The sequence below is a fragment of the Podarcis tiliguerta genome (genome assembly GCF_965153285.1).
Source record: "Podarcis tiliguerta genome assembly, chromosome: 14".
Taxonomy (NCBI): Eukaryota; Metazoa; Chordata; class Lepidosauria; order Squamata; family Lacertidae; genus Podarcis; species Podarcis tiliguerta.
Genome location: NC_139547.1, coordinates 4,407,480 through 5,512,398, shown reverse-complemented (window position 1 = coordinate 5,512,398; position 1,104,919 = coordinate 4,407,480). Strand labels below are relative to the sequence as shown.

At 45.0% G+C, this 1,104,919-nt stretch overlaps 22 protein-coding genes and 8 long non-coding RNA genes across 131 annotated transcripts; 16 read left to right on the top strand and 14 right to left on the bottom strand.

Moving 5' to 3' along the window:
- Nucleotides 1–42,034: 42,034 nt before the first annotated feature.
- On the bottom strand, nt 42,035–112,807 carry ALDH1A2 (aldehyde dehydrogenase 1 family member A2). Its single transcript, XM_083413104.1, has 14 exons — nt 112,699–112,807; nt 112,027–112,201; nt 85,909–86,013; nt 84,447–84,587; nt 80,865–80,994; nt 69,752–69,813; nt 66,793–66,921; nt 66,434–66,547; nt 51,156–51,258; nt 49,028–49,212; nt 47,912–48,076; nt 47,344–47,501; nt 47,144–47,218; nt 42,035–46,400 (listed from the first exon to the last, which is right to left on the bottom strand). Exons 2-14 carry the CDS (start codon nt 112,141–112,143, stop codon nt 46,328–46,330), a joined length of 1,557 nt encoding a protein of 518 aa, XP_083269230.1. The 5' UTR covers nt 112,144–112,201; nt 112,699–112,807; the 3' UTR covers nt 42,035–46,327.
- LOC310664288 lies at nt 73,461–85,328 on the top strand. Its single transcript, XR_014504868.1, has 2 exons — nt 73,461–73,828; nt 84,802–85,328. It is a non-coding gene; the product is annotated as an uncharacterized lncRNA (long non-coding RNA).
- A 21,517-nt stretch (nt 112,808–134,324) lies between the features above and the next one.
- Nucleotides 134,325–162,630, top strand: AQP9 (aquaporin 9). Its single transcript, XM_083413195.1, has 7 exons — nt 134,325–134,528; nt 135,102–135,228; nt 147,534–147,660; nt 153,362–153,499; nt 155,174–155,292; nt 157,310–157,527; nt 160,145–162,630. Exons 2-7 carry the CDS (start codon nt 135,127–135,129, stop codon nt 160,332–160,334), a joined length of 894 nt encoding a protein of 297 aa, XP_083269321.1. The 5' UTR covers nt 134,325–134,528; nt 135,102–135,126; the 3' UTR covers nt 160,335–162,630.
- Nucleotides 162,631–164,855: 2,225 nt separating this feature from the next.
- On the top strand, nt 164,856–198,904 carry LOC310664236 (tetratricopeptide repeat protein 24-like). 4 transcript variants are annotated; one of them, XM_083413128.1, is made up of 7 exons: nt 164,856–165,340; nt 169,084–169,778; nt 172,335–172,550; nt 175,229–175,357; nt 177,776–177,897; nt 180,823–180,927; nt 198,560–198,904. In XM_083413128.1, exons 2-7 carry the CDS (start codon nt 169,112–169,114, stop codon nt 198,659–198,661), a joined length of 1,341 nt encoding a protein of 446 aa, XP_083269254.1. In that variant the 5' UTR covers nt 164,856–165,340; nt 169,084–169,111; the 3' UTR covers nt 198,662–198,904. The 4 variants fall into 4 exon arrangements, with proteins under 4 accessions (XP_083269254.1, XP_083269255.1, XP_083269252.1 ...); XM_083413129.1 differs by lacking the exon at nt 198,560–198,904 and adding an exon at nt 184,680–185,505 and having other exon boundaries at nt 164,864–165,340; XM_083413126.1 differs by lacking the exon at nt 164,856–165,340 and adding an exon at nt 166,504–166,986.
- A 6,778-nt stretch (nt 198,905–205,682) lies between these two features.
- LIPC (lipase C, hepatic type) lies at nt 205,683–252,683 on the top strand. Its single transcript, XM_083413121.1, has 9 exons — nt 205,683–205,843; nt 234,444–234,619; nt 236,815–236,994; nt 240,026–240,143; nt 243,066–243,299; nt 244,560–244,802; nt 249,589–249,709; nt 250,835–251,053; nt 252,258–252,683. The coding sequence occupies exons 1-9, from the start codon at nt 205,759–205,761 to the stop codon at nt 252,355–252,357; spliced, it is 1,476 nt and encodes a 491-aa protein (XP_083269247.1). The 5' UTR covers nt 205,683–205,758; the 3' UTR covers nt 252,358–252,683.
- A 4,285-nt stretch (nt 252,684–256,968) lies between these two features.
- Nucleotides 256,969–303,788, bottom strand: ADAM10 (ADAM metallopeptidase domain 10). The gene is made up of 16 exons (XM_083413034.1): nt 303,290–303,788; nt 290,380–290,530; nt 288,367–288,485; nt 286,225–286,383; nt 280,325–280,428; nt 279,045–279,194; nt 278,405–278,497; nt 276,834–277,017; nt 273,148–273,311; nt 271,476–271,659; nt 270,226–270,376; nt 266,870–267,053; nt 266,370–266,478; nt 264,579–264,799; nt 260,394–260,520; nt 256,969–259,321 (listed from the first exon to the last, which is right to left on the bottom strand). Exons 1-16 carry the CDS (start codon nt 303,342–303,344, stop codon nt 259,227–259,229), a joined length of 2,250 nt encoding a protein of 749 aa, XP_083269160.1. The 5' UTR covers nt 303,345–303,788; the 3' UTR covers nt 256,969–259,226.
- A 7,720-nt stretch (nt 303,789–311,508) lies between these two features.
- MINDY2 (MINDY lysine 48 deubiquitinase 2) lies at nt 311,509–331,640 on the top strand. 6 transcript variants are annotated; one of them, XR_014504812.1, is made up of 10 exons: nt 311,509–312,520; nt 317,909–317,966; nt 320,910–320,974; nt 321,784–321,942; nt 322,472–322,574; nt 323,633–323,775; nt 324,640–324,813; nt 325,609–325,809; nt 326,795–326,914; nt 328,070–331,640. XR_014504812.1 is itself a non-coding variant. In XM_083413077.1 (10 exons), the coding sequence occupies exons 1-10, from the start codon at nt 311,687–311,689 to the stop codon at nt 328,193–328,195; spliced, it is 1,497 nt and encodes a 498-aa protein (XP_083269203.1). In that variant the 5' UTR covers nt 311,521–311,686; the 3' UTR covers nt 328,196–331,640. The 6 variants fall into 6 exon arrangements, 4 of the variants coding, with proteins under 4 accessions (XP_083269201.1, XP_083269200.1, XP_083269203.1 ...); XR_014504813.1 differs by having other exon boundaries at nt 311,515–312,520; nt 320,910–321,001; XM_083413077.1 differs by lacking the exon at nt 326,795–326,914 and having other exon boundaries at nt 311,521–311,839; nt 312,206–312,520.
- Nucleotides 331,641–335,182: 3,542 nt separating this feature from the next.
- Nucleotides 335,183–372,737, bottom strand: SLTM (SAFB like transcription modulator). The gene is made up of 21 exons (XM_083413005.1): nt 372,277–372,737; nt 365,865–365,952; nt 360,813–360,877; nt 360,227–360,397; nt 358,079–358,126; nt 357,037–357,061; nt 355,237–355,705; nt 354,614–354,663; nt 352,515–352,627; nt 348,490–348,639; nt 347,701–347,810; nt 346,843–347,000; nt 345,337–345,428; nt 344,612–344,775; nt 343,737–343,917; nt 342,889–343,013; nt 342,589–342,756; nt 340,730–341,044; nt 339,707–339,827; nt 337,161–337,318; nt 335,183–335,799 (listed from the first exon to the last, which is right to left on the bottom strand). The coding sequence occupies exons 1-21, from the start codon at nt 372,517–372,519 to the stop codon at nt 335,691–335,693; spliced, it is 3,123 nt and encodes a 1,040-aa protein (XP_083269131.1). The 5' UTR covers nt 372,520–372,737; the 3' UTR covers nt 335,183–335,690.
- Nucleotides 372,738–382,454: 9,717 nt separating this feature from the next.
- RNF111 (ring finger protein 111) lies at nt 382,455–432,204 on the top strand. Of its 8 annotated transcripts, none has more exons than XM_083413007.1 (14): nt 382,456–382,733; nt 397,355–398,260; nt 403,392–403,518; nt 416,926–417,089; nt 417,704–417,901; nt 418,788–419,101; nt 420,071–420,320; nt 420,612–420,978; nt 422,959–423,084; nt 423,870–423,996; nt 426,754–426,846; nt 428,181–428,276; nt 429,357–429,460; nt 430,830–432,204. In XM_083413007.1, exons 1-14 carry the CDS (start codon nt 382,688–382,690, stop codon nt 430,945–430,947), a joined length of 3,036 nt encoding a protein of 1,011 aa, XP_083269133.1. In that variant the 5' UTR covers nt 382,456–382,687; the 3' UTR covers nt 430,948–432,204. The 8 variants fall into 8 exon arrangements, with proteins under 8 accessions (XP_083269136.1, XP_083269135.1, XP_083269133.1 ...); XM_083413006.1 differs by having other exon boundaries at nt 429,333–429,460; XM_083413011.1 differs by lacking the exon at nt 382,456–382,733 and adding an exon at nt 384,091–384,403.
- A 3,232-nt stretch (nt 432,205–435,436) lies between these two features.
- CCNB2 (cyclin B2) lies at nt 435,437–455,709 on the top strand. 10 transcript variants are annotated; one of them, XM_083413165.1, is made up of 9 exons: nt 435,438–435,680; nt 437,857–437,920; nt 438,833–438,961; nt 440,589–440,744; nt 441,404–441,562; nt 442,417–442,653; nt 443,438–443,578; nt 444,006–444,116; nt 445,069–445,335. In XM_083413165.1, the coding sequence occupies exons 3-9, from the start codon at nt 438,833–438,835 to the stop codon at nt 445,189–445,191; spliced, it is 1,056 nt and encodes a 351-aa protein (XP_083269291.1). In that variant the 5' UTR covers nt 435,438–435,680; nt 437,857–437,920; the 3' UTR covers nt 445,192–445,335. The 10 variants fall into 10 exon arrangements, 3 of the variants coding, with proteins under 3 accessions (XP_083269290.1, XP_083269291.1, XP_083269292.1); XR_014504830.1 differs by lacking the exons at nt 437,857–437,920; nt 440,589–440,744 and adding exons at nt 436,345–436,990; nt 446,606–446,965 and having other exon boundaries at nt 435,490–435,742; nt 445,069–445,261; XR_014504828.1 differs by lacking the exons at nt 435,438–435,680; nt 440,589–440,744 and adding exons at nt 436,347–436,990; nt 454,680–455,709 and having other exon boundaries at nt 445,069–445,261.
- Nucleotides 446,968–550,168, bottom strand: MYO1E (myosin IE). Its single transcript, XM_083413004.1, has 28 exons — nt 549,816–550,168; nt 516,004–516,147; nt 512,459–512,548; nt 511,468–511,562; nt 502,804–502,891; nt 499,855–499,944; nt 496,598–496,729; nt 495,855–495,989; nt 493,697–493,829; nt 491,939–492,135; nt 484,138–484,218; nt 483,002–483,088; nt 477,039–477,125; nt 476,053–476,220; nt 475,450–475,535; nt 473,809–473,890; nt 472,736–472,842; nt 468,767–468,865; nt 465,658–465,802; nt 458,971–459,085; nt 458,013–458,182; nt 457,602–457,747; nt 455,854–456,000; nt 453,871–454,028; nt 453,669–453,764; nt 450,975–451,176; nt 449,162–449,331; nt 446,968–448,101 (listed from the first exon to the last, which is right to left on the bottom strand). Exons 1-28 carry the CDS (start codon nt 549,816–549,818, stop codon nt 448,025–448,027), a joined length of 3,330 nt encoding a protein of 1,109 aa, XP_083269130.1. The 5' UTR covers nt 549,819–550,168; the 3' UTR covers nt 446,968–448,024.
- A 3,775-nt stretch (nt 550,169–553,943) lies between these two features.
- LOC310664263 (uncharacterized protein) lies at nt 553,944–560,140 on the top strand. Of its 2 annotated transcripts, XM_083413217.1 has the most exons (3): nt 553,944–554,876; nt 555,772–556,392; nt 558,233–560,140. In XM_083413217.1, the coding sequence occupies exons 2-3, from the start codon at nt 556,330–556,332 to the stop codon at nt 558,785–558,787; spliced, it is 618 nt and encodes a 205-aa protein (XP_083269343.1). In that variant the 5' UTR covers nt 553,944–554,876; nt 555,772–556,329; the 3' UTR covers nt 558,788–560,140. The 2 variants fall into 2 exon arrangements, with proteins under 2 accessions (XP_083269343.1, XP_083269344.1); XM_083413218.1 differs by lacking the exons at nt 553,944–554,876; nt 555,772–556,392 and adding an exon at nt 556,563–556,607.
- Nucleotides 560,141–569,716: 9,576 nt separating this feature from the next.
- Nucleotides 569,717–617,211, top strand: FAM81A (family with sequence similarity 81 member A). Of its 7 annotated transcripts, XM_083413149.1 has the most exons (10): nt 569,717–570,395; nt 570,656–570,764; nt 586,776–586,845; nt 588,976–589,249; nt 591,141–591,259; nt 603,472–603,601; nt 607,977–608,083; nt 609,213–609,348; nt 611,156–611,351; nt 612,771–617,211. In XM_083413149.1, exons 1-10 carry the CDS (start codon nt 570,342–570,344, stop codon nt 612,875–612,877), a joined length of 1,302 nt encoding a protein of 433 aa, XP_083269275.1. In that variant the 5' UTR covers nt 569,717–570,341; the 3' UTR covers nt 612,878–617,211. The 7 variants fall into 7 exon arrangements, with proteins under 7 accessions (XP_083269275.1, XP_083269277.1, XP_083269279.1 ...); XM_083413151.1 differs by lacking the exon at nt 570,656–570,764 and having other exon boundaries at nt 569,724–570,395; XM_083413153.1 differs by lacking the exons at nt 569,717–570,395; nt 570,656–570,764 and adding an exon at nt 570,502–570,525.
- Nucleotides 609,490–635,515, bottom strand: LOC310664292. The gene is made up of 3 exons (XR_014504872.1): nt 635,259–635,515; nt 629,900–629,912; nt 609,490–609,527 (listed from the first exon to the last, which is right to left on the bottom strand). It is a non-coding gene; the product is annotated as an uncharacterized lncRNA (long non-coding RNA).
- Nucleotides 623,211–625,225, bottom strand: LOC310664282. Its single transcript, XR_014504860.1, has 2 exons — nt 624,731–625,225; nt 623,211–623,848 (listed from the first exon to the last, which is right to left on the bottom strand). It is a non-coding gene; the product is annotated as an uncharacterized lncRNA (long non-coding RNA).
- A 91-nt stretch (nt 635,516–635,606) lies between the features above and the next one.
- On the top strand, nt 635,607–675,513 carry TBC1D2B (TBC1 domain family member 2B). The gene is made up of 13 exons (XM_083413014.1): nt 635,607–636,180; nt 640,564–640,717; nt 646,475–646,640; nt 651,514–651,665; nt 652,804–653,021; nt 655,001–655,396; nt 656,397–656,507; nt 657,146–657,339; nt 659,857–660,351; nt 663,197–663,314; nt 663,914–664,099; nt 665,291–665,412; nt 671,547–675,513. The coding sequence occupies exons 1-13, from the start codon at nt 635,710–635,712 to the stop codon at nt 671,740–671,742; spliced, it is 2,979 nt and encodes a 992-aa protein (XP_083269140.1). The 5' UTR covers nt 635,607–635,709; the 3' UTR covers nt 671,743–675,513.
- On the bottom strand, nt 673,708–932,231 carry LOC310664289. Its single transcript, XR_014504869.1, has 2 exons — nt 931,877–932,231; nt 673,708–674,188 (listed from the first exon to the last, which is right to left on the bottom strand). It is a non-coding gene; the product is annotated as an uncharacterized lncRNA (long non-coding RNA).
- Nucleotides 678,412–741,554, top strand: DAPK2 (death associated protein kinase 2). 3 transcript variants are annotated; one of them, XR_014504826.1, is made up of 14 exons: nt 678,412–678,455; nt 682,090–682,402; nt 698,988–699,086; nt 718,520–718,741; nt 720,878–721,016; nt 723,150–723,279; nt 723,920–723,968; nt 724,632–724,658; nt 727,847–727,999; nt 730,053–730,098; nt 734,403–734,492; nt 735,798–735,881; nt 737,248–739,090; nt 739,254–741,554. XR_014504826.1 is itself a non-coding variant. In XM_083413120.1 (11 exons), the coding sequence occupies exons 3-11, from the start codon at nt 699,010–699,012 to the stop codon at nt 732,391–732,393; spliced, it is 1,494 nt and encodes a 497-aa protein (XP_083269246.1). In that variant the 5' UTR covers nt 682,126–682,402; nt 693,236–693,412; nt 698,988–699,009; the 3' UTR covers nt 732,394–733,334. The 3 variants fall into 3 exon arrangements, 2 of the variants coding, with proteins under 2 accessions (XP_083269246.1, XP_083269245.1); XM_083413120.1 differs by lacking the exons at nt 678,412–678,455; nt 734,403–734,492; nt 735,798–735,881; nt 737,248–739,090; nt 739,254–741,554 and adding exons at nt 693,236–693,412; nt 731,743–733,334 and having other exon boundaries at nt 682,126–682,402; XM_083413119.1 differs by lacking the exons at nt 678,412–678,455; nt 734,403–734,492; nt 735,798–735,881; nt 737,248–739,090; nt 739,254–741,554 and adding an exon at nt 731,743–733,334 and having other exon boundaries at nt 682,233–682,402.
- HERC1 (HECT and RLD domain containing E3 ubiquitin protein ligase family member 1) lies at nt 750,635–862,384 on the top strand. Of its 50 annotated transcripts, XM_083412870.1 has the most exons (80): nt 750,676–750,796; nt 754,838–754,922; nt 767,230–768,185; nt 770,669–770,764; nt 771,571–771,765; nt 772,001–772,312; nt 773,208–773,304; nt 774,484–774,627; nt 775,885–776,012; nt 777,927–778,071; nt 778,179–778,350; nt 778,584–778,718; nt 779,489–779,654; nt 780,358–780,483; nt 781,381–781,602; nt 782,514–782,666; nt 783,180–783,312; nt 784,154–784,345; nt 785,126–785,347; nt 787,058–787,231; nt 788,096–788,210; nt 788,303–788,423; nt 790,174–790,345; nt 790,523–790,829; nt 791,598–791,718; nt 792,904–792,955; nt 793,979–794,044; nt 798,093–798,361; nt 798,920–799,135; nt 799,895–800,015; nt 800,170–800,407; nt 801,072–801,259; nt 808,965–809,120; nt 809,384–809,490; nt 811,303–811,413; nt 812,679–812,855; nt 813,648–813,887; nt 814,465–814,548; nt 815,603–816,126; nt 816,936–817,711; nt 820,418–820,616; nt 821,120–821,280; nt 821,710–821,826; nt 822,313–822,544; nt 824,279–824,403; nt 825,017–825,237; nt 827,562–827,830; nt 829,056–829,108; nt 829,208–829,408; nt 830,212–830,386; nt 831,361–831,631; nt 832,850–833,063; nt 834,346–834,605; nt 834,923–835,050; nt 836,824–836,951; nt 837,942–838,142; nt 838,898–839,028; nt 839,883–840,082; nt 840,826–840,940; nt 841,354–841,500; nt 841,724–841,825; nt 842,956–843,129; nt 844,444–844,737; nt 845,716–845,781; nt 846,849–846,974; nt 847,501–847,639; nt 848,264–848,445; nt 849,262–849,417; nt 850,148–850,270; nt 851,403–851,505; nt 852,789–852,958; nt 853,501–853,639; nt 854,030–854,199; nt 854,991–855,181; nt 855,450–855,615; nt 857,265–857,341; nt 858,251–858,503; nt 858,769–858,921; nt 859,958–860,263; nt 861,749–862,384. In XM_083412870.1, exons 3-80 carry the CDS (start codon nt 767,256–767,258, stop codon nt 861,932–861,934), a joined length of 14,727 nt encoding a protein of 4,908 aa, XP_083268996.1. In that variant the 5' UTR covers nt 750,676–750,796; nt 754,838–754,922; nt 767,230–767,255; the 3' UTR covers nt 861,935–862,384. The 50 variants fall into 50 exon arrangements, with proteins under 50 accessions (XP_083268986.1, XP_083268991.1, XP_083269012.1 ...); XM_083412860.1 differs by lacking the exon at nt 754,838–754,922 and having other exon boundaries at nt 750,635–750,796; nt 790,547–790,829; XM_083412865.1 differs by lacking the exon at nt 754,838–754,922 and having other exon boundaries at nt 750,635–750,796; nt 812,685–812,855; nt 816,960–817,711; nt 825,017–825,216.
- On the bottom strand, nt 862,288–869,924 carry FBXL22 (F-box and leucine rich repeat protein 22). Its single transcript, XM_083413207.1, has 2 exons — nt 868,545–869,924; nt 862,288–863,671 (listed from the first exon to the last, which is right to left on the bottom strand). The coding sequence occupies exons 1-2, from the start codon at nt 868,877–868,879 to the stop codon at nt 863,326–863,328; spliced, it is 681 nt and encodes a 226-aa protein (XP_083269333.1). The 5' UTR covers nt 868,880–869,924; the 3' UTR covers nt 862,288–863,325.
- USP3 (ubiquitin specific peptidase 3) lies at nt 873,228–918,970 on the bottom strand. Of its 3 annotated transcripts, none has more exons than XM_083413088.1 (15): nt 918,455–918,970; nt 897,887–897,947; nt 897,348–897,479; nt 892,518–892,601; nt 891,564–891,645; nt 889,956–890,038; nt 889,366–889,479; nt 884,363–884,476; nt 880,473–880,619; nt 878,583–878,689; nt 878,416–878,493; nt 878,149–878,267; nt 877,070–877,183; nt 876,890–876,957; nt 873,228–875,998 (listed from the first exon to the last, which is right to left on the bottom strand). In XM_083413088.1, exons 1-15 carry the CDS (start codon nt 918,573–918,575, stop codon nt 875,833–875,835), a joined length of 1,590 nt encoding a protein of 529 aa, XP_083269214.1. In that variant the 5' UTR covers nt 918,576–918,970; the 3' UTR covers nt 873,228–875,832. The 3 variants fall into 3 exon arrangements, with proteins under 3 accessions (XP_083269214.1, XP_083269213.1, XP_083269215.1); XM_083413087.1 differs by lacking the exon at nt 918,455–918,970 and adding an exon at nt 913,245–913,850; XM_083413089.1 differs by lacking the exon at nt 918,455–918,970 and adding an exon at nt 913,245–913,826 and having other exon boundaries at nt 877,122–877,183.
- On the top strand, nt 914,009–918,404 carry LOC310664284. Of its 2 annotated transcripts, none has more exons than XR_014504862.1 (3): nt 914,009–914,134; nt 914,746–916,364; nt 918,128–918,404. It is a non-coding gene; the product is annotated as an uncharacterized lncRNA (long non-coding RNA). The 2 variants fall into 2 exon arrangements; XR_014504863.1 differs by lacking the exon at nt 918,128–918,404 and adding an exon at nt 916,924–917,538.
- Nucleotides 927,483–962,375, top strand: CA12 (carbonic anhydrase 12). Of its 3 annotated transcripts, none has more exons than XM_083413171.1 (11): nt 927,483–927,561; nt 934,468–934,500; nt 939,405–939,425; nt 943,261–943,443; nt 944,634–944,776; nt 947,157–947,252; nt 948,202–948,265; nt 949,256–949,413; nt 951,939–952,065; nt 958,870–958,957; nt 961,291–961,727. In XM_083413171.1, exons 3-11 carry the CDS (start codon nt 939,422–939,424, stop codon nt 961,367–961,369), a joined length of 942 nt encoding a protein of 313 aa, XP_083269297.1. In that variant the 5' UTR covers nt 927,483–927,561; nt 934,468–934,500; nt 939,405–939,421; the 3' UTR covers nt 961,370–961,727. The 3 variants fall into 3 exon arrangements, 2 of the variants coding, with proteins under 2 accessions (XP_083269297.1, XP_083269296.1); XR_014504835.1 differs by lacking the exon at nt 927,483–927,561 and adding an exon at nt 961,798–962,375 and having other exon boundaries at nt 933,871–934,500; nt 961,291–961,490; XM_083413170.1 differs by lacking the exon at nt 927,483–927,561 and having other exon boundaries at nt 933,871–934,500.
- A 7,042-nt stretch (nt 962,376–969,417) lies between these two features.
- On the top strand, nt 969,418–1,068,863 carry LOC310664293. Its single transcript, XR_014504873.1, has 3 exons — nt 969,418–969,455; nt 1,044,215–1,044,263; nt 1,068,850–1,068,863. It is a non-coding gene; the product is annotated as an uncharacterized lncRNA (long non-coding RNA).
- RAB8B (RAB8B, member RAS oncogene family) lies at nt 971,589–1,009,454 on the bottom strand. Its single transcript, XM_083412620.1, has 8 exons — nt 1,009,217–1,009,454; nt 984,537–984,597; nt 983,317–983,377; nt 980,861–980,938; nt 979,998–980,087; nt 978,081–978,146; nt 977,360–977,410; nt 971,589–975,521 (listed from the first exon to the last, which is right to left on the bottom strand). Exons 1-8 carry the CDS (start codon nt 1,009,338–1,009,340, stop codon nt 975,429–975,431), a joined length of 624 nt encoding a protein of 207 aa, XP_083268746.1. The 5' UTR covers nt 1,009,341–1,009,454; the 3' UTR covers nt 971,589–975,428.
- LOC310664074 lies at nt 992,248–1,001,742 on the bottom strand. The gene is made up of 2 exons (XR_014504771.1): nt 998,980–1,001,742; nt 992,248–996,602 (listed from the first exon to the last, which is right to left on the bottom strand). It is a non-coding gene; the product is annotated as an uncharacterized lncRNA (long non-coding RNA).
- On the top strand, nt 1,015,454–1,023,742 carry RPS27L (ribosomal protein S27 like). Its single transcript, XM_083413219.1, has 4 exons — nt 1,015,454–1,015,624; nt 1,018,345–1,018,453; nt 1,020,379–1,020,489; nt 1,021,828–1,023,742. Exons 1-4 carry the CDS (start codon nt 1,015,469–1,015,471, stop codon nt 1,021,854–1,021,856), a joined length of 405 nt encoding a protein of 134 aa, XP_083269345.1. The 5' UTR covers nt 1,015,454–1,015,468; the 3' UTR covers nt 1,021,857–1,023,742.
- On the bottom strand, nt 1,026,217–1,036,951 carry LACTB (lactamase beta). 2 transcript variants are annotated; one of them, XM_083413095.1, is made up of 6 exons: nt 1,036,688–1,036,951; nt 1,035,531–1,035,597; nt 1,032,261–1,032,451; nt 1,031,597–1,031,927; nt 1,029,168–1,029,333; nt 1,026,217–1,026,973 (listed from the first exon to the last, which is right to left on the bottom strand). In XM_083413095.1, exons 1-6 carry the CDS (start codon nt 1,036,934–1,036,936, stop codon nt 1,026,409–1,026,411), a joined length of 1,569 nt encoding a protein of 522 aa, XP_083269221.1. In that variant the 5' UTR covers nt 1,036,937–1,036,951; the 3' UTR covers nt 1,026,217–1,026,408. The 2 variants fall into 2 exon arrangements, with proteins under 2 accessions (XP_083269221.1, XP_083269222.1); XM_083413096.1 differs by lacking the exons at nt 1,035,531–1,035,597; nt 1,036,688–1,036,951 and adding an exon at nt 1,035,172–1,035,196.
- TPM1 (tropomyosin 1) lies at nt 1,042,503–1,094,445 on the bottom strand (the record flags this gene model as incomplete). Of its 14 annotated transcripts, XM_083413178.1 has the most annotated exons (11): nt 1,094,212–1,094,333; nt 1,074,197–1,076,409; nt 1,072,499–1,072,624; nt 1,059,822–1,059,955; nt 1,058,522–1,058,639; nt 1,057,967–1,058,037; nt 1,056,647–1,056,722; nt 1,055,121–1,055,183; nt 1,054,544–1,054,613; nt 1,052,550–1,052,628; nt 1,049,813–1,050,080 (listed from the first exon to the last, which is right to left on the bottom strand). In XM_083413178.1, exons 2-11 carry the CDS (start codon nt 1,074,308–1,074,310, stop codon nt 1,050,077–1,050,079), a joined length of 855 nt encoding a protein of 284 aa, XP_083269304.1. In that variant the 5' UTR covers nt 1,074,311–1,076,409; nt 1,094,212–1,094,333. The 14 variants fall into 14 exon arrangements, 12 of the variants coding, with proteins under 12 accessions (XP_083269306.1, XP_083269301.1, XP_083269307.1 ...); XR_014504836.1 differs by lacking the exons at nt 1,049,813–1,050,080; nt 1,052,550–1,052,628 and adding an exon at nt 1,042,503–1,043,532 and having other exon boundaries at nt 1,056,647–1,057,647; nt 1,094,212–1,094,445; XR_014504837.1 differs by lacking the exons at nt 1,049,813–1,050,080; nt 1,052,550–1,052,628 and adding an exon at nt 1,042,503–1,043,532 and having other exon boundaries at nt 1,056,647–1,057,647; nt 1,074,197–1,076,438; nt 1,094,128–1,094,336.
- Nucleotides 1,068,447–1,072,492, bottom strand: LOC310664290. Its single transcript, XR_014504870.1, has 3 exons — nt 1,072,197–1,072,492; nt 1,068,948–1,072,137; nt 1,068,447–1,068,681 (listed from the first exon to the last, which is right to left on the bottom strand). It is a non-coding gene; the product is annotated as an uncharacterized lncRNA (long non-coding RNA).
- Nucleotides 1,094,446–1,104,919: the final 10,474 nt, after the last annotated feature.

Genomic DNA, 1,104,919 nt, shown 5'->3' with positions numbered 1-1,104,919 from the left:
AGTTCGAAAACACACCAGTGCTAGTAGATAAATAGGTACCATTGTGGTGGGAAGGTAAATGGCGTTTCTGTGTACTCTGGCTTCCATCACAGTGTCCTGTTGCAACAGAAGTGATTTAGTCCTGCTGGCCACATGACCCAAAAAGCTGTGGACAAACGCCGGCACCCTTGGCCTGAAAAGCAAGATGAGTGACGCAACCCCATAGTCGCCTTTGACTGGACTTAACAGTCCAAGGGTCCTTTACCTTTACCTTTTATATATAACATGCTGTTGGATCAGACCAAAGGGCTAGCTAGCCGCACATTCTTCTTGCAGTGACTAAGCGCTATTGTGGTTCGTGGTCCTGTGATTTGTGAAAGGGCCTTCCTGGGGGTGGCTCCCTGGCCTCTCCTCCTTGAGCTCCATCTAAGCTGACACTGACATCTAAAATGATGTAAGTTGTTAGTCAGCCAAAGGCCTGGTTGAAGAGGATATTTTTACCTGGCGCCTAAAGGTGTGTAATGAAGAGCATTCCACAAACAGGGAGCCGCTGCAGAAAAGGGCTGTTCTCATGTTGCCAGACTTCTCACAGAGGAGGCACACAAAGAAGGGCCTCACGTGATGACTGCAGGGTCTAGGTCTTTGAGGTATTGCAGTCCTGAGCTATTCAAGGCTTTCTAGGTCAAAACCAGCACTTTGAATTGGGTCTGGAAGCCAGTGCAGCCAGGCCAGGATAGGTGTAATATGCTCAACCTCTCTCGCTCCAGTGAGCACCAGGCTGCTGAATTCTTCACTAGCTGCATGTGGTGGGAATGTAAGAAAGTGAAAGGCTTCTGGGAAATGATATATAATGAATTGAAAAAGATTTTAAAATATACATTTACAAAGAAGCCAGAGTTAGGCATTCTAGGAAAAGAGATAAAAAGGAAGGATAGTAAGTTCTTTCAATATGCAGTGACAGCTGCAAGGGTGTTACTGGCTCAGAAATGGAAACAACAGGAAATACCGACAATGGAAGAATGGAGAAGGAAGCTGCTAGACTATGCTGAGTTGGATAAGATGACCGGAAAGATTAGATACTTAAGAGACCAAAAGTTCACAGAAGACTGGGGAAAATTTGTTGAATATCTGGAGAGTATAAGTGAGGGCCAAATAACGCTAGAGGGATTTAAAAAAGCACTGTGAAGCGTGAGAGGTATTGTTTAAAGGGAATAGGGGGGAAAAAGAGGTTTAAATAATGACAATACAAATACAAGAAATGCGTAAACCAATAATGATCACGAAAGATTTACGGAAAAGCTGAAGGAAGTCCAGAAAAGAAAGATTTTGTGAAAATTTGGATGTGAAAATAATGTATGATTTGTTTTTGTTGTAAATTAATAAAAATTATTTAAAAAAAAAGAATTCTTCACTAGCTGAAGTTTCTGAACCATCCTCAGAGGCAGCCCTAAGTACAGCGGTGCCTCGCAAGACGAAAAGAATCCGTTCCGCGAGTCTCTTCGTCTTGCGGTTTTTTCGTCTTGCGAAGCAAGCCCATTAGCGGATTAGCGCTATTAGCGCTATTAGCAGTTTAAGGGCTATTAACGGCTATTAAAGGCTTAAGGGATTAGCGGATTAGCTGCTAAAAGGCTATTAGCAGCTTAGCGCTTTAGAAAAAGGGGTTGGGGAGCGAAAAAACCCCTCAAGAATCGCAAGACATTTTCGTCTTGCGAAGCAAGCCCATAGAGAAATTCGTCCTGCGAAGCACCTCCAAAACAGAAAACCCTTTCGTCTTGCGGGTTTTCCGTCTTGCGAGGCATTCGTCTTGCGGGGCACCACTGTATAACATATTACTGTTATCTAACCTTGAGGTTACCAGAGCACAGACAACAGAAGTTAGGCTATCCCTGTCCCATCCAGAGCAGGCAACCTCCTGGCCATCTGGTCCAGGGATCCGCTCGACAACAATGCCGCCCTACTACTTAGGAAAAGCTCCTCTGCCCCACCTTCAGTGCAGTGTGCATGATGTTCAGACTTGCTAAGCGCTTGGGTATTTCCTGCAATATATTTGACATCTGTTCTTAATAGGCAGGCATCGCTCTTCTGCGTACAACTGACGAATCACATACCGGTATTTGTAGCAGTCTCCTGTTAGTAAGTTCTCTCACTGTTCATATTACTCAAGAGTAGCACCCATGTGCAGTGACCGAAATGGACCCAAATTACCACCCTTGCCTTTGCAACACAAGCAGTTGCTGCTGTTGTTTTTAAACTCCCATAAAATGTGTAGCAGCTTTTAAGGACAATGTGATACTGCAGATTAAAAGCACAGAACAGAGGAACAAATTCTTTGGTGCATCTTGATAGACTGTAACAACCGAGCTAAAATCCCGTCATTGATTAAGCAAGCCAGCTTCCTTCCAGTTGCACTTACAGTATATTGATTCTTATTTGCTTTAATCAAATGTTATCGCCTTAAGTCCAAGTTCAGCCATTTAACTGTCCCCTGACCCCCTGAACTACACCTATGTGCTTACCACCCTTAGAAACACAATTAACATTTCACTTTCAACTTTGTTTTCCTCTGATAATTAATATTTTAAATGTTTGCAACTGGATGCAATGAAAACACACACACACACACACACACTCCCTTGCATGTGTTACCTTCAAATTAAAATAAAAAGAGCCCAGTGGCTACGAGACCTGGAAGCTTGCATCCATCCCTGGCAGATGAATAACTGGTGATCCTTAGAGCCAAGGGCACCTCATCTTGGACACCTTCAGGAGTACACAGGTGGCTGATATGTTTGTGAGATTAGAGGGGCAGAGAAGGGCACTATTATGACAAAATTACTATGACCCACAAACTGGGAGCAGGGATATTTTCCCCAAGTGCCTAAAGCCATGTGATTTAAATTAAAAATCTAATAATCCAAAGAACTCTTTGAGCGGCCCTTGCATTTTAATGTGCAGTTTTGCCCACAGGGGCAGCCTTACTTCTGGTGCAAGAGATGGGCCAATTCTGGAGCTTTCTACGAGCACCCGAAGCCTAATTAGCCAAGCTAATTAACATGCGGCACAGCAATAAGAAGCTCTCCTGCTCAAGTCTGTCGAAGTCCGTTTTGCAGCTAACTGGTCCAAACATAACACAAGCAAACTTGGCTCCAGAAGTCTGCCGCGAAGAGCAGGGCCAGCCTGTCCTTCCCCTATTCAGCCAGAAGATGGCAGCAAAGGTATGAGTTTGCAATGTGGTCCCATCAACGCACTTTTCCCGCATTTGATACTTGATGGGATCGTGTAGGAATAAAGTGGTGTGCTTCGCTTGCAGCGCCCGTTCATCTCTGAGCATAAGAAAATCGGGGTTTGAAGCAAACATGGACTTGAATGTCTCCTCTCACTACATCTCTCTTCATTTCCCTCCCGTCAAGTCTGCCTCCAGGCTAGTATGAAGTAATGCAACACGACTATGGCCTACATCTTGCTTATTTCTTTTTAGTAAGTCAAAACCGTGGGAATGTTTTCACATCATTGGATTTAATCCTTGTCTCCTACAATATACTTGAATGTATTTAGAATTGCACCCAATTAACCCTTCAAAAAGTCAGCGGCAGAGAAACTCTGGTGGGATTCAAAGGACGGATCCATTGCAAAGGCAGGCTGGGGGGGGGGGGGAGGAAGAGCTGGGGGGGTCAAGGGGGGGGGCTTCCTCCATCTTTGCAGCACAACTCACCCTTCTCCCTACAATGACCGAATCTCACTGAAGGACCCCTGAGAATGGCTAGACCTTCCTCTGCCTGTGAGATTGTTGACTCCAAGGACTGAATCTCATTCACTTCCATTGATGGGGCTCATATACTGCACCTCAACATTCAGCAGACGCCTGGCTACTTTAAAATCTCACCGTGCAGCTTCCCCTCATTGTGTGTGTGTGGAAATATAGAGAAGCAAAGTGTGTGTCTTTTCCACAGGTATGTACCCACAGCCACACGCGTTGGACAAAGCAGACTCTTGCCCGTAAAGGCTCCTTCTAGGACAATGACTGCTAACTTTCCAGGTGTCACAATGCATTTTGTTGGCTCTCCTTGAGAGAGACTTTAGGGGAAGGGCCATCGTAGCTGCTCCATCGTTAGAGCACCTCCTTTGAAAGCAAAAGCTCCAAGTTCAATCTACAGCAACATCCACAGGTAGGGCTGGGAGAGTTACCTGCCCCGAAACTCCATAGCAACTGCTGCCCACAGTAGTTGACAATCTTGAGCCAGGTAGACACAAGGGTCTCACTCAGCTTCCTATTATCCTATGTGATACTGCTGCACTTTTGGACCACGCAACATCACCTTCTTTTTAAGTGACGTAGCTTTAATTCCCACTGATACTAGAGAGTATGAGAAGGAGGCCATGCAGCATTTGAATCATAGAGCAAAGTCAGTGCCATAGAGGTAGAAATCCAGCTGTCCGTCCTCAGACCTTCCCGCTTGAGGGACCAGCTCAGAGTCCTTTATGGCAGCTCGCTTGCTTTGTGGCAGGACCAGGGACTCAAGGCCCCAGGTGTGGGGCTCCCTCAGCAGGTGCATAACAACGCTGAACCCTGGACCAGCTGGCAGCGCCCCCTCCTTCTGTCTCTTCCTACCACATTGCCAGAGGCAAAGCAAGGAGGCCATTGCCTCAGGGGAGTTTTATCCCGTGGGCATGTGGTGCTGTCTTGGATACACTCTGCCCTCATGGTCATTGTGTAAAGATCTGCCGGGAAGAGGGAGTCCTTTAACACCTTAACCTGGGAGAGACAGTACAGGAAGTCTGCTGTTAAAATGGCAGAATGACACGCAGCACCCCACTCTCGGAGACAGAGTACTAGGTGATGGGAAAGGCTGTAACTCAGGGACGGAGCATCTCCTTTGAGCTCAGTTGATCCCCAGTTCAGTCCCTAACAACCTGGAAAAGATTCCCACTGCCAGACAGTCCAGACAATACGGAATGACATGGTCTATCTTGGCATAAGGCCTTTCTGTGTCCCTGAAGCCAGGGCCACATCCAACCAGCCGCAGGATGGAGCCGGCGCAGTCAAACCAGCAGGCTTTGCTGGCACATGCACAGTTTCTGGAGTCTGCCTGGCCTGCCTTGCGGGGCGCAGCAAGGCGGTGCGGAGCCTGCCAAAAGTTCCTTGCACAGCTGCTGGCTGGAGGAAGTTCCCTCAGCCCCACTGGGCTCTGCAGCTGTGGAGCCGCCCCTCCCCCAGTTGAAGGGGAAGGTTCCTCTTTGCTTGTGGCTGCAGGAAGCTGGTTCCAAGGTGCTTTTTCTGGGCTCCTCTTGGCTCCCCCCTTCAAGAAGAGCCTTGGGTGCTCTTCTTGTGTAGCTGCCAGGTTCCAGCTGTCTGCTAAAGCAGGCTGGTGCTTTTAAGGAGCCTTGTGACCCAAAGATTCTTCTGCCTGCATTGTTACAGGGAGAGCAAACAGGTGAGGAATCTGGTGCAGAATCCTTTGGCAAGGAAGCAGACGGAGACTCCCAGGCAACGGAGGGGGTGGGGGTGGAAGTAAAGTCAACACTTTGCCAAAAACTGATTGTGGAGGAGGAGGAGGAGGAGGAGGAGGAGGAGGAGGAGGAGGAGGAGGTGGGGAGAGTGCAAAAAAGTTGCCTTCAGAAGAACTCCTGCAATCTCCTCATCCCAGACTTGGTTCTTTACAGCTTTAAGTCAGGAGCAGTGTCCACAACAAGGCACAACCTGCTGCTTGTTGAGATGGAGGGCAACTTTGCAATTCACTCACTAGACTGCTCTGAGACTTTTTGGAGCTTGCGGTGGAAAACCCAAACGATGCCCCCCTCTTCCTTCTAATTGACATTGGGGCACTCTCCACTGAGATTTCTCAGGAGAACTTCCCAGCAGATTGTCCCATTCCACCCCCTCCCCGTGGCTGAGATGCTATGGCTCTACCCCCACTCCCCCCAGATCTCGTGGCAGGGGGCACCTCTGTTTCCATGTTTTGGTGTTTGCCAAAGAGAAGACTCACATCAGGGAATGTGTGTTGCCTTTCCTCCCATGGGGTTGTGTCCACTGCTACTCCTGCTCAGAGGAGCCCCATATAAATGAGTGAACTCAAGTTAGTCATGTTCATTAACTTCAATCAGTCTATCCTTAGCAGGACTTTTGCCACATCCCAGAGCATGTGGCCAATATTTCACATAGGGCACTCAAAGTCAACATTTGCTGTCATGTCACTGTATATACAAATCGTGCCTCAAATGCCACCTCCTCCATCAAACCCCCGTCTCCTTTGCCTTTTACGTGTCACCCCAAACTGAACAGGAAAGCCAGTAGGCAGGTCCAACTGCATCTGTTCATGTTCCCTCTCTCTCTGTCCCTCTCCCATTTCCCTCCACCAGATTTCAGTTGTTAAGATCTCTCAAGTGACTGGTTTTTGGTACCCTTAAGGGAGGTATTGTATAAGACACAACAGACAAATCTGATTGGCTTGGGGGAAGGCACAACACATCAGAAGAGCCTCTCAACGTGCTTGTGTGGTTCATTTCTATTATTATTATTTCACAACCTTCTGCATCGCCTGCTTGCAATAAAACCTCAGAGTGGTTCAGAATGTCTGCCTCTCCTTCTCCCATTATGGGACCTACGGCAGCATGCAGGTGCTTCGCAGGAGGTCTTCCATCCAGCTAGCTGCTCATCTTCAGAAAGGAGGTGGCCTCCTGTTCCTTCAGAACCTCTCTTGGGATATGGGTTGTGTCTTCCAGGCTAATTTTCTCCCTAAGGCCCTAAAACAGGAGCAGGGGGTGGGAATTGGTCAGTGGGTGAGCAAGACCATTCTCTCCCCTGCCCCTACTGGTCAAGGTTTGAGAGGCTGCTCATTGGCCAATCGCTGGTGACCTGTTTTTGCCCACAGGGTTTGATTTCCAGCTGTGGGGGTCAAGGGAAAGGAGAATGTTAGCCGCTTTGAGACTCCTTAAAGGGAGTGAAAGGCGGGATATCAAATCCAAACTCTTCTTCTTCTTCTTCTTCTTGAAGGCAAACGTGCACCCACATGGCACCTGCTCATCGCTGGGTCTTGTGCTGAGCTGGGAGTAGGTGCTCCGAAAGCTCTGGTGACCAGCTGGTTGTCAGGTGGTACAGCAGGCAAGAGTGATTGTCACATGTCCGCATTGTGGCGGTGGGCACCCACAATCCTGAGGGTGAGATGGCACCGCTGCCCTTCATTCTACAATCTCTTTGGCCTTCCTTTCCTGCCTCCTCCGCCCAGAGAAGCTTCTGTGCTGAATATCGGGGGAAGGGGAGGGAGATGGGAGCAGGGAGCGGGGAAAGGGCCAAGGTGGGTTGCCTGTGCCCCCAGCCTGGGTTCCTTTCGGCAGGGAATGGGGGTGAAGCGGTCGCACCAAAGGCTTCATGAGGCCTAAGGAGGGAGACGGGTGATGATTTGGAAGGCAGTTGCTGGCACAAGACAGTTAAATCCTAGAACCCATTTACTGCTGCTGCTGTGAAATTGTTTTCTTTATAAAAAGAATGTCAACACATAATTAGTCTAAACAGAAAGAAATATTGTGCTCCCCTGCAAAAATAAAGGAAATGGGGTATGCGGAGGCTTGGGCATGGATAATAATGAGGATGGGCAGTTTGTAAAATCAAATAAGCTCAGCGGAAGTGTTTGTGTGTCCATCAAAGTTTTCCTCATCCTTGGTGTGGATTAGCAGTAAAGTGGACCTTGGCTGCAAGAGCTTTCTTCCCCTTGGCGGTGTTGGGGAAGTGGGCGGGATTACAGGAGTGACAGCTTCGTGTCTTTTGATGCGAGGCATTCAGTACCAAGCAAGCTTGGGACTGTATATACCTCCAACCTTTTAGGATGTCAGCAAAGATCTATATTCATGTGCCAGAAGAGCAAATGGTCCTGGAGGGGAAAGGCCAACCGGCCTACAATTCAAAATGTCCCCCCCCCCCTTCTCTAAAACAAACTCAAAAGAATGCCAAGGAGACGTTTTCAAAGCAGGGAAGTGTGCTAATTGTTTTAAATCCCCTGGCTTAAAACAGAGGTTTAAAAAGAGAGAGAGAGAGAAGAAGCTAACATTTATGCAGCTGTGTTTATATAATTGCCTGAAGATTTTAAGGTGCCTTATGGAATTTATTTCCACCCTTCTTGTGGTTTCGGGACAACCGGTCCCCTTGGAATGGAAGGCTTGTTTTATGCAGGAGTTGGCAATATTGATGGTTTAGAGGAAGAAAAGCAAAACGGTTTTCAAAACAGCGTGGCCTCTGCAGTGCTTCTGTGGATGCTGATATTTACTCGCCAGATGAAAAATGTCATGTCTCTTGATAGGATTGACTCTGTGGGGCTGAAGATCAGTGGTAGAACCCACACTTTAAAGGCATACAGAAGCTCCCAGGTGAAGCTCTCAGGGTCTCTGGTGGGGCCCAAGACAGCCAGACGGACCAATGCTCTGGCTCTGTAGAGGGCAGTCTATAGTGAGGCCACAGATTTGTGGGACGTCCTATTTCACAAAGCACAGCCATCTCTTTGAAGGCCTGTCTCTCCCAGACCTAAAAGTAAAGAACCCAAAGAAGCAGGGCCAGCCTTAGGGGGCACCAGCACTGTGTGTGTCTTGGCCCAGTGCAAGCACAACCCAATGTGGAAGATTCTAGCTTTCTGATAATATCAGCTTTCTGGTTTTGAGAAAGGCAAAGTGCTTAAATATGTGGGCCACACCAGCAAAATCTCTGAAGCCAAAAGGGCTGCAGGGCGGAGATATGATTTCCGGATGTCAGAGGCGGAAGGTGGCCTTGGAATGCCTTCTACTAGCCCCTCCCATGTCTTGCACCAAAGTAAAATACAGTCACACCTTGGTTCTTGAACGGAATCCGATCCGGAAGTCTGTTTCCGAAAATGTTCAAAAACCAAGGTGCGACTTCCGATCGGCTGCAGGAGCTTCCTGCACTCAATTGGAAGCCGTGGAAGCCCTGTCGGACATTCGGCTTCCAAAAAAAGTTCTTACTTCCAGGTTTGCGGTGTTCAGGAGCCGAAACATTCAAGTCACAAGGCGTTTGAGAACCAAGGTATGCAGAACACAAGTGATCTTATGAAGGACATGAATCCTGCAGGTTTCAGAGTGCAGGTTCTTTGGGCCTGGAGTACACACACCTCCAGTATTTGGCCAAGGCTCTTTGCTGTCACCATTAGACAGCAAGGGAGACAATGCACAGAGCTTGTTGGCACCTGGTGGGGAGTTTGCTTTCCCTGTCCCAAGAGGCCCGTCATGTGCAGCCACTGGCAGCTTCTCTGTCTGTCAGCAAGGCAATATGGAGGCTGCAGGGACCGTGTGGGCAGGCTCAAGGAGACAACCCTTCCCCTGGAACACAGCCCAGGGTGGCTGGTAATGGCTGAACGAGGGAATGCCATGGGCAGAGCCAAGAAAGCCCTTCTGTCAAAAGGGCTCTTATGGCAAAGCCCAGCACCAGCCTGGCTTTCCATGGCATAAAGGTAAAGGTACCCCTGCCCATACGGGCCAGTCTTGCCAGACTCTAGGGTTGTGTGCTCATCTCGCTCAAGAGGCCGTGAGCCGGCGCCGTCCGCAGACACTTCTGGGTCACGTGGCCAGCGTGACAAGCTGCATCTGGTGAGCCAGCGCAGCACACGGAACGCCGTTTACCTCCCCGCTAGTAAGCGGTCCCTATTTATCTACCTGCACCCGGGGGTGCTTTCGAACTGCTAGGTTGGCAGGCGCTGGGACCGAACGACAGGAGCGCACCCCGCCGCGGGGATTCGAACCGCCGACCATGCGATCGGCAACTCCTAGGCACTGAGGTGGCATGCAGGGGTGCAATTCAGATGCATGTTGGACAACACAGTGGAGAACACAAGTAGTTGTCGAGGTTAGTGCTGCTCTGAACGTGCTCTACACTTTGTTTAGCATTGTCCATCAATTAATGTGAACATCGGTCCATCAGAAAATTAAAGGATTCGTAGAAGGAGGATCAGATTTTTTTAAAAAAATATTAATATCTAAATTATATATAATTTTATTAAAGTGGGAAACCAATAGACATTGGACATAACATTGAAATCTCAGAATGGGAAAAGCAATGGGACAAAACTATGAACTTTTCGGCTTGTTATTTGATAAAGGAAAACATGCAAAAGATGCTCTATATGTGGTACTTTATGCCCAGTAAACTTGTCAAAATGTATAAGAGAGGGTCCAAATTGTGCTGGAAGTGTTCAGAGGTGGAGGGATCTTTTATACACATGTGGTGGTTCTGTAAATATGCCAAAGATTATTGGGAGATGGTCTACATTGAGTTAAAAAAAGATTTTCAAGTTTACATTCCCCCCCCCCAAAAAAAAACCCTGAAGCCTGCTTATTGGCTATAACTGGTGATGAGATACCAAAGAAGACACGCAACTTTTTTTCTTTATACAACAGCAGCAGCCAAAATAGTGTATGCTAGAAACTGGAAAGAAAGATGCCTGGTGCTCCTGACAGAAGGGCTGCTGATCTGGTGGCCTTGTATGGCCTTGTCCCCTTGCAAAAGGGGCCTCCAGTCGCCTGCCTTCTGCCTCCGAGGCCCCTGGCTTAACACTTCCCATTTTCACCATCACTCTCCTGCCTGAGCCGGTCCTTTAGAACCTGGCATATATGGAAAGTAAGGATAACACCCTGCCAAGTGTCCCTTGCCAAAATCAAAGCAGTCCACACCTGATGTTGCTTGCAGTGATTGCAGATGTGTGATCTCAGCAGATGCAAATTATTTTAAGAAACAATATGGGCGTGTGAGCAAAATGCAGAAGAAGAAGAAGAAGAAGAAGAAGAAGAAGAAGAAGAAGAAGAAGAAGAAGGCGGCAAGTGGGGAGGGGGGAGAGAGAAAGGTCTTCATGTCTGCAGAACCAAAGGGGCCACATCAGAAAGGGGAGATATTCTAGATGAGAGGACACTGATGCTGGAGGAAGCTGTAATCATTGGGGGGGGGGGGGCAACTTCTTCACTCGTGGTGTGAACCCCACTCTGCAAAGGGTGTTAGAAACGTATGTGGCAGCAAGTTAAATGCTGGCTCAATGGCACATTTTGAAAGTCAGGGAGGGATGCCAACTCACCTATTTGAAAGTGCTGTTGTTTCTGAAAAAGGAAGCAAATAATAATAATAATAATAATAATAATAATAATAATAATAATAATTTATTTATACCCCGCCCTCCCCGGCCAGAGCTGGGCTCAGAGTGGCTAAAACCAATAAAATTACAATAAAACATAATGGGGGCGGGGGGCGGGGAAAGCGGTTTATTAAAATACATGTTAAAATACAATTTAAAATGCAGCCTCATTTTAAAAGTAGCCATAAGTCAAAACCATAAGGGGAGGGAAACATAAGGGTCAGACTGAGTCCAAACCAAAGGCCAGGCGGAATAGCTCTGTCTTGCAAGCCCTGCGGAAAAATGTCAGGTCCTACAGGGCCCTAGTTTCTTGTGACGGAGCATTCCACCAAGTTGGGGCCAGTACTCAAAAGGCCCTGGCCCTAGTTGAGACCAATCTAACCACCTTGCGGCTTGGGACCTCCAAAGTGTTGTTATTTGTGGACCTTAAGGTCCTCCGCGGGGCATACCAGGAGAGGCGGTTCCGTAGGTACGAGGGTCCTAGGCCACATAATTGTGTTGTTTTCATGCTGCAGGTAACAAAAAAAAAAGAGGGTAAGGAACATTCAGAAACATTTTAAGGAACTGCTCCAGGGGCTCTGAGAAGAGGGAATGAAGGCAATCTGGAGTGTAGGCTGGGAGGCAGCCGTCACCACAGTGGATTCTGCTGGATGGGCACTGAAAGCCTGCAGAAACTGTAGAAAAGAGGGCACTGATTTGCATAACATTTGCATATGGTAAATTTGCTAAACTTGCATTTACCATAGTGGGGAAGACACCAGGTGCCCCAGCTTCGAGCGTTCTCCTCATCTGCGCCCTTTGAAACCCAGCTTGGACTTTGCAGTCAGGGTTTCCCAAACTTGGGTCTTCAGCTGTTCTGGACTACAATTCCCATAATCCCTGGACACTTGTCCTACTAGTTAGGGTTGATGGGAGTCGCAGTCCAAAAACAGCTGCAGTTTGAGAAACCTTGCTCTAAGTAGAGGACTATCCTCTGACAGCTTTTCAGAAGAGAGGACTGTCCTCTGTCAAGTAGAGCTCATGGCCACCCTGTTTCCTGCTCTCAAACATGACATATGCTTAACCACCCCCTCCAAGATTTCCTAAGTCCTGTCATGATTTGGGCTACTGGAATTTTCTGAGGAGTATTAGAGTGGTACCTCAGGTTAAGAACTTAATTCGTTCTGGAGGTTCGTTCTTAACCTGAAACTGTTCTTAGCCTGAGGTACCACTTTAGCTAATGGGGCCTCTGTTCTCATCCTGAAGCAAAGTTCTTAACCCAAGGTACTATTTCTGGGTTAGTGGAGTCTGTAACCTGAAGCGTCTGTAAACTGAAGCGTCTGTAACCTGAGGTACCACTGTATTATTTTTCATTTTTGAATTACCTCAGAAAGAGACATGGAACAGCCGCATCCCAGTCAGTGGTACCGAAAGGGGCTTTTGGGAAATGGGATGTATTCAAATCTACCCGCCTGAATTCCAACAAAATGAGTGTAAGGAATTCCCTGACCCCAGTGCTCCACTCCTACACTGCACTTTGAATTCCTGGATCTATGAAATGCAAGTTCAATCTGTCATGAGCAAGTGAATACTCACCACTGTGCAAATAAATTTGGGACCATTTGGCAGGATCTTTTCTAGCCCAATACAGATGTCTAAAACATCCTCTTCTTTGGCCTGAGCTTTTCTTGCACTGAATATCTGGGATCCACAAGATACCCTTTTTTGTTTAATTTCTGTCTTGTCTATTTTTAATAAGAAGGTGAAAAGGGGCCACAGTGAAACAAAAGGCTTGTCCACACTTTCGCTTGACCCATATGTTGATTGTCTTGTGTGTTGACTAATTCCCCTGGGTCTGAGAGTGTTTCTTGTTCCGCCACCGTGCCTTGTGAAAATTCGATCTTACCTGGAGTATCAGAGCTTATCAAACAGACAGAAAATCTGAAGAGAGATTTTGCTTTACCAAGCTTCAGTTCAGTGAGTAAGAATGCCACAGGCATGATAAAAGAGCTGGCAATCAGGACATACCTTGGAATGATGATGGTGAAACAACAGGTTTAGTCCAGGGAGGAGAAAAATAAGAGGGAGACAGGCTCCGGCTGTGATTTTGCCTTTGAAAATTCCTGCCCCTATTCAAATATTTGAATACATGATGGAGCAAATGGGTTTTCTGTTGATCCAGAGGGCAAGAGGACCCAAACCACTGGGTTGAAATGACAAGAAAAAGGATTTAGACTCAAGGAAGAACTTATTGAAGGGATGAGCTGTTTGACTGTGGAGAAGACTGGCTCGGAAGTGGTTAACTCTCCTTCATTGGAGGTTTTTAAGCAGAGGCTGGACGGCCCACCTATCAGGGAGGCGGCAGCAGTGGATTTCTTCCATCAGCATGGGGTTGGGCCAGAGGACCTTGGAGGACCCTTCCAAGTGTCCAACTGTCCACCCATTATCTCAACACCTCAACACCCTACAGTGAGCCTGTGATAGAGATTAGGATGAGCACTTCCATCACTGTGTCTTAAGAAGGAGGAAGCCTCCTAGTTCTTCATTCAGAAGGAGAATGAAGCTGCATTGGTCTTCTGGAGGTCAAAGAGGCTCATGGAGCAGGACCATTCTGCCTTCCACAAGTGCACCATCATTGTGAACCCTCAAAGGGCACATGAAATGGTCACAAAAAGAGAGAAAGCATAAAGATCCACATTGTGGGAAGGATGGGCGAATCTGTCCAAGCTGGTTTCTTTCAGGTTCTCATTTTTCCAGTTGTAAGTTCAGTTCTTCACATTTCCAAATCAGTTAGTGTTTTGTTTTGTTTTTTTAAAAAATAAAAATAAAAAAGTTTATGCAAATTCATCAACATTTTAGTGCAGGTTTCTTCTAATAATTTTTTATATACAACTTTCCCTAATATAAAAATTTTTACAACACAGTTTTCCCTAATATAATTATTGTATGCCATTTTCGTTGTGTGCTTATAATGCAGACTTTATCCTAGTATATATGTTTTTTATACAGGTTACCAGGCCAACAACATTGCACAATTTAGAAAAGTGCAAATTTTGAAGGGCATCTGTGTTTCAGCTTGCATATTTTTTCGGGAAGAGTGAATTAGGCAGGTTCACCTTTAAATGCAAACTGAATCTATTTTCTTCCCCATTCCTGCCTGCATACCTCTGTAATCCCATGAGGGTACCACGTTGCTGTAGCCATGCCAGTCTGAGTGTGCTGAGTACCTGCGTGGAAGACTTCCTGGAAACCCCAGTAGCATTTCCACATGCTGATTCTTCTTTACACCTCATAAAAAAGTAAAGGGACCCCTGACCATTACGTCCAGTTGTGACTGACTCTGGGGTTGCGGCGCTCATCTCGCTTTATTGGCCAAGGGAGCCGGCATACAGCTTCTGGGTCATGTGGCCAGCATGACTAAGCTGCTTCTGGCGAACCAGAGCAGCGCACGGAAACACCGTTTACCTTCCTGCAGGAGCGGTGCCTATTTATCTACTTGCACTTTGACGTGCTTTCAAATTGCTAGGTTGGCAGAAGCTGGGACCGAACAACAGGAGCTCACCCCATTGCGGGGATTCGAACCGCTGACCTTCTGATCGGCAAGTCCTAGGCCCTGTGGTTTGACCCACAGCACCTAATAGCCACCACCATGGAAGGCTTTGAAAGGCAATGAGATCTGTAAGTGGAGAAAAAGGCGGCTGTCAGTGGCTACTGGCCGCAATAGCTATGAACCACCTCCATAGTCAGAGGTGGTGTGCTTCTGAATACAAGTTGCAGGGAATCACTGCAAATAAAATTTTAAGAAGCATTATTATCTGCCGGGAGCATTTAAGGATAGGGTTACGTCAGTGCTATTTTTGTAGGGGAAAAAGGTGCCGGAACACCTCCCTCGCTCTCTTAAAATGGCAATGTTGCCCAACTGAGAGATGCTGGAGCTGAGTTCCTGTGAGTTTTCCCTGAAAAAAGCCCTGGTTAGGGTTATTATAGAGGTTGAGATAAGAGGTCAAGTGTGAGCATGTCTCTCCCCTCCAAAAATACTCTTAGCCCCTTCCCTCAGTGTACAGCACCATTTCCTTAACAGCTTGTGCAGACACATCAGAGCTGGCCCCACATCCCTGAACTTGCTCCATCGTCTCTTCCCCAATATTTTATCTATTGCTACTGGTGCTGGTTGCAAACCCCAGAAGTATGAAACCTGGAGGGAGGGAGACCCAAAGAACTGCAAGCAGGATATTGATGTGCCAGATACTGATGAAGTGTTGACATCAATATCTCTGGTAGCTTGTACACAAAAGGTGCGGTTAACTGACAATCCAGATTTCCTTGGCCCAAAACATAAAGACTAGCCAGTTGGCAAATGCAGACCCTATCAAGTCCTGCCAAACCTCATTTCTGGAGCCTGAGCTCTTTATTGTAGTCCCAGACGCCAAACGCAGAATGGGGTGGAATACACAGAATGCAAGTTGTATTGTGGCAGTGGTGGAGAATTACTATAAATCAAGAAACACAGGTATGTTTAATGGGGAGGGGGGTGGAAAAGGGGAGGAGGAGGAAGACTCACCAGCTGTTTGGTTACTCATCCCTCTTGTTATTTAACTCTGTCTCTACCCAAAGGAATACTTGCAGTTGTCCCGTCAACAGTCTCTAAACAAAGCAGCAAGCCCAGCTCCCAAACGAGGAATCCAGCTGCTGAGATGTTTCGTTTCCCAATGAATATTTTCTAATCCCGACACCTGTAAGCCATTTTGCTGGGATTTACAATTGAACAAGAAGGATGAGGGTCCAGAGGGCTGCGTTCTCGGTGTTTTGATTGTAAATGATGGAAGAAGAAAAAACTTTGTTATCGGATGTTGTAGTTATTTGAAGTTTGGTGCCCTCTAACCCAAGAGGGGCGAGGAATCATTTATCACTTCACAGTAAAAGCTTCAGCGGGGGTGTGTGTGTGTGTCGAGGGGGGCGGTTATAGAAGGGACTGCCGAAGCCTCTGATGCCAGCAATCGCCTCCTGTCACTTCTCCTGTTTTCTAGAATAAACAAGCTCTGGATTAACAAATGAGAAAGGAAACCCGTTCAGGGCTACACATAACCAGGGACGGTTCTGTGTGAAAACTCTGTATTCCCAGGCCAGCTTTATACTGAACAGACACAGCTGCCAGTGCTAACACACAGCAAGGAAGGGGATCTGTCCCGGAGAAAGGAGGGGTGCCATTTTTACGTGAAGACCCCGCCCCTAGCAGCCTCAGGTTACAAAGATATGAAAGTAAAGCATATAATATCACACAGAGAAACCAGAATTACAATCTGTACTTTAAAAATAAACAAACAGAAGGACCCGTATTTCAAGTCTTCCACAAATGTACAAAACCAAGCACTTTTTAAAAAAAGACTCACCTGGACTACTTCCACACAAGGGTCTCTTTGCTGCTAGTGAGAGCTTAAAAGGACCCCTGACAGTTAAGTCCAGTCATGAACGACTCTGGGGTTGTGGCGCTCATCTTGCTTTACTGGCTGAGAGAGCAGGCATTTGTCCGCTCCGCAGACAGTTTTTCCAGGGCATGTGGCCAGCGTGACTAAGCCACTTCTGGTGCAACGGAACACCGACACCAGAGCAGCGCACAGAAATGCTGTTTACCTTCCTGCCAGAGCAGTACCTATTTATCTACTTGCACTGGTGTGCTTTTGAACTGCTAGGTTGGCAGAAGCTGGGACCGAGCAACGGGAGCTCACCCCGTTGTGGGGATTTGAACAGCTGACCTTTTGATCAGCAAGCCCAAAGGCTCAGTGGTTTAGACCACAGCCCCACCCACATGCTTCCATAACCAGCTTTTCTACAACCAGTGGAATTTTTCACGCAGCACTTAATATAGCTCTAATATAACACGGCCAATGCTCTTCTCTGTGGCCATGCTCCTTCATATATTCTGCAAAGCTCCTTTCCCCTATTAATTAAAAGCAAGTTGTGCAGGTTTTCGTTCTTCCTGTTTGGCGTTGACTAGTGATTAATGAAGAATTGTCGCTTAATTTTCTGTTATTTTGTCAGTTTCTGTTCCTTGTGTGTTAAACGATAATTTTACACACAGACCTCCCTGGGGGAACAGAAGCTAACTAAACAATTATTCAGTCACATTGAACAGAAAGCAATGAAATGGACTGAATCTGCAAACAGGAAGCCTCTGATTTGGACACAGAATTCCTTAAAAAGGTAAAGGTACCCCTGCCCGTACGGGCCAGTCTTGACAGACTCAAGGGTTGTGCGCTCATCTCACTCTATAGGCTGGGAGCCAGCGCTGTCCGGAGACACTTCCGGGTCACGTGGCCAGCGTGACGAAGCTGCATCTGGCAAGCCAGCACACGGAACGCCGTTTACCTTCCCGCTAGTAAGCGGTCCCTATTTATCTACTTGCACCCGAGAGTGCTTTCGAACTGCTAGGTTGGCAGGCGCTGAGACCGAACAACGGGAGCGCACCCCGCCGCGGGGATTCGAACCGCTGACCTCTTGATCGGCAAGCCCTAGGCGCTGAGGCTTTAACCCACAGCGCCACCCGCGTCCTTAAAGAATTCCTTAAAAGCCTCAATAAGAATTGCATGACTGCAGTGGAAAGGCTGGTACTTCAGTTGTGTTTAAAAATCACCAGAAATCAGGTCTAGAAAAAAGCAAACAAGGTCCACAGAGAAGAAATTGGAATGCCACGATCTGACAGCAACATTGTGTGGAGTCCCTTAATTAATTTCCACCCTGTCTTTTGATCCAAAACGATCTTGAAGGTGGCTTACCTAAAGCGCAATACAAAGAAACAACTGCTCAAAACCATCCAGCTAAAACGCTCCAAACCCAGTAATCCCAGGCTAGTTGATTCTCCCAAATTGGGCCAGCAATACATATTTGGAAATGGGAATGTTTTTGCCAACCTCCCAGCAAACAGACAGGTTTAGCTTCCTTTGACTAGGACAGCATTGCTTTGCCTCATGCGAGGGCAATGAGAACTCTGCTGACAGGGGCAGAATAGTTTTAATAGTCTTATTAAAATGGCAGCTGCATCACTTTCATCACCTTTCTGTCTGGGATGCCTCTTCTAAGATTTTAACTGGCCAGACTACTGTGCTCTTTCTTACTGATCAGATAGGAGCCTTCCTAGAGAAGTTGGGCACGTTGATTTTGCAGCTGCAATGTTCAGTTACTTCACCCGGTTAAAATGTTGTCTCCTCCTCCTCCTCCTCCTTCAAAGAGATTAGTTTATTTATTTGCAGTTTAGTGCAGAGTCAATGCAGTAATCAAGCAATTAATCCTCTCACAATCATTTTCAAAGAACTTTTTGATCAGGCGGTTGCCTTACTGCTTTCTAAGGTGAGAAATTTTAAGCATGTAGTTAACTCTCCTATCAAAACCAGGATCAGGAATTCATCCATAGAACATGAAAGGGTTTACTTTAGGATGGATTCTGATGAGCTGAAGAGATAGGTTAATATGACTTACTTGCTTCTCTTTGATATTTCTGAAGTGCCTGACTTTGCTGGCACTAGAGAGACTGTGCAAATGAAGAACAAAACCAAGCCTTTGCCAACAGCTTACAATCTCCCTGTTCATTTTGACAGTAAGTTGCCCTGTGAGCTTTTGGCGCAGCAATACATTTCCAGCACAACCCTATACATCTCTACTAAACATGGGACGTAATTCTGAGTGGGCATGTGCAAGATTGCAATGTTCTACGTTCATGAAGGACATGGAGCTGAGCCGTCTTCTAGGGATCAAATGGTTAAAGCCCCTGCTGTGCTTTGGGCACCAAAATAGGGACCCCTCAGGCCACTTTGACGTTGAGGGCCCAGGATCCTGCCTTGAATGGTGCCAAACTCAACACTCTGTGGGCATCAGGCAAACAGCCATGTTCATACCAAAACCTTCCCCTCAGTGGTGCCTAATGAGGGATTGATATCTGGTGTCTCTTTTAACAACTTCTGGTGGGTTTCTTTTGAACTCTGCCTCCACTTTTCAGGGCAGGCATGTACAGGAGGCTGTGAATTGCCCCCTCCCCCCAGTTACCCCTTCACAACATTTGCACCTTGTTAAGACAGCAAATGGCCTTGACTGTAATCCAGAGACGGTTTTTCTTCCCACACTGGCAGCTATCAGATGGTTATGGAAGAAGGTGTGAGGCCTCCATCCATCTCCACCGTGTGAAAATGAGTGACTTGTCTCCTGAGGATTCCATTTTGACACAGGAACACAGGCGACACAGATGCCTGGGAGGCGTCAAACATGGGTGGAAAATATGTGGCTGCTGGTGCCTCTGACCAAATTGGGAACAACAAACCACTTTTGACAGGCTGGTGGGGGAGGAGGACAAGGTGATCTTCTGGAGCAGAAGTCTTCAACTTCTTCAGGCCTGCGTCTCACCTTTAACCCAATCATGCACTTGGGGGACCAATTCTTGACTTTTTTTTAACCCTAGATGTCTGTATAGTGGTAGCACTGTTGTTGAACTCACCTTAGATCAAGCCATGACCTGGGGGTGCACCCCAAACCTCCCATTGAAAGCGGATGTCATAGATGGTTAAGCCTTTGAAGTGGAAGATCAGGGTTTGGGGGGCGGACTTGGGTCATCTCCTAATGCCAACAGGCCCTGGCAGGAGGGAGGACTAGGCCCTCTTTTAAACCAAGGACCCCACTTTGGCCTTTTGAGGATACCTTTTGCTAAACGTCTCCTGGGACTGACTCCATCTGCAGCAGGGTCTCTGGATCTTACCTCTCAGGTGCCTTGCCACCCCATGGCCAGAGACTTGTTCACCCTGCGACCCCTTTGCAAAAGCAGCACAAGTGGCCCAGACTCACTGCCCAGAAGGGGGAGCAGAATCTGTCCTGACCCAAAGAAAAAAAGATCGCCCACACATCCCCCACCCCGCTCAGCCCCAAGCCTTGGCAATCAGCAATAATTTCATAGGAACACACCAAAAGACTTGCCGCATTCCTCTGTGTCTCTCACACTTCACTATTCACGAAAGGTCACGGTGCAGCTTCATTGCCAAGAATGTCTTTATCACATTTGCTGCTAAAATGTTTTTAAAGCAGTTTTTTAAATGGTTCAGTTCTTTGGGCTTTAATGCTCAGATTTTGGCCCCAGAAATTTATTTGTGCTTTCCAGGTAAGGAGTCTGGGACTATCTGCCTTTTGCTTCATACAATGACAGTTCCTTAAGTTGCTCACAAGCAAACGGTGTGTTAAGAAATGTTAGGGGGGGGGGCCTTAGCAGAGGCCTCATGAGTTTCTCCTCAATATGTCAAGCCCACCATCTTCCAGCATCAGTCATGGTTAACCTGGTGCCCTCCAGAGGTTTTGGACTACCATTCCCCCCAGTCCCAGCCAGCAAAGCCATATGCTCTGAGAATGATGGGCATTGTAGTCCAACTGAAGCAACAGGGGGGCACCAGGCAAGAAAAGGCACTTTGGCTCAGCCTTGGCCCTTTCCTTCTCTCCTTCCTGGAGCCCATCTCCACCAGGGACTTTTCAGACAGGGTTTCCTCCTCCTCCCCCCCCCCCTGCGGCTTGTGGGAGGGTTTCCCCATCCAAACTGGCTGTGAGCATTTCCCCTTGAAAAGGCTCGTTCTTTCATTGCTCAGAATGCTAATCCATGACCTCTTAGTATCTCAGCCAATCAGGAAAGAGGGAAGGGGCCGGCCTCTGAATGATCTGCCTGCCACAACAGGCTGCCTTATTCTGAGCCAGCGCATGAGTGTTTTCAGGGCTATGTCTCAAAGTGCGTCTTTGTTATGTACTGAGTTGAATAGGATCCAAAATGCAGCAGTCTGATTGGTCCTAGAATGATAGGATCCAAAATGCAGCAGTCTGATTGGTCCTAGGACAATGCAGCAGTATGATTGGTCTGCAGGAGATGGAAGTGAATCCACAACCTGATTGGCCTACAGGAGAATTCCGGAATTAGCCTATCACGTGCAGCCCATTGTGTAAATAATGTATATAAAGCAGATACTTTGGGGAAACTTCCATTCCTCCTCACCACTATGAGCTGAATAAAGAGCCTGAAATCCACTCTCGACTCTGAGTATATTTCAGTCTTCATGTGAGAGGGCACAAACTGGCTTTTTGGCAACAGGGTGCAGAGGTCTGTCCTGTCCTGGGCTCTTGCTTCTCTCTCTTTTTAAAATGAAAATAATTTTCCTCACCACGAGCCCCTCCAAGTCCAAGACAGCAACAGAGGAAAGGAGAAAGAGCTAATCTGGTGCAGCTGGGGATTTTGCCCCCTGACAGTCTTTAAAAAATATTATTGCACTCTTTCACTCCCCTCACATCTGCACAGCATCTCCTTGGCTTCACCCACCTCCAGTCCTCCTCCCCCTCACAGCCGACAGCTGCTGCTAACAGGGGGGCGTGGGGGGGGGCTTGCCCTGGAGTCGGCAACAGCCTGCACCAACACACTGCACAGCACCCCCTCCCCAAGATCACACCCACTTCTTCCATCTCACGTTCCTCCTGGGAGGGTGCTCCCAGACTCCACTGAGCTGTGCAGAAGGACTGGAAACCACCCATCTCCTACTTGCTTCCCAATTTGCACCCAAAATGTCTGAAGTGAAAAGGGAGAAGCGGGCGGCTTCCAGGTGGGCAGGTTTTTGGCAGTGTCCACATGACAACACGGGTACCAAAATGCCAGTCTCTTTCCTCACCTCCTACGCAATCTAGAATTTCCCCTTCTGGGGGAAATTGCATTTACAAAAACCAAAATTCTTGCCAACCCTGGAAGCATCTCCGCTTAATAAAATTAGCTCATGACGGCAGACCCTTCTTTCTGCAGGAGACAACCCCCTGCTCCGGAAGAGCTGCTGCCTGTTGGCCTTCTAGGTGGACAATAATCTGACCAAATATACAGCAGCATGAAATGTCCATTGAGTCTTCTTTCCTCACTCATTTTCCATCACCTTTCCATGTCTGGGGACTTGCCTAAGATATTTGCTGCCTCAAGGAGCTGCAGCACTTAGGACTAACACAGCCCTTGTGAACCTGGCATCCTCCCAATGTATTGGATTACAACTCCCATCAGCCCCGCCATGATACAGCCTTGCTGTCTCGGGCTGATGGGAGTTGTAGTCCAATGACTTCTGGAGGGCACCAGGTTGGAGAAGACTGAGCCAAGAGGTGTGCTCAAGTTTCCTGTGGAGGATGCTGGGATGTTTCTATCACTGCTGATGCCTCTAAAATCACCATCCTGCCTTGTGCAGCCTGCCTTGTCCTCTTTGCTCCTCTTGCTGTCTGGAGGCCAAGGGAGGCACCATCCCTTTTGCCCTGTCCACCTTGACTTGGGCGTTGCCTCTTTGTAAAAATCCATTTGCCCCTCTCCTCCAGTTTGCTGCAGGCTGCCCTGGCAGCGATTCCCCACCTGTTGTAGGTCCATGTGCAGCCTGTGGCTCTCATCACCTGCATTTATGTGACGGAGAAACATCTGGAAAGCATCCGGAGTGCAAGAGGGGCAGAGTTGGTCCCCCATCCAAGCCCGGAATCCGATTTCACAACCGTCTGATGAGAGTGACGTGCAAGGAAACAGGCTCCACGTCCCCTTCACAATCAAGGGAAGGCTTGACGTTCATAAAACACAATAGACTGTGTTGTCACTTGACTTGTCCTTGCCCCGGGGCTGTCCATGAAGGGAGCTTGCCAGGAAGGCGAGGAGGAGGAGGCATCATGAAACCCACCTCAGGGCAGGGGTGGTGGAAACAACCAGACCAAAATGACGGCCATCCTTTCCTCCATAAGAAGAAGAGAAGAAGAGGAGTTTGGATTTGATATCCCACTTTATCACTACCCGAAGGAGTCTCAAAGTGGCTAACATTCTCCTTTCCCTTCCTCCCCACAACAAACACTCTGTGAGGTGAGTGAGGCTGAGAGACTTCAAGAATTGTGACTAGCCCAAGGTCACCCAGCAGCTGCATGTGGAGGAGCGGAGACGCGAACCCTGTTCACCAGATTACGAGTCCACCGCTCTTAACCACTATACCACACTGGTTTCTCTCTTCCCAGTCCTCATGCTGGGTGGTACAGGACAGGTGCTTCCTCTGAATGCTTTGCCTAATGGTACAGTTGGCCCTAGATAAAATCTTCAACCCAGTTTTTCTTTTCTTTTTTGGCATCCTTAATCATCTGCTTGCCTTTCTTTGGTTAACGTGTGCATTGCTTTTTGTTTTCTCACTTTGGCAAGGTCGTACTGCAAATCGGAGCAGGGCAGCTTGACACTTTCATTTGAACCCATAATGCTCTTGGCACAGTGTTGCTGTAGGACTTGCCAATCAGAAGGTCGGTGATTCAAATCCTCGCAATGGGGTGAGCTCCCGTTGCTCGGTCCCAGCTCCTGCCAACCTAGCAGTTCGAAAGCACGTCAAAGTGCAAGTAGATAAATAGGTACCGTTCTGGTGGGAAGGTAAACAGCATTTCCGTGCGCTGCTCTGGTTCTCCAGAAGTGGCTTAGTCATGCTGGCCACATGACCCGGAAGCTGTCTGTGGACAAATGCGGGCTCCTCGGCCTATAGAGCGAGATGAGCGCTGCAACCCCAGAGTCGTCTGTGACTGGACCTAACGGTCAGGGGTACCTTTACCTTTAAGCAGAAGGATGTTGCATGGGAATTAAAATGGCAGCTTCCACACCCAGATGCTTGACATGGGGGGTAGGGCAGGTGTCAACTCAGCGGGATCCCTGTTGTGGCCCTGCCAGCCATTCAAAGGTGCTGTGTGCCAAAGTTGGGCCTGGATGGCAGCCCATTGAGGGACTTCCATGAACCACTTACTTTTGCCATCACTCTATGGCAGCAGAAACTGCTGGCAGGACCTGGCTGGAGAGTCATCAGTCGTATGGGTGGCTCCACAGCAACATTTATTATCTGTCAGCAGTAGACGTCCAGCAACAGCATCTCTGACTGATTTTTCTTCTGTATCTTCTTGGATGTCTAGTGGGCAGGCAAGGCTGGGCATCCCAAAAAGTGACTGGCAGAATGCACCCTCAGCCAAAAAGACAGAGATAATTGTCAGGAAAAGACCCTGATGTTGGGAAAGATTGAGGGCACAAGGAGAAGGGGACGACAGAGGATGAGATGGCGGGACAGTGTTCTCGAAGCTACGAACATGAGTTTGACCCAGCTGTGGGAGGCAGTGGAAGACAGGAGTGCCTGGCGTGCTCTGGTCCAGGGGGTCACGAAGAGTCAGACACGACTGAATGACTAAACAACAAATTGTCAGGAGGGGAGTAGCGGGCACTGAATCTGCATCAGAGCTCCAAACTGGGAGCACGGCAAGAGGGCGGGCTGGAGCCACACACATGGCACAAGCTTCCTGCCTCTTTATGAGGGCGCTTTGGAAATGCGAGAGGCCTTCCTGTTGCCAAAAGACAGAGTTGCGACGCAAAGGCTTGCAGGCCCCGCAGCTCAGTTGCAGCCGTGTTCACACCATTTTATCAGCCAAGCATGGCTGAGGGAGCAGGTGGCGCCATTTCCTCCCACAATCTGCTTCTCTGCTTTCCCATTCAGGGACATACTGGGATCCCTTTATATCTTTCCTTTCCCTCTCCTACTTCTGGGGGCTGTTTCAAAGCAGCCCCCCCCCCCACGAGGAGACCCACGGAAGGCTGATAGTCAGAAGTTATTTGTCGCATGCTGGGCATTGTTACGGCACTGCCATGAGGAAGCCACAACCGCGGATTATGCAGATTCGAGGAGGATATCAGACTATCATTGGAGATTAACTAGGACAGCCTTCCCCAACATGGTGCCCGCCAGATGTTCTGGGTTACAACTCCCATCAGTGACACCCAGCACAGCCATATGATGTTGGGGCTCATGGGGGGCACCTGGTTGGTGAAGGCTGATATACATGGGAAAACTGGTACAGACTCCTGGAAGGCACTACCATGTTGGGAAAATGCTAGTTCAAAAAGCAGTATGAATGAACAAGGAGGCTTGTTCGCTGTTGCTGCTGCTGCTGCTACAGTACACCCATAGCAGGGCTAGCAGTTTCCAGCGGTGGGGAAGATTTTGGTAGAACATTAGGAAAGGTTTATTGATAGTAAGCACTGTTTAGCAACCAATGGCACCGATTCCTGAAGCCCTTCCTCTCTGACTGCCTGAATTAAAAAAAGCACTAGGTTTGATTCACTCGCTAGCCAAAAGAGCCCCCAGCAGTGTTTAAAACTGAAATATATGCAGCATTTTCAAAATGTGCAAGATATAGGTTGCTAGACTTTTAAATATCCCAGGATTAACAACTCACAATGTGCTCCCCCGCCTTCACCCCTCTCATAGTAAATAGCCCACAAATTTAAGTAAGTTTAAATGCTTTACTTACAACAATCAGAGGTCTCACTCATGTATTGCTCAATGCTACAGCAAAAGCAACACAGGTAAAAACTTATTCAGTACAAAATACAAAAGTATCTTCAAATATGAAGTCTGGGCATGGAGTTGATCTGGACATGCATCTGGTCAGTTACATGGTTCAGAAAGGAGAGAGAGAGAGAGAGAGAGAGAGAGAGAGAGAGAGAGAGAGAGGAACAGGAAACAAGCCTTACTTCCTCCCTACATTTGCCCTGTGGAGCAGCTTGGCAGGTTCCGCTCAGAGCCTACCTACCCTTGAGGCAAGGTGAGACAACTGCCTCAGGCAGCAGGATCCACAGGCGCAGCAGATCCTGATGTAGATATTCACACACACCCCTTCCTGATGTAGGTTTTCATTCACCCCCTCTTCCATGGTGGGGACAGAGCACAATTTTGTGGTTCACCTCAGGTGCCAAAATGCCAAGAGCCAGCCCTGTTTCCTCTCAAATCTACATGTCTGCATGTGCAATTTGGGGATCCCATATGGGCCACCCCCCCATAAGCCCCAGCATTTCTTCCCCAGCATCACCTCTTCCTTCCCCACAACATCAGCATCTCTTGTGGGGAGCATTTGGTGACGTGCCTTTTGATTCATTCCTTTTTGGGGAATTATGCTGAAATAACTCATGGGAGGATGTTTGGATATTCCATTGTTTTTCAATATGGCGCCCTGCCCATATCTGCGTGGAGGTTTTTCAGCAGGATCTTAACACTTCCGAACAGATGTATTTTTAGGGGGAGGGAGCGCTGACTTGGAGAAAAATAATAATAATATGGAGAGGGCTGACTGTTTTTAATTGCAGCTGTCAAACGTGTCAACATGGAGATTGAAGAAGATAATCTTTGCGACCCCAGAACACTCAGAGGCAAGAATGTTACCCATCAGCCTTCAGTGAATTCTGTATTATCTGCTCAAAGCAAAATGCATGTTTTTATGAATTGGGCCACAGGGATGTGGAGTGGGAAGAGATTCGGGCCAGGGGGGTTTAGGAATATGGGGACTGGGGTGAACGGGGTAGCATGCTGCCTGGAGCCCACCTCCCCCCCTTTATTTCTTGCTGGCATCCATTTGTCTCAAGAGACAATGAAGTGTGCCTCCAGGAATGAAGTCAATCTGCTGCATTAGCAGCATTGAAGTAGCCTCCCCTGGGCGCAAACCTGGGCAGTGTGTATGGAGGTCCTGGGCAAGACCCTCCCTGGCCTCACTGATGTGGCCCAAAGGAAAGCAGAGCAATGTGTTTGGCGCCAGATTGACTGTAGGAGTTGCCAGAAGGAGGCACAAGGTGTCATTCAACCACATTAGGGAATCCACTTGGATTTATGTAGGGTTTGCTCCTTAGACTTTTCTTCTCCTGAAGATATCTTACACGGCAGCAGAGGTTTCGGATCAGAGTTTTCCTTCTCTTTGATGGGCTACCTTGCCATGTGGATGTGTCCCATCTGCCCCTCACTTCCCTCTACACGCAGCAGTTCTCAACCTGTGGGTCCCCAGATGTTGTTGGACTACAACTCCCATCATCCCTGAGCTCTGGCCTTGCTAGCTAGGGGTGATTGGAGTTGTAGTTCAACAACATCTGGGGACCCACAGGTTGAGAAAGGCTGCTCTACAGCACATGCAGAAACCTTCTTCTTGACCATTGAACCCACTCTTGGTCTCATTCGCTCAATCCACCAGAGCCCATCTTCACATGCAGAGGAGGTCCCTAACGCACCAAGGGTTTGAGACTCATCAGGCGCTGTTGCCTGCTGACAGCTTCCAGGAGCCACAGGTGAGAACTGAGTGCAGGGGGGGGACCAAAGGTGAACAAGCTACCCCAGAAGGAGCATAACGTGTCCCCCTTTCATTATTCAGGTAGGTAGCTGTGTTGGTCTGACGCAGTTGAAATCAATAAAAAAAATGTCCAGTAGCATCTTAGAGACCAACTAAGTATGTTCTGGATATAAGCTTTTGTGTGTATGCACAGTTATTGTCTCCTGAGTGGTATCTGAAGGAGAGTGCATACCCAGAACATACTTAGTTGGTCTCCAAGGTGCTACTGGACAATTGTTTTATTTATTTCCCCTTTCATTGGTTAACAATAATAGCCAGGTGTAGCTTATTGGAGAACGCAAGCATGAAACAGATACAGTACTGCCGAGAAAACTTATTAGGGAAGATACAATCAAGTTTCTTGTAGCACCTTAAAGGCTGAGAAATGAATTCTAGCAGAAGCAACTGATGATGATGATGATATCACCAACTACGTGAGATACTTAAACTTGATAAAAGAAATGGCTTTGCAACGGAACCCTCCAGACTGGAAAAAGAACAGATCAACTCCAAAGGGAAAACTCTCTCTAAAATGTACCAACTCCTCCTTGACTGGGAAGTCAAGGAGGAGGAGGTAAAATCAGTAATGGTTAAATGGGCTCAAGACTTTGGTTACAACATTGCCATGGATGCCTGGGAAAAACTATGGAAGGTAGATATGAAGTTCACCGCATGTTATGCTTTGAAAGAAAATTTTATGAAGATGCAATTCCGCTGGTACCTAATGCCATTAAAACTATCTAAAACGTATTAAAAATACCTCTAGTAAATGTTGGAGATATGGGGTAGCAGAAGGTTCAGTGCTACATATGTGGTGGAACTGTAAGAAAACAAAGGAATTTTGGGAGGTAATCTATAACAAGCTTTCAAAGATGGAAGCCTTCCTCCTGGGGATACTAGGTACAGACATACCTAAAAAAACGAGAGAAATATTCTTGTACACTACAGTAGCTGCAAGAATATTAATCGCTACAAATTGGAAAGGGAAAAAAAATCCCAACTAAACTGAAGTGGCAAAGTAAATTATTGGAATACGCCGAGTTGGCCAAAATGACAGGGAAACTGAGAGGTCATAGTGAAAAAACATTTATTAAAGAATGGGACATGTACAAAAAATACCTTAAGGAACATTGTAATAATATGATGTCAATGGCAGGCCTTGAATGACTTCTGTGATATCGTGGATGTTTATAGGAGAATAAGTCATTAATGAAAATTAATTAAGGAAATGGATAGTGCGTTAGATGAAATAAGTGGTAGATGCATGGTGGGGTGACGGGAAGTCGTTATTAATGCAAGAAGAATTTACTGTGATTTGATGTATCATTTACTACTGTTTTTTCCCCCGGGATGAATTTCTGTTCACTGTTTCTTTTAATTTCAATAAAGCTTTAAGAAAAATAAAAAAGAAACAACTGATGCATTCAGTGTTATCCTGAGATGCTGTTTGTGTGTGGTTTGGGAGAGGAGAATACAAATAGTCAGCGCAGGAGGACATGAAATTCTGAAAATTGCAGATGGTGATAGTCTTTGGCTCCACAATTGTGGGGCCACCACCGAAAAGGCCCCATTGCAGGCAGACACAACTGCAGAAGGACTGGGATCCCAAGCAGGCTCACTAGGGTGCAATGTCCTTGCCATACTCCAAACTGATGCACTGAGGCAGCCTTCCCCAACCCGGTGCCCTTCAAATGTGTTGGATTACAGCTCCTGTCTGTCCTAGCTGACACTGCCGCTAGGAGTGGCAGTTACAGTCACGGGAACACAGGAAGCTGCCTTCTGTGGAGTCAGACCATTGAGCCAATTAGCTCAGTATATGGTCTACACTGACTGGCAGCAGCACTCTAGGGCAGGATTGCCAACTTGAATAAAATATTGAGGGGGGAGGTAAGCCCCATCCTGCATAATCAATCACATGACACGGTGCGCACAGACCATTTGAATGGCAATGCCCCTCAACTTTGGGGGGGGGGGGGCTGGCCCCCTAGGAGTTGGCTGCTATGCTCCAAGGTTTCAAGCAGGAGACTCTCAACTATACAGTGGTACCTTAGGCTACATATGCTTCAGGTTACATATGCTTCAGGTTACAGACTCCGCTAACCCAGAAATACTACCTCAGGTTAAGAACTTTGCTCCAGGATGAGAACATAAATCGTGCTCCGGCAGCAGGAGGGCCCATTAGCTAAAGTGGTCTTCAGGTTAAGAACAGTTTCAGGTTAAGAACAGACCTCCGGAACGAATTAAGTACTTAACCCGAGGTACCACTGTATATGGAGATGCCAGGGAATGAGACTGGAGTCTTCTCCATGAAAAACAGGTGCTCTGCTACCACAGTGCTATGGTCCTTCCGCTGAGGGAGGCCGTTTTGTGTTGTGGGCTGTCAGATGTTCACACACCAAAGCAACATTCAAAGTAAACAAACCATGCTGCTCTCCTCTGCAGACCAAATTGCTGCACAACTCTAGATGCTGATTCTAGACCAGATCTAGCCTATGTCGGACATGCTTTTTACTATGTTATTACAATGTTTTATCATCAATGTTTTGTAATGTGTTTCTAATGTTGTACACCACCCTGAGGTCTTTTGATAAAGGGTGGTATATAAATTGAAGCAGAGACATCACCTTGCCAACAAAGGTCTGTAGAGTAAAAGCTATGGTTTTCCCAGTAGTGATGTATGGAAGTGAAAGCTGGACCATAAAGAAGGCTGATCACCGAAGAATTGGTGCTTTTGAATTATGGTGCTGGAGGAGACTCTTGAGAGTCCCATGGACTGCAAGAAGATCAAACCTCTCCATTCTTAAGCAAATCAGCCCTGAGTGCTCACTGGAAGGACAGATCCTGAAGCTGAGGCTCCAATACTTTGGCCACCTCATGAGAAGAGAAGACTCCCTGGAAAAGACCCTGATGTTGCGAAAATGGAGGGCACAAGGAGAAGGGGACGACAGAGGATGAGATGGTTGGATAGTGTTCTCGAAGAGACCAGCATGAGTTTGGCCAAACTGCGGGAGGCAGTGGGAGACAGAAGTGCGTGGTGTGCTCTGGTCCATGGGGTCACGAAGAGTTGGACACGACTAAACGACTAAACAACAACAAATAAATTGAAACAGCAACAACAATGCTGCTTTCTGTTTAGGATGCCACAAGTGTCCTAGCTAAGGAAGTCCCTCTGTTGACACCTGCAGGGAGTGTTTAGAAGGAAAAGCAGGTTAGCACGTGCACACACACAAGAATAGCCTTCCAGTCACAAATCACATATTTTACCATTGTAACTGAATTAATAACAGCAAACTCTGAAGGTCCCAAAGAGGGAATTTGGGAGTGGGGACTGCTCTAACAATATTTAAGTAAGTAAGTAAGGTAAGGCTGCTTGGGTTGCAGCCCTTCTGCCTTCCTCCTCAGCCACCCAGCGAGTTTCTTCATCCACGCAGGCGAGGCGCTTCCCTGCTTGACCCCTAGAGGGCTTTCTGGGATGCGTTCCTCGAGGTCTCCAGCCATGGTTGGGCTGAGTATTGACGATGGCCAGGAGTGAGCTTCGCCTGCGACTTTGCAAAATTGAGGGCACAGAGGCTCTTCCAGGCAACCTGCTTAACCATCCTGATTACCCCACCCCCCAAAAAAAAGTTCCACGGAGTTATAGGACATTGGCTGACTTTTCAGTAAGACCACTTTTATTTTCTTTTTTAAATGCAGTTAATAAAAACTTTAAAAAGAAGAACCCATGGAATAAAGTTTGGTCTAGTGTTGTTTGTAGAGCAATATATTTACCCAGCAATTTAAAAACACCTCCTATTTTGTGTTGATTGATTAATCATAGAACTGTAAAGTTGGAAGTCATCTGGTTCATGCAGGAATCTCAACTAGATCATACATGACAAATGGACATCCAACATCTGCTTAAAACCCCCCAAGGAAGGAGAGCCCACCAACTCTTGTGGGAGTCTGTTCCACTGTCAAACAGCTCTTACTCTCAGAACGTTATTTCTGATGTTCAGTCAGAATCTGCTTTCTTGTAACTTCAAGCCATTGGTTTGACTCCTATCCTCCAGAGCAGGAGAAAACAAGCTTGCTCCATCCTTTAGCTATTTGAATATGGCTATCCTAACGGTCAGGGGTCCCTTTACCTTTTTATCCTATCTCCTCTCAGTCGCCTCTATACTTTTTCTTTTTGAGTTATGTTTTGAACTCAACTCTAGAGGCCAGCTATTTCCCTCTTACTGGGGTCCATAGGAAGGGAAAGTAATGTTACTGGGAAATTAGGAGGGGGGGGGTGAGAGACAAATTTCAAAAGGAGAAAAACAGAGAAAAAGCTGCCCCTCCTAGGAATGGAATGCAAGCAAGTCTATTTAGTCCAGTGGCCAGCAAGATGCCCCAAACAAGAAACCAACAAGCTGCATAATGATGATGATGATGATGATGATGATAATGATAATGATAATGATAATAATAATAATAATAATAATAATAATTTTATTTATACCCTGCCCTTCCCGGTTCAAAAACCGGGCTCAGGGCGGCTAACAACAAAATTAAAACACTTTAAAACACTTAATTTTAAAAGCAGCATAAAATACAGTATAAAAACATGAATAATAATAAAATTCAAAAATCAATTAGATAATCCCCAGGGCTAGCTGGCTGAATTGGTCCTACTTGGGCCAACAGGAGGCCAGGGGAGAATTCTGCAAGAGTACTGTGCCTAGCTATGATTTCCTAGCAACTGGTGTCCAGAGGTAAACTGTCTTCAAAAGTGGAAGCAGAACAGAGCCACTGTGGCTGGGAGCTGATAGCTCTTCCTGCATGAATTTGTCTCATCGTCTTCTAAAGCCATTCAAGCTGGCAGCTGCCATTGCCTCCTCTAGGAGCAAGTCCCATCGTTTAACAGCCCAGCTTAGAGTGTGGCAAGGCCTGAGTTTGACTCCCACTCAAGCCATGAAACTTACCTTGGGCCAGTTGATATCCCTTCACCCAGCCTACCTCACAGGGGTATTGTGAGGATAAAATGGGTGATGAAGTATCAGCGCAAAATAGAATTCATAAAATGCTAGTGTTACTTGGTGACCGTGGGCAATGGCAGTTCCGTGGGTGAAGAGAAGAAGGGCACACACATTTACCTGGAGAGTAAGTCCCACAAATTGTAATGGGGCTTTGTCCTAAGTAAACATGCACAGGATTGTGCTGTTAGGGTTAGGGCTTTTTTATTTTTATTTTTAAAGATGCTTTGTGCAAACCATCCTTGTGGGGACAGATGTCTGCATTGCGTTTGTACACACTTGTGAACTGCACTTGTTTGCCCAGCACCTATCCATGTTCCAGCCGTGGTTTTGCTGGAATTAACCTGCCTCCCATGTGGGGCTCTGAGAGCCTGGCGTGTTGGCCGTGTTACTTGTTTCTAAATCTCTGACGGGGGAAGGACAAGCGAGCAAGCGAGAGTCAGCACACTCCCAACCGTTTGGCCAAAGGTGACCTGAATCCTGGCCTCCTCCCAGTGAGGCCTGGGGTCTGGATCCTACCACATCTCGGCTCTCTCGCCTTCTCTGTTTCCTCCTTGAGGGTTTTCCTGTTGAAAGTTGATTTACCGATATAAATCAAATGGCAATATTTACTGCAAAATACATGACTGGGGGAAAAAAGAATATTATTTCCTAGAGGTGCTTTCTAATCGCTCTTCATCTTGGGAAGAAACACATTAACATGGTGATATGCCTCTTCCTTCTATCGCACAATTTAATTTCTTTTTTTTAAAAAAAAAAATCTACATCCTGCCAAGGGGCGAGGGGAATTCTCCTCCGACACCTGCTCTTCAGCGTTACTCTCTCGCGCTGACACTAAGCTCCAGGGCGGGGATTTGCACCACCACTCGAGTGCTTAATTAGTTGTCTATGAACTTTCGCCTTAATTAGTTGTCATTGCAAAGTTCAGGCTTCTCAGACCTTGCACTGCAACATGAACCAGGGATTCAAGCTTCTGAGTTTACAGGTAACCAGAATCAACATTTTGGACTGTATCCAATGAGGGGCTGAAAGTGCTCCTGCAATGTAGGCAACCCAATTTTTCAGATCCCCAACAACCCGCTTCAGCTTTCTGCAAATATTCTGTGCTGTACTAGATTGTCTCCCAAATCTCAGGGTCAGATTTTGGAAGGGTACAGTGGAGCAAGAGAACCAGTGAAAATTGGGTGCTGTGAATTGTGCAAGAGTAAAAGCTTTCCACTAGTGCAGTTGTTATTGGTCAAAGCTTTAAAACAACACAACATTTACAAACTGTTCAGAGTCCCACCAAAATTATAAAAATAATAATGGTGGCTTTTCTGAGCCCCTGCCCATCCAAAGCAGCTGACAATCAAGAACTACGAGAGATGGAAAGTCCTACTACAGTCATGCCTCTTGTTACGTTCGGTTCAGGTTACATCTTTTCAGGTTGCGTCCCGCGGCAACCTGGAAGTACCAGAAAGGGTTACTTCCGGGTTTCGTCGCTTGCGCATGCGCAGACATACAAAATAACATCACGCGCGTGCGCAGACGCGGGTTGATTTCCTTTCAGGTTGCGAACGAGGCTCCGGAATGGATCCTGTTCGCAACCAGAGGTACCACTGTAATGCAATAAAAACCCAAAACATTAAACTACAGAAAACAGGAACACTGACTGCACCTTAAAAAGAAAAAAGAGCCAGAAACACAACAGCAAACCCATAATTCACCCACCAGCCAGCTAATAGACATCCTACCTAGAAGATCAATGGAAAAAGAGAGGGGTCTTCTTCAGGGCCTTCCAAAAAGCCAGCAGTGTAGAAATTTGATGCCAGTTCAGTGGAAAGGAATTCCATACATGGGGGGTCATCATGGAGATTTTTATTTTGCAATGCCCTCATAAAGGAGGACAGATTACAGATTGGAAACAGGGAATGACAAAGAGGTGGGGGAGGGGGGCTATGGCTAGCTGGGGAGTTCATGGCAGAAGTCATAGCTGGACTGGAGACTCCTTGGTTCATGGAGCAGCCCAAGAACTCCTCTGGAATGTCTGAGAACAAACCAGTCCTGATGCAGAGGCGCATGTGATGTCAAGACCTTGTGTGGTCCTTCAGCTGAGTTCAGACACACAGTTCTGTTATCATGGGGAAGGAAGGCAACCCCTTAGAGGTGTGTATTTTGGGTGCCATTGAAGGTTTCAGAGGGAGAGGGAGCTGGACCGCTCTGAGCGACAAAGAGCGCGATCTGGCGGGCTGGTCTTCTGCACATCCTCCTGGTGGAAATGAGGCTTGTGCAGGAGAACCTCCCTGTGGCTTATGTCCAACATGAAGCTGTGAGGGCTGGGCAGATGCATTTCAATGTTCCATCTCAGGCATCAAAATGTTTTAGGCCAGCCCTGCCCACCTGGCCTGTGCCCGTTTTGCCGATGGACACGGCGCAACCCTCGAAAGAAGAGAGGCAGTGTGCTGTGTGGGGCTGTTTCCGTCCGGTGTGAATGTTATTCCTGCTGGACTCAGCTTGAATCCCCACGCCACTCTTTTAACTTCTCGCTCTCCCATGCAAGGTAGTCAAGAAGATTTATGGCACTGCCTTCCATGAGAGATATTTTTTTCCTTAAAAGAGGCATTTCCCTGCAATGCACATCTATTCATCTTCTAGCTATAACTGGCCGCCTCTTGATAACCATCGCTTAACCCATGAGTGGAGTCTCCGGGGATGAATTTGTATCTGTCGAATTAGACCAAATGTTTCAATAAAGCTCATGTAGACTTTATGCGTGCAGCATGCTATAAAATAAAACCCAAGAAGACCCGTCCAAAGAGGAGGCCTAAGGACATCAGAAGAGCCCAGCAACCTCCCCCTCCTTCTCACAATGGCCACCCGATGCAACCAGGAAGCCAACGAGCAGCAGGGAATCCAGGAAGCAGGAGGCTTCTCCTGCTGTTGCCCCCAGAAAATAGTATTCAGGGGTACACTGCCTCGGTTCATGGAGGGTCCATGTAGCCATCATGGCTAATAGACATTGATAGACCCATCCGTTGTCGATTTATCTGGGCCCCTTAGCTCCTCCACAACATAAGATTCACGCCAGTTAATAGCAGTCTGGGTGGGGAGGTTGTAAGGGATAAGGGCAGGGAGTAAATGTGACCTGGGACATAATACAGCTGATGATCGCTTTGTTTTGCATCAGTTCAATACTTAAAGGAAGACCATTTATTCTGCACTGAGTAGGAAGACAATCTGCTTTGATCCAGAGTGGTGAACATGTGGCTCTCCAGATGTTTCTGAGCTCCAGCTCTCTTCATCCCACATCGCTGGCCTTCCTGGCTGGGACTGATGAGAGTTCGAATCCAATGACACCTACAGCGCACTGGGTTTGCCAGCCTTAACTTGAATGGCTTGATCTCAACCAATTCAAACTTTATTTGTTTGATAGGGCAGGGGTGGATCTTAATTGGCCGGGATGAGCATTGAGGATATACTTCTGCTTGGAGCCATTCTCTTTGTCATTTGATGACCAGGGCAGCTTGCTTAAGAGAAACAGGATCAGGCCCGAGCAGCCCAGTATCACCATTCAGACAGAGGTCAGTCAGCTGCCTGGTGGGAAAGCAAGAGCCTTTCTGACTACTGCTGTTGCTGCCCCCAGCAACTGGAACTTAAGAGATAGACTGCGGCTGAGCATAGCAGCTCCATTCAGCCTCCCCTTCTGTCAAAGAGTGACAGCTTTTGCTAATTAATCTGTAAGTCATTTTACAATTTCAGCATCTCCGAAAAGGTGCTGCCTTGACACTTCCGTAATGCGCCAATGTACTTAACGGGGAGGAAATGTTTCACCAGCTGAAATGTTTAATCAAGCTTAATAAAAATGGGAGGTCCCGTGTTATCAACCACAAGCTTAAAAGAGAAGAAGGAGATTCTGGCATCTCTTGTGACACTCGCCCCGCCCCCGGTGTGCCTCCCAGGACAGCCTTCCCCAACTTGGCGCCCTTCGGATGTTGTTGGACTACAACTCCCAAGTTCCCTGGCCATGGACCATGCTGCCGTCTGCAGGGAATGAGTCCGACAGTCTCCACATTGCATCTATCTACCCCTGTTCTAGAGAGCAGCAAGCAACCTCTGCCCTCTCCACATCCACCTCCCGCCCGAAAAACAACATTTTAAAATCCTGTGTTGTTTTGAAGTCAGGGTGGGGTGCGCACACCCTTCCTGTTGACGGGTGCTGCTGCCTCAGGAACATGGCCTGCTCTCCAAGAAACTCTCCCATGGCCAGCCAAGGCCGCCAGAGGGGCGTCCGCCTGTCCGATGGGAGGGATCCAGCAGCCGAGCCCTTGCACAATGTGCTGCTGCCAAGTGAGATCACACACAGGCCATTAGCACATCAAATGCCGCAGGGCTGGCAGGGGAGCCTGGGAAAGGCTGGCCCGGAGCGGCATGGGTCCCCCGTCCAGAGTCGGGATCGGCTTACAGTTTTCGCCAGGCGATTGGACAGAGTCAAAGCTCTGCAAGTTTGCAGTCAAGCCTTTGAAGCGGATAATGTTTGGATAACGTTTCCTTTGGCCATTTATCTATGTTGCCGTCGCTGAGCAGGAACTGCAAACCATGTCCAAGCCAGACAGCCTTTCAAAGGTATCCAGGTGCTCCAAGGAAATATCTCCAAGCCTGGGCTCAACCTGGTTCCAATCCTGCATGCACTGTTGCACTCAGGGGAGAGGAATGGTCTTCTCTGCTTCTCTTTGATGACCAGCGCTTGCTGGACTAAGGGGGCTTGTTGCAATTCAAACATGGTGGCCTGGCAAGAATCCAGGGCCGGCTCTGCCATTCTACCAAGGAAGACAGTTGCTTCAGGCTGCAGGTGCTGGGGCTGGCCCTGAGGGCAGAGGAGGTGTGCTGCAGGAGGAGGGTGGAATCCAGATTCTGCTGCCACTCCCATTGTATGTGGTGGAACAAGGGGGCACTATTTTGTCCTTGGCCTCAAGGGGCAAAATACTGGTGGGGGCAGCCCTGAAAGAACCGGGGCAGAGTGGTGGATTCCCCCTCTGCTGCTTCCATATTTGATCATTTGTCCTTGGGCTGGTGGGGGGCGGGGCGGTGGCACATAAGTCCTAGTGAAAGTGCAGTAAAAAAGTAAAGGGACCCCGGACCATTAGGTCCAGTTGTGGCCGACTCTGGGGTTGCGGCGCTCATCTCACTTTATTGGCCGAGGGAGCTGGCGTACAGCTTCCGGGTCATGTGGGCAGCATGACTAAGCCGCTTCTGGCAAACCAGAGCAGTGCACGGAAACGCCATTTACCTTCCTGCCAGAGCAGTACCTATTTATCTACTTGCACTTTGATGTGCTTTTGAATTGCTAGGTTGGCAGGAGCAGGGACCGAGCAATGGGAGCTCACCTCGTCAGGGGGATTCGAACCTCCGACCTTCTGATCGGCAAGTCCTAGGCTCTGGGGTTTGTACTCCTTAGCCTAGTGGGAGATGCTTCCTTCTGAGCAGGGGTGCTCTGAGCAGGTTTAGGCTCTGGACCTCATGGTCCTCTTCAAATGGCTTACTTCAAAATGTGGCATATCAGCCCTGCTGCGCTTGGGGACCCTCCTGCTCCTGAATGGGGCCCTGGACCTTTTCTCCAAAGTGCAGTCCCTGAAAGGGGAACCATTCATGGGATAGCTGTGCTGATGACCTCTAGAATCTAGATCCTCTAAGATTCTAGAGTGAGGGAGATCTGTGCCCTCCAGATCTTGCTGGACTCTCAACATCCACCCTCTCCAACTGCTGGGGCTGCAGGCAGTTGGAGTCCACCAACAACTGGTGGGGGGGGAGGTCCCCCACTTTGCTTTCAAGCCACTGTCAAGTCAGCAAACCAAAAGGTGCCTTTGCCTGCCACAAAGGGCCAAGAGGCAGCTGGGACAACACTATTGATGGAGGGGGCATGGAGCTGCCAGACCCAGAGAGGCCTCTTCTACACCTTGGCCTGATTTCATGCAGGTGACAAAGGGGGAGGGGAAGAGAGACAAAGCCCCCCCCCTGCCTCTGGTCCCCAGCAGATTACCCATGGGGAAATGCAGCCCCGGGTGCAGGGCTGGAATTAGGTTTGATGAGGCCCTGAGCTCCTGAAGGTAATGGGGCCCTTTATATGTCCAGCTGTCCTTTGTCAACAACAAATTGTCACTGTTTTTGTGTGTTTAATATATGCTATATGGTAATTTATGGACCTAATAGGTATCTAAAGCCATTTGCAAATAATAATAATAATAATAATAATAATAATAATAATAATAATAATTTTTATTTATACCCTGCCCTCCCCGGCCAGAGCCAACACCAATCAAATCACAGTAAAAACATAATAGGGGGGAAAGAGAAAGGGGGGGGGGTCAGGAAAAGAAAAAAACCCAATTTAAAATACAGGTTAAAATGCAATTTTAAATGCAGCCTCATTTTAAGGTAGCTGATAACAAAATATGTATTTTATCAAAGTAATTGTTGGACTGAAAAACAATTAAGGAGAAATATATTAATGGTAATTTTTTTTTGGGGGGGGGGCAAGAGAGTGGGGCCCTAAGCTACTGCTTGTTTAGCTTATACATAAATCCGGCACTGCCCAGTTCTCCCTTGCCACTTCAGCCTGCTCCTTCCAACTTCAGATGCCAGGGATGGGGGGAAAGTGATGCCTTCTGCAGGCACAGCAGGTTTTCCGCTGCCAAGCGGTGCCCCTCTCCCCAACGCAGCAACAATAAGACAAAAGCAGCACTGGAAGGGGGAGGCACAGACCCTTTAATTCTCAACCCAAGGAAGCCTGCCAGGCACCCTTTTCCTTGAAAGCCCACAAGGTGCTCCCAGGGATGCTGCCAGCAGCAGGGGCAGCTGCTTCCGGTGCAGACGCTGCACAGCAAGGGTGGCGTCAAGGCGCCCACGGACAAGAACCTCCCTGGACCTGTTCCTCCTCTTCTTCACCATGGCCCCCTGCTCTGCTAGTTTGTACATCTGTGCTTCCCTCTGGCTCAGCCAACAGTGGGGTAGGAGGAGAAGCCAGAGAAGCAACTGCCCTGGCCTCACCTGCTTGCCCAGTTGGATTTCTGCCTGGCAAGTGATCAGCTGGCAGCCATGAGGGAGCGTGTGTGGCAGGGAGGAAGGAGGCACAAGATTTTTGTATTAAGAGATATACAGTGGTACCTCGGGTTAAGTACTTAATTCGTTCCAGAGGTCTGTTCATAACCTGAAATTGTTCTTAACCTGAAGCACCACTTTAGCTAATGGGGCCTCTTGCTGCCACCGCGCCTCCGGAGCACGATTTCTGTTCTCATCCTGAAGCAAAGTTCTTAACCTGAAGCACTATTTCTGGGTTAGCGGAGTCTGTAACCTGAAGCGTCTGTAACCCGAGGTACCACTGTACTATAAAGTGTTATGTAGGGAGATATTTCTAAGATATAAGGTAAGGAATAGGAATAGAGTTATAAGCACATGTTTTGAAATGCAAAGCTATGCAAACACTGTTATTGAAAACAAACACTGTAAGAACTTGGTAATAGTCAGCATTTCCTATTATAAGAAATATTAGTTTGTTTGAACCATGTCTCATAGCTGGCCAATCTATCAAGTCTGTGATAAAACCAGCCAGAGATCGAAGTGTCTCTTGGGCAGCAGCTGAAAGCCCAGAGTTGGAGGAGGTCACCTGAGGTATTGAGAGCTCAGAGCTTGGAACCCAAGAAGGCCAACAGGAACCCTGGTGGTGTTGCAAGACGCCTTTAACAAGCAAAAGGGAATTGGCAATTTGAAATAAAGGACCCTCTTGCTCCTAACTGGTGGGGTTGGGCAGGGGGAGGGATGGCAGGTCCGGAGGATCCAGACCAGTCTGCTGGGCCCCTCTCTGTCACCACTTCTCCTTCCAAGAGGGAGAGGCTGTCCTCTTTGCCACCAGCGCCGCTCTTGTTTTGAAACAGGCTGGCCAGTGACCAGCTATGATAAAATGTGGGTGGGATGGGGTTTAAAAACACTCACAGCACATCTTGAACGCTCTCTCATGGGTGTTTGGCTCTCTCAGCTGCCTTCCTAGGTGGAACGCCAACAAATGCCCAGGGCTTTGTTTTCAAAGTGTTCGCTTTGGGAAGACTAATCACGCCTCAGGCTTCGCAACGTGCCTTTTCAAACGCACCAGGGGCCTTGGCTGCCCTCCCCCCCCCCATATGAGAAGAGCAATCCCTGCAGACTGGTGTCCAAAAAAACCCACCCCACCTTCCCCTTTTATTTCAGCCAATCAAAGAAAAACTTCAGCCACAACACCACCTCCCTCCCTCAACTTGGTGGCCTCCCAAGTCAACAGAGGACGGCAGGTAGGACCAGAATGCTTTTCAGTCATAAGAACATGAGCCTTGCAGTTGGATCAGCCCCAAGGGGGCCCTTCTAGTCCAAAGTCCCGTTCCTGCAATGCCCTACCAGATGCCCGCCATTATAGGAAGTCTGCAAGAAGGACCTGAGTGCAACAGCAGCGCTCTCCTCACTCCTGATAGCCAGAAGCTGATGTGCAGAGGCCCTCTGCCACTGATTCTGGAGGTAGCACATACAGCGATCGTAATTAGCCTTCTCCTCCCTGAACGTGCCCAAGAGGTGCAAGACATGCACAGCAGCCCAAGAAGCTGAGCAACTGCAATTCCACAGTCAGAGGCAGAAAGATGGTGTGTCGAGGAGAGTAGGCAGGATTCTTTGTGCCAGGTGCTTCACTTTATGAAGCCATTCCTAGCAGTGGAAATGGGGGGATATTGCATTCTCCCAACTACAAATAAGGGGTAGGAATAGGCAAGAGCCACATAAGGGGACTGCACCCTTGAGGGGAGACTCAAATAAACACTCCCCACCACTTTTTTTTCTTTTGCTTTGCTGTTTCTCCAGGAAAACCCGATATTTACTGCTAAATCAGAGCAGATGGCTGTTCGGGTTTTTTCCAGAGATTGCTGTTTGTTCTGATTCAGTGGTAAATAGCAGGTTTTTGCTGGGGAAAACAAAACAAAAAAGCTGTCAGACATGGTTCTGGAAATGTGGAGCAAAGATGGATGAGCCCTACGTCACATCTGTGGCATTGTGGCCTTAGAAGCTGATCAGCCGGCTATAGGCTTGGAAAACCAAGCCCAGGACTTGAAGTCCATGGCCACTTTTCTGGGAAGCAGCTGCCAGTTGATTTTAAGGAGTCCTTCCGGCAACCATGCTTAGAATCTGTGGCTCAAAAGAGCTGGCGGGTGTCTCTTCTGCAAGCGACCTGGGTGTTAACTTCATCGTATCTGTGTGACTCATCTAGAGAGGAAATAAAAATCATCACTTCTTAAAACTTTATCCAGGACTCCCTCCAAGAAGCAAGAGTTTGCCTGAGCACCCTGCAGAGGCCGATGATTTCAGACTTTCGCTGATAGCTAAACTTTATGGCCACAGTGGGTGAGGATGAACTTTGCCTCTGACCTGGATCCACAATTCAGAGTTTTCTTTTTAAAAAGAAAGAAATGCAGCTGCAATAATATTCAAGGGGGGGGGGGGAATCAGACTCGTTTCTCCCACTCTCTATTCATTTTGCAAAGGAAAATAAAGCTACTGAGGAGGAGGCCTTGCCTCTGTGCAGAGCAGAGTCCCACCAATGAGACGGGATGGCCGAGTTTCACCTCGGAAGCCCTTTAAGGGAAACTTAAAAGTATAGACTTCAATAACCTGTTTTCATTTGTCGTCTCTAACCATACACAGGATTAAAACTGATAACAGGAAACTTCGAAGACTGTCAGGGGTGCCCTTGAGCAGCACATGATGTATCTGGCAAATGAAAAGACAAATTTCACCGACTCATGCGCATTGAGGGTGGTGGGAAAAATGGCAACTTCAGTTGTTACCTGAATTTATTTGAAATAACACACAAACAATAGACAAGACACATATAATACAGAGGAGTATACAGTATAAATGCTTATTGCTAGCACGAGTTTCTTCCAAAGGCATGTAACAGAAAAAGAAATGAAAATTACCCCTTCACAATGAATATTGGAGATAATAAGAAAACTAATTTCTTAAAGCATATTTCTTTCAAAAAAGAAAACAAAACTCTGACATAACTCTACAATAGGAGTATATGACATTCATGTTGCACAGCTCTGGTATAGCTTGCAGTTGCATCTCCACGTTCAGAAAAGAACAGCTTGAATTATGCATCTAGCAAAAAATATATATCTATATTTGGAGACAAACAAGGATGGCATAAATATCAAACATGGGGGGCAGGTTGCAGAGAGTGCTGGGCTGGGAAGGGAGGGGAGAGGGGAGATGGAGAGAGCCTGAAGGGGGTGGCAGAGAGGGAGACAAAGAGCCACACCATTCCAGGGGGACGTTCTCCTGGGCAAGCCCATTTGACACGAGTGTGCAGTGTGCAAGAGCACATTTCTGCAACTCATACTTGTGCCACTGGAGCTTGTGCGGGGGAACTTCCTGGCAGAGGGTGCTCCATGTGATGTTGTGGGAAGAGGAGCCTTTTGCATTAAATGTTTCAGGTTCTAGGCAGCTTTGGGCCAGCCAGTGAAGTACTTTGCTGAGCTTGCACGCTTGAACTGGACCCTTGAGTGGAGCAAGAGGCTGCCTTGGTCTTCTTTTATGCCAAGCTCTCACCCTTTCTCACGACAACTTTCCAATGGCCAGGTTCCTTATTGACTAACTCTCAACCCTTCAGCTTAGAGGGGATGAACCTTTCCAGTGTCCAGAGTTTCTGTCTGAGTTTTTGACCCAGAGTGATTCATTTTGGGAGATCCATTTTTTGTAAAGATGCTGTAGCAAACATGGACAGCTGAGTACACACAGCTGTCTTTCAAAAGTCCAGAAAAAACCCTCAATCGACCAGTCAAAAATGCAACTTTCGCACTGGCGTTTCAACCGCCTCTGAATACCACCCTTGGGGACGTTCTGTGCTTTGGCCCAATTCCTGGTAAATTGTGTCCAAAAACTGCTGATATTTCTGTTTCATGATTGGCCACTACATTTCACATTTGTTCTATGTCTCATCCAGACATGATTTTGTCAGATGTGGGATGTTCCCACGGGGATAACATGCAAACGAATGTCTTTGAATTTGTTTTCTCCTTTATAAAGAACATGAGGCCTCCATCTTTGATCTGGAACAAAGGACTCCCTTTGAAATCAACCCTGGCTGAATGAGGGTGTAAATCAGGAGACACCATTCCATGGGCCCAGTTGTGCCCTTTAGGTCTTTCCCTGGTGCCCATGAAGCCTCTGAATTCCCCACTTTCTGGAAAGGGTGGTTAACTTCTTCTCCATTGAAAAGTACATAGAGCTGAAGGAGGAAGATGGAAGAGTGACACTCTTTCTCACTTCCTGTTTCAGCTCTATGTGCTTTTCAAGGTTCACATTAACTCGCCTAGATCTGTGACCAGAAGGGGTGACAATCACATCACTCACTGAAAAATCCAGATGTGCCCAGAGTTCTAAATGGTTTTGCGGCCACTTGTGTAAATTAGAGCCACGTGTTTAAACCACACAGTGAACCCGGATCCACCTTGATGTATCAGTAGAGTTCTGGGTTTGAATTAGAGAAAACCACATTCAAATCTCCATTACACCATAGAGCTTACTGAGTGACCGTGGGCAACTCACTGTTTCTCACCCTAACCTACCTCACAGGGCTATTGTGAGGTTCACACAGAAAGGGGAAACAAAATTTAAAAAATTCCTTCCAGTAGCACCTTAGAGACCAACTAAGTTTGTTATTGGTATGCGCTTTTGTGTGCATGCACACTGCTTCAGATACGCTGAAACAGATGTCACCAGACCCTTATATATAGTGAGAGGGTGGGGAGGGGTATTGCTCAGAAGGGTGGTGGGAATGGGTGATTGGCTGATAGGTGAGGTAAACCTGTTGACGACTGTTAACGGCTGCAATTGGTCTTACAGGAAAAAGCAACAGATGAGATGGCTAAATATAGCTTTATCATGTATAATGAGATAAGAATCCAATGTCTCTATTCAGACCAGGTCTCTCCATGGTTTTAAGTTTGGTGATAAGTTGCAATTCAGCAACAGAGAGGGGAGTGAGTTAATGAGTGGAGCCAACATTGCTCTCTGCCTCTTGGTTCAGCCCTTGTTCTGCAGTTGGCAGCACAAACCGATGAACTGAGTGGAACCATTAGAAAAAGTGGTAAAGTGATGATGTTGTGGGCCTCTGTATGTGGATCCGGCCTCCTTGAGGGAAACCACGCTGTTGCAGCGCCCACCCCCTTGGCTGGTGCCATTGATGCTCACCTGGCAGCATCACTCAGCAGTCCCCTTCTGCATGCATTTATATCCTTATGCAACAGGAGCAATGATGGTTTTGGGGAATAAAAAACAAGTAGATTTCTATTCAATTAGCACTGAGAGGCTGTGGCTGCAAAGGTGGTGGCAATCAAAACAGGGGCAGACTTTAGTCATCTTTCGTAATAGGGCACCCTGTGGGAGCCCAAAATTCGGCACCCCCAAATGGATCTTCTCAATTTTGTGCCCCCTTGGCCCTAAATCTAGTGCTTCTCAAAGGCCGGCCACAAACTGCTGAATACCTTTGTTGAAACCATAATGGAAGGAGCAGCAGCAGAGCATGTCCTTCCTTCACAAGAGGAGGGCTGGCAAGTGTACTTGGAATTGGTATGGTTAAGAGTAGCCATGACAAAACTAGGGCTTGCCTCTTCCTTACTCAGCTTTTCTTTTTGGCAAGTTGCAGAACCACGGCCAAAGGATCATTTTTATTTTTATTTTTTGCAAGGCTTCAGTCAAGAGTGAAAGTCACAGAAAGCCCAGGTCACTTGCCACTGTTCCACCTTCCTAAGTGAAATGAGGACCTGCCTGCAAAGAAGTCAGAAAAAGGCAGACGAACTGCAGAGGGAGGTTCCTCCTTGCTCCAGGGGCCAAATCAGCAACAGCCATTTTGGATGCAATGGGGCTCCTTTCCCCACACATTAACATATCATATGGTGTGATGTCACCATGTTGTTTGTCTCCCAGCTGCTGCCACTGATTTGGGGGTGCTAGGCAGAGCATGATGAAGAAGGGCAAAAATGATGCAAAACTAAAGCCATTTAGCGCTGCTCTGAATGGAGGGAGCTATGAGGTTGCAGTTAACCTGCTGATTTGAACATCAAAACCTCAAATTCTGCTCAGGATTTGGAGCTGCCCCCAGGGATGCAATGGGCTCATTTCCATTTCCCACAGCTCCATTTGTGCAGATTCTGCCATGGGGTTCCAGGCATGCTCCTCCTCCTCACGCTCGCTGCCCGTCATCAGCTGCAACACTGATGGTAGAAATCCAGCTTGCAGCTGAAGAGGGCCCAGTTCCAGGACTCTGCTCCCTCATAGCTCCACCTGGGAGCAGGTGGCTGAAGTGGCCCCTTTCCTCTCACCCAGCTCCTCCCTTTCAGTCAAGAAGAGCATGTGTAAACACAACCAGCCTTTTTTTGGGGGGGGGGGGGAGGTTATACTGCAAGTGCGCTTTATGTCAGATCCAAAGGGGAAATGGTTTTCTTATGAAGAAAGACACACCTGCAGCTACAGAGAGAATCCAAAACTCCATCATCGTTTTCTCTGTTGGAGCACTGTGTTTCTGCAAGCTTCCCTGAAATGAGGAGGAATACAAACTCACTTCAGGAGAAAAGGATTATGCTTTCAAGAACGTACATTACAATCTCCAGTTAAGTTGCCCACCTCCAGCCTTGGGGCTTATGTTTCTGGTAAGTGGCTGCTTGCTGAGTTTTGGGTCCCCCAATGAATCCAGTTGCAGCGCCAACGTCATACAAGAATGGAGCAAATCAAGGACATGATGGTTGGGAAGGGCAGTTTAAAACAGGTTTTCTTTTCAGGAACACGATAGCGTGTGTTTACTTGCAATTTGTATAGTGGGAACATTTCTGAATGTTTTCTAACTGTACTATATTAAACGAGTGGTTTGTGGGCAACAGTGGGGTGAAAACCCATCCAGCTTAATGGCAAGCCTGGTTGCCATGCTATTTAAAAAAGAAATCTGTGTCGTTGTTTTTTTAAAAATTCCTGAGTGCTAGTCCCCATAAAAGGAATACAGAGGGTCACTTGATGTACTGCAGTGATCGGCACATTGTCTTCTTACGAGTTCTTCTGAGAAACCTTTATCGTCACAGTCTTCACTTCAGAATATTCTCGCAGTCCACACTCTCCCCTAGAAAACAAATTAAATGTGCAAGATTTGTGACTAAACACCATTCCTCTCTACAAGTACCACACAGAGATGCTTATCAGAGTCTGGGTGATGCACCAACCAACAGGGATGGCCAACCCTCCCACACGATAAGGTAAGGAGGCAGATCCTGCGTGCCACTAAAGGAGGGAGAGTGAAAGACAAGAGATTTGACCTGAGAAATCCCTGTGTGTGATCCCCATTGAAATGAACGGGAGAGGCACATGTAGTGCATCATAAGCCTCCATTCACTTCAGTGGTGCTTGTAGAGGAGAATATCTCTCTGCTCAACAAAGGAAGTGCCCTCCATCCCCTTTTCTCCCCCACCCCAATTCCCCTCTAGGGATACTGGCAGTGGTTTCCTTGGAGGAAGAATAGAGGCAGTTCATTAAGCTTTTGCTTGGGGAGAAAAAGAACTGCTTCCACCACTGCTACAACCCTGTTTCCACTGGACTATAATAAAGTGGTTCAAGGTCAAACACTGAACATAGCAATCTCCCTGCCCCCCCATATACTTTTGCCAAATTGAGGGCCATTTTGGTTGAGCTCTATCGGGCATTAAAATGCCCAGGGTCAGGTGCTGAAAGGTCAGTGTGAATCCAGATGAAGGGCTTGTTTGCATGCTTGCCTCGCATCACCTGGAGAGCCACCATTTCCCCCTTTCTGGTGGAGGCACCCCTTGGACAGGAATGAGCCCCAAAGCCCTCATTGGAAGTGTTGCTTACATCTCTCTCCCATTGCCAGACATCTTGAATCCTCCAAAAGGACTCTGGGCATTTAAGGCGTTGTAGCAATTTATCCTGTCAGAGGAAGAAAGAAAACACCTTGATTACAAAGTCTCCATATTATCCCTCACCCCAGAAACAGACACCCCATTTTCCGGAGCAGGCACCCCCTGCCCCCAGCCCTCCTCCCTCCTCCTCACCAGACAGTTCCTGCTTGCATTGCGGAGGAAACGGTCAAGGCCTTGTTGATGTCATTGGTGAAGACGGCAGCAACCAGTCCAAAGTCTGAATTGTTGGCTCTTTCAATAACTTCATCCATGGTTTTAAACCGCAGGATTTCTTGAACAGGCCCAAAGATCTGCAACAGAAATGGAGTGGGCATCTGGGGTAAATTAAAATGGCAGGCAGTCACCGTGGATGGGAGTCAAGTATGGATCTTGTTTAGATGCGCCCAGAAATGTTTGGCTCTTGTTCAGAAAAAAATGGATCTTGTTTAGAAATGGCACCACACACACACCCCCCACCCCCCACTGAGATGCCTTCCTGGGCATCCAGCAAAGAGAATGGTAAGCTGGCACAGCTGGGTGAGGCAAACAAGGGGTGCTTCTGGGCGGTTGGGACTCTTGACCAGTGCTCATCCTGGCTGACCGCTGGTGCCCTGCCAGGGGGAAACTTCCGGAGCCTCTGTGAATGGGGTTTTTCCCTGGCAACATCCGACAAGGTCTTTGACCCAGAGTGTGGGGAAAAGAGGGTGAGAGGAACCAATACCTCTTCCTTGGCAATGCGCATATCATCCGTCACATTGGAGAAGACGGTGGGTTCAATGAAGAATCCCTTCCTTCCCAGTCCTTTGCCTCCACATTCCAGCCGTGCGCCTTCAGCAATGCCGCTCTGAATCAGTTCCAGGATCTTATTGTATTGTTTCTTATCAATCTTGAAAAAGAAGAAGAAGGAAGGAAAGAGAAGATGAGCGTAAGCAGGGCCCTGCAGAAACTGGGTGTGCCCAACACAAGACCATCTTTTCCAGTGTCCTTTTTTTTCACAGCGGCCAACAAGATGTGCCTGGAATCACAGGATCATTGGCTGTGGACATAGACTGATCTGCAAAGCACAAACCGTCTTTATCAATTCCCCCTCTTCATTTCTTTGGCGTGACTGCCTGGCACCTGGAGATCTGCTCTCTTGGAATACTACACACTGAAGTTTACATGCATTGCATTGCTGTTATAGTGTTTTCGCCTGATCTCTTCCTCCCCTCCCTCCCGCTAGTTTCTAGAGTAGTTTAACAATCAATCTCTCTTCACAAGGCAGTGGCGTAGCGTGGGGGGTGCAGGGGGGGCCGGCCGCACCGGGCGCAACATCTGGGGGGGGGGGCGCTCGCACTCGCTGCTCTTTGCCCCTACCTGGCTCACTCACTCTCTCTCACTGCAGTGCTGGCTGTGCGAATCCGATCCGAGCCGCCGGGTCGCCGCCCACTGTGGAGGGGAGGGTGCCAGGCGTGCGGTGCGGAGCGGAGAGAGAGCGAGGGACTATCTGGGGGAGGGACAGTGCAGCGGGGGGGGGGGGCGCAAATTACTTGCCTTGCCCCGGGTTAGGGGGCGCAAATTACTTGCCTTGCCCCGGGTGCTGACAACCCACGCTACGCCACTGTCACAAGGAACTCTGGGAATTGTAGCTCTTCAGTGAGAACAAAGGTCCCCTAAGAACTCTCAGCACCCTTAACAAATGACAGCTTCCAGAATTCTTTGGGGGAAGCTATGAGTGTTTAAAGTGGGATCATAGCACTTTAAATGTATGGTGCTAATGTGGCCAGTGTTTTTCCAGGACTTGGCATGCACCCTAGAAATGCATTTAGTACCTGGGCCCTGGATACCTTCCCTTTACCTGTGGTCCTTGTTCTGTGGTGGGGTCAAAAGGACTCCCCACCACCCTCCTCTTGGCACGCTCAACGCTCCTTCGAACAAACTCCTCGTAGATGGGCTCCTCCACGTAGATCCGGGAGCCGGCGGTGCAGCACTGGCCTTGGTTGAAAAAGACCCCTTGATGTGCCTGCTCCACTGCGTAATCCACTGCAAAAGCAAGAGAGCCACATGCTGAGGGACCGTTCCCCACATCTGTGGCTCCTGAGCCCACGTCACACACATCACTCCAAGCTCCAAATAATGCTGCTCAACTTCAAAGCAACAGAACAAAACTCCATTGCTGGGGTGGTGGGCAGACGTTTGAAAAGATCAAAACATCCACACACATGTTATTTGTGTATGCTGCCGTTACTGCAGATGATTCATTCTGTTTTACGTAGGGATTCCTGTAAGAGCAGGGCAGAGATCAAAAAGGTTTTGAGGGCCGTAAGAAAAAACCCACGGCGCTCTGCAGGAGGTCCTGGATGCTAGTTACGACAACAACGGATTAATTAATATTTTGGCCTGCATATTTCAGACTGTGTCAGATCATAAAAGCACTGGCAGACAACTCAGAACTCAGCCTGCTGTTGAAATGAAAACCCAGTAACTGGGAACCGGCAGCTTTTGTCCAAATATCATAAGAACGTAAAGACAGTCTGCTGGATAATACCAGAGGTCCATCTAGTCTAGCATCCTCTTCTCACAGTGGCCAAACTGATGCCTAGAGGAAGGACCTGTGAGCACAACAGCAACACTCTACCCATTTCTGATTCCCAGGATCTAGCACTCAGAAGCATTCCTGCCTCTGACTGGGGAGGAAGAGCACAGATAAACACTGGGGTGTGTATGTGTATTGTTTTTGTTTGTTACTATCTGATGTATTTTTGTGTTTAAATATTGTAAACCACCGTGTGATCCAAGAATTTAATCTAATAAAGTTAACAATCCAGCCAGATGGGTGGGGTAAAGGACCATTAGGTCCAGTCATGGCCAACTTTGGGGTTGAGGTGCTAATCTCACTTTACTGGTCGAGGGAGCCGGCGTACAGCTTCCGGGTCATGTGGCCAGCATGACTAAGCCACTTCTGGTGAACCAGAGCAGTGCATGGAAAGGCCATTTACCTTCCTGCCGGAGTGGTACCTATTTATCTACTTGCACTTTGACATGCTTTCGAACTGCTAGGTTGGCAGGAGCTGGGACTGAGCAATGGGAGCTCACCCCGTCGCGGGGATACGAACTGCCGACCTTCTGATCGGCAAGTCCTAGGCTCTGTGGTTTAACCCACAGCACCACCCGTGTCCCTGATGGGCAGGGTATAAATAATAAAAGTATTATTATTATTATTATTATTATTATTATTATTATTATTATTATTAAAAATAAATTTGATAAACAAACAAAATAGCCATCATAGCTAGTTGCTATTGATATCCTTCTTCTCCCCAAATTCTAATCTGCCCTTAAAGCCATCCGGGTTGATGGCTATCCTTCTCTCTTGTAGGAGTGAGTTCCACAGTTTAACTATGCGCTGTGTGAAGAACTGTTTATCTGTCCTGAATTTCCCAGTGTTCAGCTTTGTTGGGTGTCCTCAAGTGCCCTCATTATGAGAGAGGCAGAAAAATCTTCCCTCTGTCCTCTTTATTTGTGCCGCTGAATTGCTTGAGATGGCCATGCTGCAAGATCTGGACTCCCTCCATGCAGACTGAAGGTGTGGATATGTGAATAAATCGTATTTCTTAAAGCTATGGCCGTCTTCTATTTTCCAAAGGAGCATAGATCTTGGGTGAATGACTGGAACCCCCTGGAATCTCACTACCACTCAGCAAAGAGTGGCAATGGTGCCCAACTTTTACAACAATATATACACTTTTGGGGGGGATTCCCTGATATAATGTGTTTTTTAAAGTAGTATACACTTTCCCTGACATATACATTTCTGTACATCTTAATTGGTTGGAGGACTGCATCACGAAACTCAGAGAAGAGTTAATTTTGAAGGATAGCAGTGTTTTGGTTTGCGGGCTGTTTCAGAAAGTGAGAGTTATTTACATTACATTATTTGCATTAAAATGTGAACCTTACAAAACTCCTCCCTCGTCCTTACTTACAGTCGGCATCTGCAAAGATAATATTGGGGCTCTTCCCCCCAAGTTCCAGCGTCACCCTCTTTAAGTTACTCCTCCCAGCTGCTTCTTGGATCAACTTGCCAACCTGAAAAGATGAAGGAGAAAAGGCTTGAGAGATGGGCTCAGAGCAACAGGCAGCTCAAGGCACGAGTGAAATGTCAGGAGCTGGCTGGACAATGAGGAGAGGCGGGGAGCTCCAGCCAGAGAACCCTGAGAAGAGGAAGGCTCCAGGCCAGGGGAATGCTGGTGGGACACGGAAGAGAGGGGGGGGGGGAATGGCTGAATACAGTGGTACCTTGGGTTACATATGCTTCAGGTTACATATGCTTCAGGCTACAGACTTCTGCTAACCCAGAAATAGTACCTTGGGTTAAGAACTTTGCTTCAGGATGAGAACAGAAATTATGCTCCGGCGGTGCAGCAGCAGCAGAAGGCCCCATTAGCTAAAGTGGTGCTTCAGGTTAAGAACAGTTTCAGGTTAAGAACGGACCTCCGGAACGAATTAAGTACTTAACCCGAGGTACCACTGTACTGGACAAGCAACAGTTCTTAGTGAGAGAGAGGAAGAAGAGTGAAATAGTCGAGTGGATTTCATGCTCTTTATTCAGCATATAGTGTTGAGGAGGAATGGAAGTTCCCCCAGAATGTCTGCTTTATGTACATTATTTACACAATGGGCCCCATGTGATTGGCTAATTCTGGGATTCACCTGTAGACCAATCAGGTTGCGGATTCACTTCCACCTGGAGCTGGATTGGGTGGCTCCTGTGGACCAATCAGACTGTTGCATTCTGAATCCTATTGTTCTAGGACCAATCAAACTGCTGCCTTGTGGATCCTATTCAACTCAGTACATAACAAAGAGGATGGAAACACTGCAGACATAGGACAGACAGTTGGAGGTGGGGGCTGAGACTGCAACAGATCCATAGGAGCCTGCTGGTCCTACTGTATTCAGCTCCTGTCTAGTCTCCAAGGTCCCAGAGACTTTTGCATGTGGCCGAACGATGGGCCCAGAGGTTTCAAGGGGCCCCTCCCTGGTGGACTGCAGGGAAAACAGCCGGATGGAGAGGAGGCCTAGGGGGAAGTGGGAGGCCCACATTGCCAGTTCTGGCTACTGCTTCACCGGGGCCAGTCTCACCTTAGGTTTTTCTGTTTGTATTCTGTTTCCTTGAATAAAGAATCAACTTTACTGCTATTCTCTGAGTCTCTGGGCTGACCTGCAGCTGAACCAGCCCTGACATGAGATGCAGGTGAAGATGCATAATTATGCTGACATAAGAAACAAAACATTTTGATTCCCAGAAGCAATGGACAGATAAGAGTAGAGGCGGACATATCAACAACGGGTCTAAGAAGGGACTGAAGTCATCCTGGTCTCTTTGCTCCATACAAGTTCATAGAGATTCCCAGCCTGCCCACACAGTCTAGACACTGGTTAGTCTTTTGACTGCAGTCCATGCGGGGAGATGGGCGTACTGCAAGCAGTCAGAATCAGTGCTCTGTGCTCTCCAATTTTTACTCAATTGTAGAACTGTGGGCTTATACACACTTACCTTTTGCCCCACTCTTTCCAGGCAAACATCTGTGCTTAAAACTCCAGGTATGAGCATTTTGTTTTGTTTTTACCAGGAGCTTTCCCCACAAAAACTTGCTCTTTAGTGCTCAGTCAGAGCAAATGTCAATTTGAGTTTCCGGCAGTGGGTTTTCATGAGGAAAGCTCCAGAGCAAAAGAAAAGGGTGCTTAGACATTGTGCTTTTAAGTGTGGGCCATGCCGAGAAAAAGCAGGGGGAAATGAAGAGTGGATAAACCCTGAGGCAGGCATTTTATATGGCAGCCAGCTGCCACACAATAATGGCAGGCAGCAAAAAGCCTCAGCAAAACCAAGCAGAGCTTGCAAGAGCCCTGTGCGCCTATGCAACATCTGCTGCATTGCACTGGAGCCTTTTCTAGGAGAGTTGGCCATATCTGCCTGTTGTCCACTCAGTCATCCTTAATCATACACAAACCTGAGGTAACCACAACAACAACCTTGGCTGTAGGCTCAGCTGGGCATATAATGGAAGTCAAGAGTGCCAGCTTGGCCCTGCGACCATGGGTGCCTGAGGCCGTGGTGGCCCTGGTGCCAAATTTTGTGGGTGCCCAGCCCCTTCATGAGGAATTTTGTGGGTGCTCAGGCACTCAAGGCCCCAGGGAGCCAGCACCTAAGATGGCGGTTAATATTGTTAACAACACACACAGAGGTGGGTGGTAGCATGACAGAGAATTAATGAGCCACTTCTAAGGGATCAGGTGGCATCTGCCAGCATATCAAAAAAAGGCATTCCACTACAAGCCAATGCTCACGGATAGATGACAGACCTCAACACTGCTTTGTTGCTGTCCACACCCTTGAACATGTTCAGATTTTTGCCAAAAGCACACATGCAAAATCAACAAGAGTGGACAACAGAGCTGAACATAAGAAGTGCCTGCTGGGTCAAGCCATTGGCCAATCTAGTCCAGCATCCTGTTCTCACAGTGTCCAACCAGATGCCTACACTCAGGCCATGAGCAGGACTTGAGCACAGCAGCCCTCTCCCCTCCTGTGAAATGGTCAAGCTTACCAACAATTGTTTCTTCTTTCCCATCATCACTTGACAATGGAAAATGTGGTAAAAATGACAGCATAAGATGGAGCAAATGCAAAGCAGAGGCAATCTAGCCAAACAGGGCAGCTGGGAGGACAGAGAAGCCCAGTCCCTGGGAAGATCTCCTGTGCAAGCCCTGTTGACCTCAGCAAAGTTTCAAGAAGACCCATATGATGCTTCATTTTAGAGAAAAGGTTACGCCTTCAGACCTTTCCTTCAGAACTGACTCCATTCAGATGCTTTTGGCCTGAGACATTCTGATGGTTGGATGCAACATATCCCAAGAAGACCAAATCATTGTGGGATACAGTGGTACCTCGGGTTACATACACTTCAGGTTACATACGCTTCAGGTTACATACGCTTCAGGTTACAGACTCCGCTAACCCAGAAATAGTACCTCAGGTTAAGTACTTTGCTTCAGGATAAGAACAGAAATCGTGCTCCAGCAGCGCGGCGGCAGCAGGAGGCCCCATTAGCTAAAGTGGTGCTTCAGGTTAAGAACAGTTTCAGGTTAAGAATGGACCTCCGGAACGAATTAAGTACTTAACCTGAGGTACCACTGTATTTACAATGCAGTCAAACCGACAATGCATGTTTGCTAGACAGGCACATGATAGGAGCTGAAGCTTGCAGAGTTTTCCTGTAAGTTTGCTAGAGAGAGCTCTGTGAGAGACATTCCCACTATGCCCAGCCAGAAGTAGGGCAAAGCCATATATCATCTACTTACTTGACTGGGCAGTTCGTCTTTGCTCTCTGCTCTTTTGCCTCTCTTCACTTTTACTCTTTATCTCAAGCTATAAATGTGAAAAACAATCTGCCATGTCTGACCTCCAATGATCAGACTCCATCTTAAGCTAGACTTAAGCATGCCTATGTAACAGAATTACCATTTTAAGCCTGCCTGAACAAAGCTGCTGTATCTGTTACTTCTCAACAAGTATTCTGAGTGAGCAAAATGTTTTTTACCTTTTACAAGACTGTTTATGTGATTGTTGTTTTAAGGGAGAGAAAAGGAGAAACCAGTCTGCCTTAAAGCATAGATAAAGGTAAAGGGACCCCTGACCATTAGGTCCGGTCGTGACTGACTCTGGGGTTGCGGCGCTCATCTCGCTTTATTGGCCGAGGGAGCCGGCGTACAGCTTCCGGGTCATGTGGCCAGCATGACTAAGCCGCTTCTGGTGAACCAGAGCAGCGCATGGAAACGCCGTTTACCTTCCCACCGGAGCGGTACCTATTTATCTACTTGCACTTTGACGTGCTTTTGAACTGCTAAGTTGGCAGGAGCAGGGACCGAGCAATGGGAGCTCACCCCGACCTTCTGATCGGCAAGTCCTAGGCTCTGTGGTTTAACCCACAGTGCCACCCGCATCCCGCCTTAAAGCATACTGGTTACTTAAACTAAAAGGCTAAAACTGGTCAATCTAAGCTTCCCTTTTAATTTGCAAAGAGATGCACTCTGCTAAAACGTGAGGAAGGAAGGATAACATCTAATAAATACATCCTATCCTAACATCTATACACATCCCTACAATCATCACAGTGGCAAACACCAAGCAATAAATCAAAGAACTAGCAATCTGTTGCTCCTTTGGTCTGCAACCTCATCCTGTCAACTGTTTCTATTTTTATTTATAAAATACCTCAGTTTCTTTCCCTGCCGTTCAAAACCACTAAACGCTCAAAGTGACACACAACAAAATCTAAAACAATCACATTTTCAGATCACAGCTAAAAACTCAATGAATGAAAAGCCAGCCAAGAGCAGTTGTGCAGCAAAACAATCCAGAGATGCTGCAAAGCCAACAAGAGGAAGCCCCAAACAGCTTCGCAAAGAGGGACGTTTCCACTTGTCCGGGAAGGGAGTTGGATGAAGAGGGAGGCAACTTTGTTTTCCCAGGGAAGGAGCTCCTCAGAGTGGCTGCCACAGCAGATTGAGAGTGGGGATCTGATATCACTTGAATTATGGGACTACGTAACAGAGCTAGCTCACTAAAGGAAAGTGCGCAGATCAAAGCCTCTCTAGATATAAGCTTAATGAGTGTTGCAGTTCATCTGGGAGAATACTAAGTGCTCTAACTACAATGCTACTCCTCTCCTCTCTTGAATGGCTACTCACTAATTATTTGATTATTCCGTATTTTTACCCTGGGTAGGGGTGAGGGAAGCTTTGCAGAGATAAAAGGCAGTTCTTTCCAGTTTTCAATTTGGAAAGGGTTGCAAAGGGAGGTGTGTGATGGCTTTTATGTCTTCTGCACTGCTCACTTGCTTCCTCCTTCCCATCTCTTGGCTCCCGCAATGAACTCCCCGCAGACAGCCGGTGCAGCCCAGGAAGGGAATGCCAGGGGAAAGGTTTCTCCCCCATAGACAGTGGAGCCAAGACGTTTCATCAACAGGAATGTTGGCACCAGCATCCTCCACTCCTCAATCCCCACTTGGAATAGGTTGTGAGACTGGCTGGAGGGGAGGATCAGTCTCTGCATAACCCAGGAGGAACCAGAACTCTGTGTGCCACAAGGACCTGCATCAATATAATCTCTGTTGGTAGCAAGGAAAAAATAGGTATATATACATTTATAGGTATAGGGAAATGATTTAAAATTCGGATGGTATGCATGTCTTTGGTATGGGAAGGCGAAAATCTATAAGAGTTTTATGAATCACATTCTTAGGAAAAATCTGTATAGAGTTTGGGAGAAACATAAAAATCTGTTGGAAAGAAAAACACCTTTATTTATGGCTATCTCCCATCGGAGCAATTACAATTAAGAGAGTTAATATGGATATACAGTGGTACCTCGGGTTAAGAACTTAATTCGTTCTGGAGGTCCGTTCTTAACTTGAAACTGTTCTTAACCTGAGGTACCATTTTAGCTAATGGGGCCTCCTGCTGCTGCCGCCACACGATTTCTGTTCTCATCCTGAAACAAAGTTCTTAACCTGAGGTACCTTTTCTGGGTTATCGGAATCTATAACCCGAAGCGTCTGTAACCTGAAGTGTCTGTAACCCAGGGTACCACTGTACAATGGGCAACCGTAACTGTAGACAATGGGCGACTGTTCCCTGTAACTGCTGGAATTTACATTGGGGAACCCAAACTGAAATCAATGGAAAACCTAAGGAACCAAGTTATTGCTTGCTTGCAATATCACCAGTTACATGATATGTTTAAATTAGATAGAAAGAATGGATTTTTGGACCAAAGCTCACAATTTGAAAAGGAACTGTTGCAAAATAAGGACAAACCTTTGTCTAAAATTTATAATCTTCTATTAGAACGGGAAACAAAAGATGAGCTTGTTAAAACTTCAATAACACACTGGGCAAATGATATAGGACACAAAATAGAACTCAACCTCTGGGAGAAACTCTGGAAAAGCGACCTGAAATTTACAGCATGCTATTCATTGAAAGAGAACTACTTGAAAATGATTCATAGATGGTATTTAACTCTGAGTAGGTTGGCTAAGATTTATAAGACAGAATCAGATAAGTGTTGGAAGTGTAAAGAACTGGAGGGAACGTTCTTCCACATGTGGTGGACATGTAAAAAGGTAAAAGGGTATTGGGAAATGATTTACAATGAATTGGAAAAAAAGTTCAAAATTACATCCCTCCCCCCAAAAACATAGTTCTTTTTGCTGGGGATAACCCAGAGTGAAATTCCCAGATGTCAGAAAAGGTTATTTACGTATGCAAGAACTGTGGCCTGTGTTTTGTTAGCCCCAAAATGGAAAGTGAGCGAGGTCCCAACTAAAGTGGATTGGCAACTTAAGTCTAAAGCATATGCACAACTTGCAGGTTTAACATATAGAATAAGAAAGCAAGGAGAACATACATTTCAAGAAGATTGGAAAACGCTTATTGAATATCTGGAAAATAACTGTACAGCTGAAAACACTGACAGCATTAACATAAATTCAACAGAGTAAATAATTTTTGATGGATGGAAAATTTATTTGAATGGTTATAGTAATATATGCAAGGATGTATGATATGTAAAATGAACCATGGAAAGAGAGGAAAGGAAGCCACTGGATATTTTAGAGTTTGCAAAATGTTTATTTGAAATTGTAAAACAGAAAATGTAATAAAAGTTATTACAAAAAAGGAGGAAAATGGGTATAAAAAGAGACTTTCTGTATGCCGGGATACAAGTTTGGGGCGAGTACTCTTTGGCATGAGAACCCCATTAGAGATTTTAAAATCACAAATTATGCTGCAAAGTGAAGCGTGGAAATATAGGCTATTCGACTTTTAAAATATGCCCTTGTGAGTTTCAAAACTTCTCTTTTTGCATAGAAAAGACCACACATTTGGTAAGTTAAAAATTGTTTACTTACAAACTTTCCAAAGGTCAGATTCATGTGCTTTTTCATACATCAATCAATAAAATGTGGGCTAGCTACAATGGTGAAAGTTCCTAAATTATTGGTATAGGAACTCAGGCTTGTTAGAGCCACGTGGTCTGAGCTTGGTGCAACCAGCTCAGACCTCTTTACACACTGAGCTTCTCAGGTAGACGGAGGTTTACCTTTCTCTCAAGGTGTTGGGGAGTGACCTAGTTAAGCCTAGCAGGACAGCTTACTCTATAGTATTAACCCCTTAATGCATTAATTAGACTTAAAATATAGGACAAATTTTGCTTAAAATAGATTTATAGATATAAAAATGTGATTTTTTTAAAGCTCTGCTTGGGTCACTCACAAGGGGCAAATGTCTTGCTTTTTTTTTGGCAGGGGTGGGGAAAGGAAGTCAAAGGGGATTTTGTGTTTATGTTTTTATTTCACTTGTATATGTAAAATAGAAAATGCAAAAATAAAATTTAAAAAATGACTTTCATTTTTCTTTTGTCTTCTCAATTACTAAATAATAATCCAGTTAATTTAAAGTACATTGAAAGGGTCAAATAGCTCAGACTTGTTCTCTGTGATTATTCATGTTCTGCTCTTCACTGGATGTAATTTGTTTTTAATTTGCTTTCTGGTGTGTGTATTTTATTTTAAGTAGTCTGTTTTGGAGCTGCTTAAGGGGTTGTTTTGTGGCTGAAAGGAAGGTTAAATATCAAAACAAACATAAACTGCAAACAAGGATCTTGCAGGTATGAGAATATTCTCAGGCTCCTCTGTCAAAGCCTAACTCCCCATGCAAAGTACACACACACACACACACCGATTCTGCAGATGTGGGGTTGTTTGCTGCACAAACACAGCACCTGGCTGCAGATTGGCATGGAGAAGAGTAAGCTGTGCTTGTCAGTCCTTGGCACACCCCAGAAGAACCTCCTTGGCCCAGATGAGCCAACCCAGCAGCACACAGAGATGCACACAGAGATTCACGGGTCTGGCAGGTCCTCTCAGCTCAGTCCATATCACAGTTGCATTTCAGGGCAGGGACAGATGTTGGTCATCTTTGATAGCATGGCGCCCTGAGTGAGGCCAAAATTTGGTGCCCCCAAATGGATCTTCTCAGGGTTGGATCTTCTCAATTTTTGCCTCGTTGGCTCCGTGTTTTATGTGGGGTGCACCATCCTAAAACCAGCACTGTTTCAGGGATCAGCTTTCAGGACTCCCCCAAGCTACCAGGGCTTACAAATGGCACAGAAGGCCTGTGTGAAGAAGACCTTGCATTGCTTTATGACTGGGTCACATTCACTCCATTTTTTATTTTTGTGTCGTCTTCCCACATTGCTGGTGACCCAAAACATTTCAGTGCCCAGAGTGACAAGTCCAAATGGCACCTCTTGCCTTCATCAGGAAAGTCCTCCATAAATCCCAGTGGTGCTGGTACAGCAGGGCCGGCCTATCCATGAGGCAGACTGAGGCAGCCGCCTCAGAGGGCAGAATCCAAGGGGCACCTCTGTGGGCACCCCACCGTCGCCGCCACCAGAGATGCAAGGAGAAGCATCTGGAGTGACTTCTGACTTCCGGTGAGCTCTTGCCAGAACCTGGAAGTTGCATCAGGGGTGGCAAGGAGAGGTGACACACAGTGTGTGCACATAGCGGTACCCTCCCACTTCACTTCAGGTGGTGAAGAAGAGAAGAAGAAGAAGAAGAAGAAGAAGAAGAAGAAGAAGAAGAAGAAGAAGAAGAAGAGTAGTTTGGATTTGATATCCCGCCTTTCACTCCCTTTAAGGAGTCTCAAAGCGGCCAACATTCTCCTTTCCCTTCCTCCCCCACAACAAACACTCTGTGAGGTGAGTGGGGCTGAGAGACTTCAAGGAAGTATGACTTGCCCAAGGTCACCCAGCAGCTGCAGGTGGAGGAGCGGAGACGCGAACCTGGTTCCCCAGATTACAAGACTACCGCTCTCAACCACTACACCACACTGGCTCTCCTTGTTGTGTAGAAGGACAGGCCACCTTGTTGTGTAGAATTCCTGGTGGACTCTTTGCCCTATGGCTCTATTTGGCCTGTTTCCTCTTAATGCAGAGGTAGCCAGCCTTGGTGCCGTCTGGATTTTGTTGGCTCACAGCTCCCATTGCCCCGACCATTGGCCATGCTGGCTGCTGGGGCTGCTGGGAGTTGTAGTCCAGCAACATGCCAAGGGCACCTGGGGGAAAGTTGGTCTAGACTATGAGCAATGATACCAGTGACCATTTTAATCTGAAATGTAGCATTTATTCAGCACAGAACAGAGGTGGGGAAGATTTGTGGGCTCTGTGCCACTTCTGCTTTCAACAGGGCCAGTCCAATTTGCCCTGCCCCTCCACAAGTTTTGGAATCTGAGTGTTCTTCTGAGAACTTTTGAGAGAAACCAAAGAAGTTCAGTAAAAATGAGCGAAATGTCTCACAGGGTTGATCTGGAAGGTCCTTGCAGGCCTTTAGTGCAAAATCCTCTTGGATGAGAAGGGAGAGCTGACAAAACAGGGTCTGGATCCTGGAGCATGAAATCCATCTCACTTGGGGGGGGGGGGTCACCTGCTGAGCAAGACAGGATCAGTGGTAATACAGCTGTTAGCTGCAAACATTTGCTTGGCATGACTCAATCCTGGACTCTCCTGTAGTTTGCTTTGATGGCCTCGCCCGGTATCTTGTTGACTAATGATGAGCTCATGCTTTGTTAAACTCATAGCATAAAGAAAACACCCGAGTTGCAAGCAAATCAGGCAAGATGCTTCCTTGGGCTTTTGACTGAAGTTGTTCAACCTAAAGGTCTTTGAGCCCAAAGCGCTCCCTCTCTCCCTTTCCCCCACTGATCTCCCTCTCTCATTAAACTGGGGATCTAATTTGTTTGCTTGGGTGTGTTTGTTGCATCAACCAAATCTTCATCTTTCCTCTCACTCATACAGACTTCAGTATGTTGGAACAAATGTCAGATGTTTCATTATCTTCAGTTTCTGCCTGAGAGACTCTATCTGGAGACAACAATGTGGTCAGCTTGAATCAGAAGTAACCACTATGGCTGATTTTACCTAGAATGCAGCACAAAGCAAATCTGCATCCCACTTCACACCCAAGGAAAAAGGCTTGTGAGCTTCCCTAAACATCATCCAGCGACTGACCGCTGTCTCAGGTTATTCATGCTTTGCCCCAGGCCGCTTTCAGTGTATAAGAATAGTCATGGTGGAGGAGATCAAGGTTAGTCTAATCCAGCAGAGTCTAATCCTGATATACGCACAAACAAGGCATGGGAAGGAGGCCCCATCCACTGGTTTTGTGCCTGGTGTCAGGTATAATCTGAGGAGCACTGCCTTGGCACATGGAGGTTCTGCTTAGCTACCGTGACTTAAAGCAGCCTTTACTGCCAAATGTTTGGACTGCAACTCCCATCAGCCGCAGCTATTGATAGACCATTAATGTCTCCAATTTGTTTCTACAGCCATCTAGGCTTGGAACAGGACAAACACTGAAGGAGCAAAGAGAAGGAAGGGAGGATCCAGAGTCGAAAGCAACGTGATGCTAGGATGCTGGTAAAAGACTCCCCTGCTCCACATATTCCCCAGAGGACTTTGAGGTATCTGGCTATTGGGACTGGCACAGAGCCCCACCCAGACACTTCTAAAGTTGTTCCCAGACCTGAGATTCCATTTGGTTTGTTGCCTGAAGGCTCACTGACATTACATTGCCTGTATTCTGCTTTCTCTTCATCCTTGATAACTGGATGCTCATTTAACAAGGGGCAGAGAGGTAGGGAGGCAAGTGAAGCCATACAGGGGATGAAAACACTCAAGCAGCCACAGGAATACAAATCCCTGTTCACTTCCCAAGGCCGATGCAACAGCACCCCAGAGCTAAGTGTTTGCTCGGAAGTAGGGGAAAGAGATTTTTGGAGATGCTGACGAAGCAGTAAAGATCTCCAAGGACGTGCTCTGTGGGGAGCCGGCTTCAGGCACCAGGCCCATTGGCAGACCAATTTTGCATTACAAAGATGTCTGCAAACATGACATGAAGGATAGCAACATTGATCGTGCCATGTGGAAATCCCTTGCAGATAATCGCAGCACCTGGAGATAATCAGTCTGCTTGTGTATCCACAGCAGTGACCAAAGGAGAAATGACCTCTGGGAGGAGCACAGAAAGAAAAAAATCCCATGGTGCATCTGCACAGGCACAACCGGACGCCTTCATCTGCCCCAGTTGCAAAAAAACATGTCTCTCCCACATCGGTCTCTACAGCCACAGCAGGCCATACTAGCCATTTGGGCTAGTAGCCACTGAGAGCGTTATGCTCCATGGATTGGTCCAATTCCCTTTTAGAAAAAAAGTCCAAGTTGGTAGCCATTGTACACCTTGCAAGAGTGAATGTCATCATTTAACTCTGAGATGTGCAGAGAAGTCCCTCCTTTAGACTGTTCCGAATCTTCCACCATTCAGCTTCATGGAACGATCCCATTTAGTTCTTGCACTATGGAGAGAAGGAGAAAAACGTCCTTCTTTCTCCACACCCGTTTCTTCTACTTCTGAGGGCTCTGTGACTGATCTGAGGCTCAGCGGGGGGGGGGGGGGGGCATGGAAAGTGGAGCACACATTTTGCTTTGCTTTCTCCCACAGGCAGCATTTGGGCCTCAGCCTTGGTGCTCACAGAAACCCAGCGTTTTTGCAGAGCTGTCCCTAATGAGCCATGGCAGCATGAAACACAAGCGATGGGGGATTGTGCAGAGAAGCGATCCATGACGGGCGGGTTCGTGTAAGAAGTTGCCTGCCTGCAGGCTGGGGGGGGACCTTCGCCCCGCTGCATCCCCACCTGGGAGAGGTGAGCCGTGAATGGGAAAAGAGGCGGGGTGCTGGGATGGGGAGAGCACATCAAAGGCTCCACAAAGATCTGACATATGGTCCATCTCCCAATCTCCCCCCCCCCAAACAGTCATTATTCAGGAGTTGTAGGATGACCAAAAAAAGTTAGCTGGCAATGGCCATGTTGTTTTACAAGCAGCAGGGTTGAAAACTCTTCTTCCTAAATGCATGTGATTTATCAGCAAAGACTGAGATCCTACAGGCACTTGTGAGCTGGTCTGTGTTTACCAGAAACTTCTTCCAAGTAACAGGTATAGAATTGGGTGGCACAGATGAAAGACTTCCATGGGCCTCAAGTCCCCACTTTTCTGTATGTTTCTCCCTGCAAACTCCAGTACTCAGATGGGCCCCTGCTCCTAATCCCTCCATCTTAGGTGGTGAAGCTAGTGTTCACTAAGGACGGGGCCTTCCTTGTTGTGGCACCTCCTCTATGAAACAGTTTGCAGAGCAAGTTCCTTCAGTTTCAGGCAGTTGGCAAAGACCTGGCTTTTCAAAAGGGTCTTTAGTTGTGTACTTTTTGCTATTTTTGTGTTGCTTGAAATTGTCAAAGAGGGCTGGATTAGTTGCTTGTCCTATTAATTTTAATGTATTTTTTTACATCTTTTAAAAGTCAATAGTGCATACATTAGTGTTACTCTGTTTTATTGCTAATTGTTAGCTGTAGTCAGTCCCTTTGGAGAAACAGTTAGGAGGTTTAAAAAGAAATAAGTAGATTTAAAAAAAAACAATTATATATACAAGAATCCCATTAGAGCACATGGGTCTCTGTATTGTTCATCTGAATGGGTATTGCACAGATGCGCACAAATTATATTAGACAGCTGAGATCAGGGATGTCCAACAGGTTGATTGCGATCTAACGATCAATTGTGGGGCGTCCTTGGTCAATCCTGTTCGTTTACATGATCCTGATCGCCCCCGCTCCCAAAAAAAAGCTCAGCAACTTTGGTCAATCCAATCCACTGTCATTTTTTTATAGAGGGAGTAGATTGCAGTCTCTTAGGTGTTGGACATGCCTGGCTTAGATATCACAAAAGGTGACAGGCTTGATATCCCCCACTCAGTGACCCTGACCTCCAGCTCTAGCCCCAACTATCATCCTGCTCTGAGGACTTGTTGTTAAACAGTCATACCTCTGTATTTGTGGTCAAAGGCCTGGAAATGGTCAAAGGCCTGGAAACGATGCCTTATGAGGAACGGCTAAGGGAGCTGGGCATGTTTAGCCTGGAGAAGAGGAGGTTAAGGGGTGATATGATAGCCATGTTCAAATATATAAAAGGATGTCACATAGAGGAGGGAGAAAGGTTGTTTTCTGCTGCTCCAGAGAAGCGGACACGGAGCAATGGATCCAAACTACAAGAAAGAAGATTCCACCTCAACATTAGGAAGAACTTCCTGACAGTAAGAGCTGTTCAACAGTGGAATTTGCTGCCAAGGAGTGTGGTGGAGTCTCCTTCTTTGGAGGTCTTTAAGCAGAGGCTTGACAACCATATGTCAGGAGTGCTCTGATGGTGTTTCCTGCTTGGCAGGGGGTTGGACTCGATGGCCCTTGTGGTCTCTTCCAACTCTATGATTCTATGATTCTCTGGTTGCGAAAGTGATCTGTGTGGGAGGCACATTCACAACCCGCAGCACCGCGTCTGCGCACGCGCGTGACGCGATTCGTGCTTCTGCACATGCGTGTGATGTCATTTTGCACTTCTGTGCGAGTGCGAAAACCCAGAAGTAACCCATTCCAGTATTTCTGGGTTCAGCACGGTCCACAACCCGAAAACACATAACCCGCAGCATTCGTAACCCGAGGTATAACTGTACTGGAAACAAATAAATCTGTCTGCATTCATGAAAAGAAGTAGTGACTGGCAACTGGGAGCCCAAGCTGCAAACCCTGTGGTTCCACACTAAGGTCTTCAGTGGCAGAGTGTTGTTTGCCCCCACCAGCCGTTTGGGGGCTGAGATGTCTTCCCCAGTGTGGATGAAAAGCCAAGCCAGAAAAGATTTCAGAAGTTTGAGGCAGACCTTACCAGGAAGCTTGTCTATGGGCCTGAATCTGGCAAACTTCGCCAACCTTTCTATTGCCTGTTAACAAGACCTCTTTTAATTTTCCTAAACTATCCCTCACTGCTCCCAGTTCCTGGAAGTGGTGGCATATAAATTTTGAAAGCAGGAGCAAACCCAGTCTTCAGGTTGTGCGAGGGATATTCAATGGATACAAGCAGGAGAAAACAAACCATTTCCACCTTTATGTTAACAAAGCCAGGCAGCCTTCATTAGTTCTGAGAAGCCCAATGCTCTGCAGAACAGCTGATCTTACAAGACTGGTTTCAAAGTGTTACTACATTGACTTGCTGTTACAATAATTCCACAGAACAGGAAATAAAAAACAATATGGAACAGTTTACACTCGCGTTACATTAAAATGTTCCAGCTGTTCCCACTTTAGGTTCTTAGAGAATTGCTTTTTTTCATCTCTGTAACGCTTTTCACTTCCTATTAGTAAGGCTCTTAAAGGCAGGTATTGAGTTAGGACAAAATCCACAGCATTTTGAGTTTAAACGCCTATTAGAAATGAAAGCCTGCTGGAATGACGCTAAAAATTTATTTTGGCTACAAGAGACAATTCTGAAACCAAATCCATCTGTATTTTTCCTCCCGCAATCAGGAGTGCATCCTGCAATGAGAGTCTCTTTAACTGAAATATAGGCCACATACAGCTACAAAATCTGTCAATGGAACCTGGCTCTGTCTTTACCAGACTCTCCAGAATGCTCCAATATTGGTGTCAACAGGTAGTAGCCATCTGAGGGAGCCTTTGCAGGATCTATAGTGAGGGGGCCCCACCTTGGGCACAATCCAGGGACAAGCTTATCTTCATTCTTTTTATTTTTATTTTACTTTTGTATGCTGCCTTTCCAAGGAGCACTCTTTCGAGGTGGCCGATGTATTAAAGTTCAAAACACAACAGCAACACTAAACAAAGGAAACACCTGAAATCCTCTCTAGCAAAGCTCATGGCCTGCAGCCACATTTATCTGTCTCTTCAAACCAAACAGGAGTTCCATTAAAAACCACAGCAACCAAGAGAAGCTCCACCTCTGTAAAGACCCTCTTGGGCAAAGGACTCTTCTTCAGGGCCTTTGGGAAAAGTGTAGCGTGCCAGACCTCCAGAGGCTGATGGGTAAGGACTTCTGCAAAGCCCCACTGAAATGGGCAGGCGATGGGCAGGCCTGTGACACATCTCCCAGGCAGTTCAGCGAGGACTTCCTGGAGGTGATGCTCTGCCCTGGCCTTAACTGGGAAAGCGATTCTCCACCGCAGGCACCAGCATGCCTTGTTGGGTGTACCCTTTCCACCTGAGGTGAAGCCAAACAGCCTCTAGAGTACCCACTTACCTCGGTGGATCCAGTGAAGGCAATCTTATCAATCCCCACGTGAGAAGCAATTGCTGCGCCAGTGGTGGGTCCAAATCCTGGCACGATATTGACCACTCCGGGTGGAAACCCAGCCTGTTGCAACAACAAAGAGAGAGAAGGGGGAGGGGCAAGCTGTTTAGGGCGAATGGACCACACACAAGCCAAGCTCGGCAGGTCCCTGGATGCATCCTCTGACTCAGTGCTATTTATCTAGAAAAAGAGGTGCCAGAACTCACCATGAACACCTCCCTTGCTCTCTTAAAACTGAGTTGCAGAACTGAGTTCCGGCAAGGCCTGGCTCAAAAAAAGCCCAGCTCTGACCCCGCTGCTCTGCTCACCTCCTTGATGAGGGCTCCCATGTGGAGCGCGGTCAGCGGCGTTTGCTCTGCCGGCTTGATGACGATGGTGTTGCCGCAGCAGAGAGCAGGTGCAATCTTCCACGCAAACATCAGCAGGGGGAAATTCCACTGTAGGAAAGAATGCAGCCATTATTACTAAGGCAGCCACATGACCCAAGAAATCCTGGCTGCTCGAGTCCTCTGGAGGGCAAAAGGGTTGCCAAAGGCGGTTTTAGCTTATCAATCCACCAGTGATATTTATTTAAAGAACAAGGTGGAGAACATTAGAGCAACATCAACCTGCTCCAAGGTTTGTGTTCCTCTTCCCTCCCTGGTCCTTTTTTCCTTTTGTATCATGTCTGTTAGATTGTGCTTAGAAAAACTGTAAGTGCTCTGTAGGTGAACTGCACTCATATTAAGCACAGTAATCATGCAGTGCCAATGTGTCGTTCCAATTCTGCAGCCTGGAATGCCTCTGGTTTGACCAGAATACAAAAGCAGCAGCATCATAATCATTGTTTAAAGAATGAAAAGCAATCTTCCTAAAACTGGGCTTGGCCAACTGATGTCCTTGGATATTTTACATCTACTGTAACTATTGTGTGCTCCACATACAACATCCCACAATTAAATGTACACAGAAAAATCAAAGCCAAACTTCCATAAGTGAGGCTTTGCAGGTGTAGACCACGTTCCTCTAGCCTAGTTCTGTGTTTCCAATAGTGGCCAACTGTGCAAGGCATGAGGGCAACAAAGCCCCCCACCCTGCTGCCTCTGAACATGGGGGCTGCCTTTAGCACTCATGACCAACAGCCACTGATCTCCTTCTTGCTCGTGGCTCATGGCTCTGTGGCAAGGGGTCCATAATCACTCTTGTGACAGCAAATTCCATCAGTTGGTTCTTCTGCTCTTTTCAAACAGGCACTAAAATACACGAGGCTCTGATATTCGTCAGAACTACTACCGGGGATATTTTGGCTAACTATTTGAATGATAACTTATTTAAACACCACTGGTAGGGGGTGTCACTAGGACCCCTATTGCTGTGCAGTCCTGTACAAACACAGATTAGAAGGCTTAGCTGTGCTGATTTTAATCGGAGCTGGCACTGGGCTTCAGGACTCTGGGTTGACCTTGGCAGTTTCCGAGCAACTTGCAAACGTTTGTTTTAAAATGCTCATTAAGTCTGTGGGGTTTTGTAGCAGCAGATTACAGTTTGAATGCTTTTCCAGGGACTCTCTGGTTTTAACAGTGAGAAGCCATTCCAAATCAAGAGGTGCAGTTACTGGTACCCCTTTAATGGGGGACATGATGGACTTCTTGTAGGGATGCAGACCTTGGCTTGAGTAGCACAATCTCCCCAGCCAGCCCTTTGAACTCTGTGGGGCCCTGAAGCTGGTGGATATAGCAGAGATGCCCTCGGCAACATGAAGTTATACAGTGGTACCTCAGGTTACAGACTCTGCTAACCCAGAAATATTACCTCGGGTTAAGTACTTTGCTTCAGGATGAGAACAGAAATCGTGCTCCAGCAGCATGGCAGCAGCAGGAGGCCCCATTAGCTAAAGTGGTGCTTCAGGTTAAGAACAGTTTCAGGTTAAGAACGGACCTCCGGAATGAATTAAGTACTTAACCCGAGGTACCACTGTACTGGATTATGCACTTTCCAATTACAGGGAACCAGGCAGAGGGCCTTCTCGGTAGTGGCACCCGCCCTGTGGAAAACCCTCCCACCAGATGTCAAAGAGAAAAACTAGCAAACTTTTAGAAGACATCTGAAAGTAGCCCTCTTTAGGGAAGCTTTTAATGTTTAATAGGTTATTTTATTTTAGTGTTCTGTTGGAAGCCACCCAGAGTGGCTGGAGAAACCCAGCCAGATGGGCGGGGTATAAATAAATTATTATTATTATTATTATTATTATTATTATTATTATTATTATTACTACTATTATTATTATTATTTCCCCACCTCCCCAATCATGCAATAGATGTGATGGAAGTCTGTGGCCTTTGCGTTTCCTCTTTTCCTGCTCTGAGTCTGAAGCTTAGAATCCAATTTTCCCTGGGAGACCAGCTAGATGTCTCTGCATCAGGAGCAGGCACATCAACCAGGGGCATCAGATGCAAAACTGCCCGGGGGGAAGCTGCTCTTTCTGTCACACAATGGAAGCTACTCTGTGTTAGTCAGGGACATATGCATCTTTGCACCTGCCCTTCCAGACCTACAACAAATCTGACGGACTAGGTGGTGGAGGTCTGGTTGGAAAGACAAGCTTGCCCTACCCCTGCCTAGCAAAACGGCTGGACTGAGCCGGCTCTAGCAGTGGAAGGCTAATCCAGATGGGGGAGAAGATGTTATAGCCACCTCCTGCTGGAAGGGGGACACCAGGGGTCCTCTCTGGTGGGGGGCACACCTCAATAGCCCCTTTTGCCCAATGGAAGGGACCAGTTCTAGGGAAGTATATTCTATTGTGGAGTTTTCTGCCCTGCTTAGGGCAAGAAGGAAAAAGATGAAGAACCTGAAAAGTATCCTCCCTGGATCCCAGTTACGCTGCAGTTTGGAACAGGAGAGATAAAAAGATCCTGCTGGATTGAAAGGGGGGGGGGGGGCTCCACTTCCTCCCCATTGTGCAAACATCTCAATTGGCTGACAGCCGCCTGATGCTAATGCCGTGTTTTGCTTTGCTCTCTCCAGTCCTGGGAATTCTGTGACTGGAGGCCTCACCTCCCTAATAATGCAGCTCTAAAACTCTATTAGGATGTGCAAATAAGCACTGGTAGGGCGGCTGTTAAAGATATGTCAACAATGTGCGCTCAGTTCCGCCTGCCTCCCCACTCACCCCATTGCCCGCTCTCCCATAATGAAAAACACGCCTTGCTGAAGCCTGGGGCTTATGGGCCTTTTCAAGGGAGCTCATTCCAGTGAAAATAAATATGAGGTGCGAGCACAGATACTCACAGGGATGATCTGTCCACACACACCGATGGGCTCATGTCTTGTAAAGGTGAAATAATCTCCGTCTGAAAGAGAGGAGCCTGGTTACTCTCAAAAGCACTTGGGCCAGGCAAGCCACACAAAAAGAAAAGAAAATCCAAGGGGGAAGAGGTTGAGACAGCTTTGATGGGTGGGACTATATATTTTTTAAAGCTACCAAAGCATTACTGGAGAACATTCAACCCGGGAACTTTGGAAGCACCAATTCATTTGCTGTGTTCTAAATGAATGGATCACAGAATCATAGAACTGTGGGGTTGAGAGGGATCCAAGGGCCATTAGTCCACCCTCTGCAATGCAGGATTTACAGCTAAGGCTTCCGTGAGAGATGGCCATTCAACTTCTGTTCAAAAACCTCCAAAGAAGGAGAATCCACCATCTTCCCAGGTAGCCTTTCCCACTGTTGAGCAATGCCTACTGTCAGAAAGTTCTTTCTTCAGCAGTGCCGCTTTGATCCCACAGTGTGGGAGGTGCCTTGAAGTGCCCTGCATGTGCATGTTCCAATGCCACATCGGCAAATGAGCTGGGCCTGCAGCACAGACACACCCCAGAAGCATGTCCATGGCCACAGCAGAAGCCCAGTTGCTGCTGTGGTGCCAGAGCGCCAGAGGTAAGACAGCAAAGTGCAGGGGCAGCATGCGAGGGGGGGGCAGAGGCAGGGCACCCACAGCAAAAGTTTTGAGGGTGCCCAGGCCCACAGGGCCCCCTGGAGGTGGCACCAGTGTTCCTAATGTTTAGTCAGAGCCCCCTTTCTTGTAATTTGAATCCATTGGTTCGGGTCCTACCCTCTGGAACAGGAGAAAACAAACTTGCTCCACCTGGGCTCGCAGAATTCTTTTGGGTTCTTATCATTCTGCATCAACTCCCTAGCTAAAAGGTCCACGTTCATCTACCACCAAGTTCAAGTGTTGCAGAAGAGGCTCTGGGGAGCTTCTTCCAGGGTTCACAGTCAGATTGCAATGCATGCCAGGGTGACCCTGCTGGCTTTCATTGTTGCCTCATCCGAACTTAGAGTGCCCCACAGAACAGACCCTATTGCCTCTCCCCTCTGCGTGGTGATGCATTTCAGCAGTGGTGAGAGGGACATAAGGGGAGCCTGGGACTGCCCTACCATTAGATGCTGTGAGACAGCTGCCTCAGGTGGCAGATGCTGAGGGGTGTGTGTGGAGCAGACAGAGCTGTGGCTGGCACAACACCTGTCCTGCACCCTCTAAGCTAGCCTTCTCTACCTCCCTATGGTGCAGTGCAGGATACAATCCCATCTCGGTACTTAGATGCACCCCAACTGGCAGCTTCTCTACACTGAATTTTTTTTTTTTTTGGGGGGGGGGACCTCCCCAGAGCCAGAACCCAGCCAAATCAGACCAAGGATCCATCTAGTTTTCTTTTGCCCACAGTGACTAGTCAAACACTTCCAGGAAGTCCACAGACAGGGCTTGAAGGCAATAGCTTGCCATAGGTAGACTTCCTCTGAATGTGGAGGTTCCAGGTAGCCCTTGTGACTAATAGCTATGGGTAGCCTTATCCTCTTCCATGAATTTATTTAATTCCCTTTAACTCCTACAAGGGAACACACTGGGCAGGATCAAGTGGATCAAAAACTGAGTCTCCCACCTCTTTACATTTTTGGCAAATGCTAACTATAATGTGAGTGGGCCCTGATCCTCATTGGTCTCCCCTGCTTCACCAACCACGGCTCCCAATGTGTACAGAGAACTCGAGGGGGGGGGGTGCTTACATGAATTTAGCTCCAGTTTAGGCTCAGTTCCCACTGCTAAATGAAAGCTCTTTGTGGCCGAGTGCCCACAACTGATTCACTAACTTTGCAACAGCTGACAGCGGAAGCAGTTTTGTGTTAGCAAATTAGCCATAACAGCTTCCTTTCATCATATAATATATAAAACTTATGAAAGTTTAATAAGCTGTTTAATCTCACACTGAATCAGGACATGCACGAATCAGGACAGCTGCCAGATTCAGCAACATTTGCACTCTGGATAGGCAGATTTTAGAGGGGCTGAAGGAAGACAGGCAGGAAAAGGGGGGATTTGGTGTCCGGGTCTGGGCCCTAGAGGCAAAGGGCACCCTCTTCCTTACTCTTAACCTGCAAAGGCTGGAGGGTGGGTGTGCTGAAACGTGACAAACAACAATGTACAATACATATATATGCACACTTAACAACATTTTGAGAAACCCCCTTCCCTCCAGTCTCCCCGAAAAGCAAAACTGGGTCAGGGATTTTCCAGGAAACCCCAAAAGAGCAGCAGGGTGTAGAATCACCAGGGCTAAGTCCATCAGAAGAAACTGCTGGATCAGTGCCAAGGGGGCTGGGCAGGCACAGTGGACTCCATTTGTCTTCCGCCCCTCAGCCCACCCCCAGCAAGGGCACGAGCGTGCACCCAGCCACACACACACGGGCGGCATGGAGACGCTCCGCTGCTGTTGTGACCAGAAGCGGGAAACACATACAGAGTTGCAACAGGCAACCTCCTTCTCAGTGAGCAAGTCTCTTGTCCCCATTGGGAAAAATGAGTGATCCAATCAGACCCAATGCAACATCACCTCCGCCAGCAAAGACTAGTTGGAGGGAGAGCAAGGCGCAAACAATGAATTTCATGGAGAGCTATAGCAGGCAGCCTCCTCCTCTCTCTGTTTGGGCACACAGGAGCCCTTGATTCTTTCTTTCCTTGCTGCCTTGTAGTTCCACACTAGTACCTCTCACGGCAGCTTTTAGGGGTTCCTGGAGTTCCCCACGGGCTTTGAATGTGTCACTCGCCCATTACGCCAGGAGTCTGCAGCTAAGGCTGGCAAGGGACACATCAAGATTTACTGGGGCTGGTTGCATTTTGGGGAGGCATCTGTGCAAACATCTGGTCATAATAAAGGGATGAATCCAGAAAGCATCCTGGTTTCTAAACATAGTTTTCAACTTGACTTTGATTAGAAACAAGCCCCTTCTCTAGCTTGCTGAATTTCTTCACCCTGTTCCGTTTGCTCCACAAAAGGGGGTGGGGTGAGTGGGAGAAAGACAGATCAGTGCAGAGCTCCAGACTGACCAGCTGGGGATTTGCTTTTGCTCCGTGTGATGTTTCCAAGGCCCTGGAAGGAGACTAATAAAGATAGGCCCGTTATCAGTGAAGTGGGAGCAAGGAGGAGCCCGATAAGAAGCAGTAGGGACAGGAAAGAGGAGAAGGAGAGAGAGGAAAAGATTGGCTAATTAGTAAAAGGCACAGACGATGAGACAGAAAGAAAACATTCTAGCTAGACAGAGGGGGCTGGCTTTTTGTGCGTGCAATAAACCCCCGCTTGTGCAACTTGGAAGCCCTAATTCTGCAGAAACCAGGGAGATCCCTTTTAACACATCTGCTCAGATCACACATCATTATCAGGTTTTGAGCAGTGGGCACACAGAACCTATTCTGCTCAGATAATCTCATCTGGGAACTGGGCAAGCTGAAGTCTCTTCCTGGAACAGCACAAAGGCCTCCCAAATTACAAGAAACAACGATTTGGGGATTATTTTCACTTCCTTTCCTGTTCCTGAGACAACAGGAAAGATGGTCGATGTGTCAGCCAGCCACCTTCTTATTTTGCAATGTTGAGAACTGAACCCCCCCCCCTCCTGAAAAAGAAAGGAAACTTGGATTTTTTTAGAAGTCAACAGAAGGGCCAGTCCTGCGAAAAAGAAAACATTCTGAAAAAGGGGAGAATCTCAGGAGCTCCTTTCGAAATGTGACTTTAAAAAACAACCAGCTGAATCCAGCTCAAAAAATACACCTCTGTTGTGAGATCCCCAATGAAATGACTTGCATTAGACCCTGTCTGGTCTTAGCCCATGGCTGTCTCCATCCTGGTGTGTCCTCCATACCTTCTGCAGCTTGCAGCATGGCAGTGCTGTCTAGGGCTGATGGGAGCTGGAGTCCAAGAACACTGAGAGGTCACCAACTATGGCCTTCCGCATGAAGCATGGCGGTTCTGCTGCCACTGAAGCAAGGCCCATCTCCCGACACGCCAAGGGGGACCCGAGGGTGCTGCTTGCAGGTGAGTGGTTCCCAGCATTAGTTAATCATGACTCTTCCACTGTATTATCAACATTGCAGATGACCTTCCACACTACCAGGAAGAGAGGATTCTGGGCTTCCTGCCCGCCTATATGCCCATATGGCTGTTTGCCAGCCACATGAGTGGGTGCGATGCAGCTGGTGTGGGTGTTGTTCATAGTGCAGCACACACTCACTATAAACCTTGTGGTGGGTGCAGTGCCATAGCTATTGGGGGGGGGGGGGGCAGCCAGGGTTTTTGCCACAGGTGAAGACTCCAGAAGGGCGCCATTGAGGCTCCCAGCCTGTATGTGTTTGTGCGCAAATGCACATAGCGGGGGATACCAAACTGGGTCTTTGACCCGGGGGAAATAACACCTAGTTTCGTCCCTGGGTGGGTGCCATTTTATAATCTCATCAGTTTTTTTTAAATGATCTTTTAATTAGTGCTAGAACATTTTTCTGGCTTTGCCCCAAACCCCCATGACAGAAAGAGTTAGTGCTATAGGACTTTAAGGGCAGGGGAACCAGAGACCAAATTGCAAACATGCGCTGGATTATGGAGAAAGCTAGAGAGTTCCAGAAAGACATCTACTTCTGCTTCATTGACTATGCAAAAGCCTTTGACTGTGTCGACCACAGCAAACTATGGCAAGTTCTTAAAGAAATGGGAGTGCCTGATCACCTCATCTGCCTCCTGAGAAATCTCTATGTGGGACAAGAAGCTACAGTTAGAACGGGATGTGGAACAACTAATTGGTTCAAAATTGGGAAAGGAGTACGACAAGGCTGTATATTGTCTCTCTGCTTATTTAACTTATATGCAGACTTCATCATGCGAAAGGCTGGTCTGGATGAATCCCAAGCCAGAATTAAAATCGCCGGAAGAAATATCAACAACCTCAGATATGCAGATGACACAACCTTGATGGAAAAAAGGGAGGAGGAATTAAAGAACCTTTTAATGAGGGTGAAAGAAGAGAGAGCAAAATATGGTCTGAAGCTCAGCATCAAAAAAACTAAGATCATGGCCACTGGGCCCATCACCTCCTGGCAAACAGAAGGGGAAGAAATGGAGGCAGTGAGAGATTTTACTTTCTTGGGCTCCATGATCACTGCAGATGGTGACAGCAGTCATGAAATTAAAAGACGCCTGCTTCTTGGGAGAAAAGCAATGACAAACCTAGACAGCATCTTAAAAAGCAGAGACATCACCTTGCCAACAAAGGTCCGTATAGTTAAAGCCATGGTTTTCCCAGTCGTGATGTATGGAAGTGAGAGCTGGAGCATAAAGAAGGCTGATTGCTGAAGAATTGATGCTTTTGAATTATGGTGCTGGAGGAGACTCTTGAGAGTCCCATGGACTGCAAGAAGATCAAACGAATCCATTCTTAAGGAAATCAGCCCTGAGTGCTCACTGGAAGGACAGATCCTGAAGCTGAGGCTCCAATACTTTGGCTACCTCATGAGAAGAGAAGACTCCCTGGAAAAGACCCTGATGTTGGGAAAGATGGAGGGCACAAGGAGAAGGGGACGACAGAGGACGAGATGGTTGGACAGTGTTCTTGAAGCTACAAACATGAGTCTGACTAAACTGCGGGAGGCAGTGGAAGACAAGGGTGCCTGGTGTGCTCTGGTCCATGGGGTCACGAAGAGTCAGACACGACTAAACAACTAAACAACAACAATATTTCATTTTGTTTTGTTTTTAAGTGAAGTTTTTGAGATAATTGAAAATATTGATTTTTTTAAAAATGGGGTCATCAGATTGTGCCCACCCCGACAAAGGCTATATTTGATGTGTGCTGAGCTGTTCCCCCCACGCTTTTAAAAAGACAGGATAGGAGAATGGTGCAAAAGGCATCTGTCGGACTTTCTGCGATCTGGGGGCTTTTCCAGAGAACCTCTTTAGTGAGCATCCACCCTGATTTGTTTTCACAAAACCTTCAGGGAGATCCTGCGAGGTCAGCATTAGTTCTTAACTTGTTTGCAAGAAGGTTGCACAATATTGCATTGCGCAATTGTGACCCCCTGCTTTCCTAGGCATTTCCTCCTTCACTTTATTTACCACAAAGAGTTCCGATTTGGGCTGGTTGCACAAGAAAGCCCAACCCACTTTTATTGCGCAACCTGAATTTGCCAGTATACAACTGAATCCTGAGGGGGAAACAGAGCCGCCACGGAGGAAATGCAGGATGTAAAAAGAGCGAGTGAACGAGGCTTGGCAGTGCCACCTGAAATGCCCAGCATGGTGGAAGCACCCTAGCAAATGAGCCAAAAAATCAGTCCATATTTGGCAGGGCCATTTGCCTGTGACTTTTGTCGCCCTCAGTGGCCTCTGTTCACTGTTGGTTCGTTTTCCTTTCAGGCAGCCTGTCAACATTTCCACCCCATTTCCATGGTGGTTCCACCAGGTTTGGCTCAAGTCCACACATCTTGGCCTCTTAGCGTCCCTGCCCTGCCTTGCGCCTGAGGATGAGAGGCCAAAACTGTGAGGGGAAACCCAGTTTCTAAATCAGGACCTGCGAAGGCACTAATTAATTTGATCAGACACAAACGGCCAGGTCTTCCCTCCTCACCTAAGAGTTTTCTTTTGCGCACAGGCTTTCCAAACTGCGACTGGACTCTGAAAGAGCTGCCCTTTTTCAACACCTTCCTGTATTCAGCATTTGCAATCACGGCGGAATTTTACAGACCTGTTTATTAGACCCTCCTTTTGGCAAATGTTTTACACAGAGGATGGAGATTAAAGTCGGAATGTGGAGAGTCACATCCCAGAGTTTCCCGCCCGCCCAACGCCTGCTATAAAACCAGCGTTTGTGATACCAGAATAACGAAGTTTGACAAAAATGGCCCACTTTGCCTAAACATTGATCTTTCCGGAGCTGGGGGCCTCCTGTGCTCGGAAACTGAGCAGGCAACGTTGAAAGTTTTACTGTTTCCATATAAACCTCAGAAAGCCCCGGCAGTGAAAATGATCCGACTTTAACATGTTGTAGAAAAGCATCAATAACATTTGTGGCTCTCATTTGGATTCTCCTTGGCATTTTTAGAGTGGGCTTTCACATGTGCTCAGTGAAATATGGTTGCAGCCGGGAGGGATTAACAGGGATGCTAAGTAAGCCACAGAATGGTCCTAACGAAAGGGATCGGCATCGCATCAGAGGGTCCCTATGCAGGGCGGGTGTGCCTTACTCCCCGAAAGCCCCTTTCAGCAGAACAGCATCAGAGCACAAGAAGCTACCTCTCAGTGAGGAAGACCATAAGTTCATCAAGCTCCCTCCTGTGCACAGAACAGCTCTCTGAGGTTTCTGACAGGCCTATCTGGAAGGGGGGCAAGGCAAATGCATGCTCTCCCACTGTCCTCCCCCCAAAAGCAAAGCACTCAAGCCAGGGTATCATCTCCAGAACACATTCATGCTTGACATGTGCAAACAATGGGAGAGTAAGACCTAATATAAGGTCCCATGGATCAGAACACCCCTTTCTTCTCAAGTCCAGGATTTCACTTTCAAAAATTGCAAGGCTTCTGTTGAAGCATGAGGCTCTTAATCTCAGGGTTGAGAGGCAAAAGATTCCTGCATTATAAGGAACTGGACCCTCGTGGGTCTACAATTTTATGATTCTCTACAATTTTATGATTCTCTGAATTTCTGACCCCAGGCAAAGTGCCCCACTAACTAGCCAACCCATGGAGATTGGGTGAGTGGGCTTTTGGGGAGCAGTAAACCCCAGGTCCAACAAAGGTCCGTATAGTTAAAGCCATGATTTTCCCAGTAGTGATGTATGGAAGTGAGAGCTGGACCATAAAGAAGGCTGATTGCTGAAGAATTGACGCTTTTGAATTATGGTCTGGAGGAGACTCTTGAGAGTCCCATGGACTGCAAGAAGATCAAACCTCTCCATTCTGAAGGAAATCAGCCCTGAGTGCTCACTGGAAGGACAGATCCTGAAGCTGAGGCTCCAATACTTTGGCCACCTCATGAGAAGAGAAGACCCTGATGTTGGGAAAGATGGAGGGCACAAGGAGAAGGGGACGACAGAGGATGAGATGGTTGGACAGTGTCTTCGAAGCTACAGACATGAGTCTGACCAAACTGCGGGAGACAGTGGAAGACAGGAGTGCCTGGCGTGCTCTGGTCCAGGGGGTCACGAAGCAACAACAAATCCCAGGATCTGTCTGTTTAGATAAATACTCCCTGTTGCTCCCTCGTAGCTGATAGGGAGCAGTGAATGAGGGTTGCCACCTTTTTTCATGGGTCCTGCTCCTGCACCTTCAGTCTGACTGAAAGAGAAATGGAGCAGATGAACCTTCTCCCAGCATGGAGATTCAGTTTGTGTTGGGAAAGGATGGGCATCGTCCCTCTGCACAGTCACTTGTCACAAGGATGGGAGCCATCATGTGGCCTGTTTCCCATCCTCCACCAGCCAGCAGGCAACCAGCAACACACAGTGGAGGAGCCCCAATCCATGTGGCAGCAAGTGCTTCCGAAAAGGGGACACATTTGTCAGGCAGGCAATGCCTTGGGGAGACCAGTGAGTCCAAAGAGGAGAAGCTGTGCTCTCGTTGAAACCTAGCTGAAGCTACGCCCTCAGATGACAGAGGATGGTGCCAGGAGCAGGTCAGCAATAACTCACATGGCTTCTGTGAACTTAACTTTCAAAGCAACAAGACAGCCCAGGAGGCCAGGCCTAGTGAGCACAGCAACTCTTCCTGGTAGAACTTGCCCCTATGAGGCAGTTGCGAGGACTGAAGATCTCTGCCTTCCCACCGCTCTCTAAATCTCCTCCACCCCAGGTTCCTTCTCAAGCAAGCTGTATCACCTTGCCTGTCTTTACTCTGCCCTCTTCATACCTTCTCAGGTTCTGGGGGACCAGGGGGAAGAGGAGTTGGTTGCAGCAGGAGGGGGAGACCCCCTGGGTTCCTCAACAGCCTACCTGATCTCTACCTCTTGGCCTCTCTCCTCTTCTGCTTCCACTTCTGCTTCTGCACTTCTTTCTGCCGCAGCCTCTCCCTGCTCATTAAACCCTGTTGCCTCTTCAGCTTCCGACACCTCCTCCCCCCAGTCTTCTCCCTCTGACCACTCATGGTCGTCCCACCACCACTCCCCGGGCTCTGAGCCTTCTTCTATTGGGGGTTCCCCCCCTGGTGCCTCCCACCATTCCTCTGCATCCAGCCAGCCCATCACAGTGGATGACTTGGAAGCGCAATTACTCAGACACTCTGCACATGCTTGGTGAGAATTTACTCTTATTTCATGCATTCCAAAGCTATGGCTCTGTGTGCAAATGTGGGCAGGGGTGTTAATAATCCCCTGAAGATTTTGGGGTCAGTTTGGGGGTGTCCAATTACATCCAGTGCAACCATCTGGACATTGGCTTCTTCTGCAGAGAGTTCCTCCTGGGTGGGTGCCGGGTTTAACTCTGCCTGCAGTGACTTTGTGCTCCTATTCCAGGCTAAGCCGTCTGCCTCTTAAAGTCTCTCCCCCTCCCGGGACAAACTTTCCCACCCACCAAGCCCCTTTTAAATCAACTAAATTAGCTGCTAGAGGAACGAAGAAAAGCCCTGTGTCATGTTTCACGCTGGCCTTTGTTGTCTTCACCTTTGTGTGCAATATTAGACTATTACTCAGCGCTGCCGCCAAGGGGAGGAAAGGCCATCTCTGCCTTTGGTGAGACAACAGAAACCCAAGAGAGCTGTAAAGTCATCCTCCCTCCTTGCCGAAAAAAGAATCACCACCATGAAACAAATTTTCCTTGGTGCAGTGCGTGGAAGGAAAGCCGCTGCAGTGGGCACTGAACAGGCCAAATTCTGTCAATAGCACAGAAACTCTGGAATAGGGTCCAAATGCTCTCCCGCTGGAGGGGCAGGAGCCAGCTCCCAAGCCTCTGTGGCGAAGCTTGAGCCAGCAGTGGAAGAAGGGAGGGCATAGAGACTCTACGCTTGAAGGCTCCCAACACAGACTGGTTCAGATGCCTGTTGTTACTGGGGGTTCAGGGCAGCTGCATTCTCCAAGAGATGGCAAGCCAGGCACCCTTTGCAGTTGCTTTCACTCCCACTGACCCCACTGGAACAAAATGGAGGGGCCTGAGAGCACCAGACATTCAGAGACTCACAGTTACCTGGCAGGGGTTCTTTTGCACATTTTCGGACACAGTGTCCCTAGCAAGCAGCAATTGATGTTCAGGTTCTCTGGCTGAGTGGCAAAGCCTCCACAATGCATCTGAGCAGAGCTGCTAAAAAGAGGTGTGGGAGCCAAAGGCCATGGAATGAGAAGCGGGGGCAGGATGGACAGCTGTTCTCTGCTCTTGCCCCCCCCAACTGTGTGTGTGGTGCAGTGACGGACTTTGGGCTTCCAAATTTCAGTGGCACCTGGCGCAACACTAAAATGGGGCACCCACCTGCCTCCCGCACTCTGCTCTGCATCATTGTTGCAGTGCCCTTTGCAGCCCCAGCACCCAGTGCAGCTGAACCGGTCGCTCTACCTTCAAACGCCTCTGGGAATGGTTAGTGTCAGAATTGGACTGGGAGGGCAGAGTTCAGCCCCCTCCCTTTGGCCATGCAGAGGCTCAGTGGGTGACCTTGGGCTGGTCACTGCATCTCAGCCTGACCAACCTTACAGGGTTGTTGTGGGGATTAAATGAGGAGAGGAAGAACTGTGCACACCACTTTGACCTCCTTAGAGAAGAAAAAGATGGGATGTAAATGCAATAAATAAATAATACATTCTGAGTCACACTCTTTCCCCAAACAGGGAGCCATCTGGTCCACGGTCCATTTCACTCCGCATCCTGCTTCCTGCCACGCCAGCCCAAATGCCCCCAGGAGGCCCAGAGCCTGGAGTGGGAGGCGGCAGCATCCCTCTCTCAGTGGCAGATGTCACACACACGGCCTGTGAACATGAAACATCTCTCTATAGCTGCCATCCTGGCTAAGAGCTACAGAGATGCCCTTGGTCTACTCGTGACACAAATAAAACCCCAGGAGAGCCTTGTCCTCGTAGGCAGGAGCTGTTGCTTCAAAGGACTTGACTTACCCACAGGAATGGTCGCTCCATGGATTTTGTCTGCCCAGCCAGCATAATAGCGCAAAGTCTTGATGACGCCCTGAAGGTCAACATAGAAAGCCTGCAGGAAGGGCTTCCCACTGTTCAGTGACTCCATGGTCTGGAGGAGAAAGAAGACAAAAGAAAAGGCATGTAGAGCCAGCGATCACAACCATTTCCTATTCAGAGACAGGACAGTAGAAAAAGGCTATTACTGGTGAGTTTTCACTGGATTTTGACCCTTAAAGGCCTGAGGAAGTTGGCTGGGCATACACCAGGGACTGCCTCTTTAACATCGGTCTTTTCAGAGTGCATTCCTGACTGTACCTCTCATGTGCCTAGTCCATATGCCAAGGGAAGTCACAGGGCCCCTTGGGACAGCTGCTCCTGTCTCCGTATCTGCAGAAGCTCATCAAAGTGCCACTGTGAGCTAGGGCTGGTCCAGCTGTACAAAGGGGCTGGAGTGGTAAGATTTTTTGGGGTGTGGATGAACAGCACATAATCTGAGAGGTACGCTCCCAAATTGCTCATGGCATCTCAGCTGCTGTGTCAGCAACTTCCGAGCCGCTGTGGGGGATCCTGGTGATTAAACTGGAGTGGGCGAAAAAGCCCGGAAGAAATGGGCATAGCTGGATGGTAGTTGCCAAAGTTCAGTGCTATAAATGGGGGCACAGGATGTATCCCAGAAAGAGGTCTGTTCCCATCAGCACAGAATGAGTGCATCTTAGGAGGAAGTTCTCCTGTACAAGTCACACTGACATGATTGGGAGATGTGCAATGCTCTTGCATAGCTCCTGTTCATCTGCAGGTGACAAGCTACAGGAAAACTTCCCAGAAGACCATGTGTGCTCCATAGATCCACCTTTCTCCACCATTCAAGCTGACAATACCCAATACCCTTGAGTTGTCTGCCTCCCTTTTGCCACTGGGCTCAGGTCAGCCAGATAAACCTGAAGTTCCTATGGACAGGGGCCAAGCTGAAAAACGAAAGCCTTGGGCTTTGCTATATTAATGACAGCAGCTGGGAGAGAGTTTGCCAGAACCCTCTCCTAATAAGAAACATATTGAAACCGAAGGGTCAGCTTGTCCTTCTGAAACAGCGGTATCATAGTAAATTTTGAAGAACAGGAGTACATCGTGATAACCCCCAACTAGAGCTCAAAATCTCAGGCAGCAGCCTTGATCTATTCGTTTACATGCACCAAAGAGCAGCAGGAAGTAGCATCCTGCTCAGTTTTTAAGGATCAGCGTGACTGCAACCCCAGGCATCATTTCCTGGGAGAAGCTCCATGGAACTCAGTGGCGCCTGCATCTAACTGCACAGATTCAGTTTGGAAAACACATCAAGCTTTAACCAAATATCTTCAGATGAAATGCAAACTTTAGCTTTTCATTAAAAATGCAAAACTTTGTGCAGAGAAGACATGTGTCATTTAAACTGCTTGTGTGAAGTGGGAACCGTGTTAAAGGAAAAGAAAGATGTATCCAGCCTGCCCTTGATTATTTTCTTCATCCTCTGACTTCCCTCTAATCTGTCACAAACAAATGTGAAAGCCTCCTTGTCACCTCATGCATCTACCAGAGCATGGAAGGGTCTGCCAATTACCGGTATCCTAGCACTTTGGCAGGTGATGCCATCACACCTGCTCTGAAAAAGCCACACTCCTCTGTGTTCCTCGCTTTGCTTTGCCACAGCACTGTTCCTTGGAACAAGTCTCCAAGGAATTCTGCCGTGGCTGCCAAGACCCCTGCTGAGCGATGTGATATCTACAGCGTCCAGCCCGTCATCAAATAAGCCTGCTCTTCTCTAGGAAGGCTCCGAGCCCCAATGAAACAAGCCACGGGCCCTTCTTTAAGGGGATATTCCCATTTTAAAAAGAAGACCTTAAAGATCCTCTTACGGAACCCCATAAAATTTCCACCCAGATCGCTTAAATCACTTTTAAGAGGCACCATTATCTCCCCACGATAGTTCCAAGCTGGGGGAAATGTATCCGTGAAAGCAGGTATAACACACAAATGGATGTGAGCCATAAATCCCATTGATATACGGAAGGGCAATAGCCATATTTTCCCCCCTGCCTCCCACCCTGCAATTGAAGTCAGTGGCATGGTAGGCGGTGGGCTCCGCTCAATAAAGAATTTGGCTCGGGAACCGCAAATCCAGCGACAGGCAGGGAGCTGACTTGATTTGCTGGGCCCCTCCCCTTCTCCCCGTGGCGATTTTACAGCATACACTGGTGGTAAGATGATTTAAGTGTTGACAAAGCTGGAATTAAGATGTTTGCCGGCTTAGTTCAAAGCACTTGACATGTGGAAAATAACATTAAGAGTGCCACCATGTCGGGGCCGACCACATGTGCTCCTCCGCGTCGTGCCTGAACTGTGCAGCTCAGCGTTCTCTCTTTGGCGTGCGGGGGGGGTGTGTGGTTTGCTTTGCACAGGCTCAGAAATTATTATTCTAGCAGGGGACTGGCAACCTCCAGCCTTCAGGCTGCGAGCAACCCACTGAGCACCCAATCCACCAAAGGCATCTCTCACAAAAGCCCCAGTGAAGGGGGTTGGAGAGCAGGGGTTTACATGCACAGAGAGGTTGTTTGGACCCCAGAGCCTGAAGGTTTGAGGGATCCACAGCCCAAACAGACACAGACACAGTCACAGTTGCTCCTGGCACAAGCCTCTGACACAACATTCTCCCCAAAGAGCTAGAGTGGGAGAAGCGACTGCTAGAGGGTCTGCCCACCTGTTTCTGCAGTGCTGCCCTTGGAGACTGTATAGAAGCCTCTCCTGATGCAGAATTCAGCGGCCTGCATTCAGCAAGAGGATGCTTTGCTGAGAGACCTTCTTCTCAGGACTCCTGCCCAGTGGCAGATGCCATCTAGGAGCCATGTCACGGGGGCTGTTTTGATATGGAAGGCTTCAAGAACTGACCCTTGCCATAAACATACATGGACCTCAATTGCCCAGATGTGGAGCAAGGGCTTTCTCTTAGGGCTTTCTGGGAAGAGAAGAGTTAAGCTAGGGGGCCTTCTCGGTAGTGGCGCCCACCCTGTGGAATGCCCTCCCATCAGATGTCAAGAAGGTGAGCAATTGTATTTATTTTAGGAAGTCAGCCCTGTATAGGGAAGCTCTTTAAGGTTTAATGTTTTACTATGTTTTTATATATGCTAGAAGCTAACCCAGACTGGCTGGGGCAACCCTGACAGATGGGTAGGGTACAAATATGTTGTTGTTGTTGCTGCTGCTGCTGCTGTTGTTGTTATTCAACCTTCAGATATTTTGGACTCCAACTCCCATCAGCTTCAGCCAATCTGACAATATGATGCTGGGGCTAATGGGAGTTGGAGTCCAGCAACATATGGAGGGTTCTAGGTTGACCATGGCTGAACTACCAAATCAACAAAAATCATACTTTTTTTTAATTGGGTGGCAGCTCTAATAAAACGTTTTTAAAAGCACATCAAACAAGCTTATTTGCATGTCATATTCTGATGCCCAAAGCATTTTTAACAGTACTCTCAGCGGGCAGAAAAAACAGTGCCCCGCTCCCACCAGTCCCATTGCAAAACTTACAGCCAGTAAGGCTCTGTCTCTTTCCACCAGGTCAGCCAGCTTGTCCAAAAGGCGCCCCCTTTCCGAGGCATCGAGCCTCCTCCACACGGAGCCCAGAGAGAAGGCGAGGCGAGCGGCCCTCACGGCTTTGTCTGTGTCAGGCTGTCAAAGGGGGGGGGGAGAAACCTTAGTGAATACAAAGTACAAACACGGCACCAGAAACAATCCTTGTTGGGAAGAAAAGGTGTCGGTGGATTGACGGACTGACTGATAGGTGTCTTTGGAAAATGCACGAAAGACATTTAGGATTTGTTCCCACGCATTTCATTAGTGCAGTTTTTAAAAATTCCTTACACACTTTTTCTCTCTCAAAAAGACTCAAAGCGTCTTTCGTCGGATTAAAACATGCACAGGTGAAAAGAAGACATGATCTGGTGTTAAAGCAGAGAGCTGTAGTCTGAAGCACCTGGAATGGACCAGGGCTGAGATGAGGCTGACTTCCGACGAAAGAAGAATGGCAGACGAAATTAATGGACTATGCAGAATTGAACAAGATGACAGGAAGGATTCGAAACCTGCAGGACCAGAGATTTACAGAAGATTGGAAGGAGTATATGAATTATTTGAGAGCAACTGTAACCAACATATTATGCTAGTAGGACTACAAGAAGTTTTGTAAGGAGAAATATACAAAGTGTTACAAAGTAGAAAAAGATAGAGATATTGGTTATGAGTTTGAAATGTAATAGGGAAGATAAGAAATGCATACTGAGAGATTAGATTGGGAAATTTTCAGACAGGACTGATGGAAGTCAAAAAAATTGAATAAGATGTAAAAGTATGTTTAATTACTGTTGAAAATGATATCTTAAAAAACTAATAAAAATTATATTTTTTAAAAAAGATGAGGCTGACTTAGACAACCATGAACTGGAATCAGGTAACCTGGGTTGCTGCTCAGGGAGGGTCGCAAGGCCGCCTGGCTGGAGAGGGCAGATGGATGCTTCTCATGACACACTTTGGGCAGTGAGGGCAAGCCTCAGAGTGCCCCTTCCTCAAGCACAGAAGACCCTCCCAGGGGACTGTGGCTGCAGTTCCATTCCAGAGGCCAGAGAGATTGGGGCACTGAGGTTTGGAGGTAGCCTAAGAGCCCTTCTCCATTTGCCCACAGCCTGCCATTTCCCAGGTAATCGGGAGAAGGCGACCCTGATTGTGCCGGGTGGGGGTGGGGGGGCTTTGAGAAGTTACCAGATAAATGTTTCCGCTTCTTCATCACACAGGAAACCTCTTAATCCCTTGCCCATCGCCAATGGCTGGCAGTGGCTCAGATGGGCAGAGAGGGCCCTTGGGTGGGCAGAGTGCCCACTTGCCAGCTGAACTGTTGTCACGTGGAGGGTGAGAAGGAATCTGTTTCTCTGCCTGAGCCGAGGAATAGGGCAGGCCAGGTGTCATGAGGAGCAGACAAATTCCGAGGATACATTACCTTCTCAGCCTCTTGCACCTCACAGATCTGCTCTCCTGTTGCAGGGTTGGACACAGGGAATACCTTCCCACTCTCTGAGTTTTGCCATTCATTGTTGATAAAAATCTGAATGAGGGAAAAATGGATATTAAACAAAGACAAAGGTAACTTTTTAAAGCTATACGTGCTTCCTCACATTTGCTTTCATCAAAGAGGGTGGGAGGCTCACTGACATCCTTGACCCCAGCCTTTGCCATGGTGGTTTCTGCTGGAAGTTTTGGGTTGACTGTTGTTGTAGTCCAGAATGTCTGGAGGGCATCAGGTTAGCAAAGGATGCTCTGGCTGATTTAAGGATGATCTCTAGGGTAGGGCATTCTTGGTGGTGGCACTCAGTCTGCAAGGTGCTCCTGAGATACATGCACTCAGCTACTTTGCTGCTTCTTTTCCATGGCCAGGTACTAAGTCTGGTATTCAGAAATGAGGCCACAGAGGGTTTTTGGTTTTTTTAAAAAACTTGCAGCTACTAAGATGGTGGTACTGTTCTCATCTGTGCTGTTAAGGTGTCTTGGCACATCTTATTTTGGGGAGCGGCTCTTGTTTGTAATGAAGAGTGTGTGTGTGTGTGTGTGTGTGTGTGTGATGCGTTGCCACACACGCCATGGGCAGGATCTGCTGCAGCAAGTTTGGCTAGCTCACCAGCTCCTGCAAATTAACATGAAAGCCTGGATCCATCTGTCACTCCAAATCAACAGTCCTTTTGCAAGAGAGATAGGATTTAAAGCCTTAAGTGGATTGCCTGAAATTGAAATTGGGATTCTCGGAGCACAAAGAGAAACTGCAAAACCCCAAATTGTTAAAATCACACAACTATCCAGAATGAAGGCAAATCCGCCCAGAGCTCAGCCATCCAAATACCCCATCTCAAAACATAAACCTTTTTGTCATGGGAATCACCCAGATAATGTGAAATCATCTCCAACTTTACTCTTCTTCAAGGAAACAGGCCGTTGATTGAGATGAAAACACATTGTGTGGAATTAACGGAGCCTTGATCCAAGATGCAGGACTGGCTCAAAATATTTCAGTGCCGAAGGCGGAAAATCCAAATGGCACATACTCCCCTCCCCCTTGCAAACATGAAGACATCTATCATCTTTCTATCTATATCTATCTATATCTATCATCTATATCTATCTATCTATCATCTATCTATCTATCTATCTATCTATCATCTATCTATCTATCTATCTATCTATATCATCTATCGATCGATCGATCAATCTATCTATATCTATCATCTATCTATCTATCTATCTATCTATCATCTATCATCTATATCTATCTATCATCTATCTATCTATCTATCTATCTATCTATCTATCTACCATCTATCTATATCTATCTATCTATATCTATCTATCATCTATCTATCTATCATCTATCTATCTATCATCTATCTATATCTATCATCTATATCTATCTATCTATCTATCTATCTATCATCTATCTATCTATCTATCATCTATATCTATCTATCATCTATCTATCATCTATATCTATCTATCATCTATCTATCATCTATCTATCTATCATCTATCAATCTATCTATCATCTATCTATCTATCTATCATCTATCATCTATCATCCATATCTATCTATCATCTATCTATCATCTATCTATCTATCTATCTATCTATCTATCTATCTATCATCATCTATCCATCCACCTGGACATTTTCTGGTGCACCCCTTCTCAAAACCCATCTCTAGCTGCCATTCAGTCCATTGAGTCTGTGCAAGTTTTCCCTCTCTGCTTCTCCATTTGCTACACCACCACCACTCAAAACTCCTTGACGCCTTTTGAGTAGGGGACAGAATACCTTCCTAACAGGATTCCAGGCACCCAAAGTTCTTTACAGTATACAAGACGCATCACAAAGAAGACCAACTCTTAAAACAGATGCCTGACTTCACAGGTTATCACAAAAACAAGCAGAGATCCAACCTTCAGAGATGGGAGCAACTGAGACATTCAACAGACAACAACAGCACAACACTTGGCGGCCTTCCCCACATGACCCGGAAGCTGTAACCCCAGAGTTGGCCACGACTGGACCTAATGGTCCCTTTACATTTACCTATGTCCAGCCATTGTGCTGCCATCTCTGGCTGAGGGAAGGACCTACAGAGCCATGAAATAACATTACCACCCAAGGAATCACACCGATAGGCCGGAGTGAGTCAGGTGATATTCCTTAACCAGGGTTGCCCTATTTCAAGTGAAAATCTGGACACACACAACGGGCAAATCCCATATATACCTGGGAAATATGGACGTATGGCAGCCCTACCTTAACCCCTTCCAGATCTGAACAACGAAGAGATATCAGCCTTCAGCATCACCACTGTCCAGACCTCAGCAAAGTTTGCCCAAGAGATTTTGCTGCCTGAGGCAAAGAAGGCCAAGATGACCTCATTCCATGTGCAGGATCCAACTGGACCACCCACTGAATCTGACTCCCACATAAGGAATTAGGCAACATTTCCCCACCCAGGTCTGTGAGGGCAGCATGCTAGCTGAGGAGATTCGGGGGTGTGTGAGGGGGTGATGGAAGGTGGCTGAAGCTAACCCTGGCCACGTCCCACCTGAAGCAGATGCTTCCCTCTGCCTAATGGAAGGGCTGATCCTGACAAGCTGCTGGTGCAAGTAGTCAATCCAACATCCTGTAACAATGAGTTCCACAGACAGCGTTTGGAGAATGCTGTTGGAAGGCCGCTTTTTGAGCAACCCTGCATCCACTCCAATAGTTTTATTTTCTACATGACCAGTTGCGGTTGAGAAGGTGTCCAGCCAGCCTTCCAATAAGAGCAAGGCGTCAGCCTGGCATGGAGCAGAGAGAGAAGGAGAGGCTTGAGGGATTGCTACTGTTAATGGTTAACGTTCATTTCTTCCTGTTCCACTTTCTATAAACAAAGGACGGTCAAGGCAAGCTCATTACTGTAAACCGAGCGCCTCTAAATTGGCAGTAAAATTGGAGTATTTACTCTCCTGCCCATATAAAGTACCTCGTCCAAACTCTTGGAAGGGTTTCAAATCTTGAAATCCAGCAGCTGGCGGCTTTACAAGCACAACCTTATGTTTAAATAACTCACGTTTTGAAAGTTTTAGGCGTTTGGTGTCAGGTAGTGCCATTCCTCCACCGGCTTCCCTCCCCACCAAGACCGAGGTTCTTAGACAATAAATTTGAGCTTGCTGGGGCTTTTAAAGAACTTGTCCGGTTCCAGTGGTTGTTGATTAAATGTTTAGAGCCTGTACATTTGATCTGACTTTCATTACGGCCAGTTCGTAAAAACGCCACGGGCCTGGACAAGCGATGACACATTGCCCAAACAAGGAATCCCTGCAAAGCCTCAAATTGGGTTTTCGTTTCCCTCTTTTATTTCCTTCTTATTTATAGTGACCATTGTAGTGGGTAACTTTAAATCAAGGGGACTATTTGACAGCAAATGTTGCTATCAGTGGATTATATATAACTCATCCCAAGGACCAGATGAAAAAGGGATAACCCCAGGAATGGAAGGGCTCGCCTCCATGTAAATCATGCTACAAATTGAACAACACCCAGAGAGGGCATTGTTCAGCTTCAATTGTGAACCCTATTCAACGTTTACTGTTCCCCTGGAATCAATGTTAATTAAGGCTGACTGCGGCCATAAATCAGCCATTGGGTTTTACAACTTAATTCTGCTTTAAGTGTGTGTGTGTGTGTGTGTGTGTGTGTGTAAATATGTATGTGTGTGTGTGTATAATCTCCCAAGAGTTGCTGAGGTCATTTGTTTTGGTTTGAACCCCAGAGTTACATTCCGTGGTTTGCTAAAAGGGGTGTCATGTGTTTGCTATGTGGCACTGTAAGCAGTTAAGTAATTTAGCTCATGGGGGCATGGTTCATGGAACTGAGCCAAATTGGAAGGGGGGCAGTAGGATGGAGAGAAACACTTGATATATTTTGCAAGTAACACGGAAAGCACATAAACATTTGCTGCTATCGCCTCACAGCTCAGAAACTAACTGCAGCCCAGAGCTGAACTCCCAAGGTCCCTGCTCTCCCCTGGCATCTGAATTCCGGGATCTCACCCCGTTCTTGGGAGAGGGAGAGCCTCCCACCGCCACCTCACCCTGTGAATGCTATTTTTACTGGTGTTTCATAGTTAGGACATTAAAATGCTGAAATGCTGTAAGCCACTTCAGCCTTCAGAAAAATAGAGGGATAAATATCCAGAAAAGGCATGTGATTGGCCCAGTTCTTAGACTGGAGCCATGAAATGTGCCCCCCCCCCCAAGGATGCTGGGGCATGGCTCTGGCAGAGTGCACCCCCTCAAGGCAGCCTTCCTCATGTCCTACCTCTGGGTTTCCCACTGGCATCTGGAAACAGGATGCAGGGCTAAGGAAACCACCCTTGGTCCAATTCCATAGGGCTTTCCTTGTGGATCCTACCTCGTCCTCTGTGGAGGAGGTGCTCTGGATCACTTTGCCCAGAGAGGGAAGAACATCTCCTTCTTTCCTTCCCTCCCTTCCTTCCTCTGCAGGGCAAGGAGGCCTTGAGGCAGTGCAGACTATTTTTCTAGAAGGTGCTTGGAGGAAAGAGGCCTTCTTGCTACTCGTCCCCTTTCTAGACTCCTTTCAACAGGATTAGTAGCACTTCAAAAGCCCTTCTCCAGTGGCCACAGGCAGGGGAAAGAAAACAAGTCAGCACATATCCGTGGTGGGTAAAGCATGCTATCCTCCTGCCGGTCCAGTTTCCCCTCAAAAGGACTGTCAATCTCCTGCAAGGAATCAGAGGCCTCTGCATGGTTTGCCAGATGTGCAAACTGCATCAGAATGGGAAGAGGTGCACCTGTCCTGGTCACTTGTGGACCACAGCTCTGCTCTGCCTGTTCCATCTTCTGGTCTTTGTTTCCCCCTGCCAGCCCAATTCTAGGATATCACCAGTCAATGGTGCTGGCTCCTCACACCCCAAATCCAAAGAACAGGGGCCTCACAGCCTCAGGCTGACAGAGGCAACCTCTGCTTAGGAGCAGGCACAGAACCCCAGGATATCACACAGATCCTTCTACCCTGCAAGGGGCCAAACCCCCCTGATGGCTCCTACCTTTAAATTGTGTAGCAACAATACTATTTATAACCTCTCCCGTAGTGGGTTGTCATAGAGGCACCTACAGCCTTCGGGATCATGGCCTGGGAATTGGGAAACTGCCAGCAGACTGTCTCCAGTTGCAGCTGGGAGGAAGAGTCAGCCAATTCTCTCCCGATTTCCTGCCTGCCCAAACCATGGAGTGTCGTTGGAACAGCCTGCCTTATGAAAGAGAAAGACCGGCCAGCCTCCACTGTTCCAAAATAATAAGGAAATGGGAGACAGCTAAGCAGAGTATAAAATACTCTGCCACCCATGACAACACCTAAATCGCCCCTTGCCTCGTGTTATGAAACTAAATTGAATAATGGCCCTGTGGACACATCCTGGTCGTGTTGAACACAAAACTGAGAATGAATGTGTCTCATCCATTTCTTAGCGACAAGTAAAATGAAGTTCATTCACATTTATGGAAAGAGAAATTTCCTAGTGCCCAGGGGATTCACTTCAGATAGAAAACATAAATCCCACACCAGGCTTTCTATTCTTTGCAGCTAAGAAATTATTGTATAAAACCTACCCACCCATCCCAGTTTCAAATTTGACAATTTTCTGCTCTATTCTGTATAGAACCGAAGTGGTTTGGGGGTTTGAATACAAATTCCTTCTAACATCCACCCAGTTTGGACAGGACAATGTTTAGAACTCATGAACAGTAATACATCCACTGAGTCTCTTTTTTCTAATATCTCCTTTTAAACTCTGCAATTAAAAGCAACCAAATCACAATCACCACTGGCCAACGAATCAACGTGGATGGCATGCAGTGTAACCTTTCATTTCCTCTCTTGAAATATGTCCTGGAACGACGTGCGAGTGAATAATTTTCATTCCTCCTTCAATATTGATTCGTGATGATGTCATCAGGCATCTGCGGCGACCTCCCTGGAGCACCAGCAAGAACCTCAGCCAGTGGACAGAAATTAAGCCTGAGCCCTCGGGTCCTCCAAGGTGGAATTATTTTCCCATGGATTTAATAAACCATGTTCTTGTAGTTCTGCAATTCCATAATGTTTTTTTCCTCTCCCCCATACAGGAAGAGGATTTTAACATCCACATAATAACAGCTTCCCATAGGAGAGAAGCATGTTTTTGGATGAATTGGAATTTCCTAGCTCTCTTGATTTAGTAGCTGGTTATAGTTTCAATTCCATCAAAGTGATCCCTTTTTCATATGAGGCTCGTTCCTCCAAGAGGGTTTTTTTTTGGCGGGGGGGGGGGGGGGAGGCATCGGATGCCAAAGAAGCTTAAGGGAGGAATCTCAGCTGTTTGGCCCCAAGCGACCATCTCGTGGCTGCAGGAGCTGAGTGCATAATGACACTTTTTGGGGATAATTTTGGAGGCATGCAAAAAATCCAGCAGCCCCCGCTTCCCTTGGTAAATATTTCATAACACTGAAGATACCTGGCACCTGTGCCTCCGGAAATTTCATATCCTTCATTTCCTCTCTGTTTGGAAACTTTTCAAAAGCTCCAGCGTTGAGCCTGGCAAAGGAAAATCTTCCCCAACCCAAGGTGTGGTGCGTGATGTGTCTTGATTTCTCAGGGCTCATTTGCTCTCAAGCACATGGCTGTCCTGATCCGACACAAGCCCAAACCTTCCCGCCAGGGAATGACGATGCATTCCTGGGATCAGCTACCCACCAGCAGCTGGCTGAAGAATCCTTCCCAATGAACATTTCGCTTTGGAGGAATTTGGCTTTAGGGACTCATCACCAGCGGAACTTTGTCCTTCTGCAAAGGCCATCACAGATTCCGGCAAAGGTGGAAGATGGTCACTCGGACCCTGTCTGTCTCTGCCACCCACACTCTGTCCCCAAAGTGCCTGGCTCCTGCAGTTTTCCAAATATGAGGTACAGGGAATAGAGACCCAGAGCTTATTGGCAGGGCACAGATTTGGCAGAAAGGAAGGTCTCAGGTCAGCCAGAAGAAGAGAAACTTGAGGGGGGGATCTGAAAGGCTGTTGGTCCCACAGAGGGGTGCAGAGGAGGCCCCAGAGGGCACGCCTAGGGCGAAGGGGCTTAAGAGACAGGAGGGGAGATCTTGGAGAAAGGTCTTGAGGACAGGGAGTTTGACTAGGCTCTGTGGTTCAACCTCTGATTAAAAAGGATCCCAGGAAGTTGGAGATGGGAATAGCCTCTGTGGCAAGAGCCCTGGGAAGCAGCTGCAATACTGGGCCAGGTGGGTGCTAGGGATGAGCAACTATAAAGGCAGCTTTGGGTGCTTTCTGTACCTGTTGCCTCCTAGAAACACACACACACACACACACACACACACACACACACGTTGGCCTTGAGGTCCAGGAATGCTTACTCCTCTACCACTTTTTGCTGGGCTCAGTCTGCAACAGTCTCTCTCTCTCTCTCTCTCTCTCTCTCTCTCACACACACACACACACACACACACACACAGTGTAGATACTTCTACATAGACAGATGAAGCTACCTTGGATGATTTCTTAAAATCCCATTTGTATTCTACCCTTCTTCATCCTCACAACAAACCTGTGAGGCAGGTGGGGGGGGGTGAGGTGAAGTGAAGGTCTCACACTCATGGCTATGGAGGAATCTGAGTATCCTAGTCACCGTCCCCCCCTGCCCATCACTTAGCTGCGCTGACCCAGATGAGAGCCCTGATCTCTCTCTGCTGCTTTAGAGTCAGGGGGTGGATCCTGAAACCTTCTGCATTCAAAGTAGGTGCTCCGTCCCTCAACCAAGGCCTCTTTTTGGTAAAAGGAGACAAGCACACAGCTGCACATTTTTGCTCATGGACACAACTATCATGTCGGGACCATTGGTCCGCCTGGGCCAGTATTAGATGCTCAGACTGAAAGAGCAGCTTGGCAGGGACTTGGGCAGACAGGTATTTCCTGCCACCTGCTGCCAATTCCTTTGGAGATACGAGAGATTTGACCTCGGAACCTAATCCATGCCAAGTCTGGGTCTGCTGCTAAAGGAAGTCCTGCAGTGACCAAGTCAGAAGTTAAGGAACCAGAGCAGGTTCCAAGATGCTGGAGATCAGAGGACAGCTGGACCAGAGGTTGCCAGAGGAGCCCACTGAAGCACAACCCACAACACCAGGGTCTATAGGACCAGAGCCAGAACCTTCACAGGCACCTGCCTTTGGTATACCTCCCATGCTATCTCACCAGTCCAATGGCATAGGGACCACACTAGGACAGAGGGCTTCTCCAGGTCAGTGGACTGGCCCTTCCAGAGGCTCTTGTTCTCCAAAAAGGGGGCAGAACCTAGGAGGGAGAGTTTCAAAAGGCCTCAGGTCACTTCCAGCCCTCCTTAGAGCAAGCAGCTCCCTATGAGCTCTCCATGGTGCTGCTTTCCTCCTCTCCCCCCCCCCCACTACCACTTGGGCTCTGCAGGACAAGAGCAGCGGAGATCCACAAGAGAGGTGCCACACATAAGAAGGCCCTGGCTCTCAGTGCCTCATCTGAGAAGACAAAGTTGACAATACATGGCAGGATTGAGAGCTTTTTAGTTTAGAGAAAATGATACATAAGGAAAGGCTTGATAGAGATGTATAAAATTATGAATGGAATGGGAGGTGTGGAGAGAGAACGCTTTCTCCCTCTTCTATAATACAGGAACTCTGGGACATTCCTCAGCAACAGATTCAGAACAAACAAAAGAGAGCCCTTCTTTGCACAATATGTAACTAAATGATAGAATTCACTATAACACTGTTTTATTTGTTTTACAAATGATATATTTTATTGTTGTGACGTACCTTAGACCCCACAGTATAGTGCAGGCAAACAAACAAGCAAATAAAATGCCATTAAAACAGAGTGCTTGACTAGATCAGTAGAGCTTGGGGTCTGGTTCAGAAGGATGGTGTCTTTTTGACTTCTTAATAAAACATAAAAGGTAGGTGCTGAATCTTTCTGCAAGTACTGCTCTTCTACACTTGGTAGAATGTGCCCCTTTTGCAGTAGCACTGAGATTGTCTGTGTATCTCTGTTATTTTTAGGTGAAGACCTTCCTGTTAATCATCAGCTTTGGAAAATGCTGTCCTTGGGAAGACATTTGTAGTTAAACACAATCTCTCAATATTTATTCCTGAAAAAGCAAAAAGAGAGGGGGGAGGGCCTCCTTCTGTTTAACTTGGAAGTCCCTCTTCTAAGCACATATGAGAAACGGCTGGAATGTCAGCTTCATCCTCAGTGGCCCCTTCTGGCCTGATCGCTCTCCGTGGCATGATAAATCACTGGCCAAATCCTTTACCTTTGCCTGTTTGATCTCAGCTCAGCAAGACCTGGTTTTGATGTGAAGAACACTCCAGATCTCTTAGGTCAGAGACAAATAGCAGAGCCTGTGACCTGCAAAGAGTGGTTGTTCGATTAGGCCCAAGTGAACCATCAGGAGGCAGCTATGGGATGAGGGTTCACTCCAGCAAGCCTCCCGCCAGCCTCCTTAATGTTCCCCAATTCTCCTGTTAGAGCATTTCAAAGCCAGCTCTGCGGAGAGCCTGCGCAGGACATGTCTCTTTGTGTCTGGTGGCTCTAAAACAAAGTTTTAAAAACTCCATGGGAAGAGCTCAGGAAGGATTAGCTAGTCTAAATGACTTCTGGCATTTCAGTGCAAGCAGCAGAATACATATCAACACTGATTGTGGTGCCTATAATGGAGTATTTCTAATGTTAAGTTTGCACATGTGGTTCCAATTAGCCTCCCCCCACCAGCACTACCACCGTCAAGATGCGCACACAGCACACTCTCTCTCTCTCGCTCTCTTTTGGTTGGCAAAAGCATCTTTCTGATGTTCACAAATTCATCTGCTCAGAAGGATGTTGGTGATTATTATTACAGTCTATAATTAGAGATGGGCCAAAGCAGCAAAGAGCAGGAGGGGCTCAACTGAGGATCATCTGTGGGTAGACCTTTTCTTATAATTTAGCACAAGCATTCAACAACTTCAGTGAAATGGGAGAACGTGAACAGGGAGTTCAGAAAAAGGACAGTTTTGGATCCATCAGGATTAGGTTACATCATATTAAAGAACATTTACTCGCTGCCTTTTGCCACCTATGACATCTTTGGTGAAAGGCATTAAGCAAACTTTGGGTGATGGCAGCAGAAGCTGGAAAAGCCACATCCCCCCCCCAAAAAAAAACCCTTCCAGAGTCAAATGGAAGGTCCATTGACTCTGACTTGCCTGCCAAAGAATCAAAAGGGAGTTTGGACCCTTTCTCCTACATGAAACCAATAAAGAAACATTTAAACATTATGTTCCCAGTCCAGCTGGATCAGACCAAAGGTCCACAGCACCCTTCTACCTACCAAGAGCTACCCAGATGCCTCCAGGAAACTCGCCACCAGGACAGAAAGACAGCACCCAGCACCTGGTATTAAGTGATAGGTGTCTTCTGGAGTGTTCATTGTCAGCTGTCATGACTAACAGCCCTTGGATAAACCTTTCCTCTTTTATGAATGCCTCTAAACCTTATTTAAATGCTTCTAAGCCAATGGTCATCTTCCCTTGTGGCAGTGAATTCAGTAAGGCAGCTCCTGGTTGTGCAAAGAAGCAATTCCTATTGCTGGCCCCCTTTTCTTTAGGCTCCGATAGCTGGCAGGGCATTGATGTCCTACACTGTTATTTCCTGGTGGTGATCTGCTGGACACAGATCCCCTCCACACCCCCTACTGTGCAATTGCAGTTATGATTCCTTCCTTTGACAGTACAAGAATTGGAGGTTGCTAAGCCAAGAGCATAGACTCCAGGGCACCTTTCTGACTCTTCATGGCTACATTAAGGGTGGGGGGTGTCAAGCGCCTCCTCTGTTTTTGCAGGCATGACAAACTTTGCTGCACAGCTCCCCATCCGCACTATACGTTTAAAGCAGAATCATGCCACTTTTAAGAGCCATGGCTTCCCTCAAATCACCCCAGGGATTGAAGTTAGTTAAGGGCCCTGGGAATTATTAGGAGACCCCAAGGTAAGGTCGGGCCTCACTTTTGCCCAGTCTGCATCAGGCCACTAAGGCTGGGGGCATCCTCTTCCCAGGCCCCTGTGGGGCAGTATGAGGACAGCTCAGATGAGGGGTAGTGGTGGCTGCTGCCTGGAGGACTCCCAAGGAAAGGGGAGAAGAGAGGAGGCTGAGGACACACTCCACAAGGGAGGGTGTCTGAAAAGGGGTGAGGGGCTGCTGGCTCTGCAGGCAAGGAGTGACATAACTGGGCTGCTGAGGCTCACGGTGTGTTTCCTCACAGGGGAGCCACAGAAAGAATGGAGTTGGTCAAGGGAGCCATGGACTCAAAAAGGTTGAAAATCTCTTTTCTAATCTATTGTGAGATTTTGGAGCGGGGGAATAGTAATGACTTGTTCCCCAATAAAGGCCATTGTGAACAAGACATTTGCCACTAAATTCAAAGGGGGCGACAGTGCTCAAGGTGTAAATAAAAAATGTAAGTTTAATTCTTTGCCAAGTGCCTAATATTAAAAGGTAGGAGAACATCCCTCCCCCCTCCAGCAATTTCTGTATTTAAAAAACCCAAATGCACCAAAACAGAAAGGGTTTTGAAATCCCACCAATGAAATTAAGGCTGGGCTGATATTCAGTCCCCAGATTCCTGAAAATATGCTGTCCCTGTGAGAACAGGGCCTGGTTTTCTGTAACTTTCTTGCCTCCCCCTTGTCTTGGCAGAAATCAAGGCAGAGTCACTACCAACATCATCATGGCTCTGCCTGAGGTGAGATAACGTAGAGCTGGAAAGGATGCAGAAAGAGACAACCAAAATGGTCAAAGGGATGAATCGTCCTACAAAGGGAAGGTGCAACATTTGGAGTGTTTTAGTTGGGGGGGGGACTGTTCTAGAACTATGCAAAGTGCTAATGCAAACATGATCTACTCAAAAGGGTTGAAAATCCAGTCTGAGTGGGTGCGAGTCTCTCTTGACTGGTAATGAATTGGCAAAGGAAGTTGTACATAAACACTCGAAGAGGAAACGTTCCTCTCTGTAACGATGAGTGAGCCACTCCCAATCTCTATTGAGCCCTCATCTGATAGTGTCAAATCTGCAACTGAAGCTTCACAGCACAGCCCTGTCATAACTTGGCAGCCATCACTGGCAATGTTTTGGTGAAGCATACTGTAACTATTTACTAATAGGTGGCCAAACATCAGACCGCAAGAGTTTCTTCCTTTCATTCACCCCAAAGCCAACATGGAAAGCGATACTGAGGCACTTTTTGAACCACAACACCTCCCCCATGAAGATGATGCTTTGCTTCGTTTTGTAGGAACACAGGAAGCTGCTTTAGACTGGGATGGATCTAGCCCTGTGTTCTCTACAGCAGGAGTGGGCAACCTCAGGCCTGTGGGCCAAACTTGGACACATACGCTACACACAGCCCAAAACATTTGCCCACAAAGGAACGGACTGGAAAGGGTTGCCCTTCTGCCTGGGCTGAAATCACTTGGCTCTGATCCTGTCCTCCACAGCTTGGCCTATCGAGCTGCATCAGAGTTCAAGAGTTGTATGGGGAAAGGCTTCCCAACACCCCAAAACACCACTCATGAAGCTTGTTTGCAGGACATGCCGCCCAAACTGAAAAGCCCCTTTCTTAAAACATGTGGCAGCCTTTCCTTGGGGCTGATGCAAAAGCACTTGACGCATGCCCAGAGTGCCTTTACTGTCCCTTGCCGCTTTAGATGTCCAGCAGCTGAGCCCCAGAGGATCAAGGCCCGCTTCCAATTAAGCTGTGCACCTGGGCCCTGCTGTGTTTCCTGAGAGTAGCAGGCTATATCGGCCTCTGGAGCTCCAGCCAGAGGGGAAAAGCTCACACTTCCCCGCCCTGAGAAAGAATGCAGCAGACATCCAGATGGGGGCGGGATGAGCCGAGGGGGCTCAAACGCCTGCCTTTCCTCACTGCTTCCCCTCCGCAGCTGCCTCCCCCTGTCCAAGAGGCTGGGCCCAGGATCTTGCCATGGCTGGCCTCTGCCGGCAGGAGCGTCCTCCCCGGGGGTAGCAGCTGCACAGCAGGGTGGCCCCCAGCAGAAACAACCTTTTGGCTTCTCTCTCGGAGATGCTTTTGCTCCCTTCCATGAGGCAGCCTCTCCAAGAGCTTGCAATTGTCTGGGGTGCCTCAAAAAGCCCTGGACCCCCCAACTGGAAAAGCTGAGCTGTGCTCTTTGGTAGCAACCAGGAGCTTGGAAACATGGCACCAAAAGGTCACACAAAGGCTTCAATTCAGCAGGAGGGTTTGGAAGGCCCAGGAAGTGGAGCCAGGCCACTGCCCCAAGTTTCTGGGCATCAGGCCACTGAAAAAGCACCCTTCCCCTCCCCCCGCCCACATTGGGACTCCACCAGACCTCTTCCTCCTTTTCCCCGGCCTCCTCCCTTCATTATCAAATTTTAGGTTGTGAGCTTAATGGGGCAGGCAGGGAACTGTTCTCTTGACCACCATGTGTCACCAGTCATGATCCACACCCAAGTCTTCTGCTTGGCAGAACTGGGTCCTCCTTGCGCTGTGATTAGGTGGCCCTCGAGACTTGTGCCTTATTGCAGTGCAAGCATTCTGCACCGTGTTCTTGACACAGCAATACTGCACAGTTGGTGGATTTACCCTGCTTTATTAGTTGCACTGCAATGCTTCCCCAATGCCTATGCACTACTGCTAATGTTGTAAAGACCTCCTTTGAAGCCACTGGCTCAGCCCTGGCAGGGGACGTAGGGAAGCTCTGGACAGCAGCATCTTAAAAGCATGGGGCCTGTGAGCTGGTTCTTTGATGCCCCCTACAGGCCAGGGCCTTCCTGGCAAAAAGCTTCAGAAAAGGGCAACCCACGTGATCAAGGGAAAGGAGCGACACCCCCCCCCCCCGCCATGAAGAAAGGTTGCGTCACTTGGGACTTTTTCATTTAGAGAAAAGGTGAGTAAGAGGCAACATGATAGAGGTTTATAAACTTCTGCATGGGATGGAGAAAGAGGATAGAGAATTTGGGGACTAGAATTTGGGGACATTCAATAGAGCTGAATGTCGGAAGATTCAGGACAGTTAAAAGACAGGACTTTCCACATAAGGTAAAGGTAAAGGGACCCCTGACCATTAGGTCCAGTCATGACCGACTCTTGGGTTGTGGCACTCATCTCGCTTTACTGGCCGAGGGGGCCGGTGTACAGCTTCTGGGTCATGTGGCCAGCATGACTAAGCCGCTTCTGGAGAACCAGAAGTGTTTACCTTCCCGCTGGAGCGGTACCTATTTATCTACTTGCACTTTTTGGGGTGCTTTTGAACTGCTAGGTTGGCAGGAGCAGGGACCGAGCAACAGGAGCTCACCCCGTTGCGGAGATTCGAACTGCCGACCTTCTGATCAGCAAGTCCTAGGCTCTGTGGTTTAACCCACAGCACCACCCGTGTCCCATTCTTTCCACATACTGCATGGTTAAACTATGGCACTTGCTGGGTGATGGCTGGCAACTGGGATGGCTTTAAAAACACATTGGACCCATTCATGGTGGTTAAGGCTATCAATGTTTACTAGTCGTGATGGCTCTGCTCTGCCTCCATGGTCCCAGGCAGTAATGCTTCTGAATGCCAGTTGCTGGAACCCACAGGAGGAGAGGGTGCTGTTGTGCTCAGATCCTGCTCCCAGGGGGCTCCCAGAATGGACAGGCATGCAGCTGGACTCATCCAGGAGGCTCTTCTTATCTTATTTTCTTCAGACGGGGCGACCAAAACTGTGCTGCTATTCAAAATGCAGCAGCACCAGAGATTTACTTTTTTAAGAAGGCATTGTGAGACAATGCTGTTTTATTCTCAGTTCCTTTCCTAATTGTTCCCCATATGATCACCTCTTCCATGATTAGAATTTCAACCTTCATTACAAAAAGAGAAAAGAAAAGAAATAAGAGCAAGCGCCCACAAACGAATGAGGGGAGCTTGAAAGCACGGAAAAGAGTGATCTGGATTGTTTCACACAAGAAAAAAACAGAAAGAGAGAGAGGGGGGAAGAGGGAGAGAAAGGAAGAGGGAGAGAGATCTCCTGAAATGCAGTGGATGGAGACAATTCCGTGGCATCCCATTACGCCTGGCAATAAACTATGTAGGGAGGACAGGAATGGTTGGGGGAGGAATTCCGCCATTTCTCTCCATCAGGAATGTCCGCATCAAAAACTCCCTGCAAAGCAAACAGGCTTCTGGCTGTCCAATCTGAACCCTTTCCTGGATGGCTATAGGCTTCCAGATCTGCCCTGGTGGCATCTGAAATGTGGAGCCCTTAGAGGAGAAGCCACCACAAGGGAGTCAGACAGGTAATTGCGGAAGGGAACCCCTCCCTCTGAAGGCTTTTTTATTTATTTAGAGCAGCCTTCCCCAACCTGGGGCCCTCCAGAGATTTTGGACTCCCATCAGCCAGTTATTCAAAACATCTGGAGAGCACCAACAGGATGCAGAAAGCTGATGTACAGAATATCTCAAGGAACCACTGGCCATGGGAGAAGAGATTGCTAAAGTCAAGGTTTTCCCCACTCCAAAAAACGAAACAAAAAAAGTCAGTAGCAGCTGCAGAGATACAATTCTGTCCCCAGAATTGGATCAAGGCACTGGTGTGGTAGCAGCAAAGTCTGTATGTTAACCCTTCCTCTCTTCCTGTTTCATTTTCCTAATAAAAATATTTGTCCCCCTGCTGCTACTCTGTTCTCCACAAGACAAAATATGCAGGTTCCCTCCTAGGCCAAGAAAGGATGAAGCAAAGCAGAGAGCAGGGGGTGGCAGAGGACAAGAACTTGTTCCTGTGCCCTTACCTCGTGAAGAATTAAAGAACCGATAAACACCATCATTTGAAAATACAGTGGAAACTCAGTTTTCAAGCGTCTCAGAAGCCGAACATTTCAGAAGCCAAACGCCGAAAACGCAGAAGTGAATGCTTCCATTTTCAAACGTGCCTCAGAAGTCGAACGGCTTCCGAGGCGCATTTCTCAATTTTCACCATTGAAATTGCCAACAACCCTTTGCGCCTCGGTTGTCAAACGTTTTGGAAGTCAAACGGTCTTCCGGAAAGGATTACGTTTGACAACCGAGGTTCCACTGTATTGTGGAATTGTACCAAAAAAGAATAACAAACAAGATGCAAGGTTAAAAACCGACCAGCAGGAACAATATCCCACAATGCTACCCTGGAAAAGGCCTGGCCTATGATCCTGGGAGGGACGTGGGTGGCGCTGTGGGTTAAACCACAGAGCCCAGGACTTGCCAATGAGAAGGTCGGCGGTTCAAATCCCCGCGACGGGGTGAGCTCCCGTTGCTCGGTCCCTGCCAACCTAGCAGTTCGAAAGAATGTCAAAGTGCATGTAGATAAATGGGTACCACTCCGGCGGGAAGGTAAACGGCGTTTCCGTGCGCTGCTCTGGTTCACCAGACGCGGCTTAGTCATGCTGGCCACATGACCCGGAAGCTGTACACCGGCTCCTACGGCCAATAAAGCAAGATGAGCACCGCAACCCCAGAGTCGGCTACGACTGGACCTAATGGTCAGGGGTCCCTTTACCTTTTTATGATCCTGGGGAGAAGGGAGGTATAGAAAGGCAATAAATAAAAAAACTATTGAAAAACCCCAAATAGCTGGTGCCACCCTTGTTCCCAGGGGGAGGGGACTTTCCTCACCCTTGCAGCTACCTCCCTTCAAAAAAAGTCCCCTCTGCTGTAGAACCACTGGTGGGACACTGAGGAGCCACAGCTCTCCAGTTGCTGGAGGTGAGGAACAGGGTTCAAGGTGCAGTACAGGCCTGAAAGGCTGAAGATGGATTTGGGGGATCAGGGCCTCTGGGAAGGGAACTTGGCGGTGGCCCTGGAAACCCTCTTTCAACCCCCAGGCCTCACAACCCCTGCCTCCAATGATTGCATACAAATGGAAGGAAGGGAGACGAGATTCCTTGCAAGGTCTAGGCGCATGGAAGTCATTAATATCCTGAGGAAACTATAAATGTAAGCACATGCCTGATATTTATTGCTCATGAGAAAAATAAGCTTAGTAGTAATTCCACGCGCCTCCCCCCCCCCCCATGTTAATTTGCTGGAAATAAAGGCAATTAAAAGGCATCCTGTGTGATGCAAAACATTCTTGTCAAAGGCTGGTGATTCAAGCAGCTATCGCAGGCGTGTATTTGTGTGTGTGAGTTAACTGCCAACATGTTAGAATGTCAGCCTTCTTGCAGCGGAGCTGGGCAGAATACAATGCGCTTGACTTACTGCACCCTGGGGTGCCGTGCGACGATGCAAGAGGGTGGATTTAATTTAAAAAGGAAGTACATTTGAAACTCCCTGCAAGGAGTTCGGAAATTGGAGTCCATAGAATCAGCAGGAAAGCGGGAGGGAACGGAGGCGTCTCTCCCCACTCCCCACCTCCAGGGCCCTTTCAGGGGGCATTTCTGAAGCCAAATATAGGACAGAAACGGTGGGGTTGTGTAGGGAGATGCAAGAATCTCAAATGGGCTCTTTGAACAAAAGCTGATACCCCCAACCGCACTCAGAGAGAGAAAGAAAAAGGAAGAGAGGAAGAGATTGCGGTGGTGAGCCAGAACTAACACAGCTTAAAGGATGCTTAAAGGCAGAGGGTAGGGCTGGGCTTTTTAAAACAAAAACAACGTAAAACACACTTCATATTAACTTTAAAAGCCACCTTGAATGGCCAAAGACATTCAGCTGCAAAGTGTTGTGTCAAGAGCAGCCCTACAGTTTTCTGGCATCGCTCAGAGCATCGTTTGTGTGGGGGCTCACCGGGACTCACCCTCAGCAGTGGTTTTGCACACCAAGGGCAAGTCTGGGTTTTTGAGATGGGACTCAGGCCCCTGCTGGCAAATTCAGGTGGTACAACTAGAGTGAGTTTGGAGTTCTGCCACAACAGATCTGCTTCCGAAACAACAACCACACACCCTCCATAGACTACTTGCGGTAAGGAAAGTGATGGGGAAATGCACTGGAAAGTGTGTGGGATAACAACTGTTTGATGCAGCACTGTACAACCATCTCACAAACAAACCAGAACAAATGCCAACCTTTGTGAAAACAAACCTTTGTGAAAACAAACCTGACTCCCATCAGGCCCCGTCAGCACAGCCAGTCAGCAGAGAGGAAGGGAACCTTGCTTATGTTTGGCATAAATGGACTTTTTTTGGAAGAGCACCAGAAGAACCAATGCTGGATCAGATCAAAGGTTCATCCACTCCACCACCCAACAGTAAGAAGCCTCCAGGAAGTCCACCGGCAGGGCATGAAGACAAATGGCTCTCCTTCCATGGCTCTCTCCTCCCAGTAATACACACACAGTATTTTGTAGCATGTGGCCTCTGATAGCAGCCGCTGATGGCCTTCTCCCCTTCTTCTGTGAATTTGTCTAAGTTCACAGTGAGATCCATCAATGAATGATACATTGTCTTGTGTGAAGAACTTCTTTCTCCATGAATCTGCTCCCCATCAGTGGCACTGGGGGACTATGAATTGTGGGGGATAAAAATCCCTCTCTACCCATTCTTTCCTCATTCTGTGAGCCTCAACCACCCCTACCCCCATGGGATGCAACCCTCATTCACTCAGCCGCCCTTAAGAGCACCCAGGCTTTGTCTTCAGGTAGGACTGCCTCAGCCCAGCATTCACCATTACGAGAAGCAGAGGCAGAAGACACAGGTTCATGCAAGAATTGTCTTTCGGATCATGTTGGTGCCCCATCTAGCCCAGTGTCCTGTTCTCACAGTGGCCAGTCAATGGCCATACATAGCCCACCAGGATCAGAGCACCACCACAACAACAACTCCTTCCTGCAGTTTTCAGCAAGTAACATTCAGAAGCATTACAGCCTCCAGCAGTGGAAGTAGAATGTAGTTCTGGGTCCAAAACATCTGAAGGGACACCATAGTGGAGAAAGCTGACCTGTCACTTCTGAACTGTCACTTCTCCCGTGCCTGTTTTCTTGGAAGAAAGTCCCATTGTGTTCAATGGGGCTTACTCCCAGGTAAATGTAGGATTGCAGCCTAGGAGTAATTGCATCTCAGGGGTACCTTGAGCTTGGGCAAAGCCATCAAGACCTTGACATTGCAACTTAGCACACACACACTTTGACAGGGGAGGGGAGAAGGGGACACCCCGCACTCCCATCTCCCCCCTCCCCTCAGACTTTCTGCCTACACTGCAGACCACACCAGCCCATTTGACCACTGGTTTGTGCTTACAATCCTGCCAGCTCCCCGCAAAGTGTTTATATGGAGTTTATACAGCTGGAAGCAAGACAGAAAGGAGGAGATTGTGGCTGGTGCATCTCCCTTCCTGCACAGAGGCCGACGGGTGTATCAACAGCCTTGTCTTCCATTCATAACACCACTTTGTCTTCCCACCGAGCTGTTTATCTGAGGGTTTCATCACAGAGCTCTCCCAGGCCCAACAAGCAGGGGGACACAACTCTAAACAGAGGCAAAAAAGGGTGCAGTCACCACACCTCTCAGGTCTTGCTTCTCCATCCCAGGGACTTAGCCAATTGGCAGGACAATGTGATGGTTCTTTATTTCACTTTTCAGAATACATGTGCTAAGTCTCCTGAGAGATAAGCCACTTCTAAAAGGCTGCCTAAAGCTGGGCCTGCAAAATCTGTGTCAAACAGAATTAATTTCCTGCAGAAATAAAAATATTTTTTAAAAATTCTATTCATTTTAATTTTAAATTCCTCCAAAGCGCATGGTTATCATTTTACATGCTTTGGGAGGATCACAAGAACATCAGAGGAGCCTGGCTGGTGCTGGGTGTCACTGAAGGTCCATCTAGTTCAAGGCCCTTGCTTCCCCCAAGGGGGCCAACCAGATACCTCCAGAAGCAGGATGTGAGGACAAGTCACTTCTCTCAATGTCATTCTCCCAAAACCCATATTCAGTGTTAGACTGCCTTTGAACATGGAGCTTGCACAGAACAATCCTGGATAGTCACCACTTAGATGAATGTCTCAACATTTAAAGAAACAGCTTGCTCTTTAGGATGATTAAAATGAGGCTGGCTTCTATTCAAAAGTGGAGTTCAAAGTAAGCGAAGGGAATCTCCTGGGACAGGTAGGTAGGCTTCTTTCCTCCTCAGTCATCTTCATGGTCCAGTAGGGATGAACCACCCAGCCTTGGGGAAAACCCCAAATCAGTCCCAGGAATACTTTGGAACTCCTGGTTCATGCACAACTGCAAGGAATCGCAGAGTTGTGCCCCTTCAGCAGCACTGCAAAAGACCTCAAGGTGCAGAAGAGATGGTGCAGCCCCAATTCCCCACAACTTTACACAGGGGTGCCAACTTGAATAAAATAGGGGGGGCAGGTAAGCCCCGCCCCACATAATTGATCACGAGGCGCAGCGTGCACACACCATTTGAAGAGCAATGGCCATCAACTGGGGGGGGGAAGCCCCCTCAAATATTTTATGGGTAGGTAAAGGGACCTTGACCCCTAGGAGTTGGTTCCCATGATCCTACACCTGAATCTCTTTCTGCTGGTATCATAAGCTTCAAGGCATTACTTGGAAGTAACTCATTCTTTCTTATTTCTTTGAATGTGAGCACACACACGTCCTAGTATCCTAACCTTAAGCACACCTGCAGGGAAGCGAGATCCTTGGGATTTGCTTCTAAGGAAATGTGTCCAGTTACAAGCCCCCAGGTGAAGCAAGTAAGAATATTGGAAAGGAGCACAATGGGGTGCAGTGTTGCCCCCCCCCCCAGCTAACACCAGGGAGTCCAAGAAGATTCCCCCAACATCCCTTAGCTGCCCCTTAAGGAACAGAGCAGGGGTCAGCAAACTTTTTCAGCAGGGGGCTGGTCCACTGTCCCTCAGACCTTGTGGGGGGGGGCAAACTATATTGGGGGGGGGAATGATGCAAGACCACCATGAGCCCTGGTGGCTGCTTACCTGTGTCTTGCATGCGGCAGGGGCTGGTGGTGGAGGGACAATGAGCAGCCAGCGGAAGGGCTCCGGAGAGGGGCTGCTTAAAATGGCGTCCGCTTGAGTACTGCTGCTGATGGCACCAACAAAGGCCAGTCCCCTTCCTCCTCTAGGCAGGGCAAGGAGAAGCCAGGAGGAGGGAGGGAAGAGGCACAGGCACCACAGTGTAAGGGAGAGGGAAAGAACACGTGCGCTGGCAATCCATGCAGCGATTCGCAGACCATCCGCGGGCCGGATCCAGAAGGCAATTGGGCCTGATCCGGCCCACGGACCTTAGTTTGCCGACCCATGGAATAGAGTGATGCACACAAGCCCCTGGAGTAGGCAATCAACCCGCTCACTGTCAACATCTCTGCATTACTTGGATTGAGCTTCTGTTAAACTGCCCTTGTCCAGGTAAATTTCATTTTTCATTATGGTATTTCCCCTAAAGGATAACGGTTCAAGCTACACACAAGAGGAAGAATGTGCAGCTGTGATACACAAGCAATCAGCCTTTGCAATACATCCTGGTGCTTCCGAGCCTCCAGCATCAGCCAACAATTCTCCCAACAAACTGGTCCACCTCCTGATGTTTGAAAGATTTATGAGTCACTCAGTGAATATTGCTGTCTTTCACTGCACAATTTAACATGCTGGATTTATTTAAGGCAGACCTCTCAGCAATGTAAACAGCTTGTAGATCTAGCAAAATATTTCCTGAACCTTTCCCTACACCCCGCACCCCATCTCAGACTCCGCAGGGTGGCTTCGGATGTTACAAGGAAACACACAAAGGCAAGCTGCCTCCACATTCAGTTCCTGAGCATCTGGAGGCGAATTCGTGCATCTCCTCTGATGGCCAGATGCGCCAGCCTTCCCTGTATTTTTAACAGATGAAAGAAGAAGTGCCTCTTCATCACACACAATGCAGAATTAGCACATGAAGCTTGCTGCCACAAGAAGCAGCGAAGGTTGCTAGTACAGGTGGCTGCTGCACAGATGGAGAACCTGTGGCCCTCCAGATGTGACTGGACTCCAACTCCCATCAGCCAGGCCAATGACCAGGGATGGTGATGGGACTATAGTCCAGCAACATCTGGAGGGCCATTGACAGCTGTTGTTGGACTACAACTCCCATCATCCCTGATCACTGTTCCTGCTAGCTTGGGATGATGGAAGTTGTAGTCAAGGTACAGCTTGACACCCAGATTTGAGAAACATTGAGGAGCTCTGTTCCTGGTGGAGGCTGGTCCAGCGCAGCTAGTGGGGGACAGCCCTACCAATTTTAGTCTGTCCTTGGCCAGTCCCCACCTGACTGGAATTGCTTCTTTGCCAGTCACCCTCAGAACTCAAGAGATTCCTCAACATACTCAGCCACCATCTGATTCCAACCTTCAACTCTTATTTTCTGATTCCAATCAGGCTCTGTTTTTAAAGAAGTCTTATGTCTGGACGCGGGTGGCGCTGTGGGTTAAACCACAGAGCCTAGGACTTGCCAATCGGTAGGTCGGCAGTTCGATTCCCCACGACGGGGTGAGCTCCCGTTGCTCGGTCCCTGCTCCTGCCAAGTTCAAAAGCACATCAAAGTGCAAGTAGATAAATAGGTACAGGTCCGGCGGGAAGGTAAATGGCATTTCCGTGCGCTGCTCTGGCTCGCCAGAAGCGACTTAGTCATACTGGCCACATGTCCCAGAAGCTGTACACCAGCTCCCTTGGCCAATAAAGCGAGATGAGCATCGCAACCCCAGAGTCAGCCACGACTGGACCTAATGGTCAGGGGTCCCTTTTCCTTTACCTATGTCTGGTAGGGTATAGAAGTCTTACTACTCTGGGAGAAGGAATGTCTCTGGTGAAGGACACATCATGCTCTTTCTGTGGTTGTTGGTCCACCTTTGGCCCCCACCCTGCACTCAGCTCTCATCTGAGCATGCTTGCAATAGTTTAATGTGTTTAAGGGCTTCCATTGAGCAACATCACCCCATTCAGTGATGCATCTATAATGCATCTGGGTGCCCCAGGTGCAAAACAAACAAACAACCAGCCCCCCCCCACTAATGAACCCAGAATGCTTTCTGCCAACCCCTTTCTCCCGGGCAAGCCCCCCCCCCCCTGAAATGACAGAGGTGCGCGGGAGCACAGCACCACTCTTGCGCAACTCTCACTCATTTGCGCGCAGGAGAACTTCCCGGTGGATTGTGCGCCCCAGGGGGACAGGTCTCCGCAACTCCTAAACGAGGCTCGAAATTTCACGCCTAAAGTGTCCCCCCTCGTCCCGCCTCTGCATGAAAGTCACAGACACAACCGCGACGGGCTTTCCACCGAGACTCAGGATTGCAAGAGCCGCGCAGCATCCACAAACTGGAACGGTTGCGCCGAATTCCAGGCAAGAGAAGGAAACCCCGCTGGGCGCTCAAGGAACAGCCCAGAAGAAAAGGGAGGCGGAGCAGCCAGAGAGAATGGGCGCTGCTATAACTTTTGAGATGCTCGAGGTTACAAGTGATTCCCGCCCCCCCCCCGCTCCCCTTCCCCTTCTGGAGGCGATTTGTTCCCTTTTGTTTACAGGAGTTGTCACTTGAGAGAGACATAAAAGTGACCCCACCGGCTGAGAGAATCCAGCGCAGGGCCGTCATTTTCTATCTCCTTGTTTTTCTTTGCAATAAGTGGGAAAGTGGATCCTGGATAAAAGTCTGGCCAGAGCGACGACACCCAATTAAAGGCTTCAATTAGCAATAAATCACTTGCCTGGCCTGCCGAGAAAGAGGGCGGCAGTGGGGGAGAGAGACCGGAGAAAAACGGAGCGAGAAAAACAGAGACGGGTGTACGAAACTAAGATCCCCCCCGCTCTCTCTCTCTCTCTCACACCCACACCATGTTTTCTCTTGCAAAGGCAACCTTTTATTTCCATTTCTCGATGCACTGTAATTTTTATAGAAATATGGGATAAAAAACGACAAGGACTTACTACTGATATATACCATCATTGTGCGTGGATTTTTGCAGAGTAACACAGTTCCACGCAGGTAAAGTATTTTCACGAGTGCCACAGCCACTCATTATTTCAGATCAACCTTAATTTTGGGACGTGTGTGGGAGGTTCCTGTCCCATCCTTGTGACTCCTTAATCCCAGCCCGTCGTCGCCCCCGCTTCTACTTGGGGCGCAAGTTTCTGGTCCTCAAGAATCTGCTCTGGTCTCTCCCGCGTTCGGTGCATACCAAGGCGACGGTGTGACCCAAAAATATTTTGGGACTAATTGTATGCTACTGAAACAAGCTGCCGTGAGACAGATTCTTTTTTTCATATTTCTACATATCCATATTTAATCTAGATCACTTTTCTTTCTCTTTTTATAAATAATATCAAGACTGTGGTAGGATCCAGCCCAAGTTATGCGCTATTAGATCTCACTGATTTCAGCTGGAGAGAACTAACCAAGATGATGAGACATCAGAATAGATGTAAAGATGCTTAGCTATAGATTGTTACAGCAAAATTCATACAGTATTTTTTTTTACTCAGAAGTAAGTTCCATTGAGCTCAATGGGGCTTACCCCGTACTAGGAAGTGTGTGTAGGATTGCAGCCTCTGCGCATAAAACCACGAGTATTGTGATTACGAACCAGCTACGCTTCTGCACATTCCTTTGATTTCAACGGGAAGAGTCAGCACCGGCTTCATTATCTCCCACTGAAATCAATGAGGCTTGAAAGTGCTTAATTTGACTGGATCGCACCCCCAGTAATCCTAGCACTATAGATAAATAATCCTTACATTGTTAAGAGCAGTTAAGTGCCAGGTAAGTGAACCGGCGCAAGGCATTCGAGACTCATATTTATTTTATTTTTTTATTTTAATTTGAAAATAGGTGGTTTGTTCGAATGATCAGCAAGTCCTTATGTGGTTATTGTATTTCGGATTTAAGAAAAAAAACAGGGAGCAGCAGCAAATTCATGATGAAATTTGGGAATAGAACACATTCGTGATGAAACATTCTGGGAACAGAATGAATCTTTAACAAACATTTGTCATGTATGTTTGCATCAATGAGGTTTCTTGTTAATCGGCATTGCGTGACCTTCAGGTCTATATTGGCTTCAAATAGAAGTGCCGCCTTTTTTACAAGCCTGAAGCGTCTAATATCCCTTTCAAAGGATGAAGAATGTCCGCGCTTGGGACCTGATCCATGCCCAAATTCTCCTGCAATGACTGCTCACTGAGTTGCACGCTCTCGCGCAATTCCCCTTTAACCTCAGTGGGGCTTGTGCAAATGGTCTTGCATCCCACGGGATCATGCCCAGTGTGCTTAATAATGCAAACAGGCATTCGCAACCAGAAGACGGACCAAAGGCATCACACTTCCTGTCGAAATTGCGTTTTGGAATAACTGTCTTGCAACACACATAAGCTAAAAACCTTGCAGATCTGTATCAACTGTAAATATAGGAAAGCTCTGCACACCTTAGCCCGCAGAATAAGCCATCAACCCTGGGCACTTGGTGATGTGGATAAGCAAATAATTTTCTTGCCAAGTTGCCTGTATTCGAGATGGTTATTTGTCTAGGAAGGAAATCAGCAAACGATTCCCTCCTTCCAAAGTTACAACAACTTGGCTCGGTGACATCTGCGGCAGGAATTGTTAAGGAAGAGTCCCAGGAGCGAAAGACACCAGTATTTAGAACAGCAAAACAGAACATGATTCTCATCATCTTTCAATAGGCTAAAACAAGATTTGTACAATCGCGCCCTCCAACAATCTTCAGGAGCTCAAGTCTGTGCGGAGAAACCCTTTTCCCAGAAAGAAAGAAAAACTGATCCAAAGAGTTAAAATGATGCCAGGCACACTGGAAAGGGCAATATATTTTTTCTTATCCTATGGACTTTCTTTCACCTATAGCCACCCATCTACTGGCACCCAGCACCTGAAAACGCACCTCTTTCTGGCTTTTGTGTTTGTGTGTTTTTGAAGAGAAGTCCGAGTGAAGCGGTTTTGGGTCAGCTCAGAAAAAGAGAAGCCCGCGCTCCTCTGGCAGGGAAGAGCAGACAGGTGACTTACCTTGGTGTACTTGATCTCCAGGTTGAGGGTGGGAGACGGGAGCAAATGCAGAGAAGCCATCAGAGCCGCCGGGTCCGCCTTCAGCCCACCTGGCATCTCAATTTTGCTGGAGGTCATCGTCTCGGGAGCCTTCTCCTCCTTGCCCGACGGGGCGACTGTCTCCCTAAGTCTGTGGCTTGAAATAGGTATGGAGAGAGGGGAGTGTGGGTGTGTTTATGTGTGTATTTTCTCCCCTCTTCCCCCAACCCAGCGCTGGAGATTTGGAGGCTGCTGCCGTCTTCGGTATATAAGCAGGTGTCAAGGCAACCTCTCCTTATTGGACGGGAGGGCAGGGCCAAGGAGGCAGGACGACCTCCAAGGAGGATGGGAGCATCCAGAGCCTCTCCACCCCGAGCCCTGCAGAGGCGTCGAGGAGAGGCAACAGGTCCTCCCGGGCTGGCCGTCAAGTCCAGCCAGCCGCTCCCCCCTTGAGCTTCATCCCATCAACTGGGCACCAGCAGGAACTGATAACGCCCTTTGCTCACCAGGGAAAGAGGCTTTGCCCGAATCCTTCTTCCCCTTTTGCTGATAAGCAGAGGCGGGAGAAGAGGGTCCAAGGCGAGGCTGGCGGGCCGGGTGGAAGAGAAGCAATTACGGAGGGTTTCCCTGGGATAATTAAAGAGGAATTAGCACCTTGGTCTTAGATGCAGCCCAGCGGAAATCCGACGAGGGGGCTTTCTGGGCAGAGGCTCCAGGAGGGAAGAAGGGGACTCACTCCTCCAGCAGCCCAGAAGGAATTTGGGAATCTAATTAGAAACTCGCTGCCAAGGGAGGGAGGAAAAGGAGCCATAAACATGTCAGACCCAGAAACGCGCTCCGCCCCCCTCTCTCTTGGGGGCGCAGGCACGGAGCCTCAGCCCAGGTGGGAGCGATGCGAGGGTCTGGGGAAGCCAGGGTGTCCCCAAACCACTTCAGCCATGGATGGCAGAGGGGCGGGTTAGAGAAGCATCCGCAGGCAGCATCCGCACTATTCATTTAAAGCGCTGTGATACCACATTTAACAGTCAAGGATCGTGAGAACTGTAGCTTGCTAAGGGTGTTGAGAGACCCCTGTTCCCCTCACAGCAGGCGTGCCAACTTGAATAAAATATTGGGGGGCCCAGGTAAGCCCCACCCCACGTAACTGATCAGTTGGCGTGGCGCACACCCACACCATTTGAATGGCAATACCCATAAACTTTGGGGGGCCTGCCCCCACAAATATTTTATTGGGGGCGCCGAAATGACCTTGGCTCTTATGCCTCACAGAGGGGACCGGGCTGAGGCATGACTGACAGCACCTGCTTTGAAGACCAGTTCAGGGATTGCAGAAGAAGATCCAAAGAGGGGCAGAACGCCCCCTCCCCCCAAAAAACACACACACACCCCCTTTGTTGTTGAGGGGCTGTTTTATTCCTCGTGGGCAGATCGGTTTTTTGTTCTTGTTTTAATTGGAAACTTATTTCAGTTTCAAAAGTGAGAAACGTCACGGAGAACGGGGGGAAAAACCCAACCTTCGCATTCAATCTGGCTTTTGATCGCCAGCGAGGAGTCGGAGGGACTCATCCTGACACATACTTGGAAGGAAGGGGGTTTGAAGTTCTTCTGCAGGAGTCTCGCTTGTAGAGCTCATTGGCCGATACCCGGCGCAGATCATAGACTGATAGAATTGGAAGGGGTCGCAGGGGTCATCTAATGCCACCCCTGTCGTTAAGCCCCATCCGCAGACCCGCGACTCTAAGCCTTGGCCCAAGTGAGCCACCCGAGGACCACCAGCACCCTTCCATTGCTGGGTGATTTTCACAAAGGGACCAAAAGGCTCAGGGGCCCCAGATGCCCACTCTATCGCACCTGCACCATCCATGGAAAACTGGTAGGCATGGGCGTGCTGGCCCCTAAATCAAGTAAATCAATTTAAAAAACCTTAACTGAGGACGTGACCACCCCCAGCATAAAGCCTGACCTCGCAACCTACGCCCAGGCTTGCAGGCCACTTTAAGAGTCTTGCCTCCCTGCCCCCAGAGAACCCTGGGAACTGTGGTTTATGAAGGGCGCGTCATTAAATCTTCGACGAACTACAGTTCCCAGAGTTCTTTGAGAGGGGAGCCAAGACTCTTAAAGAGGCGCGAGAGGGCTTTAAATGGATGGCGTGACTGTGAGAAACTCTCCACTAAGAAGAGAAGTCAGGAGCTCAGTTAGCCACAAAAGACAGGGGTCGTCAGTTCAGCTCCCCTCACCCAATGGATCCGTGCAAGGCCCTGGTCGGGCACCGAGGGAGGATCTCGCTTCCTCGGGGCAAGGCCCATTGATCAGGCATGGCCAAACTTGGCCCGCCAGATGTTTTGGGACTACAATTCCCACGACCCCTAGCTAACAGGCCCAGTGGTCAGGGATGATGGGAATTGTAGTCCCGAAACATCTGGAGTCCTTCCTCTGAGTAGGCCTGGCAAGGAATAGGCTTGCAAGGAAAACTCGCTCGGTATGAAATGCCGGAGAGACGTTCCCAGGGAGAAGCCCTTTTGCCGCCTCTGCTCGGGCGGCCAGGCGGGGCTGGGGCAAGCACAGCGCTCGGCATTTGGGCCACGATCCGGAGGGAAGCAGCACCCCCCACCCCCGCCGGATCCTCCGGCCCAAGGGAAGAGTTTGTTGGTCGAGGGGAGAGAATTAGGACTTGAAATCCACCGGACTTGGAAGGGCGGCCCTCTCCATCCCGCCTTGGACAGCTCTGTGCGTTTCAGGCGCTGCTGGACCCCGGCGCTCGTCACCCCGAGACCCCTGGCCGTGCGCGTGACCTCTGCGGGTCCCCAAGGAAGCAAGCCCCGTTGCGATCCTCGAAGGCAGCGCGGGGACCCGAGGAGGGGGGGCTCCGGCCGATGCTTTAGATCTCTGTCTGTGTCTCTCTCTTTCTCAGTGTGTCCATAAATCCATTCTAGATGCAGATAAAGTTTCATGATCCGCGCAAGAGTCACCGCTAAGCTTTCTTGAAACCAGTGACAGCCAATGTGCGTGGGACCAGCCTCCCAACTTGATGTCCGGGGAAGGAGACCCGGAGCGGGCTGCCTCCACCACGCCTAGCACCTCCGACCACTGGGCCTGCTGGCTGAGCTCAGGGCGACCCCAGAAGCGCAGGGAAGGGAAGGCTCCGCTCTGCGGGCAGCTTGCTGGCCAGGCAGGAGCCCCTGAAGCCACTTCTGCCGGGTGGGGGCGCAGGGGCCACAGGGACTCCCGCCCGGCCCCTCTTTGCTCGCGCTACTTTGACAGCCCCAACTCCGCCTGGACTTAACTCCCTGCTCCGCACCTGTCCGGAGCCTTGGTCTCGCCTGCAGCGTCTGATTTCATAGCTCCGGGGCTCGTGCAGAAGGCCGCCTTGGCTGGGCGCAGCAGGGCACTCCCGCGGCTGCTTTTTGTGCAGCTTGGATGGCGACAGGAGGGCAGCCCACTGCCTCCCCGTCACCCGCGCCCGTCAAGATGGGCCCGGAGGGCGCCGCGCAGGGGTGATGCCCAGAACAAGATCAAATTCCCCAGCAGAGGCAGCATCTCCCGTGAGTTTGCTTCCATCTGCTGGGCCAAGCGGGGAACTGCCACAGCCAGCCCCGCTCCTTCCGCACTGGCTCTCCCGGTGGAGTACAGGATCAAGTTTAAGGTGCTGGTTTTAACCTTGAAAGCCCTATAAGGCCTAGGACCGCCTCTCCTGGTATGTCCCACAGAGGACCTAAAAGGTAAAGGTAAAGGGACCCCTGACCATTAGGTCCAGTCGTGGCCGACTCTGGGGTTGCGGCACTCATCTCGCTTTATTGGCCAAGGGGGCCGGTGTACAGCTTCTGGGTCATGTGGCCAGCAGGACTAAGCCGCTTCCGGCTAACCAGAGCAGCACACGGAAACGCCGTTTAACCTTCCCGCTATTTATCTACTTGCACTTTGACTTACTTTCAAACTGCTAGGTGGGCAGGAGCAGGGACCAAGCAATGGGAGCTCACCCCGTCGCAGGGGTTCAAACCACCAACCTTCTGATCAGCAAGTCCTAGGCTCTGTGGTTTAACCCACAGCGCTACCCGTGTCCCATAACAGAGGACCTTACAGTCTTCAAATAAAAGCATCTTGGAGATCCCAGGCCACAGGGAGGTTAGGCTGGCCTCAACCAGAGCCAGGGCTTTTTCGGCCGTGGCCCCAGTCTGGTGGAACGCTCTGTCACAAAAGACTAGGGCCCTGCGGGACTTGACATCTTTCCGCAGGGCCTGCAAGACAGAGCTGTTCCACCAGGCCTTTGGCCAAGGCACAGTCTGACCCCCTCCTTCTGTAATCCTCATAGCACTCTAGCTCAATGGTTGCCATTAATTTGATTCTGCATTGATTTTAGAATGAATTGATTTTAGAATGTATTTCAATTAATTGATTGTGATTTTATGTAAACTGTGTTATTTTTACTGTTGTTAGCTGCTCTGAGGCCGGCTTCGGCTGGGAAGGGCGGGATATAAATAAAATTTATAATTATTATTATTATTCCACTGGGAATAGTAATAGTAATAGTATCCTTTCTTTTTTAACATTTTGAAAGGAAAGTAATCAAGCTCGGTTAGACTTCAGGGTAGTCCCTGGATTTTTTGGGGGAAGTTTAAAAGCAAAACAAAAACCGAGCTGCAATTCCCAGCCCTCTAAGCAAACGACAGTTCCCAGGCTGCCCACCGCACCATGCTTCAAATTAATACTTCTGTGGTTGGCTTGCAAACTTAAGCAGTAGCTTATTGCATTGTAGCCAAAGCACAAAGGTTGCAAGATCTCAGAGCTAGACTAAAAAATCACTTTTCATTCTTTTAGGTCCCTCCGCAGAGATTTTGCAAGAAGTGATCCATGCCCTGTGCATGCTTACTCAGAAGTAAGGGCTGTAGCTCAGTGGCAGAGCATCTGCTTTGACAGCAGAAGGTCCCAGGTTCAATCCCAGCTGGGAGAGAGACCCCGCCTGAAACCTCAACAACTGCTGCCAGTCCGTGTAGGCAATACTGAACTAGATGGCTCAATGTTCTGACAGTTTCCCATATTCGTGTCCTGTTTCCCTTAGTAACTCCTACTGAGTTCATCACTGCTCTTAAATCTGCCTGCTTCAGCATGTAGCCCCAAAGAGAAGGAAGAAATCGGTGCAGAAAGTAATTGTGATTAGGCCAAAGAGTCTATGTTTGAACACGTTTTGGGGCATTTGTAAGCAACCTTTTGCGAACGGAAACATTCCTTCCAAGAATTCATGTTTTCTTGTTCCAAAGGGAGCTGCAGCTCCGGCGTTGTAAGAAGGGCCAGCTGTCAGCAGCAGGAGCACATTAAATCTGCTCAATTAAACTTCATGAGCCTCCATGCTGTTAGGAGGGAGGCTGTTGATGCCTTCCTTCACTCGAGACAGCACACACGCTCATAGGCAGCGGAGGACGAGGCTGCTCTGAACCCTGCAGAGATTGGCCTCAGCCGCGGGAAGAGGAGGTGACCTCAAATCCGGCCAGTTTCACCTTTTGCAGAGGAGGTGTGAGAATCGCTTTGCAGCACAAATCTTGACAAATCAAATCACTGTTCGAACTTCTGAATCTTTGCAGGGCCTTCTCCAAGGAAACCCAAAGAGAAGGTACCAGACGTGTCAGCAAGAGGCATTAAACTTTCTTAATCACCAGTCCAAGAAGTACGGGAGGGGGGTAATAGGTGCACCCTAGATTATTATTAGTAAATCTATATCCCACCCTTCCTCCCAAAGGAGCCCAGGGTGGCAACCAATTGATAAAAAAAACACAAATGCCATTAAAACAACTTAGAAATAATTCTAGCACAGATGCAGACTGGGAAAGATCTCAGCTTGAAAGGCTTGCTGGAAGAGGAAGGTATTCAGTAGGTACTGAAAAGAGACCAGGGTTGTCTAATATTCAGGGGGTGGTAATTCCAGAAGGCAGGTGCCACAGCACTAAAGGGCCAATTCCTAGATTGTGCAGAATGGACCTCCTGAGAAGATGTTCTCTGCAGGACACAGTGATCAACTGCATATTTAAGGGGTGAGACAAACTTTCAGGTATCCTGGACCCAAGATGTATGGGCCTTTATACACCAAAACCAACGCCTTGAACTTAGCCCAGTAGCTAATGTCAGCCTCCAGATTATCACAAGATTACACACTGCTCCACACCCACCCACACTCCTTTCGGTGCTTGAACAAACATGTTGACGCCGGCCTAGGGCCAATCTCTCTAGAATCTAGGGGGTTAAAATGTGTGCCAAAGGGAGACAGCTATCCCTCGGGGGGGGGGGGGCACATGCAACCCAGACTTGAGTCCTACAGTGCCCCACATATGGGAGTGCCACTGAAAGGTTTTAAGAAACTTGAGTTGGTTCAAAAGACAGCAGGAAGGCTGTGAATGGGAGCCTGCAATGGTGATCACGTCTTGGCAGGATGGAAAGATCAGCTTTGGCTCCTTCCAGCTTGTTTGAGGGTGCCTTCTAAAGCCCTAAATGGACTGGGAAGGGCTAAGGCCCCAAGCACCACCCCATTTCTTAGATAATGAAACACACAGACACCAGTATTTTGGGTTCATGAGATAAATAAGGCCACAACTTTATTGGTTGCAGATGTGAGCGGTATTGGCTTAGGCATTGGAACTGAACCGACTATAACTGACTCCTGCCCATCATGCAGGTAGTCTCATAAGGGTCAACAACCAGTAGGGGGAGCCCTGTTGATATACTTCAGTAGAAAAGAAAGGTTTTATTCACACAATGCATATTTAACTTAGGAACTCATGGCCACAAGATGGAGAGATGAATGTAGGTTTAGATAGCTTCCTTTAAAAACAAATATTTATTAATTAAACCATTTTAACAAAACAAATTATCAATTAATATAACCAATTACATAGGGATGCGGGTGGCGCTGTGGGTTAAACCTCAGCGCCTAGGACTTGCCGATCGCATGGTCGGCGGTTCGAATCCCCGCGGCGGGGTGCGCTCCCGTTGCTCGGTCCCAGCACCTGCCAAACTAGCAGTTCGAAAGCACCCCCAGGTGCAAGTAGATAAATAGGGACCGCTTACTAGCAGGAAGGTAAACGCTGTTTCCGTGTGTGGCTCTAGCTTGCCAGAGCAGCTTCATCACGCTAGCCACGTGACCCGGAAGTGTCTGCGGACAGCACTGGCTCCCGGCCTCTAGAGTGAGATGAGCGCACAACCCTAGAGTCTGTCAAGACTGGCCCGTACGGGCAGGGGTACCTTTACCTTTACCTTTTATAACCAATTACATCCCCCCTTTTTTGTTCCCTCCCATCCCTCCCTCTCCCACCCACCAAGGACCTCCCTCAGCTCCCCTCTCTGGTTTGTTTACACATTTTAATCTCTGCCTATTGTAAAATGGTACATATCATTGCCTTATCCGTCATATACCATATTCTAGATAGCTTCCAAAGGGGAATTAGACAAAAAGAGAACAGAGAGAGAGAGAAGGTCTGTCAGTGGCTGTTACATGTAATAACAATACAGAACCTCCAGGTTTAGATGCAGTTTACCTTTTTGAAGCAAGCAGTGGGGACCAAACCCAAGCCAGGGAATTGTCACCTTGGGAACTCCTGCTGCAAACAAAATGTTAAACTAATGGAGCTTCAGTCCGGTCCAGAAAGGCAGCCCTTACGATGTACTGATGGTTTTATGCGCTATTATATCTCAAGTGCTTTAGCCTTAGCTTTCTCTCATTAATTACTTGGCACTTTCATTAGTCATCACATTGGCAGCAAATGTTCTTCAACAGATACTTGTGTTTTAATTTTAGTGCAAGAATAAATCATGCCTTATAGCATCTCCCCCATCCAAGACTCACCACCTGGGTTAATTGAATCAATTCTTTAAATGCCTCCAAGCCTGATGATGATTTGAGAGGAGGTCACCATTTGAAAGCCCCTGCAAATTTATTGCCTTTGGGGCTGGCTGCAAAATGATCCTGCTGCTTTGTGCAGGGAGAAGTGTTCCCACCAAATGGTTCATCTGTCAAAATATTGCTTCTCCTCTTCTAGACCTTTTACAGCGAAGGACGGGGCCTGATAGCCGTTCCTGAATTGAGGATGGGACAACCCTTTGCACATGATGACACAAGGCTGCCACCCCAAACAGCCTCCCCCCACCTGGCATCCCATGAAAATATGAAGCTGCCTTGTTGACCCCTGAGTCCAGTCCTTTGGCTCATCCCTTGTCCTGGGTACTCAGACATGCAAGGTGCCTGGGAAGAGACCATCACTCAGTCATGGTGGGAGACAGGCCTTGCATGCAGAAGACCACTGCTCTAAGCTCTGACTTCTCCCATTTAAAGGCAGGCAAGTGGGACGTGGGTGGCACTGTGGGTAAAACCTCAGCGCCTAGGACTTGCCGATCGCATGGTTGGCGGTTCGAATCCCCGCGGCGGGGTGCGCTCCCGTTGTTCGGTCCCAGCGCCTGCCAACCTAGCAGTTCGAAAGCACCCTCGGGTGCAAGTAGATAAATAGGGACCGCTTACCAGCGGGAAGGTAAACGGCGTTCCGTGTGCTGCGCTGGCTCGCCAGATGCAGCTTGTCACGCTGGCCACGTGACCCGGAAGTGTCTGCGGACAGCGCTGGCTCCCGGCCTATAGAGTGAGATGAGCGCACAACCCTAGAGTCTGTCAAGACTGGCCCGTACGGGCAGGGGTACCTTTACCTTTACCTTTAAGTGGCTGCCAGTTGGACTGAAAAATATTGGGCAAGATGGACCAAGCTCCCTGGCAGAGGACATGCTTTGCATTCCAGTGTCTCAAGGAGCTCAGCCCATGGAATCTCCAGGTAGGGTTGGGAAAGAGCATAGAATTGCCAAGTTGGAGGGAAACCCAAGGGCCATTTAGTCCAACCTCCTGCAAAGCAAGAATCCCAGCTGAAGCATCCATGACAAATGGCCACCCAACCTCTGCTTGTCTGAGACCCCATAGAACCACAGCCAGACACTGGAGACAATCCTCAGCTGGATGGTCTTTCAGCGTAAAGCCGTCTTCTGCATTCCAGAGTGAAATATACTTGGAGTCGAGAGTGGATTTCATGCTCTTTATTCCGCTCATAGTGGTGAGGAGGAATGCAAGTTTCCCCAAAGTATCTGCTTTATATACATTATTTACACAATGGGCTGCACGTGATTGGCTAATTCCGGAATTCTCCTGTAGGCCAATCAGGTTGTGGATTCACTTCCATCTGGAGCTGGATTGGGTGGCTCCTGCAGACCAATCATACTGCTGCATTGTTCTAGGACCAATCAGACTGCTGCATTTTGGATCCTATTCAACTCAGTACATAACACAGAGTCTAGGGGGCTTCTCTAGAGCAGGCCTCCTTGTGTTCCTCAGAAGAGTTAGGGCAAAGCGAGCAGCAGATTGCAGAAATGGAAAATACTATAACAGTTTGAGAAAACAGCCATCAAAATGGCAAAACCGCCACAAAATACCAGCCTATACATGATGCAGTAAACTGGCCAAACTAGCCAAGGGCCAGCTTCTCCCCACTCCACCCAGTTGCAGCCTTACACCTCTGCAGATGTTTTGGAGACAAGTCTTTGGCTGCCAAGAGGAGGAGGTTGGGGCCAAGTGGCCTGAACCTGGAACAAGGTGAGGTGTGGGCTACCTGACCCCAAGCACCACATTTTGGGTGTCCATAAGTGGGATAAAGTGGGAGAGAAACAGAGGTGAGCCAGGAGGTACCACCCAGTGGGAAATTCTGTTGCACAAGCCACACTGAGATGAGCAGGGGCCATGCAAGAGGAGAGCAGGGGAGCTCACACTTGGGTCCCCATTCATTTCAATGGTCCTGCACAAGAAAGCTTCCTGCAAACATCTTAACTAGTTGGAAGAGGAAAAGTGACACTTGGAGGAATTGTGAAAAAGACAAGAGGAGGCCTGCAACAGGATCAGACCAAAGGCAAATGTGTCAATTTCAGGTGTTCTCAGCTTCTCATTTTCCCCATCTTAAATTCAATTAACCACATTTCCCCATCAGTTTGCGATTTCTCTTTAAAGTCCTCGTGAAAACTTATCAAAACTTAGTGGATATTTCATTTTTGCAGAGCAATTTCCCCTAACGGAATGCATTTCCATATGCTGTTTTCACCAAGATTTGCAATTTTGTACTCCTTTTCGCCGAGTAAATGCCCTTTTGTGAACATTACCTGGCTGGAGAATTTTGAATTTCAAAGGATGACTGTGTTCCAGTTCCAATATTGCTTTAGGAAGTGCAAATGAGGCAGGTTGGTGTTATGTACTGAGTTGAATAGGATCCAAAAGGCAGCAGTCTGATTGGTCCTAGAACAATAGGATTCAGAATGCAGCAGCCTGATTGGTCCTAGAACAGGGTCCAGAATGCAGCAGTCTGATTGGTCCACAGAAGCCACCCAATCCAGCTCCAGGTGGAAGTGAATCCGCAACCTGATTGGCCTACAGGTGAATCCCGGAATTAGCCAATCACATGCGGCCCATTGTGTAAATAATGTATATAAAGCAGACATTCTGGGGGAACTTCCATTCCTCCTCAACACTATAAGCTGAATAAAGAGCATTAAATCCACTTTCGACTGTGTATATTTCAGTTGGCCTTTAAATTCAAACTGGATCAACTCCCCCCACCGTGCCCCCTGTGCGGGGGTCAAGCAGGCAGAAGAAGAAGAAGAAGAAGAAGAAGAAGAAGAAGAAGAAGAAGAAGAAGAAGAAGAAGAAGAAGAAGCGGCGTTTGGATTTGATATCCCACCTTTCACTCCCTTTAAGGAGTCTCAAAGCGGCTAACATTCTCCTTTCCCTTCCTCCCCCACAACAAACACTCTGTGAGGTGAGTGGGGCTGAGAGACTTCAGAGAAGTGTGACTGGCCCAAGGTCACCCAGCAGCTGCATGTGGAGGAGCGGAGACGCAAACCCGGTTCCCCAGATTACGAGTCCACCGCTCTTAACCACCACACCACACTGGCTCTCCAGTGCAGTTCTTCCAATCAGCTGCTCCAAAGGGAAGCTGAGAAATGGAGGCTCAAGGGCCCTCCCTCAAGCACAAGGTCTTAGCTTGGCCTGAGATGGGGATCCTGACGGCACAACATATCCGGTGCTGTGATGGTAAAATACTTTGCCCAAGGCGATTAAAATACAATGCAATAAAGTGAAACAGGAAGCCAGAGTAGAGCCCCCCAGTGGGGAGAATTCAGCTCATAGCCGAGGAAGAACCATAAGAAGCTGGCCTAGTGGGTCAGACCACTGGTCCATCTAGCTCAGTACTGCTTACACTTACTGGCAGCCACTCCACAGGGCTGCAGGCTGGGTTCTCTCCAAGCCCTACCTGAAGGTGCCAGGAACTGAACCTGGGACCGTCTGTATTCAAGACAGATGCTTAATAATAATAATAATAATAATAATAATAATAATAATAATTTATTATTTATACCCCACCCATCTGGCTGAGTTTCTTCAGCCACTCTGGGCGGCTCCCAATCAAGTGTTAAAAACAGTACAGCGTTAAGTATTAAAAACTTCCCTGAACAGGGCTGCCTTCAGATGTCTTTTAAAGATAGGATAGCTGCTTATTTCCTTCACGCTACATAAAAAGGCCCTCTGTCTGGTTCCCTGTAACCTCACTTCTCGCAGTGAGGGAACTGCCAGAAGGCCCTCAGTGCTGGACCTCAGTGTCTGGGTAGAATGATGGGGGTGGAGACGCTCCTTCAGGTATACAGGACCTTGGCCATTTAGGGCTTTAAAGGTCAGCACCAACACTTTGAATGTTCTCGGAAACGTACTGGGAGCCAATGCAGATCTCTCAGAACCGGTGTTATGTGGTCCTGGCGGCCAGTCCCAGTCACCAGTCTAGCTGCTGCATTCCGGATTAATTGCAGTTTCCAGGTCACCTTCAAAGGTAGCCCCACGTAGAGCGCGTTGCAGTAGTCCATGCGGGAGATAACTAGAGCATGCACCACTCCGGTGAGACAGCTCTGTCTCTGAGCTATGACCCCCTCCGACACACTGTTGCCAAAGGCCAGCTTCTCTTTTTCTAACTAGGCTCCCTCAGAACAGGTTTTGAGGGCAGGATTGAGACAGCGCTCATGAGGCAGGGAGTTCCAGAGGCCCAATGTGGGGATACGGAGCCCAAAAGAGCCACACACCCATACAGATCTTCCCCAATAGTGAAATGCCAAGCTTTCCACCCATGTGAAGTAATCTGGTCCCAGCGCTGCTTCTGAAAACCACTGTGCTCCCCCTGGGATCCAATGGCACCCACCCCCCATTTCCAGCTGTTCCTCAGTGTACCTTCCCCTTCCCACCCACCCCTGCTTAAAATTTACTATCTGAGAAACGCATCAAGCCCTAAAATGGACTGACCTTTCTGCTAATGTACATCGCCTAATGAGCGGGTGCCATTAACCACCTCCATCTTGGGATATTGCACTTTCCCAGTTCCCATCCATCATCGCTAAATGCTCGATCTCGTCCGCCTGCTTAAATTTTTTATTTTTACCCTTTAAACTGAAGAAATAAGTCTTGTGTCTAATTAAGCAAACTTACATATTCAATTAATAGAGTCATTATGGCTTAATGAATATGGAGCCTGGGTTAAGGGGATGGAGATTTTTCTGCTGGCGATGAAAAGGGCTCTGGAATTAATCCGGGAGTAATCCTTCTTTTACACACACACACACACACACACACACACACACACACACAAATCCCCCCTGGAAAGGAGGGAAGGGTTGAGGTCAGCAAACACCTGGACCCAAATCCTTGTCTGGAGGTGCAAACAATAGCGGTCAGCGGGAGAGGTGGGCTCTATCTGGCCTTGGCAAGGTTTAGACACCGGACAAGGCGTTTGACAGGGCTGTCAGACAGCCCATCCCAGTGTCCCAGAAGACTGCAACACACAGTCAACATCAAGCAGAGGGCAAGGTCCAGACTGGCCTGGCCATTGAGTCCAGGGGTGCAGGCAGAAACTGTCCTTGCGCAGGGTCAAGGTGCTTAGACTGTACAGAAAGCCAAATTGCTCAAGCGTTATCGGTTGCCTTAATTGGTGCTGGCTGGGGCTGGTGGGAGATGTAGTCCAAACATACCTTAAAACAGTGGTTCTGAAAGGCTGTGGCACCCCAAACTGGTGTGGCAGGAGAGGGTGGCAAGTGTGACAGGAAGATTCAAAGACCATCAAAGAAGCATTTAAACCTTTCAGTGTGGTTTACTGCACGGCACTGGACTCTTTTTGGATATACAACCAGAAACGGTCTCCACGCTTCTTTTCAACAGCATTGGCTGTGCTATAGTTCTTCACGACATATTGTTGTGAGCGGGGATTTCCAACTCTGGCAAATATGGGAGATCAGAAAAGAGAAAGGCTTCTTTGTGCTGATGAGGCAATGAGAGAATGTTTGTCTCAAATTAGACATAATCTAAACGAGATTACCTGGCAAGCTCACACCTCTTATTAAGTTCGCATACATACTTATGGTACATATGTTTATAATTACATTTTGGGAATGATTCATTTTTTAAAATGGCACATGTTCTTTGTTTTATACTGTCTGGATGTCCCATGATCATTTTATAAAGTAGTTGTGTTCTATGTTATAAATCAAGCACGGCTAGGAGTTGTCTCTTTGTTTTCCATTGTATTTCTTATCAATAAAAATGTTGTGTGGCGCAAAGAATTTTTATTCTGAAAGTGTGGCTTAGAGAAAAAGGTCTGAGAACCACTGCCTTAAAAGCTGGCCAGAATTAGCAAAAGCTTTACCAGCTGTTTCGAACTGGGAAGGAAGGAACCGGCCAGACTGTCACCAAGAGAGGAAGTTCTAAGTCCCAGCACCACCAAGAAGGCCGTCTGCCTGGTGGAGCCCAGCAGTCTGGTCTCATGTGTGGGCAGAATAGCAAGCTGAGCCTCCAAAGCTGGCTTGGCACATGTAGGGCAGGGTAGCCAACAAGGTGCCCTGTGGATGTTGTTCAGCTCCAGCTCTCACCAGCCTCAGCCAGCATGCTCACCAACCAGGGATGGTGGGAGCTGGAGCCCAGCAACATCCAGAGAGCACCAAGTTGGCTAGCACTAGCAGCAGGTTTTGTTACAGGGCCTGATGGGCCAGGATAGGGCCTGGTGAAGGGGGAGCTCAGCTGATGAAATGTGCACACTGGCTGGTACTGCAGCCTAGATGGTACCACCAAGCTCAGTTTTCCAGGCCTGGAGGAGAAACAGTAGCAGCGGGTTAAGGAGGAAGACCAGAGTCTCCAACGGGGGATGACCCCAAAGAGTAGGACGGCATGAAATCTGAGGCAGCATGAAATGATGATGCCAGCACTTGATGTCAAAGTCAGGTGGTGGACTTGGAGGCAAAGGAGGTCCTAGCCCTGGAGTCCCTCAGAACCAAGCCTGGAATAATCTGGCATCTGAGAGCTGAGCAGGATGGGAACCCAGAGCCCAAGGAGGAGCTCTGGGTTCAGGGCAAAAGTTGGCATTGCTTGAGCCTGGTTTTCAGGTCCTTATCCTGGACGCTGATGATAAAAAGAAAATCTGAATGGTCAGATGCTTGGGTCCTCTGGCTCTTAAAGAATATGGCTTAAATAGCACTCCCAGCATGCAGGGCCACAGGAAGATCCCCACGCCCTTTAACACACTGCACAGTGACCATAAATCACCTTTCCTTTATTTAAGTTAGCAGCCCTAAGAAGAAAAGCAGCAGTAAAAGGAAACAGGCCCAGCATAAAAGGGTAATTACGGTCTTAAAGGATTATGACTCTCTCACTCCTCCCTGTGTACCTTGCCTGCATCTCCCTTTGTGACACCGGGTGATTCCCAGGAGCTCATAAAATGTTACACAGAAGGGGAATCATTATTGCCTTGGATAGCCTTTTGGGTACTTGCCACGACCCCTCCCTCTAAGATTTTGCCTCCTGTAAAGGCCTCACCCAGAGACATTCCCTAATCCAAAAATAAGTCTGCTTATTACCCAGTAATTGCAAACTGCTGCCACCCACTCCTGCTGCCTTATCGTGAGAAACCTGGCCCCAAAGGGCCCTGAAGATTTTTCTGAAACAAAGGGATCTACCCCCTTGGTATCAAAGCCCAATACACACAGTAACCAAGGCAAGGAGTCCCAGGCATGAGGGCTGGCCCAACCAACTGAGTTCATGGTGACCTTCAGAGCCACCTTGAGTGTCAGGTTGATGTCTGCATCTGCTACCAGTGTTGAAGGGCCCTTTATCAGTTGTGCAGACTCAGGCATGTTGTGACTCTGTTAAGTTGTGGGTGAACATATCAGAAGACACAGCGATTCTTCAAACAGCTCTTGTTTATTCACAGGCCAGGACAGAACTGAACTGAAGGGTTCAGCCAGCCTGCTTATATAGAGCTCCAGTACAACGTAACTGTAACAATTTTCTAAAACTATCCAATCACTGAACGTCACTTTCGATCCCTTATTTGCGTAACTATCTACAGTATCCCCCTGCTGGCCCAGGGTGAGAACTTCAGTACATAACAGACTCTGTAGCTGCAAATGAGTGGATGGAAGGAGTTCAACATCCTCCAGGCTAAGAGCTTGCTCCGGTATCAATCTGGCCCCTTCTCAGGTGAGGGATGGGGAGGAGTATTAGATGGCCAGTGACCAGTGTGGCTGGGACATGAGTCCATTGCTCCTTCAGATATTAGCTGCCATTAAAAAACAATTAGACACCAAGGGGGGACGGGACTCCACACTCACTCTCTATTAAGGTAAAGGTAAAGGGACCCCTGACCGTTAGGTTCAGTCATGGCTGACTCTGGGGTTGCGGTGCTCATCTCGCTTTATTGGCCGAGGGAGCTTCTGGGTTATGTGGCCAGCATGACTAAGCCGCTTCTGGCGAACCAGAGCAGCGCACAAAAACGCCGTTTACCTTCCCACCAGAGCGGTACCTATTTATCTACTTGCACTTTGAAGTGCTTTTGAACTGCTAGGTTGGCAGGAGCAGGGACCAAGCTCACCCCGTCACGGGGATTCGAACCACCGACCTTCTAATCAGCAAGCCCTAGGCTCTGTGGTTTAACCCACAGTGCCACCCGCGTCCCTACTCTCTATTAAAACATACCAATTGTTACAATAGAAACATCACAGTGCAAGCCCTTTCTGTACAGTCAGTCAGTTCCCAAAAGCCTGTTGGAACAAGAAGGTCTTTGCCTGCCAGCGAAAAGACAGCCACCAAAGTTCTCTAGGAAGGGAGTTCCTAGGCCTGGGAGCAGCCACCAAGAAGACCCTCTCCTGTGCCCCTGCTGTGTGTACCTCTGATACACCCTTATGTGTTTATCTAGTGTAATTTGCCTTGAGATATTTCAGACAGTAATCAGTTTACAATGAAATGAGTAAAGTAACTGCTTCAGGTAGCAGATGCCATGGGAGGGGCAGTGGCAGTAAGGTGCTGGAGGGCAGGTGAGTAGAATATGGTTACCAGATTTTTTTCAATGAATGCGGGACACTTTTTTTTTTTTTTAAGCTGAGTAGCAACAGGGAGTCAGTAGTGGGGATGATGAGGCAAAAGACCCTGGGCCCAAGCACACATGCATATTGTATAAAGGTGCAAAGCCCTTCTTTCGCACCCTGTGAAACATAAATGTGCAGAGTTTTTTTAAAAACTGGGCAACAGGTGCCCACCCGCAACCTGAGCCTCCCCCGATCAGTCAAAACAAAGGGGGAAGGGGGCAGGGGATCTGTACTGCCAGGTACCCCCGGTTCCCTTTTGGCAGTGGCGGCAGATTTGCAAATCTGTCCCCGGGAAATGTGGCAGCGGCAGCCTCAGCAGCCCGGAGCCAGCCTGGTAGCGCAGTTGGCTCTGGCTGGCTTCAGGAGCTGCTCATGGTCGTGGCACCCACCATTTTTCCTTTCCGGAAGTCCCCATATGATGTGTTGTGCACAAGACACATCATATGGGGACTTCTGGAGAGGATAAATGGCGGGCGCCATGGCAGCAAGCAGCTCCTGAAGGCAGCCAGGGCCAACTGCGCTACCAGGCTGGCTCTGGGCTGCTGAGGCTGCCGCTGCCACATTTCCTGGGGACAGATTTGCAAATCTGGGGACTGTCCCCGGGAACCGGGGATGTCTGGTAACCCTAGAGTAGAAGTGTCCCTCTAAACTAGCTTGATGAGGTGTAGGATGGAAGTAACATTCAAATCTCTGCCAGTGAGTGGTGTGGGGAGGTCAAGGCAGCAAATGTTGTCCTTTGCTCCAGACAGCAAAATGTTGTTGTGGGCCATCCGGATGGATGCAGCTGCCTTGTTGAAGAGAAGCAGATCTGGATTGGAGACAGCTTGGGAAGCCCCCCTGCACATCACTTGATGGAAGAAAGGAGGGATCTGAAATTTAAAGGGCTGGGCTGATGGAATGAACAAACGTACATAGGAAGCTTATACTGAGTCAGACAATATGGTCCATCTCGCTTTCTATTTCCTACACTGACTGGCAGCAGCTCTCCAGCGTTTCAGGCAGGAGACCTTCTCAACCCCACCTGGAGATGCCAAGGATTGAACCTGGGACCTTCAGCATGTGAGTCGGACGCTCTGCCATTAAGCTACAGCACTTCCCCATGTAGATTATAGGTTTACATGGGGTGTTGTTCCACCACACCTTGCAGCCCTGAATAAGAGACCTGGAACAAAGGACAGCTAGATCACATTGCCTATTGAATATATGGTCAAGCGCCCTGCATGTTGCTGCCTGGTGGGCAAGGGCACGCCTCACAGGACTTAGGCTGCACCTGAAGCCTCCAGGGGACTCTCACAAGCCCCAGCAGGTATGCCACAGCTAACTAAACAAAAACTGCTCTGGGTAAATGTTAATGCCTGAACTTCACGCCCTTTTTATAATCTCATGTTGACTAACTGGGCAAGGGAACTGTCAGGGGCATGCTGTGGCAGCAGCAATGGCTCATTTCCTGCCAGGGATTAAATAACATTGTGTGAAAGAGAAAGGGTGTGTGTTTGTGTCCATGCACGTGTGCACACACACACTCACATGTGGGGCTTGTGTTGAACATAGGGGCTGGCTCTACCATTAGGCAGAGTGAGGCAAAATCCTCATAACAGCAGGCCCCTCGTAGAATCCCCAGCCATTCCTCTCTAGGCCACGTGACCTGCCCTGCACCCTTAAGGTAGCCTCCTGCCTCAGTCATGTTAGAAGACACAGCCCTTCACCAGCGCTGAAACAAGATTCAGCTGCTGCTCCAGTCAGCTTTTGTACGTAGGGTGTGGGTGGGTGTGGGTGTACACAAACTTCTCCAGGCAGAAAAATGCATTGGTCTAGACTGGTGACTGGGAGCAGCCGCCAAGACCACATAACACTGGTCTTGAAAGACCTACATTGGCTCCCAGTACATTTACATGCACAATTCAAAGTGTTGGTGCTGACCTTTAAAGCCCTAAATGGCCTTGGCCCAGTATACCTGAAGGGGCATCTCCACCCCCATCATTCTACCCAGACACTGAGGTCCAGCTCCGAGGGCCTTCTGGCAGTTCCCTCACTGCGAGAAGTGAGGTTACAGGGAACCAGGCAGAGGGACTTCTCGGTAGTGGCGCCCACCCTGTGGAGCACCCTCCCATCAGATGTCAAGGAAATAAACAGCTATCTGACTTTTAGAAGACATCTGAAGGCAGCCCTGTTTAGGGAAGTTTTTGATGACTGGTGTTTTAATGTATTTTTAATATTTTGTTGGAAGCCGCCCAGAGTGCCTGGGGAAACCCAGCCAGATGGGCGGGATATAAATAATAAATTATTATTATTATTATTATTATTAATCATTATTATTCTACCATGCTCCTCACTCCCTCTGCAAACCCAGCAGACTGGAGCTTCTAGGCTACAGTGCCAACTTTCCAGAGCATCCCATCAGCTGCTCCCAACCAGTCAGTCCCAGCACACCAGGCCCTATAAAGCCCTGGGCCTCAGTGCTTGCTCCTCATACTGAGAAACCTGCCTCTGCTGAGAGACTTGCTGCCTATTCTTCTGATATTGGGAGAAAGATATCAGAGCAAAGTGGTTGAGCCCATGCTTTGCCCACACAAGGTCACAGGCTCAGTTCCCACTGGCATCTCCAAATAGGGCTGGGAATGTCCCCTGTGTGACATCCGCACCACCACCTTTTAGATTACTGATCTTCCTATATCCTCCCCTTTGTTTAGACTTAAGACTCTCACAGAAAGAAGCTTCAGTGTCAATTATCCATGGGGCTACAGTACCCAGTTTGCTGATGGTAGCTCCCATGGTGGGCCTTCTCCACAGATCAGGGCTGAACATAGAGTGTGCAAAAGAACTGGGCTTCCCTATTAGAAGCCCCGAATGTCTTGCAAAACATGCTCATTCTGGCACAGGTCAGCAGGGTCATACCAGAGCTCTGGCGCAACCCAGCTGACAAGCGCCAGAGCACTGGACTGGAAGGTGCACCCCTTTTGACGCCCCAATTTTGGGGGCAAAAATGTTGGAGGGTATGGGAGCGGTGCTGGAATAAATGAGATCTGAAAGAGCAGGGGAAGCGGGGGGGGGGAGGAGGAAGGCTGGAAACAGCTTCTGGTGTCTATACAGCTTTTCCAACTCTGTGTTACAAAGACGTCTGCAAATGTGACATGAAGGCTGGCAACATCAAACCCACCCCACCCACCCATGTGGGACTCCCTTGCAGACGAGCACAGCGCCTGGAGACAGACAGTCAGGTCTATCCATAGCAGTGACCAGAGGAAGAATGACTGCTAGGAGGAGCACAGACAGAAGAAACAACATGGTGCATCTGCAGCAGCACAACCAGACTCCTCCATCTGCCCCAGCTGCAACAAAACATGCCTCTCCTGTATCGGTTTCTACAGCCACAGCAGGCGCTGCAACCTTCCAACAGTTTTACTTCACTCCCAAAGCTGCACTCCTCCATTGTCTCCAGAGACAGACAGATGCCAACAACTGCTTCACCCGCCCTTCTGACCAAGACATTTTGCAAAGCAGAAGTTGGTTTTCTGATGAAAGTGGCTTATAGCTCCTTCCAAGTTTCTAAGAAAACCCCAAATCAGATTATGTGCAAGTTGACGTATACTTTCCCTGTTATGTCCTTGATGAACCTACTCCTGCAGTCATTGCACAACGCCTTGACAAAGCCCTGTGTTGGTCCTGATGCAAGACCCTGATTAAATTCTGCCAGAAAGTAGCTGTGTCCAAGTGCTTTTCTTTCTTTCTTTTTGCCCTGGTTCTTTCCCTGGTGGCAAAGTGGGTGATAAGTCTCCATGGAGAGGAAAGCGTGACTCCACGCGAGGTGAGGGCCATGCTGTGTGAGATGCTACAGGGGGTTGAAAGTGAGCCAGGAACCTGCTGCAAGGCACCCAGACGGAAGGAGCGGGCAGAGAGATCCAGAGTGTGAATGGGCAGCAGAGGGGCTGGGACTGCAAGCAGAGGCAGTCAGTAGCTGAAAGCAAGGGGGGGGGAGACGACGCCTCTGCGAAGGACAGGGGTGCGAACTTGAATAAAACGTTGTGGGGGACCCAGGTAAGCCCTGCCCCACATAACTGATCACATGACACAGTGCATGCACACCATTTGAATGCATCAACTTTGGGGGGCCCAGCCCCCTCAAATATTTTATTGTGGGGGCCCGCAGCCCCGCTGAGTTGTCTCTTATGGAGAAGGGCAAGCTGGTTGGAGCTGAGGAGCTGCTTCTGATAGATGTCTCAACCCCCTGGGAAAAAGGGATGTAGGAGGAAAGTGACTGAGCGGACAGCAAACTGCAGGATGGAGGCGAAGAGCTGCTACTTATCGACCTCTTCACTCCATGTGTGCCAGCGGTGCAGGAGGAGATGGAAGAGGTGGGCATGCATGAGCAAGAGGAACTAGTGCCTGCAGAATGCCAGAAGAAGGGGAGCAGCAGAAGGAATGGGAGGCATGTGTGAGCATGCAGGAAGAGCAGCTGGTACCTGAGGAAGTGGCGGTGGAGAAAGTTGGAGATCCGTGGGCATGCACCAGGGTAGTGCCTGCTGAACTGGGTGAGACTAAACCCTCCCATGACTTTGCCTTCTGGGTGCCCCAAGATGGCCTTGTGGGATGGGGACCCGTCCCTATACTGAGTGCAGGCCTTAAGCAGGCCCCAGCCGCCAGGGTCCTGTGAGTTTGGGGAGCAAGAGATGCTGTGTTACCTGCCTTTATTTGGGCCCATGAGGGGCGCGAGAGAGATTGGGAATAAGCAGAGAGGGGAATACGTGGCTGTCAGCTTGGGTGACTGGGCCAGCTGTTCCTGAAGAAGGGGCCCCCAGATCAAGACTTGTGGCAGCACTTTGATTTTCAGTTTGGAGCAGGGGGTGAGGTGATCCAGGGGCAGCAAGAGAAAAAAAGATGGAGGGGACTCCCAGGGTACCAGTGGGCAGTGGCGTAGCGTGGGGGGGTGCAGGGGGGCCAGCCGCACCGGGCGCAACATCTGGGGGGGGGGGGCGCTCGCACTCACAGCTCTCTGCCCCTACCTGGCTCACTCACTCACTCTCTCTCACTGCAGTGCTGGCTGTGTGAATCCGATCCGAGCCACTGGGTCGCCGCCCACTGTGGAGGGGAGGGTGCCAGGCGTGCGGTGCGGTGTGGAGAGAGAGCGAGGGACTATCTGGGGGAGGGACAGTGCAGCGGGGGGGGGGGCCGCAAATTACTTGCCTTGCCCCGGGTTAGGGGGCGCAAATTACTTGCCTTACCCCAGGTGCTGACAACCTACGCTATGCCACTGCCAGTGGGAAATCAGATTTGATTGCAGAGTTGTGCCTTAAGGCCCTGGGTGCAACTACAGAGACCGCTTGGGGACCGGGGTCCAAGTTTGGAGCCTCTGATCCACAGCCAGAGGGGAAAACAAAGAGAAATTGAAGGGCTCCACAAGGAATGAACCTGTGATCTGAGACCCGAAGTGGCTGTTGATCTACTTGAACTGAGACCCTTTAAAGTCTAAAAAAAGCTTGAGACCATACTCCTTGAAGGGCGGTCTCCTCTTATGTGACTCTGTCCAAAATCCTTCAAGATTGGCTGTTGCCCCTGCCCCCATGATGCGACACATGGCAGGGCTTTCTCTGTGGTGGCCCTGCCTGTGGAACTCCCTGCCTCAAGAGGCTAGGGGTCCTCTTCTTCTCTATCTTTGTTCTACCAGGAATTGAAAACCTTTCATTTTTAGGCAAGTTTTTGATTCCGTTCCTGCTTATTATGTTGATAGCTAGTGCTGCTCTTTGCTCCTCTTTTTTGTAATAATTTGTTTTGTAATAATTGGACCGTTGTGGTTTTTATCTTTGCTTACTTGTAAACTGCCTCGAGAAGCTCCTTGGCGGAGGAGTCTGAATGATCCAGCAGGGCTCTCCTGGTGTTTTTAACACCCAGAAGGTTATCTGGTGGGATGCCAGAGCAATGCCATTGATTCACCTTGCCTGAAATGCTCCCTGTTCACCTGGGCAGGTGGAGACAGAATGCATTCCACAAATGCAAGCAGCAATCTGACTCTCACCTTTTCAGTATGGACACACCTCCTGGTAAGCATCCAAAGGAAAAATCTTTTGAGGGTTGTTGTGTTGTTGTTTTTTAAAAACCAGCCAATTGCTGCAGTGCTTTTGCATTTGGCAGGTGATATAAGAGATCATTTGCCTGCCTTTCTGTCCTGTCCCCCACCCTGCCCTCAGCTTGTTTAATTGCATGGGTGTTTATTTTGGAGGCGGGGGGGGGGGTCATGATTAGCAGGTAATGATTAATCCAGAGAGCCAGAAATTAGGAGGGAATTAGGAGGGAAAGTGTGGGCTAGCTCCTGGAAGTGCGCTGACGTGTGTTATTATCTAGTCAGGCCTGATATAAATAGTGCTTGCAGGACCAGGAAGGAAAAGCACATGATGGAAACTCTCAATGAACGAGCAGGGAATGTGAAGTGGTCTCTGTAAAGCTCTGGAACGATCAGATGATTCCAAGGACTGTGTCGAGGCACTCCACAGCTCGTATTTCAACATATGAGGAGGAGTGCCAAAGTTAAGAAGAAGAAAAGGGGGGGAAGAAGAAAGTGACAATTGCAGAGAAGATTGTAAAGCTACTACCGTTCTTCTGTTGCCTGGCTCCAGAAGCACCAAGCAGGAAGGAGCCAAAATGAGCAAGAACATGAAGAGGAGCTTCAAGGAAAAATTGGCCCTGAAGAACCACTTGGTGAAGGAAGCCCTCTCAGAATTCCTGGGAACGTTCATTCTTGTAGTAAGTGAGCAGCTTCCTGCCTGCCTCCCTCCCTCTTTTCCTTCCTAACAGGGTTGACCCAAAGCAGAGCAACTGGTGAGTGATATCTTCTGCCACAGCAGTTCAGCAAGGAAGGCTGAGGTGTGCTGCCCACTCAGCTGTTGTCCTGCCTTATAAAACATAGCACTCCCAGATTGAGGGATGAGGGGCACATTCAAGGCTGTTTTCATTTAAAGGCAAAGTCACCAAATTAGCAGTTTCCAAAAGTGTGCAGAGCAAAATGAGGCCATCCTTTGAAATTCACACTTCTCCAAATTTCGCATTTCCCCAGCCCAAATGATGTGTACAGAAATGTATCTACTAGGGTAGCGTGCAAATAAATGCATGCATTGGTGAAAATGACGTACGAAAAAACATCATGTTAGAGAAAATTGCTTTGCAAAAATATTATTGCTTGACTTTATTTGGCAAGTTAAATATATAACTTGATTGTAATAAAACTTTTATGCCATTTACAAGAAATGTGATGTATTGTATTAGGTATAAAATGCACGTTAAAATGCTGAAGAATTTTCAGGACCTAAAAAAAAAGTTTGCTAGCTGATGTGGAAATGTGGAGAAACTGAATTTAGGACTGGAAAAATAATAAACTGAGGGAAAGTGAAATTCTCAGATTTGCTCCCCAGTTTATTCATCCCCAGTGCTTACTGGCTAAACTGGTGTTGGGCAGGCTGTGCAAAGGGTGGCTGGGTGCATGCTTTTTTTCACATAATGCACAAGCTGCCCTTTCTATGCCCAGCACATTGCGATTATTTCTATGGTGCTCTCAGTGTGCCTGATGATTTAGAAAGGTTCAAGAGGACAGCTCCCTGCCCCAAGAGTCTTACACTCCAAAATTCAACACGGGGAAAGACAACAAAGGGTGGGAAGGGAAGTTCAGGCAGAAATGCATCACTAACACAGCCCAGCCTTCCTTCAACCCAGCGGCCTCCTGATGTTTTGGACTTCAACTTCCACCAGTCCCAGCTGGCATTCAGACCATCTGGAGGGCGCCAGTTGGAGAAGGCTGACTTAATCCAAAACATGTTGGGTTTTTGGGTTTCAGTTAACAACTATAGCTACCTATTTCTATGGCAACGTGCTAAATAATACAAATGCTGCTTGTCCTTGCAACAACCCAGGGTCTGTGTGTTTAGAGTGGTTTGCCAGTGAAACTGTAGCTCATGATTATTTCCAGCCATGGTTAGAACTTCCATTTTACAGACTGAGAAACCGAGCCTGTGAGATAATAAGGTGCCTGAGGCCAGTGGCAGATTTTGAGCTTTCAAATCTCAGCTACGCCCTGTGAGACACCCAAATTCTGCCCACACCCTGGCTCTCGCCTTCTGTTCCAAGTCATACTTGCAGCACCCCCTGAGGCGCCCTCTCAGCTTGGCGCCCAGTGTGGGCGAACCAGCCGTGCTCCCCTAAATCTGCCCCTGCTGAGGGCTTCCAAATAGGAAGTAAGCACAGGTTTTTGCAAGTTTGTACTGGCCTGGCACATTTTGGTGCCGGAGGTGAGGAATTTCTATGAATTACCATGGGGTGTAATCCACAAGAGTGTTCTCCCTGCAAGCCCCATTGAAATGAATGGAAGCTGCAGAATACATTGAAAGAGACCATGCCTTCTTATCGATAATTTTTTTGTTTTATCTTTTTTGTAAACCACTCTGAGGGTTTTTTTTGACAAGCTTTTATGAAATCAATATATGGTAAATTGCACTACATAATCGGAGTCACATTCAGCATACACCATGCATGCTGTTTTAGTGTTTATCTAACAAGTCCCCCCATATTTTGATCACACAATTTGTTGTGTTTCATTTTATTTAGTGATGAACCAGGAATGAACAGCTGGAATAAAAATAGATCTCAGATAAAGTAGATCTTTGATATGAGATAAATGATGGGACACCTGTTGATTTTCATGGAACAAGTAACAGAAAATGCATTGTTCAGGGGCTTATAAACACTTTAAAAAAGTTTCTATATGATCCTGCAATTGGTGGTACCAGCACAAGATGCCCCTAAGAGTGTTGCCACTTTGAAGTCTAAGAACAGAACTTTTAAGTCCAGAATGCATTCCGCTCTACCCAAACTCTTGATTGGAACATTGTGGAATGCAGATTCCCTCGATCTGTTCAAGAAACCAGCCCCCTGCCAACTGGAACCTGGGCTACTGCCCCAACTGGAAACTAAATTCAAACTGGGCTTGAGAATTAATCTCTATCCTTATAAAAGCAAACACAAAATGGACGCTTGCATAATTTTAGTTATTTTCAAAGTCCAGGTGCTGGCTCTCAGCTTAGGCCCATATTGTCCTGAGCATCCTAGCAGACCCTCCAAGAGCCCCTATTTCCCAGGGATGTCCTAGATCTACAGACGCCGTCTCGGTTTCTGATTTGATCCCAGAATGTCCTGCTTTTCCTTGAGACGTCCCTATTTTCATTGCAGAAATATTCAAGGGTATGGAGTTATCTGACCCTTGAGCCATCTGAGCAGCCCTGTATAGTGAAGTTTTTACATGATGTTTCTATATATGTTAAAGCTGTGCTTTATATATGTTATATATATATGTTACAAACCGCCCAGAATGGCAACCCAGTCAGATGGGTGGAGTATAAATAGTAGAATTATCATTTTGGTATGGGACGCCCCTATTTTCATCAAAGAAATGTCGGAGGGTATGTCCTAGGAGCAATTGGGGTTTTTTCCTACATTATTCCAGCTGGTTTCCAGAACAAATGACCTGCAATGACGCACAACATCAAACAGACACCAGAAGACAACAAACTGCACAGACAAAGGTCAAAGGTTAGGAAAGCAGTGAGGGGGGGCTTTGTTAGCACAGCTAGTGGACATTTATTTGCCTACGCAGGGAGGGAACATCACAGTGTCCATGACTGATACACTACAGGGCTAAAGGAGGGTAAACTGAGAGCTGAAAGCAAGGGGTGGCAAGAGCCAGGATGGAGGTGGCTGATGCTTGGCCCAGATAGCGAGAGAACCCTAGAATGCAGAAGTAATCATAGGGAAGAAGAATAGTCTGGCATGGCTTTGCTGCCCGTGATTTGCAGCCTGCCAGCCCCTGTGATCCTCTGCTGTGGGGTAGCCAGCAATCTAGGCAGCAGCTGCCTGGAGCAGGAGAAACCTGGGGGTCTCCCTCCCCACCCAATCTGAGACCTGCAGCATGGGAATTGTGTCACAGATGGCCACCACCACCACCTCTGGAGGGAACACAATTCCTCTTCCCTTGGCATACAACAAATGCTGGGAGGTCCTCTTCTCCTATCTGACCATGTCTGAGAATCAGAATTTTCAGCACAGGCCCTTCTCCAGCTCCTTCCCATGATGGCTGCTTCTTGGGGGTCCTATGCCATGGACTGGCTGGATGCAGAGGAATGGTGGGGAACCCTCAAGGGAACCCCCAGGGGAAGAAGACTCAGAGCCAGGGAATTGGTGGTGGGACAACGATGAGTGGTCAGAGGGAGAAGACTGGGAGGAGAAGGTGTCAGAAACTGAAGATGTAACAGGGTTCAATGAGCAAGAAGAGGCTGGGGCAGAGAGCAGTTCTGACTCAAAAGCAGAAGCAGAGGCTGGAGAGGAAGGGGGCCAAGAGTAGGTCAGGCAGGCTGCTGAAGAAGCCAGGAAGTCTTCCCCTCCTGCTGTGACCAGCTCCCCTCCCACCTTGTCTCCCAGAACACAAAAAGGAGTGAAGAGGGTGGAGCAAAGAAAGACGATATGGAGGAGCCTCAGGTTGCTGGGGAAGGACCTGGGAGAGAGTCTTAGAGGGCGGTGGGGAGTCGGGGACCTTCAGTCCTCACAACTGCCTTCTTGGGGCAAGACCTACTAGGAAGAGTTGCTGTGATCACTAGGCCTGCACTGTTTTTGTTTTCTTTGAATAGAGTTAACTGACACTGGGTGTTTTACTACTGACCTGCTCCTGATTCCAGCTCCTGACATTGTATAAAGGTCTGACTGGTGGTGCTTCTTATTGCACTGCAATCTGGCGAGTTGGTATTCTGCTTGACTTCCTTTGATTCCTCAAATTATTGCAACTCATTTTGGGAACTTTATTTGAAATGGAAACGCAAGCTGCAGGTATTTTAAATGAATCAGATGCTCAAGGCGGGGGTGGGAGAGAAAACGAGTGTTTGCCAAGGCAGAAATACAGGATCCGGCCAAGGAGAAGGACATCCCTCAGATCTGGTTGGCTGGACCCAGAGGCAGCACCAAGCAAGGGACAGCACCCTTTGCTCTCCCTTTTCTGTTCAAGCTCCCCAGTCCTGGTCAGAGCAGGTCACTCTTGCCCAAGCGCCTACCTTTCTTGTGTCTCTGGCGTGCCAGCAACAGGCAGCTCCACTATGGCCCAGTTTCAGTCCCCGAGGGGTCCAGTCAAGATGAGCCAGGAATTGTAGATGCAGAACAGTGGCAACTTGCATTGCAGATGTGTTGGCTGAGGGCTGTTGAAAAGGGGGGCCGCCACTTTCCGGCACTTGGAGAGGCTGGAGATAAGGCTGGACAAGAGGCGAGGGTGGCACGTTTTCCAGGGAAGCACATCCAGACTAAAATAACCACCCTGACAGTCCCCTGGAGGCCAGAAAATGCGGTCTGTGTGAGTGCCTGTCTGGAGGTTAAATAGGAAGGACAGCCCTGGACAATGACACGATCAAGCGCCCTCCTTAGTGTGATTTATTTTATAAAGAAACAAAAAAAACCGTGTGATAGCTGGGAAAGATCTCTAGAGGCTATCAATGGGTGTGGCTCTAAAGCTGCTGGTACTTTCACCCCATTGTAACAAGCTGTCCAGTGTTTCCATTTTACCCAGCAGATGTAGAGCACAGTGGCTGAAGGCAGACAATCCTTTCAATTCAGAGAGCTGAAAGTGGTCCAGCCTTCAGCAACCTGGCGCCCTCCTTCTGTTTCTGCCTATCAGTCCCATCTGGGGCTGATGGGAGTTGTAGTCCAAAACATCTGGAGGGCACGAAGTTGGTGAAGGCTCCTGCTGTGGATGTTTACTTTTCCCATTTCGTACTCTCAGCTGAGGGACATTCTCTACTACCCAGAATATTGAGAAGTTCCTGCAATGCCTGAGTTTGGCTTCCTTAGGATGCAATTTAGAGCACTGCAAATGGCATGGGGCACTTTTGAAATACTTTAATTACAAATTTGCAGGCAGAGCGTAAATGGAGGCCCACGGGAGGCACGCCTGAAAAGCAGCAGATCTGTGAGCCCAGATCAGATCCTCAGCCAGATCACAGCCTTCTCTCCCTCTCTTCTTTCCCTCTCTCTCCCTCAGACAACCCAAACTGCTGTTTTCCTCTTCACACTCACCCAGCTTAAATCAGCCACCCTCCTCTTAGCAGGGGAGGCCAGCTGTTGCCTACTCCAGTATCCTGTGACTCATTACTATTAGGCCACCTCTGAATTTTTGGGTGCCAGTAGAATAATAGAATCATAGAACTGGAGAGTTGGAAGGGATCCCAAGGGTGATTCTAGTCCAACCGCCTGCAAAGCAAGAATCTTTTGCCCAACATGGGGCTTGAACCCATGACCTTGAGTCTCATGCTCTACCAACTCAGCTATCCTTTCAACATACCAGAGAGCTTGGGTTGGGTTGGTTTCCCAGCTGCTCTTGCCAAGTGCTTTTGTTGTTTGGTGAGATGGGGTGGTCAAAGAAACCATGGTTAAGGAAGGGTGCTGGGTCCATGCATAACACCAGGCCACAGTTAAAACATGCTTGGAGGCAGCATGCTTCTGAATACCAGTTGCCAGAGGCTGCAGGAGGGGAGAGTGGTCTTGTGTTCAGGTTCTGCTTACAGGTGTCCCACAGGCATCTCGGAAGCCACTGTGAGAACAGGATACTGCACTAGATGAGCCACAGGCCTAATCTAGCAGGCTCTTCCTGTGTTCTTTAGCAAAAGCCAAAGTTTGTAAGCCAAGAGCAAACCATGACTTTAGATCACAGTTTGTTACCAGTAAACAAACCATAGTTCAGCTGCTGAGCAGGGTTCAAACAAGTGAACAATTAAGAAACCATAGTTTAATCAACCCTGATTTGGCACCTGTGAATCAGGCCTCTTTCCCTCCCAGCCCAATTTATCTCACCTGATTGTTGTGATGGTAAACGGCAGGTAACCACTTCCACCTTTTTTTCGGAGGAAGGATGAGACTTTAATCTGGGATATAATGCCAAGACAATATATAACAAAGCTTCCTTGATGTTCTGATTGTGGGATTCACGGCCACCATAGTGCACAGTGGTCATTTTCCAACTCTTTTTAATGCTTGTCTAAAATAAAATAAAAAAGGGTTTTAGCACCCAGGCACAAACCATCAGAACTCATCCACATGAGAAAATACAGCCAGTTCCTTTTCTATTTACTATTTTAACACTTCTCTTCCTACTTAATGTTTTTACATGTAAAAACTATCTTTCTTTTTTACAAAAACACAGTCATAATGTTTTGAGTGTACAGGTTTCGTTTTCCATGTGCAATTAGAACCAGATCTTTATGAGTTTTAAAAGCTTTAAAATGTATAGAGTTTGGCTATCGCCTTATGGAACATACATTTTGTGATTGAGCAATAATCTCACATTCTGCCATTTGAATGGAAGCGGTCTTTGAAAAAGCAATCTTGGTATGGCTTACATCCACAGTTTTTGAGTACTTAAATGGCCATGTTTAATTCCAAACTGCTTTTTTAATATATAAATTAAACTTGGGCCTGAAACCAAATGAAGGGAAATCCATTTGAACCTGAAAGGGTATTGATTGTGTTCCTTGGAGACCTATGGAATAATGGATCTGGCCCATTTTATTACTGCAAGTTTGATTACCTTCTAATATGCAGCAGAGAAACGATAAATATATAACTAATTATCAAGGAAGAGCCACTTAGTTGTCCAGCCAATTCAGTACTTTACCAGAGAGTTATGTGTCACCTGCACCAAGAGAAATGGGTCAAATCTCACCACGTATCAGTCATTGTTAATGTCCGCACAGCCAGCTGCAGGCCGTGCTCCCCAGTCCCCTGGCAATGTTGCAGAGGATATTTCTCAGATTGCTCTCTTGCTAGGCTGCAGATGGATGGCAGGTTTGAAAGAGCTGAAGGTGAAAAGAGAGCACAGTTGTTGCCTATGGTGTGTACATCGTCATCCCACCATCATGTTCACTCATTCAGGCATTTCTGCACTGCTGAATCAATTGTGTCCTCTATTATTAGGCTAAGAGGCTGTGAGTGACGTTCACACCCAGTGAGTTTCATGGCTAAGCAGGGATTGAAGCCCCGTCTCCCAGGTCCTTGTCCAGCACTCTAACCACTGTGCCACACTGGCTCTCCCATCATTCCTGGCCAGGAGCATCCTTGACCAATGGCCATGCCAGAAGGAGCTGATGGGAGCTGGAGTCCAAGAACACCCATAGAATAGGGCTGCCATATTTAAAAAGGTGAAAATCCATAGAATAGGGCTGCCATATATCCGGATTTTCCCGGACATTAAAGCAATTTCTGCCCAAACGCTCCTAGCAAGAGCAGAATATCATCTATGTCTGAGAAATTCTAGATGTATAGCAATCCTACCATAAAATGGAAGGGGCCATAAGGGAAACCCCTCTATGGTGAGATATATTGTATCTCTTTTTCATTTATATTGTTATTTCAAAATTTGCATCTATGCACATGCGAATGTATGCAAATCGTTGTCCTTTTCTTGCAATGCTTACTTACTTCGCCAAACCTTTATTATCATTACAAATATAGGCCATCATAAAACATACATATAATTTTTTAAAAAATATATACAAATAAACAGTCATGTAAAAATACATAATAACGAGGATTCTCATTTTTTTGCAATGCACTCTACTAAGTGGCTTACAAGGCCAACTCTGTGATTCTATGATCTCTGGTTAAATAGGTTTTGAGTATTTCTGTGGTTCTCCAAAAAACCTACCACACCTGTTAGACCAAAGTTGATAATGGGATAAAATGAATGTACACTATGAGCCTTTCCTTGTCATAAGACAATTTATCCAGGACTCTAAATCACCCTGAGCTTATTCATTAATCCAGCCCCAAATGCCTTTCTTAAGAAAGGATGAGAAGGTGACTTTATTTATTATCAGACATTTCTGCCTCAGTTTCTAGTCAGCTTCGCTAACATCAAACGTCCTCTGGCAAAGGCGGATCCCAACCGTAGGGTAGCTGTCTCTCTAATCCCCATTTAACGAAGTGAGAATGGGGGCCAAAGGAATTACCAGCCTGGCCGAGGCCACCCAAGGAGGCCCTGTTCTTCCAAAAGAAAGCTGAGGGCCCAGACCTCTTAGAAAAACCCTATTTATACTGGAAAGTCATATTTATGTATCTTGGAAACACTAATACATACTTCCTGAAAGCAGCCGAAAGAAAAGGACACCGGTCTTTAATCTCCCGTATGAGTGGGCTGCCGATGAAACACGGCTCCTTCCTAGGGGATAAGGGAGCTGCTCCCTCCTCCGGGGAAGAACTGTTTTCCTCCATGTGAGGTTCGCCACCTTCCAGACAAAAACACGGATCCGGTGTCTTGTGAGGCAAGGGCTTTTTGGCAGAGGCAGCCCAGGCGGCCATCCTCACAGGCTGCCAAGCTAAGCTTTCGCTTAATAGCTACCATCTTTCTTATTTATCGCTGGGCGGAAAAACAAACGGCAAGGATAATGAGAACTGGGAAGTGAGGGCAAAAAGGTGCAGATTTGCCTGCCATAGCTCCTGCCAAGCATAGAGGAGAGCCCAGGCCCAGGCAGCCCCAGGAACAAGCCTGGCCCAGAAACCTTGGAGAGCCACATGCGCCAATCTGTTGTTTTGAACTGCAGTGTCCCTGCAGCTTGGGGCTGATGGGAGTTGTAGTCCAAAACATTTAGAGGGCACCAGGTTGACAAACGCTGTTTTATAGGCGACAGGGAGAACCACAACAATGTAGTGACTTCTGTCATGCCTTGGTTAGTTTCTCTATTGTCCTCCCTGCCTTTGGGCAGAGCAGAGTTGTGACAGGCTGGCCATCTTCTGATGTAGCCAGTGCAAGACAGGCTAGTAAAGCTAAAGGGCCCCTGACCATTAGGTCCAGTTGTGGCCGACTCTGGGCTTATCTCGCTTTATGGGTCATGTGGCCAGCATGACTAAGCCGCTTCTGGCGAACCAGAGCTGCGCACGGAAACGCCGTTTACCTTCCTGCCGGAGCGGTACCTATTTATCTACTTGCACTTTGAAATGCTTTCGAACTGCTAGGTTGGCAGGAGCAGGGACCGAGCAACGGGAGCGCACCCCGTCGCGGGGATTCAAACCGCCGACCTTCTGATCAGCAAGTCCTAGGCTTTGTGGTTTAACCCACAGCGCCACCTGCGTCCCTTGTTGCAAGACAGGCTACTCTAGAGTAAATGACTGCAGGAGACAAAGGAGGAAATTGCCTTTTTTCCTTCTTTCGTGAAGAGGGAAAGTAAGTGTTATACAAGCACAATCCAAACCACCTGAGAAGAGATTATCTGCATATCGGGTTGCCACTTGTGTAACGTCACATAATACAAGGAAATGGAGCTGGGGGGAATTGTGTGGGGCATAACTGCCAGGCCAGCGTCTGACAAAGTCAGCAAAGAGGTGCTGGTTTATTCAGATTATGCCAATTTCACTGTGCCTGAGTGGGAGAATCCATGTTGATCCATGTTGAGTGTGGTGGAGTCTCCTTCTTTGGAGGTCTTTAAGCAGAGGCTTGACAACCATATGTCAGGAGTGCTCTGATGGTGTTTCCTGCTTGGCAGGGGGTTGGACTCGATGGCCCTTGTGGTCTCTTCCAACTCTATGATTCTATGATTCTATGTGGTACTGCATCTCCTCACCTCTCGCCACCTGCTATTTCTCTTGCACAACCATCAGTGAAATGAATGGGAGCTCTCTTGCAATGTCACAAAGGATTCTGGGGTGCAGCTTCAGAAAGGTTTCTGGAAGTGTGGATCTCAGGCCATATGCCATGCCAGTAGCACCCCTGAAAACAGGGCTGCCTCAAATTATAGCATGGAATTGCTTGGGCATGTAGGGTGGTTTTGTGTCCACGGCAACAACTATGGATTCTCTTCAGTTTCTCATTTCCCCAAACTTAAAAATTCAATTGATTACATTTCCGTGTGTGGGTGTTTGCAAAAAATCCTATGAAAAATTGTCAGTGTTTTAGTGGGCATTACTCTCAATAAACTCATCTTGTGTGCATTTTTTAAAAATACATTTTATGTCATTTTCACCAATATATACATTTTATACAGTTTTGTATGCATTCATTTTTGTCAGAAATCTAAACTGCAAAATTCAGAGAAGTGTAAATTTCAAATGGTATCTGTGTTGTGATTTGTGTATTGTTTAGGGAAGTGTAAATTTGGTAGCTGAAACAAACTAAATCCCTTGTTGCCATCCCTAATAGCAGCCCCATTCCCACCCCTCTGGACTCAACATTTGCCACAAAGAGAAGCTCTGCTGTTGTTTTTACGGAGGGAAAAAAGTCTGAATCACTGCTTGTAATTAGGGAAGGAAATGTCAAATTCACCCTTGTTTTCACAACATTTAAGGAAGTGAAATGCAGCCCAGTTTTACAGAGAGTTCCATGCTTTGGAGCTGCTCTGAACTGGGCAGAAGTTTGAACGTGAGAAGGGACATTTTTATAGCGGAGTCCATTAATAATACCCTGAATGTGGGTCGTGAGGAGACCCCAAAGAGGAATGGGTTCCACTGACATCTAATAAAACAGACTAAATTCTCATGAAATGTTTAGTGTCAGGGTGGGGCTGGGGGAAGATAAATTATCAGAGAAACCAAATGGTTTATAGAGGATCTCTCATTTTAAACTGTATTTTTCTCGGTTGACCTTGGCATCAGGATTTCCTGGCCTCTCCACTTCCCCTTTCATTTCCCAAGGAAGCTTTTAAGCTGGCTAAAAGGGTCAGGTTTCACTTTTATTTGCTTCATATAGCTTTTTCTAAGGCTTGACAATAGATTAAACAATTCGAGGTAGATTAAAATGCAGTCTTTTGATCAATCAATTGACTACAGCTGAAATATATTTGCATACCACCAAAACGTAAATATAGGTGACTTTTTGAGATGCCGGAACCAAAATCTCCCCCCAAAAACCCTGTGTCCTACTTCCCCTGTGGACTCACCAATTAAAATATGCCAGTTAATCAAGTAATGCTTAAGTTAAAGTTTGCATTTGCAAAATAACGAGTAGCCCTTTCCGAAAATTCTCCACCCTGTCAAGAGGAACAAGGTATTCACAAACACAGCAGGGGCCCCACAGTGGGCAAATTGCTTCAAAGAACTGACTTCATTTTTTTGTTTTAATGACAAAGGATGTATGCGATATGCACAACATTCCTTTGATGGGAAAAGAGGTTTTAAAAAAAGATCCATGCAGAAGTACACTTGCAGGTGATGTGCCCATTTTTTAGCATCTTGGCAAGAGGATGAAATTCTGGCTGCCCGGCCTTCCAGAAGCAGTGCTGCAGATTGCAACCAGCATGCTTTTCTCTCCCTCTGACTGGGTCTACACTGACCTACCGTATTTTTCACTCCATAGGACGCACTTTTTTCTTCCTAAAAAGTAAGGGGAAATGTCTGTGCGTCTTATGGAGCAAATGCGTGGACCCTGGAGCCTCAGGATTTTTGCATTGGGTCACCCCAAATTTACCATCAGATCACATAGCATGTCCATGGCTACAGCCTGCACCCAAAAAACCACACACCCACTGTTTCGTGGGGCTGCAATGGCGCAAAAACGTGGTTACAAGGCGTGGATCCACATGGATTCTCAGGATTTTTGCATTGGGCTACCCCAAACTCACTGTCAAATCACATGTCTGTGGCCACAGCATGAACCACAAAAATCATACATCCACTGTTTTGTTCAGACTATATTTTTTCTTGTTTTACTCCTCAAAAAACTAGGTGCATCTTATGGTCACGTGCGTCTTATAGAGCGAAAAATACGGTATTTCATGCTATTAGAACAATATTAGATATATCCTTATAAAACTTCACAGGGCCTACTTGTAAAAGAAAAGCATTTCTTACCTGTTTTAATCGTCAAAACACACTTTGCCTACTGCTGGTTCCTGATTACTCTGCAGCACCCTCTAGTGTCACATTTTAATAATGCTTTATGACCATTCAAAGTAGAACGAAAACCATTCCTTAACCCTTCCTTAACATTATAAACCATGAGCGTACACCCACCCTCTCTCTCTTTCTCTCTCTCTCCCAAACTGCAGGCCCTGGGATGTGGCGCGGTTGCGCAGTCTGTCCTTAGCAGAGGTGCATTGGGTGGAGCACCAATGATATCCCTTGGCTTTGCCATGGCTGTCACTATCGCCATCTACATCGCCGGAGGTGTTTCTGGTAAGCTGACATTTTCACCGTGTTGCTAAAGAAGTTGGAGGAGAGCTGGTGGAATGGTGTGGTGGCTAAGAAACCAGACTACAGATCAGGAGGTTCACAGCTTTCATCTTATCTCTGCCATAAGAAAACTCAGTGGTCTTAGCCAAAGCCCCCTTTCTCCGCTCAGCCCCCCCCCCTTTTGTAATAAAGAGGGTGGGATAATGATCCTGATTTACCTTACAGGGTTGTTGTGAGGTCTATTTCAGAGCTTCTGTAAGTAACAGTGAATGACGCACTTTGAGCACTTGAAAATGTTATACAGTACAAATCTTATGGCTATTTTCATAGTGTCAACAACAGTGAAAATATTTAGTAAGGCTGCACTGTGTGATCAGTAAACTGGCTACATCAATCCATTGAAAATGAGTGGATTGATTTAAATTAAAGACAGCAGGCAAGTGTTGCCCCTTGGGAACAAACAAAACAAACAAAAAACACCCCTGTTGCATAAGAAATAAATGCAGGAATAATACCAAGAAAGGCACCCACATTATAATGGGTGACTCACTGGAAAATAATCTGCAATATGATGCTGTGGGGGTGGATGTGGAAACCATCCATGAGGAATTCACAAAAAGAATCCATGGGTGGGGGAGGGAGGAAGAAGTGCTTTCGTTGGTCCTGGTTGAACCTATAGTTGGAGTTATCAAAGGAGAAGTAACTCAGAAGAGAGCTGGTGGTAAACTGTGTTGCAGGAACAGAAAGAAAGAAAGAAAGAAAGAAAGAAAGAAAGAAAGAAAGAAAGAAAGAAAGAAAGAAAGAAAGAAAGAGTGAGTTGTGGATTTAAAAGGTCATCCAAAATGTTCAGAGACAGCCAAGATTTGTAAGAAATTGTATTTGCAAAATTCGGGGGGGGGGGCAGGGCTTCTGTTTTGATGGCATTTTTAACGGCTTTTGTACTAAATATTTGCAACTTAGATGTTGCCTTTCCAAAGCCATTTTTTTCATGCACATATGCGCAGATTGTATGGTGATCTCCATTTCCCCCTACTCCTAATTAAATGTTGACACACACCCCAAACCAACAAGAGTATTTGGTGCAAAGCTGCAACACTTCAGTTGATTAGTCAACTTATCACACACTGATGCAGATTTTTAAAACACTGTTTTAATGCAAGTATTTATAATAACTGCACACAGCAAATTCTTCCAATATGCAATAACAGCAGCGCGAATTTTAGTGGCCCAAAAATGGAAACAAGAAGATCTACCGACTGTAGAGGAGTGGAGATTGAAGTTAACGGATTACGCAGAACTGGACAAGTTAACAGGGAAAATCAGACATCAGAAAGATCACAAATTCATTGAGGACTGGGAAAAATTTTCGGAATATTTGAAGAGCGTATGTGATGAACAAACAACGCTAGTGGGCTTTAAAGAAGCTTTGTGAAAAAAATTAAGGAATATTGCAAAAATGTAAACAAATTAGCTAAGATATCTATTTATTTATTTATTTTTATTATTTATTTAGCTACTTACTTTCTTATATATTTGCTTATTTAAAGGTGATATGATAATTGAGGAATGCGTAAGAAAATTTTAAAAACGGATGATTGTCAGAGAAGCTGAGGGAAGTCCGTAAAATTGTAAATATGTTAATCGGAAATATGCAAGATTGTTAATATTTATGAAAAAATGGAATAAAAATATATTGGGGGGAAAAAAACTGCACACAGCAAATACCAATATTGGAAGAGTCGTTTTCTCCTGGGTGCCTCTTCTAAGATAATGATTGGGACAACAAATTTGCACATCATTTAACAGGAAGCATCACAGAAGTCTTATCAACAGTTTGTGAAGAAGGAAGAGCCACTGTGTAAGCCATAATTTCTAACATGCCACAAATGAAAACAGCTACCTAATGACACCTGCTTGTCAAAGTGTCATTTTTCAAAATATTTGCCTCATCTGTTTTCTTGCTGCTTTGCAAAGGTCACATGCAGATAATGGGCCAGGGTGAGGTTCATGGACTCACTAGACTGGGAGTGAGAGTGTGGCATGAGCAATTTTTTATTCTGAAAGTGTGGCCCAGAGAAAAAAGTGTGAGAAGCACTGTTCTAACTCTACAATTCTATGTTTTGATGCTCATGTTTGATGTCCACATTCAGCAAGGGCTATTTTGCATGTTAGGTAAAGGTAAAGGGACCCCCTGACCATTAGGTCCAATCGTGGCCGACTCTGGGGTTGCGGCACTCATCTCGCTTTTTTGGCCCAGGGAGCCGGCATACAGCTTCCGGGTCATGTGGCCAGCATGACTAAGCCGCTTCTGGCGAACCAGAGCAGCGCATGGAAACGCCGTTTACCTTCCCGCCGGAGCGGTACCTATTGATCTACTTGCACTTTGAGGTGTTTTTGAACTGCTGGGTTGGCAGGAGCAGGGACTAAGCAACAGGAGCTCACCCTGTCGCGGGGATTCGAACTGCCGACCTTCTGATTGGCAAGTCCTAGGCTCTGTGGTTTAACCCACAGGAGCACACTGCAAAAGGAGGAGAAGACAGCAATCCTCATCCTCTTCCCATGTAGGGCTCCAAGGCCCAGAGAGAGTGGACAGCCTTATACTGAGTCAGGACACTGGTCCAACCATCTCTCCCACGGTTGCCTAAGCTGACTAGCCATGGTTCTTCCAGCCACTCTCCCAAGTGGAAATCGTTCCCAGCCGCAGGAGCTTCTTTTTACAAAATGAGGGCCTCTGCCCCTGAGCTACAGCCCTTCCCCTTCTCCATTCTGCAAATGGTTTGACACTACAGTGGTGCCTCGCAAGACGAAATTAATTCGTTCTGCGAGTTTTTTCGTCTTGTGAATTTTTTCGTCTTGCGATGCACCACTGTGCATTGACGGTTTCCCATAGGAATGCATTGGCGGTTTAAAAAAAAAGGTGCAAGACGTTTCGTCTTGCGAAGCAAGCCCATAGGGAAATCCGTCTTGCGAAGCAACTCAGAAAACGAAAAACTCTTTCGTCTTGCGAGTTTTTCGTCTTCCGAGGCATTCGTCTTGCGAGGTACCACTGTATCAGGATGTTTCAGACTGACTGAGCTAGGGGTGGAGAACAGCAAACTCAGGATATCAAGACAGCCCTGGAAGTCTTTCTCTGAGCTTCCAGACCAAGTGCCTCATCTGTTCTCTTCTCTGCCCCCTTCAACTGCTTTTGCATGGTTGGAATGCCTCCTTGGAATTACCGTATTTTTTGCTCTATAAGATGCACCAGACCGCAAGACGCACCTAGTTTTTGGAGGAGGAAAACAAGAAAAAAATATTCTGAATCTCAGAAGCCAGAACAACAAGAGGGATCGCTGTGCAGTGAAAGCAGCAATCCCTCTTGCTGTTCTGGCTTCTGGGATAGCTGCGCAGCCTGCATTCGCTCCATAAGACGCACACACATTTACCTTTACTTTTTAGGAGGGAAAAAGTGAGTCTTATAGAGCAAAAAATACAGTAATGGCCAGCGCCTCCTGCTTGCCTGGGTGCAGGATGGAGAGAATGCGAACAGGTCCAGCATGGACGCCTCTGCCTTGTGTGTGGTTGGAATGCAGCCTACTGTATAAAGTCAGCTTGCCCTTGGCCCTGCTCTTCCTTGCCTGTGGCCCTGCCCACCATTGGCATGTGGCCCCTCCCTCATTTCACTCACATACCAGTCAATCATTTCACATCAGTGCTGCTCAGTGGCTGAATCCAAGCAAGAGACACAATCATTCTTTTGACAGGAACGGTCAGTGATGGACAAGGCCTCATGACAAAGTAAATGAATTCCTTACTCCAAACCTTACCATGTGCTGCCCATATTTGCAATTGCTGAAAGAGAAGAAAATTGTTCATTCAGATTAAAAGAAAACCAAAAGGCAAGGAAATTTGAAAAGCCACCTCTTCGGCACATAGAACCAGCAGACATCAATCCTTAGATGAAGAATGTGAAAGAAGAAATAATCCAAAGTTCAGAATTAACTCCCCCGTGGCTCGTCGCAGGTCACACCATTTTGGAGACATTACAATGCTGGCCTTCATCCAACTTTTGTTATCTGTGTTTGCTGCTCATGATACATCAGAGGTGCTCTCGGGTGCCTGAGATAACACCCTGACCCCCCAGTGCAAGCAAACAGAGGAATCACGTAGAGGGGGCCCCTTCTTCCCAGCTCCCCTTTGACAGGCAAAGGTCACGGTTATCAGAAACATTTCATTAAAGTCAGGGGCCGTATACCACCTCAGTTATGGTTGCTTTGCATGTATCTATCTATCAGAGGCATTTCTAGGCTGCTCTTCATTAAATCCAATCCTGGAGCAGGATATCATGTAAAAAATATAACGCCCAGTGCTTTTTTCTGGGGGTCCTCAAGGGTACACAGTCCCAGCACCTTCATCCCCCCCCCCAATGTTAAAAATGTGGCACTTACTATAACAACTTCGTGGTGAGTACTGGCACCATTTTTTTCTAGGTAAAAAAAAGCACTGATAATGCCTAGAATGTAATAAAACCAAATTATAAATAAAACAGAACAGAACCTTAAAAGAGCAGTAGCACCAGCAAACCAACAAGTTCAACAGATTTTTATCTGGGGCAATCAGAACAAGACCCACTATTTGACTATTGATTCAAAACCCTAAAATGTATTTTATATAATTGACTTTTTATTTCTATTCTTTGTGTATCGTATTGTTGTTTTATTGCTATGGCCGACGGCAACGATGCAAATAAAGATTCATTCATTCATTAAGTTCAACAAGGGCGCAGCCCTCCTCCAGCAGTGCCAATTTAGACAAAGGCAGGTGAGAAGATAAATTTGCTTTTAACTTGTGCTGACAAGCCATGCAGAGTTGGCGCCAGTCGAACCTGAGACTAAGGGGGAAGGGCCTTCTGCAATCCGGGTGCCAGGGTGGCCTCAAAGCAAGAGCTCAGCAGATGTGGCACAGTTAAAAGGGTGTTCCCCATGCCCAAAGCCATCACCATGTCTGGGCAGGTGCTCAGGGCAACCCATCAAATGCCTTGGTTCCAAGCTGTCTGTGGCTTTCTGTGTCAGAACAATCACCAAGGACTGGGCTTGGAATGGAACCAGGAAAAGGATCATCCCCCCGGCCACCCAAAATGAAGCTGGTACTATGATTTGTTCTTGTTGTTTAGTCGTGTCCGACTCTTCGTGACCCCCTGGACCAGAGCACGCCAGGCACTCCTGTCTTCCACTGCCTCCCGCAGTTTGGTCAAGCTCATGCTGGTAGCTTCGAGAACACTGTCCCACCATCTCATCCTCTGTCGTCCCCTTCTCCTTGTGCCCTCCATCTTTCCCAACATCAGGGTCTTTTCCAGGGAGTCTTCTCTTCTCATGAGGTGGCCAAAGTCTTGGTACTATGATAGGCTGTACTATTTCACCAAACCTCCAGTTGTAGTAGTCGTGTGGTGATTAGAGTGTCAGGATAGGACATGAAACCACTGGGTGACCTTGAGCCCGTCACTCTCCCTCTCAGCCTGACCTACCTCACAGGGTCACTGTGAGGATGAAACAAAGATAGGGAGTACCATGTACGCCACCTTGAGCTTCATGGGGGGAAAGGTGAGATATAAATGCAATGAATAAGTAAGAAATAAATCTACTGAAGGGAAATATCTGATTCATAAAAACTTGCATATAAAAATTATTCCCAACCCTTGTTCTTCTCCCTACCTTCCTTCTTTCAGGTGGTCACATAAACCCAGCCGTTACCTTTGCCATGTGCCTGTCGGGGAAGATAAGATGGATTAAATTCCCTGTTTACGTCATAGCACAGTTTCTTGGCGCATTTGTTGGAGCAGCTGCTGTCTATTGGATCAACTACGGTGAGTGGAAGAGACCAGTCTCCTCCTCAGGAAACTTCCCAACAAAGACCAAAGTTACGCTTAGGTTGAAACTGTTAAGTTGTGGGTTGACATAGCAGACGACACAGCGATTTCTCCAAAGCAGCTCTTTATTTTGTAAGCTGGAACAGAACTGAACAGCAAACAGCCAGCCGGCCTGCTTTTATAGGCAGCCGGCTGTCAACATTGTAGCAACAACAACCCAGGGTTTCCCGCCTAAAATAACTGACGTGGACCTGAGTGAAAACTACATACACAATATGTATGAGAAAGAAGGGAGGGAAAGGCCAAGCCCTCCAAGTATCCCTATTTTCCAGGGACATCCTGGATTTGGAGAAGCCATCCCAGTTTCTGATTTGATCCTGGAATGTCCCACTTTTCCTTAGGATGTCCCTATTTTCATTGGAGAAATGTTTGAGGATATGGCATTATCCTGCCCCCAACCTGTCTGAAGGGAATCCTGTACAGTGGTACCTCGGGTTAGAACTTAATTTGTTCCAGAGGTCCGTTCTTAACCTGAAACTGTTCTTAACTTGAAGCACCACTTTAGCTAATGGGGCCTCCTGCTGCTGCCACGCCGCCGGAGCCCGATTTCTGTTCTCATCCTGAAGCAAAGTTCTTAACCCGAGGTACTATTTCTGGGTTAGTAGAGTCTTTAACCTGAAGCGTATGTAACCTGAAGTGTATGTAACCCGAGGTACCACTGTATAGGGAAGGTTTTTTTAATGTTAAGTGTATTATGTTTTTAAATATGTTGGAAGCTGTCCAGAGTAGCTGGGGAAAGCCAGTAAGATGTGTGGGGTATAATTAGTAAAATTATCATTATGGAATGAGATGTCCCTATTTTCATCGGAGAAATGTTGGAGGGTATGAGAGGGCGGTCCAAGTTTGCAGACTGGGGTTTGCTTCCACTGAAGCAATTTTCTCCAGTATTAACTTCACTCGTTGTTCACTCTCATTTGTTTTATTCCCAGAAAATCTATAAAAGGTTTCTGCCAAAGTGTGTGAATTCTTCCTGCCTTTCTTCAGATGTGACAGATTAATTACTTAATTAGTTAATTTTTGCCTCCACTTGTCCCATGTGGACTAGCAACAAACTCCTCTTTTCAGAGGATCTGTCTCTTTCATTAGAAGGCTCCTCCTTGCCCTTTTCTTTTAAAGAGACTTTTGCCCCTGCTTGTCTCCTGTCCTCTGCCATGGCCAACATTCCTGGGTTGACCCTTGGTTAGTCAGCCCCTGTTCCCTGCTGCGGGTGGCGGAAGGCTTCAATTCTGGGTCTCCTCCTTTCAGTCATAAAAAAATAATTCTGATCATTATTTATAATAAACAAAAACATTAAAAATGCTCAGCAATTGCTCTGGCTGCAAAGAGGAAATGAGTAATTAAATCTCCCCTCTCCCGCAAGGAGAGAACAGTGGTTAGTTCAGGAATGTGCCCCACCTGAAGGGTTTTAATGGGGGGGATGTGTGTGTGTGTGTGTGTGTGTGTGTGTGTGTATGTGTGTGTGTACCAAGCAGACTTTTTAATTTCACTTCATGCTAGTTGCAAGAAAGCAATGCCTCAAGAGCACAAAAGGGCCTGCAGTACCCTTCTATGAGGTGCTCTGAAATGTGCTATTTAAATGCTTAATATTTATTGACCATCATTTCCCCTTAGATTTATTGATGTTCTACACTGGGGGAAAGCTCACCGTCACAGGAGAAAATAAAACGGCACATATTTTTGCGACTTACCCAGAGGAGTATCTGTCTGTGGCAAATGGATTTTCAGATCAGGTAATTTCACCCATTTAAGCCTGTCTCCTGTGTGGCTCAGCCTGGCATCTAGCAGGCAGGATTAAGGGAGCTGGAGTGACTGAGCTGAGGGTTCCGCTATTAAGTGCTTTCGTGTGTTTATTTAACAAAACTGATACACCACTTGATTGTAAAACAAGAAGTCTACATAAAATTAAAATAAAATATTAAGATTCTCTGAGGGGCGGGGAAAACACAGTCAAAATCAAGTATAGTAAAGGTAAAGGGACCCCTGACCATTAGGTCCAGTCGTGACCGACTCTGGGGTTGCGGCACTCATCTCACTTTATTAGCCAAGGGAGCCGGCGTACAGCTTCCGGGTCATGTGGCCAGCATGACTAAGCCGCTTCTGGCGAGCCAGAGCAGCGCACGGAAACGCCGTTTACCTTCCCACCAGAGCAGTACCTGTTTATCTACTTGCACTTTGACGTGCTTTCGAACTGCTAGGTTGGCAGGAGCAGGGACCGAGCAACGGGAGCTCACCCCGTCGCGGGGATTCGAACCGCTGACCTTCTGATCGGCAAGTCCTAGGCTCTGTGGTTTAACCCACAGCGCCACCCGCATCCCATAAAATCAAGTATATAAAAGCATTAAACAGACGAATTGAAATCTACAGTGGCTAAAGAGAGGTAAAACACATGTCACTTCTACCTGACTGGAGAGACTTGCCTAAACAAAAACATTTTATATAGGCACCAAAAAGAGTAAAGCAAAGCACCTGCCTGGGGTCAATAGGCAGGGAGTTCCGAGGTGCAGGCTCTGCCACACTAAATGATGAGCTATGTATATGTGTGAAATGGATATGATGTGGCACCTGTAACAGTGCCAGTTCTGCAGGCTGAAGCAGTTGAGCGGGCATATATGGGGTAAGGTGACTCCCTATTGCCATTACACACCTGAGCCACTGGGAAGGCATGGGGTGGAAACAGGACTTTAGGGCTGGAGTAACATTTCCATTGCCCAGGAAATGTTATTCCAGCCCTAAAGTCCTGTTCCAGCCCTAAAGTCCCTGCAAAATGGATTTGGAAGCTGGTCAGCACAAAGTGGAGCAAGAGAGCAAAAATGTGAGAGTCTGCCCACAAAAGACCTTTACCTTTGGGTAAAACTGGGTATGAGGAAGCTGGAATCTTCACCACCTTTGGGGGCTCCAAGTCTCTGTAGGACCTCCCCACACCCCAAGTCTTGGGCCAGGGATATTCCGACCTTGTGTACTGGAAACTGGGCACAGGGGTAGTCCCGTATCAAGGGCTCATTGGGGGCCAGCTCTGCTCATGCAACCTTTCTACCACCATTTGGGGGCAGGGGGGAGGGCTGAAGCCACTGGTGCTGTGCTGAAATTTTCTTCTACGTTCTTGTCAAACATTTCACATCAATTAATAAGTTTTATTCAAAAATTATAGCGTGTGGGCATTTTGTTCTGCTTACCTTACTTTTGAGGTAGATGAGGATCCTCTCTTTAATTCTGCAAACCATCTCTCTGGTGGTCTGCAGCCTCCCCAGGTGCCTGCAGTTCCTGAGGACCCCACAATGTCCTTAGCTGGCCTTTCCTATATGCATAGGCAGCTGGCGAGGCTGCCTACAGTGCCCCTGGCAGCTGCTAACTGTGGTGGCTTTATAAAGGGAAGTCTTCTAAAAGTTTTGTGGGAGCGGCTGAGCAGTCCCTCAATAATAAAAATTACTTCTTCCAGGCAGGGCCAGCCCACCCATGAGGCCAAGTAAAGCAACTGACTCAGGCGATAGAATCCACTGAGACAATGGATCCAGATGTAAATCTTCATCCAGGGCCAGCCAATCCGTGAAGCAACTGCTTCAGGTGGCAGGATCCACAGGGGCAGCAGATCCCATTGTCAAAATCCCCCCCAGCCCCTTGTTCCTGTTGTCGATCTTCACTCACCCCTTCTTCCCTGGCCAGGGTGGGGGAGGCACCCTTTTCTGGTACCCAAATGTCTTGGGCTGGTCCTACCTCCTGAGCTGAATCCGCCTGCTTTTCACTGACCAGGTGATGTCGACAGCCATCCTTCTACTGGGTATTTTTGCCGTTTTTGACCCGTGCAACCTTCCTGTGCCGAAGGGGCTGGAGCCCATTGCCATCGGCCTGGTCATCATACTGCTGACGTCTTCCATGGCCAGGAACAGCGGCTGTGCCATGAACCCTGCCAGAGACCTCTCCCCACGCCTCTTCACCTACTTTGCTGGATGGGGGCCTGAAGTCTTCACGTAAGTCCGCTCGCCTTGGCAGAAGGATAAAGTGCATTTGTGGAACCATTTAAAAGCTAGGATGGCTTTAAAAGAGGATTAGACAAATTAACGGAGGATGTGGCTATCAAGGGCCATGATCCATGATGGCTTTGCTCATAGGTGGGGTCTGTGGGGAGGGTGGATGTTTCCCTCATATCTGGCCAGCAAGCTTCCCACGGTCATCTGGTCAACCACTGTGACCACAGGATACTGGCCTGATCCAGCAGGTTGTCTTATATTCTTATCATTGTTTTCACGTGAATTACCTTGCTGTAATCCTTAGAGCAATCCTGTAAATCATCATTATTACCCTCAGTCGGAGCCAGAGTGACTAGTTTAAAGTCACTTCATGAGATCTGTGTTCATGGCAGGGGTGAGATTCTGACTCATAGCTCAGTCTCTTGGCTGCTACTCTGCAGTAACTCCTTACCCTGCCAACAAAAGCAGAGATGGGCAGAACCACCACTCTGCCCCATAGATACCAACATATGGATATCTATCTATATCTATCTATCTATTATTCTGCCTGGCCTTTAATTTGAATTCAGCCTGATCTTTTATTTCCCTTTTCTTCCTTCCCCCTCCCCTTTTATGAAGATCACCCACTCTGAGACCCCACAGCTAATTCTCCCCTGGCCTCCTCGCTGGCCCAAGTAGGACCAATTCAGCCAGCTAGCCCTGGGGATTATCTAATTGATTTTTGAATTTTATTGTTATTCATGTTTTTATATTGTATTTTATGCTGCTTTTATAATTTAGTGTTTTAGAGTTTGTTGTTAGCTGCCCTGAGCCTGGTTTTTGAACCGTCTTGTCTTTTGAATTGGCTTCACTCCAAACCAACCCTGAGCAATTTCCAAGGTTTGTTCTTGGCTTGTGGGAGGAGTCCAGGTTTACAGAATACCAGAAGCCGGACTCTGGTATTCTGGTGCAGCAGCAGCAGCAGCAGCAGTTCAGTGGGGGCCCCTTCCCAGGAACTTCCATGTTAAAACACAGTTGCATGTTACCTGGCTGTCGTGTTTCCCTAACCTGCTACTTTTTACCTGAAGAGACTGAGATCTGAACCTGGGGCAGGGATTTAGTGCTCTAAACACAAAGCTGAAGCTCTTTCACCTGGCTGTGGAAGCAGGAGCGGTTCTTAAAAGCTCACTGAAATAAGAGGCGCATCCCCTGAGTGCCCTGGCTCAGGAAAGACAGAGGAAGGTGGAGGAGTTCAGGGTGGTGGAGAATTATACCTCTGCCTTCGCCTCCATCGTGTTGCAAGGCTGACCTCTAGTGGACACACACAAGCAGCTCTTTCTAATCGCAGCAGAGGAAACAGTCAATTGTTCTTGGGAGACTCTAATAAGAATATGAGTTTCTTTCCAACAGTGCTCCTGGTGCTGTCGTTCCCGCAGCTTCCAGTGTGGCTGGCATCAGTGCCAGATTTAGGGAAGTGTGGGTGGTTCCCTCCCCCCCCCCCCCGCCGGGTGCTGAGCCAAGGGTGTGCAAAACAATAATAAGCAACTGTACCAAAAGGAATTATTGTGAAAATAAGAACTATTGGGGGGGGTGTAGATTTTGTCCTTGCTCAGGGCACCCTATTACCCAATTCCACCCCTGCTAGCATCATTGCACTGTGACTTCTGTTCCATTTCAAAATGAGGATAAACTTCCAATTCAAGAGTTTTTGTCTGCAGACTCTCAGGCCTGGTCCTGAAAATGTAAGAAGTTGCAGTGCTTCAGCTGCAAGGTGCCATGTTAAAGGGGTTTCCACCCCTCCTGCTCTAATCAGCAATGGTAGCCTGCAAACAGAACAGGGAACAGGATGCCCCTCAAAACAAGCTCTGCCTGTTGCCAAACCAGCCCCCAAGTAGCTGCACCCAAAGCGTGACAGTAGCCGAGGTGGGTCCCTTGCAGATCCATTTACTGGCTCTGCTCCTTTGCCTTTAACAACCTAGCAAGGAGAAATAATAATAATAATAATAATAATAATAATAATAATAATAATAATATTTTATTTATATCCCGCCCTCCCCAGCTGAAGCTGGGCTCAGAGCGGCTAACAACAATAAAAGTAACACAGCATTCTAGAATCAATTCATTTTAAAATCGATTCAAAATCAAATTAATGGCAACCATTGGGCTAGAGTTCTGTGAGGATTACCAAAGGAGGGGGTCAGACTGTGCCTTGGCCAAAGGCCTGGTGGAACAGCTCCGTCTTGCAGGCCCTGCGGAAACATGTCAAGTCCCGCAGGGCCCTAGTCTCTTGTGACAGAGCGTTCCACCAGATTGGGGCCACGACCAAAAAAGCCCTGGCTCTGATTGAGGCTAGCCTAACCTCCCTGTGGCCTGGGATCTCCAAGATGTTTTTGTTTGAAGACCGTAAGGTCCTCCGTGGGACATACCAGGAGAGGCTCTACCAGAGGCAGCTTTTCCCACGGATAGGAAGCTTTTAACTGAAAGCACAGTGGCCCATTCAAAGCTTCAGTACCACGTTGTCTCACCACACCGGAGAGGCAGTTGATAGTGGAAGTGGGGAGCCACCACAAATCAGGTCTACAAAAATGTAGGCACTGAAAACACTGGAATGTTAATCTCTCTCTCTCTCTTCCCCCAGGGCTGGCCACCACTTTTGGTGGGTCCCTATCGTCGGCCCGATGGTTGGGGCCGCTATCGGAACAGCTATCTACATGCTCTTCATTGAACTTCACCACGCCCCTCGGGAGCCACCCCAGCGCAGCGCAGAACATGAGAAATACACCCTCACAAACATGGAGGAAGAGAAGTCGCTCCACACTTCCATTTAAAAAGGGACAATGGACCTGCCCCCCCAAGAGCAGCCCTTGGCAGGTGGTCCACGTGAAAAAAAGAGGGTCTTGAGAGTTGGGCCAGGTAGCTGAACCTCCCTCTCCTTTGCATTGCAGGACAAGTGGAAAGGGAACCGGGAGATGGCTGCATCGCCTGGGGAAAGATGTTTGCCATCCTCTCTGCGCAGCTAAAGTCCAGTTCCCACCCCCCACCCCCCACGAATCTAAAAGGGGGAGCAGTCACCTGACCTGCTAATGCAACCTATGCAATTTAAATAATGTCGCCTAATTAACCACTAATGAGTGAGGTTCATGTCAACAAGCTGCAGACAGAGGCTGTTAATTGTTCCATGGTGCCACTAGCAGAGACTCATTACTGCCGAAAGCATCTGTTGGAAAAGGCTATATTTTACAGGGTGGAGGTTTTTTAAAAAAGAAAATACACCCTTGAATGAGATAACCTTAAATGAGGCTGGCCTGGCTGTGTTTTAAAGGCATTAACAGCACAGCTATCAAACAGCAATTAACTTAGATGGTTTTCATGGAAGATTAGACCAATGATGGCAGACAAGTATAACAATGCTTGTGAAGGCTGATGGGGGGACGCCATGTTCAAGGGCAGTCTACCTCTACATAACTGAATGCTGGGAACAAACAATAGGAAAGACTCAATCCCTTCCTGCCATATTTGCCAGTTTCGCCAGAGGCTCCTGGCTGGCTTCTGGATCCCATTTCCCCGGATAGAATGCATTTTTGCATTTTGCATATTGTTTTCACTAATATATTCTTTCTTATACACTTTCTCAAAATATATGGAAAAGAACTTTTCTAACTTTTGTTAGGCAATCCTTCAACCAAAAGAGTAAACACACACACACACATTATGTGTATAAAAATGCAAATATGTGAAAATATACAAAATGCATTCTGTTGGGAGGAAATATTTTTTAAATTAGGCAAATTGGATGCAAAAATGTGTACTTTAGAAGAAATGCACACTAAAATCCTGGCAGTCTTTGTGGAGAGACATAAATATATATATGGATGTGGGAAACCAAATATTGGAAAAACCAAATTTAAAATTGTAAGTCTCTAACTTTTTGGGACACAAAAGTTTGGGACACCAAAGGCTTTGTTCCAGGCACTTCCAAGTGCTCAGATTTACTTCCCGTGCCAGATATCTTAATCTTAACGAGATCTTCCTAAACTAGAAGAGTTCCCTGTGTTTCTTGGTTTGGGTCTCCAGCCCCATCTAATTTCACTGTCGTGTGTTTAAATACACACATCACTAATCATAACTTTGCTGTTCCTATGACATCTGTTCATCAGTATCCATCCACGAAATACACTTTTTCTGATTTTATGCACCCCCACCTTTGGGGGCAAATGCTCTGGAGGGGGAAAAACATTTTACAAATGTACCCCTCTCATTCCACCCACATCTTCCACCTGTAACAGTTTAATCAAGCAATTCAGCCGTTTCTGAACGAAGTGGGCATTTAGGCTGGTTTTTAGGCTCAAACGAAGTGGTTGTTAGGCTCAAAGGCCAAAGCAGCAACTCCAATGCAGGGGTGACCCCCCCCATGGCCCTCCAGATGTTGCTAGACTCCCAACTCCCATCAGCCTCAGCCCAAGGCATAGCTAATGTTCAAGAGTGACGGGAGTTGTAGTCTGACAACATCAGGGAAAGGCGGCTACACTTTAGCCATCTCTGCACAAAAGAGTGGGAAGAACACGTTGGACAGGGCGCCCTGTGCACAGAGGACTTTTAAAGATGCTGTGCAGGAGACAGGCAGGTCTGACCCACAGGGCCCAATCCACCTGGACACTCTCCTTCCTACACAAGTTCCACTAACACCTACAAGAACAACTTCCCAGCAGACTGTGCCCCATGTTTATTAATGGTAAATGTGCGTCTTTCAGTAATGCTAAATTTGTCAGGGAAGTTCTGCAATGTTCCATATTTTCTCCTACTCACTCTTGCCTCTTTTCCCTGGCATGTCACCCAAGGACTAGCCTTTCAACGGAAAGTATTTATACCTACTTAAGAGGTTCCAAAACTCTTTGCAGGACCCAACCAGCAACCAGCCAACTTTTTCTCCACCACAGAATGGTCAGGAGGCGCTTGGGCCTTAGTCTTTGGTGGCAGAATTGTGCTCTCTCTCTCTCTCTCTCTCTCTCTCTCTCTCTCTCTCTCTCCTGGTTTCCAGCAGTGGAAAGAGAGAGCCTTCTCTGATTTTTATATATACACTGATAATGACCACAAATAAAGTGATTTTTTTTGGTCTTCTGGTAACTCAAAGGTTTATCTGGGGCAAAACAAGTTGTGTGTCTGTCTCTCTCTCTGTGTGTGTGTGTGTGTGTGTGTGTGTGTGCTTGGCAGAACTCCCTCTTAGCTGCATGCCAGGATGGTCACTGCATCACCTGTGCAGGTAATAGGGGTGTCTCTCCACTACTACAACAGTGCAGCTAATGAGATCAAAAAGCAAAATTGGCCTGTGTAGGAGGCCAAGACCTGCTGAAATATTTATAAGCCGCACTTTCCTATATCACAAGGCAGCATACAGATTAAAAACACAGTGTTACGACAGAAACTTCAAAGAGCCGGTTGGAAGACCATCGCAGGTTTGAAAGGCCTGCCTGGATAATACAGTTTTTAGAAGCAGTGGTGTAGTGTTAGGGGGGCATGGCTCCAGGTGCAGAATCGGGGGCACAAACTGGGTGCCCCGGCCCCACAGAGATCCCTGTGCCCTGCCTGACTCCAGCAGCGGGGGCTTGGTGAGAGCAGAGGGTGAAGAGAGAACCCACCTGGCGGCAAGAGATGGGCAAGGGTGCTCACCTGCTCCAGGCACCGACGAGCAGCGCTACACCCCTGTTCAGAAGCTGAGTAAAAGCTCTGGTCAGACCTCACCTGGAGTACTGTATCCAGTTCTGGGCACCACAGTTCAAGAAGGACATTGACAAACTGGAACGTGTCCAGAGGAGGGCAACCAAAATGGTCAAAGGCCTGGAAACGATGCCTTATGAGGAACGGCTAAGGGAGCTGGGCATGTTTAGCCTGGAGAAGAGGAGGTTAAGGGGTGATATGATAGCCATGTTCAAATATATAAAAGGATGTCACATAGAGGAGGGAGAAAGGTTGTTTTCTGCTGCTCCAGAGAAGCGGACATGGAGCAATGGATCCAAACTACAAGAAAGAAGATTCCACCTAAACATTAGGAAGAACTTCCTGACAGTAAGAGCTGTTCGACAGTGGAATTTGCTGCCAAGGAGTGTGGTGGAGTCTCCTTCTTTGGAGGTCTTTAAGCAGAGGCTTGACAACCATATATCAGGAGTGCTCTGATGGTGTTTCCTGCTTGGCAGGGGGTTGGACTCGATGACCCTTGTGGTCTCTTCCAACTCTATGATTCTATGATTCTATGATTCTATGATTCTATAAAAGCAAGCAGGGAATGGGCTCCTGCCGAACCTCTGCTGGCACAGGACCAGGCTCAGCACCTCATAAAGGCCTGGTGAAACCTCAGGGGCAGGTTGGACCACCAAAAGTGCCCCATCAGAAGATCAGAGCATAAGGAATCAGGTGGACTTTGAGCCCAAGTTGCTTAGAACTTTGTGAACCAACGCAAGAATCTAAACAAGAACCATGAGACCGGCCTGGTTGCAAATTGGTAGCCAACACAGGTTCGTTGCATCTTTAGAGTTCAGATTTATGATTGGCCATCTGTTTCGTTTTTTTAATAACTTGTTACATTTGTCTTCCAATTTTCCTTCAGAAAGGCCAGAACTGCATGCATCAGTCCTCCCCAAACTGATGCACTCCAGATGTTGTTAGACTCCCAACAGCCATGCAGGTGGTGGAAGTTATTGCCCAGCAGACGAGTGTCCATGATTCACTCTATTTTATCCTCACAACCACCCTTCAAGATAAGCTAGGTTGAGAAAGCATGGCTGAGCCAACCGGGTCGCCCAAATGAACTTCCATGGCTGAGAAGGAATTTGAGCTCAGCTCCCTCTGACCCTCCCTGGCTCTCCATCCATGATACCAGAACAATCTAGTGCCTCCAGACATTTAGGACTACAGCTTCTATCTGCCTTAACCTGAAAGGACCAAACCTTGGCAAAGAGGGTAACTTCCTGGACTAAGGAGTGTTGCAACTTGTCAAGGTTCACCAGGTAGGCAGGAAGTAGCCCACAGTGCTCCAGAGGAACCCAACCATTGAACCCAGGAAAGCCAGCCAGCCCCTTTCTGGTGGTGCCGTGCTGGCTGTCCTCAGATTGATGGCTTGCTTTGCAGTTGCATGAAAGGCAGGCTTTAAACAGAGGCGGCCAAGTAGGTGCATCTGGGATCACAGTCTTTGGCTGCATACACACCATATGTTTAAAGTGCGCGCAAGCACACACACAAACACACAGAATCCTGGGAACTGTAGTTTGCTCCTTAAAGGTAAAGGGACCCCTGACCGTTAGGTCCAGTTGTGACCGACTCTGGGGTTGCGGCGCTCATCTCGCTTTATTGGATGAGGGAGCCAGCGTACAGCTTCCGGGTCATGTGGCCAGCATGACTAAGCCGCTTCTGGCGAACCAGAGCAGTGCACGGAAATGCCGTTTACCTTCCCACCGGAGCGGTACCTATTTATCTACTTGCACTTTGATGTGCTTTTGGGCTGCTAGGTGGGCAGGAGCAGGGACTGAGCAACCGGAGCTCACCCCGTCGCGGGGATTCGAACCGCCGACCTTCCTCACACAGCCGCAATTCCCAGCACCCTTAACAAACTAGAGTTCCAAGAATTGTTCTTTTTTAGGGGAGTGGCTTCAATGAATGACATGTGCACAGCCATAGTAAGTTTGTTGATGACAACCAGGCATTGTTGCTAAGCCTGTCTGATGCCTCCACAAGCATTTCCCTAACAGAGTTTTGCAGAAAGGCTGAACTGCCCCTTCTCCTCTGGGCTTGCCTGTAGTTGCCATTTCTGGTACAATTCAGAACTTTCCAAAACTTTGCACAGGTAAGTGACGAGCAGCTCTGCGAACCCCACAGGATTGTGCTTTCTCTCTCTCTCTCTCTCTCTCTCTCTCTCTCTCTCTCTCTCTCTCTCCCTCCCCCCCCCCCCCGTTTCTCCTTCCCTGTCAGCCATTCCAGACTAAAGCACCTCAAGATTCCTGGCCTGTGTATGGCACACACCCCATAATGCAACATTTCAACTAGAGATGCCCACACAATAGATTAGGTTATTGGGAAGCAAAAAAATAGAGATATTGGGGCAGCAAACATAGCAGCAACAACCTAAAACCCAACAACAGGTCAACTGAAGCTGAGGGAAAATGCTCATAAATGTGTCGAAGTTAATTTAAATGGACAGGTTATTTGACAGTCCAAGATAAATACCTCACACGATTTCCCTTTGAAAGCCTCTCTCTCTCTCTCTCTCTCTCTCTCTCTCTCTCTCTCTCAAAAATGACCAAATTTACAGGCTGTTACTTGGTTGCGTTTTGCCACAGGCCACTGCTAAATTGTCCATGTCTGGAAGCATCCTTGAAGGCAGATGTTCCAGCCTCAGCCAGCTGCTGTTGGGACCAGCCTTGTCTCCTTCTACAGCTGCTTGCTGTGGCTTTCCTGGTCCACCCCAATAGGTCTTCCCCAGAGAGAAGCCATTGCTTTGTGTTTACAGCAGGATGCCATCCAGCCTAGACCCTAGAGAGACCTCTTTCGCTTAGGGCCCTGCAGAGAATCTCGCTCCAAACTGAAGACCTGGAGAAACCAGACTGGATTCAGAGCCCCCTTTTAGGGATTCCTCAGGAACCCCACTTATCCAATTCCAAGCCCTGCCTTGATCTCCACCCTCACCCATGTACCCCTCCCCCTGACAGGCCTCAGGAGTGCAGGCAGCAGAAGCCCAGAGTAGTGCTCATTTGACTGCCGTGGGTCTACCTAGGAGGAGAGACGCCCAGCAAAAGAGCAGGTAGCCATGCAGCTGGCAATGGCTAGCAACCTCCCTGTCTCCTCTCCCTCTTCATCCCTGTGGCTTTAGCCTCCACACCATGTCCTGGTCATGTACATGTAGTACATGTGAAAAAGATGTAGGGGTCTTAGTGGACCACAAGCTTAACACGAGTCAACAGTGTGATGCAGCAGCAAAAAAAAGCTAACGCTATTCCAGGCTGGATCAACAGAAGAGTTTCCAGCTCAAGGGAAGTAAGAGAACCACTCTATTCTGCCTTGGTCAGACCACACCTGGAATACTGTGTCCAATTCGGAGCACCACAATTTAAGAAGGATGTTGACAAGCTGGAGCATGTACAGAGGAGGGCAACCAAGATGATCAAGGGTTTTTAAACCAAGAGGAATGGTTGGAGCTAGATATGTTTAGCCTGGAAAAGAGGAGACTGAGAGGAGATATGGTAGCCATCTTCAAATATCTCAAGGGCTGTCACATGGAAGACAGAGAAAGCTTGTTTTCTCCTGCTCTGGAGGGCAGGACTCGAACCTATGGCTTCAAGTTACAAGAAAGGAGATTCCGACTAAACATCAAGAAGAACTTTCTGACAGTAAGAGCTGTTCAACCGCAGAATGGACTCCCTCGGGAGGTGGTGGACTGTCCTTCCTTGGAGGTTTTTAAGCAGTTTGGATGGCCATCTGTCATGGATGCTTTAGGTGAGATTACCTGCATTGCAGGGGGCTGGACTAGATGACCTTTGGGGTGCCCTCCAACTCTACCATTCTATGCACAGTTTACTATCTTTGCATCCCTAAACTTATGAGGTGTGCCACTGAGCATGAAGGATTAATGTTCACCCCACACCTTCCAGACCATGTGTGGCCATTCAGCTCCTGCTCTCCCAAGACAGACTTGGCCATTCTCGGTGTCCTTCCTGTAGGGTCTGCCATGGACTTTTCCACCAACACTGAGGTTTCAGAGTCCCATTCCTGTGCCATAGTGACCACAGCAACATTGTTATAGCCAACTTGAGTTATCAAGAGGAATTGCAACTCGTCCTCCTTGATATATGCTGCTTTCCCCCGCCCCTTTTGCAGAGAATTTTGCCTCCTCTCCCAGAATCTCTCTCTCTCTCTTACACACACACACATGCAGATACAGACCAAAATAGCTCCCTGGAAAGGCATTGAAGCGGCCAAACATAATCCACCAGAGCCAGGAAATCGAGAGGATTCCCACTGCACAGATCATAAATGGTGCTGCTTCCTTTATTGACCACCCCCCATCAATTAACTATTTTTAATCAAAGTCTAGTTTGCACAACAGCCATGCAAGCTGGAAAGCATGATGATGGGAAATGAGGCTCTCCAGCTCATTACATAATTATCAATCAAAACGTATGTTTATAGCAAACATTTAATGAGGAACTAATGAGCTCCCTGGATAGCTGAAGCTAATATTATACCAAAATCTGCATCTCTCTCTTCAAAAGCTCCTTTTTTCTTTCTGCTGACTTGTTTGCATTACCTGTCAGTAATGTTCTCATGGAAGACACGTGTTAGTTCATAATATCCCCCCCCCTTTTCTGCTCCCTTTTGCCTGTTAGAAATCATTGTGGTTGTGGGGAGGGGACAAGCGAAACAAGTATGGGATAATAAAATGCATGTAGGCGCAGACACCAGCTGGACAGCTCAGTTGGTTAGAGCTCAGTTGGTACTGATAACGCCAAGGCTGCAGGTTCGATCCCCGTATGAGACAGCTGCATATTCCTGCCTCACAGGGGGTTAGATTAGAGATCCTCAGGGTCACTACCAACTCTACAACTCTATGATTTTATGACCTCTTGACACATATCGTTTGAAACGGCAACATACAAATATAGCTACACTGCAAGATCAGTGGGAAACTGAGGCATTAGACAAGATGGTGAGATCTCTGTGTAACATCATAATGACCTTTGGAATTCTCTGCCACAAGGTGTAGTGATGGTTTGGGAGCTATAAAAGGGGGAGTGGGGCAAATCATAAAGCTGGGGGGGGGACCGTGAAGGTCATCTTGCCTGACCACATGGAGGAAGAGAGGAAAGTGGCACCTCCATCTTCTGAGAAGGGTGGCTTACTTGGACAACTTGCACCCTGGAAGAGCTCAGTACTGATGCCAGCCATGGGTCTCCCTTACATTTGTTTTTCTGACTCATCACTGGGAGGTGGGAGGTGGTTACCTAGAGCCAGGGTCTGTGCCTTGAAAAGCAGTCTAGATACCTTCACCCAGTATGGCTCCCCCTTATCACATACACAGCCCAACAAGACAATGACAAAAACCCATCAACAACATACAAATTAACATGGCTAACCTGATCCAAAACACCCACCCACCTCACTCACACATGAAAACAAAGACCACCACAGCCAATCACAAAGGAACAACCACACCCTAGACCAACCCCAACCTCTCTCACCACCAAAGGAACACAAGCAAACAACAAAGAACCTACACAAACATCGCTGACACCAAACGCTGACACCCACCCATCTTTCCCCGCCCCCCCCCACTTTCCCCCTTTTCTTCCCAATGTCTCAACAAATGAAACTGATTTGTAAAAATGGTACATGGGGGGGAAAATACGAGAGAGACATTGCAAACACTTTTGTAAAACAAGAAAATCTTTAATAAAAAAAGAATTTGAAATTAACAACAACAACCAAAAAGAAAAGAAAAGAAAAGCAGTCTAGATCTTTTTTAAAATAACTAAATATGCAGATAAACTGTCCTTCAAAGTGCAGATGGTTGTGATGCTCTGCTTCCTTTTGCAGCTCCCCTTCCATTGCCCCTTCGGAAGAGATGGCCTCTGCTCCTCCGATCTCTGGCTCTGTCGGAGACCAGCCTGTGAGCCAGCTGGGCTCTGTCCAAACTGAAATGCAAAGGCTGCTGAAGGCTGGTATATGTCTTTTCAGCAGCAATGAGGAAGGGCAGGCTTTGGCCGCCTTCAAGAAGGCATACAGGCTCTCGGGTAGCCTCCCAGAGCCTCGCTCCAAAGCCAAGTGTCTCTTCAACCTCGGGGCGGCTTACGTTGCCACCGGCAAGCCCCAGAAGGGCCTCAAGTGCCTGTTGAAGGCCAAGGAGCTTGGAGCTGAGGAGAAGGACGGCGACCTCTCCTTCAACATGGGCGCTGCTTACGACGACATGAGAGAATACGCAAAAGCCGCAGAGTTCTACGGAAAGGCCATCCAGGAATACAGCACAAATCAAACGCAAAGCGCAGCCGATGCCCTGATCAAGCTGGCCTATTGCCTGGTGAGCACAGGTGACGTGGAGTCAGCCGCACAGTCTTTTCGCCTGGCCGGCCAGGCCTACCAAAGTGTGCAACTCCCAGAAGACGCAGCCATGGCTATGAGGGAGGCAGCAAATTACTTCCTGCGAAGCCCAGCGTACTCCCCAGATGACGTCTTGGAGAGCTTGCAGGCCTGCAGCCAGTTGTGCACCAAGATAAGGAACCAGGAACTGCTGGGTACAGCTAAGCACCTCCGTAGTCCCCACTGGGTCTCCTTAAGGAAAAATCCTGCCACCCCAGAAATCTTTGGGGGCTGCCAGAGTGCCCTCTAGCCAGATGAGCTACTCTGCCTTTGGGACCCAGTTCCCACCCTTGATCTCAGCAGGAATGGGGATTCCCAAACGCAGGTTTTTTGATAGACAAGTATTAAGATGAAGTAGAAGAAGAAATCTGATACCCAGGGACAGTGTGTGTGACAGATGTACTAACACATTCTTCAGCTAGAAAGGCTCCAAGGGCAACTTACATATGATCATTAAAAACAAGATTGTTTCTGTTCACATGTTTACAATGGGCACATCACAAAGGGAAAGGAGGGGGAGGGAAGAGGGAAACAGGCAAATAGGCTAGGGTTACCAGACGTCCCCGGATTCACCAATCTGTCCCCAGACAAAATCTGTCCCCGGAATGTCCCCGGATTTTAATTAATGTCCCCTGATTTATGCCTGGGGGCTTCCGGCGAGGCAACATGGCGGGTGCCATGGCAGCAAGCCGCACTGGAGGTCCCGGCCATGTCAAAGTTCCAGCCAGCCAATCCGCTGGCTGGGGGGGGCACTATTTAAACCGAGGCGCGAGCCAGAGAGCTTCCTTCTGACTCGCTTCCTCGATCAACGCTTGCCCCGAAATTGCGCAGAGCCGCCTGCAGCAGAAGAGCCCTTGACACTCTTCTGCTGCAGGCTCTGCACACCCAAGTTGGGGGGGGGGGCAAGCAAGGTGCTGAGGCCATGAAGAAGAAGAGGAGAAGCCTAGAAAAGAGCTCTGTTGCATTGCAAGACAGAGAGAGAGAGAGAGATGGAGCCTTCTGTGTGTGTTTTAATGCGTGTTTTCCCAAGACCAGCGAGCACCTTTACTCGATCTCTCCCCCCGCAAACCTCTTTTTGGGGAGCGTTTGTGTGTTTGTGTGTTGGGAGATGGGCTTCTCCGCCTGCCTTGTGTCGAGGTGCACACCCCCTAAAAAAGGTCAAGAACTCTGGGCAACCCTTTCCTAAAATAACGAAGCATGATTTTTTTTTTTTAAAGTGCCCCCGGATTCCTTGAAAAAAATCTGGTAACCATAAAATAGGCACCAATCACAAAAGCTACATATTTTCCAGAGGGGTATCCCTTGGGTTAGTCTCTAGCAGCAAAAACAACAAAGAGCCTTGTGGTACCTTAAAAACTAACACATTTGTTATGGCATGAGCTTTTGTGAATTACAGCCCACCTCTGCAGATGCATGAAGTGTTATTCTGAGTTGCAGTTATATTATATTCCTGGCTGTGTTGAGGGAAGGAGGGGTAGTTCTTCTAATGACCAGCTTGAATGGGAACAGGGAGAGGAAGGTCTTGCAGCAGAGAGGATGGAGCGGCCCTTCCTGTCTCTTCCTGTGCACTGCAAGGAAATTCTTGGCTTGACTTCCTGCAACCTGGTGCCCTGTAGATGTTTTGGACCATTACTCCCATCAACCCCGGCCTGCACAGCTAGGGCTGATAGGAGCACAGCTGGTCAGGCTGGGGGCAGATGGAAGTTGTGGTCCAAAACATTTGGAGGGCACTTGGTTGGGAAAACCTGGCCTAGCAGGAGGCTACTTCAATTGCCTCTCATTCTCCAATAGGGGTGCCAACTTGAATAAAATATTAGGGTGGCCCAGGTAAGCCCCTCACAAAATGATGCAGCTCATGCACGCCTTTTGAATGGCAATGTCCATGAGCTTCTGGGGGGGCATGCCCTCTCAAATATTTTATTGGGGTGCAAAGGGGCCTTGGCCCCTAGGAGTTGACTCCTATGTTCCAGTCATAGCTGGAACTCACACTAACGCCACAATGCTAAGAGTACTTCTGCAAGAAGAGGAAGCTGAAGGTTCTTTTAAGTGCTGTATTTTTCGCTCCATAAGATGCACCTAGTTTTTAGAGGGGGGGATGCCAGGAAAAAAATATTCTTTAAAGCGAGCGCTGAGCAGAGCCTGTATGCATCCCAGGCTCTGCTCAGCGCTCCCTTTCACAAAACGTGTGGAGCGTGTGTGCAGCACTTGCAGGCTTTTCCCCGAGGAGGGAGAAGGGCAGCCCATAACTGACGGGCTGCCCTTCTCCCTCCTCGGGGAAAAGCCCCCAAGAGCCGCACACACACTCAATGCGGCTCTTTAAAGGGAGCACTGAGCAGAGCCTCCCGTCTGCATTTGCGCCGTAAGACACACACACATTTCCCCTTACTTTTTAGGAGGGAAAACGTGCGTCTTATGGAGTGAAAAATACGGTAACTGAAGATGGCCTGTCCCAAGTAGGGACGGGGGCTTTGTCACTTTTTGAGTAGGAGGGGCATCCCCTGAGCCTTTTCTACACCCAGGGGGCCTTTAAGTCTAGGGGCGAGGGGGATGCTCCATCCCAGTGGAAAGACCCAGTCTTTGGGGAACACATTTCCTCTGAGTCTTGCTCCCTTCAACTGTGCAATGCCTACAAGGTCCTGCTTGGTCAGTTGGAAAGATCCCAAGCTCCCTCCAGCTAATGGTGGGTTTTCTCCCCCTACTCTGGCTCTCAGGCAAGCTCTACAATCACCTGGGGCTGCACTATGCGGAAATGAGGTGCTTCCAGCAGGCAGAGCAACACTTTGAGGCAGCTCTCCGCCTTTGCAGCGGAAAGGGCTTTTCGGTGCGGAAGAAAGCTGTCCTGTTGCAGAACCTGGGGGCTGCCTGCAACGCCCTGGAGTGCTTCGAAAGGGCCCTGCGGTACCACAGCGAAGCAGCTGACATGTACGGTGAGTTGCATTGGGTTAGGTTTTTTTAAGCCAATTTATTCAAGTCTTAAAAACACATGGCTGTACCAATAGATAGAGAATGATGTGACATAAACAAAAAAAACTTAAATTATTGTCCCTATTCATATTACTTTTAAAGATAAACAAAATACCTCCTTCTTAATACAAACTTTTGTAATATTTGGTTGTTTTGATCACATCAGATAATTAATTGCAATCTTTATTTTGTTCACATACCTATCTTTGCATGTCATTTGCTTTGTTTGCCAATTGGTCCTCTGTCTGTCAGCTAACAAAGCTTGTGGGTCCCTGGTCTCATCTGTGTGGCGCTGTGCTTGTTCAATTCATTTGCACCCTTTCTTACCTAGAATGTTACAATCCCTGTTTGAAAACATGTCCTCCTGGAGTTTCTAGGCTGGGGTATGCATTGGCTAAGCGGCTTAGCAGAGATTTGAAAGACTTAGAAGCTGGAAGTACCTGGTCCCACCACCACACCACCCATTGTGCCTCATACTGCTGGAAAGAGCCATGGGAGGCTACACAGGGCTCCGTGGTAAAGGGGGGGGGGTCTCTTTGCTTTCTGTTCTGTCCTATTTGCAAGGAGAGCTTCAGATTCCAAGCTCACGTCGTGGGAACCAGTTTCTCATGGCTGCCTCTTGCAGGAGATAGATGGGAAGAGGTGGAGCTTGGGCGACACCATAAAGCAGTGGTGGCCAAACTTGGCCCGCCATCTGTTTTGGGACTACAATTCCCATCATCCCTGACCACTAGTCCTGTTAGCTAGGGGTGTTGGGTGTTGTAGTCCAAAAACAGCTGGAGGGCCAAGTTTGGCCACCACTGCTATAAAGCAAGCACTGGTTGAGTGACAAAACAAATGTCCTTATTTCTGCCAGGCTGCCTCCTTAGGCTAAATTAATCCCACAGCCCCCCTCCACTGGCTGGCAGCCACACTCTTCAAGGCCTCAGGAAGACAGCACTCAGTCCCACCACAGGCTCCCTGGGATTCTCCTCCTCCACCAAGTGCTGCCCTCCAAACTGCAGGGTTGCTGCACCCTACTAAAGCACTTCCAGCCACCCAAAGCTCCTCTTCCCTTCTCCACCCTCTCTGTGCCTGTGTTAAGCCGCAACAGGTAAATGGAACCTTCAGGTTCAGAGGGAGTCTACCTCAGAATATTGGGGGCAAGGAACAGGGAAATGTTCTTGCTCTTGTGGGCTTCCCAGAGGCATTTAGCTGGCCTAGGTGGAAAACAGGATCCTGGGCCAGACAGGGACAAATGACCGAAGTTAGAAACTGAGATATGAAAGCTAGGAGCTAAATGGCACCTTAAACCTAGGTTATGGGCACAACAATGGAATGTCTAGGCACGCTTTTTTAATAACAAGAATACAAAGCTGAAAATGAATGAACTGCAACTAAAATTTTATGTTCATGATCTAGTCTATCCCCTGCCCACCCCCCACCCCCCTAATATTCATAAGAGGGTCTCTTCTCCAGTCTTCAGAGTGGTGGCTTTCTAAAAAAAAAAAGAGCTCAACAACTTTGCGGGTGTCAGGATTTTACTTTTTGAAATATGGCAACCTTAAGAAATTGCTCTGGCTAATGAAATTCCCTGTTGCAAAATGTGCCTAGAACAATGGGAGTTTCGAACACTGCAAATGACTATACCCATGAAGCAAACAGACTGTAAGGCAGAGACAGGATTAAAACACCAAAAAACAAAACATTCTTTTGTCCTATTTCTGGCTGCAATACAATGCCCATTTTAAGGAAAGGCACAAGTGAGGAAATGCAACCAACCACACCAACCGACTAGAGGCAGAGGTCAAGTCTGATACTTACTTTTCCTCCACACTTGAAAACTCTGTGTCTGAGGGGTACTTTTCCCCCTCTGGAGTTTTTTCCCAGTGAAGACACACTCTTTAAAGCCAAGGACTCATCTATACTTACGTTTTGCCCTGTGCTTTCCCAGTCTGTGTCCAAGAGATTTATTTATTTATTTGTCCTGCTGCTTTCCCCAGAAAAACCTGATCTTCACTGCTGAATCACAGCAAATCACAATTTGGGTTTTCTGAACTTGCTGCTTGTTGCACTTCGGCTTTAAAGAGTGGGTTTTGGTGGGGAAAGCTCTGGGGCAAAAAAGAGCACTCGGACCTGGAGCTTTAAAGTGCAGACCTGTGTCTGGAAATAGTGGGGCAAAGGTAAGTGGGGATCAGCCATGAGCCTCAATCATGAACCCACCCACCCCCCGCAAATTGGTTCCCTTTCCGCTTCTTTACCCTATCGGAAATGTCAGGAGCCAGAGCAGATGGCTGTATAAGGCTTCCAGTGAAGCATGTAGATCTCTTTGCCTCAATTCTCAGCAAAACAGTCAAATAAGAGACAGTATGGTGATTTGTATAATATATGCAGATTGCAGACCGTAGCTTTCATTGGTTCATAATTTTGGTCACTCTGATGCAGAATTCCAAGCCTGCAGGACTCAGGAGCCCTCACTGCCGCTGTGGCAGATTCGCTCTCACCCTACAGGATTGCATAAGGCTAAAATGTCCCCTGCTAGGGATGTTTTCAGAACAATATCCATTCGGGGGAAGTTTCTAGAGTTCTGGGAAGGGGCTGGATCCATTTGCCAAGCTGCTGACATCATCTGTGCTGGATCTTTTTTCTTTTTTTTTGCCAGGGGCACTGGGGGAGACGGCTGCTCAGGCTCAATGCCACTACAATTTGGCCACTGCTCACGGCCAACTGAAAAACTACGACATGGCCGGATTTTACTCCCAGCAGGCACTGAAAGCTTTTGTGGATGCAGGTAAGCGACTGTGGTGAAGTCCACCTTATATACAGTGGTACCTCAGGTTACAGACACTTCAGGTTACCGACTCCGCTAACCCATAAATAGTGCTTCGGGTTAAGAACTTTGCTTCAGGATGAGAACAGAAATCGTGCTCCGGCGGCGCAGCAGCAGCAGGAGGCCCCATTAGCTAAATTGGTGCTTCAGGTTAAGAAAAGTTTCAGGTTAAGAACGGACCTCCAGAACGAATTAAGTACTTAACCTGAGGTACCACTGTATCAGGTCAGTCCTTTGGCGCCTCTGGTCCAGTATGACCCATTCCAGCCATCTCCAACCAGGTGCTGTTCCAGTGACTGGATGATAACTCCCCTTGGCCCAAGCCTGAGTCAGGGGTGATGGGAGTTGCGGTCCAAAACATGTAAAGAGTGCCCAGTTGGGGAAGGCAGGTCCACTCTGATTGGCAGGGGCTCTCCAGGAACACCTACTGATCCTACTGTATTAGCTAGCGTGGGGAGAAGGCTGGGGTCCTTCTGTATGCAAAGCAGAGAGCCACTGGTGGTGTGGTTGGAGGGCAGACTAGGTGCTGGGAGACCCAGAGAGAGAAGATTAGGAGGAGGAGCCCAGTGCTGAAGGGGCAGCAGGCTTTAAGGAGCAGTTCAAACTCTGAGGTCTCCCAAGAATGTGCAGAGTAATGAGAAGAGAAGACCAGAGAGCAGAGGTGCACAGATGCAATTTTAGGCTGCTTGGGAAACACCCAGGAGAGGAGGAGGCTTAGAAAGGATGACTGGCAGGGACCTTCAGTCCTGACCCCTGCTCCATAGGGGCAGGACCTACTGGAGAGTGTTGCTGGGACCACTAGGCTGAGTTGTATGAGTGTTTCCTTGAATAAAGAGTTAACTTCGCTGACAACGGAGATCTGCTTCCTTCATTGCTGACTCCAGCCCTGACACTGCAGGCTAAGATCATGAACTACAAGTGGGGTTTGGGACAGAGTCACGTTAACCTCCAGGAGAGCTCATAGTAAGCAATTTGAGAGACAGAACAGGCAGGCGGGACCAGCGGCAAACTGTTGCAATGTTACATGCATGCCACCTCACCTGTTTTCAGAACACTCTACCAGTGGCGTAGCGTGGGTTGTCAGCACCCGGGGCAAGGCAAGTAATTTGCGCCCCCTAACCCGGGGCAAGGCAAGTAATTTGCGCCCCCCCCCCGCTGCACTGTCCCTCCCCCAGATAGTCCCTCGCTCTCTCTCCGCACCGCACCGCATGCCTGGCACCCTCCCCTCCACAGTGGGCGGCGACCCGGCGGCTCGGATCGGATTCGCACAGCCAGCCAGTGGCGTAGCATGGGGGGTGCAGGGGGGGCCGGCCGCACAGGGCGCAACATCTGGGGGTTAGGGTTAGGGGGCGCAAATCCACGGGTTAGGGAGCGCAAATTACTTGCCTTGCCCCGGGTGCTGACAACCCACGCTACGCCACTGCAGCCAGCACTGCAGTGAGAGAGAGTGAGTGAGCCAGGTAGGGGCAGAGAGCTGTGAGTGCGAGTGCGCCCCCCCCCCAGATGTTGCGCCCGGTGCGGACGGCCCCCCCCTGCACTCCCCACGCTATGCCACTGCACTCTACAGTATTCCATTTTGCCTTCTCCCTGGTTTTCCATCCTCCTAGGCCCCCAATTGACCTGTTCTGTAGGTATTGTTCATTGAGCTGTGAGTCCCCTGCGCCCCAAAAGCCTTTTTGTACTTCTGCACACCTTGTCATTCCCTCCATGCCTGTTAGTATCTCCTCCTCCCTCTTGGGTTTGGGTACTGCTGCTGCTTAGGCTACACAAGAATCCACACACAGGCAATGAGTTCTCTGTAAGTGTATAAGATGCAGCTGTTAGTGTTGTTGAGACATTTTGGAGTGTGAGTGAAGGAAAGTTTTGGAGTGCAAAATGCCTCTGAATTTGCGCAGCCAGGGGGGAAGAAGGAACTCTCACTGTCCCTTGGAGGCCTCCGGGGCCAGCTGCCTTATTTCTGCTTGCAAAATGCAAATGGAACAATAAAACCTGTTTTATACAAGGTAATCAAAGGGTAATTGAAAGTCCTCTTAAATGTGGAGCAATGGGCTATTAAGAACTTCCAGCAACTCACCAATGCAAACCTTGTTTTTGCACTGATGTCTCCAGAAACCTACAATGCCTGCCGCCTGACAAGGAGGTGAAACTAAAAAAGGAGTAGTTTTGTATATTCCCGCTTGTAACTGGGCAGACTGACACTGTTTCACTTTGAAAAGTAGCTCAGCTCATATGCCAGCCAAAGACCTGAGCTAGTTGCAGATCAAAGTGTCCCCAATTCCAGGCAAGAAACTACAAGCCATTGACCCTGCGCTCCTCCTCATTCCATCCTGGACTTCCTGGCCCCTGTCCTGCAACTTTTGGCTCTGTTTCTTCCTCCAGGTGACTCCTATGGTGAGGCGCAGGCCTGTGAACAGCTGGGCATGACTCACCTCTGCCAGGGCCACTTTGGTCCAGCCATCCGTTACTACAAACAAGCTCTGGCTCTGTTTGAAAAGTCAAAGGTACATCTGTGTTTGTCTGCCTTGTTTGCTTTGTACTGCATACAGAGGAGGAGGAGGAGGAGGAGGAGAAAGGCCTTCGAGACAACATCAGGAAACTGCCCTGGTTCTCCCTCCCCTCTCAGAGGGGCTTCTAAATCTAGCAACCATGGAAGATGGTGTGGCACTGCCCATGCTTCAGAGTTTCTGCCTTCGTGTCCTACTGAAATTCAGACCTCTTGAGCTTGCTATGGGGGGCATATTCCTCTTCCCCTCTACTTGTGGGGACATAAGGACATCAAAAGAGTCCGGCTGCAGCTGGATCAATCCAAAGGGGACCTATCTAGTTCAGCATCGTGTTCTCACAGTGGGCAATCAGATGCCCATTGTGGGATGCCCACATGCAGGATATGAAGGCGGCAACAGTGCTTGTCCCTTTTTGCAATTGTTGGTCACCTGGTGATCAGAGCACGGAAGTGCAAACAGATGAAAGGAAGAGTGAAATTTCCTTTCTACCCTGCTGCTGCCTATGGCACTGCTGCTGCTGCTGACTTTGGAGAGTCTGCAACTGGGAGCACAAAAGAGACTTTCCCTCCTCGTTTTGATGTTAATCATTCCCTGCCCTACCTTCCGGTGTACCGGCACAAGAGGACCCAGAAATAAACCGCAGCAAGACTGGCCCAGTTCCAAGGCCAGGTGCCGCTCTGAAGTTGAAAGAACAGCAGATAGGAGGCCTGGCCTGTAGGGAGGGCAGAAACTCAGTTGCCGTTCTCAGTTCCTTATTCTTAGGCCCTGGCTCTTTAATCACTTGAGAGGTGCAGAGACAGCCTGAATATAGCCCTGTACCCTGAAAGCAGCACCCAGATCACACCATCCAATCCCATCTAGAGACTGCACTCTTTGAGGAATTACAAATAAGGAAGAGAGGGAGCCAGAATTGCCTTTCTCCTGGAGAGAAAGAATCAACACCAAACTCTTATTGAATTCATTTTTATAGCTAGATTTACAGCATTTTTATAAAAAAAAGATTTAAGAGGGATCAGTGTCACACACACTCCACAATTGCCATTATAGCTGACAAAGCAGAGATATATACACAAGTAGTTAAAACCGTTTAAATGCCCAGGAGAACAACCAACCTTCTAATGACAAGAGGATCATTAAATAAAATAAAAACCCAAAGAACAAAACTGTAGCTTAATGAGCACAGACCAAAGCAGCTGGTGCAGTTGGGCCATTTATCAAGGGCTGGATTCTGCTGTCCATTGGGCGGATAGGCCCTGCCCCACATCTGATAGTGCCTATCGCTGCCAACCCCTCCAGAAGCAGACAGCATCACTGGGCAGGTGAGCAAGGAGGAAGAAATTCTTGCATGGCCCAGGAAAGCTGCTGTCCCAGAGTCCATTGGGGGAGGGAAAGATGGCTGGCCTTAGACACCAGAACTTCCTTACAGAAACAGAGCCCAGGATAATCCAGCACCCAAATTCCCAGAGTAGGCAAAGAGATGCTTCTGGGAGCTTTAGAAACAGAAGATAGGAAAGGGGCCTATATCAGGAGCAGGACATAGGAGCATAAGAAGTGTGCCTTATAGTGAGTCAGACCTTTGGGTCCATCTGGCTCAGTAGTTCCCACACTGACTGGCAGCAGCTCTCCAGGATTTCAGACAGAGAGCTCTCCATGCCCAACCTGGGGATTGAACCCGGATCTTTCTGCATGCAAAGCAGATACTTTCCCACTAGGCTTCATCCCTTCGTTTCAGCATTACGTACAGAAGGGCCCATGCTCTATTCTCAGTATCTCCAGATAGACCTTAGGAGAATTCCTATCTGAAACCCCCACTGAAGCACTGCCAATCAGTGTTCACCAGGGAGAGGGAACCAGTGGCCTTCCAGATGCTGCTGGACTCCAACTCCCATCATCCCCCTGACCATGGTGACTGGGGCTAGTGGGAGCTGGAGAAGACCTACAGCAGCTGTGAGGCTCCCTGTTCCTGGTGTAGATGATTCTGAGCTTGATGGACCAAGGATTTGACCTGGTGCAAGGCGGTTTTCTATGCCCCTAAGCAGCGCAAAAAGTCACTTCCTGGCATACCACTGAACATGGAGGTTCCATTTAGCCATCTCAGTTAATAGAGGCTGTTGGGCATCTCCTCACATTAAGCCAGGGTGACTAGCGTGGTGCCCTCCATATGCTGCTGGGCTCTATTTTCCATCAAGCCCAGCCAGCATGGTCAAGGATGATGGGAGTTGCAGACCAACAACATCAGGAATGCTCCACATTGATTACCCTGGGAGTAGCTGCTTCCACTGGCAACTAAACACATTGCTTGGGTTGCTTGTTCAGGTGGGTTGGCCCTGAATAGGATTGGGGCCGTGGGGATGGGCTAACGACACAGTTGCAGGAGTATAGAGCTAGACCCTGCAGAGATGTTTTTCGCGAGGGAGCCATCAGTTACAGGTTCTCTAGCCTAGCCATCTCCAATGCCATTTTCAGATTTGATCTGTGGCTATTTGGAGTCACACTGAAATAACTGCCCAACCCAGCCTGGCCAGGGTAGAAAAAGGAGGAAGGCTGAATGGAGACTGAGTTGACTGCAGAGTGCAGGAGACAAGCCACTCAGGGCAGCCTTGGAAAAGGAAGAGGGGAAAGATTTGTGTTTCTTAGGAAAGTGGAAGCCTCCAGAACCAGGATCCTCCGGTTAGAGGGGAAATGGCTGCCCTCCCCACTGTGGACAGTAGGAAGATGAACTCGGCTCATCTATCTCAATACTGTCGACACTGACTGGCAGCAGCTCTTCTGAGTGAACCTGTGACCTTCTGCATGCAACACAGGGGCTCTGCCATGGACCCACGGCCACTTTTCCATGGTCGCTCTCGTGTTTGTCTCCCACAATGACACATGCTGCATCTCTTTGGATCTTATTTCCTTCTCTTCTTCCCTCATCAACAGGAAGCATCTGAAATCCCTCGAAAACGGATTCGGGAGAAATTGGCTGCTGTCGCTAACTGTCAAGCGAATGCCGAGGATGAGTTTGCGGATTCAGCAATAACAGATGTAAGAGTCGCTGAGGGGGGGGGGAAACATTTGCACAAATGCTGCTGCCGTGCTGGGCCCACCTTAGCTCTTCAGGCTCCTCCTGCTTGTCCCAGTATGCTTGGCCATTGGCTCAAAAGGGCAGCTGGCCCAGGGTGCCCCGGCTGAGCTCACCCCCACCTTCCATCCATGGAAGACACTTGCTCCAGCTGTTCCTGTGCGGCTCACTCTAGGACAGTGGTTCTCAACCTGTGGATCCCCAGGTGTTGTTGAGCTACAACTCCCATCATCCCTGAGCTCTGGCCTTGCTAGCTAGGGGTGATGGGAGTTGTAGTTCAACAACATCTGGGGACCCACAGGTTGAGAAAGGCTGTTCTAGGACATGGGTAGGCAAACTAAGGCCCAGGGGCTGGATCCGGCCCAATCGCCTTCTAAATCCAGCCCACAGATAGTCTGGGAATCAGCATGTTTTTACATGAGTAGAATGCGTCCTTTTATTTAAAATGTATCTCTGCATTATTTGTGGGGCCTGCCTGGTATTTTTACATGAGTATTTTTACATGTGCTTTTATTTAAAATGCATCTCTGGGTTATTTTTGGTGCATAGGAATTCATTCCCCACCCCCACCCCAAAAAATATAGTCCTCCCCCCCCCCAAGGTCTGAGGGACAGTGGACTGGCCCCCTGCTGGAAAAGTTTGCTGACCCCTGCTCTAAGAAGTCATTGTCCCCTTTTTTGGCCTTTTGCCTCAGTAATGTTTTGTGAGTGGTATTTAGGATCAAAGCGAGCTGCCTTAACAAATATGGTATTGCCAGCCTTATCAAATTCAGCTCCCTCCCCACAGGCCTGGGAATATTTTTCAGTTCAAGGACCACATTTCCCCGTGGGGGACCTTCTAGGAGCCACATGCAAATGGTGGGCAGGGCAGGAGGCAAATGTGGGCGGAGCAATGGCTAGTCTCTTACCATTGCTCAGTAGGCTACATCCCAGTCATGCAAAGACAGGCAAAAGGTGTCATCAAACACCAGGGACACATTCCAGCCAGGCCAAAGGACTCAAGGAGATGCCATAAGGGGAGACATCAGAGGGCCGGAGAAAAAGGACTGGAGGGCCACATTCATTGCCAGGGCCTAGGGGTCCCCACCACTGCTCTCAGAATCAAATCTCTGACTGAGGTTTAGGTTCATCTTTCCTGCAATCTTCACACATCTAAACGTGACCACCAAGCTAAGTCTGGGGTGGGGGAGGCAATTGCCAAAGAAAGGAATTTAGCACGAGCAGCCATTGTTGGAATGAGTATAATGATGCTAAAATGTCTCTCCATTTTTATCTGTTGGGGGGATAATGGAGGCCAGGGTGGGTCAGGTGCAACCCTCCTGACCCCTATAAAAGCTGTTGATGGACCAGAAAATGTCAAAGAAAGATAGAACTTTGTTTATGTACGCTAGCACAGCAGCAAGAATACTCATTGCAAAGAGTTGGAAGACACAAGATTTGCCCACGCTGGAGGACTGGCAGACGCAGTTGATGGACTACATGGAGATAGCTGAACTGACCGGCAGAATCCGAGATTTGGATAAAGAAACAATTGAGGAGGACTGGGGAAAATTTAAAGATTATCTGAAAAAATATTATAAGCTGTATGAATCCTAAGAAAGTGCATGATTAGGAAACGTTAAGCTTCTGCGAATATGATTAAGTAAATGGTAAAATTAGTGACAAAAGAGAAAAGGAGACAATTTAAATTGAATATGTTATGTTTATTTTAAAGGTATTGAAATTGAGATATAATATATTGTATTTGGATACATAACATTCGAAAGTTACAACAAGGTATGAAATAAGGTAACAAAATGCTGACATTGTTAATGCAAAGAACGCAGAATCGGAAGGGGTGGGGAAGTCCAAGTTTTATTTTGTTTTTGTTGTTAAAAAAGAGAAAATTTGTTTCTTGTAACTACTTTATTTGTTTATAAACCTATAAAATTATGGAAAGAAACGCAATAAAAAAATTTATAAAAAAAAAAAAAAATAAAAGCTGTTGAGTTACCATATTCTTTTGCTGTATAAGACGCACTTTTTCCCTCCTAAAAAGTAAGGGGAAATGTGTGTGCGTCTGTGTGCCTGGAAGAGGCTGCGCAGCGCTCCCTCTCGCTGTTCTAGCTTCTGGCTTAGCTGTGCAAAGCCTCCGCAGGGCAGCGGGATGAAGGCACCCCACTGCCCTGCGGAGGCTTCACAGGCTGCCCCAGAAGCCTCCACAGAACACAGAGATGAAGGCTCCCCATGCCCTGAGGAGGCTTCGCACGAAGCTAGAACAGCTAGAGGGAGCGCTGCACAGTGCTCCCTCTAGCTATTCTGGCTTTTGGATAGCCCCGCGAAGCCTCCGTAGGGCAGCAGGACAAAGGCTCCCCGCTGCCCTGCGGAGGCTTCGCGCTGCTCTTGTAGGAAGTGAGGGGAAGGGACATAGGGCAGCTTACCCGTGTGCAGCCTCTTCCAGGCAGGGGGAGCCTTCATCCCGCTGCCCGGGAGAGGCTTCAGCGGCTATCCCAGAAGCCAGAACAGCAAGAGGCTATACCAGAAGCCAGATCCCTCTTACTGTTCTGGCTTCTGGGATTCAGAATTTTTTTCCCCTTGTTTCCTCCCCCCCCAAAACTTGGTGCGTCTTATCGTCTGGTGCTTCCTATAGAGCAAAAAATACGGTAGTCTTGCTTGCTGGCCAGAGCATGCAGGCAGGGAGAATGTGCTCTTGCGAGCTGAGGGTGGAGGGCAATTTGGGGCAGGACATGCTCAGTTACTCCAAGGAAAACAGTACAAAGCTAGCATATCAGGGATAAGGGCTGTGCTCCTCAGCACTGCTTCCCTTTCATACCTTGCATGCTGATTGCAGCACCTGAACTGCATGACGCAGGTGACATTCACCTGTCCCGAGCCAGCTGAGGAATCACACCTCGTCACAGCTAATGATCTGGGTTAGGGGGCCGAGCCTGCCATAGCCTCCTCTACCGCACCTCCTGCTGCTCCTTACACCTCAGAGCCTGCTGTGTTTGGGGAAACAGGGCCCCTCTGGCTCTGGTGATGGGTCCTGCTGCTCTGGTTCATGTCCACTGACCTCCATCCCTTCGCCATCCTCTGCCGCCCAGTGAGTGCTTTCTACACCAACCTCTCCCTTCTCCACCCCCAGCTTGCTCTGGTGTGTCCCAGTCCCTTGCTGGGATCCTCTTCCTCCTCCCCGTTGTCCTGCCAGTTCATGACAGCAGCCCTCATTGAAAGAGCCACAGAGAGAGGCACGTTCAGGTTTCTTTGCATTGCCCGACTGCAATGAAGAGATGGAAACCTGGAGATTTGTGCTCTACACAGACCATGGATTTTTCATCCTGTGGACGTGGGTCTGTGAGAATCGGCCCAGCAAAAGAAGGCCCATTTCTCTACCGTGCTCTGTGTGTGCTGCCCATGAACCCTGTTAGGCTGAATAGCCAAAGGCATCAGGGGCTGCTGATTGTAGTTCTCTTTTATTCCCAGCGATGACCTCATATTCCACAAAGCCACTTTATCTCTGTTGTTGCAAGCGGGTGTGGCGTCCAGCTCATACTGTGATGATGGCTCATGAAATGGGCACACAGGAAGCAGCTATTTTTAATTCAAAGGCTCAACCCTAGAAATATGGCAATTAAATTCAGTGCATTTTGTGTGTTCTTATGAAACATGCAACAAATTTATGCGCCACCTTCTTCTTCAAAAAAACCGAATTGAGCTCCTGTCCTACCTTTTTTCAGAGCCTTCTCCACCATCCAGAATGTGGGGCTTGTTCTCCAGGTATCCCATTGCAAAGAGCAGGAGCTGACAGAGCTGTTTGACAGTGGAATGGTCCCTCTCAGGACGTTATGGACTCTCCTTCCTTGGAGGTTTTTATGCAGAGGTTGGATGTCCATCTGTCATGGATGCTTTAGCTGAGATTCCTACATTGTACCATTCTATGATTCTGTGAGCACTGTGGTGCAGTTGTAGACCACTCCCCATTCACTCCAATGGAGCATGCATATAAGAACCTCTTGGATGATTGCACCTGATTCTGAGTGTGTTTGTGTGTGAGCCATTTTGTGCCTTGAGCACCAAAACATCTCATTTTTAGAGATTCCTTAACAGCGTCATAGAACTGTTCGATCAGTTTGGGGAGGAGGGTGGTTTGTTTATACAAAGAGTTCTCCAGAATATTCTTCATTTTTTCAGTTTGTTATTTATCTCCGCTCTTTAAGATGGATGTTCATTTTGAGAAGGAGAAGGGGGGAAACTCAAGATAATTGCCTGCCTGATTCAGTTCAACTGGCTATCCTAGTTTCTAAGTAATTAAGATTGCATTTCGTGATCCTCAGCCATATCAAATTAATGTTTACAGTTCTGTACAGTACAGGGAAAAAATAATGTGTTGCCATTTTAATTAAATTATTAATAAATGGCATTGGTTCCACTTCAGATGCCAATGTAATGAGAAGGCTACCGAGCTGCCTGCGTCATTCATCAGAATTTCTTATGTATCCTTTGTCTCTAATTGGTGTACATGGAAATCCTCAGATTAAAATGCAAATGTCCCCCAATTTCCAACTGTCTCCTTGCTTCTTAAATGAACTTCCCTCCACACGTCAAAAGTCATAAATTATTTCCCATCAACCTTCAATTTCCTCATGAGAACCAGTGAGAATTGGCTGGCTGCAGCTTTTGAGAGGCTCCCCCTTGGACAACTTGGCCCTGGGGAGATTCTGAAGCAGCTTTCACCATCCTGGGCCCCTCCAGGTATTTGGGACTACAACTCCCATCAGCCTCAGCATCATATGGTCAACCTGACTGAGGCTGATGGGAGTTGTAGTTGAAAACACCTGGAGGGTTCCAGGTTGGGAGGGGCTGTCCTAAATTAAACTGAAGAGGGGAGAGAATAAATGTTTTCACAGTATTAGGAAATTTTTATTGCTTAAAAAAAATATGTTATTTTACTTGCATACGCATTGTGAAACCTGGGCTTCTCTTGAAAATTAGAGAATAAGTACCTAATTATTTGTTTATCAACAGCACTGACAGGCCACCTTATAATTGAAACTCTCCTGCAAAATAAACACTGAAACACTACCACAGTAAAATAATAATAATAATAAAAATAATAAAAATAAAAGCATCACAGCAGAGACTAAGCAATAAAATTAAACTCACGCAAAGCTGAAAAACCAAAGCTTCAAATTTTGTTGAAAAGCCTTGGAGAATTAAAAAGAAAGCTCTCTCTCTGTGTGTGCATACAATGAAGCAAACACATCAAAGCCACACCTTGTGTCTTTGAGGCAGAACCTGGAGGCAGCTGTCCCAGGTCCCTTCTTTGTGGTTTCAGGGCTTGCGTAGTCAAGAGACAGGGCCTAAGAACATCACAAGAACTCTCCTGGCTCTGTCCAAAGGTCCTAGAATCAGAGGAAGATGCCTTACCCCAAGTCAACCCATTGATCCATCTAGCTGAGTATTGCCTGCCAACGTGACTGATAGTGGCTCTCCAGAGTTGCAGGCAGAGATCCCATGGATACCTGGAGATGCTGTCGATTGAACCCGGGGCCTTCTGCATGCAAAACAGTTGCTCTTCCACCAGAGATGGAAGAAGGCACCATCTTCCATTAGCCCCTATGCTCATCACATCCAGCACTGCTTCTGTTCCACTGCAGTTCACTTCCTGCCCAAAAACCATGTTGTTTATCCTGCTGTCCACTGTGGCAAAACTACCTAGCTCACATAACCTAGATAATTAATTACATGTTACATTTTCATTACATTATTCCACCCCATTTATTTCAGTGCAAAGGAAACCTAATGCGGATGGGGAAGGGAGGACATAGTTACGTTTTGTTTGCAGGTAGAAAGCAGAACACCGATTGTATTCACTGGATCATTTTCTGTTACAGAATACTGTAAGTGAGTGTCGGCCGTTTCTGCACCTGTTTCTGTTTCCATTGGAGTTTTCCAGTATCCCATACATCCAGTGAGCTACAGGCTTCCCCCTTAAAGAAGCAGGGAACCCGGGAAGCTTCCTTAGACTGAGTCAGACCATTGGTCCATCTAGCGTAATAGTGTCAACACTGACTGGCAACGGCACTCCTGGGATTCAGCCTGCCGCACACCATAGCACCAGGGAAAGGAAAAGTGTGGGGGATCCAATAGGTTTACACTCTGGGGTCCCAATCCAGAGGAAGGCTCAAGATAGCCATGGCAGAAGTTGCAGTAGTTTTCCTGAAACTTACGCAGGAGTAGCCTTCTCTTTGTAGAGTGTCTAAATTGCCAGGAAAAGAGCTTAATTCTGCAACACAGAGATCCTTTTGTTCCTTCCTTAGAAAAATAAAAACGCAAACTTGCCTAACCTCTTCCTCTCTTCCTTCCACACAACCGTCCTTATCAGCATTTCCACAAACAGTAGTAATGCCATTTTTTACTCCTGTTCAACATGCACCCTCTTCTGCTGTGCCGGCTTCTGCTGCTGCTGTGCAGGGTTTTCGCAGGGAGAAATCGCAACTCGTAGCTTAAAGGGGTCGGTCGTTTCCCACACTCTGCTAACAATGTCACAGAGCGCTGCTTTGAAGCTTTCCGTCAACGCTTTTTAGCTGTTGCTGCAGTATAACGAGGACTGCAGAAAGAGAATGGATGCCTTTTCTAGGCACACATCCAGAAGAAAACTGGTCCATTTCAAAGGCCTCATTGTCCGGGGCTGGTGCAGATTGTTAGCTCAGTTGTTCCCCGGATGCCCCACTGACCCACCTGATCTTTAATGTGCCGCAAACCCCACGTCCTGAAAACATTTACCCAGAGACAGTTCTGATAGAATCTGTGGCACTGTCTAAAACTGGTTTTTAAAATATTTTCTTTTATTCTTTTGTGGGGCAGGACTGTCGCCCAGTTAAACAAATCTAAGTTGATTAATCAAGTAAGTTTTAAGCTTCTGGAGAAAGCAGCGTGGGGTAGATACGTGATAATTCAAGGATCAAGCTGCAACAGGGCAACTGTTTCTTGCTTCCTGGAGGAACTGCAACCAGGAACCAGGCTTAGGGCAATAGCCCTACAAATCAGAAGCCTCTCCTCTGTGATCTGGGGTTGCAGAACCAAAGGGAAGCCAGAGCTGGCACCAGTCACCTGTCAGAGAATTAAGGGCTACTGACCGACGGGGAGAGAGAGAGAGAGAGAGATCAGATTTCTTTGTAAAAACAATTTCGTTGCAATTTGTATTTGATTTGAAATTGATTGTGCTGATCAAAAGGTGAGGTATAATCAGAGCTTTTTTTCTAAAAAAAAAGAGGAGATACAGTGGTACCTCAGGTTACATACGCTTCAGGTTACAGACTCCACTAACCCAGAAATAGTACCTCAGGTTAAGAACTTTGCTTCAGGATGAGAACAGAAATTGTGCGGCGGCGGCAGGAGGCCCCATTAGCTAAAGTGGTGCTTTAGGTTAAGAACAGTTTCAGGTTAAGAATGGACCTCCTGAATGAATTGTTCTTAACCTGAGGTACCACTGTACTGGAACTTACCGTATTTTTCGCTCTATTAGACTCACTTTTTCCCTCCTAAAAAGTAAGGGGAAATGTGTGTGCGTCTTATGGAGTGAATGCAGGCTGCGCAGCTATCCCAGAAGCCAGAATAGCAAGAGGGATCGCTTCGCAGCGAAAGCAGTGATCCCTCTTGCTGTTCTGACTTCACTTTGCTGGAGAGGCGCTGTGCAGAGAGGGAGAGAATATTTTTTTTCTTGTTCTCCTCCTCTGAAACTAGGTGTGTCTTATAGAGCAAAAAATACGGTACTTTTTTTGGGGGGGGGGAGCAACCAGCCAAAGTTGGTGAGCTTTTTTAAAAATAGGCCATAATGTGCCTAAAAAGGGGTGCCAGAACTCAGCCCTGGGTATAAATCTTCAAAATAAGCAGAGAAATGGATGTATTGTGTGACCTGTGCGTAGTACTCAACAGGGCCAGCCCATGCTGCCGGGTTGCTTGAGGCAAAATAGAAAATGCAATCTCTGCCAGTGACTCCACCCCTGTTGCCTATGACAACACCAAGAAAAATGGGAGGCAAAGGAAGGGGGGAAGGGGGGTGAGTGGCACATTCCTCATGGGCCCAGATCTGCTGCCCCTCCCGGCTTTTCTGATCTTGCTGCCCTGAGGCAACTGCTTTGCCAGGTCTCATGGGCCAGGGGCATAGCCAAGGGGGGCAACTTCTCCCCTAAATCAATCTACATCAATACAAATCAACACAAATCTGCCCCCCCAACAAAAATCCTGGCCCACATCATGGGCAGGTTGACCTGGCACCTAAAGCTGTTTCCAAGGCTGTGTGAGGGAAGGAAACCAACAACATTTGATGCCCTTGTACGAAGCAGCTTGTACAGTGGTACCTCGGGTTAAGAACTTAATTCGATCTGGAGGTCTGTTCTTAACCTGAAACTGTTCTTAACCTGAAGCACCACTTTAGCTAATGGGGCCTCCTGCTGCCGCTACGCTGCTGGAGCACAATTTCCGTTCTCATCCTGAAGCAAAGTTCTTAACCCGAGGTAATATTTCTGGTTAGCGGAGTCTGTAACCTGAAGCGTATGTAACCTGAAGTGTATGTAACCCGAGGTACCACTGTACCTCTTCCTCATTCCTTTCTCCCTAGCTGGCAGGTAACTTCCAAGTCTGCTTTCTGAGATATCTGTTACCATTTATTCCAGCCTGTAGAACTACGGGGTGCAAACCACAGAAATTTCTTGAACAGCTTATTGGCCTCTGCCATACAGAAGATTAACCACCTCCCTCCCCTAGTTTTTTCTCCCCAAAAGAGACGCTCTGCTCTTCCCAGAGTCCTGACTCAATCTCTCTGCCTGGGACAGCAGCCCTTTTGTCACAGCAGATGTCTCCCAGGACCGTGAGCACTGGGCTTTTCTGAGAGATCGGCCACCTCCCACTTCTCAACATCTGCCTTCCCTTGTATTTTATGCCTGAGAACATCTCCAGTTTTTTCTCAAGGCCGACATTATCCATGATTATCTTAGCAAGTAGTTCTTGAGTGCAGCAAGCAGGGGCAACAGCCCCTGGTAAGAAACAAATATAATAACCAAAAAGGCAGGAGGCCAAAGTTAGAGCAGGAAGCTACAAGCCCAAGATTCTCATTCAAATTACTTGAATTGATTGCTCTGTTGATGTAATTACAATGCTGTTCTTATTCCATTCTTAATCTTCGTAATATATTGCTATCTTACATTTCTTTTTCTTGCTATGTTTGCCTTCCAAGTGCAGAATGTCATTATCTTCCATATGAAGATAATAATATGCCTTGCATGAAGCATTGTGCATCTTTAAATGGATTGATTTGGTTCAGTTCTAATCTTGAGTCTGTGGTCTGAACTTCCCAACCCTCTGCTAATGTACAATGTTGAAGTCCGGTTAGATAACCAGTCTGACACTATTCTTACTCTGGTAGAGACTCACCAAAATATTGCACACAAATGAGCAGTACACCCTTCATGTGATTCCTTTCCTTTGGGGCTGGAGAAGCAAAGAATTAAATATAATTATAAGCTACGATGATCTGCTCTGAACCAAGAGGCATCTCTTTTAATTGTTGAGGTGTGTGGAAAGGATGATATTAAGAATAACGTACTGCTTATATTTGCATCTTACTGTCATACAGTCTCTCGTCTCTCTTTCTCCCTCTCTCCTTCTCCCTCTCTCTTTTATCATTGCATTTCATTTTATGCACACACCATTGTCTGCCCTTCCTACCCACTTGAAAAGGTTGTACCACATACAGTGGTACCTCGGGTTACATACTGTCAGGGAACTGCCATCGGAGCCAGAGGGAGAGGGAGGGCTCCAGAGGGATTCCGGAGAGCGTCCCGGGAGGGAGAGAAGCAGCACATCTTCTGGGGAAGAAGATCAGCGTAGCACCAGTGGAGAAGGGGGGCAGATGGGGGAATCGGCGAGGTGGCTCCAAGACTCCTCGCCGGGGACCAGCGGGGAGAGCACGGGTCCTCCGGTGCCCACACCCTCCCTGCGCAGAAGGCTTCCGCGCAGGAGAGAAGGCGAAGACTAGGCGTCAAAGAACTTCTATGCTGGAAGAAGTTCAAGAAATGCCCACTGACGGATTCTGCCAGTGATTGAGACAGCCACGGGCGAGTGGCTGTCCAGACAGAAAGGGTTCACTCAGGCAACCGACCCAGGTGTGGCGCCGATTTACGCACGAGCAACCCCTAGAACCATTACACATACACTTCAGGTTACAGACGCTTCAGGTTACAGACGCTTCAGGTTACAAATTCTGCTAACCCAGAAATAGTGCTTCAGGTTAAGAACTTTGCTTCAGGATGAGAACAGAAATCATACTCTGGTGGTGCGGCAGCAGCAGGAGGCCCCATTAGCTAAAGTGGTGCTTCAGGTTAAGAACAGTTTCAGGTTAAGAACGGACCTCCGGAACGATTTAAGTACTTAACCCGAGGTACCACATACTAGAGAAAGCAGCTTTGGTGGCTAATGAGAAAGCGCTGCACTGTGGCCAGGGCAGGCCTCAGCTTCCTTTTCCTTTCCCAAGCGCCTTTGATGTGAGCCAAGACCTTGGAATCCCCCTTGCAAAGCCACAGTGGAGATGGGGAGGAAGACAGTTCCTCTGCTCCCTGTTGCCTCAGCAGGATTTCGGTATTGGGAATTTCTCAGAGCACCGGACAGGAATTGTAGAGTTGAAAGGGACCCTGAGGGTCATCTAATTCAACCCCCTGCAATGCAGTCTTTTCTCCTGGAGCTGACATATTATTCCATCTGTTGCACTGGATGCATAAAATAATGCTATAAAAATAAATCAGCGGTAATAAAAAAAATTTACTTTTTTTATTAAAAAATGTATTTATATTCAGTATTCCAGACTGGGTTCAGTGCGGCTTATGGCATATGAAAACATCTTTTTAAATACACAGTAATACAGCATTTCTTAACTGTTCTTAAAAACAATAGTTAAAATATATTGAAACACATTTAAAATCAGCATTGCATTATAGCAGGGGTCAGCAAACTTTTTCAGCAGGGGGCCGGTCCACTGTCCCTCATACCTTGTGGGGGGGCTGGACTATATGGGGGGGGGGGGAAATAATGAACAAATTCCTATGCCCCACAAATAATCCAAAGATGCATTTTAAATAAAAGCACACATTCTACTCATGTAAAAACACCAGGAGGCCCCACAAATAACCCAGAGATGCATTTTAAATAAAAGAACACATTCTATTCATGTAAAATCATGCTGATTCCCAGACCGTCCATGGGCCGGATATAGAAGGCGATTGGGCCAGATCCGGCCCCCAGGCCTTAGGTTGCCTACCCATGCATTATAGCACAGTGCCCAGCATTGGCTGTATTTTTCAAAGGCCTGTCTGCCAGCAGAAGAATAACAAAGAGGAAGCCAGTCTAACCTTTGGGGGGGGGGGATTCCACAACCTGGGAGCAGCCCCACAGAAAATGCTCTCTCTCTCCTGTGTCACCACCAACTGGGCCATTGATGTTGATGGGGCAAAGAGGCGGTGCTCACCTGAAGATTTAAACTCCATGTTAAACTCTCCAGAAGATACAACACAGCCTATCAGTAGATATTTCATGTCCCACAACTTCTATGGTGCTTTGTTGCAAACATAGGCAACTTCTTCAGTGATAACTTCATTCTTTACTTTCCTACGGAAAACCGTTTTTCCTATTTTTTCTGGGGAGGCCAGAATCCCACCCTAACTAGCCACGAGTTCTGCAACATTTCCAGAATTGAATCACATAAGCCACACTTGAGCAGTTGTGTTGCTTCTCTCCAGCTGCCTGTGTAGAGTCCGGCATCAGAGTAAAGGTAAAGGTAAAGGGACCCCTGATCATTAGGTCCAGACGTGGACGACTCTGGGGTTGTGGCGCTCATCTCACTTTACTGGCCAAGGGAGCAGCTTCCAGGTCACGTGGCCAGCATGACTAAGCCACTTCTGGCGAACCAGAGCAGCGCACGGAAATGCCGTTTACCTTCCCGCTGGAGTGGCACCTATTTATCTACTTGCACTTCGTGCTTTTGAACTGCTAGGTTGGCAGGAGCAGGGACCAAGCAACGGGAGCTCACCCCATCACTGGGATTTGAACCACCAACCTTCTGATCAGCAAGCCCTAAGCTCTGTGGTTTAACCCACAGTGCCACCTGCATCAGACTGCAAGGCATGAAAATGCTCTTCTAAGAAAATGCTCTTCTGCATTTTAACACAAATCTACCTGGTTTCCACTTCCTGAAAAAATATTAAATTTGCACTTCCCTGAATTTTGCAATGCAGTTCTCCAGCCAAGTAATGTGTACATAAATGCAAACCCAGGGGAAAGTTGTGCATAAATGTGCATATTAGTGATCATGACATCGAAAACTGCATTGCTATAGGAAAAATTGCTTTGCAAAACTGTGCATGTTAGGTTAGATTTCATACAAGCATCTCTGCTAGTTGAAATGCTGATGAGTTTTCATGAGGAATGCTTAAAAAAAAAAAAGACCCACTGATGGAGAACTTCTGTGTTTGAAGCATCTCTGAAAATATACCCCAACATCCCTGTGTGCCGCCAGATCACATGCAATGTTTTTAATGTGGTTGTGTTGGGGCCCCAAGTTGTTTGAAATCTGCCTTCTAAAGGAAAGCAGGGTGCACGAGGGAACTGATCAGGAAGACCTCCAGTCTAGTGAAGATGGGAAGAGAGACAGCACTTCTGAGTCAAGGCACTGGGAAGAGGGTGCCCTGGAGACAGCCAAAAGCCATGTGCCGAAATCTGCTGCTTTTTAGTTTTTCAAATAGGCAGGCATGCTATTTCTGTAACTTACCATCCAAAATAGTATACTTTTGTGAAACGAAGCAGGTCTGATGCTTTAGTATTTACAGCCGGGACTATAATTAAGCAGAGAATTGGTTCACCATCACAGGATGAATTCAACATGACTAAAATACATTCTTTCCCCAGACCTGACTGCTGGACTTCACCCCCAAAGGTAAATTCCCACCCCAGGGTTCCTCCACTGCACTGATGATATATGTACACTGAAAAAGTCCATGCGGCCTACAGAGCAGGTTGCAGGAACACCTGGGCCCAGGCAAAAAAGTCCTTTCTTACTGAAGGCGCAACACACGCTCAGAGATACAGCACGGCTATTTCTTTCGTCAGACATAATGAAGCTGTAGCAAAAAGCCACATGAAGGCTTCAAACGGCGATGACTTGCCACCCTGGGAGGCCAGCCTGAAGCAGGGAGCTCTTTTTCAAGTGAGCTCGCCATACAGATGAGTGACTGATGTGCATGCCAAAAACATTAAAGGCACCTTAGACCACATTTGCATACCTTTGATCTGCAAGAACAGCCAAGGCAATAACTTTTTACTTTATGCCAGCTTATCTATATTGTATGGTGCTGGTGGCAATGAACCTACTGATGTGGAGCAGCTGAGCTAGTGCAATGGCAAAGAATGTGCATCAACATTCCACCTGTTCAGGCAATTAAACACCAATGGTGTTTGCTGTTCTTTTCCTGTGAGAGAAGGGGAGCCGTCTGTTTGGATGAGATTAAAGAGGTCCTAAAAACAGGAATAGCTTTGTATGGCAGGCTGAGACATGGGAAGAGGACCCAGGAGAGAGATGCTTTGGGAGATAGAGAACCCAGGAATCCCCGTGCGGGGATTGGAGTGAAGTGTCATCAGTATGCTGAGGCTGATGGGAGATGTAGTCCAACAACATCAGAAGGGCCACAAGTTGCTCACCTGATTTAGTTCTTTGCCTCACTGCCAGAAATGTCCACATTTGGCCCATTTATATAACAACAATATCCCACCAGGGGCGGACTTTGATAATCTTTCGTAACATTGCACCCCATGTCAGACCAAAATTCAGCGCCCCCAAATGGATCTTCTCAATTATGAATCTTCACAATTTTTCACCCCTTTGGCTTGGTGCCCTGTGCAAGGGAACCGTCCTTAGCACCCTACATCTGGCACTATATCCAAGAAAGATTGTTTCGCCAGAGCCACACACCAATTTTTCAAGTGACAAAATGATTCAAGAAGCCCTTAAGATCTCATTAGGCCTAAAACAGGCTTCATGTCAAAGGCAAATGTGCTATGAAATTTCTGCCTGTTTCTTCCCCAAATCAGGAACACTTGCAAGGGAAGAGCTGACACTAAATCTGCATTCTGCATGTGGAGAGGAACTTCACATTCCCCAAGTCTCAAGTGTATAGAACCTTTTATCTAAATAGTTGTTGTTGTTGTTGTTTAGTCGTTCAGTCGTGTCCGACTCTTGGTGACCCCCTGGACCAGAGCACGCCAGGCACTCCTGTCTTCCACTGCCTCCCGCAGTTTGAGCAAACTCATGCTGGTAGCTTCAAGAACACTGTCCAACCATCTCATCTTCTGTCGTCCCCTTCTCCTTGTGCCCTCCATCTTTCCCAACATCAGGGTCTTTTCCAGGGAGTCTTCTCTTCTCATGAGGTGGCCAAAGTATTGGAGCCTCACCTTCACGATCTAAATAGTAGCCACCATAATAAAATTGTAATAGAGCTTGCACAGAAACACACAAAGAGACAGAGAGAGAGAGAGGGAGGGAGGGAGGGAGGGAGAGAGATACGGGAGGAAAAGGAGGCAAAAGCTTGAAAATGTTAAACTATGAAGACTGGGATATTTTGCCATGCAAAATTATCTTCATATAGAATCATAGAATCTTATAGTTGGAAGGGACTAGATGGGAATCTCAGCTAAAGCATCCATGACGGATGGCCATCCAGCCTCTGCTTACAAACATCCAACGAAGGAGAGTCCACAACCTCTTGTGGGAGTCTGTTCCACTGTCAAACAGCTCTTACTGTCAGAAGGTTTTTCTGTATGTTTGGTCGGAATCTCCTTTCTTGTAACTTAAAGCCGTTGGTTTGAGTCCTACCCTCTAGAGCGGGAGAAAACAAGCATGTTTCCTCTTCCACGTGACAGCCCTTGAGATATTTGAAGATGGCTCTCATTTCTCCCTCTCAGTCTCCTCTTTTCCAGGCTAAACATACCCAGCTCTACTCCCCTCTCTCGTGAATGCTTCAGTCACCCACACAATATTCCCAATGCCCCACTTCAGCTGCCCACCTCTCTCCCAGCAGCCCTTGCCCCTGAAAGATGGTTGCCCTTCCCACTTTCCTCGCTCCACGTTCTGGCTCCAACATCTGCCTGCTGCCCTCCTACATTCTCAGGCTTCTTCCCAAGCTTTCCTGAGTGTAAAGGCTCCTCCGCCATCCCCCTCACAGCCGCTATCGCTGCCCACCTCAACCACATACCTGCTGCCATCACCGCGACCCAGCTCCCCGCCCACAGACCTCCCTAGCAGCCATAGAGAGGGAAAGTGGAATGGGGAACAGCATGCCAGCTTCAGGCGCCACCATGTTCACCAGAGGTGAGGAGAAGAAAATCTTTGTTCCTATTGGCAATGTTGTGATGGCCTGGGACTGGAGCTCGGACTTGGAACAAGAGGAGTCTCAGTCTGCACTGGATCCTTTGCCTCAGGCATCATCTGAACCAAGTCTGGGGCCTGATCCTGAAGAGTTCCAGTCTGCACAGGTTTCCCTGCAACAAGCACCAGCTGGGCTGAGTCAGGGGCCTGAGCCTGCCCTGGCTCCAGATGCAGGGATTACCTCGTTGCCTCCAGCTGGTCCATCACTTACAGCTGCTCCACTACCGGTGGTCTAGTAACCCACCGACGTCTCCTGAACTGCAGAGACTGAGGTCTGAGAGAAGGAGAGACCTGAGTACTCGCAGGAGGAGTGTTCGCCTTAGGGCGAGACAGGGAGGTGAGTGGCCGGGGGATCAGGACCGGCCGCTACCCTGGCAAAGATAAAAGGCTGTCGGACCCCGCCCCAGGTTGCGGGAGCAACATTGCTATAGGCTAGATCCTGTGCCTGTCCTTGCCTGATTTCCTGCCTCGTGCCCTGCCTTGGCCCTGTCGGACTGACTCTTAGCAGAACCTCTGGATTCTGGTCCAGTCCTGAACCGTGTTTCCCAGGTTACCCCCGGGCCCAGCACAAATGTCCAGGACATTCCAGGATGCAATTAGAAGCCAGGAATGGCTTCTGTCAATTTGGAATGTTCCACTCAAAATGGGGCAGTTGTGAGGTATGGCGAAGCTGATAGAGACAGCAATTCTTTTAGGGGCATCTGATATGTGTGTGACTGCGCATGTGTGATTTGCGCTGAACCGGAAGTGACCCAAAAAGTTGATTCCCACGTGCAGGGACCACAGCATGGTTTGAAGTGTAACAAAGCAGCAGGGTATATTAAGAAAGATGTTAGAAAGGATGACATTAGATAAGACAAAACCTTAAAATGCAATTGTATGTAATTTGAGTTATAAACATGGATGGTGGGTGAGCAGGAAATCACTAGTTTTGTTGAACCAGAAAATAATTGTAACAAATATAACTTTCTATATGAAAAAAAGAATAAAATGTTATTACAAGAAACCCCCAAAAAGGGGCAGGGTGGGGGCAGAACATGGTGTTTGCTGGCTTTTTCAATGGTTTTTAAAATATACACAATTTTAATGTGCGGTGCCTTCGAACATAAACCCCGTGTAAATTGGGAGTTGCCTGTACAGTTTTGTGACACACAGGGTTTTTCTTTTTGGCTTGGCAGTCCTGAGAATCTGGGGTGAGGGGGAAGTATTTTAGACTTTGTCAATTAATTGCTGTGGCAATGTTTAAATTTGACATAAGGGTTGGCACCCCCCAAAGAATCCTGGGAGGTGTAATTTGGTAAGAGTGCTGAGAGTTCTCTGGAGACTTTGCAGAACTATAATTCTGCCACAACCCTAACCCTTAACAAACTACAGTTCCAAACATTCTGTGAGGAAAGCCATGAAGTTTTTGAAGTGTTGTGATGCTGCTTTAAATGTGTAGTGCGGATGGGTCCATTTTTTCTGTCACAGAATATTTGCTGTCTGTGCACAGTGCATTTTTTGTCACAAATTATGTATGCTGTAGCAAGCTATGTCCCCCCTGCCCCCGCATCTAAGCAGTGGCGTAGCGTGGGGGGTGCAGGGTGGGCCGGCCGCACTGGGCGCGACATCTGGGGGTTAGGGTTAGGGGGCACAAATCCACGGGTTAGGGGGTGCAAATTACTTGCCTTGCCCCGGGTGCTGACAACCCACGCTACGCCACTGCACCTAAGCATTCACTGATGCCCTTGAACCATGAAACCCAACCAGACATGATGTGCTCCCTCCTGGATTTTTGTAGAAGCCCCTTTTCATTGCTTGGCTCCAGCTTCTCCAGCCGCTTTGCACATTTTACAAATTCCAACTTCATTTCAAATTTGCTTTTCAGACTTGGGCTTTGTTTCAGGGCTTTGTCCTCAGATGCCTTTATCCTTCCTCCTCTCTGGGCTGAGATTTGGGGTTTGCTCTCCTAAATGTTTTGCCTCTGAAGTGGCACCATCAAAACAGCCCTCAAACACGGATCGCTTTTCAAGCTTTTTCCTGCCTCTTTATTTATCTTCTTTGAAAGCCACTTTCAAACACCTCATCTGCAAAGACGTCACTGTTGCAGCCAGCCCTGCCTGGCTTGTACTTGCTGTACAAACTGTTATTAATCTCTTCCTGAAACAGAACGCCTGTTATCAGAAAAAAGGGAGCCCTGCCTTTCCACCTGGAGCGAGTGGAGCAAGGGCCCTTGTCTCTCGTAGGCCTCTCAGTTCTTTTCCTGTTTGAAGAAAGAGAGGTGAGCAAGCAAGGCAGCTTCAAAAGGAAACGGTCCCTGACGTCGCAGGTTTCACTTCAGTCCTCTTCCTGGAACAGAGAAGAAAAAACACACAAACCTGAAGAATCCCAGATCTGACAAGTTGGGGCTCAGCAGGGCAGACAGCCTGAGCAGTTCCTTTTTTACATTTTACTTATAAAAATATCTACAGTATATACCCCATTCATTGAAGAAGAAAAAACAGTTTACAACAATTGCACATAAAACCATTAAATGAAAACTATATTAAAAAGTTAAAATAGGAAATAAGCTAATATTGTAAGATGTACAGTGGTACCGGCGGGTTACAGATGCTTCAGGTTACAGACTCTGCTAACCCAGAAATAGTACCTCGGGTTAAGAACTTTGCTTCAGGGTGAGAACAGAAATCGTGCGGTGGCGGCGGCAGCGGGAGTCCCGTTAGCTAAAGTGGTACCTCAGGTTAAGAACAGTTTCAGGTTAAGAACGGACCTCCAGAATGAATTAAGTTCTTAACCCGAGGTACCACAGTAATTCTGAATTGTGTGTATAAGCCTGATGGAACAGAAATGTTTTCAGCACAGGGTTGCGATACGTCCGGAATTTCCCAGACATAGCCAAGATTCGGTCATTGGAAACAGTGTCCAGGTGGAAATTGCTTAAATGTCTGGGAAAATGCGGATGCATGGCAATTTTTGTGTCTTGATTTTCACTTTTTGATATATGGTGACCCTACTTCAGCAGGTGTTTAAAAGTTGCCACAGAAGGCGCCTGCTGCATATCTGTTCCCCAGGACTTGCCCAAGGACACTAAAGGCTCGGCTCCCTGTTGTTGTCAAATGAGCCTTGCTACCACGGACAACAGCCAATGATGCTCCTGCAGATGATATTGGAGACTGAGCTGGGATATAAGGGTTTGGGTGGTTCCTGAGGCACCCTGGACCTAAGTTGTTCTGGGCTTTGTAAATAAATGCAAAGCAGCCGACTCCAGCAGTGGAAACACAAGAGGTGTTGCCTTGCCCTTCCCACCACATCCACCACTGGTGGAACGCCCGCCTCTCACCAAGTTTCAGCAAGAGGGAGGCGTTCCAGCACATGATGCCACTGCTCATCTTCCCCACCGCCGGGGTAGAGAAGACAAGTGGCAAGGCCTTACAGAATGCCCCCTTCTCCTGCCAAGCTCAGCAAGAGCGAGGGGCATTCAGCCAGGGGCAGAAGTGGTGGGGCAAGCGGGGGCAGTGGCGTAGCATGGGTTGTCAGCACCCGGGGCAAGGCAAGTAATTTGCGCCCCCCCCCCCCCCCGCTGCACTGTCCCTCCCCCAGATAGTCCCTCGCTCTCTCTCCGCACCGCACTGCACGCCTGGCACCCTCCCCTCCACAGTGGGCGGCGACCGGCGGCTCGGATCAGATTCGCACAGCCAGCACTGCAGTGAGAGAGAGTGAGTGAGCCAGGTAGGGGCAGAGAGCTGCAAGTGCGAGCGAGCGCCCCCCAGATGTTGCGCCCGGAGTGGCCGGCCCCCCCTGCACCCCCCACGCTACGCCACTGAGCGGGGGGCAGAAGGCAGCACATCTCCATTTTGCCTCAGGTGGTGAAATGGGATGGGCCAACCCTGACCTTGAACCTAGCTCAGTAGTAGATAGGCAGCCAGTGCAGATGCTTTAACAATGGTGTCACTTGTTGTCAACCAGGTAATGGTGCAGGAGAACTTTCTCCACCCACAGCCAGCCCCAGATTTGAGGGGGTCCTGGACAGAATGCCTCCAGGTGGGCCCTGCGGATGGGCAGCAGCTGTAACCTGGACAGTGCTGGTTGGCTGAGGGGGGGCATTTAATTACCCCCAAATTCCACTTATTGAAGAGGCAAATTTCCCCTGGGCATATTCAGTGCCCCCCCCAGCCTCTCCCCAAGCTCCTCAGATGACTTCAGAACAGAGTTCAGAGGTAACCAGCCAATTTTCTCCCTCCCTTTTTAGTTCTCCTTTAGCAAATGTTAACGTCCGTGGCGCCAAACTGAGAGTACTGCTCTCCCTTAGGGCACCATCTGTTGCCATCTGAGAGGTGAAGAGGAGAGCGCTGGGCTTCCCCAGCTAGTTCTTTTGTATTTTCACCCAACTTCAATATATTTTAAGTGGTGCCTTGGGCAGGATAGAATCCACCTTCCAGCCATGCTCTTTCCGCTAATCACGAATGTGCACCTTTCATTTTGGACGCGCAGGTCCGCCTCTAATTGGCACACTAGCCTGGGAGCAGATGGAGGGCCTGATTAAGAGCAGCCCTTCTGGCAATCACAGATTCTCACAACTCAGACAGTGGCGTCAGTGGGCGAAGGGGGGTGCCACTGGGGAAAGGCCAGGAGAGGAAGAGAGCTTGAAATGTATGCAGTCTCCATCTCTGGGGAGAGTGATCCAGGGACTCAAATTTGCAAGCTAGGCTTTAAATGAAACCAAATTTGTTACCTTTAAAACTTGACTTTGGTGTGTGAAGAAGAGGAACTCTTCTAATTGGTCCCCACCTGGTGCTGAATAAAATACATTTTGCATTCTTTCATATGCCTCTAAGTAAGGACTTAAAAAACACTTGCTCTTTTCAAGAGGTATGTTAGAAAAATGTCCATTGTTTGGGCAGGCAAGAAACACAGTGCTTGTTTTACGAGAAAGATGTTTTGGTGGCGTCAAGTGAATGCCTAAACCACCCCAAGCTCTGTAGCTACAGTGGTGCCTCGGGTTACAAACGCTCCAGGTTACATACGCTTCAGGTTACAGACTCCACTAACCCAGAAATATTACCTCGGGTTAAGATCTTTGCTTCAGGATGAGAACAGAAATTGTGCGGCACAGTGGCAGCAGGAGGCCCCATTAGCTAAAGTTGTGCTTCAGGCTAAGAACAGTTTCAGGTTAAGAACGGACCTCCAGAACGAATTAAGTACTTAACCCGAGCTACCACTGTATACACTTTTTCAATGGCTTTTGATGACTGGTGGCTACTAGTTAGAAAGGACACCCTGCTTGCTCTGGTGGGGGTTTTATGGGAGGGGCTAGTTGAAGGACATTTGTGCAGTCAAACCAACAATTCCTGCTTTGGCAGATGGGCAGATGAAAAGACTGAGATTCATAGAACTTTCTTGTAAAATTTGCTAGCGAGAACTCTGTGAGATCATTTCCTTTGTCTGCCTTGGCAGGAAGCTGTAACACTACAGACATCCTGATTGCATCTTTCTTCATAATGTTGGCAAGCTGACCACATGTGCACGTCTGAGCTCTGCAGCTCGGACACCATTTTTGAACTTACATCTTGTACTTTTGTAACTTAGATAGTAGTTTTAAACCTGCCTTCATTTTGCTGCTGTAAACTGCTACTTCAAGACCTGCAATATGTATTTTAAAACTTTTTATTTTTTTATATAACCATGTTTGTGTCATTATTGTTTTTAAGGGGGAGAAAGGATGCAATACCAGGAAAATCCAGTCTGTCTGGATTGTTGTGGTAGAAGGTTAAATAAACCTCGTCTTAGCTTCCAAGTTTAAACTTCAAAGGATGGCACCCTGTTGATCTCACAAACATGAGCATGGAAGGACAATACCTAAACAATATATCCTCTCCTAGTGTCTGAATCCTAGAAATGACATTTTTATTATTGCTTCCCATATTCCAAAGCTAAAAGATGAACATCCAGGCACCCAAAAATCAAAATCCTGGTTCCAGGAGTTGTTGGTTCAATCACAATTTGGATCCATGATGCAAAGGACATGGGCAGAAACCCAATTCCATCGAGCAACAGTGTTTTGCTGTAGGCTGGTCATTCTTCACTTGATGAGTGCACATTAAAATTAATTGGAATTACTCATGTACATCAAATAGAGAAGAGGGTCATTTTTTATTTTACTTTAAAGGGAAAGAAGAAGCAGACCCTCAAAAACACAGACGCCTCGACAAGCCAACAACCAAGGCAGGAGGGGGCAGAACACGGCCTTGTCAAAAGCAGCAGCAACGGAGGGAGACTTATGCGTTTGTGGCTTGCAATGTGGAGATACATAAATTCTCTCTGGAGCACAGTCGTGAATCTTGCAAGCCTGGCTGCTGATGTGCCTCCAAACGTCACAAGTGACTACAAAATATGTGGATGTTTGCCCATAGACCCCAACAGTGCCATCCCCACAGTCCTGTGATGTGCTTGGCTATGGAATTCCACAAGGATGAAGGGAAAATGGGAACCAGGACACCATCAGAATGGTAACCCAGCTGAAATCCATAGAAGTGTGTGTGTGTGTGTGTGTGTGTGTTGTGTGCAGAGGAAGGAGCTGAGCAGATCCCAAGGCAGCAGAAGGAGGATGGCTCAAGGAGCTCAAAGAATCTCAGAGTTAGCCCAAAACATTAGGGTCATCTACAGGTTTGAGGGGGGGCTTGGCAGAGTGCCATCTGTGAGCTGCAACCTTCATCAACCATCCACAATTTCATCAATCATCCATAGCGATTCCTTTACACCTCACACCCATAGCAGGATGTACACACACACTTGCAAATACCCCCAATAACCTGGGAAAGGTAAATTGCATAAGAACCTAAAAAGAGCTTTGCTGGATCAGGCCAATGGCCCATCGAATGCAACATCCTGTTCTCACAGTGGCCAACCAGATGCCTCAATGGGAAGCTCCAAAGAGGACCTGATCACAACAGCAGCACTCCCCACCCCACACGATTCCCATCAACTCACATTCAGAGGCACATTGCCTCCAACACTGGAGACAGAGCATGGCCTCATTATCCTCTGTGGATTTGTCTAATCCTCTTTTAAAGCAACCCAAACTGATGGACATTATTACCTCTTGTGGGAGCGGATTCCACATTCCCCCTTGTAACTAATAAAATTACTTTCAGGATATCCTTAGGCTAATTTGCACTTTGCAGCTGGAAGCGGAGAGGGCAGAGGGTGAAGCAAGAGCTGTGTGTGGAGCGGGGCCCTTTCCCCATCCTTTGGACCCCCAAGGAAACTCAGCAAACCTGCTGCACCTGGACCTGGGTGTGGAGAGTGCCCATAAAAAGCAAGTTTAGAGCAGGAGACCAGGGTGGTGTCTGCTGTTTCCAGGAACTCTTCTTGTCGTGAGATTTTTGTGGGTGAGCTGAGAGATTGTTTGGACCCTTGGTGAGAAACCAGAGACTGAGAGGGAGGGTGTGTCAGAATGAAAATGAGTGTGTGTGTGTGTGTGTAACTTTGTAATAATGTAACATTTTCATATGCAACTGTGTTTTTGTAATTTTTTTAACTTAGCTGTTGCTGCTTCAGTTTTTTTGTACACCACTTAAAGAGATTTTAAATGCATTCAGCAGTATAGAAATTAAATAATCAATCAATCCATCTTCATACCGGATGAAGAACAGCCGCAAAATTTTATCTTATCTTTTTGCACAAAGACCTGGGTGTGACTGTTCTGCAGCATCATGGAATTATGCCAGAAAGCATTAGGCTTTTGTTGCAGAGAATGCTAGATAAGCAAGGGCAGCAGGGCACGGCCCCTTTCTCTAGAGCAGGCTGGTCTCTATGGGTGTCAGGCTGGGACCTGATGGCATTCCCTCCCTCACCCCTTGTGCAGGATTGTTTCCTTCTGACCTGGTTATACATTTTCCTGTTGTTAAGGTGTGCAAAGATCTTATCTGGAATTGTCCTTGGTGTCTGTCCTAGCCTACAGCTTTTCCCTGCTCCGTAATCTCCGTAATACATCTTCAGAAAAACCACTTTTCCCCACCCAGATCCCTGTTTTGGTCAGTCTGGGAGGTCTTGGTCAATCTAGGAGGGCAGCTGCCCCCCGCCCCTTAGCTACACCCATGTCCACCACTCTGCTTAGCTTTGTGGGCACACATGCTAAACCCTGTCTGTGGTGCCTACCCTTTTCCCCAAAGAATGAGACAAGAGACCAGAGTATGGGTTCAAATTGGCCACAACTTTATTGAGCTTCAGAAGTGGGAAACTTCGCATAGGCCTTGGCAGGTAAACCTCACAGTCCGTCTGGCTGAGGATACGCAGGCAGATGAGATCCAGTGAGAGGGGACTGTAAAGCACAAACTTACACAGCATGCACTTCCACCGACCTCGTCCCAGGAGTTTGACCTACATGCCACCGCTCTAGGGCCAGGAACTCCCAGTTTTTTGCCCCTTGAAGGCATCCCCCCCCCCCATCTTGATCCTGGAAGGAAGAAAACCAAAAGAGGCTTGGACAAAAGGGGTCAGCCTCTTTTCTTTGGCCTTTGCCCCACCCCCGGCCAGCCGTCCATTGTCCTCCCTGACTGAGGGCGGGTCAAAGGCCAGCCCAAGCAGGTGGGAGGCACCCGCCCAGGTGAGCCCTCGCTTGGTGCCGCAAACCCCCTGTTATGTACTGAAGTTCTCACTCTGGGCCAGCAGGGGGATGCTGTAGATAGTTTTCACTCAAGTCCACATATGCAAATAAGGGATTGAAAGTGACGTTCAGTGATTGGATAGTTACAGAAAATGGTTACAGTTGCGTTGTAGCTCTATATAAGCAGGCTGGCTGAACCCTTCAGTTCAGTTCTGTTCTGGCCTGTGAATAAGCAAGAGCTGTTTGAAGAATCGCTGTGTCGTCTGATATGTTCACCCCCAACTTAACACTGCCCATCTGTGGGGAAGAGAGGGCATAAATTATCACAATATAGTTCAGAGAAATGGGGAGAAACGGGTTTCATTTCCTGTACCCATTTTGCAATATGTTTGGACTAAGATCAACCAAAACTGAGTGAACTACCACAGTATTTCATAAAACAAAACACACAACCTCACATTTTGATCTGTGCAAAATTGATCAAAGTTAAAAAAACCATAAAAGGTTAGTTCTGTTATGGTCTGGGGTTAGGCTAGGGGTTGGTTCTGTGCTGTTAGGCCTAAAAGAAAAGACCAACTCAGATTAAGGTGATGTTTCTTTGGGGCCAAAGAGGAGGAGACACTGAACTCCATTTTAAAGGTTAATCATTAATGAGCTGCTGATCCTCACTATGTATTGATGAGCAGGGGGGGCTATTCTTTTCCTTCCTGTGCCCACATCACGCAGGAAAGCAGCCTCTCTTGTTGTGTAAAAAGGCAAAGAGATGAGAAGCTTCCTGATCTTTTCACTTCTGTTCCTTTCCTGCCTTGCTGTTAGTCCTGAGATTCCAAAGAACAGGAAGAAGAAAGGTGAGTTGCCAACTTTCCAGATTTTTAACATGCATTTGTGGAAACTGCGCTGTGGCCGTGCTGAGTAAATGGTAGGTGCTGTTCGAGGACAGATAATGGGAAAATTCGAAAAAATGTGGGTCTGCTTTGAGCACAAGGTGGGCAGGACTGGGCTTTGCAAAAGAAAAAGAAGAAAGATTAGCACCCATAAGTATCTGCTCATTGGGAAACTGAGTATTCTGTTACTAAGACTGAAAAACTCGTGAAAATCTAGGCGACCTCAAGGTAGCTGAGCAAAGCCAGGCACGGCTGGATCGACCAAGGCGCATCTGCTTGCAATAGTTTAATTGTGTGTGTGTGTGTGTGTGTGTGTGTGTGTGTAATATTTGTGGTCTCAAGGAAAATCCCACATCTGGGCTCTTATTCTCGGCTCCCTTTTTTCATCTGAGTTGCCTGAAGTAGCACAGCATCCTGTTCCTTTGAATCAAAGAGACCCTGGCAAAACATCCGTTTGTGTAAGATCATTGTAAAGTGAGAGGGACGGCTGCAAGCTCTGCTGGTTTAACCAATAGGTTTATAAAGTGATGTTTTTGTTGGTCTCCAAGTGGACGGAGGCCAACTTCAACATGCTGGGAGCAAATTTTGGATCACTGGGCCTGAGAGCACAATCTGAGCAGTGGCGATGGAGGAGGAAACAGCACAGGTGGCAATTTGTAGCATGGTGGGGGAAGCGCAGTTGGGAGGGGGGGTCAGGTTAAGCACGTCTTCACCATCACTTCTCAAAACAGCCCCCTCTGAAGACTATGTTTCCTTTTTAAAAACATTGGGACTGTATGACCCTCCTTGCATTGCCTCCCCTTATAACAACATGGGTGCTTACACACAGGTGAATATACCTACTGCAAGGATGGAATGGTGCTTTTTTATTATTTTACCAGGATTTTTTAAATTAAAAAAACCACAAAATATTGTTAGCTACTTTGAAGGCTTATTGGTGGAACAGCAGTCTAGAAATATTAGTAAAAAATTAATAGCATGGGAAAAAATTGGTAGGAGAATTTTTTTAAATATAGCATGTAAGTGACCCTATCGGCAGCTCCAGAAAGGCTGCTTTTTGGTTTTGAACTCACTCCTGCACCAACAATTGCCTGCTCTCTTTTGCCCTCACTCTCCTGCTCTTATAGGAGGCTGCAGTAATAGCTCTGCAGGCTCACACTTATAATAACAATAATTTTATTATTTATACCCCACCCATCTGGCTGGGTTTCCCCAGCCACTCTGGGCGGCTCCCAATAGAGGACTAAAAATGGAATAAAACTTCAAACATTTAAAACTTCCCTAAACACTTAAGTTGGAAGGAGTCTGAAACCTGAATTTAGCAGAGTTTAGGAGCAGCCTTTTAGAGTGGGGGCCTCCACCTGCCCTGGTATTTTGTATCTCTTCCTTGTAGCTAAAGTTTTGATAATTTCTATTGCTGCTCATAACCCATCTTACCTGTTCAAATCTGCCAGTGGTTGTGATGTAATTGTCACAGCAATCAGTTCTGCCTAAACCATTTCTCAAGGGAAAAGGTCCCCCCTTTACAAACAAGTCATCGACCTGTACTGGGTTTGGGGGTTTTCATGAAAACCATATGTACAACCCTCTAGCAAACAGAGGAGCCCCTTCGCTTCTGTCCTTTAACAGCAGTCCTGCTGAACCATGTGTTGAAATGGTCCCATTGCAAAAGGCATTATTGCAAAATATTATTTTTTTAAAAATGCACCCACTTGCAAAGGGGATACCTACTTATAAGAGCACACGTAAATAGAACATCAACTTGTGTGCTGAATACACTATAGAGGCCAAGTCTAGTTTTGGTGAGGGTTGATTTAGTCTTGTTGATTTTCTGCAATTTGCAGGAAGCACAATCAAAATGGAGACTGCATACAGCACATAATGTAAGGTTATGCCACCCTGCAAGTAGGTTTGTATCCAAATGGGAACCAAATCAACCTCTTAGGGACATGGGTCTCTTCATTGCGTCATGCTTGCCATTTCCACGAAGAACTGCATGTTCCAGGAGTGGCTTGTAACCACGTCAGTAAAAAAAGACACACTGTAAGCCTTTAATAAAGTACAAGCTGCTTATTTGCAAATAGACAAGCTGAGCCGCAGAAAGTAGTCGCTAGGCCTAGGAATGCCAACCTTTCTTTCTTTTGTAAATATTTTTTATTTTATTTTACAAGTGTAAAATTATAATAATATCAAATACATACTCAGATTTAGAGATTTCTCTGAATCTCAAGACTTCCCACCATCCCCTCGATGGGTCCTATTGTCATCAATTTCAGCTGCATATTATTTCATCATCCAGATTTTAAGTCTATCCATTATCATCCAAAGTATTTGTTACATTACCAGTGTTGTTAAAATCCTGCTATTGTTTTCATTTGCTTACAGTGGTCTCTTAAATAACTTATAAATCTTTCCCATTCTTTCTTGAAAGTTTTGTCTTGGTTCCTGAGCCTTCTGGTCAGTTTTGCCATTTTGGCGTAGTCCAACAGCTTAATTTGCCATTCTTCTCTGGCAGGGACTTTGTCTTCTTCCCATCTCTGGGCTAGTAGCATTCATGTGGCCATCATAGCACACATGAAAAGTCTTTTCTGCTCCTTTGGAATCTTGGTACCTGTTGTTGTTGTTGTTTAGTCGTTTAGTCGTGTCCGACTCTTTGTGACCCCGTGGACCAGAGCACGCCAGGCACTCCTATCTTCCACTGCCTCCCACAGCATGGTCAAACTCATGCTGGTAGCTTCGAGAACACTGTCCAACCATCTCGTCCTCTGTCATCCTTCTCCTTGTGCCCTCCATCTTTCCCAACATCAGGGTCTTTGCCAGGGAGTCTTCTCTTCTCATGAGGTGGCCAAAGTATTGGAGCCTTAGCTTCAGGATCTGTCCTTCCAGTGAGCACTCAGGGCAGATTTCCTTAAGAATGGACAGGTTTGATCTTCCTGCTGTCCATGGAACTCTCAAGAGTCTCCTCCAGCACCATAATTCAAAAGCATCAATTCTTCGGCGACCAGCCTTCTTTATGGTCCAGCTCTCACTTTCATATATCACTACTGGGAAAACCATAGCTTTTACTATACAGATCTTTGTTGGCAAGGTTATGTCTCTGCTTTTTAAGATGCTGTCTAGGTTTGTCTACAATTCCTTTTAAAAATGCTTCTGGTTTCTTTATAAAGGTTATTTAAAACATTTTTTTCATTTCATTATATATCATTTCCCAGAGTGCTTTTACTACCTTACACGTCCATTAGGAATGCCGACCTTTCAAACAGCACTGACCCCTGCAAAAGCACACACTCTTGCAGTTTCCACCGAGACTGCTTTTTTCCAGCCAATAGCGGAATTCAGTGCTTTTCTCACTGCTAGCATCAAGCTCTTTCTCCGGTCTCCAGCTACAAATGCACACAAGCAGAACACTCATTTCCAGTCCTAGCTCTGCCAGTGACGTGTAAGCTGCAGATACCAGTTGCTCAGAGTAGCCACCGGTCATCACAAGCCATTAAGCAAGCGACTGAGCTGTCCAAAAGCCAAGAGAGGTGGGCACCTCTCCACAGCAGCATCCCGTAATGCTCTTTTAATGAGAACTTTGGACCCAGCCCTCTCAGCCAGCTTTTATCTCTGACAGGCATAGCTGAACAGTGTTTGCTTAGCAACGGCAGCCATTCTTCCGTCAAATACCACACTCACTTTCACTATGGTTAATTGGAATGATGTTGCCCGGTGCCACAGTCATCAAGATGCTGAATTCTTTTTCCGATGGGTGGAGAAATGCAAAGAAAAACAAGAGCAGGAGCAGGAGGAGAATGCTGGCTCCACGACAACATCTGAGAAATTGATTTTAGCATCAATTAAAGATTTGTGGCTTCAGGAAAGTTAGGGGATTTTGCTTCCACCTTGCTTTTGTATACTGAAATGGATTAAATAGAATACAACTAGCTTCAAAATATTATTTCCCAAGGCCTGGAAAACACCCACACCTGCTTCTTAACAATTGTAGGGTGACTTTTGAAATTCTAAGCATTTGCCATTCCTCCATATTGCTGGTGGCTAAATAGATAGCATTACCCACAGGCATTTCACAGGTGGAAATAGAAAGGATTACTGCCTCCCTCCTTGCACATTTGAGGTGGGGAAAGCTCATTTACATTGGATGTGTTGTTGTTGTTTTAATTCTGTAGTAGCATGTCCTCAACTGGTTTCAAAGTCAAGAGTGTTGAATATATACTAGAACAGGGGATGAGGAATCTAGAATTGGGTTCCAACTCCCATCAGTCCCTGTCAGTACAGCAAAAGGTCAGGGATTGTGGGAATTTCAGTCCTGCAGCATCAGGAGGTCCACAGCTTTCCCATCCCTGATCTGGAGGCTGCGGACAGAAGAGGCCACATGTTCACATGGCAACAGTTGCTTGCAAATCCCTCACCTTGACACTCTCAACTACAAGGTTTGTTCAGAAGACATTGGGGGTGCAATAAGATTGCACCCAAATTTTCACTGACTTTGTTTTAAAAACATGCACGCGTTTTCGGGTTTCTTTGTCGCTTTTGCCAAACTGCTTTCACTTGGGCTGTTTACCAGATAACACTTATCTAAAAAGCACCTCCAGGCGACAGAAAACAAATGAGAAATGCCAGCCAGAAGGAAAGACAAGACTGGAATTCTGCTTTCTCTGCCCTGTATATTGCGAGATGATTTTGCAGCTTGGTCTTCTGGTGCTGAATGTGCAAAATGAATAAATGGTTGACACGACATGGCTTCTCCAAGGGGGTCCTCTCCCCTTCCTTAGCATTTCAGAAAGAGAGAAACCACGCCTTTGGCAAAGGTTAGGCTGGGCCTCGGGGAAAACACTTGGCACCAGGCAGTTCTGCCTGCAACCATTTCCGATCAGCATAAGTACGTTTTTCATGGCAGTCACTGGCAAGAGTGACAGAAGGGCCCCGCTCCAGGCATTTGCCAAGGCTGCCTCGTGAAGGCCACCCATTTGCCAGCGGCACTGAGTAAACTATTTCCTGACGGGGCCTGATGTGGATAAGCAACTAATCAGTGTTTTCCTACTCCAAGCTGGAAGAAGAATAGGGCCACAGCAACAGTCCACCCAATGGACTGGTGGGACATTTGGCCCCAGAAGTGGCTCAGCCATAGGACAGTGTTGCTTTGGGTACAGAAAGAGCAGCACTTGGAGAAATGAATGCTGGAAGCAAACAGCCTAAGAAACTAAAAAAAGAATCTTTTGCTTAGTGCCAGGCGTGAGTCCTGTGAAGCAAAAGGAACTGTTTCTTTGCCATCTTCCATCCCTTTTTTCAAAATGTGCCAAAGGCTGGAGGTTTTCTGCAGACCCAAGGCCCAGGTACAGTTACCAGTTACTTGAACAGCATTAGGGTGCAATGAAGGGCATTGCATGTCTTTAAAACAACAACAGGTGCAGCTGTTTTTTACATTATGTATCTCTCGCTAAAAAAAAGAAACCCCTTTGGAACAGTAGCTGAATAGTGCACTGTGGGAGTACCAGGAAACAGCAGACAGAGAGAACCCCTCTGGGCAGTAGCCTAAGCAGACTTTTGTGATTAATGTAACCCTTGAACATGCCATACTGTAAAGGACTTTTCAATATGAACGCATTCTGGTCATAACTCCAGGGACTCCGTTTATGGCCAGATGAGGACTGGTTTGTTTTCATTAAACATTTTGTAGCAGGAGAATGTGCTGAGATTGGAAGGATGAGATTTCCCAGAACCTGACGTCCTGTCCTTCCCTTCTCCTCTTCCTCTTTCACAAACAAGGTGGACACATGGATTGAATTAAGCGGAGCTGAATTTGCCATTCACCTCCACCACATCCCTCCCAGGGCCTCAGACTCTCTCCATTCAATTATTCCAAACTCTGCCAACAAGAAATACTAGCTAGAATGTGTGAAATATTCCCCCCTAGTTAATTATGAATGGAGGGACTTAATTTCTCCCTTGGTCTTCAGGCTCTAAATTCAATTATTCCAAAACCTGCAAATAAGAAATACTCACTAGAAATGCGTGTGTGAAGTTTTCACCCTAGTTAATTATGAATAGAGGGATTTAATAGCAACCCAGCAGTAAATAAGTACTGTACACTCCTTGAATTAATATCTTCCCCAGGCCGGAGAGTGTCTCTTTCTAGTCAGGAACAGTCTTCCCAGAGTACAAGCTGAGCAACAGGAACCAAAAACTGGGCACTATTAAAGACAACAGAGAGCGAGACATCTGCATCATATGAACAAAGGCTGTACTACTGGGCACTGAACCGAGGGGGTGTCCTCTCAAAGCCTAATAAGCGAGGCACTGGGCTTTGGAAGGAGACATGAGCTTCTGACTGGGTCCTCCGGTCCTGGAGTCCTCCTTCCCAAAGCCTAGTTAGTGCTTTTCCAGCTTTGGGAAGGAGGCACAAGGACTGGGGTGGGGCTGCCAAATTTTGGCCTCTCACAGGGCACCATAGTATCCAATTCCACCGCTGCCAATGCACATTTGCTCCAATATAAATTAAATGGAGTTCAATGAGGCACAGGTAACTGGGTTCAGGGTTTCAGCATAGTTCTACAGACTTTAGGTGAGGTATGTTACTTTTATGCTCATTTAACAGATGGGGAAGTAAGCCTGAGAAAGAGGGATAGCTGATGCAAGTAGTCCCAGGCCCCAGTTAACTCATGAAGGCATTCCACTCCAAACAGGGACGGGCAGCCTTTTCCTGCTGAAGGTGCCATTCCCTTGAAGGTAATCATAAAATAAGTGGAGAATGTGCTGTGTGTGCAGAACCAATGAGTGTGTGGCAGTTAGGGGTGGGCACAATTCTGCCCCCCTTCTTTGTGCCCATTACACAATTTCGACCTCTTCACGGCCATTTTAGACAGTCAGAGGAGCTGGGTGCCAATGTCTTCTTGGAAGGCCTACTGTGGGCTGGTGGGGCTGAGATGTTTGATGCCCCACAAGCGCAAGAAAACAGCATGTATGGAAGACAATGAGCCCAGAGCTCTTCTCCTTCACATGCTAAATTTCTATGCATCAGGGACGTCTTTCCTTTCTTCACATATACAACACTGTCAGCAAGCCTGAAGTGGTTGAGTCCATGCATCATTCTAACACTTACTTCAGCTGACTGCATAAACTGGAATTAACCTTTGGGTAAGGAGAGGTGATGGGGACCACCAAAGGTCATACATTAATGTTTAACTAAGTGTTTGCTATGCTTCCTTTCCAAAGGTTGTGCTATTAAGAGCCCCAGGAGGAGATACATTTTTCCACCTCTCTTTTTTAAAAGGCTCGGATACATATAAAGTGGACGCTCCGTGCGGGATGCATGTTCTCAACCTGCAGCGGCTCGTCTGCGCACACATGAGTTGCAGTTCGACACTTCTGTGCATGCACAAAGCTCGATTTAGTGCTTCTGCGCATATAAGCCGGCCAAAACCTGGAAGTAACCCGTTCCGGTACTTCTGGGTTTTGGCGGTCCATAACCCGAAAAAACGCAACCTGAAGCGTCTGTAACCTGAGGTATGATTGTAGATTCCAAATCCTTTAAAATTCATACATAATAGTTACACTTTGCCTTCAAACAGCTCTTTAACATAGTTACGCTCTGTCACATTATTTCACAGTAATCCTCATAACAACCCTCTAAGGTGGGTGAGCACCATGAGCGTACAGGATCAGGCCAGTGAAACCATCTAGTCCAGCATCCTGTTCTCACAACAGCCAGCCAGGTACCAACAAAAATAGAGTGGCTTGCCAAATTATTGGAGTACTACAATATATCCAAAACAATGGGAGAAATTGGAAGGATCTCAAAAGAGAAGATAAACAGGGACTGGAAGAAAAATCTCTTTGACCCATGCCTGCCAATCACAAGACAAACAGAAGTGTAGATGACCCTTGACTCTGTAGAAGGCAACTTCCTACGTCCAACAATCAACACACCAGCAGTGAGGCCCCAGGCTCAGGTGCCTCAAACTCTGCTTAAAAAAACCCCAAAACTGCCCCCTCTGCAAAAAAAAGGAACGAAGATACCCCAGTACAAGCAGCATTTCCACTCTACAGCTCCCATGTCTTGCCTTGATGAAATAATACATTTTTTAATGAACATTGTGTGCCCATTTCCTAGAATGATTGACAGCACAGAAAGCTGGAGGATATTTTCATTCTCCAGGCTAACAACACACAGTTTATATCAAGAAAAACACAGGAGAGAGAAATATAAATATGTACCAATGGGAATTATGGGACCAATTCACGCTTACCCACAGTGGCATGAAGCACTTTCCCAAGGTGTGATCACACCCTGCTCTGACAATCTGTGTGTGAAGGAGCCATGACTGGAGATTGGGGGGGAGGGGTTCATATGCATGGGGGTGGGGAAGCCTTGTCCTCAGCTGCTCTTGTCCCAGTGGGCTGGGCTCAATCTGAAGGGCTCAAGTGACAAAAGGGGAGATTTTGGTTGCTGAGTGCATTTTGGAAATGGAACCAATGATTTCCCAATTCTATTAAATTTTGTATTTAAAACATTTTGAAACCTCTCTTCCGACACGTTTTAAAAATAAAATTGCTTGGTTGTCATACCTTGGTTGTCGAACAGAATCCTTTCCGGAAATCCGTTCGAATTCCAAAATGTTCACAAACCAAGGTGCAGCTTCCGATTGGCTGATTGGCCCCGGAAACAATGCCAACAGCCGAAACAGACGTTCAGCTTCCCAAAAACGTTTGCAAACCAGAACACTTACTTCTGGGTTTGTGGCGTTCTGGAGCCAAAACGTCTGAGTACCAAGGCGACTGTATATCATACCCTCCAACAGGCTCCAGAGGAAAATCAGGACACACATCTTTTGAAGCCATGTCCTCACTGAAGCCAAAACATGACATCCCAGAATCTAATCAGAAGCTAGGATGGCTTCTGTAATTCCAGGATGTCCCAGTCAAATCAGGAAATTTAATTAACAACAACAACAACACACATACACACACACACAGAGAGAGAGAGAGAGCGTAGTTCTTGATCTTGTTTGCTTTTTGAGGCATGCCAAGGTCAACCCCCAAAAGCCAGCAATGCCTTTTGAGTCAAAGATATTCATCGTTCAAACTCTGTGGCTTTCCCTAAGTGGGGCAGCCTTGCCCATTTGTCCCAGGCTTGCTCAACTGCTTCCCAAATTTTTTTAAAAAGTGGCTTAGACCTCAAGATCAATTAGGAATGGGCAAGTTTACCTCCTCCTCCCAGCAGCGGCCCCCACCCCACTCAAGGGCAGTGAGTTCAAGTCTGCTGAGTGGGCTCAATGCACCAACCTTCTGGCCAATGGCAGCTGATGTCCCCCAGACCTGGTGGGGCTGCTAGAAGGTCCCAAGGGCATGGCCAGGTTGCTCTGGTTTTCTCTCCATCCTCAGTACTCTTGATTCTGACTTGAGGCTCCCCTGGTTTCAAATGGAAATCTTTCCCAGCCTTACCTGCAGATGCCAAAAGTTGCACTTGAGCATTTCTGCATGCAGAGCAAGTGTTCTACCACTGAGGTATTGGCCTTTCCTCTAAAAAGTAAGGTTCTAGTCCTCATGGTTCTACATAAATAGGAAGCAGCCATATGCTGAGTCAGACCGTTGGCCCACCTGACTCAATAATGTCAGCACTAACGGGCAGCATCTCCCCCAGGGTTTCAGCCTTATTTGGAGATGCTATGCCAGGAATTAAGGGACGCAGATGGCGCTTGTGGGTTAAACCACAGAGCCTAGGACTTGCCGATCAGAAGGTTGGTGGTTTGAATCCCCGTGACGGGGTGAGCTCCCGTTGCTCGGTCCCAGCTCCTGCCAACCTAGCAGTTTGAAAGCACATCAAAGTGCAAGTAGATAAATAGGTACCGCTCCGGCGGGAAGGTAAACAGCGATTCTGCATGCTGCTCTGGTTCGCCAGAAGCGGCTTAGTTATGCTGGCCACATGACCCAGAAGCTGTATGCTGGCTCCCTTGGCCAATAAAGCGAGATGAGGGCCGCAACCCCAGAGTTGGTCACGACTGAACCTAATGGTTAGGGGTCCCTTTACCTTTACCTTTATGCCAGGAATTGAACTTGAGACCTTCTGCCTGCAGAGCATATGCTCTCCCATGAATCTATAGGCCCTTCCCATGAGGGACTTGGCAGCGCCCCCTCTGCACCCCCCCCCCCAAATGATGCTGTCGTAAGAATTCTGGTGCTATGCATGAGGCATCCGAAACAACCGAGAGTATTGCATAAATGCTAATTATTAATACCTCTGTGGTCAATTAAAGTGAAACTTTCACCCATGTTTTTTATCTTGTCCATTTGCAGCTTTCATTTGGCAATGAAAATGTTCAGGAAAGCACTAAAAAAAAAAATTCCCATTACGCTGCAAAATATTTTAAGAGAGTTTGTTGGCTCAGGCATTTCAAGATGGTGCTGAGCTGTCAATTATATGTTTCCAGTTTAGAGAAATACTGTGGTTCTCTGACCTAGATTTCAGGGATTTTTACTGATTTGTGTTTGTGGTTCCCTGCTGTATTTATTGTACTGTATTCCCTATCTGACCCTGTGGCTGGCACACCTAGTGACCTTAGGGGGCAAGGACGAGGGGGGAGGGGGAGCCCTTTCTTCAAAGAGACGCCACTAATCAGATTGTACCCTGTACACTCACAGTATGCTATGAATGTTTTAAAATTTACCTCAGTGTCCTTCCTGGAACAGTTGCTGAAATGAATTTCCTGCCCGGTTCAATGACTATTCATTCCAGCTGATTGAAAGCACATACAGAAAGCTTTAGGTGGAAGTGTTTTAGTTGCAGAAGATCCTTCTCCCTGTGCATCTAGGCAAAGCAATGTGGAGACACAGACCAGCCTTTTGGAATGCATTGTCTTTAAGGCAATGCTGTGATTAAAGACCATTTTTGTCCCTGATTTGTACAGTTCTTGGGCATGTAGGGTGACGTGCTCCACCCCATCAGACCAGCCCAGAAGGGCTGACATCCGGCTGCAAAAAAAAGCATTTGTGTGCCAAGGCAGGTCATGGGAGTTATTATTAGCTCTAATTAGCACACCCACGAGCATCTCCACCTGCAGAGCAGTGGCACTCAAGGTGAGGGAACGGCAGAGATGCACTCAGATCTTGGAAGGCAACTCGGAAGCAGCTCACAAATGTCTAACGCAGGTCTCACCAGTATATAACTTGGGGCATTTAACTCAAAGGACCTCAGCAGCAGAAAGGGATCCAAGTGAGCATTCAGATGATGGCTATTTAAACCTGTCCCAATCCTTTCTCCAGCTCAGCCAAGGAGAGACAGAGAACCACTGAGTTTTGCCCTTCACGGTGAAAATTTGTTCAACTGTACATTTACAGGTTGAGTGGCAGGGCTTTTTTTCAGCCGGAACTCACCAGAAACTTAGTTGCAGCACCTCCCAGCTGGGCGCCATTGCCATTATAAGAGAACAAGGGAGGCGTTCATGGTGAGTTCCAGCAACTCCTTTTCTAGAAAAATAGTGCTGTTGAATGGGAATAGGAAGTCCCCAAGGTCAAGATAATGGAATTCCGCTCACGTAACTCTATAACTCTATAAGGGACGCGGGTGGCGCTGTGGGTTAAACCACTGAGCCTAGGGCTTGCCGATAAGAAGGTCAACGGTTCGAATCCCCACGACAGAGTGAGCTCCCATTGCTCAGTCCCTACTCCTGCCAACCTAGCAGTTCGAAAGCACGTCAAAGTGCAAGTAGATAAATAGGTACCGCTCTGGCGGGAAGATAAACGGCGTTTCCGTGCGCTGCTCTGGTTTTCCAGAAGCGGCTTAGTCATGCTGGCCACATGACCCGGAAGCTGTACACCGGCTCCCTCAGCCAATAAAGCGAGATGAGCGCCGCAACCCCAGAGTCGGCCACGACTGGACCTAATGGTCAGGGGTCCCTTTACCTTTAACTCTTTAACAGGAAGGTGGAGTCCAACATTTTGGAACCCACAGGTCCCCCCCAATCCCTGCATGGAGCAGGGGCCTCTGAAGGAGGCATTTGTCACCTTGACAATTATCAAAATGACCAGGATGTAAAAGGCATGTCTTGTTACCAGCTAATAAAGGTTTTTGGGTTTTTCAAAAACATTTCTAAAAATTTGAAGAGACAGCAAAAGAGGATAACATATTAAGGAATACTTAGGTTGTTACCTGGCACCAGAATATGTGTGTTGAAGAATGCTTATCAGGTGATATTTGGCTACAGCTTTGGCGCATGAACTTTGCTATGCCTCACTGTGTCGTGTTAAAAGAAAAGCAGGATTAAATGATGTTTTGATGGTGTCCTATCCTAGCCAAAATTCAGAACTTTTACAGTACTAATTCAGATAAGCTCTGGAGATGGTGACAAGATAAATACATTTGTTCTGAAAGTGCAGAGTGATTTATAGACTGGAGTAAAGTCAGAAGGGTGATATCAATCATGTCTGGAGTAGATAGACCAACTGTCTCCCGAACTGTTACTCTAAATAATAACAAAATGCCTTGTCCACAAAGGAATGGCATTCCTTTGTGTTGAATTTAATTGTGGCAGAGAGGTTGGTAATCATGATTCATAAACATTTGTCACTGGGTGAGGAATGTAGAGTCAGTCAGTCAAGTTTATTGCTTATAGCCAAAGGCTGCTGGAATATATACAATGTCATTCAATAAAATATATACTAATTTGATACAAAAACTTAAAACATTTATATTGGATGGATGTAGAGGGAACACCATGAGTATCCTGATATTATTAAAATTAACACGTTCTCTAAAATTGAGGGAAGGGTTTAGTAAGAAACATGCTTTGTCTTCAGAATTGGTTTCCTTTTCTTTTGCTTTTGGGAACTGTAGATACGGTGATACTCATTGTGTTGGTTCTTTACTCTGTTTTTGATCAACAATTGTATTATTACAACTGCATAATGGCTTTATCATTGAGCAACTTTGTCACTGTCTGGCTTTAAAAAAATGAGAAGCAAATACAGATATGCAATGATCTGTGAATATCTGTGAACACAGCATCTAATTGAGAGACTTTGCTGCCACAAGATCTGGTGAGATGGCTCAGATGGCTCTTTTTAAGGCTAAACAAAGTGATGGAGTACAATAAGGCTATAAATGGCTATTGGCCATGATGACGATGTACTACGTCCAGTACTGAAGGCAGGAGACCTCTGAATAGAAACTTTCTCAGGCGGCTAGTCCTAGTCTTTATTAACCCTGTACCTTCTTCCAGAAGGCAGAAGCTGAAAGAGATCATTTCCGGGGTGCGCACTATCCTGCGCTATCTCTGCAGCTTTCTTATGGCACCTGGAAGCATAAATTTGATCCAAGGTGGGAAGAGTGCACCCAATTATTCTCTCTGCAGTCTTTACAACCCTGGACAGTGTTATGTACTGAAGTTCTCACCCTGGGCCAGCAGGGGGATACTGTAGATAGTTATGCAAATGAAGGATAGAAAGTGACGTACAGTGATTGGATAGTTTTAGAAAGTTGTTACAGTAACGTGGTACTGGAGTGCTATATAAGCAGGCTGACTGAGCCCTTCAGTTCAGTTCTGTCCTGGCCTGTGAATAAACAAGAGCTGTTTGAAGAATCGCTGTGTCATCTGATATGTTCACCCACAACTTAACAGACAGCATTGTTTTTTCCTCTCAGTGTTTTAACTAACTAAAGGGAAAGGGGGGGAATGTTTTGGGTATCAAGCAGTAAGAACATATGAAGAGTCTGCTGGATCAGGCCAGTGGCCCACCGAGTCCAGCATCCTGTTCTCACAGCAGCCAAAAAGATGGTTGTGGCAAACCCACAAGCAGGATTCAAGCACAAGAGCCCTCTTCCCTCCTGCGGCTTCCAACAACTGGTCTTTAGAGGCATTGCCATCATGACTAGTAGCCATTGATAGCCTTGACTTCCAGAAGTCTGCCCAATTCTCTTCTAAAACGAATGTTGCTTGTGGCACAGTCCGCATTGCAGACTGCAGATCCAGAAATGCGCCTTCCATGCCTTCCCCATCTTGTGCAACTTCCAAGCTTTCAACAAGTGCCAATGGAGCGAAAGTGTTTGCCAGGTCAGCAAGCATAAAAGCCAGCATGGCCAGTGAAAGTGGGCAGCAGAGCTAAGAGTAAGAAGGACCTACGAAAATCAGGCACTGAGAAGAAGTGGGTGCCCTCAAGTGCTGCAGAGGTTAGTTGATTAATTGCCTTGATTAATAGTAATTGTTCCAGGTCCTTTTGGAGCACTATTCCCTCCTCCTCACCTCTGTAGTAAATTTAAAGCTTTCAGTTATTAATTGCCCCTATACATCAAGAAAGGTTGCAGTTGTCTTCCTGGGCTGTGACTGAACTTTACTTATAGGCCTCAGGACCCCTTTGGGGCATGGAACAGAACAGGAGTATGCAACATCAGGGCCTCTGATTGGCAGGAGTATGAAGACTCTGGATTGGCCAGGCCTGGTATGGATCCTCTGTTGCTTGATCCAGACCATTACTTCCATCAAACAGCAATAACAGACAGTGTCTCTCCTGTTTGGGAAGGATTTGGCCATGACTGCCCACCACCCTTTCTTGGCCTCAAGAACCATTTTTTATTTTATTTTATTTGGTATTGTAATTTTATGTTGTGAACCATCCTGAGATCTACAGGTATAGGGCAGTATACAAATTTAACAAATACTACTACTACTACTACTACTAATAATAATAATAATAATAATAACAACAACAACAATGCTAAAAGCAAGCCCCTGTGCATCTGTCACAGGATAACTTGGGGAGAGGGTAGGACCCCATTTCAAACCCAAACGAGGTGAGCTTCAAAAGGTGCTGGAAAAAATGTATGTTTTATGCATAAACAAATTGCAATTTAGCCCGATTCCAGATGACAAAATAACTCATTCAGGAGACAACGGAGACAATTGCCTCAGATGAAGAGGGGTTACAATCAAAGCACATCCCATTCTCTTGGGCACCTTCTCAGGTTGGGCATCCTTGCCTTTTTGCTACTCCAGGATCCCCGTAGGGTTGCCATATGTCCCCTTTTTGCAGGACACATCCTCTTTTTCATGGGTATGTAAAACGAGAGTCGTTATAGCGATCTATAGTTAAAAGTCAAAGTCGGCAAACGTCTCCTCTTTTTTGCTCTTCAAAATATGGCAACCCTAGCACCTCTCTCTGCCTCCTTCCCTCCCTCTCAAAGTGGCCCCTGCTCTCCTTAAACCCTTTGGGTCTCTGTTCAGTAAATAGGCACCTGCCTGTGCATTGATAACAGTTTCCAGAGAGGTGGCAGCTGTTGCTGCAAAAACAAGAAAGGAGTCTTGAGGCACTTTAAAAGGCCAGCAGTTTATAACAGATTTTGGCTATAATCCACTTCTTCAAAGGCCCGGTACTTTCCAAAAAGAACCCCAGAGATAGTTGCATTCCATCGGGGATGCATTTAGGCTCTGGACTTCAAGCCCTCTTCTTGAGACCGGGAATGGGGGATCTATGGGGCGCTCCCCTCACTCCCCTCAGCCCCAGCCAGCATGTCCAGAGGTCAGGAATGATGGAAGTCAGAGCCCAACAACACCTGGAGGGATCCTACAGCTTCCCTAGGTGTCTTGGAGTGGCTGGATACAGAGGAATGGTGGAAGAAACCAGCTGGGGAACCCCTAAGGGAAGAAGGCTCAGAGCACGGGGAGTGGTGGTGGGAAAACAATGAGGGAGAAGAGGGAGAAGACTGAGAAGAGGTGGCGTTGAAAGCTGAAGAGGCAGCAGGGCTTTGTGAACTGGGAGCATCTGTGGCAGAGAGAAGTTCACAATCAGGACTAAATCAGGCGAGTGGGAGGAGGGAGACCCAGAGGCAGAGGTGAGTCCAGCTGGCGAAGAGTCACAGGTGTCTCCCTCTCCTGCTGCAAGAAGCTCCCTTCCCTCCCTAGTCTCTCAGAACCAGAAAAGGCATGAAAAGAGCAGAGAAGAGGTTGGCTTCATGCAGGCACAGCCTTCGATTGCTTGGGGACAGCCCTGGAGAGGAGGGGACTTAGATGGCTGTGCGGAGGCGCCAAGGCGGGGACTTTCTATCTCAACAGCTGATTCATGGAGTAAGCTGTGCTTGTTAGGTTGGACACGCAGACAAGTCTGTGAAGATCATGTTTTTGCTAATAGTTGACTCCAACTTTCAATGGTGCAATTTACTGCCAGCTCGCTCTGTGACACCACTGCTGCTTCAGATAGGAATGTAATTATTTCACTAACTTTTGCATTTAGTAAGACACCCCTGCTGCATTTGGGGGCCCTCTGATACCTGTGCTGGTGAGGGCCCTTGGTGTCTTCCCCAAAACCCTATCCCATGAGTAGGCAAACTAAGGCCCAGGGGCCGGATCCAGCCCAATCGCCTTCTAAATCTGGCCCACAGACAGTCCGTGAATCAGCGTGTTTTTACATGAGTAGAATGTGTCCTTTTATTTAAATGCATCTCTGGGTTATTTGTGGGGCATAGGAATTCATTTTTTCCCCAAAATATAGTCCGGCTCCCCACAAGGTCTGGGGGACAGTGGACCGGCCCCCTGCTGAAAAAGTTTGCTGACCCCTGCCCTGTCCTGATGGCGCCATAGTACTTCATTTCCCTCTGATCTCACGCCATTTACTTTCCCCACCTCCATTCTGCACCCAGGAACAGACCTTCACACATCTGACTGTAGTAGAATTAATAACAAAAACAACAGTAAATTCATTTAATTTTAAGATATCACGAAATCCTGCACATTTGTACTGTTTTCCAAAGTAATGGCACCCTTGCAGTTTGTTGCTGAGGTCTCAACATGTTCAGGAGCCCAAGCTGAGCATCTTTCTCTGTTTTGCATTCTCCTCAAAACCTTGGATCATGAAAAAGGGTTGCCTCGACATTTTTGCCGCAACCTTCTGGCTGCCTAGATTGGAGGCTGCATTGCAATGGAGCCCAATGAAATATGCATGCAGTGTGCTTATTCCAAAGACCTAATAAAAATACTTCTGCTTTATTACATTAAAGACAGGCTGTCAGAGCAGTTCACAATATTGCAGCAGAATGAGAAAGAAAGGGGTGAAAAAAGGGGGATGCGGTAAACGAACTGCATTGCTTCTTAGTTTTATGACGCCAGAATCGGCCACTGTTGAGAATGTGATGCTAAAAATAAAGGCCGTTGATCCTGAAAGCAGCCAACTTTCAATCTGCAGAAATGGCAGTGCCTGCATTGCTTGTTTGGCCCATATTTCAGGGCATTTAGTAGCAAATCGTGTGGCTTCACAATATATTAGGTTAACAAAACTGGAATAAGAAAGTTCCAACTGGCCTGGGAGCCAAATATACACAAAAAAATAAAAAGAGAATCTGAGAGAGAGCCCCGAACTTCCAGATCTAATAAACTGTGTGGGCGAGACTGTATGAGAGCTTGGATATACAAGGCACTTCACACTTCCTTCTGCACAGCAAGGAAGTATTTAAATCCCCCTTAATTCGGGGGCTAAACTGAAAGTGCTTACTGGGGTGGTCCTACCAAGCAGAGTGACATATGCTGAGAGGCAGGGCTGCCTCAAGACATTTTGAGGTGAACCACAAAATTGGGAATCAAAGGCCATCACAGAAGTTGAGGGCTTGTGGTGACTCCACCTGGCCGGGTGCAGAGCCCAGGAGACCCCCCAGAGGGCAGCCCCCACCTAGGGAAGGGGGGGAGAGCGGCAGCACCTCCTATTTGCCAAAAGGCTAGTTGGAGAGGTGGCAACTGAGAGGCTAGCAGATCCAGTCTTCAAGGAGCACAGCTCTTGCTGCTACTACGGCCGTGGCAGCAGACGAAGATCTGCTGCCCCTGTGGATCCTGCCACCTGAGGCAATCACCTCACCTTGCCTCATTGGTGAGCTGGCCCTGCTGGGCGGCAATCGGGGAAGGTTTTTGGTCTCTCAATTCCTATACAACGTCCCTGATTAAAAACCATACCAAAAGGTTTGCTGGACATCTATCACTACACATAACGCCTTACAGAATTCAGACCCTGCTACTTCTCTCCATGACCCGGTTGTCTATACAGTCATACCTCGGGTTACAGACGCTTCAGGTTGCGTTTTTTCGGGTTACGGACCCGCCAAAACCCAGAAGTACTGCAACGGGTTACTTCCGGGTTTTGGGGGTTGTGCATGCGCTAAATCATGCTTTGCGCATGCGCAGAAGCGGCGAATTGCAACCCACACATGGGCAGACGTGCCGCTGCGGGTTGTGAACGCTACAGGTTGCAAACATGCATCCCGCATGAATCATGTTCACAACCCGAGTGTCTACTGTATCTTCAAAGTACTTTCAAAGTACATTTCCCCCCTCAAAGAATTCTGGGTGCTGAAGTTCACCCCTCAGCATAGTTTCAATTCCCAGCAGCCCTTAACAAACTACAGAATTCTTGGGTGGGTGGGTGGGGGAGGTGCTTTGAATGTGCTTTAAATGAATAGTGGACACACAGCCTTATAGTTCAATTATTGCTGTTGCTTTACTGTATGCTATTTTACTATATGTTGGCGGTTTTATTGTTCTAAGTTGATTTTATTTGCATGGGCTCCTTTGGGAGGAAGGGATACAAGAAATAATAATAATAATAATAATAATAATAATAATAATAATAATACAGTTGTACCTCAGCTCCTGAACGCTTGGGAGTTGAACATTCCAGCTCCTGAACAATCAAAAACCGAAAGTGAGTGCTCCAGTTTCCAAATGTTCTTTTCGAAGCCGAACGTCCGACAGGCTTCCATGGCTTCTGATTGGCTTTGGAAGTGAAACATTTCGGAAGTTGACTGGACTTCTGGAACGGATTCTGTTCGACTTCTGAGGTACAACTGTAATAATACAGATGAATTTTTTGAGAACAGTGAATGGATTGTGAAGCAGGCAACAATTCACTCAACGAAGATAAAAGCTGGGGGGTTTTAGGCAGGGGGAAATGTCCTGGGCAATGCCCATCGTAGCTCCATGAACCCTCCCATTAATTAGAAATGGAGACCTAAGCTATAACAGCAAATAAAATGCTCCCCCCCCCCCGAAATGAGTTTTTTTCACATACAAATGGCAGCAATACTTGCCCAGCCAAAATGAAGGTCTCACATTGTAAGGCTTTCATGAATCATCAGAGCAGAAGTTTTGCTGATCATTATTACTGAGCACAGCTCTCCGTAAGTTCTCTTTACTTGAAAGGGCCTTTACATTTTGAGCTCAGCAAAATGGGCCAAATGGTTTCTGTCAAATATTGGTTTAATGTAGAACTTGCCTAGGATTGTCACACCACAGGACAACCCAGGACAACAATAACAACCCAGCACTGACCTCAGAGCATCTTCCCTCTCTGATTCACTGCTGATTCTTTTTGCAAATTAATGTAGCACATCTAATCTAGAGCAGGCCATACACTCAGATGGCACCATAATGGGCTTGTGAATAAATGGGACAATTTATGGAAGACATTCCAAATGAGGTACCTCAGAGCAGGCCTTAAACACAATACATTTTTCAGCAGTAATTGAGGAAATTGGCATAAGGAGCGTTTGTGGCACCTTGTGCCTCTAGCTGTTGTGGAACTGGGCAAGTGGGAAGGGGCCTTATCAGAGGCAAAACACCCACCAACTGACTCAGAGGGGCCTGCCATGGTGCTGCCTGTGCCTGCCCCACAGGCAAGAGAGTTCTTTGCTGCAATCCCCATCCCCAGTGTGGATGTGCTCAAGTGGTACCATTGCATCCTGTGTTTCACACCCAGCCTGGCAAGGACCCCATGGCATAGTACCTGTGCCTTTTTAAATGGAGATGCTTCCAGAGATTGCACTTGCCGCCTTTTGCATGTAAAAGTGGTGCTCTGCCCCTGCCCAAAACTCTGGTGTGTTTCATATGAACATGTGAACCTGCCTCCTGGGGCCCCTTCTGTCCTGAACTACAGGATACCTGGTGGCAAGTCCAGTGGGAGTGCACGATCCCATGACAAATGCTAGTACACAGTCTGGCAGGCCAACAAGACCAAAGTCCAATGTCCAAGTTCCCACCAAAGAGCTCCCTGGAACACCCAAGCTGTGGTCCAACCAACGTGGGAAAGTTGAGCAGACACAGCACCTCTGCTCTGGTGATGGGTGCTACTGCTCTGGTTCCTGTGCACTGACCTCCATGCCCTTGCCAGCCTCCATTGCCCTTGAGTACTTTCTACGCCAGCCTCTCCTTCTCCATCCCCAGCCTGCCCTGGTGTGTCCCAGGCATGGCTAGACCCCTCTCCAGGATCCTCTTCCTCCTCCCCGCTGTTTTGCAATTCATGACACCTCAACTGCATCAGCTGCACTAGCTCCTAGTCTGTTTCCAAGGGTAATTCTGGTTGCCCTTCGTAGTTTGGGAAAGCACTCCTGGAACGGCCATCTCCTCTCATGTGAAATCTGCCCGGCATATTTAGTGTTTCACTCCGTTTTCAAAGGCAGGGTTGGTGTCAACATGCAGGAAGGTTTTCTTTGTGGAACTCCCTGCTCCTAGAGCTATGGGGAGCTCCCCCTCTTTTATCTTTGTTCAACTGGCAATTGAGGGGTTTGGAGTAGATGAGCCTGTCAGTTCAGCCTACACTCGTGTAGGACCCTGGTAGAGACACATGCCCGACTGGCATGTTTTCTCCCTCCTGGTCAACCGTTCGGGAGCTTCAAAAGCTTTCTTCAGCCCGAACATCACAGCAACCGATGCCAACCGACACCGGCACACTTAGGGATTGCAGAGTCTTCACAGCTTGCGTGACAGAACCCTAGCAACTCAGCATTTTGGCTAATCTACTTTATTTACATATAAACACACACAGAGCACTGCAGCATGGCTCCCTCTTTCTCTAGCATCAGGCAAAGAGAGGGGGGAAAAGGACAATAGTCCCACTTCACGGAACACAGTAACACGAACATCCTGTCTCCGTCACTTCCCACTCTGTGGAGTCAAAACATACACTGTCATGTGATAGACAAAAATCCCATGACTGCAATCATCTAGCAGGAATTCTAACAGAGCCTTGGCATCCCTTCCAACTCTGCAATCAATGCACTAAGAAGCAGCAGACTCAAAAGCTTGTTTAAAAAGGGACAGTTTTCACAGAATCGTAGTTCTATGCAAACTGTCCCTTTTTAAACAAGCTTTTGAGTCTGCTGCTTCTTAGTGCATTGATTTCTCGTACTGCTGTTTTTAGTATTAATTTGTGTTGTAATAATTAGACCGCTGTGGCTTTTATGTTGGCTGTTTGCTTGTAAGCTGCTTTGAGCAGCTCCTTTGCTGAGGGGAGAAGTGGGCCATACATGTTTTAAACAGATGCACTATCCTGAGTCAGACCATGAGCCCATCTAGTTCACTGTTGTCTACCCAGAGTGCCAGTGGCTCTCCAGGATTTCAGATAGGGTTCTCTCCCAGCCCTACCTGGAGATGCCCCTGGGGACTGATCCTGGGATCTTCTCCATGTAAAGCAGTTGCTCTGCCATGGAGCTCCAGGCCCTATAACTGGGCAGGGGGCACCAGGTTGATGGGCTATATAGAACTGGTAGAAAGGACTGACAGAATCCGAGACCAGGGAGAAGAGATGGTGGAAGAAGATTGGAAAAATAATAATTTTAAAATCTATTTAGAGAAATATTGTAAAATTAATGAATGTTAGGAAATGTTGGAATGAAATTACATGACTTTAGTAGAAATATTATAAGGAGTTAAGTATAAATAAACTTTAAGGTTTTGATGGTAAGATAAGGTTAAAATAAATTAAGATAACTAAATGATAGAAAGCAGTGAAAGATGGAAAGGATTTGCTGATATAGTTAATAACTGGAATACAAAAAAGGGAGGTGTGAGGACATCGAGGAATTAAGTTAATGAAAGATAAGGGTAAATATTGGATGTGTCTTTAATTGTTTTTGTGTTTATTTGTGTTTTGATGTATTGTGTTTTGTTTTGTTTTTGCTCTCTTTTTATGTAATTTTTTATTTTATTTTTTCTCTTTTCTTTTCTTTTTTTCCTTTTTTGTGCTCTTTTTCTGTAACTTTTAAACTTCTAAGAAATATTATTTAAAAATAAATAAATAACTGGGCAGGGGGTTAATGTTGCCAAAACCTAGGACTGGATGCCCCCTGCTCAGGATGTGGGGATTTGAAGTGCCGGATGTCCATAGTGAACAAGAAGCCCTGGCCCAGGAAGGGTACAATGAGCCAGCATATCTCTGGTCCCTTCTAACTGCAAGGTCTTCCACTCGGTAAAGGGTAAAGGGGACCCCTGACCATTAGGACCAGTCATGGCCAACTCTGGGGTTGCGGCGCTCATCTCGCTTTATTGGCCGAGGGAGCTGGCGTACAGCTTCCAGGTCATGTGGCCAGCATGACTAAGCCGCTTCTGGTGAACAAGAGCAGCACACGGAAACGCCGTTTACCTTCCCACTGGAGCTGTACTTATTTATCTACTTGCACTTTGACGTGCTTTCGAACTTCTAGGTTGGCAGGTGCTGGGACCGAGCAATGGGAGCTCACACCGTCACGGGGATTCGAACCGTCGACCTTCTGATCGGCAAGCCCATGAGGCTCAGTAGTTTAACCCACAGAACCACCCGCGTCCTTTCCACTCAGTAGCTCTACTCAAATCAAAACCACTCTGTCTCAGCCAACCCCATCTCCACAGAAATGAATGACCACTAAAGCAGGAAAGGAGAGGGGAAAGTGGATTCTGACAGACCTGGGACAGAAAGAGGCACGTAACTCACAACAGTTCATGGTCATTCGCTCATTAATTCAACAAATTCACTGTTGCCAAGGCACCAGCAGTGGGCTGGGTTGGGCTATGGAGTGGAATGTTTGCTTTGCGTATTTGCTGCTACAATTGTCCATTGATTTGTTCCACATTAATCGTTCCTAAGCTTACAATGCAAAGAAATGCTGTTGCATCTCTTGGACTCTGGAGAGGAATCACCAGCCTGACTGGCATTTGCAGGGCCCTCTCTGCACAACCCACTCCAGGGCAGGTGAGACAGAAGGCAGAGAGGGAAGTGCTGAGGATGGCACAGGAAACCCCTTTGCAAGAGGGCAGTTGATCCCAAAGATGGGCACCATGGCAGGGACCTTTAGGCTCCTGAGCTCTCAGAAGGGTTTCCCTCCACTTGGCTGCATCCCTCCAGCGGCTTGGCTGAGACCAGCTGGCATTGGGCCCCTCCCTTCTCTGAACTATCTTGAGCAGTGGCCATGAGACCTCTTTCCTCCCTGTCACTTTCTCCTTTTGTGTTGCATTTCTTACATAGTAAACCATTGTTTTAAGACTAGTTATCAAACTCTTTGCCCCCCCCCCAAAAAAAGCTCCGGAACGGCTCTGTAAGCAAGACAGTCCCTGCCCTCAGACTTACAGTTTAAAGAGACATGATATAAAAAGGAAACGAATCAGGTGGGAGAAGGAGATAAGCAAATACATGTACAGCGGTACCTCAGGTTATGTACTTAATTCGTTCCGGAGGTCCGTTCTTAACCTGAAACTGTTCTTAACCTGATGCACCACTTTAGCTAATGGGGCCTCCTGCTGCCGCTGCACCACTGGAGCACGATTTCTGTTCTCATCCTGAGGCAAAGTTCTTAACCTGAGGTACTAATTCTGGGTTAGCGGAGTCTGTAACCTGAAGCGTATGTAACCTGAAGCGTATGTGACCCGAGGTACCACTGTATAAATTCTTAGTTGCAGTTTCTTCTAATGACCAGCTGAGGTAACGGCTGCTGTCTAGGGATGGATGATGGAGGCAGGAGCCTGGCTTCTCACCAGAGCTGGTAGGGGGTTGCCTTGAGTTGCCTTGAGTTCTTTGGAAGGAAACTGGCATATGTATAGAATTATGGTGTGTGAGACAACACCGTCCATTGCCCAGGAGTGTGCATTGGGAAGGGTCCACAGACCCATGACAGAGCAGCTGCATTGCAGGCAGAAGCTCCCAGGTTCAATCCCTGATGGGCCATTTACAGAGAAGGCTAAGAAAGACTCCCTGGAGAACCACTGCCAGTCATAGAGAGTCCTGACCTAGAGAACCAGTGGCCTGGCCTGGGATAATAATGTCCAATGTTCCTCTTGTGGAAGAGGCTTCTTGTCCTCTTCTGCAAGTAAACTCCAAGTTTACTCTCACCTCTTCAGGGGATAGATATGGGCCAATGGACACATCACAAAACTGGAGTCTTTCCCAGCCACACGCTGCCCGGCTTCCTCTCAGACAAATCCCAGCCCATTTCTGGGGGCTGCTTTGTGCTCCTCTGCAGCCCCATTCCCTTTTAAAAAATATATTTTTATTGATTTTTACAAATAATTTCCAAAAATCACATAACATACTTTATTATCTTATACAATGTTTTGGACTTCTATCAACGGCATCTGAAGATTTTTCAGTCTTTATCACTTAATCTGCATTTCATTATTTTCAGTATTACATTTAATACTCCTTCACTAATAATTCTTATCATAGTTTTCTCAGCAATATTTTGCATAAACCTCCTTACAAAACTTCTTGAAATCCTACTAGCATAATTTGTTGATTACAATTGCTATTCAAATAGTTCAAATATTTACTCTGATCCCGCAGGTTTCGAATCCTTCCTGTCATCTTATCCAATTTTGCATAGTCCATTAATTTCATCTGCCATTTTTCTTTCGTCGGTAGTTCTTCTTGTTTCCATTTCTGTGCCAACAATACTCTTGCTGCCATTGTTGCGTATAAAAACAGTTTCTTGTCCTGTCTATTAATATCCTCACTACAATGCCAAGTAGAAAACTATGGAGAGACCTGGTCTTAATAGAGATATTGGATTCCTGTCTCATTACATATGCTAATCATCTGCATACTATCCCTTGCTTTTTCCTGTAGTACTAATTGCAGTCTTTAACATTCATCAACAGGTTTACCATACCCATTGAGTCAATCACCCATCTCCTACTACCCTCCTGAGAAAAAACCCCACCCCACACTCCCACATAAGGGTCTGGTGACTTCTGTTTCAGTGTATCTGAAGAAGTGTGCATACCTACAACAAACTTAGTTGGTCCCTAAGGTGCTACTGGACAATGTTTTTATTTTTTAACATATTTCTAGCAGCTGAATTAGCCACGGCCCAGTCTTTCTGAAAGTCACCCACACTCACCTGTGGGGTCCTTCCAGACCCAGCCTGCACGGCCAGCTGTAAGGAAAGGTGGGAGTTGGAATCCATTCCTGTCAGCCCACCCCTCAACTTCCCCAGCCCTGCTTTACAGGTTCCTTCTTCAGAATCTGGAGTCTCCTGTGCTCAGCCCCAACAGAAAAGAGTAGAGGAAAGTAGCAGGAAAGGCCTGCTCTTCACCTGTGCTCTGATGGACACGTGGAACTCTTGTGTGAGGAGGAGTCTCCTTCCTCTGGAATGTGAAGTTGGAAGGCTTTGCACATATGGAGCTGAGAGAGGGAAAGGGAGCTTTTGCAGGGGTGGGGCTGGTTCTGTCTGGGTATGGAGAGCCTGCACCAGCAAGAGGTTGCTGGGTGAAAGTGGTTCTTCTTGAATAAGTGATACTTAATGTTATGTACTGAAGATCTCACCCTGGGCCAGCAGGGGGATACTGTAGATAGTTATGCAAATGAAGGATCGAAAGTGACGTTCAGTGATTGGATAGTTTGTATGCAAATGAAGGATCGAAAGTGACGTTCAGTGATTGGATAGTTTTAGAAAGTTGCTACAGTTACGTTGTTCTGGAGCTCTATATAAGCAGGCTGACTGAGCTCTTCAGTTCAGTTCTGTTCTGGCCTCAGAATAAACGAGCTGTTTGAAGAATCGCTGTGTCGTCTGATATGTTCACCCACAACTTACCCCTTAACATTAATAAGTGTAATCCTAGCTAAGAATTTCTTTTTTAATTAAAGTGATGAAAAGAATGGCTTTGTTCTGACATTTACGGCTCACAGCTTGCCTTTTTGCTTAATGTGATTAGTTAGTGTTGTGGTGCTTGGTGGCAGATAAAGTCTTGTTAAAGTTATATCAGGATGCAAGTCACATTAATGCTGTAGAAATTAACAGGGATGAACAGAGGAAGTAAGCAGTTCAGGAAAACCAGTTCAAGCTCCAGCAAATGAATAGATGTTTGAATCTGGTTCTGAGACTAGATATCAGTGACACTATGGATTTGGGTTTTCTCTCTCTCTGTATCAGCTTCCAATTTATTTTTTTAAGTTAGCATTTTTGGGTACATTTATGCTAATAGACACATTTTATATGCAGTTTTGCCTACCATAAATATTTCTACAAGCCAATTCCCCAAAGGCAATGCCTTTTTATGTTCCCAAATACATGTACACTTTTATGCATGCTTCCCTTTAAGATACACATTCTTGGTTGGATAATTGCACGGCAAATTCTGCAGGGTAGCTGCCACTTGGCAGAGCACCATTTGGTTGTTTTGGGAAGTGTGGCGGGGGGTGGGGGTTCACGTTAAAATGCACACAAAACCAAATTTCTCCCCCATATTTGAATTGTGGCAAAATTGCCAAACGGAAAGAAAATGGTTAGTGTCACCAGAGGTTCTGTTTCTTGTCCTTCACAGATGATGCAGCAACATGCTTAGTAGAAGGCACTCATAACGGACTTGCATGGCCAATGAAGGCAACTAAAGGGGTTCTCATCCTCTGTCACTGCCCCAAGTGTGTGTGTTTTTTGACCCACTGAATGAGAGATCCAGCATAAGCAACAATGTTCTCTCTTGATGAGCTTCACTGCACCAGCCTTTTTTCCTGGCCACCAGGAATCTTTTCACACTGTCAGCCAGTTCCCCATTCTCTTTGTCCCCTTGTTGAGGAAAAGTGCCTTTAAGAACACAGGAGCCCTATTAGAATGAAGTTGGCAACCAAAATGCTCTCTAGAACATTGGAACAAGACCTGTTAAGTAGCCATATTTCAAAAATAACAACTTGATAGGTTTGCAGGATCTCCTTCCACCCTGTTCCATAGTCCCAGAGGCCTTTCCTGGAAAGAAAGAAGAATAAACCTGACTCACCAAACAAAACTCATCAGAGGGGTGACTACGAGATCACCAGACCCCATTAACACCCACCTGTTAACTTGTGGGTGAACATATCTGACGACACAGCGATTCTTCAAACAGCTCTTGTTTATTCACATGCCAGAACAGAACTGAACTGAAGGATTCAGCCATCCTGCTTATATAGAGCTCCACTAGAACGCAACAGTAACCATTTTCTGTAACTATCCAATCACTAAACGTCACTTTCAATCCCTTATTTGCATATGTGGACCTGAACTATCTACAGTATCCCTCTGCTGGCCCAGGGTGAGAACTTCAGTACCTAACACTACCTGATTGCTTCAGTCGGCAGAACCGGCACTGTTACAGGTGCCACATAAAACCCCTTCCACATTTGTACTCCATCTTTTAATGTGGCAGCTCCTGCACTTTGGAACTCCGTGCTACTGATATCAGGTACCTTCACTGTACCATTTTCAGCGTCTGCTAAAAATATTTTTGTTTAGGCAAGACTACCCAGATATTTAGAAAATTTATGCAAGTTTTAATCTGTTTTTAATTTACTGTTACTTTAACTTTTTGAAAGTCTTTTTTAATAATAATTTTTATTGGTTTCTCCAAATATTTTCCATCATAACATCAATTTTGTCAATAGAATAAACAAACATTTGGCTGTATAAGCCTGGAACTTCCCTCATCCTCAACTAATGGTTTTCCAACTTAATCTCTTGTATACATTTTATTCTTATTAATATTACTATTAAATCATAATATTAAATAAACAATTTGTAAATTACATTTAGTAATAAATGATAATTTAAGCCTACAAAACTTCCTGTAAACCTATTAGCAATGTCAGTTGTTTACAGTTGTCTTTCAGGTACAACATAATTTTTTTCCAGTCTTTCAAGAAATTCTGGTCCTGCTGGTTCCGAATTTTCCCAGTTAATTTTGCCAATTCGGCATAGTCCATTAATTTCATCTGCCACTCTTCTTTCGATGGTATCTCTTCTTGCTTCCATTGTTGGGCTAATAATATTCTCGCTGCGGTTATAGCATATAAAAATAATGTCTTATCCTGCCTGTGTATTTCTCTACCTACAATTCCTAATAGGAAGGCTTCTGGTTTTTTGACAAATTTATATTTCAACATTTTTTTAAGTTCATTATATATCATTTCCCAGAATGCCTTCACTTCCTTACAATCCCACCACATATGATAAAAACTACCATCTTTTTCTTTACATTTCCAACATTGATTATTTGTTTTATACATTTTTGCTAATTTCACTGGTGTTATGCACCATCTATACATCATTTTCATTACATTCTCTTTAAGTAAACTGCATGCTGTAAAGTTTATTCCAGCCTGCCATAATTTCCCCCAGTCTTCTAACTGAATATTATGACCAATATATTTTGCCCAATGTATCATACTATTTGAAAGTCTTACATTGTTTTTTCTTTATCTTGTTTATTGTTTTGTCATTTTTGTAAACCACTTTGAGGTTTTAGTTTCTTGTTTACAATCAAGTGGTGTATAAACTTTATGGAAGAAAACCCCCATAAATTTCTGAAACATCTCTTTGCAGGGCCACAACTGCAGCCAATCCGAAGGACCAGTCACTCCCGCTCTGAAACAAAGTTCCTGCTCTACTCAAATACCATTGAAGAAGGCTGCCTGATCGAATTTAACCAGTTCGATACCCTTGAAAAATGCCGTTTCAATGCCTCTCTTCCTTTGGTGATGATAGTCCACGGATGGTCGGTAATGAACTTCACAGCACTTTTTCTTTCTTTCTTATCCAGGGATGTTGCTCAGTTGAACTTTGATATCTAGATAAATCTGGCCTCATACAGGGTCCCCCCCACTTCATTTTTTCTCAAAGGTTGTTCATTGGCCTGATCTGTGGAGGAGGTGGTAGAGTCCTGGCACAATGTTATGGGCTGTACCATCTAGAGGCTGCAGGTGGGCACTGCCATTTTTCAAACTCCCTACCAGAAAAGACAGGGGAGTGGGAGGGAGGGGGCATAACAAAGGGGCATTCAAACCTACCCTGCACTGGCACAGCCCCTTCTCCCATTTCAGGATTTTACCACCTCCCAGCGGCGGATCATGTCTTCCCAGCACCTGGAGTGGGCATACCTGGGGCACCCTAGGAAGGCGGGGCGTGGAGGGCAATGTGAGGAGGCTGCAGCTAGACAGGCATGCGCCCTTCCAATCAGCCTGATCGTGGGCCTCTTGCATCCTCCTGATGCCCTGCCAGCCCCACGTTGCTTTGCAAGGCTGGAATGTGGGGTCAGACTCACAAACCAGCATGGGGCTGGAAAGGGCAGTGTGGGGAGCAAAATACACCCTGGAACAAAGTGTGTCTGAGGCACTGACCCCCTCACCCTGCCCAGCTACACCTCTGCCACCTCCTTCTGCTCAACCTCAAATTCTTGCTACACCAAGGATGCCTAAAGCAAGTGTTTTGAATGACTCCAGACCATTTGCAGACATGGGTATATTTAGCCTGGAGAGCAGAAGGCTGAGAGAAGATGTAATAGACATCTTCAAATATCTGAAGGGCTGACACATGGAAGATTGAGCAAGCTTTCTTTATGCTGCTCCAAGGGGGCAGGGCCCGAACCATTGGATTCAAATTACAAGAAGGGAGATTCTGACTAAACATTGGGAATAACTCATTAGCGCTCACCCAAAGTTTGTCCTCCGTTGGAAAACTGAAGACGCAGTGGAGACTGCCATAGTTTTAAGAAACATTATTTATTCACATATTTACACCTTCGGTCTGCTTGGAGGAATTCCAGAACTTACAGCATGGCCATTCCAAGAGGGACTTGTTCCCCACAGTAGTGCAGCACTGAAGTGCAAGCCATCTCTCCCAGCCAGCCTTCAGCCAACCTGCCCAAGATGGATCTCTCCCTTTGTTCTTCTTCCCAGCACACCTTGCTAAAGACTGTCATTTCCTGTCACTTTACACCCAATTAACCTAACAACCTTCTTTCTGCCCAGGCCCAGGTTTCCTTTTGGATGGGCCATCAGCACCTTTTGTCAGGTGAGGCCCTTGCTTGGAAAGGTAGCTTAGCCTGTATTTTTCCACCAGCCTGCAGTCTTCCTTTCAGTACTCCAAATAATCGAAATCCTACCATTTATTCATTTCTAGGGTTTGGGGGGGTCCCAGGCTGCCCCCTCAAACCTATAACAATATATTATATTCACTCACCCCAAAAGGATGAGGAGAATCTATTTAGTCATGGTCTTAACCATACACCTTTTAAAAACAACAACAACAACAACATGCTATTACTTTCAGTTGGCCTCACATGCAGAACTATACCCCTCCTTTCCACTGAAATAAGGGTGTGTGAGAGTAAATATAAGCATGTCACCATACAGATGTCAAAAATATAAAACTTCTGTCCTGGGAATTGTTCATGCTACAGCAGATGGGCAAAACTGGAGCCCCAGATCAAGGATGTGACAGGCTGTCTTTGGCCATTAGGAAGCAATCACCCAAGGCGCACCGTTGGGGTTTGCAAGGAGTTGGTGGCCTGGCTGTCAGCTGGCTGTGAGCAATTCTCCAGGCCTGCCCTTGCTTGGGCTTATCAAGGAGGGGGTCTCTTTCCCATGTCCTCCCTCCAAGCTATTAATCAATCACTTGCAGGCACCAAACGAGTTACCAGGCTTTATTGGTTTCTTCTCTGGCACCAGCTACAGAACATCAACCAGCAAGTCTAATACATGGCATGTTCTCTCTCTCCTCAGGCAGGTTAACTCAGAGATTTATAGGGGCTGGGGAATTCTGGCAACCAGCCAGCCCCATCACATGCTCCCACTTTGGGGACTAATTGTTACCACCTGCCTGAGGGGCTCCGCCCAGTGGTACTTGCTCACAGGCTCACTACTTCATGACAGGGCATCATGAATTTTACAGACTTGGTTTTCTCCCATGACTGCAGGTGGATGGAAGGCTAGAAGGCTGGATTTGGAAGCTGGCCGAAGCCCTGAAATCCCAGCTGACACAAACAAACGTGATCATCACTGATTGGCTGGCCCTTGCGCATGCGCACTACCCCATTGCAGTGCAGAACACCCGAGACGTTGGCCAAGAAATTGCTCGATTCCTAGAATGGCTGGAGGTAAGCATACTCAGACAGAGGAGACAGTATGAAGTGTGTGTTTAATGCCTCTTCCCTACCACCCCAGCTCCTCCAACTTACAATTTGTAAATGTGTCTTGTGCCGGCCACTTATAGCTATGGGCTGGTGTAGAGGTGGGGGACCACTGTCCCAGCACCAACCCTGCAGAGCAGACCACTGGCAACAGATCCTCTGCCTTGCTGCTACTGCCTTTGTTGGTCTGGTCTACGCAGGAGGTGGTAAAGTCCTGATGTGATGGTATAGACCAGGCTTCCTTAACCTTGGTCCTCCAGAGACTACAATTCCCATCATTCCTGACCACTGGTCCTGCTAGCTATGGGAGTTGTAGGCCAAAAACATTTGGAGGGCTGAGGTTGAGGAAGCCTGGTATAGACTCTACCATCTTGAGGCAGGAGATGGGCCATGCCATTTTTCAAACTCTCTGCCTGAGAAAAAAATGAGCATGACAGGGAGAAAGAAGAAGAGGAGGAGTTTGGACTTGATATCCCAACTTTCACTCCCCTTAAGGAGTCTCAGAGCAGCTAACAATCTCCTTTCCCTCCCCCCCACAACAACAAACACTCTGTGAGGTGAGTGAGGCTGAGAGACTTCAGAGAAGTGTGACTAGACCAAGGTCACCCAGAAGCTGCATGTGGAGGAACGGAGAAGCGAACCCAGTTCACCAGATTACGAGTCTGCAAGGGAACCACTACACCATGCTGGTTCCTACTTCAGTCCTCACTTGGCTGTGCTAATTTTCTACATGCAGTGAGCTGTACCATCAGGGCAGGGTTGGAGGAAGGCTCTCTTCTCAGGGCTCATCCACACTCCTGCTTGTCCCACCAACTTCCCCTATTTACCACAAAATTGGAGCAGATGTCAACCAGGTTTTCCATGGATTCACATTTGCTCCGATTCCATGGTAAAAAGTGGGTTTCCTTAGCGAAAGCAGTGGGGCAAATGGAAAATAGTTTGGATCCAGGTTTCCTAAGCACAGGACAAGCAGAAGTGTGGACGAGGCCTCAAAGGTTGCACTAGGCCTGGGTTTTCCTACTAATCACCAGCTGCAACCATACGGTCTTCTGAATATAATGCAAAGAGAGCATTAGCCTAGAAGGGGGAGTGATTCTCTCCATTGTGGTGGCAGAATTTAAACAAGGAAGTAAAGTGTATTCAGTGTTGATTAGGGAGAGTGGAGTGCCCTGGGCCAATTTTGACCCCACAGGCATGTATTCATATCAGCTCTCTATAGCCTGTCATTCTGTCAAGTCAGGTGCAGTTGAGGCCTCTTACATTTCGGACAAGGATGCGGCACTTGCAATGTGCCAGTGTCTCAGGGGAAGGTAGAGCACTGCTTGAAGCAAAGGGTGAAATGAACAAGCATGACAATTTTCACGTCTGCAAAGCAATCCCTTTTATTTATCATTTATTTGTTTTTCATTAGTTTCATAAAATTCATATACCACTTGATTGTAAACAAAACAAACCCAACTCAAAGCAGTTTACGAAAAGAATAAACTAATAAAATAATAAGTGACAAAAAACAACTATTTGAAACATTTAACAAAATAATTAAAGTCAACCATAAACTAAAAACAGATTTTAAAACTTATCAACATTCTGCATACCTGGGTCTAAAGAAATACATTTTTAAACACAGTTTTTCTGCCATGGTAATAAGGAACAGAGTTCCTGCATTATTCGAAAAGTAAAACAAACAACTCCCTGTGATTTCTTTCCTACAGTGTGGGATTAAGCCAGCAGCAGCACTTCTAACTTGTGGAATTAATTGACACATGATGTAGTGATGGTGATGACCACTAGCTTATAGAGCTTTTAAGAAGGACAAGTTATATTCCTGGTCCACCAGGAGCCAAAAGGCATGAGAGCTAAATCAAGACTCTACTTAAAGACACTGTCTGCCTCTGAATATCAGCTGTTTGAGAGCAAGAGCTGGAGTGTGTGTGTGTGTGTGTGTGTGTGTGCGCCTGACTTCAAACTCCATTTGTGGGTTTCCCAGGCGGCTCTGGCCACAGTGGGATGTGAGATGCTAGACTACATGGCCCAGCAGACTGATCAATCAGGACTTTTCTTGAGTGCAGCCTCTCTCTGAATCTCACGAGTTCAAATTAATTCTGAATGTGGTCCCAAAACCGTACGAACAGCTTCCTAGACCAGAGTGGGTGCATGATAAGGTAAATTGGGGGAGTTGGGGCAACATTCCGCCTGCAAGGGAGCCAGATGGATTTGGGCCACGGGGTACAATCCAGTTTGACATGCTGACTAGAGCAGACTTGCCAAACTTGGAGCTCTCCACATGGCGTTGAAGTCCAGCAAGTCCCATCAGCCACAGGCAGCAGGACCAATGGGTAAATCAGCAACATCTGGAGGACAGCAGGTTGGGAAGGCTGAATGAGAGTGTCACACGTAGACTGGGGAGACCCAGGTTCAAATCATATTGCAAGTTGCATATTATAAGTCATATTGTGAAAAAGTAAATGCAACTATCTCAGTCAGTAGAGCAGGAGACTCTTAAACTCAAGGTTTGAGCACTGGTCAAAAGATTCCTGCAGTGGACAAGATGGCCCTCGTGGTCCCTTCCAATTCTATGATTCTAAGTGCAATTAACCATCGTCATCATCCCCACTCAGCCATGAAGCACCCTGTGTGACCCTGAGCTAGTCACTCACACCAACCTTCTAGGGCCATTGTGAGGATCAAATAGCCTTGGAGGAACAGCTGAGATTCTAATGGAACAAATAAAAAATACAACTGGGAGGTTCTCCTGGGCAAACCCCATTGAAATGAATGGGAGCAATGCAAGAGCACAACTGTACTGTTCCAATGGGGCTTGCACAAGAGAACTTCCCACCAAGTTGTGCCTCATGCTCATTAGTGGGAGGGACTGAGGTCAGTTGGATTCCCATCTCGGGCACCCAAATGTCTTGCGCCAGCTCCAGGCTGAGCCTGCAACAACAATGCATGCCCCACATTTTGCCTTTACTTCACATGGCTGCCGGGTATCTTCCAGGAATCTGTCCAGTTCTCCAGAGGCAATGCTCACCTGATTGGGTACAGCCTTGGCGCTCACGTCTCTGGCTTTGCCGGCAGCTACATTAGGGGTGCAAGGAAGATTGGCAGAATTACAGGTAAGAAGAAAAATCCCGCAAAGCGTACCTTGGGGGAAGGGCCATTGTAGCTCAGCAGTAGAACAGCTGCTTTGTGTACAGAAGGCCCTGGGTACCATCCCTGACAGCATCTCCAGGCAGGGCTGTGAGAGAACCCTGCCCAGAATCCTGGAGGGCAGCTGCCAGTCCGTGTAGACACAGCTGAGCTAGATAGAACAGTGGTCTGACTCCATATAAGGCAGCTTCCTGTCTTAAACCCCTCAGTCAAAACCGAGGCGGATAACTTTTTCCAGCCTGCATTCTCTTCTGGGGTGAGGGGACATCCCCATACCCCATTCAGTAGAAAAAGTGAGTAATGAATATATAGTTTACTTCTTTACAGTAGGATAATTTCTACACCCACCCCCCCCCCACACACACACCTACCGGTATATGCAAAATCAGTTATCAGCTAATAATATTAATTACCGTATTTTTGCTCTATAGGATGCACCCAAACATAGGACGCACCTTGTTTTAGAGGGGGAGAACGGGGGGGGGGGAATCTCCCCCTCTCTGCTCAGCGCCCCTTCAGTGAAGCGGCAGGAGAAACGGAGCCCCTTCCATTTCTCCTCCCGCTTCACTGAAGGGGCGCTGTGCAGAGAGGGAAAACTGTGCAGCGCCTCTCCAGCAAAGCGAAGCCTGGAGAGCAAGAGGGATCGGTGTACACCCACCCCTCTCGCTCTCCAGGCTTCAGTGAAGGCAACCCGAAGCCTCCAGAGCACAGCGGGAGCTCCTGCTGCACTCTGGAGGCTTCAGGCAGCTATCCCTAAGCCTTCGGAGCACAGCAAGAGTTCCCACTGCGCTCCAGAGGCTTCAGGCGGCTATCCCTGAAGCCTGGAGAGCGAGAGCGGCCGGTGCACACTGACCCCTCTCACTCTCCAGGCTTCAGCAAAAGCAACGCAAAGCCTCCAGAGCGCGGAGGGAGCACTCCCTCTGCACTTCAGAGGCTTCGTGTTGCTATCACTGAAGCCAAGGAGCCTGCATTCACTCCATAGGACCCACACACATTCCCCCTTAATTTTTGGAGGGGGAAAAGTGTGTCCTATAGAGCAAAAAATACGGTTTTCTGCCATAAAAGTAAAGGTAAAGGTACCCCTGCCCGTACGGGCCAGTCTTGACAGACTCTAGGGTTGTGCGCCCATCTCACTCAAAGAGGCCGGGGGCCAGCGCTGTCCAAAGACACTTCCGGGTCACGTGGCCAGCGTGACATCGCTGCTCTGGCGAGCCAGAGCCGCACACGGAAACGCTGTTTACCTTCCCGCTAGTAAGCGGTCCCTATTTATCTACTTGCACCCGAGAGTGCTTTCGAACTGCTAGGTTGGCAGGCGCTGGGACCGAACAGCGGGAGCGCACCCCGCCACGGGGATTCGAACCGCCGACCTTTCGATTTTAAGGGATAGTTTACATGTTTGGGAACAAAAATCATTTTGCTTCATTCAACAGTGCCTGTGAATCAGTATCAGAATAATCTTTATTTGCGTCAGCCACCAGCCATAGCAATAAAATAAGATACAATGTACAGAAGATAAAGGTAAAAACTTAACTACTGTATATAAAATACATTTTGGGGGTTTAGATCAATAATCAAATGACAGATCTTATTCTAGTTGTCCCCGCTAAAAACTTTTCAGTTTTTGCTGTCACCAGTTAATTTTGAACTGCCAAAAGAAAGGACACTGTAGCAATGGACAATAGTAGAGGGGTGATAACCTCACTCTTCAGTGCCTGTGGTGTTGGTCCTGGGCTGGGCAGGATAATCTCTCTAGAAAGTATCTCTGTAGCATTTGCTCGTATTTGGCAGCTGCAAGAAAACCTCAGTGCTTAGAACTAATTGCGCCCAGAACAATGGTTGCCTTACCTTCTGATGCTTGCATCAAAGATGAAAAAGTGCTGGGTTCTATCTTGGGCCTGGTGTGTAAAAAGGGTCCAAGCCCAACAGGCTTCCAGTCATAGACTGTCAAGCAGGCCCCACCATTTCTGCAATTAAATAATCATATTCCAAATGCTTCCAGGAAGTCTAGAACAGTGCAGCATTCCTGCTTAGCAGGAATTAGTGCAAAGGAGACCTCTTGCAAAAGGAAAGCTGCCTTGAATAGCTTCATTCATAGCAACCTATCTCCACATCTTGCATGGCTATCTACCCCCTTCTTTGAACCCAGTTACACAATAGGCTGCTGTGTGTTTTCTGTGTCAAAGAGACGCCTTCCAAAAACATGAGGACGAGCAACAATGAAAGGTTGAGTGGATGGGAAAGACAGAGCAAAAGTAGGGGACGGTCTGGTTACCCCCCTGTCCCTGCTCCACCTGCTTGATTCTGGTAAGCCAAGAGCCAGCGCTGCTCCCAGGCCAGAAGTGAGAGGGTGGTGCTTTGTTCTAAAGGTGAGGCAGGAGCAAAACTTGAGGAGGGTCTTCAGCAGAGGAACTTTTGCTCAGCTCCCATGAACATCATTTCCAGGCTGAGGCTTGGAAAGATGGAGCCATTTGAGATTTTCCACCTCGGAGAAATCAAGGGTTAACATTGCTCTCCTCCCCACACTTTTACTGAAACTTTGCAGAATCCCACACCACCTTTGCCCTGTTCCCTAATTATTATTATTATTATTATTATTAATTGCTGGCCTTTCACCCCAAGATCCCAGGGCATGCTACAACATTAAAGCACAATGTTCAAAACAGTTTATAATTATAACTTGCAATTACAAAAATGTGGTGTGATTTCTGCAGGCAAAGCACACGCTGTATCACTGAGCTATGACCCACCACCTCCATTGCCCCTACTCTCCCCCTCTTGGAGGCATTGAACTTTACATCATGAGATGGGCAGAAGCCCCTGTACCCTGTCAACGGGCACAGTCTGGAGATGGTGCCCTCATCACAAGGCCTGGTTTGCATTTCCTACAGGGCTTGACCCGGCTGGCCCTCTCTTTGAAGGCATGTCCCCAACAGACCGCTTATCCCCAGATGATGCAGACTTTGTCGATGCCATCCACACCTTCACCCAGCAGCAAATGGGCCTCAGCGTTGGCATCAAGCAGCCTGTTGCTCACTTTGACTTCTACCCCAATGGAGGGACTTTTCAGCCTGGATGCCACATCATGCATGTCTACAATCACATCGTGCAGTATGGAATTACAGGTAAGGAACATAAGAAATGTAAGAAGCGCCCGGCTGGATCGAGTTCATGGCACATCTCCCTCAGCATCCTATTCTCACAGAGGCCAACCAGGAAGAGAGAAGGAGGTGTGGTAATGTTGGGGCTCTGCAAGGTGAGGCCCACAAGTGTAACTGCCATCCCACACTTTCAGCACTCCTCCTCCCCACCCCATAATATACTGTTGCATCCCATACACACCTTTAGGCAAAATCTTCTCCCACAGGATCTGTGCATCTGATATTTCCACAGCTTTGAAGGAGATGATTGTTATAGTCTGGTGCAGTAAAACCAACAGTGAGTCTTGTGGCCCCTTGAAGGCTGACAGTTTTAATGTCGCTGAAGTTGTTGAAGAGCAGAGACCCCTTCATGCAAAATGTGCGAAAGAGCCCGCCCCCCTTTCTCTTGAGTGGAATGGATTGAATTCCAAAGTTTACAGGCAGATGTGCTTGGAACTGCGGGGAGGCCCAAGCAAGAGAACAGGATGGGTTGTCCTTAGTGCTTCTAAGCATCAGCTGAAAGAGCTTAAGGATCCCAGTAGCACTCCTGTCCCCAATTCCTATTGCCTGCTGTTCCCCTCACTCAGTCTCGTATGTCTTGCGGCCCACAAACAGAACACAGCCTGCCAACCAGCTGCCCCCCACCTTCCTGGATTCTTCTGCCTCTGCCATTAGAGCCCGGCATTTCCCAAGATGCAAAGAGAGGGAGAGGACTGCACTTCTGGCTGCTGCCACTTGCCTTGCTGCTGCCCTTCCCAAGCGGATGGGGTCTCAGGGAAGGTCTCCCTGCGGGCAAAAGTTCTGAGGTTCCTCAAGTAGCCTTTCCTCTTCATCAGTGCCAGATTTAGGGTGGTGCAGGTGGTTCCCTGAGGGGGTGCAAATTTCAGACAATCCATAGTTGATAGGATCCATTTGGGAATGCCAAATTTTGGCTTCGCACAGGGCGACATATCATAAATGATTGCTGAAATCAGGTCCTGTCTTCATCTTCCTTGCAGTCTGTCTCCTGGCTCTTCTGACGGAATGATTCAAGAGTAGCAGCGGGTGGTTTATTCTTGATTTCATCCCTGGGATGTAGATAGCTGGCTCTGTCCTTCAGATTGGTGCTGGTAGGAGGGGGCTTGTCAGAAGAGGGACATGGCAGCAGAGTGCTGGGGGAGAAGAGACCAGGTTGGGAGCAATTTCCATTCCCTGTGAACAAGAGATCGCGGAAGCGCTTGGTCCTGCTGCCCTGTTTTTGTGCAGGTCTGGCTCAGACCGTGAAGTGTGCGCACGAAAGGTCCGTCCACCTCTTCATCGACTCCCTGTGGCACAACAACCAGCATATCAAGGGCTACTGGTGCAAAGACATGCAGACCTTTGACAAGGGCCGGTGCCTCAGCTGCAGGGCAAAGAGGTGCAACATCCTGGGCTACCATATTCGGAAGGAGAGGGTCCCTGGCAGCCGGCAGCTGTTCCTGAAGACACGAGCCCAGGTGCCTTTCAAAGGTTGGTGTGAGCAGATGAGGAGGGAGCAAGAGATTGCAGCCATGTCTCCTGGGAAGCCAAGGCAGGCAACGTCTATCTGTGCTTACACAACATATGGGTTTAGGTGTGTCTCTGAGTGAGCATCATAGGCGTAGCCAGGATTGGGGGGGGGCTTTTGTTGTGGGGGCAGAACCTCAGTTAGCTAGCTTTGTATTTTAATTTAGGGGGAGCAGCTGCCCCTCCCCAACCCCCCAACCCCTTGGCTACTCCCATGGTGAGGGTGGAACCTGAGTTTGGCAGCCCTGATATGAAGAACCACCCCTTCCTGGGCCTCTGGCTGGAGACAGACTTGCCAGGTGTGCTATCTCAGGATGGAAAGGGGCAGGGATGGGGACAGGTTGAGAAAACCCCAGGGAGGATTGTCAGATCTGCAGGCTTCCATTACTCAGTGGTTCTGATGAATTTGACAAAAAACCGGCCATGCCAGTGTATTTGCCCAGAGAGGGCCACAAATGACCTCCTCCTTTGATGGCACTCCAGATTTTATTTGGAATTTGTCCGCAAACAGTCACTCACACTGGCATTGTTTTTGAAGTGCAAATAGGCAGCTGGAGAGTTTGGGCATTTTCAAGGTGAGATTGTGGCTTATTGTGGGAGATTAGCAGCAAAAGCTAAGAAACGCATATCCTTGCTAGTTAGTATGAGAAGGGGATAAGTCCACAGAGCTGTATTGCTGATAGGTGGGCCATAGAAATACAGTTGGTTGAGAGGGCTCTGGGTGACATCATTTCCCCTCCTCTCCTGGAGAGGAAGGAACATACAGTGCTGCCTGTTCCTTTCTCTCTCCCTTTGACTAGCCATGGATGCAGACATGCCTCTGTTTGCTCCAGCTTCAAGCAGATGCCTGAGGCTGGTTATATTGTAAATATAAAGATTTTGCCTGAATAGTTTTTACTGCTACTGTTGCTGTGAACCAACACATGATTATAAAGTAAGTAAGTTTTTAAACTTGCTTTACAAGTTGCTGCCTGGTTCTTAGTTAAGTGGGGTAAGGAAGGGGGAGCCAGCTTGCTTCATAGCTGGACCTGTCCAAAAGAAGGCTTCATAGCCTAATTCCTATGCTTTTAATTTTGCTGTCAATGATGGGATTTTGAAACTCTGTTCAACCCACACATGTGGGTGCCTGGGGAGATAAATTGCAATTAATATATCCTCTCCTACCCATTAAAACCAATCCCACACTTATTGTCTCTCCCATGGGTGGGGGATAGGGTGTATTCCCTGCCCCCCCCCGCCCTCCTGCCTCTTAACCGCTCGACTGCTTTCCAAACTGAGGCTTACAAAACTCTGTGACTCCCAAGCAGAACACAGCCTACTAGTCATGCAAGTCTTTTCTTCAACAACATGGTTGGTTATTAGATAAATTCTATCCAACATTTTACTCAAAGTACTTGTAAAGGGGAACAACAACATATAGTTGTCCAATCCACAATAAAAGCAGGTAAGTATTTAAATTACTTTTTTGAAAAACAGGCTACTAATTGCCAGTGAACATTATTTTCAATAACAACCTCGTGCTAAAGAGACGGAGTAGAGTCAACCCGTCCCAAACGGTAATTCTAAATTCTGAACTATGAAAGGCTTGACTTTGTTACAGAAGACGCTCAGCAGCCAGGCTTGCGTTTTCACCCAAAAGAGCAGCTTCCACCATTGCTGTGCCCCTGCTGAAGATAAGGAGAGCCTGATGGAACAGGCCAGTATCCCATCTAGTCCAGCATCTTCTCCTCACAGTGGCCACCCAGATGTTTGTGGGAAACCAGTAAGCAAGACCTGAGCGCAGGAGTCACTCCCCCCTCCTGTGGTTTCCAGCTACTGACGTTCAAAACCAATTGCTTCCTCTGACTGGAGGCAAAGCATAACCATCATGGCTAGTAGCCATCAATAACCATAAATTTGTCTACTTTAAAGCCATCCAAGTTGGTGGCCATTGATGTTTCCCATGGGAGTGAACTCCACACTTTAACTCTGCACTGCATGAAGAAGTACTTCCACTGAAAAGTCCCTTCTGCCTGGTGTCAGGGCCCAGCTGGGCTGAACTGAGCAAAGGAGGAGACACAAAGCAATGCTCAATCCGCAGATCTGAAAGGTCAGAGAGGAGCATGAGCGAGGTGGACATTCCTGGGCTTGCAACAATGGCAGCAGAAATAATTTCTGGTTCTAATCAATCATGCTAGTTTGCATTTACAGTGGTACCTTGGGTTACATACACTTCAGGTTACAGAAATAGTACCTCCGGTTAACAACTTTGCTTCAGGATGAGAATAGAAATCATGCAGCAGTGGCGCAGCAGCAGCAGGAGGAGGCCCCATTAACTAAAGTGGTGCTTCGGGTTAAGAACAGTTTCAGGTTAAGAACAGACCTCCAGAACGAATTAAGTTCTTAACCCAAGGTACCACTGTACATGGCATTTCAGACTGTTCCAAGTATTCCTAAACATCATCATCGGAATTTATATACCGCCCTATACCCAGGAGTCTCAAGATATAAAACCACAAAATCAAAGATATAAAATCAAGATCTAAAACCACAAAATACCTAATAAAAATAAAAACAACAACCCTATAGTCCCTCTCCCCCCCCCTTAAAAACACATTTTAAAAGGGCATAGGATGTAAATCGGATCAACCAAAGGCCTGGTTAAAAAGGAATGTTTTTGCCTGGCGCTTAAAGGTGTATAATGAAGGCTCCAGGCAAACCTCCCTGGGGAGAACATTCCACAGCCGGGAGCCACTGCAGAGAAGGCCTGTTCTCGCGTTGCCACCCTCCAGACCTCTTGAGGAGGTGGCACATGAAGAGGGGCCTCAGAAGATAATCTCAGGGTCCAGGTAGGTTCATATGGAAAGAGGCGGTCCTTGAGGTATTGCAGTCCTGAGCCATTTTAAGGCTTTATAGATCAAAACCAGCACTTTGAATTGGGCCTGGAAACTGATTGGTAGCCAGTGCAATCAGACCAGGATCGGTGTAATACTCTCAAACCGCCTTGCTCCGGTGAGCAACCTGGCTGTTGAATTCTGCACCAGCTGAATTCTGCCATCTTCAGAGGCAGCCCTACGTATAACACATTGCGGTAATCTAACATTGACGTTACCAGAGCATAGACAACAGTTGTTAGGCTATCCCTGTCCAGATAGGGGCGTAGCTGGGCCACCAGCCAAAGCTGATAGAAGGCACTCTGAGCCACTGAGGCAACCTGAGCCTTAAGTGACAGCAAAGGATCCAGAAGTACCCCCAAGCTATGAACCTGCTCCTTCAGAGGAAGTGTAACTCCATCAAGAGCAGGCGATCTCCCAGCCATCTGGTCTTGCGAACCACCCACTAACAGTGCCTCAGTTTTATCTGATTGAGCTTCAGTTTGCTGGCTCTCATCCAGTCCATTACCCAGGCAAGACACTGGTCCAGCACTTCCACTGCCTCACCTGCAGATGTAAAGGAGAAATGATCTTGGTCATCCTTGCATCATCCATGTAAGCTGGGTCAAAATTATTATCCCCAGGTTGCACCCTGAAGTTAAAAGCTAGCAAGTTGCCAAAGGTTTCCTGAACTAACGAACGAAAGACGTGACATTCGAATGCAGTGTGACTTCATGACTCACAGCTCAGACCTGGCCGGGGAGGGAGTGGTGGAAAGGAGACCCTCCCCTGAGGCCCAGCACTGTTCTTCCCCCACTCGGCATCCACCCCTGAGATCTGCTTGCTGGGGCTGGGGCTGCCGCCATTGAAATAAGACATTTTGAGAATGTCAAGTTATCCGAAAGGTCAAGGCATGGAACAAGAGCAGCCTTTCATCGTAGGCAACGGAGAACAACAGTGCAGCTATTATTCCTGGGCCTGTCAAATGATCTGGTATGACTTTCCTCAAAACGCTGCAGCGATCATGTGAGAATGCCCAATAGGAACAACAAAACCACACGCCAGAACATGGATGCATTTTGCAAATGATTAAAGCAATCATTAAAGGCTGAATCCAATGAGGAGTTCCCCTTGCCCTGGAAACAAGAGCATCACGGTCAATGCTGGCTTCCGGGTTTCATTTGGGGGGGGGGGAATCTTTGGAAAAGACATTCTGAATGCCCCCCTTTTCTCAGTGAGCTTACCCACTTGCTACCATTGTTGCCGGCTACTGCAGTTGCTCCTCAGCCCCATCTTTGTTACCTCCTGTGTCTTCAAACCAGCCAGTGCCACCGAAGGCCAACACGTTGTGGAAAGTTGCATTAGATGAAGCAAACAAACGGAATTATTTTATGGGAGAACCACTGCATTTCATTTTATATCATTTTATGGATCTGAATTTTGAGCTAAGGATTCAAACACCAAGTTGCATTTGCAGTGGGACAGGGGTGGGAAACCTTTGTGGCCCAGCAGGCCAGATTTTATCTCCTCTCACACCATAGGCCAACTATGACAGGTGGGTGGCCCCAGCCCCAGCTGCTAAGCATCTGACATCATGATGGACATCAGGCAACTGATAGTTCGGCAGTCCTACCCACTGGTCAAAGTTGGTCGGAGGGGTGAGAGGAGGGGTGTCTGCATTGTCAGCACATTCCCCACAGGAAACTCACTGGTGAAGCAGCACCAGCAGAATTAAACCCTGCCCTCCCCCATCTGATGAGAGGTGGTTTGGGGGAAATGGCCTTGCGGATCCCCTAGCAGGCCAAGTTTGCCCCTGGAGTAGGGAGAAAGAAGACAGCCAGAGAGTACCTGTAAAGGCAGGAGCATATTTTCAGCCAGTGATTTCCTCCTTTCCACAGTTCATCACTATCAGTTCAAGTTCCGTTTCATCAACGAATTCAAAGAGAGGCAAATAGATCCAACATTCACAATCTCACTGACAGGCAGCAAAGACAACGTTGAAAACCTCTCCATCACTTTGTGAGTACTGGGTAATATTGTTGCTGTTGTTTTTATCATTTTTTATTAAATTTCTATACCGCCTTCATCCAAGGATCACAGGACAGTTGCAATATAAAAATGCAAAAATATATAACATTGTAACAAACAATAACAATAACAGCCTACCCTACAGTTTAAAAGGCCATAGATTGTTTAATTAGCCAAATTAAATGCTGAATTATAAGCCAAATTAACACCGAGTGTGCTCCTTTACTATGCCGGGTATAGAATCTATCTTTGAAACCAATGTGTGTGTATCAGCTCAGAGAGGAGCATGGGCGGTACCAAATATTTTTGTGTAAAATAGGGGTGGGGAGCCTTCAGCCCACATGCCACATCTGGCCAGCCAAGGATTCAAATTTGGCCCACAAGGACATTAATCCTAAACCAAACCCATCTCACAGCTGACATCATGTGTAGGGCAGGTAGAGACACTGCTGCCGCTACAGTTGGGAGCTTTAAAAGTGCACTGGAAAAGAAAACCAAGAAAAGCAGGCAGCTTCAGTTTGCCCGCCAGTCAGCTGATGCTTTTTGCCAGCACTCGCTTCCTTCTGGATTGCTGCATGTCTCACCTCCCCCACATTAAGCAGCTCATCCCTGCTTCCTTGCTTATCTGCCTGGCTGCCGACAACAGCCTTACACTTTTATGTATATAGGAAGATAATATGGATCAACAGAGCTATGTGCATTTTTGGTCTCTCATTGGGAGCACAGCTTTAAGGGCAATCACAATGAGCTCCTGGACATCCAAACTGACCACCATGTTTGCTATCCTTTATAACACATATTCCTCACATGGTCTCCATTTTCGGGGGGCGGGGCAGCTGGATAGTTATTGACTTACTGATTCTATTTTGTATTGACTCTGTAAATTGATTTTGTTTATATTATGTTATGTATTGAAGTGGTGTATCAGTGAAGTTCATTTGATATATCGCAAGCTTAATTTGGTGGGAAAGAGACCCAAGGATAAACGAATGTGTGAAAGGTGCATTGGTGTCACACATGCATTTTGGATGAATTACTTGTCCATTGATTTCAATGGGTCTGTGCCTTGTATGATGCTTGGATTTTTGCTTTCTCCCTCTCCAACTCTCCCTTAAGAGTTGAAGGCATTACAGGGAATAAAACATACACTTTTCTTGTCCCTCTGGAAATTGATATTGGTGAGCTGATGATGATCAAGTTGAAGTGGGAAGGGATTGCAATTTGGGAAAACATCTGGAACACTGTTCAAACAATCATCCCATGGGGAAAGGGCGACCGCCGACTGGGACTCATCATGGAGACGATACGAGTCAAGGCAGGCGAAACTCAACAGAAGTAAGTGTCATGGGACAAAGTGGGATGACTACTTACAGCCCTGTTGGGGTTTGGGCCATTTGAGCCAAGCTGGTGCCCTCTAGATGACTCCAATCAACATCTTTGCTGGCTGGGGCTGATGAAAGCTAGGGGCACCAGATAGGCAAAGGCTGCATTAGAGGATGACCACAGCCAATTCCAGTACTGCTTGCCTTCTGCAACTGATGTCTGGAGCAGGGCTAGGGCACTTGTGGGGCTCCAGTCATTGCTGGACAACCTCTCCCATCACCTTTAAACACTGGGCATGCTAGCTGGAGAACTTCATGTCCCTCACCCTTGCTCCAAGGGACAAGCTGCCCTTCCTCTTTGGCCCAACGGCAATGTCTGCATTTGCACTAGGATGGATTTTGCCCCACCACCACAAAAAACAAACACAGAGAGATTATTAAGACCCTGAATCCCGCATTACATCATAATACACATGTGTTCCAATTTGAGGACAATATAGAGACAGTCCCACAGGAAAGAGGAGACCCCCATGGTTAAGTGGCTGTGTTTTTTTGGCAGGAAGGTCAGGTTGGAAAGCATTTCCAGTTCTAAAAAGGAGCAGATCGCAGGGGAAAGAAGTCTTTTTCATCTGAGGCCTTGGAAAGTTGCTACTAGAGTAGACAGACAATAGTAAGACACAGGAAACTGCCTCATACGGCGCCTCTGGCCACTGTCCCCTCTTCCTCAGCACTGCCTTCTTCCTGGCTATGGCTCCCTAGGGTCTCAGACCACAGTCCATCTAGCAAAGCAGAGCGAGATCCCAGGACCTTCTGCATGCAAAACATATGCTCTATCACAGAGCTGTGGCAGAAGTGACCAATAACATGACTTGGTTTAAGACAGATTCTCTATGTGGACTTCCTTGCCAAAGGACGTCCACCTGATCATCAGCCTTGCAGTGCTGCACCAGGCAATGAAACTGCTTTTGTTCTAAAGGCTGTTGCAGCTGTTATGATGATTGGCTTTCCTTGCTAATCATCCATGTGCCCTGCTGTGTAATGATGAACTGACGGCTGTCATTGGTCTTTGAGCTTCCAGTCTAGTATTTTATGATGCCATTTGTAGAGTGTACATTTAAACACTACACGTCCTCTTGGAGATATGACTATTACAATTAAATAAACAAGTAATATTTTGTTTCTCTCTCTTCTCTCTCCCACCCCAATCTTCTGCATAGAATGACATTCTGTTCTCAAAGCCTTGACGATTTACACCTCTATCCAGGTCAGGAGAAAATGTTTGTTAGATGTGAAGTAAGCTCCCAGCGGCTCAGGTGAAGATACAAATAAGCAACAACCTGGAAAAACTGGCATTGCTCTTCAATCACTTTCAAGCTGTACCTTTGCTTTGGGTTTTTATTTCTTAACATCTATAATTTTTATGTATATATCATGGCTGGGCAGGGTGGGGTGGGGTCATAGAAAACCCTGCTGGATCCCAAAGTTCAATTGTTTACATTTATCCTGAATGTTGACTAAAGTGTGAAAACAACTAAATCAGCTGTTAAGTAGGCCAGAATATGCATATTTTATAGATGGTTAGACAGTATGGATTTTTCATTCTCAACTCACTCAATAAAGGGACATACCATTTTACAAAAAAAGTTTTCGGGTCCAATCTGGTTAGGAAATTTAAACAGCACGTCGAGATCTCAAAATGAGCAAGAATCGCTTGAGGTTTATAGACTCATTAAGATTAAACCTTAATGTGCATCCCTATTTTTAAAAGTCTGGGCATTTTTATGTTTTGAGTCAACAGCTTAGGCTATGGACTTAGTTCAACATTTGCCAGCCCTCCTGTGCTGGCTGGGGCTGATGGATTTGGAATTCAAAACATCTGGAGGGGGCCAGGGGTTGGTGAAAGCTGATTTAGTTCATAACGCTACACCTGAAGATGACCATGTCATGACAGTATACAGTCCAGGGGGACATTTGTGTCCTGTGCAAACTTCATTGAAATGCTGGGGCACTATAAAAAAGCATTGCAGTGGTACCTCGTGTTACGTACCGTCCCCCTTACAAATGCTTTGGGTTACGCGCTCCGCTAACCCAATATGCTCCTTGTTGCGAACTTTGCCTTGAGATGTGAGCGGAAGTCAGACTCCGGCGGCGCAGCGGGAGGCGCCAGTAGCGAAAGCACACCTCATGTTACAAGCGGTTTCCAGTTATGAACAGACCTCCGGAACAGATTAAGTTTGTAACCGGAGGTACCACTGTACTGTAGAAAAGACTTACATAGCTGGTGATTTTGAAAGTACACTTGCATAACCCCTCCTGCACTCATATAACACCCATTCAACAATTATTATTATTTATTGAATTTATATACCGCCCTATACCCGTAGGTCTCAATGAAATGGTAGAAGGCACCTTCGGAATTTGGATTCCCTTTGCTAGGAGAGCTGGTCCAAGACTGTTCAGTGCTTCTAGCGAAGGGCATTATCTGACTGGATTGGTAGCTGAATCTTCCACTCCACCCAAGGGCAGCAAGCAGGCCACATGCCTCTCCATCTTGCTGCCGCCTCCTGCCTCCTGCCAAATGGGTCAAGCCCAGCTAGACAGCTCTGCAGGGAAAAATACTGCCCATTTGCTTCCCTTAAGAGGGAAAGCCAGTCCTGTTAGCCATACAAGCATTAGTAAAATTAAGGCTTATGGCTCAAGCTTAACATTGGTGTGAAAATGAAGTCTTGATTTTGTGCCCATAATGTGTTTTGGGATTATAGCCTATAATTCTAACACACTTTATGAGCACAAGATCAAGGTTAAATTTCATACCAGCTAAATGAAAAGCAATCATTCATTGGAATCACATGTTTGGGTGTGTGTTTAGTATGGCATGAACATATATTCCCACTTTGACCAGCATCTGCAGTAGAACAAACCACCTTCTCAACCCCATCAGCATTAAGAGCTAAGGGCAGTCTTCTGCAAGGCTATGGAAGCTTCAAATGACCAAGCTAAAGTGATACCATAGTTTTTGCTCTATAAGACTCACTTTTTCCCTCCTAAAAAGTAAGGGGAAATGTGTGTGCGTCTTATGGAGCGAATGCAGGCTGCGCAGCTATCCCAGAAGCCAGAACAGCAAGAGGGATCGCTGCTTTCACTGCGCAGCGATCCCTCTTGCTGTTCTGGCTTCTGAGATTCAGAATATTTTTTTCTTGTTTTTCTCCTCCAAAAACTAGGTGCGTCTTGTGGTCTGGTGCGTCTTATAGAGTGAAAAATACGGTAATTGCAACCACCCCATGAGCATGTGGCTAGTATAAAGGCCAGCCCAAGACGTTTTGTTCTCTGAGGCAACAGAGATAGCAGCCTCCCCATTCCACATACAAAAGCCAAACACCATTGATGGGACAGAACCCTCCACTGCATCTGACAGCAGCAGGCTTGCTTAGGGGGCGCTGGGCAGGGCATGACAATTGCAGCTCTGCCTGCTCTCCTCCCTGCAGCATCTGCTGCCTCACTCTGTGTTATAGGAGGGCCAGCCCTGGCTAGCATGGTCATCTGAAGCCATTTTCAAATTTGTTAGGGTCCCCAAATGAAACATTGGTCTGAACACATTGGCTATACTTGTTGAAACCTTGCTTTTCAACTATGTGAACCAGAAAATCAAGTTCTGCAAACTGTGGGTTTGATCCTGACTTAGCCATACATTCGGAAATTAATGGGGCAAGTTAGCCACAGCTACTGAATGCCTGGATCCAGCCCTAGAATCCTAAACATATACATGCTCTGCAAACGTTCAGGTAAACGTGTGTTTAAGACTTTAGCTTAAGGATTTTCACAACAACTTGGAAAAGGCATTACAGCTGAGCAGTTATGTTTCTGTGTAGGGCTCCAGGACTCATCACCTTTTAACTGGAGATACTAAAGATTGAACCAGGGACTGTTTGAAGGCAAAACAGTTGCCCTACACCAAGCTACAACCCTTAGTGCAGGTGACTGAAGCATCAGGGATGGGCTGCCGCTCTTTTGCCACTAGGGGCTCGTCCACACTTCTGCTTGTCCCATGCCTGGGTTCGAGTGGTTTTCCCCTCACCCCACTCCTTTCTCAGAGAAAATCTGTTCTTTGGCTCTAAATCAGACCAAACATCAATATGGAAAAAAACTGAATTGCTGTTTGCTCTGATTGAATGCTAAGAAAGAGTTTTCTCCAGGGCAAAGCAGTGATGGGTGCACGAGTCCCTAGTCTAGCCTTTATGGACCTTTTCAACCCTGCCCCTTTTTTCCTAAGATTCAGGAGTGGAAGTGGAATGCATTTTTTAAGCTCAAGTAAATTAAGCAATGGTTTCCATGTCTTAAATTGCCATTTGTCATCCATATCTTTGCAAACATCTTTTGAAAACAAGCTGGACATTTTCCAATTGCACTGCCAAAAGAGTTAGGTTCTACTGAGAATTAGGCCCTTCAATGGGCATGAGTAACTTAAGTCCATTTGTTTCAATGGGTCTACTTTGACCAGAACTTCCTGGAATACAATCCTTTGTTTCCCACATAATAGGGAGTGTTATCCACAAAAGAAGTCCACCAGAATGACAGTGCTTGGAGATAGGGAAAACATGCTAGCACGCCTATTACTCAGCCACCTTAAACAGAAACGTGCACAGTAAAATTAGTTGCATCCAAAGTGCTACTTTAAAGGGACGCAGGTGGTGCTGTGGCCTAGGGCTTGCCGATCAGAAGGTTGGCGGTTCGAAACCCCACGACGAGGTGAGCTCGCGTTGCTCGGTCCCAGCTCCTGCCAACCTAACAGTTCAAAAGCATGCCAAAAAGTGCAAGTAGATAAATAGGTACCGCTCCGGCGGGAAGGTGAACGGCGTTCCCGTGCGCTGCTCTGGTTTTGGTGTTCCGTTGCGCCAGAAGTGGCTTAGTCATGCTGGCCACATGACCTGGAAAAACTGTCTGTGGACAAACGCCGGCTCCCTCGGCCTGTAAAGTGAGATGAGCGCCACAACCCCAGAGTCGTCTGCGACTGGAATTAACTGTCAGGGGTCCTTTACCTTTACAAAGTGCTACTTTAGGTGCTCCAAGTAGTATTTTTGGTTGTTTCTCTTGGCCTTTGAGATTGTATCCCTCTGTGTCATATCTGAAAGTACAACTCCAATTCAATATCTGTTTGCCATATAAAATGAAGCGGTCAATATTTAAAACAAAGGTCAAAGCCTCACACCATTCAAGTGCCCAGAACTAATTGCTCTGATCATTATCAGTTTACTTGTGCAGTCTACCCACCAATGCAAAGTGTTGCACTAATAAGAAATAAAAGCACACTAGCAAAAAAGTGGAACTAGTGGTGCATGAATTTTGGTAAACAGATTAGAATGTAACTCTCCTTCAGATTTTGCAGTGCTGAACTTTGTGGTATAGTTCTCTACTTAAGTGTTCCAGAACATGTTAACAAATGCTTATTTAAGATAGAATACATTTGGAAATAACACTGAAATAAAGCATTTAAATACACATTTTAAAACAAAATTTGCTTGTGGGCTTGAGAAAATTCACAGAATGATGCAGAAATGAGGCAGAATGTACTTAAAAACGTATGTAGAATTGACATTGATCAGAAATAGGCCAATCCATCCCTAAAAAAACACACACATACACGCATGCACACGAGCCTCTAACCCACAAACACGTTTCAATAAAGCACAAATATTTTGATAATCACACCATAGTACTGTACTGAGATAAAGTTTTACAGGCCTGGAGGAAGAATCTGCAGATACAGCAGCAGTATGATTTGGGGCATGTTTAACTGAGACCCCCCTTTTTGAGCCACACCAATAAAATGAGATCTACTAAGAAGCACAGCCTGCTTCTGGCAGTGAAATGTAGGAAGGCACATCAGAATCAACTGCCCTTCAATTCTGAGAAAGAGCTCAACTTCCAGGGTGATTTCATCAGGTCTATTTATTAATGCATTTCAAGTTTTAAAAAAAACCTTACATTTGTTTGCACAATACTTTATTTTATTTTTGCAACTTTTTAGTAAAAATTTCCAAAGTGAACCAAAAAAAAAAAAAAAAAAAGGATACTGTATAAAACACAGTGGACATTAAACTGACAGTAGTATTAGATTGCAATTTGCCTTGATAATCTTGTTTTAATTTACCACACCTTAACTTGTAGTGGAGAGTTCAGTGCACTTTTCTCTTTGCAGAAAACATGAAACTTAGACCCAAAATAAAACAGGGTAGCCAGCTCTCTGCCAGGCACCCTAGCCACAGGAGAACATTACAAGCAAAGAATTTACATGTTCCAAGATCTACCACACTCAAGAAGTTACTATGAACTCTTGCAGAACAAAAGTCACCATTTTAGAAATGCAAACCTAGCTTCCAGCCTTTGCACAGTCTGAAGAACAGAACAAGAACAGAACCACCCCAAAATGTATTTTAAAATGGTTTAAAAGCAACTACAGATTTCTAACTAGTTAAGATCCTTCAGAATTATTTATAGTCTATTGGTCTGGGGGGGTTTCATGTACAAAATTTGTCTCTAAACCATGTACAAAAAAGCTGTATTTTGAAAAAAGTCACCACATACTGTACAAGTTTTACAAGGAAGAGATTTCATTATATTCTTTTAACATTTTTGGCCTTGCTGGCTTGCTTCACATTATGAGAATGTGTGTGTAAACTGTATACTCTTGGAAAACAAAACAAAACCCTGGCCAACCCCTTAATAAAATTTGCTTCCCAAGCAAAGCCAGAAATATTTTTACAGCCATTTGTTCCCTAATTAGCTTGGTGCTTTTGGAAAAACAGAAGCAGTGTATCACAAGCTTGAATAATGCCCTCTTCCATTTCCTGCATAGCAGTTAAGCATATTATGACATTGCTTTTGTTTCTACTTTGTTTTAAAATGCCAATTATTTACACTCATAATAAAAACTTTGGGCCATTGTGCTGTTGAGCTTCCGGACTCCTTTAAGCGCCTTTTGTGGACATTCCCCAGCCTACACAATTAAAACACAACTACAGCAGACTCTGCGGCAGTTACTTTTGTTTTAGTGGTTATCCTTAAGAACAGTATCATGCTGAAGAATTACCAAAATACTTAAACAAAAAAATTAAACAACTTTTCATCTCTCCCATATCTGTCAGAACTGGGAACCTAATTACCACATATTAAGACTATCAGAGCATATCAAAGAAAGTCAGTTGCAATCTTCTGAGGAAAAATAGAACACACTTGTCTTTCTACCAAAGCATGAAAAAAGGAAGTCGATCATTTAACAGGCAAATATTTTTTCTTCCTTTTTTTGGAAAATACTTATGCTGAGCTCTCAGAAATCATATATTTTACATAAAAATTAATGATGGGAACATTCTGGCATGTGCTATCCCCAGGACAGCAACGGCACAATGCGAGAGAGAAAGCACAATCCAGAGGGAACGTCTCCTCCACAAGCCCCCTTTGGATCAGAGCAGAGATTCGTTCATTTCAGTGGGGCTTGTGCAGGATGAGCAATCTGGGTTTTCCATCCAGAGTGAATGTTAGCAGTAATTCTGACCATAATATAGATACATTTAAAAAAGGATCCGATCCAATTCACAATTCCTGCATAAAGCATTACAGAATCCAGACTTTTATACACCTTCAACCTCTGTTATCCTGAGTATGTCAATTAAACAGTAATTTCTTCATTAAGAGCGTAAAAGGTTTATAATACAAAGAAACATCCATATTGCAATTCTCTTGTTTTACAATTGCACACAGAAGTACAGGTGTACATGAGAAATACAATGTCTGCATATAACATTTTATGTACATTGGCAAAGTAATGTCTCCAATGTCTAGCTTCCTAGCCTCAACAGTTGAAAAATATATGCTTTAATTCATGTGAAGAGGAGTTTCACAAGAGCCATGTTTGCCTCCAAGTGAAGAAAAGGCAACAACGAAGAGAACAGGGAGGAGAAGGTTGAAATCATGGTGCTGAAGACGGTTAAAAATCTGCTTCAAGATCAGCCGCTTCTCTTTTTGGGCAGGGAAATGCGAGCATCGAACATCTCCACATCTTGCCTTTTTTTCTTTCTTCTGCTTTTTAGTTGAAAGTTAGACCAGGGACAATGACTTAATATAGGTTTTCTTTGGAGTGAAATTTTCCCACTGTAGGCACTAGGAAGAACCAAGGCAAAAAACAGCACTTAACGTCTCATGTGTCCCATCTGATAACTCTCCCGGGGCCTCTGGCGTGGAGGAGGCTGAGCTGTTTGGGGCGGTCTCCTTCGCTTCAAAGTGCCTACAGAAAAAAGCATAGTTTTAAAAAACATATTGCCTGTTTAGAGACCAGTCAAAACCTAAGGCTTAATGTGCCAAATGCAAATATGCAAGGCCTTTGATTGCCTATCTAAGGTAAGAACAAAGATGCCAAACACAGAGTACTCAAGATCAGTTCTCCCTCTTCCTGCAAAACATCGGGTGGGGGTGGGGTACATTAAACAAAGGAAAAGCAGTACAAAACAGTGGTTGAGACGACCATTTTATGCAACTGCAAAGGCCTGTCAGTGTAAAGTAAGTTGCCACGTGAAGCCTGAAAGGCAAAATGCCTGCTCAGTTTCTGCTGGTGGAGTGCTCCCAGCATGGGACTGGTGGTGACACAAAAAGTCTGATCTCTAGGCTGAGGCCAGTCAGGCCCCTGCAACACAGAGGACAACAGCTCTCCTCTGGATGTTCTCAGTGACTGGGCTGAAATACAACAGCTCAGGCGGTCCTTAAAGCATCCTGAGTTTTGTTTAGAGTTTTGTATATCTGCACAAGAACCTTGAACTTGGTAGCACATGGGCAACCAGTACAGAAGTTTTAGCAGAGGTGTCACATGCTGCCAGCTTTCTGCCCTCATCAGTAGTCTAGCTGCTGCATTCTGTCCTATGTGAACAAGGCCCACACAGAGCACATTGCAGTAATCCATTCTCAATGTTACCAACACATGGGCATCAGATACAGCTGTTGCACCAGACTAAATAGGTAACAGCCACCTAGGTCATTTGGACCTCCAATAACAAACATATGCTACATACCTACTCCTTTAGAGGCAGTACAAGCCCATTAGTGTGAAGGAGTTAAGGATACCACCCATTATACTAAGTCCACAAAGATTTGACAGCTGAAGGGACAACTGACTTTTAAGCCTCTGAGCGTCCAATAGGGCAGCACCTCCTCATAGGTTTTCCTCTTCTATATACAAGAGCATTTTGAGGCAAACACAGCACTGTCCTTTCATAGTGCAACTACTACAAGGTGCCAGCGACATTTTCCATTATACAGAAGAGGTTATACAGAATTTACAGAAGTCACAACATGAAGGTGCTTACCTGGGAGAGGTTTAGGTGGTGGCAGCTTTGGGTTGCTGCTTGGGGTATGAACACTGCATATCTTAATGAAACCGGCCATAAACATGATCAGCGCAATCCCCATAAGCAGGACAGCCCACCAGTATATCTGAAATTTTGTGACAGAACACAAAAGACTTTTTAGGATAGATGTGCATGTACAACCTTACTGCATCTTAAAATCAGTGCAAAGCCATAACTTTATTCCTCAAATGCCACCAGAGGCCTCTATGAATGAGATTCTAGGACCCCTGAGAGCCCCCATGGAGCTGGGGAGAGGCCCATGGATCCCAGCCTTAGCTGCTGGCTCCTCAGCTGCAGCCCACCTGCCTTACTCTATGATCCACCAGAAGTGGGTGCTAGTGGTGGCAGCAGAGGGCATGCAGACCCCAGGATGCAAGCAGGGTAGGTGGCTTGTTTTGACTATAACAAGTAAAGCTGAACGAAGCAGCATTGTTGATGGCCTGTCAACCACCTTTTATAAAAGCGTACCTGGGAGTGGTTTAGATGGTTATAAAAGCAGTTACAGCACTAAAGGAAAAATCAAATGAGTAAAGTTCTCAGGAGGGAGGCAAATGAATGCAGAAACCAGTTCAACTACCCAAACCTGGACAGGTCATCTGCTTTCTCAGGACAGGCACTTGCCCTCCTCACACCTCCCCCACCCCAGCTCTAGAAACAAGGCTGAAGTTGGATGATTCACAAATTGCAAAGCAAAAGCCATTTAACCATTAGCAAATCTAATTATTGTGTTGAAGTTTCTCCACTACATTTTCTGGCTTTAATTCAATTTGAATTTGCAGGTTAAAATCAAGTCATCCATATATTAATGCAACCATTTTCCAAAAAAGTAAAAACTAACTTGAGTCTAGAAAAGTGAATTTTCCCAGGACTGATATAGAGAATAAAAGGTTAAGCTCCATCTTGGAAACTGCCCAAACTCCATAGGAAAAACTAGAAAATACCGCACTAATATAATTACTAGTGAGTTGTGACAATGACAGCTGCATTTTGCTGGGGGGAGGAGCATTTGAGAGAGAAAAAGACAGAACACAGGACAAGAGCAGGAAAAACAAATAAGAGACCAGGGACATCTGACTTTTTATATATTATGGAAGTGAATCTCCTGTGGGCAGACAGGGTGGGAATTGGGGTGGGGAAACAGGTCCCGCTCTCTGTCCTGTAATCTGTGTCACAAAGGGCAAACATCATATGCAAATCTCCTGGGAGCAGAGGGCTGGCCACAGGTGCTATTCTGACCTGGCATTTGGGAACTATGTTAATCATTTTGGCTAAGTGATACATCAGTGATGAAAGGAGGCAGAGTCCTTCTTTCCATGCCCAGGTACACAGTACATATTTGCATGGCAAAATATTTAAACCTTAGCCCCAAGTTGCATGTTAGAGCTAACAATGTGCCCTGTACCTGAAAATGCTGAAAATAAAACTGGAACAGGACATTTTATTGAATTTTTAAAAAACAGTGACCAAACATAAAATTTGTTAAGAGAAGAAAAGATGGGTACTGCACCAGCAGTTAGATTGGCCAGATTCTGAGTAAGGTGGCAAAAGGAAGCTGAAATGGCTGCACTTTTGGCAGTGAATAAAGAACCATTTACAACTGATGCATATACAGCAGCTATAGATTCTGAAATCAGAGGGCACCAAAGAATCCTACCAACCACCATTTACTGCACACAAAACTGAGAGCTGCTAAGGAAGAGCTGACTGCACGACTGTCTCCCATGAGGTCTCATTAGAAGTAGTACAGATATGGAGGCTGACTGGTCACCAGACGAAACAGAACGTGTCTGACAATCACAATTCAGCAGGAATAAAGGAATGCAGTGGCATCCAGGCCTGAACAAGCCACCAAGCATGGTAAGACAATGGCAGAGCTTCTCTAATGTAATGAGGTGAGAATCAGCCCCCCAAGAGACCAAATTTAAAGGACATGGGCATGGGCTTAGCTGGGGGGGGTGCAGCCGCCCCTCAGTTAAACCTCAGTTAAAAATACTTAACTGAGGTTCTGCCTCCTTCAACAAAAGCCTGCCCCCCTTAACAAAAATCCTTGCTACGCCCATGGACACAGGCAATGGTCACTGTTTGGAAAATGTGCTAGGTCAAAAACACATTACTGCAATAAACCTAGTTACTGAGTGTGTGTTACATACAGTGGTACCTCGGGTTACATACGCTTCAGGTTACATACGCTTCGGGTTACAAACTCCACTAACCCAGAAATAGTGCTTCAGGTTAAGAACTTTGCTTCAGGATAAGAACAGAAATTGGGCTCCGGCGGCGCAACAGCAGCAGGAGGCCCCATTAGCTAAAGTGGTGCTTCAGGTTCAGAACAGTTTCAGGTTAAGAACAGACCTCCAGAACGAATTAAGTACTTAACCCGAGGTACCACTGTATATGAAAATTTCTTATCTGGCAATTCCCATTCTTTTCCATTCCTAAACAACCCTGAAAATGTTTCATTATAATGTAACATTTCCTGTTCTCCTGGTGAATAAAGGGAAAATGTGAAATGAAACACAGTAATATCCAGAGGAAGAACTGTGAGAGAGACACTGAGATGGCCAGCAGGTAATGGCTTTTCCCTCCAGTCCTAGGAGATTTTATAGGAGAGCTGTTTCCAAACTCTGAGGAGAGACTCTGTTTCCATCAGAGGGTGGCTGGTTTCACCAGTGTTGCCCCATGTCTGGCCTGAAGAACCATCAGAAGGGAGTTGTTATGCACATGTGTATTTCAATGCGCTGAACAGAGTGAAAGAATATGATTCATGGGGGTGCAGTATGAATTTAACAGAGCTTAGTGTATTTTTGGCTGCTTTTTTGTTCATGTTGTTAAAACTGTTTTATAGATTATAAATGCTGTGTTGATTTGTTAATCATATGACTTTTGCTTTAATTACAGTGCAGCTTGTTTTTCAGTTGCTGTTTTGTTAATAGTGTTTTATAGATTGTAATTGTTATATTGATGATTTTTTAGTTATTTCATTTGATTCATGCTGTATTTGTGATGTTCTATTATGCTCTACCATGTTACTATTATTTATTGTTTGCAAGCTGCTTTGGGATTCATTTGAATGAAAAGCAGCATAGAAATATAAAAATCAAAATCTATTTTTCCTGGCACTTAGCCAATACAGATGCACACAAATCAGTGAAGCTGCACCAGTGCCTGCCTATCAGATCTTTATCTCACCCTTCCTCTAAGGAGCACAGGGTTATGCAGGTTCCCTCATGACAACCCCCACTGTTCTAAGACTAATCATGCCTTGCCTAAGGTCACCTAGTAAGCTTCATGGCCAAGCAAGAATCTAAGCCAGCTCTTCCTGGACCAAGTCCAATGTTCTAGCCACATAGCACACTGTCTTCTAAAGCCTGGAAAGTGCACAACAGCCTTTTTCACCTTTTTGTCATACCCAAAGCTGGCAACAAGCTTTATCCATTTGTGTCTAAATATATCTATCTAAATATATCTATCTATTTGTGTCTTAATAAATATAATAATAATATAATATAATATATAATATAATATAATATAATATAATAATATAATATAATAGGGGAACCTTTGGTTCTCCAGATGTAGCTGAACTACATATATGTCCCAGCTGAACTACATATATGTCCCATCAGCCCCAGCAATCATGGCCGATGTTACACATAAGCAAATTCTGAAAACTAGAAATTACAAGAGCTCACAAGTAGAGCTTCTAGCAATTCTTAATGGCTTTTCGTCATCCTCCCACCCCACTTTATTCAACAGTGTACTACTACTCTGCTTCATTAGAAAAAGGATACAACATTCTTAAAGCAGAAACTGTACGACTGCAGGAGAATTTTACCATTATCCATATATTGGGGGGGGGGGGCGCGGACCTGACTCCTAGTGGTGCAGCAATAAAACTGCTAGCATGCTACCCTTTGGGTAACTATTTACATATCAGCAAAGCAGATGCTACAATGAACTACTACAAATGAACTACTGCTCTTGTAAAAGCACTACTCATCAAGGTAGCATTGTAGAATTGTGGCAATCAAAGGGGTGTTTTTTGGAGGTGGGAATTAATTCAAATTCAAAACAACTGACAATGGCAAGCTTTACCACAGTTCACAACATAGTATTAGAGATTTCTTATGTTTAAAAACTTACAACGATCCATTCTGCAATGTTTTCATACAGCTCTGGATTAAAAATGGCCTTCTTTAACCTGGCTAAGGGGCCGTCAGCATCTACCAATCGACACCTCATGAACACATCACAGTAACCTTTAAAATCATTGCAGGGTGACCCAGGCTGCAGGGTAATAGTTTTGTGATCGAAGAAGTTCTTCCATTTAGCAGATCCTGTACTTGCACAGGAGTCTGGAAGCACTGGATAAAGCAAAAAACATTTTAAGAACAGATGTTATTTTTAGGAAGAGCAATACAACTAAATGCATCACAAGCAACAGCCTGCCCACAATTACATGTGTATTGAAAGAATGTAAGAGGTACAGGACAGCAATCATTGCTTAAATCAGGGGTAGGAAATTGACCCATGGGTCATTTTGACAGGTGGGTGGGGTCACACAACTGCTAATCACTTGTTGTATCATGATTCTTCCTTTGCCGCCCCACTTCAAATTCAAGCCAGGATTGCAAAGCAAGAAATCTGTGGCTATGCTCCAAGAGTGGGTTGCCATTTCTCATCATATCATGGGTTAAGATCTTGCTGCCTTTTACAAAGAGCAGGAAGAGGCTTATTTGTTATCTCAGTGCTAAGCACCACAGCATTAAAGACAAGATATAAGCTTATCAGTACAAGTACTGATGCACTTAGCACTAAGATCTGAGATCCCTTGTCATCACTTACTGCCAAGATAACAGATCTTTACGCCTGAAATCACAGGTCACTGGGTAACTGATAGATGGATACAGTTTGCCCGAAAGGCCTCATGGGTCAAATTCAGAGGTCTGGCGAGCTTAATTAGGCTGGTGGGCTGGAGGTTCCTCCTGTCCTTAGGTTAAATGAATAGTCTTCATGAGATTGAAGTGTTACAACCAGGACTGAGCTACGGCATTTTGGTGGTTGAAAGAGAAAAGGGAGGAACACCATTTGAACTAGTAGAATAGCACACAGTGCACTGGGATGGTTTCTCACATGAGTAATTTCATTTCCTGCTGCAAGGGAGCAGAGATTTTTAAAATAAAGCTTGTGCACAAAATAAGCCAAGCTTGAACCCTGACAGGATGGAGGTATTGTCGGTGAGGGGCTTCCATGTCAGAGATGTTGGTCAATTGCCTGTTCAGTTCACAGTCTGGGGATGCATCTGGATCCCACTCCGTCCCAGGGAGCCTCAGTGGCTAGAAGTGCTTTTACCAGGATCTCTCAATGGATTGTGTCCTCACACTTGGCTGTCCTTAAAAAGGTAAAGGTACCCCTGCCCGTACGGGCCAGTCTTGACAGACTCTAGGGTTGTGTGCCCATCTCACTTAAGAGGCCAGGGGCCAGCGCTGCCCACAGACACTTCCGGGTCACGTGGCCAGCGTGACAAGCTGCATCTGGCGAGCCAGCGCAGCACACGGAACGCCGTTTACCTTCCCGCTGGTAAGCGGTCCCTATTTATCTACTTGCACCCGGGGGTGCTTTCGAACTGCTAGGTTGGCAGGCGCTGGGACCGAACGACGGGAGCACACCCCGCCGCGGGGATTCGAACTGCCGACCATGTGATCGGCAAGTCCTAGGTGCTGAGGTTTTACCCACAGCGCCACCCGCGTCCTTAATGGCACACAAGATCCACGTTTTGAGGTAATCATCTTTCTTCATGGTAAGGTTCTCTGAATAACTCAAGAGTTCTGCAAACTTTTCCTCAGCTTCAGTTTTACTGAATAAAAGTATCTGAAATTCGTGTGTCAAAATCCAAGCTTACACTATTTATGTTTTAATGTGAAGAGAACTTACTTTTCTCCATGCAACATACATGGCATAATTCTTTATCATCCTTTGCATCTGTACTGGCACATGTACATTCTTCTAAGCCATACTTCTCACAGATAGAACCAGCACATTGCTAGAGAAGAAAAGATACAATTATTTTCCATACATGCTTTACATTCCAAAAAACTTAAGGTTCATCATTTGTATAGGAAGAACCACCACCACCATATTTTGTGAACTTTTTTCGGTACAGAGAGTAATATCTTTACCACTCTGGAAATAATAAAACTGGATGCATCAGCTGGTGGCACTTGATATAGACTGGGCAGAATACAAGGCCTGACAATGCAAAGCTTCAGAATGCCATTTCCTAAACACTAAGAAAATTAACAGGTTCTCCACTTGTTACCCAATAAAGGAAATGCTTTATTCCAGCAGGGGGAAATATACAATCATCCTGGGCCAGCAGCATGTAGGCTGAAAATGATTCCTTAGCTTTTCTGTACCATCTCTAGAAGACTTACTCCATTTATGCAAACTTGTGTATTTCTGTTGCAGTCCGTCAAGTTAGGCTTTGGTGCAGATGTTGGACAGAAAGAAGTGTTGCCATTACACCTCCCTTCTTCCGCACACTCCGAATCATTTCGGCACTTTGCTCCAAATACCCTGAATGTACAAGATGGTGTGCAACAGGGACCTTGACTGGGGCTGTAAAAGAGGGGGAAATACTCAGTTGTCACTTCTTAACAGGTACCTCCTGTCACCTTATTCAGCCCACACATACCCTTTTGTTATTCAGCTGGAAGGATTAACTTTAGCCTTTGTTCTGCAGCCCATCACCAATATAGATCAAAACTTTAACCTAGCTCTTAAAAAGGTGCCTCCGATCACTCTTTAATCCCTATGACTGTGGGTATAACAGGGTTGTTTAATGTCTCATTGATACGTTTTTAGCTGAATTCAAAAGCTTAAATCAGTAGTAAAAAGAACAAGGCACTGAAAAGAACATGTGGGTCCCCCTTCCACCTGTAACACACTCAGCCCTACTTGTGGCACTTCCTTGAGTTTCAAATAATTTATTAGCTGCCTTTCAAGTGTTCAAGGCAACAAATAAATAAAACATATTCAACAAAAGCAAAACAGAGGTAACAACATCAATAGGAGCAAACAGCCTAGTCAGCTGAATCAAAGGCCAAACAGAAGGGATGTGTTCTATACCATTGGCAGAAGGAAAACAGAAAATTGGAATTTGGAACTCAAAAGCAGAGCCAGAAAAGAGGACTAAAGCTGGCATGATCGACAATACAAAAAGACATGGACTTTTCACCACAAAAAAAACTAATAACCTACTGAAAAGCCTCAAATAGTGACCCTATTCACATGTATCAGGGCAATCAAAATTATTCAACCCCAATGCAAATCAGGTTTATTATCAAAATGCACAGACTTTCAGCTATTTGCAATGAGCAAATCAAACAAAAGCGATTGAAATAGCTCAACACAACAGATGCTTCAAGTGGTTTCCCCAAATTCAGCTGAAATTGCAATTTATATTGGCTTCTTCAGTCTCACTATTATTCAACCCCTTCAGGGCAAGCATCTTTAGTACTTAGGGAGCAGCCTTTTGCTCCTATGACCTCCTGCAAAAGAGATGCATAGCCAGACAGCAGCTTCCGGCAGCATTCTTGAGGAATCTTAGCCCACTCCTCAGGAGCAATGGCCTCCAGTTCAGTAATATTTTTGGGTTTGCGTTCTACAACCGCCTTCTTCAAATCCCACCAGAGATTTTTTATGAGGTTCAAGTCAGGTAACTGTGATGGCCACTGTAGAACTTTCCAGGAATTCTTCTGCCAAGCCTTGGTGGAATCTGAGGTGTGCTTGGGATCACTGCCCTGTTGGAAGATCCAATGACGTCCAAGCTTCAGCTTCCTCACAGACAGCACAATGTTTCCTCCCAGGATTTCCTGATACTTCAGTGAATCCATCCTGCCTTCCACACGCTGCAGGTTTCCAGTGCCAGAGGATGCAAAGCAGCCCCAGAGCATCACCGAGCCACCACCATGCTTCACCGCAGGCAGAGTGTTCTTCTCAGCGTAGGCTTCATTCTTCCTCCTCCAGATATAGCGCTGATCCATGGGGCCGGAAAGTTCCAATTTTGTTTCATTGCTCTACAGAACAGAATCCCAGCACTTCTGTGGTTTATTTATAAGATTTTGAGCACACTGGATCCGACTTTTCTTGTGTTTTTCTAGTGGTGTACGTCTTGGGAGTTCTGGGATGGAAACCTTCTGCATTTAGTAGGTGCCTTACTGTGCTCACTGAAACCTCAGTGCCTGCTGCCACCAAGTCTTGCTGCAGCTCTTTTGCAGTCATGCAAGATTTTTTCCCAGCCTGCCTTCTCAGAAATCTGGTTGGTGCCACAGATAGCCTTTTCCCCCTGCCCCATCCAGGTAATGTAACCATTGTTCCTTTAACTTTGAACTTGCAAACTATGTTCCCAACTATGTGCCTCTAAGAACATTCAGTGCCTTCACTATCTTTTTGTATCCTGCTCCTTGTTTGTGAAGGCCGATGATCTCATCACTTACCTTCTTGGACCATTCTCCTGACTTACGTCGTATTTCTAACATGTAGCCAAATTTGATGCTCAGCAAACCCCTAGGCCCAGGGGTTTTCAACCTTTTGGAGTCCATGGCTCCCTTGACCAACTACATTCTTTCTGTGACACCCCTGTGGGGCTCAGGAGCCCAGTTATGTCACACCTTGCTTGCAGAGCCAGCAGCCCCTCACCCCTTTTTGAACACCCTCCCTTGTGGAGTGTTCCCTCAAGTCTCCTCTCCTCTCCTTGGGAGTCCTCCAGGCAGCAGCCACCACCCCTGGTCTCTGAGCCCCCTCCACCCCAAAGAGAGGTGCCTCCAGACCCCACCCACAGAGACCTGGAAAGATGCCCCCCGTCTTAGCAGCCCGACAGAGACTGGCCAAAGATGAACATGAGGCCAGCACCTTACTCACCTTGGGAGGCAGCAATGGGTGCCAATGAGCCTGCACGGCAGAAAGGCTCCCCATCTGTGCTGGGCATTCAGTTCCCAGGCAGGCCTTGCACACAGCAAGCACAAGAAAGGCCAGAGCTGTGCCTGCCCATGTGCCTGGCCTCCCACTTGTCTGTCCATTCCCAACAGCAAGGGCTGGTGGACTGGCTGGCTGGGCTCCCTCACCCGCTTGTTCGCTTTACTCCGAGGCCACCTCAGCTTCTGGCAATCAGCACCCCCTGGCCAGCCCCAGAGGCACCATTCGCATGGGGAGCTTGTAGCCAGGGCTGCTGCAATAAACAGCTGCAGAAGCCTTGGGAGGAAATGCGAGAGGGCATCAGAGGAGGGAGGGAAGGAAAGAGGGACTGAGGCCAGTGTTGCCCATGGCACCCTTGACCACCATTCAAGGCACCCCAGGATGCCATTGCACATTGGTTGAAAACCACTGCCCTAGCCAGTTTACGTATTTCATGCGTTCCAGCTCAAGCACACCTGGTGCAACTAATGAAGCTCGATTAGTTGCATCAAGTGTGCTTGAGACAACACCTGTTGTATTTGTGCTGTTGTGAGGGATTCTATTCAGGGAGTTGGATAATAGTGAGACTGGAGAAGCCAGTATGCCAGCTGAATTTGGGGGAACATCCCCTGTGTTGAGCTATTTCAATTGCTTCTGTTTGATCTGCTCACTGCAAACAGCTGAGAGTCTTTAATTTTGATAATAAACACAATTTGAAATAGGAGTTGAATAATTTCAATTGCCACTGTAAATTGTGGTTTACCTATTGGCAAAATGTTCAGGGGCAGCAATAGTCAAGCAGTTGGATAGTGAAAACCAAGTTGGACATCAATACCTGCACTGCTGGCCTGGTTTTAGTTTGCACTTCTTGTCTTCTGGTTGGTTTGCATCATAGCAACAGTCATCTTTACACTGGTCACTGTAGCCACAATCACACTGTTCTCCTTGCTCCACCAATCCGTTCCCACAGATAGGTTGACCAGACTCTGAAAAGCAGGAAGATCTTCAGAACACTTTGTCCCTTAAACATATATTGTGAGATATTTGGAGAAACACTGGAGGACACAGTGATTAACTGAACCAAAACAAAAGGGAAATTCCTTTTAAATAACCAGAGCAGGTATGGGAAACATTTCCCAGGACGCTTCTAATGAGTGCGTTGCAGGAGGCAGGTATCAGCTTGCTCTGACTTTCACGGGGGGGGGGGGGGGAGTTGCATTTTTTTGTTGCTTAAAATGTTCTATTTACTCAAAACGTGTGGATACTGCTCTCCATCCAGTAGATTCCAAGATAGTGAACAAATATAATGATTTTATTGATAAAAGTATTTCTATGCTGCAATATCAGAGCCATATATGGCTATGTAAACTAAAAAAAACTGTACGAAAAAATTCTTAAAATGACTAGTCAGTTAAAAAATATCCTTTGAACAGCCACATAGGCCTGTGGCATGAAAAAATATTTAAGTGATGCCTGGAAGTCAAAAGGAATGCTTGCTGAATCTCTGCTGGAACTGGAACTTTAGCAATAATATTTGGCAACAACTAAACCATAGGCTAAGGCACTGCATGCATTTATATGCCTGGGAATACAGAAACGTAACCAAGAGCAAAAAGGTTGCCACTTAATGGTGTGGTGCATTTCTTTGTGAGAGGATGCTTTGCAATCAGGACACCACCAACAAAAAAACCCTCTCCTTTGTTGTGACACAGTGCACATCTGTTAAGAAGGGCCCTTGAAGAAGAGCTCCAAGCAGATCTCAAAACATGGGTAGGTTGGGACAAGAATTTGAGTCTTTAAAGGTAAATGCCAGCACCTTGAACAGGACCCAGAAAAATAGCATCTGTGTGAGCTAGGGGGTAGGACACACTTGTGAACAAGCAGAGCTGTAGTTTATTGGTGACAAGCAAGATTCTTGCTTGGTTTTGCTTGGCTTTCTTTTTTATCTATTGGGGGGACAACTGGCCAGTGAAATTTTCAAAAATGACAAATTGGAGAGTCTGTAGACTGTCTAGATTTCATACTGATACCCTATTCCCATATCACCCTCCCCCCCAAAAAAACATGGATGAATTATCGACCTACCAACAAAACAATTATTTCTCTTTTTTTCAAGAACTTGACTGATATTCCGAACGCTACAGATAGAGAATTTGTTGTTGTTAAGTTTGTCCCCAGATGTTGCTCTTGCATACATGATGTAATTGCCATTTTCTTTCTGTCCCAAGTTTTTAGACTCTCCTGGAGTGCATTCTGTTCCAGAATCATGCTGCAAGAGAGATAATTCTCGGTTTAATTTTCTGTTGTCTTAAAGGCAGCTTTACAGTAATAGTGTTAGTGGAGGAGTGAATGTCCCCAGGATAAGAGGCAGGCAGGGTTAGGGAGAAATGATATTTGCAGCCAGTTTTCCTGGAATTAATGTGAAAACTTTTCATAGAACATTCACCAACCAGCACCCATAAGCAATATTATATTTTTGTTACATTCAATAGATTGTTTCTATCCACTAATAACTAATATGTTTATCCATTAATAACCAATATGTTATCCCCTTATCTGCACAATATGAACAGTCTGAGCACCAACTGAAGTAAAATTTAGACTTAAAACTGCAACAAACCATTCTAGCAATAGATAAAACCAATGGCTTCAAGTTACAAGAAAGGAGATTCCAACCAAACATTTGGAAAAAACTTTCTGGCAGTAAGAGCTATTTGACAGTGGAACATTCTCCCTTTGGAAGGTTGTGGACTCTCCTTTCTTGGAGGTTTTTAAGCAGAGGTTGGGTGGACATCTGTCATGGATGCTTTAGCTGAGATTCCTGCATTGCAGGGGGTTGGACTAGATGACCCATGGGCACCTTCCAACTCTACCATTCTATGATTCTATGAAAACAAAAAACATTTTAATATTTCAAAGTGCTTTGAGCATCCAAACTCCAAGTTCAGCATAAATTGGCATTGCTAATCCCAACATGTTTAATATCCCACTGGAAGGTGTTCAGTATCAATACAAGCTAGTCACATAAACCATAAGAGACATGGCAATTTTTTCTTAAACATTTGGCGTAAGTGATAAGATTTATATTTAACACTATCAAAAGCCAGGACAAAGAAATTGATTCTCCACATTATGTTAACCAGACTATATATCATTGCTTACATTTTAGCAAGGCAAGTTGCAATAACTGTGTCCACACAAGAGAGTGTGTCCGCCTTTGTATTTATACAAACAGCACATTCCACATGGTTATTGCAAACTACTCCTGCCACATCTCACACAAGTCCTAGTAATTTCACTGAAGCTTGCAAAGGACATGTTCTTGGAAAGCAGAGTTCAGTCCTTGTTAACATCTATCTTGCAGAAGCTTGCTAGCACATGTGACCCTGCAGGCTGTGAAAAACAAGGCCAAACTGTATAGGAACAAGCCAGTATTCTTTCAACTATGCCATAGCAAAGGCTCTAAAATGTCATTTCTCAGAGAGAGAGAGAGAGAGAGAGAGAGAGAGAGAGAGAGAAGCATTTGCTCTGTTGCACAAGGTCACAAGTGCACTGTGAAAGTATGTTAATTCCTGATTGCCCACGTTCAAGAGTCAAGGCATGGATGCAACAAACTGTTAACTTGGGAGAAGCACAACTCATCTCAGTTCTATTTACACAAAACGGGAGGGGAGGATTTCAGCACAACTCTTGGGTACCCCTAATCTGCTGTAGAAGCAGGGCCAGCTAGGAATGCAGTTGTAACACTCATACTTACTGGAGAACCAAAGTTATGTCCAACTTCATGTGCAAAGGTGATATGAGAGACCTTAGGAGGGACGTGGGAACCATAGTTCTGTACTGTGATGATGCCAGTATTTAAGGATTTCTTTTTGCCGTCAGAATAAAGCTTGCTCTTTTCACATATACCACCAGAGCTCCCTGCAGTTAAAATTAAGCAAAAACATTTTAAAAGGGGATTATTCTAGATTCACTAGAAAGCTATGAATAAAGATTCCAGCTAAGAAAATGCCACAATAGAGCTTTTCTCGCCATTACTTTTGTTATCAAAACATCTCACCCTATATTCTGGCATAATTAGCAAGGTGCAACTGTAACAAAGCTCTTTGTGCAGACAAATAGTGAATGACAGGCAGATTTATTGGCCACGTTTAATCCCCTGCAAAGCATTCCCTTCCATCAGAAGTTCAAATTTCTGGCACATTCCACATTTTACTTAAGCGGACATTTCATTGCTTAGGGTTAAGTGAGGAACTGTTTTAGTTTATGTAATTTTACTACTCCACCTCTAGTATCATTTGGAATAATCTCCAACACAGAACTTCTGCCACAGAACAACAAACTGACACAGTGAGCTTTTCCTACGAATTGGCTGATTGACCTTAGAGCAGGCTTCCTCAACCTCGGCCCTCCTGATGTTTTGAGACTACAATTCCCATCATCCCTGACCACCGGTCCTGCTAGTTAGGGATCATGGGAGTCGTAGGCCAAAAACATCTGGAGGGCCGAGGTCGAGGAAGCCTGCCTTAGAGAGCGGCTGCTGGTCAGTGTAGGCAAGGCCAAGCTAGATGGGCCAGTGGTCCCATTCAGTGCAAGGCAGCTTTCCATGATCCTATGACCACTTTCCACAATCCTATCATTCCATTTGGGCTCTATTTGAAGTTTTGATTCTTTGTTCCAACATGTATCACTGACCTTCCATTCTGTTGCCAAGTTTGGAAAGGGTCTCACAACTGGGATAGTAGAGCATGAGAATCTTAATCTCAGGTTTGTGGGTTCGAGCCCCACATTCCTGCATTGCAGGAAGTTGGACTAGCTGACCCTTGTGGTCCCTAAGATCATAATCTTAGGATTTTATCAGGACAAGTATTTTTTTTGGGGGGGGGGGGGACCTACAAACTATTCCTTAGTAAAATATCTAATTTTGGACTGAGGAAAAAAAGTTTTTATCTTATACTGGAGAGGAGAACCTGCAGCCTTATGTGACCCTTAGCCTTTCATATGGCTTTCAGAGAGAGACGGAGTGGGGCAGAGAGAAAGCTTTACAATTCTGCACTGCCACAAACTTTTCCCACCCTCAGCTCCAACCCCCAATGGCCAACAGTCTATTCTATATGGAGGTCAACATGCACTTGCAGGGGTAGACTATAAATTCTTGAGGTCCTCAAATATGTGCTTCTTAAACTGTGATTCTTCCAAGTGCTACAGTTCCAAGTGCTTAAATAGCACACTTTGCTGTTGCAAAGTACTTAGCCTAAGAATATCTGCTTATCTCAGCAAGCAGTATGACTCATTCTTAAGAGTATATTTACAGACCAACTGTTCTTCGGGAAGTTTGGGTTGAAACCACAAAGACAAAAATATCAGTTAGACAAGTCACACCCACTTCTGAGTTACCACAGTTATCCAAAATTGTCTTCCTGAAGATGAAACTACTGATCAAAAGGAATTCTAATAGGATGGTGGGATAGGTTGTGACCTGAAAATAACATAAATTGTGCTATGCAGAGGTTAACAGTAGTCTCTCAAAGGTTTTGTTTTGTTTGTTTGTTTTTGAGGAAGGACCTATGTTACGTCTGCAGAAAAATAATACAAGAGTTGCCAAAATAACCAGCCGTCTGTGGGCTTTAAAAATGATATTTGCAGAAGGATAAGGTTGATAATTTCCCCTCCTTCTTCTATACATTACTTATTAATGTATATGTTGTTTTTCAGTCAATATTGACTCCCAAAGCAGCTTAAGAAAGAAGTTGTTTTTGCCACCCAAATGCTACGTAGAGAAATGCCCTCAAGTGTATTTCACGCACCCAAATGCCCTGAAGTGAAACACCCATAAGTCACTTGCATAGTGGTTAGTGAGTTTAAGCCATAATCAGGTCAAAAGGCATTCTCCTGTTTAAGGCTTGCTCCCCGAAGGTGACTTGGATAAGTACAAAAAGGAAAATCCTAATGACAATGCCTGAAAAGGACTACAGGATAATGCCTTATGCCAATTATCTAACTCAGTGTTGTCTACACACTGACTGGCAGTAAGTCTCCGGTTTCAGACAGGGCCTTTCCCAGCCCGACATAAGAGATGCTGGGTTTAACCTGGAATATTCTGCATTCAAAGCAGGAGCTCTGCCCCTGAACTATAGCCTTTCCCTAAGCCCATTGAAACAGAAGCAGATCTGCTTTGCCACTTGCTTTTAGGCAGAACCTGGACGTTAAGTAGTAAACAAGTGAAGTTACCTCTATCCAAAGACCAGACATGAGAAAGGCAACCTGTCTTCTGTCAATGGGCTACAGTTAGCAGTGGGAAAAACAACTTGTAGTCTATCATTCTACTACTGCCTTCTCTTTCCTCTTCCTCTGTATCCCAGAGACTGTTGCAGAATGGACTGGCCACACTTGCCAAAGGTTTGAACTGACTGCTTGCAAAGGGTTTTGGAAATTAGTCCGAGTTTCACATCCTCCTAGCCTTGGACTGTGCTAGATGATCCTTCCACTTTGGTTAACTGCAATGAGGGCCGCTTTAGACACTTAATTGAAAAGCAACTCTACAGTTGCTTGAAAATTGAAAAGCAACTCTACAACAACTATACTACAGTGGTACCTCTGTTTATTTACTTAAATTTGTTCCATAGGTCCGTTCTTAACCCGAAACCGTTCTTAACCTGAGGCACGCTTTTGCTAATGGGGCCTCCCACTGCCACCATGTGACTTCCACTCGCACCCCAGGGCAAAATTTGCTACCCGGAACACCTACGTCCGGGTTAGCAGAGCTCGTTACCCAAAGTAAGGAGGATGGTACATAACCAGAGGTTCCACTGTACACAGTTTAAATGGGCACTGATGATACCAAATGGGAGTTGTTCTGGTATTGTCTAGCACAGAATTCCCCAACATAGTGCCCTCCTGGTATTTTGGACTACGACTTTTATCAGCTGCAGCCAGCACTGCCATATGATGCTGAGGCTGATAGGAGTTGTAGTCCAAAATGTCTGGAGGTCATCAAGTTAGGAAAAGTTATAACTTTTTTCTGGCTGGTTAAGATTTATTTCAACACTTCAGCTGTAGGGTAGAAGTTAATCTCCTGTGCCTCATATACTTTTGTGGGAGTAAGGAGCATATGACAACTACGTAGTACAAGTGAAAAGAAGTATCACCTCAGTCAGGCAAGCCTGCCAGGTATGCTGCCTTTCAGTAACACTAGGAGTTTAAACTAGGCAACACAGCCATTTAAGAATGATGGCCATGATGGAACTCTGTGTATAGAGCCAGACCATTGCCACAACACTGACAGGCAGCAGCTCTCCAGGATACAGGTAAATAGATATCCTTGCTAATAGATATCATTTTAACTGGAGACGCCAGATTGGTCTTGATCTTAAGATCTTTAACACACAAGATGCCCTCTGTACTTCACTCAAGCAACATAAACTATTTTTAATTTTTTTTTACCTGAAGGTGCTCCAACCCAAGCCAAGCCAAGGACACCATCATCAAAATCACGATCAGTGAACACATAGGCTAAACAATAGTCATCATGATTCTGCTCAGAATTGAGTTCCAAAAATTTCTCCACACCAATATTTGGAAACCTGAAGGGATTGGTAGGGTCTTTTTCATCTTGAGTAGTGTTGATCTAAAAGAAAAGGTTCTGTGGTGTCAAATAACTCTTGCTAGCCAAGTAGCAGCTTTTCAAAGATGTAACCTATGCTCACTGTAAGAATCCACACTGCAAAAGACTGATTCACAGATATAATAATATACATTACTCAATCTCACCAGTTTAACATTCAGTGACTCAGAAATGAATTATATGAACAGTACCTGCTGAAAAGCATTCAGAGGGGGAAAGAAAACTCTGTGGTGCTTGATCTGCAAAAGCAGTTCAACACATGCAATTTGTGGCTTGATGTTGCAGTCATTAAGAGGCATGGTATGAGGTGACACAGGACCAGAGAAAAGATTATTTGCCAAGAGCCAAGGAACTGCTTTAATCACCACCCAAGGACAACAAGTAAATGGTAACAATGTAATAAGTTCAACAGATGTACTCCAATTCCTAGGGGCTAGTAAATTTAAACAAAGAGGAAGCAAAAGCACAGGAGAAATCCCTTGAACTCTAAGGGAAAATGTAATTGGAATCAAAGAACATTTGCAGTTATAGGAAAGCTTCAGGGCCTCAATACCATCACCCAATAGTACAGATGGAGTGGCATAAAATTTATATTGGCCAGAAAATGGAGATAAAATATCACACCCAGAATCTGAGTGTCAGAGGGATGAAGGTCAACCAAGCTTAAACTTTAAGAAGGGGTGGAAAAAAATAACACTTGCCTTTTATTGCTCTCAAACTCGTAAGATTTGTTTTTCATGTCATCAAGTCTGAGCGCTATATTATTAATATTCCATTATATAATCTCTCTGAGACAAAGTGACTAGGTCTAAGCCCACCAGCGGGTTCCAAAACTGAGCAGGTATTCAGACCCAAATGTGAAGTCCAAAACTTCTCCACTATGCTAGGCAGGGCTTCTTAGTAAAGAATCTAATTTCACCAACTGATTTTCCTTGAGATTTTCAGAATCTCAGTCACCCCTCTATTAGTGGAATTTGGAGGAGAATCTCAATGCTTATGTTAGTCAAAATGGTACCACACACAAGAGAGAACTTCATGCTGCTCTGCGGCTATGGAAGACTGAATGTGTTTGGGGGAGGATGGCAAGCTGCGGGAGGAGGAATGAAATGGGTAACCTGGAAGAGGTATGGCTGGCTGGCATCCTGACCAAAAACATTTCTCTATGCAACGTTTTGTTGCTGGTTTCATTTGTAGCGAAGATTCAAAAGTTGCCTCCACATCTTTTATTCCATTAGTGTAAATAGGGTAGGAATTAACAGTATGTTCACCAGCACTGGACTACTGGAATAAATAATAGGCAACTGAAAACACTTTAATTAGCAGGAATGGCTAAGTTAGCTAGAGCTTGCAAGGAACAGAAATTCTAAAAATTAAATTACAGAGTACTTACTCTTATTCGTTTCACCATAAAACTGATATTTCGGATTCCTGAGAAATCTGTTGACTGGTAAATTGTGTCAATTGCTTTAACATGGCTGGATATCTAAAACAGAAGAAGGTTAAAGTTCTGTGCATGTAGTTCTCTGAGAGGCAAAATGTCAAGGGAGCTGCCTTAAACCATTGATTCATTTAGTTCATTTACTTCTTTATTTAAAGAAGTATTTATGTACCACCCATGTACAGCTATATAAAAGCAGTTTAAAAACTATTAAAAGCAGTACAAAATAACAGGCTGTTGCTCTAGGGTTCTAATCCTACCTGGAGATGAACCTGGAACCTTTTGTATAATAATCAGCATGTCCTCTACCACATCCCAGGGAAATTTCAGGGTCCACCCCCTGCATGGGCATTTATCATATGTTCTAGAGATACATAAATACCCATAGTAGTGCACACCCACAAGTAACTATAGGTTCTGTTGCTGACAATGTGCTTTTTATGTGTTGTGCAAAATGTTGCATACATGACAATTTCCCAGGAAAAAACAATGTAGGCAGTTGTACATTAAGATGACTTTTTACATAAAGGGCATCCTCCTTTCACCTCCTTTAAAAGAAAACTATCACTTGAAGCAATAGCTAAACACTTACCTGCGCAATCACAGCTTCTCTTGTTCCATAATATCTAAAGAATAGGTGGTCTGTCTGAATATAGAGTTGACAAGTGTTTTTTTCAGCTTGTGCAGCTCGTTTTCTTCTTAAAAGCTCTGGACCCTGATTGGTAGATTCTTCTGAAGTTTGCTGCAGCATACAAAGCCAAGGAGCTTAGCAATATAGATAAATAACACTTCTATACAGCCTTCCAGTTCAAAGAATACAGAGACCAACAGCACAATCCTAACCATGACTACTCAGGAGTAAATCCTATTGAATTCAGTGGGGCTCACTCCTGGGTAAGTAGAATTATGATTGCAGCCTCAGTTACACACAATGAAAAATGTTATGCACAATAGTAACAATCTGCATTAAAAACAGGGGGGCGGGAAATGAGAGAAAATAAGGCCTGTTAAGAACCTTCAAATCAAGCAGGGCTCCAACATGTAGATGGCAACTGTGGGCAAGTGGTGACTAACAATTTGTACTGGCTGGTAAATTCTGATGCAGTAATATGCAAAGATGTGTTCAACACCGAAGCTTCTATCCTCCATCATGCAAGACCTGGCTGTCCTCTTTAGTGAGAGAGTGGTCTGACACATCTCTGCACTGTCCACAATTACAGTTGCTTGAATCCAGCCACATTCCCATTCCCCTATTACCATACGTACTGGTACAGTGACTTGGCTCTTAAAAATGTTTGCCTCCAATTAATCTGGCACATGCAAAGTTTATCTAAGGACTAAGAGGAAGTAAAATAGCTCATGAGCCAGTTGAATGCATGAATGAAGTTTCAATGAAAAAAGACACATTTCTGCAGCCTGAGGAAATTTTCAGCCAAGTTTTTAGGCCTGCTACTGACAGGTATTTAAAATGTTCTTAAAAGCTGCAATTAACTTTTAATCAAAATCAGAAAACCTAATAAATCAACTTAGCTTAATGGTATCCATGTTCTTGACTGTAAAGCTTCAGGAAATTTAATGAAAACTGCATTATCAGGTAATATGATTCAGGTCCAAGTAACAGTTTAACTAGTTTTGTGCCATCAAGGGTTCTTTGAGCTTGTATTTCTCATACAGTCCTCCTATGACATATATCAATTCCTTTTTGAAACTGAAGGGGGAGAGTATGCAATAATGACAAGGCATGATCCTTGGTCATGGCTACAGTAAATAGCTCTTTGGCTTCTGGCTAAAGAGTGCAAGTTCCTTTACAAAGCTATGAGCCTCCTAATATGGAGCAGTGGGGGTCAGGAGTAAATGATTATATTTATATACCTGGTTCATGGGCTCTTCTACACCAGTCATTTGGTACTTTCTCATTCTTTCAAATACGGAATGATCTGCACAGCCACCTTGTGGTCCATATTTATGTGGGTATCCTAGAACACAAACCAAGTGACTAGTTGGATCTTAATTATGAAACTAGTGACAGATCTGCCTAATACTTTGTAAGTTACTGTCAAATTTTTTTAGTGAAGACAATCTGCATGCTTTCCTCATAAGCTGTTTTGAACTTCAGATATCCATTTCCCTCCATGTTTAAAACAAATGCATCCTATTTTAAGATTATAGTGATTTCAAAGTAACTAAAAAGGGGGAAAAGAGTTAACTAATGTCAATGAACAGTTTAATAAGGACTGTGTCAGTTTTGACTATGCAGCGTTTAAGAGCTTGCATACTGGAGAGGCACAGAAGAATCAGGTAGTAGGTATGTACAAAGAGGAGCCAACAAAGAGAAGTTCGTGGTTTGATACCGCATGCTCACAAGGCTGCAATTATTTACAAATTGTTTTCTAATGTTAAATAGTGCCTCCAGCTGCAAATTAGTTCTTACTGATATGAGTAATAATTAGGCCCAAATGCCACTGCTACCAGCAGGTTGCACAAGCTGAGGACTCATTCACATGTAACACTAACATGGCTTACTATAAATGTGAGAGAGTGTGGATACTGTGCTCCTCCTCTGGACCTTCTGTGATGTTAAGCCATGGTTTCGCTTTAAAATGTTATCCATTTTTTTGGGCTTGTGGTTTGTCTCACTATGGACAAGACCATGAGCTGTAAACTCTAAAGCAGACTTTGGTTACAAGCTCATGGTTCGTCTAGAGGAAGCTAATAAAGGAATTTAAACAAACCCAAAGATATTTGTCAGGCAATACAGGTGGCCTCACAAAAATCTCATCTGACAAAGGCCAAGGTAAAGGGGGTGTCTTCAGCAAACAACGAAAACCCATTATGCCCCCTCCTGGGCTGCCCCCCCCATGATTTATGAGGGCAATGAAAGTGCCAAGTAGGCCCTCTCTGCACATATTAACATCTGACAGGATCCGTAAAGAAAAAGGTCGTTATTCAGATATTTGGGGCCTGAGTACTTTAGCGCTTTATGGCAGCAACTTGAACTGGGCTCAGAAACTAACTGGCAACCGATACAGCTGTTTCAAAACAGAGGTCATGTACATTTTACATGAAACCCCAGCTGATCACATGGCTGCAGTATTTTAGACAAGATGAAGTTGACAAATCATGTTCAAGGACAGCCCCACATAGTGCACACTGCAACAGTCTGATTGGGAGGTTACCAGAGCATGAGTCCAGTGACCAGGTAATATACCCTGGCTGGCTCTCAGGTAGCATTCTTGAGGCAAAGAAGCAGCATGGCCTATAAGAAATAATAATTTAATAATAAATTTAAAAAACAGCCAGGCATTATGGGAGTTGTAATCCAGGAGCATCTGCAAGATTAGCCAGCCCTTTAGTAAGATGCCTAACTCATGCTCTAGAAGAACACTGGCATTGCTCATGTGTTTGTTTGGGCCTGAACTCGGTCAAAGAAGGAGAAGCAATTACTACTCTATACAATCATGCAAGAAACAGTTTGGTCACATTTGCACAGAGTTCAGCAGGACACACTTCACCTTATTCAATACAGTTAAAGTAGTAAAAATAGAATTTGAAAGCTCCAGTATGTACATCTTCTCTCATTAAAAATATCATTTCACAAGAATGCTGTTCTCTGTATTATATTATGACTATCATTTCATTTTCCTGGTATGTATTAAGAAACACTATGACATAACAAACAAGCATTCCTATATAAAGCAAATCCAAGGCACTTGGTGGCGGAAGGATTCAGTCAAGCTATTTTTAGAAAATATTTAACAAAGTACTACTTAATGCTAAAATTAGATATATACCAGCTTTTGCATTTGCAATTTGACCAATTAATCAATATTTTCTTCATAATATCACAGCTTCGAATGTGTGCTGATCTAGATCTACTGCTAGATAGTTTCTTTTCTCTTTAAACTTTCTTCAGCTGGATAGCTTAGTTACAGCATGGTGCTGATAGTGCCAAGGTTGCAGGTTCGATTCCCATAAGGGACAGCTGTATATTCCTGCATTGGAGGGGGTTGGAGTAGATGATCCGCTGGGTCCCTTCCAACTCTACAATTCTGATTGTATTATCAGCTTTTAATTCTGATCTGAACATATGAAAGAAAAGGGGGTATAATCAAATGTGCCAACAAGCCCCAAAGCAGTCCCATTTCCTACCACCCACCATTTACTTAGTACCAATAGTATATTAAAAAGCCACGATTAAACTGCAAATCTTGCTCTACGAGAAAATTTCCAGTGATTTCTGCATTTCATAACACAGCTTTACAGCAGAGGTTTTCAACCTTTTTGAGTCCACGACTCCCTTGACCAACTATCTTTTTTCTGCAGCACCCCTGTGGTGCTCAGGAGCCCAGTTATATCACGCCTTGCCTGCAGAGCTGACAGCCTCTTACCCTTTCTTGAACACCTCCCTCAGCCTCCTTTCCTCTCCTCTCCCCTCAGGAGACCTCTGGGCAGCCGCTGCAGCCACCCCTGGTCTCTGAGCTCCCCCCCCCCCAAAGAGGTGTCTGCTCCTGCTACCCCACAGGGGCTTGGGCAGAGGATGCCCCCAGCTTTAGTGGCCCAACAGAGACTGGCCAAAGGTGAACATAAGCACAGTAGCTTATCTTGGGTGGCAGTAGGGCTACTGCAACAAACAGCTGTGCAAGCCTTTGGGAGGCAGAGACACGAGTGGGCATTAGAGGGGGGGGAGAAGGAAAATTGCCCATGACACCCTTGATCATCATTCAATGCACCCCAGGGTGCCGCACCACACTGGTTGAAAACCACTGGCTTATGGCAAAGAACGAGTACTAGTTAATGAAGACAATTCGTTTCAAAACAGAATGGAAAGGATTTTGTAAAAAGAAAAAACCCTTATCACTTACATTTTAACATTAAAAGTATGAATCAAGATCAAGAGTAAGAATCTAAAATAGTTCACCATATTTTGAAATTAGAATAGAAAGGTCACCTTTTACTGGCCACCAATTTCACTGCAACATAGACAAAGGGCTTTGTAGAAAGTGGACAAGAAGATCCCCACTTGCAGAATAGGCTTTTGTTTAAACTCTGAATAAGACTTCATTGTGATGCTAAACATATGTTGCATTGTTGTGCCTGAAAAGCCGCTAAAAGGATATTCCTGCCAAAAACTGAAAGATCCGGCAACCAACAGGCTCATCCATTAGAAATACAGATTCTGTCTATCTCAAACAATCTTCTCAGCTGATACCGGTCTTGTTACCTTCCCATAGTGTAGAGTGCCTCAAAGCACAGGAGACAAGACTTCTCACAATCAAACACTCACTAAATTCACTTTATTCTCTGTCAGCTGAATTTGATCTGATAAACCTCAGACAAAATGATGGACACTGTCAAGGTGGTCTGTTTGTATAAAAACTAGTTTTCCAAAATGAATGTCCTAAACAGGAACATCAAGCTGTTTTGCTCCCATACGTTTGGGTTTGCAGTAGTATCTTCTATCTCTACCTCTCCTTTGTAGCCTTGCCAATTCCATACTTTGCTTCCAATCCAGCTGCTAAACTAATAGCAGAGTAGGTATAGTTGGGTTAGATGTAAAGGTGGGGGAGGTTTTGCAGCTGTGAAAAATTCTTTGCCTGTACTGATGTGAGATCTCAAGGCAAAGTGGCTGCTCCTGGCTCTCTCTCCCCTCAAAGGCTCCGGCTTCTCCTCCCCTTTCCCTCTCCCTCTAAAAAGATTTCAAGGCACTGCTATCCCAAGAATAGCTGTTGAGCTCTTCAGAGAGTAAGTGAGTGCTCACTTCCCTGTCCAAAGCCCCCCACATCTCCATTGTTAATGCAAGACTCACTGCTGCTGTGATCGGGAAGGAAGCAAGCAAGGAAGGGTGGTGGCAATAACAGGGTAAGAGGGGTCATGAGGGGAGTCTGTCCAAGTGTCAGAAGTGCATGGAGGAAAGGCTACAGAACTCCCTTCAGCAAATTGGAGAGGGTCCGGCTGCATAAATTCGCATAGCAGGGGGCTGAGAGTGACAAACGCCCAGTGCCTAGCAGGCTCCCTCAACCTTGGCCCTCCATATGTTTTTGGCCCACAACTCCCATGATCCCTAGCTAGCAGGGAATTGTAGTCTCAGAACATCTGGAGGGCCGAGGTTGAGGAAGCCTGGCCTATGCCAAGGCTTACCTAAACCTGAATTCAATCAAGTGATGGATATTTTAATCCCACAGCACGCTGAGAAGAAAATCTCCCAGAGGGAAAGGAATAAAACTCCTCTTGGATGCCTTTCCTTTTCCTTCCACGCAGCTGAAGTAAACCAGTGGGGATAGTGCCCTCTTTCCTGCCAGCTCAAACTTATGGAACCAGCCAGCTCAGCAGCTGTGAAGAGCCCACCCAGCCCTTTGGGAGAGGGAGAGGGGGAGAGAGAGACTTTTGCTACTGCTGTGCTTGGCAAATCAGGTGTTTTGCGGGGCAGAGTGGTGCCCAGCAGACAGGCAGCTGGAGATGCTAGGCACAAAGGTGGCTCCCGGACATCTCCAACCAGTCTCAAAAGGTCCGTTGCCAGTTGCAAAATGAGAACAGTGCAATGAGAATTTTGGTCTTTGGTTGTATTATGTATCTGAGCTCATGAGTGAAGACTAACAGCATTAACTAAGCTGCTGTGATAGCAAGGGCTATTCATAAACATTCTAAAGCTCAAATCTGATGGAATGTTGGTCATGCACTTTACAGGAGAGGTGAAAATGCCTGAGATTAGAACCTTATACAGACTTTAAGGGCAGTAGCCCTGCAAAGAAGGCTGTGAACTGGGAAGGAATCTGAGGTAAGGAGGTGAAGGGGTAGGGATCCCAGAAGAAGAGGTAACTGAAGACAAACAGGAACCTCAAGGAAGTTTAAAAAAAAAAGCAGAGGCAATAGAGAAGTTGATGAAGGTGGAAGATAGGAGCTGATTTGAACTATGTTTGGCTATATCTTCTTAATTATCCTTATCAACTTGGGCTACTGATTTTCCATAATATGATCTCAAGAAATGTACTACCCATTCCTTTCACTTGAACCCAGAAGTTCTTGACACACTGCCTGAACAGATAGCAGGAGCCAGAGCAATGGCCCCAGCATACACTAGCACCAATTTGTCCTCCCTAATGAAGAGACTAGGCTGGTCCTTTTTTAAGACAACAAAGGGGTCATGGAAAGGGACAGAGAGCAGAACACAACAAAGGAAAGCTTTATTGCTGGCAGAAGTCCTTCCAGGATTCCCTAATGCTATCCTCAAGACACGGACAATCACTAGAACTGCTAAGCCACACATTTAATTTCAGAGACTGACAGCCAGTGCAACATATCCAATAAATTAAAATACTAAGGAAAATTGCTTCTACAAAACCTACAAAATATGTGCAGGTCTTGCCCACCCTTTATCTTGTATGATACTAATAGTTATTGCTTAAGAAACACATCTGATATAACATTCCAAGGCAACATACCTATGGCAATTTATAGCTGTGATGTCACTCTTCAGTTACATGCATTCCCTAACACTTTGGTATCCCAGACCAAGGATACATGTGTAATATCACTTCCCATGTGGTGTTGTTGCTGTTGCTGTTTGTACCCCACCATAAGTTAGCCCTTAGGCATCTGTCATCCCCACACTTGCAGTCAAAGAGATTTACACAGTAGCACAACAGCGAATGCCTACATGAGTATGGGAACAGCTTTCACACGGTTTGCTTTCATAAAAAATCGTGTCACACCATTTTAGGATATTTGTGCTGTACTGATTATTTTCACTGTACATGATAAACGTATATACTTACTAATATCATCTTCGTGATACATGACTGAATGAAAAGGCAGGGCTCTGTCCTTAATATATCTTTCTGCTGGTTCAATATAGAAGGTCCCAGTGTGAGTCTTAATGAATCCTTCAAATCTTCCATCAACAACAGATCCATGGCTAAAGCTTCCCTGCTCACCTTTAGGGGAGAAATAGAAGATTAAATAAAAAAGTGCACTGGCAGTTTTCATACTCAGGCATCGCCACCAATAATTAAGCTTCTTAAACTATGCTTGCAAACAGCTGATACCCTCCCCTGCCAGCCGCCTTCTCCTTTAACCACCATTAACATGTTTTGCTCAAAGCAGGAAAGTTGCAGAGCTATCCCAGTTGCTTCAAAAATATTGTATTAAATACCATGTGACCCTTATATGAATGCTTAACCAGCTTATTATAAAACCTCTACCATGAAGTTTTGTCACAGATTTAACCTCTGAAAATAATAGTTCGGTTGGCCAATCTTGCTGAAATTGTTTACCACTTTTCAGCAGGTAGCAAACAGTCAAAAAAGTAATACACCATTCTGCACATAACTGTACAATTCCAGTTTATCATTAGTTTTAATAAATAGTGAAAACATCATTAGCAGGATCAGTTCTTTAAATGTTTAAATTCCCACTCTCTTAACAAGCCTTTTCCTTAAAGTCACAGAAAAATGAAAAGGATGTCTTTTTGATAGATGTTGACTAAACTTATTCCAAAAGTTTAAAAAACAACACGTCTCAATTATCCATAAAAAGACTCGTAACATTAACTTTGTGAACATTATTTGTCAATACACAAATAATGAGTTTTAGCAAACAAGATGTCCTGCAATATTTCTGACACCATCAAGCCACTTACTGATTTGCTGACTTTTTGTGCTATGAAGGAATAATAACCTTTCTAATAATTTCCAAAAGGTTGTCATATTAGTCTGCTATAGCTAAACAACAAATTGTGGGACACCTTAAGAACTGACAAATTTACTATGATATAAGCTTTCATGGACTACAGTCCACTTCTTCAGATGCCTTCAAGTGTTACAGGAAAATAAACACATAGCTGGTAGTGGTGGTAGAACTGTAAACAGTGCAATCAGAAAGAAATTAAATGCAGGAAAGTACAGAAGGTGATAGCTACATTAACAATGGCCAATAAACTCTTTTTATTTTATTATTTTATTTTATTTTATTTTTATTTTTTGGTAAAAGCAAACATCCTAGCATTGGTAGGTCAATTGATACATGTAGTGTGATCCTAAGTTTTATATATATGAAAAAAACCTTTGCCCTGATTCCATCTATGCATGATAACAATTGATCACTTAATCCTCCCTAGGTGTATCTCCATAAAGATCATTTACCCTTCAACAACTAGGGTTGAAAACCACATGCAAAGTATCTGCATGTGTGTGAGTGCAGCATGTGCTATATGCATTTATTTGTGTGGCTTTATTCGTTTCAAAGGCATAACAGGGATCCATGCTTGGATTTTAACACAAGCAACAAAGGTACTTCATATAAATTCATACAAATAAATTATTTAATCCAGGTTTGAGGAATATTTGGCCCTTCTTTTGTTGCTGAACGACAACTCCCATCAACTCCAGCAAGCATGGCCAATTGCCAGGGATAATGGCAGCTGTAGTTCAGAAAACTTTGGCCATCTAAATATTGCTGAAGTGGCTTTAATTTGAAAGATGACTTACACCTTTTCTCCATTGGTGCAAAGGTCTCATGCATAAGTTGGGAATATTTCTGAGCCCAAGGCCCACCTTCCTTCAGAGCCAATCTTCTGAAGGTCGTCCTCCAGTAGTGGGTGCAGTCAAAACAGTGAGGGGGTGCTACATGCAGGCAGGATGCACACATAGTGCACCTTCAGTTAAAGGCAGTAGGCCAGATGTGAGGCTCGCCTGAGGTAAGTAGCTTTAGCTTATGTGATTTGACAAAACCAATGGAAAGAGAGCACTTCAGCTTAAATCCACATTACTTGCAACTTTTAGAGGCAGTTTTCAGGTGGACTTTCCAAAAATATTTCAATTATTGAGAACTGCTCTATTGTTCACTATTATACTTAAAACAGATTTATCACTAACTTAAGACAACAACAAACTATTTAAATACAAAATGATTGAACTTACCATAAATGTGCCCAGTATATATGTGGGAGGTATCGTAATCAAGTACTTTATCTGATATCTCTAGCTTGAAGTCATCACTAAAGAGAGACATATCTCTCTTCATTCGAAGGTTAAATTGTCTGTAAAGGGAAGACAACAGAACTTAAATGTAAACAAAGGAACATACAGTGGTACCTCTGGTTGCGAATGGGATCCGTTCCAGAGGCCCATTCGCAACATGAAAAGAGCACAACCTGCAGCGGCGAGTCTGCGCACGCGAGGGTTGTGATTTGCCACTTCTGCGCATGCACGTGACATCATTTTACGTGTCTGCGCATGTGCAAGTGGTGAAACCCGGAAGTAACCCTTTCCGGTACTTCCGGGTCGCCGCATGACATAACCTGAAAGAACGTAACATGAAGCGGACGTAACAGGAGGTATGACTGTACAAAGCTGACTTCTACAGAGTCAGACAACTGGGTCCATCCAGCTCAATACTGACTACACTGGGCAGCTGGGGTTCTCCAAAGTTGCAGATGGCATTCTCTTCTAGCCCTATCTGAAGATGCCAGGTGTTGAATCTGGGACCTTCTGCATACAAACAAGGTACTCAACTACTAAGCTACAGGCCATATTCAATTACAAAAATACCTCAAGAACACGAGCTGTTAAGAGTGTGAGTGAGAATGAACATCCTGAATCTTGTTAAATACTTTCCTTCTTTGATATTCATAGGCCATCAATGTAGCCCAATTATCCCAAAATACCATCTGGTACTGCAGCCATGCATTCCCAGTTTCCTTTATTATAATCTATAGGTTTCCTATTTCAACCACTTATAGGAAAACATCTGCCCCCTGCCTAGAAGTACACATTAGGAATACTGCTCTGATTAAAGCTGCAAGAGACAGTACCACTCAGCAAAATCTTATAAGCAGGGGACAAAATACTGTGGGTGGGGAGTCAGGTCTAAGCAGGACAATTTGCAGCGAGCTTTTTCTCACTCCAAAACCCAGAAATCTTGGAGAAATCCATAAATTTTTATTAGTCAGTTAGAGCGGGGCAATTTCTCTTTGCTCTTTCATTTCCGGCAAGAAGCCAAGTATAGGATAAAGCTCTTTTGCAGTAATCCGGTCTATTAACTAGCTGGGCCTACATCTACTTCTGCTCGTTAGTAATTCTAACTAAAAAAACCTAAGCTAACAGAAAAGCAGGCCCAGACCATAAAACGGAGAGGAAATTCACAGTTGGAACCACGCAAGAGAGTAAAGGCTTTCCCAAAATGAATTTCGCTTTTCATTTAATATTGATGTCAAGTTGTCCAGGCCACCTGTCACAGGAAAACTGCCTTGTGGATCAAGTTTGTTCTGTAGGTCAGATGTCCCCTATCCTTGGATTACTACTATGGGAATAAACTACCGATTTCTAAACACTATAAATATACAACTTTTAAGAGCTAGATGGAGACACAATCGGTTTCTACACAAACAACTATCCACTAAAATTACATTCACTTGAATTTTGTAAGATAAACTTCTGAAAGTTAGTTTTGGTAAATGCAAGTAGAACAGAGCTAGTGGTGTGCAAAGCAAGAGTAAAGGAAAAGAGAACAAACATGTGTGTTTTTTTAGCTGTCTATTTTTTAAAAAAACAATGTAGTGCATTGGCTTATAAATGTATGCAGCAAGGAGCAATTTCTCCTTCATTCCTTCAGTACCTCAAACTTGAAAATTAACAGATGAAAAACCAGCTATGTATATACAAAGAAGGAGATTTCATTGTGCCCCAGACTGTAAACTAGATTAGCCAAAGTCTGTCCAGTTCCTGAAAACTTAAGTCTTGAAGCCAACAGGTTGCCAAAAAAAGTTACAAAGTGCTAAGTGCCTTTACACATTGAATGAAAAACTTGAAGGAATTCAACAGCCAAGAACCATAAGTACAGTGCAATGTTAATATTAAGTTAATTCTTTACCATTCCTTTATATTTGATGAAATTTAAGGAATATAAAGTAATAAGCTTGATCTGATATTTACCTTCCATGAGCATGGAAATCTAAGCGTAAAAATTGGTCTTCATGTGATACTGCTCTTTTGGCACGCTGGTGTTTTTGGTGTAATGAATCCACATCATATGACAGGCCTTCATAATGTCTTATGTGTTTATTTAGAGGATTTCCGTATTGACCTGTGAACAAAACAGTGGATTGATAAATCAGTCAGTCCAGGCACATTTCACAAATAAGGGAAAGGCTCTTTTCCCAAACTATTTCTATTTTCATTCTCCCTTAATTTTCTAAACCTTTTGCTTAGAAAAGTAAATTGAGATTGTTAATACAAACTCAACGTCAAATGGTAGCGATATTCTTGCATGTACCAGTTGTAACTCCAAAGCATGTTGAAATACATTTAAGATGTTGCTTATAACTTATATTTTTGATTCCAAACACTATTACTTCAGATTAAGAAATATCAAATATTTTCAATAGACAGTCAGGATAACTTGCCCTTTTCAGAACTATATCACCAAAAGAAAGAGAAAAAGAAACAGGGACACTAACTTCCCTTTCTGAAGAAACCTTTAGACTGAAACACATTGGGCTACCTCTTTACCCTAGCCTGAGACTGTACTATTTTAAATGTTTTTAATTCTGAATTTTGAATTGCTTTAACCTTCCCTGGATTTGCTAGTGAAGAACTAGGAAATTTATTATTAAACTGATAAATATTAGCATTTTGAGTTGTGCTCTGTTTTGGGCAGAACAAAACCAACAGACTTTCTTTGGAGAGTGAGCAGGCTTTAGAAGTGGACGCAGAAGACAAAGGTACAGATGCTCACCCATACTTGGAAGCTAAAAGGAGAGTCATGGGCAAATCTCCTTCCATCAGCCAAACCTCTCAGGGGTTAGACACTTCCACTTTAATGAAATTATATTTCTAAGTGGGGAGGGGCAACAGCTCAGTGACCCAGAAGACATGCTTTGCATGTAGAAACCACTAAATTAAATTCCTAGTCTTGGGGCTGAGCAATATATCGCCCAAAACCGGTTTGAAATTCATAATGTGAAATTGCTTTTATAATTTTTGTCCTGGCAATATATCGTGAATCATGGTTTGTGCTATTGAAAAATCACAATGTGGGGAAAACCTTGAAGTCAGCCAATGCCTCTACACAGTTCCATTCTTATTTCAGACATTGTGATATAGCAGTATATTTTGATGATTAGCTAGTGATATATCACACTTTTGAAAACCAGGTATCACCAGCCTTACCCGGCATATCCATTAAAAAAATAAAATCAGTATCAAGTGATGGGAAAGATGCTTGCTTCAGAATCTGGAAGGCCACTACCACTTAATAGTAGTAGAGACAGGTACAGTAATCTGGCCTGAAAACAGCTTTCCAAGATTATTTTTTCCTAAAAATATTGAGAACTAGATTATGCTTGTACTTCTCAGTTTGAATAGACTACTGTATCTACTAAAAGAGTTAACCCGCTAATTAAAAACAACTGCTCAATAAAACTGAAAAAAATGAAAAATCTAACCAGGGTTAGATGACAAAAGAAAATGGAGCCAATTTGGTAAGAAGGATTATGACCGAAAACAAGAGAGACCGTTAAAGAGTGAAAAGAACTAAGGATATTTTTCATGGGAGAATTGAGCTTAAGGAGAACACCAATTGTGAAATGAGTAGGCATCATATGAAATTGAAACAAAGTTCAAATTCAAGTGTGCATTTTCCATCCACAAGTTTTGAACCAAACACATGTAAAAGAAACAAAACTTGTCCAAGTATATGTGCAGCCATATAACAAAGGGCTGCAGATCAGTAGTTGAGCATCTGTTTTGCATACACAAGGTTTCAGGTTCAATCCTCAGCACCTCCAGGTCCCCAGCTTGAAATCCTAGAAGTACTGAGCTAGATGGACCAAAGGCAGCTTCCTATGTTCATATATTGGTGGTCAAGAACACTATTTTTCTCCTGCCCAAATGAAGCCAACTCCATTGGACATTTTCCCCCCAAAACTGTCATCCAGAAGCAGCCATTCCATTATGCAGCATCCGAGGGAAGAGATGCTAAGTACAGCCAATTTATCAGCTTATCTGAGAGACCAGCAATGTTTGGCACCTCTTCTCCTTGAACTGCTGCTAATCCAACTGATCGTAGTAAGAACTTCATGACTAAGAACACATGCCCAAGTTTGCATTTCCCCTGCCTGTCTCCCAAGCCCTTTTCTTTTTGGGTTGTGTCTTTTAATTTGCAAACATGACTTACTGATTTTTGCAAACTGCTCTGGGAGCCTTTTCGGTTGTTAACAGTCTCTGCTTTGGTGGCAGTTGTACGCTTCACTGCCCAGCCTCAGCAACCACTTGCTCCCTAACTGGTCTCACAGCACATGGCCCCAAACATGTGCAAATACTAAAAGGAACCTCGGTTCCATTACTTCCAGTCAACAGGGGGAAACGATACTAGAACTTAAGTCTGACACAAATGAGCAAGAGGGCCAAAGCAAAATACTTACAAGGCGATATTTAGCAAATATAGTGGTACCTCAGTTTTCGAATGTAATCCGTTCCGGAAGACCATTTGAGTTCCGAAACGTTCAAAAACCGAGGCGCAAAGGGCGCCCTGCAAATTCAATAGAGAAAATGGGGGGGGGGACGACTCAGTGGAAGCCGTTTGACGTCTGAGGCGCGTTTGAAAATGGAAGCATTTACTTCTGGGTTTGCGGCGTTTGAAAACCGAAACGTTCGACTTCCAAGACGTTCAAAAACTAAGGTACCACTGTACATTTTTAGTTTTATACAGGGTTTTGTCTTTTTGTTGTTTTTTTAAAGGAGGCAATTCAATGATTAAGACAGCACCAGATTTTAGGGTGAACAGCATTTCAGACAGCACTCTTACCAACAATGGCTTTATCATGATACACCATTTTGATTTGTGGAAATGCAACTCTCCCCCATCCCCTAACCCACCCACCAACAGCAAAGTCATCCAAGACCTGGTTTGATAGTGAGCGGCAAGCACACACTGATATGGAACTGATAAGTAATAAGTGGACATGGCTAATGAGCTTTTAAAAAAGGTTTAGCAACCCCCTTTCCTGGTCTCTTCCTCACTTTCTTCCAATCTAGAAAAATGATCACTTTTGTATCTCTTGGCTCTTAAATACAGGCAGAGCTGCAAAATCAGTCTAGCATTTTTCAAGTTAACCAAACCAAACCATTTGTTGAACTAGTGATGCAAAACCTATGGGTGGGGTGGGGGAAATAATATTCCAACTGATGTGAACCGAAGGTTTAAGGGGCACCTAATAAAATATCACTCACCAGCACTAAAAAGAAAGAACTAATCCTATGTTATTCGTTTCTCTTCTCAACTTTTTTCTCCGAAAATTGTGGTTTTTGTTTCTACATAAAATTTGGGCTGTACATGCTATTTTTGTTATGCCCAAATTATGTAACCATCACTTTTGTCTACCAAAATGTCAGATTTTAGCTTTTGTTTTATTTTTAACTCCCCCCCCCGCTTGTTTACCAGCTCAAGCTGCAGGCAGCTCCATCTAAATCTGAACATTCTTGTAATAGTTTCAATAAAATTAAAGAAAGCATTTTACCCTACCTTTCTGTAATGTGCCAAAGGCGGTCAATAAAATAATAAATTATTTATTATATTATTATTATTATTATTATTATTATTATTATTATTATTATTATTATTATTATTATTTGCCTCCCCAGCCACTCTGGGCGACTTCCAACAGGATATTAAAAACACAATAAAACATCAAACATTAAAAACTTCCCTAAACAGGGATGCCTTCAGATGTCTTCTAAAAGTCACATAATTTTTTAACTGTTGGCATCTGACAAGAGGGCATTCCACAGGGTGCATGCCACTATGGAGAAGTCCCTCCACCTGGTTCTCTGTAACTCCATTTCTCGCAGTGAGGAAACTGTCAGAAGGCCCTTGGAGCTGGACCTCAGTGTCTGGGCTGAACAAGGTGGGTGGAGACGCTCCTTCAGCTATACAGGGCCATGGCCATAGGGCTTTAAAGCAGTGTTAGAAACTCAGGTATATAAGCTACGCACCAAATGGCTCCTTAAACCAAGGTTAGAGTCACCAAAACAGAATGTCTAGTTGCCATTTTGGGGCAAGGCCGTCTTATTTTTCAAATGATGAACTGACTGTGATTGATTTAAACATCTGGCTAGTTCTGATAACAACCTTGAGCTAGGTTAAAAACTTTGAGAATTTAACAATATCCTGTCAAGATATCCTCATATATATTGGCCTATTCCTACCTCTATTTTTTAATGGTGACACAGACCATTCATAACGTAATAATACTCTTCACACGTGTGAGCTGGGCAGAGGGGTAGGGTAAGCAAAGACAAGCTACAACAATTACTGGTAACTATAACATTGTTCACTGTTCCTGCTCAAGCTGCACAAAAAAGCATTAGGAATCTTTAAATTCATTTTTATTGTACAGATAAAAGGTAACTGATAGAATTCTACAGGATGTGGTATTAGTGTGTAAAAACAGTCAAAACCAAACATCCCCAGAGGGCGGACATGCCAGGGGCATAGCGTGGGGGGCCGGGGGTCGTGGCCCTGGGCACACAATTTTGAGGGGGCTGCTGTCTGAGGTCTCTGGGCCCCAGAACCTGGCCTAGCCTCACTGTCACGTCCCTGGCCCCCTCGCTGAATGGCAACCCAGCCAGCAGTGGCCTGCTCCTTGCTCAGACGGTGAGCAGGCACAGATGAAGGGACGGAGGCAAAGGACAACCCTTGCGTAGCCCAGCCCAGTGCTCCTCTTGACAGGCATTGGGGGAGATTTTCCCACCAAGGCCAGTGTTGGCTGGCCAGGCTCTGCATGGGTGGGCAGTGCAACAGAGGCCCCCTTGGCTCTGGTGGCAAGGGCTGAGCTGGCATAGCGGGTTCCGTTCACACTCTGCATCTGCCTGGTGGCATCCACTAGGCTGGTGCAGCAGGTTTCATTCACCCTCCACACCTAGCCCCTACCCAGCCTGCACACTCCCACCCCGGGCACCAGCAAACAATGCTACGCCGCTGGTCCAGACACAGCGTTTGAAATTACTCTATCGCCAGTTTTGCTACTCAGGAGCACCAGCTAGTGGTCAAGTTGAGATTACCAGTCTAGTGGTTTGCAACAGATATCTTGTGGGTGGGTTGGGGGGGAATCATTGAAGGGCAACCTTTTCATTGTTGTAGGAAAGTAAGCAAACAATAAAAGTTTTTTCACACAGTTGAATTAATTGTTTATCTCCTGCAGGGGCGGGGGCAGGGTGGAGTAGAAAGCACATTGTAGTTTGCAAACAAACACAAGCAGCTTAAATGTTTTTTGTGTGTGTGCTGCCTGATTATTTAAAATGCAGTGGTGCCCCGCAAGACGAATGCCTCGCAAGACGAAAGGGTTTTACGTTTGCAGAGGCGCTTCGCAAGACAAATTTCCCTATGGGCTTGCTTTGCAAGACGAAAATTGACGAAAATTTTCGGGGGGGTTTTCCGCTCCAAAACCCCTTTTTCTGAATCGCTAAGCTGCTAAAAGCATTTTAGCAGCAAAACCGCTAATCCTTTAAGCCTTAAAAAGCCGTTTTTAGCCCTTAAAATGTCAATAGCGCTAATAGCGCTAATCCGTCAATGGGCTTGCTTCGCAAGATGAAAAAACCGCAAGACGAAAAGACTCGCGGAATGGATTCTTTTCGTCTTATAATAATATTTTTGCTGGCTTGCTTAGAAGAATAATGGTTTACACCCTTTATTTGGATTCTACTGCGTCGTTTTTTCCAGGAATGCAGGTTGAGCACAGGGGTGGGGAAAGCACATTGGAAATTGTGATGAAAAGGAGGGTTGGGGGGGGTTCCTTCCTGTGTATCCCATTTTGAAATTTGATATTGTGTATCTGATGGTGTATTTGGTGTGGAGGGAGGTGTATAAGTCGAATAAACATTATTATCTCTTGAAATAGATAAGAAACACATTCAGGTCTAGTTCTTTGTTCCAGTCTTGCCCATTTGTGACAGTGAGTGAAATTTAATGGATGTGGGTTTTCTGCTTTGTGAACCCAAGTCTGCAGCATTCCTAATCTTTCCTGGAGATGAGTTAGCAAAGTCTGCTAATGACACAAAGTTGTTTGGGGTAGTTTAAACTAAAAGAGGCTGTTAGGCACTCCAAAAGGATCTCTCCAAACTGGATGAATGAGCATTAACATGATAAATCTGATCCAGTGTTAATAAGTGCAAAGTGATACACGCTGGGGGGGGGGGGGGATCCTAACATTACATATATGCTAGTGGGGTCTGAGTTGGTGGTGATTGATCAAGAACTTAGGGTCATAGTGGATACCTCAATTAAGAAGTTGACCCAGGTTGTGGCAGCAGTAAAATGGGGAAATATATTTTAGGGATCATTAGGGAAAGGATTGAAAACAAACTGGAAATATCATAATAGGTTAAAAAAAAAAGGTAAAGGACCCCTGGGCGGTTAAGTCCAGTCAAAGGTGACTATGGAGTTGCGGCACTCATCTCGCTTTCAGGCCGAGGGAGATGGCATTTGTCCACAGACTAAACAGCTTCTGGCGCAACGGAACACCATGACAGAAACCAGAGCGCACGGAAACACCATTTACCTTCCTGCCGCTGGGACAGAGCAATGGGAGCTCACCCTGTCGCAGATTTGAACTGCCAACCTTCTGATCAGCAAGCCCAGCGCCACCTGCCTCCTGATATCATAATGGCCTTATACAAGTCTGTGATGCAGCTGCGCTTGGAATACTGTGTGCAATTCTCATCACCATGTCTCTTAAAGAATATCATAATGCTGGATTTTAAAAAAACAAACTGGTGGAGTATCATCCTACTTTTTAAAATATTTGCATGAGTACTCCTGTACCATTTACAGGGAAGTGCTTTCCTTTTCAGAAATAAAAACATTAGAACTTTGAAAATCACGTTATGTGGGTATGACTGTACAGAATGAGACATGGTCCATTACTGGCAGAAGCTGTGACTTTGCAAAGTGAAAGAAAAAGGTTCTTCCTATTAAGAAGCAGTGTGGTATATGACTGTATGACTAGACACACTAAATCCCCATGAAGTTCACTGGGTGTTACTGTCATATACACGCCTAATTTTAAGCCCCACTGTGCTCTCTGTATGACCTGCTTTGCTATGGCTGGTTACAACACTCCCAATACCACAAATTGCAAAATAAACCAAATAAATTCTCTATGGAAAACTAAACAAAGTGCCACTACAGTAGCCATTCGGTTTTTGCACTTATAACCCAGGTTCCAGGGAGCCATGTGGCAAATACCTTTTCTATCCCAGTTTCTAAGACTCCTAATTAGATGGCTATAGGAATCCGACAACAAGGACAAGAGTGCACTCTTCCACTCATGTTCCCCAGCAACCAGTATCAGAGGAATAAATGAGCAGCATAATAATATAATAATTATATTTTATTAAAATTCAAAACTACAAAAAATTCACATAAACAAAGCATTTAAAAAAATCTTTGTTTTTTCAACTTCCCCTCCCGTTTTCCACAGTGTTTTTAATTTCTGCCCCTTATTTTTTCTCCCTTACATCATAACCATCATACAACAATCTCTAATTCCTTCTGTTGCTCATAGTTCAAATACTGCTCACGAATTCATCATACTATAATATTTCTTTAAATGTTTTGAAAAAGACTTCCATTCTTCCACAAAAATCTAACTTTTCATTAAGCAGCTCCAAAATAGCTTATTCTTTATATACCAGGTTCCACAAAAGTTGTTAAATAGGGATTTTCAGAAAGAACAAGTTTAAAAGCTTCATATAAACTGGCATAATATTTTTGCAAGTATTTTTTAGACAGCCCTGTAAGCCCAACAAGCAAGTAAATACAAAATCTGTTTTAATTCAAAAACAATTAAGGTAAGAAAACTGTCATTAACTTCATCACTTTGGACAACAGTAAGTTGCATATGATAGGAAACAAAAATAAAGAATAATGTGAAGCTGGAATTTTCCAAGATATCAAAATGGTGCTTGGCAACTCCACCATACAAGCAAACACTTGCCTGTCCTTTTAACATAAAGGAGAATAGCCAAAGAAAACCAGACTAACCAAAATGAACAGGAACATTTACATGCCTTGTAAATACTAGCCTCAAGTACATAAGTACTCCTAGATTCATGTAATCTGCAAGAGCATCTACAGTAAACATTTCACTTTCATCAACATACCATGTTAATAAACACTAGAACTTGGGACCAGGAGCACACCTTACCTCCCAGCCTGCAACTATCAGCAATTATTCCAGATGTCTGTGGTTCAAAGAATATGCAAACTGTTGGATTATTTTGCTGACTGCTTGGATGAAAGTTAATGGGTTTCCATTCTCAGCTCAAACTTAGGAAATGCTCCAAAGAATGACCTTATCTTGAAAGTTTTAATTTCCAGGCATTAAACTAGCCACAAAGTCAAACAACCTTACTTTCTCTTATAGCAGTAAACACAAAGCTTGACACTACAATCAGTCAATACAGATATATGAAATAGGGGCCGTGTTGAGATTATAATCTATTGTTTCAGTGACTGGAAATAACGGGCAGTAGGCCTCAGACTTATACTGCCTCTCCTTTTCACCTTAATTAGTACTAATTTATGTGCAAGAGGAAGAGAATTAATGCTTCTGCTTTCACTTTGGAACAATTACAGTTCCATGTTACATTTAAACTTGGGAGAGCTCAGTTTGTTCAAATTAAAGTTAGTTAAACCAAGATCTGAAACCAGTTTGATAATAATGCTTCTTATATAGCCCTTTCACATCACTTTGAATACTTGAAAGCACCATACTTCACATGCGCTTACAACAACCCAATAAAGTAACTGAGCGTTATTATCACACATATTGCAGATACAGAAGCTGTGTCTGAAAGAGCAGCTTGCCAAAGGCCGTATAGCAAATTTATGGCAGAGCTGAAATCTGAACTGAGGTGTTTTCATCCGGTGTTTGTTTAAACTAACTTTGTTTAATCCTCAGCTTCCCAATTCAGATGTAATGTAATACGAAACTGTAGTTAGTTCCAGCATAAAAACAAAAGCTGCCACTCTTTCTCAGGCATAGAGGAAAAAGAGAGAGGGCTGTGTCATAGACAGTTTCAGGTCATCTGAGTCAATGTTTCAGTGAATATCTTAACCAGGCAAATGTGATGCTTGAATACATCATGTTCCATGTAAAATGCTGAAATAGTTGTAAAGATCTCCTGACTTAATGAATCGCTCTCTAGTTAACTGACAAGAATTGAGTTTTAAAATTACTTTGAATTTTATAAGTTCTGAGCTTTGACTAGGTCAGACAAATTCCAACTCTCATCTACTTAAACAGCATGGGTAATAGTCAAAAATGATGGAAATTGGAGTTCAACAACTGAAGGACTGCAGGTTCCCAATCCTGAACTAGGTTCTGGGTTTTTTGCACTATATGAAGCCACTTTTATGCCCATTTTAAAAAGTATACTGGAGACTGCAAAGGCTAAGAAGATGCTAAAATGCACATGCAGAAATGCAATCATGGACTTTCTCTTAGAAGGACAGTAGGTTGAGGTTTACTATATATTATAAAAAAAACCCCAACATGCCTACCAATCATCTCAACAGCATAGGTTATATGGTCTCACAACTAGATTCAGACTCTGAGGAGACAACAACTAAAAGTATGTTGATAGACAAAGTTTCTTTTCAGTACAGTATACTTAAGATTGCAAATCCTCCAACACTTAATAACACTGACTCCAATTGAGAATTTCTGAAGCAAGGACTGATACCTTTAATATGGTGTTATTATTTAAGTGCAGAACAACAGAAGGTTGATAACTGAGTAAGTCTGAAGTGTGCTATCAATCATTTGTAACCACTGGTCTGCACATACTCACATGTGAACATCCCAAGTCAGTGGTTCTCAAACTTTTTCCTCTGGGCTACATTTTCAAAATAAAAATTTGTTTGTGATACACCAAATTTTTAATTGATAAGAAATACATTGGGGCGGGGGGGGGGGAGAGAAACAACAACTAGCAGTGCTTCATTTATAATACAGAACACAACTACTTTAAAATATGATCACGGGACACCCAGAAAGTATAAATCACTGCAGAGTATAAAACAATCATTCCCACACACTTGATGCTCTTGCTCTCATTTTGAAAAGATATGTCCCTATTCTGCAAATAAAAAAATATTATTCTGATACTATACGACACTGAAATGTTTAAATGTTTCTCCAATTGGCTTTGAATCTTCCCACAACACTCGCCATCCTTTCCCACTACACTAGTGTGGCATGCCACACCCTTTGAGAACCACTGCCCTAAGTATAAAAAAAAAACTAACTCACAAAAGCTTCTGCATGAACTTAGTGAAATGTAAAAGTGGTTTACTTTTAAACAGAGCCTTTCCAAGAGTCAGGATCTTAACTGAAACCATACTACACAGGTGATGTTGAAATGTTAGTTAATCTTGTTAATCCACGCCCTACTCCACTTCCTGATAAGAATTGCTCATAACAGAGTTCTATGACATCATCAGGACCACACCTTGTGCCCTTCCAAAGAAGACATGTTTTGCCATTTTTAAGTGGGGGAAAACAGTGGTGCCTCATTTGTGACATACGTTTGGTGAATTAGAGCCCACTTCACAGCTCTCGTCAACAAAAGTTTTCACCACAATAACTATTTTAAAAGACTTATTTTTTGTTTTTTCCCTAGCAGAGCTGCATGTCTGGAATTGGTAACCGACTGAGGAATTTGTCACCATTCAGACAAAATTATTCTGATTCCAATCTGCGTCAAAGAGCAAATAAAACCAAAACACCCTTCAATGGCAGGATACTATAAGATAAATGTGTTTATTCTGCCTTCCATAATATCAAAATTTTAGAGTAGCTGCCACTACAGCACACAGCAAAAAAAGTCCCCATGTATCTTTAAGACTAATACAGTGGTTCCCAATTGGTGGTCTGCTCAACCCACCCACATAACTAAAATTATCATCAAAATTTTCAAAAGTAGTAGGTTCATGACTTGGCCTTTGAAAAGCCACAGTAGTTAGCTAATTGGGAACCACTGGACTAATAGATTAGGCTGCAATCCTAATCTTGTTTAGCTGGTCATATAACCTATTGAATTTAATAGGATTTATTGCTGAGTATTCATTGTTAGGACTGCACTGTATGTCTATGAAAACTTGGATCACAATAAGAGGCCCCCTTCATCATGTACAGTTCCACAAAAGATAATGACAGAATAAATGTGCTAAGAGCTTTGTGACACTTTAGGGATGTTATGCAGACAAAGACAAAGACAAAGCCACAATCCCAAGCCGCTTCTTGAGCACTCACAGTAAGTTGCAATGATGGGGTGAGGACTTCTAATTTTGATCCACAAGAATTGCTTTCTGATTTAAGTAAGCAAAATTATTCAGCTTACTCAAAATATGGATAGTGAACCACAGACCAGAATGCTAGCAAAAGATAAAATAAAAGAAGCAGATCTGCCATAAATTACAACTAACATCTTAGCAAATCTCAACAATATTGCACTTCCTCTTTTCAGAAATACCTCACCCTGCTTTAGAAACTCATTTAATGTATCATTCCTTCCAGGTATCAGATACAATACACAACTTTCAGAAGGCCTACTCCCTCCTAGCTCTTTTGACTTGATGCCCAAACGGTATCAGACTCCAGGCCTATGACAGTGGTGAGAAAGAGGGATGGCACAACAGGAAGTCAAAAAATTCACTGGAAACTGCCCCATACTAGGTGTAAGTGCAGAGGGCATATTTACATGTACCTACCTGCCTTGTTCCCCTTTTTTCACACAACCCACCCCCCTCCATTCATTTGAGGCAGCAGGAAGGAGAGGAGAGAAAATCTCAGAGGGCAAAGTCAGATTAGGGGGGGGGAGGGTAGAGAAAAGGCAGGAAAGACATGAAGCCATGTATAGACTACAATATTTTTCTAATGTTTTACAGTTATTGGGGGGGGGGGGGAGTGTGCTACCCCAAAGCAATTACTGCATGCACATAAGACTAAGTGGAGGAGAAACAGTCTCCTCCAAGTGTCACTGTAAAAGAGCCTTACTTGCAAACTGCTTTTAGGGAGTGTGTTTTTTCAATCAAGTGGTATATAAATGTTATCAAAATAATAATAAATAAATAAATCAGCCTGCAAGCTCCATCTTGGAGTCTCTAAGCTGACCTCATGGCTGCAAGCTTTGCACTTTTCCACATTACTGTATTTTTATTATTCTGCCTCGTTTCACCTGGGCTTTGTGGAACATCTTGTCTAATAAAGAGTTCTAGAGAACTCAAATGACTGCTACACAGTCGTGACATTTTTGGCTGCTTTTAGTAAAAGGATTACCCAACCGTGCGTTTTTATTTGTTGGTTTTCCCCTTAATGGGTCAAACGGCCACCTTTGCGTGTGTGTGTCTGTATAGTTATACTTTTCATAATTACAGTTTCTTCTTTTACGTAGTGCCCGGAGCTGTCCTTTTAAACAGAAAAGCAGGAGAGGGGTCGAAATAAAGAGTGTGGCGGCGGCAGACAGGAGTGAAAGGAAGAGACAAGAGAGTGTGGAGGAGACTCCCCGCCACCCTCCCTTTTCAAAATGGGCCCAATCCAACAATTAAAACACACCGAAAAAGAACTGAAGCCGCTATCGGGGCAGGGAAAGGAAAGAGCGGCGGGGGACCCAGAACCGGAGTGGAGCGGGAGCGGTGAGGGAAGCTGCCCCTGGGGGCAGGAAGGAACCTCGGCTGCTTAAGTGGCTGCTTCCCGGGGCGAGGGAAGGAGGGAGAGGGAAAAGGAAGGGAGAAGCGGGGGAACCACTCGCCCTCCTCCGACGCGGCCTAGCCTCGCCTCACCTCCAGCTCCGGCCGCCCAGGAGCAAAGCACGACGAGCACCCTCAGCAGCACCATCTTCTCCGCAAGGCCCCGCCGCCGCCGCCGCCTGCCAGCCAGCCAGCCAGGCGGCCGCCTCTCCTCCTCTTCCTCCTACCCACAAAGCATCCGCCCCGGCCGGAGGAGGGGGAGGAGGAGGAGCCGAGCGGCGCCGCTGCTGCTGCTGCTGCTGGGGCTGTTCTCCTTCCCCTTCTCCGCCTCCCGTCGGCCTCGCCTCAGGCGACCACCGAAAGTGCCTCGGAACAAGCTCCCTCCGTCGCCTTAGAGTCCAGTCAGCGCCCGGCGCGCGCACCCGCGCACTTCCCCCCCCTCCTCCCTCAGTCCTTCTTTTTTCCCCCTCCCGGCCGCCGCCGCCGCTACCCTCTTTCTTCCTCTCCGTGCGCGCGCGTGCCCGCCCGGCCGCCTCCGCTCAGCCACTCAGGGGCGACGGAGGTGAGCGGCGCCGAGCACGCAAGCGTTGGGAGATCGCCGGGGAGGCCAAAGGAGGCGGGGCTGTGTTTAGGCCCGCCTCTTCGCACTCCGGCGGTCGTTGCTTGGGGCCACGCCCCCTTACAGTCTCGTGTTTTCTTCCTTTCTTTCCCGCCCGGCACAAGCCGAAAGCCCGCCTCCTGTCTGTCACGTGGCCCGGGGTTGTTATTGTTAACTTGAAGGCCTTGGCCGGAGCCGGCTGGCGCGTGCGCAGTGGGTCCCTCCCCTGGGGCGGGAGTGAGGGGCGTTGTTTTTTCCTGCCATCATTGTTTCCTTAAAGGGGAAGGTGGCGGACGGGTCATGGCTGGGGCAGCGGCGTGCAGCAGATCGAACCCGCTGTATTTGCAAATCCTTTCGCAGTGCAATTTTTTCCCCTTGATATTTGGCCTTTGGGGGAGAAAAACATCCTAGCAAAAACTACATGGGAGGATCTCGTCTATTCCGTGATCTTTTCTACAGAATATCACAAAGGTTTTGCAAGTGGATCACCTCTAAGCTTTCTGAGGCTTCCCCCCCATTATAACGGGTGTGGCCTGTTTTTGTTTTAAAGAGACATGCAATAGTAACCCGACCGAAAAGGTGTTGGGACCTTAGTCTTGCCCATGTAGCAAACCTTAGCTGCTCTGTTGAATTGCTAAACTGTTGTTTATGAAGAAATACTGTACTTGTATTGAAGCTTTCCTGACTCCAGCTTCTTGGTATTAGGGCAAACCGTTGTACGGTATGCTTCCCGAACCAGTGGGATACCACATGATGTCAAAGTAGGCCTTGACTTTCATTAAACCATAACAGTTTTTCACAGAAGCAGAATTGTAGAGTTAGAAGGGACCCTGAGGATCATCTAGTCCAGTGTTTCTCAACCTTTTCCCAATTGTGGCCCCTTTCCAACCTTGTTTCCTTCCTGTGGCAGCCTGTCCTACCAGTAGAAAGGTAGCTATCTAAATGTTTTGTTTGTAAACAGAACAAACAAAATCATAATTTTTATAATTTATACAAAATGCAATTACATAAAAAAACATATACTTTAAGTATTTCTCGATCAATGTGACCCTTGTGCTTGATGACCAGAAACAAGCTTTTTTATATCTGGTTTGATTGCTCTCAGGGATAACCGAAGATCACCTGTGTCCATTATGTTAAGGCAATTCTGTGTTAGGCTGAGTAACTTCTTTGGCAATCACGCATAGCTGATTGTCTTGTGTAGGATCATCACCTTGTTGTGGGGAATGGGCTTGCATGTTCCTATGATCCTTGTGAGCGGAACCATTGGAAATCTCGTACTCCCAGCATGGTCACCCAAGGTGGTAAGGTCAAAGGGGAGGAGCTAGACAAAGAATGATCCAATAAGTCCAACAGCAGAACAGGCGGAAGATAACAAGGCTGAGTAACATACCTCCTTTCGCAGTAGTACTTGCATGAAGAAACAGCACCCCTCACACTAACACTGCTGCAGCCACACACGCTGCCCTAGACAGATGAGATGTGGACAGCTTGGTGCATGCAGCAGTGGAGTACGGAAGTGGGAGGGAAAAAGCAGCGGAAGCGACGTTGCCACAGAATGTGCGTGGGAAGCACCATCACTTCTCTGTTCACTCTACAATGGTACCTCGGGTTACAGACGCTTCAGGTTACAGACTCTGCTAACCCAGAAATAGTACCTCGGGTTAAGAACTTTGCTTCAGGATGAGAACAGAAATCGCGTGGCGGCAGCAGCAGGAGGCCCCATTAGCTAAAGTGCTGCTTCAGGTTAAGAACAGTTTCAGGTTAAGAACGGACCTCCGGAACAAATTAAGTTCTTAACCTGAGGTACCACGGTACTTCTCTGTTTTCGTTTCTTGGTTACTTCTCTGTTTTCTTCACTTCTCACTTCCCTCTGTGGTCCCTAGTCACATGCTGAGGCCCCCCATTTGTGCAATTTTCACCTGTGGCCCCCTTGTAATATCCGGGGGGGGGGGGCAGGTGGCCATATGGCCTCCAGTTGTGAAACACTGATCTAGTCCATAGAAATATGCAGCTGTCCCATACAGGAATCAAACCTGCAACCTTGGCGTTATCAGCACCACTCTATATATATTAGGTTTATATCAGGAGTCGGCAACCTAAGGCCCATGGGGCACAAGCGGTTGTTTAACCGGCCCATGGACCCCCGCCACCCGCTTTGTTGGCTACAGGAAGTTTCTGCAGCCAATGAGAAGCTGTGCACGCCTCCTCCACACCGGAAGGACCGCCAGAAATAGCATTTGCACATGCGTGTGTGCGTGCACTCTGGCCCTCTGCAACGTCTGCAGGACCATAAACCAGCCCAAGCCACAAAAAACTTTGCTGACCCCTGGTTTATATAGAGGAGTCTTCCCAGTCACGGTCAAGGAGTCATCACCAGCCTTTAAATAACATCGTGACACTAGAGAGTTTGAATGATATCGGTTTGGATAGCTCAAATTTAATGAAACAGAAGGCATTGCTACTCTAGCACAAAGCTCAGGACTGTGAGTTTGGAGCCTTAGAGGATATGATGATAAGAGACAAAATTGCTTTTAGCATCCTTGATTGCAAATAAAGAGAAATCTACTGAGCATTCCATCTCACACCTTTTCAAGCAATAAACATTTTCAGAGCTCAAGCCCTTACAACTTACAGTGCCTGTATACACTCAAAATGACAAGCAAAGGCACACAGTGCACCAGGAGGCAAAGAGTTATTTATGTGCGGTCTGCAGTTCCTAAGGACAGCTCCTCAGCTCTGGGCCATTCCTGCAAGATATGCGGCAGTGCACATAAACCAAAGCCTTGCACTTTCTCCGGAGTCTCATGCCCCAATTGTGGGGACCAAAGCCATTTTACAAATATCTACAGAAGGAAGCATTCTGCTTCATCCGAACAGGAACAAAGTATGGAGCCCCAACTGCAGGTTTGTTAACAGCCTCCCAGGCTACAGAAAGTGCAAATGGTTCCCAGCCATGGTTCACTGATATGAATGTGGGTGGGAGGTAATTCAAGAGACAGGGAGCCACCACAGAGAAGACCCATCCACATATCAATGGGGAGGTTGATATGCAAAGATGCCCTTCTTCAGATATTTGGGTCTCCAGTCATTGTAGGGCTTTACATGTCACCTTAAATTGGGCTTAGATGTGGATTGGCAACCGGTGAAGTTCCCTTGATCAGTATGTATGGGTTCAATCCACTCTGTCCATCAGCACTCTGACCACTGCATTCTGCACTAAATGCAGCTCCCAGGCTGTCTTCAGTCCCATGTGGAGCACAATGTAACAGTTTGACCTTGAGGCCACCCAAGCATGGATCTAGTAAGCTATGTGGAATAAGTTCCAACATTTGGGACTTTTTAGTTTAGAGAAAAGGCAAGTCAGAGGTGTCATGATAGACAGATATAATGTTATGCATGGTATTAAGAAAGTGAATTCCCAAATATTAGAACTTGGGGCATCCAATGAAGCTGAATCCTGAAAGATTCAGGACCAGGGGTGTGTCTAGGGCTCAGTCAGGTATTGTGCCTATGCACACTGGCTCGGAGTGGCTAGGAGCCCACCCGCCCCCATTCACACACTCCCAAGGCCACTCCTCCACTGCTCTGGGCAACCGGGTGAGGTGCACAGGCTCCTCTGGGCATCTCGGCAGAGGAATTCGGTTGCTGGCCTGGTCTCCAATACATCTCCTTGCTAAGGGCCCAAGAGACAAGGGCACCAATACAGCTCCTTGTCAAGGGCACAAGGGAGCTTAGGTACACCTCCGTTCAGGGCAGACTTCAGGAAGTATTGCTTCACACAACATATAGTAAACGATGGAATTATTCTTTTGGGGTGGAAGATTACAACCACAAGCACTGCACTGCACTACACACATCTGTTGGATTAGGGTCTGGGAGACCTGGGTTCAAATTCCCACTTAGCCATGAAGCCCACTGGGTGAGCTGGAGCCAGTTGCTCTCATTGAGCCTAGCCTAGCCTACCTCATAGAGTTGTTGCAAGTACAGTGGTCCCTCGGGTTACATACGCTTCAGGTTACAGACTCCGCTAACCCAGAAATAGTACCTCGGGTTAAGAACTTTCCTTCAGAATGAGAACAGAGCTTGTGCAGTGGTGGCGCAGCGGTAGCAGGAGGCCCCATTAGCTAAAGTGGTGCTTCAGGTTAAGTACAGTTTCAGGTTAAGAATGTACCTCCAGAACAAATTAAGTACTTAACCCGAGGTGCCACTGTATAAAAAGGGGAGCAAGGAAAATCGGGCAACCACCTGACCTCCTTAGAGGAAAGGTGGAATATAAATACATCCATAAAAGTGTCTTAGAATACTGTGGTATGAAAATATTTGTAATATATGAGTTAGGTTCCTCTGGCACTAGCAAGAATGTACAGGTGTCTCCTGTCTAAGAGTCTGAGTGGCAGAGCTAGATATTGGTTGGCCGCTGGTAGAAACAGGATGTTTGGCTTGATGGGCCTTTGATCTGTTGCAGCTGCATGGGTTTTATTCAGTTGCTATCAGTGCTGGATGGACAACAGATCAAACCAATGGTGTATGTGGCTTTGGAGTTCACTCAAGGGCTGTGTAACATTTTAAAAAGTTTGAAATGCTTTGGAATATGATTGGCACTTTGGGGGGGAAATAACTAATGGGTGTTATTGAAAGCAAGTTACACTGCTTAAAAGGCTTTATTTTGAGCAGAGTGATGTGAGAAGCACTGTATTGTTGACACAGAAGGTCTCCTCTCCACAATTGTGTCCTTTTTGACTGCACACAGGAAACAGCTGTTTCCAGAGAACACAGATGAAGTTGAAAACAAAAGGCAGTTTCTGGCTTTGCCGCCCCATAGTGCCATGCAGCTGTGGTTTGTCTCATGTAGCCCTCTGTGATGAGTATATTCCCTCAATGTATTTTGATTCTTTTACAAAGAGGTGTTGTAGGGCGGGGCAGGAAGCTCTGCCTTTTATTTCACAAGAGGGGCATGCCTGTCATCTCCTGAGGCACTTTTTGCAAATATTCTGCATGTAAAATATGAAGTTTCATTCCCCAACAGAGAAATCCACAAAATAAACTAAGCAGAGGGGGGAGAAAAGCCAAGCTGACACTTTGAAGGCTTGTGGCTATGATGGCTGTTAGGCGAACACCTGCACTTCAGAATTTACCACTTCCTTTTAGGTCTTGGTGCAGATTAATCCAAGCAGAAGTCCCTGCCCCAAGGTGCTTACATCAACAGTTTTACCATGAGGGGGGACAATGAGAGGAGGGGAAGGAAAAGAAAGGTCTTTATACAGGGATGATATTTGGATTCTCCCTCCCTGAGAGGAATCCTAATCATGTTTTAGATATGTATTTCATTTATATTCCATCTTCCCCCCAAGGAGCCCTTTTTCATCCTCAGGACAATACTGTGAGGAAGGTTAGGCTGGGAGTGATGGGTTTCAGGGCCAAGTGGGAATTTGAACCTGGGTCTCCCAGGTCCTAGTCTGGTAAACTAACAGCACCACACTGTTACAGAGATTTTATATGGGTGTAAGTGAGGGGGGCTTTCTACAGCACCTGGCTTTGCGTGTCACTGGAAGGCAGGAAATTGTGCTATTTCAGTTACCGCTATTTGTGTATATTTTCTCCCAGGAAGAGGCACCTTTGGGAATCTGTCTCAAGTGCCAAAATAACTTGGCTCGCCTTGGACATGGCAAGCTGTCTTGAGCTTTCTCTGTGAGATGCCACCAGGCTTTCCCAAGAGGTATTGTTACACCCATTGATTTTTGTCTAGAAAAAGAGGTGTCAGAATTCACCATGAACTCCTCCCTTGTTCTCTTATAATGGCAATGGCACCCATGTGAGAGGAGCTGGAACTAAGTTCTGGCAAGTTCTAGCTGAAAAAAGCCCTGGATACATCTAGTGCAGATAGGTGTCCTGGTCCTCTGTATGTGTACATTACTTTAGGTAGCTAGTATCGCCTGTATAAGAAACCTAGTGGATAACAGGGAATTATAATCTAAGTAAGAGTGCAGATGGAGATAGCAGAATGGGAGGAAGCAGTTATAATGTGGGGCAGGCATAGGGCATATAAATTTATTGTGCATAGAATGCTATGCTTGTATGTATTGTGTTTGCATCAGACTCTTAACTTCAGGGTCTTGGTTCCAAACCCCGCATGGGAGAAAAGATTCCTGCATTGCAGGGGGTTGGACCAGATGACCCCCCAATCCCCATGGTCCCAACTATGATTCTATTAAAATATTTTGCAAAGAGAACTTTGCATTAGGCATGCTTGTCTCTAGCTAATGCAGCAGATGTTTCCATTTGAGGATTTATGCTAATTGATGACTCATTACTGTACAGTGGTACCTCGGGTTACAGACGCTTCAGGTTACAGACTCTGCTAACCCAGAAATATTACCTTGGGTTAAGAACTTTGCTTCAGGATGAGAACAGAAATCATGTTCCGGTGGTGTGGCAGCAGCAGGAGGTCCCATTAGCTAAAGTGCTGCTTCAGGTTAAGAACAGTTTCAGGTTAAGAACGGACCTCTGGAACGATTTAAGTACTTAACCCGAGGTACCACTGTACTAGAAAGTCTAGCAGAGATCTCTCACAGAAGGAAAATGGACCCTAAGAACACAAACGTCTCAAGCAGTGGATGGAGCCAACAGCAGGAGTAGAAATTAACCGTTTTAACAAGCAAGTTACTTAGGATCTGGGACCAGAGAGGGGAAAGCTTTTTGAACTTGTAATAAACAAAAATCTGCCCATGTTCCCTTATGGGGGACACAAGAGCCCTTATAGAGTCCTTTGTAGGTTTTCCATCAGTCTGAGAAAATAACAGAGGCCAACCAGAGAATACTGAGAAGCAAAGCAGCTAATAAGCCTGATCTTTATTGAACTGTTGCAGCAGGGTGCCCCCTTCACACGCAGGACCAGAAGGAGGAGGACCCAGAACCAAGGTGTGCCTGCCCTTATATAGACATTTTAAATTCCCTGCCCTGGAGCTCAAGACCACCCCTCCATACATCATACATACATCACACAAAGGGTGTAACCCAAGACCACCCCCACAAACATCATACCTACATCACAGAAAAGGTGGTCTACAACAGAAATTTGAATGCTGTTGTTTTGCCTTATCTGATTGCCTTTCCTGGTAGTCTGGCCATTCCTTTGAGATGGTGATTTCTTAATTCCTGAGACAATGGGAAGGTTCCCTCACCCCCTCCCTCCTTGCAGAGAAACACTTGGTCAGCTTGGGAGTCAAAATGATTTCAGGACTGTTTTCCTGTGCTGCTTCAGACATGTGGTTTATATATTTATGTATGTGTTTGGTTGGAACATTTATTATGTATATAAGACCTTCAATTTTTAATTTCAAACTGCATTAAGGATTACAAAGAAGACTTGGATAGCATCGCTAGTTTCTTTAAAAACCAATGCGTTGCTCTGTGTTTTGCAACTTTTATTTCTAATTACCTTAAGACTGTTTTTCCAGTAAAGCTTTGACACACATTATTGAGGCGGAGAGCAAATTGATTTCTATTCTGCTCTGCACAAGGTCCAGATCAGGGAACTCACTTACAGCAACTCTAACAGAGGGGGCTGAAGCTGCGGCCTTGTGTGTGTGTCTATGTGGGGGTGTCTGTCTGTCCCCCCTGTGTTTGACCATCAGCCCCCCTGACAGCGGACTCCCCACCAAACCGCGCCCTTTTTCGCACGCGTCACGCGCATGCGCCCCGCAGCCAGCCCCTCCCCCGGGCAGGGCGGGGAAGGGGCGTGGCCTCTGCCTGTCATGGCGTCCGAAGGCCGCTTGGGCCAGAAGCAGCCGTCTCGATCGCGGCGGCGGCGGCGGCGCTGCTCATGCTGCCGCCGCCTGTAGCGGAAAACGCCTCGCTGACCGAGGGAGGGGAGCTGTCCGCCGAGGGCAATGGAGGGCCTGGCGGAGCCCCCGCCGCCGCCGCCAGCGTTGCTTCCTCCCGCCCCCCTGGGCGCGCTCGAGCGGGGCGGCGGCGGCGGCGCCCCTGAGGCGAGTCGCGTCTCCCCTCAGGAAGAGGCGGGAATCGCCTCAGAGCCTGACGAGGCGGCGGCGGCGGCATCTGAGGAGACGCGGGAGGAGGAGAAGCAGCGAGGGGCGGGAAGCTCTTCGACGGTCCTCTCAGAGGCGGCCGCGTCCCTAGCTTCCCGCCTGGAAGAGCCGCGGCCGGTGGCCGCCCGAGATGCGACGACGCCCGAAAGCCCCTCCCAGGCTGAGGCGACCGCGGCTCCGTCCCCAGGCAGCGGCAGCAGCGGGGTCTCGGGGCCCGGCTCGCTGAGCCCGGCGGGCGGCGAGGAGTCCGCCAGCCTGGCCGACTCGCTCGGCTCCTTCTCCAACCTGCCGTCCTGCGACGGGGCCAGCATCTCCGACCTCAACGGCGGCGGCGAGGACGACGACGACGACTCCGAGGAGGCGGCGGCGGCGGCGCCCAGGAGAGCCCCTGTCGCCGGCGGAGAAGACGACGACGACGAGGATGGAGTCAGCCCTAGCAAGGGGGCTGCGGGAGGAACTGCCCCCGCTGCCGCCGCCTCTTCGTCGTCCTCCTCCGCCTCGCCATCGCCGCTCCTGCTCCTCCCGCCGGGCGCCAAGGAGCGCTTCCCGGGTCAGTCGGTCTACCACATCAAGTGGGTGCGCTGGAAGGAGGAGAACACGCCCATTATCACCCAGAACGAGAACGGGCCCTGCCCGCTCCTGGCCATCATGAACGTACTGCTCCTGGCCTGGAAGGTGCGTGGCGGGGCTGGGGGAGAAGGAGCAGGCCAGCTGCACGCCTCGCTGGCCTCCCGAGGGACAGGCCAGGAGATAAACTGGCCAGGAGGGCTGCCCTCTTTCCTTATGCTTTCAGGGGAAGGGCCCCATGGCAGGGGCAGAGCACCTGCATTTTGCATTCAATAAGATCGTGGGTTCAATCCCAGGTACCTCCAGGTAGGGCTGGGAAGCACCTTCGCAGTGGCATCCCAGAGAACTGTTGGGCTACAGGATGAGTGTGATCCCTCTTGTAAAGCTGCTTCCTCTGTTACATGTGTGGATGTCTTCCCTTGTCTGCCATGCCAAGGAACTGGTCACCCTATGTGCAGAGGTCCAGTTGCACCGAACATTTTTTGGGGGGTGCAGGTTGCACATGCGTGACATCACTTTTGCACGTTCCTTGCTTGTCAGCAATCATTAAAGAGACGGGTTAGTGCGAATGCCCCCTCAACATTCAACAGGCAGGGCACCCTGCCCACAGATACTGAGTGGGCCTCCTGGAGTTGGCACAACTGCCTGGGTGAATTTCTCTCTGGGTATGGGCAGAATGCAGGTGAGATAGCCACTTTAGGAGGCTGATGCTGTGAGGTTGGAGGCACAACCTGGGACCTACCCTGCGATGCAACTGCTGGAATGACACTGCCTCATTGCCAGAATTGAAGTAAGGTGCAACTTACTTCAGTCTTGCTAGTTGTTTCTGTACATTGCAGGGGTCTTTCCCTTTGCCTCAGGCTGCAAGCCCTGGCAGGGTGCCTCTCCTTTGGAAGTTTTCTACAGCTCCGCAGTTCGTCTTGGGAAGGTAGAGAGTCCCAGGTTCAGTCTCATACTAAATAGGATCTAGTTTGCACATGGTTAACCAAGTTATGGTTTATTGAGCCTGCACAAGTGTGCTGTCAGAAAGGAGCTCAGACCCACTTTGCTCCTTCTTTGGAGGTCTTTAAGCAGAGGCTTGACAACCAGATGTCAGGAGTGCTCTGATGGTGTTTCCTGCTTGGCAGGGGGTTGGACTCGATGGCCCTTGTGGTCTCTTCCAACTCTATGATTCTATGATTCTCCCAGGTTCTCTTAGTTCAGCGCAGTGTGCTGCTAAGCCAAGGTTTGGCTTGTCATGTCATCTAAACCCAGGCTCACAGTTAAGCTCTCCTCTTAACCTCAAAGTTGTATCAACAAAACTTCACCTTGAGTCTGGGTTTGGACAATGTGTTAAGCCAAACGTTAGTTTAGGTGTGACATGCACCTCACTGACCTGAAGACTGGGAGGGGGAGCAAGGCAGCTGTGATCGCCTCCATGGGAGCCCACACATTCATCCTAAGCCCATAGCATTACATGTGAATGTATTCTATACCATCTAGCCCAGTATGGTTTGCTGTGACTGGTAACTACTCTCCAGCCCAGGCATAGTCAAACTCGGACCCTCCAGATGTTTAGGACTACAATTCCCATCATCTCCGACCACTGGTCCTGTTAGCTAGGGATGATGGGAATTGTAGTCCCAAACAACTGGAGGGGTGGAGTTTGCCTATGCCTGCTCCAGCCTCTCAGACATGGGAGAAGGTTTATTCCCACCATCCGACCCTTTTTAACCTGTGGTGTAGGAAGCTGAAAGTGGGACCTTTTGTTTGCAATCTGTATTTGCTGTTGGGACGCGGGTGGCACTGTGGGTAAAAAGCCTCAGCGCCTAGGGCTTGCCGATCGAAAGGTTGGCGGTTCGAATCCCCGCGACGGGATGCGCTCCCATTGCTCGGTCCCAGTACCTGCCAACCTAGCAGTTCGAAAGCACCCCTGGGTGCAAGTAGATAAATAGGGACCGCTTACTGGCGGGAAGGTAAACGGCGTTTTCGTGTTCTGCGCTGGCTCGCCAGATGCAGCTTTGTCACGCTGGCCACGTGACCGGAAGTGTCTCCGGACAGCGCTGGCCCTCGGCCTCTTAAGTGAGATGGGCGCACAACCCTAGAGTCTGTCAAGACTGGTCCGTACGGGCAGGGGTACCTTATTTGCTGTTGAGGTGAGGTTTCCCCCCATACAGTATGTTGAAAAGAACCAGGGCTATTTTTCTAGAAAAAGAGGTGCTGGAACTCACCATGAACACCTCCCTTCTTCTCTAATAATAGCAGTGGCGCCCACCTGAGAGATGCCTGAGTTCCTGAGGTGCCGGAACTGAGTTTCTGTGAGTCCTGACTGACAAAAGCCATACAAAGAACATATGAAGCAAGTAGCCTTAGGCACAGTCAGGCCTGTTGTCCATCTATAGACCTGGGCAATTTCATCTGACAGAGATCCATAAACTATGCCCCTGTAGCTAAAAGCAGAAGACCATGTATGTATGTGTTCTGCAACATAATTGTAGCCAACCAGCCCCTCACATGATGACTCCGAATGTTGCTGCCACTTGGAAGAGCTAATAGCAGGTAGTGGTCCAACAGGCTGACTCCGTCTAAGGCAAGCAATGAGAGATCCAGTGTGGTGTAGTGGTTAAGAGCGGTGGACTGGTGAACTGGGTTCGCGTCCCCCGCTCCTCCACATGCAGCTGCTGGGTGACCTTGGGCTAGTCACACTTCTCTTAAATCTCTCAGCCTCACTCACCTCACAGAGTATTTGTTGTGGTGGAGAAAAGGAAAAGGAGATTGTTAGCCGCTTTGAGACTCCTTCGGGTAGCGATAAAGTGGGCTATCAAATCCAAACTCTTCTTCTTCTCTAAGGTCTGTGGAGGCACAGGGATGGACTTTGGTAATCTTTTATAATGTGGCACCTTGTGCAAGGCTAGCATTTGGCACCCCAAATGGATCTTCTCAATTATGGATTTCCTCATTTTTGTGCTCCCTTGGCTTGGTGCTCTGTTGTGGGGAGCCACCTGTACCACCCTAAATCTGGTACTGGGAGGTGTGAAATGACACCATTACTGTTTTCTCACCTCTCCTTCTGATTTAGAAGCCATAACTCAGCTTTTGATTCCATGCTGTGATTACAGAAGGTTCCAGGTTGACCTCCCATTAAAAGAATTTTGTCTGTTTCCTTAATACCCAAGACACTGACAGCCAGTTCGAATACAGTATTATTCTTGCTAGGTGGCTGACTAGCTACAGAAGGAAGCTAACATTTATTTTATATTCTGCTTTTTAGTCCCAAGAGGCTTTACAAGTAGCTTACAAAGTGTTCTCAAAGTAAAGTAATCTAGTATGACTATTTTGGGTACAAGAGAGAAGCTAGTTTTGAGAAGGGCTGTGATTGCCTTTAGCCAAAGATCCTGAAAGGAGTAGTAAACTGGGAGCAAATGATAAACTCTTCATTTGGGAAGGATTTTTTCATGTTATCTCCAATTTGATCAACTACTATTAGATTAACTTGGGTTGGTCTGAAAAGGGTTTATTGTCCTATTGGTAAAAATCACATGTTTTGCTGGGGATTTGGCAATAGAATTCCAGCAGGGAGAAATTTCATTTTTGTGCTGTTACAAGCCTCACACAAATAGTTTCTTTGCATCTACACTTTCTCATTAAGTAAAACATGAACTATTGAACATTGGCTTCCTGTTGGGATATTATTTTCAAGAATAATGCATTTGTTACCTGCCGAGTTAGGGGGGTAGTGTTGCACAAAACGTTGCAGGTGTAGTATAGTAGGAAAACACATACTAAACCCACGGAACCTACTGACTTTTAGTCCCCTGGCTAGTGCATGGGGCAAGGGTGTGCAAATTCCTTTCAGCTCTGTATATCTATTTGCAAGGTGCTGGAAACCTAAATCAAGCTTGTTTCTCAGACAGCACTGTTCAGAACACAGAGAGCCGTTGCCAAACAACATTGTTACAAACAAGGTGATACAAAATGTGATATGTTCCATCTTGGAAACCAAGTTATTTGCCAAACAAATCTCCTTCTGGAAATGCATGCAGCATCTTACAGAAATAGAAATAATTATGGTCTCCATATACAGTAAAGGAATGTGTACATATGGCATCCTTTTATATTGAACATTAACTTCTCCATTTTGAAAGTTTCCATGGAAGAGAGAATTACTTTGTCAACTAATGCATCTTCTTTAACCTTACTGCTGCCTAAAACATTCCATTTGCAATCTGTGTCCTCGCTATTCTTCTCAGCGTTGTTAATGTAGCTTTGAACAGTAGTTCAAACGTACATTAACAGCTCTGAGAAGCATAGCAGTTCAGCAGCTCAGATAATTTCATCTGTAGCCCAGCATTCAGAATCTTAAGTGATGCTGGGATTTGTTTCCACCAAGAGACCCAATGAAATTCAAGTCTTCCTGAAAGACAGTCCTATGCATATGTTGCCGTAATATCACTTGCACAGTGACCTAGCCACACACTCTGTTCCAGCCTGGTAAGGCTCTTTGGGTCTCATTGTGTACCAGGTGTTGATGCAGACTTTATATAAATTGCTGAAAGTTGCTCATCAGAATGATTTTGGTAGCTTCTGCATTTGAGGAGACATTTAAGTTTCTTTGCAATCACATAAAAAAACAAAAAACAGGTATGGAGTGCTAATGCTGCTGACCGCTTGCAGTATGCTTACATAGTTCTATATAAATGAGTAACCTCTGTAGACTGAAACATAAACACCAAGGGACTTACAGTGGTGCCCTGCAAGACGAATGCCTCGCAAGACGGAAAACCCGCTAGATGAAAGGGTTTTCCGTTTTGGAGGTGCTTCGCAGAACGAATTTCCTATGGGCTTGCTTCGCAAGACGAAAATGTCTTGCAAGTTCCTGCGATTTTTTTTCGCTCCCCACCCCCTTTTTCTAAGGCACTAAGCTGCTAATAGCCTTTTAGCAGGTAATCCGCTAATCCCTTAAGCCTTTAATAGCTGCTAATAGCTGCTAAACTGCTAATAGCGCTAATCCGCTAATGGGGTTGCTTCGCAAGACGATAAAACCGCTAGAGAAGACGATAAAACCGCTAGACGAAGAGACTCGCGGAACAGATACTTTTTGTCTTGCGAGGCACCACTGTATTTTGGAGCCTAAACTTGTGAGGTGCTTCAATATCAAGGACAACTAAATACTAATACTGCTTTTCTGAAGTATATAGAACTCTTAAATTGTGGTAGTAAAAACAATCCAAGGAAAGAGAAGTCATCAAAAGAATAATATCTTCTGCAGCTTTTCCTAGCTGTAGGAATTTGGAAGCAGCAGAGAAATGTGTCTCTCTCACTTGGGGAGTTGACCTTTGTACTTCTTGGTGATTTTTAATATGGTTTCCAATAGTTGATAGCCAGGCTTATTTCTACATGTAACAAAAATATATGTGGCTCTTGTACATCTACAGTGCAAATTTGGATATTTAACTCCTACAAACTTTTATTGTCTTTTAAGAAAAACAATTGAGCTTAAATTCTCTTCTCTCACAGGTGAAACTGCCACCAATGATGGAAATCATAACTGCTGAGCAGTTGATGGAATACTTAGGTTAGTACTAATAACACTGCATGTGTAATTTGTATTGAGAAAAATGGTTAATTCCTAAGCAAGGATTGTTTAGAATCTGGCAGGATAGCCTGCTTGGCAGTAGTTGAACATTTAAATTAGCCTTGAGCCTGTTGTTAACTTTAAAATATCATGGGTGTAGTCAGCTTGTGGGTTGGAGAAGCCTGGCTATGCTAGAGTGAGATGATCCTTGGACACTGAAGGACTCCTCTAGAAGCTATACATAGCTTCTAATTATCGGGGCCCTAACTAGCTCTTGTCTACCTAGCAGTTCGAAAGCACGTCAAAGTGCAAGTAGATAAATAGGTACCGCTCTGGTGGGAAGGTAAACGGTGTTTCCGTGCTCTGCTCTGGTTCTCCAGAAGCGGCTTAGTCCTGCTGGCCACATGACCTGGAAGCTGTACACCGGCTCCCTAGGCCAGTAAAGCAAGATGAGCACCACAACCCCAGAGTCAGCCATGACTGGACCTAATGGTCAGGGGTTCCTTTACCTTATACTAACTAGCTCACCTTTGCCTACTAAGGACTATTACTTCTCTCCCTTCCCACTGGCCCTTCACTTTGGATCTTGGCACATGGTTGGGAAACAAGGGCCTGGGGATTTGTACCCTACCCTTCTCACTGATTTGGTTAGTTTGGGTGATGCAAATGTTGTTTCTGTTCTTGCGTTTTGTCTCTTTAAATTTGAAAAGGAAAATATCTCCAACACTTGCTACAATTGGCATGATTTCTATGGGAAATCAGATTTTTCTTTAGTTAAAATGGAACTGAGTAGGCTAGAAGCAGCATTCACAGTCCAGCAGTCCTGAAATGTATTGGTTCATTCTGCAGAGGGAGTTCAGCAGCTCCACTTTAATTTCATAGAATGGATTTGCAGGGGCCATGACTCATTCTGCCCTTAAATACTTCAGAATACTATAGACTTGTTTGGTTGTCTCTCCAGGGAATAATTTAACAGCTAAAAATTGAGGGATGCTACTCAGTAATATAGGATACACTGATTGATATATACTGTAGGAACATTATAGCAAGGGTCAGGGAACCTTTTCTGCTCCCTTTAATGGGATGGGAGTGGGAATTCCTTTTGGGCTGCATGCTAGCCACGGGCTGGTCCAGAACCAAAAGAAAGTGGGACCACCCATTCTCTCCTGGCTTATGTGGTGAATGTGGAAGAAAAGAAGTGGAAGGAAGAAGTGAGCTGCCAGAAAAGGGGAAGATCAGTCACTTCTTTCAAGTAGCTCACTATATTTCTGTACTGGAGGAGGAAGAGAGGTGTCTTCTTTGCTGCCCTGCAAGGCAGCACAGTGGGCTTTGGGGGGGGGGGTCTGAGGAGGAGAGACTAAAAGCGGGAAGGGAATGCACCATGGGCCAGATGTTTTGGCAGCTCTCCACACTTGTTACAGAAGAAGTAATCTATTGGTTGCTCTTTAGGTAGTATTTGTTTTTGTGATTGCTAATTGGTGATAAAAGGTTGATACGCTGGAAGCAAAATCTTGAATGCACAATTTAAAATATTTTATGTTACTGAAGAATATAACAGTTTGAAGTGTTAAAATAGATGTTAAAGCTGATATAAACAAGAAGAAGCCACTCAAAGTTGAGGGGGGAATGTAAAGCTCAGGCAAGCATGATTCAGGGAGAATGCCTCTCTTGCCAAAGCTTAATCCAGGCTTCACCAACCTGGTGCAGTCCCAAACATCTGGAGGGCAACTCTCATCAGCTGCAGCCAGCAGAGCCATGTTGAGGTTGGGTGGGGCTGATGGGAGTTATAGTGCAAAACATCTAGAGGGCTCCAGGCTAATGAAGGTTAGCTTAAATCTTAATGTTTTCCCCACTTCATTTCTCTCTCTTTGTTTGAGTTAATCATAGAACCATAGAACTGTAGAGTTGGAAGGTACACTGAGGATCATCTAGTCCAATCCCCGCCCCCCCCAAAAGCAGGAATATCAACTAGAGCAGGCACCACCAACCTTCGGCCCTCCAGATGTTTTGGACTACAATTCCCATCATCCCTCACCACTGGCCCTGTTAGCTAGGGATCATGGGAGTTGTAGGCCAAAACATCTGGAGGGCCGAAGGTTGGGGATGCCTGAATTAGAGCATCCATGACAGATGGCCACCCAAGCTTTGCTTAAAAAGTCTCCGCTGAACAAGAGTCTGCCACCTTCTGAGGGAGTCCATTCCACTGTCAAAACAGCTCTACTTGTCAGAAAGGTATTCCTGATGTTTAACTGGACTCTCTTTTCTTGTAACTTGAAGCCATTGGTTCTGGCAGCCTTTAAGATATTTGAAGGTGGCTATATTCACTCCTCTCAGTCTCCTCTTACCCAGCTCCCTGCAGCAGTCCTCAGAAGGTTTGGTTTCCAGACCCTTTATCGTATTGGCCACCCTCCTCTGCACACATTCCAGCTTGTCAATGTCCTTCTTAAATTGTGTTGCCCAGAACTGGACACAGTACTCCAGGTGTGATCTGATCAAGGCAGAAATAATCACTTTTGCACACCTTTGGAGGACAAGTATTGGACACTCTTCTTGTATCTAACCACACCATTTAATAACAAAAGGCTCAACATTCCAGTTACCAGAATGAATCAAAAGTTGAAATTGGCAGGTCAAAGTACAGGTTTTTAGAAAAACTAATTTTATTGCAACAGATTATTCAGCATATAAATACACTCCTTGATTTGTCTCATAAATTCCAGCTTTGTCTTTCAGGGCATACCTGAAAGGAAGCTGACTCATGCTAGTAAGCAGCAGCTTTCTAATTTTGGGTATTTGCTTGCATCTTTACAGCCTCTCACAACTAATCTCCTCTAATTGATAGGTTTTTTTCCTGTGAAAGAACCAATAAAGCTTTAACAAGATTAGATTGCTTTTGATTATAAAGTTCCAGCTTTCAAATTAGAATCTTTTGTTTTCTTATAGGGGACTATATCCTTGATGCAAAACCAAAAGAAATATCTGAAATTCAGCGCTTAAACTATGAGCAGGTAATAAATAACAAGCTCTTCTTAAGAGTAAGTGGCATTTTCTAGTAGTGAATTAAACCACTTAATCTCTCTCCCCCTCCCCATTCATATTGTAAAGTTAAAGCATCTGTTTAATCATATTAAAAGCAAGAGTAAATCAGTGGAAGACAGACTGCTACATTAAAGAAAGAATTATGCATTACATATAGCAACATGAGCTACACTCTTTATCTTGTTTGTGAGATGAAATTCTTTAGTGAATTAACCTACAGTTCTTCTTTGTGCTAAAGTCTAGTTAACAAATGATAGGGTGGCTTAATTTTTCTCTGTAATAAGTTTGTTTTCCATTACTTTCATAGAGTTTTTAAGTAATAAAAAACTTGAAAGGAGTAAATTACCAATAAGAAATTTGCAGTGAGTTGAGAATTTCCTGATTCTCCTGAAAAACCTGAAGCAGTTAATTTTTTAATGATGGGCATTTGCTAACCCTTGGTAGATTTCAATATGAATCAGTAAAATGTGTTAAATGTTATTAATTTGTTAAAAGCTCGTGGATATTATTGCTTTCAGAAACTATGGTTATAAGATTTGGACACTTTATGTCCTTTGGCAATGTTTTAACATATTGGTAAATGAGGTTATAATCTGATTATTGGTCAAGTCTCATCCTACTGTAAATGATAATTTTTTATACTTTCTGCTGTCTTCATACAGCATTAAGAACTCAACAGCTTCAGATTTTTTCTGTAATCTGCTTTTAAAATACTGTTATTAATACTGGTATTGTGTGTTGACTGATGCAAACAGTTAAGTTTTCCTTTTTTTGGCAGAATATGAGTGATGCAATGGCAATCTTGCATAAGCTTCAGACAGGTCTTGATGTGAATGTGAGGTTCACTGGTGTACGAGTGTTTGAGTACACACCTGAATGCATAGTGTTTGACCTTCTTGATATTCCATTATACCATGGATGGCTAGTAGATCCCCAGGTAAGCAAGGAGAGGGGATGTGTTAATCCTATGGGTGTGGTTTATGGAATTTGTCCCCAGCTCAGAGGATGGCCTGTAAAACAAGTTCATATAAGAACTTAAGTGAACATTTAAAAGCTACAATAGATAAACACAAAGATAAATATAGTAACTAAATTTATTACAGATCCTAAACACCACTAAAAGTGCATCAGTACAGCTGCCTTCTTGTAACTAAGAAATAGCATGGAAGGTCCAAAATGTGGCTTTGAGGAATTGCAGAGTGTGGGTGCCACCACAGCAAAAACCTTTCCAGTAGTCACCCAGCTCCCTTCCTAAGAAAGAATCATGCAAAGAATGATATTGGTGGATGGGCAGTTGCATATTGTTTTAGTCATCATTGTGTACTGGAAAATACAACGTTATATCATTCCACCTGTGTGTGCCATCACAGTAGTGTGTTTTTAACTATTGGTAGCATTAATTTGTCTTTCTCATAATAGGCACAAAATATCAGTCAAGCTTGGTGTACCTTTTCTCTCCCCCACAGACTGCTGACATTGTGAAAGCAGTTGGTAACTGCAGCTACAATCAGCTGGTGGAGAAAATAATTTGTTGTAAGCAGTCAGACAACACTAAGCTAGTTGATGAAGGTGGGTGAATTGCTTAAGAATGTTAGAAAAACACTATTTGATCATATCAAATGTCCAACTAATCCAACATCCTTTTTTCAAACATGGACCAGTCAGAAGCATTAAGACAATGCTGTCATTCTTCAGCAACTGGTAGCTGACATGAATAGAATCCATAAGAACTTAAGGACCCTGCTGGGGCAGACTAAAGGCCCATCCAACCAAGCACCCTGTTTCCCATAGTAACTAACTGAATGTCCCTGGGAGGCCTACAAGCAGAGCATGAAGGCAATGGCCCGGTTGTTTAGCAGCTTCCACAGTTATAAAGCCATCTTGGTTACTTGCATGAATGAGGCGTATTGGGGGGAAATCTCTGGTTTTAAGCATAGACCTATTGAGTAGAATTCAACTAAGTCCTGCTCAGAGTAGACCCACTGAGATTAATGAACAGTTAATGTCCAGTAACTTAAAGGGTGTGCTCTGAGTCGGACTAGCATTGAATAGTCTGTGACTGCAATCCAGTGGCCACTTAACCTAGAAGCAAGCCTGTAACTCTGCTTCACAATCAACCTCTTCATCTCATTTGAGTCTAGCAGGCTTTGTAGTAATTGAATTCCTTTTTATTTTATCAGCAAACCATCCTTAACTCAGCTGTTTTACACTGAAAACAGTTCTAAGCTGACACTCTCCAATTTTCAGATAAATGTCATGCTTAGCTGGGTACTACAGTACAGCAGGTTTAGGCCCCAAATATCTGAAATATGCCTCCTTAATACCCAAGAGTCTGTACTGAAGATAAACAGGGGGGTTCCTCTTGGTATTTCCACTACCCTTCATAATTTTTGGGTGTGTGTGTGGCCTGGGAGAGGGTCTTTCTGTGGCAGTTTATAAGAGGTGTCTCTGGCATTGTATAGTTTTAGCCATATGCTGAAGAAGCACCTTTTTACACAGGCCTTTGACTGTGTGTGTGTGTGTGTGTGTGTGTGTGTGTGTGTATCTACCCTATTTTCTTGACTAATTGTTTTAAACTGATTTTAATATTGTATTTTTAAATTTCAGTAACCCACCTTTCTTCGCAGGTTCCATAGCAGAACAGTTCCTAAACAACACAGCCACTCAGTTGACCTACCATGGGTTATGTGAGTTGACTTCCACTGTTCAAGAAGGAGAACTATGTGTGTTCTTTAGAAACAACCACTTTAGCACCATGACCAAACATAAGGTATATGGCTGTGAATAGTTTCTGTATTTTATCTGAGCTTGTTAACTAATGAAGCTCATGGGTTTGTGGCCTGCTCCTAGTTGATGTCCATTTGTCCCTAAAGTGTCATGTGGCTGCTTTGCCCGAGAACAGGGATAAGGAACCTGTGGCCTTCAATATGTTAACTAATAGTCCCATTGTCCCATGTCACTGACTATGCTGGCATCCCCAATCTTTTCCGATTGAGGAATGCATGTTGGCTTCTAAATGTGTTTCCTTTGGCATATTTTCAAACTCCACATACATGTATGCTCAAGTGGTTCAGTTTTAATTCTTTTCTCTAGGGTTGTAGCTCTGACTTGATGATCAGCCTTCTTTTACTAGAATCCTGTGTATCAAAATGTACAGCCAATGAATTAAGTTGATATCCACATCTGCACATTGTTATGCCATTAGATAGTGCCATGTCTCCTTCAATCTCTGCTGGGTACATTCAGACTATAGTGTGGGGAACCTGCAGCCCTCCAGTTGTTAGACTATACAACTCCCATCATCCCTGGCCATTGGCCATGCTGATGGGAGTTGGAATCCAACAACTTATGGCAAGCTGCGCTTCTGGAGGAGGTATAATAATGCATGAAATAGTTGCAGATGTGAAATTTTAGCTGATAGCTATAAACTGATGATTTACTATGGAAAGTTGCATAACTGTGCAGCAGGGTTGCAAACTCCACAAGTATGGCTCCTAAAGCTAAAAATACTCAGGACATGGTTACTAACTTCATCTCAAACAATGGACATGGTATTAGCAGTATTCAGCGCTCCCTCCCCCATCCAAATTAGTTTCCAACTACACATGTGTAAAAGAATTTCCTTTTTGTTTAGGGCCAGCTTTATCTCCTGGTGACAGATCAGGGTTTCCTTACAGAAGACAAAGTTGTTTGGGAAAGCTTACACAATGTAGATGGGGATGGAAACTTCTGTGATTCTGAATTCCATCTACGACCTCCATCTGATCCAGAAACAGTATACAGAGGACAGCAAGATCAGATAGACCAGGTAGATTTGCTTTGCCTTTTCAGTACTTGGGATGGATGCAATTTCCCCACTAGTGCTGTATGTAAATCGTGCCTTGTGTCAGCCTCCTTTTCCCTCTTGATTCTCTGAAAGCAGAATTAACTAGGCAGAACTCAATGTCTGCTTCAATTATGTAGTCATGTAGCATGACATTACATTTCTTAAGAACCTCAGTAGAGTCATGCTGAATCAGACAGAAAGCCCTTCCTTTTCCAGTATCCTGTTCCTCACAACAGTGAACCTGATGCCCCCGGGAAGCCCATGAAGAGGGCAATAGCCCTCTGCACTGCTGTCTTCCAACATTTGGTGATACCCAGAAGCATGCAGTAACATTTAGCCATTGATAGCCCTATCCATGACTTTGTCTAATGCCCTTTTAAAGACATCTATAAGGATGCTGGATTATTTGAAATATCATTCTCCGTCCTTGAGATCTTAAGGGCAGGCAGTAAGTATCTGAGGGATGCCTTTTGTCCATGATATCCGGAAGCATGAGTTGAGGATGGACAAAAAGCCTGCTAGATTCTGTACACTAAAAGCGGCTGAGTGATCCAGCAGTTACAACTTGTAACCAAGTCAGGGCTGCATGGTGCCCAGCAATTTTTTACCCAGTTCATTGTGGAAGGAGGCTTCACACATCAGCTTTCATGCAGCTGCTGAAAGTGTTATTTATTTTGTGTATGGAGGAAAGCCGAAAATTTGGATGGTGGATACAATCTCACTGGTTGATCGTATGGTGCCAACTAAAGCAGTGTTCACCATGGATTTACATAATAGGATTATCTGATGGCATTATCCTTGCAACAAGAGCAGCAAAGCCAAGACATTAATTGGGAGCAGATACCAGAAGGAATCAGTGACCTTGAACTTGCCAAGAAACTTCAGGAAGAGGAGGACAGACGGGCTTCTCAGTACTATCAGGAGCAGGAGCAAGCTGCCGCTGCCACCGCTGCTGCCACTGCTGCTGCTCAGGTTCAGGTACGGAAGTTTGGCTCCTGGTGGCCCTTGTAGTCCTGTCTTCTGCATGCTTGCATGGAAGCTTTTTCTGTTGAGTTGGTTGGGGCTGTAGCTCAGCGACAGAGCTGGGAAAGTAGTGCTGGGAAAGACTTCTGTCTGAAACCCTGGAGAGCCCCTGCCAGTTGTTGTAGACAATACTGAGTTCACTGGGCCAGTGATCTGACTTTAACTGTTAACTTTTCTGGAAGTGTAATGCTGAAAGGCGAGGTATAAATTTATCCAAAGAATTCTGTAGCTGGACAGCTGATGTGAGGTATGGCTCCATCTGGGGCAGAAGTCCTTAGAACATACATTAGGGTCTGCTTTGAGAGGCCTTCCTGAGGACTTCAGGGACCAGGCCTGCCTGCCATTGTTTGGCATAAAAGTGAGTTGCTAGAGCCTGTATCCCCAGGGCCCATTTGCAATTTTCTCCAGCAAATGCACACATCACAAATCAGTGGACACTCAGGGGTTGTTTTCTCCCTTGGGAGTAAATGGGGCCTGTTGCACCCTCTGAAAGGCCCAATGGGATGTGCCGTGGCAGCGGCAGGCTCTGTTGGGCCTTCCCACTGCAGTGGCGAGCTCCACTGGAGCCCATCGCAGTGGTGGGAGGGCCCGACAGAGCGCATTGCAGCCACAGCAAGCCCTGTTGGGCGTGACAGGCCTCCTCCCATGGTGTGACATTGCACGTTCCGGGCTTCCACAATGTTGGGGGGAGCCTGGCATTCCTGCATAGACCTGAAGGGGTGACCCTGGTAAAATGATTAGCCATGTTGGCTGCTGGCACTGAGTAGTTTTCAATAAAAATAAATAAATTCTTAATTACATCAAAAATAATTGACAATATGTAAAATTCAGTTGGTAGCTGTAGGTTTCACACCCTGAAAAACACACATGATTACTGAACAAATGCGGAACACACAGTGCAAAATCTGTAAATAATGCGAGGGAAATTTTTATTTTTTAGATTTCACTTATGGATGAAATTGTTTCTTAGAGGCTGAGGATTGGTCTGTCTTCTGCATGTTATACACCAATATATTCCTAATTTAGCCTGCTATCTGACACTGATCACATATCCATTGAGGTAACCTACCGTAAACTAATGCTTCCCCTCCCTTTTCATCTATTGGCATATTTTCTTTCAATGACATGGACTTTAACATGGGGTATTTGGTACCATCTTGAGGGATTAAGGTACTATTTTTTATAGTTGGCGTCAAGCACTGAACTCCTAAAACCCTGGGAACCAGCCCTTGTTGGTTTAGCAGATGCCAAGCAACCACAGTTGAAAAACCAACCCTGCAAGGTAGTGCAGCTGCTACCATGACACTGGTCCAACTAGGCTGGACCAGGAAACTCCCATAACATTACCAGATGACATACACTGGGACAAGAGCAAAAAAACAGACTGTTCTTGTACCTCTGGTCTACAAAAATTGTTCAGTAGCTATGAAAACTGGATTCAGTAATAAGGCTTCCAAAAAAGCTACATCAGGGTTGAAATGATAGATTTATTAAAGTACCGGTAATTAAAAATAATAGCATAAAATCAAACCTGCATACTCTGAAAATACAATTAGAATACGGTTTGGGAGTACATTTGGGAATTACAAAACAGAACAAAAACAACAAAGCTCACTTGTCCAGCTGCATACAAACTGCTAAGAGTCATTTATCTCACAGAAACTCAGCAAATAGCTCACAGGTGTGACAGTGGTTCTGCAAACAAAGATGTGAGGCAACAGACAAAAGAGTAAAGGCAACTTCATGAAATGGAGCTAGATAATCTGCTTCATGAAGGCCTGCCTGAAGCTGACAAGCCACCTTTCCTAGGAATGGAACACAAAGTTGTTAGGCTATCTTTCTTTGTCTTTATGGTGGCACAAGAATCACTTTCTTTGCAACAAGTTCACACGGAGTGAATTCTGAAGTGAGTGGTGGGCCTCCATCTTCCAGAAAAGGAAATGTGAAAATTCCTAATGGGGTGGGGAGTAGTTGGGGACAGTATACTACACTCCCTTGTCCCCCCTCCAATGCTGAACTTGGCTGGCTGGTCACCATTTGATGTTCAGCAGTGCTTGGCCCAGTGTGGACAGTATCTCTTAGTTGGCCTTAATGAGTGTTTCTAAGCATAAATGATGCCTGGCTGATCTGTTCTGAGCCTTTCTTTGCCTGAGCAGTGGATGAAAATACTTCAAATAAATAAGCTGCCTTTCCCCCTCCCCTTTCCTATTGATAGCAAGTGCAAGGAGCTGCGTCTCCATCAACTGGAAGACAATCTGGGAGTAGTGAGCGGAAAAGAAAAGAACCTCGGGAGAAAGAAAAAGAGCGAGAGAAAGAGAAGAACAGCTGTGCCATTCTATAACAGGAGGGGGACTCTACCTGGACCCAAGCACATATCCTTGAAACACAAACAAGGAATTCTAAGGACTCCAAGCTCCACATGCCGCCTGTGCCTGATAGCCCCACAGAGGATGGTGCCCCCAAGACCATTGAAGTCATGCACGCTCTCTTTCAGAGGGGTTGGAATGAGGCTGCCTCTGCCTTCAATGCATTGTGAGAAAATAACCACCTTTGTGGAGGGGGAGTCCACACTGCCACAGGTTTTGACCTGTTGGAACATAACTAACTCAAAATATTTGTTAGTAAATCTGCTTGTCTCTGTGATGAAAGGAGTTAAGTGGTTCTCATACTGGGCTTCTGCCAGAGGTCTGTACATCAGTTGCCACAAGAGGACCATTTATGGTGTGAAAGCAATCTTTCAGGCTTCTGGGCATCTCGCAGCCTGTAGCTCGCCTGTTTTATTGGCTTTTGGGTAGGTGTCCCCTGAGCTGTCTTCAACCTAGGTGAGACCTGGGTCTGAAAAGTATTGGTTAAGATTACTCAGAAAGGGCAAGAGAAATGGAGGCTTGTACCATATTTGAGTCAAGCTCACCATTGTACTTGGCCCTTTTCTGTTCAATACAGATGAGTGAGACCAGAGCTGTTCTATTATTTATTGAACTCCTCTATGCAGGAGTAGGTGACTGGAAGGAAAAGCTGATGTGCTGTAATCTGTGGAATTAAAATTGCTTGATACTTGCCTCGCCCCCCCCTCACCCAAAGTACCTTGGATGAGTAATAGGAGGATGTGTGTGATTATATGCCTTATCAAGTGTACTGTAGGTAGATAATCTGTATCATGTCCATGCAGCTCTAAAGCACACTTCCACAGAGTATGAAAATCGTTCCACTATGCTCTGGGGCTGTGGTCCTAAGTGCATATGCGAACGAATCTCCTGGATTTTGGTGGGACTTGGTGGGGCAGTTATGGAGGGAAGGAGCATTGAATATTTGGAAAAGATACTTGGCTGTAAACACTTAAAGTAGAACTTTGGGGAATCACATTTTATAGAGGACAGCATACAAATGAACATGCTACTTCTCATAGTACTGATAGTATTGAATGTTACTGTCAGAGGGAGGAAATTCCAGGCCATCCTCACCAGGAAGGCGTTGGCCTTCATCCTTTTGATAACTTTATATGTCAGTCCGTAGAGGCTACTTGCTACAATCACAAAGCCTGGATAATTGCATCTATAGACAAACCTCATCCCTGCCTAACATTCAGTGTGGCAATCTTTCTACTGAGGTGGTTGGTAACAAGGTGCCATTGAAATGGGAGGGTTGGATGCTTCCCCCCCTGAAGTTCCTTTAGGAGCAGAGAGTCCAGTCTAATAATTAGATACCCTGTTTCTAACTTCCATTTTGCAGCAGCACCAAAATACCTTAAGTCTCAGATGAGGGGGAGGCCGTGCCCTGAAGTTAGTTCTAGCCAAAGTCATTTCCATGAGAGATGCCTACTGCTTGACAGGGTGCGTGTATTTGTCCCCTTTAAATTAAGTCTAAAATATTGGCCTTCAACCATTGGTCTGAAAGGTAAACATTTCTGGCAAATTTGCGAACAAACAGAATGGCTTTATTCAGAACTGAATTTACCCTTGTATTGCATAACATTTTAAAGAGTATCTCTTCTTGTACTACTTCAGAGTATCTTATTTCACATATGCACATTACCCTAACCCTCTGTTAGACAATAGTGCCATCTTACATTATGGATGAGATTTTAACACATACGTTAGCACAAAGCTGTACCAAGGCTTTTCTTTTTGCAGAAAAAATGCGAAGGTGTTTACATTAAGTGTACGTTTGTTCCAGTCTGTTTTTACATTGGCAATTGCAATAGTCAGTCATAGTGGAAGAAATGCCTGATGCTCCTATTCGTTCTTCCCTCTTCATTTACAGTAGGGTATGACTCTCTTGCTTTTATCTGAATATCAAGGAAGTTAGATTTCTATGATGTGGCTGGTGTTGTGGAGTCAGAAAGCTCCAGCAGATGGAGGGCCTGCTGTGTGCAATGAGCTATGACTTCCTCCCATTAGGCAAGAGGTAGTTTCTAGGAGGGCTAGCTCTGAGGTCATGCCTGGCCTTATGCTGACAATCTCATTCTTTGGTGCAGCATGCAGAACCTTTTCAAGATGCGGATTTGCCCTAACAGCATGATCTTACCATTTAGGTTTTTGGCAGACTTGTGTGGTTGGTGGTGGTGTTCGGAGAGCCTCATAGTAGCCTCTTAGAAGCTGCGGAGAGGAAAGATGGGAGTATCCATGTCTTCTAGCCATAACAACCCAATTTTTAGCCCCAGGTCTATTTGCTTGCATTTGTGAGTAGCTGGTGGGCATAGTCATAGGGGCCATGCTATGTTGTTGGTGCTCAAGGCTGCATACCTCTCCATAAGGTTGCTGCCATTGATTGGGTTCCTGATCATTCCTGCAGAGACTTAGCCTAGGCTTTTAACTTGCAAGCAAAATCAAGTTTAACACAAAAACTCATGCTTGTCATGTATTTCCCTTCTGCTGCCTCTTAAAAACAAAACATCACATCACTTCCAGAAGACTTGATTATGCAGAGAGTGAAGGGTGTGGAAAGACTTAAGGCCCTTAATGAACACAGGCTTTTGCCTTATCAAAGCTTAATAATGTAGAGCAGGAGTGTAGGATCTTTTCATTTTTGCTGTGGCTATGTAATTGATGTTATAAATGCAGAGATTCATCAATGTCACCACTTAAAGCACTGCCAAATACTTTTATAATTTTGTAAAAGGCACTTATGTGTAAGACGTTGCTTTTGAAAAAAAATCATGACAGTTGTCCTAAATGGCATCCTTTAACAATTAGAATGTCTTAGTTCTCTTTCACTGCAGCTGTTTCTTTTTGTTTTTGGCTTATGGCTGTAGAGCGGGAGTGAATGTTGTGCAACCATTGTGGCTGGGGCCAATCGTATGGATTTTTCTCTTTATTACTGGCTGGGAAATAGCACACAAGTTCACCTCTGCCTGCAAAGGCAGTATTCAGAAACACAAGCTCCCACTGCGTGGGGTAGAACCACTGAAAGCTGGTTTCCCATATGGCTTGCTCAGTTAGTGTGTTGCGGGGGGCGGTATCTGTCTTACTCCGTAAATACACGTATGTGCAACCTTCAGGCAGCAAATACAGCAGCACTTCCTGGCTTCTGTCCATCTTTAGATTCCAACCCACATATCTCAGCCACAGGCTGGCTTCTAGTTGATCAGATACTTTGCATGGATTTACACTGTGATCAGCAGCTAGCTGTTTTCTGTTGGATCTTGTCAACCTACTTTGATGTATTGAGCTGACAACTGTTGGCATTCTCACTGTTTTCTTTCTAATTTTTAAATATATATATTTATAATTTTTAATAGTCTTAAAAGTGACTTCCTCATGTAATAAAAATTGATTCAACTGCTGAAATGACTCATGGAGTATTTAAGCAAAGAACAAAACCCATAGGGGGAAAGTCTGGTTTGCCCTTGCTGAACTTGTACTGTAGCATCCTGCTAATTGTGTGTTTTATTGCTTCAGCCTACATCCTCCTCAACGGAACTATTAAAAACCAAAGAGAACCTACACAAACAAGGTCAGAGACACCTGTGGAACAATGTCAATCCTATGATCTAAAAGGTAGCTCCAAGGGGCGGGTGCTGTAGCTTCAAAAGCAATCAAGCTTCCCTTACAGGCAATTGGCAGCCATAAACAAGACCTTGCCCACCATGCAATCCAGCTCCAGTTTTAGGTAGCTGCCAGCAGGTGCAGGATATTATTATTTATACCCTGCCCATCTGGCTGGATTTCCCCAGCCACTCTGCAAGGCTTCCAGCAAAAAAAGGGGGGAAAGTCAAACATGGAAAAGTTCACGATACAGGGCTGCCTTCAATATTAATTTCCCAATTATAGCCACATGTGTTACAGAGCAGAGGGTAGATCTTTAGCTGAAAATCTGCATCTACAGCATGTAGAAACATTCCTTGAAATCAGTTTCCCTTGCTGGCCCAAAGTCTGGCAAGAGCCTTAATATTTTTCTGAAAAGGCAAAGCTATAATTTGCAGGGTGCTGAATGCTGCGTTCATATTCAGTTATCAGTAGGCTTTCCTTGATACACATTCCACTGAAAGGACAGAGACATGCCAAGACAGAAAACCGAAGTTGGCATAGATACCAGCCAAAATTATTAGAGAAGGGATGAGCAAGCTATGCCTCTTTACTAATCCCTGGCCACTAGCAGTGATTCCTGTGGATGAGAGACTCCAACAACTGAAGAGCCACTGTGTTTTCCATCACTAGATGGTGTGTGTTGTTGTTTCTAAAAAAACTAGTGGGATGCGGGTGGTGCTGTGCTCTAAACCACTGAGCCTCTTTGGTTTGCCGATTGGAAGGTTGGCAGTTTGAATCCCTGCCATGATGAAGTGAGGTCCCATTGCTCTGTCCCAGCTCCTGCCAACCTAGCAGTTCAAAAGCACGCCAGTACAAGCAAGATAAATAGGTAGTGCTGCATTGGGAGGGTAACCTGTGTTTCCGTGCACTCTGGCTTCCATCATGGTGTTCCGTTGCACCAGAAGCGGTTTAGTCCTGCTGGTCACATGACCTGGAAAGCTGTCTCTCGACAAATGCCAGCTCCCTCGGCCTGAAGGCGAAATGAGTGCCACACCCCATAGCCGCCCGCCCTTGACTGGACTTAACTGTCCAGGGGTCCTTTACCAAAACTCTTGTTGAGAAAAAGTAAATAAGGCTCATAACAGGTTTATGAAATTATGAAGTACAGAAAGCAGTAGGGATGTGTGCGTATACATATATATTCTGTTGAAACTGGGATCACTTAGCAGGAAATTTAACCTTCCTTAATGCCCCAATAATGTAATCACAGACACCACCAACCTGGTGCTCTCCTTTCAGACTACAATTCCCATCAGAATGTAGGAGACGGTGTCTATAATTATTGGGGAAGGCTGCTTTATGGTGTTTGCTGCCACAAGATGTGTGTGGTAATGTCTGTCATCTTAGAAGGGTTTAAAAATGGATCCAAACCAATTCGTATTTTATCAAATAGTTACATTCCACCTTTCATGTTGAAACAACAAAGGTTCAGGGGCAAAGGCAATGCTTCAGCTACTGGAAAGGGCCACTGCCTTCCTGTGAGCTTGCCACTATGGGAAAGCTGCTGGAGTCGATGTTTTAAATATGTAAGCACTTCAACCCCTATCTTACTTGCCTTAAGTTTGATAGCCCCTTTATTGTGCAACTGAAGATATGGCTAACACAGTGTTTGCTGGTTTTTGTACAGGGCAGAGGCCACAGCTAAACATGCCAAATGTGAGGTTTTTTAAAAGTTAGTACACACTTGGTTCATGGAATAATTTTTAAGAATAAATGGACACAAACCTGACATGCCTCTGATGTGGGCTTATGTCTATATCACAGGACACTTTTTTTGCAGCTGTCTAAGAGGTCTACCCAAGTGGCATTTAGGAATGAAAATGGCCAATTGTATAGAACATTTGTCCCCCCCCCCCCCCCCCCCGGATGTTACATAGGTATTTTACACTGTTTACAAGCAGCATACTGGTATGCAAGAACTTGGGCCTGAATGAAAACAGGTGGATTGCTTTTTCCGTGGCATACTTAGGCCCTAAACATTTGCAAGTAGGAGCTCTTTAAAAACCATCTCCTTCCACACAAAGTGGCCCACCTACATCATTTCCTATATAAAATCCAGATGGCTGCAGAAGAAGTGGAACACAAGACAGGTTCTGGTTTTTACAATAGCGCCTACAGGTGTTCACCTGACTAGTTTTAAACACACAAACAGCAAGAACCCAGCACTTTAAAGGAATGTGAGATGGTGTAATTAAATTGCTGTTTGTATTGAGTCTGTTAGCACTATTTTGCTGTTGCTTAAGTTGTTTTATTGTTGCTAGCCTGCTTGAATGTCATCCAATGGAAACACGTGATATATATTTTTTAATTTCTGGAAAAATGGCAATCAGGGTAAGGCTGTACATGCCACGGTATCAAAGTACAGACAAATGAGAGAAAAGGATACTGATTAGATAGTTCACATTCCAGTTTTCATTTAACTTTAAGCTCAAGTTTCTAGTGTTCATGGTTAAGATTTGTTCAAAAGTTTGAACAATTGCCTTTGCTGTTATACTATATAACTTAAATTTGATGCTGTATTTCTATTTTTATGCTTTGATTGTACTTTTTTAAAATTCTAAGCTGCCCAAAGAGCTCTTGTTATGGGCAGTATATAAAATGTTAAAATTAAATAAATGCCTGAACACTCTAGACCAGAAGTTAGCAATGGTGCTTTGTTGCGTTCCTTGTTCCCTTCCTCCAGAATCATTGTGCTTTTATGCAAAAGAGTAAAAACAAATGTAAAATTGGACAAAAGTGCCAATATGCATAATTTACACAGGGTAGAGAATCTAGCTTTCCTTGACAATGGACATTGCAGCACTGAATACTGAAAAATGTAGACTATGGGTACTTTTCAGTATATCACCCAAGTAAATATTTCAGATAAAATGGGATGTACTTTAAGAATGAGGCAGATTTCAAGAGGACATATGTGAACAGCCACTTCCCCAGCTTGGCTGCTGAAGGCCAAGAGCAGAACACAGCCAAATCTTAAGGGCACTATGCTCTGCTGCAAATGGAGTCTTAATTTTTTTTGCAATGTCATCTGGGTCTGGCCATTTCCATTACGGCAGGCCATGAGTGGGGCTGCTGGAAGGGAAACGGGGCAGGGGCCAAGTAAGAGGAAGACTCTTATTCTGCACTTTTCACACAAAGTTTTCAGATGTCATTACAACATTGCTTAATTAAATGTGTCTGTTTTTACTGTGATCTTACCTCAGTGACAGGAACAGAAAAAAGTTACTCCTAGAATGATTTACTGCGTAGGACCAGCCGATTTCAGCTTCCCGGACAAACAAACCAGACTGTACAAGTGGCAATACAGATTATGAAGCTTTATTTCAAAAGGATACAGTGGCCAGGATACAGATCCACTCAGTTTAACAACTCTCCAAAAATAGGTTACATAATACCCAGAAATCAAACAACCAACCCAACCCTTATTCTCTACCCATTCTAATGTACAATTGGGTTATCTGTGTGTTTTGTGGTAAGTACCTAATTTTCAAGCCTGACATCACAGAGCTAAATTGTAAATTAAACTACTGGGTGCAAAACAAATCATCTCTTTGTACAGCGGTTCACATGTTTGGTTCCAATTAATTTCAGAGCTCCTAGTGTTACAGGGGGAAATGCTCATCAAAAAAGTACAATGAACTATCCAAAATCCAAACAGCCTAACTTATTTAAAATGCCTCCCAAAAAGAGGAAAAAGTAATTATGGTAAAATTAAAAAAAGACAAGTTCTCTTAGCCAAGGCTTCTTCGTTCATAAAAGATTTCCAATAAGTTATCTTGAAACCAAGGGGGGGCAAGCAGGTCAGCAGGCTTAGAATCTTCGTGGTGGTCCACTCTTAAAGGGTTTAAATCCTGAACCACTCCCCCTCTGCATGGAATTGCCCGTAATCTGTACAACTCTATTAATGGGCGAAGAATTACTGGAATAAAAGTTGAAAGAGAAGCAGATTTAAAAAGAAGTTTCAGAGGAATTAACATCTCACTATCCAGAGTGCTGAGCAAGGCAAAGTTCTCACAACCTGATCTTGTTACAGGTGTAAAGGCTGACACATTGGGGAGCTCCCACTCAACCATGCGGTGAGACTGGCAGGCTACTGAGAGAACAGCAGCTACTTTTTTTGAGACTGGGGACAGAACACTCCTTAGTGTGCGTCAGGGAGCTAGCAACCCACGCTGGACAACATTCAGTGTAATCATGTTCAGGTGCAGAGAGCTTTAAAAAGATGCCCAACCGAACTCCTGGATCTTATACTGTGACCTATACAGATGCTGCCCAAGAAATGTCTGTGTCTGCCTCACACACCTGGGAGAAGGTCCCAGGCCCAGGGCCTCTGTCCAATTTCCTCATTGGTCAAGCTTTATCTGCTCAGGCCCAAGGGGATTTCTCCTTATCCAGAGCACATCATGGTTACAAACGAACAATATGAGTAGTTAAGTTTCATGTGTTTCCAAAGCCCAACTAGATTCAGACAATATTCTATGCGGTCATGAAACTCTCTGCAAAGCTTACTCAACTGTACTGCCAAGCTTCCACTGAGTCATAGGAATTATTGTTATTACATTTATTTCTATCCCATCTTTTTTCTAGACTGGGACTTAAAGATGGCTTAAAGATAAAAAGCTAAAAACATTGGCAAGATATTCATTTAACAGTAATTGAACACAAATAGAAAAAATCCTATATAAAAACTACTAAAAATACAGATGATAACAACATTAAAAACTCCACAGCACCAACCATTCCTTTAACAGCCAGTTCCTAAAGATCTGCTGGAATAAAAATGTATTCATCTGCTGACAAAGTCTGCGCTGAATCCCATCCTCAAACAGGGCAACTCAGATTTGTGCCAGCAGTGGGGGCAGAGTACCCAATCCTGCATTGCCTCAGAGATCCGGGGTGATCCAGAGTAAAAAAGTAAACCACCTGTCTCAAATGTGGCAGAGTTACACCCCTCTTATAGGGGCTACCATGTCTCCAAATTCCTCACACCCATGTAAAGAAAATGGTGATTCTGGTGTCTCAATGCAAGTTGCGGGGGTTTCTGAAGCTTTCTTTTTTAGACTGAAATCCAGAGCTCAGGGCCAATTCAAAGTGGGCTCCGAATCAGTTATGGGGAGGGGGTGGCATACACTGTCCTAATGGAAACTTGGGCACCCCAGCACACCAATCAGGTGGATGCTCCTTGAATCTGACCTTTTTCAGCCCTATATGTAAAGCTGAGAAGCAACCTCAGAAGTGTGATATTTTAGGGTGTGGGGAAGCAAGAAGCATCACAGGTACCTTGAGTGGGGAGACATCATGCCACCTCCTGCTCGGCCATCTCCCATCCGCCTTGTGTCGTGATAGCTGCTGCCCTGTGAACTGGGCCCGTGCCATTCTTTCCTTGGTCCAGCGTCACGGCTATGCCGCTCAACCACGTGGCGATCTTCATTATAATGCTAGAAAGGGACACGGGAGGTTACTCTGCTAGCGCCACCACTTTTTGACTTGTGTTTCCTAAACGGACCCAAAGGAAGAACAGCTGCACACACTTGGCTCCAGCACAGCCTTCTCTAGATGTGCATCCTGGGAAGGTTCGCAGCTCTTTCGGAAGAACTGCAGAGGAGCAGCGCCAACAAAAGCAGGAAATGTTCTGCAAATCATGTTCTACATCAGGGACTTTCAATTTGTCTCAAGTTCAGCCCTTGGACTATAAAGGACAACACCCACATAGGTACACTTTTTGCACCGATATTCAGAGTTTGCATGCATTGTGTCTTGGATGTTGCACTAAGAAAACCTCAAATTTGGAAATAATGAGAGGTTAGCATGCAAAGTACTTTGTACAGCCCATTAGGAGAATGCACATTTTTGTTCTTCCTTTTTCTCTGACAAAAAAAAAGGGACTATGGTGGGTGGGGAGATGGGAAAAGAGGGCTTCTGTTCAACTGGACACCCATCCTTCCATGTTAAGCAACCGCTAATGCTGAGGATTTCTCCTCAGCGTGTGATGCCTAACGTGGCTCTCCAGGGAAAAAGTGAAACATTCCTCTCCATCTGCTCTGACTCTACTGTACAATAATCACTCTTCCCAAAATCAAGTGAAGGCAGGAAGCACAGAGCAGACAACATCAGCCTGGCAAGACAAGGTTTCACTCACAAAAAAATGAGAGCTAGTATGGGGTACTAGTTAGAATGTCAGACCTGGACCTTGGAGACGAGGGTTCAAATCCCCACTTGGCCATGAAGCTCCCTGGGTGATCTGCCTCTCAGCTTTAACCTACCTCACATGATTATTGTGTGGGGATTAATTGAAGTGGGGGCAAACCATGTACACCACCTTGAGCTCCTTGGAGAAGCAGGTAGGATATAAATGCAATCGATCAATCATATGATCATACAGCAGTCACCAACCTGGGCTCAGTGCACCAGCTGGTCAAAAGGCAGCAGCTTGGCTGTTAGAAACAGTGTGTTCTGTACTGGTTGCCAGACAAACTTTGCAATGCTGCTTCTTGACTTTTCAGCCCTAAAGAATCTGGGGGCACAGCAAGTTGGAAAAGCCTTTTCCATAAAATGACTTCCCCATTTGTGGGGGCCACCCTAGGAGACTCTGAGTCAGAACAGCTTTTAGAGGCTGCCCTTGTGGCTGCGTCAAGCAGGGCTCCCTCACTGGTGGTCCAAACTCTCAATGTCCTTCCCTACGAAGTCTGCCAGGCTCAGTTGCCATTCACTCACCAGGAGCACAGAACATAAGAAGAGCCTTGCTAGATTAGACCCAAAGCCCATCTAGTCCAGCCACCTGTTCTCATAGGGGCCTATAAGCAAGCAGAACCTCAGTGCAGCAGTGCTCTCCCCCCTTACGATTCTCGCAACTGGCATTTAGAATCATACTGCTTTGACAGGGAAGGCAGAACGCAAAAATAATTTGTCTACGTCTCTTTTTAAAAGCCATCCAAATTGGTGTCCATCACTACAACAGTCAACTATGCATTATATGAAGTACTTTCTTTTGTCTGTTGTAACATTTACTCATAAAGGAGTTGCTCCATCCTCACGATCATTGCTCTTTTCTGAAACTTTTGCAACTCTACAATATCCTTTTTGAAGTGAGGTGATCAGAACCGTACACAGTACTCCATATGTGGTCACACCAGATTTGTATGACAGCAGTATGATATTGGCAGTTCTATTTATAATTCTTTCCCTAATGACTCCTAGCAGGAAATCCACTTTTTCTAGTTGCCACACAGTGTTGACATTTTCATCCAGCTATCCACTATGATCCCAGGGATTCATTCCTCAAGGGTCTCCATTAATTAAGAGTCAAGATTTTTTTTTTTTTGCCCCGCTGCCTGTCAATTTACACTTGATTATGCTGAATTGTGCTAACCATTTTACTGTTCCATTCAGCCAGTTTAGAGAGAGCCTTTCTGAATGCCTCAGTTTTATTTCAGCTATCTTAAACCATTTGGTATCATCAACCCACTTGGCTACCTCACTGCTTTGCTTTGACACTTCTGTTTTTGTCACGCTACTAAGTGAACAGTTTTCTGCTTCGCTTAGTGATTCATCATTTTCATTATTTTGATGGGTTTTTAAAGAACGTAGTAGCAATATAGTATCAGTTGCCTAAAGGGTCAAATATTTTGGCCAGAAGGTGGTATACAAATGAAGTAAAACCAGAATCCAAATTAGCAGATGAAAACTACCTTGCCTTTCCCTCTGCGCAAGTGACCTTACAGAAAATGCAACAAAGACCAATCACCACATTCCTAATCAGAATATGCATGTTAATTATGGCCCCCTGCCACGTTCCACCAAGTGAGCAAAGGCCCCCTTCCATTTACCTGCCCCCCACTTCCACGCTCCATCACACTGCGCTCTGCTTCCCGGCTTCCATAGCCAGATGTGCTGCTACGACTCCCAGAATGTCCAGAGACTTCTCGGCCTGATCTTTCTGGCCTCTCTCTGCGGAAGGAAAGAGCCAACACGGTACAGTAAGTAATAATTCACACCTTGAATTGGGGGGCTCCGTTTTACTCATTGCTCTTAACACCTTAGAATAAAGGGCTGAAGTTGCCTTCCTCAAATTGCGGAAGTGCAAACAATTCTCTCCTATCTGTGCACTTCCAGCCAATCCCATATGTGTTTCCATTAGCTGACTGGCTGCAGTCTAAATGTGCCAAAAATATAAAGCAATCTAGTTTGCCTCCTGCTGACTGGGGAAGGGAAGTAACTCTAGAGCTCTCTTGGCCTGTCCCAACTAGGTTTAGAAAATCGCCCCTACTTGGCAAGGAAATCTGCAAACCTGGCAAGCATCACCTCACTCAAGAGGGTTCTTTCTAACTGTGACTTGAAGGGCCTATACTGTCCATTTGCTCACCAGTATGCAAAATAGAAGACGACATGGAAGCCCAGTCATTTAACATGGCATTTGCTCAGTTTAGGCACATGCAAGTCATGCTGTTCGCTGCCAAGAATGGCACCCAAAGAAGTGTGTTAAAAGAAATCTAGGTTAGAAATTAAGTATTAATGTGTTGGAGCATATCAAGGATCAAAATATAATGAGCCTGAAGGCCTCTTATGGAACAGGCACAGACCCAACATATTGAGGAAAAGCACTCCGATTCTTACACAGCCAGGCTGATGCACAAGTGACAGGTTGCAAATGGGCCAGGGCAAAGTAGCAAGATCTTCCCTCTCTACCCAGCACATCCCACATGCTGAAGAATTTCCAGTTGAAGAAAGGGCAACAGAGCCATACCTGTTCTGTCTTGGTGAATCACAGCCACATATGCATATCCCCACCCCAAGTTTTGGGCAGGAATGAACCTGCACATCCCAGCTATTAACCCAGGTTGAAGAATCACCTGGCATCTCGCTTGTCAGGGTTGATGCCTCCTTCACCCTTCCAAGAACTCTGCCGGGATGAGTTGGTCCCAGCCTCTCGTGGGTGACGGCCATGAGGGATCTCAGGTCTGTCCTGGATTATCACAGTCCTCCTCTCATCGCGGTCTCCTCTCACCTCCCGTCGGTCACTGTCACGGAGTTCGTTTCGGGGCTGAGGGGGCTCATTTCTTCTGGATTCACTGAAGCTTTTTGGGTATCTTTCAAACCCAGGCTCCTCCCTTCTGGTGGTTGGCCGAGCTTTTTTCCCATCACTTTGGTTGACAAATCGTTCCCGCCTGTTCAGAAAGGCAAGAGTTTTTCAGATTAAGGGTCACTCCCTAAACTGGTTCTCTGTCTGGCACAGCATCTGCCCGCCATACCCCAAGGTGCTTTGCTGCTTGATTTATCATTATGAGGACTGCATTATGAGGATATTAGGGATACAGCTGCAACTAACTGGAGTAGCCTGAGGGTGGGCAGACTTCTAGGGCTTCTAGTAAAGCACAAAGTTGAGCCTGCAAGCGGAAATCCACCAACCAGGGCTCGGGAGGGGGGTGCTTAAGAGCTAGTATTTAGGAGCAATGTAAGCACATGCTCAGCCCAGAAATTTATTTTCAGTATCACAGAATCACAGAATTGATACTAGCAGAACTAAGCTAATTTAGAAGGGGGGAGCTTTTGTGTTGCTACTATTGTTTAACAGTTGAGAGTCACTTTCGCCAATCCATGCAGAAATCTACCAGATCCGCTCCTCTGTCCCAGAGTAAATCCCACTGCCACCTGAGTAAACATGCTTCAGATCACACTGCAAACTTATCATCTTGAAAATCAGAGCCTAGCACGGGTAGCCAATATGGTGCCCCCAAGATCACACACACATTCTTTATTACGGTTGAAAGACCCACAAAAACAGTTTTGAAAGCAAAAGACAGCAGAAATACAGGGGAAAGATTCCAAGGCAGTCACTATGTTTTATTCAGAGCATGTTGATTTCTATTTCTTACCCAAGATCAGGGATGTGGAATCTGGTGCCCTTCATATGCTGTTGGAGCACAACTCCCACCCTCTTTGATCATTGACAAGGCTAGCTGGGGCTGATGGGAACTGGTATCCAGCAATGCTGGAAGGCACCAGATTCCCCATCTCTGCTATAGATATGGTTGGACTATACTTCCCATTACCCAAGAACACACTAGTGCAGGGGTTGGCAAATTTTTTGTGGCTTGGGCCAGTTCACGGTCCACAGACGCTGCGGTGGGTCAGTGTGTGTGTGCATGTGCAAACGCTATTTCCGGCGCTCCTTCTGGTGCGGAGGAGGCGTGCGCAGCTTCCCACTGGCTGCAGGAGCTTCCTGCAGCCAATGGGAAGCTGGCCATTGTTGCGGAAGGCGGTCCCTGTTCTGCTCTATGCATGGGAGCCGACCGAGCGGGCGGAGGGGGTACATGGGCCAGTTAAATGACCCCCATGGGCCGCTTGTGGCCCATGGGCCTTAGGTTGCCGACCCGGCACTAGTGTAACAAACAGCAACTTCCCAGCTGTAATAATAACTTATTTCTGAGATCACACTTCAAGAATCAGAATACCTTGTCCTCTCTAACTAAGGGAACACACATTTGAATGGTGGAAACTGTATCCCAGGATGAAAATGATTGTGGTGCACTTAGAATCATAGATATAGAAGGCTCATCTACTCTAACCCAGTGCAATGCAGGAATCTCAACTAAAGCATCCACGGCAGATGGCTATCCAATCTCTGCTTAGAAACCTCCAATGAAGGAGAGTCCACAACTTCCTGAGGAAGTCTGCAATGTACTTTTGTGACCATCATCCCCAAGCATACCTGTCAAAGGAAGTCTGCACTGCGGAACCCTCTGGGTATCGCCCTCTGTCTCGGTGGTCAAAATCACTAAAGCGGTTCTGCTGTCGGCTGTAATCAGACCCATGGCTAAAACGTGCATCTGTGTCCAAGGAAATCTTTTTGCTTTCATTCCAGTAGGGCTCCTCTCTCCTAATGGGGTGGGGAAGAGACACACGGCTGTTAGGACTCCAAGCTGCCACACACATTTATTTGTTTTGTGCTTTGTCAGGGCCGATGGGACAGAGGAGCAGGCATCCAGCCTGAAAAGGAAAAAAGCACTACCTGTGATCAACATCCCGAGGCCGTTTCAGGGAATTCCTCTTCTCCTGCTCGTAACGAAGCTGCTGCTGCTGGCGCCGAAGCTCTTCTCTTTCGCGAGCAATCCGCTCTGCTTCCTTGCGACGCTCCTAGCCAGGAGAAGAGAAAGAATCTCTAAAGAGCACTGGAAGAAGTTAACCCATTGGGAAGGCCAGAGGACACAGATGGGGAACATCTGTGACCCTCCAGAGGTTGGACTGCAACTCCCATCATCCCTGACCATTGGCCATGCTGGCAGAGGCTGATGGGAGTTGTAGTACAGCAGCATCTGGAGAACCACCAGTGCCCCATCCCTGCCATAGAGCTTCAGCTACAATTGGGAAAGTAGCAGAATTAGCCCCGACAACTGTACAAGAGCTCAAAGTGATCCAAAGGAGCAGCAAAGTGGATGTGCCTGGTGTTTTGAAAGGGTTTCAACACAAAAGCACAATGCTAATGTTACCGGCCCTCCTCAGAAACCACATAAGCTAACAATCCAATACTAAAAAGTATTCAGCTGCACTCATATCCTTCTTCATGGTCCCCATCGGTTCCTCCCATCATGCCATTACTGATGGACCAAGTTGTGCTAATTAAGACTAGGCAGACTTGGCTCAATTTGCATATTTTGTTGCAATGCCAGAAACTGGACCTTAGCACCAAAACATATCCCAGAAAGTTCAACTATGTAAAGAAGCAGACAAGTTCCTGGGCTCTACGTGACAGAGAAAGCACCTGGCGGGAGTCTCTGTTACCAGGGAACTAGTGCTAACACCCTTCAAAGAAGCTGGACAGACTGCAAGCAACAGAAAATAATAGAGAGGGAAACCCACCTGCTCAATACGGATACGCTCCCTCTCCAAGCGCTCTCGTTCCATCCGTTCCCTCTCTAGCTTCTGCCGCTCAATTTCCAGCCTCTCCCTCTCCCTCTGCAAACGCTCACGCTCTTCACGCTCACGGAGGAGTCTGACGCGCTCCCTCTCTCTTCTCTCTCGCTCGGCAATTTCTCTTCGCCTGCAAAAAGCGGGAGCTTCAAAGGTGGGGCAGCTGCAGGCAGCCTTTTTAGGCCCAAGGCCAACAAGTGAACAAGGTGTTCCTTTGGGACTTGACTTCCTTCCTTCCTTCACACGACTGATGGTTACGGCAACGCTGAAAAAGTTACTGCAGAATACACTTGCCAGATTCTTGTGCTTGGGCGGAGAACTCTCTACAGACAATGGCAGTAACATCAACCTGCTCTGAGGGATGCTCTGGGGTTTGTTATAACGGGGCATGGGGTTCCTCCAGAGTGTGCAATTTGGGGTGGGGGTAACTGCACTTGTGCAGAAAACAGTTTAGCACTTTGCAATTTCTCTCTTCTCTCCCACATCAGAGTGAGTAATGATTTCTGAAGCATCTTGCACTTCACTGGTGTCACCTTTTGTTCTTCTCCTCTTCCACTAGCAACCATCACATTAGGGTGGAGCTACATAGGACTACATGCTTGCCATGAACTCTCCTGTCTAGAACTTGGGAGGACAAAAAGGTTAAGCACCCCTCCTCCCATTCGCCACTTCCATCCTGCGGATCATCCCTGCCTCTCTCAGTGCCAATGAGATGCCTGGAAACAGGAGTCCAACTGCCAGAGTCTAGTTTTGGCCTCAAGGTGGTGTTTTCCCCAAGCACCTGAGAAGCTTGATGGCGACAAAGTGTCGAGCATCCCTCCTACCTTCGTAACTCTACAGCACGGCGAATTCGCTCTAGCCGAACAATGTGCTCCCTCATTCTCTGCTCCTTCATCTTCTCAAAAGGCAGTATGTCCTTTCTGCCCCGGTAGTCTCTGAACTTCATTTTGTCTTGAAGAAAACGCTCTTTGTTCCTTAACATAGGTGGCTGGAGACAAGTTTTTTTTATATAAATATGAGAATTAGAGACACTTTTACATGTTTACAGCATGCCAAGAGTCATCTGGCTTCTTGTGGACTATGAAGGGTCCCAATGCCCAAGAGCTCCCTTTCTCTGTAAAATAAAGAACAAACTCCCACTAAGAACAGTTTATAACAGGGTCTTAGGTGAAACGGAAGTTTGCTTTCAGAGGCAGCAAGAGAAAGACTGGCTCTAAGAGGAAGTGGGAAGTGCCTCCTACTCCAGACCCCCATCAAATCTTTCTCCAGAAGAGCCAATTGCATAGGAGGTAGGAGTGATGCTTGCATAGCAATCTTGACTGCAGCATTTAATAAGACTTTTGCAAAAATTCACTGTTTGTAAGTGAACTTCCAAGCTCTGCTGTGAGAGCTGCATTATAGTTGCCTAGGCTTCAGAAAGAAGTCAAATTGTGGTTAGCTAGTCTCCTTTGTGACACAGCACCCCATCACTCCTCTGTCTCAGCTAAAACCAACTCTCACATAAACCGAATTAGGGCCTAAACAGACTAATGTTTTGAGCAATACTTACTTTTTCAAACCGTCCCCTTCTTATTGTCCTGGTGTGAACTTGGTCTCCTTTTGTTTGGTCTAGGACTACCATATGACTTGGACTTTTTACACCTTTGGAAGATAAATTACATGCTTAATTATTCACATAAGAAAAAACACAAAAGTCATTTTGCTAAGTCTGTACATGTTCCAGGAACACGTTAAAAAAGATTTTAAAGGTAATTTTTCTGATGTAAAGGCCAACTAATTTGGATTTGGATTTTACAAGAAGTTCTAGATCCATGGTTCTTAAATAGCGGGCCTTGGAATATCTTCAGGTTGGCCCTAAGGGCCACAGCCTGCCCAACACCTCTTTATTTGCCTCTCCTGCCTCCCAGTCCTGCCACAGCTTTTTGGCTGGAACAAGGACAGTACCAGCAACTCTTTGCATGCTGAGTAAAAGTGGCCAAGAGACAGAAGTGTTTGGAGTGCAGGGTGGGGAGAGGAGCAGGGAGAAGAGGGAAGAAAGAGCCAGAGGAAGCGTTGAAGGAAATTAGAAAGTGAGAGAAAAGTTTGCTATTAAATAATAGCAAACAAACCGGGAATAAGAATGGGAGAGGGTGTGATAGGGAAGCTGCTATAGAAGGAAGAAGTGAAAGTAAAAAATCAGGGGGGAGGGATGAAAGAAACTGGCACTACAGTATGCATGTGGATAAAGTACAAGCGAAAGGGGGCAATGGGAGAAGAATTTACAGGAGATGGGTGAAAACACTTTGGAGAGCATGGGAGGGTGGAAAAGAAAAGGGCTTCCCCATTTAGAACTTCTGGATCAGCAAATTCTGCTGAAAGGGGGGAGGCTAAATCACAATACCTCCAGTGCAAATGTCTGTTCCTAACTTGAGGAAAGCTGAACCATAGACCTCCTTGCTACAAGGAAAACACTGCGACAAAGAATTTAGCAATTTCCAAAGGCATGTAAGATTAGAAAGTGACATCAGTAATTTCCAACTGACTGCCAAATTCTGCCTTCATATGCCACCATTTTCTGACTGGCGCTGCCCCTGCACCACCATTTTGTGTCAAGTGAGCCTAACACTAAAAAGGTAAAGGTACCCCTGCCCGTACGGGCCAGTCTTGACAGACTCTAGGGTTGTGCGCCCATCTCACTTAAGAGGCCGGGGGCCAGCGCTGTCCGGAGACACTTCCGGGTCACATGGCCAGCGTGACAAAGCCGCATCTGGTGAGCCAGCGCAGCACACGGAAACGCCGTTTACCTTCCCGCCAGTAAGCGGTCCCTATTTATCTACTTGCACCTGGAGGTGCTTTCGAACTGCCTAACACTACTCCACTCTAAAATATTCAAAGCAGATTTGTTAACATTTAGAGAAACTCTAGGTGATACCTGTTAAAATGCCAGCTCACTGCCTGAAAAATGTGTGACTATACAGCCTAATCCTTTTCAAAGCATTAGCATAAAAAACAATAGCATAATATAGTATGGACCCAAGTACATGGTCGAGATTTGTTTGTAAGCTGCAATGCATACTTATTCGCTTTTTTTCTTCTGCCGTTTTCATAGGGTCTTGAGCAGGACAACTGGATCCATAGTCACTCTTCTCTTCTTTGCCTTCAGGTTTCTTCCCATCCTTGCTTTCTTTCTTCTCAGATTTGTCAGATTTCTTATCCTCCTTTTTGGAGAGGGTCCTAAAAAAGGTAACAAACAGGGGTGGTATAGAATTCACTTTCTGAGAAACTAAATTTTTGTTTAGTAGTGGGAAGGACTTTGGATAGCCATTAAAGTTACCAAGTTAAATGGATTGAATTTATGAGTTATGGACTGAGTTAGTGAGCAAAGTAAAATTCACAATAACTTTGTTACTGCATGTTTTATATACAGGCGGTGACTGACGTGGAAGAGGGCAGAATGGAAGTGGAACGGGGCAGGATTATGTGTGCCGCTAATGTGCGTGTGGACCAACAACACAACCCTTGAGAAAATCGGGGGTTGCCTGTATAACTATAATTTGAAGAAAAAGCAAGTTTCTGGTTCTGATGGATTATTGATAGATGGTTATCAAATACGCTTGAATGCACATGGGCAGAAAAGGTTGAAATCTCAAACCAGAGAGGTGACTAAGGAAGTTTTTTAGCAGGTGGGAGTGAGTATTTAGCATGCTACACAGCTCCTTGCCCCTTGTCTTGTCTAGCAAGAGCAGTATTATGCATATCTCCTCAGTCTGCATACTTTATATAGGTTGCCGAATCCAGCTTTTGCTAATGAACCATTTTTTTATTTTTGTTTTAAAAAGAGGGAACACATAGCCATGCTAGGAAGCAGCACTTGGGCTCATGTTTTTTCCAAACAAATTCTGGTTACACAAAGGTTGCAGGATCAGGCTCTTACTTGCTGGCTTTGTCGCTTGAAGTCATCTTCTTTTCTCCAGGATTTCTACCAGAGCCAGATTTCTCATCGCTGTCTTTCTTCAGTTCTTTCTTGGAAGGATCACCTTTTACCTGCAATTTATTTTTTAAAAGTAAGTACGTTACACATTGACTGCCAACCAGGACGTGTAGCATAGAGCCATTTCTCAATGGACTAAAATAAACTTTAAAAGGGATGCATTCCTTTTTGCCATCAGTCATTTTGCTCTCGCTTTCTGTTATATATCCAGCCAACTGCTACTCAAGAGTATGAGGCGGAGGAGGAAACAGAAGATCACAGGACAGCACCCTGGAGAAACCATGGATAACTAATTCCAATACAGCTCTTCTTTTGATTTTTGGAAGCCCATCCCATACATACATACATACATACATACATACATTGTAGGAGGAGAGTCACATAAGAACTTGCTCCAAATTATTTAACACTGTTATAATTCAGTAGGATGCAGGCCTAACTGCTAAAGCATTTCCCTTCCCAAATCAACTCCAGACCAACTGTTTGTTGGACTAGATATGAAATGTGCAGCCTGGCTTAGTTTCAGATTGAGTTCACTTCCAACAGCATCTACTTTAAACCCAGCCCATTTCCTCAAGGTTGGAACAAGTCAGCAAGGCCCAATGAGCAGTCAAGGAGGTGGCATCCTTCTTCTGAAGGGATAAGTTCTTCCCTCCCAGTTTCTTGAAGAGATGCATCTTCCCCTCCACAGATATTGCCCCTGTCTGTTAAGAGAGTGCATGTCACACCTACTTTCTCAACGGAAATTTGTTGCCCATGCAGCTCTGTACGGTGAAGATGGCTTATACACCTTGCCACTTCTGTGCTCGATGACATGGTCACAATGCCATAGCACTTGGCTCCAGGGCTTCGGGCACTGGTGACCACTTTTGCAGCAAGAACCTATAAGAAAAAGAAATGGAAACAGTCATGGTTTTAAACTGACATCTTCATCATTTGCTACTCTACATCCAGAGGCAATACCTAAATATCAGTAAGCAACCAGGTTACATACATCTCATGCACTGGGACAGCCAGAGAAAAATTCACAGACAACAGTTATGTCATTATGATCTGATGCCACATTAGACCTGGCAATTTGTATGCCTCAACATCAGGTTTGCTGGCCAGGGGAAAAGCAGCTTTTTACTCGGGGTGTGTGTGTGATGATGACACCTGTTCTTGCAAAGAAAAACAAGTGAACATTACTGTTGCACCAAGAAAGTGGTCAGAATGCATGAATGATACATGCAAGCTTGGGCATGATGCTGGTAGGGGAACAGCCCTGCTAAAATGTACCTTTCTTAAGAGCCCATTTTAGGCAGTTTATATGGCAAAAACCACATCTTCAGTGGCCAAGTGCTTTTCCTCAGATTGAGTTATGACCATTCCCAGACACGGATACTAAGGTCACAGTGATGTGGGCTTTGGTAACCTCTATTGTATTATGCCCTATGTGGGGCTACGCTTGAGGCTGGCTCATAAATTGCAGCAAGTGCAGAATGTTGGGTGTGGCTTCTGGTTACACTAGCCCTGCATCAGCTGCATTACACCAGTGGTGAAAGCTCTGCACTGGCTTCCAGTATATTATGGCGCTACATTCAAAGTACAGTAGACAAGCATTTTGCACAGAGGTTCCATTCCCAGCACCCATGCGTGTATAAGCCCACCCCACCCTTTCTGTGACGTGCTGAGTGACTTTTCGGGTCACTCCTGGGTTCAGCACTGTGCACATGCGCACAATTCCTATGCCTATACCACTGTTTGTGTGTAAAGTCCTAAAAACCCTAGGACCAGGTTACTTGAAGGACCAAATTGTCCCTTATACACTACCATCATCTGGAGAAGCCCTACCGACTGTCTCACAGTTATCACTTGTTTATTTTTTGTGAACCAATACTTTTTTTTTTTAATAAAGCAAAGTGGCTCCAGGACTTTAGAACACTTTCTACTGAAACCTGAGGATTGTGATTGTTGTCTGCTGAAACTGTCGGTTTTGCCAAGCATTTTTAGAGATTAATTGAATGCAGAATTGGCTATTTGCACTGTAAATACTGATCTTACGTTTTAATTATAATATTGTACAATGCCATTATATTTTAGATGACTTGGCAGTTTAGAAATTGTCTTCTAGATAAATGGTGAGATACACTTTGACAAGTGTGAGATCCTCTTGCACTACTAAATTAAAGAGGTCACTACTTTCATCCCTTTGCTTAACTGCTGCTCTTGTTTACATCAAGATGCACGATCTTTGTTCCAACATACAAACCCATATCCTCTTCCTCCTGTATCTAGTGTTATGATAGCCTGCTATCTTTGACTGTCATAACCTGAAAAGGCTGGGCATGAATAGTAGTTTATGCCCCTTACTGGAAAGTGGGTAGAGAAGAAAAGAGCACTGGCATCTCTCTGTCTCCTTCCCTGAAACTTCAACAGGTTAGCGTTGCTGGCTCTCAAAATTTACTTTAGCATCGATTGCTGCCACCACTTAGTGTGGCATCTTATTTACTTTCAACCATTAGGAGCCAGGCTTGGAACTCAGTTTTTGCTAACCCGGCCTGCCAGTCTCTTCAATTGAAGGTGAGTGTACATGGAAGAACATGGGGCAAACAGTTTTTTAAAAAGAAGTGAAGAAAATATGCTTCTTAGCTAGTAACATTCCCTGAGGTAGTAGTAAAGTCAGGATGGGGAACTGGTGGGCCTCCAGACAGTGATGGACTCCAAACTACAGTGGTACCTCGGGTTAAGTACTTCATTCGTTCTGGAGGTCCGTTCTTAACCTGAAGCACCACTTTAGCTAATGGGGCCTACTGCTGCCGCTGTGCCGCCGGAGCAAGATTTCTGTTCTCATCCGGAAGCAAAGTTCTTAACCTGAAGCACTATTTCTGGGTTAGCGGAGTCTGTAACCTGAGGTACCACTGTAATTTCTGTATTTTCTGAACAAGACAAGCATGCACACTTACCTGTTACTTTAACAAAATTAAAGATCCACCTGCAACTAGAGACTTTCTACTCCCTGGGAGCATAGGAGGCAGCAAGTTGTATCCAATGTTAGTCATACGCCAAGTAGACTAAATGAAATTAATGGGCATGACTAACTTGGGTGTGTCCATTTCAATAGGTCTACTCTGAGTAGAATTTAACTGGATCCAATCCACTACATCAGTTGCTGGCAAGCATAACTGAGGTGAACACAGTTGCACTCAGATTCTGCTTGCAGGCTTCCCATGTAGGCTTTTGGTTGGCCCCTATGTGATGGGAGGTCCCTCAGAGTTCCACCAGGGGGTTGGAGCCTCTTTCTGATTGGCTACAAAGTCAGCTGGCCACAGAGGGGGGAGGAGCAGAATGGGGGGGGCACATAAAAGGAGCAGCTTCTGAGGAAGCCTTGAGATGGGGATAGGGAAGGGAAAGAGCTGGAGCGAGACAGGGTTGAGTTTGGTTTGAGATGGGAGAAAGGGATTAGGAATGGGTTTGTCCAAGAAAGTGGGTTCAAATGTGAGTTTAGCATCCGCTCTGCTAGAGGAAGGAGCCTCGTGCTGAAGAGAGGAGGACCGTGTGAGGAGACAGGAGTTGCCTGGAGGGCTGAGTCTGAGCAGGGGAGGGAGAAGCTGTGGGACTACAGTTCCCTTGCGTCTCCTTCCCGTCAGGCGAGAGGAAAAGAAGACTCCCAAGCCAGTTAAGAGGGGATCCCAAGGCCTCTTATACCTCAGAAGTGAGAGGGGGTAAATGACGAAACAGATCATGAAACAGAGCATTAAAACTGTGAAGGAAGCTGCGCTGTGTCCAAAGTATTTACCTGAGACACCTGTCATAACCAAGTAAAGGAACAAGAGAAGCTGAGTTAAGCATTTCACCACCTATTCTAGAAACTGGAACATTTACCTGAAGTGCAGCAACCTATATTTAGCAACTGAAGTTTAAGAAAAGATGTGCATATACTACTGTGCTTAAGCCTGTGACATCTTTATATTTAGCTTAAGTAAAAGTTAACTTCTTCCTAGCCCAACTTTGTTTCACCAATCTCTTTTTGTAAATAAAACTTTCCTTGCTTGATCAACTCCTGCCTGAGATTCCCTGAAACAAAGTTCCCCTCACACAAGATAGCCTCTGGTAAAGGGAAGAAATTTGTTCGCGTACTGTGCGGTGGGTCTGCTGTATTGAATTGGGGGCAGTTAGTGGGGTGAGTCCGCTACACCCTGTGAAAACAGGATGTTGGACCAGAAGGGCTCTTACGCTCTCAAGTCCTCTGGTTATATAGCCCACAAGCCTTTGGTGCCTACTACACTGTGTAGGGGAACAATTTTAAGTTAAAATATTTTGGCCCGGCTTCCTGTTCACATGCAAGGACACTACGTAAGATCAGTTTCTTAAAGAGTAAGTGCCAAATACATTCCAGAAGAAAAGACTGGTAGCTGGACAAAATAGCATTTTTCTCCAGGAGATGGAAAATTAGGTCTCCACACTCTTTGGCTGAATGTCCAAGTACTCATAGTTTGCACACAATAGGTTATTGTATGAAGTCTAATCTTAAAGTCTTTATTTTTTTGCTTCTGGCTTGTTCTTTTATATAGAAAAATAGGTTTTAGCTCAACAGTCAAGATTCAGTTCTGAGATGTGCAGACTTTAAGTAATACATTCAAATCTAGGCTATTTTAAGTGAAGCTATTATTTGTTTGTTTGTGTTTAAAGCCATACCACTCCCAAGTGTGTGAACACTGTTTGCAACCTCAGTCAACGTCACATTCATTAACTGATACTGTTAAACGGAACCATACCTTCCCATATTTGCCGAAGAGATTTTTCAAGTCAGCGGCTTTTGTGTTAGAAGACAAGCCACTAACCCATAAGTTCTTAGTAGAGCTGCTGCTGCTCCCACTGCTTGCACTTCCTAAAACAAATTTCACAGAACATTTCAGTATCAATATTAAAAACTAGTATTCAAGTGGTAAAGTGCAGCTTTGGAAGATGACTTCTACCCACAATTTTCTTTTAATAAGCAAACGGTGCACAAAGACCAAGATCAGAGAGCAAGAGGGGAGATTTGGAGGGAATGCAATCTGTGCCACCAATTTTACAGCAGCAAAGACACTTACGATGCGCTTTTAAAGATTTTCTAAAGCAAGCACATCCAGAAACCACTCAGATAGCAGGTGACGAGAAAGACCCTTTTCTCACGAGCTCCTAGAGAACTGCCACAGCTCAGATTAGTCAACACTCTACTATTCTATGGTCCCAACAAGCAGACTATTCTAAGATACCTTTGAGAAGACAATGGCAGGTATGTGCCTCCATTTTTTAAAAATTACACCTTACAAACTTCATGGTGTTGTTGTTGTTTTAAATACCCATTAGTTAGCATTCTTGCATCAAGTTATGTTGGCTGAGGACATATTTCAAGCAAGGATCTATTACAGGGGTAGGCAACCTAAGGCCTGGGGGCTGGATGTGGTCCAAGCACTTTCTGAGTCCGGCCCGTGGGCAGTCCGAGAATCAGCATGTTTTTACATGTGTAGAATGTGTCCTTTTATTTAAAGTGCATCTCTGGGTTATTTGTGGGGCATAGGAATTCGTTCACTCCCCCCCCCCCCAAAAAATATAGTCCGGCCCACCACATGGTCTGAGGGACGGTGGACCGGTCCACGGCTGAAAAGGGTTGCTGACTCCTGATCTATTAGGTTTGCAGGATAGTCAGCAGACTTGTCAAATATTCCATGCAACTCAGATTGCTAATATGTTGCATTTATTTCATGATGGTGCCATTTGTTAGCAAGGGAGGCAGAAAAGGCAGTTTGCAGCCAAGCCTTGCAGCAGTCAGGGGCAAACACAGGAGCAGTGCAAAGCTGCTTCTATGGACCGGCTGCAGTAACTGCAGGCTTCTCCAAATAGGAATATAAGCAGTTAGTGGCAAATGCCCCCGCCAAGGATGGCCCATGTCTCAATCCTGCTTACTCCAGAAACCAGGCAGCATCTCCTTCATAATGAAGCTCATGCTTGAAGAATTGGCTCTCTTAGCACAACTGATATTTTTTTTAATTGTGCTGTTATTTTGTTTTACTTATTTGAAATTCATTTTAAAAAAGTATAATGATAGGCTGCCGTAAGTATTCCAAGGGAAAAACTAAAGACACTGCCCGGTGAAATTGTTCAGTTACAAAAACCTTACCAAAAACTGTTAACTTCTTTAAATTTAGTGGATTACTATAACTTAACTTATTTGCTGACTGTACCTGACCAGTCAAACGCCCAAGCCTAGGATTTCTCACCTCATTTCAGATGCCATCTTGTAAGGAGACCATTGTCTCAAATGAAGATGTCTTCTATTTAAAATTTCATTTACAATTAACTTTACTACCTAGCATGAACAATCTATAGATTCTTTCTAGGATGAGAATACAACAGAGCAATGTAATCATCAACTGGATGCATGACACATTTTTCGAGTAACAAACAATATTTGGAATACAACTAAGGATATATTCAGTAGGATCCTTCTACTCCACAAAGATGTTTGGGGAAACGTTTGTTAAGACACAGGCACAAGTTAGTAGTAATGGAAGGAAGACGTTTGCTTCTGCAACGTTCCCCCACTCGCTCAATAGCATAAAAAGTAGCAGTGGGACAAGATTGACATCTGGTCATCTAAAGTAACTACAGTCATACCACCCCACTTAGAAGTAGCCTGCTGTGTAAAAAAAAACCCCTTTCAAATCAGCTAATTGAAGCCAGGCTGTATAGCGGAAAGGAAAAAACCTGAAGGTGAGAAGGGCATAAGCATCACCCCCTCCGGGACAGGCAGAAACATCCCTGAAGCTTTCTAGTCTCATGGCCTTGCTACCAGATCCAAGATAGCAACATAACACAAAGGACACATTACCTTTTTCATCCTTTGATGAAGCCTTGCTTTCTTTAGATTCCTTAGTAGAGCTATAAGGAGGAACAAATCAAAGAAAATTGAACATGCAGAATTTGCTTGTCCAGAGTCTTACATTATTAAGCAAGTCATTTCAAAAAAAGGAAACAAAAACAAAAAAAAGGAGGGCTGGACTGTTATTTGAGGAAAAGTGATTTTTCCCTCAGCATGGTTTTCTTGCACTGATTTTCCCCAAGATGCCCGAAGATCTAGATTTTCTGACAATTTTATTCAGTGGATATGGTAATCTTCTCCACCTTTCAGGACTGGGACTTGACTTCATACTGGTGTTTCTCAGAACTGAGAGTTGTTCATTACCATCATCACAAGGATATATAAAACTTGACTATTTGAAAAAAATAAAAATAAAATGCTGTCAATTCGCCAATGCAGCCAGCAGGACAAAGCATATACGAAGATCCCGATTTTTTTTTTAAGGAACACACAGGTAACTTATGGCCGTCAAAACATTTTATAGGCAGGAGCATAAGATACTAATTATAAGTTTCTTGCTGCTACCCCCTTAATGCAGAGTGATCTTATCGAATGCTGGCAGTATCTTAAAGAACTGACATAGAAAGACAAACCTCTTTGCTTGACCTGAGGCCCCAGTAGACGAGAGACCTTTCTTCGAAGTATCCTTGTCTTTGTCTCCAGATTCTGCTTTCTTCGAGCTTTCTCGGGCTTCCTTCTTGACAGGATCCCCCTTCACGCAGTCTTCCTTCTTACCATCTTTATGGTTCTCTGTCATCTCATAATCCTTGCTTTCCTTCTCCAGGTTCGGTGCACTGGCATCTTGTCCGTCTTTTGGCTTATTTGCTTCTGAATCTGTAATTTTCAGATTTTTACCTGTTTCTAGAAGGTCATCCCCATCAAAATCCAGAGTGATGGCATCTTCGGCCTGGACTGTAACCGATATGTTATCATCCTCAGCTTCTTTCACAGACACGTTAGCTTCCATCTCTTCCTGAGCAGAGTGATCAGCCTCAGCTAGGCTCTCTTCTGAAGGAAGAGGCTTAGATACTTCTTGTGTACCATCACCAGAACCTGCTTTATCTAAGAGGATTTAACAGGAATAAATATGGCAAAACAAGAAGTTTAAACATTTGCATATGTATAAGCTAGAAGAGAGGACCTAGAAAATACAAAGCCAGTTATTAGAACTGATGGAAGGTTAGGGGGGGAAGGAAAGCATAAGGGGCATGAACATATAAACCAATCCTTTACCCAGGATCACTCATTCTTCATGGCAAATAAATTCTCTAGACATAAATACCAAAATAGAACAGAAGTTAGACAAAGGTTCCATCCAGCAGATACCTGTTCTTCAATACAAGTATCTGGCTTCCAATGTTGGCATTAATGTGCAAAGAAGTTTTTCTTCATGACCAAATGGTGACTGCTTGTCAGTATATCTACACTTCCACTGACAAGTCTTTTTGTCTTCCAATATCCTTCTAATGGCTCATAGTTCAATAGACGAATCCTTCATAGCTGCATAACCACTGTCCTCTGCGTTCCAACTCTTGCTGTCAGCCATGGTGAAGTCGCAGATGTCGGCTGTTCTTGTTCATGCACCAACTTAGGCCAAAGTTCAGAAAGGATGCAGAGTCTTCATCCTGTGTCCATGGGGTCAATACTCTCAGTTCTGTTAATAGTGTTTCCATCAGCATTCTTACGTTCCACAAAAGCTTCTGCCTTCGGATCCCTTCCAAACACCAAGTCTGTGGGCTTACACCCACAAGTGCCCATTCAAGATTTCCACTGTTATGCTTGAGTCACAATGATTCCATGTCCTTTAGTCCACAACATGCAAGGTCCTTAGCATGCTCTCTAGAAGTCTTCTTTAGCAAGAATGTGAAGCCAGGGTGGGTTTCTGTAGCTTTTAAAGGCAATGCTGATTAGATGATTCCATTGTTACTTGTTCCAAAATTTCATGTGAGGCTGTAAAGCGTGATGTGGCAATTGCCAATGTGTGGAAGCAGAATGTGGCCTGTAGTTCAAATGGCTTGCAAACTGCAGAATACGTAATATTCAACTGGCACCTATCTGTTACTGCAGTGCAAGAGAATGTATAGACATAAAGACTTACCGTACCCCCCACTCCCCAAAAAAAATTCAGATCCACGGAGTCTGGGATCTTTGTTCCATTAAAGGCATGTGGTGGTCATACGCATGTAACAACATCCACTGAAGTAACTGATAGGCACATGCGCAATTTAAAAGCAGAAAAGCCAACAGAGAGCATGGATCCAACCACTCTTCATTGCAAAGGCACAGATATAGCTGAAATGCCTGATAGAGAACCAACTGATACAACTGTCATTTACAAAAGGCAACTTGAAGCATATTAGAACACTCAAAACTCTACTGAACTTCTAACATACCTCTCTCATTTTCTTCATCTCCATCCTGTAAAATAAAATAAAAATCGAATAAGCATTCCAGATTAGGATTCAATTTAAACAGAGCCAGTAAACTAATGGCAATCTAGAGGAACAAATTGAGGTGCCTGTTCTAATAAGGCAAAGACTCAATTAACAGATATCTGCCCAGCTGAAATCTATTAAGCTTTACATTCTAAGCTAGTACTAGTGGATGGTTCGCAGCTTCCGCTATTTCAAAGAATGATTTGTCTACAATATGGAAACTCCAAAAACATACTATGAGATCTAGGGAAGGAACTGCCATTTCCCTTTTGACTATTATTCAGGAAGTCCTAAAATTTCCAGTGGAAACCTTTTAAATGTCTTATATATGTAATCCAAGACCACACAACTGCGCAAGATTTTGGTGACTGAGGTACGGCAACCCAAGAGACATCCTTCTCATATATGAAATTATCCTGCTCCCACACATTTCAATAGAACTAGTGCAGTCAAACTTGCTAATGGTTCATTTCCCTCCCTTGTGGTGCCCCTTAAATAGCACCCCAAACCCTTGTTTCAAGGCAAGTTCACCTCCCTGCAGATGTCATTAAAAGTTGGTTCAGAGCAAGTAACTAACTCTAGTGAAGGCTGCTCTTTCACTACACAAGAAGGAAGAGTCCATGTCCGGCAGTGGTGACTGTTAAGCAAAGCCAATGCAGGGCAATATTTTAAAAATTAAATAAAATGGGGGGGGCATAGGCACTAGTTTGCACAATGTGCTACACCAGACCCAGGGATATCCTGGAATATTCTGGGAATAGTTAAGTAGTCTGGTTTGAGACAGTAAGGTGCAAGCCATAATCTCATCAATAGTCCACAACACATGGTATTTATTTCAGTAGTTTTGTGGAATTAGATGACAGAGATTAAGGTATACAAAGTCTTTCTACAATGCAACTAAACTTGACACTTTAGAGGTGGTCCCTATAGATCCCTTCTAGCTGAATTCATATATAATCAGCTTTCTAATCAGGTTTAAGAAGGCAATTTAGAAACTTACATGACTAGCGGAAAAGCTTTCATCTTCTGTATCTCGAATATTGCTGGCCTAACATGAGGAAATAAACAAAGACAGCCTAAGCAAGTTGGCTTACTTCAGAAGCAAGCAGATGCACTAACCAAGAACTTGCACTTTGAATGACAACTGCTTTTTACAAGTTGCCTTGGGTGTGGTTCACTCCCACTGGGGAGGTGAGCAGTAACAAGAAGATGCCTTCTAAGGGACAGCTGGTAATGTTGCAACCCTCTGCTTAAGCAAGTTTCTCTACCTTGCCATAATTTCCTGCAGTGGAGCAGACCTGACTAACAGAATGCTGACCAGCCAAACAAAGCTCATTGAGTTCTCTTTGTTTCATCTTCTGCACAGTTGTGGCTGGGCAACCAAAATTTCAGACCCATAAAAACCACACCAAGTCCTTTCTTGAGCTTACAAAGGGCCGTCTCCATTTCCAAGTATATTAAAGTTACTGAACAATATTATTTGACAAGTCACAAACTGTCCATAAATTGAGCTACTGTCAACAGTGCCATGCGAAGGTTTCGCCTTAATAAGGTTCTTCCATTAACCAGAGAGCACCACAATACCTTGCAACAGGACAGAAAGGCTTCTCTTCCCCACTCCAATCTCTGGAGACATATGGGGAAGCATGGAGCTCTGTTTCCCCAGAAAAACTGTCACAAATGGTAAACACTCTCGCTGGCAGTTAATGCACTTTTTATACTACATTGTTGCAGCAAGAGGCAAGAAGCAAAGGGAAATTAGATCTTAGCATCAAATGAGTCTGGAATTGATGGCCAATCGTTTTCTAGCAATGTACTCAATCCCAGCATCACTTGCAAACAAACATTCCTGCCAAAAGAAGATTTAGGGAAGATGACAAACAGAGAGGTTGTGTCTAATCAAATATGTGCTGGTTGTTATGATTGTTCAGCACTAAGGAACTACAAGTTCTGTAGCTTTATCAAAATTTGGACAATTAATTGTTTCCCATGGCAGTAAATCCTATTCAGGACTTTTATCTTCTTGCATGAGCAGATCAATGGAATTACTTTATTTTACTACTGTTCTCCCTTACTATATTTAGCTAAGGAAAGTGTTCTTAACAGCTTGATTCTAAGCAGGCTTAGTCAGATGTAAGTCTCAGAGTTCCATGGCACTTACTCCCAAGTAAGTGGGAATAGGTTGGGGAAAGGTTCACACTGACATCTTGATCCCACCAACAACTTCATAAATGCCAGCTCTTCTCATGTCCAATGAGAGTGATGGCATCACACAGAATGGTCCTTGAAAGACAGATAAATAGAAACGAAGTGTGTTTTGCCGCACAGAACCTGAAGCAACCATGAGTAATTCAGATGACACCTCTTTCCAATGTCACAATTGAACTGGAGGAGAGGAGAAATTACATCTTGTTGCTCACTTAAGCTTGGGTTTCTAAAATGGCACTTTCTCCATTTATGTTGCCTTTGTTTTCTCTCTCTGAAGAGGGCATTTGGGATTAAGGTGGGGATAATTAGGACTGCATGGTAGAAGGGAGAAGCAAGGCAAGGGTTAAACCAATTTACCCACCCATCCTTGGATGCAATCCTCCCAGCACTTGTTTACCTCCTGTGAATCTGCCAATTCACTGAAAATAAAACTAGCAATCACAGACTAGCTGCCAGACTGCACTTCATACTTGTCTTCCAAAGTCTCTGCTTTGCAAGCTAGAATTATATTCCCAGTTTTGGACCAGGCCAGCATAGCTGCAGAGGAGGTTCAGGCTGGTGCATAAGAGCTCCATTGGTTTACATTGCACAGAGGATGAGAGGAGGCAACAGATTAGCACATACACAAATGGAAACAAAGCACTTATTTCTGTTGCTTCCATCATTACTCCTTCCTGAGGGAATTTGTACCCCCTTTTCCCTCTCCACTTTGTTCATGGAGGAAAGGCGGTGAAATTTCTATCCCTTGGCCTGACTTTTGTATGAGGCAGCAACAGCAACCAGGTGGATGTTGCTGTGGAAGAAGGGGCACCGACCCAAGACGAGGCAAGCAATCATCATGGGCAGAGAAGCAGGTGAATTTATGGAATCGTAATGGGACAAATTTTGAAAGGAAAAGTTGTGGATGCCATCCTAATAATTTGCTTATATTGCAGTATACCTGGATTTCCAAGTCCTTCTCTGTCTGCTTTGAATGAGTTTTCTTCTTGTCTACACGAGGCACCGCTTTAGAATTCAAGGATTCCTCTCCATTTTCTGCGGATTCTTCCGACTCTTTCAATTCATCATTTCCATCCTGGTCACTTGCATCTTGAGCTTCCAGTTCACTCTCCTTTCAATAGGAGCAACACTTAAACTTAATATATCAGAAGAAAACTTCTTGTATCTTGAATTCAGTAGCCTTAAAACCTAGGGTTCTAACTAAACATAAGGTCTCTTCATCAAATTACAAAGCGTTCATGCTTCCTTGACAGATAACTTGCCCAACAATACTTTATTACAGTTGGTATGCAAGGTCTCATAGAACTGTATGCAGCTAAAGGAAGCTGAGCTCAATGGGACATGTTAGTGATGACTTAACTCCCACTGAAATCAAAGGGAACCAAGAGCATCTAACTTAGTCTGAATAAAAATAAACTGCAAATTCAGTATCAAAGACGGTTTACAGTCAAAATTGTTTAGAAGTGAGAATGAACTGGCAAAACTTAGGACTGGATCCCCAGTTTTATTTTTCATAGCAGAATTACCTTGACCATGGAATCATCTTCCACTGAAGTATCACCACTTAATTCATCAGTTTCCTGCTTTTTACCTAAAAGACATGATATGCCAATGACAAGTTTGTATCTTCTCCATTTCAAGTGTCTCTCTTACCGCAAGACTCAGGAAAGCTCTCAACGCATAAGGCACTCCAGAAAAACAATCTAACCAAAAAACATACAACCAATCACCTAGCCCCTTACTCCAAGTAGAAACAAGCCATAGCAACAACACATTGAATGCTGTAGGAAGCCTTATTCACATTAAATTTTGGTGGAGAGCTTGTGGTGCTGACAGAACTTAATCAGCTTAATCTAAATCTAAACTGTGACAATCTAGACTGATAGTCTTCTGCAATTGCCTGCTATCAAGTAAAAGATTTGAATTGGTGAGCATCTCTGCCTCTCAGTTATGGAAATTCATCATTAACATCGCCTTCATGTGTTATTCTACTGCGTAGTGTGGCTGCATTACTGGCCCTAGGATCACGCAGTGCTACTTGGCCCTGCTGCACAGGAATCACAAGAATACCCCCTTCTTGTAAGAAACACATGGCTTGAACTCATATTCTCATATCACATTGTCACTTGCGTATCTATACAACTCTCCTTGTTAGCCAAAGAAATCTTCCAAACAGGTATCATAAAGTGAGTTAAGAGTTCACAAAAAGCTGAGGGGTACATTTGCTGCCCCAGGTTAAGATGTGACGTCAATATCAGACAAATTAATCTGTAAATTCTACTAGAGGTTAAGGCTTCCACACGAGTAGAGCATTCATGTCCCTCAATAGATATATTTGAGTGCCATGTGAGTGCCACTCAGAGTGGCTGGGGAAGCCCAGCCAGATGGACGAGGTTTAACAATAAAGTTTATCATCATCAACAACATATCCTTATCTGTCTGAGAGCCAGCACGGTGCAGCGGTTAGTTGGACTAGGACCTGGGAGACCAGGGTCTAAATGCCCACTTGGCCATGAATCTCACCTTCTGACAGTCACCAACTCTCAGCCTAATCTAGAGGATTATACACAAAATTGCCATTTTAAAAAACAAACAAACTTCAAACCTTCATAACTAAAAAAATGGGATGATATGAAAAATAAACATTTTAGATTTAAACTTAGTTTTGGTCATTCAACAAGTGTACAATATATTAAGAAAATTGGATGACATGATATGGAATGACCCTTTAAAATAAATGCATCTCAACAAACTTAATGCTTTCAATTTTTTTACTAACCAAACAATTACCACAGCCAAATATTCTAAGGTGTTTGTAAATTTAATGTACACCACTAAAAACAAAGAACAGGTAGTATTCACATGCCCCAGTAGTCACTGTTCCTGTGGGGTTAGAATACCCATACTACTACTGATGATTTGAACAAATGTTTCCAAAAGTGAAAAAATCCCAATTCTTAATTTTTCTATGGAAATTTTTTTACTTCACAAGTAAATTAGTAACAATGATGCCGGCACAATATTAAGGAAACGTGGCAGTTTCAGATTTTTCCAGAAAAGCCACTTTGTTGAACACTATTCCTTGGAACTCAAGATGCCCACCTTGAAAAGCACTCAATTTGTGCAAAAAACAGTGTCTGAATATCTTTATTTAGCTCAGTTGAGCAGAGAATCACATCACTCAATTTGATTTAGCAATGGGTGATTTATTTTTCAGCAGGTGTGCTTCCACAAATTCATAGCTTGGCCTGTAATTTTTCAACTGAGAGTTCTTTTTAAAAAAACTTTTTGGTTTCCCCCTCAAATACTACAAAACAAAACAAAATCTTCAGTAAATTTACTGAGCAAAGTTTTATCTTTACTGCACAATATAAGCTACTTGTATGACAGCATGCTCTTTATGCTAAATTATATTTAACCTTTCACTGTTATAGAACTTGTGATGGGAAAAGCTGAAATTTTGCATAATTTATGGTACAACTTCCTGGAAATAAGGGAACAATTTTTTTCACTCTTTAAATACAGGCAACTCCCCAATGTCCTCTTCGGGCTCTGGAGAGGGTGTCCTCACGAGCTGGAGGGCCAGTGGGACTTTCTTGAGCTGCTCTGCTGATGTGTAGGGAAGCAGCTGCTGCTGTAGTACCCTGCACATCAGCTGTTAGGTGGGAGGCAGAGCAGTCTCAACAAAGCCCTGCTGCCCCTCTGGACTCTGCAAGGAAACCACTTTGGAGCCCAAAGAGGACATCCTCTTTGGGCTCTGGCTCCAAAGTCCTCATGAAGAGACCTTTCCCAGAGCCCGAAGAGGAAGTCCTCTTTGGGCTCTGGGAAAGGTCTCTTCAGGAGCCATGAGGACTCTCCAGGGTGTTCTCCACTTACATGCACTTCACTTATGCATGGGTGGGCCCAGCCAATTAGGTTGTTATCAAACTGGCTGCAAAGTAACTTTATTCATGAAGAATAAGCAGGGTTCAGAGGACACAGTAGCATTGATCAATGTTTTACTTGGAACCGTATTATAAAGAAATATACTAAGAACATTAAGAATAATCTATGCAACCTTTATTGTTCTGTCTGCTACATTCAATTATATTAATTGCAATAGACTGTGCAAGAAATTTCAAATTGCCAACATTGACTATAGACTTCTGCTATTGATTCAAGAACTATGCAGAAACACAAAAATGAGGGTCATAGTAGGTTTAAATGGTAGTATGACTGATGCCTTTAAAATGTCATGAGGAGTGAAAGCAAGGTTGCATACTGGCCCCCATGCCTTTTAACTTTCTGGTAATTAGGAACAGAATGATCTCAATCTTGATGTAAGTAGATGATTTAGTGCTCCTCTCACTTTCCTGACTGGAACTCAAAAATCTCCTGGAGGTGCTCACTAAATACTGTAAACTGGAAAGCCTATCTATGAATTGCTATAAGACCAGGATTATGATTTAGGCAAAGACAGGCCTTGGTATAAATGGTGTTTAGAGAAACAAGCTATAGAACAAACTGCCTCATTTAGATACTTGGATGTACTCTTTAGTGAAACTGGCTCTTGGAAGTGTCAAATGGAATGTCCAAGCCTAGAAAACCAGAGGGGCATTGAAAAATGTTATATTACAATAAGGGAGGGAAGCGGAATGAACCTGCCCTAAAGTTATTTGGTAGCAGTGCTTACTCAAATGCCCTATGGCATTGAAATTTGTGGGTCTGTTTGAACTCCATTAAAGTTTTGGGAAATGTCCACAATATCCATATATGGAATACAAGTGGTCAACCTGTGAGGCAAGAGCGGACCGCATCTAGTTAAAATATATTAAAAGAATCACTACTGTACCAATTGAGTGTTTTCCTGTGCTGTGCTATACGGAATTGGGTAATAACTAACTCTGTCAAGATGTTTTAGACTATTATTATTTTCCAGAACTGAACTCTACATTGGCCTTGAATAACTGTCAATCAGTGTTAGAAACTGAGATGCAAAAACTATTCACCAAATGTCTCCTAGAACCTGGGTTGTGGGCACAAAAACAGAATGGTTAGTCACCATTTCCCTGCCCCCAATGCAACAGCACTTTCTATTTATTTTTTTGTAAAAAAAAAAATGGTTCTTTTTGCAATTTGTGGTATTGGGAGGGTTGTTTTCTGACATAAAAAAAATGGGAAACATTAGTGGGCGACTTTCTCCTCTTGGGTAGAGAGACCCTCCTGGCCTTCGGCTTATGGGAGATGGGGCTGGCTTATTGAGGTAAAAGATGCTTCCTTTTGCAACTAGGAGCAGCACTTGTTCTCCTCTGTGCTGCCTGCAATAAGCATCCAGCAGCCTTCTCTAGGACCTGAAGGAAGGCTGGCTGGCTTGGTGGCCTGTTTTTTTTGTATTGCAGCTTCCTAGCAGTCCTCAGAGCAAATTCAGTCAAAGATGTTCCCCTCAGCTCTCCTGCACAGCCACTTGCAGAGCACGTGACTTGGTCTGCTAGGTGGCGGTCTTGAGTTGCAAAAAACAAACAAATTAGCGACTGGTTAATTTCAAACACTGGTGTTAATTGAGAGATTGGCTCTTCTGGCTAGAATCCAGAAGGGACTTGTAAGTAATTAGGAACACCATACTTCCTCCTTAGTACCCACTCCTGACAACAAAGCATTTCAGAGCTAGTTATCTGACCAAACTCTCACCGTTTCTTAAGAAATGCCTTTATTGAGCTGTGTTTCCAAGTGATGCCAACTGCAACCTTGGATGGCCATTACCATAACAAGGTGCCGTATGCAGAAATACTTTGTGGGGGAAGACATCACTCATTATCTGTTAGATTGCTCTTTATACAGAGATCCAGGAGATCACTTTCAGAAACTTTTGTTCTCACAAGCAAGCAGTTACACCCTGGCAGAAATGAGTTTCTTTTGAATGACAATAATGGAGGGTCCCTCTACACACTGGCAGCTAAAAAGTTCAGGGAAAATGTGTTTTAGATAAAATTGCTATAAGTTGTTTTGGTGATTCAGAGGTGCAATCTGAAATTAAGTTAGATTTAAGCTTGTTGGTGCCTCTGGTATCTTTTTTCTCTTATATTATAGATCTATGTTCTGTATGATTTTACAAGTTTGTCATGGCCTTTGGCTAGAACAATAAACTTACGATGACGAATCAAATGCATTTAGAAGAATAATTTCAGTCAAAATTTTCAGCTGAACCACTAACTATACTGATAGCTGTGCTTTTTAAGTTAAGAAAAACAAGGCATAAATTTAAAATGTTGACTGAGCCAGGAAAGCAAGAGTGGCTACCATATGTTGCTGGACTTGAACTCCCAGAAGCCCCAATTATGGCCAGGATGGCAAAAACTGGAGTTAGAGTCTGGTAACATCTGGAGATTAGCAAATTAGACATTTGTACTATAAAGGAACAAAGGGCAGTGTAGTCGAAGGCTTCAAACAAACTGGTGTGATCAAGATCAAGATATCAGTTAATTAGTATCTCAGTAAATACCAGGATACCTTCTACTTGCAGAAAAGTGTTTAAAAATTCAATAGCAGATTCTTTACCTAACACCACCATTTTAATAAAGTTTACTTTCAGAAGTTCTGACCTTTTCCTTTGGTTGGTTTCTTGTTTGGAGTATCAGCTGAGACAGCTATTTCAATATTATCTGGGTCCCCTCCTTCTTCTTCAATAGCCTAACAAAATGAAACACAGGACTGGGTTATACAAACATTTTACTCATGAAGTACAATTTAGTTTTTGCACTGATACAATAAACTTCAAGTTAAGGGCATTTTGCAAAGGACAAAGTGTAATTCATATTGCATAGTTCTGGTGAGGTGCTTGAGGAAGATCCTAATAGCACTTTATAATAATGAGAAGGCACCCCTGGGGTGCCTTGAATGATGGTCAGGGGTGCCGTGGGCAACACCAGCCTCAGTCCCTCTTTTCTTCCCTCTGGTGCCCTCTCATCTCTCTGCCTCCCAAAGGCTTGTGTAGCTGTATGTTGTAGTAGCCCTGGCTACAAGCTCCGCAGGCGAATGGTGCCTCTGGGGCTGGCCAGTGGGTGCTGATTGCCAGCAACAGAGGCAGCCTTGGAATAAGCAAACAACTGGGAGAGGGAGCCTACCTAGCCAGCCAGTCCACCAGCCCTTGCCGTTAGGAATGGACAGACAAGTAGGAAGCTGGGCATGCAGGCAAGCACTGCTCTGGCCTTTCTTGTGCTTGCTGTGTGCAATGCCTGCCTGGGAGCCAAGTGCCTGGTGAAGAGGAGCCTTTCTGCCATGCAGGCCCAGCAATGCCCAAGGTAAGGTACAGGCCTCACGTTTGGCCAGTCTCCACTGGGCCACTAAGGCTGGGGGCATCCTCTTCCTAGGTCTCTGTGGGGCATGGAGAATCAGAAGTGAAGGATGCTTGAAATCAGACAGGAGCACAGCAGACCCCAAAGGAGAATTTGGCTCCGTGGGAAAGCAGCTATCCTAGGGGAAGGGATTGTGGTGCTGGGGAGGCTAGCAAGCAACGCAAAGCAGGAAGGTGGCTCTCATCCCTCCCCTCTCCTAACTTGGGGGTGTGTGTATGTTGCATCCCCTTCATCTCAACACTGTATTGCCATATCGTGATGTTTGGCTGGTGCTGCATCGCAATGTTGAAAAGCTGACGTGGCCCAGCCCTATCTAGCTGTAAAGCTGGGTGGATAAAAATCAATGATTTACAAATAAAATAAAAATCGGTTTTTTAAAAAAAATAAATCAGATTTTTAAAATTTAAATTGGATTTTTAAAATATAATGCTTTTGGAGGAAAAATCTTTCTAAATATAGTCTTTTATTTAAGTTACATTATAGTCCAACGGCTCTTCATCAGGAAATAAGGATTTGCTTTAAGTTTTTCATGCATGCTAAAACTCAGTCTAAGGTGGGGTTTTTTTTAAAAAAAAAAGTTTAACCACATCAGTTAACAAACATGGATACATATGCTATAATGTTCTTGTTTCAGTTAAATAAATTGTTTAAATGGTTATTAAGGAAATAATTATTTTTCTCCTGCTGGATAACAGCAGAAAAGTTATCCAAATATAAACAGTTAACATATTAAACCTCACCATAATTTCACAATTCTCTATGTATTTCTAATAGTATAACCAAATCAGTAATTTTTGATATAACTGTGAAAACTACTCTGAAAATTTATTATTCCAAAAGTGAAACCTTCATATGGTTGTCAATATTAACATTATACCAGCAATGAGTCTCTCTGTAAAAAAATGATTTAAATCAAGTTTTACTGACCAGTGATTTAAATAAAGCCTTCCTGACTAGTGATTTAAATCGTAATTTAAATCGATTTGAATTAAATCAAATCCACCTTGCAGTAAAGCAATGCTGCTTTTCTCATGTTGCCTTTCATTTCTTCTCATAGTATTATTTTTGCTGGCTTGCCTGGAAAAACAAAGGTTTGATCCCTTTATTTGGATTCTGCTGCATCTTTTTTTCCCTAGGAATGCAGGTTGAGCACGGGGGTGGGGAGAGCAAACTGGAAATTATGTCAAAAAGGAGGCTTTTTGCGGGGGGTGGGCCATCCTTCCTGTGTACCTGCCCATTCTGAAGTTTGATTTTGTGTATCTGGTATGGAGGGAGAAGTGTAAGTGCTTTTATTTTGAAATAGATAAGAAACCCATTCTGGTCTAATTCTTTGTTCCGGTCCTGCCCATTTGTGACAGTGAGATTTACTGGATGTGTTGTCGTCTGCTTTTTGAACCCAAGACTGCAGCATGAGACAGAGCATCTTTCTAACCCTTCTTGGAGATGACACCAAGTTGTTTGGGGTAGTTTAAACTAAAAGAGGCTGTAAGGCACTCCAAAAGGATCTCTTCAAACTGGGTGAATGGTTTAATCTGGTCCCGTGTTAACAAATGTAAAGTGATGCATGCTGGGGCAAAATATTCTAACATTACATATATGCTATTGAGGTCTGAGCTTGCAGTGACTGACCAAGAATGAGATCTTAAGTTTATAGTGGAAAGCTCAAGAAGTTGATCCAGGTTGTGGCAGCAGTAAAATGGGTGACCATTAGGAAAAAGATTGGGGGAAAATGGAAATATCGTAATGGCCTTATACAAGTCTATTCTGTAGCTGCTCCTGGAATATTGTGTATAATTATTGTCACCACATATCTTAAAGAATATCATAATGCTGATTTTTTTTAAACTAAGGTCATAAAACCTCAACCCTGTTGTCCTTACTTTTGAATATCACATTTGCAGAAGGTATGGGTGGAAATATTCATCACCTCCTCATACCCCTCCAACAGGCATACAAAGGAGAAAATTATAAGATGGGAATTGAATGGCAATGAGATACAAAAATAAAAAATCCTGCATTGCAGGGGGTTGGACTAAACGACCCTGGGGGTCCCTTCCCCAGTCAGTGATAATTACAGCTTAAATGTATGTTCAATAAGTGGCGAGATCAAACATGGAAGAAGTTATTGGGGGGGGGGTTGCAGATATCACTCCTTGGCAAGGGCGCAAAGGACCCTAGATACACCTTTGTTCAATGTGACTTAAGCTGCCTAACCATGTGCAGGTTTCTCTCCTTCTCCAGTTTCTCCTGCAAAGTATCCTTGGATTTCATTCCAATGAAAATATATAGAGGGATAATTGAGAGACCTCACTGATTGACTGCCACAGAAATTTTAATCAAACAGGATCATACCAGCATCATCACAAGAAATTTAAATGTCCCTGGGATGAGTTAGGTTTTTTCGTTTAGATAAAAAGGTAAAGGTACCCCTGCCCATACGGGCCAGTTGTGTCCAACTCTAGGGTTGTGCGCCCATCTCGCTTAAGAGGCCGGGGGCCAGCGCTGTCCGGAGACACTTCCGGGTCACGTGGCCAGCGTGATGAAGCTGCTCTGGCGAGCCTGCACCAGCGCAGCACACGGAAACGCCGTTTACCTTCCCGCTATAAAGCGGTACCTATTTATCTACTTGCACTTAAGAGTGCTTTCGAACTGCTAGGTGGGCAGGAGCTGGGACCGAAAGACGGGAGCTTACCCCGCCGCGGGGATTCAAACCGCCGACCATGTGATCGGCAAGACCTAGGCGATATGTTTAGATATGTAGCTTTAATATCTAACATGATTTCTTAAGTTCAAATTTTATTATGCTGTAAACTACCTTATACTGCACTTCCTCCTATGAGAGGAAAAGTAGCACAGAATGACAATAATTATGATAATTAAATAATACAAGCACAGCATGTTTCCCCTTAAAGACCCAGTCTACATGGCCAATCATCAAGAACGATGGTCACAGTCTCTCCCCCCCCCCCCCCGTAGTATTTGGATATTTTACTTGCATTTTGTACTCAAACTAACAACTTTGGAATCACCAAGGTTGCCTAAAATTTATTTGCAAATGGCAACCATTCATTGTTACCAAAGAACTTATGAAGTATTTTTTTTACCGTGGAAAAATAAAGCTCTGGAAATTACTCCTTTGAGAAAATGTTCCACCCACATCCCTGCTTAGAAGTGAGACTTCTGAATGAACATGAACCAGACTGAGCAGACCGACTACCTAATATAATTGATCTGAGAGTCTGTTATGCATGGATATGAGACCCAGGTACAGTCCAAGCAATTCTACAGGTACAGGATAGCTGCACACGTCATGCAGCAGTCCTCCATACTAAATGATAACATACAAACAATATATGCATCATTAGACACCTGTGCCCACAAAGTTAAACCAATCTAGTATGTACTTGAAACAATTGTAGTCCTGGGCAGAAAACAATAAATGCATGGGAGGAGCAGGTGGGAGGGGGACTAAATCTCCTGGCCATACCCAACACATTTAATCTGGTATTTTAATCACAGTTTATTCATGTTCATCTTGAAAGCAATATATGATCTGTGTTCAAAAGTGAGGGACAGGTCACTGAGTTTCAGCTCACTTCTGTCACATGTTGATTATGCCATACAGACAGCATACAGGGACCTTTTCTGTAGTGGTCCATGGTTGTGGAATCCATGGTTATGGCTGGCACCAATTCATTTTCATTGCCAGCTAAAAGTATTATTTGTTTGCACAGGTTTTGTTAGGTAGGAAGGTTATTTCTCTTTCTTTTGATTCTTGTTTTACTAATGCTTAGTTGTTAGTTTTACCTACCCTGTGACTAGACGAAGCTGTTTATCTGCAATTTTAATTTGTTTTACTGTACACCACTCTGAGTTTGCCTATCAATGAAGAATGGGTTAAAAGTGTTCTTAAATAAATCAATAAATCTAACACTCAACCTATGGAGCTGCCCTTGTTCTGTGCCTTGGGCAAAAGAACGGAGACTCGGGAATTATGACATCTGCAAATAGGGTAACAACCGTGAAGAAATGGGGGTGCAGCAGTACAGGATTCAACAGTTTGCAAATTAAAAGTCTGTCACGAACACATTAACAGCAATTGGTGATTAACAGAACTTTCACTACGTCTGCCTGCAGGTACCAGAAACAACTTATAGCAGGATAACTGTCATGGATCTCAGTACAAACCTGTGATTTTCTTAAATATGCCAAGGGTTCCAGATATAAATGTTGGGGACTTCCAAAATAACCAGTTTATAAGTGCTGTACAAACATTAAACTACAATAGGCCTTTGAAAACCTAACAAACAAGATTTTACTTTCTTTAAAATATTTAGCAACCCTTCATTAAAAGATTCCATAGTGGTGTAGAAAGAGTAAATAAATTTCATTCAATACAAAAATCCATTTTAAAACTAAAAGGAAACCTAATAATATCCAATAAAACAAAACAAGATACCCCGAAACAGACCTGGACATGATTTTTAAAAAATCTAATCTAATCTAAAATGCCCAAGCATATAGAAATGTTTTCACATGGTGTCTGAAAACCTGTAACGTTGGCACCACAGGAAGAGCATTACATATCTGGGATACCACCAGAGAAAACATCACTCTCGTTTGTGAATCTCATTTGTAGAAGCATAGTACAAAACCAGGAACTTGGAGCAGGCCTCTTCAGAAGATCTTAAGATATGGGTCGGCTGGTATGGGAAAAGATGCTGCTTCGTGAATTTGCGTCCCATATCTTTTAAAGTTTTAAAAGTCAAATACCACGAACACCTTAAGCTAAACCCAGAAGTGATAAGGCAGCCAATGCAGAACTTTCAAAATAAGTGTAGTATGAACCACCCCCGCCTCTAGAAGCCGAGATACAAGACAACTTCACAAACATTTACTGAATGATAAATGCACAGCCATATGCAATGATTCTCAGGAGACAAGGTGGAATAATGGTTTGACCAGTCAGACTAGCCAGGTTCAAATCTTCACTTAGCCATGAAGTTCGCTGGAAGAGCTTGAGCCAGTCATTAACTGCTGGTCTGATTCACCTTATATTTTTTGGGGAGGGGTGTGTGAGAGAGACAACCACTATGCAGACCACCCGGAGCTCCTTGGAGGAAATAATAAAAACGAAGGTGCATCGTGACTTAGCTGAGCACAAGCCCAACTCCACACATGCCCTCCTTCGCTGACTGCTGAGGGTTTCCCGCCTCCTTCCCTCACTTTCAATCTCGCCCATTTGTTTCATTAAGCACATTTTTTATCGGCTGCCCTATAGCAGATCTCAGGGCGGGATACAGAACAGCCATTGCCACAGAACCGCCTACAAATAGTTCTCTCGAAATAGTTTTCTGTTTTTTAAGCCCTATCAAGCCCCACGGCGTCTCCGTATGCGCTACCAGCCTGCAAATTGCGGGGGCAAACGAAGAAGAAAAGCCTTCACGGGACGCAGGAAAGCCTTCCGCCCGCCGGCGGCGGCGCTTCTTCGTTGGAAGGCGGTTAAGAGGAAGGACGCCGAGCGGCGGAGAGAGGGAGAGGCCGGGGAGGCAAGGCGAGCCGGGCGCTCACGGAGGCCCCGCGCCCTCCCCGCTCCCTCCCCAGGCCAGGTCGGCGCTTGGCTGCGGGACCCGCGGCCTACCCCGCTCCTCCTCCTCACCTGCTTGAGGCGAGCGATGAGGACGGTCTTGACGCCGGCCACGTCCAGGTTGCGGCGCTTCAGCTCGGACTTGAGGTCGATAACCCGCAGCTCCGTGATTTTCTTGCTTTCCGTCGGCGTCTGGTTGGGGCCCGGGGCGCCGCTGGCCGAAGAAGAGGAGGAGGAAGACGAGGCAGCGGTGGCCGAGGCGGCGGGGGAGGCGAAGGAGGCGGCGGCGGCGGCCCCAGACGGCGCAGCGGCCATTTTGCTGCCGCTTCTGCAGCTCGCACAATGCAGCGCCCCTCCCCCTCAGCCTCGGAACCAGGCAGGCCGGCCCTCCAGAGCGCACGCGCACGCCTCTCGCCTCCTCGCCTATTGGCGAGTCGCGCTCAGGAAGGACCCGGATGGAAGAGACGCCGAGGCTGCGGAGCGGGCGGACATGCGGGGCGGGCGGGCCGTGCCCGAGTCTGAGCGCATGCGTGTAACTGGAGGGAGCCTTGTCTTCCGCTGCGCCTTTTCTCTCGCACGCCGCGAGGGGCGCTCGGCTCCGCCTCTTTTTTACTCTTCCAAGCATGCGGATTGGTTAGTTGGATTGCCGGAAGGCAGGAGCTTGAACTTTATTGGGAGAGAGAGAAAGGAAGCGGGGCTTATTGTGGAGGGGGGGGGGGGGGCGTTTGAGCGTTCAAAAATGTTCCCATTAGACCCAGGCAGCATGGAGTGCTGGGAGTTGTAGTTCTGCATCACAGGTCTCCCACCTCGGCTGATTCCATCAGGCTGCTTCCATTTCAGCAGCGTATTATAGGAACTATTACTACATAACTTTAAGACTTGAGTTTGCTTTTGTTTTTATCCTTCTTTGTGCTTCCCCCCCTTTTGTGCCCTGACTTTTATCATTTATTGCTCATTTATTTCATAAAACTTATACACTGCTTGATTGCAAAAACAAACCTCAATGCGGCTGATGAAAAGAGAGAGCAATAAAAATGAGAAAAATTCACAACCATACTTTAAAACATACAAAAATTAAAATACTAAAGCAGATTTAAATTACCTCAACTTTCTAAGCATCTGGATAGGCTTGTCTAAAGAATATTGTTTTCAGCAGGTGCCGAAAAGAGTACAGTGCATGATTTCAATAGGCTTGTAGGATTATAAACCCTGGAGGTAAGGATGATCAATCTATTGTTTAAATTGATCAAACTGTGTGTAAGCTGGAAGCCTTTTTTGGCTAGAAGCAGAACACAAATGGTAGAACAAATAATATATGCAGGTATGTAATGTGTGAATCCATAGATGCAAGCAGGCACACGCTCATTACACCAAGGATGGGCAGACTTCAGGATTGTGGGATCTACAAGAACCCTGAGATCCTCTGCCTGGGGGATCTTTTTCAGCCTGGGGGTAGGATCTCTGTATCACTCCCTTATTTCTCCTCATCCTTCAAGGCAAGGAAGAGACATTATCACAGACTAAGGCCACATTCCTGCCAAACTAAAGCACTCAAATAAGGTGTGGAGCAAGGCCACAGTCTCACCGCATTTTTAAAGCACTACGACACCACTTTCAAATTTAGTGAGAATGTACTTAAACATACAGGATAAAACCTTGCACGGCTTAAATCCTAAGTGAGCCATATACATTTTAACTCCTTTTTTAAAAGCAAAAATAAATGAAAATCTCACTATTATAAAAACCACACACCAGAAAGTATATATTATTTATTCTTCTACATTATCATGTAGATTTTAATAGGTATCCAAATAATTCTTATCCAGATATGTTTTTAATGGCAATTATTTTTATTTGATCTCCAGCTGATATACAACTTTAAAGCTTGCATTTTTTACCAAATTATAAATTTTTGGGCGGACTTCGTTCGGGGGGTTCTGATCACGAAGCTTGCATTTTTTATATCAATTGTAATCAAGATGTGAGATATTGAACGTGGTCACCAAACAAGACAAGGAAACCTGGATATAAGGATAACCCTTTTATTTGTAACGCGTTTGCAAAGGCGGGCCCCCCCGCACTCAAGAGTGCGAAGAGGCCCCGAGCAGCTTCGGGTCGTGACTTTTGTTCCTATTGCTGCCGCCCCTCCCTTAGAGGCTTGGCTTACAATCTACCTATTGCAATTTAACACGATTCTAATACATAGACCAATCTACACTCATTATCCGAGTTTTACCTAATATGGGAGCTGTGCATTTTGAAGCTTCTTGTGGTCTTTGTGGTCTGACAGGAAGCACGCTCAAGCTGCTGACTCTGCCTGCATACATGGTCTTCTGTAAATTTCCACTGAGTTTGAGGCACAAATTGATTACTCCTCCTCACAATCCCCCCTCTTGTTGTACCCTGCCTCAAATTCACATAACAATTCCCAATGTTCTCCTTCTTCGCCCTCCGTAGGCACAGGGGCATACCGCATGGACATTAGCTGGGTTTGGACCTGCCTTTGCGCTAGTAGAGAAAGAGAATTATTGATTGCCCTTACAAATATGGGCAAAACACATGGAATTAACACACACCCAGCAGCTATGAGTCCAATAAGGGCCACTATTGCCTGTAGCCCGGGCAATTTTGGAAACCAGGATCCAAACATATCTTTAAAGTTTAACCCTTCCCATGTTTGCACCGGGACGTGTGCTAGCCTAATCATACGGTCTGCTATATCCTTAACTACTTTTCCACTATCATCTATTTCAATACAACAATTAGTCAGGTTAAATTTACCACAAACCCCTCCTTTCCTTGGCCAATAAATAATGAGCGCTAATCTATTTTGCATAATATAAGTGCGGCTCTTGGCACTTTCTTTAGCCAGTTTAGTTAAAGCAGAAGCAGTTTCATCAGTAATTATCTCTACCACAGCTTGTAAGCGTATTATTCGGTTTAGCAAATTAATAGGATCCCGTCCGAATGACCCTGCAGTCCCATCTCTTTCCAATTCCCTATATGAGTAGCCCGCTTTTTCCTGGGCCCTATTTCATCGTAGACAGGCATTCCCAATTTGGATTTTACTTCTAAGGGGAGCAAGAAAAAGCTAGGCCGCAAGGTGGCCAACACGCATGATCCTGTCCATTTTAAAGGGAGCCGGTTATATGCATAGGACCCACATGCCCAATAAAATCCATCTGGAGTTGTCCATTCTAAAGTGGTATTTTGGGGGTCCTGCAGAAAGGTCATATTAGTCATGTTGGCTAAAGGTGAGGGCCACTTCTTGGAGGAATTATCCGAGCTCCACTATTCTTTATTATTCCATTGCCCTAGGCAGGGCATATTCCCTACCCATGTTCCATTGTGTCATTCCTTAGAAAGCATTCTGTTCCCACCAGCTGATTAGAGATCTGCCATATCTCATTTCCCAAATGGTGGTAGGTAAAATTCTTTTGGCTTTTATAGACCTCAGTATAGTTCACCTCATGGGCTACCCAGGGCCATTGATCCCCCATGTTGGTGCCCCCGCATACAAAACAATTCCTGACTGTTAGTTCTTTTGCAATTGTTTCGGCTAAGCTTAGAAACATGTTGTGAGCTTTAGGTGGAAGAGGGAGATGGTTGAGCTGTTGCATCTGTTCCTCAAACTATCAAAGACCGTAATGGGTCTCTTTGTTACTTTGCTCGTGTGTACCTGAATAATTAAGTAGCCATAAGGATCCTTCCCTGTACCATCTATCCCCAATCCTAGGTATATGTGTTTCGGTGTGGTTGTTGTAGATTCCTTGACCCATAGGCAGACGGGATTGCATCCTCCAGATTTGCAGTCTGTGGATGCTCCCCTAGTGGTGATATTTACCCCCCTCAGGTCCCCTGTAACTGGGCTGCCTATTGACTCCCTCCGTGTACCAATAATTCCACGTCCCACTCCCTGCTCCCACATTGGTCTCTCCTATCCGTTTGAACAAGTACTTCCTGTCCTGTAAATATGACTATTCCCAGCTGTGGGACCCACATGTCACTCCTGCCTAGTTATTCGGGCCTTGTCCCTTGGCTATAGCGGTGCATGCATTGAAACATACGTGGACTGCTTTCCCTCTCCTCGTTACCCCTGCCTGTCTTGGGCCATAGAGAACATTTTCTTCCTTTCCCCCCCTTTGTTTGCAGTTCCCCCTTTATATCCATATACATATATGCCTGACGTGATCGGCCCCACTACCAGCGGTTCATAACACTCCATCTTGTTCTCCTTGGTTTTGCACCGATTATATTGGGTTTGATTGTATACACACGGGCTTAGCTGAGCGACACACTCTGGGGCTACATTATAATACATTAAAGTTTTGGTAACTTTGTTCCCTGTTTTGGTAGTCTGGATGCATTCAATACACGATGAGTCGTTGCTAGCCTGAGCTACGCCCAGGACTAGGAGGGCTAGGCCCCACTTTCCCTTCAGGATCATTCTGGGGGTGTCCACTTCCTCAAATATCTTAGGGCCTGTACTACAGTGGGGGTCTCTAGTAACTCACAATGGACCACCCCCTGCAGAGTGACTCTACAATATTGAATTATTATGTCCTCTACAAAGACTATAGAGCATTCTTCAGTACAATGCACGCAACAAACACATGCTTCACAGTGAGCGCAGCAACAACATTCGTAGAAACACTTGCAAGTACAAAATAAACACATCAGGAAAGCATTCACTGTCCTTAATCTCCTCCCTGGTTCCTGGTCCCTGATCTGGTGAGTTTCACCTTCAACGGATTGTCTGGGCTCGGTGTTGCCGTCCAACTCTCAGGCGGGGCCCTTTTTACCCGGTGATAGTGAGTCCATCCGTGTTCTCGGGTCCGTACTGCTGACTCAGTGGTGAGCAGGACCTGGAAAGGACCATCAACTCGGGCTGAGCTTCTCCGCCTTCCACGTTTTGATCAGGACCAAGTCGCCAGGCTGGAATAAGGTGTTGTTGTTCCAACAACGGGGGTCTTTGTGCCAAGACTCCCTGCCTATGGAGAGATAATAAGGACTGGGACAGTGACTGCAAATATTTCCTCAGAAACAAGTCTTTGAATACTATCTGGGGGTTCCCCAGCTTTGTCAGGTAAGGCCATACTGCGAGGGGTCTCCCCCCTCTTTCTGTCTTCTTTGCCCGCGTTTTATTAACCTTCTGACAAATTAAACATTTCCAGGCGATGGCATGAGCCATTGGCCACATGTCACGGCTCCAATACAGGGGCTTAACTAGGTTAATCATTCCTTCAGTCCCAAAATGTCCACTCTCGTGCACTTTCTCCAAGATTCCCATCATAGTTGTTTTGGGGAGTACCATTTGTCCCTCTGGGGTCTCCCAACCACCCTCCTTTTCTATTGGACAATCCAATATACTTAGGTTCGTCCTGGGGGACTGGCTTATATTCCTTCATCAGGGCAATCACCGTAGGATTCATCATCTTTGTCATTAAACGTTATACCATATTTTGCAAGCATTGCAATAAGCAGGGAATACACAAGCAGAGGAGCAAAAGAATTAGCAGGGGCCCTATTAACATTGCAAAGAGTCCCTGAACCCAAACCACGTGGTAGGAGTCTGTCCAACCCGGACTTGTCCCAGCCCTCCCAGGTCTATTATAGGGATTGTGGGCTCCCCAAACACGCATCTGGTTAGTGAGATTGAGGCCCCATACCAGAGAAGGGGGAACTCCGGCAGCTGTGGGCTCCCCTACTAGAAAAAGCAATAGAACAACTAGGGGAAATAATTGCAGGGCGCTTTCCCCACAAATTCTATGGCGTTCATGCCAGCAGAAATAAATGGCCATCCAGGAGCACAGGGTTCCCACTGCAATTCCCAGCCACCAACCCCAATGACTCCAAGGCTCCTGCATTTGGTCAAGCTCGGGCGTATCCCACCCAAAACACAGCAGGGGGTTGAGATGAACGTACTAGGGTCCCTGAAGGGGTATGTTGGGAGGTATTCCGGTCAGCACATGCTGGCTGTAAGTGGTAAGGCTGGCTAAATCAGCCTGCTCCTGATAATTCCACCGTGGAGTGGTGGGGGGGGGTGTAGACCTGGTCAAGTTGGCCCCCGTCCACTCCCTGGTTCCTTAAAAAGGCTCTCGCCTCGGCATGTACTCTTCTAGTCTCCTCAGTGGTCAGGATGGAGTCTAGAAGGTACTGCACGTCGTCAAAGGTGGGGTTATAGGTTTTAAAAATGCCTTCAAACAATTTAATAATTTTTGCTGGGTTTTCCTCAAAGGATGGATTTTGGTTTCTCCAGTGACATACATCAGCACTGGAAAGTGGCACATGTTGCACTGTGTAAGTGCACTCAGGGACCACTCCATTGGCGTCTGGCACCCCGGGAAAGTCATGAACCACCCTCAAAGGCATGGTTGTCACAGCTTGTCCTCCTGAGCCTCTTCTCTCTTCAGTTTGAATCCCCAATCATCATTTTTAGTAGCCGCTTTCCAGTTGTTCAGAAAGCATTGTAAAGGGGTGCATTTACTCCCTCCCGACCCCATCTTAATTTTCCTCAACAAAGTAAAAGTAATCCGCTCCTAGAGACAATTTTATTCAGGCAAGCAGCTCTCACTCCAGACTGTGACTTCAAGAAATGCACAGCCCCTTGCATACGCTTAGCCAAGGGGAAACGCTAAGCCCCGACCACTCAAACATTCATCCTTTCACTGGATTACTTTGGCACACTTCACACTTTCCTTTTTTTTTTTTTTCTAGTTCAAATTAGCTAATTCAGCAAATCCTTTCCCTCTTTCTCAATCCTTGTTCTATAATTTATCTTAACACAGTCTAAGCTTCCCACTTTAGCCCATTAACAGTCAGTTTTTGCTTAATCCTTTATAACATTTTTCAATTTTGCAATATTTCTGTAAATATACTTTAAATTTTTCCAATCTTCTTCCATCGACTCTTCTCCCTGGTCTCAGATTCTGCCAGTCATTTTTGCCATTTCAAACAATACATCAAAACACACACACACACAAAAAAACATCTAAAACACATCCAATTTCCATATCTTTATCTTTCATTTACTTATTTCCTCGACTTCCTCACATCTCCCCTTTCCCTTATTTTCCCAATTTCCTCCCTTCCCTTCTTTGGGCATCGGGTGGGGAGGTTTCCTTGCATGCGCAACAGCCTTGTTTATCTCAACTTGCACAGCCCCTTACACAACCCTATCTTGCCCCACCAGTAACTGCTTCACCCGTTACTGACAAGTCAGTCTCTCTTCCCCCTCCCTTCTCAGGAGGCATGCTTCCTGGTCACGTACACTCTTTCCTTCAATATGTATCAGTTTCCCCTTCTGGATTCCAATTTTAACCTCCCTCAGGTCCTATTGGATATTGGGGCCAAACTACCCTAAAAATTAATCATTTTTACTTTTGACAGGCCCCTGGTATACTGTCTCACCCCATCTTCATCCCATTCTAGTAGGACCTGCCCCAAGGGACTATTCGGATCAATGGGATCCTGCTTTCCTCCATTAGACCCTTTTCTACACGTACTCTGTCCCTTGCCCATTGTTACAATGTCTCACAACCGCTCACTCACAGATTCACACGGAATCGCCTGGCCGTTTCCCTCGCGGGACCACGGAACCGCAAGCTAATCCTCTCGTCAGGACAGGGTCCTGATCCACACTCACGCGTCCGTATGGAACCTCTCTTTCACTCAGGAGACGAGTCTCTCACCCCCTCCTTCTTTCCAATCCCAAAGCTTACTCACCCAATGCAGTTCAGCGCCGTTTCCCACGACTAGTGAACAGGCGGGCGTCCCCGCTGGGTACTCACGGTCCCCGACCACGATCTCTCTCCTTCTCAGTCTCGGATTCAGTTCCCTATATCAGGTTTCCGTCAATCAGCCCTCGTGAACCGTCACAGACACGCCCTGGGTCGGGTTTCTCCGAAAAATCGGAGTGGCGCCTACCCGTTCACCGGGGGTCGCTGCACAGCTCGTCGAGGGCCCCACGTTGGAGCGCCAATTTGTGAGATATTGAACGTGGTCACCAAACAAGACAAGGAAACCTGGATATAAGGATAACCCTTTTATTTGTAACGCGTTTGCAAAGGCGGGCCCCCCCGCACTCAAGAGTGCGAAGAGGCCCCGAGCAGCTTCGGGTCGTGACTTTTGTTCCTATTGCTGCCGCCCCTCCCTTAGAGGCTTGGCTTACAATCTACCTATTGCAATTTAACACGATTCTAATACATAGACCAATCTACACTCATTATCCGAGTTTTACCTAATATGGGAGCTGTGCATTTTGAAGCTTCTTGTGGTCTTTGTGGTCTGACAGGAAGCACGCTCAAGCTGCTGACTCTGCCTGCATACATGGTCTTCTGTAAATTTCCACTGAGTTTGAGGCACAAATTGATTACTCCTCCTCACAAAGACAACATGAAAGAGAGGCGATTTTGATTAGGAATATACTGCATCTTATTATTATAGGAGGATTTAAAAAGGGCCAATTGTTGATATGTATACAGTGGTACCTTGGGTTACATACGCTTCAGGTTACATACGCTTCAGCTAACCCAGAAATAGTGCTTCAGGTTAAGAACTTTGCTTCAGGATGAGAACAGAAATCATACTCCGGTGGCACGGCAGCAGCAGGAGGCCCCATTAGTTAAATGGTGCTTCAGGTTAAGAACAGTTTCAGGTTAAATACGGACCTCTGGAACAAATTAAGTACTTAACCTGAGGTACCACTGTATAGTGTTTTCTTTATGAAAAATCCCCTGCTTGCATGCATGATAGCAGATTGACTGAGGCATTGTAATTTTCATAGGTGATAATTATTTCTATAAACCATAATGGTGACAAGGCTTGCAATTAAAATATAATCAGTGTTATGATGCTATATGATGATGTACTAATACATTCTGCATTGTGTAAGTGAATTAATACTTGTTTAGTAAATCTAAACAACTTTTCAGCAACCTAGTTTGGTTTGTAGACCTTAGGGTGGAATTGCACAAAGGGAAAACAATGACAACAATCAATATTAAAATCAGTTTAACTGTTAAATCACTGCATTCTGTGGACAGGCAAAAAGACACTTTTTCAGTTGGGACCTAAAACAAAGTTTGTGTCAACTGAATTTCTAAGGAGGGGAGGAGTGTGTTCCATACCCTCCAGTATTTCTCCAATGAAAATAGGGATGTCTTATTCAACAACCATAATAATGATGATAATAATAATTATACCATCATTCTGGGTGGCTTCCAACATCTATGAAGACATAACAAAACATTAAACATGTAAAAAGTTCCCTATACAGGGCTGCATTCAGATGTCTTCTCAAGGTTGTAGTTACTTACTTCCTTGGCTCAGGGGTCGCATGACTCCATACCCTTCAACATTTCTCCAATGAAAATAGGGATATCTTAAGAAAAGTGGGACATTTTGGGATCAAATCAGAAACCGGGATGGCTTCTGAAATTCCAGGACTGTCCCTGGGAAATAGGGACACTTGAAGGGTCTGGTGTTCCATAACTGGGGTGCTACAGGTGAGATGGGTCACTCTGGGAGATGGCTACTTCCCTTACTGAGGGCCCTAAGAGGAAAGCCTCCCCAGCTCAGCACTGCTAAGCTACAGCAAAGGGCGCACTTGCAAATATTCCTTGAACTGCCACCTTGGCTAAAGAACCCTTGAAGGGTTCAATTCAGAGCACCTGAAGGAGGCAGTAGCCGAAACCTTTTGCTGTAAGAACTGAAAATCTCCGTTTTGTTAGGCACTGTAATAAATATAAGTGTATGTGTGTGTGTGTGTGTGTGTACACACAAATGCACACACAAATACTACATATGTTTTAACAATCTTCCAAAGAAATGTGAACTACATTTCCAAAAACAACCCCCTTTTGTTTACTCCTGAAGTGGAAATCCTTAAAAACAAGAGATTGTTAAAGAATATGAGAGATAGAGAATTTAGGAGAGATAAAATTAAGTGCGCATTGAAAGGGAACTTAGGAACCACAGTGGGGGTACCAGAAGTCACTTTAGAATTAGTAAAAGATGAACTTAAATTTGTGTCTTTCTTTTTGGTATGCAAGGAGTGTTAATTTTGGGGGGTTTTGTTGATGTTATATACTGTTTGATCTGGTTTTCTGTTTTGTTATGGGTTTGTTTAAAAAACAACAACCAATAAAGCATTTTTTAAAAAACAAAAAACAAGTGGAAAAAAAAAGTGGAAATCCTAACTCCAGTTCCTGAGAGTAACCCCCTCTAAATTCACTAGTGCTTCAGAGCAGACGTGGGGTGGGAATTAGGGTTGTAGAGGAAGGCTGCGCATTTTTCTCAGTATGCACAGTTGGATGAGCTGTTGTCATGGTTTGTTCTGTGCGGGGGTTGGAAGAACTCAGCTCACCGGACACGAAACGAACTACAACGCCCAGGATTCTTCGGGGGAAAGCTGGCAGTTGAAGTGGCGCAAACCGACGCGGATTTCTGCCTCCTCTCTGCAGGCTTAGCTGTGCCCAACTCCATGGAGCCTTGTGCGAAAAGGCTACGCAGTCGGGGGGAAAGCTTTGGTACGTGGGGATAATGGAAGTGCAGGTTATTAAGTTCGCTAGTTCCGAAATTAATAGTTAAAAATTAAAATAGAAATAAGTAGTTTCTACACGTCCCTCTTTTCCCCTCTACGGGCCCACTTTCGACTCATTTTAATTCCTTAGTTTTGAAACTTGGGGATACTTTCATTTTTCTTTGCCCCCCAGAGGCAGCGCAGGGCTGCAGCCCTCTCGATCCAAATCCCCGAAGGGTTTTGAGACGTCTTAGAAAATAACATTTCCGTTGTGGCGGACGCTTTGTGGACTTGGGAGTCCTACTGAACACGCACACGGGTTTCCTTCTAGCATCCAGCTGTCAGAACCTGTCAACTCGACTTAGTTCAGGGGTTCATGTCAGGTCTGCAAATGGCTTCCTCAGCCTGCGCAGAAGGTTCCTGCATTGCAGGGGGGTCGGACTAGATGATCCTGGTGGCCCCTTCCAACTCTACAATTCTTGGATCGTTTGGGAGCGTCACAACAACCCCGCGAGGTGGGTTAGGTAGCATTACTCCGCCCCGCATCTGGAGGAAAGCCGAGGCTGCTTTGGTCGGAGGGCTACCAGTAAGACCCATTCATCGGCCCAAGGGAGCTCGCTGCTGGGAAGCCGGCTCTGAGAAGCGTGGGGGGCGGCCAGAGGGACGCTACAATGGCCCATCGCCACCCATTTCGCAGTCCTGCAGCAGCAACGAGGCGCAAACAGGATCCCTTCCTGCAGGCTGAGCCTCTGCACCAAGGCGCTGCGTAGTCCTCCGGCCAGTAGGTGGCGCGCCGCCCCTAGTGAGGAACAGCGGTGATAGGAGCGGCAGCGGGCGGGGGGGGGATGGGGAGGGACGTTAGTGCGTCTCTCTGGTGATGACAAAGCGGCTGCAATCATAACGGCTTTCCCTACAAACACTTCCGGCTCGCTAATATGCCTCAGCTGGACTCCATGTGCGGGGCGTAGAAAGGGGTGGCAAATACGTTTTGCGTTTATTCAGTCGTTTTAAAAACGCACACACACAAAAAGCAAGGTGTGCATTCATTCCGCTGCTTCGATGTTTGCTCGAGGAGAGCGTGGCCTTCCGCCTGTGGGCGCAGGTAGTCTGATGAAATAAGGATCTTGTCAGGGTTCCCTTTTGTTTTAACTCATTAAAGACCACCATCCTTTAACTAGGCTTATTTAAAACTAAACAACCCCCCCCACCAACCACCCCTCCCTGTCTTTCCCCGCCCTGCACCCGCACGTGGAGTCGCCCATCGCACTCCCGAAGTGCGCGCTGCGAGGAGAGCCCCGCACCCTCTTTAGGCAGCTGCCCGGTGGCGCTTGGCGGCTTGGCCGTAAAGCGTCGCCGAGTGTCGCGCTTTTGCGTCCGCGGAGGGAGAGAGAGGGGGAAAGGGAGAGGGAGGGAGCGGCTGGCAGAGGAGAAGAAGAAGAAGCAGAAGAAGGAGACGAGGGAGGTGGCGGCGGCAGGAGAAGCAGGACCGGGGGGCGGGGGCCGCGCAGCAAAGCCAACTGCCCCCGCTCGGGGCTGCGCCCTCGGCCCCGAACCGGGGAGCGAAGGAGGGGTCCGGGCGAGAGGAAGGACGTCGCGCCGAGCGGAGCCGTGAGGAGGGTCCGGCGCCAGCTGGGCCGGGCTAGGCCGCTTCGCCCTCGCCCCCCTCAGCGCCCTCAGGTACGCGCTGGAGGTTTCCGTGGGCCCCGGGAGTGGGAGGAGGGCGAGAGGCCGCCCTGCGTGTGGGGCTCCCCTGGGCCGGGGCTGCCCGCCGCCTGCGCTCGCTTCCTCCCGCTTCACGGCGGAAGGGAAGGTGGGAGACCGCATATGAATAGGCGGCGATGGGCTGATGGCCCCGACTGGTGCAGCGCCGTCCGCCTTCCCGGGAGATCTCTGTCCCGAGAGGCGTACAGTTTGGGTTGGGTTGGGGGGGACGGAAGGGTGGCAGCTCCACGCAGCGTGAGAGCTTGTGGGGTAGGAGGGAAGGCAAAATAGGGGCAGCTCGGGCTTGGCCGGTCTCTTGCGCCTCGCTTTCCTCCTCCCCGCGCTGGGCCTGTGCGATCTTGGATAAAGAAATGGAATTATTGGTAGTCACTATGCCCTGGTCCAGCACCCTCGAGGGTCTGGTGAACGTCGGCGATATGTGTAAAAAAACTGCAAGCGCCTGCATTGAGAAGTTAACAATCTAAATTTAGACTCTTTTACTGCATGTGTTGGAGGGGCGTGGAGAGAAGGGGGAGTTGTAAGGGCCACAGCAGCCCCTCCCCTTCCAGCACCTTAAGGGGGAGGAAGCTTGAAGTGGAGGGTGAAGAAACGAAATGCAGCTTTAGAAATGGGTCCTGGATTGTTGCCTTTTATGTCATTTCCATATTGACGTGTCATGATTGATTAATTAATAATACAGCAGCATCGGTGCACATGGCTCTTTATATGCGAACCCAAACAAAAGGCAGTCCTCTGCCTTTAGAAACTTAACAGCCAGAATGTGGTTGGAATGGGGAGATGAGTTGCAAAGGTAACAGAATATGATGGCATAAAAAGGTGGTAAAAGGGAATCTGCTTGAAAGTGGCTGAAGCAAACAAAACATGCATGCATCTCAATTCTGTGCAGGTTTACTTGTGAAAATACCTGTTGGAAGTCACTAGTGCTTGTTTCTGAGTGTGTATGGGCTCACTACATAAGGCTGTTAGTCTTTCATTCATTCAAACGAATGAGTGTGTTAAGCAGGATAAATGCCTCTCTTCATTTGACATTTCTGCTTGATCAGAAGCATTTATTTTTATTTAATAAAAAACATTTATTCAAAAGTTTCAATACAGCATTTACATTGGATATATCCCCTCCATGTATTTTGTTGTAATGTTCATGAAATGAAGCACTTAGAATAATTCTTATAAAGTGTTAACTCTATCATGCAACAACAAGCTATCACTCCGCTTTGGAACGCATTTTTAAAAGAAAAACTTGATTAGTTTTCAGATACCTTTTAACTGAATAACTTTCTAAAGAAATGCCTGAAGTAGGCATTATATTATAGTTGTATTATATTATAGTTTGAAATCTTGTTTATTCTGTTATATTTTACATTTAGCCTAAATAGAACCCCATACGGCAGACATGTATGTACAAAAACATTCTTTTAATGTGATCCCATTGAGATACCAATAAGAATTTTTGCAGGTAGCTCTTAGAAATATTAAATACAATTTTTGGAAATTTTTAATCATATTGATTTTTAATCACCTTTTAAAATTTTCAATTTTGTAACTTAACTTTAAAATTAAAAGTAAGCCTATTATGCGACATATCACATTAAAGTTTTGAAGAAATTTTAAAGGTTTTTGTGTAGTCCCGCAAGGCCAAAATTGCCGTCTTTTGAAATTTCAAACCCTCATAATTCAAAAACAGGATGAGATTTTAAAAAAAAAAAGATTTAAACTTAGTTTTGATCATTCAACAAGTGTACAAAATATGACAAAAATTGGATGACATGAGGGAAAAAAATGCATCACTTGATATGGAATGACTTAGGGTGATCACTTGCTGTATGCTATCCCTAGAGAAAATATGCCCAAGGTGCCTTAATGTGGATTCATTATCTCTTAACGCACTTTCAACACAGCCCCTTTTTTTTCTGCCTCATGGTCAGAGTGGACTCTCTCCCCCTACTTAAGTGTTTGCTTGTGAATGGAGTATGGATCCTGAAACAGAATAGGGATGTGGCATTGGACTTCAGATGAATGGACAGTAAAAGCTTAAGTATATGGCCCTGATGTAAAGAGAGCCTGAAGAAAAGGAGAACAGGATTTGTGACTTGGGGAGGTTGTATGGGGTTCTAGTAGGACTAAGATGGAAGACCATATTTGCAGTGGTTGAAGAATGCTCTGCAATTTGTTTTAAGGTTTTTTGTGCTATGGTTGGTATACTGTACTAAATGAACAAACCAAATGTTCACAATTTGTCTGCAGGTTGGAGAGGAGTGAAGTACTCTTGTGAAGTGGAGTCCTTATTTTATCAATGTGTAGCCCTTCTATTAATGCTTGAAATTTGATTTGAACAAATGGCAATGGACCTACCCTGCTAAATCTGAGCGGGTCTGGGGTGGGTCAGTGCCTGGACTACATGGAAAGCCTCAACTTCAGCATGGGAACAGGGCAGGAATCAGAAATCTAAATGTAGTAGGACAGGAAGAGGATGAGAACATTTCAATCTTAACTCCTCCCCTCTCAAAATAAAATATCTGGTGGTATCTTTGTACATTGTCAAAGGCCATGTAGCAAGTTGGAGTACGTGGCAACTCTGAACCTTGGCAAGCTTTGTTGTCCTCCCAGGGTATATATTTTGTGGAATCACTTGTTAACTGTACTGTGAAATCTGTTTACCAGGCAGGTTGAGGTAAATTTAATGTAAATTGAGGTTCAATTTTTACATGCGATTGGGGGAGTGAAGGTGGTGAGAAGATTATGAAGGGCAAAGTTACAAGAGCTAGCATTGTGTTTATATACACAACATATGCTGCATATGCATAGAGTGGAATGAGAGAACTAGTGTCTGGTTGTGGATCTGCTGTTAGTTAAACACACCTTGGCTATATGCCAACTGGTCTGTCCTGAAATGGTGGGTCACAGTGGTGAGGAAATCGTGTTAACAAGGACTTAATGTATCGTGTCTCTCTTTACAGAGTTGAGTGGGGTGTCATTCATGTGAATGAATCTCCCAAGTGGTAAGCTCCCCCCTCCCCGGGTGACATGATAGTCTAGTTGTATCTTGCACATGATAGTAAGAGATCCTCTGATGCTAACTGGAACGGCTGGTGGCAATCTTATCCCCCCCCCCCCGCTACCACCCCAGGATCCTAAGGGGTCCATAGCAGGAGATATAGGACTATAGACCAGCCTTCCACTATCTAGATGCTTTGGCCCATCTGGATTTTGTTGGGGCTGAGTGAAGCTGTTGTTGTAATATATTTTTTTCTATCCCACCTTTCCCCCTGTAGCCCAAAACATTTGGGGAAGGCTGGTATAGTTTGTATAGAGTGTTCAAACTTAGCCAGGTACCAGGTATGTTTTGCGACTGGCACAGGTCCAATTGCAACCAGGTGGAAATTTCTGGATGGTGGCTGGGGAAAGCAAAAAGTCACTTAGAGAAGGATCTGAAATATGTCAATGAAGCTTCACTTTGTTCTATTCTGGATTGTTTTATTTGATGTTTTGATGAGATTTGTTCTTTAAAATATAAAGTGGTATAGAAATGAAAGGAATGATGATGATGATAATGAAGTCCACTGCAAAACAAAAACAAATGAACAAAAATGGCACCTAGCCATTCCATTGTGGCAACCATAAGCCAGGTTTAAGGTGCCATTTGGTGGTATCTATCTATCAATCAGAATTTATTGTTGCAGTGCTACTAACTAATCCTGGTGATATATGAGCAGCTCTCTCCAATGTGAACTGATGAGGATTGCTGTGGTGCTTGGTCTTCAGTACATTAATGAAAGTACTTGCTAATATACCACTCTGAATACTGCTACTATTAGAATGGCAGTAGGGGGAAAACAACTGGGGTATCAGTAAGATCAGAAAATTGGGCTGTCCTTAAATTGAAAAAAAAAAAATTCAAAATTGTGCACGCCACATTTCTACCAGAGTTGACATGGCAAGTCTTCTAAAAACAGCAGTATAATATAAACATAACACAGCAGAGCAAAACAGATTATCCATGAATGCTAATAAAAGCATCAGTTGGATAGCAGCCAACACACCAACCTGAAACAGAAAGAAGGCAATAGGAAGTGTAGGGGGATAGCAAACCATTAAAACTGTTTTTATGTCTGAATGAGCAGCCAAGATGGGTAACATGGAGCCTCTGATATTGTTGTGTCCTGCATTCAATATCCTGAACTTAGCCAGCCATGCAATCATAGGAATGCTGCCAGAAGTCCCAAGCACAGGGATTGTGACTTGCCCACTACAGAGTTTGCAGCGATTGTGCAACTCCACCACCCTGATCATAATGTCTCTTACCCAGCAACAAGCTACTGTATAGCACAATAGAAGCACCAATTACTGTGGTGCTAGTCAGTAACAATTAGTCCACTTCCCTTCCTCTTCAATATGCCCATTGAGGGTGTAGGAAGTGGGAGCACCAACCTCATCTGTGACGTTAGCACCAGTAATGTGAGCAACCTGTGCCACTCCACATGCTTGACTCCAAACTCCCATCAGTCCCAGCCGGTATGTGACCATTGGTCAGGGATAATGTGAGTTCAGCAACATGTGGAGGATCACATATTCCCCATCCCTGCTCTAGGCCGATACTCTGAATTGTTGCAGTACAAACTATAAAAGTCTGAGTTCAAATGGAAATCCTGGTAGATGCTGCCAATTCTTCCTTATCTTTAACTCTTGTTGTATGCTGATTTCTTCCATACCAGTAGAAAGCTATGTTCCCCAGAGGCTCCTGAAGGACAGCCCTTCCATCTGGGATGACTCTTCCCTCTCACTGGCCTACCAGTGAGAGAGAAGAGTTTTCCCAGATGGAAGGGCTGTCCTTTAGGTGCCTCTAGGAATAGAAAGTCACAGTAAGATTTTCCTTTCATTTCTGCTTATTGGTGCCCTTTAAAATAAGCTTTTTTAAAAATGGAAAATCTGTGTCCAGAATCAATTTTCAGAGGTAGTCCCCGTCACACAGTGGCATGAATATGTGGTGCCTTCCTAACGTATTTTACACTGCTGTAGAAACTGCTTTTCTGTGGGTTCATTCCACAGCACAGCTGTAATACTTGAAGGCTTGGAATTGCATGGCCATTGGCCAAGGCTGATTTCAGGAGTCTTTCCCACACATGTCCTTGCAACTTTATAGATCAGTGGTTTTGGGGCGACCACCCTCTTGGTTCCATAAACTCGGTGTTCCCTACCATATAAACAGCATTATTCAGAATAGCAGTGTGCATGACCCCTAAGGAAGATTAAAACACAATAAAATTCAACGCAGTAACAATTAATTGCACATTTATTCAAAATCCAGTTAGAACTAGTTTAATTAATTCAACAAAATTTATCATCTTGATCCAGTGCTACCAGCTTTTCAAAGTCTGAGAGTCATTTCTTAGCCATCACATTTAGTAACTCCTTCACTGTTCCATAAATTCTGAATGCAATGGATGGGCTTGATGAAGTTAGACCAGTTTCCCACTCTCTGGTCTAAAGTCACATACTAGGAGTCTTCTTAAATCACTACATTTAATAATCTGGAAGTCCATTTCTTTGCTTCGGGAGAAGTTGGACAACATCACTAAACTGTGTTCCATCAAGGTTCATGTTGGAAATTCAGCAAGGAGTTTAACCTCTGTCTATAGCGTAGAGAGCAATCAGAAATTTCCTTTTGTAACCAAAACTTGTATGATTTCTTAAACTTTGGCTTCAGCTCAGTCATTCTGTAGCTCAGGTAGTTCTTTCTCCACTACCGCAACTTCTTCAATATATCTGAAAATGGATTTCTAATACGGAATTTCTATCAAAAGAAGATCCCCCAAATCACTTAGACATATCTTAAACAGCATATCCAAATGGTCACAAAAAGCTTGTAAACATATTGCTTTGCTTTCCTTTGAACTGCATCAGTGAGGCCAAGAGGGGGGTCTTGTCGTTTGGGCAGCCCAGGACCTGCATGCATACTGCCCAGGCTTGCATCCCAGAGAGGTCACTTCAGTGCTTACAGCAGTTTGACTTCACCCCCAGAGGCACACTCCATTGTCTGTCAACAACATCCCACTTTTCTCTTCTAGCTCAGACAGGTTTGGAAATTGGTACAGCATACCACACCTTACATTGCACTTGAATAGAGTTAACTCTGAAGTAAATATAGAGATGACAGATTTGGCCTCAGTTACCTCCAGCACCCCCCTGACACCCCCTTGCGTCTTACTGCCCCCCCCCGGGTAATCCCATGTCCTACTAGGGGATGGTACTGTTTTAGAGGTTGTAGCTGTTCTGTGGAATGAATCTCTACGAAGGCATTGCCCATGGAAAGGCCTATAAAGAACCCTTGCTAACAACTGGCTTACAAGTATGGCTTATGCAATACCTTGTAGTCTCCAGTGTTAGTTATTTAACTTTGCAGTGTTTTTACTCTCTGCTTTGGCATCCAAAGCATTTTACTCAAAGTAGACCTGAAATTAATGGCACTGACTCCATGTTCATGAATTTCATTGGGTCTTTTCTGAGTAAAGCTCAGATACCACCCAGTATCACTGCCAATGTGCATGGTTTGTCATCCAAGACCCTCCTGGGCCTCTGCCCCCTCACATCATTGAATGAGTCTCCGGACCTCTGCTGCCCAGTTTGGGAAGGGGTGGGTCATACATTGTTGAACAGAAAGGTCTTTACAATAAGTGGGCAAGAGAGGGGTTTGACAGATATCACTAGGGAGGGAGTTACGCATCTGTACTGCCCCCAGTAAAGGCCCTTTCCCTATTATATGCCAGTCAGATCTTAAACTCCAAAGCTGATATTGGGGCTCAGGTAGGTTTCCTCATACAATTTGGTCCTCTAAAATTTTCATACCAGCACTTTAAATTGAGTGGCCTACCCAGACCATACCTCTCACCAGCCCTGCTCTGTGTCCTCTTTGAGTGCTTTTGCCTGGCTGAAATGTGTCTTTGAACTGTAATGACGCCTCTTTCTTATCTGGATGGAGAAATGAGGGTAGGTGTAGAAACCTCTGACTTTTGCTTGCCTGGAATATAGCATAATGAATAAAGTAGGGAAGATTGGGAGTCATATTTGGTTGGACTCCCAACTCCCATCAGCCCAGCCAGGGATAATGGGAGTTTTAGGTCAGCAAGCATCAGCTGCCCATCCCTGGTATAAAGGGAAGAGCCATGTCCATTGTTCTGCCCACACCCGCTTTTGTGCCCTGCCCACCATTCATATGCAGCAGCCTTCCAGAAGGTTATGCATGAGAGAATGTGGCCTTGGGGCTGAAATAGGTCTCCCACCCCTGCTGATAGGAGGGGGCATGATAGAGAGAAGAGAATCTGAGCCTTGGCTGCAGAGTGGAGTATGTTTCTATGTCTGCTTAGGAGAGTTGTCATACATCATGTAGGATGTTCTCTGGAGTGTCAAGCTCAGTCAGCTCCTGATGTTTAGAAGATTGGGGTGGGGTATTGGAAAAGGTTCACTGGCTCCTTCAATGGTTTTGGGCTCAAGTCAAGACTGTTGGCATTAACTCACAAAAGCCCCACAGCTCAGGACCAGAATGTCTTGAGGGCCACCTAGTCCCGCATGAACCTTTCATCCTTTGGTCAGGGGTGACCCTTTGGAAATCCCTACCTACTTTGGTCAAGGGTGTGGTGACTCTGTTTTTCAATGCTTCTGAGGTTTAGGTCCTCAGAATTCGCTAGTGCCAGGTAATAATAGTGCTACTTGCACATCTGCCCACGATTGTGGTGTTCTTAGTTCTGCCTACTCGTTGTGTTGCTTTGATGTCTAGTACAGTGGTCTCCTGCAAACCTAGCAGTTCAAAAGCATGTCAAAGTGCAAGTAGATAGGTACCGCTCCGGCAGGAAGGTAAATGGCGCTGCTCTGGTTCGCCAGAAGCAGCTTAGTCATGTTGGCCACATGACCCGGAAGCTGTACCCCAGCTTCCTCGGCTAATAAAGCGAGATGAGTGCTGCAACCCCAGAGTCATCCGCGACTGGTCAGGAGTCCCTTTACCTTTTTACAGTGGTTAGGGTGGTAGACTAGGACTTGAAATATCAGTGTTTGAATCCCCATTCAGTCATGATGCTTGCTGGGTGATTTTGACCTGGCCAATCACCGTCTTTCATCTCAAGGCTACCTCACAGGGTTGTTGTGAGGGTAAAATGTGGAGTGGGAAAGCCATATACAATGATGCCTTTACCTCCTTTGTGGAAAGATGGATAATAAATGATGCAATAATAAGTAATTTTTACATCCCTGCTGCTAAAACATTTATGGTAGTGATGTATTTAATATTTATATTTTTTTAAGTATTGCAATTTTGTGAGCCACCTTAGAAATAATCTGTTGACAAGGTAAAGTAGAAATGTACAAAATAAAACATAGCAACATCAAGGTTGATCATGATTCTCCGACTGTTCATTGACAAAGAAAGGAAGAAGTCACCCTATGTAGGAGTTTGTCCCTCAGCACAGTGGTGCCACATGCAGAGCCTGCAGGCGCCCAAGCCACCATGTCACTCCCAGGAGAGAGACGGGGCTCGGGTGTGGTAAGTGCTGCCCAGTGCTCTCCACACCCCCCCCCAGCTATTCCTCTGCCATTCCCTAGTTCCTTTAGTGCTGCTCTTTCTCAAAATGCTCCTCCTTCCTTGCTTGTCTGTAAACAGCCAGCATCATACAGTTTTCCTGGTTGTGTCAAGCAGTGCAATAACCACAGCCATCCCTGCTAGTTTTCTGCATGTTGGGGGCCCGTGGAGCATTGTCTTGCTGATAAGCATGCTTCTAAACATGGGCCTCCTAGAACTGTGTTTGCTTGGAGGCCAGTTTCAATTGTGTTGTTAGTTAATACACAGCTCTCTGCACTCCCCCTTTAGTTTTCGAATGTGAAAATGCCTGCCCATAAAGAAGCTGTTCACATAGCTTTATTGAGCCATTTATGTGAAAGGAAATGTACATGGAGCTACATATGTACTTTCACCCCCTCTATTTTTTTTACAGCCAAGACAAATACACCAGATCCCTCATGACAGCCTTCTGCAACCTGGTGCCCATCTGATATTTTGAACTGCAACTCCTATCAGGCAGGGTCCGAAATTAGTCAGGCGCCAGGCGCCTTTTGCGACTGGCAACCAGCCTTTTCAAGTGGATGGAGATGTCCAGGAGATACCCTTGGTACATAGCATCTCCACCTGCTTGCCTGCGTCTTTTACTACCCCGTCCAGCACTTGATTTGCCCAGCAGCAAAAGATGTGTCCTTTTTTGCTGCTGCTGCTGCGCTGCCGGGTGAATCAGGTGTTTGGTGGGGTAGAGCGGCAGCAAAAGGCTTCCTTGTCCTATAGCTGCAAGAAGGGAATATGTATCACAGCAGTGGGGTGTTTTTGGTTGCAGGGAAACTTTTGTTCAAGCTGACAAAATCCCAACAAGGGCATAAGAAATGAAGGTAACTTGTTAACATATTCAGAACCTAATTGCTTAGTGAATTAGAGTTTGCTAGCCCTCCCAGTTTTCACAGCAGTTGCAACGTGCAAATTTGCTACTTCTTGCTCTCCAGTTCTCTCTGCTGTTGCCCAGGTTCTGAGAGGCTATTAAACTATCAGCTACTAATTGGAAAAGTGATGAGCAATAGCAGAAGCATTTGTTATCTTGAGAGCAAGGGTGTTTAAAGCACAGCATCCTAGACAGACCCTGCATAGCTTCTTGACCTCAGCTGGTTCCCCTCTTGATGACAATACAGAATGGTTAAGTCAGAATTCTCAGATTCTGAGCATTCAAAATAGATAAAAATAAATAGCAAGCTTCCAGGCCACATGATTATTGCTAAAACTTGGAAATGTGTGTACAAATACTATTAAATGGCAAAGCAGTGAAGTGTGCACCTGTGTTTTTCATAACTGAGGGTGAGAGGGAGGTGAGCACTTGATAGCAAACCGCAGCTCTCTTAAATCTTCATCCCTCTCCCTGCATATATTTTGTTTTCAAACAAGTCCAAATTCTGTCCAAAAAATCGCACAACTTAGTTGTGCTCTGTGGGTCATTGTTTCCTGTGATTGCAGGAAATTCCACAGATTATCTGCACTCAATTGAGAAAGTAGTCCTGGTATCCTTTAAAGCTCATCAGACGCTAGTCCTTGTCTGCAAGAGTTTAGAACTATGTGAAAGGGAATACTGCTGCTTTCCTAACAAATAACCTTTTAATATAGCTTGGATTTTATTATTTTGCCTTTCTAATCATTAATATCTTCCAACTTGAGTTAACTTAAATTCTTGTTAAACCTTTTCTGGTCCAGTCATCTCCCTGGGTATTTCTTCTGCTTCTGCTTCATTTTATTTGAGACATGGCAATTTGTGGGTTGTTGCAAGCAGTATAAGAAACTGGGTTAGAAAAGCTATTCACCACATGGCTCCTGGAACCTGGGTTGCAGGTGCAAAAACACAATGGCTAGTTGCCATTTTTTGTTCAGTTTGATTTTTGTACTGCTTTCTGAACACACTCAAAGGCTGTTAAGTTACACCCACACCTCTTGCTTGAACCACTGGAGCTACACTACTGGGTTAAAGAAATAACCCCCACCACATTGCAGTTCTTCATAAATTGCAGTCATTCAATTGTACCAGCTTCTCTCTCTCTCTCTCTCTCTCTCTCTCTCTCACACACCAGCTTCACACACACACACACACACACACACGTCTGACATTGCGAGGCGATTGGACTACATGACCTTTTGTGTCCCTTCCAACTATGATTCTATGACTAGCTAGATTTCTTCAAACTGCAATGAAAGCTAGGATTAGAGAAGTCCAGTTTTATACTTGAGATTTTATAAAATAAATATGAAAACTGGTATTATATCGAATACATGAAAGCCTTTCCTGCAACCCACATTCATATGTTTATTTTGTTATTTTTACACTGGGAAGGCAAACAGGTAGGAAGATGATAAGTATCGTCTAAGGCAATCCCAGTATCAACAATGCATCTTAAAATATGAACTGTTTATACTAAAAAGCTTCACACTACATCTTAGGGTGCTCAGGATCAGCTGTCGTCATTTAAAATTCTGTGAGAAATTTCACAATGAAATAGTGATTTCCAGTGCTTCATTCAGAAGCTCCTTGTTTGGAAAATGACATGGGATTTAAAAAAAGCCACCACACCCAGTTGTCCTCTTATAATATTTATTACATCTTGGAGCCTTCAGGAAATGTCATAAAATGAAACTGTGTAGGTAAACCAATGATATATCTATTGAGACGCATTGTGTAGAATGTTGGTATATTTTTTTTTTTTTACAGATAATTTTTTTTATGTACTTAAAAAAATATATTTTAAAATAAAGAGAAATGCAAGCATCTTTTTTGGGCTTCGTTCATGCCCAGAATTATGCATCAAGAAACTAAAGATTACAATGGCATAGAAAATTACGGACCTGGAAATTAATTACAGTATTTAAGAACCAAAACTACATCTTCCACACTATTTTCTTGAGAAAGAAAACAACTAGCTGCAAGATATTTCAGTTTTTCCAACAGAACAGGTGTACTAACGCTCATTCTCACAGAATGTGGTGATCTCATTTACAATAACACAGCAATTACCGATAAATGCTAAATGAACTATGATACTATATAGGATAAGAGAACATTCTAGTTCCTGGGCACCATCCAGCTAAAGTTAAGTACTTTTTGGTTGTGCTGTTTTCAATGGGCAAGAGTCAAGGACATGCTTAGGGCTGTAATCCTTATCACAGGATTTCTTGAGAGTAAATTCTATTTAATAAACTGGAAATTACTTCAGAGAAAATATGTACTGAAAACATGTACCGAATCAGGCTGAAATGCTCCCATTGAAATCAATGAGATTTACATATCTATTCCCCACCATAAAGCCCCCTTTGCCAAGCCACTAACAAACAGTGAATAATTATATCAAAATTCTTGAAAGAGAGACACAATCCTAACCATTTCTACACAGAAATAGTTCCTACTGAATTCAAAAGGGCTTAAAGGTAAAGGGACCCCTGACCATTAGGTCCAGTCGTGGCCGACTCTGGGGTTGCGGCGCTCATCTCATTTTATTGGCTGAGGGAGCCGGCGTACAGCTTCTGGGTCATGTGGCCAGCATGACTAAGCCGCTTCTGGCAAACCAGAGCAGTGCACAAAAATGCCATTTACCTACCCGCTGGAGTGGTACCTATTTATCTACTTGCACTTTGATGTGCTTTCAAACTGCTAGGCTGGCAGGAGCAGGGACCGAGAAATGGGAGCTCACCCCATTGCGGGAATTCGAACCGCCGACCTTCTGATTGGCAAGTTCTAGGCTCTGTGGTTTAACCCACACAGGCAAATGTGATTGCAACCTAATTTGTTACTTTTGAGCAGTATCTCTCCAGTAGTACCAATCCGTTCCTCTCCTATTCATCAGAAACCTAAAGCAAAGCTGAAACCTGTATTAAAAGCAGGCAAAGGCTTAAAAACAGGCTGCTCTGGAGGGGAGGTGGGGCTGAAAAAGTAGCTGCTACAGCCTTCCAAATGGCATTGTTTCTGGGATGGTGAAAGAGGAGCTTACTTGTTTACTTATGCAAAAGGCCTGATGAGGAGTAACAAGGGAATGCCAGAAGCTCAATAACTACTAACAGCTTTTGTGAGTGGTGGAGATTTCAAGTTGCATTTCCTGCGACCAGAAATCTCCACTTGGTTGCTAGGGGGCGCTGCTGGTGCCCGGTTAGTTTCAAAAGCTTGTGAAGTATAGAGTCTGAAAACACAGCATGACTTCCTGTGATGGCAGATGCCAAACACTGGATTTCCACAGACTTTCCTGCAACTTACGGAGGGGAACAAATGAATTATTTAGTTATTGGGAAGTTCTTCTGACAGCTGGTGTTTGCATTGTTCATTATTCTAATATTTCTGTTTTTCCCCCTGCCAGGCCCTCCCTGCCGTTTTCCCATGTCTCAATGGACTCCTAAATGTAATACAGTCTATACCCTCGAAGCGGATATGAAGAGTGACGTTTCTTCTGGTGCACCAAAGAGCCAGGAGAGCCTGAAAGGGATCCTTTTGAACCCTCCTCAGCCCATTGAGGCAGCCAAAAGTTTCCCTGAAGAAGTTGAGATGATTGCCAACAAAGTTGGGGATGAATTCTCTCACCTTTGTGGTGATTCTCAGAAGCAGAAGGACCTCAACGGAAATCGCCCGGAGCAAGAAACCATAGTCATGCGCAAGAAGCGTAAAAACCAGCAGGCTGGACCTTCCTATGCTCAGAACTGTGGCGGAAAAGAGAACCCCCGGGTTTTAGGCTTAAGGCAGCGCCTCGATACGCAAAGCGAAGACAATGACTCATCTTTTAGTGACTGTGTCTCTTCCCCTTCATCTAGTTTGCATTTTGGAGACTCTGACACAGTAACGTCTGAGGAGGAGGACAAGGAGGCGGCCCCCGTGAGGCATGCTCGGCCGGTGCTGAATGCTTCAAGCAGAACTCATGGTACTCGGCCCCAAAAGTGGCCCCGGACAGAGACAGAGTCTGTTCCAGGGCTCTTGATGAAAAGGCCCTGTTTCCATAGCAGCAGTACTCTGAGGAGGCTCCCTTATAGGAAGCGGTTTGTGAAAACCAGCTCCTCCCAGCGGACGCAAAACCAAAAAGAGCGGATTTTAATGCAGCGGAAGAAAAGGGAGGTATTGGCGCGGCGGAAGTATGCTCTGCTGCCCAGCTCCAGCAGTTCTAGTGAGAATGACATCAGTAGTGATTCCTCTTCCAGCTCATCCACTGAAGGAGAGGAAGATATCTTTGTGTCGACTGGCGATAACCACCCAAACAGTACTGCTGTTCCTTCAGGTAAAACCACCTTGCTGTCAAATAACTGTGTTATCCTGCTCCTCTTCATAGAGTTTTTCAAATAGTTTATCTGCAGCTCTGGTCGCTTAGCTGGAGGGCCCATAGCTAAGACATAGTGCACATGCACTTTGTGAGTGGAGGATTCTCAGTTCAGGCTGCAGGGATTTCAGCTAAAGGCTCTCAGGGCTGTGGGGCAAGAGACTTTGGAGAGCCACTGCTGGTCAGGGAGGCAATGTTGGCCAGATGGACCAGAACTCTGATTCAGTAGAAGGTGGTTCATATGTTTCTATGTGGGATCCAGCCATCCATTTATTGGGGTGCTGGGATTTTGGAGATGATTGGAGAGGAGGCTGTAGACCAGATTCTTGAGTTCTTTTTCCACGGCTGGGCAAAGTGACTCAGTCTTGGGAGGGAAGAGACTTGGCCTGATTTCAGCCAAAGGCTTCTATGAGAAGGGAGTGCGAGTTGGTGTGCCAAATTTTTAGTTGCCCAAAGTGGCCTGCCAACAAGTCCCATTACTACAGCGGTCAGCCTCCCACTACACACACACACACACACACACACACACACACACACACACACAAAACAAACCCCATTTCAGAAGGGTGAGCGTTGGCCTGGGTCCAGTTCATTTCCCTTAATCTATAGGGTCTTCAAACAGTTATGTACCTCTTGTAGAACATCTCTTGCATGTACCATGAATTAGGTATGAGAGATCCTGGATTATATCTGGCCATGCAGAAGCACAGGCAAAGAGACACACTTCTAACAGTCTTGTTTCAAACTTCTGATAACCCTAGAAGTGTCACATAGTCAGCATAGACAGAATGTCACAGGGTTGCAAGTAGCCAAAAGAACATAATCTCCTGTGTCCATCCCTGATCTCCAGTATAATCAGAACCACAATGGCCTGGTTCACACAACTTGCTAAGCCCATCAGTATTGTTTCTAAAAATTCAGCATAGGTTACTCTTGTGACTGCCCACTTTCTACTAGCCTTTGCTGTACTATAGTCTGTAGAAACATTCCATGAATGAGAGTAAAATGAGCCCATGATGTATGAATGTAATACACCAATTTTCCATTAACTTTGTTTAGGGACGCATGTGGCGCTGTGGTCTAGATCACTGAGCCTCTTGGGCTTGCCGATTGTAAAGTTGGCGGTTCGAATCCACACAACAGGGTGAGCTCCTGTCCCAGCTCCTGCAAACCTAGCAGTTCTAAAGCATACCAGTGCGAGTAAATAAATAGGTACCGTTGCAGCGGGAAAGTAGATGGTCTTTCTCTGCGATCTGGCACTTGTCATGGTGTTCTAAACACCATAAGTGGTTTAGTTATGTTGACCACATAACCCAGAGAAGGTGTCTGGACAAACACTGGCCCCCTCGGCCTGAAAGCAGAGATGAGTGCCGTACCCCATAGTCAAATTCAACTGGACTTAACCATCCAGGGGTCCTTTACCTTTGCCTTTTACCTAACTTTGTTGAAGTAGGCTGGCCCATACTAGCATATACATTGGCCATTTCAGCAATATTTGTTCCCTACTTCATCAGTGTTCTGAAGTCCCCTTATTTCAACTTTTCAGTGGCTCTGTCTCGAAACTGGTGTACCACTCACATCTTTATGAATAGGAGTATTAATCAAAACCATCATTTAAATTTTAAATATGTTTCTTGCTGCTATTTATTTATTATTTTTATTTAACAAAATTTATATACCATTTGATTGTAACATAACTTCTAAGTAGTTTATAAGAAAAAGTAAAATACTTACAAGTTCAGAACGAATATTGTATGGCACCTGTAACAGTACTACAGTAGTTCACCTGTGGTTTTGAAAGTGTGTGAACACTGCCTGCAAAAGACTCCTGAGTTGATGGGGTAGAGGTTCTGCCCCTTCCATAAGACGTTGCTCCATGAGTTATGTTCTACCTGCACACTCCTGTTGCCTTCGTTTAGGTGTCTCTTTGCGTCTAGCTGACAAAGATGTGAAATGGCTCCACGTGACTAGAACAAAAGTTGATGCATGTATCTAGTGAGCCCATTTGTTTTTGGTATTTCTCATCTTTGGGTGGACAATCATTGTAAATATGCTTTTTCATGTCAGCAGGAAGATCCCATGGAGGTTTTCTGTAAAATCTGAATAATAGGATATGAATTCAATGCACACACCAAAGAATTCATAGTACCTTAGATCTCTTTGTATTGTACCTAAACTTTTGTGGAATAGAGACTACTTCACCAGATGCACAAAGGTTTACTTTCATTTGGCAGGTATGTGCAGTGCTTTTTTCCCTGGGGGTACCCAAGGGTATACAGTACCAGTGCCTCCCCACCCCAAGGTTAAAAGTGTGGCACTTACTGTAACAACTCATGGTGAGTACCAGCACATTTTTTTCTAATCAAAAAAGCATTGTGTACGTGTATATACATCTCTGCTCCTGTATATAGCTGTCCACTGAGGATAACTCTTGATGCACCTGATGAAAAGGACTCTAGTCCATTAAAACTTCATTTTAACAGTAGATCTGTTAGTCTTTAAGATGCAAGAAGTTGTTACTATGAAACAGAGACATGAGAACTGTATGAATCAGCAATTGGGATGCAGGCATGAACTCTCCCACTCATGGCTGGTGTTCCCTCTTTCAAAACTCACAGTAGTAACCCATCCACAAGGGACCACAAATGACCAAACTCTTTCATGGGAGTAATTTCTGTACAGTATAGGCTTTTCAGCCACTCTTGGCTTAAGAGCACAAAGAGAGACTGCTAGATCAGACTTTTGACTCCATTGGCGTTGAAAGTGTCCACCTTCCTCCCTGGTTCCCTGCAACTATTTAAATATTTTTTGTTGTTGCTGGTCTTAATGTTTTTAGCAGTGTGATCCTCAAATTCTTTTTCAGCAACCTATATTGTCTGCTTGCATTTATTTTTCCAAAGTTTGTGTTCCTTTTTGTTCGCCTTGTTTCGACAAGACTTCCATTTTCTAAAGGAAGCCCTCATGTCTCTAATAGTTTATTTGCTTGTTAAGGACACTAGCATCCTCTAGGCTTTGGTGGTGCCTTTCTTTATCTGTTTTTCTTTTCTTTCTTTTTTAATTTTTAAAATGCTTTTCTTAGGTTATTATACCAACACCAACACAGATGTCACTCACAAGACAAACTTACAAAAAGATATAACTACACACACACAACAAATAATGCACATACATCCCTATTTCAGTTCTTATTCATTTGTATTTGACTTCCTTCCCCCTCAACGCAGGTCCGTTTCTATACTTAATAAACTGTTTCTTTCTCAATTCCACCTCTGTTTTTCCTCTATATCTTATATTTACACACACACACACGTGTGTGTGTGTGCGTGTGTGTGTGTACACCTTTCTTTATCTGGTGTATGTTCCAGCTGAGCTTCTCATGTTGTGATTCTAAACAACTCCCAATCTTTTTTGGAGAGTTTTGATCCTCTTGAGTTTGCTGAAAAGGAAGCTGAAAAGCAGTTACCTCTTTTGAAGTCAAATGTGATTGTTTTGTTTTTGTTTGGAAATTGTTCCATTTACATATATATTGAATTGGATAGCACTATAGCCACAGTTTCCAGTCAGTTCAATAACATTTGTATCTAACACCTCTACATTGCTTAAGATTAAATCCAGAGTTCCTGCTGCCCCTCCGGCTGGTTCCATGATTGTTGTTCTAGAGGGCAGGCATTTAGAAATGCCACTTTTTTGTCATGACTGCAACGCACTTGCACGCAGTCTATGTGAGGGTAGTAAAAGGCACCTTACTATAGCGTTTCATCTTTTGGATGCCTCAGCATAAGAAGAGTTCTCTGCTTGATCAATTCAGAGGCATAGGCTTGCCTATTGTTTCCTCTGGGACCCAACCAAATGGCCTAATGGGAAGCCCAATGTTTCTTTGTGACAGATATTGGTATGGTGTGTCTGATCCTGGAGGTAATACACAATTCTCATGACCAGCAGCCACTGAAATTGTCTGGTCCCCTTTAAAGCTATCTATGTTGCTACATCTTGAGATAGCAAATTCCATATCTTAACTATGTGTTGTGTGTATTGCTGACCATTCATTTGCACTGTATGGCTTCTCGCTTTGTACATGCAGAAATTAGACAGTCGTAGGACCTGACTTCACTTGTAAGACAAAGCTTTATTTTACGTGTTCAGTGACTCTTGAGTTTAAACTGAAATACGACACAATCCAGGAAAGTCTGTAAAAGCCTCCTGTGTTGGGGCATGCTTAGGAATTAGAAATGTTTTTCAGGGCATGCTTAGTCACAGCTTTGAAAATAAAACACAGTTTCCGAGGTTACAAATTCATTCTCAATTATCTGCTTTCACATTGAAACTGTATGGCAGGGAATGTGCAGCCATTCAGATATTTCTAGACTTCCAACTCCTGACCATTGACCGTGATGTTAATGACCACTGACCACGCTACCAGCTTTGCCTTCACTGTCAGAGGCATAATGCCTCTAAATATCACTTGCTGGAAATTGCAGGTCAACAAGATGCTGTTGTGCTCCTGCTCTTGCTCATTTGGCTCATCTGGTTGGCTACTGTGAGTACAGGAAGCTGTGCTAGATGTGCCTTTGGCTTGGTCAAGCAGGGATCATCTTATCTTCTTATGTCTGGATCCAGTGAGAAAGTCCAGCATCATCTGAAGGGCTGCAGATTCCCTGTGTATGAAGGCACATGAGGCAAGCATTTTGCTGACACTGAGTCAGTTGGTGCCTGGATGAGAGGTTGTGCTCCAATCTCCCATGTGTCTTTCCTTGAACTTCACAGAAAAGCGGGATATAAATTAAACAATACTGAGTTACTCTGATCTGAGAATAACAATTTGGTAGCTCTAATCTGCTCCTGACCCATCAAATAGCTCCTGGTCTATTTTGGGCCAAAGCTGCTTCCAGGCACCACTGAAAGTGGCTGCAGTCTTATTAAAACTAAATGTAACTGGCGCAGAAGAGGTGTATTATTACTTTTTGTAAGTTACATCTTCTGCAACACTTACTGATTGCCTCCATTTTGCACCATATATAGTTAATACCTTGTGGAATTCAAATTCAATGCAACTTATTTCAGTCTTCTGTTTCCTTTGCGTTCTGCCTTTCAGGGAGTATTGATGAAGATGTGGTGGTGATCGAAGCATCCTCCACCCCCCAAGTCACTGCCAATGAAGAAATCAATGTTACCTCAACAGACAGTGAAGTAGAGATTGTAACAGTTGGAGAAAGTTACCGGTAAGGCCAATGTTCTTTTCTTTTGGAATATGATAATAACTTTGTGAATAAGGGTTGGACTTTATTGAACAGCTGTTCCTTAAAGTCAGGGTTCATAATAAGTGGGTGCAGAGTGCATTTTGCAACTAAGAATTCCCTGAATGAGATCACGTCCTGATGCATAGTTCTAGTATTCGGCTGCTGAACCATTCAAATGGTGCAACTGACCACTGAGAGCACAGGAGGAAAAATGCCTCCCAGCCAATAGCACAACAGAAACACAACTAGGGATCTCACAACCCTTTGCATTTGAAAAGAGCATTCTAATCAACACATTAGTGATCTGACTTTGTTACTGCTGGGAGGGACTGGAAGGTGACTTAGGACTGTCACCTTCTCCCCCCACACAGGTAAGCTGGCGCTGCTATCAGTGGAGGACACAGGACAGTGGCAACAAGTCAGAGTACTCAAAAGTCTTGGTTATAAAGCTTTTATCAAATGCAAAGGGATGTGGGAGCCATCCAGGATAAACATAACTTAGATGGCTCCCTGCCCTTCCCACATAGTAGCAGGTTAGAGTTTAATGTTTGAAGTCTCTTCTAAACAGTATGAGGTCTAATGAATATCTGGAGAGTTAGTCAGTTATTTCTTTTCAGGGCAAATCATGTTGATAAATGTGGAGTGTGATCAACAGACAAAATTACTACACGTTAGTTTCTTTATATAATTTGGTATGAATATTGAGGCCTTCTGTTTTAGATTAAGTAATAGCACACACAGTATGTTCACCTTTAAAAAAATTCCTGCCCAAAGTATATGTGTACTTCCATAGGCTTGGTATTTTGCTTTTGAAATAATTCAGAGATGTAGAACTGTGGCTTTCTACTTTGGGTGCTATATTTTTTGTTGAAATGATTAGAAGGAGAATATTTTTTACAATGCATTTAATTCGAACTTCAAAATATAACCAAGTTACTACATAAGCTCCCTTTTATGTTTCTTTTTGTATTAAGAGCTGTGTATTATATATGACATAATGAGAAAGAGAGCTTATGTTTTCAATAGGTGAAATATTATTACTGATGATGAGTTTCAGAATTCCTGTGTTCATTGTAAGTTAGGGCTTTTTCACATGTTCATTTCTCCCTAATTTATACCAATTTATATAAAACATAATTAACTGCTGATCTTAGAATGCTAAGACATCACAGTTGATTTAAAAAACACATTACATTTTTGCTGCTACTGGATATTTTTTGTTTATTTTAAATAAAAAGGTAAAAGTTTAAAACAATCCCCTTTCTTAATTGGCCTGACTTCAACCCCTAGCTACAACTCCAACATGTTTTCTCCGGGCTACATATGCACCCGCCTTTTTAAAAACCACACTTTTGTTTTCTGTATTCAGCACTTTAAAGAAGCCATAGACAGCAATGCTCAAGTATGCTAATACTCAAACAAATTAAAAATAGAAACAACCCAACACATTTTAAAAGGGCATTGGATGTCAGTCAGCCTAAGGCCTGGTTAAAGAGAAACCATTTTTTGCCTGGCACCTAAAGGTGAAGGTTCCAGGTGAAATTCTCCTGGCAGGCTGTCTTTGTTGGTTGGAAATTGGTTTCAGGAACCAATTTCCTATAGGGAAATTGGTGGATAGACTGTTTGCAGTTGGAATTAGCAGAGCCTTCATTATGGGATTCCCCCGCCCTTGTGTTGTTCTTTCCAGAAAGCTATGACGTTCACATAGTTGTATTAAAAAATTCTTCTAAACTGTCATTTATTTCATGTTATAAAACACACCTGAATTAGTTTTTTGCCGAAATTTGGTTTTTAAAACAGAAAACCTATAGTGTTAGTAGAATATCTGGTTTTTTTTAAAAGAAATAATTATTATATTTCCCCCCCATGTAACATTTTCTTAAAGACTTAATGTAAAATGCATTCTAAATGCATTCATTTTTCTCATGGGGTGAATTGGTCTGTACAGAATTCCATATTGTGAAATAGAGATTTGTCTAATGAAAATTGATGGATAAGGAAAGTTTTCTAGGTGATTGCAAATGTTGATCTCAGTTTGCCAGGAATTCAGAAGAATTCTTCACATGTAGAATCTCATTCCCATTTGCCTTGGTGTAAACCCTTTTGAATTCATTCAGTAGGATCTATTTCTGTGTAGAAATGGCTAGGATTATGCTGTTGGACCTGTTCTTCCAAGAATTTTGATGTCATAGACCTATTTCGCAAAAATAAATGGAATGTGCTGCTGCACTGGGGGGGGGGGGGGAATGGCAACTAGCCATTCTGATTTTGTGCCTATAACCCAGATTCCAGGAGCCATTTGGCCCTAGCTTTTCTATCCCAATTTCTAACACTGCTTAAACTTCATTGTATTGATTTCTCTCACCCTCTTGTAGTTGGATCTTCCAAGTTAGCTATAGGCAGCCCCTGGTATGGGCCAGATCGTTGCCATTTTTGTCATGTGTTAAATCTTCTGCCTAGCTGTGCTCTTTCCTTTTCACCATCTGATGGTACAGATATTCTCTAGTCCCTGTCCTTCTGCCTCTGCAAACAGTTGGATGCTGATTCTAAATTTAGAACAAGAGAACCCTTCTCTTCAGATGTATGCATTTAATTACATACAGCACAGGTTTTCAACCTTTTTGAGTCCATTTCTCCCTTGACCAAATACATTCTTTCTGCGACACCCCTGTGGGGCTCAGGTGCCCAGTTATGGCACCCCTTGCCCGCAGAGCTGGCAGCCCCCCACCCTTTTTCAAACACCCTCGCGTGTGGAGGGTTCCCTCAGCCTCCTCTCCCCTCCCCTCTTCTTAAGAGTCTAGGTATTTATAATTGTCAAGAAAGGTTTTTAATCTGTTGGCCAGAGATTGGTCAACATTGAATAAAGAGATTGGTCTGTGTGACTCAAAATTGGATGGTCCCTGCGAGGCTTGGGAATAACTACTATTTTTGAATGTCTCCAGGTTGCAGGAAGTCTGTTATCAGCTAAAATATCATTACAATATCATTGTTAATTACTTCCTTTATCTCCTCCTTTCCCATACATTTACTGTCCTCCTCCTTTAGTTATAGGTATCGCTATAGTGCAGGGTTCAGCAACCTTTTTCAGCCGTTGGCCAGTCCACCGTCCCTCAGCTCATGTGGGGGGCCGGACTATTTTTTCTAAAATATAAAAAAAGAACGAATTCCTGTGCCCCACAAATAGCCCAGAGATGCATTTTAAATAAAAGGATACATTCTACTCATGTAAAAACACGCTGATTCCTGGACTGTCTGCGGCCCGGATTGAGAAAGCGATTGGGCCGGATCTGGCCCACGGGCCTTAGGTTGCCTACCCCTGCTGTAGTGTCTAAAAATTTCTAGAGAGAGGTGGAGGTGTACAGAAAGGAGAAAAACTCTGCACATATTAATTTTGTACTATAAACCCTTTCTCCTGCCTTTATTTTTATACCTGTAGTTATTGCTTTGTTTCTCTTTTCGCAACTTGGCAGCAAAAATAGTAATAATATTTTTGTTTTAAATACAATAATTGTACCATTGTTTTATCTATTTCTATTGCTTCTAGTTATTTTTGCTTAATTTGTAATTGTTAGTAAACTTGTTTTGAAGTTCTTGTCCTATGCTTTTGTTCTAGGGAAGAGACTTCCTGTTCTAATTGCATCTTTTGTGTCCTGTAGATTTTATTCAGTCCTGATTTTTCTTGAAACATACTCCTCTAAACACTGCCTTTATTGTTTCCCACAGCAATCCTGAACCTAGTCCTTCTATTATTTTTCTTAATTTTTGTTCCAACGATGCCTTAAGTTTTTCTTTTAGCATTAGATTGGTTATAAGGACGGGCTAAAAGACCAAATACAGGTCACATTTTCTGACAGAATTAATAGGAAGTGTGTGCTCACTGGAGTGTGTTCTGTTATGTTAATTTCACCAATATGAGCTGTCTGCACTTCCTTTAAAAAGGAGGCAAAGTTTGAAATTAGCCAGGTACCAGGTGCATTTTGCACTAAGCTGTTGGCTACTTGTGACCAAGTGAAGTTGCCTGGGCCCCAGGATGGTGCCTGACATCTCCAACCATCTGGAGGTGCATGTCTGGGGATCATTGGATCAGGATTCAATCATTCTGCACAATCAGAATGGATTTCAGGAACCAAAATGCTTTTTCTGTGCAGCCTGAGAAGGAGCGATGAACAACATTATAGTTAATTGTTGTAGCTTGCCTTTACTGCCCTGCTCTCAAGTTGTGAAGAATATTCTTATGATATCAATGGCCCATGTCACCATTAAGAAAAAGAGGTAGGAATGTCTCTATATATGTGGACTGTCCTCAATCTTAACCTAGCTCAGGGTTGCAATCTGAACTAACCAGATGTTTAACAATCAATCACAGTCCTTCATTTGAAAAATTAGAGCCGTATTGCCCTAAAATGGCAACTAGACATTCTGTTTTGGCGATTGTAACCTTGGTTTAAGGATCCATTTGGCACCCAGGTTATATAGCTGAGATTCTGAAACAGGGCAGAGGTTAATACAAAGTCTAAAGATTGTGAGCTATGAACAGGGGAGACAAACATGTGAGTTGTATCCACTGGATTCCACTCACTCCATATATCCCATAGACCCCACTCTTACAATGTTCTCAACAATTTCAGTTGTTCCTTGGCCTTTTTAAACTCCACTGTTGTTGTTTACATTGCTTTTTCCATGCAGAATCAGTTAGGTCTTTATGTGAAAGGTTACTTGCACTCCAATTTAAATCTTCCTCCAATTATTAAATCATAAGAAGAAAAAATCATTGAGGCGTGACACAGGTTTTTGTAAAAATGACATTTGGCCAGTATTCAGCACATAAACTGAATCCAAAGTTACCTAACATGTCCCACTGGGGGTTACTTCTGTAACAATAGATCTATCATTTGGATCTCTTAGTATTTTAATGACCTGAAAATTAAGTTGAGAATGAGCTAAGATCACAACTTGCCTTCTTTTATTTAACCCTATTGCTATGAATCATCCTACCCAAGATTGATTAAATAAGGTGTTCTTCTGATCCACATGTATTTCCTGTAAACAAACTATATTTGGTTACCTATTATAAAGATATTTTGCCACTTGAACATGTTTTATTGGATCTCCCATCCCTTTTAAATTCAAGGTAATCATAGTTATACTTCCACTCTTCTTATTTGATGCCATCTTGCTTTCTTATTTGTATATACACCCTCCCTTCCCCACAACTGAAAAACAATTCAACATTCAACTTAAAACAGTAAAATACAACTCTGTATGTGTCCCCTATAGACACTAGAGGGCACTCCTGCACCATTGGGGTATAGAACATACCATAAGTACACATGATGAGTACATTTTAAATATTAGCTTAGATCTTAACTTCAAGGGGTACATGTGCTATAATTACTGCTTTGTCTAGCCAATTGTATGGCTTCATCTTGAATAAATTATTTTTAACACCTCAGAGAAGGGTCTTAATTGTTCATTTTCGAGTTGCTTGAGAGTAGAGAAGTCTGGCCTGTTTTTCCTTGTGCTATCTTTGTGCTACAAGATCTACTGTAGGTAGACTCCACTGGGGTCAGTGCCTTCTTGTTGCAAAAAGCTTAGCAATTCAGAGAGTCATTCCAACTCCAGAAGTTGCAAAAGCTCTGCTACTTCCCAGAGGTTTGCAGCCAAAAAAACTGAATTCCCTCTGTTGAATATTAGACAGAAAGTGAATGCTCAGTGATAATCTGATTCCCACTTCTGATAATCAAGATCGGGGGTTGTCAACCTGGTCCCTATCGTCCACTAATGGGTGTTTCAGGATTCTAGGTGGGTGGTAGGGGGTTCCTCTTTCCATTGAGCACTGGTGGGCGGTAAGGAACTTTTACCATCAAGAAAGATGCATTAGTGGGCAGTAGGTATAAAAAGGTTGACTACCCCTGATCTAGATGTTACTAGGTGAAATTCTCACCTTTTTTCAAGGTGTCCTGAGATAGATCCTGGAGAACCATAATTGGTTGATTTTCAGAAGTTATATTGTCCACATTCCTAAGCGTTCTCCATATCTTTTTCCCTAAAATCTATGTAAATATATTATATATAATAATGTCTCTTGGAGGGGCTGAAACACATGGACGAGTTGATTGGGCTCTGTGGGCTCACTCAGTATCCCCTAGGGATAGTTCCAAGGCAGGTATTTGCAATTTAAACCACTATCTTGTCACTATCTGCCCCTTCTACAAAGGCTCTGCTAAGATTAACCCTTTAAGTCTGTTTTGAAAATTCTTTGATTTTATATCCATATTCTCGTGAAGCAGTTTTCAAAGCTTTTCTTCATGTTGTCCCCTCTCAGGTCTGCATTTGCACCCTTTTCTGCCGCAGCTTCTGCCGTCTTAACTGGTTCGGGCGCCATGTTCACTCTTTGCTGGCTCATTGCCCTGGCTTCTTCTTGGTGTTCCCGTGGCATGAGAAAGTTAATTATACCCCCCTTGTTTTTATCTCAGCATATTTTTTGAATTCGGGTAAAAGTTTTCAAGTTTTCCCAGTTAGTTGGCTGTTTTGAAGAGAAATTATATACTTGAGGGCAGGAACTCGTGAGTTTTGCAGCCATCTTGATTACTGGCTGACCACTCCTCCCAACTGACTTCTTCTAATGGATCTACCTAATAATAATAATAATTTTATTATTTATACCCCGCCCAGCCATTAACTGCCTCTTTGAGACACCCCTTTTCTTTCCAACCAGGGTATCTTCCCAACTAGTAAGATTTGCATGGAGCCGGCGGTACTCATCTCACTCTTGTTCAGTGGGATGAGATGCAATATCCAATAACTTGACAAATCAGATTTGACCAGTTTTTGTTCCCTCGTACCTTCTCCCAGAGTCACTTCTATTTCGAGGCAGTGCAGTGTTAAACAGCCAGCCTCCCTCTATTGATACCTTGTATATAAAAGTGAGGACCATTTATATACAGTGGTGCCTCGCAAGACGAAATTAATTCGTTCTGCGAGTTTTTTCGTCTTGTGAATTTTTCGTCTTGCGAAGCACGGTTTCCCATAGGAAATGCATTGACGGTTTTAAGAAAAAGGCGCAAGACGTTTTCGTCTTGTGAAGCAAGCCCATAGGGAAATTCGTCTTGCGAAGCAACTCAAAAAACGAAAAACTCTTTCGTCTTGCGAGGCATTCGTCTTGCGAGGTACCACTGTACTGTACAGATATCTCTTCACGTTCAGTAGTGTGAATGCTGTTAAACATTCTGTTAAAACAAAGCTTTGCCTTAGAAATAGATTTTGGGAGGGGGAACTGTTTCTCCACAGAGAACCAGCTGCTTTGCAAGGCCCAAAGTTTAATTCCTGGCATCTCTGGATAAGGCTGGAAAGGGCTCCTATCTGATGCAGCCAGCCTGTTTAAATCCCACTGAGCAAGGAGGGCCAGTGGCCTAACATGGTTTATAGCAGCTGCTTATGTCGGCTACCTTTAAACTAGAACATTGCTTTCCACTGGCAAAGCAGCAGAAGTTTGTCCTTTCAGTTATTTACCTCAATATTTTGTTAATTTTGGCTGCTCTGTCTCTGGGTCTTGCGTTTCTCTAGCTCCCATCCTGGGTTCAAAACGGAGCTTTACCAAACAAGGCAGGGCATGACTTCAGGCTGAAAACACAATTTATTTGCTCTATGGTTACTCTCAAATATATTTACAGCTACCTCATAATATATCTGCCTCAACACAGACAACCAGTTACCACACAATTCATTTAATAGGATTACTTCATAGCTTTCCAGTGTGAGTCTTTCCTGTGCCTCAGGCCTATGAAAAGTTGGTCCTGCCATTGTATAGGAATGTAAAGTAAGTCAACAAATGTGAGTTTGCTTTTAATACATGGTTCCTTTTTTCTTTTCTCTCTCATTTTACTCTAGGCCTCACCATCTTCCTTGCTCCTGCTTCATTAAACCATATATTATTATTTTATTTGTGCTGCACATGAAAGCCTCTTTCCGTCTAACTGCAGGAATAATCTGTAGTTGTACTAGGGAGAGATATGCATATAGTTCGCAAGCTGTCAATTATTTTGGTCTTTCATCTTGCAGCAGTGCTTTAAAGTGTCATCCTGGATAAAATTCTGCTGATAGATGCCGTGATGCCTTGATCAAAGATAAATGAATAAACCTTCTGAATTCAGTCTCCTCAGCAAATGAGAAGAGACCCAAGCAAAGTCTTGTCTCCTCCCTTTTCAGACTCTCAAAATGTATGGATCCCTCACCCAGTAGAACTGATGGGAGCTTTGCTGTTAGTTCTAACAATATGTACATTAAAAAAAAAAACCCAATCCCTTCCTAGTCTAAAATTATTCTGCCACCCTAAGCCCCTTCCCTCAGCCTGCAAAGATTCCTGATCACAGCTGATAATATCCAGCTTATTGCCTGTCTAAATCATGGGATCACGTTTGTTATTAAAGATAATATCCAGCTTGTTGCCTGTCTAAAATCCTGGGATCAGGTTTGTTATTAAAGATTATTTTAGCTGGAGTTTTCACCCCAGCTTTATGCCTGGCACGAGTATCACTCATTTGTCCATGGATTCATCAAGGAGTCCGATTTCCTACTGGTTCAGTCAATTGGAATCAGTTTTAAAGTAGGAGAGAGAATTCAAAAGGAACTTGCATGAGGCCATGGTCAGCCTAGGCCAGAGCTTTCCAAACTGTGTGTCACAACACCAGGGTGGATAAAAATCAATGATTTCTATTTTCTTTTTAATTTAAATCGGATTTTTAAAAAAATAAATCAGATTTTTTTGATTTAAATCAGATTTTTAAATTAAAATGCTTTTGGAGGAAAAATCTTTCTAAAGATAGTTTTTTATTTAAGTTACATTATAGTCCAAAGGCTATTCATCAGGAAATAAGGATTTGTTTTAAGATTTTCATGTGTGCTAAAACTCAGTCTAAGTTTATTTTTTTTAAAACCGTTTAACCACATCAGTTAACAAACATGGATACATATGCTATAATGTTATTGTTTCAGTTAAATAAATGGTTTAAATTGTTATTAAGGAAGTGATTATTTTTCTCCTTCCAATAAAAGTGCAGCAGAAAAGTTGTCCAAATATAAACAGTTAACTTATTAAACCTCACCATAATTTCATAGTTATCTGTCTATGTATTTCTGATAGTTTAACTAAATCAGTAATTTTGGATATAACTATGAAAACTACTCTGAGAATTTATTATTCCAAAAATGAAACCTTCATCTGGTTGTCAATATTAAGATTATACCAGCAAGAATGAGTCTTTCTGTGAAAAAATGATTTAAATCAAGTCTTACTGACTAGTGATTTAAATCGATTTGATTTAAATCAAATCCACCCTGCACGACACATTAGTGTGTCGGCTGCAGTGTGTGTCATGTGAACGCTCCCCACGCTCCTCCCAGGGCCGGAAAGGGGTTAGTTTAACCTTCGGTTTGCTAGTTAAACTGAATTAGTGTGTCGCGAAACGACGCATGTCTAAAAAGTGTGTCATAAACATGAAAAGTTTGGAAAGCTCTGACCTAGGCATTGAATGAACTAAAGACTTGGAAATGCTGAAACAGCAACTTTAATGTGTACCTGGTTACTTTATTGACATTGTTGTAAAATATTGATATACAGTCATGGAAAAAAGAAAGTACACCCTCTTTGAATTCTGTGGTTTTGCATATCAGGACATAATAACAACCACCTGTTCCTTAGCAGGTCTTAAAATTAGGTAAATACAACCTCAGATGAACAATAACACATTACATATTACACCGTGTCTTGATTTATTTAACAAAAACAAAGCCAAAATGGAGAAGCCATGTGTGAAAAACTAAGTACACCCTTACTGCTTTCATAGGAATTAAGGGACTAAGTAGCAGACAGGTGTTGCTAAGCAAATGCCTTTGCTTAATTGATCATCAGCAAGTGTGTCCACTTCTATAAGAGCTGAAATTTTAGCAGTTTGCTGGTCTGGAGCATTCAGGTGTGTTTTAACACAATGCCAAGGAGGGAAAATGACACAATGCTCTTAGAGAAGAAATTGTTGCTGCCCATGAAACTGGGAAGGGTTATAAGGCCATCTCCAACCAATTTTAAGTCCATCATTTTACAGTAAGAAGGGTTATTCAAAAGTGGAAAACATTCAAGACAGTTGACAATCTTCGCAGGAGTGGACGTCCCAGCAAATTCACCCCAAGGGCAGACCGTGCAACGCTCAGAGAAATTGCAAAAACCCCAAAAGAGACATCTCAGGCTCTACAGGCCTCAGATAGCATGTTACATGTTATTGTTCATGACAGTACAATTAGAAAAAGACTGAACAAGTATGGTTTATTTGGAAGGATTGCCAAGGAGAAAGCCTCTTCTCTCTAAGAAGAACATGACAGCATGACTTCGGTTTGCAAAGTTGCATCTGAACAGACCACCAGACTTCTGGAACAGTGTCCTTTTGACAGATGAGTGGAGATGTTTGACCATAATGCACAGCACCATGTTTGGCAAAAACCCAACACAGCATGTCAGCACAAACACCTCATACCAACTGTCAAGAACAGTGGTGGAGGGGTGATGATTTGGGCTTGTTTTGCAGCCACAGTACCTGGAAACCTTGCAGTCATTGAGTCGACCATGAACTCCTCAGTATACCAAAGTATTCTAGAGTAAAATGTGAGGCCATCTGCCCAACAATTGAAGTTTGGGCAAAATTGGGTCATGCAACAAGACAATGATCCCAAACACACCAGCAAAAATACAACAGAATGGCTGAAAAAGAAAAGAATCAAGGTGTTGCAATGGCCCAGTCAAATGGCCCAGTTCAACCTAATTGAAATGCTGCGGCGGGACCTTAAAAGTGATGTGCCAGTAAACCTCAATGAACTGAAGCAATAATGTAAAGAAGAGGGGGACAGAATTCCTCCACAACGATGTGAGAGGCTAAAAGTCATACAGAAAATGTTTACTTCAAGTTATTGCTGCTAAAGGTGGTTCTACAAGCTATTGAGGTGTACTTAGTTTTTCACACATGCCTTCTCCATTTTTGCTTCATTTCTGTTAAATAAATCATGACACGGTGTAATATGTCATGTGCTGTTCACTTGAGGTTGTATTTACCTAATTTAAAACATGCTAAAGAACAAGTAAATGTTATTATGTCCTCATATGTTAAAAAAAAATAAAAATCAAAGAGGGTGTCTTCTTTTCCCCATGACTGTATACAGTGGTACCTCGGGTTAAGAACTTAATTTGTTCTGGAGGTCTGTTTTTAACCTGAAACGTCTTAACCTGAGGTACGACTTTAGCTAATGGGGCCGCCTGCTCCCGCCACAGGATTTCTGTTCTCATCCTGAAGCAAAGTTCTTAACCCGAGATACTATTTCTGGGATAGCGAAGTCTGTAACCTGAAGTACCACTGTACTTGGGATCTTTTGCAGAATGATCTATTTTTAATTCAAAAAGTAAAGGTAGCTTATGTTGGCTTCTAAGAAAAGTTGCAAATACGTAATAGGACAATACCTTTATTAGGCCAATCAAAATATCACAAAATAGTGTGTGCGCTTTGGAATTTTCTAGTATACTTCATCAGGCTAGATAGTGAGGAGAGAGGGGGGAAGGTATTTTGACTGTTGTTAAAGCCATGCAGTCTATGCCTTGTCAGAGTTATTTTGGTTTCCTGATCTTTTGGCTTCTTAATTTTCCTAATACAGATTTTGTAATTTTAATTCTGTATTGGCAAAACTCTTGATCCAATCAAGGATGCAGTTATGAATACTCAATTTAACAGTCTAACATTACTGTTAAAATGGGTACCTATAATTTGATCTTTGATTGGATGAAGGGTAGTGAAGATGCTCTGGCAAACTTGAGATTCACATCATGCTTTTTCTGAAAAGGCTATGTAGTAAAGGGTTTGAGTATTCAGTTTTGTTACAGTGGCTTTCTATTTTTGTGTAATGAGGTTAAAATAGCATTCATATATATCAAAGGATATATAAACATAATAAAAGTATGAATTTAGATTTGAGGCTCTTGTGTATAACGACACTACGCTTGCTCATTAGATCTGTACATTAGTGATGTAGAAGGTAGCATTTGTGCCATTTTTTACTCTAATTGTAATGGCATTCACACCTGCAGTTTAACAGTTAAGCTAGGTCCAGTCTAAGCCTTGTCCTTTTGAATCTCTCCCACTCTGTAATTCAATACTCTCCAAAGCTACGCTGCAGTAGAAAATCTGTTTACATATTCTTGGGGCAATGAGACTGGATTGTGACAGGTCATCATGGACCACTAGCCAGTATGTGGTGGACCACCCTATACCTACTTGGGGATAGAATTTTGCAAAGATAGCCCATGTGCTATTTCACTGTATGTTCTTAAGAGAATGCAGACTCAATATTAGTTGACACAGACTAGTTAGTGCCACTATCGTTGAGAGTCTTCTGGACATAAAAGCTGCCTTAGCTATCTATTCAGACCGTTGATCCACAGGGCTCGTGCCAGACATTTTGGCACCTGATGCGAACCACGAAATGGTGAGCACACACACACACCACGCCAGGGCCAAGAGCTTGCTGTGGCAGGGGGGTGGGTTATGGAGTGGAGGCAGATCCATCCCCCAAGGAGTGCACCTCAACCACTGCTGCGGCAGTAAACCGTGTGCCCCTTGGAGGCCAGATCTGCTGACCCTGTGGATCCTGCCACCTGAGGCAGTTGTCTCACCATGCATCCTGGGTCAGCTGGCCCTGGCTGAGCTATCTAGCTAAGAATTGTCTCCACGCTAAAGCGGTCACATGTAATGAGAAGCCGGGCTTTCTTTTTTATTATTATTAAGTTTTTTTTTTGTGTTATTCTTATTTAATTAATTTCAAACTTCAAATTTGTTACACATTTCTCTTGAGGAGCCAGACTTTCTAATGTGAACAAGTAGCATGTAGGTGTACATTGCCTAATCACTCTGGTTTTACTGTTCCCCGGCACAAGTGGGATAAACAAACCAGGGTGTCCTGACTTCCCATTATGTCCAAGCCAGGGTTTGTGACTTGTTGTGGAGCAGTAAACCATGACCTCTGCTTCAGGTGTAACAGGTAGCCAAGGCTGTACACAAACCAGTCATTAAGTTTGGCTTCAAACAAGAGTCTCCTCTGCCTGCCCCTGCCCCCAGACCTACCTGGGGATGCCAGGGATTGAACCTTGGACCCTAAATAGAGCACATGTTACTGAAGGTGGCCCACAATCGATCTGGAAAACAAAATACCACTTAAAACAAAACTCAGTTTTGAATTGAATTATCTGAAGCTGTTGGTGGTACAGATTGTAGAAGTGATCATCTTACCAGACCTGTCATGGTAAAAAAAGAGAACCTTTGTTTTGAGTTTTCAGGCATTTGTACTTTATGCTTCCAGGTCTCGATCGTCACTTGGGCATTCTCGATCCCACTGGGGCCACAGTTCAAACTCGCATGCTTCACGGCCACAGGAGCAGCGGAACCGTAGTAGAATCTCCACAGTCATTCAGCCCCTGAGACAGAACGCAGCAGAAGTAGTGGACCTCACAGTGGACGAGGATGGTAGGTTGCAGCAATGACAGAGCCTTGACCCTCCCATCAGTGAGAAGCCGATTAATGTTCTGAAAAGAAACAAGATGTGTTAGCTGGCCGTTGAAACTCTTGACTTTTGGATTGCCATGTTAAAAGCTGCTTGCATCACATAAGGGAGTGCAGACATGATACTTTGTGGTCTGGCCAGGCTCAGGGCTGCCTTTCATGATGTTTCAGACATGGGAAAGTCTCTCTGGATCACTCCTATGTTTGCATACATGCATCCTCCGATGTTACTGTGGGTACTCTGAACTTTTGCAGGCCTACCACCCAACACAGATGCGATCAGAATAAATCAGGGGTTTCCAGCCTTTTTGCGGCCCATGGGCACATTTGACACAACAATCTTAAACTGATCCTGATATGAATAACTGGAACTATTGAGGTTGGTGCTGTAAATATCACTGTTACACTGGTTCTATGCACCAAAGGGTACTGTTTGGGCACAGCCAGCCACATAGTAACCCCACATTGTCTGTCTTGTATTTGCCCAAGATGTGTGTCAAATGAGTTCTTAGTCATAACCCACTTAAACAGGCTGCAGGAGCTTAAATTTCTTTATGTTGTTTGTCATTTTTATACAGAGCCCACTGTTGTGCCAACAACTTCATCTAGAGTGGAATCTCAGACTGCAAATTCCACGTCCGATGGCGGCCCTAGTGTCACGACCTCAGAGCAGGTCTCTGACGTAATTTCTAGCATCTCCAACAGCCAGTCCTCCTTGGCCCCAGAGCCTTTGGTTGTCCTCACCAATAGTGGGACTGCAGGGAATCCGGCAGGAGGTATGATTTATTTTACTTTTTGACTGTTCTGCAGTAGGTGAAAATGCCGGCTTACCACAAAGTTGATGTGCTTACTACTTTGAAGATGTATTGCATGCCTTTGCTGGAGAGGCAAAGAATTTCTGGGGCCAGTGTTTCCTTCCTGTGTATTTTTTTTATTGATGACATGAGAGTACTACAGGGAGTTGTGGTGAATTTTTTTTACCAGAGTGTTAACCCAGTTTGGGGTCAATCTGTTGTACTGGGATAGAAAGTGTAGACTCCACAGGCTCTTGAGGTCAGCTTGACAGTGCTGTAATCTTAGTAGGGGAGCATGTGTTCCTGGGAATGCTGGGGTTTCTTACTGAAAACGTTGAGTGACGACTACTTGTACCTAAACTCACAGTGTGCAGCCCCAGGAAAGTTTGAAGCACATTCCAGGGCATCCAGTTTGTAGGGGCTGCTGGTGAGTCATAACAGTTTTCTCTGGTGCCCAGTGCAGAGTGCCTCAGAATGCCCTGTAATGCAGCTTGTGCAGAGGAACCCCACACCAGGGATCTTGAAACCTTGGCTTAAGTCTAGCCAAAGACTGGCTACTCTTCTTGCAGAGGCTCTCTGGGTCCTCCCCATCATCTGCTACTTTCAGGTGCTGAGAATTCGAATCTAGGACCTCTGCATGCAAAACAAGAGGGGTGGAGGAGGGGAGTATCATGGAGCAGGGCATGACGAACTGGTACCGTGAACAGGAGCGTTTCACACTGCAACATTTTGTTGCAGGTCACACTGGTCTCACTTTAATAAGCAAATGACTAATCCAGTTGTACACCCTGCAGAGTTTTCAGGTTTGGCTTTTACTGTACCTGTGTTACCAGCTGAGCTCACATGTTTCTTTCACCCCCAATTTAAGATGACTCAAGAGGAAATACCTCAAGTACAACACTGGAATCTGGCCCTCCTGCAATGCCAAGGCTGCCGTCATGCTGCCCCCAGCATTCTCCATGCGGCGGCTCCTCGCAGAACCACCACATCCTGGGGCACCCTCACGCCAGCTGTTTCCAGCAGCACAGCCATCATTTCCACCATCACCATCACCACAACCCCCACGCAAGCGTCCCTCTCTCACCATCGTTCAGCGAATCCAGCTGCCCTGTTGAAAGGCCTCCCCCAGTGCCGGCACCTGCAGGATCAAGTAGCAGCTCTGGCACCACGTACCATGAACAGGCAGGTTTGGTTGAGAATGCTTCACTGTGGTGATGGTGAAGAGTTACAGATAATAGTTTCTCCATGTGCTGTGCAGAGAGCTTTTTCTAGGGTACTAGGCCGCTAGCCTCAACTGTCAGAAGCAGTATGCCTCTGAATAGCAGTTGCTGGGAATCACAATTGAAGAGTGTGTTGCTGCGCTGATGTTCTGCTTGTGTGCTTCTTGCAGGCACCTGGGAGGCCACTGTGAGAACTGGGTGCTGGACTAGTTGGACTGAGCTAGTGGGCAGGCTTTTCTGATGTTCTGATATACTAATGCACTGCATGCTGCCTCAGGGCTGCTACTCAGGGCATCCTCTGCAGGTCTAAAGGCAAGGAAAGGTCTATATGAGGGCAGACATTCTCTCAGATATTTGGGCCCCAGGCTTTAAATGTAAATGTATGCAGTCAATCTGTTACCCCCAAAACATCCAGAGGGCAAAGGCTGGTGGAGATGAAAGTGGGATTAGGGAGAGTTTGGAGTTAGGGTATCTGGCTAGGGAAACTCAGATTTCCCCCATGCCTCTTGCTGCTGGCCGGCCTCAGTCATGGCTTTTCCCAAGCACTACTTGTGTGCCCCGACTTGAACTGGAATGTCGGCCAATATAGCCCTTGGTTGGACCCAAGGAGGAACTTCTTATTTCTGAATCCTAAAGTAGCTCTTTGGGTTCCTCTCTTTGTGGAGATCAAATGGGTTTCCTTATATCTGCTGACTAGCAGGTTTACAAGGAAGATGCCAATTTCATGGTGAAAAACTAGTTGCTTCCCTCTTGTTAAATTTACTAATGGCAACCGTTAAACATACCACTCGGAGACAAAAGCTTTTTTAGTCTTTTGCTAATGGACAGCATTGTGCATATGTGTTTTTGTGTGACTTGTCCTATAGCAGCCTTTTGATCACAGTTCCATGAATATTCAAATAATCTTTTGTTTTGCTCTCCCTCCTTGCAGCAGGCACTCCCAGTGGACTTAAGCAACAATGGCATAAGGAACCACGGAAGCAGCTCTTTCCACGGAGCATCAGCCTTTGACCCCTGCTGTCCAGGAGCCTCTTCCCGAACAGCCATATACGGGCACCAGGCGGGTGCTACTCCCAGCCAGCCCATTGCCATAGATGGATACAGTGCGAACATGGTTGCCCAGCCCCAGCCTCAGCCACCACCCCAGGCTTCTCTGGCATCCTGCCGGCATTATATGTCATGTAAGAATGACTGCAGTCTGTGTATGTGTTGGGCAGGGGAGGCCCCCCCAAGGATACCCTGCTTCATAATGGCAGCTGGCAGGGTCTCTGCAAAGTGGTGCAGTTGGCAGGACGCTCACCCTACTTGAGTGGTGCCGCCTTCCCTTGTGGCAGGGTAAAGCGAAGCGTCTGCCATGGGCATCTGATTTTTTTGTTTGGGGGGGGTGCTGTCAAGAGCAGCAGATGATCTTAGTTTAGCAGACAGTTGTAATGAACTAACTGGGTTTGTTGTTCTCTTCTACCCCTTTTCAGATGCCTCTTTGACTCGGCCGCTTCATCATCAAGCTGCTGCATGTCCCCATTCCCATGGAAACCCCCCTCCCCCTGTCCCCCCTCAGCCGCCACAACCCACTTCGCAAGTGGACTATGTCATCCCTCACCCCGTCCACCCCTTCCACCCTTCCATATCCTCGCATGCCTCTTCCCACCCTGTCCCACCTCCGCCGCCCCCACACCCGTTGGCCAACGCTGCTGCCCCAATCCCACAGCCCCTCCCAGCCACCCACCAGTCTATTTCCCATCACATCCCTGCCACGGCGTCTCCGGCCCAAAGGCTGCATCCTCACGAGGTGATCCAGAGGATGGAGGTCCAAAGGAGAAGAATGATGCAGCATCCAACGTAAGTCAGGCTTTAGCCTGGAGGAGGAACAGGGCAGCGGCTGCTGCCACCTAGGGGTGAATAGTGGCATAGAAGGGTGTCAGCTTCAATGAGGAAATAAATCAAAAATTGTCCAGTAGCATCCTGGAGACCAACTACCGTAAGGTTGTTCTGGGTATAAGCTTTTCGTGTGCATGCACACTTCTTCAGATATAAGAAAGCTTATACCCAGAACAGCTTCAATGAGGGTTCTTTCTGAATCCTTTAGAATACAGGCATAACCTGGTCTTTTTTCTCTGCATTCCCCAGCCTAAGCACTCTCCAGATACTTGGGATTGCAGCAGCTCTCATCAGCTGTGCTGGTTAGGGGCTGGCAGCAGGGAAAGCTTGAGCCCTCCGGATTTTACTGAACTACAACTCACATCATCCTTTGGTCATTGGCTATGCTTGCTGGGGCTGATTGGGTTTGTAGTTCAGCAACATCTGGCAGGCCAAAGATTCCCTACGCTGTCGTCCAAAGCTTCTGGGGGGGGGGCACCAGGTTGAGGAAGACTCTTCACCCACTTGGTTGCAATTGCCAAGAGGTAACTAAGGAGCTATAAGTCTGCCTCTGAACAGCAGCTGATAGTAAACTAGTTACCTTTTTCTTTTAATGCCACCTTATGATCTCAGGTTGGTAGATCTGCTTCTCTCCCCACCCATTTTTTCCTCACAACAACTTGTGAAAGAGACTGTGCAGCTAGTAGTTGATTGGCCCAGGGTCATCCAGTGAGATTTATGGCTGAGCTGCAAGTTGGACCAGTGTCTCCTCAGCCTTGGCCCAGGGCTATAATCAGGACACCACACTGACTCTTAGGGAACTCAGAAGAAAGGACTGGGGAGTGAGGGAGGTTAACTGGTATTTGCTGTGATGTAAGGACAGCAAGGTCTAAAAGCGGCACCATCCTTCTCCTTCTCCCTGGGCTCTAATTTGAGCAGAAAGCTAAAGACATGAATGGATGTAAATAGTTGACTCACTTCTACTTGGGAGCAAATCTCATTAAGAACAGGAACCTATCATCTGCACTCAAATGTTTAGCTGTAATGGAACTGCTATTAATTTAAATGTCAGCCTCTGTCATTTTGAATAATTGCATCACAGCAACTCCATCCAGTTTCTGGATTTTAAAAAGGAATGCTAATTGAGATAGGGCTTTTCACTTGATATTCATTAAGAAGCTCGAGTAACTGAGGCTTAGCTATTAGGAAATGGGAAACAGGCAAAGGCCACCTCAAGTCTAGAAGTTCAATACATCTGTGAATCATTTTAGAAATATGCCATTTTTATATAGTACTTAAAATATTCTGTGTCAAGCATGTACAGTGGTACCTCGGGTTAGGTACACTTCAGGTTACAGACTCCGCTAACCCAGAAATAGTACCTCGGGTTAAGAACTTTGCTTCAGGATGAGAACAGAAATCGTGCTCCGGCGGCGCAGCGGCAGCGGGAGGCCCCATTAGCTAAAGTGGTGCTTTGGGTTAAGAACAGTTTCAGGTTAAGAACAGACCTCCGTAACGAATTAAGTACTTAACCCGAGGTACCACTGTATACAGCCTTTCTCAGATTTTATTATTTAAACTATTATATGTCACTGTATAATAAAATATATCTCAGCAGTTTACAACAATATAAACATAAAACCAGACAATAAAATTATAGAAAGTTAAAAACTTGTTAAAAGGAAAAAATAAAATAAAAACAAACATCAAAGGACTATTTGTCCACAAGCATCTTCCCCCCCCAATAGGCATGTACTTCTCAGTGATGAATCCCCCCCCCCCCCTCACATTCACCAGATTGAACTTTGGTTGAGACAGGGTGGGGAGGTTGTAAATGAAGCAGGCTGCTCAGAAATGGAAGCTGAGAAACCTATCACCCTTAGGCTGCAGTGTGAGGTAATATACAAAGGAGAAAAGCTTTGCATTCCTAAGGTTTCAATACTCCTGCTCCCCCCCCCCCAGGAGAGCACATGAACGGCCACCACCACATCCTCACCGGATGCATCCCAACTATGGCCATGGACATCACATTCATGTACCGCAGACAATGTCTTCCCACCCACGTCAAGCACCAGAGAGATCTGCCTGGTTAGTAAGCTCTTACTTTCTCTCGATTTACATCAGCAAAACATATCATAGAAACCTTTGCTTTTAGAAGTTTATAGCAAAGCATCCCTGTTCATCATACTTGCAAAGACAACTGATCAAGAATAAATTCTTAGTTTATTGTAGATCAGTTCTTTTTGTAGAGGCTGCAAATGCTTCTTTGAGTTGTTTTTGAGTTCCTCCTTAAAGAGGCTTCATTTTTAATCTATTGCATCTGTGTCCTATTTTTTTCTCCAAGCAACTGTGAGAGATTTCTCATTTTATCCTCACAAGTGTGAGTTTTGTGCTACTAATTTTGTTTTTGTTTTATTGTTTTTGTCTGTGCAGGGGTTATATTGCATTACACGATGGTTGTTTAGTAAATTAGTAATCGTATTTTATGAGTAGGCATATTGCATATTGCAGCCTTTCTCAGCCCCTCCACGTGTTTTGGACAACAGCTTCCAACAGCACCAAGTAGGGAAAGGCTGGTATGTTTCATTTTATGTTTTATGAAAGCCTCCTTGAGAAGGCTTTGCTTTAGAAAGCATCTAAAAAACCTGAATGAAAACAGGCATTTTGATCCAGGCCTACAAATAAACAGATAATCAACACAGAGCTCTTAGTTTCAATGTTTATGTACAGTATCTCCAGAAAACTGCATGAATCAAAGTTATTGCTGCTGTGAAAGAATTTCATTCCCTGAATAAGGAAGGTGTTGCTTCCTTCACTGCCTAGAAGACAGGAACTAGCCTGACTAAAAGTGAACTCTCTCCTTCCCCCAATAGGGAGCTGGGAATCGAAGCCGGAGTGACTGCAGCTACCTACCCACCAGGCCCGCTGCATCCTCACTTGGCTCACTACCATGCACCTCCTCGACTTCACCACTTGCAAATAGGTGCTCTTCCTTTAATGGTAAGGAGAACAGCTCTGAAGCCACTGCCAGTATTTGACATTTGCTGCTGCACAACGGCCACTGGGCGCAGCTCCTCCCTTCTGAAAAGAGTGAGGATTGTGTCACAGAGTCCATGGCAGGTTGTCCCTGCTTCCATTTCATTTGAAATTTTGTTCTTGGGAACATTGACATATACAAAGATTTTTGTGAAAAAAGAAAACGGTGGGCTTCCTAACCCAGGGCTGGGAAACCTGTTGTTCTCCGTATGTTGTTGGACTCCCACCTCCTATCAACCCCAGCCAGCATGGGATGGTAGGAGTTCTAGTCCCGCAGCATCTCTTCTGCATCTCTGTCCTAACTGGCAGGGACTTAATTCGCCCACATTTCTCACCTGGAAATCAGAATATAACCCAAATTAAATTAGCCAGTAGTACATTGACACTCTGCATCTGATTTTGTTGTTGCTGTTGCTTAGTTTATAACTCACTTTGCAAGGCTAAGTTACAGCACTCCTTGATTAACTAGAAAGTGCTAAGAGGATTATCTTCTAGTTACTTTTGCTACTGTTGATGTGGTTGGTGGAAGTAGTTTTGAATTCTAGCACCCCCTCTATTTTAATACAAATATTGGGGTTTGAGATTACAGGAAGGTCGTATTGGAAGCAAGGATGGTTATTTGCTGCTGGTCTGCACGCATGAAGTTTTTATGTGCAATTTGGCAGAATCTGAGATTGATCACAGACTCCAGAATGAAAAGACAGCTTATGCAAAAGGAAGAGACCACTTCTGATGAATTCTGGCAGTTCTTGCCTCGCTTTGTACCTGAATAACTTTTTCTAGTGGCATTACTTGACTGCTTAGGCTCCTGAATTAGAAAGGAAAATTTTGCTTGTAGTACCACAATCCACGTTCTGCGATTCTGGTTCATAAGATGACACATGTCGCTGGCTTTTCTTCTTCGTGTGCTAGATGAAATGCCAGTTAAAATGATAGCACCTGGATTGTCAGGTTCTCTTACAACAGGAGCTTATGGCCCCGTGTTGTTGGACTCCCAACATTCCTCAACCCAGCTAGCATGACCAGTGGTCAGGGATGATGGGAGTTGTACTGTAGTAACATCTAGAGGGCCACAGGTTCTTCATCCCGGTTTACAGAGAATGTTGTGAATGTTGTACAGCACTTAGCGTAACTGTGCAAGTGGCTTAGACATCACCATCTTTGACCCTGTGCAGCTTGTCAATGTCAGAGACTACCACTTACCTAAATGTCTTACCTAAACGAAATTGTTAGAAAATTTCTGTTGGAAAAGCAAAAGAGGTGCGATCAGATGATGGTTGACAAAGGAATTAAAGCTTTTATTTGTGCCTTTCTTACAAAGTCCTGAAGGATGGTCTGTGTAGGTAGAGTTGCACCGGTTATGGCTGGTCTCCAGGAAATTGCTGGATTTCTGAGTTGATGGCTTTCTTCACTATGCATAAGAGTAGGCTAGAAACGCTCTAGTTAGTCAGCCAGGTGGGAAGGCATCATTTCTGCTAAGGTTAGTTCCAGGTCATTGGAAGGACAGAAAATCATCCTGATTTGAGCATTTACTGTTTTAAAGATTTAGTCCCCACTTTCCTATCCAGTGATCTCTATTGCATCTTAATTCAGTAATTAAAGGATCTGAGGAACTGGGGTTTGCTTGAACTTGTGAGGAAGTGCAGAATGTGGAATCCATCTGATAGGCATCTAGCTGCGGTGAAAACTCTGAACCTACAGTTCTTTTGACTACTTCATTGTTTTAGGCATGAAGGGATACTGGAATGTCTGTTGTTTCATTTTTGCTTTGCTTGGTGGGATGATTTTAACTCGAGATCTCTGTGGCCTTTTAGGGGACATGATATTCTGGAGCCAGCAATGTTGCAAAAGCAGCCTTCACCATCAGCAGCCTGCTGCCGCTCAATATGTTTTGGACTATATCTTTTATCAGCCCAGCCAGTATGCCCAAAACATCTGGAAAGTACCAGGCTGGTGAATACTGCTCCCCAAATATTAGGCCAGCATTCTTGGAAGTGGGGTTGCTTGCTGCATTCTTACTGACTTTACAGTGTGCATTGGGATTTCTCTGTTGAAGAGACTTGCTGTGTTCCCTTTGGGGTTTGTTTTTTGTTCTCACCTTTCCATAAAAAAAGTGTTGGAATTTCTAACGGGGTGTGTGTGTGTGTGTGTGTGTGTAGGTTCTGAAATAACATGGTGAGGTTGTGTATGTGGAGGCATGCACCAACAGTCAATTCAAACTGCAGTTTATTCTAAGTGTTGTATCATTGTTGGAAGGAGTCCCTACCCTTTTAAGACCATAAGGTATATGCCTATTTGACTTATATGCGAACAATGCATGAAGCTGGCTAGCTAAGGAACTACCTTGACTTGTTCTTAGATAATTTTCAAGCTTCATTGTAATAACCATCATCATGTTAGATTTCATGTCTACTATGTTTGAGGCACGTAATTTGCAAAAATGTTTCTGAAATACTCACACCTTAAGTCCTGCTTGGGTGAGAACAAGCCATCCTCTGGACCAGGTTCAGACCATGTTCAGAATAGTTTCCTTCTTTGAAAGAGTTTGTTTCTAGGAGCCCTTGCAAAAAGAGAAGGGATGGCAGGGTCACCATCTTCCAGGATTCTGTCAATTGCTGATGAGAATCAAAGCAGCAGGGTTCTGTATTTTTGCAACATGGACAGTAAAATACTCAGAACTGTTCTGCAATTAGATTTAACTCCATTCTGCTATTTGAATAGGTTCCTGACATGGCGGGCTACCCTCACATTCGTTACATTTCATCGGGATTGGATGGAACTTCATTCAGAGGCCCTTTCAGGGGCAATTTTGAGGTTTGTAATAGAATAAACCTGGCTATGTGGCAGGATTTTTGCTTGAGGGAACACGGGGGAGGGGTACATTGCAGAGTTAAATGTAAACTAATCTGGTTTTAGATTACATTTTTTTAATGACTTCTGGCCTTTTAATTGTGCCTTGGGAACAAGGCTGGTGTTTAAAAAGCATAGAACACTTATTATTATTATTATTATGCAGCAGTAGGTGGCAGTTAATGGACTATGTACTGCAATAAATGTCTATGTTGAGAGGATGCAGTGCTGCTTGAGGTGGCTTGCTGAAGGGGAGGACAGTTGGCGTTAAACTGTCAATCCTCTTGCTTAAGTGAAGCTGGGCCACGTTTGCAGCTGAAGTTTGTTATGCACATCAGAGAAATTAAGACATCGGATGCAGAGAGTTAATGAACTCTTAATGTTTAGTTCAGTCTTTCCCAGCCCCTCGTGCCCGCTGGATGTTGTGGGCTACAACTCCCATCAGCCCCCGCTAGCACGGCTGTATGATTCTGGGGCTGATGGGAGTTGCAGTCCAAAACATCCTGTGGGCGCCAGGTTGGGGAAGACTGTTCTAGTACATTGGAAACATGTTCAGGAAGTGCTTTCAATTGTGTTCTTGGGGCCAAAAACTGATTACTGTGTTTCAGCCAAAAGCCTTGGTGCTCTTCTTGTTGTAGAATCAGGAAGTGCAGCCTTTTCAGTGCATTTTATTATCATCCTACCATCATTATTAAACATGCAACAAACCATCCTGTGCATAAGCACAAGAGTTAAGCTGACTGCTCACCAGCAAGCTGAGCTGACATTATTTGAACCAACTAGGTATCTTCCAAAAGCCTGTGGAGCCCTGACAAGGGGATTGAGGGGGTCTGTTTCATGAAGGTTATTTGCAGACCTTGGATTGCAGAGTCTTAAGGCAATGATGGGGAACCTGTGCCCTGCACAGATATTGCTGGACTACAACTCCCAGCATACCTGACCATTGGCCATGCTGGCTGGGGCTGAGAGGAGCTGGAGTCCATCAACATCTGGAGAGTTACAGGTTCCCTAGCCATGTAGGGACTCAAGAACCCCCTTAAGCACTAAACCACCTCATGCTGAGCCTCTTTATGACATCAGAGCAGGTAAGCCATTCGCAGCAAGAGGGGCTGGTGATTGACAGGACCCCCGTGGTATTAGAGGAGATCAGAAATAGAAAACTGCTCACATACTACTTTTCAGATAACATGCATGTAAATTAAGTAGTTGAGACAACTGTTTTGCCATTTGAAGAATGAATAAATGATTAAGTGAGAGGACCAAGATATTGAATTCTCTCGGTTCCTCCTTGATTCCAGGAATTAATTCATCTGGAAGAACGTTTAGGAAATGTGAATCGTGGAGCTTCGCAAGGGACAATTGAAAGGTGCACATATCCACACAAATACAAAAAGGTGAGCATGTCTTAGGGGGTGTTTTAGGGCCATGTGGAGGGGTGGGAATACATTTTGGACAACTAAACTTGCAAATATTAGTTCCACAAATTCTTACTTACCTATCTGTAAATAATAGAAAATAGAACACACACCCTTTTAAGAATGTACTCCTCAGATCGTGACTAGATTGCTCTTTTATAGAAAGTGACAAGTGAAATGTTTTGTAAGTATACCTGGCCTAGGACTGCTACTGGATGCTTCTCCTTAAGGAGCTGAAAATGCAGTTCTTATTCAATCCACAGTTCTGGAGCCTTACATTGATTTATCTTTTAAAAGCTCAGAATTGTTAATAAATAGGTGAGAGGGACAAGTTCCATCAAACGTCAACACATACAAACTAGCATGTCAGAAGAGTCCAACCTCTCCTTTCCCCTGATGTGCTCTTTGTATTTGTAGGGACCTTTGATCACCCAAAAGGTAGAGCCACAAAAACAGGCATGTAATACAAGTCTGCTGATCGTGTAGCATGCAAAAGTGATTTGTAGTAATTTCAATCTCAGCAATCCTATCAGTGGAGTTTTAGTTTATATTATAGTGCTGAAATTGAGTTGGGGAATAAGAGTTGCCTAAAGCCACCAACGTCAGCTGACCTGAAATCTGAGCTTTTCAGCCCAATTATCAGGCCTGCCCATTGCACCACTTGAGTTTGTGCCAGCTTGTTGCACTATTTTTCCAGGATTATACACCAATGCATATTTTAGGATTGGAGCCCCAGACTTCATCATCACTATTGGTTTAGTTTTCTAATGTACTGCTTTCCCTTTAATTTTAGATTCTTTAGCTTTCTTAACTTGTTAAGGTTGTTGCAAATGTCTGTGCCAATTTAATCACTGAATTTAATATGTTGTTAAAATGATTGTGGGGAGGCTAGAAATGGATGGGTTGCTTAGCCTGCTTGTTGCATTTTGTTAAAACCTTTATGTGTGTACTTCCAATGCAGTCATAACAGAACTGATAAATGTGCATAAAACAGATCTTACTCAGTTTGCCAATAATGTCATCTCTGCTAATAAGGTAACAACTGATTGGTTCTCACAGAGGAAACTGCACTGCAAACAAGATGGGGAGGAAGGAACTGAGGAAGATACAGAGGAAAAATGTACCATTTGTTTATCTATATTAGAGGAAGGTGAAGATGTCAGGTAAATAACTAAAAACAAAACAAAACCCCAAGCCAGGACCAAATCCCTGGCGTTCTAAAAACCATTTTAGAAATGTTGTTTCTCAAAATTGAGGGTTTCTAGATGCATTTGGAAATTCAGTCTGTTCCAGTCCCAGTTAGTTGTCATCAGTACATTGGCAGTGCCATAATGAACTGTCATCAGAAAATACTGTTAACAGGATTTTTAGAGGTCATCAGTTAACAGGACTGTAGTGTATTGCCCTTTTGACATTTATAGGGCCTGAAGTGAAAAAACTGAAATATTTATAATGTTTCAATAAGAAGGAACATATCATCAAAACATACTTAAAACAGAAAAATAACATTTAACACAATAGTAGTCCCAAAACTGAGAAAAGGCTGAGTTTCATGTAGCCACCTTCACATTGAGTTTTGTTGAAAAGCTCCTCCTTGCTGTAGTGCTTCACCTGGAATCATAAATGTTTAAACACTTCTTAAACATGATGTGGACAGGCCATAACTCAGTGGCAGAGCACCTGCTTTGCAAAAGGTCCCAGGTGATAAAGCTGGGAGAGACCCCTGCCTGAAACCCTGGAGCGCTGCTGCCAGACAGTGTAGGCAATACTGAGCTAGACGGACCAGTGGTTTGACTTGGTTTAAGGCAACTTCCTTTGTGCTTTTCCCATGCTTGGAAGCCAATGCCTGCCTCCACCGCCCCTGCCAGGATTATGTGTGTACACTGCATGTAATTAGAGCAGTGCTTAGTAGGAAGGAGTGGGCATGGCTCACCCATGCCTTTGGCCATCTTCAAGACTGCATACTTCTGCATACTTCTGCTATTGATAAAAAGAAAATCCCCTACATCCCCTTTTGTCAGTGACAGACTTTCCTTGCCATAGACAGCGTCAACTCTTCTGCACTGACAGACCTTAGGACAAGCTCTTCTGTACTGTTTCAGTTCAGCATCTTGAACCATCTAATTTAGTGTGTTTGGGTTGCTAGCGTCATTGTGGCCGTGTGCTTTTAGTACATCCTCAGATCACCATATAATACCCAGGGAATTGCAAACCTTTTAGGAAAAAAAGTTCTGACTTTCATCGTTGTAGAGAGAAGCTTGCAAGGCCAAGTAGAGACTCAGAAACTAGATGGTGCACTAAGGATCCTTTTACAAAATATAGGTGCCCTATGATACAAAGCCCATCATGTTGGAAAGAAATGCCACAGCCTTGCTGACAGTCAGATCTCCTAATCAGTATGTTAAAATGTGATATAAAATAAAGTAGGGTTGTTTTTTTTTAACGGAGGACCTTTTTTATGATGTATGTTTTCAGTAGCCATTCTTGCCTGTAAAGTGCTGACCTCTTTCCTTCCATTTTTCTTGTTCATAGGCGTCTTCCATGTATGCATCTCTTCCATCAAGTGTGTGTAGATCAGTGGTTGATCACAAACAAGAAGTGCCCCATTTGCAGAGTGGACATTGAGGCTCAGCTGCCAAGCGAAAGTTGACACCCTTTTGCCTAAAACCTCTTGCTCTCCTCCTTCACGCTCATCCTTCCTGGTACTGCAGTCAACCAAAGATGGCATGACTTACCTGTGCAGATGTTGGAAGCATTTGAACCTGCTAGAGTGCTGTTTGTCTGCTCTATGGTATACCTAATGCTAAACCTACAGTTCAGTGTATTTATAAAGCTTTTCTTTTGTTTGTTTAGACCGTACAGTTTTCCCTACTCTTAACACATTTTCCTGTACATTTTGCATGGTTCCTTGTATTGCATTTCTTTGCACATGTTATGGGCTTAGTGACCTCTCCAAACTTGCAGGCAAGATTATCTGCTTTAGAAAGTAGAATTGTGTGGTTTTTTTGTTTTGGTTTTTTTTTTACATAGAGTCAGGCTTATTCAGAGTATGATTTCACTCAATACTAACCTCAGAGTCCTTAATTTAATCATGTATTTTAGTTCTAAATGTATAAAGATCAAAAAGGATATTATTGTGTTTTTAAGACATTCCTTAATTAGGGGGAAAAGCTGCTGTATACTTGTGTTGGGGAGAGACGCCAAGCACTTCTCCTGCACAAGCCTCCTGAAAGTGAATGGGAGCCTTGTGAGAGCTCTGCAGGCGCTGTTCGTTCCAAGTTGCACCATCCATAATAAATAACTGGGAACATAACCTTCAGATCCTTTGATTTCAAATGGCATAACCCATTATTGGATCATCCTTTTCAGATCAAATGTTCATGTTCTTAAACCTTCAGCACAATGCAGATATATTTGAATGTCAATATTAAAAACATTTAGACTGCTCTCCGATTGTATGTACCATTTTCTTATGTCTAGCAATTTGAATTTCTCTAACGTAATATTTTGCTGCTGTGAAACAGCTCTAATGAACACTAAATATTTGATTTCAACTAGCTGGGTTGTAGATACATGCAGATTGAATAAAATAAGTTTGCAGGAAAACAGGGGGGAAAGACAGGCTGTTTTTATTTGTTTGTTTGCTCCTCAGTCTTAATGCTAAATTCATCTAAAGATCTGCACAAGCTGGTTTTGTAAAAAAATAAAAATAAAAAATACAAAAAATTGGGGTTGGGGGTTGGGGTAACAGCCACAAAGATTAAATGAAGACTTTGAATTTAACTTCCTAAGGCAAATATCCATGACTTCATAGAACTTTGAAGGGTCCCTTGCCCTGTCATGGGAACTGGGTGGTGTTTTTTTTTTTTAAATTTAGTTTTACAGTTAATAAAGTTAGCTGAATCCACCTGTCTCCTGTGTTGTTTCTAAGGCTCAATTTGCATAATTTGGGGGTGGGTGGGTTAGGAATCAGACTGTTAATGCTGTTGCTAGCTTTTGTACTGACTGCCCTAAGATCAGGCAGCCACCCCAGGTACAAGGGAAGAAGGACGTAATTCCCAATGTGCCTGACCGCAGGCCCTGATGGCTGGGCCTGAGGGCAGTTGGAGTCCAATAACATCCATAAAGATACAAGTTATAAATCTTTATTATATACAGTGGTGCTGGCTGCAAAATTAAGCCCCGGTCCAAATTAGTATAAAACTAGCCCAAAAGGCTGGGTTTTGAACTTTATCATCCTTGAACAGCACTTCCTACCCACCCTCTGACACGCTACCTCTGAACCTGGAGACTCACATGTCTGTGCCCACTGGTGGGGGACAGAATAGAGAAGTACAGGAAAAGAAAAAATGCTACTGGACTAAGGCTAGCCAAATCATTCCCCCACCCCAAATCCTGGTTATAGTTTCAAAATCACTCTCCAATTGAGGTGAACAAGGGAGTGTTATTGTGTACATTCATTGTGCCTCAATCAAGATATCTTCAAGCTGGTAATTACTGTGGGCATACTGTGCTTTCTTAATCAAGTTCTAATGAGGGCTGATTTTTTCTAGTACAGTATGTTAGGAAGCTGGCAACATATAGCTATTTTTTTTCAAGGCCTATAGTAGCATCGCAAAAGGAACACAATGCAATGTGATGAAGAGATGATTCCAGTAAAATTCACTACAGCTATTTAGGATTCAGAGAGAGAGCACATTATGGATTCTTGAGTGATGCTGAGAACACTTGGCTTTGGTGTGGGTGTTTTTTGAAACCTCTGAATGCAATTCCTGCATTGTTTGATAGACATGGCAAATTCCTTTTTGGAAGGTCTAGAGCAGGGGTCAGCAAACTTTTTCAGCAGGGGGCCGGTCCACTGTCCCTCAGACTTTGTGGGGGGCCGGACTATATTTTGGGGGAGAAATGAATGAAATCCTATGCCCCACAAATAACCCAGAGATGCATTTTAAATAAAAGGACACATTCTACTCATGTAAAAACACACTGATTCCCGGACCATCCATGGGCCAGATTTAGAAGGCGATTGGGCTGGATCTGGCCCCCAGACCTACCCATGGTCTAGAGATTCATATAACTTGGGTTGGGTTTTTTTTTGCTAAGGGACAGTGATATCCAGGCTTTCCTCATAGACGCATAGAATTGAAAGGGACCCCAAAGGTCATCAACTTCCTGTAATTCAGGAAATACTAAAGAATCCCTGACAGATGGCCATCCAACTGCTCTTTAATAACGTCCAGTTAGGGGACTAGGTTAGTCCCTTAAATGTTCTCTGGCACCTCCTTCCCAAAGCCTGGGAAGCTCTTGACTGGCTTAGGGAGGTGCGATACTCCCATAAATTTTACTGCACTCCACCGCCTCCAATGAAGGAGAGTGCACCACCTTGTGAAGAAGTCTGTTCCAGTGTCAAACAGCTCTTCATCCTAGAGGGATGTGACAATCCTTACACTAAAATGGTAGACATAAAAGATGAAAGGCTGATGTTACTAACCTGTGAGGTCATAATGTGGGGTTGAGGGAGATCAGCTGAAGGTTTTGTCTTGGGGTGTAAGCCTGAAGGCAGGTCTGGCACATTACCATTACTTGCCACCACCAATATCCTGGGCACCCCTGTCTCCCATGGGTGGGTAAGGTAGCAGTAGAGAAGCTGGTTGCATTTCCTGGCATATTATTGTCAAAAGTGACAAGAGCTTGCAGGAGCAGTTGTGTTTTGAAAGTTACAGCTAGGCATGCAGTAAGAGAATCAAAACACAGAGTTAACTAGCCTGGATCCATCACCATACATTTCAAAGTATAATCACTGAGCTGGAACATAACACTCAATAGTCTACATTGAATCCCTTTTTAAAAACTTGCTCAAAACTATTTTTTTGTATGCAATAAAAATAACAAGAGTGATAAAATTGTGTTTTGTTTTTGCCTTCTGTGAATATAATTCCTTTCTGTTTAAACAAATAAGCTGACAAAAGATGTCAATCTTTACATGGGCTATTTAAGAATAAAAGCAGAACGGCTGCATGAAGGGAGTAGTTGAGGGTTTTAACTGTATCACAACTTCCTAAATTATTAGAATATCAGATGGTTTGAAACTGTTAGAAGCACAGCTTTTCCTAGCAGATGGCCTTACAAACCAGTTTGCATTTTGTTTGCATCTTGTTTCTAACTGCACCCAGAAATAAATTCAGTCATTAAGTAGATGTATCTCATTAGAGGAATCTGTTTCATAACCCATTAAAAGTAATCCCACATTGGACTGGACATTCATTCAATATTTTGTACCCCGCTCTTCCTCTGGACCAGAGTGCAGCAAACAGCAGTAAGAAGATAACCATATGTCAGATGAATAGAAAAATCTCAGAATCAAATAAAATGTAAAAAGTAACAGCAATTTTATCCATAGGACCACACCACACCCTAAAACAATCATGGTCCAAATACCAGGTCACAAAACTATTTTTCTTAAATATTGCTGCCATGGGGCAGACCAAGCATCACCTGCAAGCAAGTAACAGAGGAACCCAGCAGGGCAATTCTCGTGGGTCATTCCAGTGCATAGCTGTCAACTTTTCCCCTTTTTAAAGGGAAATTCCCTTATTCCGAATAGGATTCCTCGCAAGAAAAGGGAAAAGTTGACATCTATGTTCCAGTGTCCATGAGGTTACTGTAAAGGGTCTGAGATGGGGATGCATGGCCTCTCCATCAACTCATCCGAGAGACCAGCAACTGGGCTGCTCTCCTTTGAACCGTTTCCATTCCAGCTGATCATGGGGAGAACTTTGTAACAAGTGCCCGGGTTTACTTTTCCCCTCCTCCCTCTCAGTCCCCGTTGCTTTTGTGTTTTGTCTTTGAGTCTCGAAAGCTGAAGACGGGGGCTGTCTCATTACTGATCTTTGTAAGCAGCCATTGTTCACTTTCCGCGCAAAGGACACGGCAGGTTTCGAACCGACGACTTGCAAAAACTCCTAAAGATGCTCCCCTCTTCCCAGGCAGAACTACAACTCCCATGTCGCCTTGCGCGCTTTTAGCGGCCCCTTCTCGGGCGTCGGAGCCCGCAGCTGAAGGCCGCAGTCGCCTTGGCAACACAAGCATAAGGGGCGGGCGCAAGAGAGTGGCAGCCAATTGTGCGAGGCGGGCTCGACGCGAAGAGCCAATGGCGACGCCGCCAGGATCCCCTCAGAAGGGCGAGGCGGCGGCGGCGGCCTTGAAAAAGCGCGAGGAGGCGGCTGTGCTGGCCATGGCGGCGCAGCTACGAAGGGGTCTGTTGAGTCGTGGCCTGTGAAACTCCCCGCCACTGGCTTAGGGGCAACGTGTGACGAACCGGCTTTCCTCCTCCTTGGGCTTGTGCTCCACTCGTGCGCGGCTCCAGCTGCACGTGTGCATGAGGTCCGTGACGCGTATCTTGGTCCGAGGGTCGCTTGGGTGCTCCGAGACTGACCCGCCGCGGGGCTTCTTGTTGCCACCCCACGGCCAGGTTTGGGGTCTAGGGGGAAAGCTTCGTTGGGGTTTAAAGGCCGGAGGAGCGAGGGTTGGTTCCGCCCCTGGGCCAAGAAGCTGCCCTTGGCCTGACTCTCGTTTTTGTGCCTTCGGAACGCGCTGCCCCTTGAAGAGCGACCGGCGCTGGTCACGTATTGTTGTTGGGTGTAGAGAAATTTCCATTTGACAGACTTTCGCAGAAGGTCAAGTTTCCCTCTCGGACTGGCTCCACTTTCTCTGGGCCCACTAGTGGCATTTTCGTTGTAAACCCCTGGGGCCTTCTGTAATACCTAGCTGCTTATAAATATTCCAAGGGGGTGAATATGGTGCTCTGCTGCAAAGTCTTTCTCAAAACAGGGGCATTAAAATTAGAGGACCCAGCATAGTCATGCCCATAAATTTAAGTGGGTTTACTCTGAGTAAAACTCGGTTTCCACTGTTCTCTCCTCCACCCCTCCTCCTCCTTTGGAGATCCCTCATAGCCAAGTTAGATTGTCTTCCATGAACACGGTTTTAACAGTGAGTCCATAAGTGACTGTGGAGGCCAGTTCTGGATCCACACATCCTTCCACAGGGGGACATAGGTTTCTGGGCAGGAGTTGATCACAGTGAGGGTTTGCCTTCCTCTGAGCTTGTTTCTCCCTTTCATCCAGAGTTCTAGTCCATGACACCTTGGATAAAGGCTGCTCTCCAACTGAAGCGCTCGCAGGCCAGTGTTTCTCAATCACCTGTGCTTATAACTGCATTTTTAAAGATTTGCCTTGAGAGAATCTTTAATGCTCTTTTGTTGACTACCAGCAATACGCTTTCCATTTCTAAGTTCGGAATAGAGTAGTTGCTTTGGAAGGCAATAATCAGGCATCTGAACAACATGACTAGTCCAAAGAAGTTGATGTTGAAGAACACTAGTGATCTTTGCTTCTTCCAGTACACTGGCATTAGTTCACCTGTTTTCCCAAGTGAAGTGTAATTTTTTTCAGACACCACTGATGAAATCTTTCAAGTAGTTGGAGATGGCATTTTTAAGTGGTCCATGTTTCACAAGTGTACAGTAAAGTTGGTAGTACAATAGCTTTGCAAACAAGCATTTTGCTTTCCCTGCAAATGTCCTGATTCTCGTACACTCTGCACTTCAATTGGGAGAAAGCTGCACTCACAGAGCTCAGGCAATGCTGGATTTTGGCATCAGTGTCAGCCCTTGTGGAAAGATAACTGCCCAGGTAGGAAAAGTGATCAACACTTTCCAATGTTACAGCATTGAGTTGGATTTGTGGTGCTGCAGAGGGGTTATTTTGTACTTGTTGGTGCAGCACTTTGGTTTTTTGGATGTTGAGCCATAGGCCAAGCTTTTCATAAGCTTCTGTGAAGATATTTAGGATGGCTTAGAGGTCATCCTCTGAGTGTGCACACACTACATTGTCATCAGCATATTGAAGCTCTAAGGTGGAAGTTACGGTAACTTTACTCTTTGCTTTCAGCCTACTCAGATTAAAGAGCTTTCCATCTGTTTGATATATGATTTCTACTCTGGTGGGGAGTTTCCCTTTGACTAAGTATAGGATCATGGCAATGAAAATAATGAATAGAGTTGGGGCGATAACACAACCCTGTTTAACATCTGATCCCACTATGAATGGTTCACTTTGAGAACCATTGTTATCTGAGATTGTTGCTGTCATAGTGTCATGCAGGAGCAAAACGATGTTCACAAATTTATCTGGGCATCCAATTTTCAGAAGGACAGTCCACAGGGCATTACGATTTACAGTGTCAAAGTCCGTAGTAAGGTCAATAAATGCCATATACAGGGGTTGGTTTTGCGCTCTGCATTTTTCTTGAAGCTGTCAAGCAGTGAAAATCATGTCCACTGTCCCCCTAGAAGGTCTAAAAACATTTTGGGATTTAGGAAGGGTAGCCTTGGATATTGTTAAGAGACGGTTTGCTAAGATCCTTGCAAGAATTTTGCTGGCTGCAGCTAATAAAAAGATACCTCGATAGTTTCTGCAATCTGTTCTGTTGTCTTTTTTTAAAGAGATTGATAATTTTGGCATCCCTAAAGTTTGCTGGGATCTCCTTTCTCTCCCAGATTTTTCCGATGAGCTTGTGAAGTTGTGTAAGTTCAATTCCACCCACTTTGAAGACTTCAGCAGGTATCCCATTAGGTCTTCTGGCTTTGTTGTTTTTCATTTGGTTAATAGCTGTACACAACTCTCACAGATTTGGAGGTACTGCAAGCTCATCTTTAATTTGTTTTTGTGGGATTTGTGAGAGGATGGGGGAGTTGCAGTTAAGAAGATGCTGGTAACGTTCTTTCCAGTGCAGTGCAATAGCTTCTTTATCTTGAAGAAGTGTGGTACTGAGCATAGGGGGCACATGCCATGATTTATTGGCCCATAGATGATCTTTGACACCTTCAAACTGTACAATTCTCTTATTCCATCCCAGGAATGGATGAAACATAAGTTTTACTAGCTGGTACAGAATTCATTCCTATTGGCATCAAAACTCTAAGGCTACACATATATTCTTGGACGTGTGTGGGAAATGACAATCAAAATCCATGTGTGTGCGTACAGTAATCCCACAATTTACACACATTTAACTTCAGTTTTGTGTGTGTGATACTTAAATACAGTAATAATATAAACAGGAGGAAAGGGGGTGGGGTTCTGTGAAAAAATGACTTTGGCAATCTCACCCACCATTGAACCGAATGGGTTTTGACTATATGTGATTTTGGCTTTAGCTGTGGCCCCTGGAGCGTAACCGGCATGTAAACTGTGGGCTTATTTGTCATCCTGTCTGATGTCCCACCTTTTCTATGGCTGAACTTGCAGAAATCTTCACAGTATTTTGGTAGTGTTGCTTAAGCAATAAGACATGCAGTGCCTACAACTACATAATTTAGCTTGCAGAGTCTCGAGAGTGGATGACCTTGCAGAATGTTCTGGGCCTTTTTTAGAATCTAGTATGCTGGCCCACATAGTGGCTAAGTCTTAATCAGTGGGTTCTGGGAGCGGCACAGCCCCTTGGAGAAGTAATGCCTGGTCCTCACTTTCTAGATGCTAAACCATCTGAAGAAAGACATGACAGTAGATCATGGCAAGACCCACAGCCTGTTGAATGGTCCACGGGGACCTTTGCAAGAAATCAGCAACAGGATGGTGACCCAAAGACCCAAAGGATTCAAGGTAACTTTAGCCCTTTAGCTGTGGGGGGTGTTGCCTCTTGCATTTCTGCCTTTGCCACGCCCCCAGGACATGTGCCAGCCCTGCCCCCGCCTGCTCTTCACCCCCCCCCCCCCGGTGCCAGAGCATGAAGCTCCGCCACTGGGTCAGACTGAGCCTCAACCAAAGGCCTGGTGGAACAGTTCCGTCTTGCAGGCCCTGCAGAAAGATGTCAAGTCCTGCAGGGCCCTGGTCTGTTGCGACAGAGCATTCTACCAGACTGGGGCCAGGGCTGAAAAGGCCCTGGCTCTGGTCAAGGCCAGTCTAATCTCTTTGAGGCCCGGGACCTGCAAGATGTTATTGTTTGCGGACCATAAGGTCCTCCGCGGGGCGTACTAGGAGATGCAGTCCCGTAGTTATGAGGGTCCCAGGTCGTATAGGGCTTTAAAGGTTAGAACCAGCAAGGTAAACCTGACCCTGTACTCAACTGGGAGCCAGTGCAGGTGATATAGCACTGATTGGATGTGGTCCCATGGCGAAGACCACATATTGGTGGCGTACTGCTTTTATTTTGTTTTGTCTAGCGGGGAGTGGCTGGTGCTGCTTGGGGATTTTTAGAAGCCAAAAAAAATTCTCTTCCTGACTCTTTCTACCACAGCACTGGTTACCTCTCTAAATGTTCTCCCCTTTTCTGCTTCCTACCTCCACAAGTTGCAGTGTAGTTTACAGATGTTTAGTAAAGAGGCCTGTTAATTAATTCATTCATTGTCTTCAGTACAATAAATTCAGTGTCTGATACCCAAACATTTTCCCATGTTCTCACGGCCAACTGTGCTCCTACAGTTCATCTAACTTGGTTCTCCCAACCCAATTAATAATTACTATTTTTTACAAGCATGTTTGGACCAAAGTGGAGGAGGACTAGCCGGCTCTACTGGTGCTGCTGGAATCTGCTTGGTCCTAGTTTAATCCTTCAACCTTTTCAGGCAGATGTCTGGTGCTACAGGCGAATGGATCCAGTTGCTTTCTTCATCCCTAAAGTTTCAAGTACCTTGGTTTCACCAGCATTGCTTTGCAGGACAGGGGATGAAGAGGGCATGGGGGAGGCTTATTCTTCCTAAGTGATATTCAAGTTATACCACTTCTCTTGGAATGTGGCTGCTGCAAGTGATATGCAAGTTTTTCTATCCTCGTTTGGTGAAAGGCCCATGTGGGTTCAGTCTCCTCTTGAGACTTGATGTTGACCTGTGTGCCCTTGAGCAAGTATAACCCACCTTGCCAGATAATTATTTGGAAGAAAGCAAAGGCCAGGTGCTTGGCAAATGGTGAGCGAGTGCAAGCGTGCAAGGGACCTTGAGCAGGAAGTGATCAGAACACCCTCTCCCATCCTCTCTTTCTGTAGCTTATTACAAGAGCATTGGTGGGCCTCCAAAATCTCCCATTTGGTGTTGTGGCTTCACTTCTGCTATCTCTTTTTCTTAGATGTTATTTATTAAACTTGCATCCTGCCGTTCTACCAAATGGTCACCAGGTGGTTAACAATATTAATACAAAAAGGGGCAGGGTGAAATATCAAGAAAATCAAACAAAGTACCAGTTAAAAATAATTTCAACTGGGGTGTGTCGGGGGGGGGGTTGCTTCTTAAACTAGGATCCCAATTCATTCTCTATGGAAGTGGAATTGTGCCAAGCCTTTTCTGAGATGCTGCGGGGCAATATAGAAGATATTGATGCTGGTGACAGGGAGGACCCCCAGATGTGCAGTGACTACGTGAAGGATATTTACCAGTACCTGAGGCAACTGGAGGTATTTATGCCTGGCAGCGAAACATCCTCCTTCCCACTTGGTGTCTGGTGTTTGGGCTGCTGCTGTTGGATGGGGAATCCTGTCAGCTATGATGGCTTTTCTGAGGTACAGAACTCATGGAAGCTTGTAGAAGCTAACTGAAATGTTCTAGCATTTTCCAGAGTGTCTGGAAGATTTCCAAGGGAACAGACATGCAGCTGGAATGAGCTCGTTGTGTTTCAAGGTCTGCCTATGAATGCACTCCAACAGGATCTCATGTTATTCTTGCTTTCACTCTCTCTGCTGTTCCTTCACTCTCTTTCTGAATTGATTTTTACTTGCTTAGTGTATATAGTACGTTTAAGTTTTTTACTGTTATATTTTGCCGCAACTGGATTGTAAAGAGATTGCCATTCCAGGGATCTGGTATTGAACTGTCAAGCTTATTTTTGCCTTGGTAAATTTTTACTAATGAATCAACTGCATCACAAGTTCTTCCTAGAACCACACACCTACTTGGAGCTGCCATTCTGCTAACAAATGAGCAGGCATGCCCCTGGAGTCCTTGGACCTGAACCCTGACAAATGCATTTTGGGTCTGACTCCCTTCTAGCTGCTCCCCCCTTGCCAGCTATCTAAACATGGGACAAGCCTCTGATCTAGTTGACCCTCTCCAACAGGTCCAGCAGCGTGTCTTTCCCTTCTACCTTGACGGCACAGAGATCAATGGGCGGATGCGGGCCATTCTTGTTGACTGGCTGATCCAGCTCCATGCAAGGTTCCAGCTTATGCAGGACACTCTCTACATGTGTGTGGCCATCATAGATCGCTTCTTGCAAGTAAGCTTGGCGTTTATAGCACATATGAAGCTTGAACGGTGGAGCTGTGCATGAAACTCCTGTTTTGAGCTCTGAGATGCTGCTTTTGCTGGGTGAGGGCTTGGATGGATGTGGGGTTCCTAGTTGCATAGACTGAGCTGTGCAGTAGCCTTCTGCAGTGTGGTGTTTTCCAGATGTTTTGGACCACAACTCCTATCAGGGCACGGAAGGCATCATCACACTGGGGGTGGGAGATTGATATTGAAGGAGTGGACACTGTCAACTAGGGAGGTTTAAGCATGGGCTTATTCTCTCACGCTGGGATGTAAAAGCAGTGACTGGAATCTTCCCCATGCTTTGAATTAAGGTATACTGGGAATTTGTTGTTGGCACTCACTACATTCCAGTCAGCCAAACTTTGGTTTCCTTATGCTTATATCCCCCCCTCCAACTTCCTACATGAGACCCAAAGTGTCATGCGTGTGCATGATGACCCTGATCAGACTCAAAACAACTTAGCTTCAACTAGGTGGTGGACATACTCTGGAGGCATCCCCATTGTAAAACGTGAGGTGTTTGCTTCTCCCAAGTGCTCCTAGGAGTTGTATCTCTGGGAAGCTGTAGGTAGCAGAACACAGCCCTCTGAGACCATGGTGCAGCTGATTTTGCAGAGGGCAGGGGGCCTCCGTCTATCTTGATTCCAAAACACCATCACACTTGAAACCCAAACTGTTGAGAACTATAAAGAAGGCCCTATTAAGTAACCTCTTTGTCAGTTCCTGAGAGCTGTTCTTGTGCAAAAGTGAGGAGCAAGGCAGTGTCTCAATATCTCAACATTTGTGTCTCAACAACCAGTATTGTGTGTGTCAAACTAGGCTCAGCCTGTCTCCCGCAAGGAACTCCAGTTGGTCGGTGTTACTGCAATGCTTCTGGCTGCAAAATATGAAGAGATCTATCCACCAAGTATTTTGGATTTTGTCTACATGACTGACCGAGCATACACACCGACTCAGATCCGGGCAACGGAGCAGAAGATCCTTAAGGAGCTTAACTTTGCCTTAGGAAGACCGCTACCACTCCACTTCCTGAGGCGAATAGCCAAAGTTTCTGATGTAGGTCCATCTGCCAGTACCTTGAGCTTGGGTAGCCTGGTAATAGGATGTTGAGTATGGTTGAGGGGTGGGGGTGCTGACCAGCCTCTTCTGAGAGGAGTGTCCACCTATGTGTTGGAGTGAGCAGGAAGGAGGTCTGGGACCCAACCATGGCATCACTTGATTTGGGCACTACAGTATCTGGTAATGAGGGGAGGAGGCATGTGCAAGCCAAATAGAGTCTCCTGGTGCTGTGTGTAGATTCCAGAGGTGAATGCACTAATTTGTGCAAGCCCTCTGTTCCCATGGACGCCATTTTTTGTTTCTGCCCTTTAAGTACACAAATGTGCAAGGGCCTGGAGAGGAACACAGGTTCAAGGCCTCTGGCAAGTGGCTAAATGAGCATAGACAAAGCAGCTATTAAGGGAGAGGCTAGATGAAAGAAAAGGGACCACAGGATGAATAAGAGCTGACTGTACTTGTGCTTATGATGATCCAGGACTGAAGCATGGGCTCTTAGAGAAGGCAAGTGCACCTAGTCATGAAGAGGGGCACAGCAGCTAGGGAGAGAAGAACTCTCCTTTGACTTAAGCTGCCACCCCTGCCAACCTGGCGTCCTCCAGATATTTTGGACCACAGCTGATGGGAATTGTAGTCCAGAACCCTAGAGAGTATCAGGGTTGTGGGGGTTGCTCTAGATCTAGTTACAAGTTCCAGTAAAGTCAAAGATACACGAGCTTCTCTGGGTAGGCATTAAAACTAGAGGCCGGCTGCATTCATGCCAGTGCTCTTCCTGTTTTGCCAGGCATCTGCTGAATCGTACCTGCTAGCAAAGTACCTGATGGAGCTGACCCTTTTGGACTACAATATGGTGCATTATAATCCTTCAGAGGTTGCAGCTGCAGCGCTTTGCCTGTCTCGGAAGGTCTTCTCAGAAGGCCAGTGGGTGAGTCTTGGTTGAGTGAAAGTGGTATGGAAGGGGGCAGAATCCACATTCTCCCCCCAAGTAACTGGACTAGAGGCCCCTGCGGAGAGTCTGTGAAGAGAATACCTGGCATTCCTTGCCTCCTCCAGGCACTGACCCGGACCTTCTTAGCATGAGGAAGGTGCTGGCCACAGGTGCTTTCAGGCCTTACCGGCATCCTAACCTAGTCAGAAACCGATTTGCTCTAAGATGCTTTTAAAGCAGTCCTGCAAACCTACAGACAAGTTACTGACTCACAAATGTTTGAGCAAGTCTGCTTGTGAGGTCCACTGACAGCTCAAAAGGATTTGCTGGGTCCTGCCTAGCTGCTACGGGTGGCCCTGGCAGGTGGGGGTTTACAGTGCTCTTGGGACAGGCTTTGACAGCCGCTGCTGCCTCTCCTTTGTAGAACCCCAAGCTGTGCTATTATACTGGATATGAAGAGGAGGGTCTTACCCCTGTTATGGAGCACATGGCCAAGAATGTTGTCAGAGTCAACAGGAATCTAACAAAACACCTTGTAAGTATCTGCTCCTATTTTAGCAGCCTTGGCTGCTATTAGGCTTAATGTTCCTGTTACAGGCAACTACTGTGGGGCATGGGTGGGTGTGTTCACCCCAGGAAAGAGAACAGGGCAAGAGGGAGGGAGCCTGGAATGGAAACTGCTGCTCTCTTAAAATAAGGCAAATTCAGACGCTTTGAGATTTGGGTCCTGGCTCCATTTGCCTTCAATATTGGGGGTTAGAACCCCTCTACCACTGCTGCCACCCCACCATCAGTGATCATGGGGGGACAGCTGAAGTCCCAAGGAGCTGCTTTATATATTTAGACCAAATTAGCCCGCCTAGTTCATTATTGTCTACACTGACTGGCAGCAGCTCTCTGGAAAAGCTGTTCTGCATGCTCACAAGAGGAATATAGAAAACAAGGGCAAAAAATTACACACCTCCTACTCCTGGGTAGCCCCTTTGCTGGAAGCCCCTTTTAGCTTGAAACATCTGACACTCAAGCCTGTATAGTCTGAATGTTACTGTTTTTTACTTTTCTGATTGCCTCTTTTCGATAACACAAGCAAGGAGCACTTGCATCAATATCTTACTGCACCAAGCTGTTGGCCTCCAGATGTTTTAGGCTAAAGGTCCAATGAGCCCGAGCCACCACACCTGGAGCGCATCATGTTTGCAAAGGCTGCCTTTCTGGTTGCTCTGTTTTGGGATGCTGGAATCAGATGAGCACAAACCTTTTCCCTTAGGCAAAAGAAAGCAGAGCAGCAGGGTGCTGGGAGATCTTGGTTTCTTTGCCATCAAAAATAAAAGTAAAACCAATAGATGTTGAGAGAATTTGACATTCTCCTGTAAGTAGTCAAGTGTAAGTGATGACTTTCTCAGGGACAAAACCAGCAGCTTAATTCCTTCAGCAAGGTAAACATATTCTCTGCAACCTAACCTTCTCCCGCCTCACACCTCTGACAGGCTGTCAAGAACAAATATTCTAGCAGCAAATTCCTGAGGATCAGCACTATCCCTCAGCTGAACTCCAGCAGCATTAAAGACTTTGCAGCGCCTTTGCTGGGTGAAGCCAGGCAGCTGATGTGAGCACTGCCCAATCATCACATGGAAGAAAATATGCCGTTTTTGGATGTGGCCTTCTGGAGGTCTTTTTAAGGTGAATGCTTTAGAGTTGCTCTTACAAATATTCCGTATTCTTGTACATAATAAAGATATTGTAAAAAAAAAAAAGTCCTTTTACAAAAACAAAAAGCAGGAGTCATAATGGCATTACCAAAGGCCATTACTTTGCTAGTCTGGCAGTCTTGCAAGTCCATCCATCCTTTCTAGCAGTCCTTCTCACTGTGCTGCTTGGGCTTACCAGGGTAAGTGAAAACCTAAGAGGGCCAGGAGGCAGCTTCCTTTCTTGTTTCTGCTCCACAGCATTTCAATGCCTTGAAAATGTTGCACATCTCCTTATGCACAGGAGCCAGAAGTGGTCCCCTCACTGCAGTGTTTTCTTGGCCAACAATGATTTGCTGTTCTTGGCCAGACACTGATTAAGACTTCAGGGTGAAGCAACCTTCTGCTGCCCCCCCCCCCCCAATGAAAATGATGCACTGAGCCAGAATGGCATTCACAGGCCAAGAGAAAATGTTTTTGGTCATTTTCAGCATTTTTTGTAACCCAATTTAAACATCTGGAATAAATCACACCTTGTTACAATTTGCCTTCTATACAGTTTAGGAGATCTAAAACTGACGGTGTTAAAATACCTGTAAGTTACGGCTGGTTTTGTGTTTGTGCATCAGTAAGAATTCCACTGTACCTTACTAAAGGATAGTATTTGAAATATTTTGATTCTTGAAAATGAGAAGCTCTGGGCAAAGCTTTAGCTTTACCATTTACAAATATGTTTAAGCAGCCTTACTGCTGAGGCCGGAGGCTGGTTAAGCCATCATTTTCAATCTTGTCAAACCCATGGCCTGAAATCTTGGTTTGGGGGGGGATTGTTCCGTGTGTGCAGGTTTAGGTAAAATTGGACAATTAGAGATTAACAAAGCCTCACGAACAAGGTGCCCAATCACTCCTAGTCCTCCCACCCTTGGTGTCTGAATACAGCCTGAGCCTTGATTGTAGGGTGCTGTGGGAAGGGGATAGACATGTGGGGAGGAGGGGGGTTGCTGTTCTTTCTCTGTAAGCTTGTTGGTACCATCCTTAGTATTTCTGACTTTAGCATTTAAATCTTGTATTGTGGCAGAGTGTGTTGAACTTCTGGAGGTAGCAGCTACTTTTAAAAATTTAGCGTTTCTGGAAGCCACTTGAAAACACTTCTGTCTTCCTGCTCCAGTGCTTTGCTGCAGCTAGATTTGAGATTACGTGCTTCTGAGCTCCATTCTTCTGCTACATTTGACAGAGCAGAGGTCCTATGACACAGAACTTCCTGGTGTTGCTTAGATTTGTTCTGGAGCAGAAGCAGCTAAATATGCATGAAAGCAGCATGAATGTTTTTATTCTCAAGGCATCTGTCATGGTGGAAGGACCTAATGCTGTACAGAGAGAAGGGTGGCTGGAGCTGGCCCCATCTGCAGACCCCTCAGGACAAGACAAGGTTGGTCCAGAGTCTGGCAGGCTCTTGGCCACAGAGGATGGGCCAGCAGCCGTAAGATGCAGAGCAAGTGGAACCTGCCACATCCTACCGACCACCTTGATGAGACCTCCAGGGATTTGAATATGTCTTGGTCCCCCTGTGTACAAAGCAGCTACTCTGCCACTACGCTGCGGAACACTGTTTATGCTTCAGCTGCAATGTGTACTGTTAAACAGTACTTCCCACTAACAGAGCATAATTCCTACTTGCGATAAAAGCCCCCCACACTGCTGTGGTAGTTCCTATGTTTTTATTGATGATGGTTGAGAAGAGAATGGATAAATTAACATGCATTGGGTAAGCAACAGCTTTTGTGGCTGATGGGAAAGGCAGCTGGGCTTAATCAAGGTTTTGTAACACTGACTTTATCCTTAAAGAATAGTGCATAGGTAGAAGTACCTGGCCCCAAAATCCTAACTGAGCTACCTTTATCATTAAGTACAGTGGGTTACTGCTGTGTACATTCATACAGGTTGGCCTGTTATTTGATTTTTTAAAATGTATATTTCATAAGTTCTATTCATTAAATGCACAAAGCTTCCTTGGGAAGGTCCCGTCCCCCAACCAGATGCATCAATAATAAAAACCAACATGGGCCAGCCACATTAACAAGTCAACATAAACACAAACCATTTACAGCATACAAGGCTGCCTTTCTTTGGTCGCAGTGCCCTTGCAGAATCATTGTAGCTCCCAAGTAAAGCTGGTCAAGCTTGCTGTGAGACCTTTTAAAATACATGCTTGGGGGAAGAGAATGACAAGAGTCCAAGAAGAAATAGAATCCTACTATTCTAAGGCAGGTAGCAGCATAACTTATTACTGTGATCCTCCGCAATGTCACCAACAGAGGAAATGTGCATAATAATGCCATTATTTTGTTACATAATTTAGAAGAAAGTCACCAGAGCAACTAAAGGCACTTGTAAAAAGTGTGTATGTAACTCTTCCAAAGTCCTCACAGAGCACCTTGCTGTTTTCAGGCATTTTTTAAAAAAGAATGGAATTTAAACACACTCTTCTTCCTTCATGAGAAAAAAGCATTCAATAAAATAAATAATTCCTTGGTTTGGTATCGTGGGCAGCTGACACATCGGCTTTGGCTTTTTGGAGAGTAAACATGGGGACTTCCCCCTCTTCCGTCTTTTGCCTTTCAATTTCACTGATGGAGCGACTGCTGTCTATTATCGACGCTGCACAGAACTGTAGCTTTACAAGGAGACCACAGCAGCTGGAAAAGCACAACCGGCAGCACCTTTACGGTCACAAGGGCCTCTTGAGGGGGCTGCAGGATTATACTTTGGTCACATAATTGTTTGGGAAGAGTCCTTTTTTCCCTCTTAACCTGCCTGTCCACCAGCCTGAGGGATCTGGAAAAGAAAGGGAGTGAGTTTAGAAGCAAATCTGTGGGTTGTCCCAACGTACGCTTCTCCAAACTTGCCGCTGTGGAAACGTCTATGTCAGGAGTGACTTGGTTTAAAAGGGGTGGGAGCAAATGCTGCCATTAACCTTTGTGAGAATGAACTTATCAGATAAATAAAACAGGTGTTGCTAAACTACAACTCCCACCAACTGCAGCAAGTATGACCAATGGTTAGGGATGATGGGAGTTATAGTTCAGGAACATCTGGAGGGCGAAAGGTTCCCCACCCTTGCACTATGCGTGTGAATGAGTCTTCCTGGTCTCTTCCCACAGAGCCAAAGAAGAGTTTGAAAGCTTTAGATTTTAGTTAAACCATTTCCCATGTAGTCCAACTAGGACTGTAGTTTAATATTAACTGGCTGGATACTAGGTCTGCTTTAAACCATGGTTTATGAAGTTGGCTATAAAACAGCCCCACAACTAACCATGGTTAAGGTTAAATCACATTTCCCTGTTTGAATGGTTAACCAAACTGCTTAACTAGAAGCAGAGGCACAAAGCTTCCAGATGCTTCTCTGGAGCGGAGGTGCGGGGAGGGTCCTTCTAGAACAGTCATAGGCAAACTCAGCCCTCCAGATGTTTTGGGACTACAACTCCCATCATCCCTAGTCAACAGGACCAGTGGTCAGGGATGATGGGAGTTGTAGTCCCAAAACATCTGGAGGGCCTGTTAAGTTGTGGGCGAACATAGTAGACGACACCGTGATTTCTCCAGAGCAGCTCTTTATTGTAAGCTGGACAGACTGAACCGCAAACAGCTCAGTCGGCCTGCTTTTATAGGAACCGGCTGTCAACATTGTAGCAACAACAACAACCCAGGGTTTCCTGCCTAAAATAACTGACGTGGACCTGAGTGAAAACTATCTACAGTAACCCCCTGCTGGCCCAGGGTGAGAACATCAGTACATAACACCGCCGAGTTTGCCTATGCCAGTTCTAGAAGATGGAACATATTTTCAGTATTCTCACCAGTGGTAATAGAAAATGTAAAAACAAAGAGGCCTTACCTTCTTTAATGATATCAATAACATCATTGGCATTAAAGCTGAGTTCATCTGTGTCCTGAGCATCGTAGGCATACAGCGCCCTGCACTGGGGTACCTGAGGCTTTGGTTTCGGCTGTGGCTTGGGTCTGCCGCCTGCAGGTGGCGGCCGGTTTGTAGTCTGCCTGCGAACGCTGCAGAGACGCACAGGAAAGTCATTAGGCTTGGCAGCCACAATTCACTGCCACACCTGGGCACTTAGAATAAGAGGCACCCAAGGGGTGAGGAAGAAGATGCTGGACCGGGCATAGGCAAACTTGGCCCTACAGATGTTTTGGGACTACAACTCCCATCATCCCTAGGTAACAGGACAAGTGGCCAGGGATGATGGGAGTTGTAGTCCCAAAACATCTGGAGGGCTGAGTTTGCCTATGCCTGTTCTGGACTAAGAACTTTTGGTCTCATCTAATAGGACTCTTTGAACTCCACATCTTCTTATAAAAATATACACTCTACTAATTTATTAAATGTGAACCCATGAATTAAAGGTAGAATGAGTGGATTGCCATCAGAAAGCATGCAGTCATTCTGAATAAACAGCAGGTGGCACTGCTGGCCACTGTACAAAGTTAACCCCTCCACAGCATAAACTGCATCTCCTGCTGCTCTCCCAACAGATGGTTTCAAAACAGTACTTGTGCCTTCCACATCTGTAAATCAGATAAGAGACACATTGAGCCAGGAAGAATGGCTGCAGGGACCTGCGCCACCTCAACTCACATTCATCTCCAACCTACTGTACACTGTACAGTTCTGCACACTGAAATTATTTCCCTGCAAATGATTTTTTAAAAAATCAAAGAGAGAAAAATACACATGTACGAGAGAATGAGTCGTAGCTCCCTGACATAGCACATGCTTTGCAGGGAAAAGAACCCATGTTCACTTTGGGGGGGGGGGGGAAGGATGGCAGGGAACATTGCTAGGAAACCTGTGCATGTTAATATTTAGGAGTGAATCATAGGTCAGTGATAGGGAACATGCTATTCATGCAGAAGGTCCCTGGTTCAATCTCCCACATTCCCAGGTGTGGCTGGCAAAAACCCCTGTCTGACACCATCAAGAGTCATTGCCAAGTAATAATGCTCAGTGCAGGCGCACCAGTGGTCTGACTCGTTATAAAGGCAGCTTCCCATGTTCCATTTTACAGCGAAATGAGATGAAGTTATCTACTCTAAGCCAGATTTCTCATACATCTTGAAACCTCTATATAAAGAGAGATTCTAGCCCTATGGATGTGTTATCTGTGTGTGAGGCATGGCCACCTAGAGACCCAGGGCAGGGGCCTGCATTTTAGCTTTGCCCTGGCATAGACTTTTTAAAGAAACACATGGTTTTCTAGTCATGGAGCCCCTACATGTGAAGAGGCACCTGTGTGCTGGCCTTCCTACATAGGCAACTAGACTCAACAAACAGTTGTTGTTGTTAAAAAAAACCCTCAAGGATACCCTACATAGGAGTAATGCATGGATCAGGTTTCTGTTGCTGCCCTAACAGGTACAGAGAGCTGGGGAGCAGGCCTGACACGTGTGCTTCTCTGGATCATGACCGGCCTCTATCAAGGACCCACCTGTCAAAAGATGCCTCTATGAAGCACTCTACAGAACACAGAATTGGCAGGACACCAGATTCTCCACTGCAGTTCATAGAAACTGCCAGGCACAGAAGACCTACTTCATGAACGCAGAAACAACCCTTCAGCCAATCAGCTGTCTGACTTTAGACAAGCAAGCTAGCCACTTAAATGTATTGGAAATGTATTGGACGGTGCACTTACCCGGCTGCCCCTTGGTCTGGGACCTTGAGGAAGTCCAAGCTGTCTGGCTGCTGGGAAATTCGATCTGATCCACCCAAGACCTGAGGCAAGGGGGGCTGCGCCATACTGGTGTACAGGCTTCTCTGGCTGGCTCGCTGGCTCGCGAGGCCTTGAGGGTGGGGTGTGTGTTGTGGGATTTTTATCACCCCATTCTGATGAAGACCTAGAAATAGTTCAAGACGTGAGCCTGGGGGAGCCCACACCCTCCATTCACAGGGATACCCCTCAGAATACCTTTCTAAGTCTGGATAACTTCTGTCCCAGTTACAACAAAGAGTCTTGTGGCACAAGACTTGTGGATTATGGCATATCTACTGATGGTTCTTTGTTAGTCTTTAAGGTGCCACAGGACTCTTTGTTGCTTTTGCTTCAAGAGACTAGCACAAGGGCTACCCATTTGAAAATTCTCCCAGTTAAATTCTGTCCAGTCTTCATAAAGCCACCAAAAGCAGGCCTTGCCCCTTTAGGCCAGCATAGAACCCTCTCACCCAACACCTTGCTTCCTGCGGTGGACAACCAGATGTTTTTGGGAAGGCAACTCCTGCTGCTGCTCCTCCCACTAACTGGTATTAAATGTCACGCTGCCGTCGCCTCTGAACATGGAAGCTTAACCAATATGGCCAATAACTGCTGGCAGACTCTTCCTCCATTACAATGCCTAATCCTCTTTTAAAACCATATAAGCCAGTGACCATCACACCACATTTTGCAGCCGCAGTAGGCAGCTCCTTTCATTAACTAAGTACGGTGCAAGCCTTTTGCATCTACTGTCAACTTCAGCAGATGGCCTTGAGTTCTAGCAATGTAAGAGAAAGGGAGAAAAAATTCTCTCCAAGCACTGTTGTATAATCCTCTATCATGTTCTCCTCCCCCAGCTGTCTTTCAAAGCAACAGCAGCTCAAACTCTAAATGTATGTATGTAAGAAGAAAGTGGCTCCATAGCAGAGCACAGCCTTGGCATGCAGAAGCACCCAGGCTTAATCCCTGACACGGCATCTCCAGGCACGAGGGGGAAAGGACTCTGGTCTGAAACCCTGGGAGCAGAGGCTGCCAGTTAAGCGTCATCAAGGATGAGAAAGATAGATCAAGGATTCGACTCTTGATAAGGCAACTCACTGTATTCCAATCTCTGGCTGCATTTTTAAAATCGCTTTTCCAGCTCTACCTTCCTTTATCTTTGAAATTTTGTCTCTCTCAGCTTTCATGGCTAGTGTATAGCACCCTCACCCAAACATTCATAGGCGATGGCAGTTGCTTTGGGGGAAAAAAACCAGTGTGGCAAATTTTCATTTGTTAAAAATATATATACTCTGCCTTTCCTTTAGAAATAAGAACAGAAATGGCTTGAGGAAGCTGATCATAAAAGAAGAAGTCAATACTACACCTCGTTATCATTGCTACATCTGAAAAACATACTGACGAGGTATCAAACAGGGAAGAGGAAAAAAGGCTGCAAATTGGGGGGGGGGTTCTTAAACATGAAAAAAAGCTGAATAAGTGGGAGACATACAAAAATGTGCAAAATTACGTGTGGCATGGAAAAAGTGGCTGGTCTCCCTCTTTCCTAACACTAGAATCCAACAGGGTTATCCAATCAAGCTGAATGCTGGGAGATTCAGGACATACAAAAGAAAGTCCTTATTCATATGGCACATAGTGAAACCATGGATACAGCACATTGTTAAATGATGGAATTTGCTACTACAAGATGCAGTTGATTAGGCAAATGCATGGAAGGCAAGGCTATCAATGGCTGCTAGACACAGTGGCTATATTCTGCCTCTACTGTCATGAGGCGATATGCCTCTGAATACGAGTTGCTTGGAACCACAAATGGGGAGGCTGCTCTTGCACTAGGCTCTTGCTTGTGGGCATCCCATAATGGGCATCTGGTTGGCCACTGTGAACACAGGATGCTGGACTAGCCGGGCCATTGGCTTCATCCAGCAGGGGTCTTATGCCCTTATTTTATTTTTACTTTATTTTACAAAATCTATATACCACTGAATTGTAGTAAAACCTCTAAGTATGATACAACCAATATTAAAATTATCATTAAGAACAGTTAAAGATAATTAATTCTTTCTAAAGCAATCAAAAATGATTAAAATGCCTTAATATCTACATGTCTGGACAGCCTTGCTTAACCAAAGGTGTTTCAAGCAGGCATCGAAAAGAGTGCGGCAAAGATGCCTGCGTGATGCTTATAGGCAGGGAGCTTCAAAGTGTAGGAGCTGCCACATTAAAAAGTTTATTTCTCACAACTGTGGAAGAAGTATTAATCAGCATGAAGGAGTTGAGGGGGCACATGGGAGGTAAGGCAATCACGCAAGCAAATTAGTCCCACCTTGAACTTGGCCTGATGGGTTTTACACACACACACACACACACACACACACACACACTACAGAAGTGTGACTGCTAAACCTCATTTCCAAAGGAGTCAATTTGCCACGTAAGTTTGATGGGCCCAAACAGCTGCCAGGGAAGCTCTTCCAAAAATGGGAAGCTCTCCAGAAGAGGGCAAAAGACAACCATCAAAGGTGCCCTCCCCACCTCCACCCCAGTCAAGGAGTTCGGAAGTCTTCCATGATTAGCCATGTCTCTTCCCTTAACCAGAGCATCATTTGCCAACATCTGCTTCAAAATACAAACCAGGGGGAGGCGGTGCGGCCCTCATGGGGTAGTGCTGGCCCTGTGTGGTCCTGTTGGAACAGCTCCTGCCTTGGGTCACATTCCTTCTGGTGGGGCCTGCAAGGCAAGTTGCAACACCTGTTCAGGCAGCTGGGCAGCAGGGGCCAGGTGGCCATGGTTGCTGGCCCTCCTCCCCCTCCCTGCTTGCGACCTTCATACGTACGGGAGTTCTTTGGGAGTCCAGGCCCGATGCTGACCTGCAGCACTTTATTACTTGGCTTGAGAATGGCCACGTCTCCCTGGCCTTGGCTGAACTGCACCTGGCGGGACCCACCAGCCTTCCAGGGCCCCCAGTTCTCCTTTTTTAGCTTCACTTCAAGCCTGAAACAAAGTGGGCAGGAAAACTCAGTTAGGTGCATGAGAAGGATACCACCCACATGCCCGAGAGCAGCCACTGCAGCCCATCAGCTTCAGCATCACAGCTTCAGTTGTAGTCAAAAATATTTGGGGGGCATCAGGAAAGCGGCTCTAGGGTCTGACACCACCGTCGTATAATTTGGGGGCACGGAAAATGAATTCCCACTCAACCCCAAAAGGTGGGGTCTGTTTCCTAAAGTTTGGTCTCATCTCTGAGGAGCAGAGTTGTTGACCTTCTGAAAAATCTCTGCTGCTGTGGGAGGTGAAATTTAAAGTCAGGCTCCACTGAAATGAATGCCCGGGTGTTTCGGACGGCAGACTTGCCCACCCTTGCATTATGTGTTTAATGACATGCACAAAAAGCAAACAAGCTGATACACAGAGAGCGAGCCCTGAGCTACAAAAAAGCTATTCCTAGCCCCCTGCCTCAGCCAGGAAATGACACCAGCAAAATGCACTCACTATCCTTTTTTCTTGCTTTTTTTTTTTGAGACTCCTACACAAGCTGGGAAATGACTTGCCTAAAAAAACAAACATTCTGGGATGGTGGGCTTTGCGTCAGAATTTATTTTTCCTCCTTACAGAGCATTTATTTCTCCCTCTTCCTTCTTACAGAGCAGAGCGAGTTCCCCCTCCTCCTCATCACCACAAAGGAAAATAAATGGGGTTGCCATTTTCTTGCAAGCCCAGCTGTGGAAAAAGCTATCCCTTCCTATGCTTCTGGAAAAGGCCTGGGGCTGGACTGGGATGAAACCGTGGGGAGAGGGGCGATTCCTGCAACCAGAAGGACCCGGCTGTGGTCCCTCCTTCCCACAGAACTGAGGACTTCAGTAGCCTGGAGGGAAGGGGCCTACCTTGGAAAACGAGCCCTGGAAAGAGACGCCACCCCAAGGGCACTGCCCAGGTGAGAAAGGGGTTGGCCCTCCTTCTCCCAGGCTCAAGCGGGGCCTCGACCTCATTCAGAAACCAGAAAGCGCAACTGAAAGCCATACTCTGGTGCTTCCTACCAAATGGAAGTGAGCTCACTACACCCCGCCTCCCTCAACAGACTGCTCAGCCTGGTGAAAGGGCTGGGCTGTATGACTGGGCCCAAAGGCCAGCTGGGGAGGTCATTTCAGGCATGCCGTAAGGAAACTGCTGACACCCTCCTCACACTGATGTTCATCTTTACTGCAGGGTTGGTCTCTTTCTCGGGATGCAGGTGGCACTGTGGGTTAAACCACAGAGCCTAGGACTTGCCAATCAGAAGGTCGGCGGTTTGAATCCCCGCGACGGGGTGAGCTCCTGTTGCTCGGTCCCTGCTCCTGCCAACCTAGCAGTTCAAAAGCACATCAAAGTGCAAGTAGATAAATAGGTACCGCTCCGGCGGGAAGGTAAACGGCGTTCCGTGTGCTGCTCTGGTTCGCCAGAAGCGGTTTAGTCATGCTGGCCACATGACCCGGAAAAACTGCCTGCGGACAAACGTCGGCTCCCTTGGCCAGTAAAGCGAGATGAGCGCTGCAACCCCAGAGTTGTTCGTGACTGGATTTAACTGTCAGGGGTCCTTTACCTTTTTACATTATGTATATTTGTATTTTTATATTGTAAACCACCCTGTGATCCTCAGATGAAAGGTGGTATATAAATTTAATAAATAAATGATAACAACCATGTGCTCTGTGATTATCACGAGTTGTCTCAGGGCCATACTTCCAACTGCCTTTGCTGACGCCCCTCAAGGCACAGCTGTGGCTACTCGTGTGATTCAGCCTGACAGGAGCAAAGTGCTGCTGTTAAGCCTGTCACTCACGTATTGCTAAACTTGAGAGGTAGCCTCCTTTGTGTCTTCTCCTCGTAGCGCTTCGACAAAAGGCTGAGAAACTCCGTCTTGAAGACTGACTCAAGGAGACTGTCATATTCTTGCTCATGAATGACAAAGAGGTCATCCTGCATCATGCTGCAGAAATAAAAGCCAGGGTCACAAGAAATTCAAAACTGGCCTCTCCTCTAACCCCCTTTAGGACAGAAATGAGCTGACAGTGTCCTCTGCTGGAGAAGTAGAAGCAGCTCGCTCTCCTAGAGGAAAAGAGGTTGCCTGCTCTGTATCTTGGTTGAATGAGAGAAGCACACAAGCTGTTCTGAAGGTGAATGAATGAATTACATTCCGCCTGCTGTTCAGCTCATTCTATCAGACACAGGCGCCTGATCAATCTAAATGGGAATCAGCTGTCAGCCAGAAGGATATGAATATATTTGTATTTCAAGAACAGGAAGTAGTGGTTTCCGGCCACGCCTACAAGTCAGTGGCGGTTGTTCTTCATAGCCCTCTGGGGGTTGCAAAGAAATTCAGGCAAGGGACGGAGGAGATGAGGCCAAAATCCTCTTGATGTTCCTCAGTGGGGCCTGGGGAGTTCACTGCATCCCGCAATGTTGCGCCATCCCGTGTCTGCCAACTTGAAAGGCAGAAGGGGAGCGATCTGGGCGTGTGCCCCTGCCATGGGCGAGCCTCCGTTACTGGCATGATTTGTGGAAGGTTTCTAATCAATCTGGGTAATTGGCATTAATCAAGAGGGGCTCTTGAAGCATCATATGCTAATGGGCTGCAATCAATCAGCTGCCAAAAAACCGGGATTGGTTTTCTGAAGGTATTTGAATGATTTTCTGAAGTTTGAGAATCTTTACAAAGCCTGAAAGGAAAGGGGGAGGGCAAGGAGCTTTGTGCTTTCTTATGGTTTTGTAATGGTCTTTCTTTCTCTTGTCCTCCCCTACAATAAAGAGACATATGTACAGTCGTACCTTCGTTTTCGAACAGCTTAGTTCTTGAATGTTTTGGCTCCTGAACGCCACAAACCCAGAAGTGACTGTCCCAGTTTGTGAACTATTTTTGGAAGCCGAAAGTCCAATGAGGTTTCTGCGTCTTCTGACTGGCTGCAGGAGCTTCCTGCAGAAGCCAATCAGAAGCCACACTTTGGTTTCCGAATGTTTTGGAAGTCAAACAGACTTCCAGAACGGATTCTGTCCGACTTACAAGGTACGACTGTAGTTGCTACTCTGTTTGATACTCCGAGGGGGGGGGGGGGGGCTTTTGATTTATGCTCTCAAGGAATTTAACAGGGTTTTGCTATGTGCCCCCTTGACCGAGGCTGAATGGATTTTATTTATGAATACCACTGGATGGGGGTGTTGTTGGAGGAATGACCCACAGCTGGATAGTTGTTGAAGTGAGGATGAATCCAGCTTCCTTCCATACTGGCCAAGCAGATACCTCCAGGAAATGGGCAAATTTAATACATGTCATGAAGCAGAACAGGAGGAACCTGTGGCCCTCCTCCAGGCATGCTGGACTGCAATACCCATCACCCCTGACCACTGGCCATGCTGGCTGGGGCTGATAGGAGCTGGAAGCCAGCAACATCTGGGGGGGCTCCACAGGCCCTGCTCTGGGACTTTAGAGCTTGCTACTGCCCACTGACCCTGCCTCCCACCCAACTTGGCTCCCCTCCTCTCTCCCTTCCCCCCTGGCCTATTCCTGTGAAAAAAAGAGGAGGTGGGACTGACCTTAGTGAAACTGAGAGAATCCTTTCCACCTCGATCCGTCGCTTGAGCACCTCTTTCACCAGGCCTTTCTCTGGGCCTTGCTTCACCTTTTCACGCCCAATCAGATACACACACTTTGGGGAGAGGATGAGGTCTCGCTTGATGCCCTGGAAATAAGAGCAGACCTATGTTTACGCCCCTAAGATTTAAACAGAATTTTTTAAAATGAGGAATAAGGATTGATTTAGCTTTAGGCCCCAAGTTCCATCATCTGGAAATAAATAAGGAGACACCTGAGTGTGATGGAACTTGCTTCCAGCAGACAGCCCAATATATTCTGATGCCCACAGGGAAAGATGTAAGATGGCGCAGAGACCCGGCCAGCCCAGGCAGAATTCACTGTGTAGTTCTTTTGCCCCAACCCATTCCTACCTTAAACCTCCTGTCGTATTTGGTGACAGTGTCAGCAAAATCGATCTTTTCCCGCTTTCCCACAAATTGCCGCAGCTCTGGGTGGTCCTCCATGCCTATGTAGTCACCCACAAAGTTCCGATTGATGCTGTTTTTCCTTCTCTCCTTCTTGTTCAGCAGCAGGTCAGAGGCTTTAAAACGGGGAGAGAGGAAGAACTGTTACTTTGCAGCCCCAATTATAAAGTTGAGTTTCACAGTTCTGAGAAGCAAGGAGATGCCATGACATTTACATTTTTCTAAAGGGGGCGGGGAGGGAAGTGCATAACATAAAATTACAGTGATTACTGATTTTCTACTCCTTGCCCTCAGAGAACCTCATGTTTACTATCGGAAATAAGCTATGTCCTACAGGTTCTGATTGTGGAAACAGCTGTTAAAGGCACAATACCCCTGTTTTTCACAATGCCAACCTTAAACCAATGCACAGGCTGCCACCCTGCACCTACTTAACCTGGGAGTAGCCCCCCTTAAACACAAAGTGCCTTACATCTTAAGTAGACACGTATACCATTATTCTGGAAAGTTAACAATGCAGTGAATTCCTACTGAGCGCCTAGATATCAGTTCCTGCACAGCAGCAGACATGCCTAAGCCACTTTGCAGAGTTTTCACAATCTGCATTTGCCATTTGGGGAGGCAATTCTGTAAAAAAACAAAACACACAGACACACACACACACTTATTCTGTAGTACTACTTGCAGAAAATAACTCCTAGGGAGCAGGAAGCAAGGAATATGCACAAAATGGGGAGCAGAAACAGAATCACTTCAGGACTCCAGGAATTCCTACTGCCTAGTGTCCAAACAACTCACTTGTCAATCATAGTGCTGACTTGACCCACTAGCTAAAAATACTGACAGGCGGGAGCAGCCAGGGGCAAAGTCCTGAGTTACTGCATTATTAGCAGCTGAGACATACCTTCTTCTCTCATCTGTACATATTTCTTCCTGGCCACGTATTTCCGCCACGCCTTCTGGATGGCCCGGGCATAGCCATCGTACTTCCGCTCCCGCATCTCTTCCAGCAAAAACAGCTGCAATAAAAAGAAAACCCATCAGCTCAGCAAGTGAGAGAGGAGAGGAAAGGATGAGAAGCAGAAGCCAAACAGGAACACCGCGTTGGGCAACAAATTGCTTACTTACTTTGCCAAACCTTTGTAAGGCATTCCAAGTACAGGCCATCATAAAACATCCACATGTAAATTTTAAAATATATACAATAAGCAGAATGTAAAATATATATTGACAAGGATTTTTACTGGGATTTCTTCCCACTAAATAGAGACATTCATCACTCTGAGAGATACTATTGACAAAAACTCAGCCTCCCTTGCTGTTACTTCCAGGTTAATGTCAGACAGATAGAATCTCATATTTTTATTGTGTCGTGATGTTAAGACTACCAAAAAACGGGGATAGCATGAGTTTGCATAGCTGGTTGTATAATGGACAGTAGAAAAGAATATGTTCTACAGTATCTGGCACATTCAAAGAACAACTGCAATGTTTATCAGTTGTGGGGAAGTTTAAATATCTGTCATTGACAAAAGCTGAGGGGAAAACGTTCAGTCGGGTTAACATAAAGGCCCTGTGTTGGACTGGAATTATTAATTTTGAGATATAAGTGACCCTGTTATCTGTATTTAAACCATAGAACCTAGGGGAGCAAATTTTATTTACAGCTGACTCAATATTTTGTTTTTCAATGCCTCTTAATCTGGTTTGAATATTGTGATAAATATATTGCTCACTTGAATTTTACAAGAGTTCCAATATCCAGTTTCAATACAGTGAAACTTGGTTCTCAAACTTAATCCATTCCGGGAGTCCGTTCGACTCCCAAAACTGTTTGGAAACCAAGGTGCAGCTTCTGATTGGCTGCAGGAGCTTCCTGCACTCAATCGAAAGCTGTGTTGGATGTTCGGCTTCTGAAAAACGTTCACAAACCGGAATACTTACTTCTGGGTTTCCGGCATTCGGAAGCCAAGCCGTCCGGAAACCCAAGGTACCACTGTACCAATAGATCTGATTTTGCTATGTAAGAGTTGGAACCAACTGGATTCATAAGAGTCCTTAAGTAAGTCAGAAAGCAGACTCGAAGGTTGGCAAGGAAAATGGCAACGCAACCAGTATTTTATAGTGCTGGACCACACCCAATCGCCCAATATTCCATCGTGTGTATACCTAGTTCTGCACACATCGTCTCATACCTGATTGAACTTGGGAGCCCCAGGATACATCTCAAGAAGCCTGAGTATATCTTATCTAAATCACTATTATATGCTTGTATCCATACTGGGATCCCAAAAAGCAGCTGGGATGACACTTCAGCTTGATAAATCTGAATAGCAACTGATATAAATTGGTTACCTTTCTCAAAAGAAAACCGAGCTACTGCCGAAGAGGTACACTTTGCCTGTTTTATAGCACTTGTGTGATGGTTTGACCAACCATCTGGAATAAAATTCTGAGATATCTGTGGATCTTTACTAGCTGGATTCCTTGTCCTCTTATTTTCCATTTCTCTAATTTTCCCAGAATTGTTCTCTTCTCATATTTTATTGAAAATTTATTGGTTTCACAATAGGGAATCAGGGAGAGTAAAAAACGTTCCAGATCTACCCTCGTCAGTGATAATAAGGCTGCATCACCCGCATACAGTAGCAGTGCAACTGGGCTTTGATTGATTTGGGGAGCATGTGATTCTATTTTTTTAATGTGCTCTGGGAGATCTGATAAAAAATAAATTAAAAAGAAAAGGGGCAAGAATACACCCGTGTTTTACACCTTTCATATTAGGGATGTTGGAAGAGAGGGGACCTTTGGCATTGAGTTTGATTTGGCAGATGCTAAAAGCATATACCGTATTTTTCGCTCTATAAGACGCACCAGACCACAAGACGCACCTAGTTTTGGGAGGAGGAAAACAAGAAAAAATATATTCTGAATCTCAGAAGGCAGAACAGCAAGAGGGATTGCTGCGCAGTGAAAGCAGCAATCCCTCTTGCTGTTCTGGCTTCTGGGATAGCTGTGCAGCCTGCATTCGCTCCATAAGACGCACACACATTTCCCCTTACTTTTTAGGAGGGAAAAAGTGAGTCTTATAGAGCAAAAAATACGGTAAATTCTGTATTAGGATCAGCAAGCGTTAATCAACTCCTAACTCTACAAGCTTCCTCCACAATATCACACAATCAACTGAATCAAAGGCACCACAAAAATCTATGAAAGCTGCATAAATTTTGGAATGATTTTGAAGTCTATATTTTTCAACCAAATGTATGAGACAATGGTCTAAGATAGAGTAGCCTTTGGAAAAACCCATTTGTTCTTTCCCTGGCAAGTTTAGATTTTTCATCCTGGTAACTAATCTAAGTAAAAGGTGCTTGCGCATCAAGGCCCCGCACCCCCTCCTTTGATGAATAAAACACGTGGACACCAGTATTTTCGGTTAATGGGTGAAAAAAGGCCACAACTTTATTGGTTACAGAATGTGAGTGGTATTGGCTTTAGGCATTGGACCCAAAATGACTATACCTGACTCAGCCCACCATGCAGGAAGTCTCACAAAGGTTAACCTCCTGTAGGGGGTTCTAGTTTGGTATGGTTATTTTTGAAATTTGGCGCCATTTTCTTTCAAGTTGAAGACATTCATCGTTGAACCAGGGACCAGTTCTGTTTTTAAGTGCCGTGACTTTTCGTGGAGTGTTAAGCTCTTCAAATATTTTGAAGATTTCACTATATACTTCCAGAATGTCACTATGAGAATTGATAGAGAGAACCTGGTTTCTAAAATCAGCTGTGAGTTTTTGCCCCACTACTACACTCATTTCCTGGGACCATTTTAGTTGGGTCATTTGCTCATATTGACAAAATTTCGTGTTGTTACGGTTGGTTATTTCTAAATCAAAGTTTAAATTTATAGACATCAACAATGGTTGGTGATCGCTTTCTGTGCGCGTCCCAATTCTAAAGTCCACTATCAGATTTACAGTGTCACAAGAGACACTATAATCAGTGACACTACACTGAAGGGGAAGTATGTAAATTCCCCATTTCTATCCCCATCTATTGAGCCATTCACAATTAGTAAATTAAAATTCTTACACAGCTTGAGCAAGCATATACCTTCCCTGTTTATAACCTTGTCTCTAGAGAATCATTTTCACTGAATGTGCGATATCATCGGTGGTATTCCAATTTAAAGCGCTACTTAATTGTTCATTGTCAATTCCCACCCTAGCATTAAAATCGCCCGCTATTGTTAATGAGGCATTTGGGTATTGCAAACGCCTCATTAACAAATTGCACACTGAAGTTGACTTTCAGTGGGTGCCACCCACTTGGATCAACAGACAGAACCTCCAAAAATATGTGGAGTGTTCTGTAAATATGCCACTGGCACCAACAGGTCAGTGTGGGTCAGTTTCCCCTGCTTTAAAAGTAGAAATTCCAGCACTGCAAGAAAAGCCCAGGTGTGGGAAATGTGAAATGATTCAGGAAGTCCTGCAGACAGACAATGCAGAGATTCACCTTCAAGACATGTATGTCTCCAATCAACCAGCAGCGGATGAAAGGAGGCTATTTTTGGAAACAAGGAGCAGTTCATCTTAAAGTCAAAAGGGGATCTGGCCTATCTCACAAATTTCACATCTGCTTTCAGGCAGACGACGGGAGATAGACAGCAGCACATGATGGCTGCCGACAAGGGATTTAGCAGCATCTGCTTGACGTTCTGATTGCTGGAGTCTTGGCACAGAGTTCCTGCGCACAGTGTGATGCTCACAGAGAGGAAAGCAATGCAGAGATACAATGCTGACATCTTTCAGGGTGCCCTGGACAGGGCTGAGTCCTGCAACCCATCATAAATGCACTCTTAACCCTGCACACTCTCTAGCTCCCTGGGCTGTTGCCAAGAGCCTCTGGCTTCCAAGGTGTACGGCATGATCCTCCAGTCTGGCCAGATTTTTTGCTGGGGTGGGAGTGATATATGAAACTGGTTCATGCCAAGTCAGACTTCTGGCCCATCTATCCTGCTCTGGTGAGCAGGCAGCTCTCCAGAGCCTCAGGCAGAGAACAGGACTTGCTCATCACCTGCAACCTGACTCTCTTGAAGTGGAGGTTCCTGAGGTTGAACACAAACCTGCACACAGAGCAGGTGCAGTGGGATTTTTAAATTCACAGCCTCTCTAGTCCTCCTTGTCTAGCTGGCAAGATTCCACCAGGGTTCAATCCTGCCACTCCAGGACTGCAGTAGCTCAGTAGAGCAGGAAGGGACAACCCCAGCATCCACATGCAGAGATAATTTTATTTGTATGCTGCCTTTCCATAGTTCAAGCCATTCTCAACATGAAAAAATACATAACTACAGGGTAAAAAAGGTAGTCATGAACAATAAATAAAACATTTAAAAATGTACAACCAAACCGAACAATTTCCACATAAATCACAAGGAGATCTATAATAAATATACAAAAAGCCAACAACAACAGCAACCACCCCCCAAAAACCTCTGTTCAGCAGCCTCAGCTTTTGTAGCTGGAGTCAGTCAGGCCCAACCCTCCCAAGCCAGGTGGGAAAAGGCCTGCAAGGTAAGGAAGCAGATCTTCCAGGATTGACACCCCCGAGTCTGTGACTATCCATTCTTTCTGCTTACATGACGACATAGCTGACAAAGCAAAGGATGGTGGCCACAACTCCACCAAGTTCTTCTGGTGTCTGAAGTGAGATGGTGCCCATTGCCTTCCCACTAATTAGCATGTGGCATAATCCACTGGGATGTTTTCCTCCACAAGCTCCATGGAAGTGAACAGGAGTTGTGGAACAGCTTGCGTAGAGGAACTCCCCTGTGTCATTTGCACCCTCTGGGCCTGATCCTTCTGCCTCCAAAAACAGCAGCCTTCACCAGCCTGGAGCCCTTCAGATATTTTGGACTACAACTCTCGTCTGCTGTGGTGTTAGCAAAGTCTGTTCTCGAGTTTCTACATGTGTCCTCACACATACGTAAACAACTTACAGTTTTCAGCATGCTGTGGCCAACCTTTCTCTCCTGAAATAACTAGCATGCCTCTCTGCCTTATTTTTAAAAAAAATGGAAAAGGGAGCTGGCAGAACAAGCTGCTCATAGCAACTTTACTTGCATGGCTGTCTCCCAGAAAGTTGTACTAATTGCAGCACATCTATCAAAGCAGAGCAACCCATCAGATGTAATTAAAGTTTGCATCAGCCACACTTCCTGTGCCCAGAAAGAAAAGCCAGCATCCCTCTTTTAAAAAACACACCTTAATGACTTGCAAGAGATTTTCAACACAAACATATAAGAGACGTTTTATAAAGAATGATCTTCTATTTCCTTCACTGTTCCTTCTTAAAAACACTTTATCTTGGTGCACCCAAGAGAGAGATGCAATTAGTACTACAGAAGGCCTAGGTCTGATCCATACTTAACCCAGTTGCCTTTAAACCCTGGTGGCAAACTGGGAACCACCTCCAGAAAATATGCCCTCTCTCACTCAAGAAGAAGGCCTACACTGCTGAGGCAGGTGGCTGCAGTTCACAGGGGAGCAGAAGTCCAGTCCTCTCAACACACACCCAAGAGGAAGCAAGATCACAGCAGCAGTGGGATCCACCACCAGTCTATGCACGTTCAGGTGAATGACTGCATGGTGTCTACATGCACCCAACTGTCTCAGCAGTGGGCTCTCCACTTCTGATTGGAAACTGTACATTACTTCCAGGCTTCCTAAGTGTTTGGAGAGAGCCCCATGGGGACAGTTTACTCACCCCAGTTACGTTGCAAGAACATGGCTCATGAGACATCTACACTTGACCTGAATCAGATATTTCAATGGATGTCTACACCACCAATTTAAACTGGTTTAATTAACAGTCATTACCTATTGCCAGGGAACTCTATCAAATCTAGCTCTATAGGGTTGGGGTGAATCGTCCCCATCACTGAACTACAATTCTTAGGATTCTTTAGGGCAGAGCAGGGCAGGGCAGAGGAAACTGCAAGGGCCCTCCAGATATAATAGAACTGCAACTCCCTTCATCCTTGACACTGGCTATGTTGGCAGGGGCTGATGGGAGTTGGAGTCCCAGCAACATCTAGGAAAGGCTGCCTGTGTTACCAGGTGATACACTGTACACTTACTCCCACCCACCCACCAAAGCACACACAAGCAGACATGCTGAGCCCCTGCCCATCATTTTTTAGCCGACCTGTGCAGATCATCAGAAGAGTGAGACATTTCTCTCCTCGTTGTGACACTAGCCTGGGAGAAGAGGTTTAAGCCTCTCAGCCTAGTCCAGTGCCACAGGAGAGAGAAACACCACCTGCTTTCCTTTCTTCTGGTGAATCCTCTTCTGGAGAGCAGGTAACCTCCCCCCAGCACTGCTGTGTCACAAAATGGAAAACAAAGGAGAAGAGGATGGCTTGATAAAGACTTACAGCCCAGGAACAAGTGCAAATTCTATCCATTTGGTCTACACAACACATTGCAGAACTGACAAGTGACCGCCCCTTTCCCCCTCCCCAATTCTACAGTTCAGTTCTAGCAGGTTGTCTCACTCTTTGGAGTCAAGACTTTGCCCTTCTACTCACAGACTCTGGTGCCTTGATGAAGATTTTTGTTCTCCCAAGCTGATATTGGTCAGGATCCACATTGACAGAATGGAGGAGGTGGAGAACCCCCTGTTTTTCGTCCCCTTTCCAGGAAGGCCAGGTTGCTTTGGTCAGGATGGCGTACCTGCAGAAAAGCATAATCACCATCACCATCATCATAATCATCATTAACACCCTATCTGACTGGGTTGCCCCATGGTTAAAAATAAAAGACAAACACAAATAAAATACCTCAAGGTCCACCTCTTCCTATATGAACTGACCCAGACCCTGAAATCATCACCTGAGATCCTTCTTCATGTGCCTCCTCCACAAGAGGCCTGGGGGGGGGTGGCAACATGAGGACGGGTCTTTTCTGTGGTGGCTCCCTGCTTGTGGAATGTGCTCCCCAGAAAGGCTTGCCTGGCGCCTTTGTTACATATCTTTAGGTGCCAGGAAAAACATCCCGCTTCTCCCAGGCCTTTGGCTTATTAAACCATCTATGGGCTTTTAAACTGTTGGGGGCAGTTATTGTCTTTGTGTGTTACTATGTTATGTTTGTTTTTATATTGTAAACTGTCCTGTGATCTTCAGATAAAGGGTGGTATTTAAATTTTAATCATCATCAGATGATGTTGATGATGATGAGATTCTGCCATTCCACTCAGTGATAGATTTCATCGATGGGCAATTCCAGGACAAATTAAAAGTCAGTTGTTGGGATATACCAACTGAAATTCCTGCTCTAATATAAGCACCATCCAAAGCCACCCACACGTCAGTTTGTTCAATAATGGATTAATGCAGTTCAAGGAATAGAAGAGTATTATTGTTATTCCAAAATCCACACTTGAGACTGACCAAAATGTCATAAAAGTGAGGTAAGTTTTCAAGTTCTCCAGAACAGTTCATCAGGTATGAAGTTACACAAAGGGGGGAGGGGGTTGTCAGGAGGGGGGGGGGTCAGAGGAGGAAAAACAAAAAGCAAAGAAGTACAGAACTTGGAAATTCCAAGATGGAGGTCAGCCTCTCCCTCCCAGGTGCTACAGAAATGCTCTACACCAAGGATTCTGGGATAATGAAGCTATTGAAGCACGAGAAATTAAAATCTGGCCTCTAACTCAGAACTATCCCACTGGAGTCAAGAGTTGGAACAGTCCCCAGAACCATGGAGAACTGTAATTGATCAGAGACCACATTGGACTGACTTGGTATAAGGTATTGTCTAGCTTTTTAAATTTCTTCCCAAGGTATCATATCTAGCTGAAGAAAGATAATACATAAAAGTCAACTTAGAGTTTGGATAATCACAGCTGTGTAGTCTAACATATTTTCTGTCTTGTACCCTAACCATTCCACCAGTATGATCAAGGTTGTTTACCTGGGGTTTCCCTTATTGTATCCTAAGCCTTGTGGTGCATGTCAGGCAAAGAGAGAGAGAGGAGAGAGAAGCTCAAGGTCACCAGGGAGCTTCACTGCTGAACTAAGATTTGCGTTCCTCCGACCTCTCCGCTACACCACCACAAGGCTCAGTTACAACAGGAAAACAACCTTGGAAATCATAATTAATATGTGAGCAAAGACAGGAGGGTCATGTAATCATCAAAACAAAACAAGGGCTGACCAAACAGTTTAGACAGCAAGATGTTGTCATTCCGTTGTCTCTCTGGCAGTGCACAAAGAGCATTGCGTGCTGCCTCAGGGGAGCCAATCTTGCAGTTCTGGTGTGGGATCCTTTTCCCACTTCCTCTCTCCCTCCCTAACAACTGCCTGACGCTTCTTTATTAAACTGCATCAGCTTCCATCCTCCCTTAGACATAGCAGAAATGTGGGGCATTTCCAGCTTGAAAGAATTTGCAGCACACACAAAATCAAAACAGAAGCAAAAGCAAGCCATTGTTACGAGAAAGCAGAGTGAGGGAGGGAGGAAGGAAGAAGAGCCCAGGAGGAGTTTTAGCAGCTAGGGCTGCAATGCCTGGACGACTTTAAAACACTTTGATAAAGGGTGCTCCTGGTTATAATTTATTTCTTTATAGTGATAAAAACTACAGATGGCAGAGGGACATCTTAGAAGGTGAAGGAGTGTGTGTGTGTGTGTGTGTGTGTGTGAGAGAGAGAGAGAGAGAGAGAGAGAGAGAGAGAGAAGGAGAATGCTCTGTGTATGATCTAGGATGTATGTTTGTATAATCTAAAATCAAAAGAAAATATGCTTTATTTTCTTTAGAACAATTTCCCTAAAGTGTGAATTTAAACTACACATCTACATATATTTATTTAAATATGTATAAACCACACTTTCATATAACACACTGCAAAGTGACATACAACTCAAAAACGCAATGCAGAAGGTCCCTGAACAATCAACTGATTAACTAATGTAAACTTGTATGATTAATCAACTAAGATTCCTTTCATCAGGCAGCAGCTGTCATTTTTGCTACTCCATCACAGCGAAAACAGTACAGAGAGTAAAGGTGGAGAAGACAAAGCTGTTGTTCCTTAAAGCAGTAATGGCTCGTTTGAAAAAATGACATACCTTATTCCAGCCTTACCCAACCTGGGGTCCTCCAGACGTTTTAGACTACAGCTCCCATGAGTTTTATCTAGTGGGCACCAGGTTGGGGAAGGCTTCCTTATTCCACCATAACACAAAATACAGTAGCAAGTTTCAAGCATGGTCAGTTTGAATGAGGCGCTGGGTGGGAGAGGACAAACACAGAAGAAAGACATCGACTGGGAAGTGTCAAAGGAGCAGCTTTTGCAACTCTCTATTTATAAGGTGGTGTATTTTTAAGTATTTGTGCCATGTTAGTAATAATAATACTTTTTAAAAGGCAGGCAGCCTTGACACACAAGGGCAGGAGTAAGATCTGGTGCAAGAGCATTTCAGCTTCTCCTCAAATCTTAGGTCTAAGAGAAACATTATTTTTAGATATGTTGACAAGCAAACAAGAGCCCAAATTTAACACACCTGGGCTTCTTTAGGCTCCTATCTACTCTATGCAGTAATGGAGATGAAAACTTGGGAATGTTTTTTGTGGAATGTGATCTTCCCTCCCATTTCAAAATCTCCCTGAAGAAAAGAGAGCAACACAGAGGAATACCGTACCTCTGTAAGAATTTCTGGAACACTCGCCTATAGGCATAACCCGCTCGCCGCACTCGGATGTTTTCTTTCAGCCCAAGATATTCCACTTGGTGCTTTACCCTGCAGGGAAAGGGTCAGAAAAGAAGCATGATTAGTTGAAGAGGTAGGTGGGAATCAGCTTTCAAGTGTCTCTACAGAAGGTCTACATGGAGAACAACTCACGGCCCTTACAGTCACGGATGGAAGGCAAAGGAGCAGCAGTTTGAAGTGACAGCAAAGCACACCTAGCCTGGGTAACAGGAAAGGCTGCCGTTACCCAGGTTAGGGGTGGTTTTTCTCATGTGGATAGCTTGCTGCACTCGTTTGTAATGTTCAAAACAGATATTGGGACCTTCTTATCTTTCTTAGACACTGAAAACAAGTGCCACCAGATAGCTCTTGTCTCTGGATGTTCCTAACAAGCACTGCAAACTCCCTGTTCAGTCTTGACCCCAGTTATCTGGTCCTCCAAAATAAAGATGATAAAAGATAAACATGGTGACCTCCAGACATTGCCAGACATCAACTTCCAACAGCCCTGGCAGCCAGGAGAATGTAACATGCATGGATATGGGAAATGGAGGAGGGTTAAAGCATTGCCTCTTTCATTATGTAGTAATCTGAAGAAACTCAGTAAAATGTGTAAATAGCAAGAGGACACCCCCCCCCCATGTGTGTCTGCGGGTATGATTTAAGTCAGGGGGAATCCAACTAATGTTGGCCTGAGTTAGTATACACAGCTGTCAAGATAAAATCTGGCTATGTTGCTATGTTTGTGCAGGGAAAAAGATGCAGGGGACACCCCCCCCCTGAACAACACTTTGGATTACAACAGTGGAGGATTATGCTGAAGGAAACTCTTGTGGCATAACATGTTGCAATGTTTGCATGTGCAAGAAAGGCACAAAGCGGCCAGTTGGAATTATATCCATGGCAGCTTTCACAGAGTTAGTCAGATCACTGGTCCATGTAGCTCAGTATTGTCTACACTGACTGGCAGCAGTCCTCCAGGGTTGCAGACAGGGATCTCTCCTGGCACCACTTGGGGATCCCACTGGAGAATTGGACCATGCAAAGCAGCTTGGTCATTGGACTAGGGTCCTTCCTTCAGAGTTGCATTCAACACTAGTCCTACTCAGAGAAGACCCATAGAAATCAATGCATCGTCTTCTTCTTCTTTGGCGATCACTCGTAGCCAAGTAAGATTGTCTTCCATGAATATTGTCTTAACAGTGTGTCCATAAGTGACTGTGGAGGCCAATTCTGGATCTGTACATCCTTTCACAGGGAATAGCACTGGCTACAGCCCTCTGAGTCATATTGAATCCACTTTTGGAAAGCAATATCTTCTAATGTTAAGTAGCTTCAGGAACAGCATTTATAGGAGAACAAATTTGTGTGGCAGCATTATTTCCTTGATTTTAAGTTAACAAATTCCACATTTCAAGAACACGAACATTTGAATATTAACAAAAAATAAAGAACTTTCCATCCCAGGTCAGCAGTAAGCAAACTTTTGTTTCAGGATATCGTAAGAACAATTAAGTTCTTTAGTTCTGAACCAAGCCAGACCTATAATTTTGCTAGTCTACCTCGTAAAAATATGAAAATGGTGTGTGTGCTTTAAAAATAATAGTTTTCCCCAGAATTACAATAATGCTTCTCATTAGCTTGATACCCAGACACTGACCTGAAAGGCTTTGGCTCTGAGAGAGAGAATTCTTCAGAACTGCCTTTTCCCAAAACCTTTTTTTAACAGTCTTAAAATTCTTTGTAGCTTGATTGGCATTGGTGAAGCAGTAAGAAACAAGGACTAACTTTGTCCCGCCCCCCCCCTGCATTATTCCATATGTCAGCAGGCGGGGATCTATAAACAGGAAAATATACTTTGGCTGATCAGCTCTTTTTATGGCTACTCCACCAGAAGTCTTTGGAAGGGGAACAAGATTCTGGACTCCAATTCTCCAAACATAACAGTAAAGTGAACAATTTGATTTTCCTCCTCTCTCCCCTCCCCACTCCCCACTGGTGGAGGAACAGCAAACTTGTATGATGGGATGGGATGGGGGCAGAACAACTGTAATGGAAGGCATTTTTCAAAATTTGAAAGAACTAGAGGGCAGTGCCAGTTGCAACATAGAGATTTAGAATTGGTTTTAGAGATTTAATCACTTTCTACATCACCCCAACTACATTTTTCACTGGTTTTGTGCAGTGAAAAATGCAAAAGGAATGTCTTGATTTTAGGAAAAAAAGCTACACACCCTAACTGGCAACGCATTTTGTACTTAGACAGTTTTTTTAAAAGTTCAGCTTTGAAAAGAATTCTCCAAGTTGGTAACACTGCAGTCTGGAAAAACAGCAAAATACAGTATGGGAATAAAATTAGGAAAAATATATTAGGTTTGAGGATAACCAATTTCTTAAATATTAATTGGAAAAAATAAGGATTTGACAAGCTTGCTGGAAAAGTGTTCTGAGTTTTGCTTTGCATGCCATTTAAAGATACATGTTTGTGGATCAAATGTGCTTCCTTAAGTGGCCCTAGGTCATGCCCCTTCCCCAGGCTACTCCTCACATCAGCCCTGCTCCAGAAATGCCTCAAGGACTTTTGCTTGCCTGGAATGTGTCCTTGAAATGTGACAATCCTCAGTGCTTGCTTGACTGGATGGAAGGAGGATAGAATACCCTGTTTGTTTGTGTATGTGCATGCACATGTTTATGTACCTATCTACACACACACACACACACTCCTCCTGACTACTGTATGGTTGGAGTTTAGTCTACAAAGGTAAGAGTCACGTCTACTGCTCCACCCAGAAGGCTTTGGAAGGGGAACAAGATTCTGGACTCCAATTCTCCATCCACTGTTTGATCCCATCCACTGTTGCTTCTGGCCCAACTCAGAAGGCTAAGGCCATAAGAAGAGCCCAGATGGATCCTGCCAATGGCCCATCCAGCATCTGTACCTTACAGTGGCCAACCAGATGCTTGGGGGAAACCCATGAGCAGGAGTTGAGCCCAAGAGCACTCTCCCCTCCTGCAGTTTCCAGCAACTGGTATTCAGAGGCCTATGACAGTATTGCCTACAAGGAAATGCACAGCCCTCCTTTAGACTGACCAGAACATTTATGTAACTCCTGCCCACCCTAACCACCATTAACACTTGGCTGCAAAAGTGCATTCAAAATAATGTACAGTGGTACCACGATTCTCGAACGTAATCCATTCCGGAAGACCGTTCGAGTTCCGAAATGTTAAAAAATGGAGGTGCAAAGGGCTGTCTGCAAACTCAGTCGAGGAAATTGCAAAACACGCAGCAGAAGACATTCGACCTCCGAGGCTCTTTCGAAAATGGAAGCATTTACTTCCGGGTTTTCTGCATTCAGGTTCCGAAATGTTCATCAATGGAGACATTCGAGAACTGAGGTACCACTGTACTTATAATTTCTTCCTATATACATAAAAATGTAGGTGACAGAATGGCAGGTAGGACAGAGAGCAAGGAGTTTAAGCGGCAGGCAGCCCAGATGAGCTGCTTAACTGAGGAGGAGGGGGAGGCACCTGTCGGAAGCATCTCCCTCCCCCTTTAAAAGGGTTTGGGCTGAGCTGTGAATGAAGGGGCTTGGGGCAAGCTTTGGGGAGAGGGGTGGGCACAGCAGTGGGGGATAGTTGAGGAGGTAGGTGAGGTGTAAAAGGAACGAGTCATGGGGGAAGGCGCCAGAACAAAACGTATTTACATTTGTCTTGCCTGCCTGCTGTTTCTCCATGGGTGGTCTCTGCTGTGGTCTCAATTAACAGGCAGCCTACATCTGTAGATGATTCTACTCTTGCTCATGAAGCCACACATCAAGTATACTACATGCCACGAAAGCGACTCTTTCGCCATCTTGGGCATAATGCAGGGAACAATCTAATATGCATTAGCAGTGGGAACGGTCTCCTCTGTACCTGCTTTCCTCCCAGTCTCGAGGCTTTTTTGTTTCATTCGGCTTGATGCAACGGATGTAGTGGGGCGTGCATTTCATCAGGGTGCCAACAAGGTCATTGGCTTGTTTCTGCAAATAATAATAATAATAATAATAATAATAATAATAATAATAATAATGGCATATTTAGATACTAGCTGCTGCTTAGAACTGCTACTGATAATAATTTTGCTCCTTTTTATTTTTTAATTAGATGGTAATTTCACTATATTAGAAACAGGATCCCAAGAGAATTTACTGAAGCCAGAAACTAATGCACTGTAAGCAATAATGTTACTGACCCTGGTCTCTGAGAAAAGAAGGATATCTTATTTGTAACAGCAGTCTCTCCTGAAATTGCCCTTCAGAAGAACTATTGCTACCTGGGCAATCTTCCCGCCAAGATCAACAGGTTCCAAGAATCCCTCCACACTGGTATACAGTTTGCCTGGCACGGCTGAGGGTGAGGGACCAGCAGGGAGAGGGGGAAGCCACAGTGAGAGCCCTCCTCCCACACAGTTGAAGACGGGTGGCAATGCTGACTGGTTTCCCCTCCACCATCCAATGCAAGTGTCAGGAGTGCTGATAGGAGTGGGCTCAAAATCTTTTCCTCGGTGCCCAAGTGCTTTGGAGGAAATAATGAACTATGGGGGAATTGAATGAGGGTGGGGGGATTCTGGGTTACTTGGCAGGATGTTAATTGGGGGAAATGAATTAATTCAAGATGACTTTATCTAGAGATGGTTGGGAGGGGTGAATGGAAACAACTGAAGGGGAAATGAATTGATTTGGAGAAGGATCTATGTGGAAGAAAATGAACTGGAGAGGAACATTTTTGGGGGACAAATTAACAGACAAATTTATTATTTGGATGGGAAATTAGTTCACTTGCCTTATTTGACTTTCAAATGTGTATCTGCACATATAAATGAGCATAGGCAAATCTGTGTCTATGGAGCCCATGCCCTGAAACTTTCCAGTACCTATCCACAACTTCCACATAATACTTCCAAGTGTGCAATTGTAGGACAGGACTCTCAATAAACTGGAGCACACCTTGATTTTGCTACCAGCTGTCGTGGGTCGGCCTTTCTTGTCAGCTTGGAGATTCTCAGGAAACAGAGCCTTTATAAAAGGCCTAGGAGAGGAAAAATAAGACACAGGTCAGCACATAGTGATAATACAAAAGACCAAGAGGCTGATGGAGAAGCAGGTGAATATATGATCATTTCCTCCATCAGTCAGTTGGGCCTTCCTGACCTGTTTGTTTCATAAAAATTATACACCACATGATTATAAAAATAAACAAACTTCAAAGTGGTTTTCAAAAAGAATAAAACAATAACATTATCAGGGAAAAACGGAACTATTCAAAACAAATAAAATAAAAACAGATTAAAACATACACCAGCATTCCACGTGTCTAGGTAGACTAGTCTAAACAAAAATGTTTTTAGTAGGCACTGAAAGGAGAACAGCTCCACAGGGAGGGAGTTCCTAAGTGTGGGTGCTGCCATACTAGAAGACCAATTTCTTACAAACTTAGAACAAATACCATGTGGCACCTGCAACAGTGCCAGTTCTGCAGATCAAAGTGGTCAGAAGGGGGCATATGGGGTAAGGCACAGGTAAACTGGTCCCAAGTTGTTAAGAGCTTTATATACTAATAGTAACACCATGAACCTGGCCCAATAGCAAAGGGGCAACCACTGGAGATCTCCAACACAGGTGATATATGGTGACAAGGTCTCACTCCTCTTAATAATATTATATTAGGTGCTATTATTATTTTAAAAACAAAAGCAGTCCTCTGATTATGGCTTTAATGTCCAGCAGAGTAATGCCCTGACAGGAACCAAGGGATGCTGCAGATGTTCCTCAAATTCCAGATTGAACCTTCTTTCATTGAAGAGAAATTGAGTATTTCTGAATCCTGATCCAAGATGACATTATTCCAAACAGCATTTTTCATATTTAAGAAAAAGCCCAGATCTTTATTAAATGTTAGAAATTAAGCACTGCTTATACCATGGGTAGGCAAACTAAGGCCCAGGGGCCAGATCCGGCCCAATCGCCTGCGGACGGTCCGGGAATCAGCATGTTTTTACATGAGTAGAATGTGTGCTTTTATTTAAAATGCATCTCTGGGTTATTTGTGGGGCATAGGAATTTGTTCATCTTTTCCCCCCAAAATATAGTCCAGCCCCCCACAAGGTCTGAGGGACAGTGGGCCGGCCCCCTGCTGAAAAAGTTTGCTGACCCCTGGCTTATACCATCAAAAGTTAGTTCCAAGTGGTCGCTTTCCCTATTTTGGAATTCCTGGACTGTTATATGGAACCAATTAATTCTCCTCCTGTCTAGCCAGAAGAGTGCAGTGTAAGGTTATCTCAGCCTTCGCTAACCTGGGGCCCTCCATATGTGTTCTGCTACAACTTCCATCAGCACCAGCAAGCATGGTCATGATGCTGAGGCTCATGGGCAGTACAACCCAGAGCACCTGGAGGGGACCAGGTTGGTGAAGGCTGGTATCTGAGCTGCTGCCTGGATTATGTTATTAAATTTAGAGCAGGCAAGCAGAAACTGTACCCAAAAGCACAAATGGGGAGAGATTGGGGGAGAGGGGTGAAATACAAACTGTTACATCTGGGACACATGTGCAATGCCCACCCTAAGTGGGGGAAAACATATCTTACGTACTGTTCACTGCTTTGCATGAGTTCAATCAGGTCCATGAAAAGAACATCCCGGTTCCTCTCACAGAATCCATCCATGTCGTAGGACACCTGGGGAAAGGAGTGAACTTTTATTCCATTTGCTAGGGATATGGCAGTGAAATGCACTTCACATGCGGAAAATAGTTCTTGTAATGCAGTTTTGGAAAATAATGCAATCTGTTAAGGCACAATCTGGAGAAATTAGGGGGCTAAATGCATGCTCTCTCTTAAAATCAGCTGATGCTGCTTGCTTTGGAAAGGGAGAGATTGAGAGCACAGAAGATCCAGGGAGAGGCTGGATATTTTCCGGTTGTGTTTCCCTGCTCCAAACCCTACACAGGAACCTTTCCCCATGCAGGGTTAAAACAAATGTTACCTCTCAATAAAAATGTAAACAAGTCTTTAAAATGGGCCAGTGGAAGCCTGTTTACTGACACTGAGGATATGACAGCACCATGCCAAGGAGCCCCCACCCTGGCTGCTCCCCACAACCTTGCATGGTATATGCTGGCCAAATCAAGTCTCAGATCAGTCAGAAATTGAATCAGCGCCCACCCCCCTTTCACCAATGCATTTTGAGAGTCACCTTTCCAGCATAATGGTGTATGATGAATCCCTGGTTCCAGCTGTTGAAGTGCTCATGAGTCCCAATCTGCATCTGGAGTTTTTGCAACAGGGTCTGGTCGGCCCCTTCACCCACAGCGTGCATCGTGGCACATACATCATCCAGGATGCTCAGGATGCCTGGAGGATTCTGGTGTACCAAGAAGAAACAGGTGGTGTACAAACCTCTCTCCAGTAAAACCTTTGAGGCTTCTTGCCCCTATCTCTAGGCCAGGAACTCAAGGCCAGGCTTAATTGGATTTTAGTCGTTTTTAAACAAATAAGGTCACTGGGTGCCTTTTGACAGAAAGGATATCTATATATACTACGAATAAATGTCATCTCAGCTTTTAGTACCCTCCCCAAACACCTATAGATCAAAGCCTCAGGGCAGTGATGAGCACACACACTGCCATTGCACTTCAGAAAACTTCTGTTTATTCACACTTATTGACCCTTCTTTGATCCAGCCATGTTTACCAGAATGCCCCCCTGTGAAACCTGCACAAAACAGAAGCAGATTTGGGTACAATTAAGACAAGCTGATGCTTGTTCAGATACCCTGAGGTGCCATAAATTAGGACCTCACTTTCAATTTTTCTTTGTAGAATTTTAAAGAAAAGGATTGTTTCCAACTGGTCAGAGACTAAGCCAATCAGCTACCAGTGAAGCCTGTGGGGTTGGCTGCTTTCTGCAGGAGGTGTGGTTGCTCCTCCTGGCATCCATTCGTGTTTAGTTCTCAAAAGTGGAATTAGCATGGAATTTTTTCCAGTTTTCTCCATGTGTCATAGGACTATCATTGTGGCCCACCGGGAGCTATCCAACCTGAAGCTACTGAACTTGCAGAGACAGGCAAGGTAGACTGAGGGAGCACCCACTTTGCATGCATAACATCCCAGGTTCAATCCCCAACAGAGACAGGGGTCCCTTCTCTCTGCATGAGACCTGGGAGGCCCTCAGGACACATACCACTTTATTTTCTATGAGGTCACACACAATTTTATTGTTGAAGTAATCTATGGGTGTCCAGCGTATTCCTTCTTGCACATATTCCTCCTGCAGTACAGAAAAAAGAGCTTAGAAACAGACATACAGAGATTCAGGTGCATATTTTGGACACTTTGGACACAAAACTCTCCAGTATCAAAACGCCTGTGAAACAGATCCAATAGCAAGTAGCATCTAAAGCAACGAATGTCCAGCCAGCTTTTGACATTAGCAATATCGAAAGCAACACGATGGCCAGAAACAATTACAGTATAGAAAAATTTATGGAATAATGCAAAACATCAAAACTATCAAACTGAAGTTGAGAGTTGGACATTTGCCGATTATACAAAGCTTTACGAGCTTCATCTCCGCTGAGTAAAGTACGGCACCTTGACTTATTCAAGGAATTTCAGAGACTTCAGTTTGATAGTTTTGATGGAAGATGGATCTCCCTCTGGAGTTGCTGGACTCTCCCTCCTTGGAGGTTTCTAAGCAGAGGTTGGATGGCGATCGGTCATGGATGCTTTAGCTGAGTTTCCTACATTGCAGGGGGTTGCACTAGAAAGGTGATTCTATGTTTTTCTGCTTCAACAACATTTCATTATGTTCCTATCATTTTATGTAATTATAAAAATTATGAATAAAACCTGTTCTCTTTACAAACAAAACATTTAAATAGCTACCTTTCTAAGAAGGGGGGGGGCATAGCCAGGAGTTTTGTTAGGGGGAGGCTTGGGGAGGCAGAACCTCACATTTGTATTGATTTTTACTTATTTGGGGGCAGCTGCTCCCCTGCCCCCCTTGGCTACGCCCATGGGGGGCCAGAGGAAGGAAACAAGGTTGGAAGGGGGCCACGGCTGGAAAAAGGTTGGGAAACACTGCATTAGGGCTTCTGCTCCTGAGATAGCTACAGAGGTAAGAGAATTTATTGATTTCACTGACAGCAGCTTGTCACACTTTTGTGCTGTAGAAGCAGCACCTGTAGAAACTGTCTCATTTACAAAACTCCCAAAGTGACAGGTGTCATAAAGCTGCTCCCTATGGGAAACACCCAGTTTTGAAGATACAGGGCCAGATTGAGCTAAGGATTTCCACTAGCAGAAGCCAGTGCAAAGGCTTCTGCACTAATGCAATGGGGCTTCCGCCTCTTCTTCCCACTGACTCTGGGAGGTTGTAGGAAACCCCAGAGCAGCCACAGAGGGAGGAAAGGGGAGGACATTCTGTGGAGCAAGCAGAAATGCAGGTGCTGACAGACCATTTGTTTTAGCTCGAGACTGAATTCCTCCCACAGTGTTGAGTGGTGTTTGTGTAACACAAAAGTCACTGGAATTTCTTTGAGGAATTGTTTCAGGAGGGAAAAGTGGGACCATTTTAATCTGCTGTGAGAAGGGCACACAAATGATTAACATGTTTCCCCAGTCATGCTTCCATTTGTGGCCAAATAGGTAAAGCCACAATCTTTACAGAGTTTGGTGTGGGGCAGGTGGGGAGTATCTTACCTGCCACATGTGACCAACTGAGTTGTTATGTACAAGCTTAGACATATATCAGGAGTGAGTTCTTGGACCCAGTGGCGTAGCGTGGGGGGTGCCAGGGGTGCGAGCCGCACCGGGCGCAACATTTGGGGGGGCGCAAGTCCAGACGGAAGGGACAAGCAATCGAGGCTTGGTTGGGGTGAGGGATCGTCGTCTCCGTTTGGCCGGCCCCCCTCGAGGAAGCGGGAGGGAAAAGAGCCGCGCAGCAGCAGCAGGGAGGAGGAGGTGGAGGAGGAGGTGGAGCAGCAAAGCCGGGAGGAGAGCGGGCCCGTCCAGGAGGAGGCGCGATGCTCGGGACCGATCGGGGCTCCGGTTCAACAGGCGCCGGCGGCCGGCTACAGCCTGCCGGCCCGCGTCTTCCTTCCCCCTCGGAGAACTCAGCGGAGAAGGGCAAAACTAGTTTGAGTTGGTTCTGCGGAGTCTCTTTGGCTCTGGCGCCCCCCTACCGCTTGTCTCCCTCCTGCCATACCAGTCCCAGGGGGCACCGACCCCCCACATTGACCCTAACTTCCATGTGGTTTGCTCCTGAGTAGCCTCTGGTTGGGCAGAAGAGCTTGTCCACCTGGAAAGGCAGCCCACCTAGGAGAAAGAAAACTCTTATCCTAAACATCTGCTGCCTTGGGAGAGATCTCCCAGTGGTGGAGTTTCCTTCCTTGGAGGTTTTTAAACAAGTCGGTTGGCCACCTGTCATGAATGCTTTAGCTGAGATTCCTGCATTGAGGGGGTTGGGCTAGATGACCCTTGGGTCCCTTCCAGCTCTGTGATTCTATGAGAGAAGAAAAGGCTCAGGAGTAAGCACTACACAAATACCGAGTGGAGTCCCCAACATGGTTGGATGGCACCTGGAACACCTTCATCAGTGAGGCCGAGATGGGGGCTGTCATCTGGGCAGCAGTCAGTGGCGTAGCGTGGGGGGTGCCGGCCGCATCGGGCGCAACATCTGGGGGTTAGGGTTAGGGGGCGCAAATCCACGAGTTAGGGGGCGCAAATTACTTTCCTTGCCCCGGGTGCTGACAACCCACGCTACGCCACTGCTTGGACCTGAGCCAAAGGATGCATGAAATAGGAAGGGGCATCAGGCAGTTCCATTCTGGATACCCCAACACTCAAGAACAGCCTTTGGGCTTAGACTTTTTGCCCTGGGTCTGCCCAGTATCTACAAACGGTGGCAACTGCTGTCTGTCCTGATTCCTACTCATCAAGAATGAAGACTTGCAGAATACTCTCCAAAGGATTTAATGCTTAGATTTCTGCGGTACATAAACAAATTGCTGTCTTAAGCCACATAATTAATCCTAGATTCAGTTACAACAAAGTCAGGCAAAGTAACTCCCAAAGCTTTGGATGCTGATCTGACACGGATACACCCCCTTGCTATACTATATATAGGAACAGGGTGGGCTCAGCTTAGTACAGCAAGCGTTTCTGCAATCTCTCAGCAAGCCTAGTTGGCGGAGCCATCTGTTCTCTCCTCCTCTGGCGCCTCCTGGATCTAGGTGATGGGGGAAGTGTCTCTGCCCCTTGAGAGGCAGACAGCACCAGCAGAACATCCCCCTCTGGAGAGGCAGGGCTCCTTTCAGTGTCTGACGGCGCCTGGGTAGGTGGTGAGGCAAGCACTGTGGAAGTGCCAGAGACGGGCTCTGATAACTGTGGAGATGGAGACGGAGATGGAGAGAAAGGTGGGGTTCAGCTCTCATTGCAGAGCTGAGTAAGGCAAGAGAGCAGGTTGAAGGAATGTCCCCAACTGGATCCTTACTATCAGGCTGCCCCAATTCCAGCAAAGACCTCCACAACAAGTTCGAGCCCTCCCCCAGGTCCTTGACAAACCCTTCATCTGTATTGTCCTGATTTGGCAGGCCCATGACACTGGGGTGGCTTTGAAGACTAGGCCCCAAACCTACGTGATCACAGCTTTGCATGCGTCATCAACAGATGAATGAATGAATGGAAAGAGGGTGGAAGACTGCTCTCATATAACCTTCCCAGAGGGCTTAAAAAGCTCTTTCAGTGCCAGGTTTTCTGCTGCAGAAAGTGTTTTTAAGTCTTTTCCAGACTCTGTGAAGGTTGCACGAGGACTCTGGAAGGCCCTGCAAGGCTCCTGAGATCTCGCCTGCTCAGTGTGCCGGCTTCAGACAGGTAGCAATGGTTGCATTGGGAGGGGGGAAGTACATATGTTTTCGGCCTACTGTAATTAAAATTATGATCTGTGTGAGATGAGACACCGAGGTCCTGCCTAGTTGTTGCGGATTTTGATACCAAAGCAGTTGTCACTCCAAGTGTTTCAAAACACGGAAGGTGAAGATGCTGGTGTGTGTTTGTATGACAGAGCTTAATTTCTAAAATATGAAGGGCTGGAGCTGGAGCTTGCTTGTCCTAGAGACCTTTCCATAAATCATGGATCATGGGTGCTATTCAGAGGAAGGAAAACCAGGCTGAGTCACCACTGACGCTGGAAACAGCCTACAAGTCTAAGCCCTGATTCAACAATTACTAATTTTAAGTGGAGGATGGTAAATTACACATTTCATAGGGTTCTTACTCAAAGTTCCTTTAATTCAGGGGTGGCTAGCCTTTCTCTTTGGCTCAAAGGCCATGTTCACCCTTGGCCAACCATCCAGGGGCTGCTTGCCAGGAGTGTGTGTGGCCAAAAGTGGGTGAGTCCACCTTTGCACTTACATACAGACCAGCTGAGGTTATCATCAACTGATAAATCTGGTGATCGGGGAGGGAGTGACTTCTCCCCCCCCCCCCCCATTTAGACACTAGACGTGGCTTTTTTAAAACCATTCCATTCCTGTCTGCTTTTAAAAAACGTTTCTTTTCACCAACATCAAAATTGGTGGGGTCCAGGAGCAAGGGAGATAAATTTCCTGTGTGTGATGAAGGCTCTTGGGTTAGTCACCCCCACTTTAGAAAACTACTTGACAAAGTTGTTCCAAGTAACCAAGCAGACCACACACTCTGAGGTCTAAGTTCAGTTGCCCCACTCAGTATTACAGTCCAAATATTCGAAGGGATAAATGAGCTCTGTTGCTTCCCTCTAGCACTTTGGGGGCAAAATACTCTGTTTGCCATCAGGGGGTGGCTGGTTTCACCTGTGCTGTCCCAGCTCCTGCCCAAGGAACCTTCAGAAGGGAGTTGCTGCCACAGGCATTACGCACATGTGTATTCCAAGCTAAATAGATTGAAATAGTATGAGCTAAATAGATTGAAAGATTATGAGTCATGGGAGTGTGTGCAAGAACATAACAGTGCTTAGTTTATTTTTTGACTCCTGTTTTGTTAATATTGTTAATACAGTACTGTTTTATAGATTATAAATGTATTGATTTGTTATTCATATAGTATGACTTTTGCTTTAATTGCGATGTTTAGCTTATTTTTGTTGTTGCTTTGTTAATAGTGTTTTTCAAATTGTAATTGTTTCACTGATTATTTGTTAATTATTCTATATAATTTATGTTGTATTTGTGATGTTCTATTATTGTCGAAGGGATGCGGGTGGCGCTGTGGGTTAAAGCCTCAGTGCCTAGGGCTTGCCGATCGAAAGGTCGGTGGTTCGAATCCCCGTGGCGGGGTGCGCTCCCGTTGCTCGGTCCCAGCGCCTGCCAACCTAGCAGTTTGAAAGCACCCCCGGTGCAAGTAGATAAATAGGGACCGCTTACTGGTGGGAAGGTAAACGGCGTTTCCGTGTGCGGCTCTGGCTCGCCAGAGCAGCGATGCCACGCTGGCCACATGACCCGGAAGTGTCTTCGGACAGCGCTGGCCCTTGGCCTCTTGAGTGAGATGGGCGCACAACCCTAGAGTCTGTCAAGACTGGCCCGTACGGGCAGGGGTACCTTTACCTTTACCTTATTACTGTCGAACATGTTATTCTTATTTATTGTTTGTAAGCCACTTTGGGATTCATTTGAATGAAAAGTGGCATAGAAATATAATAAATCAAAACAAAACAAACCAACAAACCAACAAATATACCGGCTCTTCAGACTGGCTGGTAGCAGGGGAAACCCCTTCCCCTTCTCTTTCAAAGAGACAAGTTGGGAGGAAATTGAGAAAGCAGATATTCCCCCATTTTCACTTGACAGCCCTATCCAACACAAATGTCAGCCCGCCATCTGTGGCAGCAAGTCAGCATCCAGGAGGCAGTCAGCTGACAGGATGGTTGTTCTCTCTGCTGAGACTCACTCTTGGGTCACCATGTCAGATGATAAAATCTGCTTACAACTGTGGTTGCATTACTTTCCAAAATTGTACTAGCAAACCCACATCTGTTTTCTCTCAAATATACTTGCCAGACAAATTTTAAATAGTCATCACCCAAAAAGCCAGGCCACATTTGACAAGGGGAAGGCAGTTTTGTGGATATCTGTAACAAAAAACAACACAAACTGGTATTTTTTTTACCTGCTCTGCCTTCAGTGTCAATTCAATGAAGATCTGCTGCAGCTTTTCATTAACAAAATTGATGCAAAACTGTTCGAACCCGTTTTTCTGGGAGAGAAAACAAGCAATGAAAACATTAACTTCAGGTGCTACATAAAAACACCCCTTTTACCAATTAGGTCAATCCTGATTATTTTTGCAATATATTTTCAGTAAGTTTAACAGCTGGTTTTTACATTTGCACTGTAAAACTCAGCAGAGAAGGCAGTAGCCTAGATTCTCCAAAGCTCTTTCCAAGATTTGAGTTTTCATTAAAGGAACCGTTATTGTTCCTAAAACAACTTACACAAGTTCATTCAAACCCTGCATTATACGAAGAATTTTGTTTTATATTATATTTGTTTCCAATTATAGGAAGTAATATGTATGTCCCAACTTTATCCCAAAGGTTTCCATCCATGCACTCTGGGTGCAGGGCATAAATTTTGCAACTTTATGAAAATTAAACTAAATTTAAAAATTGTGACAGCCTTTCCACCAAACTATAGGAGAGAGAGAAATGGGACTGTGTGGCCACTCTTTCCACTCTGCTAAAAACCAACAAATTTTGGCTCCACTTCCTGAACTCTTCCCATTTCAGAACTCTGTAACTGAGAAATAATGCCTGAGTTTGCCTCTTTCCTCTGCCCTCCAAATAATTTCCTTTTGTGTCACAGCCTTTAAATTGTAAGGCTAAGGACAAGGGGCCCTCTAATTAATTCCATCTGTAAGTCACTCTGGGAGCGAGAGTGAGATAGAACTGCTTTAATTTAATCACACACACACACACCTATCTTTCATCCAAAAATGGATTTCAGGGCAGTATGCAGTAGAATTTAATTTGTGCAATATTATCGTCATTGCCAAGTAGAAAATGACAGAGCCACGATGCCAAAGGAGGTGAATTTCCTTCTCCTTTGTACAGTGGCTGGGAAGCCGTGGCTCTCCAGGTGCTGCTGGACTGCAACTCCATCAACCTCTGGCCATTGGCCATGTTGGACGCTGAAGGTATTGGGTGCTGGGAGTCCAGCAACACCTGGAGCACCACAGGTTGCCCAAGCCAGGCAGGAAAACAGGGGTATTTTTGCTGCCACTGAAATAATGCTTTAAGTCATTACCTGAAATATTTCAAAGCCGTAGATGTCCAAGACACCAATATTATATTCTTCGTGATCCTTCTCCATAGCCTTATTAATTGACTAATAAAACAAAAACAGAAAAATACAGACTTGTCTAAAGGACTAAGTATTTGATGAAAAAAGGACTAAGAATTTAATGAATGAATGAATGAGTTGCATAAATTAAAAAAACATTTAACGCAGCCTTCCCCAGCCTGGTCCCCTCCAGATGTTTTGAATGACAACTCCCACCTGTCCCAACCACCACAGCCATATCATGCTGGACCTGATGGCAGCTGCAGTGCCAAACTCCAGGCGTGCAACCGATTGGGGAAGGCTAGTATCTGAACCCCATCTGCATCATCTTCTTCTGTGATATTGCCCTGAAAGGCAAGAAGGGGACTCTCTGGGGCATCTCCACTTCTCCAGTCTCTCAGCAGCACAAACAACATGCAGCTGGTTGTCTCACCAGAAGAAACCTCTGCCCCAGCCCCCTCCCTCCCTTTCTCTGGCATCAGGATTATTCTTTGCTGGACAGCAGGAGAGGGGAAAAAATATAAGTATGTTGTAAAACTGACTTACACTTGCATGCATGAAAGGGTTAACCTAAGCCCTGGCCTCAAGTGATCAGAGTAACCACTGACCACTACCCCTTCCTTCTGATTCATATGGGTACAAATAATACTGCCACACACAGCCTGCAACACATAGCAATGAACTATGAGACACTGGGAAGGGAGCTGAAGATAACTGGGGCACAGGTAGTCTTTTCATCATTCCTTCCTGTTGAAGGTCGTGGTCCAGGGAGAGGAAAATACTTGAGATGAACCACTGACTGCGCAGGTGGTGTCATCAGGAAGGATTTGGCTTCTTGGATCACGGTCTCTGCTGACTTCTAGCGAAAGACAGGCTGCATGTCACAGCGGTTGGCAAGACTGTGTTTGCTAAAAGTCTCAAGAACCTGATCAGGAGAGCTTTAAACTAGATCTCGAGGGAAAGGGAGACAACATTACAGATAACAGAAGAGCACCTGGCACTGGGGATAATAGCTTCATTGATGCACAGGAAACTGAGGTGGTGCTTTAGAAACCTGCTAAAGGGCAAAAAACTACAGGAAGGAAGCAGCTGGAGGGGACAGCTCATGGTTTCAGTTGTCTCTACACAAATGCACAGAGTATGGGAAACAAGCAAGAAGAATTGGAGCTTTTAGTACAGGATGGCAAATATGACCTGCTAGGCATTGCTGAAACTTGGTGGGATGAGACTCATGACTGAAATGTAGGAACTGAGGGGTATAACTTGTTCAAAAGGAATAGACCAAACAGGAAGGGAGGAGGAGTGGCATTATATGTAAAGGATGTATATACTTGTGAAGAAATCCATGACCTGGAGCATGGAAAGGCGATTGAGAGTATATGGGGGGAAATTGTAGGAGAGAGAAACAACAGTGACCTTATTGTGGGTGTCTGCTATAGACCGCCAAGCCAGACTAAAGACTTGGATGATGCCTTACTAGAGCAGATAACCAAACACTGAAAAAGAAGAAATATAGTAATCATGGGGGACTTCAACTTCCCTGATATCTGTTGGGATTCAAACACTAGCAAGAATGTAAGGTCTGACAAATTCCTCCGTTGCCAAGCTGACAATTTCATTTCCCAGAAGGTGGAATCGTCTATCCTCAGAAGGGGATCATCTATCCCCAGAAGGGGATCATCTATCTTGGACCTGGTCGTCACCATTAGGAAGGAACTGACCAATAGTGGGAGTACTAGGAAATGTGGGAGGAAGTGATCATGTTCTCCTGGGTTTCAGGATATAGAGGCAAGGGAAAACTGAGCATGGTGGACATGCCCTCTGGACTTTAAGAAGGCCAATTTCAAAAAGCTTAAGGAGCTACTGGGTGTGATCCCATGGTCAGAAATACTCAAAGAGAACCGAATCCAAGGATGGGAGATTTTAAAAGGAAAAATATTGAAGGACCAAATGCAGACAATTCCAACAAGAAAGAAAAGTGGGAGGAATCTAAGGAAACTGGTGTGCCTTCATAAGGAGCTTACAGATGAGCTGAGAGTTCAGAAGGGCATGTATAAGAAATGGAAGAAAGGGGAAATGGAAGAAAGGATGAGTATACACGAGTAGCCAACAGTTGCGGGGGGTGGGGGGGAGTCAGGCTGGCTAAAACTCAGAATGAGAAAGAGAGATTTAATTTTTAAAAAAGATTTCTTCAATGTCTCTGCTCTCTACCTTCTTGTATCTTTCTCTTTGTGCTTCCTAAAACAAGCAAGAAGGAGCCATGTGGCTTGGCTCACAAATGCAACAAATGAACTGAATCTAAAATGATATTTTATAGCCAGCATCTTTGCTAACCCAAAGATTGCATGATCTTTTTAAAAGTTGTGTGGAACTTTTTCCTTCTTTGTTTTATTGACGGGGATGGAGAGTTGTGAGTAAAATATTCACTTATTTGCAAAGCTAAGTGTCTGCAATTTTTTCTAGTCTAAGCACTTTTGTGGTGAACATTTGTCTAAAGGTGGATGAGGGCAGATGTAAATCTAAGCAAGTTTGAATGTGCTTGGAGCAATCACCATTGTGTTAACTCTGTTACTGGAGAGTAGGGATCCGTCTTTCTCTTTCTCTAATAAATTAAACACCAGAAGGAACAAGGAAGGAAAAGAGAGAACGTTACCTCTCTGGCCTAAACAATAACGGCACTGCAGGTAAGCAGCAGCTGTCTCTTACTCTGGTTGATGGAACAAGAAGGTGGTTGGAAGGAGGACCCTGTGGACCAGGGCTGGAGAGTTGAGGGCCCTCCATATACTGTTGGACTCCAGTTCCCATTAATCCCAGTCAGCCTGGTCAATGATTCAAGGGTGATGAAATCAACAACATCTGGAAGGTCACAGGGCTAGAGCCGTATGGCTGCCTGAAATGGCCACTGCAGCCACTACAGAATATGGGAGATGTGATGCTTTTGCCCTGTGGCAAAAAATGTGGCTCTCCTTTCTTTAGAACATGCTTTTAGCCTTTTGCATTAAAGCAAGTAATAGATAAATTCATTGAACAGATTTCGTGAAAAGCAACTGCAGAAACCCACATCCTGGGCACAGTATATTAATGGTTGCCAAGCAACCAGAAAAAGGGAAGAGGAAAAAAGCAGCCTAGCCTGTTCTTCAACTTTGAACAACAACTTCATCTATGGGTCAGCAGATGAGGATTTCATGGCACTGAGATGGCTATTATCACCCAGTGATGCTTGTAAACCAAGCTGCTATAAAAAGAAGGCCCAGGAAACAATCTGGTAAAGCAAAAAGTGAAAACAGAGGCAATCCTACAGTCATTGTGTTGCTTCTTGGTGTGTTAGGATTATTGTTATTTTTGAAACCACCATACAATAGGAAGGCCACCCACTACAGGCCAGATTGGAAGGAAGTACTTCTGTATGTGCATTAACAAGTGACAACAAGAACATCAGACTAGGACTGAGCAGACTTGGGTTCAAATCATCACACAGGAACAAACTCACTGAGTCTTTGGCCCAGTCACTGTCTCTGAGTCTGACTTACCCAACAGGGCTGTTGTGAAGATAAAATGCATGGGTCAGTGGGAGAATTGATGCATGCCTTCTTGAGCTGCTCAGAATAAAGGCCAGATATAAATGTACTTTGCCAACAAAGGTCCGTATAGTAAAAGCTATGGTTTTCCCAGTAGTGATGTATGGAAGTGAGAGCTGGACCATAAAGAAGGCTGATCACCGAAGAATTTATGCTTTTGAACTGTGGTGCTGGAGGAGACTCTTGAGAGTCCCATGGACTGCAAGAAGATCAAACCTATCCATTCTGAAGGAAATCAGCCCTGAGTGCTCCCGGAAAGGACAGATCGTGAAGCTGAGGCTCCAATACTTTGGCCACCTCATGAGAAGAGAAGACTCCCTGGAAAAGACCCTGATGTTGGGAAAGATGGAGGGCACAAGAAGAAGGGGACGACAAAGGACAAGATGGTTAGACAGCGTTCTCGAAGCTACAAAATTGAGTCTGACCAAACTACGGGAGGCAGTGGATGATAGGAGTGCCTGGCGTGCTCTGGTCCAGGGGGTCACGAAGAGTCGGACACGACTAAACGACTAAACAACAACAATAAATGTACCAAATAAACAAATTTGGATTTTTCATATGTTATAAATCTCCTAGGTCTCAGGAGGTGGTCACTTGTGACCTGAGGAGCTTTTTGAAACTGGAGGTACCAGGACTGAACCTGGATCATCAGCATGCAAAGTAGCATCTGCCATACAGTGAGGGCCTCGCCGCACACACACACACACACATGAGTGGGCAGACTCTCTGACTCAGGGAGCTTCCCCAAGACAAGAAGAGGAATAGAGATCCACAAATAGACAGGGAAGCAGAGGCAGAAGGGAGAAAATTACCAGCTTCAAAAGACGCATTACAGAAACGCCACATGATAGCAGCCGTGAGCCATGCTCATTAGAAATCCTTCCACATGGGATTCAGCAGAACATTCTGGCCCTTTAAAAGACAGGTGCTGGCATATTCATCTCCTGCAGTTCTGCTCTTTTTAATGTTTTTCTTTCAGCTTCTCCTGCTTTGCACACACACCTCATGCCAGCTTTAAGGTTTTAGCACAGGGCTAGAGGAGTTCAGCCTTCAGAGCTGAATGCAGCTCTCTGTCCACCCCTTGGGACTCTTCCCCAAGCCACACCCCAACTGACCCATCCTCCTCAAGGGCTTTCCCTTGGCCGAAATGTGTCTCTGATTTGGGGTGATGCCTGCTGCTTCCCTGGATGGAGGTGTGTACCTGTGTTGCCTGTGTAAACCTTTGGCTTTTATGTGGCTGGAATGTAGCCAAGTGTACAAAGAAAAAAATCACATCTGCTGCTTTGCCTAGTTGCCTCTGCCCACCCCCCTCACTAACGTGTGGCATCTGGAAAGCTACCCAAAAGGAAATGTGGCCCTTGGACTGAAAAATGTTCCCCACTTCTGTTTCAGAATGAGCTCAGGCTTGCAAGAGAGGTTAATAATAATAATAATGTTTCTTTGGCTATGTCCGAAGTAAGAGGAAGAACAAGCAAGTGGGAGGTTCTCTGCATGCAGAAGACAGACAAATGCTATTGGGTGATAGAGAGAAGGCAGAACTACTCAACACCTACTTTGCCTCTGTCTTCACCCTAAAGGAAAGTGATGCCCAACCTGGTGATAACAGAATAAATGATGTAAGGAGGGAGCTGCAGCCCAAGAGAGGAAAAGAGGTAGGAAGGGAACACCTAGATACTTTAAATGAATTAAAATCTCCAGGGCCTGACAAACTGCATCCAAGGGTACCAAAGGAGCTTGTGGGTGTGTTCTCATAGATCCCATCTATGATCTTTGAGTGTTCATGGAGAACAGGTGAGGTCCCTACATACTGGAGACAGGCAAATGTCTCCATATTCAAAAAGGGGGGAAAGGAAGACCCAGGTAATTACCAGCTGGTGAGCTTGACACTGATACCAAGAAAGTCCTAGAACAGACAATTCAAAAGTTGGCCTGTGAACACTGTGATTACTAAGATGGGTTTCTCAAAAACAAGTCATGTCAGACGAAGCTGATTTCTTTTTCTGACTGAATTACAAGCTTTTCAGGTCGGGGGGATGCTGTGGACATCGTGTATCTTTATTTCTGTAAGGCTTTTGACAAAGCCCCCCATATTTTTGCGAAGAAGCTGGAAAAATGTGGGCTGAACAAGGTAACTGCTAAGTGAATTTGTAGCTGATTGATTGACCAAACCCAAAGAGATATCATTAATGGTTCATCGTCATCCTGGAAAAAAGTGGTAGGTGGGGTGCCACAGGGCTCTGTCCTGGGCCTGCTGTTCAACAACTTTATAAATGGATGAAGGAATTGAGGAGATGACTTTAACAGACTAGAGTCAGGCCCAAACTAAAAAAATTAATTCCAATAGGGACAATTGTAAGGTTCTGCACTTAGGCAGGAAGAAACAGATGCACAAATATAAGATGCACACCTGGGCTACTGCGTACAGTTCTGGGCACCACAGTTTAAGAAGGATATTGACAAGCTGGAAAGTGTGCACAAGAGGGCAACCAAGATGATCAAGTTCTGGAAACAAAGCCTTATGAGGAGCACTTGAAGGAGCTGGGTATGTTTAGCCTGGAAAAGAGGAGACTGCGAGGAGATATGATAACCATCTTCAAATATCTTAAGGGCTGTCACATGGAAGAGGGAACATGCTTGTTTTCTCCTGCTCTGGAGGGGAGAACTCGAACCAATGGCTTTAAGTTACAAGAAAGGCGATTTAGACTAAACATTCGAAAAAACTTTCTGACAGTAAGAGCTGTTTGGCAGTGGAATGATCTCCCTTGGGAGGTTGTGAACTCTCCTTCCTTGGAGGTTTTTAAGCAGAGATTGGATGGCCATCTGTCATGGATGCTTTACCTAAGATTCCTGCATTGCAGGTGGTTGGACTAGATGACTCTTGGTCCCTTCCATGATTCTATGAGGCAAACTTTTTTTGTTTTGTTTTTTCAAGTGTCTGTGTGTGTTCATCATGAGCAGCAAACCTGTGGCCTTCAACATGGACGGTGGCTGATCATCAGCCATGCTGGCTGGGGCTGACAGGACTTGCCAAGATCTTAAAATATGGACTGAGTTGGAGTCCAACAACATCTGGAAGACCACAGGTTAGCCACTTCTAGTAGTATGTGGAACAGGCTACAGTCCTGAACAGTATTTTCAGATTTGGGGAAGTTTGGCAACAAAGGATTAGTCCTTAGGATAGAGGCACTGGCTTGGGCCCAAGACTGAGGGGGCCCAATGTGCGACATCACACGTGTGTGTCAGGGACTGGCTCGATGAGGAAGACTGGTAGAAGTCACACACCAAAAGAACTCCCCGTCCCCTGAGGAAGGCACAGAAGATGATGAATAAGATCCTGGATCCTGGGGGGGGGGGGGTACCTGTCACACCTCAGAGGAGGGGACAAGCCGAGAGGTACTAGAAGCAGGAAGCTTAAGGGATAATGAAGAGGCCGAAGAGGCAGGTGGCCCAGCACAGGGCAAGGTGATGAGGCTTCTAGTTTGGATGCAGACTTTGACAGAGGTGATCGAAGGGTGATCCATCCTGACAGCTTCTGTTAGCGGCTCTCCAGCCCCTTACTCCTAGAACGCGACAAATGTTACATGTTGCCGAGCAACAAGCCAGGCAGGCACAGAGAGAGAGAGACTTCTGGACCACAGAAGGAGGAGCCCTGACTCAGAAGACTAGAGAGCAAAGCAGGGGCTGCATGCCAGTTCACACAACTGCTTCATTAGAGGATTTTGCCTTTATGAGCCTCGTTGTATTTTTTTATTTCCTTAATAAAGAAACTAACTGCAAGTTCGCCTCATTTCTCTCTGACCTGTGAATGACCTGCTCTGCCTATCGGCTCTGTGACAGCGCTCCTCTTCCGCCATGCATGTGCTGCATCAGGAGGAGGCTAGGAGCCCAGAACCCAGCACATCGCAGCCTCAACTGCTGGCAGCTCCTCTCTGATGCTCAGGAGCTGGCCACTGATGCTGTGCTGCGCACGGCTCCACACTTGGCCTCATATGCCCGCTCAACAATGGGGGAGCTCAGCCCCCTGCCAACAATTATTGAGGGGGCTGAAGACGCCGCCACCCCTATGAGTTGGTGCCTATGTTTATGATAAAGACCACCATTTTTGATTCAAGTCAACCACCTGAGTATGGTACCAAAACCAAAAACAACAACCGCCCCCCCCAAAAAACTTGAATTGTCACACCTACATCCACCAAGTAATCAAACACTCTGGCGTGAAGGGCTTTGGCTAAGGCATCCCTGGTGTAGCAGGCTTGCTCCACATTGAGGGTCACGTTGATGGATTCTGATTTGCCCCCCCACTTGCTGTCCATCTGCCTGCTGGTCAGCTTCTCCTTGAGTCGGCCCTGGTTAATTCCCAGGAGGAAAGCCGGGAATGCCAAGACTGCAAGAAATAACAAACACATAAATAGAACATTTACCATGAAGGCAAGGTTAGCCAAGCTGACGGCAACCCCAAAGCAGAATCGAAATAAGTGACGCTGCATCCAACAAAGCAGCCCACAGAGGTGTAGTAGTAAAACATGCTTATCAACCGATTCTCTAAAATTTTGGAGAAGCTTCTGCTGAGAAAATAGGCTTTACATTCTTGTAGGGTCTCCACTCCTCTTCCATTCCTGAACTAGTGAGCTTGTTCTTATCAGGTTTCCCAAGAAAGAATAGAGATGGTGGCAGTGGCTCATCAGGCAAAGTGGAGAATCCTCTTGCAAAACCTTCATACATGGTTTAACAAAAGAGGTGGGAATCTTCCTACACAGGCCACATGGAAAAAGATAGGGTGCTGCACAAGCGTGGAGCTGTTTCACTGGGCAGGGCAGGCATCAGCTAGTAGCATTGTTGGGCCCCCACAGCTGAACCCCTGCAGCCTCCTGGCTTTACCATCCCTTATTCTGAAGTGTTCCTGGCAGTTCACCTGGCCTGTTGAAGAGAGCAAGCCAACGCAAGGCCAGAAGCAGTCCTTTCCCTCTGGGAGACGGTACGGATAGGGCCCAGAGGGAGAGGTCAGCAAACTGTCATGTGGCACAAAGGAGGGAGTCCACTGACAACACCTTGGCCAAGGACACCCTCAAATTCAAACCCCAGGACCATCGCTGGGGCTTGCATATGAAAAACTCTACAGTATTTGCAGCCCATGCATCAGGCTTTCCACTTATTCTGGGCACAATGCTTTGGGGGTCAGGGTAGGAGAATGGGAAAATCACTAAGTGTTTATGAGTCTCCTGTGAACATGGAGGCACCTCTAGATCACAGCCTACACACCTGATCTGGAAAAGGAAAACAGGCACAGATTTGCAGATGCTAGTTTATATGTACAGATGCAAATTTAGTGTCACAGGCAGCAGCGGAACTAATTTCCTATCCAAATTGCCCTGAGTAATTCCTTCAATTAATTTGCACCGCACCTTCTATTCATTTTACCCCCATTAATTTCCAACAGATCCTCTTCCACATCAATCCAATTCCCCCATTCATTAATCCCTAAATCATCCCTAAATAAAGACACCTTAATTTATTTCCCCAAATTAAAAGCCCATAATGTCTCCTTGGTCCATCCTTACCAGGGCCAGTCCACCCACGAGGTGGGGTGAAGCAGCCACTTTGGGCGGCACCACCCCCCCATGGGCACCCTGCCTGAACCTCTGCTTCCACTGGTGGTGGAGAAGTGGCCCCAGTATCAGCAAAATCTCGTGAGATCTTGCTGCAACCAGCTGTCGCCATCATTACTTTTCAGCAGTGCCATGCAACCTAGGTAAGGGATGCCTTGGCAGGGGCAACGGAGCACTGTAGAGGCAGGGCGGCACTTCCCACTTTGCCTCAAGCAGCGAAATGGGATGTGCCACCATGACCCTTATATCAAAGCGCCTGACCCAACTAGCTTGCCCCCCTTGCCATCTCTGCCTCACATTCAAATCTCAATGCTCTGGGAATCCACAGGGACCACCTACACTCCTCGCTCTCCACAGCTGCATAGTTGCCGACTTCTTTGAAGCTGATGTTGCCCAGGTGAAGGACTCCAGCCACGATCTGCAGCACCAAAGCCTGCTCCTCAGCAAAGATCCCAATCACATTCATGGCATGCTGCAAAAATTAAGGTTTTTCTTTTTTAAAAAAAACGAATGGATGAATTAAAAGCCCACCATAATAACCAAGTGCCTTTTGTGCAAAATTCTAGTAGTGTTTCTGCATTACTTTTATAGCATTCAAAATGTTATCTTTCAGCAATCCTTGCAACAGCCCTGTGAGGTAGCCTGATATCACTATCCTAGCAGAGGCTGATGGAGAGGTGAGCTTGCACCTCTTCACAGAGGTGACATTTGAACTGCCTTCCATTAACCACCATGCTATAGCAACTAATGGAATGGTACCACACTTTTAGCCTTCAAATCCCTCCTCAGAACTCACCTTTCCCATAAACCCTTCATGTTAAATCCTCAGTCTCCTATCCCAATTGAAACACTGCCCAAATTCACATGTAATGACGATTTGCTACCCTTAGTTTAATAGGGCCCCTGGTAAGGAGCTCCCAACAGCCCTCTCTTCTAGAGTGGGATAGGACAAAGGAAGAACCCTTCTGTCTTTGCTTTCTCTCCTCTACAGCTGCCACTGCCTCCTGGGCTCTTATAAGCCCCTTGGAGGAGGGACCTGCTTTGTTTGCCAAAATAACCTTGGCAACTAGAAAGCATAATGTATTATCAATTACTATTATTATTAGCAAAGGTTATCATAGTGCAACAATGCACATCAGTCCACGTAGACTACCAGGAGGAGGAAACAGGGCAGGCTTTGCAAACAGCACAGAAATTTTTAGGAGCAATGGCAGTCCAGAGAATGGGGTAGGTAGGGGAGCAGGATTCAGCTGGAAAAGCCTAGGATGAGAATTAGCATCCTATGCCCCCTTTAAATGTGTTTGGGGGAGGGGGTTGAGAGAGGGCGAGGGAGGGACTATTGTTTTGTTCTTGTTTTTATCATGTATTTGTACTTTTATACTGTATTTTCATGTTGTAAACTACCCTGAAATCTGCAGATGAAGGGCAGTATGACTCTAAGATGCCAAGGCAAGGTACAGCATTAAAACACAGTAATAAAAACAGTTTGAAACAACTTACAATCACAGAAATAAGGTGGGTCCTAAAACTATATGTCTCAAGTGTCAAAATGTACATGCACAGCACAGTACAAACATCAACTCATACATCTCTTATAAAGCAGAATCTGCTGGATTTGCCTCTTGCAAGATCCATAAACTCTGGAAGTCATCTGGCAAAATCCATGCCCCCATCCCTCCTCCCCATATTATATCTAAAATGGAGAAAGGTAAACCACAGCTCACTTGTGTGCTTTTCCTTGCATCTGAGTCAATTCTGGATTGCCCTTGAAACTGGAATAATAAAGCCGCTGTCCTGCGTCCCCTACTCAAGAGTCCCACTAACTGTAAACTTTACAGGCCAATATTTTTTACTGCCTCTTGGCAAAAGCTTGTCTGTTTTGTTATAGTTAAAACCAGGTTTATATTGCAATTTCCTGCCAGTGGCATATTCCTTTTGTGTGCCATATGTCAGATAATTTTGGGGCTGTGCTTCAGGGGGAGTTCCTCAGTGTGTATCCAGTCAATGGGAAGACCCCCAAAAACTACCTTCCGTGAAATTGCAGTTCCTCTGCCATTACCGATCTTTGCCTGCCATGGGCAACCCGCAGGGGAGATTCTGGTGCCTTCTTCACATGAAGAAACAGTGAGTGTCAAACAGACCACTGCACATAATAAAGGAATGCATACCTCTTTCCCCTGCTTTTTAAATAAAAAAGCAAATTGCTACTATCCTTGGCTGAAGAGCCTGAAAAGGGGTTTCTCGTGGCTGAGGAATGGGGCTCCTCCGGCCTTCACAACTCCCCAAGGGTGCTGGTGCCCCCACTCCCTTCAGTTACTGCTTGTCAATAGCCCATAATCTGCTTGGGGGCTCTAAGGTTTTATATGGAAAAAATGTGCAAAATAGTTTTCAATCTCACATGCATTGTAATTGCTGTACAAGCAGAAATGTTGTTTTTTTTTTAACTTAAACCGAAAAGTTATTGAGGGGAGAGGTAGTAAGATGGTGAAGAATTTACCAAAGTTTCCTGGAAATCAGATTTGTCATTAATATCCTCCACTTTGTAGGATCCTGAGAGGCTTAAGTAGTGGTAATAGTCCATGCTGGTGATGCCGAGGCTGGACTTCTGCTCAGTGGAGGCACCTTCAATCATCTGCAGGACAAAGAGCAGAAAATAGTCCCAAGTCAGTAGAGAAGCTTCTGACCTTTGTGTGGCTGGAATGAAGCCGATTGTACAAAGGTTAGAATCACATCTATTGCTCCACCCACTTTATCTCTGGCCCCACCCACCAGTCATGTAGCCCCTTAGGAGGATGGAGAAGTGGATCCTCCAACTCCTGCAGGCCATTTTTTACAGGTGGGCAGGGCTGGTCAGGAGCACCTGCAAACCCCACTTTCAGCTGGGAGCCGTATCTTTATCTGCCTGTGGCTACTTTTACCAGTAGGGCAGGTGGATGTGGCTTGGGGAAAACTGGCCTCTTCAGCCCAATTAGGACTTCTGCTGGAGGCTCCACATCACTGCCCCAGGAGATGCTGCACTAAAGAACACAGCTTTCAGACTGAAGTAAGGTTCCCGGCCCCTAACATATGGAAACAAACAGGGGCAGTTCCTGCTCATTACAAAGGGGCTTACTCAAAAGTAGATTCTTGTGACATGGATTGTGCCCAACATTCCAAAGAGGGCCCCCATCTCTGCCCCCCAAAAGAAACTCCAACAGAAAACCAAAGGCCTAACACAAACCTCCTCGAAAGGTAGCTAACCTGATAGAAAATGTGGAAGCTCCTTTCCCCAGGATTCCTCATGACCACCCGTGACTTCTCCAGCAGGAAGTTGGATATTTTGCCTCCATCTGGTTCCCCACCTGGACTAAACTGGATTTCAAAATATTTCCCCTGCAAGACATAAAGGATGCAGACTGCTGGAAATGGATGAAGTAAACATTAGCCTCAATGACACTAGGCCTTGCCAACTGGTTGCAGGCAAGGTTTAAGTTGCATAATAATAACAATCAGTGCAGGGGTTTTTTTCAGGGGGTACTCAAGGGTACATAGTATCGGCAACTTGTTGTTGTTGTTAAAAAGTGTGGTACAGTGGTGCCCCGCAAGACGAATGCCTCGCAAGACGGAAAACCCGCTAGACGAAAGGCTTTTCCGTTTTGGAGGTGCTTCGCAAAACGAATTTCCTATGGGCTTGCTTCGAAAGACGAAAATGTCTTGCGAGTTGCTGCGATTTTTTTCCGCTCCCCACCCCCTTTTTCTAAGGCACTAAGCTGCTAATAGCCTTTTAGCAGCTAATCCGCTAATCCCTTAAGCCTTTAATAGCTGCTAATAGCCGCTAAACCGCTAATAGCGCTAATCCGCTTGCTTCGCAAGACGAAAAAACCGCTAGACGAAGAGACTCACGGAACGGATTCTTTTCGTCTTGCGAGGCACCACTGTACTTACTATAACAACTTCATGGTGAGTACTGGCACCTATTTTTCTAGAAAAAAAGCACTGATAATAATTTTATGCATGGTATGCATTCTCCCAAGAGCTTTCCATGTGAGGTCTTGGGCTAGAATGGAGGGGGGACTAGAACTGGGATTTGTTTGTTTTTTTGTTTTAGATTAAAGGTGGCATGACAGTGGACAGGGAAATCACAAGTAACAGGGATAGAGGGAGAGACCGGATTCATCTGCTTACCCAGCACAGTTGAGGTCCCCCAATATATATATTCCCCTCAAAATGCATCATTAAACCTTTATTCTTCCACACCCTTGAGACCCTCTCTCCTTATTTATTTACTTCATCTGTATGCCGCCCGCCCAACCAAGTTCTTTGTGCGGTTTAAAGGTAAAGGTACCCCTGCCCGTACGGGCCAGTCTTGACAGACTCTAGGGTTGTGCGCCCATCTCACTCAAGAGGCCGGGGGCCAGCGCTGTCCGGAGACACTTCCGGGTCACGTGGCCAGCGTGACATCGCTGCTCTGGCGAGCCAGAGCCGCACACGTAAACAATAAATACACAACTCAATTCACAATAAGCACGCAGAAACTAAAATAAAATATATCACAATAGTAGGAAACAAGCAACTAGGATCAGGCTAAGACACAACAGCTAAAATGATTTAAAACCAATGTACAGTCAGCTAAGGAGAAACATGGGCCACCAGCAAAAAGTCTCTCTCCCTTGTAGTCTCCTGCCTTTTTTCATTAACTGGAGAAACCTGAAGAAACTGCTTTTCTGACTGTGGTCAAACAGGTTTCCAGGTTTTCTAAACATTTAAGATGGTTAAAGGTGCTAAAAAGCTAAAGGCTTGCCTCTTTCAGCAGGCCTTTGAATGCAAAGATTTTGTCTGTATGTTATCATCATCATCATCATCATCATCATCATCATCTTTGTACCCCACCTATCTGACTGGGTTGCCCCAACCATGCTGGCAGCTTTAAACAAAATATAAAAATACAGTCATACATCAAACATAAAAACTTCCCTATACAGGGCTGCCTTCAGATTTAGAAGACCTCAGAATTATATCTCCTTGACATCTGATGGGAGGGCAGTCCACTGGACGGGCACCACTATGGAAAAGGCCGCCTGCCCGGGCAACTTTTTAGTTAACTGTGCTGCATGATTTTATTGTGTTATGTTATTGAGTATGTAATTGTTTTATTTCTGCAACTTCCTTGGCAAAACAAATAAAACCTATTAGACCAGAGACAAGAATGAGGTGGGGGGGGGGGGCAAATGAGTGTACATACAATGTACAATGACACTTATCATATCACCTTCAACATTGCAGAGGGTGGGAAACCCTACTCTGTCTGTCCTAACCCAAAGAGGGAATATTCCTTCATGCTTCCAGAACAAAGAAGGCACAAACTTTTGCACCTCTTCCCCTTCAAACTCTCTCTCTCTCTCTCTCTCTCTCTCTCTCTCTCTCTCCTCGGCATGAGTGCAGGAAAGGAAGCACAAATTTGTTCTTTGCACACAGTTCTACCAATTTCTGTTACTCCATTTCTTAGTTGATGTGAAGCACAGAGAAAGCAGTCCTGAGTCAGCAGTTTAGAAAAGCATGCTGATCTGAATCACAGAGAGTGAAGGGAATCCCCTCCAAAAAAAGGTTGCACAGAATCTCCAGGCCTTCTTCTCTTTGGATATCCCTCCCACTCACACAAGGAGGAAAAAGTGCTTGGGAAGTTCATTTTGCAAATGAATTTGCTCAAGTTCCAGTTCACCCACTCCAAAAATGAATTTGGATTATGAAAGATTAATTTGCAGTTCAATTCATTCGTGCAACCCTGGGCATTTTTTTAAGCCTACAAAATTGCACAGGCTGCTGTGCTAAAGTAAAATAGATATATTTAAGACTAAGAAAACATCAAAATGTGCACACGCAGAGTGTAATGCAAAACCTGCCCTAGGGACTCTGTCTCTGCTCGCTCCACTTGCCAACCACACACACCCCCATGTCATGGGGTGGATGCGAGCTCCCATCCTCCCATCAGCTAGCCAACACTGCCTGAAGCAAGGCTTAATGGAGTGGGGTCAAGAAGCACTTTTCCCTTCTCCCTCCTGCAGGCTGTGTGAAGCATGTCCCCACCCCTCTGTTAAACCCTACTGCCGATGAGTTTAACAGAGGGAGGGCAGGTGCTTTTCCAAACAGCTTGCCTGGGCTGGCATTTCTCACTGGGCTAGCATTCCTAACAGGCTTTCACACCAGCTGCAGAGCATGGCAAAATTTTACATTCTTATGTATACAGGAAGATAAACAATGGAATTTAAATTAAAATGGAATTGAATTAAAAATGCCCCAAAGTCCCAGCACAAAAAGAACTTATGTTCAGTTTGCCTGGAAATTATAGGAACTGCTTTCAGATGCAATTAAGAGATTTTCTAATTAATTCTTTGAACTAGTTAGACCAAATTAGTTCATTCCAAGTACTGAGAGAGAGAATGCCCCCTTTCCACCCCCAAAACAATGGGTCCTCTTTCTCATTGTGGTGGCCCTTTTGCAAGTTTCCATGGTGGACTTACAAATCTACTGGAGTTGTTGTTCCGAACTGTTTTGGCATTCCCAAAGGCTTCCAAAAGGGGATTAGACTGCAGAATTATGTCCTTCACATGCTAGAGTCAAAAGAATAAATGAGGTCAATTGCATATAAGAAAAAATACCTTAGTTAAAAAATTAGCTTCCAAAAATTTTCATTAAACAGTGTTGGGCTAGTTGGGCCTTTACATGTGTCCCGGCAAGGCAATCCTTATGATCTTCAAGGAACAGGTTCCCACAGGGAGCTGCAGAGTCTTCTTCTGGATTGTTTTGGCAAAAGAACCATGTATACTCACCTGCCCCAATTATTAGGGAATCCTGTTGTATTTGTGGGGTGCAGGGAGAAAGAGGATAGGACGCTACAGTGCCCCCCCAAATTACTCTCGATTCTGTGAAGGAGTGACCTGATTTCACCAGGAGCTGGGAAAGCAAAAAGGAGACCCACTCCCAATGCAGTCTCAGGAGGCCACTTCCAGGGATCCAAGTGGGCTCTTTAGACTCGTACTCTGGGCAGAGGGGATCCAGCGTAAACAAAAACTATGGTCTAGATCTGGCACTGCCAGTAGTTTTAGCTCCAATGTGCTTGTAGGTTTGAATCCTGCTCCCTTGGTGAAAAGGAGGTTTGAAGATAAGAAAAACTGATGGAGGGCATAAGCCCCTGGTTTGCTCCCAAGCACCTGAACATTAGAAGGATCTTGTGGAACAGAGATGGAATGAGGCCTCTGCCTGGACCAGAGATCATTCTTAGAGGAGAAAGTTATGAGGCAGAGGGACAAGTGACTTGACCATCTCAGGCACCTTATTCATGTATTAAATCCACCTTCAGACACCAGCCTCAAATGGGTGCACAGGGCCTCCAACAAGGTTGCAGGTGGACTTTTAATATTCACATGCACCCAATCCAGTAATCAAAAGACAAATGTACCAATTTCATCATCTGTTTTCTGCCAAAAGTAGTTTTCATTTTGGCTTTTGCAGAAAACGCTAGAATCATCCCCAAAAATAACGGAAAAGGCTATTTATAGTGCGCAATTAAACCAATTCCAGAAACAACACAGTGCATATTTCCGTCCAGTCACTGTTTCTTTGACTACTAACAGAGACCAAACCATGCAGACAGTTATCATTGTTTCCCATGGAAAGAAAACAGGAAGGGCATAATCAACGTGAGTACAGTAAAGCAAATAAACAGCAGGGAGCTGAGGGGCAATGACAGCAGCCGCTTGGTAGGAGGAAGCAGCTACCAGTTCTCTTAAAATAGCCCAGCTACCCATCCGCTGGTGATCTCATGGACACCTGTCAGCCAGATGCCACAGCTAGCTCACTGCCTTACCCTTCAGTTGCTGCAACTCCTCTACACCTCTGGATGAAAAGTGCACACGCAGCAAGGGTCAATGTGGCTGATTTTCAGGCTGTTCCTTTTTCTGACTTAAGATGGCATTCAGGATGGAGAAGGCTCTGAGCCTCCAGAACTGGCACTGCTGTACCTGTACACGTATACAACAGGATTTCAGGAGACTCCCTGTCCAATTCCTCCTACAGAGGAGAGCCTGTGTGGATTATAGAGGATGGGAGGGCTAGAAGGTGGGCAGCTGGCCACCAGATTTCAGTGTTCTAGAAAAGTCACATACCATATTTTTCGCTCTATAAGACTCACCTTTTCCCTCCTAAAAAGTAAGGGGAAATGTGTGTGCATCTTATGGAGCGAATGCAGTCTGCGCAGCTATCCCAGAAGCCAGAACAGCAAGAGGGATCACTGCTTTCGCTGCGCAGCAATCCCTCTTGCTGTTCTGGCTTCTGGGATTCAGAATATTTTTTTTCTTGTTTTCCTCCTCCAAAAACTAGGTGCATCTTACGGTCTGGTGCATCTTATATAGCGAAAAATACGGTATATACCCATTGCCTCTTTACGTTGGAAGCGGAGAGCAAGATACAGTAAGCAGAAAGAATTAGGGAGGGGAGGTGAGAGCTGTCTTAAGTAAGAAGAGCCCTGCTGGATCAGATCAACCCCAACATTCTTTTCCTACGGTCCCCAATGCAATGCCCCTAGGAAGCCCACCAGCAATAGCACTCTCCCTCTCAAGCATACTGCCATTGATGCTGGAGGTGATATAGCCATCATGATTAGTTGCCATTGACTGCCACATCCCGCTATGCTGGGGTGCCTGGTTGTGATCAAACAGAAGTGGTGGAAACTGGGATTTCCTTTCTTTTAGTGGGAGCGTGGGGGAACAGAGGCAGAAATGAGAACAAATAATTTTTTGAAGGGCAAACATGAATGCATTTGAATGTTTTAGGTAAAGTCAAACTGATTGGCGGTGGAAGCGGTCCACTGGTGCTGTTCCAGTACAGCCCTCTACTGAAAAGGACACATTAAAAAAAAAAAAAACACCTTATCCTCGAAATCCATTGCTTGTTCTCAGCATTGCAACACAGAGCTATACTGCCCCCAAGCATGGAGGCTCCATTGAGCCAACCATACTGGCGGGATGGGGCTTCCATGCGTTAAGCAGGAAACAGCAGCTTTGAATGGGTGGAGCCAAGGGAAGGCAAGTGGGAGTAAGTTAGCAATGGAGAAGGGGCCTTCACCCGTTACAGAGTGAAGGGTGAGGACTGGGAGGCAACAGTGACACAGCTGAACAGGTCTATGTCAAAAGAGCTTCAGGAAGCACTGAAGGAATTAGCCCCCACCAGTCCCTGTAGAACTAAGATATTGACGGGATTAATGATACCATTAGATGAACAAGCAAGAATAGATGCCCCTAACTAACCCAAGGCTCCTTTCAATAAGTTTCAACTTGTTTCAGCCTCAGATTAAACCACTGAGCCTATCAACAAGCTACACAGGAGTACACATGTCATCTGATGACAATCAATGGTACAAATACATCCCCAAGTCAATGGTACAAATACTTCTCCCAGCAGTATCCACTTACCTGCACTTTTGGACCTCCTCCTGATATTTTGGAGATGTAACTCATGATGTACTTAGCTGCCACAGTCTTCCCAGCACCACTTTCACCACTGGGGGGGAATAGAAGTAGGATATATTTGAAGCCATCCAAAGGCAGAGTCCCCAAATACATGGTTTTAGCATTACAAGTACAAGCAGACTCGAGCCTCAACCTCATGCGTTCTTCCCTTCCATTCTTGCTTTGCAGCACCCCTTCTAACTTGTCATTTCATTCACATCCGGTGTATGGCTTGTGCATAGTATGCCCACCTTCTTGGATTGAAAACTACAGTTCAAAGTGAATGTACAGTCCTGATTTGCAGGCAACCCATAGTTTCAAGTTTTGGATGCAAAGACAAACAACAGTTTGCACGAAACCAGAAAATGAGGCTTCTAATCTCTGCATGTGATGGAACAAGGAAGCATGTAAGCCCACATTATATCTGATCTCCTTTACATCTGCACACAATGTTTTTTATTCTAGTTTTATTGATCAGGAGCCTGATAAATTTGTTCAATATAAAAACTGTAAAACTAAGCAAGACATCAGTACAATATTTATGAACTGCAATAACCAGAAGCGAGTCCTATTCCTGCTGGCCTGACTCTTTCCGAGCCCTTCTTAAATATCAGTGAAATCCCTCCAGGGAACTGTGGTCATTCCAGCAAAAGGATTTTTCTAGAGTGGTTGTGCACCAGTTCCTCTCTCTTCTACTGCTTTTCCAATAAGCATATAAAAATGTGCACTCTCCTTTCTAATTCCATCCCCCCTTTAGGGATCTCTCATCAGAAGCATTCTGCAAAAACATGTATCTTAAATTTAAAAAGCAAAGCAGTTATAAGTGACTCAAAGCCACTAAAGGTTGGGGGTAAAAGAACACAAGAGAGAGAGAGAGAAACATAATGCATCCCATATCCATTTCAGGGAATTTTGATGCCTCTATTAAGTGTTCCCATGTACAGTTACCAAAAACTGCAATGTGTGTTGAACATTAAAAAAAAAAACACCATAAAGAGAAAAACTTGGGCAATAAAAGCATCCTGTATAGCACTCAAGAGTGATGACTAAGTTTTACAGAGAGCCTTTGTTTTCTGCACTACCTCATTTCAGTGGACATTTTCAAAAAATTATGATGGAGAAACAAATAATATATAGGTTAATAATATACATTTTGATTCACAGAAGAATAGCCTGGCTGTTGGATCAGATCAAAGGCTTACTTAGTCCTCATAGGATGCCCATGTCCATTAAGGGAAGCCCCCAAGCAGGGCATAGGCACAACATCTCTCCCCCTGCTCGTGATCCTGTGGAACTGGTATTCAACTGCATACTGCCCCAAGCCCCAAGCAATACAAAAGCTTTCTCCAGCACTCTTAAAAACTGATTGGCCTAAGTAAAAAACATTATTTTTAAGAGATGGTGTGCTGAGGTGGCTCAGAACAGGAGCTATGAGCCAGGCCACCCCTTCTTCTTTGGTGATCACTCATAGCCGAGTCAAGATTGTCTTCTATGAATATGATTTTAACAGTGTGTCCATATGTGACTATGGAGGGCAATTCTGGATCCGCACATCCTTCCATAATGGGGACAAAGGTTTATGGGCAGGAGTTGATCTTGGTGAGGATTTGCCAAATGTGCCTTTCTCTTAGCCCTTTTTCTCCCTTTCGTCCTGAGTTTGTGCTTCTTCAAAGTCCATGACACCTTTAGTGAAGGGTGCTCCAACTGTAGTGCTGGCAGGCCAGTGTTTCCCAGTCGCCAGTGTTTATACAGTGGCACCTCTGGTTGCGAACGGGATCCGTTCTGGAGGCCCATTCGCAACATGAAAAGAGCGCAACCCGCAGCGGCGCATCTGCGCACACGCGGGTTGCGATTCGCCGCTTCTGCGCATGTATGAGCAGCGAAACCCGGAAGTAACACTTTCCGGTATTTCCCGGTCGCCGCGGGACGTAACCTGAAAGAATGTAACATGAAGCGGATGTAACATGAGGTATGACTGTATTACATTTTTTAAGATTTGCCTTAAACCTCTTTTGCTGTCCACCGACATTACGCTTTCCATTCTTAAGTTGGGAATACAGTAGTTGCTCTGGAAGATGATAATCAGGCATGTACTATGACTGAAAGGGCCCCATCAGTGGTGAGAAAGATTATTGGTGGGAAACGGTCCTTCTGTTGCCTGGCCCTTTTCACTGGAGAGGTCAGTCATTGAATCCGGGGTCCTTCTGCATGCAGAGCAGGTGCTCTTGAGGTATTGAAGCCACAGTTAGTTGAAAACAGAAAGTAATGCTTCTAAACCTCTGTTTGTGGCTGTTTCTGAGCAGGCGAGAGCCCACAAGCCTATTATTTGAAGCCTGCCCTTCATCATAATAGATCCCAGGGTGGAGTATAATGCATAAATTACAATGCACAGCTCACATAAAATCAACTGAAAGCAATTGAAACTATAAATCAATGTGAACAATAGGAACAGCTAAAAATACAACACTGAAACCCCAGCAGCTATAGAAGCTGCAAAGCAGGCTTCCTTAGGATTAAACTTCAATGCTACATCTGAGCCTTCCCAGCGTCTGTGAAGCCATTTTGAAAATTCAAAAAGCATTCTGTAAATCCTGTTTCTAAATACTCATTTGGCTTGCTTTTATCATTCTGGGGGGGCCAGTACAGCTGCTCACACACGTTACTTAACAACCAACCAGCTGACAGGAAGTTCCAAGATGTTTAAAAACATGGCTTTTGTTAGGAAGTGCATAAATAGTCCGATTACAGAATTAAGGATTTGGGGACTCAAAGAACACACGGCCATATTCTCAACAAAGAAGATTTAAAACCTGCCTTCTAACAGAAACAACTCTATCCCAAGAGAGCAGGGGGAGGGGATATTTGAGCTATCAAAGGTGGCATAATGCCCAAATGCAGTGCCAAATTCAAAGAGTCTGTGGTATGGAAGGGGGAAAGGCGGCCACTGAGGACGGCAACAATTCTTGTGTGAAATAGTTAAAACAAAAGCTGACTGGCAGTAGTCATGTTTACTCAGACACAAGTCCCATTGAGCTGAATTGGACTCACTTGTCATATTATGACCTAGTTGAGATTCCTGCATTGCAGGGGGTTAGACTAGGTGATCCTTGGGGTCCCTTCCAACTCTGCAATTCTATGATTATTACTCCGCATTCCATTTGGAGAGGTTTGCAGGGAGAAGAGAAACAGCCACAGGCAGCTCAGCAGCCTCTGAGAAGTCAGACTCAACTATATGCTTAAATAAATTACGAAGTCCATGCATTAGTACTATTACAATTAAATGAAAAATCAAAGCAGGATTTGGTGCCAGAACAAAGTAGGAGTTTAGCTGGCGGAGGCTGCATTGAACAGGCTCAGTCCACTGTGCCCTGTTCCAATGCCACCATCAGACACATGTACAGTGGTACCTCAGGTTACATACGCTTCAGGCTACATACGCTTCAGGTTACAGACTCCGCTAACCCAGAAATAGTGCTTCAGGTTAAGAACTTTGCTTCAGGATGAGAACAGAAATCGTGCTCCGGCGGCACGGCAGCAGCAGGAGGCCCGATTAGCTAAAGTGGTGCTTCAGGTTAAGAACAGTTTCAGGTTAAGTACGGACCACTGGAACGAATTAAGTTCTTAACCCGAGGTACCACTGTATAGGGTGGAGAGGTCTGCAAAAAAAAAAACCCCACCCCATTGTATTGAGTCTGGTGTTTAAAGGTAAAGGTAAAGGTACCCTTGACCGTACGGGCCAGTCTTGACAGACTCTAGGGTTGTGCGCTCATCTCACTCTAGAGGCCGGGAGCCAGCGCTGTCTGCAGACACTTCCGGGTCACGTGGCCAGCGTGACAAAGCTGCTCTGGCGAACCGGCACCAGAGCAGCACATGGAAACGCCGTTTACCTTCCTGCTATAAAGTGGTACCTATTTATCTACTTGCACTTAAGGGTGCTTTCGAACTACTAGGTGGGCAGGAGCTGGTACCGAACAACGGGAGCTCACCCCGCCGCGGGGATTCAAACCGCCGACCATGCGATCGGCAAGTCCTAGGCGCTGAGGTTTTACCCACAGCGCCACCCGCGTCACTGAGTCTGCTGTTTACATTCACGCAAACCATGCATAAGTTCTAGAAGATGCAACACCATATTCATTGGAAGAGCAAAAGCAGAATAAGTTAGAAAAAATAATGCCATGACAAATAAACTACAAACACACAAAGTGATGGATTACAAAATCCCTGAAGGAGGAGGATGCATTTAAATGCTGAAATATAAAGCTGAAAACTGAACCCAAGGAATCATGCAGTATCAAGCACCCTGATTTCTAGGTAAAATTAAGCGTTTCCCTAATGAAATCTGAGCAACTGGATGTTTAATTTTTAAAGGGTTATTCAATGAAGTGCAACACCCTCTTTGTTGTAATGAGGCTTGCACAGCTCCAGAGGTCAACAGGGCAAGCACACCTGATTGTCTGGGCCTCTGTTATTCTCTACAACAGAACTGGGGAACTATGGCACTCCAGATTTTTCTGGACTATACCTGCCATCATCCCTGGCCATTGGCCACACTGGCTGGATCTGATGGGAGGTGGAGAAACAACATCTGGGGGGGGGGGGCACAGGTTCACTACCTGTGTTCCCCAGGCTCAGAACTCCTCCATTATCCACAAAGGTAGAGCCAGTTATCACATGAACTGACCTTTGGATCTGGGAAGACCTTTGAGCTCTTGATTTGCAAAACAGCCCCCCAAGACAATGCTGAGAAGGCAAAGGGCCTGGTGCCTGCTACTTCCTAGAAAAGCTAGAATGTCCCAGTTTCAGGAAACACAGCCCAGAATAACTAAGGAGATAGTACAAGAATACTTGGCTAGTTTAGATGTATTCAAGTCTCCAGGGCCAGATGAACTGCATCCAAGAGTATTAAAAGAACTGGCAGATGTGATCTCAGAACCACTGGCAATCATCTTTGAGAATTCCTGGAGAACAGGCGAAGTCCCGGCAGACTGGAGGAGGGCAAATGTTGTCCCTATTTTCAAAAAGGGGAAAAGAGAGGACCCAAATAATTACCGCCCAGTCAGTCTAACATCAATACCAGGGAAGATTCTGGAGCAGATCATTAAGCAAACAATCTGTGAGCACCTAGAAAGGAATGCTGTGATCACCAATAGTCAGCATGGATTTCTGAAAAATAAGTCATGTCAGACTAACCTGATCTCATTTTTTGACAGAATTACAAGCCTGGTAGATGAAGGGAACGCAGTGGATGTAGTCTACCTTGATTTCAGCAAGGCATTTGACAAGGTGCCCCATGATATTCTTGTAAAGAAGCTGGTAAAATGCGGTCTTGACTATGCTACCACTCAGTGGATTTGTAACTGGCTGACTGACCGGACCCAAAGGGTGCTCATCAATGGTTCCTCTTCATCCTGGAGAAGAGTGACTAGTGGGGTGCCACAGGGTTCTGTCTTGGGCCCGGTCTTATTCAACATCTTTAGCAACGACTTGGATGATGGACTCAAGGGCATCCTGATCAAATTTGCAGATGACACCAAACTGGGAGGGGTGGCTAACACCCCAGAAGACAGGATCACACTTCAAAACGACCTTGACAGATTAGAGAACTGGGCCAAAACAAACAAGATGAATTTTAACAGGGAGAAATGTAAAGTATTGCACTTGGGCAAAAAAAATGAGAGGCACAAATACAAGATGGGTGACACCTGGCTTGAGAGCAGTACATGTGAAAAGGATCTAGGAGTCTTGGTTGACCACAAACTTAACATGAGCCAACAGTGTGACGCGGCAGCTAAAAAAGCCAATGCAATTTTGGGCTGCATCAATAGGAGTATAGCATCTAGATCAAGGGAAGTTATAGTGCCACTGTATTCTGCTCTGGTCAGACCTCACCTGGAGTACTGTGTCCAGTTCTGGGCACCACAGTTCAAGAAGGACACTGACAAACTAGAACGTGTACAGAGGAGGGCAACCAAAATGGTCAAAGGCCTGGAAACAATGCCTTATGAGGATCGGCTAAGGGAGCTGGGCATGTTTAGCCTGGAGAAGGGGAGGTTAAGGGGTGATATGATAGCCATGTTCAAATATATAAAAGGATGTCACATAGAGGAGGGAGAAAGGTTGTTTTCTGCTGCTCCAGAGAAGCGGACACGGAGCAATGGATACAAACTACAAGAAAGAAGATTCCACCTAAACATTAGGAAGAACTTCCTGACAGTAAGAGCTGTTCGACAGTGGAATTTGCTGCCAAGGAGTGTGGTGGAGTCTCCTTCTTTGGAGGTCTTTAAGCAGAGGCTTGACAACCATATGTCAGGAGTGCTCTGATGGTGTTTCCTGCTTGGCAGGGGGTTGGACTCGATGACCCTTGTGGTCTCTTCCAACTCTATGATTCTATGATTCTATGATTCAGTCCTTGGCATCTCCAGCTGGGGCTGAGAGAATGTCCCTACCTGAAACACTGGAGGGCTGCTGCTAATCATCATAGACAATACTGATCTAGATATAAGGCGGCTTTCTGTGTTCCTAATGCTGCACTGGGCAGCTGCTGTTGGTGCCCCACAAGTTCTGTACTTTTCCACATGGCCACCACAAGACTTTGGTTGGACAGCCCCTCCAGCAAAGTGGAGAGAGGTCTAGATTTGTGTAACTGTGTCTAACAGGGTTTCAGTGCCACTTGTGTATTAGTTTTAAGCCTGCCTTTCTCGTCTTTGCAGAGGTGGACTTTAAATGAGGTTTATTCCACAGACCCATTCTGAACCAATAAATCAGACAATGGGATCTGCTTCCCAAATGGTTCACAGTCCTCCTCCATCCGGGTCCTGAGTGCCCAGTAGCATCTTATAAATAGCTGCAGTTGCCCCCTTCAACTCCTGTGGATGGGCTGCTTGCCTTTTAATTGTTGCAGCCTACCCTGGGACGTTATGATGAAGGGGCTAGTATTATTAATAATAATAAATTTCATCATCATCAATCTTTATTACGGTCCAGAGACCCAACAAATCATTACAAAGCAATACACAATTCATACAGCCTACCTCCAGGTTAGACAAGCATTTTGTTCAGAATACAGGAATTATTTGTTCTTGCAACCACTGATAAAAACTTTGCCACCGCTAATGTTCTAGCATTTGTCCGGTCTTCCAATAGGAACCTGATATAGTGAGCCTCTGATTTTCCCAGGAAAGGTACCAGCAAGGGTAGTATCAGTTCAGCCCTGGCTTGCTCATATTTTGCACAATGCAACAAAATATGTTTTATGGAATCGATGTCTTGAGCACACGAGCAAAGTCTGTCCTGGTAGGGAACCCACCTGCAATCCAACACTGCAGAAGGAAAGACGTTTAGTCTGGCTTTGGTGAAAAGCCTTCGATAGTTTGGTACTGTCAGGTTATGGGACGTTATGATGAAGGGGCTAGTATTATTAATAATAATAAATTTAGATATTATCAAATTAATATGCAATGTAATATCATCTGCTGTAGGGACCATGTTTCTAACCACCAATCCAATGACTCGAGGTAAAATTTTATTTCAAGCACGGTCATTCTGGGACCTAAGTGGTGACTGTGATAAAGTTGATATGGAGGAGAACACTTTGGCCACAGCGCTGCCGCGTGTGTGTTGCACAGCATAAAACAAGAAGCTGCATTTCTAACCACGTCACTGTTTCTTTTCTTTACCCCTAGCCGCACTCAAGGAGAATTCCTGTAAGCAGTAAAAGAGTACATTTATTTTTAAGCTTCAGATTCCAGAAATAGACTCAAAAAGCCACAATGATGATACGTTGGGAAATAAAAGACGGCTGGTTGCTCCCAGGCCAAGGATGTGTGGGGCATAATCAAGCATGGCAGGGAAAAGGACCCTGAAGATGACCACATTTCATTTATTGCCACAGCAACATATCCACCCGATACAGAGATCAGCACAAAAAGATTTCTGAAATGCAGAGTCGGCCACTAGTGGCTCAAGGGCAGGAAGGTACTTGGGAGTTTATGACATATCAGCCAGTACTTCTTGCATCACATTAGCCTTCCAAAAAACAAATGAAAATGACTTGTTCCCAATAATCCAAAGGGTCTTTGACAGAGATCAGCCAGCTAATAGAAAAGGGGCCCTGACAAAGATTTGTAGATTAGCACTGTCACCCAGAAGTGAGGCTGGATGTAAAGGAACTGGGTACGTGGAAAGGCCACATGAGAATGAATGGTGGACACTTGAGCAAGATGTATTTAACAGGATGGACACTACAACCAGAGAGGCTCAAGGGAAGGGAGAAGTGGGCCCTGGACTGTGGAACAGACCTGGAGGCTCGGGACACAAAAAGCCAGATGCTTTCTGGGGGGCAAACTCATGTTCTTTATTCATCAGCCACAGTGCTCACTCACTGTCACACACAAAGCGACTCACACTCGCCCTCTCACACATGACTAAGTTAACTGTGACTGCCTTATATCCATTTAATTCAGTGGGCCTACACTGAGTCAGATACAACACTTTGAAGCAAGTCTGCTCAAGCATGGCATTAACAGTTATTTGCAATAGAAGCAAGATGGGCTTCTAGACTGCGTCCAGTGCCCCTTATCCAAACCAGGGCATAAATGCAAATCATGAGGTTAAAGAGCAAGTCCTTACCTGATGATGACACATTGGTTCTCTCTGTCAATGATCATGTTTCGGTACATATTGTCCGCTAGAGCATAGATATGTGGTGGATTTTCATACTGAGCCTATGGGGAGGGAAATACATGTGAAGCACCAGGCAATAAATGAAACTATTACTAAGAAAGGTCATATCAACAACAAAAAGATAACTTCTCAGTCATTTAAAAAGTACAGCATTAACCTTCCCCCCCAAAGGGCACCCAGAAACTAACAGACAGCTTCCAACTTCTAGAAACAGATAATTTGGTGCAATGAGATACTGAGGTGGATTGAGCAGACGAGCCCAATGGTGGGTCCAATGGTCAAGAAGGTGGCTTCTGCACATGCTGTAGAGGGGGGAGTGAGGGGCAGATGGGGCTCGATGGAAGGTAGTCCATCTAAGAGAAGGAAAACTCTGATCCAAAACCTCTGCCACCTTGTGGGATATCTTCAGGAGAAGAATAGGCTAAGGAGTAAACCCTACACAAATCCAGAACAGAGCCCTAAGACGGTTGGATGGTGTCTTGTATGCCTCCTTCCGGCAACTCCTGCAGCCAGACATATTGCTCTGCTTTCCTTTGGACTACGTCAATGAGGCCAAGAGGGAGGTCTTGTCATCTGGTCAGCCCAGGCTTGTGCCCCAGGAGGTCACTTCAGTGCTGCTAATGCAGCGGTCTGGCTTCACCCCTGGATGGATGTACACAGAAGCCAACAATAATTTCACACTTGTACCCTGTTCATTTACTCCTGTTTTTTAATCTTTCTTTCTTTTTTAATCTTTCTTTGGGACTTTATCCTCAAAAGCTCCTTTTTCGTATTTATATTATTTTGTTAACATCCATTTTCTTTTCATGTGAATTGTCTGTTTTTGTTGTTTAGAAAAACAAAATTAAAGAGAAAAAAGAGAAGAGACAACTGGCCTCAGCAAACCTTTAAACGCTTTTTGAGAATGAAATAAGCTAAGAGAGAAATCATTACTTACGGCTCCTTGATACATTTCAATTTCTTTCTCTCCAAAATATGGCATCTGCTTGAACGGGTTCACAGAGATCAGCACTGATCCAATATATGTCTGCGTTTGGATCTCAGTCAAGGTTCACAATGCTTTAAAAAAAAATCAGTTTATGATGCAAACTGCCTCTTCACCCAATTAGCCCACCCTCTGCTTTTCTATATTGCAGCCCATGTGTGAATGTGCATACATTTCAGCTTGCAGGCTCAAAACATAGATAGTACAGTAGAGTGGTTACCAAGCAAAATAAATCTTAGTTGTTTAATTATACAGGAACATTAGAGAAGTACATGTGGAAGCTGCCCTAAACCAGATCAAACCCTTTATCCATCCAGTCCCCACCACCCTCTGCCCTGACCACCTGCATCTCTCTGGGGGGAGGGGGGTCTCAGGGCTGTGGAGATTCTGTTCCATCGCCTGCTGATTCCCAACCCTTTCAGTTGGTGATGCTATTTGGGTTTCATCCTGGGGCCTTCTGTGTACAATGCTTCCCCTTCCTCCAGTTCTTTTAGATGAAATTATAGTCAATTAGTGAAATAATAAAATATGCCCGAATTTGCATAGGAGCAGAACAGTTCAGGCACAAAATACACACTTCCTTTGTTTTTAAGATGATGCCCATGTGATATGTCACAACAGCTGCCATTTTGGAAGAGGCATCTCCTCCTGTGCAAGCGAAAAGATGAAGTGTCTCTTTTGGGATGACACTTGCCATCTGCAGTTTCTCCAACTCTCAAAGTCGACTTCTTTAGTTGATCAATATGCTTTTCTACTGACTCATGTAAGCAATTCAGCATTGCAGCCCTATACATTAGTATCAGGATATGCAGATTGTGTTTGGATGACTGGTGCTGCACGAGTGATAGCAACATTTAACGCTTTGCTATTCAACACACAGACACACACCCAACACAGGCACAATCAGCACTCAGTGTGCACACAGCAGCCCATTGTCTTGGGATAATAACTGCAAGATGATGTCATGCTGCAAATAATAAAAAAGCAACTAAGGCAAACAAACGTAACTTCCATATTGGGCGAAATTGCTACATTTGGAGGATATCCATGGAACTGTGGCACCACTCAGGACAGCTCTATGGGAAATCCAGAACTGTTTGTGTGAACATAAAAGGTATTGAAGCAACTTGTTGATTCAGTGTTAATAATTTATGGAATGATTCAATAACCTTCTCCAATATGAGGAACACTGTAAAAAAAAAAATTCCTATGATTGATGGCGGTGACAGCTGAGCCATTCAGGAGCCAATGCCCAGATGAAAACTAAAAGGCCTCCCTTTTTGGAATTTGGGAAGTGGAAAAAAGAAAGCAGTGTGTTTTGCTCTTAGCTATCAGGAGAATATCACCAGATCTTGCAAAGCTTTTTAGGCCTAAGTGAGATTATGGGATGCCAAGCCTTGAGGAGAAGACGCCTGTTGCAGACTAGGAGAGCAGCAGAAAAAGGGTCATCCCTGTGCAAGTTAGAAGCCCAGTAAGCTTACGAGGGGAGGCCAGACTGGTGCTGGAATTCTGCAACAATCTGAACTGACAGGACAGTCATGGTGGCAGAACCCACTCAGACTAAGAGACTGAAGGATCTCTCCTCAGAACTGAAGCTTGAACCTGTGAGAAAAGCAGCTTGAGACAACACACAAACTCCAGCCTGGTTGCTCAAGTCTGTTTGACTCCAGAACAAGATTACAGTCTTTAAGAACACCTTCTCACAAGGGAGAACTGTAAGTGACACATAGAACTGCGTAACAAAGCACATGTGTTGTATTTTGATATTTTATTTGATATTTATTTTGATATCTGAGCTTTACTAGCACAGTCCAGCGTGGAAAAGCAGCATATGAACTACCGTATTGGCCCGCATATAAGCCGCATCTGAATATAAGCCACACCTTTAAAACTGATTGGGGAGGAAGAAAAAAAAACGGGAAAAAACCCCAAATATAAGCTGCTCCATTCCTCGCTGCTTCTGGCTGTATCGGGGGTGGGGTTGGAGCTTTCCCCTTCCTCGCTCTCTCCCTTCCCAGCCTTAGGGGAGAGGACAGGGGACTGTGCACGGGACAGCTGCCAGTTTGCTGCACTCCTGGCTGCATACCGTAAGGTCGCATATATAGGCCACACTTTTCACGGTTGGAATTTGAGTAAAAAATGAGGCTTATATTCAGGCCAATATGGTAATCCTCTGCAAGGGGATCCTCTAGCAATAGAGACATAGCATCTTCAAGGGAAGGAGTGCAATGGCTGGGCTGCGGAGAAGAAGTAAGTGGGAAGTTGTCAACTCTTTCCCCACCAGCCAGTATTCTATGGCAATTGATGCAGACATAGTACTTTATCACCTTCAAAGGGAGAAGGGGGGTTTCACACATTTGTGAGGTTCAACACGCACCTGAGTGAGGAAAGGGTGGTGAAGGGTTAATCACTTCCCCCTGCTTTCCCACTCCATAGCAGCCCCCTCCCAGCTGCTTTGCTCTAACCCAAATCACATGTGTAACTTATATAGCTCTGTCCTCAAACGCACAAGGGGAATGCAAGGACTCAACTATTGGGGAGGGGGGAGGGAGGGAGAGAAGGATAGTCTCTCCTCTTCCGAAACTCTACGTTCTGCTGAGTAGCTCAAAACTGGATTTTATGTCTGCAGAGATTATGCCTGAGAGTGTGAAAGCGGGGAGCAGAATAGCAAGCCATTGTGTCTCACGTCAATGGAATCCTTTCATAAGTCCCTAATATTTCAAGCACGAAAGCAGGTTTGGCAGCAGGCATGGGCTGGGGTGGGATGATGATGCTCTTATGAGCATTCACTTTCTCCTCCACAACATCCCTGCTGCTTCCATCTTCGTTTCAAGGCCCTTCAGAGCCCGCAGACCTGTCATCCTCAAACACACGGCTAACATTTACAAGCCAACGAGGGCTAGCGTGTGCCCCACACCTGGCACAGCAGTAGGCACAGAACTACGTTTTTCTCCCTAACTCCAGCAAGACAGGACAGAACAAAATCTAACAGGTGAGCTTTCCTTGGCAGACTGGCAACGATGGGAGAAAAGACTAGCTCTTGTCATTTGACATCTTTATTCTACTTTACTTGGCATGGGGGAAACTGTTGCTAAAAACAGTCCCCATTCTGCTGTGTAGGGTAACTACCAATCAGCCCCAGGTGTGCTAGCTTTCCATCTGCAGAGAAGAGACAATTCAAGGGGACTGAACTTGGGACCACACACCCCACTGGACATCCTCCCTGAGGGTTTTTGTCTGGTTGGAATGTGTCCCTGAACTGTGACAGGGCCTCTTAATTGTCTGGGTGGAGGTAAAGGGGACGTGCCCATAGAAACCTAACTTTTGCCTGGCTAGCATATAGCCTCCTGTACACAAAAGGGTAAGAATCACATCCATTGCTCTACTTCCATCTCTGGTCACATCCAAGCATGCACAAATGACCGCAGAATGATGCCTATGAGGAAATGCCACCTTCGAGCTGATAAATGTCCCCCAGGCCCTGCAGTAAAGGATACAAATATGTAATCATCCATGTATCTCTTCTTGAGGTTCTCCACAATGGAATCTTCTGAGATCTTGGAGAGAAGGACCATGTCATCCACCCCGCTGTGCTTGACATTGTGGCTCTGCCAGTGATACCGATAATGCCCCTTGCTCCCCTGCAGGAAGAAAATTATTATTTGATTTTATCATTCTTTATTAAATTTGTATAAAGCCCTTTCTCTGTAGATCTTAGGGCAGTTCCCAGCATAAAACAGGAGGTGTTGGTTTAGTCAAGAAGAGTTTTGGGAACTTTATTTTTTTACAACCACGCAGTTCATAAATTTTATGAAATGAATAATAAAAAAGAGACATGAGACAAATAATACGCCTAGCCCAGCGTTCTGCTCCCAATCAGGAGTGTACATTAGGAAATGTGTACCAAAGGTGTGAGCTCTGCTCCTAACATGCTTGCCACTATTCAACCACAAGTTCTGGAAATGCAAAAACGGCTTTTCTACTCAACAATGGCATCACAGGATTTGTCAAACAGCTCTCCCCTTATAAATGCAGCAGTGTAGGTTGGCTGGAAGAGATATCTAAAGATTTGTCCTTGCATATTCTTGCATGTGTTAACTCATCATGGTGATATTCAACTTCTGATCCCCAGGGACCTTTTTTTGAGGGGGGGGGGGCGCTTTCCCACTTGCCTTTGATCATTGTACCCAGTCCTGAAAGTCAGGTTTTAATGAATATGGCTCTGAATAATGTGCACAACAGTAAAACATGCAGACTATGTTTTCTGGATTTAATGTTTGATTTATTATGTATATGACTCCCATAAAGGTTTTGCCACAAACACATTATAAAAGTTGTTCCAACATTTGTGACCAAAAGGTAAGAGGGGAAATGTTACACATGCAGAGTCTTTGCACTGAGGAGGAGGAGGAGGAGGAGGAAGGCTCACACAAGCCCATCAAACAGTCACTGAAATCCAAATACCACACAAGTCTGAGGAATGAAGGTTACCCAGAAGGGGCTGTGGGAGGAGGGCATGTGAGCTGCATTGTGGCTTCCAGGATTTTCTGGCTGATGTTTATGCTCTCCAAGCCCTGCTCACATATGGGCAGGGCTTGAGGCAGCAGCATTTTGCCACTGGTCCCACAGTTGTAATAAATCAAAGAATTAAAGCATGCAGTAAAATGATAGAAACCACTAAAAGCATCAGCCAGCAAAAAGGTTTCAACTTGCCTCCTGCATGATAAATGGGCTGCTGTCTTCTTTACATACTAGGGAAGGACATTTCTCAAATGGCACATGCCCCCTTCAACTCCCTCTCCCCAGTCACTACTGCCCTAAACCCCCCACCCCAGCCAAGGGCATCTGGTGCAGGTTTGCATGGGAGGTTGTTTAAAGTCCAAAAAAAAAGCCTGCATAGGGAGCCTACAGCCCTCCATATGTTTTCAGACCCTAACTTGCATCAGTCCCAGCCAGCATGGCCCATGGTTAAGGCTTGGAGTGCAGCAACACCCACAGCTTCCTCACCTTTGCTTCAGGAGATGTCCCTAGCTGTGTGCATAGCAGCTGTCTTGCATGCAAAAGGCCACAGGTTCAGTTCCCAGCAGAACCTCTAAGTAGGGCTGGGAATGTCCTCCACCTGAACCCTTCAGAGCTGCTGCAAGTCAGCATTGACAGCACTGAGCTAGGTAGACAAACGATCTGTATGATGTTTAAATGTTAAAACAAGTACAGTGGTACCTCGGGTTACATACGCTTCAGGTTACATACGCTTCAGGTTACAGACTCCGCTAACCCAGAAATATTACCTCGGGTTAAGAACTTTGCTTCGGGATGAGAACAGAAATCGTGCGGCGGCAGCACAGTAGAAGTGGGAGGCCCCATTAGCTAAAGTGGTGCTTCAGGTTAAGAGCAGTTTCAGGTTAAGAACAGACCTCCAGAACGAATTAAGTTCTTAACCCGAGGTACCACTGTACCTTGAATTGAACCCAGAAACGCATGAGAAGCCAATGGTGATCTCCTGAGAACAGTGTTATTACCTGTAGAGAAACACAGGCGCAACTGCTGCTTTCGGGAAGCACAAAACTCAGAGCTAGTTTATAAAGCACACCATTAGCAGGCCCTTTGATCATTAAAGAAAGAACCAACACACTCCCCGCACCCCACAATACAAACCAGGAACCAAAACACTGCCTGGAATAGAAACAGGAAAGTTATCAGAGTAGGCAAATGCTGATCAGAACCATCACCGCCCCATGATAAAAGGCAATTAACCTGAAGAAGAATTAATGTTTCCCAATAAACATTAAGACACAGAAGTCAAATGAGAAGAGCTGGCCTGGAAAGGATGTGTCCCAGACAAATTCAAGCCTGGGAAATCTGTCTTTTGCATGGCCAAGACTAAACAAGAGATCCTTTATTTTTTTAAAAGAAAACGGGAAAAGTTTACAGCTGTAAGTCCCTAAAAAACCTCATGCCAGCCTTTGTCAACCTGATGCCCTTCAGATGGAGCCCAGAACATCTGGAGGGCACTGGATTGGTAAAGGCACCTTCACGCTGTTATTTACTGTGCGAACACATAAACAGGATGCTTAGTGTTAGAAATCACTTTTGGGTAGTACAAGAACTTAGCAAATGAGCTTGCACTATCCTACCAGTAATAGTCTTTCCCATTTGAATTCCAAACTCAACCTGCAGCCTAAGCAGGAGATGGAGAGAGCTAGAAACTTCATGGTCTAATGGGAGTTTCCTCAGAATAGAGTGGGTGAAAAGGAGGGGTGAAAAACTATGATGGAAAAGGCATGTCTCAATATAAAAACCTAATTCAAGCCAATGGCCCATCTAGTCCAGCATCTTGTTCTCACAGTGGCCAATCATATGCTGTGGGAGACTGCCAAGGTCAACTGATGGCACCCTCCACCATTGGCGAATATGTCCCATCTGGTACCACAAAGGGACAGACTAATTTGGGCATTTCATCTCCTTCCAACTTCACTAGCAATCAAGGATTATGGGAGTTGTAGTCCAGCAATCACTGAAGGGCACCACATTAGCTAACTTGGAGCAGGAGAACTGAAGGGAGGAGAAGTTCAAACCTTAGAAGCTAAACTGGTAACCTTAACAATGTACAGCTTTAACCACTGCTTAAGATGTGGCCATGGACATAGGGGGCAATACCAAGATAATGGCTTACCAAATGCCTTGAGGGCAGGATCTAAAGCAGCAAACTAAAAAGTCAGGCACCACCTGTATGCACTCCTCAAGGATGCGGCAGGATTTCCATCCTTGAAGGACTTCAAGAAACACCTATTAGAAGTGCTAATGTTAGGATTATGTCAACACAGACATTTAGAACTGCCTTCCCCAACCTATTGCCCTCCAGATTTTTTAGGCGACAACTCCCACCATCCCTGACCACATGCTGGCTGGGGCGATGGGAATTTGAGTCCAGCAACATCTAGAGGTTGCCATGTTGGAGAAGGCTGATATAAAGTATAATGTCCCCACAATACTGCATATTTGGGAGTGGGAAGGAAAATTAGAAGGGCAGGGAGTTGCTTACAGCTGACAACTGCATTCATAGCTAAGCTGAAATCCAACATGAAATCCAGTCTCTCATCAGCCTACGTCAGTTTTCACAGTCATGGAGAGCTGGTAGCAAAGAGGGCAGCAGGCACCAGCTGTATTTGTACATTTCCCCTGAGTTCTTTTGCTTCTTTATAGTTTAAAAATTTCCCTCTCTCATGCTATGACTCAAAACCAGAAGGATATAATTACTGCCGCAATGAGATACAAACAGTTCAGCTAGGTCTTTGCCTCACAGGAAGCCATCTGTGACCCACAAATATTATTTTGGTCAGAGGGTAAAGTGGGTCAGATCATAAGCCTCCGAGCAACTAGAACGAGAGAGAGAGAGAGAGACTGAGCTGACAATCGCAGTGCACACCCTTGATTCCTGCTTCCTCCACCCAACCCATCTGACATGCTTCTCTGAACTTTGGCTCCAGAGAATATTTGATCCCCTCTGTTTCTTTTGCAGTATTGTTTCTTCTCAAGCCTATATTTCCATAAACGGAAGCCAATTTGCATCCACCAAAGTTCCTTCTGGCTTTCAGTTGCTGCAAGAAACGTGTTTAAAACTACAAGATAATGCTGGAATAAAGACACATTCTTCCTGGATCTGCAGCTGTCTGAGGAAAGTACAGCTTAAACTGTGGCAGCAGAGCAGAGAGCCCAGAGCTGATTTCAGCAGTGCGTAAGACATGCGAGAATCAGGCCTCAATTCCTAGTTACAGGACCCAGATATTTTAGCGGCAAATGTTTGCACTGGCTACCTGTCTCAGTGTTGAACCCCCTAGTATCTTCCATGTGTTTTGGACTACTTCTCTGTGGTTGTTGTAGTTCAAAACATCTGGAGGTCACCAGAGTGTATGAGGCTGGCCTATGTGATACGGAGTCCAATTATAGTGTTCACATACAAAGCCCTGAACAATTCAACTGGACCCAGTTATTCAAAGAAGACTTTTCCTTGTATTGGACATGATAGAGGTGTATAAAATTGTGCATGGTGTGGAAAAGTGGGTAGAGAAAAAGCTCCTCTCCTCTCACAATATTAGAATTCAGAGGCATTGTAAGGCTCAGGCAGAATTCACACTATGCTTAGTTAAGCTATGGATGGCTTGAAAAGAGGACTGGATAAATTCATGGAGGATAAGTCTTATCAGTGGGTACTAGACAGAATGGCTATGCTCTGCCTCCATGGTCAGAGGCATCTGGTTGGCCACTGCGAGAACAGGATGCTGGACTAGATGTGCCTTTGGCCTGATCCATCAGCCTTTTCTTACGTTCTTATGTGATTCGGGATAGAACCTTCTCAGTGATTGCACACTGCATGTAAAATACCATCTCCCCATCCCAAGGAGTGGCTTCTGCTCTGCAAAACTCAAAAGCTTGTTCATGATGGTGACATTTTAGTTGTTTCTAATAAAGGTGTGGTGACACAATGCGGCTTTAGGTTTTTTTTTAATGGGCCAACATGGCTACCTCCTTTTTTTTCTTTTTCTATTTGCATGAAGCTTCATTTGAGATAGATAACGCTCTGTGAATTGCTGCAGAAGAGGAATAGCCAATAAAAATAAGTTGTGTAGATGGAAAGTTGATTGGCAGATGAATAAGAAGAGCCAACATGAAATCTCTTCTACACCAAGAACACCTTTGGTTGTTTGAACAAAATCTTCTCATACTACCACCAAAACCAAACCAAAAGCAGCCATCCTGTACTGCTGTAACCAAACAAACCCCTGTGCTGCAAAGAGAACGTCAGCAATGTCTAGGCAACACAATGGTCACCGGGTTACCTAGACATTGCCGACATCCTGTACTGGTGGCCTCAGATGGCTGGTGCCCATTTTCCTCCCCAATATTTTATGCTACAAAAGGGAGTTTGGATCCTGCTAAGGCAAGCCATAGCAGTCTTTTTAAGTCAGGAAAACAAATATTTTGTCTAAACACAACTTTAGAACAAAAAGAAAGTGATCTGAAGATGTTGTGGTATTCAGTAGTTGATCTTATCCTCTTTGAAGTTGATGGAGTGACTTCCTTTTGTTGGGCAGAAGTTCCATTCAAGTCTCCTTGTCTGAGCTGATCTCCTGAGGACAAAAAGAAGCCCTTCAGGATGAATAGCATCCTCATCAGGCACAAGGAGCTTGTTCATCTTCAAAGAAAATGAAGTCACCGTGTTTCTGGGGCTCATCTCACAGTCACCAGCAGCTCTTTAAATAGAATTTGACATCAGATAGGGAGGCCTTATCTGCACTATATGTTTAAAGCAGTATCATACCACTTTAAGCAGTCATGGCTTCCCCCAAAGAATCCTGGGCACTGCAGTTTGTTAAGGGTACTGAGCATTGTTAGGAGGAGACCCCTATTCCCCTCACAGAGTTATGATTCCCAGAGTCCCCTGGAAAGAGGGACTTATTGATAAACCACTCTGGGAATTGCTGCTCTCTGAGAGGGAATAGGGGTCTCCTAACAATTCTCAGCACTCTAAACAAACTACACATCCCAGAATTCTTTGGGGGAAGCTATGGCTGTTTAAAGTGGTATGGTCCTGCATTAAATATATAGTGCATTTGATGCAACAGATGATGACACAACAGCCACAAAGGCCTACAGAGACCCCATAACAGGACAGAGCAAATTCCTAGATAAACAGGTCACAAGATAAGAAGGGCTCCCTCAAGGAACTGAATGGAACAACTGAGGACACAAACAAGATGGAGGCAGGGGTGGATCTACTATGAAACTAATGAAGCTTAATCTTCAGGGCTCCTAATCCTGGAGGGGCCCCAGAAGCAACTTTAGTCCACATTGCTTAAAATTTGGGGGTCTAGACCCAATTTGAGTCACATGACTCAAACTGATAAATTTTGTTGTTGTATACCGTATTTTTCGCTCTATAAGACACACTTTCCCCCTCCTAAAAAGTAAGGGGAAATGTGTGTGAGTCTTATGGAGTGAATGCAGGCAGGAGGCTCTGCTCAGTGCTCCCTTTAAAGAGCCGCATGGAGCATGTGTGCTGCTCTTTAAAGGGAGCGCAGGAGAGGTTGCGTGTGGCTATCCCATAAGCCAGGACAGCCAGCGGGATCCCGCTGCGCTGTGATCCCGCTGTGCTGTGATCCCGCTGGCTGTCCTGGCTTCTGGCTTAGGTAAAGTTCAACAATCCCAAAGTTTGAGAGTCAGTAACACAGATGTTGTAATGTTGGAGTGTTGCGGTAAGTTGGCTGTTCTGCTGTGGCTAATTTAATCACGTGGCCCCTCCTTTTAACAGAGGTCAAGACACTAGGGCAGGGGTCAGCAACCTTTTTCAGCCATGGGCCGGTCCACCATCCCTCAGACCATGTGGTGGGCCAGACTATATTTTGAAGAAAAAAATGAACAAATTGCTATTCCCACAAATAACCCAGAGATGCATTTCAAATAAAAGGACACATTCTACTCATGTGAAAACACCACGCAGGCCTCACAAATAACCCAGAGATGCATTTCAAATAAAAGGACACATTCTACTCATGTGAAAACACCACGCAGGCCTCACAAATAACCCAGAGATGCATTTCAAATAAAAGGACACATTCTACTCATGTGAAAACACCACGCAGGCCTCACAAATAACCCAGAGATGCATTTCAAATAAAAGGACACATTCTACTCATGTAAAAACACGCTGATTCCCAGACCATCCGCGGGCCGGATTGAGAAGGCGATTGGGCCGCATCTGGCCCATGGGCCTTAGGTTGCCTATCCCTGCATTAGGGGAATAACAATTGAGTTCACAAATGTACTTTAGTGGATACCAAAAACGCAAACTCACAGAAAATTTGTGGTGATCTTTCATGGAACAACCCCATTGAAGAAGAGAATAGTGGTTATCCAGACCTCACTGCTGGTTGTGAAGGGCCTCCATAACAGTTCAAGCTTCAGGGCCCCCCAAATGTAGGTCTACCGCTGGATGGAGGTCAAGTCTCAGAGTGATGTTTGCTTGCAGAAAGCTATAGCCAGGACAGGATATCTACACAGAGACTGACTAAACCAGAGACATCCATTCACAGGTCACCATTCTAGACAGGTGAGGTTTTCAAAAGCAATTGCCAAAAGTTGCATTTCCACACTCATTAGGTGCATTTGTCATATACGCAGTTGCTAACCAGCCATCCTATTCCGAGGCAAAGGAAAAACCACACATAGGACTAGAACAAGGATAAACAGCACAATGTCCCAGAAAAGTCTGCTGGGTGGGATATCAAACAAATCCCTTGTGAGATTTTGTATTCCAAAGAAATTCCCTAAAGAGGTCAAAATAAACAGACACTCTTCATATTGTGTCAGCTGGAAAAATAATCAGCACTTAAGATCACTCTTACAAAAGTGATTCATTGCGGGGAGGGGAGAGTTAATTTGCAGTAGGAAACATTCCATAAATATTTTGCCTATGCTTTGGAATATAGGCAACTGTTTCCCGAAAGCTATTCTCTACCAGATGTGGAGGGGTGGTGCACTGCCCATTGCTGAGTGACTCCTCACAGCAAGAGCCTTTTCAAAATATTTCCTCAAGCAACACATAATTAGAGCTGTATGTGTTGAGAGGCAGTAGTGGCAGTGATTGCTGGATAGCACTGGGACTTGACTGCCCTACCTTGCAATATAGTTGTGCAAGGAAGAGCATAAGCAGGCTCTTCTAGCCCACCCCCGTCTTTCCGTTACATGAACAGACCACAAGGCACACTGGGAAGGTCTCCTGCGCAAGCCTCACTGAAATGAACACAAGATCTGCAGGAGCACAGCCAGGTTCCAACAGAGTTGCCATAACTTGCCTCCACACAACTATCACGTCAAGTAGGTTGGGATGAAAATGTTTGCCCACAATCACCAGGGATCTCCAGAGAAAGGCAGGGTTTGGACATGGATCCAATGCATTTTAAAATCATATGCACACAGTCCAGGGAATTGGTCCCATGTGGTGGGAGGCAACAACCTGGGATAGCTCAGCTGGGAGAGCAAAAGGCTCTTAATTTCAGGGTCATCGGTTCAAGCCCTGCGTAGGGCAAAAAGATTCCTGCATTGCGGGGAGTTGGACTAGATGACCCTTGTGGTCCCTTCCAATTCTACAGTTCGACGACAAGGCTCTTCCTCCATGGGGAAGGGCTGCCGTTCCATAGCAGAACACCTGCTTTGTATGCAGAAGGTTCCAGGTACAGTCTTCAGCATCTCCAGGGAGAGCTGTATGAAAATCTTGCTGTCAGTCAATGTAGACAATACCAAGCTATGGGTTGACTTGTGCCTTTGTTTCTACATCATAAAAGAAACTCGTTAAGAATTTCAGCTTTTAGGGAGTATACTCCACTCCACCTGCTCTTCTTGAAAAAAGGAAAAGAAAAAAGGCAGACCCACAAAAGCAGTGCTTAAAAAAAACCCCTCTTGTTTTCACTGCTTCTGCCAACTTGAAGACTTTTATTTCTGAACACAAGAGAAGAGAAAGAGTTCAGCACATAAACTGCAAAAACAAACTCAAGCATAATGTCAGGGCCTCAGACAGGCTCAGCAACACACACACACACACACACACACACGTGCTAGAACCTCAAGTTCCTTCCCTGTCTGAATGACAGCAGCAGCTTTTCCTTTGGGGGTCTTGCCCTTGGCCTGGAGCAAGACCAAGAAGCACTCCAGGTGGTAACTTAGGAAGAAAGGGTGGCAATGTAGTAATTATGGCTCTGTCCACTGAGTCATTGCTGAGCGAGTGGCTCCACTTGAAAGTTCAGGTAGCATAAAGTGCTGGCAGTGTCACTTTTTCAGAGGTGACACAAAAGGGAAGAGCCCAGATGTGGTTAAATGCAGAGTCGTGTGCAAAATTCTGCAGGATCCCTTAAACCCATAGTGCTGACTGAAAAACCAGCTATGCAATTATCTTCTTCCAAGCTAACGTGCCCAACCAAACATTGCCTTCTCTTTCTCTCTCTTTTCCCTTTCAGCACCAAGTCTGGATTAATTATTTGTTTTTAGAGCATGTGCCTTCATTCAACGCCCTCCTCTATGTCGCATAGCACTACACTGAATGGCAGGAAGGAGCTGCACAAACAAGAAGGCACCATGATAACCCCACCCCCATCCCATGCAGACTTCCATGTTTTGGACTGCAATTCCCATCAGCCGCAGCCCATCATGGATGTATGATGGTGAGACTGATGGCAGTTGTAGACCAAAGCATCTGCAGGGCATCAGGTTTTGCCCTGTGGTGCATGGTCCTACCAATCCACTCCTAGTCTTATCATATAGGAGTCCTCTTCATTTGCTCCCTGGTATTTCCATGGCCTGAAGCAATACTGGGTCAGATGCAAGTAATGGTGTGGCTCTGTCTAAGGCAGTTTCCCATGCTGCCTTCTCCAAAGACTATGAAGACTGTACTGCATTAGTATGGCATATTCACACTGCTCATCAGACTCCAAAGAATCCAAATCCTGCAACCTGTCCAAATTATGCCTGCTAGATGGGCTGTGGCCCAGTAAGAACATCCTGAGTATGTAGGTGCTGGACCTCCTGGTTGGCATCTACCCCAAGTGCAGCCATGACTTGCTGCTCCTGAGGGACAGGCTCATCTCTATGCCCATAAAAGTCCAATATCCAAATATAGCAAGAGAGAACTTCCCTTTTCCTCCCAGCACAATGCAACTGACCCATGAGAGTGTGCAAGGAGACCCTTAAAAGGGCATACTCGCTACCACTGGATTTGACCAGAAAGGCATTGTTGCCATGTCCTGTTGCAGTTGCTATCGCTGCTGCAGGGACTGCACTCCACAGTGAGTGGTGAGTAGGCAGCCTGCCTGTTGCTCTGGCAAACAGAGAGGCCAGCTTGCCTTTTGTTTTCTTCCTTGTTTGCACACCTGCATTTTCACAGCAATAGGAACAAAGCTCTGGGGATACTCTTTCATTCCATGACTTCACCTGCTAGAAGGAAATCCAGCAAACCTGCTTAAAAGGAAGTACGTTTAAAGCATTTGGCAAAGGAGAGCAAAGGGCCACTACAGCTGAATTTATTTTCCCAGCATTCAGCAAATCCACCTCAAAATATACATATAACGCCATCAACATACATGGAACTTTATGCAAAGTTCCATAATCAGACGAGTTGCTCTGCTGCCTGAAAAACCTTCTGATCTTTTTGTTTCTTTTTAAGTAACAGCAAAAATATTTATGAGTCTTGTCCGTTTCTTTGAGTATCGGAAGTCAAGCTATTATTTTTTTAAAAAAACACTGGTACAAATGTGAACATAGCAGTATCTCACTCTTCTTCACACACACACACACACCCCAACATCAATAGGGAAACATACCACGTTAGTCCTTTATCCTCCATCCCTCAGTGCCTCCCTTCAAGTACAATATAGATTTGTACTTGAGCGAAACTGGTCCGTATAGTTAAAGCCATGGTTTTCCCAGTAGTGATGTATGGAAGTGAGAGCTGGACCATCAAGAAGGCTGATCACCGAAGAATTGATGCTTTTGAAGTATGGTGCTGGAGGAGACTCTTGAGAGTCCCATGGACTGCAAGAAGATCAAACGCATCCATTCTTAAGGAAATTAGCCCTGAGTGCTCACTGGAAGGACAGATCGTGAAGCTGAGGCTCCAATACTTTGGCCACCTCATGAGAAGAGAAAACTCCCTGGAAAAGACCCTGATGTTGGGAAAGATGGAGGGCAGAAGGAGAAGGGGATGACAGAGGATGAGATGGTTGGACAGTGTTCTCGAAGCTACAAACATGAGTCTGACCAAACTGCGGGAGGCAGTGGAAGACAGGAGGGCCTGGCGTGCTCTGGTCTATGGGGTCATGAAGAGTCGGACACGACTAAACGACTAAACAACAACAACAACATATTTTCTATATGCTTACTTTTTTATTTATTGCATTTATAGTCCACTTTCCCCACTAAACAGCTCAAGGTGGCACACATCATTCACCGTCTCTTCATTTAATCTCCACATCAACCCTGTGAGGAAGATTGAGGCTGAGAAGCAGTGACTGGCCCAAGGTCACAAGCAGCGAGCTTAATGACTGAGTGGGGAGCTGAACCCAGGTCCTAGTCCAACACTCAAACCACTACACATAGCACTGATTTTAAGTTGTTCCAGGGGAAAACTTTATTTACAACATATTGGTCTGACTTGGACATAGCAGTTAAAAATAAGCTATGGTTTAACACGAACAAGCACTAGTGTGCTGACACCCGCTGCAGTCCCAAACCAGAGGCTGTTGCAGTCCCAAACCATTGTGCATGAGCTAGTGCTCAAGGTTTGCTTTTCTCCAAAGTACAAATGGAAGCAAATATTTGTTCTTGGCTTATCCATAGTTTGTTTGCAGGAAACAAACCTCAAGCACTGGTTCAAAGGTAAGACGAAGCCAGCCTCTGGTTTGTTTCCTCCCTGGGATAGCAAGAGCAGGTGCAGAGGAGGAGTGAAGCAAGGGCTTTGCTAACAAAGGGCACAAACACTCTTCTTGTTCGCGTCAAACCATAATTTGTTAACATTTGGAATAATTTCTGCACATTTCGATTATGTGGTTTCATAAAATAGGACTACAGTGAAAAATAATAATAACAATATAGCATGCAAAAGACATTTACAAATGTGGAGGGAGACTTGTGTAAAAGTTAATAAATACTTTTTTTAAAAAAGCAATAAAGTTTTTACATCATATATAATGTACATAAATGTAAAACAAAACAATTAGAATAATAATAACAAAACAAATGAGTGTGGGCTAACAAAATTGTAAATCAATTATTGTTTTTTTAAAAAACTTTCCGGTTACTGCAGAGATGAGTTGTGTTTGATGCATGTTTTACTGTGTTTTTATATTTTGTAGGAAGCTACCCAGAGTGGCTGGGGCAACCCGGTCAGATAGGCAGGACCCTACTACTACTACTACTACTACTACTACTTACTACTACTAATAGCAATACTTTTATCATTTATACCCCAGCCACTCTGGGTAGCTTACAGCATATCTAAAAGCATCAAGCATTAAAAACCTCCCAATACAGGGCTGCCTTCAGATGTCTCCTAAAAGTTGTGTAATTTTACTACTAATACTAATAATAACAATAATAATAATAATGCAAGCCCTTCTCTGGGACTCTGGATAGGTGTGTGTTGAGGAGAGACCCCTCAAGTAGCCCCATTAAAACAACAGCTTCCTATTTTTTATTCAGTTTCACCTGGTGTCACAAGTTTTTTTTTAAAAACCAAACAATGTCTGCTTTTCACAGATCACAGAGGTCGTCAGAATCAGTTTTACTAATGTTGAAACTTTCCTGCTGGTACCAATTAAATTCATCTTCAGCATTTCTTCTAAAGGAACAGAAGGAGTTGGTGAAGGAGGTTCAGGCCATATGAAAAGAAGGAAGTTACTAATGGTGTTTTGGCAGAGGACCATCTTTGGTATTGCCTTCCCAAGTGACTTAACTGTTCCTGCATAACAAACACAATAGTTAGGCTACACCCAGAGCTGGCCGGACTGAATAAGTAGCCCAAGCAGCGGTTTGGAAAGGAAATATGAAGGGGCACAGAGGATGCCATGCATAATGGGAGACGCACAGCTCAGAAATCCCTGGCAATGGATGCTGGTGCAGAACTCTCCAGCTCAAACGCTTGCTTAAGGCTTCATGGTGAACCAAGAAGAAATTTGTATGTAGGTGCCAGGCAGGCATCCCTAGGAGAGAATCTCTTAAGGGGATAAAAGCCACAAACCTCTCCTTCTGCAACCGACTCATTGGGTGACGCAGTGCTTTTTTCTGGGGAGACGCAGGGGTACGCATACCCCTAAATATTTTGTGAATCTTAGTTTGGCCTCATTGAGGGGCAGTATTTCAATGAGTAGAAAAATGAGAGTACTCCTAAACATTTTTTTTAGGAGAGAAAAAAAAGCACTGAGGTGATATTAAGCAAGTCTCATACCACAGCCTCATCCACAGGTCTGTATTATGGGAATAATGCCAATTTGCCTTACAAGGCTGCTGGGGCTGATGGGAAACTGGAGTAAAAAACATCTGGAAGGCACCAGATTGGCAAAGTCCACTGTAAGGATTTCCAGCACCAGGTCCTTTGAAGACTTGTACTAGATATGTACCCTGGATATACTACCCTTTATCCCCAAGTGATGCCTACCTGTCAATCAGCTGACATCTCCAGTTGGCAACCCAGCCAGATGGGTGGGGTATAAATTATAATATCATCACCACCATTATTATTTCGGGTTGCCATGTTTCAAAAAGTAAAAACAAGGACACACTGAAAGTTATTGAACTCCCAGACGTATGGCAGCCCTCTATTATCGTGGCTGTTGTTGCTGTTAGCTGATAGGTGGGGCTCAATCCTACTGGGTGCTGCTTTGCCAGCATGCTCCCTGAAGGAAGCAGACCCTCCAGTCATCAGCTGTTTGGCGCTGGAGGAAGGCAGATGGGACCGCCCACCTGTTAGTCATCTGATGTCATCATGATTTGGCCCACAGGGGCAAAAAGGTTCCCTACCCCTTGCTATATACAGATTCCAATGGGACGTGGGCTGGTGCTGTAGTCTAAACCACTGAGCCTCTTGGGCTTGCCAATCGGAAGGTCAGTGGTTCGAATCCGTGCGAAGGGGTGAGCTCCCATTGCTCAGTCCCAGCTTCTGCCAACCTAGCAGTTTGAAAGCATACCAATGCAAGTACACTGGTACCTCTGGTTACGAACACTTCTGGTTACGAGCTCCGCTAACCCAGAAGTAGCTGCTCCTGGTTGCGAACTTTGCCCCAGGATGCGAACGGAATTTGCGTGGCAGAGGCGTGCGCACAGGGGGAGGCCCCATAAGCGAAAGCGTGCCTCAGGATAAGAACAGTTTCAGCTTAAGAACGGACCTCTGGAACGAATTAAGTTCGTAACCAGAGGTACCACTGTAGACAAATAGTTACGGCTGTGGCGGGAAGGTAAACAGTGTTTCGGTGCACTCTTGCACTCATCAAGGTCTTCCGTGCACCAGTAGCAGTTTAGTCATGCTGGCCACATGACACAGAAAGCTGTCTGTGGACAAACGCCGGCACCCTCAGCCTGAAAAGTGAGATGAGCGCCACACCCCATAGCCACCTTTGACTGGGATTAACTGTACAGGGGTGCTTTACCTTTTTACATTTATATAAAACCTTGTTTGATCATATGAAAACTGCCTAGCTTCCCCTTATTCCTGTTTTACAACTATCAGGGAACCTCTGTGTGTTTCGCCCAAAGAGGCAGACCAGAGGAAAAGCTGCATTTTGTAATTCCAGAGATGAAGAATCAACTGCTCGCACTTCCCTCCCCACCTTGCCCCCAGTAAACTAGCCTGTTTCCTTCTAGAGCAGGACACAGCCCCATTCTCATTGTTGAATTAGGATTCAGCTGCCCATCCAAGTCAGTAAGTTTTGAGCCAGCCCAGGATCCTTCTCTGCTGCTTTTAACAACATAAAAAAACCCTCACTGTGGCTCTTTGCTAAGCATGGATCCTGCAGTGAAGCACGAACTGGCCAATCTGGACTCCAGAGCAGTAAATACTCAGTTACATTAGTAGACCACAGCATAGAGACAATCTTGCAATTAGTGTCTATATTTATTACTGTGATACATACCTAACCCAGTGATGCCACACACAAAAATTATCCATTTGGTATTGGCAAAAGGGACAGATGTAAAACGTGTGAACTTCTAAGGTCTGGAAAAGAAAATCCCATCCTGCCTTAGGCAGAGCTGTAGCTATGGGGGTGCCAGCCAGGTTTTTTTGCTCCAGGTGAAGCTTCCAAAAGGGTGCCATTGAGGCTCCCAGACTCTGTGTGTGTGTGTGTGTGTGTGTGTGCGCGCGCGCGCGCACAAATGCGCATGGCTGGGTGCCAAACTAGGTCTTTGACCTGAGTGAAATAAAGCCTAGTTTTGCCCCTTCCTTAGGACAATATCCATACTTTAAAAATCAATCAATCCTCTTCTCCAGGCTCAGCATGCCCCAACTCTTCCTCACAGGACTAAGCCATTTTCTTCCACAATGACTACAGAAATCCAACCACTATTACCAGCATATTTTAGGGTGGTAATTTTTATTTCATGGTAGGTTCCCAAAGAATTGGCTCATTTTTAAACACATGAATTGAATAACTGATCTGCATGGAGGAGGAGGAGGATCCCACCCAGCTTTTGCACATTAAATAAGCTCTTGCAACTCAACCACATATTTTCAGGATGAATTTCAGTCCTGAAATTTAAAAGGGATCTGAAATACTATTCATTTCTGTCTGCTGCAGAGCCAGATGCAAAGAGGGTTAATAGGCAACAGAAGCCAGAACATTTATCTAGAGGAAAAACTGAATCACAAACATTCTTCTGAGAAATAAACCCACAAGGAACATACGAGTCATGTTTAAACTGTATCATGATACGGATCTCAAGAGTATTCAGTCCAGTATGAAAAAGAGAGAGACTGTACTGTGTGCATTGAAAAGAAGCAAAAATGAAGAATGACAATTGGTTTTGGAATTCTAGCTTTTAATAAAATAATAATAATAATAATAATAATAATAATAATAATAATAATAATAATAATTTATTATTTGTACCTCGCCCATCTGGCCGGGTTTCCCCAACCACTCTGGGTGGCTTCCAATAAAGATTAAAAATACATTAAAATGTCACACATTAAAAACTTCACTAAACAGCTTTCAGATGTGCTAAATGTCAGGTAGTTGTTTATCTCTTTGACATCTGATGGGAGGGCGTTCCACAGGGCGGGCACCACTACCAAGAAGGCCCTCTGCCTGGTTCCCTGTAGCTTCATTTCTCGTCGGGAGGGAACTGCCAGAAGGCCCTCAGCACTGGACCTCAGTGTCCGGGCAGAATAATAGGGGTGGAGACACTCCTTCAGGAATACTGGGCCAAGGCCATTTAGGGCCATTCAAAAAAATATAGAATAGTGAGTTGGAAGGGAACATGTATTTCACAGGCAAATGAATTACAGCTTAATATGTTAAAGTAAGGACTATTAGATACAGCATTTCATTTTTACTGCACCCGTCCTCCCAAGGAGCTCCCAAGGAGCTCAACTCAGGGCAGCAATCTCTTCTACCCTGTGAGGTAGATTATCCAAGAAGTAGAAAGTGACCCAAAGTTACCCTGGCTGAACAAGAATACACCTAAATACGTAACACATGAGACTAAAACTATGAACCAACAGGAAAACCTCAGCTTAGTTTTAGCGAAAGGGAAGAGAAGGACAAAATTCCTCGAGTGTGTTTTGAGAAATATGCATTCTGCTCTTCAGACTATTCCCATCAGCCCAGACTAAGTATTCCCCCTCCACTGCTTTGAGAAAACTATTGAATTGGCTCATTACATAGATGCTGAAGCCTCAAATCTGCCCACCTCACTGGCTTCAAAACTAATGGAATGCAACCCTAGGAAAAATACTCTGGGACAACAGAGGATAAACACATTTATAGGTCAGTTCCTGCCTCTGGAACAGCAATAGGGGAAGAAAGAATGTGGCGGTGGCTCACACTGACTGCAGCTGTTAAGTCTGGGGCACTCAAATATGTACCTTGTAAAAATGGACAAGTCAAGAAATCCAAGAATAAATACAATTAGCTCTGTCCACAACACTAGTTATCTTTGAAGCCCGGAGGCTTTTTGTTTTTTTAAAAATAGCTAGCATAGGCATGCTGTTTTTCTTGCAGAGAAGCAAAACCAAGGCCATTGATGGCAAGCCAATGGAAACAACAGCCAGGGCAGGAAGGCATAGCTTCACAGTCAAATCCTAGCTCAGCTGTGGACAGCTAGCCATCAGCCATTGCCAACCTGGTGACCTCCAGATGTTTTGAACTACAGTCCCAATATCACATGGCTGGTGGCAGGGGACATCCCCAGCCCTTTGTGGAGATTAAACACAAGGCTTTCTGCATGCAAAGCAGATGCTCTACCTCTGCCCTATGGCCCTTTCCATGGGTCAAGTTTTAGAAAGGGAGGCAACACCAGACCATTTTTCACATTCCCTAGATTCAGGACATTGTTCCTTTCTAGAATTAAATGGAGGAAAGAAAAGCGGAACATATGAAGGTCTGTTTCCCAGTGAGCCACTGCCTCTCTGAGTCCCTTCACACATTTAGGGTTGCCATACTCACATGAAGGGATTGTGAATGCTTGTGCATCTTCCACCACATCAACCACAGAGTGCATTATATAATGTACAAATTAGTTCCACTGGGGCATATCCATATCGTCTTTCCCCAACCCGCTGCCATCCAGATATTTTGGCTGCAACTCCAATCAACCCTGATCCCTGGGCCAGGCTGAACTAACTGGGCTGATGGGCATTTTAGTCCAAAGCATTTGGAGAGCATTTGGGAAAGCTGGTATATAATTCAACACCTTACAGGGTTACCCAGAAAACCTAGGAAGCTCTCTGCTGCCCTAGCGCTTACAAACTAAAACAGACAGGAGGGAAACAGGGGGAGGTGGAAATGTGGCCATTTTCAATAACACATACTTAAAGCTTGGTTACATTTGGAAATGAGGGAGGGGCTATGAATGTGCTCATTTGGATTATTCTCCCTTCCCCTCCCAAGTCTACACTCTGTGCTGACTTTCATGGTTGTTTTATTAGCAGGATCCAACTCAGGGAAGGAACAAAGCACCACATCAAAGACTCCTGGCAGTCCCTAACAAGAAATAACTCAGAATGCAGTTGGTCTTCTCTTGCCTGTCACCAATATGGCTCAATGACACATCCCTTGCAAAGATGAAACCATAACATCTCAAATTAACTCAGCATGGGGAATTGACACGGCGAATTAAGAATGTAGCAGGTTTAGATTCAGGAAATCTGGCAGCTGCCCTGCCATTGGCTTTGGCTTTGTTGTACTCCTGCCTAACAGCCTAAACCTGACAACCATCCCTAAAGCAGGTTATGCCACTGCATCAACCTGGCAGGCAAGTCCCTGTTTATAAGTATCTTCATAGCCAGTTAAGGGTTTTCAGTAGCAATTAGCTTAGCCATGTTACTTTGATTCCACGCTCTGCCAGGACAGCAGAGTGAAACACTTTCGATTGCAGTAGTACCTCGGGTTAAGAACTTAATTCGTTCAGGAGGTCCGTTCTTAACCTGAAACTGTTCTTAACCTAAGGTACCACTTTAGCTAATGGGGCCTCCCACTGCTGCTGCGCCGCCGTGAAATTTCTGTTCTCATCCTGAAGCAAAGTTCTTAACCCAAGGTACTATTTCTGGGTTAGCGGAGTTTGTAACCTGAAGCGTCTGTAACCCGAGGTACCACTGTATGGGTTTTCTACTCAGATCTGCTGCCTTTTGCTGTGGTTCTTCTGGCACCTTGCAAGATAAGCTCCCACAAACCCTCTCAGGTCAAGGAGAGCAGATCCAGATGGAAAGGCTGCAGTTCTTTGCTGGAGTTTCTTCTTTGCACACAAAGGGTCCCAGGTTCAGTCCCCACTGATATCCCCCTGTTGTCCAAAATCCTGGAGAGCTGCAGCAAACACAGCATTCTTCACACTGGTGCCCTCCAGGTGTTGCTGTACTACTACTCCAATCATCCCTGGTTATTGGAGGACATCATCTGGGGAAGGGTGGCACAGACTACTGACCCAGGGCTAGTCACTCAAAGCTTCCTATGCTCTTGTAGCCCAGGCTTGAAGACAGCCAGTCATTGGTCACATATTTTTAAAAGATGAACAAATACAGACATTTTTGTAAACTGGGGGAAAAACACCAATTCCTTGTTCTTCAGGCTGCTGCACAAGTGGCTAATGTGTTTACTCTCAGACTTACCGGTATACTCCACCCTTCTTCCTAAGACCCCAGAGCAGGTTACAAGTATAAATACGACATTTAAGACAACAATATAAAATTTAAGGTAGCAACATCTCAACCATCTGTTAAATAAAAATATAAGGGCCAAACTTAAAAGTTTGCACCAAAAAAGTAAGGTTTTCTGCTGTTAAATCACTGGACTGTGACTTGTGAACAGGCAAGCAAATAAAAAGTTAGGTGCCCTAGTAGTGCTTGTAAATTTATTCTGGTACAACTCAACAACCAGAATCTTTTACATGACAACAGATGTCACTCAATAAAAAGGACTCTCTTGCTCTCTCATGCTAGCACATACCACTCATTTTCTAAAGAGTTCCCCCGCCTCTTTTAGCACTACTGAGGCTGCAACTCCACCCAAGTGCAACAAAGCATTTGCCAAAACTGAGGCCCTGCTTTGTAAGAGCCATAAATCAAGGCTGCAGCCTCCAGACGGCAACCAGCCTCAGACATACAGATTAGTCACAAGGGTGACAGCAGCAAACAATTTATAGATGTTGGGCTCAGCAGACCAGGTGATTCAGCTGACGAGTGCAAGAGGGCTCCGAGAGCCGCCTCTGGCTTCCTGTGTGGAGATGCTCACAGCCAGTTGCAAGGAGGCCTCTCAGGCCAATGCCTGGGGTGCCAAAACGTCTCGTAGCTGAGGAAGAAGGCGGCTGATCTAAGTTCCAAATTAACTTCTGGAGGAACAAGGACTGGGGTTTTTTTTTTCTTTGATTCAGCCAATTTTGTCAGCAAAAACTAGGTTAAAGAAACACATCAATGTAGGTCGACGGTAAGCTCCCCACCACGAGCCAACACAACAGAATCTGCTAGAAATTAAGCCTCTGGCTCTAATTTGACAGAGGTGGAACAAAGTGGAGCAGCAATGCCTCACAGTCGTTCTCAATTGCTGAGGCTGCCAAAAAATAATACAAGCAGACCAAGAAGTTCAGGTCCCTGGTTTAATGGAGTTAGAGAAACTGTTCACATTGGGGTGAAGAACCTTTGGCCCTCCATCCCATCAGCCCCAGCAAGCATGGTCACTGGCCACAGGTAATGGGAGCTGTGTTCAGCAGCAAAGATGATAACTTTGTAGATAGGAAGTCAGGATGAAGGACTGAAGAGTCTGCTTTGTCATATACCATGATAGCCAAGCATTTTGAAGTACAATCAATATTGTTGTGCTCATCTGACTTCTCTGAGGTCAGGTTCCCTTTGGAAGGAGGTCACTAGAGGCTTAGTGAAACATGTGAGTAGATTTACACACACACACACACACACACACACACACACACACACAGGTTGAACGTAGAGGGAGACACATAGCTCAAGTGATCAAAGAGACCACCAAAGTCCACTGCGCCCACTTCAGATCTCTAGAGCAGTGGTTTCCAATTGGCTATTTACTGAGGACCCCCCATTTTTCAAAAGTCAAGCCACGGACCCCCTACATTTGAAAATGTAGATAACTCTATGATAGCTACCTGTGCAAAGCAATTTTTTGAAGAAAATGTGGGATAGCCCCTAATAAGCAAAGGATTTTAGGTAAACTAAAAAAACAGGCCATAAAATTTGTGATATTACCACAAATTGCCTATCCCCACAGTAGGAAAAACTTGTCTCCATTGCTCCACTACAACTGAATAATTTGTGTCCCTAACTTGCAAGTGTTCTATATGCAGAAGGCTTTTTATATAAGAAAGTATTCAAATACGCTATTCCTTACTTGTAACCTGAGGTGGTACATCTTAGCAAAACTTTGCAGCATCTGGTCCTGCTAACTTGCACATTCAAGACATAGGTGAAGGCTTGGTCAGGGCTTGATAAAGTATTGGTGAAGACTGAGTAGAAAACAGCTAAAAATTTGTAGTAGTAATTTTTTTAATATTATTTAGTCCTCCTGTGCCCAAGTTTCATCCCCTAGCTTAAAGAGATTAGTTAAATATGGTACTTATTTGGAGTGAGGTTTTTATTCTTGTTGATTACCCAATAGGAACAACCATCTTTTTAAATTTATTAGGATTCTGCCATACATCTCTTTTCTCCCACCCCCAAATGTAGCCACATAGCTTCCTACAGAAAACAACATTCATGCAGGCTGCCTTTTACACTAAATAGACCTGGATGATGTATTGATACATCACCTAGGACTGGGATGAGAGGCAGACCGCAATGGCAGCTTCACTCGGCAGTATATCACAGGTGAAACCACCACCACTCTTGGCTCCCTCCAGCTGGCGCTGGTAGCAGGGCTCAGGAGCTGTGGCAGTTCCACCAGTGATATACCACTGATATACCACTCTGCCCTCATACTGAGAGAGGGAGAAACAAGCTGCATCAGTGAGGCGCAATCTTCTCTCCCATGAAGACACATCAAATGGATAATACTATCTGTCAACACTCATTAGTTAAACTCCAGTTATTGCTGCACACAAATCACTTTTCCTCCCTTTACCCTCACTAGAAATCTCCGTCTGTGTGCACTGGGCTATATTTCCACCATGGTTCCAAGATAGTTATGTGCATAGATTACCATATGCAAGGCAAAGGGAAAAGTCAGGCACCCTTAAGGAAAACTACCACCGAACATACAGTAGATGCAATCCAGGAACAGAGTGGGGGTGAGGAAAGACTGCCTACTTTTCTTCTATCAATTACCATTCCAGCTGCTTCCTTCATACCCACCTCTACACAGCATTTGAAACCCCCATGGTATGCAGAGGAAAGTGAAGTAACTTCCATGACAATTGGAGCAAATATATCTATAGATGACCAGAGGGAAAGGATTAGGTGACCCTTCTCTGCCCTTCCTATTTTCCGTTTACTTACATATCAGTGCTTGCAAGGTCTTGAAGATATTTCTACAGCAAAAAGATACTCTAGTTTTATTTTAACAAGATGACTTTATTGGAGGAGAGGATAAAGTTAAGGATTAGTCCATGGACAGAAGGAGAGTAGTGGTGGTGGTGCCCCTATCGGTTGTGGATCTTCCCCATAGGTATGCGTCGCTAAGTCTCTGGGGACTGCAAACCAAAGCTCTGCATTCAGGGTTTTAACCAAAGCCTACAACCACAAAGCCACCAACATGCAAACTCATCTTGCTGCATTTACAATTCTGTGGTTTTAAGACTGTGGCCAGCACAGCACCACATTCAAGCAGGTACGTAATAGGAAGCATTTAACTGTTCAGCCACCTGCATTCTTGGATCATTTAAATTAAAAGTTGACATGAAGCCTCAGATTAAAAAAAGCAGTACAAGTTGTCCCACTTTGATTGATGGACTTCAGACAAATAAGAATAGCAGGGGGAGAGCCTCTTCTCATACTGGCCAACCAGATGCCTGTGGAAAACCAGCATGCAGGACCAGAGCTCAAGAATACTCTCCCCTCCCGTGGCTTTCAGCAACTAGGTATTCAGGGGCATTACGGCCTTCAACTATGGAGGAAGCATAGCTATAATTGCTAGTAGTCACTCATGGTCTTCTCCTCCATGAATGTCTAATCCTCTTTTAAAGCCCTCCAAGTTGCTGGCCATCACTGCATCCAGTGGGAGTGAGTTCCAAAGTTTAGTTATGTGCTGCAGGAAGAACCTTCTGGAGTCTCTGGGAGAATAAACATCTGGCTGCAGTGGCTTCCAAACAGGTGTACAGTCGTACCTTGGAAGTCAAATGGAATCCATTCCAGGTGTCCATTCGACTTCCAAAACGTTCAGAAACCAAAGCGCGGCTTCCGATTGGCTGCAGGAAGCGTTGGCTGCAGGAGGCGTTCTCCCCTTGAATTCATGGGATGAACTTCTGAGGACATCAAGGTCTGAAGTGTCCATGTTTGCTCAGTAACTGCAATGTCCACAACACAGCTCTCCGAGAGTGGGAATGGTGTCCCCAGAATAGCCTAAATTGTTGCCTTCCTAAACTATTCAGTGGCTGACAAACAAAGAATATTCCTCTGTTTCCAGAAAGGCAGTCTAACCTTCATGAGCTGCCACAGCTGAGTTGCCGAAATGTCACACCTGTCATCAAAATCAATAAGGCAAGAGAAACAACATCTGAAAAGGTAACCCTGACAAAGGAAGCATTAATAGTTACCAAAATGGATGGCAGAGAGATGAGAAAACCCTTTATGATGAGTACATATGCACACAGGCATGGTGCTCTCCCAAGAGCCACACTCTGCAGCACTTTCACATGCTATTATGAAAACATAGGCTCTAAACCAGGGGTCAGCAAACTTTTTCAGCAAGGAGCCAGTCCACTGTCCCTCAGACCTTGTGGGGGGCCAGACTATATGGGGGGGGGATGAACAAATTCCTACACCCCACAAATAACCCAGAGATGCATTTTAAATAAAAGGACGCATTCTACTCATGTAAAAATACGCTGATTCCTGGACCGTCCACAGGCCAGATTTAGGAGGCAATTGGGCTGGATCCGGTGCCCGGGCCTTAGTTTGCCTACCCATGCTCTAAAATGTGTGTTACATGGGCACTGCATTGAAGAGGCTGCAACCCTGGAATGTCAAAGAGTTTCTGCTAGAAAAGTTACTGTAGGAGTTTACAGTGATACCTCTAGTTACGAACCTAATTCGTTCCGGAGGTCCGTTCTTAACCTGAAACTGTTCTTAACTAGAGGCGTGCTTTCGCTAATGGGGCTTCTTGCTGCTGCTGCCCTGCCGGCACACGATTTCCATTCTCATCCTGGGGCAAAGTTCTCAACTCGAGGTAACTCTTCCATGTTAGTGGAGTTTGTAACCTGAGGCGTTTAGAACTCGAAGTACCATTGTATTATATTAGAATCTGAACATTATTTATTTGTTTAATGCATTTATATCTCATCTTTTTCTCCCATAGGGCTCAGGCTGGCGTACATGATTCTCCCCCTCTAATTTAATCCCCCAAACAATCCTGTGACGTAGGTAAGGCTGAGGGACAATGACTGGCCCAAGGTCACCCAGTGAGCTTCATGGCTGCGTGGGGATTTGAACCCTAGTCTCCCAGGTCCTAGTTCAACATTCTAACCACTACACCACCAGAAAGTATTCAAAAAATGGTTGCTTAAATGCAGTGGGCTGCAAGTGCTTGATACCTCAACAGTAAATGCTGCAAGTTTGGAAACAGATGCAAAGGGACTATTATAGATTGTGCCCCACGAAGGTAAGGGGCATTAACCCTTTTCCGCTGCACCTGTGATTTGAACTAGGGAGGGGTTGCCAATGGGAGCTTTCTTCTTCATGCAAACAGCAGGCGCAGGGACCCCCAATCCGGATCAGGACCACTGTGTGGACAGATAGTTAAATCCCCCATCCCACCAGAGTTCTGATCCATGTTGGGTTCTCTGAGCCCGCAATTTATACATTAAATAATCACTCCACACTTTGCTAATTACATCATCTAGTTTGGCCTCTGACCTAAAAGGAAATGAGCTAAAGTTGAATATGTTTATACAACACCCCACCTGATCCAGACATCAAGGCATTAAAGGGGCAAAGTTCATAGACTTGCATTTAAGGGCATCAGTTTCATAACTGTAGCACAGCAAAGGCATCTGTGGCTGTGGCTTGGCACCCACCATGATCGTGGGGCGGGGGGAGAGAAAGAAAAGACCCTTATGCAAGCTTATTTACATGAAGCTTCCAATGTACTGTTGAGCAGTAATTCATGCTTCATTTGCAAAGGGAGTCTCAGTGCTGAGCAATCCACCCACCCAAACAGCCCCAGCCAAGTTAACTCCACAAAGACTGCAAGATCCAACCTAACTGTCCTGCATGTCTATAGGGGGCATGGAACCCAAAGCTCTGCTGATGGATTCTCAGAAATAGGTCCCACAGATTTCAAGGGATCCAATTCCAAACTCCACAGAGCTTTCCAGCTGGCAATCCAAAGATTCCTCCTGTAAGCTTCAAATCCAGAGCTGGATCAGAAGAGACAGCAGCGGTAGCTCCTGGGACTTTAACAGCTCTGCCAGGGAACCTCCTTGCATCCTTCTTGGTAGTGGCGCCCTGTGGAACTCCCTCATTTCAGATGTCAAGAAGATAAAGAACTACAGTGGTACCTTGGTTCCTGAACTCAATCTGTTCTGGAAGGCCATTCGAATTCCAAAATGTTCACAAACCAAGGCACAGCTTCTGATTGGCTGATTGGCTCCGGAAACAATGTCGACAGCTTAAATGGATGTTCAGCTTCCAAAAAAGTTCGCAACCGGAACACTTACCTCCGGGTTTGTGACGTTCAGGAACCGATTTGTTCGGGAACCAAGGTACCACTGTATATAACTTTTAGAAGACATCTGTAGGTATCCGTATCGAAAAATTTTTGATGTTTGATGTTTTACTATATTTTTATATATGTTGTAAGCCACTCAGAGTGACTGGGGAGTCCCAGCCGGATGGGCAGAGTATTATTATTATTATTATTATTATTATTATTATCATCATCCCACTCCACAGGTAACTGCTAGCTTGCCAGATGGTTTCACCCTGAAAGGGCACTGTGTTGGAAAAGAAAAGCAAGCACTTCACATTTTATTCTGCAATGGAAGATCTACTGCAGTGGATAAAAAACACAGACAGATCTGTTGCATCAGCAAATAAAAAGTGGTGCTGCGGTGCTCAGACTGCTGTGTTGGGGCACCACTGTGCAGGATGCAACGGCAGCACAAATACTTAGAGAAGACACAGCAGCCCAAAAGAGAATCGTTGGTTTCCAGTTTTAGGTTGGTTTAGGACAAGAGTGGGCCAGTGCACTTTTCAGAAGTGCAAAAAGGGACCAGTGCCAACAATCTCATATGCCGCACACAGACCAGATCTGCTTCAACCACATGTTACACCAGACCCATCAACTCAAGATTTCTTCAGCCATACAAAACTACTTTGGAAGACTTGACAGATTGTGGGAAAAGATTACCAATATGGGTAATTGTCTCAGTTTGGGGGTGTTTTTCACAGTGGCAGACTGGGAGATGAATACATCTGGCCCCCTGGAGTATAATTCCTCAAGGCACCTATCACCAATATAGAATCAGAATAAGCAGCCTACAAGTCAAACCATCGGCTCATTTATGTCAGCAGTGGCTATCCACTATGCTTTATTATATAGGGCTCAGATTTGGGCAGGCGCTCACCTTGGATCCACAGAAGCTGTTCGGTCTAAGTTCCTAAGGCATTTTTTTTCTGTTCCATTCTGTGTTTCAAATGCTTCATTGCGCTTGGAGGCTAATCTCCCCTCTGTTGAATTACAGATTTGGTGCAGGACATTTAATTATTGGCTTCAGCTAAATTTAAACCTCACCAGTCTACTACCCTTAGTATCACAAAATTGTCATGAGAGCACTTGGACTAAAATTGTCAACCAAAAGCTTTAGTTTTCTGGTTTATCACCACAACAGTCATTAACACTGGGCTTCAGTAAAGCAAATAATTTAGCGACAGAATAATTTCGCCACAATAAGGAAATTTTGTCCATGGTATGATTATTTTCTACCTAGTCATTTTGATACATTGGCATCCTATTTGCAAAATTTAACAATTCCAAAATACAGATGCGCTTTGACTTACACAAGATTAAATATACTGTCTTCAGCTGTACTTGAAAGTCAATTTCAAAAAAAATCTGCTGGGGTCAGCAAACGTTTTCAGCAGGGGGCTGGTCCACAGTCACTCAGACCTTGTGGGGGGCCGGACTATATTTGGAGGGGGGTGAACGAATTCCTATGCCCCACAAATAACCCAGAGATGCATTTTAAATAAAAGGACACATTCTACTCATGTAAAAATACACTGATTCCCGGACCGTCCAAGCAATGAACTAAAGGGAGGGTGGGCGGGTGATCCGACGAAAACGAGCAGCGGAATGAAAGGGAAGTGCTGCCGCAGCCGCAGCCGCATTTGAGCGGCTAAACTCCGCCCCCAAGCCTCCACCTGGTTGGTTGGCTACCTGGGGACATGGCACGGCAGCCAGGCCAGCTGGGCAAGGGCTGGAACGCCCCCTGCCAACCCGGGAAATGGCTCCTGCTCACAACTCCTCCCCTCTGTAAGGAGGAGAGGCTTTGTGGTTCAAGGACCCGCCACCCGCTTGGTGATAAAAAAGACACATGGACACAGTATATTAGGTTAATGGGCTAAAAAAGGCCACAACTTTACTGATTACAGCATGTGAGAGTTATTGGCTTAGGCATTGGATAAAACAACAGAGCGTGACTCCACCCTCTCAAGGAGGGGTGAGTCTAACAAGGGTTAACCACCAGTGGGAGGAGCCTGTTGATGCAAATACAACTGAAAGTTCCCCCTGATGTCACCAGGCGATTGGGCCGGATCCGGGCCCCGGGCCTTAGTTTGCCTACCCATGGTTGAGAGTGACACAATCACAATAACAAATTTTGCAGTAGATTGTATCTAATCTTAATTTAGGAGCAAGGGAAAGGAAAAAGAAAGAGTGAGAGATTCAGATTTTCGACCTCAAGTGTCAAAATGTCTTGGGTCAACCTGGATTACCAGTTTAACCTGCAGCACGACATTTTTCTCTATCAGCCCTATGGTTGAAATAAGATGCATTCAAGGCTTCCACCTGACCCTCCTGCCTGCCTGCCAACAGCCCCAGGGCCAAAATGCAATCACACCTGTGTGTCCTGAACATGGCTTTTGCCTCTTACTGACTTCAGAGGAGCTTGTTTAGTGGGGCTGGTAAAATCCCACAAACACCAGTAACCAGTGTGTCCAGCGACATCCAGCCTCTACTGAGACTTGAGGTGGACTGAGAAGCAGCCATGGACTCTGACCCAAGTGGAGGATGCAGCAAAAGCATCTCACTCAGAGCAGTCTGGTAGCATCTTGTGCTTCGTGGCTCAGACTAAGGAGCCCTCCATCCAGACAGGCGGGTTATTCTCACGTACGGAATCCGTTCTGGAGGTCCATTCGTGAGTCGATCCGGGTCGCTAGTAGAAGCGCCGTTCTGCGCGTGCGCATTCAGAGGCAGCGTCATTCTGCACATGTGCAGATGGCGGCAGCTGCTTCTGAGCATGGCATGTGCAGACAGCAGAAGCCGCTTCTGTGCATGTGCGAATCATGGCAAACCCGGTATTTACTTCCAGGTTTGCCGCGATCACAAGTCGAATTGTTCGCGAGTTGAATGTAGAGGACAAGGCTACCAGTGGCTACTAGCCACTATGACTAGTTGCTGGGAATCGCAAGCAGGCAGAGTGTGGTTGCGCTCATGTGCAGCTTGCAGGCTTCCCACAGTGAGAACAGAATGCTGGACTAGATGGACCACTGGCCTGATCCAGCAGATTCATCTTTTTTTCTTATGTTCAGAGGCTATGGCTTCACAGAGGCCTGTGAACCCCCACTGGCCTCTTGCATCACCTGCCCATGGCACCACCAAGTCAGAGGTGGGGGCATGTGACAGCTGGAGGTGTGGAAGCAACCACATGCCATGGTGCATAAGGGTTAATTACAGACTCAGCTATTAGACACCACCATTACAGGACTTTATGCTTTAAAACAGTAATCCAATACAAGCTTCCACAAGTCAACTGTGCCAATCTTTGGCCCTCCAGATGTTTTGGACTAGCTAGTACAGCTGTTTTTCCATCAACCAACCATCATACAACCTGGGCTGGAGGTGATGGGAATCATGGTCAAAAACACCTGGAGGACACTAGATTGATGATGGCTGTCTTCGATAAGCAAAAGATATCTGATGGATCAACTCATAAGCAAGGAGGGATCAGAAAAAGGTCTACAAGTTTTCGCAATAGATGTGTTGTATTTTCCCTCTTCTTTTTCAGAATATCATGTTCTCTCTGTCTTCAAGTGTTTAAAAAAGACAGAGGTTATCAGCCTGCAGTACTATTTTCAAACCAGCCCTCCTGCAGACACCTATAAGTTAAGCTTGTCTAACAATCTAACCACCTGGAAGCTGTTTACTCTCAAAGCGAGCGACCGGCCTCTGTGTGGGGTTTAAACCATCCTTGAAGGCTCATGAAGCAGCACATGTGGGGCATGGGTGCAAAGCATTCCCAATGGGTCACCTTGTGAGGAGAGAAGGTTCATGCAGGGCAGTGTTCCCAAAACTTATAAAAATAATTGCATGCCCCTTTTGAGAGTTTAGTCTTACCCCTTCGCAGAGAATTTTGAGAGTTTAGTATTACCCCTTCCCAGGCAAAGACATTTAGGGGGCATTTTTAATAATAATATTTTATTAAGACTAGAGCAAATACTATACATGTGGTATTTTAAAAAATAAAAATAAAAGTCTGCCCTATATCCTTTGAAATCCTTTCACATACCCCTGGAGGTATGCCTACCACACTTTGGGAAACACTAGTGCAAGGGCATCATTATGGTATCAGAGCAGACTCCAAAAGCACTCCTAAGTCAAGCCTCAAGGTTAGGAAAAAGTCACCAGTGATGGCTGGCCAAAGAAAACAAGAGAAAAGCTTCCAGTCTCTTCAACAGATAGAACAGGCAGCCATAGCCAATTAGAGGAATCTGCTGGAACAGCACAGAAAGTTCCATCTTTTCCCAGCATCCTGGTTTCCTACCAGGTGCCTCTGGGAATCCCATGAGCAGGACACTAACTCAGGAGTCTTCTCCCCCCCCCCCCCCGTTATTTGCCCCCAGCATCTGCCTCTATTTAGCCTGTGAAGAGGAGAGATCTCCACCGCCATTGATCTGTCTAATCCCCAGTTTTTAGAGAGTTGGGGGGAAGCCCAAGTACAGTAAAAGAATGGCAAATATATTGTTCTGGCTGTCCTTACAACCATCTGACAAGGCAGTCCAGTGCTCCTATCTACACTGCATAGGTGAGGGAACTGAAACATAACCCTTTGTGTAAGGCAGAGCCCTAGCTACGGGGGTAGGGGAGTGGGGAGAGGAGGGCTAGCCAGTGTTTTTGTCCCGGGTGAGACTTCCAGAAGGGCACCATTGAAGCTCCCAGCCTGTGTCTGTGCATGTGTGTGCAAATGCACATGGTGCCAAACTGGGTCCTTGACCCATGTGAAATAAAGCCTAGCTTTGCCCCTACATAAGGCCACAGAAGTCCCTAAGTTCCAAAACACACTGCCACCTCACCACTGCTGCCCAACAAATGAGGCCCAGGTGGCAGGCCTGTTTCACAGAAGCCAGCAATGACAAGATGGTCATCAAGCCTCTAGTGATCTGCTGGCAGAGTGGGCTTAACTTGGCATCAGGCCACGCACTTTACTTGAGGGATGGGCTTTGGTAAGAAATGTGATGCCTAAGAGCAGGGGTAGGCAACCTAAGGCCCGTGGGCCGGATGCAGCCCAATCGCCTTCTCAGTCCGGCCCGCAGACAGTCCAGGAATCAGAGTGTTTTTACATGTGTAGAATGTGTGCTTTTATTTAAAATGCATCTCTGGGTTATTTGTGGGGCATAGGAATTTGTTCATATTTTTTTTTCAAAATATAGTCCGGCCCACCACATGGTCTGAGGGACGATGGACCGGCCCACGGCTGAAAAAGGTTGCTGACCCTGCCTAAGAGACATTGTTTGAAGCCTCAAAGACATTGCCGGGTGCCTTTTTCAGACCAGCTGCACTGTGCAAAACAGGAGCCGCACCCCAGAATCCACTGCAAAGTATTGTCGGCTGCACCTCTTGGGTAGCATGCTGCTTCACCCCTTAAAATCCAAGTCAAGCAACCGCTTGACTTCCTTGCTCAGTTGGGTCAGCCACAAGTGTTTGCTTCAGCTTTGAAAAGGCAGACAGGCTTTAGTGGCTTCTTGATCTCCTAGAAGACTCAACGGGTCTTGTGAGGTAGGTGTTTACTTTTCCTCATATGCCAGCAAAGGGTGGGGGGGGGGGACCAAATTCCTGAATGAGCATATGGACAGAACAGCTTCTATGCCTTCACGTCATGCACCCTCCACCTCAAGCCAAGACAGTCCAGCTAACCTTGTAACTATGCCAACGCCCAGCATTCAAGGAAGGCATTCATTTGAGCCTTGAGGACACCAAGCACCTTCTTACATATGCAGGAATCCTGCCAGCTCCACCTCCAGGCTCTCTGACTTTTGCTTTCATGTGGTAAACAAAGAGCTCTCCAGGTAACCCATCCAACTAGTGAATTGTACTTCCTTCCTCCATTCCACCCACCTTGTGCTATAAAGAGGAGAAGCTGCAAGCAAACCGAGCCTCTTTAAAGGACAAAAATAGTGACAGTTGCCTCACCAAAAGCTGGGCCATCATCACCAACATGTGGCTTACCCCTGGCCTCCAAGTTCAGTACCTTTGGAGAGAAGAGATGGAGACTTCTACATGCTTAAGAAACTGGCACTGGCTCAGAGAAAGGAGAGGAAATAGAATGGACAGCTCTGAAAAAGACACCATCATCTGTTTCTAAAGGACAATGAAAAGGCAGGCAGAGGTATCCATTCCACTAGTGGGTGGTCATCAGAAACCCAGAAGTCGCTGGGAACACCAACAGTTTTAAAAGCCTTGCAAATCAGCAGAACACACAGAACAGAGTCAGACTGCAAAAAACAAAGAAAATTTGAGGACTTCCTTCCAGAAGTATTGAGCAGAGGATGGAGAGAAGTAATGCAAGAGAACACCAAAGAGGAAGCCAAGAGCCAGGAGAGCATGTTCTGGAGCTCATGGGCCTGTCCAGGACATTTTGATGCCAAGAGGTGAGAAATCCATGGGGCACTTCTCCATCACTGCCCCTCAGAAACACTAGACGCAATCCTGCAGGAAATTTTCCTGCACAAGCTCCATTGAAATGAATCAACAATGGACCTAAGGCAGGAGAACTTTCCATAGTAAGACTGGATCTTACACATCTCTCCCATTCTGAGACACTTAAATATGGCCAAAATCCTCATGGTAGGCAGTAACGAAGCAGAAGCAAACCGAGAAAGCACAGCATGTGAACAAGGATCTCCTTTCTGGCAAGGATCCAGCAAGGCATTGAAGGAGGATGGCAGCAGAGGCCCACACATCTGCTGAATAAGTTGTAGTGGTAATTTGGGTGGTAAAGCTTCTCTCTGCTTCCTTCTCATGCCAGGCTAACCACCCCCCATGGAAATTCAGAGCAGATGTTCCCCGGCACCCTCCCACACACTGCCACCCCTCCTCCTTAAAAAAAGCACAAAAGTAGCTCCAGCAATTCCTAGGCCAGTCTTCACAAACCGGGGCACCAGGCTGCAGGGGGGGCTGACCACAGTCAACAAAATAAATCTAATGGCAAACCCTCCAAGTGTCCCTATTTTCCAGGGACGTCCCTGAATTAGAGAAGCCGTCCCTGTTTCTGATTTGATCCCGGAATGTCTCGCTTTTTCTCAGGATGTCCCTATTTTCATTGGAGAAATATTGGAGTAAAGAGTTATCCAACCTGTGAGCCGTCTGAAGGCAATCCTGCATACAGAAGGTTTTTTTTTTAAAAAAATGTTTACTGTTTTATTATGTTTTTAATAAATGTTGGAAGCTGCCCAGAGTGCTGGGGCAACCCAATAAGATGTGTGGGATATAAATAGTAAAATTATCATTATGGAATGGGATGTCCCTATTTTCACTGGAGAAATTTTGGAGGGTATATGATGGATCAAGTCACAAGGAAGAAAAGGTGTTGTTGGATTACAACTTGCATCAGCCCAGCCAGCACAGCAGCGCTAACTCCAGCCCCAGGCCATGCTGCCAGAGCACAAGACCAAGGGCCTGCTTCATAAGGCGGACAATGATTCTCAAGAGGCAATCATAGAACTGTAGAGTCGGAAGGGACCCCAAAGCATCATCTAGTCCAACCCCCTGCAATCTCAACATGCAATCCTCTTTCCAGTTTGAAACCATATAGAACCCTGCTTAGCTTGGCCCATGTGCACCACCGCCAAGGGGTAGCCAGCAGCTCCTTCGCCCCCGTCTGATTTTACACGGTCAGCTCCTCGCGAGAAGGGCCTGTCCAGCCTTCACTCCGGCTCGCGGAGCTCTAAACAGCACGATATACGCCAATGACGTTACAGACACAAAACTACACCGCGGCACAAAAGCTTCCATGGGCCAGAATCCACTTCAACCAAGAGGGAGAAACAAAACGAATGTGCGCAAATCCGAGGAGGCTTTTTCCTGAGTAACTAACTGCCCGGGTTTTTTTTTTGGGGGGGGGGGTTAATTGCAAAGTGCAAAAGACACAAGAATATCTTCGGTGGGCGTGTGATGCCCATATTTCTCTGGCTTTCCCTCCGCCCTGGCTACAAACAGAGCTTCGGAGCTTCCCCACTCTTGCAGAACCAAGCGAACTTCGCCGCCCGGGACTTTCCGATCTGGCCCCCAAACCGGGCGGCGAAGGCGGCAGGGGAGGCTTGGGTCCTCCGCCCGGCTCCGGGCGCGAAGAGGCCGCGTGCGCTGCGAGCCGAGCGCCCCTGGTACCCCGCGGCCGAGGCCCAGCGAGGCCGGCGCCGGCGCTCTCGGGACGCCTCACTCACCATGGCTCGCTGGCTGGCCGGCTGCGCTCCGGCTCCGGCTGCTGTCTCGCTCACTGGCAGGCTGGGTTCAAGGCGCTCCGGCCCGAGCGCGGCGGTGAGGAGGCCGGCGGGGCGCCCGCGCCATCACACAGCCAGCCGCCGCCGCCACCGCCGAGTCCTGAGGGAACTTTGGAGCCGGCGCGAGTGGAGCTGGGCGGCGCCTCCCCTCGGGGCTCCTCCCGCGGGCCCGCCGGCCGCGCCTCGTTTCCCATACAAGGCCGAACCGGCGCCGGCCCGCCCAGCCTGCGCGCCCTTTCCTGAGGGGGAGCCCGGCGTGGAGCCAGCGCAGGCGGGCGGGCGGGCGAGCGGGCGGCTCCGCTGAGGGAGACGGCTCCGCGCTCCTCGAGCGCTAGGCGGGAGCCTACTGCCCAGTCCGCGCATTACAGTCCTGCCCTCCCGCTCTCAGAGTAGCTGGGTTGGTACAGGTTTGGGATGGCTGGTATTGTTTCGTTACGTTTTCCTCACAACGACCCTGTGAGGTAGGCCGGGGGCCAGGTCCTTCCACTCTCCATCTTCTAAGCCGGCATTGCTTCCAGGAAGGTGCTGTTGCGCAAGGAAAGGAAGCCCACCCCCCAAGCAAAAAGATTTAAGACAACTTACAGAGGGATAGAAAAGTTCCCCCCTCCCCGGCCAAAAAAAAGAAGTGCTCCTTAATATAAAGCCCTCTCGCTTGAAATACAGTGGTACCTCGGGTTAAGTACTTAATTCGTTCTGGAGGTCCGTACTTAACCTGAAACGGCTCTTAACCTGAAGCACCACTTTAGCTAATGGGGCCTCCTGCTGCTGCCGTGCCGCCGGAGCATGATTTCTGTTCTCATCCTGAAGCAAAGTTCTTAACCTGAAGCACTATTTCTGGGTTAGCGGAGTCTGTAACCTGAAGCGTCTGTAACCTGAGGTACCACTGTATTTCCCCACACTGTTGATTGGTTCTGCCATAGGTAACACCCCTGAATAATTTGGCCCTCTTCCAAAGCGTTACTGATTGCGATTGTGAAGGCAAAACTTTGCAACCGTGGCTAGTAGTCACTGTTTGCCTTCTCCTTCATTGTCTGATCCTCCTTTAAACCCATCCAAGTTGTTAATACACTGCGGTGTCCAGACTAGGACTCAGATGTCCAGGGTTCAAGTCCCCTCTTGGCTATCAAGCTCCCTGGCTGACCTTGGACCAGGTTTCGGGCTCTCAGCCTAGCCTACCTCACAGGGGTGTTGTGAGGATAATTTGGAGAGAGGAATTGCATCTTGTACACCACTTTGAGTTCCTTGGAGAAAATACAGAGTTTTCATGTAATAATACAATAAAGCACCAAGAAAGGCATATAGGTGCACAAACATGTTTTAAAAAGATGCCTGGAGGTGGCAAATGTGGGTGAGCACCCAGGCAGAGAGAAGGTGGCTCCATAATACAATGAAGCCCCCCCCCCTTTTTTTAAGAAGATCTAATGCACCGTGACCAAATGATGGACCACTAGCCAGCCAACAACACCTGGGCAAACAGGTGAGTTTTAAGGAGGTGCCAGAAACTGGACCACAGTCCTGGCCTGCCTTATTTTCTCGATTATCCAGAGGCATGCAAAGCTGGGAGGGTTTGGGGAAACTCTTAAAGAGAGCCTAGATCCAGCTGCCTGAGCCTTCTGCTTGGGGGTAAATGCAGGGCTGGGCCAGATGCTTGGCAGCTGCCTGAAGTCGTCCAGTGGTGCCATGGGCCTGGTAGAGAGAGCGTTTCTGGAGCCCAGAGCCCATTGGCTCCAGTCCTTGGCCAGGCTCTGACCTCACAACCAGCTGGGGAATCCTGCGGAATGTTTTGTTTCCTAGGAGGCCAGGTGAGTTCTAGGAGGCTTGGGTCAGTTGAAAGCCAGTTGGATCAGTTAGCAGCCCATAAAGCAGCGATCCTTCTTTTGTGGTCTTGAAAACCTTTTGTGGTCTTTCTGGCTCTGAAGATCTTTTTCATAATGTGCCGCTGGTGGCGTAGAAGGTAAAGTCATGGGAAAGGGGGGAGGCATCCTGAAGATTTGTGCCCCCACCACATGCCTAGTTTTTAAAGATGCTCCTTGGTTTGGTGTCAGCGTTGCTTGTGTTGTTCACTTGTGTTCCTTTGGTGGTGAGAGAGGTTGGGGTGTGATTGTTTGCTTGTGATTGGCTGTGGTGATCTTTGTTTTCGTGTGTGAGTGAGGTGGGTGGGTGTTTTGGATCAGGTTAGCCATATTGATTTGTATGCTGTTGGTGGATTATTGTCATTGTCCTGTTAAACATAATAGAAACACCGCCACCCGACCCCACCCCCATCCATCTTCCCTCTCTCCACCCCCCCTTTCTTTTTTCTTTTTCTTTTTTCTTCTCCCCCTAATGCCTCAACTGGTTAGACAGTGTTCTCGAAGCTACAAGCATGAGTCTGACCAAACTGCGGGTGGCAGTGGAAGACAGGAGTGCCTGGCGTGCTCTGGTCCATGGGGTCACGAAGAGTCGGACACGACTGAACGACTAAACAACAACAATGCCTCAACAAATGAAATGGATCTGTAAAAATGTTACATGGGGGGGGGGGAAATACGAGGCATTACACTTACTTCTGTAAAACAAGAAAATCCTCAATAAAATATCAAGATGGGCGGGAAAAATGCTTCTTGGTTATTTGACCTTTCTAACTCCCATGCTGTGTTACATGAGCCAGCAATTTTCCCAGGGAGTTTTCTGATGAATTTTCTGAGTTTCCCTTTTTGTCACCATCCAAATTGCAACAGTTGGAGTCCCATTGCAACATCTGGAGGGAACCAGGTTTGGGGAGGCTCGATGGAGAAAACTTCAGGGTAATTTAGCATCATAACACTGGGTGACTGGCCAGGGGTTTATCCTGGCTCTGATCAGGAGTAGCCAGAATCAGCCGCTCGCTGTCCAATGTGGAAAGTGGATCAGAAGACCTTGTTAGTCATCTGCAGGAGAGCAGCCCTGAGGTCAGCTCTGCACTCTTTGCAAAATAAGAAGTAACTGGCGGTGCCTTTTGTCTGTTTAAAAAGTTGTTGTGACTTGGCACAGAGTTAGGTGAGTTTTTAAATATTTTTTTATAATTTTAATTTATATTACAACAATAGTTCAACTATAATTCTAACATTTCGAACCTTGACTTCCTTCCCCCTCTTTCTGTGGTTCCTTATATTTATTTTCACATTTTCTGCATACTCCAAATTATCTTAACTCATTCTTTTAATCATCTGTTCTCATATATATTTTTGAAACTGCAGGTTTTTGCAATAATCCCACCAACGTTTTAATCCGTTTACAGTTTATTTGTAAATATCCAATAAACCATTTCCATTCCATTATAAAAAGTTTAGTGTCTTATTCTTCTTATTCGTTAGTTTCTTATTCTTTTGGTAAGCTTTGCCATTTCTGCATAATCCATTAGTTTTACTATCTATTCTTCTTTCATCGGGACATCTACTTCTTTCCATTCTTCCAGCTGTAACTGCATATATAAATACATTTCTATACTGTTTAGGTAGTTCTGATCCTATAATTCCCAAGAGAAAAGCTTCTGGTTTTCTTACAAATGTTATCTTAAATTTTTTTCAATTCATTATATATCATTTGCCAGCAAGCTTTGACCTTATTACAAGACCACCACATGTGGAAAAAAAACTTTCTCTTTACACTACCCACACTTACTCGCTTTTGATTCATACATTTTTGCCAGTCTACTAGGTGTTAATATATATAACATTTTTCATATAATTTTCTCTTATACCATAGCAAGTTGTAAATTTCATATTCGTATTCCACAATCATTCTTATGCCTCCATTTCTATGTTATGACCAATATCTATTGCCCAATGTATTGTTGAAGATTTCACTTGTTCAACCTTTGTTTCCCATAGTAATAACATCTTATGCATTTTAATGTTACAGTCTAACAGATCTTTGCTTCTCCCTTCTTCCACAGAACAGCCAGAGTCTCAGATGGGAGAGCCAAGGCGGACCCCTCCCTCCCCTCTGAGCTGGAAGAAGTCTTCCAGTACGATGGGAGCCTATGGAGAGAGACGGTCGGCCGGAACATCGCCACCTGTCTTCCAGCAGAGGTCCTAAGGCAGGAAGCCATCCATGGTGAGGAGGGTTTTTCTGTGGCTCATACCTCAGGTCTCCTTCAGAAATATTGGGCAAGGGAGTTCAGGGGAATCTTCACTTTCATAAAGCATGGGGAGGGAGAGCGTGCCTGGGAGATCAGCTGGGAAGTGGCTCCTTCTCCCTCCCAAGGGTAGCCTGGAACTTTTGAGTTCTCAGAAATGGCCAGGAGATAATTTTTCTCCAAACAAGAACCAGAATGGCAGTGGTGGACTTTGGGCTCTCAAATTCCAGTGACACCCTGTGCAACTCCCCCCCCCCCCCAGCCCACTGCCTTCTCTGTTCCAGAGCATTGTTTTGCCACCCCCTGTAGTGCAGCACCCAGTGTGGCCACACCGGGCATGCTGCCCTAAAACCGCCAGAGCCATGGGGTGCTTCCTGGTGTCCAGGCTGGCAAATGGCCACAGCTCAGCGGTGGAGCCCTTGCCTTGCCTGCATGAGCCCCAAGTGCAGTGGCATCTCCAGGAAGACCTGGGAAGGAGGGACCCCTGCCTGAGGTGCTGGACAGCCACCTGCCAGTCAGCATGGAGGTCACTTTGGGCCAGGAGGACCCAACTCCTTGGCACCCCACCAATGGCCACTCTTTGGGCTTTGCTCCCAGTTCAGGAGGAGAGCAGGATCCATCTCTCCTTGTCAGGCAGAGCCCAAGTCTTTTTTGAAAGAACAGCCCGTTTTAGCTGCCTCTTATCCAGACCCTGCTGGGATGCGGCCTCTACCTGACGTTCTTCCCCTTCTGCCCTCTTTGTACAGAGCTGTTTATGACGGAGGCCTCCCATCTGAGCTCCCTGCGTATTGTGGCCGTGCTCTTCTATCAGCGGCTCCATACAGAAAAGCTCCTTTCGCAGGAGGAGCTGACCCTTGTCTTCCCCGACCTAAGAGAACTGCTTAAGATCCTGGGAATGTAAGAAGGTGAGGGGTTTCTGGGAGACGATATATAATGAACTGAAAAAGATGTTGAAATATACATTTGTAAAGAAACCAGAAGCTCTTCTGTTAGGAATAGTAGGAAATGAAATAAATAGAAAGCACTGTAAAATTTTCCAATATGCAGTTACAGCGGCGAGAACATTAATGGCCCAAAGATGGAAACAGGAGGAATTACCGACCCTGGAAGAATGGAGAATGAAAATGATGGACTATGCAGAACTGGACAAATTAACTGGAAAGATTAAATATCAACGAGACCATAGGTTCATCGAGGACTGGGGAAAATTTGTAGAGTATCTGAAAAATATATGTGATGAACAAACAACAATTGTGGGATTTCAAGAAGCTCTGTGAAAGGTTGAGGAGTATTGTAAAAAAGAAAATAAGATTGGGAAGGTATATAAAAAGGCAGTATTAAATTTAGGAAATGCATAACTAAAATTTAATTATGGATGATTGGCAGATAAACTGAAGGAAGTCCATAATATATAATTTGTGATAAACTTTAGATATGGTATTATATGTATATTGTATTGAAAATTAATATAAACATTTACAGTGGTGCCCCGCAAGACGAATGCCTCGGAAGACGAAAAACTCGCAAGACGAAAGCGTTTTCCGTTTTCTGAGTTGCTTCGCAAGACAGATTTCCCTATGGGCTTGCTTCGCAAGACAAAACGTCGTGCGCCTTTTTTAAAAAAACCGCCAATCCATGCCTATGGGAAACCGTCAATACACATTGGTGCTTCGCAAGACGAAAAAACTCGTAGAACGAAAAAACTCGCAGAACGAATTAATTTCGTCTTGCGGGGCACCACTGTATTTAAAAAAAAAAAGAGACTGCTTAAGATTCATGGTAAGTCTGCTTCCCCTCCAGACCAGTCCCCATTCTGTGGCTGGCCCAGGCCTCCACCTCTTCCTGGGTGGGTCAGGGGCAGAGGGATAAGGGACAAAAAGAAAAGCACAGCATCCAAAGAGCTCTGCAGCAGGATCAGGCCCAAGGGGCCCAGCCAGACCTGCAGCCTGTTTTCGGGGGGGGGGGCCACAAGTAGCAGGGCAGGAGCTCGAGCGCAACCCCAGGAACAGGGGTTGTTCAGAGGCATCCACTGCCTTGGACAGGGGAGGATGGAGGGGGCAGCCTGTTGCTGCCTCTAAGCCTAACCTACCTCACAGGGTTGTTGTGAGGATTAAATGAGGACGGAATCCATAGACACCCTCTTAAGCTCCTTGGAGGGCAGGGTGGGGTGTAAATGACATAAACAAATGAGACACCTTGTCTCTCCACCACTGAGAAAGTGGCATTTTAAAAAGAGCAGGCCGTTCCGTCCCCCTCCTGTCCCTGCTGGGGTTATTCTTTATTCCCCCACTCCCGTTGCCTTGCTAACCCCCCCCCCCCGTGTTTCTTCCCTCCCCTCCCAAGTTCTCTGTCAGGGAAATGAGGGATCTGCTGGAGAAAGGACCCCTCATTGAGGAGTTCGGGGACCTCCTCCTTTCCCAGGTAAGGATCCCAGAGCAGGGTGGAGAGGCTGGCGGCAGCTGGGAAGGGGCTGCCTGTGGGTCTCCAGTGGACTGGGGCCCTTGATTTCCTGATGCTCACCAGGCGTGTTTCCTCTCCCCTGCCTGCTCTGGCAGGCCATCCTCAAAAGCAGCTTGCAGCAGGCCATTCTTAAAATGAAGCAGCAGAGGGATGCTCAGTTCCGGCGTGTCATCCAGGTAAGCTGTGTGAGAAGAGGAGGTTGAGTTCATGGAAGGGGCCTTCTCAGCTGCTGGCTGGCCACTGTCCCTGGCGGGCTCTTTTCCCATGCTGGCCCTGACAGATTGGATGGGTCCAGCAAAGTTCCCAGCCTTTTGAGGTCTGTTCCAGTTGTCCTCAGTTTGCGGGCTGAGGACTTTCCGGCATATGGGCATAAAGGGGGGTTCATCATCAGCCTGCTGTCCAAAAGCTGCCACAAGAGAGTCCATTGTTGGCCGATTTTGACACCTTAGGCAACAACTCCAGGCCGTGTCCATGGACCCCGTCAGGACCCAGACTGCTGCAAACTGCCTGATCTGGGAGCTGAAGCAGAGAAATCGGTTGGTGGGGAAGTATGCCAGTGAATTTCAGCTGCTGGCACAGGAATTGGCTTGGAATCAGGCAGCTCTGGTGGACCAGTTTCAAGAAGGGCTTTCAGACCCAGTTCTAAACAAACTGACCCACACAGAGTGCCTGGCGGATCTGCAAAACCTGATTCACCTGTGCTTCAGGATCGCTCGTTGCCTACAACAGTGCCAACAGGACCCATCTGGTAGCATCTTCTCTGGGGGTGCTGTGCCCCAACCCGCTCCAGAAGTGCCTCCTGCTGAGGAGTCACTGCAAATAGGGGGAATTCACCCTCATTTGGTGGCAGTTGACAATGAAAGGAGACACAGAGAGGGAGACCAGCCCTGCAGACCTGGGCCATGATCAATTCAGGGGCTATGACCAACTTCATGGCCATGGACTTTGCTACCTGGCAGGGAATCCCCAGTCACCTCTTGTGGTAGAAACAATTGATGGCCTGCTTTTGGCCTTGGGACCGGTGACTTGGGCAGTGGACAAGCTGCAGTTGCAGGTGGGGACTCATAGTGAGGAGACAGAGTTTTATTTGGCTTCTGCACTCCATTTCCCCATTGTGTTGGGCCTGGAGTGGTTGGAGGCCCATGATCCACACATCAGTTGGTCCCAGAGGACAATCAGCTTTGGTGTCCCTGGCTGCATGGGCCATGTCTGTTTGGCACCAGCAGCCCTGGCAGCAGGAATGGAGAAGGATGGGCTTGCCGACCTGCCTGCTAAACATGCCGAGTTTGCTGATGTGTTCAGTGAAACAGAAGCAGACCTCTTGCCACTTCATTGACCTTACAACTGTCCTATCAACCTGATTCCTGGGGCTCAAATTCCAGTAACCTGTATCTCCCTTTGTTGGAACCTGAATGGGCCACGTTACGTGAGTTCATTATTACCAAGAATCTGCAGAGGTGTTTTATATAACCCTCTTCCTCACCAGCTGCTGATTCTGTACGATTTGTGAGTAAGTTGGGGGAGTTGTGGCTTTGCAATGATAGCTGGTGTTTAAACCAGGTTACCATCCATAATTGATATTCACTTCTCTTCATTGCTGAAATTTTGGAGCGGCTGCGGGGGGCCACACTATTCACCAAGCTGGACTTGCAGGGAGCCTATAACCTGGTGCACATCTGTGAGGGTAATGGATGGAAGACAGCATTTCGGACACAATATGGGCACTTTGAGTACATCGTAATTCCCTTCAGCTTGACCAACATGCCTGGTCTTCCAACATTTCATGAATGATGTGTTCCAGGACCTCCTTGACTGCTTTGCTTACCTTGACAACATCCTGAACAACTACTCTTTGGCCACTGACCATGAGCAGCATGTATACACCCTGCTGCAGAGATTACAAGAGCATTGCCTGTTCGCCAAGCTCTCGAAGTGTGAGTTTGACAAGCCCACCATCAACTTCCTGGGCCATTCTATCTCAGCCAATGGCATTGCCATGGACCCTGGGAAGGTGGAGACTATTTTGTCCTGGCAGTCTCCCCATAACCCCAAGGAGGTGCAGAACCTACTGGGATTTGTGAACTACTATTATTCGTTCATCCTGCACTTCACTCAGGTAACAGCATCTCTGACCATCCTCCTTCGGAAAAAGGCTGTGTTTGTCTGGGATGGTGCAGCTCAGAAGGCATTAGATGCCTTGAAGGCTGTGTTTGTTTCACAACCCATCCTTAGGCAACCGGACCCAACACTGCCGTTTGTGGTGGAAACCAATGCTTCGGATGTTACGGTAGGGGTGGTGCTACTGCAGGCCGACCCACAGCCTTCGGTGTTCTACCCCTGTGGGTACTACTCCTGAAAACTTCAACCGGGAGAGCGGAATTATGACATTTGGGATGAGGAACTATTGGCTGTCGAAGTGGCCTTTGAGATGTGGCATCATTTGTTAGAGGGGGCCCGTTATCTGTTTGAAGATCAGACAGACCATCGGAACCTAGAACATCTCCAGTCACCCAAGAAGCTGAATCAGCGCCAGATCCGGTGGTCCCAGTTCTTCAATTTCAATGTCATCTATATTCCCCGCAGCCAGAACCAGCAGGCTGATACCCTGTCTAGGAAGCCGGAGTTTGAGCGGGTCTGATGATGCATCACATACAGCCACGGTCTTGCCTCCTGCCAGCTTTGCTATGGCCCAAGTTCCTAGGGACTTTCTGTGGGAGCTGCATGAGCAACAACAGCAGGATGCCTATTTGCAGCACCAGCAGCAAGAATTGCCTGAATGGGCCGGACACACTCCTTGCCATTGGACTCTGTACCAGGACGTGCTTCTTTTTTGGTACTGTTATTATGTGCCTGCTGGTCCACTGCAGGGAATTTTTCTGTGGTTATGCCATGACAGTCTTCCGGCAGGGCACTTCGGACATTTCAAAACTTCATTTGCTGGGACTTTTGGTGGCCTCATCTTTGGGTCAAGGTGGAGCAATATGTGGCCTCCTGCCCAGTCTGTCGTCGGGCTAAAGACAGTTCTGGCAAGCTGGCAGGACACCTTCTACCTCTACCAATTCCTGAACAGCGCTGGAAGACTGGACTTTATCACGGACCTGCCTCCATCCCAGGGGCACTACCATTTTGGTAGTGGTGGATACCTTGACCAAGATGGTGCATTTTGTCCCTTGCACTTGCCTTCCCTTGGCCAGAGAAACTGCAGACCTCTTCTTGAGGGAGGGTGTTTTGGCTCCACAGCCTGCTGCAGCATCTGGTGTCCAATAGAGGACCGCAGTTTACTCCCTGCATTGGATGAATGACAGTGGGGCCTTGGCTACTCTTTAAGTGACCTTACCTGGGCCACCAATGAAAGGGGATCGCTATCTGCCCTATCTTCCACTTAAAATAATTGGATTTTTGAATAAACAGCATATGACACAAATATGTAATCTACCATACTGCCCCCATTCTGGAATATATAAGCATATTGCCCAAATTGATAGATGATCCTATTTTGTGAGGAAATGTCTGTGGTGTTAATATTGTCCTCATCTAGGGCAACAGCTTTACTTATTAGGTCATTATCCCCCCCCCCCCATTCTCATATTAAAATCCCCACATAAAAATACCTCTGTTGTTGGGAATTTTGTCTCAATACATTGTAGAACTTGTTCTAGATCCTGCCAGAGTTGTTTTGCATCGTGGTTTATGTGTTTAGGCAGTGCTTTTTTCCTTAAAAAAATGTTTAGGGGTACTCTCATTTTGACTCAAGAAAATCACCATTTTATAGTTCAAATCGGGAAAAATAAATGCAGTAAATGGACAAAAGTATAAAGATTCAGAAAATGTTTAGGGTTATGCGTACCCCTGCGTACCCCCAGAAAAAAGCACTGTGTTTAGGAAGGATATACAGCGGTAGCTCGGGTTACAGACGCTTCAGGTTATAGACGCTTCAGGTTACAGACTCCGCTAACCCAGAAATAGTACCTCGGGTTAAGAACTTTGCTTCAGGATCAGAACAGAAATTGCGCGGCGGCAGCAGCAGCGAGAGGCCCCATTAGCTAAAGTGGTACCTCAGGTTAAGAACAGTTTCAGGTTAAGAACAGACCTCCAGAACGAATAAAGTTCTTAACCTGAGGTACCACTGTATACATTTAAGCAGATACATGAATTCATTTTAGGAAGGTTTACTAATACTGTCCGGATATAACCATTATTTGTTAATTTCAGCTCCTTTATATCCATTTGTGTGTTGCAAGAGAGGACAGCCACACTGCCACTTCCACATCTGTATTTACCTGTTTTAACTGCTGGGCAGAACACTATTTTAAAGCCTTGTAAATGGATGCTGGTGGTACCTGTTCGCCAAGTTTCTTGTAGGCACAGTAAATCAAATGATTGCATATAAGTAATAAATTCAGGATCAACAAATCTGTTTATCCACCCTGCCGAGTTCCATGACAAGATATGTAGTGAATGCTCAGTGTGCTTTTGTTGTTGTTGTTGTTTAGTCGTTTAGTCGTGTCCGACTCTTCGTGTGCTTTACTTCTAATCTGTCTGATCTAAACAACCTGTGGTACCCAAAAAACGCTGCTATTGCGAAATTGGGCAGTTTGCATCTTCTCATGCTCTTCAGCATCCATGTCTTATGCTGATTCCAATGGGCTACCCAGTTCGTGTGGTTCTAGATATCTGTTGGCTAGTAATTCTTTGCCAGAGCAAGGATTTTTATTCTGTGTCTAACAGGGATATTTTCAGCCTCTGCCTCAACAGTGATCTTAAAATCAGATTTTGAATAGTGGCAATTGAATCTGTTCCTTCAAACTTGGGCTGGGTACATGTCCGTAAATGTCTCAATTTAAATGGTAGCTCCAATTTGTCCATAATCCTGTGTTGTTCTTCATCAGGGGGTTTGAGGAAGGAGGATATCAATTCTTCTGCTGGTTCCACCCAGTCAAATTGGTCTGGGGCCAGCTGTTTGGGGATTGACTTATTCTGGTAGGGAGTCACTTAAATTGTTTGAGTAGACACCTTAATTTTTTTATGGTGGTTCTGCTTTTCTTGGGTTAAATCATCACCCTGATTTGGCTTATTTGACTCTTCTCCGCTCCTGAGCTTGTGATAGATCTTTGCTGCTGTTCAAAAGGAAGGTATGAAGACCTTGCTTTTTTAAAGTGCCAGTGGGGAATCACAACTTTCTTGACTAGTTCAAGTCCCTGACCAGTCAAAGTGTCTCTTTCACCTCTGAGGCCAACATTAGAATATTTTTGGGTAGATAGCTTTATTTAGGTCTTTTGTTAGGTCTAGTATTTCCCATTGACAGTTTGCTGGAAAGGTCAAGCATGTGCTGTTACACTCAGGGGATTGTGGCTGCCCCTCATCTGGCCAGCACAAAACAATTTATTCAAACATTTACAGTGTTTTTTTATTCATAAAAGAGAGTTTATAGGCTTTAATTAATAATGTTATTATATGGGGGTGGGTTATAGGTTTGTTTATTTTTTGTTCTTGTTATGTATTTTGTGCTTTTATATTGCATTTTTATGTCGTCGACACTCTGTGATTTGTGGATTAAGGGCAGTATGTACCTTTAGTAAATACATTTAATAACTTCCACAAGGTGTGTGCCTCTGCTTTGCCCCCTGCTGTTTGATGGATGAGGTGTTGACAAGCCCTTTTGCAGAGCCCAGCCTCCTACTGACACTGTTTTTCCTATAGAGGCTGCTGTTTCCTAAGGGGATTTAAAATTCAAAGAGCAACTGCCATTTTTCTGTAGTGCTTTCTTGGCATATGGGGCTGTGTTTGTGCTTCTGTATACTTGCAAGCATGCACTTATCCCCATGTATTATATTCATGACAAGAGGATGACACAGCCCTCCACAACAGCACCCCCTTTGCTGACGGAGTTACAAGCTTGGTGGATTAAGGGGATGCTGTCAACATAATGTATCTTGATTTCAGTCTGTCTTGATTTCAGTTCCTCCCTGGCAGGGCCTTCAGTATTGAGGAGCATTCCTTTACATTAACTTCAGACACGTGAAGTTTTCCCCACCATTTATATCCATGAAGGGAAAAGCTTCAGTTGTAAATTTCCATACACCAAAAGCAGGGCCTCTAGAAAAGAGAGCGCCCCCACTCCTCACATTCTCTCGTTGCCACAAAAGAACTGCAATCTCTCCAGAACATTTAATCCATTTTACTTTTTAAAGCACAACATTTTTTATAAAAATGTGCTTGGACTCGTCACATCTAATTTGACACAACATGTGCATCCTCAAACACCCTAATTATAACCTTTTACAGGTTATAACCAGTCTCAAGAAGAACGCTTTCCTGGCCATGGCTGACAGCAAGCAGGGCCATAGCTACGGGGTGGCGAGGTGGGCCCCCACCAGGGATGCAGGCGAGGTGTGTGTGGCGGTCCCGTAGGTACGAGGGTCCTAGGCCGTATAGGGCTTTAAAGGTTAAAACCATCACCTTAAACCTGATCCTGTACTCCACCGGGTGCCAGTGCAGCTGGTATAGCACCGGGTGAATGTGATCTCGCAGCGAAGACCCCGTAAGGAGTCTCGCTGCAGCATTCTGCACCCGCTGGAGCTTCTGGGTCAGTCTCAAGGGCAGCCCCACGTAGAGCGAGTTACAATAATCCAGTCTGGAGGTGACCGTCGCGTGGATCACAGTGGCTAGGTCAGGGCGAGAGAGGTAATAGCTGGTGATAGCCACTTTCTATAGGAACCTAAGAAGGGCCCTTCTGGATGAGACCAAAGGCCCACCATCCAGACACCTCCAGGGCACTCACAAGAAACTGAAGGCAACAATGTTCCCCAGCTGTTTATCTCCAATATCAGATAGCCAGACGGCCTCTGGAAATAGAGGCTCCATCAGCTATTGTGGCTAACATCGTAAGAAGCTAAAGGCTTCTAGTCCCACATCCTCTTTTCCCATGATGTCCACTTTGATGTCTGTGGAAAGCCCCTGGAAGGATGGCATGGAGGCAGTATCCCTTTCCCTAGTAATCTATCAACCATTGTTAATTTAACTAATCCCTTTTTAAAAATTTCAACCACAACTATATAGATGGGAGACACCTGGCTTACTAGCAGTACATGTGAAAAGGATATATAGGGGTCTTGGTGGACCACAAGCTTGACATGAGTCAAAAGTGATACAGCAGCAAAAAAAGCTAATGCTATTCTAGGCATAGTGTTCAGATCAAGGGAAGAGTACCACTCTGTTCTGCCTTGGTCAGACCACATCTGGAATACTGTGTCTAGTTCTGGACACCACGGTTTAAGAAGGATGTTGACAAGGTGCAATGCATGCAGAGGAGGACAATCAAGATGATCAAGGGTCTGGAAACAAAGCCTTATGAAGAGCGCTTGAAGGAGCTGGGTTTAGCCCTGGAAAAGAGGAGACTGAGATAGCCATCTTCAAATATCTTAAGGGCTGTCACATGGCGGAGGAAGCATGCTTGTTTTCTCCTGCTCTAGAGGGTAGGACTTGAACCAATGTCTTCAAGTTGCAAGAAAGGAGATTCCGACTAAACATTGGGAAAAACCTTCTGACAGTAACAGCTGTTCAACAGTGGAACAGACTCCCACAAGAGGTGGTGGACTCGCCTTCCTTGGAGGTTTTTAAACAGAGTTTTAAACAGATTCCTGCATTGCGGGGGGTTGGACTAGATGACCCTTGGGGTCCCTTCCAGCTGTAAGATTCTATGATTCTCTATCTAACTCCACCTTGAGGAAGCCTAATATGATTTTTTGGTTGGACCTATACTCACAGGGTAGTTGCCTCCTTCCCCCACTTGTGCTAGATATGGCTAGGTTTTGTTTATGGTATTTGATCCAATTTCATAAAGAAATTTAAGAAAGGAAACAACCTGCTTTCAAGGAACACAGGAGGCAGCGTGGTTTATACGTACTTGAAACTTAGGTTGTTGGGATTGAGAGAGAATGGTTGCATTTACGCCTACACGCCCTACACAATCACCATAGACTCATAAATCACATTCTCTAGTGAGTAGCTTTCCTCTAACACCCTCACCCCACCTCCCAAAGGTCTGCTTAAAAGTAAGCGTCCAGTTTGTAAAGTTAGTGGGCACTTTTTCAGTGGAGCAGAAATCTGGGGGAATGAATGTTCCAACCTGTCAGGGAGAACAGTGGACTCTAGTGGGCATGAGCCAGAATAGCAGGCAAGTCAAACAACAGACTCCAGGCCAGAGTTACCCAAACTGCGTAACTGCAATGTGTAGGTGTGTCACACAAATGCTTCCACGGCTGGAAAGGGGTTAGTTGAACCTCTGGTTTGCTGTTAAAACTGAATTACTGTGCCGTGAAATGATGTGTGTCTCAAAAGTGTGTCACCAACTTGCAACGTTTGGAAAGCTCTGAACAAGATCAAGGGAATCAAGGGAAGTAGATCAAGGGAAGTAATAGTGCCACTGTATTCTGCTCTGGTCACCACAGTTCAAGAAGGACACTGACAAACTGGAACGTGTCCAGAGGAGGGCAACCAAAATGGTCAAAGGCCTGGAAACGATGCCTTATGAGGAACGGCTAAGGGAGCTGGGCATGTTTAGCCTGGAGAAGAGGAGGTTAAGGGGTGATATGACAGCCATGTTCAAATATATAAAAGGATGTCACATAGAGGAAGGAGAAAGGTTGTTTTCTGCTGCTCCAGAGAAGCGGACACGGAGCAATGGATCCAAACTACAAGAAAGAAGATTCCACCTAAACATTAGGAAGAACTTCCTGACAGTAAGAGCTGTTCGACAGTGGAATTTGCTGCCAAGGAGTGTGGTGGGGTCTCCTTCTTTGGAGGTCTTTAAGCAGAGGCTTGACAACCATATGTCAGGAGTGCTCTGATGGTGTTTCCTGCTTGGCAGGGGGTTGGACTCAATGGCCCTTGTGGTCTCTTCCAACTCTATGATTCTAAGATGATCCTTGGTGTCCCTTTCAAGCCTACAATTCTCTGATTCTTTCCCAAGAAAGATGTTTGTCTTTCTTAATGTCTGCAACAGCAAGTGGATAACTTAGACGTGTGAACGGGTCAGCAGAAACCACAAGACCCAACGGAGAGGGCTTCTGTGTCCCCACCTCACATTACCTCAGGGCCAAACTAGATGTGATGACTGACGGGAGAAGGCCAGCCATGGTTGCTGAATCACAATAAATAGGAAAAGCTTCCCTTTACTTCCCCAATTGTGCTTTTCCCCCAGTGTGAGCTGGGCTTAAAGTGCTTGTAGTGATGGATCCAAGGGAGGAAAGGCAGGTATGGGGTTAAGATCTCGCCCCTGTCTAAAATTAAAATTAGACATCCACCCCAACAACCCTATTAATGAACAAGCTAGGCATGTGAGTTTTGTTTTAAGGTGGTAAGCCCATCTGGGTCTTATCTGACCCTCAGACAAAGTGGTTTTCATTCCATTAGAGACAGTTCACACAGTTCAGCTATGAATCATCAACTTTTTGAGGAACCAAGCGACCCAGAGCTGGACTAACCGGGTTTCAGTACTTCTCTGGGGCTGAGTTGGCCACACTCCAGCCATGTTGCTAATGGTTCATCCTGCCCACCATGTAGTGAGTTTCATACGCCTAACGCCAACAACACCTAGCATTAACAAAGGATAACTGTTGTCATTCTAAGCAACAAGCTAGCAATTGGGCCAGGACTGTGAGTGGGAAACAACTTACACCAACATGAAATTCCCCTTGGGATGAGCAGAATCTCTAGGCCTGTCGCTGGCTCAAGCCAGACCCCAGGTGCTTCTCGTGACATTGCCTTCCCTTGAGTCACATGTTTCAAATCTACCTCAATCAGATGAAGCCCAAACAAATTATGCTTTTCAGCACTGAGTGAAACTCAAGATTTGTTTTTCCAAACCGTTGTAGTTTAAAATTTATGGGAAATCTAAAGTATACACAATATGGGTTTTGGGAGGCATGTTTCCCTTAGCTCTGCCCCTAGTCTGCTATTCTTGCTCTGTTCTTTTTTCTTTTCTGAGAACGTCTTGTTTCCTCCATGTTCCAAATAAGTCAAAGCTTCCTTTTCAGTCTGATTATATTTATTGTCCAAAAACAGCCTGCTGCCATGCTGGACAGAAGTTCATAACTACCGAGCAATGTTCCCTTCTACCTTTGACAGTCCTATTTACAGAAATAACAGAATAGAGCAGAAATTTCCAAACTGTGTGTCGCGACACATTAGTGTGTCAGTTGTAGTGTGTAGGTGGGTCACATGAACGCTCCTCTTGCTGCTTCCAGAGCTGGAAAGGAGTTAGTTTAACCTCTGGTTTGCTAGTAAAACTGAATTACCGTGTTTGTTTGTTTGTTTAATTTATATCCTACCTTCGCTACAAGGAGCTCAATGTGGCATACATTGTTCTCTTTTTCCCCATTTTATCCTCATAACAAGGTAGGTTAGGCTGAGAGTGAGTGACTGGCCAAGTGGGGATTTCAACTCCCGTCTCTCCCAGGTCCTAGTCCAGTACCATAACCACTGTGCCACACTAGCTCTCATGTTTGCAGAAGAGGCAGGAGGGCTTTCTACTGTAGGACATCATGGTCCCATCTCTTCCAGGAAACCTGGCTACCAGTGTTTGCGTCTGATATTGGCTAATCAGGACAGACTAGGCATCTTCAGCTAACAGAAGTGGTCCCAGAAAGGTGAGGCTTGCTGTTGAGTACCCCACGCTCATTCTTGGGGACCTCAATATTCCCACTGCTTTTTCAATAACTTCATGGCTGCTAGGACAGCCACCGAGATGTCCTAACCTGTAATCTGCCCCAATACCTGTAGGCGGGGGGAGGGAAGGCTTACTCTGAATTTAATGCTCTTGGCTAGGCAGGGAGCTGGTGATGTGACTGTAAATGTGTATTTATTTAGCTCCTTTTTTATAGACATATCTCTTCCTGGACAGTTCCAGGCTTTTGACAACTCTGAAGAATTTGCTACTCTTATATGAACCTGCCAAAACATTATGCCAGAAGTCTTCCTGTGGGTGCCGCCTAATAATAATAATAATAATAATAATAATAATAATAATTTATTAATTATACCCCGCCCATCTGGCTGGGCTTCCCCAGCCACTCTGGGCAGCTTCCAATAAAATATTAAAATACTGTAATACATCAAACATTAAAAGCTTCCCTAAACAGGCCTTCAGATGTCTTCTAAAAGTCTGGTAGTTGTTCTTCTCTTTGACATCTGCTGTTCGACAGGGAGGGCACCACTACTGAGAAGGCCCTCTGCCTGGTTCCCTGTAACTTGGCTTCTCGCAGTGAGGGAACCGCCAGAAGGCCGTCAGTGCTGGACCTCAGTGTCCGGGTAGAATGATGGGGGTGGAGACGCTCCTTCCAATATACTGGCCTCACCCTCCTTCAGGGGAGAAGCAAGTGCCCTTTTCAGTTGTGGCTCCCCTTTATTAGAATGTCCTCCTCAGAGACACCCACCCAGCACCCTTAAAGCTTTAGGGGCCAGCTACAGCCTGATATTTGAATGGTAATTTGGAGTTTTATCTTCTGAGACTGATGGGTAAATTGTTATTTTCCTGCTGTCATATGCCACCATTTCATGTGCTGCTGCAAAATTTTTCTCCAATGTTTTCATTATTTTGTGGTGGTTCCGAGTCTTGTGTTGTTTCATTATTACGCTTGGGTTGCGAATGTGATCCATGTGGGATGCACGTTTGCAACCCGCAGCGTTTGCAACCTGCGTCTGTGCACACATGGGTTGCGATTCTGCACATGTGTGACTGCCAAAACCCGGAAGTAACCCGTTCTGGTACTTCCAGGTTTCGGCAGTCTGCAACCCGAAAAAATGCAACCTGAAGAGGACGCAACATGAGGTATGACTGTATATTACAACAAACACTCTGTGAGGTGAGTGAGGCTGAGAGACTTTTCTGAAGTGTGACTAGCCCAAGGTCACCCAACAGCTGCATGTGGAGGAGCGGAGGAGCGAACATGGTTCACCAGCTTACAAGTCCACTGCTCTTAACCAAGACACCATGCTGGTGCAGAGTGCCTCCCATTAACTTTGGCTAGTGGCCCAGCTGTGCCCCTATCCGGACAGGGTTAGCCTAAGTTCTGTTGTCTGTGCTCTGGTAACCTCTAGGTTAGATTATTGCAACGCATTATATGTGGAGCTGCCTCTGAAGATGGTTTAGAAACTTCAGCTGATGCCAAATTTGGCCTCCAGGTTGCTCACCAGGGCAAGACGGTTTGAGCATTTTACACCGATCCTGTCCTGACTGCACTGGCTGCCAATTTGTTTCCAGGCCCAGTTCAAAGTGCTGGTTTTGACCTATAAAGTCTTAAAATGGCTCAGGACCACAATTCCTCAATGCCGTTTCCCATATAAACCCCATATAAACCCGGACCCTGCAATCATCATCTCAGGCCCTTCTTCGTGTGCCTCCTCTGTGATGAAAGGTCCAGCGGGTGGCAAGACAATAATGGGCCTTTTCTGCAGTGGCCCCCCGCTTGTGGAATGCTCTCCCCAGAGATGCTCACCTGGTACCTTCATTACAAGCTATATCATGCCTGTATTCCAAGGCCTGTGGCTAATTAAACAATATTTAGCCTTTTAAACTGAAGTAAGGGTATTGTTTTTGCTTGTTATTATGGTATGTATTTTTGTGTTTTGATATTGTAAATCAACCTGTGATCTTCGGATAAAAGCCGGTACAGAAATTTATAATAAGAATAGTAATTCTCATCTTTGATGTGAAAACCTTGTTGCCAACCTCCCATTTTCCCACTTTTCCAGTGGGTTTTCTTGAGCCCCACCTGGCTTTGCCTAAGCACCTGCCTTCAGCCTCTCACATTTGCTGCTCTGAAACTTGATCTCTGCCTGTTTTGAACCCCAAGTGTGAGTGATGTCTTTCAGCCTACTTGGATAGGCAGCCAGTCCCACTTGCTATAGCCTTGAGGTGCTGGGGTGAAACCCCAAGTGACCGTTCCCCCCAGTTTTCCCACCGGAGGTACAACCTGCCAGAAATTATCCTGCGTAAGGATTCTTGTGTGTGCTTTTCCATGGGGGAGGACTTGTGCAGGAGAACTTCCCAAGGGATGATGCTACATGGCTGAGGTTTGTAGCATTTCATGGAGCCCAACATCCTCTTTGTGGGAAGTTTGCCTCAATGGCCCTGCATGGGGTTCCTTTTGTTCTCTGTAAAAAACCAATACTGCCTGTCTTGACTTTGGTTGGCAACCGTGTTGCTTTGCCACCGGGCCAAACTCTCTCTTACTGGAGGTGGGGGGAGAGGGGGTAATTAATTTCTATGAATGACAGCCCAGAGAAATGTCACCAGGACCTTTTATGTGTAGCAACTTCATTTCCTTACAGCCGAGCATTGTGTGCCTGCAGGAATTCTGTGGCGCACATTGAACAGGATATAAGCTTGAGCTATAGGAAGCCAAAGTGTTCTTTCTGTGTCTGTGCTTTGCCTGGATTAGAATTCGTCACAGCTGGCAATGTGCTTTTGAAAAAGGGAAGAAACTGTTCTTCCCCCTGCCAATCTTCTGAGAGAAGCTGACCCCGCTAGGAAATAATTGTGGGGTAAAGCCTCTTCAAAGAGGATTTGTATGTGCTGATATTTTGTTCCCTATAAATAAGTTCCTTCTCTCTCTCTCCTCTTGAGGAGGGCCTTGCTTCACGGAGGTTGAGATGCATGTTGCTATAGCGACAGCGTCCTGGCAACAACTCCCAGCTGCTGCTTTGCTGCTTCTCCGAGGCCCAGCCAAGAAGAGGCGAGGGGGCTCATCGGTTGCCACGCTCCTCGGTTGCCGCGGTGGAGGCAGGAAGCAGCAACAGAGGGGCACCAGTACATCCCAGCTTCATCCTGACAAGCCTTTAGGTGTGGCTGCTGACCTGAAAAATATCTACACCCCCCCCAAACAAGAAGTGTAGTCGAATATGCTGCTATGATACTCAGAAGCAGATTTGGGGCACTCCAGCCCTGCCCTAACCAGACCCAGGTAAGCAGCCTTGGGAGACAACTTGCTTCCAGTCAGACGTTTAACTTGCATTCGGATGTGGTGAGGCTCCTGCTGTTGACCTCCGGTTCATTTCTGTCACCGTTGCTTCCAACCACCTCCATATTTTCAGGTGTGTTGGCACTGAGACCACACGTCTCTCGCATGAGGGTGGGGAAGCAGAGTGGGGGCGGGGAATGAGGGAAGCCTTCGCTGTCAAGACCAGTGGAGACACTGCATGCCGCCTCCTTCCACCATGCCAGGATCCTGACGACTTTTGGTTTTCCGAAGACACGAGTTTGAGGCGACGGGAACAAAGCCATGTTGAATGCTGTCAGCGGGGCCCTGGATGCAGCTGTGGCATGTTCTGTTGTGAGTTTCTTAGGCTGTTGGGGGGATGCTGCGGGGGGGGGTCTCCCTAAGGAGGGGATGTGTTGTACATTTGTGACTTCTCTCAAAATAGTCAGCGTACGGTGGGGTGGAGGATGAAGAAATGTTCCTTTGAAGATCCAAAATAAACTGGTATCTGAGAGGGAGCATTTCAGTGGGTGACTTGAAACAAACAAATCAACAGCAGGGAGATCTGTGCATTGTGTGGTTGGAGATGGTGGTGGAGAGCTTTTTTGCGCCTTATGACAAGCAGTTTTTGATGGGTCTTCTTTCTTCGGGTATGTTTGCCGTTGTGTTAATTGTAATGAGCTGATGTACATACATAAAAAAGATGCCTTTTCAGGCTGGGATGAGATGGGCCAAGGCTTATTTTGGTGCCTGAGGTGGGAAATCCATATAGCAACTCCTCCTCCCCCATTCCTAATGAGGCATGAACTGAGAAGTTCTCCTGCACAAGTTTCCTAGAAATGAATGGGAGAGATGTAAGGGCTCTCTTGCTCATCTCTCGTTTGTTTCCATGAGGCTTGGGCAGGAGAACTTGACAGTGGAAGTCTGCAAGTTGGACCCAGGGATCCAGCCCCCTGTTGAGGCACCCCCCCACACACACACACAGTCAAGGTAAGAGGGAGACATCTCACTTGCTTGACATTATTCTTACAGTGGGGAGAGATTTCTGCAGTGTCTGAGGGTGGGTGGCAGGAATCTCTGCTTAATTATTACTCTCCAACATCCAACATGCTTGTTTGTACAGTGTTATCCAAAGTTCACTTTCCCAGCAGCAGGGGGGTCAGTTGTTGTTAGCCGGGTCAATGGCTGGCCCTGCCAAAGCGGGGAGAGTTGCAACCTGTCTTTTAAGAAGAGCCCCGCAGGATCCAGGCAAAGGCCCATCATAGTCCACCATCCTCTTCTCACAGTGCCCAGGCAGGTGCCCAGAGTGGCTGGGGAGACCTAGCCAGATGGGTGGGTATAAATAATAAATTTATTATTATATTATTATGAGTCCACAAGCAGGACCTGAGCGCAAGAGCACTCTTCCATTTTTGCAGTTCCCAGCAACTGGTAGCCAGACTGTGGATACCAGTTGGAGGCAGAGCACAGCCATCCCTGGGGTTTGCCATTCCATCAGCTAGGAGCAGGTTTTCCCCTCCTCCCATCATTAGAAATAGAACATAGAAAACACGTCAGGCCATTGGTCCATCTAGCTCAGTATTGTCTACTGGCAGCAGCTCCCCAGAATTTCAGGCAGGGAGTCTTAGCTGGAGTTTTTATTCAATTTATTATAACTCTATACTGCTTTTCATTCAAATGAATCCCAAAGCGACTTGCAAAAAATAAATAATAATATTATGAAACATCATAGAACATCACAAATGCAGCATAGATCATATAGAATAATTAACAAATCATCAGTGAAACAATTACAATCTATAAAGCACTGTTAGCAAAGCAGCAACTAAAAAATAAGCTATACGTCACAATTAAAGCAAAAGTCATATTATATGATTAACAAATCAATGCAACGTTCATAGTTTACAAAGCAACATTAACAAAATAGCAGCCAAAAAATACACTAAGCATTGTTTTTTTATATATAAATAATGGTTGTTTTTTAAAAAGGATTTTCATAGTTAACAAGGGTACAAAGCATCTCTCTTCAATTCATAGAGTCCTTTCTACAGGTCGGTTACACTAAGCACTGTTAAGTTCTTGGGGCAGCACAGGTGAAACCAGCCACCTGATGGAAAACAGAGTCTCTCTCCCCTCACAGTTGTTCCTCTGGAAACAGCTCCCCTGTAAGATCTCCTAGGGCTGGAGGATGGGGCAAGGCAGGTGGGAAAAGCCATTACTTGCTGGCCAACCCAGAATCTCTCTCCCCTCCATGGAGATGGATTGAAACTTGAACCTTCTGCATGAAAGGAACAGGTGCTCTACTGTCCATCACTTAACATTTTTCAGCAACAGGTGCTCTCTTCATCACCCCTCCCCCTCCTCCCCCTACCTCTTTAGGCTGTGGGTCTGTGGGTCAGCTCTCTCCGTTCTGCTGCTAGACTACCTTGAATGATGCCCAACACCTTCACCCAGACAGCTGTTTGTGAAGGCATCTGTACATGTGGGTGGGAAGTTCCCAAGTTCTCAACTTTTCCCTCTGTCACTTGGAGAGAAGCTTATTTATTAAATAATTTCTTAAACTATTTATGTCCAGCCTTTTGGTTCCGCAACTGAACCTCGGGTGATTTGCAAAACACCTCCTGTCACCTTGCTCCACCACTGACAGCTGCGATTAGCAAAGAGAGACTCCTAGCTACAGAGCCCATCCATAAAGCATATCACACTTTGAAAGGCTTTTTAACACCCTCCCCAGGATGCTGGACTAAATGGGCCATTGGACTTGGTCCAGCAGGCTCTTCTTATGTTGTGTGAAGTGGATACAGCTAACATGCATTTTTTCTTGCTGAGCAAATAGCAAATGCCTGAGCAGCCCCAGGACTGCTGGGAGAGAGGGGTTTTACTCTCTTTCCCTGTCACTATTCAAATAAAAAACCACATTTTTGTGACGCCTATTAGCATTTCAAAGGAAGCCTGCCCCCCTGGTGCTTAGAACCCTCTTCTGTTCCTGAGGCTTTTCTACCAGCTTCCAGAGAGAAGCCTGTGTTATTCTGTTGGAGCAAAAATAACCAAAGGGTCTTGCGGCATCATAAAGCCTAACAAATTTAGCAGAAGTCTTCATTCATGCCACTTCCTCTGATGCAACTTATCATGCTTCTGATGAAGCAGATTCTACTGGTCCATGGAAGTTCATGCCATAACTAACGTGGTTGCCTTTAATAATTATTAAATCTTAGACCTTCTGCATGCAAAGCTTGTGCTAGTAATGTGACTTCTCAGGAAATAAATTGTACTGGAAAAATTTCCAATGCAAATTAGCCTAATTTGCACTGCGAAATTTCCTGAAGAGCGATAGTGTTCGTTTTACTTGTAAACAAAGCATAAAGGGGGGAACTTTCCAAGCTTCCCTAATATTGTATTTGCTGTTGACCCCCATTTATTGTTACTAATGACCTGATGAAAAAAGGGGGAAATTTCTAATGCACATCACTTGGCATGTGCTGTATATCATCTTCCAAGGCAGGCCCACATATTGTGCCTTTTGGGGTCTGCAGTGAGGGTTTTGTGCTGGGCTCTCTGAAGTTCATCTCCTCCACCCCTCTGCCTCCTGCACCCACCTTCCCAAACTCCGTCAAGTCTTCCCCTCCAGCCCTGCCCAGTGCTGAAGGCTGTGAGCTGAACGCATTTGCTCTTCAGCAGCCTGTCTCGAAAGCTAGGAGCTCTTTTGACCAAAGAGATATATTAGACAACTGTAATTGCCACACATCACATTCTCAGACTTTCAAAATACACCTCAGTAATGGCAGTGTGTGTGAACTGGCAAACTGCGTACCTTCCAACATTTCTCTGATGGAATTAGGGATGTCCTAAGGAAAAGCAGGACATTCCAGGATCAAATCAGAAACTGGCACAGCTTCTGTAAATCCAGGACTGTCCCTGGAAAACAGGGACACTTGGAAGGTCTGAAACTGCACACAGCATGGGACCCCCCACATTAATGCCTCTCGTTTTATTTCCATTTGAATTGAGGAATAAATGCATATTTGCTCTCCCAACCAGTCTGGGCCCTAAAGAGTGATGATGCACAGTAACAACATTGCCACAAGGCATCCCTCTCTCAAAGGCAAGAATGGTGGCAGGGATGTTGTTAAGTTGTGGGTGAACATATCAGACGACACAGCGATTCTTCAAACAGCTCTTGTTTATTCACAGGCCAGAACAGAACTGAACTGAAGGGTTCAGCCAACCTGCTTATATAGAGCTCCACTAGAACGCAACAGTAACCATTTTCTGTAACTATCCAATCACTGAACGTCACTTTCAATCCCTTATTTGCATATGTGGACCTGAGTGAAAACTACAGTATCCCCCTGCTGGCCCAGGGTGAGAACTTCAGTACATGATAGATGTAGCAAAGATAGGAAGGGACAGAGAAGAGAGGCCCTCCCTGGAAAATTGGGAGCATGTGGCCTATTCTTTTCAGGTCTCTCAACCCTCTTCTGCTAGGTACGCTGTATCTCATCTGCCCAACCTCTTGGCTATTTCTCAGCACCCCTTTCCTGCTAATAGTCACTCCCGTCTGCCAGCCCCGATATCTTTTTCTCCTTTTTTAAATTTATGCATTTTACATATCTTAGTACATCAGTTATACAATTGTCATTGTTTATCTTACACTCTGACTTCCATACACATTCCTCCGTGGGGTCTTATTTAGTCCTTGTTAAGCTGCATCTCCTTAATTACCATCCCTCTTCTGCTTATTTTAACTGCTGCTCATATATTTAACCCCACTTGGAAGTTTATCTGATTGTTATATTTCTTTAAATATTCGCCAAAGTATTCCCAGTCTTCTTTTATATCAGACTCATCTTGATTTATTATCTTTGCAATCAACATTGCTAGTTCTGCGTATTATATTAGCTTATTCTGCCAGTCTATTTTTGTGGGACTTATATATAATTTTTTTTTATTATTAAGTTGTCAGTTTTACATTTCAAAATAAACATTTTACAAATTTTAAAGTATACAATGACTTCCCTTCTTCTCCTTCCATGGTTCATTTTACTTATCATACATTCCTGCATATTTTACTCTAACCATTCAAATCAGTTTTCCACTTTTACAGCAAAAATTATTTACTCTGTTGAATTTATCTTATTGATGCCACTGTTTTCACCTTTATACATTTATTTTCCATATTTTCAATAAATGTTTTCCACTCTTCTTTAATTATATGTTTTTCTTGCTCTCTTATTCTGTGTGTTAAATCTGCAAATTCTGCATATTCTGTCAACTTAAATTGCCAGTCCTCTTTGGTTGGGACCTCACTCACTTTCAAACTTGGGGCTAACAAAACACGGGCTGCAGTCGTTGCATACATAAATAAGCTTTTCTGACACCTAGGAATTTCTGTTTGGGCTATTCCCAATAAAAAGAGGTTGGGGGGGAAAGTAATTTTAAACATATTTTTTTCAATTCATTATAAATCATTTCCCAATACCCTTTTACCTTTTTACATGTCCACCACATGTGAAAAAAGGTTCCCTCCACTTCTTTACTCTTCATGGATCTGATTCTGTTTTATAAATCTTAGCCAACCTACTCAGAGTTAAATACAATCTATGGATCATTTTCAAATAATTCTCTTTCAATTAATAACATGCAGTAAATTTCAGGTCACTTTCCCAAAGTTTCTCCCAGAGGTTAAGATGTATATTGTGACCTATATCTATTGCCCAGTGTGTCACTGAAACTTTAACAAGCTCGTCTTTTGTTTCCCATTCTAATTAAAAAAAAATACATTTTAGACAGAAGTTTATCATTTTGTAAGTATTCTTTTTTGAATTGTGAACTTTAGTCCATAAATCCATTCTTTCTATCTAATTTAAACATGTTGTGTATTTGGTGATATTGCAACCAATCTATAACTTGGCTCCTTAAGTTTTCCATTGATTTCAGTTTGGGTACCACTCCCCCCCCCCCCCGGTAAAATCCAGCAGTTCCTTATAAGATGCCCATTGTGTATCCATATTAACTCTATTAATTGTAATTGCTTTGATGTGAGATAGCCATAAAGGTGTTTTTCTTTCCAGCATATTTATATATTTTCCCCAGTCTCTATATAGATTCTTCCTAAGAATGTGGTTCATTAAACTCATAGGTTTTAGCCTTCCCATACCAAAGACATACATGTTAGCTAAATTTTAAATCATGACCCTCTAAATTTAAGATGTTTGCATTGTCCAATACAATCCATTCTTTTAACCTATACAAACAACCTCCCTCATAATACAATTGCAAATCTGGCAGGGCAAAGCCTCCTCTTTATTTTGTATCTGTCAGGATACAAAATATTTTATTCTTGGCTTCTCCCCTTGCCAGATAAATTTAGAGACATCTTTTTCCCATTCTTTGAAGCAGCTTGAATGATTTACAATCAGGATTGATTGGAATAAAATCAGCGTCCTAGGGAGTATATTCATTTTAATGGCTGAAATTCTATCTAACAGGGAGAATTTCATTCTCCCCCATATCTCCAACTCTTTCTTAACCTCTTTCCACAATTTAATATAATTATTTTCAAATAGGTTGAGCTTTCTTACTGTCAGCCAAATTCCTAAATACTTAATTTTTTTTGCCTATTTTTAAACCAGACATCCTTTCTAAAAAATCTTTTGACTGCTCATCCATGTTTTAACCAACATTTTGGTTTTATTTGAGTTTATTTTGAAACCCACCACTTCTCCAAACCTTTAAATTTATTCTAATGCTTAGAGAACGCTCTCCAAAGGTTGTTCTAGTGTCAACACCACGTCATCAGCAAATGCCCTTAATTTATAGACTCTACGTCCCACCTCAAAACCTTTAATTTCCCCTTTTCTCGTTATATTCTGAAGCAGTATTTCTAATGTCATAACAAACAGGGACAGCCTTGTCTCGTTCCTTTTTCTATTTGGCATTTGTCTGAAATAATATAATTTATTACTATATTTGCAGATTGTTCATATAGATTGTTTTAATTCCTCCTAGGAAAGAATTACCTATTTCCATTTTCTCTAAAACCTTAATCATAAATGACCATGAAATGTTGTCAAAAGCTTTATCTGCATCTAGGAAGATTAACGCAGCCTGTTTTTAATTTCTTACTTCCACGTACGCTATTAAATTAATTACATTTCTTTCATTTGTTGGCCTGCTAAAAACCCAGCCTGGTCTCTGTGGACTGACTCAGTCAATGTCCGTTTCAATCTATTAGCCAATATTGTAGCAAATTGTTTGTAGTCACAATTCAATAATGAAATAGGTCTGTAATTTTTAGTTTTTGTTAGGTCAGTGTCTTATTTGTGGATCAAAGTAACGATGCATATTTCCATGAAGCTGGAACTACTCCTGTCACCAAAATTCCCTTCAAGGTGTCCTTAAGTGGTTCTACAGCGGTACCTTGGGTTAGACGCTTCAGGTTACAGACTCCGCTAACCCAGAAATAGTTCCTTGGGTTAAGAACTTTGCTTCAGAATGAGAACAGAAATTGTGTGGCAGCGGCACAGCGGCAGTGGGAGGCCCCACTAGCTAAAGTGTTACCTCAGGTTAAGAACAGTTTCAGGTTAAGAACAGACCTCCAGAACGAATTAAGTTCTTAACCCAAGGTACCACTGTATAAGTATATCCTGAAACTTTTAATTAAAAAATGGCTGTAAGTCCATCTGGCCCCGGTGCTTTTCCCATATTTATTCAGTTTATTGCCATTTGCAATTCCGATATTGATTTGGGTGCATTCAAAATTTGCCAGTTTTCCTTAGATACTCTGGTTATGTTACAGTCACTTAAATAAGAGTCCATTTTCTTAAAGTCCTCTTTCTCACAACAATATAATGAAATATAATATTTTTCAAATGCTTTCCTTATCTCTTTTCAGCTAGTCAAATGCTTATCCTCATCTACAATATTATTTATTGTGCTATTTTTTCTTTCTTTTTTGAGTTGCCATGCTAACAATTTACGTGGTTTGTTAGCAAATTCAAAAAAATTCTGTTTCATTAATTTAATTTTCATCTCAGTTTCTTGATTAACTAACAGTGAAAATTGTGCTTGCAGTATTTTAATTGCTTGACGCACATCTTTATCCTTTGGTTTTGCAATTAACTTCTCCTTATTCAATAAGGCATCTAATATGTCCTGCTTCTTTTTTCCCCTTTCTCTTTTTTTGAAAAGTATTTTGTTGAATTAGGAAACCTCTCACCACTGCCTTACTGGCATCCCATACTACAATTAAATCTGTTTCTTTATTTAGATTGAGGTAAAAAAAATTCTTGTAAGGGAGTGTTGCCCCTTACTCATAATTTGTTCATTTTGCAATACCACATCATTTACCTTCCACCTAAATGAAGAACATTTCCCTCCTGTTATTGTCAAAAAGATGCCATTGTGATTGGATAATATCTTAGCTTGAATTTCTACCTTTTTTACCCTAGTTGTTAACTCTTTCAAAGCCAATAAAAGGTGTATTCTGCTTGAAGAATTGTTTGCATTTGAGAAAAAAGTAAATTTGTGTTCTAATGGATGCTTAAGTCGCCATAGGTCAGTTAAGTCAAAATTGGACACCATATCAAAAAAGGCATTTGGCAATTTCCCTTATTTTGAATCTGTTTTCCGTACCGTTCTATCTAGGTCAAGGGAAATGACACAATTAAAATCACTCATCATTATTATTTTACTATCACATAAATCAAACAATTTCTCTTCCAGTTTGTTTGTTTTTTAATCAGTTCATTGGGGGCATAAATTCCGACTACAGTAATTGGTTCTCCATCTAGTCTCACTTCAATAACCATCATTCTGCCTTCCTCACCTTTAAAGATGAATTTAGGATCTAATTTGGGGTTAACACACATAATTACCCCTCCCTTTTCGGTTTTATCAGAAGAGATAAACTCTTGCCCCAGACCTTTATTTGTTATTTATTTATAAATATTTATTTATTAGTATTTTCTATGTTGTCTTTTTATATGACTGTCCTGCAAGCAAATGATATCTAATTTCTACTTTGACAATATATGCACTATTTTATTCATTTTCATTTCACTATTTAGTCCATTTACATTCTATGAAATAAATATAAGATCCATATTCTATTACCGTATTTTTCGCTCTATAACACGCACCTGACCATAACATGCACATAGTTTTTAGAGGAGGAAAACAAGAAAAAAAATTCTGAATGAAACAGTGGATGTATCATTTTTGTGCTTCATGCTGTATCCACAGACATGTGATTTGACGGTGAGTTTGGGGTAGCCCAATGCAAAAATCCTGAGGATCCATGTGGATCCATGCTTTGTAACCACATTTTTGCACCATTGCAGCCCCAGGCAACAGTGGGTGCGTGATTTTTTTGGTGCAGGCTGTAGCCATAGGCATGCTATGTGATCTGATGGTGAATTTGGGGTGATCCAATGCAAAAATCTGAGGATCCATGTGGATCCGTGCTTTGTTTTTTTTTTTTTTAATAATATTTATTAAGATTTTCCAACAACATAACACCAAAGCAAAACATATCCACAAAAAACAAAAAGGAAGAAAAAAAAGACATTAAGTATCAAAAAAAGATAAAATAAAAAGAATAAAGAAGAAAAAATAAAAAATAAAATACCCCAAAGAAGAAAAAAAAAATATTGTGGATCCGTGCTTTGTAACCACATTTTTGCACCATTGCAGCCCCAGGCAAAAGTGGGTGCATGATTTTTTTGGTGCAGGCTGTAACCATGGACATGTAATGTGATCTGGTGGTGAATTTGGGGTGACCCAATGCAAAGTTCCTGAGGATCCATGTGGATCCGTGCTTTGTAACCACATTTAAGTTTGGAGGGAAGGAAAAACACAGAAGGGACAAGGAGCACGAGAGGGGTGTGCGGAGAAGCAGCTGGCTAACAATGCAGGAGAGAGGTTTAGCGGGAGGAGGAAAGGAAGGCAAAAGTTTCCCCCCACCCACCCAAGCCAGCCCTCTCTCTCTCCCCCCCACCCACCCACCTGCATGTTGTCCAGCTGCCTGCGAGTCCCTAGAATGCTGGACGCAGCAGCACCGGAGCACGGAGAGGAGGAGGTGGTGGCTGTCGGCTGCGCTCCTAGCCAACAGAACCTGAGCTGGGTGGGCTGGAGCCTGCACGCAGTGTGACTAGGAAGGAATTAGAAGGAAGGACGCGATCCTTTCCTTTCCCTTCTGCTTGCCAGGAGGGCAGGGGATTTCCCTGCTCTTTGTTGCTTTTGAGCAAACACAGCAACCAAAAACAGAAGCGGGTGGGCAGTAAGACTCTGAGGCAGAATGCAGGAAAGCAGCAGCCTTGCTTCTGCAGCCTTCCCTCCTCAGTGACGCGTGATCTGATTTTTGCCTGATTTTTGCCCCTGCACTCAGGCCATTCGGCTCCAGGGACCACACATTCGCTCAATAACACACACAGACATTTCCCCTTACTTTTTAGGAGAAAAAATGTGCGTGTTATAGAGCGAAAATTACGGTATATCTTATTTATCATATATATATATATATATATATATATATATATATATATATATATATATTGACAGTTCCGGTTTTCCTTCTACCCCCTTCCCTCTTTACTGTTTATCCTCTTCTTCTTCCTTCTCTTCTTCTTCTTATTCTCCATGCTCATTCCAAAATCTCACCACAAAGGCATTACAAAGGCATGTACTTTCACTGGTGCTACACACCTCTATTTTTTACCTTCATAAGTATAGGAAATCCCTTCAGGTCATTCCCGTCTGAAGCGGAATTTTATCTTTTTAAGGGCTTCTGTCAAAAAATTGTAATCCTCTCTCTTTTCAGCAGTTTTACTGGAATGTCTTTTCAAATTATAATCCTTCATCATCTATTTCAATACCTTTCTCATAATATGTCTGGAGCACTCTGTCTTTGATACTTCTAGAATTAAAAAGGACCAGACAGTCCCTGGAAAGATTTTCTTCTTAGCATATGGAAATTTAACCCTGAACGCACACTCAATAGCTGTATCCACGTCCTGTTGTTGCATCTCAAGCAAAGACACAAGTGCTTCGGTTATTTTATCCCTTATTGCTACATCTGATTGCTTTTTTTTTTTATCCTGATATTTTATTCTTGTTTTACAGAAGTAAGTGTAATGCCTCGTTGTTGTTTTTTCCATGTAACATTTTTACAAATCCATTTCATTTGTTGAGGCATTAGGGGGAGAAGAAAAGGGAAAAAAAGAAAAAAGAAAGGGGGGGTGGAGAGAGGGAAGATGGAAGGGGGTGGGGTCGGGTGGCGGTGTTTCTATTATGTTTAATGTATGTAGAGTTTGGGGTCAGCGTTGTTTGTGTTGTTCACTTGTGTTCCTTTGGTGGTGAGAGAGGTTGGGGTTGGCCTAGGGTGTGATTGTTTGCTTGTGATTGGCTGTGGTGATCTTTGTTTACGTGTGTGAGTGAGGTGGGTGGGTGTTTTGGATCAGGTTAGCCATATTGATTTGTATGCTGTTGGTGGATTATTGTCATTGTCCTGTTGGGCTGTGTATGTGATAAAGGGGAGCCATACCGGGGTGAAGGCGTCTTCTTCTGTTTGTCCCCAGTTTCAGTTTATTAGTTAATTTTTCTAGTAGGGCTGTTTCCCATACTGTTTGGTACCATTGGTCCATGCTTACTCCTGGTCCATGGGTCCATGCTTACTCCTGGTCCATGGGTCCATGCTTACTCCTGACAGGTCTCTCCAGTGTCTGGCTATGATGCTTCTGGCTGCTGAGAGTAGGTGGGTTATGAGTTCTTTGTGGTGTAAATGGGCATTGTTGTCTTGGAAGCTACATCTGATTGCTGAGGAATAGATCTGAATCTCAAAAGCATCGCTTTTTGCCTTAATTCAATTAACACCAAATTATCCTCCGTTAATTCCTGAGTTGCTCTGGCTGCCACAACTTCCTCTAGCATCTTTTCCTGTTCCTTCCTTATTTCTTTATTTTCCTCTTTATTTATTTGGACTGCATATTGAAGAGTTTGCAGTTTTCTCCAAATTACTTGTTTTACTTGCAAGAGCCTTTATTTTTGTTGATAATTCACCTACCACTTTGGTGTGGCTTTGAAGATCTTTCCGCATTTCCATCATTACCTCCACAAGGTCCATCTTTGGTTCTCCCTCTTGGATAAAGCCTTTCCTTGATTGGCCAGGTGTCAAGGCCAGATTCTTCTTTTGTGAGGCTATTTTGTTAGCCAGGGAAATAAAATATATATAATTCCACAGGTGATAACCATCATGGCGTTTTCCTTTCTAAAAGGTCCTTATACCTTATCCAAACTGTATAAACTCCTCCTTACTATATGATTTAGGAACCCTCTATGTCAGGGGTCAGCAAACTTTTTCAGCAGGGGGCCAGTCCACTGTCCCTCAGACCTTGTTGGGGGCCGGACTATATTTTTTTTGGGGGGGGGGGGAATGAATGAATTCCTATGCCCCACAAAAAAACCCAGAGATGCATTTTAAATAAAAGGACATATCCTACTCGTGTAAAAACACGCTGATCCCCGGACCGTCCACGGGCTGGATTTAGAAGGCGATTGGGCTGGATCCGGCCCCTGGGCCTTAGTTTACCTACCCATGCTCTATGTACTTTAACTTTGTCATACCATAAGTACGCATGCCAACCATATCTTAAGTCAAACCCCTCCAAGTTCAATAGGCTAGCTATCTTTTTCTCCTGTCTAGAAAAGGACCTCTCACTTATCTCTCATAAGCAGCACTGCCTGTTGGCAGTCTGTTGTTGATACCTCTCCCCTAAGCATCTGGAGAATTCCATGGCATCCCCAGAATCTTAGTCAACAGCTTGTGGGATGGGGGCTGACAGGCAACAGGCAATTTCATCTAATGTATATGGTGTTCCTACAGACATGGGAGCAGCCCTATTTTCAAAAGCTCTCTGCAAGAGAGGTGGTATTATTTTGAGCAAGTCTCTCTTATCCATGCAGTGCTTGGGAAACATGGCCTTGGTTAATAGACAAGCAGTATCTTGTGATGTTTTGCAGGATATCCCTTGTGGGTTTTTTTTCTCTGCAAAGCTGACACTTCCATCGAAATAACCCCTCTGTTCCCTTTCCATCTGCGCACCATATTGCATCATGTTTAATCAGTAATCCCCAAGCAGTCCTCCTGATGGCACATCCTGCCAGGTTTCAGTGGGTGTTCCAGTGTTTGCAGAGCATGTGAGATCAGCCTCAGAGCAAATGGCCTCTGAGGTGGCAAGTGGGACTCCAGTCCGGCTTTTCTTTTCTTTTTTGATAGCAGGCCTTGGTGACTATCTAATCTTTGTGAATTCCATTCAGAAAGCAAAGCGGTGAGGACAAGAGTCTGGTTTAATTTTATATCGCAGGTTATTATGCTGGAATGAAATGAGCCTTTGTTATAATTATGATGATTTGCATAGTGCCGTCTGGGTGCTTTACAATGAATGGGTGTGAAAGTTCCCTGTCCTCAAGAGGCCTGCAATCTAAAACAGATACAGGGGAACAATGTGAGGTGTTTAATAATAATAATAATAATAATAATAATAATAATTTTTTATTTATACCCCGCCCTCCCCAGCCAAGGCTGGGCTCAGAGCGGCTTACAAGCAATAATAAAAACAAGATGAATGATTACAACTTAAAAACAAAAGTAAAATACAACGTTAAAATAATGGAACATTAAAATATTAAAATGTAGCCTCATCGCAGGAGGAGAAGGAAAAGAAAAAAGAAAGAGAGGGAGGGAGGGAATCAAATTGGCTCCAAGCCAAAGGCCAGGTGGAACAACTCTGTCTTACAGGCCCTGCGGAAAGAAATCAGATCCTGCAGGGCCCTGGTCTCATGAGGCAGAGCGTTCCACCAGGCCGGGGCCAGTGTTGAAAAGGCCCTGGCTCTGGTTGAAGCCAATCTAACTTCCTTAGGGCCTGAGACCACTAGGGTGTTGTTATTTATGGACCTTGAGGCTCTCCGTGGGGCATACCAGGAGAGGCGGTCCCGTAGGTACGAGGGTCCTAGGCCGCGAAGGGCTTTAAAGGTCAAAAGCAGCACCTTAAATCTGATCCTGTACTCCACCGGGAGCCAGTGCAGCTGGAAAAGCACTGGGTGAATATGCTCCCATGGCAGAGACCCCGTGAGGAGCCTCGCTGCAGCATTCTGTTTAGGTGGTAGATAGGGCCAGGACAAAAAGTGGTTTGAGCTACCTCCCTTTTCCTCCCTCTCTTCCCCACCCAGCAGGCTGCTGGGGGACAGCCAGGAGTCTGTCTCTAGGGGTCCACGCTGGTCACTTGCAGAGGGTTCTCCCTCCTTCTGTTGCTCCATCAGATCCCCTCCCATTTATTTCTCTTTCTTGCTTTCCTTCTCTACAGTCTCATGAAAGTTGGCTGAGAGGCAGAAAGAAAGTAGGCTGGAATGGTCGATCAGAGGGAGAGTAAGATCTGGACATTTTCCAGGAAGGTATCTGAGCAGTAGCTTCTGAGCAGCAGGCAAGAAAGGAACACGGGCTTGGGAAAGGGGTGCAAAATCAAATCAAAAGCCAAAGAGATAGAAAAGGGCCAGAAGTCACTTTCAAAAGGCTTGGCATCAGCCTATGGGATGGGACGTTTAAAATGTATATATTATTTTAAACTTCTTAATCACACAGCACTGCAGAGCAGTACTGGAGCTGTTCTCTTCCTCCCCTCCCCTGCTACTGGTCCCCTCAACTCTGACCAAATTCACACCATACTTTTAAAGCACAACGATTACTACTTTGAATCAACATGGCTTCACCTCAAGAATTCTGGGAGCTGTAGTTTGTTAAGCGTTCTAAGAGTTGTGAGGAGGCCCATATTTCCCTTACAGAGTTCCAGTTCTAGAGTTCACTGTGAAGAGAGATTGACAGTTAAGCCACTCTGAAAATTGTAGCTCTGTGGGCGGAATAGGGGTCTCTGAACAACTCTCAGCACTCTTAACAGACTACAGCTCCCAGAATTCTTTGAGGGAAGCCATGACTGTTTCAATGGTTTTATAGCACTTTAAATGTGTGGTGTGAAGGTGGTCCCAGAGGCACAGAGGAAGGGGAAATTAGTGGTGGCGGAGGGGGAAGGTGAGGTGTCTCCTCTGCCGCGGGCCTGGCTGAGCCCATCTCTGCCACCACCATCTTCTCCCTTCCTTTCAAGGCCTCTCAGCATCCTCAAAAAACAAAGGAAACGTGTGTCTTGCCTCCAAAATAATTGTGTTTATTGTAACCAATCGATGAATCAAACTCATACAAGCAATTTACTAAGATTTATTTCATCTGGTGACAGCTCTAAAGCATATAGATTAAAAATAAATAAATAGAGGCAAACACTGCAAGGATAGCTGCACAAGACATTCCCCAGTATGTTTTTTCTTGTTTTATTTACTGAATTTATATACTGCCCTATACCTGCAGGTCACAGGATAACATCAGAATATAAAACCACAAAATGCATAATCAAATAATTAAAAAACAATCACCACCACCACCCAACACGTTTTAAAAGGGCATAATATGTCAATCAAATCAACCAAAAGCCTGGTTAAAGAGGAACATTTTTGCCTGGCGCTTAAAGGTGTATAATGAAGGCTCCAGGTGAACCTCCCTGGGGAGAACATTCCACAGGCGGGGAGCCACTGCAGAAAAGGCCCCTTTGTGTGTTGCCACCCTCTGGATCTCTCAGACTCTCTGCCCTGGGATGCCAGCCCAAACTAGGAGGTCCTGCAATGATTCTGCAATTGCTCTGGCTGAGACTCTGGAAGTGGACTGGCCATGTTATAGTCCTAGCTCAATCTATTTCCCAGTAAATGGGCTGTTGCTCAGGGGGAGCATATTTCTTTGCAGGCGGAAGCTCCTCATTTCAGTCCCTAGCAGCACCTCCAGCTAGGCCTGGGAGATACCCTACCCCAAAATCCTAGAGAACCAGGGCTGCCCATCAGGACATGGGCCCGCTCCTTACTCAATATTAGCAGGCCTTCCTGTATTCCATCAGAGTGCCAGGGTCTAGCACATCCTCTTTTGGACCTCTGCACACAGGTAAGCTTTACCTGCATGTTCAATACAGGAACAGCATCCTCGTGTGCTCCTGATAGTGTAGGCCTAAGGCTCTTTGGTGCAATGCCAGGGGTCTTGGCCCGTGTGTTACTCCCATGTGTTTTGCTTTTGCCCAGCCCACGTTGCAGATAACCCTGGGAGCCTCCACAAGCCACTGCCTTCTCCATGGGGAAGCTTTGTGCTGTCTTGGCTGTGCAGATTCCAAAAGTGCCCTCCAACAGTGGCATTGCTGGCATGAAGTGGCTGTTCCGTGCCAGCTATAAACAGATGAATAATTTAACTGCTTCAGTCGTATTGTGTTGCTGTTTCCCCAACAGGCATAAATTCTTGGAAAGAGAGGATGGCACAGCGAAGCCCGATATTCTCCACACTCGGCCCAACTGAAAGGTATCCTGAGGCATGTGAGGGAACTGCTTTGATGGGATGGCAGAGGGTGTGTGGGGTGTGTGTGTGTGATTTGAAATATTTATTTATTGAAGGCTTCCCGGACCCGGTAGCCCCCTCCATATGTTGCTGGACTCCAGCTTGCATCACTGCCAACCATTGAATGTATTTGCTGGGAATGAGGGGAGTTGGAGGTCAAACAACATTTGGTGAGGAAGGCCCATTTACTCTATGCCCATCCTTCCATGGAGCTCTTACAGGGCCAGGACAAATCTCAGGGGCAAAAGGACAGGTGCTTTGCTTGCAGAACATCCCAGGTTCAGTCCATATCAGGAAACACACAGGGTTCATGTTTCCCCACTATGGTGCATTTTCAGGTTTAGCTCAGCTGAGTGTGAGAGGGGCCAAAAGAGGATTTGCCTGTTGGGACCCAAAGACTTTTGTCCATTGCTAAGGAGCAGCCATGAGAGGGGACCTCTTGCCTTCCAGCTCTCCTTGTAGGCTTCTTCCTGATAACATCTGATTGGCTGATGTGGAAAGGAGGATGCTGGTTCAATGGATCTTGGTTAGGGCTGGGCGATATAGTGATATATCATCCAAAACGGGTTTGAAGTCCATATCGTGATATCGGTTTCATAATTTTTGACCTGGCAATACATTGCAAATCATGATGTGTGTGTTATGCAGGAATCACAATGTGGGGGAAACCGTGCTGCCAGCCAATGCCTCTACATAGCTCCATCCTTATTTCAGACATCGTGATGTATCACAATGTTTAGTTGGTGATGTATCACGATGTTGAAAACCAGATATCGCCCAGCCCTAATCTTGCCTCTGATTTGGCAGGACACTTCCTAAGAGCCACGAAAGCACCAATGCCCATCTGGCAGTGGAATCAGTAGCAGACCAAGATCTGAGCACAGAGCTGTATTCAAAGGAGGACTAGGCCAATGATGTACAGTGGTGCCTCGCAAGACGAAAAGAATCCATTCCGGGAGTCTCTTCGTCTTGTGGTTTTTTTCGTCTTGCGAAGCAAGCCCATTAGCGGATTAGCGCTATTAGCAGTTTAGCAGCTATTAGCGGCTATTAAAGGCTTAAGGGATTAGCGGATTAGCTGCTAAAAGGCTATTAGCGGCTTAGATCAGCTGATAAGCGGCTTAGATCAGCTGTTAAGCGGCTTAGCGAACAGCTGTTAAGCAGTTTAGGGGCTTGGGAAAAAGGGGGGGAGGAAAAAAAAACCCCAGGAATTGCAAGGCATTTTCGTCTTGCGAAGCAAGCCCATAGCAAATTCGTCCTGCGAAGCACCTCCAAAACGGAAAACCCTTTCGTCTAGCGGGTTTTTCGTCTTGCGAGGCATTCGTCTTGCGGGGCACCACTGTATTTGGCTGCAGAGTAAGTGGGTAGGAAACAGTGGGTAGATGTGTATAATAGAGGATTAGACAAATTCATGTCAGAGAAAGCTATTAATGGCTACTAGCCATCATGGTTCTGCTCTGCCTCCATCGTCAGAGGCATTTATGCTTCTGAATCCAATTGCTGGAAACCATGGGTGCTCCTGTGCTCAGGTCCTGATTGTGACTTTTCCAGAGGCATCTGGTTGGTCTCTGTGAGAACAGGGTCCTGGACTACATGGGCCACTTTCTGCCAGACCCAGGAGGCTCTTCCTAGGTTCTTACAACTGGCCGGCACACATGGAGACAGAAGAGGAACAAGCACTGATGCTTGGGGTGTGCATCCCTTCTGGTCTTGGGAGCATAATCCTGCTCCTCTCATGGCTCACAACAATGCTGCACAATACACAGACCAATGCACATCCTGGCTGATTCTGGTGCACAATAAACAGTTAATTATAATGACTTGAGCAGTGTAGTGTAATGGTTAGAGTGCTGCACTAAGTATGGCAAGAGCCAGGTTCAAATCCTCACTCACTCTGTGTTCACTGGGTGACCCTGGGCCAGTCACTGTCTCTCAGGCTGACCTGCCTCATGGTGTCATTGTGACAATGAAAGGGCAGAAGGTGCTTTATTGACCTCCTTGGAGGAGGGGGAGGGTAAGATATTGTAGAAATAAGCGGCATGTTAGATGAGCACTTGCTCCATAAAACCAAGGATCTCCATCACTTCCTTCTTTTAGACGAATCCGGAACATCCCCCTCCACAGCCAAGCTCTGACGGCCATTCCTCTTGGGTCAGCGAGACTCGTGGACCAGCTAGAAGACAGGATTCTCAGCCATGAGAAGACGACAGCCGCCCTTGTGGAACACGCTTTTCGCATCAAGGAAGACATTGTTTGCACGCTGCATAGGATGCAGAACAAAGGCGGAGGGGACCGGCTGGCCAGGCAGCTCTTGGAGGAGCACATCCGCAACATCACAGCCATCGTCAGGCAACTGAACCGGGACATTGAGGTCAGTGGTAATTCTCTGGTGTTATGGTGTACCCAAAGGGACCTGGGTGGTGCTGTGGGTAAAAGCCTCAGCGCCTAGGACTTGCCGATCGAAAGGTCGGCGGTTCGAATCCCCGCGGCGGGGTGCGCTCCCATTGCTCGGTCCCAGCGCCTGCCAACCTAGCAGTTCGAAAGCACCTCTGGGTGCAAGTAGATAAATAGGGACCGCTTACTAGCGGGAAGGTAAACGGCGTTCCGTGTGCTGCGCTGGCTCGCCAGATGCAGCTTGTCACGCTGGCCACGTGACCGGGAAGTGTCTTCGGACAGCGCTGGCTCCCGGCCTCCAGAGTGAGATGAGCGCACAACCCTAGAGTCTGTCAAGACTGGCCCGTATGGGCAGGGGTACCTTTACCTTTACCTTTATGGTGTACCCAGTCTTCACATTTTAAAATTTCTGAAGGTGCGTGGTTTCTTTCTATTTTTAAAATTTATTATGTTTATATGCCACCTTTTCCCCCAAGGAGCTCTACATGGCATAGATGGTTCTCCCCTCCCCATTTTTATCCTCACAACAGCCCTGTGAGACTGAAGGATAGTGATTAGCTCATTGTCACCCTGTGAGCTACATGGAAATTTGAACCCAGGCCTTACAGGTCATTATCCAACACTAACAGTTACACCACACAGGTGGTTCAAACCTAAGAATCTGCAGCCCTTCTTCATGGTTCCCTTTTAATCAAGAGAAAACAAATGTTGGAAATAAATTATTTATTGCTTGTATAGTGCCATCCACGTGCCTGGTGCTTTATAGTGTACAAGTAGACAGTTCGCTGCTGCCAAAGAACCTACGGAAAGCAGAGACTGATGCAGAGGTGGGGAGAGCACTGCTGTTCACTTGGGACCTGCTTGTGGGCATCCCATAATGGGCATATGCTTGGCCTCTGTGAGATCAGGATGCTGGATTAGATGGGCCATTGGTCTGATCCAGGGGGGCTCCTGCTATGTACTTAGGACATAAACAGGGAAGAAACATGCAATTGTTTCATGTACCTGCCCTTAGGCTTTGGTGCAGGCTTATTTACAGGAAGAATTGGGACAAATTCTTTACAGTTCTATTTGAGAGCACACGAATACCACACACATAAGATCACACATTTACACACAGTGTTAATTAGTCTGGGATAATTACCATCCCCACTAAGGTACACTGCAGTCTACTTGTTTTTAATTAATCAAAATATCTGAGCTGCATAATTACCACCTTCTAGTTTTTCACCCACAAAGGACACCCCCCCCCCATACACACACCACTTGTCGGTGAAGCAACCCCAACTGGCTGTGGTATATGGGCAAATAATGCAATCACATTGGTGGGGTTGATTGTGTGGTTCTTTTACAAGCCAGGTTGATGGGATTGATCATGCGTGTCTTTCTCCATGTGTCAACAATATGTATACACAGTCAGCACATACTAAGAGTCCTGCTTAGGCATACTAAATGCCTCTCTCATCCAGCATCTTCCTTGCCACAGTGGCCAACCAGATACCTCTGAGTAGCCCACAAGCTCAACATGAAGGGAGCACCCTCCCCTTGCAGTTGGTATGTAGCAGCAGAGTGCCTCTGAATGTGAACAAAACTGCCAGTGATAGATCCATTCTCCATGCCTTCCATCTAACCCTGGTGCCCTTCAGTAGTTTTTGGACTACAGTTCCCATCAGCCCCAGCCAGCATGGTCTATGATAAGAGATTTGGGGAGATGCATGAATGTGCATGGGAATTATGGGTCCTGAGGTCAAACCCCAGGGCAACTGGAGCATGTGTGAAGGACTCTTGAGAGCTGACGCACTCCATCAGCCTCTCTGCACCACACACTTAAGAGGGGAGTCACCCATTTCACTCCTCTGCAATTATAGGCTCTACAAGAACAGATCCGTGTCAGGGATAACCTCAGTTACGGAACGAATTCGACACTGAAGAGCCTTGAGATGCGTCAGTTATCTGGTCTGGGAGATCTCAGAGGTCGGGTTACAAGGTAATTTTTTCTTTGTTGTTGTTATTTCTCTAGCAGCTAAAGCAGATTTCTGGGGTTTTGGGGGGAGGTGGGCAGGCAGAATCAGCCATACTCGCAACCACAGCAAGTAAGAGAGTGAACAACATTCCCTGGCACTGAAGCAAACCAGAGAAGCAGCTGCTTCTGCAAAGCTTTGTATGCTTTGGGACTGAATATAATATGTAGATCAGCCTTACCCAGCCTGAGGACCTCCAAACCTTTTGGACTACAACTCCCATCAGCTCTCACATCATACAGCTGTGCTGAGTGGTGCTGATGGGAGTTATAGTCCAAAATATCTGGAGGTCCCCAGATTGGGGAAGGCTGCTGCAGATTCTACACACTTGTGTTATGGTTCCTCTCCAGTCACGCACAACACCCATAGTAATCAACAGGGTGTTTTGCAAAGGCTTCATCCCAGCCTAAAACATTCAGTTCTTCACAGAAAAAGACCAGCATTTTCAAAACAATGACTCAGGCAAAGTCTTTAGTGGAGGTCTGTTTCTCGTTTTCTCTCCACTATCTTTTTGCCTTCCCCACTTTAAAGAGGACAATGAGAAAATGGTGGCAATACTGATGGGGAATGACTGCCTTTGGGTCACAGCTCAGCAGCTGAAGACCAGTTGACTGAAGGGAGCAATCGGCAAAATTCCCTGTCCATGACAATTTGTTGATCACTCGCTCTCCCACACAAGGAAAGCAAAAATAGCATACTGAAGCATACTGCTTCTGCACATTGAACTGTCAGGTGTTTCTGAAAGCTAGTTATTGTTTTCTTCCTTATAGGTGTCATCATATTCTTTGAAAAATTGTAGGTGTAATTGTACCAGTGATCAAGGATGTGTATTGTTGTGAGTCAGAAAAAGCAGGCTGCTGCCCTTTGGAGGTAGAACTTGGGGTATCTTGCAGCATGGCAGATGATCCTTCTTTGTACAAGATTCTGTGAAAACACGGTTGTGAACCAAAAACACACCCACCTGGGGGGTCTGAGCTATTCACTGGCTCTCCACTGCCTTGCTCAAGGCCACTTTCAGATCTCTTTATAACAAAGATGGGGCAGAGAGAGAGATTTGATTATGGTTGCAAAACTTTCTATGTGAACCTTCTAAAATTGCCCTGACTGAAATCAATACACAAAGCAAGGCACATCTCTGAACATGCTAGGGGAAAGTGTGCAGAAAACACATATATTTGTGAAAACAACACAAAACATGCATTCTATTAAGGAAAATTGCTTGCAAAAATGTGTGTGTTAGGCAAAATTGCATCCTAGATGAAAACGTTAGTGACTAAAATACTGACAACTGTTTGGGAGGACTGTCTTTTTTAATTGCAAATGATGGCCTAGGTGCATTAAACCAAATTTGAGACTGGAACAATGAGGGGGAACCAAAATTGGCAGATACATCCATTCCATGTTTATTCCTATAATTTTGACTGTATTCAATCACCAATTAAATTACTCCTTGGCATGCACATTATATGCATACACATGCATTCTTGAGAATGCAGAAACGTCTTACAACAAGGTGGGCTATTTGTCCATCCAGCCCTGCATTGCCTCCTCCATTCACCTGCTACTTGAACCTTCTGCCTGGAGATTCCAGGGACTGAGCCTGGGAACTCCTATGGGGAGGAATCATAGCTCCTTGGCAGACCATTTTTCAGCCCCAGTGGTCCCTAATGAGACCCATGGTAACATACATGAAGTTGCATTCACAGACTAAGCCAGACCACATGTCAGTCTACCCCAGAATTGCTTACTCCAGCCTTCTCTGACCTGGCATGCTCCAGATACCCCCATCATCCCTGACCAGTGGCCATGCTGGCTGGGACTGGTGGCATTAAGAGCCCAGCAACATTTGTAGGGCACCAGATGTTAGGGGGAGGCTGGTCTACTCTGACTGGAAACAGCTCTTTCAGGGACTTAGTGCCCCCCCCCATCTCCATCCTCCATCCAGGGCACAAGAGGCATTATTAAAATGTAAAGACGTAGTCTAGCTTGGCAAGGGCAATTAAGCAGAGTGTGAAGCAGGGTTGATGTGGATTGTGGCCTGGAGAAAGTCCTGGGAGTTTGATAGAGAGTCTTGGTGGACTCCATTCAACCTATGATCCACCACCAGTCTATTTCTTTTTGCTGAGGGATCTGAAACATCTAGCTATGATTTCTCCTTCCATTCTACTCTTGCTTTTTCTGTGTTTCCCTGTGACTCAGTTGTTGCTGCTGCTCATTTATAATGTAAGTCAGTGGTGTTGTTGGCATCTGCCTGTCTCGGGAGACAATGGAAGAGTGTGCCTTTGGGGTTGAAGTCAAACCATTGGAGAGTTACAGCACCTGCTGTGGCTGTAGAGACCAATATGAGAGTGACATGTTTTGTTGCTGCTGGGGCAGTCGAAGGCATCCATTTGTGCTGATGTAGGTGCATGGTGATATTTTTTCTTTCTTTGCTCCTCCCAGAAGTCATTCCTCCTTTGGTCACTGCTGTGGATACACAATCAGACTGATTATCTCCAGGTGCTGCGGTTATCTGCAGGGGATTCCCACATGGCATGATTAATGTTGCCAGCCTTCATGTCACATTTGCAGACATCTTTGTAATGCAAAATTGGTCTGCCAATGGGCCTGGTACTTGAAGCCAGCTCCCCATAGAGCACATCCTTGGGGGTCCTGCCATCTTCAAGTTGTGGACATGACCAAGTCAGTGTAGATGTTGCTGAGACAGGAGTGTGAACATGCTGGGAATGTGGACTTGAGAGAGCACATCTTTGTTTGAGACTCTGTCCTGACATTTGACGCCCAAAATCTTCCTGATGCAGCACATGTGGAAAGTGTTTAGGCATCACTCCTGAGTGTTGTAAGTTACCCACAACTCACTTCCATAAAGCAGCGTGTTCAACACACAAACCTGGTAGATCTTCATCTTGGTACTGGTTGTTAGCTTCACATTCTCACATACTCTTTTGGAGAGCTGAGTCAGTGCCACAACTGCATTGCCAATACACTTGTCCTGCTCAGTGTCAGTTGAGAGGCTGCTAGTTATGGAGGAGCTTAAGTAGAAAAAATCATCTACCACCTAAAGAATGTGGTAACCAATGCTGATTTGTGTGGAGTGCTCAGTGGCATAGTGTGGGGAGGGGCTGAGGGGGCCGTCACCCTGGGTGCACTTTGGGGGGCACATCACAGCGCCCTGCCCCATTGTGAGCTGTTGCACCCTGGCTCCTGCAAGCCCAATGCCGCTCACAAAAGCAGCACTGAGCTTGCAGGGGCCAGGGTGCACACCTACTTGCGGCACCCTGCATCGTTTTTGCAAGTCTTGCAAAGCGACACTGAGCTTGCGGGGCATAAGGCCAAACTCCATGCAGGCTTGGGCAAAATGGTTGAGGAGTCTCGGCAGAGCTTCCTCAGAGTACACTGTCAAGGCTGGGATGTAAGACCAAGCCAGGGATAATGATTTGTTTGCTCTCAGCACAAGCCAGGAGGAAATCAAATGGGCACGGTTTATGGCTTGCAGTGTTGTGTGAACATGAGCAAAGGCTAGCCACGTGACCACTCTCAGGATGTTTTGTTGCTCCGAATAATGGCAGTGTAAGACCTGAGGAGCATAGTCCAGGATCCTTTGCAGGTGGGACCAGTTGCAGAGCATTCACTGGGAACTCAAGACCCTCAAAACATCCAATGTCCCAATAACAGCACAGCACACCTTGCAATGCCCGTGAGAGGCTTTTCAGCTTGCATGCCCCACAGGCAAAGGGTTCCTAGCTCAGCCCCCCCCCCAGCTCCTGAATCTGCAGCTTAGCAGAGGGTGTTGAGCCACACCTCTTGAGCTGCATGCTTCTTCATTGGCACCCTAAAAACATTTGCCACTTTGGTTGCTCTTGCAGTATGTCCTGCCACTGACTCCAGTGTATGTAACACAGCTGAGCTGTGGGCAGAGAGAGGTCACATTCTCCTGCTATTGCTTTCTATCCCCCATAACTGGCTCTGAATGTTAGACTGCCTCTGAATGTGGAAGTTTCATGCAGCTCTCATTGCTAGCCATGAATGGACTGACTGATCCCCCGCAAATCTGACTAACCCCCTTTCAAAGCTGTGCCAGGAACTCTGGAGGATCACACTGACCATCCTCTGTTGCACTGGAACAGGCTGTTCAAAGAGGCACATCATGCTGCGACGGAGGCCAAGGAGGGCCCACCTTACTTCAAAACATCTTTTCTGTGCCTTCCTCACAGAGCGCGAGGCGTGTTGTTTGGCACAGCTTTGGCAGGAGTAATAGAACAGTGAGTTTTTTCACATTATGCAGCCGCTTCTTAGAACTGTCAGAGATTTAAAAAAGGCTTTTCAGCTACACAGTGGAAGAAGCCCTCCCTTTACCCCTTTGAGATCTGGAAGACAGCACTGTGCCATAATTTTATAGTTTATTTTAGACACTCACTCTGGTTTGTCAAGATTATACTGTTTACTAGCAAAGCAAACTATCTAGCACTAAAAACCAGCTCTTTCCGATTGCTTTTGTTGCTGCTGGGCCTGCCTGCCGCTGCTGTTTCTCAAATCTAGATCCTCTCAAAGGTTTGCAAACTGATCATTCTTTCTATGAGTCCAAATCAGATGTTGGGAAACATATCCAAAACAGGAGGTGTTAAAAAGTGCTTGAGTAATTTTTTTTTTAAAAAATCACATTTTTTTACTTGTAGGAATAGAACAGGAAAACCTTAATGTGTGTAGCACAATCCTACATCTGTTTACTCAGAAGTAAGCTCCACTGTGCTCAGTGGGGCTAAGTGTGTTTAGGATGGCAGTAGACATGCTAGTCTGATGCTGCAAAAACAAAAGAGTGTTTTGTAGATGCTCACAAATTTATTATGGCAAAAGTGTTGTTGTTGTTGTTTAGTCGTTTAGTCGTGTCCAACTCTTCGTGACCCCATGGACCAGAGCACGCCAGGAACTCCTGTCTTCCACTGCCTCCTGCAGTTTGGTCAGACTCATGTTTGTAGCTTCGAGAACACTGTCCAGCCATCTCGTCCTCTGTCGTCCCCTTCTCCTTGTGCCCTCCATCTTTCCCAACATCAGGGTCTTTTCCAGGGAGTCTTCTCTTCTCACCAGGTGGCCAAAGTCTTGGAGCCTCAGCTTCAGGATCTGTACTTCCAGTGAGCACTCAGGGGCTGATTTCCTTAAGAATGGATAGGTTTGATCTTCTTGCAGTCCAGCTTCCTCAACCTTGGCCCTCCAGATGTTTTGAGACTACAATTCCCATCATAGCTAGGGGTCATGGGAGTTGTAGGCCAAAAACATCTGGAGGGCTGATGTTGAGGAAGCCTGGTGTAATTACATTATTAAGAGGGGCCATTCTCAAAAAAGTTACCTTAATTCAGCTCACAGTCCATTGAATCTCTTGATTTACTGTAATTCAACCTTTCACATTGCCTAAAACTTTGCACACAGTGCAATCCGATACACGTCTACTCATAAGCAAGTCCTACTGAGTTCTGTAGGACTTATTTCCTAGTAAGAGTGCATGAGATTATAAGCCAACACACTTAACTGTTTTGATTTGCTGACTGCTGTACCCATGAAAAAATCAGGTAACTAAAAAAAAAAAAATCATTTGTGAAGTATATTACTTACCACATGTTAACACTTGACCCTTTTCCAACAAAAGAAAAGGGGTTATTATTTTATCTGGGGGAAAGTTTTTATTATTCCTAATTTGTGCCCTTGAATACTGCACTATGTTTTAGAAATGACCTCATTTCAGGTTAGCCTATGCCAAAAAATATATTTCTTATTTGGCCTTCCTGCAAAAAACCCCTATTGGTTGGAAAAAGTTATTTCCTGGAGCAGAAATCCTTTCCACCACAATGGTGTGTGGGCTCAGCCGTATATTTTATAAATCCATTTCTCTGTGTGCGCGCCATGTTGACGCTGCAGTAGTGAAATTAGACCTGCATTTAGGTGACAGCAGCCCTTCTGGCAAGCAGGTTTTCTGCAGGGAGGAGGGGAAGAACCGAGAGCATCAGCTGCTGATGCAGCAGCACCTAAGGCACATCTACACTTTCGTTTGTACTGCAATTCCTAGGCACGAGTCCAATAGGTTTTTCTTTTGTCCTACTGCTTTCACAGGGAAAACTTGTTGTTTACTGCTGATTCAGAACAAATGCCAACCTGTGCCTAGACAAATGGAAGTGTGAATGAGCCCCTGGCTGGAAAAGGGGCAGGAAAGTTAACGCTAGGACACAGAGCTGCAGTTAACTCTGGGACCCCCTCACTCTTGGGATAGGTAAAGGTAAAGGGACCACTGACCATTAGGTCCAGTCGCGGATGACTCTAGGGTTGTGGCGCTCATCTCACTTTACTGGCCAAGGGAGCTGGCGTTTTTCTGCAAACAGCTTCTGAGTCATGTGGCCAGCATGAACCAGCGAACCAGAGCAGCGCCATTTACCTTCCCGCCAGAGCGGTACCTATTTATCTACTTGCACTTTAACGTGCTTTCGAACTGGTAGGTTGGCAGGAGAAGGGACCAAGCAACGGGAGCTCACCCTGTCACAGGGATTCGAATCGCCGACCTTCTGATCAGCAAGCCCTAGGCTCAGTGGTTTAGACCATAGCACCACCCACGCTGGAAAAGGGGCAGGAAAGTTAATACTAGGGCAGAGAGCTGCAGTTAACTCTGGGACTCCCTCACTCTTGGGATAAGAGAGGGTGTAATGACAGATCTTCCCTAGTAGGCCCCCTCCCAGTGCAACAAATTAAGCTAGCAGAAGGAACACTAGCAGGTTAGTCATTTGCAGGCATCTTAATACTAGTTTCTGGAAGCCACAGGAGGGGAGAGTGCTTTTGTGCTCATGTCCAGCTTGTCAGCATCCCACAGGACTTTTCTATCCACTGTGAGAACTGAATGCTGGACTAGATGGGCCGTTGGCCTAAGATGTATAGAGAATGTTGTGGCCCAAATGCCACGCAGAGGAGACAATTATAATAGGTTTTAGGGCAAAAGAGTGTGCGTAAGAAAGGTATTGATTGCTAAAGGCAGACAATTATCTAGCTATCTAGCATTTGTATACTGCCCTATACCAGCATGCTTATCTGGAGCATACATGGGGTTTATTTCTGGGTAGCAGGGAGAGAAAGCCTTTCAGAAACCACTTTTTCCTGAGAGTTGGGAAGAGCTGGTGGCTTTTGTGCAGGCAGCTAAAACCAGTTCAAAAGAGGGACTGTGTACCCCAAATTCACTTTTTACTAGACAGATTTGGATGTTTCTTGAACAGAAGCCTTCCTTGACCTGATGTCCTCCAAAAGTTTTGGATCACAGCTCCCATCAGTCCCAGTATCATATAACCTTGTTGGCTGAGGCTGATGGGATTTGTAGCCCAGAACATCTGGAGAGCACCAGGCCGGGGAAGCTTTGCTGTAGGACAGAAAGAAGAATCTCTATACATCATGGAAAGCGAAGTCTCTGGCAAGCTGTTTCTCCCTCTCTTGAAACACACACACAAATATAATATATTTATATGCAACAGAATGATCTGAGGATACACAATGCAGGTACTTATTGAAGCTAAGCAGCCCTGGGTCTGCTCAGTGCCTAGATAGGAGGCGTCTTTGAGTTCCGTGTGACGGTCAGTGTTGGACTAGAACATGGGATTCCAGGGTTCAAATCCACACTCTGCCATGAAGCTCACCATTTTATGTTACCTATGGATTTTTGCATTCTTGTGCAGCTAGGAATCTCTTGGTAAGAGTCAAGCTTGGCTGCCATCTATCACAGTAGTTTCTGAGGAAGCACCAAAACGAAAACATATTCTGGAATTTTCACCCTATTAATTTGCTTCCGCGTGGAATTTGTACAAGAGCTTTATTTGATGCATCAGACATGCCACCTGTCTTCACACATGTGGAATTCATATAACTTATATTGGACTATTATTTATGTTACATACAGTTTTCATGGACTGTTATTTCTGTTTTAGATAGCCTTCATATTGATTGTTCAACTTCAATAAAACTTAAATTTTGTATCATGTTGCATTTTCATTGATACGTGGGTCTTCAGTTGTTTATTGGTTGTTATCCATATCTGTATTACATTATATCATATTATGCTGGAGGCTTGAGTCCACTGTTGTATATGAGCTTTATCACCTGTTTATCGTTTTTGTCATTGATTGGTCCGTGGCTTGTATATTTTGTGTGCGCTATGGAGGGAACTCCTCTTTTTGGTTTACTCTGAATTCCCCACTCAGCCGACGAAGCTCACTGAGTGAACTTGGGCCACTTCCTGTCTCTCAGCCCAACCTCCCTTACAGGGCTTTTGCTAAGGACAAAATGAGGCGTGAGGGAACCAGGTCCACCACCATGATCTCCATGGATGAAACATCAGCAGAGAGGAATCCTCTTTCAGTGCTCTTGCCTTCAGGGGGTGGGGCTGGGGGGCTGGGAGAGGGCCTTCTCTGTGGCACCCAAAAGCTGTGGAATTCCCTTTTCACAGAGGTGGGTCTCACACCACCTCCTGACACGGATCCCCCCAAAATGCCACTGCCTGTCCCCCCAGCAAAAGTCCTGGCTATGCCCATGTCTTGACCCTGGCCTTTGACCCCAGAGAGGTATGGCTTTAGGACCCACCCTATTCTTTTGATTGTAAATTGTTCTAACTGGTTCTAATGTTTACATTGTTGTAACCTGCCCTGGTGAGGTCCATTTAGCCCAGCAAGCGGGATGGAGGGGGCTTCAGCCCCAGTGGCGTAGCGTGGGGGGTGCAGGGGGGGCCGGTCGCACCGGGTGCAACATCTGGGGGGGGGTGCTCGCACTCGCAGCTCTCTGCCCCTACCTGGCTCACTCACTCTCTCTCATTGCAGTGCTGGCTGTGCGAATCCGATCCGAGCCGCCGGGTCGCCGCCCACTGTGGAGGGGGGGGTGCCAGGCGTGCGGTGCGGTGCGGAGCGGAGAGAGCAAGGGACTATCTGGGGGAGGGACAGTGCAGCGGGGGGGGGGGCAAATTACTTGCCTTGCCCCGGGTTAGGGGGCACAAATTAATGCCTTGCCCCGGGTGCTGACAACCCACGCTACGCCACTGTTCAGCCCTCACCCATTGTTAATCCACAGAAACTGCTATTCCATGCCACATCGTTTCTTTCTTTTTTAAAAATATTTTTATTAAGCAATTTCAACTTAACAAATTATCAAACCATGTAATCACATACATTATTTTCCCCCTCCCCCTTCTATCCCCCCCCCCACACCAGGGACTTCCCTCAGCTCCTCTCTCTGATTTCTCTGCACATATTATTCTCTGCATGTTATAAAATTATACCTCTCCTTGCCTTGTCTATCTATCATGTTATCAACCAATAAATTTGTGTATGTTTATTCAAAACCTGCCAAGGAGTCCAGTTCATTTTGTTGTCTTTTTAGATAATTTATGAAAAGCTCCCATTCTTCCTTAAAGTCACAGTTGCCCTTGTCCCGCAGTTTGTATGTCAGTTTAGCCAACTCTGCATAACTCATCAATTTTTCTTGCCACTCTTCTTTCGTTGGGATTTCCTCATTCTTCCATCCTTGTGCTATCAAGACTCTTGCCGCTGTTGTCGCATACATAAAAAAATTATTTGTTTCTCTTGGCAGGTCTTTGTCCTACAATCCCTCACAAAAATGCTTCTGGTTTTTTTTACAAATGTCATTTTAAACATTTTTTTCAATTCATTGTATATCATTTCCCTTTTTTTTTTTAACTTCTCTACATTCCCACCACATATGATAAAAAGTCCCTTCTTTTTCTTTACATTTCCAACATATGTTTGACCCGGTTTTATACATTTTTGCTATCTGTACTGGTATACCCTCTATACATCATTTTCATGTAATTTTCTTTCAAAAGAGAACAGTTTGTAAATTTCAAATTTACTTTCCACAATGGCACATTGTTTCTTGAGACAGAAGTTCTATATAGCCATTGTGATTTCCAGCTACAGAATAATACAGAAGGGCCACAGAATAAGAGAATTGTCGCGTTGGAAGGGACCACGAGGGTCATCCAATCCAACCTCCTGCAACACACGAATCTTCCGCCCCAATGCAGGGCTTGAACCAGAGGCACTGGGTATAGCAAATGCAAGGGGCTACAGCCCCCTCAATATTTTGAGGCAGGGTGCTGACCCTCCCGATGTGCCCCTGCTGCGATTGCCAGAGTGTCCTGGCAGGCATGGCCCAATGGGGGGAGGCATCAAGCGTGTGACATCATACACACACGATGACCCCCCCCCCCAATGTTGGGCCCAACTCGGCATGCCTGGCTCGCACCCATGGCCCTGAGATTAAGTGTCTCATGTTCTACCGACTGAACTATTCCAGGGATGTTTTCTATTTGAAGAATAGAGGCTAACTAAGTTGTAGCTGGTGTGTGTGTGTGTGTGTGTGTGTGTGTGTCCAACAACATTTTAAGACCCATAGATGTTCCAACTCTGCCAAAATTTTATATAAAACACAGGACCTAGGTCTATTATCTCAGCAGTTTCTATATTCAACAACTGTTAATTGTGCACATGGAAATCCATTCCCCATGTTTGTCGTATAACTCAGTTACCAGATACAGTTTTGTCCAGCACCTCTCTCTGACGTGAGCGTAACTAAGCCAGTGGCTGCCAGCTGTGACACAGTTGCGCCAGAAGAGAACAGCTGTTGGTATAATGAACAGAAACAGGCCAGGTAGGGAGGTGCAAATGAGGAGGTGATTACACATGTGGAGAAGTTGCAGGATCAAAAGGAAGTGGAGACCTGGGCTCTAGGGTATTCACACGAGAGCCCATTTTCAAAAAAGTTTGGCTCTGTGTGGACACTGCACGATGGAACCTCCACAGAGAGGATCAACACTGAATCCACTCTGACACCTTTGTGGCTGGCTTCAGTGGCAGAGCATCACTTTTGCATGCAGAAGGTCCCAGGTTCCATCTCCAGGGGGGGCTGAGGGAAAACTCCAGCCTGAAATCCTGGAGAGCTGCTGCCACTCACTGTAGGCAACACCAAACTAGATGGGGTAACTGTGCCCCTGAAGGACCAGGTGTGCAGCCTGGGAGTCATTTTGGACTCGCAGCTGTCCATGGAGGCGCAGGTCAATTCTGTGTCCAGGACAGCTGTCTACCAGCTCCATCTGGTACGTAGGCTGAGACCCTACTTGCCTACGGACTGTCTTGTCAGAGTGGTGCATGCTCTAGTTATCTCCCGCTTGGACTACTGCAATGCGCTCTACGTGGGGCTACCTTTGAAGGTGACCTGGACACTGCAATTAATTCAGAATGCAGCAGCTAGACTGGTGACTGGGAGTGGCCGCGGGGACCGCATAACACCGGTCCTGAGAGATCTGCATTGGCTCCCAGTATGTTTCCGAGCACAATACAAAGTGTTGGTGCTGACCTTTAAAGCCCTAAACGGCCTCGGTCCTGTATACCTGAAGGAGCGTCTCCACCCCCATTGTTCTGCCCGGACACTGAGATCCAGCGCCAAGAGCCTTCTGGCGTTTCCCTCATTGTGAGAAGTGAGGTTACAGGGAACCAGAAAAAGAGCCTTCTCAGGAGTGGCACCCGCCCTGTGGAACGCCCTCCCTTCAGATGTGAAAGAAATAAGCAGCTATCTTCTTTTTAAAAGACATCTGAAGGCAGCCCTGTTTAGGGAAGTTTTTAATATTTAATGCTGTATTGTTTTTAACTCTTGATTGGAAGCCGCCCAGAGTGGCTGGGGAAACTCAGCCAGATGGGTGGGGTATAAATAAATTATTATTATTATTATTATTATTATTATTATTATTATTGACCAATGGTCTGCCTCAGCAGAAGGCAGCTTCCTGCCATCACCAGCTCCATGAACTTCTCTTTGATTGCCACATTCTGTAGCAGCAGATTCTGTAAATGTATTATGTGCAGAATTTCTTTTTAAAATCTGTGCTGAATCTACTGCCAAACCTTCTGCCTTTCTTATGAGTAAGTTGGCATAGGTTCAGAGTGCGAGTTTGAAAACCTTCATGTGCCAGAAGTGTGTCTGAATTCAAACTTCTTCTTTTTAAAAGAGTAATAAAATTACCAACAATTAAATGACATTCTAGTCTGTGATAGTGTGGCAGGTAAGCTGAGTATTTTTGGAATAAGCTGCTGGGAGGCAAGAGAAAAAGTGCCTATGACAACTCCAAATAATCCCTGTTGTTCCTGAATAGGTGTGATACTGGGTTAGCCAGATTGTCTGCTGAACACAAAGTTACCTACGAAAGACTACAGAACCTAAGCAAAGATCAGCAGGCGACCAAGTTGATATTGGAGTCTAAAATAAAAGAAGCAGAAATACAGGTAAGATATGAAAAAATAATGGATCCCACATAATTCTTAGTTACTGTTTTAGATGTATCTGCTTTCCAGTTATGAGTATCAGGGAAAACTAGAGTATTTTCCACTTCTAAAAAAATTCTCGGCATAGGGCAGCCACAGCTGAAAAAGTGAACACAACCTCAGCTCCATGAAGGAGAGCATAGTGTCCAGATCTTGAAAAGTCACATTTCCTCTTTATTCCATGCTGGACAGATTGCACCAGGGGTACTCAGTCCAGTTCTGGGTACCACATTTAAGAAGAGTGTAGACCAATGGGAGTGTGTCCAGAGAAGAGTGATCAGGATGGAAACCAAGTCCTATAAGGAATGGCTGAAAAATCTGGGTCTGCTTAGCCCGGAGAAGAACAGATGAAGGGGAGATGTGATGGCAGTTTTAAGCTATCCGGCGGGATGTCTTGCACACAAAAGATGGAGCAGGCATTTGTTCTCTCTCGGGCCAGAGTAGCAGGACTGACATCAAGGATGGAAAGCAAACTGGAGTGAGACAAACCATGAGCTCAGGATCTGACAGCATGCTAAGCCAAGCCATAGTTTAGCCAGCTGTTCAGCAGCAGCAGGACCAGAAGATGAGCAAAGTGGCTGTGATCTGTCTGGGTCCACACACCCACACTAAACCATGATTTGGCTTATTGATGCATATGAACCACCTACACACACACATATTAGTACAGAGCGGGGAAATTGTAGGCTGTGTGCCCAGATGGTCATGAAATGCAAAAGACAAGAGTCTGTGACAATTCCATGTAAACAAGAGATGTGCATTGACCATTTAGAAGAGCAATAACTGACAAAGGTGGGATCTGATTGTCCAGGGAGGGTCTTTTGAGAGGTGGCAGTCTCTGTTGAGTGTTTTGAAGAGAGAGCGCTGCCACAGCTTGGAGAAGGTGACACACTCCACCTCCAGCTAAGGGGTTGTGGGGGACAGAGCCTGATGCCAACAGTGCTTGTGCAAAATGATTGGCAATGGAGAATGAGAGACAAAGAAAGCTGTGAGACAGCTGAAGACACCTGGAAGCTGAGAGGCTTCTCTCCTGGAATCTGATTTGGGTTAATGGATCTGTTGCTTTCTAGGAGTGCCACCTGTTTTCCCTCCACTTATGCTCTGCTGGCATATGTGAATATGAACCAAATGTTACAAAAACACCTCAGGTCCTCCAGAGTAAACCCAAATTCAGACAGTACACCTGCTGGAAGGTGGGAGCTCGTTTTGGCTTTCCCGGCATTCTGTTTGAGGTGGCCCACAAAGCTGCTCACAATGCCAGTACAATTCAGGAATGCCCTCTGCTGGAGGCCCACCTGGCTTCATCATTCCTCACCTTTCGACGGCGACAGTTCGTGAAAGGCTTTGTGGCAGATGAATCTCATGGTTGTTTGTAGATCTGGGCAAAGACAGTTGTTGAGGTTATGCCATTCTGATGCTTTTGCCTTGTTTCATAATTTTTATTAACTGCCTTCTATCCTTTGAAATCTGTTCGAATTGGGGAATTGGGGGATTCTTTTGGGATTGGAAGGCAGCAGGAAGAAAATGTCACAAACAGAAAATGTAAATGAGCCACCTGCCAGGCATGCTGTAGCAGCGGATCTCCTGTATTAGCCGAGGTGGGTGGATTACATCAGCAATCTCCTACCTTCTCAGACCCAGGATCCACTTTTAACCCAAATGTGCAATTGGGGGCCCATTTTGTTAATCTTTTGCCATATATTTGCATGGTGGTGGTGGCGCCCCGATGCAACCCACCTTGGATCAGGCCACAGCCTACCAGTGGGTCTGGACACACCAGTTGAAGACCAATGGACCAGATGGCCTTTGAAATAACTCCCAACTCTATCTAGAGTTCTATGCACCACAATCCTGCATTTATTTCCCACTGCGTTCTGCCGGATGCCTTTGGGAAAACTGCAAACAGGTCCTGGAAATGTCTTCTGACCCATCTGTCTTCTTGAAGAAAGCTCGTGTTTGTTACCCTGCCTTGCCAAGGCCCACTCACAATCTGGAAAGTCATTTGCAAGGAAATTTGTTCCATAAAAATGTGTAAAGTCATCATCTCTCCCCCCCCCCCCACAACACACCCAGCCTGCATTACTCTGCAGCGCTTTCTGTCTATTAGTCACGGTGGAAACACAATCCCATGACATCCAAAACAGCTGTATTTAGACATCTGTGGTTTTCCTCAGTAGGGGAAGAAGGTGGTCATACTAAGTCCAGCAGGCTGGCTATGCATTCAGATTCTAAACTGGGAAATTAGCCCCCAGTTGACCCATTTTAGTTTTTATCTTCCAAATCCTGTGCAGTCTTAAGGTTCAGCAACAGGGATGGTGGACCTCTTTTGCTCCTGAAATGCAAAACAACCTCCCATCACACTTACACTGTAGTACTAAACACACCAGCCAGGAGTGGAAGAAGCTGTGTGAGGCTGCAATGAAATCAGCCAGATATGTTCCTTTTTGCTACATTTTGAGTGTGGCCAAAAAGTGTGGCTAGAGATATAATTTTTTAGTAAATAAAATTGTTATTGTTTCACTGCTTCCAGGGTAGCCTTCCAGGGTAGCCTGCAACAAGCAATAGAAAAAGGCTGCCCTTACCCTCAAAGGCCGAATATATAAATAAATACACATTATCTGGAATGAGGCAGTTTCGTGCTACTGGTTTGATGGAGCTTGAGATGAGTTTTCATTTGCTCACTGCAACCAGCAGTTTAGCTTGAGACTGCCACCCTTGGTTCACTCCTTTTTTACATGGAATCCAGTCAGCCCATTTTATCTTGCTGTTTTCTGTATATATAGTGCTATTTGTTAAAAAGAAAAAGAAGCAGAATGAGAAGAAACTAATAATTAACACCCCACCCCAGTGGAGAAACAAGGATGTACAACATGAAAGAGAAATTCAGAGAGGCTCATCAAGGAGCAAGTAACAGGCTACTCATGAGTAAAAAGTGGGACCTGAAACAAAATGTTGCAGTGCATACTTTATATCCTCTCAGGAGTGGTCCTGCCAGCCAGCCAGGCTCTCCCCTAGCAGACCATTCCATTCCGCCCTCCTGACCCTCCCTCCTTTCCATTTTCTTTTTCTGACATTCATCATTGACAGATGAACATGCTTGGTCCACATTCACCTGGAGTGTTTTAGGCAGCGGCAGGTGGGGAGGGCTTAGTTTTTTCTTTGAAACTTAGAAAAAACCCAACTACTGCAAATATCGGGGTTTATGCCAAGCTCTTATGTCCCAGTGGACCTGTCTCAACTCCAGTCGCGTCAGTACTCAGTCTCCTCAACTTGCTTTTGGAGGAAGCAATTCCCTGCTAGGGGCAGTGAAAGGGGACAATCAACACTGGAAGTGACCTTTGCTGATCTTGGCTTACTTTTGAGTAAACATTACAAAAACTTCTTAGTTGTGGGGTAAGGGTACTGCTGGATAAGGGAGCACACCAGTGGCATAGCGTGGGTTGTCAGCACCTGGGGCAAGGCAAGTACTTTGCACCCCCTAACCCGTGGATTTGCGCCCCCTAACCCTAACCTCCAGATGTTGCGCCCGGTGCGGCCGGCCCCCCCTGCACCCCCCACGCTACGCCACTGGAGCACACACTCTCAAGTGCTGTGGAACGAGAGCTTTAATTCTGCTGACTGCAAGTCTGCAACAAAGGAACACTTCAGCAGCGCTTAAAGTCACCAGTGTGCAAGCAAATGCAATCAGCGTAAAGTGAATGTATACATATATCTGTATCTATATATAACCCCATGGTTGGTTACCTGGGTTTGGGAACAGGCATCTGTGGTGTCTATTTCTGATCTCTCCTCTCTCTCTCTCTAGCTAGGAATGTGTGGGTGGTCGGTGCTTCCCTCTCCTCTTGCCCCCGCTTCTGCTGGGTGTTTTTCTATACAGCACAGTGCTTCTGCTAGTCCCTAGCAAAAGCTCACCATAGTGACAAGATCCAAACTTCAGCCTTCATAGACAGGACATCTGTTTAGGCTCCAAAACAGCCACTTTTCTGTGTGATCATTGAACTGGGTTTCATTCTATGCAACCAAAGGTGTAAGCACAGGTGTCCCCTCCCTTGCAGAAAGGGCCAAGATGGCAGATCATCTCCATCCAAAAGGTCTCTATTCTTTGGGGGAATGAGGAATCTCTCACAGTGGATTGCTGTTACAGGATGATTCTCATTCACTGGGTGGCCTTTTGTTTTCTTGATGTTGTGCAGTTGCCTAAAACCAAAATGAAAGAAGCTGTTTTAAATACTCTTCCTGTTTCAGCTTCTTTCAGTTTTATCAGTTTTCACGCATTTCAGAGTAACCAGGATTACATAAACAGGTAGCAGAAGAAATGTTCTTTCCTCCCTTTCAGATTTCTCACCTTTTGAGCAGAATAGAGCAGTCGATCATGCAACAGGAAGCCAAACTGAAGCTCACATATAAAGAGAGCAACCAACAGCTCCACCTTCTGGACACAAAGTAAGTGTGTATTTCAAAATTCAGTTTTCTAAATTTGCAAAAGTTTGGTGTGAAACCACAGAAGACTTTTGGGGAAGCAACTTTCTGAGAACTGAAATAAAAGGCTTGTTTGCAAACCACAGTTGTCTATATTTGCATAATGGGGAAAAAATTGAATCAGGAAAAAGGCCTCACGCTACAATACCTTTTTTTAAAAATTGGACAACTTAATTGGGGATAAGCCTATTAAAAGCTGTTAGTTAAATAGATGGAGCCTCTTTGTTAAAAGGCAGTGTTCTTCTAAGTACCAGATGTCAGGGGATGGACAACAGTGGAGAGGAGGGCTTCTTCTGTGTGATCTCCATATTCCCCAGGCTATTGTTCACTGCTGACCACAAATGAAAGTGGAATGCTGAGCTAAAATGCAGCAAAGGGGTAGTTCTTGCCTCTTTAACCTTGCATGTTTCAACATGAGCTCATTCATTTTCCCCAGGTCAGAGTCTTGTGGATCCAAAACTATTGTTTTAAAATTCAATTTTGATGTAAGGTAAAGGGACCCCTGACCATTAGGTCCAGTCGTGGCCGACTCTGGGGTTGCGGCACTCATCTCGCTTTACTGGCCGAGGAAGCCGGCGAACAGCTTCTGGGTCATGTGGCCATCATGACTAAGCCGCTTCTGGCGAACCAGAGGAGCGCACGGAAACGCTGTTTACCTTCCCGCCGGAGCGGTACCTATTTATCTACTTGCACTTTGACGTGCTTTCGAACTGCTAGGTTGGCAGGAGCAGGGACCAAGCAACGGGAGCTCACCCTGTCGTGGGGATTCAAACCGCGACCTTCTGATCGGCAAGTCCTAGGCTCTGTGGTTTAACCCACAGTGCCACCCGCGTCCCATAATTAAACATTAACATTGTCTCAGATTTTAAATCACTAACTGATTAACTTGCCAAAATTTGGTATTTTACACTTTTTCGAAATGAGGAGTGTTGCACAAAAAGCCGCACTTTAATATAAATTTAAATATTTGCAAGGAAATTCAGGTCAAGTTAAGATTCCCCCCCCCCAAAAAAAAAATCACTTCAGTTGTGCCAAATTCATTCAGAGGTCATGTTTTAAAAATATTTCCTTTTAATGCATTTTATTCTCGTAGATTACAGGATGCCATTGATTACCTCAGTAACCAGATCTCATCTGCACGAAGCTGGATGGAACAGGAGCATGACCGGTTTGAGAAAGAGTTTCTGGAGAAGATTGATCAGCTGTCCCTGGCCATCAAGGAAAAAAGTGTATGTTTCCTGTCTTCCAAAAGCTCCTGAAAAGTAATTTTACAATCCTGGCCACCACCCCCCCCCCACAAACACCCCCCCCCCAAATGACCATCCTGGAGGCAGCAGCAAACAGACTCACCATCAGCACCTGGGTCCACCGGGGCCGGTGCTGGTCACCATGGTAGCCTTGCTGTCCTCTGAATTATTAAAACATTTTCGAATTAAATGGATGTGCATGGTTACAGATGCTCGTTTTAATTATTTTTACTTTAAATAAATAGGTTATCCTTTAATGCAACAAAAAGGATGTTTATTCATAAGCCAGATGTTTAGCAGCAAAACCAAACTCCACTCTATTCCTGCAGATGTAATGTAGACTTTGAGTTGTGAGTTTAAACTGAGAAACTACTTTTGCTCAGGGTATTCTTTTTATAAAAAGATCAGAGTTGCCAACTGTTTTTTGTTTTCTGCTCCAGTATATCAAGAATGTAAAATAAATATAGGTAAAGGTAAGGGGACCCCTGACCATTAGGTCCAGTCGTGACCGACTCTGGGGTTGTGGCACTCATCTCGCCTTATTGGCCGAGGGAGCCGGCGTACAGCTTCTGGGTCATGTGGCCAGCCTGACTAAGCTGCTTCTGGCAAACCAGAGCAGCGCACGGAAACGCCGTTTACCTTCCTGCCGGAGCGGTACCTATTTATCTACTTGCACTTTGCTGTGCTTTCGAACTGCTAGGTTGGCAGGAGCAGGGACTGAGCAATGGGAGCTCACCCCATTGCGGAGATTTGAACCGCCAACCTTCTGATTGGCAAGTCCTAGGCTCTGTGGTTTAACCCACAGCACCACCCGTGTCCCTTTAATAAATATAAGGTAAAGGTAAAGGTACCCCTGCCCGTACGGGCCAGTCTTGACAGACTCTAGGGTTGTGCGCCCATCTCACTCAAAGAGGCCGGGGGCCAGCACTGTCCGAAGACACTTCCGGGTCACGTGGCCAGCGTGACATCGCTGCTCTGGCAAGCCAGAGCCGCACACGGAAACACCGTTTACCTTCCCGCTGGTAAGCGGTCCCTATTTATCTACTTGCACCCAAGGGTGCTTTCGAACTGCTAGGTTGGCAGGCGCTGGGACCGAATAACGGGAGCGCACCCCGCCGCAGGGATTCAAACCGCCAACCTTTCGATCGGCAAGCTCTAGGCGCTGAGGCTTTAACCCACAGCGCCACCCGCGTCCCTTTAATAAATATACATGGTGCCTAAAGGGGGCCTCTGTAAGACCACTGAATCCAAGGTCTAAAATCACTTAGCCACACCACTGCTATGGGCTCTGGAAATATATTGTTATTTCAACACCTCCCCAATCTTCCTATGCCCTCTATAAAATTGTTCTCACTATACATATTTGATCCTAGTTTGTTTTAACTAAGCATGGTTAGAATAAAACACAGTTCCCTGATTTCAGATGTAATAGAAAACTATAGGTAGCTCATCCTAAACCAAATCTGAAGCTTCCATTTTCCAAGGAGAATGAAAGGAGCATGCAAACCTAAGATTTGAGCAGATTTATTCCCATAAGAGGAAGCCAGTTCCCGTTATATTTGAACTGAGCTTCAGCCTCCTGCTGTGCTGCCTTGGTGCCTCCTGAGCCAAGCCATCTCACTTTGATTTGTGGCAGGGAAATCCTGCAAAAAAGCCTTGCAGACCACAGGCCTTGGTTCGTGTGGGGTCCCAATGAGGGTTGCACTTCCTGAATGACTTAGCCTAGAAATTAACCATGTGGCAGTTTTATCTTATCATTGCAAGTCTTAAATTGTTTGACTGATCCCAGGAAATGGACAGCAGGGCCTTAGAGATGCAATTCAGCGAGATCCAAGGGAAACTTAATAAAATGGAAGACGGGCAAAAGATCACCACGGAAGAACACGGAGCAAAGAAGACCGAAGACAGAATCAACATCCAGCTCAGCAAACTTCAGATGGATATTAATGAAGATATAAAGGAAGTGAAAGCCGAGGTTAATGCTGGTAAGAATGTGTTTATTGATGTAATAACCTGGCCAGTGTTGTGGCTCCCACTCAGAAAGGACAAGAGGGGCACTTTATTGGAAGTAAAGAAAACTAATGGTGCCAACTCAGCATTGGAGAAAGAGCGACTATCAGGGCCAAGGTTAAGGTGTCCAAATAAATATATAAATTAAAATTTCCACCAGCCCTGTTAGGTGGCCTTTTTCTGAAAAACCTTCCATGCCGATAAATAAATTGGGATTACTTATTGATGAAAAGCTATCATGGAAACCCTATCTGGATGCAATCAAGCTATTATCTGCCCGCTCTTCTGGACAGCTATACAGGTTCCTCTACTCGAAAGGGGGGGCAATTAATCAATCCAGCCATCAAGATCTACATGTCAAAGATCATTGCACAAATGCTTTATGGGGCTAAGATTTGGGGAAGCGGTATCAAATCAGAACTAGAAGGCCAACAATATAAATTCATGAGGCAGATATTGGGGCTTCCACCAGCGACACTGGCAACTCACCCCAGAGCCGAATTGGGTCTCCCCTCAATGACAGCCAGAATCAATCTAGCCCATCTCAGATACTGGTGCAGACTAAACGCCTTTGAGGACCATATCCTTACCAAGCTCTGTTGGTTAGAGCAACCAAGGACAGGTGGCTAGGCGCAAAAGTGTCATGATAAGCTTAGGGCTTACAATCTCCAAATGGATAAATATTTAGTCCTCAGTCCATGTGACCTAAGAAATTGGATCTTTGATCAGGATGCCAACCAAGATCCATTATGGTTGCCCGTTATTCTATTTGGTGCCCCCAAATCAAGATCAACCACTCAAGGAACCATTACCTTGAAACACTGATTTTCCTGCAGCTGTGTATGTAGGGCGTTTGTTGAACTAAGGTTCCAGCAGGTGCCATCAGAGTATTTAGAGGGGAGATACCTGGGAATTCCCCATATGGAAAGTAGGTGCATTTATGGATACAGTCAAGCTGGGGTTGTCGTGCATTTCCTGATGCTTTGCCCTTTAAATTCAACGCATGGAGAATTTATTTTATCTTTGGTTCTTGACTGTTTCTCAGGCCAATCCCCCCAGGAGGTGACAGTTGAGCTCCTAGCTGATAAAGTTCTCCAGACTGCACATCTGGTAGCCAAGTTCATGCTGGCAGCTAAGAAGTTCTAGATTTGTTCATGCTTCCTAATTTTAAAACCTCAAACTGTAATTTTTTATGTTTTAACTTTTATAGGTCATGTTGCGTGATTTCAGCCTTGATCTTATCCCCTGCTGTACATTGTAAAGGCCTTTGGCTATATACAATAATTGATTGATTGAGAAAGCTAAGCTGAAGATGAGACTTGCTTTTAGTGTCAGCATAGTTTGTTTAAAAATAAAAAGATAGCAAATGTTGTTTCAATTCTTCCCCTGTTTAGGATTTGCGACCATCTACGAGAGCATTGGATCCCTGCGGCAGGTTCTTGAAGCCAAAATGAAACTGGATAAAGAAGAGCTGCAGAAGCAGATTCAGCAAATGAAGTAAAGGCATCTGAATGCAGATCACCTGAGCAGCTGGAAGAAAAATGGATCTGGTCTGCCTATAATGTTGATCCAGGCTGTGATATAAATCTGATGCATGGACAGAGCTAGGTGTTCCCAATCTTGTGGAGCTGTATGGTTACTGTAAATAGTAAAAAGACAGCATTGCTATCAAAAATACTTTTTACGGAAGACCTGTGAGGACCACTGCCCTGTAACTCCAGATCTAAGCTCCATTGACTCCAGAAGAGCTGTCTCACATAACTTGGGTCACAGATTTTTGTCAGGGCCTCCAAATGCTTGAGCAGAGCCATGTATTCCAACATTTTGAAGGATGCAAGATCTCTAGTCTGCAATTCAGGTTAATTCAATCAGTTTCATTCACCACCATGGGACTGAATTGGGTTTAAATCTGTGCACTTTGGCCATCATCAAGTTCCATTGTGAGACATAAAAGTGCTAATCTATATTCCACTAAATTCAAGAACAAAAAGCCACCGGAGAACATCCAGAATCAGTCAGCTGGCAGCCATTGTGAGGATCCACCAGGCCAGGTGTTTGCAACACAGCCTTCTGCTGAAGGTCTAATGCTCTATTGCATGTTACGGTCCTCCGTTGGTTTCACAGATGTCTTGTTTAATTTATTTATTTAAGACAGGGGTGGGAAACCTGTGGCGTCCTTCCAGATATTGTGGGACTCCAATGACCCCCCCATCCCTGATCACTGGCCAGGCTGGCTGCTGGGAGTAGGGGCCCCATCTCTTTATTTATGTACCCGCTTCTCAGCAAACCTCAGAAAGTGGCTTTACATACAAATGTTAAAACAATAAGTATTAGTTAAAACCAAGTAAAAGAGACAAGCTACAGGGAAATAAAACTTTTTGAATGTGAGATCTCTCCTTGCCTCTGGACAGGATAGTTCTTGGCCAGCCTTCTGTAGGCGGTTCTTGAGGGAAAAAGAGGCCACCTCAGCTTGCAGGGCGTGATGAGGCGATTGCCCAAGCTGCTCTGTCCAGTTTCCATGCAAGGTATTGAGAAGGTTACAGTATTATTGCAAAAGGTTTGGGGCTTTCCCCGTGAAAATCCTCTCTTAAAGCTCAATCCACAGAACACCTGAATTGACATTTGCTCCAATTCAGCTTTAAAGAGCAGGTTTTCATGGGGAAAGTTCAAGGCAAAACAAGAACAAAACAGACAGGGAGCGTTAAAGCCTCGACCTCTGCCTGGAAGGGGCAGAGCAAAAGCTAAGCTTGGATAAGCCCTGACTGTTCCCAGGATCCTTAATTTCCCCCTCCTCCCCTTCTGGGCTGCTCTCTCTTGCATCTCTTGCATCTTCTTGTGTCTTATGCCTTCCTCAGTCTCTTATTCCTGCCTTCAGAGCTTTTGCCTTTCTCCCTGGCTGAACTGCTCAGGTCTTTGCCATCCTCCTGCCAGGCCCCTCTGTCATGGTAGGCTACCTCATCCAATCACTGCCAGAGGCTTCATGGCCACTTGCTTTCCACACAGGAGACGCCAGGGCCAGTTCCCAGAAGCCTCTTTGATTAGAAAAAGTATCAGTTAATAAGATGATAGGCAGCGACTTTCCGGGGGTTTCAGGCAGGGAGTCTCTCTCAGTCCAACTGGAGATGCCATGAGGACCTCCATTGGACCCGAGACCTCCTGCATGCAAAGCAGGTGCTCTGCTGCTATCCCTTCCCCAAGTTCACAAGTCAAAGGGAAGACTTTTTGCTCACAGAAACTCTGGAGAACCATAAGCTACTCAGAAAGGACAACACTGGCCTAGAGGCAGCTGTGTATGTCCACCGCCACCAAATCCCGTCTGTTATGAGACCCTGCTGCTCCTCAAGAGCTCGCCAAGCCGTCTAGCCCAAGGTTATCAAACTCCTGCCTTAGTTTCTCTTGGACAGTGTGAGAAAACCTCTTGGCCTGAGAGCTGAATGGCCTCTTGGCCAACCCTCCAAAGGACAGAGGCCACAATGGGCATGACCCAACCGCACATGTACAACACACATGTACTTGCATGCAAAGAGCATGCACACTAATTATGCATTCCCTCCCATTCCCACCGCCCAGCAATTTGGCTGAAAAAGGGTATTTTGGCTGCTTTCAAGCCAAACTGCTGGAGGAGGCACAGGTGTTCTTCCTGGAGGCTGCAGGAAGCCGCTTGCTCCATCCATCCTGCAACAATTAGACTTGGTGGGGGAGGGACAGAAACCCTTCTGCCGGAGCCAGCAGAAGACTTTTTCCTAAGCCTAATTTTGTCGTGGGGGCTGTTTTCAGCAATGGGGGTCTCTGTTCAATGGGAGGGGAGTCTAGGGCTAATGCAGCAATGGGCTTCTACACCCAAGCATGTAAAATTTATATATAGCCAATTGCTGCTGGAGAAACCAGAGCCTGTTTTTTTAATGCTGAGACCAAATCTATGCATTTCGAAGCCCCATTTATTTTTCACTGAGGAATTAAGCACACCTGCAACCAGGGCTGGCCCAATGTAGATGTTTATCGCCACCCCTAATCCTGATGTAAATCACTAACCCCTTCTTCCCTGGAAGGGGTGAGGGAACCATTTTGTGGTTTGCCTCAAGGCAAGCATGTCTTGGGCCAGCCCTGCTTTAGTTGTTTCCCACTGAAATCAGAGATACTTAACACTGCACTGTTGCTGCAAACCTTCAGTTTAATTTGTGTTTGAGCCTTTCTATGGGACCCTTTCCCTGCTGTTTTCAGCCAGAACAGCAGGTGACTCTGTACAGGTGCTTTGGCAAGCAAGTATTTTGACAAAACGACCTTTCACTTTATTTCACACACCCCCCTTCTTTCTCTCTTGTGTTTCATTAAGATTAAGCGTCAATTTTTTGTAATATCGCATGGTGCTGCTGGATATTGTGCAACATTTCCTTCTGATTCATAAGAGTACAGTGGTACCTCGGGTTACATACGCTTCAGGTTACAGACTCCACTAACCCAGAAATATTACCTCGGGTTAAGAACTTTGCTTCAGGATGAGAACAGAAATCGTGCTCCGGCAGCGCGGCGGCAGCGGGAGGCCCCATTAGCTAAAGTGGTGCTTCAGGTTAAGAACAGTTGCAGGTTAAGAACGGACCTCCGGAACGAATTAAGTACTTAAGCCGAGGTACCACTGTATAATGAAGAGCTATGCCAAGTGAATAGAAAATGCAGAACTGTAGTGTATATTGGTTGTGCCAGTATCATGGCCATTTCAGAGACTGGGAATATGTTGGTGGGTCTGCCCCACTCATGGAGATTCAGGGAAGGGCCACAGCTCAGTGGAAGAGTAGATTCAATCCCCAGCATCTCTAGGGAAGCCTGAGAAAGTCTCCCCACCCACCCAGCCACCCACCGTCTGAGGCCCTGGACAGCTGCCCCTGCCAGTTAGTGTGAGTAATACTGAGCTACATAGATCAATAGCCTGATTCATGAACAAGTATATGACAGCTTCCTATATTCCTGATTTTCAGCTTTAATTTCTTAAAAATTAAACCTTTAGCCCTTTTAAAGTAAAAAATATACAGGCAGAATTCTATCATAGGCTCTGATAGAATTCAGACCTGCTCCCACCTCCCCTTGTTTTGACCAATGAGCACAAAGGCACTGGTTTGACTGACATGTTTGATGTTTATTTCATAATTCTATTAAAACGTGATTTTATTACAATCTTGCATGGGTAAACAACTTTAGACATATTAAGTTAATTGCAACATAGGGCTTTCCTGTATTGCATGACGTACTGTGATTTCCCCCCTCCCCTGCATATTCCCTATTCCTGGCTATGGGCTTCAGTTGCGTTGCTTGCCTAATTTGGGGGACCCTTTGTGCAATAATCCCACCTGCACTGGATTTGGAATGCCTGTAGGCTGGTCAACAGCAGCGCCTGATAGGTTTGCTCATTTGCAGTTTCTACTTTGATGGTTTAGCTGGCGGTGGGAAGAAGCCAGGCAGGAGAATGTCTCATGGCATCAAATGCATTCTTTCATTCATTTGTTAAATTTATATACTGCCCTTCATCTGAGTCTTAGGGATGTTATGGTTGGCTGATTAATTTACTGTTAGTAACCAATTTCTCAGACCTGCTTTGACACTTTTCATAGTCCAAATTACTATCTCCAGATCAAGTCCTACACTTAACAACTATTTTAAAGGACTAAAATAAGCCACTTTTGATATACTCTTGGACTACACTTGACTGACCCTTCTTTTCTTGCTGCCCATGGCAGCCATTGTGCGCTGGCAGCCACAACACTTTTATCGAGCTGTGAGTATCGGCAGCACCCCATTGTTTACCACAGTCACTGGGTGACTATAAATTCCTGCAAGCACGGCGGAGCTCTTTTCATTTTGCTTCCTCCTTGCACCAGCAAGATGGCACAGAGCAGTCTGACTTGCTCTGTTTTACTCTCACAGGGGAAATCAAAAGGTACCAACCATTCTCCGCCGTTGGCTATGGCCTGAGCTCCCACTTGAGAAACTTGGTTCCTTTTAAGGAAACAGGCAAGTCCCACCAACAGTATCTACGCTATGGATTCTCTAGAAGAGGGACATGAGCTACAGAGGGACAGTTGTCTGGGACCCCCATTACTTTCAATGGTGCTTGCTCAAGAATTGGCTCATATCCATGGGTTCGAATGCATAAACTGCTCTTACACTCTGCAGATTTTAAAACCAGTCAAATTAAAAGCTCTTTGCTTCAGTGCTTTGAGACTGCCCTGCCCTGTTGTTGGTGCAATCCAGTCCTGCAGCAGCCCAGAAAACACTACAAGTACCTTACAGCCCAGTTTATGTCCTTGTTTGTGCAGCAGAACACACTTTTCAGGATCATTATCTGGAGAGCAGAGTGGGCCCCTGATAATACAGAAGGTAGAATTGTGTTATACCACCAGGTTGTGAAGAAAGCATCGCAGAGGAAACACTTCACAAAACTAGAGCTGAGCATTTTTTCCCCTTCAGTGATAATAAAGTTCCATTATAAGAAAAATAATAAATTGTTATCAAGCGAGAGTGTTTACCCACCAGCTGTGCACCTTGATTTGCAACATCTTGCAAAAGAGCTTACTGGAGGCTCTTTTGACTCAACTTAGTTAATGAAGTATAACTGCTGTAAAATTCAAAATCAAATGGCAGCTAAATCTCGTCCTGTTTACACAAAGCTAATGATAATGAATAAGCATTTCCAGGTATTTCTTCAACAGAATTGTGAGGGGAAAGAAATACATGTATTTTAGTTGTCAATCTAACAAATATGCAGCCATAAATATTAGGAGAAAGTCCATTTAGCGTTTTATAAACAATAAAATACAGTTTATTGGTATTGTAAAAACTATAACTGTGAGAGGACAAATGGAGGAAAACAACAAATATGTATAGATTTGAATAATTTTTCCTGTAAAACTTTGCACAGACAATTAGATACAACTTAAGACATTCCAGTTGGTTACCTGGTTTTTGCGTTTTTGAATTATCTATTTTAAAAACCGTTTAAATCTGAATAAAATTGACATTTTCATGCTATACGTTATACTCTGTATTTTTTCCTGCCTCAACAAATAGTAATTTAAATCAGAATATGAATGGCAAGTTGCAGAATTGTTGATGAGAAACCTTCTGTTCTGCAAACCCAGAATCTTGGATGTATGTTAAGGAGAGAAAGAGTACATTTTTTGCATATGTGTCAATCTTCCAACCCCAGGACCTTCAACAGGACCGTGTGCTGTTGTTAACATTTATTTAAAACTTTTGCAACTTTTAAAAAGCACAACAAATCAATCAGCAAGATTAAATATAGCAATGCAGTAAAACAAAACAATGGCACAATATAATATACTCAGGGGCAGGCAGAAGGTAGATCATGCTCTTGGTACGGTATATCTTTTAGTGATTTGCAGTAGAATCATCAAGGTTCCTGTTTCTCAATTGTTTAACAACAGTAATAACTCCCCACCCCCTCAATCCAAATTAGGCTGCTTAAAAGAAGCCACTTTAAGGGAAACCAGGAATAGATTTTTGTATGAAAGGATCGTGACATCAGTTGTGGAACTAAAAACAAATTCCCAGGCTAAGATAAACTGAGAAGTGCCCTTTTTTGTTATTCTCCCTCCTTTTCCTTGTTTTTATTTTGCTCTTGGGTGCTGGACCTCTGCCTTGTAGGAGAAAACAAGCGTGGCCCAGATCTGTGCCTAAAAGTGTGTATTTCTCCCACAGAAGAACTAACCTGCAGAAGTAAAATTCACATGATGCTGTGACAGCTCAGAGGCATGTTTCTGGGGATAACAAAAAACAAAACCTGGGATGTGGGATTGCTCCGCTGCCCACCTTGTCAGGGTGCCACTCCCTGTGGGTCCCTCCGGTCAGCAAAGAAAGAGTCTCCAGTCAAGTTAGAAGAAGCAAAACGGCGGTCAGTAGACCCAATTTTTATTGTTGCACCAAGGTTCAAAACACACAACGAGTAAGAACCCCAAGCAAGGGGTTGCACAGACTTTTAAAACTTCTCCCTCCTTTTCCATCATACACTTCCAATAGCATTAGCAGTACATCACAAATTTGTCATAAAGAAGGAGTGGTTGGCATGTGGAAACATGAGCCTGTCACCCACCCCTGTCAATCACCCTTATTCCCCACACCTTCTAAGTACCCGCTTCCCTAAGAAAAATTAAACTATTTACACTTTTCCTCTGAACTCTGGACTTTCCTGTTTTCAGGCTTTGAAAGTACCTGGTCTCAATCCACTCTACCAATAGGTTTCTGCCTGGGTCATTGGGAGTAACCTCCTCTCTCCTATTGTGTTAATGTCTATGTAGGGAGTAGTGACCGTACATTTTGGAACAGAGGGGATTGGTTCAACCAGAGGTCAGCAAACTCTTTCAGCAGGGGGCCAGGAGGAGAAGCCAGGAGGAGGGAGGGAGGAGGCGCCGCCGCCGCTGTGTGAGGAAGAGGGAGGGAGAGGTAAAGAACACGCGCGCTGGCGATCCATGCAGCGATTCCTGGACCATCCGTGAGCTGAATCCAGAAGGTAATTAGGTCTGATCTGGCCGGCGGGCCTTAGTTTGCCTACCCATGCGTTAAACCATTGATTTTCTATTAATTTCTGAAAGTTTGTATGTATTTTCTACTTAGCCAAGTTCAAAGCATACATTGTATCACTTTTAAGCAATCAAAACCAGAATGGATACATTTTATGAACCCATTGTTGATTTGTCATGCACAGCACGGGAGGCACCCAGTGAACTGTGCAAAGCTGAGCTGGCTGTCCTGCACGGGCACTGCAGTAACTTCCCTGCTTATTGCGTGTTCCAGACACTAAGGGCCGCTGTTTTGCAACATCTGATTAGTTGTCTGTCAAAATCTAAGGATCCTGATTGCAGAAGACCGTTCAAGTTCCAAAACGTTTGAAAACTGAAAACTGAAAACTCAAAACGGAAATCTCAATATAGAAATGGTAAATAATTCATTTAATTATGTGCTTGAAGTCATGGGACTTGAGACTCCAACTTTAGAACTCTTGTGTTTATATGGCAGAAAGCCTGGAAGTTGGTTCCACATCCAAACATGTACAGTGGTACCTCGGGTTACATATGCTTCAGGTTACAGACTCTGCTAACCCAGAAATAGTGCTTCAGGTTAAGAACTTTGCTTCAGGATGAGAACAGAAATCGGGCTCCGGCGGCGCGGCGGCAGCGGGAGGCCCCATTAGCTAAAGTGGTGCTTCAGGTTAAGAACAGTTGCAGGTTAAGAACGGACCTCCGGAACGAATTAAGTACTTAAGCCACTGTACATGTAAATAACATGTGCATCAACTCATTAAGGGAGAGTTGATTTAAAAAAAAAAAAGTATTAATTTTCAATTCTAATTTTGAACCCACATGATTTGGATTAATGTGAGAATAAATAATAAACTATATTTCTAATAAACCTGTCACTGCTAAAATTTGTATGAATAAACCCATGATGGAAATAAGTTATCCTGGTGTAAAAATAACTGTCCATAACTGTAACAGTTTTTTCTTCCATAATAATTTTGCTTTCTACAGGTAATGGGGGTGTCTGGAAACTCTTACTGCTCCCTATAGCAGAATGTTTTCTATTGTATTTGAATTAACAAAAAGATTTTCTTTCTCTTCCCTCCTACTGCCAACTAGCTAAAGGAAATTAAGCAGATAACAGGAACAGTTATAAATAAACTAGGCTGAATAAATTTTCTAACTTAAAAACTTTACATGGTTTACAGCTTACAAAAAAAAAGGATCGTCATTTTGGAAAACTCTTTACCTGTTTGTCATTTTCAACCCCCTCTCATGCTAACTATGTTTTCAGTCCCAGATGCAGTTTTGTTCTCTCTGCAGACTTAGGTGCTCCAGAGATGTATCTCAACCCTCCTGGTTAATGGAAGAAATCTGCCAGGAAATCACTTAGAATAATGTGTTTATTGCAAGTTTACGGCTTCCCAGATAACAGCAATGTAGCAGCAGCCATTTATTTTCATCTGCATCAAACCAGGACTTGTGGGGTGGCAGGCCAAGGGGGCCTGGAGGAAGGTGACTTGCAAAGATAATTTTTTGGACTACAGGAGTTGAAGCTCCTGGAGATTGAAGATCTTTGTGAAAGCAGCAAGAAGACCAATAGATTTTCATAAATAACTAGATATAGAATTTGTATTTTGTGTTATATGGTAGTTTGAATGTAGTTGTAACTGTAAATTGATGTATTTAATTGTGTTGTGATTCCCATGTAATTGTTTGTATATCATTTGCATGTTTGAGGTATTGAGAATATCCATTGGAAAATGAAAATCAGTATGCAGGTTTGGTTCACCGCCAAAAAGCAATTGCTGAGTATTATGATTGCTGAAGTTGTACCATATTATTTAAAAGTAGGTATGAAGGTTTCCCCATGTGTTTTATGTCTTTGAATATACCCGGTTTTTGTGAAATCCAAAATTCAAAATAGGTCAATTGGTGACATTTCTTTGTCTCTACATGTGACCCAATCTTCCCTATTGATCCAATGGTTTCAGGAAAAGCACCATGGGAAACCAGTTAACAGTAGCACATAAATATATGCTTTGATTAAGCAGGAATCACTGCATGTGTGAAGGAAGTCTGTATGTGCTTTATAGAGTAAAAGTAGTTATCGTATTTTTTGCTCTATAGGATGCACCCAACCATAGGACGCACCTTGTTTTAGAGGGGGAGAAAAAGGAAAAAAAATCTCCCCCTCTCTGCTCAGCGCCCCTTCAGTGAAGCGGCAGGAGAAATGGAGCCCCTTCCATTTCTCCTGCCGCTTCGCTGAAGGGGTGCTGTGCAGAGAGTGGGAGAATTTTTTTTTCTTGTTCTCCCCTCTGAAGCAAGGTGTGTTCTGTGCGTTCAAGGTGCGTTCACCCACTGTGCACTGACCCCTCTCGCTCTCCAGGCTTCAGTGAAGGCAACCCGAAGCCTCAGGAGCACGGCGGGAGTTCCCGCCGGGCCCCGGAGGCTTCGGGTTCCTTTCGACCTGCTCTTTGGGGCTGGCGGTGGGGGGGGAGCACTGCTCAAAGACCGCCAGCCTCAAAGACCAGGTCGGGGAGCAGTGCAAAAGCTGCGCGCCACCTTCCCGCTGCCCCCCCCAAGCTTGTGGGGCTGGCGGTGGGGGGAAGCGCTGCTTTGCCCCACCGCCAGCCTCAAAGATCCCTGAAGCCTTCGGAGCGCATAAATTTTACAGTGTGTGACCTATTAAGGGAGAACTACAGAAAAATTCATCATAGATGGTACTTAACTCCCGACAGATTGTCAAAAATGAATAAAATGAACAACAATAAATGCTGGAAATGTAATAGGACAAAAGGCACGTTATACCACATGTGGTGGACTTGCTCAAAGATTAAAACCTTTTGGGACATGATCCACGACGAGATAAAAAAATTGATAAAGGCATCACACAGTAAAAAGGCAGAGGCATATCTACTAGGAATTCTTGATAAAGATATCCCAAAGGATAAAACCAACATATTCTTATACATGACAACAGCGTCAAGAGTTTTGATTGCTAGCTATTGGAAAAAGGATAGCACTCCAACAAAAAGAGAATGGCTGGGGGAACTTTGCGAGTACTTGGAGCTAGCAAAATTGACAGATTTAATGAGAAAACCTAAAACTATGGTCATGAAGCAATGGGAGTGTTTAAATGATTACTTACAAAACCAGGGCTCGGCTACTAAAATCTGGTTGTGTTTAGAATAATCTTGTAATATAAAAAATACGAAGCGAGACATTAAGAAGACCCAAAGGAAAAATATGAAGAACAGAGGTTTTGACAAATGGACTACCAAAAACGTGTGAGGCAAATGGTGGAAATCTTTTAAAAATATTTTAATTAAGATAGATAATGATAAGATGAAAATACATAATTGAATATAAATATAGATTGGAAATGGCTGTGTATAGTGAATACTTATCTACTTTTAAAATTCTCATTCTTGATCTTATTTCTTCCTTTCCTTTATCTTCTTCTTGTTCTTTTCTTTTATATTTTACCTTTCATTTCTTTTCTTTATTGTGAATATTGTTTTGTAGAGGTGCAAATAATTGTACATATGAGAAGAGGTAAAATGTTTTCTAATTTTCTATTGGTTACATGTATTTTCCTTTTTTGGTATATTTGTATTTTTTTCTAATTTGTACTCAACAAAATTAATAATAAATAAATAAATAAATAAAGCTCATCACGTGTCCATCTCCTCGTCCCACTTGGCGGCGTCAGGCAACTTCATGTTTTGTCGCATGAAATCAAGGAACATGGAGGCCTGCAGTAACCGGCCCAGCCTCTGGAAGTGCCGTGTATGGTAGGCGAGACTCCACAGCTGCTTTGATCCCTTCGTATTGCAGGAGGCTCTCTGGCGTCTCATGCTTGAGGAGGGTTTTCACCACTGCCTGAGCCTTGAGGTAGTTCTGCGAGTTTGTGTTCCACGTGATGGAAAACTTCAACACAGCCTCTGGAAGAAGGGGTTTGGGGAAGACATGTCAGGAAGGAGTGCAAGTTGCAGGCAGCGTGGCCACCTTGAACCAACACACCTCTCTTGCGAAGCGTGGCCAGGTCTGGGCACACATCTGACCTGCGCCTTTCTTCAAGGCAGGGAAGCAGATCCAACACCCCTCCCCCCCCCAGTAGAAACCATTAATGATGGGAGGGGTGACTGAGTTTATTCCAGACTACATGGCTTGCAGGAATGGGTTTTATAATATTTCTAAAAGTACAACAACAATATGCATTATAATCTTTGCTTTAGTATTACAGAGCTGGTGGAGCTAATTTGAGGCTTTGTACACACCATACATTAAATCATTATCGCTTCTCCCCTGTAAGAATCCTGGGAACTGTAGATTACCCTTCTACCGCATAGCTACAATTTGTAGCACCCTTTACAAACTGCAATTCCCAGGATTCTGAGGGAGAAATGTGCTTTTAATGTCTGCTTTTCCTGCAGCAGGCATGCTCAGCTACCCCTCTGGAAGCTCAATCCCACAGAAAGCTGTGACGGCCACCAGCTTGGATGGTTTTATGCAGAAAAGGCTATCAATGGCCGCTAGGCACGATGGCTATGCTCTACCTCCACAGTCAGTGGCAGTAACGTTTGTGAATAGTAGTTGCTGGAAGATGCAGGAAGGGAATACAGAATGCTCTTGTTTCCGCAGGCCTCTGGTTGGCCACTGTGAGAACAGGATGCTGGACTAGACAGGCCAATGTGGCCTCATCCAGCAGGCACTTCTTATGTCCTTACGTGGTTCAAGGGTAGAGATTGTGAGAAGGCATCTTCCAAAGCAATCCCAACCCGCAAATAGCTTTGGAGCCTTCTTGCCTCTAGCCTAGCCCTCACTCCTTTTCCTGTTCCCGCTGGAGTCTTCTTTTGCTTGCCACGCCTGCGGGCTCTCTTCTGGCCAACGCTGCCAATGACGGATCTGAAAAACTTGGGGTTGGTGAGATTCGGCAATCACAGCACCTTGCGCCTGCTGGACCTCCTGAGCGGAGTGGGTTGTGTCTTGCTCCTCGTGAAGTAGGGTGAAATGTGAGGAGTGTTGCAAGCTGGTGCAGAAGCAGAAGGTCTGGCCGAGATGGTAGAGCACGGCTTCTCTGTCAGGGGCTTCTTCCTAACCCGGTGGAACACCAGTATCATACGCCTCTTAGATGGGTTGGACATGCTGAAGAAGGTGCTGGAGGCCCAAAGACCAGGATGACTTCAAAGCGGAGGACGCAACAGGCAGTTCCCTATCAATGGTGCCAAATCCAAGCAAATGTTAGCTCCAGTCCTGTTAAATCGATCCAGCAATTATGAACGTTAAATAAGGGATTAATTCCTCAGGCAGTATGAAAAGACTTTTTCATACATGGGAGCCCCCAACTACTGCCACTGTTGACAGCCTGTTGCCCCTTCACTCTGCTTGAATGGGTTATGTCACAATGGTTCCTCCATCAGGTGTTTGTGAGCATGGAAATGCTGTTGGGAGTTTCAGCAATGAAGGCTCAGTCATAACATACTGTTTGAAAGTCTGAACATTTCCTCTTTTTTATTTAACAAAATTTATATACCACTTTTATAATTTATATACAAATTATTAGGAGAGTAAGTTAAAAATATACTGTAGTTTATTCACTTATAGGCTAGTTTACATACTTTATTCCTTCTTAAACTTCCATCCCACGTTTCCTCCACAGAGCATACACACTTCAGGCTCCACCTTCTCCATTTTATCCTGACAGCAATATTGTGAGCTAGGGCCATAGCTCAGTGGTAGAACAACTGCTTAGCATGCAGAAGGCATCAGGTTCAGTCCCCAGCATCTCCTGGTGGGACTGGGAGCGCTCCCTCTGCGCTTCAGAGGCTTCGCGTTGCTATCGCTGAAGCCAAGGAGCCTGCATTCGCTCCATAGGACGCACACACATTCCCCCTTAATTTTTGGAGGGGGAAAAGTGCGTCCTACAGAGTGAAAAATACGGTAATTTGGACAAATGCACCTACTGCAATTGTTTAACAAATTAATTTCTGGACTTGAAATTTTGGGGCTATAGAAAAATTCTAATTGGATTTTGCTTTTGGATTGGACAAGTGAACCCAAGGTGCAATTAGCCTTTTCGTGTCCCTCTGGAATGTGAGAAAATGATTCACCCTTAAGTGAAGATCACAGGAAGTTAAGAACCTCCCAGAAGTGTGAAGACATTTCTGTTAGGATGTGTCAACATCTGCGCCAAATTGGGAGGTTGCTGATGACTGATGAAAGCCCTTTAACAAGAATTCATTAAGGGGGTGTTGTTGAGGAATAACAAAGAGAAGGGGTCCAGAAGACTAATTTGACATTGGGCACAAAATAAAGCTAAAGAAATAAAACTTCATGTTTCTTTATGAATAAACCTTCGTGCTGAGTGTAAAGCATAAACATGTTTATAGCAAGGGAGAATATTTCTCCCAAGGTTCTTAAAAGTCCATAAATGCTTAAAAGGAATCTCATATTGGAATCCAAGAGGTTGGTCTCCCTCAGATTAGTTGGATCAATAAATCCTTAAAAGGGGGGGTATTAGTTTTTCTCTCAGTCATTCTCTGTATTATATTGCTATGTTGTGGTATTCAATGCTTGTACAAGTGTGTTTTGTAAAGAAGTCCAATTGGTAGATTGATAACTTTGATAAAGTATGATTATAATCCTTGATAAGGTTAGGATCAAAGGGGGACTGGTATAAGATGTGGAGACCCCGGGCGTATATTTTTATTATTTTAATAATGTTTAAATGTTTCACTTTAATTCTTAAAACATTTTAGAATGTATTAGGCTTGATTTTTGTGTGTTCTGCATTTGTGAGTCTTCCCCCTCCTAAGCTGCATTCCATCTCTCCTTATCTACCCCTGAAAGTGATACAAATGGCAGGATGTTTTAGCACCAGAGTGTAAATCAGCAATTCTTGAAGTCATCTGAGACCCAGGAAGAGGATTTTATTATGCTCTTCCGTCAATGAAGGCTATTTTGCCAGGGTAATGCTGGACACCAGAGACCTAAGATCAGGGTAGGCAACCTAAGGCCCATGGGCCACAAGTGGCCCACGGGGGTCATTTAACTGGCCCACGAGCCGCCCCCGAACCGAGCTGCCCACTCGGCAGCTATGCTATGCTAAACTGGTGCAGCGCGGCGCAGAAACTCGCTTCTGCGTTGCTGGAAATTGTTTCTGCGCATGCTCAGACGCTGAAAATCTCATCTGTGCAGGTGCAGACCCTGGAAATCGTATCTGTACAGATGCAGCCAACGGAAATCACAGCCGCGCAAGCTTATGCGTGCGCTCAATCCCCGGTGAACCGGCCCAGGTGAGGTAAACCTTGCCAACCCCTGCCTAATATGGGTCAAATGACCTGGGCACATCAGGGTCACTCCAAGGTGATGCAGGAGTGAAGATATCAGTATGGAGCCATATGTGCTTTACTTCTCATCACTTTCCTGACATATGTGAAGATGTTTTATGACTCTTTGTTTGCTGTGTTTGAACTACTATATGAGCTTTTTTTCTGAAGTGCCTGGGGGCAGACCTTCTTAACTGGCATGTTGAATGAGCTCTGTCCTATTGCAATAGCTATAATAAATGCTGGGTCCCTAAATCCAGATGCTGGACTTGAAAATAATTTCCTTGGTTCTGTGGTTTATTCAAAAGGTGGTTGTTCTTCACCTGGATAACAAACAAGGTAGTGTAGAGGTAAATTATTACCACAAGCTTCACAATATCGTTTTTGATAGCAAAGCCTACTCCATGTACAGTGGTACCTCTACTTATGAACATGATCAGTTTCGAGGTGCCGTTCGCACCCTGAAAAGTCCGTAAGTAGAGCGCCACTACTGCGCGTGAGCAAAACGCGATAGAGTGCTTCTGTGCATGTGCAAAGTGCGCAGATCACTTCTGTGTGTGCGTGCGTGGCGAACTCGGAAGTAAACACTTCTGGGGTTGCTGCATTTGTAACCTGAAAAGCCACAATGTAAAGCAAACGTAACACGAGGTATGACTATATTTGACTTTCTTCTTCAGGTAAACCTTTCCAGAAGAATGTGTAGCCTCCTTTTACTTCCTTCAGTTGTCCCTCTCCTGCTCTTCAAGTTTCTTTAAGAGCTTCAATATCTATGTTAAAACATCGCAACTCTCTTGCAATGATGGCATTCCCGTGCTCGGGGCGCTTGTTATTTGTGTAATCTGTCTATTCCATGTTCCAAAGTTCAGTTGTCTTTTATGACTGCTGGGTGGTGACCCCACTGGGCGCAGTAATGCAGTCAGGAAAAAAAGGAGGCAGACTATGTTTAGGGCACCTAGAATCATAGAATCATAGAATCATAGAGTTGGAAGAGACCACAAGGGTCATCGAGTCCAACCCCCTGCCAAGCAGGAAACACCATCAGAGCACTCCTGACATATGGCTGTCAAGCCTCTGCTTAAAGACCTCCAAAGAAGGAGACTCCACCACACTCCTTGGCAGCAAATTCCACTGTCAAACAGCTCTTACTGTCAGGAAGTTCTTCCTAATGTTTAGGTGGAATCTTCTTTCTTGTAGTTTGGATCCATTGCTCCGTGTCCGCTTCTCTGGAGCAGCAGAAAACGACCTTTCTCCCTCCTCTATGTGACATCCTTTTATATATTTGAACATGGCTATCATATCACCCCTTAACCTCCTCTTCTCTAGGCTAAACATGCCCAGCTCCCTTAGCCGTTCCTCATAAGGCATCGTTTCCAGGCCTTTGACCATTTTGGTTGCCCTCCTCTGGACACGTTCCAGTTTGTCAGTGTCCTTCTTGAACTGTGGTGCCCAGAACTGGACACAGTACTCCAGGTGAGGTCTGACCAGAGCAGAATACAGTGGCACTATTACTTCCCTTGATCTAGATGCTATACTCCTATTGATGCAGCCCAGAATTGCATTGGCTTTTTTAGCTGCCGCGTCACACTGTTGGCTCATGTCAAGTTTGTGGTCAACCAAGACTCCTAGATCCTTTTCACATGGACTGCTCTCAAGCCAGGTGTCACACATCTTGTATTTGTGCCTCTCATTTTTTTTGCCCAAGTGCAATACTTTACATTTCTCCCTGTTAAAATTCATCTTGTTTGTTTTGGCCCAGTTCTCTAATCTGTCAAGGTCGTTTTGAAGTGTGATCCTGTCCTCTGGGGTGTTAGCCACCCCTCCCAGTTTGGTGTCATCTGCAAATTTGATCAGGATGCCCTTGAGTCCATCATCCAAGTCGTTGATAAAGATGTTGAATAAGACCGGGCCCAAGACCTTTTCTAGCCCCTTCTCCTTTTAGAGGTGAGCAAAGTGGATCCAAAATAGGACTGCTCAGTCGTGGATACAGATGCCAAGAGGCCCCATTAGCTAAAGTGGTGCTTCAGCTTAATAACAGTTTCAGGTTAAGAACGGACCTCCGGAACGAACAGTGGTACTTAACCTGAGGTACCACTGTATAAATATATCTGGTGCTGATGTTGTGGTATACAAATAAACTTAGTGTTGAATTCAACTAACTTTTACTTAAGAGTAGTCCCACAGACACTAATATAACTTAATCACTGACATTAATTTCAGTGGTTTATCTGAGTACAGTGGTACCTCGGTTACATACGCTTCAGGTTACAGACTCCACTAACCCAGAAATAGTACCTCGGGTTAAGAACTTTGCTTCAGGATGAGAACAGAAATCGTGCTCCGGCGGCATGGCATCAGCAGGAGGCCCCATTAGCTAAAGTGGTGCTTCAGGTTAAGAACAATTTCAGGTTAAGAACGGACCTCCAGAACGAATTAAGTACTTAACGCAAGTTACCACTGTACTTTAAATGTATGTTGTTGTTCATTGTCTTTACCAATAAATTTATTAATATTTTTGTATGCCACTTTGAGTTTTATTTTGTTTTTTAAAACAATCAAGCAATACATCGCAGCATACCATATAGCAGGAGCCAGCAGTAAGAGGGTCAGACCAGGATTCAAATCTTCAACGGATGGGGGATATACAAATTAAATAAATATATTTACCACATGAAGCTCACTGCATGTGACTGTAGCCTTTTTAATCCACGGGTAGGAATAATTGTTGCACCCGAGCAGAGACAAAAGGAGCCAAACGACACCAAGGGGTTAATCCAGAGAAAGAGCGTTTTATTCTGCCATCCGGAGGGGCAGAGGCACCTGTGTGATTCAGTTCACAAAAGACAGGCCGCACCGAAAACATTTTACAAGCAGGTTTTATCCTTTTTTTCAAACCCCTTTTCCCCTCTCCCCCTTCACACATTCTTACATAGAATGTTGCTTTTTTCGTTCCCTGGTTCTGTTCCCGGAAGTATGTTGCAAATCAATGTACCAGGACAAGGTTGCTTCTATCTGGGAACCCGAAAGGTTTTCTGTTCTCAGCTCTGGGTTTGTTACAGCGTTTTTGTTACAAAGAGGACTGCTTAGCTTGTGCTTTTTGTCTTAGAGGAAATTGCAGTTTTTAAAATGCGTACGCCGAGGCCTGGCTGGGGGGGGGGGAATTCACAAACAGTTTTTAGGGCTTTCTGGGGTAACCCTAACTGTACCCCTTCATTCCATACCTCTCAATTTTGGACAGCCTTTTTCTCAAAAAGGCTCGTCCCAGGAAGGCACAGGCTGATATTCTCGGGTCAGAGCTATAATCTGGGGGCGAAGCATGCGAGAAATCATATTGCGTGTCATTGTATGCAAGCATTGCAGCAAGCAAGGTACAGAAAAGCAAAAAATTAGCAAAATGAAAAGTGGGCCAAGCAGCAGCAAAAACAGGCCTTTTACCCATCTTAGTTTTGGCAACCAGTCAAGCCATGACATGTCCCATCCCTCCCAGGTTTGGGTAGGAATATGGGCCACTGTTTCAAGTCCTGCTGCCAAATTGCGAATGGCCTCACCATGATCAGAGATGTTAAAGCAACAGGCCCCACCTGTGACATTTAAGGCTGCACAAAAGCCGCCATGTTGCGCCAGGAGAAAGTCCAACGCTAATCGGACTGAGAGAAACGCATTGCGTGTCTCATCCAATTGCGTGGCAATTAGCCTAAGGGCCGTGGCTGTTGTGTTAGCAACAATCTCTACCACTGCCTGGAGTCTGATTATGCGGTTCAAGTTATAGATTGGTCCCCTTGCCCCAGAGATTTTCTCTCCCCGATTCCAAGAGGCTGGAGCATAATGGGCCAGTATCCTTTCCGGAGGCCACTGATTTTGGCCCCAATCCTGGGAGCTGCCACCTGCAAGTGTTGCCAGGTCAGCCGAACGCCTCCTTCTAGGGGGTGCAGAGGGTATCTGGTCAGGAATCCACATGGGGGGTATTAAGTAGGCTGGAAAACAGACCCCATACCATCCTCTTGGGAGGGCATGATAGGCCTTTCTGCCACACACCCAGTAAACGTCCTGACCATGGGCAGATGTGGTGCCTGTCAGCAAGTGGGCTAGGCAATTTGGAACCAGAAAAAGTTCCTGTCTCGGACTCAGGCATGTTAGTTGGGGCTGGGCTACAGGGGCCAGAGTGCAAACGGCACAATTGGTCCGATTTGCAGAGAACGCAACCATCTCAGCAACCTGAATCCATTTATTATATGTGTGGTGGGCCCCCCACGATTGCAGCAGTTGTCTGGTCACCGTGAGTGGTATTGGCATATCAAAGATCAAAGGCAGCAGAAATACCAGCACGGGGACCCACAGTCGTATTTGAGCCATTGTATGCACAGGGAGGGGCTTAGGTAAGTGCTAGAGAGTGGGCTGGGGTGTAATTACGCTGAAAGAAGAGACCCACTAGACACCCTCCTCTGCAGGGGTGGCGTAAAGCAAATCAGGCGCAGGTACCTTCAATAAAGTTCAGTTATGCAAAAGGAAAGAAAAGAAAATGTGAAAATGTCCTCTTTCAATCCATGCTGGATTCTTGAGCCGTGCAAAACGTCAGCTTCCAGAGTGACGTGAGCAGGGCTGTAGTGTGGTGGGCGTTCAGTCGTCTGGTGGGCGTTGGACGTCTTGGGTCTCTTCCAACAAGGCTGGAGCGATGTCTGGACGTCTGGGGTGAGTCGAAGGGGCCAGTGCAGATCAGGTGTCACAGATGCTGGTGACTTTAACAGCTGTAGAGAAACAGGACAGCCTCTGGCTGGTTTACCTGTCAAGAGAAGAGAAAAAGAAACACACGGCAGAACGACTGTACATTGACAGATAGCATTTGCACCTAAGGTATAGGCCTAGCAAACATTAATTCAAAAGGGTATGCTTGGCAGGAAACTTCACAAGGGGTTAACAGTTCTGTTCCTTGGGTTTAGTTTTGCCAGCTGAGATTTTTTTTTAAAAGTCTCATTCATGTGCTCTAAATTTCAGAGCTCTCGTGGCCTGTAAGCCATGTTGCAAATTTCAGTTTTCATCTGCCTAGTTTGCTAGTGTCCAATGTGTTCCCTTGCTTCTGGCAAAGTATCAAAGTTTCAAAATTCCTATGTTATGCTGCAGCTTGTTTTTCAGAATAAAATTGCACCTTAAAAAGTAAAACTTGACAAAGTTCACAGAAAGCATTCACTTGCTTTTAAGAAAGTCACTTTCCTCAGGTTAGTGCTTGGGGCAAGGGGGGTGGGTAACCCTTGGCCTTCTGGGTTTTTTTGTGACTGAACCGTAAATCCAGACAATGTGAGGTTCAGGGTAGCTGGTTGGTGAGAATGCAGCATTTTCCTCTTGGGATAGCAGCCAAGAGATAACGCTCTGAAGCTACCTCCAAGCGCCTGGCACAAGGAAAAAAAAAAAAGCTGATGTCCTGTTACTTGCATGAATGAATGTTAGAAACAGTTAGTTCACTCGTTTCTAGCTGCAACAGTCTTTTAGCAAGAACAGAGATGAGAAGAAATCATTTTTGAGAAATCTTATTGTTCCCAGCCTGTGGGGGTGGGGTGTGTCGGGTGTGGGGCCTATGGGCATTCCATTTCCCAATGACCCTCTTGCCTGCAGATGGTGCACTGGTTTCTTCCCTAGGCGTCTTCTTTCCCTCCCGTGGACACCCTCTTGCATTTTTGGCTTTCTGGCTGCTTGAAGACAAACCCCTAATTATTTTGGCTGGGTCCTCTTCGAAAGAAGGATTCTGATTTAAAGTGCTTGGAGGTCTGTGGTCCTGTACCAGGGGGTCCACAGGGGGTCGTATAGTCAGTGGGTGGGCCATCAAAGTGGAGTTTTAGCTGCCTCAATTGCAACATCAGTATTGTCTGCTGCCCTGAGGGCATATATCTTGCGGATTTCCTCAATGGTCAGTATTGTAATCCTAGGGTTTTCAATCCCTTGGGTTTAATTGTCTCTTTTTTAACAGTTCTGTCCTATGCGGCTCTCAAAGCCTTCTGCTCTGTTTCTTTCTGTCTGCCAATTCACATCCTTGCATTGTGCTGCTTCTAGAACCAAGAAGCCACATCCAGCTCACTCTTTTAAACGGTTCTACATACTGGAACACTCTGTCAGACTGCTTACTAGTCCATCTCATCTCTTTATCTAGAGTTTTTCTGAAGTCATCATCATCACAATCATCATCACCTTCCTCTTCACCTTCCTTGCTTGCATCAAAAGGGGGTTGGGGAGGGGCAGAGGGGGGAATCTTCTCATTTGGGTCCTCAGTCTGGGTATTGGGCGGAGAAGCAGCCCTATTTGGTTGCCTTGGCGCAGTTGCTGCATATGGTGGTGGTGGGGGTAATTATCTCCTCTTCCAGGACTGGCAAAACTGGTGGCTTTTTAACTTGTAATTGTACTGAACACAGTTTGACTTGGGCAGTCACAATTCTATTTTTCCGAAGCCATGAGGGATTTTGATCCACATTGGCTTTCCAGATAGAAATATAGGGAATCTGATCTGTGTGGGCCTTGAAAATGTTACTCCATAAAATGTTGACCGAGTTTTGATCAAAGGATCCTCCAGGAGGCCATTCTGGTAAATACGAAGGCCAATCAACTTCACATAAATGTTGGAGTCTGCTTTTTTTTTGAGTTTACATCCCCACTCTTCTGCTTTCGTGGCACTTTTCCAGTTTTCCAGAAAGCTCTGTAGTGGTGTCTCAAGAATTGTTTTACTGCTTTTATTTCCCATGACTCTGGGATCCTGGGGACACTGGGACACTCAGCCCTCCTAACGTTATTTTCTCTCATTCAGTCACAGGCCGGACGTTGCTTTCAACGTCTCACACACTCAAAACATTCACTGGAGTGTCCCCACACGCACATTCAGAAAAACGCATGCACCTCCCCCAATCCCCTTTCCCCCCCAAAAAATAACCACAACCGGCAGCGTTTAGACTTCGACCGGGGCCCAAGAGCACTCTACTGCTTCTTTTGGACACAAAAAGAACCATAACCGGCAGCGCTTAGACTTCGACCGGGGCCCAAGAGCACTCTACTGCTTCTTTTGGACACAAAAAGAACCATAACCGGCAGCACTTAGACTTCGACCGGGGCCCAAGAGCACTCTACTGCTTCTTTTGGACACAAAAAGAACCATAACCGGCAGCGCTTAGACTTCGACCGGCGCCCTGCAGCACCCTTTTTGCTGCTTTTCTGGGCAATACCAAAACCAGTGGCACTTCTTCTACCCTGCTGGCGGAGTTGATCAGACTCTCTTTGCTCCCACCTATCCTTGTGGAGCTTACCTTGTTCCTCGAGGTACCTTCTTTCTGCACGGCCGTTGCTCTTTCTCTCCGTCACTTGTCGCGTGTCCACTCAGGAACGGGTGGCCAGTCCCTCCCACGAAGTTGGCAGGATGCGCGCTGGAACTGTTGACCCAGGATCCTGAGCTGCTCGCCTTGCAGTGACGCCCTGGACCTCTTTGTCCCTCGATCTCGGGGAACGTGCTTATTCCCGGCCAACGCACCAGAAATATGTAGCCTTTTTTAATCCACGGGTAGGAATAATTGTTGCACCCGAGCAGAGACAAAAGGAGCCAAACGACACCAAGGGGTTAATCCAGAGAAAGAGCGTTTTATTCTGCCATCCGGAGGGGCAGAGGCACCTGTGTGATTCAGTTCACAAAAGACAGGCCGCACCGAAAACATTTTACAAGCAGGTTTTATCCTTTTTTTCAAACCCCTTTTCCCCTCTCCCCCTTCACACATTCTTACATAGAATGTTGCTTTTTTCGTTCCCTGGTTCTGTTCCCGGAAGTATGTTGCAAATCAATGTACCAGGACAAGGTTGCTTCTATCTGGGAACCCGAAAGGTTTTCTGTTCTCAGCTCTGGGTTTGTTACAGCGTTTTTGTTACAAAGAGGACTGCTTAGCTTGTGCTTTTTGTCTTAGAGGAAATTGCAGTTTTTAAAATGCGTACGCCGAGGCCTGGCTGGGGGGGGGGGGAATTCACAAACAGTTTTTAGGGCTTTCTGGGGTAACCCTAACTGTACCCCTTCATGACCTTGGGCCAGTTACTCTTCCTCACAGGAGCGATGTGAGGAAATTAAATGGGAACTGCATGAACCCTGAACACCGCCTTGAGCTCCTTGGAAGAAAGGCGGTATGGAAAATGATTTCAGGAAATAAACCACTAAAAAGCCACCAAGAATGCTTATAATTAATTTAAATTAATCCCACCACCACCTCGCGCGCCTCCCGGCCTATGTGGCAACCCTCGCCCATCCCTCCTCAGGGCCTACCGAGGCGGGGAGAAGGGCGGCGGCGTAGGCGGCCAGGCCCTTCGCCTCAGAAAGAGCGGACTACAAGTCCCAGCATGCACCGGGGGGCAAGGCCAGGTCTGGGGAGGGCGCTGCGGAAGGCCGCCCAGCCCTGTAGCCTCACACCCTCTCAGGAGCGCAGAGAGGAGGCGGCGGCAGCGCTGCTGCTGCTCTTGCCGCCGCGATGCCTTCTGCGGGCTGCTGCGAGGAGGCAGAAGGCGGCGGCGCCGCGCCTGGGGAAGGTCCTCCGGCGGCGGCGCCCCCCTCGGCCTCGGAGCGGCCCCGGCTGTGCGGCTACCTGCAGAAGCTGACGGGGAAGGGCCCGCTGCGGGGCTTCCGCAGCCGCTGGTTCGCCTTCGACCCGCGCTGCTGCGCCCTCTACTACTTCAAGGGCTCCCAGGAGGCGGTGCCCCTCGGACGCCTCGACATCGCCGGAGCCTCCTTCAGCTACCACCAGCCGGCCGAGGCCCCCGGCGCCGCCGCCCCCAGCGCCGCCGCCGCCCCGGCCTCCGCCTCCTTCTCCGCCGCCTCGTCCTCCTGCTCCTTTTCCGGCGGCAGCAGCAGCAGCAGCGGCGGCGGTGTCGGGGATGTCGAGGCCGCCCTCGGCAGCACATTCGAGATCCACAGCCCCGGCGGCGGCGTCACCGTCCTCAAGGTAGAACGGGGCCTCCCCGGGGTGGGTCCGGGGTAGCTGCCCCGCTTCGCTGGCCCGCCGCGCTCCCGTCGTTGGGAGCTCCCTACTATAGCTCTCTAGTGTAATTTAAAATGGGGTTTCAGAGTTTTTAAGGGGGTTTGAATGTTTTATGTAGTTTATCAATTTCATTGTTCTGCATGGGACAATGACAATAAAGATATCGTATATAAAGGGGTCCTGAGGGAGGGTCAAGCGGGGCAGGGAAGCCTCCGAGGCGGGGATGGACCTCCAAGCCTGCCCCCTTAGGCTTGTGGGGCGGGGCTTGCTCTCAGGTAACTTCCTCAGGTAAGGTCGCTTCCTCGAGGCTACCACCACGCGCGCCCCCCCCCCTTTTAACCTGTCACTGAGTCCCGTTAAACGTTATTTACAGTCTTTATTTCATAAAGTTTACATACAGCTTGATTGTTGGAAAAAGCAAACCCTCAGATCTTTGCTCCTCCACCAGCTGCCCTGTCTGAAGGACCCAGATCCCAAAACCATCCCGGCTCAAGCAGAGCTTGCTTCTACATATAGATTTGTGCAAGTGGCTTCAGCAGAGTCAGACCATTCCTCCATCCAGCTTAGTGTTGACTGCTCTGCTTCGCAGGGGTTCTCCAGGATTTCAAATGGGTATTTCCCACCCCTGCCTGGATATACCTGTTACTGTTTGTATGCAAAGCATGTTCTCTGGCGCAGAGATATTCTTTTCAGATAGGTTAACCTGTCTGGGCATATCGTCTGGCACTTCCTTGGAAATCCTTACCCATCTATATGCAGGATCAGAGGAAGAGATTGTTGGAAAATTTAATTTGGTTTGCCTAACCATGTATTTGTGTTACCAAGATGATTACACTAAAAACACAAACACAAATCAGCATTAACTAATCTGGAGCACCTGTTCTCTTTCCCCTTTGATAACTTCTGGTTCTGTTTTGAATCTCTTTCATCCAAGCAATAAAGACTGAGGGAAGGAAAACCTTCCAGTTTCATATCCAAAGGTACCTATCCTAAAGCATGGCTAAAGTGCACACTTATCAGTGGCATTGTGGGCAGTACCTAGAGAGCTGCTGAGCTGGGATGGTGGCAAAGACCACATGGCACCTCTGTCAAAATAGTCTGTGGGGTAAGCCAAGAAACCATCAGTCAGCATTGGAGAAAGAGCAAGGTGAAACAACTGAGTTGCAGAACAGAGCTAGACCTTTTACTCCACAGTTCATACCAGAATTATTTCTTCAGCAGAGTAGTCTAGCCCCACAAGCTAATAAAACCGTATTTCAGTGCTGTCTGTGTCTAAAGCCACATGCCACGTGTAACTGCAATACCAAAACATGTCCAAACAGTAATAAAAAAATAGAAATTGCATTTACTGCTTTGCCTTTATAATGTAATAAACAATGCATTTAAAACTGTAAATGAAAATGTTTCTGTGATTTAACCAGTTCTGAGAGAGCTGTGCTCTTCAGTGTTAAGTTTCCATAAGTAATTTTCTCTTGTAGGTATTAGGTGCTCTGTTACAAAATCATTCTGAGAATTATAGCATCTTGCTCAGTAGGTTGGAGCTGAGGGCTTGAGCAGCAGTCTGTATACAGCATGAAGGCAAAATGTGGTATAATAGCTGGCAGCAATCCTTTGCACACATATTTGGAATTAAGTCCTGGTGAACATTGTGGGGTTTATTTCTGAGGAAGCATACCTTGGGACTATAAAATGATGAATTTCTTCAGTAGCCAGGAGGAGTATGTTAAAATGCACCCTGGATGTACCGGTACCTGCTTCCAACATTTGAATGTTGCCTTGCCAGTAGCCTTGACCTGTGACTGCAAGAGGCATACCTTTCCCTTTTCTAGTTGAGTATCAATGCAGTAATTTCACAGTATCAGGTGGCACTAATGTTTGGTGGGGTGGAGTGACAAAAGAATAAGGTGGACAATTGGTTCTTCCTTAATTGTTAGTTCTATCATTTTTGTTGGGCTTCTCTTCACTTTTGCTCTGATGTTTCTGATCTGGCTTTGAGCCACCTTCTGTGACTTGTTACACTTATTCTTTAGCTGTGATCAGGCCACTGTATTTCATCTTAACATTCCGCTAAATGAACAAACCTTATTCACTCATGTGCTGCTGCTTCATTCTTTTCTACATAGGAGTGATCAAACAAGCCATAGCTCCCTGTTTTGTCGAAGCTGGGAAACTATGGTTGATGAAACATGGTTTCATGTTATGTAGCTGTTCACGATAGCAATAACCTCCTTTATCTTGCAAAAACTCCAATGATAGCTTTGTAGAAAGAACATCCTGGATTATCCAAGCATCTTGTCCTACTACATTGGCTCTTAGGGTTTGGGTGTGAAGAGGATTCCTAAAGCCTATTAAAAGAATAATAATTTTGCTGCCAAATGTTTAGTTTAGGCATCGGTGTTCTTAAGTATTTATTTCAGGATTAAATGGAGCCCATTACTGAATTTGTGCTTTACGTTTCAAGCTTACTGGATTTATCCTTTCAAGAAAAAACTCCGTATAAGAGCAGAACAATATTTTCAAGGAAGAAAGTCAAATCAAACATAGGCTTCTTCATGCTCACATGCTTTAATATTCCTAAACTTGCTGCTGATTCACAGTTTCTGAATGTATCATGGGATGGACTCTCCCATCCATTATTCTTAACATTATAGGAGCACTAAGAAATGACTTGGAAATATTAAATCTTTGGGGAGTTTTTCCAAGTCACCACTTTATAGCTAGCAGTTGTGCTGTGCTCGTGTAATGCAACTTCAGGCCTGTTGTACTAGAGCAATGTGGCTTCTGGCTGCATTGGGATGCTATTCATTTTGGCAGCCTCCTGTTCCAAGGTCAGAAATGTTAAGTGTGCAAAATGCGTTTGCTAATCCTGTGATGTAGGTGATGATGTGATGATGTTTTCTGAACCATATTGGCTTAAGCTGGAGGTTATGAAAGCTACAGGAAAAGAGCAAAATGGTTTTAGGCCTGTCATAACCTGAATCCTAAGATATCAACCCACAGGCTCTTTATTACCTGGAGAAAATGAAGGTAACCTTGCTAGATAGTTGTGACTGAAAAGTTGCGCAGCAAATTTTTTTTTGCACAAAAGCTGTGTCTGTTGCAGTGTCACTGGTTGGTGGGAGTTGCTTCCAAGTAAATGTTGTACATCCTAATTGAATACTTGTTTACCCGGACATGCACCCCACTGAACTCCAATCCTGTTAGGCCTCCCTGAGAATAAGTTACAGGGTTTACAGTGGGACTTCTGAGAATGGTGCTGTTATTCAAACATGATGCAATGCAGTTTCTTGACAATTGGCTTCCTCTTGTGGGTTTTCCCTATTGAGTCAGAACATCCCTTCCCTTAACTAGCAGTCAAGCACTGTCTCTTCCAGATAATTTAATGCCTTTGACAAAGTGAGCTCTTTCCTATGAAAGCTAATGTCACAATCAATTCATTAGTATTTAAGATGCTGTAGGCTTATTTGCCTGAGCGATGCTGACCTTTATTGCTTTCACTGTGACAGGAAGATGAATTAACTCACAGCATATGTTGTGGTTGCCTGTTTCTTTGAAGTTTCAGCTTTCTTTCCTGTTCCTCGATCTTATCGATATGTAACATGTTTTCTTTATAGGGAAGACAAACTGTAAACATTCATCATTAGACAAATATTTTAAGTTTTGGAAAGGCAGTCTGAAAAATGTAAACCACATCATAAAAAATGGACTCCCCAATAATCAAGAGTCCATTGTGGTCTCCCCATCTTCCCCAAGTTGCTCTGTATAGGAGATTCATTATTCTGAACGTATTCATTCTGTTACTAAACATAATCCTATAATAAATATTATTCTTATTCTTATTGTAGGCCAATCTAGATTAGTTTGAAGAAAGTAGTGGCAAGCATGGATAAAGTGTGAACACATAGAGCACTGTGCTGATGCCTTCCAATAACAACATGGTAAAAGTAGTCCAAGTTAAAGATCCCTGTTGTCAACTACAGAGAGAGGTAGACATGTAAATGGGGCACGAAGCCATTGCAAAAAATGCAATAGCTAGGCTTGCTTGACAGGTCCCCAACATAGATGAAATTTGGACTGCATGAGCCACATACACACATCAGAACTGCATCTTTTATCTTGTAAACAAATACTTAGCATAGAAGGATGCAAATCCCTGAACACAGTTGTCGGATTATTTCCATTTTAGTGCAGCTTATGGATGACCAGCCATAATATAGCAGCCTTTCTGTATTTTCAAACAGATGACAGACACCTTTTTGTGTGTCCATGCGTATGCAGGCACCTTCCATTCCTTGTGCAGTATTCCTCTTGTAATGTTTTCAACATTTCTGCTTGTGTGTGTAACAGGCACCAACACACCAGGATATGAAGTACTGGCTTCAGGAGCTTCAGCAGAGGAGATGGGAGTATTGTAACAGCCATGATGCAACTAAGAGAGTCAGTCAAATTTCACCGACACCATGTGACTCCTCCAAAGGGCTTGTTGCCAAAGATAATACTGGTAAGCTAATGTTGAGACTGGTCGAGAATGTGATTCATATAACTTTGTTGGTGGCAGTATCGTAATATTTTTCAAATTCTAATCGCAACTGCCAACTCTACACATAGTTCAACTTAGTTTCCATGAAAGGTAGATTGTGGGCACAATTAGCTGAAGTGTAGAGGGGGTGCTTGATAACGTTTAATGGATTGTGCTGTAACTGCTTACTCAGTTTTGGTGGCTTCTTTATTTAATATTCAGTTTGATTTCCTGTCCTGCTCCAAATTCTCAGGGTGAGTTGGAACATTTCAATCACTGGTGGCATAAAATGTAATATGAAAATTTAATTTGTCACCGGCATGACACCTGCATCACTATATGCTAAAACATAAAATCTGACATGTTAGACCCATCACAGATGTCAAGGTTTGTGAAGTTCATTAGATTCTTTTATCCTGAGAAGAAATAAATAAAGAAGAAATAAATAAATCTATCGGTCTCATGTAAATGACATTTGGAACTGGAAATCTTAGGATAGTAAACAATTCAAAGGTCATCCTAGTTGCTTGTTGGTTTTTATAGGATTGCCCTGTAAGTCTCAGTGTTATTTACACAATCCATCAAAGCTGCTCTAGATATGTCTTAACCTTTGTGTGATGTTCAATGCTAGTAGTATAATATGTGTATGTTATAGATGGGTGGGAATAGTAATACTGGTTCCCCTCCACATTTTTGTTAACAATATATATACCGTATTTTTCTCTTTATAACACTCACATTTTTTCTCCTAAAAAGTAAGGGGAAATGTCTGTGCGTGTTATTGAGCGCATGTGTGGTCCCTGGAGCTGACTGGTCCGAGTGCAGGGGCAAAAATCAGATTGCGCGCTGCAGAGAGGAGGCTGCTGCTTTCCTGCATTCTGCCTCAGGGTCTTATTGCCCACCCTCTTCTGTTTTCAGTTGCTTTGTTTACAAAGTTGTAAAAGCTGTTTTCGGTTGCTGTGGTTACAAAGCACAGATCCACATGGATTCTTAGGATTTTTGCATTGGCCTACCCCAAACTCACCGTCAAATCACATGTCTGTGGCCACAGCATGAAGCACCAAAATGATACATCCACTGTTTCATTCAGAATTTTTTTCTTGTTTTCCTCCTCTAAAAACTATGTGCGTGTTATGGTCAGGTGCGTGTTATAGAGCGAAAAATACGGTAAATATATGAACATTAGGTAGAGCACAGAGCCTCCAAAATGTGGGGTTTTTTATTATAAAAAAGCTATGGAAATAGTGGAGTTGTGCCACTAATCCAGCCACATTCAGACCATTGCAGTAGCAATGAAGGTTGTCTTCTGAAGAAAATACTGCATTTTCACAATTTCTGTTCTTTAATTAGATTTTTATTTAAAAAACAATACAAAAGCAAACCATACCAACTATGTGGAAACCACGATTTAGAAAACCTATAAAATGCTATTCTGACTTCTAAGCAGCAGCATACATTGTGACAGAAAACAGAAAGTATCTAGCATGTAACATTTTTATTTAAGAGTTCCAAATTTTACCTGCCGTTATTGGCAATAGACTTTGTAGATCAGCATTATTGGCATAAGCAATAAAACCCCACCAAGTAGCAGGGAGAGCTTCTAGGTCCTCAGTGCCTTTCAAGAGTTAACTTATGAGTTATCTTATCAGAAATGGCCGCATTTCATTGTCCCAGGTTTTGAATATTGAACCTGAGTGAAATTTCCCCATAAGAATGTGAGGTTTCCTCACACAAGTCATGAATTGGATCTTTAAGATCAGGTAAAGAAAGTTCATGTAAATTGGGCCAAAATAATTATAATTGGTCAAATTTTGTTTAGACAAAATAGGTATCTTAGTAATATCCTTACCGAAAATACAATTATTTGTGGGTGTGATTGCTTTTCTCTTCCTAACTAGTATCATGCTTTGAACATTCAGCTTCTGAAAGTTACTTAGCAGTTTTATTTTTAACACAATTGATCTGGGAAGTGGGATTTTCTGCTTAATAGGCAATCTTTTTAATTTCATTGCTCCTGGAATTTCGTAAATCTGCTGCAGAATAAGTACAGTCGTACCTCGGAAGTCGAACAGAATCCATTCCGGAAATCCGTTTGAAAACCAAAACACTCACTTCCGGTTTCTGTTTGGGAGCCGGAACATTCTACTCCCAAGGCATTGAGGAGCCGAGGTACAACTGTACAACTTTTTTGAAGCTGACTTGAGAAATAGCATTTTTAGAAACCTTATTGATTTTATGATAGTTATTCAGTTATGCCGATTGTACCTTTCTAGACCAAAAAACTTTGAGATAAATAAAATCAGATATGTTGGCAATCTACTATTGCTGGTTTTTTTTTTGCTGCTTTTTCTATGGATTATATTTTCAGGGATTGTATTTCAAGGCAGTTATTTATTGTTAACTGATTTTTTGTCGACAGCACTGCCATGTTTATAAGTCAAGATATAGATACTTTAAATATTTTAAATGAAAACTTTGTATTACAATTTACAATAAGTGTGAAATTATTGCAGTACTGTTTGTCATCCAGCTGAAACAAGAAGGCATTCATGGTAGTTTTCTTCCTAATGTTCATGTTTACAAAGAAGTGGGCAGTGAGCATAAAATATAGTGCAATGTTGTGTATGGGGACCATTGTACTACCAGCATTTGGGGAATTATTCTAATTGGAAACTGCTTTGAGCTTTCTCTGATTTATGGTAGATTTTGTGGGCAGAGTCTTGTCTTTCTGGCTTCATTCCTATATTTGTGTGTGAGTGAATATAAGCAATAAATAACTTTGCAGTATTACAGATAACTGAGGAAATTGTATTTATTCATTGAGTGCTGTTATCAGATTATAAGGTAATTTAAATAGTACATTTCTGACTGCATCATCTTCATTTAGGTTAAATTATATTTATAATTGATATAAAATAAGCGGGGGAGGTATCTTTTGTTGAAACAGCTTCCATGCTGGTAAAAGTTTTATGTAAGGTCACACCAAAACCATCCTTTTGAGTAGATGTATTTTTTAAAAACCCAGATGAGAACCCAAGCAAGGTTTCATGCCAGTCAACAGCCTGTTGTTCTAGTAGAATGCCGCAGGTGTCCTAGTCATGATTAAACCGGCAATGGACAGATGATATGGGGCATGAACAGCTCCAAGTAAGTCTGTGCTCCAACATGAGCCACTCTCTTCCAGTGTTTGTATTAAGAGTAAATGGAACATAAATTTCCTAGCAGTTGATTAACTCGCTGCCTCATCATACTGTTTTTCTGTGGTCACCAGTAGGGAATGCCACTTAATATTAATCGCCTTCTAGCCCATAATTACCCTGCCCAGACCACAATTGCAAGCACTCTCAGGCTGAGAGTTTTGGGGTTGATCTCTTCCGACATCATGCTAAACCATGTTTTTTCACTAAGTGAATAAGCCTATCCTGCTCCTGTGCTCCTGTGTGGTTGGGAGGAAGGCTTTGGGAACCTTTACTCTCAGTTAACTATGATTTCCCATTTCATCTTGGCTTGACCCTGACAATGTTGTTGTTGTTGTCTAGTCGTTTAGTCGTGTCCGACTCTTCGTGACCCCATGGACCAGAGCACGCCAGGCACTTCTGTCTTCCACTGCTTCCCGCAGTTTAGTCAAACTCATGCTGGTAGCTTCGAGAACACTATCCAACCATCTCATCCTCTGTCATCCCCTTTTCCTGACAATAGTCTGTTTCAAAAGAAGCCCACTGTATACAAGCTAGCCTGTTTGAAACACCCAAGTTTCCCAGTTCAGGTGAAACCATAAACAACAAAAAGTGAAAGCTCCCAAACCCCTCATAGCCATTTTGTGGAAAGAGAAGGTGAGCACATAGTTCCAGGAGGAGGACCAACCCATTCACATGTCACTAAGCCATGTGTGAACCTGGGAGTCTCTCCTCCCTTGCTAATCACAGCAGCCCCAAGAATGAAGGTGAGGAAATTTCATGTTGTGGGGGCACATTACATGATAAATATTTGGGAACATGCAGAGCTCACTTAACTTGGAAAGGTTCTATTTGGTTGTCTTCCACTGATGTAGCATTTTATTTGGTTAATAGCTTTTCATGCCTAATCATTGATGGTTGTAGTCCGTTTTATGTAATTTTAATAACTGAGTGTTAAGCAGATATTTGGCTTCATCCAAGCTGAAAGACTGTGTCCTTGATTGTAGGTTATGTAAATGTCCTCACAACACTCCAGCATTCCTGTGGATTTCATACTGGTTGTGATCTGGAAAAGAGAATCCATACAAATGTGATGTGGTTTTACATTACTGTATATGCATTTCTGTCATAAAACAGCAAGAAGTGTGGGCATTCTGCAAACTGTCTTGTTAACTGGGCATGAGCATTCTTTCCTTGGGCTGTGTTGGTTGGGGAGGGGAATTGCTTTGCTTTGCTTTGCTTTGCTTCGTCCTGCTGGTTTTCACACAGTACTCATTTTAGCAGAGTGCTGACAACTTTGTACAGTAGTGGAAATAGTTGAAGGTGTGTCTACAGCTCTAAACTTGGCTCACCTTGGGAGCAGTGGTTTTCTTGAAACTTGTAAATCATTGTATGCTTTAGATCCAGATAGCAGAACATATCCCTTGTTAACGGAGACAAAGCCTGATATGGTGCAGCCATCAAATGTATGCAATTTGGTGCAAGGAGGAGGAATGCTTCAATAATCTTTTCTCTCTCTTTCTTGCTCTATTCTTGTGTAATGCTGCTGACAGAGGGGAGAGTACTAGGAAGGACTACCTGTTAATCTATCACTCTTGATGTTGCTGAGGGCTAGTGGGAGGTGAAGGAAGCAAGGGCCTTTCTAAGAAAACCGGACCCTGTGGTTTTCACGTGCCTGCAGAACTTTGGAGGTGGGCTGTCCCACTTCAGGTTGCATAATAAGTGAGGAAGCTTCAAGGTGTATGTAAAGATACTGTTAGACTGCCCAATGATTGCCAGCTCCTCTCCGTGCTCTGGGCCCTTTGACAGAGCAGAGGAGGAATATGGCCCATTATGAGTGTACCTATTGTACTTCCTGAGATGGTATGTACTCATTCAAACACACTTGAATTTGTACCTTTAAATACCTGTGTGTATTTAGTGGGGAGGGGGCTACACAATTACACATAAATAATGTTTGGCTTAATTATTAGGTACCTGAAGCATTAGAATACCTGCATGTGCTAGAATCTGTTGTGAGAGACTGACATAATTGTTGGTTTATCTTGGTTGGTTTCTGCTACCCTTCCCCACACTCATTCTGAATTCCAGTTTTATTCTCTAAACTTTAATGCAGAGCTTTTCAAACATTAGTGTGTCTGCTGCAGTGTGCAGCTGTGTCACTCAAATGCTCCCTGTGCTCCTCCCAGGGCTAGAAATAGGTTAGTTTAACCTCCAGTTTGTTAGTAAAACTGAATTACTGTGTCACAAAACGATGCATGTCTAAAAAGTCTGTCGCCAACATGAAAAGTTTGGAAAGCTCTGCTTTAATGACTGCATGAGATGCTGTGAGTTATAGCCAATTTGCATGACTTTCTTAGCTGGCCTTGAGGCGAGTATTAACTCTTCAGCACCATAGTTGTTGGACTGGGATAGTTTCCTGGGGTACTTAGGAGGGGATCTCAATACCTTCCTTCATGACATGTTAGAGGTCCTCTGAATTCGCCCTCCATGAGCCTTGATGTGGACTGCTGTGGTGTCAGCTGCATTATTAAGTACTGGTGGTGTTTTTTGCCCTTCTTAGATTGGACCACCATGTTTTCAAATGCATCAGCAGAGAAAGCTAGAAATGTCCTAATGGTGGAGGCAGCGCGCACAGAACTGGTGGGAGAACAGGCAGTGTGCCAGCCAGCCCCAGGCCAGCCAAGTGCCATTAACTTTTCTTTGAAGCAACTGGGTACAGATATCAAGTGAGTATTGTGTGTTGTGTTACTTGACAGTGTTCATCTAATGGGGTTGGCATAAATACTACCATGTGATTGCAAAAATGTTTATGTTCAGATTAAGCCTGTGGAGCAGATGATATTTCTTCCCCTCCCCAAAAATAATACATTTGGAACTGAAGCTGTTCATGATTTAGCAGAGGTAACATTTGGACCTAGGTTTCCAGCAGCAACATTCAACTTGCAGCCCACTGGCTTCCATAATAACTTTATTATGTTTCAGGGGAAACATGTAGGCTAAATCTAAGCAAGGCTGTGGAGATGGAGTTAAGCTGACTAGGGGTGCTAGTGATCAGGGAACAGGACTTTAAGACAAAGTTAAAACCAGTGGGGACCTGTGAAAATCCAATATGGGAGTCCAGTCCCCATGTCGGTTTGCTACCTAAAGCATCTCAAGGGTATGGAAATGGAGTTATTAGAACGTACTAGAACCTGCCGCACAAGGTGCATCTCTGAGTAAAAATCTCTTCTCATAGGAAATTTTGTCCATGGTGTGATTATTTTCCACTCCGTGTTTGTGTTATGAGCAAATGTTGGTTCTTTCGTTGAACAATTTTTCCCTCACTGATGCTTTCTACCAGTTTACATGGAGCAGAATTTAGTTGGCAGATCCGTAATTTCATCATAAAAAATACATTGGTACCTTTCAGCTTTCTGGTAAGGAGAAAGTTCTAGCAGTGATGAAATGTAGCGTCTTACCCACCATGCTGCAGCAGCTCTCTTTCGCTTGCCCTTTGAAAAGGACATAATACCCTGTTCACATAATACACAGTTACTCCTGTTTAAAAAGTTCTAGATCATTTATCTTTGAAACAATATTGGTCATTGAACATAATAAAGAGATTGATTGATACATCTTTAAAACAAATGTCTTGAAACATTGTAAAGAAAAACACCCCATTAATATCTCTCTGCCTTTGTGTTCTCTTTTTAAATAGTGGGAAAGGCACATTGAATATCTAAGAAGTAACCATTTATAAGGCTTGTGTTGCTGCTGAAGTCACTGTTTTGACCTTGGCCAACTTCTGGCAACAGTTTTGTGGCAACTGACCTCCAATCACTTCTCTTCTTGCATTTCTTACCAGCCCCACTCGCACCCTTTCATTAATGCTGAAAGGCTGCCCAGGGGAGTAAGTCTTGCAAGTACTTCTGCAGCACAAGCTCCCATCAATTTCTAGGGAGCGAAGCTTCAGTAGTTGGAGGATTGTCCTCTCCTGGTTCCTTTTCCAGATGGTTATGGAGCAGGGCACATGTGGCAACTGTTGCCTTGGTTGCACTGGAAAAATTAAACCACATCCTTCTTGCAATTTCAATGAGTGTGATTGATACCCCCACCCCTATGCTATTGAGTTGCACAAAAAGGCTTTTGAAAGGAAAATGTTGGATGTGCAATTCTGAATATGGTCTAAGAATTTTTCTCTGCTTGTCAGTTTGACCACAAAAATGTCCATAATGGGATTCTGAATCTTGCATAGCATACTGTTTGTAGGAAAACTAAGGCATCTCTGAATTACTCCAGATCAGGCATCCCCAACCTTTGGCCCTCCAGATGTTTTGGACTACAATTCCCATCATCCCTGACCACTGGTCCTGTTAGCTAGGGATCATGGGAGTTGTAGGCCAAAGCATCTGGAGGGCCGCAGGTTGGGGATGCCTGCTCCAGATCCTTCCTCTATGTGATCCTTTAGCTCCTAGTGTATAATGTTAACTTTTGCTTCGGGCATAACATAGGGAAATATCAGCCCTGCACAGAACTTCAACCGTCATCTGTTTTGTGTTACTTATCAGATTGTGTTCCTATGTGGCAAACTGGTTGTGCATTAAGTAGCCTTCGCCAACCTGGTGTCCTCCAGATGTCCTGAACTACAACTCCCATCAGCCCCAGCCAACATGGTTGTATGGTGCTCCTTACTTAGGAAATCAAATGAACATTTTTCTTGGCTGGATCAAGCTTTTGTGGACATTATGTGGAACCTGCAGCCCTCTACATGTTGTTGGACTACAACTCCCATCCTCTCTGACCACACCTATATGATAGTATGGGTTGATGCCTCAAGATGTGGAGGGGCACAGGCTTCCCACCACTGTTGTATGGTCTAGTGTAACTTTCACCAATTTGGTTCCAGGGCTGGCCCAAGATACTTTGCTGCCTGAGGTGAACCAGGAAATGGTGCTCTCCTTGCAAATTGTAGTTTGTTAAGGGTGCTGGGTTACAGCAAGGATAGGGAATATCAGGCTAAGGGACCAATGCAGCCTTCCAAGGATAGGGAATATCAGGCTAAGGGACCAATGCAGCCATCCAAGCCTCTATGTTGGGGCTCAGGCCACCCCTCTCCAGTCCTGCTTTGCACCCTCCATTTTTCTTTTGTTTACTGACTGAAATGGTTCTTTGGATGAAGGACAGTACTTTGGTGGTAGAAGACCACCCCTCCCCTGCAACCCCTCCTGCCTCCTCTTTCCATTCCACTGACTGACCTGTCTTTTGCCTTTGCACCATGGCTTACTGGCTGGAGACTAAAGCTGCTCTTTTGCAAAGCTGGAAGCCTGCGTGTCGGGAGGGAGCTGTGCACACAGCACAGCAGTTGAGTGGGGCTCTGTGGGCTAGAGGTTTGATAGAGGTACAGAAAGGGAGGGGAAGTAAGACTCTGAAATGGGGAGGAGAAACATTGTGGTGAAGCAAGGGGGACTAAATGGAGAAGAAAAAAGGGGGTGAGGAGGGAAAAAGAGGAAAGCCAGAAAGCAAGGGGAAGGGTGTGCAGCCAAGGAGGCAGCAATCAAGTGCAGGAGGTGGAACTGTTGCTCCTCGCAGCTGTGTGGAGCCTGCCGCCCTAAGGCCACTGCCTCACCTTGCCTCATGGTGCCCTCCAGATTTTATGTCTGGAGCTGTGGGAGCTGTAGTCCAACATCTGGAGGGCACCAAGTTGACAAAGGCTGGTCTAGCATCTCTCACAAGTACTTTACCACTAACTCCCTCCCCTAACATATGAAGGAAGTTCCAAGATCTTGCGGAAATTGTAGAGTCAGCCAAGGGAAATAACATTAACTTTACCAAGTTCCCCCTTGTTGACTGCTTAACCACAATTGCCAGGCTTTCTCTTTCAGAAATACAGCAGTTTTATCACGTGCTTTGAATGTTTCTCTTTGCAAAATTAGCCAATATGTGTTCATGTGTTTTAACAGCTACTGAGCAATTTTAGTACAGTTGTTGCAGATCCATAGTAAAGAGTGGTTGCTGTTACCAAGATTGTGTCACACAAATTCAAGACTGCACTTACGACTTCATTTCTTGGCAAACATGACTGCTTGAAATACATCTGTTCTGGTAAACTTCCTGAAGCTCGGTGCAGATTAGTGTATCTTAAATGCATGTACTGTAGTAACCCTTGAGTGGTGTAATCATATGGCGAGATTTTGCAACTGGAATTCTTATATCAAACTAACAAATGGCAGTTTTCACTCTTTATACATTTCCTCATAGTGTTTATAAAGTTGCTTTACATGACTTGATTTGTTTTTTAAAAAAAAAAATTACTTATCATTTTCAATTTTCTTATGTGCACTAATGATAGTCAGTTTGGATGGGGGCCTTTTATCCATTTCTGCAGTACACAATCAACCAGTAGCTGAACTGGGTTCCACACAGACACAAAAACAAGTCACAAAAATGAAGTCACAAGCTACAGTCACAAAAGCGAAGTCACAAGTCAGTCCCATAAAATGAACAACAAGCCACAGTTAAAAAACCAAAAACACACACACCAAAATGTAAAAAAATTAAAAACAAAAACTCCAAATATAACTTCTGTGTTGCGTGGGTGCTTGGGACTCCACAGCTGGCAGACTCAACAGGAAGCCTCTGATTAGCAGCGAGGGACTCAATTAACAAACGAAACACACTCAACAGGAACCAGACGGTGAAAAATGACCCCTAAAATGGCAATTTTACATGGATTTTACTATCTAACGAGGCCATTGATCCATAAAATGAAATCAATAAAACAGTACAAAATGAAAATGTGATTTGTTTTTTCTTACCTGCGCTGATGATAGTCATTGTTTGGATGGGGGCTCAGGGTCCTCTTCCACAATCACAATCGGCTTGGCTCCCACTATTTGTGGAGGCCTCAGAGAGCTCCCATGGCTGGAGCCCAGTCGCGGACCCTCCGCAGACCCCGCGGATGTCCGGGCTTGGCTCTGGGCAGCGGCGAGGCCTCCGAGAGCACGGAAAACTCACTTCTAGGTTAAAATCGTTCATAATCCGAAAAAACGTAATTCGAAATGTTCGTAACCCGAGGTACCACTGTACTTTGAATTTAAGTGTAGTAGGAAATGATTTACTATTTTAAGTGGAAAGCCTCAGGGATTCCTTGAGTGATCCATTGTTGCTGTCATAGATTGTAGCAGAATCACTTATTGCATTACCATATGCTACAAATGGCATTCTGAGACTTATTTGGAGCAGGCTGCCATTGACAAGGTGGGAAACGTCTGAAGCTTAGTCCAGCCTTCCCCACTTGATGTTTCAGATTGCAACTCTCATCAGCCATAGCTGGTGCATGTCAGCTGAGCACCTTTCTATATCTTCCTGGGAATAATTTTTAGTCTGAAGAGTATAAATTAAACTCCTAGTCCTTGATATTTAAATGCACATTTGACAAACTTTTGCAGTGTAGGCATCTGTATCAATCAAGTTCTTCTTTGGAGTAAATTTGGAACCAGGAGAAATTGAACAAAACAGTAGTTTTGCTTGCTTTTGATTTCTACACTTGAATATCTTTTATTTTAAAAATTACACTTCTCTCTGTTTGTATAACTACTTCTTAATTTCTGTACTTGCCAGGAACTCTGTGTCTTCACTAAGAACTGGAAAAGGAAGCAATGACAACCGTAAGAGTATTTTTTACACAGAGGAGTGGGAATTTCTAGATACGAAGGATTTGGAGGAGTCAATAGTTCAAGATCGGAAGAGGTTTTCAGGAGAGCAGAGCAAAGGTACTCCAGTGTTCCTTCTCCCCACATCTCCTGTCCCCATCTTTTCTACTATTGTACTTGCTAAGATTCTTTATCTTTCTATACCATTGACCCTTAGGAGCTGATGAAAATGCAGTCCACTCTAAAGGCACACCATGAAAATGGGTTCTCTATTGATACAGAATGCTGATAATATCTCTTCTTGGAAAGTGATTTGCTTTTGGATGTTTCTGTCTTAGCTACCGGGATACCTGGACTCAAACTTGCACTGCTGTGACTTATTTCCATCAGACCCATGCTGTTGTCAAGGCAGTTTTCTTGAGTGTACTTTTAAGCACAAAGTACCTCTTTATTAAACAATATGTTGCAAATTGGTTATATTGTACTATATGCAAGAGTGAAGAGAGTAAGGAATACCGCATTTTGGTGCAATTGATGGGGGTTTAGATTCAAGTAGAGAGGTTTGGGGGGGAGACTTGAGTTCAAATCCACACTCAGCCATGGCAATTGTGCCTAAACTTCAGTTACAGCTAGGTCAGTCTGAAGTCTGAGGAGGAAGATGGATAGGATACAAATGTGATGATTTAAAAAATGGTAAGAGTTTGTTTCTGCACAGATGTTTTCAACTTTAATTTGGGAAGGTCTTCCATCTGATCAGAGTCGCTTGTGGTGACTTGTGGTTAGTCTGATGAAGGAAATACGTGCTGCACTGCTCAGTTTCCTTTACTATTGTAATGAGTTGGAGCTCGCTACAGACAATGGATTCTGAGGCTAAGTCTCCAAATGTAACCCTAGTTCTAACACAAACCACAGAGGATAAATGAGAGCGCATACTATGGGCTCACTTCCTTGTAGTGGCAAAAAGGGTTAAAACTAACGTCCACTGAAGTAGCAGGCACTTCTTTTTTCAGGTCTAATTTTGTCCTGGTATATGATTTCTTAATTGTGCATGGTCTCACTGCTTAGAATTAAAGGGACAGGGAGAAGAGAACTGAAGGAAACCGATGACATACAATTAATTAATCAACTTGGAAGTGCTTGCTTCAGTCTTTGTTCCAGATTTGGTGATTGAGTACAGTAGTGTTCTTTTAACAAAGTGAGGAATGTGTCCAAATACATTTTAGTCTGAATGAGGAAAAAAATATATCTTCTTGTGCAGGCGTGTCTGGTCCAGCCTTTCCATTTGATTTTGGCCGCATTCCACACAGAACAAGGCGTCCTTTAAAGGAAATGATTGCAGGCAGCAAAAACCGGAATAGCACGGAGTCTTCTCCTGATGAGTGTAATGGAAACAAGCTGGCTTCCGAGATGCAGTTGAAGTTCCAGAGCCAACAGGAAGAGTTGGAGAGTCTCGAGAAGGAGCTGTTGAGTCAAAAGGTAACTGGTCTACAAGCTAGAGAGGAACAGTAGCTGGAGCTGGAGCCAGCATTGGCATCATATATGGCAGGTTTTGCCAAGCAGTGCAGGAGAACCTGCCTGGCACACATTAGAGGCGGGTGGTTTAGACTACAGTCCAGCGCCTCTTGGGCTTGCCGATCAGAAGGTTGATGGTTTGAATCCGCTGGACGGGGTGAGCTTCTGTTGCTCTGTCCCAGCTTCTGCCAACCTAGCATTTCGAAAGCATGCCAGTGCAAGGTACCGCTGCGGTGGGAAGGCAAATGGCATTTCCATGCGCTCTGGTTTCCGTCACAGTGTCCTGTTGCGCCAGAAGCTTGCCACATGACCTGGAAAGCTGTCTGTGGACAAATGGCAGATCCCTTGACCAGAAAATGAGATGAGCACTGCAACCCCGTAGTTGCCTTTGACTGGACGTAACCGTCCAGGGGTTCTTTTCCTTAGAGGCATGTTAGAGGATGTAATGAAACACTCCCAAATTTTTGTATGTGCATCTTCTGGGACCCAGCCCTAGGCATTCTACACCTGCTCTGAGTTCTTTATACTACAAATGTGTGGTTGCCAGAACCAGGGACGGGCCAGGTTTTCCCTCTGTAGCCTATGTGAAGACAGTGTGCATTCTTCATTTAAAAAAATAGCTAGCTGACCTCTTAAACACATTTTTAAAGAATTACAGAGACCTCACTGCTGCTAAGAACTTTGCGGGAGGGGTTGTTTGTTTTTTGCCATGCACAGGAATTGAATAGAAACTCAGAGATTGCTGCTTAAAATGCTGTTCAGCCCAACATGGTTCTTGTGCCTTGGGGCAGCCTTTTCCACCCTCATTCCTCTAGATCTTGAGTGGGTGACATTTGTCCTCCTCCACACAATGCTGCTGAACTGTGGCTCTCATCAGCCCCAGCAAGCATGCCCAGTGGCTATGGATGATGGGGGTTGCAGTTCTGCAGCATCTGGTGGGGCGAATTCCCCATCCCTGTGCTTCAGTTCCCATCATCCCTGGCCATGCTAGCTAGGGCTAGAATCTGACAGCATCTGGAGAGTACTATGTTGGAGAAGGCTACCTGTTATCTACTTACCTGTAATTGTCTCCATTTCAAAGCCTTAAGCTGTCCAGAATTTTTTTTATATAATGATTGTAGGTGTAGGGAGAGAGATTAACTTGCAACAGAATTTTGATGTGCTTGGTTTAAAAATGCTTCCAGTTACTACCCTAATTGTTCCTTTTGAAGATCTACTGTAGGTATGGCCAAAGGCTGGCATCTGCCCAGAGGTTTGATTCTTCTCTTTCAACAGGATTCAGTTTCATGTTGCAATGGTTTTAAAACTTTCCTCAATTTAAAAATTGGTGTAATGTCTGTCATGAGGGGTAGATGCACAAGTGATGGAAGTTAAGAGCCTTCTTGGCTGCATAGACATAGTTTATCTTTTATTTAACCAAATAGGTTTTTTTATTTGGTTTATTATTTATTGTAAAGCAAACCTCTACGCAGTTTACATATAAAATATTGGGACCTCTGCTTCTGCTCACTCCACTTACCAGCCATCTATCTGCCAACCCCTTTCCAAAGCCCCCCTTCCCCCGCCAGCCTGCTCCTGCTTCGGAACAGAGCTGCTATGTTAAACCTCTGTGAAGTGCCTTGGTTAAGCCTTGTTGCAACTGCATTTAATGGAGGCAGGTGCTTCAGAGTAGCTTACTAAACCAGTCTGTGAAGCACCTCTCCCTCCTCCTGGCTGCCATTTGTCACACTGGAGTTGGCATGGTGGCCATGCAAACTGCAATGTGATGCAACATGATGTATATAGGAAGAAAACAAAAATATTCTCAGTAAAAATAATTAAGCACAAGCATATAAAAGTTGATAAAGGAGGAATTAACATCAACGGTAGCTAAGAGGTAAAGCACATCTAACTTGCGCATGCCCCCATGTTCACCAATATCCTTTTTTCCCTTCTCCTTAAAGGAACTTGTGCGGCTTCTGCAGCAGACTGTCAGATCTTCCCAGTATGACAAATATTTTGTAGGGCATCTTTGTGATGGAGTCCCCAAAGATAAGTTAGAGCTGCTTCATGAAAAAGACAATCAGATATTGGGTCTCAACAACCAGCTTGAAAAGCTTAATCTGGAGAAGGACAGTTTGCGGCAGGAAGTGAAGAATTTGAAATGCAAGGTGGGCGAGCTCAATGAGCAGCTGGGCATGCTTATGGAGACCATTCAAGCCAAAGATGAAGTGATCATGAAACTTTCCAGGGAGCTGAGTGAATGCGAGGGCCAGTCATCTGGCCAGAGTGGAGGATCAGTCCATTCTCCCATGTCTTCTTCCATCAACAAAGAACTGCAGGAACTTGACAGGCTGAAGGTAAGGAACATTTTTGCTTCAGTAGTGGAGGCCCTGAGGATTCCATGTGATGTGTCCTTCTGTAGGCTGAATATTTTCAGGAAATAGTTTGAACCTTGGTTTGGAAGCAAGGCACTCACCACATTTCACTAATTTTGGACACAAGGGCTAAGTTTGGTTGGTAAAAACTATCAAGTAGAAAATGTGAATGGAAGAGAGGTGGAATGAGGATCATTTGAAGGTGGCCCTGACTCGCCAAACCATGTTTTGGCATTGCATCTATCTGAGTTGAGCTGTAGGGGACCCAATTCTCAGATCACAACAGGTGTTGCAAACAAGGTTTAAGGAATAGGGTCACATCCATGAATAAGTAACAAAATGCCATAAGAGCAACAACATGAGAACACATATAGCATGATACAAATACAGATTAAAGAGAGAGCGACAATATATGTGGCAAGATGCTGCCTTATTTGACAACCTTCAGACCTGAAGAGTCTTAAGGGAAGACAGAGCCCAGCAGAAACAGTCACAGCTTAATGATTTGAAAATATAGAACTCTTTTATAAACTTTCATTGCTTCCCTATTTCTTAATGCTTGAGACACATTTGATTTTTAAAGTAGAGCTTCTCAAGAAACTTAGCATGATCTTGAGTGATTGAGCAACAGCTGGAAGTCAGTGAGTCAGGTCATTGTTTTGTCATTAGAGTTTCATTTTCCCTATAGTTGTATAAAATTGGAGAGTACAGTCTTACTAGTGGTCTAGCCCTAAAATGGTCCACCGTGTCAAGTTCTCATGAGTGGAATTTATAGCACGCCTTTGAGTTCTTTGACTATCTAGCTCCCCACTTGAGCACTTTCTCTGTAATTCTGGAGTGCCCCCCCCCGTGTCAATATACTGTTTTCAAAACAAAAGAAAAGTAGAGCTTCTTGGGTCAAGCTTCGCTCGTCCTTACTGCTTGTATTCCTCATAATATATTTTTTAAATAACCTATATTTAACCATATCTTTTGTTCACAGGATAGTCTTCAGGGTTATAAAAACCAGAACAAATTTTTAAATAAAGAGATCCTAGAACTGTCTGCTTTACGGAGAACTGCTGAAAACAGAGAAAGAGACTTGATGACAAAGGTCAGCTTAACACAGATGCTCATTGTAAATCTTTCACTTGACACTGAAAGTAAAATCCTGCTAGCTTTCATTGCCAGAAGTGAAAATTTCAAGCAATATATAGAAAGAGGAACTTAAAACTTATTGTTATGCTGATTTGCAGAACCCTCTGTCTTTTTCTGGAATTGCAACATCCTCGTTTTATCTCAGAGGTGGGGAACCCTTTTTCAGTCTTAGGTTTGCAGCATTCCTTCACGGGCAGCCTTCCAGGCGACACACACCAGTTGTGGGCAGGGCAGGTGCACGTGGATGTGACTCTTACCTTTGTGCAGGAGATCGTAGCCATGCAAAAAATCATCAGTAACTGCACATACGCATCTCTACATCCTCCTTCCACACAACCAAGAGGCGTGCATTCTGGCCAAGCAAAAGCACTTGAGGAGGTGTTATGGTCTGGGGAGAATCCCAAGCATAAAGTTAAAGAGGTGTAGGTAGCTGGATCTGGCCTCTGGGACTGAGGTTTCTCAACCCTGTTGAGAACTTGACAACTTGTGCATACATACACTCACTCACTTGCTTATTGAAATGGATTCCCATGCATTACTGAAATGTTTCTGCAAGTGCCAATTTGAAAGAATTCTTTGGTGTATTCTCTGCAGTATACAAGCCTTGAAGCCAAGCTCTGCCAAGTGGAAAGTAAGTATCTTATCTTGCTTCAAGAGATGAAGACCCCAGTTTGCTCAGAGGAGCAGGGTCCTTGTCATGATGTGGTGACCCAGCTCCTGGAAGATGCCTTGAAAGTGGACAGCAGTGAGCACCTGGAGCAGACGTACTTCAAACCTCACATGGTCAGGTAAACAGAAGACTCTTGATAACTTCACATATGGTACCACTATATAAATAAAGTAAAATTTAAAAACACCACAGCCTTTTCTGAGAGCTAGTGCAGTGTAGCAGCTGAGGGACTAAGCTGGCACTCACAGTGTTAAATCTCTTAACTGCAACTATGTCTTTGCCTGGTTGCCCTTTGGCAGTCCTTTTGGACCCGAAAGAGGGCAGAATCGGGGTGGGGTGATAGGGGGCGCACGTATGCATGCTCCACCAGCACACATGTACTAGGATAATACAAGACTTGTGTTGTTAGGACTGTTGTAAGAGTTATGGAACTACCTCAGTGGTTGAGTGCCTGGGTTCAGTCCCTCAAATTCCAGGAGAGAATCCCCTGCCCGAAATCCTGGGCAGCTTGTGCTGAATTGGTTTAGAGTAGACTTTAGATGCCATACACTGAGTGAGATGATCGGTCCATCTAGCTCAGTATTGTCAACACTGACTGGCAGCAGTTCTTGGATAATATGCTTATGAAGGACAATTGTCTGGAGTTCTGCTATTTTTAGAATACTAACCACTCCCTCTTCACTCCTCATAGCCTTCTTCCTTTTCCTTTCTTGTTTTGATCTATTCTCTTTCTTTATTGTTGTTACTGCATTTTGTGTACTAGAAAGTGAACATAAAAGCAATTCCCAGAGAAAAAAACCATTGACTGGCAATGACTCCAGAATTCTAGACCTTCCCTTCTCTACATGGAGATGCTGTAGGCATTACCTAAGACCTTCTGCATGCAAAGCATGTGCCCTAGATAGTTCTGTGCTAGCTGGTCATTTGTCTGACTTGGTAGAAGGCAGTTTCCTATGTTCTTGTGTGAAGTGTTGTTGTGTGATGTTAAGACACCAATGACAAATGCTTTCTTTACTTTTGCATTTGGAATGGGTGCCAGTAGCATCGTATTTTCTTTGGGGAACAGTGGGACTGAATTTAACACCTTTTTAGGGTGAGCTGCTCTAAGCTAGAACTTCTGCAACCTCCCTGGCAAGATGACCCCTTAAATATTTTTTAAACATTGTGTGTGTGTGTTAAAGTGTGTGAAAGAGGGGTGTACCATCCCTTAAATAATTAGTTGCAAAGCCTGAATTAACTTATTTAATTCAAGTATAATCAGCATGTTTTCTAACTTGAGAAATCTTTTGTCTGAACACTTATAAGAAGTATTTAACATAATAATAATAATAATAATAATAATAATAATAATAATAATATAATAATAATATACCATCCTTCACCAAAAGATTTCAGGATGGTTCACAAGATATTTGGAAATATTCTCTAAAACAGGAGACTGGAAACTGGAGGTGAAGGAAGATCACTGAGTGCTGTTGGGAAAGGGGAGGATGGAGAAGCTCCAAGCTCTATCCCTTGCCATTGGAAAATAATGGTTAAAATGTGTGAGACTAGAAACTTTTAATTTCACAGTGTGATGGCATTACCATTCTGGTGAGGCATTCAATAATTTTGGCGAGCACAGGTGTAAGTAAATCCTTAGCATTGTTACTGGCAAATATTTTGGTATTAAATCTGTCACATATGCTTTGAAGGGTTAAATCAGTGTAAGAGACCACCTTATCCCTTATACAGTAGATTGCTGTAGTGTGCAGAAGAATTTCTCCTGCAAGACCCAAAGATCTTAGAGCAAGACTTTCAGGGTGGCCACCTCTGTTCTATGGAATAGTATTCTTGTTGAGATATGACAGACTCCCACTATTTAACTTTCCAGAAACAAATGAAGATATTTGTGTTCTGACAGGCTTTCCCAGGTCTTTCCCATGACTGTCCATTTGCTAGGGGTTTTGGCTTGTTTTAAATGTATTTGTAGGCTTTGTATTTTTCACTGCTCATAATTACCTTATATGCAAATTGCTTTGAGGCAGTGGCTTAAAAGATGATGGATAAATTAACAATAAACAAACAAACAAACAAACAAACAACAGCAACAACAACAACACATACCTAAAGGGTAAAGGACTCCTGGATAGTTAAGTCCAGTGAAACTTGACTATGGAGTGCAGTACTCATCTCACTTCAGGTCAAGAGAGCCAGCATTTGTCTACAGATAGATTTCTGGGTCATGAGGCCAGCATGACTAAACTGCTTCTGGTGCAACAGGGCCCTGTGACGAATGTCAGAGCACATGGAAATGCTATTTACCTTCCTGCCACCTATTTATCTACTTGCGCTGATATGCTTTCGCACTGCTAGGTTGGCAGGAGCTGGGACAGAGCAACAAGAACTCATCCTATCACGCGAACTCAAACTGCTGAACTTCTGATCAGCAAGCCCTCAGTGTTTTAGACCACAGCGCCATCTGCTCCCTTACTAAAATGAATGAGTTAACAGAATGGGGGGGGGGGGGACTTAGTGCATTTATCTGAGCTCACAAAAGATATAGCAGACTTCCAGAATATCAACTTTCGCTCTTGCTTGAGTTTTTTCCATTCCTAAAGATTCCCAGTTAATCAGATTTCTCTCTCCTTTACAGTGAATATGATATTTATGGGTTTCAGACAGTCCCAGAGGATGATGAGGAAGAGAAGCTGGTAGCGAAGGTTCGGGCCTTGGATCTGAAATCGCTCTCCCTTACTGAAAACCAGGAGATGTCCACAGGGGTGAAGTGGGAGAACTATCTGGCTAGCACCATGAACAGGGAGATGGTGCGCTCTGTGGAACTCAAGAACCTCATTCGGTATGGGATTCCGCATGCACACCGCTCCCAGATGTGGAAATGGTGCATTGGCCTTCATGTAAAGAAGTTCAGAGAACACATGGACCCCGGCTACTTCCAATCACTTCTTCAGAATGCCCTGAAGAAGCAGAACCCGGCTTCAAAGCAGATAGAGCTAGATCTTCTGCGGACTTTGCCCAACAACAAGCATTACTCTTCTCTGACATCTGAAGGAGTGCAGAAGCTGCGGAATGTCTTGCTTGCATTTTCTTGGCGGAATCCAGACATAGGATATTGCCAGGGTCTCAACAGGTAGAATCTGTTTTCTTCTTTTTCTGTAGTCATTTGGCATGTCTCACTTTTATTAATTTTTTGAAAAAGAAATATTTATTGTCATTTTGTTATGAGAGGCGAAACATAAATTACATAGAGATTCCCCTTTATCTCCACAATAGGAACTAGTGATATTTATTGTAAAGCAAAAGGCTGGGTGATCTAAAATAGGAGTTAAAGGTGACGGCAAATGAGCTAAATGTGATTGCCATTTATGCCATATTCAAAGGGTCAGCTGTAGAAACAGATTAATTATTTTGTTAATGTGAGCCCACGAAGTTTTCAGGGTGGGTAAGGCGTTAAGAGAGGCTTGCAAGGGTTCCAGTTCCATTTTGGCTCATAGAGTTGAAGCTGAGTTGTTAATCATATATGTCAACTGTTTTAATTGGAAAGCCTTGTAATACAACTTAAGATTTGGGGCACCAAGACCTCCCTTAGTTCTTGGTCAATACAAGGTTAGACAGCACACCCTGCTTTCTTTACCTCCTGAAATAAAATTATTAATCAAGTGTTATTAATCAAGTGAGCCAATTGAGAAAGAGGGATAGTTACGGGCAGGACCTGAAAGAAAAATAGAGATTTATGAAGAATGCACACCTTCACAACTGCAATTTGGCCTAACCAACTTAAATTTAAATGCTTCTGTAGCCTTTTGTCGAGATTCCCAAAATTCCTTCAGCAAAGTTGACATAACTCCATGGTTATAACTACTCTGAGATATCTGAATCCACCACATAGCAGTTTAAAACCAGAATTAGAGTGTAAACAGTTGTGTTCTGAAATCAAGAAAATAGGAAACATCACTGATTTGTTGTAATTGATTTTTCATAGAATTGTAGAAGGTCATCTAGTCCACACCCACACCCACCCAGCAACCTTAGCAGACATACTAAGAGTCTGCTGTAGAGGCAAGAGAGCTCTTTTAGGATCATAAAACATTATTAGCAGATCGTGTGGAAATAGATTTAATTTATGTTCAGTTCCATGAATTTGGATATCTCTTAGATTTGTAGCTAAAGCCTCTATTGCCACTGCAAATTGGAGTGGCAATAGTGGATAGCCTTGTTTGGTCCCTCTTTTGATTGTGAAAATTGTGGAGTTAACTCCACTAAGGGTAATGCAAGCTTAGAATTCCAAATAAATATGCTCAGTTCAGTGTAAAAACAACTCTTTGATAAGAGTTTCCTGAAGTAGCTCCATTCAATACAATCAAAGGTCTTGAAGGTGTCTAGTGAAATTAAAGTTACAGAATAATTACATTTGTGTGCATGGTGAATTATATATTGGTTTTATTTCTTGATTTTATTCTGTGAACCACCCTGAGACCCCCGGGTATAGAGCAGTATATAAATTCAATAATAATAATACAGTGGTGCCCCGCAAGACGAAATTAATTCGTTCTGCGAGTTTTTTCGTTCTACGAGTTTTTTCGTCTTGCGAAGCACCAATGTGTATTGACGGTTTCCCATAGGAATGCATTGGCGGTTTTAAAAAAAAAAAGACGCAAGACGTTTCGTCTTGCGAAGCAAGCCCATAGGGAAATCCGCCTTGCGAAGCAACTCAGAAAACGAAAAACTCTTTCGTCTTGCGAGTTTTTCGTCTTCCGAGGCATTCGTCTTGCGGGCCACCAATGTAATAATAATAATAATAATAATAATAATATCCAGAACCCTTCTAATAGCATCAGCAATATTCCTTTTAGCAATAAACCAGATTGGTCTAGAGCTACAGGCAACTCCCAATTTACACAGCAGTTGTATTCCGAGGCACTGCACACGTACACGGAATTGTGTATAATTGAAATACACATACCATCTAAATCTCTGAAACCCCTAGAAAAACCCTTTAAAAAACCAGCAGTACTTACCAGATGGGCAGGAATTGTGGCCGTGGTGGCTCTCAGTCTTCCAGTGGACTGGTACCCCAGAAGTGATTGGCTGTAGGACTTCTCTTGCTGCTGCTGCTGCTGCTGCTGTTGCGGGTGGGCAGTGGTGGTACTCAGTCTTCCTCATTGCTGGAGGATGACGTGGAAACAGCAACAAGGAATAGACCAGTACCCTGAAGTGCTTGGCTGCAATTCAGATGCACTTGCTGCTGCTGGTGGTGGTATTTTGCAGAGGAACATGGTGATGGACGGCTGGTGCTTTTGCCTCTTCAGCTGGTCAGACATCTCCCTTTATGGCTCCATGCTGTCTGTAAGCGCACACTGGATCTTTAGGCTGCATTCCATGGAGAGGACATTCTGGGAGATGATGTGCTTCACCCTTGATGTCAAATGACCCCCAGCGACTCAGGACAAACAGCAATGTTTCTACTGGTGAAAGAGCTGGGACATAAGGGTTCAGATGGCCCCTGAGGTTTACCCTGGACCTAAGTTGTTCAGTGATATGTAAATTAATGCAGAAATCTTGAGCCTGGCTCAGTAGGAGATGGGCAGCCAGTCCAGATATTTTAACAAGTGGGTCACATGTTGTTGGTTATGTGCCCCTATCAGTGGTCTGGCTGCCACATTCTGCACCAGCTGGAGGTTTTAAACCAGGCCCGAGGGCAGCCCCACATAGAACACATTGCAGTAAACTAGCCTCGAGGTTCCCAATGGATGGACTATCCCTGTCCAGGAATGGCCAAAGCTGGTGAACCAGATGAAGCTGGTGAAATATGTATGCATATATGTTTAAACAAGCCAAGCAGCGCTCGTTTGAGCCCTTCTCTGTGGTCGATGCATCTATTAGTGCCAGTCGCTTACCAGCATCAGTTTTAATGGCACCCAGACTCTTGCAGTTTTGCAATATGAGATTGTTCTGTTTTATCTTCTGTCTTTCAGATTGGTGGCAATTGCGCTTCTCTACTTGGAGCAGGAAGATGCCTTTTGGTGCCTAGTTACAATAGTGGAGGTCTTCATGCCTCGGGACTATTATACTAAAACCTTACTAGGCTCCCAGGTATGGAGTGTGCCGGCATGCAAATTCAGCCCCTAAAGGCCTAGTTCTCTCAAACACCGGAAGCAGAATCTTGGTAGGGGCTTAAGTGATAAGCTCTTTCTCCATACATGCAACAAATACACATCCCTGCATATAGAAAACTCACATACTGAAATGGAAGTTAGGCTAGAACCTGTTGCCCTGACTTGGTGGATTATTACACACAGGAAGTCTTTCCTTTTGTTTTGCATGTAAAAACATCCCGTCACGTGAATCTCCAGCTGCAATCTGGCTCTTTTGGTTATGAGCCACATGCTTTTTTTGAGAATTAGACATACTAGTCAGCTTGTATGTATTTAGATTTTTGCTCTTTCACATTGATAAATGTCCCTTCTGCCAGTGTATATTATATTTCTGCATATGGGGTTCTTGTTCTATAGGAATTATCCCTACTTTTAAGTGCCACCTTTTTAATCAGATACCAGTTTGCTCTGGCATTAGAGATTCAGTCACCCTCCTTTAAGGCCTTGTGAGGCTGCCATTTTATTTTTTTTAAAAAGATTGAACCGTTTGTTCCATTTTTGTCTGAATGAGTTTTCTTTTGTCTTGCACTCCTTGAGGTTGACCAGAGAGTCTTCAAGGACTTGATGAGTGAGAAACTCCCTCGGCTGCATGCCCACTTTGAGCAATACAGAGTGGACTACTCGCTCATCACCTTCAACTGGTTCCTTGTTGTGTTTGTGGACAGTGTGGTCAGCGACATACTCTTCAAGATATGGGACTCTTTTTTGTACGAGGGGCCAAAGGTACATGGCGTAACCCTGAATGTTTCCTGGTGTTTGTAGAACCTGTGGGTAAAGCTGAGCTGCAATAGCTCAGTTGTCCCATTCATTTCCATGTGCCTTGGTTGTGCCCTGTATCTTTCATGACTGCTGATGAAACAATTGCTTGAGGAAAGAAATTGAATTGCTGGCAATGTTCAGACTAAGCTATGATTTAGCACATGGGTAGGCAAACTAAGGCCCAGGGGCCGGATCCGGCCCAGTCGCCTTCTAAATCCGGCCTGTGGACGGTCTGGGAATCAGCATGTTTTTACATGAGTAGAATGTGTGCTTTTATTTAAAATGCATCTCTGGGTTATTTGTGGGGCAAAGGAATTCGTTCATCCCCCCCCCCCCAATATAGTCCAGTCCCCCACAAGGTCTGAGGGACCGGCCCCCTGCTGAAAAGTTTGCTGACTCCTGATTTAGCATAATGTGAATGAGTCTTAAACTTGTCAGTTCCCTCCTCCAGTACAGCCATGAGGAGATAGGAAGTTTTGGTTTCTGTTTTAACTAACTGCAGTTTAATGTTATGGCTGCACCCTGGCCACCTGTGTCCAATCAACTATGACTTACTGAAACCATCTTCAAACCTTGGTTTATGAAGTTGACTTGTTTCAATATAATGTAGTTCGGATTAATCACTGTTTAGGGTTCAGACATAATGCTAAACTGCAGCCAAGCCAGGGGAAGGGGAGGAGAGGAGAGGAAGGGGAATGAATGAACAGCCTGAGTCTTGTTCACAATAGTTGAGTGTTATGGCCAAACCAGACTATTAAGTGTTAATGTTTTCTGAAGACTATCTTTCATACTGCTTAGAGAATTTGATAGGATGAACTAAATTTACCTCTGGAAGAATATTGACAAATAGTTCTGTGTGAATTCCATGAGACTCTGCTGTTGCACTATAATTAAACATCTCATCAATCTCTGCTTTCCTTGTGAAAACCAGGGTTCTAGTCCTTGTGCCTTGAATGCATGTGGGCAGTGGCTCATGGAGTTTCTGAAGCCAACAGAGTGGGAAGCGAGACTAACCATAATTTTCTAGAAGTTGAGGGGATGAGGCTTTTGTGGCCTAAATAGTTAGTGATCTCTTCCATGCAGTTAACTGAAGTGGCAGGGAATTTTAAACACTGCTCATTCTCTTTTGTAACCTAATGTTTGTCAAACATTTAGGTAATGTTCCGGTTTGCTTTGGCGCTCTTTAAATACAAAGAGGAGGAAATCTTAAAACAGCAAGACTCGATGTCCATATTCAAGTACCTCAGATACTTCACTCGCACAGTCCTTGATGCTAGGTAAGGGCCTTTTTGGAAGTTGGAAACTGCTTGCTTAGAAAGAATATCTATGTTCAGTTTTGTTTTTATTTAAGTCTCTGACTTGACCTTCATTCCATGCGCTAAAATTAAAACAACTAAGTGTAAAGTTTTCTGTGCTGCCTAACTTTCCAAAGAAACTCAAGGCAACTAACAAATTGGTAACAAAATAGTATAAAACAAACAATAATTCTCATTTGAAGCCCTATAATTCAACTGAACATTAACAAACTGAAAACAAACAACAATTCCAGAACAGCCATCAAAATTGATTTGTTTGATTTGATTTATTGTGTTTCTATGCTGCTTTTTATTCAAATAATTCCCAAAGCAGCTTATAAACAATAAGTAGCAATAGCATCACAAATCCAGCATAAATAATATAAATCAATTAACAAATAATCAGTAAAACAATTACAACCTATAAAATACTCTTAGCAAAGCAGCAACTAAAAAATAAGCTGTCATTGACCGGCTGGATGCAGAGGAGTGGGGGGAAGCACCAGCTGGGGAACCCCCCAAGGGAAGAAGACCCAGAGCCAGGGGATTGTTGGTTGGATGACCATGAGTGGTCAGAGGGAGAAGACTGGGGGGAGGAGGTGTTGGAAGCTGAAGAGGTAACAGGGTTTAGTGAGCATGAAGAGGCGGTGCCAGAGGGCAGTCCAGAATCAGAGGCAGAAGTGGAGGCTAGAAGGTGGGGGGCAAAGGGCAGAGATCAGAGATCATGCCTATCTGCTGAGACCAGCTCCCCTCCCCTCCTATCTCCCAGAACCTGAAGAGGTATGAAGAGGGCAGAGCAAAGACAGACAAGGAGAAGTCATCTCAGGTTGTTTCAGAAGAACCTGGGGGAGGAGGAGACTTAGAGAGCAGTGGGAAGGCAAGGACCTTCAATCCTTGCAACTGCCTCATTGGGGCAAGACCTACTGGGAAGTGTATTACCAGCTGCCTAGCCTAGTTCTTAGAGCAAGGTGCAGGCAATAGGTTCTTTTCAATCACAGCAGATGGAAAACCAATAGACCACCAGGTAAGAAGAAGATGGCAGTTTATTAATTGATAAATATTAATATGACACTATAAGCTAGACTCTAAGCACAAATACAAACAGTTATAGAGACAGATAAAGATAAACATATAAGCTCAACTGCATGCCCTGCCAGCTGCTAAGAGACTGCTGCCCAACACTTCAGGCTGCTGGGCAGGTCACACACCCAGGTGGTAAGTGAGCTGGTCCCTGCACTGCTTGATTCTTCAGTCCCTCTTCAGTTCGCCTTCAGTTCTTCTCCCTCTCGTTCCTCGGTTCTTCAGTGCTTCTTCTGGAACTCCCTCCTTCGCTGAGATGGGTAGCATTTATAGACACTGGACAGGTTCAATAGCTGGCTGTGCAGGTGCTCTTAATGATGTACATTTTCCTTCCTTCATATTTTCGGGAGGGGGGACCAAGTTCATGTCTGGGTGCCAGCTTCATGGCTGGGTTGAGGTAGGCCTGTCGCCCAGTTGGCTCCTTTCCTTATCAGGCCAGCTGGCTAGCCTCTGGTTGATGCCAACTTCTAATTATGCAAGTAGATTTATAGTCTTCTTCATTATATTGATAGATTTATAGTGGCATCTAGCGCTAAGTGCTCATTATAAATTGTATATCAGAAGCCCTCATTATAGCAAAGCTGCATTGGAAGCAAGCACACCACCTAGTGATTGCTTTCTGCCACTGCCACTACATTACAGATAGATATATAAAGAGTTACTGCTGCAATTACCTCGAGATCAGGAGACACCACTTACAGGCATTGTTTCAGAAATACAGGAAGAGTTGCTGTGCTCACTAGACCTGAGCTGTTTTGCTTTGTCTTTGAATAAAGAGTTAACTTTACTGACACCTGGTGAGTTATTGCTGACCGGCTCCCAGTTCCCACCTTGACATAAGCTAAACATCACAATTACAGCAGATGTCATATTAACACATTATATGCAACATTTATAATCCATAAAACATAAAATTAAACATATATCTGGCTGGCTACCTAAAAAACCCAGACTCTTACAACTACCTAAAGCAGTATAATGATGGGGCCTGACATGCCTTGCTTTCCCACAGATGGGTGCCACAACAGGAAAAGGCCTTAAGGAAAAAGGGGGGGAAATTTTAGGTCTAATTTGAACAACCTGGGCTTTAAAAAGCTTTAAATTAGCATTTATATTAAACTATAAGCAGGCAAAAGGAAATGTAAACAGTATTTTTAATCTTCTCCATTCTTCTACAGTTGTACCTTGGTTGTCAAACGCCCTGGAACTCAGACGTTTTGGCTCCTGAATGTCGCAAACCTGGAAGTGACTGTTCCGGTTTGCAAACTATTTTTGGAAGCCAAATGCCCGACAGGGCTTCCACAGCTTCTGGTTGGCTGCAGGAGCTTCCTTCAGCCAATCAGAAGCTGTGATTTGGTTTTCAAATGTTTTGAAAGTCGAACGGACTTTCAGAATGGATTCTGTTCAACTTCCAAGGTACTACTGTATTCTACAGCTGACAGGACAGCTTATAAATACAATTAAAACCTTAAAAGCAGCATTAAATAAGGTAAAGGTAAAGGTACCCCTGCCCGTACGGGCCAGTCTTGACAGACTCTAGGGTTGTGCGCCCATCTCACTCAAAGAGGCCGGGGGCCAGCGCTGTCCGAAGACACTTGCGGGTCACGTGGCCAGCGTAACATCGCTGCTCTGGCGAGCCAGAGCCGCACACGGAAACGCCGTTTACCTTCCCGCTAGTAAGCGGTCCCTATTTATCTACTTGCACCCGAGAGTGCTTTCGAACTGCTAGGTTGGCAGGCGCTGGGACCGAACAACGGGAGCGCACCCCGCCACGGGGATTCGAACCGCCGACCTTTCGATCGGCAAGCCCTAGGCGCTGAGGCTTTAACCCAAAGCGCCACCCGCGTCCCTTACAGCTTACAGCTTACAGCTTACAGCTGACAGGACAGCTTATAAATACAATTAAAACCTTAAAAGCAGCATTAAATAGATACCGTATTTTTCGCTCTATAGGACGCACTTTTCCCCCTCCAAAAATGAAGGGGAAATGTGTGTGCGTCCTATGGAGCGAATGCAGGCTTTGGCGGAAGCCTGGAGAGCGAGAGGCATAGGTGCGCACCGCCACCTCTTGCTCTCCAGGCTCCAGGAAGCTATCCGCAAGCCTTGCGCACCTGGGGGGAGTTCCCCTGGGCGCGCAAGGCTTGCGGGCGGCAGCCTGCAGCGCGCAGCACGGGGCGCCCTTCGGAGGACGCCCCGTGCTTCGCGCAGGTGTCGGCAAGCCTTGCGCACGGGGGGAACACCCCCCGGGAGCGCAATGCTTGCCGGTGGCAGCCTGCAGCGTGGAGCCTGCAGCGCGGAGCATGGGGTGCCCTCCGGAGGATGTCCCGTGCTTCGTGCAGGTATCGGCAACCCTTGCGCACCGGGGGGAACTCCCCCCTGGCGCGCAAGGCTTGTGGGCGGCAGCCTGCAGCGCGGAGCACGGGGCGCCCTTCGGAGGACGCCCCGTGCTTCGCGGAGGTGTCCGCAAGCCTTGCGCACGGGGGGGGGAACTCCCCCCTAGCGCGCAAGGCTTGCGGGCAGCAGCCTGCAGCGCGGAGCACGGGACGCCCTTCGGAGGACGTCCCGTGCTTCGCTGAGGTGTCCGCAAGCCTTGCGCACCGGGGGGAACTCCCCCCGGGAGCGCAAGGCTTGCGGGCGGCAGCCTGCAGCGCGGAGCACGGGGCTCCCTCCGGAGGACGCCCCGTGCTTCGCGCAGGTGTCTGCAGCCTGCCGCCCGGCGCGTGGGGCACCCTGAAGCAGAGCGCCCCTCGCGCCGGGCAGACATCGGCCAGCCCCACAAGCTTGGGGGACAGCGAGGAGGCGCAGCGCAGCCATCCCACTGTTCCCCGACCTGGTTTTGGGGGGGGAAATAAAGGAAAAAAATTTTTCCTTTATTTCCCCCCCAAAAAAGTAAGTGCGTCCTATGTGACGGAGCGTCCTATGGAACGAAAAATACGGTATATCCAACATTATTAAATCCTTAGTTAGGTGATAAGTGTTCCACTCACCTGGGGCTGGGAAGACATAAGATTTGGCAGTGGGGAGAACATTCCGCAGACAGTGCCATGACCAAACAGGCTCTGTCTCTTATTTTCACCCCCTGTGGGGGCACTTGAAGAAGGGCTTCAGAAGATCATTTGAACATTAGGCAAGTTGATGCTGGGAGTAGTGCATTGTTGATGTTGGGAGTAGATGTTTGGAGTAGTGCATTGTGACCCCAGTGAAAAGGGATACATTCCTAGTCACTTCTTGAAGGTACATGTCTGATTATGTCCTGATAATTCTGGCAAGTGGAGTGGTGAGTGTTTAAAAGGCAACTCAACACAGGAATAGCTTGGTCCCAGATTTCCCCCCCAGGAGTGACACCTCAGGTTTTCGGTTTTCGTCAGAAACTGGTGAACTGCCTTCTCCTCTTCTCAGAAGACTTTCAACCAACTTACATTGCATCATGTTATTTCTTGTTTTGAAATGTACAGGCCCAGGTACTTGAGGTTGCTGACCACTAAGCAGTCCAACAAGATCTCAAAAATTCCAGTGATAGCCGTGTTCCTAAGTTGTAGGTGTCAAGCTCAATAAATGTGAAATGTTTGTTCCTGAAGGCCAGGGTTTAGAAACCTGACCTGACTTTCTGCATTGTTGGCCTAGCAAAATTCTCTGGAAACCTCCCATTCCCAATTAAAGCAGTCAGTCCTTTCCAAGCACTATCTGTGGTGCTGGAATACAGCACCCCCTGGCCGACTAAATTCAACTAGCTACAGCCAGACTTCTGAACTCTTCATAGACTTGATGTCATTGTTTATTCTGCTCCTGCCTCCACTATGAGGACCCCAATCATACGTTACAGTACTAACGCAAATACAAAACTTTTACTATAATACAGACACTAGCTGTGCCCATTTTACACACAAAGTAGTATGAGTTCTTCAAGATTTTTGTGATGCGTAAGTAATGGGAGAATTATGGGGAAGGAGCTCATCTTCCTGATAAATGCATTTAGGTTCATTGAATACAGTGAAGTTACACTGAAACAGCAAGAAGTTTTTTCTAGGCAGAGATAGATAGAATATTTTCTTTGTTTACAAAAGTACACGCCTTGTTTCTTTTTTCAACTTGTAGTTCTTTGTTTTTTACTTTTGAAAATGATGTATACTTCTAGGCAGATTTTGAGGGGGAAATAAGCAAACAGCATCCAGTTCCTCTCTGCCATGACAGATGAAATGTTTCATCATAAACAAAGGAGACAGAATGATGAGAAGCAGCTGGAACCTGCATCACTGCTTAAATAGACCAAGCATGGCTTCATACTTCTCAGAAACATGAGACTTCCTCTCTTTGTAAACTGCATCTAGACTTGGAGCTGCAGCTAATTTATACAAGCTGGGAGCATTTGAGCCATTTTGAATTTGCAAATTGTGTATCCAGTTAAATTTAGAAACGTGAGAGAGGTTTTTGTTTTGTTTAGCTACCCAAGTAGGTTTGTGAGCTTGCACTGAATGATACATATTTGAGGTCAACAGGCTTCTAACTTGCAGAATCTGCTTTATGGGAGTCAGAAATCCTTGCTAATCCACTGCAGATCACTCCCAATCTAATCAATGCCACCTATGATATAACTAGACAAACCTAGGCAGCAGGGGGGAAAGCATCTCTTTTGCACACTCCTTCCACATCTTTAGTGGGTTTACACTTTGTTGCCCTTTAGAAAGGGTTCTGTGTACCTTTTCGGCTCCATGAAAAGCAGAAACTTTAAGACCTCATCTATTCCATATTGTTTCAATATGTGGGAAAGGTGGGGCTCTTCTACAGTCTAGCCCAGTGTTTCTCAACATTTTCCCAACTGTGGCCACATCCCAACCTTGTTTCCTTCCTATGCCAGGCTCCTCCATCCCTGGTTATCATTTGTTCATGAGTTTTGTGCTCTTGACCTTGAGAGAAGAGTTTTGAGAGTGTCTTGCAACTGCTGAAATCTGTTTGGGACTGAACTTTGGTGGATTACACAACAAACCCTTTTTAAAGGAATGTGGTTGGTCATCTGCATTTTCTATTTTTTTCCTCAGGAAACTCATCAGTATTGCTTTTGGGGATCTGAATCCCTTTCCATTGCGCCAGATAAGAAATCGGAGGGCCTACCACCTGGAGAAAGTCCGCCTGGAGCTCATGGAACTTGAAGCCATTCGGGAAGACTTCTTGCGTGAGCGGGAAACTAACCCAGATAAAAGGGACCTCATTAGTGATGATGAAGAAGATGGTTGAGGAACCCCCAGGGGCCAAGACTCTTTCTGGAAGCTTGACCAAAGTTTTGTGGAGTGGCCTCTTCCTTATGGATCCAGCAAAACTAAGCAACGTCAGCTGGAAATTTGCAGGACAGATTTCCAAGTCTTTAGCATGCCGTTGCAGAAATCTCCACCCCCACCAAAATTTCTCTTTCTGTTTACCTTTTTTGCCAGAGTGTTAAAGAGCACTTTTTCTTGCACCTTGCATCTGAGCTGCCGCTTTCCCCCTTCTTTGAAGGACTCATTTTTGAAGTGCCTACACATAGGAAGCAGTAGCACAAAGTCCTTAATCTTTTTAATATCCACCATCTTACACTTATTTCCCAGCTGCTTTCCCCACTCTTTCCCCTGCCCCAAAATCCATTTGGGAGAATCACTCCTCATTAGCCTTGAGTATATTGAGCTAAGCTGGCATTTTTCATTTGCCAACTAGCATTGGCAGTCCATCTGTTTGTTTAAAACCAGCCCAAATATTGACAGATCTTCAGCATATCTGTGTACGTACTTCAAAACTATGAAAATGTGAAGAGGTCGCATGGGGCCAGTCAAAAGCCTTTCAGTGCTTTTGCCAGGAAGCAAAGTCCTCTGAAGACATCATTCCATTGGTCCTAGTGGCTCTGTTTTTAGCAAGAAGAATTGCTGAAGTCTGTTTTCACATAGTGCTAAGTGAGCACCTTGAGGACTAAGGCTGCCTTGGACACCATTGGTCTATCTCTCTTTAAGAACTATGGAAGGCAAGTAGTAGTTCTGCTGGGAAAGTTTTCTCTGGGTACTACAGGAATGAAGGAAATGGTGCTTTCTCGCTTACATGATACCCTTAAAGGCATAGGAGCCCTCTCCAGGATGGCAGAAGGATATGTTGTGTTTTGCCAGCACCTACCTGTTCAGGCCAGGTGAGGGTGCTCTTGCCTGATGGGCTTCTCCCTCCATGTAATCCCAATGAGCCTTTAGACCTTGGAGATTTATATTGAGAATTATTGAGATTTTTTTTTAGTGAGTGGCAGATTGCTCAACTAAGCAAGCATGTTGGTTTGACTTAATGACCTGTGAAAGTGCTATAAATTCACCTGATTTTTCTGCCACAGAGAGGTTTGGCATAGATTAACCCTAGAAGAATCAAACAATGTGAATTGTGTATTTGCTTTCTCTTATGAAAGGTTTAATTTCTGATAATATTTAAACTTGTTTTTTCTTTTTCTTTTTGCACCTCTGTACTTCTTTCTGTTGCACATTTTTAGGTGCTTGGCTCCTGTCATTTTGCTGAAACTTAACGCCAGTGAAATTACAGGTGGATTCCTTCTATTGTATTATTCTGACCTTAGCAGAAATATGTGTTATCTTAGATACAGTTGATGAACCTGGAGAAAATGAAGGCAGACGGTTCATTACTTTGAGGGATGGGTGTTCTTTTTCATTATTAAAGATGACTGTGCTGAGACCCTCCCCTTCATCTTTCCTACACTTGATGTGCCTTTTTTTTAGGCAGTATAATTCTCAAAAAAAAGGTAGACTACAGTGGGGAGAAGTGAAAAGTAATACCCCACCCTGTCCTCATTAGAAGACACAGATATGAATGCAATAATAATAATAATCATTTTATTATTCATGTAAAAAAGAATTCCTTCCTTACATGCTGCCCTTCCAAAAGTTGCCATGGCCTTATCAGCCCTGAGGATGTTTACCTTCATCTGACAAGTGGCCTGCAGTCAAGATTCCTTTCTCTGAAGAACAGTTTCCTCCCCTGCCACCTTGTAAGCTGCTCTTGACAGCAAAGGCTTAGAGATCGTTTGCAGGAGTGGCGTGCAGGGAATGCGGAGAGAAAGAGCACCTCTCTACTTATGTACAAGAATCTGTGAGCATGTTATAAAGCCTCTTTTTCCAAACTGTTGCCATCCTCTTTCTGATGGTTTCTAAAATGTATCATTAATTGACAATTTCGTTGTGAGGTTGTTGGAGCTAGGGAATATTTTGGCCATGAAATTTTCACCTGTGCTGATAGCAGTGCAAGAGTGTACCATTTTATTTCACTCTTTATTTCATGTGGCATGTCGGCTTGGTACTATCAGGCAAACCTCTCCTTTGACGGCAGGATCAGAACCATCTGTGGGGCAAGCAAGGGAGGACACAGGAGACAGATACAATGCAAGCTGAACAGATGGGCCTCGGAATACATTAATGCCACTTACCATTTTTAAATACATTGTACCTGAATAATACTAAGATTCCTCCGTGTAGTATTACAGGTACTGTATCTCCAATTCCTGTTGTAAGGAGTGTAAGGCTGTCAGATTTTCTTAACTGTCTTCTGATAGGGCTGAAAGAGTCTCAAACCAAATGTGGGGTAGAATATTTTTGTTTTCTTAGCACTTGCTTGTTAAAGGGGATCCATCTGTGTTCTTTGAAACTCCTCCTCAGTTTTGTAGCATCTTTGTTATTACTTACCTTGAGTCTACTAGTGCCAGATTGTTAAGGATGTTCGACTAGTTAAACAGAAAAAAATGGATTATTGCAAATGCTGTTATTCCCACTGCAAAGACGGTTATGTTCAGTGCACCTGAACTCACATGTGAAAGAGTTGTTGTTGTGCCCCCCCGGGGGGGGGTGGACCCACTTTGGAAATTGGATAAGAAGCTCCTGCTGCCTGACATTTGTATGCTGGCCTAGAAATCAAACCCATGAGATAGACCACAGTCCTGTGAGATGATTCCAAGCCTCAAACTGTAGGATAGAACAAGGCAAGAATATTTGAAAACTTAAGAGCAGAGTTCAACAAAGAAGGTTTGAACAACCTCCCCACACCCCTGCCCTCTGCCGCCCAATATGTGCCATCTTTTTCAGGTCTCATTTACTGCAATGAGGTTTTTCTGTTACTCTTTCTTTTTTTGTAAAGAATTTCAAAATGTGTTACATATTATATATGCAAAGTATCTTATGCATGATTTCTCTTATAAGTATTGTATAATCCACACCGCTGAAGCCGTTTGTGCAAGTTTCCAAGTCACAGACCAATTTTTTATTACACTAGAGGCAGAGAGAATGGGGATCAAGCCGTATATGCCTAGCCCTGTACTGCACAGTAGGCAGATTTTCTCTATAGTTGTCAAGTGCTACTCAGTTGGCAAAAACTGATCATGCCCAGTGCCCTTTGCCAACCTGGAGCCTTTCATGTGTGTTGGACTACAACTCGCATGAGCCCCAGCCAGCACACCCATACAATGCTGGGGCTCATGAGAGTTGTAGTCCAAAACATCTGGCGGGCGCTGAGTTGGCCAGGGCTGATCTGGAGCATCTTTCGTGCAAATCTGGCTAAAATTAATAGGAAGTGTGGATGAGCCTTCCTCTTTTGAGTGGGGCTTACATGGAATATGTTCCTAGTGGGAAGTCCCTTGTTAAACATTGAACTTGAACAACTCTTTCCTCTTCCTCACAGCTACACTGTAGTTGTCTTCTGCATTAGCACGAGGAATTAGGCTTGTCGTTTGTCCGAGCCATTACAAACCACTACTTAGTCAATTTGACAAACACATTCATAATCATGCTTTGCTTCAGTCCCTCATGAAGAAATTTAAAAACTTGTTTCTCTTTTGGTGTTGTTAAACTTTTGTACAGCTCTTAACTCATCCCTTGGGAAGTATTATGTATTAGAAACAACCCGGGATGCGGCACAATGAATGGGTTGCATCCTTGAAATGTAACCTGGTTCTGTACTGGAAATCTTTGCCAAAAACAATAAAAATCAGTAATTTTGTAATGCTTGAGTTTGACTTTGTTGTTAAGTTGAGACTGATAGCTATTTTAAATCCGGCGTGGGTATTCTGGGACTCTTTCCAGGGCCTTCATGCTGGAAGGTTCTGGGGGGTAGTTAAGCCTCATTTAGTACCAATAGGAGCAAAATATTACTCTGCCTGGGAAGAGCTTGGTCTGGGGAGCAGCAGTTGATGTGGCTGGTGGTGATGACAGTGGGCGGAAGACCAGCATATACATCCTTTTGGAGGAAGCCTGAGATTCTTCACACAGCCATGTTCTAGCGTTTTCTCAACCCTTCTTTCCTGTGCTGAGAGTGGGGAAGAGGAAGGAGCGGAATCAGGACTCTGTTGCTGAGCAGGAGATGCAGCGCCTGTGGCTACTCAAGCTTCTCCCCTTCACACTCACTCTCTGCCGATGATTTCTCCCTGTCTCACCAGTCTGAACCTGGTTCAGAATCCCCTTCCTGGCTGCCGCCACTCTTCCTTGTCCAGCCAGTCCCTGACATTAAATTTCTCTTCCCAGTGCCAGAATGTTACCTGCTGCCATTGAGAGGAGACTCGGGAAGGAGTGATCCAATCTAAATGCTGGTGATGATCAGGGTGCCCAGGAAACCCTAGAGCAGATCAGAGCGTGTTCATCTCAGTGACGGCAGTGACGTTGCCATTTTGCTTCCCATCATGCTTGACACGCCTTGTTTTTCAGTAGCGCCAGTTAATTTGGTGGGGCTGGTGGACCATTTTAAAAGATATGCCAAGTGGGGCCTCCAGCCCAGCATTTTCTTGATGCTAAGACACTGGGATTTTGGTTCCAGCCTTCTGGTGACTTTGGAGTTTCAGGCCGAGACATTTTTCCCAGTCCTTTCACTTCGTTCTTTAAAAATTTAGTAGAACAAGGCTGGCAAGACTCCTTCTGAAGGAAGTTTTGCTAAGTTTTCATGCCACCACAGAAAAGGCCCTGAAGTGAGGGCTTATGGGAGTTTGTCCATGATGCAAAGCAATAGGGTGTCTATTGTTCCCGACTTTACAGAGAACAGCCCTCTCTGGTCCAAGCCCAGTTTAAGAAATGGTAGGTAGCAAAGTACTTCCATTAGCACAAGGAAGTACTTTGTGGCTTAGCAACAGGGCTTCTTCCTGCACTAGGGTTTTCAGGTCAGGAGCATCCCAAGAAGGTGGTCCCTGGTGATTCTTCCTCTGCAGTCCCTCACCGCTGAGCTCTAGAGGCGGAGGTTAATTTGGGGAGGGGAGGGAGGCAGACTTCCCAACACAAGATTCTTATGCAATAATTGCCATCACCTCCTGCCAGGCTGAAACATGCAAGCTGCACGCATAGTCTTCTAAAGAAAAAATGTGGTTTTGTTTTTAAGGCACTCTCACCAACCTGGATATTCAAGCCCTCCCTTATAATAATAATAATAATAATAATTTATTATTTGTACCCCGCCCATCTGGCTGGGTTTCCCCAGCCACTCTGGGCGGCTTCCATAGAAACAAAAAAATACAGTAAAATATCACAGATTAAAAACTTCCCTGAACAGGGCTGCCTTAAGATGTTTTCTAAATGTCAGGTAGTTATTTATCGATTTGACATCTGCTGGGAGGGCGTTCCACAGGGCGGGCGCCACTACCGAGAAGGCCCTCTGCCTGGTTCCCTGTAGCTTTGCTTCTCGCAATGAGGGAACCGCCAGGAGGCCCTCGGAGCTGGACCTCAGTGTCCGGGCAGAACGATGGGGGTGGAGACGCTCCTTCAGGTATACTGGGCCGAGGCCGTTTAGGGCTTTAAAGGTCAGCACCAACACTTTGAATTGTGCTCGGAAACGTACTGGGAGCCAATGTAGGTCTTTCAAGACCGGTGTTATGTGGTCTCGGCGGCCGCCCCCAGTCACCAGTCTAGCTGCCGCATTCTGAATTAGTTGTAGTTTCCGAGTCACCTTACACTCGTGTAAGCGGCTCCTCTCCTCTCCTGCTTTGCTCCTTTAAAGCAAGCAGGCTCTCTGTCCCTCTCTCCTCCCCACTCAGCTCACTACATAGCAGCAAAGTTTTTCAGCTTGCTAAGCTGGGGATGAGCGGGGAGGAGGGAGAAAAGCAGAGCCTGCTTGCTTTAAAGAAGCAAAGTGGGGGAGGAGAGGAGCCTTCTCCCCTTATACTCCTCTTCTTCATTATTAGCAGCATCCTTCTCCACCCACCCCATGCGTGCTTCTTCTCCCCTTAAACCCCTCTTCTGCATTATTAGCAGCATCCTTCTCAACACACCCCATGCGTGCTCCTTGTCCCTTGAGTGCTTTTCCTTCCCTCCCCACTTAAAACGTGGTTACAAAGCAAGGATCCACATGGATCCTCAGGATTTTTGCACTGGGTCACCCCAAATTCACCATCAGATCACATAGCATGTCCATGGCCACATCTTGCACCAAAAAAATCACGCACCCACTGTTGACTGGGGCCACAGTGGTGCAAAAACATGGTTACAAAGCATGGATCCTCAGGATTTTTGCATTGGGCTACTCCAAACTCACTGTCAGATCACATGTCTGTGGCCACAGCATGAACCACAAAAATCATACATCCACTGTTTCATTTAGAATATTTTTTTCTTGTTTTCCTCCTCTAAAAACTATGTGCGTGTTATGGTTGGGTGCGTGTTATAGAGAGAAAAATAGGTAACTGGAAACCATGTAAGTCTCTCCCCAGAGAAGTTCACCTGGCACCTTCATTATATGTTTTAGGTGCCAGCCGAAACATTCCTGTTCAACCAGGTAAAGAACCAGGTAAGTAAAGAAAGGTGGGGTGGTAACTGTTTAAAAAACCCTCTGGCATTTTAAAGGCTGGGTGTGACCCTATCCAACAGTTTCCCATGCTAAACATGCTTCCTACACAAAGATGTGCACAGATTGAGAAGCTGTTTTGCAAAGCAAGATCAAAAGATAAAGAACGCACTTGATTTTTATAAGTATCTCTACCATCAGGATGTATTGTTTTATCTCTTAATCTCGCCCAATTGGTGACAGGAAGGGTTGAGGGCCTCCCAAACAAGCAGCAGCTTTCTGTCCTCCCCACCTTCCTTGTTGCTTGCCCTATGTGGTTTGCTTAAAAGAAGCAGTTTTCACATATAAATTATAACTGTAATTCTCTCTCTCTCTCTCTGGGTGGGTGTCTGAAGGTTAATATAAGGATGTGATCCTAATCAAGCTTATTTGAAAATTAACCCTATCAAAGCGACAATACTTTCTTGGGAGAAAATACATTTCAGGATAGGAACATTAATATGAAATACATGGTTACTCATAAGCCACAAAAGAAGACACCCTTACTGTTGTTCATTGTGTACTTTAATGATTAGACCTTTACTCCCTGCCTTATAATAAGAATATAATTGTGTAAATCTTGTAGGTAGCTATTAAATACATTTTTCTTTAAGAAGGTTTTCCCTGGAATATTAATTGGGCAGTTGTAGAAATGATTTTAGTGCTTTCAGTTTATTGAGTTGGTGCTCTTTTATATTTTATCTAATTGTAGACCACTTTAGAAGCAACTTATAACGAAAGAAAGAAAGAAAGAAAGAAAGAAAGAAAGAAAAGTGATTATGGGAAGGGCCAGTTGTAGAGTGCCAGCCTTGCCAGCAGAAGGCCCCAGGTTCAGTCCGCAGCATCTCTAGGTAGGGTTGGGAGAGACTTCCGCCTGAAATCCTGAAGAGCTGCTGCCAGTCAGTGTAGACAATACAGAGCTAGATGGACTAATGGTTTCACTCAGCATAAGGCAGCTTCCTATGTTCTTATTATATAAAAGAAACTTAGGTAAAATGTAATATTTTACATATGTCTGATTGGTTACATGATTTGCCATCCTATACATTGTTCCTGACTTTTATATGCATGTTAATGTTAATCAGCCAGGCAACTAAAGGCATAGCCAGGATTTGGGGGGGGGCAGAACCTCAGTTGGTTATGTATTTTTATTACTATGTTTTTGGGGGGCAGCTGCCCCTCCCAGGCCCCCCTGGCTTTGTCCATGCAGCCAGCCCACTCATTAGATGAGTGAAGCAGACAGTGAAATGGGATGAAGTAATTAAGAGGGCATCAAGGTGTCTCAACCAGTTTCCAAAATGCAGGCTCTCTTCGCAGCATATCCCAAAGATGTGTGCTTTTGCTGTTATGAACAGATGCACACTAAATGTGCCTGTTACACTGGAAAATTAAAATGTGATTTTGTAAGTCATCTTTCCTTGCTGAAATTTTACTTCAGTGGCTTGGCTGCCCTTGATTAACCTTTCGGCTTATTCTGTGGGAAAAATACTTGAGGGCAGTCACACACTTCCTTTGTGTTATCAATGTGAAATAAAGTTTTGCTGCACTGGAAAACCTCAGTATAATTGCTATCCCATAACTGGTGCGGGGGTGTGTGTGTGCTGCTGTTCATCCTTTAAAGTGGGAACAGTTTTGTGGAACTGGATGACTTTTCTTAAAGGGATTGACTGCACAATTCAACTGTTTGGTCTAGCAGAGCAGTGAACATTTTTAACTGAGAGGAAGTTTAATGATGCCAGTTTATGGTCTGTATGCTCTGTCTGTAACAGCTGCCGTGAGGCTGTGTTGGGCGGGGAAGACCCCACTTGAGACATCACCTGAGCCTTTCACCTGCTGTGTGGCATCATCCGAGCCACAAACCCTCAGCCACCCCCTGCCCAATTGCAATAGCACAGACAGAGGCCCACTCATTTCACTGGGGGCTGCCGGGAGAATATAATGGTGGTTTTATCCACTCTGCCACCATTTGTGGTGCCCAGAGTTGCCATATCTTACTTTTATGGTAGGATGGCTGTGCTAGAGTGCTGTGGGGAGACCTATATTTTCTGGCTTCTGTAAGGTGCATGACTTTTCCAGGTGACCACAAGCTTTTTGAGACTTTCCTCCAGTTCTTCCTCCTGTGACAAACAGGGACATAGCATGCAGTGAAGCCGTGACTCCGGCTGCAGTTTTGACCGGGCGCAAACCAGGTGCCCCCATGTAGGTGGTGGCTTCCACAGGGATCCCAGACCCACCCAGGTGTATCCTGATGGGCCCCGTCCCCATGTCCTTCCCAGCCTGCTGCCAGGGGTCTTTGGCCCCAGAGCCCAGCCTGGCCTCACTGCTTGCTCCTTGTTGGACACACTCCCTGGACAGTAAGCAAGCGCGGAAGGAGGGAGGCAGGCAAGGCCCCAGACTTGGTACTTCCTTCCACGGGCGTGGGGGGGGGGATTTGCCTGCCAAGGGCTGCATTAGCCAGCTGGGCTCCCACCTGTGTGGGTGGCACAGCATGGTTGGGGGGGGTGTCACTCCGGCTGCATCGGTGGCAAGAGATGGGCTCACGCGGTGGGCTGCATTCACCCTCCGCGCCCCGCCAGGTGCCCATACACCAGCGCAATGGCAGACTACATTGCGCCGCTGGTAACAAATGATGGTCATATTGTGATTCTTCCTTTTGAATTAGGAGAATCTGCCGGGTAGACTCAACTTGGAGTTCTTGAAGATGCTTCCTCCTTATGAGCAATGCAGGTTTTATGATCACTGGGGAGGTGAGAGGCACACTTTGGAGCCAGCACACCAAAGGTGGCTGGGACATGCCAAGAACAACAACAACAGTAATAATAAATGCAAATTTATAATGTAAATGTGAAAGAAGTCTAAACTAATGGGTCTGACTTCTGAGAAGACGTGCCTAGGATTGCACTGCTAATAGCTTAAATTTGCACACAGGTAAATAAGCATTGTCTGAAGCAAGAAGCAACTTTTATTATGTTGAAAACAGTCTGATCAAGATGATTGGGTGCTGGAGCATTTTTTATGGGAGACAGATAATTTGGGAAAAATAGCAGCCAAAGGGCTGGGGGACGGTGGTTTACAGAAAGCGCATAGAGAGAGATTCTGTGCTTAGGTGGAACTTGTGAGGACATCCTTTAAAATGGGTGACCCTTAGCTTAGGCGGCTTCCTAAACGAATTAGACAAATTGATGAACATATGAGCATACGAAGAACCTTCTGGATCAGGCCAAAGAAGGCCTATCCAGTTCGGCATCCTGTTCCCGCAGAATGTGGGACAAACACGAGCTCTGGCCCTGCCTGTGGCACTTGCTGTTCAAAAGCATTGCTGCCTCCAGCGGTGGAGGCCGGGCAGAGCCACCCAGGCCAGGGGCCGCCCCCTCCATGAATTCGTCTCATCCTGGGGGAGGAAGGCCCAGAGTAAAACGAAGTGCTGTGTGAAGGACTTTCTTTTCTCTGTCCTGAATCTTTCAACCTTCAGCTTCATCGGGTGCTCAGGAGTCCCAGTGTTAGGAGAGACACGAACTTTTCTCTACCCACTTTCCACATGGCATGCGGAATTTGACAAACTTTTATCGCGTCGCCTCTTACTCGCCTTTTCTGTAAACTAAAAAGCCCCAAACGCTACAAATTCTCTTCGTAGGGGAGTCGCAGCCTCCCAGCCACCCGCCCCGATCCCTTCGGCTGCCCTTTTCTTCACCCTTTCCAAAGATGAGCCTCCCCATGGTTTCTTAGCTTAGGCTCCTGCAGGAGGCCCCGAAGGAAAACGCACTTCTATATTATTTCTAGAGCATCCTCGGGATTGCCACCCATTGCGCTGTCCAGGTCAGCGGGCGGAGACTTGCCGAGGAGAGCGGTGGGAGCGCGAAGCTGGCAGCGGCCGCCCGGGATTGTTCCGCCAAAAGCCGGCAGGAGGCGCCCCGGACTGGGCCGCAGCACAGGACCAGCAGCCGGGAACGGCGGCGGCAGCAGCAGCAGCGGATCCGCCTCCTCCCCGCCTGCCCGGCGCACGATCTCCTGTCCCGGAGGCAGCCTCGGCGTGCGCCCTTGCCCGCCTGCCCGATCGTCCGTCCAGCTGCGCGCCCCGTCGCCGCTGCCCCCGGTGAGTAGCAGCCCCTTTCCTCTAGCTCCGCGCCTGCTTGCCCTGCTCCTCCGCCCCAGGCAGGATCAGCCCCCCTCGAGCCCAGGCGGCTTCCCTTCCTCGCCAGCCCCTTCGGGCGCCGCGCTCCCAGCCTCTTCTCCACGCGCCGGGACGAGAGCGGTGCCCGAGAAAATGGTTGGAGAGAAGCTGTTCTTCGCCCTCTCCAAAGGGTGGGAGATGGAGGGCAGAAAAAGGGCAGTCCTACTTCATGCGGGGTCCAGTTAAACTATGGAAATCGCTGCCGCCAGAGCTGTAGAGTTGGGCAGCTTTAAAAAAGGATCTGGCCATGTCCTGGAGAAGAAGGTTACAAATGGATATTCTGTGGAGCATCCCGTGTCAGAGGTAGCAGCACACCTTCGTATCAGTTGTTGAGGAGGAGCAATGGAGACCTACAGGGGGGCATCGCAGGGCATCTGGTTGGGGGCCATTGAGGGAGGGAAAAGGATTAACTTGGCGGGCCTTATTTGATCTGATCCAGCTATGGCATTGATTGTGCTCTTGCAATTCCCGTTTTCTAACGGTGATCCCATGTCCACTAGTTAATTAGCTGATCTCTAATGTGGGTTTCCGTTTCACTCATCAATACTTGGCGTGTGTGTGTTTGCCCTTTTTAATGTTTTCATAACTCTAATGACAGCAAAAGGACTTGTGAAGTGTATTTCAGTGGAGAGGGTTTTCTAAAAAGGGGGGGAGGGGTCATTAGCCTGCACTTCTGGCTATACTTTAGCTATCAATATGGGTGCTTTAACAGATGCCTCCTAACTTTCCCCCCATCCACTAAGAGTAATGGGCATCTCCACCTTCTGCTCTTTCTCCGAGTCAAATCGTTTTCCGTGCATCCAGCTCCCTAGCCATCCTTAGCCTGGGCATTTCTGAGCACTGTCTAACTCTCCTTTGGGTTCTGAGGTAAATGTATATATCAGATATTTTTCTATGTATTGGGATTTTTGTTCTCTCAGGGACCTTGACAATTACTGCATCTTCAGTTAGTGATCAACTGGGTATTTATATCCAGATATTGGATGGTTGAGTTTTAGGGCACTGGCTTTAACAGAGGTTTGTTAGCAAGAATGCTCCTTACCCTTGTTGTTGATAAGCAAATATGAGGCAGAAATGTAATATACTTGTTAAAATCCAGTTTTTTGGCAACCCTATTCTCAGATGCACCAGTGTATTTTCAGGCAGCCTGGTGCATCTGAGAATAGTAAGCACAACTTAATTTTGAGTCAGCCTGTATGGGACTGTACTGTAAATTTCTTTCCACTAATCTGCTGAGAAATTTACAGTACAGTCCCGTACAGGCTGACTCAAAATTAAGTTGTGCTTACCCGCAGGCACATGTGCTTAGGATTGTAGCCTTGATGTACGCATGAGACATATTTTCTTGCATGAGGAGCTGGTGTTGTTTGCACTGCATGACGAGTCGTCCACTTCACCATGAATTGTGGGACTTAACTCATGACCTGATCTTCTTTAAATAGATAATATACGAATGGCAAATGCCACTGATTTTTTTAAAGTAAGGTTTTATTAAAAGATTTTCCATCAGTAAAAAGAGTACATTCAGCACCTCTAATTTCAAATTGTAGATTGTAGAGGTCAGAGGTGCCAGCTTGCAAGGGTGATTAGGGGGGCCACGTCACACACCTAACGTCACACACCTGTCAGAAGAAGCCCTGGGGCAGAGCCAAATGCGGTGGCTGCCCAGCTTCAATGCCTCCTCCTTCTCCTCCTTCTCCGCAGCAGCAGGAAGAGAAGGAGCAGCCACTGGAACCACACTATGCTGGGCCCTGTGCTCAGCCTCCTCCACCCCCTCAACACAGGGGGGCCCTGGCTCCATCCCAAAATATATTGGAGGGCAAAACAACTCGGCCCCCAGGAGTTGGTGCTCCTGTTACAGGTCAATTATAGTCAACTTGGGACATTTTTGTTGTAGGCAATGTGGGGTTTGAGGCCAGGTAAGAGAAGTGGGGAGATGGAGGGGAGAAAAAGGAGAAAGGGAGTGAAAGGTACATTTTCCTTCTTTGCAAAGTATGAGTGGTGCTTTTTTTGGTCAGTGTCACATGGGTGGGTGTCTAATTTTTGCGGGCGGAGTGAGAGATCAGAGGGCCCAGGGCATGGTTGCCAAGACAATGACTGACAAGACAATGACTGACACGGTTGTGTGAATTGGATCGTATCCTGAGGTGGGCCTGGGATCCACCCATCTGTTCCTGTTGCCATCTTCTTGGAAGTCTGTGGGCTGGAATAGGGCAGCCTTCACCAAGCTGCTGTTCTCCAGATATTTGGGACTTCCACTCCCATCAGTCTCAGCTGGCACAGTTGTACATCTGTTAGGGTTGCCATACGTCTGGAATTTCCCAGACGTATCCAGAATACCGTGCTCAACAGCAGTGTCCAGGCGGAAATCACAAAAATATCCAGGAAAATCCAGACATATGGCAACCCTAACAGAAGCAGAACTATGCCAGCAAAGCTCAACAACGTTGTCCAGCTCCCTCCTACCAAAACAACTTTCCCCCCCAAAAGCTCAACCTTCGCTTCTGTCAGCCCTGGCATCTACAGCTGTGCTGACTGGGTCTGATGGGAACTGTAGTCCAGAACATCTGGAGGACACTGGGTTGAAGAATGCTGGAACAGGAAGCAGGAAATACTCTTGCCCTTGTCAGTGTAAAGAGCACCCTTGTTTACACGACGTTCTGATTACATTTTCTTTGTCCCTTGTGGGGAAAAGGAGCAACAATAAGAACAGGAATCCTGATTTCATGTACATGCTTATAAAATGTACACCAGAGATAAATTTACTTCTGAAAACTTACCCTTACTAACCCTGATTCGAGAAGAAAAGTGAGCACTTTCCATTTTAGGAGCACTTTCCAGTTGATTGGCGGCACCAGCAACTGTGATTCCTTCCTGGAGTTCCCTACTAGCAGAGCACAGGCTTGGAGTGCTGGTATCCCAGGCTCAATCCTGGCACCTCAGGGCTCAGAGCCAGCGTGGTGTAGTGGTTAAGAGCGGTAGTCGCGTAATCTGGTGAACCGGGTTCGCGTCTCCGCTCCTCCACATGCAGCTGCTGGGTGACCTTGGGCCAGTCACACTTCCTTGAAGTCTCTCAGCCCCACTCACCTCACAGAGTGTTTGTTGTGGGGGAGGAAGGGAAAGGAGAATGTTAGCCGCTTTGAGACTCCTTCGGGTAGTGAAAAAGTGGGATATCAAATCCAAACTCCTCTTCTTCATCATCATCTTCTCCTCCTCCTCCTCAGAAAGACCCTGGGGAACCACTGCCAGTCACAGCGCCTGGGCCTGGGCTATGTGGGCTAAAGGTTTGAGCCAGCATAAAGCAGATCAATTTATTCTTAGCTTTCAAAAACATTACCCAATAATGGCATGCACAGCAAAGAGACCTGCTCTTTCTTTTGGTGGTGTTTCAAAGGAAACGGGGGTAGGGTGTTGTTAGAGATTCTTTACCTGAATGTTTGAAGGGAATCTTTTCCTATCTCTCAGGCCAAAGCTTGAGTGTGCTCCATAGGAACTCAGTTGCCTCATACTGAGTTGGACTGTTGGTTCATCTCGCTCAGCATTCTCTACACTGGCTGGCAGCAGCTGTTGTAAGGTTTCATGCCGGCGGCATTCCCAGCCCTACCTGGAGATGTCAAATGGAAAAAGGGGGTCTTCTGCACGCAGAGCAGGCACTCTGCCACTAAGCCACAGTTGCTCTGGCTCTTGTTACTGACTGAAGATAATCCCTTGCATTTGGGGTGCTTGAGACATGAGCCTAGGAGTCCCACTGACTGCGAATTTCCAAGGAGGAGTACAGTCACAGAATGGTGCTGCTTCTCTTTTTAAGTAAACAGTAGGAAAGTAAAGAAATAGACCATTCTGCCCCAGCATAGTACCCTCTAGGTATTGCTGTACGTTGTTTTTAACTGCTTTTATCAATATGCTTTAATTAATGTAATGAGAGTGAAGGATGGGCAAGAAATTAAAATAACTATTATAACTACTAATATCACCCCTGATGGGAGTTGTGGTTCAAAATGGCTGAAAGGCACCAGACTGAGCTTGTTATATCCATATGTATGTACCGGTATGTATGTATGTATGTATGTATGTATGTTCGTGTGTGTGTTAGTGAGGTAATGAGAAGATACTGCTTAGGTCTGGTTGGCTTAATGATGGTTTATGAACATCTGCAATTATATTTAATAAGACCTGCTGTCTTATGATGAAAAGGAAGGAATTTGTTTATTTCTGTCATTCATTTTGTGACAGTTTGCTGAACCATTCAGTGGTGTCTGGATTGTAAGCTTCTTGTGGGCAGGGACCTGCATTTTTGTGTTTGACAATGTAACAGACTATGAATTTTCAGACATACAGAAACATGGGATTATTCGGACCCACTTGCAGCACAAGCATCATCATCGACCATCATTATATATACAGTATATCTCTCTGTGTGTGATTTAGTTGACATCAATAAAATTACCAGCTTGGTCACAGTAGAATGATAAGTGTGCAGCAAATCAAAATGAATGAAGTTAAAGAATAATGCTATGTTGGAGGCTGGTTCAAGTAGGCATGATGTAAGTTAATTACACTGTCATTTTGCCAATCTGCTGAGCGACTGTTACTTCTGCATATTGTCCATTTTTCATTGCTCTCCTTTCTCATTATTGTTCAAGAGGAATGTGGGTGGATCAAACAATACTTTTCGGCAAACAGAGAAATCCATTGTAAGTGTTTTGAACCTGACTTTCAGAATAAGGGGCGTGGGGGGCCAGTGGGTCACTCGTGGCTGTGAAGGAGAAAGATTCTGTGCACAGCTAGGGGTGCTGAAGCCTGCTGAGTTCTTTCTGCCCATCTTTCTCTCTGACCAACTGCTCTCTCTTTCCCCCTGCTTTTTATGTCTGTCTTTCTCTGTTACCCATTTCTTCCCCCTGCCATCTCATTATTACTATTGTTATACATTTATTTACACCCCGCCTTTTTCCCTGATGGGACTCAAGGCAGTTTATAGAAAAGAACCGCTAAACAATAATAGAAAAAGCAGTAATTAAAAAACATTGATAGAATGAAAACTACACACATATATTTAAAGTCCTGTTTAAAACATACAAATAATTACAATAAAAAGAGCACAGCACTTGCCCTTTCATTAAGAGAAGTCAGTTCCCAAAAGCCTGTTAGAACAAGAAAGACTTCATTTGTCAGCGCAAGGACAGAAGAAGAAGAAGAAGAAGAAGAAGAAGAAGAAGAAGAAGAGAAGAAGAGTTTGGATTTGATATCCCGCCTTTCACTCCCTTTAAGGAGTCTCAAAGCGGCTCACATTCTTCTTTCCCTTCCTCCCCCACAACAAACACTCTGTGAGGTGCGTGGGGCTGAGAGACTTCAGAGAAGTGTGACTGGCCCAAGGTCACCCAGCAGCTGCAGGTGGAGGAGCGGAGACACAAACCCGGTTCCCCAGATTACGTGACTACCGCTCTTAACCACTACACCACACTGGCTCTCAGAAAGGAGGGAGCCACTCACTTTCACAGTGCAGACGTACTAGCTTTGACTGTGCAAATGTACTCTTGGCCACTGCAGAGACCTGGACATCCCTGTTTAGGGTGGAGTCCGGTAGCATGCCCCAAACTGCAAACCTCTGCCTTCACAGGGAGAGTTACCCCACCCAGCACAGACTGAATTCTTAGTCATTGTTCTGCTTTCCAAATGACCAAAAGTACCTCTGTCTTGTCTGGACTAACTTCCAATTTGTTCAACCTCATCCAATCCATTCCTGAGACAGCTTCCTGGTGACACCAAACCCCAAAACTCCAGACAACCTCTCTCAGCTCCACTTCACGAGAGGGGATGCTGAGGAGTGATCATGTCAACCGCCATTCCAGAGATCCACCAGGGCTTTGACAGAATCACCTGCCAAGGCAATAGGAAACTTCTGGGGCAGACCATCTTAATCGGTCCCCCACCCCTGGAGAGGTTCTCACTTCCAGAGAATCTAAACCCCTCCTGTAATGATCTGACCATGACAAGGGAACGGTAGAAAATTCCTCCACTCTGTTAATCACCATCTTCCCATCCTCGTCTTCCCTTTGCGCCTGCCCTGATGTGTCCTTCTCACACTGCCCTCCACCTGGAGGGCACCTTGAAAAGGACACAACAGCTCACGGCCCCCTGTGCCCTTTTTTTTTGAATAGGCACTTATTATTTAAACTATTTTCAATGCCGCAGTTTATGAACAAGGAGAAGGAGGTCAAGCAGAATTCTAGGTGTCTGGAAATGTGTCATTTTTACAACAGTGGGGTAATCTGTGCTACAGGGAGAGACCGATTAGCTACCTCCTGACATTATTCTAAGCTTAAGGTAAAGGTAAAGGTACCCCTGCCCGTACGGGCCAGTCTTGACAGACTCTAGGGTTGTGCGCCCATCTCACTCAAGAGGCCAGGGGCCAGCGCTGTCCGAAGACACTTCCGGGTCACGTGGCCAGCGTGACATCACTGCTCTGGCGAGCCAGAGCCACACACGGGAAACGCCGTTTACCTTCCCGCTAGTAAGCGGTCCCTATTTATCTACTTGCGCCCGAGAGTGCTTTCGAACTGCTAGGTTGGCAGGCGCTGGGACCGAACAGCGGGAGCGCACTCCGCCGCGGGGATTTGAACCGCCGACCTTTCGATCGGCAAGCCCTAGGCGCTGAGGCTTTAACCCACAGCGCCACCCGCGTCCCTATTCTAAGCTTAATTGCCTATTATCATAATTAATTGCCATGAGGACTACACCACAAACTCACATCATTTTTATACCACTTTAACTGTCATGGCTTCCCTTAGAGAATCCTAGAAACCATAGTTTGCTGGGGTGGCTGAAAATTCTCCCATGGGGGTCCTTAGCCCTCCTCACACAGCATTAGTTCCTGGTGGATTCCTGGCAGAGAGAAAGATGGCTTAAGCCACCTTCACTTTGCCATTGTACCATGTCCAAAGGCTTCCATGGTACAATGACAAGTTGGCTGCAGCTGAGGAGACTGGAATGATTTAGGGAGGCCCACTCTGAGAGTGTGGGAGACATTCCTGAGCTTTCTTTTGTTTGGGCTCTCCCTCTACCCCAGGAACACATGCTTTTAATCCACACCAGAGCCTGTGGCCTCTGAAGGCCTGGGTATCGCTTATAGTGGCAACCCTGGCAAATAGCTGGTCTCCCTGGCTGAGAATTAGTTGCAGAGAAGAGTCAAAGGAGAGGAGGACTAGGCTGCCCTTAACAAAGATGGCTACCTGAGCCACTGAACAAAAGCTTCCTGCCTGCCTGACCTTGGCTCTGAAGAGTAATCTCGGAGAATACGTCCCTAACCTGGTGCCCTCCAGATGTTTTTGTTGGACCAAGTGATTGGAAGCCGTAAGTCCAAAACATCTGCAGGGCATCATGTTGACAAAGGCTGCCCCTCGGTGACCTCACATTCCACACCAAAGCCACAAGAATCCTCGACACGGCACATTAAGTAAATTGTCTGTCTGAGGAATTCCCAGTCTTTGATGTGATGCATATCTTTGGGTAAGCGTCATGTCCAACTCAGCCTTGCTTGACCCAAAGTTTACCTTTTTCTTTTTCTTTCCATTATGGGTGGCAAGTATTTGTGGTAAGTTTTGAAACGTGTGAGTTCTCCGTAACGGTGCCCTCTGCCCCTGGAGAATCTAAAATGCAGCCCCACTAGATTCTCTGGTCTCCTTTATGCTGATCTGCTACAATCGATGCTCAAAAGCCTCGTTTTTCACCAGAGCATCTTTGCTCCTGCATTCCCCTGCACTAGAGCTCTGTGCACAGTGGAAGGGCTTTTGGTGGTAGCTGGCCTGTCCTGACATATTCTTCCCTCAAAGTTTTGGAAAGATTTCTCTGGAGGGGTGTGCACACACATGGGAGAGCCAGCATGGGACCATGGATAAGAAGCTGGGGAGAGACAGAGGCAGAACAAGCACAGGCTTCCCAGCCTTTCAGGCCTGCCTTGCAAATGTTCCTCTCTTTCGTGCTATCATTCTTAGCTAGGCAGGTTTCAGCATGAGAGCCCAGCTTTCTTGGTGGTGGTTCCAAGACCTTGAAACGTGCTCCCCATGGAGATCTGCTTGTTTCCTCTTTCTTTTCAGACAAAGTGAAAACATTTTGATGCATACAGGAGTTTAATAAAAATTTTTGCTGCCATTTTTAATTATGAATCTCCTCAGCAAGGGTATTCCACAATTTTGGCACTGCCACCAATAAGTGTTTCAGATCTGTAGTTTTAATGCTGCATATGCTGTCATAATGTTGTTTGTTTTCTGCTGGGAAGCTGCTCTTTGTTTTAGTCAAGGCTAAGGGAGCTGGGCATGTTTAGCCTGGAGAAGAGGAGGCTAAGGGGTGATATGATAGCCATGTTCAAATGTATAAAAGGATGTCACATAGAGGAGGGAGAAAGGTTGATTTCTGCTGCTCCAGAGAAGCGGACACGGAGCAATGGATCCAAACTACAAGAAAGAAGATTCCACCTAAACATTAGGAAGAACTTCCTGACAGTAAGAGCTGTTCGACAGTGGAATTTGCTGCCAAGGAGTGTGGTGGAGTCTCCTTCTTTGGAGGTCTTTAAGCAGAGGCTTGACAACCATATGTCAGGAGTGCTCTGATGGTGTTTCCTGCTTTGCAGGGGGTTGGACTCGATGGCCCTTGTGGTCTCTTCCAACTCTATGATTCTATGAAAGAGTGGGATATAAACTTTAAAAAATAGTAGACAGGGAAATCAAATTTCCAGGTTTTGATATGTAATCTTGAGGGCTGGGAACTTGTGTAAGCTAACATTCTGAGGCGTTTAATAGGTGGCAGCAGCTGATGGCCCTGACCCAAGTTAACTGACCCAAGCATACCTGGCCCTGGCCCAAGCGTACCTGTTGTGAGATTGATGCTGAGCACATCAAATGTTCTTTAGAAAGAGGTGTGGCTGCAAAAGCACATAGGTAGCCTGCATACAGGAATCTGGGAGTGGAATGCTTGAAAACTAGGGCCACTTGAAAATGCTTTGGCAATAAGGGACACTCTGCCATAAAGTGGTGTTATGTGAACTTCAGTGGAATCGACCTTGGTACATGTCTCCAGGAATGCTAGCTATAGCCATATCTGGATCAGGATGGCTTAGCCAATGTAGTTCATGCAGTGGTAACCTTGAGACTGGATGACTTCAATGTGGTCTGTGTAGGACCACCCCTGGACCTGATCCAGAAGCTCCACCTGGTGGTAGGCAGTGCCTGGTTCAAGGCTCTTGTGCTGATGTATAGAGCCCTGAACAACTTTGGTCCAGGATGCCCTAAGGACCACCCTTATACAGTGGTACCTCGGGTTACATACGCTTCAGGTTACAGACTCTGCTAACCCAGAAATAGTACTTCAGGTTAAGAACTTTGCTTCAGGATGAGAACAGAAATCGTGCTCCAGCGGCGCGGCAGCAACAGGAGGCCCCATTATCTAAAGTGGTGCTTCAGGTTAAGAACAGTTTCAGGTTAAGAACGGACCTCCGGAACGAATTAAGTACTTAACCCGAGGTACCACTGTATCCAAGCCTGGTCATCCGAGATCATCCAGAGGAGCTTGGTTGTTCTCCATGCCTCAGGTGTCTGCCCGGGTTCAGCTAGAAGTTGGGCACTTAGTGTTGCCAGTCCTATGCTGTGTGGAACTGTCCTCCAGCAGAGACTTGTCACAGGCACAAGCCTCCCTTTGGCCTTCCAAGTGTCTCTTGAAGTCCTTCTTATGCGGACTGGACTTTTGCAGCTGTTTAATTTTTATTTTTGACTGGCCAGTCATCTTAGCGATTATCTGTATCTTTATATTTAAAATTGTGTTTTATGTTTTGACATATTATACCATCTTTATATTTTATGATATGGTGGTATTAAAATGGTTTTATAAATAAATACAACAGTGCAGTGAGAGATCTCAAGGTGAAACTAAGCCACAGCGGAGTCTCCTTGTTGGGCAAAATGTAATTTTTTCCTTGATAGGCTTTTTTTTGCTCACTTTTATTATCAGTCCTGTGTTGATTACAGCCAGCTGGCCAATGAGCCAAAATACAAAGTATAAAATACAAAATAACAACCTCAATAAAACCAATTTTTAAAAAAGAAACAACAAGCTAAAAATTAATGATCAAAGCAGGTCCAGGAAACAAGAGAAGATACAGTGGTACCTCAGGTTAAGTACTTAATTCCTTCCGTTTGTTCTGACTTGCTGAAGGAGAGAGTTTTTTTGGTGTAAATCCGACTAGAGAATGAGAAGCTTGTCTTTTTCAACAAATGTGTTGTAAGGGTTATTGTTGCTTTTGGAGTGACATTACTTTTCAGCAGCTGCTTAGGCTCAGCTTGTGTAAAAAGTCCCTGGAATCTCCAATCCATATTAAAAGCAGTGGTGTTGAATGGGGAAATGGGATGGCCTTTTGATGCCAACAATGCGTAGACGCTTCAGAAAACATGTATGCCTGAGGGCTGATCCCTTCAATTTGGAAACACCCTCAAAACAGATCATGCTGGACTTGATGGGCCAATGACCCTGCATGGTATAAAGCAGCTTCCTTGTGTTCCTATACGAAGCAATATCTTTTGCTGGACTTAACTGGGGCTAGAAGTTTAGCATGGAGGTGCAGCAGATAGAGTTCCTCACTTGCAATCAAGTACCTGCCTTGGCACCTCTTTGCTTACCTGGAGTGACCTCATAGTATGTGAAGCCTTAATTAATTTCATTGTGCCTTGACTTGCAGTAATCTCCTCAATGTTTGCATGATTACTAAAGGATTTATGTGACGGTGCTGAAGAGTTTACTGAAGAACGTGCAGATGGGCAGCCGTCCCAAGCCTTCTTAGGAGATCCTATCAGCTCCATGATGGATGTTTTCTCTTCCTACCCAACTTGGCCACCCACATCTGAGGACACGGTTCCCAGCATCCCATAATTGATAATTTTTGAACCAGTGAGTGTGTTTCAGAGAGTGCCGTGGGCGCCAGTTAAAAAATGGCAGCTGTGGGGGGGCATTGGCAAAGCGTTCCTTGCTGGTGCACATATGGGGCACATTGCACCATGGGGTGCCCTGTCAGAGTGACCCCCAGCCACTTGAGCTAAATGGGGCTGCAGTGTGCCACTTGCCTGGCCCACAGTGGGGAGCTTGGCTGGGCAATGCGGCCCTGCTTTGAGGGGCACACTCACGGCACCCTGCGAGCCCAGTGCTTCTTTGCAAGACTCGCAAAAGCGGTGCAGGAATAACGACTGAACATAACATTTTTAGGCACCAGTGGGCAAAAGGGGAAGTGACTTAAATTTTACTCCCTGGGTCTTCTGCTTGCCTTCCAGTTTGATGAACACAACACAGCTGTGAAAGGCCGTAAAATTGCTGGGTGAAAGGCACCAGGAAGCCAGATGTGTTTTGGTAGATGCAGTAATTATGTTGCTGAAGGTGTGATGATTCTCTAGATTAAATCTTCTTTGAATGTATGTATACCTGGGACACATGTGGCACTGTGGTCTAAACCACTGAGCCTCTTGGGCTTGCCAATCAGAAGGTTGGCGGTTCGAATCCCCGTGACGGGGTGAGCTCCCGTACCTCGGTCCCAGCTCCTGCCAACCTAGCAGTTCAAAAGCAAAATAACGTCAAAGTGCAAGTAGATAAATAGGTACCGCTCCGGCGGGAAGGTAAACAGCGTTTCCGTGCTCTGCTCTGGTTTCAGTGTTCTGTTGCGCCAGAAGCGGCTTAGTCATGCTGGCCACATGACCCGGAAAAACTGTCTGTGGACAAACGCTGGCTCCCTGGGCCTGTAAAGCGAGATGAGCGCCGCAACCCCAGAGTCGTCTGTAACTGGACTTAACTGTCAGGGGTCCTTTACCTTTTTTTGAATACCTAGTGTTTATCTTAATAAACATCTAAATCTTAGTAAAATACATTTTTAATAAGAGAGAGAGAATGAGAAAGAGATGGCCACATCTAATGGGGAAAGTTTAGATTTAAATAATAATAATAATAATAATTGATAGTTTATTGTTGTTTGAAAATGTATTTTTATTTTCAACAGATATATTCATTGCTTTACTGTATGCAACTCTGAATATTCTTGCAGAGGGGAGACTTAACAAGTATTAGAAATTAAATAAGCATTTATTGGGGATGCAATTCCTTCCCACTTAGCTTATGTGGTTACTTGTTTTAGGCTAAAACAACATAAATCTACCATGGCACAAACTTTCCTGGACTTGAGCCCACTTTGTCTGACAAAATGGGGTCAAGCTTATGCTGTAATCAGTGTGTTAGTTTTTCAGGTGCCACAGGACTCCTTGTTGTCCTAGCTGCCAGAATCTCACCCAGCTCTGACAAAACATTTTGAAAATTCTGAAAAAAACATTTTCAGCTGCAGCCCTGTACATGGAAATAATCCTCACTGAACTCAGTGGAGCTTACTTCTGCGAAGAGATGTATAGGATTGTGCTTCCAAAGCTAACGTCTACATTTATGGGCAGATGCGACCTTTTGCATCTCAGGCCATAATCCTTAAAATAGTTTTGTAAAGTGGGTACAGCCTTCACAATGTTTGGGAATAAAACTCCCATAGACTCCCACATTGACTGACTGGGGCTCATGGGAGTTTAGTCCACTCCAAAGCATCTGGAGGGTGTTAGATTGGGTAAGACTGGGCTATGAAACCACTCCCATTTTGCAGATTGGGCAAGTGAGGCTGAGAAAATTAGGTCCCAGTATAAATCGTCACGGCCTGATCCAAGGTGGGTTGCAACAGGAGTGCTACCACCATGCAATTATATGGTAAATGATTAAGAAATGGGTCCCTAAATGCATGTTTGGGATAATCATGGGTCCTGAGTCTGAAAAAGGTGAAGATATCTGGTATAAATAACCCTCTGGGAGTGGAAGATTTTGTATTGTCAGTCCACTAAAACAAGAGACTGCGATCTACTCACAGACTTAAAAACTGGCAGTGTTGAGCTTTTTTTAGGGAGAAGGAAAGCCCTGTTTTTTAGGGGTACAGGGCAATCTTGTTGAGCTTTTCGGGGGGGGGGAGTCAGTGATCTACCACAGGCCTCCAGTGATCTACCGGTAGGTCACGATCTACCTGTTGGACATGCCTGCACTAAAATATATTGCTCTTTTCATTTTCTGTGTCTGATATTTTTTGAGATAAAGATATAAGGGTCATAATTTCCTATTCCTATTGTAAATAATTCCCTTTAAGCAAGTTCATGTCTCCCATGAGAAATTTGATTCCAAAGGAGTCAAAAACAAAGCATTATTGCACTTTCTTACAATGCAATCCTATGCAATGAATCCCATGCAATACTATATAGGCCTATTCTGAAATACATTCCATTGAATCCAATTGGGCTCACTCCCAGGTAACTTGGCATAGGGTTGCAGCCTTAGAAACTTACTTTGTCCAATCTGAACTGTTTTGGGGGTGTCAGGTGAATGAGAGCAGATCCCAACTAAAATCTTCAATATTCTGTTGGGGAGGATTGTGGGAAAAGAGAGAGCCATAAAGAATGTTCGCAGTTGCCTTTTTATAGCCAAGGGAAGCATAGCTATATCAAGGGTTAGATATTAGATTATAAAGTCCTTGGGAAAGGAAGTGGATTTGAACAGTGCCTGAGCTGATGGCGCTCTCTTCCTGGAACTGAGCCTCATCAGCTTTGAACAATACTGCAGAATACATTTACGTGTTGCCAAAAATGGGAAAATACATCACTGCATAAATTTGCATATGTTAATTTATATGTGTAGATGCGAATTTAGAAATAATTACTATAATTTAAAATAGACATACTGTTAAGTTGTGGGTGAACATATCAGACGACACAGAAATTCTTCAAACAGCTCTTGTTTATTCACAGGCCAGAACAGAACTGAACTGAAGGGTTCAGCCAGCCTGCTTATATAGAGCTCCAGTACAACGTTACTGTAACAACTTTCTAAAACTATCCAATCACTGAACGTCACTTTTGATCCCATATTTGCATAACTATCTACAGTATCCCCCTGCTTGCCCAGGGTGAGAACTTCAGTACATAACACATACAATCCATCTCACCCTCGTGGAGAAGACATTAGGCATTAGGGACCTACTTAGTCTGCTGTCCAAGGATGGGCCACTTCAAGGCTTTCCCTGCCTTCCTTATTTAAAACCCTTTCAAACAGAGAACTGTTCATTGACAGCCTTCCAAATAGAGGACTGTCCTCTCTGAAGCTGGGCAAATGGCCACTTTATAGATTATGGATTGGGAACCTAAGACTTTGTGTTTTGTGTGTTCCATATTCCCTGGCTACTTGTGCTTTTCTCGTAAAAACGAGACCCTTGTTTTAGTTAAGTTCCTAGTTTTCACGTGGTTGCATTCTAAAATGCAGTGATCCAAAAGGTGCACAGAACCCAGCTATGTTCTGCTCAGGTTGAATTGGTTAAAATTAATGGACCTAACTTAACCATGTTGATTAATAATTTCAGATTCATTTTTGACTAATGCTGGATACAATCCTTAGTTTATTTTTATTTAGACTTCTTCAATTCCTGGAACTTGTGGTGGGTCACAACATGAAAATGCATATGAAAATTTTAATCCAGACATGGCGAAAACTCCTCACCTAGTGAAAAGCCTTCCCCCAGCCCCCAGAAGCCCAGCTGATTAGACAAGTCTTTGTAGTGACCCTAAGAGGAGGGAGCTCCACGGTGGTGCGGCAGCCCATCACAAACAACTCCCGCCTTTGTGTATTCTTGCAACCCAAAATTGGCACAGAAGTGGAATAATCTGACTCAAAAAACCAAGACACATTATATAAATGCTAAGCATTGTTATGTGTGAGGTTTATGCAAATATGACAAACGGGAATCCTTTCATTCTCCTCCAAAAAGCCCTAGAGAAATGAGTCAACAGAGCAATCGGCCAACTTCCCAGGAGGCTTATAAACCACTCTCTTGTTTTTTAAAAAACATATATTCCCTTCCAGGATGAAGTGGTACATTCTTTCGGAGGCGTTCTCTGCCCGGCCCCCAACTTTTAAAGATCCACACCTTTCCCTAATGAGGAAGTCCAAGTCCAAAGGTGTTTTGGTAGCAGCAGCATCTGTTGCAGAAAAAGGCCTTGCAAAAGTGGAGGCACTTTCCTGCTGATCTATCCATCTAAACATGATGTGGTCCTGAGAGTATTTCTGCAAAAGGAACTGTGGCTGCAATTTATTTATTTATTTATTTATTTATTTCGTAAGAATGATCTTGTTATGAGCTGGGGTGGGGTGGGGAAGAGGGGTGAGGCTGAATGCCTGGATCCAGCATGGATTCAGTTGCTGGAATAGCCAGCCCTGCCTGTTAATGGTCTGCTAAATATGAGCCCTTAAGGGAACAAAGGGAGTGGCTCTGTGCCAGAGGACAAATGGGTGGGCTTCCCTCTCTGGCCAGTTAGAAAGACAAAAGGTCAGAGTTCAGAGTGGAGTTATGTGAGCTGGAAGCCGGATGCAAAAGCTGCAGGCTCAAAAGTCAGACAGAGAGCCAGGCATGCTGGAGAGTCAGATTTCTGCTGGAATCCAAAGCTGGGGCTGTGTGAGAAGCAGGACCTTTTGGGGGGCTTGATGCTGTGAGCCCCTCCATTGTAGGCTCAGGTTGTGTATATGTGTAAACAAACCCTATATCATAAAGACACTACAGTCTCTGTTGTGCCTCCTTCCAAAAGGAAACAGGAACCCCGGGTAAGTGACTGGAACCCCTGCTCAGAGATTGGGACGACATGCAACCAGATAAACCACTCAATTGTACACCCTCAAGGTGCAAGGAAGGCCCAGCCCAGCTTTTCCTCTGAACCCTGAAATCTGTAACTAGTGAGATGAAACAACCTAAGAATGAACTCTGTCTAATTGAGCTGCAGTGGCGCTGTGGTCTAAACCACTGAGCCTAAGGCTTGCCGATCAGAAGATTGGCAGTTTGAATCCCCGCAACGGGGTGAGCTCCCATTGCTCCGTCCCAGCTCCTGCCAACCTAGCAGTTCAAAAGTACACAGTGCAAGTAGATAAATAGGTACTACTCCGGCGGGAAGGTAAACAGCGTTTCCGTGCGCTGCTCTGGTTCGCCAGAAGCGGCTTAGTCATGCTGGCCACATGATCCGGAAGCTGTATGCCGGCTCCCTCAGCCAGTAAAGTGAGATGAGCGCCACAACCCCAGAATCGTTCGCGACTGGACTTAACTGTCAGGGGTCCTTTACCTTTTTTTTTTTTTACACAAGATCTAGAAAACTCTCTCTCTCTCTCTCTCTCTCTCTCTCTCTCTCTCTCTCTCTCTGTGTGTGTGTGTGTGTGTGTGTAAAAGGCATTTTAATTAACTGGTATACAATACTGTGCTTTGATTCTGGTTATATGTTGCAACATCTTTTTGACTGGAAATTTTTGGGGGGGCCACTGCGGGCAATGTAGTGCATAATCATTCTTTTCTTAGAAATTGTGGTTAGCAGTCTTTGACCACAGTACGTATACAGAGCTGTTCTCTGACTGTTTCTATTTCATTTCCCAGCTAAATTAACCAGCGTACATCAATGAGGAGTCCAGGCATGTCTGTGTTTAAACAACAGAAAGTAGAGGACATTTATGAAATTGGCGAAGAGCTAGGAAGGTAAGCCTGAACTTTTCCTACTCCTGTGCAAATGTCACATGCAAGCTCCCTTAGCCATTGGCTGCACTGCTGAGATGTCATGGAATGTTCACAAACAGATGCAAACTGTGCTATTCTAACATTAGATAAAGTTTGTGGGAGTGGCAGTAAAATACATTGCATAGAGGTGTACTGTTTATACTCCATTTCAATTTCTGGTTAAACACCAGTTGGTTTATGCATGAGGGCCAAAGAATATGTTACTTTAGTCACAGGGAGGGTGTGTGTGTGTGTGTGTGTGTGTGTGTGTGAAAGAGAGAGAGAGAGAGAGAGAGAACAAACTGGGTTGGGACCATGGTGTGAAGGGGAGGGGACTTTAACCCTTTGCCCCCTGCTGCAGTCCTATTCTGCATCAGGGACCCACTGCCTGCTATTTGTATGGGACCAGGTGTGTGGAAGTTCTTGTTCACTCCTGCTTACCTGTTTTAAAAGTCAGGATGAATGAACTGATTTTAGTCTGCCTAGCTTTTCTCGGAAGCCACAGTCAGACATATTTCATCAAGGTTTGTGGTGGTTTTATCTTCTGAAGTAGACTTGAGCATGGCAGAATATGAATGCATAAACGTAGAGTAAATTAGACATAATTTAAGAATCTTTGGGTCCCAACAAGCAAACTCTGTGGGACAAGAGGTATCGCTTGATATCTCACCTCCACTCCACTGACTCAACTACATTTGAGGGGACTGGAATTCTGGCGCTTTGGTTTCCCATCTCTCATTCACAACCTGTGATGTAACTTTGGCATCAAGTGATAGGGAACGCCTGTGTGAACTAGCCCCATGTTTCCTCCCCTGATGCGCAGGGACCCAGTCACAAAGGCCCACCTTGAGACGGGCTGTGAGGGTACAGGGCGTGAGCGAGGCAAGCAGTCGCTTGCTTCATTCATACTTTCAATTCTGTAAACAAGATTGTTTTACGTTGTTGTCAGGTCACAGCCTCTTCACTCTGCATTTGAAGCTATTCAAGGTGCTGACAGGTGTGTCTGGTGGTTAAGGAGACTTATGTCAAGATACCTTCAGAATATGCATCACTTGCACGGAACAAAACAGGTTTCTGGTAAAACAGTTGTCAGGGATTATAAAAACCCGCTGCATCTTGTTGTTCTACAGGCAGAACTAAACTGCTATCCCACTGATCTGCCGCCATTTGCAGGAAGGGAGGGGCTGCAGCTGTCCTTTTCCATGCTGCTTATTAAAGATTTACTTTAGGCCAGTTATGTGTTGGCTACTGTACAGATGTGACATGGCTCCTCCCTAGTAAGCTTGCATCAGGGATGCTGAAACCTCACTTTGGGGTGGGGTGGGGGCTGATGTGGCCTTCAGTTATTTTCCCCTGTCTCCCCCAAGACACCGCTGCAAGAAGATTCCTTAAAAGCTCTGGTGTGGGTGGAGATGTTTATAGCTCTATGCCAGTGGTTTTAAACCAGTGTGGCGTGGAACCCTGGGGTGCCTTGAATGATGGTTGGGGTGCCACAGTCAACACTGGCCTCTGTCCCTCTTTCCTTTCCTTTCTCCTCTGATGCCTCTTGTGTCTCTGCATCGCAAAGGCTTGTGCGACTGTTTCTTGCAGCAGCCCTGGCTACAAGATCCCCAGGCGAATGATACCAGGGGGTGCTGGTTGCCAGGAGCTGAGGTGGGCTTGGAGTAAGCAAGCGAACAGGTGAGGGAGGCAAGCAAGCCAGTCCACCAGCCCTTGCTGTTGGGAATGGAGAGACAAGTGGGAGGCTAGGCAGGCAAGCGGGAGCTGCACTGGCCTTTCTTGTGCTTGCTGTGTGCAAGGGGAACCCTTCTGCCATGCAGACCCAGCAGTGCCCGCTGCTGTCACTGCTGCCTCCCAAGGTGAATAAGGTGCTGGCTTCACATTCACCTTGGGCCAGTCACCGTTGGGCCACTAAGGATGGGGGCATCCTTTGCCAGGCCCCTGTGGGGCAGTGTGAGAAGGCACCTCTCCTGGGGGGGGGGGGAGCAGCAGCAGTGGTTGCTGGGATAACTCCCAAGGAGAGGGGGTGGGAGAGATGGCTGAGGAAACACTCCACAAGGGAGGGTGTTCAAAAATGGGTGACATAACTGGGCTCCTGAGCCCCACAGGAGTCCTGCAGAAAAAATGTAGTTGGTCAAGCGAACCATGGACTCCAAAAGGTTGAAATCCTGTGGTTTGTGCAACCAAGAGAACAGATGTGGATGTGACCCTGTGGCCAGTTGGTTTAACTGGGGCTGACGGATGGCCAAGATGCCAGCTCACAGAAGCAGCTCCTCTATCATTGATTCTATATTACTACTACTACTACTACTACTCTGGGCAAGTGAGCCCTGAGATCTTGGGCAGGAGGCAAGAGTTGTTCTGATGCTTCTCTGCCTGTGGCAGCTTCATGTTCCAGGCCAGCCCTAGATCAGATCCTGGTCCCTCTAAGCTCCATCCTCTCAGCTATGTATTTCGCACAGGACATCCCTGCTGAAGCTGTGGCAGGAAGTGCCCTTTCAACTTGTAATCTTGCTGAGATGTCTGTCAGCATCTGATTCAGCCACGTGAATCAGCCTATCAAAAATGAAATGGCTTAATTGTTTGCTTTTTTGCTTCTGAGTTTTCTGCTAAAAGCACCCGAGGTGGTGGTTGACAATTAAACTCTTGTAGAATCTGCTCATTTAAGCACAATAAACTTAATTAAATAAAAGTATGCACTCCCCGCCAAAGCAGAGGGCTAGCCCGGAGAGATGATTGCCCTAATTTGATTTGGAAGGTGCATGAGCCATATTTAATTTTTTCCCAATAATATGATTTTTTACAACAAGTTTTCTAAAAATGTCTGAAGCAAGAAACAACACTAAAGATTTGATTCTCGTTCCATTTCAGCAGCAGCCTTTGTCAACCTGGTGCCCTTCAAATGTTTTGGACTTGAGTCCTGCAGGGTTAGATGGATTCTCTTGGCCCTGATCCAGCTAATTCAGGGCTTTTCTGATGTCATATAAAGCAGCAGAAAGAGGAATCAAAGCATCCTCTTTTGCCACTCAGCCGGTAAATAAAAAAATATTCCAGCAGCACGGCTTCTTGAGGCCCAATGTTTATGGAATAATTCCTTTTGCCATTGCACTAATATTTTGGAAATATTGACAACTTCTCTGAGTAGCTGATAGCTGATTTTTACAGTGTCTGGAACGAAAAGTCAGGAGGGTAATGAATAGCGGCAGCAGCAGCAGCATTGAAATGACTGGTTCTTGTGCCTGGGAGCTTGACATGATTTGTCAGCTCTGGACAGGACTAATGCCTTGGGATCTAAAATCATCCTCCAGCCCCGTCATCAAGTCACGTCTACCTAGAAGTCCTTATTTGGCAGCCATGCCAGTGACAGACACCCAGAGGTTCTGTAATACTTTTGGGGGGTTAAGCTTCTGCTGACAAGTTGTTTGCGGTAAAAGGGAGGGTGTGTCAGTTGCTGTCATAAGCATTGTGTCCAAACAATATGTTTGACAAATTGATGTTCCCTTAACTCTGAAAAGCAGAAATCCTATTACAGGATAAAACTTGCTCCATGGCCAGTTCAGACATTTTGGCGCCTGAGTTGGTAAATTGTAATGGGACACCTCTCTCTCTCTCTCTCTCTCTCTCTCTCTCACACACACACACACACAGAGAGAGAGAGAGAGAGAGAGAGAGAGAGATTAATTTACTTGTATAATTAATTTGTAGCCTATCTTTCTTCTACGATGGAGCTCAGGATGGTGATGATGATGATGATGATGATACTACTACTGCTACTACTACTACTAATAATAATAGCCCCACCCATCTGTCTGGGTTTCCCCAGCCACTCTGGGCGGCTTCCAGTAGAATATAAAAACATAATAAAACATGGGAGTTCCCATCCAGATACTGACTGTCCCTTAGTGTCAGTAGAGAGTTAATGGACTGTGTGGCTTGCATGGGGGACTCTGGGCTCACACAGGCCCTGGGAGCAGAAGGGGACAGTGAGTGAGACAGGAGCTTCAGCCAAAGTATCCAGCTAGCTGCCTGTGAGGCTGTTTGAGAGAAAAGGAAGCACCTGTGTGGATTGGGACCTGGTAGATAATACATACATTGCATATGCAAATATGTAATACATAACAAAATTGCTGCCTAATGCTGTTATCAGTTAGAAGTGATTAATAATATGTAATAAGAGAAGGAGATGTTGTTGTTTTACTCTACATATTTTCCAAGTTAGTACACAAAACATAATTACTTTACAACAAGATTAATGCATCATGCAGGGCACTTATTATCTGCGTTTAAGTTTTCTCACGCCTGTTCAGCCAGGAGTTCCATATTAAGTAATAAGTTGTTCTCCGCAGTACATGATCTTCATATCTCTCAACTAGGCGTTCACCTGTAACTAAAACGAGATCCCTATTTTCAGCCTAATAAGTCACACCATGGGTAGATGGGGATATCATCCCAACTGCGGTACATCTGCAGTAAAGCAAAACCTTTGTGTGTGGAAATCATATTCTAATTCAGTGCTTCTGATTGCTGGATTTGCTGGATCTTGGATGGTGCAGAGCTGACTTGGTAAACATGAATCTCCGGAAGTGGTTGGATTCCAGTTCCCATCAGCCAGTCTGGGCAATGCTTGGAGATGATGAGAACTGTAGTCCATCCACATTTGGAAGATACCAGGTTCCTTCTTCTCCTGCTCCCACCCAGTAATTGATGCTGAATTCACTGGGATCCATTTTGGGTGGTTTCACTCTTTGGATGGTAATATAAATCAACTTGGTGATCTTCAGTGCTGTTGAAGGGGAGCGAATGAAACTTTGACCAACGATGTGTAATGCACACACAAGTGAGATTGTTGGGTAAATATTGACCTGGCAAACCAAAAGTGGAGATAAGTGTGACATATTGCTGAAGGGAGGAACTGACTGAGGGAAGATAAGGCACGAGGCCGATAGAACACAGTCTCCCTGCTGGGGATCAGGGAATGTGAAAGCAGCAAGAGAATGTTACTGTGAAATGTACAATCACAGCTTGCCTTTATGGGTCCTTTGCTTGGATGAAGATCCCGTTCAAATGGTTGCCAACAAACACAAAGCTTTACAGCAGGGGGTGGGGAACACTTTTCAGCCCAAGGGCTGCACTCCCTCATGGGCCCTCACAGGGACCGCAGGCCAATGGTGGGCGGGGCCAAATGTAAAAGTGGGTGGAGCATCAGTTGTGTGACTCCTCACCTTTGCACAGTAGGCGACATTCCAGCCATGCAAAAGTTCAAACACTTACACTCCAGGCATGCAGGATGATAATAATTTATTTGTACCCCGCCCATCTGACTGGGTTGCCCCAGCCACTCTTGGTGGCTTCCAGAATATATAAAGACATAGTAAAACATTAAACCTTAAGAAGCTTCCCTATACAGGGCTGCCTTCAGATGTCCCCTTCAGGAGACATTGTCCTAGTTCAGTGACGCATTTGCAGTCATGCAAGTGCAGTTTAGGAGGCTGTGGAGCAGGACCTGTGAGGGCGTGATTCTGAAGGGAATCCTGAGGGCCTGATAAGCTTGATGAGCTGCATTTGGCCTCCCCCCCCCCTTGCAGAACAGCATAAGTGAAAAATGACAATATCCCTGCTCTTGACAATAAAAAAAAAAGTGGGCCTGGGATGGATGTGAGTCAATGCGATTCCACAAAAGCTGATTTGGCATTTCTGGCTGTCCTGTGCTCATTTGTGTGCACTGCTTTTATGGGCTACTTCCACTTCCATGTGCCAGACCTTCAAACTAGGGTTTTGAAACAGCTGACATTTCACAGGATAAGACTTCAAGTCCCTCCTCTCAATAGCTAGTCAGTCATCCACTGTCAAGAAAAATCTGTGTCAAATTGAGGAAGCATCTGTGGCTGAGGCTGAGCGGATTGGCAGGGGTGATATTCATGGGAGAGGCAAGGGCAAAAGGATACTGGCCCAAAGGTTTCGTTGAATCACCATTTATTGCAGAGAACAAATCTGTAGAAGCCCTTTTTGGAAATGGTCATGTCTCTGGGTAGAAGGATTCTCTGATAGAGGACAGTGCGCGGGGAGCATTATCCATCGTGTTGCTAGGGCAAGCTGAATGTTTTGCACATTTGTATCTTAAAAAATAGTAACAATCGGAATCCACACTGTTGCCTGGACCTTTCAGCAAGAAATTGCCCTTCCACATCCACCAGCCCTCCTGGCAGCTGTTTTCCTGCCCCACAGGTGCTGGGTGGGGCTGTTTTTGTCACAGAAGCGTTTTTGTTGAAAGGAAAGGCAGCCTTTGAGACACAGAATGGGCAGCGCTGTTCGAGGTCACTTACAAGTCTGCCGTGCCTCCGGGCAGTAGCATCATCACAACAAAGGAAAGCAATTGTTTCATGTCCCTATGCAAATGGTTGATCTTTTGGTCATTTATTTTAGCTCCCTGTCTGCTCAGAAGCCACATCAGGAGAGGAGGGAAAGGACAGCTCCTCCAAGCAGCTTTCTGAGCCTTGCAGGGCTTAAAAGAATGGTGCCACAAGTGAGCAAACTGAAAACATTGCTTTCAGTAGGACTGAATGGAAGGCCCCCTCCTCAGTGTCATGATCTACCAGAAGCACAAGCCTCTCCTCCCACCTCCGTGGTGGGTCTATGATCCTCTGAATGACTGCTGCTTTTAGAAATAGTTCAGCGTGCCTATGATATCTTGGGCCAAAGGCTCTGGGGGACTGAACTGTTTGATAAAATAGTCAGGGCTGTCATGAATGACATGAGTGCAGTCCCACTTATAGCATTTGGCGCTGAGCAAAAATGTATCTGTTTGCCCAGGCCCTTTCCAGGTCATAAGATTTTATTCTGTTGGATGATCCATAGCCGACCCTGCCGTTCTAACAGTTCTCCAGGCTCCTTGTTATCTTAGTTGCCTTCATTAACCTTTTGGGCCAGAGGGCACTTTCGGAAACTTTAAGAAATGGTCATAGGTGGTACAAAATACCCATTTCACCAGAGAAAAAAACTAGTGGTGCTCAGAACCTCCTGTTTCCTCCAAACAGAGAAAACACTTCTACACACTCCCAAATGAATAAAACAGACACAATCAGACAAGCCCCCCACTACCACCAAAAAACAAAAAGGGGGGAAAGCAAGTAAAAAAAATGAACACTTAGTTTGGTTTGGTTTTGAATGGTGGTCACCAGGGGTAGGGTGTCTGAGGCCCCTTCGGAGCCCCTTTGTTGTATGATGACTTTTGATTGTTTGAACTTCTTTTTATAGTAGCTAGTCTTTTATAGTGGTGTACTGAACCCCACCCTGGAATCTATTAATTAAGGGCGGGGCAGAAGCCTCCTAAATAATTGAAATTAATGTAAATATTCTGCTTGAATGGATACAGAAGATGTAGCAAAGCCTCTGAGTGCCCTTGGGACTGAAGGGGTGGAGTGGGGTGGGGGCACAACTCCTTCTTTGCCCCTCCAGCTGCAATAGAAACCGCCTTTCTGAAGCTTCTTGTTTGCTCAGGGGAAACACCCCCCCCTTGGCACCAGCCACCCCTTTAAATTCTGCCACCCGCTTCCAAGCGGCAGCCGCTTTCCAGTTTTCTCCAGGACTTAAATGTCACACACACACACACACACAGTTGCAAACCCCCCCCCCCCTTGTATCTGTGTGGCGTCAAAGGCAGCTGCTTGTCATTCCAGGCATAATTGCTCTGGCTCCCTTTCTATCTTTAGGAAAGCTATGCAGTGAAACAGGAACTACCACGGGACAAGAGGAAATTAACTCTGGCTTTGCTGAGGAAAACCCCAAACAACAACAAAAACCAGTGGCCACCGGGGAGGGAGGTGTCCCCTAGTCTGTCTCTAAAAGGCATTAGCAGGCTGCACTTTCCACACACTCACTTTCTCAGTCAGAGGGCACATATCTGTTGTTGCTTGGAGCCGGTGCTTGAAGTGAACACAGCAGGTGGGAGGGGTGTGGGCAGATGACATGGCAGGCCACTTTGGGAGTGTGTGTGTGCATTACAGCTGCTATCATGGACTGGCTGGGTGCAGAGGAGCAATGGGAGGCACCAGCTGGGGAACTCCCAAGGGAAGAAGGCCCAGGGAGGGGTGGTGGGATGACAGTGCGTGATCAGAGGGAGAAGAGGGAGCAGACTGGGAGGAGGTGGTGTCAGAAGCTGGAGAGGTAACATGGTTTAGTGAACAGGAAGAGGCTGTGGCAGAGGGCAGTCCAGAATCAGAGGCAGAAGTGGAGGGTAGGGGGGGGGTCAAGAGGCAGAGATGAAGCAGGCTGCTGAAGAAGCCACGGGGGTCTCCCCTTCCTGCTGAGACCAGCTCCTCGTCCCCCTAGTCTTCTAGAGCCCTAAAAGGTATGAAGAGGGAGGAGCAAAGAGAGATATGACAAAAGAGTCTCCAATTGCTTGGGAAGGACCCAAAGGATGCGTAGACTTGGGCAACTGCACCATAGCAGCAAGTTCTATCAGGACGAATTGCTGTGCTCACTAAGCCTGGCCTCCTGAGTCGAACTCATTTCCTTGAATAAAGAGTTAACCTCATTGATGCTGTGTGATTTATTGCTGACCTGCTCCTGACACCTTGCTCCTGACAGCTGCAGTGACAAGCTCGTGTCCTCCAACAGCCCTCATTGACCAGGGAATGCTCAGGAAGGCAGGGCCCCACTCTGTTCCTTTTAGGAATACCTTAGGCTGGGCTGGTTTTCCTTACACCAGAGCTTTCCACAACCTCATGTGCAGGAGGCTGAGATGAGCATTTTTCCAGTTTGTAATAGTAGAAAGACTGGGAATAAAGGTGTGACCTGGTGTATTCTTGTTTTGAGTGATTTTTTCCTGTATCTGTTTGCTGATAGTCTGGAGTTCTTCCCTCCTTATTCGTAAAAGTGTTGTTTAGAGTATAGGATGTTAATCATTGTTTTATTGATTTCTAGAGAGTCAATTTCCCTTCTTTTTTGTTCATGAGTTTAAGGAGTTTTTTGGCTCCTGTTTGTTCATAGTGTATAGAGGGTCATAATTAATTGTTCTAATTTACCAATTTTTGAGGAGGTTTGTTCTTTAAGGGATGCTGTCTCCTTGATGAAGGCTCCTCTGGTGACTGCTTTCATTGTGTCCCAGAGGAGGGGGGTTGTTATGTTGCCCACATCATTGTCCTTAAAGTAGTTTTGGAGAGTTTTCAAGAGACACTTTCTAGCTAGTTGGTTGTGATTAGGATGGGACTGAAGGACCATGATGGGGTAGTTTCTGTTTCCTCTCCTATTTTGAGGGTAACCTCTACTGGGGCATGGTCTGTGATTTTAATGTTACTAATGTTTGCTGTTTCTACCAGGGGGATCAGGCCTTGTGTGAGCAGAATACTGTCCAGTCTGGATATTGTGCTGCGGCATCTAGACTGGGATGTGTGGCTGGTGTCTCCTGGGCTCTTTTCTTCCCAGACACCATAAAGGCCTCCATTTCTTAGCATTTTCAGTAGTTTGTGAGAGTCACTAGTTGTCCCTCTGAGGAAGGTTGCCCAGGGGGTTGTAGGATGCATGTCTTCAGGGAGGTGCCTCTTGTATTTAGGGTGAGGTCACCTCCCAGGGTTGCTTTCCCTTTGGAGAAGGAAAGGAGATTGTTTAGTGTCTTCTTGTTTGGAGCATATATGAAGCCAATTGTCAATTTAGTTTGCCATCTAGGATCCCTTTGGCGAAAACGAATCTGCCTCTTTTGTCTTTTTGCACCGTTGTGGCTTTAAAATGTAGGTCTCTACTGAGTACTATGGCTACTCCGTGGGCCTTTCCTGAGCCAGGTACCACCCATTGTTGACTGAAGCGGGGTTCGCTCAGGAGTTTGCTTCCTTTGGGCGGGTTGTGTATTTCCTGTAGGAAGGCAATGTGTGTTTTCATGGTGTTTATGTACGAGGTGATATGTTTTCTTTTGATAGGGTTTCCCAACCCCCTCACATTTAGTGTAATTGCTTCTAAGCTAGCCATCTTACTTATCTACCTTATAGGATGATTCCCTGCCAACTCGTCTGGGTTGCCCTGTGTCTCTCACCTTGTATTGTCTATCAAACCCAGTGTGTTGTGCTGACATATAATGTGGTGGGTTGGGGAAGGGGGGGGGGGTTAGAGTTAGAGATGGGCTGAAGATTGGGGGAGTAGGTTATAGAGGGTCACCTACATGTAGTTATATAGGTGTTTGTTTTGAGTAGCTTGGACCATTTGGCTCCCAGCCAGTTGGTCCTGTGTCTCAGCTGGCAGGGAGGTCCTTTTTTGAGAACAGGCTGTCTCCCCTTTCACTTGCGATAGGGGTCGGTCAGTGAGACGGTGTCAAGCGCCTTTGTGGCACTTGTGTGTTGGATACAAGGTTTACAAACAACATTGTCAGTATCATTAATAGCATTGTTGGTTTGTTGAGGTATTAGATAGGGATGTGAGTATTGGTATGCTCTGGCACCACCATTATGTTAGTTATCTGTCGGATTTTAGCCTGTTTGCTAGTTGTTGTATTGGGGTGGGGGCTGTTTTTTTAGTTCATGGGTAGGCAAACTAAGGCCCAGGGGCCGGATCCAGCCCAATCGCCTTCTAAATCCAACCCGCGGATGGTCTGGGAATCAGCGTGTTTTTACATGAGTTTCTCAGGGAAATTGCGGAAGCGGATGTTGCAGTCTTCTAGGCCTGGTAGTTTAATTCTCACTTCCATGCTTTCTCTTTCTTGGCGGTTGTCCGTATCAGCTAATTTATTTTTCAGACATGTGTTTTCCTCTCAGAGTTGCTCTATTTGTTTTAGTTGCATCTGGTTTTCTTTTTCTAGAGTGAAGATGGTGCCAGTGAGGATTTCCACTTTGGAGGTCAGGTCGCTGATTATGGTCTTCAGGGGAGTCACTGTTTTCTTCAGTAGTTCTGCTATTCTCAGTTCCATTTCCCTCAGGTCCCTTTTTGTTGTTGGGCAGTTGTCATCATGGGAGATGTTGCGATCTCTTTGTTGTTCGCCATCTCCTTGGTTGGTACCATCTCAATTGTCTTGGTGGCCTAGTCTGTGTATTTTTGAAGTGGGGGGATGTTGTGGTTCGGTGTTTTGGTGTGGTGGTTCTTGGGTGTTGTGGAATTATAGAGTTGTACAGACATTGTTGATTGATGGCTTTCTTCAGAGCGTTGGGGTTAGGTGGCCATTTTTGTTGTATCTGGGCTGTGACTTAAGGACTTCTCTTGGGTCAACGTAGTTGTCTCAGCTCTGCCGTATTAGTCCCTTCTCATGCTAAGTAGCCATAATATGCATTTATTAGGTTTGGCTGCTAATATCCCACAATGTTCACATGCTCAGCATTTCTGCTTCCTAAAGTCCAGATGAAGAGGGCAGCTGAAGCCACTTCTGAAAGCCACTCCCTTCCTCCCACCCTTGATTGTGGATCAGTCTGCTTCTGCTCATGTTGTGTTTTTCTACAGACTTGCAATTTTTGCCTCAGTTAGATGGAGAAAGTGCACTCTGTCCAGGCAGCCAGTTTATGGAGGTGGGCCTATTGCTTTCAGAGTAAGCATTACACAGAGCCTGCTCTCTCTTCTTCCCCAAACCTTTCCATGCTGCTCCAGTCCTGGACCTGCATATATTGGACGCTTCACCCTCCATTTCTACTTCCTCAGCCACCTTGAGTGTCCAAACTGCCTGCTTGCATCTGTTTGGTCTTGTCCCAGTTAGAGTTCAGCCAGTAGCCTAGTTTGACTGTGCTGTGTCTCCAGGACTAGGAGGGAAAACAGTGAAGACGAGCAGGGCAGTTTTCTAGTGTGTGAGTGAGTAACTAGAATATTTATTTGCTTGCCCCTTGAGCATTTTGCTGAGATCACCAGTGAAAGATCACCAGCAAGAAATAAAGATTACACTGCAGATGGTGAGTGCCTGGTAGTTGCCTTTTTAGATCACTAAATGGAGGTTGGTGAGCCCACCCCACCCCCCAGCTTGTGGTGGAGCAGCTGAACATGCCCTTTGTCCATTTATCTTCAAGCGAAGAGGGAGGAGGGCCCATGAGAGGAGTGTAAGAAAATTCCCAACTTCCTGTCCTGCGCATCATATTTTATCAGCTTCCAAGCTGAGAATAATTTGACAAGTTGTTTAAGGATTGACCTACAAATGCACACACTCCCTCCTTCCCTCTCGTCTCCTCACTTTGAGCAGCTGCTTCTGAAAGTCGTTAAACCAGGATGCTGTTTGGTGTCAGGGGAATCTTCCAGGCAGCTCTAGTCCTTCCTCTGTCCTGCTATGATTTGGGGGCTTGAGCAAAGGTGAGGCGGAGCAGGACCAAAGCAGGACCACGTACAACAGGGATGATGCTGTCATCTTCTTAGGCACTGTTTGTTGATCCTGCGCATGCCAAAGAAATAAGCATGTTCTCTGAGAGAAGCCCAGCAAATCACCTGAGCTGAGTATGTGGGTGTCTCAAACTTTCTCCCACAGGATAGAGATGAACTTACTGTGGGTGCAGAAATGCAAGGATGGACTTCTAGATATTGTTGGACTTCAATTCCCATCATTCCTGACCATTGACTGCTTGTTAGCTGGGGCTGATGGGAGTTGGAGTCCAACAATTACATTTGAACAGGACCTTTCACAGGAATAATTCAAAAAGCAACCATGTACAAGGTAAATAGTCCGCAGGAAAAGGACTGAATGCCTTCCTTTACTTGTAGAAGTCTGTTAAACTATAAAATAGCTTAATCTTCATCCTCACACATCCACACAAACATTACTTGTTTATGATTTATTGTTAACGTGTTTCTTTTTATGATTCATATATTCCAATAAATTCCAAGATGAAAAACTAGAAAAGTTGTACATGCATACACACACATATATATATATATAAAAATGGACAGAAATAAAAAGTGATAATAAAGTTATCTACACTGATGCAAAATGTCAAATTAATGCTGATTTACACTCAAATGCAAAAGGAAATGCAATTAATTAATTAAACACATAAAAAATGATAGCAGAGACTTAGTCCCCATCAGCACTATACCGTATTTTTCGCTCTATAGGATGCACTTTTTACCCTTTAAGGGGAAATGTGTGTGCGTCCTATGGAGTGAATGCAGGCTCCTTGGCTTCAGTGATAGCAACGCGAAGCTTCCGAAGCGCAGAGGGAGCGCTCCCTCCGCGCTCCGGAGGCTACGCGTTGCTTTCGCTGAAGCCTGGAGAGTGAGAGGGGTCGGTGCGCACCAACCCCTCTCGCTGTCCAGGCTTCAGGGATAGCCACCTGACGCCTTTGGGGCGCAGCGCAAGTTCCCGCTGCGCTCCGAAGGCTTGCGGATAGCCATCTGAAGCCTGGAGAGCGAGAGGGGTCGGTGCACACCAATCCCTCTTGCTCTCCAGGCTTCGCTTCGCTGGAGAGGCGCTGCACAGTTTTTCCTCTCTGCGCAGCGCCCCTTCAGCGAAGCGGGAGGAGAAATGGAAGGGGCTCCATTTCTCCTGCCGCTTCGCTGAAGGGGTGCTGAGCGGAGAGGGGGAGAATTCCCCCCCCCCCGTTCTCCCCCTCCTATGGTCCGGTGCGTCCTATGGTTTGGTGCGTCCTATAGAGCGAAAAATACGGTACATTTAAAGCAGTATCATGCCACTTTGAACAGTTATGGCTTCTCCCAAAGAACTGTGGTTTGCTAAGGGTGCTGAGAGTTGTTAAGGAGACCTCTGTTTGCTTTGCAGAGCTACAGTTCTCAAAATGGTTTAACAACCAGTCTCTCTTCCCCAGGAACTCTCAGAATTGTATATCCTAACTGCTCTTAGCACCCTTAACAAACTACAGTTCCCAGGAATCTCTGTGGGAAGCCGCAAGTGTTTAAAGTCGTATGATACTACATTAAATCCATAGTGCAGCTGCGGCCTTGACATTTTACAAGGCTCCTCGCAGTGGGTATAGATGAATGTTTTTCTGAGTCCTGTTACACTTGGAGGCAGGACTGTGCAGCTGCACTAGCTAGACTGAGAAGTTGTGGTCTGCCCCAGAAGAGTCTCGTGAGGGATCATAGCTGAGTGGGGATTTGAACATGCGCTTCCCATACCGGAGTCCAACATTTCAGCTGCTGCACAAACAAATGTGGGGATCAAATTCCTGTCTCATCCTTAAACAAAATTGAAGATACAGAAGGGAACCGAATTGCTGCAAGTTCCAAAGTCCTATGGAAGCACCTGATCAAACACAGAAATTCTTGGAACCGTCTGTTGCAGTTGTAATATTACCATACTAATACCTCTCAAGCTATTCTGGCTTAATCCATATTCTGAGGAATAGGCTAAGCCAGGTGTGTTGGTTTCAGGTGGAGCTGCTCTGCCACATTCTCCAGCCAGCTGGGAGATGTGGGCGATGCTTTGAAGCTGTGCCCCTAGTTGACAATTTGGCATCAAATGACGACTTCAGATTCACACCAAACATCAAGACTACCTCAATCTTAAAAACAAATCTTATATTTTGTTTCCCACAACACTTTTCCATGCTGGGAAGCTAAAGAAGAACTTCATTGTCTCCAAGAAGAACAGTACAGCACTGAAAACCCAACTACACCCAGACACACTTAGGTCCACTGCCACCTAGTGCCTAAACCATATGATGACATTATCCACATAATCTGAATTGATGTAAGGAAACTTCATGTGTTCCTAAAGCTGGAGAATGGAGGTACCCAGGGAAGAACCTCAGTGGAAGATTTTTGCATTTGGAGACATTTGTATGGGATCAGACAATTCTTTAAATACCCAGATCCCAAGATGTATAAGCAGATCGCTCGCCTGGTCCATAATCCCCCAGCGTTCAATGAAATGGTCTGGAATGACACTGCAGATTATAACCCATCTTTGTGCGTAGATCAGGCTAGCAATCACAGAACTAAAATTAGTGGTTGAGGGTCCGTACCGCAATCCTAAGGCATTCCAGGCCATGTGAAGGTCAAGTGTGAGCCTTATCTCTGGATTTCTGGGCTTTTATGGACGTGTGAGAGACTTTAGACCTGACTTTGGCTGTGGTCTCTCTGTTAATTATATAATACTCTTAGTATTACATTGGGAAATATGGCATTTAATTGCAGGATATGCCACATAATGTATGCCCTCTGCATACATATACTGTAATTACTATACTTGTAATGTGTTTAATGACAGAGGGAAAGTTTATAGCTCAGAGCTTCTGCTGTGTAAACAAAACCCTGTAATTTTAATCAGTCTGGAATTCTGAATGGGATTCTGTTGAGAGGTGCCCTAGGGAGGCTTTTCTGCATCCTGAATGGTACAGCCCCTGCTGGCACTAGGTGACAGGAGGAGGACAAAAAAAAAAACCATTCCCTGAACTTGGAGAAAGCTCTCCTCAGGCTGCTTCAACCTCTTGATGAGCAGATTTTCTACCTGCAGATCTGAATATGTGGATTATTCCAAACAACATGTAGAATGTCTGCCTGTGAGTCGAGTTACGGATGCAAAAGGAGGAAACCCTTCATATTTTGCTGCATCCATTCACCTGAAACTGTCGCAGAATTGCTTCTGTGGTGCAATGTCACAGGATTGTTGTGAGAATTTTTTTTAAAAGGGAAAAAAGGTAGGGCGAAGATCCACACATACTACTGTGAACTGTCGGAAGCAAAGATGGGATATAAATGCATAATAAATAAATAACAATCAATCAAGTTATATCTTTCTTCAAATTCTTTCTCCAAGCTGGCCTCTTCCCAGTAGTTGAGTGGTAAATTATTGTCGTGACAGCCCCACCCCCACCCCTATCCTGGTACTTACACCCACAGTGTCCCATTATGCAGGAAGCTGTGTTGACCCGTCCCCTAACTTTCTCTAGGTCAAGTATCTTCCACCTTTTTTTCAGAGCCAGGACCTGCTTTTGACCCAAACATGCATTTTAATGTATTTTTAATCTTTGTTGGAAGCTGCCCAGAGTGGCTGGGGAAACCCAGCCAGATTGGCGGGGTACAAATAAATTATTATTATTATTATTAGGGGGACCCATTTCGTAATCTTTTACCACATATTAATGTGATAGTAATGCTCCTGTTGTATAGGGACACGGGTGGCGTTAGGGACGCGGGTGGCGCTGTGGGTAAAAGCCTCAGCGCCTAGGGCTTGCCGATCGAAAGGTCGGCAGTTCGAATCCCCATGGCGGGGTGCGCTCTTGTCGCTCGGTCCCAGCGCCTGCCAACCTAGCAGTTCGAAAGCACCTCCGGGTGCAAGTAGATAAATAGGGACCGCTTACTAGCGGGAAGGTAAACGGCGTTTCCGTGTGCTGCGCTGGCTCGCCAGATGCAGCTTGTCACACTGGCCACGTGACCCGGAAGTGTCTGCGGACAGCGCTGGCTCCCGGCCTATAGAGTGAGATGAGCGCACAACCCTAGAGTCTGGCAAGACTGGCCCGTACGGGCAGGGGTGCCTTTACTTTAATGCTCCTGTTGCGACTCACCTTGCACCAGGCCACAACCTACTTGTGGGTCCCCACACCCACCACCAGTTGAAGGCCAGTGCGTCGGCTCATAAACAGTAGTAAAGCAGTAGTAAAACTTGGAAGCCTCCTTATTTCCTTCTCAGAGCAGGTGGAGCTCATTGACTGCCCTGCTGCTGCTCCTCCGGCACACAGTGCCATGGCTCCCTCACAGAGCTGCCCTGTCCTGAATTCTCCCTCCATGGTACCTGCTACACCTTTCACAAAGCCTTTGGCTTCAAACCCGTGTCCCCAACCTCAAGTGAGACAAAATCTAAGGACACATATCTCCGCTGCATCTTTGCTCCATTTAAGTTTTCTTCCCCACTGCGAACATGTAGATTGTAAGATCATCTGGGCCCCTCTGTTTTGCTTATGTTACTCTCCAATGAAACATTCAATGTGTTTTGTGCTGTATAAATGCAAAATAATAATCGGCCTTCCCCAAACTGGGTCTGATGGGAGGTGTAGTCCAAAACATTTGGAGGGCACCAGTTTTGGGAAAGTCTGCTGTAAAGCATCATGTGAATTAGGTCTCTTTTTCTCACCTGTCTTGGGTTTATTGCCTGGAAATCGTGAGAAGGCTTAGTACAGCAGTCATTTCTCTCTCCCCTCCAACACCTGCTCTGCATTCAAATCATACCTTGTGTTGAGCGTACAAGAGGAAGACAGGAAGCGGCAAAGTGATCTCATCCACACTGTACTTTATGTGTAATTCTCTGCTTCCTTCCTCTGCTAACTAATTACTTCATATCTGGATCTGGGGGGGGGGGGGCTTCCATCACACTAAAATACTAGAGGATGCAGCACTTTTTCTGAGCTATGGAGGAAATACTAAAATTGGTGGTTGAAGAATAACCTTGAAATGCAGCAGCTGCGGTCAGGTCAGGCCAGCTGACATTTAAGAATAGTCTCATTGTAAAAGTTTGTAGAGTGCTAAAACATTTAAATAAAGGCATTTGACTGGGGGTGGGTGGGATAATCCTGTAACTTTTAAGGTTTTTTAAAAAATGTGTTTGTAGACTTCATAACTCTGCAATCAGTAAAAAATAATAATAATGTATTAGGAGGTCTCCCCCTCCCACCATATCAGGATTTCATAAAGATTTTTCATTTGTGAAGGTTTTATAAATTTCTATGTAGTGTAATAAATAACATAATAGCAAAAACTAGCCAGAATTGCATGAGTTTGACCAAACTGCGGGAGGCAGTGGAAGACAGGAGGGCCTGGTGTGCTCTGGTCCAGGGGGTCACGAAGAGTCGGACATGACTAAATGACTAAACAACAACAACAAGCCAGAATTGCATAGCAAATCTGGACAGTTTACAAGGTAGTACTTTAAAAGCCTGGGAGATTTATTTAAAAATAAATAAATAAATAAATAAGTTTGCCTGGCGCCAAAAGGGTACATTAACCCAAGGCTAACTTCTCTGAGCCCTGAAACTCTGAGCTAAGAAAACCCTTTTATGCTCAGATTTCTTTTTTTAGACAAACCAAATAAGCATTATTCGAAAGCAGACTCAAAGCTTTAAATCTTTTTCTGGTGCTTTGTTTTGGGTGCTCTGCCTCCAAGCTCAGAGGCAGTGATGCTTGAATACCAGTTGCTGGAAACCACAGGAGGGGAGAGGGCTCTTGTGCTCAGGTCCTGCTTCCGGGTTTCCCACTGGGACATCTGGTTGGCTGCTGTGAGAACGGGATGCTGAACTAGTTGGGCCATTGCCTCATCCAGCAAGGCTCTTCTTACATTCTTATGTCTAGTTATCTCCCACTTGCACTACTGCAATGCGCTCTACGTGGGGCTACCTTTGAAGGTGACCCGGAAAACTAATCCAGAATGCGGCAGCTAGACTGGTGACTGGGAGCGGCCGCCAAGACCACATTGGCTCCCAGTACATTTCCGAGCACAATTCAAACTGTTGGTGCTGACCTTTAAAGCCCTAAACGGCCTCGGCCCTGTATACCTGAAGGAGCGCCTCCACCTCCATTGTTCTGTCCGGACACTGAGGTCTAGCGCTGAGGGCCTTCTAGCGGTGCCCTCACTGTGAGAAGCCAAGTTACAGGGAACCAGGCAGAGGGCCTTCTCAGTAGTGGCACCCCCTCCTACCAGATGTGGAACGCCCTCCTACCAGATGTCAAAGAGAAGAACAACTACCAGACTTTTAGAAGACATCTGAAGGCAGCTCTCTTTAGGGAAGCTTTTAATGTTTAACAGACTATTGTATTTTAATACAGTGGTACCTCAGGTTACATATGCTTCAAGTTACATACACGTCAGGTTACAGACTCCGCTAACCCAGAAATAGTGCTTCAGGTTAAGAAGTTTGCTTCAGGATGAGAACAGAAATCAGGTTCTGGCGGCGCGGCAGCAGCAGGAGGCCCCATTAGCTAAAGTGGTGCTTCAGGTTAAGAACAGTTTCAGGTTACTGTATTTTTTGCTCTATAAGACTCACTTTTTCCCTCCTAAAAAGTAAGGGGAAATGTGTGTGCGTCTTATGGAGCGAATGCAGGCTGCACAGCTATCCCAGAAGCCAGAACAGCAAAAGGGATTGCTTTCACTGCGCAGCGATCCCTCTTGCTGTTCTGGCTTCTGAGATTCAGAATATTTTTTTTTCTTGTTTTCCTCCTCCAAAAACTAGGTGCGTCTTGTGGTCTGGTGCGTCTTATAGAGCGAAAAATACGGTAAGTACGGACCTCCGGAACGAATTAAGTACTTAACCTGAGGTACCACTGTACTTTGTTGGAAGCTGCCCAGAGTGGGTGGGGTATAAATAATAAATTATTATTATTATTATTAGGGTTCTGTTGACATTTTAATGCATTTTAGCATATTAGTTTGGCATCCAACTATCTTCGTTGTGTCTGTAGCCAGAAGTGGGGCTACTCCAGGAATTTGAACCCGTCTCCTGCACTGACTCCTGACTTCCCAAAGGATCGCCAGTTTCCCTGGTGTGGGAGAATCGCCTTCAGCTCCTCTTTCTTCTTTGCAGCGGCCAGTTTGCTATTGTGAAGAAATGCCGGGAGAAGGTCACGGGGGTGGAATACGCCGCCAAATTTATCAAGAAACGACAGAGCCGTGCCAGCCGCCGTGGAGTCCGGCGAGAGGAGATCGAAAGGGAGGTCAACATTCTGCAGCAGATCCTTCACGCCAATATAATCAAGCTGCATGACGTGTATGAGAACAAGACTGATGTGGTCCTTATCCTCGAGCTGTGAGTAGGAGAGGCTGCGTATGTGCTGAAATGCACAGGAAAGCACTTTTAAAACAAATGAATAGATAAAAGTTTCTAGTTCTTAAGATAAGCTAGAATATGCACAAGCAATATCTGTTGAAATATCGGAAGCCCACTGGGGAGCTGAATAAAGTATTGTGGGTTTCACCATGAAGAGTAAAACCAGACTAAATTATGCTTAATAAGAGAGAGAATATATGCAAATTATTTGAATAATTGCAAAGCAATACAGTCAGCTCCGTCTATTCCTTTGTTTGTGTGCAAAATTTGAGCCCATCAAGTGCAGAATTCCAGGCCCTCTAGCCCTTAAAACCACAATTGGGATTGGACACTTCTGTTCTTGTTTTCCCCCCAGCAGTCTAATATTCTTGGGATTTTCCGTAGAAAACTGTGTTGGTGCTGAGGGCCACCTTGTGGAGAACTTGTGTGCAACATGTTAGCTGTCCCTCAGACTTTCAAGGTTCAGTGACCAGCTTTGGTGGCACGTTGGATTTTGAATAAGTGCAAAGGCAAAGTTCATATATATCGGTGTTGGTGTGTGAATGAGTCTCATACACACCCCATTCCTGGCTCATTGTTCAGGGCAGTAAACTGCTTCGTTATATGCATTCAACTTATATCCAGGTTCCTGGACCACAGGGGCTATAAAATCAGTTTGTTCATCTATCTTAAACCAATAACTGAGCTGCAATAGGAAATACTTGCAGCATAAGACATAAATCAAATTGGATTTTAAGAAAGTTAGATCCTTAAAGGAACAAACTTATAATTGGCAAGGTGCCAATTTAGGGTGGAGGGGCAGCAATGTTGATAGCATGTTCAGGTCCATCCCAGTTGTCCTTTCTGTGCAGTAATTGGTTTGAGGGTTTTATTATGCTGCTGATGCCATTGACCGTTCATTTCCATAAAGGTCCCATATGGGATAGAAGGTGAGGATTATAAATTATCTTTAAAATAAATTCATAAGTGATATGCATATGTAGTATATCAAAATATATTTAACTATGGGACAAAGCAAAAAATAATAAATAAAAAGAGTGTTGTAAATCTTCCCCCTAGCCTTATCCACAAAGGGGAGCTTTTGGCTTCCCAGGGTTGCATCCAGACTGTCAGTAATTTGTAAGAGGGATTCAAGAGCCTACCAGAATGTTAGGATTGTACATTTAAAGCAGATTAAAATGCAGGATTGCCCCAGGGCAGGGGTCTGCAACCCACAGCTCCGGAGCCGCATGTGGCTCTTTTACACCTTTGCCGCGGCTCCGGGGCAGATACTAGCAAGGGGAGGAGGCGCATTGTGCGCCCCGACACTCCCCACTGTGGCGGGCACTGTACTGGCTGTGACGTCGCATGGGGGCGGTGCGTGCGTTACTCACGCACCGTCCCAATGTCACCTTCCCACCCGACCGCTACATTGTAAGGGACATGTACGCTGGTCACTGCATTGAAAGGGGACATGTACGCTGGTCACTGTTTTGAAGGGGAGTGAAGAACACACACACAAAAAAAGGTAACTTGTTAATTTAACATTTATTTCTATGAGGAGGAGTAATTCTGAGGGGTCAAACAAAGAAATAATAAAAAAGTGACAAAAAAGTTATTTTTATAATGACGAGTTTTGCGGCTCCCAGTTTTTCCCCCCTTCGGAAACGGGTCTAAGTGGCTCTTTTTGTCTTAAAGGTTGCAGACCCCTGCCCTAGGGCAACAATTTATTTTTTTTATGGACTTTTTGCAGTTTGGAAAGTGATGGGCAAATGCATTTAAAAATGTGGGGTGAATGAATGATTAACCAGATTATTTATAAACAGCAAGTAAATCAGGAAGAATGCAGGATTAGTGCTCATTATCATATAATCACTTCTTAAACAAATTGGAACAAATGCTCAATAAAGACCAGAGACTTTGCAAAATAAAAACAAAAATTGGACACGGTCTAACCACCTCATAAGCTTTGTGCAAAGAATTCAGGATGAATGCTCTATTCAACAAACAGCAGCAGTAATTTGTTAGAAACATCCATTAGACTAATCCAGGGAACCGGAAGCAAAATAGTACGATGAATCTGCATCCTTTTGCTGTTAATGCAGCTATCACGATACTTTCTTGTTGGCTTTGTAGTGTGTCTGGAGGAGAACTTTTTGATTTCCTGGCCCAGAAGGAGTCGCTGAGTGAAGAGGAAGCCACACAGTTCATTAAGCAGATCCTAGATGGTGTCAGCTACTTACACGACAAGAAAATAGCCCATTTTGATTTAAAGGTAAGCAGGGAAGTCAGGCAGAAGGGGCTTGGCAGCCACTGATGCCAACTCTAGGGGAGCCTGGGGGATTGGGCACCCACAAATTTTTTGTTGTGGGTGCTGGACCATAGGGCCTTGGCAGGACTTCCAGGGTTCCCATTCACCTCTGCAACACATGTGACGTAATGTGATGTCATGATGTCACAGCACACCGTGACATCATGACGTCACATTACGTCGCATGTGCCTCTGGGCATCCATAATCTGGGGTCCAAGTTGGCGACCCTGTTGGCAGCTGACTGTAGACCAGCTTTCAGCAGCCTGGTGCCCTCCATATTTTGGGGGCTACAACTCCCAGTCAGCCCTCAGCCTTTTTTAGCTTTGCTGGCTGAGACAGGTGGGAGTTGCAGTTCAAAACATTTGGAGGGCACCCGGTTGGGAAAGGCAAGGCTGGGGTGTGGTTGAAACATGCTTGGTTTTCATGGCTCCTGTGCAGTGTGGACGTGTAAGCCTTTGCAACCTTCTGGGGAAAGGGAAAGTAAGAAATTCTATAAACAAATAAACCAGAGCTCAGCTGATTTGTATACACTGGAACTGTGCTCACTGTCAAAGCAAGCACAGCCTGTAATCTAATCTCAAAATCTGAGTTCCTCCCTGCCTTTGCTGTGCTGTGAATGGTGGAAGATTCCTCTTTGGGGACTGGCCTGCCCCTTGTGTAGCAACCCTCCACCCTGTAAACTGAACTAGGAAAAGAACAAAGGTAGCGAATGTGATTTGCTTCTGTCTGACCTCTGGCATTTTCCTCACCTGAACCTTGCAGTGCCTTTGCATTTCAGGAAGAGAAAAGTCAGGTTAAATGGCAGGGAGGGAGGGAATCTTGATTGCATCTCTCAGAGTAAGAAGTAAGAAGGGGCGGGTGAATAGGGTAACTCTGCATGTGCGCGTACACAATGCTCCACTGCAGTTTCCACCACTGTGCACCCAGGTTTCCCTCTGTGATCCAGTATCTCTGACTGAGCATGTAGAATCTTTTCACAGAGGTTCAGAGTCTGTAACTCACCTCCTCAAGAGGAGAATCAGGGGGCTTGATTTATCCAACCACTTTTATCCAGGTTAAATGAGCTTTTTGTTTACAGCTTTGGACTGCGGCTCAAAGCTCTCCCCACCCTTTTCTGTTTTTAAAGGAGAAAGGAACCACCAAGACCTCCGTTAGGGAATGTAGGACTGGGAATTTTTCATGAATGAAAGTGGTGGCAGTTGTTTCAGACTGGAAAAGCAAGTGGGGTACTTGATCAAAAAGAGTGATGGGGAATGGTTTTGCACGTACTAGAAAATGAAACAAACAAACCCCCAAGTCTTAAGCATTCAAGAGTAACATGAGTAACATAACTACCAATTGGGAAAAGATCATTAAGAACATTTAGCTGCCTATTAGCCGCTGGTTGGGCTGTTTGCCCATCTACCCCAACTGGCAAGGGGTTTTCCATGCTTGTCTCAGGCAGAGAAGGGTCTTCTCCATCTCTGGGGAACCGAGCCTTTATTAACTGGAGATGCTGCCAGAGATGGAGCCTGGGACCTTCTGTATACAAAACAGGTGTCCTGTCTCTAAGCTCCTTTTATGAAACTCTGCAGCTGCCAGATTTTGTATTGCCATTGTCTTGTGCAGTTGAGGGGGAAAGTGTAAACTGAAATTACGACAGCCATCAAAATATAAATCTCTTGATATATGACGCTGGAGCTGTCATCTGAGTCCTTTACTAGAGCTGCAGACCATGACTCAGCATGAGACAGCAACATTTGCTTTGGTGCATAGAATTGCATTTTGCATCTGTTTTAGGGCAACCAGAGGCGCCCTTTTCTATCGGCCCACCTGAATCTAGGTTAGGGAAGGGCTGTAGCTTAGTGGTTTAGCATCTGTTCTGTAAGCAGATGGTCACAGGTTGAATCCCTGGCATTTCCAGGGTGGGGGTGGGTGGAGTATGTGTCTGAAAGCAATCCACGCATCAGTGTAGACAATACTGAATCTGATGGACTCCTGCTTTGACTCAGTAAGAGGCAGATTCTTATATTCCTGTTAAAAAATAGGGCTGGATGAATCCACAAAACTGACTTTATTATTTCTTTGTATGTGTGTCTTCCCTGTTATCCGATAAGCCTGAGAATATTATGCTGCTAGAAAAGAATATTCCCATCCCGCACATAAAACTGATTGATTTTGGTCTGGCTCATGAAATAGAAGATGGCGTTGAGTTTAAAAATATTTTTGGGACACCAGAATTTGTGGGTAAGTCTCAGCCATTTCACTGTTAGTTGTTGATTGTTTAATCAGTCACTCAAAGTTTATACTACAGTCACTGGCATTCCTTATGGCTGCCACTTGTTTAGATTAGCGCGACTGAAAAGTATGTGTGCTTCATGGAAACTGGCCTGTGGGGGTCCCTGCACTGGAGGGGTAGAGATGCTGTGGTCCTCCAGATGCTGGCCGACTACAGTTCCCATTCTCCCTGCTTATTGGCTCTGCTGGCTGAGGCTATCCCAAGTCCAGTAACACCTGGAAGGCCACACGTTTTCCATTCCTAGGTTAAGCTTTGCCCCCTTCACATAGATCCACCTGCAAGTCTGAAAATGTTCTCAAATGTTATGAAATGCCCGCAAGCCCTCCCATGACCTCCTTCCAAAGGAGACCAGCCTTTGGTGTGAGTTATGCCCCGGGAATTCATTGTTGTTTGTGGAGGTGGGGCATGAGCAGTGGCGCTGAGAGTGCGGGTTGGGAAGGAGGAGGGGAATTGTGTCCTGGGGGCTCCAGAGGGTGTGTGTGTGTGTGTGTGCGCGCGCGGGCGGGCCTGCCTTCTAGGTTTGTGGTTCTATACTTGCCTTTAAAATCTTTGGTGCACCCTCTTGCTCATTCTTGCTGTTCATTTCAGCACCAGAAATAGTGAACTACGAGCCTCTTGGGCTGGCTGCAGATATGTGGTAAGGATTTCCCTCTTTCCATTCCCTTCCAGTATAGCATCACTTCTTGTCTGATGGTTCGAGATAAAGGCAAGATATCATCTGCGAACATTCTTATACTGTGTTGCATATGGCTGCTTTGAACTCCAGTTATTATCGGGTAATTTCTAATTAGTTCAGCCAGTGGTTCCAAATAAAAAGGGCGAAAGTGGGCAACCTTGTTTTGTTCTCTTACAGACTGGAAATTGATTAGAATCCTCTACCACTAACTCAAATATGGGCTAAATTGCTATTATAACGCTGATCAATAATGCCTATAAACTTTGGGTGCCAAATTCTTGAAATTTTAATAATTCTTTATGAAAATCCCAATTAACTTTATCAAAAGCTTTGGTTGCGTCAAGTGAAAGAGTCACTGCTGGGGTTTTATAAGTTGGTAAATATTCAAAAGCTTCTTAACTAGTTTGGCCAAGTTCTATGGAAAAACACCAGCAATATTATATTATTGCTCTCTTATATTATTATTAAAAACAACCAAACATGGTATAAAATGTGTTTATGTGTCAAAGTTAGGTCCCACTGTGGCTTTCTTCTTCCCACTTTCCATATGCATATGCCAGTAGATTACACAATACTGGGTGTTAATTCAAATATTTCCATCTTTTTTCTTTCGCTTTGTTTCAGGAGTATAGGAGTCATCACTTACATTCTGTAAGTACTGCACTGGATTATATCTCTGTTTTTGTATTGCTTTTATGCCCTGCTTTCCCTCCAGGGAGCTCAATGTGACATACATGATTCCCACCCCACCATTTTATCTGCACAAATTGGCCCCCAGCAAATTAAAGCAGAAGTCACTCCCAGTTCCTGGATTTGTTGCAGAGAACGCTGGGTAGAACTCGGTCAATTTTACCCTTGATAAAGAGCAGTCCCTCCCTGGAATCACCCCTTCTCCTCCACCCCAAGATCATATTCCAGAGCAGACCATTGGCAGGGATTCCATGGGGCAAGGGGAAGCCAGCCACACCCACCCCTGTTTTTAGCCCAGCACCTCTCTAGTCCCCAGTTCAGAATCTGCTTGAGCCACAGCTGCCTGCTTGCCACCTCTGGGCATGCAGGTAGCTTTCTCCAAATTCCAGTTCCACCATGCAGTTGCCAAGGCTGCTTGCTAGGTGGCAGTGCAGTGTCTTCCTATGCTGAGCTCTGTGCCCCCCCCCAAACCAGCACTAGGTTCTTGTGTGCTTTGAACACTTTGATGCAAACTGTTGTTACCCTTGTCCTTGGGCTGGAAGTTGAATTTGTGCAAAGTCACTGTGGGGGAGTCTGCAGAATGCAAACAAAGAGAGTCTGTGTCCATGGAATGCTCCTCAGTCTCAATGAAGTTGTGTGTCCCCAGTGTCTAGTCTTTTCCTGGGTGTTCTTTTCCTATCATCTCCCAAATCCCCCCCTCCCACAAAAAACCTTGCTCAAATGGAACTAGCGTTGGGTAGTGGTAAGAAAGTCCTCAGCTCAAATCTTGCCTCTGCCACGAAGCCCTGAGACCTTAGGCGAGCCATGTGTCTGTCTCTCTGCCTCCTTCCCCAACAGCTGCAATATGCAGATACCAAGACTGGCCTACCCTACAAAGCAAATTACATAATCAGAAAAACAAAAGTGATGCACGAAAGCAACTGCAGTAAAACAGCACATAAAGAAGAAGAATTATGAGAGCATCATCCACACCAGTTTATTATGGACAACTGACCAGAAATAAGACCAACTTTATATACCATAAAGTTTTCCAAAATCTCAAATGCAGGACAGTTTTTTTAAGTGTAACAACAGCTCAGTTCTATGCAAAATAGTGAATAACTTCAGGTATGCCCCTGGAAATAATGCATTGCAATGCAGAAAGTAAAATAATTACACCGACCAGCACAAAAATCATTCCAAATTATTGAGAATGTTTTCAAAGCTCTGTATTGATGCAGCGTGAGAATATGACTCAGTGGGGAAGGGTTAAGCATCCCCCCCCCATTAGTAATGAGTTGGTCTCCCTGGTTCCAGATGAAGCCTCTGCCCACTCCTCCACATTGACCTCCTTTCCTGTAACAGGGACATGATTCCTACATTCTGGTCAGGAGATGCTGCCACAAACATGTTAGGATGTAGGAAGCAGCCTTATACTGAGCCAACCCACTGGTTTCTCCCAGTGTTGTCTACACTGACCGGCAGCAGCTCTCCAGGGTTTCAGGCAGGGGATGTTCCCATACCTACCTGGAGATGTTGTGGGGCCTGAACCTGAGACCTTCTGCATGCAAAACAGATGCTCCACCTCTGAGCTAAGGTCTGTCCCTATAAATAGCATTTAAGCTGCACAGCCTAAATATGGAAGGTGACTGTTACAGACCTGGAAGTGGGAGACTGTTTCAGCCCTTGGGACAGGAGCAGCATTTCCCTGTCTCTTGATTTCGCAACTCAGCATCCCTCTTCAAAGACAGACAAGAAAGTGCGATGACACATTTTATTTAAAAAAGAAGGTAAGCAAAGGACGTCGCTTACAGTGAAGGGCGTTTGAGAAAGAAGCCAGGCTCCTCTCCCAGGCTAAATAAAGACTGCTGATCACCCTCTGTATTATTGGCAGGCAGGGCTTCTTTCCTTGCAAACAAGGCCAGCTGCTGAACCTTCAGAAAAATAACTTCCTCCCTGCACCAGGGGCTTCCTGGATTTGATTTCACTGCATCTTTCCTACCTCTTGTCTTGAGCAAATTTTGGGTAGGAGGAGCCCAAGACATTTTTGTCCTGGAATAGGAAGTCCAAATGGCACTAACTTACATAGGGCACAATCCCCTGATTGTGATTTATTTCTGTGGAAACCCCATTATTTATTTTATATATTTAATTTTACATTTAAATCCCGCCTTTCCACCAGAGAGCTCAAGGTTGCATGCATGCTTCTCCTTCTTTCCACTTTTATCCTCACAACAACCTTGCAAGGTAGGTTAGGCCCAAAGTCACGCACTGAGCTTCATGGCTGAGTAGGGATTCGAACCCTGGCCTCCCAGGCCCGAGTTCGACACTCTAGCTAGTGCACCACACTGGCCCTCAGTAATAAATGGGAGCCCCACAAGTGAATGTTTTGCTCTTGAGGAGCTCCCATTTATTTCACAGGAGAAATTCCCTGGGTGTTGTGCCCTACGGGACCGCCTCTCCTGGTATGCACCACAGAGAAACTTATGGTCTTCAAATAAAAACATCTTGAAGGTCCCAGGCCACAGAGAAGTTAGGCTGGCCTCAACTAGAGCCAGGGCTTTTTCGGCTGTGGCTCTGATCTGGTGGAACGCTCTGTCACAAGAGACCAGGGCCCTGCGGGACTTGACATCTTTCCGCAGGGCCTGCAAGACAGAGCTGTTCCACCAGGCCTTTGGCCAGGGCACAGCCTGACTCCCTCCCTCGGCAATCTTCGTGGAGCTCTGGCCCAATGGTTGCCAGTGGCTTGAATTAATTAATTTTATAATGACTGATTTTAGAGTGTTGTTTGTGCTGTACCTTTGTACTGTTTTATTGTTGTTAGCCGCCCTGAGCCCGGCTTCGGCTGGGGAGGGCGAGATATAAATAATTTTTATTATTATTTATTATTATCAGATCATTCTGTCTCCTATTCGTAGCTCTTCATAAGACCCTAGATTTAATCCACAATGGAGTCTGCCTCTAAGAGCTTCATGGGCTCAGCCTGTCCTCTCCCTTCCTTCAGGAGCTGTCAATACACCATTCAGTCCCCCCCCCCCCCATGGTCCGTTTTAAAGCAAGCAGAAAAACTGCAGGCATAGCATTCTCTGCTATGGGGTCAGGAATGAGACCAATTTTCCCTGTTTTTCTCTGTAGGCTAATGACCCTTCTCTCTCCCTATGGTCCTCTAGGCTTAGCGGGGCTTCGCCATTCCTCGGAGATACCAAACAGGAGACGCTGGCTAACATCACAGCTGTGAACTATGAATTTGACGAAGAGTTCTTCAGCCACACCAGTGACCTCGCCAAAGATTTCATTCGGAAGCTTCTGGTAAAAGATACCCGGTGAGCCCCAAATGACCCACCAGGAGGAAGATGAGAGGAAGGCCAATCTCAGAGCTGACCCATACCTTGGCTTAGCGTGGATGGTGACCCCCTCGTGCCACCTTCAGTTCATTCCTCCTCTTCCACAGTGAATTCTCCTCCAACTACTGCTGTCTCACACTCTCTGCTCCCTTAGCCCACAGATTCCCTATGTAATCAATGTGTTGTTGTTGTTGTTGTTTAGTCGTTTAGTCGTGTCCGACTCTTTGTGACCCCATGGACCAGAGCACGCCAAGCACTCCTGTCTTCCACTGCCTCACGCAGTTTGGTCAAACTCATGCTGGTAGCTTCAAGAACACTGTCCAACCATCTCGTCCTCTGTCGTCCCCTTCTCCTTGTGCCCTCCATCTTTCCCAACATCAGGGTCTTTTCCAGGGAGTCTTCTCTTCTCATGAGGTGGCCCAAAAGTATTGAAGCCTCAGCTTCACAATCTGTCCTTCCAGTGAGCACTCAGGGCTGATTTCCTTCAGAATGGATAGGTTTGATCTTCCTGCTGTCCATGGGACTCTCAAGAGTCTCCTCCAGCACCATAATTCAAAAGCATCAATTCTTCGGTGATCAGCCTTCTTTATGGTCCAGCTCTCACTTCCATATATCACTACTGGGAAAACCATAGCTTTAACTATATGGACCTTTGTTGGCAAGGTGATGTCTCTACTTTTTAAGATGCTGCCTAGCATCTTACATTGCAATCAATGTACCTCTCCTATTTGCATCTTCTTTTTCTTCTCTTTTAATATATGTTTATTAATTTTTGAGAATACAACTGCAAAAAAACCCCCAAAAGCATAACTCCAACCCTCAAAGCAAAGGGTATCTGTGGGTTTAGGGAGGAGAAAGTGTGGGGCAGCCGTAGTTGGAGGGGAGTGCTGCGAAAGCTGTAAGCTGCATGGAAGAGGGGAAATTAAGGGAGGCGGGAGGGGTTAAGCCGAGGTACAGGCAGGCCCTCCAGCTTCCTGGTCCTGCCCACCATGGTTGGGTTGATTGGTTTATGCCTCACAGCACAAACCTATCCAGGCAGCTTACAGTAAATAGCAGGAGAAAATGTAAATATGAAGTTAGCCATGAAACCACAAATGTCCTAAGTACAAAAAATGCGAACCAAAGCGGACTGAACCCAAAAATTAAAAACCACAACTACTACATAGTTGTTTAGAAGGGCTGGGCGAGCAGAAAGCTCTTTTGGAGCCAAGATGACCACAAGGATGGCACCAGGCAACAATCTGGGAAGATTGTTCCATAAGCTGAGAGGAATGGTCACTACCAAAAAGGCTGACTCCCTGCTGGTTGCATGGGCCACAGGGACACTCAGGGCACGGCCTGCAGAAGAGAGATAAGCTTTGGCAGCATGCATATTGGAGAAGACAGTCTTTCAGGTAACCTAGTCCTAAGATGTTTTTAAATGTAATTTGAAGGTAAATTGTGTCTGGAAATGAACCTGGGAGCCAAGGAAATATTGTCCCAGTTCATAATCTTGTGCCTATGTTCCAGGCCAACTGTGGTTTCTGGACAGGGGCAGGGGATGGGGATGGGGACCTCTTTTGGCCCAGCAGGCTAAATCCTTAGCACCTCTGTGGGCCAAATTGTGGCAGGTGGGTGGGGCAACCCACCTGTCCATCACCTGGCGTCATTATGGCATCAGATGATTGACAAGAGGGTTGTCAAGCCCAATTGTCAAAGTTTCAAGTGCCCCAGCAAACAGCTCGTTGTTGGGTGCCTGAGAACCACAGCACAAGGGCACTTCCTCCAGAGAGTGCCCTCCATCTTCTTCTCAGGTGGCCTCCCATCCTGGCAGTTCACGGGCACAGATCTGCTCTCTTTCCATGTGTCCTTCATCTTCAGCTCATCCTCTGACCTCTCTTGTGGTAGCGTTAGACTAAGGATGCTTTTAAAGAGGGAGACGGACAGGGCTGTCTCTGCAGCCAGTATGCGACACGCTTCAAGAACAGTTGTGACCAGCAGCTTTTCCCTGCAAGGAGGGCTCGCTTACTTAACAATTTTTCTCCCTTTGTAGGAAACGCCTCACCATCCAAGAAGCTCTCACTCACCCCTGGATCACGGTAAGCCTGGAATTGGAGCATGTGGTGTCACAGGGGAAGGGGGTGTTTTTTAATTCGGACAGAGCTTTGTATGGAGTTCTTCATTTTGGCATTGAAATGTCACCTGTCATAATTCTCATTTGCTTTTGCATATCTGACTTTAAACATTATGGCAGCATGACAATGACCTCCTAGTTTGGTTTCTCACAGTTTTAACCTCACTGGGGGAGGGAGATTAATTTTTGCCAAACTTTGTCAGAATCTTTGCAAAATAAAAATACATGTTGCCTTTTTTAATGCTTTCTTGTCTTAAGCAAGAGATAAAAAATATGCAATGCTGAGATGTGTGTTGACAAGCATACAATTTTCCGTCATGGAATGTGTTGTGTGACGGTGATACATCTGCCTGCTGTTTGCATGGACAGACATAAACCACATTCCAACTGTGTTTGGCTGGGCTCTATCTGGTATGAATTTGCTCCCTCCAGTCCACCTTGAAATCTATAGGAGGTTGTAAAAGACACTCCATTGGATTTGTACAGCTTTTCAAGAGTGGCTATAGCCTAGAAGTACCCAGTGGACCACACGCCTCTCTGTGTCTTTCTTTGTTTTTGTGTTATTCTGCTATGTAGAAGATACAGTGGATGTCCTACATTTGCCCAGTGTCAATACTCACATCTGAATGTTGAAGACCCCAGACAAATTTTGTGAATAATTGAGAACACAGTGATATGCGATATTAATATGGGGCATCCATTAAGTTCATCTGGAATAGCCAATTATTTACAGGTGAAACTCAAAACATTCATTCAGTCCTGGACATCCATTGTAACATGGAAGATATGCAGCTGGTCTTTGCATGCTGGAATCTGGAGTGCTGGACTCTTAAGATTTTTTTCACATCACAATGAATCAGGCGCTACCAACCTTTTTGGATCAGTGGGCACATTTTGAGAGAGTGCTGGGGCGCCAGTCGCAAATAGCTGCTGTGGGGGGCATAGCACAAAATTAGAGAGGTGGCCAGCCCCATCAACCTTACGCTTACTGTGGGAGGTCAGCCATGTACTTCTGGCTCTGATTGTTGAGATCATACAATATTGATTATATATATATAAATACACACAAACACACTAACACTCTTGCTTTCGAATGGCAACAGGGAGCATTCCTCAGTAACAGGAAAAATAGCCACACAACACTCACACTCATTTCACAGAAATGACTTAGAAAGGACCTGTTTGTTTTGTCCCATAACTTGCTTTCCAGGATTGCTACAGACTTTGGTGACCCCAGTACACACAGACACACACAGACACACACACACACACACACACACACAATGCTCAATAGTGTATTTTCTGAAATATTTTCTATTTTTTACAAAAATTGACCACTTTTTAAACTGTAAATGTACAGATGCCAGCATGCAGTCAGTCATAGTGCTCACAGGGATGTTTTCGTTCCACCAACCTTTTTTTGTGAAAATAAAATAATGTCTGTGACATGCATGAAGGAATCCTGTTTTCACCCAGCACCATGGATATGTGTTGTGTGTTTGCCTTCCTTTTGCCTGCTGTGTTGTGGTTGATGCTGTGGTGTCTATAGAAGCAGTTTGCATGATTCTGCGGATCAGTAATAACCATGCCCTACTACTTCTGTCTGAAGACTCACCAGCCCAAGGAAGAAACGAAGGTCCCAGAAAGCAAAAGGGCTGAGAACCAGCAACTGAAGACCAAGCGCCTGAAGGAGTACACCATCAAGTGCCATTCCAGCATGCCACCCAACAACACCTACATCAACTTTGAGCGCTTTGCCTATGTGGTGGAAGACATCTCCAGGATGGAGCAGAACTTCAGTGCTCTGGCTGTGTCCCATGATGCTTTGCAGGAGGACATTGACGCCCTCGTTTCCATCTACAACGAGAAAGAAGCTTGGTACAAAGAAGAACATGAGAACGTGAGACATGAACTTTCCCAGCTGAAGTATGAGTATCGCAAGATTGAATCTCTGAAGAAGCACCTGCAGGAGGACATCAGACTTGTGGGCAGCAGCCTCACTGGGGTTGCCAGCAAGTACATGGACCGGCAGTCACATTACGAGTCCTTGAGCAAGGAATTGTCCGAAGAACTCAAGTGGATTCAGGAATTTACAGGCAGCTCTCAGCTGGAAGATGGAAGTGACGCCTACATCACTGGAAATTTTGGCTCCGTCTTTAACAAAGATATAAATGACTCTCTTAGGGAGCTGCTAAATAGATCCTGCTGTGAAGAATTCCTAGCTGCCTTGAACCCAGGTGTTGCAAAGTCAAGTCAGTAACTCTGTCTAAAATGGAGTTTCAGATTTATCTATTCATGCCACCTCAAAATTCCTGCATACTAATGGTGACGCCCCACTTGTTCACTTTATTTCTGAGAAACATAATTGACAGTCACTGTCGCAGTTGGCTTTTGGAACTCTGAAAATATATGTGCCACGACACAGGGCATATGAACTCTTGCCATTGTTTTACCTTTTTAACAGAGAAGCTGTGAATTTTGCCAGTTAGAAATGAATTGAAATTCCTTTGAATAACACCCTGTTCTCTTTTTGGAGCATACTTTGCATTTAGAAGTGAAAGCCTTTGCTGTCATTGTACTTTGGAAGATGGAAGCAGCTTACTGTTACCATGAGATACCTCCTAAATACCTGATTGTAGATAGTTAAGCATCCTTAACAGCCTCTATTGCTGTCCTGTGAAAGAGTCAGTAAGAATGCATTGATTTGAAACTCAGTATGACTGGTGCTTTTAATAGCGATGGATTCAGATGGAGAAGCTCTTTCTTGCCCACAGCACCCTCTGCAATCCTGACCGCAGTCCACTTCAAACATTTCAGTTGAAAAGCAGAATTGTGAACGTGTTACGGAGTGAATGGAGAGCTCTAAAATCAACTCTACTCTCAGCGTATTGACTGGGGTGATACGTAAGGCATTGTCAAGAGACTTGACATTCTACCCCACCCCAAGCAAAGAACATGGTCCAGTGAAGGAACCAGATGACTGAAGACTCCTATTGTGGAACCTGAGACTTTGTTTTTGTTGCTGTTTTGACTCAGATTATTAGAAGGGGGAAAGTGTGGGAGGGGGGAGTGAGTTATAATTGAATTATGCACAGTTTTGTTCCTGCCTTTGAAAGAGAAGAGCATTGCCTGGGCAGCAATGATCTTATCAAATGTGTAACTGATTTCACACTTATAGAGAAAATAAATATTTATTTAATATTTATTTATTTAATACAGTGTGGTTACTTGCAGCACCATCTGTATGTATGCTACACAAAAGAACATAATAAGAGCTTGCTGGATGGGGCCAGTGGCCCGTCTGGTCCTTCTCAGAGCAGCTACCCAGATGCCCACAAGCAGGATTTTTTGAGCACAAGAGTCGTTCTCTCCTCCTGCGTTTTCCAGCAACTGGTATTCAGAAGCATGACTGCCTCTGATTGTGGAGGCAGATCATAGCCTTTGTGGCTAGTTTTATCCTCCATTAATTGGCCTAATCTTCTTTAAAGCCATCCAAATTCGGGGCCACCACTGCCTCAGCCCACGAATTCTAGTATTACTGGTGGGGCGGGAGGCACGGAATTCTCTAACTACTTTCGCCATCCCATGCATAATGTTCTTCCCTTCTGTCATGTTGGCCCTTACTCACCTTTTCTTGATGGTCCCAGACCCTGCAACCTAGGATTGGTTGAGTGAATAATGTTTGCCCATTGCCTATTAATTTGTTTCTGGTGATGGTCTCAGCAAGATGAGGCTGTCACTTGATGGAGGGGGTGTGCTAAGTACTGGTTTGGGTTCAAGCCAGGGAAGTCCAGCTTTTTCCAAGGTTTGAAGAAAGTAGCTTCCAAACTGACATGTGGCTTGGCTTTGAATATGCTTGGAAGCTCTCACTTGTGTGAGATAAGGTAGGTACCCTGAGGCCTGCCTGAATTCTGCATAACTGGATGTCCCATTGGAGCCAGCTAAGTCCTAAGATGTAAATTACTTGCTACCATTTTATTGCTGTTACACTTGGTTGTGCCAGTCTCATCCCTGTCAAACTTCAGACAGAGAGGATGATAATGTCAAAGACTTGAGGTCCGGCTTGCCTGATGCTGTTGAGTTACAGCTCCCTGATACATGGCTGTGCTGCCTGGGACGGACGGGAATTGAAGTCCAGCAACATCTGGATGGCACCACAATTGCCTCCCCCCCCCCCGCCCTGTACTTAAAGCACACAACCCACATAATGTATATTTAATGGCCCAGGCTTTCTGAAGCACTGACCTTGTTCTCTCTTGTCTTTCCCAGCCAAAGGACAAATGCCAGGCCTTGGTGAGGAGGGAGTCGGTCATTAACTTGGAAAACTTCAAAAAGCAATATGCCCGGAGGCGGTGGAAGGTATTGTACTTGGAGTGTGGTTGCTGATGCATGTGTGGTGCTCTCTACAAAGAAGCAAGACTTCTGTTTTGTTTTGTTTTGTTTTGTTTTGTTTTGAAGCAGGGATGGGCAGCCTTTGGTCTTCCAAATGATATTAGAGCTGGTGGTTGTTTACTCCAGCAACTTCTGGAGAGCCACAGGTTCCCCTTTTTAAAGAAACAACATTATTTTTTTTAAGTGACATAAATTGTACCTTTCAGAGCTATCTGCAGAACTGGCTTCTCTCTCTCTAGAAGTTAGCTAGTAAGTGCAGGCCAGTCTTGTTAACATCAACACTATTGATTATTATTATTTTAAATTTATATGACTACCCATCGATAAAGTTATCCAAGCAGCTTGCAGTAAAACAATTTGCAGCTCAACATAAAACCACACTATAGAGTAATGCGTCATTTGGATGGGTGCCTAGGCCACCCTTCCTAAACATGGTGCCCTCCAGATCTTGGTGGACTACAGCTCTCACCAGGCCTGTTCTTCACAAGCTGAAGTTTTCAAACCGTCTCCAAGGGTAGTCCCTAAGTAATCAAGATGGGAGGCTACATCAAACCAGGAATGGCCATAGCTGGCAAATCAGCCAGAGCAGGAAATAAGCACTCCTTGATATCAAAGCTGAGCCTATAATGACCAAAATGGATCCAGGAGCACCTCAACCCTGTGTACCTTCTCCTTTGGGGAAGTATGACTCAGCCCAGAACAGGATACATAGCGTGTGCGCATGCTTTGATCCTGCCCACTACTGGCCTCTGATCACCTTCCCCACAGAGGTAAGCCGCTCTCAGGAGCAGGGGATGGATGGCTTCCAACCCTTCTCTTATTGCTGAGGAACACAGCTGCATGTCCCAGTTCAGACTGTCTTCAAGGGTTGGCCCCATGTAGTCCCCGATAATCATTTCAGCTATACTGAGCACTTTGTCTGAGCACTGAGATCTGCCTCCTTCTGACCCAGGTGAGCTCACAGTGAACTGGGTCAACCAGAGGCAATAGGGTCCAGCTGAATCTTTTCTGTATTGCTGCATTTTAACGTATAACATTTTCCTGGTTTTGTTAGCTCACTAAATCCCCCATGCAGCTTTTTAAGGTCTCCCTGGTGCTGCTTCCAAACCTCACCTGTGTATTGGAGGCTGATGACAGGGCAGTTCTTGAAGATGCCCCTTGGTTGTGCCCATAAAATGCACTGGGGGTTGTGGGGACATCCCATAAGTGGCTCTGCAGGGTCATCTTCTGCCTTTCAAGAGTATAACCACAATATCCTTGTTGTTCCCCCAGCTTACTTACAGTATTGTTGCACTGTGCAACCATTTATCTCGCACCTTGGTGAGAAAGGTTCGCCTAATGCAAGATGAAAGCTTGGTAAGTACATGGAGGCAAAGGAAGTGGAAAGTCGACGTGCCCAGTTGCTTGCGGCAGAGGAGGGGCAGCCAATTTGATGCCTTCCAAATGTTGCTGGAGAGCCCTGTTCAATCAGGCAAAGGATCACCTAGCTCAGCATTTTGCTTCCTTCAGCAGCTGGCTGGCCAACCAGCCCCTGAGACGCCTATGCAATGCAATAGCCCTTCTCCCATTGCTGCTTCTTAGCATTTGTTATTCAGGGGCCTAATGCCCCTGTGCCTGGAGGCTGCAAGCCAGAAGTCTGCCCACCCGGCAGCGGAGCGTGTCTCCATGTTGCCCAGGGTGGGTGGACCCAGGCACATGCCCCCATGCCAGGGGCGGCGTGAGAGGCCGAGGACAAACGGACCCTGCTGTGCCTGTCCAGCCCCTGTGGGAGCTGGAGCAACACCAGCCCTGGCAGCCACGGCTGTTGCACCCTCCTCATGCCACTCTCCCCAGATCCTAGCCTTGCAAGGCTGCAGGGGGGAATGTGGCGGCCATGCACCCCTCGATCCTAGCCTTGCACAAGGCTAGGATCAAAGGGCACAAGGTTGCTGCGTCCCCATGTCCATCCCCCCTGTAGCCTTGCAAGGCTGGGATCCAGGGATGGTGGCACACAAAAAAGTGTGCTGCGCCACCTGCCCTGGGGGGATAGCATGCCCCCCCATGCCAGCACCCCCAGAGGGGCCTGGTGCTCCTCTCCATGAATGTTGGTTCCTCCTTTGGCAGGCAGGGTTATTATTACTGTTTATTACTATGTTAGGTCTTTTTATATTTTAAACTGCCCTGTGTTCCTCAGAAGGTTGTATATAATAATAATAATAATAATAATAATAATAATAATAATAATAATAATACTACTACAGTGGTGCCCTGCAAGACGAATACCTCGCAAGACGGAAAACCCGCTAGACGAAAGGGTTTTCCGTTTTGGAGGTGCTTCGCAGGACGAATTTGCTATGGGCTTGCTTCGCAGGACGAAAATGTCTTGGGATTCCTGGGGGTTTTTTTCCGCTCCCCACCCCCTTTTTCTAAGGCACTAAGCTGCTAATAGCCTTTCAGCAGCTAATCCGCTAATCCCTTAAGCCTTTAATAGCCGCTAAACCGCTAATAGCGCTAATCCGCTAATCCACTAATGGGCTTGCTTCGCAAGACGAAAAAACCGCTAGACGAAGAGACTCGCGGAACGAATTCTTTTCGTCTTGCGAGGCACCACTGTAATAATAATAATAATAATAATAATAATAATAATAATAACAATAATGTGTGTATAAAAAAGAGGGGCAAGGAAAAGTCTGCAGATGCTGAGCCCTGCCTGAAACGTCACCTATTTTCTCCTTTGTTCCAGCGCAATTGCGAAAGTGACCACGAGGAAGATCTTCCCAGCCGGCCGGCGCCTCACCATCTCTTGAGGAGGACAAGCAGTATATCTTAACTCCACCAAACAGAAACGGGTGTCGGACTGAGATTTTCACGTGCCTAACAGCACAGCTCTTGCACAACTGAACACTTTGTCTCGGGGGCTCTTTCTACCCCCAACGTATACGCAAGCACAGACCAGAAAGGCTCGTGTAGCTGCTTGGGGACTCTGGATGCTCCAAAGGCAGGAAGAAGCCACAATGAAGTCCCAGACACGTTCGGTGCACTATAAATTGTCATATACAAGCCAAGATAGGAGTGGACTGTGGGATACGAGGTGTCATTTCTTGTTGGGGGGGGGGGTTGACTCCATTATTTTAACTGCAAATAAGAAGTAAGACCAGTGTGTGCAGAGCTGGTGATCCAGGGGAAAGAGCTGGGCAGAAAACTGAGGTGTTGGAGCAGGAGTAGGATGATAAGGTAGGAATGGTGTCCATTCCAGGTGCCCCCCAGGCAGCCAGCTGATCTTGGGTGCTGTGTAGGTGAGAGCGATCTCCCCCTTCTTCTTTGAAGCCCTTGAGGGCAACCCCCCCCCCCCAGCTCCTTCTTGCAAAGAGGCAGGAGATTGTTTCTATCAAGGGCAGCGGACAGGAAGAGCAAAAGCAGGCTGCAGGGTGTTTCTTTTTGACGAGCTACGTTTCCCACCAGTCTCTGTTCTCCTGCAGAGTTGGGTGCATTTGGCAAACATTTGATCCTAATCAGTTTAATGTAGTGATTGGGCACCAGCCCTCATCTCCTGGCAAAGGCCAGAGGAAGAAGCCTCCTTTCCTTGGCACCTGCTGCATCGTCCTTCTGCAAACACACTCTGCCTCCCCTGCCTTGCCCCTCTCAAGGATCAAAGCGACTTAGTCAATGGCACCCCTGCGCTCTTCTGCCCCCCCCCCCCCGATAGCAGGACACCTTAGCCCAGAGGGGAGCAGTCACCAATTTATTTATTTATTTCACAAAATGTATAAACTGCTTGATTGTTAAAAGAAAACCCTCAAAGCGGTTTGAGCAACCAGCAAAATCTAGAAAAATGAATAGCCCTACTTTAAAAACATACAAAAAGTTAAAAAATACTGAAACAGATTAAAATGACCTCAACTTTCTAAGCATCTAGGTAAAGGTAAAGGGAACCCTGACCGTTAGGTCCAGTTGTGGCCGACTCCGGGGTTGCGGCGCTCATCTCGCTTTATTGGCCAAGGGAGCCGGCGTACAGCTTCCGGGTCATGTGGCCAGCATGACTAAGCCACTTATGGCGAACCAGAGCAGCGCACGGAAACGCCACTTACCTTCCCGCCAGAGCGGTACCTATTTATCTACTTGCACTTTGACGTGCTTTTGAACTGCTAGGTTGGCAGGAGCAGGGACTGAGCAATGGGAGCTCACCCCGTCACGGGGATTCGAACTGCCAATCTTCTGATTGGCAAGCCCTAGGCTCTGTGGCAAGTGCCACCCGCGTCCCTTGTAAAGCATCTAGGTAGGTTTGTCTAAAAGGAATGTTTTCAGCAGGGGGCACATTTCAGATTTAGAGAGAGACACAAAATGGCTGCCCTGCGGCAGATGGAGATGGCAGGCCAAACATGGTTGCCGTGGGCAGCAGGCATAACTCAAAAGTTTGAGAGTGCAGTCAGTACTGCTGCTCCCCCTCCCCTGCTCTAGCCAACCTCATGCTTACTATGGGAAATAAGATTTGTTCTGCTGGCAGAGATACAGCTGTTAAAGGCACAATAACCCTGTTTCCCCCTGTGACGGCCCTAAACCAAAGCCTAGGTTGTCATCCTGGACCAGTGGCGTAGCGTGGGGGGTGCAGGGTGGGCTGGCCGCACCGGGCGCAACATCTGTGGGGGGCGCTCGCACTCGCAGTGCTAAAATCCACGGGTTGGGGGGCGCAAATTACTTGCCTTGCCCCGGGTGCTGACAACCCACGCTACGCCACTGTCCTGGACACAGTTACTGGGGGCTAAGCCCCATTTAAACACAAAGAGATTTGCTTCTGAAGTAGACATATATACCATTGTTTGGTCAAGTGAATTCCTAACACGCCTAAACATCAGCTCCTGCACAACCAGAGACATGCCTAAGTCTCTTTGCAAAGTTTTCATATTTTGCATTTGCCAGTTGGATAGCGGATTCTTTAACATTGTCATGCACTTAATATGCCTGGATTACCTGATCTGAGAGGATCCCACCTCAGGAAAAATGCATCCCGGTTTCTAGGGGAAAAGGAAGGACAAACTATGGAGATTTCAAGACTTCTAGAAAATGAGTCATCTGTTGTCCTTTGAGTCAAGATGGTCAAACTTGTGCTGAAGTTCCTGATGTTCTTCCCCCTCCCCTGTGAGATTTATTCCATTCCAATATATTTCATCCCATCCACCACATGTTTCTGCTTCCTTAGTCCTGTTGGGATAGGCCTATGGAGGCTCTGTTCTCAAAATTTATGTTCCTAATTCTTGGTTTCTCCTCCTCCTCCTCCTTCCCTGCCTTCATCACCTGCCTGGAACGAAGACAAGCCTGCTGGGACAGCTTTACATGTCTTTTCATATATTATTAAAGGGAAAAGGGGGGACAGTGCTTTGCTCCTAGTGAGTTATAAGCCATACTGCTGTTTCCACCAACATATTCAACATTATTTTGGAAATGTACTCTTCAGTTAAGTTAGTTGTATCATGTTGAAAAATCACTCTGCTGTGCTTTGATACTACCTTGTGGTCCTTTGGCCCTGTATCTCCATGTTTGGCCCAGATCTCCATGTTTTTTACTTAAGGGTTGTGTGCGGGTATATATTTTCAAACCTCATTATGGTCAGCATTTTGCTTATGCACTTGTATTTTGGGTTTTGATATTCACTATGATGTATGCTGTGTTTTTGTTTTTCATTTTTTTTGTGTGTTGCAAAAATTTCCAATGTACGTTTGTTGGAATTGCCCTCTCCAAAGACAAAACACCAGCGAGTTAAATGTTTGAGGGCAACTTCTTACATTCATTTTGATGTAGCAAATTATCCAAGAGGCAAGACCTGTGATCTGTCACATCCTGGGGGGGAAAATAAAGTACTCCAGGACATGTTAAATCTCAGCTTTCACCAGAAGAAACACTAATGCAATCTGATTCAGACAAGGACGCTCTTTTCCTTGCCTGCTCTTCCGTTTTGAAGCTGCCATTCCTTTTGTCCTCGAGGCACAGTTCCCCCCCCCCATCCGATATCATCACATTGCAACATTTGTACCTATTGAGCAGCCCCTCAATATCTGCTTTTCTCATGTTGTGTTCTATTATCAGCTGTACACCAAATGCACCACCCCTCTTATCCTGAGGAACATTTTCCAGAATAAAACAGTTACATATTTGCTTTGTTAGGAGATAATGAGTTTAAAATTCTAAACTTGATACAGTAGAACCTCTACTTACGACCGCCTCTACTTGGGCCCGATCCAAGTTGCGACCGCAGCAAACCTGGAAATAAATACTGGATTTGCTGTGATTCGTGCATGCGCAGAAGCGGCTTCTGCCGTTTGCACACAAGCAGAAGCGCGCTGCCGCCAAATGCACCTGCGCACAACGGCGCTTCTACCAGTGACCCAAATCGACTTACGGACGGACCTCTGGAACGGATTATGTCCGTAAGTAGAGGTTCCACTGTACTGTATTTGGGCATTAGATCTGTAGTACATATTGAAGAATATACAGAAGGTTAAAAAAAACACTGATTTGCAGAAATCAGGAATTCTGGGGCTCATCCACTCCATGGAAGCAAGTTGCAGTTGTTCACTCCTACTAACATAGAACAACTGCACCTACTTCCATCTGCAAAGGACACTTAAAGGATACATAATGCAGGAAATAAAGCTCAGGTTTGCTATGTTCAGCTGGTCATAATGCAGAAAGGGGGAATTGTGTGCACGGTATTACATTAAGCTTGGCACCGTAATCTTGATCCCCTGCATCAGTGATTTTAACATGCGTAGCATCACTTGAGATTAATTGTACGGGAGATCATTCAGCATTCAGCAGCTACATAAACCAAATCAATGCAATCTGCATTGCAAAGGAGTTTAGCTCATTGCAGTAATGGGAAATGTTTGAACCGTTTCCAATGTAAAGTTCACAAACTGCCTTCGATCTCTGGGTTTGAGGCTGTGGAAAGCTTTGACTTATTACAAAATGTGCATTTTGCAGTTTAAAATTGCAACCTTTGTTTAAAAGCTGCTCAATGGTGCCTTATTAAAGGTCAGATTATTCATCCATCTAGCCCAGCATTGTCTCTTCTGATTGGTGGCAACTCTCCACAGGGATCATGGGAGAGAGAAGGGCCTTTTCCATCACCTTGCCCCTGGATCTTTTTTTAAACCAGAGATGCTTAATTTGAGTTGGATTCAGAAGCATATGCTGGTGCTCTACCACTGAGCTATGGTCCTGAATTGGCTAGGGACTAACATAGCATGTTCAGCGTAACCACCTTCTCATTCCATGGATAGAAAAAGCAAGTTACCTGCAGATTCCCTGTCCCGGGTAGCTGCTTTGCACAATCTGAGAGGCACATCCCACAATTCTTTGCAATGCCAACATGTGAACCAAGCCGACTGGCTCTTGCGTATCTGACACTGCAACACTCAGCAGCAGCTTTGCTAGATGTACAGTTGCAATGCCCCCGCCTTAAAAAACAGTAATTCAAAACAGTCTCTTAATGTGATTGTGCACTCAGGCTGGCCCTACATGCATGTTCCACCAGGCAAAAGAAACTTCTTCCCTTTGTTTAAGAATCTATCTCCTGTGCCAAGTCACAGTTGTTGCTTTTTGAGGGTACAGCAAAGATCTGGGGTCTGCATGCTTCCAATAGCAGCTACCTCTGCTAACTATCTGATACCTCCTTTGCATGGATGGAGTGAGCACAGGATGTGTTGGTGATGAAATGGGCCTCTGCAGCCAAAAGCTCCTGTCTCAGTCTAGCGTTGGTGCAGTGGAAAAGCCACCTATTGGTTTTAATGCTTGCTTTGAAGGTAGGACTTGAAGTGCAAGGAGCTAAAGTCCAGGCAAGGTTCAGGTTGCACTGGATAGACGGGGTGGTGATTTGGAAAGGAACTGGAGGCTACCCATCCCAAGCGACTCAGCCGCCTGCAAAAGGGTAGTGGAGATTCACAATCAATGCAAGTGAGGGTTCAGGGCATAGCTGTCAACTTTTCCCTTTTCTTGTGAGGAATCCTATTCGGAATAAGGGAATTTCCCTTTTGACATCTATGGTTCTGGGGAAGGGATGATGGAGCTGGGTCAGGGAAAGTGTGTCTTGATGCACTTGTTCCCAGGGCTGGCCCTACCAACAGTGAAGCAGTAGATGGTGAGGGGTGACAGCAGCTGTAGCAGCCCCCACTGACCTTTCATCCTCTGCTCCCCCAGTATGGGTGAAACTAGGGTCTCAACTAGGGCCAGGGCCTTTTCAGTACTGGCCCCGACTTGGTGGAACGCTCTGTCACAAGAGACTAGGGCCCTGCGGGACTTGACATCTTTCCGCAGGGCCTGCAAGACAGAGCTGTTCCGCCTGGCCTTTGGTTTGGACTCAGTCCGACCCTTATGTTTCCCTCCCCTTATGGTTTTGATTTATGGGCTACTATTAAAATGAGGCTGCATTTTAAATTGTATTTTAATAAACTGGCTTTTTGTTTTTTTTGTTTGTCCCCCCCCCCCCATTATGTTTTATTATAATTGTATTGGTGTTAGCCGCCTTGAGCCTGGCTCTGGCTGGGGAGGGCGGGGTATAAATAAAAAATTATTACTATTATTATTATTATTATTATTATCAGGCTGTGGATATAAATTCAGCAAAGCCATCAAAAGATAAAAGTAGGATGGACAAAGCTGGCATCAATCCATGAGGATGCCACACCACACCTTTGTGGCCAATATTCATCTCTGGCCCTGCTTCAGTTATCTGGGAAGAGGATTCAGGTGGCAGGGGGGTGGATGGCCTCTGCTCTGCCCACTGAGCTGTCACCAGATGGTTCTTTAAACCCATCTCGGTGCATGACCAGGACTGCAGCTGGGCTTGCAGGTGTGGCCAGGCAGCTTCGTATGGTGCTCTGCCTCAGTTGGGCGGCACAGCATCCAGCCCCAGCTGGTGTAGTGGTTAAGAGTGGTAGTCTCGTAATCTGGGGAACCAGGTTCGCTTCCCCGCTCCTCCACATGCAGCTGCTGGGTGACCTTGGGCCAGTCACACTTCTCTGAAGTCTCTCAGCCCCACTCACCTCACAGAGTGTTTGTTGTGGGGGAGGAAGGGAAAGGAGAATGTTAGCTGCTTTGAGACTCCTTAAAGGGAGTGAAAGGCAGGATATCAAATCCAAACTCTTCTTCTTCTTCTTCTCTGCTGCTTCATTCAAACCTGTAGAAACCTTGATCTTCCAAAGGATTCTGCATGTAAAACCACTTAGCATAATTGTGGGGTAGTGGTGGCCGCTGACCAAGATGACTTTGAAAGGGGAGAAGAGGAGAGTCCTGTCAGTGACTACTAATCTTCATGGCTAATATGCTAGTTTATTGTTCAGAGGCAGTGACTATCTGTTGGGGTGTGTGGTGGTGGTGGGAAATAAGAGGGAAGGCAATTATCTTCACGTCCTGCTTATGGGAAGCTTTGACAGGCGGGTGTTAAAAAGAGGGTCTTAAACCAGCTGGGTCTTTGGGGATCTGATCCAGATGGTCCCTCCGTGTGTCCTTACATTCTCAAGGAGGAAGTATATTTCGTGCCAAACATCGGAACTGGGCGTTTGCTTTCACGGAAGAGTGAAAATTCGCGACACTGAAAGATGGCACGAATTCTTGGCCACACCCTTTCCCTGACACTGACAACCTCGGCGAGAACCTTCGGCAGGGCGTGTCTGAGGCCTGGCTGCCCGCCAGTGTCCTGGCATCCTTGGATTCGGGGGTTTCTCCTTTCTCTTTCCTCCTCCTCCTCCTCCTCCTGGACAGCTCCCCTCTGGCTGCCACGCGCGTCTTGGTACCAAGGCAAAGCTGCCCTTGCTCAGGCTGATGGCGCCTTTGTCAGCGAGGGAGCAGCAGCTCTTCATCAGCGCTCAGCAACTGGACAGCAACTCTGGCGCTGGCGCCTCCCCAGCTGCTCGTGTCAGCGCTTTGGAAGCGCTTCTTCCTGTCTCCGGGCGCCTGGCAAGGATGGCAGGGGGAGGGAGAGCCAGGAGCGCAGACGCAAACTGGATGCAAACCAGCAGCTTCATAATACTGTGCTAGCGAGTGGGACCGGGAATGGGCGCGGCGAGGGCGCAGAGGGGATTGCCTGCCAGGCGACCACCAGCTCAAATTGGAATTGGCAGTTCTTAGCTTACGTCTCCCAACCCTTGAAGACTCTCCCCCTCCCCTTTCTGCTTGTGTTTCCCCCCTTCTCCCTGTTGAACCTCTCATTGCCGCCCCCCCCCCCGCGCGCCGCCGCCACCTTTCCTTCCCAAGGATACATTCATAAATAATCCTCCCCTGGAATATCTCTTCTGCCTGGTCTAAGCAAGCTGATCCCGAGTCAGGCTGATGGTCCGTCGAGTCCAGGAACCGGCACTGGGTCTCCAGGGATTCGCCCAGGAGTCTCTCCCAGCCCTGGGATGATGGGCATCAAACGTGGGAACTCTTTCTTGCATAATTACATAGGACCATGGCAGCAGGCATGGGGATTTCTTTTAGGCGGGGGCAGCCAAAGTTGGGGGGGGGGCAGAACCTCAGATAATTGAGTACTTTCAATGCTTTGTGAATCTAGGGGGGGGGGAGCAGCTGGCCATGGGGGGGGGGTTTCATGCCAACCTCCCATCCTCCAACCATGGGCTTAGCCCAAGGAGGCAGCTGTCCCCCCTAAATCAGTACAAATCTGAGGTTCTGCCCCCTCAACAAAAACCCTGCAGGTACCTTTTCTCCAGCAGGTACCTTTTAAGTGCAACAGGGTTGGATGAAAATTTGTGGTAACTACATTAAGGGCTTAGAGTCCCAGTCTAACAGGGGAGACCGTGATGGTGAGATTTTTATGGGAGATTCCACTGACGGGGGTGCACACATGCCCACCCCCTTTACACCTGGTTGCAATTCTTTGTAGCTCAGAACATCTTGGCCACACTGTCAGGACAAATATTTTTGTAACCTGCTTAGATACTATATTTGCAATCAAGCAGTATCTGCATTTTTAAAATAATTAGCAGGCATAATTCTGAACATGGCTGCTGCCAGCTGCTTCTTAAGGTATGTTTCAAAACACGGGACTTGGGGTAATAGATCTCCTGGTTGTACCTCTTAGGACTCTAATCTGGGGATCTTGAAGCGCTGTACTCTTTTTCTCTTGCTGCTGATGCAAGCTCTCTTATTCTCAGCTGCGTTGGGACATAATTTTGCAGGAAGTTCATGAATAAGCATTTCTGAAGCAACCCCACACGCCAGGCTGAGGCTGGAGAGAGCCAAAGGCTAAGTTTAAATCATGACTGCTGGGAGAGAGGGGGAGAGGAAGCGGAGTCAAGGGTGGATCCCTGCCCTAACCCTAGCAAAACCTTTCACAGTCTGTTGCTTTTGACTGCCCAAGCATATGGGAGCATCTTTTTACTAACCCAGGCCTCTTGGGACTGACCTGTCACATCACCTGTGTGTGTGCCTCTTTGATCACAAATGCAGTCTAGGAGACTTTCATTTTTTTAAAATGCATTCCTAGTGCGATTACTGTATTAGTCTGTTGCAGTGGAAACAAGGTCCTGTGGCACCTTGAAGACAATTAAGCTGATTAGGCCAACAAGGCTTTTGTGAACTAGAGTGCAAGACTGCGCTATGTTGTTAGACCTCATGGTTACAAGAGGCCAGGGATGGCTAAACCTTTTTGCTTGAGGAACATATTCATTATGGCAAACCGATGGGTGGGTAGCTGTGTCCCAAGGCGAGTGTGGTCATCTCACACTCTCACAGGCACAGATACCTGGGAGACACACAGCCCACCCCCAAGCGGATGGGTTCAGATCAGCTGAGGAGTTAATTGCCCAGCACTACCTCCCTCCTAGGGACCCGGGTGGCGCTGTGGGTTAAACCACAGAGCCTAGGACTTGCCAATCAGAAGGTCGGCAGTTCGAATCCCCGCTACGGGGTGAGCTCCCGTTGCTCGGTCCCTGCTCCTGCCAACCCAGCAGTTCGAAAGCACGTCAAAGTGCAAGTAGATAAGTAGGTACCACTCTGGCAGGAAGGTAAATGGCGTTTCTGCATGCTGCTCTGGTTTGCCAGAAGCAGCTTTGTCATGCTGGCCACATGACCCAGAAGCTTTACGCCGGCTCCCTTGGCCAATAAAGCGAGATGAGTGCCGCAACCCCAGAGTCATCCATGACTGGACCTAATGGTCAGGGGTCCCTTTACCTTTACCTCCCTCCTCTTGCTGCAGTTGCCAAAATTGGTGGTCTAGAAAAAAATTACTTGGGGCCCATATCAGGACCCCAAAGTGGGGACTGGCAACCCTGGTCTGTGTGCTCGTGTGCATGTCATGGAGGCCTTATGAAGATGTAGAGGCCTGGCCAATGCAAAGCAAAGGCTGTTAGTGTCCTCTTTTATATACCCACTTTCAATTTTTTTGATGGGGAAAGGAGCCCTAACGTATGTTAAAAGAAATGAACAAGATGCTTATAATATGGTATGAGGAAGCCAAATGGAATATTCAGTGCCCAAGACTTTTCCCTAGGCAGCAACTGTTTATTTTCATTTATTTCTCAATTTCTCAAACACCTCAGCCACTTGGAAAGGAATGAAATTTCCAAAATTTCAAAAGCCAAGGCATGCCTGTGGGCTGGGCCAAAGGAAGCTCAAGCAGGTACACAGAGCACTAGACAGGGAGTTAAGTTTTGCCCTGGGTTCTAGTGCACTCCCTTCACCTTGCCTTTGTCTTCTAGCCACTAGCTGTAAAATGGGTACAATTTTGATGGGGCTATGGTTGAAGTTCTTGGGGAGCTGAAAGTCAAAAATATTGTACAAATAAACATGTATTTTGTGATATACAGTAGCACTGGTCCAAAAATGAATATAAAATGAAATTTATTTGTCCCATTTCTTTAATAAAATGTGGAAGGCAATGCAATAAAAATAGCATAAAACAACCAATCCTGGGTGCAATAAAAATGATTGAAACAACATCAAACAAAACAAGCAACCAATTAATATCAGCAAGGAGTGTCAATTTCCACCCTGTTGAACAAAACAATTGCACTGAGATTTATTACAATTTGAAACCCAATTTAAATTAGAGTGCCTGAGGGATTGGGGGTGGGTGGGGATGAATAGGGTCGTCAACTCAATAAAATAAATCTCCTAAAGCAATTCTGAGCCTCAGTCCTTGTTAACCTGGTGCCTTCCAGGTGTTTTGGACTGCAATTCCCATCAGCCCCAGCCAGCTCAGCTATGCTGACTGGAGCTGATGGGAGTTGTAGTCCCAAGCAGCAGAGAGACAATATCACTTTACTCAGAATCAAGTCCTACTTTATTAAATGAGCCTCACTCACATGTAAGAATGTGCAAATGAGTGGAGCCAACGGGGATTAACTGAGTGATTAATTTTGTAAGTCAAGAGTTTGAAAGCCAAACCAACCAACCAACCAACCTGCTTACATTGTGATAGAAGAGGCATTTGCTCCTTTGACAGAGAAAAGGGAATGCTTCTTTTTATGCAGTGCTTTTTAAAATAAACAACTGAGATAAAAATAATATTTGTAAAAGCTGGATCAGTCAGGGTACTTTCACCTGATCAATTAGGGACTTTTTTTCTAGTGGAATAAAAGCTTCTAGTAATAATAATTATTTATTATTTATTTTACAAGTACTACTTGGTAATAGTCTATATGAGCAATGTTCTGGGAGTGTCTTATCAGTGGCTGAACAGGAGACGGTAGCATGATGTGGCTGCAAAAAATGGTTTATGGGATTTTCAGCAGCATTAATAAAAGTTTAACTTGAAAGTCAGAGTTGTCCTTTATTTCACATTAGTCAGGGCTCATCTGGAGTATTGCGTCCAGCTTTTGGAATGAAGATGGAAAACGTCAGGCCTCTGAAGACATGTTGAAAAAATGGAGTGATGCAGGATGAGAAGGAAGACAACATGTAAAGCAGCACTCTCTGCACACAACATGTAAACAGCAGCACTGTTGCTATTCATAACTCCTGGACACACTACTGCTTATCAGGCAGACACGATACTTGCCAGCCTGCCTGCCAGCCTGTTGTGGTCAGGGGAAACAGAAGCCCCGTAGAACACCCTTCCCCAGCCTGAGGCTGCCCATATTGGAGGAAGCCCCCATTGGACGATTTGCAGTGCCTCGTCACAATCTTGGATTTCCATGAAGAAAAACCCAAGCGGCCAGGAAAAGTGAGCTTAGTAGTTGCATGTGGTGGGAAAGGGAAGCTCTAGGGGTTAATGTGGGAGAAATGGCTGGGAGGGTTGCATAGTTGAGTGAGCAGGTGTACAGCCCTGTGTGTGTGTGTGTGTGTGTGTGTGTGTGTGTGTGTGTGTGTGTAACTAAAGTCCTCCAACCTTTCTCCAATGAAAACAGAGACATCTTATTCCATGATGATGATGATTTTATTATTTATACCCCACCCATCTCACTGGGTTGCCCCAGTCACTCTGGGCAGCTTTCAACATATATAAAAACATTATAAAACACTGAACGTCAAAAAAACTTCCCTATACAGGGCTGCCTTCAGATGTCTTCTAAAGTTTCCATAGTTACTTATCTCCTTGGCTCAGGGGTCACATAATTCCACATCCTAAGGAAAAGTGGGGCATTCTGGGATCAAATCAGAAAGCGGGAGAGCTTCTGTAAACCCAAGACTGTCCCTGGAAAATAGGGATACTTGGAGGGGCTGATATACATCACTACAATTTCCATCATACTGACTGTTGATCACGCTTGCTGGGGTTAATGGGAGCTAGAGCCCCACAAATATCTGGAGGGCACCATGTTGAGGAAGGCTAGCCAAGGCATTTGACATGAAACATACCCAACAGGGTGTCCCACACAAGAAGCCAAGTATTTATTTTCTGCTGTGGCTCCAGAGGGCAAGGTGAGATCTAAGAGCTTGGGTAGATTTGGGTTGAACATTAGGTGAGACTTCATGAGAGTGAGAGTGGCTGGCCAAGGCTCTCTCTCCTGGGAGGCCTATGAAAGAGAACAGCTTGGGAACACATGGCTCTGGATTCCCTCCATGGAGCAGAGGGTATGGCTAGCCAGGATACAAGAAAGCCTACAACTCTATGATCAACAAGCCTTATCCACAATGGCCATGTTCTGCTGCCACAGTCAGAGGCAGCCAGTATACCTCAGAACAGGGCCAGCCTACCCATGAGGCAAAGCGAGGCAGCCGCTTCAGGCCACAAGATCTACATATGGGCAGCGTATCTTGCCTCCAAGGAATGCATTGTCCACTGTTGTCATTGCTTTACTCCTCCCTTGTTCCCAAAGTAGATATTTATCCCCAACCTCCTGTTCCTGATGTAGGTCTTCACTCACCTGTTCTTCCCTGTCGGGTGGAGAGGGCCATTTTGTGGTTTGCCTCAGGTGCTAAAATATCTTGGGCAAGCCCTGCCTCAGGATACTGGATGCTGTTGCCCTCAGGTCCTGCCTTTGGGGTTCCTCTGGAGCATATGGTTGGCCACTGTGGGGACTGGACTGATGATCTGATCCATCAGGCTCTTCCTATGTTCTTATGATTCTGTGATAAATTAATAGCAATTAATTGCTCTCCCAGCCCCACCTGGAGATGTTTTCAAGAGACTGGCCTTGGCACCTTCTGCGTGCAAAGGAAGTGCTCTCCAGTGGAGCCGCTACGGCTGCAGCAGCTTGGGACACCTCTGGACTGGAGCTGCCCCTCAGCTTCTTGCTGGAGTAGAAAGTGCTTTCCCAACAACATGGTGTCTGGGGTTTGGGGTTCTTTGTATTTTTTTGTTTGCTGATGCGGTTCCTTAAAAAAACACACCCTAAAGTGAAATATAAATGTATTAAAATTAAAAAAACAACAACAAAAGAACAAGAAAACCACTATTAGTATAAAAGCAAGAAAACAACTATGATTATTATTGTGATGATAATAATGGTGCTTCTCGAAGCCTATGACAGAAACAGGATTTTGTTGATGGGTCTCAGAGACCCGGGAGGCGCCCACCGCCCTCCAGCAGGGGGCGTGCTGCCAGCCCCCTCCCTTCGCCTGACGCTAGGGGGCGGCAAACAGCTGGAAGGCAGAGAGGAAAAACTGAAGCGGGCGAGTGCGCGGGGCGGGGGACAGAAGAAAGAGGCAGCGGCGGCGGATCTCGCGAGGCCCCTGAGGAAGTCCCGCGAGATCTCGCCGACTCTTTCCCTCCCCGCGTCATGTTTCCTCCCCTTTGACAAGCTGCTGCCGGAGAAGCAGGAGAAGCGGGGAGGACGGGGGCGCCGCTGCCGCTGCCGCCGCCTCACGGGACCTCCCGCCGCGGGTCCCGCCAGCCTCGCCCGGACCGCACCTTGGTAAAGGGGTCTCCTCCCGGCGCGCTCCTCGGCGTCCCCGCGGGCGCCCGCGCTGAGGGAAGGCGAGGCCTGAGGGGAGGGGGGAGGGGCAACCGCCACCGGGGAGGGGCGGGGGGAGGGGAGCCCCGCCGGGCGGGGAGGGAGGGGCCCCGCCCCCGCGGAAAGGGAGGGGGCCGGCGCGACCCCGCCCGTCACCCAGGGGACTCCCGCCCCGGAGCCTCCATTTGGGCGCCTCCCCCCCATTATTTGGGGCGCTCCTGCCATCGACCTCTCCGTGACGCCGCCGCTGCTCTTCATCTCGCTAACTATCTCTTATTTATTATTATGATGCTGGTGTAATAATAGATCTTGGACTCGGCTGTTCTTACGGCAATTCCGCCGCCGTCGCTAGTGGTCTTATTTGTGTCAGTGCCATCCATATTACGATATTGCTGCTGCTGCTGCTCTTGCTGCTTGATTGTTATTGTTATGTGTGACAGTGCGCATAGCAATTTGCACAGATCTGTAAGCAACGTTACACACACACACGACCCTTTCCCCTCCCTGTAGGCCCATACAATCTGAAATCCATTGTGAGGGAGAGAGGATGGTTTCTAGGGCTGAACAGGAGCTTGTTGATGCCTTCTTCTGTTCTGTTTTCTCAGCAGTAAAATCCCTGCCTCAGCTTCCTGTCTTGGAGCCTAAAAAGGCAATTTCCTTAACCACGTGGAGTTATTCTTGATTTTTTTCCTTTCCCCTTTTTAACAGGCTACATCAAGTGTCCCGTAAGGGGTTGTCTGAAATAAAAATCACAAGCAAAACCTGCAATTAGGCCCACATCAGTAAATGCACCCCAGGATGTGTTGAGTGGTGGCATGTGGGTCTGCAACTTTTGCTTCTGATGGGCAGTTTGGGTGGCTCATCTAGCCATGTGCATGGAGTCGCCTGGGCTGGGGGATGGTGGGAATCGCTGGCCAGGAGGGTTTGTGTGCATCTTCCCACAAAAGTGTATTATTTTGCAGTGGTTAATCTGAGATGCTCTCACTGTGAAAGCAGAGCACTATAATTGCACCCATAAAGATATAATGAAAGAACAATAAGTGATCCACCCTTGAACAGCTCCTTGAAGTGCCCCATTACAGTCTCCAAGCCTTACTGCAGCTGGTAGTAGCTCCTGTGTGGCAGGGAGGCTTTTTAAACGGGTGGGTAGACTTGAGGTTATTCAGATCTACTTTGTTGTTTACTTGAACCTCAAGTTCCACCAAAGCCAGTTGAAAAGACATACAATTAGAGTTCAAAGAACAGGTTGCTTTTGAGAACATTCTGGGCCTAGGTACCAGAAATGAACTGAACTCAGTCATTGACTCCTGGTTTATTCATTTCTGTGGCCTGAGATAGGAAAAGAGGCATTGTTGTTAAAACAAATGGGAGTCAGAAGTTCTCTTGCAAATCACCCAGATATCTACCATCCCTGATTTAATCTGGGTCTTTCCAGCAAAATTGGCACACCCCCACCTGTTGCTATAGTCCGTTGTGTGCACAGGATTTCTCTGTTGTTGGATATGTGAAGTGTGAAATATCCAGCTGTCAATTTGTTGTGAGCTGGCCTTCATTGCTGAGGACCTGTTTGTTATTCCACAGCATTACAGAGCAAATATGGTGGCTCTTTTGGCTAGTTCTCATCTTTTTCCAGGAATGCAACTGCTGTGTTAGATGTGCCCAGTGTTTTTTTTTCTAAAAAAAATGTTTAGGGGGACTCTCATTTTCCTACTCATATTGAAATACTGCCCCTCAATGAGACCAAACTTCACAACATGTTTAGTGATGTGCATACCCCTGCGCCCCCCAGAAAAAAAGCACTGGATGTGCCATATATACATTTGTTACTTTTCTAATTTTCTCCTGTACACATCACTGGGCCTTACATACCTGTTTGGTGTGAAATGAAACATTAGAGTTGTCCAACACAAAGCTGTAACAAGTGTTATGGTGTCAGAAAATTGGCAAGAGAGGTTATTTTTCTTGTGTGTTCCTATGATAGTCCTTCATAATATTGTGAAGCTTCTTAGTATAAATAGCACAATTATGAATTGGGTTAATATTCCCAGCTTATTCATATACAGTATTGAAGGTTCTTTTCTAGGCTATTCTGTAGTTGCAAGCCTTTTTGTAACAAAGTTAAGTAACTGGAAAATAACTTCAAGTACCCCCATGCTGGCGCTGCATATTTAGGAACTGGACTCAGAATTTTGGGCACCGACATTGCCCTTACCTATGTACAAGCATCATAACTATATAGGTACAAAGGCAATCAAAGTCCTGGGACATTTCCTCTCCTCAGATGACCTTAGGCAGCTCCCAAGTCCCTCAGTGATATAGTCTTTTCTTTGTGGTTTGATTAATTCCCATGTCTCATACAGAAGAATGATCATAAGGATTGCATGCATGCTTGGAATTGTCACATTGAACTTATATTCCATATTCCATGCAGACAAGCATAGGATCAGGTTCTTTGTAACTTATTTCAGCTCATAAATGAGTAGTGGATACCATGGATTTTACTTTGTGAAGAAAATGAACGCTTTATTTATCAAATAGCAAACTTTACAAAGGCAAGAGAAACAGTATGTTATACTGCATGTAAAATCAGCCATATTGTCCAGTACGATGTTATGGATTTAGTGAAACCACCACCAATTTTTCTCATTTCAGTTGTTTAAACTTTTTAAGTGGATTTGTCTGTCTTCCATGTCACTTTAAACCAGGCGTGGGGAACCTTTCACCCTCCAGATGTTGCTGAACTACAACTCCTGACAGACCCAGCAAGTAGGGCCAGCAGCCAGCTATTGATTGATTGAGTAACTTTATTTATACACCACTTTTCCACAGTGTGCTGTGCCCAAAATGACTTCCAACAGATATCTGGAAATGAATAAAAATATTTATTAAAAAACACCCAGCAGACATCTACTTATTATCAAACACACATGCACTGTTATGATAGGATTTAATCAACACGTAGGGGGCCAAAGGTTCCCCAAACCTACTTTAAACTACAGATTAAGTTAAACAATGGTTTGAACTGAATAAAGCAATATGCTGTGTATGCTGCACACACCACATACTGTACTTTGGGGACTGATTATGATGGGGTTTTGGTCACAACATACCAACTTAAGACCAGTGCTTTAATGATTAATTCAAACTTGGTCTATTGTGGTGAGGATATTTCTTTACCTGTAAAGGGACTATATTGACAGCTTGATACCAGTCTGATCTGTGCACTACTAGTCTTCTAGCTAACCATATTTCTCTGGTACCATGCAAATATTTTGGACCACAACAAGCCATGCCCCAGCATCATATGGCTGTGGTGGCTTGAGCTAATGAGAATTGTAGTTCAAAACAGCTGGAGGGCACAAGGTTGGTGAAGGCTGCTCTGAATGAATATTTTTTTCTTATATAAATAGGAGGGATTTTGTTTTTAAAGAAGTTTGCTAGTGCGATGCTTGATTTAGGCTCAGGCTCATTGGTTACTTGCTAACATCTCTGTGATCATATAACATATATATGGCCTGGTTTGCACATTTCCCTGAGCTTGAGCATGGCTTAGCAAAAGTATGTGGGCTCCAGGAGAGGAGATCCTGACTGCTTGGCTTCTCTCCCATGAACTAAGTCCTAGTTTGGCTTAGTATGTTGTCCAAACTAGGACTTATGATTTAGCTGTTCCTGACACACCACAAACTGTAAATCATAGGACAGATATTGGTTACAGTTTGTGGTTAGTTTTGGAGAGAGCTAAACCATGAGCCTTGGACCACACACTAAGCCAAATGATGATGTAGCTCAGCATAACAGCAAAATGACTGTGGAGTAACTAAGCAGCCACAATCTCCTATATGGGAGCACAAGTGTTCACACTAAGCCGTGGTTTAGCTTAATGTGATGTGCAAACCATGGCATTGTTTCTAGATTGACAATTATTTGTGAGGTTGCTGGAATGTTGTGTCACCATAGTATGGTTTAGGGCTCATCCAGACTTCCTTTTTTATGTGTTTCTAGGCCAACTGCCGCCTGTCTACCATGGCTGCCTCTTGTGATTGATCCAGTGTCATTGAACAAGTTGGAACGTTTCCAGGCAACTCTAGTAAGAGTGTTCTTTTCTGGAACATTGGAGATGCTGTACAATAATACAGTGATACCTCTGGATACGCAGACCTCTGGTTGCATATCCTTCAGGATGCGAACACGGCATACCCGAAAGTATTTTTCTAGGTTTCGCCAGGCGCACGTGCGCAGAAGCGCTCTATCACACGCATGCTCAGAAGTGGCATCTCCGGTTGCGAATTCCTTGGGATCCGACCGGAGCTCCGGAACAGATCCCGTGCGCAACCGGAGGTACCACTGGATTTAAAAGAGTCTGCATTGCCCATGTTTGTTTGCACTTGTGGCACAATCTGTTGCCTCTGCTCAGTAGTGTGACATTTTGAATGCACCTTTGTGTTGGTTATGTAAAGTAGCATTAAATAAATTAAAAAGGGGTCTAGAAACCTGTGCAGTTTATAAGTAAAGGGTTGCCAGTTTTTATTAACTGAATTTCAGGGCTCTTTGATACATGTGGATTAAAAATGAAACCTGTCAATGCTTAAGAGAAGGGACTATAATGTCTAACAGCTAAAGTGAAGGTATGATAGCAGAATATGGAAGGTTTCAGGTTCAATCTTTGGCATGTCCCATTAAAGAACTGGATGTAGTAGGGCTGAGAGACCTCTTCCTGAGATGCTGGAAGATATATTTTCCTCAGGTTAGGTAGTGCGGGATGAGATGAGATGGATAATAGTCTTGGTAGATGTCTAGTGTCCATTCTGCAAGTATAGGTGTTTATGGCTGCCACTGGAAACCTCCCCCTCCATCTCCCCAATTTGAGATGGGTTTGGAAACTCAGCAACCCTATATTCTGTCCCTTCAGTTATGTTCCATGACCTGCTGGCTGCTGTTCTTCTAGTTTTCTTTTGAGTTGAAGAAGCACCTTGAATAATGTTATAATCTTGTCATTGAATGAACAACAGCCAAGTGCCTTTATTGAAATAGATGTAATAGTATTTTTATATAAGCCAGAAGTTCAGTATGTTCTAAACAAGTGATAGAGCAGTCAACAGACCACAATGACAACATTTTTTTCTTCAAGCTTGTTAAGAGAGTGTCTGTGTTTAACAAGGAGCTGCTGACAACAGTTAAAAATGGACATATCTTTAGGGGCTGCTGAAGTGTTTATTTTTCTTGCTCCTCTCAAAACATCCCTGTGTTTCTGATTTTGCATGGAGAGTATCTCCAGCAAATTTATTTTCTAAGCTTCTGGAGAAGTGACAGAGCTTTTGTCAGCTTATCAGCATACCGGATTCTAAATAAGTGTTTGTTTTGCTGGTGACGACAAGGGTTCTAGAGTCCAACTCTTCTGTGGTGTGAGCAATTGTGAATCCTTGAAATATTCACACAGCTACCACTAGAAGCTTGGATATTTCCAGAATCACAAAACTGATTTTATTCGCTTTTCAGTTTTTGTCTTTGTCTGTTGCATGAGTCTCACATTAGAGAAGGACACAGTTTTAGGAATTATAAGCAGCAAAGCAAGATAAGATTATGTTGCTAGTATACCCCTCTTTCAGTCCTCCCTGGTTGTTGCTGGTGGTAGGACTGTGATTTGTTCTAGGGTAGCCAGTTTGAGATGGTGTATGAGACTGATTGTCTGACTGCTTCAGTTTGTTGAGACTTGGGGACTGTGTGCCTCAGCTTCCCTGTTGACTGTTCTTCAGAAAATGCTGAATGGTGTTCTGCAGTTATGTCTCCACTGTGTTTGAATGTTCACAAGTGTGATCTTGCCTCCAGAATTTACAACTCCCTTCTCTTGCAGGGGCCCAATTAGCGCCATTGCCTTCTGTTAAGAGTTTGGGTGTAATCCTTGACGCCTCCCTTTCCATGGAGGCGCAAGTTACAGCAACAGCCAAGGCCACATTTTTCCACCTCCGCCGCATCAAGCAGTTGGTCCCTTACCTTTCCCGCCCCGACCTGGCCACAGTGATCCATGCGATGGTCCTCTCCAGGCTTGACTACTGTAATTCGCTCAACGCAGGGCTGCCCTTGAAGCTGTCCCAGAAACTCCAGCGGGTACAGAATGCTGCAGCAAGGCTCCTCACGGGGTCTCTGCCATGGGAGCATATTCACCCAGTGCTTTTCAAGCTGCACTGGCTCCCGGTGGAGTACAGGGTCAGGTTCAAGGTGCTGCTTTTGACCTTTAAAGCCCTTCGCGGCCTAGAACCCTGGTACCTACGGGACCGCCTCTCCTGGTATGCCCCACGGAGAGCCTCAAGGTCCATAAATAACAACACCCTAGTAGTCCCAGGCCCTAAGGAAGTTAGATTGGCTTCAACCAGAGCCAGGGCCTTTTCAGCTCTGGCTCCGGCCTGGTGGAACGCTCTGCCTCATGAGACCAGGGCCCTGCAGGATCTGATTTCTTTCCGCGGGGCCTGTAAGAGTTGTTCCGCCTGGCCTTTGGCTTGGAGCCAATTTGATTCCCTCCCTCTCTTTCTTTTTTCTTTTCCTTCTCCTCCTCCGATGAGGCTACATTTTAATATTTTAATGTTCCATTATTTTAATGTTGTACTTTACTTTTGTTTTAAGTTGTAATCATTCATCTTGTTTTTATTATTGCTTGTAAGCCGCTCTGAGCCCGGCCTTGGCTGGGGAGGGCGGGGTATAAATAAAAAATTATTATTAAATTAAATTATTATTATTATCTGAGTGTTACTATGTTGTCATTGTTCATGTGAATTGGCCCTGAGCAGAGCAAAGGAATGCTGTGGTTTGGTGGTGCCTGGACTTTACGTCTAAGGGCTGTGGTTGGAGCAAGCTTTGGGTTGTAGCCTTGTACACTGGGGCATGACAGATTTAAAGTTTGTATTCATTCACATTTTGGGAAGCTGTTTTGTTTGTTCGTCAGCAAAAGGCAAATACTCCCAGAGAAGGTGAACACTCACCATCTACTTCAGATGCATGTTTCAAGCCTTACAGTGTTTAAACAAGAAGCTATAGATTCTGTAGTAGGACTTGCAATTTTTTATTAAAATGTATAAAGTATAACAAAAGTAATACAGTAACAGTAACAGCAGTAACAATAGGCCTTGCATTGCATTTAGATATTTGTGAACCAAAATTTTAAAAACGTGGCAGCAAATATTGGCAGTTGTGTTGAACACACAATTGATGGTGGTTCTTGTATGCTCCTATAGCACAACCCATGTAGATGCAGAGCAAGATAGCAAAAAAGACAGCCTTGTCTTGTATTTATGGCCTAACTGTGAGCTCATGCAGATACTTATGGCAAAACTAGATGATTAGGAGAAAGTGTTGATGCATACTTGGTTCTCCTACTCTGATTATGTCTAGTAAATCTCAACATGTGATGTGATGTCAGCATGGGATGTGAGTCCTATGTGGGAAGTGATGCCATCGTATCACAATCACACCTTTTGCTTTCCTAGACTTCACTAGAGGAGCTATGGGATTGATGCTTTCAGTTGTGTGTTTCCTTTATTGTCTAGTTCACCCTTCACCATCCTGATGTCCTCTAGAGCTCCTAGTAGACTGGAATCCAAGTCTACCAAAATGAAATACTAACTGTATGCTTGTATTTTTAAATATCACTTTCTCCTCTAATGTGTTTTTTTCCTTAAAAATAATACTAATCTTTGCTCACTTATCCCGATGTATAGCTAACTATACACACACTTCTTTGTCTTTGTTTTCCTTAACCTTTTATTCATCAAGTAATCTTATTTTTGTAGTAAACAAAGACTGATGGTCTTTGTTTAACTAAGCCCCCCCCCCCCCGATAAATATACTCAGAAGTATGTTCTGTTTGCCACATTTCTAACATCTTTCTTGCACAGAAGATGGTTTGCATTTTATAAATAATGGCTTATGATCTAAGAGACATGATACAAAAGGAAAAAGGAAGAGGGAGGGAAGAGGAATATAAGCAGGTACAGGCACCAGCTGTTTCATACTGTAATGAAGTCATATAACTAGGTTGCTGCAGGAGACAGTTCTGTGGCAAGAGGCTCTTGATGGCAATTAGTCCTGGCTAAGCTTGCTGGAAAGGTCCTTGTCATCAGTGTTCAAAATTAACCAGTTGCCAGTTGCTTTCTGCGACTCAGGAGTAACCCCTGGTGACCAAACAGAGATTTCCAGTTGCATGGTTTGCTACCAAGACCACCTCTGGCTGGGAAGGAGATGTGCTGAGGAAGACAGAACCTTTTTATTGCTGTATGATTTGCATAAGTAAGTAAACTGAGAAGAAGCTCTTTCTCAGAGTTAAATGGATTGCAGTGGCAGTGGAGAGCAGAAAGGGAGATTTGGCTGATTTTCACCCCTCCTCTTAAATCTCAAACTTTGCAGATAGAAACACATTGTGGTTTGCAAACAAATGGATTGTTTCTCTGTTGCGGAGGTTGGGGAGCAGGAAGGGAGACCTGGCTAATTTTCATCCCTTCCCTTCAGTCTTTTTGTGAGACATATTGTGGTTTTACTTGTGATGCTGATTCCTATGCTGGCTGATTATTTAAGGCCTGCTAACGGTGACCTTGCTTCTCAAAAGTGAAATGGCTCTAGCAGTAAAGCAGTGCCTCTTTTCTTGCTTAGCCTTTTATTTAGTCTCATAATAATATTTTTGCTGGATTGCTTGGAAGAATAAAGGTTGGATTCATCTTTTTTTAAAAAAAATAGGAATGCAGGTTGAGCATGGGGGTGGGGAGACCACACTGGAAATTATGACAAAAAGGAGGATGGGGGGGGGGGAGGTTTCCCTTCCTGTGTATCTCATTTTGAAATTTGATTTTGTGTATCTGATGGTGTATTTGGTGTGTAAATCGAATAAACATTATTGTGGTGTGTAAGTCAAATAAACATTTTTATCTCTTGAAATAGATAAGAAACACTTTCAGGTCTAGTTCTTTGTTCCAGTCTTGCCCGTGAGTGAGATTTAATAGATGTGGGTTTTCTGCTTTGTGAACCCAAGTCTGCAGCATGAGACAGAACATCTTCCTAGCCTTTTCTGGAGATGAGTTAGCAAAATCTGCTGATGACACCAAGTAGTTCGGGGTAGTTTTTAACTAAAAGAGGCTGTGAGGTGCTCCAAAACCAAAAGGATCTCTCCAAACTGAGTGAATGAGTATTAAAATGATAAATCTGATTCAGTGTTAACAAATGTAAAGTGATGCATGCTGACATTACGTATATGCTATTGAGGTCTGAGCTGCCAGTGACTGACCAAGAATGAGATCTTATACTCATAGAGGATAGCTCAATTAAGATGTTGATCCAGGTTGTGGTAGTGGCAAAATGGGTGAATTATAGTTATGTGACTTTTAGGAAAAGGATTGAAAACAGAACTGGAAATACCATAACAAGCCTATTGTGCAGCTGCACATGGAATACTGTCCAATTCTGGTCACTACGTCTCTTAAAGGATATCAAAATGCTGGATTTTTAAAAAGAAATGGTGGAGCATCACCAGTGCTATTTTTCTAGAAAAATAGGTGCCGGAACTCCCCATGAACACCTCCCTCGTTTTCTTAGAATGGCAATGGCACCTACCTGAGAGGTGCCGGAACTGTGTTTCCGTGAGTTCGGCTGAGCATCCTACTTTTTTAAAGATTTGCTTGAGAGCTCCTGTACCATTTACAGGGAAATGCTTTCCTTCACAGAAGTAAAATTGATCTATAACTTTGAAAATAATCGCTTTATGCCTTTCCAACTCTACAGGTCTATGATTCTGTGTGGGCATGAATGGACAGAATGAGACTATGTCCCTCACTGGCAGCTCTACTAATCACAGAAGCTATGACTTTGCATACTGAAAGAAAAAGGTTCTCCACCATCACCACCATATTTCACCATGTAATTGTCACATTTCAATGCTGATTTTTCTTTCAAAAAATGGGGGGTGCGACAATTATGTGCTGAATTATCAAAGGACACCCTTTCTTGCTGGGGAGTGAAAGAAACAAACCCTTTCTCACAGCCAGGAATGATAACACGGGGGGGGGGGGGGACTGGGTAAGAGCAGCATCAGCAACTAGTGAAAATAAAAAGGAAGAAATAAGTTGTTTTTTTTTTTAAAAAAGGCACCCCCCCCCACCGCCCTGCAAAAAAACCCCTCTTACACTGCAGCACAGCCTAGTGGACCTGAGAGCCACTTTCCTGACAAGATGCTGGAGGTTCAAAGACAGCAAAGGCTCCCTTGGCAGACGGGGAGGGGGAGACACACAACTATCCTGTCAAAACAACAAAGTACATTACCTCAAGCGTAAGGCAGCCATTACATAGGGAGATGCTCCTGTCGTTTACCTACAAATCCCACGATTCCCAGAGGCTGCAACTCCCATGATTCCTCTCGAGTACCCTCCTATTTTTAAAAAAAATATCCTTTAACCACACCTGCTGGTGTGCAGTTGAACGTTTTAATATGGTAAATTCAACTAAATTCAACCTGCGAGAGGCCCCCACTTGTCTTGTTTATTCCTCCTGCAATGATTATGCTTTGGGATAAATTTTAGGGCCAGAAAGAGGGGTGTGACTATTATGCGGTGAAATACAGTAATAAATAAAGAAATAGATTATTTTTATTATTTATTTATTAATTTTATTATTTATACCCCACCCATATGGCTGGATTGCCAGTGTGGTGTAGTGGTTAGATCTGGGCAACCAGGGTTCAAATCTTGTCTCAGCCATGAAGTGTTACTGGGTGTTACTATCCTATACATGCCTAAATTTAAGTCCTACTGTCCTCTTTTTATAACTTGTTTTGCTGTGGCTTGTTACAACCTTCCAAGTACCACAGATTGCAAAAAGAAAAAAGTAAATTCTGTGTTTTAAAAGAAATTGTCTTTTGTGCACAGCATTTATTCAGTCTTCAGCTAGATACCCCATATTGTCTTCATTTGCTTTGTAATCCTGTTTTTTAAAAAATTGTTGTGGTGACCATAACCTAGGTTGAAGGTGCCATTTGGCTCCTATCTTTTATATCTCAGTTTCTAACCCTGCTTGTCAGTTTCTAACCCTTCTAACTTGGACGTTTTGGCTCCTGAACACCACAAATCCGGAAGTGATTGTTATGGTTTGCGAACCCGAACATCCGACGGGGCTTCCGCAGCTTCTGATTGGCTGCAGGAGCATTCTGCAGCCAATCAGAAGCCGCAATTTGGTTGTTGAACAGACTTCCAGAACAGATTCCGTTCAACTTCCAAGATACGACTACAGTGATTTTTCTCATCTAGTTCTGGCCATGAGTTGGTTAGATAAGTTGTAACAAAGAGTTCACAGGCCTTGGAACTTCCTGTGCCAGATAGCAAGGGTGTCCTGCGCATGTTTTGAACTACAGAGCCCATCACCCGCCTTGTACTATATGGTCAGAACTGACTGGGACTCCTGAGAATTGCAGTTGAAAACATCTAGATTAGGGAAGGTGGGAAAGACTCAGAGGGACAGTGTGGTCATAATTCTTCCTATTTTATCCACTGTGTGACATCTCCCTGGCCATTATGGATAGAGTTCTAGGCAGCTGGGTGTGGTTCAGCTTGGCTGCTTTTCAGCATTTAGAGATGATTGTGTTTATATCATTCTTTTCCAGTTTTTGTGTGTCTGCCTTTTTATGACTTCTGATTTTCAGCAGGAAATCTCTATTATGGTACAGCTCAAATATTCGATTGTAGTTTTCTGGTTTGCTGAAGTTATTTCAAATATTTATTTGCTAGATGGCATTCTCTGGCTAGATGGTTCTCTGAAACATTTGCCATCTTTTAACATTGTATATTACAATGCAAAAACAGATAAAAGAAAAAGGACAGCCTTAGTATCATGTAGTCCTTCAGGTCTAATATCTTCCTTCAGTTTTCTGAAATATTAGACTTCTTTGATTTTGTCTCCCATACACTGTCACCCCCACTCTCCATTACACAAAACAGAAATGAGGTAATGAGGCTTGTCCAGGTTGAACTGTTTGAGGACTGAATTGCAGATTTCTTACCGCAGTGTTGCTATAGCAATGTATGTGACTGTTGTTCATCCTGCAGTAAGCTTCTCATGACAAGTGTTGGTATGCAGGACACACAGAACACAGGAAAAGGAGGCTAATGTTGTGAGACTGTAAAATAAGTTGCTCTGGTATTGCTTCCAGGTATTATGTAATGTTTTTCTTTTATATTATTTTGTGTGTGCATAGAGCAGTATACAGACATATATATTGTAGTTAAATCTTTTGATGTCTTATTTTTCTAACTCTACAAAATCACTCTGATAGTTGAAATGCATGCTGGGATGCATAATAATAATAATAATAATAATTATACCATGCCCATCTGGCTGGGTTTCCTTAGCCACTGTGAGGTTTACAGCATATATAAAACATAGTAAAATATCAAACAGTAAAAACTTCCCGATACAGGACTGCCTTCAGATGTCTTCTAAAAGCTATGTAGTTATTTATCTCCTTGACATCTGAAGGGAGGGTGTTCCACAGGGCGGGCACCGCTACCGAGAAGGCTTTCTGCCTAGTTCCCTGTAACTTTGCTTTTCTCAGTGAGGGAACCAGCAGAAGGTCCTCGGAGCTGAACCTCAATGTCCGGGCTGAACGATGGGGGTGGAGATGCTCCTTCAGGCATACTGGGCCGAGGCTGTTTAGGACTTTAAAGGTTAGCACCAACACTTTGAATTGTGCTTGGAAGCATACTGGGAGCCAGTGAATATCCTTTAGGACCGGTATTATATGGCCCCAGCGACCACTCCCAGTTACCAGACTAGCTGCTGCATTCTGGATTAGTTGTAGTTTCCGAGTCAAATGTAGCCCCACGTATAGTGGATGGCAGTAGTCCAAGCAGAAGATAACCAGAGCATGCACCACTTTGGTGAGACAGTTCGCAGGCAGGTAGGGTCTCAGCCTGCGTACCAGATGGAGCCGGTAGACAGCTGCCCTGGACACAGAATTGACCTGCACCTCCATGGACAGCTGCAAGTCCAAAGACTCCCAGGCTACGTACCTGGTCCTTCAGGGTCATGGTTACCCTGTTCAGGACCAGGGAATCCCTCACACCCACCCGCCCCCTGTCCTCCATTTAATGGGAGGAGGTAGTTGTCTTGTTGGCTCCAGAGAATGTGAAATAGGCAATGTAGGCAAAGCAGGGTCTTCAAGGGTTATTTCAAGGAGCCTTGTATCTGGATATGACCAAAGGTTCATCTTGGCATATTGCCATAGTGATTAGTAGCCATTCATAGTCTTCTGGGGAACCTGTTCTTTTAGCACATGTACAGTGGTGCCTCGCAAGACGAAAAGAATCCGTTCCGTGAGTCTCTTCGTCTAGCGGTTTTTTCGTCTTGCGAAGCAACCCTGTTAGTGGATTAGCGGATTAGCGCTATTAGTGGCTATTAAAGGTTTAGCGGCTATTAGCGGCTATTAAAGGCTTAAGGGATTAGCGGATTAGCTGCTAAAAGGCTATTAGCTGCTTAGTGCCTTAGAAAAAGGGGGTGGGGAGCGAAAAAAAAATCGCAGGAAATCGCAAGACATTTTCGTCTTGCGAAGCAAGCCCATAGGAAATTCGTTTTGCGAAGCACCTCCAAAATGGAAAACCCTTTCGTCTAGCGGGTTTTCCGTCTTGCGAGGCATTCGTCTTGCGGGGCACCACTGTATATAACTTTGAAAATGTCCCTCTGCCTCCCATTAAAAACAAGGATTTAAGCCACCCTTATTGTCACATGTTGGCATAGGAGGCTCTGGACTAACTTGGAAAAATATTTCTGTGTTATGCAGTTTTCTGTTTTGTTTGAAAGCTTGCTAACTTACATCAATAGAAATTTGATTTGGTAATAGACCTTGCTCTGTCAGTTTGTATTTCTTAATTTTAACCAGTGTCTCCTGGTTGTGGTAAAAGGTAAAGGTACCCCTGCCCGTACTGGCCAGTCTTGACAGACTCTAGGGTTGTGCGCCCATCTCACTCAAAGAGGCCGGGGGCCAGCGCTGTCCGAAGAAACTTCCGGGTCACGTGGCCAGCGTGACATCGCTGCTCTGGCGAGCCAGAGCTGCTCACGGAAACGCCGTTTACCTTCCCGCCAGTAAGCGGTCCCTATTTATCTACTTGCACCCGAGAGTGCTTTCGAACTGTTAGGTTGGCAGACGCTGGGACCGAACAGCGGGAGCGCACCCCGCCGCGGGGATTCGAACCGCCGACCTTTCGATCGGCAAGCCCTAGGCGCTGAGGCTTTAACCCACAGCGCCACCCGCGTCCCTGCGCCACCCGCGTCCTTGGTTGTGGTAGGAAGATGGAAAATGGAGTGGTATTCACAACAATACTTACTTCTTCTTTCTTCCTTTTTTTAAATAGAGCTTGTGATTATTGCACCCCATCCTCCAACTTTTGTTGATTAGTATTGGTGAGGTTTGGAAAAAGTTAGCACATTGCTATTCTGCCATTTGGTAACTATGGTTTATAAACCATAGAAAGATAGATAGATTGATAGATATTTCAAAGGCTAGGCATGTTTAGGGCATTTTGTGTATATATCTGTGTCAATGTTAGGGCATCTGTGGCCCTCCAGATGCTGTTGGCTGGGGCTGGTATGAGTTGGAGTCCAGCATGGACAAGGATCAGGAACATAGCTGTCAATGTTTCCTTTTTTAAAGGGAATTTCCCTTATTCCGAATAGGATCCTCACAAGAAAAGGGAAAGTTGACAGCTAGGATCAGGAATGACAGGAGCCATAGTTTCAACCATTCAAAAGGTTCCCTATTTTCATTTTGTTTTAACATGTAAAGGTAAAGGTAAAGGTACCCCTGCCCGTACGGGCCAGTCTTGACAGACTCTAGGGATGTGCGCTCATCTCACTCTAGAGGCCGGGAGCCAGTGCTGTCCGCAGACACTTCCGGGTCACGTGGCCAGCGTGACATCGCTGCTCTGGCGAGCCAGCGCAGCACACAGAATGCTGTTTACCTTCCAGCTGGTAAGCGGTCCCTATTTATCTACTTGCACCCGGGGGTGCTTTCGAACTGCTAGGTTGGCAGGCGCTGAGACCGAACGACGGGAGCGCACCCCGCCGCGGGGATTCGAACCGCCGACCATGCGATTGGCAAGTCCTAGGCGCTGAGGTTTTACCCACAGCACCACCCGCGTCCCTGTTTTAACATGTACCCAGTCCCATATTTTCATGTTAAAATATCAGATTCAAAAAAGGAATGATAAATCTCTTAGTGGGCTTTTATTTTAGTAAACATCAATTTTAAATGAGCCAGTTATGCAAGTTTTGAAAAGCTGGGAGTAGATAGAGAGCAGGCAAGATATCTGTGACCAGACAGTACATCCTTCTGACTAAATGCTGAGAGAACCTGCAGGAGGATGTAGGGCTCTGGCACTAGATAAACACATCCAGGGCTTATTTCTAATAGGAAGCAGGGTGGGGCTTCCTTTAACAGTATTAAAATATTTGTTTCTTCTCCTGGGGTAATAGTAACAACAACAACAACAACAACAACAAGAACAACTTCACTCCCTTCATAGGGTGAATGAGGTCCTTTATAGCAGGAGGTTAGCAAGTAGCAGATTTCCGTGGAACTTTCGCTAAACAAGTTAAGCCAAGTGTCTTGGTGATTTGGGGCTCCAAAATCAAAAGGGAACAATTTTCAGGATTGCTTGAAAAATAAGTGCTTTTCTCCATTTGCTTGCTAAATGGAAAGAAGTCATTCTCTAGATAAGTCTTCAACAGCGTGGTGTCCTTCAGATGTTTTAGTCTTCAACTCCCATCATTCTCAGCTAGCAAAGGCTGTTGTAATTGATAGAAGAACCTTAGGAAGAGGTGGAAAGGTCACCTCTCGTCATGTGCAAGCAGGTAGCAAATAAAAGTATTCCGTCTCCAGCAACTCTTTTGTTTAATTCCGTTATGGTAAGCTGTCATGACAAAAATAATATAAAAATAAAGGTAGTACTCCTTTCAGTGTATATTGCATTAACTACTGCTATCATATTATGGTTAGCTGAAGGAAATCAAAATAGAGCTAAAGTAATAGTGGTTGTTGCTATAATTTATTATTTTTATAGCACCATTGATGTATATGGCACTTTGTAGGGTATCAAAAGCAAAAGAACAGGTAGCGGATCCCTTGAGTCTCTTAGAATCTGGATTTGACAGTGGAGAAGACAACTGAGAGGAAAGGGGGCATGTGCAGTGGGATTATATCAACAGTCCTTAATTCAGGGAGAACAGTGGCATGTAACATAGACCCCTTTCTCTTCAACTTTAAATAAGCGTTAAGCAGATAATTTATGGACCTGTGTCCAGTGTTGATCTTTAAAAACTGGATTTTTGTACTACGCAATTGTTTGTTTAATAAATATCTTCTCTTCTATTTGTAGGACTAATGGCAGGTGAATAAACCAACATGGCAGCCATGGTTCCACCAGTGAAGCTGAAATGGCTTGAACATCTAAATAGCTCTTGGATCACAGAAGATAGTGAATCTATTGCTACAAGGGAAGGAGTCTCCATCTTATATGCTAAATTAGTCAGTAATAAAGAAGTAGTACCATTGCCTCAGCAAGTTCTCTGTCTCAAAGGACCTCAGCTACCAGATTTTGAACGGGAGTCCTTATCAAGCGATGAACAGGACCACTATCTGGATGCCCTTCTTAGCAGCCAGCTGGCTCTGGCTAAGATGGTGTGCTCAGACTCTCCATTTGCTGGAGCACTTCGCAAACGTTTGCTGGTGTTACAACGCATCTTTTATGCACTTTCTAATAAATATCATGATAAAGGCAAGGTGAAACAGCAGCAGCATTCTCCAGAAAGCAGTTCGGGGTCAACAGACATCCATTCCGTTAGTGAGCGGCCAAGGTCAAGTACAGACGCGCTAATAGAAATGGGGGTCCGGACTGGACTGAGCCTGTTATTTGCACTGTTACGGCAAAGCTGGATGATGCCTGCTTCAGGACCTGGTATTAGCCTTTGCAATGATGTTATCCACACTGCGATAGAGGTTGTGAGCTCTTTGCCACCTTTATCTCTAGCTAATGAAAGTAAAATCCCACCAATGGGTCTGGACTGCCTGTCTCAGGTAACAACATTTCTTAAAGGAGTAACGATTCCCAACTCTGGAGCAGATACTCTGGGACGGAGGTTAGCTTCTGAGTTGCTGCTTGGCTTGGCTGCTCAGCGTGGGTCACTTCGGTATCTCCTGGAATGGATTGAAATGGCACTAAGTGCATCAGCCGTGGTCAACACAATGGAGAAGAACAAAATGCTGCATACGCAGGAGGGGATGATCAGTTTTGATTGTTTCATGAACATATTGATGCAAATGAGGCGGTCATTGGTATGTATGCAGAATGTATACTTCAAATTGATTTTCTTAATTCTTGGCTCTTACTTCCATTAACACAGTGGTGCCCAAACCTTTTTCAAGGAGGGCCAGATTTGATGAAGTGAAGGGCCGTGAGGGCGAACCAAAGTTGTTGCGCTTTTTTTAGGATTGAATTTTTTTTTTTTTATTTTTAGGGTTGAAGTTGTTGAGGGTTTTTTTGAGGATTTTACCCCATAAACTGCCGAAGGGGCCGGATTAGGCCCCCGAAACGGACTTTGGACATGTCTGTGGTAGAGCCTTTGGCCATCAAAGGTGTGCTAAAGGTGGGAAAGGAGATTGCAGAGGAGCTGAACGGATTATTTGCATCTGTCTTCAGAGCAGAAGACTCGCGAGTAACATAAAAGTAATAAGGGTCGGACGGCGACTCACCTCGCAGGCGGTGCGCCATCCCTTTGGCCCAGGTGAGGCGGCGGCGGCGGCGGCGGCTCGGCGACCTCCTCGCCCGTCTCCTCGGCGACCTCCTCGCCCGTCTCCTCGTGAGGGAAATGCGGCGTCGGTGTTGGGGCGCCTCTGGCGGAGCAAGGCCGCTGGCCTTTGCCTTCCCCTCCGCCTTCCTCCTTTTCACCACGCCACCTGCGCCTCCGCTGCCTCCCGTTCTCGGCAGGCCCTCCCGGGCGTCGGGCTCTGAGGGCAAAGGCCCTAACCCTCAGCCCCACTCCACCACGCCCATCTGCAGCACAGGCCCCGCCGCCGCGCTCCCGCCAGCCGCCCTGGCCGCTTCGCCCGCCTCCTCCTCGCGCTCGAAGCCCGGGTTGTCCCGGCTCCAGGCCTGCCTCGAGCAAGACGAGAGCGGCGGCGAGCAAGACGAAGGAGGAGGAGAAGGAGAAGAAGCACCGACGACGACTCCACCACCGCCGCTGCCCGGCGGGTCCCGCAGCCGCCCCAGCTCCAGATGCTCTAGGCTGCCGGGAGGGCAAAGTCCCGCCATGGCCCCCCGACCCTGGACGAAGGGCGCCGCCGCCTCAGAAATTTTCTCTCAGGCCGGCCGAGTAACGGCGCGGGAAGGGAGCGCCTTCGCTTTCTCCACCGCCCGCCTTCCAGCCCCCCATCCCTGCCCACAGCGCACCGCCTCGCAGGGGGAAGCGGGCAGGCCGGGCTGGCGGCTACACGGGGCACATGACGAGGTCTGGTGGGCCGGATTCGGCCCGCGGGCCTTGTGTTTGACACCCGTGCATTAACAGATTCACTGCATCATTGAGATTTATAGAAGTTTTGGAGTCCCTGTGTGCCTGGATTGGCATGAGTTATACTTAGGGCTCATCCAGACTGCATTTTATGTCATGTTTCTAAGCCCAGGTGCATGCATTAAAGCTCTGTGTGTGAACGTGCCCCCCCCCCCCCCGTTCCAGTGTTTTCCCTGGGAAAACCCACGTTTTAGTGCTAAATTAAAGTTTAATTGTCTGCTCCATTCTGCTCTGAAAATTACACTTGTTAATTCAAACCTGTGATTCCCTTCACGGTACTATTTTAAAGATCCAACAAAATTGTAACTAACTTAAAAATGTTGGTAGTAGGGCTGCAAATTAAAGGGTTATTCTTAAACTATGAAATAATAATGGTAACCCACATACTGTGTAGTTTCATTGCTTGGGGAGACGGGGACTCAATTGTGGCTTTATATTTTCTGTGAGATACTGGTTGGGAATAGGGAATGAGATCACACTCAAAGGGCACTTCCATATGTAGGCCCAATTTTCACTCCCAATATGAAGATGTTGGGCAGACTTAAACAGAAGCATCCAGTGGCTTGAGCAAGTGGTTGCAATCCTTTCCCCCCTTCCTCATATGTACACATTTTCAACTCTGACATGCCCCTTTGTTTTGAAATGTTTGTCAAATGGCTCACTTTTCTTTGTGAGTTTCTTTCTTTCTTTCTTTCTTTCAGCTCAGTGCATGGATAAATGTCTTCAACAATTGGAGGGGGATGTGTAATCTTATACAACCCCCCAGTGGTTTTAAAGTATGCAAAACTTGTGAAGCAGATTTTATTAGTAACTGGCTTGTTTTTCATTTTTCAAAAACATAAATTAAACATCTATCTTGGGGTGTTTTTGTTCTTTGCCTTTATTTTACTAGCAGGAATACTTCTAAACTGCTCCTTTTGAGCAGCTTGGTGTATTTGGTGTATAGTTAAAAGCCTGACCTGTGACCAGGGGACTCTGAGCCAGAAGCTTCTGGGTAGCTTTAGCCCATGCCACATTGTGTGTTTGCCTTCACCTTTGTCTGTCGTGGGGATTTTATAACCTGTCTTAAGGATGATGGCAGGAATGTGCATATGCTTATTTCAGCACTTGAGAAAGTACCAAGAAAGTAGTTGTTTTGAAGGAAACCATGTTCTTTTTGGTTTTATTTAGGGAAATCGTCTAATCTTATCATAGAAGATAAAATAACTGTGTGCAGTGACATTATTTCCTCTGTGATGTTTTACTTTGCAGGGCTCGTCTGCTGATCGAAGTCAATGGAGGGAGCCAACAAGAACATCTGAAGGTTTATGCTCTCTTTATGAGGCAGCTTTGTGCCTCTTTGAGGAGGTATGTCTATCTAACCTTTAATTAAAGAGTAGTTTCTTTCTTTAAATCTGCATTCTTCAGATTGTGTATTTCTCACTCCTTTGGAAGTATGAAAATAGTCACACTGATGTTGTCCCAGTGCTTCCATGGATTTCTACCCTATATTTTGTCTTGCTGTTCACCTGAATTTCTGTCCCGCCTCTATCCAAGGCTCAAAGCATTTATTAGTTTAATAAAAGAGTAGCAGAATAAAAAAAATATATAAAAGGAATTTCAGAGGTGAGGGCAGTATCAGAGAACAGCTGTTGATGTGCCTGTGCTGTTTGATTTGGTCAGGAAGGTGCTCTTGGCTCATGCTGAGGACTGCGAGGAAGCAACGGAGTACATATGTGACTCCCCATCTACAAAAGGGAAGCATGAAGTGGAAAGCAAAGCAGCAGATCACAGAATTATAGAGTGAAAAGGAACCCCAAGTGCCACCTAGTCAAAGTGTTGTAATATCTTAATTTCCCATCCTGGACTATCATATTTAGTTTTGTGATCAAGAACACAGAGAGCCTGGCTGCTGGATCAGCCCAGTGTCCTGTGTCCTGTTTTCACAATGGCCATCCAGATGCCTCTGTGAAGTCTGCAAGCAGGACCCGAGGACAGTAGCGCTCACCTCACTTGTGATTCCTAGCTGCTAGTCTTCAGAATACTGTATGTAATTTACAGATTGGACATGTAGTCCCATTTGAATCTAGACTTGGTGCTTGAAATAAAGTGATAACATGATAGTTGAGCACAGCATTCCTTCTGTCTCTTGAAATGTATTTCTATTTTGCTAGGTTTGTCGCATGGCTTCAGACTACTCTAGGACATGCGCCAGTCCAGACAGCATTCAGACGGGTGATGCTCCTGTTGTTTCTGAGACCTGTGAAGTGTATGTTTGGGGCAGTAACAGCAGCCACCAACTTGTGGAAGGAACACAAGAGAAAATTCTTCAGCCCAAGTTGGCTCCAAGTTTTTCTGATGCTCAGACAGTGAGTGACTGGGGCTTTTGTTTGTATGTGTGTTATTGGTGTAGTGAAAAAGAAGAGATGAAGCTTTCACTGTTGAAAAACTTTGTATAACACTGCCAAATGTGAAAAATGCATGCTACAAGTTTGTGGTTCCTGAGCTATATATGGATCCCTTGTTCTAAAAATTAAAATAACCCTTTATAGGCAGTTCTAAATAAATTATTTTTAATGTTCTCTAATTTTCTTCCCACAATAGATTGAAGCCGGCCAGTACTGTACATTTGTAATATCTACAGATGGCTCTGTTCGAGCTTGTGGCAAAGGCAGTTATGGCAGGTTGGGATTGGGCGATTCCAACAATCAATCTACACTGAAGAAGCTGACTTTTGAGCCTCACAGATCTATCAAAAAGGTGTCATCATCTAAAGGTTCTGATGGCCACACATTAGCATTCACAACAGAAGGAGAAGTCTTCAGCTGGGGTGATGGTGACTATGGGAAATTGGGCCATGGAAATAGCTCAACGCAGAAATATCCAAAACTTATCCAGGGCCCTTTGCAAGGAAAGGTATGCTTACACAAAGGAACTGAATGGCATTTTCCTTCTTTCATAGTGTTGCTTTGGAGACTTCATGTGTTTTAAGGTTTCTTGTTATCCATTTTTGCCTTTGTCCCTTATTGCTGTGGACCATGGGGTGGAAACAGTGGAGTTCTCTCCTTTCAATCTACAGGGAGGCAGAATGTTTTCCAAAATCAAGATTGAGCAGGGGGCTGGCTTAGGAGGCACCTTCCACATCCTCTTTGGGTGTTGTGTTAAGAAATGACTACCCTAACCCAACTGGCTGTTAAGCACGATTTGAGCTTTTGGTGCTGTCTAGAAAGCTGCAGTCACACTAATTTATTTATTTAAAACATTTATATACCGTGGGGGAGGGGTCACAGTGATTTAGAAATACCAGAAGAAAATGTGCTTATCATAAAAACACAAAGTAGGTTATTCACTTTGTGTGAAGGCTGGCGAAAAATGCTTCCAGCTGACAATGGTGTAATGTTGGTATTGGACTTGCCACTTGAGTCAGGCCAGGCACGTAGAATGATGGTGCCAGTCATGGCTGTGAGAGTTTGGCTCTGGCATGGGGATGTTCACCTTGAGTGGATTGATGCTTCTGACAAGCCCAAGACACCTGCTGCTTAGAGTGCAGCCATACAGAAGGATGTGTAGGGACTTTCATTTTTGGTTTGGCATTTGAGTGGTTTTTCTGAATTTGGATTGATTTCGGCTGAAATTTGAGTCTTTGTGATTAGTGGCAGTTACAAGGCCTTGGTTCAGGTCTCTCTTCCTTGTAGAGTTCACGGGGAAGGGGAGAGGAATGAGGAAAGTCTCATTTTGTCTCCTGTGTTGAAAGCAGCATTTCCAGCAACAGTTTAGTTTTAACTCTCTCTCCCCTTTGCATGCAATGCAGGTCGTGGTATGTGTGTCAGCTGGATACCGGCACAGTGCTGCTGTCACAGAAGATGGTGAATTGTATACATGGGGAGAAGGAGACTTTGGTAGACTAGGTAATGGAAACAGTTTGACTTGCCCAGTGATTTTAGGAATATAATTAATATTTCATTGAAATAAAATCTAACGTTAAAGAAAGGTACTGGGATTTACGTAAGACAGTACACGCGGCAACCATTTTAGACACGTCCAGTTGATGCACAATCACTTGGGTCCTTTTGGACCCGGAAGGCAACAAAATGAGGGTGAAACAGGGTGGGACATGTTTATATGCACTCTGTTGACACACATGGGGGCTGGGAACAGGACCCCCATGCAAAATGGTTGCTGTCTGTACAAAAACTTTATTATAAACTTTTAACCAAGTAATTGGACAGAGCTAAATAGTAGCAATACACACTTTGATTTAATGGTATACTATTTATCATGCATGTTTCTTATATCTTTACTCATAAGTCTAGGGTTTTTATTTTTTGTTGATCATTGATAGGACAGTATAGGGCGGTATACGCATTTAATAAATAATAATAAATTGTTAAAACTGTTTCTTGGGTGTCCAAATATTCTTCTTTCTTTGCTTCAATATGTTGCAATAGGACTCCATCTCAAACCACTGTTATCTGTTCTTTCAAAGAAATCTGAATAATACGTTTCAGATGTTCTTTCTCTCACCTCTCCTTTCACTGCCATTCCATTCTTTCTTAACTGCATAATTTTAAAAGGCAAAAGATTCCTGTTTTTATTAACTTGACCCAAAATATCTTTGTTTTGAAAAGACTATCAACTTTTGAAACCTCCAATAAATTAATTCTTTCTTCTTTATATTTCAATCACTGTCCCTATTTTCTCCTTACCAGGCATTTCATTTTCAGAGTATAATTTTTTTTTTTAGTGATAGGAGTTGTTATCTTCTTCCCAAAATAGCTTCCAGTTTTTTAAAAAATTATGTTTAAGGAGTAAGCAAGTGTGATACATGTATACTGGCTCAAAGTGTTCACTAAAACAGTTCTAAACTGTTTTAATTGTGCTTTTATATGCTGTAACATGCTGTGGATCTTCTGGTGAAGGGTGGGTAAGAGATGCTGATGCTGATTCTGATGATAATAAGTGTAATGCATTCATCTTTGGTGAGAAATTTATTTTCTTTACTACATAACCCAAGTTTTCATGCTGACAGAAATAATTATTATTTTCTTTAATGCAGAAATAATGTTTCTTTTTTCTTTCTTTCCAAGGTCATGGAGACAGCAACAGCCGTAACATTCCAACTTTAGTAAAAGATATTAGCAACGTCGGAGAGGTTTCTTGTGGCAGTTCGCACACCATAGCTTTATCCAAAGATGGGCGAACGGTTTGGTCATTTGGAGGAGGAGATAATGGTAATGTTTTTTCCATGCAATTTCTCCTAGGTTGTGCTTGAGATTGTACAGAACATCATCTGCTAAGGGCATGGTGGGGCCAGAAGGTCCATAAAACCTCCACTTCCATGTTCTGTCTTGTTCTGCCTTTCTGGCCATGTTCAAGTGCAGAAACAGCCAATAACTGCATTTGGTTTCAGAAACCATGGTTGACAAAGTGGTGACCATTTGCTGTAGTCACATGCTCCTTTCTCACCCTACTCTTCCTTTTCTATCTTCACACACCAGCTTGTGCTAGGCCTATTTGTGTGGGGGGGGGGACTGGGGGACTCTGGCAATTTTAGCTAATATCCTGGCTGGTTATCCTCGTTTGTTATCTCAGTTCAATCCATAGTTTCCTGGTTTGACCATGAGAGGCAAATCTGACTTGATGAAGCCAGGATCTTGCATTCCCATAATTCAAATGTAACATGGCTTAATATAAGCCTGGGTGTGGGAGGAACATGCTGTTGCAGCTTCATAAGCCATGGTTTATGGAGCTGTGGATGATGGTCCAAACCTCTGTTGCTACGATGCTTAGGTCTGCAGGCTTTGTTTGTGACGGCTCCTCTCACAACTCTCACTCTGTGTGTGTGTGTGTTTGTTTGTTGCTGGCCGTGGTAGAAGATTGTGTGGTCTCTTTGGGTATATGGATTGTGCCCTAAATCAGTAAACTACAGTGGTACCCCGCAAGACGAATGCCTCGCAAGACGGAAAACCCGCTAGACAAAAGGGTTTTCCGTTTTTCGATGCGCTTCGCAGGACGAATTTCCCTATGGGCTTGCTTCGCAAGACGAAAATGTCTTGCGAGTCTTGAGATTTTTTTCTGCTCCCCACCCCCTTTTTCTAAGCCGCTAAACCGCTAATAGCCTTTTAGCAGCTAATCCGATAATCCCTTAAGCCTTTAATAGCCGCTAATAGCCGCTAAACCGCTAATAGCACTAATCCGCTAATAGGCTTGCTTTGCAAGACGAAAAAAACCGCTAGACGAAGAGACTCGCGGAACGGATTAATTTTGTCTTGCGAGGCACCACTGTAGTATGTGGTAATAATTCATGTCCTTATATGTATTTGGAGAGGTTTCTTTGTTAAATTGTGATGATAAATCTTGTATGCAGTTCACTTTAAATATTTTCAGTTTAAAACTGCAGATTATGTTGGATTTGTGGTCATTGAATGGCCCAAGAGGTGCAGGAGGCAACATGAACATTATTGATCTCTTGTGTATGATCCCAACAGGCAAACTTGGTCATGGTGACACCAACAGAGTGTACAAACCTAAAGTTATAGAAGCCCTACAGGGAATGTTCATTCGGAAAGTTTGTGCAGGAAGTCAGTCTTCACTTGCTCTAACCTCAACGGGGCAGGTAAGGTGCAAGCAGCATTGCCAATTTCACAAAAGTTCCTAGCCCAGAAACCATTCTTACTATCCATTTGTAACAGTTCAACTCATTTGTGGTTTATCAGCAGTCTGAGGAAAAAAGAAAATTAATTAAGTTTACAAACATTTCTCTGCCTACTCACTGTAGGCAAGGGCGTGTTTACAAGTTTGACAATAAGACATTTGTGTTTTGCTGTACTTCTTCCTTTGTTGTGTGTTTTTATACTTTAAAAGTAGCCAAAGTGATATACAGTGGTACCTCGGTTTTCGGACATCTCTGTTGCCAAATGTTTTGGTTTTCAAATGCCAAAAACCCGGAAGTAAATGTTTCCATTTTCGAACTCGCCCCGGAAGTTGAACAGCTTCCGCTGTATCTGTTGTTTTTCACAATTTTCTGTGTTGACTTGGCAAACTGCCTTTTGTGCCTCTGTTTTCGAATGTTTTAGAAGTCGAATGGTCTTCTGGAATGGATTACGTTCGAAAACTGAGGTTCCACTGTAAAATCAAAGAATAGAAAGTAAAGTCCTAAAATACAGTGGTCCCTCCAGTTGCGCATGGGATCCATTCCAGAGCTCTGGTTGGATCCCAAGGTGTACGTATCCGGAGGTGCTGCTTCTGCGTATGTGTGCAGGGCGAAACCTGGAAAAATACTTCCGGGTTTGCCACGCACGTATCCCAAAGGATATGTAACTGGAGGTGAACATAAGTAGAGGTTCCACTGTACTGCAGTCTAATAAAACTCACATCCTAAATAACAGCTGTGTGCACATGGTTGATATCTAACATCCTTTCAAAGGGAAACCTTGTTGAAACCTTGGATTTTCCTGTAAGAACTCGTAAGAGAAAACGGTCAGCCTCCACTTCAGTGGTCAAGAATGAAAAAGAATGCAGTTTGGTGCTATGTGGATTTTATTGATTGTAGATAGAAATTATGAATCGCCACCTCCCAAACCTAGCAATTGCTTGCAGTATTCCCAGTATGCATACTGAAAGCTATGCCCACAGGGTCTTTTTACTTTGCTTCACTTCATTTTGGTTGCAGTACTCTGTGCTTACACAGGATGCCCATGAGGAGTTCTTTCTCCATTGTTGTGAAATGAGGATGGGAAATCCATTTGAATTTGAGAACCATATATGGTTTGGTGTAGGACTGCAACTTTTAATTGCTGAAACAACTAAGCAGTTTTAAAACCTTGCAATTCACCTTTTAAGTGAATTTATTTATTTATTTATTTATTTATTTAAAAATATTAAAAGATTTCTTAGTTTACAAAAATACGTGCATTGCATCTTTTTTCAAGTTGTGTTTTCTACATATCAGTTACATTTGTTGTGAGACATTAGTGTTGCATGCAGTGTTAGGTTGGGAAGAAAAGAGGGGGAATTGGGGGGAGGCTGGGGATGGCTCGTGGGGTGGCGTGGCAATACTTCTATTTTTTCTACTTAGTGAATGTGTGGGGTTTTATGTAAGCATCATTTGTGTGGGTTCTCTTTCTATTCACTTATTACATTTCCTTGGTGGTGATAGAGGTTTGGGGTGGCCTAGGGTGTGGTAGGTTGTCTTTGCTTGGCAAGTTAATTTATTTCTTAAAATATTTTTGGTAGATGAACCACTAAAGATGCATCACCTTTAAAGAGGCTTTCCCTGCTGTCTTTCACATTGGGCAGAAAGCTCTTCCAAGATGATGCCTGCTATGACTCATATGCTTCATCTAAAGACAAAGAATATAACCAGCTTCGGAGTAATTGTGTTTTCCTGTATGCAAATTTAATTGACTCGTCATCAGTTAGTGACCAAGATTTCTTTAACAGTGTGACAATCCTAACCGGATTGCAGATGGGGCTTTTGGACTAATAACAATGATATTTTGTGTATTCAATTCTGTATATTTTGATCCAGGTGTACGCTTGGGGCTGTGGTGCATGTCTCGGATGTGGGTCTTCAGAAGCTACAGCGCTCAGGCCCAAGCTGATTGAAGAGCTGGCTGCAACGCGGATAGTGGATATTTCAATTGGGGACAGCCACTGTTTGGCACTTTCTCATGGTAAACTATGATGCTTATGTAATACTAAAGCTTATTATGGCAAATACACATTGGTTTTCAAGTGTGTTCAACACTGTTATTATTACTATTACTTGTTTTTTATTTAGATAATGAAGTTTATGCTTGGGGTAACAATTCCATGGGACAGTGTGGCCAAGGGAACTCCACAGGGCCCATTACAAAACCAAAGAAAGTGAGTGGCTTAGATGGAGTAGCAATTCAGCAGATTTCAGCTGGAACATCCCATAGTCTTGCCTGGACAGCCCTTCCCAGAGACAGGTAAGTAATTATATACCGATAATAACCAAACCATTTAATGTTTGTGGATACCTAATGGAATGGGTCTTGGCTCAATCATGTGAGGGTGCCTTTGAATCACAATGCTTTGTGCTTAACCAGATCCCCTCACTTATATATTCTTGGCAAGAAGAGCTTGTTCTGTTTTTAATGAGTCATTTATTTTGATTGATGTTTTATTTTTGCTCCATGGTCATCTTTGATTTGATTTGCAGACAAGTTGTTGCCTGGCACAGACCTTACTGTGTGGATCTTGAAGAAAGTACCTTCTCCCACCTCCGTTCTTTCCTTGAGCAGTATTGTGACAAAATCAACAGTGAGATTCCTCCTCTTCCTTTCCCATCCTCAAGGTATTTGTTTATATGGCATATATGCTATCCTGTTGATTTTTTAGATATTATTATTATTATTATTATTATTATTATTATTATTATTATTATTATTATTATTATATGCAAGTCTTGGCTTGCATTTCCAGAATGAGAGTTCAGATTTGTGCAACAGTACTAGGGCTGGGCAATATATATCAATATATCATCCAAAACTGGTTTGAAGTCAATATAGTTTTATCAGTTTCATAATTTTTGACATGACAATATATCACGGATCATGATATGTGTGTGTCTGTGTGTGTCCGTGTGCGTGTGTGTGCTATGCAAAAATCACAATGTGGGAAAAACCATGAAGGCAGTCAGTGCTTCTCTTGATTCCTGCAACCCCTGTTAACTGCCAGCTCAACTCTCCCCTGCCTTATGCAGGGGTTATCAAATCACAAGAGCAGACATTGGCAAAAATCATGATGCAGGAAAAACTGTGAAGCTAGCCAATGCTTCTGCATAACGCCATCCTTATTTTAGACATCATGATATATTGGTTCAGTTACCTCTGGAAGCATTTCATGGGGTGTGTTCCTCGTTGTCTGTGCTGTTGCTGAGCCCTGAATGTTGGTTTGATTGCATTGTGATAGATACACCAACTAAACCATTGTAAGACTATTGTGATATGTGAAACATTTTGTTCAGATGCTGGGCATGAGTACTGTAGAAGGGAAAATGTACCTGATAGCAATAATTGGAGATCACAGGTAAGCCTGGGTTAATGGCAAACTCTTGTTTTTCAGGGAGCATCACAATTTCCTGAAGTTGTGTCTGAAGCTGCTCTCTAACCACCTTGCTCTTGCATTAGCTGGCGGAGTAGCTACAAGCATACTTGGAAGGCAGGCTGGCCCGCTTCGGAATCTGTTGTTTAGATTGATGGACTCTTCTGTTCCAGATGAAATACAGGAGGTAAATCTCCAAAGTGGACCACACTTGCTTGTGTTTTTAGGTTGTGTGCCCTATTAATTCAAGTTGGGAAGGCAGTCTAAAAATCTGACACCTAGAAACTCAGATCAATATTCTGCCACAAGTTCTCTAACTTACCTGACTGTTTTATCACACTCTGTTAAGCTGAAACTAAAGTGTGTGTGTCCACAGCTTTGTTCCCAAAGCAACACCGAACTCACAATCACTCTCCAACTTAGGGAATTCCCAAAGTTTGTTAAAATACAAAAATACTTACACATAACTGCTCCTGCACCCCGTTGTACACTGAATGCTTACTCTTGTGCAGGAGAGCTGTTCAACAGTGGAACAGTCTCGCTCAGGAGGTTGTGGGCTGTCCTCCATTGGATGTCTTTAAGCAGAGGTTGGATGGCCATCTGTGATTGATGCTTTAGTTGAGATTCCTGCATTGTAGGGTTTGGACTAGATGATCCTTGGGGTCCCTTCTAACTCCTCAATTCTATGATTCCAGGAGATAGGGAAGGAAGTAAATGTTGCACAGCTTATAGCAGTTAATGGGCATCTAGTCTTTTCAGTTGATACATTGAAACTTGTGTGTAGAGTGGTTGCAGAGCTATAATTTCAAAATACATAAGGTGAAATGTTTCAAGAATGCTTTCCAGGGTAACTTGAAATAGTCTCAGCAACCTCTCATTCCACTTCTTAGGTTGTAATTGAAACTCTGTCGGTTGGAGCCACAATGCTACTGCCTCCATTGAGAGAGAGGATGGAATTGCTGCATTCCCTTCTACCCCAAGGTCCTGACAGATGGGAGAGCCTGTCAAAGGGGCAGGTAAAATGTCTCTTGGAATTAGCATTTGCTTGAACATGCTTCCATAGTAACCACTATGGAGGATAACATGGTGTTATTTGGCTGAGGACATAAACTCTATGCTGCTGTGTAGTGTGTAGGTTGGGGATAAGTAAGCAAAAAAAATCTTCATTTTGTTTCCAGAGTAAGATGTAATTATGTGGGTCAGAGGGACAATGGGTGACTTTGCTGGTGGCCAGTTGAATTACAGGGATATCATACAACAGGATGCTGGACTGAAGACTCTAGCAGGCTGGGAGAGGGGGGTAGTATTGGAACTGTGCTCCCATTCTGAAGCTGTTCTCTACACTGCTACTAGGAACAAGGTGGGGCTTGTGAATAAAGAGTTTTACTGGACAAGTTTGATACAAATATCGTCTTGTTGCAATACAGAGAAATGTATCTTTGGTTTTTCTTAAATCATTATGAGATCCTACTCTGGGACAATCGCTTAAACCATAGTTTGGCAGTTCAGATGTAATTGCTAACTATGGTTTGAATGATATAGAAAGAAGCTTGTGAAAGAAAGCACAGTTATATTTCTTCTTCAAGCGCATAGTTACTTTCCTATTTATAGAATTAATTTTGCTATTTTCAGTCAACTATAAGAACAAGTTACATTTACCAGTATTATGTCCCAATCATTCAAAACATTAGGTTAACATTGCTAAATATGATACACATATTATATTATTTGCATACAGTGACAATATATAAATTAAGTGCTACCCGGTAGCCCATTATATTCCAGTTTGCCTTTCGATCCTGAACAAGTTTCATGTTCATGAAAATAAAACAATTTCATCTTGATTTTCTAATTGGGTTTTTCTCTCTTAAGAATTATAAATGAAGAAAATTGCCTATTTTTTATTTTTTCAGAGAATGCAATTGGATATTATTCTGACGAGTTTGCAGGACCATACTCACGTAGCCTCCTTGCTTGGCTATAGCTCACCATCTGATGCTCCAGATGTTTCCTCACTCTGTATTGCCTATGGGACTATTGCTGATCCAACATATGATGTCCAGAGTAATCATCCAGATACTCATCTGGCTGAAATTTTAATGAAGACCCTTCTGCGAAATTTAGGATTTTATACAGTAAGCTTTGAATTTTATTTCTGAATACCAATTAAGTTGGAATTGTTTCATACAGTGGTTCCCAATTGGTGCTCTGCGGACCTCCTGGGGTCTGTGGCACCATTCACATAACAAAAACTTCCATAGTGAGGTCAAATTTTTCAAAAGTAGGAGATCCATGGCTTGACTTTTGAAAAATAGGGGGTCTACAGTACTTAACCAATTGGAAACTTGATTTAATACAACAAACTAGGACAGAGGTGAATTGGAAAGGGATTTGCCCATCCCCAAAACGCCCTCACTTTACAGCAGCAGTGGGGACTATAAACTATGCAACAACCATCACCCATTCAGAGTGAGGGGCGCAAGTAATTGTCCTCACTCTGAATTGGCTTTTTGACATTGCCATGTAATCATATCCAACTAATATAGTGCTGCAGTATCATTGCACTGACTACATGATTCCTGATTGGCTAGGATCATGTTGCCAGCACAAATATTACAGTATTTTTTTAAAAAATTGTTGAAGCAGTTGTCAATAGAGGCACAAACCTGGCGTGAAAAGTTTTGTGTTCTTGAAAACTCATTTTTATATGCAGAAGCTACCAGCTACTTGGTCCTTTTTTTCTTTAGTCGGCTCCTTTTTAAAGTTGCGTATTAGTTGGATTAGTTGGACTCTTCTGCCTTCAGCTTTTTGGGGGGCAAAACTGAAACTTTTAGTTATTACTGGAAACTACCAGTGGCTTTCCATTAACAAAAGCATAGGGTTGTATCTAATGCTAGTCCTAGACCCATTGAAGTTAATAAACATGACTAACTTAGGCCCATGGATCTTTCACTTTGACTGGGACTTAATTGAACCCATAGTTTATAAAAATAAGAAAGATGAGAATGATATGAAAATCTACATGATTATTCTTGTAACTGTCTAGGATCAAGCATTTGGGGAGCTGGAAAAGAACAGTGACAAATTTTTACTTGGAACATCATCATCAGAAAACAGCCAGCCTGCTCATCTACATGAGCTGTTGTGTTCCCTGCAGAAACAACTTCTGGCATATTGTCATATCAACAGTGTTAGTGAGGTTAGTGCTGTGACTTTTCATATGTATTGATGAGTATACTTGCTCCATAATGGGTGGAACAAAAAGGACCAATAAGGATATTTGGCTCTGACTTTTAGAAATCTGATTCTGTGAACAGAAGTTCATCATTCCCTCCTATTTTCAGTGTTCAGAGGTAAGTGGTGGTGCTTATGCAGCCAAAACAACACAATTCACGCGCAAGAGAGAAGTATTAGCAAGTTCAGGGAAAACCCAAGATTTGCAGTAAAAAAAAACCTTTTTTTTCAAAAAAACCTAGGGGGAGAACCCTGCCCAAATCATCCCAGCGAGAACTGATCATACTCAATGGCAAGAGAATGGTGCCTAGCTTTTAGAGGGGAAAATGGAGAAATTGTGTGGGAGGCAAAGTAATGGAATGGAGTCTCCAGGAGTAGGGCCATAGCTAGTTGGCTTGAACCCTAAACTCCATGCTGTAACATATTGTTGCAGGTTTCCATTTGTAAAGCATATTTAGAATGTTTCTTTTGTTCCCAGAATTCAAGTAGTGTGTCGCTCCTGCACAAGCACCTTCAACTTCTACTGCCTCATGCTACAGATATCTATTCCCGCTCTGCTACTTTGCTGAAGGAGAGTTCTTGGAATGGTAGTGTTGGGGAAAAACTAAGAGGTGTGTGTTTCTTATTAGATCATGTGTAATATAAGCAATGTGAGCAGCAGAACCGAACAAGTTTGTTTTTTTAATGAGTCCATTTGCTGCTCAGGTTTTTTGCCAGTTGTCTCTTCTTTTGCCAGATCTTGTACTGGTATATTTAGATGTCTTTGCAATCTGAGAATTTAGGTATCAACTCTTAGAAGGAAATACAACAAAACTGCACATGTCTTTCAAGAGCTCTTCCTCACCTTTCCACTCCTTTTTGGGAGTTCTCTAGGTGCCTTCCATCATAAAAGCAAGTCATACAGTTACCCTAAAGCCAGCAAAAATGCAACAGAAAAAAGCAGCAGTGAATAAACCAGAATAGGGGGTGCGCACCAAAGGGGGGGGGCAGTGGTCAAGCCCAAATATCTTTACGGGTTGACTTAAGACTATCCAGGAGGGGAAGAGGTGAATTTCTCTGGCAGGAAGTTCCACATTGTGGCACTGCTATACAAAGACCCTTGCCCTCATTCCCACCAACAGCGCTTCAGATTGTGGTGCAGTGGGGAACACAGAAGAGTCTTTCCTGTTGGCCACAGTGAATGGGCAGGATATAGCCTGTTAATTCAGTATAAATTAAAATGGCTCCATCAGCCTACCCTTGTTTGGGAACTACATTCAGTTTTGGAGACCCTCATTATCCCTTTGCCACAAAGCGGGGTGCCAAATAACAATAAGAATCTCACAAAAATTTATATTGCAATACAGTTGTTAGTCTTTAAGATGCCACATCATTTGCTGCTGTTGAAAAATCCAACCATGGTTACCCTTTTGGAATTTATTAATGAAGTTATCATTTCCCCCTCCATTGCAGATGTAATTTATGTCTCTGCAGCCGGAAGCATGCTTTGCCAAATTGTCAATTCCTTGCTCTTACTGCCTGTATCAGTAGCCCGACCTTTATTGAGCTATCTGCTGGATCTGTTGCCACCTCTGGATCGCCTTAACAGACTGTTGCCTGCTGCTGTTCTCTTAGAAGATCAGGAGTTACAGTGGCCTCTTCATGGTAAGGCATTCAGTGCAGTACTTCTGCCTTCTGAAAGATAGGAATTGTAGAATGCAAATATGCTTTATGAATTTTGGGTAAAATGTGTTGTTCACCTGAACTTAGCTTGGTTTATGTGCCCACTCCCCCCCCCCCACATTTTTCTATGGTCAGCCCTCACCAGAAACAGCATCACCTCCTAGTTCTGGTGTACCAGTTACTTGTGAGTACAGAGAAAGGATAGCAGTTTCACAGTATGCTTTCCCAAAGGTTCAGCTCTAGGACTTCTGTGATGCCTAAAAAGTAATCTGGAGGTCCAGTTGGCTAATTGCTGCTGCTGTACCTACCACCTTTGTTAACGTGAGCACCAGCCCCTTGGGAATTAGCCTTCTTTTTTCCTAATCAGACCCCTGGTACATTTTGCTGTAGACATTTTAAGGAGTATTTTTTAACTATTTCGGACATTACTAAGGTAATTGCACTGAGTGTAAATCCCCAAGGGGGTCCTCCCTTGCTGAAGAGTTTTCTCTGAAATGAATTCTTCAATTTAGGTCATGTGCCTTCAAATGTTTTTCATCCTGATCTTCATTCAGCTCAGTGAATGTATGTGAATGAATACATCCATAGGTTGGTTCCTGCCACTGAAATGGGTGAGGAATTTGTTTTGGGAGCTTGTGTAGACATTGGAACTTGCATGCTCAGTACCGATCACAGGATGAGTGGGTGGGCTTGCATATTCTATCAAAATATCTTGGCTCAGAAGAAAAGGACTATTAATATTTCAGCTATTAATATTTCTAGGTGGACCTGAACTGGTTGATCCAGCTGGGGTGCCCTTACCACAGCCTGCACAGTCATGGGTGTGGCTAGTTGACCTTGAGAGAACTGTGGCTCTGCTTATTGGACGCTGTCTTGGTGGAATGCTTCAAGGATCACCTGTGTCACCAGAAGAGCAAGATACTGCTTATTGGTTGAAAACACCACTGTTTAGTGATGGAGTTGAAATGGACATTCCCCAGTTAGGTAATCTCTTCAACTGCTTTATTGATGTGTGAATAAGTGGGCACACATGTGGATGCAGCGTTGTGGTTTGTTAGAATAATTATCTTATGACTCAGTCCAAAAGTCCATCTAATTCCGCATCCTGTCTCTTCAGAGTGGGCAGCCAGATGCATCTGAGAATCTCACAAGAGGACCAGGGCATTTCTGGCTTTAAAACCCCAAAAGGCAGGGCTTTAGGGAGAGTTCCACATGAGAGGGATGGTTCAGTGGGTGAGAAAGTGATGGGCTTGCAAAATTTCAAACTTTGGGTGTGCTTTTCTCTTTTCCTTTCTCAGTCTAGACTGAGAAAGTGGGAAGACATCATTCCCATATCAGGAGTAGTGCAGTCACTTTGCTAGTAGCAGAGAGAGCAATTTGCTTTTGTGCCCAAAAGGACAATGACTTTCTTCTAAATGGGGTGGAGTTTGTCTTAACTTAAAGCTGTCTTTCCTTACTGCACTTATGCTTAAAATTTCCTTTTGGAACACCAGCACAATGCCACTTTGTTGACTTTCTTTAAATTCCTCCTCCAAACCCACTTTTTTCAGGAGACTTCAGTATTGTCTCTTTCCCCACCATATTCTACTGTAACTGTGTTCTATTATGTCAGGAGTGCTCTGATGGTGTTTCCTGCTTGGCAGGGGGTTGGACTTGATGGCCCTTGTGGTATCTTCCAACTCTATGATTCTATGAAGCATATGTGACTGCAATATAAATGCCTGTTCTTTCTCTTGTTTGTCTCCATCCCCTCCTTTCCTCTATGTTGAATTCTGGATTGTAAGATTCTCAGGACACGGACCTGTTGCCTTGTGTTCTCTAAAGTGGCAAGCACATTGATGGTGCTGTATAAATGGTTAAGGCCAGATTATTTTAGGGACTATACACAAGCCTACCCCAATCTTGAGATTGTCATCGGTGATGCTTCTCCCTGCCCTGTCACTATGACATTCCAGTTGATGAGAACCAGAGACAGAACTTTCTCAGTTATGGCCCCATATTTGTGGGAGATTTACCAGACCCTCTCCTTCCTTCAAAAGAAAAAAAGAGTGTATTCGTTTTTAGGAAGATTTATGAATTGCTTTGTTTAATTGCTAGCTTACTGCTATTTTTATTTTGTTGTTTGAATTGATTTTTTTTTACTGGTTTTTATTTATACTTTCTTGGTAGTATTGTTTGCTGCTGTACAAATACTTTTTGCATTGAAAAGACATCATTTGCCAATCTAGTGCCCTCCAGATGTTTTGGGCTTCATCTCCCATCAGCCCCAGCTAGCACAGCCATGCTCCTGTCGGCCCAGCACAATATGGCCATGCTTGCTGGAGTCTAGAAGATCAGGAGGGCACCAGGTAGGCAAAGGCTGATCTACACTAATAGCATTCTCTGAGTGCTGTTCATTGTGTAGCCAAAACACCATCCACACACGAGAGGAGGTATCAGTAGCCATGGGGAAAGTACAAAAAAGGCTTCTGAAAAAAGTGAGGGGAACCCTCAGAATGACCTCCTGAGGACTGAGCATGCTCGCTGGCCATGGAATGCTTGATGTATTTGGGTTGCTGGGAGATGTATATGTATGGGGTGGCGGCAGTAGAATGGAAAACAACATGGCTGGCTTGTTGGAACCCTTTTGATTCAGGCCCCACGTGCAAGTACCTAAATGGATAAATAATGACATGACTTTTCATCTCATTTTAGACAAGTCCATGAGTTCCTTGTTAGAGGTAGCTCTTTCTGGAAATGAAGAACAAAAGCCGTTTGATTACAAGCTTTGCCCAGAAATCTCTGTCTTTGTGGATTTGGCTTTGGGCTGTGCAAAGGAGCCTGCTCGTAGCCTCTGGGTCAGCATGCAGGACTATGCAGTGAGTAAAGGTAAGTTCTCGGAAGCAAAAGAGCCACCTCCCACAGTGACAATAATTAAGCTTATCTGTGCTCATTTTGGAGCAGGGGCTCTTTCATTATTTGTTTAGTTAAAACAAAAAACCAGGGTGTGGATCCACCTAGAATTCTTAAAATTTCAGTGAAGTCCTTGGGTTGGGGCACACCATTTGAGAAACCACTTTGTCATGGCCATTTTAGTTTAGGAAAGATTTGTATTTTCTGAAATTAGTTGCATTTCTATTGTAGTCAACTTGCTTATTAAAATAACTGTACATTGGACATCTGCTGGCACAACCATATTGTTTAAAGCAGCTTTAGACACATAATAAATAGCAACTAGCATAGAACTACATAACCTTCTGCCTGCTGACCACACTTCATGGCAATGAAGTGTATCTGCCATTACTCTGAAAAACCCATCCCAATTTGATAGACCACTGCATACAACTTGGTGCTATTTCATGGTGTGGGTGGGTAGGAGTGCAATATTTTGGGGTTTATACCGCCCAGTGTCAGAGCAGTGAAGTCCTTATTGAGGCTTTTAGCAAGCTCTGCTCACTGATCATGCCACATGGCTATTGCAAAATGAAAAAAGGAACTTCCCACTGGCAAGACAGCAGAGCTTCAAGTGAATTTAGGGCTCACTCTTACCTCTGGCTCCGCCCACCACTGGCATGCATCCGCAGAAGGTTTTCCATTGAGGGAATGCAGCCCTTGGGGTGAAAAAGATTCCCCACTCCTGGTTTAAGGCAAAAATGCAGGCTGAATTATTGAAATATGGCTGAATAATTTGATGCTGTTTTAACTGTGAATATTTCAGGAAACTGATCAGTTCCTTTTCCCCTACCTCTTCAGATTGGGATAGTGCCACGCTGAGTAGTGAGTCGCTTTTGGATACTGTGTCTAGATTTGTTCTTGCTGCCCTCCTGAAACATACAAATTTGCTTAGTCAAGCAAGTGGTGAGAGCAGGCAAGTACCCAAAAAGCATTTTGAGAACTTTCCCCCTTGTGTTAGAGAGATTTCCTGTCCTCTTAGCCTTACGTAACTTTTGTGTCTTTTAGGTATCAGCCTGGCAAAGCCTTAGTAGAAGTATATCGGTGTGTGTACAAAGTGCGGAGTCGTTTGCTTGCTTGCAAGAATATGGAACTTATTCAGACTAGGTCGTCTTCAAGGGATAGATGGGTAAGGCTAAAGACTGGCACTTTTGCTCCTCTTTCTTACGTAGTGCAGGAAAATTGGTTTAACATGAAAGACTGCATAGTTGATTATTTTTTTGAGGCCAACAATTATATGAGCCTTTGTCTACAGTTTTGCTCACTTTCAATCCTATTTAGATGTGCCCAGTACAGCGGTACCTTGGGTTACCACTTCAGGTTACATATGCTTCAGGTTACACACTCCGCTAACCCAGAAATAGTGCTTCAGGTTAAGAACTTTGCTTCAGGATAAGAACAGAAATCGGGCTCCGGAGACACGGCAGCAGCAGGAGGCCCCATTAGCTAAAGTGGTGCTTCAGGTTAAGAACAGTTTCAGGTTAAGAACGGGCCTGCGGAACGAATTAAGTACTTAACCTGAGGTACCACTGTATATTTATTTCAGTTTCAAATTTTTGCTTGGTTCTGTTTTCTCTGTAGCTAGGGTTTTGTTTTTTAAAAAACATTCCTTTGTTTTACAGCATGTTTTACTTTTTGAGGGGTGGGTGGGTTCTATGGACCACAAATAAAACTGTTCTTTTAAACTAATTTGCCTACTGCTTTGAATTGTGGGGGAGTGGTTTATAAGGCTTATGTTGGTAGCTGTTTCTTCCTTTAACTGGACTCGGGAGACGCTTCTCTGCTTCCTGGTCAAACTGCTTTAAGAAGGAGGAAAAGGGATATTCTAGCTCTAAACTAGGGAGGCTTTTCTTGCCTGCTTTCCTATCTTCTTTGTTCTTAAGAAGGAGGTTGCTGGACTAGTTGAAGTTTCCTGATTTGATTCATCATGGATCTTTTTCTCTTCTTCTGCTCCTGCCAAAGCAGTTACAGACTTGACATGTTGGTGCCATTCCTCTTGCATTGTCCTTCCCCTTAGAAGGTTCCACAGAAAGCCTTGTCATTATTGTCACAAGTATAAAATGTCTGTCTGCATCCACTCACACAAGCACAGATAGTGGAATTATTACTTCATCGCTTCATAAATTTTTGCAGGGGCAGTCATCCTGTGACCTGTGCATATGGTGAAGCAATTATACCACTACCATTTTACTATGAATTCAGCTCCACAGCCTGAAAGGACTGTGTGAGTCAGCTGCTGTTTGGCACAATCACTACTGTTTCCTGTTTTAATTTAGGGGCAGATTTTTTTCCAGCTTGAAGCCAACCTTCCGGGGGCCTTGTCCCAGTGGTGGATGGGGTCAGAGGCAGAAGTGGGTGGATGTGATTCTTACCTCCATACAGAACACTGTACAGTGGTACCTCGGATTAAGTACTTAATTTGTTGAGGAGGTCCGTTCTTAACCTGAAACTGTTCTTAACCTGAAGCACCACTTTAGCTAATGGGGCCTCCTGCTGCCACCGCGCTGCCGGAGCACGATTTCTATTCTCAACCTGAAGCAAAGTTCTTAACCCGAGGTACTATTTCTGCGTTAGTGGAGTCTGTAACCTGAAGCGTATGTAACCCGCGGTACCACTGTATTCCATCCATACAAAAGTCAGGTTTCTACTTACCCTCCAGGCAAACAAAGTGCTATCATAGTTCAAGGACACATTCCAGCTGTGCTGCGAGGAAGGGTGTGTGACTTAAGGAAGAATCCTAGGGACCAGGCAGAGAGAAGGCTGCATTTGGCCCCCAGGCCTGAGAAACCTCACCCCTGGTTTGATTTAAGAACATCCTCTTATTAAGCAATGAGTTCTTCATATCTTTGAACCTTACCCTCTCTCCTCCCCTATCCCAGATGTCAGAAAATCCAGACTCTTTGGACATTGATGCCCAAGAGCACCCCTTTACTCGGACCATTGATGAAGAAGCAGAGATGGAAGAGCAGGCAGAAAGAGAAAGAGAAGAGGGGCACCCAGAACAAGAAGAGGAAGAGGAAGAAAGGGAGCATGAAGTTATGACAGCTGGCAGTAAGTAAAGTTTGGAAAAGATTCCACAGAAGCTTGTTCAGAGAGAGTCCCATTGAAATGAATGGGGCCTTCAACAGGAGTTTTATCTGTGATGAACAAAAGTCACCTGAATAATTTTTGCAGCCCTTCAGCTCTGCCTAGAAGTTAAGACCTTTGTTTTTGTGTTGCATGTTACAGAAATCTTTCAATGTTTCCTATCAGCCCGTGAAGTAGCTCGCAGTCGAGACCGTGAGAGAATAAATGGTGGGGCAGGGGCTCGCATGGATGACCAGGCCCCTCAGTCCCAGCAAGAACGCAGAGTCAGCAGAGACCTTCCTGAAGGACAAGATGTGTACACAGCTGCCTGCAACTCTGTGATCCATAGGTGTGCTTTACTGATTCTGGGAGTCAGCCCCGTTATTGAGGAGCTGCAGAAACGAAGAGAGGAAGGGCAGTTGCAACAGCCGTCAACTGGTACCGCAGAAGGGATTGGACTCATGACCAGGTGCGATTAATGAATTGTGCACAAGAGCAGCCAGCAGCTCTTGAAACCTTGCTGAGTAGATCCTCAGTAATCTGCTAAGGCGGGGTGAGCCTGCCAAACCCTAACAATAGGCGTCAGAGGTCCTACTGTTTGTTCCAGAGCAGTTAGTGGTCCATTGGGCAGGTCTTAGAGTCAGGCCCTTTCCTTTGGTAGTGCCTAATTTGTGCAATGAGCTCCAAAGCCTGGGGGTGGTGGTGCCAGGCTTTGTCTCTGGTGAAAGGGGAAGTCCTTGTTTGGTAGAGCATTCTCTTGGCACATCAGACTTCCCTGTGCATATTGTTAAACCCTAGGAGCTGCACTTTGCCTGCTCTTACGGAATCATAGAATTGTAGGGTTGGGAGGGACCCCAAGGGTCATCTATTCCAACCCCCTGCTATGCAGGAATCTCAACTAAAGCATCCATGACAGATGACCATCCAACCTCTCCTTAAAAACCTGCAAGGAGTTTGTTCCACTGTCAGATGTTTAGTCAGAATCTCCTTTCTTGTAACTTGAATCCATTGGTTTTGGTCCTGTCTTCCGGAGCAGGAGAAGACAAGCTTGCTCCACCTTCCATGGGACAGCCCTTGAGATATCTGAAGATGGCTATCATAGCTCCTCTCAGTCTCCTCTTTACCAGGCTAAACATACCCAATTCTCTCAACTGTTCCTTCCTCATAAGGCTTGGTTTCCAGACCAATTATCATCTTCAGTTATTATCTTTTCTTTTTTTGCATCTGCATGAAACAGAAGTGAAAGCCTTACTGCAGAAAGTCGCTCAGTCCACTCTAGTTCAAGTTACAAACTGATGAAATCACGGAGTGAATCTGATTTATCTCAGCCTGAATCGGATGAAGAAGGTTATTCACTGGTAGGTGAAATACTTTAAAGCTTTGCATAATGTTACTCTTGCTGGTTCAGCTGCTGAAGATGCACTTGAAATGTTGCGAGTCTGTGTTGCAGTGGGATCTGCTTTCACATCAGCTCAGGACTTTATGGGTAGGTTGGGGCAAACCATCGCCCCCAAAGTGTGCACGGGGAGTTTACATGCAGTGGGATCTAATTATTGCCATTGCTTAATTTCAGCCCTCTTTTCCCTGCTCTGTTTCATCACAAGTTGACTTTAAAATTCCCTTGGAGTTTGAAAAGCCACTCATGACATTGTGCAAAGGACTGCCTTGCTTACCTTAAAAATTTGTTGGGAGAAAACAAGACATGACATTCAAAAGAACTTGGCAAATCAAGAATGTAGACAATCCCACAGATTACAGAATAATATTTGACAGTGTTAAAGCTGTGTAAGTGGCAGCATGATGAACCCAAGCTGGTCAGTCTCATGACAAAGTAACTTCAAACCATAGGTTTGAATAGCAAATGTCAAGTAAATTGGCTTATTTGTTTTAAAATTGGATGCCTGGTTTGTTTGCAATGCTGGGACCAAGATTCTTTAAAGGCAATGCTAAACTCAGCTGAAGTTTCCCTTCCAGCTATGCAAGAGTAGGAGAAGAGAAGCAGGAATATGTGAGACCAACACTTCGCTTATCCACTTAGCAGCATGCGATGGTCTAGGACTATGTGGTATGATTTTCAAATTTGAGAGACCTGTGCAAAAACATGTGTTCAAGTTCAGCACGGAATGCCTCCAGAAGTATAGAGGTGGTTGTCTTTCAGAAGTGCCCACTATGTTTTGTGTTTAGTATATTATATTTGGAATTGTTTACTCTGGTGGTAAGATGCTGCATATAACTTATACATGAATGAGTTGCCTTTTTGTTTGCTGGTTAGGTGGAATTCCATCTCACGGTATCAGAGAGAGGCAAGACAGTGAAGGCCTCTCTGTGATCATTTGGCTCATGCCTTCCCAGAACTTCCCCATACAGTAGCCAGTGATATCTGCTTTTGCTTACTTTCCTCTTCCAAGCCTGTCCCTTCTGTGTTGTGTCTGTTAAATTGAAAGCCAACGTGAACAAACTTGAGTACATTGGTAGACATTATATAAATGTAATAAATAAGGTATAACACTAACACTCTTTTTTGTTATTTTTATTCACTGTAGAGTGGAAGACGAAATGTGGATTTGGACTTGGCATCATCCCATAGAAAGAGAGGTAATTGTGTAGAAAAGCCAGTTTTTCTAGAGTAGTGGTCTTGAAACTTTTAAGCCTTAGAAAATCTTTCTGTGTTGATTGGTCTGCTACAGAGCCCCTCTATGCTGCAGGGAATTATGGACATACACACAGTTCACACTCCCTGGAATCTGTGTTTGCTCCAGAGTGTTGTCAACTTGCCTGCAGTTCTGTGTTGCAAGAGAATACTGGTAATGGTAGGTAAGATGCCTTTTGAGCATCTTGTCTGCCATGACTCTGGAACACAGTTTGAAAACCCACACTTTGACATACCTGTAATAGAAGGTAAAGAACGATGAGAGCTTTCTCCAGCAAATAAATGCCATGTAGTGCAGGCAGTTTCACTATTTGCCTGCTTCTGGACCCAAAAGAGTGGGCAAGTTGCAAGGGTGATTTATCCTAGGTAGGGCTAGACAATACCCTTGACTGAGATCCAGAGAACCGTTGCCATGAGGTGTAAACAATACAGAGCTAGGATGGAAGAATCAGCAGGGAGGTTGGTCAAAAAATTGTTTCAGTTCTCTGCTCATGCCTGCTCCCCTTGTCCCTGCTCTGCTTTCCATGGAAAGTATCTTTGGGACTTGAACCCTTCATCAGGCTTTGGCTGGATGAGTGAGTTTATTCCCAGCTCTTAGTTACTCCTAGTTTTAATTACTCCTGTGGAGAGGCATCTTCTTGGGGCAGCTCTTAACCTTATCTGATAAGCTCGGCCTGCTGCCTGACCCTCTATCTTTAGAACACACTGCAATTTTTCAAATGTGAAGTCACCTCATGAATTATTGCCTAACTCCTCTTTAGCATTCACATGGTAAGGGGATATGAAGTGGTGCAATAATACCCCATCACTTCCTTACACTGCAGGAAGTTTGAGAAGCTGCACATTCATGAACGTTGCTCAAACATTTCCCACTCTTAAAGCTGTTTTCCATGTATGGACAGAATGCAGATTGAATGTTGTCTTCTGTACCCAATGTCTCTCTTTGTCTTCTGATTCTTGTGTGGTAGTGTGTTTACTCCTTTTTGGCCAGTTGAGCCCCAGAAAAAAGAAGAGCTCCAAGCAAGTACATGACGGCATGTTGTGATTTTATTTTCTCTCTCTAGCTTGCCTACATACTTTATAAAACATAAAATATGTGTAGCAGTTGTTCCACATTCATTTTGAAAATTTCATTACTAGAAGCTGGCATATAAGGACAAGTAAACAGTGGGGTTTTTGTTCCATCTAATGTTGGCAGGTAGACATAGGCATAACGGCTCACTAAAAATTCAAGTTGTAAGAATGTATTTAGCATGTTTCTGTTTATGTTCAGGGGATCAGCATTGAGAGGATCAATGAATTGTGTACCTGGCATGTTTCAGAAGCCAGGTTCATTGGCTGGCATCTGCACTGAAAGGGCTGCGAAAAGGCTACTGTATGTGACCGTAGAGCAGCCTTCATCAGCTGGGTGCCTTCCAAATGTTTTGTGGACTATAACTCCCATCACCTCCAGTCAGCACCATTGTGCTGTCTGGGACTGATGGGAGTTATAGTCCAGAACCTCTGGAAGGCACTAGGTTGGGGAAGGCTGCCCTAGAGAGTGGACCTCATTGTCAGTTTAATACTGAGAAAGGCAAACTACAGGGTTTGATATGATATACTGTACTTACAAGTAATACAATAGCTTGTTTAAACCAAAGCAGGCAGCTTCCCCCAACCTTTCTTGAGGAGTCTTGTTAACTTAATCCAAAAGTATGACCATACTACCATTAATACTTTTATCCACCACCTTGTTCTGCAATCCCAAGCTTGTCAAATACTGCTCCTTGGGATTTTTTTGCCTTGTACAGAAATAGTTCACCTGGTCTTCATCTGAACATAAGAAATGTGGTGCTGGATCAGGCCAATCTAGTCCAGCATCCTGTTCTCACAGTGGCAAACAAGAAGCAGGACCCAGGCACAAGAACGCTCTCCCCTCCTATAGTTTCCAGCAATTGGTATTAAGAAGCATTCCTTCTCTGACTTTGTCTTTTGTTGCTCCACTTTCAGTCCTCTAGTCTATATGACTCATTTTTGCACAGGATAATTCCCGCCGAGCTGTTAAGGGCCTGGTGAAGAAGGCTTAAAATGGGAGTAAACAAGTTTTTAAAATCCAGGCAAAACAAACACAGTAACGTCATAGTAAAACTCCCCCCCCCCCCATGATAATCCTGTAATTTATTTTGTTTTTAAAATCCCACTCTCCCCAAGGAGTGCAGGACAATATACATGATTTCTGTTCCATGCCCCTTTATCCCTTGAACAGCCCTGCAAGATGGATTAAAGTAAAATGTAACAGGTAGCCTAGGGTCACTCGGTGAACGTCATGGATTAGTAGGGATTTGAAACTGGGTTTTAATTGTCCTAGCCTAACTTTCTAACCTGGGACTATGCAATATTGTGGCCTCTAGATATTGTTGGGAGTACAACTCCCATTATCCCTGACCACCATGTTTTCTACCACTGCTGTAACCATGGCAGCACGCTGGCTGATACAGATGAGCTTAAGCTTCCAAGAGTAGGTCATGCTAGTATGTAGCTTTGTTCTGCTCACATATGCAGGATGCCTTGAATACCTGTTAGATGTGTTCAGACCATCTTTTTTAAAAATGCATAAGCTCTTTCACTTGTCCTTTCAGAGCCACTTCACAATAACACTCTTTTGATCACTTTTAAAGAAATCTTTTAAAAACCACAAATTCTTTTACAAGCTTGCATTTTGTGTAGTAGCCTCTTTGATTTTAATGGTTGGGAGTTTCTCAAAGCACGTGGATAATCATAAATTTGGAGAACTGAAGTGTGTTAATCATACAACATCCCATCTAAAGGGGAGAGTTTAATGAAGAAAGTCATTTTTAATTTGCTCGGAGATCTGTAGTTGGTTTTGAGATTTTAGAGAAAGTAATTCCAACCCACAATTTAAAAATATTAAGTGATTTTGGTTACTCATTAGAATATGGGCTTTAAAAATATGAAGCAATTATGTACAGTGGTGCCTCGCAAGACGAAATTAATTCGTTCCGCGAGTCTCTTCGTCTAGCGGTTTTTTCGTCTTGCGAAGCAACCCTCTTAGCGGATTAGCGCTATTAGCGGTTTAGTGGCTATTAGCGGCTATTAAAGGCTTAAGGGATTAGCGGATTAGCTGCTAAAAGGCTATTAGCGGTTTAGCGGCTTAGAAAAAGGGTGTGGGGAGTGAAAAAAAATCTCAAGACTTGCAAGACATTTTCGTCTTGCGAAGCAAGCCCATAGGGAAATTTGTCCTGCGAAGCGCATCGAAAAACAGAAAACCCTTTCGTCTAGCGAGTTTTTCGTCTTGCGAGGCATTCGTCTTGCGGGGTACCACTGTACTTTGAACAATAACATAACCAAATTATTGTTAGAGAATTGAACACTTGTCTGTGGTACATACATACGTGATTTAATTTACATAATCCATAGTTCAAACCATGCTCAAGGCAGCTTACGACATGAAAAACCATATAATTAAATGTAACAAAAGTAGTCATAAACAATAAATAGAACATTAAAAAATACAAAATCAAACTGAACAATTTCCTCATAAATCACAATAAAACCTAAAATGTAGATACAAGAAACCCAACATCAACAACCTCCCCCAACAAAATTGCAAACAGTATCCCAGCCCAAGAGTCTGTTCAGCAGTCTCAGCTTTTGTAACTGTAGTCAGTCAGGTGCTCACCCTCCCAGGCCAAGTGGGAAAGGCCCTCAAGACAGCAAGCAAGTTTTCCAGGACTCACACCCAAGGAGCTATTCCCCCTCCCCCCCCAAAAAAATGTTTTAGCTTTCATATTTTCAAGACAGAAGCTTTCTTTCGGCTGCATTTTGTGCCAATTCTTACAAGTTAAATAAAGATACTAAACTTTGTGAAACAGTGTTTTTCGTGTACATTTTCATGAATGCAAGAGTTTAGTGTGCCAAGAGGCATTCTGAGAGAGAAACCAAACTAGAGAAAGAAAGGAATCTGTTGGATGATGGTGCTGCCGTGGTGTGTGTGGCTGTATTGGTTCATGATAGCATCAGAAATGAGGAGGTACATCTAGGGCATTCAATCCATTAAAGAGGGGACTTCCACAGAAAAGCTACAGACCTTGGAATCACCAATACACCAAAGCTTTTTTCTTTTTCCTATCAGCAGTTCAGCTGAACAGTGCAACAGGCAGCAAATTTTGAATGCACAGAATACTACCGCACAGGCACTGTTTCCGTTTTAATTATAATTCCATGCAAGCTTACAGTTAACTCATTTGGTACTAGTATGCAGCAGCAATGCAGGGTGTGCATAGCTGCCATCTGATAATTGGAGTAGTTCTCGTCATCTGTTTGGCTATCCCTGTGCCGCCTCCTCCTTGGAACAGTCAGTGCACACCCTGCGTTGTTGCTGCTGCATGCTGCTACCAGGTGAGTTAACTGATCAACATATGCAGCAATTTGGTTGGGACCAGAAACTGCTTGCAGTCCCATTGGAAATTTGGGTGTAGGAGAGTCCTTGAAATCGGACCCTCCACAGGTGGTATGCTTTCAAAAGGAGGTTTGATATATTACACCAAATGAATAGAAAACAGCTTGGAAGGAAGGCAGAAAAGAAATAATTTGTGTGAGTTTACTTGCCCTTTACCCATTCCTGTACCTGCGTAAAGTTTTCATTCAAAGCAAGCTATGTATCATCCCCCTGCTTTGCCCTTAATAGTTTAATAATGCTGGTCAGTCACAATCCTTGCTTTACAATTGAATGTTAAAGAAGAAATTGACTGCTCAGTTTGTTTTGTGGCAGACTGTTCTTTTCCTTCAACCACTCTCTGTTTTCTTTTATTTGTGTTACCATCTTATTCAGTATATAAGCTTTCAGCGGTTTGAGTGGCTTCTGCCTTTAATTTTCTTCTTTATGTTGCTTGAGGATTTACTGCTAGAAAAACATAGCTGAAGTTATCTTCCTTCAATAATAGTATACTTTGCTAACTGTGTGCATGAGATGATAGGAATACCTTTTACCATCTGTTGCAAAGCTGCCCATTCAATACTACTTGTCAGTGTTATTTAAAATCACTGCATTGGAATTTATGAAGTTCTGTTGTGTGTTTCTAGGAGCAGTCCACAGCCCAATTGAAGCACTAAGTGATTCATGGACTCGGCTGAAGCACAGAGATTGGCTGTATAGCTCTATGTGTTTGTTTGGGGAGTCCGATTTTGATTTTACAAAATCTGTTGGAGTTCATACTCTGATTGAAAATGTTATTAGCTTTGTAAGCGGAGATGTGGGAAGCTCTCCAGGCTTCAAGGAGCCTGAAGAAAGCATGTCAACGAGCCCCCAGGCCTATATTATCGCAATGGAGCAGCAGCAACAGAGGGCAGAGGTGTGTATTGTAATTACCTATATTCCAGTTAATAAATGTAGAATGAAAGATGCTTTTGAATTTTCAGTTTACATGCTTTGCCCAACTGTAACTTGTGGGGAGGCAATCATTTCAGGTTACTTAACAAGAGGGAGGTTCTAGGATGCATAAGTCTGTAATGGCCTCTCTGCCATCACTTGCATTCCTTGGAGGAAATAGGTGTGACCTCCAAAGCACATCATGTTTGTTTCTTCCTGCTTGGGCATCAAAGGAGCAACATGCCAGACTATAGCAGTCAGTCAGTCGGATTGTATGGGTGTTCCTTATGCACACATATTACATGTGGGGTTGTGCATATGCAGCCAGGAAGGAAGGAAGGGGTTGCTTTTGGAAAGCAATTTTGGTTGTGTCTCCCCACATCTCTTCCTTTATTTTCCTTGATTGTTCTTCTGTTCCTAAAATACTTTCATCTGTTGTATGTGGGGGTCATACAGGCCTATACTCTGTATTTGTATCAATGCACTTTGGACTTTGTCTTCCAAGGGGGAAAATGCAAACTATTTTTAAACATTTTTTTAGCTGCGGCTGGAGGCACTTCATCAGATCCTGGTGTTGCTTTCTGGGATGGAAGAAAAAGGCAGCACTCTGTCCATAGGAAGCCGGCAAGGCCCAGGCTTTCAGTCCTCTTCGCTTCTCACATCAGTGAGGCTGCAGTTCCTGGCTGGGTGCTTTGGCTTGGGTACTGTAGGACATGCAGGCTCCAAAGGAGAGAGTATCCGTTTGCATCATTATCAGGTAAGGGATGCTTTGGCCAAACGTTGGAATTCTTTCAATTGAGTTTAAAGCAGACCATGTCTAAAACTGAAAACTTCTCAACGTGCTGTATTTTTTTTGGGTCCCTGGGTTCTTTTCCTATTGTGTGTGTGTGTGGGGGGTGTCATTCTGCAAGCTTTGGGGTTGCCACCAAGCCTGATGACAGCTTATATTTACAAAATAGATGGTGCCATTTTGGCCACATAAGCAGTGGCACTTAGAATCTTTGAATGATAGAATTGTAGAGTTGGGAGGCATCTCAGGAGTCATCTAGTCCAACCCCCTGCAGTGCAGGAATCACTGCTAAAGAATCCTTGACAGATGACCATCCAAACTCTGTTTTAAAACCTCAAATAAAGGAAATTTTCTGAATATCAGATATAGAGTGAATGATAGTGGATTAAAGTCTGGAATGGGGTGTACTAATGTAAATAGACACTGTAGAAGACAACTGGAAGCAGAATATGTGCATATCCTATAAATATAACATTTTCTTAGTGTTGTGAGATTCCGTATGATAGGAACCACATTGTGCTGACAACTGTGTATTGCAGAGTCAGTTGTTTCCTATAGTAGGCAAGTCATGAAAGGAGTTAAATGTAGTTGCCAATGCTAAACATTAGCAACCTTTCATAAAATTGGAAAAGTTCCTCAATTATACATGGTAAATACCTTAAAAAGTAGCATGACACCAGTGCATATCCATAGGGATGGGTTTCACAGTATTTGATTTTTCCATAGGATGGCATCAGGGCAGCTAAGAGAAATATCCAGACTGAAATCCAAGTGGCTGTGCACAAGATCTATCAGCAATTGTCTGCAACTTTGGAAAGAGCCCTCCAAGCAAATAAACATCACATAGGTAAGAGGATCACAGTGTTTTTGCTGCCAACAGAAAACAAGTCAAATATTCCTTGTATTATTTTTTTTCTATTCCTTAGCAGACTTGAAATGGGGACAGTCTCTAAGTATTTTCTTTATATTTTGGTGTGTGTTTGTGTACATGTGTGTATTAGAGGCACAGCAGCGTCTCCTGTTGGTAACTGTGTTCGCCCTGAGTGTTCACTACCAGCCAGTTGATGTCTCCTTGGCCATTTCCACCGGCTTGTTAAATGTCCTGTCGCAATTATGTGGAACAGACACCATGCTTGGTCAGCCACTGCAGCTCTTGCCAAAAAGTGGCATTTCCCAGCTCAGCACGGCTTTAAAAGTAGCCAGCACTAGATTGCTTCAGATCCTAGCTATTACCACAGGGTAAGTATTAACTGTCTGTTTTCTGAATGATCATTCATCTTCTCAGCTCTCCCAAATATTTTAAAAGCGGTATTTTCCCCATACCTAGTTCATCAACACTTTTATGTCCTTGCAGTGTAACTCGGTAGTAAATTGGATATGATAAAACCTTCAGTCAGTTGGGAAACAGTTTTTATTTATTTATTTCGAGCATTTATAACTCACTTTTCATCTCAGTTCAGCATTACCTTAACAACAATTAGAATAAATTTGTACAGTTAAATATTTCAGAAAGTAGCACTGGGACTATAAAGCTGAATCGTTGGTGTGATGTGTTAATATTTGTTTGCTGTACTTAGATGGACTCTAGTTGAATATAATTTACCTGTTAAAATCTCTATCACAAACACACACACATCCCTACCTCTCCCTCTTCCCCATTTGCTGTATTGAAAATACAGTCCTTCCTCTCTGTCCCATCGGGAAAACCATTGGCCCAGCGACTATTTTGCCAGTCTGTAACAAGGATCATTCAGGCCCAAGAACATGAAATCTGCCCCCCCCCCACCACACATTTGTTTCTTTTTCTGCAAAACCCTTCGGGTGCTGCAGATTCAAAGCTGTTCTAATAATGCCAAGCTTCTTCACTTAGTTGCTAATTGATCTTCATATTCCCACCCCCCAGAACTTACGCAGATAAACTGAGTCCCAAAGTGGTCCAGTCTTTGCTGGATCTGCTGTGTAGTCAGCTGAAAAACCTGTTGTCACAAGCTGGTGTAATGCTTATGGCATCATTTGAGGAAAAAGAAGATGGCGAGGAGGAAGAAAAAAAGGCAGAGTCAAATGGAGACAGTGAGAAGAAAGACTTCAGAGGTAATCTCATGCTGGCTTTTTGTTGGTTTGTTTTTTAAAGAAAAGAGAGTTCCTGGGGCAGGGGATAGGGGAGGAAGGAATGTAGAGCCAAAGCTCACTACATGAACAGCTGGAGTTTGCCCACTTCCTTACTTGTTTGTGTTTGGTGGATGGCAGCAGCCATTTTGGGCAGAAACCTTTGAGGGAGGATGTGTGATCGGACAAATCACACATTAGAAATGTTCCCATAGGAACTTCCGAGTTGAGCGCCAGCGATCATGGCGGCCCCCTGCTGAGCACCGGAGGGGGAGCTCCGAAAAAAACAGGGTTCTACCGCTACGGCGACGTGGTGAACCCCTGAAAACGTAGGCGGAGGAAGCCTACGTCCGTGGGACTCGGCGGGCACCAACAGCGATCCCCTAAAACGTTTCTGGGGCTCAGGAAGAGCTCCGGAGTGTGGAGGGGGTAACGCGGTGCTGAGAGTCAATCGCTTCTTTTTCGGAGAGACGTCGCACAGCCGTGATCGGAGGAGCGCTCAACTTCTTCTTGGGACAAATTGGATTATAAAAGAACTTTCCGTGAGTAGGAGAATTACAAATTTTAAAAGGGAAAGAAACAAATTAAGGAACTTTTGGATTTGGCAAGTTAAAAAAGCAAGCTAAATTAGAACCGAAGCGGTAAGGTTTAACCAGGAAGTCAGCCTTCCGCTCTGTATATAGCTGGAAACAAAGACTTTTGCGTGCCAAACCTTTAAAAGTGCTTTTGAAGAAACGGAATCTGGCGTTTTCATAAGGATCTTTTCCCCCCCTAAGTGGCAGGGAAAAGGGGGGGAAGGACTGGAAACTGTATTGCCTGCGTAAGAAAGAGCTGACTGTGGGGGAACCACCGCCCGGCGCGCCCGGCGCGCCCAAAACCACCGCCCGGCGCGCCCGGCTCTGATCTGTCAATCTGAAAACACAGGGTAAAGGAGGGACTGCGGAGAGAGACTCTGAGATTTTAAGCTCTGCAAACTGGATTATACTGTTAAAAGCTGAGACTGTTTAAGTCTTGTTACTGGGAGGAATTAGCTGCAAAGTTGCTGGGAAGGAGAAGGAGAAGACGGGAGCCATTGTTCCCAGGGCTATTGTATCCCCCTGGTGGACATAAGGATTGTTACAAAGACTGATACAAAGAAACAGAAAGCAACTGGGAATTTTCCACTGTTTGGTTTTAAAATCTGACAGCTTGCTGCAGCTGGGAAAGTGACTGGGGACTTTCCACTGTTTTGACTTCAAGTCCGACAGCTAGCCTCAGCTGAGAGTGACCTTGAAATAAGTTGCTGTGGTATGGCAAGTGATAAGGGAAAAGTAGACCAGCTGCAGGAGAAGACTACAAGATCTGGGAAAACCTTTTACTCAGGAAGAAGAGCCTCTATACCTGACCCAATTGGAGGTGCATCTGTACAACCTAAACCAAAAGCTATGTCTTCAACTGAGGACCTTTTCAATACAGGATTTGCAAAAATTCAAGAATCATTAAATAAATTGACAGAGGAGGTTGTAGAAACAAACAAAAAGCTGTCAGAGACATCTTCTAAAATAGATCAAAATACAGCTTGTATTAAACAAAATACGAATTTAATTCAGCAATTATTGCAGGAATCATCAAAAACAAGGAAAATTGCAGAAGAAGCTAAAGCAGCTGCAGAGGCCACAGAAGAAAAAATACCACCGATTAACAGGCAACTTGAGGACTATAGAACAAGATTTTCCATGCTTGAATTAAAAGATAAACAAACGAATCTCAGGATCAGATCCTTGCCAGAAATTGAAAAAGAAGGTCTTAAGGAATTTCTTGCACAGGAATTTGCAGATTTCTGGAAACTGGATCTGGATAAAGAAGAAATCAAAATAGTAAGTGCTTTCCGACTGGGTAAAACAAGCAGGAGAATCAAGACAAGAGACTGTTTGGTCACCTTTGGATCTAAAGAGGAGAGAGATAAAATTTTGGGACTACATTTCCAAAGGCCTTTGGAAGTTGGTGAATCAAGAGTAGAACTGTTCAGGGACATCCCCAAACATCTCTTAGACCTCAGATCTAGCTACAGAGACTTGGTCACACAGCTGAGAAAGAACAACATCATCTTTAGGTGGGAGTTCCCTGAAGGGCTTTCGTTTAGTATAAAAGGAAGGAAAATAAAAATAAAATCAGTGGAAGATAAAGACAGATTTTTAAAGGACTACGAGGAGGACTTACAGAAGGAACTCTTTAAAGACCAAGACCCGTCCGATACACAAGAGAGAAAAAGGAGAGATATAGCTAAAGCAATCTTGGATTTGGACAAGACGACACCACCGGGACCAGAAGAGAAAGAAGACACATTGGGAGCTACTGGAGGAATATAGCAGACCAATTTCAAGATGTCTCTGCAACTATTAAGCTGGAACTGTAACGGTCTAAACGTGGTTTCTAAGAGAAAATCAATTTTTCACATTTTAAAAAAAGAACAATTGGACTTGATTTGTTTACAGGAAACACATGTAACCAGGCTCCATAGAAAAATTCTAATTAATAAAAGACTAGGTCAAGAGTTTATTTCATCGGACAAAGTTAAAAAAAGAGGAGTGGTGGTATATGCAAAAGAGAGCCTAGCACCAAAATTAATTTTTAAAGATGAACAAGGAAGATATTTGGCAATTGAAATTCAACACCATGGACAGAAATATCTGATTGTTGGCGTATACGCACCGAACGAAGGAAAATCGGAATTTTTCAAAAAGTTACATGAGACATTGATGGACTATCTGGAGTACAATGTGATCTTGATGGGAGATATGAATGGAGTTGTTTCTACAAATATGGACAAGGCACAACGGCAGGTAGTCACCAAAGATGGGAGACTACCGAAAACCTTTTTTGAACTGACTGATAACCTGGACTTGGTGGATATCTGGAGAACCAAAAATCCTTTAGAAAGAGAAGGAACCTTCTTTTCTGAAGCCAAAAAGACATGGACAAGAATTGACCAAATCTGGATCACAAGAGGACTGGCACCAAAGACAAAAAAAGTAGAAATCTGCCCAAAGACTTACTCCGACCACAATGCTGTAAAGATGGTAATGAACTTACAACCAACTGGTTCTTTCAGATGGAGGATGAATGACTCTCTGTTTAGAGATGAGGAAATAACCAAGAAGGCCCAGAAAACTCTGAAAGATTATTTTGAGATAAATTTAAACACTACGGTGGAAAAAAGAACTGTATGGGACGCAAGTAAAGCTGTTATGAGAGGATTTTTGATACAACAGAACGCACTCAAGAAGAGATTACAACAGGAAAAAAGAGAAAAGATATTGGAAAAGATCAAGGAAGGTGAAAAAAGACTGAGATCAAATCCAAAATCACAACAAATCTTGAGAGAGATAAAGTTATATCAAGTACAATACATGCAAATGATAAATCAAGAGATTGAATGGAAGGTCAGACAAATGAGACAAAGAACTTTCGAATCAGCAAACAAATGTGGAAAGTTATTGGCATGGCAAATAAAGAAGAGACAGAAAATGAATACAATAACAAATTTAGAAGAGGAAGGAAGAATTATTCAGAACCCAGTGGAAATCAGGAGTGCCTTTCAAAGATACTTTAAACAGCTTTATTCACAACAACCACAGAAGGAAGCAGATATGGAGGAATTCTTGAAAGAAAATGGGCTACCGGAAATATCTCAAGAAAGTAAATTTAAATTGAGCTGCAGGATAACAGAACAAGAGGTAGAGAGCGCCATCCAAAATATGAAACTTGGCAAGTCCCCAGGACCTGATGGGTTGACGGCAAGATATTATAAATCAATGAAAGACTGGCTAATTCAACCCTTGAAGGATATATGTAATGACATATTACAGGGGAAAAGGACACCAGAAACGTGGAAAGAAGCTTTTGTGACTCTCATACCAAAGACAGAATCGGAAAAACACCAACTTAAGAACTATCGGCCTATATCATTACTTAATGTGGATTATAAAATTTTTGCTGACATTTTGGCTAGAAGACTAAAGAGCGTTTTAGCGGAGGAGATTCACAAGGACCAAGCAGGCTTTCTCCCAGGAAGGCACCTATCTGATAATGTAAGGAATATAATTGACATTTTGGAACTTTTACAGGAAAGAATAAACACAAAAGCAGCTTTAGTATTTGTGGACGCGGAGAAAGCCTTTGATAACATTTCTTGGGGTTTTATGAAAAAGAATCTCCATAGTATGGGGGTAGGCCAAGAGTTCGAAAATGGTATAGGTGCAATCTATTCTGAACAAAAAGCAAAATTAATTGTTAACAATGTTTTGACTGAAGAGTTCAGAATAGAAAAAGGAACACGACAAGGTTGTCCTATTTCCCCTCTGCTTTTTATATCGGTCCTGGAGGTGTTGCTGAATATGATTAGAAAGGACCAGATGGTAAGAGGGATACAGGTCGGAGTTAAACAATTTAAATTAAGAGCATTTGCAGATGACTTGGTTTTGACATTGCAGGAGCCAGAGTCCAGTGTGAAGAGGGTTTTAGAACTGATTCAAGAGTTTGGTCGATTAGCAGGTTTTAAACTCAACAAAACAAAAACTAAGGTTTTGACAAAGAATCTAACAGAAAAAGAGAAAGAAAGGTTTCAGAATGAGACAGGTTTGACAGTGGTGAAAAAAGTGAAATATCTGGGAATTATTATGACCTCAAAAAATGGGAACTTATATAAGGATAACTACGAAAAATGTTGGATGGAGATAAAAAAAGATCTAGATATATGGTCTAATCTAAAACTCTCACTGTTAGGTCGTATTGCTGTGATAAAGATGAATGTATTGCCAAAAATGTTATTTTTGTTCCAGACACTGCAGATTATTGATAAAATGGACTGTTTCAAGAAGTGGCAGAAAGATATATCCAGATTTGTCTGGCAGGGCAAAAAGCCAAGAATAAAATTTAAAATATTAACAGATGCAAAGGAAAGAGGAGGCTTTGCCCTGCCAGACTTGAAACTTTACTATGAAGCAGCAGCTTTTTGCTGGCTGAAAGAATGGCTACTTCTTGAAAATACAGATATACTGGACTTAGAAGGATTCAATAATGCGTTTGGGTGGCATGCTTACTTATGGTATGACAAGGTTAAAGTTCACAGAATGTTTAAGATTCACATTGTCAGGAAAGCATTGTTTAATGTATGGATTAGATATAAGGATTTCTTTGAAAACAAGACTCCAAGGTGGTTATCTCCGATGGAAGCAAAAGCAGTCAAAAAACTCAATATGGAGGCCAATTGGCCAAAATATTGGGAGATACTAGAACAAGATGGAGATAAATTGAAACTGCAGAGTTTTGACAAATTAAAAAGTAAAGTCCGTGATTGGCTCCACTATCATCAGATAATGGAGGCATACAAATTGGATAGAAAAATTGGCTTCCAGGTGGAAAAATCAAAATTGGAAACAGAATTGCTAGAACCCAAAACTAAGGTATTGTCAAGAATGTATAATCTGCTGCTGAAATGGAATACACAGGATGAGGAAGTGAAATCAGTAATGATTAAATGGGCACAAGATGTGGGTCACAACATAATGCTAGCCGACTGGGAACGGTTATGGACCACTGGGCTAAAGTTTACGGCATGTAATGCCCTAAGAGAAAATATTATGAAAATGATATACAGATGGTACATAACACCAGTCAAACTAGCAAAAATTTATCATATGCCCGATAACAAATGTTGGAAATGTAAAGAAACTGAAGGTACCTTTTTTCATCTCTGGTGGACATGCCCAAGGATTAAGACCTTTTGGGAGATGATCTATAATGAACTGAAGAAAGTATTTAAATACACATTCCCAAAGAAACCGGAGGCCTTTCTCCTGGGCATGGTCAACCAAGAGGTACGTATGAAAGACAGGATATTTTTTATGTACGCCACAACAGCAGCAAGAATACTTATTGCAAAGTATTGGAAGACACAAGAATTACCCACGCTGGAGGAATGGCAGATGAAAGTCATGGACTATATGGAATCCGCAGAAATGACTGGCAGAATCAGAGACCAGGGTGAAGAGACGGTGGAGGAAGATTGGAAGAAATTTAAAGACTATTTACAGAAACACTACAAGATTAATGAATGTTAAAATAACATCAGATTGAATGTAGAAGGTTATTGGAGTAAAATTTTAAGGATCAGAAGACCCAACATTCTAAGTTCTAAGCATTGAATAAGCTATATTAAGACATTCAAATCAGAAAAGAGGTTAATTATGACAGAGGAATGGGATTTGTTGTTTAATTGTATGAATTGGAATACAGGGAAGGGAGACTCGGGGAAGTCAGAGAAACAAGTTAATGCAAGATTAATATGAAGATAAGATTGTTTTTATTTCTGTTTTTTGTAGTATGTTATGTTTGTGTAATTCTGTATGTTTTTGGTGTATTGTTTGTTGTTTTGTTTTGCTTTGTTGTCTTTTATGCAAAAACGAATAAAATATTTATAAAAAAAAAAAAAAGATAAAAGCTGCAAAACCTAAAAAAAAAAAAAAAATAGAAATGTTCCCATAGGAAACAATTGAAACAATGCAGATCATCAGATTGCTATGTGAATACTCACCTAACTAATGATTTCTTGGGAAGCATTGTATTTGGATAGTGGGACCTGCATGTACTCTCTGTTTCCATGCTTTGTGCTATAGAAAAGAGCCCACATCCCCAATTATTCCTCAGAGACTTCTATATTTTTGTTTTATGCACTGGAAACCTATTGCAGTAAACAATTAATTGGATTTGTACATGCATGCTAATGGCAGAGGCAAAAAAAAGATGACAGCTTGACCTATGTTGCCAATATTGCCCTAGTTGTTAGAAGTACAGAAAAGGTAACCACAATTAAGTTTCTCCAAGTAAATATAAATATTATATGGTCTATTTGTTTCCTCCTCCTCCTCCTCCTCCTCCTCCTCCTCCTCCTCCTCCTCCTTCCCTTCATCCGTAAATCCAAATTACACGATTTATGTTCTCAGTGGATGAGAGATCATGTGGTGAACAACACTGCTATGAGATGAGATAATTTGAGGGCAAATGATCTTATTTGAGAAAGAACAAATGAGAGTGGACAATGTAAACATGAAAACATCTTTACAAGCAGTGTCAGAATTAGTGGGGAGCATTGTTTACATTTTGACACTTTTGAAAATGGTGGGACTTTAAGTGTTGCTGAGAATTTTGTCTCTCCACCTCTGTTGTAATCTTTATCCGCAGCCCCTATTGATGCTTCTTATTGAACTATTTTACAAATCATTGCTTACCTTTTCCCTTCTGGTACAGAAAAAGGCACCCATGAAATGGAATAAATCTAAATTTGGTCCAAGAGAGCAGAAATAAAGTTAGTGTAAGAAGAATTTTGTTGCACAACAAAAGGATATTCTTGTGTATTATTTGTTCTTTTACTTTAAAAAAAATACTTTTGCCCTGCTCTTCAGCTGAGAAAGCTTTCAGGGCACCCTATATAAAAGCAATAAAAAAATTAAAGACAGTGGACAATAAAAGCAGAGTGGATTAATCATTTGGCTGCAAAACAGCAATGACACCTGCTGGCAGAAGGTAGGATAGACAGCTGGTTGTCTTTTCCTAGGCACTCTCCAGGCAGAGCATATTCAAATCAGGCCTTTTGAAAATATGAACCCCTTTCCTTTTTGCAATAATAATTTTTATTGTTTTAAATCCACAGTGGCTCTTCGAAAACAGCATGCTGCAGAGTTGCATCTAGGCGATTTCTTAGTCTTTCTTAGAAGGGTGGTTTCTTCAAAAGCCATTCAGTCCAAAATGGCATCCCCAAAGTGGACAGAGGTGCTCCTGAACATAGCTTCTCAGAAATGTTGTTCAGGTATGGTCCTATGGTCTTCGTTTTTTATGTGTGGGGAGTGTGTTTATCATTTGGAGATAGAAGCTTGCATCATGTCCATCAAATGAATAATTACAGAAACTCTTTATACATGTTTTGTGTATTTAAGTGAGCGGCCCATTTTATCCTGTGTATTCTGGATATTTGACACCTTTTTATAGACACACCACTGGTTTGTAACTTTGTTTGATATGTTATTAGCATGTGTTGGTAGCACCAACTTTCCTTCTGGGTCCCATTTCTAGGTGTACCTTTGGTTGGCAACTTGAGGACCAGGCTGCTTGCGCTACATGTTCTGGAAGCTGTGCTGCCTGCTTGTGAATCGGGTGTGGAGGATGACCAGATGGCTCAGGTCTTCATACTTTACAATATTGTAAAATGTTAAGTTTTTGTGTTTGCAGCAGTGACTATTTTGGTGGCATTTGCATCTTAGAAACTGTGGTTTGGTTTAAGTTACTTCTCAGCCCATATGGATATGAAATTTACAGCATGCTATGGTTTAAGAGAAAACTATATGAAAATATAGCATATATAGATGCTACCTAACACCTAGTAGATTGGCAAAAATGTATAAAGCAAAGTCAAATAAGTGTTGGAAATGTAAAGAGAAAGAAGGTACCCATTTCCATATGTGGCGGTCTTGCAATAAGGTTAAAGCTTACTGGGAAATGTTATATAATGAACTGAAAAAGATGTTTAAGATAACATTTGTTTAAAAACCAGAAGTTTTTCTTTTGGGGATAATGGGATCAGAGCTACCTAAACAATATAGAAACTTATTTATTTATGCAGCTATAGCTGCAAGAATAATAATTGCCCAAAATGGAAAGACGAAAAGTCCCAATGAGAGAAGAATGGTTGCAGAAACTAATGGAATATGAAGAAATGGCAAAACTTATGGAAAGAATAAGAAAGCAAGATACCAATTTTTTATTAAGAAATGGAAATAACAGATAATAACAATAAAAATAATAGATTGGAACGATTTGGGATATGCAGGGAAAGATAAAATTATTTTAAGGACTACAGAAAGACGGGGAGGGAAGTTGAGATTTATAAAGTCAGAATTTTTGTTGATTGATTGGTGAAATATTTTCTTTTTTGTTAATAATCAAAAATTGTAATTAAATATTTAAAGTTACTTCTCAGCCCTCAGCAACAGCCTGAAAATAATGAAGCTGCTTTTTTGACAATCTGATCACTGATCTGCCCAGCATCCACATCTTCTCTAAGTGACCATGGCTGCCTAAGGTCACAAGGCCAGAGGTCCTAGCAAAACAACTTTAGCTAGATTAAAAGGAAATTATTTGAAAACAATACCAAAATGATCTTTAATACCTACAGAAGTAACTAAAATGGATAACTGATGCTCACCTGGAAAAGGGGGGGGGGTGTACAGCTCACAGTTCCTTCACATCCTCCATGTGTGGTGGGACTGTGCCAAAGTTGCCCAGTTCTGGCATAAAATATTTGTAGAAATAACAAAAATCCTGGGAAAACTTGAAGAAAAAAAAGTCCTCCTAAAACAACCCAATGGTTATTAAATAAACTTTTAATAGGTTGCTTGTTAATGGCAGAAAAAATATTGATAGCTAGAAATTGGAAAGAATCAAAGGGTTTAAATGTACAACAGTGGAATAAGGTAAATTGGGACATAGCACTTTCTGGAAAAGTGATACAAAACCTTTGTGTGGCTAGAGGGTCAAATGCCCAAGAGACTTTTATGGTGGACTGGTGATCATTCATTCAACACATAAAAAACCCCGCTATAGGACGAACTGCTTCTGCTGCATTCCTTAATATAATTGTGTTAACATTTTCCTTCATATTGATATTAGCAACTTTCTCTCCACTTCAGTGCTTGTATGAACTATGCTTTTGGGTTGGGGAAAGGGAGTACCCCCCCCCCCATGATTATAAAAAAGGAAACAAGGCAGAGGTATTTTTCCTGGCCCCGTAGCCACTTCATCAGACCTGGATTGCACCAAATCACAGGTTTTCAGAGGTGTGTTTATAAAAAGAAGAGAAAAACTGTCTTCAGTTGACTGCTTCAAACCCCTGGTTGCTTTGTTATCTGTAGTGTAAGCAGGACAGGAAATACAGCCTTAAAAATTACCTGTGACTATTTGGAATTAAATGTTCTTCAATCATGTTTCCCAAACAGGTTATTGATCGGTTGTTCTCCCTTCTGTCTGATTGTATGTGGGAAAGTCCTGTTGCACAAGCCAAGCACATAATTCAGATCAAGGAGAAAGAAAAAGAAATGAAGCTGCAGGTACTAGCTTTAATTCTGATCAATTTCGTAATGTTCTTTTCAGCCACTGATGAAGTCCTTTGTCTTGAAACATGTTTGGCTCATGTTGAAAGGCCTGTGACGGAAAGCCGAGCCCTGGTGATGCAGTCCCTCAGAGTTCCACCAGGGGGTTGGAGCCTCTCTCTGATTGGCTACAAAGTCAGCTGGCTGTAGAAAGGGGAGGAGCAGAATGGGGGGGGGCACATAAAAGGAGCAGCTTCTGAGGAAGCCTTGAGATGGGGATAGAGAAGGGAAAGAGCTGTAGCGAGACAGGGTTGAGTTTGGTTTGAGATGGGAGAAAGGGATTAGGAACGGGTTTGTCCAAGAGAGTGGGTTCAAATGTGAGTTTAGCATCCGCTCTGCGGAGAATATCTGTAGCTAGAGGAAGGAGCCTCGTACTGAAGAGAGGAGGACCGTGTGAGGAGACAGGAGTTGCCTGGAGGGCTGAGTCTGAGCAGGGGAGGGAGAAGCTGTGGGACTACAGATCCCCTGTGTCTCCTTCCCGTCAGGCGGGGAGAGCTCTTCTAGGAAAAGATGACTCCCAAGCCAGTTAAGAGGGGATCCCAAGGTCTCTTATACCTCAGAAGTGAGAGGGGGTAAATGACGAAACAGATCATGAAACAGAGCATTAAAGCTGTGAAGGAAGCTGCGCTGTGTCCAAAGTATTTAACTAAGACACCTGTCATAACCAAGTAAAGGAACAAGAGAAACTGAGTTAAGCATTTCACCACCTATTCTAGAAACTGGAACATTTACCTGAAGTATTTAGCAACTGAAGTTTAATAAAAGAGGTGCATATACTACTGTGTTTAAGCCTGTGACATCTTTATATTTAGCTTAAGTAAAAGTTAACTTCTTCCTAGCCCAACTTTGTTTCACCAATCTCTTTTTGTAAATAAAACTTTCCTTGTTTGATCAACTCCTGCCTGAGACTCCCTGAAACAAAGTTCCCCTCACACAAGATAGCCTGTGGTAAATGGAAGAAATTCGTTCGCGTACTGTGCGGTGGGCCTGCTGTATTGAATTGGGGGCAGTTAGTGGGGTGAGTCCGCTACAGTCTCATATGGGATTTGGTTTATCAAGTTTTAATATTGGAGTGTTTGTATCTATGGTTATTTTTGAAAAAGGTATTTTGTATTTTTATACATCTTTTATCCCTTAATTATTATTTTTTACTGCTAGATTGTGCTCCCCCCCATCTGTTTAATTGACCACAATGTGAGGTGTTTATATTCTGTTTTTGAAAGAAACAGGGTGAATCTGAAGAAGAAGATGAAAATCTCCCTATACAGGAAGTATCGTTTGACCCTGAGAAGGCTCAGTGCTGCTTAGTAGAGAATGGTCAGATCTTAACTCATGGGAGCGGTGGAAAGGGATATGGATTAGCATCCACTGGAGTCACTTCTGGGTGTTACCAGTGGAAGGTATGTAGAAAGCCCAGTTTAAAAATAGAGATGAAGCAAGGTGTATAGATAAACCCATTGTGTCCTTAACCCACAAACTGTACTGCTCAAAATAGAGGGAATGTATTTGAACTCTAGTTCTAATGGCATTTTTTTTTCAGGTTGCCTAAATTTGTTCCCTGGATTTGCACAGGATTTCTGACCCTTGCAAGCGGGACTTCCAGAGTCCACAGTTTTTAGGTCTTGTTCATGATTTGCTGGGCTTCTCTAAGCCTGTGGGTTGAGCAGTACAGATCAGTGGCATACTTTGGCCTGCACTAGATTTTATATCTTTCTGCAAAGACTTGTGAGGCCAGGTAAACTGTATGGGGAAGTGAGAGGCTCATGGGACACTCTGAAATTTTATGGGATATTCTGCCAGATATAAACCTAAATCATATGTCAAATCTAATTTTTTTTGGGGGGGGGAGAGAAATAATCAGAAGCTCCACCTAACAATGATCTTAAAACAACAATCCTTTTGTTTCCATCATTCTGTGGAATACTTCATTTTTCTTCATAATATTTTTCCCCCAAAAATGGTAGAGATAAAAGATCATTGCTGTTTTTAAATAATTGCTAAGTACACCTTGACAAGATAGCCTATTGGATGTCCGTGGGTCTACTGAGCCTCTCCCCTCCCCTTTGCAGTTCAATAGTGATTAATTTGAGGGTTGAAATGACTGTTCAAATCCCCATTACTTTTATATGTCTTTGTGCTTCATGATGTTTTAAGTAGCCCATGGGTGTTGATGGTTTTTCTTCACCTTCTAGTTCTATATTGTGAAGGAAAATCGAGGCAATGAAGGGACTTGCGTTGGAGTGTCTCGTTGGCCAGTTCACGATTTTAACCATCGCACTACCTCAGACATGTGGCTGTACCGAGCATATAGTGGCAATCTCTACCATAATGGGGAGCAGACGCTGACACTGACCAGTTTTACCCAAGGGGACTTCATAACATGCGTGCTGGATATGGAAGCGAGAACTATCTCCTTTGGAAAAAATGGAGAAGTATGAATCTTCTATTGCTTATTTATGACATTGGTATACTGTTAATTTTTTTAACCTGTAATGGTTTTCAAAGCAGTTCACAACAGTAAAACAACATTCAGTCAGCAGTTACAAAAAAGCAGTACAGCAGACAAAACAAAGGCATAATACAAACTACCACAAAGTTCTAAATTTTTGAACTGAAATCAAATGAAAGGGCACAATGAAACAAATCTTTCTAAATTTTGAAAGGAAGGGTAGGGAGTGTGTCAACTTGACCTCAGGGGAACACAAATTCTATAGTGTAGGTGCCACAACTGAACAGACCACGTTCTTCATCAGAAGAAGAACGTGGCAACTTAGTAGTCTCCCGATGTCGTAGATCAGAACTCCCATCAGCCCCAGCATCAAGCTGAGCTTGATAGGTGATGGTGTTCAAAACGGCTGGAGGTCACCAGGTTGGGGAAGGCTTATCTAAACTTTTAAATTGATGCTAAATGAATCATGACCTGATGGTAATCAGTAAGGAAGTGCTCCTTGCAAAATTGGTGACTAACATAATCAGTTTGCTGTCTACTATCTCCCCCCCTCCCCCCAGGAACCAAAACTGGCTTTTGAAGATGTGGATGCTGCAGAATTATACCCATGTGTGATGTTTTATAGCAGTAATCCTGGAGAAAAGGTAAGCTGGATATTTAGCAATAGTGGTGAAGGTTAATATGCTGTTTTGGTAAGGGTCTATGAGTATAATATGTGGAATAAATTGAGCATTTTTAGCTCTGTGTGTGTGTGTGCGCGCGCGTACATACATACATGTTTATATGGAATTGGTCTATTTAAACAGTATTTTATGTTGCTACTGATATATGTTCTTCAGAGTATCAGGCAGAGGTCTTTTTCAGCCCTGCTATCTGAAATTCTTTTGCCAGGGCTGAATCAGGGATTCCTTTCCATGCAAGAAGACAACACCCTCAGCCAAGCTTGTTCTAGCCCCTTCATTCTCTCTTCCCTACTCCTGTCAGCATTTGGATACAGCAAGCTTGGCAGGTCAGGGGAAATAAAAAGCCTGGGCAGTCCTGACATCTCTCAACTTGTCCTACTGTCCGTGCTGAGCTGAGAGCACTCGCAAGTCCAACATTGGCAGGAATAGCAAATTAGGGGGAGGGTTCTGTCCACAGAGCTTCCTCAATACACCTCCCTTCTGCTCCACTTATACTAAGACAGAGTGCTGGGACATGATGGAAGATGAGAATTTATGTCGACAGAGAAGCACACCTTCATAACTGGCTTCCAAAACTTAAATGTCCCAGGGTATGGTCTGAAGGCATTTGCTGAAGCTAAGCAGATCTGGGTCTGGTCAGTGCTTGGAAACCATATGCATTCTGCCTTGGTTTCCATGATGAAAGAAGGCAGGATATAAAATTAAATAATTTGTTACATGTTTGTAAATATATCTGTATTTTGAAATCATCTGTAACGGCATGGAAGAATCACTGAGATGTCAAAAATTGACTCACATGTGCTTGTCAGTATAGTTGGGTAAACTCTTCCTCATTGCTACAACCTCTCACTAAAGCGCATAGAAGTCTGCTTTGTAGCAGACCTGCAATATTGGTGAACATTACAAAAAATAAACCCTTTCTGATTCGTTTAGAAGATTTCTAATTTGCAAATAAATTTTACCAAAAAACTGGGAATCCAGCTCAGTGAATTTCCTTGTGTGTCTGTGTGCATAGGTAAAAATCTGTGACATGCAGATGCGGGGCACCCCGAGGGATTTGCTGCCAGGAGACCCCATTTGCAGCCCTGTTGCTGCTGTGCTTGCAGAGGCCACAATTCAGCTTATCCGCATCCTCCATCGAACAGACCGGTGGACACATTGCATCAATAAGAAAATGATGGAGCGGCTGCACAAGCTCAAATCATGCCTTAAAGAGGCAGGTCAGAAACTGAAGAAAAGCCGCTCTGTTCAAAGTCGAGAGGAGAATGAGGCACGAGAGGAGAAGGAGAGCAAGGAGGAGGAGAAAGGCAGACACGGCAGTCGGCATGGGTTGGCAGATCTCTCAGAGCTCCAGCTGAAGACCTTGTGTGTGGAGGTGTGGCCAGTCCTGGCAGTGATTGGTGGAGTGGATGCTGGGCTTAGAGTTGGAGGCCGCTGTGTTCACCGGCAAACTGGGCGGCATGCCACCTTGCTTGGAGTGGTCAAAGAAGGCAGCACGTCTGCCAAGGTGCAGTGGGACGAAGCTGAGATTACAATCAGGTATAGTGTTTTCAGTATTGGTGTTAGACAAGTGGCCAGTTGTTAGTCCTTAGGAAATGTCACTGACTTTTAAAATGTGAGATAGTAGTTGCTAATACTAGTAGCCAGTTAAATATCAGACAGCTCAACCTGGAAATAAATTTCTTGTAACCTTTTGCTACTGTGGGTTTTGAGGCCATTGCTTTGTAACATTAGGGAGTGTTATTTATGACATTTGGACTATAAGCTAAGTAATGTCTGAATGATGGTATCAAGTGCCTTGTGGCACCTTAGAAGGTAACACATCTCTTGTGGCATATTCTGTGAGCTCTCAGAAACTTCTGCCAGAATAGGTTTTTTTAACACTTTAAAGTGCTGCTAAGTTTATGTTTTGCATTTTTATTTTGTGAAAATATATTAGGGGGCGTGCCACCTCCCTACTTAGTGCCAGAACCCAGTTGAGATCCCAGGGTGCTTTCGTCCATTAGGAAACATTTTCCAAAACAAACGTGTCTAATATAGCAAAAACTTCCTCAGTATTTTATGATTACCTTTGTTGGGTATTTGGAATGAACTGTTTTGTTTGAAACAGCACACTCATTTTTTGTTACCTTCTGCACTGAGTATCATCTCTCCCCATTAACTGATCATAACCCTCATTCCCTCCCACCCCCCACCCCCCAATTTACATTTACTTTTTTAGACTGTCAATTCATTTAGATTTTGATTAAATATATTTTATGTCTTATTTTGCCTACATTATTTCCCGTGCTTTCCTCCTGTCTATCCCTCACTTGCTTCTTCCTGTGTCATTCTGATCTTTATTAAAGCTTCCCAACTTTTTGGTCGCCTAGTGACACGCCATTGTATAATCTGGAACCTTGCGAACCGCTGCCTTTTGATGTTGCAAGATTCCGTGGACTGACAGCCACTGTGTTGCTGGACCTCACCTTCCTGACTGGCATCCATGAAGACATGGGGAAGCAAAGCGTCAAGCGACATGAGAAGAAACACAAGCATGATGCAGAAGACAAAGGAGATGTTGACCAGAGAACAGAAGGTGACTCTGGATCGGATGCTCGGTCGGTGCCAAGCACTGAGGAGATCAAAGGCCATGGAGCTACAAGTTCAAAATCTGAAAATGAAATTGCTTCGTTTTCCTTAGAATCTGTTTCCTTGGGTGTGGAGAGCCAGCATCCAAATGCCGAAGGCAAAAGGAAGACTCATGAACATGCCTCCAAGAATCATGATGCTGTACAATCAGAAATCAGAGCAGTGCAGTTGTCTTATCTTTACCTTGGTGCTATGAAATCGCTTAGCACTCTCCTTAGTTGTAGTAAATATGCTGAATTGTTACTGATACCAAAGGTCCTGGCAGAGAGTGGCCATAATTCTGATTGTGCAAGTTCGCCCATTGTTCACGAAGATGTGGAAATGCGTGCTGCCTTGCAGTTCTTGATGCGCCATATGGTGAAACGGGCAGTCATGCGCTCACCTATCAAGAGGGCACTAGGACTGGCTGATTTGGAACGGGCACAAGCAATGATCTACAAATTAGTGGTTCACGGGCTGTTGGAGGACCAGTGTGGCAGCAAAATTAAGCAAGGTACACTTTAATTATGCAAGTGTATAGATGTTAATTTGAACACAATTACGCTGGTAGGATACCCTTTTCCTAATATTTGTGCCTGTGAAAAGCCAGCAATACTGTTATGTTGTTCCTGCAGAGCCAGTGTGATATTGTGTATTGTGGTACAAGAACAGCAGTTGGTGTGCAGCGCCCTAGCCATTTACTTTGCTTTGTGTTAGTCAGTCTGTCTTGTTGGTCTCTGCCATAACTAAAGGTAGCTGTAATCATGCTGACCAATAGCCTTACCTTGTTCATTCACTTTCCATGTCCTTTAGCTTAATTAAAGAAAACTAAGGAGTCCTTTTTTAAAAAAAAAAACATAAGCTTGGCTGTTGCATTAAATGACAGCTTTCTAAAATTCTTCTAGTTAGTGCAACATAGCAGTTACTCTTTATACTCTGGCTAGCCTGCAGGAGGTGTCTGCAAACAATTTCACTCTTTGCACAGCTTAGGAGTGGTAGGATCACATCACATGACAAAGATTTGTGGAGACAAAGCAGCTCCTGTGACCCTCCCTAGTTTCTCCCCTTGATCTCTGCTCCTCTAGATGAGCATCAGTGTTTTAACAATAGTGTGAACTACCATAGCATGATTTGAGTGTGCTTGCACAAATAATCTTACGACATTTCCCCCTTTTACCTGTACATCACAAAGGTCTTTGGTTATTTGAATTTAATTCTATATGGTAGAGGGTGGTTCCTATTGTGCAAGGGCATATGTTTTACATGCAGAAAACCCCATGGTCAGCCCATGGCATCACCACTTGTAAGGATCTTGGGTAGTGGACCTGTGAAAGCATTTGTTTGCCTGAGAATTTGGGAGAACTGCTACCAGTCTTGAGTAGCAGTTTCAACATAAGGTATGTGGGTGGAACTAGATGTCTGGGTAAAAGTGGTTGCAACCACTTGGGGAAATGTTGTAGCTCAGTGGTAAAACCATTTGCTTTTGCATGCAGAGTGCCCCAGGTTCAGCCCCTGGCATCTCCAGGGGGAGGCTGGGAAAGACCCCTACCTGAAATAATAATAATATAATAATTTATTATTTATACCCCGCCCATCTGGCTGAGTTTCCCCAGCCACTCTGGGCGGCTCCCAATCAAGTATTAAAAACAATACAGCGTTAAATATTAAAAACTTCCCTGAAGCCTTCAGATGTCTTTTAAAAGTAGGATAGCTACTTATTTCCTTCACATCTGAGGGCAGGGTGTTCCACAGGGTGGGCGCCACTACCGAGAATGCCCTCTGTCTGGTTCCCTGTAACCTCACTTCTCACAATGAGGGAACTGCCAGAAGGCCCTCGGCGCCGGATCTCATTGTCCAGGCTGAACGATGGGGGTGGGGACGCTCCTTCAGGTATACAGGATCAAGGCCATTTAGGGCTTTAAAGGTCAGCACCAATACTTTGAATTGTGCTTGGAAACGTACTGGGAGCCAATGCAGATCTCTCAGAGAGAGAGCTGCTGCCGGTCGTCATAGGCAGTACTCCTCTAGAAATGGCGGAAGGGAAGGTACTTAATGCCTTCTGCGAATTCCCCGCCCCCCAAGCTGGTCTGGTTTTGATGCATGGTTGGGGGGGGGGCAACTTGTGAAAATGTGTTTAGGATATGGAAATGTACTCACCTTCCATCCAGCAATTATCTCCTGTACTCACAGTATTGTTCCATCTTGTTCTGCCCTGAATTATTGTTTTCCCCCGAAAGCCACTCACATGTCTGCTGTCTTTAGGCTTCTCCAGTGATGGACTGGAGTTGTTTCTGTCTCCACAGAAACCATCAGTGAATGAAAGGCTGGGCAAAGAATCCCCCTGGTCTGTGTTCTGAGCTAAGGTTGCAGTTGTCCTTTCAGCACTCATGTCTCCAGTTGAGGAGCATTTGCCTGCATTGTGCTAGAGCATATGGGGAGTTGGCAGAGGGCACAGTGGCAATTGGCTTCAAATTCTGCTTTGGAGTGTCCCAGGGATACCTTTCTGGCTACTGCTGGAATACTTGATTATCATTTACTGTTTATTTATTATTTTGGTTCCTAGACCCCTCTTCATCAGCTCATGATCCTAGGGCAGGTTACAGCAATATAATTCACATAAAAACATTTAAAATTTAAAATAAAAGTGTACAATATCAATGTACAACCCCCCCCAAAAAAGTCAATTGGGCAAATAAGCATGCCTTTAATTAGTGCAGAATGAGGAATAATGATAGCACCAGCCCATATATTAGGAAGAAGGGTGCTCCATAAAGTTTACGTCTGAAGGGATCGTTCCTTGTGATATGGCATGTTCTAACAGAATAAATATCAGCCACCCAATCCTTCATTCAACAATCAAAACTTTAGAACCACATATTAGAATGTAAGGAGAGTTCTGCAGGAGAAGGCAAAGTGGCCTATTTCCCATGTTTGCTAAGAAGATGCCTTCAGGAGGCCCACATGTATTCAGTCCCAGGTGTGCTGCAGTTGCCTGTAAAAATAAGGGTATCTGTATAGCTATATTTTTATTCCAATCAGTGTCTGTATTAGATTTGATTTTTTTAATGTACACAATATTTTAAACTTTTTGTAAATGCCATTGTTTTGAGTATGTGTTTGTTGTATTGTGAAATTGCTTCAAGGTGCTTTATAAGGAGAAAGTCATAAATGAAATTTTTAAAAGCTAAATGATATGGAAAAACATTAAATTGTTCTGCAGAAGTGGACCAGCAAGCAGAAGAAAACGACCAAGCTCAGCAGGCCCAGACACCTGTGACGACGAGTCCTTCAGCCTCTAGTACGACATCTTTCATGAGCAGCTCTCTAGAAGATACAACAACTGCCACCACTCCGGTGACTGATACAGAAACTGTGCCTGCCTCCGAGTCCCCTGGTGTTTTGCCTCTTAGCCTTCTTAGGTATGGATTGACTTCTGATCTTGCTTCTCATAAACAATCCAGCCAAGTTTGTAATCATTTTGTATCTTGATAAGTTTTCACCGAAAGATAGATTTCATTTTCTGAAAATGTTTGCAAACTAGAGTAGCAAGAAGCAGTATATCTTTTAATAAAAGGCTGTTCCCTTCCTACTTTCAACAATAAAACTGTGTGTTTTTTTACTTGCTGACTAATGGTGCCAGACGTAATAGTGTTGAGTTGGGTTGTCAGCACTCACAGAAGAGGTTGTGCCCATTGAACCCTCAAGCTGTTTTCAAATCTCCTTTTAAATTTGAAGGAGGCTTGTTTAGGAGGGAGAGATGGTGAGGAATAGGTCCTACTTTTGCTGACATCCATACACATCCCATTGGTGGGTTACAGCTATCACCATGTAATATTAGAAATACAGGTATTTATCTTGTTTGTTGGTATGCATTGCATTGCTATCCATTGCTTTACCATTTTTATGTATATATTTTTAAAAGGCAAATGTTCTCCAGTTACCCAACTACTACTGTACTCCCAACAAGACGTGCCCAAACTCCTCCCATATCCTCTTTGCCAACATCTCCTTCTGATGAAGTAGGCAGGAGACAATCACTGACCTCTCCTGATTCTCAGTCTGCACGACCTGCCAATCGAACAGGTAGGTTTCATCCATTGCCTTAGTAAGGTTTATTTAAAATATATATATATTGCAACTCAATTTTGTTCTCTTCATATCTGTACTGAAATTTGTGTGTTTATTATCACTGTATGTGCCCTCAGCTGGTCAAGGCATCAGTGCCAGGGAATGCTAATGGTTTAACCTCTTAATACTAAAACATTCATTGGCAGATATGTGGAAGATATTACTACTCCCCCCCTTTTGTAGTAACAAAAAGATGTAACTGAACTTTGTACAATTATGTGCAAGACTAAGCATATAGGAAAAAATGCATACAAATATGTATGTGTTTGGGGAAATGCAGCCAAAATAAATGATTTTGAACTTTTGTAGCCTGACTAAGTTGCAGTATGAATTATGAAGGAGATGGTGCTGATTTGCCATTCATTCTTTTTCTACAATCCACAGCTTTGTCGGACCCAAGCAGCCGCCTTTCAACTTCCCCTCCTCCACCAGCTATTGCTGTGCCCTTGTTAGAAATGGGCTTCTCCTTACGGCAGATTGCGAAAGCAATGGAAGCCACAGGTAATCCTTCTGCTGTCAAGGAATATGCACTGCACCGCTTTGTCAGAGAGAGAGAGAGCACAAGTAACAAGCCAGTTAGGCTCTGAAGTGTCATAGCTTTCCTTTTCATTAAAGGGTTTGCTCTTTGTTGTCAAACACTAGTCTGTAAAGTGTAATGGGGACAAGCACTCCCTTGAAGTTGCTCAAGGAATAAGAGCCCAGGATCAAATAGTAGAAGGTCCTGAACAACCACCCACCATGAGGTTCTCTCAATTGGTTTCTTCAGATTTCCAAGCACACTCAAGCTTTTCTCTGCAGTTGTAAGAAGGAGGGACTGCCCTTTAAAAGAGGTGAAGGCAAGATGCTCTGGATGTTGGCTGTTGCATCAGCTATCAAGCTGCATGTAACAAAACTTTGGAAAGAGTTTCTGTCATGAATTTTGGAATTTATATCCATTTCTAACAGGGCATTCCTGTTTTCTTAATTGGGTGTCATTTTCTTTCTTAGGTGCAAGAGGAGAAGCAGATGCTCAAAACATTACAGTCTTAGCAATGTGGATGATAGAGCATCCTGGGAATGAGGAAGACGAAGACCCTCAGTCAGAAGAAACAGCCGATTCCCTCCATGGCACTGTAGTTTCTGGGGGCAGCGGGAAGTCAAGTGATCAGTGTTACCTGCAGTCTCCTGGTGACATCCCTTCAGCTGATGCCACTGAAATGGAGGAAGGTTTTAGCGAAAGGTAAAATGTTGGTTTCTTCAGGTTTCAAGCCTTAATGGGATTGTAAGTATTAGTTTTCCACACAATGGTACTCCCCAGCGCAAAACTATTTCATTCATTCATTCATTTTGTATACCACCCTTTATCCATAGATCTCAGGGTGACTGACAACTTAAAATTACATGATAAAAAATAGAACAAAAGCAAACCAATAATTGTCCCTCCCACAACACATTTAAAAGGGCATCAGATATCAGTCAGCCAAAGGCCTGGTTAAAGAACATTTTCACCTAGTGCCTAAAGATGTATAATAAAGCCGCCAGCCAAATCTCCCTGGGGGGAGCAAGAAAAGCCCATTCTCATGCTGCCACCTTCCAGACCTCTCATGGAGCAGGCACAGGAAGAAGTGCTTCGGAGGATGATCTCAGGGTCCAGGTAGCTTCATATGGAGAGAGGTGGTCCTTGAGGTACTGCAATCCTGAGCTGCTTAAGGCTTTATATGTCAAAACCAGCACTTTGAATTGGGCCCAGAAACTATTTGGCAGCCAGTGGACTCAGCCCAGGATTGGTGTAATATGCTCAGACCATGTTGCCCCGGTGAGCAGCCTAGCCGCCAAATTCTGCACCAGCTGCCATTTCTGAACTGTCTTCAGAGGCACCCCTACATATAACGCATTGCAGTAATCTAACCTAGAGGATACCAGACCATAGACAACAAAAGTTAGGCTATCCCTGTCCAGATAGGGGCGCAGCTAGGCCACCAGCCAAAGCTGATAGAAGGCACTCTGCACCACTGAGGCCGCCTGAGCCTCAAGTGACAGCAAAGGACGCACTCCTTCAAGAGCAGGCAACTTCCCAGCCATCTGGTCTAGGGAACCACCCACTAACAGTGCCTCACTCTTATCTAGATTGAGCTTCAGTTTGTTGGCTCTCATCCATGTTTACTATTAAAATATGCAATATGGTTATTTTTAAAATATGCATTAGTTTTTTAAAATCAGTCTATCTTAGATGGGATTAGAGAAACCCATGGGGGCCAAGTCTGTTAACCAATAGTTCAGAGCAGTGTTGCCCAATCAGGTTTCTCCAGCTGTTTGGAACTTACAAGCCTCGTCAGCCACAGCCAGCTCAGGCTTGTTGACTGCTGTGAGAAATAGAGTGCTGACTAGCTCAGCAGGGCTCTTCTGTTCTCAAATATTTTCTGAAAAATCTGTCTTAAGAGGCAAGACACAAAAGGCATTATATGTCTCTTCCCTACATAAGAACCCCAGAAACCTGTCGCTTGAGAGAGATCAATCAAGTGCTGTTCTAACATGTGCCTAACTTATACTTACTCTCCACAAGCATAATCACACCAAGTTGTTTATTACAAGAAAGAGAGCATATGGAGATCAATTTTCACAGTAGAAGAACTAATGCATTCACATTCCTGATCTAAATAAAGACCCTAATCTGTGGTAAAGCAAAAGTGACTGAGCGTATTATGAGTTATACATTCAGAAGTTAGAAATAAAAGCAGAGCTATACATTTCTCCAGTTCTAGTTAGAGCAGTCCTACAATGGAGCAAATAACTGGCGATAGGGACCTAATTTAGTAGAAATCAAGGCCTCTATGCTTTATGAGAGTTAGACTATCTACAACAAGCGCTTAGGCAATATAAACATTACCCCCTTCTTGGTCCGATGTCCAGTCTGGATTAATGTTAATGAATACTTGACACATTTCAATATTTCTAAACTATTTGTACATTTCAGCCATGATAGTATGGAACACGTAGAAAATGCAGCATCTGGAAGTGGACCCACCTCAAGGGGTCGATCAGCAGTGACCAGGAGGCACAAATTTGACTTAGCTGCTCGGACGCTGCTAGCCCGTGCTGGTAGGTGTTTGAAAATATTTTTCAACACCCTTTTCTTTTCATCCCTGCTGAAGAGGGCATGTACTCTGTAGCACAGAACTTTAAATGTGTTCTGCTAGCCTTGTATGTGTCAGTGTGTATGTTAACATTTTCATATGTGTGTGTATAATAGAGCAGTTTCTAATCTTGTCAGAATGGTGTGGTTAAGAAATAGAACCCAGAGTGGGACTTACGTAGAAATGATGATGATTTTTGTGGCTGATAAGTTTCGTGTGACAATGTAAATTGAGGTGCCATCAACCCAAACGGTTGGGGCTAGGGAAGGAAGCCCTGCTTTTGGAGTCAGGGGACCAAGTATAGTCCTTATATTTGCCCCTGCTTCCCCATGTAAGTGAATGACATCTCTTCTTTGGGGCCTGGTGGTGCTGGTGTTGGCTGGTGAATGAGAGTAGCACAGTGTGTCCCACTTTGAAATGTGAATGACATCTCTCCTAAGAGGTCCTGCAGTTTAAGTGTCCTTATCCATCACAGCACCCATTTTGCTAAGTTGCAGCTTTGACCATAGCTAGCATGTACTGCTACTACTAACCCGCAAAACAAACTGTGTGCTTCTTTTCTCTCTCTCTGATTTAAGCGGGATTGTACCGCTCTGTACAGGCGCACAGGAATCAGAGCCGGAGAGAAGGGATCTCCTTGCCGCAAGACCCTGGAGCGCTGTATGACTTCAACTTGGATGAGGAGTTAGAAATTGACTTGGATGATGAAGCCATGGAAGCCATGTTTGGGCAGGATCTTGCCAGTGATAATGACATTCTAGGAATGTGGATCCCGGAGGTATTGGATTGGCCTACCTGGGTGTGTGTGATTGCAGCTGGGGCTGCTTTGCTTATTACTTGCTTTCTAGGAAATGAAATAACATTATGCATTACCTAAGCAATTGTTTTATTAACATTATTGCTGCTAACCCTTATTTGGATGGTTCCAGGCTCTTAACAGCACAAGTGAATATCGTCATGTAGTTCTCATTGGTACATTTCATGTGAAACAGTTTCTCTTTACTTTGACTGCTTTCCCATTTGCCAGCTGTCTTTTCTGCTAATTAAGTCACTTGACATTTTAAAGGAAAAACAGGCAAGCTGTAAAAAAGTTTTTTAGACAGTTGCATGATTTCATTCATCAGAGATGATGAGTGGCTAATATTCCCCTAAATCAGGGCTAGGAAAACTCTGGCCTGTAGGCCCAAGTAGCACCCCTGCCCGCAGGCAGGCCAGTTTGGCCATGCACACCTACCCCACACCTGATGTCATGTTTGATGTCAGCTGTGGGGCGGATGAAGTCATGGCTGGGACAAATTGGGGCTTGAAGTCATCCAAACACGGCCAAAAATCAGCCTCAAAGAGCAGCCCCAAACATCAGCTGGAATTATCTACATTGGAACAGTACATTTCTTTTTTTAAAAAAATAATAATAATAATCCAACCTGGTATGCTCCAGGTAGTTTGGACTACAGCTCCCCCTGAACTCATCCAGCGTGGTTACCCTTAACAACTGGAGGCCAGCATTGGGGAAGGCTGTTGTAGAACTTTTATTTTGAACAAAATGACGGTTATGCAAGAGCTCTCCAGTGTGAGAGAAATTCATTGAAGATTGTACCTTGTTTAATGCTTTGGGAATATGCTAAATTGCTTCTAGTTACAATATCCTGTATAGTTTCAATGTAACAGTTGCTGCTTAAAGTGCTTCTCAGATTGAGATGATCATTGTGCGCGTTGATGTTTTCACAGCAGTGTTCATATATGTTTTGCTGCCTCTTCAAGTAAGCAGGTGTCTTTGGCTTAGCATCTTGCTGAAGGTGCTGAAAACCATAGGCTTTAAAGATGTCTAGTGCTATGCTTGAGTAGTGAAGACATAATTGCCCTTATTTTGAATTAGGATCTAACAAATGTACCCAAATGTATTGGGCTGTAGCTCAGTGGTAGAGCACTTGCTTTGCATTCAGAAGGTCCCAGGTTCAATCCTTGACATACCCAGGTAGGGTGGGAAGAGACCTCCTGCCTGAATCCCTAAAGAGCCACTGCCAGTCAGTGTAGACAATACTGAGCTAGATGGACTAGGGGGTCTGACTTTCTCTGTTCTGGTGCTCTCTGATCACTTTCAAGGAAAAGTAAATAGTGCAGTAGTGTCTGTAGAATGATGAGGCTTTTGAGCCAATCTGCACATTAAACAGAATGAGGTGGCAAACTAGGCTGCCTCAAATTTCAGGAAGCTGGCCTCAGGTATTTGAATGCTCTATGCTTATAGTAAATTAGTTCATCAGGAAGAAAGATGCTAAACTTTTCTTCCTTGTGAGTTAATTTACTAAGTGAAGGAAGCTTTTTATGGACCACCCTTCCCCCAGAAATATGACCCTGCAGTTGTAGTGGTACAGTCCAGAATTCTACCACCATCTACATCCTCATTTTGCCTAAATGTATTGAGCAGTTCTTACTTTAGGCTTTTCCTTTCAATTGCAAGAGCTAGAGAAAAAAAGTATTTTTCCTGCTAATATTAGGGTGAATTGGTTTGTTCAATAAAACCAGCAAACCTTCCTGTTTTCTCCCCCCACCTTTTCCTTAAGAGTTCCTCATAAAATAAACTGAAAGCAAACCAATTTGTAAGACCTATTTGCACAGCTTTGCAAAGTATGCAGAGCATGTGAATTAAGCATCTGTAGGCCATTTTTTTAAACTCAAGAAACGGGATTTATAGGCAGAAAATAAGACTCTTGATTTTTAGACTTTGAATGAACTTTTGGCATGAATTTTTCTTTGACCCTGTCAAAGAAAGGTTCATGCCATTAGGTTGCCAGTAAAGTACGAACTGCTAACTTTAATATATTTGAAGTTGTTGACCTACAGCTGCCTTTGCCAGCCTAGTGCCCTCTAGCTTCCACCATCCCTGACTATTGGCCATCCTGGCTGGGACTTACTGGAGTTGTAATCCAAAACATCTGAAGGGCACCTATTCAAAGGTTGACTATGACAATCCACTGTATTTCCAGGTTTTTTTATTGCCTCCATAATAAGCTGCAACTGAGAACTGCTGAGTCAGCTGTGGTTATGACAGTCCATTAAAATACAATAGAAATACTAGATTTTTCTGTGTGTACATGATTATAACTGCGTGATTACACTGTGCAGCATGTTTGCGAATCTGAAGACAGAGAAGAGGTGGTAGTATGTGAGTTGTGTGAATCCAGCGTTGTCAGCTTCAATCAACACATGAAAAGAAACCACCCTGGCTGTGGGCGCAGCGCAAACCGGCAGGGCTACCGCAGCAATGGCTCCTATGTGGATGGATGGTTTGGTGGCGAATGTGGAAGTGGGAATCCCTATTACCTCTTGTGTGGCAGCTGCCGAGAAAAATACTTGACCTTGAAGAGCAAGTCTAAGACATCTTCCTCGGAAAGGTACCAAAGACTGTGTAGCCTGTGATGCCCTTTGCTGGAAAAAAGAAAGAAAGGAAAGGAAAAAGGAAGCACTTATCATAAAAGAGCTGAACTTCATGAGCCAATATGGTACAGTAACTAGAGTGTTGGGTTGGATACTGAAAGCTTGGTTTAAAATCCTTGCATGGCCAGAAAGCTCCATTGGGTAGCCTTGGGCAAGACAAGTCTCATCCTAACCCCTGTCACAGGGTCCCCCTGACATCATTAGAAGGGTACAGCTCAGAAGCAGAGCATATCCTCTGAATGGCAAAGGTGCTGGGTCCAATCCCCAGCAACCCTAGTGTGAGATCTTCAAAAGCCGCTGCCAGTCAGTAGACTGTATTGGTCTGCACTGACTAATAGTCCAATATTGTTTACAGATTGTCTAAGAACTTGGATAGCTGCTGCCAATTAGATTAGGATTGTTGTTGGACTCAAACTCCCATCAGCCCCAGTCAGCACAATGGAGAATGATGGAAGTTGTAATCCATCAACATCTGGAGGAGATAGCATCTAACCCTTGCTAGAGCAGAGATGGAGAAATATTTTTGGATTCCAAATCCCTTCGGCCCCAGTCAGCATGGCTGATGGTCTGGAATGATCAGAACTGGAGTCCAAAACATCTGGAGGGCCATGAATTTTCTGTCCAGAAGTAGAGACTATTCACCTAGGTGGGGTCAGTGGTTTGACTTGATATAAGGGTGCCTCCATATGGAGGAAGGTTAGAAATACACAAGCATCAAAACTTATTGGCAGTCCTGTTTGTTCCAGACTTTCAAATGTGAGCTGCTAATGAAGTCCTGTGTAACTTCTTTGCATGAGGGAGAAGAATAAAATTGTCACATTTTAAAATAATTTATGAAATCAAATATTAGACTGTTAAGATAATGTTTTCAAAATCAGCATTTCATTCTGATGCTTTATACAAAGTTTGGGTTTCAATGCCTGACACAAAATCACATACAGACTCTCCGTTCTTTGGCCCAGCTATTGCTTGGAACTGGTAGTGTCAGAAGTTTCTGGGGTGCATCTCGAAAGATATTGTGGTGCATCTTTGATAAGACTGTTGAAAAATTGAAGAGGAATCTATATTTCATCAAAAAAACAACAACAAGAAAATCAAGAAAAGACTACAATACTTAAAAAAAAAGAGAAAGATGGGGTGTTTGATTTAACAGCAGATTGTTGTGTTCTCTTTTTGGTGCAGATATAAAGGACAGGCACCCGACCTGATAGGCAAGCAAGACAGTGTCTATGAAGGTACTGCTTTATGTAGGTCTTTTCAGATGACACCAGTGCATAGTTCAAGTTTTGCTTTAAAATAGTATACCTAACTGCAATTTACTTCTCTCATGCTAGAAGACTGGGACATGTTGGATGTTGACGAGGATGAAAAGCTGACGGGTGAAGAGGAATTTGAACTGTTGGCTGGACCCCTTGGGTTGAATGATCGCCGTATTGTACCTGAGCCTGTTCAGTTCCCGGATAGTGATCCACTGGGAGCCTCAGTTGCCATGGTCACAGCCACCAATAGTATGGAGGAAACACTGATGCAAATAGGTAAACTTTACATAGAGAAATAATTGCCTGAAGTCTTGCACTGTTTTTTCTTGGTCATTATCCTGAACATACTCACTGTGAAATTGCAGCCAAAGTAATTGGCTTCATCTGTTTTTAGGTGGTGGTACTATTACTTTGGAATAGATGTTTTTTCATAGCTTCCTCCTGTGTCATCAAAAGCTAGGAAAACTTCAAAACCACTTATTCCCATCTCCTCCGCCCTTTAAGGATCTGCAGGGAATGTGGTATTGGGAATGGAAAGCATGAGAGTAGGGTTGAGTAAAAGCAGCAGGGCTTTTTTTGGTACATAAGATGATGTAAGGGACATCCTCTGAAGAAATCATAGGTATGTTGTTGACTCAGTGAGTGGAGTTATTCAGCTACCCCTTCGGTGCAAGAACAATGCTGGCTTCAACCAAAGGACCACTTAGTCCACCGTTTTGTTTCCAACTGTAGTCAGTGGGATGATGAATGATATAGAGATATCATCAGTTGAGGTGAGGTAGATGGAAACGGGAGTGAGAGAGGGTTTTGAACCGCCCAGCATTAACTTCAGCATGAGATGACCCATTGTGTTTATCTTGTGCAGTTTCTGTTACTCAAGTCCTTGGGGAAAGTGCAGGTTAACCTCCTGAATTAGGTCTCACACTTGCAACTGCCGTCACTTTTAAAAAACATTTAAACATTGATGAGTTAACTTTTTATTTAAAATGCTCAAGGTGACTTGCAAAACATAGAATTATTTGGGTATAAATTTGCACATGCTGCAATGCTTCCTTTTCTTGTCACTCCTTGAATTCAAGGTTGCCATGGCTCCATAGAAAAAAGTTCTTCTGGCAGAATTACTCTGGGAGAACAAGCTGCTGCTCTGGTAAATCCACACGACCGTGTTATGGCTTTAAGAAGGGTGACGGCGGCAGCTCAAGTCCTCTTGGCAAGAACAATGGTCATGAGAGCCCTCTCACTCCTTTCTGTCAGGTTTGTCAAGCTCTAGAGGACCTGATTTGAACAATGACCCTGTGATTGTTAGCTTGTGGTGTTATCTGAAACAAAATCCAAAGCAAAATAGAAACTAACCAACTTTTGAATATGGTAAAAAATCTGCTAGATAACACAAGGAGAATAGGGCTAATTCCCATCTTAGTGCAAGCTTTCCAAAGTAGCCACGTGTTAATTTCAAAGCAAGTTCCACCCCCCTCTAGATAATTCCTTTTCTTTAGTAACAAGAAAAAATTCTGAACACTGGCAGTCTCTCTGTGTCTCAGGGATACCTAGCATGGTATCACCCAAATGTTGTGAACTATAACTCCTATTATCCCTGACAATTTGCCAAGCTGACTGGGGCTGATGAGAGTTGTCCAAAACGTCTTGAAAGTGCCACATTGGCTACCCCTCATATTGCTCTATCCAGTGGTCCGAATGTGGGGACACTCTCCATTCACAGTCTATTGAAACAAAGGAAAATTTGACCAGGGGGCAGGGCTACTAGGAGGCACCTCCCACTTCTAGGGCTCATGTTCTCCTGCATCCACAGCAAACAGATGTAGATTGCCAGTGTCCTTTCCTTCCTTTTCCCTGGTCCTGATTGCAGACATAATGATGGTATGCTGCTCTGACACTGACTTTCTGAGGACTGACTTAATATTCTCCTTGACAGAAAAACAATAACTTGTACTCTTTATCCTATACTCGGTTTAGAGACATAGGGGCTGCTTTGGACTGTGTCAGACCAACTCGATCAATATTGTGTGCCCTGACTAGCAGCAGTTCTCCAGGGTTTTGAGGCAGGGAACATTTCTAGCCCAACTTGGAGGTTGATTCTCTACCACTGAGCTGCAGTCCTTTGGTTTTTTATGACCACTGCAATGTATAATAGATGCCTTGAAATGTGAATGCTGTGTTTGTGTGGGGTGTCAGTAGGCAGAAAAAACTTACCTTTTTTTCCTCAACAGTGGGTCTAGTTGCAGTCTTGCAGCTGGGCTTGAGTCCTTGGGTTTAACCGATATCCGAACCTTGGTCCGACTGATGTGCCTGGCTGCCGCAGGGAGAGCAGGCCTCTCCACAAGCCCCTGTACTGTATCCGGTTCCTCCGAGAGATCTCGAGGCGTGCATAGCAAAATGAGCAAGCCCATTTCCTGCTTGGCCTATCTGAGCACAGCTGTTGGTTGTTTAGCTTCAAATACCCCAAGTGCTGCAAAACTGCTGGTTCAACTGTGTACCCAGGTAGGATCAACCATCCTTCTGCTCTGGGTTTTTATTTTCTGGTACTAAATCTATTCTTTCTGAAGTTATCCCAAGAAATGGCATATAACAATTGCTTTTTTAAAAAGAAAAATCTCTGAAATATTGCGTATTTCCAAGGGAAATGGGGTTTAGGAGATTTGGTTAAACGCATAGAACTGTGCAATCCTCTTTTGGTATATCACCATACCCAGTTTCTCCCACTCCTCTGACTTTGGCATTGAGTGAGTGCTGTTGTTATAAAACTTTAAGCAAGTTTGCTTAGTTTTCATGCAGTGTTCTCTACTTGGCAATGTACATGGACTAACCATTATGTAACATTAGTAGTGATAACTAACATACTTAACAATAACCTCATAACACCAGACAAAATGAGAATTTTGAAAATGGGCATCTGGTATAAAAGGAACATGGTGTGCTTATGCATTGCAGAGTGAGTACTTTTAAATTGAACATTATTTGAATCACAAAGTCCATAATACCTTTAAACTCTGGAATCAACAAGGTAATGAACAATCTTGCTTTCTGTGGCAGTGAAGTATATGGCTGGAGAGCATGTGGCACAGGGCTTAGTTCCCCCCTCCCCCAACATTTGCAGTCACTTCTCTTAACTTTGAAAGTTCATCCAGTCTAGTTGTCCTCCAAAGATACACATGGAAGAGCAATCCATTGCTGTATTCACACATAACAATAAGACTTACTGGCTAGTCGTGGTTTATCTGGAACAGGCCTTGTAGTGGTGCATGCTGCCTGATTGCTTCCACATTACTCCTGCTTCTGTGAGTGGGATAAACACACCTGGGAGCCTTGTTTTCCCACTGTATCTAAAGCAAGGGCTATGGTTGGTTTCTCCCTAACTACCGATGAACAGCCACCAGCAATGTGATCAGGCAACATGTATCAACACACTACTCATTGCAGGTAAACCAGGTCTGACTTGTTGCATGTGAATGCTGACATGTAAATACTCCCCCCCCCCCACACACACTTAGTCCCTAAATTAACAGATACTGTTAATGGCCTTTGGCCTAATATGTAGCAATAGCATCTCCTTAATAGAAACAGCTTAATAACTAGAATTATATCTACCTTTTAGGCATCTTCATTTATTTGAAAAAATCTGTACAGTTGAAATGATGTGTATAATTGAAAATACTTATATTGGCTGTTACAGTGTTTTGTTCATTTCTTGTTTTTTAGAACTTGATTTCCGCAGCAACTGGTGTCAATTTGACTACAGTGGATGATCCCGTGCAACGAAAATTCCTGCCAAGCTTTCTGCGAGGAATAGCAGAAGAGAATAAGCTTGTAACATCACCCAACTTTATTGTGACTCAAGCGTTAGTAGCCTTGTTGGCAGACAAGGGGGCCAAACTGAGGCCAAATTATGATAAAACAGAAGTTGAAAAGAAAGGTATTTATTCTTAACAGGGCATCATTTTAAGTACAGGCACCAGAACTGAGAGCTCCCTAGTGTTTCTCACCATTTCATGGGTAGACAAAGGTTGAGAATATTTTTTTGGTTTTTGTATTATGGCATTTGCTTTCCTCTGTTGTTGTTGCTGGCTGCTTTGCCTTTCCTTTTTGGAAGGAAAAGTAAGCTACAGCCACATGAAATGAAACATTCTTGGCCTATTGAAATGAGTGGTAAAATGGCTATGGATTTATTTTCTAAAACTTTAAAAATCAGTTAGTTGGACCCAGAGTTAAGCATGCATGACTAAAACCTGCCTTCCCAAACTCACCATAGAACCCTGCCTCTTGGAAAATTCCCATAAAGGGCGGAGGACCCTGTTAAGTGGAGTGAGCTGTTGTGCTGCAGTGGTGGGGGGCTCCAAAAAATGGCAGAGGCACCTTAAGCAATTGGCAGTGTTGTACCTGCACTGGCTGTATTTGGATCCCGCAAATCTGGTCATTGCATCTTAGAAGGGATATTATACAGCCATGGAGTGGCAACCAAAATGGTTGGGGATTGGAACAACTCTCCTATGAGGGAAGGTTATGTTGGGGGATTTTCAGTTTAGGAAAATTTAGATTCTCTTACTGTTAGAATCCAGGACAGGCAGAAGGAATTCCTTCTTCAAAAGTGCAGAGTTAAACTGTGGAATTTGCATCCTCAAGCTGTAGTGATGCAGCTTGGATGGCTTTAAAAGTGGTTTAGACAAATTCAGGGAGGAGAAGGCTATCAATGGTTGCTAGTCACGATGCTTGTATATTACTTCCATGCCTCTGTATACCTTGTGGGGGGACAACGCTGGAAGGAGAAAGTTTATTGTCCTCATAGCCTGCTTGTAGGCTGCCCATAAGAATGGTCATTGTGGGAAAGGGGATATTGGACTAGAAAGGCCTTGGGCCTGGTTAAGCAGGTCTCTTCCAGTGCAAAATTGCCATTGCAATTCAACATGGTGTTGAGCACTCTGTGCTCTAACATACTAAGAGAAATGTTTTAAAGGGGAGTGTGTATGGTGTTGAACACGCTCTAGCAACGTTCTTGGGGAAACAGGTGGAGAAGGCATACCAGTTTTGTGCTGAGTGAAGGAGTGGGGGATACATGAAAACTTGAGTTTTTTTCAGCTCCTTGGAGATTTCAGATGTGTGGGCTGGGTCCTCCTTCCATTCTTGTTTTGTGGGTAATAATGTTCAACCTTATCTGTTCTTGTCACTCATCCAGACATCATCTCATTGTTTTGTCTAAGCAGGTATAATTGCCCATTTGTATGCCCATCCTTCCTATGATCCTTCTACTGTAGGCCCTCTGGAGCTGGCTAATGCACTAGCAGCTTGCTGCCTTTCTTCAAGGTTGTCCTCGCAACATAGGCAGTGGGCTGCTCAGCAGCTTGTCCGAACTCTTGCAGCTCAAGATCGAGATAATCAAACCAGCCCACAGACCCTTGCAGATATGGGTGGGGATCTGCGCAAATGCTCCTTCATCAAGCTGGAGGCTCACCAGAACAGGGTAATAATCCTTTCAGAATATCTACATCACTGTTTTTTAAATGGCATTTCTCCAAGAGGTGCTTGTTAAACTACTGTCTTGTGCATTAAGCATGGGACTTGTTCTCATGGCACAGCTATTGATTGGTACAGCGGAGCTCCCATCGGCCCCAGCATCATATGGCCATTGCTGGCTGGGGGCTGATGGGAGTTGTAGTCTGAAACATCTGGAGGCTGACAAAGGCTGCATTAGAGAATTGCATGTTACTTGTATTTTGAAGTACAAATGTTTAAATGCTTGCCTTGTAACTTCGCAGTTATTATTGTCGTTTGCTGTAGGTAATGACGTGTGTGTGGTGCAACAAAAAAGGGCTATTAGCAACAAGTGGCAATGATGGAACAATTCGGGTGTGGAATGTTACGAAGAAGCAGTACTCATTGCAACAAACATGTGTGTTCAACAAATTGTAAGTGATCCTTTGAGAAGCTAGATTCAGTCAGCTTAATGTGCCAGCTTTGTAGGTAAAATATTAGCTAGGAGAGTTATCAAGGGCCTACTCAAATGCATGTTTTGTAAGTTCAATTTTCTACATGCTTAATGCAACTTCATTTCCTCTATCCCATTTTATTAAACTATATTAATACTATTGCTTGCTAAACATGTGTTATTTTAATGGCAGTCATTTTGCTTTGATTTCATTGTAACCATGACAAACAGCCTTGTTCAGATGCATTCAAGTCTGCCTGCTGATTCCCAAAGGCATGGGATATTCCTTGCAACCAGCTTCTCCCCTGCACTTACAGAAATGTATTTACAAAGTCCTTGGTCCAGGATACTTTAAGGACTGCTCATATCTCTGCCTGATCACTCATAGCTTGGATGCACAGCTCATATCCACAAGGGACATTGTAACCAATATTGTGGGCCCAGCTCAGTAAAGCTCCCTCCCAGCTGAGTTCAGATAGGACTCCTCTCTGTTGAACTTAACAGTGCCTACTGAAGATATTTTTATTTTATTTTATTATTTATTTTATTTTATGGATAGCCTTAACTGATTTTATTTTTATTGTATTTTTAAGCCATACTGTACACTGCCTAGAGACTAAGGTGTTAAGTCATGCATAGAACCATTGCATTGTAGTGTTGGAAGGGACACTGATGGTCATCTAGTCCAACCCCCTGCAATGCAGGAGTCATACATAAGAGGTGGCCGTCCAACCTGTGCTTAAAAACCTTCAAAGGAGAGTCCACTACTTCTCATGGGAGTCTGTTCCACTGTTGAACAGTTCTTACTGTCAAAAAGTTCGTACTGATTAAAGCATTGACATCCCATTTTTATTCTTTTTAGCTATGCTAAGAATTGGATGTGGGTGCTGCAGGATGTATGGCGATCAATGTGTAACAGCTTAGAAAAGTACTCATATCTTGCATCATGTCCACGTGTTGCAAAGGAGCCTCAGTGAAGCTGTGTTTCTTGGGAAAGCTGCTGCTACCTACAGGAAACAGTGTAATAGTCACAGTGACAGTGCATGAGGGTCCCTATGCAAGAGTGATTGTAAAACAGGGAAACTGGCTTGGCTTTATCACAGACTGAAGCTCCTGGAGCCTTAATAACAGGATGCAAGCTTAGAACAGTATTTATATCTCAGTTTGGGAAGTGATGACCGTACTTGCCTTAGGATTTATTGAATACCCTACCATGCCATAAAATAGCACATAGGCAGTGATAGGGCATTCCCACCAGTCCCAACCAGGGCTTTTTTCAGCTGGAGCTCACTGGAACTCAGTTCTGGCACCTCTCAGGTGGGTTCTGGCAACTTCCAGGTGGGCTGCATTGCCATTCCAAGAGAACAAGGGAGGCATTCATGGTGAGTTCCAGCACCTCTTTTTCTAGAAAAATAGACCCAAGCAACATAACCAGTGGTCAGGTATGATGGGAGCTGCAGCCTGACAAAATATGTACAAGTTTATTGGCCCTAAACCATAAGTTTAATATCCCTGCTGTAGCTTTTACAATAGATGGGTTTAAGTTTTGCAAGAATAATAGTGTCTGGAGTGGAGTTTCATTTATACCCTTTCCAAATGATTTTGCTGTTAAGGTATGATCAAAGCTGGACCAATGATTGAGAGCAACTTAATTGTATGGCTTACATAGAGCTATCTGTTTGAGAAACTGACTTGTTTCAAATATGCTTTACCTTCTACCTTCCTCTAACTGAAAGCTAAAATTATATTTCAGGGAAGGGGACGAAGAGGAGAACTTGGGGTCACCTAGTGATCCTAGCTTATCCCTCGCCTGTTGGAGTGTCAGTGGCAAGTACCTGGCTGGAGCTCTGGAGAAGATGGTGAACATATGGCAAGTTAATGGTATGAGCCACATGCAATTGAATGTCGCATACCTGTCATCAGAAGGAGCCAGCCTCATTGTGGTGGGGTAGAATGTAACTTGATTATAGAACTGGCCTGATACATTTTTCTGCCAGAGTGGAACAGCAAATGGAATAAAACAAAGATGCATATTACCCAAAGCTGAACAAGTTATTATGGTGCCTGAGGGCTGAAATCCATAAGCGCCTCTTCCTTGGGAATAGAAATACAATCATAAATATAAAAGCCACCACCTCCTTCTGTCTAATGGTAGGGCTGGTCCTGCTTGATCACATAGTGGCAAGAGTAGTTTGTCTTTAAAAGCAAAGTAATCATCCTGTGTACTTTGTGGGTCAATAATACCAGGTGTGTAGTACCACTTGCTTTCTGATTAATTTAGGTACCTAGCGCATGATTAATAGGTATCATTCATTTAAAAATCCAAATAATTTTAAACTCCCCCAGCATCCATGGGCCACTTTACACTTCGCACTTTTGAATGTTTAGACATCTAAGATTTTGAAGTCTTATAAAAAAACCTGGGATTGGCAGCAGCTGCTTCTTAAGCAACAGTGGTTTTTAAAATTAACCTTTGCTTGGAACAGCAGCTGAGAGAAAGGATAAATAACTAAAGATGGGTTCACAGTTGGGTTGAAACATGCTAGAACCTCTGCTGGGCTCGTTGGGGTGGGGGGGAAGCCTTCAAGACACCTGCAGGGGGAAGCTTTTGGGATTCCTAGCCACAAGCATCCTCAACCAGCAGCAAACCAAAGTCTGTCCTCCCGCTGTGTAAAAGAGCCTTTGAGCGGGCTATCTGATAGCTTGTACAATCACAGGTTAAAATTGCCAGAGTGCTTTGGCAGTGCCTAGCTGGGGAGAATGCTACAGAAGTGACAGTGCTGCTCTTGGATGTGTTTTCATCTTTTGGGATTATGGAAATTAGTGGGTATTAAAATATAGAGAAAAATTAGGCGCACGTTACTTTCTTAGGAGGAAAAGGACTCTTGGATGTTCAGCCACATTGGGTGTCTGCTCTAGCATGGCCAGAAGAAGGACCAGCTGCAACATGGACAGGAGAAGCTCCAGAATCACTCCTTGTAGGTCGTATGGATGGATCTCTTGGACTTATTGAAGTTTTAGATGTTTCTGCCATGCACAGAGTTGAATTGGAACACTGCTACAGAAAGGATGGTAAGTAGCTGCTGCTGATATGTTATAAAGTGGTTATTTTTTTTAAAAATGTTGCTTTTTGAAGCTTAGAATGCTTTGGAAGTCTTGCCTTGAGAGTTAATCACAAGCTTCAGTTAACCTTAAGTTAAAACCCTAATCTTAAGTGCAGACACCAGCCATGGTTATGCCAGCTAGTGTTTTGGAATAATCTGATTTGTGGTTAACTCTGGTTTGCATTGGTGCCCTTTTCAAGGTTAATGCTGGGAAGGATGAGTTGCTTACGATAGGCGAAAGGGATAGAGCACATGTCCTCAAGGCCAGTTGCTGTTCTGAAAATCATGACTTGCAAGGAGCCAGCCTGAACTTGATCTCTGTTTCTCGCTCATGTCATTCATAAAGGCCACGCCTGATGGATTTATGTTCTTTAATGCCCTATGGTGTGCAATATGCTCAGCTCTGAACATTTATGACTACCTATTAAAGAAAAATGTGGACATTTGTTTCCATATCTGTGGAAAAAACCTGATGTGCTTAGTAAGTCTTAGTCCTTGATTTTGAAAATTTCTAGGCACTTAGTAGTCTTCAAGTAAATTGTGTAGCACAATTGGAAGTTATAGGTATTGTTAGAAGAGCTTTCTTTCCTGCGCATGCACACTCACTCACTTCCCCCTACGCTTTATTCAGCTTTGCTCTTGTTTTCTCCAGTACAAAGAAGTTTAATTAAAATTCTGCAAATTATAACTTGCTTATCCATATTTTCCTATTTGTTTCCTTAGTGTCTGTTACTTGCCTTGCATGGTTTAGTGAAGACAAACCTTTTGCAATAGGCTATATGGATGGAAAGTTGCTGATAGGCACAAAAGAGCCACTCGAGAAAGGAGGAATTGTTTTAGTGGATGCACACAAGGTAAAGCCAGGCATTATCATCACCCTGCTTCCCCCAGAAAAATTCTTGAGAATTGAAATAAACTTTAAGTTTATGTGCACAAGTCTGAGACAACTCTTTCAAAAGGCCAGCCTGTACTCTTAAGGGAAATCATTGCTCAGTCTGAAATTGCATTGCATTCTAATGGCTGTTAGGTTATTAAAATTACTTTATTACTTATTGACACAGATATAAAGTCATGTCTTCCTCTGTCATTAAGGTCACCAGTTAAAGTAGTGGTCCTTTGCATTATTTGTCATTTAATTTTTGATGACTTTTTAAATGATCTTTGTGAAGCAAAGTATAAGTACCCCTAAGTACAACTGCTAGCGGCCAGAGAGCAGGGAAAGAATAGGGAATCATCTTAGGAGCAAAGATGCCATTTCTGTATTTGTGGGCCCTTGCAGTGTTTTCACAGGGGAGGCGGAAAATTCACCAATCTGGAGTCTGCCATATACCTTCGCCCTGGACCTAGAGAAGCATTTCCAATTGCTCTTGCTTCTTAGAAGTTAGCTTCCCCACCTATCTATTTAAACAGGGGGAGTTATTTTTTTCAAATGGGTTTATTTCGTTAGCATTCGTGCCATGTAAAGATGCCGTATTTCAAAAAGTAAAAATCAGGACACCGCAAAAGTTGTTGAACTTTTTAAAGACAAACCTCAAAGTTTACAAAAAAGTGATTTCTCGTGATTGCCAAAGATCTAGGACAAGGCTCCGCCTTCCAGAAATTCCCCCCAGACGTCACTTCCTTTCAAATCCTTGTAATGTCTGGGAAATCCCAGGCGTTTGGCAGCCCTACTACTGTGTATTTCCTTCTTGCTCCTCCAATTCTTCAGGACACCATTGTCAGCATGAAATGGGATCCAACTGGCAAGATGCTCATGACTTGTGCCAAGGAAGAGTCTGTCAAGCTCTGGGGATACATGGGGAGCTGCTGGCGACAGCTCTACTTGCTTCCTCACCAGGCTGTTGTGAATACCATAGCCTGGTGCAGCCTTCTAGGGAAAGGCCCCAAACCACAGCTCCTGCTGGCAACGTAAGTTGACCTTTTGCTTTTACTTCTTTGGTTCATCTTTGTACTGGCTGGTAATCCTTTTCAGTAGTTCAGGCTTATTTTATCCATAAACAAAAACAGGCCTCCTTTTTGATGGATTTCTAGGACATTTCCCCCTGCATTTACTCGTTTAAAAAATAGTTATAATTTAAGCCCAAATGGATGAACTCTGTATTGCCTCTGTTTTGTTTTTAAATTCCAAATAGAGTCCCTTCCAACTCTATGATTCTATATTAAGATTCCTTCATTGCAAGGGGTTGGACTAGATGACCCTTGGGGCCCCTTCACTCTATGGTTCTATGATTCTGTGATTCTAAATAGTTCTGCATTCTTTCTGTTAAATATAAAAGTACAAAATGGCACCATAGTTTCAGAATTTTGGACACAGTGTTCACAGTTTTATCATCTTCTCCCAGTACCTGTGTCATGTTTCTGTAGTAGAACCCATCCTTTGGATGTACCCCCCCCCCCCCCGCATCCTCAAAGCAGGCACCAGATGAAAGGAGAGGCAGGCTTCATCTCGTTGTTCCCCTCTGCTGTGGACTCCTGTCTTCTGCCGTCTGTTTAATATAGGGAAAATTCTGAGAAGGCAGTTTGCAAGATTTCCGGAGACTGAAAAGCAAAACCTTTAGTACAAACATGATTATATTGTTAACCAACTTGCCCTACTTTGTTGACTGATAAATTGTGGCCCTTCAATGTTGCTTTTCTTAATTTTTATTTAGAGGATGCCAAAATGGTTTGCTTTGTGTTTGGACTGTTCCTCAAGATGAGCTGGTCTTACTGCAATCCAGTCTGCGTTGTTCAGAAGGATGGTGGGATGAGGAAGCCAATGGCAAGGTAAAGAGAAGCCTAGGTAGCAAGAGGAATCTAGATCCTTCCCTTCCTTGTTAGGAGGAGTGTGGTCCTGAAAGCAACAATATCTGATTTAGGAAGGCATCTGTCTTGGGGTGACAGAGGCAAAATAGACCTAGATTGTGCTGATGATTGGGAGTGAACAAACAATTCACTCCTATTTGTCTGTAATATTTAAAAATACTTGCTCAGCATGTTCTCAGTATTTATTCCTAGCAAAGTATCCATAAATACACCCACTATGTCTATCTAATTTATGCTTGTTGAAGAAACTGTTGTGTTTCCAAATATTTTTGGGTGGGTCGGGATGGAGCTGCAGAAGGTAAGTGCAGAGTAGTAAAATGTTTGATGTATTTTTTAATACAAAATATGCCCTAATGATGATATTTAATTTCTAGGATGCATACAGGAAAGTAGCTGAAACGAAGTGCATCTATCAGCTGAAAGGGCATATCACGCCTGTTCGGACAGTGGCCTTCAGTTCTGATGGACTAACCTTGGTATCAGGTGGACTTGGTGGGCTTGTGAACATTTGGTCTTTACGGGTAAGCAAACACTATTTAAGGAAATGTGAAGCTTGTTTTCATTCATTGTAATCATGTTGCTGCCCTTTTAGGCTTCCTGCATAGGCACACAAGTTTGCACTTACCCTAAAGATTAGGAAATATTTAAAAGTTATTTTACTGATGTCCTGAATGTAGCCACGAGAGAACAATTAGCTGAGCTTAAGTAATAAGCTTTTGTGGGTTTATCCTGTCTTTCCTTTAGGATGGATCTGTTTTACAGAGTGTTGTGATAGGTTCTGGAGCCATTCAGACAGCCGTATGGATCCCTGAGGTTGGAGTAGCTGCTTGTTCTAGTAGATCAAAGGTATTTTTCATCTTGTTTGAATGGAATTCTGAATGCCCATCTTCTCTCCTCTGTGGGCTTGGGCTAGCCCAAGTTTTTAATCCATGCCTTGAATGTGTGTGCTCAGTCCTGTGGGTGACCAAGTGTGCCATCCTAGTGACAGCTGTGAACTTGAATCAAGCAATGAACTAAACTTGTTTCTCAGCCAGTATCTCATAAAAGTTTGCACAGGAATTACTGGCAGTGTACAGTAATGGGCAACTGACTTCAGACTTGCTACATGGAATAGTTAGTCTAAATTTGCACGTAATGAAGAATCTGGCTGTAGTGCTGATGCTCCTTCTCCTCCTCCAAAACACCTGCAGAGACTTGCTTTTGTCTTGCCTGACAAATAATGAAATTTGTAATTTCTGACCACTGGTGGAGCAAATACAATTGGAAATAGTAACATAGTAATTAATGTTTTCTTCTAGTAGAAGAAGGCTGTTTTCCATATTGTTAACATAGTCTATATTAACAGATTATCAACACATTTGAGCATCATTATATTGCAATATATAATAATCTCCTTAATGGCAAGCACTAGAGGGGGAATCTGTGTTACTTAAATGCAACAAGAAGTCTTGAGGTACCTTAAAAACTTACCAAGTTGCATTTCTACGCTCATTTACTTGGGAATAAGCCCCATTGAACTCCGTGGGACTCACTTCTGAATGGAGATGTATAGGATTGTGCTGCAAGGCTGCAATCCTAAATATACTTACTAGGGAGTGTAAGCGCCATTGAACACAGTGGACCTTACTTCTGAGAAAACATGCTGAGGACTCTGCTGTTTCAAACTAAGAGTTCGTGCATCTGGCAAAATGGACTGTTGCCAATGAAACCTCTGCTACAGAATAAATGTTTTGACTGTAAGGTAGATACCGTAAGACTCTTTGTTGTTTACCCCCAGTCTATTAAAAATAACAGATACATTAAAGAAGGGAAAAAAGGGAGGGGAATGCTTGCAATTAGCAACATAAAATCGGTGATGAAATACAAATAATTATAGTAAACAAAACCAGATTTATATCAAGCTTCTGTTTGTAAAAGCTAAGCAAGCTGTTTTTCTCCTTTCTTTCCTGAATTGGACATATTTGAATTTTGTTCAGGATGTGTTGGTGGTGAATTGCACATCAGAATGGATCTCTTCCAACCATATCCTTGCAACCTGTAGGACTGCTTTGAAACAACAGGGGATTCTTGGGTTAAACATGGCTCCTTGCATGAGGGCTTTCCTAGAGCGTCTGCCCATAATGCTTCAGGAACAGTATGCTTATGAAAAGGTAAGAGGAGGACTTGAATAAGGTGACATGTTAGTAATTCAAGAAAGCTGCAAAGTGCTGTTTAACTGTGCATAGTGCTTAACAAAACATTTTTAACACAAGATGTGAGCAGAAATGCTTATCTTACCTTGCATGAAATAATATGTCCCACAACTTCTGGTTCTCCAGTATTTGTTTAAGAAATGAAAAGAGAGCCTTGAAATTAATATTCTCTGGCATTTGTTGGGATATGGGCAAAATATTTGACCAATTCTATATTGCTGTTTGGCAGAATAACTTCCTTTGTATAACTGTTTTGATTTCATAAGAGTTTTGATTTCATAAGAGTTTCATTAAGCTGATGGAAGTTAGTTTGTGTGTACTGATGTAGGTTGATTGTATCAATCCGTAAGATGTCATCTTATGACCATTTGAATCCTTTTCCTAAGAAGATGTTTGGAAAGAATTGAGGGAACATGGAGAGTGAGGGAACTTCGTTATTGGTGTGGTATTAGTTGTGGCGTGTGTGTGTCCCCCCAAGAAGGCCTGATAATTCATTGAACTGAGCCTGTGTTCATTGTTGGACTCAGAAATGAGAAATGAGAACACAAAGATGTACTTAAAACTGGTTAAATGACCCCAGCAACCTTCACACAGTCACCTTTCAAATGAATATGTTGGTTGCATACAATGTAGTCCTAAGTTAAAGTCACAGAGCAATACAGTGGTGCCTCGCAAGACGAAAAGAATCCGTTCCGCGAGTCTTTTCGTCTTGCGGTTTTTTCGTCTCGCGAAGCAAGCCCATTAGCGGATTAGCGCTATTAGCGCTATTGGCAGTTTAAGGGCTATTAACGGCTATTAAAGGCTTAAGGGATTAGCGGTTTAGCTGCTAAAAGGCTATTAGCAGCTTAGCGCTTCAGAAAAAGGGGTTGGGGAGCAGAAAAAAAACCTCAAAAAATTTCGTCATTTTCGTCTTGCGAAGCAAGCCCATAGCAAATTCGTTTTGCGAAGCACCTCCAAAACGGAAAACCCTTTCGTCTTGCGGGTTTTCCGTCTTGCGAGGCATTCGTCTTGCGGGGCACCACTGTATAGCTGGCAAAATGTTCTCTGGCAAAACGTTGTGCTAGAGAAGGCATAAGCAGGTTGCTGGTGAGTTTGTTGAACAATGGATTGTACCATCTGTTGTGCTGTGAGTTTTTGCTAGTGGACAGTAGCTCCTAAAAGTCAGAAGTGGTGGTGCTGGCAGCAGGAGAAAACCAAGGAGGGAGTACCAGTTGGATTAGATTGACTAACCCACTCCAGGACTTTGTAAATGTTGGCTTTCCTCTTTTATAGCCCCATGTAGTTTGTGGAGACCAGCTTGTTCATAGTCCGTATATGCAATGCTTAGCTTCGCTGGCCGTGGGGCTTCACCTGGATCAGCTCCTGTGCAGCCCACCAGTCCCACCTCATCACCAGACCTGCCTCCCCGATCCTCTGACCTGGAACCCAACGGAGTGGGCCTGGTTGGAGTGCTTCTCGACGACAATTAAAGCTGCCGAGGCGCTGGCCAAAGGAGCCACTTTTCCAGAGTCTTTTACGGTCCCAGATCTGGAGCCTGTACCAGAGGATGAACTAGTCCTTCTTATGGTAAGATATGCAGGTTGGTGGTGTGACTAAAATTACAAATGTCAGTGGAGCACTTGCCAGGGTTGGGCAGAGAGAGTTAGTACTGTTTCAGTGGCACCAAAACAGTAGCACACCTGCCTCCCCACCTATCCTTAGAATAAATTTTCAGGGCAATATCACCCAAAACAACCCCAGCTTTGTGCCTAATAATAATAATAATAATAATAATAAATATTTTAATTATCCAAGTGCTTGACATATTGAGATGCTTTTAAGAGCCCTTTATGACAGGTCAGTATTATTATTTCTCTGCTGACGATAAGGGTGCTTGAGAAATTTGATTATTGGGAATTTGTATATGAACTGTCGGGATCTGAAGGAAGAATGGGATCCTGCTGCTAATATTATTAACTCACTCACTCATTCATTCTTCCTTTTCAGACACTCCTCTCTCTCCATTCCAGAAAACAAGTTATATAGCAGTGCTTCTCAAACAATTGAAGTGGAATCCACCTGTAAACTTGCATAAACATTTGGGATCCACTTGTAAGCTAATCCCACATTTAAAACCCAAAATTGGCTGGTTGATTGGCTTGCACCACAGCCAAGTCTAGCAGCTCTCTCAATGGCTACCTCAGCTAGCCTACCCATGCTCAATGTAAAATGGTGGGCGTGTGTGTGTGTGTGTGTGTGTGAGAGAGAGAGAGAGAGAGAGAGAGAGAGAGAGGCTGTCTCAGCGAGTAGCATCCTGGACTGAGAGTTCAAAAGTATTTATTTGTGCATGCCCTGATGCTTCCAGTTCTTGCGGAGAAAGAAGCTCATCATTGTGCAGCCCACCCAGGAATACGTTGGGGCCTACCACAGTTTGAGAAGCACCATTTGGTAGGCTTTTGAAACATAAAGAAATTACTCCTCTGACAGAGAGAGAAGAACTGCCCTGGAAGGATGGAGGACAGCTTATGCATTTAGCCTCAGTATAATTAATTTCATGTTTTGTAGGATAACTGCAAATGGATCAATGGGATGGATGAGCAGATTATGTCCTGGGCAACGTCACGGCCTGAGGTTAGTATAGTGAATGGTGTGTTTAAAGCAGCCCAGTGTGGTGATCCCTTTCTCTGATAGGCATCCATTTGACAGTTTATGTCCTGTACTTTTTGAGGTGGGAACATGTGACCAGGTCATCTGAATGCAGCCTCCCTCTCTTGGCATCTCCTTTAGTTCAGTCCCTGCCTTCGCCCAAAGCAAGTGTTACTCCTCTCCTCTCTTCATTTGTGCTCAGGTTGCTTTCCGCCTTTTCCCCCTTTAGCTTCCATGTCCACCTCCCTCCCCCTGTTGTATTTCTGTCTCTCTCAAAAATAAATAGTTTGTTCTTTTTCTCCTCCGCCCCCTCCCCAACATAAGTGAAATGGCTCTGACTGGCAGCCAGTCTAGTAAGTTTGTATGCAAAAAAAAACACAGTACATCAATGTCATTAATCAAAAGGCTTCCCCACAGCCTTCAGGTGTCGGAGCAGCTTTCTATGAGTGTCAGCTCCATGTCAAATCAAGCAGCTCCGGTTCAGTGTTTCTTATCAGAAGCAGATAAGCCTGCCCCTACCAAACCCTACCATTGTTGGGAGTGGGGTGCCATTTTGATCGATCCTAACATATGGCAAGGAACAATCCCACCAAGCAAAATAGACTCTTGCTGGAGCATGTTTTCCTGCCGGGCTATGAAAAGATGACACCTCCATTGTCTTTGGCAGAAAACGAAAACAAACTTCGAACCGTCCAGCAAATGATACTGATATTGAATGATAGGGAAGATTCTGAAAACCCTTTCTCAGATCAGCCCTTGGCAGTCCTAAGTTGGCTTGCCCTGGGTCTTGATCAGTATAAACTCACATCACCATGTTTTATTGATTCTGCTGTTTTTACTAAGGACTCTTTTGCTAATGTGGAAATCTTATTATGCTCTAAGCTTGGCCACAGACTTAACTGAAGGAAGAAGCAAGACAAGGAAACCATTCAAATCACCTAGTCACATGTCCCTACCTTGGGTGAATCACATCCACATGTCAACCAAGAAAGGTCATTCACAATAAGTAACCAGTAATCCATTCTGAAAATCTCTCTTATGTTGATCCTCAGGACTGGCACCTTGGTGGAAAATGTGACGTGTACCTGTGGGGAGCCGGCAGGCATGGGCAGCTAGCTGAGGCTGGACGAAATGTCATGGTGCCTGTGTCAGCACCATCATTCTCACAAGCTCAACAGGTAAACCAGAAGCCTTTCCTTACCACTTTTTGAGGGAGAGTGGGAGGAGGCGATATGTCTGCCTGTGCAGCGGTTGCCTCACCTTCCATAAATGGCTGGAGTGGCTGTTTGACACAACAGCAGGAAAGTTCTGCAAAGCAAAATAACCTCGCAGCATACAAGCCACCTTTTTCATAAACGAGGAAGCTCTAGAGACTAGGCTGTGCTGATGCCGAAGTCTTTAAGAGCCAATAAAAAGTTACTTGGGTGCACAATTCAGGTTTCTGAGAGTAGGCTTTAGTGCTGCCCTATTCCCTCACATGTTTACAAGGTGTGGTTATTATATCCTGCAACAGCAGCGGGGGGTTGGACTAGATGTGCTCTGAGGTCCTTTCCAAATATGATTTTAACCCTGCTTATGGTCAATGTGTGAATTAGGAACAGATCAGCTTACTGTCTTTGTGCTTGTGCCTGTTTAGTGGTGGATGGGATCTTTTTTGTTTTGCTTTTTTAATTATGTATTTTCCATTTTCCTTAATTGCATTAGGTCATTTGTGGCCAGAACTGTACGTTTGTGATTCAAGCTAATGGAACAGTCTTGGCTTGTGGAGAAGGAAGTTATGGTCGGCTGGGACAAGGGAACTCAGATGATCTTCACGTCCTCACTGTTATTTCAGCATTGCAAGGTGAGTAGGAAAAAATATATCCACTGAGTGTGGGACATAACCCATTATTCACTAATTTGATGAGACTGAGATGGTTTCACTTTTTGTTGGGACACCAGCATTTCATTTTGGGAGCTTAATAGGCAGCAATATGTCCTGGCATGATTTATAGGTTTATTTTAACAAAAATCATTGAGCACTTTTTGTCAGTTCCACAAATGACAAATCAGTTTTGTTTTGCTTGTTGTTGGGATTCCTTATAAAGCCTAATTGCTGATATTTCTATAATCTCTTCCCAGAGCAACAGATCAAGTAAAATTATGTATAATGCTGAAATAATAATAATCACTTTCTTAGGTGCTCAAAGCATTTTTCATGCACCTTTGCAACATTAGGTGGTAGTCCCCTAATGTTACACAACAGGGAAAATGGGCTGGGGGTGGGGTGGGTGGGAACGCAAATAGGCTCACAGGCCTAGCTGGGGCTGATAGGAATTGCGGTCATTTGGCTGATAGGAGGTGCGGTGCAAAACATCAGAAGGGCACCAGGTTGCTGAATGCTGCTGTGCCTTATTTGGTCATTTGGCTCAACAAGCTGCTTATGCTTTGGGATAATTCTGACACTTTTTTCCTTCTTGTGCTGTAGGTTTTGTTGTGACCCAGCTGGTGACATCTTGCGGATCTGATGGGCATTCCATGGCTTTGACAGAGAGTGGTGAAGTCTTCAGCTGGGGGGATGGAGATTATGGCAAACTGGGCCACGGAAACAGTGACCGGCAGCGCCGACCCAGACAAATAGAGGCTTTGCAAGGAGAAGAAGTGGTGCAGGTTTGAGGCAACAGTTATTTCTCCCTAGTTTTAAAGTAGACTAGATGTCGCATCGACTCAATTGCTCTTTTAGGCATTAATGGAGTCTTTAATCTGAATTCAGGCCCATTGGGTAATGAGTCAAGTTTTCCTTTTACCTGGTTGGGATAGAACCAGGTGTGTTATCCCTGCCACAGGCTGACAACTGAAAGCTGCACTCCACTTCTCATTCTTCTCTCAGCATTCTTTCCTTCTGTGTCCCCTTACTGTTTTCATGTTGGTGGCAGCCAATAAGTGGGCTGGGACAGAGAAATGCACCATGTGATTATGTCAGAACATGGTAATCGTGCCTAAACATCAAGCATCCATCAAGCCTGCTACATTGTAGTAAGGCAGAATATCTGCATGCAGAACCGGAGCCCACACTTGCTGAGAGTGGAAACCACTTTGTTCCAATATGTTCATAAGCCACCTTATGCAGGTCCCATGGCAATGAGCTACTGCCTCTCACCCCCCAAAAAACTATAGCAGATGGGCCAAAAGTTAAAATGCAGTCCTGGAATTGAGAAATGTATCCATAAGATACATTCCTTAAAGGTTTGAGTCAGTAAGCTTTACAGCTAAAGACAATGAGTGCCTTGGGTGAAGGCTACAAATCCACAAATCCATCACCTTCCTTTTCTTGAAGCCCTGAGGCCATGTGTTCTGTTGGAAATAACATATTTGTATACTGTTGCAGACTCTGTTTCTAAATATTTCTGGATATATTCATAAATAAAAAGGACATTCACCATAAGATCTTCTGATTCACTCTCCCCTCTCCTGTCTGCCCCCTAGATGTCCTGTGGCTTCAAGCATTCAGCTGTGGTGACTGCAGATGGCAAACTGTTTACCTTTGGAAATGGGGATTACGGCCGACTTGGATTAGGAAACACATCCAACAAGAAGCTTCCTGAAAGAGTGACAGCACTAGAAGGCTATCAGATAGGAGAGGTCAGGCTTGATTTGCATTCATATGTTTAAAGTGCACTCTCAGATTGCATCACAGTCCCACAGGCACTTCTACTTTACAGGCTGGAATTTGAAGGAGGAAATTCCTGCCCAACCATGTTCCCATATTTTAATGTTAGGTAGTTCAAAGCACGTGTACAGGCAGCAACAATCCACTACTAGCCTGCCCCCCAAAGAAACTCTACACGTGTAGTAGCTCACATTTCTACCTCCACCTTTGTGTACAAGGTGCTTTGAGATCAGAATATGGCCACCAGCACTCCCTGAAGTGGTTGTTGGTGTGTCTTGGTTGAGATACTTAGCTGCTCTGAAGATTCCAATATCTGTAGGGTCAGCAGCATCAGCATTTGCCTGGCCTTTTTAAAATGCTGCTGTTTACACAGTGACTAGGTTGCCCGAGCAACTGCCCTGGAGCTTTTGAGGCTGCCCTCTCTACCGTCCTGGGGGTAGGCCTTATGTGCCTGATGTCTTGTGGCATAGTTAGGCATGACGAACGGAGGCCCTCCCACGTCCTCACTTTGGTGCCTGCTGCAGCTCATTCTCCCCAGTGGCCCTGGTTGTGGCGTCATTACTACTCCTGCTGAAAGCAGGCTGGGGAAGAACCTGCTACAGTGATATTCCTAAAACCTCTTCCCAAAGCAGCTGTCAGTTGAGACTTCTTGTTTTTGTTTTCGGTAGAAACCTAATTACAAGTTTAACTCTTCAATACTAGGTTGCCTGTGGGCTAAACCACACCATAGTAGTGTCCACAGATGGCTCAATGGTTTGGGCTTTCGGTGATGGTGACTACGGGAAGCTGGGCTTGGGAAACTCAACTGCAAAATCCTCACCGCAGGTTAGCATCCTCTGTGTAATTTCTCCCATAATATCTCTAAAAGCATGTTCTGAATACACACCAGTACTTTTCTTTCTGCATGTCTTTTTGTTATAGCAATAGAACTTGTTGATTTGCATTTACCTGCCTTGGATCTCAAAGTGGGACGTTCAAATGAGTAACCCTGGCTAATATCTGAGCGTCTGTATGTTGACCCAGAAGTCAGTCTGCTGAATGTAACAGGGCTTGCTTCCAAAGAAAACTCATTTAGTTGACAAAGTTAATTTAACAAACACAAGTACACAGTTGAAGGGCATTTAGGGTAGTGATAAATTAATCTGCACATAAGAAAGACAACAAAAACTAAAATACAGTGTTCGTTGACAGTAGTTTGTATCTGCAACATCCATTAATTCTTACCCCAGAACCATAAAATCAAGTTCAGTATCTGAGACCTCGGCCTGCCATTGCAGAGTCCTGCAAATCATGTGTATGCATCCCAGATTAATCATGCAAACAAAAACAAATACTGAAGCTATATTGTTATTAAATGTATTATCCACCCTTCTCTAGCAGGTTCCTGGGTGAGTTGCAACAATTTAGAATTCAGTATTTAAAACAATTAAAATATACTAGTCACAGGAACAGTGTGAATGGATTCTGAAAACCCATATCTAAGATATCAAAGGTCCGCATTAAAGCATCCATTGGAAGCTATACAGTGAAGGTGCTAGACGCACCTCTGAGGGTGCTCACAAGCTAGAGTCTTCTCCCCCTGCTCATTTCAGGGGAGTGCAACCTTGTCCAGAACAGGGTCTCCAGACCTTGGCACGCATAATACCTCTGTCTTTTGAGCATTCAGCTTTTGTTTTAGTAGTTTTGAGATTAGGATAATGCAACTTAATTGCTTTTGCATGCAAAGCAGTTCTGTTTCCATTGGGCAGAAGGATATACTTGTATGATGCTGGAATTTTAAAATGAATTGAGATTGAATTGCAGTGTGCCCTGAAAGGTGGTTTATAAATATTGTAATAAATAAATTAAATTTCTGTTTGAGAAGTACTGTCTGACTGTCTGGTTTTTGTTTTGTTTTTTCACTGTGGATCTGTTATTAAAGTATGGCAGTAATTTACCTTTTAATCTTTTTTCATAGAAAGTAGATATTCTTTGTGGAATTGGAATAAAAAAGGTTGCCTGTGGGACCCAGTTTTCAGTTGCATTGACGAAAGACGGGCATGTCTATACATTTGGCCAAGGTAAGCTTAGTTGGCACTTACTCAATAGTGCAAACTTTCCATGCACTTCAGAGCACCCATCCTCCCATAGCCCATCACTGGTTGGTTGGTTGGTTGGTTGGTTGATTGATTGATTGTACTGCCCTTCATCCAAGGATCACAGGGCTTACAAGTCACAGGGTGGTCTGCCTGGAAAGAGATGTTATGCCATTGTAAGAAAGTGATTGTCAAAACTTCTCAAATAGATTTTAGCCTCAAAATTAAACAATGTGTTGTGTGTTAAACTGGCTCACTTAATGATAAAGCATTCAGAAAATTCTTCTGGACATCATCTGAGCACAAATTGGGGTGGGATTTGCAGTCGCTTTGGAGACACTTACCGCACGTGCACATTGGATCACAAAAGGCATTTGCTCTGCCAGTGCCACACACTGCTTTTTCAAGATAGGAGCAAAGGACCTTCCCTGCAATCTAGCTCTCTCATGGGTGGCAGCAGCGTGCAGGTGATGGACAGGGTCAGAGTCACCCCACACTGTTTCTGTCACCTATTCCTTCCATCAGTATATGCACAAACACACAAAGATCCATTCCTCCTCTCCCTACCCCACCCACCCCCACCATAAAAAGGCCATGTGCTCCTTCAGCTCACAGGAAACCATTTTGCTGCCTGAGGAAAATGGCAGTATGACCTACCCCCCACCCCACATACAGAATCCCACATACACACTGGCACTCAGACATCAACAGGGGGAATGGGATATCCTCCTTCATTGTGCCTGAGGGCAGCAGGCTGGCTGAGGGATCTCAGAGAAGGTTAGCTTGGGGGAGCCAGGGGTGATTATGGGGGCTGCTGCCTCCCTTGACATCTATTGCTTGAGGCTGTGGTCTTACTCTGCCTAATGGTAGGGCCAGTCCTGATCAAACAGCATGGAAAAGACTGGGAGGCAAGGATGCATGTACCAGTTTGGAGTCCAAACCTCAGAGTTCGGTGGCTAAAGCATCTTTCTGAGGGACCCTGCTGCTGTGGATTCTGTGATCAGTTTTATTTGCTCCCAAGCTTGCTTGCTGTTCCTCTCTCCTCTCTCTTTCTCTGGTGGTGGTCAGATGTGGAAGTTGCAGTGAGACAGGAGAAACTTGGGGGAGGCAGGGCAAGGATAGTGGGGTTGAGGAGAGGCCGCAGACGGGGATTGAAAAACTGTCCAGGCTAGATCTGAAAAGAGGCCCACAGTTCTCTCTTTCTGCTTTCGCCCTTTGAAGTCCCTCTTGTTTCCTGTGACACATGACCAGATTTTGTACTGTTCCAGACCGGCTGATCGGCTTGCCAGAAGGGAGAGCCCGCAACCACAACCGTCCACAGCAAGTTCCAGCTTTGTCAGGAGTCTTCATTGAAGATGTCGCTGTTGGAGCAGAGCACACTCTCGCTCTCTCTGCCTCTGGGGACGTCTATGCCTGGGGAAGCAACTCGGAAGGGCAGGTCTGTGGAAGGAGAAGAGTCTAATTTTGACCACCAAAAGTTTGCCTTTTCTGCCATTTGAATGAAAAGAGCAAAATACAGGCAACTCCCTATTTGCACAGGGGTTGTGTTCTGGCTCTTTTGTGCATTGGTGTAGTGCCCCTAAGCCTGCCCCAGTGCTGCTCCACCGCTGCCCCATTCCTCCCCCTTTTGAGGCCCAAAACTGCTCATGTACCAGCACGCGCCAACTGAACACGCACAAAACAGTCTATGTTCAGTTAAACACTCTTTCATTTTAGATTACTGTCGCTACTTTATTCCCAAAACCTTTCTGCATGGTGAGATTAAGGAACGGTCCCAGGTATATGAGCCTTTGCTCCATCCACCTTTCACCAAACACACAATCTAATGCCTGAACCAGGAGACACATTTATTTGAATGTAGCATCTCCCTGTCCACCTGCTCCCAGTCCAGAACTCCAATTGTGTATTTGACAGCTCTTCTGCATGCATTAGAGGGTTACATAAGTCCTCCTGCTCTCCAAATCTCTTCCTGGTTTCTAGCTTGGACTGGGCCATACCAACCACATCCGGGAGCCAACGCTGATTACCTTCTTGCAAGGGAAGAGCATCCGGCAGATTTCAGCAGGGCGATGCCACAGTGCCGCATGGACAGCTCCACCTGTTCCACCACGAGCTCCAGGTAAAGAAGGGTGCTGAGGCTGCGAGTGAACCTGACAGCCAAGGACTGTATTGGCCGTTTCCCCGCAGTGCCAATCCCAGGTTGGGGGGCAAAGCAATATTTACATGAGTCCTGATTCTTCTGTCCTTAAGACTTTTGATGCTGACAGAGGAGCAGGATAGGATAGCACCAATTAGTGGTAATTTACACAACCAATATGATTTATGAGCAATAATATTGTGTCATATTTTGACAAAAAAGTGCTTTCATGCACTTTGTTGCCCTTTCCCCTTTGAAGATCCAGCAGTGCCATTTTGTTGGCATTACAGGCCTGTCAGAAATGGTTGTCTATGCACAAGGCCTTTGAGGCTGCAGGATCACACACTTTCCTTCTCTTAATTCCGATGGCAGGTGTCTCAGTGCCTTTGCAGCTTGGCTTGCCAGATGCCATCCCGCCTCAGTATGGGGCGCTGAAGGAAGTGAGCATCCACACCGTAAGGGCAAGACTGAGGCTGCTGTACCATTTCTCAGACCTCATGTACTCCTCATGGAGGTTGCTGAATCTTAGTCCCAATAACCAGGTAAAGTTCCGTAATTTATAACCTTGTCACAGGTGTATTCTTAAGCTTATAAAATCTCACTCCAATAAAACCTTAGTTACACTGCTGCATAATCTCTTGTGTATAGTAATCTTTTTAGCAGCTAGTCATCCCACTCACACCTCCCTAAAAGAATGAGCTAATTCATTGGGCAGCTTGCATGCTCTGCTTGTGTGATTGGGGGCTGTGGAGGTGCACAGTTGTGTTGTCTCTTGCACAACCTCAGCTCACATCATGAAAGCTCATATAGGCAAACCTTCTATGCATTGTGCCCTTTGGTGTCAAAGCCAAGTCTTGAAGTGTCAATATCTTTAAATGCTTTTGCTTAAATATATAAATGGAAAGTGAGGCTTGGAAATAAATTACACCTACGCAACGTTTCTAAGGAGGTCACCATAATTACAATGGAAGGTGGGGGGGGGGGAGAGAAGTCAAGTGCAATTCAGCCCCTCCACCCTCAGGATTCTTGTCCAGAGAGGCTGGTCTGCCCAGTCCCAGAAGCACTTTGCCTCATACTCCATAGAGGAAAACTGGCTGCAGGCTGAGTTAAGGGGCTAAGCTGGGGGGGGGGAGCCCCCTTCCTGCAACTTGCTGTTTGGTTTGCCAGTATTGTGAAGGGGATGTTTGCTGTGTGTGGCTCCTACAGTGGTGTCTCTTTTAGGAGCAGCAGGGACTCCAGCCCAGTCCGCTGTTCTGAGGGAGGGAGGTTGGCCGGCAGGCAAGCAAGCAAGCAAGCAAGCACTGGGGCTGGAGAGCCTGTTGACCTCAAGCAGGCGGTCCTCCTTTTCTTACAGAACAGCACATCCCATTACAATGCTGGGACATGGGGGATTGTTCAAGGGCAACTGAGGCCGTTACTTGCACCGAGAGTTTACACCCTCCCTATGGTCCGCTCCATTGGAAAAACCATGGTTCAGGGGAAAAACTATGGGCCACAGATAACCGTCAAAAGGATCTCAACAAGGTCAGGCTGCATTTTTCTTCCTTTCTGGTGTTGTAGGAGGGACCCAGTCAGCATGGAACACTATGCAAAACCATGGCTTAGTGCAACTGGGCAAACTTGGGTGCCCAGAGCAAAGACTGCAGCTACTGCTCTCCCCTCTGGTCCTGCTGCTACCCTACCCCAAGCAAAGTCATGGTTTAGCTTAGCCTCATATCTGAATCAGTGCTTGTAGTTTTTGTTTTCCTCCAAGCAAGTTTGGTTGAAGCTAACAGATTTTTTCCCCCCCCAGAGGTCGGAAATGTAAGCCTATTTTTGTTCAAATCGCAAGGCAAGTTGTGAAGCTGAATGCATCGGACCTTCGCCTGCCCTCTCGTGCCTGGAAGGTGAAATTAGTGGGGGAAGGTGCTGATGATGCAGGCGGCGTCTTCGATGACACAATTACTGAAATGTGCCAGGTATTTGATTTTCAATAGAGTTTTAAGTGGTTTCAGTTTCTTCCTCAAAATCTTATCTCCTGCGCATGTGTCCTTGGCTTGATGAAAATTCTGAATTAAATGCCAGTCTGTTTTAGAATGGAAATGGGTTTGTTGAGTTGGAAAGTGATATTATAGTCCAGCATTTTTTACTTATGGCAGGATTCTGAAATGTGTGAAGTGAGGGTATTTTGCAGGTTAACAAATCGGTAGTTTTATATAGCTATATAGATCTAATAAAAAGAGTGGCAGTCTATGATAAGAGGACCTTCCATGGGACTGAAAGCAGCCAGGCTGAGATAATGTTGGCCAGTCAGGTAGCAGAAATGTGTCTCCCATGTTCTTGCATGCCACTCTGTGGCATCCCCACGAGGGGGCAGGTATGGCTTGCTTCTCAGTGGGATCTGCCCTCCTCATAACCAGGGACACCTGCACTTATTCAAAGAAGGTGTTTCTGGAAACTCCATAATCTCTGCAACTGGCCATTTGCATATAGAGGCTCCCTGCCCTGTTTGTTTACCAGAAATAGGTGACTGTTCAGCAGGGCTATGCACAGATTCCCAGATCTGCCCTGTTGCTCCCTGGAACAAGCTGATTAGCTCAGGGCCACCTTGGGGGCCACCTACCCCAAATCTGTCCCTGAAAGGGGGCAGGCCAATGATTTTTTAAAAGATTTTAAACCCAATTTCAACATAGTTAAAATGAGGTTTTAAAAAGGTCAGGTGGGGTGCACCAGCACCACGTGGGATCCAATACTCCTACAGAATAATCAATATTGTTAAAGGCAGCAAAGAGAAACACAGAGAGATCTTACTTGGGGAGACCACATGGCCCCACCCCAGAGAAGTGTGCTTTTGCAGCTCTGGCTCACACCCATGAGAACTTCCTTGTTGGATTTTGCTCCTTGTAAATTCTGGCTTCTTGTGGGTGCAGCAAGCGTTTTCCCAGCCAGAAAAATACTTTGTATTGACCCTGTCTATTGTGGACCTTAAAAAGGTAAAGGGTAAAGGGACCCCTGACCATTAGGTCCAGTCGTGGCCGACTCTGGGGTTGTGGCGCTCATCTCGCTTTACTGACCAAGGGAGCCGGCATACAGCTTCCGGATCATGTGGCCAGCATGACTAAGCCGCTTCTGGCGAACCAGAGCAGCACACGGAAACGCCGTTTACCTTCCCGCTGGAGCAGTACCTATTTATCTACTTGCACTTTGACGTGATTTCGAACTGCTAGGATGGCAGGAGCAGGGACCGAACAGTTGCTATTGTTGTTGTTGTCGTCGTTTAGTCATGGCCAACTCTTCGTGACCCCATGGACCAGAGCACGCCCGGCATTCCTGTCTAATAGCACTACCTGCTATTACTGCTCCATAGTTACAGCATGCCATACATTAGCATGGAATTACAGTTTTGTAATATTTTTTAATGAAAATGAAGCCTGTCCCATGATTCAGTTTGGAAGCACTGAGACTGAGTTTCTCTAAATCAAATCACCACTAATTTTGTGCGTGTGAGGTCTACAAAGGCCCTTTTTCTTGTAGCTAGTATGGAAACATGTACTTTTATATGCTTGGGCAGATTTGATAATGCCTTAAATGCTCTCGCTCTCTCCGTCCCTCTTTCTTAATTTATAAGGAACTTGAAACTGGTGTGGTAGACCTCCTGATTCCTTCCCCAAACGCAACAGCTGAAGTCGGCTACAACAGAGATCGGTAAGTGGCAAGGGGTTCTCTTCTTTAAAGGCTGCTCGTCTCTGAATTCAAGGCAGGCCCTGCTGAAATGAGTGAGGGAAGTCCCTGTGATCTTAGTAAAATCACCTAGGTATTAAGGGGAGTAAAATGTTGGATGTTGGCTCTGGACTGTAAAAGGTAGACAACTGGGTGAAGGCCAGCTAATTGCAATCAGGATTCTGAACGTAATTGCCTGAGTTGGATCTGCAGCTGCCCTCTAGTGATATATTTGCAACCCCCTGTCAGAGAACCCAGACTCTGAACTGTACAGCGGCTTGTAGATCAAACCCATGCCATGCAAAGCAGCTATGTATGCTGTTGGAATAAAAGTTCATTTAAACACTTTAAAAGGTGTTTGCATGAAAATTACTCCACCACTGAACCAGAAGAGACTGGGTTGTCTTAAACAAAACTACCCCTTATTCATAGAACATAATGCAGTAAAATGCCCCCACTTATTGATGCAGTCACATAAGCTCAACATGGCAGAATCAAAGGACACTGATCTTGTGTTTATGGAATGACATAAAAATATTGAAAATAAAATAAACTTACGTCAACTTCAGCATGTTAAAAATGGTTATTCACATTATTTTGTGCCAGATTTCAGGGCTTATGCCACAAATGGCTTCAAAAGGAATTTGAACAAGTTTGTGCTTGGAGTTTTTACTGTGGCGTATAAGATTCCTCACCAGATTGGCCCATGACAGTCTCAAGGCTTTGAGCTGGTGGGCAAGCAGGTGCTGTATTTATCTCTGGGCACAAAACTGCACTTAAGTGATGCAGAGTCCCTTGAGTCCTGTGATACACCCTCAGATCCTGACTCTTTGGGTAACCATTCTAGTGAAGCCTCTGTATTGACATCACTCCTGTGCCTTGTATCTTTTCAAGGTTCCTCTTCAACCCTTCTGCCTGCTCAGATGAACATCTGATGCAGTTCAAGTTCCTGGGCATTCTGATGGGTGTGGCCATTCGTACCAAGAAGCCTTTAGATCTTCATTTGGCTCCCATGGTCTGGAAGCAATTGTGCTGTATCCCACTCACTCTGGAGGACTTGGAGGAGGTGGATCTTCTCTATGTGCAAACCCTCAACAGCATTCTTCACATTGAAGACAGTGGGATTACGGAAGAGAATTTCCATGAGGTAGGATAAGCAGTAAGCTCTTTCCAACTGTTTCCACCTCCTGAAGTCAGCATGCTAGATGCTGCCATGCAAGATCATGGTCCTGGAGTTGAAAGTCATATACTTAGTTTGGGGGCACTTGTAGAATGAGAAGTAAAAAGAATGCATAGTTGAAATCTAGGCTAAGGTGGAAATCAGTCCAGGCGTAGTAGTGAAATGATAAATATGGACATTTTGGAAGGTTGGCCACAACTCCAGTGTTAAAAGTGTTGTTCTTTCCAATTAGATGATTCCTTTAGATTCATTTGTTGGCCAGAGTGCTGATGGAAAAATGGTTCCCATAATCCCTGGTGGGAACAGTATCCCACTTACTTTTTCAAACCGAAAGGAGTACGTGGAAAGGGCCATCGAGTACAGACTCCATGAAATTGACCGTCAGGTGAGAATCTCAGATGTATTTATAAGATTTTAATTTTTTTTTTCAATAGCTGTTTATAATTTAAAAATTTCCCTAGTTTTGTGACTGCTTTCTATTACGAATACTTTAGTGTTGTCACTTTGCTGCATCCAGAGGTCCAGTGGTTTGCCCTCTGAAAGTTTATAGTCAAATAGGCTCTCACCTGGATGCATCTGGAAGATAGTTTTGAAAAATATTTTTAAATGATACAGTAGAGTGGAGAAAGAGATTTAGCAAGATACCTCACCGTTAGTCCAATCTGTGCTGCTTGAGTATGCAAGCTCTTAAGTTCCACATCAAGACTAGTTCTTCCTGTCATTGAGCTCTGTGAAGCTCAAAAGCAGACTCTATGAAATTAACAACAACAACAAGAACAACAACACACTATGCTACTTCATTAACGTTACTTGAGCCAACCAAAAGTGTTTTTAGTCTACGATTGCAAGAATATAGTTCTCTCTTAGGGAAGTACTCCATAAAACCTGCTTCTTACCAAACACATGCGGAACTCAATGCATATCCTTTTTTGGAATGTGACTTGATCATTGACAATGAATCTAGTGTTGCTGTTTTTCTCAAGTAGTACATACGTACATACATACATATATAATTTTATTTATATGCCACCTTTACACGGTTCAAACCATGCTCAAGGCAGCTTACAACTTGAAATACATAGCTACAACATAAGTCATAAACAAATAATTATCAAGAAATAGACAACCAAACTGAACAATTTGCACACAAATCACAAAAAGATCTAAAACAGATACAAAAAAAACTCCAAAAGCTAGAACAACAAAAAAAGGGGGGGGGACTTTTAACAACACTGCAGTAGTTGCGCACAAGGTCACACCATTTCTGGCCTAGCGTTCCCTTTTTGAGGATGTATTTTAGTTACATGAGCTACCAGCTACCCATCCCCAAATGTGTTTTCACTGTCTGTACTTCGGATTGTGTAGTTGCAAAGTAGAGATCTGTGTCTCTACCTACTGAAATCCATCTCTCTGGGCTGCAGGTGGCCGCAGTGCGAGAAGGGATGTCGTGGATCGTCCCAGTCCCCTTGCTTTCTCTTCTGACTGCTAAGCAGTTGGAGCAGATGGTCTGCGGAATGCCAGAAATTTCTGTGGAAGTTCTGAAGAAGGTTGTACGGTACAGGGAGGTTGATGAGCAGCACCAGCTGGTACAGTGGTTTTGGCACACCCTGGAAGAGTTTTCGAATGAGGAGCGTGTCCTTTTCATGAGGTTTGTGTCAGGAAGATCTCGCCTGCCAGCTAACACAGCGGATATCTCTCAGCGTTTCCAAATAATGAAGGTCGATCGGGTAAGGTCCCACTTTTCCTCCTCTTTATTGCTGTCCTGCCTCAGTCTGGCAAGAGAAAGCTAGTAATCACTGGACACTGAAACTTTTGAACAAGTAATATTGTAACTGAAGGTAGCCTAAGAGATCTGGCTTAGCTGACTTAGAATGTTTATGTAAATGCTAATCTTGAACTGACAAAGCCTGTGCAGGGGAGTGGATGAAGAACTTCCTCTAGATCAGGGTCAGGGAACCTGCGGTCCTTCGGATGTTGTCTGTCTCCATCACCCCTAGCTACTGGCCATACTGACTGCGGCTGCTGGGAATTGGAGCCCAGCAACATTTGGGAGGCCCTCACAGGTTCCCTCCTCCATGCTGCAGATGAAGGCATTCAATTCTCGCTTGAAACAAGGCTCCCTTGGGGAAAACCGGTTGTGGTGAAGCACAGCTAGATGGGGCAACATGCCAGACTTAGCTATTCAAAGGACTAATGAAGTTGCCCATCAGAGGAATAGGGCAGGCAGCAAACACCAGCCCACAAGGAAGGTTGGACATGGGAGCTCTTTTTTTTAAATTGGCAGAGCCCCTATTGGTTCCATTGAGATCTTTTCCTCCTGTGTTCTGTTTGTGGAACTTCTGGGGAGGTGAGAGATGTGTGGTGTTGGCGAAAAGCCTCTGATGGGGATCTACAGGAGAATGTGGGGTGGGGGGTGTCTTTCCTGTCATCCTATCACAATGACAGCCAGTTGTTTTTAAATCTTCTTTTCTAGCCTGTATAGAATGGATCTTGATCTCTCCATAGAATAGAAAGTGATCTTTAGAAGCTGGGCTGTAGGCATCTCTCTTAGGGTATATTTTTTTGAAATGGGGGAGAGGTAGCACAAATCATATTGCCAGTTTGGAAATCCCACACTCAACATCTCCCACCCCACCCCCTATGAGTTTCAGGCTGGCTCGTAGTATCTTGGTCCCCACACACTCCTCTGCCAGCTTCCGTCCTCCAGTATGTATTGCAAAGTGAGGGAGTTGGGAGGAAAGGATGTGAAACAGATACCTGCCTGAGCTGTCCCTGCATTGCCAATGCAAACTCTGAAAAGGGTGGTTTTTAGAAGTGAACACTGGATTCATATGAATCTTGAGAAGAATCCTGAGCTTTGGGGTGGTTCAAGGGAAGGTATTTCCCCCCTTGAATATTAATATCAACAACAATGACAATACCATTAACACCAGGAAGAATAAAAAATATTGGGTCCCCAAAGTTTCTGTCAGCAGTGGAGGATCCAAGTTTGTTTGGAAGTCTTCATTGCACAAAACTGGAAATACAGTGTTATCTGCTATTTCCTCTCACCTTGCCACTTGTTAATGTTGGGAAAGAGGGGCCTTGGAGCCAAGAGGAGCCTGCCTGGCTGGGCCTTTCTGACTTTTTTAAGAGGGTTCTTAAAAAAACAAACAGCCTAGGCTGCTTCCTTTCTGCTTAACCATCTTCTTCCTTTCTCTTCCTCTCCACAGCCTTACGACAGCTTGCCTACCTCACAGACTTGTTTCTTTCAACTGAGGCTCCCACCCTATTCCAGTCAGCTAATCATGGCCGAGCGTTTGCGCTATGCAATCAACAATTGCAGGTCTATAGATATGGACAATTACATGCTGTCCCGAAATGTGGACAACGCTGAGGGCTCAGACACAGATTATTAACTCTGTGGACAAAAATCATCTGCCTTTTTCGCCCATGTCAGATTTCAATGTTGACACCATTTTATGGTAACAATAGATGTTTTAGGAACATAAACAGCTGCCACCTTTTTAGTTACTCTAAATGTAACAAAACTTAGATGTGTTTATTTTTTTGTGACTGTAAACAAAAAAAAAATGCAAAAAGTGAGATCAGTAAGGGTTTTCTCCCCCTCCCCCCATATTTTTGTTCACTTTTGATAAGTTTGCATGGAGCCTTTCTGGTGCATTTTTGTTGGGAATGGTACATTTTGTAAACCCTCCCAGTGAACATGAAGAGTTGTACATTGTGTATAATTGTTCATTAGAAAGGACAGTTTTACATGAATATTCATATATTTATTTTTGTTTTAATTTGAAATGCCTGTCCAGGGTTCCTTATGCAGAGAAAATAAAGCAAATTCAAGAACTGAATTGTGGTTTTGTCAATATTTGACATGGTGCTGACCCAGAACCGTGGCTTGCCATTTGGGTCTCCAGTTTGTCGTAAGAAGTCTTTAAAAACTAATCTTCCACAGTATATTAATTTCCTTAAATGAGGTTGACAGCTGAAACCGGGATGGAGGCTTCTGTAATCTGGTACATGAAACTACAGGACTTCCAATGAGAGCTGGAACATCAAAATAGGACATGTGCTTTGTTCACTCACTTTTGTCTTATGGCTCAACAATTAGTCCTAATTGTGCAGCTGTGGATGCAATGCTACTTTTTGTTGCAGTCCCAGAGGAGTGATAATCTGAGAGGGCGTCCAAAGAAAGGTAGCATAAAAGTAAAGAGTAGTGAAGAATTGCAGTTAATAGATTTACATCATTTGCACTAAGAGACACGGTAGACTTTAAGCCATTGTAAGGTAGCAATTTCCTTTGTCAGTTTTTGAGGTATTTTTGAGATTCCAGTAAATAAAGCAGCTGTGACCCTCCAACTCACACCAGCCCAAGGCAGTATAGTAATGGTCAGGGAAGAGCTTGGTGTCAAACAGCTGGAGGGACCCAGTTGTTCCCTGCCCAAATGGAGGAAAAAATGCATTCTCAAAACATCAAGAGCGGGTTCTTTCTGGATCTTACTAAGTAATCTTAAAAAAAAAAAAGCACAAAAGCCAAAGCACTTTATGAAATTGAACACTTAATGTTCCCAAACCATCAGGAACTGTTCCACACACCCCACTTCACAAATTTCTCTGGCTCTGCAAACTTTTCAGTCAGCTGTGAGGTTGCTAGTTCTGAGTACCTAACTCCAGGGCTTTGCCATTCTCACAATTTAGTGAGTTTGTGCATGAGAACAGCTAGGTGCCTGTATGTGCAAGGTCACCATCTCACAACAGAAAGAGCACAGAGCCCGGCAGCTTCTCTCTTGGCTTAGTGCCACAGCAGCTTCTTGAACGCTCTTTCTGCAGGCGAGTTGCTGCCTGGCTTTTTGTCTGGGATCATGTCTGCACTTCTCTCTGCTTTTAGAGAGAGCAATGGACGATTTTTACGGACGTGCTGCAAACCAGCCTCAGTTATATTCCTGCAGAAGTCCACATGTAAAATTTCTAAAGATGTAGCATAGAAGATTACAGCTTCCAAAGTCCTGTCAGTTATCTGGACACAGTTTTCAAGTTGGAGAGTGTTCAGACAGGAGCAGCTCATCAGAAGCAGTGTGATACAGTCATCTGTGACATGGCCACATCCAGACAGCTTCAAAGACAGCAAGTTTGGGCATCTGAAAGAATGAATGCTATAGGTTAGCAAAGTAAAACGTAAGCCACACAGTGCTAAAGTCCTCTACCCTTCACTCCACTGAAGCCAATTCAAACTCTGGCCCATATCTATATGAAGCAGAAAACATAGCACTATTTCAAATGAGACTTTATACTGACCATGTTCTCTAGGAGCAAATAGCCCATAGAATACAGTAACAAATTGCATTAACAGTGACCATTAATTTCTCTCTAACGTACAACTTCCCTGTTTAGGGAAGTTTCTAACACATGATTGGAAGCCGCCCAGAGTGGCCGGGGAAACTCAGCCAAATGGGCGGGGTATAATTTTTTAAATAATGATAATAATAATAACAACAACAACAACTATTATTATTATTATTATTATTATTATTATTATTATTATTATTACAAAACCCTCTCCAAACCATGTATGTATAGCTATGGATATAACTTAGGATAATGCTTCAAGCATCTAATCAAGTGGACTTTCTAATTCCAGGGTGGCTAATTTGGGAGCTTCAGTTTGGCTATGATGATGATGGTGATAATTTTTTATTTAAGCCATGAATTCCCTTTCCCTGCTCCAGAAAGCTCATGCCAGAATAAATTTTAATCCATTAGCTTCCATAAAACTCTTGCGTTTGCAGCATCAGACCAATAGGGAATATCCCTCTTCAGCATCTCCCAATATTATAATCTAGCTAACCTCAAATTATTTAGAACATATCAAATATAAGCTAGTTAAACATACTGGGAAGGTTATTCCAACTGAAGTGAGGGAAAGTCATGCAAAGTGAACCTGCTGGATCAGACCAGAGACCTATCATCTTACTGCATTCCCTGCTTGCATTCTGTCCAGCAAGAGAGCAGAAGCCCTCCTGATGTTTCCTGATAACTGGTAGCTAGAGGCAGAACATAGCAACCACAAGTGCATGGAGGCTGCTTCTCTGCCTTGCAGTCTTAGGAAGACTTCACCATTCAGCAACCTAAGAGGAGGGTGCATACACAGATTGGCTACTGAAGCTTTTCTGCTGTTCAATACCAATCTGTGTGAATGGACCCTGTTAATGTAAGGGCATCTTATGCCCTAATATTTGTTAGTCTTTCAGCTGCTCCAGGAGTTGGGAGAATTGCTTGACAGACCTCAGGCTGGCTGCATAGAACAATCCATCCTGTGTAGAACCCCAATCCCAAAGAAGGGCAGTGCCAAAGAATGCTCCAACTACCACACAATTGCACTCATTTCACACACTAGCAAGGTTATGCTTAAAATTCTACAAGGCAGGCTTAAGCAGTATGTGGACTGAGAACTCCCAGAAGTGCAAGCTGGATTTTGAAGGGGCAGAGGAACCAGAGACCAAATTGCAAATGTGCACTGGATTATGGAGAAAGCTAGAGAGTTCCAGAAAAACACCTACTTCTGCTTCATTGACTACGCAGAAGCATTTGACTTTGTCGACCACAGCAAACAATGGCAAGTTCTTGAAGAAATGGGAGTGCCTGATCACCTCATCTGTCTCCTGAGAAATCTCTATATGGGACAAGAAGCTACAGTTAGAACTGGATATGGAACAACTGATTGGTTCAAAATTGGGAAGGGAGTACGACAAAGCTGTATATTGTCTCCCTGCTTATTTAACTTATATGCAGAATTCATTGTGTGAAAGGCTGGACTGGATGAATCCCAAACTGGAATTAAGATTGCCGGAAGAAATATCAACAACCTCAGATATGCAGATGACACAACCTTAATGGCAGAAAGTGAGGAGGAATTAAAGAACCTTTTAATGAAGGTGAAAGAGGAGAGCGCAAAACATGGTCTGAAGCTCAACATCAAAAAAACTAAGATCATGGCCACTGGTCCCATCACCTCCTGGCAAATAGAAGGGGAAGAAATGGAGGCAGTGAGAGATTTTACTTTCTTGGGCTCCATGATCACTGCAGATAGTGACAGCAGCCACAAAATTAAAAGACGCCTGCTTCTTGGGAGAAAAGCAGTGACAAACCTAGGCAGCATCTTAAAAAGCAGAGACATCACCTTGCCAACAAAGGTCTGTATAGTTAAAGGTATGGTTTTCCCAGTAGTGATGTATGGAAGTGAGAGCTGGACCATAAAGAAGGCTGATCGCTGAAGAATTGATGCTTTTGAATTATGGTGCTGGAGGAGACTCTTGAGAGTCCCATGGACTGCAAGAAGATCAAACGTATCCTTTCTTAAGGAAATCAGCCCTGAGTGCTCACTGGAAGGACAGATCCTAAAGCTGAGGCTCCAAGACTTTGGCCACCCTGGAAAAGACCCTGATGTTGGGAAAGATGGAGGGCACAAGGAGAAGGGGACGACAGAGGACGAGATGGTTGGACAGTGTTCTTGAAGCTACCAGCATGAGTTTGACCAAACTGCGGGAGGCAGTGGAAGACAGGAGTGCCTGGCGTGCTCTAGTTCATGGGGTCACAAAGAGTCGGACACGACTAAACGACTAAACAACAACTATAAAGTACATAAAGGCTGCTTCAACGTTATGATTAGGAAGTCTACACATGTATGGAGACCTGATAGAAAGAAAGAACCCATGCTGGGTATCCCCAATAGAGGTGGTAGCAATAAAAGATCAATCTGGAGTAAAAATGGGGGACATATAAGGACTTACTGGAATTTAAGGATGACACTACCAGACTCAAAAATTGAGAGCTACTAACAGGAGTAGTCACACACTGGTTTCAGTATACTCAAGCAAGATATATAGGAGAGATAAAGAAGGAGGGTTTGTGGAAGGCGGGTCAGTTTGAAAAAAACACTATTAGGAAGCAACAAGAAACTTACCAAGAATATACCAAATCCTATTAGAATGGGAAACAAAAGATGAGTTAGTGAAGGCTGCAATGATACACTGGGTGTCAGATATTGGACATGATATCGAGCTATCTGCATGGGAAAAACTGGAAGACAATAATTTTTTTGGCATGTTACACAATTAAAGAGAATATCCAAAAAATGACCTTACAGATGGTTTCTGACGTCCAGTAAAATCGCTAGAATGTACAAGAAAAGATCCAACTTGTGTTGGAAGTGTTCAGAAATAGAGGATATGCTAATTTATATGTGGTGGAATTGTAAATGTGTCCAAAAAAGGGAGATCTGGCATATAACGAACTCAAAAAAAATTTAAGCTCACATTTTAAAAGAAACCAGAAGCCTTCTTAGAACAAATATCTAGGAAATACCAAACTGTACTCATCTATGCAATAACTACTGCACGAATGTTTATCTATCGACTCTATCTATCAACAAACCCTACATTAAACGTCAACTTCCCTTCCTCCCCTTCCATGGTTCATTCCAGTTTCTCCTTTACTGTTGCATATTTTAATTACTCCTTATTCTTTCTCTTCCAGTTTTTCCTCCATTTATAATTTTACTGCTAAATTTATTCTAATCCTGCTAACAATTTAATTTCTTACAATAATTTTTCAAATACTCCACAATTTTTTCCTAATCTTCTTTAAAGACTTTTTGTTCCTGCTGTTATTCTATCAGTTAGGCCACAGATTAATTTCATCTGTGATTCCTCCTTTGTTGGTATTGTGCCCTCCTTTCATTTTTTAGCGTACACCATTCAGGCTTTCGTTGTTGCATACATTAAAATATTTTTCAGATCACTGGGTATATCTGAACCAATTATTCCTAAAATAACAGCTTCTGGTATTTTTATAAAAAACCTTCCCCCCCCCCAAATAATTTCATTATAAATCATCTCTCAGAAGCCTTTCACTACTTTACATGTCCACCACATATGGTAGAAGGTACCTCAATTTTCCTTACACTTCCAGCAGTATCTAGTTCTGACTTATACATCTTCGGCAACTTACTAGGTGCTAGATACATACTTTTGAAATTATTATTATTATTATTATTATTATTACCCCACCATCTGGCTGGGTTTCCCCATATAATTCTCTTTTAATGTATAACATGCAGTAAATTTTAGTTCCATAGTTTATCCCATGCACTCAGTTCACTATTATATCCTATATCCCTTGCCTTATGTATCATTCCTGGTTTTACCAGCCCATATTTTGTTTCCCACTCTAATAACAACTTATACATTCTAGAAATCAATTTTTCTGTGTTCTCTATAAGCTCCCTTTCAAATTGTGAGTTCATAAAACCATTTTTTTTTTTAATTTTGAACATTTCATTCAATTTTAACTACTCCCTTCCTGCTTCTGTAATGTCCTCATATTTCTTAAGCTTTGCCTCTTGGTCTGTAAAGTTCAAAACCTCTGTGTTGCCCAGTCTCAGTCCATATTTCCTTTTTTCAAGGAGATTGCTTCTATGGGTGTTCTCCTTTCCAGCAGGTTTTTGTATTTTCCCCACTCTGGAAGGAGTGACCTTTTTGTAGCTGTGGAATTAGTTGTACCTTGTCATAGGCTTTCAATAGTTAATCTTCCTACAGTGAAATGAAGGAGGGGCCCAAAATTCGTTTGCTTTAGCTGGAGGGCAATAACATCCATTTGAAAACTGCTTGGAGTAGCTGGCCAAGGTAAAGCACATGCTGGAAATTCCAAAGCATAGAAGGCTGCTATGCTTGATTTGGTTTTTTCACCTTAAAAAGATGTTGGAATGATCCCATGGGGATAAGAAGGGATAAGGGATAAGAATAGGAAGACACCTACTAGAAATATTGTGTTGTACTGCCTGTTACAATGATTGAAGAGTACTCAAGAAATGCATGTAAACAAAAGTACTGTGATTCTGATGCGAAACCGCAGAAAATCTAAGAGGAATCAGATCGTACAACTGCAGCCTATGCAACTCCCATCTATCACAGAAGCCACCCGTTTTATGAAGCATTTCACAGCCCAAGAACTTACCTGTTGCAAACTTGTTGTAAAAAGTTATTGACTATGTGCTCGTGGGTCTTGCAGATGTTCTGCTGCAAGGTGCTCTTCATCCAGTTCTCAACGTTGCACACTTTGACTTGGCTGGAATGCCAGCAGATGGAGAGATGGCGCAAGGCTGGTCCCAGAACAAAGTTGTTCTTGGTCAGTTCTGCAGGAGAATGAAAATGCAGCAGAGGCCATAACGAGGGATCCTGAAAGACCCTGAACAACTTGACGCAAGTCTGGGCTAAATTTTTCCTGCTCTTTTTATCCAAAAATGAGAAGATGTGCAGAAGGCATTCCCAATTCATCTGTGTGATATGCATTGCCACTGAGTGGCTGTAGGGAAAAGGTATTGTATGTTTCAGCAGCAAGACAGGAGGCCTGAACGGCTTCCAAGTCACTTCTGGTCTCTTGCACAAATATGGTGTGGAATGGAAGCTATTTTTGGCTGCCAGCTGGCAAAGGCGTTTCAAAAAAGGGCAAGGATCAAGGGGAGGCTGGCTGCAGACTCAGTCTCTTCTCCCCATGGAATGGCTAGAGCAGGAGCAAAATGGCTTAGTTTAGTCAAATCTTGCCTTAAAAGGATTTATTTGCCTCCGAGACTATTCATGTTTAGGAGGTGGTTTCTGCTTGTTTAGAGCGCTTCCCAGCCCACCCCTCTGTTTATGTCACATGATGGATAAAGCCACTGCTTCCCCTGTAAAAGGTCTGAAGCTGGTTCACATCATACCAGGGCAGCTCCTGATTTCAAAGAATGGCTGTGCACCAAAGGCAGCCCGCATGGGGGAGACAGCCAAGATTTACACACTATATAAATCCACTGAGATTCTACAATGCAAGTTTAAGACTCTCTGCTTCAAAGCCCTGGATGAGCAGCACTTAGTATGCTGGACAACAGCTGGATGCAGTCATTACTTAAGTCAGTAGCTCTCAAATGATGGAGTGGTTATTGCTAGCTTGGGGGGGGGGGCAGGTTCTGTTATTTTTTGTTGTGAAGGTCTCATCATGTTGCAGAATGGGACACTTCAGCTACATAGTTCATGTATTTGGTTAAACAGAGATGAGAAGTAGAGGAAATTTCCAGAGACGTCCAAGAAATGATGAGAGTTCTGAGCTTGGTTATGAGTTAAAAGGTTCACCCAGTCATTTGTGAAGTAGTTCTGCCCTCCTACCTTGCTGCCTGCCTGGATGAAAAACTACAGAACTGAAGCCCACCTTCCCATTGCTTGGGTGTGACGAGCTACTGCCAGCCAGAAGCTGCTTTAAGGCACCTGCTCTGGCACCCAGGGCTCCAGCTTGGCCTTTGTTATATTTAAACATCTCCAAGGACAGACAGACCCAGCCTGTGAGAAGAAAAGATCTGGGCAAAAATTACCGTATTTTTCGCACCATTGGGCGCACCGGACCATAGGGCGCACCCAGTTTTAAGGGGGGGGGAAATCAAGAAAAAAATATTTCCCCCCCCCAAGCCCCAAAGAGCAGCGTACAGGCTGCACACAACCTCTCCCTGCCAGAGGGGTTGCGCAGCTATGGAGCAAGCCAAAGCAGCAAGCGGGATGGATCCCGCTCGCTGTTTTGCCTTCCCCCTCAGCCCCGTGCAGCCTCTACCTCCTGGGAGAGGCTCCGTGGGGCTAAAGAATCCATAGCCCCGTGCAGCCTCTCCTTGCAGAGGGGTTGCGCGCGGCTATGGGAGAAGGCAAAGGCAGCGAGTGGGATCCATCCCGCTCGCTGTTTTGCCTTCCCCTTCAGCCCCGTGCAGCCTCTCCTTGCCGGGAGAGGCTCCGTGGGGCTAAAGAATCCGTAGCCCCGTGCAGCCTCTCCTTGCCGGAGGGGTTGCACGCAGCTATGGAAGAAGGCAAGGCAGCGAGTGGGATCCATCCCGCTCGCTGTTTTGCCTTCCCCTTTAACCCCGTGCAGCCTCTCCTTGCCGGGAGAGGCTGCGTGGGGCTAAAGAATCCATAGCCCCGTGCAGCCTCTCCTTGCAGAGGGGTTGCGCGCGGCTATGGGAGAAGGCAAGGCAGCAAGCGGGATGGATCCCGCTCGCTGTTCTGCCTTCCCCTTTAGCCCCGCGCAGCCTCTCTCTCCCGGGGGAGGCTGCGTGGGGCTAAAGACTCCATAGCCCCGTGCAGCCTCTCCTTGCCGGAGGGGTTGCGCGCGGCTATGGGAGAAGGCAAAGGCAGCGAGTGGGATCCATCCCGCTCGCTGTTTTGCCTTCCCCTTCAGCCCCGTGCAGCCTCTCCTTGCCGGGAGAGGCTCCGTGGGGCTAAAGAATCCGTAGCCCCGTGCAGCCTCTCCTTGCCGGAGGGGTTGCGCACAGCTATGGGAGAAGGCAAGGCAGTGAGCAGGATGGATCCCGCTCGCTGTTCTGCCTTCCCCTTTAGCCCCGTGCAGCCTCTCTCTCCTGGGAGAGGCTGCGTGGGGCTAAAGACTCCATAGCCCTGTGCAGCCTCTCCTTGCCGGAGGGGTTGCGCGCGGCTATGGGAGAAGGCAAAGGCAGCGAGTGGGATCCATTCCGCTCGCTGTTTTGCCTTCCCCTTCAGCCCCGTGCAGCCTCTCCTTGCCGGGAGACGCTGCGCAGGGCTAAAGAAGCCATAGCCCCGTGCAGCCTCTCCTTGCCGGAGGGGTTGCCCGCGGCTATGGCACAAGCCTGCATTCGCTCCATAGGACGCACACACATTTCCCCTCAATTTTTGGAGGGGAAAAACTGCGTCCAATAGAGCGAAAAATACGGTAATCCATTCAGCTCCTTTGCATCTTGAGGAGGGGAGGCAGTCGTATCACTCCCTGTGTCCTCTTTTGATTCATTATTGCATCTATATCTCACATTTCCTTCTAGAAACTGTCCTGCCCTCTTTTTATCCTCACAAGCACCCTGTTTCTATCCAAATGTGATTTTGGTTTTCAACGCAGTGTAAGGTAGTCTCTATGGGAGAATATTGTATTTAATTATGGGGTGTCAGAGTTTTTAGGGTGTTAACCAGGCTGGGATTGCTGGCTTGTTGGTTTTTGAATGTCTGGTGTAGATTTTTTCAATTTCGTTGTGCTGTATGGGGCAATGACAATAAAGATTATCGTATCGTGATGTAGGTGAAGCCATGGGATGGTGACGAGCCCAGTCACCCAGGGAGCTTCTTTGCTGAATGGGGACTTGAACCCTGGTCACTCAAGGGCTAGTCTGACAAACTGACCACTGCACCACACTTTCCCTGCAAATGCCCATCTTCATGAAGCACAACCCATAGCCCCAAGTGAAACTTATTCCCTTAAAAAGGAACAGAAACTTCAGTGGAGGTACAAGAAAAAGGAAATGAAAGGAAGCCATTCCTCTTGGAGCCCCTTCCAAGCTCCCCTGCTGGGGGAATGAGAGGCTGTCATTGACTGGACAGGGGCTGTTCTGCAGGAAGGCTCCACACAGCTGTTCTAAATGATCAAGGATGCAAACACACAACAGCTGACTAAAAGAAATAATGCAATCTTTGTATCAAGTCTGCAAAGGGGAGGAACTTACAAGAAATATTTAGCCAAACATACTCTGCGTACATAGAGATGCCATATGTCTGGTTTTTCCTGGACGTGTCCTCTTTTTCATGGTCAAAATTTCTCTCCAGGCAGAATTTATAAATTTGGCAAAATGTCTGGGTTTGGCGGCTGGCTGACTGGAGCGAGGAGTTGTGCACGCAGCAGGGGAGAAGCGGCAGCAAAAAGGAGCTGTCAAATCCGGGCTCCTGCTGGAGCTGGTGTGCTTTGCCGGGACTTGGCTGGCAGGTTAGAGCTGCAACGCCAAAGCCACTTCCTCCTCCTCCTCCTCCTCCTCCTCCTCTACCACACCACCCTCCACCGGTCAGACTTAGGGCAGAGGGTGCAGAGGAAACATCGGTTGTGTGTGTGGAGCATGGGATTCCAGAGTGAGGGAGGCAGGCATATCCCTGGGGGAGGAGAGGGAGGAGAAGCCAGGTTCTGAGGCTGGACAGGATCTTCCACTGGAGCACAGCTCCTGTAGTTTGGCCTCTCCCCTGCCCCCCGGCTGCATCGGGCCCTGCGCATGTGGCCTCTCGGTCCTTCGAGTCTCCCTCCTTAACTTAGCAGTGGTGAAGAGTTTTCTGGAAAATTATCAGTGCTTTAAACTGATTGGAATCTAACATTTTGGGCTTACATTTAGGAAACAAAACTGAAGTATGTCATGTTCTGCATAATGAACACAAACATTGGAAGATTTCCCAATAACCTAAAAGTATTAGAAATAATATTTAGAATTAAAAAATAAAGAAAGCTTACTTAATGTGGTTTAAATGTTATATTCCAACAGTTTCAAAGCATTGCTAGGATATTATTTTTCTTTGAGTAATTGTACATATTTTGATACGTGATTGTGCTATAATAAAATGTTAACCACTTAAATGTATGCAGCTTTCCTTAGGAGGATAACCTAAGGAATGTGTCCTCTTTTTTTGCTCTTCAAAGTATGGCAATCCTGGTATACAAGTATGATCCAGTTCCGGCCTTGAAAAAAACCTGTTCCACCAGCTTTTACAAAAAGTTCCCTGCCAGCTTTCCTGGAGCTTTTGCAGGAACTTCTGTCAATTTTTACTTGCCCTGATCAAAAATGTAAATCTAGTTCATTAAAGGGCTCCTCTTCCAGAAGCTCAGGAAAACTGATTCTCACACAATGAGCACAGAGAGAAAAGACTTTAATGGCAAATCTTTCAGAGGAATATGTTCTATGAAGGAATTTGAATTGTGGCCAACAATCCCCTTCCGAAATGCTCAACAGTCCTCACCGAGGATTACACACAATATTTTAATGGCAAACAATCACAGCTATGGCACTAGAACCCCAAGGCCCCTCTCATGCACGCAGGCACCAAAGGGTATTCAAGATGCAGATCACCACTCCAGTGAGAGCGAGAGAGTGAAAGAGAGAGAACGGGGGGGGGGGGGGGGGAGAAAAGCGCCACACTGCCATTTCCAACCAGTCACCACAAGTGCCTGAAAGTCTGACTGCCTCTTACCTTTGTACTTGGGTCTTAGTTGCCTAATCCTTTTGTCTGTGGAATGGAAACACTCTGGTCCATCAACAGAACTTCCTAGGCAGAGCACCTTTGGGGTGGGGGTGGTGGACCATTTGTGAAGCAGACAGGCTTCATCTTGCAGGAAATGGGGTGGGTGGAGGGGGGGGGTAAGACAGGGCATGGTTCCCAACAACTACACAGGGGAGCAACCTTTAACTGGGAAGTGTTGATAACTAGCGTGAACGAAGCCAGTGCTTTTTCAGAGAGCATCTCTAGTGCTTACCTATATTACCAGCTGCACATTCCTGCCCATAACTGTCACTGGCTGGCAGTGCTACACCTAGCAGCTGAGGGGGCAGAACTGAAAAAGTCCCCCCACCCTCCCCTTTAGACTCAGGTTATACAAACAAGGGTAAAAATAAAATACTAATCCAGGCGCAGTACACACTTTGACTGCTTCAAATCTGTCACTTTGACACGACTCACTGAGTATAATCCAGCGGATAAGGAAATCTCCACCAGGAAGAGAAATAACTTGTGTTGCCACAACTCACTGATTAGACATTTGCGTTTGCAGGGGTGGGTGGAGCTAAATTAGGAAAAGGCTTCTTTGTCCAAACTGACGTGCCTGAGCCACCACACAGCCGGCTTCAAAAACAGGAACAAGTAAGTGCATTGCATTTCAACTGCCACATTCCAAAAAGAAAGAAGGTCTTCACACAGGGGAAAGATACCATGACAAAAAAAGGAGGAGAGGGAGAGGGAGGCAAAAGGTGGAAGAGAAAGGGGAGAAATGAGAACCAGACCCAGCTATTTAACATAGCCAATTTTTTAGAAAAGGCACATTTACATTACTTTCTGAAGCTTCCTCCTTAACTCCAGCAGGAGCTGGTGCTGAGGAAATATAGCACATAGTGTGACCTGATGTTTTCGCTCTGCCTCCTCACTTAAGCAGATGCTAATTCAGGGTTACAACCCCAGGGAACTTGATCAATAACCCTACCATGGACCCTTTGGGCATCACTGAGGTTCATTACAAACTCCAGCGACCTGATTCTCTTCTCTACTTTGAAACCCTGGGGTGAACATAGCACCACAAAATGGTGCTATAATTTCCTATTGGGTGTGTGAAAAAGCAATCAAGCATGTGTAAACCACATGGGCACAATCTGAGGGGGCCAGCCTCTCCTCAAAATAGCCAGAGTTGCAAGAGAGCACCCTTCTGTTCATTTGAACTAGTCGGTGAGAGCCAAAATCCCTGCTGGGCTGGGCTCCTTACAACTGTAAACCAAATCTGCAGCAACAAACCACAAGATGCAGAGCAAAGAAATGCCAACAAGGAACCCAGCATTGCAATGCTGCAACAGGGATTATTAATACTAGTGAAGACTATAGTCTCTACATTTGCAGTCACCCAAGACTGCTGCTTCCATGATACAGGGATGGCAATTTTACCTATTCCATTCTACCTTCAAGGCATCACAAGACAAAAGGATGCATGATAGTATTACAAGATGGATTATACACACAGTTCTAATCTTAATGGAAAGACTAGCAAATCCTGAATTTTCTCAGCTTTTTTTATAGCTTAATTGCTGTAGAACACTAATCTTTCCTCTTGCTTTAAAGGAGAAATGAAAAAATGGAGCAAATTCCTATGATAAACAATGAAGCCAACTACTAAAGTACAGAGAATTTTGAAAAAAAGCAGCCTCCATAAACAAAGAGTAGCAGCGATTACATGGCCTGTTGAATGCGGCCACAATTCATACACTCCTTTTCTTTTTACAGGCAGCCAAACAACTGTCCACACATAAAGTGTTTGGTACAAGTCCTTGATCTTAAGAAAAAAAGCCTCCCCAAACAGCTGAAAGCCTCCAGACTATTTCATAATTAGGTACACAAATGTGCTTATTAGAAGGATTCAAGTTTCTTTGATGTAAATGTGCCTTCAGAAAGCAAACTCCAACATTGATATACAATGATATACAAAGTCAAACAACTAAAGTAGCTCTTGAAACTATATATAAAAATTGGGTTGAAGTAGCAAATGAGGTGTTGTTTTTTTCCTGGTATGACTAACAACAGTTAGCTTGTGTCCATGTTAACAAATCAAATACTCTACTACTGACAAAATAAAACCAGAACCCACAAGAAAAAAAATATGAAAAGTGCACAATGAAATCAAGAGTCTTGGATCAAGTATCTGTGGAGGATTGGAAATGTTTTGTCTGATGGACTTGATATGCACAGGGCAGGAAGAGGTATTAAAGTTTATCAGATGCTGATTTGGCCTGCCGGTCTACATAGAAGAGGATGTAAGCCTTGGCTTTCACCACCGTCTCCTCATCAGTCAGCGTCACGGTGCTGTCATTGAAATGGAACCACCGGCCTTCATGAGTCGCATAGGCTGTATAATGTCCAGAGCCAACCCTGAGAACATCAAGAAACATAGCATGAGGGAAATTAACTCACTGCTTTCTATTTTAAAAATAAGGCTAACAGGTCATGGGGAAGGATCCTGGTTTTAGCTATTTCCTTCACCTTAAAATACTTGCCATGCCTCAACTGCCTTCTCCTTCATTGGATACATCCAACGCAAACACTGATATGAAACATTTCCAGAATGCCTTCTAATGCTCAGGAGCCTTAGGCACATAGGCATGCAAAGATAAACACAGCCTTATGCAAGTCTGAAGCATCCACTGGGAAAAGTCTGCACCCCTTCAGTCCTGCCTGCTCATCCATTGGGCGTGCTCTCCATTAGTTTGGTCTTCACTGCCTTACTTTTTGATTGGAATACTTCTCTACTTCTATTCCCAGCACTTAGTTAGCCAAGGCGGAAAATGACCCGTCTCCTTAAATTTGCCAGCAGTTTAACCCATAAAAAGCCAGGGTTCCCACAATGCTCTCCTTTTGAAAAAAATAACAGCTCCTCTGACAACAAGCTGCTTCTCACCTGGATGACTGCACTTTTAAACAAAAAATCAAATGTGACCAGCTACCTCTCATTTAAGTAACTCAAATAAGATTGTGAAGTATAAAATTTCAATCAGGACCACAGACAATATTTTCAGGCAAAGCGTTGCATCTCTTTATTGATTTGTTAAACTTAAAATGGGAATTAATAAGATAAGCAAAGCTGCATAGATTAGGTTGACATAGCAAGGCTCCCTCTCTAGTCACCACTTCCAGTCATTCCCATACATTCTTTTTCAATCAATGCCTGGTTCCCAGTGGAGTGATGCAGGTTTTACAGCAGAGAAGCCTTTCAATCATCAACCCAGAAAGGCAAAAGAGCCTTCAGGGTCCAATCATACTCACCCTGAACCGTGGTGCACCACCACAGCTGCAAGGTCATACAGACAGCTTTCTGGACCACTGTTTTCTGGCTGCAATTGGGAGGGGGACAAGGAAGAGAGACAAGAGAGAAGAGGAATTGAGAATCTCCCAGCAGCATTCCAGGGCCCCTGACTAGCAGCTCCCCATGACAAGTCACTGTACCTCTAGCAAGTAACATTTCATGTCTAGGCCTCTCAGGGGAAACTCAACATACGTGTCCACTTTGTTCCTCAGATAAGCTGTCCAGTGAAAGCGTTTTAGATGTAAGCATAGCACCTGTGGAATTAAAAATGGCACATAAGCCGAAGGACATGCTACAAATTCCTTAATGGAGGAGTACTTTAAAAACAACAGACCTGCCACCTCCTCTGCATGTCAAGAGCATATCACAGCAAAGTAGCTGTCACATTTATATCCACATGATCCTTTTGCTTAAAGATAAAATTCCAGAAATAAAACATTTCCCCTCCTCCCCCCAAAAGGCCCATATGTAGTAGTAAAAACAACAAAGTACTGCGGCTCTGAGATACAAGCTATTTTACCGCAGAATGAACACTAAAGCAACATCCCCCTTCAGGTTTGGGGTGTGCATTCACTTTGGTCAAAGCGTGCACTTTCAAAGTGGCTTGTTTTGAAAAGATTTGGACCGTCTCTGAAGCAAACCAGGCTTCTTCCAAAGCTTCCAAGGAACAGGCAACAAGTTTAAACTTTTCTCTACGAGCTCTCCATAATAGAAAAGGCCAGGCATGAAAGAGAAGTTCATTTTGTGACTGACAGCTCTAACTTCCAACCAAAGAATGACTTTAGAAGGAATGTCTTCAATCACATAGGAAGGATGATAAAGTAATATGACAGACCTGTGCCACTGTTTTCCATTTCCCTCTACTAGTTCATTCTCTTAGCAGCAGTAACACTGGAAGAGTGGTGGCTGGGTATTTTGGGGGGGGGGGTTTGCTTGTGATATGAATATCTCCTTATGCCAATCAAAATCACTCTCTCACTAAGACCCTTCTTTTAAAACTCCAGTCCCTTGAATCCTAATTTTTAAATAATTCCTCTTGTCTGAGTCTGTTCTATCTTGAGTGTTGCTTATTATCAGGTAAGTCGTTTCTGCTCATCTCTAAACCCAGCTGTGCTGGCTGAGGCAAATAGGGAGCTGTAGTCCAAATTATATGGGAGGCACCAGTTTGCAGAAGGCTGAGATCCATAATCTTTTACAAATTTCAACTCCTAGATCTCACCTTTGGTAGTTTCTGAATCCAAAATTTCTTGGTGGACTTTTGCTTCTTTTTACATTTGTGGCACATATAGAGCTCTGTTTCATCAAGTTCTTCCAGGTCTGTAAAACTGCGAAGACAATCTAGAACAATTGAATTGACATGATTAAAGTCATTTCCTCTGCTTTTTGACTCATCCCTCTAATGATCTAAATAAAAATAGATGAAAGAGGCAAAAAAGGCAATTGATATATGCAGATGGCAAGGGTTTAAAAAAACACCACCACCTACCTGGTAATGTACACATTGGTCCATTTTCTTGGTTCTTACGTTTATTTCGGAAGTGACTTGGAATATCTAGCGAAAGGTCTAAAAAAGACACAGGCAATTTCAAAATTAGTTTCTAATGTCAAAAACATAACATCTGCTCATAAAACTTTTCAAGATGCTTGATTTACCTAGGAATGGATCAAACTTTCTGGATTCAGTCCCACATATCAAGCAGTTGACTTCATTCTGCAGAATGCCTCCAAAGATGGCTGTGACAACAGTAGACGTGCCATTTCTGAAGATAACATTACAAGGAGAAAAGGGTCAGCACTGCACAGCTGGTCACATTCAACTAGCACCAAGAGCCTCTAGCCCTGCTGAAAACATCCTTTAGGTCATCTAAGTTTCTTAGAACAGATATGGAGAGGTGCTTACATTCAGAAATGGAGCTACTAATATTGCCCCAAATACAACATACAGTGGTGCCCCGCAAGACAAATGCCTCACAAGATGGAAAACCCGCTAGACGAAAGGGTTTTCCGTTTTGGAGGTGCTTCGCAGGACGAATTTGCTATGGGCTTGCTTCGCAAGACGAAAATGTCTTGCGATTCCTGGGGGGTTTTTTCCCCGCTCCCTACCCCCTTTATCTAAGGCACTAAGCTGCTAATAGCCTTTTAGCAGCTAATCCGCTAATCCCTTAAGCCTTTAATAGCCGCTAATAGCCGCTAAACCGCTAATAGCGCTAATCCGCTAATGGGCTTGCTTCGCAAGACGAAAAAACCGTTAGACGAAGAGACTCACGGAACGGATTCTTTTCGTCTTGCGAGGCACCACTGTAAATGTTATGCTCTGTCCAAGTGGCAAAAAGTATCCCCAGATAAATAAATGAAGAAGCACCAGTTGTGGTTGAGAAGGAGTATACTGTACAAAAACATTTTTCTCCCTCTCTCATAACAGCAGAACCCAGGAACACCCGATGAAGTTGAATGCTGGAAGATTCAGGACAGAAAAAAGAAAAGTACTTTTTCCACACACAGAGTGCATAGTTACGCTATGGAATTAACTCCAGCAAGATGTGGTGATGGCTACTAACTTGGATGAATTTAAAGGATGATTAAAGAAATTTGTGGAAGGACATAAGGCTACCAATGACAACTAGTTATTGATGATGGCTCTGTTCTACCTCTAGGATCAGGAGAGGGCTGGAGAGGGCTACTGCACCCATGTCCTATACTTTCAAAAGGCTGAACCCTAAAGCTCAACCTTTATACTTCCCTTCAACTATCCCTCAAAGGCAGACACATTGCTGAGGCATGGAAGCACCACTTCAGCAGATGAGGATGCTTCCATTTAACTGGCCACTCTCCCACTTCATCTACTTGGCACAAGAGGTCCATGTTTCCAAGGGACATACTCCCCATGTGTCACCTCACCTCCTGGCATACAAAGGGCAATGTGAGGGAACTGGACATGACAAGGAAAAATGCCACATGGTTATGGGGGGGGGGGGGAGTTGGGATGCCGGCTACTCTCCAGGAATTTCTGCTTGCCCCACCAATAAAGTGCATCAGCTGTAAAAGGTAAAGGGACCCCTGACAATTGGGTCGTCGGGGTCGACTCTGGGGTTGCGGCACTCATCTCGCTTTATTGGTGAGGGAACTGGCGTACAGCTTCCAGGTCATGTGGCCAGCATGACTAAGCCACTTCTGGCAAACCAGAGCAGCGCACGGAAACACCGTTTACCTTCCCGCCGGAGCAGTACCTATTTATCTACTTGCACTTTGACGTGCTTTTGAACTGCTAGGTTGGCAGGAGGCATCAGCTGCGGTGGGAAATAATTATCCATTGAAGATAACATGTCAGCTCCCAGGAGTCTGCCTTCAGCATGATCAGAGGCTGCAAGCCAAAGCCAGCTGCTAACATGCTGGCTCCCAACCTGTGTGAGCATTTTTCTGACAAACTTCTGCCAACGGCCACTCCCAATCTTTGTTGTCTAGAAACTACATAATTTGCATTTTCTGCCCTACAATTCAGATCTTATGGTTTGAGGAAACCAGATTAAAAACCTCTCTTCTTACATGCAGCATCTACTGCCACCAGAAAGACCCGAATTCTCTTGCAAGATGACTGAGCGGGAAACACCATTGAAGCCTCCTTGGAGTTCCAAGTGCAGATGGTCCAAAAGGTAACGCATGAATTCATGGGCATCTTGCTGCTGGTAGCCCCTTAACACAAACACATCAATGAATATACAGACTGCTTACTTACACTGGTACATAATTCACATTACATGGCATGGCTTACAAACCAGGAAATTTCAATTACATTGGATGTATCACTTTATAATAAAAAAAGGCTCAGAGCGATCATTCTTGCCACTGTGACACACAGATATATGGCCCTGTAGTTCTACAACCAAACAAAAGGCCAACAAGCTTCCCTACAATAGCTCAAATGCAAAACGTATTCGGAGCTGAAAGAAAATCCAGCAATGCAAAACACATTTTGAAATATGCCAATGTGGTTGTGAAGGCGGTGGGAGTTTTGTATTTGTAGTGCAATTTACTTTATCTAGATGGTTTATTTTCAAGACAGAGGATGGGACATTTATATATTTTTAAAACCCTGTGAAAAAAACTCTAAAATGAACACACTGCAGGCACTGCAAATGATCTGCAATATGAACTTATATTGTACTGCAGCCCTAACACATGGGAACATATTTTATTTCAAAAGTAAACCAAGCACACACGGAAGTTGGGGAATGAGATCTGGCTACCACCAGCACCCCATCGCAACAGCTGCCACTTTAGGAATCCACCTATTCATGGATCTCCTGCCTGCTTCTCCAGGACCAGCAGCAATGGTTCCTCATGAAAGTGCCCAGGCTGACAAGTGTGCCCACGCAGGGTGCCTTTTTGTCACCTCCCTCAGAGATGGCACCCGGGGCAAACGGCCCCCCGCCCCCTTTCCTAAACCCCTGTGCCCATGCACATTAATGTAAGAAAACATGGCAGCCAGCTCTGTAGCACCCATAAGCAGCAGGAGCCGAAAAAGGACTGACAGGAAGAAATAGGGAGAGTGGGTCAGTGGGTGTGCTATGGGGCCTGTGGGTTGCCCGACTGAGATACAGGAAAACAAAACAAAAAATTAATTAACTGAATGGTGTACATCCCCTGTATGTGGACATTTGCTGTGGCATCTACCTGCCTATAATAGCAATATCCTTACTGCTCTCTTGCCTCTTGTGTGCTCTAACTACAACTGGGTGCCATTTTATGGCTGCTGCTGTAATCAGGCAGCAAAACTAGGGTTATGCTTTCAGCACAGTATCCAGTGCAGCCACCCAATTCCAGAGAATGCTTGCTACTTCTTGTGTGTCCCATTCCCAGCATTCAATGGGAAAATTAATGCACTTATGGAGTCAGAACAGCACCACCAGACCCAAAACAGGGACGTATCAGTACATTTTGGAGTATCCCCAAGGATGGCAGAAGTACCAAAAAACAAAACAAAACAAAAAACAGAACAACAAAATGAGGACTGACTTGGGGGAAGGAGAAAAAGACACTGAAACCTAGGTAGGAAAAGGAATGGAAAAGAAAATAAATGTGTTGATAAAAATGTGTAGGGAAGCCTCTCATTGTCTAGATGGGTCATTTCCTGGTGCACAATATGAATCCATTTTTAAATTTACCCAGGGATACAAGTAAGAAATCAATAGAGAAAACAAAAAAAATACCATTTAGCTTTCTAATCAGAGCAAATATATAATTATGTTTTTAGACTGCATTGCTCAGCATTTTATTTCAGAGTTTTGACTGGATTTTTATTGACGGCATGTATTTTGTTTTACTTTCTGATGTCTTTTGATTTTATAACTTCTACTTTGTAAAACTACTTAGAAGCTTTTAAATATATCTATTAGACAGTCTATAAATTGGTTAAACAAACAAATGGCACACAGATTCGCCTGAAATTTGTACAAAGCCAAAGCTTCTAAGCAATGTCAGTGTTTACAGTCCAGTACAATTATATTTCTTGGCCAAGAAGGTATTATATGTGCTATTAAAATTATCTGAAATCGTTAACATTCCTAATCAAGACAATCTCACTAAGGATTTCATTGTTTTCCTCCGAGTTGTTTTTTTCAGACTGGGAAGCGAGGCTAGAGGACCGTGAAACCTGGGCCTGAGTTGGATCCACCCACAGTTTGAAAAATGGGAAACAAACTTAAAACTGCTCACGAAAAGCCTTCCAAGCATACAGTTTCTCAAATGAGTATGCCAAACAAAGCCACCTGAAAAGGTTTGGTCCATATTGTTCATATTTTCTCAACATGGAAATATTTGTAAAGTCTCCAAGAAACAAACAGCCTTTCTCTCAGCCTAACTCAAGGCGGGTTCAAGCATAGAGCATCTAATGATGACTTGCACGTGTTAAGAATACTGCTGGGGGCGGGAGGAAGAGACAGAACTGTAGATCCATCACTACAAGCAGAGCCCTTATCTGAGATTGCTTCAGAAACAAGACTCTTCAGTGCAGTCACATGCTTGAATCAGCACAGAGCTGGACCAACAGCAACACTCTTTTAGAAAGGGGGAGCTATGTTAGTCTCTCAGAGCAGAAATGAAGTCTCATGGCGCCTTAAAGATGTAACAGACGTGAGAGTCCAGCTCCTCAGATGCGTGAAGTAATAGTCTCAGTTGGCCATGAGTGCAAAGAACAAGAGACCAGAGGGAAACAAGATGCAAAAAAGACAGACTATGGCAAGGTGTGTCCCCCATGTTATATTAGCTTAGCAATGCCAAAATGCTTTATGCATATTGGTTATTTTTCACACATTAAACTTTGTGTAATTGTCCATGTATGTATTTTTTCAAATTCTTTTCCCTCTGATCTCACTGTCTACTTTTTTCACTCTCTGATTCCCTTAGGTATACATATACCTGCAATGCCAACCAAGGATAACATTTCCTCCATCTGATGAAATGCATTCGAGTGCCATAATATATTTATTGTCATTAACATCCCTTTCTGTTAAAAGCAAACAAACCCACAGTGCTGAAAATCTGCTGGAGCCAACTTAGGGAGCAGAGCTCTTACTCTGACTTCAAACTACTGTTGAGGAGGATAACTGGCCAAAAGTATTGCAGGAAGCACGATTATGACTTTTGCCCATTGCCTGAAACTACTGGTGCTAAACTTCCTTGATTCTCATCAGCCTGGGACAGACACACAGTTACTGGAAGAAGGAAAGGGATGGCCTGGGTTTCTCACTTCACCGGCTCTGGGTGTGCATTCAGAGCATCTTTTCAGCACTGCTAGAGGCATTAACACATCAACAGAACATCTTTACTACCTGAAAATATGGAGCAACTTACCTTCTGCACAATTAATCCTAATAGGGTTCAGTGCTCCTTTGAAAGAGGTTCAGGGGCCAGGACAGGGAGACCTTGGAGAGGAATGACACTTGGATTTACTTGTGTGAACTGTTCTTTTTGACAGCCTGGGTGCAAAATGCCTATTGCACATAGATTTATTCTCTTTGCAGCACTTATTTATAACTACAATGACAGAAACGAATTCAATATTGAGAGAATCAAGGAAGTTTTGCCCAGTATGTTTGCTTGAACCTGCTAGAGCTGTACATTTTAAAGCACAGTCTTTGCCAAAAGCAAAGGTTTGGGTTCTGTCAGGTACTTAAGCCATGTTGCACAGACTAAGAACTTGGAATGACTTAGCCCTGCTAGACCTCAAATACAACAAAAACACTCAAAAACCACTAACACTGCTTCCTCTGTATACTGGAAGAATAAGAGCCTGCTGGCACACGGTGGGCATTATTCCTACAGAGCTAGAAGCTCTCAAGAGCAATGTAACACTGCATTCAGGGACAACAAAATGCCATAGTTCTGGAGAGTCACTGAGTTGCTAACAGCATTCCTCCTTTTCTTATAGGACTTACCTAAAGTTTGGCATGATTTTCCAAACAACATAAAACAATGATTCAGGGCTGAATGCTGTTTGACTCCCTTGCCACAAAGCACACAGAGTCTTCCGAAACTCTTCTACCAATGAACTGTGGAAGAAAATTGAAAAGTTTTTAATAGAAGCATTGCCACTCAACCCCACCCCCACTCACCATGGCCCCCTCCACCTTTCCCCCTATCTTTCCTTCCTAATGTAACACTAACGTCTCAACAAATGAAACTGATCTGTAGAAAAGGTAACTTGAAAAAAGAGACATTGCACATACTTTTGTAAACCAAGAAATCTTTAATAAAAATGTTTTAAATGGGTTAAAAAATACCTGATGGTATTGTAATCAATCTGTAACATGGCTCCTTACATTTTCTATTGAATAGGTCATTCCCCCCCTGTAAAGTGTGCACTGTCTATCCATATTAATTCTCTTAATTTTAATAGCCTCAATAGGAGATGGCCATAAAAGTGTTTTCCTTTCCAGCAGATTTTTATATTTCTCCCAAACTCTGATTCTTCCTACGAATATGGTTCATAAAACTTTTATAAATTTTCACCTTCCCATACTAAAAACATGCATGCCAGCCGAATTTTAAGTCATGACCTTCTAAGCCCAGGATGTCCTACAAACAAAGTAGTGTTATTCTCAATTCACAGATGGAAAAATGAGACTACGAATGTGATTTGACTGAGGCTTTTCAGAGCTCGAATCTCTTCTGGAGAGAAAGTTAGCTAACAAACCAGGCTGTATCATGTTTAGCTGAATGTAGGGCTTTCCTGACCATCTCAGGTTACTGGGTAGAACGGGGAATTTTCAATCAGGTGGCAAGAGAGAGAGACCACATCCATAGACACCACTTTCTGCTCCTCAGTGGTGAGGGCAGCAGCTCACATTTCCTGGCACTGTGGGAAAAGACATTCCTAAACCCACAGAGATTATTAGACTCCTCTAAGACCATTCATGATAGCTGTGGATTACATGAATTTCTTCTTGTAATCCAATCCAAATAACTTTATTGTTCTAGCCATTGGCCATAACAAATCTGAATCAAAAATAAATACACAAATAAAGGGATGTTTCGCCACAAATAATAGTCTCTGTTTAGATCTCTGTGTCACCCTTGCAGTTCAATGCTATATTGTCCAGGGTCTTCTTTCTGCTCTTTTTGGCCACCAGAGCAAAAAGGGCAACTTTGCGAGTCACTAAAGTGTTTGCATCACTAAGAAGCTGTAGAAGGGAGAGACAGCTTTCTTGTACAGGTGGTTGGGTGAGAAATCGCCTCCTAGGTCCAGTGTATAGCGGGCAATATAATAAATAGTGCAAGATGTTGTCCACCTGCAGTTGCCCACATATAGAGTCTGTCTTTGTACAGTATACCCTGTTGTATTGTCCATCCAAGCGGGCGAAGGGCATAGCTTGAAAATGCAGCTCGATAAAAGTGATTCTTAGTGAGGCTGGCCGGAGATTCTGCAGGGGACTGGCTCTAAAAGGGACTGTTTTTGGAAGGGGGAACCAGGGAGAACATTTAGAGGATTTGATCGCTTGCAGATTGCGTAGTGATTCTGTCCAATGATACCAATCCCTTAATTGACATTTGACTGTGGATATAATCTCCTCTAGCTCATGGAAATAATAAGAATTCAAGTTACATTGGTTGTTAGATTTCCACCATTGGCTGTTCTCCAATTCCACATAGTACAAGGCTGGCAAGCACTCGCATGGCATGGAGGAGTTTTTTCAGGTAATTAAATCTGGTACAGTCCGCTCTTGCACTTAACGTTGTCCATCCAGCTTCTGTACATAAGAGTGCAACTGCTGTTCCCTTGAGCAGGGAAAATAATCTCTTGAGAAATTGGTTTTGCACCGTTTCTAACCCCTTAATATAGCACTCTCATCCTCACCCCAGTTTTTGACTCCATAAAGCATTTGAGGGATCACTTTACTGCCAAATACTTTCAGCGTGGGCTCAAACTGTTTCCTGCCCTTTATGAAGTAAAACTTCTTCAGAGCCCTGGTCACTCTCTGCATTCTGATTTTCATCACCTTGGGGTGCCACCTCCAAGTTACTGTTTCACTGAAAAAGACTCCAATATATTTGAAAACACAGGTTTGCTCTAGTTCATGGTGCTCAAGGGTCCATTTATATCGGATGTGAGGCTGATCTGGCTAAGACATCTGTCACCCCATTGATTGCCAGGGTTGACTCGATTGTTCTGGCTGGCTAGGCAGGTGTCCCTCACCACTCCATGTGCGTCCCTCCCGGAACTGCACGCCCAGTGGAAGAGGATGACCATCCCAGATAGAAGAAGCATATCGTTCTTCTTGTAATTTGCCCTTAAATCCTTCCACCACGGCTAGATTAATCTGCATGAGAAGGGTTCTATTTTTGCTGGTTTGGATTGAATTTCCAGTGCCAAGAATACACAGTGAACCATCTTCCTCTCCAAGGGTGCCAACTCCTAGGGACCCAATCCTTCTGGACACCCCAGTATTTTGGAGGTGCCCCCCAATGTTCTGAAAAATCAAGGCCAAGCACGGCGTGCCTTCAGTGGCCAGCTCCTTCTCCTCCTCCTGCCACAGAGGGGAAGGAGAGGAGAAGCAGCTCCCAGACAGTGGTGGCAGCAAAGGAGGAGGAGTCAGCAACCACTGAAGCCGTGCTGCCGCCGCATTCCTACCTCCTCCAACATCATGAATCGATCCCACACACAACCTTGGCCCCCCAAGTTGGCACCTCTGTTGCTCCCCCTGGCTCCATGTTATGTGTTTTGTTTTTTTCCTATATTTAACTAGCCACCCAATCCTATATGTTCTCTGAGAAGTCCACCATCTAGAAGATCTCCATGTTCTTTTTTGAAACTCCACGTAAAGGGCTTGTCATGTGCCCCAAATTCAAATTAAATGCTGATACAAGTTTTTGGCTATTGAGTGAAATCATGCACTTGGTCACAAAGGGTTCCCCATCCTATACATGCAGGTAGCAGAATTAACAGTGCCAACTTCACAGGGCAGCAAAACCATGAACTGTATTCTATACAACAGAAAATATCAACACCCAAGAGTATAAATAACTGATGAGGATATAGACTGCTCACTGGGTCTGGAGGTGGGCAAGGTTTGGGGCCTGGCGCACGGCCCCGCCATCCTCCCAAAGCCACACCGCTCCACCCCTTGGTCACCACGGTACTTGCTGGGTTTCCGCCAAATTCAAATCTGCCCTATCTGCAGCGGCTTGGGGGGCAGGGGAGGAGGAGAGGACTGCATCTGAGCAGTCCAAAAGTAGAAAAGGGGATCGGAACTGATACCAGCAGTGCAGTTGTCCCCAGAGCGTCATCGGAAGAAGACTAAGAAGACACAGCGAGAGGAGCGTCATGGGACAATTGGGTAAAAGCACTGGAGTCAGAGGAGCCCCCCAAGTGCAGAGGAGCACTGGCAGCAAGGCACAGCTCATCCGAGCCAAGCACTGGAGTCAGCTGAAGTTCCCAGGTGCGGCGGAGCACCGGAGTCCTTTAACCCTTGGAAGGGTTGGACGTGCACAGGGACACGCCAGCGCTTTAGCCCGCAGTTGGTCACATTTTTGGAGGAGTGCCCAGGCAACGGGTCCCATCACTGGAGTTGCCCCTCTCAAGCTTTGCTGCTCGCACGTGGCAGGCGCCATTTTGCGTGCATGTGGCCACACTGCTGGATCTTGGTTGGGGGGTAAGTACAGCACTGTATCATGACAAGTGCTTTCTGTAATGCCAGCAGTGGGTCTGCCCTAGTTGTGGAAGCACTTGTGCCCGATTCTCAAAATGCTTCATCTGTGTGGCTGTCTGTAGATCTCAGATTTGGAATTTCAGGGTTTACATTTTGTCTGCCATGTTTTGAAGCAGCAACTCATGGGGCTCTTAAGGCACTGGATACACGTATGGTTGGTAACGCCTGATTCTCAGCACAAGTGGGGTTTGCATGTATTTATTAGTATACTAGATCTATAGGTGAAGTTCACGTGAGCCTTTTAAGAAATGCTGGGGCCTTTAAGACATGGGATGCATGCGTAGTTAAAACGTTTGCATTTAAGCGTGAATAGGGCCTGCATGAGTTTATGCGCTGGTATAGAAGGCGCTCCCTTTAGTCAGCATAGCTCACTGGACAAAGCCAGGTGTGCTGATTTATTCCCTGCATGGGGCTTGGAGCAGTGGCGGATCCCCGGATGGTGATAGCACGTGTGGCTGGATAGCTCAGTCAGCATCGTATGAGACTCTTAATCTCAGGGTTGTGGGTTCAAGTCCCACATTGGGCAAAAAGTTTCCTGCATTGCAGGGGATTAGACCAGATGACCCTTGTGGTCCCTTCCAACTCTACAATTCCATGATCCTTTGCAAGATGCAAATGGAACAACCATATGGAACAACCACACACCCCAGCATTGCAGGCTAGATAGCTCAGTGGTTAGAGCATGGTACTTATTACGCCAATACACAGGGTATTACTGATACCCACATAGTATAATGTCTCACTTCCTGTGCTACAGGTGGAAATAGCTTAGTAGTTAGGGCGTGCTGCTGTTAATGCCAAGGCTGCAGGTTTTGATCCCCATTTTGATCACCAGAACATATTCTTGTGTGCTGGGTGGTTGAGCTAGATGATCCCGGGTCCCTTCCAACTCTATAGTTTTATGGAAGGATACAGTGGTACCCCGCAAGACAAATGCCTTGCAAGACGAAAAACTCGCTAGACGAAAGGGTTTTTCGTTTTTTGAGTTGCTTCGCAAGATGAATTTCCCTATGGGCTTGCTTTGCAAGACGAAAACGTCTTGCGCCTTTTTTTTTTTTAAACCGCCAATGCATTCCTATGGGAAACCGTCAATACACATTGGTGCTTCGCAAGACGAAAAAACTCACAGAACGAATTAATTTCGTCTTGCGGGGCACCACTGTACAGATAAACACTATGTGTGCTGTTTGTATATATATGTATATAGGCATACGCGCTGTGTTTAGACTTACATGCTGTTATCCCCTTGGCTTCGAGTATGGTAAGTTCGCCGGCCTGCAGTCTTCCCATTCCGAAGCTCCACAGCCGGCAATTCTTTGAAGTAGCAACAGAACTGCTGAATGTTACTGTTGAAAGAAAGAGATGTGAACCAGAAATATGTACCAAGAGGGACAGAAAAGAAACCAAAGGATTTAACTGTTTTCTTTGTAACCCAGCAATGAATAGCTGTAGGGCAGCTATAAAGCGCACACACAGATGTAACTTGAACATTCTACAATTGCCTCTCAAATACCTGCATGTTAACACACTTGAAATTAAACTGCACAGTAAGAGGTCGGTTTTATAGATCCTCTTTTCAAACATCACAGGAAGTTTTATTTGCAAATATATTACAGGGTTTTGTCAGTTTTAGATATGCCACTGGTGGGAATGCAAACTGACATAAATGGAGCTGCAAAACTTGCTCTTATGGGTGTAGAGAGACCCTTTCAGATGCTCAGTGAATTGTCCTACTCTCTCAATACATCACAGGGTGCACAATAACACTTAGCCTAGAAGCCAGTTACAGTAGTGGGATTTTTAAAAATAAAGCAATGAGTACCTGAGTGACTGAAGAATCGCATTCATGAAACATGTGTTACCCAGATTCCGAAGGCCTGTAGCACACAGGGCTGTGGTGCTTCCCTGTGAACCAGAGACATCAAGGCAAGCAAGTCATCTTACAATAGGCTATACATCATCTTCCAGCCACCTGCTTTCTTTGAAACAGAGGGCTACATGCCTACATCAAGTTTTAAAAGTATTACATATAAATACTCTCATCCAATGAGAGTATGCCACACAGAATTCAGAACACACAGAATGATAGATTCGAGCCAAACCCACAAAGCTTTAACACAGCTTGTGAAAGGGCTGTCACAAATTGCACAAGTGGAACAGCTGTGTGCCCACCAGAGGAACAAAGCACCCAAATTTTCACACCTAATTCTGGCTGGGCTGAGACCACCAGTGACCCAGATAATAAATAAATAAGATAATACATAATATAATAAATTAATAATAATACTTCTCTTATTAGGTCCACTTTGCAAGCAAAATAGTATTTATTCTTTATTAATATTTTTGATTCTGCATGTAACGTAGGCTAGGTTGAGAGCAGGATATGCTGTTCAAGGTCACATGGGGGAGCTTTATGCTAAAAGCATGGAATTATTTTATTTGTTATTTGTCTTGTCATTTGATCTCTTAGCTAGCTTGGGTTCCTTTAGGAAATTATGCAGGGCAGAATTTTAGAATGAATGAGTGAGTGAATAGATGCTGAAGCCAGCTTTCCTCCAGGCCATGTCTGGGAAACTTGCAGCCAGTTTGCCTCCAGTCCAAAGGGCTCTCCAGGCCTTATCAGACACCACAGCCTGCTCTAGCCTCCCTGAGCAGGCAGAGGCACAGTGACCAATTGCAAAGGCAAGCGCAAGGCCCAGCAAAGAAGCCACGGCAGCGACAGCAGCAGTGAGAAGATACTGTAATAGTTCTTGCATTCCCTTCCCCTTATCAGCAGGATCACATGCACTTGGTGTTTCTACTGCTTTTGCAAGCAGCTGGGACAAGAAAGCTGCTCCCTCTTTTCTCCGTGACTAGCAAGAAGGAGGCAGTGCATGAAGGATTTCATCTGCCCTGTTTGGGCAAGTATGAGCACCAGCAAAGACATGAAGACTGCCACAGTTCTACTCTAGCCTGCAGCATTAAGAAATCTTGGAGTTGGGAGGGAGGGAGGGAGGGAGGGAGACTTTTAAAAAGACCCCCACAGGTCGTTAATTCACAAGGAAAAAAATCAACTGGGGTCTCTGTTAATTGACTGGCCACCTGGTGAGTCAATGACCTTTGATAGAAAAAAGATTGTCATCCTTGTCTCCACATGCCCAGAACAGAATGGTAGCTCAAGATCAGGTACCCTAAAGAATAAGACTTGCTTCAAATTAAAAATATTTTGGGCAGTCAGAACAGTGACCTCTTTGGAGGCTTTGGTATTTAAAACTAGATAAGGTAATGAGCCTATTTCAATACACAATTGTGTGTGCACCACCAACACTGGAGTGTCACTCAAGAACCAGCAGGCAAGAGTATATTAGAAAGGTATGCTAACAGCCCAAGACATTTACTAAATGAGCTCCACTGATTAATGAAATCTGCTCCAAAATTATGTTGTACCTACATTTATTTTTAACAATTTGCTGTTTAGGGAAGAGTCTTCCAGAAGTTTTCTTTTCCTCTGTCGGTCTGCTGCAAAAGCTGAACTGTAGTAAATGAATAAATTGGTTAAGACATCTTAAGAAATCTAAAGAAAACACACCAAAGATAATCTTGGTCACAATGTCTTGACAACTGCATAGTCACATTTGCAATGATTCCTTTACATACAACAGTGAGACTGATCATTGGTTATAGAAGTTATAATACAAAATAGTCATCTTAAAATAATTTCAGAGCACACACTCAAATCTATTCTATTTTCAATAGCATGCAATTATAAAATACCCAAATTAATCTGATTAGGTTATGCTACAGCAGGCAGGCACCCTTGAGCATGCCCCAATTAGAACTAAAATTTCTGATCTAAAATAACGAACTCCACTTTCTTGATCAAAGGCTACTTGATAGAGTATCCCCACAAGAGTCCATCTCTGCTCATACAAGCATTGTTCTAAACATGAAACTTAAGCTTGCCAAAGTAGACAACTGAAAGTATGCTACATCTGGAACCAACAGACTCCCATCAATGGACTCCAGGCCAGCAGCAGGCTTTTGCAGTTTAAGCCCATTGTGGTGACAGGTGTTTGGCACCACTAATGCAGCACAGGGGAGGGCCAACCCACGTATGGATACAGTACACCAGGAAGTTCTGCTATGCAAGGCTCACAGAAATAAACAGCAACTATACAAAACCACAGTGTGCTCTTGCACAGCTCCTATTTATTACAGTGAAGCCTACACAGGAGAATTTCCCAGTGGATTTTGTTCCATGTCAATTAGCGTGCCTCTAGATTTTCAGCATGCACCCATGCTGTCCTTTCACATACAAAGGACAAACTACTAAAAAGGAATGGCATCACAATGCTAAACGAGCAACATCCACTTTCAGAAAGACACATATAAGTATACAGCTTACTTTTCCAAATTTTGGAGGTGCTCTCGGACTTTCTGTACCAGGCCAAGCTTGGTATCATTGACTACGAAGTCATCACAGCGATAACTGCAGTAAGAACACATTAATCAGCAAATGGACAGACTTTAGCACAGCCATACCACCATAAGACTTATGCTGAGCAAATATGGGTTTCTTGAACTAAACAGCAAAAAGTTAGGTGCTAAGAGAACTAAAATGCAAACTGTATTCACCACCTCCTTTCAGATGAAGAGGTACAGAGGTCTTGCCCTTATGATCTAAGCAGGCTGCATTGAAAAAGGAAGCAAGCAAGTGGGTCCTACAGGGGAGGGGGGAGATGTATCCTCACCCGCATAGCAGAAGCAGTTTTCCTATTCACAGTTCCTATCAGCCAGCTATGCCCACTTCCATGATACAATAAGCTGCATGGAGATCAAGAAGGCACTCTTCCATTCCCCATCCCTGTTTGCCATATGACTAGGCTATTTAGGGATTGTTGTGGGGGTTTCCCCTTAGGTTTTGGGGGTTTGGGGGGGGGAGCTCCCACAAGCATGCCAATACTTTCAACACTCACTACCAGAGTTTGTTACAGTCATACCTCAGGTTGTGAACGGGATCCGTTCCAGAGTCCCGTTCGCATCCTGAAGCGAACGCAACTCGTGTCTGCGCATGCACAGGTCATGATTCGCCGCTTCCGAGCATGCACGTGACGTCATTTTGAGCGTCTGCGCATGCGTGAGCGGTGAAACCTGGAAGTAACGCACTCCGTTACTTCCAGGTCACCATGGAACGGATCCCGTTCACATCCAGAGGTACCAATGTATTAAGAAGATGAATACAAGTTCAAAGTATATATTTCCTCTTAACTAAAAGTGACTGCTCCAAGGGTGGATCGAATTTGGTCCTCAATGGCATTCTCCTCAAACCACACACCCCTGATAATGTCAGTGCATGAGTGAGAGGATAGGGTTTAATCCTACACTGGCTGTGTGCAGTGTTAGAAACTGAGATATGAAAGCTAGGAGCTAAACAGCACCTTAAGCCTATGTTATGGGCGCAACAATGGAATGTCTAGGCACACTTTTTAAATAACAAGAATACGAAGTTGAAAATGAACGAACTGCAACTAAAATATTATGTTCCTTTTTCAAATGGTCTATTCCTTCCCCTGCCCACCCACCCCCTAATATACTTAAGAGGGTCTCTTCTCCAGTCTTCAGAAAGTAGCTGGAAGTGGGGAGGCAGAAAAAGGTCCTCCTTTCCTTCTACTCTGCAATTTTAATCTGAAATTTTAGGCACAGTACTGCACCCAGAGCTCAGAAACTGCTCACACTAATTAAATTCCCTGTTGCAAAACGCACCTAGAACAATGAAGTTTCGAACACTCGCTGTTTGATCCTGTTTCCAGCAGGGAACAAGATCCTGCAGCCAAACCAGCAGGATTTAATCCTGCCTATCAGCCCGCAGGAGCTACTTCAATGAGGCTTTTCCAAAGGCTTTAAGACAGCTCTTCTGCTCCTATTTGCTCAGACAGCAGTGACTGTCTTAAAGTGGCTTGCCAAACTACTTTCTGAAGTTGTCTCCCTCCCCACCTTTACGCATCGCTAGAGAGATCTTTACAGGAGGGGAAACTGCTTCATAGAGCCACTTGGCTGCAGGTTTACATAACTTAAGAACATAAGAAAAGCCTTCTGGAATAGGCCAATGTCCCCACCAGTCCAGCATTCTGTTCTCACAGTGGACAAGCAGCAGCCTTTTTGAAGAAGAAAATGTTGGAAGCTGCACTCTCACAATCAGGGCTTCAAAGGGAAGCATCACTCACCTGTCAACTTGGGCCCACCAGGATTAGGGGAGATAAAGAAATGGCCCTCCTGGCCAGAAAATGTTTCCCACCCCGGACTACTCCTACACTTCAGCAGCTCAAGAGTGCAAAAAAAACCTCTACAGCTGTCACATTGCTAAGCAAGAGATGCAGTCATGAACAATCAGTTCTGACTCTCAGCACCATGCAGCAGGCCTGCCCTACAGGCAACACCCAGAGTTGGTAGTACTAAACACAACGGCATGTGCTGCTCAGTATGCTGCCATTTCAACCGATTTCTTTACAACAGAGTACTTCAGTCATTTAAGAGACTTTTTCATTATAAAAAGGGAGGCATCCAGCACTTGTGGGTGAAGAAACAGATTTTTAAAAATATAATAGGTATATTTTTAAAATGGAAAAGGTTCTCAACACGAATTCAAGGAAACATTCCAGTATCTGATATCACTTTCTGCTTGTTCCTTCCCTGCAGTATTAGCTTATATCAATCCTTACCCTATAATGCCCCTTATGAGATCTCACTACCAGTCACCTGCATGAATCATGATTACATGTTTTGTGGAATTAAGCATCAATTGACAGCATTTGTTATCTGCAAAATTCAATCTCATATGACCACAAAAATGTTCTTCTGCTTCTGCAGTTTTCCATTCCTTAAATAATAAAAAAAAGCCAGAGTGGCGGCCATGTTAATCTCTTACAGCAAAAACAGCCAGGCAGCTATATGGTACCTTAAAGACTAACAAATGTTTACTGCATAAACTTTCATGGATTAAAACCGTTGCATCAATTGCATTCAGTGTTACCCTCAGTTACACATAGAGTAGACAGAGGTGGAGGTGGAAGTCAGTTATCTTTGCTTCCAATTCCACATCCACCCCCGGCCACCACTACCATGAGTATACATTTCTGTAAGGCAGGATAAGAATCTGATGGTGTAACTCTAGCCTATGGAAGCTTATGTCAGAATAAATCTGCTAGTCTTGAAGGTACCACCACAAGAAACTTGATTGCTTTTGCTTTTAAAAAAGGTTATTGTTTTGTAGCTCAAATTCTAATGGATTGCATATTTAAAGTACAAAACTTTACATATCTCAATACAATATTTTCTCAACATTGGAGCTAAGCATTAACCATTTTAGTGAGATAATGGGATTAGAAATAATACTACATCCGTGATCTATATTCCTGCAATTAATAAGAGTTTTGGTACAGTGCAGCCATGACTAACCTGCTAACTGCAATTCTGCTTTTGTTTCTGCATAACACTACGAAGTACATGGCCTTAGCTTCACAGCAGAAAGAGTGGTTAAATATAGTAAGGGCTCAACACCTCTGCACACTGTTTCTGCTGGAAAGGGGAACAACCACAATTGCACTGTGTGTTGGAAGCCTTTGAAAAAGTCAAGAAATGACTGCAAATCAAACAAGAGCAGATGAAAGTACGACAAACCAGCTACTAAATACAAGGTTCAAAATCCCCTTTAAAGACCTATCTGGAATTCTAAAAACAAAGAAACATTACTGAAATGCTCATCTTGCTGGCCGCCACCACCCCGGCAATAAGGATTAGTTTCAACAGCTCCACACACCAATTTGTTTAGGACCAAAAGTTAGGTTGGAATGCATAATGAGCTGGATAAGTGAGTTTAACTGGAACACTAAAGTTGCATTTTTGGTGTGTCATCAAGAGACATTCTCTATGGCTGCTGTACAGCTGTGAACTTCTTTCATTGTATATTTTCCTCAAATTCTGAGCCCAAACATGGTTTCAAGGCATGGTATCCTTTCTGTTTTGGTTGGCTTCTAATGGCTATAGTTAAACAGATATGTGGTATTTTAATCCAGCATAATACTTCCCTGGAGTTTACAAAGCAAGCCATATGAATGAAGACAGACTGAGTTAACTGGGTATGTTTAGCTTAGTAAGTGGGGCATAGGTAGCCTCAAGGGAGGCGAGTGGGATGGGAAGAGGACAGCTGCTTTTAACTCACAAGTCAGGCTTATAACATCTCACTGACAACATGAGCAGAAAAGGCCCAAGAATGCTGCTATATATAGCATGTTGGCAACACTGTCATACCCACAAAGGGTTGACTGCTATCAGCATGACCCAGAACTACACAATCTGCCTCCCACCATGTAAGGAAGATATACACATTACCCAAAGAGTGGAAGCAGTCCAAGAACCACACCAATCCTATGCAAATTAGGCTTTCACCAAAAAAGGGGGAGCAGTTTGGATAGCAATCACACTGCCATAAAATTTGGACATGTGAAGATTCAGGACAGCTATGTATGCAAGCATACATGCACTCATGTAAGAGATAGACCTCAAACCAAACTTGACAAAGACCTGCTTGAGATTGGAACATGACACTGGCTCTCCTCACCCATTCATAATGCTGATTTACAAGTCTAGAAGACGCCTCCAATGAGGATGCTCCCTCACCTCAGATTTCTGGGTTTTGTCCTTCAAGACAAAATTGCAAACCTTGATTCAAACACCGGTTTGAACTGAGATAGTGTTTCCCCTTGAATTATTTCTTAAATTAACTCTACAGTGGTTTGCAAAAAAATTCCTTCTTTCAGTTGGCCTTTGGCTTTATATATCTCTTCTGCAAAAGGGTGAGAAAATTGAAATGAACCGGGCAAAAGGTTATTCCATACAGGTGAAGGTTGCTGCTTTCATTATTTACCCCAAACCCTCAAGATAAGATGGGATGAACATAGAAATAAAAAACAAGGAAACTGTTCAACTTGTATAGCGTAGTGGTTAAGAAATTCAGTTGTAAGCTAGGAAGTCCCAAGTTCAGTTCTTACCACCACAGGGCCTGAGATAAACCACCATCTCAGTGTACACCTACCAGCTGCTATATTGGGATAATTCTGGCCTATCTCGTAGGACTGTTGAAGGTATTGCCAAGATAATGTGAAGCACTCTCAACAGGCATAAAGCATAAAATATAAACTACAACTACTAACTGATGATATGCCTTAAAAAACCTTACCAGTATGTACTGTAACTACTGCAATCCATGCACACTGTGTGTTGAATCTTCTCTTGCTTTTCTGTTTTCTTGTGATTAGCTAATGAAACTTGGGCCTCTTCATAGTGTTTCTTTGCATGCCCATTCACATATCTGAAAGGAAGAGGGGAAAGATAGCAAGTTCTCAAGAGCCTCCTTTTCCAAGATAATGCCTAGCGCATCTCAAACAAGCATACTGTATGAACAATTGCAGCAGTATCAACTAGGTTGGGCTGTTGATTGTTAAATTACTTGGCAGATTTTAAGTGCAGATACCCAGTAGGTTTTGGAAGTCTTCCAACAGAATAAGCATACATTCACCTTTGTACATTTTTAACAGCCTTTTTATGGTTTCAGTCCAATAAAAAACATCAGAAACTCTCAGATAAGAGACTTTTGAAAAAAATACTGCCCAGATTACCTGTCATTTTAATTGAAGAGAAACACTCTAAGTCTTCTCATTCTAAAACATGTTTTACCTAAATACGCTTTCAGGATGGGTCAAATGTAGATATACCTACCTTCCACAGTGGACACTTGAACAAGTCAGGCAGATCCAAGGACTTTTATTAGATCGGCACACTGTTAAGCATGAAAAAATAGAGAAGTTGAGTTAAACAGACTGTGTGGTGCGGTCATGTAAGCCAGTTTTTTGAGTTACAAATATCTCTTTTTCAGAAATATGAAATACAACATTTCTCACAATGATGTTTATACAACATCAACTGATTGGTAGTAGGTAACTCCTGTAAACTATAGAGAAGGAAGTTGACAGAATAAAGGTGGACAGTATATGAGAGTTGGAGAATGGGTGGGTTATTTTAAAATGTAAACATATATTTTCCATCAGTATATTTCTCACAATCATATGTTCTACATTTTACTTACCTGCATCATAATATGAACACTTGTTTTCTGACATGATCCTGAACTGATCTACGGTACTTTATATGTGTTAGAAACTCAGGTATATAAAGCTAATCACCAAATGGCACCTTAAACGGTTATAGTTGCCACAACAGAATGTCTAGGTGCCATTTTTTTTGCAGTGAAATTTATATCATCATCATCATCTGTATACAGCTTTATATTTTAAATAAAAAATCTCAAAAGCAGTGTACACATTAAAACATCAAATAAAACAATCCAGAATTTTAAAAAAATCAAGCTTCAAGGAAAATATTTCAGATCCTTTTCTCTTAGTGGCATTTTGCTTTCCCCATATTTATTTACCCCATAAGTACAGTCATACCTCGGAAGTCAGACGGAATCTGTTCTGGAAGTCCATTCAACTTCCAAAACATTCGGAAAGAGTGGCTTGAAGCCCCATCGGACATTCGGGTTCCGTTCCAAAGAACGTTCGCAAACAGGAACATTCAGTTCGGAAGCCAAAACGGCCGAGTACCAAGGCGTGCGACAACCAAGGTACGACTGTACTCTAGGAAGCCAGTGTGGTGTAGTGGTTAAACTGCTGGACCAGGACCTGGGAGACCAGGGTTCAAATACCCAGAGTCATGAAGCTCACTGGGTGACCTTGGGTCAGTCACAGCCTCTTAACCTGCCTTACAGGGTAACTGAGGAGTGGATGAATCATGTGCTCCTTGGAGATAAAGGTGGGATATAAATGCAATAAATATGCTATTCTGCTTACCTACATAAGAAAGCTGGAGGGGTCAGCCAGATGGAGATGTCAGTCACCAACCTGGCATCCAGAGATCTCCATGTTGTCACAATTGTGCAGGGGCCATGCTAATCTTCTCTGTATCGTTCCAATTTTAGTATATGTGCTGCCGAAGTGAGCACCCATGTTGTCACAATTGGACCCATGCCAGTCACAAATTGCGCCTGGCAAATTTCGAACACTAGTTAAACTGGGTAATAAATCTTTACTGGTCTGAACCAGAACCAAACTGCAACATCTACAATCAGCAACTGAACCAGAACCAAACTAAAAATGGAATGCTTTCACTTGTTTATTATAAAATCCTGTTATGTGAAGCACTGAGGTGCAGGTGGCATGATGCACTCCACTTATAAGTGTGATTAGAACCAACTTCCAATATATTGGAAAGAAAACAGAAACCAAAGCAAGCAAGCCATATGGTAAAGATCGGATGCCATACATTTCTAAAGAGGGCAGTCTGTTCTGCAGTGATTGGGATAGGGATTAGGGGGTAGTCAGCAAGGATTTTCCACTCCTGCTTTGATTGATTTGAAGATCTGAGTCACTCACTTTCCTGATGTACATTAGAAAGGAAGAAACAGCTCATTTTGCACTAGTCACAATCTCCAATTAACTCCAAAGCCAATCCATGAGGACAGCAATACAGTGGCCATCACTTGCGATTCTGAAATCACAAATTACAATTACTAATTTTGAGTCTGAGGAAAAGGTCAGTGACTTCCTTCACAGATAAAACAGTGGTTTCCAATTGAGGATCCTCTATTTTTCAAAAGCTAAGCCAGAGACCCCTTACTTTTGAAACTTTTGATAACTCTATGGTAGCTGCCTGTGCAAAGCAATTTTTTAAAGAATATGTGGGTAGCTCCTAATAAGCAAAGATTTTAAGTATGCTAAAAAGACCATAAATTTGTGATATTTCCACACAAAAATGGCAAATATTTAGTTGGGGAGAGACAAATTTGATTTTATTAATGTTTAGTACATGCGAACAAATTCTGACATTTCTAGCAGCTTCTAAACCATTCTTCTTCTTCTTCTTCTTCTTGCTGTTGTTGAGAGAGAGATGCCTCCCAACAAAATGTTAAAAACACTAAACCTAAATGTGATGGGAGAAATCATGCCTCTTTTTGTCCCAAACAATTCCTTCAACATCCAGTTCTGTATTTCCAATTTTATTCTCATATCTGGTTCAACATCAAGCCGATTTCTATGCTTGTTCTTCATAAAACAAAACAATGAAAATGTTTGTTCACGAAGATATGTGGAACAAAAGGGAACTAGATGCCTGAAAGCAAGCTTTTCCACCTAACACCTTATAATCAGCAAAAACCTTCACCCAAAATTGGTCAAGTCTACATTCTTTGAAAAATGATTTCAATGAACCATCACAAGTCATGTCAACAAGTGCATCTTGCTCTTCCACAGATAAGAATTGTTAGTTGTACATCACCCTTCAAAAGGATTCTTTATCCACAAATTTTCAGGATTCCGTGCAGTAATCCAGATTTGGTGCACGTAATTGCTGAAGCTAGTCACTAAATCACGCAGGTGCTCAGTGATGTAATGTTTTACTTTCGGTACCAATTCTTCGTCAGTGGCCTCCAGAAATGTCTCTAGTGTTGGGATGTTAGTGAGGCTACCACCTTCTACTCAGCTTGCCCATAACTATAATTTTTAAAATCACTCCCTCAATTTTATCTTCAACATAAAAAATATTCACATCACGACTTTGAAGGTTTCTGTTGAGATTGTTCCAAGTATGTGAAAATGTCTGCTAATTAAGCTAGCATACAAAACCATGCAAAGTTGCTCAACTGATCACATGGAAATTTGAATTTGTCAAAGAAAGTTGTACTTCATCACATAACTCTTTGCTTCAATATCTCACCCCCCGACAGCCAATGCACTGTAAAAGTATGTAAAAGTAACTGCTTAAGTTGGCTTCCCATTTCTTCCCGCAATTTTGAGAAGATCCTAGAATTCAAAGCTTGAGATTTGATAAAATTACTAATCTGGACAATTTCATCAAGTACCTTCTTTAGTGAGTCTGGCATCTTCTTTGCGGCCAAAGCTTCTCGGTGAACACTGCAGTAGGTCTATTTCATGAAAGGTGCTACAGTCTTCACCCAAACAAGCCCACTGATTTTCCCTGACACTGCAAAAGCATCATCTGGCAGTAGCTCTCCAGGATTCCAGATAAGGATTTCTGCCAGTCCTATCTGGAGGTGCCAAGGATTGAACCAAGAACCTTCTGCATGCAAAGCAGATGCTCTACCACTGAGCTATTGCCTATCCCCAGACAATAGGAAAAACTTGTCTCAATTGCTCCATTACAACAGAATTAAAAAAAGCAACTGTGTCCCGAGCCTGCATGTTTTATATATGCAAAATGCTTTTTATAGGAAAGAGTGTTCAAACATGCTATTCTTACTTGTAATTTGAAATGGTACATCTCAGCAAAACTTTGCAGCATATGGTTCTGCTAACTGAGGGATCTTGCACCTTCAAGACATAAGTGAAGGCTTGGTCAGGGCTTGATAAAGGATTGGTGAAGACTGAATAGAAAACTACTGGAATTTTGTAATGTTGGTAATAGTAATAGTAGTTTATTATTATTATAATTTCATCCTTCTGTGCCCAAGATTCGTCCCTGGCTTAAAGAGATTAATTAGCTAAATACAATACTTATTTGGAGTGAGGTTTTTATTCTTGCTGATTACCCAATAGGAATAACCAACTTTCTAATTTATTAGGATTCTGCCATACATCTCCCACCCCCAAATGTAGCCACATAGCTTCCCACAGAAAACAAGAAAATAAAATCTGCCTTTTGCACTAAACTAAATCATCAGAAGGTGAGCTGTTGTGCTAATCATAGTGTCAAATTGCTTAGCTATTTCCCTTGTCTGACTTCCAAGATGAGACATGAATCCCAAACTCATACGACACTGAAAGACTTACCTACAAGCCTTGGGGAATCCTCTAAACTTGATAGTCATTGAAAGCAATTAGAAGTTCTTTTCAGTTGAAAAGTGGAGAGCAAGGGGATGGGATCCCTTACATTCCCTCCCCCCCCCCCCCAATGATGAGCAGGTGAACCTGCCCCACAGAGCAAGCTATCTGCATTTGCACTCTCCCTCTCTCTCTCTGCCCCCTCCAATCACAAGAGCCACAAGAAGCTCTGTCAAAGATTTTTGCCCAATCCCAGCTCACTTGCAATCCAGTAACTCTTTCACAAGTTTTTCTCCTGGGAGCAAACAGGTGCTGGTCACAAGCAGAGGCTGCATGATCCATGGAAGGCTTTCACTGTGCAATTAACAAGATAAGCGAGTCCTCCCGCCAAGAGGATGGTGCTGAATTAGATTCTCTTTATTCTTGTATCTCCAGCCTCCAACATCCTAAGGAGTCAAAGCACTCCTCAAAGCCCAGGCATAACAGCATAATGTCTAAAACATTGCATTTTGGGGCCACACTATCATCACAATTATATTCTATGCTAGAATAGAGAGATTTTAAGAAATATGCCCATGAAATCTTAGGTTCAGTTCCATGCAAGCTACAAAATGCAGCCACTCTCTCCAAACACTGACAGCCCAATTAGTGTATTTGATGGCATACAGCTATAGTTCCGAAAAATAAGCCTTCATAACTGTGGTGAGATGCTGGTGCAACTCAGACATACAACCAAACCATAGTTTGCACTAATTAGAGCTTAAAACCCAAGCATGATGTCTGAATTCTGAAAATTCAGGTAAACCATTGTTCAGAGTTGCTTGGCTGCTTAGTACTCCAGCTTCTAGGTACAGAGAAGCCTTCAGGGGCAAAGTAATATACTTATGCCTGTAAACTGAACTTAGTATCTATCTAGATGTTGAAAATATCAAACCAATTTTACAAAATCAAAGCCCTTCTTTGTGTGAAAAGGGGAGTCTTTATACAGCTCACATTAAAGAGAAATAAACAGAACTGTTCTGCAGGTTTTAGCTAAAGTGTCTGCAACAGCAATTACCTACAGTTTTACCCAGCTGTATTTTTAGAATGGCCTCAAGTATCATGAAAGACATTCATATAGGAAGGATTTGGCCAAAAAGAATCTGAAATGCCATAAGGCCATCTGAAATGAGTCATATGTCTCTTTTCTTCAACATCCTGTTAATTTGGGAATGTGGAAACTATATTTGCCATTGCATAACAGAAGAGGGAGAATAGTGTTGTTTACAACTTTGTAACTTGAAGTGAGTTTGCAATGCTTGTTCCTTATTTACACAATGGGCACAGCCATTCCCTGCAAAGAATTAACTGCTCTATTTTTAAAGAGCAAAATATTTCACCCTATAAACAACATTTAGTCTGCCCCTCAGTTGGCTCCCTCCTTTCTAAGCTTTAGGTGAGCCGTTGAGATCTTTTTATTCTGCTTAGCTTTTCATTTGCTCTTAAGTTTTTCACCATTTTATTCTGCTTCTTGAATGCATTTGTTTGATTGTGTCTCAGCTGGTTTTGTTGCAAGCTACTTTGGGGGCATATAAACCAATTCATAAAAGCAAAATGTTCAAACCACTTTACATGTTATTCCAGTAACTATTCCAGTAACCCTGTGGAGTAGACACTATTATGTGCATGTTGCAGGGGGATGGGGCTGAAGCAATGACACAGTGGCTTGCCAAAGATCACCTATCATTTTTTAGTCAGCTGCAATGACTTTCGAACCAAGAACTTCTCAATTTTTGTCTGCTATGTACTGGGTAAAGGTAAAGGTAAAGGAACCCTTGACCGTTAGGTCCAGTCGTGGTCGACTCTGGGATTGCGGCGCTCACGTCGCTTTACTGGCCGAGGGAGCTGTATTTGTCCACAGACAGCTTTCGGGTCATGTGGCCAGCATGACTAAGCCACTTCTGGTGAACCAGAGCAGTGCACAGAAACGTCGTTTACCTTCTTGACGGAGAGGTACCTATTTATCTACTTGCACTTTAATGTGCTTTTGAACTGCTAGGTTGGCAGGAGCAGGGACCGAGCAACGGGAGCTCACCCTGTCAATGGGAATCGAACCGCCGACCTTCTGATCAGCAAACCCTAGGCTCTGTGGTTTAGACCACAGCGCCACCCGCGTCCCATATGTACTGGGTACCACCTCTCTGATATCATATTCAAACCCAGGCTGGTACAAAGAGGGTTGAAGGTGAGTAAGAAGTTATCTGTAGCTTCCATACTCACAGACAAGAAAAGAGAAAAGTCAAGTTAGGATGAAACAGCAGACAAACAGGAAATGGGCTTTAGAGAACAGCTGAGTCAAGAGACTGAAGATAATGCCCAAGGTAGCTTTAAACAATACACTTCTAAAGGCAACTCACCACTCTCCAAGAACTTATTAGTCATTTTCTTAGACAACTAAAAGACCTGCACTAAAGCAACAACTGGCTAGTTTAAATGATTGAATTTTGCTTGTCCTCCAACTCTGACCACTGACCTCACTGCACTCTTGGCTTCCAACTTCACAAGTCCCTTCGTCCAATCCAACTCCTTACCCATGAGCAAGATACTTGCTTCCTCTGGAACTTCTCTCTTAGTGGTTGCTTTTTCCCTTTACTCTGTGCCTTCAAGGTTACTTATCCCTTCAGGAAAAATTCCACATTCTACTGCTGACACAGTCACCCTAAGCAGCGAGCCACAGCAGCTAAGCCAATACCCGAGAAACAACTACGCAGATAGGCGGATGGCAGCCAAGATTCAAGTCTATTACATATAAACATTACTAATTCATGTATATGATATAGTTCCCTTTTCATCAAACCCAGCCTGTCTACTAAGAGCAAACAAGACTATCTTCTGAAGCCGTAGAGACTAACAAGATCTGTTGACACAGGGAACCAAACATGCCTGCATTTCCAGGTAACCAGAAATTCTGAAGTAATCATGAAAATGTATATAACAGAACCAATGAGATACAGAAAAATAAAGATACCTTATTAATGTATTCTTTGTTATTCTGTTTTAAGTGCTTCGTTAAAAGTTGTTTTTCTTCTACTCCACCCTAGCATGAAACCAATGTCATACCCCTTAAGTTATGCAAATACCCAGATGAGGCCTGGTTTCCATTCAGTAATCAAGATGATATCAGCACTGGCTGAGCGAGAACACAGAAAGTTGTTTTTGCACTTATGAGCGAGGAGGAGGAGGAAAGTACACACTTGGACTGTGGCCACAAACCCCTCCCTAATCTACCTTGAAGCATGATTGCCACATGGAAGACGGATTTAACATTTACTGCATGTTGCACATTGAAGGAAAATTATATGAAAATGATTTATAGATGGTACCTAACTCCAAGTAAATTGGCAAAGATGTTTAAAAGTGAAACAGGTATCTGTTGGAAATGTCAAGAAGCAGAAGGAACGTTTTATCATATATGGGTGGTCATTCGAATAGTTAATGATGCTTTGGAAAGGATTTATAATGAAATGAAAAAAAATGGTTTACAAGAATATTCCAAAAAACAAACAAACCAGAATAAGAATGTGTGTATAAAGGGGAATGGAAATTATTTGTGGAATATTTGGAAAACAATTGTAAGCAAGTGAAAACACTAGCAGGATTATTGTAAATTCAACAGTATAATGTAGATTAAGATATAATGGAAAGGGGGAAACTAGATGGAAGAAATAGAATATGCAGTTACTTTTGGAAGTACAAGGAAAAACAAAGAAAAAACGGGAAGTCATTGGATGTATTGTTGTATATTTAAAGGTGGAAAATGTATATTTGAAAATTTAATAAATAAATTGTTTTAAAAAGCAGCATGAATGCCAAATCAAAACACAAAGAGGATAAAGCAGCATTTCACTGATGCAGCAATCCTTACCTGCACACACCTATGGCTGGATGATCATTTTCCAGTATCACTGAATTACTTTAAGGGTCTCATTTTTGAAAAGAATTACTTACAACTCAATACAATAAAAATCACATGCAACATTTAAAATAAACAATAAAGAATGCATGCCAAGCATCATAATAAAAAAAAATTGCTAATAAAATTGGGCCAGCTACGAGGGAAGCAAAGGTATAGGTCTGACATTTAGCTGTTGCTTGTTCTGCCTTTTCATACAGCACACTCGCTACAGGAAAGCTTCAACCGCAATTTTATGCTAATGACCAGACTGCATGAAAGATTAACCTCAAATTCAACTTCAAACTACTTTCTAGTTCTTGTTTGGAGGCAAGCTGCCATTTATAGAAGCCCTAGTTTTCCCAATTCAGCTATCACAGCAAATAGAAAGCTTCTCAAATAAGAGGAAATCTGAGCGTGTGAGAGGAGCACCTAAGTAGGGATACCAAACCATGGTTTGGCTGAAACATGATAAACTGTGCCTAAACTGTATCAGAGCTTTCCACAGTATCACTGAGCTACTTCTCTGTGTAGCCAAGATGAAATAAGGTATTAAAATATTCTGACATGTAGAAATTGACATGTGTTTTAAATCTGCTTTTAGTTTAACAGTTGGTTTTAATTATGTTTTAAGTTTGCCTTTCATTGTTTTAGTTTATGTAAATGGCTTAGAGGTTCTATTTATAATCAAGCAGTATATAAATTTTGTTAAACAGATAAAAATAAGAATGATTTATTTCAAATGACAGTTGCTGTGACAAAGGAATTATGACCACTTGCACTGACAAGTGTACATATAATCCTCTGGTATCATTTATAACCAAGACTGGGTACATGTGCAAAGATTTTCACAAGCTGACAGAATAGTTTTCTAAGCACTGCAATAGAACCAAATTTCAATCGCTATGGCAACCTGGCATCTAACATATATTTCCAGCCCTATGATCTATACACTGAGTCGATACAAACAAGGCATACAAAGAACCCCTCTTCAGCAGCTGCCCCAGAATGAATCACTCTTACTCTAGTCTAGATGAGAGTAAGTCTCCCAGGCAACGTCCAGTTATGCCAAAAACCTTAAGCCATGTGGGTCAAGCTGGTAACACAATAAATATTCCCATTTTAAAAACGTAATTGAAAAAGCATAATAAATATTCAGTACAATAATTGAAGACATTGTTATTAGTCAAGAGATTAGACCTGCCTGTAAACTGATCCAGCAAATACTCTCAATGAAATGCCTATATTTCAAAAATGCCACTATCATTTTATTTTGTTATGGTTACCATATGTTAAAATGGCTACTCATGAAGGATGCTTGCTGCTGAGCCCTGCAGCAGTCAGTGTTAGAAACTGAGATATGAAAGCTAGGAGCTAAATAGCACCTTAAACCTAGGTTATGGGCGCAACAACGGAATGTCTAGGCACACTTTTTAAATAACAAGAATACAAAGTTGAAAATGAATAAACTGCAACTAAAATATTATGTTCATTTTTCAAATGATCTATTCCTTCCCCTGCCCACCCACCCCTCTAATATTCTTAAGAGGGTCTCTTCTCCAGTCTTCAGAGAATAGCTGGAAGTAGGGAGGCAGAAAAGGGTCCTCCTTTCCTTCCACTCTGCAGTTTTAATCTGAAATTTAAGGTGCAGTACTGTGCCCAGAGCTCAGAAACAGCTCACACTGATGAAATTCCCTGTAGCAAAATCCACCTAGAACAATGGGCGTTTTGAACACTGGCAGCAATCCTAGTCAAATCGAGCAGCATTACAAAGCTTCTCTCATTGGCTACCTGCTATAACTGCAAGTCTCTCCAATAGGGAACACAAGCAAGTCCTAAGTGGCAAAAGTGAGTGCTTAGTGGAGAGTTTCAGACTAGAATTTGGGTGCGCGGGGCGGGAGGACTCAGGTGCAAATTTTCACTTAAACCATGAGGTGGGCCAATAGCACAATCATCCAACTTACCTCTCACTGGGAGCAGTGTTCGAAACTCCCATTGTTCTAGACACATTTTACAACAGGGAATTTCATAAATGCGAGCAGTTTCTGAACTCTGGAAGCACCTAATATTTCATATTAAAACTGCCACTGCTGAGGGTTTGGGAGGAGAAATTCCTTCCCGCTAAACTTCCAAGAGATTGCTGCAGCTACAGGTAAGTTGATAGGCTCCACCTCTCAGCTGGCCTTACAGAAAGGCAGTGTTTCCCTCTCAGAAGCCTTGGATTGGCTGCCCTTAGGCTAGGAGTACAGCTGCCTTTTTCCTCCCTCCATCCATCTCATTCCCATCTTGTCTCAACCACTGAAAACGGGCAGGGAGCAAAGTCTTACTGCCTTGTCTGGCTCTTTCCTCAAGAGAGCTACGAAACTCTCCCCCCACCCATCACTGAAACTGCTGGAGGAATGGGCTTGTCTACAGAATTAATTGCACAGGAGAAATTAAACCTTGGGTGGAATTTCACACATGTGGGAGATGGAAGGAGAACTAGGGAGAATGATCTAGACAGGAGTGGTGGTTTTCTAACTTCCCATCCACAGTGCACTTGAAAACTGCTGAGCATCTTGGTGGACCATTTAAATATTTTTCTCTGTTTAGCAACTCTAATGCACTGTACTTTACAATGTTAAGGAATTCAAACGGTAATACAATAAAATGCAATGTATAAGAAATAAAAGAAGCAATTTGGGCACCATTATGGGGGGAAAGGGTTTTCAACCCTGATCTGGATCTACCTGTTACTCAGAAGTAAATCCCAATTGAGTTCAATGGGGCTTCCTCTCAAGTACAATATGCATGGATCGGGGACCTGAAAAATTTTCTTTTGAACTCAATATGTTTTGTTTAGGTTTTAGCTGCCTTGTTTAATGCACTTTTAATGTATGACGTGCTTTTAATTTTAAATATACTAGCCAGTTAGTTATGGTGGTTTAAGTAGCACATGTTAAAGTGTTATCTACTTCAGACTCTCACAGTGATGCTTAAAATCAATACAAATTTTGGAGTGGGATCATTGTAGGACACTCAAGGTGGGTGTCTCTACCATCAGCTGTATAGGCCTTTAATATGTGTTAACTGTACAGTGGTACCTCGGGTTAAGTACTTAATTCATTCCGGAGGTCCGTTCTTAACCTGAAACTGTTCTTAACCTGAAGCACCACTTTAGCTAATGGGGCCTCCTGCTGCCGGAGCACGATTTCTGTTCTCATCCTGAAGCAAAGTTCTTAACCCGAGGTACCATTTCTGGGTTAGCGGAGTCTGTAACCTGAAGCGTATGTAACCCGAGGTACCACTGTAGTGCCAAAAAGATATATTTATATGAGGGAAAGAGGGTGTAGGGAGAATCCATGGCTTGTCTGCAGAGTGGAGAGAAGGGAGGACCTTTTTCTGCCTCCCCACTTCCAGCAGCTCTCTGAAGACTGGAGAAGAGACCCTCTTAAGAATATCAGGGGGGCCAGCAGGGGAAGCATGGGTTTGTTTTTGGGGTTTTGCAGTCTTCAGATGAGGACTGCACCTTGTGAAAAATGAACACAATATTTTAGCTGCAGTTCATTCATTTTCAGCTTTGTATTCTTGTTATTAAAAAGCGCACCTAGACATTCATTGTTGCACGTATAATCTAGGTTTAAGGTGCCATTTAGCTTCTAGCTTTCATACCTCAGTTTCTAACACTGGCCAGAAGGTGGATCCCATGGCGAGTCTCATCAGTGGACATAATTCGGAGGCCTCCAGTTAAACAAAAGCTTTATTCTAAACACCACAAAAATGAGGAATAAGTACAGCATCACCGAACAGTCCCAAGGAATGAAGTCACAACTGTGCTCATTAACTTTATTGACTATATTTAGATTCCCAATTCAATTATAGTTCTCTATATGTCATATGAAGCAGAATTAAAACAAGATAAAATCACAAATTCATTACAATCTAAAAACAGCACTAGAGCAATTATAATGAATGGTTTAAAAAGCAGTAAAATACAACCATAAAGAAACAGCAAAAAATAAGAATTAAGAACAGCAGAGGTTAAAATTACTGTCTCACTATAAGAACAGCAGTAGCAGAGAAAGAGAATGCCCAATTAATGACATCCAATATAGGCAGAAAAATTGTTTTCACTAGAAATGTTTACAAACCAGCCCAGAATATATTATTTGTCATCTTGTATAATTCTAATACAAAACACAAAAAGACAGGGGGAAAGTTCCCACACTTGTTCCCTTTATATGTCTGTAGTATATTATACAAATAAAAATAACTCCTGTCCTCCTCTGCTGAACTCTGTTCAACAGGGTATTCCCAAAGGAGTGTAACAGCCACACATACATATGCGCGCGCGCGCGCGCACACACACACACACACACAGAGGAGTCTATTGGAAATTCACATTGCAACACAGTACATCATAAGCTCCTGGCCTTTCTAGAGCGTTACAAGCATGATTGATGTTTTATGGACTGGAAGAACCATGGGCGGGCTGAGACTGCAGGGAGGGGAAGGTGGTAATGAGAGGGGAGCTTTATCAAACAAAGCGTATGGAAAAACTCTGGCATCCTGTAAAACATTCCTGCATTTGTGTAAGTGCACTTATGTTAATTTACATATACAATAGACAAAGATGTATCTGGCCCTGTCTCAGCAAAACAGCAACTTCAACTGTACTCTTTAGGGTGCAATTGTAACATCTTCCAAACTAATTCAATTTTGCAGCAAATTCCCCCAAATCATTATCAGGATATTTATACAAACGTCAGACTTACAGGAAGCCATTTGCAAGGGGCAAGTAACACTTCCATGCAGACAACTAGCTTGTCAGGCCCTAAAGACAGCTCACAGTACAGTGGTACCTTGGTTTACGAACTTAATCCCTTCCAGAAGTCTGTTCTTAAACCAAGGCGTGCTTTCCCATAGCAACGGTGGATTCAATTTACAAATGGAACACACTCAATAGGAAGCAAAACATGTTGTTATTCCAAGTCAAAGTTCACAAACCAAGACACCTACTTCTGGGTTTGCAGCGTTCTTAATCCAAGTTGTTCATAAACTAAGCTGTTCTTAAACCAAGGTACCACTGTATACTTTTATAATCTGCAAGATACTGACACTGATACTTTTTACTACCTTCACCTATGGTAATGTTATCTTTCTGACCTTCCTTGAGGAAGAGGAACTTCATGCCAGTGATCTTGCCTAACAGATCTGCTTGCCTGAGCTAATAGATATGCCCCTTATGACTAAGTTTGTAAACATATTTCTCAAAGTTGTTTTCTTTTTCAGTGCTTTCATTTACACTTTAGTTCTCCTGCAACATCACATAGTATAATTAATTCTGCTTTAACACTGCATGTTTTACAGAGTAATATAACTGGTTTAGCCAAAGGCAGCAGTAGTACCTACCACACCTTAGCTCTAGGATGGAGTTGCACAGGAGATTCAAGCAAGCTAACAGCCTCTCTCAAACACAAACAAGAGCAGCCATGTAGCTTTTCCTCCATAGAAGGAAACCTCAGAAAACAACATTAGCAAGGTTTCCTCACTTTAGTGACAAGATGCAATCCACAACCCATTGAACTGCAAAACTCCGACTGAGTTTTGCAAATTCAAAAGAGAGGCTTTCCGAGTACAACTCAGACATTTTGGAGAAAAAGAGAAGTTACAAGAGCACAGCTGAAACACTGTAAAACACCCTACTATTGATTTACTTCCTACTGGAAAGGTGAAAAGAACTCAAAGTGAAATAACTAAACACAACATACAGTACTCTATTTCCATGAGCGTACTGAAAATGTAAAGCAAGTGTCTCAATGTTTATTACCACCATGAAATGAACAAAAGGCCAAACATGGAAAGTCTTACATTTGCACCACAACACACATCTCAATTATGTAAATATTGACTGAGGCCATGTGTACACACAGAGGAATCAAATTACCCAGCATTTCCTGTTGAAACTTTCCCTCCCCATATGTTTTATTGCACTATATCCACCTTCCAGCATACTGTGGCCCAGTTCACTGACATGGCCTAAATTCAAAAACACAAGAGGCACCTTCGAGCACATTAAGCACAAACAGCCTCTTCAGGAACCAACCAACCAATCTTTACTGCGGTCGAAGACCAGGCAGCAAAGTTAGCAACAGCAACACAGCCTCTTCAGCCTCCTCTTTGGTAGGTTTTGTTTTTCTCGCTACTGCTCTCTCACTGGAACAAAGAAGCTAGAAAGAAATTTCTGCATTCTTTCCCACTTGAACACAACAAACCCCTTGGCCACCTCCTCTCTCCAGGAAAATGCCTTGCCTGCCAGCACATGGTCAGGATCACATCTGCTAGCCTTCCTTCTCTAAGAAAGTAAGACAAGCTAGGCAGAACTGTAGAGGCCAAGCATTCCTGAGCCCACAAAATGGGAAGGAGTAAAATGAGGCCTGCAAAAACATTCACGGATAGATGAATGCAAAAACTACGTATCCTGAGCTTTGGGAGGTAGGAGTGCTGCAAATGATCCATCTTTCTAAAAAGAGTAGAAAATGTGATCCCTGCTGAGAAAGGGTCTGAAATCGAAGACTTCCTGCTCCTCTTTGCAGGCATCCTTTCCTTGCCCCCCCCCCCCCGCCCTAGCATCAGTGGACCATAGGCCACAAAGGAAATGAGAAGGAAGCTCAGGATTTCGGGTGGGAAGTTATATAAGGAGGCAGCCTAGTACTGTACATGCATAACGAAAAGAAGATGCACTGTTGTTTGCACACAACAGACAGTGGGAGAATACCGAGAGATCAGAGAAAATGATTTAATGGGATCAGGAGTGCAGAATCTGAATGCGGAGTCTCACCAGGAGGGGATAAGAAGAGGAACAGGAAATCTTACACAGAACCGGGAAAGTGAGGCAACGGCCACGAGGCAGAGCCTGTCAATGGTTACCACAAGTTTAAGACAGGGGAAAACCCAAGCCAGACCAAGGGAGACGCGGCGCCTCTTCAGGGTGCTGCCCCCTCTTTGTTGCTCCGGCGTGTAAGGTGCAGGCAAGGGCGGGGCGAGGGGCAAGAGGAGGCAAAGCGAAGGCCCCTCAAGCAACAGGGAAGCCGAATAAGGTGGGGGGGGGGGAGAGGACGGACTCAAGAGAGGACTGAGGGAGGGGGTCGTGGTTGTTGCCGGGTGGGGCCGGGGGCGAGCTCGAGAGAGACGGGTGTTGAAATAAAGCCGGGCGGGCGGGACCCGTGGAAGGGCCTGGACGTGTCCCTGGAACAAAGGAGAGCGGGGTTGGGGGGGGAGGGGAGCGAGGAAGATGAAGGTGCCTGTCAGGCCCCCCCCCGCTCCCACTCACCGCTGCAGCACCACGAGGAGGGCGATCCCTGAGGGAACTTGGCCGAGTCGGGGGCGAGGCAGACGCTGGCGCCGAGGTGAGGGCACTCCATGGCGGCTTCGGCGGCGGCGAAGGGCCGGGGCGCGACGTGAGGCGGGCGAGGCGAAGCGCAGGCCGGGACTGAGCGGGGGGGGGAGGGGGCAGGCCGGGGCCCGGAGAGGCGCGCTCGCTCCGCCTTTTCTCTCTCTCTGGCGCGCGGGGTAGCGCCGCTACTGCGCATGCGCCGGCCGGCACCTCAGCGCCCGGGAACCCTCCAGCCGCCCGGCCGCCATCGCGGTCTTCCTCACAGGCGGCGGCGGCGGCCCTTTCCTCCTGCCGCTTCTCACGGCGAAGTCCCCGTCCCGGAGGACCACTCGAACCCCCCAACTTGGAGAGCTCCCGCCGCCGCCTCACGGAGCTTCCGGAATCGTAGTTACGGGAAGGCGAGGCGAAAGGCGCCCTCGGCCCCAAAAGGCAGAGTTTAGCGGGGGTGTCGGGTAGAGCAGCTCCCCGCTCGGCTTGTTGGTGTTGTTTATGTGGCGCGAATGGGAACCGGAAATGAGCGGCTCTCGGCTTTGTCTCTCGGGGAGTTTGACGGCGCTCAGGCCCCGCCCCTTCCTTCCCCACCACTCGCTTCTCCCAGGAATCCAGGCTCCGGGTTTGTCTTCCCACCGCCTAGTTCGGCTTTCCCAGCGACGGCTCTACGTAGCTCCTGCTGTTCCCCCTTTCGCCGCTAGGGGGACGGAGCAGGAAACGCGCTGCCATCGCTGCCGCCTTGCGCTAATCCTGAGATGAAGGCATCGCCGTCAGACTTTTCCCTTTTTAAATTATTATTAATTTCCGCAATTGCTGCTAGTGGTCGCCTTATAATGGTAGCTGAAAATGATTGTCAACACATTTCCCACACGCAAACACATGCACAACAAAACAACTTAAAACAATCACAATTTAAAATGCAGTAAAATCCAATTAATCAAAGTTACCAAAAGTAGAAAACAGCAGCAGAATAACTTAGCAGCTAAAACAAATCAATGAAAGGGGTTGAGCAGAAGGCACAAAAACAAACATTTTTGTTGTCCCCAGTGACCTTTTTTCCAAAGTCAACCTAGCATACACACTTTTCCCTCTCAGCAACACTGTGAGGTAGGTTAAGCCGAGAGCGAGTGACTGGCCCAAAGTCACCAAGTGGGCTTCATGGGTGAATAGGGATCTGTGTTTTGGCCTCCCAGGTCCTAGTCCAGCACTCTAACCACTATGCCACACTGTCAGATACCATCTAAAAATTACTTTATAAAAGTTTTCTTTTGAAGTGATTCTGCACAAACTGCAGCTTACAGATCAAGCACAAGGGAAGCCCCACATAGAGCTCATTGCAGTAATCAAGTCTTGAAGTAATCAATTGTAAGGGAAAGCAATGCCGGGAAAATTTTGTATTTAGAGGAGATAGGTCAATTGGTTCATACAATTCTTCCTCATTGCTTAGGGAGAAATGTGACTCATCAACCTGGGAAAGTTGCCAATCTAGGAGAAGGAAAATCTGATCTGAAACCACTGCTGCCTTTTGGGATATTTTCAAGAGAGAAAAAAAGGCTGGGGAGTAAACACTACATGGATTGGAGTCACTAAGACAGTTGGGTGGCCCCTTGTATGCCTCCTTCCAGCAACTATTGCAGCCAGGCTGCTGCCAAATGTATTGTTCTGCTTTCTTTGGACCACATCAGTGAGACTGATGTCCGGACAGCCCAAGACCTTCCTACGCACTGCCCAGGCTTGAGCACTAGGGAGGTCACTTCAATGTTGATAACACAGTGGTTTGGCTTCACCCCTGGAGGCACGCTTCATTGTCTCTTGAGACAAATGAATGCCAACAACCTCGTTGCTTATTGGTACAATCTCTTTGGGACTGTCAACGGTTTTTGGTTTGCTTTATTGTTTTGATGTACTGTTTGTGCTCTAATAATAAGTAGCAGCAGGGTTGGGAAGATCCACATGGCCCGGCTAGAGGATGAGTGCCTGCCAGTAGTAGTCTGCAGAGTTAATTAAGTATGCTGGCCCCTGTATTTTGGACTAGCTTAACAGGTGGGAGGAATTTAGATATTAGGCCAGCCAGCTACAGGTTCAAATTATATAAATCTCTCACATGGGGTCAGACTTTGGAGCTTCATGTAGAAACTGACCAGGAGGGTGTCATCTTCCTTTCTTCTTCATTCTTAATAAACTACATAAAGTTTGGCTTTGGGATCTTGCATATATTGTTGCAGACTTGCAGGATTAGTGTAAAATCTCCCATGAACATAAGTCACTTGGTTCATGCTACAGAAGGGGATGCCAAAGAAATGCAGGTTGCTTGGATCCAGAGAACTGGTTGTTTATAAGCGGAGAGCAATGTTGATGAAGTTTTGTTTTGCCCTGGAGAAAGTTAAGTATACTAGATGCTATCTCAGGGTCCCTGGTTAAATATTTGCTTAGGGTCCAAAAATCCATCTTTGTCAGAGGGTGCTGTAGGGGTCCAGCATTACGGGACAGTCTTTTTAGTGTAACTGGCCTACTGCGCAAGGCACTTTTGTGTAAAAGAAAAAAAGGGGGGGGAAGGCTTAAGAGGTTTCTACTTGCCTCCCCTTCCATTACAGGGATTTCCCACCCACCCAGTTATGCTGACCTACCTGGAGAAGCTGTGACCTTTTGCATGCAAATCGAGTGTTTTCTCACTGAGCTACAACCCCCCCTGAGTAAACTGCCTTGGGTAGTTTTTTGTGGGAAAGTGATATATATTTAGAACCAATACAATCACAGCGGAGGAAGTGACCTTTTGAAATAACACTGAGGAGAGGACCTTCGGTTCCAGCAGCTTAATTTTGAAGCCTTTCAAGCATGGTAGCTGTGGGCATTGGTCTCCAAAGAAAATACATTTTCTCCCATACTATTTCCACTGCTGAGCACCAGGGGGCGCCAGGCACATGCTCCAGAACTCTTACTTTTTTTAGACACTGAAGTGCCTTCACTTAACAACAAACTAATTCATTGTGCATTGCTGTTATTTCTGCATCTTTCAGTGGTAATCCGTGAAAAACGAGATGGTCTAAAGTCATTGAAAACTGTTTGGTAAGTTGAAATTTCTGGTTTTGGAATACACTTTCAGATACTCTGTTCTGATCATCAGCTTTTACACCAGGCATAGGCAAACTCGGCCCTCCAGATGTTTTGGGACCACAACTCCCATCATCCCTAGGTAACAGGACCAGTGGTCAGGGATGATGGGAATTGTAGTCCCAAAACATCTGGAGGGCCGAGTTTGCCTATGCCTGTTTTACACAGTATTCTAAGTAACTAGGAAGGTAAATGAAAAAGATATCGTATTAATAAAGGAAGAGAGAAGACAGCCTAGGATTAAACAACTGAGGAAATCAAAACTAAGTGTAAGTCAAAAGAGCCAGGTTTCACAGTTAGGGAACCAGAAAAATGGGTGTAGCCAGGGGGCAGCTGCTCCCCCATCAAGTTAATAAATAAAAATACTTAACTAAAAGTAGAAATAATCAGAACGCTTGAAATTGAAATGCTCACTGAGGTCACTTGGGTGATGATATGGCACATTTTAGTGACACATCTGGCAACCCAACTGAGTGATAGGCTGTGTTTTGTGAACTCACAAATTGCATCACAGGTAACACTCTTCTGGAAGCTTCTCGTGGTTTCCAGCATTTTCTCCTGAGAGTGCGCACTTGCAGGGACTGCCTAGGAACTGTTGTTGATACAATTCATTCCGAATCTGATGATGACAAGTCCTTGTCCTGGCTATGCTCAGGGGTCAGGGGTCTTACCTTTCCAGCAACCAGGTGGCTCAAAGGAGAGACCGCCTATCCTCAACCTTAGCGGCAGAGAATCCTTCCTCCTGAGAAGAACCCTTACTCATGAGCAGCCCTTTATTCTGGAGCAACATAGCAACTGGGCTTTCAGGCATGGATTTTGTCATTGACTTGCAGCCTGAGCTTGGACCTTTCTCCATCTGCATTCTTGAGGGCTGGGGCGGGGTGTGTGGCTCAGCCTCTCCATCTAAATGTGCTGGGAATCTGTTGACAATTAGATTGGATCCTCTGGAGGCGGCCATAAGGAGGCCCCCCCAAATTCATAGGGTCTTCAAGGCTAGCAACAGGGGGCCCTGCCTGCTCTCCCAGGTCTTGGGCCAAGACGAGGTCCAGGTCATCATCCAAGCAGTCAGTTTCTGACTCTCGGTCAGTTTCTGACTCTGGCATTTTTAAGAGCACCCAAAATATTCTTTTAAAAAAATATTGGTTTTTTACAAGAACAAATTCAAAATAATAAAAAGAAAAAACTTTTACCATATCCATATATGAGATTCTCTGAATCCCATTACTTCCCCCCATCCCCTGCAAGGGTCCTTAACATAATTTTCCTAAAACTACATTACGTTCTCCACAGTTTTCATCGCTCTAAATTAACCTTATTTTTTGTTTCTTCACAAGTCCAGCTAACATTTTTATTTGTTTACAGTGGTCTCCAGTGCGGTTTTTGGCGCTCTGCAGAAATACAGGAACCATTAAAGGGCTGGGGTGCACACCAAGGTGCACACGGCTGTTTCTGCATATATATCTTTAATGGTAATTATGTAAAATATATTAATTTGCTGGCAGTTGCGCAGAGCATTTTGCACGGATAAATGTCAACCCATACTGGTTATTGGAGCTGCATTTGAGAAAGCAGCTATGACATTGTTTTTAGAAGATTTAAGCAAAGATCTGAGAGTTTCCTTTCTCGCTTCAGAATTTTGCTGAGCTTTTAGATGTGTTTCCTAAATGCCTGCATTGTTTTATGTTGCTTTGATTCTCTCAAAATTACTTGCGATCTAGGCAAGACAGGTACAGGAGCCCTGAGAGAACAAAATGTTGGCAACGCAAGTAGGCAGAAAGGAGTCGGCCCATATTCAACTTCTGCATATTCAGCTGGCCCTGCCTACCTACCCCAAAAGCCCCTGAACCTTCTACTGGGGTTTCTCACTTCTCCCAGCCACCTCCCACTAGTAACCTCCTCCTCCCTCTCAGCCACCCTGTCCATTTGTGACATCACAGGAAGTTTGTAGCCGGTGGCAACTGCTTAGGGGTGCATCTGCACGGCCTCCCATCCTGGTACTGGAAAGGGGAATGTCATGAACGTTACTTAGATGCATTTAGAAATACCTTGATTTAGAAGTAAAAGATGGCTTGCTGTCCCCTTCATTGCTGCTTTCGGGGAAAGCCTCGTTGGCTTGTAGCATCCATGAAAGGCAAACACAGATATGGTGAGGGGAATGGCCCTCATTCAACAGTTATCATTCAGCCACCTTCACTGGCCAGCCTGCCAAGCTCTGCTGGCTTCCACCCATGAATATCCAGTGGTTCATTCGCCCAGAGCCTGGAGGGCAGCCTACACCGCTATCTGAACATGCAATTCCCAGGCATACCATGTCTGGTGGGTGACCTATGTCCAATCTCTCCATTCATACTTACCCCAGCGTCAACACACAAATATCCACACAGCTTTTGTCAATGGCCTCCTGAAGGTGAATTTCAACCAGCTTACATGCACAAACTTTAGCCTCCTTCAGCCCTGCGGCATCCCGGGCTTCCACATGCTAATCACAGCTTCTGCCAGGTCCATCGCCAGCTTCCAGCCATGGATATCTGCTGCTTTCAAGCCACGGTCCTGCTCAGCAGGTACACTTACCTTCTCGTTGCTCCACAGCATCTTATTGATGGATGATGGCCTCCTTCCATTTGCCACTTCACCTCCATGCGGAAGGAGACCACCAAGTACTGAATAACACAGCCGTTGTCCACCGTGCCCTCTTCAAGCTTTTGCCTTGGGCTTTCTCCTTGGGTTGCTTTTGTATATCCACTGAGCTTCCATGTGCTTTTGTGACATCACAGGATGTCCACAGCCAATAACAGCAGCTGGAGAGGCATCATCACCACCTCAGGCCTCACAATGGTGGGTGCAGCTCAGCAGCCATTTCCCCTTTGCTTGTTTGCTATGTACAGCTCACTCCTTATCTGTAATGACACCAGAGAAAGGCATCCCATAAATCCACCTTCCCATTTTGATTCTCTGGCGCCCTATCTGCATAACCTAGCAATTCCAAAATATAGGCGTGCTTTTACTCTCGCAAGATTGAATGTATTGCCCTTGGCTGTACTTGAGGGATGATTCCAACAGATTCCACACGAAAAACGCTTCTGTCTCTGTGGAGATGGCAGCACCGAATTGGTGGCGCATGCCCTTCTGACTTGCACTCTTTATAAAGACTTGAGGAATGAGGTTATCACCCCTCTTTTATTGTCTATTCCGGGTCACCCAACCACTGCCACAGTGTCCTTTCTCTTGGCAGATCAAGATGAGCAGGTAACAGCAAAGGTTGCAGGGTTTTTAGCTGGGGCAATCAGAATAAGATCCACTATTTGTGTTTTATATAATCTGTGTTTTATATAATCGCCTTTTTATTTCTCTTCTGTGTATATTGCAATGTTCTTTTGTTGCTATGGCCTATGGCTGACACAAATAAAGTTTCATTCATTCAATGGTCTCCTAAGTAAGTTATGAATTTTTCCCATTCTTTTTTAAAGACATTATCTTCTTGATTCCTGAGTCTCCCAGTCAGTTTTGCCATTTCAGCAAATTCCAGCAATTTAACTTGCCATTCTTCCTTGGTCGGTACTGTTTGTTCTTTCCATCTTTGGGCTAGTAGCATCCTTGCAGCTGTTGTCACATACATAAATAATCTTTTCTGGTCTTTGGGGATATCGGAACCTGTAATTCCTAATAGAAATGCTTCTTGTTTTTTAACAATGTTATTTTAAACATTTTTTTTCAATTCATTATATATCAATTCCCAAAAAGACTTTGTTATCTTACATGACCACCACATATGATAAAAGCTACCCTCCCTTTCTTTGCACTTCTAACAAATATTGGTGGTTGTTCTATACATTTTGGATAACTTAGTAGGAATCAGATACCACCGGTACATCATTTTCATATAATTTTCTTTCAGCGTACAACATGCTGTAAAGAGCACCCAAAATATTCAAGACAGACAGAAGAATGTTGCATTCCCTTTAAAAACCACACACCAGCCATTTAGTTGGCTGAGTTGCACCTATATACAAACTTGGTCACTTTTCCTCTATCCTAAACAAAACTGTTGCCAAAATACGGTGCTATTTTTGTAGCCATGTGTTCCTTGTAAACCACAGGGGCTGCCAGCATGGACTGTGTTGGTTCAATTCTTTGTTTAGCCAACTCATCAGTCAGCTCTTCCCTGTATTGTGTTTGAAACATTTGACACTGCTGGTGCTAAAGCAGGCCAGTTACAACCCCATCCTCAAATCCTCAGTCAGGCCCAGGCTGAGGCACCCAGGGGTTTGGAAGGGCCTCACTGGTCCAACCCAGCCATGCCACCATTCACAGCCTTCCCCACCAAGTTCCCGGGTGTTTCCAGTAATGGTGGCTCTTTTGAACATGAGCCCGCTCAGCTTGCATTCATCCTACCCTGTGGTTTTTTTTTGGGGGGGGGGGGTTGGCACCATTCTGAGGACCCCTTGAATCTGCAGTCCTTTCTCACATCTTTGTGGGAACATCTAAGGGCTGCTTAAGCCCACCTAATGTGGGAGTGGGGTGGGAGAATGCCTGCATGCCTGTGTCTGCATTGCTGCTCCTCTCTCTGCATCCAGGGGTGCCTGATAAAGTTGGCAGCACTTTCCAGATGGAAACACAGAATCATACAGCATTGGAAGGGACATTTAGTCCAAGCCCCTTCCTCAGTGAAGGGTCTGCAAAGTAGAAAGGCAGCTACAGCATCTCTGGCCTAGCTTCCCTTTAATTACCTCAAGTGAAGTAATTATCTCCACCTCCCAAGGCAGTCAGGCAACTTAGCGTTGGACAACTCTTGCCATTAGGACATTTCTCCTAAAGCATGCAGAGACTTGTGAGATTGGGGGGTGGAGAGAAAAATGAAGAGAGGCTGCAAAGAGAAGAGAGTGTCAGTTGTCACTAGCATGATGGGGTGCAGAAAGATCTGTGGGGTGGGGAAAGGGGACTGGCTGGAGATCAGAATAAAGAGAACACTAATTGAGGTCCTTCCCTGTGGTTAACCTTGCAATGCAGACTCTTCAGCCTTGCTGTAGTCATCAGTAAACACTTGCTGGGCCACAGTACCTTTGCCAGAAGACCAGGCACTATTCCATGACAGCACAACAGATAAGAAACCAGATTGTGCTTTGGAGATCCATGTGACAACAGCCCAGTTGATTACGGCAGCAGCTGGACTATATCCACCTTACATGAATCAAATGCTAGCGAGACATTCCTCCAATGGAGTTGAAACCACTCAGTTCTCCAAGTCAAGACACGTTCTAAAAAAGAATCTGTCTCAGCTCGATTTTCACAGAACACCTGTGCCAAAACCAATATATCCTAAACCTACATCTCTCCTCCAGCGCTTCATGGATGCAAATAGGGATGCCCTTGTTTACACCCCATTGCCATGTCACGATTTGCAGCCGGGCTCTTCCCTTCTCCTCCACTGTCTGCTGCATGCTGTGTGTTCCTCCTTTACTGATTCCAAAGGGAAGTGGGTGCTTGTTTTCTGCATTGAAGAAAAAGTGAATTGTCTAATTGGTTGCTGAATCTTCAATGCTGGCAACAGGACAGCAACCCCCACAGTACCTGAGGGAGAATGGCACACACGGCTCTGTCTCCCAACACCTCCCTGCTGCTTCTTGCACCCCAGCAGCCATCTTACTCTGTATAATGTTAGAGCTGGCTCTTATAAAATGCTATCACAATTCCTTACGTTATACTTGTGCAGCTGTACGGAGTGAAATATACAAGTGCACATTCACCTTACACTGACGTGCTAAACACCAGGGTTCAACCCAGGGTATGGAACTGAACCCTAAAGAATTACAATGCTAGCCCCTGACATCATGATGATGATGCATTGTGAAATGTAAAAATATGGAGAAATAGGGATGGTGATATACCAGTATCAGAGGCAGCTAGAGATTTTTAAAGAACAGTAAAAGTGGGCTCAGTAAAACAATATCAGATAAACAGAATGGCCACAATCCAGTACTATTGAATGCACATAAGCTTATTCAAATGAATGAGTTTGAGTGTCCTTAAACAGATTTAAGGACACTCAAACCCATTCATTTGAATAAGTGGAACTGTGGCCAGTTAGAGCAATTTATTTTACTTGCAGTGACTATGAAGAATGTGTCTTTCCTGTTCACAGAGCTCTGTTTCTTGAAATAATGTCCATTTGTGCTCATGAGCAAACCAGCCATATTGGGAGTCTTCCTGGCCACCTCCCATGCCTCAGCACAGTCAGGTGCCAGAATCCCTTCCTTTGAGAGTTCCAGCCGACCCACACAGCAAGCCTTTCATCAAAGCCCATTTTTAACCAAGCAACACTTTAGTAATAACAGTTGCCAGAAGCCCCAAACCTTAAATGAATAACTTGGTCTACCTTTCAGCATCCACCCATATTTTGCTCCCTGCTATAAAAAGGCAAAGGTGCCTTGGCTGTGGGATTAGGTTTCCCTTGCTGTTTGTTTTTGAAAAGCCGTGGAAATGTCAAATGAAAGCCACGTTAAGTTTTGGGTCACCATTTGTAAAGCATCTAGTCATTCATGCAGCCCCTTTGCTCAGAATCAAAAGCTTTTTGCTTTGGCCTTTTCAGTCCAAAGACTTGGTAAGCAGGAAGACATACTGAATATAGATTTTAGCACCCAGAAGTTCACCTCACTGCCTTGACCTTATTGTTATTAAAAATAAAATTTAAAATCCGTAACAGACCCACCAGTTGTTGCAGGAACCCAAGCAAGGGAATGTTGTGGTCCCACCAAGTCTCAATGTTGTATCCACATGCTCAGTTCTGTTGTGGGAGAAACATACTGAATGGCACTGAGTGCAGGCACCACTGTCTACCTTCTCAATCTATTCACCTCCCAGTCTCTAGAAGTCATATCTCCCTCCACCAAGTCTAAGGAAAGTCTGATCACCAGGAGAGAAGCTGGACACCAACTTCCCAAATGTGTTAGGTGCACTCTCCCAAACTACCTGCTTTTCCTGTGCTTGGCTGTGTCCATTAACCTGCTGCTCAAAGCCACCTGGCCTGAATTATTAGCACCAGATGCAGATTGCCATGCAAAAGAATTGGGAGAGGGTTCTATTGTGGTCCTCCTGTCTAAAATGGAGCCCTACGTGGCTCACATAGTCATTTGTGCACGTCTTAGCACTGAGTATAGAAACATATTATACTAGAACTCTCTTAAATCCACAGTCCACTCCATTTATCCCATCCTTTCAGACAGGGACAGACCTTTTGGCCCAAAACTAGAAACCATGTTGACCACACCCCCATCTCTGAAGAATTTGCACACCCCCAGGACCCGACATTTGGCAAAATCATTACAGCACTTCCTAGCGACCCTAAGTTGATACACAGAACCCCTGTGATTGGAGAAGGGTGCTAACTTTCCCCTCTGCACACAGCTGAGCTTCCTGGGTGTACATAGATGCACTATGTCCTAGTTGGCGAATCACCAGCTGAATCCTCAAAGAGCTTTTGAGAGAAAGGAACCGTTTCTTAGGTCTAAGAAAGAAGACCCTCAGTCTATGTTTAAGCCAGTTGGGAAGAGTTGGCACTCCAGGATACCAATAATGCAATCTCTCTCTTGGTTCTTCCTAAAACACGGAGCCAAAATGTACAAACACAGTTTTCTTCCTACCTAATTCACTACAGTCCAGGCCAACCTGCCAACACTACCTGCATTCAAGTGGCTGGTTAGAAATGAGCCTGGCCCGGGCGCTTTGTCAACAGGAAGGTCAACCAAATCCAAACTCCTCCTCACCCACCACCTGCCTTTTGTCTTATCCCAAGAACAAAAACCAAAAAAAATAACAGCAGCAAGAATATTATTGGCCCAAAAATGGAAGCAAGAAGAATTACCGACGATTGAAGAATGGAGGATGAAGTTAATGGACTATGCAGAACTAGATAAACTAACAGGAAGGATTCGAAACCGGCGGAACTAGATATTCACAGAAGACTGGAGTAAATTTACGGACTATTTGAAAAGTATTTGTGAAGATCAGACGACGTTTGTAGGTTTGCAAGACGTTTTGTGAGGAGTATTATTGGAAGTATTGCAAAAGTGGAGAAGGGGAAGGATGATTTGTTAAGAGATGTAAAGGCAATATAAAGTTAAGAAATGCATAATAAGTGGTTAAAACGGTGGATCATCAGAGGTGCTGATGGAAGTCTAAAAAGATTGTATAAGTGATAAGATTTGTGGTACATTTTATAATTTATATGTTAAAATCAATAAAAATTATTTTTTTTTAAAAAAGAACAAAAAACTCAGCAGACACCAACAATAAGGGGTCCTGTATGCAAACACAGAGGGTTTTTCTGCACTGAGCAGCCCCTCCCCCCCTTCTTGCTAAAACAGGACTCTTGCTCTTGTGACTGAACAGGGGCTTCACAATGTGGTGGGTTTTCAAGGCTAAAATGCCCTTAACAAGAGCAGCAATCAACCAAGAGATGTAGCCTATGGTCCCCTAGCAAAAAGCAGACCTTGGGGACTCATCAACACTACTTTTTGTCCTAGGATTTTTTTCTGCTTGCATTGTGATTTCTCAGCATGGGTCTGAGAGGCTTTTATTTTGTCCTACCACTTTCCCTGGGAAAACCCATAGCTTACTACTGAATCAGAACAAAACATGAATCTGCAGAAAACCTGATTGACATTTGTTCTGGGTCAGCAGGTTTTCCCAGGGAAAGTGGCAGGACAAGTCCACTTACCCTTACCCTAAACGGTCAGGCTGCATTGTGGCCTGACCATGAGCCTGGTCAGCGATCCAGCAGCCAGCTGGGGAGGGCTGCAGGTTGCCTGCAGATTAGCCTATGGCAGGCAGGGCTGGGTCCAGGGATTCCCCGGGGGGCGGGCTCAACCAGCCAATGGGCCTTGCTTGGATTCCTCCCCTGAGGAACAAACTGAGGTGAGCCCAGCATTCCTCCTCAGTTTTTCTGTTGGATCTCCCACCATTCCTCCCCAATTTCATATGCTTTTCTTTCATCCTAAGACCTTGCTATAGACATTGTTGGCTGTTGTATTCAGAGCCGGGCAGGAATTTTTCCATTTGGCAAATTGGCACTGGCCATTTGCTTTTCACCTACCTCATAGCAATCATCACAACTCTTTGTGAGGTTAGGAACTGGGTAAGCCTTAGTTTTGGCTGGAGCCTGGAGGGGAGGTTGTAGCCTCCACCTGCCCCTCCTTGGTTGTTGTTTTTTAAAAAATATTTTTATTAAAGTTTTCTTGGTTTACAAAGGTATGCTCAATGTCTCTTTTTTCAAGTTACATTTTCCATAGGTCAGTTTCATTTGTTGAGAAATTAAGGTTACCTTGGTTAAGGGTATCCCATTAAAGGGATCCATGAGGAGTTGTGTTTGTCCAACGCCCAGATGGGGGTTAGGGCCATAGAACTCCTCCACGGGGGGGACGCCTTAGGGGGTGCCTCTATTTGATGTAAGTCTTAGGGGCCTCCATGTTGTGGTTTCCCCTTAGATACACTCCCAGCAGACGGGCTAGAGTTGATTAAATGGCTTCGCCTATGCCAAACTGTTCATATCTGTATCCAATAAAGTTGTGACCTATTTGAACCCAAAACCTATATTCTGCTGTCTTGTATGGTTCTTCCATCATACAGGGAGTGAGTGGCTCACAGGGCCTTGGCACGCAAAAAGAAAAATTTCAGGGGCTCATGCCTAGAAGTGTGGATGAGCCCTGTGCCTCTCAGCATCCCCATTGACATTGGCAAGAGAAAACATGTCACAACAACAGCAAAAAAAGAGCTGAAGCCATAGAAGCAGCTTTGTTATTCCAGAAGAGGCTATTTATGGAGGGATCCAGCTTCAGGGCGAGGGATAGCCGGGCACAGTGTGTGAGACATCCAAGCAGGACCTCTCCTTTCTCTCTTACCTCACTTGCTCCCTTTTTAACTAGACGGCCAGCCTTTCCAGCGCACGCAGACAGAGCAAATATAGTGATTTCACCAGTGCATCCCTATGATTTGTGTTCCATATAAAGCCCACCTTGAGCATCAGATATTCAGCTGCAAGCAACTGCCATGTCTAGGAGTGCTTGCAGGGCTGGGGAGATCAGGGTGGATGGAGGGGGCAGGGTGGCTGGTTGCAATTGTCATAAGCAATGACAACTCAAAGTACTGGTGCTGAAAATCTCCAAGTGCGGGAAACAGAATACCTGAACGAACACCAGCCTGCCTCTGTGCTGAGATCATCGGAGGGGCAACTTGGCTGAGGGCCCTTTTGTTGGTGGCCCCATTTATGGAATGCTTTCCCCAAGCAGAGCTGCCTGATGCTTGCTTTGCTTTCCAGTGCCAGGCTTCCCCACCATTCACCCCACTCGGGCTTTTTAACTGAGATTACTTTATTGCTTCCAGTTTTGTGCTTTTTATTTTCCTTATGATCCAACCTGCTGAATGACAACTTCCATCATCCCTGGCCACGCTGGCTGCGGGTGCTGGTAAGTGGAGGCCAGTAATACAAGGCCACAGATGTAGACCAGCTTCCAACCATGGGCCACACGGAGAACCTTCTCCCGGTCAGGGCTGTCTCATGGCGCAGGTGGCGATGGGCATCCTTGGCCTCCCTGCTGCTTGGGTTCCTTTGAGGTTGGACGCATGTAGATTTATACACCGTCCTTCACCACAAGATCTCAGGGCGGCTCACAATATTGTAGATGCTTAATTCAGCCCCGCTCTCTTGTCTGCTATTAGCTTGCTCTTTTAAAAGTTACTTAATGTTTTATTGTCCATTCATAGACGCCGCTGCTCCAGCGCCCACAACATTCCCCAGGAAGGGGCAGTGGGGCACCCACATTTTTTTGCGCCAGGGCCGCGCACGGCCACCCCGTGATGCTGCTCCTCTCGGCTTCCTGGGCCAGACCTGAGCCAGGAGGAGCTGCGACTGTGTGAGAGGCCCGTGCTGCTGCCGAGGCCGGGCGGGAAGGAGCTGGCTGCTCCCGGGGCCGGAGAAGGGGCAGCGACTCAGCTTCCCTCCACCTCCGGGCCAGACCTGACCCGAGAGCGGAGCTCTGGCCGTGCGTTGGAGCCAGGCTCCAGTCTTCCTCCCACAAACGCACCGGGGCCGCGCCAGGCAGGCATCATGCGCCCGGTCCCCGGGCTAAGCTGGGCGGCCTTTGTCCAGGGCTGGATTTAGGTTTGATGAGGCCCTCAGATCCTGAAGGTGATGGCGCCCTTTATATGTCCAGCTGTCCTTTGTCCACAACAAATGGTCGCTGTTTTTTGTGTTGAATATATGCCATATGGTAATTGATGGACCTAACAGGTATCCAAAGCCACTTGCACATGTTTCCATGCGACCAGTCCATGCTTAATTCAGTCCAGTTCTCTTGTCTTCTATTAGACAAGCAGAATGCAGACACCCTATATATAGAAATGAGCAAACCAGTGAAATTTTCGGAGCAGGCTAGCAGGCGGGGCCCATGACTTACATCATAGGAATCTACGCAACACAAAACACTGTTGGTGTATGTAGGTTTTATTTTATTTGTTTTTTATCTTATATTTTGGACATGTACATCCAGGTGTTTTTTTCCTTTAATTTTTTTAGGGGCCCCCAAGTGTGTGGTGCCCGAAGATATAGCTTGTTTAGCTTATGTGTAAATCCGGCACTGCCTATGCCCATGGATTGTTTTGTTTTCAGCCAACGCGAGGAGACTAGGGAGAGTACAGACTTTGCAAAAAGCAACCATGCAACCAAAGGGTCGTCAAGTGGGAGTTTGACCAATTTGAGCAATGGGAAAGGAGCCACATGAAGGTCCCCTCAGCAAGCCCAGCTGCCTCTGGGAGCTTCAGGAGAGCAGGGTGTGATGGATGGCTCTTGAGGTGGCCTGCTAGGAGTGGCAGCAGACAGGGAGGGGGGCGCTTTCTGCTGATAGCGTCTAGGACAAGTATCTTTGTGTCCAGAAGAAATGTTGTAAAATGATATATAGGGAAGCCTTGCATACCACATTTGTGGAGAGAAGAGGACTTTCATTGCAGTGTGGGAGCTTGTGACCCTTGCAATAACACAATTGCATGTTCTGAATCTACAAACAAACCTTTGTCCCAATAAGTTGACAGATAAACCAGTTCAACAAACTTCCCTTCTCTAAAGACATGGTGCGGGGAGCTGATTGTTGTGGGAATCCGGATGTGTCCCTCTGATGGGAGCCTGAAGACATGGTTTGGAACTTCATATTGTGTTCCCACAGACAGCTTTGGAGACTGAAACAAGCCTTTTGTCCCCTGTGGTCAGGTTTGAAAATGAATGGCATTCCAGAGTCAAGTCAAATGGCACGTTTGACAAATGAATAATTTGAGAATGAATAATGTCAAGCTCAAAGAAATGCAAAAAGTGGCTCCCAAGTGATTGTGGTATTCAACTAAGTTTTACTCAGCATTAATTACACACTTAAGTTACTGAACATGACTGTTTTATTGATTGATTGATTGATTGATTGATTGATTGTATTTCTATACCACTCTTCATCTGAGGATCACAGGGTGGTTTAAAATATAAAACCAAAAAAATAAGAAGCAAAATAGTAAGAAGCAAAAACAACACCCCCACCCTTTAAAAGGCAATAAGTTAATATTTCTACTCTGAATCAAACTTCGTTGCAACCCTTTAAAAGGTGTTTCTGGCATGTGGTTCTGTATACATGGCTGTAAATTTTAATTGATTGATCAGACAGATTGAGAAGCCAAACTTTGATCAACTAAAAAGGTGTGATTAATCAACCAGGCAGTAGATTGGAAAAAAAATGTTTTGATACAATAAATAACACGGTATAAAACTGATATCAGTGTATAGTGTGGATGAGGATGTCTGCAAAGGGTGGAGCGCTTAATGAAAACCAAAATTCTACCTGTGGAGCTGTGGCGAGCAAAAACGTGGAACCTGAGGAGAGACCATGATGCTGTGCTTTCATCCCCCAGACCAGGGGTCTGCAACCCGCGGCTCTGGAGCCGCATGTGGCTCTTTTACACCTTTGCCGCGGCTCCGGGGTGGATACTAGCGAGGGGAGGAGGCGCATTGTGCACCCCGACACTCCCCACTGTGGCGGGCGCTGTACTGGCTGTGACGTCGCATGGGGGCGGTGTGTGCGTTAGTCACGCACCGTCCCGACGTCACCTTCCCGCCCGCTGTCAGATCGCGGCTCCGGAGATATATTTGTTTTAAATGTCACAATGGTTTTGCGGCTCCCAATTTTTTTCCCCTTCGGAAACGGGTCCAAGTGGCTCTTTTTGTCTTAAAGGTTGCAGAACCCTGCCCCAGACGAACCAAGTGTTTTATGAGAGGCTAAACACCTTCTGTCCTGACCTAGCTGAACTGTGTGGCTTTGGGAACGTGACTTTGTTCCAAGGATCTGGAACCAACTTGCTAATCCTCAGGACTGTCAGACCTTGAACCGCCTGAGCCTCTTATGTGTGATGTATTTCTGACGTTTGCAAAAGGGGATGTCCTTCTCCATGCCAAAATGCAAACCTTTTAAAAAAGTTGTTTTTTCTTTGTTCGGGATTCTTCACCTTCTGACAGGGGAGGGGGGGAGAACTCTGTTGCAACAGACAATAAAAGATCAGCTTTGCTTTCACTGGATTTCTGCCTCAGTTCATTAATCTCTGACCGGTAACAAATTTGGGGAGTTGGGCCATCAGAAGTCACCCCTCTATTTTCTGGTAACACTAATAACTGAACACACCCAGAGTTCATATGGCTGTAGTATGTTGTTGTTTTGTTTAGCTGTGAAACCTAATATGTTGTCAGATTACAGACGGATGCAATTCAAGGGGCTAGTCCCCATTCTGTTGCCAGTTTTGCTGGAATCTTGTCTGTCTGATACCCACCCGGCCCCCTGCTACCCAGGAACTTTCCCAAGCTGGTTCAGGTATTTTTTTCTTTAGTCTGAGGCTATTGGATTGAAGTGTCAGGAAGAAGAAAGGTGTGAGTTGTGGCAGAAGGGACAAAAGGTCCTCAGGAAGTTTTTCTGAAAGTGGTCATAGAAAGGTTTCCTGCAAGTGGCTGGAAAGTTTCCAGAAAGTGATTGTAAGTAGAAAGACAATGGTTAAAATATGTAGCTTAGGACTCTCTCATTGTAAATAGGCTGGTTCATTTGGGGCTAAAGTAGCCCTGTTTTCAGGCATTTACTGCCTGATTTATTGCTTGCTTGCTGTGCTGTTTGCTCAAACGTCACCCTTGTGGAAAGGTCCTTTGGTGTCATCCTTAGGACTGCGGGAAGGGATGGTTGTGTTCTGTTTGCCTACAATGTGCTTAGCCTGTTTGGTGGATTAGATTGGCAGAAAGCTTCCTGAAAGTGAATAAACTGTAATTTGTTTGATGTTAGTCCTGAGCAAAATATGAGTTAATATGGCTATGGTGTAGTGCAGTGGTTTTCAACCATTGTGCCATGGCACCCTGGGGTGCCTTGAATGTTGGTCAGGAGTGTCATGGGCAACACTGGCCTCTGTCCCTCTGTCCTTCCTTCCCTCTTCTGATGCCCTCTTGTGTCTCTGCCTCCCAAAGGCTTGCACAGCTGTTTTTGCAGCAGCCCTGGTTACAAGCTCCCCAGGTGAAGGATGCCTCTGGGTCTGGCCAGGGGGTGCTTCCCAGGCCCCTGTGGGGCAGTGTGAGGAGGCACCTCTCTTTGGGGGCAGCTCAGAGACCAGGGGCACCAGCAGCAGCTGCCCAGAGGATTCCCGAGGAGAGAGGAGAGGAGGCTGAGGGAACACTCTGCAAGGGAGGGTGTTTGAAAAAGGGTAAGAGGCTGCCAGCTTGACACGCAGGGGGGTGACATAACTGGGCTCCTGAGACCCACACGGGTGCCGCAGAAAGAATGTAGTTGGCCAAGGGAGTCGTGGACTCAAAAATGTTGAATGCCTTTGGTGTAGTGCAGGGGTCTGCAACCTTTAAGACAAAAAGAGCCACTTGGACCCTTTTCCGAAGAAAAAACAACTGGGAGCCGCAAAACCATTGCGACATTTAAAACAAATATAACACTGCATATATTGTTTCTTACCTTAATGTCCGATCTGACAGCGGGCAGGAAGGTGACGTCGGGACAGTGCGTGACTAATGCACGCACCGCCCCCATGCGATGTCACAGCCAGTACAGCGCCCCCCACAGTGGGGAGTGTCGGGGCGCACAATGCGCCTCCTCCCCTCGCTAGTATCCGCCCCGGAGCTGTGGCAAAGGTGTAAAAGAGCCACATGCGGCTCCGGAGCCGCGGGTTGCAGACCCCTGGTGTAGTGGATATTCTGGAACTGCTGTTCATATTGTAATTTGTATTGTAAACCTGATAACGAGGTTTCAGGGACAAGTTTTGTGTCTTCCTGCGAGGGGCAGCGCAGGAATGTTTCAGCTCTCTAATGGAGAGAGAGCTGCCTACCAGCAACTTTTAACCTAAACTGTAAAATTGCAAAAAATTGTCTTTCTCAGTCTGGGATCTTATTTAAGATTCCCTAGGGTAACTGGGGGGATGCGGGTGGCGCTGTGGGTTAAAGCCTCAGCACCTAGGACTTGCCGATCGAAAGGTCAGCAGTTCGAATCCCCGCGGCGGGGTGTGCTCCCGTCGTTCGGTCCCAGCGCCTGCCAACCTAGCAGTTCGAAAGCACCTCCAGGTGCAAGTAGATAAATAGGGACCGCTTACCAGTGGGAAGGTAAACGGCATTCCGTGTGCTGCGCTGGCTCGCCAGATGCAGCTTGTCACGCTGGCCACGTGACCCAGAAGTGTCTCTGGACAGCGCTGGCTCCCGGCCTTTAGAGTGAGATGAGCGCACAACCCTAGAGTCTGGCAAGACTAGCCTGTACGGGCAGGGGTACCTTTACCTTTACCTTAGGGTAACTGGGGGCTCTGAGCCCCACTTTAAGACTGTGCATTTTTAATCGTCTGTTATGCATTGTCTCAAGTGGTGGTGGGGGGAATGTTCCCGGTCCTTAATTGTAAATCGGCTGGTTGTTTTTTGGGGGGATCTGGGCTAGCCTTGCTCTCAGGCTCTGTGTGATTCCTGAGCATAAAAGCTTTAGGACTGTCAGGGGATACAATGCACTTATAATGTGTATATTGTGCAATGCATTTGTTTCTAATGCATTTATCCAGCTGAAGGGTCAGTGTTTTTATTCCACCCTCCTTTGTAGGGTAACAGCCTCCCACAGAAATGCATTACAGAATTCTGAAATAAAATAATTATATATACAGTTCAGGGGCTACCACAGCTACTGTGGTAAATGTTAAGCAACTCTTGATTTGAGATGGGACTACTTTAAACCTGTAGCCCCACACATTTGATTTGGAGGAAGTTCCATTTAGAACAATTGGACCTAATTGTGAGTAGGAATATATAGGACTGCAGTTTAAGAGAGAGAGAAACAGACACTGTTATGAACCCACCTTTGAGGATTATGATAAAAAAGCCAGTTGTAAACATTTAAAAGAACAAAGGAACAAATAAAAGCACCCCTTCTGCTGCAAAATGATCTCTTTCTGAAAACTAGGCTGGAGAGGAAAGATTAGAAGAGAGGCTGGGGTGAAAAAGTCAGAGAGCAAGACATGGTTAGATCAAACATAATCAGATGAAAATCCTCATCATTAACAGGCTTAGCCTATGATCAACTCCAATTATGGCAAACTACAGTGAGAGGTGGGGAGGGACTTGGGTGGCCCAGCGCCAGGAGTGCGTCAATTTAGTAGAAGGAAACTGTCCAACCACACCGGCTGTGCCACATGCAAGAGTGCACAACCCAGCCAGATGGACAGGGTATCAATATTATTGGTATTAGTATTATTGAAAATAGAGGATCTTGCACCTGTGGCTTGTGGGGCTTCTTCGACATAAAAAGTTATACCTAGCAGCTCCAGATCCTTACAAGGCCTTCTTTGTCCAGTCTCTCTTCTATCTTGTTTTCTACTCATTCTGTGAGTAGCCATTGCCACCCTACTGAAGACTGTATAACAGTGTAGTCCAAACCACAGCCTGTAGGCTACATGCATCCGTGAGGTCTTTTTGGTCATCCTTCAGCAACATTCAAGAAAAAAACACCTTAAGGCCTTACAAAATATTGTTGTCATGTGTTGTTAACAAAAGAACGTAATCTTTCTCTGCATCAAATTTGTTTAATAATTAAACTATTAATTGAGTGTTTAATTACAAACACTTTACAGTATGGAAATTTAATTTACCGTTTGTCTTGTGGCCCACTTTGTATGAAAAGTTGGACCGCCTTTGCTGTATAATGTGGTCTCCCAAGTTGTCTCTCTTCTCTCCTCAAACCCTTATAAGGAGGAGAACCCTTGGGATTGTTCTTGAAAATGTGAAGGTGGTGTGTCAAGTTCTCAGTTGTGGGGGGAGGACACATAAGGCAGCGGCAGGACATATGCTTGGCATGCAGAAGGTGCCAAGTTCAATCCTCTCCCCAGTAATCTTCAGATAGGCTCAGGCCTCATTCCAGATTGGGGGGGGGGGGGGTTTCTTGCGCCAAGTGCCCTCAGTGAGCCTTTTCCAGCACTGACCACCTTTTTGCTTCCCACCACCAGGCAAGCACATTTCTGAGACGGGCACATGTGCGTATTAACTGCATCCATACCATGGAAGGTATGCCTAGTTTGGCCTCCGAGGTGCTGGTTTGGGGTCCCCAAAAGTGAGTTCAGTGTGGGGGAAGTGGAGCCTGAAAGTAAAAGGCACATTGCTGAACTGAAAGAGCAAGGGCTGAGATTTCCCCCAAGAGTTGTGCACTGCAATGTTTCACTTTCAAATAAAAACGGAATGCTCTCCCAAACAGAGCACACTAATTATGCTCTGCAGCTCTAGATGTGACCAGGGAGGCAGGTCCATCCCTGACATCATTTGTTTGGGGGCTGAGCTGCTGAGAAGCCAAGGCTGGCAGGGTGGAGAGGCCGTAAGTCATTAGCAGGAGTGTCTGGTGGTGTCCGTGTGTCTCTCTTTGAAGCCAGCTTGCTCCACGGAAGGAAGGGCAGGCAGCCCTGTGTGAATTGCATAGGAGTCAAAAGGCTTCCCTGGATATGTCGGCCACAACTGCAGCTGTTCTTCTCTCTCTCTTCCTAGAGGCTCACCTTTCTGCACAAGCACCTGTCAACGGTAATGCATTTCCACCCTTCTTTCCTGTTGTCCCTGTTCCCAAAGTACTGTAGCAGTAATGCATGTGGCAGTTGGGAAGCTAAGCACTAACCGAATTGCATGTTTTGCATTTTACTACCATTTCAATCTACCTTTTACGTTCTCCCCCACCCAGCCACTACACCCCAGCCTGCTGAGAACAACTTTCCAGGCAGCTGATTAAGTGGACTCTAGCCTAGTCCAGGAAAGCAAGTTGTTCTCTAATAAACGGTTTAGTCTTTAAAGTGCTGCAGGACTCTGTTGGTTTTTCTTCAAGAAACCAATACAGTTGCTCCTTTGGAAGTTATCAGATGCCTTAGCGGCCACACTTCATGTTCTTAAGTGCATGCAAAAGACGAGTGTTTGCATTTGCTTGCTGGCGGTACCCAAATGCTTACAATGCATCCTTAAGAGATGTTGATAAAGAATATATTCCTGGAGGGACGGCAGAAACCGACAGGAATGACCAACAGCTCAGACCACACAAGCTATGCTAATAATATTATACACCAGAGTTTTAAACTTTTTCACAGGTATTATCATCTTTACAGCAGCCCAGTCAGGTTGGCTAGTAATAATATGCCCATTTTGCAGATGTGCTGTAAGGCTGATGCTGTGGGAGAAGAGCAGCTTGCTTAAGGCCACCTCTTTATTGTTTCGTTATTTATTCACTACATTTCTATGCTGCCCAAATAAGTAAAGTTCGTTGGACTGTTTGCAAGATAAATGTTAAAACCATAAAATTCAAAATAAAATGGGAAATCTAAACCAGTTTAGAACAGTCACAGATAGAAACAAAAAAACAAACAAAACGAAAGCAGAAGTCAACAGTGGTGCAAGGTTCCTAAAAGCTCTTGCACTAGGGTTGCCATATTTCAAAAAGTGAAAATCCCATATAGAAAAGTTGGTGAGCTTTTTCTTGTAAAAAAAATACCATATTGGCCCAAATATAAGCCATACCTGAATATAAGCCGCACCTTTAAAATTGGGGGGGGGGGAGAGATTTTTTTTTTAAAAAATACCTGAATATAAGCTGCTCCAATCCTTGCTGCTCCTGGCTGCATACTTTGGGGGGGGGGGAGTTGTGCTGCATTGCCAATGGCCTTTTCCCTTCCTCACTCTCTCCCTTCCCTGCCTTGGGGGAGAGGATGGGGGGGGGACCTACGCATGTGTCGGGTGGGCACCACATTGCCACGTTCCTGGCGCTGTTTGCCCCACACTCCTGGATGCATACCATAAGTTTGCAGATATGAGCCACAATTTAACTTTCTATGGTTGGAATTTGGGGAAAAAGTGAGGCTTAAATTCAGGCCAATATGGTAATAAAGCTTTTGACCAAAATCTACACTTCTGGCATGGGTTGCCACACATTTGTAGGGTATATTGATTCCCACAGCGTTCCCATTATGGATTTTCCTGGACATTTCAGCAATTTCCACCCAGACACTTTCCAAGAGCTGAATCCTGGCTATGTCCGGAAAATTCCGGATGTATGGTAACCCTAACTTATACAGTGAAAAGGAACAGGTAGTGATGGAAAGAAAGCCCCTCTGGCTGGCACCCTGGAGACAGCAGGTAAACCTGGGCTTGATTGGTTGGTTGTGAGATTTGGAGAATGGCTATCCTGTCTCACAGCTCATACCTGTAGCTCCTACAATAAATATTCCTTGTTCCTGTGATTTGTTTCGACTGGTTTTAATTCTGAAGTTAATTGTTGTAACCTGCCATGGGATCTCCTGCTGAAGGGCAGGTAATAAAGTTAACCACCAACACAACACTGTGCTGAATCAAGAACTTAGGGTGATTGTACTGGAAGCTGAAAATACTGGCATAAGTGTGTGCAATGACAGCATGTTGCCTTAGTGCTCACGTGTGTGTGCTCGTAGGCATAAGTGCTTGGGGAAAATGCATCCAACGGATATTTAACTGCTATTGGTCTGGGGAAAGTAGATAGGACTAAGGCAAACTAAGGCCCGGGGGCCGGATCTGGCCCAATTGCCTTCTAAATCTGGGCCGCGGACGGTTCGGAATCAGCATGTTTTTACATGAGTAGAATGGGTCCTTTTATTTAAAATGCATCTCTGGATTATTTGTGGAGCAGAGGAATTCGTTCACCCCCTCCAAATATAGTCCGGCCCCCCACAAGGTCTGAGGGACAGAGGACCAGCCCCCTGCTGAAAAAGTTTGCTGACCCCTGGATTAGATAGTTGGATACAAGATCTTGAGGACACGATGTTGGCTGCCCCTGAGAATTCAAATTCAAATTCCCACTCAGCCGTGAAGCTCACTTGAATCAGTCTCCAACTCTCAGCCTAACCTACCTCCCAAGGTTGTTGTTAGCTCAAAATGCGGGGACCACAGACACAGTGGAAGATGCAGTGGGGTCTCAAATCTCAGCAGCGCCCTGTGCAGCCACCTCCTCTCGCGTTCCATTCTACATCATAGTTGCAGCACCCCTGTGGCATTCCCAAGGCTCCACACCCAGGGCGACCAAACAGGTCACATTCCCCTAAATCGACCTCTGCACGTACACTACCTTGAGCTGCATGGTGCATGGACAGAAACAAAATGATGAAGGCTCCAAGATCTTCCCCATCCCCAAAGGCAGAATAGGGATGGTGATGTGTAAAACAGGGTCGCTCAGCCTAAAGTCCTCCAGATGTTGGACTCCCAACTCCCACCAGCCGAAGCAGACATGGCCTGTTTTTGAGGTGGTGGGTTGGGAGATGCAGGCAAAGAGGATTTGGAGGGCAATAGGCTCCCCATGCCTGATTTACAACCCCTAGCAAGTAGGGGCCACTGCAATTCCTATTTGTTTTGCTGCTAGTTACACTAATTGAAGATATTTTAGTCTAGGAAAAGACACCCCCCCCCAAACACACACCTACAGAAACTGAGCTGTGTTCACTGTAAACTCAAAAGCTGCTGAATAACGCTGCTGTTCAGAAAAAGAGTGAATTCTTAACAGCTTCTTTTGCTCTTATTCCTCCACACTTTGCTTAAAGAAAGAAGTTGCAACAGCCCAAAGCACACTGAGCTCAATGCCTGGAGCAGTTTCAACTGGAGAGAGGGATTAGAAATTTAAAAATAATGAATGAAAGAAATAAAGAAGGGCAGTAAGAGTAGTATCTCAGTTGTGTTAAAGCCCTTGGCGTTTAATACAAAAACCTTCTGGTTGCTCTCTCTTAAACACACCAGTTCTGCTGTTGAAACAGGAGACAGAAGTTATATTGTGAAAGGAGGGGGAGGCAGGGACACCTGTGTGTTCTTAGGAGGTTTCTGTGGGAAGGGAGAGAGGGAGGGGCAGTGGCTGCTCCTTCTTCTCACGTACGCCATGCATGGCACTCACACAAGATGTTTGCTGCAAACAACCTTTGAAAGCCCAAAGTATGAGAGGTTTTCAACACACACACACACACACACACAAACAAACACAGAGCAAACATACCTCAACCTTCATTCTGTTCTTGCATGAAGATGACTACAGTGGATTTATTTATTTATAATCATCATTATCATCATTATCATCACCACACCTTTTCTCCAAGCAGCTCACAGCGGCATACATGGTTCTCCTCCATCTTCATTTTATCCTCACAGTGGATGAGGCAGGGCTGGGCTGGGTGACAGTGACTGGCCCAAAATCACTCAGCTTCATAGCTGAGTGGGGATTTGAACCCAGGACTCCAACATTCAGTTCAAAGTGTTGGTCATGACCTTTAGACATCACACTGGGTCGACATCTTCATTGAGCTATCCAACCTTCTACCAGTTTTCCCAGGACAGTCATTAAACTAACTAGGTTATAATTCCCAGTATCCCCCCAGATTCCTCTTTAAACATTGGTGGTACATTGGCTACATTTCCAGTCCTCAGTAATGGAGGCTGACCTAAGTACTCAATCCTACTCACAACACACCCACTGAAATTAATGAATGGACAAGTTAATCTTGTCCATTATCTTCAATGGGACTGCTCTGTGTATGTTGAGCATTGGATATCGTTAGGTACGTGTGTGTGTGTGTGTGTGTGTGTGAGAGAGAGAGAGAGAGTTTACTGTTAAGGAATAAGGCTGCCATTCTATGCACACATACATGTGCATGTATATATATGCACTGTATGCTTTGGGATTTATTTCTGAGGAAATAATTATTCATTCATTCATTTATTTATGCATTCTTTCATTCATTTAAGGTCCCCACTCTTTAGCAAAAAAAAAAAAAAAAAAAAAAGGGTTCCCAGAACAGCTTTCAAATTACTAAACATAGTCCCTACTCTCAGGTTTACAATCTTAGAAAGACATCATTCAATGGGAAAAACAGATTGAGAGAGAGAAAGAATTAACCATATATATATATATATATATATATATATATATATGGGACACGGGTGGCGCTGTGGGTAAAACCTTAGCGCCTAGGACTTGCCGATCGTATGGTCGGCAGTTCGAATCCCCGCAGTGGGGTGAGCTCCCATCGTTCGGTCCCAGCTCCTGCCCACTTAGCAGTTCAAAAGCACTCTTAAGTGCAAGTAGATAAATAGGTACCGCTTTATAGCGGGAAGGTAAACGGCGTTTCTGTGCGCTGCGCTGGTGCTGGCTCGCCAGAGCAGCTTCATCATGCTGGCCACGTGACCCGGAAGTGTCTCCAGACAGCGCTAGCCCCCGGCCTCTTAAGCGAGATGGGCGCGCAACCCCAGAGTCGGTCACGACTGGCCCATATGGGCAGGGGTACCTTTACCTTTACACACACACACACACACACACACACACACACACACCAACATATATATGTTGGTATTTTATGTTATACTTTTATACACATGTTTAGCTATAGTACTTTATTTTGTATGTGTTCTAAGTTATATCTATTTTATTTTCCTTCTAGGGTCCAATTGGTCTTATATGGGTAAGTAGTGACTTTAGGTCAAATTGTAATTCTTTATCCTATTTGTTTAATGTCAGGTTAGATCTAGGGAGGTCTCATTTAGTTAATAGCAGGATCTGTTTTGTTGATCTAATGTCTACATATTTTCCATTCATCCACACAACAGGGCACATCAGGTGATAACAGCATGTGATGCCATGATGTGGTACAGATATCATAGTAACATGCTGTGTCACATGAAATCAATTCTTGTTCAGAGAGGTGGGCTGAGCACTTGGCTAACTACCAGGTCAACTGGTTGACCAAAAAAGTAAGTGAAGGTAGAACTTACCAGGCCACTGCTAGGTGACAGGCCACATAAGTACAGTGGTAACTCGGGTTACATACGCTTCAGGTTACATACGCTTCCGGTTACAGACTCCGCTAACCCAGAAATAGTGCCTTGGGTTAAGAACTTTGCTTCAGGATGAGAACAGAAATCGTGCTCCAGCGGCGTGGCAGGAGCAGGAGGCCCCATTAGCTAAAGTGGTGCTTCAGGTTAAGAACCGACCTCCGGAACGAATTAAGTACTTAACCCAAGGTACCATTGTATCTGAAAATGAGCTGGGATGGAAGGCAGCGGCTGGCTGGCGGCAAAGGTGTATTGTGTGGCGACAACGTTGTGCTGTATAAATGGAACATCTTTATGTTGAGTCTCAAGGACCAGGGCTTTTTTTTCACCCAGAACTTGCAGGAACTCATTTCTGGCACCACTGCCATTGTAAGACAACAAGGGAGTTATTCATGGTGAGTTCCGGTGCCTCTTTTTCTAGAAAAACAGCACCTTCAAGGACCATGTGTTAAAGCCCAGGAATGGAAATCCTAATGTGTTGTGTCAAGTGAAGAGCTGGAAAAGGTGTTTGGATGCCTGGTGTTTACTAGCTACTGGACATCCCTTACCTGCTTTGCTGGGTAGAAACACTCTAAGACAGGGGTCGGCAAGGTTTACTGGCCATGGGCTGGATCACTCCCACAGAGATCGTCCGTGGGCCGGACTGGCGCAGCGCAATGCTGGAAATCACGTCTGCACATGTCCACGGCGCCGGAAATCGCATCTGCGCACGCCCAGACGTCAAAAATCATGCCTGCACAGAAGCGATTTTCAGCATCTGGACATGCGCAGATGTGATTTCCAGCACCACTCAGTGAGTCCCCACGCTGCGCCGTGCTGGTTTAGCACAGCGCACGTGGGACTCGCCGAGTGGGCGGCTCAGTTTGGGAGTGGCTCATGGGCCAGTAAAACAGTCTTCGTGGGCCACATCCGGCCGACCCTTGCTCTAAGAGGTGGAATGTGGCTGCAAAGGAGACAGTGAAGTCTGAATTATGCAACTGGCCAAGGGGCTTCAAGAATATGCTATTTGCATGTGGGGTGAACTGACGCAGGCATGATATCTATGGTCACTTCCAGACTGCCAGGATTTTGTGGGAGGGGTTTGTTTGTCTGTCTGTTTGTTTGTTTGTTTGTTAACCCTCTGTGTAAGCTTTGTGCAAGGCAAATTGGGATGCAGGAGAAGCCCTGTCTGAGTGCATGGCTGTTCCTCTGTGTTTTTATATTTCTAAATATGCAGATATTAAAAGCACACATGAACACATATGCCCATATCATGCTCTCTCTCCACAGGGAAATTGACCTTGTAAGACACACTTAGGGAACTGCATTGCTGCAAGGTGGCCTCCAAAGCCAAATAGCTACATGGCACAATTTCCCCTTAGGGGAAATCTGTCTTGGAATTATTGTTTTTTTCAAGAGACCTTTGTGTCCCATGGGAAATGATGCAGAGTGTTTGCTGTCTCAGCTGCCCAGCCCCAAACAGTTCATCTTTGCATAGAGTTATGACTTGCTGAAGCTGCTTGTTTCTCTCCTTTAAGAGTTTCCCAGCCCTACTTTAGCAAGCATCAGTTCTCAATTCCTTTCCTTATTGCTGCAGGACATTTCCATTTATCTGAGTCAGATAAGGAGCTCCCTCTCCCCCCCCCAGGTCCTGCCCTCCATGTAGGAAGCTTGCAGGAGACCTTTGCACACTTAAAACCATTCCACTGTTTCTAAAGACGTAGAAATCGTGTGTGCGTGCCGTATATAACATTGCTGTTGAAAGGTGTTTCATCTGCAGGGTGTGATTCTAACAGGTCAGGGCAAGGTTGTGGTGGTCCTTGGAGCAGAGAGGGCAGCAAGAGACAATTCTGTTCTGCTGGCAAGGCAAGGAGAGGAGAGGGAATGGTTGCCATTAAGTGTTTATCTTTCAAGGAGCTTTTATTCTCACGACTCCACTTTTATCCTCACAACTCCACTAGGTGGGCTAGGCTTAGAGAGAGAGAGGCATGTCAGAAAGTGAGTTTTATGGCTGAACAGTGATTTGAACCTAGGTTCTCCCTGCTCCTAATCCAAATAAGGACTCATCCATCTGGCCCGCTACTTCCCCCCTGGAAAACCCACTCTTTACCACTGAATTGGAACAAATGGCAATTAGGTTTTCTGCAGATTGCTGGTTGTTCCGATTCAGCAGTAAAGAGTGGGTTTTTCAAGGGAAAGCTGCAGGGCAAAACCACTCAGACCTGTTCTTAGAAAGTGGGGGAGAAGTGGGAAACCGCTCAAACCCTTTCAAGGCATGGACCGAGCGTAACACTGGGCAGGCCATAAGGCTTGTCTCAAGAAGCAATTGTCTGCATATACATATACCTGCCTATTCACATGTCCAAGGTTCTTTAAAAAACAAACAAACAAACAAATTTTCAGGTACACATTTTCCACAATTAAATATAAAACAATACATCCAACGATTTCCCTTCTCCTCCTCCGATGGTTCATTGTACTTTCAAAATTAGCTGCATATTCTATTTCTTCCATCTAGTTTCCCCCTTCCCATTATATTGTTACCGGAAAAATCTGAGGGCTCCCTTGGACAAAAAGTAAAGACACCAACCAGGGTAACTTGGAGCAAAACAGCAGCCTGTAGGCTTGGCCTTTATTGAACTGTTGCAACAGGGTGTTCCCCTCACTTGCAGGAGAGAGGAAAAGACACAGAAAATGGTGTGCAAGACCTTATAAAAACTTTTGAAATTCCCATCCTCTAGGTCAAGCCCACCCCCAGAAACATCATGCATACATTACAGAAAGGAGGGGTTGAGGGAGGAGTTCTGGTGGTAACCTGAGTGTCCTGTCACCTGGCTGGTTCCCTTCTACCCCTCCCCATGAGTCATTTTCTGAAGACAAAAGGTAGTCGCAGTTTCCTGCCCCCTGAGAGAAGATCTGATCATTGTCCTTTGTTCCAGTCCATGCTGAATCCACTCCCATATGGAAGTTCTTTGTGATCTTGATTGTCTTCTGTCTGGGATCATCAGGGTTGGCATAGCAACTGGGCAGGGCTCCTGTGGATGTGCTGGTATGGTGAAGGGATTATGGCGCCCTGTATCAAACCTTCCCCATTTTGTAGTCTTTCCTTCATGGAGTAAAATAAAAGTGGAACAGTGCAAATCCGATGTATGGTTGATTTTCTATGAATTTATAACAGAAGTGTAGCGTATGTAGTGTGTGAGTGTGACTGTGTGTAAAGTTTGTACGAACTGAATGATGGGGGGGGGGGTTCCTGCTACAATATCTTAATCTAAATTATACTGTTGAATTTACAACAATCCTGCTAGCCTTTTCACTTGCTTACAATAGTTTTCCAAATGGGTCCCTAAATGGGTGTTTGAGTTCAAGGTATTTCTCAGTGTCTGAAGAGGCTGAAGGCTACTGGGCGAGACAGGCCAGTGGTCTGACCCTGTGGCATGCATCTTCCTGTGTTTTGAATCTGGATTCCTTTATTGTCTCCCTGAGGTTCTTCTGATGGGGAGCGAGTGTGGCCCAAGATGTTCCCCTTTTGTGGAGGAGTATTCCAGTCTCCCATTGATTTTCACAATGACGTTCTCCAGTATGATTCAACTCTTCTGCCCATAGAACTGGAAGGCTACAATGTCTCCCCCACTGAGGAGTTTATTTTGACCAATAATGGACATTCAGGTAAGGGAGGCTAACGTGGACAGAGAAAATTGAACTATTACTATCATTACATAATGACAAAGAATACTATTTAGCACTTGGACAGGACTTTAGAGTGTCCTGATTGTTCTCAATATATATTTTCTCGATAATAAAAATTTCTAATAATTAATTATCTCTCCTTTTTTTTAAAAAAAAAAAAGATAATATAGGCCAGCCTTATTCCCATTTTGTAGATGTTCAGGGATCAGCATAGATAGGATTTGGTTAGGTTTACAGTCTTCACCACACTGCCTGTTTATTTTGGCACATAACTTTGGATCTAGTTTTCCCTCCTGTGTGGAGGTGTTGTCACACATATTGGTTCTGTGTCCATTTGTGTGTCTACACAGCTGGCCACTCAAAGAGCCTCAGTTACAAGTTAAATGACTTGCTATTGGTGACGATTATGACGGTCTTAATACAGTGCTACTAATAGACGAAATACCTCTAAAACCACAAGGTGTTCAACTCTCACCAAAGCACAGTGAATAATAACCACCTAGCATGTTAAATTGGGCTTGGCAACCAAGGTACAATGTTCTTCTTCCAAGTTTAGAGGGATGAGCTGCATTTAGTATTTTGTTTCATATTCTGGATATTGGCAGCAGTCAGAATATGGAAAAATACAACTAGCAGAGGAACAGGATGCTTCAAAACGTTGCTAGTTTGTCATCCCTTTAGTTTCCTCATCCCAACAAAAATGCACATGATATTCAGAATTTCCTTCCTTAGTAATCTCCATCCATATGCACATAGTAAGTTGTATCTGAACTTCCTTAATGTCTTACAGGATTGTGAATTATTCCCTTTTGCAGCAAGCTTGATGACAAAATAACTCTCTTCCTTCAATGGCTGCAAAGTTTCTTGTTGCCTCTGCACCAGTGTGAAATGTAACCCTTTTAAAATGCACTAACATCCCAACATTAATCCTTTGAGGACTGTGATAATAGCCAGTGTTTTACTAGGAGCCCTAAATGTAGCTCTCAGTTTAAGATCTTGCCCCAAAAGGTGAGAGCAATCTGAGCTGCATCCTAACTTGGGAAGCTAAGATATCAATTAGCATATGCAATTTTATGTAAATATGTGTCATGGACCTGCACTGAGTTTTGCCCCTGCATTTAATACTGTCATGTCGTGTTGTCTCCCTCTCCCATCTTCTCCTCTCCTAGTAAGAATGAGTCTTTCTCAAAGCATGCGCATCCGGAGCCTCCCTTCCCACTATTCTGCCGCTCAGCTCCATTTACACTGGGGAAACCGGAACAAGCAGGAAGGATCTGAACACACAATTGGTGGGAGGCATTTTGCTGCTGAAGTAAGATTTTTAGGCATTCAATCTATTGCGCCTTTCAGATATCTGTTTATTAATTTATTTATTAAAACATTTTATGCCATGTTTTGGCCCTACAAAGGGCACCCAAGACAATTTACAATTAAGATCCAACAACAATTAAAATTGAAAGGCAAGATTAAGATACACTAAATTTCCTGCCTTATTTTTCCTTTTCCTTATGAGGCTGGCAGAAGCAGACTGCTAGTTGCTCTCCTCTTCTGCACAGCACAGCTGGCTTTGTTCATCACAAGTTTTGTACGCCACTTTTAGGACCTTTTCTCACGTGGAAAAGCAGCTAATATTTTTAATATACATATTTTAATCAAAGTTACTAGAATATATTTTGAATTTTACAACTTTAATAATAAAAAAGTTTATTAGCTCTTGCATTCTATTTCATTCCCTGATATAGTTTTCCTGAGAACAAAAAACTCTCTACAAGCCCCACCTTCTCAAAGCAACACATTTACAAATCTTGTAGCACCAAATCAAACTACAAACAAGTTCCAATTGAAACCAGAAAAATCTTTTTTTTTCTTAAAGATTCAACACATGGTGAACTATCATATCTGTTAGCAGGGAGAAATCTATGCCAAGTGTAACTAATTTTTTTTTACTACAGCTCCCATCGGTCCCAGCCGGCATGACCAAAGATCAGGAATGATGGGAGTTGTAATCACCAATATCTGGCAAGCACCACATTGGCCACCCTGGGATGAGGGTGTTCTTAAGGACTGCTGATTGATCCAGATATGCTAATAAGTTTTGCAATCCTAGTTTAGATATTTATTCTACACAACTGCCTGGGAGGACCAATCTGAACACAGCACCACAATCCATTTCATGCAAGGGTCAAACTAGCCTTTATTTCACCTGGGTCAAAGACTCAGTTTGGCATGCACACCCATTCATTTGTGCGCGCACACACACACACAGAGGCTGGGAACCCCAATGGCGCCCCTCTGGAGGCTTCACCTGTGGCAAAAATCTAGCTAGCGCCCCCCCCCCCCAGCTATGACACTGTTCTGTGGACGCCACAAAGAATTGCCATTATGTTCAGTTCCTTCAGTTCACAACCACAAAGCTGTTTCATGTCTTGCACTAATTATAAGTCTAGCAGAACACATGGATGCCTGCCATGAAGTATAATTCAGGGTCAATTAAAAGGGACTGAGAGCGCAAGGCTGCAGCAATACATCTTGGTTCCTGAGGCAGAAAACCCTAATGGTGTGATGGCACTCTTCCCCATCCCATATTCCTTGCTGTTAACGGGGCATCCAAGTTGCCCAGAAGCTGTCCCACATAAGCCACCTCATTAAAATAACCATATTCTTGGTGGACTGTACCCATCAGACAGATTTCCCCCATCTTCCATTCTGCCACTTCTGTAGTTAATGCTGTAATTCTGATGGTCTGTTACAGAGATAGGGGACCTTTTCTGACTGGTGGGCCAGATCTTACTCTCTCCCCCGCCAGCAGGCCAGATTTGACAAGCGGTCAAGGCTGTCCACATGTCAATCACCAGACATCACAGTGATGTCACAAGATGTTGTACTGTGCTAAAGTCCTTTGCAAGCAGCTCCACACTGCTCCGTAAATCAGTTTTTGCAAGCAGCTCCACACTGCTCTGAAAATCAGTTTTTGGAGGTTCAAAGAGCGACTCTGGGAGGGGAAAGTGGTTTACATTGAATAGAAACCGCTTTCCCCTCCTTGAGCAAGGCACACTCCCACCACACATCAGCTGAAGGGGAGGGGAGCACATCTGGTTTCTGCAAAGGAATAATCTGTTGCTCGTTGTTCTTTTGAAGCCTCATGTCTACCTGCCCCACTACCTGCCAAATGGGGAAGCCTGGTGGGCCAGGTAAAGCCCCCAGGCCCCAAATTCTGGACCTGTGTTCTATTATAACTAGGCCAGACCTGGGGTGTGTAAAATCCAACATGCTGGTGCATTCAGGTGTATATATATAGTCAGTTTTCCTAATCAGGCAACTTATACTGCAGTAAGGCATCCAGTAAATCAGGTTATCTTTTGCAAGCTTTGTAAATTTGTTAAGCCCAGGGGCAGAGCTACCTGCCCCTGCACTCGGAGCAGCGCTGGGGCAGGGCTAGCTGCCCATGCGGTGAGCGTCCCTAGCTGCCTGCTGCGAGTGTGTGTGTGTGGGGGGGGTGCCGCTAGCTGCCTGTGGCAGCACCATCTCTAATAGCCCACCGCCCGCACAGTGAGGGTGGGGTGGGGGTGGCGCAGTGATGTCACCCGCCCTCACGGCTGACACCCGATGCACACCGCACCCCCCCCACCTGCCTTCCTCCACCAGTGGTTAAGCCTTTAGTTGGTGTTTGCCATTTTATTCCCCCTCTGTAGCTCCACATCGTACATTACAACTCTGACAAATATCTGGACGTGAACTCAGCAATGGACAAATCAGATGGACTGGCAGTCTTGGCAATCCTGATTGAGGTAAGCGGCTCTTTCCCTCAAAAGTGTCCAAAACTAAAGTCCACCCAGAGGTTTAATATAATAGGGTCTTATCTGGCTCTTGGCAGTTGATGATTCTATCCAGGTTCCAAGCTTGTCCCAGAGCTGGAGAAGCTTTGGCCCTCCAGTTGTTGTTGGACTCCAACTCCCATCAGCCCCTGCCACACTTGCCAATGCTCAGCAATAGCAGAAGTTGTAGCCCATCAACATCTGGAGGGCCACATGTTCCCCACCCCTGCTCCAGACACAGGGAAAAGGAGGGGACAAGGCTCTTTTGATTGCCTGCCCTTGTGGATGAAGGATTGCTGCCCTGTTAAAAGCTGTTTCATACATCTTACAATGCAAACAACATTATCTCCCTCCCCAAAGTATGCTTTGGTCACCAAATATGTTTGGGGTTGCTTTTCCAGTGCTATTTTGCTAATGGTTTAGTGAACTATAATCATGGCTATTAAGTATTTTAGAATGTGGTTGAAGAAATCACTCACCAGCAGATCCCATTATTCTAATGAGAGCAGCTCTGGGGTTATTGAAACACAAATGTATTTGTGCCCTGAAAAGAAATGACCTCAGCCCACTAAATCTGTGGCTAGGCTTATATCGCCAACAAATGATGGCGTAAACTGAAACAACAAGGTCAGACCAAAACATTCAGGTGCCCAAAACATCCACATGGTCTTCCCTACCGAGTAAACATGGGGGAAACAATCCACCCAAAGCTCTCCTGTGCAAGTTCCATTGAAGTGGATGGGAGCTGTGCTACTGTGCTCTTGCGCAGGAGACCTTCCTGGTGGATTTTGCCCCTTGTTGGGCTCTCCTCTTTCCATTACCATTAATGGTGCCTAATAAAGATCTGCAAGTACTTGCTGAACCTAAAACTACGCAGAATTATAATGGCTTAGAAAATAAATCTTCTCCTTTTTTGTTACAGACAGGCGCATTCAATCCATCGTTCGAAAAGATCTTCAGTCATTTTCAGAATGTGAAATACAAAGGTAGGAAAGAGGATTTCAACTGGAATTTTGCATCCCTAAGCAGTCAAATCAGAAGACTTTGTCAATTTAGGATGTGCTTGCAGTGCAGGTTAATTCATTAGAGATCAGTGTGAGGTTGGTTTGCTGTAAGGTAAAGGTAAAGGGCCATTAGGTCCAGTCGTGACCGACTCTGGGGTTGCGGCGCTCATCTCACTTTATTGGCCAAGGGAGCCGGCATACAGCTTCCGGGTCATGTGGCCAGCATGACTAAACTGCTTCTGGCGAAGAGCAGCGCATGGAAACACCGTTTCCCTTCCCGCTGGAGCGGTACCTATTTATCTACTTGCACTTTGACGTGCTTTCGAACTGCTAGGTTGGCAGGAGCAGGGACCAAACAACAGGAGCTCACCCCGTCATGGGGATTCGAACCGCCAACCTTCTGATCAGCAAGTCCTAGGTTCTGTGGTTTAACCCACAGTGCCACCCGTGTCCCTTGGTTTGCTGTATGTGGTACTGAATTGTTTATAAGCAAGTGATAACCCAAAGCAGCATAAACAAAATATTAAAAAAGCAGCATAACAAAATACATTCTGCTTGTTTTATCCATCGATACCATTGACGTGCACCCACCCTGTTGTCTGCCTCACTGTCATCTCCCCACCCCTGACCTAGACAAGTTAGCTAACCTGCGGTTGAGCATGTGTCATGATGACAATACTGGATTACTTTTGTTGCTCAAGTATGTGTTTTGCAGCAGCCAGCCACACTGATTGGCTGTCATAGCTGTGACCTTTAGAGCAGAACACTTTGCTTCTCTAGCTAGATGCACAGCATCAGGCGGACTGACTGGTGAAAGTGCTCATTCTGTTGCATGCGCAAATGAAACCTCCTTATCCGGAATAATGGAAAAGAGGGCAAAGTAAAAAAATTAAGGAAATGCTGCATCCAAAAATATGCTGAGAGTTGGGCTGGCAAGAATATAGTTGATAAAAAAAGGGTGATCTCTTTCAGATCAGGAAGCCTTCATCCCAGGTTTCAACATCCAAGATTTGCTCCCAGACAGACTGGATGAATATTACCGCTATGAAGGATCCCTGACCACCCCTCCCTGCTACCCAAGTGTTCTTTGGACGGTTTTTCGAAAGCCAGTACAAATTTCAGAGGAACAGGCAAGGGTCTATAAAACATACGTTCTTAGTTAAAGTTGGTAATCTTGCCAGTAATTGTGCATGAAGTGTATACCTGCCTTCTGAGAGAGCCAGTGTGGTGTAGTGGTTAAGAGCGGTGGACTCGTAATCTGGGGAACCGGGTTCGCTTCCCTGCTCCTCCACCTGCAGCTGCTGGGTGACCTTGGGCCAGTCACACTTCTCTGAAGTCTCTCAGCCCCACTCACCTCACAGAGTGTTTGTTGTGGGGGAGGAAGGGAAAGGAGAATGTTAGCCGCTTTGAGACTCCTTTGGGTAGTGATAAAGCGGGATATCAAATCCAAACTCTTCTTCTCTTCTTCTGAGTTTCCCACCTACTTACACCTTTATGGATGCTGCTGTTGTGCACAGGCTAGACTCCCATCTACCGTCTTAGCTTTACTTTCTTGGATTCAAACTGAACTTCCGCCCTAGCGTTTGAGACATGGAAAACACAGACAGGGCTAATTCATTTGACCCAGTGTGAAAAATGAAATGAAATTGTTCTGTCATCATTGTGTCCAGGGCTGTGCAAGCAATCAGTGGGCAATATGAGAGTTGCAACCCAAGAGGTCCTGGGGCACATTTAAGAAACTTGGGCAAGACCTGAATGTGTGTTGAATGTAGCCATAGTGAAATGGTTGTCCACACATTCCATCACAGGCCTAGTATCCTCTGCAAAACCAAACCAAACCACCTGAAGGATTGTTATGTACTGAGTTGAATAGGATCCAAGCTGCAGCAGTCTGATTGGTCCTAGAACAATAGGATTCAGAATGCAGCAGTCTGATTGGTCCTAGAACAATGCAGCAGTATGATTGGTTGGCAGGAACCACCCAATCATGCTCCAGATAGAAGTGAATCCACAACCTGATTGGCTTACAGTACTCAAGGATAAACAGTAATGTACTAAATTGCAATCCAGGCAATGCACTCAGCAGTGGCGCGGCATGGGGGAGGGCCGTGGCCCCAGGCATATTTTTTTTAGGGGGTGCAATGAGGTGCCCCTTCTCCTTAGGGCTGCCCCTGGGCTAGCCGAGAGGGAGCGGAAGGGCACAGCTGTGGGCAGGCCTGACTCGGGGCGGAAGCAGCAGAGAGGACAGGCAGCGGCAGCTTCACCGCCCCTCTCCCTCACTGAGTTGGCATTTGGCGGGTGAGTGCAGCCCCCACCTGGCTGACTGGAAGGGTGCACACCTCCCCTCTGCCTCCTCCTCATGGTGCCCTCCAAGCCCTGCCCCCCCCCCGGGCACATGCACACTGGGCACTGGGAAGGCACGATCTGCCGCTGTCACTCAACCACATTAGAACACCCACATTTGATCTGGGTTGACATTTTTTTTAAAGCTGTCAAGACTGAATACAAGCCCCATATGTGGCTACTTGAAACAGCCCTAATCAAACATACTAAGAGAGAAAATTCTTCTTAATTGTGGGGGTATCCAGGTCTCTTAAAGGGGGGGCATGTGCCTCTGGCTTAGTCAAGTCTGCTGTGGCAACTGCTTTACAGAACATAAGAAGAGCCTGCAGGATCAGGCCAATGGGCCGTCTAGTTCAGCATCCTGTTCTCATTGTGGCCACCCAGATGCCTGTGGAAAACCCTCGAGCAGGATCTGAGCGCAAGAGCCCTCCCCTTCCTGAGGTTTCCAGCTTTCCACAGTGCATATTTCCATCTGGAAATCATCCTGCCATTTCCACATTTTCCTTCTGTTACACAGTTTGCATGTTAAGAGAACAGGTGAGGTCCCTGTAGACTGCAGGTGGGCAGATGTTGTCCCCATCTTCAAAAAGGGCAAAAAGTAGACCCAGGTAACTACCGACTGGTGAACTTGGCATCGATACTAGGGAAGGTCCTAAAACAGATAATTCAACAGGTTGTCTGTGAGCACCTAGAAAAGGATGCTGTGATTACTAAGACCCAGGATAGGTTTCTCAAAAATAAGTCATTTCTTTTCTGATGGAATTACAAACTTGATGAATCAGGGAAATGCTGTGGACATAGAGTATCTTGATTTCAGTAAGGTTTTTGACAAAGTCCCCCATGATATTCTTGCAAAGAAGCTAGTAAAATGTGGGTTGAATGAGTTAACTGGGTAGATTTGTAGCTGGTTGGTGGACTGAACCCAAAGAGTACCTATTAATGGTTCCTCATCATCCTGGGGAAAAGTGATAAGTGGTGTACTGCAGGGTTCTGCCCTGAGCCCATTGTTGTTCAACATCTTTATAAACAACTTGGATGAGGGACTTGAGGGATGCTTATCCAATTTGCAGATGACACTAAACTAGGAGGGGTACAGAAGACAGAATCAGAATTCCAAGTGACCTTAACAGATTGGAGAATTCAGTCGCTTGAATTTTGACTAGTACTGTAGAGTCAATACATCCCAGCTACAGAAACATTAAAGCTATATACTGGGAGAAATGTCTCAACTGTAATAAGGACTGGTGATGGAAGGAAAGCATGCTTTTCCTGCCACTCTGATATCCTTAAAACTGTTGTGCTTTGCTCATAGCTGCTGGCCCTGGAAAGCACTCTGTACTGCACACAGCCTAGTGACCCTGCCCCTCTTGAAATGGTGAACAACTATAGGAGAGTCCAGGAGTTTGATGAAAGGCTGGTTTCTGTGTCCTTCCGGCAAGGTAAGCAACAGAAGATTCAAATTTCAAATTTATGCAGAGTTTAGAGTTTTATAAATGGCACCAGAGACACTTCCAAGCCAAGAACAGTTTGTTGGGTGTGCAGCATTCCCCCTTAACATGATATGAAATGGGGTGTCATTAAATACAGTTTTGTTTGTTTATCTTGCCTTCTGTTGGGGCAGCCCAACTGTATTTCCTAAAAGGCTAAAGTTGCAACAAGCACCAGCAAGTGGATGTGGTGAACCAAAGGTGAGGTGGTCCAGGAGCTTTGCTGGCACCAGCTGAATCCTCAAGATAACCTTAGGTGTGGTGGAGATCATGGCCACCTGTGGGCTGCTCTGCTGTATAAAAAGCATTTGCGCCACTGCCTGGGTGCAGACAAGCCATCTCCTTGTTGTGGAGTTTGTCCCATAGAGTGCTGGAAGCGGGGGTTGTGAGTTTGCTTTTCCTTTAAGTAAACCTGGCGGTGTGGACAGCTTTCTTTGGGAACCAGAGTATCTGGGCCCCTGTGAGCCCTTCTCCGGCTCTGCAGGATATAACAGCGGACAAGGATATTTTGCTGTCTGATGATCTGCATCTAAAAGGAACCACAACTTTGCATTGCAGGAAGACACTTTCTGGGGAGTTTCAAAGGATCCGATGAAGCCATTCAGGAGAATGAGTTTGACACGTAATAAAAAGACTCATAACGCTGGATTGATTTAAAAAACCCACCGTCATGAGTGGAAAAATTAGCCATCTGACTGAAGTGAAATGTGAGGCAAAAATAATTGGCTGAAGATTATTATATGGTTCTAAATTATTGGCAAATCAATGCAACAATGACCTCTGTCAAAAAGAAAAAAAAAGGGGGGGAGCCTTGTATTTTACTGTGGATCAGTAATGTTTTTTATTACTGTCACAGGGCTTCTTTTCTGCAAAGTGAACTGCAAACTTTCTTGCTTTACAGCAAAGAAAGTATACATAATGCAGTCTTATGCATGTTTACTTTCAAATAAGCCACTGTTTTGAAAGGAGCTTATTCTGTTAATTCTGCATAGAATTTCAGCTGTCGTTTCCTGCAACTCAGGAGGGATTCTCCACTAGATATCTGAAGAGGTCTGAAATTGTAGTACTCTAAAATCATATGGGGAAACCCCAAACTTTATTTATAATTTATTATTTATATAGCACTGACAGGGTAAACAGCAGTTAAATGCTCCAATACAGCTTTTACATGGAGCATGAACCAAGCAGCTGGCAGAAGACCAGAGAGCACTTTCAGAGACACACGCTTGCCTTGGGCCACCCCTCTGCCTTTAAGCCTGTGCTGGGCTGTACAGGCTGGACCTCTTTGTCTGCCCATTTGCTAATCAACTAGGGCATGTAACATATAAACTAAGCTTTAGTTTATACAGCTGACCCTCCCAAAGACAGGAAAGAAGGAAGAGAGAGATACGGGGAGATTTCCTTTCGCAACCCAGGATATTTCATGGGCCTTCAAACTTGTATATCATGAAAGCTACATTTCATTTATCCTTTGCACTTAACTAGACCAACCAAGCACTACGGTATCCATAAAATGTTGTGGGTGTTTTTTAAGTGCTTTGCTCAAAATTGTTAATTTCTTTGAAAGTTCATATCTGGGATGCAGAATAAATCTAGTGCATAATGCGGCAACTTTGGTGGGGACATAGTCAAAATCTAGGGTATCAAAATTGTGGCAAGATGCCAAGGGCCCAGTAGTGCCAGTCTCCCAACTCAAAAGAAGCAAGTCCAAATCAAGTTCTCTGCTTCTATCATAAATGTTTACCAACAGCTGTTTCCTCTGGGTGGACATCTGTAATAGCCTCCCCTTCATGGTGAGGACGATGGCCCTTGTGTGTACTCGTCAATGTCGGACATGTTTGCATCAGAAAAGAAGTGTGCTGTTCTTAGATTCTTGGCTGATGCAGAGCCCATTCCCAAGCCCACAAAACACTCCAAGATGTGCTCTGATCTGTGTACACAGACCTAAGAATCCACTAAACTGGGAAAGCTGAGCTTGCCTCTGTTCTGTGGAACTCAATTGTGGAAGCCCAGTCAAGCATGTACACCTGTACATATACATGTGAATGGGGCACACATGCATATTATACAGGTACAGAGCATCAGAATTGGTTGGAGTTTCCCATCATATGTACACACATTTACAGTCCTAAGTTTGTTGTGACATAATGTGTGAAAAGGTCCCAAATGATCTGACATGCTCAGTGTTCTGCCTTAGAAATTAACACCAATTTAAATTTGTTTGAAAAGCAAAGGCAAAAGATGGCTAATTTTTCTGTAAACAAGGTTCTTTATTCTCTCCCTAAGAAAGAAGCAGTGAGTGGTTCTTGATAATGAGCGTTGAGGTGGCAAATAGATTGTATAATTTTATTATATATTGTATTTTTCAGTTGGTCACATAACGGATTTGTAATAAAGACTGCTCTAAGCTCTGCCTTGTACAGAATCCTTCATTCAAAGGAGCAAAAAGAAAACTGAACTTAGAAAATTAGCGTTCTTAGCATCTTAGTAGGCCATGCTACTAGAAAAATCTAAATTCCAGGTACTATGTGTCAAAAAGGATGTTGACAAGCTCACACCCTCCACCATTTCTCAGTTGAATAGGACCGTGCTATTATACACGGACACTGCTGATGAAATACAGGGAAAGGGGCAGGGCTAGCTGAGCTGCCCCAGTGGGACTTACTTTGAAACAAACACGCCTGGTTCAAAGTTTGAACTTCAAACTGTGCATGGTTCAAACTGTAAGTTCCACCAAGTTCAAATCCAAGCATGCTCAAGTCTGAAATCCTATGCACATCTTGTCCCATTCAAGTCAGTGAGAGCACACAAAGGGATCTGCAACCCTTTCAAACAGTTAAAAGTGGGAATTAAAAACCCACAGCCTTCCAAGGAATAACACTCACAATGCTGGTTCTGACCTGCTGAATTCCTGTCTGTCATACGTCAGCTGAAGAGACAATAACTCTGCTGGTGGGGGGGGGGGAGAGGTGCCAGTCTATATGCTCAAGGTTACTTTTGCATATATATATATATATATATATATATACACACACACACACACACATACAGGACGCGGGTGGCGCTGTGGGTAAAACCTCAGTGCCTAGGACTTGCTGATCGTATGGTCGGCGGTTTGAATCCCCGCGGCAGGGTGAGCTCCCGTCGTTCGGTCCCAGCTCCTGCCCACCTAGCAGTTCGAAAGCACATCAAAGTGCAAGTAGATAAATAGGTACCGCTTTATAGCGGGAAGGTAAACGGCGTTTCCGTGTGCTGCGCTGGTGCCGGCTCGCCAGAGCAGCTTCGTCACGCTGGCCACGTGAACCGGAAGTGTCTTCAGACGGCGCCGGCTCACGGCCTCTAGAGCGAGATGAGCACGCAACCCTAGAGTCGGACACGACTGGCCCGTATGGGCAGAGGTACCTTTACCTTTATATACATACATGATGATGGCACACATACATATATGCCAGAAGGGAATTAATATGGGCAATGCACCTGCAGCTTAGGTACAGTGCCTGCCTCCTATCAATTCAACTCACCTGGACCACACACACACACACACACAGAGAGAGAGAGAGAGAGAGAGAGTCCTGAGTCTCTTGCAGCACCCTCACACTCAAAGCCTTGTAGCACTTAAGAAGCCTAACACAAACCTTTTTTGCTACCCCAAAAGGGGTTAATTCAATTATGTCCTGCATGAGGAAGTACTTTTGTCCAGAGTCTTCCAACATTCAGCTCCATTGGATGTCTCTGTGTTGCAGTATTAGAGAAGCCACACCATGCATAATTTTATACACTTCTATCATGTCCCCCTTTCCTCACATTTTCTCTAATTTCTAAACAATTTTTTTAGCCTCAAATGTTGTAACCTTTCCTCACAGTGGAGTTGCTCCAACCCTTTGATCATCCTGGCTGCCCTTTTCTGAACCCTTTTCCAGCGGTACAACATAGAAATAGAAATACTTTATTGTCACTGTACCACTTGTTTACAGTGAGATTAAATGAGCCCTCCCCCCTTTTTCAGGTGAGGTGACCTGAACTATACACAGCATTCCAAGTGAGGTTGCATCATAGATTTGTAAAACAACGTTATGATATTGGTAGGTCAGGCTGAAAGAATGCCTTTCCAGAGGCCACTCAGTGAACTTCCTGGCTGTGGGATGTGATCCCAGTCTGTGGTCCCAGTCTGGCTCTGTAATCTATGCTATATCCTTAAATCTTTACAATTAGCCTTCCTCACTGCATTCTATACTCCATTCTCAATTTTTAAAGCATATTCAAGAAGCATTATAGAAAAGACAAGTGTCAGCAATCCCACAGACACTGGTCTAGAGCTCTAAGACAACTATTCTGAATTAATAACAATATGGCAGATCTTAATGATCATAGAAGTCTTTATCCCTATTTATTAAATTAAGAACAGTGGAAGGAAAAGGAACAGAAAACAAAGGATGGGCCGAGGGTGAAATGCTTGGCGCTCGAGGGCTGGAATTTCAGAATTACTTAAAAAACACAGATATGGGATTGTCACTTTCAAATTGACCATTTGCTGTATTTTTTCTAGATAGAATCCCAGGAGCATGGTTCTAGATTCATCTGAGATCCCACTATATTATATTTGCATAATATATATTGAATTCAAAGAGGAAAGCAAAAAGGCATCCATACCATTTCCCCCCCCACTTGTTAGATTAATAAGTTGCATCTCTCTCCCCACAAGAGAAATTACTTTTAAAAAGCAGAGTATTGTGGTACACGGCCAAGAAAAGCATTTTCTAAAATAGATGTGTATGTCTTGAAGGTGCTACACATTTTTTTTGGGGGGGGGGGGTTGGTTTTGCCACAACCAGTTCATAGGGCTACCTCTCTAGAATGTAATGTGGGGGTGAAAGAATGTTTTGTGAATCCACACATTTAACAGTGGGCATTGGAACAGGTACACCACCTAAAAGTATTTTAGATTAGCATTCAATAAATGCATTTGTTTTAAAGTATGTATCAATTTGGCTCTGCTGAAGGTTCTTCTGAGTTTCCTTGTGGTGAAACCCCCAAAAGACCGCAGGTGGCTCTCAAGCCAGTCAAGAGCTTTTGAGAGACATTCATTTTACACTTGTTGGACTTCTCTTTGATTTTTAACCTCTGGGGGATGCTGAAGATGCCTGCTGCAATTAGCTTTCAGCCTAACAGATGGAAGATAACGGAAACTCTTGAGTCTCTGGATCCAGACTCCATCTGGACAGGTAGAAATGAAAGTCCAGCAAGCAGTATGTCTAAATCCACTGCCCAGAAACAAAAGAGGCCAACACAGTATTTGCTTGCAGGGGTTTGGCCGGCAGTATTTGAACACACTGTTTAGACTTTCATTTCTCTAGTACTGGTGGTTGCTGCATGAGTATTTGTGTTTGTTGTGCTGATGTGACATTGTGAAGGTTGCATTTGTCAGCACTGTCTCATCACTGCCTGGGCTCTGCATGGACTTAATTATTTGCCTGTTCCAATATAACTCCTTTCTGTTGATGACAGGAAATGATTTGGCATATTTATATTTTTCACCATTTGGTGGATTCATAGCGGGTGACCCTGGGGGTACCTATTTCCATTTAAATTTGTGCTCATATCATGCTTCAGCACAAAAAAATATTTCTTCCAATCAGTCCTCTTGATAGTTATTGCCTGTGTGAGAGCCCTCAGGATTGATCACATATGGAGTACCTGCAAAGTATTATCAAGTCTTGACAAACTATTTCATACATGTTCATCAACTGGCTTAAAGTTTCAATTTCCTCTGTACAATTTAGAAATTGGAATATCCTGTTGTCCAGACATGAGTAACGTCTTAATTCTTAATTCCTGATCCTGGATATACAAGTGACTTACTGGGTCACATGCATGACTTGCACACTGCAGTATACAGACCTGTTGAGAAGTGTGCATTGCATATTTGCAGGAAAATCACTTGCGGACGTCACCCTGTGCTTAGATTGGAAAATGTAATATGCAACTGAGACTGCGTACACACAATATATTTAAAGCACATTCTCCACTTCTAGGACCTGTAGATTGTTAAGTGTGCTGGGAATTGTAGCTCTGGGAGATGTTAGCTACAGTTCCCAGGATTTATTTTGTGTGTGTGTGTGTGTGTGTGTGTGTGTGTGGAGAGATGTGCTTAAAATGTATAGTGTCTATGAAGCATCAGTTAGGAGTTAGGGAGAAGCACAAGTAGAAATGTACCGGTAATATCTTTTGTAGTAGTGCTTTTCTCTGTCTTGCATGGAAGTGAAGTTTCAATCTCAGTTAATTAATTGCATTTGCCTGACTGCCTGTTTTGTCAATAGTGCCCTCTTCTAAGGTACTGGCTGTCAAACCCAACAATCTAACTTCTAATTAGCAACTTTTGTATTCTTTAATGCTTTGTGGGCAGTCACATTTGGTTTGCTATCCATGGCATTTATCAAATAATGGCTGGTCATTATTTTTCCTATTTTTCAAATGGGAAACTGAGGTGAGAGGCTGCCTTTGGCAGTAGAGATGGAACATACTGTCATGACTAATAGCCTTATCCTCAATGAATTTGTCTAATCCTTTTTTTAAGACATCCAGGTTGGCAGCTATCACACAAAAGTACTTAATTCTATATTCTCCTTTGAGGGCCTCAGTGCAGGCTGCTAAGAGTGAAGGCAATTATAGCATCACAACAGGTTAGGGACAAGTTATTCAATTACAATGTTCTACTCATACCTGCTTGCTTCTCTCTCCTTCCTTGTCCCACCCTAGGCTTTGTTCCATTTGTTGTATTAGCCAGTAGCCTTGGCAGTGTCTTCATTCTCGTGGTAGCCTTTTGGCTGATTCGAAGGAAGAAGAGGTAAGACGGTTACTGTCATTCCATGGGATGTTAGTTTAGAGTCATGGTTCTCTGCAGCTAGATTGTCCTGTACAATTAGCAGATGAAACCAATTTCAGTAGTCTTACTACAGACTTACTCTGGTACTGTACCACACAAATTATCTTTCTCCCAGTGTCCTTGCCCTGCCCACCCTCACTGGAGCCCACCCTGCTTTTTCTTGGGCTGATGGTCAGTGGCAGGACATATGTTTTGCATGTAAGAGGTTCCAGGTTCAATCCTTAGCATGCAGATTGAATAATTTCTGCCAGTCAGAACTGACAATGTTGGTCTCGCTGGACCAATAATTGGGCATCTTCAGATGTTCAACACACCTTGGCTTTGTTACCAGAGTATCATGCCATCCAACATTTCTCTGATGAAAATAGGTTCTCTTCTATAATAAATAAAAATAATTTTATTATTTATACCACATCAATCTGACTGGGTTTCCCTAGCCACTCAGGGCAGCTTCCAACATATATAAAAACATAATAGAACATTTAAAAACCTATACAGGGCTGCCTTCAGATGTCTTCTAAAGTTTGTATAATTACTTATCTCATTGGCTTGGGGGGTCACATAACTCCATACCCCCCGACTACTGAAAGTAGTTCAGTGAAAAGAGGGACATTCTGGGATCAAATCAAAAACCAGGATGGCTTATGTAAATCCAGGACTGTCCCTGGAAAATAGGGACACTTGGTGGCTCTGGACTATATGGAAGTGCCTAAAATAAACCTTCCAAAATGCTTATTATAGCAACAGCTTTATTAGGCCAACCAAAATGTTACGAATGGCTGTTCAAGCTTTTGAGCTCTCTTGAGTTCTTCATCAGAGCAAGTGTGAGTTAGGGAGGAGGAAAAAGCCTGGCTGATGGCGAAACTATCCCTGTCTGCACCTGATATGGGTCTTAAGATAGGAGGCAGCAAGCATTCAGCCGACATTGGATTAGGCTGCAGGGGTAGGCAACCTAAGGCCCGTGGGCCGGATGCAGCCCAATCGCCTTCTCAATCCGGCCCGCAGTCAGTCTGGGAATCAGCGTGTTTTTACATGAGTAGAATGTGTGCTTTTATTTAAAATACATCTCTGGGTTATTTGTGGGACATAGGAGTTTGTTCATTCCCCCCCCCCAAAAAAAATATTGTCCGGCCCACCACATGGTCTGAGGGACGGTGGACTGTCTCACTGCTGAAAAAGGTTGCTGACCCCTGGATTAGGTGCTCCGTGGGTATCAGGTTGCAACTGAGGCTGCCAGGCAAAAGGAACAAACAATGATGGAAACCCACCAGCTCCCAATCTTTGGGAATGTAAATTCCATCTTTTACCCAGGTCTGTCTCCATCCTTAGGGAGAAAATGGGAATAAAGAGGAAGTAGGCAGCTTTTATAGTTACAAAATTGGAGTTTAAATGCAGGCGCTGGGCATTATCACTACGAAGCATGCACTCTTAGTTACAATAGGGTTGCCATATTTCAAGAAGTAAAAATCCGGACACAGTTGCTGAACTATTTGGGGCGATGGTCCCAAAAAGTATTAAGCTTTTTTTTTTTTTTTGCCAGTCATCCAAAGTTGCTGAGTTTTTGTTTTGGCAGGGTGGTGAGTGGGCTTCCAAAACCGCCGCCTGGTAGGCAACAAGGAAGCAGCCTCTCTACCGCGCTTCCACTGGGGAACAGACAAAATCCCAGGCATTTAATATTAAATTTTAAAAATTCCCCGGGTGGCCATGTTAGCCCCACTCCCGACATCGCTCCCCCCCCCCCCCGGACATCAACAACTGTGTTTCTTAAAAGTCTGGTGATGGTGATGTTAATTCAGTTTTTATGCCGCCTGGGAATTCTCAAAGTGTATCCAGAATTTCATGAGATGCCCATGAATTCTCAAAATGTATCCATGGGCTCTTTTTGATTTGCTAATAAACACAGTTTTAAAAGATTCTTTTTCACATTGCTGAAGCCAACCAGTCTGCTTGTTTTTTCAACGCATCCTCAGACTGAAACTCACCACATCTTACAATAGGTTCCTAAAACAGTTTTGATGGAAGATGTGGACTTCCCATTAACAACCTGTTCACAGGAAGGTAATCTCATGTCAGCTTTATTGTCACTTCAGATTCGGGCCGTGAGTCCAAACCACCCCCTGCTCCACTATTCATAGCATCAATAGATTAGAACTTCTACTTTAACCATTGTGTAGGAAAAGTCTGCCCTTTCATTACTTCAACTCAGAGAACAATATAACAGGGCTTTAAAATAATTGCTGATATTCTTCAATTGCAATTTCAGCTTTGACTAACCCAGTTGTTCTGCTTTTCAGCATCAAACAAACAAGGGAAGAAAAAGGGGTCATCTACAAGCCAGCGATCAGCAAAGAGGAGAATATTTCCAAGGCATAAGCTTCTGTTGAGTTACCTAAGCAGCCACTCATTCACTGCTTTCTCAGACATTTGCACTGTTATCTCTTCTTTATCACTCAAATCTGCTGGATTGTTTTTGCCTGAGCACAGAAAGAGACATGTCCAGCTGTTCTCTTTTGTGCAATAGAATATGAAAGGACAGAGTTTGCTCTCAAGTAGATGTGCAACAGATATGTGCCTTAATATTCCCTTCCCCCAACCAAAAATATTTTTCTAAAGTGTACCAAACAACATATTAGGAGCTGTGTTGAACTTTGTTTATGTTATGACTTCAAATATGAGCTTTATGAGCAAGGCTAACAAAAAGTACTATAAAATAAAAAAAAAATCCTTCCAGTAGCACCTTAGAGACCAGCTAAGTTTGTTATTGGTATGAGTTTTCGTGTTCATACGAAAACTCATACCAGTAACAAACTTAGTTGGTCTCTAAGGTGCTACTGGAAGGAATTTTTTTATTTTGTTTCAACTACGGCAGACCAACACGGCTACCTACCTGTAACAAAAAATGCTATAGTTTGAAGAAAGCTTTTCACGTGTCTGGAAATGTGACGCCCCTCCCCCTATCAGAAATCCAGTGCTGCTAATGTTAAGGAATCACCTGTATTAGGGAGCAGATGACATTATTGGTACCAGATTGAAAGATCGTGTCAATAATAGAATTTGAACAGTGGGAAATATTGAGAGGAAAATGAGCAAATTTGGATAGAAAACCTGCTTTGGATGCAGGTTTCCCAGCGACAGTTTTAAGCAGTTTATAGGTCAGGGGTCAGGTACTTTCAAATAAAACAGGTCAAATAAAACTCTCATTTCCACTGAGACTATAATGAGCTCCATTAGGTTAAGGCTAAAGAAATCTTGTTTCCTTCTAGTTGTTATCGCTAGTGACAATAGGTAGAAGCCACAAATTTGTAAATAAACAAAAATACTATATATACATAATCAGTAATTTCAACTTTATATAGCAGCATGTAATAAATATTTTTATTAAGAGTTTTTGTGGCAACTCCCATTTGTCTTCAATCATTTACCGTTTTATAAATATATCGGACAAAATTATTCTCCTGAATAGAAGCCAGGCAATGTTTCCCTGTATTTCCTGAGCTCTCAGCTGACCAGGTGATGCTCATGTAATCCACAGCAAGGAATTCCGCTTTTCACCCAGATAGCAAGGAGTGCCTGGCAGCCCTTATAGTGCAGATATTACCGTAATTGCTCCCAAGGCATACTGGGGCTTGTTCTCAAACTGTGTTCCACGGAACCCCATTGGTTCATCAACAAAGAAAATCAGTCGTATTAATGGACAACCTTCTCAAAGACTGCCACCAACAACGCAACCCTGCAATGCCAGCTGCAAGTGAGTGCTGAGTTTGCTCTAGCTGTACTCTCTGTTCTTGCAAGGTTGAGCATATTTATTCAGACGTAACTTCTACTTATTTCAATGGTGGTAACCCATGAGCAAGTGTGCATAAGATTACAGTAAGGAGACAACTGGAATCTTTCAGTGACTACACCATTGGCATCCTGTGTCTTCCATGATATCTCAGAAACATGAGTGAAAATGTCAGTGAGACTGCTTGGCCTCCATTCTTAATTAAATAGGGACTCGCACCTGAGTTTTGCACCTGCACTCCTGGCAGTGGTACAGTCCACCCACTAGTGAGTCAGGAGCAGCTTATACTGGTGTTTTGCCGTCTGCAGCTCTGCCCTGTTATTTTCCATGCACAATTTAAGGTGCTGCTTATAAAGCCCTACGTCCCAGCATCATATCTCCCCTGTTAATATCTCCAGTATTAACGCAGACAGGCCAGGGTTGAAGTCAGGGGGCCTTTCAGAAGTATTTTAAGACCTACTTGTTTGTCAACAAAGGAAGGGGCGAATTTATTTCAATTAGTCAATCATCACTGGCCAGGGCAGCGATGAATGTCCTTTGTTACCTGTTCAGAGCCTCCAGGTCTGATGGACCACAAATTTAAGCATATAAGGAAACGAATATTCATGGGCCACAATTCAATACAGAGTGAAGCATGCTTAAGTTTACAGCTCTCTGTGGTGTTCCTTGTGCTTTCTGGTAGATTGTGCTTTGTGTTAATTAGTTGGTGGGTCATTGGGGGGGGGGGGTGTCACATAGCTATAGGGGTGGGCTAGCCAGGTTTTTTTTGCCTTGGGTGAAGCCTCCAGAGGGGTGCCATTGATGCTTCCAGCCTGTGCGTGTATGCAAATGTGTGTGGGGTGTGTGTGTGTGTGTGTGTGCCAAACTGGGTTGTTGACGTGGGTGAAATAAAGACTAGTTTCACCCCTCCTTGGACATAGTCACAACTGCATTTCTGCACAGCAGCGTGGTCCTCTCTCATGCATGGTTGAGTATTTATATAGCCCAAGTTCACCTACTGAGGGAATAACATTATATACCATACTGAATCCGATACAGGATTTGCTTTCAGCCCCCAAACACAAATGTTGGAATTGGCCACGGATTAATTTTCCTGGGGTGAAGCTGACAGGAAAGCTGAAAAATGTAAACAGAGAGATGTCTTGTTCTGACTGGTTGTGTTTCCCCCCCGATATGTGTACCTCCTATAGCAATAATTACAAAAACACTTCCACACAAACATTATGCAAGAGCTGGGCCACAACCAAAATAGGAGTAGGGCAAATTGCTGTTGGAGTCAGACCACAAAGAAGACTAATTCCCACCACACAATGTGTCTACAGCTGGCACATGAGACAGCTCCCAGCGCTCTGATCCTCCTATGACATCTGACACTCGGTAATCATTCTCCTGCTTTACTCTTCTGGATGCAAGCAATGGAAAGGGAGGAAGCATCCCTCTCTGGTACGATTTGCTTAGTTGCCTGGGATTTCGAGTTTCACTGTCTTACTATTCTTAGAGCACTAAAGCAATTCAGATGAAGTTGCAAAAGAGGAATTAAGAGCCTGGGTGCAATTGTGTACAGTTACCAGTGGCGTAGAGTGGGGGGTGCAGGGGGGGCCCGGCCGCACCAGGCGCAACATCTGGGGGTTATGGTTAGGGGGCGCAAATCCACGGGTTAGGGGGCGCAAATCCACGGGTTGGGGGTGCAAATTACTTGCCTTGCCCCGGGTGCTGACAACCCACGCTACGCCACTGACAGTTACTGTTTCAGAAACCTTCAGCCTTAGCTTTCAATAATCCAGGACATTCCCTTATGGGCAAGTTTCCCAAGGCCCCCATGACAGGGCCAAAGGCTAAAAATGTGCAAAGCAGCAGATGTGATTCTTACCTTTGTACAGTAGGGTATATTTCACCCACACTCCAAACACACACCTGGACACATACAAACACCTCTGCATCCAGAAAAGCAAGAGGCATTATCATAGTTCAAGATACCTTAACCAGAGGTTTTTAAGGAGAGGTTGGATGGTCATCTGTCATGGATCCTTTAGTTGAGATTCCTGCTGTAGCAGATCCGCCACTTACTACCAATTAATAGAGAGTGGACTCACCCCGCTAACTGCCCCCAATTAAATATAAGCACACACTCTGTATGCCAATTTACCACGGGCTGCCTCAGGCAGGAGTTGATCAAGCAAAGAGGAAAAGTTTTATTAAGCAAAAAGAAATTTGTGAAACAAAGTGCGGACAGGAATTGCATACTGTCTGTTTACTTTAACTAAGGTATAAGATGTCTCACAGCTTCTCTTAACCTCTCTTTACTCAAAATCAGTTGCTACACTTCAGTTTCTGTTACTAACTCTTCTGTTATCTAACTCTCTCCCTCAGAAATGGCTCCATTTATATTCTCCCCCCCTGCCCCACAAAGTGCTGCCCCCCCCCCCATCCTGTGGCTAGCAGACTCTGTAGCTAATTAGAGAGAGGCTCCAGCCCTCTGGTGGAATTTCAGACTATGGTCTGGTTCTGCTGTCCATCATACCTGCATTGCAGGGGGTTGGACTAGATGACCCTTGGGGTCCCTTCTAACTCTACAGTTCTGTCTCTACCTGGGCAACTGCACTTCAGAAGGGTGTGGAACAAGGCTGGCGACCTTGGGACTGCCTTGAGGGCCAAACACCTTAGAGGGTTACATTTGGCCTCCAGGCCTGAGCTTCCACACCCTAGCTCAAAGTAATTATTGGAAAGTAGCCACACCACCCAATTAAAAGAGAAGACAGGGAGTTCATTAAATGGATTATGAATAAGCAAGATAATTTTTTTGTATCACATTATGATGACAATATGCCAATGTTATGAGAGAAAAAACTGCTCCTTTTCCCTTATGGGGCACCCAAGAGCCCATATAGAGTCCTTTTGTAGGTTCTCTATTGGTAGGAGAAATAACAGAGGCCAACCAGAGAATATTGAGAAGCAAAGCAGCTAGTAAGCCTGATCTTTATTGATCTGTTGCAACAGGGTCCTCACTCACCACAAGCAGGAAAGAGGAGGAACCCAGAACAAAGTTGTGCCCGCCCTTATATAGATTTTTGAAATTGCCCACTCCAGACCACCCCCAGAAACATCATACATACAACACAGAATGGGTGCAGGCCAGGACCACCTCTCCCAATATATCATGCATACATCACAGAAGGGGTGGTCTAAAACAGAATCCTGAGTGTGTTATCTCCTGTCTGGCAGGTTACCTGATTGCATTATCTGGGTTTTGGCCACTCTTTTGTTATTATAACTACTTAATTCCTGAATTCAGGTCACATGTTCATCCTATTCACATCTTACATGTGCCCTTAAGGAAGGATTTGTGAGCACAGAGACAATGGGGAGGTTTTTTCACATTTATTTCGACCTTGCAGAGAAACATTTGAGGTCATTTTGGGAAAGAGAAAATTGTTTCAGGACTTTTCTGTGGGTTTCAGACATGTGGTTTACATATTTGTATGTGTTTGCTTGGTACATTTATGAACATCTAATTCTTATAACACCAGCATAAAACAAAAGCAAAAGCAAGCAGCCATGCTTATGATGAGCCACTTCGCAAATACATTGTAAATTAAGACTCTTAGGGGTTTCAAGGCTAAAAGTTTTTAAAAGTCACTAGAACTGGGCTGAAGACATTCATAAAGCAGCAAAATTGTGTGCGGCTATCTCTGCAGCAGCTGTGTGTAAGACCACAATAATGTATTGTGTCTTTTTGTTCAGCGTTCAGCTTCCAACATCAGCCAACCAATGTAATATGGGAATATTTCTAGAGTTGTATAGATATCAAAAATTAAATTATTTTTAGAATACATTTTTTGCCACGCACAGAAATAGAAGCAGTAGGCTAACTGACACACAACTAAGACAGAAACAACAGAAACATTACAAGCTAACATAAAGTCAGTATAGATGTAGCCAGCTAAAGGGATTCATGTTTTGGAAAGGGGGAATATACCAAAGTAATGTCAAAAGGTACAAAAATAATTGCCTGAGTGAAGAAAATGAAACATCTCACTTATACACACTGCAAAATGAAATATCAGAGATCAACAGTTATGCATATACCTGCAGATATTTTTTTAACTGTAGCTACTTGCTCAACAGTAGCAAGATGTGTATTTCAAGACACATGGTCTATTTAGTTTTTCTTTTGAAACACTAAGGGGATGTGGCCATCTCAAGGAGAAGCAATTTGATACCATCTAGTGGCAGAATCCTATATGGAGCAAATAGCAAAGATATTCTTATCTAAACTTTGACAAATCAGGACTAAGAATTTTGCTGAAATACCTGGTTTGTTTAGTGCATAGTGGAAGAAGAAGAACTATTATGATAATTTTTTAATGTGGCAACGCTTGCACTTACATCTGGAAGCCCCATGTTATTGCATGTCCACCCCATCTTTCCTCCAGACATCACCTCCAAAGAATACAGTGGGGCACGTTTACCTGGGATTAAGTCCCATCTAACTCAGTGAGGTTTTTCTATGAAAACGTGGAAAACCACGAGTGCCACCTTGAGCTGCTTGGAGGAAAGTGGCGTATAAATGTGAAACCCCCACAAGCCAGGTCTGGAGCAATATAAAAACAAACCTAAAAATCAAAGAGGAAAGATCCCGAGACACATCTAGGATAACCTGGCGTGGGCTCCGTAGACTTTTCCCGCAGGCCCTTGGCAATCCCAGTGTGTGGAGGGTCTGCCATGCCCCTGTTCTATCCATGGGCTCCACACAATGGCGTTGCATCTGAACCATCCCTTGCAGTTTCCTACCAGCATTTTAAATTTTCCAAAATGTTTTACAGTGTTGTTGCTTTTTATCCTCAACAACTTTGCAGAAGTACTTTCATAAATAGTTTGCTTTTCTGAATATTATTTACTGTATTCTTTTAACAAAATCTGATTCTAACAAAGGCTGACTAAAGAAAACTCTGCAATGAGTAGGGCAAAACTTGCCGCTTATCGGTTTAGGCCTCGCCTCACCTTAGCAGACTGACACAGGATAGAGGGGGAATTGGATCCAGAACATATTTAAAGCAGAATCTCTCCAATTCACTTTCCAAAACACGTGAAACATGTCTGTCCTTCAACATTTGCACTTATCCTAATTTTCAGTGCAGTTCTCCAGCCAAGCACAATGCATCTGTTAGGGGAAAGTATGCATAGAAATGGAGATATCAGTGAAAACAACATGCAAAAATGCATTCTATTAGGGGAAATGGCTTGCAGAGATGTGTACTTTACTCATAGCTGCATATTTTAAAAATCTAATTTTAATCCAACAAAACAGGGACCACTTACAATAAATGTGTCATGTAAGCATAGCCATTTCAATTATTTAATAGAATTGTACAGGGTCATCTAGTTCAACGCAGGAATCTTTTCCCCAATGTGGAGTTCAAACCCACAACTCTGAGATTAAGAGTCTGACTATCCCAGCTATATAGCTGTTGTTGTTATTATTTACCTACCGTTCTTCATCTGAAGTTCCGGGGGCCGTTTGCAACAGAAAACACAAAATACATAATAAAACAAAAACAAGCCAATAACCTCCATCCCACAAACACATTTAAAAGCCATAGAATGTTAATCAGCCGACTGCCTGGCTGAAGAGAAATATTTTTGCTGAGAGCCTAAAGATTTTGCGAGCCACTGCAGAAAAGGCCCTGTTGCGTGGCGAGTTCCCGCCCCCCACCAGGATAAATAAAGACACAAGACATCATAATTAAGGTTAAATGGGCGAATTAGGCCACAACTTTATTGAATTCAGGAATGAGAGGCATTGGCTTAGGCATTGGTCCTATCGACTATCCGGCTCCAGCCCATTTGCTGGAGACACGGGAAGGGTTAACACCATAGAGGGGGAGTCTCCTGCTGAGGCACGTCAACTAGGGGCTCCCCCGGGTCACCGCTCTGGGACGTGCCTTTGGCCCACACCTCCATTGGCTTCGGACAGGGCCACGCCCCCCGGAGTCCTTTATCGGACAACCCTTCGTTCACTGGGGGAGGTGATGGCGTTCCTCCCCCCCCCCCACATCCTCTTAACCCCTTCTTACCAATGTCTAACCGCCAATGCCGAGGAGTTGTGACGAGTTGCTACGAGGTAGGCGAAAAACCAAATGGCTGTAAATTGCCAATTGGGAAAAATTCCTACCATGCCCCTTGTGGCGACAGACCGAAGTCCATAGCAAAGTCAGAGACCTACCTAAAGCCTATCCAAAGCGAGGGAGGGTGGGAAAACGTGGGGGCTAGCCGGCAAAGAGGGCGAGCCCCCTGTGCGCCAGCCCTAAATAGGGCAGGCCACACCCTCCCAGCCGGCCGATTGGCTGGCTGGGGGGGAAGACGCGGCCGGGATTCCCCTGCTCTCGCGAGGGCTGCAACCAGCCCCCGCTCACGTGAGGGTGGGCGTGAAGCCTGCAACCCCACCTCCTGGGCAGGCCGGAAGTGGCTTTCTCAGGTTGCCACCTTCTGGACCTCTCACAGAGGCAGCACATTAAGGGTCTCATATGATGATCACGGGGTCTGGGTCGGTTCATATTATTGTCATTGTCGTGAATAATAATAATAAATATGCCTTCTGAATACAGTGGTGCCCCGCAAGACGAATGCCTCGCAAGATGGAAAACCCGCTAGACGAAAGGGTTTTCCGTTTTGGAGGTGCTTCGCAGGACGAATTTGCTATGGGCTTGCTTTGCAAGACGAAATTTTTGTTTCCGCTCCCCACCCCCTTTTTCTAAGGCACTAAGGTGCTAATAGCCTTTTAGCAGCTAATCCGCTAATCCCTTAAGCCTTTAATAGCCGCTAATAGCCGCTAAACCGCTAATAGCGCTAATCCGCTAATGGGCTTGCTTCGCAAGACGAAAAAACCGCTAGACGAAGAGACTCACGGAACGGATTCTTTTCGTCTTGCGAGGCACCACTGTATATGCTTGAACCGATAGAATTTTATTATTTTTATTATGGGATCATACTTACTGACCTCTTATGTCTGGCCTCCTTCCCTCTGGACCCCCCTCCCCACCTAGCTAATTAAATGCTGCTGGAATGGTGTAGCCAGGTAGGTCCAGGTTGCTGTAAATACATAATTATGGGATGGGGTGCTCTGGCCACTGTTGATTTGCAAGGTTACCAATGCATGACTGAAGTAGCCAAATTCTTCCTATCCAGGAACAGGCATAGCTGTCAAACCAACTGAAGTCCAGAACCTTTAAACATCCCTGCTCTAGGAAAGGGTTTCAGCCATATTCTGATGAAACCTCAGCCCCTAATGACCACTCCCCACAGCTTCAAATAGATGTTCTGGCAGAGTTAAAAAAACTGAGCAGGATACTTTTAGAAAAGGGGATGAGTCTTCAAGCCTACCAGCGTAGGGAAATTCCTACTGTATGCAAGCATGCCTGTTGTCCTTTGTAACACGACTCATTAGGCCCAAACTAGGTTAGCAATACATTAATATCAGATAAGCTACTGTTGTGGAATAGAGGGTTTTCAAACCACGGACTTCTGGCAGGCTGCCTTCACCAGCTGAAAGGGGATACTTTGGTGCTGTGTTACAGAAGGGAACCAAACACACGGGATTAAGTAGTAAAGATAGCAGCTTCTCTCACACTTAGCAGTCAGTTTAAATGCTTCTCTCTAGTTCTAAGCTCAACACACAATATTATTCTCCCTGCTCAGCCATGAAGCTGCTTAGGTCACTCTCACACTCAACCTAAACAAGATTATTGCCAAGATAAAATGGGAATGCCTCCAAATAAATTTAACAGAAAGAGCAGGGAAGTGAAAGCAAAACAAAATATATTGATAGGCTGCAATCAAGTACTAGCTACCCTAGTACAGAAGTCTTGCAGCAAGCATGGAAACGTCTGCCAGTTTTCCTTTCCACTCCTCTCCAACTTTAGCCACTTATCTGAGGATTCAGCTGGGCTGCATGCTCCCTGAGCAGCTTTGTATATGAATGGAATTTGCAAAAGGTTATCCTTTTTTACCACCAAAAGTAACAATATTCTGCTGTATTTCAAACCAGCAGTGACTGTACTAGCAGAATCCTTATATGAATGCAATATAGCTGGAGACCATGTTTGTGTCAGTCACCTTTTACAGATTTTCACATTGGAATAAACTGAAGCAGGAAATACGTTCATTCACAGGTGATTGAAGTGAGAAGTCTGTAGCTGAGAGGCAGAGTACAGTGGTACCTTGGATTAAGAACTTAATTCGTTCTGGAGGTCTGTTCTTAACCTGAAGCACCACTTTAGCTAATGGGGCCTCCCGCTGCCGCCGTAGCACGATTTCTGTTCTCATCCTGAAGCAAAGTTCTTAACGAGGTACTATTTCTGGGTTAGCGGAGTCTGTAACCTGAAGCGTCTGTAACCTGAAGCATCTGTAACCCAAGGTACCACTGCACACAATTTGCACATAGACAGTTCCAGACTCAGTTCTTGGCATCTCCTGACAAGGCTAGGGGGTAAAGGATAGGGAACCTCTGACTCTCCAAATGCTGCAAGACAACTCCCATCAGCTCCAGCCAAGAGTTAGGGTTGATGGGCATTGTAATTTAACATCTGGACAGGGATGTAGATCTAATGTGCTACTTTTTCTGAGTGTAGTTCTGAAAATTGTGTGCAATCAGGGTTAAGCATATTGTAGCTATGCCCTGAATTATTCAACAAAGGGTGCTCAATCAATCCATTCAGTTTCAGGAAACAGTTGTTTCTTACCTCTTTTCCCAACAGCATGCATCAGGCAGAATGATAATGCACTACAGAACTTGTTTGATCACACTGTATATTTCATAAAAACTTAACATTTAATTATGTAATTTTATTTGAGACGCACATAGTTATAAAAGAGTTCACTTGAAATAATACCCCTCCCCCTCTGTCTTTTTGTTTGTTTGTACACAGTATCAATACACAGTTAATGATTAAGTTTACAAGTTAACCACACGACAAGTTCACATTATCTGCCGGAGCTTTTCCACCTTATGCTTTTGGATAATATGTGCTTCACACGTGGCAGAATAATTATGTAAAAATTAGGCTCTTCTGGATCATGCTTTATTTCTCAGAATTTAGTATGTCTCATTAAAACTGTTAAGTTCAAGGGAGAAACATGATATTTGGGCAGAAAAATATATTTGTAAGGCCATAGGAACACACTACAAATTCCCCAGAAGCTAGGGAAACTTATCTAAGAAGCCCTGTATTGACATGTATTTTAAATTGAAAGGCATAAGACTAGAAGATGGTGACACCAGACTTACTGTTAGCCCCTTCAGTCTTTAGCCTTACAAATATTGCACTCACTCTAAATCAAGCCTTTCCATAATTATCAAACACGTTTGCACATTAACCTACTGTCATAAGCCTCTCAAGTTGTTACAGACCAAGTTGATGACAAAATTTAAAAAAGTCTAACACAACATCCATTTTGGCTAGCAGAATTAATGGACTTTATTCATTGAATTTGCAAGTAAGTGAGAAGTGGGAATGCACTTGGGACAGGTAAATACCCCATTTATTTAAAAAAACAACACTTCTCAAAAAAGGCTAGCAAGTATTTTACAAGTATGGTACAGAGAGAACACCAAGTTCAAAAAGAGATTATATTTCATATGCCACACAGGAATCCAAGTCTAACCAGATGTATGAAACTTAAAACCAAGCATTTAAGCTATAAAATGTCAACTGGAAGAGAGACAATGCTTTGATGGATCAACAAGTTTAGCTAAGCACAGATGCATGTTTTAAAATTGCACTCTCTTTTTAGAAAGTCAGTAGTAAACGACAAAAAACTAAGAATGGAAAGAGAGTGTATGCTTTCTGCTCTGGAAAGCGTATCAAGGTTTGCCCTTCATTTAAATGGGTGAGTTCTGCAGAGCAAGGCTAAATGTGTTGTATCATGAAGAAAAGACAACAGTTGGGGAATCTAAACCAACTATTAGCTAAATGGAAGAATGTTGTCTTTTGCAGGGTTAACACCCAACACAAGACTTGTTCTGGGGTAAGAAATGCATCAAGCATTGAAGGCAAAGGCAGTCCCCATACCATCATAGTTTGCCTGTTTGCCTCGAGCACTCAAGGAAATAAGTTGACGCGGACAATCAGCTGATTTACACTGTAAAATGCAGTTCGACAAGGCATATTATTTGTAGAAAAATGGGCTAAATCAACCATTATGAAAAGTTTGAAGTGCAGCCATAGCACTTAATACTGCTGCATAGGCTATACCAACATTTCCTTAAGACTAAAGTTGTTTCCGTATGAAACAAATATTTTCAGAACTTCAGCAGGGAACAGACTATTCTGTCACTAATATTTTGACAGGATAAAACTAAATATTAACAATATTAACAATGAGGGAAAGTGAACTGTGTGTGGCATCCTTACACCAATTTTAAAGTGAATTTCCTATGGTCTTACTCAAATTATGTACATTTTAGCACAGCTAGAAGTAAGAAAATAGCAAGATATTTTTTAAAATAAAACAGAGTAGATACCCCAATTTGCTGCTGCTTCAAGAAGCACTTTATATAAATTCAACTAGTTATAGGCTCTCTCAAAGGGAAGTTCATAGAGACTAAATGTTCGTACATAGAACCAAGATGTGAAGTATGATGCCAACAAAGAGGAAACATAAGCAAAGAAAATCTGCCAAAAGGAACCACAGAACTTGTCAGTTTTGGCTTTCAGACAAACCCCCTGAGATACAGATTACAATACAAAGAAGTCAGATGTGGAAAAAAGATGGACATTCATCGTGGGTGGAGTCACACTTGCCCCCCAAAAAGCACTTTGTGTTATAAAGCAAGAACCACAACACTTTAGTCCAAGCATGGGACCTACAGCAATCAGACATATTTGTGTTTTGCTGTTTAATATTCCTGTTGGATACACTCCTCTTTCCATGCATCAACCCAGATGCTGCAATCCAAGAGGTAATTGGAGCAATATTGTTAGGATTATAAACAGAGGGGCAGGAAGAGTGTGCAAAAATTCACAACTCCACAGGAATGTTTTCTCTAACCCGCTCAACCAATGTTATGTTACAGAGTGCCAGTGGCCAACCTATTCACCTTGAATGACGCAAGATATGCTTAGAATTATATTGACATTTGACCCTCTAAAAGGATGCAACGTTGTGTGCCGATTTGGCTAGCTAATGGGACATGTTCCACAACAGCAGCTCATGGAGCTGGGGTGTCATCAAGGTTGTGTTAAGTTTTAACTTACAAAGGTCCATGTTTGGCACATCAATAGAACTAAAGCACCTGTATTTAAAGTAACTCAACATTTTATAAATAATTTAAATAGTGGTGAAATAGGCTGGTATGGGAGTCTCAGTTAAGTGAGAAAGGCAGCTAAGTTTATATCTGTTCTAAATGTCTGAACCAACACCAGTTGCCTCAAGATTCATGGAAGGTCATTATCAGGAGGACCGTGACTATGCTTTTTGAAAAAGGGACTGAAAGCTAGAGGGGATAGTTACACATGTTGTGTGTGCTTTTTCTATTAATATTCAACAGGCTGAAACAGGAACCTTTATACACAGGAATAGTTGCATTCAAGAGAGAACTGAGTGCCTTCCAGTTCAACTGAATACAGCATGAAATAGAAGTGAAATTGGATTGATGTAAGAGATACTGTAAGTGGTTCCAGTACACCTTCTGTACATAGAAATTCAACACCATACATTCAGAAAAAATGTTCATTTCCATATAAACAGATCCGTGTATTTGTCAAACAAAAGTGGCAAGCCCAAATAGAAATTTTAAGTGCCTGGGGTGTTAAGCTTTCCAACACCAGGCTACAAAACCACATTTATGTTGCAGACATATTTCTATGCCTGAGAAAAATACTAGAGCCATATTCCAGGCCACCAGGTGCGGGGCTTTCAGCCCTCCTGCCCCTTCTTATTAAGTACACAAGGCAGTATGAGGAGCCACAGTGTTGGTGGGAGGTCTCCGCCTACATGCCATCTAGCCCTCCCTTTTGCCTTGACAGAGCACAAGTAAATTACACTGAGTTGAGGAGGGCAACTGGCTGGGGATATAGGAAGCACACAGAGCTCCAAGGGCCTCTTGTGATGCCCATGAATAATTGTAGGCAGAATTCTATTGGCTCTATGGTGACCCTCTGAGCATGGGTGCTGCATCTACGGCCATGCCCTCTGTATTCAGTATGGGACCCAACCTGATCCCTTTATACTACAGCTGGGTGAAATGCTAGGGAATGCTTACCAGAACAAAAAGAAAGAAAGCTGTGCAAAGACAAGTGTTAAGACTGTGCTCTAGCAGGCAACAGAGGGCAAATATGAGTGTGCAAAGAAAAACTTAGCAGCTTTTGAAGCAGGCAGTGAAACAAAGTAATAAAGAAGATTTAGCTCCTGCACGTGTGTCTCTCAACTTCACAGCTTCCGTGTTTGAGAAGAGGGAGCCCGACTTGCTGAGAAGCAGAGCGAACCAAAATCCTTTTCTCTCTTGGTTTAGCACACTCTACATTCAAACAGAGCTCTCAGCAGCAGCCTGGTGGTAACAGCTCTGAGGCCAGGTGAGCCTGTGCTTTCAGAGAAGCAGGAAAAGGGTTTTCTCTCTCTCTAGGTATGCTGCAGTCTATTATTAGGAGTTCATCAAAGCAGTGTGCATCGAAAGAAGCTGCTCTTCTTTGATCTGTTTTCCATTATTTTCACTGGTCCACCTGCACCTGCTGAACTGTTGTCATTCTAAGGAGAGACAGAAGAAGAAGAAGATTTAAGGTGTATTATTGTCGCCGAATGAACAAATCCTTTGGATTTTTTTGCCTCCCCTCCAAACAAAACTCAAATCCAATGAAAAACTATTCCATTGAAAAAATTCCATTCCTAAAGTTCATGATAGAGAGGATTCAGCTTGATTATGCCTCCTGTACATGGGCACTACACAGGACAGCCTTGCTTTCTTTATGTCACTATATTTAAATCCTGGCCTTCCTCCCTTAGCAGATTAGGGTGGAAGACAGACAAGCCAAAAAATACAAAAAAAGGCCTTAAAACATCATACAAATTAATTCAGAATTCACAGTGCAGCAAACTAGGAATAATGACTGATCAGACATGTTCAAGTTTCCTTAAAGGACAGATAAGCAAGTGGGTCTTTGGCTGTCAGTACAATCAAGGTATCACAGGAGGCAAAGGCAGTTCCATGTCAAGTGAGAAAACCTTATTCCTGAGCAGGACAACTGGGGCCTCTTTCCCCTGTAGGAGGGAATCTAGCTTATTGGGTGGTTTTGAACACAAACAGGAGCAAAATTGCATCCCTTTGTAGTACAAGACAAGTGAAGCAGTTGGGGGAATATCTAATGGAAAATTCAAAGAGCACCGCATCTGATTTTAACAGATCACAATGCGGCAGGCAACTCTCCTGAGCAGACCTCTTTCAAAGAAATGGGAACTACGTACTTCTGTTTTCTTGCACATTTCCCACGTGTTTCAGCAAGGCTTGTGCAGGAGCACTTCCTGGAGGATGGCGCAAGGGTTCAGACCTGCATGCTCTATTTTGCTACCTCTAATGCACCTAAGATCTAATGTCTTAATAGCAAGGCTGTCTCTGAGCCCACTACTTAATGGAAAGGCCTCATGAAGATGTGTGCACAAGTTCCCATTAAAAAAGCAAATGTTGTGGCACATCTTTTATATTACACTGTGGGGGTGGAGGCAGGAATCAGGGAATCTTCAGATGCAAACTCACTGGCACTTAAGAGATTCCTCTAAGGAAGACAAGCTGCAGCCATTTAGATGTGGAAAGCCAAAAGGTTAAACAAAATACCTGTGGGATGTCACCAGATAAGCTCTAGTACCATTGCAGGCCAGTTCCAAGCTTTACAAATGTTTGGCTAGGGGCCTCCTAACTGCAGACCTTGAGAAGAAACTGTGCAGAATGTTGCTTTTGAGCATATGGAAAGGAATGTAATCTTCATATTCCCACTGCCATGTGCAACATTGGCACACTACATACATAATTTGTTCAAAATCTGCACAAAACAATGGTATGAACTTCTTTTGTTTTGAGTTTGTTCTAGGCTATAATGTTGTTTCCAGTTCCAAATGAAACAAAAAGCATTAGATTGATCAAGGAGTTCCTTCCTGCACAAAGTCAAGGATTCGCCATGAAAGGAAGCATCTGGGCCAGAGTGAAGATGAGCCCAACAAGGACCAGTCTCTATCTCAGCTCCAGACTGAGGAAGATGGGAGCTTGTCACTGCTGGGTTCAGGTTCACAGGAGCCCCTAGCACCTCCCAAGCTCAGCATATCACAGACAAGATCCCACCTCTTTGGAGAAGAGAGGTATGTTTGAAAATACAAAAATTTTGCTGGCTACTATTGCCTGGTAAAACTGTGGGGATGGTATTCAACTAAGTTTCTTACTCAAAGCAGACCAACTGAAATTAATAAGCCTTACTTAGCCATATTCATTAATTTGAATGGGTCGACTCACAGTAAAACATAGTTGAACACCACTCTGAATCTCAGAATTTGGTAGAAAATATACTAATTATGATATACAAATAATGAGAGAAACAAACCATTTTTTTGTTGAGTTTTGTCATGATATCCCGTGCAAGGGTGAAGAAAGCCTAGAATCAAGGAAAAAGGGAGAGTAGTAAGAAAACCCCCCCACAAATGAATCACCACATCTTACGCGTTTAAGAGTGCAAAGCACTTTTTTTAAAAAAATGAAAAGTACAATAATTCCTTTATTGGTGTTGAAAAATCTTTGTCCCATTAAACTTTGGGTCTTATTGGAACTGGCTTCTAAAAGGGATCTTTGAGACCTCAACATGCCTCAAAGTAAAAGCACTCTTTTATGGACTCCCCTGAGCACTCCCATTTAATACTATGTTCTTGGCTCAAACAGTTCTTCTCTGGGTCTGAAAGGGTCTCTCTTATCACCTGCTACCTGATCTTCTTTGATGGAAATGCCTGGGATTGAACCTGGGCCCATCTGCATGCAGCAAAGCATGTGCTTTATCACATAACCGATTCCCACTTTTCCCCATGCCCATGGAAGCACTGCAAAAGAGGTACAAAGGACTCATGCTGCTTCCCCAGAGTACTCAGCAAGGTGTTAGTGGCCATACAAATAATCCCTGGCTAGCAAGTCAAACTAAGATTTGAACCCCACCCCAGAAGACCACACAAGAGAATCTGTGTAAGCATAGGACTTTGTTTAATGCATCTATAACACAACATCAGAAAATATTTTAACCACTAGGTGTTCACCAGGTTGTTAGTAGCTCCTCTTACCTCTTCCACGTTTATGCTTGATTTTGCACTTGTTTCCAGAAATTTGATTCCATAATCAATTGCTAACTGCAAAAGTGTTAATAAGAACTCATTAGTGTTTTAAAAAGTGGATGTTTTTAACTGCCCAACTATACCACAGCATGATAAAAAGCAGAAAGCAGAATGTATGGCTAAGTCAATGCCATCTCTATCACCTCCAAGCTGACATTCTTCCACTGGAATCCAAAGGGGCCAATGTGCAAAAGGTCCATGTAGATGATGCACAAACAGGCTCATTTTCCCTTTAGGTGGCCTCACCTCTTGGAATACATTTGGGCACCAACGCTGGAGTGGACTGAAGCATCCCGTGGGCACAGAGGAGGCACCATGTGTCCCTCTGGAATGCAGCCTCTGCATTGACTTGTTACCTGCTGGGTTATTTTTTTCATTTTCATTGATTTTGAAAAGCTAAACTATGCCAAGATGCTAGCATACTATCCAGTATGGCAAGCAACACCAAATGGTGTTTTACACCAGTTAAGGGTTCTTAGAAATGAGTGAAGCTCTAGAATTAAAACTGGAAATTACCTGAGGAATTGGAAAAACCTGAATAACTGAGCCAAATTGAGGTACTGGAAAACTGTCTTCTCTTGCCCATCACCTGCAGAATTCCACCCCTATTCCTTCCACCCCAGCAATCTAACAGAGCAGCTTCCTTCCATTGAACTGGTTTGTAAGATGTTCCCTCCCTGCCCCTTTCCATCATAGCTTTACTCCATTAACTCCAAGGGGAGAGGGATGGAATGGGCGGAATTGGGGCTGGGGTGCCAAATTACCCTCCCCAAGTTACACACCACAGGAAATGTCAGAACCAAATGGCAGAGATGGGGCATTCCTTTCAATTCAGATTAAGATCTGAACAGAATGTTAAAGGCTTGCATTGGTTTTGAAGTCTACTTTAATGAGTCCTTGAAGTTAGTTTTCAAGCCTGCATTAGGCAAACCTCAACGTTTTGAGTTTTAATGCTAAAACTAAACAGAATCAAAACTGGTTCAGGACATAAGGGTTGTGACCCAGATACAACCACAGTAGAAGTGAGAACATACAGTTGATTTCAACTGGCACCTTTTAAAACTGTTGTCTATTCACAAAATAAGAATTAAAGTTAATGACTGTCCAGACTGCATGGTCGTGGGGCTTTCAAGGGGCTCATGTCCTGAATCTTTTGCTTGTTATCTGTGTTGCCAGGTCTTTAGTCTTGGGTATTTAAACTCTTGTGATTTAAGCTTGTCTACTTGATGAACTTGATGGTTAGCATATTATGACCTACAGTCCTATCATGAATATTTCATCTCGGTAATGTTGATTCTGAGATGCTCAAGGAAAACTGCTGTCTCAAGGAACTCAAGGGTAAAAAAGAAAAAAGAAAGGTAAAGGACCCCTGGACAGTTAAGTTCAGTCAAAGGCGACTGTGGGGTTGTGGCGCTCATCTCACTTTTCAGGCCAAGGGAGCCAGCATTTGTCCACAGACAGCTTTCTGGCCAGCATGACTAAACTGCTTCTGGTGCAATGGGACACCGTGATGAGTGCCAGAGCACATGGAAATGCCTTTAACCTTCCTGCCACAGCAGTACCTATTTATCTACTTGCATGCTTTCAAACTGCTAGGTTGGCAGAAGCTGGGACAGAGAAACAGAAGCTCACCCCGTTGCATGGATTCAAACAGTCAACCTTCCAATCAGCAAGCCCAAGAGGCCCAGTGGTTTAGACCACAGCGCCACCCGTTTGCTCAGAGACCATCCCCAAATCAAAGTATTGAGAACACTTTGCTTCTGCATCACTCATTGCCTCAAAATGAAAATGGGTGCAAGAAAGAAAAAGGCATCAGGTCAGGAAGGTGAAAAAATATCCAGAGAGTTCTGATCAAACTAGATTTACCTTTTCTCCTTTTTCTTTTGAAACTTGTCTTTTCTCATTCATATCACATTTATTACCCAGGATCATTCTTTCTACATCTGAAGATGCATGCTGAACAGAGGGAGAAACAGCAAGAACAGCCAAGTCACAAAATCTTGATATGTCAGATACATAACAAGAACTAAGCTATTCAGAGGCAACACAAAGCACAAATTCACACATTTTTAATTATATCAGAATAAAACCAGCTATCTTTTGCTCATTAAGAATTGTCTGATTAATTCATCTTTTGAGAAACCACCTCTTCCTTTAACTCTGTCTTTTAAACTTTCATTGTTTAATTTTGCAGAGCAAGGACTGTGTCAAAATGCAGGGCCTCATGCTGGTGGTTAAATAAGCACCAAGTGGTAAAAAAGCTTCAGCTATGTGAGAAAATAAATAAAAGTTTAGCCCAGAGCTTAACAAAATGCTCAACTATTAGAAAGGGATCTCTAAGTGCCATTATTCAAACATAAAAATTAAAATATTATCCAACCATGTATGCTCAAGAGTAGATAGACCATCAATATACACCATTACATTTTTATTACCATGTCCCTGTTTCATCTCTATTCCATCGGGGTGCGGGGGATACCCTCATCTAATACTGCCCAAAGAAAGCAGCCAGAATCAATTTATTCTTCCCTCCACCACTTTTTGTGTGTGGATTTACCTGATATCCTGTAAAAACATTTCACTTGAATCCTACCAGTGAATCACAGTCACTTTGCCCCCACTTCCCACTGACATGGCATCAGCTGTCCTGTTACTGTGCAATTTAAGAGATGATGTTGGTGAAATTTGAGCTAGCACTCAAAGCTGGTTGTTCCCTTGTAGATACATACCTCTTCTATGTTTCTTATCCAGTTTTTAATGTTGTCGAAGGACTTCTCATTTGTGATATCATAAACCAGCATAATACCCTACAAAAAAACAGAGTAAGAACGTAAGTGCTTGGCTGCTGGATTCAAGCCAAAGGCCCATCAAGTTCAGCATCCTGTTCTCACAGTGGTCAACCAGGTATTAATGGAAAAACCAACCACCAGGAAACAGTTCCCAATTGTATTCTGAAGCCAACAGGGATGATGGGAGCAGTGATAGAAATTCCTCAGATGCTAGGCGCATTTTGCAACTGGCACGGGTCCAACTGTGACTATGTGGAGATCCTTGGATGCCAGGTTGGTGTCTGACATCTCCATCTGGCTGACCCCTCCAGCTTTCTTAAGTACAGTGGTGCCTCGCAAGACGAAAAGAATCCGTTCCGTGAGTCTCTTCGTCTAGCGGTTTTTTCGTCTTGCGAAGCAAGCCCATTAGTGGATTAGCGCTATTAGCGGCTATTAGCAGCTATTAGCGGCTTAAGGGATTAGTGGATTAGCTGCTAAAAGGCTTTAGCAGCTTAGTGCCTTAGAAAAAGGGGGTGGGGAGCGGGGGAAAAACCCCAGGAATCGCAAGACATTTTCGTCTTGCGAAGCAAGCCCATAGAGAAATTCGTCCTGCGAAGCACCTCCAAAACGGAAAACCCTTTCGTCTAGCGGGTTTTCCGTCTTGCGAGGCATTTGTCTTGCGGGGCACCACTGTACCATATTTTCCGCTCCATAAGACACACTTTTTCCTCCTAAAAAGTAAGGGGAAATGTGAGCGCGTCTTATGGAGCAAATGGCACTGCGCAGAGAAGCAGAGCTGCGCAGCGCCCCTTCAGCGAAGCGGGAGGAGGAACGGAGCCCCTTCTGTTCCTTCTCCCGCTTCGACGAAGGGGCGCTGCGCAGCTCTCCCTCTCTGTGCAGCACCTCTCCAGCGAGGCGCCTGTCCTGGAAGCCGGAGGAGGAACAGAAGGGTCTCCTTCTGTTCCTTCTCCAGCTTCACTGAAGGGGCACTGTGCAGTTCTCCCTCTCTGCGCAGTGCCTCTCCTGCGAAGGAGAGGCGTTGCGCAGAGGGAGAACTGCACAGCGCCCCTTCAGCGACACGCCTGTCCTGGCTTCTGCCTTAGCTGCGCACAGCCTCTTCGGACAGGGGGAGCCTTCATCCCACTGCCCGGGAGAGGCTGCACGCGGCTATCCCATAAGCCAGGACAGCATGAGGGATCGCTATGCAGTGATCTCGCTTGCTGTCCTGGCTACTGCCTTAGCCCCGCACAGCAGGGAAGCCTTCATCCTGCTGCCCTGAAGAGGCTTGGCACGGTTATCCCAGAAGCCAGAACAGCCACACGGTATCCCAGGAGCCAGATCCCTCTTGCTGTTCTGGGATTCAGAATAATTTTTTCTTGTTTTCCTACTTCCAAAACTAGGTGCGCCTTATGGTCTGGTGCGTCTTATGGAGCGAAAAATACGGTAGATAAGCAGAATAGCTTATTTATTGCATGTATTTCCCACCTTTTTCTCCAAGGAGCACATGATTCATCCCCTCCTCAGTTAATCCCTACAACGATCCTGTGAGGCAGGTTAAGAGGCTGTGACTGGCCCAAGGTCACCCAGTGAGCTTCATGATTCTGGGTATTTGAACCATGATCTTCCAGTCTGACACTCTAGCCACTACACCATACTGCCTTCCTAGAGTACTTCTGCTATGGGGCAGCTATAAAAATTAAGTAGGTAAATAAATATGGGGCAAACAAAATGCCACTTTGAGAAGGATCTGAAATATTTTTCTTGAAGCTTTAATTTGTTTTATTCTGGATTGTTTTATTTGATGTTTTATTGTGCTGTAAACTGCTTTGAGATCTTTTGTTTAAAATATAAAGTGGTACAGAAATGATGATGACGACGACAATAACAATACCAATTTTATTCCCCCCCCCCAATAGTGCCTATACATTCTGTTGTGGCAACTATAAACTAGGTTTAGGGTGTCATTTGGCAATTAGCTTATATATATCTGAATTTTTAACACTGGATGGGTGTTGGGTGTTGGATTAAAACACAGCTTTACAAACATGTTGGTATGTTGGCTGCAGTGTGTAGGTATGTGCACGAATGCTCCCCATGCTCCTCCCAGGGCTAGAAAGGGGTTAGTTTGCTAGTAAAACTGAAATACTGTGTCACAAAAATGATGCATGTCTAAATAAGGTGTGTCACCAACACAAAGAGTTTGGAGAGCTCTGGTCCAAAATCTAAAATCTTCTGTGAAAAACTACTCCCATCATCATGTTTCGAAACAGGATTTTAGAAGACAGATACACGAAACAGCTCTTCTGTCAAGCAAGGCAAAATATTTATCTTCAACAGTATATACTTGATAATCAAAAGTGAGATGCTGATATCTTTTTATAACAGTTGAAAAACTATGCATGAAAAAGAGCACTGACCATGGCTCCTCGGTAGTATGCAGTTGTAATGGTGCGGAATCTTTCCTGACCAGCAGTATCCCTGTAAACCAAAACAGATGTAAGAAATGGGGGTTGGGGGGGGGGGTTGGAGAGGAATTCAGCGCTCACACCCCACCCCCATCCAATACCAATGCCCTTAATGAGGACCTTTCCATTAAATAATAATAATAATAATAATAATAATTTATTATTTATACCCCGCCCATCTGGCTGAGTTTCCCCAGCTACTCTGGGCGGCTCCCAATCAAACGTTAAAAACAGTACAGCATTAAATATTAAAAACTTCCCTAAACAGGGCTGCCCTCAGATGTCTTTTAAAGATAGGATAGCTGCTTATTTCCTTCACATCTGAAGGTGTTCCACAGGGCGGGTGCCACTACCGAGAAGGCCCTCTGTCTGGTTCCAAGTAACCTCACTTCTCGCAATGAGGGAACCGCCAGAAGGCCCTCGGCGCTGGATCTTAGTGTCTGGGCTGAACAATTTAAAAATAAATGAGACAATTCTACAAGTGCCTTGCAATTACATTCTACGTTGGACAAGTACAATTAAGCAAAATGTTACAGCCTCGTTCTCAATACATTTGCATTCAAAGTACAAGTTATGCAAGCTGTATTTACAAGCAATAAGGTTCTAGATTAGCCTTTCCCAACCCCTTCATGTGTTACAAACTACAACCTGCATCAGCCCTAGCCAGTACAATCTGCAAAACACCAGGTTGAAGGCTGATCTAGACAGTAGTTTTATAGTTAAATCCCTGACACATTTGGAAGCAAGGCTTACTTTTAATAGAAGTTACTGCCAAGTACAGCCCTTACATGTACAATTTGGTTTTCATCCATGTGCACCATCTCCCCCAACTGTATGCATTTAATTAAATGGCGGTTTTATCAGTGCAATCTTTCCATTCCAAGTGCAGTGATCTCAGCTTCTACGTTCTTTTGCTAGGAAGGTGGACGAGTGGAGCTGATTTTATATTGTGTGAGGAGATCTTCTCATGCTGTCTGCTGAGTACATACAGGATGCTTCTTTAACAATCTTGGGAGGGAACTAAGTTTCTCTGTCATCAGTGGGAGTACCCAGATGTTGCAGCCACTGGTTGTCACATTCAAGGCACTTTGATTTTACTAGGAGTGTGAAATTTACAAACATGATCTGAAGTCTCTAGCTCCAGAGGCAAGTTGCATTTTTAAAAAACTTACCATATCTGTAGTTTGATTTTCTTCCCATCTAGTTCTATTGTTCTGATTTTAAAATCAATTCCTGAGGGAAAGACAGATTTGTGTTAATTAGGATTCTGCAGGTTTCTGCTGCTTTGCTCTCAAATTAGATATTGTCTATCATCGTGGTAGGCAGAGAGAACTCTGTAAATGCTGAAGTTTAGAATTCTCAGCGTTACTGAAAGAGGACTTCCAGTCTCACACTTGCTGGGCTCTGGAGAAGTGTGAGTGGAACTTCACTTTCACAATGGGACTTTCCTGCCTCTTCTGTGGAGAAGCAGCTGTAACCCTACTTTGGTGGTAGACAGAAGTTCACTCCTACCAATGACTCTTGTTGTTCCTTGCTGGGGATTGTGATGACATTTTCTCTGCCCCAGATTTTCCTGGAGAGCCATAAACTCCCCCACCCCACCTGTCAGGGAACTGCCATCGGAGCGGGAGGCGGAGAGGAGGCTCCAGAGGAATGGTGGAGAGAGTCCCAGTAGGGAGAGAGGTAGCCCATCCGCTGGGGAAGGAAATCAGCGTAACACCAGTGGAGAAAGGGGGGAGATGGGGGAATTGGAGAGGTGGCTCCAGGACTCTTCGCAGGAGACCAGCGGAGAGGGCACGAGTACTCCGCTGCCCACACCCACTTTGCGCAGAAAACTTCCGCGCAGGCAAAGGGGGAGGAAACTGCGCGTCAAACAGCTTTTATGCTGGAAGAGGTTTAAGAAACGCCCACTGACGGATTCTGCCAGCGACTGAGGCAGCCACGGAACTTGAGGCTGTCCAGACAGAAAGGGTTCAACCAGGCAACCTAGCCAGGAGTAACGGCAACTTACACACGAGCAACCCCTAGAACCATTACACCACCCTATGGTTCCTACTCCAGCCACCTCTAAAGAGTAAGGCCTGTCTGTTGCAGATATTGTTCTGAAATTTAACAGGTTTCATCCCCTGAGAAGGGGTGACTATACCTGCAAATGATATCCAAATCTGGCAGAAAACTATTTCATTTTTTTAAAAAAAGGTAAAAGGAGCCTACAACTTGACAGGCTTAATTCACTCTGGATGGGTTCCTCAAAATTTCATCCACTTCTGTGCAACTGGTGATTATATTGCTCTTTTAAAAATATCCATTACAGTGAATGGGAGGGGGGAAAGAACTTTGTTTTTAACAGGTTTAATTTGGTTCTGAATAATGAGTAGAACTGGAAAAACGCAGAGTGGGTCTGAAACAGATCTGACTGCTTCCTAAAGCTACATATGTAAGTCTAAGCAGACTTGCTTTCTAGTCATGCAGAATCCAAAAGGCAGCCATTTTACACATCATGAAGTGACTAACCACTTCCAGAGTCAAACCTATTCCAAATGCATCCATGGAGACTATTCTCTGCCCACCTCCCCCCAATAAAGTGATCAACGCTTCTCAACAAACAGTTCCAAAGAATTCCCAGTGTTAAAATCCATTGTACAAATTTATCTGTCAAGGGCATGAAGAGCTTGCATTTAATAATAGTGAACGGTATTGCAGATAAAATGTGTAGTATAGCAGAATGAAAATGGAATAAGCAATAGATATTTTCTGTACTGTGACTGAAGCTAACACGGTATTCCTTTTGTTGCAATGGAATAAATTTCTGAGCCCTGGACTACTCCAGAAAGACCTAAAATGAGCAGTTAACTTCAAAAAATATAACTGAAGAGTTAACATCAGACAAGAGTCTTGACATGGCTTCTGCTAATAAAGATGACATTTCACTCAAAACAGCTCACTTCTGTTGCTAAGTTCCACCTTTTCCTGTGTGTTCTTACTCCCACAACTCCTGACTGATATGTAAAGTCTTGAACTCTTTCCCCTTGATCTATGAGTGTTTAACTTATATCCTACCTTTCATAAACATACTCAAAACAGCAACCATTGCCATCACAGTAATCAGCACAAAATGGCAACGCATGTGAAAGTTTAATGATAATTAAATTAGAAAAATTGAGACTTGGCTTGGCAGTCCACTTGCTGTTGACAACTAATATACAGTGGTACCTCAGGTTACATATGCTTCAGGTTACAGACTCCGCTAACCCAGAAATAGTGCAGGAGGCCCCATTAGCTAAAGTGGTACTTCAGGTTAAGAAAAGTTTCAGGTTAAGAACGGACCTCCAGAAAGAATTAAGTACTTAACCCAAGGTACCACTGTAGTAGACATAGCATTGAGAGTTACTGGATGGCTGTCCTTACTTGTCCACCCCAATTTTAAAGCAATTTTTAAATTGTTTCTTTATCAAAGATTTTGTGGGGTTGCAAAAGTACATACATTGTTTTTATTTTCAGATTGTAAAGTCCTTTCTACAGATCAGTTATATTCGATGTGAGACTTTGATGCAGTAAAAGTTTGGGGGAGAAGATAGTTGGGGAGAGAGCGCAAGGTGGGGGTATATGGTATGTGTGCAAGGTTTTTGTGTCAGTTTCATGTCAGTAGGTTCTCTTTCTATTCATTTACAGTGGTACCTTGGGTTACAGACGCTTCAGGTTACAGACTCCGCTAACCCAGAAATAGTACCTCAGGTTAAGAACTTTGCTTCAGGATGAGAACAGAAATCACGCGGCAGAAGCAGGAGGCCCCATTAGCTAAAGTGGTGCTTCAGGTTAAGAACAGTTTCAGGTTAAGAGCGGACCTCCAGAATGAATTAAGTTCTTAACCCGAGGTACCACTGTATTAGTTTTCATTGGTGTTGAGAGAGGTTGGGGGGCCCAGGGTATGGGTGGTTGCCTACAGTTTTGTGAGTGAGTTTTGTTTGCATGGGTGGGTTGTTGTGTCAAGTTAGCCATATTGATTCATATGCTGTCAGTGGGTTCTTGTGGTCTTGTTTATAGCAAATTTGAGAATTTTAACCTAGAGATAAGAACTATCTGCTTAAAACATCTTTCTCCTGCACACAGAAAGGATTCCATCCCATAGGAAGGACTGGTGCCTACAAGCTTATGTTTAAGCCTACATCTGGTGTGCATAGATTATATGCAACCCCTAAATTCTCTTACTCTAAATGTAATGTGTGCCATAACATAGCAGTTGCAATCACTAACTAAATTCCTGTTCAAATTTGAGAAACGTACACAGGGTTCGTGGGTTGCTTTTTTTTTTACACACACTCTCTCTCTTCATGGAAGCTATGGAAAGTCTTACAACTACTTGCAGCTTTTAATGAGTGGCTAGAATGAGCCACCCGCTGACGTTTCTTTTGTTTCCTCACTTCAGCAACAGGAAGTGGTGAGCTGCTGCACCCATCAACAGCACAGGTCTGGTGACCGACTGCTTCCTGCTGCAGAAGTTGCATGAAGCATGAAATAAAGTGTTTCTAAAGTGAACTTTACACACTGAAGAACATGATACAGGAGGTTTCAGAGTTTAGCCAGGCAGCAGCTAGAGATATTTTGAATTTCCCATCCCCACTAGTGTGAGAAAGCTTTGGTCGCTAACTCGTAAATTGTGTGCCATGGCAGTAGTGCTGATATGCCATGAGGATAAAGAATAACTAAAAGGCTTGGGCAAGCCCAGGTACCTTCCTACAAAGACATCTGTTTCCTAAGTCTCTGCATGATCCAGTACTCTAGCCTTGCCTACACTAGGACAGATAACACTGCTCTGTCTGCATCAGGTATGATTAAATATTGCAACTACTCATGAGGCAGGGATGCCATATAATTGAACCACCCTGAGAATTAACCCATATTTCCTCTCTGCAAATCCCTTTCACATCAAGAGTCATGCCCAGAACAGGAGCTGACAGAAACACAGTGAGTGTTATGAACTTCTCAGTGTGTATATGTGTAAGAGTGAATGTACCTCCAGTTTCTGCTCAGCTGAACAGTCTGCCTCAGGTATCGGAAGTCTGGAAAATGCTACTGAGGAACATTATGCCCAAGCAGAGGTGGATTGACCAAGAATTAAAGTAAAGAGAACGCCACTGGCAGAAGACTTAGGGCACATTTGGACCAAACACAAACAGAGCAGAATCCACAGGCAAGTTTTCCTGTGCAAGCTACAACTGAAATGAATGGGAAGCTGCAGAAAAACATAGAAGTTCCCTCCCGCATAAGCCCCATTGTAGAATTTTCCAGAGGCTTCTGTCTTGTATTAATTATGAAAGGGGCTGTGATTTAGATTTTCTGCTTCAGGTATAAAGCTGTATCAAGCCAGGCTAGTCAAGATTTAACGAGATTTCAAGACATTTGCAATACACTGCTCAGATGTCTTCTTCCGCTAAGCAAGATCAAAAATAGATCTATGAAGATATGGATTATCTTCCCCACTGCAGAAAGTCATTGTCTCTTCAGATGTTAAATTAGGATCTCAAGAAAAAGAATTTACTAATGACTGGTATTTTGAATGGATTATGCTAGTGTATATATCTGCACAGAAACACGACTGCCCTACTGCACCCTTCCATTTTAGGAAGGAGAATCATAAGAGTTTGCAAACCTTTTCTGGATTTGTGTACACATAAAACTAATAATAACCAGCCAACAAGGACAATATTGCACCTAAGGAACTAGGCTCTACTCTACAAAAATTATGACACAATAAGTTATTCATCTCTAAGGTGCCACTACGAGGCACGTTTCATATCTTATTTGTAGCCAGAGGATGGCTTTTGGCGCTAATTCTCATAAATCCAATCCCATCTTCAGCTGTGTGACGGCCCCTCTGTCAGAAAGAACTTAAGGTTAATACAGTCAAACCTTGGTTGTCAAACGCAATCCGTTCTGGAAGCCCGTTCAACTTCTGAAATGTTTGACAACCAAGGCATGACTTCTAATTGCTTGCAGGAACTTCCTGCACTCAAGCGGAAGCCGCATCAGACGTTCAGCTTCCCAAAAAAGGTTAGAAAACCAGAACACTTGCTGTACTCCACCGGGAGCCAGTGCAGCTGGAAAAGCACTGGGTGAATGTGGTTCCCCAGCAAGCACACCATAAGGAGCTTCACCGCGGCATTCTGCACCTGCTGGAGTTTCTGGGACAACTTCAAGGGCAGCCTTGCGTAGAGCGAGTTACAGTAGTCAAGCCTGGAGGTGACTGTCGCATGGATCACTGTGGCCAGACCAGGGCAGGAAAAGGTGAGGGACCAACTTTTTGATACGGCGGAGATAGAAAAATGCTGCCTTTGCGGTAGCTGCAACCTGCACCTTCATGGAGAGGGAGGCATCAAAGATTACACCCGAATTCTTGACAGAAGGCACTGGCACAAGTTGAGACCCCGCAAGAGATGGGAGTTGGCCCCCCAACTCCATGCCGTCCTGATCCAGCCAGAGGACCTCTGTCTTTGAAGGGTTGAACTTCAACAGACTCCCACGCAGTTATCCAGCCACAGCTTCCAGATATCTGGTCAGTGTGTCCGGGGCCGACTCAGGATGGCCGTCCATCAACAGATAGAGCTGGGTGTCATCAGCATACTGATGACAACCCAGCCCAAAACTCCAGACAATCTGGGCAAGGGGGCGCATAAAGATGTTTAAAAGCATCAGGGAAAGGATTGCGCCCTGCGGCACTCCACATACCAAGGGGTGCCAAGATGACATCTCCTCCCCTAGCACCACCCTCTGTCCCCGACCTGAGATAAAGGAACGCAGCCATTGTTGGACTGTGTCCTGAATCCCCACGTCAGCAAGGTGGTGGTCCAAAAGATTGTGATCAACCATGTTGAAGGCTGCTGACAAGTCTAAAAGAATCAACAGTCCCGACCCGCCTCGGTCCAGTTGTCTACAGAGATCATCTGTTAGGGCAACCAGAGCTGTCTCAGTCCCATACCAGGACGAAAGCTGGACTGGAATGGATCCAAAGCCGGTGTTTCCTCCAGAAACCTACCAAGCTGTTCAGCAACCGCTCTCTCAAATACCTTACCCAGGTATGAAAAATTCAAAAACGGGCAGTAATTGGATAGATCTAAAGGATCTAATGATGTTTTCTTTAAGAGCGGACACACCACTGCTTCCTTCAGCTCCCCTGGGAATGTCCCTGTGCCAAGGGACAAATTGATGATCTCACCCAGGGGGACCCGCACCTCGTCTGGGCATGCTCTAATCAGCCAAGACGGGCATGGGTCGAGGAGGCAAGTGGTGGGCCTTCCAGCTCGGAGGAATCTGTCCACATCGACAGGGAGTATCCAGTCGAAATGGTCCAATATTGGACCTGAGGACAGTAGAGGGGCCTCCAGTTCTATTACTGTATCCAAATTGGCAGGGAGGTCACGGTGGAGCAGCAGAACTTTCTCCGCAAAAAAACTCGCAAATGCCTCACAGCTATGGGTCAAATTCGTATTTAAATTTGGTTGTCCCACTGGGGACGTTAAAGACCTAATTATTCTGAAAAGTTGTGCTGGGCGAGTGCTAGCAGATGCAATGGGAGCTGAGAAGTATCTGATTTTTTTATATCACTAGCTAAACATCGCGATATTTTGATATATCATGATATGTGAAAGAAGGCTGAAGCTATGTAGAAGTGAATGTGGTAATGACCTGACAACTTACTACTTACTACCAGTAATGTTTAACTTAGCATATATTTTTTCTAAAATTAAAACTGTAGAAGGAATCATACCCCCTTTATTTCATCCACATCATAGGTAAGGTAAGAGAATGTTCCCTAAAAAATGAATTACATTACGTAATAAACAAGAAAAAGGGCAATTCAGTGTCACACTTTTAGATATTCAAATATAACTCAACACTGAGTCTTGATTGAATGTGTGAGAGGCTGACAAAGCTGCTTCGGTCCCAAAAGCAAACACCTGGGGAGTGGGGAAGAGAGAGAGACAGAGACAATCACACACACACACACCACCCACTGCCATTCCAACACAGATGGGGGGGGGAGAGTAGCGTCTCAAGCACAGAGCAGTGTCTTTCTTTTTATTATGAAAAGCAACCATTGGTGAGAGCCCACGGTGAATGCTGGACTGGCTCTGTGCTTAGTTAATCATAAAACCAGTAAGCTGGGAGCTGCTCTGTTGCAAAACCAAACACCAGGGGAGAGACACCCCCCCACCCGCTGCCCCCCCAAACACAGATGGGAGGAAAGAGTAGCATTTCATACAGAACAAGTCTTTCTTTTACAATGAAGGAGAGAGCTCAGTCCACAGTGATTGCTGGACTGGCTCTGTTAATAATCAAACTGGTAAGCTAGGAGCTGCTCCCTCAGGAAAGCCAACCTGGGGATGGAGAGAGACTGGGAGACAATCACAATCACATAAACAAACGCAACACCCACTGCCCTCCCACAAGCAGTGCACACACAGAGATGGGGGGGGGGGGAGACCAATGCAGGTGCTTCTTTTTAGTTTATTTATGTTTACGGGAGAACAGGAGGAGGAAAAGAAGGAGGAAAGTGGCTCCAGAAGTCCAGACTAGTAATGGAGCAGCATTCTTAAGCAACCTACCAGATGATTGGCTGCAGAGATTCTGCATTTTTTTGCCAGCCTGCTCTTGAGACTTGCGGCTGCTGCCATAGGCAGGGGAAACTGGAGGCGGAGTTAACGCTGCATGTGGTTTCTCAATCATTTCAGCCACAGCTAGTTCTTGTGATTCGCTGCCTGCAGGAGGCAGAGAGGAGCTTGCGCCAAGTTAGCAAGGGCTGCACAGGACGAAGCATAGGCTTCCCCCAGCTTCTCCAATACCCTGCTTGATTCTCAATAAAATGCCAGGTCTTTTTTTTTAAAAAAAAGGTTATCATGATTTTCTTTAAATAGCGGTTTTAAACAATATATTGATATATTGCACTGGCCTACTGAGGGTGTGTGTGCATTCATTTTCCATTTTACACATTACATCCATACAAGTCTTGCCTTAGTCTTACATAGGCTTCCTGACTTATCTTCCATTGATATCCTATTTCAAATTCTTACGTTTTCTTAGGTACAACTCCTTACCTTTTCTCTTCCCCCTACTTTATTATTTCCTTTTTCTTTCCCTTTGTCTTGTCTACTGATTCTCACAGGCTTATCCTACTTGCCAGTTAACCTTGAGACTTAAAGTATTCTTCAAAAAGCTCTCACTTGCTTCTTGTTTTCTTTTCATCATAATTTCTTATTTTGGCCATCAAGCTAACTCAACAAACTCTATTAACTTCTGCAACCACTGATCCTTTGTCAGAACAATAATTTCTTTCCATTTTTTTTGCATTAAGTTCTCCTTGAGGCCACAGCTGCATATAAAAATAAGTTCTTTGTTTTCTTAGGTATACCTTCCCCTATTATTGCCAGCAAGAAGGCTTCTGGTTTTTTAGGGAAGGTAAATTTAAACATCTTTTTGAGTTCCTCATTTCCCAGAATTTTTTTGCATACTTACATTGCCACCACATATGATATAGAGAACCTTCTTTTTCTAAATGGTTCCAACATGCATTGGATCCTCTCTTGTACATTTTGGCAAGTTTATTTGGTGTCAAGATACCATCTACATACCATTTTGATGATGTTCTCTTGAATTGCATAGGCAGCCGAAAATTTTATTGTGCCATTCCATAATTTTAACCATGCCGAAAGTTCAATGTTATATCTGAAATCTCACGCCCAGTGTATCATTGCCTCTTTCACTGATTCATCTTTAATTTCCCATTCAAGTAGAGTTCTGTATACTTTCAATATATATTTTTTGTTATTTCCCAATATTATTTTCTCAAATTCCGATCCACCTTCTACAAATGCTTTTTCTTTGTCTCTTTTAAAAATCTCCTTTATTTGGAAATACTGGAACCAATCTGTGACAAGTCCTATCACTTCTTTTTAAAGATTTACAGATTTATCTTTAAATTCAAGAAGGTCTTTTTATGTTCCCCAGTTTTTCTCCATGTTCAATTCTTTTTTACCACAACCATGTCCTTAGGTCAAATCCTTCCAAGTCCAGAGTTCCTACATCCTTTAATTCCGCTCACTCCTTTATCCACACTAAGCATGCACCCTCATAGTAAAATCTCAAATAGGGAAGCGAGAAACCCCCTCTATTCCTGTCATCTATTAGTATTTTATACTTAATCCTTGGCTTTTTTGCCTTGCCATATAAAATTTGTTAAGTCCTTTTCCCATTGTTTAAAACAATTAGTGTTAGCGATCACCGGAAATGATTGAAATTAAAAAAAATAATTTTTGGTAATATGTTCACCTTAATTGCTGATATTCTTCCCATCATAGATAAATTCATGCAGTTCCATTTTTCCATATCCTTCTTTATTTCTGTCCATTTTTTCATAGTTATCTTGAATAAGACTTAAATTGTTAGATGTAAGCCAAACTCCTAGATATTTTACTTTATTCTCTTCTTTGATTCCTAATGTTTTTCCCCCAGATTCTCCTTTGCCTTCTTTTCCGGGTTTTTAATGATCATCTAGTCCAACCCCCTGTAATGCAGGAATCTCAGCTAAAACAGATGGCCATCCAACCTTTGCTTAAAAACCTCCAAAGGGGTGGGCAGGGAATTTTTTTGAAAAGGAAAAGAAAGAAAAACCCTGAGGGGATCATGTTGACTTTACAGTCCAGGGATTAAAATTTGACATGTAGATACATACCTGCAAGTTGTTACATGTGTATATGAGTCTTTTGTGAAAGTGCTGAAAGGTATAAATGCACCAAATCTGGACTCCAAGGATCAAGTCTAGTGCCTGGAATTTCCCTTTTTATTTCCTCTATTACACTTCCATAATCAAAAATATGTTTACACTAGCCTCTAAACTCCTAAAGTATGAGATTGCTCAGCCTCCCTTCTTTAAAGTTGAAAGAAATATTAAGTCTTGCTTATGCACATCCTTACTTGTGCAAAAAACTAGAGATTTGAGGAACATAATGCTTATGGGAGGCACATTCATAATCTTTGTGAGGGTGGAGTACAATTGCAACATACTAGTTTCATGCTGTACAAAGTCACAAAGGCAACTTATCCTGAACTTTAACCTTTGGCTTTCTTCTCCCAAAACATATCCATTGGCATTTTCATGGATATATAAACAATTTCACCCAAAGCACAGGATAGAAGCACCAAAAGATAAGTAGCATGTGATCCAATGACTGTGGCCTTTTTTAGTGAGGAGAGCAAATCCAGCATACACATCATGGCCTGCTGGCCCTATTATATTGCCAAATAATAGGCAAGGATACTGGGTTAAATACAGGTTTATTTTCTTTGATAGATACACAAAAAAAAACTTACTGTATGACACTAATAGGCAAGAACCCTTCCAAAAGACAAAAACTGGATAGTTTGAAAGAGGATGGTGTAAATTCCTTTACTATTCAAGGAGAGTATTACTTTAACATTTGTTTCCAGCCTATTTACAGCTTTCAATACAAAGACCAGCATAAGTTTTAAGAGTAATTTCAACAGTAATTTCAACTTGGGGCTCATATACAGCAACAGGAGACCCCCCATAAAAGTTACCTGGTATTAGGAGCATGCCCACAATCCTGCACCTGGTCCTGGAGAGTGGAAGGGAGAACAGCATACACATGATGACCCTGAGGTCACAAGCTCCATGCAGAACCTCTGCCACCACCACCATTGCTCCAAATGTGTCAATGTCCATAGCCTCAATTAGCTTGTTTACTAGTTCCAGAAGATCCATACAATTGAACTTGTACCATCATGAGTAGACATTATAATGGTCTGAATTCAAAAAGGATTAAAGGTGAAGTATGATAGGCTCCATAATTAAGCTTGCTGTGGATAAGGAGAAAGAGTTTGTGCACATTTTCTATTCTTGTGCACTTTAGGACTCACTAACCAGGTCAAAGCAAGTATAGCAATGCTGGCAGGTGCTTCAAGATTCTGCAGGTAGGTTTTGCCTGTGATAAGACCCTCCAGAATAAAGCACTAAAATAACTAATTTGAGAGTTTCATATAGTCCTTTACAGATCTCATTTTGTCAAAAATGTCCCAATGATGAAATTACAACAAAACCTCAAGAGCACGTCTCACATGTTCTGGCAGGGCATTAACATGAATAAAATGCTAAATCATTTACTGCGATGGAGGAAGCATTTCCTCACAGCTCAAGATGGCCAAAGCTTCATTGGATCTTTAGGTTCAGGGTCAGAAGAGGCCCTCCCCCCGACCCTGAAAAGGTCCTTCTACATTCAAGGTGACTCAAATTGGCAAGGCCTTGTTCTGTAATGTTTTGAGATATTAGGAAGATGACTGGATATATCCAATTCATACTTCCATTTCAAGGCATACCAAAATATGCAGGGGAGCAATCCAATATCATTTATTGTGTGCATTTCGTACCAAAGGTGTATGTACCAGCGGCAGAAGCAATCACTAGCTATGCTAATATACACAAAAGTGTGGCCATAAGTGGAATTGCTATGATAGCAAGGCCAAATTAAACCAATTCAAGTGCTATTAGTTAGTATCAGTGTCCCTTTAAGAAATAAATTGCTAACCTGACTACTTACAGAAATAGTCTCTTCAAGCTATCAATCATGCAATTGTTACAAGCCACTATCCTAAGTCAAACAGCAAACTTCCAACAGTTAGATCATTGTTCAGGGAAATTCAGGCATGCAAATAACTTCTCATTAAGATGTATAAGGATTTCACTGTGAGAAGTCCATTGCATAAGCAGTATGGAATGCAACCATATGAAGTTCATAGGGCTAACAGGGAATTGAACAGAATTCCATTCCAGCAGAGAATGAATTTTCACTTTCAAGAAGTGCTCATTTTCAGACGGACATGTGCTGGCTGTCACTGGTCTTGGAGGCTCTCCTCCTTTAAACCCAGCAGAGGTAGCTCCTCACCCCCTTTAGTAAACCTATGAACAGTGACTAAACAGATAAGATTAAAATATTATCAGGAGGAAGACCACCTCTCCAGTCCACAGATTAAACAGAGAGCCTGGCTCATCTGTCCTCTTCCAAGCAGCCCTAAAATCCCATTCAAATCAACAACAGAGCAGCACACTGAAGACAATCTCATTCTTCCATTTTTAACAGCTGAGCTCCAAAAACAACTCTGAAATCCACCTTGCTTGCAGCAAAATCCAGTCAAGGGGATTTGAAACAATTACATTTCATAATTTAAATCTGCAAGAAAAAAAGGCAAATTTAAATCAAGTTTCCTATTGATATACTTCACATTTTATTTTAAATTGTGCAAATCCAACCACTAGGCAACACTAATTTACAACTAAATAGGGCATTAGTTATAGAAGGGGTAAAGGAGACATTTTGTATAAGTTTTAAAAACAAGTTTATTTTTTACTAATTTTAGAACGTAACATTGCTTAATAGATTTTAAAACATATCTATATAAATAATTTCATTAAATTATTATTACAGTATATAGTATCTTACAACCAGAAGGTATCACTAGGTGTGGAAAAACACCCTGCACACTAGACAATTCCACATTTCCCTCTTTCCAATATTGCTCCTGTCTGCTTTTCCCTCTGCCTTGGCCCAGCCGTGCCATCACAAAAAGAAAGGAGCAAACAAAAATGAAATTCCCATGACTGATAGGTCAAAGCAAGGGTTTATAGTTACTGCGCAGACCGGGGCAACATATGAGGTAGAAATGAAATACCTATGTTGAGTAAGTAGGCTGTAAATATTTATGTACGGTCAATGATCAAATTGGTTCTTAATTTACATAGGTAACCATCTTTAAATTCACTGCATCTAGTAGAGGGCACTGATTCAGTTTAGAGTTTGGTTTGGTTCACACAAAATTTAGTATTGCATGAGAAAGCCATGGGTTTGTGCACTGAGAGGAGCATTCTTTATTTGGAAACTGTGGTTAGTGTTAAACTATGTTTCATTCAAAGAAACCAAGATTATTAACCATGATGTGAAGTTAGAACCAGACACTTTTTATCTCTCATCTAGACCATGCAGGAAGAGGAGAGCAGAGGGGGAGTGTTATAGTTCTGCAATGCTCATTAAGTGTAGGGTCAATGTGCTTATACAGGCAACAACCAATTTGTGCACACCCCCACGCCAGTGTTAGAAACTCAGATATATAAGCTAGGTGCCAAAAGGCTCCTTAAACCAAGGTTGCAGTTGCCAAAATGGAATGTCTAGTTGCCGTTTTAGGGAAATACGGTTCTAAAATCTTATTTTTCAAATGAAGGACTGACTGTGATTGATTATCTGTTAAACATCTGGCTAGTTCAGATGACAGCCTTGAGCTAGGTTAAGAACTTTGAGAACTTTAAAAAGGAAAGTCACTTTATCCAGGGACAGTCCACATATATACTGACTTATTTTGACCTCCTTTTCTTAATGGTGACATGGACTATTGATATCATAAGAATATTCTTCACAACTGTGAGCAGGGCAATGGGGTGGGGCAAATGAAAAGCTACAACAATTAACTATAATGTTTCCTGCTCCTGCTCAGGCTGCACAGAAAAAGCATTTTGGTTCCTGAAATTCAGTCCAATTGTACAGATAAAACATAACTGATAGAATTCTACAGGATCTGATATTAGTGTGCAAAAAAAAAGACATGATCCAATGATCCCCAGGCATGCACCTTCAGATGGTGGAGCTGTCAGACGCCCTTCCTGGCTAATTTTGAAGATTACCCCCATGTGTTGTCAGAGTGCACCTAAGCCCATTCCGTCTCTGCCCCACTCCCTTTTCCAGCCACCTCTGGGTCACCATGGTGCACAAGTCAATTGGAAGTGCATAAATCAGTCGTTCCCTGCATTCACATTACAGTGGTACCTCGGATCAAGAATTTAATTCATTCTGGAGGTCTGTTCTTAACCTGAAACTGTTGTTAACCTGAGGTACCACTTTAGCTAATGGGGCTTCCGGCTGCCACGCAATTTCTGTTCTCATCCTGAAGCAAAGTTCTTAACCCGAGGTACTATTTCTGGGTTAGCAGAGTCTGTAACCAGAAGCGTCTGTAATCTGAAGTGTCTGTAACACGAGGTACCACTGTAATAGCATGTACAAAGTTATTTCTAAAGAGAATCCTAGCACACACATATGAACAGGGGCGGGGTGGGGGTCTATTTGTCTAACTGGCCCATAAGCCTCAAGTTTACCTGCAGTCAAGACCAACTGTTCTCTCTCCCTGACCCTTCACTGTTCTCAACTGAGATTCAAGGAAGCCTAAAAGTTCTTCCATGCCCTGGCCATTTGGATAAATTTGGATAATTTAAGCCACAGTGGATAAAGTCACTGTTAGGAAAAGATGTTAGGAAAGTTATTAAAAGTCACTTGACTATTACCAGGTAGATACAGAAGGAAACCTAAAACCTAAATAGCAAATCAGGGTATTCCCTGCCTTAGGAAGGCTATTGAAATCGTCTAGTCACCTGTTGTTTAAAGACTTACAAAATGATTGTCTTAGTAGTTAAGTGGCAGATTTTCTCCAATAGTTTATTTTGCTCTCCATACTAATTTCTCTGTTTTTAAATTTCAGTTCTGAATGCAAACAAATTACTGCTACCTTAATGTTTTGCCTCTCAAAATATGTCATCCTCAGAATTGTCCCACTGGCATGTTGTTCCTTGCATGGCACTCACAAATATAAAGTACATTTTTTTTAAAGTTCTCCTAACGTAATTCCACAGCACAGCAAATCCAAGCCAACAAGCAGCTGTGATAAGGCAATATTTATGCACCACCCCACCTTTAATGTTAATCTATTCAGACAAAAGGAGAAAGGGAAGCAGAGAAGAAGAAAATATTTCTCCCTTTTCTTTAGCAGATTTAATAATGCAGCCAGCTCACTTCTTTTCCTTCCCCAACTCCCCAACTAGAATGTTCTAAAGTGCACCTAAAAACCAAATCACACCACAAGTGAGAATGCAAACAAATGTCAACTCAGTTAACATTAATGTGCCCCAAACAAATAGCAAAACATGGCTTAAAAAGATACCCTTTAGACGGAAATTATGTTCACAGTTTATCAAACTGCAAACCTGCTAGCATCTCTCAGGAAGCCAGATATTAAAGTTCAGTTCAATACAGACAAGTGTATATTGCAGTTATACAATGGTAAATCACTGGAGTCAAACCTTACATTCAGAGGCTACCTTTAGCTAGAGGCAAAGCATTCCTTGTCCGCACAGAAGCCACACACAGAGTAATGCAAAGCAAAATCATTCCCAGGTACAGTTCCTAACTTATTTAAGGGTTGAAAGAAATCGGTGAGAAGCAAATAAATGGGAGATTGGATAGTCCTGTGTAAGAGTCTTGTTGCAAACACTGCATATGCTAAGGAGCCTTGATGTTAGGAAAGTTATTAAACTACAGAACTCCATAGATAATGGTGAACTGGAGAATGCTATCTGCTAGTCTCCAAGAAACAGAAGTCTGCCTGCAATCAGAGGTTGATCTAAAGTTAGGGTAGGGTGCTTTGCTTTGAAAACTCAGCAAGGAGCTTCAGAAACACACATTCAATCCACATCCAGCCATCAAATAACAATGTGTGCAAAATACTTATTTTGAAGAACACAAAGGATCAAGGTATGGTAGCTGTTTTTCATTCGGCTCACAGTAAGTTCCTCAGAGCATATGCTATTCAGTCAGAAGTTGCACTGATTCCTAAAGTTATTAAGGGTTAATTGATATTTAAACAAGACATTTGTCTCCATGTCAGTCAAATGAGACAGCAGCATATAAGAAAGCTCCATCTGCCAATTGTGAATTGGGATGATGCCTTCAGACATCTGTCATGTGGAAAGACAAAAGGTGCAGATGCTTCTCCCATTCAACCCAAGCCATTTCACCAAAAGACCTGTCAACACATATAAAAGGGAAGAGTTGCAATGTTCACATTTCAATAGCACAGAAGCATTGCATCTATAAGCAGAACATGGAAGCCGTTTTAAACTAGCATTTTAACATGGCTGTGGAATGGTAAGCTATTTAAGGTGAATACAATACTCTACTACAGAAAGCCAAGATAGGCCATTGCAAACCAAGTGGCCTAGCCTGCCCCTCCTCCCACTTCCATCACCCCAGGCCTGGCACGGAATGCTTGGAAGCTTGGTGTGAAATGGATAAAAACTTGACACTCAGAACATTTTCTCTCAGAAATAATTAATTTTAAAGACAAAGTATTAAAATAATATTACTGAGCAAACATTCAAATGATACTAATGAGGATTTCTATAGGATTTGATTCAATTACTAAGCCAGCAACATTCTAAGGGCTATGTTGGAAATGTATTCCTAAATGTTGCACAACATCTTCAGGAATTTGATTCAAGAGCACAGTCTGGGAGTCTGCCAAATATCTTGTCTCTGTGACATGGTCATAAAGCCACCAAGCATCTCAAATGCCTCCATCTTCTGCACACAGAGAAAAATGGATGCATATTTGAATACACAACCACAGCAACAATCATGAAAAATAGTTGAGAAGCTTGTTTTAATTCATGAGTTTTCTAATTTATGAAGTCCTTCAAACTCAAACTGAAAGTTCAGAATCAGCAGTTGACAGATTTTTTTCATACAATTCTGAGAGGAAAAAGCTTGACTTATTAGATACGATGATACAATACACTACCAAAGAGTTGTTATAAGTTTAAATTAAGTATGACACTATCATACTAAACTAGAATTTCTAAAGCAAAGTCTCTCTATTACTACAGCTCTCCTTCATTTTATATTGTCTTCCAAAATACGAGGGGTTTTTGTTGTTTATTAGAAGCTGATGCTCCAATGCAAAGGTTTATCTTAATCAAACAAACTAGAGACAGACATAATGAAACCCAGAGGCAAAAAAACTCTGTAAAAAAAATATTAATCTGTTCCAGTCATTTGACATACAAACAGCCTTTGTGGACACCCTGCCAGATACTGATATCATCTTGGATAAGAATGTAAATATTCCAAAGTTTGTTTCATAGTCAGCAAGTTTCTGCATTGAATTTGAACTCCTCCCAGTGGATAAGAAAGCTAACTCATAAATTTGCTATGTTACTATTGCCAGCAGAAGAAATCCAACATCTCTGGAGAGAACAACTCTCTCACTGCGTATTATAAAACCCAACACATTTAATCTGACAAACATCACATAGCAATAGATTAATTCAAGCCTAACACAGATAAGAACTATGATACCACAGTCAAACATGTGTGTCTCTGTACCCTGATTAGCAGATGGAAAGTATGTTTCTGAACAGTGGTGGCTGCGGAGGATCACAAGCTATTGGACCCATGTTCTGCTTATGCACTTCTCAAAGACCATTTTGAAAATAGAACAATGTTCTTATTAAGAAACCCGAAAACGGGAGGGTAGGAGGTCAAGGGAGGTGTAGGGAAAAGGTTTAAATATTTAAAAATATAATGCTTTAAGGAAAAGGACAAAAATGGTAATGAATGTCATTCCTGCGTTATGTATGGATATTGTTTATTAATCTGTTGATTAGTTTTGTTTTTTCTTTTTCTTTTTGATCTTTTTCTTTTTTTCTTTGTAATGAGATACTCAATAAAAAGAATTTAAAAAAAAAGAAAGAAAAGAAAATAGAACAATGGGCTATTTGGGCACGTGTTCTGATTCAGAAGGTATCCTCTTATGTTCTATATATCATGCAGCAACAGTATTATTTGTTTCTTCACCCTAAGGTCCCAGGGCAGGTTACAACATTCAGATACCACATTGAAAACAGTTTGAAAGCACTTACAAAAATAAAAATATACTTCTATAAGAAGTGTAATGAAGGTGCAATACACACCTTTGTGGGGAGGAAATTTTAAAGCTTAAAGGATGCCACAGAGAATGCCCTCTCCTGGGCTGCCACCACCCTGAGCCCACCACCCTGGGTGCAGAGGAACTACCAAGAGGACGCCCTTGAATTTTGAAGCTCAAAGCTAGCGCCTCATGCTCTTACAACCCTGCCTATTTCCCTTACACTTTATTAATCTGTAGCAATAATCTACTTTTGTATCTCTGCAAATGGCTATGTTTATCGGAAACATAACTGAGTCAAGCACTCTGCAGTCAGGATTTTACAGCTTCCTTGAGTGGAAATTATTGCCATTACGCAGTTCTCCTCTAAAGAGGAAGTGAAACTTGACAGATCATGTACAGAGGCAGCTTGCTTAAGTCACTATATAATTGCATAAAATCTCTTGAAAGTTGATCAATGGTTTCCACCAAATAAGTATAATATGGAGGAGTCAATTCATACATTCAGTTGTAATTCATCAAGTACTGAGCAGTCCGCATGTGTTACTCGCATGTGTACACTGCCTTTTAGGCTCCCAACAAAATTTTCTAAACAGCATTCCAGTAGAGTTTGGGCATAGTCTGGCATTCAGATAAATTAAGAGAAAGAACAAAATCTTAAGTGAAGTCCTTCTTAGCTGCCCAGGCATCTGGTACATTTCTAAAGGCAGCCTCATGCCACATTGACAGTGCTGCCTTTAGTGCATAGAAAACTTACAAATCTAGACATGAAGGCAAATTTATCCAGGGAACCACTGACCTTCAATTAATAAATGTCTCAACTATTTTTGAAGACATTTAAAATATTTAGGTGGCATAGTAATGCTCTAAGATTATAGCCCTGGGAGGAATTTTCATATACAACACTAAAAATGCCTTGTAGTTTCTTTCCTGTCTATGCATGTGAGAATTCTATCTTATCTGAGAAAACCAGCTAAATAAACTATTTAAAATCAAATGCACATTTCTGCAATTGGAGTTGTTACTATCAAATTGATAGACATGAAAATACAAGCACATGTGACATGAACAGAAAGACAGAACAGTACATAATAAAGGTTTCACCATGCAGGAACTCAATTTACTTAAGCATAGTAATTAAAACTCAAGAACAATCAGCGTACAAGAACAATCTCAAAGTGATGGAGCTTCAAATGCCAATGTATCTTCCTATCCTGACAAAACAAACCAGCAGGGCCAGAAAGCCACAGAGCCTCAGAACACAAGAAGACTCCAGCTTATGCTTGGTTTCTTGCAGCTAGTTAGTGCTTAATAAGACACCCAGCTTGAGCAGTTTTTCTTGTGGTTTCTTCCATTTCCTGACCATTTTAGTACACTCAGCATTCAAAAACTTTAGTTAGCAAACAGTTACCATGACAGTTCCCTGAGAAACAAAAGAACACCCTTCCTTGAATCAACTGTTTCCCCACAGGGAACTCAGCTAAGGAAGGCTTGTTTAGGGTGCCATTATTCACTCAATGAGTGAATGTCATGTCTCTTATGTGGTAGCAGAATCTTTGGGGATTTTCAACCCTAGGAGTGGGCCCATTGAAAGTAAAAACCTTTCATTTGGAGAACACAGCAGTGTGTTAGAGCAGGCCAGCGTGAGACCCTGTTCTCACAATGGTCATCCAGATGCCCGTTATGAGAAGCCCGCAAGCAGAAACAGAGCACTAAAGCACTCTTTTCCTTGTGAATGCCAGCAACTGGGATTCAGAGATATACTTCCTTCAACAGTAGCTAGTAGTCATTGGTAGCATTATCCTCCATGAATCTGTATACTGTAATCCTATTTTAAAGCCATCCAAATTGATCGCCATCGTGACATATTGTGGGAGCAAACTCCAAAAGTGCCATAGCTTAGAGGTAGAGCACATACTCTGTATACAAAAGATCTGAAATTCAATTCCTGGCATCTCCAGGTAGAGCTGAAACGGGCCACCACATGAAAATCTGGAAAGCTGCTGCATGAGCTCAATGGTCTGCTTGGTATAAGGCAGCTTCCTATAAATGACCTTGGCTGGGCTGTCTCAGAGTAGCCAATGTTGAGCCACCAGATATTACTGGAACTACAGCCATGCTGGCTGGGGCTGTTGAGAATTGTAGTCCAGGACCAGCGACATCTAGAGAGCACAACCTTCGGCATTCCTGATCCCAATAATGTGGTCTTGATGTCTTGCCTGCTTGTGATTTAATTGTCTACTGTTTGTAATGTTGCTTTTAAAAAGTATTTCAAAAAACACCTGTAAAATGCCCTTGCACTGAATGAGACATCTGAAGGCTGCCCTGTTGACTTCTTAGCAGCTACTCAAACAGTGAAATGAAAATAGTGCAAGTTACAACCAAGTCCTGCAGGTTGTTCAGAGGTTCATTAAGACTGCTCCTACTCCCTTATCACTTATGGTAATCTATTACCTCTGGTCATGAAAATGCTCTGGCATTACAGCAGTTTTCTTTGTTTAAATGCTCTGATGTATCTGCTTTAAAGCGGGGTACACACCAGCGTTTTTAATATTGTATAACCAACAAAAGAAATACACTGGTACCTCGGGTTAAGAACTTAATTCGTTCCGGAGGTCCGTTCTTAACCTGAAACTGTTCTCAACCTGAAGTACCACTTTAACTAATGGGGCCTCCCGCTGCCGCCATGCCGCAGGAGCACAATTTCTGTTCTCATCCTGAAGCAAAGTTCTTAACCCGAGGTACTATTTCTGGGTTAGCGGAGTCTGTAACCTGAGGCGTCTGTAACCCGAGGTACCACTGTAATAATACCTTAATGAAAAAGTGTTACTCTATTCTTACTTTTCAAACGGTAGATTACAAGCACCATGTCCTGTGCCTCAAACAGCTGGGCACAGTTACAGTCTAATTTCGTGGCCATGGGGATGCCCTGGAGAACTTGAAAGAGATCCAAATTTGTGACAAGGCCTTTGAGGATGTGTTCCACTCCCAGGGCAATAACTGCTCTGCCATCATGGAGAATATACATCTCAGAAGGAGGACGTCACTCCAAGTAAGAAAAAAATTATTCACTTGGATAGACCCATTCTGTAAAGTGACCAGTGTAAAATCAGTTTTTTTAAAAAGGATCCAAGCTGATTAGCTTAACATTAGTTCTAGGTAAATTGTTAAATATAAAATTTACGAAGCATAAGAACAAGTCTTTCATCAATATGGCTTCAGCAAAGGTAAGTCTTGTCTCATTAACATTTCAGAGTGAGAAGAAGATTGTGAATGGAAGCGATCCCCATATGGATCAATAACTTTTAATAACAGGAACCAATGAGTAATAATAAATGTGCAACTCTCACAATGGAGGGATGCAAGGTGTAGAGTCACCAAAGGATATTTGGCAGGATCAATACTATTTTAAAATTCATAAATGACCTACAGTGTCATTGTGTAAAGGGCTCCAAAAGGAACTCTCCAATTTTGGGAAAACGGGATATAAAATGCCAATTGTAACTCAAGGTAAATAAGTCAAAAGTGATGTATACTGGGGGGGGGGGTCAAAATCTAAATTTTACATGCATGCAGCAGTAAGCTAAACTGTGACTTAATGTGAATGAGCATAAGACTGAGGTCATTGCACTCCTCGCATGCTCCTGCTGCCATCATGATACCCAAGGCTATTCCATGGTTTGGCTTAGTGTTATATACAAACCCTGAATCATAGTTTGTCTCAGTCCAGACAAACCGCAAGCGTAATGAAGATTTGTTCTTAGCTTACCGCTTGCAGTTTCTCTGGGTGAGACAATCCACAAGCCCAGATTCAGATGTAATGTTAAGATGAACCATGGCTTAGTCCTAGGTAGCGGGGGCAGAAGGAGGAGAAGTATTGGGACCACAGTCTTTGCTTCAGGAACCTGCACAATTGCTTGTTTGCACTACACTGTCATGTGCAGCAGCTGCAAAAAGGGCAAATTCTATGCTAGGAATCACTAAAAAAGAAATTGCATATAATACTGTCAATATTGTAAAGTCTTTATACAAATATTATGATGCACCCCTACTTGGAATATTGTATATAGTCCTGGTTGCAGTACAGTGGTACCTCTAGTTGCAGACACGATGCATTCTGGGGTGCCGTTTGCACCCCGAAAAGTCCACTAGAGAGGCGCTTCTGCGCAAGCATGGAGCGCAATAGAGCTCTTCTGCTCATGCACGAAGCACACAGAACACTTCTGCGTGTGCGGTGAAACCCTTAAGTATACACTTCCAGGTTTGCCGTGTTCGCAAGCCGAAAAGACGCAACATGAACCTAATGCAACACAAGGTATGACTGTAAATAAAAAAATACCGTATTTTTCGCTCTATAATATGCAACAGACCACAAGACGCACCTAGTTTTTGGAGGAGGAAAACAAGAAAAAAAATATTCTGAATCTCAGAAGCCAGAACAGCAAGAGGGATCGCTGTGCAGTGAAAGCAGCAATCCCTCTTGCTGTTCTGGCTTCTGGGATAGCTGCGCAGCCTGCATTCGCTCCATAAGACACATACACATTTCCCCTTACTTTTTAGGAGGGAAAAAGTGAGTCTTATAGAGCAAAAAATACGGTACATTGTAGAGCTAGAAAAAGGCAAACAAAATGATTAGGGGGCTGGGACTATCTCCCCATAAGGACAGGTTACAACATTGGAACTTTGTTGTTAATAAAAATAAAAAAGGCAAGTAAGAGAAATCATAAAGGTATATCAAATTATACATAGTGTGAAGAGTTTTGCTTTTTCTCTCCCTCTCTCATAATACTATGTTGTCTTCACGTCCTGCTTGTGAGTTTCCCCTGGGAAGTAGATGACAGACAATATGAATCTTTGCTCAGAACTCTACTTCTCTTTTGTTCTTAGCACCTAGCCCTATGCTTATGGTCAGGCCAGACAGGAACTATGCCTGCCCCTGGTGTTAGACAGGCTTTAAAAATATAATTTTTTCTCTTTGATTCTTCATACCTTATGTGGGAGACAGAAAGTTTCATGTTACCCACTCTGAACTATCAGAATAAGGCAGGCTGCAAAACGTTTAACCTGCCAATCTGTCATAGTAGCCATTCAAGAGGGTCTGTCCAGGGCTCAGTCAACTCCCTTTTATTGTTACAGCCTGACAGCACAGTATTAAGCAGGTAGTTGAACACATTATTTAGCCAGTGAGCTACAGGTTTTTTTAAAAAAAAATGGAAACGAGACTCAAAACTTGGCCATATAATGTATTCTAAATCAGACTCAGAAGAGTCACCTAGATGTTACAAGTTTCTATGAGACGTAGCCAATGTGATGTCCTCCAGATAATGTTGGACTTCAACTCCCATCAGCCCCAACTAGCATTGCCTACAATATCTGGAGGGCACCATGCTTGCTACCTGCAAGTGTTTCAAGTGTTGCAGGAGGAGGGAGCAGACAGAACAAATTAACTTGTGAAGCTGCACTTGAGCATATAAAACACCTAGCAATATGGGCGGGCATCCTGCAAGACAGCACATAAAGGATACAGTGGTACCTCTGGTTACGTGCTTAATTTGTTCCGGAGGTCCGTTCTTAACCTGAAACTATTCTTAACCTGAAGCACCACTTTAGCTAATGGGTCCTCCGGCTGCCGTGCAATTTCTGTTCTCATCCTGAAGCAAAGTTCTTAACCCGAGGTACTATTTCTGGGTTAACAGAGTCTGTAACCTGAAGCGTATATAACCTGTAGTTGAACAGAGTGACTAGCAACCACTCACTCATGATATGTGTAACAAAAGTATCAACTAGTGGTAAAGTTCAAATCCATCACTATCTTCCCCATTTTGGCTATCAGAGTAAAAATGATTCCAGTCATCCACTGTATCAGAGCTCCTGCACAGCTAGACAAGTTCCCGTGGCCAATTTTGACTGCTGTTCACCTAGGTCAGATTCTCCTTCCCTTTCCTTCACATCATGCCACAACCATAGACGGAGAGCATATCTTATGCCATTTCAAATGACATAATTTCTGTACAGGACTGAGCAGTTTTAGGCACTTTATAAATAATGCTCGTGGAAGTCGGTTCAAGGGTTCCCACTAGTGCAACAGCACGTTTCCACCTCCCCTCTCCTCCCCAAAATCTGCTCTCGGTCAGAAGCACGAGCAGAACAGCTTGCAGGAGGATCATTCCAACCTTGCGTCTTAACAGTGTGACAAATCCCTCCCTATGTCCCCAAACAAGTGCCTATTCCAACCTCCGCCCCGCCCAACAGGGGCCAAGATGACATTTGATGATGGCGACATTTCTAGGCGTGTCAAACGGGTTAAGAGATGCACTCCAAGAGTGTCAAAAGGGTGGCGGGGTCGCTGGAAAGAGCGCTTTCCGAGGCAGCCGAAAGCGGGTTAGCCTAACGGACTAACGAACCTCTTTCTCTCCGGGGCAGGGAGGTGGGCGTCCGTGCGCGTCTTCGGGGGCGGAAAGGGGCCACCCACAGATCTCCAGGTCTGAGAAAAGGGTCCCGTCCCAGCGCCGCGGCGGCGAGAGCATCCCCGCCTAAAAGGCGCCCTCCGCCCTCCAGCACAAATCCCCATAACAAAGCGGCGAAGAGGGGGGCGGCAAGGGAGCGGAGAGGAAGAGGAGACACCCGCGTCACGGGCCGGAGACTCGCGCAGGGCCCGCTCCTCTCACGCCCCCCGCGCCGGATAAACGCCCCCGCGGCCCCGCCGAAGCCCAATCGCAGCCTAACGGGGACCGGGAAGTAGGCGGAATGGGGGAGGGGGGCGGGAAGGACGTCGCGCGAAGAAACCCTCACAATCCTACCTCCTCAAAACGGTCTGAGGGACAAGGCGGGACGCGAGAGAGGAAGGGAAATGGAAACGGAAACCGGCTCGCTCGCTCGCGGCGACGCCCGTGGCCCCCGCCGCCCCCCCCCCCAAGACCCAGCCGGCCGCCCTGAAGAGGCGCCGGGGGGCCGGGCCTGCGCTCCGTGAGGCGAGGAAGCCGCCCCCCGCCCGAGGCGCCGGCCTGAGGAAGCGCCCCTCCGAGGGAGGCCGAGGCCGCCTCACCGATGGTGGAGATGAAGGTGGTGTTGAAGGCGTCCTCGCTGAAGCGGAAGAGCAGGCAGGTCTTGCCCACGCCGGAGTCGCCGATGAGGAGCAGCTTGAAGAGATAGTCGTAGGTCTTCGCCATCTTCGCTCCGACTGGCGGCCGGGAGCCGGAGGGGAGGGGGAACTAGCAGGAGGGAGGGGAACAGGAAGGGGCGGGGCAGCGAGGCGACGGAAGCCCCGCCTTCTCGCTCCCTCCAGCAGGCGCCGCCCGCGCAATGGCCTCTGGGAGTCGTGGTTTTTTCTGCGGGACTTTCCCGGTTTTTCTTGTAGGAAGCGACCGCGATCGTCCCTGTCGAAATCCCAGCCTCCAAGGCGGGAGGGAGGAGGCCCGGCCGGGGTGGACGGCGGGCGGTGCTAGGGATTGGTACCATACTATTATTTACATATTATTTAGTAATATAGTACAAAGTCAGAAATGTCAACAAACTGCTAATTGCTGAATAGTTGTCCAGTTATACTTTGGAGGGGGGATAATAATTAATAAAGACATATTATTAATAAAAGTTTATAATTCAAATAATTTTGATCTGCATTGTCATTGCACTGTTGTGGTTAGATTTGTTTCCTGTGTGACACTTTGAGTGCCAATGTATTCATTTATTTAAAATGTTTTTTAAAAATAATAATAATTAAAAAGCAAGCCCCAAAAGTGGCTCTCAGCGTGATATAAAGAAAAAAGGAGTCCCTGTCTTCAGACTTATGATTGAAAAGACATGATAGAATAAAAATTGATTGGAAGGGAGGAGAAAAAGCAAACTTAGTCACTGTTTCTTACTTACATGATTCTTAGAAGTGCCACTTAGAAAAGAAAACATTTGCCCAAGAGAAGGAGCCAAGAGTGAAAATGATATACAGGTGGTACATGACACCAGTCAAGCTTGCAAAAATTTATCATTTGCCCGATAATAAATGCTGGAAATGTAAAGAGGTTGAAGGTACATTCTTTCACCTTTGGTGGACGTGCCCAAAGATCAAGGCATTCTGGGGGACGATTTATAATGAACTGAAAAAAGTGTTTAAGTACACATTCCCGAAGAAACCAGAAGCCTTCCTCCTGGGTATGGTTAGCCAACAGCTGCATAAGAAGGATAGGACCTTTTTTCTGTACGCTACAGCAGCAGCAAGAATACTCATCGCACAGTATTGGAAGACACAACAGTTACCCACGCTGGAAGAATGGCAGATGAAAGTTATTGACTACATGGAATTGGCAGAAATGACTGGCAGAATCAGAGACCAGGGAGAAGAGACGGTGAAGGAAGACTGGAAGAAATTTAAAGATTATTTACAGAAATATTATAAGATAATGAATGTTTGATGACATCAGATTGATTATAAATGGTTATTAGTAAAAAAGTAATTAGAAAAAGATCTAACATTTTTTAGATATAAGGAAAAGTAATTATATATTATACATTAAGACGATTATAAAATTAAATTATGACAGAGGGAAAGAATTTGCGGACAGAATATATGACTGGGAATACAGAGAAGGGAGGTCTGGGGAAGTCGGGGAAATAAGTTAATGAAAAGTGTATAAGGAGACAGAAACTGTTTTTAATATTTTTTATTTTTCTTTTTTATGCCTTATTGCTTTGTGTTTGTGTGTTGTAGTGTTTTTCTGTTAGTTTCTTTTGTTGTGAAATTTCTTGTTTGTTGTTGTTCTGTGTTTATTGTAAAACCCAATAAAAATTTTATAAAAAAAAAAGAGAGAGAGAAGGAGCCAAGAGTTGTTTGTCTTGACTTTCTGCCAAGTGTTGTGCAGACGGAGACCCTTTCCCTCACCTTCAGCATCATATAATCACCCATTTAAATACAGATTTAAAAAATATTACTACATATTACTATTATAATTTTTGACCCCTCAGCTCAGCATCCTGTGCAAGGGAACTGTCCACCCAGGGGTCAGCAACCGTTTTCAGCCGTGGGCCAGTCCACTGTCCCTCAAACCATGTGGTGGGTGGGACTATTTTTTTTGGGGGGGGGATTAACAAATTCCTATGCCGCACAAATAACCCAGAGTTGCATTTTAAATAAAAACACACATTCTACTTCTGTAAAAACACACTGATTCCCGGACCATCTGCGGGCCGGATTTAGAAGGTGATTGGGCCGCATCCGGCCCACAGGCCTTAGGTTGCCTACCCCTGGTCTACACTACCCTAAATCTGGTGCTGATGTTGTGGTATACAAATAAACTTAGTGTTGAATTCAACTAACTTTTACTTAGAGTAGTCCCACAGACACTAATATAACTTAATCACTGACATTAATTTCAGTGGTTTAGCAGAGTAAAAGTTATTCAATTATAATTCATTATAATTCATTTGTTTTTAGATTTTCTAAGACACAGTACACAATTAAAATACAAAAACCCAACTTTTACAAAAGATCTGAAGGCAGTCCTGTATCCAGAGGTTTTTGATGTTTTGTTTTGATTTAAATGTGTTGGAAGCTGCCTAGAGTGGCTGCGGTGACCCAGCCAGAAGAGCAGGGCATAATAATAATAATAATAATAATAATAAACAAATACTTATTTCAACACTTTTATAAACTGATTCACACCATGGTTTCTGTGGTTTTTGTGCAATGAAGTTACAAAAAATATAGAAAAGATATAATCAATTTAAATTAGCCATAAAACCAGAAAATGACTTTGAAACATGTCTCTCTACAAAGTCCACGAGTTTCTGGTGGTTTCTCATCCATGTCCCTTCTGTTGATAAAAGACCTAAACTTTTGCCCCACACCTTCAGATTTCTCTATGTTGTCTTTTTATGCTTTCTTCAGTGGCATTGTTGATTTTTCAAGGAATGCAATGTTCCAAGAATGTCAGCACCAAAGCTCTGTGGGGACGATGTCTGTGCACTTCCCACAGAATCATAGCATTTTCAAAGTTTGGGTGGCTTTACAGCACCACAGCACCTACACATATGCTCCAACATTTCTCCGCCAACCTAGCAGTTCTCCTGCCAACCTAGCAGTTCAAAAGCACGTTAAAGAGCAAGTAGATAAATAGGTACTGCTCCGGCGGGAAGGTAAACGGTGTTTCCATGCGCTGCTCTGGTTTCGCCAGAAGTGACTTAGTCATGCTGGCCACATGACCTGGAAAAACTGCAGACAAACGTCGGCTCCCTCAGCCAGTAAAACGAGATGAGCGTCGCAACCCCAGAGTTGTTCACAACTGGACTTAACTGTCAGGGGTCTTTTACCTTTACCTTTTATTCCATAACAACAACTTTACTATTTATACCACCCACATGACTCTGATTTATACCACCCACATGGAAGCACTCTGAGTGGCTTCCAACATACTGTACATAAAAACATAATAAAGCATTACAAAAATTCCCTATACAGGGCTTCCTTCAGATGTCTTATAGCTATTTATCCCCTTGGCTCGGGGGTTGCATAACTCCATACCCTCCATAATTTCTCCAATGAGAAGAGGGACGTCCTAAGGAAAAGCCCTGCTTCTTGGGAGAAAAGCAATGACAAACCTAGACAGCATCTTAAAAAGCAGAGGCATCACCTTGCCAACAAAGGTCTGTATAGTTAAAGGTATGGTTTTCCCAGTAGTGATGTATGGAAGTGAGAGCTGGACCATAAAGAAGGCTGATCGCCAAAGAATTGATGCTTTTGAATTATGGTGCTGGAGGAGACTCTTGAGAGTCCCATGGACTGCAAGAAGAGCAAACCTATCCATTCTTAGGGAAATCAGCCCTGAGTGCTCACTGGAAGGACAGATCGTGAAGCTGAGGCTCCAATACTTTGGCCACCTCATGAGAAGAGAAGACTCTCTGGAAAAGACCCTGATGTTGGGAAAGATGGAGGGCACAAGAAGAAGGGGACGACAGAGGACAAGATGGCTGGACAGTGTTCTTGAAGCTACCAGCATGAGTTTGACCAAACTGCGGGAGGCAGTGGAAGACAGGAGTGCCTGGTGTGCTCTGGTCCATGGAGTCATGAAGAGTCGGACATGACTAAATGACTAAACAACAACAACAAGGAAAAGTGGGACATTCTGGGATCAAATCAGAAATGGGGATGGCTTCTGTAAATCTGGAGCTGCCCCTGGAAAATAGGGGCACTTGGAGGGTCTGTGATAGCAGAGCACCTACAGGCTCCAGAGACAAAGAAACAAGCAAGCCCCTTTATGGAAGGAGGGATTTAGGCCAGGGATGGAAAACCTGTGGCCCATCATCACTGACCACTAGTCATACTGGCTGGGGCTTATAGGAATTAGAGTTCGGCAACATATGGAGGTGCCACAGATGTTCTTCTTCTCAAAAAAGAGAAATAGGAGTGTTTCAGTTTGAAAGTAATAAAGAAGACCTGAGTTTGTATCCCCACTCAGTTCACTGGGTGACCTTGGGTCAGCCACAGTCTCTTAGCCTAATGTACTTCACAGGGCTGGTGAAGGGAAAAGCCATGAACTTTTTTTAAAAAAGAGTCTTTTAAAATTATAGAAATTGAACAATGACACAGATAACATATACAGTGGTACCTCGCAAGACGAATGCCTCGCAAGACGAAAAACTCGCAAGACGAAAGAGTTTTTTTTTTTAGTTGCTTTGCAAGACGAATTTCCCTATGGACTTGCTTCGCAAGACGAAAACGTCTTGCGCCTCTTTCTTAAAACCGTCAATGCATTCCTATGGGAAACCGTCAATGCATTTCCTATGGGAAACCGTGCTTCGCAAGACAAAAAATTCACAAGACAAAAAAACTCGCAGAACGAATTAATTTTGTCTTGCGAGGCACCACTACATTACCTTAAGCTCCATGGAGGAGAGGTCAGGTATACATGCAATAATAAACAAATAAAAGTGAAAAATACAAAGGAGAAGGAAACAGAAAGCATTTAAAATTAAGAAGATAGTGTTTTGCATAGCATCTTAGACCCTGGATCTTTGCCTTATTCCAAGTTGTAAACATATACCGGTAATTGAACTAACCTTTGTTCCTATTACCTTTTGCGTATGAAAATGGAATCGTGGCAAATGAACTTTGTGTCAGCCAGCACATTTGCTGTGTAATGTAAGATCTTGTGCCCTTTTGCCTCTCGTTCACTATATGTTATCTGTGTCATTGTTCAATTTCTATAATTTTAAAAGACTCTCTTTTTTTAAAAGTTAAGAGATAGTGGCTCAGCCTGTTCATTTATAAACAAAGAGGAAGTGGTCAAGGCAATTCTGCTTCTTCATTTCAGTGCCCAAATGGGGGGTTGGGAGTAATTAAATAGAACTTTCGAGTGGTTATTGTAAGACTTAATCAGATTACTGGTCTGACAATGGAGCACTAAAACTAAATAGGTTAATTGTTTTAGACAAACATAAATAATCAGATTGTGGAAACCACCCCCACCACTATGAATAATGATTTAAGAATAACTTAAAACCTCCCTCTCCCAGAATATTGGACTTTCTTGATTAGGAGGGAAGGGAAGAGAACTATTTGATGTATTATATCACAATCCTATGCATGCATTTAATGGGGTTTATTCCCAGGTAAGTGTGTATGTGATTAGATGTTCAATCATGTCAAAGCACTGCCTTTTTTTTTCCAAAAACGCTAGGCTTTGATAAACGTTCACACCATCAGACTGGAATAACCCAAGAACAAAATGAACGTATCTCAGTTTCCTCTATATTTCTGCTTTGCAAACCCTATCCAATTAGGAGCCGGAAACAGACTCTTAAGGCAGCTGTATATTTGATTAGCTTTAAAGAAGGATTCAAGACAGTACTCTATTTTCCTGCTTTGTTCAGAGACGGTGAGCGGCTTGCCTCCTCTCTTTCCTGGGCTGATGGAACCTCAAATGAAATTTTGTTCTAGTCCCATCAAAATGTGTTATAAGAAATAGAGACCCCTTAAATCTCTCTACTGGAATATTATTTAAATATCCCTATATGTAATATGCACAGATGTGCTCCATAGTAAAGGCAATGTCTTTGCACGGGGCCAGCTTTATTATGCCCCTGGACACTCCCAGAGCCCTTGAGATTTGCTTTTCAAATGGCTAAAAAGAAATCTGGAGGATGGATGGCGGCTAACGGTTTGAGGTTGAATCCTGACAACACAGATGGACTTCTTTTGTGGGGGGGGGGGGCTGGACTCCCTGGTTCTGAAGGGGCAGCCGCGCCTTTGAAAAGCCAAAACGCCCTTCTCCACACCATAGAGCTCGGGCTCCTAGATGGTCTCGAGGAAATGGGCGTGCCCGCAGAGCCCCAGGGGCGGGGCTCCTCGCTTGCGTCACGCGCCTGTGTTTGTATCTGCGCGTGTTTGGGGGCGCGCGGAGGGAAAGGCTCGCTCGCCTGGCGCGGAAGGGAGGAGAAGCAGCGGCGGCGAGGCGCCACCATGCCCGTGAGTGGGGGCCGCTCGGAAGGCGGGCGCGCGGCAAGGGTTAATGGATGGGAGGGGGCAGAAAGAGGAGAGAAGCCCCCTCGGCTCTGCCTGTCGGGGGGCGGCTTGTCCCATTACCTGAGAGAAGGGGTGGGTGGGATGTTCCACTCTGTTTATGGGCGGGGGTGGAGCAGGACGTTTACGGTGGCGGGGGGGGGGGTGTTTTAAAAAAAGCACTTATTCTACTTTCTGCGCACCCCCGTATCAGGTTCTAGCCACACACACGAACACTTCGCCACGATCAACGCCTCCGCCCCCATGACAGGTCACATGCATTGATCCCAAACCCAGCACCGGGATCATCGGACCCCTGCCCTTTCCCTGGAGAGGAATTCCCGGGGCCCACGGGCTCCTCGCCACAGGCCAGCTGCGAAACCAGGCAGCTCTTTCTGCCTCCCCACCACCACACTCTTCCCCTTTAATGCGATGTGCCATATGGATTCCTAGCCAGGGTCCACCTGGGGATGGATACTGGGCAGTGCGTGGATCACTCTGATGGAAGCACCAGAGCATCCTGGAGTCTCAAAATTAAGTTGTCAGAATAGGGGTGCATATAGGTGGAATATAGCTACATAACTGAGCAGCAGGGAGTATGTATGTGGCCTCCTTTCACTTTGGCATCTAGCTCAGGTATTTTACAGTTTTCTAGTCTGCTTTTTAGTTTAATTTTACCATCCTGCATTTTGAGGCACTTGGTGCAGACAGATGGCAATCTTCAAAGTCCTTTTCCTTAGAGTCAGCTTATTCCTTTCATCATCACCACTCACAGGCACCTACTGGTGTTACAGTGGCTAATTTTAGAATCCACAACAGGCTGTCCAAGGAGAGATAGCTCTCTCTCACCCCCCCCCCCCCCGGTACCTTTTAGTTATTCAATGCACTCTTTCCAGGATCTGGGACTCCTTCTGTTTACAACCAAGTCAATATAGTATTGAGCAAATGCAGCACACAACGGCTGTTGCCATATGGCGAATACTCAAACCCAGTGGTTCCCAGTTAGCTAATTACTGAGGACCCCCTATTTTTCAAAAGCCGATGATAGTTACCTTTACAAAGCAATTTTCTGAACAAAATATGGGGTAGCATCTAATAAGCAAAGGATTCTAGGTATACTAAAAACCAGACTAGAGCTGAGCGATACCTAGTTTTCAACATCGTGGTATATCAGCAACTAAACATCACAATATTCCAATATATCACAATGTCTGAAATGGGAGATTAGTGTGGGGGAAAAGGGAAGGGGCAGCCATGGTGATAGGATGGGTGGAGGGAGGAGAGGAAATGGAGTCACATCAAGCTGCCTTCAGCGAAGATGCACATCCACTATGGCTACTCCTTCTTTCCTGCTGACTAGCTCCGCCTCAATGCCAGGGGAAGGTAGTGCCATGGTGCCTTGAAGTGAGGGTGATAAGTTCCCCTGTTCTCAAATCAGCAGCAGTTATCAGCAGCATTATCAGCTGAGAGCTTTATGTGATATCGAGAGTACCTTGATATGTGGGACGGGGTGGCACTGTGGGTATCGAGAGTACCTTGCTATGTGGGACGCGGGTGGCACTGTGGGTAAAAGCCTCAGTGCCTAGGACTTGCTGATCGAAAGGTTGGCAGTTCGAATCCCCGCGGCGGGGTGCGCTCCCGTTGTTTGGTCCCAGCGCCTGCCAACCTAGCAGTTCGAAAGCACTCCCGGGTGCAAGTAGATAAATAGGGACTGCTTACTAGTGGGAAGGTAAACGGCGTTTCCGTGTGCGGATCTGGCTCGCCAGAGCAGCGATGTCATGCTGGCCACGTGACCCGGAAGTGTCTCTGGACAGCGCTGGCCCCCGGCCTCTTAAGTGAGATGGGCGCACAACCCTAGAGTCTGTCAAGCCTGGCCCGTACGGGCAGGGGTACCTTTACCTTTACCTTTATTGTCAGGTCAAAATTCTTATCGCACTGTGATTTCAAAACCGATTTTGGCCAATATATTGAAAAATTGCACAGCGCTAAAACAGACCATAAAATTTGTCTTATTACCATGCAAAAATAACACAAATTTAGTTGGAGCGGCAAGGAATGGGGCCGCAGAACCCCTGGGTGCGTTTTCCGTGGACCCCTAATTGGGAACCACTGCTCTAACCCATCAGAGGAGTGTTCTTGTGATGTTAGTTTTTGGTGGAAAAGGTGGGAAGAGGTACCCAGAGGAGGCAGTGGGCACAGGCTGGATGCCATTGTGGATTGCAGAGTGAGGAGTAGAAAGATCAGGCTTGGGGATCTTTGGGTCCCCAACTGTTGTTATGGGGGATTGTGCCCTGTGTTGTTACCATTTGGATTTTAGTGGCTTGGGCACCTAAATGGTTTGGGGGAACCCTGAGAGAAATACCCAACATAGGCGGGCTAGGATTAGGGAGACCAGGGTTCAAATTCCCACTCACTGGGGCTGAAGCTCACTGGGTGACCTTGAGACAGTCACTGTCTCTCAGCCTAACCTCCCTCACAAAGTTGTTGTGGGGATTAAATGTATGCCCCCTTGAGTCCCTTGGAGGAAAGGTGGGATATAAATGAAATAATCCTTGCAGGGGAAAGCGAGATATATAAAAAACAACAACTATAATTAATAATATTCAGTAGAAAACACCTCTTTCTGCAAAGTTAGCAAACTCTGCTTTGTTGTACTCATGGCAATAACTCCCTAATATCTCACACAGCTGACCAGAGACTTAATTCACCCATCCCTAGAGGAGGAAAAGAGAAAACACAAAAAGAAACGTCTGGTCCAGAGTCCAAATTCCTACTTCATGGATGTCAAGTGTCCAGGTAACTATTCTTTAAAGTGTTCTTTCCTGTAAAGGACCACAGGAAACTTGTAGTAAGACAGCCTTTGGCAATCTAGTGCTCCAAAACATCTGGAGGACACCAGATTGGCAAAGACTGCAATAAGAGAGAATGGCCCGCCACTTGAATTCGCATATTAACCTCTTCTCTTCTGGAGTAAAAGTACTGCGAAGGCACATGCAGTGGATCTGGGTATTTTTCTTCATTACTTTTATCATTTATCGGTTCCCAGGAATAAAAAAGAAGCAGATTACTTGAGAATGAATTGTAATTATTCCACTTTTTGCCTTACCTGCTTCAACATCCCAATGAGCAACAAATAACGCTCATTTATTGAATAATTAATTTAGTCCTGTATCCTTAACAAAAAGTGTTCAATGGTCTTGATAAATCCCTGATTTGTAAGATTGGTTATTTATCCAACACTAGACAATTTAATAGTCTCATAAGCAAATATTTTTAATAAATCTCATTGACCATAAAACTTTAAATATAAAGGCTGTGAGGGGAATTACTTTAAGGAAAAACCAGGTACTTATTTCCTTCTGCAGTTTTGAACAATGGCATCTGCCAGTCCTGCTGGCAGTGTAACATTCGCTGGCGTGGCTCATTTTTCACTTTCATTACTGAAACACTGCAGCAACTTACCAGAAGAGTTTATTCAAAAGGTCAGGTTGATGAAATAGTTTCCTCCTCCTAAAGGTTGAAAGTGTAATTAATGGGAGACATTGTGTGTGTGTATCAAACCTTTTACAAGGCTATCCAAGTACACCAGTGTTGTTTACAGACTGCAATCCTTTGCATACCTATCTATTCCCACTCAACTTGGTGAGACTTGCTCCTAAGTGTGCATGAGGTTTATTACATTTTTCAGCCTGCTGCCTACATATCTAGTTTGTGCTTCTGGAATTGGCTTTTTAAGGCTAAATGTTGTCTAAGGATGAAAATGTTGCATCTGACATTCTCTTACTTGCTGCAGCAAGAGGACCAATCTTTATCTTCTATTTATCAGCTCTTCAGGTATTTGAAGAGCGTGATCATGTCTCTGTCTTCTCCAGGCTCAACAATACCTAGTACTTCAACCTCCTTCATAGCAGTCATTTCCTACACCTTGACCATCCCCACTGTCCTCCTCTGAACTCATTCCAATTTTTCTTAAATTGTGTTTCCCAAACCTAAACACAATACTTCAGTTGAGGTCTGACTAGTGCAGAATAAAGTTGAACTGTCACTTCTTGTGACTCTAGTTTTATTAATATAGCTTAAAATAGCATCAGTCTTTTTTCAAGCAGTTTCACACTGCTGACTCATGTTCAGCTTGTCGGTGACTACAATCCTGCCATCTATTTCTACAATCAATTTAACTGTAGGGCCAAACATTGTTTGTAAAATCATACATACACCCTTTGGTTTTCTTAAGGTATGAAGCTTGTTGCATTTCTTTGAAAAGTTCTATTTTTGTTTTTGCAATTGTAAACATCTGTGATCTGTGTGACACCAGTACACATGTACAAAACCCAATTTTTTCTCATGGGCAAATGGGTTTGAGAAACACATTAAGAGTCTCTTCCTTTCTCTTCATAAATGAGCACTGTAACTGAAATACACTGTCTAACCATTGGCACACACTCTGAGAACAACTTCAGAGCATTTCTATTTTTATGAAATTAAATAAAGTTGTACAGGGGAAGAGACCCAGATTCAAGGTTCCACGCAGTTATGGACAGCACTTGGTGGCCTTAAAAAACCAACTCGCTTGTACTAATTGTAACACAGAGGCAAGAAAGACCTGAGATGGCAATGCACATTATTTGACATCCCAGTCTAGCATTAGGTAATATGTTGGACACTCAGTGTAGTATCAGTGTGTATGTCCATTGGAATGAAATATGCTTTTTAAAATTCAGGATGCTACAAGATCACCACAGTATTCAGTCATGCTCAGATAGTGGTGCCCTGTGTAGGATGCTCGACTGTCTTGTGCCAACCAACAGGAGGCAAAGCCAGACTCACAGAAGGTAGGGGAAAACCACCTTGCTCCTTTAATCAGGCTTCTTCTGCGCAGATACACCATTTATGCCATGACCTTAGTATTCATTAACACAGGCAGCTTATTCAGGCAGTCTATGTGTTGAAATAAATTGCTGATTTTATCTCCTAATGTATTTGTAGATTTCAGAATTTCCCAGCCTGCTGGCTGGGACTTATGAGGAACATATGGTGGGGACCAGATTTGGGAAGGCTGTTCTAGAGCCATAGGGATTACCCATAGTTCATTGATTCAACATATGCATAAAGTATTAGCTTCAGTCCCTGTCATCTTCAATTAATGGCTTTTGGATAGCAGAGCCAAGAAAAACCTGTGCCTGAAACAAACAGAAGAGTAAATATTGGGCTAGATAGATCAATGGTCTGACTCGGTATGTGGCAGATTGGTTTGCTCAGTTCTGCACAAAACAGCTTTAATGTTAATGATTGGGCATACATCTGGAAGTATACTCAAACATCTTCAACCATTGAAGGGTAGGGTTGTTGTTTTTTGGCAGAATTTAGAACACAGCATTAAAATTCTTCTCAGAAACAAAAAGTGGGGCATCAGCACTCGAGGAAAAGCATATAGGAAGTCTATAAGGCAGGGCCTTGGATGTAGGGAGTGGCTGGCTAGAAAACGCAAGTTTTCTGGAATGCCAACCAGTCCACACACATTTAGCAGAAATTGCCGCTGATCAGTGCCTAGTCTGGATGGAAGGTCAGGGGAATACGCCATTTCTTAAAATTCTGTTCATTCTAGTGTGGCTAAAGTTGAATCACAAATGCAAGGGCTCTTAAAAACCTATATGAGCAAATGGGTTCAATGTTAAACGAGGTTCTCAACTGGCAGAATTGCAGCTTGGCAAAATTCCCAGAACTATTAAGTCCAGAGGTGCCGTTGAAGTTAAAATTCTTAACCGAAAGATTTCCTAGTTGTTGAGCTACTCTGCATTTCAATAGGTAAAAATATTCTAAAGGTAAATTAACTCAGTGCAGTTCAGTTATGGGAGATAATGCATTAGGATGGCAAGGTAGGGGACAGTAAGAGTTGAATTTCTTTAAAGGGAACTGAGAATATGATATAAAGATCAGTCATTTTGGCAGGGGGTGGGGGGGAATCCCTACAGGGAGACAGAAAGTATATAAACATTAATGCAAGTTTCCCATTGAGAACAATTTGACAAGGGAAACTCTGCACACTTGGATATTTACAAACACAAACATCTGCAGGGGTTATTTTACAAGTAGGAGCTTTGATTTTCATGTCACTGTCTGCAGTCTTTATAAGCTCTTTGGATCTCATGTATGGTGCTATTTCTTTCCAGGTTGCTCATTTAGAAGAAAGCAACACTGAAGAATTCCTGTGCTGCTGTAAATGATACCACTGGAAGCCTTATGTTTGACAGTGCTGCTTAATCTAGCAAGTTAATTATGTCTAGCTGTGGGGTGGGGTTTTGTGCAGATTTTGTGTATATGTTTAGGGGTAACCAAACTCTATTTTTATAGCTTTTATTATACAATGAACCTTGAACGAATAAGGCTGTTAATTATGTCATTTGAATGCATTTAGTGCATTTTTCTTCGCAGTAACAACCGGCTGATCACTATGGTGAAGAAATTCAAATGCCAGTCTTTAAAAAACTTCATAAGAAGGGAACAGTTTTTATATTTTAACCCTGCTGGTTTTGCAGCTATAGGGCCTAGTCTTCTTGGAACTTCTGATTTGCAAATCTCCACTGAAATGAATAAAAGCTATGCAAGAAGAAACATAGCTTACCGGTACTTGAAAAGGACTGTAGCTCCATGGCTGAACATCTGATTTGCATGCAGTACCCAGCACCCATAGGTGGGGCCGGGAGAGACGACCCCTTGAAATCCTGGAGAGCTGCTGCCAGTCAGTATAGACAATTTATATTAAGTTAAGTAATTTTACTTACTTCCAGCTGTGGGGCCTCCACCTCGATCCCAGTTCTCCTCAAACGATTCGGGATGTCCCTCCCTGTTTCATGGATGCAAAAGATCAAGATTATATATTAAACGCCATTGTTGTGCTCTGGTCTCAGAAAAACCCACAAGGATCCCTCCTTTTTCCTCCATTCTTCTTATTTCCTATAGAAAAAGAGCACCAGTTCAGAATCAGACCAATGCAGGGAAGATAGGCCTATGAATGCTTCCACTCTTGCTATGAAGCCAGCAGAGAGAGGTGTCACAATGTGGCATGGAGATTGGGCCAAGGAGGCCGCAGGAAAAGGATTATTACTGAGCCAAGTGGAACAATGGTTTGACTCAGTATAAGACAGCTTCCTAGATTCCTATTGGTTCATTGTTTTGGTAGTCTTGCTCAGGAAAAGTTCACAAAAGATGCTGATCCTATTTCCTGGCTGGTCAACTAACTGCAAAGCACTTGACAAATGTTTTCAGAACTGGCTTGCGTTGTTGTGTGCCTCCCTGTTGATACATTGCAGTGTCCTTGTTAACTTTTCTGATTTTTTTTTTTATGGGGAGGAACTGTCGTTCAGCGTTAGATCACATACTTTGCATGCAGACAGCAGATGAAGGAAAAGAAGATGGAGAGCTTCTCTGCCTGTCAGAGGAAGCAGCAGTGAGCTAGTTGGGTAAATGGACTGATCTAGTAGACAGCAACTTCTAATGTTCTTGTACTCAAATTGATCATCCATTTGGGAGAGCATGAGACTCTTAATCTCAGTCGTGGGTTTGAGCCCCAAGCTGGGCAAATGATTCCTGCATTGCAGGGGGTTGGACTAGATGACCCTTGGGGTCTCTTCCAACACTACAATTCTATGATTCTATAGACTGTTTTCTGCCTCTTGAACTGCTGTTTATAGCCTGTACTGCATAGTCAGCAGAATGACATGCACTTCACTAGTTCTGGTCATGACCCACAGTACTAAAACCAGAAATGCAAGTTGCTGCAAGGAGTACTAAATTGTGGATTGGTGTTATGGCGGTTGCATTTCTGACTGGTTTGAGTATTTTATCAGGCATTAAGAGAATTCACTTCAGATTAACTTTAATCATAATTACTACAGCCTGTGTCTTATTCCTTACTTGGTAATATTCAAAACCTAAGTCTCAAAACCATCATTAGAGGTACACAGGCCTCCTTCCAAGTTGGAAGAGTCTTAGTTGATCAGTAGTTGTCTCTTTCCTCAACTAAAGCTGTGTTTTGTGCTTTTTTAATTTGTCTGCATTAGAATCAATAAACTGCTTGATATGAAATCTGAAAGTGTGAGCTGCCTTACTGCACTTCTTAAAAAGTTAACCTGTCTTGCTTTATCCAAGGATTTGTTAATTTAGGTAAATGTATAAATTGTAGTTACACATTCATTTATGAACCAATTTGTGTAGGTTTAGCCCCAGCAAAGAAACTTTGTGCTTCTTTAGGGACTATTTCAAAAGCTTCAAGATGACACACTCTTGTGACTAACAGTGGATGAGGGGCTTCTTAAAGAAGCTTCCAGTTAAGGTCCCCCCCCCCCCACTGTCTTACTTTCCCGTCCTTCTATACCTCTGTCATCCCCATGCAGTTTTTACAAATGTTGCTCTACACTTCTTAAAACTACAAGGAAGCAAGATAGCTGTTGTCCCAGATTCCAGAATTTACACCTCTTGCCAAAAAGGGGGCAAATGCAATTGAACATGATGTAGCACCCATAGCCACTTGGAACTTCGTCAACAACAAAGTATTTATTGGTTAAGGCATACAAAAAGGCTAGTCAATAATAAAAGGATCCAAATAGGCATTTTACATAAGCATAATTAGTTCAGCCAAATTTCAGATTGCTGGAGAAAAGGCAGGGGCAGGAGAAAAAGAAACATTTAACATGATTTATATAAGGATCATTGTGACAGATCATTTAGCACCAGCCCTCCTGAACCTCATACCCTTGAAATTTTGAACTACAATTCCCATCAGCCCCAGGACTCCACTCTTACAACTAGCAGGTATGACTAAAAAAGTGAAGAAGATGGTGCACCAGGCTCTCAGAGGAATTCTAGGCTAATAAAACAACAACAAAGGACCATCTTGGGTATGCTTTCTAGAGAAGAGCAAGTAAAAAGGAAAAATGTCAGGTGCAGCCTCAATCTATGCATATTTACTTGGGAGCACGTCTCATTTATTCAACAGGGCTTACTCCCAAGTGAAGCTTTTAAATAAATGTAAACTTCTCTTTAAGCTTTCAAATGGCTGTTTCCTACACTTCACAAATAATACACACAGTAAAGTGTTGACTGGCATGGAGCAACATTGGCAGCCTATTGTGACCATGCCTACCTGAAACAAACTACAATTTTGCTATTCTGAGGCAAACATGACATCAAAATTCCACGCACACACACCCGACTACCTTCAAGTCTAGGAAATTATTACTGGGTGGGCAAGTTCTTAAACTATTAAAAGCAAAATAGCAGCACCCGACATAAACTTAAGAGTCTCTTGTACAGTCAATCCCGCCATAACTGCAGGATTTAGTACCTTTCTGTACCTTGTATCAATGTTACTGAAGTAGAGGGTTGAGCCCTGCTAACTGTTCCAGCAAGGGGGGGGAAGGAGGTCCTTTGACTGCCCCTAAGGGGCTGATGGGAATTGTTGCTCTTAGCAGCTCAGTCCCTGCTGCCTTTCTCTGTCCGTTATTGAGAGCTGGCACCCACAAACAGGCATAGCAGAACCAAAACCCTGCAAGATTAATGGACCTCTGTTGCTCTCCTGATGTCTTGGCACAACTGTACTTGAGTCAAGCGGTGCCTGTGGCAGTCATCCCCTGGGTTTTCACCACTCCTGTCTAGGCCTAGGTGATGTATCAATACATTGCCCAAGACCAATATGAGGGCCAGACTGCGATGGCAGTTTCATCAGGCGGTATATTCTGAGTGAAACTGTGGCTGCTCCCAAGTGCCCAGCGTGCCGAAGGAGAAACAAGCTGCAGCCAGGTGCTGTAGGCAGAGGGACTCAGGAGCAGCGGTGGTTTCACTTGCAATATACCGCTGGGTGAAACTGCCACCCTGCTCTGGCCGAAGGCAGAGGCAGCCTTGTGAATGGAGCTTCACAGGCTCAGGGCGCTTGGCTACTGTCACCTGGCTGCTTTCGTCTGGGAGAGTGAGCTGCATCTTTCCTCCAGGGGTGGTCGGTCACCCGGGCGTAAAGACCCAGCACGCTCGCTGGGGTGTAGGGGAAGGCAGACAGACGGAAGGAGCCTGACAGGCTCTCTGTGCTTGGCTACCACCTGGCTGCCTTCACCCAGGAGGGTGGGGCGTGTCTTCCCCCCCAGAGTGGTCTTTCACCCCAGGAGGAAAAACGCAATGTGACTACTTGCTCGGGTGAAGGCAAAGGCAGGCAAACGCACAGATCCTGACGGACTCTGCACTTGGCTACCACTGTCTGTCTGGCTGACTCCCTCCACCCCCAGTGTCTGGCAAGAGGAACAAGCTGCATTGGCCTCAGCTCCTGGCCAATGCAGCTTGTTCCTCCCTCTGTTTCAACATCATGGTGTATCGTCAGATCAGGATGTTTGGCTGGTACATCACAATGTTGAAAAGCTGGCATCGCCCAGCCCTGCCCCTCTCAATCTTTCAAATACAACAGTGAAAGTTAAAAGTCAATTTCTCAATTAAGATCAGAGAATGAAGAAGTGAAATGATGTGGTTGGCAACTAGATTTGGCTTTAGGTGGCAAAAGTTACCACTGCTCACACTTTTGGCAACTTGCACCCAAGAAATACCTTTAATGAGAGTTTGCTTGAGCCACATGGCTGCTTCCCTGAGTAGCGAGTTTGAATGCAGCACAACCAACATAGAATGGGGACATGCCTTTGCAATATGATGCTTTCAGTGCTATGGACACCTGTCAGCATATATAGCTTTCCACATTTCTTTTGGAACCTTGTTTAATCCTGTAAGGAGCTGCTTTTAACAGTGTACTGTGCCAACTTATCCTGTTCAAATTCCATTGCAATCTTTAAGGCAATGCTGCTAAGGGAAACAGACTGCATATTACAAATAACTGTGACCACCACACCCTTGGGTGGCACCAGTGGGCCACTGTTTGAAGCTGCAGAGTCTGGCTCTTCAGGAAGAATGAGCAGGACGCTGCTTGCACCCACTGCCCCACCCGTGTGGTAGGCATAGTGTCGCTGCCGCCTGCAGAAGCCATATTCCTGCTTATTCTCCACCACACTCCACGCCATCCCATATTTAACATCTTTGTCCCCAGGTGCTTTTGTGTTTGGAACTGGCCTCCACATCATCGCTACGGTGCCAGGTTTGAGATAGCCAGGAAGGAGTCCAGCAGCAAGGTTTTCTAGCTGTCCAAGTTGATAGCCATACAGCATAGCGTTGCCAAATTTAAGAAGGTCGCTCACTGTGGAGAGGAAGCCACCACCAGCCCACTTGTAGGAGTTGTCCACATAAGGTGCGTTGACCAGACGGCCTTTTTTGTTGTGAATGTAGTTCCTGGAGGGGGAAGCAAGAAGGATGGTCATCCACAAAGAAAAGGAAGCAACTATTTTATTCAAATGTGCCACAGGCAAACTTCAGTAATTGCATGCGAGAAGAAAGCAAAAGATGGCAATAACCCAGGCACAGGCAAACTTGGCCCTCCAAATGTTTTGGGACTACAACTCCCATCATCCCTAGCTAACAGGATCAGTGGTCAGGGATGATGGGAATTGTAGTCCCAAAACATCTGGAGGGCCGAGTTTGCCTATGCCTGTGATAACCAGTGCAATGTTTTGTTTTTTTAAATGGGGAAGCTTTGCCCAATTAACAAGCACCACTCAGCTATTTGCTGGATTCACCACTACTTGGTTCCACATCTCAGCATGGAGTTGCTTTACTATGAAAGGTAAGAGGACAAGTTGCACTAGAACAGCAGAAAGGAAACAAGGCTATCAGTACTCCAGCCACATCATTGTACTGGTGAAGGCTAGACCTCCAAGTACACTGATGAGCCTCTTGAGCAGTAAAGCTCAAGGCCAGCCCTACTTCACTGTAAAGTAATCAAGATGCCTCAGAACTCGGTCCCTCCAAATTTGAAATCTAGGTGAGAACCCTTCCTCACAGCTTTCTGAATTAAAAGACACACAGCAAAAATGCCAGTAAACAGCTTGCCTGCCATGGAAACTCATAAGAAACTGGAGAATTTCGAGGGCTGTGGAACTGTAGGTATGAACAAATTTAAGCACTGTTAACTTGGCTGTATTATGATCTTAGATCTAGGGCAAAACTCACTCTGCTTCTTTCACGTGGCTCTTTGAAAAAGGTATGACTACAAAAAATGTATGTAGAGTGGTACTCCGGGTTACAGACGCTTCAGGTTACGTGATTTTGGGTTGCGCACTGCGCCGAACCCAGAAATACCAGAATGAGTTACTTCTGGGTTTAAGCGCTCGCGCAGAATCACTAAATCGTGCTATGTGTAGAAGCGCCGAATCGCGACCCGTGCGTGCACAGACGCGGTGCTGCGGGTTGCGAACGTGCCTTCCGCACGGATCACGTTTGCAACCCGAGGTTCCACTGTACTATCATCTCACAGCCTTGGATTATGTAAATACAAAGAGAACCACAAGGTGGCAGTGAACTCTGATTTTAGAACATCACTCCCAGACATGCTGAAGCATTACATTAAGCTTATCAGGTCCCCTTAATTTTGCTTGGAATTATGTGAACTGCTACATATGATTTACTTTCATTTATAAAAATTAAGGGCTTGTCCATCTTCCTCAAGTCACTGTCCCTAACAATTTTTCCAAAATATTAGCTTCTTAACACTAAACATCCACGATTAAAATGTTCCCTGTGACATGTCCTTTGGGAAATGTCCATACTTTCTAACAGCAATAGCTCTGCCATTTTTACTGTTTGTGAGGGGTGAGGGAGTTTCTTTCTAAGCAGTCAATTAACACAACGTATTGCTTTTGATCTCTTAATAATTTGTAATTAAACTCCTGGGAACTATTGGAAACCATTCATCAGGGCTGTTCCAAACTTTAAAGTGTTTTTACAGAATTTAACTCAATATTTAACTAAATTTTAAGAATTGGCAGTGTCTTTATTACCTGCACCAACTACTAATTCTTCATCTTGTTCTAAAACAGCCCTTGCCAACCTGGTGCCTGTAGTTTTGGACTACAACTCCCATCAGCCCCTGACAGCATGGCCATATGGCACAGGGAGTAAACAGTGTTTTCGTGCACTCTGGCTTCCACTCTGTGCCAGAAGCAGTACAGTCATGCTGGCCACCTGCCGCGGAAAGCTGTCTGCAGATAGAACGCCAGCTCTCTCGGCCTGAAAGCGGAGATGAGCGCTGCACTCCCTAGTCGATTTTGACTGGACTTAACCATCCAGGGGTCCTTTAGTATGGTTGTGCTGCTGGGAGCTGTAATCCCAAACATCTGGAGGGCACAAGGTAGGGGAAAACTGAGCTATGCACAACTCCAACGGAGCCAATAACTGCTCAGTTGTGAATGATTGAAAATAAGGCTGTTGCAGAGGGGACACGCCATAGAAAGATACACGAGTGCTTCTGTCAGTGTCAGTGGAACCCAGAGTATTGCTGTGGATACTCCAAAGAACATATTTTATTAAGCCAAAACAAATGAACAGCAACTGTTGCAAGCCTACAGGACATGACTGCATGGAAGTTTACCTCGCTCTGTTGTATATAAGGGGCTCATTATCATCCAGTCCTGTTGCCAACATATCCAGGTCACTAAATATTTTCAGCATATAGTCTGTGAATTTCTGACCCGAGGCTCTCTCCACAACAGCACTCAGAAGAGTAAATCCATGAGTTGAATACAAAAACTGGCTACCTTGAAGGGAAGAAGGAAGGTACATTTTATACATAGTTTATGCTGTGAGCATTTTACACACCACTGGTGCTTAGTCCTCTAAAGAGGGATCTACTTAGATTGAGACGATGTGAGAGTTGAAAAAATGTACTTTATTAAGTTAACTCTAGATCTTAAACTGTATAAAGGTAACTCTTTCAGCACATAAAAGTGTAGAACTTAAATAAACACCTCTCAATATAGCAGGCTGCTCTCTTTCTCATACTTTTAAATGTAATATAAAAAATTTCTGAGATTTACATATTTGAAATATTGTTGCAATCAAAATTATTCAACCCCCATTGCAAATCAGGTTTATTATTAAAATTTACAGACTTTCAGCTGTTTGCAATGAGCAAACCAAAGCAATTGAAATAGCTCAACACAACAGATGCTTCAAGTAGTTTCCCCAAATTCAGCTGAAATTGCAACTTAAAATGACTTCTCCAGTCTCACTGTTATTCAACCCCTTCATGGCAAGCATCTTTAGTACTTAGTGGAGCAGCCTCTTGCAGATCTGCTGCAAAAGAGATGCATAGCCAGACAGCAGTTTCCGGCAGCATTCCTGAGGAATCTGCCGGAATCCACACCTCAGGAGCAATGGCCTCCAGTTCAGTAATATTTTTGGGTTTGCGTTCTACAACCGCCTTCTTCAAATCCCACCAGAGATTTTCTATGGGGTTCAAGTCAGGTAACTGTGATGGCCTGTAGAACTTTCCAGGAATTCTTCTGCCAAGCCTTGGTGGAATCTGAGGTATGCTTGGGATCATTGTCCAGTGACATCCAAGCTTCAGCTTCCTCACAGATGGCATGATGTTTCCTTCTAGGATTTCCTGATACATCAGTGAATCCATCCTGCTTTCCACACGCTGCAGGTTTCGAGTGCCAGAGGATGCAAAGCAGCCCCAGAGCATCACTGAGCCACCACCATGCTTCACTGCAGGCAGAGTGTTCTTCTCAGCGTATGCTGCATTCTTCCTCCCCCAGATATAGTGCTGATCCATGGGGCAAAAAGTTCCAATTTTGTTTCATTGCTCTACAGAACAGAATCCCAGCACTTCTGTGGCTTATTTATAAGATTTTGAGCATACTGTATCCGACTTTTCTTGTGCTTTTGTAGTGGTGTACGTCTTGGGAGTTCTGGGATGGAAACCTTCTGCATTTAGTATGTGCCTTACTGTGCTCACTGAAACCTCAGTGCCTGCTGCCACCAAGTCTTGCTGCAGCTCTTTTGCAGTCACGCAAGATTTTTCCCCAGCCTGCCTTCTCAGAAATCTGGTTGGTGCCTTTTTTGCCCTGTCCAGGTTAGTGTAACCACTGTTTCTTTAACTTTGAACTTGCGAAATATGCTTCCAAGGGTGTCTCTAGGAATGTTCAGTGTCTTCAATATCTTCTTGTATCCTGCTTGTTTGTCAAGGGCGATGATCTCTTCTCTTACCTTCTTGGACCATTCTCTTGAGCTAGACATATTTCTAACACGTAGTTAAATTTGACACTCAGCAAACCCCCTAACCAGTTCAGGTATTTCATGTGTTCCAGCTCAAGCACACCTGGTACAACTAATGAAGTCCTTGATTAGTTGCATCAGGTGTGCTTGAGCTGGAACACCTGTATTTGTGCTATTGTGAGGGATTCTATTCAGGGGGTTGAATAATAGTGAGACTGGAGAAACCAGTATAAGTTGCAGTTTCAGCTCAATTTGGGGAGATCACTTGAAGCATCCATTGTGTTGAACATCCATTTGTTTGATTTGCTCATTGCAAACAGCTGAAAGTCTGTAAACTTTGATAATAAACCAATTTGCAATGGGGGTTGAATAATTTTGATTGCAACTCACTCTTTGGAACATAGGAAGCTACCTTATATAGAGTCAGACTATTGCCCATCTAGATCCAGACTGTCCACACAGACTGGCAGCAGCTCTCCATGGTCAACCACACCAGAAAATGGTAAGAATCTAAGCAGAGACCCTCTGCATGAAAGAAGGGGCTTTACTTCCTCCTCTTCAGATCCCCACAGAACAGAGATAGATATCTTTCATGCAAACAGTGGAAGATACCAAACTTAAAAGAGGAAGAGTATAGAAATAAAGACCTACTTCAAAATGAAAATGGAGTAGGCAAAGATAGTCAAACCTTTTCTCCATGAAAAAGTAATGTTGAAACAACCAAGTTATGTAAGGCTTCCAAAAGGCATATTGACAACACAGCTGTACTAAGAAGTTTGGATTAAATGTACAACTCACCTGGTTTAAAGAACAAAGGATCGTTTTTAAATAAGTTCAGTGAATCAATCACATTATCAAATTTTTCTTTCAAATAATATTCTTTATGTTCAAACTCTGATTTTTTCTTTTCACTTTTGGAATGTTTGCCTTCGTGTTCCGGCTTGGCTTTAGCAAAATTAGTTTTTTCAGAGACTTTGTCTTCTTTCTCTCTGTCAGATGTTGTGATATCTTTTGTAGCCTTCAGGGTTCTGTTGGCCTTTTCCTTCTCTTCTTTTACTTTGGAAATATCTTTCTCATAATGGCGAATCCCACTTAACTGTGAAGTGAGCAGTCTTGTTGTAATGGTGACCTACATTTTAAAAAGACATCAGCTCAAGTAAACAGTGGAGTGATAACGCATGCTATCATCAACAAAAACTTTCCAACATTTGGGGTGGGGACTTGTCAGTGACAATCCATTGATCTGCTGACACTTAACTAGCCTTGCTAAAGTCAGCAGGACAACAGAGGGATGCCCCCCCCCCATCCCAATAAAGAAAGCTATATTCCTATTACATGTCCTTCATTCTTCTTAACAAGAGAGTTATTGTGTGTTAGTCACTATTAAACATGTTACAGATGACTGGATATCCAAGAAATTCCATCAGACCACCACTTAACGCTGGTGAATGGCCTCATTTACCTTTTCACCTTCATATTCTTTTTCAGGAAATTCTGGAACATACTTCTGCACTGGAGCATCTAAATCCAGCTTTCCTTCCTCCCACAACTTTGCAACAGCAACCATAGTCAGAGGTTTGCTAATGCTTGCAATTCGCAGGACGGTCTCTGGCTTGCAGAGCACACGGTTCTCCACGTCAGCATAACCCATTCCTTTAAGGGAATAAGCAGATTACTGTCAAGTGGTGTTTTGTGCACTGGAATGCCTCAGGCTCTTTGAAAACTAAAAGATCAAGTTGTTTGAGGCTGTGTACACACCATATCTTTAAAGCACATTACTTTCCCCAGGGAATCCTGGAAACTGTTAAGGGTGCTGGGAATTGTAGCTCTATGAGGGATAAGCTACAGTTCCCAGGATTCTTTGAGGGAAGCAATATGCTTTACTGGATGGTGGTGTATGCAGCCTAAGACTTCTGAAAGACTTTTTGATAATTTCCTCTTCTCAAGACAGACAAATGTGAGTTTGGCATAATATCTAGCTTTGGTCTGTTTGCACATCAAATGAATAATAGCACTTCATTAACATCCATGATAAGAGATATTGTGTGTGGCAAACATGTTTGTTCCAGTATCAGTACAAAGTTATCAAGTCTAGGAAGGGAGAATGGCTACCACATTGAGCTCTGAAGCTGCATGAGAAGGCTAGAAAGAAACCCAAGGAAACAAATGTTTTTTAACAAAAACATAGATGCCATTTAAGATCCTAATTGGATTTGGAGAGAGGAAGAGAAAAGTTGAAAAGAGACAACGTATCAGAGTTCAAATAAAGGCTTGCTGCCCTGAGAAGTGATTATACAGGTCACAGTACAAGTCAGACCTGCCCAAGCAGGATTAAGGGATGGCACCTCCCTGTGGCAAGCAAACATCTTCAAGAGGGAATGTTTTGAGTCAGTTTATTAGAACTTTCTGAGCAAGTCTTATTTGGGCACATTTGTTATGACTCTCATCAACTTTACAACTCTTGTGAGGGGAACAAAAAAACCTTTATGACTCCTTTCTCACATCAAATATTTATGCAAGTGGTATGAAGGTCTCAGATTGTGAGGGGGCATTCCATGTCAAGTGATCCAACGACTTTTACCTTACCATTTTACATTGCTTTCAGTTTCAGTTTCTTATAAGTAGTATAAGAGAAGGTCCAATATCTCAGTTTTTAATTTTTTATCTCATCCTGTTTTTGGGTTATGAGGGTTTGAAATTTCAAAAAATTGATAAATTTGGCCTTGCCAAGACTACACATAAACCTTAAAAGCTCAGCCCAGAATTGAGATATTTCAAAACTAAAAATACCAATCTCTTCAGAACTTTATGGGCTTAAATATGTCACATGATGGACTTACTCTAAATGTTAAAGTCACAAATTTAAAATTTTGAAAAGTGATTTTCAACAGTACAAAATATTTTTTTAAATGTGACCCCATTGAGATCCCAAGATGAAAATTTGCAGGTAGCTTTTAGAAATATGAAATAATATTTTTTGGGGAAAATATTAATCATATTACTTTTTTCAAGAAAAAAGCAGCAGATGGTGGCAAGACGAGGGATATCATTCTTTAAAATACTTCTAAAATATTTTAGCATCTAGAACAGGACATTACAATTGCTAAAACAATAATCTAATCCTGGCTGCTTGCGTTCAACTGTTGTTTTTTTTTTAAAAAAAACTATCTTTACATTTAACTATAAAAACTATTTAACTATCTTTTAAAAATTAAATAGTACATCAAGATTCTCATGAATCTCAAGTTGTCCATGACAGGGGATATTGGGAATTATTGCAGGAATTAATTCTGAAGTTTAGTTTATGTGCACCATAGGCGTTTTTAAAAAAAGGATTAACACATAAATGGAAAGAATAAGTTAAACTTAGTTTTGAGAAGTAGTTATTAAAAAGGAGTACAACCTTTCCTGCCACAGAGAAAAATAGGTGACCGGGTGAAACTGCAATGGCATAAAGTCACGCCCATTTATTTCAGTACAGACAACCTGGACACACACCACAGGCTACATTTTGCATCATATTCATTATTTAAATACAGCAGAGGTGAATGTGTGGGTAACCCAGCTGAAATGGGAGAGCATACAGCACTTCCTTTTTTGCATCAGAGTGAGCTCCTCTGAAAGGGTTTTCATAGCTAAATGTGCAAAGTGAGGCTGTGCAGAAGCTTCTGGTGCTGGATAAGTTGCTGTGATGCCACACAAGTGTTTACAAAGCTTGCCTTGGTCAGCAAGTCAAGCGAGAAGCAGGTAAACCCACAGCTAAAGGGGTAAGAAGAAAGTAGATAAAGCAGTGAATCAAAATTCAGGAACGCAGGAGGGAAGGGTTGATGGTGCAGGCTGAGGCCTGATGAAACAAAGAGCAGAGTAAGCAGCTAGTTCAGCAAAGGAGGAACTGGTCTCAGAAGCTCAGAGAGGGCCTAAAGGAGGAGGCGGCATGCTGTTGAGAAAGGGAAGAGGTAGTGCCAAACAGCTGGGAAGGCAAGAGGCCAAGCTGCTAAAGGAAGCAGAACAGAAAGGGTAGACAGAAGAGAACGTTTTGGAAGCAATGGGACTAGAGAACCAAGCAGGCGCCGTCACCTTGCCAGATCTTATTCCATCACAACAGCATTAGGACAGGAAAAGCCACACCTGGGAAAATCCTTGTTTCTATCCTGCTCCCGCTATGTGTACCGCTAACACAGGATTTTAAATGTTATTTTCATAGTCTTTGTATTATGAATATACCGTTGGTTAAAGTGGTATTTTAAAAACACTCCCCACCCCCAGGCCTTAGGGAATTGATGGGAACCCAAACAAGGTAAACAAGGCCCAAGAACAAAAAGGGGAAGAGGGGAAAATTCACCAGTGTGGCATCTTAAAAGGATATTACCCACCAACGAGCATACACACGATCCCACTCCATTCCTGCTAGCAGCCAAATGATAGCGGAATTATAACGGACAGGCATTGCAGGAGAATACTGTTGCTCCAGAGGAATGAGGAAGCTGGCTAGCCAGCCAGCCATCCTGTGAACATTACTGACTTACATCACAAACCTGTGATGTAACTTACGTTTCTCCTCAAATTTTGTATTTGGATAGCTTTCCTCCCCCCGCATCCTCAAAAGAGCTATAGAAATTATATTAATGAATGATAATCTTAAATGTAATTTTTTAAAAATATAAAGACAACCCCTGCCCCTGCATACAAGAAGTCTTTGACAAACAATAAAAACACACTAATCCTCACTTACCTTCTAACCAAATTTCTTTGCCATCTACAGAAACTCCCGCTACTATTCCAGGTGCTCCCACTTCATCCTATTGGAATAAAATACAACTTTGACTTTCTGAATTCTCCTAATCCTTCTGAAGCGCCAATCCTAAGAGTGTGTCTTAAAACCCCCCACAACCATTTAAATCTCATTTAATTCCATTAAAGCCACATACCCTTGCCCACATCAAATGAGCTGGAGAAGAAACCACCCTCTTCCTCCTTCCCCAAGCCAAAATTTTGCTAACTGGATCACAATCTTATTCTCTGTGTTAGTAATCAGATATATTTACTCAGGCCTTTGGAGGCACCAGGGCTGCATATGCTTCAGAGTCTTGAGGACTTTTCTCTGGTGCTAGTTTAGTTTAACGTCAATATGATTTTAAAGATTTATTTATTTTTATTGCAAGGGGTTTACAGTATGCTGTAAACAACCCTGCAATCTTCATATTAAGGGTGGTCTAGAAATAGACTAATCAGAGTTTGGAGGGTGCAAAGTGAGCAGAAGATTCTCATGAGGATGCTCTATTCTGTCTTGGTCACACTTTAAGATATTGACAAGCTGGAACATGTGCAGAGGAGGGTGACCAAGATGATAAAAGCTGTGGAAACCAAGCCTTATGAGGAAAGGTTGAGGGAGTTGGGATCTGACAGCCATCTTCTAATATCTCAAAGGCTGGAAGATGGAGCAAGCTTGTTTTCTGCTGCTCCAGAGAGCAGGAACCTGAACCAGTGGATTCAAATGCCAAGAAAGGCGATTATGACTAAACCACAGGAAGACCTTTATAACTGTAAGAGCTGTTCAACAGTGGAACGGACTGCCTCAGACTGTAGTGGATTCTCCTTTATTGGAGGTTTTTAAACAGAGCTTGGATGCCCATCTGCCAGATTCTTTTGCTGTGATTCCTGCATTGCAGGGGAGCTGGACTAGATGACCCTTGGGTTCCCTTCCAACTCTATAATTCTATAGACTTGTACTGCACACTTAAGGCATCCCATGCAGACAGGGGACTAAATTTTTATCATAGTTTATGCTATGTAAATTCAGAACTTTGCCGTTCGGTCCTTTTTAGAACAAAACAAAACCGGGCGGCGGCGGAATGAACTTTGGCCCTCGGCCCCTCGCCGCCTTCCCACCTTCAGCCGCTGGAGCAGGTCCCTGCTGCTGGCCACGGCCCGGGCGAAGCCCTTCTCCGGCCGAGGGCCCTCCCGCTCTTCCTCGCTCCCCACAGCCGCCGCCGCCGTCAGGGCCAGCCCCAGCCCCACGGGGCCCAGCCGCCAGCGGCTCCCGCGAGAGGGCGGACTCCATGGCGCCCCCGGCCCGCCGCTCCCCGGGCGCCTCACGGGCAGCAGGACCCTCCGCGCTGCCGCCAGCCCTCGCAGCATGGCCGGCCAAGAGCTGCCTCGCTCGCCCGCCCGGCTCCGGCCTAGGCCCGCGTTGCTAGGAGACGCGCCAGGCAGCAGCAGGAGCCCCCCGAGGGCATCGAGCGGAGCCGCCCGCGATCAGGCAGCGCAGGAGCCCATCGAGCGCATCGAGCGGAGTCTTGCGGGTCTTGTTTTTATCCCTGCGGAAAGTCCCGTTTGATTCTCACTGTGCCAAACAGCCAGCTCGCCCCTCTGGATTCATCAGTGCCCTTTCTTTCTTTCTTTCTTTCTTTCTTTCTTTCTTTCTTTCTTTCTTTCTTTCTTTCTTTCTTTCTTTCTTTCTTTCCTGCTTAGTATACTCAACATATCTCCTGAGTGTGCAGTCCCATTCATCTATTACGTTTAGATTTATCCAATGTTTAGATTTATTAAGGTTTTTATCCAAATGCGATTTGGGTTTTAAACACAGTGTAAGGTAGTCTCTGTGGGAGTATATTGTATTTAATTATGGGGTATCAGAGTTTTTAGGGTGTTAACCAGGCTGGGATAGCAGACTTGTTGTCTTGTTGTTTTGAATGTCTGGTGTAGATTTTTCAATTTCGTTGTTCTACATGGGACAATGACAATAAAGATTATCGTACTGTATCGTATATTTTTATCCCACCTACCCTCCAATGAGCTCAAGGCGGCACCCTGGCTTATTGTTTGCTTAATGTTTAAAAATCTTGTTGGATTAATGTTTTGAAATGAAATCATGCCTGATTTTTATTTGTAACTATTTTTAATTGAAACTTTTTAGAACGTTACAGAATCCTTCCCATTGGAGGGTAGGGTAGGACGTCTCTATTTTCATCTGAGAAATGTTGGAGGGTGACAGCTGGAGTGACAGCTATTATTAAGCCATCATTAAATAGCAATTTAAAGCAGGGAAGTGGCCCTCCAGTTGCTGTTAGGCTCCAAGTCTCATTAGACAGCAGGTCAGGGATTATAGAGGTTGTCATCCAACAATGTCTAGACGCCGGGAGAATGGAGTATGTAAACATGTTCTTCCTGCTGCCTGACAAGCTTCACTTACCATTAGGCAGAGCGAGACAACCTACCTCAGCAGATTTTGGAGTACTATTAAAAAGCAGCTAAGTGTTCATTTTTAAATTTATTATTATATACTAACCACCTTTTGGATTTTCTGCCTTAGGCTTGCTCCAAAATGTCCAGAACTGTCTCCATCTCGGACTTTGTTCACTGGGATGCTTTTTTGAACAAGCTCCACTGAAATGAAGGGGGGGGGGGACATCCTGGTGGATCATACCCATTACTTTTAAAGTCTAAAACTCAGCAACTGAAATAAGGCCACACTGTGGGCAAATGGGACGCGGGTGGCGCTGTGGGTTAAAGCCTCAGTGCCTAGGGCTTGCCGATCGAAAGGTCAGCGGTTCGAATCCCCGCGGCGGGGTGCGCTCCCGCTGTTCGGTCCCAGCGCCTGCCAACCTAGCAGTTCGAAAGCCCCCCTGGGTGCAAGTAGATAAATAGGGACCGCTTACTAGCGGGAAGGTAAACGGCGTTTCCGTGTGCAGCTCTGGCTCGCCAGAGCAGCGATGTCACGCTTGTCACGTTGGCCACGTGACCCGGAAGTGTCTGCGGACAGCGCTGGCCCTTGGCCTCTTTGAGTGAGATGGGCGCACAACCCTAGAGTCTGTCAAGACTGGCCCGTACGGGCAGGGGTACCTTTACCTTTATGGTGGGCAAATAGGTGGAGCAATGATGAAAACCAAGGATGGGAGCAAATTATTTTGGCTATTAACAATTTATCCTGTAACCATAAAGTAGTGCAGAATCCAGGAAATATAGAGTAACAAATTCTTGCATCCTTCCCCGTGTCCAGTGATGTTTTGAACTGTGGAGCTGGGCTCCAAGCCAGACCAAACCACTTTCAGATGTGCAATCAAATGCGGACCAGGTGGGATTCATTTCAGCATTTGTTGTTTTAATTCTCATTACTATTTTCCCAATAAAACAGAGTCATTTATCATATGCCAAATTCATATCCAACACAGAGAAAATCTGGATTCACTTAGGAGCATTTTACTTTGGCAGATTACTTACAGCAACAGTATTGAATGCACAGCAGCGGAGCCTGCCTTCCCAGTGCCCAGGGCTTGGAGGGCACCATGAGGAAGACGCTGTTGGAGAGGCACATGCCCTTCTCAACCGGATTAGGCTGATTGGAAGTGCGCCTGCCTCTTGCATCCTCATGCCGCTCTTCCAGCGCAAGAAACAGGGGTCACCTGCCGGATGCCAGCCCTGCTGCCCTTCCAACCCTGAGAGCTGGGCGATGCTTCCCTCAATGAGGGATCCTGTCATGGGGGCACTCGTTGCAACCCCTCCAAAAATGCGCCTGTGGCCATGCACCCCCCTCCACGCTAGGCCACTGCAACTGCATTGTGTTGATAGTCCTTTCCATTTGAATTGTGGTGGAATGATTTCTTGGGCTCAGCCTTTGCTCTGGACGTTTTTGGGCCTGCAACTCTCATCAACCCTGACCACTAGTACTGCTGGCTTGGTCTCCTGGGAGTTTTGCCCTTATTTGTGTTCCTAAGCTGTCTGTGAAAGTCCCAGTCCCAGTCCAATACCTTGTGGTACAGAAACTTCAAATGGGAACTTCCCCCTCACTTTAACAGGCACACAATCCATCAGGAAGTCCCCTTGTGCAAAGTCTACACCAACTGCTGTGGACCTGTACAAGGTGAAAAAGAAGTCAAGATTAAAAACTATGGCAGATATGCCTGGAAATATGCCGCCTGGTGCCCTGAGAGAGGATCTCATCTGCACAGTGTTGGTGCTCAGGCTCTTCGTAATATTTTGAATTACTATGACTTTATATTGAATTGTATTAATCATTTTGATGAATCTGTTGTTGTGTTTGATAATATAGTGATTGCAGAGTGTGTAATTTTTATTTTAAATTTTCTGTTTTGCAATTTCAGATAAACATTTTACATACTTTAGCATATCCAGTGACTTCCCTTCTTCTCTTTCTATGGTCCATTTTGCATATCTTACATGCCTGCGTATTTTACAATAACTATTCCAATCGGTTTTCCACTATTATATCTATGAAATATTATTTACTCTGTTGAATTTATCTTAATGGTGCCAGCGTTTTCAGCTGTACAGTTATTTTCCATATATTCAATAAACATTTTCCAATCTAATTTAAACGTATCTTCTTCATGCTCTCTTATTCTATATGCCAAATCTGCAAGTTGTGCATATTCTGTCAACTTAAATTGGCAATCTTCTTTAGTTGGGACCTCGCTCACTTTCCATTTTGGGGCTAACCAAACATGGGCTGCAGTTGTTGCATACATAAATAAACTTTTCTGACCCCTGGGGATTTCAATCTGAGTTATCCGCAATGGAAAGCACTCCAGGTGTTGGTGTTTTTTTTACCTTCATAGTTTGTTGTTTTTTAATGCTATTATGATGATTGTGAGTCGCTTTGATCTCAACATTTATTGTTGGAAAAGTGGAATACAAATACTAAATCAAAATCCCATCAGGTCCAGCCAGCATGACCAGTGGTCAGGGCTGAGGAACTTAAGTTCAAAACATCTGAAGGGCAACAGGCTGATCTGTAGAAACACGTTACAGAAAACTTTAAAGTTCTGCTGCTCAGCGATACAAAAATGGAACGTGTGTTGGCACTTAAGAATTATAGGCAGGCAGGAGGTGTCATCTGGGGTGGGGGAAAGATCTGGGTAGACCACTCCTAATCCTGCTCTTGTACTCCTTACTGTAAGAAAATGGTATGATGATGCCAGCATTTCCAGTACTGAAAGAAAAGAGCCTTTTCCCAAAAGCAGAGCTATCTTTCCAAACTGCCCAAAGAGCCGACAGCCTCACCGATTACAGATTCCAGTCATTAACTGCCCCATGTTGATATACTTCTGACTTTAAACTCTTCTGGCAACTTAAGACTTTCAATATTTGCTTCATGCAATGAATTCAGGAAGAAAGTTTTACAGGTTTCCTCTGTGAAAGGGCTTCTTCAGAATGTTCCCCAAATAATGTAATAGAAGGGAAAGCCATATGCTTCGTAGAAACTCTTCATGTTGTTCCTGAGTTGCTGATCAGATCACCGATCCAGTAAGGATTTCCTACGGGCTCGATGCCAAGTTGCTGCCTTAGTGTTGTGGGGCTGTAGGATTCTGGGGGGTGGCAGAGGCTTAGGATAGGAAGTGCCCAAAGTAAAATAAAAACCACCCACACTTGCCAACAGGATGGGAGCAGCCTCCTTAGGCGGAGGCCTACATTCACCATGGAAAGCTGAGGTGCTTTGGTTTAAAAGTTAACAAAATGTTCCTGCTCCCTTTCCTGGAAATTCTAGCTGTAAGCTAGAAAACACACAGCTAATATTTTCAAGGGGTGCAGAGGTAGGGCATTTTCTGGGGTGATGTGTGCGCATGGATGGACGGAATTGCAACTCAACAGTGCAAGTGCCTGTCTTTAGGAATCCTCCATCACTCATGGGGAACCAGTGAGCCTCCAGACGCTGCTCAGCTTCCAACATCCATTATTCTCCAGGCAGCACAGCCAACGGTCCAGGGTAAAGAATTTTGGTTCAGCAACATATAGAGTGGCTGGGGCAACCCTGCCAGATGGGCAGGGTATAAATAATAATACAGTGGTGCCTCGCAAGACGAAAAGAATCCGTTCTGCGAGTCTCTTCGTCTAGCGGTTTTTTCGTCTTGCGAAGCAACCCCATTAGCGGATTAGCGCTATTAGCGGTTTAGCGGCTATTAGCGACTATTAAAGGCTTAAGGGATTAGCGGATTAGCTGCTAAAAGGCTATTAGCAGCTTAGCGCCTTGGAAAAAGGGGGTGGGGAGCGAAAAAAATTTGCAGGAACTCGCAAGACATTTTCGTCTTGCGAAGCAAGCCCATAGCAAATTCGTTTTGCGAAGCACCTCCAAAATGGAAAACCCTTTCGTCTAGCGGGTTTTCCGTCTTGCGAGGCATTCGTCTTGCGGGGCACCACTGTAATTATTATTATCATCAGAGAACCACAGGTCCCTTGCCCAACTTACAGCCTTTAGTTTCTCCATCTGTCCTTGTTAACACATTTGTTTCAGCAGCATCCACCTTTACTCCAGGGGAAAGCCAGGTTCTCTACTTCCCCTACCCCCAATTCACTGCTGAGGACTAGCACCATACAAGAAGGTCTCCAGATCTGCCTTGACTCATGCATGCAATGGGTGACATCTCTCCATGACTAAAAAGCTGCTGGATTGTGGTGAATATGTGAACTGCGGTCCATGGCACTCATCCATGCTTCATACAGACTCCTCACCACCACCCCCAAATTACTTTTCACTTAGGCATTATACCTCTCCCCCCCCCCCCATTTTTGATAGAACCTTTAAAAGGATCTGAAGCTGAGGATTAAGTTTGCTGGAACCCTCATTTTCCATCCTACGTCTTGCCAGTGCTGGAACGATGACACCTTTCCTCCCGTTTCCATCACCACACAGAAAAGCTGCATGCACAAAACCCGTAAGATGGGAAAATAAAGATCACAAGGCAGCATGTTTTTACAAAATGTCCTAGAGTGCTTGTTCTTTTATTCTATTATCAATTATACAATGTTTACATACAGATACGTTTTTTTTAAAACTGCTAAAAAAAAGTGTGTCAAACAAACATGTGGCAAATACCAAATGCATTTGATTCCCTTGAGTTTCAGACAAAAACAGAGTTAACAACTGGAATCCATTGATGAAAAATGTTTGGTTTGTTCCCCAGTGCAGCGGATCTTAAGACGCTGCCATGGAATGACTTTTTGCAGACCAAAATGCTGCCTAACCATTTGTAGTGAGCTGTAAATTGCACGTTTTCAACTCAGGCATTAAATAGTTTAAAATGGAGCCTACAGGCCTGTTTTGTTCTCAAATGCAAAGGCCAAACCTTTGCAGCTTGAGGCATCTCCAAAGAAATCAAATTACTGAGCTGGACAAACCGCTGAGATTAAAGAAATACCATTCAAAGGACCACACAAGTACCTTTAGTTTCAAGGAATGTCAAACACACACGCCCCTCCTTGTTCCTCTCCTGAGTTTCTAACATCAATCTTTGTTTAATATCTAAGTTGGCTGGACAGGTGGAAGAGAACATTTCTGCCATCACCTGCCCCCTCCCCCCCCCCCAGCAAAGGCTGCACACAATTTGCAGCACTGAATTCTACAAAACAGAGGCAACATTAGGGCCAGGAATATGGCACAGCTGATTCACAGCCACATGGAGCCTAACCCCATACATATACATATACATATACATATACATATACATATACATATACATGTGTATATATGTTGTTTTCCCTGACTCCATGCCTGGGGTTTAGCAAGTGGACCTGTGAGTATAGCAACATGGGGGGACAGTAATAAAATAAAGACACATTTCAGGGTTTCATGGCAAGCAGGTGAAAAAATAAATCAAAACAAAGCTGACAGTGGTGTGGCCGCAGCTATGGTGGTTTTCACATGTTGTTTAGCTCCAGTAAAGTTTGATCCAGCATTTGATGCATATTGAGGTTCTCTTCTTTGGCATGTGCCACTTTCTCTGTTTTGGATTAGAAAAGTCAAGTTATGAAAAAAATGTCATTGCTTTATATTAATTGTACACAGGCAAATATCATTTGTAAATGAGCATGAAGGGTGCATGACCACGACATATTAGGATTAACATAAACTAGGCGGTGACAAAGGCAACACACTTCAGAGCAGCCAGCAGCCCAAAAACACCTTTGCCAAATGAGAAGCGACTTATCTGTTGGGTCCATCATCAAAGGAGGCAGAAGCCAAGAACTGGGACTTGTTTTGGCACAAAGACACCTGGCTCATATCATATCAAGCACAACACCAAAGAACCAGGTGGTGGTGGGGAACTAAACAGGGTAAGTTATGCTACAACTTGGGGAGTGTTTTTTGTTTTAATCCTAGTGCCACCCAAAAAACTATCAACCTTAAGTCACATGGCGGTTGCCACTGCTGCAACAGAGTAATTCAATGAGCTTTCTAATTTTTCTTTAAAAAATAGTAATAGGGAAAGGTACAAAAGAATGTCAGGCAGCCAGTTCCAGGGAAAGTCCAAGAGGAAATGCAAACGTGTTCTTAAAAATGCTGATGACAAGACTTCAGAAGCAGTTCTACCCATTTGATATTTAACTACAGTGGTACCTCGCAAGACGAATGCCTCGGAAGATGAAAAACTCGCAAGACGAAAGAGTTTTTCGTTTTCTGAGTTGCTTCGCAAGACGGATTTCCCTATGGGCTTCCTTCGCAAGACGAAACGTCTTGCGCCTTTTTTTTTTAAGCTGCCAATGCATTCCTATGGGAAACTGTCAATACACATTGGTGCTTCGCAAGACGAAAAAACTCGTAGAATGAAAAAACTCGCAGAACGAATTAATTTCGTCTTGCGAGGCACCACTGTACCAGAAAAGGAAAGCTGGGGGGGGGGGAACCAGTTTGTATGGAAAAAAACCCCAGTTGACTTATTTTTACAGCAGCTTTCCAACCTCCCCCCGCAAAAGAAAAAGAAAGAAAAAGAAAGAAAGAGTTTTACAACAGTTCTTAGTTTTGTTACATGCACCCTTTGTAGGACAGCCACTAAACACGCTTCAGTGATGCTGACATAAGCACAGAAACTGCAGAACCACATACAACCAAACAGTAACAGTGACCTTGTTATGATGCAAGCGTACCTTTAAAGTGACCTGAGGTTCTCAATAACGGCCTCCTCTTTAGGTGGGTAGTTTAACCCATAAACAAAAGCTGTTTTTACCGGGACTCAAACTTATGGGGTTCAGATTCCAAATAAGCAGCTGGGAGTACATTTGATTTGAGATCTTTTAAATAAAAGATTCAGGTTTCCAAGTTCTCTCTGCTCCCACCTCTCTGTGTTACTAGTGAAAACTCCACTCTAAGAGGAAGGCTGCTTGATTTCCTCTCTGTAAAATTATCATCAGGCGTATAGCTGGCCTTCAAATAATAAAGGAAAAGTTCTAAACAGAGCACAACTGATCGGTGAAATTTTAAAATGTCCCTAAGTCAAGCCAGTTTCACCTCCAACAATCACCGAAGCAATATTTCTTACTTGCACAGGACTCTTGCATATTTCAATATCAACTGAATCACAAGCACATTTGTTAGAAAGGGTTGGTTCCTACTAAAGCTTAATCCTCGTTCAGGGCCAACTTTAGTTCGTTAGTTAGACGGCGGTTTTGCTCAAGCTGCTGGTAGAGGTGGTCTGTGCAAGTCAGCAAGCGAATCAGGAGAAAAAAGAAGGAGGAAGAGGCAGAAGGAACAGAAAGTTAGAGACAGACAAAAAAATTAACCAGAAAAATCACCCCATGCAGACAGCTCAGTAGCCAGAAAGACATTGGAAAAGTGCACGAGTTTCGAGCAATCCTGAGATGAAAATACAGACTTCAAAAGCTCAAACACGTCCCAGTGTTAGTGATAGCCCAGATGCTGTTGGACTACAACTCCCATCAGCCCTGACCATTAGCCAGGTTAGCTGGGACACATGGAAGCTGGAGTCCAGTAACAGCTGGAGGTCCCTCATGCTCTTGTTACAGGCGTGACAGAATCCCAGCCAGGAAGAAAAGCCTACTGTCAAAGGAGGGCAATGCGCTCACTGCCAATAACCATGTTAGAAGATGACTGTTCATAAATAGGAGAACCACCACTGCTTTCTGCAGTGGGGGGCGGTGGCATAGCAAGCATCGGGGCTCGGCAGCACCATTAAGGGTGGCAGGCCAGGAGATGGCCAAGTATCAGGCTTGGGGCACCATTCAGAAGACTGTAAACAGGAGCCCTGGGTCCAGCAGTCTTTCCCACACTGGCCAACCAAAATCTTCCGTCCCATAATTCATTCCAGCTTTCCACACCTCTGAGTTGTTCCAGAGCCCTGAACAGAAGCCTTGCCCTATAGCAGCTTCCTGATGTCCTAGGAGGCTGTGGCATTTCCCTGGCAATGTAAAGGCTGCGGCCGGACTTTATTTGTGGCTAACTTTTTCAAACGTGAACACATTTTACACACGTTAGACACATTTCTCTGAACTTTCTCCCACCGATTTCTCCCACCTTCTTCAAGGAGCTCGAAATGGTGTACAGGGTTCTCCCTCTTTCCATTTTATCCTCACAGCAACCCTGTGAGGTTAGGCTGAGAGGCAGCAAATTGAACCCTGGTCAAACTAAGGCCCAGGGGCTGGATGCAGCCCAATCGCCTTCTAAATCTGGCCCACGGACAGTCCAGGAATCAGCATGTTTTTACATGAGTAGAATGTGTCCTTTTATTTAAAATGCATTTCTGGTTTATTTGTGGGGCATAGGAATTCATTCATTATTATTTTTTCAAAATATAGTCCGGCCCCCCACAAGGTCTGAGGGACAGTGGACCAGCCCCCTGCTGAAAGTTTGCTGACCCCTGAAAGTCCAACACTCTAACCACTACCCCATGCCGGCTCCATTGTTGAACAGAGAGCACCTAGAAGCCTCTATGATAAGATCCAAGTGAGACAGGCTTTCCTGTTTGTATGAAAAGATCCCTTTATGGTCTCTTTATAGTGGCTAGACAAAGGGCAGGGTGTTGGATGCATCATTCAAAAAGAAGTTTCTGGACAGCTCTTCACTGCCTCCTTTTATCCCCAGAAGAACCTCAAATATTCCATAAGATATGCATATGTTTATGAGACTGCATTTTTGTAACATGCCCTGCAAATGAGGGTAAATAAACTGGACAGAATTTGACCACAGGAATCATATTGCCGGAAGATGTTTGTTGTGATGACTTTCAGTACTTCAGCTGCCCTTTTATATTTCTTTAAGTCATTTATTGGTAATTTGTAATGTAATTGTTATATGTAATTTATTGGCATTGAACTGTATGGCCTGATTCTTTTATGTAACATGTTGCTTTGAGATTTTGATACAAGGTGATGAACAAGCTAAATACATAAATGACCATGGAGAGGCTAAGGCTTGCCCCTACACTGTTTTCTCAATATATTTCAAGTACCAGTATATAAAAATAATAGCAGTTAACACATTTATGGTTAACCAGCGAACTAAACAAACATAGAAGCCCAGTACCAAAAGTGTGACACAGAAGTGAAATAAGTCATGATAACAATAGAACAAAACTGGTAACATGTCCATTTTCATTGATGAAATTAATTTGCGCTACCACGAAACCATCCATGTATTGTGAAGTAGAATCAATTCTGACAAGAAACTTCACCAAGTCATTGGGTCCTTTGGCGTGTATCAATGAGATCATATATCTGTTAAATATCATGGACATGAGTGAAATAAGTGTCCAAGTGGCTCTCTCAAATCAAGGTACAGATGCTCCAATGGACCAGTTATTTCCAATAGCTATGGAGGAAGCCACCAGCCTCAATTTCTCTTGCTTTGGTTGTGGGGACTCTCAATGAGCAGCTTAGTGTTGGGGTGCTAATAGAAAGGGCAGACCTGTTGCAGCCTTCCAAACTTGGTGCTCTCCATATATTTTGAACTACAACTCCCATCAGCCCCGAGAACTGGCCCTGCTGGCTGGGGATTAATAGAGGTGTATTCCAAAACATCTAGAGGGTGCAAAGTCTTATGTGAGAATGCCTTTTAGATATACTTTATTTGTATTCATATTTTTATCTTACTGCTATACACATTTATTTCTATACATAATTTCCCTCACATACTCTCCCTCTAAATAATATCAGAGCACTTACAAAAAACCAAAAAACAAATAAAATACAGTATAAATAACATACATATTTAAAAACATTAAAGGTAAAGGTAAAGGGACCCCTGACCGTTAGGTCCAGTCGTGGCCGACTCTGGGGTTGCGGCGCTCATCTTGCTTTATTGGCCGAGGGAGCCGGCGTACAGCTTCCGGGTCATGTGGCCAGCATGACTAAGCCCCTTCTGGCGAACCAGAGCAGCGCACGGAAACACTGTTTACCTTCCCGCCAGAGCGGTACCTATTTATCTACTTGCACTTTGACGTGCTTTTGAACTGCTAGGTTGGCAGGAGCAGGGACCAAGAAACGGGAGCTCACCCCATCGTGGGGATTCGAACTGCCGACCTTCTGACTGGCAAATCCTAGGCTCTGTGGTTTAACCCACAGCGCCACCCGTGTCCCTAAAACATTAAACCACTGTATAATTCTACCCACCATAGCCAGTAATATCCATTCTTATTCTAAGCTGGGGCCCTGGGAAAGCATGCAGGCCTTCAAGCAACTTTTCATCAGCTAGCAAACTTCTACTGTAAGCATCTCAGAAGATGTGCATTACTTGATGACATGTAAATGTCACAAATAAATAAATAAGACTGGCCCGGTGACATGAAACACAATATACAGTTGTACCTTGGAAGTCAAACAGAATCTGTTCCAGAAGTCCATTCGGCTTCCAAAACGTTCAAAAACCAAAGTGCGGCTTATGATTGCCTGCAGGAAGCTCTTGCAGCCCATCGGACGTCCTGTTGGATGTTCGGCTTCCAAAAGAACGTTCGAAAACTGTAACACTTACTTCCAGGTTTCGATCATTTGGGAGCAAAGGCGTTCGAGATCCAAGGCACGACTGTACATATCTATTCAGAATTTGGTTACTAGTTTGTTTAATGGGATTACTCTCAAATAAGTGGGCATGCACCCACTTACTTGGGAGTAAGCAACACTGAATTCAGCTGGGTCTAGTTCCAAGCAGACATTCACAGGACTGCAATGTTACTTCTCATATGAGGATTATGCTTTCCTCATTTATCTTCACATTGCATGGATGGCTTATGATGAGGATTCAAATAAAACCGAATTTTGCCAGCTAGCCACCGGTTAATTCTGGAGCATTTCCATTTTTCACAGATGAAACAATTATTGTATTGTACGTATCGTCACATTTTGTTATTGTCCTGTCCATATCATGACTTATTTCCATTTGATCACTCTTGCAGATTTGGAGTTGCTTGCCTGCCTAGGTCTTCAGAGGAAGACAACCGTTTTGCAAGCCAAATGCCACCCTGGCAACCAACTGGCCAACACCTTCACCAGTAGGCAAATGTTGCCAGCCAACAGCTACACTGGGCAAGTCCCCAACCACAGACTGATCCACGATGGTCCAAACCAATATGAATTGTTCAGCCTGTGACATGTGAAAAATGTATGTTCAAAAACCTTCTAATGAACACTTTATACCTGACCAGCTAGGAAGAGAGGAGGGAGCCTATTAAAGAAGACTTTTCTCAGCTTCAGCTCTTTGCTCAATCTGGGTTTTCAGCTTCCTTTGTTGGATGTGGTTCTGCCACCTTCCCCTTTGATCGCCTCCAGAATCATAAGGGTTAGAACCGTGTTTATTTTTAAGTGGAAGCTGAGATTCTCAGAACACTCAGTTCTGAGAGTGTCCACACACAGAAGCCTGGCTACAGTGGACTTTCACCATATGCAGAGACGCTTAGTTCTGAGCTGGCAGCCTTCCAAATGCCCACACCTTTAAACAAATAGTTCTTAAGAATCCAGCCTATATTGTCTCACCTGGCTAAGAGGGAGGGAGAAGTCAAGGAAGAAAAAGGAAACTGGCTTTACAAAGGAGACCCTTTCCCCACTCTTTCCATCCAACAATGGGAGGTTACACTACGGATGCTGCATTTTTGGATTAAAGACAGGAGGTTTGTGAAATGGGGTGAGGGGGGAGGGTAGAGTGGAAGAGAGAGGCAAAAAATAAACTAAAATAAAAAGTAAGAATAAATCCCTAATGGCGAGAAAGCAGATTTTTTTTATTTTATTCATACTTGAAATGATGGAAATAAATAAAAGAAATAGCAAAAGAGATACAGCTTACACAGTGGGATTCTTTTTTTATTTTACACTGAAGGTTGGCCAGTTTCTGTACAGTCGAAAAGGCACAGAGGAGGGAGGAGAGAGGAAGAGACAGTGTTCACCCCACGTCCTGCGAGCAAAGGGAGAGCTAGGAGGAAAAGGTTAAAGGGAAACTGGGCGAGGAGGACAGGAGGACCGTGTACTGAGAAACAGCCAGCAGCTTGGAAAAGATGGGTTGTCCAGCGTGACGAAGGTGTCTTTGGAGGAGTGAAGCAAAGACATTTATCTGCACAGAGATAAAAGAAAGGAAATAAAAAAAAATGGCATCATGGATGGTGTGGAAAAGGAAGCAGCAAGGGAGAGGAGCAAGACAGGAGAGAGGCAACAGGTCAGAGAAACAAAGCCGGCTTTGATCAGAGGGTTGCTTGACACATTTCACAGCTGGGGCTGTCAGCCCTCCCAAAGTGGGGTGGGGGGCTGCCAGAGCCAACATTTTTCAGTACCTCCAAACACTGCACTCAGAACATGCCTTGCTCATCATGACAAATTTATGCAAATCAGCCTGGGAGGGAGGGGACTTTGAGCTCATGGGCGTCTTAATTGCACCCCCCCCACTTTAGAGTGACTGGGGTGACAAAGAAAATGACCGTCAGTGTAAGGGGCGCAGGGTTCGTTGGAGGGAAGAGGCCAATTGCCTCCACAAGCACTCTTGGCAGGTATTTCTTTTTAATATTCACAATTAATATTCACTTTCAAAACATACACAAAAAACGGTGTTAAATACATCTGTTTCTGCAGCTTGATTCAGAGTAACTCTGGGCACACACCATTGAGTCAAAAGCAACCTGGTGCTCTCCAGATGTGTTGGACTCCAACTCCCATCAGCCCCAGCCAGAATGGCCAATGGCCAGGAATAAGGGGAGCTAGAGCCGAACACGGCAGGGGCAGACGAGGGTGGAGAAGGCTGGCAGACCCTCATCCACACACCTGCTATTTCAAGCCAGGCATATGCAACTTCCTCACCTGCCTTTTCCAAATTCCCTCTCAGGCAGGACCTGGAAAAAAAATCTCTACTTTCTCTAGCCAAGAAGGTTATTGTGTTAGTGTGCAATGTTCAGTCAATATGCAGAAATTTAAAAGTACTGAAATTTTGCAAAGAAGCTAGCCATGCAATTTGGGAAGTAGGTTGAGATTTCCCCTTTTGCTGTTTTTAAATAAGTTAGCAAATTTCTTGTTACGAGTTCTCAGTACAGGACAGTTGACTTCTGCTCAGCATTTCTTAAGACATTAAAAAGCAAATCGACCCCACAGACTCAAACTCCCATCAATTTCCATTATTTATGGGCTACTTGTTCTATGGGCTACTTAGGTGTTCTAAGACTCAGCTCTGCTGGTACATTATTTAAGCAATTTCTATGCCTTTCCCCCTTTCCCTAACTAAGGAATAATTATTTCAAAGAAACCTGCATTCCATCTTTAGACCATGCCCAACCAGTGGGAAGCAGGCAGAGTGTGGAAGCAGCAGCTCCCTTTGGCCGCTGAATTACACCAATCCTGAGATCTCTCCACAGAAATAAGATATATGGACTGCAATAAACTGCAAACTCATCCTGAGCTGAATTTTTTTTGGGTGGTGGTGGTGAAGGAAGCCAAGATCACCTGATCTCTCACTTTAAAACTCCTTGCCATGTTCTGATAATCTGAGAGTCTGAAAAAAATGGGAAGATGTCACTGTTCTCCTGGTGTCCAGCCAGAGGCCTAATAGGGGAAATCTGCAAAGCAGGATCCCAGCGCAACACAGCAACTCACCCCACTTGTGATTTGTAGCAACCGGTATTCACAGGCATGTCTGTCCTGAATCTCCCAAGTGTCATTGAAGATCCCTGAGTGCTCCTGTTCGGCCCTTATTTCTCTTAAAGCAACATGCACCAAAGTCTGTTAACTACACTGAACCTCTTGCATAGCAGGAATGCACGAAATAGTGAAGCTAAATGATCCAATAAGTGTGTGGCTGTTTTTAAAAGCAGGTGGCCCGCAGGTTGCATAGTTTATCCAACCTGAAGTATGTTTACTAGGAAGTACATTCCACTGATTTCAACTGAGTTCATCTCCTAGTAGTGGAGGTTAGGAATGCAACCATAAAGACTTACTAAATTTGGGAACAGAACTTTAGAAATGCTGCAACAGAAGAAAACTTGAAGGAGAAACACTCCCAAAAGGGTGTAGGGAGAGAGCGGGATGGACACACACTTAGGTAAAAATGAGCCTTGTAGGAATGTCAGATAAATTCATCAATCCAAGCATGAAACTTGCCCACTCTTTACTGCAATAGAAAAAGCTCAAAGACCATTGAATTTCCCTCTCGTTAAGGGAGTCTGGTAAGTTGCCCAGCAAAAGGAATTGCACTGGGTGGCTGGGGGACCTCACAGCCGATTGCCAATAATTGTGTTACGAATTTGGCTGCCAGCGAATCTATTGCTGACTAGGAATGCCTTGTGCTCGATGAAACCACAAAACTGGCATGGAAATTATTAGGAGACATTTAACAAACTCTCCAAGATTTTAAAGGCTGGAAGCTTACTTTTATTTAAAACGTTCCCCCCCCCCGATGCTTCTATCAGACCACAGCCATGCCAGCACCAGGCGTGTGGAGAGGCCAGCCCTGCACTAAAGAGTGAGCCAGTTTAACCTGCAAGGCTGCAGCAGCGAGGCGCCTCGGGGGCAGAGGGGCAGGCAGAAACAAGAGGCCAATTACATGGAAGTCATGTCGTTGAGAGCGTGATCCAGCTCCTCGCTGATGGCCTTGTACTTGAGTTTCTGAGCATACAACTCATCTGAGAGTCACCAAGGGGAAGGCAGAAGAAGTGGGAGGAGGAGGAGGAGGCAGTGACCAAGGGTGATGTGGAAGCAAAACACCGTCCGGAAGTCATGGCAGCCAGGAGGGGAGAGATGGAGGTGTGTGGAAGGCGGCAGCGTGTGGCACAGGAGAGGTGTGAGAGAAAGCAAAAGAAAACAGATGAGTCAAATGGGTTCAAAAAGAATTCAAGCAGTGGAGTTGCTAGATGGGGGTAGAAATAATAACAATACAGCATTCCTCAGCAAGCAAATGGTGGGAAACAAACATCAAAGTGATACTGCAAAAACTCCTGGGTGCTAGCTTTCCATTAAACCTGGATAAAACTTGTTCCTCTTTTTCTACATGCATTTGAGCTGTTCCATCTCTGCAGCCAAAAGTTGTACAGTTTAGACCAGCCTTCTCCAAGCCAGTGCCGTCCAGATGCTTGGACTACAATATCAGCAACTGTGCTGGCTTGGGGGTGTTAAGAGTTGTAGTCCAAAACATGTGGAGGGCACCAGGTTGGAGAAGTCTGTGGCCTAGACACAGCTTGAAGCAGAAGCTGCACAGCCCCCCCTAAGGAAGGCTTTCCTACCAGAAACACACTGGGGCACCAGCATTTCACCAGAGGGAACCTTTTTCTCTAGGACTTGTCAAAGTCCTTATATCTCTCCTACTGCTCCTTCCGATTCTGCCATTGCATCAAGGGGCTTGAACTCTTGGACCTGGTGCCACTGTCACAGGGTCAGACAGCAGATTGGCTCAGCAGAAAGAACAGCGCTGAGGCGCAAGGGGCTCTGAAACCAAACTCCTCCTTTCCCCCGGAGATGTAGGCCAGAAGCACCAGAACACACAAGCTGGCAAAGTCCAAGTCCAAAACATTCTTCCAGTGTAACAGCAGACAACCCCTTCCCATGCAGCAGTTCCCTACAGAATGAGAGCAGGGTCAGGCCTCACACCCCAACAAGAACAGGAAGACTTGAGGAAAGGCTCTCCAGCAACTACTTACATTTCCCCATGTGTTCAACCAACACAGAAGAAAATTCCAAGGACTTGTGAAGACCTTGGAAGCAAAGGGTGCCTGTAACTGCTAAACAGATGCTCCCTATTAACACACAAACAAGGCTTCAAATGTCGCTGACAGTGGAGTCAGTAGGTGCCACCAAATGGCTGTCTTGACCTTCATTCATCGTCTCCATCAGAAAACTATGTCAACTTGCAACATTCCTAATGGGAGCAACTGCAATGCCTCCCTTGGCTGACATTTTCAGCCAGTGATCTTAAGGCACTCATAGCATTTCCTATCTGACTTGTTCATTTTTTTTACAGTGGAATATTCCAGAAGGACCAGGAGGAGGAGGAGGAGGAAGTGGAGTTCAATATTCAAGAGAATGAAGTCTTGAGACACCAAAGGGACAGAGACAAAAGAGAAATATGAAAAAGCAAAACCTTCTGTCTAAAGCCAGTTATCAAACATTCTGAAACTCCATTTTCAGTCAATTGTTATTCATCTAACCTGTTCATGTGTTAAAGGTAAAGGTTAAGTCCTGTCAAATCTGACTATGTGGGGGAGCTGGGACAGAGCGACAGGCGCTAACCCCGTCACGGGGATTCAAACTGCTGACCTTCCGATCAGCAAGCCTGAGAGGCTCAGTGGTTTAGACCACAGCGCCACCTGTGTCCCCTCCTGTTCAGCCAGCAATCTTCCTCCCTTGCCTAGTGGTCACTTCCGTTCCAGACGCAGTGATGCTAGGGAGGTCTCTCAACCTCTGCTGCCTGGCACTTATCCATAGCAGATGTTTACCAGTATTGACCAAAAATTAGCAATTGTCCACTGTAAGTGCCTACTTCAAAGATGGAGTTTGCTGTCTCAGCCTTCTAGGTTAGCAAGGGATGCAAATAAAGAAACGTACCTTCTAAGTCATCAATGCTCTTCTCCAGCTTAGTTACCGACCTCTCTGCAAACTCAGCTCGGGTCTCAGCCTGCAGGCCAAGAAAACACACAAAGGCAATGGTCAAAAAGCACAAGGAAGGTATAGGAAAGCTTCTGCATTGTGCAAAGAGGCTGGGTGGCGGCAGCAGCAGCAGAATCTTCCAAAACAGAGTGGGAAACCAGCTCCAAATACAACAATATAGCATAGCATTTCAATTATTTTCATTTATTCATGTTGTATCTTGCCCTTCCTACCAAAGGAGCCCAGGGCAACACTTATATTTATAGGTGACATCCAATTACATTATGCTCAGAGTAGAATTATTAAAATTTATGGACCCAAAATCAATGGCCTAAAATTGGATGCAGCCCTCTGTTTTTTAGTACATGGAGACCACAAAGGACATTTTCTGATCAGAATGGAAGTTTCCCAATAGCAGAGCAAAGCTCTCATGCCCTCCACTTGGGCAAGAAATAAGATTCTTCAAAATCTCTTAAAAGCTGCAGGGAAAAGAAGAGGGTTGGCTTCCGTCCCAAGGATACAGCGGCATTTTTACCTCTTTCAGTTTGTCAGTAAGGACCTTGATCTCCTCTTCATACTTGTCTTCCTTCTGCGAGTACTGTAGATTAAGCAGACCAACGGAAGGTCAACTGAGCAGACATGGGCAGCACTGAGGTGGCAACATCCAATATCTTTACAATCACAAATTGAAAGACCACTAAAAATAACTGCATGAGAGGAAACCAGCAAAACTGCAATGCCAGGAGTAAGTGTTCAGATTTCATTGTGCAAGCCCAAGCAATAGCCTGTTGTAAGCTAAATGCATTAACAGTGGAAAAGCTTATAACAGGAACGGCCCTTCAAATATTGCTGGACTCCCAAATCCCACCACCACTGACCATTAGCCACACTGCCTGGTCACTGGCTCCCCACCCTGGCTTATAGCTCTGGCTCAAACCAGCTGTTTCTGCAGGACTGCACAATCTCTCTCATGCCCGGGGGGGGGGGGGGATCTGGAAAGAGGTTTGCGCTACAGCACAGAACTCCTGACACAGGATGATTAAAAGATAGCCCATTGGGTTCCTTGTTCAGCTTCATAATGCTACAAGCCACATTTCACATTGAAGTCACAGTCTGTTCTTGAAAGCATCCATTGCTGATTCCCAGTTAAAGAGTCAAAGACACACAGCTTTCATCTGGCAACAAGTGACTGTTGACCCCGGCTTTTGCTCTATCTCTCTTTCTAGAATAGTAATAAGAAATCCACTTTGCAACCCTAAACAAAACTGTTATTATACTATTTTATTGATCTACAGAATGCTTTTACAGTTCTGTTTTACTGTAGGTCTCAGCAAAAAGAGCAGTGCTTTGCTTGCAGAAGATCTCAAGTTCAATCCCCGACACCTCTCAGTTAAACAGATCTCAAAACAGAAGGACATGGAAATGTGCTTCTTTGCCCAGGATCTGACAGCAGCCCTCTGGACACAGCTAGGTAGAGGAAAGAGTCATCTGAAGTAGCTTCAAAACCCATCCAATCTGTATTGTATTCACTGCAAGTATCACCTTGGGAGCTTTGGGTGATCAAGGTCACATTCACACCAAACATTAAAAGTGCAATGATACCACTTTAAATGGTCATGGCTTACCCCAAGGAATTTTGGGAGCTGTAGTTTGTTAAAAGAGCTGAGAGTTACTAGGATACTTCTATTCCCCTGCAAAGAGCTACAATTGCCAGAGCTCCCTGTGAAGAGGGATTATTAAGCCACTCAAGGAATTGTAGTTTCAGGAGGGAAACAGGGGTCTCTCCTAACTACTCTCAGCACCCTTAACAAACTGCAGCCCCCAGATTTCTCTGAGGGAAGCCACAATTGTTTAAAGTAGTACCCTAGTACTTTTAATTGTATGGTGTGAATGTGGCATTAGAAGCATCAGAAATAAGTGGCAAGTAAAATATAAAAAAAGAGTACTCGGGAAATAAATTCCCCACTGGAGGCACCAGGACTTGCTTCAGAATAAACATTCTGACAAGTGGCTTGGAAAGCCCATCGTGTAACATTTGCACCTTTCGCAGCTAGACCATACCTTTTCTGCCTGAGCTTCCAGCGACCTCAGGTTGTTGGTCACAGTTTTCAACTCCTCTTCAAGTTCAGCACATTTGCTATTATTTTGGAATGGAGGGAGGAAAGGGGCCAAGAGGAAGAACAGTCATTGGGGGAGGGGGGAGGGAAAGAGAGGGAAGAAAAGATAGAGAAAAATGAAAACTGAATCTCAGAGTTTAAGAAAGGGCCTTGAAAGAAGCTGAACCCACTTGAGATCAAAGAGATAAATTAATCGCAGAACCCAAAGTTGCTTTGAAGGACTCCAAAATATTGTCCACAAATCTGCTATGCTACTGGGGCATCACACACGTGCTCTGGGTTGGGTGAGCCAAGAGTCCCTGGTGGAAAGGCCCCCAAATGAACGCTGCCACATTTCAGCAGGGCCAAAATGGCAATTTTCGAACTGTCTGCAGACCTGCAACAATCTTCTGTCTGGATTTTCCATGGAATTCTCTTTCTGCACTCAGGAGCCAATGCAGACGTGACTTGTACAAGCGCAACTGTGGGTTTTAAAATAGCCAGGTTGATTCAGAATTATTTATTCTGCCAACGCCAGATGTTTTGGACTACAGATCCCAACAGCCCAAGCGGCAGCTGTAGCCTGAAACAACTGAAGGCTGACTTATCCAAAACTCTTCAACCAAGCCAGGAGGTTCAGCTTCTTCTTGGGGCTCGATCAGCTACAAAAAAGGTTAAGCACACACCTGTGCACACACACGCCGGCATCCACACCAGAGACGAGAGAAAGCAAACACAGGAGAGGAAGGAGAAGGATAAAGGGGAGAGATCCAGCCACTACTGCTAAGAGGCATCTAACTAGAAGGTCAGGGTAGCCAGGAGATTTGGGTGGCAGCTAAAAAAACCTGATCATTCGGTTCACAGATACAGAGGTATGTTGTCTCCAGTACCTTCTCCTCAGCAGCCATTAATGCTTTCAACGTTTGATCCATTATCCTTAACTGTTCCTCCAGCTGTCGGGCTTGGCTGTTAGTGAACACATGAAAATGCACAAGAGCCATTCACAAAACAATCCGTGTGCGAGTAAAAAAGCATGCAGTGACCCAGACCAAATAAGAGAGGCCCCCAGAGGAAACGATTCAGACACCACGGAAGCGCACAGACGTACGCAGGCGCAACGACACGCACACACACTCAGGCGTGCCAAGGCATGCAGCAGACCCCCGCAGCTGCTGCTGGAAGATAGCCAGTCACCGTCCCGCACCACTCATGTACTGCGACATAAATCACACTTGCCACACGGACCCCAGAGCCCTTTTTTAATCGGCCAGGAGGTGGCCCCTACCTTTCTGACAATTCAGCCCGCTCCTCCGCACGCTCCAGGTCGCTCTCAATGATCACCAGCTTACGAGCCACCTATAGCAATGGGGAAAGCAGAAGGAGGGGGGAGGCTCAGGGTCCAGAAGCAAAATGGAGACTGCGATGGAGAACCAACAACATCTGGAGGGCAACAGGTCAGGGAAGGTTGCCCCAAGTAACTGTGCTGCCCGTACTTGAGACAGGGAGGTGGAGAGGGAGACCATTTCAGAAGGCAGGAAGCCAAGGTCAAGTCCCCAGCTTCAGGAGGTGGTGTACAACTCCCAGCGATCCTGCCCTTGTGAAATTTCAGCACACTCTCTCCAACGCTTGCTAGGCAAAAGGCATCACTTTCCGCCCCCCTCTTGTGGGCTTCCTCCACAAAGCTTCTCCGCTCAGATCCTCGCTGCTTCTCAGTGGGTCATCCTGCCACCCCATGCCTTCTGCAGAGCATCTCAGGTCTCCCTCCTCACTGGTCCTCCTTGGAAACAGCAGCCAAACCGAATAACCTCCCAAGGGCCCCCGGCTGCGCTCAAGTACCCACCTCTTCATACTTGCGGTCGGCGTCCTCAGCAATGTGTTTGGCCTCCTTGAGTTGGATCTCCTGAATCTCCATCTTCTCCTCATCCTTCAGGGCTCTGCTCTCAATGACCTTCATTCCTCTGGAAGGCAGGAATTACAAGGGTTGGGAAACTGCTTGCTATTGAAGGCCCATTGTGTCTCAACAATTCTGCTCCCCCTCACCCCCCAAAAAAGTTATTTCTGTGACCTGTAAGCCTCTCTGATTTTGCCTAATTTATGCTTCCCTGGATAGTCCTGGGGTATAAAGCACCTGCCTCCAAAATCTTCTGCAGCCATCTCTCTGGCTAGGGAAGTTTCCACAATTTTAAAACACTATTAAGGACTTCCCACAAGTGCCTTCCTGACTGGTGGGCTGAAATTTTGTTTCCCCCTCTAGCTCATTGCGCTTTTGGGTACCAAAATTAAACTTCAAGATAGTCCAGCTATCTAGTACATGTATGGCTGCCACTCACTCGTATAGGAAAGAACAATTTGGTGCCACCCTTCCACGCTTGGCAGCGACTGGCTCAGCCTCTGCTCACAAATACTTTGCAGGGGTGTAAAAGGGTACAAACTTCCCTTCAAAACACACAGCTACTTACAACAGGCTATTTGCTAGTTTCCTTTTTTTTTTTTTTTAAGACAGTGTTCAGGGAATTCCCATTTGCACAGGGGTGTCATTCTGAGGCACTGTATGCATCAAGAGGACTGTGTAAGCCAGCCCCATGCCCTTCTGGGGCTGAAAATGGTGCGCGGGTCAGTGGTCATGCATGCCTCAAATGCACACAAAGGGGGGGTTAACTGTATAAATTTGGAGAAATTTAATAAAAGAATACCCTGGTGGACTGGGCCCCATGTCGGAGTGCGTGTGCATGTATGTATGCTTGTGTCCACATTCACACCATGCAGTTGAAGCACAATGATACTACTTTAAAAGGTCATGGCCTCCCCCCAAAGAATTCTGGGAGCTGTAGTTTGTTAAGGGTTCTGAGAGCACTTTGGAGATCCCTATTCCCCTCAGAGAGCTACATTTCCCAGAATGGTTTAACAATCCCTCTTCTCAGGGAACTGTGGGAGGATATGGATGTGTGAAGATGCCATTCAGGTACCCCTCCTCCCTATGTGCCCTCTTGCCAAGATATGCTGTGCAGTAGGGTGCGTGGCCGAACACAGCCGAGGCTAAAAGGCAGGCCAGGCCACAGCAGCTGCTATGCTCCTGCCTCCCAACTGAGGTGTTTTTGTTATGTTTTTTTGAGGTTGGACAACAGGAGGGCTATCCTCACCTTTCGCTCTCATCTGCCGCCTTCTCAGCCTCCTCCAGTTTCTGCAAGGCTGTTGCCAGGCGCTCCTGGGCACGATCCAACTCTTCCTCTACCAGTTGGATACGCCTGTTCAGAGAAGCCACATCGCTCTCAGCCTGCGGAGAAAGGAAAAAGCCGTGACTTTTGAGGGAGCCCAAGAGGTGGTTGGGAAGCACACTGTGAAGAGGAAAGGAGACCTCAGCCAGCTTCCCCCCCAACATGGCGTCCTTCAGGTGTTTTGGACTACAACTCCCAGAGCTGTAAGTCTGAAACATCTGGAGGGGGCCAGACTGGGGGGGGGGGGAGCAGAGGGAAACAAAATAGGGGAAAGTGGTGTTTTGAGGGGTTAGCAGAGAATAAGAAACCAATTATTAAAGTAGGGGATTCTTTAAAAAAGCAGACTGTGGCCCTGTGTGTCCCCATCACTGCTTGCCTAATCTGTTAGATTATTTCTCAACTCTTTCCTTTCCATGCGAGTTACTTCATGATACATCTCAGGCAGTCTGATCCTTCACGCACCGAGGGATCAAGAGCCACTTTCACTTATCGACAGTCAAAGGAAATGGACATCCCCCCCCATCTTTTAGAGTTAAAACGTGAAGGGTGGGTCTTATAGATCAAGGGCAAGAACACGAAGGGTGGAGAGACGAGGCCCAGCAGCTGCCCTTTACAGATGTGCTGCCCTGGTTGCAACTCCTCCAGGTTCTAGAGGGCACCACGTTGGCTACCATCATTCCAGATTGCAAACTTCTTGGGGCAGAGAGCTGTCTTCTCCTTCGCACCAGCCTGATATACTTCCAGACTTTTTGCTCAAATCATGGAGTAAGGACGGAAATGCATTTCCCCCATGAAAAGCTTTGGGGTCTCTGCAGGGCATAAGCCATGGGAGTTTCTGGGAGTCCTGGACACGACCCAAAGAGACAGCTCAGACTCCTGGCTGATTCTCCAGGGCTGGGCTGATGCTGAATCCTCAGCTAAGTCAGCAAGAGAAAAAACCACAGCGCATGGGGAAGTGGCCTGCACTCTCAGATCCTCTGTGCCAGAAAGGGCACCAGTCAGTAGCTCCAACCCAACTTGTGTGTGGCCCCCGTGCCAAATATGATCCTATCAGGGAGGGGGAAAGAATTCAATACTTTTTATACAACTTATTTTGCAAGGAATGCCATTCCCTACAATTTTTATTCTAACATAAAATAAGAGCAAACCAGACTACCTAATTTTAAATACTTCCACAAGTTCACAGCGACATGTCAACTTTGATGGAAACTCCACTGTGTGCAACAGAGCTTACTCACTAGGAAGTGGGTTTAGGACTGCAACCTAAGCCACATTTTCATGTTCTTCTGCAAAGTCAGTTGCTGTGGTTTTTGATGCAAAAGCCTCACTATTGCTTAGGAGCTCCATCAGTGCAAAAAGATCAGGAATAAATAGAAGTTTCTGGAAGTCAAAAGGGCGACGCCACATTTCAATGCACTGAGCTCCTGTTCACTTGGGTGGGGCCTGCACAGAATTACTTCCTGGGCCGGCATGGCAGAGTCCATGTGTGCTTTCTGAGGCTCTCAGTGTTACAGTACTTTCATCTCTGGGGAGGGGAAAACTGGCAAACAACCCTGGTCTCAAGTGTGGGAAAAAACCGATTAGGCAGCCCAGTTAATAATTACATCAAAACTGATCTCAACCCAGTTGCAGTCTGCAGTGATTAAAGGTCAGTATCCCACTTCCTGTTCCCAAAGCAGAAAGTCAGCAGAGGCTTGCATGTAGTTTCCTTGAAAGTCCCAAAATTATGGCCTTGCTCTCCCTCCCCCCCCCCCCGCCTTTTCCCCCTCCTTCTGCAAAGCAGGGCTTTTCCTTATATGGTAAAGAAAACTACCCATGACACCGGAGGGGCACTCCCAGGGCTAGCCGATAAACACAAGTTTCTGGTCTGTGTTTGCTCATAGTTTCACTATGAGAAGACCAGGGATTAATGATTGCTGCTGGGCTTGACAGCAACTATTTCCCTCCCCCTCCAGTCGTCATTCTGAAGTGAATGGGAAGGGAACAGCACCCTCCACCCTGCAGAGACTCCCCTTCAACAACTCTGCTAGTTACCTGATCTCTGTGTTTTAAAGGAGTATCCTCACAGGATTTGGAATTTGCACAATACACTGGCCATTTCTTACAGCCTGGCCTTTAAGCGCTTGCCTGCTCTCCAGCCCTGCACTGCCATTCTGCAGCAGGCTTGACAACATTTTTACAGACTATCAACTTTTGTGGACTTACTTCAACGACCTTGGCTTTAAAAGTCCTTGGGTTGATTATATATCCCCACCCCCCACCCACCCAAGGATGGCTTCTACATCATTTTCATGCTGCTGGAATTTGTTAAATGGGTTGATCTGGACATGTGTTTTGGGGGATATATTTTTTTTTAAAGGAATCGTGTTTGCTTTAATCTGTTTTTACTACTGTCTATTTGCTGCCTCCAGTCTCTTTGGAGAAACAAGCAAGCAAGAAAAATGTAAAATATACATACAAGGCTTCCTTAACAAGCAACGTTTTCTCAGATGCTGAGATGAACCCCCAGGCATAGGACTGCGGCCTGAATTGCAAAACCATCTAAGTCAGGGATGGGGAAACCTGGAATCCCAGGAGGCAGCATGGCCAATGGTCAGAGACGGCAGGAGTTGGAGTCCTGCTCCATCTAGAGCCCACATCCCGGAGCAGCCCTGGCTTCGGGTTTCCCCTGCCCCTCCTCTTCTCATCCCCGCCTCCCTCTGCTTTGCATGGTGATTAAGCAAACAAGTGGGTCACCTGCCCTTAAGTCAAGCGTCCACCCCACACGGCACCTGCCCAACTAAATGTTTGCTGCAGAGAAAAGGGCAGGAGCCCAGCAGGCAAACAGGAACAGCAATGAAGGCCCCACCTGCACTATGCACTTAAAGCATCCCTTTTCATGGCCATGGCTTCCCCCAAAGAACCATGGGAGCTGTAGTTTGTTAAGGGTGCTGAGAGTTGTGAGCAGGCCCCCATTCCCCTCAAGAGAACTACAGCTCCCAGAGTTCCCCGAGAAGAGGGATTGTTAAATCACTGTAGCTTTGGGAGGGGAATGGGGCTCTCCTAACACCTCTCAGTAGCCTTAGCAAACTAAAAATTCCCAGGATCCTTTGAGAGAAGTGATGTGTTTGAAGTGGAGGTGGGAGGGAGCTGCTGGCATCCTGAGTATTTTGTTGCAGGTGCCATTTTTCCCCCCAGCTTGTGTCTTAAAAAACAAAACAAAACAAGTCCTGATCTGAACACCTGTATGGCAACCCTGTGCATAGCAGCCATGTGAAACTCAGCCTTGTAGCAAAGGAAACCAGATTCAAAGATGTTCACATTGATTTTTCTTAAAAAAAAAATAGTACCAACATCAATATGCATATTTACGTAGAAGTGAAGGGAGATTATTCCCATGTAAATGAACACAGGATCACAGCTTGAGTGAAACTGGCTAGCAATGCTCAGGGAAGTTGCCCATCACCCAGGCATCCATGATGTCTGAGTCACCAGCTGCACCTGCTCAAGGCGGAGTTCTTTTGTGGGTGAATCTCAGACAGCATGCTTGAGAATTTGCAGCCCAGGCAGCACAACCACACACTAACAACCTGGATGAAGAGAAAGTTGCACCAAAAGCAGGGCAGGAAAATAGGGGTCTTTTTCAATAGTAATGGTGGCTAAGTGGAATCTCCATGTTCTGCGGCAATGTATCTTTGAATGCTACTTCCTGGGGAGCAACAGCACCAGAGTGCTACCTCCTTTGTGGACCCCCAGGAAGTTGGCTACCACAGGAAACAGGATGATGAGCTAGAGAAGCCTTTAAAGGCTGACCCAGAAGGGCTCTCTCATGGGTGGCATACGAAGAAAGTGACAAGGGAGATTTGTCTTTCAGCAAATACCAAAGGGCAGGAGTCACAATCCAAAGAAACTGGGTGGTTGCGGGAGAGTTTTGTCATTTTAAGTACACTGATAACCTGCAGAATTATCTGCCACAGGGAGCTGTGGTGTCGAGTAGCAAAGCCATTCCTTACACCAGGAAAGGACACAACAAAAGGTGGGAGCATATTCTCCCAGATTAGGAGAGTCAGGGCAGGAGCAATGACCTCCAGATGTTGCCAGGGCTCCCCAAACCCAGCACACCTGGCAGCCAGCATGGCCAGCATTCAGGGAAGGTGGAGAGCAGTATTCTAGCAACACCTGGAGGGCCAAAGTTTGGCTGAGCAACTCCCCTGGCAGGCAACAAGGAATGCCATGGGGGTGCATGAATGGTCTGCCCCCCCATCAGCCCACTTCATTCCCACATTGGCCACGGAGAAGGGAGGGAGGGAAATGTTTTCCCATAACCAGCACCCCGATGCCCCATCTGCTCTGCAGAAGGCTTTTATCACTATTGCTATTTTTTGCTAGCCTACTAAGAGAACTGGCAGGACACATGATTTTCCCGTTCCATAGGAGGAGGCGGCCATCCGATGGGCCATTGTGAGAAACGGATGTAGGGCCAGAAGGGTCTTTGGCCTGATCCAGCAAAACTATTCTTATGCTCTTTGATCTGATCCAGCGGCAGGACTCTTCTGATGTTCGTTGAGAAGGAACTCTAGTCTGGGGTGCGGAACATCCTTCAAATGTTGCCCGATTACAACTCCCATCATCCCTGACCTTGTTGATGACTGCAGCTGATGGGGGAATGGAATCCAACACCTTAAGGAGGGCCAAAGGGTCCTCACCCCTCCTCTAGTCAACACATTTGCACAGGCATAACACACAATGTGGTTTGCACCCAATACTGTGACCCTCTATCAGGAACATGCCAAAATGAATGTTCAGCTGCCTTTCGGGGCTGGGTGCAGTGGAATATGTGCACAGAGATGGTGCTTTGGGGATGGATGGCCACCTATATCAGTGATTCTTTAGCTGTGGGTCCTGCATTGTAGGGGGTTGGACTGTATGTATGCCTCTCGAAGTCTATGAATCAGAGTGGGAAAGGACCCACGACCCATTCTACAATTCTAAGTGGCACCTGGATGTAGCCAGGAATTATTTTAGCGGAGGCAGGCTTTTGTTGCAGGGGCAGAACCAAGATATCTGCAATGACATTGGTCAGTTAGTTATTTCTATTTATTTACTTGATTGGGGGTGCAGGCCCCCCCACCCCCCTGACTACACCCATGGGAACAAATCCCCCAACATTTTAAAGAGAAAAGTTAAACCCAGCATTCTGTCCACTGCATCATATTAAGTTGGGGAGGAATTCAAGTCGCTGCTTAGCTTTAAAGGATTTCTGGTTTGCGTTGACTAAGTCTCTGAGCATCATCTAACACCCCCCCCCCTTAGGGAAGGGCCCTAGCTCAGAGGAGCAGAGCAGCCCCTTCTTAGGAGGCAGATGGTTCCAAGTTCGATCCTTAGTAGGCCCAGGCAGAGCTGGGAAAACCTCCTGTGCAAATCCCTGGGGAGCCCTTGTAGCCAATACTGAAGCCAGGATGCTCAAATGGTCCCACTTGGCATCAGGCAAATTTCTGGCTAGGCTATGAGGCTGGCATGCCAATTTCTGCTGCTTACAAGGAAGTCCGGATAAACCGGAATCAAAGTGTGCACATTAATTCATGTCCTTCAAACCATGCTGTTTTGCATGGATTTTACTCCGTTTAAAAAAGGAAACACTTAGAACCCCCTCGCTGTGCCCAGAGCCCCGCCCTCTTCATCCCAGAGGTGTAAAGGTGGGTTTTGCGCTGCCCCAATTCAGATTTCCAGGGGCACGCGGGGCAGACCTGCCACGACGCGCAAAGCAATCCTAAACGGTAACTCCCTCTAGCTACGCTTCCTCTCCGAGCCTGAGCCCCCGGAGCCCAAAACGGCTCCTGCAAGGCTCTCCTCGGCCTCGGTCGAAGCCGCGCCAGGCTCCCCTTGCATCTTGCGGGGAACTTCCCCAAAGCGCCGCCTTTGTTCGCCGAGGCGAGGCCATCGCAGCATCCCCGGCAGCCCCCTTTGTCTCCCGAGGAAGCTTTGGGGAGGCGCGCCTTGCAAAGCGCGAAGGGCACGAGGCCCGCGGCGGGGAACGGGGCTCCCTCTTGCCTCCGGGATGGAAGGGCAACCGAGGAGCTGCCGACTCCAATCGGGGTTCCCCAAGTCCCTCCTTGCTCGAAATCCGAGGCGGGAGCTGGAAAGAGAAAGACCCCCTTTTCGCGCTCCTCGTCGAGCTCCCGGATCGGGGGCTGCCGAGGCGCAAAGGCGCAGGAAGGGCGGCCGCCGCCCTTGGGAATGCGGCGCCCGGCGCGATGCTCGGGGGATGGCTGCCGCCGCCGCCGCCGCCTACCTGTTCGCGCAGCGCCCGCTCCTCGTCGAGCTCCCGCTGGAGCCGGCCGGCCCTTTCCTCGGCGCCGTCCGCCTGCTCTTGCAGGCTGCGGATCTTGCGGCGCACGGCCTCCAGCGAGCTGAGCCCCGCCGCCATGGGCACCGCAGGAGAGAGCAAGGAGGAGGCGAGGCTGCCAGAAGGGGAAGCGGGCCGCGGCCGACCGGCAAGCAGCGCGGCGCAAGGCCAGGAGGCAAGGCGGCGCCCACCCCGGCTCCTCCCGCCTCGCCGCCTCCGGAAGTCCGCCTTCCCGGCCCCGCCAGCGCCCACCTGCGCCGCCTGGAGACGCCGCGTCTCGGCGCGGAGCCGCGCCCTGCCCTGCAGTGGGCTGCGCGGACACTTACTCGCAAGTAAGCCGCATCTTCAGCGCCTGAAGAACCGCTCAAGCCCAACCAGCATCACCGAGATCTGCGGGACTTCCTGCGGATGAAATGCGCTGCGGATCGCGCTGCGTAATTCCTCGCCAAAGTTATATGTGGAGACCTGCACCCCTTTTACACTGTTAGTTTGGAAGTAAACCTCTCTCCTTATTAATTTTTAAAAATCAATACTACATATATATATCCGGCTGGATTGTAATAAAACCAGTGGAATTCATTTCCTAGAATTCCTCGGGCGTGAGTCCAGCTCTAGTTCAAAGCAGTGGGTTTTGCTACTGAGTACGCATGTCCATGGGGTCCAAGGGGTCACGAAGAGTCGGACACGACTAAACACCACCAACAACAAGAAGCATGTCCGTGATCAGTTTGCATGCAGACACAGTTCCTCACATACTTTTTTTGCAAGGTCCACAAAATCTTACAGCGGAGTAAACTCTTCTGGGATCATGCTATGTGATCTGTTTTTGATTGCCTCTCTGCAATCAAATATTTCCGCAGTGCATGGCCCTGAAGAGGCAGGCGACCTCTGGACTGTACCACAGGTCAAGCTTGCATGAGGGATGCTCTTTCACAAACACCTCAAATCCCTGCATCAATAAATCTAGCATGTCAGGGTTATGCCTTAGCCTTTTTTCAGGGGCATTATAGCTATCTAGATGTTTTTGTATCAGTAGTGGAATTTATTAACCAAGTAAATATATTAACCATTTTTGCACATGGAGGAACAATCCTGTCCTGTGAGCCCTCCCTTGCTACCTGAAGTGGAATAGCTCTGACACAAGTTGAGAGAACCTGGTATTGAATGCAGCCGGATCTCGCATTTCCCAAGATGCTGCCCCCTGACCCACATGACTCTTGCTTGGGTAGCAAGGAAGGGTCACCTGGCCCTGTTCCTGTGCTGTGGTGGACTAAGCGGCTTTGTTCCAGGCCTGTTCTCCTGGAACCGCCCCAGCCCCAGCCTCTCTCTCCTCTTTGTACTAAGACAAAATGCCCTGGGGCAGGAATGGGTGAGAGGTTTGGGGGCTTGCTGCAGCAGAAAAGGGGGAGGGTGGAAGTGAATGGAGACTTTCCAGAAAAGGTGCACAAGTGCCACCTGGTGGTCAAAGATTCACAGCACTTCCAAGGTGGAAGGTGTTGTGCTCCCAGGGACAGATGCTTTGGCTCAGAGTGATACTACAGCAACATTTCCTGGCTTTAAACCATCTAAAGAGTTGCGCCAGCTGCCAGCTGTCACAGAAGCACCGTAGGAAGTAGTTACCAGGGACTGAGCCTGCTAAAGATTCCCAGCATTAATTGTTTAGCAGGCTACCTAGCAAGAGCCAGATATGCAAAAACAAGGCAGACTTCCACCAACAGAGATTGCGAAAAGGCCACCATAACAAAGCAAATGAAATGGGAGGACATGAGAATGAAAGGTGCTTGTCTACGTTTCTGGAAACCATTATGGGAGATATGCAGTGCAATCTTATGCATGTCTATTCAGAAGCAAATCCTGTTGTGTCTGATGGATATTACTCCTCAGTCTGGAAGGGTGGAGCTCAGTGGCTTTGCATGCAGATGGCCCCAGGTTCAATCCCTGGCGCCACCAGGTATAGCTTTGGGATTTCTATTGTCTGAAACCCTGGAGAACTGTTGCCAGTTAGTGCCAGTTAGATTCTGGACAAAGCTGCTTAGGTTTTTAGGATTGTGGCCTTAATGCCACTTAGCATTTACTGGCATTCAAATCATTTCACATGCCTTATCTCACCAATCCTCACAAGAGTCCTGTAAGGTAGACCAATATTATTACCATCTCTATATTGGTCTATGTTTGCAGGGAAGGCTTAGAGAACTTGCATGAATTCTGAAAAGTATGCTTAGGTGTGTTCGGTGGGGGAAGGGGGCTTTACTTCCTTCTATTTGGGAAAGAGCAAAGAGGTTTTAAATTGGCTCTGAACATGCTTGTGTTATAATGCAAATGGAATGGAAAAATTGTGCCCCGCCCCCTGAGAAAACAGGAAGGGGGAAGGAGCAGGACTTGCTGGACTGGAGAAAACTAGGAAGAATACTGGCTGAAACACAGGGAATGTCAAACCAGAGAATCCCCTTGAGCTGAACACTCCATACAGTGGTGCCTCGCAAGACGAAATTAATTTGTTCTGCGAGTTTTTTCGTCTTGTGAATTTTTTCGTCTTGTGAAGCACCACTGTGTATTGATGGTTTCCCATAGGAATGCATTGGTGGTTTAAAAAAAAAGGCGCAAGACGTTTTCGTCTTGCGAAGCAAGCCCATAGGGAAATCCATCTTGCGAAGCAACTCAGAAAATGAAAAACTCTTTCATTCTGCGAGTTTTTCGTCTTGCGAAGCATTCGTCTTGCGAGGTACCACTGTATTCCAGAGTCATTCTAGGATAGGGGGTGCTTAGTGACAGCAGGATGCTAAAGTGCTGTCCAAAATACTCCAGATATCTCCAAGGAGTTTGCAACAGGCACAGTGGGATTCTTGGCACCACCAGAAAAACCATGGTGGAGGACAGTCGAAGGGCAGTCAAGGAGGTGCCTTATGCCATCACCATTCCTTCTGATTGCAGAACCAGGTGGCTAATTCTAAAAGGATGCCTTTTGTAACTGACTCCAATTGGCTGGTTTTGGGGGTTTGGTAAAAAAATGAAAGCAGATCCTAAAGCCTGCCTACTCCTGATCTCGTCCAGTACTGCTGTCTTTGAATGGCAACAGCTTGTCAGGGTCTCAGGCAAGAATCCTTTAAAGCAGGCTTTGCCAGTCTGGTGCCCAGCTGGCTGGAGTTGATGGGAGTTTTAGTTCAAAACCCGGGGCGACGACCAGATCACCAAACTTCTACATGCAAAAACCAGGAGTGCCTGCCATTGAGCTATGGGCTTCTCTTTTTCTGCTCCGCCACAGGGAGTGGTTTCCTCACTCCTACCTTATCTACTGATATGAGCTATGACAAAGGCTAGCCAGGGTTTCCATTTGACTAGAATTTGCAACTTCAGTTAAACTTTGGCTTCAAATCTCGGTCAGATGAGTCGCCAAGTTGGGTGTGGTGGGTGTTGGCCTATGGCAGAATCAGCTCCTCCTCAGTCCTGGTTTAAGCATGAAACCAGGTATATATATATATTTAAAACCCAGTAATTCGACAACCTACCTGGCTTGGACTGAGCACTTAGCATCTACAGAACCTTCTGCCAGGTTTTCAGCCCCAACCAGCTGCATCGTCTCTGGTGACTGTGTGAGCAACAGGAGTACGCCAGGAATCCAGTCTGTGGCATGTGGCTCTGGCGCACTAGTTGTTTCTACATGTAGATGTTTCTGCTTTTAAATACAGCTTCATATTTAAACTGAGCTTCAGTTGTTTGCTTTAAAAATGCCTCTTTTTAAAAATGAATGGAGAAGTCTGCAAGGAGGGTATTTTTTTAAAGAGAGAAGCTGCTTAGCCCTCTTCATTATAACAGTTTCCTTTCCACAAGACAGGATGTTCCACATGTTCAGAATTATATCCTATGGAGGTCGGCACATGGAAAATATTGTTCTGGTCATCCAAATTGATTTTTAGTTGAAAGCTGTGTTCAGAAGCCAGAAGGAACTTGGCCTGCTCACCCTCCTGGGAGGGAGGAAACCCCCCACGGATGGCCATTTTGGATTTCCATAAATCTCCTGAGGAAGCCTTCAAAACACACACAGGCACTCAGGGCAGAAGTGGAGGATGGAATAACTAGCAGGCAGATGAAGCAGGCAGATTTCAGCTGCCATTTCATGCACCTGGGGAGTAAGCCCCGGATTACTCAACTCACCTTACTTTTGAGTATAATAGTATAGGATTGGACTGAAAGGCTGCAACCCCTAAACACTTACCAGCCAGCAAGCCCCACCCCACTCAATCTACTCAGTGGGACTCGTCCTGAGTCAACATGCTGCACGTGTAGTACTGATCTCTCTCTCTCTCTCTCTCTCTCTCTGTGTGTGTGTGTGTGTGTGTCTCTCCTGATAGCAAACATAGTTTTCAAAGCAGAGCAAGTTCAGATGGGGCTGCCTGTACTACAGCTTTCTGGCAGTGAAGGCTTCTGAAAGTAGGATCTGTGACAATTTAGAACAGTGGGGCACACCTTTACAGTAAAAGGGCACCTGCCAAGACTCTGCTGACTGGCGGAGGCCACGCAGGGAACAGGATAGCAACACCCTAAAGTTACTCATTAAGCCGTTCCCTCCCACTACAGGCAAACCAGTGTGTCTCAAAGGAAGTGATTTGGAGGCTGACTGCCGTCTGCTTTGCCCATGACTAATGTCCCCGCAGTTGCCCAATCCCAGCCGGTAAAGGTGATCTCACTCCAGGGAGCCCTTCCTCATGCACACTCATTTAACATCCGTCCTTCCCTAAGCATTTTTCTGAATCAATCCAGGAAATTATTTCCTCTCTAGGCAAGTTGGCCTTCTAGATCAATCAGCACTGCATCTCCTTTTGCTGCTTTCTACAAAAAGAAACCACACACCTAAAAGGTACAGGATGGGAAAAGATGGGGAAGGAGCTCTCACTTTCCTTTCAACATTTGCAAGCCAATGTGCCTGCTTTCTGAATTAAAGGGAAACGGCAAGAGTCTCCTTCTGAGAATCCAGTAGCATTTCTCAGCTCTCCCCAGCCTTCATCTGAGACAAGCCATTTCAAAATAGTCTGCATTCTTTTCCTTATAAGGAATATCTCCCCTGGATCTATATGCGGTTCCTTTGAACAAGTTAAATAAACCGGCTGGCTGGAATGCTGACTTCCATCTATAGAATGCCACATACGGGGGGAAACACATCTGAACCAGATTAGACGCAGCCTGTCTCTCAGACGAAGAGTCATTCTGTGGTTCTATGGCTTGAAATTAAGTCAAACAGATTCCTTTCTAGGCTGGGCACAAGACTTTCTTTTTTAATCCTACGCAATGGACTGAGCAGAAATAAGAAAGAAGTTTGTCTTCCAACTTGCACTGGATCGTCTTCATTTAACACCGCACTTTTGCCCATTCTTTCTAAAACCACTTATGTATATGGAAGTTATGCCACCATTTTTCAAATGAGAGAAATATAAGTGACATCATCTGCTTGGGATGTGCATCACCCGCTCTAAACTTGGGAGGACGTCTTTACTTGGAAAGAATTTCCCTTGCACCGTAATGGACGGGGAGCTACAAATGTCTGAGAGTTACATGCATGGGACTATTTAATACTCGTCAAGGGTTAGACAGGTGGGCGGAATGAGAGGCTGCAAAGGGTGCAGCTCTCACCCATACCATATAAAGTGCTGAGCTATATATAACCCCGATGCTTATTCTCTGGATCTATCTCCTGCAGACTGCAGACCCAGCAAGTATCACCTTCCGGGCTGAGTTCTCACAGCTGTAGTTTTCTTGACAAACCTTCTGACTTTCAAAACCAGAAGATGGCTTGGAAGCTAAGAACCATTGGTCTACCTCTACTCTTAAATCCTTAAGCACAGACATCTTTTGGTAACCTACTGGGTATCCATTATATGCATTGGAGCCTCAACTCAACAACCCTAATTATTTACATCCCTTCTCTGTTTTATGTGTATCAATATGTGTCTTTTGAATAGTTGCAAAGATTTTAATGTAACATCAATTATCCCTTCATCCTCTGCCTGCATATTGACCCCCGAGAGACATCTTTCCCCTTTGGTTATGAAGCAGAAGCACTTCACACGCTTGGAGGTACCCAAAATGAACAAATGGTACCCATGCTCTTTGGTGACGGGGTGACTGTCATCATGCAAGGAAAATGGTCTGTTCCTGCCCATCTGCCCATGTCAAGAGATGCCTGGCCCTGAAGAGGGACTTGGGTGGCCTTAGAGATGACATAGGCTGATGGCAGCCCAAATGTTAGTGGTGTGTGTGATGGTGGAAAGGGAAGGGTACTCACATCTGCAGCTTTTTTCTCTGCCACCTCCAACTTTTCCTGGGCATCTTTCAGGGACTCAGAATATTTGTCCAGTTCATCTTCAGTGCTCTTCAGCTTCTTTTGCAGAGACACCAGCTCATCCTCCAGCTGGTTGTGGTGTGGGGAAAGCAGGGAGGACGTGTGGGAGAAGGGGGTGCAGCAGGCAAGGTGATCGCGCACAGGAGAGGTGCAGGTGCAGAAGGACAGGTGGACAGAGGAGGAGAGAAGGAGGAAAGAGGGAGAGAAGGAGAACCGTTAGCATCCTCTCAGCACGGTACCTTGGTGGCCTTCTCATCCGCAGCCAGCAGGCTCTCTTCCGCTTTGTGCTGCTCTTCCAGAACCCGGTCCCTCTCATCCTCAGAGGCCCGCAGTTGCTTTTCCAACTGCAGAATGTCCTCCTCCAACTAGCCACGCATGTTAGAGGCAAAAGAGGAGGAGACAGACAACACACTCAGATGCATTTGTGTCCAGGGACATTGCCCTGCCTTCAGCCACCCTCTTGGATTCCTCCCCCCCCACCCTGGAATTAGTGGGCACAATATTTTTAAAGGTCTCCATCACATGGGCAGACAAGACCAGAAGCAGGAGAAAAGGCATTAACCAAGTGGCATGTGAGGCAGGATGCAACAGATCTGAGCCGTGGACTCAGCCCCATCCACAGGCCAGTCAACACCCTGTGCTTAGATATAGTTATTGACTTAGAGGGTTTGGTTGTTCTTTTTATTTTTTAATCCCACTCTGGCGATCACTTTTTAAAAAGTGGGGTGGGAGACAGTTCCTGATTTGAACTGGATCCCAATCCAGCTATACTTAATCACTAGTCAATCTTGCTGAAACCAACAGAACAAGTTATTTGTGAGTAACTATTTTCAGTGGGGCTTAGTCATGACAAGCGTGAGCTGGCCTGGACTGATTGATGGCAAGGACCCTCATGCCCACTTGGAAGTCAAGCAGAACGGGGAATGTTGGGGCTTCCTCCCACAGGGAGGCTGTGGGCTCAATCCTCTAGGCATGCCTCCTCAGGATCAGGGCCCTTGAGCCCAATGGGCAGCCTCACTGCCTGGCCTTCTGCATCTTTTCTCAGAAGTAAAATCCCATCCCCATGGGATTTTACTTCTGAGAAAAGAGGCTTCTGGTCCTGCTGTAGGGATTCTGCTCCTCTTATTGCAGTGAAACTAGTTTGACGCTCAGAAAGCTGGCAGGCCGGCCTGTGACTCCGTGTGTCAAAAAGTCCCACGGCACACCCTGCTTCTCTTCCTCCACGACCTGGGAGCCGCGGAGCGGGGCCTGCTACTGTCGAGCCACCGTCCAGAAGCCTTCCCCTTCAGCCAACTGCTTTCCCCAGGAGGAGGTGCAGGTCCCTTCTCTCCCGTGAGCCCAGCTTCTTCCAGGGGCAAAAAAGAAAGACACCCCCAACTTTAGGCAAATTTCCTCGACGGCCCACCGCGCGCCCTCTTTCTTACAAAGCACTCCAGAAACCCAACGCCGGGAAGGCAGCCCGTCGGTCTGGAACCTCCTGGAGATCCACGGACCTTACTCCCGAGGAAACACGTCGAGAATCGGGAGGGTCGTTTGCTGGCGCGCCCCCTCGCCTTCTCGGGGGGTGGTTCCCCACCTTCCCCAGCCCCACTCCAAACTCCCTCCTCTCCCCTGCGGGGCCCCGACGGGGCGTCCGCCCACCTGCTTGCTCCTGTCCTCGGCCGCCTTCTTGTCGGCTTCGGCTTGCTCGGCCCGGTCCAAGGCGTTCTCCTTGTCCAGTTTGAGCATCTGCATCTTCTTCTTGATGGCATCCATGGCGGCGGCGGCGGTGGTCGGGGGTCAGCGGCAGGAAGAAGAAGAAGGTCCCGGTTCGAAGGCGGCGGCGGCGGCGCGGCGGACCTGTGCGTCTGGCTGCTGCGTCTGGAGCTGCCTTCCTGGAGGAGGCTGGGCTGCGCGGAGGCGAAGGGCCGGGCTGAAGTGCGAGCGCCTCCCCAGTCGCGCCGGGCAGATAAGTACCGCCGTCCCCGGGGGCCGAGTGCATTCCTGGAGACATCCAATACTTTTTTGGGAAAGGGCTCGCGCCGCCCTTCCTCCGCCCGCCCGCCTCCCCAGCCCTCCTCCTCCTCTCCTCCTCCGCATCTTTTTCTCTTCTCCCTGCCATTTGATCCCAGAGATGCCTATATAAGGGCAAAGAGGGACGGGGCGAGAAGGCAGGAGCCGCTGCTGCCGCTGCCGGGGAGCCTCCGTCCAGCCTCGCGGCCCGACGGCGCTTCTGCTTCTTCCCCCAAGACGCGGCCCAGGATGGCCCTCAGCAGCCTGGACGGCTTTCCCAGGAGGCGGGTGAAGACCATGGACGGCCGTTGGGCTCTGCCTGGCCCCTTGCTGCCTTCCACCTCCGCCGTCGGAAGCGGGAGATTCCTCCGGAGCGCAAGTGGCCAGCGCGCCCTGCGCCTTCCCGTCCTTTGGGGCATCTTGTGAGAAGAGGGTGATGGACCCGATGGACGCCCCCCTCCCAGGCTCTTTTTACCTTTATACAGTCCAGGGGGAAGCGGGTTCAAAGGCAGACTCAAGCCATTAAGCTCTCCAACTTCCTTGGATTAATTGAGTGTATTTCCTAGATGCTTTTCATTCAAATGAATCCCAAAGTGGTTTGCAAACAATAAAGAATATCGTAATACAGCCTAACAGAACATCTCAAGTACAGCATAAACCATATAAAATAATTAACAAATCATCAGTGAAACAATTACAATCGCTTTATAAAATACTTTACTGATAACCCTGAAGAACGGCAGCCACTGAAATCAAAGCTTGAAGTTTGGCAAACTCAAATAGACTGATTGGTCCTGGAGTGGGGAGGGAGGCAAGCTGGGATTTTGCCTTCCCCACCCTTTTGTAATTGTTATGTACTGGAAATCAATAAAACTATACTTATAATAAAATTTTGAAAAACCAGTTAATAGCTATGGAACTGTTAACAAAGCAATGAAAAACAAGCTAAGCATCACAATTACAACAAAAGTCATTATATATGGCATTTATAACCTATAAAACATGAGTCTTTGGGCCACTCCTCCCTCAGCCTGATCTACCTCATCTTGGGAGGGTGGCACAGAAGGAAAGAGAGCCGGGCTCTATAGAGGAAGGGTAGGCAATTTCTTTTGTTGAGGGTTGCACTCCCTTGGGCATAACCTTCCACAGGCTGCGTGCCTATGGTGGGCGGAGCCAGAGACAAAAATGTTCTGGATTAACTGATCTGGAATCAGGACAGCCTGGCTTTGATGTCCACCATGGCTACTACCTCCGGTAAGAATGCCTAGGCTTGGCCCGGCTATAGAGTTCTGCAGCTGGACGCCTCGCATGCCGCAGCCTCTCTCTGCCCCTGGGTCACTCAAGCCTCACCTGGGGATGGAGCTGCAGCTGGGCAGGCACATGCTGCAGCCCAGGCAAGTGGGCAGCAGCATTGCTGCCTACTCTCCTCTGCACCCCCGGGTCAGGCTTAACCCAGGAATGGAGTTGCGGCTGGTGGCGTTTGGCGCAAGGAAGCTGCCCGTCTCTGCAGCTCCCTCATACGCCAGATCCAGGCTCTGATGAGGGAGCCTGTTGTGGTGGCCCCTGGACCACGGCCTCCCCAGCCCTCCCCCCACGCTACAACACTGGGCCAACCAGATGCCTGTGGCGGGAAACATGCAAGCAGAACCTGAGCACAAGAGGCCTCTCGCCTTCTGCAGTTTCCAGCAACTAGTGTGCAGAAGCACAGAAAGTGTGTGGGTGATGAGATGTACATAAAAAATCCAGGCAAAATGAGGAAGCAGAAAAAAGGAGCCCTGATGGGATGGAAGAGTGGGCAACTTCAGAAGGCATTTGAGGACCACATCAGGTGCGACCCTGGGTCTCAGGTTTTCCCTCTTGTGCTGTGAGAGAAATGCAAGATCTAATTGTACTAAAAGAAACACAATAAAATACGCAATAAGCAATAACATGTCTTAAAACTTAGATGGACAACCAGTTTAAAACCCATCCATTGCTTGAATTGAAACAAATGTACCGTACACACAACTCAAATGCTACTTACAATTTTTTCAGACAATGCTATAGTGGAAAGGCCATGTTACAAATTTCTGTTTCCCCCTCCCCACATTTCCTTGTTGCAATAACATGCCAGAGACAAAACAGTAAAAGAAAGAAAGAGACCAAGTGTGCTCTCTTAACTTGCTGCCTTGCTGATTAATCAACCCCAGAATTCATTGGTTAACCTCCAGAGTAAAGTTTATTGCCCTGTTTTAAGATATGGGAGAGGATTTGGATTAGTCAGTCTTCCTTTGCTGCAGGAAACTGAGGTCCCAACCCCACAATCTTTCTCTCTCCCCCACCCCAGTGACAGTTCTCAGTCTTCGAACGTAGAACTACATGACAGACCGTTCTGTAGAAGTAGTGCATTTGCTCTGCGTGCAGAAGGTTCAGTCCTGCCATCTCCATGTTGGCTCGTGAAAACCTCCTGTCTGAGCCAGTGCAGAATCTATACTAGGCCATATGGATTCATGGTCTAACTCTGTATAGAGGAGAATGTTTCTAAGCATGCACAGATGTTCCCCCATACATATTCGGATGGGGAAGGCTTCTGAGGCCTTTCTGCCAGCTTTGTTTATGTGTTATTTAAATGGTTTTATTGATATACTGTACACTGTTTTATGTGTTTTGCCATTTACACCTTTAGCCTTTTTGAAGTAAGCAAATTAATGCTATTATTATTATTATTATTATTACTCTCATGCCTGATCCGATTGCTTCTTATAAGTCCTGTGAGCAGGGCAGGGGCTATACTATGATCCATTACCCTCTTTGTTCCAGATAAATACAAAAATGCCAGCAGTAAGATGAACTTCACATTAATCAAGAAGAGAATATCCCTGAGCATGCGTAATTTTTTTCCTCTCCTTGCACTGCAGTAAGACAGGAGGAAGAGAGTTCAGAACAAAGGGGATGACTTCTGAGTCAAAGCAGCTTCATGCCAGCAACTAAACACCCTGTGGGGATATTCTAACCCGCACTATCAACTGTCCATGCAAAACAAGCTGCTGATCACTATTCCAAATTAATAATGTTTGCAGAGTGTTGCCAGTGCCCTAAAGGCAGCCTTGCATGTCACACTGCCAAGTTTGCCCTTATCATAGAACTGTATCCAGTCCCAGGGTCCTCAGAGACCGTGCCTGGACCATGTAGTTCAAAGTTTGCAAGCACTCTGCTGTGTTCACACCAGAGTTCACACGACCTTTTTAGGGGGAGCTGAAATCCTTGAGGACATTAAAAGTCCATTTGTTTATTTAAGTGTTTTTAGGTCTCTCAAGGTAAATACCCCACAAGGCAGCTGACAATTACTTAAAATACAAAACTACAAAAACAGATGCTTATAAAAACAAAACAATAAAACACCACAAATGAACAGAAAATAAACCTTTTTATAAAGTATGGCTAAAAGATGAAAACTAGCTTCAAGGGTAGCATCACAACTGAGGGTCTGATTGGCTCATGAAACCCCTTTTCTGCTTTTCACTCACAGGCTAGGCAGGGGAAGAATATTTTCGTAACTGCAGCAGCCCTGGTAGATCAGATTTTGGCATGTCATTACATTTCTAATGGGAACAACACATGTGGGAACTGAATGAGGAATGACGTCGGCAGAGGTTAGGTTCGGGGAGGTATAAAAATATTTAGCTTTGAGCTACATAAGCCTGCACTTTCCCCTTTCCCACTGCCCCAATTGCTGACAATTCGCTTAAAATGACATTAATATAAACCCACGTTCATTTGTGTCGTCCGTGAGGCAGGGCACCCCACACATTGGAAGCTGAGGGAGTGCTCCATTTTTCAGAGTTAAAATGGGATCTTTTTGCAATCGTGCTCACCCCTGAAAATGTTTATTCTAAGAGAAAGTGTGAAAGGAACTTGATGCCCTCTTATACTCCACAAGTCACTGACCTGATCAGAAGGACATGGGGCCCAGATCATTGACTCACACAGGGATACAATGGGCAAACTCTTATGAGAACAGAAGGCTGCATGTCTACACAATCCTGATGGAGCAGGATAACTGGATGCAAGCACAGCCTGGCTGGAATAACAGAATCATAAAATCATAGAATTGTAGAGTTGGAAGGGAACCCAAGGATTGCCTAGTCCAACCCCCTGCAATGCAGGAATAATACTTTCAATGCATAAGAGTACCCAAATATTTCCCCAGTGCATGGCCCTGAAGAGGCAGGCAACCTCTTCCACAAACACCTCAAATCCCTGCAGCAATAAATCTAGCATGTCAGGGTTATTGCCTCGCCCTTTTTTCATGGGTGTACTAGCTATCTAGATGCAGGGATTTAGTTACTTGCTTTTGTATCAGTAGTGGAATGTATTAACCCAGTAAATATAATAACCATTTTTGCACATGGAGGAACAATCCTGTCCCGTGAGCCCTCCCTTGCTACCTGAAGTGGAATAGCCCTGACACAAGATGAGAAAACTTGGTATTGAATGCAGCCAGATCTCGCATTTCCCAAGATGCAGCTTGGGTAGCAAGGAAGAGTCACCTGGCCCTGTTCCTGTGCTATGGTGGACCACAGGAAGCGGCTTGGTCCCAGGCCTGTTCTCCTAGAATTTCGGCCTGGGAATCCCTGGGCTCATCAGAGGAACATGCCTTGCCCCGTGCCAGATTCTTTGTCCATCTAGCTGGGTATTGCCTCCTTTGACTGGCAGTGGCTCTTCAGGGTGATGGTGGGCACAAATCCATCACTTCCATCACTCACTGCTACCAGATCTTTCCTTCTTTTTCAAACTGTAGGCACATCACACAGAGCTGCAGTGAGCAGCCTTCTCTGAGGGTGGGCAGCTTGGAGTCGCAAAATATTTCAGGCCTCCCAATTTTCAACCCAAGCAATGGAGCGTCTTGCTCAACTGCAGGCCTGAAGCATGTTAGGGGCCAGCAGTTAGAGTGACTGAGTGTATAATTTAGAGACATTCCCTTAAATGGGATGGGAATCAGGAATATGTAATTTGTGGACATGGCCTAAAGGCATGTAGGCCTGTCAGAGCACAGCAAGGCATAAAAGACGGTGGCATAAATTGGAGGGAAGTATGCAGGCTGAAATTGTTTCTCTGCTCCCCCCACTTCCTGCTGCCTACATTCTGGGATGTACATCATACAACATGATGTCCAATGGAGAATAAATACAGTATCGATGGCAGCACTGGGGGGTCCTCCAGAGGTGCTGAAGCCAAGCAGCTGCCCAGCAGTGCCATCCCCAGGTGCCCGTTTGGAACACCTGCCTCTGGAATTTGATCTCTGGGTCTCACTTGGTTGAAAAAGCTACAGCAATCTCTCCTCTTCTCCCTGTACTTTGCCTATGGACATAACTTCCAGAAGTCCACCATTTATTTGCTAGTCCTTAAGGTAGCACTAGACTTTTTAAGGGCTGCTCCACATGCCCTGTTTATTGTTCATGACGCCGGTGGCGTTGTGCTGTAAACCACAGAGCCTTGGGCTTGCCGATCAGAAGGTCGGTGGATCGAATCGGTCCCTGCTCCTGCCAACCTAGCAGTTCAAAAGCAGGTCAAAGTGCAAATAGATAAATAGGTACCGCTTCGGCGGGAAGGTAAATGGCGTTTCTGTGCACTGCTCTGGTTCACCAGAAGTGTCTTAGTTATGCTGGCCACATGACCCGGAAAAACTGTCTGCGGACAAACATCGGCTCCCTAGGCCTGTAAAGCGAGATGAGCGCTGCAACCCCAGAGTCGTTCGTGACTGGACTTAACTGTCAGGGGTCCTTTACCTTTACTTTTATGATGATTTGTGCTCATGATGTTATCTGGATGGTCATACATGATCTCACTTTCCTCACTATTTGTGCATCCCAAAGCTTTGGGGTATTCATACTGCTTCATTTCCAACCATTGCCTGCCTTGTAATTTCTTGATGAAGCCCTGTGACTTTTAATGCCCAAATGTTCTAGGTTTGTTTTCGCTGTGCTGGAGCCCCTGCAGACAGCGTGGTGGTGTTGGGGAAGCATCGCAGAACCATTAAAAAAGCAGAATAAATCCACTATTAATGCACCATTGTTTTCTCAAGAGCATGTGGACTGGGACTGATGACAGTTGTATTCCTGTCAGTCAATCTCACAGTTCAAAGCTGGAGCGAGCTCACTCAGGTCTTACTGCATGAAACCGGTTGCTGTGACTAAAAGTCCTGGCCTCCCTACAGCCGTGTTTGTTTCCTCTTCTCCAGGGCTTCTTCCAAGCAATCGGAGACTGTGCCTGCGTGAAGCTTGTCTTTGCTGCTCCTGTTTTATACAGCTCCTGGTTCTAGGAGTCAGAGGGGACTCCTAGTCCTGTCGCAGCAGCGGGGGGGGGGGGGGAGACAACAACACCTGTGACTCTTCACCCGCCTGACTCATCTCAGCCTCTTGACCTCCCTCCTCCCACTTGCCTGCTTCAGCTTCTGTCTCTGCTTCTTGGCTTCTCTCCATCACAGACCCTCCCTGCTCACTAAGCCCTGTTTACCCCTTCAGCTTCCGACACCTCCTCTCCCCAGTCTTTTCCCTTTTCTCCCTGCAGCCATTCATTGTTGTCCCACCACCACTCCTCTGAGTCTTCTTCTCTTGGTGGTTCCCCAGTAGGCACATCCCACCATTCCTCCTCATCCAACCAGTCCATACCATAGTCCAGTAACATCTGGAAGTCACCCCATTGATGCAGAAAGCTGGCCTAGGTTATCAGCAATGGCAACAACATTCATTTCATTTTGAAATGTAGAGATGGCTCATTTGTTCAGCTGTTGGCTGACTCAAAAAGCTCCATGTAACATCCAGGTTAGATTACTGCAGTGAACTCTTATGTGGGGCTGCCCTTGAGGTTGGTCTGGAAGTTGCAGCTAGTGCAAAATGGGTCAGCCTGACTGATCACTGGGGCAGGATAATCACCACCATGTTACGCTGCTGTTGAAAGAATTACCAATTAGCTACTGAGCTAAGTTCAAAGTTCTGGTATACAAAACCCAATGCAGCTTGAGATGATACCAAAAAATACTGCATACCCTCTAACATTTTTCCAATCGGAATAGGAATGTCCTATTCCATCACCATAATTTTATTATTTACTGTATTTTTTGCTCTATAAGACTCACTTTTTCCCTCCCAAAAAGTAAGGGGAAATGGGTGTGCGTCTTATGGAGCGAATGCAGGCTGCACAGCTATCCCAGAAGCCAGAACAGCAGGAGGGATTGCTGCTTTCACTGCGCAGTGATCCCTCTTGCTGTTCTGGCTTCTGAGATTCAGAATATTCTTTTTCTTGTTTTCCTCCTCCAAAAACTAGGTGCGTCTTGTGCTCTGGTGCGTCTTATAGAGCGAAAAATACGGTATACCCTGCCCATCTCTCTGGGTTGCCCCAGTCACTCTGGGCGGCTTCCAACATATATAAAAACATAATAAAACATCACACATTAAATTACTTCCCCTATACAGATGTCCTCTAAAGGTTGTATAGTTACTTATCTCCTTGGTTCATGGGGTCACATAACTCCATACCTAGGGTTGCCATATGTCTGGAATTTCCCAGACATAGCTGGTATTCAGTCATGGTAAACAGCGTCCACGTGAAAATCACTGAAATGTCCGGGAAAATCCAAAAAACCCATGTCGGAAGTGTAGCTTTTAGCAAATTTAATTAAAAATAGCTCAAAATCTCTCTTTTTTAAAAAAAAGATTTTTGCAAGAAAAGCTCAACAACTTTGGACAAAACCTAAAAAAGCTCAACAATGTCTGCGTCCAGATTTTTCACTACCATACCCTCCAACATTTCTCTGATGAAAATAGAGACATCTGAAGGAAAAGCAGGACATTCTGGGGTCAAATCAGAAACCAGGATGGCTTCTAAAAATCTGGGACTGTGCCTGGAAAATAGTGACACTTGAGGTTTTGATATCGTCTCAGCTCTCATACACCCAGTTGATCAAATACCATCTTTAGGAGAACTGTTTGTCACAGCAGTCAGGCCTTTAGTGTTGTGGCAGCTGCCCTCTGGAATTCCTTCCCCTTGGATATTAGACAGGTGCCATTTCTGCTGTCTTTTTCAGTGCCTGTTGAAGGCCTTCTTCTTCCAACAAGCCTTTTAAGTTGAGATTTATTTCCAGTCTGCATCTACACTGGAACTGTTTTTAAGACGCTTTTAGAACTTTTAAATTGTTTTTATCACTTTGGGAGGAAGGGTGGGATATAAAATTTTAAAAAAGGAAAGGTTGCATATTACATCCTGCCTGAGCCCGGATGACTAAAACAGAGGAAGGCTCTTCTATTGCCTCTGGGCAAAAGGGAACATCTTTCAGGCAGCATCCTGTTTGACTACTTACAAGGAGGGACTGACAAACCTCTCATTCAGTTCCTCTTTGGAGAGAGGATGTTGAATGTGGTTTGGGAGCCCCAGGCATGGGGGGAAGTCTGGAGAACCAGTCTGGGTACAGAAATCTTTCTTTCCCTGTAGGAAGATAGAACGTTGCCAACCCTAAATGCTTTAGCAAGCATTGAAATCTGTGAATGAGGATTTTCTTGTTTACAGTGAGAGTTTGCTTCTCCCAGGGAGCTGAATATCTGGCAATTTAACTTGTTCCTCTAGTTATGTGTACAGGAACGTAAAACAAAAACACAACATGCTTGCACAGATTCTTCAAAAGACCCAGCAGGGAAATTTCATCAGGTTTGCAGAGTATAAGGACCGTATGGGACAATTGCAGCCCCCACCAATTATTTGTGATTCCACCCTGGGAAATTCCAAACACCCACCGCTTGGGGCCTCTTTCCCCACCTCATCTGTGGCCTGCACAGACCTGTCAATTAAGGGGGTGGGGAAGGGAGGGTGCCTTGCACTGGGCTTGGAATGGCTCCTACTCTCCTTGTGCACCTCACAGATGTGCAAGGAAGTCACTTTGTCCAGCCACTTGTGGCCAAGTATCCCCGCTGCCCACACAGCAGCCTCAGGGGATAGTTGCCAGGAGGGTGAAAGCCTTGGGAGGTAAGAAGGGGGAGATTCAGACCAATGCCAGTCCCCAGACAAAAAGTCCCCCAAAAGCAAGGCCTGCCTGATTTTGCTACCTTGGGACTGTCAGGGCAGGACTTTAGGGAAGATGAGCAGGAAGGGTCACAAAACACAGCAAGATTGACTCACAATGAAGTAGGCAAAATCATGTTGTTGTTGTTGTTTAGTCGTTTAGTCGTGTCCGACTCTTCGTGACCCCCTGGACCAGAGCACGCCAGGCACTCCTGTCTGCAGGCAAAATCATACATACAGTCAAAAGAGGCTGAAGGCCCCTATCCACGTAAGGCTGTGAAGTCCAGAGTAAAATTACACGGCTGCACCACTGATTGGGGAAGGAGACTTCCCTTCCCTTCAGAAGCAATTTGCACACATTGTATCAGTGTGTTTGTATGTGCAAAGTTATGTGCAGGTTGTTCGCACCTTATGCTCAGGTGCTGAGGGATGCAGTGTTGGGGGCAGGGCTAGTCTGCGAAGGGGGGGGGCACTTTGCTCTCCAGGGTCGAAGCTTTTAGCAACCAGTCCAGTTGTCTAAAGTCAAAGCTGCCAGCTTGTGCTGCCTGGAAGAAGAATGAGGGACACACTAGTTGCATCACTGCCTTTAACATGCAGGGCACTGCTGATTGCCTCACAGGGTCTGGGCTTCTGGAAAAGAGCAGTCTTTCTGAGCAACCTCGAGGCAATTGTTCTGCCTGCCTAGGAAATGCTGACTGGGAAAAGGGTGAAATGACCCAGAGAAACATCTATATATTATGTAGGTGGAAAGGAACTCCTGTGTGGTTGTGCAACAGAAGAAAGAGGAGTTGGTGGAAAGGAAATATATTTGTCTTGCAATCCCTCCCCCATTTTGTTTTTCTGTTAAAAACACAAACCATACCCCAGGTCCCAACAGGGTTAGAGAGCAATGGGATAGGTGCAGGGTAGCTGTGTGTCCTGTAATGAGCACTGTGAGGGTTTGCAGGAGCCGGGCCCTGGCCGGGCGGATCTTATGTGAATCAGGTGCATGCCCAGTCAGGTAATGAGATGTGCTGAAGCTGCAGGCAAGCGCAAGAGGACTATATAAGGCCTGCATCCTAGCCTGGGTCCTTGCCACAGCAATGCAGTCTCCTGCCAACTGGCATCACCATCATCGTCATATTATTATTATTATTGGGCAAAATTCACACACACTTTTTACAAACCAATTTGCCCTAATATAAAGCATTTTATATGTTAGATTTACAAATATAGATGAATTTTTACACACCCTTTCTTTCACTATATGCATTTTCCCACATAAATAACTGCATTGCAAAATTCAGAGGTATGAATTCTGATTATTCACATTTTGTTTTGTAAAGTGTGAATTGGGTTAGATTCACCTTTCAGTTCAAACCAAAACAATTTTCTCCCCAATTCCTCGTGCCTCCTAAAGACCTTCCTTTTTGAACAAGTCTTTTAAGTAGAGATATTTATCTCCATCTGCATCTGTAGAGAAACGATTTTAAATGTTTTTATATATGGAATTATTTTTACGATTTTTAAATTGTTTTTATACATGGAACTGTTTTGAATTCTTTTTACGTGAAGGGCATATAATAAATTGTAATAATAATAATAATAATAATAATAATAATAATAATAATAATACCTAATAATAATACCAGAAGACTGGCGAGCAGGAGGGGCCTTGCAGTCACCCCATTTACAGTGAGCAGCAACTGGTCAGCAGACTGAGCAAGCACACAGGTTGTCTGGCCACAATCTCCCCCAGGATAGCAATATGCCTTTTATTTCATTTTCTATTTAATGGTTATAGGAATTGTTCCTCCGTTCTCACCATTACACATAAATTAGTACCTGAAAATTTTGTGCAAGTTAGTGTCCGCCCTCGCTGGGCGTGGGAGGAGTGAGAAAGACATGCAAGCAGGTCTGACCCATGTCAGGTACAAGCCACAGGGAAGTTCTTCTGCAGAATGATTAGGATGAGGAGGCTCTGCAAGAGAATTTCCCAGTGGACTGGATCCCATGTATGTGAACCGCTGCTTATGAAAGTCAATGTTTGGATGGCCTGGCTAAGGCACCAAAATGTTCTGAGCTGACCTTCAGGAAAAGAATATGACTGAGCTGCTTTCTAAGGAGAAAGTCAGGGTCCGTTTCACCGGATTGTGAGCATTTTGTCTACAGAAACCCAGGAAGAGCCTGGCTGCTGGTTCAGACCTGAGGCCCACCTGGCCCAAAATCCTGAGGTCTAAGGGAACCACACAAGCAGGATCTGAACGCAACAGCACTTGCCCTACAAGCAACCGAGGTTCCTGTAGGACTCGCAATACACTTAGTGAGTGAAGGAGCAGTTTCTCCCATGCGTGGCTGTCCTCACCCTCCTCCTCCTCCTCCTCCTCTGCTAAACGGAGTCATCCTGTTGACTGCATCCGTAGGACTGGTTTCACCAGTTCTGGGGTAAACTGTTTTTCAACTGAGTAAGCATTTATGTAGGCTGGTTAAAGGGAGTTTATGTGTGAGGGACTATTATTTTCCAATGCAATGTCTGATTGCAGTCCTTTGCTGCAAAGTACATGGCACTTAAAAGTCAATACTGGTTTGTTTTGGGGCATAGAAAGAAATATGTAGCTTAAATAAAATGGATATGCAAAATCCATCCCATGAGTGTTGGAATCGGGGGAACAACCTCTCTCTTATTCTTTTGCCTTATGGAACTGGGATTTACTTCTCTGGGTCAGTGCCACTCAGGCCTACACTGGAGTTCTGAGGGTCCAATATCAAATCTTGTCACAGCCCCCTTGGCTGTACAGATATAAAATTCCTAATGTGGTAATGGCTCACACCCTCCCTCATCCCTGTATTGCCTCCTGTCTCGCTTTAGATTCCCTCATCATCATCTCTCTTCCCTTTCTGGAGCCAAGAGGCCTTGCCCACTTTCTTCTTCTTCATCCACTGTTTTAACTATTATTATTATTATTATTATTATTATTATTACTACTACTACTACAATTAAGTTATCAAGCGCCTTCTAAACCACCATCTCAAGGACATAAGATAATTAAAAACAGTTCAAAAACACAAAAACACCAAATAAATTTAAAACAAGACTAAAAACCTAAGAAGCAGGCACTCGTGGTGAAAGACCCATTTGTCCAGCTTGGAAGGTCTGTTGGAGCAAAAATGTCTCCAACTGCTTCTGGAAAGTGCAGAGAGTGGGTGCCTGTCAACAGGGATGCTATTCCACAGAACAGGAGCAGCCACGCTAAAGCCTTGCTCTGAATTATTGCAAAAAGGTCTTTTGAGGTCTTTGGGACTTGCAGGAGAAACTCAGACAGCAGCATTCTATTGGGCTCACAGTTCCCTTGACCAACCACATTCTTTCTGCGGCACCCCTGTGGGGCTCAGGAACCCAGTTATGTCACCCCTTGCCTGCCAAGCTGGCAGCCTCTCAGCCTCTTTTTCACACACCCTCCTTTGTGGAGTGTTCCCTCAGCCTCCTCTCCTTGAGAGTTCTCTGGGCAGCTGCTGAACTGCCCTCCCCCCGGTGCCCAAAGAGAGGTGCCTCCTCACACTGCCCCACAAGGGCCTGGGAAGAGGTGGCTCCCATCCTTAGTGGCCCGACAGACACTGGCCCAAGGTGAATGTGAAGCCAACACTGTGGAGGTAATGCTCCGCTTTGCGAAGGCAAACCTCACACCAGACGTGCAACAGTATGTCAAAGAGCATTGCGCTTGCTTTTCCTGACCTTTTGCCTTCTTGGCTAGAAAACAGGGTTTTCCCCCTGACCTTTTGTCCTCTCACAATTTGTTTGTTAGACATATCGCTTGGCTGGAGCATATTGGGGGACGCAGACGTAATCAGGTACCGGGGGGAATATTTGAGGGAAACACCTGCTGGCACGTGTATTTGCTAATGCTGGAAATTAGCTTAGACGGAAATACGTTAAGTTCAGGGTGGTTTCACTACTGTTTCCAATTGTTGACTTCTGCTAATAAAAGGAGCCTCAGCAGAGCTAGCCGGCAGCTTGCTTGGAGTATGCTTGCCAGCGTGCTTCTGCGCAGCTCACCTGCATCCAACCTCCTGTCGTCTTCGTTATTCCTACGCAGCACCTTACCTTGGGGGGGGGGTGCAGCAGCAAGTGCTCTGATTTATTTTATGCACAAAAGTAGGATGTCAATATTGAACTAAGCACTATCATCCCCAGGCCCCCTCCCTTCTCCCCTCCCCCACCCCCTTCAAACAGAATCAGCCCCTGATCTCAACAAGCAACAACAAGGCAAATTGAAGGCGTGTGGCTGGCTCTCCAGGGACCTGCGTCTCAGGAGCATCTGGCTGCCCGCCTTTGGAAACAGAACACTGGGCTAGATGCACATTTGGTCTGATCCAGCAAAGGCTGTTCTTGTGTTCTATATGTGGCAGAACTTGTAACTGATCCCAGGGGCCCTGATGCCTTGTTCCCGGCTCGTGCCTCCAAAGCAGCCTTCCGAATCACTGAGGAATGTTGCAGCTGCACACTTTAAGAGGTCTCTGTGTCACTGTCATAAGCAACTCCAACTGCTTGTTTTAAGGATTACTAAGAAGAGTGTGGCTCTGAAAAACAAAGAATGGAATGGGCAAATGTGTCCGACCGACCCAGCCTTGTCGTTTCGGACCAATGTGGCTTTGCGTCTGGCTGGCCCTGTTAGCCAAGGAGGCCTTGTTCCCATCAAACTGTCATTCAAGAAGGCATCTCCTTGCTTGCCTGCTGAGTCCCTTAAGGGCGAGAGTATTTATAGTGCACCCTGCTGCACCTGCCTGGGTCTGTAACTCAAGAGACTGAGCTCAGATACCAAGGCAAATGCTGGGAGCTAGACATTGTGAGCTAATGCCTTGAAATATCATGCAGGAGGAAGGCTTTTCTTCATCTTTCATTCTAAGGAGGGACCAAAGCAGGCCCTTTACTCACTGGGTAATACTATGGACTTTCCCTTCAACAGGCTCTTTACCATGAGGCTGAAGTTGTTTACTACTTCCGTGTGTGTGTGTGTGGTGTGTTTGACAGTTTCTGGCTCCCAAGGAAAGCCTAGCACCAGATGCAATTCCTTGCCATCTTAGAGGACATTCTCCTGTAGGTGTGGGTGTCTCATAACCACCACCTCTAATAGAACACATATCTACAAGACTGAGGGCAGAAATACAGGGTGTGAAAAGACTGAAATGGCCTCCAACAGCTGGTATTCAGCAACATTAGCGCCTCTGTTCGTGGAGGTGGAGCCTAGCCATCGTGATAGCCTTATCCTCCATTAATTTATCTAATCCTCTTTTAAAGCCATCCGAGTTGGTGGCCATCATTGGGAGTGAGTTCCATAGTTTAACTATGGGCTGTGTGAATAAGTACTTTTTAAAAAATCTGTCCTGAATCTTCCAATGGGGAGGGAGAAAAGCTTCTCTCTCTCATCATTGTCACCACACTAATGGTGCCGTAGTAAAACTGGAAGCGTAAGAGCTCATCATTTGAAATGGAAAACTTCTTGCAATGAAGCATGACCACTTACACTGCTCAGCTGAAACAGGAATTCCATCAAAGAAAAGGAAGTATGTATCCAGCCCCTACTTAATCTCTGAATTTGTCTGCAAACACACCATACATTCAAAGTACATTTCCCCCAAGAATCCTGGGAAATGTAATTTGCTCCTCACAGAACAGAGCAACAATTACCAGCATCCTTGACAAACTATAGTTCTCAGGATGCATTTCATTCACTTCAAAGACAATTGATTTTTGAGATTTTGCCTGGGCAGTTGTGCATTGGTTGGTCAAGTAGCAGTCATTTAGTATTCCTTCTTACAGAGTGTACATCAGACCTAATAATAATGATGATGTATTCTGCATACTATGCCTACAGTGTACTTATTTTAAGTGGAAAGAATGGCTTCCAGATTAGTGTTTCTGAGTAATGGAGTATCTGTCTTTTTCTTTTCTTTTTTCTTTTTACATTCTGCTGTCTCCTCAGTAATGTTCTAACAATGGCTATTAAAATAGCAGCTAGCAGCATCCCAGGCAGTGGGGATGCAGTTCACAAGCTCAGTCTTTGTGTGTCAAAATGTTTACCTGCCCCCCAGCCCTCTAGGGAACTGCGGGAATCACTAATCAAGTAGAATTGAAAGCTGGCCCAGAGAGGGCAGAGCTCCAGAATAGCTGGATAACAGGACAACGGCCAGAGAGGAGCTCCTGTTTCATCACCATCTATTTGGCACTTGCTGGTCTGCCAGGACAATTGACAGAGCAGACAATGGGCTTTATTGCACACTAGACATTGGTCAGAGTTATTCTGAGGTCCGGTTCAAACAGCCATACTGTTTTCTTAGCCCACGAATGGAACCCAACTGAGTTGACTTTCTGCCAGTGTTGGGCTGTGCAGTGATGGCCCATCTAGTTCAGTAGTGTCAACACTGACCGGCAGTAGCTCTCCAGGGCTTCAGACAGGAGTTTGTTCCAGAGCCAGGGGATTGAACCTGAGACCTTTTGCATGCAAATCATGGGCTCTGCCCACAGACCTACAGCCCCTGGGAGGTAACTGACTAGGCGGGATAAGAATCAGAGTTTGGCAGAATGTTAAGACTCTGCTTCTCCACACCTCTGTTTGTCTTGCTGGGGAAGCCTGATTTCAGCGCTGAATCTCAGCAAACAGCCATCAGGTTGATGGCTGTTTGTTCTGATTTAGTGCCAAAGTGTGGGTTTTCTGGGGGAAAGCAGTAGGGCAGAGGTCCCCAAACTAAGGCCCGCTGGCCAGATAAGGCCTGAGGGACTTGTTTTTCTGGCCCGCACGACCCCCACTGCCCACTGCCACTGCCTGCTATTACTGGCACTGCGCTGCGCGGCTGTCCACTTCCGAGTTGGAGGAGCACCAGAAATAGCTTGTGTGCATGCGCAAGCATTATTTCTGGTGCACACCTGGGTTGGAGGAGGCCCGTGCACTTGCGCACAAGCTATTTCCGGTGCTCCTTCTACCCAGAAGTGTGCTGGAAATAGCATGTACGCATGCGTATGGGCACGTGCTCCCCCGCCCTCCAGCCCACCACGCGATCGGCACTGGAGACACTGGCCCGAGGCACAGTAAGTTTGCTGACCCCTACAGTAGGGCAATGGCAAAACTGCTCAGACCCATGCCCAGGAAGCACAGGACAAGCAGAAGTGTGGACAAGCCCTCTGTCACCTGACAGGAAAGCAAGACCCAGTCAAGGAATCTAAGGGGACGCACAGCCAAGTCCTTGGACGTGCTGCAAGCTGTAGCCCTGTGGGCAGCCTGAGCACAGCAACCAGAAGCGGAGCCACAAAGGGGAAGTTCACAAGGAGCCCAGACCTTCCGAGTGTCCCTATTTTCCAGGGATGTCCCTGATTTAGAAAAGCCGTCCTGGTTGGAGGGTATAGAGTTATCCAACCCCCGAGCCGTCTGAAGGCAATCCTGAATAGGGAAGGGTTTTTTTAAATGTATAATGTTTTATTATGTCTTTATATATGTTGGAAACCACCCAGAGTGACTGGGGCAACTCAGTATGATGTGTGGAGTATAAAGAGTAAAATTATCATTGTGGAATGGGACACCCCTGTTTTCATCAGAGAAATATTGGAGGGTATGGGAGCCAGGCTATTTGTTGCAGGATGTCAGAGCTGGACTGTTGGAGCAGAGGGGCCAGTTCCCAAATGCCATTCTGACTGGGGTCAAAACCAGTGAAGGAGCTGGGAGTCAGAACAGGACAAGGGAAAGGGCGACCTGGAGCTCAGTGTGCTATGCAGGAGGAAGCAGTGGCGTAGCGAGGGGGTGCAGGGGGGGGCGGCCGCACCGGGCGCAACATCTGGGGGTGCGCGCTCTCGCACTCGCAGCTCTCTGCCCCTACCTGGCTCACTCACTCACTCTCTCTCACTGCAGTGCTGGCTGTGCGAATCCGATCTGAGCCGCCGGGTCGCCGCCCACTGTGGAGGGGGGGGTGCCAGGCATGTGGTGTGGTGCGGAGAGAGAGCGAAGGACTATCTGGGGGAGGGACAGTGCACCGGGGGGGGCGCAAATTACTTGCCTTGCCCCGGGTGCTGACAACCCACGCTACGCCACTGGGAGGAAGGCACCTAGTTCAAATCCTGATATCTCAAGATTTCTGTCTGAAACCCTGGGGAACTACTGTCAATCGCTGCAGACAAACTGAGTTGGGTCAGAGTTGGGGAACGTCTTTTCTGCTGAGGGTAATCTGTTGGGGGCCACATGCTGGATGTGGGTGGGGCCACCTCTTTTCCCATCTCTGCTGCCCTTTTCGTTCCCCTTCCCTTGCTTCCCCAGTGGCCTAGTGAGGGAGGGACGAGAAATCAGACCAAGAGCCACAATAAATTAGTCCTTTATGGTTCGTTCTCAGTAAGCCGAGGACAGACAGTTTGTGCCAATTTGGGAGAATTTGGTGTTCCTCTTGGACTAAAATGAGAGACCTAAACAGAAGGAGGTGGAGTGCTAGAAACGAGATGGTCTGGTTTAGTGGGCTTTGTTGCAGCCAACGGTGCTAATTTTCATTCTGAAACAATTGGTTTTTCATTATAAAATGATGGTGTGGTGCGTAAGTGTGACCTCTGCTGGGCCTCACTTATGTGATCTTGCCACTGGGCAGGCCGGAAGTTCCATCAGGGCCTGGACTCATGTGCTGCAATGTGCAAAGTGAGAGCATTGACACAGAATTCGGTACCTGACACAGGAACTCAAAATTCCGCATGTCACCTCCTTCGGCTGGCAGGTTTGAGACTGGCAGGGCCAGACTTTATATATATTCTTGCTTAACGCTGGTGCTGCACTACATTTTCAGTGGTGAAAATGAGTTGATACTGCAATTCTTGGAGCGCCACAATGACATTTGTAATGCTAGAATTGCAGGGACCCAGTGCTGCTTCTTGGCGCCCGGGGTGGGCGGGTGCACACACACGCGCCTGGTGGGGTGGAGCACACTTGTCCAGCCCTTGCCACTGCCGCAGCCACACAGGTGCTCCTACACTGGGTGGGAGCAGGCTGCGGAGGGTGCTCTTCACCCTCCACTCTCACCAAGCCCCACCACTGGAGCCAGGCAGGGTGTAGGGATTTTTACAGGGGCTGGGGGTGCCTGGTTCATGCCCCCCCAATTATGTACCCGGGGCCACAGCCCCTCTGCCCCCCATGCTACGCCACTGTAGAATTGTATCACAATAAGCTCCACCTGGGGATGCGGGTGGCGCTGTGGGTTAAACCACAGAGCCTAGGGCTTGTCGATCAGAAGGTCGGTGGTTCGAATCCCCGCAACGGGGTGAGCTCCCGTTGCTCGGTCCCAGCTCCTGCCCACCTAGCAGTTCGAAAGCACGTCAAAGTGCAAGTAGATAAATAGGTACCGCTCCGGCGGGAAGGTAAACGGCATTTCCGTGCGCTGCTCTGGTTCGCCAGAAGCAGCTTAGTCATGCTGGCCACATGACCCGGAAGCTGTACGCTGGCTCCCTCGGCCAATAAAGTGAGATGAGTGCCACAACCCCAGAGTCGGCCATGACTGGACCTAATGGTCAGGGGTCCCTTTACCTTAACCTTAAGCTCCAGCTTAAACTCAAAGCCTTTCTACATAGCCCAGAGAGATTACGAAAGTTCAAGGACCCATTTCCAGCTAGTCAAAAACAATGTACAATGTAGGGCTGGTGCAGGTTGTGGCCAGGGCAGAGGCCAAAGGGCCTGACAGAGACAGCTGGTGTCAAAGAGCAAGCAGTTAGTAAATCACACTGTTCAAAGTTGGAGTTAACTCTTTATTAGCCAAAACACCACCTTCACAGACTTGGCTGAGTGTCAGGCTTACTGAGCACAGCAGCTCATCTCTGGTTTTACCCCATGAATCAGCTGCTGAGGCTGAAAGTTGGCACCTCCCCACAGCCATCTAAGTCACCTCCTCTTCAGCACTTTTCCCAAGCCATCAGAGGCTGCGCCTACATGAAGCCAACCTCTCCTCCACCCTTTCCATGCCTCTTCTGGTTCTGGGAGACAAGGCAGGAGGAGAGCTAGTCACGGCAGGTGGGGGAGACACCTGTGACTCTTCACTAGCCTGATTCATCTCTGCCTCTTGGTCTCTCTCCCCCCACTTGTTGGCTTCAGCTTCTGCCTCTGCCTCCTCTCTGCCACTGGCTCCCCCAGCTCACTATGCCCTGCTACTTCTTCAGTTTCCAACACCTCCTCTTCCCAGTCTTCTCCCTCTTCTCCCTCTGACCACTCATCTTTGTCCCACCACCAGTCCCCCACCTCTGAGCCTTCTTCCCTTGGCAGTTCCCCACCCAGTTCCTCCTACAATTCCTCTGCGTCCATCCAGTCCATGACATGGGGGGGGGGACATTTGACCCCTGGGTCTCAGATCTCCCAGCCCTTCAGTAAACCTGGAGGTAAAAACAGTAGCAACAATTTATCATCCAAGAAAGCAATGTGGGCCCCCACAGAGACTCAGATGTGCATGGCAATATATTATGACAGCAGTGATTTTTTCCTAAAAAAATGTTTGGGGTACTCTCATTTTCCTACTCTTATTGAAATACTGCTCCTAAATGAGGCCAAACTTAGACTCACAAAATGTTTAGGGGTATGCGTCCCCCTGTGTCCCCCCACAAAAAAAGCACTATATAACAGCATAAAATATTTGAGTTAAATTACCTTTTTCTTTAATGAAGGGTGTGTGGCCAGCCAAGGTGGGTGAAGTTGTGCCAGTTAAGTCCAGGGCTTTTTTTGCTGGGGTGAACTCAAGGATACGTAGTACTGGCACCTCTTTTTCTAGAAGAAAAGCAGAGTGCTAAAGGAGAAGGGGTGGAGCTAAAGACGGAAACAGCTTTATCTGTAATATATTTTTCTCCTGCTTATTGCACTGGCCGCATGGGAGGGCTTGAGGCCTTTTTAAATTGGCTGATTAGATGATTGAGGAGGAGCAAGCAAGGGGCAGTGAAGCAAAGTTTATTGTTCAAGTGGAGAATTTGGCCCAGATCTCAGATGATTCCCTGTCTGCATATGAACATTTGACATTTCTTGCTCACTGTTTCCATGTTGCGTATCAACTTTATAGCTCCTTCATTCCGTTCTTACCAAGGAAAGAGGAGTTTTTGTTCTGTTCTGAAGATAAGAGTCATCTGCTGGGGAACAGCAGGTGAGATGTCAAGGACACCCAGGAAAAATGTTGATGCAATAAATCTATGAATGAAAACAACAAAGAAGGAGTTGTATATTGTTTTCATAATGTTCTCTCAAAATTGGCAGAGGCATTCGTCCTGAGGTCATATCCAGACCAGTTTTGTGCCCTAAGATATTTTGGGCCCTTCCTGTGCTCTTGTTTCTGATCACAATTAATAATAAATTAATGGGTCAACCCACCAAAAAAGACAAGAGGAGTGGAGCAGAAATTGTTGGTGGCAAGGAAAATTAGGTATAAAAGGAGAATTCCCTGCATATGAAGACCTAAATTTGGGGCAAGTGCCTCTTTCGTGAGAGAGCCAGTGGCAAAGGAAGGCCAGGTGGTACCCGGAGCAAAAAATTTCTTGTCAAACCCCCTCCCCCATTGAAAATGGTTTGACTTTATTTCATATTTTGGGGGCCCTACAGCTGAGGGGCAGGACAGCTTCCTCTTTGGCATTAACCCCTTCATGCATGAATTAGACTTAAACATGTTAGTTATATGAGACTGGTATCCCACAAAAATTATCAACATTGTGGAACTTTTCTGCACAGTTTTTCAAACGGGCAGGTCTCTTACATAACCATGTATTACTTGGATTTGTAACAACATACTTTTAATATAGTAAGCACAGATTCAGTTATATTGCTGCTTTTGGGTCCTGTCTCCCCAAATAGACCATTAGAGTCACCTACAATTTTTATACATATAATACATATTATTGCTCACTGGGGCAAGATGGTATGAACACATAAAGCAAATCCTGTCCTAGTCTCCAGGTTCTACTCAAAGTGCTGGTTCTGACCTATAAAGCCAGGACTGCAATATGTCCAGGACCACCTCTCCCCATCTGCAATCATCAACTTTGTGTGCCTCCTCCTCTTTGAGTGGTCTGGAGGGCAGCAGTACAAGAGCGGACCTTTTCTGAGGTGGCTCCCTGCCTGTGGGATGCTCTCCTCAGAGAGTACTTGTCTGGTGCCTTCATTATCTTTTTTGGAAACAATTTCCATAAATATAATGCATTTCTGTGTGCTACTATGATGATGCCCATAGATGTGGACACTTTCCCCAACAGACACATTTTTGGTTGGAGAGCTGCATTGCCCACCCTACCCCCCCCAAAAAAAATCCCCAGAGGTCTGCAAATAACAAAGGATGGGGTGGGTTGTTTTTTTTGGTGAGGTTCAAATTAGGTAAGTTTGCACTAAGAACCTCAGAAGAACTCAGCTGTTGGAGCAAGCAAAAGGTCCATCTTCTCAGCATCCTATTTTCATAGGGCCCAGCCAAATGCCCTGATGAGAAACCCCCACCCAGGACCCAAGTGGAACAGCAGCATTCTCCCCATACTGGTACTCAGAGGTAGGCCGCCTCCAGCAATGGAGGTATGACCTATTCATCCTGGCTAATAGCTGTTGATAGCCTTATTCCCCATGAATTGGTCTAATATTAAAGCCACCCAAGTTGGTGGCCCTCACTGCCTCTTGTGGGAGAGAGATCCAGAGTTTGGGCTACATGAAGAAGTTCGTTCCTCTTGTCTGTCCTGAACCTCCCAACTTCCGCTGCCCACAAGTTGCAGCGTTATGAGAGATTGAGGGAGAAAGTGCTAAAATCTGAGCAGAATCAAATTTCTCCTGCCTCCCTGCTTTGAGGGTTCCACCACAATAATGTCATTTATGGGTCAATGTTGTGGGCATACCTTTCCCTTCCTGATATTTTTTGTGAGGTTTCCTTCTGCTTCCTATCAAAATATCTGGAACCACCCACTGGAGCTGGCAATATTGTGTGTGCGAGAGGCACAATGGGTGTTTAATGAGGGTGGCTTTTTGCTTTTCAGGCTCCCTATCTGTGCTAGACAGAGCTGGGGCTTCCTGTCTAGATGGAATGTTTGCAAAAGGCCATTTGCTTCTGACAGGGCAGAACTGCATGTTCAGAGTGTTCCAGAATCTCTCCCATATGTAAAAACAGACCTCTGGCTCTTTGGGGGGGGGGGGTGTTAAAATATTTTTTGAAATAGGGCAAGTCCTCAATCGTTTTTAAAAATAAGATAGTGGAATTATATTAAATAAACACCCTAAAGAACAATTGTTTCCCTACATGGTGTACTAAGGGCACAATCCCCAGTAAGTTTTCCTACTTATTGGAAGATTGTTTGCCTGTCTACATGCTAATCGCATCCTTACTCCTCCAAGGAATGCCAAGTGGTGTACAATGGTTCTTTCACTGCCCCGAGTTTATAAATCACAACAACCCTGGGAGGTAGATTAGACCAAGAGGTATTGACGGGCCCAAGGTCACCCACTGCACTTTATGGTGGTGGGGGGGGGGGTCCTGAAGCTCATCCAACACCAACACAGGGATGGAGACCTCCTACCAGCACCCTCCAGCATTGCCAAGGGTCAGGGGCTGAGGAACCATCTGGAGGACCATGTCTCCCACCCTCCCAACCCCGCTCTAGCAACTGAAGCAACCCCAAATAGTTTAAGAGCCTGAGGCAGAACCCCCCCAAATGGTAGCACCCTGCAAACCACAATCATTAGCAGAGGGCGCAATCCATAAAAACATTATTGCTTTTCTTTGTCAGATGAAAGATCCATCTAGCCCAGGATTACCTTCCCTGCCTCCTATGCTTGTTTCTCGTGCGTGGCATTCAGAGATATACTGCTCCTCTACATGGAGGTTCCTTTTAGCTGTCATTCCTAACAGAAGCTGATACACATGTTGCAGACCCTCCAAGTGTCCCTATTTTCCAGGGACGTCCCTGATTTAAGAGAAGCAGTCCCAGTTTCTGATTTGATCCCAGAACGTCCCGCTTTTCCCTAGGACGTCCCTAATTTCACTGGAGAATGTTGGAGGGTACAGAGTTCTCCAACCCCCAAGGGTTCTGAAGTCAATCCTGTATAGGGAGGTTTTTAAAAAAATGTTTAATGTTTTTGCATATGTTGAAAACCACACAGAGTGGCTGGGGCAACCCAGTCAGCAGTGTGGGGTATAAATAGTAAAATTATCATTATGGAATGGGACATCCCTATTTTCATTGGAGAAAAGTTGGAGGGTATGGGAGCCAGGTAATTTGTTGCAGGATGTCGGAGCTGGACTGTTGGAGTGAGAGGCAGTTCCCAAATGCCATTCTGACTGGGGCTAATGGGATTTGGAGTCCAGCAACATCTGGAGGGGCCTGTGGCTGCAGTTGGGCTACTACTGTATGGATTCCCTTCCCCTAAAGGACCTGCAGGGCTGCCTAGGTCTTCTGTGTGTCTGAGCAGGACAGCAAATAGGTGGGAAGCCAACTCCTCCTCCTCCTGGCTTTATAAGCCTCTCCGGAAAGCTGAGTTGCCACAGCCAGACTCAGAGATACAGTGAATTCTCCGCACTCCAGCATTAGGCATGACAAGCATTCTTCTCGAGGCTATACCCAGCACGGACCTCTCACACAGAGTGCTAAAGACAATCTCTTAATCCTCTCCTCTCAGCACCAGTCCCAGAAGAGTACACAGGATCCAAACACAAACTCTGCCATGACCTCGCCTTGTTCCTGTAGTAGCTGCTTCGCCCCATTTGAGGTCGGAGGTGCCAATCAGCTGGCACTGTCTTGGCAAGCGATTTTACTCTAGGCTGGAGGGCCAGAGATATGTCCTCTCAAGAGCTTGCCCCTCTCTGTATGATGCCAGAGAGAGAGGTGGGAACAGGAGCACAGAGCATAATTATGTTTGCTTGGAATCTCATCTTTCCTCCTACCCCTCCTGGGGCCTGAATGTGCCTGTTCATGCATCGAAAGAATGTGTGAGGTGCTTGTGCTACATAGCCCTGCCGTGGCCACGTGTGTGGGCCATACTCCTCCCCCCTGGCTGTGTGTTTGACAGCAAAGTGAAGGGACTCCAGGCACACACATTTCAACTCCTCCTTTACTGTATTTTTTGCTCTATAAGACTCACTTTTTCCCTCCTAAAAAGTAAGGGGAAATGTGTGTGCGTCTTATGGAGTGAATGCAGGCTGCACACCTATCCCAGAAGCCAGAACAGCAAGAGGGATTGCTGCTTTCACTGCACAGCGATCCCTCTTGCTGTTCTGGCTTCTGTGATTCAGAATATTTTTTTTCTTGTTTTCCTCCTCCAAAAACTAGGTGCGTCTTGTGGTCTGGTGCGTCTTATAGAGCGAAAAATACGGTAATTGTTTTAGAACTTGAGTCCATCCAGTGAAGATGGATGTCAGGAGATTCGGGACAGACAGGAGAAATATTTCTTTTATGCACAGTGTGCTGTTAATATCTGGAACCCACTTCCACAAGATTCATGGTGGCCACTTATTTGGGTGGCTTTAAAAAGGAGATAAGGCAACAATACAGCTGTCAGTGGCTACTAGCCACAATAGTTGTGTTCTCCCTTCACTGCGGGAGGAATGTGCCTCTGAAAACCATTTACTGGGAATTGCAGGTGGGCAGAGACATCTGGCAGACCACTTGAGAACTTGATGCTGGATTAGAGCAGCCAATTGCCTGATCCAGCAGAGCTCTTTTTATTTTCTTAGCGGTCCTGATCCCTCACTTGCATGGAGGAGTTTCCTAGAGCCCATTTGGATGGTCAGCAAATGCACAGCTGGTGGGTGTGCAGTCAGTGTGTGCATCAGCAGAAGACTCGGTTCAGCCTGGGCCCCTGATCCCAGAAGAAGGAGGGTGACTTAGACTCACAGGACGGCCAGAGGGTGGGGGCTCCAATCTTAATTCATCCCTGAATATAGTTCATTGCTTTGTTTGCTTGTTTTTCTGCACACTACTATGTTTGTATATGCTGGAAATATAGAAAAATTGAAGCAAAACACCCTGTCAACATGTTAATGAGGCACCACCAAAAGCTACAAATAATTAGGTAAAATGATTTACTAGGAACAGGAACCAAGAAATGCAGGCTGTGGGGAGAACCTAGAGGGTGGCAGTTACAACTGGTGGCTGTCCTAAAAGCCTAGACACAGGGGCCGGTCCTACCATTAGGCAGAGTGAGGCAATCACCTCAGGTGGTAGATGCTGTGGCAGCCTCCCGCCCATGTTCCTCCTGAGCCCTTGGTCATTCCCGTCTGGTGTGTACCACCCTCTGGACTAGTGTGCTACTCCTGGGTGCTCTGGAACACATTGTCCGGTTGCCAATGTTGATGTACGATTCAACTGCCAGTGCAATCAGCTTTTGCAAACGGAACAGAAATGACACCATTTTGTCCTCTGCCTTGGGCAGCCGCACATCTTGGACTGGCTCTGCCTACACACAACAAGAGGCTGAAAAGAATCAGGCCCAGAGGGCGGGTGGTGGTGGGTGGCTGATCTGGATGTCCAGCTTTCCCATCGTAAATTCCCAGCCTCCTTTGTGCCCAGGTGGCCCTTTGTGTGTAGGCCACAATTCACTCAGAGTGAAGCAGGCTATATTGGGCAGACCCCTGCCTAGGATGCATCTTATCAGGAATGCTTTTGTAACTCTAAGCAGTTACTCACAGAATGTCTGGAGCGTTGCCTGAGCTCCCTGTAAACCAGGCTGTCTGTTTATTGAAACCAAACAGCTGGCGAGGATAAAGGAGGGCCAATTGTTGCAGCCACTTCTGAAAGGAAAACAACAAAACCGGACAGAGAAGAAAAGGATGCCTGTCTATCAGCAGGGCCCCTCCCTGGGCATCCGCTTTCAACACACCACTAGGCACAAGCCAAGGTAATGAGTAACACCTACTGTCATTATGTTCGATTATCGCAGGAGTAAAACCCCAACAGATGGAGAAGCACTTTAGAAAGCGTTCATGACAGTGGAGCGTTCCTAACTATATTTGTAGTCATGGATGGAATCTGTTTAAGCTTCTTGATAACGTGCGGAGATCAAATGGCCGGAGGGGGATTAATCTCTAGTATGTTCCCCAGCTAGTATGGATGGGATACCGCAGCAAGTATTTGCAAGGTGCTGCTGCTGGAGAACAAATGAAATGCTTATGGTATAAAGAACAAATGAAATGCTTATGGAGGGGGTCCAGGTAAGCCCCACCCTGCATAATTATTCACAGGACAAGGCACTCACACATCACTTGATGGCAATGCCCATCCACTGGGGGCGGGTGTTGTTACTGTTTAGTCATTTAGTCGACTCTTCGTGACCCCCTGGACCAGAGCACGCCAGGCACTCCTGTCTTCCACTGCCTCCCACAGTTTGGTCAAACTCGTGCTGGTAGCTTCGAGAACACTGTCCAACCATCTCGTCCTCCGTCATCCCCTTCTCCTTGTGCCCTCCATCTTCCCCAACATGAGGGTCTTTTCCAGGGAGTCTTCTCTTCTCATGAGGTGGCCAAAGTATTGGAGCCTCAGTATTGGATCACTTCACAGTGATCCCTTCATGGATCACTGCCTTGCCGTGGCGAAGGGGCTTGAATAACTCAGAGAAGCTATGAGCTATGCTGTGCAGGGCCACCCAAGATGGACAGGTCATAGTGGAGAGTTTTGACCAAGTGTGATCCACCTGCAGCAGGAACAGGCAAGCCACTCCAGTATCCCTGCCAAGAAAACTCCATGGACAAAGACAACAGGGTGTTGAGGTAGCCCCTCAAATATTTTATTGGGGGTGTGTGTGAAGGACCTCAGCCCCTAGGAGTTGGTTCGTATCCTCTGCATTTTACAAAGGGGACGCGGAAGCTAAGGACAAGGCGGAAGCTTCTTCGAAATGACCCAGAGCTGTGGAAGAGAATAGCAGTGTGGTTTGTCTATTCTATTCTATCGGTCAATTGTGGGGCGTCCCTTGTCAATCCTGGTCGATTATGTGATCCTGATCATTGCCTCCCCCCCCCCCACAAAAAAAGCTCAACAACTTTGGGCACTGCCGGGTTTTCTATAGTGGGAGTAGAGGACATTCCTGCCATATGGTAATTTATGGACCTAATAGGGATCAGGCTAGCAGGTAGGGTCCATTACTGTACTTATATCATAGGAGCCTACACAACACAAAACACTGTTGCTGTATGTAGGTTTTATTTTATTTTATCTTATTTTTTGGAAATGTACATCCAGGTTTTTTCCTTTAAATTTTTTTGGGGCCCCCAAGACAGTGGGACCCTAAGCTACAGCTTGTTTAGCTTATACGTGAATCCGGCACTGACTGCTGGAGTACATTATTAGTCCCTCAAAAGCAACATCCACCTTCACTGCCAGAGTCACTTATTGACTTCTTGACCATTGTCACTTCTTGACAATTGCCTGTCAGATTCACACTTTTCTCTGCTTCACGGTGTGTGTGTGTGTGTGGCGGTTATGGGGGTCCTGACTTTGCACGGTTTTGCCTTTATGCATGAAACCCCTGGAACCCCTTGCCTAAGTGGTGTTAAATTTTGTCTTTGCTCCGGTTGCCATATTACCAAAGTCTGTCCCTAAGCCCAATTAGGGAATATTATCATCGGCTTTATACTGAGATGGACCAGTGGCCTGTTTTGCCTCCTGCTACAGCCCAAAGATGATGCTGTTAAGGTGCTACACTCAATATGCCAGCAAGTTTGGAAAACTCAGCAGTGGCCAGAAGATTGGAGAAGGTCAGTCTACATCCCAATCCCAAAGAAGGGCAGTGCTAAAGAATGCTCCAACTACCGCACAATTGCACTCATTTCACACGCTAGCAAGGTTATGCTTAAAATTCTTCAAGGAAGGCTCAAGCAGTATGTGGACCGAGAACTCCCAGAAGTGCAAGCTGGATTTAGAAGAGGCAGGGGAACCAGAGACCAAATTGCAAACATGCGCTGGATTATGGAGAAAGCTAGAGAGTTCCAGAAAGACATCTACTTCTGCTTCATTGACTATGCAAAAGCCTTTGACTGTGTCGATCACAGCAAACTATGGCAAGTTCTTAAAGAAATGGGAGTGCCTGATCACCTCATCTGTCTCCTGAGAAATCTCTATGTGGGACAAGAAGCTACAGTTAGAACTGGATATGGAACAACTGATTGGTTCAAAATTGGGAAAGGAGTACGACAAGGCTGTATTTTGTCTCCCTGCTTATTTAACTTATATGCAGAATTCATCATGCGAAAGGCTGGGCTGGATGAATCCCTAGCCGGAATTAAGATTGCTGGAAGAAATATCAACAACCTCAGATATGCAGATGACACAACCTTGATGGCAGAAAGTGAGGAGGAATTAAAAAACCTTTTATTGAGGGTGAAAGAGGAGAGCGCAAAATATGGTCTGAAGCTCAACATCAAAAAAACGAAGATCATGGCCACTGGTCCCATCACCTCCTGGCAAATAGAAGGGGAGGAAATGGAGGCTGTGAGAGATTTTACTTTCTTGGGCTCCATGATTACTGCAGATGGTGACAGCAGCCACGAAATTAAGAGACGCCTGCTTCTTGGGAGGAAAGCAATGGCAAACCTAGATAGCATTTTAAAAAGTAGAGACATCACATTGCCAACAAAGGTCCGTATAGTAAAAGCTATGGTTTTCCCAGTAGTGATGTATGGAAGTGAGAGCTGGACCATAAAGAAGGCTGATCGCCGAAGAATTGACGCTTTTGAATTATGGTGCTGGAGGAGACTCTTGAGAGTCCCATGGACTGCAAGAAGATCAAACGCATCCATTCTTAAGGAAATCAGCCCGGAGTGCTCACTGGAAGGACAGATCGTGAAGCTGAGGCTCCAATACTTTGGCCACCTCATGAGAAGAGAAGACTCACTGGAAAAGACCCTGATGTTGGGAAAGATGGAGGGCACAAGGAGAAGGGGACGACAGAGGACGAGATGGTTAGACAGTGTTCTCGAAGCTACAAACATGAATCTGACCAAACTGCGGGTGGCAGTGGAAGACAGAAGTGCCTGGCGTGCTCTGGTCCATGGGGTCACGAAGAGTCGGACACGACTGAACGACTAAACAACAACAACAGCCCAACTTGGCAGGCAGCAGCTCTGCAGGGCCCACGCCCAGCCTTTCTGTTTAAATGAGCACTCATCCTGGCTTGCTTGCACAAAGCTGAGGGAGGTTAGATCCCCCCCACAAAAGTAGTGACAGGGTCTCAGGCAGAGGAGGGTCTTTACCAGCCCTGCCGCCAAAGGCCCCCTTTTTAAACAAGCAAGGAAAGAAACCCAGGAGATGCCGTTCTACATGCCAAGCAGGTGCTCTGGAGCCGCATGTCTACTAGAAGGCACGAGCAGCAGAACTCCTCCCTGACCTTGAGTTTCCATTAATCAGCACCCATCAATTCACACTTAGCAGAACAACACCTGTGAAATGTTTACATGGTGAAATGTTAATTGGGTTGAGGAGGATCCTTTGTGTGTGTGTTTTGCAGGACACCTCTTTCCTCTCTTTTTTTCTGGCAGCTCCTCAGGTAAGAAAGGAACAAAGGCCACTGTGAGCTTATTTACTTGGGTGGAGGCAGTGCAGGGGGGCTGCAGGTCTGCCTTCCCCAGGTGGCTGTGGGGTTTTTACTGTTTTGGAGAGGAAGATGAGGAAAGGGTGTGGCTATGTGTTCTGAATTCACAGACTTCTTGGGTGACACGCCTAGGTGACACATAATCTCAATACAGGCCTTGATTGGCTTGTTGATCTTCTTCTTCTTTGGCGATCACTCGTAGCCGAGTAAGATTGACTTCCATAAACACGGTTTTAACAATGAGTCCATAAGTGACTATGGAGGCCAATTCTGGATCCGCACGTCCTTCCACAGTGGGGACATTGGTTTCCAGGCGGGAGCTGATCACAGTGTGGATTTGCCAAGCGTGCCTTCCTCTTAGCACGTTTCTCCCTTGGGTCCTGAGTTCGAGTGTCTTCAAAGCCCAGGGCACCTTTGGTAAAGGCTGTTCTCCAACTGGAGCGCTCACAGGCCAGTGTTTCCCAGTTGTCGGTGTTTATACTACATTTTTTTGGATTTGCCTTGAGACAGTCTTTAACCTCTTTTGTTGACCACCAGCATTACGCTTTCCATTTTTAAGTTTGGAATAGAGTAGTTCTTGTTGATCATAGGGGCTTATTTAGCTATCAGTGCAAAGTCTTCAGAGCCCCCCAGACTGTCATGATTTCAGATTTGTACAGTTAAAATTTGAAAAAAAGCACTCTGTTGCCCTAGTTTAACAAATCCACTTTTTTTAAAAAAAGAAAAAGAAATTTGGACATTTTTCAGTTTGGAAAGTGATGGGGAAATGCATTTGAAAAGTGTGTCATGAATGAATAACTAATGGGAAGATATATACTGTAAACACCAC

Excerpts from the sequence above, each read along its gene's own strand:
- DAPK2 (XM_083413120.1), top strand. The coding sequence starts at position 699,010 with ATGAGGAGTCCAGGCATGTCTGTGTTTAAACAACAGAAAGTAGAGGAC. Across the intron at positions 721,017-723,149 it reads TAGCCCATTTTGATTTAAAG|CCTGAGAATATTATGCTGCT; the intron begins GTAAGCAGGGAA and ends TTATCCGATAAG. Across the intron at positions 728,000-730,052 it reads CTTCTGGTAAAAGATACCCG|GAAACGCCTCACCATCCAAG; the intron begins GTGAGCCCCAAA and ends CTCCCTTTGTAG.
- ALDH1A2 (XM_083413104.1), bottom strand. The coding sequence starts at position 112,143 with ATGACCTCCAGCAAAATTGAGATGCCAGGTGGGCTGAAGGCGGACCCG. Across the intron at positions 69,814-80,864 it reads TGGAGCGACCATTCCTGTGG|ACGGAGATTATTTCACCTTT; the intron begins GTAAGTCAAGTC and ends CCTCTCTTTCAG. Across the intron at positions 46,401-47,143 it reads TCTGGCAATGGGAGAGAGAT|GGGAGAGTGTGGACTGCGAG; the intron begins GTAAGCAACACT and ends TTTGTTTTCTAG.
- SLTM (XM_083413005.1), bottom strand. The coding sequence starts at position 372,519 with ATGGCCGCTGCGCCGTCTGGGGCCGCCGCCGCCGCCTCCTTCGCCTCC. Across the intron at positions 355,706-357,036 it reads AGATGAAGAAAATGAGAGAG|ATAAAGCAGGTTCTGGTGAT; the intron begins GTATGTTAGAAG and ends AAATCCTCTTAG. Across the intron at positions 343,918-344,611 it reads CGTGCTGTAGAGTTACGAAG|GCGAAGAGAAATTGCCGAGC; the intron begins GTAGGAGGGATG and ends CGCTTTTTGCAG.
- RPS27L (XM_083413219.1), top strand. The coding sequence starts at position 1,015,469 with ATGGGCGTGCCCGCAGAGCCCCAGGGGCGGGGCTCCTCGCTTGCGTCA. Across the intron at positions 1,018,454-1,020,378 it reads CATGGATGTCAAGTGTCCAG|GATGCTACAAGATCACCACA; the intron begins GTAACTATTCTT and ends TTTAAAATTCAG. Across the intron at positions 1,020,490-1,021,827 it reads CAAAGCCAGACTCACAGAAG|GTTGCTCATTTAGAAGAAAG; the intron begins GTAGGGGAAAAC and ends ATTTCTTTCCAG.
- ADAM10 (XM_083413034.1), bottom strand. The coding sequence starts at position 303,344 with ATGGTGCTGCTGAGGGTGCTCGTCGTGCTTTGCTCCTGGGCGGCCGGA. Across the intron at positions 270,377-271,475 it reads GAGAAATAATTGTTTTGTTG|AGTCTGGTCAACCTATCTGT; the intron begins GTAGGTCGATAA and ends CCTGCTTTTCAG. Across the intron at positions 267,054-270,225 it reads AAACCAGGCCAGCAGTGCAG|CCCCAGTCAAGGTCCCTGTT; the intron begins GTATTGATGTCC and ends CCTCTTTTACAG.
- USP3 (XM_083413087.1), bottom strand. The coding sequence starts at position 913,503 with ATGCGCAGTAGCGGCGCTACCCCGCGCGCCAGAGAGAGAGAAAAGGCG. Across the intron at positions 878,494-878,582 it reads AAAGTTTGATCCATTCCTAG|ACCTTTCGCTAGATATTCCA; the intron begins GTAAATCAAGCA and ends TGTCTTTTTTAG. Across the intron at positions 877,184-878,148 it reads GGATTCAGAAACTACCAAAG|GTGCTATGCTTACATCTAAA; the intron begins GTGAGATCTAGG and ends TTAATTCCACAG.
- MINDY2 (XM_083413074.1), top strand. The coding sequence starts at position 311,687 with ATGGAGGGCCTGGCGGAGCCCCCGCCGCCGCCGCCAGCGTTGCTTCCT. Across the intron at positions 312,521-317,908 it reads TACTGCTCCTGGCCTGGAAG|GTGAAACTGCCACCAATGAT; the intron begins GTGCGTGGCGGG and ends CTTCTCTCACAG. Across the intron at positions 325,810-328,069 it reads CTGCTGCTGCTCAGGTTCAG|CAAGTGCAAGGAGCTGCGTC; the intron begins GTACGGAAGTTT and ends TCCTATTGATAG.
- LOC310664263 (XM_083413217.1), top strand. The coding sequence starts at position 556,330 with ATGAGGGATCTGCTGGAGAAAGGACCCCTCATTGAGGAGTTCGGGGAC. Across the intron at positions 556,393-558,232 it reads GGGACCTCCTCCTTTCCCAG|GACCTCCTTGACTGCTTTGC; the intron begins GTAAGGATCCCA and ends GATGTGTTCCAG.
- CA12 (XM_083413170.1), top strand. The coding sequence starts at position 934,425 with ATGTCGGCCACAACTGCAGCTGTTCTTCTCTCTCTCTTCCTAGAGGCT. Across the intron at positions 944,777-947,156 it reads GGAGGCATTTTGCTGCTGAA|CTCCACATCGTACATTACAA; the intron begins GTAAGATTTTTA and ends CCCCCTCTGTAG. Across the intron at positions 952,066-958,869 it reads TTCTGTGTCCTTCCGGCAAG|GCTTTGTTCCATTTGTTGTA; the intron begins GTAAGCAACAGA and ends GTCCCACCCTAG.
- LACTB (XM_083413095.1), bottom strand. The coding sequence starts at position 1,036,936 with ATGCTGCGAGGGCTGGCGGCAGCGCGGAGGGTCCTGCTGCCCGTGAGG. Across the intron at positions 1,035,598-1,036,687 it reads ACCTGCTCCAGCGGCTGAAG|GATGAAGTGGGAGCACCTGG; the intron begins GTGGGAAGGCGG and ends TTATTCCAATAG. Across the intron at positions 1,032,452-1,035,530 it reads CAAAGAAATTTGGTTAGAAG|GAATGGGTTATGCTGACGTG; the intron begins GTAAGTGAGGAT and ends ATTCCCTTAAAG.
- LOC310664236 (XM_083413126.1), top strand. The coding sequence starts at position 166,961 with ATGGCCATCTGTCATGGATGCTTTAG. Across the intron at positions 166,987-169,083 it reads ATCTGTCATGGATGCTTTAG|CTCCCCTTCCATTGCCCCTT; the intron begins GTGAGATTACCT and ends TTCCTTTTGCAG. Across the intron at positions 175,358-177,775 it reads GAAAGCTTTTGTGGATGCAG|GTGACTCCTATGGTGAGGCG; the intron begins GTAAGCGACTGT and ends TTCTTCCTCCAG.
- RNF111 (XM_083413006.1), top strand. The coding sequence starts at position 382,688 with ATGGAGCCTTGTGCGAAAAGGCTACGCAGTCGGGGGGAAAGCTTTG. Across the intron at positions 382,734-397,354 it reads CAGTCGGGGGGAAAGCTTTG|GCCCTCCCTGCCGTTTTCCC; the intron begins GTACGTGGGGAT and ends TCCCCCTGCCAG. Across the intron at positions 419,102-420,070 it reads GCACCACGTACCATGAACAG|CAGGCACTCCCAGTGGACTT; the intron begins GCAGGTTTGGTT and ends CCCTCCTTGCAG.
- RAB8B (XM_083412620.1), bottom strand. The coding sequence starts at position 1,009,340 with ATGGCGAAGACCTACGACTATCTCTTCAAGCTGCTCCTCATCGGCGAC. Across the intron at positions 980,939-983,316 it reads CATACTACCGAGGAGCCATG|GGTATTATGCTGGTTTATGA; the intron begins GTCAGTGCTCTT and ends GTTTTTTTGTAG. Across the intron at positions 980,088-980,860 it reads GGATAAGAAACATAGAAGAG|CATGCATCTTCAGATGTAGA; the intron begins GTATGTATCTAC and ends CCCTCTGTTCAG.
- FAM81A (XM_083413148.1), top strand. The coding sequence starts at position 570,590 with ATGAGGGAAGCCTTCGCTGTCAAGACCAGTGGAGACACTGCATGCCGC. Across the intron at positions 589,250-591,140 it reads AACTGAACCGGGACATTGAG|GCTCTACAAGAACAGATCCG; the intron begins GTCAGTGGTAAT and ends CTGCAATTATAG. Across the intron at positions 611,352-612,770 it reads GAAAGCCGAGGTTAATGCTG|GATTTGCGACCATCTACGAG; the intron begins GTAAGAATGTGT and ends TCCCCTGTTTAG.
- CCNB2 (XM_083413164.1), top strand. The coding sequence starts at position 436,940 with ATGCTGGATTTTGGCATCAGTGTCAGCCCTTGTGGAAAGATAACTGCC. Across the intron at positions 440,745-441,403 it reads AGTACCTGAGGCAACTGGAG|GTCCAGCAGCGTGTCTTTCC; the intron begins GTATTTATGCCT and ends CCTCTCCAACAG. Across the intron at positions 441,563-442,416 it reads TCATAGATCGCTTCTTGCAA|GCTCAGCCTGTCTCCCGCAA; the intron begins GTAAGCTTGGCG and ends GTGTCAAACTAG.
- MYO1E (XM_083413004.1), bottom strand. Across the intron at positions 495,990-496,597 it reads GCTTCCACATTTTCTATCAG|ATGATTGAAGGTGCCTCCAC; the intron begins GTTAGCTACCTT and ends TTTGTCCTGCAG. Across the intron at positions 477,126-483,001 it reads TGACACTGAAGGCAGAGCAG|GAGGAATATGTGCAAGAAGG; the intron begins GTAAAAAAAATA and ends TCTGTACTGCAG.
- TBC1D2B (XM_083413014.1), top strand. The coding sequence starts at position 635,710 with ATGCCTTCTGCGGGCTGCTGCGAGGAGGCAGAAGGCGGCGGCGCCGCG. Across the intron at positions 655,397-656,396 it reads AGGAACTTGACAGGCTGAAG|GATAGTCTTCAGGGTTATAA; the intron begins GTAAGGAACATT and ends TTTTGTTCACAG. Across the intron at positions 664,100-665,290 it reads TTTTGTACGAGGGGCCAAAG|GTAATGTTCCGGTTTGCTTT; the intron begins GTACATGGCGTA and ends TCAAACATTTAG.
- FBXL22 (XM_083413207.1), bottom strand. The coding sequence starts at position 868,879 with ATGCATATCACACAGATGAATTGGGAATGCCTTCTGCACATCTTCTCA. Across the intron at positions 863,672-868,544 it reads TTACAACAAGTTTGCAACAG|ATGCCCAAACTTGCTGTCTT; the intron begins GTAAGTTCTTGG and ends TCATTCTTTCAG.
- LIPC (XM_083413121.1), top strand. The coding sequence starts at position 205,759 with ATGAGAAGCTTCCTGATCTTTTCACTTCTGTTCCTTTCCTGCCTTGCT. Across the intron at positions 234,620-236,814 it reads TGATAGTCCACGGATGGTCG|GTGGATGGAAGGCTAGAAGG; the intron begins GTAATGAACTTC and ends CCATGACTGCAG. Across the intron at positions 244,803-249,588 it reads AGCCCAGGTGCCTTTCAAAG|TTCATCACTATCAGTTCAAG; the intron begins GTTGGTGTGAGC and ends TCCTTTCCACAG.
- AQP9 (XM_083413195.1), top strand. The coding sequence starts at position 135,127 with ATGAGCAAGAACATGAAGAGGAGCTTCAAGGAAAAATTGGCCCTGAAG. Across the intron at positions 135,229-147,533 it reads TGGGAACGTTCATTCTTGTA|GCCCTGGGATGTGGCGCGGT; the intron begins GTAAGTGAGCAG and ends CCCAAACTGCAG. Across the intron at positions 153,500-155,173 it reads TGTCTATTGGATCAACTACG|ATTTATTGATGTTCTACACT; the intron begins GTGAGTGGAAGA and ends ATTTCCCCTTAG.
- HERC1 (XM_083412859.1), top strand. The coding sequence starts at position 767,256 with ATGGCAGCCATGGTTCCACCAGTGAAGCTGAAATGGCTTGAACATCTA. Across the intron at positions 787,232-788,095 it reads GGACTATGCAGTGAGTAAAG|ATTGGGATAGTGCCACGCTG; the intron begins GTAAGTTCTCGG and ends CTACCTCTTCAG. Across the intron at positions 822,545-824,278 it reads GAGGAAGGTTTTAGCGAAAG|CCATGATAGTATGGAACACG; the intron begins GTAAAATGTTGG and ends TGTACATTTCAG.